The 1,117,306-nt window shown below is 36.9% G+C and overlaps 4 protein-coding genes, 6 long non-coding RNA genes and 3 pseudogenes across 14 annotated transcripts; 3 read left to right on the top strand and 10 right to left on the bottom strand.

Moving 5' to 3' along the window:
• Positions 1 to 37,542: 37,542 nt before the first annotated feature.
• LOC128312800 (uncharacterized) lies at positions 37,543 to 46,012 on the bottom strand. The gene is made up of 4 exons (XR_008292553.1): positions 42,338 to 46,012; positions 41,597 to 41,676; positions 39,965 to 40,075; positions 37,543 to 37,900 (listed from the first exon to the last, which is right to left on the bottom strand). It is a non-coding gene; the product is annotated as an uncharacterized LOC128312800 (long non-coding RNA).
• A 25,338-nt stretch (positions 46,013 to 71,350) lies between these two features.
• LOC128312913 (uncharacterized) lies at positions 71,351 to 78,034 on the bottom strand. Its single transcript, XR_008292862.1, has 3 exons — positions 77,511 to 78,034; positions 75,846 to 75,985; positions 71,351 to 72,170 (listed from the first exon to the last, which is right to left on the bottom strand). It is a non-coding gene; the product is annotated as an uncharacterized LOC128312913 (long non-coding RNA).
• A 3,360-nt stretch (positions 78,035 to 81,394) lies between these two features.
• On the bottom strand, positions 81,395 to 173,171 carry EIF3E (eukaryotic translation initiation factor 3 subunit E). Of its 2 annotated transcripts, none has more exons than XM_053208695.1 (13): positions 173,031 to 173,171; positions 131,462 to 131,576; positions 129,661 to 129,778; positions 126,998 to 127,040; positions 125,206 to 125,310; positions 119,531 to 119,656; positions 118,733 to 118,857; positions 102,455 to 102,581; positions 101,301 to 101,402; positions 99,873 to 99,982; positions 82,750 to 82,852; positions 82,326 to 82,460; positions 81,395 to 81,572 (listed from the first exon to the last, which is right to left on the bottom strand). In XM_053208695.1, exons 2-13 carry the CDS (start codon positions 131,517 to 131,519, stop codon positions 81,534 to 81,536), a joined length of 1,191 nt encoding a protein of 396 aa, XP_053064670.1. In that variant the 5' UTR covers positions 131,520 to 131,576; positions 173,031 to 173,171; the 3' UTR covers positions 81,395 to 81,533. The 2 variants fall into 2 exon arrangements, with proteins under 2 accessions (XP_053064670.1, XP_014925918.2); XM_015070432.3 differs by lacking the exon at positions 173,031 to 173,171 and adding an exon at positions 135,717 to 135,878.
• On the bottom strand, positions 132,519 to 135,710 carry LOC128312912 (uncharacterized). Its single transcript, XR_008292861.1, has 2 exons — positions 133,906 to 135,710; positions 132,519 to 132,927 (listed from the first exon to the last, which is right to left on the bottom strand). It is a non-coding gene; the product is annotated as an uncharacterized LOC128312912 (long non-coding RNA).
• Positions 173,172 to 209,149: 35,978 nt separating the features above from the next.
• On the bottom strand, positions 209,150 to 212,092 carry LOC106973362 (60S acidic ribosomal protein P1-like; annotated as a pseudogene).
• Positions 211,657 to 213,203, bottom strand: LOC113600610 (60S ribosomal protein L23a-like; annotated as a pseudogene).
• A 25,657-nt stretch (positions 213,204 to 238,860) lies between these two features.
• Positions 238,861 to 322,687, bottom strand: LOC106973369 (uncharacterized). Its single transcript, XR_001429984.3, has 4 exons — positions 322,562 to 322,687; positions 312,949 to 313,056; positions 242,567 to 242,649; positions 238,861 to 238,906 (listed from the first exon to the last, which is right to left on the bottom strand). It is a non-coding gene; the product is annotated as an uncharacterized LOC106973369 (long non-coding RNA).
• Positions 322,688 to 322,739: 52 nt separating this feature from the next.
• Positions 322,740 to 773,950, top strand: EMC2 (ER membrane protein complex subunit 2). Of its 4 annotated transcripts, none has more exons than XR_008292581.1 (18): positions 322,740 to 322,874; positions 329,324 to 329,437; positions 329,931 to 329,995; positions 333,300 to 333,385; positions 340,507 to 340,564; positions 351,722 to 351,807; positions 351,958 to 352,017; positions 357,590 to 357,671; positions 358,472 to 358,582; positions 360,684 to 360,788; positions 370,157 to 370,244; positions 389,513 to 389,633; positions 390,628 to 390,792; positions 563,260 to 563,337; positions 589,550 to 589,682; positions 684,044 to 687,806; positions 688,287 to 688,421; positions 773,523 to 773,950. XR_008292581.1 is itself a non-coding variant. In XM_027064023.2 (12 exons), the coding sequence occupies exons 1-11, from the start codon at positions 322,835 to 322,837 to the stop codon at positions 370,241 to 370,243; spliced, it is 894 nt and encodes a 297-aa protein (XP_026919824.1). In that variant the 5' UTR covers positions 322,740 to 322,834; the 3' UTR covers position 370,244; positions 373,718 to 373,889. The 4 variants fall into 4 exon arrangements, 2 of the variants coding, with proteins under 2 accessions (XP_026919824.1, XP_026919823.1); XR_008292580.1 differs by lacking the exon at positions 773,523 to 773,950 and adding an exon at positions 745,127 to 745,350; XM_027064023.2 differs by lacking the exons at positions 389,513 to 389,633; positions 390,628 to 390,792; positions 563,260 to 563,337; ... (2 more) ...; positions 688,287 to 688,421; positions 773,523 to 773,950 and adding an exon at positions 373,718 to 373,889.
• TMEM74 (transmembrane protein 74) lies at positions 684,084 to 685,001 on the bottom strand. Its single transcript, XM_015070430.3, has one exon. It carries the CDS (start codon positions 684,999 to 685,001, stop codon positions 684,084 to 684,086), a length of 918 nt encoding a protein of 305 aa, XP_014925916.1.
• LOC113600609 (uncharacterized) lies at positions 732,003 to 735,687 on the bottom strand. The gene is made up of 2 exons (XR_003421685.2): positions 735,265 to 735,687; positions 732,003 to 732,332 (listed from the first exon to the last, which is right to left on the bottom strand). It is a non-coding gene; the product is annotated as an uncharacterized LOC113600609 (long non-coding RNA).
• Positions 773,951 to 826,354: 52,404 nt separating the features above from the next.
• On the top strand, positions 826,355 to 881,331 carry LOC113600607 (uncharacterized). Its single transcript, XR_008292582.1, has 3 exons — positions 826,355 to 832,132; positions 878,914 to 878,970; positions 881,138 to 881,331. It is a non-coding gene; the product is annotated as an uncharacterized LOC113600607 (long non-coding RNA).
• A 12,003-nt stretch (positions 881,332 to 893,334) lies between these two features.
• Positions 893,335 to 894,112, bottom strand: LOC106973361 (protein BTG3-like; annotated as a pseudogene).
• Positions 894,113 to 927,964: 33,852 nt separating this feature from the next.
• On the top strand, positions 927,965 to 974,555 carry TRHR (thyrotropin releasing hormone receptor). The gene is made up of 3 exons (XM_015070422.3): positions 927,965 to 928,185; positions 928,708 to 929,581; positions 971,756 to 974,555. Exons 2-3 carry the CDS (start codon positions 928,793 to 928,795, stop codon positions 972,161 to 972,163), a joined length of 1,197 nt encoding a protein of 398 aa, XP_014925908.1. The 5' UTR covers positions 927,965 to 928,185; positions 928,708 to 928,792; the 3' UTR covers positions 972,164 to 974,555.
• The last annotated feature ends 142,751 nt before the right edge of the window (positions 974,556 to 1,117,306 follow it).

Raw genomic sequence — 1,117,306 nt, 5'->3', positions numbered from 1 at the left:
CATAACTTTTTTTTACAGACATCACTATTACATAACAACATTTATGCACTAAGAACTTCAGTGTTATTTCCTTTATGCATGCCTGAGAACATCCAAGTAAATCCGAGTTGAGGTCACTGGTCCCATTTCCTAGATAAGAAAATTCAGCCCCTGAGACTGGCCCGCCAGGGCACAAATAGAGTTGACAAAACACATGCAGGAACAGTGGATCTGTTTCTCAGCTTTCAGTCTTTGATTTTTATCACAGAATTGGAAGCAATTGGAAACATTTAGGGTAAGGGAGTGGCCCAGCATCTAGCATGATGGCTTGATATTCCAGTAGATATTCCTCCACCATCATAGATACCACACACCAAATTTATTGCACTTTTAAAGAAGTTAAATGCATAGGAGAATAAAGACTTCTCTAAGTTCCCTGCCTTTTTATACAGCTTTGAGACCCATTCAAGATCCGTGGTTATCATTATCTTTCAAAATATTTAAGGGCAAATAGAGCACAAAACCAAGTAGATCTAACTCCACCATTAACCACCTAGGTCACATTTGGCAATTTGCTTGATCTTAGCTTCCTTGACAGTATTCTTAGGAAATAGAATAAGATTTCTTTCATCTCTGCCATGCTCTGGTTCACAATTTTCTATTTCTATCAAGAAGTTTGTTTTTATAGGGTCTAACCAGTATGACGACAGACTCATCATTGGTCTGTCTCTGCTTTTTTAAAGGATACCACTGAACCTCAAAAATCAGTCACATTTATTTTGGGGGGTACTTAGAGTCTCACACTTAATCACTTTGGGGCTACTCTGTTGATAATGCAGACTTTTTTCTTCTTTGCCATTCACTGAATATTTTTCCTGATTTCAAGAACCCAGGAATGTTCTTGCTACTAAAAAATACAACCCTAGCAGATCCTAAACTATCATTAACTTTAATCCCATATTTCTGCTTCCTTTCATTTCTAAACTCTGAATGTGTTGTTGTTGAGCCTCACAGCTCAGTTTCTCCATCTTGGAGACTCAATGGACTTTTTCTTCAAACTGAGTTTAGATGGTGGTTTCATTAAACTAGCTTTATAAATAGATATGTGCCTGGTGTCTGTTTACAGAGAAACATACTGGTGAGATTGACTTCATACCACTCATTGGTGATAGAGAAGGTCAAGTGAGGGGAATGATACTATAGATGGAAGGCAAATTGTGTACTTTACTTTTGTCACTTGTAATTCATTGATATAGCTAAAATTCAATCCTCAATAAAGAAGATACCATGAATGGGCTCTCCCTTAGCAAGCCAATTCTCCTCCTCAGAGACAACCAGTTATTTGTGTATAACTCTCCAGATTTTGAGTATACTTCCGAGATACATTGTGCTTATCAAGAAAATGGGTGTATGTGTATGTACACATACTATATGTACTATATTCTTCCCCCTTTTATGCAACTAGTAGAATACTGTATTCACTGATCTGCACCTTGATTTTTTTTCATGCGTCTTAAAGTTCATTTGGTATCAGCTCATAAAAAAACTTTCTTGTTCTTTTTATATAATCACAGATCATTTCATTGTATGGTTGTATTTAGCCAGCTCCCTACCAATAACATTTAGATCGTCTTCATCTTTTTCTGTTATAAGCAATGTTTCCATTAGCCTTTTCATGGTTCATTTTACCGTTGCATTATAAATTCCTAAAAGTAGAAAAGTTGGATCAAACAGTTGGATATGTGTGTATGTGTGCATTCTTAAAATTACTTCCCACAGAGGTTCTATCAAATTGCAATGTATAAAAGTGTCCATCTCCTTATATACTGGCCAACATGTTCTGATCTTTGACACTCCTGGGCAAACAGTGGTACCAGTAGTTTCCATTTTTATTTCTTTTAAATAATATTATATGTTTTTAATATGCTCAAACTATTTAATTTTCCTTTTCCATGAACTATCCAAAGATTTCATTTACCTTGTTTTCTATGTTCTTGGTCATTTAGGTCATTTATTTTTTCTTTGTAGAATCTATCTATCTACCTATCTATTCACACACATAATATGTGTATATATATGTATATACATATATATACATGTATACATATGTATATATGTGCATATATACATACATATATACATATGTACATATATGTACATATACACATATGTGTATATATACACGTATATAATATCTTGATTTTTGTTGCAAATATTGTCTCAAGTTTGTGATTTTTCTCTTAACTCTTTTTGTTTGTTTTTCTTTGTATTTTAGAGAGAAAGAGAGTGAGAGTTGAGGAGAGGGGCCATGGGAGAAAGAGAGAGAGAGGGAGAGAGAGAGAGAGAGAGAGAGAGAGAGAGAAAGAATCCCAAGCAGGCACCACTTCCAGTGTGGAACCCAATGAGGGGCTCAATCACATGACCCTGGGATCATGACCTGAGCGGAAATCAAGAGTCCGCCACTCGACTGACTGAGCCGCCCAGGTGCCCCTTAACTTTGTTTTAATGTATACAATTACTGTACTGCAAATTTTAAAATACTTTTATGTAGTTAAATTTCTCAGTGTTCTCTTGTATAGACTTCTGTTTGTGTCATACTTGTAAAAGCTCTTTCCCATGCCATTCTTTTTAAATTTTCATTTGGGAGTTTACTACTATATATTTTTTATGTTAAAAACCATAAGACATTAGTGATTTTATGATGTAGCTACATTATAGCAGATTTAAAATTTTCTGACCCTTATATTCACAGATTTAGTTGACTTTGGCTGTCTCATTTTCATTAGCTAATTGCCTTAGAGTTCTCTTATGTTTTATGTTAGCAGATATTCATCTTCTCACATTTAAAGTTTCCCAAATTTTCTTATTCATTGTTGAAATTTGTTGATGTTGTACTCTCCCTTCCAGTCTAGAATTTATTCATTAATTAGCTCAAAACAAATTATGGCATTTTTGCCACTGTATTAGTATTGAGAGTATAATGTTTTCCTCTTAAATATAAGTTGAGTGTTTATTTTGCTAGTTGCATGTGATAGCCTATGTTCATTTATATTTTGTATGAAATAATTAAATTGATTAATATGAATGATCTTCAACAAGGTCACTGACCAGTCCTTATCCAGGCTAATTTGTTATTTTTAAAAGCCACACTATAATCACTTATTTAACATTTGAAAAATGTGTAAATATTTGACTTCTCCAAATGTTAATACTATGTTCTGCCACTTAAGAACTCTTCTGTAGACTGATGTGATAAGGCTTTTTTTCTCATTTTGCTCTCCACCCTCATGGAATAGATCCAGAAGGCTCTCTTCAAAGGAAGTCCAACTCAGACCAGCTCATAAGAGAAATCTCAAGATTTGACCTGAAGGTTTACAATTATTTCCTTTTACTTAATCTTGTGTGCTCTGAACTCTTTTGAACTAAAGCAATATGTGTCATTTCCATTCATTTCTCTGTGAATGTGGTTGCTGGAAGGAAGTGTTACTACACTTGGTCAATGACAAGAGAAACAGAATGATTCTCAGCCCTTTTAAGACTTAGACTCAGTTTCATAAATATAAAGAGAACTTTTTCTCTGATACGCAATTAGCCATGCTAATTGAGATAATAGAACAGGTAATCCCTAAGAGCAGGAAATACCCTCTCCAGAACTTTTTTTCACTATTAGTATCCAAAATAGATATGCCTCTGCTAAGCAATTGGTCTTTAACTTACAATTATAATGAATTGTGTAACAGCTCAAGAGCAAATTTGTGGCTTACCCTCAGCAAGTATACAAGATAGGCAGGCACTTTATCTACTCTTCTCATTTCTTGCTCCATTTTATGTTTCTAGCCTTATTTTCACTTTGCTGTGTTTTTCTCACTTAATGTATTTACTTTGCAGTATTATATGCATCTTTATAAGCCATTTTAACTTTGAAACAATACAGAAAACTTAAAAATAATAATACACACATTATATACATAATAATACAAAAAAATATATATACAGATCAGAGAACCAACATGAGGGTTCTTCTAGTTGCTGAGTATGACTACTCTAACTATTCACTCCAGAACAGAAAATAACCATGGTGTGAATTTGGAGACCCACTAGTCCCACTGAGAGATGGACCCAAGCCAAAATGCCATTAATTACCCAGTCTTCATAAGGCCCCTTTCTTGACATGTTACGTATTAATAATTTAATGTTAGTCCCCAAAAGTCTGGCTATGTCTACTTACTTAAAACACAGTCATCTGAGTAAATTACCCAAGGTCCTGTTGGGGAAGGCCGGGAAAAAGACTTAAAGTGAGGGTCCTTGCTCAGGAACTGACCTCCTCCTCATTTAAAGAGCTCTAGGGCTGTGAACCGGCTCAAGTCTGGGATTGGTTAAGAGGCTGTGATTCTGTATTGTGGTAACTCAAGTTACATTTCTGTAAGCCAGACCTAAAGGTTTTCTGTTATACAAATCAAGTAAGACTTTATGAGGCTGCCCATCTATTTCAGTCCTAGGGAAAAAGTAAGTTATAAATACCAGCTACCATCATATGACTAGTTGCAGAAACAGATAATAAGTATTTCTTCCTTGATTTAAATATCAAATATCAATATTCTGTCCTCTCCCCTTCCTCTACTAATGTAAGATGTGTAAATTGTAGTTAACCTTACATCACAGTATTAAACCACAACATATGACATAGTGAGTGTGACTCAGCTAAAAGATTGAATATCACCCCAAGATGAATAAAAGAACATGTGAGACTTTGTGGATTCTCTTTTGGAAAGAAGGTCAATATGTTTCTGAGTCGATAGGTACACCATGTTCTGTGGAAGTATCAGTTTGCTTTTGTTTTTATCTGGCAGTTAAATGTGGTTAACAGAGGTGTGTATGCGATGCTAGATTGTCAAGAGGATGGACTGTTGTAGTTTGTACTTATCCCTGGGTTAATTGGGGAACTGTATTTCCCAAATCCCCTGCCATGTAATGATTTGGGAGTTAGAGCTGGCTAAAACAGGCATTTACATGAGATGTGTGGGGACAGAAATAGTGGTCAAGAATTTCTGAAGGCCTTTGTGTAGTAGATGTGCTGATGGACAGAGGCTGAGGTACACAGTGGGTACCAGCCTGAAATTCACTCTTTTCTACATATAGCCCTTCTTCCTGATTGGTGGCCCTGCTGACCTAGAGACCCCAGGCCTGTGACTAGACAACTAGCTGTAGAGACAATAGATTTCCAGAAACCTCTCCACAAATTCTCCCTTTGCTGTGGCACTATGGTGGTTAGGATGCTTGGCTTTTCAGACACATTAGTGACTCCTCTGATTCTCCAATTCCCCTTCCAGATGTTTATTTTCTCAGCTTCGTTCACAATTCTGTGAGATCTAATTCCTATAATAACTCGATCTACAACACCTAGTGAATCTGCTATCCTGACTGAATCATGACTGTTATAAAATCTACAGATTTTCCATGATAAAAATAAAGAGAACTTATTCCCTTTTCCTCCTGCTTCTTCCCTACACTCCATCCCCTCATCTTTCACATATGGTTAGCTCAATATTGAGTGGTTATGTTATTCTGACTGATGTTATTCAGAGTCATGTCATGTAGTAAACTGTAACTACTGTGACTTTCCTATGTAACTTTTTGTTTTCTCTGGAATTATCATTACCTTGTTTTCTGTATTCTGTGACTTACCAGAAATTCAATCCAAACATTCTTCTGGTGTTCTTAATCACCTCTTAATATGTTTATTCATACCAAGTAGACCATCAATTTCATCTACTTAAAGTTCCTCTTGAAGGCTCTGGCATGCTTCAGCTGAACTGGTTACCCTTTGGGTTGTCATTCTGGAATGTCCCTTCACTATCTTCCTGGGAATTCCCTTTCCCTCTCACCTCTGGCGGATTTTCTGTTTCCTGCATCCCACATCTTCCCCTTTCCAAGTGAACCTTCACTATGGTGAAGGACATTCTCCAAGACTTTCTTGAAAAATTTTGTGTAGTAGTAAATTTGGGGGGAATTTGTGTTTCTAAAAATGTCCCTATTCTACCCTCACAACTGATTACTTAGCTGAATATAAAATTATATATTGAGATTATTTTTTTTTAGTAATATGGAGACATTACTCTGCTGTATTTTACCCTCCAATATTACATTTGAGAAGGCCAAAGCCATTCTAATGGCTGATTCTTTTTTATGTTCCTGTCTGGAGCCCAGTCCCAGAAGCTTTAGCCTACAATTTCACTGTCAGTACTGTGTTGTGGATCTTTTTTCATTGCTCTTGTTGGAAGTTTGGTGGCCCTTTAAACCTGCAAATTCATGTCCTTCCATTCTGTACCTGTGCTTTGGTGATTTTGTGGATGATCTCTCTCCCCCCACACACATTTTCTTTTCTCCTTTTTTTCTGGAAGAACTGTTGTTCAAATATTGAACATAAGAGTTGTCTTTTAAATTTCCTATATTACCTCTCCTATTTTTCATCTCTGTCTTTTTTTCTCTACTTTCTGAAATTTGCCCTCAACTTTGTCATCCAAGTCATATAAAGAATTCTCCATCACCCTTTTCATTCGTTTAATTATAAGAGCTCTCTTTCTCTTTTTAACTTTTTCTTTATAGCACATGATCTTGTTTATTCCAGTTGTGGCCTTTATCTTTTTATCTTTAAGGATTTTCTTGATATTTGATAATTATTGGCTATTTGCTTGTATTTTTTTCTCAAATTTTTACTTAAATTCGAGTTAGTTAATATACAGTGCAATATTGGTTTTGTTTGCTTCTATTTTAAAATGAGAGATTAAAAAACTGATTTTTAAAAACTTATCATTTGGGGGTGCCTGGGTGGCTCAGTCGGTTAAGCATCCAGCTTTACCTCAGGTCATGATCTACCGGTTTGGTCTGTGAGTTCAAGGCCTATATTGGACTCTGTGCTGACAGCTCAGATCCTGGAGCCTGCTTCAGATTCTATGTCTCCTTCTCTCTCTGCCCCTCTCCTGCTCATGCTCTGTCTCTCTCCCCAAAATAAATAAACATTAAAAAAAAAAACCTTATCATTTGGGTGATACTTGTCAACTTGAAAATTATTATAAAAATGGACCATAAATAAACTGAGGAATTTATTGAGAGAAATCAAAATTAATTTCTTTGATTATTCTCACTAGGGTTGGTCATATTTCCCAGAGAAAAGTTTCCTAATATTCTGCTAAGAGGGAGGGTTGGGGGTTAGGAAATTGTTGTCTTTTATGCCTGATTTCTTTGAGAATTGTTTCCTCTTTTGAAAAAAAATTTACTTTAGATTGTGTAAGGTTTCAGGAGAGTACAAAATTAAAGACAAAAGTGTTCTATTGTTGGGGTGCTTGGGTGTCTCAGTTGGTTAGGCCTCCAATCTCAGGGTCATGAGTTCAAGCCCTGCATTGGGCTCCACACTGGGCATGAAGCTACAAGGAAGGAAGGAAGGAAGGAAGGAAGGAAGGAAGGAAGGAAGGAAGGGGGAGGGAGGAAGGAAAGAAGGAAGGAAGGAAGGAAGGAAGGAAGGAAGGAAGGAAGGAAGGAAGAGGGAGGGAGGGAGGGAGGGAGGGAGGAAGGAAGGAAGGAAGGAAGGAAGGAAGGAAGGAAGGAAGGAAGGAAGGAAGAGGGAGGGAGGGAGGAAGGAGGGAAGGAAGGAAGGAAGGGAGCGGGAGGGAGAGGAAGGAAGGAAGGAAGGAAGGAAGGAAGGAAGGAAGGAAGGAAGGGGAAGGGGAGGGGGAGGGAGAGGAAGGAAGGAAGGAAGAGGGAGGGAGGGAGGAAGGAAGGAAAGAAGGAAGGAAGGAAGGAAGGAAGAGGGAGGGAGGGAGGAAGGAAGGAAGGAAGGAAGGAAGAGGGAGGGAGGGAGGGAGGAAGGAGGGAAGGGAGGAAGGAAGGGAGTGGGAGGGAGAGGAAGGAAGGAAGGAAGGAAGGAAGGAAGGAAGGAAGGAAGGAAGGAAGGGGAAGGGGAGGGGGAGGGAGAGGAAGGAAGGAAGGAAGAGGGAGGGAGGGAGGGAGGAAGGAAGGAAGGAAGGAAGAGGAAGGGGAGGGGGAGGGGGAGGGAAGGGGAAGAGAAAGGAAAGGAAAGGAAAGGAAGAAGAAAAGGGTTCTATTGTAATTTGTCTTCATATGTTCTTTTATTCATTCAACAAATAATTATTGAAGTCCTATATATTAACATTGTTATGGGTGCTGAGGATAGAGTGGTGAGCAAGGAAGACAGGACCATCGCCCTTATGGAGCCTATATACATGCATACACACACACACACATACACACACACACATATATACTACTTGGAAGAGATAAACAATAAAAAGTAAATAAATAAACAAGAGATTGTCTTTGCTTCCTAAAGTGTTTATTTTTGTGCATTTTATTTCAGTGTAATTTCAAAAAAACCCAGATACCCTTTTCCAAGTATTAGCAATGTTTAAATTTTACTGCATCTGTTTTATCATTCACTTTATCTCTATAGCCTTATGTATTTTTTCTTTTTCTTTTTTTAATGTTTATTTTATTTTTGAGACAGAGAGAGACAGAGCATGAGAAGGGGAGGGGCAGAGAGAGAGGGAGACCCAGAATCCAAAGCAGGCTCCAAGCTCTGAACTGTCAGCACGGCCAGACATGGGGTTCGAACTTACCAACCGTGAGATCATGACCTGAGCCGAAGTCAGACGTTTAACTGACTGAGCCACCCAGGCACCTTATGTATTTTTCCTAAACCAACGATGAGCAAGTTTTAAATATACCCTGTTATTCCTAAATACTCCAGCGTATACTTCCTGAGAATAAGAACATCCACTTATATAACCTCAACATTATCAAAATTAGGAAAGTTGACATGGATATAGTATCATTATCTCATTCACAGCCTATATTCAAATGTTCTCAGTAGTCTAACATGCCCTTTACAGCTACTTGTCCTCCAGGCCAGGAGGAATCCAGGATCACATATGACATTTAGTTGTCATGCGCCATTGTCCTCTTTAACCTGAAACTTTTTTTTAGTTTATCTTTGTCATCTGTGGCCTAGACATTTTGAAGATAAAATGAACACAGTCATTTTTTTTAACACCCTTTAGCTTAGATTTTTCTGGTACTCCTTCACAACTAGATTAAGCTTACGCCTTTATTAGGAGGAATAAGATGATATTGATGCTGTGACCTTATCAGGGCATCGTATCAAGAGGAATATGATACTAATCTGTCCCATTACCCATTGCTTGGTTAAGATATTATGTGTCAGGATCTTACATGGAAAAGTCACTATTTTTCCTTTTGATGTTCACAATTATTTTATGGAAAATCCTGGCACTATTGTAAATATTTTTTCCCTCATCAAACTTTCACTATCTACTTTGATCATCTATCTAATGATTCTTGTTCAAATCAATTATCCTCTGACAGTTGCTAAATGGCAACTTTCAAAATGCATTATTTAGTCCACATTTATTAGTTGTTTGTCTATTATAAGAGAAAGCTTTCTCTTCTCCCTGATCAACTGATTGATATCAGTATGGACCCATGGATTCTTATTTTGTTCAATGGGTTATTTGTGTTAACTGTATTTATTTTGATTCTCAGTTTGTCCCAGATTTGGCCTCTGGGAGAATCTTAAGCTGGGTTCTGTGTCCTTTTCACATGTTCCAAACATTCTTTAAGTATTTTTCAATTTCAGCACAACCATAACTTCCAGACTTATCTTGTGTTTTCCATATTCCAGCCCTGCAATGAACCTTTTCTCCAAAGCTCTGGTTCTATTTACTAGAGAATTCTGTTTGGAAACCAAGACCTGGGTGTGGATTTACACAACGCCAGGAGTGTCCTAGCTTCTAGTTTTTCTCAGCATCAGAGTTAAAACCATGAGTGAGTTCTTATGTACACCCTCATTCCAATCCAACAACACAATTTATTCTAGCCTTCCCCCTTTCCTTGTTTGTAACTTGCTCTGCAACAGTGATAAATATAAATTAGAAATAAACACAAAAGCAATTACTGCTGTTGTGTGAGTATTAAGAAAACTTTACAGAGACGATATAAGATCATGGTTTTGAAGGCTGAATAGGATTTTATCAGGGAAGCAACAAAAAGCATTTAAATCAAAAGTGATAGAAAGCAAGTAAACAGAGATATAAAGGGAAATAGTTGTCTACTAAGCCAAGGTGCTAATGGGGTGGGGCATGGACGGAGGGACAGAAGATGAGGGTTTAAACTGGCAAAGTGATGGGGCACTGGGTGGCTCAGTCGCCTGGACATCTGACTTTGGCTCAGGTCATGATCTCACAGTTCGTGGGTTCAAACCCCGTGTCGGGCTCTGTGCTGACAGCTCAGAGCCTAGAGCCTGATTCGGATTCTAGGTCTCCCTCTCTCTCTGCCCCTCCCCTGCTCACACTCTGTCTCTCTCTCTCTCAAAAATAAATAAAAATTAAAAAAAAATTTTTTAACCGGCAAAGTGAATTGTAGACAGATTATAGGCGAATAGGCTTTGATGGTAACAAAAAGGAATTTTCAATATGAATTGAGGACTTTTTTTTTAAGTAGGAGGTGTAACATATTCAATTCTACCTTAGGAAAATAATTATTTCAGCGATACTGAAAACGCATTAGAGGGAAACCAGTTCAGAAATTAATCATATACATGCTTTATTATATGTCATATATGACTATATTTTGTATGATCTATTTATACACACACAGTTGATTTTCATGGTGATTGTGTTCTATAAAGTAGCCATGAATTCTAAACAATTGTTCCTAGGAGAAAAACAGTGTTAGGTTCCTGTAAGCCTATGTTCACATTTTATTGACCTAACAATACACAACCTTGTTTTAAGTGTGTTTCTGTTTAAAGAAATTTTATTTAATATATACTGTTAATTCACTAACATCAAATTCACAGCAATAGCATTATAACTCACACCTGAATGAAGTTTAATTAACACATGTATTTTCTCCATAAGGCACATTACAGCCTTCCTACACCAGGGAACACTAGATTCAACTATATGCTTGGGGCCCATTATAAAAATCACCAACAGAAAATCCCCCAAATATAAAAAAATCCAGTACTAAATAGGTTGCAAAAAAGGACACTTGTTCATAGTCGGAGAACTGAAACAAGAAGACAAACTATCACTTTGTTGAACCTCTGCTGGAAACATGCATGTCAGGCAATTTAAATTTTTTGCCACTCTGTGCATATCCAGGAATATGAAACTGCCATAAATATTGATTTTGGGGTTATAAATAAATGTTAGTGAGTAGGCAGATTTGCAAATAGAGAATCTATAAACAGTGATTATCATCCATATTATGTATGAAACTAGATCAGTACAATATTGGTGGAAATGAAAAGGAAGGATTGATCGCTTAAATGTAGGAATAGGGATGGGGCACCTGGGTGGCTCAGTTGGTTAAGCATCCAACTTCAGCTCAGGTCATGATCTTGTGGTTTGTGAGTTCGAGCCCCACGTCGGTCTCGGAGCCTGGAACCTGCTTCGGATTCTGTGTCTCCTTTTCTCTCTACCCTTCCCCCACTTGTGCTCTGTCTGTCTGTATCAAAAATAAGTAGATGTAAAAAAAAAAAATTTAATGTAGGAATAGGGAGAGGTAGAAGGCAAGGATGATGCTGGAGTTTCTATTTAGGAAGACTGGGTAAATGTTAACAATATTACCAAAAATATAATCCCAGAAAAGAGACTGGAGGAGAAAGAATACAATATTGGAAATGCAGAATTTTATTATTTATTTATTTATTTATTTATTTAATGTTTATTTTGGGGGGGGAGGGGCAGAGAGGGGGGAGACACGGAATCCGAAGTGGGCGCCAGGCTCTGATCTGTTAACACAGAGTCTGATGCAGGCCTCACACTCATGAACTGTGAGATCATGACCTGAGCTGAAGTTGGACACTTCACTGAGCCACCCAGGTTCCCCAGAAATGCAGAATTTTAAAACATGGACAACATCCTGGTAGAGCTAGCAGGTAATCAGTGATGACACAGACTTGGAACACCTTACAAAGACCAGAGCTAGAGATAAAATTTGATTATCAGGTACACATAGAATACAATTGAAGCCAAAGGAATAGTAGAGATTTCCAGGGTAAGGAGGCAAAAATCCAACAAGACAAACCTTGAAAAAAATATAAAATTTAAGGTATGTAAAAGAAGAGAACCAACAAACAAGCCAAGGAGGAAACTGTTGGGAGGAGGGGCAGGAATCAAATCTAAGGGGATTACAAGAAAAATAACAAGGCTAGTAAATGTTCCCTTAGGAGGACAAGAAGTAAAGGAAATATGCATGCAAACATGTATGTAATACAATTGTAAATAGGCAAATATTTGAGTATTTGGTACCCCTAACCTGTGTCACACTATAATTTTTATCATGCTTTCAGATGGTAGACATAATTTAAAATTAGAAAGATAGATATCCCAAAAGTACACCAGAGTCCAAATGGACCAAGATGACAGTATTTTGGAGAAATCAGAAGGACTCTATACCATTAATTTCAAGACAGAGATATAAAGACGTTCATCAAAGATCATGAGAAGTTGATCCATGACATCACATCAAAAAATATTGGTTTGGTTACCCCGGTCCAGTAATATAGGTATGGTAACCCCAGTCTATCCACAAGCAGAACACAATAAAAAAAAAAATAGGACAGAAAAGTGGGAGAGCACACAACAGAAAGAAAGGATCAGGAATGATGAAGCATAGACCAGGGTTTTCAGAGAGAAGACTTACTGTTCCCAGGAATGGCAGGCTACATTATTTGAACCAACTCTTCTGCTGAAAACAACTAAAAAATGCTGAAAATAATAAACATCATTCCAACAGCCACAAAGAGCTAACAAGATAGTAAGGAATAACAGGCCAAAGAACCCAGGATGTTAAGTGAGCACAAAAACCACTTTCATCCTGAGGCTATTTACCCAACATAAAAATGTGAATTTCCATTTTCTCCGGAAAGGGAGGGTTTCTTGTGGAAAGAGAAATAGAAATTCAAATCGAAGATAGATACTAATTGAGGAATTAAATAGGAGACCCTTCTCACAATAACCTGGTACCCCAGCTTAGACTCAGGGTGGTTCAGTAGTAAACCAGCCCTCACCACCTCTTGCATCCCAGATTTACATCACCTGGGTGGTCTAGGGACACTCAAGCATTGAAATAAAATTAAGGTGGTCCTGGACTGATAGTCCCCACAGGTGCTGACAGAAGCAAATTCCAAAATTGCCTAGGAATAAAGTGCCTTCATCCTGAATTCACATTAGTCCCACAAATAATTTTTCAAATACAATAACCAGCACAGAGTAAAAAATAAGCAGACACACACAAGAGTCACAGTGGACAAGAAACAACAGACAACATAAAGAGACCCACAAAGACTACAAATAGCATTATAATCAGACAAACCATAAAATAGCTATGCTTTAATGTGTTTCAAGGAAAAAAAGAAGCTTCACAATATCTGCAGGGAATATGATTGACAATGAATGAAATAGACAGAAAAGGCTAAGGACAGTAAAGTTTGGGTAGAAAAGAACAGATTCTCTTTGCATCCATACATGCCTATATAATGAATAAAATCAGTAACCACACCATCATATTCATCACAGTGCATTCTTAAGCCTATACTATGTAGCAGATATCTGTCATTTTTGCAAGTCTGTTTTCCATTCTCAAACAGCAACCTTATTTTCTTTAGTTACACACATTCTCTGTACATTTACAAGGAAGTCTCACTTTCCTTCAGCCCCCAAGAGCAGTAGGTAACGTGACCTCTGCCTGACCATTTGAAGCATTCCATTTCCCTACTTACTGTAATTGATTCAGGATCAGGACAGCTTTCCAGGTCAGACCAATGACAGGAGAATCTTTGCTGGAAATGCTAAGGTTGAGAAACTGGTAGGCGGTGAGTCTGTAAGGCCATCTTGGAGTCATGAGGGAAGAGCATGCTTGCAAATAAAGCCAACACCAAGAAAAGAAAAGCCAAGGAAAAGAAATAGATTCTAGAGGACATCTTTTAAATACCTAGATTCTGGAGTGCCTGGGTGACTCAGTTGGTTAAATGTCCTACTCTTGGATTTGGCCCAGGTCATGATTTCATGGTACATGGGTTTGAGCCCATGTCAGCCTCTGTGCTGTCAGCATGGATCCTACTTGGGATTCTCTCTCCCTCCCTCTCTGCCTCTCTCTCTCTCTCTCTCTCAAAATAAATAAATAAACTTAAAAAAATACCTATATTATATGCCCATAGGCTTGATACTTTTCCATTTTAAAAGGCAGTACATTTCCTTTTTCGGCTTAAGCCAGTTTGAATTGGGCTTCTGTAACTTGGAAATAGAGTCCTGGTAATATAGGAACTAGATTCAGAGCCCTGGTCTAATCACCAACAATAAAATATCTGAGACAGAGAGAAAGAGTCAGCTAATGAAAGAGAAGAGAAATTTTCTAGAGAGGGAATGATTTAAAAATTCAGATAATGAGACTGATCTATTGCCAACCCATCCTAAAAACAATCTCCTCCTGCTGAATTTCCATAACACTTTATAATTACCGTTTTCTGGCATTTAAAACACGTCACCTTATATTGTCTCTAACTTTGTATATCCCTTTCTCTCCTGCAAATATGCATACCCTAGGGAACAAATAATTATAGGATTTCAGAGTTAGAAAGTACCTTGGACAGACTTAATAGAATTTTCTTATTTCATAAATTGAGCTAGGGACCATGTCTGTTTCATCTTAGTATCGTAGATGTATTTAGGAAGTAATATTAATTGAAAGAATGAGTTGATTAAATTAAAAGAGAAAAGAGAATAGGAGAGAAGAGAAATTAAGAAAAAGTGAGAGATATAATAAATAAACTGTATGTATTTGGGGAAGGGGAGAAGAGGAGAGGTTGGAAGACAAAGAAGGAAAGAAAAAAAGAATAAGAGAAGGTAGAAGAAATTAGGAATATTGAGCAATATTTGTATGAGTCTCCAGTTGTGAGCTATATCATAATGCTTTTCTTTTAGAACTTTGACCCTTCTAAATTTTCTCTGCTTATGCAAATAATAAAAGGTATATTTTTTTTAATATCCTGAGTGCACATCAAACAACAGGAGGAAGGAACTCTGGATGTGTTCTTCGGGGCTGGGACAGTCCTGATTTAAATCGTGGAAGTAGGATGGAGACTAGAAGCTTCCTAGACTGACTGGTGATGGGTTTATAGAACTTCTTCATGATCATTCTGGTGGATTGCATTGTGACTTTCAATTATTTCTTTCCTCTTTCCTTTAGGATAATTATTCATCTTACCCATTACCATGGAAACTGCAATGACTTCTTGTGGGAGAAATATACCTCCGTGTGCCAACTGATATCAGTCTTAGTCATGTGACTTGCTTTAGTCAAAAGCATGTGTGACTCATGCCACATCCAAGCAGAAGCTTTAAGGGCCATGATGAGTGTCTCTTGCTCTTTTTCTTTAGGCCTGAAAAAGACATGTTTCAAATAAAACTGCTCCTTTATCTGGAACCTGGAATAAGAGTATAACACAGAGCCACAGCTGATCCTCAGGCACTTTTGTTATTCTAAATTACTGAGATTTACAAATCATTTGTTACCAAAGCATAGCTGACTTATACATCAATAAATTGCTTTTGATGCACAAACAGCAATATTTTTAAATGTAAATTCCTGGGTTACTTTGTTTTCAGGACTATGTGCTCTGAGATAAAACTGATTCAGAAAAAAGAATGCTGTTTGAAATATAATTTTGTCTATGTTTATAAACCTTTTTGATTTCTCAATACCTATGCTGTACATGAAAGAGAACTTCAAAAATAGATCCAAAATCTGTATAATCACAGATCCACATGTCTGAGAGGGCAATAAAAGAAAATCACCATAAGTCCTCCCAGCAGAAACAGATTGCTTTGTTCTCATGCAGGAAAAATGGACTTTACTTTTAAATGTTAAAAAAAAATTATAAGGCAGTCTGTGTGTATAGGGAAGACCACCCCTTTCTTCACCACTACCACCATAAAAATATTTACAGACTATAAATATCTTGGTTTCAGGACCCAACTGGTCATCTGATAGCTCAGTAATAGTCTCGGTGCAGAAAGAAAAATATGTTTCTTGGTTTTAGAGGAAGGAAAAGGAAAACAAGTCCAATAGTTGCATTTTTTAATTCCAATCTGCAAAGGAAATGTTTTCTTTCATGAAAAACCAGTGAAGCAAGACTCCCCTGAATTTTTATATAAATCTTAAAAAAATAAAGCAATGTACTATAGGGTAATACCACTTGAGAAAAGGTAGGTTTTTCATTTTAAAGGCTGATAATAATAAGCAGGAGTGCTACCAGAATTATAGTATGTATGTGAAAATGTATAGCTTTAGCCAACCTGTTACATACCCCTCCTCCTCAAACAATCAAAATTGCTTTTCCTTTATATCTAAAAAAGAATAAATTTCATTTTTACCCTTTCCTTTCAAATAAATGAATGAATGAATGAATAAAAAAACTGGAGGAAAGATTAAGAGATGGCTTTTATAAGTCATTGGAGTTTGAGTTTCAGAAACATTTTTCTACCTTTTTTTCCAAAAGGCTAGATACACATAAAAATAATAAGAAAAATATGCTGTTCACTGCATCCTGAATCCTCATCTTTCAAACTGGACCTATTTGCGAGTGTCAGTTAGATCTGCCAACTGTAGAAGCTGCATTCCTGCTGGAAAGTCCTAGTGTAAGAAGATTGTATTTCTTCTGGAGCACACCCATTGCAATTTGCTAATATTCTTAAGGTGAGAGGTCCAATTCCATTTGCCAACTGCACCCACCAAGTTGGTTTTGGAAGATGTTAACTGTTGGGTGTTCAGGAAGAGGTTTTTTAGATTCCAAATGTTTCCTATTTGTTTGTTTTGTTTTTTTTTAATACTCATCCATCAAGTACGTGGGTTAGATTTCCTTTCCTGTTTGGGAAAGAATCTGTTCTTTCCCCCTTTTTGGTGGCAATTCATTATTTTTACAAGATTAATCACTGGGCCATAAATCTCATGTGTCTAAGGTACTTGGCCTGCTCTTTGCTGCATCACTATAAAATATTAGTAAATCTAATATAACAGATTGTGTCATCCAATGTATGCATTTCTGAAAGTGGAAGCCAAATGAAATTAAATTGAATTGGCTGACTTCTAAGAACCAGAGAGCTGTATGAGGTAGTTTGGACTGAATACAATCTCAGCCTACCTCCATTCTGCTCTTCCTCCTTAAGAAACAACTTCTTTAATTGTGAACCCACGACTGTTGAAAGATTGGTCTTTGTTGACTATGAAGGGCCATTATGCAGCCTAATGAACTGGAATTTGGAATCTTCCATTGCTTTTCCCTCCACCTCTCATTGCACAAACGGTTGTATCAGCTTTGCCCTCCAGTACAGCTGCTCTGTGGGTGTGCATTCTGTCCAGCTCCAAGCAAACAGCTTCCCATCAGGTCCAATCAGACTTCTCACAATATTTTAAGAACAGAAAGTATCCCCTTCTTCCTTGTGTGCCCCTTTTCACCCAGACCATCATCTGGTGCAGAGGTTACAAACTCAAGCAGCTACTCAGGATAAGTAGTTAACATAAATGAGTAAAATGAGCAGGTGGGGACAATGGAGAATTACAGATTATATGTCCTATCCAGAGAAGGCATTCACCACTGAGTTCTGGCCAAATTTTTTCATGTAAGCATTTGAACTTGTAAGGCCAAGTCTTTTCTTTTTTCAAGAAAAATAGTGTCTCAGTCAAGATTCAATCAAGGAAACTATGCAAATCAAATTTTTATGACATATCCCAATTTCCACAGGTAACTAACTAACTTAAATTTGTAAACATATACATGTATATGCACATTGTTTACTGAATCAAGACTGTGGATCTTGGGGCGCCTGGGTGGCTCAGTTGCTTAAGCTCCCGGCTTCAGCTCAGGTCATGATCTCGAAGCGTGTAGGTTTGAGTCCCACATCAGGCTCTGCGCTGACAGCACAGACAGCAGAGGAGACTGGAGCCTCCTTCACATTCTGTGTCTCCCTCTCTCTCTCTGTCCCTTCCCTGCTCGTGCTCTGTCCCTCTTTCTCTCAAAAATAAATAAACATTAAAAAAAAAAAGACTGTGGGTCTCTACTTTGTGACAATGGGTGATATTTCTTCCCACATGTATTACTGAAGTTACAGTCTCAACTTTTCAGGATTATAGGACACATTCAGCTCAGTAACCTCAGGGTACTTTACTTTGTGATCATTCATTTATTTATTCATTCATCCATCAAATATTTATGGAGGGGCACCTGGGTAGCTCATTCAGTAAGCGTCTGACTCTTGATTTTGGCTCAAAAATGACATGGCTCATGTCATGTTCTCATGGTTTGTGACTTTGAGCCCCACATCAAGCTCCATACTGACAGTGCAGAGCCTGCTTGGGATTCTCTCTCTCTCCCTGCCCCTCCCCTGCTTGTGCTCTCTCTCTCTCTCTCTCTCTCAAAATAAATAAATAAGCTTAAAAAAATATTTATGGGGTGCCCATGCTAGGGGATGGATATATGGAGAAAAATAGGACATGGTATCTGCCTTCAAGGAACTGACAAACTACCCAGGGAGTCTGACATACAAACTAAGTTAATATGGGTATAGGAATCTGTTAAGTGCAAAGAGGCAAACTGTCATTGGGTTGTTTTCAAAATCAGTTCTCAAACTTACAGGGCTGCCCAATCTTCCACCAAGCTCCCACGACCAGCTCCCCCACCCACCTTCTCTTCATATCACATATGCTCATTACTGCACTGCACGTACGAAAGGAGGTGGATGTGTTTGCTGGCTGCTTCATGCCCATTAAACTCGGTTACTCTACCAAACTGTGCATTTCAGGAAGTCAGTTATACAGTCCAACTTAAAACAGAAATCTTGTTGCTCTTACTTTTCTCATCCTTATTTCTCCCTTATCCTTTATGCCCCAAGTCCCCTTACCTTAATATTCACTTCTCATATATAGGTAGAACATAGCAAAATGCCTGGCATGACTTCTAGCTACTAGAAACTAACGGAATGAAATTCAGTCTCTCTCTAAAAAAGCAATGCTTTTAAGATGTTCCACCTTAAACCTTAAAATGTAAATAGGTATTCAAATACACTAGGACTTAAGAATGGCATTAAACTAGAAGGGTTTTCAGATGTTTTGGAATTATTCTCTCTCTGCAATTTACAGATGAGTTTGGGGGTCTCTATGTAGTTGAAAATCAACAAATCAAGAGTTTTACTATCACCTAGAATATATTATTAGCTATGGCTAAGGAATAGGTGGTGTTCATTGAGCACCTTTTATGTTTCAGGAACTGTGTTAAAGGATTTATGCTGCCTAACTTAATAATTTAATTGTCACAATTCATAGGTAGTGTTACCACATTTCCAAATGAGAAAAAAGACTTGAGGAAATTGAGTAACCTATGCAAAATCACACACTAGTCAGTGGCAAAGACCACATGCTTGGCCCTTGCTTCTCCCCATAAACCACACTGTTATTTTAAACCAGATACTGAGTAGATCCTTGCTCACTCAGTTATGATTTTACATGTATGGATCCCTTAGCTGCCACCTGATCTTTATGCCAAAGAAGTAAAGAATGCCGAAGAACAAATAACAACTTCAAATTCAGTTGTATCTGACCAGTTTTTCCTAACCAGGCTACATGGTCACGGCAGAGACAGTGGGCAAAATGCTTATGAGCTGTTTTCTCTGGTAATAAGCAGCACCTGGTAACAAGTATAATCATAAGATAATAATGGTTATTCTCTTATAACTTACTGCAGGAGTAAACTGGCATCACTAAGACTGAAGACAGATACATTTGATATATACCCATTTTACAATGCAAACAGACAACTTGTCATTGGTTGTTATCAATATCAATCATCAATGCTTCAGTGCAGCTCAGCCTCTCCACAAACTCCCTTGGCCCAGCTGCCTACCTACTCCAACCCACTACACATGGTACATCTATTAAAGTAGTGCATGTACTAAAGTAGTGACATATCTGTTATATGTTCTACACCCGGTAAGCACCATTATCCTGTCAAATTGTGTGTTAAAAGAAGCCAGTCATATACCACCTTCTTAGGTGCTCAGATCTACATTGAATCACATAGATTCTATAGCCAACCAGAAGGCTGAAGAGGGTCTGGTATGGACAGATTCTGTCCCACCCATTTTCTAGAACCCTAATGAGATAGGACCTGGATATCCCTAATGCAACCACAGAAGGAAGTAGGGAAGTAAATACCAGGCCTTAATTTTCAGTGTGAAAAGGCTCAGCTGGAAAAAAAAAAAAAAGTCAAGGCAAGAGTAGATCCTGGCCCTTTCCAGTACACAACTCAAGCTTTTTTTTTCAGATCTAAAAACCCTTCCATTCAAGTTTACTTCACTCTTCCCCCTGTAACATATGCCCATTGATTTGCACTACTTGGAATAAATATAGTCCCATGATGAGCTCTTGTCTGGGATTCTCCCTGAAGGAGCCCATGGTGAAGCACACTACTTCCTGCCTAGTGTGCCCACACTTGCCATTGGACATTCTGCTTCCAAACTCTGCTGACCTGTGATGGTGAGACAGACTTTAACTGAAATATTCCCCTGACCCATTCTAGACCCCACCCCATCCTTTGTTCTCAGCCTAGACCTTCAAAATTAAATTTTTCCAGGATATCTGTCTTTTACTTTGTGAAACAATTCTACTTTCTTAAAAAGGGACAGTTGTAACCCCTTAATATACTCTTTTTATTAGAGTATATTAATACTGCAATGGATCTAGCAAAAATTCATGAAAGTTCATAAGATACAGATAGTCTTCTTTTAAACTTTATGTACAACTTCTTTATTCTTGTATTCTTTTGCTCATTTCAGTTGAGAATGGGATGATTCTATGATACATGTGTTCATGCCACCATTTTCCCCTGGAGTCTTTGAGATTTCTTCTATATTTCCTTGCTTAGAAAGCCATACCCAGCCCACTTCCCACCTTTCTGGAATTTTTATTAAAATATCAGTTTCCAGACTCCTGAGTGGCTCAGTCAGTTAAGTGTCCGACTCTTGATTTCAGCTCGGGTCATGATCTCATGGTTGTGAGATTGAGCCTTATGTTGGGATCTGAACTGGGCATGGAGCCTGCTTATGATATTCTCTCCCTCTCAGTCTCTCTCTCTCTCTCTCTCTCTCTCTCTCTCCCTCCTTCCCTCCCTCCCTCCATCTCTCTTTGCACTTCCCCAACTCATGCTCTCTCTCTCTCTCAAAAAAAAATGAATTTCCATTAATTGCGATTTTGCTCAAAGAGGGACTTGTAATCCAGAAAACATTATTTAGAATTACAGGGGATTTAAATATTCAATATAATAAATTTCCCAATTTAAAACCAAAATTGTCCTTTGGTGCCTGGGTAGCTTAGTCAATTGAGTGTCCAACTCTTGATTTCTGCTCAGGTCATTATTTCATGGCTTGTGGGATCAAGCCCTGTGTCCTGGCTTGGGCTGACTGTGCCAAGCCTGCTTGGAATTCTTTCTCTGCCTCTCTCTCTGCCCCTCCCCTACTCACAACCTCTCTCTCTCTCTCTCTCTCTCTCTCTCTCTCTCTTTCTCTCTCTCTCTAATAAATAAATAAACAAAAAAATAAACTTTTTAAAAAAATGCCTTGAAGGTTTTAAATCTACCTGAATGATTCTTTTATTCTATCTATAAATCTAGTAAGTTTTATGTAAAACAACAATAATTTTCAGGAGAACCTTTAATTAATGTCTGGTCAAATAATGTAGAATAGACCAAATTTTTGAACAATTTAATTTATGCACTTGAGTTTCTTAAGCATTGTAAACTGCATTTTAAATTAGTGTATCTTATTTTCTTTTAAGTGCTTGACCAGGCAGGTGCACAGTGCTTCTAAACAAATCCTTCCTAGCATTTATAGGACTCCTTTTAGTTTATCTCAAATTCTTTTAAATATTTCAATTGTCTTTTAGAATTTAGGCAAATTTTCTTCACAACTTTCAGCTTAAAATAACAAACCTAGGGGCTCCTGGGTGGCTCAGTCGGTTAAGCGGCCGACTTCGGTTTGGGTCATGATCTCGCGGTCCGTGAGTTCGAGCCCCGCATCGGGCTCTGTGCTGACAGCTCAGAGCCTGGAGCCTGTTTCAGATTCTGTGTCTCCCTCTCCCTGACCCTCCCTCGTTCATGCTTTGTCTCTCTCTGTCTCAAAAATAAATAAACGTTAAAAAAAATAATAAAAAACACAAAAATTAAAAAAAAAACCTAGTATCTTTTTTTTTTAATTTTTTTTTCAACATTTATTTATTTTTTTGGGGACAGAGAGAGCCATCAGCCCAGAGCCTGACGCGGGGCTCGAACTCACGGACTGCGAGATCGTGACCTGGCTGAAGTCGGACGCTTAACCGACTGCACCACCCAGGCGCCCCTCCTAGTATCTTTTAAAGTTGGAATCTCAGAGTTAATCCCTCAAATTCTCTAACATTTCAAAGTCTCTTTAACACAACAAACTATATAACAGCATACATAGATTATTCTGAGTTAACACAAAATGAATTAAACCATGGGTTTGATTTCCTCGTCACCTGAATAATATAATTAATAAGATTAACTCAAGAGCTACATATCAAACTCCAGACTTCCAAGCCAAAAATGTATATTCTTTATTAAAAAGCAGTGGAACACTGGAAAACTGACCATTTTTTAGGCCACAAAGAAATCCTCAATAAGTTCTACAAAATGGAATCAAATAGGCCATGTTATGGGGCCAAAATATAGTGAAATTCAAAATGAAAAAAAAAGACAAAAGAAAAAACCATTGATTTAAAAATTTTAAATTACTTTTCTTAATAATTATTGAGTGATAAAAATCAAAATTGTAATAAAATAATATTTTAATAGCAATATTCAAAACCAACACTTAATCATCTGGCAATATTTCTTGCTGACTCCCCTTTTTATTATCATTTAGCTCTTGATCAAGCTTTTTCATTCATCAATTACCTTAGTACCTGGCTGGTTATTTTCCTCTCTATCACTTATTTTCATCATTCTTAGTGAATGCAACTTCATATAAATAATTCATTTAATACCCAGGTGTTTCAGTTTTTTTTCCTTCCTCAATCGATTTCTTGGCTTCTTCCACAATTAATAAAAGCAAATTTTTTTCTAATTTGTATTGGAAATGCACTGCAAGAGTATCCTCATGGTATTATATCATTCATCCCATAATAAGTACTACACTAAAATATAGTTTAAATAGGTCCTATAAGGTTGCCTGACTCTATCTATCACTACCTAGTTATTATACCTATTTTAACACTGCCTGTGAAAGTACAATATTTTATTAGAAAAATAAAATGAAATAAAATACAGAAGTGTAACTGAAAAGACTCTTAGTGCAAATACATTAAAAACCTATAAGCCAAAGATCTTATTTCTCGCATCACAATAAAACTACTTAAAAACACAAACTTCTCCAGCTTATACAATCTCTTATACAAGTCTACATTATTATATAGCTATTGGCTGATTGATGCAATTAGTATTTGCACATTAGTTGCACTTATTAACTAGATGCTTCTAACAGTGTCTAAGAACAGTGATGAAATACTGATAAAGGCATATAAGATCATACCCATCCACAAGGAGATAACTAATTGGAGATAAAAGAATAGCAAAGATGAAAAGGCAAAAGAATAAATAACTGATTTATGACATGCTATTAACTTTAAGTGTATGGAGTACTAGGTATTATTAATCTGCACGTATCATTCACTAACCTTCTGTGAATTACCTAAAGAGGGGATTATTTTTCTTATACAAGAAAAAAAATATGGCTATAGATAAATCATGCAGGGCTGGTACAGTAGCTTCATGATGTTATCAACATCCCAGTCTACTTCTCCTTTTAAGCTCCACCATCCTTAACATTTAGCTTTCATTCTTTTGACCTTTTCATAAACACAAGTTGATTGCTTCATGTGCAACTTCTAGTCCAGGTTCTAGAAAGATGAAAGATATAAAACTCATAGGATTATATCAAGATGCAGAACAAGTATTTGACAAAATTCAACATCCTTTCATGATAAAACTCTCAACAAATTGAGTACAAAAGGACTGTAATAAAGGCTATATATGACAAGCCATAGCCAATATCATACTCAATGGTGAAAAGCTGCAAACTTTTTCTTTAAGATCAGGAATGAGACAAGAGTGCCCTTTCTCATCACTGCTTTTCAACATTTTACTGGAAGTCCTAACCAGAGCAATTAGGTAAGACAAATAAATAAAAGGCATCCAAATAATAAAGAAAGAAGCAAAACCTTTTCTGTCTGCAGATGACATGATCTTATAAATAGAAAATTCTAAAGATTCTACCAAAAAAACAAAACTGTTAAAGAGGAAAAATGGTTGCCAGGGAATTGGGGATAAGGAAAATAGATGTTGATAAAAGACTACAAGCTATAAGATGAATAAAGTCTGAGGATCTAATATATAACACGGTGACTACAATTGATAACTCTGTACTGTATAATTGAAACTTTCTAAGAGAGTAGAACTTAAATGTTGTCATCAAGAAAGAAAGAAGGAAAGAAAGAAAGAAAGAAGTGTAAAATTGAAGGAATCCTTTCACAATATACATATAGCATACATATACATATATCGAATCATCATGATGCACACTTTAAATATCTTACATTTTATTTGTTAATTATACTCAGCAAAGCTGAAGAAAAACCTTTAGAACTAATAAGTGAATTTAGTTTCAGGATATTAAATAAATACACAAAAATCAGTTATATTTCTATACACTAATAATGAACTGTCTGAAAAAGAAATAAGGAAAACAATCCCATGCACAAACAACATCAAAAATAATAAAATACTTAGGAATAAATTTAACCAAGGAAGTGAAAGACTAGTACACTAAAAACTGTAAAACATTGATGAAAGAAAGAGTAGAAGGCATAAATAAATGGAAATATCTCTCATTCTTATGAATCAAAAGAATATTAATGTTGTTAAAATATCCATACTATCCAATACCATCTATAGATTCAATGTGATCTCTATCAAAATCCAATGACAATTTTTCACAGAAATACAAAAAACAATTCTAAAATTTGTATGGAAACACAGAAGACCCTGAATAGCCAAAGCAATCTTGAGAAAGAACAAAGCTGGAGGCATCACACTTCCTGATTTCAAATGGTATGGTATGGTACTGGTATAAAGACTGACACACAGATCAGTGAAACAGAATGAGGAGCCTAGAAATAAACCCACACATGTGCAGCCAACCAATATTTGACAAGGGAACCAAGACTACACATACAACTCAAAAGCAAAATAATAATAATAATTTGATTAAATATTGAACAAAGAACCTGAATAGACATTTTTCCAAAGAAGGCAAACAACCAACAGATACATAAAAAGATGTTCAATGTCACTAATCATCAGGGAAATGCAAATCAAAACCACAATTAGATAGCACTTTACCCATGTCAGGATGGCTATTATGAAAAAGACATAAGTATAGGCAAGGATGTGAGGTAAGGGGAATTCCAGTGCACTGTTGTTGATAGGGATGTAAATCGGTGCAGTCATTACAGAAAACAGTATGGAGTTTCCTCAAATAATTAAAAATATAACTACCATTTGATCCAGCAATTCTACTCCTGGGTAGAAGAATCTATCTTGAAGATATATATGCTCTTCAATATACATTAACACATTACTCACAATAGCTAAGACATGGAATCAACCTAAGTGTCTCTCCATTAGCAGATGAATGAATAAAGAAAATGTGATGTGCATGTATATATGCAATGGAATATTATTCAGCCATGAGAAAGAAGTAAATCCTGTCATTTTCAACAACATCGATGAAACTTGGACATTATGTTAAGTGAAATAAATCAGAAAGAAATATACTATATGATATCATTTACATATAGAATCTAAAAAAGCCAAACACACAGAAACAGAGAATGGATTTGTGGCTGGGATGGGGATTTGTGGCTGGGATGGGGAAATGGGGAGATGTTCATCAAATAAACAGACTTTCAGTTATAAAATGAATAAGCTCTGGGGATTTACAGCCTGGTGATTATAGGTTGATTATTGTTTTGTATACTTGCAAGTTGCTAAGAAAGTAGATTTTATCTGTTCTCACTACACACACAAAAAAATAAAAATTACGTGAGGTAATGGATGTGTTAAGTAACCTTATTGGGGTAATCATTTTGCAATATACATGTAATCATCACATTGTACACCTTACTTACACGATGTGATATATCAGTTGTATCTCAATAAAGCAGGAGGAAAAAGATACAAGAAGCACTTAGGAGGAAAAGGTGGTGCCATGTCTGTATCACAAAAGCAATTTCTAGAAATTCTTTTCTGTCTCACTGGCAAGAATATTATCACTTGCTCCAAAAGAACTTCTCAGAACAAAATTGGGATTCTATTAAAGAAAAAGAAAGAGAGAGTGGACACTAGGTAGATGAACCATTTGTTTCTGCAATACTGAGAGTAGAAAGAGGGGGAAAGTTCTTGAAAAGGGTCTCATGGAGAAAGTGAAACAAGAGCTTGATCTTTAAAAATGGCAGGAGCTGGATATCCAAACAAGACAGAAGGAGTGTACTCCAGTTTCTTGAATAGCACGAACAGAAGCAGATTTGAATGATTAGCCTGACATTTTCTGAGAAGAGAGTAAGGCAAAGACTGCTGGGAGCATCGACAGAAGACTGAATTGGTGGAGTGATTTCAAGTTGTGGAGATCTTTGACAGGAAGGCTTTGGACTTGACATGAAGCATATTAAGGATCTACTGGAAGCTTTCAAGCAAGAGGAAGAATGTATTTAACTAATAGTTTAAGAAAACTTTTTGTGGTTGCAGAATGTGGTACAGATTAAAGTGGAAAGAGATTGGATCTGTTTGCTTGTGAAGTCACTGAATAGCATCCAAATGCTTTCACTGAAATAATTATGGTTGTTGCCCAGCTGAAAGTCTTAGAGTTACCCTAACACAAGTGTTTCCTGACTAATGGCTCACAAACTGGCAATCATCCATGACGTGCTTGCTAATCCTCCCAGAAAATGTGCTATTCGTTCTTAAGACTTCACTCACAGTCATTATACGAACAATATTGTCACTATATTTTTCAACATATGAGACATGCTCTACCTTGGATTGTGGCAACTGAGCTTTTGAGGAGGAAGTATAAATGGTGAGTTTTACAAAGCAGGCCATTTTTATTTTGGTCAATATGCTCAAAGTTAAGCGTTGACGGTATCCATGTGTAGAGAAGTGTGTGAAAACTAATTTTTATGCCAGTGTCGTTTTCAAACACTGTGCATCAAAATCCTGGTTTAATAGCTTGCCTGACTCACTCTTCTCTTCCATCCCTTGGGCAACTCAGATTTCTGCGGTAGGCTGGAGTTTAGTCCCACCCCCAGCTTGGGGACCAATCTTCCTCTCTCCTATTAGAGGATTTTGGAAACATAATCAAGTAGCTCAGTAACTCAGCAACTCAGCACGAGGTCAGCCTTGCTTCAGGACATGGTTAACCTTTGAATCCCTTTCTGCTGATTAGGTCCTTATCATGTTTTTTTCCTTGTTGAACACTCTGTTGTGATGCCTGACCTGATGCCCATCCCTCCAGAGCTGTGGTCTTACCTGGATCTCAGCAGTCCTCCTGAAGGCCAGTGTCCTAACCTGAGTCCCAATGCCCTCCACCTTCTGCTAAGCCTTCCTGATGCTTCTTCTCTTCTTGTTGACATGTCTAGCTATTGCTAGTTGCCAAATCCCCAGTAGCTCACCTGCTAGTACTTATTTCCTCCTGTTTCCTATCACTAGAGTTGTCTGGCCTCTTGAGTCAATGCTGTTGAACAGCTGACTACAATCCTGATACAACCATGTCCTTTATTTTTTATAAAGGTTCACATCTCACAGCTATTCTTTTAGCCTTTTTGTGGAAGGATTTTTCCCCCCAAAATATTAATTAATTTTTATTTTTTATATTTTCCCCTTCCCATACCATTCCCAGAAGGTAGCCAGGTTCATAGGATTTTCTTGATGCAGAGAATTTTGCGAAGAAGTCAGAAGACATCCGAAAAAGATGGCTTTCTTTTAGTGTCTTTTGAGAAAACTTACTAAAGAGCTTATTTTAAATATTCAGAATGGGTAGAACAGAGAAATGTGTATTCTGTGGGAAGTAGGAGTGGGGACCCAGCCCATCTCAGGGAAGTAGAATACTTGGGAGTTGACCTCAAGTGTGGTACAGATAGATGGGGCACAGATACAAAAATGGAGGGACCACTGCAGGTGAGATGGAGGTGTCCTGCTAGCAAGCAGTGTGGACTGGTCATGGGAGGGGAAGCAACAGGAATGAGACTGATCATTCCTCCAGCCTATGTGATAGGGGTTCAAAGAGGGCTTTTTAAGTAATCTCAGATAACATAACTATAAATGTGACACAACCCTGCCTTTAAGGAATTTTAAGATAAATGTGGAAAATAAGACAAAGTCGCTTATGTAATCTGTATATATATCACAGTATACACGTATAATACATAATATGTCATAGCACCTCATATAACATAACAACAGAACTTTATATTTGTACTGCTAAAATATTTAAGAATTTACCTCTGATTGGAAGATTCAGAAACACTTTTACAGAGACCTAAAGAGATTGGTAAAATTTACGTCAGCAAAACCCCTCAAGTTGGGAAAGAATAAAGAAGTTAAAACAACATTCAGTGGGAAGTCCATTTGACTGAAACTTACAATGCCTCAGGCTTCATGGGAGCCAATAAAATAGGAGATGAAACAGGACACATTGACTCTCTGTTCTGCCAACAGAGAGAACAGAATATGCAAGCGATCAGAACTGTGTTAACAATGAGGAAGACTGAGGAAACTGAGTGGCTCGGTTGGCTGAGTCCAACTTTGACTCAAGTCATGATCTCTCAGTTCCTGAGTTTGAGCCCTGCCATCAGGCTCTCTGCTGTCAGCACAGAGCTCTGTCCCCCTCTCTCTTTGCACCTCACCCGCTTGTACTCTAACTCAAAAATAAAAATGAACATTTAAAAAAAAACAAGAGAGACTAATTCTAGAAAGTACCATCCTGCACTATGCCAATAATTAGCTAGAACATAAATACCCTCTAATAAACCCATTTTTAAAAAAAGTTTATGTATGTATGTATGTATTTTGAGAGAGAGAGTGGCAGAGGGGCAGAGAGAGGGGGAGAGAGAGGATCCAAAGCAGGCTCTGCACTACCAGTGCTGAGCCCCATGTAGGGTTCAAACTCATGAACCGTGAGATCCTGACCTCAGCCAAAATCAAGAGTCAGATGTTTAACCAACTGAGCTACCCCGGCACCCCCACTCTGGTGAGCTTTTATCTCATTTGTAACAAATGGTAAAATCAATCAACATAAAAAAGAATGGCAACAGCTAACCTGTGAGATCTTCAATCTGACCTGGGAAAGTTAGGTTCAGTGAAAATAGAGATCAGAAAGGGATCCAAAAATTACAAAAAGGAAAAGCTAAATTGGCATACTCAATATGGACCCTGAAAACTAATCAGTGAATCAAATTTTACTGCAAAGTTTTTCACAGGAGAAACGATTTCAAAAATAGTAAAATGCATTAATAAAGTAAGAATGATAGTGGAAATAATAGAAACGTGTAACTGTACCCTATAGAAAATTGATCAAGGAATTGCATTCATTTGGTGTCATTCACTCCAGAAAAAAACATAGTTCCTCAACAAAAATAGATCACCTGTGGAATAATCCTGGTGAAATTCTCCATACTGGCCCCATAGTGTGAAAATGGAAGCACCACAGGGTAGGAGCTTTTATTCATGCTGAAGCATCAGCACTTAACCCAGTAGAGGTCTCAGAAATTCTTTCTCATTTTCTCTCAGTTTATTCAACAATTATTTATTGAGTACTTACTGGGTAAAAAGTCTTTGTTAGGTGTCCTGGATAGAGGTACAAACAACAGAGATGTTGCCCTTGACCTCAGAGTTCTGAAGAGTATATCAGGATCTCACCAGGAGTGCTCCCAAGCATGCTTTACTGTCTAAAGAAGTCCACTGAGAGTCTGGATTGCCTTTGTGTTCCTTGAGGTCTCAACATATTAAAGCTGAAACCATCTTCTCTAGCTTCAAGGATCATGGTGAGCAATGTGTAGCAAGGGGTCATAATTGACTTGGTCTTTTCCAGATTCCCCCCTTTTTCTTTTTCTAAACTAGTTGCATTGTGATCTTTTTACCCCACTCTATGGAAGTATTTAGGCACAACTGTATATCAAATTATTCAGCTCCCCAACTTAGTAAAAAGATGAAAATAACACTTTGCAAGTAAATTGAAATTCAGGAATGAAATCCAACCCCACTAAGAATGTATAAAACTACCCCTACAGAAATGATGATCCTGACTGCTTATAACTTTGTATCTTGTCTTTTAAAGGAACTTGATTACTTTCACAATCAAAATCATGGTAATCCTTATTTCATTCTTTTGCATGTTATCAAAAATGTCCTTTGCCTTTCATACCTGCCAAAATACAGATTCTGGACTGGAGAAATGATAAAAGCCTTCCTCTTCAAACCCTTGAGGGGAGCTACAAAAAGAAACTCATCCTGGGGCCAATGCTGCCAAGTGCTCAACTACATGATTGTCTCACAAAACAGAAAATATCACTGGGTTTGGGTTCCTCTGAGAACACCAAACTAAAATTAAATTTAAGTTCTGTTAAAAAGACTCCCCAACCATTTTAGCCCAGAGAAAGTTGTTCATCTGTATGAACATATCAAATGTGTTTGCATTTTGCAAACCACGACTATAAAGGATATTGGTGGCGGAGAAAACAAAGGAGGTTATGACACGACCTTTGTTTTCCCACTGTGGTCCACCATTCTCTCTCTCACTCTCTCTCAGCCCTTTGCCCCCTTTTCCACCACCACCAACTCTCCCAAATCACAGATCACCCATTTAACACACATTCACAGAGCACTTATATCACTAAGGATGTTTGCCACTGAAGACAAAACACACCTATTCCTCAGGGCACCTGGGTGGGTCAGGCGGTTGAGCCTCTGACTTAGGCTCAGGTCATGATCTCACGATTCGTGAGTTCAAGCCCTGCATCAGGCTGGATGCTTGTCAGCACAGAGCCTGCTTTGGATCCTCTGTCCCCCTCTCTCTCTGCCCCTCCTCCACTCAGGCTCTCTCAAAAATGAATAAAAATTTATGAAACAAAAAACCACACTTATTCCTCTTCTTTCCCTTTGTCAAGAGCATCTTGCCACTGTGTGTATGAGAGACTTAGGAGTCAGGGGTGTGCTCCAGAGTTCCAGGCAGGACCTGAGAAACAGCCTGGAACCTCTAAGTTTGCCCATCATTGTGATCAGGGTAGTATTTAAAGGTCCACAAGCACAGCAAAGCAATTTAAGGACTATTCCTTCTCTGTTCTCTTTAATAAATTGCCACATCACAGTGCTTGGAGGGGCCAGAATATGCCCTTTATTAATCCCATTACCAATACTCCGGTCCCTTCAGAGCAAGATTTAAATCCCATCCCAGCTCTGACACAATAGAATTCTCAGAAGCAAAACCTTCTCAGGCAAAGAGCAATAAATCAGGATGCAGCTCCTCCCGGAGTCCTCGCCAGCAAATGTATTTTCCAGGCAAATAGGAGCTGGCGGCAAAAAACAAGTGAGCTCAGGTTTCTCTGTGATGCGATTACTACCTTGGGGGAGGGAGAGAAGGGTGGATGGAGAGAAAATCTGACCCTACCTTGGATTAAAAAAAAAAAAAAATCTGGCATTTTGGCAGTCCATCTACAAGTGCTTTCTGAATGCCAAGTGCACGGTAGAACCCAGCCAGAAACAGAGACCTCTGGTGCCTTGTGATAAGCCACTGTTTCACTCGCTCCGCTTTTCAATAGTGTCAGGTGAACAGACTCTTGCGCTGCAACCTTAGAACGGGGCGAACAGCAGCTGCAAGGCAACCGAACACCCGCTCCACCACGGAGCCCCACCGGCTGGGGGAGGAGGAGGCTGGGCTTTCTTCTCTTTAAAGAAAGATCTTGCTACTTTGCCCTTTTTCTTAACCTTTCCTTTTCTGCTGTGTAGCCCAGTCAGGTTTATCAGTCAGTGGGCCAAGTTGGACCAGCTAACGCCACACCTTTGCCTGGACAATGTCATCCTCGGGGGTTTCCAGGGGTGAGGAGCTTGACTTTCACATCGCTGTCCTCACTTTATACTTCAGAGTGTCAGGAGCACCCCTTTGAAGCCCAACAAACAGGAGTTGGACTTTGGCTGTGTGTTCTTGAGCACTGCACTTCAACCCTCTGAACCTCAGTTTCCTCATCTATAAAATGAGGATCCTTATACTCGCCCTTCAGTGTTTTGTTAGAAATGAATAAGACAATACATAAAACACTTACAGTTGCGTCTACCACATACAAAGCCCTTGAACAGCAGATATTTAATGAAGGTTTGCACAAGAGATGAAAAACATGGGTTTTATTTTACCTGGAATGTGCTTTAAATACCTGCTTTTTCATTTGGTCCTTCCACCGATCCATCAGGATTCAACCCAAATGTCTCTGCCTCTAAAAAATCTTGCCCAGCTTCATGGAGTTCAATGCTTTTTACTCTGTGTTCCCAAAACTAATTGTTTGAGCAGCTATCTACACTGTGGCAATTCCTACCCTGTTGAATGTAGTCATTTCCTCATCTGTCAGCCCTATCCTGCCAGACTCTGAACACATGAAAGGCAAAGGAGAAATTGTTCAGTTACAAGAGAGTGACAAGCTCCTGTGGCCAGACTGCCTGAGACCAAATCCCATTCTCATTTTGCCAGCTAACTGTCTGCCTCAGTGTTCTCCCTCAAAATGGATTTGGTAACAATAATACTTGCCTCACAAGGTTAGTTTAAAAGAATGCCTAGCCCCATAGAAATGTTATCTTTTATTATTATTCTCCTCTGCATCCTCAGAGCCTGGGAGATAGCAGGTGCTTGAGGCATGGGTTTGGAGGAACCAGAGAATCACTGCAAAATTACAGGGAGGGTGATCCATGCATTTCGTTCAGGGCAACACATCACAGAGTGATTCAAGAGTGACTAAATTGGTATCCAAAATAATTAAAAATAGGATCTTGAAGAGATATTAGCTCACACATGTTCATTGCAGCACTATCTACAATAGCCAAAATGAATGTCTATCAATGGATGAATAGATCAAGAAAATGTGGTGTATACATGCAATGGAATAGTATTAGGCCTTAAAAAGGAAGGAAATCCTGTCATTTGCTACGACATGGATGAGCCTTGAGGACATTCTGCTAAGTGAAATAAGCCAGTCACAAAAGGACAAATACTATATGATTCCACTCAAATGAAGTACCTAACATAATCAAACTCATAGAAACAGAAAGTAGAGTGGTGTTTGCCCGGGGCGGGGGGAGGGGGAAATGGGAATTCGCTGTTCAATGGGTATAGAGTCTCTGTAATACAAGACTTTGAAAAAGTTCTAGAGATTTGCTGTACAACAATGGGCATAGAGTTAATAATACTGTTCTGTACACTTAAGAATCATTAATAGGGCAACAAAGCAAATTTATGTCATGTGTTTTTTATGACAATAAAAAAAATATGTAGATTTAAAGCCAAAAAAGAACTAAATTGGAGGTATCAAGCTCAGCACTACCTATTTGTGCCTATTTGTGCCCAGCCCCACTCTGAAGTAAGTGCTGGTCTGCATGGGGCAATCAAATTTGACACAGTCATGGTTCTTTCTTTATGACATGTACCAATGTCTCCAGGTCTGCACAAAGGTAAACACCTTTATGTTTTCTGCTGAATGCCCACTAACGTCATTTAAGAATGCCTGAGACATTCAGGTAGGAAGACGGTACAGGAGGAGGGATTCCTGGAGTGTTAATGTTCTAATTTCTGTCTATTCAAGTAGTTTGCTTTCCAAACTAGTCTTCTGCTAAATAGCCTGCTTTTCCCCACTCTCATAGCACTTATCTCCACTGGCGTTATATATTTATTGGTTATTGGTCTATTGCCTGCTAGTAGAATATAACTCCAAGAGAGCATGAAGTTGGCTTTGTTCACCACTATATCCCTAGCATATAGTAATGCTCAATAAACATTTGTTGAATGAATGAAGGAGTGAGTGAATGAATGAATGAATGAATAAGTCCCTTGTTAGGGAAAAAACAGAGAAAAATAGATTGTCTTTAGCTTGGCCATCAAGGTTAAGGTGCTTAAGTTAAATAGGAAATTGTCTCTGGGAAGACAGAATCCCTTTATCTCTTTGCAGTGCATCATTTTACCCCCTCTAGTCTGGGGATGCAGATCCCAGCACCACTCTGCAACACAGTAAATATGAATTTAGTTATGATTCTTTAACTAGGTGTGTCCAGGTCACAGTGAATTTTATAGACCTTTATGAGCTAGATAATTCCAGAAATTGAACTTAGTGACAAGAATCATTAGACATAGGGGATGGGTGAGGGAGAACCACTCAGGTGGGGCCAAGAAGACAAGTATAATTACACTGTCAGCCATCTTAACAAACTCCTAGATAATATCACTTGAAATCGGGTTCAGGAGCAAAGAAAGAGGAGTGTCTAAAACACACAGACCTAGAGTATCATCCAGGTATTCATTTAGTCGGCCTTCAAAAACTGAGTCCTCACCCTGAGTTAAAACTCTTCCTCTCTATTTCTTTTCATAGTTAACCAAGCTTCCTCCCACAGACATCTGCTACATTTGTAAGGCTTAGAGTCCTGAGATTGGAGTTACTCTTTAGCCCCAAGCCCGCTTCACGTGCTAATTAAGAGGATGAAGCACATTTTCTTCATTCTGACCTGTGGAGACTCTGTGTCCACAGCCGTCAAGAGGGTACTGTTCAGACTAAAGCTCAGTTCCTCTGAGCCAGCATTTCCATCTGTAGCATCTAATGTTGTCCCTCCTGCCGGCCCACCGAGGATTATTTTTACATGCTTCATTTGGGTTTTCTTATGAAATACTGGGCCAGAGCTCTTTCCAGAATGATAATTGGAGAAGTTACCAAAGCTTTGGAGGGAGAAGATACCAATGGCATTTTTTTTCTTTATTTTTCTTTGAAACAGTCCCAGGGAGAAGGTTTGGAGGAAACTTGGTTGGGCTTATGATCCCCCTTCATCAACAAACAGCAATCTAAACTCTCAGTAGCTGAATTGCATAGCAGTTTCAAAGCCAAAAACCAAAATAACTGCCAGTGCTAACCTACTGACAGCAAGATTTCACGGCATTTTCCCCTGTTGTGTAACCCAGCCTCCCTTCCACCTTTTCTCTCAGAGATCATTCCATGGGGAGGGATTGTTTCCCTTTTTCTGCCCCAAGCAAGTGCCCCATGAGTGTATCTGTAGTTTTTAAGACTCCTCTGTCATATTGGATGTGGCAGGAAAAAAACTGTGGAGGAATCAAAGCAGGAGATGAGATCTGAGACTGTGAGTTCTCTCCTGACCTCACTTCTCATCAGGGTAGCTCAAGGAGAGCTCAGGGTCCAGGAACTATCACAAAGAATAAACATGTGCATACAAGTAAAATCCAGATCAAAAGCAAAATCAGTTGCAGTGTTCAAGTATGGAGTCAAGAAAGGCCAGCAAAAAGCTGCCAGCAGATGTGAGTGAAAAAAGGAAAAAGATCTTGTCTCAGAGGTGGCAGTAGGAAGACCCACTGAAGAACAGTGTATGTGACATTAATGTTAACAATGATAGAATAAGAACAGCTACCATTTTTTAAGCACCCATGATGCAGCACTGTGGTGAGTTCTTTCTATACATTAACTTATTCAGGCACAATGTAGGGTATGCAACTGGCTTGAACTCCATTTGTCAGAAGCGGGTCCCAAGGGCTAGAGAAATTAAAAACTTGAGCATGGTCATCCAGTTGCAGAGAAGAGTTAGGACTTCAGCTCAGGTCTATCTGAAGCCCACATATCTATCCCAGCCCCTAGGCAGGGTTGCTGTCCTGGGACCTTTGGAATGAACTCCAGATGGAATATTCAAGTTCTGACTTGTGCCCTCCTTCTGACAGCTACCTGCCTATTGAGAAAGCATAGGGGAGAAATGAGGGGAAACCAAGAAGACCATTCCTGCTTTACTCTTCACCAAGTGATGGCTCTCTGCTGTGATTCCTAGAGACCATGTAGGCTGACCCCATGAGCGGATGACAGGTAGCAACAGGAAATCCAGAGGGTCAATCTGTCATGCCACACTCCTGAACAGTATTTCTGCTTCAAGACCCCTGGGCTGTGCATGCCCACCTGTACTCAGTCTTGATTGCTTCTTTAATTTCCTGCTTGAAAGCTCAATTTGTTAGCAATTCTCTCCTGTTTCTAATAACACTTTACCCCTCCCCCCCATCTTTGGCTGACTGCTCACAGGCTCTCCCATGAACATTGCTTCCTTCATCCCCAGTGCAGAGAGCAGCTAAGTGGGAACACTAAGGCGAAGTCAGCTAGCCCCCAAGCAATGCTTCCTTGGCAATGGACTTGGGATTTGGCAACAGGCATGCAAGGGCTCCAAAGAACACAAATATTCCTTTTTTTTTTTTTTTTTTTTTTCCGAAATTAATGGATAAGTGATTTAACAAAGACGGGACTATAATGGAGACTGGGGAGAAAGGAGTAAAGAGGAGAGACTTCTGACTAGGTAAGAATCCCACACTGGAGCTCACCCTCTAGGCTGTAAGGGTGACTTGTATTATGTACTTTACACTCGCCCCAGCAAGACTCTTATCCCCTACATTCTCAGCAGCTGTTCTCACGATGTCAGAGCTGCACACAGTTTGGTTTTCTGTAGTGAGAACAAAAACCACTTCTCTTCCCCAAAGTAAACTATAGTAATGATGATGGTGATGATGATAGCTATCACGTATACAAGCCCCTGTGCTAAACACTTTACATGATGATGATGATGATTAACAATACTGAGAACTCACAGCTTCATAGTTTACCAGGTACGAGGCAATGTTCTGAGTGATTGATATACATTAATTGATACACTAATATATCAGTTAACATGTTTATCCTTTCTGCAAAATTATAAGTTAGGAACTATTATTATCCCATTTTGCAGACGAAGACACTGAAGAGCAAAACATTTAAGTGACTTGCTCAAGGTCATGACTGTGAAAGGTAGGTATTTATCCCCCAAGAAATGAAGCAGAGGGATTTAGTAATCTGTTCAAGGTAATACAATAAGAAACTGTAAAGCTGAGTTTCAAACCAAGTCTGCTAGACTCCAAAGCATATGCTATTAGCCACAATGCTTGATTAACTTTAATTCTCTATAGATATAAAGAAATAGATCAATATACAGACACACATTTCTACACATATGAATATGTACACATATATGTGTATACACACATGCACATATACACATACATACAACCTAGCAAACTAGAGGTTTGATGAGGCCAAACAGCCACACTGTGTTTCTATCCAAGTAGCAGGGACCATTAGGTTCTAAGACAGTATTTTTTACTTTCTTCAAAAATTTCCATCTCAGTCCAGATAGAAAAGGATTATATTTGAAAGTGACTTGGGCTACATGGAAAAGGCAGCTGAGGCCCCTTTTGACCCTGTCCTGCCACCTGTGAGCTGAAAGGATCAATATTTTGACACACCTGAAATCCACCCTGTTTGGGAAGCTGTGCCTTGGGAAGCTGAAATTTTCCAGGCATGTAAGCAGGAAGTGAGCTGAGAACCTACTGCATCCTCTCTCTTCTCCCCCTTTTACCTCTTCCATTTCCTTACTCCTTCACCTGTTCTGAATTTCAATGTGAAAATCAGAAAAAGATATGTTGAATAAAGTCAATTTCATCTCTAAAAACCATACATGCCTCACCACCTGAAAGATCCTAGTCATAATTTTCCTTTTTCTTTCTTCTTCCCCCAGGAAAATAGAACAATAGTAATTAAAATGGAAACATTGGGAGGCCCAGAGCATATTGTGAGCACCATTTGCCTAGCAGACTGCCTAGCTGCAGAATCCTCCCCTCCCCCGCCCGCCACCTCCCCTGCAATGAAGAGCGACTCCTGTCTCCCAAAGCCTGCGCAGTCAAACCTGCCTGCTGTGTGCAACCTGGGTGTGTGCCTGCTCTGGGTCTCCCTCTGAGCCAAAGTGGTGTGCGCAGCAACACTTAGGCCTTCCCCCCGCCCCCAGAAGAGAATAAACATTGGCGTTCATATCAGGAGCAGGCGTGCCCTGGCAGAAGGGCACGCTGGCTGTGTGACTGGCAGCCAATCCTCTTTGGCTTTCAGTTTTGTGTTTCTCAAATTCTAACTGACTTGCAACCATACCAGGAGGAGTTCTGCTTCATTTCTGGGTTACAGAAGGTTTAGGGCCCTGGGCCACATGGGTCGTGGAGTACTCTGGAGCTCAGGCGTGGGGTGAGTGAGAGCCTTCCCTAGACTGACCCCACGCCTGCCCGGGGCCGTGGCCGTGAGCCTTCATGTCTGCATTTTCCGCTCCGAGGCTGCTCAGTGGTAGATGCCCGGGAAACCCTGCTGCCCCTAATGCCAGATGCAATGTACATGTGTTGTCAAACTAGGATTAGTTTGTTATTTCTCCTTTAAGTAGGTTAAGCTTTTTTAAGCAGGGGTAATTAAGATTATGACTAGGCAAGGAATGAAAGAAGTCACGGGGCTTAATGAGGGTATGGTAGTTACCCTCGAATGCAAAGGGCATAAGAAAAGAAAAGAAAAAGAGAAATGAAAAGATGCACAGGCACCCAGCTCCGTCCACCATGCCCTGGTAGAATGAGAGCACATGGGACAGCTAAGGTAACTCGCCTATCACTTCTGGAACATTTCTGAAAAGGGTCTTCCCCCATTTCTCCCCAGTGCTCATTGGCTCCCTAAATTCTCTGTCATTATTGATTTCAAAATACTAAAAACATATAACTTGACACTCAAAGTTGGCACACTTTCTGCTCACAGGCGCTACCTATCTGGTCAAAAGAACTGGGCAAGAAACAGGAAGCACAAAGGAGAAAAGGAGAGCAGAGAGGCTGTGCAAAGGCTCTTTCCATTATTCCCTCCAGAAACTGCTCCAATCCAACCATCCGCTTGCTGAGCTGCCAGTGGCTCACACCGGCTCCCTCCTGAGGAAATACCAGAGACTCCCAGTCTGCTCACTTCTGCATGCTCCTCCCTCCACTCCATCTTCCACATGCCTCCACACAGTCCATTCCATCCTCCACACAGCTCCACACAGCTGCCAGACTGGTGGCTCTCAAAGGCCAACTTGCTCATGCCATTTCACTGTTTGAATTCTTTCCCGGGGGCACAGAAATCCTGCCTCCAGGAGCATCTCCTGTAAGTAATACTTGCACATTTTCAAAGATGAGAATCATCAAATCAGTGCTGTGTATGGACTGGCAACACATTTAATGTCTATCATTAGTGGATTGGTTAAATAAACCATGATTCAACCACATAATTGGAAAACATGGAGCTGGAGACAAGAATGAGACAGATCTGAATGTGCCAAATGTGCTGATATGGGACAATCTCAAGATGCAGGTTTGTATAGCATGTGCCTGTGTGTTCAGCAAAAGAAGAAGAAAGAAGATACTTCTGCATAGACTAGTTCTACAAAGATACACAAGAAGTTAGCGATCATAGTTGTTCTTGGGAGAAGGGCTGTGGAACAGAGGATCTGTGGGGCCAAATTTTCTTTTCATTGTTTGCTGTTTGCAGATTTTCAAAGTATGTGTAGATATTACTTGTGTAATAAGAAACACTAATTTAAAAAACAAGAACAAAACCCTCCATGTAAAGCACTTCATCACCATCTCATGAAGGTACTTCGTCACCCGGCCCAGCCTACCTTTGATACCTTCTCTGTTGATTCAGGTCATACCATGCCATTTGCTACTCCTGACATGTTCCTGCTACCCAGGAGTATTCCACACATAGGCACACAGCTGGGTCCCTTCATCTGTATATTGAGAATAATAACAGCACCCATTACATATAGGTTTTTGAGAATTAAATCAAATAAAACATAAATGCTTATAGCAGTGTCTACCAAATAATGTTTCCATAAATGTTAGTTGCTGTTATTTTGTTTTATCCTAAGGTAGCTCTTCTCTATAAAAGGCTTTTGTTCTATCTCTGTCTGGTGAAAGGCTGCTTATACTCTTTGGCCTAGCTCAAATGTCATCCTCTCTGTTCTTCACAGTGTCTGAGAACTTTGTTCATACCATTTGTGTGGTGCTTTTCATAGCTTACCATTTTAATAACATACATGTCTGCTTCAATTCGTACCTTATGGGATAAATATCACTTTCTGTAATTTAGTGTAATGAAAGCAGTATGAAAATCCCCAAAAGATGTCGCATGTATGTATAACAGCAAACTCTTCTTACTGTGTGTCTGCTCATAGTTTCCCCACTGTGTGACACTAAAGGAACCTTCTGGGAATTAGGATTGACATTAGTGCCAAGATTCCCCCCAAGGTGACCTAAACACTTCACACCATTTTGGTTTTCAGGCCTCACTGTTTACAGCTCCTTCCTTCTTGCCAGAATGCTGGGCCAGCTTTTAGTACTTAATAATATAGATGGTGAGCTAATGCTTGGCTGATGTCTAATTTAAAAGATTGACAGTGCATTAAAAGCTGTAGAAGACAAAAAAAAAAAGACTCGAATAAATCATTATAACAGAAATCTCTTGACTGATTATCATTTTGGAGTTGAGTCTCTAATATTAACACAATAAAATATTCAATTGTCTTCCATATTCCTGTGAGAAAGAATATATTATTCAAAAATATAAAACATAATTTCCGAGTTAAAATATCTGAGGGGGAAAGGTGTTTTAGACTGATATATATCTTTATGGATAATGTGTTATCAGAATCATCTGGAGGAACTTTTTTAAGACTCAGATTCCCAAGCTCCACCCAAGGTCTACTACATTAGAGTTTCTGGCAGTGATGACCCTAGAATCTGCTTTTTCACACAGGATACCTTGGTGATTCTTAAGCATATTAAACCTTGGAGAGTCACTGATTTATAATAGCATTTAGAAAATTCAGCTTACATAAGAAAGTTCAGCAAAAAAAAAAAAAATCAGCAATTCTAAAGATCTCCTAAAAAGTCAAGCTCCACCAAATCATCAAATAACCATTGTATGTTGCTCCCCATCTTAGGCAGGGGTTCTGTATTTTTGGTTCTATGAGGCACCTTGAATGATGTCATGCTTGCAAAGATATCAGGTCTATAGACAGGTTTGGACAACTGTGGAGAATTGGAATGTGGCTAGCCAATGAGTGATTCTTTTTCCTTCAGCTCCGTATTGAATTTCTCAATTCTAATTAGAGCTTCTCTTTTCAGGGCTTCAGGTCTGATTAAGGATAATGGTCATGGGAAGGAAAGGGGAAAGCAACATAGTATGTCTAGGGTCTCAAGTAATATGGAACCCAAATAATGAGAATTGAGTCACAATTGTACCTGACCTGTGCACCTGCTTGTTTTGTGATTTTAAATTTTCTGTTGAGTAGATCCAGTTGCCTTTTCAGTCCTTCTTTACATAACCCTGGAGGCACAGAGCATAAAGATAATAATCAAAAGCAACATACTCCACTCAGCACATTCCTCTTCCCCCATAGGAAATAAGGTAGCTCAGTATGATTTGAGAGTCATTGTACTTTATGAATGAATCTAATTATTAACAGAGATTTACTGCATAGCTATAGTCTCTAGTGAAAAGAACATTTGTTTTAAAGTCGCTATCTATTTTTAAGACTCACTTCACTTTTTCTTAGGTGTACAACCTTAATAAACCAAGTCATTTCTTTCTGAACCATAGTTCTTATCTGCAAAATGAGGTTACTTCAGCTTGTTGTCATAAGGATAAAAGAAATAATGTTGACAAAGCACTGAGAATATTGTCTAGTATATAGAATGTATTTAATATCTCATTAAATCAATCACCAAATAGCAAAGCATCCATGATTTCCTACTATGTGGTATTAATGGACTGTGTTGCTATAAGAAATACTAAGATTAGTACAGATCATGCTTAAACTACCGTGGTGCTTATCCACAAGATAAAAACCGAAACACACAAACTATAGCAATATTGTATAAAAGCTATTTAAATAATATAAAATACATCATAAGGCAACACATGATCAGTTGATAGAATAGGGGTTTAACTGAAAAAGACAATAAATGAGAGTAGTGAAGAGGAGTACCTGGGTGGTTCAGTAGGTTGGGCTTCTGACTTCAGCTCAGGTCATGATCTCAGGGTTCGTGGGTTTGAGCCCCATGTTGGGCTCTGTGCTGACAGCTCAGAGCCTGGAGCCTGTTTCGGATTCTGTGTCTCCCTCTCTCTCTGCCCCTCCCCCACTTGTACTCTGTCTCTCTGTCACAAACAAATAAACATAAATTTTAAAAAATGTAGTGAAGAAATAATTCAGAGACCAGAAAAGCAATGTGCTAAGATTACCTTGAATATTATTGAGGCATTTGTGAAAGTATATCTTTATGCACTCAACAAATATCTCCTGAGTGTGTACTACAGCATGTCCTATAGGCTCTGGGATGCAGTGATAAACAAGACAGAAAGGGTCCCTGCTACCATAGAGCCTATATTTAAGTCGCAGGGAAAAGACACAAAAGAGAATAAATCCATGTTCAAAACTAAGATAAATCTAGGTAGTGAATGACAAATGCTAGGGCAAGGCATACAGTGGAACTAGCTGGCAGGTATTTTAGAGATACAGTCAACGAAACCTCTCTTCTCAGGGAAAGTTTGATCAGAGACCTAAACCAAGTCAGAAAGTGAACGAAGAAAAGACCAGATGGAAGACAAAGGAGCAGCAAGTGAAAAAGCAAGAATGAGCTTGGTTTACAAGTCCCCGCAGAAGACCAGTGTGGCTGCAGTGAGAGGAGCCTGGGGAGCAGGGGCAGGAGACACCCGAGAAAGGGGAATGGAGGCCAGATCACACAACACCTTCTTAGTCATTAAAGAGGGAATTTGACTCTAGGCTGTGATGTGAGCTCATCGCAGAATTTTGAGCAACTGAATGGTATAATTTAATGATTTCCTTTACATGATTGTGTGTGGAGAACAGACTTACAAGAGAATAGATGTAAGATCAGTTAGGACAATAATACATTGCTCTAGGAAAGAGGACAGTGACTTAAGCTGTTGGAGATGAGAAAGGGAACTAAAAACACAGTAGTTAAAAGAATTTAAAGAGAATATCAAGAGGAGAAATTATAAAAAACAACAAGCTCGTGGACCATGTATGAAAAGTAAAGAGGATACAGAAGAAATGAATTGAAGCCAAGATGAGAAGTAAGAAGCTCAGAAAGAGATCATTATTTGGGTAAGAGGGTGTAAAGACATAGAGTCTGGAGCCTGTGCACTTGAATTTGAATCCCAAGTCTATGCCTTACTATCCATGGGCCTTTGCAAAGGTCACTTAACACCACTAAGCCAGTTTCTTCACTTGTAGAATAGGAATAATGATATCTACATCATAGAGTTGTGAAGGTCAAATGAGAAAACATTAATTTCCTAACACATGGTAGGTTCTCCGAAAACATTTGTTTGTTTCCTTATACCTCTAGTTGAATTTAAACTGTATTTGTGCCCTTTTAACAGCAAGAAGCCGCTAAATACCACTATTTAGAAAAGTGTAACTTCTTTGTGAAGACTTTACTGCAGTGGATCAACAATCATATTTTTGTTACTTACTCTATTCTCCTGTAATCCAAGGAGAATTCTAAAAACTGTCTCAGTTTTATTGCAAGATGGGAGATTCCCAGGCAAACTGTGGTGTGGTCAGATCACCTTAAGGGGAATCTCTATGACAAGCCCTATTTACCAGATGGCTCAGTCTTAGGTCCACTGAAATTGTGAACTATTAGCAAGCACATTGCAGGGCAGTTTTGATTGTCTGCGACACTGTATAGGGGAGGCGGGCTTTAAGAAAATCAAAGCATAAACTCTATAGGGCTTTATGGATTAAGGTCACAGCCCCTCAGTGAATACATAATGCCCTAAAGATGATTCCCATTTGCTCATCCAAAAGGGGAAATGGACCAACAGAAGGGAGGAGGTGGCTTTTATTTATTTCCATTGTGCAGTACTAAGTGAATCCAGGACTCACTGCAATTTCCTGTCAGGGCCTCCCTTTTATTTCATACAGTTTCCTACTCAGGCAGCATGTAGGAAAATTGAACAGTTGTCTAGAAATTAGAATAAACTCCATTAAGTAGTTGAAGATTAAATGTTGATTCCAAGTGTCCCAATATGAGATACAGCTCAGGGTTTGGTCTTTCATACTGCTAGAAGCACTTTTTTAAATACTGAATACATGGCCAAACCAAAACAGAGAATACGGCTGGTATAATATTGGTGTGATATGCAAAAAAGGATTTGGGGTCGCACATGGTGGAGAAGGGAAGATATGAAAACTTTCCCAAGTTAGGGATGAAACAGGCAAGCACTTTGAAATCAATCAATAGTTTCTTCATCTCCCCAAAATATACTAATACTTAACTGAAACTAGTGGTCATTCAATCACTGATTAAGAAATGACCGCCACCACCATACCATACATAATTTAAAAAATGTTTTTTGCTTGTGATGAGGACTCTTAAGATTTACTCTCTTAGCAACTTTCAAATATGCAAAAAAGTGTTATTAAGTACAGTCACCATGCTGTACATTACATCCCATGACATTTATTTTGTAACTGGACGTTTGTGACGTTTGACTCTTCACGCATTTCACCCACCCACGCACCCACCCCCAACCACTCTCTGGCAACCAGCAATCAGATTCTGTCAGATCTTACCAATGATCATACTTTCTATAGTGTAAGTGATAAATTGAATCATGGCAAGAAACAAAAGATGTTCCCCCTGACCCCTAGGTATTTTGATTTGAACAATGGAGTTTTAAATTATGTTCTTGATTCCTATCAAGATTTTAACGAAATTACAGAACATACAAAAGGTTGCTGTTATCTTGTTCAAATAGAACTAGATTTTGCTCATCTAGCTGCAGATTCAGCAGATATACTGTACAAATATAAATTTTGGAAAATTCTACTCGATCTATAAACTTCTTTTTTTTTTAATGTTTACTTATTTTGAGAGAGCATGAGGGGAGGGGCAGAGAGAGGTGGGGACAGAGGATCCAAAGCAGGCTCTGCACTGACAGCAGCAAACCTGATGCAAGGCTCGAACTCAAGAACCAGGAGATCACAATCTGAGCCTAAGTTGGATGCTCAACCAACTGAGCCACCCAGGCATCCCTTGATCTATAAACTTCTTATCAAAGCACATGAGATCTTACCTGCTAAATGTTCTACACATCTTGTACATAACACTAATTAAAAAAAAAGGAATGTGATTTACTTACCTATAATATTGAGGCTTTCATAATGAAAACATAGGTCACTTTTCAAAATGTGTAAAACATGTAAATGTATAAAAGCACTTAATGAGATTATTGACTTTATAGAAATGGAAGATTGCCCCTTAGACATGTGCCTACAAGATGGATATCATTGTTGCCAGCCATATTAAAATATTAGCTTGCCATAAAATCATATTTTCAAAGCGTGGCACAAGAAGAATGCCTTCTAATTTGCAAATTCGAAGGTGTGAATGGAAAAAAGACTACAGTAAAGCAGAAATGTAGATGCTGTTCCTTTGAAACTGTTTGATGATCTTTGAAGAGGCTATAAGGAACCTAGAAAAAGATGAAGTGGCTACGCAGGTATTGTTCAACGTTCCATGTAGGCTGCAATTAAATTCATACAAGGAAAAAAATTCATATTTTGAAAATAAGACCGCTTTAGAACTCAGAAAATGGCAGCCAAATTAAACAGGACTTCTCATTTCTTCACTAAAACTGTACCTTATTTGGAATCAAACTTTAATTTCACAAATTCAAACTACCTGTCTGTTTTAAAATCCTTTTCCCCAAGAAAGAGAGGTTTAAGTTATGGTGACATGATTAAGAGTGTTTTAAAATGATAGACAATTTAAATATGGACAACTTACATGATTAACTTCTAAATGGTTATCTGATTGATAGGCAGCTGGTCTATCAAAATCAGTCTGTGGATTCAAACTGAATGGACATCTTGAGAGAGATAGAAATGAATTCTTACAAGTCTAAAAACCTGGTGTTACTTGTGAGTAAAACCCCAAGTATTCAATGCTCAGATGCTTTTGTTGAAAGTATTCAGATCATCACATTGGACTGACATCAGGAATCAATGTGATGTAGGCTTAGTAACAGCAGAGCGGCAAGTCAATGTGACTTTTACATTTGACTATATTTACTTTTACCACTACATAAAAAATAAAAGTATGCCCTAAAGAAAAGTTTGCAGGCAGTTCAGAGAAGTATTATTGGAAAAGGAAACTGAAAGACTAAAATTACCCCACTGTATCATAAGACAGAAAGAAAAACCTCACTGTTATCTTTCTATTAGATATAGGTAACATCTGTTTAGTATGAATCTTACAAATATACACTAAGATAGCCTGAAATTGTTTAATATATAATAAGAGTTAAAATAAGTCATAGTATCAGAGCAAAGAAATATTATGAAAACATTGTTAACTTTACCTCACACATATGGTTTTTCAATTAGTCCTATTATTAATCATTAATTGCCACAGTTACCTAGTTCTATTGCTTTGGTTTAAATAATAGCATTTATATAAAAGAAAATTAAATAATATGAATTTAATATAATTTCAAATAAACACCCATTTTCATATCTTTATGTTAAATAAATAACATAAATCATTTATTATAAACTATATATGGCTATAAAAAGTTGTTTATTATCTCTCAGCCAAATGCTGTTCCCTTGCCCACCTGATGCTCCCAAGTACACTCTCTAGTCAACCTTCTACACACAACTCTCTTCAGCCAGTCAGATTTCAGAGAACCCAATGAGTAACACAGAAATGGTTCCTTCTTTCATGAACTTACAGAATAGCAGGAAAGAAAGGCATCAAACATGTGATTACCAAGAAAATGTGTGGAAAAGAAGAATGGAGGTATACAGAGGACTAGAGAAAGCACAACTGGGAGAGCCAATCTGGCCAGGAAGGCTTCCCCAAGAAAGCCAGAGCCAGTCAATTCCCTGGAGGCTTCAGGGAAAGTCCAGGTTGCAAGCCCAGGTTTCTAGCACTGGAATAAGTCCAAGGTTGCAAACCAGTTGCCTGCAGGACAGATTTAGGCTGAAGGCATTCTGTGGCCATTACACCGTTGTCAAAAAACTCAATGTGCGCCCTCTCTCTCTCTCTCTTGAGAGTTTTACTTTAAAGCCTGATTTCTAGCCTATTTTGAAAAATAAGAAATGCAGCCAAAAATAAGAAATGAAGACCCAAGAAATGGGCCCATGTTGCAGTGACCAACTGGACACGAGTATCCACTGCCCCCTTTAAATGACGTATGACTTTTCCAATTCACATCTTCCCCTCACTCCCAATTGCTTCCCTGCATGGAGACTGAGTGGCACATGTCACATACCTTCATGCATGTTGTTAGTTAGAGTAGAACATGTTTCTCATCAAGATGAGGCAACAAAAAGACAGCGTCCATGTATAGCCAGCTCACTTCACTAATTGAGGCCACTTTAAGCATCTGAATTTGTGATGTCCATCATAAGCCACTCTCAGATAAAACAAAGGTCTCTTTATATTTAAAAATTAGAAGACATTTCGCAGGAGAGCTCTTGTTCAGACTCCATATAGCATCTCCTTCTCCTAACTATTGTCCACCTTCAAAGTGTTTCTAACTAAATACCTTTCTTGATGTATTTAATGTGGCTGACCATCAGCCGAATTTGAGATCTCCAGCTGGAATCCCTTTCTCCTAGACTTTCCTGTGTCCCATTCAGCTTAAGTCCCTGAAACTAGACTCAGAATCACTCTGCCATCTTCTGGGAAGCATCTCCTGGTCAGGGGGCCCCAGGTGTCTTGAATGTGTGCTTTAGGATGCCAAGATAACCCAGTGAGGTGTAGGAAGAAAATGTTAGCACTTTTATTTATATTTATTTTTATCTCATGAAACAAAAGAAATGAAGATATATAAATACTAAGCATGTAGCTTGACACTGGTATCTTCCCTCCTTCCATGTATCAGGCTATTATGGGTCTAGATATACTCACTTATTTTTTCAACTTCAATATATTATAATATGTTGCAGTTGGGGAAGTGGTTGCCCAAATTTCAATGGCAGTGTGGAGGGATAAATGGTATCAAAACTGATGTCTTAGAGGACTAAGTCCAGATATACTATGCTGAGTCTTTCCAGTTGGGGGACCCACTATTGCTTTCTCTGTTTTCAACAGCTGTCTTTTCCTTTCCCTTAGGAAGCTGCTGCCACCTTATGCGCACCAGTAAACATCTTCAACTCCTAATCTTCTGTGAGTTTAGAAAGCCTTCCCCTAGATACACCAATCCCTCTGGGAACTACCCTCCCACCTCTCTGAACAGCTCTGATAACATTCCTCTTAAAGTCCTTTTCTTCTTCTTAAGAAACTAGTTATCACCCATCACTCTTGCTTTGTGTTTAGGCAGAACTGAGTTGGTATCCTAGCGTCACTTATATTCTTGGTCAAATTATTTAACCTCATAGAGCCTCAGTTTTCTTATCTAGAAAAATATCATTTTTTAAGGTTGTTGAGGAATTATGAAGTTTCTAGAACTTTATTTACAGCTGTAAGATTTATCTGCTATGCTATCCTACTATTCCTCTTATTTAAGCCTTGGACATTTAACTTGTTCTAGAATAATTTCAGACAGAGAAAGAGAGAGAGAGATTTCAATTGAACCCAAATAACACAGAAATACCTCCAAATATCCAGGTCTTAGCTGGCTTACCACTAAAAGATAATAAGGGGCTCAGAATGAACTTTTCCTTACTGGCTAAAGTCTAGAGGCATTCAAATACAATGTTAAACTTATTGATTTTCGTACCCACCTGCTCAGTTTACAGCTTATTTCCTTGACAGCAGGATTAAAAGAAAAAGAGCAATGAGTAATGGAATGTCTGGGGCAGATTTCGGACACAGGAGATAAACTCCAAGTGTCTGAACTTGCACGTATATCAGCCTATATCTCTTTCTGATCTTCCTAGTAGAAGTACATTCCTTTGGTTTATCCTCACTTGATCTCTTCCATTTCCCTACTGAGGACTTACCAGACTCTGCTTCAGTCATACCCTTGATAGCAGAATGAATTCCATCATCTCCTTCGGTGGGGTGTCATTTGTCAACAGGAATAAGGGCCTCGATTGTGAGGAGGAAGCCCTGAATATCGATAGACAACTCCCAGCTATCAACGCCTCACTTTTGCCTTGCGCCTGATACCCCAGCCCAGCTAGCTAGGTGTCAGAGGTAACATTCCTCTTGGAGGTTTCAATACACTCTGTTGTGACCCCTTGACTCTGCTTGATGACTTCCATGATTTGTTTCTATATATTGAGGAAGGTGAGATTTTTAAGCTTACAAAGGGAAAAAAGCAACCAATTGGATGCCATTTAGCACTCAAAAAGAAATGGATTAAATATCACCTAATTTGTTTTAATTCCTGCTATTCCACAACGTACAATATCCTCTGGTTGGGCTGGCTGACTTCCTGACCCCATTCACTCTTACTTTCAAGTGATTTTACTTTTTATTGTGAAATATGTCATCCATAAAAAAGGATGTATAAAGCATACATGTACTTTTAAAGAGACTGTTACAAAGCACATACCAAGGTCTCCCATACCCCCACATACATATTACAAAATGATAGAAAGTTAATATTTCAGGAGACCTTCCCTTCCCGTGATATAACCACTATCCTAACTTGTGTGATAATCATTATTAATAGTTTTATCACTTATATATGTTATCCCTTAACAATGTAATTTAGCTTTTCCTGTCTTTAAATTTTATATAAATAGAATAATAGTGGCTCTTATTTTGTGACTTGCTTATCCCATTCCATATTCTGTTTGTGAGATTCATCCACATTGATAGAGAGGTATAATTAGTTAATTTTCTCTGCTGTATAATACTCCATTGTATTACTTTATTATATTGCAGCTTCTTGTATCTATTCTACTGCTGGTGGAAATTTGATTTTCTACATGTACCTTGCTCCACTTCTGTCTCTATGTCTGTTCCAGCCTAGGAGACATTTTTTTCTCCCCATGAATTTAATTCTCTCAATATATGAATATTGTTCTTCCTGATTCTTCCTCACCAGTTCACTGTCCATCCTGACAGATCATACAAGTTGAGGTCAGACATATTTAGTTACTGAATTACTAATGAACACCTTCATTAATTAATCAAATATTTTGAGTAGGTGTGAGAACTTAGACTCAATACAATGCAGTTTGGTATTCACTAGAGCTTACCAATATTTTCTTTTACCAACACTTTGGACCCATAATAGTGCTCAGTTAGTATATGTTAATCCTTGGTTGAGATTAATAAAAATAACATAATAGTAGTAATAATAGTAGCAGTTAATGTTTACTGTGTACTATGTGTAAGGCACTGTACTAAGAGTTTTAGAAGAATTAAATTGTTTAATCCTCACAGCAGTACTATGAAATAGGTACTATTATGCTAATCCTCATTCTATACATGAGAAAACTAAGAGAAATTATGTAATGTGCCCAAAGTCATACACTAATGGGTATTAGAATAGAAGGGATAATAGAAACTTAAAGATAGTCACTTTAGTTATTCCATGCTGATTTACAAAGACATAATCACAGGGGCCTGGTGGCTTAGTTGTTAAGCATCTGACTTTGGATCAGGTCATGATCTCCCAGTTGGTGAATTCAAGTCCCACATGGAGTGAGCTTGAACCCGTCGGGTGAGCTTGACCCCTACTTTGCATGAGCTCAAGCCCTGCTTTGGATGAGCAGGAGCACAAGCCTGGGTTCGGTTAAAACACAAGCCCCGGGTGAGCCCCACTTCTCTCTCTCTCTCTCTCTGCCCCTCACTCATTTGCATGCTGCCCTCCCTATCTTTCTCTCAAAGAAAAAAATCATAATAGTAACAACTATTACTTGCTGAGTATCTTCACTGTGCAAAATACTAAATGGAGCCCTCTACATCATCTCATCAATTCTCATAACAATTCATTGTGATGAGTACTATACCATATTTCCAATTTAAGAACAAGGAAACTGAGGCTCACGGATGTTAAGTAATTGCCTAATTATCTAGTAAGTGACAGGGTGGGATTTGAACCTAAATATGCCTTACCTCCACATCGATGATCTGCCATAACATCCTGTTGTCCCTCTGTAGATTTTACCAGGTCCATGACATTGATGCTTTTGCATCTTAAATCCTAATTTCTTTTTTTTAATGCCTCTCATCATAGGATGTGATGTGAACTATAAAGTTCAACATTCCACTTACAATGATGTCCAGGGAAAAGAAATCATCACTGGTATGGAGTCACAGTTTTGGATTCCATGGAAATTTTTTATCTATTCTATTCTGCTATGTCACCATAAGTGATTGGCTGTAGCACAGGAAGAAAAAATGAGTGTGACCATTAGTCTTGCTCAGAAAAATTAATGAATATCAAGACATTCTCTTGTCCATTAGCCCTTGGATGGTTCATTTCTTCTTGCTTGTTTCCTGAGAGTGGAAGTGACCAGTTGGATCCTTTGGATCCTTCTCTGTTCTCTGCTACATTGATTGCTCTGATTAGTGAAAGCTATATACCACACAATGCTTTTAAAACCATTGTACAGAGAATACAACTATAGTAATAAATCAATATTGTTTTTATAGTTTGTAACATAGTTTAATTAAATAGCAGTTTAAACTTTATATTTTTAGTAAGACTTACCGTATGCAGCTAAATCTTGGCCCCCAAAGTGGCATTTAGTTATCTTTTTGCTTATATAACTACAAAGCAATTTTTAAACTGAAAGTGTAGGTGTGCTTTTGAGAAACTCCTTTCTGAATCAGCTGGGGAGAAGTCAAAAAACTTACCATGCACAAAAATGATCAGGGGATGGTACAAGTTAGAAAATCAAGACATGAATGCATTTTTTTATTTTAATTTACAAGTAGAAAATTATCTCCTTCCAGTACCCCATGCTATGAGTTTTGGCAAATGCACAGAGTTGAGTAATGATCACCACAAACAAAATACAAAACAGTTCCATCAACCACCTCCTCCTCAAATCCTTGGGTTACCTCCTTGGAGTCAAGCTTTCCCCCTACTCTTAGTGCCTGCCTACCATTGATCTGTACCCTTTCCCTATAGTTTTACTTCTTTAGAATATCATATAAATGGAATCACATGGTATATAGCCTTTGAATCTGGCTTTTTTTGCTTAGCATAACGTTTTTGAGATTAATCCAAGTTATTGCATGCAACAATAATACATTCCTTTTTATGGATGAGTACCATTTCATTGTATGGATACACTATAGTTTGTTGATCCATTCCCCAGTTGAGGGACATTTGGATTATTTGTAAGATTTGGTATTAGGAATAAAGCTGCTATAACATTCATATACAGGTTTTTATGTAGCACATATTTTTTTTATTTCACTTAGTTAAATAAGTATAACTTGAGTTATAGGGTTGTAATGTAAATGTGCTAAATTTTGTAATAACTGCTAAACTGTTTTCCAAAGTACCAGTTTGCCCTCTCACCAGCAAACTATGAGAGTTCCCATTGTTCCACACAGTCCTGTACACATGGAATGATCAGTCTTTGATAGCAGCCATTCTAATTAATGAGTAATTGTATCATGTTGTAGTCTTCCATTGCATATCCCTAATGATCAGTGGTATTGAGCATATTTTCATGTGGATATCTACCATCTGTTTATCTTCCTAATGAACTGTCTGTACAAATCTTTGTCTATTTTTTAATTGGACTGTTTGTTTTCTTATTTTTGAGTTTTCATTATGTAGTTTGGATCCAAGTTCTTGGAGATTTTCTCCCAAGTCTATGGCTTCTGTTTTCATTTTCTTACAATATGGATTATGATTTTGATATTGTATCTAAGAATTCTTGCCCTAACCCAAGGTCACAAAGATTTTCCCCTATGTTTTCTTCCAAAATTTTGACAGTGTTGCTATTTACATTTATACCTATGATACTTTTTAAGGTAAAATTGGTAAAAGTATGGAGTATATGTCAAGGTACATTATTTTTGCATATCGATATTTAATTACTATAGCATAATTTTTTGAAAGGACTGTCCTTTCTCCATTGAGTTGTCTTCACATCTTTGTCAAAAATCACTCTACCACATACATAGGGGTCTATTTCTAGACTCTTTATTTTGTTCCATTGATCTATGTACCTTCCCTTCATTCATACCACATTCTCTTGATCACTGAAGCAAATCAGCAAATGAGCAAATCAGATAGTGTCAATTTTCCAACTTTGTTTTTTCTTTTTTCCTCCAAAAGTGTTTGGTTCTTCTAAGTCCTTTGCTTTTTCTTTATATATCTTAGAATCATCTTGCCAATATCTACAAAATATCCTGTTAGGATTTTGACTGGAAATTTCATTGGATCTGTAAATCAGTTTAGGAAGAATTAACACTTTAAAAATACTATTTCACTCTATAAAGACAGTATAAATCTTCATTTATTTAAGTCTTTTTTTTTACTTCTTTTACCAGTAATTTATAGTATTTCAAATAGGGGTCCTGCATATATTTTGCTAGATTTGTAGCTAAATATTTTATTGCTTTTAATGTGATTGTAAAGTGTACAGTTTTTTATTTTTATTTTTCATTTTTGCAAAGTGTACAGTTTTTAAAAATTCAATTTCCAATTATTCGTTGCTCTATATAAAAGTAAAATTGATTTTTATGCATTAAACTTATATCTGCAACCTTGATAAACTCATTTAAATAAATATAATTTGTTTCTTCCTTTACAGCCTGTGTGCAATTTCTTTTTCTTTCTTTTTTTTTATCTTCTCGCACTGGCAAAGACTTCCAGAACAGTCTTAAATAGGATTGATAAAACGAGACATCCTGAGTTGTTGCTAATCCTAAAGGGAAAGCATTTAGTCTTTTACCATTATGTCAGCTGTAGTTCTTGTATATACTCATTATCAAGTTAGGAAAGTTTTCTTCCATTCCTAGTTTGCTGTTAATTTTTATCAGAAATTGTTGTTGAATTTTTTTCAAGTGCTTTTTCTGCATCTACTAAGAGGACTGTGTGGTTTTTCTTCTTCAATCTGTTAATATCATGAATTATATTGGTTGATTATTCCATGTTGACTTGCCTTACATTCCTGGGATAATTCCACTTGGTCATGATATATAATCCTTTTATATGTTGCTGAATTTAATTTGATAACATACTGTTGAGGATTTTTATGTTTGTGTTCATGAGATATATTGGTCTGTTGTGTTGTTTTCTTATATGCCTTTGTCCACTTTGGGTATCAGAATAATGCCAACCTCATAAAAAGAGTTAGGAAGTGTCTTTTCCTCTTCTATCTTCTGAAATAGTTTGTGTAGAATTCATATGACTTCCTCCTTAAATGTTTTGGATAATTTGCCAGTGGAACCAGTTTGTTGTTGTTGTTGTCATTGTTGGAAGATAATTTAACATATAAATTTAATTTCTTTAATAGATATAGGGTAGTTCAGGCTATTTCTTTTTGAATGAGTTTTGGTGATTTGTGTTTTTTGAGTAATTTGTCAATTTAATCTGTTACGGAATTTATAAGCAGAGAGATATTCATAGTTTTTTTTTTTTAAATCTTTCTAATTTCTTTAGGGTCTCTAGAGGTACCTCTCCTTTCATTCCTAATATAGGCAATTTGGGTTTTCTCTCTTTTCTTGGTAAGTTTTGCTAAAGATTGTCAATTGGAATGATGAGATCAAACTGAATGCATTTAAAGCAAGAATCCCCAAAGATTCTGATATTAATGATGCTACAGAAACCCCACTGTATGGCATACAAGACACTATCAGTAAAACTTAGCAAATTCAAAGTAATATTTATGTTTGAATAGAGGTCTTGTGATTTTCTTAACTCTAACCTGTCTCATCATGTCTCACATCATTTCACTATGTTAATTTAAAAATCATGTAATTATTAGAACAAACTTTATCTGGAAAACTCAACAACCATTTCAAATGAGTAAATGGTAGGTTTTCATTTCCCCAAACAAATCTTTCCAAATGTCTCTTTATATTTCAAATAGTTATTGACATTTTTAGAGTAACATATTAAATATCTTAATTATTAATTTTTCTTAATCAAAAGAAGTTACTATGGTTCATGTGATCCTGAGTTTAAAATAAAATTATTTCAGGAGATAACAGATGCTTTCCAGATGTCCTCTAAAATTTCTGATTGATTTATATACTCATGTTGACTTACAAAAAAACAAAATAGGGCTTAAGAAATGATTCAACCATCTAACCTATTAACATTTAGATGCCTAGATAAATGAGTTGAAAATGTACAATGCCCATCTTCTTTCTGGAGATCCCAAAATTTAGGACTAAGTTATTTCTATAAGTCTAGAACCAATTAGTGCTGTTTCCATAATGTTTAAAGCAATTCTTCCACTGTACTGGATTCAAGTGGATTAATCTGTATTTTAAGCTATGGCTATAATTATCAAAATCTGACTTAATAAAATAGAGATGGTGGAATAAAAGAGACTTTATGAATATTTGTTAATTTTCTACTTTTTTAAAAGAATATTTTTTCACAAATAGAAATTTACCTTGAGGTCCTCTAAAATCAGATTAATTTTTCTATCCTCTAATCCCATTTCAAATATCCTCAAAGTACCTATATGCTGTCCTGTAAAACTACTTCTTTAATACACTAAATAAAGTTAGGGCAATCATATATTCCATGTTAGATAATAAATTATAATGTTACCCTACCTAAAATGAGTTTGAGTCAAAGCTATCAATATAAAATGAAACATTCATTAGAGCAAGTACTAACTGATCAACACTAAATGCATAGCAATTTAAAGATAAAAAGAATTAATGCCTTCTGCTTTTAATGAAACAACACACTATAATTTGGTGTATATAAGTACTAAGTATTAAATAACAAGATAGAGTTTTTTAAAGTACCATTACTAATATGCTTAAAAGAGTATATCTGAAGGAAGGATATTGAGTATAAGCTAGACTCAGCAGCATAAGAACCAGAAGCACGTCTGTTTGGACCCCTACTCTATTCTTGGCACCTAGCACCATACCCATAATAACTTTTGTCTGCTGACTGTAAGTCTAGTGGTTAAGTACATGGGTTTGGAGGTCAGACAGATATAAGTCGAAATCCTACTTTATCTAGGCAGATATATATTAAAACTTTCATTAAAAACAATATTATCCAGTTTATTTTTCTAAATCATGAGATATGAATTTTAAAAAACCTAGCTCTAAGAATCAAATCTGTTCTCAAAAGTTAGGATTACCACATGAAAATCACTAAAAGTTATGCTTTAGGCTTTGAAGGCAACTCATAAAGAGGAGTTTCAGAATTTGTAGAATGTTACATAAGCAATTATCTGTGCAGAATGTCCACTTTAAGGGGGATGATACTTTGGGATATATAAGCTTTCATATATTTGTTTAAATTCAATCTCAGATATTGATGGCAGAATAAATTTAATAAAAAGTGGAATTACATATTATAACTGTTTGTGTATTTTGACTCATTAATTCTACTTCTGAGAATCTACCATAAATCAAAATACAGAGTAGTTCATTGAAACATTACTTGAAACAATTACAACAAAAGGAACAACCTAATACCCAACAATGGAAAAATAGAACCAACATCAACTATGAGAAGATTTTTGACAAGGAATCTTTTGTCACATTGCAAAATCAGAAGTGCATAAAAAAATTATGTATGTAGTATGCATTCAACTACATAAAAATATACATAGAACTAGCACTAAAACTATCTCAATTTAAAGATAAAGAGTGTCAAAAATAAAAAATAAAGATAAAGAGTGTCAGATCAGGTTAAAATAAAAGGCAAATATCTCAGATAAGAGGAGCAACTGAAAAATAACAGACTGGTTTAAAAGTAAAAGATACCATAGGCAACACAAATAGAACTGGGGTCAAACATTAATTTCATAAAAATGACAACTCAAATAACAAAGCATTAAGTGGAATAAAAGATACACATACATGTGTATAATAATACGTTCTAAAAATGCATAATAACTATATAAAAACCTATGTATCAAATTACACAGCACCAAAATATAAAAAGAGTCATTAGAGTATATGTGAAATATTTAGAAATACACTTTACACAGAAAATTTTAACATGCTACTATAAATTTTGTCATATCAGATAGAAAAAACAAGGGGCACCTGGGTGGTTCAGTAGGTTAAACGTCCACCTCTTTGTTTCGGTTCAGGTCATGGTCTCACAGTTTTGGGGTTCAAGCCCCATGTCGAGCTCTGCATTGGCAATGTAGAGCCTGCTTGGGATTCTTTCCCTCTCCCTCTCTCGCTCTCTCTCAAAATAAATAAATAAACATTTTAAAAAACAATTTTAAAAAGATAGAAAAAAACAGATAAGGACAGAGAGTTGAATAATTAATAAAATTAGTAATGCATATTGCAAATACTTCATATAATTTGGAAAGCACCTAAGTAAAATTAACATATTAACCTCCACTAAGCCAAAAAATATATATAAATAAGTTCTATAAAAATAAATTATAACAGGCTAATTTTAAATTGCGAAACAATAAATTTATAAAATAATGGAAATTTAAACAAAAACACCTCAACTACTTCAAAAATAACAGTTTCTCCTGTTTGTGGAATACAGTCAAAGTTGTCCAAACCTTTATTAATTTTTTTAAAACAAACAATGAATAGAGATAAATGAACTAAAATTTAATTTAAGAGGCTATAAAAATAATATGTTTCATCTTTACCTATTAAATTTTGGAGATTTCCAGGGCTAGACTCTGTTCTCATTCTGTTGCAAGGCAATTTCATCCATTCTTACAGTTTCATCTATCATTTATATGGCAGTCAAGATAATTAAAAAAAAAACAGAAGAATAGAAATTAACCCTCAAAAAGAAAGGCAAAGCAAAGCATAAAAGAAAATATTAGAAAGAAAAAAAAACTACAAAGTGATAAAAGGCATCTGAATTGGCAAGGAGGAAGTCAAACTTTCACTCTTCACAGACAACATGATACTCCATATGGAAAACCCAAAAGATTCCACTAAACAACTGCTAGACTGATCCATGAATTTGGCAAAGTTGCAGGATATAAAATCAATGTACAGAAATCGGTTGAATTTCTATACACCAATAATGAAGCAACAGAAAGAGAAATCAAGGAATTGATCCCATTTACAATTGCACAAAAACCATAAAACACCTAGGAATAAATCTAACCAAAATGGGGAAAAATCTATACACTGAAAACTATAGAAAGCTTATGACACAAATTGAAGAAGACCCCCCCCCCAAAAAAAATGGAAAAAGATTCCATGCTCCTGGATAGGAGGAACAAATATTGTTAAAATGTCGATACTACCCAAAGCAATCTACACATTCAATGCAATCCCTATCAAAAAACACCAGCATTCTTCATGGAGCTAGAACAAACAATCCTAAAATCTGTATGGAACCAGAAAGGACCCCTAATAGCCAAAGCAATCCTGAAAAAGAAAACTAAAGCTGGAGGCATCACAATCCCAGACTTCAAACTATATTACAAAGCTGTAATCATCAAGACAGTACAGTACTGGCACGAATGCAAACACTTAGATCAGTGGAACAGAATAGAGAACCAAGAAATGGACCCACAAACATAAGACCAACTAATGTTTGACAAATCAGGAAAGAATATCCAAAGGAATAATGACAGTCTCTTCAGCAAATGGTGTTGGGAAAACTGGACAGAGACATGCAGAAGAATGAGCCTGGACCACTTTCTTACACCATACACAAAAATAAACTCAAAATGGATGAAAGGCCTAAATGTAAGACAGGAAGCCATCAAAATACTTGAGGAGAAGGCAGGCAAAAAACCTCTTTGACATCAGCTGCAGCATCTTCTTACTCAACACATCTATGGAGGCAAGGGAAACAAAAGCAAAAATGAACTATTTGGACCTCATCAAGACAAAAAGCTTGTGCAGAGCAAAGGAAACAATCAGCAAAACTAAAGGGCAACCAACAGAATGGGAGAAGATATTTGCAAATGACATATCAAATAAAGGGTTAGTATCCAAAATCTATAAAGAACTTATCAAACTCAACACCCAAAAAGCAAATAATTCAGTGAAGTGGGCAAAAGACATGAATAGACACTTTTCCAAAGAATACTGATGGAAATAGACTGATGGAAATAGCCAGATGGCTAATAGACACATGAGAAAATACTCAACATCATTCATCATCATGGAAATATAAATTAAAACTACAACTCACACAAACCAAAATGGCTAAAATCAACAATTCAGGCAACAACAGATGTTGGTGAGGATGCAGAGAAAGAGGATCTCTTTTGCACTGTGGGTGGGAATCCAAACTGGTGCAGCCACTCTGGAAAACAGTATGGAGGTTCCTCAAAAAGTTAAAAATAGAACTACCCTATGATCCACCAATTGCACTACTAGGTACATATCCAAGGGATACAGGTGTGCTGTTTTGAAGGGGCACATGCACCCAAATGTTTATAGCAGCACTATTGACAATAGCCAAAGTATGGAAAGAGCCCAAATGTCCATCTATGGATGAATGGATAAAGAAGATGTGAGATATATATATCTATATATATATATATATATATAGATATATATATATATGAGTGGAGATAGGTAGGCTAAAATGTTACTGACAGTTCTCTGCTTTGTGGAGTTTGACTTTCCTTGTCTTGTTTTCTGCTTAAAAATTATTTTTCTATAATGAACATATATTAATTAAAATAACAAAGATAAACATTAATTTAGATAAAATGGTAGAGTAAAAAAAGAAAGGAAAAAACTATCAACAACTTGCTCAGAGGGAAAAGAAAAAGGTAAGAAAATTTACTACAGTTATGAAACAATTATTATATGCTACTAAAAATGATAAAGGAAAATAAGAAGAGATCTGAAAATCTAAAACAGAATGGATAGAATAAAAATTCCAAACAATAGTTTAAAAGACAAAGTCAGCACTTGCAGTTTCTGCTCTGACATGAAAAGAGCTTGAAAGTCATGTCTCCCTCCTTCATAAGTAGAAAAAATCTGAACAATGCCATGCCATGAGGACACACTCAAGTGGCCCTGTGGAGTAATCCATGTAGAGAAGAACTAAGGCTCCTAGCCTACAGTCAGCACCAATTTGCCACCCTCAAAATATATTTTCCAGCCCCCCTCAAGCTTTCAGATAACTATAGTCTCAACCGACATAAAACTTTAATATCATGAATGACCCTGAATAAGAACTAAGCCCTGAATGTGACCTACAGAGACTATGTGACAATAAATGATTATTGTTGTTTTAAGCAAAACAAATTTGTTTTAAGCAAAACAAAACAAAATTTTGGGCTGATTTATTATGCAGCATTAGGTTATTAATGCACTATTTTGATAGGCATGTGACAGAAATGTAGGAACACTTGGAAAAAAAATCACATTAAGTATAGAGAAAAACAGAGATAATGGCAGAGAATTTTTCCAAAACTGATGAATGTCATCTTCTATTATCTTCTGGCTCAAATAGTTCAGTGAATTCTAAGTAAGATTAAAAGAAAAAAAATCACACCTAGACATCATAACAACACTACAGAACATCAAAGATAAAGAGATCTTAAGGGAAGCCTAACAGAAAAAGATAAAGGATCTTCAAAGGATCAAAACCTAGATGACAGCAGACTTTTTCATAGCAACAATGGAACCCAGAAGTCTGTGAAAAGATGTGTTCAATTTTGCCAAGGGAAGGGAACTATCAGAATTCTATACCCGGAAAGACTATACCCAAAAAGTCATTAAAAATGGAGATGCAATTAAAATGTCTTCAGAGAAGAAAAAACAGTGAGTTTGCTACCAATATAATATTACTAACTGGCACAAAAATAGGCACATAAAGTAGCCCAGAAATAAACCCATACTTAAATCATTGATTTATCTATGATAAAGAAGACAAGAATATTCAATGGGAAAATGACAGTCTCTTTAACGAATGGTGGTATTAAAACTGAACAGCTACATGTAAAAGAATGAAACTGGACTGTTTTTTTCACAGAATCACAAAAATAAACTCAAAATGGATTAAAGCCATAAATATGACCTGAAACCGTAAAACTACAAGAAAACATAGGCAGTAATTTATTTGACATTGGCCATCACAATAGTTTTCAAGCTATGTCTCTGCAGGCAAAGAAAACAAAAGTAAAAATAAACTATTGGGACTACACTAAAATAAAACAGCTTTTGCACAGTGAAGGAAACCATCAACAAGACAACCTACTGAATGGGAAAAGATATTTGCAAGTGATATACCCAATAGGGGGTTAATATCAAAAATATTTAAAGAATTTATAGAACTCACACACACACACAGAGAAACAAATAATCCAATTAAACATTTAAACAATAATCCAATTAACGTACAGAGGATATGAATAGACATTTTTCTAAATATGGCATACAGATGGTCAATAGACACATGAAAAAATGCTCAACATCTTTCATTATCAGGGAAATGCAAATCAAAACCACAATGAGATATCACACATGTCAGATTAACTAAAATCAGAGGTGCTTGTGTGACTCAGTCAGTTGAGCATCCAGCTTTTGATTTCAGCTTAGGTCATGATTCCAAGGCTGTGGGATCAAGCCCTGCTTCGGGTTCCATTCTAAGTGTAGAGCCTGCTTGGGATTCTCTATTGCCCTCTGCCCCTCTCCACTGCTTCTCTCTCTCTCTCTCTCTCTGTCTCTCTCTCTCTCTAAATTTAAAAAAAAAAAAAACTGAAATCAAAAACAAAAAAATAAGTGTTGGTGAGGATATAAAGAAGGAACCCTTGTGTACTGTTGATGCAAATTTATGCAGCCACTCTGGAAAACAGTATGGAGGTTCCTCGAAATATGAGAAATAGAATTACCATATGATCCAGTAACTCCACTATGGAGTAGTTGCCCAAAGAATTCAAAAACACTAATTCAAAAAGATATATGCACCCCTATGTTTATTGCAACATTATTTACAATAGCCAAGATATGGAAGCAACCCAAGTGTTCACCCACATATGAATGAATAGATGTGTGTGTGTGTGTGTGTGTGTGTGTGTGTGTGTGTATGTGTGTGTGTATTTGGTGTGGTGTGTGTGATGGAATATTACTCAGCCATAAAAAAAGAATGAAATCTTGCTATTTGCAACAACATGGATAGACCTAGAAGGTACTATGCTAAATAAAATAAGTCAGAGAAAAACAAGTACCATTTTTTTCACTCATATTTGGAATTCAAGAAACAAAACACATGAACAAAGAAAAAAAGTGACAAACCAAAACAAAAACCACTCTTTAAAAAAAAAGTATGTTTATTTATTTTAGAAAGAGAGAGACAGAGTGCAGACAGGGAGGGGCAGAGAGAAAGGGAAACACAGAATCTGAAGCAGGCTCCAGCCTCTGAGCTGTCAGCAAAGAGCCCAACATGGGGCTTGAACTTGTGAACTGGAAGATCATGACCTGAGCCAAAGTTGGACATTTAGCTGACTGAGCCATCCAGGCACCCGAAAACAGACTCTTAAATACAGAGGAGAGGTGGGCAGAAGGACACTTATCATGATGGGCAACAAAAAATGTACAGAATTGTTAAATCATTATATTGAACACCTGAAGCTAATGTAACACTGTATGTTAATTATAATTCACTAGAAAAAATATTACTAAGGAAATTCCAAAATATGTCTTTTTGTCACATGGAATGGGAGCTGTGGTGGAAAGTACAAGAGGAAAGGGTTTTATGGACAAATTTGATGAAATCTTGATGGTATAAAACAACAAAACTAATGTCTTTCTGGATTGAAATAAAAACAAAAATAAGTTAGGATTAAAATACATGACAATAAAAGGATACAAATGAGGAGCAGGTGACTGGAATCAATTGTGCTAAGGTTTGTGTATTGTTCAGGAGGGGAGTAAAGATTTTTTATTAAATTTAGATCTTGATAATGCACATTCATGCTACAATTTCTAAGAAAATCCTGAGAATAAAATCTCTTTTATTACTTGATAGATACGACAGCTACCGGTGAGACTAATCCAAAATAACAGAGAAAAATACCATTTGGAAAATAAAAGCCCAAGAAAAGAGAGAGAGAAATATAGAAAAAATAGAATAATGAGGAAAAACAAAATAAATGTTAGAAAAAATATCCAAATATGTGTGTGTAGTAATTTAGAATATATATATTTTTATGAACAGATATTTATATATAAAACATATATTTATATATCATATATATTTATACACACATATATATGGTAATTATATCTACATATAGTAATTAAAATAAATCTAAATGGACTAAATGTACTCATTAAAATACAAACATCACCAGAATATGTTTAAGAAAACAAAAATCTACATCTAAAACACAAGACTATAAAAAGTTTAAAAGGAAAAAGTTGAAAAAATCCTAGGAAATATTGACCAAAAGAAAACTGTGTTCATTATATTACTGTATTAATATTGGACACAATAGATTTTGTAATAAAAGGCATTATTAAAATAAACAGGTCCACTACATGCTCATTAACTGAAAAGTTAACAGTTCTAGATGTGTATACTACTATTATGGCCCCAAAACATATAAAGCAACAATTAATAGACTTCAATGGGAGATAGACAATTCTGCCATAATAGTGGAAGATTTTAACACAACTCTCTCAGTACCTGGAAGATTTAGTAGAAAAAAATTAAGGATACAGACAATTTTAATAACACAATTAATAAGATTCATCTAATGTTAGTTTAGAAAATGCACCCAACAGCTATAGAAGGCACTTTTTTTTTTAAATCAGGCACACATGAAGCATTTACCAAAGGTGACCACATACATAAAACAATTCTCAACCAACTTGAAAGGACTGTACTCAAAGACCTTCTTCTCTGACTATAATATGATTAAGTCAGAAATCAATACTAGAATGATAAGAGAATAAAGACCTTAGAAACAAATACTCTCCTATGGTCATTTGCTATATGATAAGGGTAGTGTTGCAGAGCATTTATTCCTCACATCATACACAAAACTCATCCCAGGTGGATTTACAGCCACATGTGAAAAGCAACACTATTCTTCTATACTATTTTCTATAAAATTTTTAGAAAACAGTATAGAAGAATATTTTATGATCTCAAAGCACAAAAGGATCCTTTCTTTCTCTTTCTTTCTTTCTTTCTTTCTCTCTCTCTCTCTCTCTCTCTTTCTTTCTTTCTTTCTTTCTGAGAGAGAGTGAGCATGAGTGGGGGAGGGGCAGAGGGAGAGACAGAATCTTAAGCAGGCTCCATCCCCAGTGCAGAGCCTCACGCAGGGCTCGATACTGTGACCGTGAGATCAAGACCTGAGCTGCAATCAAGAGTTGGTCACTCAACCAACTAAGCCACCCAGGCACTCAAAAGAATTTCTTAAACAAAACACAGAGAGCACAAACCAGAGGAACAGATTAATTAATATGACTGTTAAAATTAAGAACTTGTGTATCAAAAGACTCCATATAGAAAGTGAAAGTAGATATCTGCAAAATATATAACCAACAAAGGGTAATATATCAATAATATATAAAGAATATTGTACTTCAATTTTAAAATGAACCTAATAGAAAAATGGAGGGAAAAAATGAATTCCATAGGCGCAGAAATGAAAATACACATACAACAAAAGATATCAATCTATTGATAAATCAGGAAAATGCAAACTAAAATCACACTGAGATACTGTTGATACCCACTAGACTGGTACAAATTTAAATTTCTGACAATACCAAGTGCTAATGAGAATGCAGAACAAAACCAATTTTCATCTAATGCTGGTAGAATTAAAAATTAATACAATCACTTAGGAAAATTATGTTATAAATGAGAACATACACAGACTATAAGCCCACTGGATGCTTTATACAGTGCACCAGAAGACATGCATAAAAACATTTATAATGACATTGTAGTAATAAAAACTTGAAAATGATTTAAATGTCTATCACTGGTGAAATAAATAAGTTGTGATCATGATGGAGCATGGAATGAGTTAGGTAAAGCTAAGTGTATCCACATGGACAAATCTCAACAATATAGTGTTGAGAAACAGGAAAGCAGTCATAGAAAAATATATATAGTATGATTCATTCATATTAATTTCACCAAAGAGCACAACCTAACAATGTATTCTTTAGTGGTCCATATACTGGTGTAAAAACATTAAAGAAATCCAAAGGGATGTGGTTAATACAAATGTCTGAATAAGGAGAGGTGCAGACAGCCAGGAACATGGAAAGCATCTGTTCTATTTCTTAGCCTGGGTGATGAGCACATAGAAATCTGTTTTATTATTGTTCTAAATCTGCACACATGCAATTTTTTATCCTTTTTCTTGGTTGGATATTCACTATATTTTACAAAACACACACCATGAAATCCTTCCTTCTTTTCTTTTTTTCTTTCTTTCTTCCTTTCTTTCTTTCTTTTCCTTCCTTCTCTTCTCTTCTCTTCCTAAAAAACAAAAACCCTGAATAAACTAATGTACCTTTTGTTTGTAGATGCAAATAAAAAATTCACTCCAAAGAGCTCAAGCAAAAATTAATTTGTAAATTATATTATGTGGTCACTGAATTTCTTATATGAGCAACCACCCCAATTTGGAGACTATGCAGACAAATGATGCTTCTGTTACTCTGCTAAATGGTTCTTGTGGAGCTGCTACTTCAGCAGCCACAGAACAGGGTAGACACTATAACTGGTCAGACTGGGCAGTGAACATTGTCACAATATTCTGTCTCTGGAGGTTTGACAGTTCTGTTCCCAAGAGCATTGGAATAGATTTCTGGAACACCTGCTTCTGTGTGACAGTAGTTTCAAAGTGACAGGAAATAATGAACCTAAGTCATATGCTAGAGAAATTGAACACAGCAAAACTCTGCAAGGAATCATTCTCATCAGAGTTGATGTGAATGCCATCTTCCAAAGTTGTGCAACATAACTGTAGGCATCTGCAGAAGCCCTTGAACATGTTTGAAAGTGAGTTTCTGGATTCTAGCTTTTAAAAGTGTGGACACCTAAAGTACGAAATTCTCCAAATACAAGAAAGGTGTTAGAAATTGTCAGATGGCTGCCTGGGACTGGATGGTAGTCTCCACAAAATTCTATGTTTAAGTCTTAACCCCAACCAAGTACTTCAGAATATGACTGTATTAACAGATACAGTCTTTAAAGAGGTAATCAAGTTAAAATAAAGCCCTTGGGGTGGGCCCTAACCTGATCTGACTTGTGTCCTTATAAGAAGAAGAAATTTGGACACACAAAGAGACATCAGGGATGTGTACCCACAGAGGAAAGATCATGTGAAGACATAGTGAGAAGGCAGCCACTTCAAGCAAAGGAAAGAAGCCTCTGAAGGAACTAAACCTGCCTATGTCTTGATTCCAGCCTCCAGAGTGGTGAGAAAATAAATTTCTGTTGCTTAAGCCACCCAGTCTGTGGTATTTTGTTATGGCAGCCTTAGAAAACTAATACAAAAAGAAGGACAAGTGTTTGCTGAGACTACTCCCAAGAGAAAAAAAAGGAAATAAAAATTATTTTCAAGGCAGAATAGTGATTAGCTTTGAAGGGGTTTTCACTGAGATGTTGGAAATATTTATATTTTGATTTGGGTAGTGGTTACAGAGATATGTATGTGTGTGTCTGTATATGTATAAAATTTCAGTGGGCTATACATTTTAGGTCTGTGCATTTTACCGTATGTATAATTTACCTCAAATAAAATGTTCATTTTTTACAAACTACCACAAAAATGCTTGGCACCAGTTTTACTGGTAGGTCTTTCATAGTTTTTAAAACTATGTATTTCTTAGGCTATAAAAACTGTCGCAGAATTTGTAAGCAAATAATTGAATTAATTTCATGAAATTAGCATAGCTCTGAAACTGACACCAAATAAAAAACTGGGTCAATTTTATATAGAAATGAAGATTTTTTAAAATAATAAATTATTAGTAATACATTCATCAGTACATTAAAAAGTAAATCCTTTACAGGGACAATGTGGAATTTATTCATTGCAGATATTTCACTTTTGAGAAATTTATTAATATATTCTACCACATGTCAATAGAGGTCAAATGACATTCCACACAAATTCCTGATTTTATTTTCATTTATTTTTTTAATGTTTATTTATATTTGAGAGAGAGGCAGAGACACAGAATCTGAAGCAGGCTCCAGGCTCTGAGCTGTCAGCACAGAGCCCAACACAGGGCTCAAACCAACAAGCTGTGACATCATGACCTGAGCCAAAGTCGGATGCTCAACTGGCTGAGCCACCCAGGCACCCCACAAATTCCTGATTTTAGAAATGAAGAAATCAGCAAAAATAGAAGTAGTTGTTCAAGATTAAAAATATACGTGGTAAAATTAGGAAACTAAAAGAATACTCACCATCAATCAGGGATTCCAGAACAATAAGAAGGCAAAAAAAAATTGAGTTAGCATTGGTAAATGTTATTGTTTGTAGATAATACAATTATATGCTTAGAAAACTGGTGAATATCAACTTTACAAAGTTCCAAAATTAGTAGGCTTTCAGCAAAGCATGAGAAAATATAAATATGCTAAAATCATTTTCTTTTAAATTAGGTGAAAAGATAATTGAAAAGAAGATTCCATTTGCTCTAGAAATGAGAAACATAAAATAATTCTACTAGAAATTACCTAGGGCTCACATGACAAAATTATAGCACTTGCAATACATAAAATCAGATTTAAATGTAGAAATATACCATGATCCTGAATGGACAGGCTAAATTTTGCAAAGGTATCATTTCTTCCCGAGTTAACTTATACTGGGAAAAAATATTGGTGTGTGGCAGTTTTGTAATGTGCCAACTTTCCTTTCTATTTCTCACAGGAGTGGACAAGAGAGATTCTTTCAGGACATTTGGAGAGTAGACATGAAGCAGCAGCCATTTTGTAGCTTCGACACATTGTCACTGATCCAGTTTCATCTCTGGGTGTGATGAGTGGCTGGGCAGACATTACTCAGCCTTCCCCTGTATCCTCCTTCAACTGCTCTGACTCCTGGGACAGATGTGTGTTTGGCCTCATGACCAAAGGCAGATACTCACACCATACCACCAAGGGCAGAGGCAGTATGAACAGGCACTGGTATCACTCCATCCTCCAGGGGCTTAGCTCCTGTGATTGCGGCTGCACACTGTCCTTGCTCTTTCCATTGTACCCCCATCTTGCCTTCCCACTTGGCTTGCCCTGTGGACTTCAAGCTCCAGGATCAGACATGAAGACAGCAGCCTTATAGACCACTGCTTACCAACTCCTACAATCACATAAGATCATATCTGCATGTGTATACATCCTAATGCTTTTGCTTCACAAAAACTGAAAAGTATGATTACGCACAAATTAAAACTTCAGAATGTTAAAAATAAATACATTTAAAGGCAAAACAAAAATCATAAGAAAGGTTTTAAGTCTTTAATACATAGTTTCCTATGAGTCAATTAATAAAATACTAACTATACATCTGAAAAATGAGAGAAAAGAGAAATAGGTATCTTAAAGAAATATTGTATTTGGCCATTAGACATATAAAATCAATACGAAATATCAATTGTATTTAAAGAAATACAAATTGAAATAAAAATTGCCATCATAACTACCAACTATAATTCACTAAACTGTTAAAAATGCAAGTTTAATCTCACTAATAATCAGAAAGTAAATCAACATAAGGTTTTCAGAGGTCAGTTTGGTTTGTTCTATCAAGAGCTTTGGGGCAATTCTTAATTCCACCTCTAGAAATCTAACCTAAGAACACAATTAGCATTTGAATAACTAATAATACACAAAGATGTTCACTGCAGTGTTATGTTAACAAACAACTGCATACAAAATTATTTATAAATAGGAAACTGGCTAAATATATCATGGTACACTCATAAGATGGAGCCATAGTCCTCATTAAAAACTTGTACTTGAAATATTAAAATAATAGTATAATGTCCATATATAAGGTTATGTGAAAAGAATGGCCTTTACAAAACTTTGTACCGTATAAGTTTTGTTACAAATTATAAATTAAATTAGATATAAAAATAGTAAAAGTAAAGAACTAAATGAAAAATATATCAAAATGGAAGTGGTGATTATGTGGAAAATTAAGGAATTTTTTTAACTTTTGTCTTTTACTTTTCTGATATTTTTCTCTTTATACTTTGCTGTATTTACACCTTTTATAATCATAAAAAATAGATGTTACTAATATATCAAATTATTGTCCTTGGATGGTGGGATTAGGAGCAGCTTTCTGGTTTTATGGAGTCCCATTTTTTTATGCATTAAGTTTATAACCTGACTTTTTAGAAAAATCATCCTTTTCACATCAACTCAGGGGCCAAGTGAGCACAACTGAAGGTCTCAGATATCAGTTTTTGCAAAAAAAAAAAAAAAAAAAAAAGCAGCTACCTTCCCTTTCCCTGAAAGTGTGAGATCTCTGAGCTAGAGTTAGGTAAGTACAAATAGTTAAATCGTGATTGGTGAAGGTCTTGCCATTATTTTTCAGAACGTGATTTTCCATGGTGCAACAGTTCTAATTGTTAGAAAGCTCTCATCTAATTGAGTCCAACAAATGGTTTTAACTCTATCCTCTTGGGCACAGAGTATATCTAATCCTTCCTTCACATACAAGCCCTCCAAATATTTGAAAAGTTTTCATTCCCCGCCCCCACCCCCAGGTCTTCTCAAGGCTAAATATCTCCAGATCCTTCAGCTATTTTTCATAGGGTCATGATTTTGTCTCTTCAGTTCACATGTCATCCTTCAGACACATTTCCTTTTTTCAGACAATTAACAAATGAGAAAACCTTATTGACTAGCCACAAAAAAAGATGAAAAGTCAATGGTAAGATTTATTTTCAGACTTAGTTTTCAGTACTTATTAGAAAACAATTTACTTTTCCTTTTAAAAGGTGAATTTCCAGAAATTGTTCTTCATTTTAACTCAAGTGCTCAGAAAATTCTAAGTAAAGGACACACTTGGCTAAATTATTTAATTATTCCTAGAAGCAGGGGGGCAGTATAAACTAGTGTTTAGGAGCATAGTCTTTGGAATCAGACCATCTAGGTTCAAAGTCTTCTCTACTATTTATAGCTGTATGACCTTGAGCATAACTCTCGGTTTGATTTCTTCTTTGTAAAATAGGTGGTAATAATGTTAAACATTTCATAGGTTACTGAGAATTAAATAGGATAATGTATGCAAAGCACTTAAGTCATATTGCCTGGTACATAGTAGTCTTCTTAAGCAAAACAGTCTATATATATTCTCAAAGTAATTTTAAAATCTTCAAAACAAGTCTATATGAAGACAGTGACTATAGGAAGCATCTATATGAAGACAAATACAATCAGAAAGCAAAAGCATAATAGTTACTAACAGTGGTTTTTACAATATTTCACTTTCTAATCCTAAATACATGATTTGATTTAAAAACTATACTTTCACAAATTCAAATTAAAGATATACAACTTTTCTGTGAAGGTTATATAAATAGGGAATGAGGACAAATGAACTAAATTCAGTTTTCCAGGGGAGAAATGATGAAGGCTTCATTCATGGAGACAACAATGAAGACTATCATTTTGTTGAGTGCTTACCATGTGCTAAGCATTCACTCAAAGAGGAGGAAGAAAGGCAGAGGGATGTAGGGAAGCAGAAGAAAGGAGGATGGGGAGAGGAGGCAAGGGAGGGTAAGGAAAGGAAGGGACAAGAGGGGAAGAGTAGGGGGTGGCTGGGTGGCTCAGTTGGTTAAACCTCCAACTTTTTATTTTGACTCAGGTCATGATCACAGTGCAGAACCTGCTTGAGATTCTCTCTTTCCCTCTCTCTGCCCCTCCTGTGCATTCTTGCATGCTGTCTCAAAATAACAAATAATTAATTAACTAATTTTTTAAAAAGAGGGGAAGAGTGAGTGGTAGCTAACACGTATTGAGTGCAGGCACTGTGTTGTTTACATGAATTTGTTTCATTTAATCCCATAAACCTACAAAATAAGTACTAGAAAAAGTCTTTAGAGAGGTTAAGTAACTTGCCCAAGGCCATAAAAATTTATTAACTGGCAAAGGACTCAAACCTAGTGCTTAACCACTAAGTTATTATTAAGAGGGAAATTGTTTCGACTAGGGGAGCAAAAGGACAGGGAAGAAAATATGAAGGTTTGGGGTCTAAGTTACGGAATCAGTAGTGATAAGAAGTATGGATTTGAGTGGGGATGGGAGGTGGAATAAACAAGACAGTAATTCTTTGATTTTTGCATTTCTGAAGGCAATATCCAAGACACTCTAAGTAAAGAAAATTGGAACATTTCAATTACACTAAATCAATTTCACATGATAAAGGAATTGAACACTAAGGTCAATAACAACATTTCAAAGACTAGCCAACATTCTCAATCATTCCTTTTATTTAAATCTGATTTCTGTTTCATTTTACTTAAAAATGCAACATGAAAGAGAAAAAAAAAAACCTTCCTTGTTTTCCATCAAGGTGATTTTTTTAATTTGGTAACTTTAGAAAGGTCCATATTTTCCTCAATTTGATAACATAAAGTTTAGCAATGGGGAATGGCTTTAACCAATACCTTCTTAAATATATATACCAAAGGAAGCCTTTCAGGACTCAGCAGAATGTTTTAGTCTTGCCATGTTCACTTTAGAAAGCTGTGGAGAGTCTGGCTGGTGATATTGCTATGCTGATGCTTTCTTCTAGACACACACCTGATTAAAGCCTGCAGGATCAAAGAGTAAACCACTTACAGCAAAGTGCTACAGACCCAAAAGCTCATCTGTGATTGGAATCACTTAAAACTATTTTAAAGGGTCATCACAAAGAGGGTGCTTATTTTTAGAAATGAGTTTTCTTTTGATACAAAGAAAAATGTTGGCCATTTCCCTTATGTTTATAACAACATTCCAATTTAATCTTCAGTTTAAAAATTCTTTAATTATTGCACAACAGTGTTTTGTTGATTGCATAACATTCACATCTATTTGATACTAAAATCTAGGCTTCCTCTGTGTGTGTGTGTGTGTGTGTGTGTGTGTGTGTGAGCATGCACATTCTTTTCCTTTATGGTAATGATATATGCTAAAACTATGGTTTATAGGTTTAAGTCCACTCTCAGGAGCAAGCTATAAACATGAATGATGGAAAAAAAATCTGTTATAAAAACATTATATTTTTACTTATTTCATTCTTACTTTACCCAAATTTTTTTTCTGTTAGCAGCCATGGAGCTGGAAAAAAGCATTATATTATGCGGGTATCTGTTCCAAAAGTTTATTCCTCTGAATTCCACATCCCTATTCTCCACCACTTAAAGCTACTGACATATGGGGTGCCTGGGTGGTTCAGCTGGGTAAGCGTCTGACTCATGATTTCTGCTCAGGTCATGATCTCATGGTTCCTGGGATTGAGCTCCCTGTTGGGCTCCGCACTGACAGTGTGGGGCCTGCTTGGTATTCTCTCTCTGGCCCCCCCTCAAAAAAAAAAAACTTAAAAAAAATAAAGTCATTGATATGTATATATACATAAGGTCTTCAAGTAAAAGTAACCAATAGGTGTTGGAATTATTCTTTGGTGATGATTAGAATATCGTACAGAAAAAGAACTTTCAAAGTAAATTCTCTTTGTTGGTTATCATGTCGATCACTGAAAAAGCTGGAAGAACATATGCCAAAACACACAACCACATGTTTTTTTTTTTTTTCTGTCCAGTCATACATCAGAATCCAGCATAATTATTCTTGAATTAAAATCAAAAGCAAGTTTGTAAGAAGAGATCTATGTTCTTTTAAATGCCAAGATTTCATCTGGTATTCAGTTGATAACAACCATTGTATTTACTTCACTTTTGTTTAAAGTGAAATTAAAAGTTGAAAGACAAAAAAAAAAAGTCCTACCAATTTAAATAAATTATGTGAAAGAAAACACTGCATATCACATACACCTTTATGAGCCTTTGGCATTTCTATGTTGAGCAAAATATATTTTTCTAATGTAGTATAACTTTTTAATTGTCCTTGTCTTATACTGTTCTATAAAATTGAAGTGACCTTTTAAAAACAAACAAGCAAACAAACAAAAAAACAAAAGAAGTTTGTCTGCTCCTAGAAGACAGAACCAAAAACACATTGGGCAAATTTAAACACACACACACACATTAGTTTTGCTTCTCTACAATTTAGTCATTATAGTAGAATATAAGTTTCAAACACACAAAACCTCGAGTCTCCTGGTGCATCTTGTGTTACCATCTCTTATTCCACTGGCATTCCTATGTTGGAGCAGAGTGTTCTTAGGATAATTTAGCTTAAAAAAAAAAAAAAAAAAACAACTAAAGTTCTTCCTTGTTGTCTGTTCAAATATCCAGAGATGTCAAAGAGAGTTCTTTCACTTTTATTTTCTTTCGATGCTCTCAAAGTGAACAAACTATTTCAGTAATTTTTTTAAATTTTGGTGAATGATATTTCACCTAAAAGTTGATTGTTTCCTAATAAGAGAATGTAGCATCTTATAAAAGTGATAGTTTTGTCAGTATGGGATTATACTTTTTTTAGTCAATTTTTTATAGTAAACTATTCTTCCCTGAGTTCCATCAGTCACTAATGTCAGACAAGAAGAGTTTGCCAGGTGATCAGATGGTAAACCTGAAGAATAATGTTTAACTTACAAGGTTGTTTTGAGACTCACTTGAAACAATGTGCATGATTGTTAAGTAAAAGCAAAAATATGAAGCAAATAAGAGACATTTTTATTGATTATAGGTGAAACCTCATTTGAGTTCTACAGATCTTCAAAGAACAAGGCCCCAAGCCCAGCGGCAAGGGAGTTATTACTAGATAACCAAGAATGTTGTCGAATCACGTCATCCATGAAATCATGAGGCATACTGGTCATGTAGAGCTCTGGGCAATTTCTGAACCAATGAGACCATCCACATTCTGCCCAATATTTTCTAGGACTAGTTATAGTAACTTGCAGCAGAAATTCAATTTTTTAAATAAAAAAGGATTATAAAAGTTCTAATACTTTTTTGTCACAGCTTCTTAAATTTTGTCCCTATCATGTAGTGTTTACACTGCAGCACATACGGCAGCTGACCTTTGAATATACCAAGACAAAACTTCTCATCTACCATTATGGGATTCATGCTTCGTGCTTTGTTCGTTTTGTTTTTAAAAGCTGTGATGATTTTAAGCTGATCTATCTGTATTCTTGTCAGGTCCCCCTCACATCCAATGGCATGCACTTAGGAAACAGCTGGCAAAGGTTCAAGGTGCAATCTGTGGCTAAGAACAGAGAAACACTAACTGGCTTATGCACAGATGGACCAACAGCTCTGGCCGGATTAGCTAAGTGAACAAAGATACAAAGCTAATCATGTGCTTCCTCTCTATGCAGACCATTTGTCTTTAAAATGAAGTGAAAAGCTGCATAGTCCCTAAGTATAGCAACCAGAGAGACTCAGAGCAATGCCCTCTCGGCTAGACTACTGCTTCAGTATTTCCTAAACATCACCTGTGTACCTGAATGAATGAATGGGTAGTGAAGGAATAAATCTCTACAGTATTATCACGCCTACTGTTTGGGGAATACAAAGATGAACATATATCATGGTTATTATGCTTAAAGGGCAATGTAGAAGGCAAGAAAAAATGCCCACAAATAAGTGTAATCCAATAGTATTTTATTCCCCTAGGAGAACTGTCAGATTTCAAGTCCTGTTTAAATAAGAATGTCTTTCTGTGATCCAATTTTCCTTCCATGCCACTCTGAATAAACCATGCCTCTGGTCCTCAAACAGCTGCAGTCTAGCACTGATCAATATGGAATCTTAGATGTCTACCTTTAGGCAATCAGGCTTACATATAGGCACACTTAGTTTATTCACCTGGAGTTGTGCATAAGTGCCCAAGCTGCTTCCCAGTTCAAAATAGTAACTTCTCCTTACCCCTCAATTGTCCTCACAACACTTAAAAACAAATGGATCAATCTGACATTGTTCTCCCAATCCCAACAGACTAAATGACTAAAAGTCAGAGTTTCAGAACCAAAATAGGAGATGCCTTAGGTTAATGTTATTTCTTGCAGATTCTAAGAGTCAAACAGTTTATTAAATACATGAGATGAAAAATTAACAAAACATAACAGTGTTTGTGCTACCTCTCCAGATAATTAACACTTTTCCAGAGAATGGCTTGATCTCTAAGATAATTTAAAATGCATGGGAGTAAATTATTCATGGAAGACACACAAAACAGTTTCAAAGCAGGCTATTTTCTAAGAATCTAATTAAAGTCTCATTGAAAATTTTAAACATTTCACTCTAGCAGATTGTTTGGCTCTGGCCTTGATTACTTTTCTTACTGATGGTCATTATGCTTAGTATTTTACTTCTGACCTTTTTACTGCAGAGGTGAATCCAATTTGGGATTGCTCCTGTGTTAGCAGTGGTACTGGAAGCAGATTTACTTCCCACATGACCTCTTTAGGATACTCGAAAGATACCTGTACCTCTTCCTTTGTCCACACATCTACCAGCTAGAAAAGAAAACAGGGGTCATATATGAAGATCAACAATAGGCTGGCAAACAACATGAGTTCACAATATTGTGAATTTGGAAATCAACAGTTTTATATGCTGTCCAGCTATTTTCCTAACCAATGGGTAGTAGAGAGGAAGCAAAACATCTGAGATCATTAGTATATCTCTCTCTCTTTTTAGTTCCATCATTGCCAAGAAAGAGCCAAGACCAAGAGAAAGATAAGTTTTGAAACATTTCATAAATTGTAGTTAATGGTGACTTTTGCAAGTCTTCAGTTGACCTTAACCATTTAAAAAAGTATAGCCATACTTCCTGAGTGTAACCTGTTTTCACATACAGCTGCACTTACCATATAGTATTATGTTTGTGTGTCTGTCTCAGACATCAACTGTATATTCATGTAAAAAAAAAAAAAAAAAAAGGATGTGGGAGTCTTTTTATCTCCAGTAACCAGCCACACAAAGCAGCTAATATTGCCATTAGAACGACTAGGAAATCAGTGAATAAGAAATCCATGATTTTGTTTAAGCTCACCCAATAGAATGAAAATTAAAGATTTTTGATAGGTATGTTTATTTTTAAGTCCACATTGTTTTTTTCCATTATGCCATTCCAAACACGATTCATTCATTCATTTGTTCCATTTATTCAATAACTTATCAAAGGTTTAACATGAGCCAGGCATTGGGGATTCAGTAATGAGTAAGACAGATATCATCCATAAACAAATGAAAATGACAGTCTAAGACATTAATCAACTAATTATAAAATTTATAAAGTAATAACAGTGTAATTTCAAGTCGGATAACTATCTAGCCTAGTCTAGGGGTAAGAAAAAGTTTCCTACAGAAAGGAAATGTCAAGTTTTCCTTGATATTTGAGTTCTGGAGGATAAATAAAATACAAACTAGAAATACATGTGTGCATGGGAAGTGGGGGTTAGAGGAAGAGAAAATTCATTCCCAGGCAGAGAGAACAATATTACAAAAGTCAAACCATAGGAAGGATTTTTTGCTCTTTAGAGCAGTATTCTTCAAATGTCCATAATCCAACTGGTAGATAATGAAATTAATTTATGGGACATAGTAACTATTACAAAAACAATAAAAAAATAGAGATCATTACATATACTAAGGATGGGTATTGTTTATAAAACTTCCATCAGTCAAATATATGTATTATTTTTATAGTAAAGAATCATGATGTAAAGTATTTTTCTTATTCTGCAGTAGTCAAAATAGCTTGAAGGCCTGAGAGGCCAGTGTAGCTGGAGGGTGGCATAACATGAGGTTGATACAAGAAGAAGATAGCAGATAATTACAGCCATGTTAAGAATTCAGTCTTTACTCTAAGAACAATAGGGAGCCATGGACAGGTTTTAAGTAGGGGAGAAAAATGATCAGATTTCAACTTGAAAAGATTTCTCTGTAATTTGGAAAACAGGTGGGAATGGGGGTCAAGCATAGTTATAGGGAGAATAATTCAGAAGATACTATATTCACTAAATGATGGATACTAACCTGGGCAAGAATGGTGGTGGCACAGAAGTAGATGGATTCAAAATAGAATATAAAATAAGTTTAAAGAATACAAGTTGGCATTGAAAAATGGTAAAAGAAAAATAAACCATCAAAGATGAAAAGAAAAATAATTGAAAGAAGAAACTCAATGGAGGTTTAAGAGCAAATTAGACACAGTTGACCAGATCATTAACAAACTGGAAGAAAGATCTGAGGAAATTAGGCAAAATGCAATGCAGCACAGGTGGCAGAGATCAAAACTATGAAAGGGAGGGAGGTTTTCTTGGGAAACTAAAAAAAAAAAAACAAAAAACCAACCAACAACCACCAATGAACCAGGAAGAATTATCCAAAAAGATAATTTTCTAGAACTAATGCAAGACAAAAGCCATTTCAGAATCAGAAGGCCAATGAATCTCAACCAGTATAAATAAAATTCACACTTAGACACATCATAGTGAAACTGTAGAACACTAATGAAAGATCCTAAAAGCAACCTGACGAAAGTCTCATTACAAAAGGAATGAACAAGAAAAAGGGCATTATTGTATAAAATAATGTCTGATTTGTAAAGTACAATAAAAAGAACAGAATATGGGCAAAAGTAAGTGGGGAGGAAGATCACTGGCATAATATCTTCCTTATGTTGTTGGGGAGGAACAGAGATAATTTTAGGACATAAGTTAAAAAACATGGGGAGTCTGGGTGGCTCAGTCGGTTGGGCGTCCGACTTTGGCTCAGGTCGTATCTCACAGTACGTGAGTTCAAGCCCCATGTCGGGCTCTGTGCCGACGGCTCAGAGCCTGGAGACTGCTTCGGATTCTGTGTCTCCTCTCTCTGACCCTTCCATGCTCATGCTGTGTCTCTCTCTGTCTCTCAATAATAAATAAACATTTAAAAAAATTAAAAGAAAAAAGATGGTAGCAATAAACCCACATAGATTAGTAATCATAATAAAAGGAAATGGATTTAACTCACCAGTTAAAAGACACAATTTTCAGACTGGTTCTGAATACTCTAGCTAAAACAAGAACCTGGAAATGCAATGTGTTCATCAACACTGGGATGAATTAAATATGGTATATTCGACAATAGAATACTATAAAGCAGTGACAAAGAATGAATTATAGCTGAATACACCAACGTGAATATATCCACATAGATGAATTTCAGTGCTGGGAAAAGCAAGCAATAGATTATGAAGTATGATTTCAATTAAGTACATGTCAAAAACATGCAAAAACATTTTGTTAGGAATGTGTGTGTGTCTGTGTGTGTATGATAAAACCATGCAGAAAAACAAAGGAATTATTAACACAAAAGTCATGGTAGTGGTTGCTTCTCCAGGGCAAAGAGGAAAATACAATTAATGAGGGGCCCACAAGCTCTTCAAAGTTACTAGGACCGTTCTATTTTTTAAGCTGAGTACCAAGTAGGAGGTATTGTGTAAATGAGCATTGATTTTATTTTTTTTAGCTTCTATATATATATTTTAAAAACCATAAACACATATGCTTGTGAATACATAGAAACTTTAAAAAAAAATACACAAGCAACTACTTACTTAATATAAGCTTCATGAACTCTTGTTCTTTAATGTGTTCCCAGTAGCTGTAAAAGTTGCTGACACATAGGAAGGTCTACTAAGTGGAAACAAATGAAAGTACAGGGCACAAAAAAGAAAGTTAATCAGTACATTATTTGTGCTCACCATCTTTACTGGTACAGTTTACCTGTTATTAAACGTTAAGGTTAAATCCAGAACCAGGTAAGTTTTTTATGCAAGCTTCAAAAATGCATTTTAACAATGAACAAATGTTGGTAATGTGTAAAAATGGCCATTACAGGTTTTTTTTTTTTTTTCCCGATACTAGTAATCTATAGTGGCATCATCTTTCAAGTTCAAAGGGCAGCAGTATGTGAAAAGCAAAAAGTGATAGGAAAAGTGAACATTAATTATTCATATAATGGATAACCTTGAAGGAGCAAACCATAAATAGATAAAAATCAAAGGGATGTTCATCATCTGTCTGTTCATCACTTGTCTATTCCAAATAGATTTTTTTTGTGGGGTCACTAGAATTCAATGATTATACTGGTATAATAGAAAAATAGAATATCCTTTGCTTTCATTTGAAGGTAATGGTGCCAAGAGACTTGAACAGTTTTGTGGATCAAGATCCTCCTTTGCAACCTACTGAACATATACCCCTTAACCCTTTATAAATTTAAGGCAATAATGATATAAGAAAGGGCACTGGGGTATAACTGAAAAAGCTTTTCCATTAGTTGCTTTAACATTTAATAGGTGTGACTTTGAGTAACCATCTGTTTCTTCATCAATAATATACAAATATTAGCACCAAAATTTCAGTGTTTCCAGGCATTGTGAGGCACTCAAATGTTAGCTTTGCTTCTCTACATATGTGTGAAAATGCCTGATACATAGCAAATAGCTTCCCATCTTTCCTCCCTGTGTTACTGGTCCACTAAAGCACATTAAACAACTTGCTTTTAGCTGGTAGGTAATCACCTAGAAATCCTTGCCATTAATCTGGTTTGGTTGAGCTATAGTCTTAAGATAAAAAGTCATTAATGATATTTCTTTTTGCCCTTGAGTCACTTGTGAAGAGGGAAAGTCATCTTAACATCTAACTTGAGTAACATATGTAATTTTACATAGTTTTGTGTAACTATCTCTAGTTTTTAGCGATCTGTACTTGTGATTCATGGAATTAGCTCCTACACACAAGGTAAGGACCTGTTTCAATACAGTTCCTGAAATGCCACTTTTTGGTACTTTATGAACTTTGCCCAGTTTGTACTAGAGATGATCCTTTAAAGTTGGCATTTTCAGAACACTGGCAAAAGATGAATAAAAAATTAGTATTAGTATTTGGGCTATCCTAACCAGCAATCCTCCCCCTCTCTTGAGCACCTTTGGGCTACAGTTTAGAAGAACCAATACCATAAACCAGAGGTCTAAACAATAGCACATGGGTCAAATCTGGCCCATATTCTTTAAACTTAACTGCAGGCTGAGGGTGACCTGATCAGAAGCCAAATAAAAAGCCAATATGCACGTATCTTTTATCCTTGTGTATGTTGAAGAACTCCATTTCTAGAATATTCTCATAATGATAAAATAACAGAGATGGAGGACAGATTAGTGGTTTCTAAGGGTAGAGCTGGCGGAGGTAGGTATAAACATGAAGGGAATAGCATGAGGGAGAAGTTCATGATGATAGTTCTTTATATTTTGTTTTTCTTTTTTTTTTTTCATTTAAAAGAGTTCTCACCAACCCAGTGGTGCAAAAGCCTAGTAACAGAAAAATCATTTCCCCAATAAAGCATATCTATTGTTCAGGTAATAGTGATGTTTACAGAGTGATAGGATACAAGCATATGACCTTCATGCAGCATAAATATGTGTGCCATCCCATATACAATCCCTTATAGACCCAGCCTGGTTCTTCTCCAATGCCACCTGTTGGGAGTTGTGCCTGATTTTATTACTAGTTTCCATCTGAATCCATTTGGGAATGGGGTGATTCTGATTTTGTTTCTTAGCCAGGAACAGTCAACCCAACACACTATGATGGCAGAGAAAAGAAGACAGTACTTTATCTTGACTGCACTGAAGGCTATACAAATCTACAGAAATGATGAAATGGCATAGAGCTATTTACACACATTGTACCTATGTCTATATCCTGGTTGCGGTAATGCATCATAGCAACATAAATGAAAAAATTGGGGTGAACTAGGTTTAGGCTACAAGAGACCTCTCTGTACTATTTTCACAATTTTCTGTGAATCTACAATTATTCCAAAATGAAAAGTTAAAAAAATACACACATCTATACACAAGGAAATTCACAAGATAAAATGAAACACAGCCAATTTTATTCAAATTCTCCCAAATTTATACACAATGTTGTTTCTAAAATGCATGTCATCCTTTATATAATGATTTTATTATTTCATTTTTATAGTTTTTTCATCTTGTCTTCATACACTTCTTCAGTAGAAGCCAGAGTCCTGAGTTGCCCAGTTAGGAGCCTAAAACATGCAAAGGGAAATTGACAGAGTTAGAAGAAAGTACTTTCTGAAAAAGCTAACTTACAAAGTGATACTAGCATTTCCTTTCAGTACTCCTGCCCAAACCCCTCTCTAAGATTTTAATGATCTCTGCAATTTCTAAATTATGCCACTTACAACAATAAAAAACAAGTCAAAATATCATCTGAAACAGTTTTTGACCAATTATAAAGTATAACAATGACAGTATCACCAACATTATAACAAAAGTCAATACAAATTGATCTTTAAGCATACAGAAAATAACATCATATAAAAGTTATCTTTTTAGGTTGAGTTATTCTAGACGTGATCGGAACAGTCATGAACAATAATTTCCCAATTCTTCCTTCTCTTCTTTGAAAAACTACTCAAAGGACACAAACCTCTGTTAAAATTTCAATCACATGAGGTCTCTGAATGTTCCATCTATTTTAGGAAGCAGTTGTACTTCCTAAAAATAATAACTTCCTACCCTTCAGTTACACATAATCGTAATAGCTAAGAAGCATTAAAGCTGGTTTGGGATTCCAAAATTACATGGCTATTCAAGTTTAATATCTAATATGTAGGATCTTTACCAAAAGAAGGGATATATATATTTTTTGACATAGTTAAATATGACAGATAAAATCAATTTTTTAAAGATCAATACTAAACCACACATGTAAGATGTAATAATGATGTTATATTCTTGCTAAATTCGAGACTGAATAGAAAATATGTGGTTCTTACCTCAGACCTACTATTCTGATTAAGTTTCTTCTCAATATTCATGGCCAACATCTGGCTTCTAAATGAAAGGCTTTTGGTCTTTTCAATCACTTGCTGATAGGGTGAGACTGCATTGTTACCCATAACCACATGACCCTAAAATAAGACAGAGGGAAATTGATCCTGTAATATTACAACCAAGTTTCCCAGTAAGTCATGAGCATGACATCACAACACTACCTGACTGTTGCACACATTTTTATGCACTGTACAGAGATGACAATATAACTCCAGCAACAAAAAAACCAGGTGGTTGCTGTTGCCTTAAAACAAAGCAAAAATTCTAACAGAATAGAACAAAATGTCCTTAATGAAAAATTCGCAAAAAAGCATAAAATAATCAGCAACTTATATCAAGATGTAGCATAGCTAACATAATACTCACTAATTTAGAATCAATCTTGGCATCCAGCCTTGCATTTCTAATCAAATTTACAATCCACCTTTCAGCGTCTTCTGGAGTCATGTTCAGTTTGTCTGCCAACATGCTAATGAAGAAAGTAAAAACAATGTTAATGGAGTCTAAAACATTGGTTTCATGTCCATAGTCCTTGAACCACACTCTGCATAGAGACTTTCAGGTATTTATGGATCATCTCTCTTAAATACTGTGACTTAATAACTGCACTATTCCATGTTTGTGCAATTATCTAATACTGTGCATGACCTATCCCCATTCCACCAACCAGACTGTTAAGATCCTTGAGGGGAGAGGACCACATTTCACATTTATAGAAATCTTTCTGGCTTCTAGAATAGTACCTTAAACTTAGCAAGTGTTCAATTAATAATGCTCTAAGAGAGGAAAAGGTTTTATAATGTATAATGATTATACAAATTAAACCTACTACAAGGAACATCAGTGATAAGTATAATATAATGAAGTAACTAAAACTCAGGTCTGGTGTATATGTTTGCATTAAACTCCGAGGGCACTCTGGGAATTGTACACTATACAACCTAAATGTTAGCCAATGAATTTCAAAGGAAGGAGAAAGATACACATACATAAAATACGAGGAGGGTGGAGGAGGGAGGAAGACAAAGAGGAGAAAGAGGGAGGGAGGGAGGGAGGGAGGGAGGGAGAGAGAGAGACAGAGAGAGAGAGAGAGAGAGAGAGAGAGAGAGAAAGAGAGAAGGGAGCTAGGGAGATGACTGGGGTAAAAAAGATACCATTATAGAGATCAATTTATCAGGACTAATAAAAGCACCCCTTGGCAGTACATAAGTAAACCACTCAGCTGATGGAATAGTATGCATATATAGTATTAAAGAGTACAGAGTATAAATGTATTCACATATGCATGTTTAAACATTAACTGTTCTCTTTTCATCAGTCTTCATTGAAGACATTACACACTTGCCAGGCCCTCTAATGTTATCACTGGTTTGATGAAAAGAACTAGAGTACCAATAATACAATCTTTCCTTAGAATATTATAAACTAAAATTCCTGATCCGATGTCAAGACACTGGCAATCATATCATTATGTAATTCCAGACTTTCCAACACAAATAACCTAATTTATAAAAATACCCTTATGAGAATAATATTATCTATGCTATCCCCATGTTACACATTTATTGAAAAAGAGTTAACAGAAGTTCGTTCAAAATGTAAAAATTAATGTGGCGCCTGGGTGGCTCAATGGGTTAAGCGTCCAACTTCAGCTCAGGTCACAATCTCGCTGTTCTGAGTTCAAGCCCCATGTCTGTGCTGACAGTTCAAAGCTTGGAGCTTGTTTCAGTGTGTCTCCCCCTCTATCTGCCCCATCCCTGCCTGCGCGCGCGCGCTCTCTCTCTCTCTCTCTAAAAATTAACATAAAAAAAATCTTTAATGAAAAATTTAAGTTAGGTTATCAATAAAATAAGTACAAACTAAATCTATGCAGATATACAATTAAAATTTATCCATAAAGGTGAGCCTGGATACCTCCATCGGTTAAGCATCTCTTGGTTTCGGCTCAGGCCATGATCTCACAGTTTGGGAGTCTGAGCCTCGTGTAGGGCTCTGTGCTAACAGTGCAGAGTCTACTTGGGACTCTCTCTCTCCCTCCCTCTCTCTCCGTGTCCCTCTTCAGCTCGTTCTGTCTCTCTCAAAATAAATAAACTTAAAAAAAAAAAAAAAAACTTATCCTTAAAATATGCTTGGAGCTAATAACATCTTGATGAATAGAAGCAAAAACACCACCATAAAACTCCCTGGATTTATGTGTCAAAATTTTGTTCTCTGTCTTTCTGTGATCGATTTTGCTCTAAATACAACATTCTCAGCAAGCAGAAAGAACAATTAATCCATGACTATTAATTCAATTTCATGGACTTCATTTTATTCTCTTTATCACTGTTCTCTAATAACCCTAATTTTATTTAAGCTACTAAAAATAGGGAACTACATCAACTTACTTAAACAAGCAGGTGTGTTTTTGACTAGTAAAAATTCCTGCAACTGGTGTTTCCTGTGGTTTCCCATAAACTCCTGTGTTTCCTGCTGGTGCTTGACTTATTTTAGAAATGTGTAAATTTCATTGTCTCTACACTTCTATAGTAAGCAAATGTCTGCTACTCTTACCTAAAACTCAACTCTAAATGTAAAGAACAGATTTTCCAAAACACACTGATTATTTTATCACCTCCTATAGCAATTTATCTTTCGTATGCCTCCTGCATCCCCCCAAATATAACTCATTAAAGTGAGGCCAAAGCATTTCACTCTGAAGAGCACAAAAGAAACTGTACTAAATATATTAAAATTCCAATGTTTAAGATCACTATATTCTATTTTATTTTTTTAATATGAAATTTATTGTCAAATTGGTCCATACAACACCCAGTGCTCATCCCAGCAGGTGCCCTCCTCAATGACCATCACCCACCCTCCCCGAGCTCCCACCCCCCATCAACCCTCAGTTTATTCTCAGTTTTTAAGAGTCTCTTATGGTTTGGCCAAACCACTATATTCTATTTTAAAGAGCAGAAAAATTATTCTCAGTAAGCTATGAATTATGTAGAGTTGGTAGTGTAAAGATGCTTTAAAATTATAATATATAACCTATTTATGAGGCTGTTTAAATAACTAAAATTATAATGAAACATGGTCTTGAAGCCTAGGTTATCTATTAGATTCCTCTAGATGCTGTCACATCTAACTGAGAAGACCTAGAATTCTCTCTTTAACCACTGCCTTTTATCTAACCACTCTGTCATCTTGAAAGACTTTCCTCTCCACCCACCATACTAAACCTCTCTATTCATTACACTTGCCAGGTTTTTAATCACTTCAGGACCTTTGCATATACTGTGCCTTCTGCTTAAAAGGGTCATCCATCATCTTCACTTAACTGTTACACAGGTCTCAGCTAAAACAGTAGCCTCATAAGCCTTCCACGACACCTCTGTAAACTGTAATATATCTTTGATTTCATAGCCCCTCTATATTCTTTGGAGCAGATATAATAGGTGTAACTTTCTGTTGTTGACTATCTGCTTTCATGATACACTGTATATGGAGCCAAAGAGAATGTACCAAAGTTTCTTTGTTCACTGTTATCTACCTAGCAATTAGCACAATGCCCAGTTTACAGGAGACAATTAATAAAAATTTACTGTCTGACTCCTATACTAGTCACTTCCCTAGTTCAGGCTCTATTAGTGTTTCTTAGTTCTTGTTTTGTTTTGTTTTTTTTAATTTTTTTTCAACGTTTATTTATTTTTGGGACAGAGAGAGACAGAGCATGAACGGGGGAGGGGCAGAGAGAGAGGGAGACACAGAATCGGAAACAGGCTCCAGGCTCTGAGCCATCAGCCCAGAGCCCGACGCGGGGCTCGAACTCACGGACTGCGAGATCGTGACCTGGCTGAAGTCGGACGCTTAACTGACTGCACCACCCAGGTGCCCCCTAGTTTTTTGTAACTCATCTACCTCTCCAGTCTCTCAATCTATTTTATATAATTGCTAACTAACCAGTTTTTTCCCAAATTCCTTTCAAAATTTTAACACAGTCCTTTTACCGAAACAATAAAATCCAAACTTCTAAATATCTCATTCATGGTTCTATACAATTCGGCTACAACTTTCAAATTCCCATTATTCTCTCCCATGAACACTACATGCCAGCCAAACCAAACCAATTATCTTCCTTCCTTGGCATTCACTCAACAAAATATGAACTGTTAGATGCTAACAAGAAAATACAGTCTGTTCCTCACTTTTATAAAGTTTAAGCCAGGGGTTGGGGAGTAGAGGACAATAACTTCATCCCCAAAATATATAAACTATTTTAAGTGTAAAGATGAATAAAGTAGAAAGAGCTATGTGAGATGCACAAGAGTTTACTATTCTAGTCTGGAGGTTTGGGGACTTCTTATTTAAGGAAATATTTAAGGTCAGATTTTAACATAAAAGACAGAAAAGTCTACTCTGTATAACTCCATAGAGAATTCTTCATCCTTTCTTTCTTTACATCCATATTCTATCTCATATTCCAACATGGCTGGGGCAATATGGCAACATGCATCAAGACCCACAAATATCTGCAAAAGCTGACCCATAATCCTACGCTGGGGATTTACTGCTTTGCATTGTGCTTGTTGATCCTTTATGTATTAAATCAAGTCAAAGAAAAACCTGAATAATGTCCAAGAAGTATTAATAAATTATTGATGGCATCTCAGGTTATCTATGCTACCAATCACTCTGAGAGTGAATTAAAGAATGTGGCAACAGTCCAGTATCTTTTAAGTAACAAGAAAATATACAGGGTAAAAGACATTAAATGACTGATAGAAAGAAATCCTCAAAACTTGACAATACTCTTATAGTCCAGTGATTTTATACAAAAATAGTTAAGTTTTAAAAATAAAACTATAAATCCTATTAAAGCTTAAAAAACAAAACGTTGGCTTAAACTATCCTATACCATGCTTACCTTGTGTTATTTAAATTAACTCAGTTTATCAATACACTAAAAGACAAAATGTATCGAAATGCAGAATTTCTGAGAAAAGTATCTATTTGATCTAGATTTTAAACACAAAAATAATTTCCAGATTATTCAGATTTTATAAACTCTCAACCTCATCTGGCAGCTTAAAGCTGACATCTAAATATTTGTGTAAATGTCCCTTATATATATCTTTAAGTTGACTAGCACACCTTTCTCAAGTAATGCAACAACATATTGAATATGTTAAATGAGAAATACATATGGAACCACAAAAGACCCTAAGTAGCCAAAGTGATCTTGAGCAAGAATTACAAAGCTGGAAGCATAACACTTCCTAATTTCAAACTATTGTTACAAAGCTTTGCATAGATGTTCAACTAATTTATGACAAAGGAGCTAAGAATATACAATGGAGAATTATATATTGTTTGATTATATATTCTTCAATAAATGATGCTGGGGAAAATGGACAACCACATGCAGTAGATTGAAAATGGACCACTATCTTACACCATAAACAAAATTAACTCAAAATATATTAAAGACTGAATAAAGACCTGAACCTATAAACGCCTCTAAGAACACACAGGTGGTAAGCTCCTTGACATCAGCCTTGGCAATGATCTTTTTTTTTTATTTTAACGTTTATTTTTGAGACAGAGAGAGACAGAGCATGAACGGGGGAGGGGCAGAGAGAGAGAGGGAGACACAGAATCAGAAGCAGCCTCCAGGCTCTGAGCCATCAGCCCAGAGCCCAACGCGGGGCTCAGACTCATGCACCGTGAGATCGTGACCTGAGCTGAAGTCGGACGCTTAACCGACTGAGCCACCCAGGCGCCCTGGCAATGATTTTTTGATCTGACACCAAAAGTAAAGACAACAGAAGCAAAAATAAACAAGTGGGACTATATCAAACTAAAAAGTCTGCATAGCAAAAGAACCCATCTACAAAATGCAAGAGTAAGCTACCAAATGGTAGAAGATATTGCAAATGACATATCTATGGGGTTAATATCCAAAATATATAAGGAATTACTACCACTGAATAGCAAAAAACAAAAACAAACAAACAAAAAACCAAATAATTTAAAAAATGGGCAGAGGACCTAAATAGACATTTTCCCAAAGAAGACATATAGATGGCCAACAGGTACATGACATGCAAATCAAACCTACAATGAGATATCATCTCACACTTAGAATGGCTATTATCAAAGACAAGAAATAACAAGTGTTGGCAAGGATGTGGAAAAAAGAGAAGACTTGTACATTGTTGGTGGAAATGTAAACTGATACATCCTGGATGGAAAACAGCACAGACTTCTCAAACAATTAAAAATACAACTACCATATGAGCCAGTAATTCCACTTCTGGGTTTTAACAAAAGGAAAAAAACACTAACTCAAAAAGATTTATGTACACCCATGTTCACTACAGCTAATTTACAATAGCCAAGATATGGAAGCAAATTAAGTATCCATTGATGGGTGAGTGGATAAAGAAAGTGGGAGATATTGTATGAATATTAGCCATAAAAAAGAATAAAATCTTGCCACTTGCAACAGCATGTATGACCTTGAGGGCATTATGCTAAGTGAAATAAGACAGAGAAAGACAAATACTATATGATCTCACTTTATATGTGGATTCCATATGTGGAAATTCTTTCTTTTCATTTATAATTTTTTTAACATAAAGAGAGAGAGAGAGAGAGAGAGAGAGATTGCAAACTGGGGAGAGAGGCAGAAGGAGAGAGAATCTTAAGCAGGCTCCACACTCAGCATAGAGCCCAATGCGGGGCTCAATCCCACAACCCTGGGAAGATGACCTGTGCCAAAATCAGGAGTCAGATGCTCAACCAACGGAGCTACCCAGGCACCCCTGGAATCTTAAACAAAACAAAACAAAGCAAAACAAAAACTAAAAAAACAGGCCTTGATACAGAGAACAGATTGGTGGTTGCCAGAGGTGGTGATGGGTGGAGGGACAGGTGAACTGGTTAAAGGGGTCAAATGGCACGAACTTCTAATAATAAAATAATTCACGAGATGTAATGTATAGCACAGTGACTACTGTTAATAATATTGCACTGTATATTTGAAAGTTTCCAAGAGAGCAAACCTTAAAAGTTCCCATCACCAAAAAAGATCTTTGCAACTATGCGTGGTGATGGATGGTAACTAGACTTACTGTGGTGACCATTTCACATCAAATCCTTATGTTATACATTATGTTGTCCATGATGTTGAAACTAATATGTTATATGTATCAATTATAGCTCAATAAAAACACTAAAATAAAAGGCTAGCAATATCCTTTGAAAAATTACAAACTGTTGTGATACTGCATCCATAAAATAAGAACTGAAAGATGTGACATCATGGATTTGTTTTTTTTACCTACAGAAGGTAGGACAAAGGTATGGAAATTGGAGAGAAAAGGTAAAAAAAATTAGAAGTCTAGTCCAGGAGATCCACTATCCAAACAACAGTAGTTTCAGAAAGAATAAACAGTGAAAATAAAAGAAAATAAATCATTGAAGAAATAATGCACAAAAAAAAAAAAAAAAAAGTTTCCCAGAACTGGGGCATGAGTTCCCAAATTAAAAGGGTCCAGTATGAAGAATTAAAATAAACCTACACTAAGATATATCACCGTGAAATTTCAGAGCAATGGGAGCAAAGAAAAATAATCCTTCAAATTGTTAGAGAGGGAAACAAAACACCTATATGTAAAAGATCAGAGATAAAAATAGCTTCTGACTTCTAGAGCAGAAAGCTTCTCGAAAGCGACAGAACAAAGTCTTCAAAATTCTGGAATAAAGTAGTTTTCTACCTAGAATACCATGCCTAATACCATTATTCAAATATGAGAGTAAAATGGACATTTTCAGATACGACTATTTTACCTCTAAACAACCTTCCTTATAAAGCTATTGAAGGACATGCTTTACCAAAATATGATAGTAAATCAAGAAAAAAAGGAATACAATAAAACTGGAGCTCTATTACAGGAGACAGACTAAAGGAATCCTTAGAACAAAGGACAAAGGGAGACAAATGTGCAACAGGCACAGAAAGCAACAAGTCCAGATCTTTTTCCCATAGATATAACTGATAGAGTAATTAGTCTTGAGAAGAGATTTATAAACTGGTAAGCAGTCTGAAGTGTAATTAGTGATAAAGACACTAAGAAAAACAACTAAGCAAATGGGAGGAAAATGGCAATTATCAACTCCACAGAGTATAGTGAATACTAAAACACATTACAAATCTTATTTGAAACAATTTGGTGCTTGTTCAGGAACCCAGAGATAATTACAACAGATTAAAGCATTCAGAAAAAGTCCTATATACAAATGACAATTTAAAATGTGATATGGGTGTCATTTCAAATTAGTGAGAGAAAAGATAATTTTTCAATAAATCATGTTGACTGGCCATTTAGGGAAAAAAAAGGTAGTGTCTTCCTAATTCTCTATTCCCAAGTATAAATCCTAGGTGAATTTAAATAGAAAAAATACAGCCATAAAAGTCCTAGGAAAAAACATAAATAGCATATAAACCTATTGTGAGAAAGAATTTAAAATAAAATACAAAATCCAGTATGACAAATTAGTAGTGGTAACTCTGACTACAGCAAAATGTTAATAATTTTTCAGTGACCAAAAAAAAAAAAAAAGGAAATATATAGGATCCTAAGTGCTATTTCAAAAAGACAAAGTGAAAGTAAGTATTTCACCCTCAGTTCTGTTTAATTAAACACGTTCATGCCTCTAGCACAAAACCAGATACTTTCCTTGTTTCTGGGCAGTAATTAAGACCAGTGGTCCTACCTAGGAACATCAGTCTAAATCTAGAGAACCAATTAGGGTTCCACCAACTCTAGGTCAATTTTCTTTCAGGTTTTTAATTACTAATTTTATGTATTTCAAAAACTATGAACTTAAGCATTTACCTATGGGGTCCTCTTGCCTGCTTTTCACTGAAGACTGAGGCCAACTATTTAGCATATCCAAAGTACTCCAGTCTTTTACAAAGGTAGGACAACTAATTTAAGAATGAGTATTAAGAATAAACTGCTGAACTGTAAAACTGGAAGGAAATAGGAGAAAGAAAAAAGGAGAAAACTGAGAAATGCTTAATGCTGTGTGACAACTAAAGATTCTCACTGAATTTTCCAATATCTCCTTAGTCAAAAATAAGAATATAGGCATACCTCTAATTGAATTTCATTTTACTGAGCTTCACAGGTACTACATTTTTTTAAAAATTGAAGGTCTGTGGCAACCCTGCAAAGAGCAAGTCTACTAGTTCCATTGTCCCAACAGCATTTGCTTTCTTCATGTCTTTGTGTCACATTTTGGTGCTTCTCACAGGATTTCAAACTTTTTCACTATTGTTATATTTGCTACGGTGATCTGTAATCAGTGATAATTGATGTTACTACTGTTAACAGTTTTGAAGTACCATGAAACTCACGTAAGACAGCAAACTTAACCCATAAATGTGTGTGTTCTGACTGCTCTAGTGATGGCTGTTCCCCATTTCTCACTCCTTAGGCCTCCCTATTCCCTGAGACACAACAATACAGAAATTAGGCCAATTAATAACCCTACAATGGCCTCTAAGTGTTCAAGCGAAAGGAGGAGTCACATGTCTCTTAGTTCAAATCAAAAGCTAGAAATGATTAAGTTTAGTGGGGACAGCATGTCAAAAGCTGACACAGCCTGAAAGGTAGACCTCTTATGCCAGTTAGCCAAGTTGTGAATGCAAAGGGAAAAGTTCTTGCAGGACATTAAAAGTGCTACTCCAGTGAATACACGAATGATAAGAAGTCAACAGCCTTACTGCTGACAGAAAGTTTTAGTGGTCTGGAAAAAAGACCAAAACAGGCACAACATTCCCTGTCAGTTCTATGAAGGCTGAGAGAAGTAAGAAAGGCCAAGGAAAAAAAAAATTGAAGTTCCTGGAGGCTGGCCATGAAATTTAAGAAAGGAAGCTATCTCCAGAACATAAAAGTACCCAAGGTGAAGCAGCAAGTTATCCAGAAGATCTAGCTAAGATAATTAATGAACGTGGCTACACCAAACAATAGATTTTCAATGTAGACCAAACAGCCTTATATTGGAAGAAGATGCCACCTTGGACTTACACAGCTAGAGAGGAGGAGTCAATGCTTGGATTCAAAGCCTCAAAGGACAGACAGACTGACCCTCTTGTTAGGGGCTAATGCAGCTGGTGACTTTAAGTTGAAACCAATGGTTCATTTACCATCCCCCAAATCCTAGGGCTCTTAAGAATTATGCTAAATCTACTCTGCCTATGCTCTGTAAATGAACAACAAAGCCTAGATGATAGCACATCTGTTTACAAAATAGTTTACTGAATATTTTAAATACACTGTTGAGATCTACTGCTCAGGAAAAAAAAATCCTTTCAAAATATTACTGCCCACTGACAATGCACCTCATCACCCCAAGAGCTCTGATGGAGACGTACAATGAGATTAATGTTGTTGTCGTGCCTGCTAATACATCATCCGTTCTGAAGTCCACGGATCAAGGAGTAATTTCAAGTGTTATTATTTAAGAAATTCCTAGGGCTATAACTGCCATACACAGTGATTCTTCTGTTGAATCTGGACAAAGTAAATTGAAAACCTCCTAAAGATTCACCATTAAGATGCCATTAACAGAGGCGCCTGGATGGCCTAGTCAGTTGAGTGTCTGACTCTAGCTCAGGTTATGACCTCGCAGTTTGAGTTCAAGCCCCGCGTTAGGCTCTGTGCTGACAGCTCAGAGCCTGGAGCCTGCTTCGGATTTTGTGTCTCCCTCTCTCTGACCCTCCCCAGCTTCTGCTCTCTCTCTCTCTGCCTCTCAAAAATAAACAAACATTAAAACAATTAAAAAAAAAAGATGCCATTAAGATTATTTGTGATTCATGGGAAGAGGTCGAAATATCAACATTAACAGGGGTTTGGAAGAAGTTAATTCCAAGCCTCAGATGATTTTTAAAAATTCCAGACTTCAGTGAGGAAGTAACTGCAGATGTGGTAGAAATAGGAAAAGAACGAGAATGAGACGTGGAACTTGAGGATGTGACTGAATTGCTATACTTTCATGGTAAAACTTTAACAGATAAGGAGTTGCTTCTGATGCATGAGCAGAGAAAGTGGTTTCTTGAGATGGAATCTACTCTTGGTGAAGATTATTGAAAATGACAACAAAGGATTTAGAATATTACATAAACTTAGTTGATAGAGCAGGGACAGGGTACGAGAGAACAGACTCCCCATTTGGAAAGAAGTTCTACTGTGGGTAAAATACTATCAAACAGCATCACATGCTACAGAGAAATTGTTTGTGAAAGGAAGAGTCAATATTATGTGGGAAACTTCATTGTCTTATTTTAAGAAATTGCAGCAGCTACCCCAATCTTCAGCAACCACCACCCTGTTCACCAAGGGGCAATTAAAATCGAGGCAAGACCCTTCATCAGCAAAAAGATTATGATTCACTAAAAGCTCAGATGATGGTTAGCATTTTTTAGTAATATTTTTAAAAAATGTTTATTATTCATTCTGAGAGCGAGCACACATGTGAGCCAAAAAAGGGGCAGAGAGAGAGAGAGAGAGAGAGAGAGAGAGAAATCAAGAGTCAGACACTCAACTGACTGAGCCACCCAGGTGCTCCATTAGTAATATTTTTAAATTAAGGTATGTACCTTCTTTAGACATAATGCTACATTGCACACTTAACAGACTACAGACTATATATACTGGGAAACAAAAAAATTCATTCAACTAGCTTTTATCCCAAGTAAGCTCCACACTCAGTGATGAGCCTGACATAGGGATTGATCTCATGACTCTGAGATCATGACCTAAGTCGATATCAAGAGTCAGATGCTTAACCAACTGAGCCACCCAGGTGCCCCCATTTGAACAGCTTTATTGTGATATTCACTTTATTACAGTGGCCTGGAACCAAACCCGCAGTATCTCCAAGGTATGTCATATATTACTTAACAGTTAACACAGAAATACAAAAACATTTTTGAAACGAGTTTATCTCCATCTGGAAATACACCTTTTTATATTTTTCTTTAATATCAGGAAATAAAATTATGAATAGTAACTGTAAGAAAGTTAATAAGAACTTTAAGAAAAATATTAAGATCTAAAACGTTATTTAACAAAGTAGAATGGCTTTAAGAGTAGTTGGCAAATATCTTCTTTTGTGAAAAGTCAAACTAACTCTCTAAAGGAAAATTACATTAATGTATGCTCCAACATGTTTATCACACACATTCAAAGTATTACTTCCATACTTTATTTTTATCTACAATTGAAAACTGGTCCAAGAATTACTCTAGAACAGCTTTTAAACTTCAGACACACACCATATCTCATAAACTGTTCAACTATACTAAATTAAACCCCACCACAGTAATCTTTTATGACAGATGTTGCATACTTTATAGTAAACAGATTGGTAACTTATCCTACAAATCTATAAGGTTGTATGTAAACTGATAAAAACATTCTTTTTTTTTTAATGTTTTTATTTATTTTTGAGAAAGAGAGAGAGAGAGAATGAGTGGGGGAGAGGCAGAGAGAGAGGGAGACAGAATCCAAAGCAGGCTAGAAGCTCTGAGCTGTCAGCACAGAGCCCAATGCAGGGCTTGAACTCGTGAACCATGAGATCATGACCTGAGCTGAAGTCAGACACTCAACCAACTGAGCCACCCAAGCACCCCTAAAAACATTCTTTATAAAGATATGCATTTTTATAAAGATATGACTATCACATGTGTTTAGTCAAGAAACCTATCAACTGAGAATGTTCCAAATCACTAATGGAAAAAGTTGTTTAATAAACAACCATTGGTTCTAGAATATGTACTATTCTCTTGAGCATTTAAAATGTGTCCACTTTTGGACAGAAAGGAGGCTGGAGACCAATCCTTCCCCTGGTCCCCCCAAAAAGGACAGAATATTAAATAATTTTAGATTAATTAGAAGCAGAGAAATAGGTCAGCACAAACTTGTGAATGGAATACTGTGTCATAATTAGTATACAGTGGGGAAAAAAGTCTACTTTTCAGCTTAAACATATTCCATTTGCAGAGTTAACAGGGTTCACTAAAGCTTTAATCTAAATTACTTTGGGATTTTCCAACACACAATTTATAAATTATGTCCATGTCATTCTCATTACTCTATTTTTCTTCAAAACACCTATCATAAGTTATAATTTTGTCTTTATTTAATTTGCTTCTTCCTCTGGATTTAAAGTTCTGAGGGTGTGCTCACTACCTTCTAACCAGTGCTTGGCCACAAGAGGCACTCATTCACATCTGCAGTATTTTCTTCTTTGAAGACCTATACTAGTTATACTGCTGCTAATTACATCATAATCATGACACCTAGTGTGTCTATCCTCTCTGGAAAGTTGAACATTACCTTTTAAAAAAGTTTTTGCGTATTCTTCAAGTAACAAAATTATAGAAATGGTTAACAGATAAGAATGTATCAATATCAATACACTGGTTGTAATATTTTACTACAGTTTGTGAGATATTACTGCGAGATGTTATCACTGGAAATGTGAACTGTGTAAATGGGAAACTGTGAAGAACAAAGGGGATTTATTATTTCCTACAACCTCATGTGAATCTATAATCATCACAAAATAAAAAGTGTAATTAAAAACGGGTTTTACATCAGAATTACTTAGAGGAGCTTTAAAAAAACATAGTCCTTCTTTATTTTTATTTCTTTTTAAAAGCTTCCCACTTGATGCTAATATGCTGTCAGGACTACAAATCACTAATTCAGAGCAATGTTTCCACCAAAGGCTGAGTGCACCTGGGAAGCTTTAAACCCAGATTCCCAAGCCTTGATCCCAGAGATTCGGAAATCTATACTTTTTAAAATTTAAGTTAATGTTGTTTTAAGTTCTCCAGATGATTTTGATGTACACCTGGGTTAAAAACCTGTATTACAGGGGCACCTGAGTTGCTCAGTCGGTTAAGCATCTGACTTTGGCTCAGGGCATGACCTCCTGGTTCCTGAGTTTGAGCCCCACATCAGGTGAGCTTGAGTCCAGCTTCAGGCTCTGCACTTTCTCCCCCTCTCTCATGGGATTCTCTCTCCCTCCCTCTCTCTCTCTGTCCCTTGCTCACTCACATACTGTGTGTGTCTCTTTCTATCTTAAACAAATAGAAACAGAAACATCTGGATTACAGAACAATGAGTTTTTTCTATGTACTATTTAAAGGTAAACATTAAGCTCTGTTGGTCATTACCATGGATTTCAAATCCTTAGAGTCTGCATTTTGATGTTTTCTGTATTTATAAAAGCCCAACTTAAATGTTTAACATTATTTTAAACCATATTCCAAACCCATTAAAGCAGCTTTAAAAAATGAAAAACCTAACCCCTAGACTAAGTCCTACTGTACACACCCTCCACCCTGCCAATGAACCTTACAGAGATCTCGTTGTTGCTATAAGACAACTATTTCTTTTTCACCCATAGCTATACTTTCTGCTCTGCCCCTATCTTCTTAATTCCTTATATACTAAAAATACTAAATCACTGATTTTTCACTCCATTACTTTAACAGGATGTAAATGTGTGCCTAAAAAACTGGCAACTTGATGCAGTGGTTCTCAATCCTGGATGTGCTTTGGTGAATAACCACTTTGAAGGTATAGGGTAGTAGCTCTGTTAGACATCACAGCAGAACATATCCAGAAAATCTGATCCAAAAACTTTGAAATGGCTTCAGGAAATCTGTATTTGCAAAATAAAATAAAACTCTATAATGATTCTGAGACACAAAGTTAAACAGTGACTTACGGTTTCCATCTTTATCCTCTGGCTTTTAGTGAAAAGACTAATGATAAATTAGTCTTAATCTGATATTTCTAAAAATATCAACTGTGCACAATGAAAAAAAAGAATTTATAGTGAGGTATAATACAATGAATGTCAGAGATCTATTAGTTCAGGCTCCGTCATTAAGTAAGAACTACACAGCTCAATGTCTCTGAGCATTAAGTTTCCTAGCTATAAATAAGGGGCTACAAAACCACTAGAAAACAAAGGAGTTGTACTGGATCTGGTTTTTTGTTTTTTGTGGGGTTTTTTGGTAAAACTGTGTTTCCAGAAGTCTTAGCGTCCACCGAAGTGCTTCGGTAGTCAGGAGGAAAGCTGAACAGAGGTACAAGCTAAGCAAGCATAAAGGGACTATAATTTGACTTATATATACACAGAAATATATATATAATGTCACATTTGAAAACAAGTTCTAACACACACACACACAGGATTTAAACCATGGTTCTATAATTTGAAACCTGAGCCACATGTAAAGTGTTCAAAAGCCACAAATGGGGATGCCTGGGTGGCTAAGTGATTTTGGCTCAGGTCATGATCTCAGAGTTGTGAAAAGCAGCCCCACCATCAGCTCCGTGCTGGACGTGGAACCTGCTTGAGATTCTCTCTACCCTCTGCCCCTTCTCTGATCTCTTAAAAAAAAAAAAAAAGCCACAAATGGACTGTTGGCTACTATACTAAACAATATAGATACATAACATTTCCATCAGTGCAGAAAAAAGCCCTACTGTTGATGATTCAGTAACTGCACTGTTGGATCAGAAGCTCCCCAAGATTTCTTCCAACTCTAAAATTCCTTAATAATTGAAGAAAATGCATTATAATGTAAGTATCCAAAATCACCTGAGTTATAGAACATTCCACACACAGCCAAAAGCATTTAAACAACTGAAATACAAAGGAAATACTATCATTATAAAAGAGAAAAGATTTCTGGACTTTAGAAAGCCACTAGAACTTTAGTCTGAAAATGCTTTAGACTTTTTCTAAAGCTACAAAAAAACTACTGGGATCAAAGAACTACAGCATTCAAAGAAAAACATCAAAACTACACTGATACCAACTTTAAAAAATTATTAGGTAATGATAAAGTCACATAAAAGCTTATAGATGATGTATTTCCACTATATTATATCCTCTGAGCTGCACTTTTCTCTTGAGTACACAGGACAAATACTTTATTTCACTGTTAAGCGTGGTAAACCAAATCTCAAAAAAGGAAAATAATGAATACAAAGTCCTCAAGTTAATAAAGGGAAGAAGCTAGAGCTGGAACAAACTTTACTCATGGTACCTCAGTGAAAAAGCATTATTGTGGACAAAAACACAAATTCGCTAATGCAAAGAAATCTATTCATTTAACAAGTATTTACTGAGCATCTCTAATGTACAGAGTCACCATACTAGGTACTAAAGATATAAAAAGGAGAATTTGCTTTCAAAAGGCTGATAACAAGGATAAATATAGTCCTAGACAAAGCAAAACACCCAAGTGACCATATTCTAATAAGAAATGGGGGAAAGTCTGCAAGAAAAAACAAAATATTAGCATCCCTCTTTCATAAGACTGAATTATAAATCTCTAAAAAAAGAAAAAAAAGGGCATTGCAAGAATTGTTACCTATTGTAACTGCATCCCACATATGATTCATCTCTTTATTTCACAACCAATAACCAATAACATATTAGGAATATACAAGTATTCTTCAAGAGAATCAGATATTTTAAATTATGTCTGCTAGCTATAGTAAAGTACTAATAAAACTGGTCAAGGCTTTAATTCCCATAGGAGAAGCACCATGATTATACCATACTTCAAACTCTGAAAAACCACTTCAATAACCACCCAGTAAAATTAGGCAAACAAGTATGGATGCCTCAGCAAAAACAAATGGCACTAAAGAAAAACTTTGGTCTACACACAATTCCAAAGAGGCAAACATTAAAGTAATTTTTTAAACATTTATGGAACATATTTACTGTTTGACTTCATCTGTGGCCAAACAGCACTAGTTATTTTTCAAATTCTAATATGTACAATTAGTTTCTAATAGGTTATACAAGTTTCACAATTTTTCCCCCAATAATTTTCTCACACAACAAAGGAAATGTGAACTGAAATTCACCATACTTTCCATGTTTCAACATTTTAGGAGGTCATAGCTTACTATATGAGGATTCAAATATATAATTAAATAAAACAAACTCAATCAACTGAAATGATTACCAAATGTAGTCTTTCAACAGTATTTCTGAATCACTAAGGGCTAATCGCTTCCTTATTTGAACTCCTGTTGAAACCATTCTAAAATGTTATTTTCTCTTTTCTCCCTATATAAGAGTGTAACAGTACTTTTTAAAAAGGTACCCAAAAATCAGAATACTGCCATGAAGATACCATTTTCAAAAATCATACTATGCCACACACATAGAAGCCAAAGAAGGTATTTCTGAATCTGTACCATCCCATAATGAAAACAAAAGTTAGGATTTTTAATAAATCACTATCAGACTGTTTTCTTTCTCTTCTAAAGCAAAGGGAAATAAAACAAAAATCCAATTAACTGGAATCCTATTAAGTATAATTTTACAGTAAATGGAAATTTCCAGGAATTTAAAAGTAGAAAATACAAATCAAATCAGGGTGTTCTTACTTAATGCTGATACACTGGTGGATGCGACAGAAAGTCTCAAATATGAAGAGACGAGCATTTTCAATGAAATCCTCAAGACAAGCCACCAAGAAGAAGTCATTCACAAGTACCTATGTGTATAAAGTGTAACAAAAAAAATTAACAGCACTGACAAGCAATTTTCAAAAATGTGACCCAAAATACTTCCCGTGTGCTTTACTGCAATTCTCTCACCTTATATCACAAGTTATATACCACAGCACTTTCTAGAATACTATGCTCAAGCCTCTAACAATTTAACTAGAAGTAAATGAATGCTATATGAAAAAAAAAAAACAACCTAATTTAAGCACTGCAGTGTTTCCTTGTTCTATTGATGACTTTAGCAACCTTTTGACAAAGTAGTTTTGCCCTGCCCGTTATCCGAAATAAATGCTGTGTAGATAACATATCTCTTCTAGGTACTCAAAATCATTATGAACAGACTAAATATATGCATATTTGTGAAGTAAACAGACTTGGAAATCTACAAAGGAGAAAAATTCAAGGGGTGGCTCCTATTCCACAGAAGGTATCATAATTAAAAGAGGGTACTTTAACTTCACAGTAATAACCAAGTGCCCCTTGGCCTCAGCCAAGCCTAACCAGCTACTTAGTGTATTGGCATATACCAACACATAATACATAATAACACTACATATGACTACATGAATACAAATTATCACACTCAAGTCTATTTTATTTTGTCCAATGTGTGAAAATCACCCCTGAAGTTGTATTTACATGATAATTTTCTTGTCCTTAGGGAAATAAGATCTTAATCCTTCAACAAACTCTTTATATTTTGTGTTAACATTTGGGTTCAAAAATAAAACTGACAACTGATAACTTATGGATTTGGTAAATGCATTTAACAGGTAAGTTCTTAATTTCTTAAAACTCTACAAACTAACATTTAAAAAAGCTGATAAATCTAACTCAGCTGCTTGAAGGTACTTTGGTTTCTACCAATCAACAGAAGACATTGTGATAAAATTCACGCCCTTATAGCTTGACTGGTTTATAGTAAATGTTCAGTACAATCATGTGAAAAATTCTAAAGACAGGCCCACTTATGAAACAAATTTAGAATCTCAGAATGTGCAGTTCTATACAATCTTATACACACACAGGAAATACTTCACATATTCACTAATATAGAATAAGATATGGAATCATGGGCATACGTATGAATTTCTAATGCCACCAATGTTTTAACAAACTGTACTAACAAAAGCATACACATATGGCAATATTAAAAATGTCTACATCTCCCACATTTCTAAAACATCAGTCATTTTAAGATTAATATATATTTCTGATATAATTACTTTAATAAAACACTGCAAAGTTAACTTTTACAATAACCAAACATTAAATATTAATTTATAAGTAAAAATTCATACTTACTGATTCACATTCCCTCAGCTTTTTCTGAGCCCCATCAAAGTCAAAGTTAACATATAAGCACTCAACAAATTCCGTGATTGGGTCTTTATATGTGTAAGACTCCTGTAAAATTATGTCAAAGGTCAAGTTGGATTTGATTCAACACTGTTTGGTGGTAGACTGACCCTAGAATATCCCAATATTCCTGGTTTCTCCTCCTTTGTTATTAATTTCTAGCAAATTACCTAGTGTCATCGTCTCAAAGCAATTGCTCATATCCTGATTCTAGGCCCAACCGTAAGCATATAATGTCTTCCAGACTGAGTTCTCTATATATTCTCATCCTAGAACCATTCCAAATGGTTTCAAGTTCCTCTATTGCCAAAAGTCTTCCTTACTCAATAACATCCCCAAGTATAAGGGCATTCATTCATAACCTGCTGAATTTGTCTCTTGGTATTTAATTTATCCTTAGGTCAAAACAGCATTTAAGTTCTTTTTCTAACCCATAGTGATTACTGAGAAACTCACTAAAAATCAACCAGTAGGGCTGCAGCTTTTGTACAACTTGGGGACTATTAATACCATATTCTATGTAGAGATCACTACTCTGCAATTAGGTAGGTAAGAGATCTCCCAGAAATGCCAGGCTTCAAATCTCCTTCACTCTGCAATAAAGGCAATGCTAATACACGATATATATTAAGTATCCACCTAGCAGAGAGCAATATTCATTCCATACTACATCTGGCATAAGTATATACTGGAATTAAAGATAGTAAATGCCCATTTGAGTATCCTGGGCTCCTCTCTATGTATACTTCATGTAACCTTTCTCCTATTTTTAAAACATTTTACTTTAAGAACTAAGGGTCCTACTTTAGAAACAGATGTTAGATCTAGTTTAGAGTTTCAAAAGTTAATAAAGATTTTAGTTTTGGGGGACACCTGGGTGGCTCAGTCAGTTAAGTGTCTGACTCTTGATTTTGGCTAAAGTCATGAGCTCAGGTTGTGAGATCTAGCTCCACATTAGGCTCAGCAATGGGCATAGAGCCTGCTGGGGATTTTCTCCCCCCTCTCCCTGCCCTTCCCCTGCTCGTGTGCGCACACATGCATGGTCTCTCTTTTTCTCTTAAGATAAATAAACATTTTTTAAAAAAGATTTTAGTTTTTACCTGTTGAATAACTTTAACCAGATCTTTTAGTACCTGTCGGCGTTTTCGAACATCTTTGTTTGTTATGACGGCAGTAGTCAAATAGCGCAGAATATGTGGACACATTGTCTGTATTGCATTAAGATACCTAAGGTAAAAATATAAATAAATAACTTTAATATTTTTAAGAGTTAATTATTAATAACTTACCCAGTTTCTCTAGACCTAATTTACCATGTGATTAAAAAAAAAAAACACACACTTGAGCAGCCCATTGGATTGTGCTGTTTCAATAACCTAAGAATGTGACCAATTAACAATGATTATTATAAAGACCATCTCCTCCAAGAAAAAAAAAAAAAAAAAAAAAGCCTGAGGAGGACACCAGCTTGTATTCCCTAGTTTGAAGGGAAACAGAAGACTCAATTCAGAGGTAAATAATCCTATTACTGTTGTTGAGTAAAAGGATTTTGGAAGCCCCCTATATACACTGTCAGTCTGTTTCAAAAGATTGCTAAGCTATGACTCTCAGTCATTCACCTTTAAAAAAAAATGTATGAAAACTTTGTATGTTCAAATAAGTCCTCATAATCAGAAAATGAGGCACTTAAACAAATTAAAGATTCAAAGGATGAAAGTCTATAAACTACAGAGAGAAGGAAACTGTTATAGTATTATATAAGGCTTTGGTTAAATTGGTAGCACTGGGAATTAGAAAGGAAGGATTAGATGTCAGACAAATGTCAGCAGGGCCTTGGCTAATATTTAACAAATCCTGCTATTCTGATGATCAGCAGCTGGCCACCCTCTGTCATTTGGCGTTTATCCTGTATTCCTCCTGCTCAATTTCCTTAAATAGCTCCCTAATTTTTACTCAAGAAGTACCTCTAAGTGTCAGGCACTATGCCAGGTTTGGAAATATTTGTCAATAAAGTCCATTCCTCTTGGCTATATATAAACCCCAAAGTACCCATCCAGCTCCACCTCCCACCAGACCATCATTGACCACTTCCTGGTTTTCTCACTTCTTAAAGTTCACTCCACATGGATTGCTCCCCCAAACACATCCCTCTGAAATCCTCAACTCTGGTGTCCTTCAAGATCCAGCTCAGATACCTTATCTTCCAAATTCTTCCAGACTATATTAATTAATCTTTGTATTTCACCACATTGTAGATTCTCCACAAAATGTTGTTTGAACTCCTTAGAGGCCTCTAGAATCTGATAATAATAACCTAACAATAATATTTAGTCCCTTCTTATATTCCCTCAGGGTATAAAAACAATCAACACTCAAGAATAAAACAATTTCTAGGAAAAGATAACTAACATCAGTTAAAAGTTTCATCACCTGAAAAATTAAGCCTGAATTTTAGGCAGAAACTTTTTACATTGCAATCTGTTCAGAACAATTGTTTGTCTCAATACTCTCCTGCCAGAGATCTCATGCACAAGCACAAGGATGACTGTTTATCTCAGTATCAGTTTTGAAGTAAATAATTGTAGTAGACATTTCTGGAACTCACTCATAAACTTATCCATACAGCTTAAAAAACTATAAGTTTATTGTCTAAGATGTTAAACATATTTATTTTTACCTATCCTAACTTTATATCACTGCACCATGTATATCTTCATTGTTTTTAATGAAGGGTAACTTCTTAGGAAATTGTATCTCACTTTTTTTGAGATGGTAGGGGCTAGCAAAACTTTTGTAAAAGTTTTGTAAAATATTTTAGGTTTTGCAGGCCAGGAGGCACAATTGAGAATACTGTACAGGTTCTTATATGAAAAGAAAACAAACTTCCAAAATATGTTAGTCAAAATATTAATTGTTGACTATAATTTTTGTAATTCATCTACTCATGAGAACAGAAATTATCTATTGGGGATAATTTTGTTTAATTGCATTCAAAGTTACAAATCCCTAACATTAAAATTAGTTGCAAATGTGTATCTGTAACTGTTGTTCTGTAATGAAATTTGACATACTCAGTCTTTATAAATGTTTTTCATGAATCTAGTACTACCAAATGCTGGTATCAACTGACAGAAATGATTTTAATTTAGCATATTTATCACCTGAAAGGCATTATGGAATTCTGTTAAATTCTTCTTATGATATTGCCCTTTAGTGTATCATTACACTGCAGATAAATCATCTCCAATTCAATAGCACAGCCAAATGAATTTTGAAATGGAAATTTCCTTTGTACTTACAGTGAGGCCTAAAAGTCCATGGAATTGCAATTTGAGCTTGAAAAATATATCTGCTGCAAATCTGTGTGGGAATGAAGGTTTCCCTTCTTGTTTTAACATGTGAAAGAAAGGCAAACAGATAAAGCCACTGGACATTACCTTTTTTAAAATTTTGGACATTACTTGTTATTCATGCTATGTTAGTTGTCATCATTGTGACACTATACTGCAATATAGTTTTTCAAATAAATACTATATTTATAATATTTATAATATTTTATATTTTTATAATATATTATAAATAATATAATATTTACTATATTTATAATATTTTAGGGTGAATTAAGAAACAATAACAAATTACAGTAAAAGTTACTTTCCAGAGCCACCCAAGGCTTGATAATAAAGGTTGAGGGCAATTTTTCTTATTCAGAAAAATTTCAATCTTGCCCTGAGCAGGGGGAAAAAAAAAAAAAAATCACATTAAAACTTTGCCATTACTAAGCTATCTAAAGGTTAAGTAGAGAAAGTCAGGATATTCTGTTTCTGACAAAAGTTCATGGACTGATCACAGTTAAGTCCACATGAACAAATGAAGTTCACAGTTGACTAAAATGGCTCAAAATTACACCACAGATTCAACTATTTTCCACAAAGTATCTAGAGACGAACAATGTACTGAATAACCGTATTTTGAACACTTCCCTTTTTTCCCTCCACATATATTTGCAGATTCTACTTCAGGTTGTACTAAATTAGTGTTTTACCAACTTTGAAAATATTTTCACCTGTAGTTATTCCACAGACGATTCATAAAGGCGTGTTCTTCAGTCACTTCAAATCCAGCAATGATTCTTCAAACCATACTGATAACATCTATTAACCCATCAAGAGCCAAGGAAAATCACTAAAAATCATATGCCTTTTTTAATTGATTATTGATGTTGCTCCAAATATCTTCAACTCTTGACTAACTGTTCTCACCAAAAAGCTAATATTTTTAAACACGTCTATTTTTTCTGGACATTATTTCTTTGGCTGCTGCAACTGAACATGATTTAGAATCACCACTGGTAAAATGGCTTTCCCTGCATGGCCATTCAGAAACTTACTTTGCTTGAAGCCTTATTTTCATTAATTGTGAGGAAATTCTGCTATGAGGAGATTTCTGCTTTAAATTTCCTAATTTTTCTGATAGTTGCTTTGCTGTCAGTTGGAATGTCTTGCAATGTGAATTAAAATATATTCTTTCAGCATACCTATAGCGTCAGTTTAATGCTTTGCTTCCTAATTCAATACAAAGTAATCCCACTCCACTATGCCTTAAGAGTACCTCTGAAGTCGACTTTTCTTGTTTTGACATGAGTATGCACTGGGAATAAAATGTTGCAGTATGACAATATTCAGGGCCCTTGAAACACTGGCCAAGTGTAACTGCAGCATCATGGGGATTCATTGTGTACTGAGTAGCTGTGTGAGGCACCAAGAATGCAACAATGCATGATCTCTGTCACAACTCTCAACTCCCCCTTATAGTTCAAAAGCAGCCAAAGATGCTATGTATATCAATGAACCCAGCTATGTTCCAATAAAAATTTATGATGGACACTAAAACTGTAGTGTCATATAACTTGCAGGTCATAAAATATTCTTTTTTCAATCATTTAAAATGTAAAAGCCATTCTTAGATCACAGGCCATAAGGAAAAAAGCAATGGGCCAGATTTGGTCCATAGTCCAGACTTCCAGTACATAGCACTACCGTGGCTCTGGACTTCCCAACATAGCAGGGACTCCCTATCTTCTAGAACTGAAGCGATCCTTCCTATGTATGTATGTATATGAATCTACACACATCAATACATAAAAAAGGGGAGTGCAGATTAAGAGAGTAACTCTTATGAAGTTAGTTTACCATCTTAAAAATTTGCAATCCTGTTGAATCAATGATGATATATTTTAGTTTAAATACAAGCAAAACCACAGATGTGGTTAACAGTCTACACATGACCACTGTGCTCTTTTGTTCTGTTTCTTTTTACTATCTCCTTTTCTGTCAACTGAAATTTAAGGGTCAATTTTCATCTTCACCGCACTCTTCTAACTTTTCCAGATCTCACTGATAGCTGTGATACCTACAGTGTATTTATAATGCACAATACATCTGTACTTAGTTAAATGTTAAGCTGCTACTTATTATTATTTGTTTGGATTATAAACTATTTAAGAACAGAGGCTGTAACTCCATTATTTCTGAAATTTAACTTTATTATTTTTTAAAAATAAGAGCATCAATATTTATTGTATTCTGAAGTATAATTTCATAATAGGTAATTAAAGATATTTTTGTATATTTTTTCTCTAGTACAACCCTGTTCCAATTGTACAATTTTATGAAAGTTTTTTTAGTGTTTTCTAACTGCAAATTAGATCATTTAGTAATCAAAAGAAAAATTTCCCAAAATAAAAAAAAATTAAATATCTATCATGCGCCCATGCTACAAGAAATAAAGAATAAAAATTCTGCCCTCAAATATGCTTATACTATAGTAGGAAAATTAAAGCAATTATAAATTGTTTATTTTACAGGTATTAAATAATTAAATACCAAACATAGACACTATATACAGGACTTAATTAAGGAAATAAAGCTGAGCTGGATTTTGAAAAAAGGCAGGCTTGAATACTTACAAACAAGAGAAGAAGGGCATTTCTGGAAAGACAGACAAGACAAAACAAAACAAAACAAAACAGAACATGAAAAAAACAAGGCAGGGCACTTACTAGAACCTCAAAGGATGAAATTTTACGTTTGCTTTTTTATTTTTTAGATGGACACCTTAAAAGGTCATTATCCTGAGCTAGAATAGGTAAAATACCTACATGAAAAAGTGCTTTCTTAGCAGGAATGACTAGAAGTTGACAACTTCTGAATACCACCCAGTTGACTATAAAAGTAAACTTGCAATTTCTTAGGGTATTTATGTTATTTTTATGTTATATTTATTATGTTATTTCATGTTACTATTTTATATTTATTTTATTGAGTGTTAAACATTCAGAGGAGTGTTTAATTCAAACTGAACTTTGAATCTTTCTTTTTACAACTGGAGAGTAATAACTAGAGCATTGTATTACAAAAACATTCTTTAATAGCATCTACATTTGGTGGCAAAGCCTCATCTCTAATAGCCTATGAACACTTCTCTATCTTAAACCAGATACCTTATCTTATATATAATGTTACATTTAAAAGTTCAACATTTTTCAAATGTGTAAATCATCTCCATTTTAGATTCAGAATAAATTATGCCAGAAATGGAAATATATATGATGCAAGATACTTTATTTAACCTGCATTGGCATCTAAACTTTCACTTCAAGAACAAATGTATTAATTATCAACAAAGTACTTTTATATTTTAAAAAAAGCCTAAAGTCCACAATCTATAAAAACTATCAATCTAACACAATTTTATCAATTAATATATCCAGCAAAACACAATGAATTGTTATTACTGTGCTACTAGAAATGAAAAACAGGAATATACCTGTCCACTAATTTCTACTATTTATCAAAGACAACTGAAAAGCACATTGAATATAGACATACAAATGACAGTAACACACTACTTACTAGCAGCTGTTCTACTTAAAAAATATAAAATCCAGAAAAATAACTGAACAATGAATGATCTGTCAAGCCAACTGAGTATATTCTCATTTGAAAAAAGTGAGAATCAAGTAAAACTCAAAACAAGCCAGGAAGACATTACTAATGAGGGAGAAAATATGATGATAACCTGATCTAATGGCAAGTGAAAAGAATAAGCACAGTATTTTAGTAAAAAAAAGAAAGTTGTAATATTACTGAAGTAGTTTATTTTCCACATTTTGCTAACAGGCTGTTTCTGTTTAAAAAAAAAAGTTTCACAGTCAGGAAGGTCTTACTGGGGAGTTGAAACTGTTCAAAAACTGATTAACAGTGACAGCTGCAACACTTGGTAAAGTCACTAAAATTCACTGAATTGGAAACAAACAAATAAATGAAATCTTTTTTGAGTATCTTAGGACAAATCAAGATAGTGGCATCATTCTATACCAGTAATCACTTTTTTTTCACTACCAGACTCTTACAGTTAAAAAACAAAAACAAAAAAAAGCCAGTTTCAACTATGTCCTTAATCAGGTAGTACAGATTGTTAATTTAAAAAAATTCAATCCCTGTGTACTAATCTTCATAATATTCTGTATGACAAAAGGAAGTATGTGTAATGCTCGTCTGCTGCATACTGTAGTTGTCACAGTTATCTTAAGGACAACTATATGATTGAGCTGTATGCTTAACTGTGTTCCTCACAGAATACTATTTTTACTTGAAACAAAGAATGACAGATAAACCAAAGCTATTCAGAATTGGGTATTTGGTAGACATTTTCTAGAAAATAAAGTGAGCCTAAACTTTCAGAAAAATCAAAGATAAAATTAGAGCTTTCCCAAAAAGGTGGAATTTTGGAAAATACCTGTCACAAAGAGCTTGACTACTTTCCAATACTTTAAACCTTTTCTAATAGGTTTAGTGGTGATATTAATGAGTGATTTTTTTTTTTTTTGGTATTGTATGTCAACATATCTGGAATACCTGCATAACTCAATGATCCAAGATTTCCCAAACACCAATGCATGATGTTATAAAGTCAAGCATGAGTACAAGACCCATTAAAGAGCAAGATGGGCCACTATAATTTAGAATACCAGTATAGTTTAGAATCCAAAAAACTGAGTAAGGTTTCGGATTCCACATTATAATAAACTTTAAAATATTACTACTTGTTGAGTTTTGTTAGATTAGCAAAAAAGAATATTCACAATTATCTGAAAAGGTTATTAAAACAGCTCTTGTCCAACTACATATATGTGAGACTAGATTTTCTTAACAAAATAACATCAAGGATTAAAGTAGATAGGAAAATCTAACATGCCAGCAAGTGAAAAGCCTGCAGAAATGTAAAACCGTGACATTCACAGTTCTCATTAAATTGTTTTTAAGTTATTTTTCAAAAAAAAAAAATCAGTCAACCATAATCAATTTACTACTTGTCAATTATAAAATATATTTTTTAATTTCTCAGTTTTACGATCTCATACGGTATAGATATATATCAATACATTTAGCCAATAAAGACAAAATTACATTCAACAATTCTTCATGAAAAGGTTTCAAGACCAAAAAGTGTGTGATTCACTTGTAGCAATAACATTCCAAAGACAATTCTAATGTCAACTTTAAAAAAAAATTTTTTTTACTATTAATTTATTTTTAAGAGAGAGGGACAGAGAGAGACAGAGTGCGAGTGGGGGAGGGACAGAGAGAGAGGGAGACACAGAATCCGAAGCAGGCTCCAGGTTCTAAGCTGTCAGCACAGAGCCTGATGCAGGGCTCAAACTCACGAGCTGTGATATCATAACCTGAGCTAAAGTAGAACACTTAACCGACTGAGCCACCCAGGTGCCCTGTCAACTTGCTTTTTTAATTAACATTGAATAGCTCCTCTGTATTTACATTAATTTGACTCTTTGAGGGGGGGTTGAAGCTCTTACTAGATATTCCAACAGAGTCCTATTTGCCTTACAAAGACAGATGACTATCTCCTTATATACACATACACTTTAAAATGTACCCAAATGGCCAATAATCCATCACAACCCACAGTCCTTTAGTAGAATCACTGAAAGACAAAACAAAGCAAAACCACCTCAAAATTCCATCCTCATTTAACGGATGTGATAAGGTGTGTCACCTGGAGCATTTCAGGTTTTGGAAAGTATTGTGCAAGTATATATAGTATTCCTTATAATTTTTATTATATCATTTGACATACAAACCCATTTTCATTGCTAACTCTTTATTCTTGAAATGAAATTATCAGTTTTAACATTAATATAATAATAATTTCAACATTATATATTTGGTAATTTTATTTTCATCACCTTTATTGTGTTTTTCTGTACTTTCAATCAAGGTTTTAAAAGCTGAGTAAGTAATCAAAGCTATGAATTAATCTAAGTGTTTCTTTGACAGAGTTTCATGATTAACATTTATTCTCTTCTTTGATTGTTATTTTTACAACTTGGAATAATTTCTAGTTTCACTGTATTCTGCCCAGAAACTACAATCTATAAAATGTATACTTTTTTAACCTTATTACATCTTAAATGGCAAAATGTATTCTTTTTTATATATGAAATATGGAAATATAAACGAAGAATTAAACCTATTTATCTAGAATAGCTTAAGGGTTTCTATAACCATGAACCTCTCTACCATATCTTAAAATTTTTTACAAATCTACTTTTTTTTAGTGCTCGCTTTGGCAGCACATATACGGATCTACTTTTTAGGAGGGGTTCTGGGGAATTCCTACTCCTTTGGGAGTAGGAACATCCCAAGCTCACCTCATCCTACAGATACAACTAAGTAATACCCAAAACAGTGTATATAACCCAGAAAATGACCTAAGGACTGGCAGAACAGACTCTCCACAGCTCAATGTAGAAAAGAAGCCTCATCGAAATGGGTAAAAAAAAGCAGAGACGTGGGTGGGAGCTGAAGGGACCTAAGGGACTGTCCATAAAATGGAGGGATGCCTTGGGCATGAAGAATGGAGAGAAAAGGACCCTCACACCAAGCACTCCAGGCACAGAAGCGTGAACAGGCAGGACAAACTCCCATAACATTTGGTTTTGAAAAACAGAAGCGTGGAATTTCATGAGCTGTTACATTGGCTCAACACCTGAAATTTTAAAATGCAGTGGTGTGGCTCTAGGAGAGCCAGAGGAGAGGGGAATCAGAGTCCCCACCCTTAAAAGACACCACAACAAACAGCTCCTAGAAGATACAGCATAAAAGCAGCAGTTTGAAAAACACCTGGGGTATGCAGGAGGAAGATTTGTTTACTAATCTCAGGGCCTATGCTGGAGGGCAGGGATCATGGGAGAATTCTCTAGGAACAAAGGAGCTGGCAGGGGCCATTTCCCTCCCTTGCCTCCCAGCCTAGGTACCTGGACACCTGCAAGGAACCAGTGCCGCTAACACTCTCCACCTAGCTGGCTAACATGGCGCCAAGCCCAGACATTCTCCTGTGGACACACCCTCTCCAGCCAGGTCCGGTCTCCTCCCACAGCAGATAATGCACAATGCTTCCTGACACTTGCATCCTCACCCATTCCACCCTCTTCTGAAAACCCACCTCCTCCAGCTCTGCCAGTCTCCCTCCCAGGAGGCTGTAGACCACCTCCCACAGCAGACCAGCTAGGACCTTGCAAGCAAGGAGTGCCTACTCCCTCCAGCAGGAGTTTTCTCAAGTGGCTGTAGGCTCCCACAAGAGACCCATGCAAACCTTATCAACTAACAGCACTGAAAATGAATTAGTAACCAAAAACTTCCCAACAATCAAAAATCCTAGAAGGCTGCATAGGTGAAAATTTTACCACATTTAAACAAGCTAATACCTATTTTTCTCAAATTATTCCAAAAAATACAACAGGAAGGACAGCTTCCAAATACATCCTTCGAGGCCAGCATTATCCTGATACCAAAATCAGATAAAGGCACTACTAAAAAAGAGAACTACAGGCCAAGTTCTGTGATGAAAATAGATGCAAAAATCCTCAACAAAATATTATCAAACCAAATCCAACAGTACAAAAAAATTACTCACCACAATCAAGTGGGTATTCCTGGAGGCAAGGGTGATTCAATATTTGCAAATAAATCAACATGATACATTACATCAATGAGAAAGGATAAAAACCATAATGATCATTTAAATACATGCAGGGAAAGCATCTGACAAAGTACAACATCCATTCATGTTGAAAACCCTCAACAAAACAGGTTTAGAGGAAACGTATCTCAACATAATAAAGACTATATATGAAAAACTCAAGTATAACATGAACATTACACTCATCGGTGAAAAACTGAAAGCTTTCCTCCTAAAGTCAAGGAATAAGACAAGGATTTCCATTCTCACTGCTTGTATTCAACACTGTACTAGAAGTTCTAGCCACAGCAATCAGACAAGAAAAAGAAATAAGACATCCAAATTGGTAAGAAAGAAATAAAACTTTCACTATTTGCAGATGACATGATACTACATATAAAGCTTGAAAGACTCACCAAAACTACTAGAACTGATAAATGAATTCTATAAGGCCATAGGATACAAAAGCAATATACAGAAGTCCACTGCATTTGTATATATATTAATAATAAACTAGTAGAAAGAGAAATTAAAACAATCTCAGTTACATGTGCACCGAAAATAATAAAATACCTAGGAATAAACTTAACCAAAGAGGTGAAAGATCTGTACTCTGAAAACTGTAAAACACTGATGAAATTAAAGAAACTAATAAAAGATATTCCATACTCAAGGACTAGGAGAACAAATACTGTTAAAATGTGCTCACTACCAAAGCAATCTGCAGATTTAATGTAATCCCTGTCCAAATACCACTAGCATTTTTCACAGAATTCTATATGGATCTATATGGAACCACAAAAGATCCCAAATAGCCAAATCAATTTTGAAAAAGAACATGGCTGGAGATATCACAATCCCAGATATCAAGATATACTACAAAGCTTTAGTGATCAAAACAGTATGGTACTGGCACAAACACACACACAAAGATCAATGGAACAGAACAGAGAGCCCAGCAAGAAACCCACGACTATACGGTCAAATTAACTTCAACTAAGGAGACAAGGATATGCAATGGGAAAAAGATGGTCTCTTTCAACAAGCAGTATTGGGAAAAACTGGCAAGCATGTGCAAAAAAAGGAAACTGAGCCACTCTCTTATACCATACACAAAAATAAACTCAAAATGGATTAAGGACCTAAATATGAGACCTGAAACCATAAAAATCCTGGAAGAGAGCACAGGCAGTAATTTCTCTGACATCATCCATAGTAAAATTTTTCTAGATAGGTCCCTGAAGCAAGGGAAACAAAAGCAAAAGTAAACTATTGGCACTACATTGAAATAAAAAGCTTCTGAAAGCAAAGAAAGCAATCAGAGAAGCTGAAAGACAACCTAGTGACTAGGAGAAGACATCTGAACAATGATATATCTGATAAAGGTCTTAGTATACAAAATCTACCAAAAATTTCTCAAACTCAAGACCAAATAGTAGTAGCAGTAGTAGTAATAATAATAGTAATAATTTTTAAACGGGTAAAAGAGGGGCACCTGGGTGGCTCAGTTGGTTAAGCACCTGACTCTTGGTTTCAGCTCAGGTCATAATCTGCTTTGGGATCAAGTGCTGAGTGTGGAGCCTGCTTGGGATTGTCTCTCCCTCTCAGCCCCTCCCCCACCAGCGCAGCACGTACGTGTGCACACACACTCTCAAAATAAATAAGTAAACATTAAAAAATAAGTAAAAATAAAATACAGATGGCCAACAGAACATGAAATGATGCTTAACATCTCTCATCAAGAAAAATGCAAATAAACAAAAGTAGGTATCACCCCACACCTGTCAGAATGGCTAAAATAAAAAACGCAATAAACAACAGGCGTTTGCGAGGATATAAGAACTATGCACTACTGATGGCAATACAAACTGCTGTAGCTACTCTGGAAAACAGTATGATGATTCCTCAAAAAATTAAAAATATAATCACCATTTGATCCAATAATTTACCCAAATATTAAAAAGCTAATTTGAAAAAATATATGCACTCCTTGTTTACTGCAGCATTATTAACAATACCCAAGTTATGGAAACAGCCTAAGTTAAGTAGATAAAGAAAAAACGTAGTACACACACACACACACACACACACACACACACACACACTGGAATATTACTCAGCCATAAAAAAGGACATCTTGCCATTTGCAACATAACAGTAAGTGAAGTAAATCATTCAGAGAAAGGAAATACCATGATTTCACTCATGTGGAATTTGAGAAAAACAAAGAAAAAAAGAGATAAACCAAAAAACAGACTCTTAACTATACAGAAGTGGTGGCTACCAGAGAGGTGGGTGGGGAGATGGGTGAAATGGGTGAATGGGATTAAGAGTACACTTATTGTGATGGGCACTTAGAAATGTATAGAATTGTTGAGTCAATATATTGTACACCTGAAATTAATATAACCTTGTATGTTAACTACACTGGAGTTTTTTTAAATAATCTACATTTTTGCATTATTTGCCTTTTGAAAAGTTTGATTTTTATCTTAACACTTTCTGTAATCTCAACTGAACTACCTTTGTATTTCTAGTATCCATAACAAACACTTCTACTAATGAATTAAACATATGCTTTTAAAATTTCATATGAGCCATAAAATTGTCAGGAATTAATCTGTATTGTTTCCCTCTTGTTTGTATTACATAATTTTCACAGTGGGTTTGAATACTTTTATTTTTCTTTTTTTTTAAGAATACTTTTTTTAATGTTTATTTTTGAGAGACAGAGACAGAGAGAGAGAGAGAGAGAGAGAGAGAGAAAGAGAACAAGCGGGAGAGGGGAAGAGACAGAGGGACACACAGAATCTGAAGCAGGCTCCAGGCTCTGAGCTATTAGCAAAGAGCCTGATGCAGGGCTTGAACTCACGAACTGTGAGATCATGACCTGAGACAAAGTCAGACATTTAACCAACTGAGCCACCCAGGCGCCCCTGAATACTTTCATTTTTCTTGTTTGCATGCTTTTCATTACTTGGAAATATTCAAAAAGCCTACCTATTTAATATAATGTTCCTTTCTAAATACAGATGTAACTGCAAAAAACACAGAAGAGTGGGTCTACTAATAAGCAGTACCCTGGAAAGCCAATTCCTAATGATTCCAATGGCTTAATTCAGGAAGAGCTGCCCTTATCCTTAACCCATCCCCTAGGTGTCAGGATTATAGCCACATATTACAGGCCAAAGTGTGGGTTAAATTTGCTCTTCATGGCAGGTTCATCCTCGCACACCTGGTTTTGGGGATACCAATCAACTCTTAAGACAATCTTACAGGTTTTATTAATCAGGAAAGAGACAAAATATTAATGTTTGTGTTATTTTTAATCTCTTCTCATTTGAATGCATAAATAACGAGAAATATATCCTTAATTCTTGTGTGAAATTCTCAGAAAACATCTTTTCTAAAAGATGCATAGTTTAACATTAAAAACAGATATGTAGCTATTTTACCAATCAACATTCCCAAATTTCTTGCAATGATTTACTAGTCATTTTTCTGGATACTCCAGATTTGTCCACTATTGTTGTCTCAATCACTGCATGAGATAGATTGTAATTGTCAGTATCACAAATAAATAAGCCTTTTCTAAAATGTAATGATTGCACAAAAGTACTTCCCAAAAGGTACCTCTCAAGAATCACTGCCCTGAGAGGATTAAATAAACAATTCACCACAGCAGAGGGAGATTAATCAGTTTAATCTCTGGTAAGAGAAAGCTACCAAATAAAACTTGAGAAGAACTTGATAAAAGACATTAACACACTTAAATCAGAATGGGGGGTGGGGGTAGGAGCACAGTGGGAAGTACTGATCTGAAATGGAATCAAGAAAAGAGAAATAAAAAAGCAAATCTAGGAAATGTCCATCCAAATGTTGAGAGTAACATATGTCAAAAATGTTCATGATCTGGTCCCAGTGCAATAGTCCTATTGTGAAGATAGATATACTACGCCAGCTTAACCTGATGGTGCCATTAACAGTCCACCCACATAATTAAACTTTGCACTCTGATTCTAAGTACTCATAAAGCAATCTTATGTTTATTACACAGCTTCCTATGTGTTAAATCTATAGGGTGAGAACTCTTACCACTTACACTTCTCATTATAAATTACTGATGGTATTCTGGTTTTACACATCAGTCTTTCTGAGGATGGTTCAGCTTCTATCTTCATAAATCTACCTTTAAGACACTACCAAGTAAAGCTGCTGAGCTTTCTATGCTAAAAGCCAGAACAAGTATTACACCCTTGTAGAATCTTATTTTAGTTTACAGTTATTTTGGGCTTTGTCTTTTTAATCTTTTGCATTAGTCTTTTATTTAATTCAACATACAGACTATGATTTATATAACTTTCCAGATTATAAACAATTTATCAAGGCATCTAACAAACAGCAAATAATACTCAAATACAATTATAATTTTAAAACTATATATATAATTTTAATAATGAATTTCCCACAAATATGATTTCTTTAAGGTATAACAGCTAAGAATGAGGCTATTATGAACACATTAGTGAATAACGTGTATCTTGAAGTCATGCTTAAATACTATAAAATACTATAAAATATCTCAAATAGAAAAATAAATACAATGTTATAAAAAATAAATTTTCACCTCTTGTCATTTATATTTAAAATGGGATGCAGGCAAAGATCAAAAATTGTTTTTTACCTAATGCCATGTAGGTTTTTTTTTTTTCTTTTTTTCAAGGAAAGAAAAACATAATTTCCTGTTTCAAAAACTCCTCTGCCCATGTTTAGTTTTAACATACTGGGTCACCATGTCATTTATACTGACTAAATACATTAATATTCAATTTACATTGCAATGCAAAATAAAACAGGTCTATTTCTGTTAAAAGTACTTTTTAAACCAAATCCAGGGAACATTTAGCATCTAATGCAGAGAATAGAATATACACCATTTAAAATTGGCTCCCTAATTTTCCATAAAAATAATTACTGGCATTTCTCAGTTCGCTGAATATTATTTATCTGTATTACCATTAACAACTTAATTTCTCTTAAACTCAAAGTGCTACTGATTACGGTAACAATTTCACTGAGGAGGTCACATATATTAGTCTGAAAAATCTTACTAAAATGAGTATTTGAAGTATACTTATTAATTAAAGTCACATTTATTAATGGGACTCAGTTTAGATTATCTCATCAATTTATCCAAATATATTGCCACAGATATTATTTTCAAGACTGAAAATTACAAAAATTAAAAAAGGGTTGCTCAATCTTCACTGATGTTTTGTATCAGAAGGGTATTACACCAACTATTTCTAAGGTATACTTTTATAAATTAAAATAAATATGCATTTTAGAGAAAAATGTTAAAATCTGATAATTTGACAGACAATAATGAACAAAAATCAAGTGAAATAGAACTACATCTTCATTTAGGGTAAGATATAACAAAACCTATGGCTCAAGTGTTTATATCAAGTTTAGCTGACAAGATAGTCAATATATGGCATACCATGAAACAAATGCTAAAGTGTTATTGCAATCTTGGGCTATATTTATATAAGCACATGTACAGGTCAAGAAGCTAATATTGCCCCAGTAACCTATAAAATTTAAGTAACAAACCTAGAATTCTGAAGATTCATATTTTAAGAAGGCTATGGATAAACTGGCATTGTTATCTAAGAAAGGCAACCAAAATACTAAAGAGTCTGAAAAATTAAATATTGATAAAACCATAGATATTTAGCCTGAAAGAAGAGATAAGGAAAAATTATCTTCAAATATCTGAAGTGTTTTCACAAAGCAGTCTTGTTTTCCGGTGTTCTAAGCAAATAAGAAGATTCAAAGGCACCTAAGCTCAAATGGAAAACTAAATTTAAAAAAATGATATAGCTAACAATGTTCATAAAGCAGTAAATTTCTCATCACCAAAAGCTGGATAATGGAGCAATGATGATATAAAGGATTCTAGGATGTATATATTTCTTCTAGTAATTTGGCATGGAGCCCTAATTCTAAAGCTTTAATTAATATATTAATTACCTGGGATCTTGTTAAGATGCAGATTCTGATTTAGTTTTTCTGGGGAGAGGCCTAAGATTCTACATGATGCCTATGCTGCTGGCCCAGGAAGCACACCAAATAGCACTTCAATGATCTTAAAGTATACTTTTTTCAAAAAATTTAGAGTTATGTGTAAACTTTAACAATAAGCAAATCTACCACATGAAGGGAAAAAAGGTTGACAACAAATTCAAATGTTAGAAGTACATTTTTAAGTTTAAAAAAAATCCATATTATTTCCTATGACTAAAACCAAATTATATAGTAAAATAACTTACTGTGGCTGGTAAAGGAAGAGATCAATAATATTATCACGCCCTTTGGGGTGGTTGAAGAAAACAAAAAGAGACCAGTGGATGAGCCATGTTCGCTGCTGAAGAGACTGAAGTGGGGAACTCACAGACTATAGAGTTAAAAAATAAGTACATAGGAAATATTAATATGAGAAAGAAGCAAGAGAATAAAAGAATAAACACTGATCTCAGAATTTTAGTTAAAAATGAGAACCTTCTGAGGCATACCCTAGAGCCCTTATGATCAAAGTCCTAACCCCTGGACCCTCTACTATCTGCACAAATCTCGACATTAGAAATTATCTCCCTGTTCTGAGAGATAAATTCAATAATTCTGCTAAGCCAGAAGCTGTAAATTATACCCATTTCAGAAAACATTTTAAAAGCAGACTGAACTAAATACTCCATAATAAGTGCTTTTATCAGAAATAATTATAGATGAAAACTGTCTTATTGAGGACTTATTACTGAGGTGGCACTAATAGCATTACGCCATTTTCACTGTACAAATAAAAAAGGCACAGTAGCTGTAAGAGAAATGAAAACAGTTCTTTTCTCTAAGAGCCAAAAGAAGTTTGATAGTTTCTCTCAAGGAGATTCAGTGAAACTAGTCAATCCACTAACCCACTGTGATTTGTATGTCAAGTCAACAAAAGCTAATCTGAACAGTTTCCTTCCTCTCCCCACCCTTCTGTTTCTTAAAGTACACAGTGTTTTCCTCATCAGAAAGTATGAAGGTCACACAGAAATTTCAGAGAATCACCATGGAAAAATGTAACTCACATTATTATCTATGGTCTCTTTTAACCGTGTAAGGTCTTCCATAGCTGCATCCCAGTTCTGCATTAAGATCTCAGAGGCCAGTTTCCCCCAGAGTGAACTCAAAGCGTTTCTATCGGTTGCTGGAACCTGTTTAGGCAATCATAATTAATTATATTCTGAATACTCTGGAAAAAAAAGATGCTATACATTTTATACTTTACATATCTATCTTGCCTACTAAAAGACTTGTAGCTTTCTACCCCAAACTGTAATTATCTAAGTTCTTATTGGTTCACATTGGCTACACTGATTCAAACAGCTTCCATTTAACTTAATTTACAAAAAAACCTCAGCCATTTGATATTCAGTCTAAATCAGAAAGAGTGATTTAAAACTAGGACACAGCACCAGTGTTTTAGTTTAACCCATTTTTGGTAATGTATACACTAATCAAATTTTAGGCACCTAAAACTTTGGAAACCAGTTAGATTCAAAGGATATCTGTTGTTAAAATCACTGGAATAAATGTGTGGCAAATCCAGACTTGTGAATTTTATTCACAATTTAGAAAAATTATTTTTAGAGAAAAATATCCAAATTATGACACAAATGAAAAGGGTCAGAAAGAGACAGAGGGAAAAGCAGGTCTACTGGATAATAATAATAATAATCAAAGGTATACATACTAAGCAATAAATGTTAATTTTCATATATAATCCTAATAAAAACACTATAAAGGTTAATATTTTCCATTTTAATTAAAGAGGGGAACCTGACACATGGGAGACCGTAATTCCCCCAAAATTAAACTTTTTTTTTAAATTTATTTGAGAGAGAGAGTGTGGACGCAAGCAGGGAGGAGCAGAGAGGGAGAGACAGAATCCCAAGCAGGCTCTATGCTGGTCAGTGCGGAGGCAGGCGCGGGCTCTATCTCACAAACTGCAAGATCATGACTTGAGCCGAAACCAAGAGCCAGAAGCTTAACTGACTAAACCACCTAGGCATCCCCAAAGTTATACTTCTAATCATGAAAGATATAAATTTATACCACAATCTAAACCTACAAAAAGGGTAGAGCACCCTACCTCTTCTTGTCACCGATGGAAAAGAGTCACAAGGCCAAAACACCTATTAAGGACTTTGACAGCAGTAATTAACTCAAATATACTGAATAACATTCAGCAAACTCTAATAACAGACACTAAATTCATAAATTAAATTTTGAAACATACCATGAAACCACTGATTCTTATTATCATTAGAATATAGGTCCACAAAAAAACATACCACATGTACTTGAATATTCATGGCAATTTTATTTTTAAGATAACTGGAAGTAATCCAAATGATCATCAACAAATAAATTCTAGTATAGTCATAGAATGGAATACTATGCACCAATAAAAAGAATCAAACTTTTTTTATTATTTATTTACTTATTTTTAGACAGAGAGACAAAGAGACACAGAGAGAGAGAGAGCACGTGCGTGTGAGTTGGGGAGAGAAGCAGATGGAAAAAAATCTTAAGTAGGCACCACACCCACCACAGAACCCAATGTGTGGCTAGATCCTGGGACAATAACCTGAGCTCAAATCAAGAGTCAGATGCTCAACTGACTGAGCCTCCCAGGCGCATCAAGAATCAACTCTGATGCACACAGTAACAGAAATGAAACTTAAAAACTTGCTGGTCAAAGCGAGCCAGGCACAAGCTTACATATTTCATCCCACTTACATACAATTCTAGAACAAACAAAACTAATCTATAGGGATGGACAACAGATCAGTGGATAAAATCAGGGTGAGGTGTGACTACAAGGGGGCATAATGGGTCTTTCTGCATTAACAGAAATATTCTTTATCTTGATACGGTGATAGTTGTACAAGTATATGCATTTGTCAAAACTCAGTGAAATTTAAAAATTGATTTACAGAAATCCATAAAATCACTGTTCAAATTATAAAGGATGAAATGTTTGATCCTTACTTTAAAATCTGAGGAATGTTTTATCAAATTTAAGACGCCATCAATCTTAAGATACACTATTATTTATGTTTCCAAAACACAACCAATTTAAGACACAACCCAGTTTGGTATTAAAATGTGATAATCTATGTATCTGAAAATCAATATGAAACAGATAACTTTTTAAAAAATGTTTATTTTTGAGAGACAGAGAGCATGCAAAGGAGCAGGGGAGGGGCAGAAAGAGAGGGAGACTGAGAATCCTAAGCAGATTCCATGCTGTCAGTGCAGAGCCTGACACTGGGCTGAAACTCATGAACTAAAAACTGAGATCATGACCTGAGCCGAAATCAAGAGTCAGACACTTAACCAACTGAGCCACCCAGGTGCCCCAAACATCTTTTACACCAACATTATCAAACAGAGCACATCAGACCCAAAACATCACCTAAGATCCTAAAGCTTCCAAAAGTCATCATTACTTAAGCTTTCTTAAGTCAAGGAAAAGTACCTTTAAACCAAATGGCATGTACTTACAGGAGATAAATTTAAAATTCTGAGTGAAAACAACAAAAAACCATGCTAGTAAAACATGATCACAAATAGTTCTAGCATCTTAAAATCACTTTTATTTCAAATAGCTGCTGGATGAAGGGAGGGTTATATTTTAGACTCAGAGGCCACAGAGAAGGCAGATTTTCACAAAATAATTAAAATACAGTGTTAATACCTTTTATTAATTTTTTAAAATAACTTTTAAAACAAAAACGTTCAAAAATTCCTACTAAATCTGCTCTACCATTTCATTCCAAATTAATGCATTTCTCAGAGTACAACCATATAGGGTGCATGTAAACACTGCTTGATGTATTCTAAAAACCACGAAACTTTTTAAAAATAAAGGTAGATTCCGAGGTCACACTGCTTTAATTTACACAACACTGACCTACAATAGGTCACCTGGAGAGTCAAATTCTAATCTCAGATCATAGTTACAATGGTTCTTTCATATCTTATGTTTCCCTAACTATAGATTTAAAAGAATACCCAACCACCAGACAAGAATTTAGAAATGAAAAAAAGAAGGCTATTACAAAAAAATAAAAGTAAATAACTAACATGTAAAACACTGACATTATTCATCCCAAATCAAAACCAGGATTTTTAATCTTTGCTATTAACAAGATTTCACATATACATAGATTTTATAGTAATGCCTATCCAAACAAAAGAAAAGGAGAAGTAAAATTATCCATTTTTTAAAACTTAGCTTTGTTAGCCTCTATCAACATGCCAACAGAAAGTAACCAACTCCCAGCTACTCAAATGTCTTGTCACACAGATGGGACATGAATTTAAAAATAAATTTCACCTAATTTCTAAGCACTATCTAATCACTCTAGTTTAACTGCTCTTAACGTAAAAGATTGATTTTGTGCTCAAATCATGGTAATCAATCACCTAACAAATGTCATTTGAGTTCCAACACAAGACCTGTTAGGTAATGCAAAGGTTTAAAATTGAGGATTTTTTTAAGTTAGGAAACTAACTTAGATCTTCACATTTAAAAAAAAAAAAAAGTAAGTATAAAAACTTCACGAGCATTTGTAGAAATTGTCAGACTAATTACAAAATATTACTACATATAATATACTATTAAGACTAGAATGTTATATTTGTTAGGATAAAAGCTTTTTGTAACAGCATAGAAAGTTTTTTAATCCCCCAAAGATTCATGCGTACTACTCTGGCTCAAGTCCATGTCATTACAGTTGGCTCTTCATACCGACCTGCTTTCAAGGATGGATATGCTAGAAGAGTTTCAATATCTGGATTTCCAGCAGTTACCTTAAGTTTCCATGTCTTAGCAAAATGGCACATTCACTCACTGACCAGCAACAATAAATTTACTGTGCTAGAACTCTAACATGACACTAAATCTTCATTCTCAAAATTCACTCCCAGCATTAACAAATGATATGAATAACCAACTCTTTTCATGTACCTGTAATCATATCAGGCTTCTGATTTTACACTCCTGGTCTAAGCTGTTTACATTTCCAAAGTAATCAACTTTTGCTCTCCTAAATCCTTCATAATATTCAAAGTAAAACTGATGGAATTTTCTGATAAGCCACTACAAGTTTAGCATCACTGATTACCTTCAATGCACTTGCAAGCTAACCACAGCTAATCTGCAAATTAAGAATATTCACAAACGGGAGCAAGAGAAAAATAATTTTTTTTCAAATCAAACTTGGAAATAAACTGAAAATCTTTATTTCTTTGAAAGATAGACGGTAGTTTTAAAAAATGAAGTTCTCTAAGTACTTTTTTTAAGTGTAGGAATTATTTGAATTAATAACATATCAATCTCTTCCCTTTCCCTGCTCCCCCCCAAAAGAAAATTTAATTTCCTGGAAAACAACCAAAGATAGCAGCCCTACATCTTTTCTTTGTGACATATGAGGCTAAAAAAAAAAAGACACCAGAAAACAGAGACAGAAGAAACAGACTCTTCCAAGGTTAGAAAACAGTCAAGTCCCTGTCTTAAGAGATCATTTCCCAACATCTAGGATTAACTAGAGAAATCAGAGACTTAGGTACTTGCTTATTAACCCAGGGTGAGTAACAAATTGTAATTCTTCAAATGAGAAGTTAGTTAAAACAAGAGCATTTTGATAACTCCACAAGGCATTTATTAATACAATTACCTACACAGAAGGCAAAATGAGAAAGAGATCTTTTCATTTCAAATGCTTATTTTTTCTGTGGCTTCATGGAACTCTCCTTCCTCCCAAATAAAAGCCCTAAATCTAGGGGCACCTGGGTGGCTCAGTTGGTTAAGAGTCCAACTCTTGATTTCAGCTCAGGTAATGGTCTCATGGTTCCTCAAGTCGCACATCAGGCTATGGGTTCTGTGCTGAGAGCATGGAGCATGCGTGGGAACATGCGTGGGATTCTCTCTCGCTCTGCCCCTCCCTGATCCCTCTCTCAAAATAAACATTGAAAAATTTTTAAAAAGGCAGTAATCTAGGAACATGTCAAATAGCCAAATGAAAATAACAAACAGGATTCTTTATGGTTAGAAATTTGCTCTAATAATACCATTTAAACTCACCTACCTCCTACATTAAACACACTCTCTCTCTCTCTCTCTCTCTCTCTCTCTCTCTCTCTCTCTCTCACACACACACACACACACACACACACAGAGTTTCATATTCTAAACTCAGCTGAGTACAGAAGTAAATGGAAAAAAGTTACTATTAAGGTGTAATTTTTTTTCAAATATCCTAAGAATTACATAGTGTTTAAAACAAACTCAAGGGAGATATACAGCATAAAATAATGAATTAAAGTTAGGAATAATGGATTTATGCAATAAATATTTATTAAGTACCCACAATGTGCTGCTCACTGTGCTGCACAGTAACATAACAAATTGATTATAAGACAGAATTTGCTAATGTTAAAATCATACAATTATACACAAAATAACAAATTAGTGGCTCCTACTTTTGAATTTCAAGGACAAGTTAAATCTTTCTTCAAATTTTGAGGTCCTGATATAAGCTTTCCTATTTCTATTTGTTCTTTGTTAGGAAAAGTTTTATTTTTTCCTTTCCCCAAGAATTCTTGAAAAGTTAATGTACAGACTCAAATCTATAGACATGTTTTGACAAAGCAAGTAAAACCTACAAAATCTGAAAGAAAAAAAATTACTTACCAACACTCTAAAGAAGTAAAGATATTCTGCTGCTCCAGAGTAATTCCCACATTCATACTGGAATTTTGCATACCTGTAGAGTGTATCTAAATATTCCTGCCTAAACTAAAAAAAGAAAAGAAAAGAAAAAGCATCAGTTCTATTTCTAACTTTGAGTTTTAAAATTCAAACCATTCACTCCTTTAAATGTCCCTAGAAGTCAATTCTCTGTATGCCAAGTGTCACAAAAAACAAAAACAAAATCCATGATCAGAAATACATATGACTCTTAAAACATATGTTAGGAATTGGTGGATTTAGCATTCACAATTCTGGTCTCAAAGAGTTACAAATTCTACAATACCTAATTTGTTGCAATCCAAATCTGAATTGCAGTGGGAAGGTCTCCCAGCTGGTTAATGAGCTTAGATAACTACCAAATATATGCATCCCTATACAGTCTTGTGATTCTGTACAAATAATATGTACAGTAAACTTCAATTCTCTGTGAAAACTGGCCTCCAAATGACACGAAATATTAACATTAGCAATGCAAGCAAAGTGAAAGTGAAGAAATCTAAGAGAAGGACTCGGAACTAGAACATTATCAAATACACCAAACATTCTATATGGAAACCAGAAAGAATAATTTGCACAGTGGTCAGCATACCTCCTGCTAAAGTAATTGTTAAATGAGAGATAAAACTTGAACGCAAGTTAAAGAATTAATTATATGTAAATCCTTATGGTTTGAGTTAACACAAGGGAAGGGAGACTGGGAGATGACTAGAAAAGCCTACAATAAAATTCCCTTATTGGGTATTTATGAAGACCTTGATAATGTCAAGAGCTACTATATTCCACAAGGCAGCCAAAGTATTACTTAATTCTACTGCTCAAAAACGCATTTCTAATTCAAATTTAGTTCTATCTTTATTTGTTAATCCATCAAAAATAAATGGTACCTATTACTTGAGTATTCTAGGAAAAATAAAAAGTTTTGAGAATTTCTATGATTTAAGGTAAGTTTAAGTGGGGTGCCTGGGTAGCTCAGTCAGTTAAGCATCTGACCCTTAATTCCTGATATTGGCTCAGGTCATGATCTCAGGGTCATGAGTTCCAGCCCCATGTTGGACTCCATGATGACCTAAGAGTGTGGTATCTGCTTAGGATTCTCTCTCCTTACCTCTCTGCCCCACCTCACTCACACGCACACTTGCGCTCACACTCTCACTCAAAATAGTATTTATAAAAAAATAAAGGTAAGTATAAGCATCTCATTTTCTTATCAGCACCAATTTTAAAAACTGATGTTTTGAAAACATATCATATATGTAATAAGTCAATCTGGAAATTGCATTCTTGTTAAGCCACAAACCTGTCTTTACAGCACTATTCTTTAATTAACCTTATTGAAACAGGACAACTAAAGAAATTTTTTTTAAGTGTTATTTATTTATTTATTTTGAGAGAGACAGAGAGAGAGAGAAAGAATCCCAAGTAGGCTCCCCCTTGTCAGCAGGGAGTCCGACACAGGGCTCAAACCCCCGCACCACTGAGATCATGACCTGAGCTGAAACCAAGAGTTGGACACTTAACCGACTAAACCACCCAGGTGCCCTAAAGAAATTTTTTTTTTAAAGATAATAAAGCGCCCCTTTATTGACCAATATATCACTTAAATATGTTTTGTCAGATTTGTGGAATCATTGCCAACATGAATACAACTGCCATCAAATGCATTCTTAATAATGATTTAAAGTAGAATGAATTATAAATGGGAAAATTAGAAAATTTTTAAAATACCACTTACACCATGCTTGTCCGCTAGGTAGTCAAACAGCATCCGACCATCTCTAAATTAGAAACAAAAATTACTGATTTGATAGGCCACAGAAAACAAAATGAGCATATCCAAACATTCCTATTACCCACATAAAGCCATCTAAATATCTTAATACTTAAACACTAGAAACAAAGTAAGTCTTCCAGAATCAAATAAACAGAACAAGATTAATCAATTATGCTTAACTTATATATCTATGCTACACACCCTGTATAATTATTATCCAACTAGTGTCAATCCATTTAACTTTTCTTAAATTAGCTTTGCATAACTAAGATGTTGCCAGGCGGGTAAAAGACAAAATGATGACAAAGACACCAAGGAACAAGTGATAGATGGCACAGTGACCCACTTTCTGCGCATTTTCAAAAAAGGAAACATTTTCTTATGCTTACCACAAGAGGGAATGCTGTGGAATGCTTTTCTGGAACATAATTTTACTTGAGATTTAATGGGGAAGGAATATAATATCATCACCAAAATCAACATGGGTATATTATAATACTGAATATGAAACATGTATAACTTTTTAACATAAGATTTCAAAAAAAGCTTAACATTTCTTGCGGATCATAGTGAATAACTTGTGTTATACTCCTTGTATCTTTTAGTATGTAATCACTGTCCTTTGGTTGATTGGGTATTTCTGGGAAAGTATGAGAAATACAATATGTTGAACAAAATTTAAAAACAAATTGGCAGGAAGAGGTTATTACTTTGAAAATAAGTAGTTTAATCACAAGTTTTTAAAACAATTCCATTCTTTCATTTATCTCAATGCCATGCCTATTAAACTGCAAGGAGTGCTCTCTAATATTTGGTGAATAAATCTATATTCATCTTATTCAACCCAAATCTCATTACTTCCTCATATTTAAGTGACTAGAATAAATTCAGAATTTAAATTCTAAATTTTTGATTGTCCCCTAACAGCTGGATTATTTCAGCTGTTCCTTTGTGGGCATTTACATGTGACCTGAAGGTCTAAATCATTATAAGTGTATACATGTAGTGTGTGTGTGTGTGTGTGTATATACATACATATATATACATACGTGTATGTGTATATATATATATACACATGTGTATATATATATATACATATATACACACACACACAGATGGCTTTATCTTACTAAGCAATCATATATATCTTATGTATAGCTATCTGTGTGTGTATATAATCTGTGTATATATATGTAGTATAACACAGTGTATGTTAGTAATATAGCAGGCTACACTGTAATATGGTATATGGGCTCCTGGGTGATGTGCCAATTCTTGATTTCGGCTCAGGTCATGATCTCACCATGCGTGAGTTTGAGCTTCCGTGTCAGGCCCTGCGCTGACAGCTCAGAGCCCACTTGGGATTCTCTCTCCCTCACTCTCTGCCCCTCCCCAGGATTGAATGCACACACGTAGACGTGTGCTCTCTCTCTCAAAATAAATAAACTTGTAAGATGGGGTGCCTGGGTGGCTCAGTCAGTTGGGCGTCTGACTTCGGCTCAGGTCATGATCTCAAGGTTCATGAGTTCCAGCCCCACATTGGGCTCTGTGCTGACAGCTCTGAGCCCAGAGCCTGCTTCGGATTCTGGATCTCCCTCTCTCTCTCTGCCCCTCCTACGCTCACACTCTGTCTCTCTCTCTCAAAAATAAATAAATATTAAAAAAAAATGTTTAATAAAAATAAAATTAAAAAATAAACTTAAAAGATAGTATAATAATCGTGTATTTGCTGTCTTGTTAAAAATTATCTAGTAACACTTCCCCAGATCACAAATGACAACTTAGAATTAATCTCTCTTAATATTTGGTTTGGCCATATATTGTATAAACTGAAGATACAACATGGCAAAATCTTCAGCAATTCTTCTAGTAAATATGTTGGTAGCTAAGATTTACCACAATGGCAATATTCAATTTTAGTAGGAGATTTTATTTTAAAAAGTTTCTAATAACTCAAAGGGCTTCAATTAATGATATATATTAAGACAGAGTAAGGCAATATGCATTCTTTGGAAACCAAGCACTATGTTTATTTCTAATTAAGGAGAAGTTAAGAATAAAATAACTTCATTAGCTCCACACCACCCTCCCTCCGTGGGCTGGGCAATGAGGTTGGAAGGATATGAGAGAATGTAGCCAAATGATAAAGTGAGCTCAGGTTTCCCTCTAGGTATTGCCCAGGCACAGGTATGTCAACCTGAGTACTACTGACATTTTTGGGATGGATAATTCTTTATTGGAGGGTAGGGTACTGTCTAATGCATTGTAGGATATTTAGCAGCATTCCTGGCCTCTCCTTGCTAGGTGCCAGTAGCACCCCTCCAATTGTGACAATGAAAGATGTCACCAGACATTGCCAAATGTCCCCTAGGAAGAGGGGAGGAAGGCAGAACTGCTGTAGCATGATCAGATTTGGGGAACTGGTAAAGAAGTTAAAAAAAAAAATTAGTATTAATATTAATTAAGGAATTCCTGGTCCATACACAATAAGGATAAATGAAAATAAACAGATAAAGTTATCAATTAAACCCTGAACTTTTATGATGGGATATTAAATAAAATTTGAATTAACATTTGTATTAATCCAGAAAAGAATTTTTAGAATTCAAATTAAGGGAGGTTACCTGGTTGACTGCATCTGCCTTGTAGTTTCTGGATCTTCAAACATCTTCACAATTGGTTCCGTTTCTGCCTGAAGCTGTTTAAGTTGTGCAACAACTGTGGTTCTTTTTTCTCTCAAAGCTAATTAAAAATGCAAAGGAGTACTATAATGCTCAACTATACTGCTCACCATGAGAATATCTCTGGAAAAATTTCAATTTATTTCAGTTGTACATAGATTATTTGCCCCTAGTATATTCACATGCCAGGAACCACCAACCCAGTAAGTCTCACAAATCCATTTTTTTTTTCTTTCTAGCAATGCAGAAGCACATAAAGAAGTCCTCTTCTTATTCTTAAGGAAAACTGAGGAATATACAAATACAGCTGGGGGAGGGGGGTGGCTGCTGAGAAATTATCTAATTCTACATTTCAAATACTTTACTCCTAGTGTTTCATTTGTTCTCAATGAATTTTCTCAGATGAGTATTATCCCGGAGTTCCTGAACAGAGACTCAGAGTGGTTTACACATTACTATAGATTTTCAATTAGGTTGAATGGATTTTAAATCCAACCAATAATCTCTTTTCACTATAAACCTACTTTTGTAATCTATCAAACCCAATTCTAGTTTCTTTTTACTGCATTATGAAGAGCCACAGAAAACTTGAACATAACCTACCCTGCAGGCATGCTTTAAACTTTTACTCTGAAATAGTGAACTTTTGGGGCACCTGGGTGGCTTCGGCTCAGCTCAGATTATGATCTTGCAGTTTGTGGGTTAGAGCCCCACTTCGAGCTCTGTGCTGGAAGCTCAGAGCCTGGAGCCTGCTTCGGGATTGTGTCTCCCTCTCTCTCTGCCCCTCCCCCGCGCGCGCACTTTCTCTCTCTCTCTCAAAAATAAATATTAAAAAAATTTTTTTAAAAAGTTAACTTTTTCATCACAAACTAAAATTTAAAGAGCTACTGTCATTTACTGTAATACAAGTAAAAAATGTGATTATGTTTAGTATAATAATTTCTGTGTTACACATTAAAAAGTATTACTAGAACAATGTTTCTCAAACATAGAAGGGGATATGTGCTTAAATTATGGAAAATGTCAATTTAAACTAAATAAATTGTATTTATGTACTGAAAGCATTCTTAGAATCTTTTAAAATACCATGCTCACAGAAGAAATAATACAGCATTTTTCAAACTTACGGGGAAACTTTTTTTTTTTAAAGGAACATCTATTACCATAGGAAACATGTGGAAAACACCATACCACAGCAGTTCTCCAATTTGAGTGCTGGGCCTCAGCCAACACTTTGTGATTAAGTAGATCTGGGGTATGACCTCAAAATTTGCATTTCTAACAAGCTCTCCCAGGTGAACTGACGATGCTGGGACTGGGGACATTATTTATGAGAACCGTGACTATACCCAGATGCCTCAAGATGGAAAAAAAAAAAAAAAATCTCTAAGGCACACAGATGCTAACTGAAAAAGTTACTAGCAAACCAAAAACAGCCACATTCTCAGATAATTCCAAGGAGACAATTCATTCATAAGCACAATTTTGATGATACATACTATAAACTGAAAATATTTAAAGACCATGTTTTAAAGTAGTCTCACACTTTTTGTGGTGAGAAAATAATATACTTTAGATGACATGTAACCTTCACATTACCTTTCATCCAAAGAACTTTTAAACCATAATAACCTCAAATAGCATTAAAGGCTCTTGGCTAAAAGCTCTTTTATAAATCACAAAACTTTAACACACATATCCTCAGTTCACAAGACAAGCTGTAGTTCCAAATGACAAAACTTACCATGTGGAATATCATCAGAATAAAGATTTTTGTATACATCCATAGCAAAGTCTACCATGTTGGTATCACTAAGAAGATCCAATTTCCCTTGTAATAATTCTTTTTCATTATAGATCTGCAAGAGAAAATTGCTTTCTAATGACTATGTTTAAGTTCCCACAAATAAACTAATAAATATCCACACCAACTCTACTGATAAGCATATATAGTGGTTTCCTTGCCACACCAGGAATCAACTCAAATTTTTTACCTTCTTAGTTATCTCTCACATCCACATGATGCCTACCCATCTCTCCTTGAGGTGGGTTCTCCTCTACCCCCACATATTTTTTTTGCTAAATCATTTGAATCCTTCATAATCCTTACCCATCCACACCACTAAAACAGAACTAGCACCCATTCTCTAGGTCAGCCATGTCATATCAGGTCTTTGCTTTGCAAGGAATTCAAGAAACAATTTAACCCATACTACAGGGATCAAACAGACACACAAGCAAACTCACATAAATGTGAAGTTTAGTGCAATGAGCAACATGTAAGGATCCTATACAACAGTATTCAAGGAGACAGTAATCAAAATTAAAAAAAATTTTTTTAAGTAAACAGTCATCAAGATAAGGCTTCAGCAAAAGATCTGCATACTAAATTTAATTTTGTCAAGGAAAGAAAAAACACAAGAAGATTCCACATTTCACTGCCTGTGAAAAGATGAAGGTGATCAAATGGTACAGCTATGAGATCAAAACTGAAACTTCCAAACTATTATATAAGGAACTCCTACAGAATATAAGAAAAATAATTGAAAATGGCTAAAAATTTTAATACCCACTTTACAGGAGTATAACCAAATGGCCAACACCGAAAAAGGTTCTCAACTTCATTAATCACACAGAAAATGCAAGTTAAAGCCACATTTAAAAAAAAAAAAAACAAAGAAAACATGCACACACACAAACAAAAAACTGGCAATACTGGTGTTGGTGTAGAAGTAGAGTAACTGAACTTACTTTTCTGGCAGAAGTACAAACACTATGGAAAACTGTTTTTATCTCCTAAAATCAAACATACATTTTCACCCAGTAATTCTGATCCTTGATACCCAAGAGAAATGGGGGAATATATTCAAAGGGCATTTCCAAGAATGTTCATAGCAGTACTAGTTGTAATAGCCAAGTTTATCAACATTAGAATGGATAAACTGCAGTCTACTCATCTAACATATTAACACTCAGCACTGGGAACGAAAGAACTACAGTTACCCTAACATCCTGGATGACTCTCACAGTGAAGGAAATAAATCATACAAAGCACTACAATGCTTTATTTCAAAACCAGGCAAAACTATTCTAGGACTAGTGCTTACTTTGGGGGGTGTAATGACTAGGAAAGGTCAGAAGGAAGGTTTTTAGGATGTTCGTAATGTTTTATTTATTGATTTGGATGGTGGTCACACAAGTGGGTTCACTCTGAAAAAAGGCATTATTATTTGGCACTTTTCTGTATGAATGTTATACCTGATAAAAAGCTTACTTAAAAAAACAGGAGAACCTAATCTTCAGCGAAAACATCTTTCTCTAGCATGTCAACCTCTTCTTGCCACCCCATTAATAGCTTTTAATTTGCATCGTCTCTACTGTAGATTCAAAGCATTGCTCCTCTACCATTAAGACCTTACTAGCCTCTTAAATCTGCATTTGCTTATATCACCTTCTCTAAATTCTGCCTTATACCCACCCACACTTACTCTGTAAAGGGTAGATAGGAAATATTTTAGACTTTTAAACCAAGAAGTAAAAATCTAGGATAGGCTTTATAAGTACTGTAAGAGTTTCCACAATTTTTTTTCTAAGTAAAAAATAATGGAGTAAAATTTTTTGTAAAAGAGATCTACTAATGAGAAGAATGCCATTCTTTTTGGGTGGGAACTGTTTCACTCAATTGGGGTATAAAGTCAGTGTTCTATAACTGAAAATGTTTGCAAATGTCCATCTGTTACAATTATTTTTAACTTACAGACCACACAAAACAGGCAAAGGGCTGTATGTGCTTCACGGGCTATAGTTTGCCAATCTGTGGTCTATCAATCTCTGGGAAACAGCTCCAACTTTTTAACAGATTGAAAATATTCTTTTGACATCTCTTCCTGCTGTCATCCTCCACAAATCCAACATCCAATGAAGATCTTTAAAAACTCAAGGTTTGGAGCACCTGGGTGGCTCAGTCGCTTAAGCGTACAGCTTCACCTCAGGTCATGATTTCACAGATCCTGAATTCCAGCCCACATCAGGCTTTCTGCTGTCAGCACAGAGCCTGTTTCGGATCTTCTGTCCCTTGCCTCTCCGTCCCTTCCCTGCTTGCACTCTCTCAAAAATAAACATTAAAAAAAAAAAAAAAAAAACCTTCAAGCCTTAAAATTTCTTCATCTCACAACTTTCACTTAGTACCTCATCTCTAAGACTTCCAACTTAAATTCATCATCTTGGTCACCAATATCATTAAAATGCTTCATCATCCCATTGTACCCTCTGCTCTTTCTCATTTTTATATCACCCTTTTTCGTTGGCACCGCATTAGCTTAGATATCATTTTTTAGCTATTTCAAAGATTTCCTCATTAGTAGTAGTATCACTGATTCCATCCATTTTCTCAAACCAAATACAATTCAGTGTCAATCCCTAGTTCTGGGGAAAAAAATCATCTGTTTTCTATGTTCTGGCTAAGGATGACTATAAAATGTTTCAAGAGCAGGCAACAATGCTATTCAATCACATTTGTGCTTTTTCCCTGCTGATCAGCAATCCATCTCTAAATGACATATATTTACTTGTCTACCTCCAAACATGTTTACACTACTTCAATCATCTTCCAATGTTCCTTTCAATCTGAGAGTGACTGGCATGAGCTCTTATATGATTTTCAATCTCAGTTGGGTCATCCACACTTACCAATTCTTGTATTTGGTCAGTTTTCTCAGTCTCCACTTCTTGTCCTTACCTCACTCCTCAAAACCCCAACTGGTTGCCTCACTCCTCTCTCATACAGGATGGCCTACCCTCCGAATAGAAAATATTCACGAGTACTTACTTTGTCCTACAAGACTAAGTACTTTATATGCATTATCTCATGTAATTTGTCTAACAATCCCATAAGGGAACTTTGCTGTTCCCTAACATCACAACTTTGGAGTTGTGTTATTTATTTTGAAAAGGATCAGGTGAATGAGGAGTATACATATCTAATGAACCGTAACTACCAGGAAGATTTGAAAAGTTATCAGAACAATGTTATGTTTCTTTGAAGGGCTTTTTGGTCTTATTGCTTTTGGGACACACAAATCTACTCCCCAAATCTAGAATTCCCTAAGTAAACTTATGTTGTAATCTGCGTTCACATGCAGAATTCATTTACTTTTCTGGCTAATATTTGAATCCTTTCATCATAGTAATATTACTTCATTATAATTAATAAAATGTTATCAATTTCCCAACAAATTCAAGGTATAACTAAGACCAGTATATCAAAACTTTTAGGGTTGAGATGTTTTGAAATGAGGTACCAAAACCACAGACTAATCTCACGATATTTTGAGTAGCTAAATGAATGTTAACACTCAAATTACTCCAAGTCTGTATACACCGAAAAAAGCACTGTTAAGTAAAAACTGTCCAATTTTTGGCGGGGGCAGGAGGGCGTCCCCATCCGACAAAATATGCCACGCTTCTAGAAGTGGCAGGAAAGACCAGGAAAACTCTAAGGGAAAAATTCACAACTTTATGGAAATTAAAGTCTAGCTATTTCACATAAGGGTAGGAAAATTATTCCAAAGTTCCAGCAAACAAAAACAAAGCCAAGCACATCCTTCCCACAGTTTCTGAAAGAAAAATCAAAATCTCTCACACACCAATTTGCTTTTGGAAGCCAGCATTACAATGCCCAGCGAAGCTGGCGAATGATCAACTTCCGAGAGGAACCGACGCGGAAGTCCCTCCGGCACCGTCACGTCAAGAAGTGAAGCAAAGACCTCTTTCTCCCCCTAAGTTGCTTACTGTCACTTCACCTCTCTTCACAACCGAATTCTGCGGTGCTAATCAACTGAGAAGACGCTAAACTACCAGCAGATCCTTACTGCCCGATCCAGGACCAAACTGGCGGCCGCCTCACACGTGTCAGGCCTAGGGCTAGAGTCACCGCCTTTCGGCCTTCCCCAGTGTATCACGCGTTCCCACGCCTTCCTCGCGCTCAAAGCCCCCCTCACCTCTTTTACGGAGAGAAATTCGAGCAACGGAAAGACTAGATGCCGATCCAAAAAGTGCGCGATACGAGTAGTCAAGTCGTATTCCGCCATCTTGGCAAAGAAAAAGGGAGTCTGAGCTCACTAAAACTTTATTCATAGCGCCGACAAACGAACAGACAGGCCCCAGGTTGCGCATGAGCAGTAGTTCAACAAGCCAGGGGGAAAGGGGCGGGGTTCAGCCCGTAGCGCTCCGCGAACAGTGGCGCATGCGTGCCAAGGTAAGGTAGTTCCTTCCTCTAAGCAACTCTGGGACTGGGCGGAGCGGCGGGCTCCAGATCTTCCGTTTGAAAGTTTGTCAGTATCCTGCAGTGCATTTCGCTAATAAATATTGAAAATTGAGAATTGATTGCTGAGGGATTGTCGGTTACATTGGGATGCGGCAGAGGACAAGATAATGAGGCTCCTGTATAATGAGGCTCCTGTATTCCGAAAAGTTGCGTACAAGAAGGAATAGACCTGAGGTTTCGTTTGATATATATTGATCATTTTGTAATCGTTTGTTAAATTATGGTGGGACGCGTTTCTAGACAGGAAACAAGTGAAATAATTTTAGTTTATAGTAAAAGCCATAATTTAGTGGGGGTGGTCGGGCTGGGCCTGTTTAATTGGGGGGTGGTCGGGCTGGGCCTGTTTAATTGGGGGTAAGAGAAAACTTAGGGTAACAATTTAACTGAGAGTTTGTACTGACAGAAGGAAGCCACGAAAATTGGAGCCAGGGTAAAACTATGCTGGTGGAAAGCAAACACAAAGGCCGTAAGACAGGAAAGGACTTGGTATGTTCCAATAGCTAAATATACTGTGTGACTAGACAGTAAGGTAAACGACTCTGAAAAGGGCTAGGTCATGATTAAGATAAGGAGTGTGGATTTTATTCTGAAGTTTCCTTTGCTAGTCCGTTTTCATCTTTCAGGCCTCTTCATTTTGGAGTCCTTGTGGGTCTTGGAGCTTTTCTCTATCTACGTTAATGCCCTAGTTGATATAATTCAACCTAAGGGCTTTAAGTGCAATCTATACCTTGACAACTCCCAAAGTATAGCTCCAACACAGACTATTAGTTAGCCACAGACTCACATACATTTAGCTGGCTACTCAACATCTCACTATTAACATGTCCAGAACAAAACTCCCCCATGTAGCTCATCAAAACCTGCTCTGTTTGCACTCTTCCCCATCTCAACGAATGCCAGTTCCATCTGTTCAGTTACTCAGACCCCTCGGAATCACCTTTGACTTTGTTCTTTCTCTTACATTCTACATTGAATTTACTAACAAACCCTTTGGTTCAAACCTTTGAAGCATATCCAGATCCGATCAGTTCACACCACCTCCAAAGTCACATCCTTAGTCCAAACACCGTCAATGTCTTGCTTTGATTTTTGGGGTAGCTTCTTCACTAATTAGCTTGCTCACCCTCTTTTCTACCTATGATTTATTCTGATACAGCAGCCAGAGTGACTTTAAATATGCTTAAAACTATCCAAGCCTTATTATCTTACACTGACCTCGTCTTCTTCATCTCTTCCTCTTGTTCGTTCTAACCCTGGCCTGAAGCAATAGTTTTCTAGTAGATTTGTCTATTCGGGACTTTCGTATGAATGGAATCATATAATAGGTAGCGTTTTGTCACTTTGCATAATATTTTCAAAGTTCATCCAAGCTGTAGCATTACTCGTACTTCATTTTTTTCTATGGCCAAATAATATTCTATTATGCTGCTGTACCACATATGATTTACCTATTTATCCATTGATGGACATTTAGGTTGTTTCTACCTTTTGGCTACTATGAATAATGCTGCTATTAACATTCATGTGCAAGTTTTTGTGTGGACATATGTTTTCAGTTTTTTTGTTATTTACCCAGAGAGGTATTTATCCCAGTCAGGCTGGCCCCAGAGATTGATTCTCAGTGGGAGTAGAGAAAATGGGGAAATTTTGGTGGGTTGGATGTCTTTTTTATTGAGCAAAGAAGAGGAAGAGGGCTTTGCAGGTGGTTCAGGAACAATGTGAACAATGTAGAGACACAAAAACAGGAAAATGGAAGAAGCATTTGAGAAAGACAGCTTGGGAAGTTAGCTGAAGATCGAAGACTAAGGGAGGATACGCCAAAAAAGAAAGATGAGGGCCAAATAGTAGAAACCTTATATGAGGAATTTGAAATTTATCTGAGGTCACGAGGAACCTTAAAATATTTTTGAATATAAGAGTGAGTAATCCTATCTGTGTTTCAGGAAGATAATTCTGACAGTTGTATGCACAGTGGGTTGGATAGGTGAAATGCAGCCAGGCTGTGGAAGGTCTTCAAAACCAGACTGGGAAATTTGGATTTGATCAGATAGGCAATGGGAGCCACTCATTAAGTTCTTAAATAAATAAATAAATAAACAAACAAACGTACAGTGGTTTGTTATCCTTTAAAATTAAACTAGAAGTGATTTACAAGTTGGATTAAAGTGGTGACAGATTGGAAACTCTACTGATTTGCCTGGCTTTTCCCCTGGAATTTTCCTTGCTGGTTTGTGAAAATATCTTGTTTCTTTTTATAAGAGAGATTTAGCTCCAAAGATGGAAAATCTGACTTTCTTGCCTTATTATCTTTCTAGTGTTTTAGTTAAAAACAGATACTACAGAAGAAGAACAAGCAAAGCCTCACCTAGTACTCAGTGGTATTTGATTCTCATTCATTTATTAGACATTGATTGAATGCTTTCCATTTGGCTGATCACCATGTCAGGTTCTATGGAAACAAAGAAAGGAAACCAATCTCAGCCCACAGGAAGCTTATAGTTTATTGGTGGTAGCAAGCATGTAAAATGTAAAATAATTGTTGCACAGTGTGAGAGAGTCTATTCAGAGTGCACTTGGGAGTCCAGGGCAAGAAATGATTTGCTGTCAGAGGAAGTTGGGTCTTCATGGGGAAGGTAACATTTGACTACCTCTACCAGAATACATAGATGTTTAGCTGGCTAAGAAAAGAGGAAAGAATGAGGGATGAGCAGGCACACAGACTTGGCCTTGAGAAAAAGCATACTGTGATCAAAGACATTGAGAAAGTCTTTATGCCTAGAGGGTGCCATGTGTAATGTCGAGTGGCAAAACATTAGTCTGCTTTGAGGGATCAGGGCTAAAATGTCAAGGGTACTGAGGACTATGCTGGTAAGTTTAAATTCTATCATGCAGGCCAGTCTTCCTAACTCTTTTAACATCTCCCTTTGACACACCCTCTTCCTCTGTCTTTCTAGTTCAGGGTCTGATCATCTCTCACACAGACTACTGCAATAGTCTTTCAACAGCTCTCACTGTCCCTGGTCCTGCAACTCATCTAACCTGTCCTCCTTTCTGCTATCCAGATGACTTAAATATACAGCTAATTTTGTTATGAACTGAATTGTGCCCCCCAACTCCCAAAATTCATATGTGAAGTCCTAACCCATAGTACCTTAGAATGTCATTGTATTTGGAGATAGGGTCTTTAAAGGGGATGATTAAGTTAAAATGAGGTCATTAGGTGAGCCCTAATCAAATATGACTGGTGACCAAATATGAAGACAGATTAAGACACATGCATGTACAGAGGAAAGACCATGCGAAGACACAGGGAGAAGAGAGCCATCTACAAGCCAAAGAGAGAGGCCTTTAGAAGAAACAGCTCTGCTAACACCTTGATCTTAGACTTCTAGGCTGTTATTTAAGTCAACCGGTCTGTGGTACTTTGTTATGGCAGCCCTAGCAAACCAATAAATTCTGCACTTCCTATTTCATATAATAAAAGTCAAAACCTCTTAGCATATTACATATAAAGTTCTTTGGAAACTTATCTCTCCAGAATCTTATACCTTTCCATGCTAGGCTCTGCTCAAACAAACCACCAAGTCTACTGTTTCTCTACATTAATAAGAAGAAAGATCCCAAATAAACAACCTAACTCTACACCTTAAGGAACTAGAAAAAGAACAAATGAAGCCCAAAGTTAGTAGAATAAAGAAAATAATAAAGAGCAGAGCAGAAATAAATATAATAATAAAGAGCAGAGCAGAAATAAATACAATCAAGAACAGAAAAACAAAGATTAACCAAACTAAGAGTGGGTTCTATGAAAAGATAAACAAAATGAACAAATCTTTAGATAGCCGAACGAAGGAACAAAGACAGAGGATCCAAATAAAAGTCATTAATGAAAAGATAACCTGCAAGAAATGGAAAATTTCTTAGAAACATACAACTTACCAAGACTGAATCAAGAAGAAACTGAAAATCAGAATAGACCAATTACTCTCATAGGAAGATTGAATCAGTAATCAAAATTCTCCTAACAAAGAGAAGCCCAGGACCAAATGTCTTTACTGGTGGATTTTACTCTTTACTCTTTAAATAAGAATTAATACCAACCCTTCTTAAACTCTTCCAAAATGTCAAAGAGAAAGGAACACTCCCAAATTCATTTTATGAGGATAGCATTATCCTGATAACAAAACCAGAAAAGGATACTACTAGAAAGGAAAACTATAGGCCAATTTCCCAGGTAAATATGGATGCAAAAACTCTCAAAATTCTAGCAAACCTAATTCAGCAGCACATTAAAAGGATAATTCACTATGATCAGTGGGATTTATTCCTTGGTTGAAAGGATGGTCCAATGTATGCAAATCAGTCAATGTGATACATCATGCTAATAGAATGAAAGAAAAGAATTGTATGATCATCTCAACAGACAGAAAAAGTGTGTCTATTCTATATCTAGGTGTTTTTAAAGTTTTTTTTCCAAAATAATTATTTGACAAAATTCAACATCCATTTATGATAAAAGCCCTTAATAAATTAGGCATAGAAGGAGCATATCTCAACATAGTGAAAGCCATGTATAAGAAGCCCACAGCTAACATCCTACTCAGAGATGAAAGGCTGAAAGCTTTTCCTCTAAGCTCAGGAACAAGACAGTGTGTCTGCCTTCACCACTCCTATTCAACATAGTCCTGGAAGTCCTAACTAAAGCAATCAAGCAAGAAAAAGAAATAAAAGGTATGAGAATTATGGGGCGTCTGGGTGGCTCAGTTGGTTGAGTGTCCAACTCTTGATTTCGGCTCAGATCATGATCCCGGGGTTGTGGGATCAAGCCCCGCATGAGGCTCTGCACTGAGTGTGGAACCTGCTTAAGATTCTCTCTCTCTCTCTGTCTCTCTCTCTCTCTCTTCCTCTGCTCCTCTCCCCTGCTCATGCTTTCTCTCCTGAATAAAAACTTTTTTAAAAAAGGTATCAGAATTGGAAAGGAAGAAGTAATATTGCCTCTATTTGCAGATGACATGATTTTATACATAGAAAATCCTGCACACTTAACCACAAACTCTTAGGTCTAATCAGTGAATTCAGTAAAGTTGCAGAATACAAAATTAACATATAAAAGTCAGTAGTGTTTCTATACCCTAACAACAAATTTTCTGAAAAAGAAAGAAATCAATCCTATTTACAATAGCATCAAAAACAAAATACTCAAGAATAAATTTAAATAAGGAGTTGAGAAGTCACTATTCTGAAAACTACAAGACGCTGATGAAAAATTAAGGCACAAATAAATGGAAAAGTATTTCATGTTGATGGAGTAAAAGAATTAATATTGTTAAAGTAGCAATACTGCTGAAGCCATCTATAGATTCAATGCAATCCCTACCAAGATTCCAATGGCATTTTTTACAGAAGTAGGGGAAAAAAAAAACTTCTAAAATATATGTGGAACCATGCATTTATTGCTTCTTCACTTGCTTTCCAGCAGGTCATTCAGACGAAAATGCCCTTCTGCCCCCTCCCACCCCACTGACCACCTTTTCACTTTTTAAGACTCAAATGAAGCATCATCTTCCATATACTGTGTTTTCCACTAGCAGAGCATATCTGAAGTAATTAATCCCTCTTTCTAACCCTCTTTACTGGCAGCAACATTTATCCCATCCTGTAACATTCTAGCCCACTTTTTCTTTTTTCTACATGTTTTTTTCCTCCTACTTTACTATACAGATCTTGAGTATAAGGACTATGATATCTGTCTTCATAGTCCCAATTCCTGTCTTGGTGCCTGGCACATAACAATTATTCAATAGATACTATGGAAATGAGTAAGTGTGCACAGTGTCTGGATATCCAGACCTATGTGTTCTTCAAAGAAATCCAGCCATATTTTGGAATGGTTTAATGAAATCCTATCATTACGATAGGGGACACATGTTTTAGAATGCTCATGTCTCCTGATTTAATAGTTTTCTTACATATTTCTAAATAACATTATTTGTAATCCAGTTACCCTTTTATATACTGCATGCAGATGCCTATTGCATTTTAGCGTCTGCCTTCTTTAGTTATATTTCCAGTTCATTTACTCAGCACACATTTGTTCAGTTTCTATTTTGTGCTAGACACAGTGCTAGATTGTGAAGTTAAAAAAAAAAGAGAGAGAGAGACTAAATGCTGTTTCACAGTTAGGTAAAAGGGACAGATACATAAACCAACAATTATACTTTAGTGTGGTAAGTGCAAAGATAGAAATGTACAGGAGGCATTAATGGAGTAATTTCATTAGACTGAAAGTGCAGATGTACCTTTCATCTAGGTGTTTTTTAAGTCTTTTTTTTCTCCTCCCAAATAATTATTACTTCTTGGAGTGTGTATCTTCAGAAGATGACTTTTTCCTGACCTTATTCTCTTGCACTGGAGGGACCTCTTGTAACTCCTTATGTGCTGATTCTACCTAATGCCTGCATGAGAATTTCCAGAAGCCTCAGTCCTGCTGTCATCCTCATTAAAGTATCACAGAGAGAGAAGGTGCCTTTGGAGGACTTAAATCCCCTTCTTTCTTCACTTACCACCTCATATAAAGCTAGGATTGACAGCTAATTCTATTCTACTCTGAGACTTTGTAATAAGTGCAGTGAAGGATATTCGCCAAAGGGAACCATCACTGCTCTTTCTCATCTGTCTCCAACACCAGGACCTGGAATGTGGCTACCTCATTCTTGGGAAAGGAGCAATTACTGGTAGTTGGGAGTATCTCAGAGGAATCTGAAAGAATTGTGATGAATCTAAAAGAGCTGACAAGCTAATATAAACTGCTGGCCACTTCAGAACGTAATTAAAACACCTGTGTATCTGTTCAAATACTTCTAATTCGGTGTGTCTTCTATAGAATATTCTGTGTTGGTATTATCTGTCTTTAAAAATTCTTGCAGTCTAAATAAGCCCTTACCGCCTGATTACCAGACCAGTGTGGTTGGTTAACATACTTACCAACAGAAATATGTGCTGAAATGCAATACAGGCTTCTGATAATGGCAGTTGTCATTTGAACACATTCTCTTATGTGATAACAACCATCTTCAATTATCTGGCTAAAAATCCTATTTAGCATTTATTTGAAAATTTTGCTGTAAAAAATACAGGCTCTTTAAGAAAATAATTTTTAAATCAAGTTTCCATATTACTTTAAGTTATATATCTCAAGCCAATGTTAGATCTACTGGCTATGAAGAAATTAAGCCAGTATTGCATGCACGTCCAGTTACTGCTGATCCAGCCAAAAAATAAAAGATAAATATTGAGATATTATAAGGAGCCAGGCAGAATTTTTAGCCTGGAACCCAAACAAGAAAACACAGTTTTCCAGGCACTCCAGCGCCCCAAGGCAGACGAGTTAAGTAGGAGAACAGTAACACTGTTCATACTTGTGGTATACCCTTTGTCATATCGCATTTACTTGATCTGTTTACATGTCTGTCCCTTCCACTAAACTATGAGTTCTACAAGGTCAGGAATGAGGCATATTTATGTCTATACCCATTTACCTTTTGGAAGAAATAAAGAAAAGAGGGAGGGGGAAAGGCCTGTAGGTAGCCCCAAAGGGGAATAACAAGTGGATTCATGGGAAGGCATTTAAATATTTTAATATTATCAAACTAACCAGACAGTAAGAGACTATGGATGTGGTTAGTGAAGTCTTACCTGACTTTGCTATTTAGAATAGCTTCCTCCAACATTTCAATATCTTGTTTATTTCCCCACCAATGCTTATCACCGTCTGTGTTTACTGATTTAAGTCTTTCTCACCTCAAGGTAATTTCATGAAGGCAGGAACCTAATCTGTGGTCTTTTTCATTACTGCCTGATAACTGTTTGTTGCTTATTAACTATTTGCTGAATGGATCTTTGAATGAATTAATATGTGTTATTTAGGCAGAACTACATGATAAGAAAAGGCTTACTTATATATCCTGGTGTGTGTGTGTGTGTGTGTGTGTGTGTGTGTGTGTGTATACACATAAATATACATACAGACATGTATACATATATACATATAGAACTATTGAAAAAGGAAAGAATGTGGAGTGTCTGGGTGGTTCAGTCAGTTAAGCGTCCAGCTTTGGCTCAGGTCATGATCTCAGGGTTTGTGAATTCAAGCCAGCATCAGGCTTGCTGTCAGCACACAGCCCGCTTTGGATCCTCTGTCCCCATCTCTCTCTGCCCCTCCCTTGCTGGCGCTCTCTATCTCAAAAATAAATAAACATTAAAAAATAAAAAAGAAAGAATGTGAAAATTCCTTGATTCCTGGAATTTGATCTGTAAAAGGGAGATCTCTCCTTTTTATTCTCCTATGTGACAATGGGAAATTAACTCCATGTCACGGAAGGAGGGAACTAAGCTAGTGATACTCTTATTTTGAAGGCTTCTCTGAGTCCTGGAGATCAGGAATGGGGGAGTTGTTACAGGCATTAAGCTCCATTTATTTAACAAAAGTATTCTGTACCTGTTATGTGACAAGAACTGAGTGGGGCCACAAGATACAAAGATGGCTCAGAGGAAGGTTGTAAAGCAGCAACAGGTAAAAACAAGAGCTCCTGGTCTGTGAGCTGCTGGAAAAGATCTGTGTACTAGCTTCACGTCTTTTGTTTTGTTTTTTTAATCTCTTCATTTCGTTTTGATTTTTAAATAATTTGTTTTTTAAAATTAAAAAACTTTTACTTTATTTTTAAGGCATTAACATAATATTTTTTAATTTATGTATTAATGGTTTAATTCTTTTCTAATTTCTGTCACCTCAGTGTTGAGCTTTTCTAATTCTGATTGACGATATTCTTTCACATCTTGAATCATTTTCTTAATGTCTTTTTTAGGCTTGTTTTGAAATGGTGGGTTACAGTTTTGAGCTGTTTTGTGAGCACATTTTCCTTGTCTGTAGGAATGTTAGTTTGCTCCCTAATTCCTTTTTCTTATAATATTTTGTAAGGGATTTTCCCTCGATACTCTCCTCATGCTCACTTCTATGGGAAATTAAAAATCCCCCCCCCCCCGAAAATTTACGGTTAGGCTGGTGGAGAAAAGCTTTTCTGACTTCAGCATGCCCCCTCTTTGGCTGTTCTCGTATAGCGGTCAAAACCTTGGTGGCTAGCTGTCTGGAATTCTCTGGCCCCACTTCCTCCCCCTGCACCTTTTCTTTCTGAAAATCTCTGCTGAGATTTCTTCTCTGCGCAGCAGCTTTTCCTCAGTGTGGAACCCTACCCCAGATCAGCGCACTGGGGCAAGGCGCAGGTTTGGGAGTCCCAGGGAGCCCTCCTGCTCTGTTCCCTGCAGTTTCGCGGGCTGAAGCGCCCATCCGGCGGGAACGGACAAGGCGCCGGCTCCCACCCCGGCTGCGCGCTGCCGGCTGCTGAGCCTGGAGCGCGCTCGCGGCGGCGGTGGCACCTGCCGGCACCTGAGCTCACCTGCCTTGGGCTATCGCAGGGCTATCGCAGGGCTTCTGCTTTTTCAGGGCATCCGCCTGCTGGCTTCCTTCTTCTTCCCGCACTGACCCTGAGAATCTGACTATTGGGGATTTGGCTCTACCCGCTTGTATTTTGGGTGCCCTAGCTTTGCTGCCACGTTTACCGAGACGTTTTGGCTTCCCCACGTAGTTACTCTGTTTTTGTGGTTATTTGCTTGCTTTTGCTTGTTAGTTTTGTAGGAATTCAAAGACTTAAAACCTGGGCTTCCACCGTCTCCCCCGAATCCCTGTCAACCGCATCTAAAGCTGAGAGAAAGCTGAGACTAAGCAGATATGACCTTCCACACAGGCTCTTTGAACTAAAGAGCTGTCCTAAATGTATGCTTCCTCGTTATCCATATCACCACTGTCTACACATTTAGCAGCTTATTTCTTCCCTAGCCAGTCCTTCTGGGTTCACCTTTGTCTTCAATCTCCATGCTTGGTTTAAGTAATCTCCCTAACAATCACGCAGGACCATGTCACTTCCCTGTTCCAACTCCTTGGCAGTGCATGCAAGACCCTCCATAACTGGGGACTTTCTCTTTCTCTTGTCTGATCTGGTGCACAACCTTCCAACCCTGTGGGTTAATGGCTACTGGCCTGCTTGCGATCACACACATATTACATTGTTTCATGCACAGTGCTTTTGGAAGGCCTTTCCCACCATTTCTCTTCTGGCTAATTCTTATTTGACTTTCCAGACTTCACTGCCCTCCTCTTGGATCTTACAGCATCTTGTACTTCTTGTCATTGACCAAGTGAGATACATATGATCTGCTTAAGTGTCTGTCACTTCCAGTTGGCAGTAAACTAGGGACGTCTTACTCACCTTTGTGTGCCTCGCATCACATATAATGCTTTGCACATAATCTTAACATTTTCACTGCCACTTGCTTCTATCTGTCCTTTCTGAGTCGTTTTACAACTGCTACTTGGTACTAGCTTTGTCCTATTTACTGCCATGGTATGTTAAAAGAAAAAAAAATCAATTTTCTCTCCAACTGAGATATGTCTTCTGAGCTTCAGAACATTTATTTGCTGCTTGAGTAACATCTTCACTTGTGTATCTCCCAGGAATCCAAAATCAAGATCTGGCTCTCCACTGGAGTTCCCTTTCTTCATCAATGGCACCTTGTTGATCATGCCCGAAAATAGGAGTCATGCTAACTCACTATGTTTTCAAAGCTCCCCAGTCATCAAGTCTTACTGATTCCACCTTCCAAGCCTCTCTCAGCTCCATCCTTTTCTTATCCACTGTCACTGCACCACTTGAAGCCATATAATCTCTCACCTGAAGCCATTTAAAATAGATTGCTAACTATATTCCTGTATCTACACTTGACCTTCTCTAATCTGTTTTACATATAACAGACAAAAAATTACTCCTCGAAAATGAAAATCTGATCAGCTTGTCCTCTGCTTTAAAACCACTCACTGGCTAGGGCCCCTGGGTGGCTCAGTCACTTAAATGTCTGACTCTTGATTTTGGCACAGGTCATGATCTCACAGCTCTTGAGATCAAGCCCCACATCTGGCTCTGCACTGACAGCACAGAACCTGCTTGGGATTCTCTCTCCTCTCTCCTTCTCTCTTTCTGCCCCTCCCCACTTGCACTCACACATGATCTCTCTCCCTCTCTCAGAGTAAATAAACTTAAAAAAAAAGTTGCTTTTCATTGTTTTTAGCATGAAGTCTGAAAATCCTTAAAATGGCCTCTAAATTCCTGTTCCTTTTGCTCACTGATTTCCTTTAAGTTTCTCAAATTCAGCCAACTCCTTCCTATCACCCAGTCATTCTATTTCCTCTGCCTGGATCCTCCTTCCCCCTTACCAGGCCCAACTCATACTTTGGCTGTAATATGGTAAATACTTTTCTGCTCTTTATAATTATATTCAATAAATATAGCCCTAAAAATAGTTTACGTTTGCTTGTTTTTGAACTTTACATATGTGAAATCAAATTCTACACATCTTTTTATGACTTGTATTTTATACTCAACGTTATGTTTGAAGGATCCATCCATATTGCTGATTGTATAATTTTTCCTTTTTCTTGCTCTACAATATTCTACATTTTCTTAAAATCTGTTCTAAAGTCAGTGAACTTTAGGTTTGTTTTCAGTCTGGGGCTGTAATGAACTATGAATAATGCTGCTACAAACCTTCTTATACACATATCCTGATCTACCAGTGCACCCATTTCTTCATAGTATATTCCTATGACCTTTGACAATTAATGCCAGATTGTTTTCTAGAGTGGGCATTCAAGATTATACCCATACCAGGAATATATGGGAGTTACTACTGATATACATCCTTGCTGACACTTTTTAATTCATGCCAATCTGATGGAGGAGTGTTTTTTTTTTACACTTTTTTATAATAAATTGATGCTTTACAAAATAATAACATGGCAATATGTGGTCAATTGTTTCCAGAGCTGGCCACACAATACCTCTAATTTCACATGCCCTTCTGCAATGTCATTTTGTAGTTTCTCCATTAAAAATTTGGAGTTGATTTCTCTTCTCCCCAAATCTGGGCTGGTGTGATGACTTATCTTGACTTCTAGATTTAAGTCTTCAGAAGCCTGGTAATTTCCACTTTCACTTTCATGGAATCCAGCTGCCATGTAAGTTCAGGCCAGACAACTGAATGGCAAGAGATGATGTACAAAGAGAGAGGACACGCCATCCCCCAGCTATTCCCACTATCCCAGTTAAGGTGCCAGACACAAGTGAGGTCATCTCAAATATTGCCCCTTCACCTGAGCTTGCAGCTGAATGCAACCGCATGAGTGGTCCCAGCCAATATCATATACAGAAATAATAAACGCTTGTTACTTGAAGCCACCCACTTGTGGTTATTTTGTTATATAACAATAGATAATTGAATGAAAACATATATCAGAAATCTTTAAAAATGCCTATACCTTCCATATCAATTTCTTTCTTTTAATCATCTATCTTAAAGAAATGTTTTAAAATATGTACAAAATTGTTAACCATAGTGATAGTTGCATTTTTTTAAAAAGTGGAAACAACCTGTGTGTTTAAAATGTTAATGTGGAGTAATAAAATAAATTATTATTCTTTTATAGCATAGAGCACTTTATAGACAAAATTACATTGAAAGGAATTTTGACGATATTGGAAGATGCTGAAGAAAAATAGGAGGTGGTGGTAATGGCAGGATCAATATATGTTTATACATATATTCTTGTTTAAAAATTGTACATAGAAAAATAATTGGAAAAAGCAAATCAATATATTAACAATAGTTTGGGTGGGCTCCCCTCCCACCCCCCAGTCTTTGAAAGTTTTCTATGGAGATCATATATTACTTATCTAATGAGAAAAAAGATACTAATGTCATTTTTTGGAGCAGTAGAACACTTCAGTCAAATTTGACACACTCTGGCAGAGAAAAATCCCCTACTTAGGTTTAAAGTTGTACAGGCTGTGGCACTCTGCTTCCCCTGGTGGCAATCATTTCAAATTTCAGAAGCAGACATAAAGGCTAGGTAGCCCACGTTTTTGAAATTTAGAGACAGTTTCTAACTCTTTTTCTAAATTCAAAATAAACTCTACTCTTTTACTGTTAGAATTATTTCGTAAAAGAAATGGCATTTCAAAGCCCTGACTGTAAGAAGAATGCAATCTCAAAGACAACCCTTTAAGCACATTTAACTTTATGAAAAACTCACTAAGGACTTTGAAATTTTCATTTTGCCATGGACTAGGGAGACTTTATTTGGGCAACTGGCTCCAAGAAAGAAAAAAAAACGCTGAAAACTTAAGACTACACAGAGATATTGAAAGCCCTATATATTCTTACTCAGTAGAAAACCACCTAGATTTCCTAATAAAATTATCTTTCAAGTTGAAAGGGATGAAACTTCTAAAGTTATAAATCCAGTTCAGCTTTCTTCAAGGGCAGAGTTTCTCCAAATGGAGGTGCTTATATAATGTTCAGCCTCAAGGGCGCTATCCCAGACTCATGGATATGAATCTCTGGGAGTGTGGCCTAGGAATCTACATTTTTAACAGCACTCACAGGGGAGGTTTATACACCTACAATTGAAGGAAACATTGTCTTTTAAGGCTTCTCTATATTGATCTGGTTGGCAGATCATGGCTGTAACATGTAAAAATTCACCAAGGTGTAAACTTAAAAAAGTAAAAAGAAACAAAAAATATTAGGAATTACATAATTTCCTTAGCAAAATAAACTTAGCAAGTTTTAATTGACACTAGCAGTCATAATTTATATATTTCTGTTGCTCTGAAGCAGATTGTTTTGCATTTTGTTAGCAGACTTAGGCACTGGTCATTTTAAGAGTCTCATGCTCTACCGACTGAGCTAGCTGGGCACTGGCACTGGTCATTTTAGAAACAATATTTTATATAGTTTTGGTTAAAATAGTCTTATTTTTTAATGGAAAATAATTCTGGTTTATAGCCAAATTTATGTGAAAAGACAAGCCATTATTTTGTTTTCTTTGATATAGATAACATTCATTACTATAGATTGCTAAAATTTTGTATTTCTTTAGAAAGTTGATGTTTTAAGTAAATGGTACATTTAAACCCATGGAATTTTTGTTTTGTGAGTATGAAGAAATGAAAACTTCTACAAAAAGGAAAAAAGAAGGGTGGCTGGGTGGCTCAGTCAGTTGAGCATCCGACTCTTGATTTGGCCTCAAATCGAGCCCTCTGTCGGACTCTGCACTGAGCATGGAACCTGCTGAAGATTCTCTCTCCCTCTCTTGCCTCTCTCCACCCCAACTCATGCTCTCTCTCTAAATCAAAAAAAAAAAAAGGAAAAAAAAGAAGAAGAAGACAGGAAGGGAGGGAGGAAAGAAAGAAGAAAAAGAAAAAGCAAAGAAGAAAGAAAATGGAAAAAAACGGTGCCCTAATGACACAACATTTCTGTCCCTTCTACTCAAAATAAATCCCTTCAAATAACTTAAGACATTTCACATGTTTTGATCGTCAGTTTTATCCTAACTGTTCTCTAATTCCCACTTATAAAAGCTTTCTGAACTGCATAATAGCTTATTATAACACTTTATGTTTGAACATATTTTGTAGTCATTTCTACTGATATGTATTTATAAGATTTATTATTATTTAAAATATGTGACTATTTCTGTGTTGGAAAGAGAGAAGCAGAGACTCACTAAGGGGCAAGGGGCAGAGCACCTTAAAGAATTTGTGGACTCTCATTCTGATGCCTGATTTATCACACACCTTTACAATTTTACTAGTGTTAGAAGGAGGCCTATTTTCTCTTGGAATGCTACATTCTTTGGGGGATGAAGTGTTCAGAGTCTTTAACACTGTATAAGAGTGTCCCTAGAGTATTTGGCATCTGGATATGGCCATCATCAGAGTAATGAAAGATAGAGCAGACCAGAACTAACTCTGTCCAGGGGAAAAGCAGGATAACACCAAATCTTCCCAGTGTTGCAGAAATAATGGCTTATAGCATCTATATAAAATACTTCTTCAGTCGTGCATTTAAGTTGCATTATTGTCACCCAGCCTACATACAATTAGGAAATTAATAGTTAATGAGTTTACTATAAAAATTTAGGTGATTTTACACCATAATTTTCATAACAAGTATAGGTTGTAAATTGTTTTTGTCACACATATAATAGTATCCTTCTCTTTTTTCAATAATAAAGAGTGCTAAAAAATTTAAAAGGATTTCTGAAATATAATGAATATATTTCAGAATATTGAATAAAATGAAATATAGTGAAATGTAATGAAATGTAATGAATAGCCCACATTTGTTTAGAAATTATTTCCTTAGTATTACCAGGAGACACAAACTTCTAAACTAGATGGACTGTCTCATTTTGTCTTTATGAAACATATATATTTTTGCTTTTAATATAAAAATCATATGTACATAACAAAAAGGCTTAAAAATTCAGATGAGCTGAGAAGGCAATAATTAAAATCTATGGTAGAACAACCACTTAGAAATAATCTCTGTTAACATTTGTATGTAGGAATACATCAAGAATGAGACTGATAGGTCACTGCATTTATTTAGCACAATGTACCCAACCTTGCTTTATGAACATTAGCTCATCTAATTCAAATAAGAGTTGTACAAGAGGGTACTATTATAAATTCTATTTTACAGAAGAGAAAGCTACAGAATAGACTTAAAAATGACTTGCCCAAGATCAGGCCACTTGATTGACATTAAGCCACCCAGGCACTCCTTTCCTTCTTTACTTTTTAAGGCTGAATAATATTCCTGTGTATGTACCCTACCACATTTTGTTTATCCACTCATCTGTCAATGACATTTGGCCTGCTTTCCCCTCTTGGCTATTGTGAATAATACTGCTATGAACGCAGCTATGCAAATATCTTGTTGAGATACTGCTTTCATTTCTTTTGGATATAAATCCAGAAGCAGGTTTCCTGGATCATATGGTAATTTTATTTTTAATTTTTTGAGAAACTATCATAATATTTTCCATGGCAGCTGCACCATTTTACATTCCCACCAACAGTGCACAAAGATTCCATTTTCCCCATGTCCTTTTTAATACCTGTTATTTTCTGTGTTTTCTTTTTTTTCCCTATAGCAGACATTCTAATTGGTATGAGATGATATCTCATTGTGCTTTTGGTTTGCGTTTCTCTAATTAGTAATGTGAGAATCTTTTCATGTTTCTTGGTCATTTGTATACATCTTTGGAGAAATATCTATTCTAGTCCTTTGCCCATTTTTAAATGGAGTTGTTTGGCTTTCTGTTGATGAAGATCTTTATATGTTCTGGATATTAATACCCAATGTACATATTTAAATACATGTAGAATAACTACTTTGCTATGAAATCTATACTCTGGCATATGTATAGTGTAATTTTGAACAATCCTTCTATTGCAAACATGCTATTTTCATGTGATAAATTAAATTGCACTGATCATATTGATTTTATGATAGTTTCTGTATTAGTTTCTGGCGTCCATTGTAACAAATTACCACAAACTTGGTCGAAGAATTTATTCTCATAGTTCTAGGGGCTAAAAATCTGAAACCTGTCAGGACCACACTGACTCTCCAATTCTCTGGGGTAATGGTCCTCTCATTTCTGGCTTCTGGTGACTGTTGGCATTCTTTGACTGCATCATTCTAGTATCTGCCTCTGTGGTCACATTGCCTCCTCCTCCTATGTAATCTCCCTCTACCTTAATCTTATAAAGACACTTGTCATTGGATTTAGGGCCCACCCAGATAATACAGAATGATTTTATCATCTCAAGATCCTTAACTAAATGACAACTGCAAAGACTCATTTTCCTTATAAAGTAACACTAACAACTTCTGGGGATTAGGACATGAATATACCCTGGGGGGCGGGAGGGGGCAATATTCAACCCACTACAGTTTCACTAAGATAAATTTGTAAAATTAGAAGTGTTAGTTCAGGGTATGATGGTTTTAGATAAATATTTTCAAACTGTGTTCTAGAATGACTTTGAATCGCATTTAAAAATTAAAAAAGAAAAGAGAAGAGACAATTAGAGGTGGGGAAAAAATGAAAACAGAATAGTGGGGGTTATCAGAGCTGTCCTTGGTTATTTAAATTCTATTCATAGTTGTATAAGTAACACATACCTTACTGCTCTAGGCCTAGAGATGTGGCCAAACTTGTGTAGCTATAACTTATTTATTTGATTATCTCTCTTTTGTTTCTGCTTAGAAATATGTTTTGCTTTCAAATCTTTGCATTTTTATGTAAATAATCTTCAATTTTGACACTTTCTATTGAATTTCTTTTCCTATTTTCTTCAATTGTCAAGTAATATTTACAATGTAGACTATAAATTTGGGGGCTTTTAAAATCATTTGATGAAAAAGCTAAGAAAAGCTATGTATGTGTGTATGTATGTATGTATTTTGTTGGGAGGTAGAAAACCATCAGGATTCTTTTCTGAAACATAGTTGAAAAGTTCACCAGAAAGGAACTATGTCTCAGGATAAAAGTCATTTTCAAGAGGATTTGGGTAATAAATCATGTGGAATTGTATTTTCAATACTTTATCATGAATAGCAATGAATCATTAGCATCTTGATAGAAGGTGACTTTTTGTAACCAACTTGTAGAACTTCTACACTCCAGTTGAGTGTGATTTATCTTTAAAGTCAGGGGCAATATACTTTTTCCAGGGAAGGGACAATTGCTCAAAGTTGAGTTTTGAATTTCTATCTTAAAACTAACTGGTTTTAACTTGTGGCTTAAGATTCTCAAAAATAAACCAGTTTCATTTATTTGATAAACCCATCTTGTATTTTGTCCAAATTTTCTATTTATTTTTCAATTTGTCCATCCATTGGACTTGACTCTGAGTAACTTGTCTGGTTCCAAAAAAATCAAATCCATTTTCATGAAAAAATAATTTGCTACCAGAGAAGATATTCAGTATGTTGCTACATTTACCAAAAATGACTTAAGCAGCAGCATTATCATTAAAATAAGGAAATGGCCTCCTGAGGAGTATACTTTAAGAGAGGACACTTAGAAGTGTTATTTGTGGTATGTTTTCATTAACATCCTGACACATTGCTACAGAAGTAACACAATAGAGTCTGTTGGATTCTAGATTCTATGGGACAAAGGCAACTCTCAAGATTTTCTAGTCAAACCTCTTAATTTTACGAATTAAGGAACAGTGAAATTAGGGCAATTTAAGTAGGAGAAGGTTAGCTACATCCTTAGTTGGTGATGGATTTAGGGAGATACAAGTATTTTAATTTGATTCTTAAAAAAGACAACTATATACGGTGTAGCTGATGCCTAACAAAGTTCAACCTGCAGATGCGTTTGCATTGGCTAGGAATTTTTAAGTAACTTTAGGAGGGGCAGTAACTCTACTTCAGATTAGAAACAGCTTTTAGTTATGTATGAAACATATGACCTTTAGGTAAAGTCAGACTTAAATAAAAATGTGAATTTCAGATAAATAATGCTTAATTTTTTACTATAAGTATATTCCAAATATTGCATGGGATATACTCATACTAAAAATATTCATTTATTTGGAATTATTTGGAAATTTAACTGGGTTTCTTGTATTTTATCGTGCAAATCTAGCTTTGGAGCATATGAGGCATAGATATTACCATTTCAAACCCAGCCTACCAGCCATGTATGGCAGAAATATTTACAATTCACTAAATAGCCTTATGTTCCTTCAATATTTTGTAGCTTTCTTGAAATTAGGCAGAGCCACATGACTAGTTCTGGCCAATGTGCTATCGTTTGAAGTGATGTGTGTCAGTTGATTGACTTAGTTAAAAGCCAATGTGCAATGTGTAAACACCTAACCCCCCACACCGTCCTTGCTGCAGTGAACCAGGTGTGAAGCTGTGTGTTCAAGATGTTATAGATGGAAGACACAGTAACTCTTGTATGCCTGAAGAAAAGTTGAAATGCAGGTACCCATAAAACCACTGGACCCACAGCAAACTTTGCTTGTGTAAGAAATAAACCTTTATCTGTTAAACCATTGAAATTTTTGGGTTTGTTTGTTCCTGCAGCTTGGAGTAACTGACCCTGATGAGCCTACTGTGTCCCATTAGATAAATTAAATAAATTCTGTGAATCTTTGCTGTTGTTTGCCATTATTGTTTTCTAATCTTTAAGGAGTTGCCATCACCTCTGCGGAATTATTTGAAGAATTACAGGCGAAAAGCTTTAGCACTCCATAGGCTGCAACAAATGAGAGCGACATTTAACGATACCATGCCCATTATGATTATTGTCTTAAGTCTTACAACAATCTTCTGAAATTGGTGTTATTATCATTTTCATTTCATAACTAAAGGAAATGAGGCTTGAAGTGGTTGAGCAATTTTCCCAAGGTCGTTTCACAAAGCTCTTATATTAAATAGAGAGCTACGTCTCTATTCCAGTACAGTCTGATTCCAAAATCAGTATTTTCAAACCTATATCACATACACATTTACCTGTGACATACAGAAGCCTGTCTCTATGCTATTGGATCATTTTTAAAACATTTATCGATTGCCTATCGTATCAGATACCCATATTAGGATTAGAATCTAAAGATAAAAGACCAGACCAGACTTTCCCTTGAGGAAGTCTCAGTCTTGTTCAGGCATGTAAAGATATAATTACAGATTGTTATGGCAAGTTATATGATAGAGAAAAGTGCAGGCTTCTAAAGAAACACATGTTGGAATGGGGTGAGGCTTCAAGGAGGTGGTGAAAACTGAATTGAGTCTTGGAGGATGAATGTGACGAAACAGCCTCGGACTCTGGGCGGGGAAAACATATAACAAGCATGCACAAATCCATTTGGTATGTTATAGAATTGTAGTTAGTTATATGCTGGGGTTGCAATGATCTAATGAGTTCAGAAATCAGGTATAACCAGTGGGAGCTAGAAACATGGCAGAGACTGCCCAATAGGAGTGAGAATATAGAGATGGAGTGGTCCAAAAGGACAAAGAAAATGTAAGTACCACATTTTAGAGAGAGGGGTAGAAATACCCCAACTTTTTCCTTCTGCTGTGTTATATCCTACCTCCGCCTCCCATTGAGCAAACCTAACTAGAAGCCAATTGGCAAGAGAGCCAAGGAAATGCAGTTTCAGGAGCCAGCTTTCTGCCATACAGAACAGTATAAGGGAAGAGTGAGAAATGGACCCTGGAACAAATAACACAAGAATATCAATTCCATCCCTTGCTCTGAGAGGAAAGTGTTCATATTCTTCAGACAACAGTATTAATATATCCTATTGCCTCTAATTGGGTTTCCTCAGCAGCAGATCCTGGGATGGAGATTAGGGTATAGGAAGTTTATTGAGGAATGCTTTCCAGATCAACACTTGTGGAAGAGAGGAAAATGAAGTGGGATTGGGCACAGATAAGAAGTTGAACTGCAATGCAGTTTCAACAAAGCCCCAGCTGACCCCATGTGTAGCTGTGCAGCCAGTACAGCCCTTTGAAGTTGTCTCCAGTTGAGGTACTGGGATTGACCTTTATACTCCCATGCTCTTTGGTTATCGGGTACCAGCTATTCTGGGAAGGAGGCATGACCTTGGGCCCAAGGAAATCCCTGTAGAAGGCTGACAGCCAAAAAGCATCTTCCAGCAGCAGTCCCAGAGGCTGGGGAAAGCTACCATAATACACCCCTTGTGCCCCTCAATCTCTGCATGGTTTCCACAAGCACTCCCCATGAGCCTTTCTTCCTAGGGGAGATTTGGAAAAGGAAGGTTAATGAGACAAGCTAGAGTTTTCACTGATGTAGCTGGTCACAAGGCCACAAATACTGGTCATCTCCCTCCTCTACTATGCATTCTAGATCTCCTCCCCTTCAGCTATCATCTCTAGTGGTTTACCTGGTGGCATAATCCAGACCCTTTTCTCTGAGGTATCTAAAGCACCAATTACCATACCCTTCTCTGGCCAGAGTTACTGCATTTGTCAATCTGCCATCAGAATTGGGCAAGGGAATAAAGGGTCACCCAAGTAGATCACCTGGGTTTTGCACATATTCCAACCAGTTCTACCCCCTCTTGATCCTCTTGGTGACTCTTTACCTTGCTGACTGGTCCCTGGACACAAGGAGCCAGAAGTGTTCAGGCAGCAGCCATAGTTCATGGTTCAATTGGACTCTTGCTGTGTGCCCTGGAAGAAATGTTCTCTCTTTGGGATTCAGGATTTCTGGACCCATAGAGACCAGAGTTCTATATAGACAGTAATAAAGAAATCTTAAACTTTTAGTGAAGAGCAATCTTAGGGGATCTTAAATTTTTAGAGGCTAAAAAGAATAAGAACACCTAGAGAAAAGGAAGTGGCCAGTTACATAGGAAGGAAAACAAGTGTGTGATGCTTCTGAAGCCCAAAGAAGAACATTTTCAGGAAATAGGTTTGATCAACTATTGTCAAATGCTGCACTGGGAAAGGTAAAATATGATGAAGGTTCAGGTTAGACCACTGGATTCAGTAAGAATTAATGACCTTGAAGAATGGGTTTTCAATGGAGGGGAAGAATGAAAGCCTGATTAGAGGGGGTTAAAAATAAGAATAGGAGACAAGAAAGTGAAGATGGTGAGTATAGATGCTTTTTATATATTTTTCTATAAAAAAAAAAGAAGTAAAGAAAAAGAAGATAGCTTGAGGAAAAAGGCACAAATGATTTTTGTTTTTAAGGAGGAAGACATTATAGCATATTGATGGAAATGACCCAATGGTGAGGCAATGAGAGGCCTAATTAGTCTTTGCCATAGATGCCTAACAAGAAGTGCTCAGTGAATGCTAGCTTCATAATTATAAAATGATCTTCATACTTCCTGGAGATTTTGATTGAAACTTTTATTTCTAGCAAGTTTCCAGGTAATGTCATCAATAAACCTAAACATTAAGGCCCATGAATGTTCCTGTGAAAAATAATAAATAAGTTTATGGTTTCTTATGACCATGTGAAAATAAAAGCATACTCATTGTTTTGAAAGGAGGGGTTTATATAGGCTAGTTTTGAAGGGAGGGATCTACATAGGCTAGCCCATGCATCTGAATCTAAACCTTTTATTTCCATGAAATAATTTAGAATTTTGGTAAGGTTTATTGTTTGAGTAGCTTTGGTCAACAGCCAATAACAGATGGCTTGTGGATGTGTAGGGTCACAAAAACAAAGAAATAAAAACAGACAACAGTACACAGAAGAAAGAATAAGGTCAATGGAATGGCTGCAGAGCATTTAGCACAATCTGCGCACTCAGATAAAAACTCTCTCTTTTTAAAAGTAACTATGGCGATTGGGAAACTAATCAGGGTGACTGGGATTAGACCTAATACTTTAGTGAATCTAGGACAGAGAAAAAAGGGAGCATATGACGTGTAGTCTTGTTATTTTGAACAAAGGAGAAAAGAATAAACCTCTTTGTGAAACTGTTCAATTTTTGTGTGGAGAAAAAGCCATGACTATAACCAATCGTAGTCTTTGTCCAAGTGAAAGATTATGGAGAATTATTGTCAGATGCTGGATTTTTCCTTCCAGAGAAATGACAACCCTATACCTTGAAAATTTCAAGAGCAGTCTTCCAAAACCCCTATAAAATATTAAACTAATATACTTGCAATTTTAGTATGAACCAGGAAATGCAGAAATTACAGTACTCATAGTTATTTTAAGTTCACAGGGCACACATGTAAGACTTTTTATTCCAAAGCAGCCCAATTTGAAGAGTTAATATTTCTTTGGGGACTGAATACTTGTATTTTCCATCTTCTCTGAATTAAGATTAGAAAACGAAAATAAGTGTTTGCATACTTCATTTAATGTATAATTTCTTAGTTTTGCCAAGATGTTTGGCTGACCTCTGATTTTGTATCAATATTTAAGGGAAGATATTAAATGAGAAATCATCTTGAGTCAAATTCAAAGACCAGTCATATACCAGGGCTCTTATACGTTTTATATTTATAATGCAGTAATTTTATTGTGACTATTTTCCATAACATGTTTCCATCATTAAAAAGAGAAAAGTATTTAATTTCTAACAGCAAATCTTTAGTTTTTCATTTCTTTATTCTAAAACATTGAACAGAAGAGAATCATGAAGACAGTTTAGTATTTGATTTACTTATATTTCTCATTAAAATTTTTTTCTCTTGCTGTGTTTATTTTTTTAATTTTCCAAATATTTTTTGATTGGTTTAAATATTCTGGAAAATTGATTTGGGAGCTGGTAAAATACTTCTGAAGTTCATAATGGCATGGCTACTTGTCAAAGTAAAAATGGACATAACCAAAATATCCCTAGTTCTACATTTTCCAATTAACAACAACAACAAAAAATACATTCCTTTTAAGAAATATTCCAAATCAACCAATATGATTTTATCTTATGGGGACAGTCTGAGGAGCTGTTGCAACACACCTCAGAATGGTCCACTCAGGGACTGGAAGGGGGGAATATTTCTCTACTGATTCTTGTTCTGCATTGTGTTAATACCTTCACACTTGCAAGTTTGTGTGTGAGTCAAAACTTAGCTCAACATGTTCCCACAGGTACTACAGCCAGAAGTCCCTGATGTAGAAAGCAAGAAATTGCATTAGAGGCAAGGAGCTGTCCCGTTATATTTGTGTATGCCTGGTTGTCATAATAACACCTAGGCTAGCTAGAAGTACTTCTAGAGAAAGTGAGGTGGGACACAATAGGTGTCTAAACACTCTTTCATGGTTAATTTTGGAAAAATAACATGGTATAACAATCAATAGATGTAGTTATTTGCAAATTGATATTTAAGGTGATACAAGAATGCCGAAGATTTATCAAGATGACTGCAAGAAAGAATGTCTAAGTGTAATAAACCATGTTGTGTTTCAGTAAAGAAAAGACAGGCTATAGTTACAGAATATATCCCATGTTTTTGAGTCTGCACAGGGCCTATTAAGAGGAAGACAAGGGGCACCTGGGTGGCTCAGTTGGTTAAGCGTCTGGCTTCAGCTAAGGTTTGTGAATTTGGGCCCCACATCGGGCTCTGTGCTGACAGCTCAGAGCCTGGAGTCTGCTTTGGATTCTGTGTCTCCCTCTCTCTCTGCCCCTCCCCTGTTCACACTCTGTCTTTCTCTCTCTCTCAAAAATAAATAAACATTAAAAAAAAGTTTTTTAAGTACTATGGAAGATTTGTGTGCCTTCAATATAGTTGCAAAGCATTGTCTCCTATAAACTAGTCAAATATCTAGTCTGTCTATCAACATGGTCTTTTGTGAAGGAGGCATCAGGCAATCATAACTTAAAGACATTAACTGGGAATCATCTAACTAACTTTATTTACTCTGCTTCTATGTTTACCAAACAACCTCTGATTCTCCTGAGGCTTTCTCATAAACTGGTCTACAGTGATAAAACGGACTCATTTTCAACATGAGTAATTGTCTTCTCTTCAAAGTCACGTTTATCATTGTAAATTTACAAACTAAAAAACTGGAGGCATCTGGGTGGCTCAGTTGATTGAGCGTCTGACTTTGGCTCAGGCCATGATCTCATGGTATGTGAATTCGAGCCCCACGTTGGGCTCCCTGCTGTCAGCACAGGGCCTGTTTCAGATCCTCTGTCTCCCCCCCCCCACCCCCACTCATGCTCTCTCTCTCAAAAATAAATAAAACAATTTAAAAAACCTAAAAAACTAAACTATGGTTTGTATGTCAATCCTTTGTGAATCTGGGTAGTGTGAGATGAAGAATACTGAGCATGATTGGGATATTGTTTAAAAATACATCAAGCATGGATGTGACAAGGAAACCATTATGATATAACAAGAAGAGGATCACTTTTCTAGTAAGAAAAGCAGTTGAGTAAAGGTTGAAAGAGTCGAGTGGCTTGGAAGAGTAGAAAGCGCAGTGTGCTGATTCTTCTTACTGGCTCTGTGGACAAAGTGAAGGAGGTTTGGGAGATAATATAGTTTTCAACTATGGGAGACAGAGTGAGAAAAGATTTAAGACTATAGCTTGGCTATTTTGATAGTAGAAGGACCTCTGCAAAATATTGTAGACCCAGTTATCCTCAATTTTCAATTAGAGTGAGGTGTAACGGAGCCTTTGACCTTAGCAAAATCGCATCTCCAAGTTAGTGGTTTGGTTTGATCCTTTATCCAAAAGTCTTTGGAGATGGGAAATAAAGGTGATTGCAAAGCATTTGGTAAACATAAATTAACACAAACTAAATATTAGCAACTTTTCAGCAAATGTCTCTGAAATAAATGGTGTATTTTCACGAAAAATTTCAAAGTGGTTTCTTGATACATTAAAATGTTTTTCTCTTATTAGTGATGCTTTCGTAGTTGGCTTGATTCACTTGATATCGATGATCTACACTATAATAAAATTTAAGCAGAGAAACTTAATACAGTCTGAATTGGGAACCACAGCTTCATTGGGACTTAATGTATCATGTTGCAGCATAACATTCTAATATACATAATTTCCTAAATCAGGCATTGACTTTAGGGAGTACTTAAATATTCAGCTCAGTTCTCTCTTAAGTGTTCAGAATATAGTTAACAATATAATGTCCTGCATGCAGAAGGTAAAAAAGCTTCCCTCCACACCCAGAGCCACAAGCAGAGCCAGAAAATGAGGCAATAGCTGTATGAAAAACGCCCTGGCAGTTATTTTCAGCACATTTTGATAGGATTTAAAAGGAAGAAGAATCAACATTTCCTGAATGCCTGTGCACCGGGCCTTTCACTAGTATTTTAACACGGTGTAGCCATTAAAACAAATCTGAAAGTCGAGGTATTCATTATTCCTATTTCATTTTTAAGGAAATTAAGCTCAGAGCTGTGCTGAAATTAACACAGCTGTGGTGGAACTGAGACTGGAATACAATCCTGTCTTCGTTCTGTTCACACGCATGACTGAGGATCTAGGTACAAATCAATGAATGTAAGAGAGTTCAGCCCAAGTAGCCCACCATGGGTATTCTAGCATCATTCCTTCTTCAGATAGTCTTTTCAGTGCTGACAATGTAGGCATGCATTTATGAAAAGAAAATCTCTGCTGCTTCCCTAAAGGCAAGAAGGGGACTATCAGACCAGTTTTTGCCTTCTTAGTAACAATGGGTATGTTTTCAGGATCCAACCCCTAACATGTTCATCAACTGTAAACTCCTGCATGACAGAGACCATGACCTAGACTTCTAATTCCCAATTTATACCTGGCTTAAAAGAATCTTGCCCAGAGTCAAGCCATGGCAGCTTATGTTTTCGTTGTTGAATTCTTGCTTCCTCTAAACCCTGGAGACTGAAGCCCTGAATTATTTCAATTATTTATGAAATAAACCAGTGGTCACATGAATACGGTTATTTATTTATTTCATATAAGTAGATGAAGAAGATGCTTGGCAAATGCTCACTTTTACAATGAATTCGGTTTGGCTTGTTGACTGAGTGGCAAAGGATTTGGATATGAATATTTTCAGTTGGCAGTAAGGAAGAGAAAGAATTCTCTCTATTTGTGTCTTGACATTGTGAGTTTAAGGAATGCTCTCTGCTTTTATCCCAACAGACTTACAAATCAAAATAAACAAGAAATGTGGGGTGCCTGGGTGGCTCAATTTGTTAAGCGTCTGACTTCAGCTCAGGTCGTGATCTCAAGACTCATGGGTTCAAGCCCTGCATTGGGCTCTGTGCTGACAGCTTGAAGCTTGGAGATTGCAAAAAACAAACAAACAAGAAATGGTAGCCTACAGCCTTCAGTGGAAGACAATATTGGCGGGAAAAGAGAAGTATGTTTTCATTATCAAAAAGGTAAAATCTGTCAGTAGGAGAAAGGGGAACTCTAATTTTGAAGCTAATGTATAAAATGTTAATTTTTTATAACTTCATGAGCAAACACATTAAAATTCACTTTAACGCCATAGGAAGTTAATAAATATATGAGAAAACTAAGGTAAGTACTTCAAATGAAGAATTGAGAAGTCACCTTATAAAAGGGTTTAGTAGGTAGACTCTAGAACATGGTCCCTAACTCTTGGTATTCTCATCTTCATGTAGTCTCTTCCCGTGAAGTGTGGGCTAGACTTAGTGACTTGCTTTTAATGAGCAGAATGAGGTATAACTAACAATGTACCTCATAAAGGACAGTGTAGTGTCTCTTTTTCTCTCTCTCTCTCCCCTCCCTCCTTCCCTCTTTTGTCTCTAAGATCATTCACTCTGGGGAGCTAGCCATAGTAGCATGAGCAACCCTATGGTGAGGCACATGTGGAGAGGAGCTAAGGCCTCTTGCCATGTGAATGAGCTTGGAAGTGGATATTCCAGCCCCATTCAAGCCTTTAGATGACTATAGCCCCAGCTGACAGTCTGACTGCAGCCTCATGGGAGACTGAACTGTAACTACTCAGCTAAGCAGCTCCTAGATTCCTGATCTTGAGAAACTTTACAAGATAATAGATGTTCATTGTTTTAAGTCACTAAAATTTGAGGTAATTTGTTGTGCAGCAACAGATAACTAGCACAAGGAAGCGGGAGTCATAACACACACTCTATCCTGGAAAGGATAGGGCCAGGAGTTCATTTCAGCAAGAGGACGAGATAGGAATATATCACATTTAAGTAGGTCAGTTAAAAGAAGAAAATATATGCCACAGGTCTTGATAGTCAGCATGTCAAGACTGAAGGATTGGAGGGCCAGCAAAATTGGCACACTTTGGAAAACTCGGTACATAAAGGTTTAACCTCAAAGATTAGTAAAGGATGCAGGTGAATGACCTTAACTGAGGGGGGCGGGCAGCTATAGAGAAGCTGGAATTACCCCATAGACTGGGAGACTATATGACATTTGATGTGGAAGTTGTCCTAGTTATCAGAGTTTAGTCAATTAAATAGGCATGATTGCTACCCTGTAGGAGCTTATATTTCTAAAGGGAAAAGTTGACCTGGGCAAGCATATAAAAGGGTATCACTCTAAATTTTAAATGAATGTTCTTCCTCCTCACCATTCTCTCTGCCTCCATCAGGCTCAGACTCTCAGCACCTCATGCCTAGCACTTAATTGCTACCAGGTTGTTTCTTGTTCTTGAGCCTTGTCTCCTCAGCTAGACTGTAAGTTGCTTAAGGAAAGGATCATGTCTCATAAAATAATCTTCCTCTAACCACAAGTTCTTACTTGAAATGTGAGTACGTGTGGACATATTTCTGTGTACCTTCTCTGAAACCACAAGAATTTTGGATCACTATATATGTATCATTTGAAATGCCACCATCTTGTCTCTAGTGACATTCAAATCTCCCTGGGTTATTTTGTTTTCCTACCCTCTTCTGCCTCTCTATGCTATTGGTTACATTCTCTCCAATTTTTGCAAAGGTGCATTTTACATTTTCTTTATATTATGGGCATTGTGATGTGGTACAAGTAATGGTGCTAGGTATTGGGAGACTATGCTGTCATTGATAAAATAGACATGTCATTTCTGTCATTTGCTACCCATGTCATCTGTACAGTATTATTAGGGAAAAATTAATTAAACAATAATACACATAAACAGTGACAGTTCCCAAGAACGATTAAAGATAGTACCCATGGTGTGTCATGCTATTTCCCAGTGAAGAATCCATTTTTTGATCTGACAATATGCTGTGAGTGGTATCTTGTACCAAAGAAATTTCCATAAGATTTTTCAACACAGAATGCTCTTCAGAACAGAAATATGTACTCATATAAAGGATATAGATACATAACACAAATGCTGGAGACACAAAAATGCAGTATCTGAAAAGTAGGCAACTAACAGTTGTCAGAGCATATTGTCGGGTAGTAAGACCTTGGAAAATAACCTCTTAAACCTTGATAGCTAAAAAATTTTCATTTGAGCAAGTGGACTTATAGTGTATTTTAAAAAGACCTTCACACATATATTAAATGATTCATTACAATTCTATAAAATGACTAATTCTTTCTAGTCTGTTAAGTGTCCATTCAAAGTTGTTTCTTCCAAGAGTCTATCCCATGTAGTTCAATAGTCCCTTGTACTCCAGCATAAGTTAGAGTAATTTAATATTTAATTGTCCATTTTCATCCAATAAATCATGGGATTTTAATGAGAGCATGGACCTGTCTTTCTTGATTAATTTTGTATCACTAGTCCCTAGCACAGTGCCTCACACATGGAAAGTGTAATGAATAAAGGAATAAATATATGGAAGTAAAAAGGGTTTTCCAAAAAAAAAAAAAAAAAAAGACCTGTTATCATATGCATTCTTTCTCTAAAAAGATAGAAAAAACATTGAAAAGAAATAAAATCACACTGTAGGGCTGTTTAAACATGTCTGGTGATAAATAATTCTCCTAGGAGCACAAGATCCATTAATTACTTTTCATTCATTTCTTCATTTATTTATTACCTTCTTCCTGCATACTCAGCAACGCCTTTTACCTCTCCTTTTTGGCTTCTGAAGCCTCTCTGGGGGCTGCTTTCCAGGTTGGCCCTAGCAGAAACCTGACATTCCTGGAACTCACTCTCTATCTTTTGCTTTGAAGGGCCTGATATTGAACAGTCCCAGCTTGTTCATTCATAACAGGCTGAAATATTTGAACTGCATTCTTCTAGAAACAGCAGTCATTAAAGTTGTGTGAACAAAGAAGCAACATTGCAAAGCAGGAAGATTCTTCTGTTAATGACCAGCAGAATTGGTCTTTCTCTGGAAAGGTGGATGGTGAAGAGACATAGCTTTTAAGCAGAGGAAGGCCATACAATGTTAAAGGACAAGGAGCAATATGATATGTTGTATTTGGTACCAAATGGGTGTCACTGGTATGAGTTCAGTGAAAGAAGAGAGAATGTGGGATGGCAGGGTCAAGGATCCCTCAGTGATAAAGTGGGTCATAAGTTAACTTTGAAGATAGAAAGGCTTTAGATAAGTAATAGTGCATATGATTTGTTTACAGGAAAAAATTGAGAACAGTTTGATTGTGATAGTGGTTTGTGATCTCAACTTTGGATTCACTTGAGCTCAATAAAATGAGAATTCATGTGATCTGTCAGTGTCCTCCGAATTCATGTGATCTGTCAATATCCTCCAGCCAAAGACCACCAGGAACACACCTGCAGTTGAAGAAGGCTAGGTTTATTGCTTCATTGCAAAAAGGGAGAACTATGCAGTATCTTAGTAAGAGGGCGTTAGAAAAGACTTACTATAATATTTAGGCTAATGCTAGTAATTTGGGGTGGGTTCAAGGAAACAGGGCTTTGCTCTACGTTAGATGCTGTCAAGAAGCAGGGTAATTCCATGACTGGGGATCTTAATAAGTCTTACCTAGAAGATGGAAGACACAAAGTAATGCTACAACTGCAATTAGTAAAGAAGCAGCAATCAATCATACCATTCAGGATAGGGGGTATTTGGGCACTTTTGTGGTTTGGGCACTGCTCCTGTATTAGTCTGTGCTAACACGTGATTACAGATTGGTTATCATGGGTACCAAGTGGTCTTGTCTGATGTTGGTGTTCTGTGAAGTTGCCGGGACTCAACAGAATACCATGGCCCTACCTGTGAAGGTCAGGGCAGCTCCTGGATGTTGGGATTGCTTTTCCATTTATTTATTTATTTATTTATTTATTTATTTATTTATTTATTTTTTCAATATATGAAGTTTATTGTCAAATTGGTTTCCATACAACACCCAGTGCTCATCCCAAAAGGTGCCCTCCTCAATACCCATCACCCACCCTCCCCTCCCTCCCACCCCCCATCAACCCTCAGTTTGTTCTCAGTTTTTAAGAGTCTCTTATTCTTTGGCTCTCTTCCACTCTAACCTCTTTTTTTTTCCTTCCCCTCCCCCATGGGTTTCTGTTAAGTTTCTCAGTATCCACATAAGAGTGAAAACATATGGTATCTGTCTTTCTTTGTATGGCTTATTTCACTTAGCATCACACTCTCCAGTTCCATCCACGTTGCTACAAAGGGCCATATTTCATTCTTTCTCATTGCCACGTAGTACTCCATTGTGTATATAAACCATAATTTCTTTATCCATTCATCAGTTGATGGACATTTAGGCTCTTTCCATAATTTGGCTATTGTTGAGAGTGCTGCTATAAAAATTGGGGTACAAGTGCCCCTATGCATCAGGACTCCTGTATCCCTTGGGTAAATACCCAGCAGTGCTATTGCTGGGTCATAGGGTAGGTCTATTTTTAATTTTTTGAGGAACCTCCACACTGTTTTCCAGAGTGGCTGCACCAATTTGCATTCCCACCAACAGTGCAAGAGGGTTCTCATTTCTCCACATCCTCTCCAGCATCTATAGTCTCCTGATTTGTTCATTTCGGCCACTCTGACTGGCATGAGGTGATATCTGAGTGTGGCTTTGATTTGTATTTCCCTGATGAGGAGAGACGTTGAGCATCTTTTCATGTGCCTGTTGGCCATCCGGATGTCTTCTTTAGAGAAGTGTCTCTTCATGTTTTCTGCCCATTTCTTCACTGGGTTATTTGTTTTTTGGGTGTGGAGTTTGGTGAACTCTTTATAGATTTTGGATACTAGCCCTTTGTCCGATATGTCATTTGCAAATATCTTTTCCCATTCCGTTGGGTGCCTTTTAGTTTTGTTGGTTGTTTCCTTTGCTGTGCAGAAGCTTTTTATCTTCATAAGGTCCCAGTAGTTCATTTTTGCTTTTAATTCCCTTGACTTTGGGGATGTGTCAAGTAAGAGATTGCTATGGCTGAGATCAGAGAGGTCTTTTCCTGCTTTCTCCTCTAGGGTTTTGATGGTTTCCTGTCTCACATTCAGGTCCTTTATCCATTTTGAGTTTATTTTTGTGAATGGTGTGAGAAAGTGGTCTAGTTTCAACCTTCTACATGTTGCTGTCCAGTTCTCCCAGCACCATTTGTTAAAGAGACTGTCTTTTTTCCATTGGATGTTCTTTCCTGCTTTGTCAAAGATGAGTTGGTCATACGTTTGTGGGTCTAGTTCTGGGGTTTCTATTCTATTCCATTGGTCTATGTGTCTGTTTTTGTGCCAATACCATGCTGTCTTGATGATTATAGCTTTGTAATAGAGGCTAAAGTCTGGGATTGTGATGTCTCCTGCTTTGGTCTTCTTCTTCAAAATTACTTTGGCTATTCAGGGCCTTTTGTAGTTCCACATGAATTTTAGGATTGCTTGTTCCAGCTTCGAGAAGAATGCTGGTGCAATTTTGATTGGGATTGCATTGAATGTGTAGATAGCTTTGGGTAGTATTGACATTTTGACAATATTTATTCTTCCAATCCATGAGCAGGGAATTCTTTATATCCATTTCTTTATATCTTCTTCAATTTCCTTCATAAGCTTTCTATAGTTTTCAGCATGCAGATATTTTACATCTTTGGTTAGATTTATTCCTAGGTATTTTATGCTTCTGGGTGCAATTGTGAATGGGATTAGTTTCTTTATTTGTCTTTCTGTTGCTTCATTATTAGTGTATAAGAATGCAACTGATTTCTGTACATTGATTTTGTATCCTGCAACTTTGCTAAATTCATGCTTTTCCAATTTTTTAGATGCAGCACAAGAAACTGATTCACTGGTGGACAAGAAATCTATATTTCTAATACGACGTCTATGTGATTCTGACTGAGGGAATCTGAGGATCAAATTTTCCTATGATGGGAAATAAGGCTGAACAAGAGGAGTGGAGGATTACAGAGATCTTTGAAAAAAACAGGCTAATAGGTTTGAACATGATTCTGCCAGGAATAGCAGCCTTTAAAGACATATGAGCAAAGGAGCAACATTACAAAGCAGGGTTCAGGAAGATTTTCTCTTGGTAGTGAATACGGTGGTTAGATAGAGCTTACCCCCCAGCAGGGAATAAGCAGGGAGAATAGAAGCAGACAGACAGCAGCTAGGAAACTCGTGCAAGGTCTGATCTTGACAAGATGATCAATTGGATTAAAATATTGGCAGTGGCAATGGAAAGAAATTGTTGGATATGAAAGTTATTAAATAAAAACTTCAAATTATTCACTGTGAGCCTAGGGGACAGGGACTTTTCCTGATATTCTTTGCTCCCAGGCCTGTGCCTGGAGCAGATTTTACCTCAGGGGGCACAAGTGTACACCCAGGAACTATTTAAGGACTACTGAATTAAACAAGTAATAGGATTATATAACTGACAGGATGTGGGGGGGAAAGGAAGAAGGAAATATCAAGAGTGATTTCAGGACAGTTTGGACGGGAAAATTATTTCAGTAAAAGAAGCATTCAGTTTGGATACTTTGGGTCTCTGTCTTGTCAAAATTAACAATATGGACTTGGAATTTGAATTCAAGGGATAGATTAAAATAGAGTTGCAGGATGAATAAATAGGAGGACTGAAATCTTTGGAGTACATGGAATTTTTTTAACTGTTTTTTGAAGTTTATTTATTTATTTTGAGAGCAAGAGAGCATGGGAGGGGCAGAGAGAGAGGGAAAGAGAGAATTCTAGGCAGGCTTTGCACTGTCAGCGCAGAGTCCGATGTGGGGCTCGAACTCACAAACTGTGAGATCATGACCTGACCCAAAATCAAGAGCCACAAATGCACCTCTGGAGTACATGGAATTTCTAAGAGTGGGTAGACGAAAGAATGGAAGTAAGAGTAAGCCGCCTTTTCTTTTGGTAAGGCAATGCTTGTTTTCTACCCTAGAGGATGAGTTAACTGTTAGGGGGGAAAAATACATACATAAAATACATATATATATTTCCAGCGCATCCTTGTTTCAATCAAGCTGTGTGCTTTTTCATGTATTTAACTTACCTATTCTATAAAAAGAATATAGTAAATGTAAATCCAAACACTTAAAGATGGGCCTAGAAAGAAAATGAAAATACAAATCTCACATGGGAATGTGTGAGTGACAGTGTGCAGTAAGTATGGTGAAGCTTTAGTTGGCTGTTTAGGATATTTCGGCCTTCTCAAAACATGACCTCTTGAGTAAGAGTCGCCATCTTCAATGACTGCCTTTCATATCACAGGACAACGATCAAGAATTTAAATGAACCCATTGCTGCCAAAATGGTGGAATTTTGAGAGCACCCTCTAGAGACTAAGTAAATATAAAATAAGAGAGGAAAATCCTTTGACTTGACAATTAATACTACATCCAACCACCAATGGAGTTGTTAGATAGAAGTAAATGTATTTGAGATGGCTCTTGCCTAGCCCATTCTGGATTTTGTAAAAACCTGTTTCCAGACAGCTCACTGGCATCTTTCTTGTTAAAGTTTAACCAAAAGGTGGTGGTATTCTATACAAATGCTTACTTGTCCTCTACTATTACTGATATGTTTTGTAAAATAGATGTCTCAACATTATACATTATGAGAATCAAGTCATTAAGAATCAGGAAAAAAAATACCAGGCTTCATAGAGAAAATGTGAAATTTATAAGAAAACATCTTTAAGTAATGTGGAACATGACACAGTGTGTTAGAGTGTTTGTGTTTCTACCAGGAATCTTATGATACGTTCAGTATTGGAGACACAAAAATCTGAAGCAGCATTTCCATACTTGATTTGTACGTGGTCTTCTTATCATACTCGTGGTCTTCTTATCATACTGCCCATCTAAACATTCTAAAATTGATTAACATTTCTTTTTTTCTTATATAAACTTTTATTCCCCAGCCTTCTCAGGGAGGCCCTCCAGTTTACCACAGCAATTGGTGTAATCTGTGGGAAAAGAACACTGTCCTACATTCTAAGATACCCAGGTTTTAATTCAGATTCTATCCTAATCATAAAAATGGAAGAAACAAGCATTAATTGAACACACTAAGCCAAGATATATGTAATCTTGCTTAAATGTAAAGGTGATCCAATAAGGTAACACACTAAGCCAAGATATATGTAATCTTGCTTAAATGGCAAAGGTGACCCAATAAGGTAATTATCATTAGCCCCATTTTACAAATAGGGAAAGTGGAGGCTCAGGAAAGATATATAATCTAACCAAGGTCATTGACTAGCAGCTAGGATATAAATATTTTTTATTTTTTTTTGAGACAGAGAGAGACAGAGCATGAACGAGGGAGGGTCAGAATCCGAAACAGGCTCCAGGCTCTGAGCTGTCAGCACAGAGCCCGATGCGGGGCTTGAACTCACCGACCGCGAGATCATGACCTGAGCTGAAGTCGGCTGTCCAACCGACTGAGCCACCCAGGTGCCCCTAGGATATAAATATTTAAACTGACTTTGAAATCCCCAGTTCTTTCCATTATGTTAACTCCTATGACTACAAACCACTCATGTTTTTTGGTTGTTATTTGATACTATAGTTAGGGAAAAGCTACTAACAAGTTAAGAACTTTCTTCAGGATGTCGGGAAATATTTTTGTAGAAATCATTTTATTAGTTCACAGCATGAATTAGATGTGAAGTGTAGAGATCTGGAAGTGTATGTTCTCAGTGAGTACATTTTAATAATATTGGAATAAAGCTACATTGTGACATTGTTCAATGTTATACTTAAAGCTTAATATGAGGAAAGAAAGACTGAGTTACAACATATGATCCGTATCTGTAACTTATTTTTGTGCATTACCCGCCATTATTTTTCCTACAGGCTGCATTTCCAATGCTCTATAAGAATTTTAGTTTCCCCAATATTGTGTTTTCTCAGCCCAAATCTTTGACAGTCTCAGTCAAAATTCAATTGATACTGTGGGCTGATTTTTTCCCCCTAACTTTTTATTGAAACAGTCTATTTCTCTGGAATGGTTTAAGGCTGTTCTTACCATTTCCTGCTGGGTGGGACTTTTTCTTTTTCTTTTTTTTTTTTTTTTTTTTGCTATGCTGTTTGCTTAAACTATGAAACCATTTCAAGTAGACGTGTTTTATCATCCTTTTCCCCCTTTAGAGGAACCTCCCTATAATTTAAGGTTGTTAATAACCTCACCAAAGTGACATTTCTAATATTTACTTGTTTATTTTTGTCATTAGAAACACAGAATGAGGGACAGTGGTTTGTCATCAGTACTTCTAATTCCAACCTACAATGAGTTGTTGATAGTGTGTCCCTTCAGTAAAACTGTGTGTCATAAAAAGGGTATTTTAAGCATAAAAGTAAATAAGGCTAATAATTTTAAAAATATGTGAGAGAAATAGCTAATATGAAATAAGGCTACTAATGTCTTAAAATATAGGTCAGGTCATCCATTTAGGAGTTGAAAAACCAAACATATTTCCTAAAGTTGGTTTTGGAAAGCAGAAGGCATTAGGGTTAAATTAATGAAATGAGTATTTAGGACATGTATGTTATTATCTTCCTCATCACTGTTATTATCAAGGTACGTTAGCCACAGTAAGAATGTGGCATGTGTATCCATTTACACTTCATCATTAATTAAAGCAAGTGACATGCTCTTTGGGAACTTATCAATGAAACAGAACAAAAATGACAGGGACTCTATTAAGCCAACAAATACATTAGATCGTTGAAGATGAAGGAAAGAATGGACATCCATTCCCTTTCACATGCTGTTTTAGAAAATCATTCCAGTATTTTTCCTGCTTCATTACAGGGAGTTTCTTACTTTGAAATTCCCCTGCATGGGTATCCTGACTTGTTCTTAGTAAGTTACCATTACACTAGTCCCCCCACCTCCCCATCTGTGGTTTTGGCTTTTCTCTGTTTCAGTTGCCCACGGTTACCTGGAAGCAGATGATCTTCCTTCTGACATACCATCAGAAGACCAATGTCACAACCATACATCATTCACCTCAGTTCATCTTATGAAAGTAGGCATTTTTGTCATCTCACATTATCACAGAAAGAAGGGTGAATACAGTATGAGATATTTTGAGAGAGACCATATTGCATTCATGTTACTTTTATGACAGTACATTGTTATAATTGTTCTATTTTATTATTAGTTATTGTTGTTAATCTCTTACTGTGCTTAATTTATAAATGGAACTTTACCATAGGAAAGAACATAGAATATATATAGGATTCCATACTACCTGTGGTTTCAGGCATCCATCGGGGGTCTTGGAACATATCGCCTTCAGAAAAGAGGGATTACTTTAGCTGCATTCCTATATGAAAGCACATTAAATCTTCTTCCATACCTCGTAATCTAACCAGGTGTCCTTATAATGTTTTCACGTTCTAGACTTGCTGGGTCAAGATTGGGCACCCTGGAAAAACAATTCACGATGCAGGTTATACTGATGTGAGAGACTACCCTCTTCTCACATCATGTAACATATAATCTCCCCTTATTTGCAGAAATTGTACAGAAAGTACTGAACTGGTAGTCATTAAACTAAGGTTCTAGTTCTAAGCCCATTTCTAACTTAAGAGGCCACTCTTGGAAGTCACTTGGTCTCTCTGGGTCTCAGTTCCCAACCAGTAAAATAAGGGACTGTAGCATATATTGTCTCTAAGATGTCCTCCAGATGTAAGACTTTAACAAGACCTATAAAATCTGTATTTAATGCCAGAATCCAATTGGAATAACTTTAAATTTACTAAATAAATACTGAGCACTAGCAAGGGGTCTGCAATACACCTGTTGAGCAACATTTTGAAACTCTCTAAACCATGTGACCTTTACTAAAAATCAGGGCATTGTACAATTTTCTTTATCCTACTAGCAAAGAAGCCATGAGAATGAGTAAAATTCCTAGTTACAAAACTGCTGAGAATTTTTTGGAAATCATCTTCAGTAAATATGCAGTATAGCTACCTATTAGAATGATTAATATACATCCTAAATAAACATGCTAAGAGAGCTACTACTTTGAAGGAAGAAAGTAAGTCAAGTGAAAAACCATTTGTCCATTGTACATATATACCACATCTTCTTTATCTATTCATCAGTGGATGAATATTTGAGCTCTTTCCATAATTTGGCTATTGTTGATAGTGCTAAACATGGGGGTGCATGTGACACTTTGAATAAGCATTTTTGTATCCTCTGGATAAATTCTTAGTGGTGCAATTGCTGTATTGTAGGGCAATGAAAAAGAATGAAATCTTGCCATTTGCAACAATATGGATGGAACTAGAGTATATTATATTAAGCAAAATAAGTCCGAGAAAGACAGATATCATATGATTTCACTCGTATGTGGAATTTGAAAAACTCAACAGATGAACATAGGGGGAGGGAAAAACAAAATAAAAACAGAGAGGGAGGCAAACCGTAAGAGACTCTTAAACACAGAGAACAAACTGAGGGTTGCTGGAGGGGATGGGTTAAATGGGTGATGGGCATTCAGGAGGGCACTTTTTGGGATGAGCACTGGGTGTCATATATAAGAGATGAATCACTGGGTTCTATTCCTGAAGCCAAGATGACACTGTATGTTATCTAACTTGAATTAAAAAATTTTTTTTTGATGGATGTTTAAGTAGACTTGTGGCGTTCGTTTTGCAATACATACAGATATCGAGTCATTATGTTGTACACCCAAAACTAACATAATGTTTTATGTTATACCTCAATTTAAAAAAGGAAAAAAAGCACGAGAAACCATTTTATTTTCTTTTAGACAAGCCCCAAATATTTTTCTCATCTATTTTTAAAATTAAGAATAGGGAATACTGCCTAATTGTCAATACATTTAAAAACTAGTAAAGAGAGGCAGAGATTAGAAAGGAAATGAAAAATGAACATGGAGGGAAAAAATGAGAAAAAGAAAGAAAGGGATTCACAGACTGACAGAGAAATAGACAAGCCAGAAGATAAGGACCAACAAAAGGGGGACTTTTACAGACATTAAGTGGACAGGCAAAGACAGACAGACACTCAACAAATGGAACATTAGTCATCTACAAGGAAGGTTTTCATGGAGAAATAGCTTAATCAATGGCTTTTAACAAAGCAGATTTCATAAACATAGTAGTTTTAAGCAACCATGGGCATATGGGGAATGATAACCTCTTTGGCACCAATTTCTGGGCTGACGGAAGAGGAATTGAAGACTGCATCAGAGATTTCCCAATGTTATTTCAATTAAAATGAACTTCTTCAATGGGCACTCCCTACACTATTGTAAAATGAGAGTAACCAAGTAGAAATTGGTGCCTCATCTAGAAAGAGGAGGAGAAAAATTTAGGACAGAATAAAAGACAATTTTAAAAAAGTATTTTGTTCTTCGTGGGAAAACAATTTATAATTTTTCATGAAAGTTATTTATTTACAAATCCTTTAAATAATGTGTGACAACTGCTAACATCCATCTCTTTTCATATTATTATTATTCATTCAAAATAAAATATTTCTGAAATTAAGGAATTAATTGCTTTTTTTTAGGTGTTATAGATGAGAGCATAATTGTTATTTTAAAAATATCCTCATCACTTGGAGATATAGTAGACATATATGAGTGAAATGACATGATTTCCTCCAATATAATCTGTCAAAAATGTGGGGGGGTTAAAGATAAAACAAGTGGCAGAATCTTGCTAATAACTGAATCTGGGAGATGTGTATGTACAGGATCATGCATTTTCTATTTTTGTATATATTTGAGATTTTCTACAATAAAAAAATAAAGTCTCTTTTTTTTTTTTGAAACTGAGTCAACTATTGCACTGTGTTTGGAAAAAGTAGCTAGATGAATACACGATATCTCACCTTTAGGGTGTCATGAAATACTCAAGGATTTTTTGTTACCAAAATTTCTTTGGCTCCTACTTCTGTTTCAGTGATTTCTGCAACTTTATTCTTCATCATTATCTAAGTTTTATTTTCAGAACAGCTGAACTGTATTTTTTATGAATTTCCACTTCAGAAATACAGGAAGTCTTAAGAAATGGATGAGAACCAGGTACTTGGTGTACAGTTTTCCATTGTGTTTTATTTAACCCAAGTCCCAGATTCTAAAAGCAGAAGTGGAAGTGTCTTAATGCCTTGGGTAAAGATGTCTCAATTGTTCCATGAGAAAGCTGGAGAAAGAGTTGCGTTTGGAAGCCTTGCTTTGGCTATCACCTGAGACTGGTATCCTAGAAGTACAGTGTGCTCAGCCTCTTGGAGGAGAGGAATGCTTGCCTCTTACTCACACACGGCTTTATTTGCAAGTTGAAGTCTCAGAGGAGACTGCCTGTCTAACCAGCTGCAGAATGTGTATGTGATGATTGCATCTGTTGCCATGGAAACTGAAATATAACCGATAAACTACACACCCCAAACAGATTAACATTGACTTAGAAAAACTATGTAGGGTTATTACAAAATGTATGATAAAACATCTCTTTACTGTACCTCCCTCTTTAAAATGATAGCTTATGAAGTAGGATTTTCAGAGAAATCATTCTCCCTAGCTGAGTTTGTGGTGGTAGCAAGATTATTGCTGAATAAATCCTTAAAGTAGTATAAAATAACTGCACATGAGAGCAGATGGATGAATGGTTTAAATACATAAGGGTAATGATAGAGTTATGAACTACTATGAGTCCCAGAAATCCAGGCCCAAATGTGTTTGAACATGATAAAAATATAATTGATTTTTATTTTAACATGATTTACTGTTTCAAAGATGTATTATCTATTGTCTTGTTGTTGAACTTATATTAACCTAAACTTAATAATAGCTACCACTTATTCAGCAGTTACTCATGATAAAAAATGGTAGATACAGAGAACTAATAATTGATGTCTTAAGAACATTATTTGGTTGAAATGGGGATTTTTTTCCCCTGGAATGTGGCTATCATACCTAAATTGCTGAGATTGGTCATTTGGGGAAACTGAAAAATTATGAAATGATAATTATTTAGATATCATACAATTAGCAAAACTTATTTTGGGGGGATCAAGGGAATTACAATCATTTGATAATAACAATAAATTGTAAAAAAATTTTCCTAACAAAAATAATCAATGGTATTATATACTAAGGGAAAAAAGCAAACACTGGAATTGCACTTGACCATTTTTGGATTTTCATTGTGTAATGAATTTGTTCTGGATTAGGAATTTTAAAAAACAATCTTGCAAGTTACACAGAGCAAGAGGACAACTTACAGAGGATGGGTCTGTTTCCTGGAAATTTTGAAGTTTGTTTTGCCATCTTTTAAGTCAAAGGAAGACTGGAAGATTTGTTTCCCCATTTGTTGCTCTGAATATTTATTGGAAAGGGAAGGTTCTTTTGGAGACAACTGAAACAAAGTTCCAATGTTCTAAATTTTGTCTTTGGAAATGATTCATAGCTTCTAACATAGGACCTTGTAATGATTTGTATGTGGATGTATGGAATGTTCATCGCCTAGGAATGGTGATAGCTGGATCCTCATCTATTCTCTGTCCTGCCATTACTTGGCTATGGATCTCAGACATTTCTGGCCCACAGTTTTCTCATCTGTCAGATCTCAGTAGGAGGTGCCAAATAATCTGTAACATTCCTTTTAATTCTAATTAGAATCAAAATTCATGCTAATGTTTCTGGCTGACTCAACCCTAATCTATAATTCCTTTCTCCCTAATCATTTTCTGGTATTGAGCCAGGGGTAAGCATGTACCCAGTTCTAACCAATTAAGTGTTAATGGCTGAGATTTCAGGAAAGCTCTTTAAAAGGATATATTGGGCTGGAATGATCATTTGGGCCTTTTGAACCTGTCCCCTTTTTGACTGAAAAAAATGCAATGCATAGGGTGTAGCAGCCATCTTAATGACCATGTGGTGACAAGCAAAACTGCAGGGATGGCAGAAGTGGAGAGATGAAAAGAATGTGTATCCCTAATGAGAAGCTGTGCCAGCCTTGGACTGCCTGTATCTGGATTTTTTGCTATATGGGGAGAATAAACCCACTGTTTAAGCCACTGTGGTACGATTTACCATTATTTGCAGAATTTATGCCTAAATGATATAGCTTAATGCAACAAATAAAATGAAAATGCCCGAATTGAAGTTTCCTTGTGAAGGATACAGAGATCACTACCATGATTGCCTCTCTCAAAGAGCTTCTAAGTAGAAGTCAAAAGACGAACACTCAACTGGCCACGATACCAGTCAGAATGCATTAAGAAGGGATACAGTACCAACATTTTCAGCAAGATGAAGATTTGATTTTAGGGAACCATGTGGGGAAATCAGGCATAGAGCCTTAAAAAGATATATTTTAGTATTCTTAGAAGTTTATGCTGCTTCCTAATTACATTAATAATTAAATTATTAATATAGAAGTAATAACTGCACATTAAGCTATGATCACTTTTTTTATGCCAAGCTAACAATTGTGTGTCATATGGTTTGGCTTGACTTTCAATGGAACATTTTATGATCAGGTAACCCATTTCCTTCTCTTTGATCAGCTACTGGTTTATGCAACTATTCCCAGTGTCCTAATAATTTGCTGTTTGAAAAAGTATGGACTAAAGCCAATGCCTGTCTTCCTTCTTCTTATACACATTTCTCTACTACTCTGATGCTACCCTGACCCTACCCTACTGTCCCAAATCTTTTCCCAGCCTGTGTAACCTGATAAGTGATTCAACACAGATGAGTTAACCAATAAAAATGGCTTAAGATGCTACTAGTGTTCCCTCGTGTTAGTGCTTTTATAGCATCTAGTGCATAATTCCTGATCACATTTTAGAGTCATCAGGGAAACTTTTAAAAAGACCAAATGCAGGGGTGCCTAGGTGGCTCAGTGGGTTAAGCAGTCAACTTTGGCTCAGGTCATGATCTCGCAGTTGGTGAGTTCTAGCCCTGCATTGGGCTTTGTGCTGACAGCTCAGAGCCTGGAACCTGCTTCAGATTCTGTGTCTCCTTCTCTCTCTGTCCCTCTACTGCTCATGCTCTCTCTCTCCCATTCTCTCTCTCTCAAAAATAAATAAACTTAAAACAATTTTTTAAAATACCAAATGCATGAGCCCTCCCATCCAAGCCAATTTGAATCTAATTAGTCTGCAGTGATACAGGAATTGGTAGGTTTAAAAGCACTTCAGTTGCTTTTAATGGATGATTGAGTTTAAGAACCAGGAGTCTAACCTACATCCAAGACATGTATCCACCAGGTGCCTTACATTGCAAGTTTCTCTAAAAAGCTACTCTCAGCCTTGTGGGATTAGATGACCAAAACACAAGTCATTTTGTCCAGGGGTTAAAAAAAAGTTTGTTGAAAGAATCCTGCATTTTCTCAGCAAAACCACAGGGAGTGGGATCTCTTTAGGGCCTGCACCCAGTATCAGAAAAGCTGACAGGAACCAGGCAGTGGTTCGCCCGCCCCTTCCTCTCTTACTGCCTCTCTCTCTCTTTTTCTCACAAACTGCTGCTTCTCTGCAGATTTGGTTTATTCTTATCTCCCTCTGGCCATCCCCAGACATTTGGTCCATTCTGCTCTTTCTGCAACCCAGCTCTCTCTGCCTTCCCAGCTATGAAGGAAAATACTATGGCTACTCAAGGTCACTACATAGATTTGTGCCCTGCACCTGAAACTGCATTTACCTAGAAGGCTGCCCTTTTCTTATATGAACAAAATAGTCCCTCCGGAGGGACATGGCCTCAAGGTACATCACTACGGGTGGCCCCAGCTTCTCCCTTTAAAAGACAGAGGCTCCTTTCTTACAAGTACCTGGTCTCTGAGATGCTCTGGCCCAGCATAGTTAAGTGCCCATTCTGATCTACTCACCTATGCTCTGAGACACAGGCTATTATGGCAGAAACATAGCTACAGAGGATTCATCCCTACATGGGGGAAAGGGGAACTTATTCAAAAAGGAACCATTTACGAGGTGGGAAGTTAACTGAAAAGGTCTACCTAATCCCTCAAAGAACTACCTTCTGAATATGAGAGATGTCTAAAATGTTAAATGTCTCTCAGAAGCCCTCTGTCAGTGGAATAAGCACGTAGGAAAAAACCAGAGGTCTTTCCTGACTGGTGTGTTCCGGGAAAGCATTATGGAAGGGATATAATTTTTATACACAATGTAGGGAAAGAGGCAGCCCAGACAGGCAGACAGAGTATACTGAACAAAGGCATGAGGTGAGGATGGCAACCATTTCAGACTGATTGGACTGTAGGATTTAAAGTGTAGTGTGTGATGAAGTTAAGGCGAGATTGTGGAGATTTTTGAAAGTCAGGGTAAGGAGAAAGGATATCTTCTAGAAAATGTAAGATTTTTGAGCAAGGGAAATAAATAATCAGATGAGTATTTTAGGAAAGTTGATCTTTTCTAAAGTGCCTGTAATAACTAAAGAGGAGAACATATGCAAGTAGATGAGTGGATCAAATAAGAGGCAAGATGGGGTCTAATCTAGGTTGGTGGCAGTAAGAACAAAAAATAAAGACAAGACATTCTTGAGGACCATGGGGATTTCAGGCAGCATGCCAGGGGCAAGGAGAGACATATTTGGATTAGGAAGCATATTCCAGTGCTGTGGCCACATACATGTATGGTAAAGTCAGATCCAACAAGTTACTTTTTAAGGAACCCTACTGTATTTATTTATTTCACTTCACTCATTCCATCATTCACTCACTCAACAAACATTTACTGAGTACCTGATTTGATCAAACATTATAAGAGAAGGTGGCTCAGATAAGATGAATAAGGCTGGTCTCTTCTGATGAGGATGTGGACATGAAAACAATGAATGAGAAGACACTGTGAGAAGTGCCACATTACCTCATAGGACTGCTGGGAAGATTAAATGAGATCACGTCTGTAAAATGCTTAGTTAGGCACAGTGCCTGGTACCTAGTAAGCACTCAACAAATAGTAACTTAACTATTATTCCACATAAAATCCCCTGAGAGCAAAAAGAAGGAGTGATGAACTGCTTCAGGATATTGAGGACAGCTTCGAGAGGAGGTGAGATCATTGACCAGGCAGAGGCAAAGTTGGGCATTCTAGATGAAAGGGCCCACATGAGAAAAAGCATGGTGTGTTCTGAGAAGATGGATATGGGATTTGTATTTATTTATTTTTTAACAGTTTTTCTAATGTTTATTTTTCATTATTTTGAGAGACAGAGAGAGAGCAAGCATGTGAGCAAGTTGGGGAGGGCGAGAGAGGGGGAGAGAGGATCTGAAGTGGGCTCTGTGCTGACAGCAGAGAGCCTGATGTGAGGCTTGAACTCACAAACCATGAGATCATGACCTGGACCAAAGTCAGACACTTAACCAACTGAGCCACTCAGGCGCCCCACAGGATTTGTATTCAGTAGTGGCAGGTAAGCTGGGCCTCCTTTTAGGTGGCCTTGATGCCCAGCAAAGTCTAGATTTTCTATTTTAGGCAATCAGAAGCAAAGATTGGATTTCATGCAGATAGAAAGGGTAAGCAGACTCCTTATTAGAAAGATCACTATAGGGGCAGTTAGGGAGATGGACAAGGGGTAGGAAGTGAGAATAGGTCAGAGAAAAGAAATTAGTAGGCTACTTAAATTGTTCAGGCAAGTCATTTGAAGTAAGAGGCAAGATGGTCACAGTAGAAATGGAGTAGCTGAAAAAAATGGTAACCTTTCTTTTACATTAACAATTTTGTTTTGATAAAGCATTTTATGAAACATTTTTAACAATCCATATATTTCTAAAGCTCTAAAAGTTTATGACATTATGTTTGAAAATTTATCTAATTCAAAATGTATTACATTTTTATCAGCTATTCCAATGTTAATCTCTTCTAAAACAGAAAGACCATGCTTTAGGGAAAACACAATAAAACTTTCACAGTTGTAATATCCATGATAACATCATAGGTTGGATTACTTGCAAATATACTGTTCAAAAATAACCTCATGCAAACATTTAAAAACAATTTATTTTGAGAGAGCATGTGCATGTGCAAGTGAGCATGAGCAGGAGAGGGGCAGCGGGAGAAGCAGAGACTCTTAATCTCTGTGCTGGGCATGGAGCATGAAGCCGGGCTCATGTCACAACAGTGAGATCATGACCTGAGCTGAAATCAAGAGTTGGATGCTAAACCAAATGAGCTACCCAGGTGCTCTGAGAACATCCTTTTCTTACTGCATTACCTGAGAACCAATCAGGTGCATAGACCTCCGTCATGCCTAGGGGCATCAGTGACTTTCCAGGTTGATAAATTGCTTAAGGCTTATCTTCCTGACAACTGGAAAAGGTTACAGAACTCTCTGAGGTCTTATTCCTGCACTTCTTGTGTCCAGTCAATGCCCACTCATTGAAAATCAAATTAACCAAAAATTTCAAATGATTTGTTTTTTCTAGTCTTTATATGTGATTACTCATCTTTATAATAAATGCCACCAAGAAGTTTAAAACCCTGTATTTCATTTTAAAACAAAAAAAATTCCTCTATTCCATTTGCTATTATTTTACTATCTTTTTACTTTTTAAATTAGAGAGAGAGAGAGAGAGAGCCTGAATGAGTGGGGGAGAGGGACAGAGGGAGTGAGAGAGAATCTTAAGCAGTCTCCACACTCAGCGCGGAGCTCTATGTGGGGCTCAATCCCACAACCCTGGGATCATGACCCCAGCTAAAATCAAGAGTTGGACGCTCAACCAACTGACCACCCAGGCACCCTTTACTGTCGTTTTAAACTAAACTTCTAATTTTGAGGTAATTGTAGATTCACATGCCCTTGTGAGAAATAATATAAGAAAATCCCTTGTACCCTTCCCCAGTTCCGCCAGTGGTAACATCTTGCAAAACTATAGTACAATATGACAAGCAGGATCTTGACATTGATAGTGTAAGTATCTTCCTGGACTCTCTTTCTATTCCATTGATCTATCCATCTTTTTCTCCATCAGTACCCTATTGCCTTGATTACTATAGCTATATAATGACCCCAATATCAGGAACCGTGATTCCTCATACTTTATTCTTCTTTTTCAAGATTGTTTTAGGTATTCTAGGGCTTCATTTTAGTATATTTCATAATAACATATTTCTTTAAAAAATAGAAATCCAGGTATACTACATACAGCAAATCCTATTAACAAGAATATGAAGTTAGTTATTAATATGTCATCCATCACAATTCTGAATAAGCAAGAATTTACTTTAAGTCCTGGCTTTAAGGTGAAGTTACCACAACATAGATTATAAAAGCAAAGTTGTGGAATATTCTCTGTGGGCATTTAAAAACCATTTATTCCTATCTATATGGAAATACCATGAATATTTCAGGTCTAATACTTCTAATCTATTCATTCTTTAAAATAATTTTAAATGCTACAAGTTCTAATATGTTAAGCCAATGGGGTGTTATGTAAAATGTTCTGTTTCATCGACCTTTAGTTATATTTACCTACCTATAACCTTTATAAAGCAATAAATAACTGCAAGCACAGGATGTGGACAAATCCCCAAACTAGCTTGTTGAAATGCAACTTTGTCTCTAAAGGTTCTGCTGTGCCATTTACCTTTAGAGAAGAAAGGAGCAAAAGACAAACAAAAGCTTCAGCAAATTGATGCACAGAAATTAAATGTACTTAAGGGTGGTGGATTTATTTTTAGTCATGAGAATGGATAGTCTCACCGGGGGTGTGCTCTCATAATTGCCTGTTATCAAATGGGTCAGGATACAGGAGATAAATCTGCAAACTACTGAATACGCTTTCCAACTTTTGAATTTCAGAAGCAATCATATTGTAAAATTTTATACAACATTCTCTAATCCATAGTACTCCTAATTTCTTTTTGAGGTAGAAGGAATTTTTCATTTTCTTCTAGACAATTGATTAAAATAGTTGTGCTGTCTTCAAACAAGAAAACAGGCTTTTAAAAAGGTAATCTTTTATTATTGAAAAATGAAGTCTAACCCTATCAGAAATCACTGTAGCATGTAATCAAAAGAAACAAATATAAAGTAAAAATATCACCATCATATGTAATGCATTGCTATTTAGCTAATGAGTTCTTTAAGCAAGAAGAGAAAATGGGGCGCCTGGGTGGTTCAGTCGGTTAAGCGTCCAACTTCGGCTTAGGTAATAATCTAGCCATTCTGAGTTCTGAGCTAAGAGCTCAGAGCCTGGAGCCTGTTTCAGGTTCTGTGTCTCCCTCTTTCTCTCTGCCCCTTCCCCCCTCACACTGTCTCTCTCTCTCTCTCTCTCTCTCTCTCTCTCTGTCTCTGTCTCTCTCAAAAAATAAATGAATAAATAAATAAATAAACATTAAAAAAATTTTAAACAAGAAGAGCTTTTTTGAAAATTTGCATATTCAATGAATTTATTGAAATACAATTGATATAAAAAACTACACATTTTCAAAGTATATTAAAACAATGTAAGTTTTGACACGTGCATACCCTTTTGAAACCACACCACAAGCACTGTAATAAACATATTTGTTACCCCCGAAAGTTTTCTTGTGTCTTTTTCTAATCCCTCCTACCTCCCTTACTCCAGTCTAGGTAACCACTGGTCTGCTTTTTGTCACTATATATTAGTTTGCATTTTCTACAATTTTATATAAATGGAATCATACAGCATGTATTTGGTTTTCTCTTGGCTGCTTTTACCCAGCATAATTATTCTGAGGTTTATCCATGCTGCACATATAACAGTTTGTTACTTTTTATTTGTTGAAAAGATTACTTTATCTCCGGTGAATTGCCTTTGCACTTTTGTCAAAAATCAGTTGTCTGGACACGTGTGGGCCTATATCTGGGCTCTCTATTCTCTTTCATTATCTATCTTTATGCAAATATATCACTTAATTACTGTAGTTTTATAATAAGTCTTGAAATCAGACAGTATTTGTCCTCTTTGTTTTTTTTTCTTCAGTTGGAGACTCAGACAACCGAGGTGTCATAACAGAGAATAGCTGTGTTCTTGTCTTTTTCTTTCTATCTTTCTATCTTTCTTTCTTTCTTCCTTTCTTAAGTCTCTCAGTTCTACTCTGTTTTGAGAAGCTGAGATAAAAAAAATCTAGTTCAAGATGGTTCTGTGAAGGATATGTTCTGTGAAGGAAATATGGTAATGCTTTAATTACCACTCCACTTGTATCTTGGACTTTGTTGAATACAGACCATGTTTCAATTATTGTGGCTGAGATTTACATCAATCCAGTTCTTGATAAATGCTAGCTATTGTAGTATAGGTAAGTGAAAAGTATGTGCTGACTATAACTTCCAAAAGACATCTTGGTCTTTTGAGTCCTTGATCCATTTAGAAGGAATCTGGAGTGAGTTTTCGTGAAAAACGCTATTTAAAAATTCGACAGAACTGGGTGCCTGGGTGGCTGAGTTGGTTGAGTGGCCGACTTTGGCTCATTTCATGATCTCACAGTTTGTGAGTTCGAGCCCCATGTTGGGCTCTGTGCTGACAGCTCAGAGCCTGGAGCCTGCTTCGGCTTCTGTGTCTCCCTCTCTCTCTGACCCTACCTCGCTCACACTCTGTCTCTCTCTCTTTCGCAAAAAATAAGTAAACATTAAAAAAAATATAAAAATTCAACAGAACTAAGAACTATTGTCTACCATGGAATGATATGTCTATAGATGAGAAACATATCTAATCTTATTATCCAATTTCCCGCAACAATCCTCATGCTTTCAGCCTGACCATCTGCTTGAGACCATACTGAGATATGATAAATCAGCTGTTTGTATGATTTTTTCAGTATTTACTCACAATTCTGGAGGATTTTTCTTTCTATTTTTTTCTTTCTTTTCTTCCTCCCAAAACTGAGATTCTCAACATGCCATACCTCAGTTGGGTTGGGAAAGTTATGCATAGGAAATTTGTTTGAAGTGAGATAACATTACAACCAAGGGCTCAGCTTTGGATTCAGGGAAACTGGGTTTAAATATTGATTATACTTTGTGATAATTACTTGCCCTTGATTATGTTATCAAATATCTCTCCAGTTTATCATCTGGAAATGGAGGATAATATGGCATTTGGATTTTTACAAATATTATGTTAGATAATTATAAAACACTTAGGCCATGTGTACCTGAGTCAGGTATTGCCGTAAACTAGGTCAGTGGTTCTAAAACTTGTCTGTACATTAGGATCCTCTAGAGACCTTTAAAAAATTTCCAAGCTCAGGCCGCACATCTGACCCATTAAATCACAATGTTTTGGGATGGAACACTAACCCGTAGGTCGTTTTGTAGCTCACCAGGAGAATCCAGTGTGTATACAACTTGGGAACCACTGCACTAGGTGATTTACATAAACTATCATATTTAATTTTACAACTCTCTGAGTTGTGCTTTCATTTCTTTTTTTTTATAGGTAAGAAAACTGAGGTTCACGATGACTGTTATGACTGTTGATGAAGGTTATCCAGCAAATACAGCTTGAGGGATTCAAACCCAGATCTGTCTAACTTCACAATCTCTACTTTTAACTACTTCACTATATTTATGCAAGCAAGGTTCTTAGAGAATCCTAAATTTAACTAAGGAAAAAAAATCCACACACACAGCAGAGATTGATTGCAAATATCTGGCCCGGACCTAGGAATAAAGCAATGGGGGAATTGGGAACAACATTTCATTGCCATTTGTGAAGGAGTCTACCATAACCACTAATATAATCTTAAAAAAACCAGTGAGGATTCCTGAAGAAGGTTTCACCATCATATATCATGGACTTAACCTGTAGATTATACACCAGAGCTTGATACATGCTTTACTTTTTTCCAGTCTTTGTAGTAGTCAAAGTCAAAGCCACTAGTTAGAGCTTCTACCCAATGTTTCCCTGAGAATAATTCCCAGATGTACTTCATTTACAATGGCCAAGATAACCTGATGACTAGTTTCTGGAACAACACTCTGCTTGCTATAAAATGCATTCTGACAGGCATGTATTTTTTTTCTCTACACACCTCATTTAGGACATAGATGAATCAACATCACAGTTCTAATGGGAACACTACAAAAGGTTTTGGTATCTAAGTGGCAGATGGCTCTGGCCATCACCATTAGCTATTGGCTCTTCCATGCTTATAAACAAGTTACAAGAACTGAGCAAAAATGACACTTCTGCATACATGATGACATAATTATGGGTGTAGACTTAATCTTAGAGAAGAATCCCAAAAGTTTATGTCAGTACAAACTAAAGACACTACCATAAGGGATATTTTTAATATTTCTCTACTCCCACAATAATTGCAAAGAACTCAAAGACATTTGACAGTAATTTTATAATTGTGAGAACTTTCTGCTTAACTACAGTATTCTTCAGTCCTACCTGGCACGTTAGGCTAAGGACTCTCCAGAATTCATCAATTGAAACAACAGTAGTTTGTATTCAGTGTAATATGGTGATTGAAACCAAGAAGTAAATAGTACTTTGACATTCTGAAAAGTGTTTTCCCACCAGAAAGCTCCAATACCGCCAGATGTTATTTTCTTATGGGCAATAAAGTACTTCAACAGGGTTGATTTTTTTAAAGTTGAGATTTTTCTGTTTTTTTTTTTTCCAAAGGGAAACTAGCTTTATTTTCATGTTATAATTACAAAACTAGTGTCATATGATACAGACAGGTGTAATGAGGAAAGAAATCATCTGAAAGTTCATTAGTGATAACCTCTAGGTATGTGGATTTCTCTCCCTCCCTCTGTCTCCTATAATCTATTAATCTGTCAAAAAACAATGCACTAAATGCACATGTATGGAAAAAATTAGATATTAGAGAATGGACATAAAATGAAAAGCAGAATTCCCTCCTCCACCCCTAAATCAGTTTTCCCCAGGTTAAATGTTTATGTTTTACTGCTAGTTTTTGAGTTTTCAACTTTGGATATTCTCTGTTGATTCCCAGCTATAAAGGGTGAGTATTTAGTCTACTTAGGTTATTTGCTACTTGTTTTTCCTTCATACCAGTTTTAATAATCTTATTGTTACTTTGATTTGTATTGGTTACTGAGTGACTTTAAATATTATACTGAAATTCCTATTGCCTATTCCATTTGACTATCAAGTCTTTCTCTTCACTCTTCATGTTAGTAAGATGATACCAACACCACTATCCAAACTTCTATCTCTGCCACCATTTTTTTTTTTTTGAGTAGACTTCATACCCAGTGCAGAGCTCAACATGGGGCTTGAATTCTGAGATCAAGACCTGAGCTGAGATCAAGAATTGGGTGCTTAACCAACTGAGCCACCCATCCAGGTGCCCCTCTGCTGCCCATTTTTAAAACTCAACTTCTGTACTTTTGCAGTGTCAACATTTATGATATTTATATTTCTGCACGACAAAATGCAACTAAAATTAAAAGGTCTGTTAAAAATCATATTGCCATTGCATGTGAGCTGTGTAATACAGTTCCACTAGGCTTTGATAGTGAGTATGTGATTTACATTTTCCATTTTCTTAAAGGTGTCTTTGGATGAACAGAATTTTCTAATCTTGATAAAGTCCAATATGTCTTTACTTTCTTTTATGGTTACTGCTTTTTTATGTAAAAAGAAATTCTTGCCTACTGCATTATTGAAAAGATATTCTTTATGTTTCCTTCCAAGGATTTTATGGTTTGGTTTTTATTTTTAGGTTTATAATCCACCTCAGGTTATTTTTTTCATATGTTGTGATGTGCAAGTCAGGATATATAGATATCCAGTTGTTCTAGCATCATTTGTTGAAAATATTTTCTTTTCCCCATTGAATTTCTGGCATTTTGGTCAATTGACTGAATATATATGGGGGGAGGTCTATTTATAGATTCTCTACTCAGTTCAATCAATCCATTTGTCTTTTTTTATGCCAATAACACATTATCTTAATTGCTACAGCTTTATAATAAGTCTTAGAATAAGGTAGTTCTAAGTCCTCCAACTTCTCTTTTCTTTTTCAGGATTAATTTGGCTGTTTTGGTCCTTTGTATTTCCATATAACAGTTAATATTAGACTATCAATTTCCATTAAAAAAGCATTCTAAGTTGGAAGTATACTGATTCTATGGATCATTTTTAGGTGGAATGACATCTTTACAATATCATCCTGCAATGATGTACACAAAGTATTTCTCTACTTATTAGGCTTTTTTCCCCTGCAGACTTGTAGTTTTCTAACTAGAGAGCTTTTATACCTTTTTAAAAAATTTATTCTTAGGTATTTAATGTTTTTTATACTATTATGAGGGGTATTAATTTTTAAATGTTATTTCCAATTGTTTATTGAAATAGTATAGAAATACTGACTTTATATCCTAGAAACTTGCTGAATTCACTTACTGGACTTAATAGATGTTTGGAGAATCATGTGGAATCATGTTGTCTGTGAATAAGGCAGTTTCATTTCTGCTTTTCTAATCTTTATCCTCCATTACCCATTTCTTTATATGTTATATTCATCTTTTCTTGTAGACTTTTAAACGTATTTATCAGGGTTATTTTAAAATCTCTCTCTGCCAACTCTAACACCTAGGTCCTTTGTTGGTCTCTTTCTATTGACTATAAAGTCACATTTTCCCATTTCTAATAATTTTTTTATTGTTATGCTGTGGGTAATATATTGGAGACTCTGGATCTTCCTCTGAAAAGTATTGAGTTTTGCTCTAGCAGGTAGTTAAATTATAGACAGATCAACTTTAACTTGGGGAAGCTTGGTTTTCACTTCTTTAGGACAGATTTATACTTTAGTTTTGGTGATGCAATCTTTATTCCTAACTTCATGGAAAGCCCAAGGTGTTTACCAAGGCCGCACACCCAGTTGGATTTCAGCATCTAAAATCTTACTAGCAGTGAGCAGCAGCTAAAATCTCTGCTCAGCTCTTAGAGCTTTCCCCAGCCTCCTTCTGCGAGGCTCCTTAGATTGTCAATGGCTCATTTACAGGCAGTCAGCCAACAATTTGAGGGGAGTTTATATGTAGATTTCAGGGCTTCTCACTCAGTAGCACCTACTTTTAGGGGATTTCACCCTAGATTTAGCTGCTCAGACAGACCTAAACTCAGTTCTCTAAATTCTTAGGCCAATAAGATTGGCTTTCTTCCAGAGTTCTGTCTTCCCATGCTGCACATACTGAAGAGGGAGAAGGGCCATTTTTATAGATATGTTATTTAGGGTTAAATAGATACAGGAAATCTGACTGGGGCATACTGCCAACCTACAGTCTTACCAAAATTTTCCCATTTTTCTTAATAAATCTGTTCCAACTCTGATTGAATAATTTGTAAAAGTTCTTTTCGTCCTGCTATTATCATCAAAACAAAATTATGCTTTAAAAAATTTTTTTTTCATTTAAATTCATAATTACCAAAAATTGGGTTTCTTATACAACTGGTGATACAGAAGTAGAATGAGATTGAGGATCAGGAGATCAAGTGTGTGTGGGTTTTTTTTTTTTTTGTTTTGTTTTTTTTTTTGCTGCTTTTCCACCAATCAGCTGTGTATATTAGCATTAGGGAACCACTAAATCATTCTGTTCTTCAGTTTTGTGTTTCGACAAAAGCTAAGAGTGGATAAGTACTGTTTAAGGATGATTCTAATTAGATCCTATATACATATGTGCATACACACACATATATAGACAAATTACTTAAGAATCTGAGTTTCGAAAAAGCCTCTAAGATAAATTTTTGTTTATAAAGATTTTTTATATCTTACTAATCAGTATATCATGTCACCAAATATAAGTGACAGCTATGACAAGAGAATTGCAAGAATATAAGAGCATTTATTTTATTTTTCCTCCTGGATCTTTTTAGGCTAGAGCTGGCAAAACAATCTTCCCTTTTAATTGATAAAAGTATTAGATAATTTCTTAAAATGATTATATACATGATATTCTTAATTTACAATTAAAAACTAAAACTATTTCATTTTTAATGGAAAGTATTTAATCATTAAGATTTTGAAAAATGTGGGAGTTGCTGGGCTAGCTCAGTCAGTTTACATATCTGACTTTGGCTCAGGTCATGATCTCACGGTTTGAGGGTTGAGCCCCCTGTCCGGCTCTGTGCCGACAGCTCAGAGCCTGCAGCCTGCTTTAGATTCTGAGTCTTTCTATCTCTCAATCTCTCTCTCCCTCTGTCTGCCTCTCCCCCACTTGTGCTCTCCCTCTCTCTCAAAAATAAATAAACATTAAAAAAATGTTAAAAAAAAGATTTTGAAAAATGTGCCATAAAAGCCGAGTGTTGTCTTCAATATGAAGCTCTGTTATTAAACATCTATAAACTTCTTTTTGGAAATTGTATGATTTTAGTGGAAAACCATTAAAACATCAAAAATCTGTAAACCTAAGAGTTTTACTTCTAACTACTGTCCTTTCTCTGTGTGATCCAACAATATAATGGGACTCACATGTTTTCTTTGACACTTCACTAATTCAATTCAATTCAACCTAAATATCAGAGAAGTATGTGGGATTGTAAACTTAAAAATTAATATTGAACAGTGTTTCTATGAACTCTGCAGATTATTTAATATTAACATTAAGTATTACCTCACTCTGTGTCTAAAGTTAACCTATTTCATCAGAAATTATTGATAGGAATAATGTACTTTTAGTTACACAGTCTATATTCCTAGGGTCAGTGCCCTTCCTTCCCAAACATAGAGGCAGACAACTTCAATGAGCCTACACTTCTATCAATCTTTACGTTTTTACACCATTCACATTGTTTGTTCAAACGGTCACCTCCTTGTAAAGGCCAACTGCCTTCTTCTTACTCCTCATCAAAAGTATTACTATAAGGAAACTTAAGCTGGCTTGCTAGCTGTTTGTTTTTCCATTTTAAATTTCTGCATATTTTGAGTTTTTATCCAAGATATGCATGCACATAGTTAACTTAAATCATTCTATAAAACAAGACTTTCCCTCTCCCTTAGTGCTCCTCCATTTTTTAATTTCCAGAGGCAACCATTTGATATTTTTGCTGTTTTTAACTTATCTGCATATTTGTAAACAACATGGCTTTACTGCTACATCTTAGTCTATCAAGTTTAGATATTATTTCATGTCCTCTTCCTTGAAATGAGGATTTAGCATTCATTTTTGTTTGAAACAATTCATCCTACTGCCTGTCTCTATCCCCCCACCCCCAAATATATTTCCCCTCCCCCAAATATAGTTATATCATGTTTAGTTATGTCAATATTCAATGATTGAATAAGTAGTTAAACAACATTTCCTGCTGAGCCACATACTATATTGGGATTATTTTTACTTTCCTTTTATTACTAACCAAAGGATTATACTACTATAATAAGGTTACTACTAACCAAAGGATTATATATGTAAAATCACTAATTAAAGAAAAAGAAAAGAAGACAATGTACGCTAATAAAAAGAAAGTGAAAATAATATGTATGTACATACATATGTGTGTGTGTGTATGTATATATAATTTAATATATTCTTAAATTTCAACCACTTTTAGTTGTTTATATCCCTCTAAATACATTCAGACATATTAGGTATTCTACCAATTTCATTTTTCTTGAAAAAATCTCCCCCAGAGTTATTTGACTTTTCCCAATTTCCTATATTTTCCTAATCCTGTATCTTTTCTTTCTTGGTTTATGCTCTTATTTGGTATGACACATCCTCTAACAGTTTACTGAGAGATTCACATAAGCTCAATTTTCATAACTTTAGATGGCTGAAATGTCTTTATTTTCTCTCACAGTCAATTAGTGGTCAGAGTATAGAATTCTAGGTTAGAAATCTCAGTATTTTAAAAGTCATGGCTTCAATGTCTCATAGATTCCAGGGCTGCTGTTGAGAAGTCCAAAGTCATTCTAATACCCGACTCTCTTTGGTGTTCAGATAATGTATGATAATTGACATTAGTATGAATCAATTTTTTCCAGTGTGCTGAGGCAGGACCCTCCACCTGCAAACTTGTGTCATTCGGTTCTGGGAACATGTTATGGATTATTCTTTGTTGATTTCCTCTACTCCATTGTGTACATTCCCTCTCTGGAAATCCTTTTATTTACGTCTTGGACTTCCTGAATTGGTTCTTTATTTGCCTATCTTACCTAGTTTCTGTTTGTCTTTTTACTCTATTCTCTAAAAAGGTTTCTCTGAAAGTCATTCTATTGAGTTTTTGATTCCTGCATTTTTTTTGATTCCAAAAGTTCCTCAAAAAAATATGAATACTTCCCCTTCCTTTTTAAAATAGCATATTTGCCTCATGGTTATAATAGTTATCTCTTATACATCTCAGGATGATTTTTTAAAGTCAACTTTTCTTCTCCCTTAACAGTTTCAATTCCCTTGTTTATTTGTCTGGTAATCCTTAGTTGCTCTTTTTTCCAGAGATACGGCCATTGAAAATTTGGCTGCAAGTTTGCTTGTCAATTGGGGGCTTCACTTTTGGTGGTCTGCCCTTTCACTGAATTTCTGATGTTCCCTACCTTTAGTCTTTCTTTTTGGGCTGGTCACTTTGCCCAAAGTAAACTTCCAATCTCTTGCCTGCAGGTTACAGACCTGGCTTTCAGAATTCGGAGAGCTGGATGAGGGAAGGAGGGATGATATCTCAGCATTCAGTATGTAAAAGTTGATTTAATCTCCACATTTTTAGTGTGATGGGAAGGATACCTATGTCTCTGGCATTCCTTACTCCAGAGACCCTCTATTTTACCCTTTTCAGAGAAATGTTTTCAGTTGTCTCCTGGAGATGAAGTCTGCAGCTACCCTGAACTTTAGAGTAGAAAGGGGAATGTGGGATCTGTTTCCTAAACAAACTTTCAAGTAATTTTCTGTATTTAGACTCATTTTCACTACAGTCTTTCATTTTCCATGGCCAGAGACCTATATTGTTTTACTATGGCTCCATCTGTGGCACTTTGACTATCAAAACAGAATATTTGGATAAAAATATTTGTAGCTTCACTTTACTGAGCAATTGCTTTGTACCGGGTACATGGTAGACATTATCTATAATGTTCAAAGCAACCTGAAACAACAAGTTATTTTCATCCTCATTGCATGGAGCTGAATAATTTGACTAGAGTCTCATAGTAAGCAAGTAATTGTGTTCGGATTCATAATCAAGTCTGGATTGTTGGCCCTGAAGTTGATGTTTTTTGTTACATGCTGTGCCACTTTGTTTGTCTTAGAAGAGGAGTCAACTTGTTAAGTCAGAAATGTTAACACCTACTGGCACAACTGAAATATGTTACATAATGCTTTGCTCTCCTCCTCACATCATATTCATTGGGTGTTATAACACTTAAAATTCTCACAGTGGCCTTTTATATGGGGTGTATCTAGAGTAGGCATTAGGAGTGGAAAGTGACAGACCAAGTACTATTGGAGTGATGACTTTGAAAAGATCAGTGATGCAGCAACTAGCAGGAAATGGAAATGAACTGTTGAAGGGGGAAAGCTTGTGATTCTATTTATATTCTTCATATTTGGGTAATGGTAAAAAAAATCAAGTGACAAAAAAAATTTAAGCTTTTGCTGGTATTATGAGTCTTTTTGGTTGAGTTTGTTCTTAAGGCTGAGCAAATTAAGTAAGCCTCTTCTGGAAACAGGAATCAAGATTCTGATCTTGATAGATCTGAATCTGATAGATGATCTGAGAGGTAATTTACAGCTTTACAAGTTAAAGATGTTTATTAATTAGACCAGATTCCCCACTCACAAAACTAGTTTTCTTTTTCCACTGTAATCAAATATTTATTCCTATCATTTGGACCCTGCACTTCCACTCTGTTTCTCGAACCAAAGCACACCTTATAAATTCTGAACTAATATTTACCAACCACCTACTATATTCCAGTCCCTGTTAGATGTCAATGGAACCAAAATAAGCAACAAGACAGACTAAGGCCTGCCCCATAGAACTTAGAGTTTAATGGGGGAAGTCTTACCTTTAATAAGCAATTGAAATAAACAATAAGGGGACAGATCTTACCATCCTTTTCAAATGTTTCCATATTTTTAAAAATTTATTTATTTATTTTGAGAGAGAGAGAAAGAGAGAGAGAGCATGTGCGTGTGAGCAGGGGAGGGGTAGAGAGAGAGGGAGGGAGAGAGAATCCCAAGCAGGTTCTACGTTGTCAGTGCAGATTCTGATGTGGGGCTTGAACTCATGAATCGTGAGATTATGACCTGAGCCAAAATCAAGAGTTGGACGCTTAACCGACTGAGCCACCCAGGGGCCCTCAAACTTTTCCATGTTATATCTACTAAAAATATGTTTTATTAAAGAATATTTATATTCCCTTTCATTTCATATTCAACATTAACCTAAAGTACCTCCTCCATCTCCCAGATTTTACTGTCCTTCAAGTAAAGGCCGGCATTGCTCTTTTCCCGAGAGTATACATTTGGTTCTCTCCCTCTCTAACTACAACCTCCTCCCCGCTATCTGCCTCCTGCCCCCAACTCTCCTGATCCTTAGGAGTTCTTCTATTCTATCGTCACCCATTTAGCCTTCTTTTGCCATCACTTGTCTTTTTTACTCATCTCAGGGGAAAAAAAAAAACAGCTGCTCCTCTTCTTCCAGCTTAATACTGCTACTTTTACCCTAGGAGTATTCTGTACTCCTCAGATACAGTATTCTCACTCTTCAGCATCATTCCTGGACTGGCTCCGTTGGTATACTCTCATCTGTCTTTGTATGTGTGCAGATTTTTTCCCCAGTATTGATAATTTTCTGATTACCACAGACAACACATGGAGCTAGTCTTCTTTCCCTCAGATTTTCACTTTCAGACAGCCAGTTAATATTTATTGTCCGTGGTTTTGATTTCTCTTACAACATACTCTTCTTTAGTCTCTGTCATATATATATATTTTTAAACTCTTCCACCAAAATTCTTTCAAGGGGGACTACTGACTTCCAACTAAATCCAATGGACTTTTCCAGCCCTTTCTTTCTGGTTTTGGCCTTCTTAACATTACTGCAGGACATGGCCATGTCAACCTTCTGAAACCCACTTAATGGCTGGCTTCTGTAATCTTCTGTGACACTGAACTTCCATGATGATCTTCCATTTGTCAGACAATTCCTTCTCCAAACTCTTCTCTGTCCTATTTCAGTTGTTAACCACTTGACCTTCACTCTCAAGGTTCTTTTCCAGTTTTGATTTACTCTGTGCACTGGCTTTAGCCCTTAAGTCTATTCTTAATGAGTTTCATACTGTTTTCCTCCCCCTCCCCCTATTTACTTAGGTTTTCTTCATTTTCTTTATTTTTTATTTCTTTATTTTTTTATGATCATCCTGTGTTTTCCAAATGGATCATGATATAAAGTATGTCAAGGGTTGATCAGAGTTTGGAATGTTTTCCTTAAGCAAAATAATATAGGCTTCTGTACAGAAGGATCATTCTGAATGTTTCATATTCTAATGTGCCTTATGAATACCTAAGAAAAAGTAAACATTTTCCAAATTTATTTAGTCTCAGGATCTTTCAATGGGGCACCTCTTGTCAATACTGTTTGAAAAACACATTTTGGAAAATGTCGGTTATCATTGTGAGTTCTAATGTCTTACCTTCATTCAATTTTGTGCCAGAAACTAAACATGGGATATTTCTACTTGAATATACTATTAACTTAGTAGGTCAAGAACCTACTAACTCAGTAGATCTAGAATTCTACTCAGTAGGTCACCATTATCTTCCAGCCCATGATCTCTTCTCAGTTTTCTTCTCTGCACCAGTGTCACCACAATTTTCTTAGTCATTCCAACTCAAAACCTCGGCATCATCTCTGGATTTTCCTTCTTCATCATTCTCTCTACCATTCAGTCATCTCTTAATTATTCATTAGATACTTCTTGAACTTGTATGTACTGTCATTTCCCTAGTCCAAATTCTCATAACCTCATATCTGGAAATCATCCTAACTGGCCCTGATGTGTTCCTCATACTAATCCAAGCAAAACAACCACTTTTGTCAAAATACTGATTTGATCATGTCACTGCCCTGCTAAGAATGTTCAGCCAATCTCTTGTTACCTCTTGAAGAAAGTCTGAACCATTACTGAGACTGTTCAGGTTAATGTATCTATTGACCCTCCCCCATCTAGTTCCTTGCTTTACTATTTACTCCAGCTAAATAGACCTCACTGTTCTAAGACTGTGGAGGTATTTCCAGCTCTGAACCACCTATTAACCATTGGCCTTGCATTACTGTAGGCATTATTTTCAAAGATCATAGATCATAAAATCAAGTTTTTTGGTGTTTAGATGAAATTCTTCTTTAGTTTCATTTATTTGCTTGAAGATTGCATCTATATTATAAATATTCTTTATTTTCTCTTCTTAAGGAAGTAATGATCTCTGTAAGATATTCTTATACTCTTGTATCAGTTACTCATTATTATGTAACACATTATCTCAAGTTTAATTGCTTAAAACAAAGACAGTTTATTTGTTCATGATTCTGTGGGCCAGGAATTCAAGCAGGCACTGGTTGAAATTTCTTCTCTGTCAGGAATCATGGTGTCAGTGGGGGGGGGGGGGGGCTGGAATAGCTCGAGGTCTAAAATGGTCACTCATGTGTCTGACAGTTATTTCTGGTTCCTGATGAAGGGCTCAGATGGGGCTGTTTTTGGAGATCTTGGTTTTTCTCCACATAGATCTCTCCATGTGGCTGCTTGGGCTTCCTCACAGCACAGTGGCTGACTCCCCAGAAGGTGAATTATAAGAAGCAAAGATAGACGTAAAACTTTTAAGGACTAGCCTCAGAAGTCAAAACATTATATCTCCCATTAAGCATGATAAGTACTAAGGCTAGCCCAAATTCATTGGTAGAGGAAATAGAGTCTGCCTCCTAATAGGAGAGAAAGTAGCAAGTCCACATTGCAAAAGAGCATGTGGAATGGGTGATATTGTTGTAGCTCTCTTGCTCTCTTTGGAAAAACAACTGATTCACACTAATGTTCTTTCTAGTTTTCTAAAAGAACATATGAAAACTTTCAAACATATGTAATAATAGAGAAAACAGTGCAATGTACTCTATTATGTGTTTTCTTAGATTCTATATTTGTCTATTGACATCTATTTATCATGGGGACAATTATATTAACTATATTTTCTTTTCTGTGTTTTTGATGTTCTGGAGATTGCCCTCCCAGAGCTAGCTAATTCCTAGAGGTAGTAAACAATTTACTTGCGCGTATGCCTCTCATATACAAGCCAACCACCTCCTTATCAAACTTTTACACACCAAGCCAAAATTTCTCCTGCCCCAAATTATCCCAGGGACATGTATCAAAAGTCCAAAGCCTGCCAGAATTACTTATTAAAACATTTTTTTAACGTTTATTTATTATTGAGAGACAGAGAGAGACAGAGCATGAGCATAGGAGGGGCAGAGAGAGGGGGAGACACAGAATCTGAAGCAGGTTCCAGTCTCCCAGCCATCATCACAGAGCCCACGTGGTGCTCGAGCCCACAAGCTGTGAGACCATGACCTGAGCCGAAGTCAGTTGCCCAACTGACTGAGCCACTCAGGCACCCCTGCCAGAATTATTTAAATTGGCCAAACCTAAACTGTTTATGCTGTTCTGCCTTACCTTTCCCATGGAAACCCTAATAAACTCCTCTTGCTCTTGTTTTCTGGACCACCCTGATGCTTCCCCTGTGTTGCATGGACTGCTATTTCTTCTTGAAAAGTTTAAGTAATAAAAATTTTCTTTCGATGGCACTAGCCTCTCTGCGTTGGTACTTAGTCACCACAGAAATTAAAATCCTGTGGGCCAAACAAGAGAGAATACATCAAGTTCAATAATTCAGCAGTTATCAAGTTATCAATATTGTTTCCTCAATATATCTACACTTTTTGCCTCTCCACCTCTAAAATATTTAGAAGCAAATTCCAGATATCATATAATTTCACTTGTGAATATTTCATTGTGTGTGTATATTTGTATTTATGTATGAATATATGTATATATACATACTTTTCTTCAACTATAACCATAATATCATTATCTCAGCAAGTGATATTTTTAATATCATAAATACTAATGAAATATTGAAATGTTGAAATATTTAAAATTTCCTCACAAGTTTTATTTATTTATTTATTTATTTACTTACTTTTATTTTAGAGAGGGAGCACGTGAGTGGGGAGAAGGGCAGAGGAAGAGAGAGAGAGAGAGACAGAAAATCTTAGGCAGGCTCCACGCACAATGAAGAACCTGATGAGGGGCTCAATCTTACCCCTTAACCCTGGGATCATGACCTGAACTAAAATCAAGATTTGGATACTCAGCTGATGGAGCCACCCAGGTCCCCCAAAAGAATTTTTTTTATAGTTTATTGTTTAAATTAGGATCCAAATGAAGTTTATACATTGTAGTTCATTGCTGTGTCTTTTTTTAATATGTAGGTTTCTTTACTGTAATTTTTTTTATTTGCAATTTTTTTTCCTCCTGTCTCTCTCCCCTGCTGTTTTTTTCCCTTTCCTGTCCTCTCTCCCCTTTTTCCTTTCTCTTTGGTATGGATGTTGAAGAAAAACATCAGTTGGTTTTTCCTGCAGAGTCCCTACTCTCCTTGTTTTGCATACATTCATTCCCATGGTGCATTTAACATGTTCCTCCATCTCCTTGATTTCCTACTAATTGGCAGTTAGATGTAGAGGCATTGACAGATTTGGGCTTGATTTCTTTTTCTAGCAAGTGTTCTTCATAGGTATACCTCTCTGAGGATGTACACAATGTCTATTTGTCTCACTCTCAGTGCTGTTAGCAGCCATTGACAATTATTGCTTATAGCTACTAATTTATTAGGGATTGTAAAATAGTGATGACTTCATCATTTCTTCATTGTTTATTAGCTGGAAGATTTTAATAAAGTAAAACTTCTTAACATCAATTATTTCCTTACTCTGATGTATATTCCATTTTCAAGAGAATGGTGATCAATGAAGTTTTTTTCAAGCATCATTTTGAACTTATAAACTTAAATATATTGGATTTGTGACAATCCATTGTAGCTAATACCCTTATGGATGCTCAGATGTCCAAGTCAATAGGTCAAGTTGATATCTCAGTCTCTCTGACACTACCCCAGTAGTTTTTGATAATTTCCTTGCTTTCTGGCTGACTAAATGTTCAAAACTCATCAGTACATTTCCTGTTTCAGAACTGGAATCAGCCACCTGTCCAAGGAGCACTGGTTCCTTTCAGTGGGAAATAGTATACTTCTTTTGTGGGTAACAATTTTTCTGGTTTGTTTTATTTATTTAAAAATATATAATAACAAGATTATATTTTCAGGGATCATTTCTATAGTTTGTTACTAAAAAATATTAATAGACATTACTTTAGAGCAGTTTTAGATTCATAGCAAAATTGAGCACAAGGTACAAAGATTCCCTATATATCCCATGCCCCCACATACACAGTGTCTCCTACTATCAAAATCCTGTACCAGAGTGGTACATTTATCACAATCAATGAACCTACATTGACACATTACTGTCACCCAAAGTCCATAGTTTATATTTGAGTCCACTATTGGGATGTTCTATGGGTTTTGAAAAATGTTTAATGATATATATCCCCTTTATAACATTACACAGAGTGGTATCACAGCCCTGAAAATGCTGTGTGCTCTGCCTATTCTTCCCTCCTTCCTTCCTAATTGCTGCTAACCACTGATCCTTTTACTGTCTCCATAATTCTTCTTTTTCTAGAATATCATATACTTGGAATCATACTGTATGTAGTGTTTTCAGATTAGCTTCTTTCACTTAATAATATGCATTTAAGTGGTGCCTGAGCGGCTCAGTCAGCTGAGTGTCCAACTCTTGATTTCAGCTCAGGTCCTGATCTTACAGTTTGTGAGTTTGAGGCCCGTGTCAGGCTTTGCACTGACAGTGTGGAGCCTGCTTGGGATTCTCTCCTCTCCCTCTCTGTCTGTCCCTCCCCACTCTAAATAAATAAATAAATAAATAAATAAATAAATATTTTAAAATATGCATTTAAGTTTCCTCCATGTCTTTCTATGGCTTGCTTGATAGCTCATTTCCATTTAGGCTGTTATAACAAAATACCACAGACTGGGTGGCTTATAAACAATATCAATTTATTTCTCAGAGTTCTGGAGGCTTGAAGTCCAAAACTGGATGCCAGCATATTTGGGTTCTGGTGAAGACCCTTTTATGGGTTGCAGATTGCTCACTTCTCAGCGTAACCTCACATGGTAGAAGGGGCAAAGTTTCTCTGGCCTCTTTTGTAAAGTGCCATTCATGAAGCCTATATCCTCATGACCTAATAACTTCGCTTTCTAACACCACTACCTTGGTTGTTAGGTTTCAGCATATAAATTCAGTGGCGGGGGGGCACATTCACACCATTGCACTTACTGAAAGACAACTTGATTGCTTCCAAGACTTGACAATCATGAATAAAGATGATATAAATATTTGCATACAGGTTTTTGTGTGGACATAAGTTTCCAAATTATTTGAGGAAATGGCAAGGAGCATGATTCATGGATCATATGAGTAAAGAGCATTGCTTAGTTTTATACGAAACTAACAAACTATCTTCGAATGTGGCTGTACTATTTTACATTCCCACTAGCAATGAATGAGAGTTTCTGTTGTTCCATGTCTTTGCCAGCATTTGGTTTGTTTGTTTGTTTATTTATTTATTTATTTATTTATTTATTTATTATTTCTTTGAGAGAGAGAGAGTGAATGACCATGGGAGCTGGGTAGAGGGGCAGAGGGAGAAAGAGAATCTTAGGCAGGCTTCATACTCAGTGCAGAGCCTGATGTATGGCTTGATCCCATGACCTTGGGATCATGACGTCAGCTGAGATCAAGAGTCAGACATTCAAACGACTGAACCACCAGGTGCCCCTTACCTTATTTTTAATATAAGGAAATATCACTTCCCATTTTCATAGAGAAATGATAGCATAGCATAAACACTCCTTTTTAAACTTAAAAAATCTTTTTGCAATAATAGCATAGTAATATTTACAGATATTACCCATTCCTTTCTACAGCTGCGAAGTATTCAATTGTATTGATACAGCATGGTTTTAGCTAACCCATTCTCCATTAATAAACATTTGGGTTGTTTACAGTCTTTGTTATTACAAATAGTATTTCAACGAGTTCCTTGTGAACCTGTCTTTTTGTATTTTTTTCCAATGTATCTTTGTAGATTCTAGAAGTGGAAGTGCTAAATTGAAGAGGTAAGTACTCATGTAATTTTGCTATATATTGAAAAATCCCCTTCTCTATAGGAGGTACAACATTTTGTATTTCCGTAATAGTGTATTAAGGTACCTATTTCTTCACAGCCTTGTTAACAGAGTACTTTGCAAACTTTTGGATTTTTCCCATTTGATAAGGCACCTGGGTGGCCCAGTTGGTTAAGCATCTAACTCTGATTTCAGCTCAGGTCATGATATCACGGTTGGTGAGCTTAGCAGCTCCAGCTTTGTGCTGACAGTGTGGAACCTGCTTGGGATTCTCTCTCTCTCTCTGCGGCTCCCCCACTTGTGTTTTCCCTCTCTCTCTAAAAACTAAATAAATAAACATTAAAAAAATTAAAAAAGAAAGAATAACTCAGTGAAGTTTTAAATTGTACTTCTATTGTTATGAATGTAGTTGGAAACTTTTATGGTTAACAGCCATTTGCATTTCCTTTTCCTAAGAATTCTGTTTGTATTTCTAGCCTATTTTTCTACAGTGTTGTCTTTTTTCTTTAGTTTTAGAAGCTTTCATATAGAGAGAAGAACCATTTGTGTATAACATATACTTTTTCCAAGCCAGTCATTTGGTTTTTTATTTAGCTGGGTTTATATTTATATTTTTATTTTTTATCTAATCAAATTCATCATTTTTATTGCTTCTGGAGTCATAGGCTCCTCACTTTCAGGTTATAGAATAATCGAATTCCGTTTCCTTTTAATACCCATATAATCACCAAAGTAACCCAGTTTGGTGGGTTGTAATGAGGAATTTTTTAAAAAGAATCAAATTGCACATAATAAAGTATTGAAAGTGCTTGGAAGTTGTCACTCCTAACTTCACAAGAAAAAAGCTGAAACTTCACAAGAAAAAAACTGAAACTGAATTTTTAGAGACATCAGAGGACTGAGGTCAATGGACAAATTGCTGTCCCCCAAAATAGAGACTCACAGGAAGCTACAGAGATTTGCACTTTACCAGGAATAGAAGCCCAGAAGTAGTCAGCAACAGAAGTGGTTTCTGTAGAAACACTTTGAAATGTAACTGATGAATTACTAAGTGTCTCAATGCAGACTAGCTTAAGAGTTAAAACCTCCAAGGGAGCCCAGGTGTTTTTTGTTTGTTTTTTTTTTTTTAATTTTTATTTAATTTATTTTTTTTAATTTACATCCAAGTTAGTTACCATATAGTGCAACAATGATTTCAGGAGTAGATTCCTTAATGCCCCTTACCCATTTAGCCTATCCTCCCTCCCACAACCCCTCCAGTAACCTTCTGTTTGTTCTCCATATTTAAGAGTCTCATGTTTTTGTCCCTCTCCCTGTTTTTATATTATTTTTTGCTTCCCTTCTCTTATGTTCTTCTGTTTTATATCTTAAAGTCCTCATATGAGTGAAGTCATGATATTTGTCTTTCTCTGACTAATTTCGCTTAGCATAATACCCTCTAGTTCCATCCACGTAGTTGCAAATGGCAAGATTTCATTCTTTTTTGATTGCAGAGTAATACGACATTGTATACATATACCACATCTTCTTTATCCATTCATCCATTGATGGACATTTGGGCTCTTTCCATACTTTGGCTATTGTTGATAGTGCTGCTATAAACATTGAGGTGCATGTGCCCCTTCGAAACAGCATACCTGTATCCCTTGGATAAATGCCTAGTAGTGCAACTGCTGGGTTGTAAGGTAGTTCTATTTTTAATTTTTTGAGGAACCTCCATACTGTTTTCCAGAGTGGTTGCACCAGTTTGCATTCTCACCAATAGTGCAAAAGAGATCCTCTTTCTCTGCATCCTTGCCAACATCTGTTGTTGCCTGAGTTGTTAATGTTAGCCATTCTGACAGGTGTAAGGTGGTATCTCATTGTGGTTTTGATTTGTCTGTCCCTGATGATGAGTGATGTTGAGCATTTTTTCATGTGTCAGTTGGCCATCTGGATGTCTTCTTTGGAGAAGTGTCTATTCGTGTCTTTTGCCCATTTCTCCACTGGATTATTTGTTTTGGGGGTGTTAAGTTTGACAAGTTCTTTATAGATTTTGGATACTAACCCTTTATCTGATATGTCGTTTGCGAATATCTTCTCCCATTCTGTCAGTTGCCTTTTAGTTTTGCTGATTGTTTCCTTCACTGTGCAGAAGGTTTTTTATTTTGATGAGGTCCCGGTAGTTCATTTTTGCTTTTGTTTCCCTTGTCTCCGGAGATGTGTTGAGTAAGAAGTCGTTGTGGACAAGATCAAAGAGGTTTTTGCTTGCTTTTTCTTTAAGGATTTTGATGGCTTCCTGCCTTACATTTAGGTCCTTTATCCATTTTGAGTTTATTTTTGTGTATGGTGTAAGAAAGTGGTCCAGGTTCATTTTTGTGCATGTCGCTGCCCAGTTTTCCCAGCAGTACTGGCTGAAAAGACTGCTGTTATTCCATTGGATATTCTTTCCTGCTTTGTCAAAGATTGGTTGGCCATATGTTTGTGGGTCCATTTCTGGGTTCTCTATTCTGTTCCATCGATATTAGTGTCTGTTCTTATGCTAGTACCATACTGTCTTGATGATTACAGCTTTGTAATACAGCTTGAAGTCTGGGATTGTGATATCTCCTGCTTCTTCAAGATTGCTTTGGCTATTTGGGGTCTTTTCTGGTTCCATACAAATTTTAGGATTGTTTGTTCTATCTAGCTCTCTGAAGAATGCTGGTGTTATTTTGATAGGTATTGTATCAAAAATGTAGATTGCTGTGGGTAATATTGACATTTTAACAATATTCTTCTTCCAATCCAGGAACATGGAATATATTTCCATTTTTTTTATGTCTTCTTCAATGTCTTTCATAAGCTTTCTATAGTTTGCAGTGTATAGATTTTTCACCTCTTTGGTTAGATTTATTCCTAGGTATTTTATGGTTTTGGTGCAATTGTAAATGGGATCGATTCCTTGATTTCTCTTTCTGTTGCTTCATTATTGGTGTATAGGAATGCAACCGATTTCTATGCATTGATTTTATATCTTGCAACTTTGCTGATTTCATGAATCAGTTCTAGCAGTTTTTTGGTGGAATCTTTTGGGTTTTCCATATAGAGTGTCATGTCATCTGCAAAGAGTGAAAGTTTGATGATCTCTTGGCCGATTTGGATGCCTTTTATTTCTTTGTGTTGTCTGACTGCTGAGACTAAGTCTTCCAATACTATGTTGAATAACAGTGGCAAGAGTGGACATCCCTGTCTTCTTCCTGACCTTATGGGGAAAGCTCTCAGTTTTCCCTCATTGAGGATGATATTAGCATTGGGTCTTTCATATATGGCTTTTATGATATCGAGGTATGATCCTTCTATCTCTACTTTCTTGAGGTTTTTTATCAAGAAAGGGTGCTGTATTTTGTCAAATGGTTCCTCTGCATCTATTGAGAAGATCGTGTGATTCTTATCCTTTCTTTTATTGATGTGATGAATCACATTGATTGTTTTTCATATATTGGACCAGCCTTGCATCCCAGGTATAAATCCCACTTGGTCGTGGTGAATATTTTTTTTAATGTATTGTTGGATCCAGTTGGCTAAAATCTTGTTGAGGATTTTTGCATCCATGTTCATCAGGGAAATTGGTCTATAGTTCTCCTTTTTAGTGTGGTCTCTGGTTTTGGAATCAAGGTAATGCTGGCTTCATAGAAAGATTTTGGAAGTTTTCCTTCCATTTCTATTTTTGGAACAGTTTCAAGAGAATAGGTGTTAACTCTTCCTTAAATGTTTGGTAGAATTCCCCTGGAAAGCCATCTGGCCCTGGACTCTTGTTGTTTGGCAGGTTTTTGATTACTAATTCAATTTCCTTACTGGTTTTGGGTCTGTTCAAATTTTCTATTTCTTCCTGTTTCAGTTTTGGTAGTTTATATGTTTCTAGGAATTTGTCGATTTCTTCCAGATTGCCCATTTTATTGGCACAAAATTGCTCATACTATTGTCTTATTATTGTTTGTATTTCTGGTGTGTTGGTTGTGATCTCTCCTTTTTCATTCTTGATTTTATTTATTTGGGTCCTTTCCTTTTCTTTTGATCAAACTGGCTAAGGGTTTATCAATTTTGTTAATTATCTGAAAGAACAAGCTTCTGGTTTCACTGATCTGTTCTACTGTTTTTTTGGGGGGGGGGTGTTTTTGTTTTTGTTTTTGTCTTTTTTGGTTTCAATAGCATTGATTTCTGCTCTAATCTTTATTATTTCCCATCTTCTGGGGGAAGGTTTGGGGTTTTATTTGCTGTTCTTTTCCAAGCTCTTTAAGGTGTAAAGTTAGGTTGTGTATTTGAGATCTTTCTTCCTTCTTTAGGAAGGCCTGGATTGCTATATACTTTCCTCTTATGACCACCTTTGCTACATCCCAGAGGTTTTGGGTTGTGGTGTTATCATTTTCATTGGTTTCCATGTATTTTTTAATTTCTTCTTTAACTTCTTAGCCCATTCATTCTTTTTTTTTTTTTAATTTTTTTTTCAACGTTTATTTATTTTTGGGACAGAGAGAGACATAGCATGAACGGGGGAGGGGCAGAGAGAGAGGGAGACACAGAATCAGAAACAGGCTCCAGGCTCTGAGCCATCAGCCCAGAGCCTGACGTGGGGCTCGAACTCACGGAGCACGAGATCGTGACCTGGCTGAAGTCGGACGCTTAACCGACTGCGCCACCCAGGCGCCCCATGCCCATTCATTCTTATGTACAATGTTCTTTAGTCTCCAATTATTTGTTACCTTTCCAAATTTTTTTCCTGTGGTTGATTTCGAGTTTCATGGTATTGTGGTCTGAAAATATGCACGGTACGATCTCAATCTTTTTTGTACTTGTTGAAGGCTGATTTTTGCCCCAGTATGTGATCTATTCTGGAGAACATTCCATGTGCACTGGAGAAGAATGTATATTCCACTGCTTTAGCATGAAATGTTCTGAATATATCTGTTATGTCCTTCTGGTCCAGTGTGTCATTCAAAGTCTTGTTTCCTTATTGATTTTCTGTTTATATGATCTGTCCATTGTTGTAAATGAGGTGTTGAAGTCACTTACTATTATGGTATTATTAGCAATGACTTTGTTTATGTTTGTGATTAATTGATTCATATATTTGGGTGCTATCACATTTGGAGCATAAATGTTTATAATTGTTAGGTCTTCTTGGTGGATAGACATCTTAATTATGATATAATGCCCTTTTCATCTCTTGTTACAGTCTTTATTTTAAAGTCTAGATTATCTAAGTATGGCTACTCCAGCTTTCTTTTGTCAACCATTAGCATGATGGTCAACATCTCCTTACTTTCAATCTGAAGGTGTTTTTAGGTCTAAAGTGGGTTTCCTGTCAACAGCATATAGATGGATCTTGTTTTCTTATCCATTTTGTTACCCTGTCTTTTGATTGGAGCATTTAGTCCATTGACGTTTAGAGTGAGTACTGAAAGATATGAGTTTATTGCCATTATGTTTCTTGTAGAGTTGGAGTTTCCGGTGGTGTTCTCTGGTCCTTTCTAATATTTGTTGCTTTTGGTCTTTTTTTTTTCTTCTCATCTTTTCTCCCCTCAGAGAGTCCCCAGCGGGGCCCAGTTTTAATGGGCCTCTCCCACTTCTATTTTTACCTCCAGGGCTCCTATCATTTTCTCACTGTGAAGATGGGAGACAAATCTGCTAGTGCTTCTGGCAGGGGATGGGTTAAAGTAACCATCTTAAAATATGTTTTTAGGAAGGTCTACCCTCAAGGGAAACTATTTTACCAGAGTGTAATCAACTGGGGTTTTAGGAAAGCCTAACTGGCCTGAGGGAAGGGAAATACCCAGCTTAGGGTCATTTAAAGACTGAGACCTACTCACAGGCCTACGGAATACTTTCCCTCAGCCTACACCTTGAACCACGTCAGTAGGGCTCCTGTATAATATCAGGGGATTGAAGCTAAAAGAACTATAAGCCTCAGATGCTATTTACAGAGTCTCTATGAAAACCAAAGACTAAGGGGGAGACAAAAGCAATGACAATAAGGAAAATTATAGCTTCTGACACCACAGTTACAGTAAACAGTAAACACAATCTACTCTTAGCCAGATAAACACAATTTATGGATTGTTTTGTAACAATTTGTATACTTAACATATCAATAGAGACATAGTTACCAATCTGTGTAAAGATTACAGTCTAAGATATATTTCTTAGTGCAGACTATAATCAAAAAAGTTGAAATCAACTGGCATAAGGAATCTCTTGACTATGCTCTCTACAAAACCAAATACTAGCAGGTATGCCCTCATTACCTATTCAAGTACAACAAAGACTTTCTCCAATTCCATGCGGGAACAGCTCACGGAAGACATGAATGATGTATATTCATGAATGCTGTTTTGTTATTTTCATTAATACAGTGGGGATCTCACAGATGGGTACTTCTCAACCAGAACTTACTTATACTTTTCAAGTCAGCATAAGTCTTTATGTCTTAGCAATGCTTCTGTCTTGGTTGTAATACCCAACGAGCTGGCAAAAGATGCCAAACAAGCTAGAGGCCCTTGTGATAATGACAGACCTGCCTACGTTCATCTTACTTGTGCTGTCATAGTCTTCATTTGCAACATTATTGTCTGTGAAGCATGTAGAGGCTTTCAAGTAAAAATATGGCTTGTAACTTGTATTTCCTATAGTACGGAGCCTCTTAGTAATGCAGTCTCCTTAAGATACTTCTGTACTCCCTTGACTGCTTCCCACACGTGCATCTTCGTTGTTGCTCTGAGAACTCGCCTAAACGAATCTCGCCCACTGGTAAGATCAAACACTTTTTTTTTTAATTTTTTTTTAATGTTTATTTATTTTTGAGACAGAGAGAGACAGAGCATGAATGGGGGAGGGTCAGAGAGAGGGAGACACAGAATCTGAAACAGGCTTCAGGCTCTGAGCTGTAAGCACAGAGCCCGACACGGGGCTTGAACTCACGGACCGCGAGATCATGACCTGAGCCGAAGTCGGCCGCTCAACCGACTGAGCCACCCAGGCGCCCAAGATCAAACACTTTTTAAGTCTAACTCCCCTATGACATTGTAAAGAGCCCCCTGCAGACCTCCTTTTTTTTTTTTTAAGAGTTCAGCTTTATACTGAACAGGTTCAGAAGAGGTTTAGTCAGAAAGACCAAAACCTGTGTCACCATCAGTTTCCCCGGGTTCTTCATTCTTTGCTTCTACCTCCTTCTTCACAGCAGGGACAACAGTGGTAGAGGGGGCAGGACCTGGGACAGCTGGTCCAGCACCAGCTGCTATGCTGCAGTGGGTCCACCAGGCACATTGAGGCTCCCAATGTTATCAACATTGAGGCTCCCAATGTTATCATTCACCAGGGCCTTAGCAAACACGGCCCTCCAGAAAGATTACACATTTATACCAGCTGATTTCATGAGAGCATTGATCTTTTCCTCCGTGCCAGTCACCTCATCATGCTGCAGACAAGGGCCAAGGGCCGAGTACATGCAGGCGAGTTCCAGAGAGAGGCTTTGTGTGGGCAAGTGCTGAGCCCGTGCACTGTGAAGGGATGAAGTGAGGGCCTTGACCGAACGAGGACTAAGCTTCCTTATTTAACCCAGCCTCTATGTGTCCAAAGAATTGATTTCCTGAATCAATGTTTTTAGTACAAAAATCACGTTATCATGAGTTTATGACTTATTTCACACGTATGAAGATTTAAAAAATTTTTTTTAAATGTTTATTTTCTTGAGACAGAGAGAGACAGTGTGAATGGGGGAGGGGCAGAAAGAGAGGGAGACACAGAATCCAAAGCAGGCTCCAGGCTCTGAGCTGTCAGCACAGAGCCTGACCTGAGGCTTGAACTCATAAACCGTGGATTGTGACCTGAGCTGAATTTGGACACTTAACCAAATAAACCACTCAAGTGCCCCTTGATTTCCCCTTCATTTCTGAAGGATATTTTCAAGGGTATGGGATTCTCGGTCAATAGTTCTTTTTTCTCAAAACTCCTGGTCTCCATGAAACATATATTCTCATTCCAGAGGTCAGACTGAAAGAGTAAGCCTGTACCTGGGACATGCTACTCTCATTTTGGAAGGAAAAAAATCAGGAGACTGGGTACCAAGCCATACAAAATATGCAAGCACATTTAAAACTTCTACTGAGATATCTTTTAGCCAAAGAAAGTAATATGATCTAGGCTAAAGTCAGTGGGCAGGAAAGTAGACTGTGTTCACAAAGCATGGCAAGGGTATGGAGGAATGAATATCTGTGAAATAATGCAATCTGATACAGCCTGCCATTGTTCACAAATGTTCACTCCCTTCCTGGAAACAAAGATAGTCACCCCATTCTAACAATACTCTAAGGTCTTATCCAATCAAAACATCCAGTTTGAAACCCGAGCTCTTAAAATGTATATCATGCTCAAATACAGCTTCTCTTGAGCCAAAGTCCTATAAACTAAAAGGTCTGTTATTTGCACCCCACACATCCATCATAAAATGTGGAACCCATATAAATACTCTTATTTATAAGGGGAAAAGGGTAGAACCAGCAATCACTGATTCATAGCAATTCTGAAATTCCAATGAGGAACTATCATAAGGTCTACTAAGCTGAGTTAGTGTAGAAAACTTAATCAATTTTGTTTCCTGGAGGTAGGTTCATAGTCTATCGTCCTTCGTGAGTCTTGACTTCATGTTCTAGGAGGTCCTTCCTTTTCCAGTATCCTCATCAGGAAAAATTGCCCCCTTGACTAGTGAATAGCTTCCTCAACCTGTCAATAGAAAGTTGAGGGCTTGAGAATAGTTCTATTGTTCAAACAATCACAACTCCTTTTAATTCAGGCTGGTGGCAGTTTGGGCACTACAACTCTTTAAAAAATAGTTTGTTTCTTTTTTTTTATTACTTTTTCTTTCTTTATGTTTTTGAGAGAGAGAGAGAGAGAGAGCAGGAGAGGGGCAAAGGGAGAGGGAGAATGTCAGCAGGCTCTATGGCCAGCACAGAGCCCCACGTGAGCTTGATTTCATGACTGTGAGATCACCTGAGCTGAAATCAAGAGCTTAATTTGACTGAGCCGCCCAGGCAAATTGGTTTCTTTTATATATTTGTTTACTATTAATGCCTCTTGCCAATAGCAAGATCCAAAATTAGAAAATATTCCTTTAGGCTTAATTACAGATAATTTGAACTCTTTAGACTTCCATTGGGCCAAATCTACGGTCTCTTTATCCTGAGCCATTTTGTGTAGGTGAAATGACTTACTGGGGATCACTTTAAAAGAATCAGAGGTCTTAACAAATAGTACAGTGACAACAGTCTTGATTTGGTCTTTGCACTCAAGTTTGACTAGGAGTAGTAGTAGTAGTAGTAGTTTTAATTGGGTGTACTTTTACTTAATAGAATAAAAATAGTGGCTTTTCATATTATGAAGGATGACAAAAAAATTTTATAGGCACGTTGTAATATTAATTTTGCATGACTGCTCATATCTTCTAATCTTTATAATGTACTTCTAAAAGAGAATAGATAATACAAATTGCTTTTCTTCCATTTATCCACTTTAAAGTTTCTTTGAAATCATCCTTAAAATTGCCTACGTATTACTATTGTATTTTCATATAAAAAATTTGCTCAAGTTGCTAAATTTCTAATATGCTTTCAATTCACTAAAAATAATTCAAATTATTCCATGTAAGAACATGCACACACAACTAAAAAACAACTTTTCAGGTCCTTGACTTGGTCTTTGCACTGAGGTTTTGTCTTAATTTGCAAATAGTTTACTGGCTGGAGAAGAGAAACAGTTGCACCTTTCAACTCTGTCTCTGGATTTCTGGGTGCTCCTTTTCTCTTCCATTCTTACTTGGAAAAAGGTCAATTATTTTCTCAGCTCATCTCTTGCTTATAATGACTGATAAGCAATTTTGCGCCAACAAAATTTTGTCTTGAAAAGTCTTTGCCAAAGTCACAAATTTATAGGTATATTTTCTACCTTTCAAGTTATCTAAGGTGATGGTTTTACGAAAATTTTCACCTGTGCCTAGTATAGGTTATTTTTCCAGCCTCCTTTAACATTAGGGCTCCCATAGCAGGCATGGTACAAATACTACATATTTTATTTTATTGTTGTTACCATAGTGCCCTTGCTTCTAGGTATCAATTTCTTTGCTAATCAACTTTTATTGTAGTGACAAGCAATCTCTAAATCTCAGCAATTTATAACTGTCATTTGTCACACACATTACTGAGCTCTACTGGACTCTTTTGGGCTCAGCTTGTTTTATGCATCTTCCTCTTTGTTGTTTTATTGTTGTTGTTGTTGTTTAATGATGAAACAATTTATATTCAAATGTAGCCAACTGGACTCAGTTTAGATGATCCCAATTTTGTTGGCAAAATCCAAAGCATCACAGTCAGGAACCAGTCAAACATATGCTTTCTTTTCTACATCTGACCTGATCAGAGTGTTGACCTTGGCCACATCAATGTCATAGATCTTCACAGCCTATTTGATCTGGTGTTTGTTGGCCTTGACATCCACAATGAACACAGGAGTGTTGCTGTCTTCCATTTTTTCCATGGCTGACTCAGTAGTCGGGGGAAACTTGATGATGGCATAGTGGTCAAACTTGTTTCTCCTGGGGGCACTCTTTTGAGGATATTTGGGTCGCCTTCGGAGATGCAGTGTCTTGGGCTGTCAGAATGTAGATGATGTGCAGATTATCTTTTTTTTTTTTTTTATGACTGTGGATGCCTCTCAGCACTGCTTTCTTGGCCTTCAAAGCCTTTGCTTTGGCTTTGGCTTTGGGAGGGGCAGGGGCTTCCTTCTTTACCTTCTGCACCATCTTCATGAAAGGCACATCTCTCTTTGAATAAACTCTGAGATATTTAAAAGAAAGCCACAGATCCAAAATGGTATCATTTAGGCTGAGTCTCCAAACAGGGGTTTAATCCTTAATCTAATTGCAGTTTCAATCTCCCCTGGAGATGTAGTTTTAACCTGTCAGTTTGGAATTTTCTGATCAGCCCCAGTGAAGTAAATGGCCACGTGGTTCCTCTCCATCCTCCAAAGGAAAATGAGATAATCTGCACAATAAGACCTTCTGCTCCTGACCTTGCCTGAAACACTCCTTTTCTTTGCTAATAATTTCATTGCCTTATTCTCCTTCCTATAAACACCTTCCATTTTGTACAACTCCCCTCTACATTCTACATGGGATGCTGTCTGATTCATGAATTCCTTAACAAAGCCAATGAGATCTTCATATTTACCTGGTTGAATTTTGGAGTAGACACTATTTGAAAGATGGTTTTCTGACTGTGGAAGGCAGAAAGAAGAGGAGGAGTGTCAAACCATGCTAGTGCTTCTAAAGCTTCTGCCAAGATATGCTGTATGTCATATATGCTCACATCCCATTTGCTAAAGCAAACCACACAGCCATCAAAGTTAACCAAAGTTAATTGGTGAAGGGAGCAAATGCTTACCATAGCACAGAAAGAAACGCATAACTATGATAAAAAAAAATGAAGTGTGCTACAACAAATATTTACTGAAAAGCAGCAGTATTCCTTCCAGCTGCCAAAGGCATTCTTATAAACAAAACAGTGTCTCTGATTTCAGAAAACTCAGTCTATTGGGGAATTCCACTAAGTAAAGAAGCGGTTGAAATGTAACGTGAGGAGGGTACACATCTGCATGCCATTTAACTCAGAATTGAGATATTAGGGAAGGCTTAACTGAACTGGTACCTGGATGGTGAACAGGGAGGGGTTAGACTCATGAAAAGAGTTGAGGAACAGTGGACTGGGTTCCCAGCAGCTCAGTATAAGCAACGTCTGAGGGCAAGATGGAGCCTGGGGAGCCAAAAATAATTCCATATGGTGTCAGGGCAGAAGCCAACGCTGTCAGATGCACAAAATAATATTTGAATATTTTGTATTCAAAAGAGAAGTATAAGCTTTAAAACTGTGGAGTCACTAGTCCCATAAACAATTGCACCATGGTATACTATTATACACTGAAACTGAAAAGCAGAAATAAACAAACCCATGCCTTTCATAGGTGGAATAGACCAGATAGCGTGGGCATTGACACTTATACAAAGTCAGAGTGAAGGCAGAAGTGGTTGTATTAAACTGCCTTGTGGCCTGGCACTTTTCTCCAGCAGGCTTTATGGGAGAAATCCTCAGTGGTGATATTGAGTGAATGCTGTTAATATGGTAATTACTTTGCTACTGGCAAGAGAAAGATTGCCTTGAGGTTTGTAGTTATATATCTGATTAGAAAATATAGTTGTTTCTGTCAATCAACTACATTAGCCAGATTTTGGGGGGAAAACCCAAATCAAAATGCAATTTAACTCTATCACTCTTCAAGAGTGTGGGTTTGAGTCTGGTCTAACCAGTGTGAAGGAATCTGGAGAACATCCCTATTTTGTCTCTTAGCACAGTGGGCTGCCTGTGGAAGAGTCAAACATACTTACAACATGGATAGGCCCCATCATCCTTCTGAAATGGACAGCTGGGGAATGTTAACATGTTGATAACAAGCAAAAACAAACAAACAAACAAACAACCTAAACAAAAAACACCTCTGGCTCAGTTTGTACTCAATATGCATGTATTTTAAAAGGGAAATTTTTATTTATTTATTTTTTTAATTTATATCCAAGTTAGTTAGCATATAGTGCAACAATGATTTCAGGAGTAGATTCCTCAATGCCCCTTACTCATTTATCCCATCCCCCCTCCCACAACCCCTCCAGTAATCCTCTGCTTGTTCTCCATATTTAAGAGTCTCTTATGTTTTGTCCCCTCCCTGTTTTTATATTATTTTTCTTCCCTTCCCTTTTGTTCATCTGTTTTGTATCTTAAGGTCCTCATATGAGTGAAGTCATATGATATTTGTCTTTCTCTGACACTGATTTTGCTTAGCATAATATCCTCTAGTTCCATCCACGTAGTTGCAAATGGCTAGATTTCATTCTTTTTGATTGCCAAGTAATACTCCATTGTATATGTATACCAACCACATCTTCTTTTTCCATTCATTCATTGATGGACCTTTGGACTCTTCCCATACTTTGGCTATTGTTGATAGTGCTGCTATAAAAATGGGGGTGCATGTATCCCTTCAAAACAGCATACCTGTATCTAAAAGGGGAATTTTTTAAGTGTAAGCCATAAAGTGCTTTCAAAATAGGATCTGGTAATGCCTCCAGTTTTGTTCTTCTTTTTTCAAGATTGCTTTGACTATTTGGGGTCTCTTGGTGTTCCATACAAATTTTATGACTGTTTGTTCTAGTTCTGTGAAAAACACTATTGGTATTTTGATAGGAATTGCATTAGATGTATACATTGCTTTGGGTAGTATGGACATTTTAACAGTATTGGTTCTTTCGATCATGAACATTGAATATCTTTCCTTTTTTTGTGTGTCATCTTCAAATTCTTTCATCAGTGTTTCGTGACTTTCAGAGTATAGGTCTTTCACCTCCTTGGTTAAATTTATTCCTAGGTATTTTATTCTTTTTGGTGTAAATGGGAATGTTTTCTTAATTTTTCCTTCTGCTATGTCATTATTAGTGTATAGAAATGCAACAGATTTCTGTGTTTTGATTTTGTATCCTGTAAATCTGCTCAATTCACTTAATAGTTCTGATATTTTGTTGGAGCCTGTGGGGTTTTTATATATAGTATCATGTCATCTGCAAAGAGTGAAAGTTTTACTTTTTCCTTAACAGTTTGGATGCCTTTTATTTCTTTTTCTTTTCCAACTGCTGTGCTTAAAACTTCCAGTACTATGTTGAATATAAGTGATAACAGTGGACATCCTTTTCTTGTTCCTGATCTTAGAGGAAAAGCTCTCAGTTTTTCACCATTGGTTTGATGTTAGCCGTGGGTTTTCATTTATGGTCCTTATTATGTTGAAGTATGTTCTCTATAAGCCTACTTTGTTGAAAGTGTTTATTATGAATGGATGTTGTACTTTGTCAGATGCTTTTTCTGTGTCTATTGCAATGATCATATGGTATTTATCCTTTCTCTTCTTAGTATGATGTATCATATTAATTATTTTGTGAATATTGAACCACTCTTTCATCCCTGGAATAAATCCCACTTGATCATGGTGAAATATTTTTTAATGCATTGTTGGATTCCGTTTGCTAATATTTTGTTGAGGATTTTTGCATCTATGTTTGTTAGAGATATACTACAAAGCTGTAGTAATCAAAACATTATAGTACTGGCACAGAAATAGACACATATTGTCTATGGAACAGAATAGAGAGCCCAGAAATAAACCCACACTTTTATGCTAAATTAATCTTTGACAAAGGAGGCAGATATATGCAATCTCTTCTACAAATGGTGTAGGGAAAACTGGACAGCTACATGTAAAAGAATGAAACTAAACCACTTTCTTACACCATCCACAAAAATAAACTCAAAATGGATTAAAGACATTAATGTGAGACTTGAAACCATAAAATTCCTGGAAGAAAACAAAGGCAGCAATCATTTTGACATGAACTACAGAAACATTTTTATAGCTATGTCTCCTTTGCCAAAGGAAACAAAAGCAAAATTGAACTATTAGGATTACACCAAAATAAAAAGCTTTTGCACAACAAAGGAAACTATTAATAAGACAAATAGACAACCTACTGAATGGGAGAGAAGATATTTACAAATGACATATCTAGTAAAGGGTTAGTAGCCAAAATATATAAACAACATATACAACTCTATACCAAAAAGGCAAAAAATCCAATTAAAAAATACTCAGAGGATCTGAACAGACATTTTCCCAAAGAAGACATACAGACTGCCAAAAGACACAGGAAAAGATGCTCAACATCATCAGGGAAATGCAAATAAAAACCACAATGAGATATCACCTCACACCTGTTAGAATGACTAAAATCAAAAACAAAAGAAACAACAAGTGTTGGCAAGGATGTGGGAGAAAAAGGAATTTCGTGAACTGTTGGTGGGAATGCAAACTGATGTAGCCACTGTGGAAAACAGTATGGAGGTTCCTCAAAAAATTAAAAATGGAACTACCATATGACCCAATAATTCCACTCCTGGGAATTTACCCAAAGAATACACAAAACACTAATTCAAAAATATATACACACCCCTATGTTTATTGCACCATTGCCAAAATTGGATTGCCAAAATATGGAAGCAATCTAAGTGTTCATTGATAAATGAATGAATAAAAAGGATGTGGTATATATACATGCAATGGAATATTATTAAGCCATAAAAGAATGAAATCTTGTCATTTGAAACCACATGGATAGATCTAGAGGATATAACGCTAAGAGACAGGCGAATACTATATAATCTCATTCATAAGTGGAATTTAAGAAAAAATAAAACAAAGGAACAAAGAAAAAAAGAGAAAACAAAACAAAACAAACAAACAAACAAAAACCAAACTGAAATGTAGAGAACAAACTGGTGGGTGAGTGAATGGGTGAAATACGTGAAGGGAATTGAGAGGACACTTATAGGGGTGAGTACTGAGCAATGTATAGAATTGAATCAGCATATTGGATACCGATACCTGAAACTAATATGACACTGTACTTAATTATACTTGAATTAAAAAAAATAGGATATGGCTTTGCAAAGTGACCTAGAACTTTTAAACATTCACCTTTGTTTAAGACACTCTCATTTCCCTTAAGCACCCATGTTATCTACCTCTGTAAGGACTAGTCATAAGAAAAAAGTTACAGTTAGTTAAAACAAAAATCCAGAAAGAATCGTTGGAAGAGATCAGATATTGATGCAATATTAATTCACTGTATGTGATCTTTTTATCATAAAGAACACTGGACACATGATCATACATTTGCACCTCAACTCTACCACCATTCATCATGTTGCTATCTTAGGCAAAAGTACTGAAAACACAAAGTATGCCTTTTTTTCCTACATTCATCCAGGATTTAATTGCTTTTGCTACAAAAGTACCTCTTTTTCTCCATCCTAGTATTAATAGCTACCATTTATTCATTGCTTAACCAGGCTCTGGATGTGCCAGTCAATATGTGTACATTATATAACAATAGCAGATCAACACATTTCTCTCATGTATCGGGGAGACAACTGAGACACCTTGAACATTAAATAATTTTCTCAAGCTCATAAAGCTAGTAAAGTGGTAGAGACAAGACTCAAACCAGATCTTTCTGACTGTAAGAAAATTCAGAGTGCTGACCATTTCACAACACTGCCACCTGCACTGGATTTGTCTCTTGTACACTGTAAGACCTGACTAGACAGAAGCAAAGTGTTTAAACTATACTAAGGCATAAATGACTATAACCCCTCCCCTCAACCCCAACACCCTTATCTTTTCATTTTGGAAAATGAACTTGTTGGGGCGCCTGGGTGGCTCAGTCAGTTAAGCATCCGACTTCAGCTCAGGTCATGATCTCACAGTTCATGAGTTCAAATCCCACATTGGGCTCTGTGCTGACAGTTCAGAGTCTGGAGCCTGCTTCAGATTCTCTGTCTCCCTTTCTATCTGCCCCTCTCCCACTCTTTCTCTGTCTCTGTCTCAAAAAAAATGTTTAAAAAAATTTTTTAAAAAGAAAAATGAACTTGCTTATTCAAATGAATCTCTAATTAGATTGATTTCATGCAAGGTGACAAAAGGGAATGAAATATTTTAGACATAATGAGGAAGTATTTGGAAAAGGAACAAGGAGCAGGAGTCATTCAGCTGCTGACTGAGTCATTCCATAGAGTTGGTGGTGTAATCTCTGGCTGAAGCTTCCTAATATCACACACCCACACAGGTCAACCTTGAATGTTTAGCAAAATTTAAAGCTTTATTTTTTTTTAATGTTTATTTATTTTTGAGAGAGAGACAGAGTGTGAGTTGGGGAGGAGCAGAGAGAGAGGGAGACACAGAATCCAAAGCAGGCTCCAGGCTCTGAGCTGTCAGCACAGAGCCCAATGTGGGGCTTGAACTCACAGACCGTGAGATCATGACCTGAACTGAAGTCAGACGCTTACCGACTGAGCCACCCAGGTGCCCCAAAATTTAAAGCTTTAATGAGAAAGAAAACATTGAAGAAAATCAGTGAGGTGTATTAATAGCATACATGAATGTTAAAGTCTCTGATACCAATGCAAGCTTTCTACTTAGCTTCATTCCTAATTTATTTACTAAGTAATTGCAATGTATCCTTTAGTTTTTAGCTACATCTTATATGAACTATTTTTCTATATACTTACCCACCACCATTTATCTACAGAGTTGATCTCTCTTTCCTATTCCCAAAGCCTTTACTATCTTTCTTTATATGATGGCTTTTACACATTTTATTTTTTTACATGTTAAGCTTTTTCACTGTAACAATCTCCTAGGGTTACAAATGACTTATAGATTTTTTAATGAGAACATTTAACAGTGTTTGGCACTGACTAACTGCTGAATAAGTAAACTCATAATTTCTATATCTGTATTTCATATTTGAAAAATGCCAGCCATAGGATCAATGTAACCTATGTGTGCAAAAGTTACAATTTTTAGCTATACAAAACTGATTCCTCTAATTCATTTCTTTCTCTGTTTTCTTTGCTCACTTGTTCCTTTCTCTTGCACTTGTGCTTTTCCTTCTGCCTTTCTGCTTTTTTGTTCTCTTTCTCTGTCTAACTCTACCTGCCTTTCATCACTTTGTTTCTGATTAGCTCCATCCTGCAACAAGCTCCACTTTGTGTCAGGGGGAAGGTGGCCACTAGTATCAGGTTCAAATTCCCCTAGCTCAGTAACCTTAGCAGGAAGAGAACTTGTTTCTTCTAGCATTAAAAATGTTATCATCCTAAGGATAAAGAAGATGTGGTATATATATACTCAATGGAGTATTACTTGGCAATCAAAAAGAATGAAATCTTGCCATTTGCAACTATCTGGATGGAACTGGAGGGTATTACGCTAAGCTAAATTAGTCAGAGAAAGACAAAAATCATATGAGTTCACTCATATGAGGACTTTAAGAGACAAAACAGATGAACATAAGGGAAGGGAAGAAAAATAATATAAAAACAGGGAGGGAGTCAAAACATAAGAGACTTAAATATGGAGAACAAACAGAGGGTTACTGGAAGGGTGGTGGGAGGGGGGATGGGCTCAATGGGTAAGGGGCATTAAGGAATCTACTCCTGAAATCATTGTTGCACTATATGCTAACTAATTTGGATGTAAATTAAAAAAAATAAAATTAAAAGATTTCTCCAAAAAAAAAAAAGTGTATCATCCTGTCTTGGTACAGCTTATCTTACATTTTGCTGGTAATATTCTAATATAAGGGTAAGTCAGGAGGATATACCTCAGTTATCTGGAACCTGATCTATTACCCTTTATGGTGTATTGCTTAGGTTTTTGTTGGCGTAATGCTATGCAATAAACAACCCCCAAACATCTCAGCTCCAGGCTCAGTAGATTCTTTCTGGTCATTCCAAATGGTGCCAGCAGCTCTCAGGCTGCATGCTTCCTCATTAATGTACTGCATGTGTCCTATTTCCTCAACCTTTGATTTAAAGCCGTAGGATTCATTTTGGGACACCTGGATGTCTCAGTCGGTTAAACCTCCGACTTTGGCTCAGGTCATGATCTCACGGTTTGTGAGTTCAAGCCCCGTGTAGGGCTCTGTGATGACAGCTCAGAACCTGAAACCTGCTTTGGATTCTGTGTCTCCCTCTCTCTCTGCCCCTCCCCTGCTCATTCTCATTCTCATTCTCTCTCTCTCTCTCTCTCTCTCTCTCTCTCTCTCTCTCTCTCTCTCTTTCTCTCTCTCCCCCCTCTCTCTCAAAAATAAATAAACATTAAAAATATTTAAAGTCATAGTCTTCATTCTAGTTATACTATTTTAGGTCATGCTACTGTCTCTCTGAACTGCTCATGCACCAACCTAATGCTAATTAGATTAGGCCTAAGCCACATGTGCCACTCATCGAGCTACTTCTCTAAAGCACATGAGATCCTTAACAGGGTGATGGGTAGTTACCTGAAACACACGCCGGGCACTAGAACCGAAAGAAGGTGATAAAAGGCTGCCAGAATCAGCAAATGTCCAACACAGAATATGATGCTTACATTTTAGATTTCTTATTTAAGATCAACTTTGTGGTTTCGTCTACTCTGACCTTTGGAGGAAGGATTGGGCAATACCCATGATGTGAACTATTGGTAGATGCCATCTCCAAGACTGAACTTAGAAAATTTGCAGAATAAAGAAGCAAAGATGAATAAGAGGTACCTTGTAAGGGTGATATTTTTCTTCCACCACTTGATCCAGTGATAAAGAGCGGTTACTTAAGTTTAAATTTTTTCTTTCTCTGGAAAGAATATAAGACATTCCAAATTAGAAACATCTGCTGCTACATTAATCATTGTTCCAGTTCTAGAGGGAAAATAGCAAAATTTTGGTCATTACAGCGGAGGAAGAATTACCCAGAAAATATTTTTCTTGATAAAAAAAAATCAAAATACACATGTAATAAATGGAGGACACATGTTAAATAACACAGGAGTTCTGGGAAAAAAAATCCAGTACATCTGAAATTTCTGATGCACAATAAATACTTAAGGATGGTTAAGAAGCAGTTTTAGTGATGCTGACAAGATTATTGCTACCTCCAGGTCATACCTATAGAGAGTCTTGGACTCAATGCTTATTCAAAGGACTGCAATAATAGATCAATGAGTGATGTCCTATATAGAATTCACTGTGCTTCGAAAGCTCCTACCTTAACCTTTTAAAATATTTGTCTGTGAGGTAATTTTGAACTGTCTTAAAGATTTCGAGTGTTCTTCATAACTTTGCTTCACTGAAGCCATTCCTCTAAGGAGGGACCACAATTGTCTGCTTGTTTATATTCTGGAGATGAAATTAAATAACATATGAGATGTTACTGAAATAGTCCTTAGTACATGGAAAGTGCTCAGTAAACTGTAGGACCAGTTACCTTTCTAATTACTGATGCTCTTTTGTCTCATATAATTTGTATCATTTTTCTATAAGAGCATATTCTGTGTGCAAGTTGCTGCTCTAAGGATTTGGTGGCAGAGAAGTCCACCAACACCTTAGTCTGATCTCAAAGGATGAATAAAGGAGGCAGCTGGTTTCTAACATCTTTGCTTTGACAGCTCTCAGAGCACTAGAGCCTCCCATGCATTTGGGGCTATTGGTAGCTTCTGGAGAAAGAGTGCTTGAACATCCTCAGAATGCAATGTTTTTTCAGGGAATAGTATCCATGTGTCTCAAAGTGAAAATTAAATCCAAACTTCCTTCATCATCAAACACTTGCTGTTCCTCTTTGAAAACTTGGTGAATCTGGTGCTCATGAAAACATGGGTTAGTGAACATCAGCGTAAAAGGCTAAGTAACACATGTCTTCTTCCTCCTCTTTGGCTCTTCATTTTCATGGTCCTAATACTTCTCCACCAGAAGAAAAGCAAGGAAAAAAACAAAAACAAAAAGATGTAGAAATGATACTACAATGTAAAGGATCACTCCTCAGTTAGTGGTAGAAGAAATGTTAGTTTGATGCAATACAGCTTGTACTGATAAAGACTGATCAGTAAATTATAACTTAGAGGTTTGAAATTACTACATTTTTTATTGTATTATTTATTTAAGAATTTTGTGATGTTTTAATTGCATTATCTACGAAGAGCAGAAGCTGTATCACAAAATAATTAGTATTCTTCATTTTGAGGTTTTTATTTTAAAATACCAATAGAGAATGTTTTAAAGATGATGCTCAAAATACAAAATGGAAACTAGAAAAAGTAGTACTGGGCATTTTAATATTTATTTACATTTACAGAGAGGCAAATCAAAGTGAGATTTGATTCTTTAATGTTTCAGATTGGACCAGGGTGAAATAGCAGAGGATGTGGAGATAGTTATGTATCTTGAAGGGAGACCCAACAGGATCTGTAGTTGAATTGGGTCTGGCATGTGAAAGGAAAAAGAGGAGTCAAGGATAACTCAGATGTTTTTACTCTGAGCACCTGGAAGGATGACTGAAGTGAGAAAAGCTGAGAATGGAGCAGGGATGAGGTAGGGATGAGCAGAGAAGAGGAGTTCCTTTGGCGTCGTGATTAAGTTTGAAGTTTGATTCTACTATCTTAAACAGTTTATTTTCCCACAAACTTATTTTGATTAAACCTCTTGGATTCCAGAGTATAATATTCCTCAATCCAAGCCCAAGGAAGAGATTTTGCTCTTCATAATTTGGCTTTTCACAAGTTCCAACAGTGTGACAATTTTTTTGAGATTATTTACTTTGAAAAATGAAAATGTAAGTATAAAGAACATGGAATAACTATCAATTATTGCTATCATTAAGTGTTGAGTATTGTGCTAACTGCTTTATAACTGTTATCTTTTATCCTGTTTTCAGATAAGAGAAATTGAAGATTTATAAGGGCCTGGGGATAACAGTTAACACAGCTAGTGAGACCAGTTTGACTCTAAAGGTGATGATTAAAGGCATTAAAATATATTTTATGTGTTTGTTTTTTCTTTTCGAAAAATTATAATACTGGTATTTATGCATATATTGGAAACATTTCTAATTTTTCTTTATTACCTTTGATAAGCATACTTTTCAGTTTAATACTAAATGAAAGCAAATATTCAAATTAATCAATCATAAACAATATTGAGCATGATTTATTATGCCTGGTTCCAATTTAAGAATTGATATGGCATCAGGACAATCGTATTGAATTGTTATCAGAATGGGTAGTCATAAAAATGAATGTTTACAATATTGTTAAGTAAGCTGAAAAATATGTCAATGATATACACCAGATAGCTTCATTTTTGAAAATCAGGTATTAGGCCAGGAAAATTTTTTTAAAAGTTCAAAGTGTGTATCTTTCTGAAAGATGAGCTTAATGAATGACAGAGTTTTTGTAAATATAATTTTCAAGATGACAAACCTAGTGAACAGGTACTGGGTCAAAATATTAAAATATTAATGTGGGCACATTAGTTCAGGAGGAAACTTCTGAGTGATGATGAACAATTGCCCAAATGAAAGAAAGGAGATTAATCAATTACTGATTAGCCTGGAAGAAAATTCAATCACTGGATTTTCCACAGAAAAAATCAGGCTCCTCTGGGCTGCACACTAAATAAGACTAGAAGAGGAATCTTGTGGTGCCAAAAGCAAATCTGGATTAATCATTAGTGGCTGGTCCTTTGACAAGTGTGGTTTCCTGCCTGGAATGTCATACCCCTGCATTGAGTTTTGACTGCCAGCATGGCCAGAGACCATCATCCCTACATAATAGCATCCTATGGAAGGTCCCATGATGTCCCACTTCTCTAACATCTTCTTCGGAGTAAATTATGTTAAAAGAGCGTCACTAGTGGCACTGAAGGTGAAAAAAAGTAACAAAAGGGCAGATTGGTGCTTGTGGGGAAGGAAAGTCTCACTGTCTTGACCTGGTGATAACGAGGGTATAGGCTGACTCCGCAAATTGAAACTTTACTTTTACTTTTTTTTGAAAGGCTTCAAATTTTCATTCATTCATTCATTCATTCATTCATTCATTCATTTTTAAATGTAAATCCACGTTAGTTAACATATAGTGTAATAATGGTTTCAGGAGAATTTAGTGATTCATCACTTATATATATAACACCCAGGGCTCATCCCAAAAAGTCCCTTTCCTAATGCCCATCACCCATTTCTAGCCCATCCCCCCACCCAACACCACTCCAGCAACCTTCAGTTTGTTGTCTGTATTTAAGACTCTCTTACAGTTTGCTCCCCTCTCTGTTTTTATCTTATTTTTCCTTCTCTTCCCCTATATTCACCTGTTTGTTTCTTAAATTCCACATATAAGTGAAATCATAATATTTGTCTTTCTCTGACTAATTTCACTTAGCATAATACACTCTAGTTCCATCCACATTGCTGCAAATACCAATATTTCATTCCTTTTGATCACTGAGTAATATTCCATTGTATATATACCACATCTTTATCCATTCATCAGCCAATGGACATTGGGCTCTTTCCATACTTTGGCTATCGTTGATGGTGCTGCTAATAAACACTAGGGTGCATGTGCCCTTTTGAATCAGCATTTTTGTATCTTTTGGATAAATAGCTCGTAGTGCAATTGCTGGGTCATAGGGTAGTTCTATTTTTAATTTTTTGAGAAACCTCCATATTCTTTTCCAGAGTGGCTGCACCAGTTTGCATTCCCACCAACAGTGCAAAAGGGTTCCCCTTTCTCCTCATCCTTGCCACCATCTGTTGTTTCCTGAGTTGCTAATTTTAGCCATTCTGACAGGTGAGAGGTGATATCTCACTGTGGTTTTCTTGTTTTTTATTTAACCTTATTTTTTATTTTTTAAAATTTACATCCAAATTAGTATATAGTGAAGCAATGATTTCAGTAGATTCCTTAATGCCCCTTACCCATTTAGCCCATCCCCCTCCCACAACCCCTCCAGCAACCCTCAGTTTGTTCTCCATATTTATGAGTCTCTTCTGTTTTGTCCCCCTCCCTGTTTTTATATTATTTTTGTTTCCCTTCCCTTATGTTCATCTGTTTTGTCTCTTAAAGTCCTCATATGAGTGAACTCATATGATTTTTGTCTTTCTCTGACTGACTAATTTCACTTAGCATAATACCCTCCAGTTCCATCCACAGACTTGCAAATGGCAAGATTTCATTCTTTTTGATTGCCGAGTAATACTCCATTGTATATATACACCACATCTTCTTTATCCATTCATCCATCGATGGACATTTGGGCTCTTTCCATCTTTGACTATTGTTGACAGTGCTGCTATAAAAATGGGGGTGCATGTGTCCCTTCGAAACAGCACACCTGTATCCCATGGATAAGTGCCTAGTAGTGCAATTGCTGGGTTGTAGAGTAGTTCTAATTTTAGTTTTTTGAGGAACCTCCATTCTGTTTTCCAGAGTGGCTGCACCAGCTTGCATTCTCACCAACAATACAAAAGAGATCCTCTTTCTCCATATCCTCACCAACATCTGTTGTTGTCTGAGTTGTTAATGTTAGCCATTCTGACAGGTGTGAGGTGGTATCTCAGTGTGGTTTTGATTTGTATTCCCCTGATGATGAGTGATGTTGAGCATTTTTTCATGTGTCAGTTGGCCATCTGGATATCTTCTTTGGAGAAGTGTCTATTCATGTCTTTTGCCCATTTCTTCACTGGATTATTTGTTTTTTGGGTGTTGAATTTGCTAAGTTCTTTGTATATTTTGGATACTAACCCTTTATCTGATATGTCATTTGAAAATATCTCCTCCCATTCCGTCAGTTGCCTTTTAGTTTTGCTGATTGTTTCCTTCACTGTAGAGAACATTTATATCTTGTTGAGGTCCCAATAGTTCATTTTTGCTTTTGCCTTGACTCCAGAGAAATGTCCAGTAAGAAGTTGCTGGTCAGGAGACCAGGTCAAAGAGATTGTTGTCTGTTTTCTCCTCCAGGATTTTGATGGTTTCCTGTCTTTCATTATTTAGGTCTTTCATCCATTTTGAGTTTATTTTTGTGTATAGTGTAAATAATCCAGACTTACTCTTCTGCATGTCGCTGTCCAGATTTCCCAATACCATTTGCTGAAGAGACTTTTTTTCCAATGGATATTCTTTCCTGCTTTGTCAAAGATTAGCTTGCCATACATTTGTGGGTCCATTTCTGGGTTCTCTATTCTGTTCCACTGATCTGAGTGTCTGTTTTTGTGCCCGTACCATACTGTCTTGATGATTACAGCTTTGTAATACAGCTTGAAGTCTGGAATTGTGATGCTTCCAGTTTTGGTTTAGTTTGGTAAAATTATCCTGTTACACATTATAAAAGATATTTGTTGAAAAGTAAAGAAAAAATGATTATATTTTCAACTAATTCTCATGTATCCATAATCAGATAATTAGACAAGTCTCTAAATTAGACTGTATTCTCTAGTTTCAATCAGCATTAATCAAGAAAACTTCCTTTACCTCTTAGGTTCATGTGCTTGACTCACACAAAAGCTGATACGATTATGCACATTTTATGATTTTTTAATTAAAAAAATTTTTTTTAATGGTTATTTATTTTTGAGAGAGAGAGCATGAGTGGGGAAAGAGCAGAGAGATAGGGAGACACGGAATCCGAAACAGGCTTCAGGCTCTGAGCTGTCAGCACAGAGCCTGATGCAGGACTTGAACTCATTGACTGTAATCATGACCAGGGCGGAGGTCCGACGCTTAACTGACTGAGCCACCCAGGTGGCCCTCATGATTTTTTTTAGATGGGCTGAATCAATCTGGAAATCACATTCTCCCCTCCACCCTAAAGAACCATATTCTTTCTTTTCTATAATCAATGGAACAGCTTCCTTCCTCCCTCCATCTCTTGTTGATATTAGCTGCTCTCCTGGTCAGCTATTACTTGGCATTCTGATGCCTGTCTTTGCTACCAGCTGTTTTAAAACTTCACTTTTTCTTTTCTTCTTCTTCTTTGTTTTTTTTTTTTTTAACTAAATGGCAGTGCAGAAACACTTTTTTCCTTAATGGTGAATTTATTCAAGAAATGTAACATAGATTGAGATTCTGACAATTATAGGCTTTAAAAAAAATAGTAGGCCTTATTTAAAACCACACTTAAGGTGAAACAGTGAGGAAAATTAAGAATCTCTTTTAGAAGAAAAAAAGCTTTAAAGATTCATAATAACCTCAATCAGTCCTAAGTAGTAGGATAATAAGGTCCTTTTTGTAATTTAACATTCTTTTCTTTTGGTGTCTCATTGAATGTTAATGTGCTATATCTTTACTGTATTCCTAATTTTTTAAAAAGCCTGCTCATTTAATGCATAGAATACTGATTTCCCTTTGGATATTTTAGACTCTGGTTTATTTCCTCATTTCCAGTCTTTATAATTTTCTACATAGATAAATGATTGTATTTTTCTATTCTTAATTTAAAAACAGGTCATGAGAGAAAAGTTATGCCAATGCAACTAATCTTTAGATTGCTAGTGCCAGGAAAGCAACATTCATAATATTGTCCTCACTGGCTTTCCTTTTGGAATTGTGGTGCCAGGGAAAATGATTTACTGCCAGCCGGGACTGAGACTTGGGCTTTGTAGAAAAGATTTATTGGCATCAACTTTGCATAAAGCCATAATCAGTCCTGAAAAGACATTTGTCACCATAAACCCTCATTTTCAGGTGCCTGACACTTTCCATAAAACTATACTTCAAGTGGAAAAGTCATTTGGGTTTTCAGATCCTTTAGTACGGTATTTCTTGATCATTTAAAGAAAGAACATTTCTTGAACTTTCTGGATACACTAGAACAGTGTTTCTGGGACCTATCCCTAGGTCTCTACGAAGCAGGGAGGGGTGGGAACCATAAATGTACATTTTAAACAAGTGCCTGCAGAGATTCTGCTGCAAGTTGAAAACTGGAAGACATTCCCAGGAAAATGGGTATGGCATCCTGCGCATAAGCTCAGGCCCTGTTTGTGTCACCTTGACTAACCAATGTTGACCTCTCTGTCTCATTTGTTTCCTTATGTATATTCCTTATATATGCTTTAATTGGGCAAGTAGACTTTCTATTTATAAATCATGAAGTTTAAAGAAAATAAAGCAAGGGAGTACCTTACAGGAAGTACGTATAGGAAGCAGATGATTCATCTTAGTTCTACTCTTTTCCCTATAATCTGTAATGACAAACACAAACACACAAGCAAAATTACATGTGTGTGCACGCACATGCATATTCAGTCAGGCGAGAAGCAGCTCTAGGAAGAGTGAGCTGATCTCTTGATCGGAATTAGAAACTTAAAATTCACTTGTAGGAAGCAGCAATTAAGGCAAGGCTACAGCCCTGCAAAGAGTTGAGGTTAGGGGACATAAAAAAGAGCCAAAGTTTATTGCAACATGGACAATCAATAAGGCCCTGTCTTGAAACCCCAGTGTTAAGGAAGGCTAAGAAGCTGGAAACATTCCTCAAGTACCAGTGACAGGCCCTCAGATTTGAACAAAGAGTTTAAAGTGCTTAATGCACTTAATGTGGCCTGCAATAATAGCCAACTATTTACTTTACCATATTCGTTAACTTGCCAAGAAACTGTGCACGAATTAATTAGTCCATCGTTTACTCTTATCTGTGCCACAAATCAGAGGGGTTCAAAAGTCAACCTAAAAGCACTTGTGCATTTCAATTGATTCCAAATGTAAAGTCATTATAGCATTTGTTTTTTACAAAATAATTTATAGCAAGCATCCTTTATAATGTGAATCTGTGAGCTCTATCTGAGGTCATTTACGTTTTAAGTTCTGAATTTTATGTGATTGTTGCGTTCTACTTCCTCTTAGAAAAACCTCCCTTTAGTCAATTTTGGAGAAAATAGAGTAAATCATGAAATCAGCCAAAAGAAAGAAACCACCAAGCAGTAGTACATTTTATCATGTAGCTGTTATTTCCAGATTTATCCATTTTGGTGCTAGTTCAAAACACACTGGTTAGATTGTTTATTTTAAAATGAAATATATATTCAAAGAGGGGTTTTGCCTTAGTCACTGTTTTAAAATAACCAAAGAATATTTTTTGAGGTGTTACAAGGAAAAATAAAAATCTGGTAAATGTGTGCTCTTAATATCCAAGTCTTATTTAATATAATGGATTTATTACTGGGACAGATACAAATACATTTATTAATTTAAAATAAAATTTTATGTTGACATAGAGACCTAGGTCCTCAACAAATACATTTGTTCAAATGTTTTAATACTGGTCTAACATTTATTCTGATGATTTAAAATGGATTATAGATTATTCAAAAAGAAATATTCAAATACTAGAGATGAAAAGCTCATGAAATATTTTAAATGCTTGTTGATTATAAAAACGTAAAGCATGAGCTTGTGCCTTCAAACAATCAAAAATCAATTAAACAATTGATATTGATTAGACTGACTTTCTTAGATACGCTAAGAAAATTCAAAAGAACTTTTGCATGGAGCCCCAGGGATGCTACATTGCTCAGCCCCAGTCGGCATTCATACTGTGTACTGAGGATGGTGCCCACTGGACTTAAGCAGGGCACACCCAGTCTGTGGAGTTGGACGCAACAGCCCTTCATGGTTCCTGTCCTCAACCAGCTTACAATCCATTTGAGCAAGGTGAAAAAGCAGGCAAAATTGAAGGTAAGATTAACACACATTAAACAATACTAGCAAGAAAGTATATATAACAATAAAATGAAAAAGAAGGGAGAAAAATAAAATTAAGATGGTATATGTCAAAGACATGGGAATATAGTTTGTTTCTTTTGCCCTCATTAGGTGATAATGGGCAGATTCTAAAATAACTTGAGCATGTAGTTGAGGACACGCTCTGTATAACAGCATTATATCTGTGGGCACTGAGAAGCCTGGAGATTAATGACTACAACTGAGGCGCTGGCAAAAATTTAAAAACTGATCCAAAATACCTTTAGTCATTTGATGAGATTGGGAAATTTCAGTTTCAACGTGAAATTACTGACTTGATAGTTTAAATTTTATTTTTGTATTTTAATCACTTTGTGAATTTATAATTCCATGCTAAAAGCATCTATCTTATATTTAAAACCTCCCAAGAATACTGGGTCGGGGTGGAAGTGAGTTTTGTTTGGGGACAGAGTTGTGTGTGTCATGTTATAGATAAAGAATGGGTTCACAAAGACGAATTCCATGAAAAACATTTCTTGGAACCTTATGAAAAAATGCTGTCACACATAAAGTTGAGTATGCAATTGTAGAGTGGTATAGATAGTTGAATGCTATAGGTGTTTTATTCATCGTTCAGGCCTTGGCTTAGGAATCACTTCCTCCAGGAAGCCCATCCTGATCTCTAAGGTTAGGTTACATGTCCCTCCTGTGGCTTTGTGTGCTGAACTATCAGTGCACAATGCACTCAGTTGCAATTGCCTGTTTACTGTTCTGTCTCACATAACAAAGCAGCAACAACAGGAATTCATTAAACATTTTGCTTAATAAATCATCTTTCTTAAAGCTTTAACTAATTATCTCCTTTAATAAGAAGAACCATATAGTGAGGTAGGTATGACTATTATCTTACTCTAAAAATGAGGAAATAGAGGTGTAAAGAGGTTAAGAAACTGTCCAAGTCAGAGAGAAATAATTAGAAGTAAAAGAGTCTGGTTGCTTTCTCAGCTTTTCAAAATTTCAAATCCATCACTTTCTACTGGTCACAAACATACCTGTAACAATGGTGGTTCTGCCTTACAGGGGTCAAAGAACTTTGTGAGTCTAGTGTTGTGTACTATTAGATTCCTTCTGCAAGTGTTTTTGTGAACTCTGGTAGAGCAGCTCTATAGCGACACAGAATCTTCTAACAAGGTGCAAATTCAGCAGAATCACAAATAATCCTCTCTTTTTTAAAAATTTTATTTTTTATTTTTTAAAATTTACATCCAAATTAGTATATAGTGAAGCAATGATTTCAGTAGATTCCTTAATGCCCCTTACCCATTTAGCCCATCCCCCTCCCACAACCCCTCCAGCAACCCTCAGTTTGTTCTCCATATTTATGAGTCTCTTCTGTTTTGTCCCCCTCCCTGTTTTTATATTATTTTTGTTTCCCTTCCCTTATGTTCATCTGTTTTGTCTCTTAAAGTCCTCATATGAGTGAACTCATATGATTTTTGTCTTTCTCTGACTGACTAATTTCACTTAGCATAATACCCTCCAGTTCCATCCACAGACTTGCAAATGGCAAGATTTCATTCTTTTTGATTGCCGAGTAATACTCCATTGTATATATACACCACATCTTCTTTATCCATTCATCCATCGATGGACATTTGGGCTCTTTCCATCTTTGACTATTGTTGACAGTGCTGCTATAAAAATGGGGGTGCATGTGTCCCTTCGAAACAGCACACCTGTATCCCATGGATAAGTGCCTAGTAGTGCAATTGCTGGGTTGTAGAGTAGTTCTAATTTTAGTTTTTTGAGGAACCTCCATTCTGTTTTCCAGAGTGGCTGCACCAGCTTGCATTCTCACCAACAATACAAAAGAGATCCTCTTTCTCCATATCCTCACCAACATCTGTTGTTGTCTGAGTTGTTAATGTTAGCCATTCTGACAGGTGTGAGGTGGTATCTCAGTGTGGTTTTGATTTGTATTCCCCTGATGATGAGTGATGTTGAGCATTTTTTCATGTGTCAGTTGGCCATCTGGATATCTTCTTTGGAGAAGTGTCTATTCATGTCTTTTGCCCATTTCTTCACTGGATTATTTGTTTTTTGGGTGTTGAATTTGCTAAGTTCTTTGTATATTTTGGATACTAACCCTTTATCTGATATGTCATTTGCAAATATCTTCTCCCATTCTGTCGGTTGCCTTTTAGTTTTGCTGATTGTTTCCTTTGCTGTGCATAATTTTTTTATTTTGATGAGGTCCCGGTAGTTCATTTTTGCTTTTGTTTCCCTTGCCTCCAGAGACGTGTTGAGTAAGAAGTTGCTGTGGCCGAGGTCAAAGAGGTTTTGCTTGCTTTCTCCTCAAGGATTTTGATGGCTTCCTGTCTTATGTTTAGGTCTTTCATCCATTTTGAGTTTACTTTTGTATATGATATAAGAAAGTGGTAGATAATCCTTCTCTTAATACTTTTTAGGCATATATATTAGCTATCTCTTCCTCTCTTTGGCCAGATCTAAGAAGGATAAGAAGGTGGGAGCTACTGAATTTTATTTCCAAAATTATCAGTCAGTTACCAAAATAAAAGAATTTGTTTTCAATCCACATTATCTGTTTACTCTCTGGAGGTTCTTAAACTGTTAGACCCAACTTTTCTTCTAAGTTGTCATATGATTGATAGACCCAATTTTAGTCCCAATTTACTAGAAGAGTCTTGAAAGATATTGTTAATTTCATCAAATTCAAATTACCTCAAAAACTCCAGTGTGCAAGCCTTCCAAATTAAACAATCCCTCCCTTCCCCACCCCTGCCACGTATACTAACACATTCACTCACAAAGATATAGAGGGTTTTTCTTTGTGCTTTTCTGGATCTCTAGACATTACTAAAACTCACACACACAAGTGTTTTTAGTTCAACAAAATACATATCAAGAAACCAAATACATATCAAGAACTATATCTGGGGCGCCTGGGTGGCTCAGTCAATTAAGCATCCAACTCTTCATCTCAATTCTGGTCATGATCCAGGGTCATGGGATTGAGCCCTGCATCAGGCCAGCGCCGAGGATGGAGCCTGCTTGAGACTCTCTCTCCTCTCTCTCCCTCTGCCTTTCCCCAGTTTGTGCTCTTTCAATCTTTCTCAAAAAGAACTATATCTAAAAACTACTTAATTTAACCATCCTTTCATTCTTTAATCTGCCTGTTTATTCATCCAACAAATATTTACTTTAATGTAATAGAGTGGTTAAGAAGCTCAAGCTATAGAGCCAGGTTCCCTGGTTGTGATTCCTAAGTATTCCAGTTATAGGCTGTGGGACCTCGGTTGGGACTGTCACAGTTTCCATATTGCTAAATTGGGGATTACAGTAATATCTATCTTATAGGATTGTTATAAGGACTGATTTAATTAAAACACATAAAATGCTGAAGGCAGCATATAACACATGTAAATCTCTATTTATGTTGTTGTTATTCTTATTATATGTTATTATTATTGTTATCTATGCTTGATCAATTTAAGTTTTTTTCTAAGGACAGATACTGACTTGATGGGGGTCAGTGGGAAGAAGGCGGCGTAGGAGGATGCTGGGCTCACTGCATCCTGCTGATCACTTAGATTCCATCCACACCTGCCTAAATAACCCAGAAAACCACCAGAACGGATTCTCCGGAGCCCAACATAGATGAGAGGCCCACGGAAGAGGGTAGGAAGGGCGGAGAGGCGGTGCGCGCTACATGGACTGGCGGGAGGGAGCCGGGGTTGAGGTGCAGCCAGCTGGCCAAGCAGAGCCCCCGAGTCTGGCTTGCAAAAGCAGAGGGACCGGATGGAGTGTGTTCAGACAGCAAGCGGGACTTAACATCTGGGAGGTTATAAGCTAACAGCTCTGCTCGGAGAGCGGGAGGGCTGGAGGACAACGGGAGAGAGAGTTGTTGAGCCCCAGACGTCAGAACTCAGCTTGGCGGGAACAAAGGCGCTCGCCAGCGCCATCTCCCTCGCCCATCCCCCAGCCAAAATCCCAAAGGGAACCAGTTCCTACCAGGGAACTTGCTTGCACCACGCAAACACCCAACGCTGTGCTTCTGTGGATCCATCCCTCCGGTGGCAGGTCTGACTCCCTCCCAGTGCTGCAGGGCCTCTCCTGAAGGGGATCACCGAAGGAAAAGTGAGCTGAGCCTCCCTCTCCTGCCCTTGTGCACCTTGCTGATCCACCCCAGCTAATACGCCAGATCCCCAGCACTACAAGCCAGGCAGTGTGCAAGTAGCCCAGATGGGCCACACCATCCCACAGTGAATCCAACTCTTAGGAGAGGCGAAGAGAAGGTACACACCAGTCTGACCGTGGCCCCAGCAGTGGGCTGGGGGCAGACATCAGGTCTGACTGCGGCCCGCCCACCAACGCAAGTTATTCAAGCACAGGGGAAGTGCCCCGCAGTCCCACACCACTCCAGGGACTATCCAAAATGACGAAACGGAAGAATTCCTCTCAAAAGAATCTCCAGGAAATAATGACAGCTAATGAACTGATCAAAAAGGATTTAAACAATATAACAGAAAGTGAATTTACAATAATAGTCATAAAATTAATCGCTGGGCTTGAAAACAGTATAGAGGACAGCAGAGAATCTCTTGCTACAGAGATCAAGGGACTAAGGAACAGCCAGGAGGAGCTAAAAAATGATATAAAAGAGCTGCAAAATAAAATGGACACAACCACAGCTCAGACTGAAGAGGCAGAGGAGAGAATAGGTGAACTAGAAGATAAAATTATGGAAAAAGAGGAAGCTGAGGAAAAGAGAGATAAAAAAAGGAGTATGAGGGGGAGAATTAGAGAACTAAGTGATCCACTAAAGAGAAATAATCTACGCATAATTGGTATTCCAGAGGAGGAAGAGAGAGGTAAAGGTGCCGAAGGTGTGGTTGAAGAAATAATAGCTGAGAACTTCCCTGAACTGGGGAAGGAAAAAGGCATTGAAATTCAAGAGGCACAGAGAACTCCCTTCAGATGTAACTTGAATCGATCTTCTGCATGACATATCATAGTGAAACTGACAAAATACAAGGACAAAGAGAAAATTCTGAAAGCAGCTAGGGATAAACATGCTCTAACATATAAAAGGAGACCGATAAGACTCGTGATGGATCTCTCTACTGAAACTTGGCAGGCCAGAAAGGAATGGCAGGAGATCTTCAATGTGATGAACAGAAAAAATATGCAGCCGAGAATCCTTTATCCAGCAAATGTGTCATTTAGAATAGAAGGAGAGATAAAAGTCTTCCCAAACAAAAACTGAAAGAATTCATCACCACTAAACCAGCCCTACAAGAGATCCTAAGGGGGATCCTGTGAGACAAAGTACCAGAGACATCGCTACAAGCATGAAACCTACAGACATCACAATGACTCTAAACTCATATCTTTCTATAATAACACTAAATGTAAATGGACTAAATGCGCCAACCAAAAGACATAGGGTATCAGAATGGATAAAAAAACAAGACCCATCTATTTGCTGTCTACAAGAGACTCATTTTAGACCTGAGGACACTTTCCGATTGAAAGTGAGGGGATGGAGAACTATTTATCATGCTACTGGAAATCAAAAGAGAGCTGGAGTAGCCATACTTATATCAGACAAAACTAGACTTTAAATTAAAGACTATAACAAGAGATAAAGAAGGGCATTATATAATAATTACAGGGTCTATCCATCAGGAAGAGCTAACAATTATAAATGTCTATGCACCGAATACGGGAGCCCCCAAATATATAAAACAATTACTCACAAACATAAGCAACCTTATTATAAGAATGTGGTAATTGCAGGGGACTTTAACACCCCACTCACAACAATGGATAGATCATCCAGACACACGGTCAATAAAGAAACAAGGGCCCTGGATGATGGATTGGATCAGATGGACTTGACATATATATTTGGAACTCTGCATCCCAAAGCAAAAAAATATACTTTCTTCTCAAGTGCACATGGAACATTCTCCAAGATAGATCACATACTGGGTCACAAAACAGCCCTTCATAAGTATACAAGAATTGAGATCATACCATGCATACTTTCAGACCACAATGCTATGAAGCTTGAAATCAACCACAGGAAAAAGTCTGGAAAACCTCCAAAAGCATGGAGGTTAAAGAACACCCTACTAAAGAATGAGTGGGTCAACCAGGCAATTAGAGATGTCTCTAAAGAAGACATCCGGATGGCCAACAGGCACTTGAAAAGATGCTCAACGTCGCTCCTCATCAGGGAAATACAAATCAAAACCACACTCAGATATCACCTCATGCCAGTCAGAGTGGCCAAAATGAACAAATCAGGAAACTATAGATGCTGGAGAGGATGTGGAGAAACGGGAACCCTCTTGCACTGTTGGTGGGAATGCAAACTGGTGCAGTCACTCTGGAAAACAGTGTGGATGTTCCTCAAAAAATTAAAAATAGACCTACCCTATGACCTAGCAATAGCACTGCTATGTATTTACCCAAGGGATACAGGAGTCCTGATGCATATGGGCACTTGTACCCCAATGTTTATAGCAGCACTCTCAACAATAGCCAAATTATGGAAAGAGCCTAAATGTCCATCAACTGATGAATGGATAAAGAAATTGTGGTTTATATGCACAATGGAGTACTACGTGGCAATGAGAAAGAATGGAATATGGCCCTTTGTAGCAACGTGGATGGAACTGGAGAGTGTGATGCTAAGTGAAATAAGCCATACAGAGAAAGACAGATACCATATGTTTTCACTCTTATGTGGAGACTGAGAAACTTAACAGGAACCCATGGGGAGAGGAAGGGGGAAAAAAAAAGAGGTTAGAGTGGGAGAGAGCCAAAGCATAAGAGACTCTTAAAAACTGAGAACAAACTGAGGGCTGATGGGGGGTGGGAGGGAGGGTGATGGGTATTGAAGAGGGAATCTTTTGGGATGAGCACTGGGTGTTGTATGGAAACCAATTTGACAATAAATTTCATATATTTAAAAAAAATTAAAAAATAAAACCACTTGATGGAAAAAAAATAAGGACAGATATTAATTCTTCTGATAAACAGATGCACTCTTAAAATTCTCCTAAAAGGTGTTTTAGCTTTCAAATTACAGAGAATACACCTTACTATAGGTGATTCTTGTTCCTAAGAATAATCCTGGTGAAATGGGAGGTGAATATTATAAAATTATCTATTTATTGAGAGAATCCTCTCCAGAAAAACCATATTCTGCAGCTTAGTGGCATCACAAAGATAAAATGTATATCAGAAGCTGAGCTAAAACACTTAACTATGTGCATAAAAGTAGAGAAAAAGAGCAGAATAAAAAATTACAGGAAAAAGTAGGGACTGGTGTTCTCATGCCAGTTTAATTCTGCTGATCCTGATAGCCTTGTCCCAAAATGGGGTGGAAAGTGAAGATGTGTGGTGACACAGCACATGGATGAATGGGTGTTTCCCACCTCGCACAAGATCCACTTTTGGTGTGTAGTAAAAGATAGCGATGTGATTACCCAATCTTCTTTTGGGTTCTTGTTCTTGTTCTTGTTCTCTTCTTTCTCCTTTTTTTCTAGTCTTCTTCATTCTTAAATTCACATTTTCCCCATTCTCAACACTCATTTTAGTAAGATGATGACCAGAGTCACAATCTATTCTTTGATTTTTCTTTCTGAGCCTCTTCTCTTTTCTTACAATTTCATACCAGCAGCATTTTGGGAAAACCCAGAAATTAGGAAGGGAAGTGTTCTGCAATGCCCCAAGTGCCAACTAGTTGAATGGATTGGTAAATAATGAGGGTTGAGGAGAGAATCTGGGGGAGAGTGTCTGGATCTAGGCAGTATAAACCCCTGAGAGCTGCAGCTCATTGGCAGTGTATTTCTCTATGTGTTTCAGAGAATCTAAATATTCCATTTATAATGAATAATTTGATTCCACACCTAGTGATCTCTATCCCCACAACTTTAGAAATAATACTTTGAAATTATCTAGATGGACATTCTGGTGGTTCTGGGGATAATGATATGTTCATAAGGTTAAGCATGGTTGAAGTTTTATGTAGTTCCACTGTTTGGACTTCTCTGGGGACTCTGCTGCTTCCTGAAGTTAGAGCTCGATTTAGCTCTTTTCCACCAATCTTAGCAGGCTATGGACAGACTGAACCCTCCTATGGGGTTGAAATCAATTGCTGCTGGATCTAATCAGGGTTTCTCCAGTGGATCATTCCAGCATGACAACAAGAGAAGCAAGCATTATTCCTCAGGGCAAAATTAGTTTTATTGCACTTCTAATATCACCAATTTTCATAAAAGGGAAAGACTGGAAGTAACTTGGATGATTTCTAGCTCCCAGGCAACATGATGTGTTAACTGTGGTTTAAAGTTTCATGGTGACATTTTATTTCCTAGTTTGAGGGAGGATAGGCTCTTTCAGTTATTTTTATAAGCTATTTAAAGTCTGGTCAAGTTTTCTGCTTCCACTACACCATAAGAGAGAAATTTTTAGATGTTGGTTATTGTCCAGTGTAAACCTAAATGTCACTGGAAGAACAAGGAAAAACCGTCATCGTGAAGGTTGATGTAGAAAAAGGGATATGGCTGTTGTATCTGATTTACCTGTTCTTCTGTCTAAGCTTTGATCCCTTTGCAGATCCCTTTCCTGTACATGGAGAGCCTCTGTAACAGGGCAAAATGAAATTAAAATTAAATAGGGGGATCAAATTGGTTTTAAGAGAGCACCATGGTAGAATAAACAAGATGAAGCAAGAAGTAAGGTTAGTACTTGGAATGCATTTTAGAAATTGTGTGTACATCCTGAAGGAGAGGTGGTCCTTTCTTTTGGTATTACTTTTTTCCTTTTAGACATCAGGTACTCAGAATTGGATCACCAAGTCATGTGTGATTCACTTATGTATTTAATTATTTATGTGGTTATTTTTAGTAATGGAAGGAGCAGACATGAACCTACCACTCACAAGTGCTTGACAAAAACAGGAGGCATACATTTGACTCTCAATTTCTGAACAGCCAAAGAAGAGAAAGGAATAGAATCAGTAACATGATTTGCAATGTTTATGAAATAATGATAAAGGAAGCCTGTTCCTCATTCTGACTCCATGAAGAATTTTCTGCTGTTAGTCTTATAATGAGGGCATTATAAAATAAAACTACTCAGCAACATCACTAACAATACATTTCATAGAGTTTTATCCACTTTGGCACTATTTGTTGCACTGAATGAGGTTAGGTGATGTTAGCCCATGCCTGAGTATACATGATCTGCCAACTTTATGTAGCTCAACCTGTAGCACAAAAAGTATTCAGAACTCTCATCTCTTAAGTTTTTTGAGTGAAAGGTATATGCAACTCTCAGTGGCATTGAAATCAGCACAGTACATGTCTGGTCCTAGACTTTCCCAATTTATAACCCAAAAAACAAAAAGAAAAAAGAAAAAAGAAAAGGCTTGATTACCTGTACATCCCAACAAACCCAACCCATTTAGAGAAAGTCTGTAATTTGGATGACCTTGCTTATATTCTTCTTCATTTATCCTTAAAATGCTGTTGCTTCATTTATTGAATAAATATTTAGAGTGCCTATTGTGTGCTAGGTCATCAAGTGCTGATGATATAGTAGTGAACAAAAGACACAATTGTCCTGCCTTGATGGTGTGAGTGAGGGGAAAAGCAATTGCGAACTTAGAGGAGGCAATATGGGAACAGGCAGTGTAGAGCCTGCTAGGAGATATGAGGGACTTTGAATTATACTCTGAGCAAGATGTACAGCTATTGGAAGGGTTTGAGCAGAATGACAAGATCTTGTTTAAAGTGACTCGATCTGGGGAAGAACTAGACCAGTTCAGTGAAATGATCCAAGACAGATTAAAAATCAAAAAGAACAATTCCCAGTTTCTTTCTCCTAGATCGCTTTTGCATAGAACATTTTTTTTTAAATTTTTAATGTTTATTTATTTTTGAGAGACAGAGAGACAGAGTGCAAGCGAGGGAGGGGCAGAGAGAGAGAGAGAGAGAGAGAGAGAGAGAGAGAGAAACACAGAATCCAAAGCAGGCTCCAGGCTCTGAGCTGTCAGCACAGCCTGACACGAGGCTCAAACCCATGAACTATGGGGTTATGACCTGAGCCAAAGTTGGATGCTTAACTGACTGAGCAACCCAGGTGCCCCTCTCTATTAGAACTTCTAACACTTGTCCTTCTTTCACACTCTTGGCTGATGCTTACTTCCTATTTCACAGAGAAACCACCAACTCTTTGCTTTCTCACTACCACTTCCATCTTTCAGTCCTCAGTATCCTTGCCCATTTACTCTGCCTTCCTTTTGGTCACAACTCGTGAAGTGTTTATACTCTCTTTACTAATCCAATAGTCCCATCTCCCGTCAACTACTCAAGGACATCATTCCAGAATTTGTCTCTTCTCTCTATTGCATCATAATTCTTCATTTCTTTTTAGCATCATTCCCTTAAGCATATAAATATGCTAATGCTGTTCCAGTATTACGAAAATCCTCTCTTGACCCCAATCTACCATCCAGCTTTAGCCCTGTTTCCCTACTCCCCTTTATAGCAAAAATCATATAAAGGATGATTAATGCCTCTCCTTTGTCCTCTTTAAGATCCCTTACTTGGGTTTTCACCCCTGCCACTCCACCAAAATTGCTGTTGAGAAATCAGTAGTGACTTTCATGTTGCTAAATCTAATGATCAAATTTCAGTTCTCAATAATCTTAGTCTGTCAGCAGCAGGGGACACATCTTGACTTCTGGCACAGCCACTGTCTTGGTTTTCCTCCATTTCTGTTTTCCTTATTGGTTTCTCCTTAACTCCCACTAAATATGGGGCTCAGTCCATGGACCTTTTTACCTCTCTGACTATACTACTGTTTTGGTGATTCACCACTTCCAGTCTCAAGACTTTAGATACTATCTATACGATAACGATTCCAAAATTTATACCCTAGTTCTAAACTATCATATTCATTCTAGACAACCTATTTTCAGTTAGGTATCTGATATTCTTCTCAAACATATCAAGCCCAAAAGCTGACTCCTGATCTTTTCTCCTGATCTGCTCCTCCTGCATTCCTCCCCATCTTTTGTAAACAGCAACTGACTTCTTTCAGTTACTGATCCCAAACCTTGGGAGTCTCTCACACACTCTGCCTGCAATTCAATAGCAAATCCATTGTTTTTATTTTCAAAATATCACCACCTTCTAAACATATCTAGAGTCTAGACATGTTAATAATTTTCACTCTTCCACCTCTATCACTTGAGTTTAGTCTTCCATCATATTTTGAATAGATTATTGCAACAGCCACTTAACTGGTCTAACTGGTTCTGTCCCTTTAGTCTAGTCTCAACCCCATGGCCAGAATGATCCTTAATCAGATCATACTGTCCTTCTATTCAAAATCCTCTGGTGGTTTCTCATCTCATTTAAAGTAAAAGCCAAAAAATCCTCAGTGGCTTAAAAGGCCTGATGCAATCCACCAACAGTTTAAAAGTCTGACAATATTGAGTATTGGTGAAATTACGGAACACCGAGTGGTTTTATTGATTTTTAAATTTAATTAAATTTCCTTTTTTGTTTTGAGAACAATGTGGCAATATCTAATGAAGTTGAAAATGCACAATCTGACAGGATTCTGCTTCTATGTTTATACCTAAAAAAAATCCCATATGTGAAAAGAAAGTGACATATATAAAAGGTGGATAAATAGATCTTTGTTTATACAATAGAACATTACTAAGCAATAAAAGTCAATAAATGAAAGCTACGTGTGCCAATATGGAGGGTCACAAAGAAGCCTTCATTCGTATTAATGTTTTGCTTCCAAACAGGGCAGTGGGTTCACAGGTGTTTATTATGTTAGTCCTTACAGCTTTTGTATATCTGAAGTATGTCATAAGTTTTAAAGGAGGTAAGTGGGAAATCTGTAGAATGTGGGAACAGTTTAGAGAGAGAGTTTGCTGGGGGAGGGGCATGGAATGACACAAGGATGAACCTATACAGTCATGCCATGGGGCTGAGGAACTTAATTTCTATCCCCTTCCTCTTGATCCTTCACCTCCTGCAGTTGTCTTTGTTCATGTTACCATCTTCTCAATAGCCTCCTGTTTGTTCTTCCTCACTAGGGTCTTATTCCCCAGAATTCATTTTTTATAGTTTTGTGTGGTTTAGATAAACCCAAATATGACCATGTCCATCCGTCTACTTGTAAATCTTTAGAAAACTCTTCATTAATTATAGCGAATATAGTAAATTTCTTAATATGATATAGAGGTTACTCTGTAAAGTGGACCCAAGCATCCTTACCAATATCTGTTCCCAAGTACTCCTGTTCACAGCTCTGTATTCTTGTTCATAGCCCTCTCTAGGGAATCATCCTTTTCTCGCATCTGGAAAACACCAACATGAGACACAGTTTATGTGACTTCTTTCTAGCTTGTCTGGAAGTTGCAAGTCCTTCCTTTTTCTGCATTTGTATAGAATTTTGTACCTACCTCTATTATGGCAGTCATATTGTGTAGGATTTTTATTAGGTAGCTATATTTCTGTTTCCCTTAATATGAGTTCCTGAAAGTCAGAGACCATGGTTTTTGTTGCTGTTTCATTTGCTTATTTTTTCCAAAGGGATTCTAATTGGTTCCCTTTAAAATTTTTTAAGTGTATCTATTTGAGTGAAAGAGAGAGAGAGAGAACATGAGCAGGGGAAGAGCAGAGAGAGAGAGAGGGAAATCCCAAGCGGGGTCCCCACTGTCAGTACAGAACTGATGCAGGGCTGGAACCCGTGAACCAAACCATGAGATCATGACCTGAGCTGAAATCAAGAGTTGGACGCTTAATTGACTGAGCCAACCAGGTGCCCCATGCTTAATACATATGTAAAGGGTGCTAAATAATTATTTGTACAATCAGTGAAAGGATGAGTGGAGGCTGTATTTAGCAATGTTATAGGTGATAAGAATAGATCAGATGAAATACAAACTAATTTTCAAGTTCTTAGCTATCTGGTTGCCTCTTCTCATTAATTAAAATGTTATTTCAGCTTACACACATCTTCAGTGCTTACTGACCAGTTTTAAGAAAGACAAAGTTGCAGGCAGTATTGTGTTCACATTAGCTAAGAGTAGTCGAGAGTTGGGCTGGTCCCATTGCTAGGGTAATTCAAAACTATTATACTGATGGGATACCAGAATATTTGAGTTTATTTTTGAAAGTCTTAGCTAACGTAACATTAGCTTTTTTTTCTGAAAAGATGCACAACATAATATAGCTCCCTCCCACATTCTCAAGATTTGAGCTGATAAGACATGGAGATTTACGGTGTCCTTGTAGGGCCACACTACAGTGAATGAGAACTCTATCAGGACTCTGACATCTGCACAGGAAAATCTGCTCTCTTTAGTTTTAAATGTTCTAATATCAAATTATTTTACAATTTGGAGGAAAACGCTACTGCTTCTCTGTTGCTTCCCAAGACAATTGAATGTGATAATTTACATTTTTGAAAACATATCAGTTTGTTATTTACTCAAAACTGGACAAATTCCACATTTTAGAAATGACTAGCTATTATTGAAGTTCCAACTTCCAAGGAGCTTGAATATTAAGAATTTGTCTTAAAAACCAAACCCACAAAGGACTCCAGAAATTGTAAATCATTCTTCAATTGTCAACCACCAAGGCACTTCAATTTAAAAAAGAATCAAGAGACCTGCCAGTTATTTGAGTCTAAGTGTGTTAACCCAGTTTCAGACTGAGGACAAAGCACACTAAAGATGCAAAAAAATGCAACAGCACTAACTTTTTTTTTTTTTTTTTTCCGGGAAGCTCTTTTATACATTCTCTAAGAAACAAGTATAAAACTGAGGTATTAGTCATTCCTGATAGAGGTGAGAGGGAAGCTGATGATGTGAACAGAACTGAAGGAAAGTTGTCTAGGTAATCAAAATACCAGACTTCCATTTAGACCCCTGAATAGTTTCCCAAAAATTTTTGAGGTGGTTAAGTCCATCTTCTGCATTATTTCTCAAACACATTAGGATATTGTTACCATGTGTGTTTTCGTTTTTGTTACTGTTTTTATAATTTTCCCTAATTGAATGAAAAATGAGGGTATGAAGAAAAGCATGGGGGTTGTCTATTCTTTTTCTATTTTAACCCCACACACTAAGCACAGACTTGCCCCATGCTGATTCCTGTAACACTTTGTAGGAGGCCCTGATCCAGCAATCATTCCTTTCAACTTCCAGACAACTGCCAGCCATACTATTGGATGGGAAAAATGCGGGTTTGTGAAACTGCAAATCGAGTGTTTGGGCTACATGATCTTATAGTTCTGCCTATCAAAGTCCCAGGCAAAGCAAAATTCAACAAATCAGTAATCATCAGACCTCCAGCATTATTCTCATTATTTTCAGATTTTTTTTCCCTTTATCCTTTTAAAAATTTTCCCAAAATATCACTTGAGTGAAGTGGGAATTATATGATCTTACTATAATTTCCAGCTTTACAAATGACCATTACCTCATGGTGAATGGTACAGGTTACTAAATGCAATTTGTCGTAAATTTCAATGCTCCTATTTGAAAGATTGGCTTATAAGATTAAGACCTTTTCTTAATAATTTCCAACTAGTAGTAGTTGCTTCTAAACAAGTGAATTTGAGTACTTGAGAAGGATAAAGGGAAAATGAGTTCCTCACTAGAAACACATTTGTACTTGTTTGGATTTCATGCCAGATAGATGGTTGTTAAAATTTTTGTTTTATTAAATTTTTTTTCAAGCTGTATTACAGACACTAATTGTAGAACACTTGTTCTCTTAACAAAGGTAGAAAGAATGAAAAGGCTTATCCAAATGTTCCAGACATGTTAGCGGCGGGGGAAGAATCAAAAGCCAATATTCCAATGTTTCCCTATCTATTTGCTTCTCTTCCGCACCACATTCAGAACTTGTTACAAATAAATTTCTATTTCTAATATCCATCTCAAGGCTGTCTTTGTATTTTTATTCCTAGATAGCTACCCAATATTTATTTTATTTGAAGGCTATTTTAACCACTCTTGATTATGCTTTTTTTCCAAAAATGATTTTCCCTGGTGACAACTGAAACTCAAATGATGAGAACAACAAAAGAGATTTTAAGAATTTTTCCAGAACCAGGGTCACTGGTGACATTTCCATAAATCACACACAATCTCAACACAGACCATCTTACGGAGAAGACTTACTCTAATAAGCTTAATATACAGAGGTTAAAATAGCCTCGTTGTATTTATCTTTCACTGTGCAGCTTACCAAAACCAAATTTCTGTCATCAACAATTATTAATCATCCATATGCCCTGCAGGGAATTTTAATAAAGCATATTATGAACCTGAGGCTAGGTTGATGTGGGAAGGACACAAATGTGATCCAATTTATAAAAGGACATGGGGGTCCCTATTACTCCACCACATCTGTTTGCCATATGTTCATAAATCACACCAATGTTTTGAACATTTCTCCTAGCACCTTCCTGTCACTCTGGTTTTATAGTTCATAATTTTACCCCTCCTACCCACATACACAAAAAAATTCTCTTTATTATATTTCACGATATATTTCAGGATAACATATGACCAAGTATTGGGCCAAATCACCGTGGCTAGTGCCCAGTGACACTCCAGTTTCTTGAGATTTGGTCACAACAGGCAAAAGCAGGAGCAAAACTTCTTGTTTATTCTAAAGAAGCAGAGAAATAATATGAAGACACCAATTACTGCCAAACCAAAAAGAGGGCTGCATTTTGAGTCTGAATTTATGAAATACAGTTGTGAAGAAGAAAGCTGCCAACTTAGGAAAAAATGTTTTTCCTTGCAAATAGGACCCTCGGAAATACTATGCACACTACTCTAAGTTTGTTCTTATTTCAGTTTTCCTGTGATGCTCGTGCATATCTGCATGTGGTGCAGTGCTTGTCCTCTAGAAGTCTCTGTCAACCATGACATGTGAAGACAGAGCAAGAGCAACAGGACTCAAACTGCATTTTTAGGACAGCCTATGTGACCTGTTGGTTTATTTAATGTAAAAATGTAGGTAAGCAGAAGGTATGGAGGCAGTCAAATTATCTATGTGGTACCACATAGATGAAACTGCGTTTCTCTGGTTGTTATGGCTGACTGGCCTCCCCTCCTGTTGCTCCAGGTGGTACTACCGAATAGAATATAGCAACCACAAAACCATGCATATCCATATTTCAGCTTGAAAAACAAAACAAAACAAACAAAAACACCCACATGGTGCCAGAAATAGAGGTAATCTGAAGCCCAAGCAATGAATGGAAGCTAAAGCCAGATGGGCCATGAGGCTACTGGCCCTGGATGTTCTAAGTCACTGAGGTTTTAATTTGAGCATAGAGAGTTGGGAAAGAAGACAGAATTTAAGTTTGCTGACCTGGGGGCATGGAAGGCTATAGTTGCACTCTCAGCATAAAACCAAGGACCTGGAAGGAACTAGATAAGTTCTTTCCACTGGACTGGGAATTTGTCAAAAAAAAAAAAAAATGGTCTGCCTGTCCTAGGTCATGGTTGAAAACTAATCATCTGGGAGAAATCTAAACTGATACTATGTGGGGATAGAGGGTTGAATTCACATATTACACTTGGTAAAATAATATTAAGTTATGAAATTATTGTAAAAACTGGTTGAGAGATCATGGGACTGGCAGAGGTAGACATAAAACTACCCACAATAATGATTTCACAACTCTGAATCATAACACATCCTTTGAAAACACTTTTAATCTGAACACAGATTCTGACTAAAATTTGAAGCACTCAAGGAAACAGATTTCCATGTGATCCAGGAGTCTCAACAAACAGGAGAATTCACATGTTAAAAGCAATAGAAAATGCAAACAGTGTGAAAATAAATTTGCTTCAAATGTTTATATATATAGACAAGGAAGAAATAAAAATTATAAGGGCAGTATCTCCTAAAAGAGAAGCAGTTTTGGAAAAGAGTAAAGTGGAAATCTTAGAAATGAAAAATGTAATAATTGAAGGGAAAAGCTCAGTATATGAACTATTGGATGTACTAAACATGGATAAAGAGGAAATTGGTAAATTTGAAGACAGATCTGAAAATTCATCTAAGTGCAGTGGGATAGATTTATAGATATATAAATAAATATGGAGTTAAGTAACACGGCACCCAATATACCATATGCATGGTATTCCTCAATTAATTATGAGCTCATTGATAAATAAGTTGTGTTACAAATTTAAAAAGCGCACACGAGTATGAAATGAGACTCTCTGACACATGTCTAATAAATCTAATAGATATTCTCTCCAGAATAAGAGATTGGGAGAGAAGCAATCTGAAAATGAAAGAAACCATGAATCTTTGTACTCAAGGAGCAGATAGTTCTGAGCAGGGTAACCAAAAAAAATCCATTCTTGGACACAGTGTGGTGAAACTTTAGAACATCAAAGACTAGAATTTTTAAATTAAGAAGAAAAACATTTTAATATTACAAAGGCTGAGACAGGTTATATTTACAGATCCTTACTAAAATATTACCAAAAATATATTTCAGCAAGAAGGAAATTGAATTTAGAAGGAAACGGTGTGGTGAAATAACCAATGATAAGCAAACAAAAACTCAAAGCACGTTGATAAATCTAGGTTTAGATGTTTAAAGTGTGTATGGTGGGGTGGGCACCTAGCTGGCTCAGTTGGTAGAGCATGTGACCCTTGATCTCCGGGTTGTGAGTTTGAACCTCACATTGAGTGTAGAGATTACTTAAAAAATAAAATAGGGGCACCTGGGTGGCTCAGTTGGTTGAGCATCCGATTTTTGGTTTCAGCTCAGGTCATGAGATTGAGTCCCATGTTGGGCTCTGTGCTGAGTGTGGAGCCTGCTTGGGATTCTCTCTCTCTCTCTCTCTCTCTCTCTCTCTCAAAATAAATGAATAAATATTTTTAAAATTTTAAAAATAAGAAATAAAGTGTGTGTGTGTGTGTGTGTGTGTGCATGTACAACATTAAAATAAACTAAAAACAGGGTTACCTGGGTGGCTCAGTCGGTTAAGCATCCAACTTGTGATTTGTGGCTGAGGTCGTGATCTAGCAGTTTGTGAGATCAAGCTCCTCATCAGGTTCTGCAATGACAGTGTGGAGCCTGCTTGGGATTCTCTCACTCCCTCTCTCTCTGCCCCTCCTTCACTCGTGTTTCCTCTCTCTCTTTCTTTCTCTCTCTTTGTCTCTCTCTCAAAAACACATAAACATTTTAAAAAATAAAATAGAAATAACATACATATGTTATGTGGGATGGTAGAAAACATTTTAAGATCCTTGTCTTATTTCAAGAGAAGGATAGAATTAGTGATTCACCTCAAAACCTATTTGGTTAAGTATGTATTACTATTTAATAGTTAACTACTAGAAGAATAGAACTAGAATGTATAAATTACAAACTTACAAGAGATATCTTTAAAAGAGTGAATTGAGGATGGGACTAAACTCAGCCAATACAGTAGATGAAACAGCCACTTACCAGTCTTTTTTTTTACATTGGTTTTTATAATTTAAAAAACACATTGATATAAACAAAGTAGTATCTGCATTTACAGGAATTATGATGAAAATGAATCTAGAAAATTACATATAGGATGTCTTTGAATGTTAAATGAGCTAATACACTTACAACAAGATAAATACACGAGAAGAAACAAAGTGAAAGAGTTTGATAAATAATTGGAATTATTATAGTGTTTAAACATTAAAAAGTTTGAACTTCCAAAGTTAATCAGGAGAAGAATCCTGCATCTTCTTTGATATGAATGTTCTATGTGATTACAAATTAACATTCTAAATTTACAGGTAATTTGGCTATTTTTAGCAGGAGCCAGAAAACTAAAAAAAAAAACACTTCTCATTTATTACATAGAAATAATAATGATACCTAGTGCAGTGAGAGAAAAGGATAAACAAAAAGTCTTTCAATAGAATGTGAAGGGATTGTAGATTCATTTGAAAGTTAGTACCACTTTCCAGATGGTGGGGGGAAATTTAGCATTGAGACTATGCTAGAAAAACATTGAACATCTTCCACTTCCAAAAGTGCTGTCTTTATTCTTAGAAATCTTAAAGAACTATTATATATAATTGATATGAAAATTTTCATATTCTACTTTGTTTAATAATCTCTTGAGGAGTTGTATTTTTTCTTCTGGATCATATGAATTTGAAGGCTTAAATAATGTCACTCATTATTGGCTTTACCAACAGAATTACCATGTACTTTGTACATAGTTAAAACTCATGAAAATTGGTTTGTGGATAAAAAGAATTCTTCCAAAACTAACTGACATTTGTGAAAAGCACTGCTTAAATTCAGCAGCACATTTCCCCCTTGTCATAGAAAAAGACAACCATTCTCTTTACCCTCTCTTTTCACCCCACCAGATAGAGCTTAGACAGAAACCAAGAGTAAGATTTATCAAGGAATGTATGCTTCCAATTTTTTAAGTTAAAAGCCTTCAGGTGCTTCAGGAGTAGATCCTTCTGAAGGGAACATCAAAAATCCTTAGTTTTGAAGATACCAGACACATAATGTCACAATACCCCATTACTCAGTCATGAAACTGACTCCTTTGTTCTTCATTCAAGAAGTATGTTACTTACAGTAGACACCAGAATCAAGAATTTTAATGGACCCAGTTTCTCTCCAATCACCTATTCTATGTAAAAAAAAAGACAACATATGTAGAATATTCAGTGATGCATATTCTTATGGAGTTAATTCCATCTTCTCTCTCCCATCCCCAGACTGCTTCTGTACATCTCTCATTACCATGCAGCAAAGGACTGCATGACAAATCATTGTCTAAATATTATTATCCATGAAGTCAATGACAGCTTTATTTTGAAGAGGGCTTAAAACTGTACCTTACTATAGGTATAAAACTCCTTAAGTGCCAGATGGTTTCATTTCAACATTAAGTTTCTGATCTTCCCATGACACTTGCCAGAAGAAAGTTTGGGACACCTCTTCACATGTTTCTTGAAGTAGCCTCTTGATACTAAGGAAGCCTCTCCAGATGTAACCCAGTAAAGATAATACCTTGCAAACCATAAATAAAATGGCCTGGACTAAACTCACATCAGGAGACTGCCAGTCTGTAAGGTTTTCTTTTTTTCCCCTTCAGTAAAACTCAACAAATAAGACAGTGTGGATATGAAGGTATAGGGTATAGTTCTTAATCTGCTTGCACATTAGAATATTCCCAAATCAACTGAATATGAATTTCTAAGGAAGGATGGTCAAGACATTGGTAGTGTTTCTTAATTTTTTGAAGTTTATTCATTTATTTTTGAGAGAGAGAGAGAGAGAGAGAGAGAGCGAGCATGAGTGGGGGAGGGGCAGAGAGAGAGAGGGAGAGAGAGGATCCCAAGCAGGCTTTTCACTGTCAGCGCTGAGCCTGATGGAGGGCTCAAACACATGACCTGTGAGATCATGATCTGAGCTGAAATCAAGAGTCGGACACTTGACCAACTAAGCCACCCAGATGCTCTAAGACATTGTTTTTTGTTTTTTTTTTTTTAAAGCTCTTCTGGTGTTTCTAATGATCAACCAGACTGAGAATGAGTGCTATGGGTCCTACTAGCAAGATGATCATGTTTTTTCTCTAAAACAAAAAAGCTATATATGCTTATTGTTTTTACAAAGATAGTTATAAATAAGCAAAAAAAAAATGAGGAAAAAACTCACGTGCAATCATGATTCCTAGAGATAACTATTATTAAAACCTTGGCCTTTTTCTTCCAAATTCTTTACTTTGTAGGCCTATATGAAAACATGCATGAATACATTAATACATTTGCTTTTGAGAAAGCTAATTTATGAGAGAGATTTAATTTGGAGAAACTTGGAGCTTTCATACATTGATGGCAGAAAATGTAAAATGGTGCAGCTCCTTTGGAAAACAATGTAGCAGTCCCTTAAAAAGTTAAACACAGAATTAGTATATGATGTAGTGATTCCAATTTTAAGTATCTAACCCAAGAAAAATTAGAGCATATGCCCCCACAAAAACATGCATAAAAATGTTCCAAGAAGCATTATTCAAATAGCCAAAAAACTAAAATAACCCAAATGTCCATCAACTTATGAAATAATAAATAAAATGTGATATTTATAACATGCAATATTATTCATCAATAAAATGAAATTAAGTACTAATACATGCTACTACATGAATGAGCTTTGAAAACGTTATGCTAAGTGAAGGAAACCAGTCACAAAAGGCCACATACTGTATGATTCCATTCATATAAAATGTGCAGAGTAAGCAAATTTACAGAGACAGAAAGTGGACTTAGGTGGGGCAGGTGTGGGTGGGGAATGAAGACTGATATGTAAAGGATATGGGACTTTTTTAGCGAGGATGAAAGTATTCTAAAGTTAGAGTGTGGTGATGGTTGAACAAAACTGTGAAAATGCTAAAAACTAAAAAACATTGAATTGTACACCTTAAATGGATGAATTATATGATATGTGGAGTAATCTACAAAAGCTGTAGTAAAAATACATAGAAATCCAGAGTCCTTATTTCACATCTTAATGTTCTCACATTGATTATTCACTACCCCCTTTTTTTTTTTTTATGTCTTTGAACACAGAGCCCATTGCAGGGTTCCATCTCTCAAGCTGTGAGATCATGACTGAGTTGAAATCAAGAGTCAGATGCTTAACCAACTGAGCCCCTGAGGCACCCCTCATTACCTCTTTTTAAATGGATTTACCCCCATTAGTTACTTCCTTTCCTCCTTCTTCCAATGGCTCTTTTATAAGAGGCTTATGGGGAACTCTTTACCATCTCCTCTAGGAAAAAATAAAGAATTTTCATTTAAAAGAAGTTTCCATATTACAAATCTCAATGTCACCAGAGGCTCAACCTCAAACCCGTGGCAAAAGGGAAATTTGAGTGAATTCTGTGTCACTAAGAGATGCTGTCAACATTCCTTAAATATTAAAATAAGCTTCCTCAGAATTTGAATTCTTGGAACAAAGCTCTTACCTAGTCAAGTTTCTGGTTTGTCCTTTTTACTATCTGCTGAAAAACACACCTTAAAATAACTCCATGTATTCTGAAAAAAGTTCTCATTTTTAAATTCTGTTCTCATGACCTACCGTCCTAAGAAATAGAATTATACGGGCACCTGGGTGGCTCAGTCAGTCAAGCGTCTGACTTTGCCCAGGTCATGATCTCACAGTTGGTGAGTTCAAGCACCACATCAGGCTCTGGCTGACAGCTCAGAGCCTGGAGCCTGTCTTAGGATTCTGTGTCTCCCTCTCTCTCTGTGTCCCTCCCCTGCTCGCACACGCTCTCTCTCTCTCTCAAAAATAAATAAAAACATTAAAAAAAAAAGAAATACATTTATATAATCACTTAGATTGCAATGGGTTGAGAGGTGCAAAAGAGGAAGTCTGGGGCTGCTAAGGGTGCTGTGAGAAGTTAAATAATTGAGTAGGGTTTTGTATTGATAAGGAGGGACATAATGGCAAATGCCTCCTTTACTGGCTGCATGCTGTGGTTAACTTGATTAAAGACGAGTTTGGAGTCAGCTTGAGCTTCAGGGTTGTACTAAACTGGTCAAACTCAATTGTTACTTGAAATTGCACTTGGACACTTGAAAACAGCAATTTGGGGAATTTTTCCCCTCCTTTTTTGCTTTCAAGTGGTACAAAATAATGTGAAATTTTCTGGCCAATCATTGACTGATTGAGTATGTATAGTAAGAAGTCAACCACTAGCTAACCTCCCAGGGCAGACATCCCAGAACTGGTGGGTACATTCCCTTAGAATTAAAGTACCAGTCGGAGGTCTCTTAAAAGGGGGCAAAGGGTGCTTTAATCTTAACAAACCCCCAAAACATTTCCCATCATTTTTAGATTTGAAGTGATTGAAAAGAAACTTGGAACAAAAGGTAACTTAAAAGAAGTTTTACAGTCTATATTAAAATAGAGGAATCAGTATCAAAGTTATATTCATGGTCCATTCAAGAAGAGTCTTCTGTGGGGTGCCTGGGTGGCGCAGTCGGTTGAGCATCCGACATCAGCCAGGTCACGATCTCGCAGTCCGTGGGTTCGAGCCCCGCGTCGGGCTCTGGGCTGATGGCTCAGAGCCTGGAGCCTGTTTCCGATTCTGTGTCTCCCTCTCTCTCTCTGCCCCTCCCCTGTTCATGCTCTGTCTCTCTCTGTCCCAAAAATAAATAAACGTTAAAAAAAATTAAAAAAAAAAAAGAAGAGTCTTCTGTATAGAAAATGGTATAAAAAATAAATAGTATATTATAATATAACCATCCTGTGGCATAAACTGTCTTTGTCTCCCACAAAGGTTTATGTCCTCAACTCTGAATGTGTCCTTTTTTTTTTTTAAGAGCCATAAATACTGGTCCTTGCCATAATGTAATGTTACAAGTTGGTGGTCTTCAAACTTTAATCAATTTTACTTTTTAGAACAATTTTTGGTTTACAAAAAATTTGAACAGAAAGTACAAGGAATTCCCATATACCTCTTCTCCCCCCTCTATCCTGTATACAGTTCCCCCTATTAGAAACCTCTTGCATAACAGTAATACATCTGCTGTAACTGATGGGCCAATATTGATACATTATTTTTAACTGAAGTTCCTAATTTATATTAGGGTTCATTCTTTGTGTTGTATAGTTCTATGAGTTTTGAAACATGAATAATGGCATATATTCACCATTGCAGTATTATACATAATAGTTTCATTGGTCTAAATATCCTGTTTTCCACCTATTTATTCTTCTATTTCTCTTTCCAAAGCTCTGGAAACCACTGATCTTTTAATAGTCCCTAGAGTTTTGACTTTTCCAGAATGTCTTCTAGTTGAGATCATATAGTAAGTAACCTAAGTAAGTAACCTATTCAGATTGTCTTCTTTCACTTAGCAATGTAAATTTAAGATCACTCCACTTCTTTTAATGACTTGTTAGCTCACTTCTATTTATTGCTGAATAATACTCCCTACTGCGGATGTACCATGGGTTTGCTTATCCATTCGCCTATTGAAGGACATCTTGATTACTTATAAGTTTTGGCAATTATAAATGGAACATAAACATTCGTGTGCAGGTTTTTGTATGAACATAAGCTTTCGACTCATTTGGATAAATACTCATTTGGATAAATGCTGGATCCTACGGTAAGACTATGTTTAGCTTTGTAAGGAACTGTCGAATTTCCAAAGTGACTGTACCATTTTGCATTTCCACCAGAAATGAATGAGAATTCCTATTGCTCCATATTCTTGCCAGTATTGGGTTTTGTCAATGTTTTGGATTTCAATCATTCTAATCATTGTATAGTGGTGTCTCATTGTTTTAATTTGTAATTCCTTAATGACATATGAGATTGAGCATCTTCTCATATGCTTATTTGCCATCCGTATATTTTCTTTAGTGAGATTCCTGTTTAGACCTTTGTCCACTTTCTAATTGGGTTGTTGGTTTCTAATTGTTGAGTTCTAAATGCTCTTTATATGTTTTGTACATCAGTTCTTTATCAGGTACAGGTTTTGCAAAGATTTTCTTCCAGTCTGTGGCTTGTCTTTTCACCCTCATCCCAGTATATAGGCCAATAGTAAGTAAAAGTAGAATCATCAAATGTTAACTGAATAAACAAATAAGGTAATTAGTGTCCATTTCCTTTAGGCATTCCTACTGCTGGCTAAAAGTTTCTCCCAAACATAGGAAAACCTAATCATAGATTAATGGTTATTAAAAAAAAATCTTACTCCTAAAATGCATTGATTCTGGAACAACTGAAAAAAAATGTGTTTGAGCATTGTATTAGCTTTATCTCTAAAGGAAACATGCCTCCTATTGGGATGTCTAGTAGTGAGGAGATAGTAACTCACTTGAGGAAAAAGAAGAATGTGTGTTTAAGAACTGGTTCACAGAGAAAACTTTAAAGAGTTTAGAGTGATTCAATTTATTGTTTTAAAGCAGGTCACTTGAGAAGGCTTTTTTTCCCCCTTTCACTCTTTGTATAAAACTGAGTTTGGTTTCATAATTTTTCTTTAAAAAAATCATTCTTCATAAATCCAGTGTTTTCTAGGGATCATTTTTTTCAAATCCACACATGTAAGTTTAAGACCTGTTTTAACAGTTTGCTTGTAAGATGAATATGTATTAATAATAGGGAGAGGGGCTATTTCCCTATAAAACCTGTGTTTGAATTTTGAGAAGGTTATAACTGATGTGTCTAAGAGTCCAAGCAGTGTTTTCCAAGATGTGCCACTTGCTGTTTAGGTGAAAAGATGATATCTTTTAAAATAGGTTCTCCAGTCAAATTAATCATGGAACTTTTTATGCAATAGCTCATTCCTGCTAGAGAGATTATAATGAGCATATTATCGCAACTTAAAGTCTGAAAAAAATTCTGCAATGAATAAAACGACCCCTAATAACCAGTTTGGCTATAGAACCCTTTCCTTTAATATCTATTACCATCCCACAAAACACACTTTGGGATATGATTTATTAAAATACTTTTTTCCCTAGAGAGACCAATTGGGAATAATTTTTTTTCTCTGAAAGCCAGGGAGGGCAGAGCTGAGCTAATGACTAACTATATTTGCTTCTTTTTTAATGTGTGCTGTATGACAGATTCTAGGAGAGGGAGGTAAGATAAAGACACAGGCAATGTATAATAGGTAATATAGAAGTTTCAGTTCTTTTGCTGATGTAGTTTCAGGTATAGTTAGTATCTATAATGAGCCAAATATAAAAAGGTTAGGTGGATTTTGTGAATCTGTGGTGGTAAAAGATAAAGATGAATAGACACCTCTTGCAAGGTTTGGATTTGCATATTGATTCACACCCACCTTGAATACCATATATCTTATATATTTTTTATCTTATGTCTATACTTTTGTTTCTTTTGACCTAAGAATTGTATAGAAAAGGTTTTCATTTCATAGTTTACATAGTATGTAAGAGCTTAGCGTATATAATTTGGTGATAATATCAGCCTCTAGTAAAATATCGTCATCATATTACTTAAGCACACTTGTAACAAATAAAATTCAACTTTAATGCTTTCCCATCTTAAAAGGATTAGATTACATCTTGCTAAAATAGAAAAAAAAATTAGGGACACCTGGGTGGCTCAGTCGGTTAAGCGGCCGACTTCAGCTCAGGTCACGATCTCGCGGTCCGTGGGTTCGAGCCCCGCATGGGGCTCTGTGCTGACGGCTCAGAGCCTGGAGCCTGTTTTCCGATTCTGTGTCTCCCTCTCTCTCTGCCCCTCCCCCGTTCATGCTCTGTCTCAAAAATAAATGTTTTAAAAAAATTATATGTTAATGTAACAGTTCAGAGTGACATTTTTATGTTAATGTAACAGTCAGTCTGAACTGGTTGTTTTCAGAATGATCCCTTCAGAGAAGTAATCACTGATTTAACATAAACAGCCCAAAGAAATGGAAGACACATTTAACACACCTCATAAAAGACAAGCCACATTTTGCAGTGCTTTAGGAGGTAGACAAGTGATTTTTAGATGTTAATCAGTATGGAGCATATTAAAATCAGAAAACTGTCTTGTGTAAGAAGGAATTAAAACACTGTGTTTTAAAGAGAATAAACCGGAAAAAATACTGAGTCAAAAGGATATATGGACCCCAATGTTTATAGTAGCATTATCAACAATAGCTAAATTATGGTAAGAGCCCAAATGTCCACTGACTGATGATGGATAAAAAACACGTGGTGTATATAACACCATATTAGCCATATTAAAGCCATATTAGCCATAATAAAGAATGAAATCTTGCCATTTGCAACGATGAGGATGGAGCTAGAGTGTATTATACTAGGTGAAATAGGTCAGTCAAAGACAAATATCATATGATTTCACTCACTTTGGAATTTAAGAAACAAAAAAGGTGAACATGGGGGAAGAAAGAGAGAGGCAAGCCATAAAACAGACTCTTAACTATAGAGAACAAACTGAGGGTTAACTGGAGGGGAGGCAGGTAGGGAGATGAGTTAAATGGGTGATAGGGATTAAGGAGGGCACTTGTGATGACCATTGGGTGTTGAATGTAAGTAATGAATCACTAAATTCTAAATCTGAAACTAATATTACACTGTAAACTAACTGGAATTTAATGAGAATTTTTTTTAAGTTTATTTATTTATTTTGAGAAAGAGAGAGAGAGAAAGAGAGAATTCTAAGTGTTTCTCAAAACACCTTATTCAGAACATACTTGGTTGCAAGGAACAGAAGCTAGTTGAAAAAAAGGGTGGTAGGGGAGCCTGGGTGGCTTAGTCAGTTAAGCATCCTAACTATTGAATTTGGCTCAGGTCATGATCTCACAGTTTCTGAGATTGAGCCCCACATGGGGCTCTGTGCTCACAGTACGGAGCCTGCTTGGGATTCTCAATCTCTCTCTCTCTCTCTCTCTCTCTCTCTCTCTCAATAAATAAACTTTTAAAAAGTGGTAAATTATAAGGACAGATTTTATAGTATGCAAAAAAAAAAAAGTACGCAAACAAGTCTCTGAATGGATGAAATCATTGCGTACCGAAGCAGCAAGAGATTTTGGATCATGATTATAGAGCTACACTATTTTTGGGACTCAAAAGAGATTGTTTCCCAACCTCTTTGATTTTAGAACCTGTATTTTCTGAAATCAAAATGTATTTACATATTCTCCACCGTGATCAGTCACAACCATCTTTAAAAGCACATCACACACATGCACATATACTCACACACACACACTTACACACACACTAACCAAACACAAGCTATATACAAACTCAGTTCTAAAACTGTCAAGAAAAAGTAGAACTAACACTATTTGGTATAATTTCAGAGAAAGAGTAATTTTGGGCAGCAATATTTTTTAAAGTCTCAGATTAGAAAGCATTATGTCAAAATACAGGGTCAATCCAAGGTTCCTATGCAGGATTGTTAAATTTGATCTATTCTATAACCACTGATGCCATAACCACTAATCCCAGTCACCTTGACCCTTTGTATCATTAGTCACAGTGGGGACTGTTGTAGTGCGAATGGATCAATGCAAATCCACCCCTGTTACTGAAATACTATTTCAAATTGCATGCCCAATAGCGGGTAAGGGTTAACATCTTGATTTATAAGGAGTTAATTATAACCACCATTGAAAGCAAGATCAAGAGCTGGAACTAAAACAAGCTAAAAGACAATCTAAACATGTGGGAAGACTAGAGAGCCAAACAGCTAGATGGGAAATGCTAGTGTAAAGAGAAGAGGTAAAAAGGAAGCCAGTGTACAGATAGGGGATAAAGGGAATAGGAAAGTAGAGATAGAAGAGAAATAAAATATTGTAGATATGCTGTACTTTGAAAAGTTGAGCTAACTTCATAGTATAAACTGTTACATTAAGGGTCTATTTAAGAAGCTAGTGATCTGGGAACAATTTTTGAGGATTCCATTCTCTTTACCTCACAATTGTAAAGGACTCTCTTTAAACAAGGGGAGCACATAGCTACACCGAATGACATAAAACTTGTTTTAAATGAGGGACTAATATTTTCAAGTTATGTATCTGGAACCCATGGTTTCTCAAGTGGTCTGTGGATAGAATTCAGGGGTTCTGTAAATTTGGATGGGAAAAATTATGTATTTTTATTAAGTTAACTAAAATTTAACATTTCCTCCAATTATGAGGGTAAACAACAAACCACAGCAGTATTAGTGGTTATCTATAACTATGTCATGAGTAGAAGTTATATATATTTTCATACCACACTGTAATTGTTATAGATATCCCAAACTACATTTATGTTTATTACTTCTTTGAAATTACATTAGTTATTAAACCTGCTCCTGGATATTGTTATCAAATGTGTCAATAAACACACTTCTATTACTGTATCACAAATTTGTTTTCTTTTAAATATTTTGATAATTGTATTCCAATATAATTAGTTTCCTATGTACTACTATGTATTTTACATTAAACATATAAAAACATTATTGTGAGAAACACTTCACAGGCTTAACTAGACTGCAAGAGGGTCCATGGAAAATTTCAGGACTCCTGACTAAGGGGACTCAAAAATATGTGATATGGTAAATACTTTCATGCCAATTAAAAAGTATTTTTATTTTATAAGCAATACAGATGCTTTTTTAAAAGAAAGAGGAAAAAATAACAAATAATATGAAAGTATATAAGTAAAAATAAGAGGCTCCTAGATAAAGAGTACACTTATGATCGGGGCGCCTGTGTGGCTCAGTCGGTTGAGCATCTGACTTTGGCTCAGGTCAGAATCTCGCGGTTGGTGGGTTCAAGCTCTGCATCAGGTTCTGGGCTGACAGCTCAGAGCCTGAAGCCTGCTTCTGATTCTGTGTCTCTCTCTGCTCGCGCTCTGTCTCTGTCTCTCAAAATGAATAAATGTTAAAAAAAAAAGAGAGAACACTTATGATGAGCCATGGAGTAATGTATAAAATTGTTGAATCACTATATTGCACACCTGAAACTAATATAACACTGTATGTTAACTTTACTGGAATAATAATAAAAAAAAAAAGTAAGAGTCCCTGTTACCTCCATAGACTTCCACTACCCAGTTCACTCTTTAGTATGTATGCTTCCTGACACTTCCTATGTACATTAAAAATATCTTATTTATAGAGCCTTTTACAATGTATAAACAGAATCACAACATAAATGTTTTACAACATGGGTTTTAAATTTAAGATATATTGTGGCTATTTCTTTATATCATTACATATAAATTTACCTCATTATTTCTTTGTGTCAGAATATTTCATGGCGTTGCTATCCCACAAATAATGTAATTGGTCTTTAGTGGGTATTTAGATATTTTTAAACAAATTGCACTGAACATCTTATTCGCAGAGGTGATATGAAAATATTTAAAGATCCTTATGTCATAAGCACTGACCAACAAACATGGATCCCAACTTTAGTGCTGTAGTGAGATTTTAGTGGCCCCCTGCTGGACCAGGCATGAGTTACTTGTTGCTGTGTCACAAAGAAGCCCACTCCAGAGGATGAGGCAACTGAGGCATAGGGTGAGGAAATCAAGGACCTCAGTGCAGCAACCATTTACAGAAGGGTTTCTGTGTTTTAACAACCAGCATAGCTATCATTTTGCCTACTGGTTGAATATAAACTCTATTTGTACATCTTTCAACATCTGTGTGAATATATCTGTTGCATTAATGGCTAAAATGCAATTGCTAGTTCAAGGGAAATCTATACGTATATTTAGACAAATAACGTCAAATTGCCTTTTTAAAAAAGTGTTTATTTAGTTTATTTAGTTTAAAAAAGTATTTATTCTTGTTCTAACAAAATTCATTCACCATATCATTTTTTAATTTTTGTCTAAATGTACATAGAAATCTTAATACTTAATACCAAATGTCATCTTTTTATTACTGGTTTATAGAAATTTGCATTGCTCTCTTTTATTTTGCATTTAAAAAAATTATGAGTGAGGTTAAGTGTCTTCCTAGGTTTATATGATTGGTGTTACTTTCTCTGAGGCCAGCCATGTTGAGTCCTTTGTCCATTCTGCTATTGACTTTTCATTTGTTTTTTATAGATCTTCAAATTAATAGTTTTTAAAATAGTATTGAAGACATTAGCCCTTTGTCTACCATATTTGTCATGCTCATTTTTTCTAGTTTGTAATTTTTTGTTTTACTGATGTTTTTAAATATTGAGAAAGCGTTTATTTCTATGTAGTCAAAATTGTCAGTCTTTTCCTTTTAAATTCTGGGTCTTGTATCACATTTTAAAAGCCTTTCCTATTCCAATTTTATTAAAAACAGTCATCTGAGTCTTTTTAAAACTACTTTTATGGTTTTAGTTTAAAAATTTTTTGATCCATCTGGAATTTATTTTAGTATAATGAGTGAGGTAGGAATCTAGCTTAATTATTTTCCAAATGGCTAGCCAGTTATACCAACACAATTTATTGACTAATCAGTCTTTCTATACTAAATTCTCAAACTTACTTGCATCCATTTTTAGATATTCTGATCTGCTCCATTGATCTTTTTATCCCTATTCTAGTATCACACTGTTTTAATCACTTTACGTTTTAATATTTAGCAGGGCTGTCTCACTTTGTTACTTTTTGCTTTCAGATTTTTTTTTCAATAATCTGATGTATCCAATCAGGTGCCACAAAAAACTTTGAATTATTTTTTCACATTTCAAAAACCCAGTTTTCTAATTGGGCTCAGAGTGAATTCATATATTACTTTAGACATTTATATCATTACAATAGAGTCTTCCTATAAAAGAAAATGTTATCCCATCTATTGACATCTTCAGTAGAATTTTAATTTTTGCATTGTTCCTTAAAAAAATTTATCTTTAGATTTTTGAATGTTGATTACTATTGTAAATTGGATATTTTACTTCTGTATAATTTTGAAATGTTATTTAATGTATATAGGAAAGTTAATGATTTCTTTGCTTTTTTAGCTAGTATGCTTACTGAATCCTAGTTGTTTCCCATTATTTTATTTTAATTTTAAAATTAAAATCTCTTTTTATTGGGTCTTCTAGATGGACTGCCATACCACGTGGAAATACAAAATTTGTGTTTTTTATTTAATTTTCTTGTGTAATTTCATTTTCAAAAATAGGAAAATCATCAAAGTAATAGGAAAAAGAAAGGGGATTTTCTCCAGGGGCAAAACCATGTAAAGATTTTGGGATAAAATAAGATGCTAAGAATAACTCTTCTCATTCAGTGAAGCTACTTCTATATACAGTCATCACTATATGAATCATTCTTGGTCATATTTTCAAGCTCCACATACACCTCCTGCCCTATAATTGCTCTAATAATTTTTAAATAAAAACACTGATAGCTGTGGACAGCTATAAATCACCAAAATGGAAGGCATTCGCACCATCCTTTCAAATGCACTTGTTTAGCTTCACTTTGCCAATAACTTAAACCATATGGAAAGGGCAAATCCTCCTGCACAAACACATTCTACAAGTGGCATGCACAATAAATGATAGCATTTGACAAGTTTTTACCAGTTTATTTCTTTTCAGAGACAGAAAAGCCAGTTGTTACAATTGGTGTAAAGTGAAAAAACGTGTACCTTAACCAATCCAGAGATTTTTTTTTTTGGCCTGTGTTAAATCATATTTATACAACAGCAGCTCTGCTGGACAGCTTGTCATATATCCATTCCTATTCCCTTTGCTCCTGTTCCAGAAGCTGAAGGGGAAGTGACATAGTAATGCTTATTAAATACCATTTGGTTATGACATTGATAATTTTTAGGAGCTGAAAGTTGAAGACAGTGATGGACTTCCAGAGGTTCTGACTTACTTGAAGATCAACTTGAGAAACTGAAAGCTGAGCTTCACTGCACCTAAAAAGTCCCACTTGGGCTTCTCAGCTGAGATGCTACAGGGAAGCTATAGAACAAGCCATGAATAGGAGTTATTTACAGAAATTGATTACTTAAACTACTGCACTTCCTTGCCACCTCTTCTCTAATAGTGACAGGAGTGGAAGTAAAGGAAGCTAAGGACACCAAGATTTGAACAACGAACACTTTTTCTGTATGAGATAAAAGGTAGCCTCTCTGGTGCATTTGTGCATATCATGGCCCTTTTCCTGTATACTAGTGCTTGGGCCCGGATCATGCGCAGAGAGAGATGAGAAGCTGAAAGTAATGTGTGTCAGAGGTTAACTGAGGACAAGTTGTGATTGCTTGAAGATTAGGGAGTCCTTCAGTTAGTTAATTCTACTGTCTTTTCAGGTGAGCACATGTAGTTGTTACCTACACTCATTGTGATACTAGATTTACCCACCTTGAGGGAAGAATTAAGTTGATGATTTGGTAATACATTATATTTTATTTTAATTTCTATTGAAGATTTAGTCCTTCCTTTTAAGGTTGTTGTTCTAAATAACTTACAAAAATTTTTAAATGACTAAATCTAGTGAAACTGTAAATGATCAAGATCCAGATTTAGGGGATCCTGTAGCCAACTACAAATTAGAAGTTTTTCATAAGAACTAGGAGCATAGGAGAAAAGAGAGAGGGGTGAGAAAGGACAAAGTTACAGACTGCATTTTGAGTGTTGAGACTGTAAAGATAAGGTAGGATAAGCAATGGTGTAGTCTGAGATGGTCTGCATAGGCGATCATGTATGCTGTGGCTGTTAGGTTACATATCAGTGGCAATTTCTAAAAAATTGGAAACAGAGCCTTCAAAACAGCAAATTTCAATCTGTTCCGTGGACCAAGCAGCCATAACCCTAGGTACTCTGTCCTTCTATCCCCAAATAGCTACTTAGACATTTATGCCATTATAAAACTAGGAACAATTTTATTATTATAAAGTAGAGCTGTATTATAGGCATAAGGGTTTCTGAATCTCAAAGATAATGGTGTATAGAATTTATATTAAAATTGTATATTTAGGAGGATGGATATTATCTTAGTTACCCAATTTCAAGTCAAATTATTTTGAAATTTGCTTGAAGATCAGGAAAAGCATGCACCACAATTTTAAGAAAGAGTTCTAGAAAAATTCTTAAGGAAGAATTTAACCTTGAGAGACCCCATTCACTAAACTAAATTCACTGGGATTTGAATAAGGGAAGAAAAATCAGACAGAAAGAGTCTCTCTTCATATGTGTTTTTTAGATGTGCTTAGTAACTATTTTTTGTACGTGGGGTCTATTTTCTCTCCAGGAGCAAATTATTTTTTTAAAGCTTATTTATTTATCTTTCAGAGAGAGAGAGAAAGAGAAAGAGAGAGACAGAGACAGAGACAGAGAGACACAGAGAGAGGGAGACACAGAATCCAAAGCAGGCTCCAGGCTCTGAGCTGTCAGCACAGGGCCCTAAGAGGGGCTTGAACTCCTGAGCTGTGAGATCATGACCTGAACCCAAGTTGGATGCTTAACCAACTCAGCTACCCACGTGTCCCTAGGAGCAAAATATTGAAGTAGAAATAAAATGCCCCTATACTTTTGTAGACAAGTTAAAAATTCTATGCTAGTTATGTTGATGGAAAACTCTGTTCATCCTTTAGTAAATTAATCAGGGCTCTTTCAGCAGTAAGAAACAGAATCCTAAACCAAATCATTTTAGGGGAACAAATTATAACTACATGTAACTACACTGATATATGTAACTACAAAGAATACAAACGTAAGTCATGAAATCAATGAAGAACTGAAATGGAGATGCAACTCACTGCCACCAGGACTCTGTTCATGTCTCCACTTGCATATGCTTGATTTTTTAAAGTTTATTTATTTATTAATTTAGAGAGAGAGAGAGAGAGAGAGAGAGAGAGAGAGAGAGAGAGAGAACACACCTGTGAGTGGAGGGGAGGGGTAGAGACAGAGGGAGAGAGAGAATCCCAAGCAAGCTCTTCACTAATACACAGGGATTGAACTCATGAAACATGAGATCATGACCTGAGAGCCAAAATCAAGAGTCAGACACTCAACCAACTGAGGCACCCAGGCACCCCAAATTTATTTTGTTTTAAATCTCTCACAACCGAAGTGTCCATTGTCTCATTTGTTTTGTACCAAAGCAAATGGTCCATAAGAACTAGAGAAGATGGGTCAATGATTAAGTTGTTCTTTCTTTCCTCCCATTCACTAAGTGTATAAGCTTCTGCAGTATAAAAAGTTTAGGTGTTAAACACCAATCTTCTAAGTCTGGAGAGTCACAGAAATTATTCAGTCTGATGACTTGTGTAGATTGCAGTACCATGGGGAGCAGACAGAGCGTCTATCAAATATCCCAATTTTCATGAGGTTTATATGAAGAATTGAGCAAAAATCTCTATCTTGGGTGGATCTAGACAGATGGGGAATCTCAAAGACCCACTGAAAACTTTGCTTTATGACTTCCAGGTAAAAAAATGGATTAAATATACATGCATCAAGTTTCACCCCCCCCCAAAAACACAAAACCTCACCAAAAAAATCAGAAAATTAATTTTTTAAAAGAAATGAACTCAAAAGGAAATTTTTTTAAAAGAAATGAACTCAAAAGGAACTCAAAAGGAAAGAGGAAAAATAGCACACAATTTTGGGAGCTGGAAAGCAGATGGAAAGGTAGAACTGATATAGTGTACTTGAGAAAGTTAAATCCCAAGTCTGCAGCGGGAACAGCAAAGAATTAAGTTAGCTTATTACGGAATCCTCTCAAATGTCAGGAGTGGTGACATGCAGTGCACTGTCTCTGCAGCTGACAGCCTGCCCCTATCTGATAGAAGACTGCAGGTTTACTGCTTGGACAGGTTAACACATCAGGGCACTAGAATGGCACACACTGGACACTTGTTGAGTGAGGAATTGAGTTTTCCTTACTGAAAGCAGGACACCGAGATGTCTAGTTCTTCTGCCTATTTGGCTCCCAGAACACTGGAAGCCAGGCCTTTGCTCTCTCCAGGAAGGAATTGGACGAGTCTCTTCAGAAGACATCTAAATGCCTAAAGATTCTAAAACTGGGAACTAATCGACAAAATGTCCTAGCCAAATTATCCTCCTGTGATGCTCACATTCAATAATTATCCCTCATGCTCAGATCTTCCAATCTGTGCTTCAGTCCCCTATCCTTAAATATGAGCTGAAAATCAGGATTACTGAACACTTGAGGAAGGGCTTTAACATGGAACATAAAAAGAAAAGAAAGGAAGGAAAAAACCAACACTTTGAAGGAAAAGGAGACTATGCAATAAGAAAACTTGACAAATGGGACACCTAGGTGGCTCAGTCGGTTAAGGGTCTGACTTCGGCTCATGGTCATGAGTTCGAGCACTGCATTGGGCTCTGCACTGAGTATGGAGCCTGTTTCAGATTCTGTGTCTCCCTCTCTCTCTGCCTCTCCACCACACGTGCCCTGTGTCCGTCTCTCTCAAAAATAAGTGAACATTAAAAAAAAAAGAAAACTTGACAAATAATCATGAATTTTTCAGAGGGTGAGAAGATAGTGCCAACAAGAGACAAGTGAGAGCTCTTAGAAATTAAAAATGTGAAAGCAGGGGAAAAAATAATAGATGGAAGAGATCGTTGAGAAAATTTACCAGAGAGTCTGGCAAAAAGACAAAGAATTGGTGGATGGGGAAAAAAAGAATGAACATTAGATTAACTGTCCAGGAGATTAAAAACAATTATATGGCACTTACAATATACACACAGGCATTCCATCCACTGTATCATTGACTAATCATAAGAGCCTATGACATAGGTACTTTTATTATTTCTATTATCCTAGTGGAAAAACTAAGGCACACAAAAAATTAAGTCACACTGTTAATAATTAGAAAGTCTACGATTCAATCCTAGGCAGTCTGACTTGAGAGCCTGGGGATTCTACCACTTAGCCTGTCCAAAGTTAAGAAAGGGAGAGTAAGAAAACAGAGAGGGGAAAAAAAAAACCCTCTTGGAAAAAAAAAAAACCTGATGAATCACTAGATTCCACTCCTGAAACCAATATTATACTGTACGTTAACTAACTAGATGTATGTTTTTTTAAAGGTGCTTACAAAGGACCCAGCACAACAAAAGAAAAGACGCACACCAAGGCTAATCTCAGTGAAATTCAGAAAACTAGAGACAAAGGAAACATCCAGGAAACTTCAGAGACAAAAGAACCTTTCACAAACAGAAGAGTAGGAATCAGAAAGGCTTTGGAATTCTGGATATAAACACTGTGAGATGGACAATGGAATAATGCCTATAAAATTCTGGGGGCAAAATGACTTTAAATGGAGAATCATATTATGATATAAACTATTAATATAGTGTGAGAATAGAAGAAAGACATTTTTAGACGTGCAAGTTCTATTTTTTTTAAGTTTATTTATTTTGAAAGACAGAGAGAGAGAGTGCAAGCAGGGGAGGGGCAGAGAGAGAGGGAGAGTGAGGGAATCCCAAGTTAGCTAACAGCACAGAGCCTGATGAGGGGTCTCGAACCCAGGAACCATAAGATTATGAGCTGAGCTGAAAGCAAGAAAGTCAGATGCTTAACTGACTGAGCCACCCAGGTATGCAAGGTCTTAAAATTTTCTCTCCCATTTCCCTTTGTTAGGAAGTTGTTTGAGGAGAGCAAGATGAAAGTGAAGGAAGCAGGAGACTTGGGAAGAGAAGTAGTAACAGAAATCAACGCCTGGGGTACACATAAGCCAGATGACAGTAGGCCAGAAGGCTTCAGGAGTGGTTTTTCTGAGAAGACCAAATCAGTAGAATATCTGAGGTATATAAACTACTAAGTGGAGATTCATACAATTGGCAGGGAGTTTGAGGCTTGAATTTAGTTATGATAAATATATTACAAATCGAAATCAAGGAAAAAGGAAGAAATTATTAATTAATTCTAGGAGAAATGTAAGAATAGTAAAGGCAACGTAACCATGGTCTTTTCGAAGGTACAACTTTGAGTAACACTGATGAAATTATACTAATGTGAATACTGAATAACCATCTGCGGTGGGAGGACAGACGTGGGGAGCAATGCTCTGTGATGGGATGTGAGAGGAAGGACAGCCACAGCCTCAGCCCCAGGAGGAGGTGATGCCAAAGACTGAAAGAAAAACGTAGCATCGCAACCATGCAGTTTTAGAGATATGGAAGTATTAACCAATATATTCTCTAAAACTACTGTTTCTCACAACAAAGTTGCTATGATCTTTGTAGAACAATTTAGCTCATTGAATTATGTGTATGAATTACAAGTAAAAAAAATCCTTCATTTTTGATTATTAGAATTTTCTTATGACTAAGATTACTTGGAGTGCAAATTAAAGTCCTCATGGGGAGCTAGGGGGGTTCAGTCAGTTGAGTGTCTGACTTCGGCTTCAGGTCATGATCTCACAGTTCATGGGTTAGAGTCCCGTGTAGGTTCTGTGCTAACAGCTGGGAGCCTGGAGCCTGGAGCCTGCTTCAGATTCTGTGTCTCTGTCTCTCTCTGCCCCTCCCCCGCCCCCAATGTGTGCTCTGTCTCTCTCTCTCAAAAATAAATAAACATTTAAAAAATTAAAAAAAAATAAAGTTCTCTTGCGTTGAGTTTAATGAAGAGCATTTACATGCAGTAATTCATAAGTAGAACACATAGTATTATTATATTTAAAATGTTTTTTTAATTTTGCATATGTTAAAATCCCATTAAATCATCTTTAAAATCCCTTTAGAATCATCTCTTGCTTAATATATTCTGTATCCTTATGAAGCTAAACATTTTTCTCAATTTAAAATGAAGTTTTAGAGAAGGAGATTAATTTTTTAAATTGCCAAAGATCTTAGGGATTTGGGAAAGTAGTATGATCAGAACATAACATTCCCAATTCTGTCATCAAGTCACAAATTACTGTTGAATTTTCACAAATATTTGAAAAATAATAAACAAACACAAAAAGACAATTTGAGAATGCTGAAAAGAGAAGCAACGATTTTGGCATAAAAATTGTGCATGTTTGACAAGTACTTATGAATTCCTGTCAGATGCAAAAGTAAAGAAGTCTATTTTCTCCAAAACTGTAGCAATTCACAGCAATTCAATAAAAACTATCATGAATAAGTATAAATAGCAGAATGAATGATAAGATCTGGTATATTCAGTGGATAAATATGGTCCAAGGCTAATTATAGTGTGTCTATGAAATCAATGAAGGTAGAGAAAGTTAAACACACACACACACACACACACACACACACACACACACACACACCCTATTCTAATTATTCTCCATCAGTGAGACTGATTATTTCTGGTTTTGATTGGATAGGGCCTCATATTACCCTTTTAGATCAGAATATTATTTAAATTTATTTTATATGAAATATTTCCTCTTTTTAAATTTTTATTTATTTGGGGGTGGGGAGCAGAGAGAAAGGGAGAAAGAATCCCAAGTAAGCTCTGCACTGTTAGCACAGAGCTCAACATGGGCCCAAACTTACAAATCACAAGATCATGACCTGAGCCAAAACTAAGCTGGACGCTTAACCGACTGAGCCACCCAGATGCCCCTGAAATTCTTCCTCTTGGGACGCCTGGGAGGCTCAGTCGGTTGAGCGTCCGACTTCAGCTCAGGTCATGATCTCATGGTTTTTGAGTTTGAGCCCCGCATCGGGCTCTGTGCTGACAACTCCAAGCCTGGAGCCTGCTTGGGATTCTGTGTCTCCCTCTCTCTCTGCCCCTCCCCCACTCATTCTCTCTCTCTCTCTCTCTCTCTCTCTCTCTCTCTCTCTCTGTCAAAAATAAATAAACATTAAAAAATTTATATAAAAAAAGAAATTACTTCTCTTTAAGAAAATATTAAAATATTAAAAGAACAGAAACAGGTGAGTAGATACAGATTTGGCCTCAGGTTCCTCATCTGTAAAATTAGGACAATAAGTGTACTTATCTCACAAAATTGTTGTGAAAGTTAACTGAAATAATGCATAAAAGTAATTGGCATACTGCTTCAAGCCACTGAAAAGGTAAACTTTAATTTCAATGTTTCTGCTTAGTTCTCTATACTGTTCTTAAACTTAGAGGAATACCTTAATGAACATAATAGTTTTTTTTAAATGATGACAGGGTCCTTAGGCATAGTCTGGAAGGAGAAAATTGAAAAGAGAAAAAGAAAAAAAACTTGTCTGTATAATGTACTAACAGGTGCTTTCAATTGGTTGGGGGTGGGGGTATGAACTAGAGGTTTGGGGGTCCTGGTCAGGGAGGAGAGGAGTGTACTAGTAGAGAAAAGACAAAGAAATATCCAAAGATGGGGAAACAGCACAGTTTAAAACAATCTCTTAATGATTAATTTCACTTTTCCTTTCTATGTTGGACATATTCCTCCTCCTCAAATGTTTTGTTTAATAAAAAGTTGGCAACTCACCCAACAATCTTTTGGAAAATGAATAGGGGTTAAGCATACAGACAAAGTCCCAGAGACAAGGCAGTGAATGGAGATTGAAACTGAGTGAGAGATAACTGGACCCCTTGAGCCTCTCCCAAACCCTCTCCCTCCTGGGAAATTGTGGAGGGTCCTGAATTTCCTAGTGTCTACAGAATATGGAGTTGAGCAAATTTGTTTGATTACCCTAGCAAATTTGGGCTTCTCAAGATTAACATCAGCTTTTCTTTCTTTTAGCTAAAATACCCCAAAACACAAATAATGATGCCAGATGATAGCAAGCCACATTGGTTCCCTAAACAATGACACATAATGAGCAATGTACTACAGTACAAAAAAATCCGAACAAACCCTTAGAGGGGAAGTAAGAAGACAAAATTTGTCCTACTTCAAATTTGGCTATACCGCTTCTGATTGATAAATCAACTTGAAAATCGATGCTATGCTTAGTATTATTGTAGCTGCCATTTCAAGATATTAGTGAGTGTGGTTTTGGTAATCCAGGATAGTTTTAAAAATTTTACCAAAAATTAATGTGCATTCTAAGAGAGGTTACCCTCCAACATAAGTGAGCAATATTTTTACAAGACCCATTCCCTTTTGTCTTGGTTTCCCCTTGTTTTCCATGACACTTTAATGAAAGAAAGTGAATTATTTTAATAAGCCCAGTTCTATAAAGAGGAAATCTTTGGGGCGCCTAGGTGGTTCAGTCGGTTGATCGACCGACTTTGGCTCAGGTCAAGATCCCGTGGTCCGTGAGTTTGAGCCCCACGTCAGGCTCTGTGCTGACAGCTCAGAGCCTGGAGCCTGCTTTGGATTCTGTGCCCCACCCTAGTCTCTGCCCCTCCCCCACTTGTGCTCTGTCTCGCTCTCTCAAAAATAAATAAATGTTAAACTTTTTTTTTTAATTAAAAAAAAAAGAGGAAATCTTTAAGAGTGAATTAGAAGCCAGTCTGCAAACATATCATCTTATTATCAAAGTACTGATGGAGGTATGGGGTCTAAACATAAATGAGGTAGGAATGTCATACAATTTGAAAGCAAATACTCTAAGGAAGGCCAAAAGAAAGTGAACTTAGGAAATGAATCACTAAGGAGAAGAGGCACTATAATTTATATGTTCATGATAGAAATGTATTGGTTAATCCATTCAAAAATCTACACATGAGTAAGTGCCCAATATGTGGCTCTGTATCATGTCTTTAAATTTTGATCCATCATAAGCACATAGGAAACCTGTCTGGGTACAAAATTTCTATTTCCCAGGTATGCAGTTTTTCCCCATTGGTGATGATTGCTATTTATATGCTTGGTGCCGAAAAAAGCAAATTTTTCCTTGCTTCCTGGTTTCTATTATAAGCAAAATGACAATCCATTGATTGAATACTGGTGGTGGTAATCCTAGTGTTTTACTTGTTTTGTCAGCCTTCCGATTAAATTGTATTTGAGATAATCTGTTATCATTTTGTTAAATTAACAGCATTTCTGCTTACATTTTGGAGTTGTGAAAGGTTCCCTGTACCTGTGCTTTACTAGGATTTAGTGCTATTGAATACAAGGCCCTGTTCTGCCAAAAAAAAAATCATGCCAAAAAAATATGAAACAATGGAGCCCGAGCCCTGTATAAACACAGCATGATATTAGCAACAATGCAGAACAAACAAAGATTGAAGTGAACAGCTACAGGAGAACCCATCACACTTCTTCCATTAGATTTCATAAGCTGAGAACATTCTTCTTCGACAGTTTCCTCTATAATCATTTCTCTGCCTGGGTTGGCATATAGCAGTTAAGCACCTAATTCTACCACCTATCAGTTGTACTGCTAACCTCTTTATACCTCACCGTCCTTATTGATAAATGAAGATAATGATAGTGTATACCTCATAAGATTGTTATAAGGCATGAATGAGAACCTGAGTGGTAAAAATAGGGCTCAGTACATAGTGACTCAATCAACATGTTATTTATTATTTCTGGTTTTCATTTTAGCATAATTTTTTCATGTTGAATGTATTTATTAAAATGCTTTTAGCTGAATGTTTTAGACCACTTTAGAGTCATCTAAACACACAGAAGTTTATTTTCTCACTTAACAAGACATCTGGATATAGGCAGTTCCTTCAGAGGCTCAACAATGCCAGGGTGTAAGCCAACGTTTCTGCAATTTTTTTTGGCTTTTGTACCCTAACCCTTATCCATGATCACAAAATGGCTACAATATCACATGAGAGTATCCAGAACAGGTAAGAAGGGGACAGGAAGAAAAGCGACCTTCTTTTCTCACAGAGATTCTCCCCATGTCTCATTTTCTGGAACTGGGTCTCACACCCACCTGTAGGCCAATAAAGAATGAAATTTCTATGACTGATAGAGACCAATAAGAAATTATCCCCTGAAGCCTACTGTAGGGATGGGGAGGGTGGGGGATTGCTAACTCAAACAAAATTGTGGTTTCATTTGCAAGGCAGAAGAGTGAAAAGGCCTTAACAAGACACACAACAGGGTAACTGAATGTTTTGTTCCAAGGCTCCCCTGTGATAAAGCTTGACTAACCACATAGAATGAATCATTACTGGCCTGTTGGGCGTTATTTCAATAAATAGCAAAAGGAGGCCAGAACTCAATGTTTTTTTTACTTTTAAACAACAGCATAAAGAACTATACAACCGTATAGGGAAATTTAGTTTGTATTCATAGGTTCTTCTCAGTGGTGGTTTGTTCATTTTCCCTGAATTATGTAGGTAAATGTTTTTATTCCTAACTATATTCTATAGGTTTATCCAGTCTTTCAACATATGTGCAAACCAACTTTTCATTTGTTTTATGTGTTTTTAAAAATAGATTGGATGGGGCATATGGGTGGCTCAGTCAGTTAAACGTGCCTCTTGATTTCGGCTAAGTCATATGATCTCAGGGTTCATGAGATCAAGCCCTAGGATGGGCTCTGGGTTCACAGCGTGGAGCCTGCTTGGGATTCTCTCTCCCTCTCCCTCTGCTCCTCTCTCAAAATAAATAAATAAGCATTTAAAAAAATACATAAAAATAGATTGGATATTAATCTGTCAGGCAACTGAGAGAAAAAAAGTGATTTTTTTTCTAATTATGTAAAGATATCTTCCAATTCTTTCTTTTTGTATTTTCTCCTACAGCTGATCTCCACAAGAATTACTCAGCAGTGAATGTTAAATGGATGGACATGTAGGTGAAAATAGTATGTAAAACAAAAGAATGGGAAACCATCATCATTTGGAAATAATGCAATTAGTCTGTTTGAGGAGTTCTTAAAAGATTCAAGGAATTTGATTACTTTTCATTGTGAATAGCCAAATACGAAAATTTCTATTCATAGAGTGAAAAATCATTTGTTAGTTTCATCCTTAGGTCTTATATTTATTTTATTTTTATTCTGTTTTGCACCAGGCAGGAATTCTACCTAAGTATCCTTCATTCCCTTTTATCTGCTATTCTTTTGGTGTAATGCATACCAGAAGTCTTCCAATTTGTTGTGAACGTCCCTTTACACCAATTGTTTCTAAGGTATCACGGCAGCTGGCAGTGACACAAATATTCATGAGAACACCATGTGATCATTAGTTCATTTATCTCTTTTTGGCTGTTCCAACCCCATGTAGCTAATACTATTATCATAATATGTTACTATATGAATCTGGTCCAAAGAATAAGAATGCTGAGGGGTGCCTGGGCAGCTTAGTTTGTTAAGCTTCTGACTTTGGCTCAGGTCCTGATCTCACAGCTCTTGATTTCGAGCCACGCATCAGGCTCTGTGCTGACAGCTCAGAGCCTGGAGCCTGCTTTGGATTCTGTGTCTCCCTCTGTCTCTGTCTCTGTCTCTTGTCTCTCTCCTCTCTCTCTCTCTGCCCCTCCCTTGCTCACACTCTGTGACTCTCTCAAGAATAAATAAACATTAAAATTTTTTTAAAAAGAATAAGAATGCTTTGAGAAAGAATTGAAAAATATTTGAGATGTGTCAGTACAGAAATGGAACCAAGTTCCTTTAAAAGGGACCAATTTTCACCATTTATTCCCACAAAAGGTTTCACAAATGATTTCTAGTACCTAAGAATCTTTTTGTTGCAGGATTTTTTTACCTCAATACCCAGAGTTCAATGTCTTGCCGCTTTGAAGAATGAAGAAGTGGACACAGAATGAGCAGCAAGCAAAAGTTTATTAGAGTACAAGATCAGAAAAGCAGACTAGTGTGAAAGCTCTTTTTACAGAGAGGGGGCATTCAAAAGTGAATGCCCCCAACAATAGGCAAGGGTCTTTGTTTTATAAGATTCTGGTCACCCTTCCCCATTCATTTCCCCTTCGTTTCTTCTCAGGTTCTACCCTTACTGGTTGGATAACTCTAGGTGCTGGGTTGTCCATTCCTGATTGACTCGACTCCATTGTGTGGAGTCAGGCTGGTCATACCGTCCCTTGTATAACATAAATTTTCTGGTTTAGTTAGGTATTTTGATTGTCAAATTGCTGATGGGAACCTGAAGGGGATAGGTGGTGTCCGCTGATGAGGGAGCATAAAGCAAGCTGACAGGCTGCAACCCCTCCCTCTGCCCCCAGCCCCTCTCCCCTCCTCCCCCAGGTGGGATACATGTGATATTCCTAGGCACTCCTGGCTGCCCAAGAACAAAGGAAAGGGGAAAAACAAACGATTAACTGACAGAGATCATAGTCCTGCGGACCTAAGTCTCCATCACCTCCCCATAGTGATGTGGGAAACAGGCAGAAGGAAATGACAGGTAGAACTAAATTTCCTTATAACCTGCAGCCCATTGACAAATACTTGAGGCTGGCAGAATAAACCTTTTCTCCAGGAACTCCTTACTGTCTTAATGCTAATACTATGCTAGAGGGAAAAACAACACTACCTTGACTATCGTCAAGGCCCCCAGTACCCTGTGAGTTTTTAGCATATGAAAATCTCACTGGAAACTTCTCCGGGACTTTACCTCCCCCCAACTCCATAGTACATAACCAGTCTCTTCTCATGGTCCCTGGGGCAGCTCTTCCTGCCCACAGGTCCTGTCCCCATCTTCAATAAAATCACCTTTTTGCACCAAAGACGTCTTCAAGAATTCTTTCTTGGTCGTCAGCTCAGGACCCCACCAACCACACTGTCACCCCAAAAACCTCATTATCTGTCACATTCTTAAGACGGACTTTACACCCAAGGGGGTTTACTGTAGTGGAACACTGCCAGCATTGTTCCAAAATATGTGTTTCTCCCACCTCAGGGACCTCAGGTCCTAAGCTTTCCCTCTCTGCTTATTTTACCCTACTTTTCCCTATCATATTTTCAGCACTTAATTTTTTAAAAATTTTTTAAATGTTTATTTAATTTTGAGAGAGAGAGAGAGAGAGACAGAGTGTGAGCAGGGGAGGATGAGAGAGAGAGGGAGACACAGAATCTGAAGCAGGCTCCAGGCTCTGAGCTGTCAACACAGAGCCCGACGCGGGGCTTGAACTCACGAACTGTGAGATCATGACCTGAGCTGAAGTCAGACACTTAACCGAATGAGCCACTCAGGCGCCCCAGCACTTAATTTTTTTTTAAGTTTACTTATTTTGAGGGAGAGAGAGAGCATACACAAGTGTGGGAGGGGCAGAAAGAGAGAGGGAGAAAATCTGAAGCAGGCTCTTCACTGTCAGTATGGAGCCCCAACGTGGGGCTCAAACTCACGAACCATAAGATCATGGTTGGAGCTTAACCAACTGAGCTCCCAGGAGCCCCTCAGCACTTTGTTTTAAAAGATTTTATTTTTTTAAAGTAATCTCTACACCCAGTGTGGGTCTTGAACCCACAACCCTGAGACCAAGAGTCACAAGCTCCACCAACCTAGGCAGCTGGGCACCCCTTGAGGAGGTTTTAATAACTGTAATTTCTGTCCAAAGAATAAACCAACCCAACTCTTGGATGAACTGGGTAACACATAAGAAGAAGCTATATAATTCCCTCACATGAAAACATGCTGATAAGAAAATGTACAGACTAGATATGTAGGCTTCTTTTTCAGAGATACTCAGTTCAAAACACTCTGCTAAAAATTAAACCAAAACCCATGGATAAATAACCTCCAATCCAAAGTTTGATTTCTGATGAGGAGAGAAGAGAAAAAACCATCATGGCCATCAGCCCTGAGAGGTGTGGTGACTATGTTCAGAGACTGTGATCTGTGGTCTCCTAGCTTTTTAATTGGCCTCCAGGGGGTATGTAGAACGCTGTGTGTTTGTCACACTTATAAGAGATCTTGGCACAAACGATTTACAGCTGTTTGGAGCTTTAACATACAATAGAAAGGGCCTGCTGGGTCTGGCATTTGCTGACACAGCCTTGGAGTCCATGGAAAAGTCTGGCTTCTTTTTTGAGGTCCTCACAGTGAAGGATTTGCAGACCGTAAAGTACACAAGAAGCTAAGAATCCTCCTTAGCACAGCCAAAGCTCTTCTCTGCAGGGCTCCAGGGGGTCTGGTGAGTATGCTTTTTCTGCAGAGCCCTGGAACATTTTCACCCTCTTCACTTGAATAACATCATCCTCCACACTAAAACACTTTATAAGATTTTACCTACCTTTACCACACAGAGATTATGATAGAAGATTCCACAGCGGAGGTGGTGGCAGATTGGTAACTAGTGGGCTGAATCCAATGCACAGGCATTATTTATTATTTTTTTGGTTTGAATTCTCATAGTGTTTCATTATGCTTTGTTTAATTTGAATTAGTTGCCAACTTTTAAAAGTCAGAGCATCTCACACTTTAACAAAAGTACAGATTACTGATTTCTCTGGAAAAGATCAGATCTGGCAACACAAAGTCTGAATTCTTGCATTGCATGTGGCAACAGATAACTAGGAATGGGCTGTACTTGCCCTCTTTGAGGGGATTTGTGTCTCAGGTGCCAGAGCCCCTCTGATAGGCCTCTTGCTGGCACCTCGAGGCACGAGTGAATTAACAACCACTATAAACAGAACATGTCTTTAAAATACATTTCAAACACACGGAAAAATAAGGAATAATGTTATACATAACATAACCACCTCTTAGCTTGCTTAAATAACATTTTCTACTTTGGTTAAGTTTTTTTTTTTTAAGAAATAAAAATGTATAAATTTAAGCTCCCTGTGTATCTCAATCTTCTTTCTCCAACTATACAGATGACTGCTATTCTGACTTCGGTCTTTATCATTTTCATGCATATTCTTTTACTTTTGCTATACAGCTATTTCTGTATTTTTTAAAAATTGTACTCTTCTGTACATTTTTAAAGTTTATATATATAATATATACATTAATATATACATATATATAATATACACATTAATATATATATACACATATACATATATATATATGTATATATATTCTTTTGTGCCTTGCCTATTCATTCAAATTTACATTGTTGAGATTTATCCAGGCTGAAACATGTAGGTCTAGTTACTTCATTTCAACAGATCCATAATCTGTTTAAATTTATGTTGTAATCTATTTTGTGGCTATATTTCAGTTTATCCATTTTTCTATTGCTGAAAATGTATGACATTTGTAGTTTTTCACTATTTAGAAAAATTTAGAATGCTTGGAACATTCTTATGCACACTTCTTTGTGCACATATACCAGAGTTTCTTTATGATATACCTAGCAAGGAATTGCTGGGCCTTAAGGTGTCCTTATCCTCAATTTTCTCAGATATTGACAAATTTCTCTCCAACATTATTTTATGTAATTTACCCCCTTATCAACAGCATATGATATTCCTCATATTCTTCTTCCTCACAACTACATGTCACTTTTTCAATTTTTTGCCAATTTAATGTGAGTAAATGGTATTTTATTATTATTTTACTTTGCATTTTCTTGTTTACTAGTGAGATCAAGCTTCTCATAAATTTATTGGTCTTTCAAGTTACTCAAGATTTACTTGGTGGTTTTCTTTGTTCATTTTTTATTGTTGCTTTTTATTTTTCTCAGTGATTTGGAGGGATTCTTTGTATATCCTGGATACCAAATCTCTTGTTGATTATATGCATTGAAAATATCCCAGGCTTTGGCTCATCTTTCACTCTTGGTGCCTTTTATTTACAGTAAATTTCCATTTTAATATAAAAATTGTCAATACATTCTCAAGGTTTGTGCTTTTTTAGTCTTGCATAAGAAATCCTTATCAAAACTTAAGTCATAAAATACTCTTATGTACTTTCTTCTAAAAGTTTTCCTTTTCAGTTAAGTTTCAATCAACTTGAAATTAATTTTTGTGCATAAGAACCTAATCTTATTTTATTTTTCAATATGAATATCCATTTATGCCAGCATAATTTATTGAATAGACCATTTCACCCCCAAGTTTATAATGCCATGAATGAATATATAGAGTTTAGGGATTATCAGTTTTGTTCCATTGATCTATTTGTCTGTTTCTATATCACTATTATAGCCTTAGTAATAGTGTTACTTACTGTAACTTTAAAACAAATCTTGATTCTTTGTTTCTATGTCAGCATCACAGTCTTAGTTACTGTAACTTTCAAATAAACTTTTATTCTTGTAGGGAAATTCTCTCCTTTCTACTGCTCCTCCTTTAAAATTATCTTGATTATTCTTTACATTTGCTCTTCTACATGTATTACTTTTTCAATTTTTTAAAATAAACAAACAAACAAAACCCTGTTGGAGTTTGATCAGAATTGCAATGGATGCTCAAGATCTATTTGGGGAGAATGGAAATGTTTACAAAAGAGAGCCTTCTTATTCATGAACATGGCACATTCTCCATTTGTATAGAAAATTGTTAATAAAGTTTTATAATTTTCTCAATAAAACTCTGCAATTCAAAAAATTTAGTTCCTAGATTCCTTATAAAATTTAATATATTCTAAACATATGTATTAAAATTATTATAACTTACTTCTACTGTTTTTTTGGTGGGCAATAGAATTCTCAACCAATTTTTATAATTGATCTTGAATCCAGCCACCTTGCTGTTTTGTTTTGTTTTCTTTTCATCAGATATACAGTTTGTATTCTATTAAACAATCATATCATCTTTGTATAATGAAAGTTTTATTCTTTTTCTATCCTTATGCTTTTGGTTTTTTTTGTTGAATAAAATTAGGATTAGCTGGTATTTCACCACACATGCAAAAATGTGAAGTTTTACTTGAGCTAAAGCCTACTTCATTAAAATGAAGGAATAAGTAACCTTTTCTGGTATTTTCTAATAGCTCTCAATTATTTCCGTTTAACTAATTAACTCAAGAGCCATTTGACACTCAGACTACTGCAATAGCATTCTAACAAATATTTTGTTACTTCTACGTGTGTGCTTATGTAAATAACTTTAAAATGTAAATAAAATCACATCACGCCCTTATCTAAAATGTTTCAATGACGTTTTCCTTCTAATGCTTAACTTCCAGTCTCAGTCCTTACCACTCCCCTTATTTCATACCAAGGCTGGAGATTTTACCTCTATTGAGAATCTTCCCTGACCACTCTCTCTAAAATACAGTCCCTGGGCACCTGGTGACTCAATCAGTTAAGTGTCCCACTCTTGATTTTGGCTCAGATCATGATCTCATGGTTTCATGAGTTCAAGCCCCACATCAGTCTCTGCTCTGGCAACATGGAGCCTGCTTGGAATTCTCTCTCCCTCTCTCTCTGCCCCTCCCTCACTCACACTGTCTCTGCCTCTCTCAAAATAAATAAACTTTAAAAAAATAAAATAAAATAAAGTCCCTCCACTCTGTCCTGTGTTCCTGCCCCAGTTTCTCTTTAACTCATCACCCTGCTTGTTTTCATTCTAGCACATATCACATTTTGAAATTATATTATTTACTTACTTGTTTGTTGTCTGTTTCTTCCACTAGAGTATAAGCCCCATGAAGGCAGTCTTGTTCATGCTAGTATTCCCTTTGCCTGATGCTGGGCACATAGTTCATATTAATAAATGCTTTTTGAATGAATAAATTAAAAAAAGTTTTTTCTCCTCTTATCCATAATTATCTCAAATGTACCCTCTGCATTTTCAGACTTCCTTGAGTATAAGGCAGGAAATTATCAGATGTTGGAAAATATATCAAGAATAAAGATCTAACTTTTCTGGATAGCTATTTAAAAATATGTATTATTCTTCCTAAATGTTAGGAAGACAAACAAATGTGTTCCTATTGGATGGGTAGCCTTTCAGGTGAGGTTCTAGTCTAACCTAGGTTTTCTGGGGTTAACATGTCTTCTTAGCAGAACTATGCCCCTTACAGTGGTTCTATTGCTGTTCCATAGATCCAGGCACTTTTTTCAGCTATGGATAATTGTGGAGGATGGGGCCCTGGTATCTAAATCCCAAGATTCCTGTTTTGTCTTGTTGTCCTCTCTTAGTGTCCTCCACCATCTATAGGCTTTCTCCCCAAATAGTTACGTTTATTTCTGTGCTAGATAACTGTCCTCAAAAAGATAGTGAATTTAGAGTCCCAGCCCTTTGCAACCTAAAACTTCTACACCTTATCTTCCAAAATCCTAGTCTTTAAAAACATGGTGACATTTACTCCCTCCGTGGAGACTTCATATCATGCTCCAAATATATACTTGTTTCTACAAGGGCAAGAATTGGAGCAAATAATGCTGAGACCTCCACTGTGCTAATTAGCATGGAAAGACAAGAAGCCAGGATTGGAGTGGAGGCTGGAAGTGGAAAAAGTAATTCAACAGCGAGGTCTGAAAGCACAGTTCAAAAGACATGATTAAGTCCACTGTGATCCAGGATGCCATTCTGTCGTGTTACAAATCTATAAATGGAGAGGGGGTGGTTCCAGGAAATAATATTTAAAGCCATGTAGAAGACATTAATTAAGTTTGTTGAGAGAACAGGTAAACAGCTGATGAGCCATCATCTACCATCCACATTCCACCAGTTCAGTAAGTCAGCTTCAACCTCTTCTTCTCCATATACCCTTCATTCAGTCAGTAAACTCAGCCTTATTATTTTAGTTTTCTACAAGTCCAGAAGCAGGTTGGCCCAAAGTTATGAATTCAGCCGCTCAAAGAATTTGTCAAGGATCTGGGATTTGTTTCCTTCTTTCCCTTCTGCCATCCTCAACATGTTGGATCTTGTTGTTAGGCTTTTTCTTTTTTCTTTTCTTTTTTAAATCATGGCTGCAAGATGGCTGCAGCAGCTTTAAACATCAAATCCTCACAAATCCACATCAAGCAGCAGAAGAAAGATTAATCCCTGCCCCTGTCCCATTTTAAAGTTGAGAAAAAATTTCCCAGAAGGCTCCCAGCAAACATATCATTACATTTTATTGGCCAGTGTTTAATGCTTAAGATCACTGACAAGAGAAATGGAGTAATTAGGACTGGTTTACACTAATCAATATTCACTCGAGCTAGAGAGGGGTCCATGGGTTACTATACTTTCAAATACCTGAACAAAACTTGAATTCTATTAACAAGGAATAGAAGTGAGAATAGCTGTTGAATAGGCAGTTCTAGGAGACACTGTTGGTGCCCCAATCGTACTCCACAGGCTTACTCTGGTGGACTCCTGCTGAGTTTCCTCACACACTCATGACTTCCTATTTTACTCTGCTTGAGAGTGTTCTCTGCCTATGGAAGCTTGCTGTATCAGGAGGAATCCTCAACTAAGGAAGACAGAGGTGATGGGTAAATACCCCAGCTTCCCCTGACTAACGGAACATTTTCAAGGCATATTCCACACAACTTCCTAGAGAGTCACCAGTAAGGTGGAGCCCCACTTGCCCAGAGTGGCAGTCCGCTCATTTATGCACCATTCGTGGACTTTCCTCCCTTCAGTGTCTCACTTCCTCACAGAGCTTCCTGGGATCACACCCAAATCATTGTCTTGTGTTCTGCTTTTGTGAGCACTTCACTAAGTCAGTGGTCAACAGTGTGTCAGTTATAGCACAGGAGATTCTCTTCTGTGAGGTCTTTCCTGATCCTCAATAAGGAGTTATGATTCCTTTGTGTGGCCACTATATTGTATAACCCCTTACTATAGCATGCATTGTTTTAAGTGTGTTTATTTCCTACTATCCTCTGTTCCTGTTCTACTCATTGCTACACTCCTATCATTGAGCACAGTACCTGGCATATAATAGATACCGACTAAATAAAAACATTTACAGAGCCCATTGTTGGTTTCTTACTGAAGGCTCCTCTCACAAAACAAAACATCACAATCCTTTGAACACCCTAGTCCCGGCCCCTCCTTCTCCTTTGTGTTTTCATCACTTCCATTACTCTGCTTCAAATGCTGCCTTAGAGGTTAAAACTCTGGATTTCCCCAGACTAGCAAGGTATACTATGGGATAAATATGCTCTCTATAAGTGAATACCTCTCAAGGCATTTATTTATTTATTTTTTTACCCATGTTTCAGCATTCCCAATCTCTGACACAGATCTTTTAACCTAAACATTGCCTCACAGCTGGCAGATCATGTCCAGACCCACTGAACTCCAGCTCACTATGAAAGCCAATAATTCACTGGCCTAAAATATGGACAGCAGGGCAGAGGGCTGCCCTTCTGCTGCTGCAAAGAAATTTTACTTGAGAAACTCTAATTCTCAGTGACATATTTAGTATATTCCCATTTTTTCCTTAACTTTATTGCCTCATCAGTAAAACTGAAACCACCTTACAGTACTGAAATTGAGTAGCTGGAAAATAAAAGTCACACGAACAATGTAGTGGTTGCTACTCATTTGTCTTACCCTTGCTCTTTAAAGTTCAAGTGCTATGAGGTAAAAATAAACAGTTACTGTTTGTTTTTAGTTACAGTTTAGTCCCAGTTATTTATAGTTACTATTGCCAATAAAATAGTCATCAATTCACGATGTAGAATGACAGTTAAAGAAGAAAAAAAAAATAGAGAACTTGGGTCTTGGGGAAAATTTTTGGAAAGAGAGGAAGAATAAGATTTTCAGGCCAACGTAAAGCTAGAGCAGTGGTAACACAACTATTGACCTCATTAGATTGGTACCAGGGTACTAACAGCTGTCTTGGTGAGGTTGGCTTCTCATACTGATATCCAATTGGCATCTTGTTGAACACAGTAAACAAGAGCAATGGATGTGGGGAGAAAGGGTGGGGCTGCACCACGTGTCAGACGAATAATCTGTGAGATGAATGTGGCTCAAATATCGTGTCTTGCAAACACGGTGGGCATAATGGAAAAAGAAACATGTTGCAATCAAGATTTCAGTCCAGTTACCAGAGGCAAACTTATCGTGGAATTAAATGAAGCTTGGGTTTTATACTCCCTTCACTCCTACAGGTCCCTGCTAAGGACCAGTACCTAATTTGTATCTATTATTTTTCTTTCAACTAGTTCCCACAAATTGTGTGAGCTCCAAGCTATAAAACACCTAAATCTTTAATTTTTGAGAAGCTATCAGCCAACATTGTAATGAAATACTGTTTCAGCCAACATTGTAATGAAATACCGTTTCAAAACAGTATGAAGGCCTGAAATTCTGATAAACAAAGAAAGAAATATGCCATATCATCCAACAAGTATTTATAACACCTGATTAAGAGGTTTAAGATCTGTTTCTTGACAAAAATCATATGACTTCACTCATATGAGGACTTTAAGAGACAAAACAGATGAACATAAGGGAAGGGAAACAAAAATAATATAAAAACAGGGAGGGGGACAAAACAGAAGAGACTCATAAATATGGAGAACAAACTGAGGGTTGCTGGAGGGGTTGTGGGAGGGGGATGGGCTAAATGGGTAAGGGGCCCTAAGGAATCTACTCCTGAAATCATTGTTGCACTATATGCTAACTAATTTGGATGTAAATTTTTAAAAATAACAAATAAAATAAAATAAAATAAAATAAAACAAAATAAAATAAAAAACAAAAAAAGAGGTTTAAGATCTGTTTCTTTAAAGATATTACACTATAATTTAGAAATCAATACTTAGGCACAAAAAAGCAACAATTTCAATTAAAATTGAAAAATAGGATGTATTCATTTAACAGGTATTCAGTAGTTGTGAATTCTGTGAACTGAGTGCCCAGTAGTTAATAGTTAATAAATTAGTTAATAGTTAATAAAACAGACATGATCAGCTTTCACAAACTCTACAGTAGGAAAGAAGTTTTTAAAAAGCAAATGATTTAATAGAATCATTTAACGTTGTGAAAAGTTCTATAAAAGAAACTATCAGGTTGCTAAAACAGAGATTAAAGAAAAAGCCTCCTTTAGGTTGGGTAATCAGTGAAGGTCTATTTGAGAAGGTGACACACCAAAAAGGAGAGAGGAATTAACCATGAAAAGAGATGAAAGGAAATATGTTCTGGGCAGGCATGTAAAGATCTGAGGAAGGAAACAGCTTGGACCCTCTTGAGCAACAAACAGAAAGGAAGCCAGTGTGGTTAAGTACAGTAAGCAGCCAGAGACATGAGATAGGGCAAAAGATCCTTCGTGTTTGCAGATGGAAACTTCTGGGTATTTTCCATATTATATTTCCTTCTTGGGAAGTGATGAGATTGGAAAACTGACTTTGCTTCTCCGAACATAGTAGTGCAAGCAGCACAAGATCCAATCATTGTGTTCCAAGAAATAGTTTATGAAGTTACAATAAAGGAAGAAAAATTAAGTATGTGCTGTTTTATAAAGTTCTTAAATCCCACTCTCTATTAAAAAAAGCATATATCCTTCCTGATTTGTGTTTTTATTAAGTTAGAAAATGGTGAAAGCCCACCTTCCAGTGTTACATATAAGAAACATGGTAATTGGATACCAATGGATAACACTGTACTCCTTCCAATCTTTGGAAGAAATTACCAGCACATTCATAGAATTTAACCATAGATGAATTTTATTCTATCTGTGGTGGAGGAGTGGAATTAGGATCAGTAACTGCAACTGTCTCCACTTCTGACATAAAGACGTCTTACCAACTGAGGTTTGAGGAACTATGTATGCAAAAGTTTATTATTTAATATTAAGTTAGATAAAAATAATAAGAGGAATTTTGGTAAAAATCTTTTGGCTGATTTCTTTCCTTTGGAGTTCTGAATCCCCATTTCACTTCTCAATGAAGGAATGAATCAATTAGAACTTGACAAACAGGAGGTAGAAAAGGATAATCATACCTGGTCCTGAAGCCAATGTCATGGAAACTGGAGTTTGATTTAAAGTCAGTGGAAAGCCATTGAAAAGTCTTAGCCTGGAAAATCACTTGGTTCAGGTCATGATTTAGGAAGCTGTATATTTTAAGAAGTAGCACAGACAATGAATTCTATATTGGGAAATTAGTGTGTGCTGATCATGGCGAATGGGACGTGCATGTAGATAAAATTTGGACTTGAAAGGATGGGTGAAAATAGATAAGCAGGGGAGAGAACAAGAAGAGGCATTCATGGTAGATTCAATGAAATGGAAAATGGTTTTGAGGCTGGCTGAGGTGGGAGGGATAGGGAATAGGCCCATCTGACTGAGGTATATGCAGTTCTAATCAAATTGTAATGGACTCCGCTGATCAGACTAGGAACATCTAGGTAATAGGAGACTCCAAAACTGTTGTATGCATGATGTGATGGAAGTAAAGCTTCAGAAACAAAAATTTGGTAGAAATGTGAAGGGAGGGCCCATTCAAAAGTGGAAAAGTAAGTTAAAATAAATAAGAAAAACCTGAGCAACAAAATATAGTCTGAAGTAATATATACATTTCCATTTTCCCTTCCAGTTAAAACCTATATACACTTGGCAATGGTTGTATTATTTTTTGATTAGGAGGCCAGGAAGAAATAGAGAACAAGACCAGGATAATGCAGATGGAGTTAGGATTAGCTGTAGGCTGGGTCTCAAGGGAAGGTGACAGGAATCAAAATCAGTCTGAGTGTATAACAGCTTGGGCTTGGGTATGATTCAGTGGTATTCGTTGAATCTTACGTGGAAGGTGGCATATGGTGCCTGGTGTCATGTATGTGCTGATACAATCATTATTAGTATTGTTATGGTCAGGCAAGTGGTCTCAAGGGAGTGGGAATGGAGGGGAGGCACAAGAAAGAAGGGGGACTGGTAAACATCTGTTAAAATCTATGATGGAAGTTAAAGAATTTACCACAACTCAGTCATAACACAAGTATCCAAGGTTGCATTTTGAGTATTCTGACTTCAAGTAGGTAAAATGCTAATTAAATATACCAACCATTGGGGAAAAGGGGCACCTAACACCTGTAAGTCTTGGTTCCAGTGGTCTCGGGACCAGAACAAATCTGAGACTGCTTAATAGGGAGGTAGTGTGTTATAATGTAAAAGAAGCTAGGGACCAGCACTCAGAGTCTGGCTTCTCTCTGCCACTTTCTATCTGGGTGACAAGGTATAAATCTGTCTGGACCTCACTTTCTTTTTCCAAAATATGAAGAAACAAATACCTAAACGCCATGGTTGCAACAGCAACGTTTGTAAAAATGCTTTGTATAGAGGATGATTTACTAAATGACAGCTTTAAAGAAAATTTTTTTATTCTTTATTTATTTTGAGAGAAACAGAGACTGTGAGTGGAAGAGGGATAGAAAGGGAGAGAGAGATTGAGAGAGAGAGAGAGAGAGAGAATCCTAAGCACATTCCTCACCATCAGTGCAGAGCTCGACGCAGGGTTTGAACCAGTGAAACCATGATAGCATTACCTGAGCCAAAACCTAGAGGTGGATGCTTAACCGACTGAACCACCTAGGCGCTCCAACAGCTTTTTTTTTTTTAATGATGTCATTAGCCAAATAGTCTGGAACCTATATCAAATGTTACCTTGAAGGATTATTATACAACTTGAAATACTCAGTCATTTCCTCCTGAAATAAAGTCATAAGGATAAACATGAATATTTTGAATCAGCTTACTGGGCCACAAATGGGCATATACTGATAGTAAATAATCAGGAACATCAGACATAATGGATCAGAATGTACAGTGATTCCTTGGTGAGTATGATCTACATGTTCTCCTCTGGAACACTGGTATCTTACAGCATTTTAGAAAAGACTGCTCAGACTCCAAGGAAAAACTGCTATTAAGCATCAGCTCCTAATAAAGACATTTGAAAAATGATACAACATCAAATCACTTAGCAGATGGTGCAGAGGAAGAGGAAATGCGTTCCACATTAATGAATCTGCACAGAGAAGTGCCCCGTAAGCTTATAGGAGAAGGGTCTTTAAAAGATTAACATGCTACTTTTAGTATAATGAGAGTAAAATTATGTATAAAAGCAAAATTATTATAGAAAAGAAATGGTGGTATTTAGCAAGTAGTGGAGGTACGGAAAGTTCCTGAAAAATAAAGTAGAATTATACAGAGGGAATGTGACCCCACAGGTTGTTTAAGGGGAAGTCTCTCTATGTGTTCTTCTAGAACCTGTGTTTCCACCACCATAGCACTTATATCCTAGAATGTAATTAACCATCTGTCTATTTTCCCCATGAATTCACAAGCTCCATAGCAAGAGGAAGTCAATCTAACTTGTTTATGACTCTTGGTACAATCCCAGAGTCTAAACCAGTGCTTCGCACATAGTGGCTGTTCAAAAAATACTTGATATTAAATAATCAAGCTAGTGTCATAGAAAATACTGTAGCAACCTGTATAGAAGATAAGGTAAATATGAGGAATTTCACCAGGAGAAAAAGAAAGAAAAGAGGAAGTACAGCATAGAGGTAGATCTCTTTTTTAAAATGCCCTAATGTTTTATATCTACAAAATACAAAACCAACTTCTCCATCTGTGACTCTGATGAAAAAGAGAAGAGAAAAAGAAAAATTAACTCTAGGTTGTAGGTGAGTGTATATTAAACTTTAAATTGTGGCCATGGGGGCGCCTGGGTAGCTCAGTCAGCTGAACATCTGACTCTTGAGTTTTGGCTCAGGTCATGATCCCAGGATCACAGGATGGAACCCTGCACTGAACTCCGTGCTGAGCGTGGAGCCTGCTTCAGATGCTTTCTCTCTCCCTCTGCCCCTCTCTGCTGCTCATGCTCTCTCTCTAAAAATAAAAATATTAAAAAAAATTGTGACCATAGTGGCTAGAAATCAGATTCTAGGTCAATTTATGGTGAACATGGTTTTTATTTTATTTAGCTTATAGCTTAAAAAGGTAAATACCATTGGTTATTTTACATATATGATCCAGTCTTGGAAAATTTTACACAAAAAGGAGAAAGAATCTTCTAGTATAAAATTAAAATGTAATCAGGAGCAGTAAAAACAATATGGTTGTTACTTTAAGACTGAAGAAGACAAAACTCCAGGTCCAAAAGCCTCAGAGAACTTTGACAAATGTGACCCATGAGAGTTGTAGGATGACCTGGAGGTGTTGGAATTGGATGCACACATCTATTGCTATATGTTACAGCTGGATGATTTAAGAGACCCCAACACTAATGAATATCACAAGGAACCAGAAACTCCCTTGACAGCCATGTATACATGTGTAAAATAACAAAGAATCTGAATGCAAGTGTTTGTACTTCATCATTCAGTCTGAAATTCTACCCAATCCATTCAAGCCCAGAGAAATGTGCAACTTTAGCAAAAACCAGTCCCTCCCCCGAAACAAAATATTAATGTTACCACTGATGCACCCACTTTTCTAGGCATTCTTCATTTCAGATGTTCTTAATACAACTCTGACACTGCATCTAATCAATCCATATTAAAGGGCCAGCAATAGGATTTGACATTTCTTCTGGAAAATTACATGTGTTAATATAAAATCTGGGCATTTGCCACAGAGATATTTCGTATTAAGTGAAAACTGCTGCTTAAGAAAACAAAAAGATTTTGCCTGAAGAAAATTTGGCACATTTTATCCAGCTTAATTTGATACTGAAATTCAAAAAAGGAGACAGCATAAATATGTTGCTTTTTCTATGATGATATTTATACATCAAATGAAACTACTCTTGCTGTTTTGTGTCCTTGTGTTTTCTGTAATACACTTTACCCCACATTAGGTCTAACTTTAAAAAAATAAACGTTTTGCAAGTAATAAAATTTAGCTTGAGGGAAAAAATGTCAGTTAAAGTTCATGTAGACTGGCTTAATTGGACAACCAGACAGTATACAGCATCTTTCTAGAAAGCCTGGGTTTTATATATTGTGGATAGTTTATATATTCTCCTACGAGAATACCAAGGCTAATTGAACTCTTATTCACTTCATCATGATAATGGATGCCTTTAATGTTCAAATCATCATTTTTGAGATTTGGACATTTAAAAAGGCATTGGGTATATTCTGCAGCCCTACCTCTTTAATAATTACATTGCTTAATATATATGGATGTGTGCTGGCCAAAATTTCATTGCTAATACCATTAATTTAACCCAATCCATATTTATTCAGTTGTTTACAAGACAAAGACACAAACTAAAGTTAAAATCTTATACTGACAAAGTCACATTTCATGATAATAGACTGGATGAGCATGAAAGCTCAAAAGTTACAGGCATCAACACTTCATGCTTTGTAACAACGGAGTCTCGGCTGGCTAGAGAGAATCTAAATTTTGCTTGGACCTTGCTAGCCTCTCCTCTACCCAAGCTCTTGAGTTTAGATAATTTTAGGAATTAGTCCTGGATTGTCTTCTTTTTTCCATCTTGGTTCTATCCTTAGGCAATCTTAACCACTTCTAGGGCTCTAAACATCTTCAGCACAGACCTCCTAAACCTCACCTAAACCTCCATCTTTGACAGCTCCACTTAGCTGGCACATGTCCATTTTAGACTCCATTCTCCACAGAGTTATATTTTTTAAATGGGAACAAGATTGTGCCTCTTCTCTGGTTAAATTTCTTCAGTGGCTTCCATTCCTTTTAGAATAAGGTTCAAATTCCTTATCATAGTCTAAAATGCCCTGCCTAATGATCTCTTTCTAATTCCTCACATCATCTCTCCATTGCTCATAGCTATTCTGATTTTCTTTCCCTTCCTTGGAGGGTTTGCTCTTTTCCGACCTTTACGCTTATTCCTGGACTGCTCTGCTTTTCCTGCAGCTGTTGCCCTGTGCTTGCTTATCCTCAACCTTGGGTCAAGGAGCAAAGACCACCCTCTCGGAGGATTTCCCTGACCACCTTCCTAAAGTTTTTTTCCATTTTCTCTCTTTTTCCTCACCCAGATTTTTCTTTCATCTTAGTACTAATGATAACCTGAAACTACTTTCATTTTTTAATATTTAGAATTCTCTAAACACATTTTTGTCTTCCTACCTTCCTATTTGTGCCCTACTCCCTGTTCACTGAGAGGCCCCCGTTGTCTCAGGGAGGATTAGGGTTGCTATAGCATGAATGAGACAAAAAGATGGAATCGGCATTCTGCCTATTTCAGTCACAGCGGTTATAAAACATGAAGTCCTTTGATTTATAATAGCTTTTTAAAAAGGTTTTTGAGGAGGAAAATATTTTTTCCCTAAACTTCTGAGTTTTGGTTTATCCATACATGAAAGTTCTAAAAAAACAAACAAAAAAACCCCAAGAAAATGAGGAATTTGTGGAAAGTATAAATAAGGGGTGAAAAGAGGTAGAGATGAGGAGCTTTAATTAATTTAACTATTCTTGACAGAATGGAATTCAGTGGGGGAGAAACTAAAGGCCATTCCTTCTGCCTTTAATAGAGACTCAGAGTCAGACTTTCTCAGATTGACTTTTGGCTTCTAAGTCTACTAGCTGAGAGTCTTTAAGACAGATGCCCTACTTAACTGTAAAAAGAAGATAATAATATTTTCCACCTCACAGAATCCTGAGGACTAAAGTAGTTAACACGCACATAGCACTTAGAACAGAGTCTCATAACACAGGGAAGAGCTCAGTATTTACTAATTTTTATGACTATCTGCATAACCACCTCTCATTCATTTTTTGAAAGTGTTTAGGTGTCATATCTCCTCTCTGAAAACTTTAAGGTTATTCCTTTTCTAATCCCTCACCTCCCAAACACACAAGGTATTTGCACCTTTGTTCTTTGTATCTATTTGAATTACTCAGTATCATGAAGACATTTACTGCCTGTCCAAAATTGGAAGATGGGTAAAATTTTTCTCAATTACTTCTAATTTCTTCTGAACAAACAAAGGTTTCTGTAATGACAGTTTTTTAGAAATATATTTAAATCAAACTGTGGGTTGGTAGAATTTTAAATCACAAGTAAAGTTTATCTTCCTAAAGGAACTTTAAGAGGCACATTGTTAATTTTTAAAAAAAAAATCAAAATGAGAATTTATATGCTATTCTTGAGCATTAAGCTTTTATAAACTAAAAATTTCTCTAAGTGATTTATTATTATGCCCTTCTTACGTTCTGAATCAAATGTTAATGTCCTCATCTTATACTTATGGCATAATTATTATAAGAACACAAAATCATATTCCAATTATTCTCAATTGCATGTTGCTATGACTTTTTCCCTCTGAGAGATTGCTTACTTAAAAGTACATCACATGCACTTGTGGGAACTTCTAGAAATCACACTAATTAAGTGCACATGGAAAAATTACTTCGTGTTCCAGGGTTGATTCATAAGCTATCCTTAGATAATAGATTAGCACAAGTGGAGCATGAACAATAAAATAAACCATCACTCAAAGGAATGATAAATTTTAAACCTGTGCACTGAAAGGTAATGCATACACCTTATAAGATTGCTACTAATCATTTATTGTATAGAGGCTTTAAAAAAATATATATGTTGAATCAATAGTCACAGTTTCTGGAATCCTTTATAATTTGTCTAACAAATTGCTATTGATATACATCAGAAGACAACTCTGGAGGTTAAGTTTCTAATCATCAACGAGAGTGGTTCAGCTGTAATTTAACTCTCCAAGACACAATTCTATTTTGGGAAAGTGTTGAATTTCATCTTTGGTCTTAGGAGTTAACATATCTGTGATCTAAATACTTTCATTAATATAACAAGGATCTTTTGCCTTTATTTATGAAAAACTTCTTTCCCTTAATCACCTTGGTGTTACAGTTGGAAACATAGAATGTTTACATAAATATTCATTTCCTTTTCAAGTGACTGTGTTGCAAACCTAAATGTATTAAAGCATACTTTTTTTAAAAAAAGATTTTACCTTTAAATAATCTTTACGCCCAGTGTGGAGCTCAAACTTAACAACTCCAAGATCAAGAGTCACATGCTCTGCTGGCTAAGCCAGCCAGGTGCCGCCTATGAAGCATACTATTTAATCTCTATTCTTGGAATATCTCCCTCTTCATATCTTCCTACCAAATATACTTTCCTTTCTGCATCAAAGCACCCCCCATCTCACTTTCTCCCTGAAACTTACCATATTAAATGTCAACAAAACTGTAATGCTTTTCATCCTAAATCTCACAAAATGAGCCAGTTTCGTGTAAAAACATTAATTTTTTAAAAATAGCCCTCCCTTCATCCACTACAATAACCTCACTCCTACTATAGAGCTCTGCCCTTTATAGCCCTTAGCATCTATTTTCTCATCAACCTTTACCTGTCTTGCATTCCATTCTCTCAGGGCTTTCAGGTGATGATTATATCATTTGAAAAACTAATTTGAACTAATGTACTGAAGGACTAATGCTGGTCATGTGATAGGATAGGTATAAAATACAAAATCTGAGAATGTATGAGCTCAGAGTGCAGAGGTCATCAGTCATCAGGCAAGGGAACTGGAATGAAGTAGTCAGAATCTACCAGTTAGGAAAAAGCTTTGTTTCTGGTCTGTTTTATAGCCTGTGGCATATATTTTAAGTTTGGTACTTTAAAGAAAATAAATTTAATGACTGGTAAAATCCTTTATTTAGAGAACACAAGTTAAAAAAATCTCACGGAATAAATAGGTGTTACTGGAACTGAAATTTAATGAATTATAATTAAGTGGCTATTGTAATACATGCCTTCTCATTAGATATTACTTTCCTTGAACATTCTGACGCACCAACTTAAAGGCCAAGTGACTTCATTTTTCCCAGAATGGCAATTTCCCAGCATAACACACCCTGGAATGTATTATTGTGGTTTCAAAATGGTCTGTGTAGTGGCAAATTTGTCATAATTAAGATGTTTGCAGAAAATAATAACAGCCTATTAAAGTATTAAGTGAAAGTTATTCCTAATTATAAATGTTGACATGTGTGAAGATTTATGTACATAAGTATATATAATTTAATATACTTTTGCATTTATATTTTATACTTACATAATTTCTAAAAATTTATATAAATACACATATATAATTCCTACAGCTTTATATATATTACATAACTCAAACTCATTTTAACTTTTTCCAAATTTAGTTCATACTCTTTTCACCATGCAATTTATTTAGCTGATATTCTCCTTCTTAGATGTAAAGCTTCAGAGAGGACTGATGAACCAAAAATAAGGTAAATTAAGTCTTCATGAATTTAAAAAGAAAGTAAACTAATACCTATGTTAGTAGGGGTAGGGAGTAACAGGTGAGTTCTCACATAACTTGTGAAGATGTAGTTATTTTTTTTCCTTGAGATAAAGTTAGTCTTTATAGTAAATGCCTTAAAGTTGTGCATACCTTTTCCATCTAAAAAATCTCCTTCTAGAGATTCATCCTAAGGGAATTAGATAAAAGTATATAGTTGCATAAATAGGGATGTTCATTGTAGCATTGTGTATCACATTAAAATGAAGCTAATCATCTAAAAGTACAAATGGAAGAGCTTATTAAATGTATTATGATATACAACTACAATGAACAATTCTTCTTTAAAGTGATTATGCAGATTACATATGCTAACATGGGAAATGTTTGTGTTCAGTGAAAAAAATCAGATTACAAATATTACAAACAGTGTGACTCATTTATACTTAAAAATATGAATTTATATGTTTATGCACACATACATATGTACACATATTTATATGCACACCTTGGTACATGTGTATGCATGCATTTCTTTATGCATGAAAAGTCTACATTTATTGCACTGTTGGATGAATTTTCTTTTTTTAATGTTCATTCATTTTGAGAGAGAGAGACAGAGAAAGAGAGAAAGCAGAGGAGGGAGAGAGGAGAGACAGAATCCCAAGCAGGCTTTGCACCATCAGAGTAGAGCTCAATGCGGGGCTTGTACTCACGAACCATGAGATCATGCTGAGCCAAGATCAAGAGTTGGATGCTCAATCGACTGCGTCACACAGGTGCCCCTGAATTTTCCATGATGAAGGAAATGTTCCATATCTCTGCTAATACAGTAGTCCCTAGCTATTTCTGGCTGTCGAGTACTTGAAGTATGGCTAGAGCAAGTGAGGAACAGAATTTTTATCCATTTTATTTTAATTTAAATACTGTATGTGGCTAGTGGCTACCATATTGGGCAGCACAGACCAAGAAGGGTGTATACCATAACAGTGGTTATGATTTGCTATTGTTTATTTTCTTCTTTTTGACTAAGTTCTAAGATTTACAAATGACCATGTATTACATATGTGATAAAAAAAGAATAGGGGCTCCTGGGTGGCTCAGTTGGTTAAGCGACCCATTTGGGCACAGTGCATGATCTCACTGTTCATTGGTTCGAGTCCCGCGTTGGGCTGTGTGCTGACAGCTCAGAGCCTGAAGCCTGCTTTGGATTCTGTGTGTCTGTTTGTCTCTCTCTCTCTCTCTGCCCCTTCCCCCACTCATGCTCTGTCTCTCTCAAAAATAAACATTTAAAAAATTTTAAGGAAAGAATAAGGGTTCTTTTTTGAGAAGTCAAGGAGGGAATTCAAGTGTAGGTCTCAGAGTCTGAAGACCTGGATTTGAGTACTGGTTCTGCCATCTATTGGCTACACTAATTTTTACTTAAAAATGTTAAGCCTGTGCGATACCTGCAGCACCCCTTACAATATTATCATTTCATGGTGTTTTGTTTAAATTGGTTAATGTTTGTGACCAATGAGTTCATTTAGAGAAAGTTAGGAGTAAAGTAAACTTTATGTTGTAATTTCTACATAGAGAATGAAAGGATGGATAATAAAGAAAGAAGAAATATAAGAATAGTGAAACCAACTATGATCTGATGTTTATGAAATAGGAAACAAAAACTAAAAGTTTGCATAGAGTGAGAGAAAAGTGGCCAAAAAGAAAACGAAATTACTTGAGACAGAGTCATTAATGTAAATGAAATTGTTGGCATGTGTCTTACAGTTAACCGTTAACCATTTTAATAAGGCATAATAAAAGCAAAAACATTCATCTAAGGATATCTCACTGATTAGAAGAGTTATCCAAAATATTAATAGAAGCCATGCACTCATTTAATTAAATCTCACTAATTAAATTTTAAAATCCACATGACTGCAATGAAAATGTGGCATTTTGTTTGTCCAGCATATAATAACATGGTAGTTAAAAAGTAGTTTTCTGTTTTAAGAGCCTGGAGAAGGATATTCGTGAGATAATATTTTGTAAATTCAGAAGAACCCTACTTAAAGAGTTCTTAATTCAGTGAAAAGGGTCATTGCTTCATTCAACAGAGATGCTCTGATAGTTTTTTAAAAACATAGCAACACTTTAAAAGCATTTACTTAGAAGTTAGATGAACACCAAAGTATGGATTTTATATTCATAAATGAAATTAGGCATCCAGTATAATGGCACTTGGAAGCCAGCATTTAAAGCAACTCAAAAAACTCTGTTGCTAAGATATCCGTAGGGGAATAATGTTTTTAAAGGTTACTGAAAGTATCTTAGGATACTCTTGTAGGATTCAAATAAGAAGCCAAAAGAAATAAACTATAATTATGAAGAAAAATAAAAGATAAAGATGTTTATTAAATACATTAGGTATGAGAAAATTAAAAGAATATCTCAGCTATCCAAATGATTAGATTGAAGTGTTATTATTTACTTTTATTCTCTTTGAAAAACTCATTTGTAACCTGATTCATCTAGGTGACTACAAATGGATGAAAGACCAGAGACAGCCCTAAAATATATGAGAAAATAGGTAATTTTCTCAACTGAGAAGTTTCCAATTTGTAACTTCCAATTCTTTCCTCTTATGTTTTTTAAGGCATTAGCTGAAGTCATCACAAGCCACTAACAATTATTTTCAAGCCCTGGGGAGACTGGCCAGATGCCAATGGGCTACGTTATAAGTGCTTATAACCACAGGGAGGAAAAATAACAATGTTAGAAACTATAGATTCATTACATCAACTACATAACTCAAGAAATATTGATATATATTTCAAAGAAATAGATTTATAGCCATTTAGATCTTGGATTTAAAAATAAAACAATTTGGCCCTTTTTCTTTCTTTGATGTTAAAAGATGACTATAGCAATTTTTTCTAAGCATTTACATTTGAGAAAGAGATTTTAATATTATAGTGATCTGTAGTTTATAAAATATTTTGCATGTTACTTTATTTTTGCCATAAAACTATGAGTTACGATTGATTAAGATAAGATGAGAATTTTACAGCTGAGAAAACTCAAGAGAAATTAGTAAATTTATCTAAGGTAATTTATCTAAGTGGCACTGGTGGGGCTTGAACCTTGGTATCTTGACTGTAAGACTGGTCTCCTGGCTTTTATGACCACTTTGAGGCAGAGTCATACCAGGTACATAGTTGTTTATTGATCCAAACAGCTTTGCTTAATATATTTCCAGATCTTAAGGAATGAAGGCTTGATGTATCTTTTTTCTGCTTCACCACTCACCCCTTCCCACTCCTAATAGCATAGGCAGTATGGCTCCTTCCTGGTACTCAATTATTCTTGTTTTGAGTTAGGCATAGACGCCCTTCTGTTTGGAATATAGCAGATTATTACCATGTACTTAAAAAATAAACTCCAGTCTAGACCCACTGATTCTTTTAACAACATGCAATATGAAACCCACATGTAAGCATTATTATAAACCGCTGTCCTGAAATGTCAGGAAACTATTGTCCCAGGGATGGCAAATCATCAGAGCCACATAATTACTTAGTTTTAAGGCAAAACTTGTAACAGGAAAGAGATATTTGGTGTGTCACTTGTAATTGTCTGGTTCTTCTCCTTTCCTGACAATTTTTACACTAAAAAGAACAAATCCTTTACATCAACCAAATGAAAACTCAGCCTGTGATTGATCAATAAAGTTATCTGTGGTTGTATAACACTATTGCAAATAATAAGTTTGGGATTCTCCAAGTCAAGGGTAAAGCTGTATTTACTTGTGTGTGTGTGTGTGTGTGTGTGTGTGTGTGTGTGTGTGTTCAACAATTATATCCTTGTTTTCCATGAGTTTTAGAAATGTTTTCATTTCCTTTGGTAGAAGTGATGGTTAAAGCCCAGATATTGATCTCCAAGATTACGCACACAGTTGAAGCTTTTCCAAATGTGTGATGAGGCAAATGAGAAGGTGAAAGGGTGAATTGTTGTGTTGCCTTAATCCTTATGAACAAGTGTTTATGAATCAGCATTCATAAGGCATGCTTATCTCTTGGAAGTAATTTCACAAAAGCTATTTCCAACTTGTAAAATAATAATCATGTGGTGCTGAGGTACACCTTTTAATTTAGTCAGGCCTCTGTAGGGTAATGTTCAAATCTGGTGAATCTGAGCTGTGATAATGACTCTTTTTAGAATTCTGACAGAACATACATTTTCCTTATAGGGTAAGAAAAACCAATGGGAACAATAATTTTTGAACAAGTCATTTTAGTTTTCATGTTAATATTTATAATGCTACTAAAGGTGACATTGAAAGAATAAGCATACAATAAATACAGAATTCATGGTCAAATTAATAGATGAATTAGCTTTTAATGTTTGAATATCTCTTGAGCACTTATTATGTGCTTAGCACTAAGCTAAATGCTTTATCTACATTATGTTGGTTACCCTTCATTAATAATGCTATGAGTTTAAAAAGGATTATGTCCATGTTATACATTTATTTTCTATATTAGCATTTCCCAGTATGTTCCATAGATCATTAGTTCTAAAAGTTGTCCAATGAAAAAAAGGTCCCTGTGATCAAAATCTGTATCATTGCTCCTCTTGAAGATCTAAAACATACTTTATGAAGGATATGGGAATTAACAATATCAAAAGCCTGAAAACCAATATGATCTTTTCAATAGCTATCAAAAAATAATTTGACAAAATTCAACGTCCATTCATGATAAAAGCTCAACAAACTAAGAACAGAAGGGGACTGCTTCAACCTGATAAAAGGAATTTACAAAAAAACCTAGAGTTACCTATCACATTTAATGGTAAAAGACTGAATGCTTTCTCCCTAAGATTTGGAACAAGGCAAGGGAGTTCCCTTCATTACTCTAACATTGCCTTGATGATTTCAGCAGGTGAAATTAAATAAGAAAAAGAAATACAATTAATCCAGATCATAAAGTAAGAGGTAAAACTTTCTTTATTCATAGGTGACATGATCTCCAACATAGGGAATCCTGCAGTTTGCAAAAAGTCTCTAGAACTAATAAGTGAATAGAGTAAACTTGCAGATAAAATATCAACAAAAATCGGGGCACCTGAGTGGCTTGTTTGGTTAAGCATCTGACTTTGGCTCAGGTCATGATCTTGAGGTTTGTGAGTTCAAGCCCCACATGGGGCTCTGTGCTAACAGCTCAGAGCCTGGAGAGTTCTGTTTCTACCTCTCTCTGCACCTCCCCTGTTCACACTCTGTCTCTCCCTCTCTCTCTCTCAAAAATAAATGAACATTAAAATATCAACAAAAATCAACTATATCTAAATACTAGCCATGGACAATTGCAATTTGAAATGGAAAGAAATTATTTAAAACAGCATAAAAATCATAAAACATGAGACAAACTTTTAAAATGTATAACATCTGTGTGCTGAAAACTACAAAATATTAATTAATGAAATGAAAGAACAACTAAGTAAGTGAAAACATTTATCAAATTCATAGATTAGAAGCTCATCTTGTTATGATGTCAGTTCTCCCCAGATTTATCTCTAGATAAAGGGGTGGGAGAACACAGGGAAGTAGTCTTTTAGGCAAAATGAAAATCCAGGGGAAAAGCTTTGAGGTTTACTATTTCTAGCATGTTTCATGAACAAGAGGCTAGAATAAGAAGGCCAATGGGGCTGGAGCAGAGGCAAGGAGGAATTAATAGTCAAGAAAAATAGCAGGCTGCTATAAGGCCTTATATTAAGAATGAGAAGTTGTTGGAAGTTTTCTGAATAAAGACATGATAATATCTACAAGAAATGACAAGTGTTGGCCAGGATGTGGAGAAAAAGGAAACTTGGTGTACTGTTAGTGGCAATGCAAACAGGTGCAGCCACTGTAGAAAAGAGTACAGGGGGGCAGGTTCCTTCAAAGGCTAAAAATACAACTACCCTATGATCCAGTAATCACACTACTGGGTATTTACTCAAAAAAATACAAAAACACCAATTCAAAGGGATACATGCATCCCTTTGTTTATTGCAGCAATATTTACAATAGCCAAATTATGGAAGAAGCACAAGTGTCCATTAACAGAGGATGGATAAAGAAGATATAGTAAATATATTTTCAGAGGATTCAGCCATAAAAAAGAATGAAATCTTGCCATTTGCAACAACATGGATGGAGCTACAGTATAATGTTAAGTGAAATATTGTCAGAGAAAGACAAATACCATATGATTTCACTCATATGTGGAATTTAAGAAATAAAACAAATGAACAAAGGAAAAATTCAAAGAGAGAGAGAGAGAGAGAGAGAGACAGACAGACAGACAGACAGACAAACCAAGAAACAGACTCTTAACTGTAGAGAACAAACTGATGGTTACCAGAGGGGAAGTAGGTGGGGAAAACAGGTGATGGAGATTAAACAATACACTTATGATGAGCACCGAGTAATGTACAGAATAGATGAATCACTGTACTGTACACCTGAAACTAATATAACGCTGTATGTTAACTATACAGGAATTAAAAATTTAATTAAAAAAAGAAATTATAGGCTCTACTTATCTTTTAAAAGGCTTACTCTGGCTTTTATATTGACTATATGAGAACAAGGAGTTAAGCAGGAACCATAAGAAGGCAGTTGCAATAATCCAGGTGAGAGACAGGTGTGGTGAGAAGAGGTTAAATTCTGAATATATTTTAAAGAAAAAGCCAAAAGTTATTGACAGATTGGATGTGGGGTATGAGAGAAAGATAAAATTTTTTGGACTGAAAATCTGAACTGATGTAGTCGTCATTACTGAGGAAGGGGAGACTACTGGAGACACTGGTTTGAAACAGGTTGAAGAATGGAATATCAAGAGTTCAATTTTAACCATATTTAGTATGAAATGTTGTTTAGACATCCAATTAAGGATGTCAAGTAAGCAGTTATATATATGAGTCTGAAGTCAGAGAAGAGAAATAGGGGTGGGATATAAACTTAGAAGTCACCAGCAGGTAGATGACATTTAAAGCTATGTATCTTGATGAGATTACAGAGATATTCAGTAACTCAGCTTTCAGGCATTCTAATGTTGCTAGGTCAAAAAGATTTTGAGGATCCAATAAAGGAGTCTGAGAAGTGGCCAGTAGGGTAGGAAGAAAACCAATAGACAGAGTTTCCTGAAAGTCACTGTTTAAAATGCTGCTCTTGGGGTGTCTAGGTGTATGAGTCAGTTAAGTGTTCAGACTCTTGATTTCTGCTCAGGTCATGATCCCGGGGTCATGGGATCGAGCCCCATGTTGGGCTCCACACTGAGTGTGGACCCTACTTAAGATTCTCTCCCTCCCTCCCTCTGCCCTTCTCCCCCACTTGTGCACACACACACTCTCTCTCAAATAATAATAAAAAAAAGAATTAAAATGTTGCTCTGAAGCTAAGTAAGATGAGGAAAGAAAATGAACCAGTGTATGTATTTAGAAAAGTGAATGCCATTTGTGTTCTTGATAAAAGATAGCTGGGGAAAGGAAAGTACAAAAGACTGATGTGAGAAGCCAGGATGTTTTTTTGCTTATAATCCATGAGAAAGAAAAATAACAATAAAGCAGGAGAGGGAAAAATTACTGGAATGACAGCCTGAATTGAAAAAAAAGTCATGAAATTGGGCGATCAAGTGCAGGGGTTGGTCTTAGGAAAAAGCACAAACAACTCACAAATAGGAACAAGAGAGAAGTCGGAATATATGCTGTTTACAGGAAACAGCTTATGTTCATTTGTTACTATTACTTTTCTTAGATTCCTATTTTATCTTTGACTTATGAGTCTTTATTCAAAAAATAGATTAACACCCTTTAATTTTCTACATATTTTATTTTTCTACATAATAAAACAAAATGGCTTTCTAGATTCTAGAATACCTCCTTTCAGTCCAAAGAACTTGCCTGAAGACCAAGCAATTCCAGCATGCTGCAAAACTATTCCAAATAGCAAAAATAACTAAGATTCATATAGGACATTCCATGTCCCTTTACTGTTTTTCTTAACTAAGAAAAAAGTAACCAGAAATCCCATAACTGGGATGTGCCAAGATAATATTCCTTTTACTCTATGTTACTTATATCAAATACAATCTCCCTGTATATTAAATATCCTGGGACAAATATACAGGAAGATTATATTTCAATGTTCAGAGAGATAATATTTGACATTTGTTATATTTGGGCCAAATAACATACAGTTGTTGTCCTCTTTTCCTATGATTCATAAATTGGAGCAAGTAAGATTATATCAGTCAACTATTCAGGCTTTTGAAATATTTTTATTTATCAATAAATAATAACCTAAATATTAATAACCTAACATGCTGGAACTACCAGTTTCAAAAATTCAAGTGGCCTTAAATATAAATGAGGAACTATGTTATTTTTCAAAGATAGTGACTTCTAAATTTGTATCTCCCACCTAGACCTTTCTAATTTACTGACTATATATATGTATATATAAATACAGGCACATAAATTTATATATATGTATATAAATTGCCAGGAGAATGGCTTGCATACTAGCTGTATTCGAGCTTTTAGCTCAGTAAATTTCATCTGGTAAAAGAAAAAAAAAAAAAAGCTAATATCATATGTACTCTGATGATGCTACTGAATGCATGACTATACAGCAGCTTTATTCATAAGGTATAAAACATTGCTAATTTATCTATTAGTAAAATTTAAACTAAACACAATAAAGAATAGTGTGAAATATAACATTAAATTAATAAAATTACCAATATTTTTCAGATCCTAAGACATAATCTTTTGGTTATTAGTGAAATTTCTAGGAAAGGATGCATGTTAGTCTGGGACATGACTGACATTTCCTTCTTTTTACTCTAAAACAGTTCATTTCTTTTCTAGGGCTCACTTAACAAAAGTGGCTTATATTTTCTCACAATTCTAGAGGTTGCAAGTCTAAAAGCAAAATGTCTACAGGGTTGTTTCTTAGGCCTCTCTCCTTGTCTTGTAAGATGTGATCTTCTCCCTGTGTTCTCTCTATGTTCTAACCCCCTATTCTTGTAAGGACACCAGTCATATTGGCTTAGGGTCCACCCTAACAAACCCATTTTAATTTAATTACCTCTTTAAAGGTCCTATCTACAAATAAAGTTACATCCTGAGGTACTGGAGGTTGAGCTCCAAAATATAAATTTAGGATGGGGGTCACAATTTGGCCCCCCAAAAAACACTCTAGCTAGTTACAAGGAAAATGCATAACTTGGAAAAGGCCTTCTGGTATTTTTCTTTTCTGAAGTCATAATACATGTTTTTTTTTTTTTAACATTTACTTATTTTTGAGAGAGAGACAGAGAGAGAGAGAGAGAGAGAGAGAGAGAGAGCAAGAGCGCATGAGCAGGAGAGGGGCAGAGAGAGATGGAGACACAGAATCCGAAGCAGGCTCCAGGCTCTGAGCTGTCAGCACAGACCCCAACGTGGGACTCAAACTCATGGACTGTGAGATCATGACCTGAGCTGAAGTGGGATGCTCAACCGACTGAGCCACTCAGGTGGCCCTGAAATCATAAAATCTTAATTAAAAGTTAGGCGCATCAAATTAATCCATTGAAATTCTTTTTATTACAAAAATTAAAATTCCCATTCCTAAAATTATCACTCAGTATCGCTCTAAAAACTAAAATTGGTGAAATTTATTTATGAATTATACATATTTCTTTATAACTTACAAGGCATTTCCATACATCTGTTATTGTTTGAGTCACACAACTCTGGGAAACTGACACAGAAATTTAGAAAATAGGACTAGGTCTAAAACTTCTCTTGTTCTTCATACAGTGGCCATTTAACTACATTATGTGACATCTATAGAATAGAAGAGGACAATTTATGTGCACGAGGATTTGGGAGACTCAAAAAGTCAGCCTAAATTATAAGGTTTATCTAGAAGAATGACCTAGGCCTAAGCCCACAGTTACACAGTGTTTTTTCAAAGACCGCAGAATGGTTGTACCTATCATATGGTGGCAGAAGTGGGGTGAAATTAAGAAGGGACAGGCTTATTTGTTAAACTGCACTAAGCTATTCTCCTAACTAATCTGATATTATTTAGCATATAGTTTACAACCAGATTTTCCTAACTCTGATAAAGTAATTTGAAAGCTTTGGCCAATGTTTAAAAGTTCAGATGACTTCTAGTAGTGAAGAGTGACTCTGGTAAACTAAAATTTTGTACTTTATTTTTAAGGTTGCAGTTTAAAGAGCAAAGCACATTAATAGGATCAGTGGCAAACACATGGCATTCTCCTTCTTTGGGGATGTCCCTGGAGCTTCATCACTCAGCTTGATCATATTAACTGAATCATTGTTCCATTCACTGAGCCAGTGTGTTCACTGGCTAAAAATTCACAACTCTGCCAACTGTGGCTACCACCATTATGGTGTGCTTTTTCCTGTTGGCTAATTTGCTTTTTATTAAGGAAAACTATAGAACATTGTAATTGAAATTTCTTTATGTAAATTCAGGAAAATTCTTCATGCTAGTTTTTTCATATTGAATTATTTTACCCTGGGGATAAACTCAGGACCTGGCAAGAGGGATGAGCAGAACCATCTTTTAGAAGAGAAACTAAATTTATACTACATGAAATGAGGAGAAAACTTCTGATTAACTAGGCATCAATTTCCTCATTCTCTTGAAGCACCAATAAAGTAAAGGAATAAAAAGAGAACAAAAAAAAATGAAGGGAGATAAAGATGATGGGAGATTTAAATGGAATTCTCTGGGTGATAGAAAGCAGATGGAGAGTGGTGTTCAGTAAATGAAGCTAAAACGTGGGTATACACATAGGACGTTACCCAGAAAAAAAATGTTTTTTGTCTTTTTTTTTCTTCTTCCATTTTTCTTTTTGGTTTAATTTGCCCTACAGAAACATGGAAAGATTTAGGGCATTGAAGCACAGGGTACTGGGGAAGTTGGTAGTGACACTCAATGCTAAAACCAAGGAAAATGGTTGAAAGTAGCTAGATCCTCAGATTTTATCTATTCCCCCACACTTCTAAGCTAAGTAATGCCCTCCCTATTTTCTTCCCACCTTCTACCCTGGAGGATATCAATGCTTCAGCTTCTAGATAATTTACTACATCCCAGAGGCTTTGGAGCACTAATCAACATGAGGTATGGGAAAGGAAATGGGGCTGAGGCCAAAAAGATAAGTCAAAATTTTTATACTGATTGGTGGGATTCTGGCCCCCTTCTGGACCCTACTCCTGGAATATAGGTGTTGAGACATATACCCACCCAGTTAGAAGAATAAGAGAATACTTCTCTGGAGAATCAAATGACCCCCAAAGAAAAGACTTAATGAAACTGACATTGAGAGATCCTAATTAAAAAAAAAAAAAAGCCACACCCTATTCATCATAAACACATAGTGCTTCCATATAACATTCTAGTGACTTATACTTAAATATGAAACAGACAGCTGAGCATCACAAGACATTGAGTAAAGTCTTCAACATGAAAGGCTGACATTAGACAAGATAAAGAGAAAATGAAACATCTAAAGAAAACAGACACTGAAAGGAGCAGAACAAACAGACACTGAAAGGAGCAGAACATAAGTATGAAAGGAGCTTGCATACTTATGTAAGCAGAACATACTTACATAAGGAGTAAGAAATACATACTTACATAGTATTCTCAGAAAGGTAACAGATGATTACTGCTAACTAAAATAAGAACAACATGCTATTGGAAACACAGGGAACAAGGAAGGCTTAGGAATAAAAAATAAGATAGCCCAAAGACCAATTTAATAGAAGATTTGGAAGATGATATTGAAGACATTTCCTAAAAAGTAGAGCAAAAAAGTCAAGGAGATGGGAAACGAGATGAAAAACAATGAATTTAGAGGATCCAACAAAAGATCCAACTTGCAAGCAAGAAAATGGAGGGAATGAAATCATCTAAAGAATTACACAAGAAAATTCCCCAGAACTGAAATGTGTAAAGAACAGTCCAGGTTGGAACAGGGTATAGAAGAGAAATTAAAAGCAGAGAAAGAAGAAATTGATGATTGAACACTCAAAAACAGTACTGAAAAACTACAGTAAATTTAGACAAATGAATAATAAAAACTGGCAAATGAACACTTTAAGTAATTACTAAATCCAAGAAAAAATGAAAGGTTATAGAGATGGAAGGAAGAATTGCTGTGTTCTAGTTGGCCTATGATGGCAAAATGTATTTGCGTGTTTGAATAAATTTGGGTGTTTGAGAAAAGTAAACCCCATATAAAAAGGGGATGCAAAGGGGAAAAGAAGCAGTGGCAGCAATGACACTGCTATACTGAGATAACAGTAAACAATATTATTTAGAAATACAGAAATAGCAGGGAAACATACATTTAGAAGAATTCAGTATTTGGTTTGGGTGAAGAAGATAGGCATTATTATAATTACTTCAGCAAAACTTGCCTTAATAAAAACTATGTACATATATTTGATAAAAATAAAAATCTAACACAAAAAGGAAAATCCAAGATTATAACAAGGGGTAAGAGAGACTAGAAAACAGTCAAGATGCACATATTTCATCTATATGTAAACTTTATATATTATAAAAGAACTTTTAAGTGTAAAGCTGGACTCTATTTGTAATAGTTTTTTTTTAGTATGATCAAATAATATTTATCTTACTTCACATTAGATTAATGCCTTCATTTATGAAATTTCTGCTTTTGTTTGACATCTTTACACTTACACACGTACTACCTTTTATTTAAAAAAAAATTTTTTAATGTTTATTTAGTTTTGAGACAGACAGAGACAGAATACAAGTGGGTTGGGGCAGAGAGAGAGGGAGGCACAGAATCTGAAGCAGGCTCCAGGCTCTGAGCTGTCAGCACAGAGCCTGACGCAGAGTCCGAACTCACAAGCTGTGAGATCATGACCTGAGCTGAGATCGGACGCTCAACCGACTGAGCCACCCAAGCGCCCCAACACACATACTACCTTTAAAAACAAAACCAAAAGACCCAAACTGTCATACACATTCTACCAAATTAATAATAGTAACTTTAAGAATATAGTTCTGTAAAACTTTGTTTTCAAGTAAGACTAGGCTTACTTCTTACCTTAGTCATTGGTTGTAAGGAATACAGACTCACTCAAACTAATTAATTAATGAAGAGAAATTCATTTAAAGGATAAAACACTATTTAAAAAACTCAGGGGCAGGTTTTTTGAGAGACTGGAACAAGGAAACAGAATGCCATCAAGATCTAAGGCTGTTGATTTCATTCACTCTATTCTCTCCCTCTAGGACCAAAGAGACTTTCATTTCTTCATTTTTTTATGTGCCTGAATCAATTTTTTTCTTTCTCTGTGGAGATTTCTGTGTTTCACTTATGCAAGCTCAAACATGGCCATTCCAGGGTCAGCTTTACATGGTCTCCCTAAGTGGCCCAAAGCTGCCAAGTAGAATTTCTAAATTCTAATTCCAAATGTTTGGAAGATGAATCTGATTGGTTCATCTCAAGTCAAGTACCTATAATTAATACAATCAGCTGTGGGTTGTGTTTGAGGGATCTGTCATGTGACCTGACACTCACTGACAGGGACCATGGAACGAGAGAAGAGATTAACAAATAGGCAAATTGACTAACACACTTGCTCTACCTTTCCAGCTCTCTTGATAAGGACTCAAAAGGTTTCTTTCCACTCCTAACCCGTTCCTCCAAACAAAATAGACACTCCAAATTGGATTGACTGACAGGTATCCCAAATGAAGTGGTGAAATGAAAAAAGCAAAAGAATGTATGTCTCTCTTGTTCTTGAATTTTTTTCTTCACACACATGAAAGTTCTAAATCAGGGAAGTTATAGGAAACTTCTTAGTATTATTTTTCATCCTAGAGACATTCCCACAATTGACCAGTATTTTAAGGCCAATATGATTCCCTGGTGATGTGAGTTATTACTTGATTTTCATTATGGCTATTGATGGTATGACAGTAGATGCTGTGTCACAGGAAAAGTTTCCAGAAGTTATTGTTCATGCTATTGTTGTTTTGCTTTATATTACAGGATTAAAATTACAATATTTCCAACTATGTGAAGCAAATTCTTGCATTCCCACCTATTTTATATCCTATGTAGATAAGTATTAAGGAACAGGATTGGCATGAGTGATGAGCTGGAAGAAATACATTAGATTCTAACACAGGAGCTATTTGAACTAGCATTATGTTAGCCGTCATTAAAAATATCCCATATGCTCTTTTCTTGATAACTGCTTTCATTTCCTTTCGAAGCTGAAAAAAGTAAAATTATGTTAAATGACACTTATACCTTGGCTTTTTTCCTTAAGGATATTAAGGAGAAATTCCAAGGAGAAAGAAACTCTTTATGTGTGGGAAGAGATGTGAGAACACATGTGATTATAATCTCATTGCATTCCACATCTTCATGGACAAGTTAAAGAGTGTTTTTTTTTTTTAATGTTTATTTATTTACTTTGAGAGAGAGAAAGAGAGGGCGTGCGAGCAGGGGAGGGGCAGAGAGAGGAGAGAGAATCCCAAGCAGGCTCCGTGCTGTCAGCACAGAGCCCAGCATGAGGCTCGATGGAGGGCTTGATCTTATCAACCATGAGATCATGACCTGAGCAGAAATCAAGAGTTGGATGCTCAACTGACTGAGCCACCGAGGCACCCCCATGGACAAGTTCGTTTTGAGTAGGCAGTTGCTTATTTTATAAACTTAAAAAACCATCTGAGTTTCCTGGCTATCTGGCTGAAAATTCAGAACAACTGCCTGCGGATTTTATAAATTTAAAGTAGATGGATTAGTGAAGTGTGGATAAAAATGTAACAAATAGCAATTATCTTTGTTTCTTCCAAGATATTATTGTCAAATCTACCTCAGGCTTCTATTTAACTGTCGCCAAGCAAATATTACACAATTTGCCAGATCATCCTTTACTAGAGCTGAATGATGAATGGAAAACAAAATAGAACTAGTCCATGACATGATGACTTCATTACAGTGATTATTTTTAACCACTTAAAGTTAATTTTATTCATGTGTCAGGTATTGTGCTATAGTTTCACAGCCATTTGCACATTTAATCTTCTTAATAACCTCCTAAGGTAGGTATTATTATCTTCTTTCAAATGACATAGTCAGAAGACCTACACCAGGTCATGTTATGAATAGTTGGTAAAGTAAGAAATGAAGTCAAGGTTTTACGATTCCAAGGAATATCAGTGTTTTAACATATTAACTGCAATAGAAAAAAACTTCATAGAGTTTCTTTTCGGCAGTAGCTGTGAGAAATGGCATGTCTGTATATTTGTGTCATATATTTATTCAGATCACAATTTGCATGCTTACAATTTCATTTGAGTGTCTACTCCTTGGTGACAATTTCGTCAGAAACAATTGCCTCCTTATAGGCTTGCCCACTGGTAATTCAAAGACATATTTCAGAAGCTCAGCTACCTAAGTCTTTCAACAGAAAGGGTTTTTATAACTTCATTGAGTAATATACACCTCTTCCCCCCTCAAATTAAAAAAATATATTTATCTTTTCTAATTAAAAAATTGTCTATTTGAGTTAACTCATGCAACTGCTCTAAGGTGACTATAATCTGAAACTTTGGAGAACTCTCAGAATCAAATCAGTGTACTCTGGTTGAACTTTGGTTTTTCAGTTAATTGTGCTTAGCATGCAACTCAGGTTGATAATCTTGTCCGTGTTGACACTAAAATATCTGCTTAGTGATATTATGCTGCCAATTATAACAATTTTTGTAAGTAATAAACCAAATTTAGCTCCTGATAGGAAAACTATTTAACTCTTATCATTAACACTTCTCAAAAAATGTTATTATCAACATCATTTTTTAATTTCCTAGCATTTTGAGAATGGGAAAACTTTTGTTCAAAATTAATGGCTCAACGTGTTATTAGCTATTCATGAACTAAATGAAAACCTGCAAGACTATCTTACATTTCTAAAAATATATAGTGTAAATGTGACCTCTTGTGCCCTACACTCATACTGAATCAGGCTAGATTAATAATAATGATAAATACCATTTCTGGCCACTCAATTGTTCCTTAAGTTAATACATTGAGTAGTATCATAATTGCGACAATCAATATGTTAAAACAGATTACTTTTCATAAGTTTTATTTTACATGTGGTGTGTTTCATTCATACCAGAGTCAATGTACTACTCTTTTATGTTGAAGAATTCTGATGAGGCAAAAAAACACTATGTAAAAATAGCATAATTCATCTGGAGAGTTTATAATGTAGAGAGATCTATAATTCACAAGGTTTCTATTTTTTATTCTATTTTATTTTATTTATTTATGTATTTATTTAATTTATTTATTTATATCTATTTTATGTGGGTTTGTTTATCTACTGTTTAATTAAGAGGCTGGACTTAGGCTGTGAAATTTACTTGTGAAATTGTTTTATAACATAAAATAACATGCCTTTACTTTCAGCATTCTATTCTGTATACTATGGTAAGAAAAAAATGGACTAAAACCAGAATATTAAGGCCTCTTTTCTTTTTTCCCCTCAGGACAGCAACAAAGTTATAATACAAAGAAAAATAAGAATAAGGAGAAAGATATTTGTGAAGGCACAATTCAGATTCAGAAATCTGTCCTTGTCTGAAGCATTACAACAGACACAGCATGCAGGCAGGATCTTTTAAGGGAGTCTCCTGTGTCATCAAGGCCCTAGATTACATCATCACTGATTTCATCTTTTCCATCTCCCAATTTTAATGTCTCTGCTTTTCCAAAGGCTGCTGTAATTTATCCCATGGGTTCTCAAAATAAGTGACATTTAAAATAGAAACATGGCTTCTGTGTTTTCTTTATTGTCTTTGCCATTTGTCGATACCACACCTATTTGAAGTGATAACAGTACCTTCTGTTCCAGTTCCAATGAAAATGCTCTTTACATATCCACTGTTTTGTCAAGAACTTTTCTGATTCGTAAAATGAAACACTAATAATACATTTATGTTGCTTTAGTGTGCAATTTAATCAAAATGAATTTTGCTTAATTTATGAGACAAGAGCTATATTCAACATAAACATGCCAGAAGTGTTTTGCGTCATGCGATGATCCTTCAACTATAATTTTATTTTTCTTCTTAGATCAGACTGGAGCAACCCCTCCCTGAACATGTTTTAAAGACAAACAAAATTACAGTAGCTCTTACTTTCTAATATGTTCACTCCTTCAGGGTTTTGAATCCAAAATTCTTGAAGAGGCTAGTAAGTCCCAGCTGAGAATCATGTGCCAAGATGTTCAGTGACTTTTTTTTTTCTTTAAAGACACAGATAGTAAGGACAAGAAACAAGTTTTAGCTATTTGGGAGTGTTTCATTAAAAAAAATCTAGAAGGTGCCCCCTTGGAAACAGGTGAATTATCATTTCAAATCTACGTAAGTTATCTATCTGAAAGTAGGAAGGGACTTAAGAAGTTTCAGCAGTTCTCAAATGTGTCTGCCATGTGGTGCCAATTCAGGTAGAAGTTGTAACTGGTCTCTGGTAAAGAGGTTAAACACTCCTTTTCAGGGACTATTCTTTAGTGAATCTAACTCTTTTGGTGTTAAATAGCAATTTTAAGATAAAATTATTTGACGCTAAACTGTGGTTATTGCTTTTAATGTCCTCCCTTAGCAAAATATAAAGTTGGCAATTTATATTGACTCCTTCACCTTTTTCCTGGAAATTTTACTGGGTCATAAAGCCCCAAATAAGTAAGCATTGATCTAATGGAGCTTCTGCCTTTCTACAAATAATTATTGAGTCTCTGGGGACAGATCATGAACATGACACACAGATGTTGAAAGGAGCTTAGAGTCTAGTGCTAGACACAAACGATGATATATAAAGATTATAATACAGTGGGATAAGTGCTTTTAGGGAGAGAGAATACTGGATGGACCATATGAGCAGGGCACCTAACCCCAGTCTGGGGAAGTCAGACAAGGATCTCTGTAGGAAAGAGATACAAAATATGAAGTATAGTATCAATATACTTTTTGATTTCCTCACAGGTTTTGTGAGGAAAGTAACTCCTTCAAGTACCTGTCTAGGTACTTGGAAAATTAAACCAAAGTGTTGCTTTATCATCATGGAATTAGAGCAAACAGGTATAACGAGGGCCTGTTGAATTTTGATGTAATAATCATGCCCCAGCTAATACAACAGTTTTTTAGTGGGCAGATATCAATTTCTCTAGACACAGGTCAGTGGGATAACATTTTTAAGGTAAGAAATGACATTCTCTTTTTCTGCCTGTCTCTCTGAAAGTGAAACTTGCCTCACCTTCCTCCAGACCCTGAATTTACTGTCTTAGGGTCAGTAAATTACTGTCTGAATTTACTTTCTCCCTGACAGGGAGAAAACTGGGAAGTCAGGAACCTCATCTCTCTGGTTTTGGTTTTCAAAAATCATCAGAGAGGATGTACGTAGGTGCCTCTGGAAAAATCACAAGACAATGCCTGGGGAATAAAGCATTGAGGGTGAAGGGGTATGTTCCCTGAGACTGAAATATTGTTCATATAGGGTTGGGGAATGGAGGCCAGAGTGGTAAGGAAGAGGAGTCTCAAGGGGAGCTGATAAAATTTAAGTTTGGAGCCTCCTAGGGAGAGAAGCCTTATATCTCTTCAGGATCTCAAGGAGGTGAAAGGACCCAGAAAAATAAAAGACTGGAAATATGCATAAGGAGGGAACCTCAAATGCCCACATTACCCAGAAGTAGTTAGGAGAGCCACAGGACCTGGAGGCACTTGTGGAGAGAAACAAGGACTGTACTGCTAACTGGACTTAGGTGGGCTTCCCAATGCCTTGAGACCACATAAACATGACTGGTATAGAACTGGTATGGCTGTACTGGTTGATAAATTATCAAAGTACTTTGCATTCACTGATAAATAGACATTTACCCAGAATCACCTACCCTCCCCAAACTAAAGGATAATGCCTCAAGTAGCAGAGGAGGCTCCAGGATGTTTCATAAGCACTAAAGCCAGTATCTATATCCGTTGTGATTGTTTGGTGTATTAGTTATCTATTGTTGTATACACTTCATTCCACAACCTGGCAGCTTAAAACAACAATAAACATTTGTAATCCCACATAATTTCTCTGGGTCAGGAATTTGGGAAAAACTTAGCTGAGCTGTTCTGGCTAAATATATATCATCAGTTTGCACTCACTATGTCAGCTGAGTCTGAAGTCTTGACTGAGAATAGAGGACAAGTTCTAAGATGTGTCACTCACATGGCTTGCAAGTTGCAGGACACCTCAGCTCCTCACTATGTGGATCTCTCTGTAAAGCTGCATGATTGTCTTCATGACATGGGAGCTTTCTTCCCCAGAATGAGTGATCTAAGAGAGAGCAAGGCAGAAGCTACAATGTCTTTTATTACAGCTTCAAAAGTTACACTTCATCATTTCTGAAATACTGATAACACAGGTCACCCATATTCAGTGTGGGAGGGGCCATACATAGGGTGCTAACGAGGAGGTGAAAATCATTGGGGACCATCTTGAAGGCTCCTATCACAGTGACCTTGCCCCATGGTTTGTTCAATATTCTAAATATCACTTTCACATTAAGTTAGAGTAGCCTTGAAACAGGAGAAGGCAGCAATGCAGGGGCAAATTCCAAACTGAGATTAAATTTTTGTCTTCTTCCAAGAAGATACTCAAATAGAAATTGAGTTTTATAAAAATGTAAATTTTGTTCTTACACACCTGAATTTGTGCATTGAGATTCATAGTTTCTGTGTCCCGTGTAACTGTTCCCTGAAAATAACCACTAAAGTTTTTGTTCACCACTACTCTTTTGTTGCTTTAATTCTTTCTTTAAAAGGTACGGTCCTTCAATAACTTTGCTTATTCATTTGATTCTGGGAAGCACTCTGCCTTCTCCCATTAGGCACCGATTTCATTATATCATTCATTCTGGCAGGCCAGGATATGAAGCACGTGTAATACCCTTTTTAGAAGGGCATCTGTGCAGTGCAGCAAATGCTAACTAGGACCATCTTGGCATTCAGAAGGGAGAAGTACAGGTTGACAGTGAGGGCCTTTGGATTTATGCACCATTCATATTTCAGACCTGTAATTAATTTTGGTTTTTGGTGGTAAAGTATTAATAAAATTTGGCCTTACTTAAGTTTATTAACAAGCAATCATCAATGGTAGTATGGCAGCTACTCAATGAATTATCAAGGGGCATTGTGAGTACAGTATCTTTGGAATTCTCCAGTACTTTATGGAGATCTTGAGTTCTAGAATTTTAAAACTGCTGCCATTTTTCAATTATACTGTTATTCTTGGAAAGATGTTTAAAAATTCTAAATTACTTGTATATATTTGGAATCCTACTGAAAAAAGAAAGAAATATGAAATTCTAGGTAATTTATCAATGGCAGTGGCATGAATTCCAATACCAAGAAAAGAATGAATAATTCCTGATTAGTGTCTCATAAAAAAACAAGCAAATTTTCATGTCTCTGTGGGCTATATATAATCTACCATGTTTTTTCTTCAATACAAAGCAACTATTGCTGACCTAGTAATCATATGCGGGGAGAAGACATTCTGTGGAGTTGAAATGAAATTTCCATGCCTACTAGCTATGTTAAACAGCTTCTGGGTCTAGCTAGTTTTTCAAGAGACTTACTTCTGAACAAAAAATGGAAGATTACACCCAGAATGGAATAATATTAATAATAGCTCCTGTGGCAGCTAGGGAGGGGCACCGTCAGAATCTCGCTTCAATTAAGAACTTGCTATTCAACTGCAAGGGAGTTCAAGGAAGCTGACAGCCTCCAGTTATTAAAGCCTTCAAAATTTATCTCAGCTTCTGAGCAGGCAGCCCCTAGCCAACAAATGAACATGTGGTAGTTCTGGGGCCTGGTCATTTCTGCCCAGTGTAGGTTTCCTCTAATGGGTAATCTTTGCTCAGGAGCTTTTTTACTGAATTGGCTAATACTTTGTCAGATCTAAATCATGGCATGAGCCTCCTTCTGTCCAATCCAACTTCCTAGTCTCTTTTCTTTCATGGGCATCAAATAGGCATCGTCTGAAAACTTTCCCCACCCAAGCTTTCCCTTCCCAGAGTACCAAAATGACAAAGCTACTTTTTACTAAGATCCAGCTCTGGGAAGGGGCATATCATAATTTATTTGGGCGAGTTATTTAACCTTTCCAAACTATTCCCTTATCTGCAAAGTGGGGTTGTTGTAAAAACTAAATGAAATAATCAACAGAGCAACTTATAAAGGGCCTCGTACACAGTAAGTACTTAATAATTGGTATATAATTGTAGAGTATTATACCACATGCCAAACTCTGTGTGAGAAATTCTGTGTTTATTACTTGTAATCCTTGTTATAATCAGCAAGTATTAATATGCTCATTTGACATATGAGGAAAGTAGGGTTCAATGAAGTTAAAATAACTTGCTCAAATTGCTTAATCACATAGCTAGAATAGGCGACCTGGGGTTAGAGAGCAACGTACATATGTGTTGGCAAATAATCCATGGCTGTTACTTTGGAATGTAATGAAACTGCATACCTTCTATGACATGGTATGTACAATTTGTAATTAATACAAACTACTTTGGGGACTTTCACAACTTTTAAGACTGTACACTTAATTCCACCACATATAGGACATTAAAATCTGTCAATGGATGTCTAAGACTAAGCATTTGTCTAAAAGCTTAGAAGAACAGTATATGTCACTGTTGCTCTCTAATGACTACTACTGAGTTATTCTTATAGAATGGCTCTCAGTCTGGGTTTGTCTGATGTTTTCTCAAGATTAGATAGAGGTTATGTTTAATATTCTATACTCTTGCTATTGCTAGAAACTGCATCAATTGAAAACACCCGCCTTTGACAGCTGCAGCTCCCACCCCACCCACAGAAATGCTCAAACCCATTATTAAAAGATGAAAAAGAATCTGTATTGGAAGTATAATGGCAGAAGGAAGTTAAAATATTCTATTGCTCAAAAAATCTCCAGTGAGATGGCAGCAATTTGAACTGAGTTGCAGCTTTAAAGCACACTTACATTGTTCCCTACCTCACAGTTCTAAGATAAAGAACCACAATGAGATATCACCTTACACCTGTCAGAATAATTAAGCTCAAAAAGACAAGAAATAACAAGTGTTGACAAGGATGTGAAGAAAAGGAACCCCTGTGCACTGCTGGTGGGAATGTAAGTTGGTGCAGCCACTGTGGAAAATAGTATGGTGGTTTCCCCCAAATATTAAAAATACAATTACCATATGATCCAGTTAATTCCACTGCTGGGTATTTACCCAAAGAAAACAAAAACAATTCAAAAACATATATGCATCCTTATGTTCATTGCAGTATTATTTACAATAGCCAAAATATGGAAGTAACCCCAGTTACATCCATCTATGGATGAGTGGATAAAGAAAATGCACAATTAATACACAAGTAATAATTCTTCATTACTTAGCCGTAAAAAAGAATGACATCTTGCCATTTGCAACAACTAAATGGACTTAGAGAATATAATGCTAAGTGAAATAAGACAGAGAAAGACAAATACTATATGATTTCACTCGTATGTGCAATCTAAGAGACAAACAAGCAAAGAAAAAAGGAAACAAAAAAGCAGACTCTTAAATACAGAGGATGAATGGGTGACTGCCAGAGAGGAGGTAGTTAGGAGGATGGGTGAAGTAGATAAGAGAGATGAAGAGTACACTTCTCATGATGAGCACTGAGTCATGTATAGAATTGTTCAGTCATTGGACTGTATACCTGAAACCAATACAACAGTATGCTAATTATACTTCAACTAAAAAAAAATAATTTTAAGTAGAATTTAAAAATTAGGTTACATAAGTTTAAAAGAACATTTGACATTGTGCTGTTTCTGCAGGTATGAGATAGAAATGGATGAGGTTGGTAGAATGGATTTGGGGGATGGGCAGTTTTCTTGGTGAAATTCTGCCAAGAAACCAGACTTTTTCCCAAATAAATCCATGGAGTTGCCCAAGTAAGCCCCTATATGTGCAAAAAAGCATACAATTTATGATCTGTAAGATAAGATGGACACTTAGTGCCCACTGTTGCTGCTGGCATTTCAGTCAATTCTAGCCAAAAATGGTCAGCATGACCACAGAGAGAGAAAGATGACCAGTAGAGGAAATGAACTTGTGCCCTGATGGCAAGGCTGATACATCAGAGCTTTAGGTTTGAATGAACAACTTAAGCCACTTGTGGCTAGAATGATGCTAACAAATCACAGAAGAGAGACTGTAGAAAAACAAAAATTGTGTCTGTAACAGAGTAACGTACTTAGACAAAAATATGTAAGTTAACACTCAGTATATTTTTATGTGAATTTACCCATAATGCAGTTTATTCATTGTGAATAAATACTTTTTTTAAATATTTCTTCAAGTAAAGAATTTAGTTATAGTTCTATTGTAGAAAATGAAGTCTAGATGGGCTCTAGAGACCATCAGGTCACTGTAATAGTTTGTAAAGACTCCTGGATGTTTGGTACCCAAAAGGGATGTTTACAAAAATGCCTTTCTGCACAAGGACTGTTTCATATGCACAGATATATGTGTGTATCAGAACAGAATATGCACTTTGGGGAAATTAACTAAGTATCATTTGAAAAAGTGGATTCTTAAGTATGGTTATAAATCTCAAAAAGAAACAGCTCTAATTTATTGCTTATGTGGGAGAAATTCTGGGTGTACTCTTTCTGGATGTACTTTCCTCTTCCCTGTTACAACTATGGCACAGAGCGGTAATTATCAGTTTGTGAATTCTACTATGAAAGGACCAACGTGATCTCACTGGAAATGTTTCCCAGAGACTCTCCTTTATTTTCTAAAATAATATAATTGGGATGTGAAATGAACTGCTGGCACATTTTAAAACATATATACTGCAAATAATGGCAAAGATGGAAAAACTAGAAGTGCCTAAATGCTACAACTGTGCCAGCAAAGGGGGTATAGGCTATCTTGTTTGGACAGGCCATATAAAATTACAAAATCTGTAAAAAATGTAATAAAAACAATGTTCAGAAAGTTCCTAAAACAACTCCATGTTAATCTGGCTTTTGGTAAATAAAACTCTAAGGAAAACTTCCTTCCAAATGTGAATGTATCACAGTCAAAATCTAGTGACACGGAAAGAAGATGAAACAAGTAATATTTTCCCTTAAATACAAAGGGATTTGTGGTTATGATTCACTAATTAGAAACAATAACACAATTTAAAAGCTATAGTAAATTTTATATGAAAGTTATAGTGATACAAATTTACTTTCATGGATAATTGTCATAGTAAACAGAAGTTATAAACTGTGCTACATAATGTGGGATATTTTAATTCACTATGATTAAGACAGAACAAAACAGATAGTAGATTCTAAGTACATGATTTGATGATGATGTTGGATATTGCAAAATCAATTAAAATGGTATTATGCTCTGTCCTGTTAAATGATGTCCATTTTATAAATGTCATAAGGTTTATTACTCTTAAGTTGCTTTAGTCTTTCATAATGTCTGAGATAGTAACTGAATTAAGTAAACTTTGATCATAAAAGAGAAGCACTCCAAAGTGCTTTGTGGGCCAATCAGGCTTAATAAATAAAGCTTGTCCCATCTCAAAGAAAATAAAGTCTTATTCAAAGTTATTCCTTTCTGAATCTAGTTCATTCTGATGTATTATCATTCTAACTATTCAAACATGAGCCTATAAAAAAATGAAAATCATACAATAGTGTCAAAATAAAAAAGGCATATCATAAACCATATTCATGTGCTTTTTTCATTGTTTAACTGAGATCATTAAATGAGATAGCATTTCCCATGGTGTCTAACATGGTATAATCCAATATTTGACTGCTTGGATATTTCCTTGGTATTTGTCACCAATGCTGGGGAGTGTTCAGTCAAAAAACTGAATTAAGTATTTTTAACATACATGAATCAAAGCTTCTTTTCCAAAGAAGTAAGAGAGTGAGAGATAACATTTTGAAAATATTTTATAAAAGTAAATTTATAGAAAGTACACTTGATGTTTATATTCTCAGGGTTATGGTTTTATCTATAGAAGATATTTCTTTTTAATTTACATTTACAATTACATTATAAAATGTTAGAGAAGAATAAAAAGTTTTGTCACTGACATACCAGTTTTTTCCTGAGTGTGCTGAGGAGGGCAAGTTTTATTAGATATCTAAAATGTTACGATATATAAACACCGTCATTTTCCCGCTTCAGGAAGTACTCTTGGTAAAAAAATTTCCCTTAAATATATTTTTCCTATAAATATATCATCTTTTATCTAGGATCTAAACAGCTGATCTCCTTCATATGTATTTGCCATCTCTGTTACCCACTAGTGGCAAGAACTTGAGCAAATCATCACTTCAGGGCCTCAGATTAGGAAACATATACAATGTCCAATTGTTTTTCAAAGTACTGGCATTACCCCATTAGTGGGTTGCACCTAGTGTTTTTAGAAAACAAAATAAAATTGACTCAATTTGAATAGAAACTATAGAGGACAAGACACATTGTAGGGCTAGGTTGTAAATTTTGTTTCGGTTTTATATATAATGTACGCATACTGTGTGATGTAAAATGTATTTTCTTAATATAGGTTGCAGGCGAAAATGTTTGAAAAATGTAGTTTTAACGATTCATAAATACCTTTTAAATCTAAAATGAAATCATTCAAATTTCCAGCTAAAAAATTCTGAAAATGACCTCCTTTAACACAATGTCATAAGGTTTATTGCCTGAGAGACAGTAGCAGCCAGTTACAAGGGCATTTAGTTGAAATGACTAGAGAATATTTATTCCCTTAATTAGTTGTAGTTGTTAATATCCATTGTAAGTATTTAAAAGATACCTCCTTGGGCTTCCAATTTCTTGAGGATTTCCCTCAAGAAATCCAACAAAATGTTGGGCATAAACAATTTAGTACAAATAGTAAATTGTAGATGTATGTCACAAATACATATACCAAATACTGTGTTAAGTGGCTGGGAGATGTTAAACAGATACGTATGGTCCCAAACTCACTATGTTTATAATTTTTAGGAAAATATAGATAATATAAAGAGAGAACCTCCCATCCATAACCAAGGAGTAGAATTCATATGTTCACTACTATGAAATATTATCCTAACAATCACTTATACAAGCTGTTATGTTTTTGAGTATCCAACTCACTCATTCAACATTTACCATATGCCAGGTGTTTTCCTATGTTCAATTGACAAGGCTAAGATGACAAAGTTTATACTCTCAAAGAACTTAGATAATAATGAAAAATACAGAAAATAAGTAAACAGAAAAAGTGATAAGTGTCATAATGATGCAAAAGGCATTAACTAGGGGCCACTTGTTATTGGAGAGTCAAGAAAGGCCTCTTCATAAGTAGATAGTTTTCAATACAACTGAGATATGAATGACAAAAAGAAGACAGCCACTTGAAGATATGGAGATGAACATTCCAGGAAAAGGGGTAATGGGCAAATGCCAGACTAAAGGCAGATAGGAGTCTGGCATGTTTGAGGAATAGGGAGTAGGGAAAACGGCTTGGGTCTAGTGAAGAAAGAATGGTAGGAGAGAGCCAGAGAGAGTAAAGCCCTGTAAACTGTGGTAAAGTGTTTACAGTATATGGGTTTATTGTCTGGGGGAGTCATTTGAGAGCCATAAGCATTCAGGTGAGAGATGGTTGTGGCTTAGACTGAAGTAGTAGCAGTGGAGATGCAAATAGACTTTGGGAAAATTTTAGAAGTACAATACAGAATTTGCTGATAGACTGCATGTAGGGGATGGAGAATCAACAATACTTCCTAAAATTTTAGTTTGTGCAACTTCGGTGGACAGTGTCATCAACTGCAGTGGGGAAGGGCAACTTGGGGGGGCATGGTGGCAAGAATCCAGAATTCTGTTTGGGATATGCTAACTTAGAGATGCATATTAGCTATCTAAGTGAGTGTCAAAAAAGCCAAACTAGGTTTCAGGGGAGAATTTCTGGAGTCATCAGCATATTTATATTTATAGCCAAAGGACTGGTACCTCCATGGGAGTGTCATGCAGTACCCTTTAATCTTGATAACAACTCAAAGTAGATATTTTCTTTTTATATAGATATAATTAACTCCTTTTTATAAATGAGCATCTCTGGTGCTTAGAGATACACATGCTGAAAGTCACGCAGCTACGAAATAGAGCCTGGACTCAAATCTGTGTGATTGAGTCCTTGTTTCCATCACACCAAGTTGTTTTATTGAAGAATTAGAATATGTGAATTTCTTTTATTTTTTAATAAAATTTTTAAGTGTTTATTTATTTTTGAGAAAGACACACACACACACACACACACACACACAGTGCAAGCGGGGGAGAGGCAGAGAGAGCGAGACACAGAATCCTATGCAGGCTCCAGGCTCTGAGCTGTTAGCACAGAGTCCTACAGTGGGCTCGAACCCACCAATGGTGAGATCATGACCTGAGCTGAAATCAAGAGTCTGACGCTTAAGTGACTGAGCCACCCAGGCACCCCAAATATGTGAATTTCTTTTATTTTTTAATAAAATTTTTTAAGTGTTTATTTATTTTTGAGAAAGACACACACACACACAGTGCAAGAGGGGGAGGGGCAGAGAGAGCGAGACACAGAATCCTATGCAGGCTCCAGGCTCTGAGCTGTTAGCACAGAGTCCTACAGTGAGCTCGAACCCACCAATGGTGAGATCATGACCTGAGCTGAAATCAAGAGTCTGATGCTTAAGTGACTGAGCCACCCAGGCGGCCCAAATATGTGAATTTCTGAGCGGAGGTTTTTACTTTTTTTAGTGAAGAACTTCTAAAAAGTTCTGTTTACAGAAAATGAAGCTCATTCAGAATCTACTCCAACTGTATAAGTTCAAGTCTTTTCTGCCCTTACATAACTTGTCTGTGGCGGGTGCCATTGATAGTTGTGTGTGTGTGTGTGTTTTCTTTTAAAATTGTATTCCCTTGGTTGTGGGATAGGACTCTCTTTTCTCTTTTATCTTGATTGCCTGTTCTTCACTGACCCTTAACTACAGGGATTTTTAGGCTTCTTTCCTCACTTTACATATTCTCTCTTTACGATTTTGTTCCATTATTTTTAAATACTAAATATATGCGTTTGAATTTATTATTATTATTATTATTATTATTATTATTATTATTGCTTCTCCTCCGGACATTTCTTCTTAGCTCTAGTAAACTACGTCTAAAAGTTTCTGAAAGCAATTAGCTTGGTGGGAAAGGGTGGGGAAAGAGGGCTTCTTTCCCCCTCCCCCCGGATTTAAGATTACAGAGGAGCGACGTTCAGGGGCTCTGATGGTTTCATTCGTACATTTATTCAGTATTTCTTTCATTCATTTAATTATAAGGACTTAGTAATTGGCTGATCTTACGAGATTTCAAATCTAGAGTGGCAGACAGTGATTCAGGTTGGCACGAAGACATTCACGTGAACATTAAGAAGTCCTCGGCCACACAAACGTTATGTGCAAAGGCAGAATCCCGCTTAGTCCATCAAGGAGATTCATAAAAAATTTTGGAGTGTATCAGTTTAGTCGAAATTCAAAAGGATATGGAAAGCAAATCCCATTTTTAGGAAGTAGGAAGATTGCGGACAAATAAAGGATTGGAGCAGAAAATTACATTGCAACAGTACCTGAAGAGAACAAGATACTGACCGGGGAGTGGGAAAAGAATGAATACACCCATGTAAAAACAAGAAAAAGAAAAACCGGGTGTGGCGCACATTAAAAACTCACAGCATTTACTAAAACTCCCCGGTGAAATAGTCACCTCATCCCACGCCGACTCCCGCCTCCGGCGGTTAGCCGCTCGGTCCTCCGAGTCCCAGAGTGCCGCTCACCACCCAGCTCGCTCCGCCCCCTTCTCCAACAGTCCCTCCACCGAGCCGCGTGCACGTGCGCGGAGGATCCGGCCCCCTCCGCTCTCTCGACCAATGAGAAATGGCGTCGTAAGTCGCTACAGCCCGGTCGTAGGTCACGTGACGGTGTTTCCCCTCCCTCTGACCCCCCCCCCCCCCCCCCCCCGCCTCCAGGTTCTGAGAAGATGGCGAAGGTCTCAGAGCTTTACGATGTCACTTGGGAAGGTAACTGGGAGCAGGGCGGGTGCGGAAAGACCAAAAGTCCTGGGAAGCGGTTCGGCAGTACCTGCTGCCGGTGGAGGCCTGGGTTTTCCGGTCTGTCTTCTGCACTTGAGCTCTCTCTGGACGGGCCAAGTTGAGAAGGTTGAGGCCGGCTCCTTCCGTGGCCCGGTCACCGACTAGAATCCACGGTGTTCCCTCGCGGCCCCCCCCCCCCCCCCCCACCCCGGTCCTCCGCTTGTGCTCCGATAGACTCAGTGACCCACATACCTCCGTTCCAGTACAGTGGCCCAGGGCAGCTTCCATTATAAAGCGGGAGGGACCTGGGGCTGTCACACATTTTATAGTGGCTGCTGAGCGGCGAAGAGGAAACGGGGTGGTTGCTTGCTGAAGCTTCCCTGCAGCCAAGAAATACAGGGCCTGTAGGCCCTGTATTCAGTGCTGTGTAAGGGTTACAACTCTATGAAGGTCTATGGAAGAGTCATGAACAAATCTGATTCTTCAACATGCCACTTTACATTTTGTTCTCTCTGCATAACTGGATCTCTGATTTCTCTTAATTATTCGCAGCCCCATTCTCTCTGAAAACACATTTATGCACATAACACAATTTTCTTCTTACTTCTTACTTCCTAGGAAGGGGTAAAGAACTGGTTATGTTGGGCATGCGCTCAAGTGTGGTAGGTTTCTTTATCCATCCTACTTTAAGGTGGAGTGTGTTCTTTAAATTTGGAAGCAGCCAGACTTTGAACCAATTCTGTAAGAGAGATTTTTCTCTTAAAAACTTCAGTGGGAAGCATGGCTAAGAGGACAGCTAAGAGTTTCTCTAAGGCATGAAACTTGTGTAATTGAAATTTATATTCCCAGCATTTAACAGACTTCAGTAGCTTATTGGTTTAGTGAATGCCTTCTTCAGATGTTTAAACAATGACCTAATAACATGTGGACTGAAAGTTATATTGACCATTTAATGGTGAATATATCTATCCAGTATTACAGAATTGCAAACCTGTATGGGAAAAAGTAAAATCCCATTATACTTGAACTGAATTCAATAATTTATTATTGGTTTTGTGGTCTCTAGTGCACTGTGAACCTCAGTATTTCTACCTGTATTTGGGGAATTACTTATATTAAACAAAAAGTATTAACTGCTTAGTGCTAAATCTTGGATATATTAAATAACACACAGTACCTACCTTCACGGAGTCTAATGGAGAAGTCTAATGGAGTTCTAATGGAGAAGACAGTCTAATGGAGAAGACAAACCTGTAAATACATAGTTTTAAAAGGCTTGTGTCAGGATATTTACTAGCCAGGTGGTAGATATGTGGCTGTTATTTTTATTTTTTTAATTTATTTATTTTTATTTATTTATTTTTTTCAGTATATGAAGTTTATTGTCAAATTCGTTTCCATACAACACCCAGTGCTCATCCCAAAAGGTGCCCTCCTCAATACCCATCACCCGCCCTCCCCTCCCTCCCACCCCCCATCAACCCTCAGTTTGTTCGCAGTTTTTAAGAATCTCTTATGCTTTGGCTCTCTTCCACTCTAACCTCTTTTTTTTTTTCCTTCCCCTCCCCCATGGGATCCTGTTAAGTTTCTCAGGATCCACATGTGGCTGTTATTTTTAATGCTACTTTAAAAATGTTTCAAATATTTCATACTTTTTTTTTAATTTTTTTTCAAATATTTCATACTTTTTAGAAAGTGCTACTTTGAAGGTATATTCAGTGTAGGTTTATTAGATGGTAGGAACAAGTAGGTATGTAACTGTCATACCTACCAGCAGACAAGGTGATTTAACTGGGTAACTTGGACCTTACCCTGTAGGCATTCTGATGAGAAGTAATTTAATTAGATTTAGAATAATAAATATTAACTACTTCACAGGTTTAAACAACAACAAAAAAAGAAAACATTAAAGTGCTTTTAAACTATTAAGTGCTTTATAAAAAAGATGGTTTAGCTCCTGTCTGTGTCTCCAGCTGTATCTTAAAACTATTTACCCCCTTACTCTATGAGCTGACTATGCTGACTTTTGTTGAATTCCCTAAACGTCTTATGCTCCTGTCTTAGGGCTAGACAGATGTTATTTCTTCCACCAGGAGTGTTTCTCCCTTCTTGCCCTACACTTGCTACCATTATACATTACCATTTCTCAGAATTCCCTTCATAGGTCACATACTTCAGAAAGCTTTCCTTGACCACCCTACCCCACTCCTCCACTAAAATTTTTAAAAAGAAAAAAAATAGCAAAGTCAACAAAATATACCCTGGTCCTTTGACTCCATGTCCTCATACTACTGAAGTATTTATTCAGTTTGTTAAGTTTTAGAATTTTCTTTCCTAGAATGAAGGGAGGGACCAGGCATATCTTGTTCTTATGCTAGACATTTTGGAGGAACTCAGTAATTATTTGTTGACTAAATGAATTGTTAATGACATTAATAATAAACATTAACACATTTTCACAAAAAGACTGTAAATCATTTTTCTAGTGTTGGAATCATTCCTTTCGTATCTAAGATAGACTTAGGCAGCTCACTATACTAATAGGATATGTTTGCTTGTTTGTAAAATGAAGGTTTCAGACCTTTCCAGAAGCAAACTCCATTGAATAGCATCATGAATTAAAGCTATGGAAATGACTTATTCAGAAAGTACTATAATTCTTGTGATAGGAAAATTTATCATGTATAAAAGATCCGTATAGTGAGTCTAACACTCTTCAATTGGGATCTAAAAAAAAGTAGAATATATAGTTTACTCATTTGGCCAGTTGAAAATTAATGATGTTTATTATACAGAGGAGTTATGAGTTTAGAGGTAGAAAAGAGAGTTGTGGGGTTTCTGAGTGGTTCAGTTGGTTAAGCATCCGACCCTTGATTTCAGCTCATATCATGATCTCATAGTTCATGGGTTCGAGCCCCACATCAGGCTTTGTGCTGACAGTGCACAGAGCCTGCTCGGAATTCTCTCTCTTTCTGCTCCTACCCCCACTCGCGTGTGTGCTTTCTCTCTCTCTCTCTCTCTCTCTCTCTCTCTCTCTCTCTCAAAATAAATAATAAAAAAAAATTTTTAGAAGAAAACTCTTTCAAAGAAAAAGAACTCTTTAAAAGAACTCTGTAAAAGAAAAAGAGTTCTAAGAAGGGTATAGTCAAATTTTTTGAAAGTAGGATAGTTGGCCAGGATATTGGTAGGATGTCTAGCACAATGCCTGGCCTGTTATAGGCACTAAATGAGTATTTGTTGAAGACATATTTATAAAAATGTTTGAAAGGATTTTAGTTTTTTATGCTTACTGTCTCTACTTCCTCTCTTTTTATTAAGACCTTCAACAAACGTAATTTGTTTTCCATTCTCTATCACTCCAATAGGATTTCTAGGGTGACCTAATGCCAGGTCTAATGAATGTGGGTTTTTGTTTGTTGGTTTGTCTGTTTTGTTTTTACATCTATACTGTATTTGTTGTTGTGGATCACTCCTTCCATGAAACATTCTTTCCTTGGTTTCATAATAACATAAAGGGTCTCCTCTTTTCAGACCTTTCTTTTGTGAGTTTTCTACAGCTATTTGGTCCTTGATTTTTGGTGTTCTTAGTGGTTCTTTTTTTAGCACTCAATCTTATCAATGGTTATTAAACCTGAGATCAGTATACTCCTGACTGATGGAGGAGTGTTTTATGTGGCCTTTGAATTTCCTGGAATTATATGTAAAATTTAGTGTATGTAAATGTGTACATATTTCTGGGAAGAGAAAGTTCAAAGGTCTCATCGGCTTCAAAGAGTCTAAAATTGAAAGGTTAAATGCCTTCTTTGGGTGATCTTATCCATACCTAGCTTTAACTATTAGTTTATGTACTAAATGACATGTTAATTAAATACATGTCTGAGTACTTTGCACCAAGCACTGTTCCAATTCTTAAGGATACAGTGCTAAATAAGACAGGCAGGGTCCCAGATCTCATGGAACATACCCTGAGATTTCACTTCTAGGCTAAAGATCTGTATTTATGGAGATATATATATATTTTGTGAAGGTAATTTTTTCAAGGTAAGACCTAGAAAGATAGTTTGGCCCTTTGAATGCTAGCCTAATTTGGGTGTCAGCATATGGGCAAGGGGTGCAGTGTAATGGAACATATCTATAAAACACTAAGTAATTTATATTCTCAAGGCATTTACTCTTTTAAAATAATCTGCCAGGTTGAAAGTGAAAATGGGTTTAAGACTATGTAAGTGAACCATGGCATGGGGGATAGTGTTTGAATGAGTTCTGAGAACCCATGCTGTGGATCTAAAGATAACATGTTATGTTGTGATATAATAAGGGATGTATATTTGGTCTTTGTCCCCAGTTCCTGTCACAGAGCTCCTAAACCCTTGAAATCTCCTGAATGGTAGGGTTGATAGGAATATCTTTTGTTATATTTAGTCTTATTCCTGAGTTTCTGACACAAGAGCCTCTAAGACCTTTGGAGTTTCTAGAATGAGTATCTTTTTGTATGCTAATGAGATGATCTGTGGCTGGATAGCTTCAGATTGAAGGCTGGTCACCCAAAAGACCAGGATCCCTGATTGGAACTTTAGTCTCATTCCCTGAGTTTCTGGGAGGGGAGAGGATCTGGAGAACAATCATGCCCATGGAATGAAACCTCTGTAAACCCCCCTAAACTACAGGGTTTGGAGATCTTCCAGGTTGGTAAGCACATCAAGGTGCTGGGATGGTGATTAGCTTAGAAAAAGCATGGAAATTCCTTTGCTTCCCCTTTTCCCCCTCACTTTGCCCCATGTATCTCTTCCATTTGACTGTTCCTGAATTATATGCTTTATAATAAAACCGTAATAGTAAGTGAGTTCTTATCTAAATTCTGTGATTCATTCTAGCAAACCTGCAGAGGAGGTTGTGAGAACCCCAGACTTTATAGCGAGTTGGTCAGCAGTACTGGTGGCCCTGACTTGTGATTGATGTCTAAAGTGGGGGCAGTTTTGTGGGACTGAACCCTTAACCTGTGGAGTATGAATGACCTGCTTTTTTGTTTGTTCATTTCCTCTTCAACCTTGTCAGATTTAGTTCAGACCCTGTGGAGAGTGAGAGTCCAGCTGATTTCTAGTTGTCAGTAGAAGGAATTAACTGTGTTAACTTGATTTGCTAAGACCATTTAAGATCTGTTTTCATCTTACAATTTTTATTTTCATTTTTAGACTTTGAGCTTTAGGGATTCAGATAATGCTTATAAAAGTAAAGAAAATCCCTTGTGCTTTTATACTTATTCTTTAGGGGCCTGTCATTGTTTATTTAATTTATGTGTTCAGCAACAATGTAACTGTTTAAATCTATTCTGCATCTGTCTATAGGTGAGTAAGTGTGTTAGATTTTCAGAGGTAGAAGTAAGAAAGCATATATATGATTTGTGAATTGGAGAGTTTTTTCTATCTTAACTATATGAAAAAGTGATCTTTTGTTTACTGGATTAGGTACTGTTTCTTCTTCTCAGTTATTTCTGCTATTATCAAAATGCTGCTTTTAAAAACTTCTCAGTTCACTCTTATTTTATAATATGCAAAGTTGTTCTTGTAACACTTTTGTTTGCAGGTGCTTTTTACCTTACTTTCTTCTTTCCATTTATTATTATGTGTGTAACTGAAAGATTTCCTTTATTCTGATTTTTTATGTGGTTTATTTTCCTGCACGGTTGTGTATCCTTATACATTATATGTACTGTTGTAATGTTATAAATGAAGTTTTGTGGTGAATATCCTGTCAGTGCTGATACCAAATATGATCCTCTGAGTATGAAATTTTGCATTCTTGAGTGAGTAGGTGAGCTTCAGGAGCACCTTGGATTTTTGAGTTTTCTATGCATAATTTTATGTGTTTCTTTTTTTCTGGGAAAATAATCCCTAGCTTTTATCAAATTCTGAAAGTTGTCTGTAACTTCAAAAAAATTAAGATCCATAGTTGCTTCAAGGGATGGGGGATCTTTGTGGCAGACTCATGCCATTTGTTACTTTTATAGTTGTGACATCAATTGTGATGTCTTTTTAATCTTATAAAGGGTCTATTGCTCTTGTTAAATTGATTTTCTGCTTTATGAACTTTGACATACCATTGACTTACGTTAATATGACCTTATTTTCCGGGGCGCCTGGGTGGCTCAGTCGGTTGAGTGTCTGACTTTGGCTCCTGATCTTGCGGTTCGTGAGTTCGAGCCCCGTGTTGGGCTCTGTGCTGACAGCTCAGAGCCTGGAGCCTGCTTCAGATTCTGTGTCCCTATCTCTCTCTGCCCCACCCCTGCTTGTGCTGTGCTTTTCTGTCTTTCAAAAATGAATAAACATAAAAAATTTTTTAAATATGGCCTTATTTTCCTGAAAAGTTGGTTTCAACTTCCTTGTCAATTTTTTGGCTTTGATCAAATATGTATGTAATGACAACTTTATTTTTTTCAGAGATGCGAGATAAAATGAGAAAATGGAGAGAAGAAAACTCACGAAATAGTGAGCAAATTGTGGAAGTTGGAGAGGAATTAATTAATGAATATGCTTCTAAGCTTGGAGATGATAGTGAGTTCTTATTCATGCTTAGTTCATGTTCTATTTATGGCTTTTAGTTCTTTTAAAAACCATCTTTTCATTATGTTTTCCTGCTGTTCAATCTATGGTTTGTCCCTTTTTAAGAAGAGTTTTCAGGAAGTCAATGATATATCATTTTGAGAAGGATTTCTAATTCCTGGTTGTAGTGGAGCTATCAAATAGGCCTTTTTGTTTTAATGCCCACAGGGCTATCGTCCTGATCTGGTCACAGTGTGCCTCATAAAGAATGTTTTAGAAGAGCCCAGGTATTAAACAATGGGAGATCTTTTTACTTTATAAGATACTAAGATATTTTATATTATTGAAAGTATATGAGGATGCTTTCTTAATTCCAGATATAATATGGTATATCAATTTTTAGTTATAAGTGACTTTAAAATATTAGAAACAAGAAAAATATCTAATTTGTGCTGGGAGATTTTGACATTAAATTCAGTTTTTTCCTCTCTGTCTATATTTATAGTTTGGATCATATATGAACAAGTAATGATTGCAGCCCTAGACTATGGTCGAGATGACTTGGCATTGGTAGGTATTTAAACTAATTTTATTTCATTTTAAATTTGCTTCACGAAGTATATATAAGTAGCTAAGACTTAGTATATGGCTTGTATTTGAATGCTTTTATAGCTAGTTTTCAGTGCTACTCTTTTTTTTTTTAAGTTATTTTTTTTTTGAGAGAGAGTGTAAGCGGGGGAGGGGGAGGGAGAGGATAGGATCTGAAGCAGGCTCTGCGCTGACAGCAGAAGAGCCTGATGTGGGGCTTGAACTCACAAACTGAGATCACAACCTAAGCCAGAGTCAGGTGCTCAACTAACTGAGCCATCCAGGTACCCCTTCATTACTACTCTTAAGAGTAGGTAAGACTAACTAGGTACTTGGGGACAGCGAACGTTCTTAAATCTTCTTAACAGTACTGAAGAAGTTAAATTAGTTGGTGAAGATTATACACTTAAGAGTTGAATTATGCTATATTATAGATTTAAAAACAAGCAGCAGATGGTTTAAAACAAGTTTTTCTTTTGGGTTGTGGAATGACTTTCATAGCACAGACAGTCACAGACATAGGATGATTTGACTTAGGATATTTTTTTTTAACTTTTTTTTTTTTTTTTTAACATTTATTTATTTTTGAGAGAGAGAGAGAGACAGAGCATGAGCAGGGGAGGGTCAGAGAGAGAGGGAGACACAGAATCCGAAACAGGCTCCAGGGTCTGAGCTGTCAGCCCAGAGCCCAATGCAGGGCTCGAACTCACGGACCGCGAGATCATGACCTGAGCCGAAGTCGGACGCCCAACAGGCTTCCCTGACATAGGATTTTTTGACTTTACGATGGTGTGGAAGCAATATACATTCAGTAGAAACTGCTTTGAAGTTTGAATTTTGATCTTTGCCCGGGCTAGTGGTAGGTGATATCATGATGCTGGGCAGTGGCAATGGGCTGCACCTTCCAGCAGGCATGTGATCACAAGGGTAAACAATCGATAAACTTATTGCCATTCTGTACCCTTACAGCCATTCTGTTTTTCACTTACAGTACAGTATTCAATAAATTACATGAGGTAGTTGATACTTCATTATAAAATAGGCTTTGTGTTAGATGATTTTGTCCATCTGTAGACTAATATAAGTGTTCTGAGCATATTTAAGGCAAGCTAGCCTAAGCTATTCTGTTCAATAGGTTGGGTGTGTTAAAAATGCATTCTTGACATTCAGTATTTTCGACTTACCATGGGTTATGGGATGTAACCCCATTGTAAATCAAATATTAAATACTCTTTTGCAGTGCTGTAAATGTATCTCTTTCTTAAATTACTAGAAAATCCTAACATACATAGAACATGACTTAAAATACTAAATATAGCTTTTAAAATAAAAGAATAGGGGCGCCTGGGTGGTGCAGTCGGTTAAGCGTCCGACTTCAGCCAGGTCATGATCTCGCGGTCCGGGAGTTCGAGCCCCGCGTCAGGCTCTGGGCTGATGGCTCAGAGCCTGGAGCCTGTTTCCGATTCTGTGTCTCCCTCTCTCTCTGCCCCTCCCCCGTTCATGCTCTGTCTCTCTCTGTCCCAAAAATAAATAAACGTTGAAAAAAAAATTTAAAAAAATAAATAAATAAAAAATAAATAAATAAATAAAAGAATAACTTATGTGGTAGACACTGTGCTATAAATGCTTTATAGCAGGCTTTATTTAATCTTCACTTTGATTTGTGCTTGACACTATTGTTATATTAATTTTATAAATCAAGAAGTAGAGGTTTCTGCTCTTTTATTCTATTGTTTTATAATCCTGAGTTCTTAAGTATCATCTCCTCATTTAAGCCAAAAAAAAAAAAAATACATGCAAACTGAAAGTTGAAATACCAGGAGAACATACTCATATCTGAATTAGCATTATTTTTTAGAAGGTAATTATGTGATATTGTCTCTACACCTAATTTTAGTGGAACTGTTAGTGGTAAATAAATATTCCATAAAATCTTTTGGATTACCTTCAGAACCTATGAGGTATAGTCTTTGTAATATTCACAGAGGTGGCAGCTTACATCTTAAGGGAGATATTAAGGTTTTTTTTTTAAGTAGCTAAATGCCATTTGACAAATTAGGAGATCAAATTAGATAATATTGATAACCAAAGCAGGAGGTCAAATTAAATGCTAACTTTTTTTGTAACTTAGTATTTTTTTTAATGATTCAGAATTTCTACACAGCTTGATTGACCAAATAATACGAGTTTTGTGTGGTGTCATAGAAATAAATGAACATCATCTTTATTTTTAACTAATTGTAATGTTTTTCTTAGTGTGGCAGATTTTTAGCCACATACTTGGAAGCAATACTTGCAGATCATATTAAAACTTATTTTATTACTGATTAATAGTTTCTTCACTAACGAAATGTATTTTTTTGGTCATTTATGCTTTGGGGCACTAGAATGGAGCATTTTTATAATCCTCGACATTTCTAGCATTCAGATGTTGGTGAGATCATAGTTGGTGCTCAGTAAGTATTTGATTATTTAAATTAATGGATGAATTATATATATTTCCCAAAGGAGATTGGCTCCATAGACTTGGTGTCTGCATTTTATGACCCCAAATCAGGTTATGTGTACTGACAAGATGATTGATTAATACATGATTTCAACAGGGAAAAATTGAACAAAGTGTTAATATTATTTGCTAGGGACTTGAGAATACTATCAAAGAGCTTAATTTTTATAAAGAGAATACTTAGGCAATAGTTAGAAGCAAAAAACCTGGAAGCTGCTATAAGCATTTAAGTTGGGTCTGGCACATTATGGAAGCAATTTTTTTTTTAAAGTTCTTTTATTATTTCTCAGACAGAGAGAGAGAGAGAGAGAATGAACAAGAGGGCAAGGGGCAAAGAGATTGGCAGACACAGAATCTGAAGCAGGCTTCAGGCTCTGAACTGTCAGCACAGAGCGCAAAGCAGGGCTCAAACTCATGAATTGTGAGATCATGACCTGAGCTGAAGTTGGATGCTTAACCGACTGAGCCACCAGGCACCCCAGAAGCCATTTTTAAGGAGGAATAATATGGCAATATCTCAAGAGTTATTAGTGTACTCCATGACCTGCTCATTTTCCCAGTTAAGATTTTGAGAACTGATTGTTACTCCCACTGTAATTTCAGACTTCTTCTTTTACCCCATTATTTATTACCAATTAATTTCACTTCATGTCATTAGATTACACAGATGAAATGATTTAAGAAGATACACTGAAGACTGTAGGCCATTCCTTGTAGCCCATTTGGTACATGTAATGTAATTACTACTATTTAAGCCTTTTTTACCAATTATTTTTTCAGTTTTGTCTTCAGGAGTTGAGAAGACAGTTCCCTGGCAGTCATAGAGTCAAGAGACTAACTGGGATGAGATTTGAAGCCATGGAAAGGTAACTGAATCTTAAAAATAGTGTGATCCCATTTTAAAATGGTAAACATGGGTATAAATGTAGGGCCTACCTACATGGCAACATTGTTAATTGTGCAAGATTTTTTGCTACTGAGTTTCAGAATAGTGTCAGTGCTTCTCAGCATAAGTTTTGCCAATTACTCCCAATAAATAGGATTTGACATAGGAGTGTAATTCATTTACCATCTCTGGCCTAGAGAAGTAGAATCATGTTCTGGAGTAAGGACAGTTTTATATCCTCTTTCTAGGATTTATTAGCTGTTTACCTGACACATTATTTAACTTACTTTTGTTTAAGCCTTTTAGCTTTACTCCTTTGCAAAACAGGAATATTACCAACTTGTCAGGGTTGTTTTGGGAATTAGTAATGACATATGTGTAGTATCCATACAGGCATTCAAGGTATAGAAGGTATTATTATTTTTTTAATTGAGATACAATTGACATTCTGTTGGTTTCAGTTGTATGATATCATGATTTGATATTCATATATATTGTGAAATGATTACCGCAATAAGTTTAGTTAACATCCATCACCATACATTGTTACAATATTTTTTTCTTATGAGAACTTTTAAGATTTACTCTCTTAGCAACAGCTTTCAAGTACACAACAGTATTGTTAACTATGGTAACCATGCTGTACATTATATTCCCGGGACTTTAACTGGACGTTTGTACCTTTTGACCACTGTTACCTAGTATGCCCACCCCCACAGCCCACCTCTGGCAACCACCAATCTGTTTTCTGATTCTATGAGTTTGTGTTCTTTTTGATTCTACCTGTAAGTGAGATTATACAGTATTTGTCTTTGTCTTTGTTTTTGACTATTACACTTAGCATATGCCCAGGTCATCCAACTTCATAAATGGCAGAATTTCTTCCTTTTTTATGGCTGAATAATATTCCATTATATCAGACTTCTTTATATCCACTTATCTGTCACTGGATACTTAGGTTGTTTCCATGTATTGGCTACTGCAAATAATGCTGTAGTGAACATGAGTGTGGAAATAAATATCTTTTCAAGATAGTGATTTTATTTCTTTTGGATAAATACCCAGAAGTGGAATTGCCAGATCAAATGGTAGTTATATTTTGAATTTTTTAAGGAACCTTCATACTGTTTTTCATAGCGGCTCTGCTAATTTACATTCCCACCCACGGTGCATAAGGGTTCCCTTTGCATACTTGTCAACACTTATATCTTGTCTTCTTGACAATAGTCATTTTATTATGTGTGAGGTGATAGCTCATTGTGGTTTTGATTTTTGTTTCCCTGTTGATTAATGATGTTGAACACTGTTTCATATACCTGTTTGCCATTTGTATGTCTTCCTCGGCAAATGTCTTTTTCAATTCCTCTGCCTCTTCTTAGCCGCATTTTTATTTTTTGCGATTGTGAGTTTGTTTTGTTGTTTTGTTTTGTTTTTGTCTTGTTTTTATTTTAGAGAGAGCCAGCAGGGGAGATGGGCAGAGGGAGAAGAGACAGGGAGAGAGAGAATCATAAGCAGCTTCCTTGGCCAGCGTGGAGCCCTATGTGGGGCTCAGTCTCACAACCGCAAGTTCTTGACCTGAGCCAAAGTAAGGAGTGGGACACCCAGGTGGCCCTGTATAAAGTCTTTATATGTATTAGATATTAACTCCTTATCAGATATTTGCAAACATCAGATGATTTGTAAATATTTTTTCCCATTCTGTAAGTTGTCTTTTCATTTTGTTGAATGTTTTTTTGTTGTTGTTTTACAGAAGCTTTTTAGTTTGATGTTGTCCCATTTCTTTATTTTTGTTTTTGTCGGCCTTTGCTCCTTCTAAAAAATTATCACCAAGACTCTTGTCAGAGAGCTTACCGCCTATGTTTTCTTCTAGGAGTTTTACGATTTCATATCTTATGTTGAGGTCTTTAATCAATTTTGAGTTGATTTTTGCATATGGTATAAAGATAGTAGTCCAATTTTGTGTCTTTTGCGTATGACTGTCCAGTTTTCCCAGCACCATTTATTGAAGAGACTATCCTTCTCCCATTGTATATTCTTATCTTCTTCTTGGTAAATTAATTGACCATTTATGTTTGGGTTTGTTACTGGATTCTCTGTTGTGTTCCATTAATCTGTGTGTCTCTTGTTATGCCAATACCATAATGCTTTGATTATTATGCCTTTTTTATATGGTTTGAAGTATGATGTCTTAAGCTTTGTTCTTATTGCGCAGGATGGCTTTGGATATTCAGGGTCTTTTGTGGTTCCATACAAATTTTGGGACTTTTCTAGTTCTGTGGGAAATGCCATTGGAATTTTTATAGGAATTGCACAGAATCTTTAGATTACTTTGAGTAGTATGGAAATTTTACCAATAATCTTCCAATCCATGGGCATGGATATCTTTTGATTTTCTTCAATTTCTTTCATCAGTGTGGTATAGTTTTCAACATACAGGGCTTTCACCTCTTTGGTTAAATACATTCCTGGGTAGTGTATTCTTTTTGATGACTTGTAAATGAGATTAATAGATTATTATTAGTATATTATTAGTGTATTAGTTATTAATAGATTATTATTAGTGTATTAAAATGCAACAGATTTTTATATCTTGATTTTCTATCCTGCAACCTTACTGAATTCATTTATTAGCTCTAACAGTTTTTGATGGGATCTTATGTTCCATTAACCTATGTTTATCTGTATTGATCTATCTCTTAATTTTAGGGGCAGTGGTTTACTTGGTCAATTTTCTGATGGATCTAAAAAGAGTTGTTGGTTTGTTCACTTTGTTTAGCTTTTTTCTTGTGAGGATGGGAGTGATGACTTTCAGAATCATCATGTGCCAAACCAGGAACTAGAAATCTTGAGCATCTTTTCATACAATTATTGGCCATTTGGAGAAATGTCTATTCATATTCTTTGCTTCTAGATGGGAGTTACTTATAAGAGTTCTTTAAATATAGTCTAGATGCACGTCCCTTGTCAGATAATATGATTTGTAAAACTTCTCACATTATGTGAGTTGTCTTTTCACTTGCCTAATGGTATCCTTTGATTACAAAAGTTTTTTATTTTTTATGAAGTCCAGTTCTGTTTTTCCATTGTCACTTGTACTTACGGTGTCATGTAGAAACCATTGCCTAATCAGGGTCACAAAGGTTACACCTGTCCTTTCTTCTAAGAGTTTTATGTTGCTGTTAGTTTTTATATTTACGTCTTTGATCTGTTTCAGTTAATATTTTTTATGGTGTGAGGTAGTTGGCCAACTTTATTCTTTGGCATGTGAATATCCAGTTGTTCCAGCATCTTTGTTGAAATAACTTTGCTTTCCCCATTTAATTGTCTGGCACCCTTGTTGAAAATTAATTGAATGCAAATGTGAGGGTTGATTACTGGGCTTTCAGTTCTGTTCCATTGATCTATATGTTTATCACATACCACAGTGTATTGATTCCACACTGTTGATAGTGTAGCTTTGTGGTAAGTTCTGAAATTTGTACGTATGAGGCCTTTGACTTCCTTCTTTTTTTTTCCCCAAAGAGGATTTTGTCTATTCTGAGTCCTTTGAATTTATTACATGTGAATTTTAGGGTTAGTGTATTGCCCCTTACGTTTTTAATTTGGTGTTTTAAGTGAGAGGTAACTTGTACCTAGTTACAGTAGCTTTTAATAAGCAAGATGTATTGATACAATTTTTCTTAACCCTTTTGTTCCTTGGCTTTTGGCTTACGTGTTTGTTTATATGTACATTTTAATCTCATTGGATCTTCTCTGTAAGCAAGCAAAGGGCATAAGGAAAAATAAATAAAATAGTATTATTTTAGGTTAACAGAAAGTAATTTGAATCAGAGGACGGAATGGAAGAAATCTACAAAGGATTGTTCCTGAACTAGTGTTCTACTCTAATAAGCCTTTTTGTTTTATTTCAACTATAGTATATCTAGTATTTTTAGACCATTCTTAAAATATGTAAGTAGCCAAACACATCCCAGAATCCAACATGAATGATTTTTAAAATTATCTTGTAAAGGTTTGAGAGGTACTAGTTTCCAAAGGACACATTTTAATAGTTTCTATCGCTCCACCCCCTTTCTAACTGAATAAAAAATTGATATGGTAACAATAATTTATTCTTAAGTCAAGTTTTCTAAGATACCTAGTGAACTTTAATTTCTTTACACCTTGCTCTTTAATTGAAACTCATATAATCATTTTACCTAGTAAAGTTTTGCTCTTGTGTTCTTTAATTTTTTTTCTCCTGAAAGAGTGGCTATTATGTGTCTTTGTTACATGGGGCCATTAACCATTGATTCTCATATACGATTATGTGAATTAGAGTGATCTGTGCCCTTTAAAAAAAAATACGTAGTTGCCTAGTCTCCATTTTACTGAGATCAGTTTGTTAGTGGTGTAATCCAGAATTTTCTTTAAAGGAAGCCCTGCAGGAGAATTGACAAGTAGGTTTGAGAACATTGCTGACTAAAGGTAAATTTTTGTAGACCTGCAGTGTATTAGGAGTCTCTAGAGAAACGGAATCTAGAGGGTATTTGTATACATATATGGGGTAGGAGGAGGGAGGTAGGGTGCAAAAGGAGAGGGAGAGAGATTTATTATGAAGCAATTATGGAGGCTGAGAAGTCCCAGAATCTGCTATCTGCAACTTGGAGAGCCAGGAAGTTGGTGCTGTAATTCTGAGTCCAAGTCCAAAGGCCTGAGAACCAAGGGAACTAATGGTATAAATCCCAGACTGAGGGCAAGAAAAGATGAGATGAGATGTCCCAGCTCATGTAGTGAGACATTAAAAAGGGATGAATAACTCTTTGCTCTGCATTTGTTCTTTTCAAACTCTCAAGAGATTGGGTGATGTCCACCTACATTGGGAAAGGCAGTCCGTTTTACTGAGTACACAGATTCAAATGCAAATCTCATCTGGAAACACCCTCAGACATACCCAGGAATAATATTTAATCTGGGTATCTCATGGCCAGTTAAGTTAATACATCACACTCAGTTAAAAAAATTAACCACCACATTCAGTTTTTACAGAACTGAATATTTTGAGGGCTCCTGGGTGGCTTAGTTGGTTAAGTGTCCAACTTTGGCTCAGGTCATGATCTTATGTTTCATGAGTTCAAGCCCCACGTTGGGCTCTGTGGGGACAACTCAGAGCCTGGAGCCTGCTTTAGATTCTGTGTCTCCCTCTCCACTCACGCTGTCTCTCTTTCTCTCTCTCTCTTAAAAGTAAATAAACATATGGGCACCTGGGTGGCTCAGTCGGTTAAGCGTCTGACTTCGCTTCAGGTCATAATCTCAGGGTTTGTGAGTTTGAGCCTTGTGTCAGGCTCTGTGCCGACAGCTTGGACCCTGGAGCCTGCTTCATATTCTGTGTCTCCCCCTCTCTGCCTCTCCCATTCTCATGCTGTCTCTCTCTATCTCTCAATAATAAATAAATGTTAAAAAATTTTAAAAGTAAATACATAAACATTAAAATTTTCTTTAATAAATTACTATATTTTTATTATAGTGAAACTTCAATGTAATATAAAACTAGGTATTAATAATGTCTTATGTGTATAGTTTTTATATAGCTGTAAAAGCAGTGTAAGTTTTCTAATAAAATACTCCCCAAAACTAGAAGACTACTAAAATTCAGATTATCATTATATTAATAAAAGGAATGGTTTCCTACCTTCCTGTGTCATTTTCTTTGTATTTCCCAGAGTTTACATAGTTGGAGAAGGATTCCCAGGGGATTCTTATGTACCGTGTCTTATGTACTGTGTCATAGAACCCTTGCTCTATAGCATTAATTTTATCTTTATATACTTCATTGTTTTGCTTTATTAATATTTAATGATTTTATTTTAGATTTCCCCATTTAATTGCAGGTTCTTTTGAGGCTAGCCATACTTACTATTTTAGCATGTATTTGAGGTCCAAACTAATTTTATTTGAACTGCTTTTAAGTCTAATTGACTTAATGTGCAGTGATGCTGTTTGGCCTTCACATGGTATGGACCCATTTACAAATTAAGTCTGCTTTTCTTTTTCTCAGTTGTCTGCTACAGTTGAAATATTCTTACCTACTAGCATGATCATAATCACAAAGAGGCTTGGGCACTAAAATTGTGGGGCAGTATTCAATTAAAAGATGTGTCATCATAATGATCTAGAATATTTATATATTGAATATCATTAAGAGAAAAATATAAAATTAAAAAACTCTCTTAGGAAACTTATGAATAGATTTCAAGAATGTAGCTGTTGTTTCTAGTTTTAGAAACACTGTTGTGAAAGTTTTTAAATACTGTTTTTGTTTTCTCTAAAGATCTGTATCTGGAATAAAGAAATTGATTTTGAATGGAGTTGGGGTTGTGGATGTTGTTAGGAAGGAATTTCAGGATCACTTAGCTATTTTCTTGCATCCTGAGCAAGATTACCATTTGTAAGACTATATGATGTTCTTTATGTGATTTTTGATGTATTCCTCCCCTTGATTCCCTGTGACATAATGTTCATTTTGGGTTGTTAGTTATATGCTGTCATGTTTGATTATTTTTTTCATTTGATAAATTGTCAACTATTTTTCTTATAAGATTGTAACTCACTAAAGTGTATTGCAAGTGTATATTTAACAGGTGCTTAATGAATTGAACTGAACGAGCTCAACTAAGAAAAGCTATCATAAGTATTCATTAAAGGAGAATTAAATCATAGATCATTTACTTGTGAATTTGTTTAAAATTAAACTTGCTCTTCTGCCTTACTGGCTGTAATTCTAGGTATATCTAAGACCACAAAGGTATCTGTCTGTGCTGCTAGTTTTTACCTTTGTATTTAGGCCAAATTGAATACATGTATTTTTGTTCATCTCTGTTTTTCTTTGTTCATGAATCAGTATATTTTTGAAGTCAGTTTTTTTTTATAAATGCTTTATACATGAAGCTTTTCTGTAAAAAATTTCTAGCAAATTACTACTGTTACATGAAGATCAGAAGAGAGTTGGATTCCAATTGTCAATGCATTTAAAGTCCTGCCAGTTTAATGTTTTTCTGTATTTACTATTTGTCACTAAATATTAAGGTAATGATTCTTGATGTTTCTTTTTTTTTTAAATAGATACGATGATGCTATACAACTGTATGATCGAATTTTACAAGAAGATCCAACTAACACTGTAAGTTAGCTGACTGTCTAAATTTTATTTTAAAAGGTGAAATTTATTCATTTTTGGAATAATGTGAAAATACATATGAAGCCAGGTTTTAGCTTCTTATTTTAAATAATTTATGTTGAGGGTGCCTGGGTGGCTCTGTCGGTTAAGTGTCCAACTCCTGAAATCGGCTCAGGTCCTGATCTTGTGGTTGTGGGATTGCATAGGGCTCTGTGCTGAGCATGGAGCCTTCTTGGGATTCTCCCTCTCCCTCTCTTTCTGCCCCTCCACCATTCACTTGCTTTCTCTCTCTCTTCCTAAATAAATAAACCTGAAAAAAAAATATATGTTGGACCACAGTTTTAAAATAGATTTAAAACTCTTCTGTAAAATTTGACTCATAAGATACCTTATTAAAAAGAAACTAGTGGAGGGACCCCTGAGTGGTTCAGTCAGTTAAGTGTCTGACTTCGGCTCAGGTCATGATCTCACGGTTCCTGAGGTCGAGGACCATGTTGGGGTCTGCCCTGATAGCTAGGAACCTGCTTGGGATTCTCTGTCTCTCTCTACCCCTCCCTTGCTCTCTGTCTTTCTCTCTCTCTCTCAAAATAAATAAACTTAAAAAAAAAAAAAAAGTATTGGAAATTTAGAAAGAAAGAATTTTATGTGCTTGCAAAAAAGCCCAGCAGAGTTTAGTGGTTTTGTAATATTTTTAAGTTTATGATATACTAACTTGTTTTGTTTTAGTAGTTATATTTTAGTTGTCTCAATGAAAAATGAAGTCATGACAGTAATTGGTATATAGAATTAATAAAGGTGTTTTGTTTTTTTTTCGGCCTTATACCTAGATAAGAACATATATATGTACGTATAACATACATGTATACATATATACACATAAAGAAGAAAAATATATTGTGTTTCCCATAAGATAACATCTTTAATTATCCTGATTTGAACAGATATATTAGTGTATTGTGCAGAGCATTTGTTCCAGATATACTTATGTAATGTTACTTGTTTTTAAAATACTCTGGTGAAGATTTTTTTTAATTTTGAGAACATTTTAGTTTACTACTTTTGCATAATGGCTTTCCTCAGACTTATCTTTTACTCAATGAAAAGTTAGACAGATTTTAGATAACATATCGGGCATTTTAATTTTTTATTATGTCCATGCATACATATGCCTGCTAAAAGAAAATATTTTTAGAAATTTTGAACAAAAACCAGTTTGATGGGGCGTCTGGATAGCTCAGTCGGTTGAGCGTCCAACTTTGGCTCAGGTCATGATCTCGTGGTTTTGGGAGTTTAAGCCCTACGTCGTGCTCTGTGCTGACGGCTCAGAGCCTGGAGCTGCTTCAGATTCTGTGTCCCCCTTTCTCTCCACCCCACCCCTGCTTGTGCTCTGTCTCTCTCTCTTTCAAAAATGAATAAACATAAAAAAATAAAAATAAAACAACCAAAAACCAGTTTGAGTTTGTTTTGTCCTTTTAGAGGAGGAGAAATTGTTATATTAGCATAATACAAATACATGAAGGTTTTCTCTTTTTGGCAAGCATTTCATTCAAAATACACATTTTTGAAAAGTCATTTGATGTATGATTGTGGATTATAAGATGCAGAAATACTGAATATTAAACATTAGTTACTTGATTTGTTTTAAGTAAATTATGCATATTGGGGAATTATTTAATATTGAACTGTCCAATATTTAGTTAGCATTTATCTCAGGCATTCATTAGTCATAAACCCCCAATCTCTGCTATCTCTTCTGATACCCTGTAGTAATTCTTATGTTTGTTGCTTGAATGATAAGCTTTTTTCAACTTTATTGAGATTTAATTGACAACATTTCATAAGTTACACATGGTGGTAATATATATCTATGTAGTGAAATGGTTTAGATTTTTGCTGTTAATATTATCCCATCCCAGGGAAATTTTCTCTGGAAATTTCCTAGGGTTTTTTGGGAGGGGCTGGGGGAATGGAGTGTAGAGGTAGATATTTGAATGGCAAGGATGTATTATTTTATGAGGATTCTCAGCATATAGAAAGTTCAGGGAAAAGTTTTGACAGAGCTGCAAGCCTATCTGTTATTAAAAACAAAAACAGAGTTACTATTTATCTAGATATTTCCAATAAAAAGGGAGTTAAAATGGGAAAGTTTTGAATACTTTTTTAAATCTTAACTATCGTAATTACTTGTCACCTGTTTTAAGAAAATGGCACTGTTTTTCTTTCCTTACAGATTTTCTCATGTACTTATTTCAGTTATAAGACTTTACCACAGTTTCAAAGGTATTCATTTTTAATGCAGTCATATATTGAAAATACAAACTCACGTTTCTGAAAAGTTTCAAAACAATTTTTTTGATTAACAGTTAAAAATCAATAGCTTATAATTTAATTTCTTGGAATTATGGGTCAAACATTTTACTTATGTGTCATTTTAAGTGGGGGATATTTTTAATAAATTATTTCACTTTTTTAGGATTTAAGATAATATGTAATTATTTTTCTTTGTTTGTAGTACTTTCCATGTTCTATGGCTCTAAGACTGACTAAAAGATATCCAAATGGTTTTACTCGTAGACTATGTATGAGGGTGGTAGTAACTAAATCCCTTAGTTGCTAGGTAAGCACTTTAGAACAAAGTAACTAAATTCAGCTTTGCTTAAATGTATTATTTTTTCATTAAATATTATCTTTATCTAATGTCCCCTTGGTCCCTTCTGTCCTTCTGTAAATGTTTATTGAGTACCTGTCATGAACCACCAGAATGTTGGTGTTACTAAGAATAAAGACCGTTTCTGTTTATGTATCCATAGAAAGCACTGTGGTAGACACTGAGGGAGATAACAAAACCATGAAAGACCTAGAACTAATTAAGTCTAGTATGGGAAGACTTTATTTGTATTAAACAGTTAAGTGGCAGTGTAAAAGACTTCACAGTTTCTTTTTTGAAAGCAGCTTTAATGTATGACCTTAAAGGTGGGAAAATCTGGTTTCATCCTCATCCATAGTTATAATTCAAGCTTTTACACTGTAGTTCTTCTTTGCATTGTCTAAAAGTGATCATATGACTCTTTTTGGTCTTGTGCCTCTGTTCCTAGATATCCAGTATAGAAATTAGCTTGTTCAGTCAAGCTTTAAGGAGCTCTCCTTTCCTCTCACATGCATTCATGAATCTTTCTTTTTTTTTTTTTTTTTTTTTTTTTTAATGTTTATTTACTTTTGAGAGAGAGAGACAGACAGACAGAGAGAGCATGAGCTGGGGAGGGGCAGAGAAAGAGGAAGACACAGAATCCGAAGCAGGCTCCAGCCTCTCAGCTGTCAGCACTGAGCCCAACATGGGGCTCAAACTCATGAACTGCAAGATCATGACCTGAGTTGAAGTCAGATGCTTAACCAACTGAGCCACCCAGGAGCCCTGCATTCATTAATCTTTCAAAAAATATTTGTTGAGTGCCTGCAGTATGCTTGGTGCTGGGAATAGAAGAACAAATTAGACACCCGCTTGACTTTGCACTTAGGGATGCAGAGTGATATGAACAGATTGTGGACTTTGACAATAGACTATTAAATTCATATTCTTTAGTGACTTGCTGGGTGATTTTTTGAGCCTTGCAGGCTTTGAAGGATGAGTGTGGTTGAAATGAAACAAAGATGATGGGCTGGAGAAAGTCCTCATATCTTATGAATGAAGCCTTCACACTGTTAAAGTACAAAGTTTACCGAGGAAAGAAAGAAAAAAGTGATTAGAAAGGAAGTTTTCAATTTTCTTCTGGGAGGGTGCTAAAATTTATTTTTCTCCCATCTATGTTTTAAAATTTGTTAAATTTTTTTTTGAAGATGTAAAACCTACCCATGTTTAAAACTACAAACAATACAAAAGAATATATGGTGAAAACTAAGTCTTTCCTCTTACCCTGATCTCAAGTCCTCCTTCACTTAGGGAAACATTGTTAACATTTCTAATGTATTCTTCCAGAGACTTTTTCCTTGTGAACACACATGCATGTATGCATGAGTGTATCCCTTTTGATAGAGTGATTTGAAATGCAAATTATGGCATACTCTACTTCACAACACAGTGTAAAGATCATTCTATATATCAGCACATCCTTTACATCATCCTTTGATTAGCTACATAGCATTTTGTTGTATGATGTATAGTCCCTGTCTTGAAAAACAGTTTTAAGTTAAATTAAAACAGTTTGATGAACCCTTGGGTTGATTCTGATATCTTTCTCCCAGGAACAGTGTTGCAGTGAATGCCATTTGTAGGATGGATTCCTACTCTGCAGTCTGAGTCTGGAGGTCTATACATTTTAAACTTTGATAGGGGTGCCTGGATGGCTCTGTTGGTTGAGCAAATGACTTGATTTCGGCTCAGGTCAGGATGCCATGGTCCTGGTATTGAGCCCCGTGTCAGGCTCTACACTGAGCATGGAAACTGCTCCCCCTCTCTCTCTTTGTCTTTCTCTCTCTCTCTCTCTCCCTCTCCCTCTCCCTCCCCCTCCCTCCCCCCTCCTGCTTATGTGTGCACGTGTGCTCTCTCTAAAATAAAAAAAAAAAATTGCTTGATAGATGTTGCCAAATTTCCTTCCACAAAGGCTTTTTAGCATCCTTATTCATTTCTCTGGTGTATGAGAGTGCTTCTCCTGTATTCTCCCACATGGTATACACTATCAGCTTTTTGGTTTTTAACCTTTGCCAGTCTAATTGGTAAAAAATGTTATCTTGTTATAATTTGCATTATGAATGATGTTGGATCTTTTCATATACCTAAAAAGCCATTTGTACTTCTCTTTCTGAACTTCCTCCTTTAATACCTTTTTTTAGATGAAATTTTATTTCTATTCTTATTGAAGAGAAGGCATGGTACTGTGCTCTACCTAGTTAACCTCTTTCTTCTTCCGCACTCATTGACCTCTGAGAAAAACTAGGGTTCTGAGGAACAATATTTTGTACCTCTGAATTGGTTCTTTGTACAGAGTGATTGGAGATGCAGCAAGATGGCCTTATTTGTGAACAACCTGGTATGTTACATTCCAGAACTTAATTTTTATTCTTAGAAAATGCACAATGAAGTCAAATTTTGATTAGGGAAATACCACCAGATATTTTTAGAAATAACTTTGTTAATAATACGGGAGATAAGGACACCTGGGTGGCTCAGTCAGTTCAGTGTCCAACTTCAGCTCAGGTCATGATCTCACGGTTTGTGAGTTCGAGCCCTGTATTGGACTCTGTGCTGACAGCTTGGAGCCTGGAGCCTGTTTCCGATTCTGTGTCTCCCTCTCTCTTTACTCCTCCCCTACTCATACTCTGTCTCTCTGTCTCTCAAAAATAAATAAACGTTAAAATAATAGAAAAATAATAATATGGGAGATAGTTTGAAGGAGATGCGATGAGATGAAATAATTTGTAATTTGGAGGCTGCTCGGTCTTAGGCCAGAGATTACAGTGATCTAAACCTAGGACAAGTAGAACTGGAAAGGATAGGGAATGGATGAAAGAATATTTTGCAATGAGAGTACAAAAAAATTAAAATTACTGGGGCACCTGGGTGGCTCAGTCGGTTAAGCGTCCAACTTCGGCTCAGGTCATGATCTCCCGGTTCGTGAGTTCAAGCCCCGCGTTGGGCTCTGTGCTGACAGCTCAGAACCTGGAGCCTGTTTCAGATTCTATGTCTCCCTCTCTCTCTCTGACCCTCCCCTGTTCATGCTCTGTCTCTCTCTGTCTCAAAAATAAATAAACGCTAAAAAAAAATTAAAAAAAAAATAAAATTACTTAGATGTGAATGGTTTTTAGAAAGGTAACTGTCAAATATACCTATCAAAGCCAAGTATTGGATTAGGCTCACTGTGAGCTTTTATCCCTTGGCTTACCTGAGCACCAGTTTTTTTGTTTGTTTGTTTGCTTTCAAAATAAAAGTAGGCTTTTCTTCCTTTGAAAGTTCCTTGAGGGAAATCATTATGTCCATTGCATGGACTAATGCCTAGCATATGGTAGGCCTTCAATGAATACTTGTCGAACTTATATGCCTTTCAGAAAAGAGGTATAGTAATTACTCCCTTTTTAATTTAATTTCATATTTCAGAAAGATCAGATTTTGCCTAGAATTGTAAACTGCATAGTGTGATTTATCAAATATTTGAAGTTTTGTTTTGGAATTAGATGTAATTGCCTCTGTGCCAAAGATGAAGATGCTTTCAGAATGCCACATTTCTTAGGTTAGTGGGCATAAGCCTTGGAAGAACCTAGAATTCTGCTTTCCTTCTGTAGGTCAGTGGTCTGTTTCTTCCTAGGTCCCAGCATCTGCAGTAAGGGAGTCTAGATTGTATTTTGCTGGTAGATCTTAATCCTTTAATCTTTTCCTAGGTGGCATTTCTTCCCCACTGTAGCTTATTTTTTTAAGATATGACAAGTGTTTCTGGAAGAATTGCTGGCTAGCCTCTTTGTATGTAGTGTTACAGAAAGCATGTAGCAAGTTTGATGAAGATTTGTTGGTGGTCATCAGTACTTTCTATTTTATTATAGAAATATTTTATAATAGAAATTTCTAACTGCTGTTATTAAAATCACTTGTGAAGTGGAACAGTTTTCACTTTTTAAAAAAATGGTTATTTATTTTGAGAGAGAGAGAGAGAGAGAGAACATGCGAGCCAGGAGAGGAGCAGAAAGAGAGGAGAGAGAGACTCCCAGACAGGCTCTGCACTGTCAATGCAGAGCCTGATGCCAGGCTCAGTTTCACAAACTGTGAGATTATGACCTGAGCTGAAATCAAGAGTCGGACGCTTAACTGACCGAGCCACCCAGGCACCCCTGGAACAGTTTTCATTTTTTTTTTTTTAACATATATATTGTTTTTATTTTTTTTCTTTTTTGAGAGAGAGCGTAAGCAGAGGAGGAGCAGAGAAAGAAGGGGACAGAGGATTTGAAGCAGGCTCTGTGCTGATAGGCTGACAGGAGCAAGCCCAATGAGGGGGCTTGAACTCACAAACCATGAGATTGTGACCTGAGCCAAAGGCTCAGCCAACTGAGTCACGCAAGTGCCCCGAATAGTTTTCATTTCTAAGACTCAAACTGGCATTTGCAAAGCTTTTTCCAAACAAGATATTTAGAAAAATTCAGAACATTGGCATACTTTTAGGAAAGAAAGTATAAAAAAGAAATAAATGGAAATTGATAAATATTCAAGACTTGACTTAACTTTTAGTCCAATTAATGCTATTTTAAAACTGTTTTGACATACAATTGATGTAGAATAGACTGGACACATTTAACTAAGGTGTGCAATTTGGTAAGTTTTGACACTTGGATATACCTGTGAAGCCATCACACAATCAAGATTGTGAACAAAACTATCATCTTCAAAAGTTTTTACTCCTTTCCATTTTTGTATTCCTGTAATATAATCTTGAGCTTTCTTGTGGTATACAAGTTATTTGGAAGCAATTTGATCCTTTTGGGTCTTTGTTAGAGAGATTCAGAGCAATGTATATAGGGCTAATGATACCTCATTACATCCTTCTGGGCACTCTGTCCATTGCCACAGGAATCATGGCATTTTCTAGTCTGGTTGGTGGGAATAGGCACTATTCCCATCCCTGTGTAAGCTCAAGACACTTCCCCTTAAGCCTTCCTGGTGATTCTTTTCTTGGCTTGGTTAGTGTTTTCACTCACATGCACTGGTCAGTACAAGGCTGAATACTCCAGGAAAACCCTTCAGATTCAAGGGGAATCTAGAGTTCTTATTCTGTTTCTTTTTTCTCTAGTACTATAAGCTCTAGCCTTTGATCTTCCTGATACTCAGCTCCTTTTCCTGAACTCACAGTCTACTGAACTCAACCTGTTTTCTCTTCCTGCACAGGATTCATTCCATGAAACTCCCTCAAGGTAGCAAGCCAGGACAATAAAAATAGGGCTCACCTCATTTGTTTCCAGCCGCTGAGAGATCACTGTGCCTCTTGTCCTATGCCTTAAAAGTGATTGTTTCATATATATAGTCGAGTTCTTTGATTGGTTCAGGCAGGAGGGTAAATCTGATCCCTGTTACTCCCATCTTGGCCAGAAATGAAATCCCTGCTTAATTCTCACTTAAAATTATCATGATAAAAAAAGATTGGTTCTTATGCTAGCATGTGGTATTATTTTTCTTTTAGGAGAAATAACATGGAAAAGACTGTTGCATAGTATATAACTTAATAATATATCATTGCCTATATGACAGTTGTTGCCACATAGGTATTTCTTTAAGCTGTCATACATAGTTTAATTAGGAAGACTGTCCTTGCCTTAGTTGAAGTGTTACCACTTAAAAGTTTGTTTTAGACTTTATACTATTAGGAAATAAAATGCTATATCTTAGGTTTTACATGATCAATCAATATATTGCTTATATAGTAGAGATTTTTGGGCACTTTTCCCAAATTGATTAATTAAAGCCTTATATTTAAAACTTTCAGTTACAAAGTTAATACTGAATTCTGTTTGTTTTACATTGTTATAAAATTATGACATTTCACCTACTACAAACACATAATTCAAAATAATAGTAACAGTTATTTAACCTGTAATATTGCAGATTCTTTCAGGAAGTCTAGAAGGTTCTAGAATGGGAAGCAGAAATTTCAGATTCTACTCTTAATTCTGTCTCTTCCGATGCATTTAAGTTGTTTAAATCTGTTTTCCATCATTTATAAAAGGTGTGTTTTTTAAAAGGCATTTTAAACATGAATTATCTTTGAAACCTTACAGCAATGCTTTATAAACTATATTTTGCAGCATGCTGCTGACCTAAAAATATCAGTGTATATTCAACAATAGAGAGATGGTTCTGCTGTTAAATCACCAAGAAAAAGAATTAAAGTTAGATGGGTGTTTTTAGTATACCCTTCTTCATGAAACTTATATTGTACATAATGGTATCCATTACAATGTTCATACCATACTTCTTACCATGGAAGTATTCATTGTTATTCATGTTCATACTTAGACCTTTTGTCTGATATGTCACATTTGAATCTAATATTTTCAACAAATTTCATTACATCTTTGTAATATCTCAACTGGTGCAAATCCTATAAAGATTGGACAAGATATTAGTATCAAATGAAGCAACCTGTTCTGGGCTTTTAAAGATGTCATAGGTAGAATTGTATTATGCTTAACATAATGTTAAGCATAGAATAAAGGAGAAAGGAAGGAAGATACTATTTATTCAATACCATTATATACTGTGTACTGTGTTAGTTGCTTTACAGTGGTACTTGGAGATTGGGGTATTATGCACATTTGGGAAGGTTAAGTATTTTGCCTTTGGTTAGAAAGCTGGTAAGTGTCAAGAGTTGGTATTTATTTCTTATCTTTTTTATTTTAAAACATGGACTCTGTTCTACCATATTGCCTGTAGAGGAAGTAGTATCATGATAGATGAAAGGAATAAACAGTTAAAATATGCTTCAAATGATGTTGGATTGGTGGCATTAGATATGATATATCCAGAAGAAATTTGTTTCTTAGTTATGTGTTAAGTTATCCATCACCTGTTTTCAGAAGAACTTGGAAGAAGGCTCTCATTTGAAGTCTAATATTCTTCCTCAAGTATTTAAGATTGAGTTACGTTTAGAGCTTTTTCTCTTACTTTTCTTTCTGAATTCTTGAGGCCTTTTAAATGGTACATTTATTATAGCACGTTCATTATTGTACATAGTGAAATTATTCCAAAAATATTTGAATACCTGCCATATGGCAGGTATTGTATTAAGCCTTCAGCATGAGCTTAATAATCAAGGATATACATTTTAACACATTTCATTTTTTCTTACCAACATGTTTTTTATCATTGTTATTACAAATATCACTCATGGTCTTATTTATTGGAAATCTCTTGATTTTCTCTGATTTTTTTACTTTCACTTCTTTCGAGCAAAACCTCCACCTTTTTCACCTATGAAAGGTAGCTCTACTAGTCTAAAGAGGTCCCATTCATTTTACTTCCCTTGTCTGCATTTTTATAGAGTATGTATTGTATAAAACAATCGCAATCATGTTCATAATTCATAAACTTGGCCATAGTTTTGGTTTGTTTTATTGTTTAGCTATCTGCATTGAATTAAATAGAGATGGAAGAGATATAAATTTAATATTTTATATAGTGCCCTCCAGTCCCTATTAACTCCCCCCTCAGATAGATAGTCTGGATTATACACAATGTTGCTGTCTGATTACACATACTGTTGGTGTCTTCTGTGCCTTTGTTTCTGTGTTCCTTCATCTGTGCTTTGTCCTCCACACAATTTCCTCTTTTGCTTTTTTAATGTCTACTTGCTCTTTCTGTTTCAGTACAGGTATCACATCTGCGAACCTCTTTGCTTCCTGCCTTTACACCTCCTCCACTCTGCCACAGCCTGTGTTAGGATATCCTCCATGTTGCCACAACACCCTAGATATCTCTATCATTGTCTTTTTTATTTGATGTGTCTTTTTTTCATTGCTCCTGTAATGAATTATCTATTCTTTTTTATCCCCATATTTTCATTATCTTGCACAGTGCCTGTCAAATGATAGATGTTTAGTGCATATTTGATGAATGCATAAATGGCACTGATATTTATATTTATTGTTTAAAAAACTTTAAAATGCAAGTTTAAAGTTTTGTTTATTATAAAATATTTTTTTCAAGTTCTGTGCTATTCTTTTGAAAGACTTACAGGTAGGTTTTTTCCTTAAAACTGAAAAAAGTTATTGGGAGCTATATTTTATAATGACATTCAAGTGGCCATGGTGAGATTTTTTTTTCTAATCTCCACTATCCCTCTATCTCTTAACATACAAATCTTATGAATGAGACAGGGTAAAGGAGTTTAGGCTGGGTAAAGATTAGGATTCCCTGCTGGCTTGTAATTATCAGAATCTGGATGGTTATTTATTTGAATGAAATGATGCATACATTGTGTACATCAAAAGTAAAGCATATGTGATTGTTAGAGGAATGTTTGAATTCCCCAGTGGGATGTCATGGGGTATGTTTATAAACTCCCAGTAAGCAGTATTTCTACAATGGAATTTCACTGGCATTGAGATAATAATTTGCACAGTCAAATTACCTTCTTTACAAAAACCCAGGGAATCATGAGGGCCTAATCCTTTATTAATGTCAACCCATAGGCTGCAAGAAAGCGTAAGATTGCCATTCGAAAAGCCCAGGGGAAAAATGTGGAGGCCATTCGGGAACTGAATGAGTATCTGGAACAGTGAGTGTCTTACAAGAGGATTGTGTTTTGTTATTCTGATAAATCTTTTTTAATTAAAATGGAATTTGCATTTAATTTTGCTTTTTGCCTCCATGCTGTTCATTTACAGAATATCTACACACTTATTTTCTTTCCCTTTCCTCTCACCAGATTTGTTGGAGACCAAGAAGCCTGGCATGAACTTGCAGAACTTTATATCAATGAACATGAGTAAGTTATAAATTTTGTTAGGAGTGTAGTTTTTATCACTATTATAGAAGTTCAGAGGATGTAGTGGTTTCTGAAGGATTGGTGAGAAGTTATGAGTCATGTGTCATTTTAAATGAACAAAATAAATGAAACCTAACAAATCAACAATTTGTTGGTTGTAATATGTGAATTGCTTTAATTAAGTCATTTGCGTTTTGCTAAGTTATTTTGTTTGAGAAATAAGTTTTTCTTTCAAATATAGATGGATTCTTTGGAATTAGAAAGACCTGCTTTCGCTGAACTAAGGCTATTTTTACTGATTCAAAATTGTGAATTTTTAGAGTCTAAATTGTTCTTATATACAAAGAGTATTATACACCCTGCTGTTTAAAAATTCTGTCAATTGTATGCATTTATTAGCCTTAGTATTAAGAGAATCAACTCTTCCAGAGTTAGAAGCATTCTGTTGCCTGGGTAAAAGACCAAGAATAATCAAGAATGTTGAATGCTGTAGGAACTTACTTATTGGATATTTAATGTTTTTGTTAGCTTTTTTTATTGATGCAGTGACAGGAGGAAATCCCAGTGTGAGAGGATTAGCCTAGTCTTAGTGCAAGTTTTCTAATATTGCAGCATTAACGCCAACCTCTATCTACAGGCAGGATTTTTTTTCTTTTTTCCCTTAGTTCTTCTAAATCTGAAGTATATCACATTGTTTCTTTTCTTCTTTCTGAGAGAATAGCCTCAGATTCTCATGCACATATTTTTACTGTGTATGAATAGTTAACCTCAGTCTCATACTATAAATAATTGAAACAGGAAATAAAATAGAATTAAGGCACCTACCTCTTGCCTTTACCCAGGGCTATGTGTGTGATGTGAAATGGAGAATTAAGGTAGTTATCTGCATGTAAAACTGGAAGCTAAAATAAAAGTAATAGCTGTCATTTAATGAATGTCTATTGTATTCTGGGAACCATTCTTCAGTTCTCTTCTCTCAGCTGTGTTCTAGCTGTCAGATTCTTTTTGTTTCCTTTGGAGAATTATGTCCTGAATTATGTGCATATAGATGTATGTATGATTCTATGATCACATATGTAAAAATACTCAAGATTTTCTTATGTATGTGAGAGTGATACAGTACATTTTGGTTTAAATGGTGATGTTTCCACTTTTCCTAGCTTTTTTTCAAAATTTATTTTTATTTTTATTCCCATGTATTTAACATACAGTACTATATTAATTTCAGGTGTTCCATTTTTCATAGTTTTAAAGTCAACCTTTATAAAGTGTACAGTATATAGTTTAACATGAAGCTGAATTTTTGGAGTGCAGTACAACAATTAACATTCGTTCTATTTTGTCCTTAAAACAGATGACAGTTATTTCAAATATTTTAGCGTCTTTTGAAGATCTTGAGATTAAAGGCATTTAAAAACACTTCATATTAATCAAGGCATTTTTTTTAAATTAAATATCTAATGAAGAAAGTTTGGAAAATGCAACAAAGAGTAAAGACAGAGACCAAAATCCTAATTGGATCATCCTCTTAACTTATCTACAATTTATATTTGATTTTTTTCCTCTGTACCTTTTGAAACAGAAACCTAAAATAGAATTATCTTTTATAGCTTATTCTTTTTACTTTGTTATGTTTTGACATACATTCCTTATCACAATAAATATTTTAGTAGCTTTCTATTATTCTATCTTATTAATGTGCTCTAGTATTCTTTACCAGTTTCCTACGGGAATGGAAAGCTTGGTCTTTTGTTTTTGTTTTTTCATTTTTGCTATAATGCTATGCTAATTATTTTGTTTCCTGGTCTTAATTCTTAGAAGTAAAATTACATGATTATATGCTCATTTTTAGTGGTTTTGGTAAATGTTGTTCACTAGAAATTTACTCTCACATCAGAAATTATTAGCGTCCCCTTAACACTGGCTGCTATCATTCTTTTTAGTCTTCATAAATTTTGTGAAGTGGAAATTGGTTAAAACTTTTTATAAATTTTTAATAGCTTTTTATACAAATGATGTGAGTGCTCACTTTGGCAACATGTATACTATATAAATGATATGAACCTTTGTCCTGTCAAAAGTATATCCTTGTTTGATATGTATCTTTTTAACATTGATTCTTTTAACTTACAAAAATTTCATATTTTTATATGTATTTCAATTTTGATTGCTTTCACGTCCTCTAAGAACTACATAAATGTATCACCTCAGTTTTCTGTTTTCTTTCTCGGTGTTACTTTTTTGTATGTATTTCTTATATTTCTGTATTTAGTTCTAAAATAGATCATACTCTATTTTTAACCCATAATTAAGTTTATTATTATTATTATTAGCTTTACCTTGTAATAGCCACATTCAGTTTTTCTTTGAATCTAAAGACTTCTTTGAGATAGAGTTGAATATACATATACTTAAGAGAAATGAACTGAAAAATCCCAAGAAATCAAGAAATACAAAGACAGAAAATTATCATTTCCCCTGAGAAGAAATTACATTTTAGGTACTTATTCTGTCTTTGTGTTTCTCGATTTCTTGGGATTTTTCAGTTGTTCAGCCTACCTTTTTATCTTGTATCACAGAACTCTTTCTGGTCTTAAAGCTAGTTATTTACAAAATGACCATTTAGTTTTTTTAATTGAACACAGAGGGAATATTCAGGTTTAGGGTGAGTGGAAATATCTCCAGATTTTTTGAAACTATATGAAAATCAGAATCTGTTCATTTAATTCATTTAACCTGTTTGCGCAAGTTGCTGTGGTAGTTAGGTTTGTTGTTGTTTATTTATTTTTGGTAGAAGAGGAAACTTCTGTAGAATGTCTCTACAGTTTTGTGGGGATAGTGGCAAAATGTAGCAAATTAGGAGTTGCTAGATATATTTATCATTTTGGCATTCTTTCTGCCTAGGAGTAGTAGTTATAAGCTCTTTTAAGTAGAATAGGTCACAGGCAGCATTGCTACTCTAGATCTAGAGTTTTTACTCCAAATAAATTTCCAAAATAGAATGTTCATATAAGCCTATTCATTGTGTTAGAGAGGTTAAAGAGGATATGGAATTCTGCCGTGTGTGTTTTTATATCTTTAAAAAGTTACATTTAATTTTGCTTCTTATTTTTAAATTTGATTTATAAATCTCTGATTATAGTTCCTGTTTAGTGATTGTAGTTATATATATTACACCAGTTGACCATATTGAGACATTTTACTTGTTCTAAATATAAAAAATTAGTTAAAATGTATATATTAGCACCACCAATACAAATTATAAAGGAAAATATGTATTTTGAACAAAGATACCTGATTTTTTCCCCTTGATTTATAGTCAGAACTAGATGTTATATCAGCAAGAAGCAGTTAGTAATATAAACTAATTATAATTGTGACTATATGTAGGTCCAGCCTTAACTATAAAATTCTGTAACAGATGGAATTATCAATATCCCATAAGGAAAAATCATAAAGTTGATAAAGCAATGCAGGGATAAATATGATCTATATAAATGCTTTTGTGAGGAACGGAAGAACTTGGAAAACTTTATTTAGTCACTGACATACTATAGTAGTTATTTTAAATAGATTCAAATAATTTTAATTCTCTAACCATTGAGTTATTGTATGTAATGAATTATCTTTTTTATGCATTTGGAATGAAATTGGCTAGGTACCATTCTTGGGAGAATTGAGGAAATAGTCACTCAAGTTACTTTCCATGTGGTTTAATACTCTTGAGTGAACTGCTGCTGTGAAAACTGTATTAGACTGTCTTTTGCTTCTTTCAGCTCTAAGTTTATTTGATTTTATACTTTATCCACTAAATTAGTATGATTTTATACTTTGTAAAACAGGGGAAAGGTACCCTCTTCTTTGTGATACTAAATAATTTTGAGAAAAATACCTTGGCATTCAGTTTTCAGTAGAAACTCCTACCTGCCTATTTTATCTTACTCTGTGATGTATAAGAACCAGAATGAGAGTTGTGCTCAGCCTATTTAAATCTGTAAGAACATTTATTCTTAGCATTAATATGAATTTTTGCATCATCTTGATAAAAGGAACACATTTAGAAGGGAACTGTCTTTTTGGTAAAGTTGAGTGTTTAAGGTAAACTTTCCTTATCTCTCATAGAATGATATTAGATAGGTAATCATAATACTTTGTTCTAGATATTTATTCAGTTATTTGTTTAGTGATTTATTATATACCTATCACATGTCAAGAACCAGTGCTGCGTTTTGGATATAAAAATGAAAAGGACTAAACAGCTGTAGGATCCTTGATGATAGTAAGTATACATAAATCTAAAACGCTGTGATATTTAGGTCATCTATAGGGTGCTTTTGGTTTCTGAGGCCCTTTGGGTTTGATTGTTGTACCTCTTTTTATGTTATCATTGACGTCTTCATCACTACCATCATGACCATGGTTTTTCATTGTGTGTAGTGCCTAGAGACAGTAAGCATAGTGGTTAAGAGTAGGCTGTCTGGAGTGGCACAGCCTAGGTTTCAGTTTGCATCTCTGTGCCTTCTCAACTATAAAATGATAATAATAATTTCCTCCTTCCTAGGGTTTGGGGAGGATTAAATGAGTTAATACATATAACATACCTGGAGAAGTGCTTGATACATAAAGAGCATGTAATAAAAGGTAGCTGTTATTAGTCACTTACATATATGTGAAACTGCAGCATGTGTATTTTGAACAGTATATCAGACTTAGTGTAAAGATAGGTAGCTTTGTACATTGGTGACAAATGCCAAAAGTAACTGGAGATGCCTTTTTCTGTTAGGTACTATTACCACCTTTTCACTGGGAATAAATCTTGTAACACCTGTGTTCTTTAGGATTTCCTATAAATGCTGAGGATGCACATCACTTTAAACATATAAAATACATTAAGGGGAACTACAGTCATGTGGTGTAAAACTATTTTTCCAGAACCCTTTGTAGCGGTTCTCTCCTCAGGTTTTTAGCAAGATGCTTGTCCCTTTACCACATGATGAAATAATAGTAGAGTGCATATCAAAACCACTAACTTCATCTATTTTTCATGGGTTTAAAAATATATAACTTCATTATAATTTTGTATTTGACAAACAAGTAATAAAAAGTCTTTGTAATAGAATATATTAGTAAGTATGTATCAATAAGGATTTTTGTGAATAGATAGTATTTAATAAAATGTTCCTCATTACACTTTAGCTATTTGAATATGTAATTCAGTGATCAATGGACTTGATGTTATTTTATATGTAGCCCAGTCCAAGGTCGTGAAGTCTGTGTTGTGAATAACGTTTGGATGTCATAATGGTGACCCAGTTTTAAGAAGGTGGTATCTACTGATTGTTCATAAGCTGCTTTAGGATTTAAGCATTTGTTATTTGTATTTATGAATTCAGCATAACAAGTATTTTATTAGTAAAGCTATTTAAATTTTGGGAATAAAATGTCTAACATCACTAAAATTGTTTTAAAGTTATTTTCAATCATTGTTTTAAGTTATTTTTAATTATTTTTAAGTTATTTTAGCTACGATGATATTTCTGACTTTTAAAACTGATTACTCCTCATTTTTCAGCTATGCTAAGGCAGCCTTTTGCTTAGAAGAGCTAATGATGACTAATCCACACAACCACTTATACTGTCAGCAGTATGCTGAAGTAAGTGTTTTCAGAAACAACAGTTGTATATGATTTTATTTTTGTGGGTGTTATGTATTATTTTAGAACTATAAATATGTCCTATTTAGTATGAGGCAAGTATATAAATATTTAACACATCCGATGAAAATTAACTGTATGAGTAAAAGTTTTAAATTTTTAACACTGTAATAGGAATATGACTTTAAAAATAAAAGCATTTCAAACAGTGAAATTTTTTTTTATTATATACTATTTTATTTCCTAATTATGAACGATGATGTCACAGCTGTCACCATTTAATGGCTTCTGAGACATTTATAACAATTATGATTTTTAACTCCATATTCTAGGAAATTCATATTAAGATCAGTAGTTTTGGAAGTAGCAAGTATTTATCTCACTAGTAAGAATAATGGTACACAGTTGAATGCTATGTTGGAAGGATTTTGTTATTAAGAAATGTCAAGGTGGCTAGAAAAGGATGACTCAGTGTTTACATGTGGATTTAGAATGCTAGTGATAGAAAATATAAAGTTGTGAGGCATTTGCAAAGCAGTTGAAATAGAAATTACATTGGCTTTTTTAATGACAGCATTTTGTTTTAAAAACTACTCTGATCTTAATGTTCATAGAATAGGCTTTTCAGGGGAGGTTATGTTTTAAAATTTAGATTAACAACTTTAAGATGAATTCTTTTAACATCTTGCATTTGTTTACAGAATATCTGTTTTAGTTACTCATGCCTGTGGTATGATGAAACATGCTGTATTTCAAAGTAGTAAAATAAACAGATTTCAGCACTTTGCAATTTTTAACAGGTTAAATATACTCAAGGTGGACTTGAAAACCTCGAACTTTCACGAAAGTATTTTGCACAGGCATTGAAACTGAACAACAGAAATATGAGAGCTTTGTTTGGGCTTTACATGGTGAGTAGAGGTGCATGTTTAATGTTATTTTCTGAATTCTGTCATTTAAACCCATTAAGTCTATCCCATCCATTCATTTCTGTCTTGTTTTTTGTGTTTTGTTGATAGCATATTTTTTCCCCTCTAGTTAAATATGAGCAATAGGTTGTAAGGCAGTTTTATTTTTGAAAGTTAATATATCCTGGATATTTGACATTTTATTTTAAAAAATCTTTTATCAGAATTTAAGTCTGCCCTTATTAAATAGTAACAGATACAAAACCATATTGTATATATCTTAATTGTTTTGATATTCTTGGGTTTATGTCCATCATTTTTGTTTTTCTTACCTTAAATTTTATGACATATTTTTAAATTATGGAGTAACAGACATTAGAAAATAAAATCTCTATTGTCAAATATAAACTTCTTATATGGTACAGAAGAAGAGCTTGGAAATTGTGGGAGGCATGTAATTAAATATTTCTATGGTTTATGTATGCCAGATGACAAGCTTAGAAAAGTCAATTAACAAGGGCTATGGGAAATAGAGGAAGAATTTGCTGAGCTTTAAAATATACATAAAATGAGCCCCTCTCTCTACAATCAGAAAACTTTTTTTTTTTAATAAGCTAGTTCTTTGAAATTTTAATTTATCCTGGTCTTTTCATGGACTTTTGGATGAATCTCTTGTTAAGGCTTAGTGAAAGAGAATTCGTTGCAGAGATGGAGGCAGGAAGAAACATAAATGAAATAATTTTCAGGAAAAGAATGACAAAATATAATTAGAAAACAGTTCAGAGGAATTTCAAGAAATTTTTTTTGGATCTACCAGTGCCAATTGTAGTGGCTTGGACATACAATATAGTAACGGTGACTCTTTTTACCAAATAAATGAAATACTAATAAACATATATATAACAATAGATTATTAATAGTTTACACATAGCACTTTATGTGCTAAGCATTTTTTTGAGCTCTTTTTAAAATTTAAATCATTGAATCTTCACATCACCTTTTTGAGAAGATACTGTTATTACCACCGTTTCACACAAAGTGAAACTAAGATGCAGAGAGATCTAATTAATTTGTGGAAGGATAGTTACAGACCTACTGAGTGATTGAACTGGGATATCAGCTCAAGCAGTTGAGTCCAGAGGCCTTCTTTTAATTGCTCTGTTTGCTGAAATTCATACCAAAAAAGGTGACATGAAAGACATAAAGGTGTAAATATAAGATTTTGGCATATAAATTCCTGATTGATAGAGGAGGTGATAGAGGGAAAGAGCCTATAACACAGGCTAAGTATGAAAGAAAGGCTTAATTTGTTTTTAATAACATGGACAGAGCCTCGTAAGATTAAGACATATTTAAGCATAATATAAAAGATCTTCTCCCAAGAAATGTGTATATAAATACTTAAAAGTAAGCATATAATTTTGGGGGTGTACATATTCTTTTATGGATCCTAGATTAGGATGGATCAAATTGCAGTGATTTTAACTGGTGCTGTGGAACATAGTTTGGAAACTCTGGATGTAGTGAAAAGAGAAGTAGATTGGAAATGAAGATCTCTTTCTTTTTGTAAGGCTTTCATTAACTTGCTTTGGTCAAGTCACATCACTCCTAAGTTTTTTTCACCTGTTAATGTAGGAAGTTGGACTAAATTATTTTTGAGATTCCTTCTTACGAGTATTCAATAATTCTATAATTCTGACATAGGATATAGCTGAAGTAATACTGTGATAAATAACTAGAAATAATAACTTAATAACATAATAATAATGACCAGCAATCTTCCTACAATATTTAAGTGATTTAAGTGATATTCTACAATACTTAAGTATTTAATTTTACCTTTATGAGTTGTGGTAGACAGCTAATAAAATAAATTAGATATTATGTAAGATATTCATTCTTTTTTTTGTTACCTTATTCTATATTTAAAAATATTTTTTCATTTTTGAAAACTCTATTCCAGTTTACTTTTATTTTTAAACTTGTTTTGGTACAGTTTTAAAAAACTCTTTGTTATCCCAATGCAATTATGACCTTTACATGGTTTTTTTGATTATCTTGGCTAGAAGAAAGGAATTTTTTGATGTTTCTTTTTTGTTTTTAGTCGGCAAGTCATATTGCTTCTAATCCAAAAGCAAGTGCAAAAACAAAAAAGGACAACATGAAATATGCTAGTTGGGCAGCTAGTCAAATAAACAGAGCTTATCAGGTCAGTATTGATCATTTTATGTTGTCATTCATTATAGGTCAGTTAATGTATTTCTTACTTGTTTTTGTTTCAGCAGACTACAAAGCCACATGTCTGTCATTGAACTTTTATGCCTTTGGGTCTTAATCAGATGTGTTTTAACTCTGTAGAATTAACTTGTAGGATCACTTGTTCTTTTTCTTTCTTCAAAAAAAAGTCTTACTGGGGCAACTGGGTGGCTCAGTTGGTTAAGCGTCTGACTCTTGATCTCAGCTCAGGTCTTGATCTCACGTTTGTGAGTTCAAGCCCCACATTGGGCTCTGTGCTGGGCGTGAAGCCTATTAAAAAAAAAACAGGGGCGCCTGGGTGGCGCAGTCGGTTAAGCGTCCGACTTCAGCCAGGTCACGATCTCGCGGTTCGTGAGTTCGAGCCCCGCGTCAGGCTCTGGGCTGATGGCTCGGAGCCTGGAGCCTGTTTCCGATTCTGTGTCTCCCTCTCTCTCTGCCCCTCCCCCGTTCATGCTCTATCTCTCTCTGTCCCAAAAATAAATAAAAAACGTTGAAAAAAAAATTTTTAAAAAATAAAAAATAAAAAATAAAAAAAAAAAAACAAAAAAAACCAATACAGTTCTACAAAAGAAGTCCATTACTATTTTGATCCTATAATTAGCCTTACCATCTGGAAATTTCAATAGTTTAGCATTTGGCAAATAAAAAGTAATTCTAAAAATTCAGGAAAGGTAAACAAATTGTATAATGTATTTCAGAAGCAGATTGGGTATGTGAGTTGAGTGTATTATTAATTAGAGGTATCTCAAGTCATTAAAAGGGAGGAAGAAAAGCCTAAAGGTAAACTAACCAGATTATATAACAAAGGTTTTGTGCTTTGCTTACTTGTCAGAGCTTATCTGAAACTTCTCTTTTTTTAGTTTTCTGAAGCTGTCTCTATGAGATTCTCCAGGAAGGGTTCATGGGAAAACATACCTTTTTACACCTTGCATGTTTATAAACTTATCTCTCAGTAGTCTTTATATTTGAAGGATAGTTGGGCTTTTTATACAACCTTTGGCTTACGTTACTTAAGTATCTTAAAAATATTGTTTCATTGTGTTTTAGGATAAAATATTGCTATCAAGAGGTCTGATACATACTGATTTTCTTTCCCTAAGTGACTTAGATTTTTTGTCTGGATGTCCAAAGGAATTTTTCCTTTATCATTAAAATCCAGTAGTTTTACTACGGTATGTTTTATTGATTATTATTGGGTCAGTTTTCCCAAATGCACAGTAGACCCATTGAGTATGTGGATTTAATCCTCTTAATTTGAGGAGTTGCTTTTAGAATTATAGTGTTAAATAATTTTTCTGTTTAATTACTAAAGTTTTTTTTTCCAGGATGTAAGTTTATTGGATTTCCTTTCTCACCACCTTTTTGTATCATTCATTTTCTTTCAAATCCTTTTCTGTCATTTTTGGTATTTTCTTTTTTTTCCTGTGTAGTGCTTTTTTATGAAGTTAGTCTGTATTCTTTTTTTTTCTTTCTTTCTTTCTTGTTAAATCAGATAGTTTCTATTAGGAGGAGGTTTTTGTGGAGTGAGAATGTCAGAGCTAGGATATAATAACTCTCCCAGCTTGTCTTTTTATGGCTTCCTCTTTGTTACAGAGAACTTAAATATGACCTCTGTGTATATGCAGTCTTTCTTAGAACTTGGTCTGATTGAGAAAGATTTTCTGGCTTCAGCCCTTGAGCTGTGTAGATCTTGAATTTTGAGTTGTTGCTCTTAGCTTTAAATGTTGCATTTTGTTGTTAGGTTTCTTCCTTTCATTCATTCTTTCTGGGATTTGTTGCCTGTAGGCATCACTGCCTTCCTCATCACCCCCACCCTTCCCCTTTATCTGTACCTTCTCTCCCTCTTACCCCTATTGTTTCTGCCCTGTTCAATTCAGTTTTAGTTTCTGGTGATTATCCTTCAGTGTGAGGTTTTTTCCCTCCTAAAAGAGGATGTTTGCTGGGTATTTCAGAGATTTTGAGGTTGTAGACTGTTAGACTTGTTTAATGTCACATTTGCATGCAGCTTTTAAGACCTATCTTTGATTTGGAGCCTTTGAGACTGCCCTAGTTTTGTAGGCCATTTGCGGATTCAGCCAATTCATACTTTTTTCATTTGTGTGGCTTGTAGAGTAGTAGTAAGTTGTCCATACCTATCATACATACATACCATGCTCCTACCATACAGCTTTTGATCTTTTGTAGGTCTTGTCACTGTTGATAATAAAACCATATTATAGGGTTTTTTTTTTGAAGATTGCCTGTAATGTAGTTGTTTTGAAGGTGTTCTCTCTGGGCTTGTTTCCTATTATTTTGGTTTTGGTGCTGCTTTTTTTTTGTTTTGTTTTTATACTCCTGGTTGGAGAAGGTTGGGGAGATTAAAAAATTCACTGCCCCCATGATCACATTATTTAAAGTTACTTTTGTGTACTTTTATTATATATAATAGAGGTTATTAGTTCTGTTGGCATATTGTAAGTCAGAATATTTATAAATACTAGCTAGACTGTGCTTCTTCAAATGCAGTTAGTTTGAGATAGCACAGATCATAATGGGTTCCACACACAGTAGTAGGCCTTGAGTGTGTGTGTGTGTGTGTGTGTGTGTGTGTGTGTGTGTGTATTTAAAGATAAGACTTTGATAATATAAAACTGGTGGCATGCAAACTACATCCTTGTTTATAAGATATTTTTGAGAAACAACTAGCTGCTCAGAGTGCTTTTTTTTTTGACATGGCATGATTACATTTTTAAAACCAATTTTTATTATAACATACATAGAAAAAAGAACCCAAGTCATAAATGTACATTTCAACAAATTATACAAGGTAAATGTATCCAGGTCAAGAAATGGAAACATTTCTTGTTTCCCAGGGCACCCAGAGCCCTCATAGTATATCCTCTTAATTTCTGCTCCCATCAACCTCAGGAGTGTTGATTTATAATCCCATTGTTTTGGCTTGTTTTTGAACTTTCTGGAATCATATAGTACATAATCATTTTTGTCTAGCCTATTTCACTATTATGTTTATGACGTTATCCCTCTCTATGTCTGTAGTTCATTCATTTTCATTGTATTGTTTATTGTATGCACATGTTACAATTTAGTTAGCTATTGATAGGCATTTGGGTTATTTTCTGTTTAGGGCTATCATTAATAATATTGCACTGAATATCCCTGCACAGTCTTTTGGTATACATGTACTTCTGGTGGGTATATACCTCTGAGTGGAAATACTGAGTCATAAGTTGTTTTCCAAATTAGTTGTTTATAGTCCCACCAGCAGTGTTTGGCAGTTCTTATAGTTCCACATCTTGCCAATACTTGGTGCTGTCAGTTTTTATAATTATAGCCATTCTGGTATATGTATAGTCATATCTCATGGTTTCATTTTGCATCTCCCTGATGACCAGTGAGATTGAACACTTTTTTCATATGTTTATTGGCCATTTGGATATCCTCTTTCATGAAGTCTAGCGTTTTCATTGATTTATGACTTTTTATTTTGTTTTTTTGAAACAGTTTTCTTATTATGAGCTTTTTGTTTGTTGTATGTGTAGCAAATTTCTTCAATTCTTTACTTGCTATCTCAAATGATTTTGATGAATAAAAGTTCTGATGTTAAATATGTTTATTTTCTTTTGTGTTTTGTTTAAGAAATCAGTTGCTACTCATAGTCATAAAGATAATTTTGTGTGTCTTTAGAGGTTTTTTTTCTTCTACATTTTGTATTTAGATCCACAGTCCATTTTGAATTGATCTCTATGTATGATGTGAAATAAGGGTATATTTCCTCTCGTGTAGGTATCCAGAGAGTTTCTGTCCATCTCTGTATTTGGTCATGAGTCCCATTCTGTGGATGCTAGTACCATGTAGGAGTTAAGAGAAGAACACAAATGCTAGATCCATATTGTTGTTTTCAAAGTTTGGCGTTGACATTTGTTATTTATGTGGCTTTGGATAAGTTGTATACTATCACTGGGCTTAGCTTTTCGTCTGCAAAATGGACACAATTGAAGTTTTCTCAGGATTAAAGGAGTTAATAAATAGTATTCACCAAGTCACACTAATCCTCATTACGTTGTATTTACTAATCACATCCTCCAAGTTTTCTTTATGATGCCTGCTGTATTCATTGCAATTATAACAACAATAATAGCTACAAGAGCAAATATTTACAGACAATTTGTTACAAGCTAGGTACTTTGCCCGTTCTACAAATGAAGAAGTTAAAGCACGGAAAGATTAAATAACTTTCCCGAGGTGACATAGCTTATTAATGACAGCTGTTTTGTATGTATACTCCTCTATAAAGAAATGTCAGGTATAAATGTATCTGAAGGTATAAATACAGTTTTTCACTGTCTTCTTAATTATTTTCTTATGTGAATAGTTGATAGCTTACCCTCACTTGTGTCTCTTTTCAGTTCAGTTCAGAGCTTTAGCTCTAAATAGTAACTACGTTCAGAGTTTTATTTTGTTTTTTGTTTTTTCTTTCTTCCTGTCTCTTCAGTAATACAAGACCAGACAAGCATGCTTTTCTCTGCCTTATGAGATGCATCACTGGACATGAATCTATCATTTCAGTATTTTAAGCCATTGTTCATAGAAACAAACCCTGTTCTTTAGTAATATTTACTCTTCCTGCCATTCTTTTTTTTTTCTTTTTTAATTTTGCCTCACTAATTCCATTCTATTTATAGACGTATAAAGTCTCAGTGTTCTTTGGAAAGAGCTCTAAGAGTGTCACTGGTACTCTTCAGTATTTGAGTTTTGCATCAGAAACTACACAGTCCCCAGAGATATTTTACAGCTCTTTACTGAAGACATGATTTGCCTTCTCTTGACTCTGTAGGAAAGGATAGAAAAAAAAACTTTTGCCAGTTTCTATCATTTTAGATACCACTGCAGGAAAGATAACAAATTTCTCAGTTCCTCATGTCAGATTTCTGTATAGCAGCTTCCAATACTCCTCAGCTAGGAATCATACCCATCATGCAAAATTTATTTGCCTCTAGATACTAGTAACAGGCTTTAAATAAAATCTCTTGGTGGTTTTAAAGCTTGCATATTTTTTGCTTTTTCTGCAGAGGTTCTGGGTTCTTTCTGTGAATCAGATTCTGTAAATATTTGTATCCATTACCTTTTGCTAACTTAGTGATTTGACTAACTTATTTGCTTACGATTCTATAGGTAGGCTGTTTAGCTTGGGCTCAGTTGAGTAATACTGCTTGTCTCGACTGGGCTTATTTATATTTCTGTGCTGTGCTAGTGGTTGATGGCCTCACTTAAATTTATCTGACTGTTGGCTTGCTGTCTGTCAGCTGGAAGTGCTAGGCCTCGTGTTTCTCATTTGGCAGACTAACTTGGACTTGTTCGTGTGGTCGTCTCAGGGTTTCATGAGGAGCAAACAGCCAAACTCCAGTGTGCAAGGGTTTTTTGAGTCTCTATTTATGTCATATATTGCTAATTTTCCATTGCAATGTAAGTCACATGCTCAACCCAGATCCAGGGGATGTAATACTTCACCTGTTAATGGGAAGATAACTATGTGGTCATTTGGCATTTTATTACACGGTTGTATAAGCCCATAGTCCCCGCCTTCTGTTTTCATTTATTTTGTCTTTTTCTTTTTATCTGATTTATTAAGGTATGACTTATACACAGTAATGTGCGCACATTTCAAATGTACGGTTGAGTTTAGACAAATGTATATTCCCTTCCCACCAGCACCCCATTCAAGATTTCCATCACCCGAGAAAGTCCCTTCCGCCACTTTGCAGTCAGCCCCACTTGACACTGCAGACAAGCACTGATTTGATTTTTATCACTATAAATTGGTTTTGCCTATACTAGAACTTTATATAAATGAGATCATAGGTTACATACTCTTTTGTGCCTGGCTTGTTTCACTCAGTATAAGGTTTCTGAGATTTATCCATCCAGTGTTCCAATTTATTTATCCTATTACTTTGTCCACCCATATTATTTTCCACAAATTATGTAAAGGTAAAGTTTAGCCCAATTTATCCCAGTTGTCATAGTGGATAAATTATTGACCTTTGAATTTGATAAATCAGTTTTTATGATTTGAATGTGCTTTCTGGTGAGTTATCTTTAAGATCATAGGGAATTATGAAAACAGAGTTTATTTAAGCAAAATCTAACTGTATGAAAACAAAAATGCAGAATTTGTGATTAATGTGGAAAGTATAACTTTCAGAGATTGACATTTTAGTAATTAGATAAATCTCTGGGATCTAATTGAGAATTTTATGACTCATGTCTCGGCATATAAACAAGTATAGAGTATATAATAAATACTCCTTATTGTAATGTTTTTCTAGGCATTTATAAATTAGAGAAAATGAGATTTTAAGAACTGCTTTTCCTTCTTTCTTTCTACTTAATAATGAAACAGAATATGGCTACTACTTACTCTTCAATTAGGTAATTGGTTTAGCATGTTCAGTACAGGCAGGCAAGTTTGATTAATGCTCATGAAAAACTTTAATGTGAACCTACTCACAATAATTTTCCAGATAAATGCTTCTTTGGTACACTGTTAAATTTGTCTGTGCTAGCAATCCATATGTTATTTATGATTGCAGAGGTGATTCTGTTACTATCCTTTTGGGAAATGGAAAATTAAATCATGATTTGAGGGAAAAATAGGATTCCGGCTTAATCAGTTAAATTGCCATATAATTCTGGAATAGACAAAATAATTGCATGTCAGGCAAAATTTGAAGTGATAGATTTATATTTCCAACTTTCTTTTTATTTGTTCTGACACAAATAAGTTTGGTTTATTCTAAATTGCACTGGTTGTCAGTAGTATTGACACACAATCTTTAGGTGATTTTTAAAATTAGCTAATTTAAAAAATTGCAAATTTATATTTACTCTTATTATGTTTGAGTACAAGTCAAGAAAAGTTCTGTATTTTAAAATACTGGTCATGACTTCAGCTCTACAGAAATTTTTCATTTCTATTTTGCTAATTAACAAATTGGAGTGAATGTTACTACATGGTATCCTATTTTTCTCCAACCCATCAAAGCTTTTTCTTAGAATTAGGCCTTCAAGTATCTGATTAGGGCCATTCCTGTTTACTTTGGATAGGCAGTAGTAAAATAAAAGGCTTTCTGTTCTTGGTAAGTCCTTGCGAAAGTGAATTTATCAACTGGATTATAGGAGTAACGACACACCCTACATCCTTTAGTCACCATGGGAAATTATGAAAAGGCAGAGTTTTAAATGTGTTGCTGTTACCATATTTTGTAATTATGAGTTGTATACTTAACATTTGAATTCCTTAAATTAGTAATGTCATATGAAAGGTAAAGTAATCTTGATTCTTATGAGGAGCTTTTCTTTTTCCCTGGCATTTCTTCTAGAAATCCCCTTTATTTACTCTATCAAATCAAGATTCAACCACAGAAACTAATGGTTTAGGAAGTAGGAGAATCATAATGTTAACCTGCAGCCAGTGAGGTCAGAAGCAGGTTACCAATTTCTGAACTCTATTGCTTCTGTGATTTTACCTGTACTCAATCACTTAATCTTTCTTAACAGGACATGAGAAGTTTGCCAAATTAAGTTAATTACAAAAGAGAAGGAGCACATCATAAATCAAGTGTTAAGTGCTTAAGACAGCATTGGTATTTTTAGGGAAGATCAGTCATTTGAAAATGTATTGAATTCTTGAATGTTAATTTGAAAATATTATATTTTGCTAATAGCAGAGGTCAATCAATATTTTAACCAGGGGGAATGGGTAATATAGATACAATAAACCTTCCCTTACCCCATAAGGACCACTTCTGTAGTAAATCTGTAGTAGTCAGTCAAACTGATAAATGATGAGAATTGTCAGTGTAGTTAGAAAACTCATTTTGAAATCAGCATGGGGTATTCAGCAGTGTTTCCCTCACTGATTATGTGCACTATATTGAATTTAATATGCCATGAATTTGCTTTTAAGTGTGCAAAGATACTATTTTTAATGCATTGTATTTTGTTTTCATTATGAAATCCAATGGTTTTATAAAGTAAATTACAACTTCACAAACTAGAAATGCATATTTTAAAACGTTTGCATCATTTTAATATGTAGCATAGAGTTTTGACAGCTCTTTGCTGCTGAAACATATCATCTAATCAACTAATAATTCCAAAATTTCTTTAAAGATTGTGACTTATTTTAAATAATTTTAGAGATATCTTGCAACTTTAAAATATTTAATAGAAATTACTTTACATTTACATTTTACTTTTGTTGAAATTGTAAATATCTGTTTAGAGGGCTGACAAGTAGAAATGGTTCACATTTTTTACTTATAAATTATGCTTTTTATTTCATAAAAGTTTTCTTGTCTGGAAAGGTTAGTTTTGAAATGTATGTTTTTATAGGTTATCACACTGCATAAACACTTAAATCAGTCAATTTTGCAGTGAATTCTTAATACACTTCAACTAAAGATGAAACTTAATGAAAATGTCTGTAAAGTCTAAATTTTGAGGAAATTGGACTTCACAAATTGATGAAAGAAATTAAAGACAACACAGGCAAATGGAAGGATATTCCATACTCATGGATTAGAGAACAAGTGTTGTTAAAATGTGCATACGGCCCAAAGCAATCTGCAGACTTAATGCAATCCCTATCAAAATACCAAAAGCATTTTTCACAGAACTAGAACAAATAATCCTAAATTAGTATGGAAGCACAAAAGACCCTGAATAGCTATATTGAATAACAAAGCTAGAGGTGTCCCAATTCCAGATTTCAAGTTATACTACAGAGCTATAATAATCAAAACAATATGGTACTGGCACAAAAATAGAGACATAGATCAGTGGAACAGGATGAAAAGCCCAGAAACAAACACACGATTATATGATGAATTTATCTTCAATGAAAGAGGCAAGAATATGCAGTGGATAAAGGGTAATCCCTTCAACAAAGGTGCTAGGAAAACTGGACAGCTACATGTAAAAGAATGAAATTGGACCATTTTCTTACACCATACACAAAAATAAACTCAATGCATTAAAGACCTAAATGTGAGACCTGAAATCATAAAAATCCTAGAAGGGAGCATAGGCAGTAATTTCTCTGACATTGGCCATAGCAACATTTTTCTCGATCTGTCTCCTGAGGTAAGGGAAATAAAAGCAAAAAATAAAACCCCAATTTTGTTTTATTGGAGAAAAGATATTTGATTTCACGCTAGTGATAAAATAGATAACGTTAACTCTCATTAGCAAAGTGAAGGTAAGATTGTGATTTTGAACCTGCCATGAAATTGAGCCTAATTGCATTTTTTTAAAAATTAGTTTGCAGGTCGAAGTAAGAAGGAAACCAAATACTCTCTTAAGGCAGTCGAAGACATGTTGGAAACGCTGCAGATCACTCAGTCTTAAGGTTTCAAACTCTTTCACATTACATTTCACAACTGCACAATTGAACTTACTGGCCTGTGACTTATTTACTAAATCCCTAGTGCTATTTATATAATGATTTTTTGTTAAGAGGGCAGTTGTAAAGAATGTTTATATAAACCTAAAAATGCCTTTTATTGCTAAGCAGGAAGATGGAGAAAGTCCATGGAAGAGAGATTTAACAAGATTTATATTGATTGTACATCATTCTCTTCATATCACACATAATATAAGTGCTTTTAAGCCACAATCTGATGTAGAAATCTCACAAATAAATTATGATGATTTATTAAACTTGCATATGAAGATTCTAGATTCTTTTTGTTAAACTCAGAGAATATGTTGTTTTAGAACTCAGTTTCTAGTTAAATTCTTATTTGTGATAAGAAATACATAGCATTCACAGCTGACAAGGAAAATGCTCGCACGTTATTTTGATTTCTCTTTCTAGTGTCAAGTTGGATTTTGCTGTGCATTCCGGTGGGCTTGTTTTATGTGCTATGTTATTCTGATAAATATTGCTTAAAATATGTTGTTCTCCAAAGTTCAGTCATATCTCTTTGTAAAATTTTTGTTTTATATGTCATTCTCCAAAGTTCAGTCATATCTCTTTGTAAAATTTTTGTTTTACCGTAGGACATAATTGAGATTTTTACCTATAAAAAGCTTTAAGGTTCATGTATACTATAATACTCAAATTTAACCTTTATGAAAGTTACATTTTTTGAACTTTCAAGTATAAATTGCATAAAAGAATATTAAGAGATCATAGAGAATAGGGATTAAAAGGGTTTCAGTGGCAGGAAAAGAAAATCTAAAGTGTCTAAGAAAATCTTAACTGTCTTCAGGAGAAAAATTTCTATTTCCGATATTTCTTTACCTTCTTAGTAATAATTAGAATTTTTTTTCCTTTTTCTCCTTTCATGATAAACAATCATATGCTTCAACAATATTTTGCATGTCTCAATAGAATAGAAAGAACTTTGAGAGTTAAACACTATTCAGACACCTGTTTTTAAAATAGGCAATTGGTCATTCAAGGCATGTATTAGCAGTAGTAGCTTGCATTTTACATATATGCGTTACATTTTGTATGTATCATATACATGTATAATTACATATATAAATATAAATACATAGTTTACCAATTGTATACAGAAGCTCTTCCATACCTGTCATTGTTAGATTTAGGCAAATGGGGTTCATAGAGGAATTGACAACTTGGAAGTCTTTAGGAAGAAAATTACTGTCAACATCAGTTTTTTAAATTTTTTGAAAATTCTGTTAGTAAATTATTCTCCATATCTGGTCTAATTCTTTTATTTTGCAGTCTTTTTCATTTTATTCTTTCATAAGAAGTGAGCACATGTGAAATAACTCTCCTCATATAAAGGCAATTCTTATCAACTAATCTTTGTTATCACAAGATACAGTGTTTTTTGCCCATAAATTTAGTAACTGCATTTTCAACATAATCAGCCATTTAAGATGTGTTTCCTATAAAGAAAGTAGTGCCCGTATATTATTCCATTACCTTTCTTTCTCTCCTGCTAGTCACTAGAGTAGTATTTACTTTAGCAATTATACTTGTGTAAGTTAGTGCCTTTTATAACTGTCAGCCTAAGTTTCACTTTATTTTTCTAATTTTAATACCTTCTTGTCAAGAATTTTTTATGAAATACATTATTGATGTGTAATAATCTATAAACCTCAGTTTAAATGTACAGATAATCCCATCGTGTCAGATGTTTGCCAACTGCTTTTACTGCCACCTTTTCCTTGTTAACAGTATCTTACATTGTTCAGGTAGGAGCAGAGATCCCTGTTCTTCTGGGAGATAAGTACCTTAACCTTATGAATGATCTTAAACAGAAGTGGTTTCATTTCTTATGGTCTGTGATATGCCAAGGAAGAATTTTTTGCAGTGAAGGAAATATTCTGTATTTCTACTGTCCAGTTTGGTAGCTACTTGCTGTACGTGGCTATTGAGCACTTGAAATATGGCCAGTAGAACTGAGAAATTGAATTTTTAATTTAAATTAAATTTAAATAATTGCATGTGACTCATGGCCATCAGAGTAGTGGAAGTGTAGATACCTAAAGTGTGAGCATGTGACCTATTGAAGGCTAAGAAAATGGACAGAAGCCTGTTGAGAAGAGCTTCCTTTCAAATTAAAAAGTCAAAGCATTGTGAAGTAAGGCTTTTTGCCTCTTTCTCTTCCTTCAGGACATGAGTGTCAACAACATGGTTGGAGATAAAACAACCATCTTACAACCATGAAAGAATAAATAGGAGTATGAAAGCTACCTTTCAAAGATGGTTTTGTAGAAAGATTAGGGAGAGCCTGGGTCCCTGATGGCATGTTGAACACCTGAACCAACATGAACACTTGCCAACCTCTACACTTACTACATGAGAAAAATAAACTCTGTTTAGATGTTTGGATTTTCTGTTACTTTTGCCATGCATATTTCTGACTACTATATCCATCATTCAGCTTTTTTTTTTAATATGCAAAACTCTTATTTTAGACATGCTGGGAATGGTGTTTCATAATGTAATGATTTAAAGTAGAGAAGCATATATAACAAAAGAAGTAATATTTTGTTGTAGTTCAGCACACACTGTTTAAGCCAACTTTATAGGATAGTATTGACTTGGGAGCAGAGGAGGATGTAGAAAAGATAGAATTGGAAGACCAATGTTCAGTATGCTGGGAGCATATAATTTTTATTGGTAAATATTTCAAAGAATCTTTTTTTTTTCCAGTGCCACATTTATTCTCAAATAACTTCATTTTACTTCATTTCATAGAACTGTAGGATTTTAGAAGGGACTTGAAAGATGATTTAGTTATACTCCATTTTAAGATGAGGAATTGAGCGAGGTTCTGAGAAATTAAGCCCTTCTGTGACAGAGCAGGACTAGGATGTTAGGAGTTCCCAAGTCAGTGTTCTTTCTAGTGTACTCATATGCCTTTTCTGTGAAATATTCTTCCTATTTTAGAGTGACAAAATTAAAAGATAGATATAGCCAAGAAACATTGCTTATTAACAGAGCAGGTATTAGAATTCAGATTTTCTGACTTGTAAAACAATTTTTTAGAGGAATAATAGTCATAATTTCTTTTTTTAAGTCATAATTTCATTTTGAATTAAATTGAACTTAAAACTCAATTGACCATTTAAGCCGTTACTTCATGTAACATTGTGAGAAGTATTTAAGACTATTTAGAACTATTTCAAGCCTTTTACTTTGAACCTCTGATGTATCCTATCTCCCTTCGCACTCTTGACAAAGCAACCTTTTGTTGCAGACTGAATTGTGTCCCCCCAGTACTCCTATGTTGAAGTCCTAACCCTAACCCCCAGTACCTCCGAATGTGATTTTATTTGGAGAGAGCCAGTTAGGTCATAATGAGTGGGCCGTAATCCAGTATTGATTGATACCTTTAGAAGAGGAGATTAGGACACAGAAACACAGAGGAAGGACCATGGGAAGACAAAGAGAAGATGCCCATCTACAAGCCAAGGAGTGATTCCACAGAAGAAATCAACTCTCCTGACACCTTGATCTTGGACTTCTGGCCTTTAGAACTATGATAAAATAAATTTCTGTTGTTTAAGACATCAGTTCTCTGTGTACTTTGTTAAGGCACCCCTAGCAAACTAATAGAGCTTTCTTACTATTTCACAGAGAAAAAGAGAAGTCACTGGATAAAAATGTACCGTGTATCAGACATTCTTGTACCCATCTTCACCTCTTTTTCTCTTACAGTAGAAGTAGACCTACCCTTTTCTGAACTATTTCCCACCACTGTCTCCCTCATTTTTAATACTTCAGCCTTACCTCAGTTTCATGAATTGCCATATTCCCTTCTACCATAGAGCATCCTGCCTTCCCCAAAACGTCACATCATCTCTTTTATTCACACTTATCATTAAGTTGTTTCTTTTCTTTATTATCTCTTCTCCTTCATTTCAACTAGGTTCTTCCTGTTAACACTCAAATACGCCCATTTCGTTACTTTTTAAGATATCTCCCCTCCTTTTCACAGTCCTCCTCTAGCTACAAAACCCATTTCTGTTTTTGTTTTTGTTTTTTTACAGCCAGATTCCTTCAGTTTTCTAAACTTGTATCTGTCCCCCTGCCACCCCACTCTTTAAATTGCTCCAGTCTGACATTCCCCACCCCCCACCATTTCCTTTGAAATAGGTTAGTTCTGTATCACCCAATCTGATGGATATTTTCTGTCTTTTAAACCATAACCGTGTTCCATTTATTTTATGCTGCTTTATACATTTCATGTCAGTTCTTCTCCATTTTCATTGCCGCCACCATCACCTGACTCCTGAACTACAGTGGTAGTCAGAAAGCTAGATTTCTCAATTTAGCCACATTTAAATTCCATGGAGTTGTTAATGCTTTCTTTTTCCACACACTTGATACTTGTTCCCTCTGTATAGAACAAAGCCTTCCTTGACTCCTCTTTCAAGGGGTATGTCCCTCTTTTTGTCTTTTTTTTTCTACCTGTTTTTTTTTTTAAATAATGTTTTATTTCATAATACTTTGACTCACAAGAAGTTACAAAAATATATGGGAGTTCCCATGTACCAGCTTCTTCCTATTATCTTAACTGCAGTATATTATCAAACCAGAAAATTGACCCTGCAGCATGCAGCAACACAATTAACTCAGATACTGACCTTATTTGGATTTCACAATATTTACAAGCTCTTTTTCTTCTGTTTATAAAATGTTATATTTGTGAATCATGTTATTATTACCACACAAAGGATATGGAACTTAACATCACAAAGAAAGTCTCTTGCTGCTCCTTAATAGTTATACCTTCATCTAACCCTAATGACTGGCATCCACTGATCTTTTTTTTTTTTTTTTTGGCACTGTAATATAGGTTTAAGGATGTTATATCAGTGGAATCATACAACTTGTAACCTTTTGAAGTCTGACCAGGTTTTTTGACTTTACACTCAGCATCTTGCCCTTTAGATCTGTAAGTGTTGTTGCTGTATCAATAGTTTGTTCCTTTTTATTGCTAAATAGTATTCCATTGTATGGTTTTATCCCCTCCTGGTAACCCATTCACTGTGGAAAGCCATCTGAATTGTTTCCACAACCAAGTGGAATTTATTCCAGATATGCAAGCCTGCTTCAATATTTGAAATTTAGTCAGTGTAATCCATTGTATAAAGAAAAAAATAAGGAAAACTACATGATCATATCAGTTGTTATAAAAAAAAATTTGTCCAAATTCACCCATTTATGATGAAAAAAAGTTCAGCAATGGAAGGAAACTTCCTCAATCTGATAAAAAAAAAAACAACTAAAGCCCTACATCTAGCATTATACTTGGTGAAAGAATAAATGCCATTTTCCTAAGATTGGGAATGAGGCAAGGATGTGTACTCTCATCACTTCTCTTTGACATATTACTTGGTATCTTTGCTGGTGCAGTAGAATAAGAAAAGTGAATAAAAGGCATACAGATTGAGAAGGAAGAAGTAAAGCTGTCTGTATTTACAGGTAATCTGATGGTCTACATAGAAAATGCCAGGAAATCACCAAAAACATCCTGAAACTAATTGAAGTTTTACAAGATCATAGAATACAAGGTCAACAGAAATTGATTATATTTCTGTATGTTAGCAGTAAACACAGTATTATTTACAATTGCTCAAAAATATTAAGTACAAGTTTTAAAAATGTACACAGGATATGTTTGCTGAGAACTACAAATGCTAATGAAAGAAATCAAAGGAGACCTAAATAAATGGAGAGACATACCATATTCATGGATTGGAAGACAGTAAAGATGTTAATTGTCCACCAAATGGTCTATAGGTTTAGTACAGTTCCTTTTTTTGTTTGTTTGTTTAGTACAATTTCTATCAAACTCCCAGACAGATTCTTTGTAGATAGTACATTATAAAATTTATATGAAAAAAGCAAAGGAACTAGAATAGTCTAAACTTTGCAAATGAAAATAAAGTTGGAGGAATCAGACTACCAGATATTGACATATGTAGCTAGAGTAATCAAAATAGTGTGGTATTGGGGCACCTGGGTAGCTCAGTCCGTTAAGCATCTGACTCTTGATTTTGGCTTAGGTCATAATCTCATGGTTCATGGGTTTGAGCCCTGTGTTGGGCTCTGGATAGACAGTGTGGACCCTGCTTGGGATTCTTTCTCTTCCTCTTTCTCTGCCCCTCCCCCTGCTCACACTCCTGTGTGTTCTCTCTCTCAAATAAATTATATAAAAAATAATGTGTTATTGTTACATAATTGCTGTGTGGTTTTGTCAGAGTGATAGAGCAGTGGAACAGAATAGAGTCCAGAATAGACCCACACCAATATGGCAAACTAATTTTTGAGAGAAGTACATAAGCAGTTCAATGGAGGAATTGGTCTGGACAATTGAATATTCAACAAATAATGTTGAAAAAAATTAGTCAATCATAGCAAAAAAGGCCCTCAACCTAGACCTCCCACCTTATAAAAAAATTAACCCAAAATGGGTTATGGATCTAGATGTAACAGGTAAAAATACAAAGATTTTAGGGAAAAAAAAAAACAGGAAGAAATTGCTTTAACTGCAGGTTAGGCCAAAATTCTTCAAGTGACAGCCAAGGTGCAATATATATAAATATATATATGTATATATATTTATATATTTATATACATATATTTATATTTATATATATGTGTGTGTGTATATATATATTACATATATGTAATTAATAAATTGAACTTTGTCAAAAATAAAAACTTGTTCTGAAAACTACCCTGTTAAGATGAAAAGGCAAGCCATAGACAGAAAACACTTGCAATCATCTATTCAATTAATAGCATTTGTTCAGAATATATAAAGAACTTCAGAATTCAATAGTAAAAAAAAAAATGGGCAAAAGAACAGACACTTAAAGAGGCTGTGGGCCTGGCAAATATGCATATGAAAAGATGTTCAACATCATTTGCTGTTAATAGGGAAGTGCAAATTGAAGCTATAATGACATACCACTAGCACTTATTAAAATGGCTAAAAACATAATTTTATGTACTGATGATTAAATGTGGAGCAACTTGGAAATGTCAAATGTTTAGCTACTCTGGAAAAAGTTTGTTGTATACTTTTATTTTATCATATATCTTTCATTTGGAGCATTACTCACCTTAATTATGTTTTCGGATAATTGTCTCCCTTAGTAGATTCTTTAATTACAGGAGGTCAGAGACCATGTCTATTTTTGTTCACTCTTCATTCCAGGTTCTAGCATGATAACCTGCACATAGTACATATTTCTTTTAATTCAAAAGAAAAATACTATGTACATCATGATACAATTTATTTAACAAATTGTGCTTCCAGAAGTAGTTTGGCTTCACTTTGTTTTCTGGTAAAATAAATTATAACCTCAAAACTCTAATCGCATATCATACAAACAATATTATAAGGCTGCCAATGAGATTTTATATGTGTGTGTGTGTGTGTGTGTGTGTGTGTGTGTGTGTGTGTATACACACACACACCATATAAGTAATGGAATAAAACAATGCTTAGCAATATAAACTGGAGCCATTTTCAGCAAGCTATAGAAATTCTCCAACTGTAAGTAAGGATATTGCAAATGACCAGGAGTGATAAATAGGCTTTTGAGATTTTAGTTAATGGTTCTTAAAGTATGGTCAGTTTTGAACTTGTTAGAAATGCAAATTGTCTAGTAAATGAGAAACTCAAGATACAGTGCAGCAATTTGTGTTTTAACACACCCATCAGGTATTCCTGAAGCCCACTAATAGTTGAAAACCATTTTTCTACAGTTGACTCGGTTATTTGGAAGACTGGAAGAAGCAAGTGGTTCTGCGGAGATTTGTATTATTTTCTTTGTTTCTTTCATTATATTTGTGTATAGTGCTCTTAGTGTTATCCTCTCTTCTGCTTCCCACCGCCCTCCCTTCTTTTTCCCGTTTCAATTTTTTGCTACCCTATTTTCCCTGTCAAAACAAAGAACTGAGGTATACATGTTTATTTTATGTATTGAATGGAATATTTTTCTTTTTGTAATTTTAAAATTAGTATATTTGTAGAAATACTGCTATTATTTGTTTGATTTATATTAGTTGCATTCAATAGCTTAAAAACATTTTTTTGAGAGAAAGGTGATAGAAGTGGGTCAGTGTTCTTTAAAAAGAAATTCTATGTAACTACACACACAGATGTTCATATATACGCCTCTTTCTCTGTATATATGTATATTTATATTTCTTTTTGCACTCAATTATAATAACCATAATGGGTGTGTAGACCATGACCTTGTATTATAGTGATCATAGTAGAAAGCAAGAATAATACTAAGTTCTCTTTTCTGCATTCATTGTCTCTTAATATGAAAATCTGACTAATAATTAGACTTTGATGCTTAAAAAAGTTAAATTAGAACCGTATCACAGCAAACCATTTCAGCCACAAATGAGTGAATTCCAATTGGGTCAATTGCATGTCTACTGTATAAGAAAACAAGCATAATAACACAACTCATTTTCAGGTCTTTAGGTCCTGGAAGATTTCCTCTACCTCAACAAACTGTTGCCATCAAAACAACTTGGAAACAGTAATTTGGCAAATAAGTTACTGATAGGGAAACATCTACTTGCAGAAGTCCAATACTGAACTTTTCCAAGTAGAGAATGGACACTAGCTTTGAAGAAATCTGAGCTTATGCTTAACTAACTTGAAAGGGAACCTACTAAGAAATCTTGTGTGAGTTCAGTTCTTTTACAGGCAACTATTACGTGAAAACATGGGTAACAATTACTTGAATATGTGATTGTATCAGATGAATGACCAAAGAAGTTAAGATTTTTCAAAAAGTATGTTCTTTAAAAATCTAGGTAACAATGTGTACCATAACATATCAATTTGAAATCAGTTTGAAGCTCTCCAGATTGGTAACTATAGCCACTAGTTTCAAGAATTGGACTCTAATGACAACTGATTCTGGATCCAATTTCACTGTATGTTTTATGTGTCATACTTAGTATGCCAGAGAGAACCAGAGACAACACAGTCCATTGGTTGCTAATTCCCCAGTGTAACCCCCCACTTCCAATCTGAACAACAAAAATACTGGGATAAATGACCATAATTCTTGTGAAAGGAATCAAAGTTGGAAGTTTTCAGATAAAAATCACTGAAGAAAAGCAGGGGCACCTGGGTGGCTCAGTCAGTTGAGCATTTGATTTCAGCTCAGGTCATGATCTTGCAGTTCGTGGGTTTGAACCCCGCATTGGGCTCTGTGCTGACAGCTCAGAGCCTGGAGCTTGCTTTGGATTCTGTGTTTCTCTCTCTGTCCCTCCTCCCTTCATACTCTCTTTCTGTCTGAAAATAAAATATTAAAATAATAAATCATTGAAGAAAGGCTATACAAATTGTCTTGCTACAAAGAACTTCAAATAGCATGGTATATATGATGAGATTTCTCTAAATAAAGATTTTCCCACAAAGAAGTATTTACTAGTCTAATGAGAATCATAATGGTATATTTTGTGTTAATAATTATATCCTAATTTAGCTTAATAACTTTAAATTTGCACTTAATTTTCTATTAACGGATCTCAAATGTTCGTGAGCTAATTTTGGAATTCATATTCTTAACAGTCATTGGTCAGAAATGAAACAGCTTGCTTTTCAATTATGGTGTATATTTTTTTCCTCCTAGAAGCTGATAGAAGTACGCCACCTAGAGTAAATTTTATAATTCTTAAAGTATAAAAACTAGGGGTGATTTAATGTTATCTTAAACCCCAGAAAGTAGGGATGTTTTAATCAAAATCAAACTAGATATTATAATTGTGGACTTTTTCATCTCCTTCATTTTTAAATGCAACTTTCTTAACGTTTTTGTTAATAGTTCCAAATTAAGCAATTTACCTAATTAGCCGTCTTGAACTGGATAACAAATCAAGTTCAGGAAGTACAGTTTTTAAAACCTGAACTCATAATGACATTAAGGCTGATTTTGAGATGTTAATACCAACCAAAACAATTATGGAAATGTTGGAGAGATATTAGAAATAATGAGTTACACACACACAAACAGCAACCATTAATCTTGGTGTGTTCAATAAATTTTTAAATATAATTGTAGAAGACCTAGCCATTGAGTAAGCTTTGATGCTAGAGGTCTGAACATACAAGTAGGTAAAGTTTTTCAAATGCTAGTAAAATATAAATGAAAAAAGCCTTTTATTTGGCCTCTTAAATTTTTCAGGTGGGACATGAAGCATATAAAAATAAGTTTTAAAATTTATTTATAGACCTCAATATCTTTACTGATAAAACACTGTGTAAGATGTTGAGGTCTATAGGTCTCTTTAACTAGGCAATGTTAAAAAGCATTACTTTTTCTTTTTTCTACAGCTTTATTGAAATTAAGTGACATAACATTGTGTAAATTTAAGGTGTACAATGTAGTGATTTGAAAAACATGTATATATTGCAAAATGCTTACCATAATAAGGTTAATTACCACATCTTTCACCTCATGTCATTACCATTTTGTTGTTGTTATGAAGAGAAGATTTATTCTAGCAACTTTCAAGTATACAATACATATCGTTAACTAGAATAACCATGCCATATGTGAGATCCTTAGAACTTATTCATCTTAGAATTGAAAGTTTGTGCCCTTTGACCAATATTTCCCCTTTTCCCCCAACCTCCAGCCCTGGTAATTATCAATATACTCTGTTTCTGTGAGTTTGACATTTTTAGATTCCACATATAAGTGAGATCATACAGCATTTGTCTTTCTCTGACTTATTTCAGTTAGCATAGTACCCTTATGATCCATCTATATTGTCACAAAAGGCAGCATCTGCTCCTTATTTATAACCAAATTCTATATACACACCACATTTTCTTTATCCATTCATCCATCGGTGGACACTTAGGTTCTTTCCATGTCTTGGCTATTATGAATAATGTCGCACTGAATATGGGAGTGCAGATATCTCTTTAAGATAGTAATTTCATTTCCTTTGGATATATACCCAGAAGTGGGATTGCTGGATCATATGGTAGTTCTATTTTAAAGAAACCTCTAGGGGTGCCTGGGTGGCCCAGTCGGTTAAGCATCTGACTTGGACTCAGGTCATGATCTCACAGCTCGTGGACTCGAGCCCCATGTTGGGGTCTGTGCTGACAGCTCAGAGCCTGGAACCTACTTTGGATTCTGTTTCTCTGTCTGTCTCTCTCTCTGCCCCTCCCCGGCTCGTGCTCTGTCTCTCTGTCTCTAAAATAAATAAACATTAAAAAACATAAAAAAAAAAAAAGAAACCTCTGTATTGTTTTCCATAGAGGCTGTACCAATTTATGTTTTCACTAATAGTGCACCAGGTTCCTGTTTTGCCACATCATCTCCATCATTTATCATTTCTAGTATTTTGATGATAGCATTTCTGCCAGGTGAAGTGGTATCTCATTGTGGTTTTGATTTGCATTTCCTTGATGATTAGTGATACCGAGCACCTTTTCATGTACTTGGTGGCCATTTATATGTCTTCTTTAGAAAAATTCAGATTCTTTGCCCATTTCTTAAATTGTATTTTTTTGCTATTGAGTTGTATGTGTTCCTTGTGTAATTTGGATATTAACCCCTTATCATGTATGGTTTGCAAATACATTTTCCCATCTCTTAGGTTGCCTTTTTATTTTGTTGTTTTGCTGTGCAGCAGCGTATTAGTTTGATGTAGTCTCATTGTTGATTTTTTGCTTGTATTGTCCCTTTGGTGTCATATCCAGAAAATCATTGCCAACACTGATGCCAAGAAGACTTTTCCCTATTTTTTTTCTAGGAGTTTAATGGTTTTAGATCTTATGTGTAAAGCATTAATCCATTTCAAGTTATTTTTTTGTGAGGGGTATAATATATGAGTCCAATTTCCTTCTTTTGCAGTTTTCTGAGTCCTATTTATTTGAAGACACTATCTTCCCCATTGAGTATTCTTGGTTTCTTGTCAAATATTAGTTGACCATATATGTGGATTTGTTTCTGGGCTTTCTATTCTGATTTATTGGTCTTTCTGATTTATTAGTCTGTTTTTATGCCAGTCCCATATTATTTTGATTACTATAGCCTTGTAATATAATTTGAAATCAGGAAGTGTGATGCCTCTAGCTTTGTTGTTTCTCAAGATTGCTTTGGCTAATCAGGGCCTTTTGTGTTTCCATATGAATTTTAGAACTTTTTTGTTTCTGTGAAAAATTCCATTGGAATTTTGGTAGAGATTACATTGAATCTATAGATCATTTTGGGTAGTATAGACATTTTAATAATATTAACTCTTCTGATATGTGAACATGGACTATCTCCCATTTACTTTCATTTTCAGTTTTTTTTCATCATTGTCTTATAATTTTTGGTATATAGATCCCTCACTTCCTTGATTATTCCTAAATATTTTATCATTTTTGGTGCTAGTTTAAAGAAGATTGTTTTCTTTGTTTCTTTTTCCAGTAGTTCATTGTTAGTGCATAGAAATGCAACTGATTTTTATATGTTGATTTTGTGTGCTAAAACTTGGTTAAATTCATTTATTAGTTCAATCAGTTTTTTTGGTGGAGTCTTTACAATTTTTCTAAATATAAGATTGTATCATCAGCAAACAAAGGTAATTTTACTTACTCCATTTTGACTTGGATACCTTTTATTTTATTTTTTTATTGTATATTGCTCTAGCTAGGACTTAGAGCACTATGTTGAATAGGAGTGGTAAGAGTGGGCACCGTTGTCTTGTTTCTGATTTTAGTGGGAAAATTTTCAGTCTTTCATTGCTGAGTGTGATGTTAGCTATGTGTTTGTCAAATATGGCCTTTATTGTGTGACATATTTCCTTCTTTACCTGGATTGTTGACAGTTTTCATCATGAAGGAATTTTGAATTGTTCATTGCTTTTTTATGTGCCTATTAAGATGATCATGTAATTTTTATCCTATATTACACTAATCTGGTTTATTATATTGATTGATTTGCATTTAACCATCTTTGCATTTTCGGGATAAATCCCACTTGAGAATGATGTATGGTCCTTTTTTTTTTTTTTAATGAGTGAACGTTTTTTTAAAATGAATACAATTTGTTGTCAAATTGGCTTGCATACAACACCCAGTGCTCATCCCAACAAGTGCCTGTCACCCATTTTCCCCTCTCCCCCACCCCCACCCCCGTCCACCCTCAGTTTGTTTTCTGTATTTAAGTCTCTTGTGGTTTGCCTCCCTCCCTCTCTATTTGTAACTATTTTTCTCTCTTCCCTTCCCCCATGGTCTTCTTTTAAGTTTCTCAAGATCCACATATGAGTGAAAACATACGATATTTGTCCTTCTCTGACTGACTTATTTCACTCAGCATAATACCCTCCAGTTCCATCCACATTGCTGTAAATGGCCAGATTTCATTCTTTCTCATTGCTAAGTAGTATTCCATTGTATATATAAACCACATCTTCTTTATGCATTGAACAGTTGGTGGACATTTAGGCTCTTTCCATTATTTGACTATTGTTGAAAGTGCTGCTATAAACATTGGGGTACAAGTGCCCCTATGCATCAGCATTCCTGTATCCCTTGGGTAAATTCCTAGTAGTGCTATTGCTGGGTCATAGGGTAGTTCTATTTTTAATATTTTGAGGAACCTCCACACTGTTTTCTAGAGTGGCTGCACCAGTTTGCATTCCCACCAACAGTGCAAGAGGGTTCCCATTTCTCCACATCCTTGCCAGCATTTATAATCTCCTGATTTGTTCATTTCAGCCACTGTGACTGGCGTGATGTGGTATTTGAGTGTGGCTTTGGTTTGTATTTCCCTGATGATGAGTGACATTGAGCATCTTTTCATGTGTCTGTTGGCCATCTGGATGTCTTTTTTGGATAAGTGTCTATTCATGTCTTCTTCCCATTTCTTCACTGGATTATTTGTTTTTTGGGTGTTGAGTTTGGTAAGTTCTTTATAGATTTTAGATACTAGCCTTTATCTGATATGTCATTTGCAAATATCTTTTCCCGTTACATCAGTTGCCTTTTAGTTTTGTTGTTTGCTTTCTTTGGACTGCAGAAGCTTTTTATCTTGATGAGGTCTCAATAGTTCATTTTTGCTTTTAATTCCCTTGCTGTTGGAGATGTGTCAAGTAAGAAATTACTACAGCTGAGGTCAAAGAGGTTGTTGCCTGCTTTCTCCTCTAGGGTTTTGATGGTTTCTTGCCTCACATTTAGGTCTTTCGTCCATTTTGAGTTTATTTGTGTATGGTATAAGAAGGTGGTCTAGTTTCATTCTTTTGCATGTTGCTGTCCAGCTGTCCAGCTGGGAGACCAGCACCATTTGTTAAAGAGGCTGTCTTTTTTCCATTGGATGCTCCTTCCTGCTTTGTCAAAGATTAGTTGGCCAGACATTTGTGGGTCCAATTCCGGGTTCTCTGTTCTATTCCATTGGTCTATGTGTATTGAAACATATGGGTTTAGAGTCATTGTGCTATCTGTAGTTTTCATGCTTGTAGTGATGTTGCTGGTCCTTTGTGGTCTTTGCAACACTCACAGAGTACCCCTTAGGATCTCTCGTAGGGCTGGTTTAGTGGTGATGAATTCCTTCAGTTTTTGTTTATTTGGGAAAAACCTTTATCTCTCCTTCTATTCTGAATGACAGGCTTGCTGGATAAAGGATTCTAGGGTGCACATTTGTGATCCTATTCATCACATTGAAAATTTCCTGCCACGCCGTTCTCGCCTGCCAAGTTTCAGTAGATAGGTCTGGTCCTACCCTTATGTGTCTACCCTTGTAGGTTAAGGCCTGTTTATCCCTAGCTGTTTTCAGAATTCTCTCTTTATCTTTGTATTTTGCCGGTTTCACTACAATATGCCACGCAGAAGATCAATTCAAGTTACATCTGAAGGGAGTTCCCTGTATTTCCTGGATTTCAATGTCTGTTTCTTTCCCCAGATTGGGGAAGTTCTCAGCTATGATTTGTTTAAGCACACCTTCGGCCCCTTTCTCTCCTTCTTCTTCTTGAACTCCTATGATATGGATATTATTGTTTCATTGAGTCTTTTAATTCTCTAATTCTCCTCTTGTGATCCAGAAGTTTTTTAGCTCTCTTTTTCTCTGCTTCATCTTTTTCCATAATTTTATCTTCTATTTCACCTATTCTCCCCCTGTCTCTTCAATTCTGACTGTTACCGCCTCTAGTTTATTTGCACCTCATTTACAGCATTTTTAAATTCATCATGACTATGTTTTAGTTCCTTGATCTCTGCAGCAATAGATTCTCTGCTATCTTCTATGCTTTTTTTTAAGTCCAGCAATTAATCCTATGACCATTATTCTAAACTTATGTTCAGTTATATCGTTCGTATCTGTTTTGAGCAATTCTTTAGCTGTCATTTCTTCCTGGAATTTCTTTTGAGAATTCTTCCGTTTCATCATTTTGGCTAGTTTTCTGTCCTTTATGTGTTTTCAAAGCTTGTTATGTGCCCTGCACCAATAAGCACTACTATGTTAAAGAGGGGTCATACATTGTCCGGGGCCTGGCCCTTCAGGAGGTGCTTTCTGGAGTGTTACTTGCTCTCTGTTGTTGTGACTTTGGTTACTTTATCTCCCTACTCATAGTGATGTTTTGAACCCTCCAGTAGGTGTGCACTGAAGTAGCCCTGGAAAGGAAAACAAACAAACAAAAAACAAACAGAAAACAAAAACACGCCAAAAAAAAAAAAAAACCCAAAAACAAAAAACCAGAAACAGCAGTTACAGGTAAACAACAGGGTGGAGGCAGTAATGATGGAAGAAAAGCCCTATCCCATACAAAGAGAGAAATGACAGGGGTGGGGGAAAAAGAAAATATAAAAAGTGACCAAACAGAGAAACTATACTGCTTAATCCAGAGAGAGGGAAAGGAGAATAAAGAAGGAGGTGGGGATCGTGTATCAAGAGAATGGATTAAATATGTCTGCTTAAACAAACCAACAACCAGAGTAACCAGACTGGAGGAGGGAAGAGATAAGAAGGAGAAAAGTAAGGAAGAATATATAATAAGAATTGTCCAAGAATGAAACCAGGCAATGCAACAGCACTGGTCTGGAGAAGGGGCTGTCTGGTTCCTCATCGTCAATCCTGCTCCTGTTGATACACAGTTACCATGTGTGGAGGGGTGGGGTTTGGTGTGGGCCGGTCCCGCTTTCACTGTGGACCCTGAGGTCAGATCCCTGGAGCCCCACCTTGGTAGTTGTGGGGAGAAAAATGGCGACACCCCAGTCTCTACTCCATGGGCCAGGTGTCCCAAACAACTCTATTGGAGCCATCCTCACTGTGCTATGGGCTCATATGAGGTGGTTTGTCCTGCTCCATGGACTCCCATGCCCTGGTGCTTGGCTGGGACTTAAACTCTCACTCTGTACACCCCAGTACTGGGGAAGCACCACTCTGTGCAACCCCATATGTGGTTCCTGGCTGGCAGGCACAGGCTGGCTTTGTCCTGCCCCACAGCACTCCAGGGAGGTGATTGCTTTCTCCTATTGCAGACTGTGCCCCTGACCTAGCCACAGGGCCCTGGACTGGCTCCCTTCTCCCCAGGTGTGCGATCCGGGCAGCTGGCCCCAGTCCTGAGAAAGCCCCTCAGTTAGAGATTGGATCTTTCTCCCTCCTGGTCTGAGGTTTTTCTCTTGTCCAGATACAGTCCTATGCTTCCCCACCCTCTCTTTCTCTTCCCTTTGTCTCTCTGCAGAAGGGGATCCTTTCCCTCTGTTTACTTTATCTCTCCCAGTTGGCAGTCACACACGTATGACTCATCAGGTTGTCCCGGTGGGGCCCTGGAAGTGACTGTCTCTTTGTCTCCTGGACTCTCGGAATTCAAAGTCCTTTAGCTTCAATGCTGCTTTGTTTGAGAGACAAGGGAACTTTGGATCCCCCTACTTCTCCACCATGTTGGTCCCTCCTTCCTGTATAGTCTTTTTAATACGTTTTTTAATTCAGTTGCTAATATTTTGTTAAGAATTTCTGCATGTATATTCATCAGAGATATTGGCCTGTAGTTTCCTTGTCTTGTGGTGTCCTTATCTGGCTTTGATATCAAAATAATGCTGGCCTTGTAAAATAAGTTTGGGAATGTCCTCTCGCCTTCAAATTTTTGGAAGAGTTTAAGAAGGTCAGGATTAATTATTTAAATGTTTTATAGAATTCATCAGTGAAGCCATCTGGTCCTGGACTTTTCTTTGTGTTGGAAGGTTTCGGATTACTGAATCAGTCTCTTTACTAGTAATTGATCTGTTCCTATTTTCCAGTCATGATTCAGTTTTGGTAGGTTGTGTAGTTCTAGGAATTTATCCATTTCTTCTAGGTTGTCCCATTTGTTGGTATGTGATTGTTGATGGTGGTCTCTTATGCTTCTTTATATTTCTCTGGTATCAGTTGTAATGTCTCTTCTTTCATTTATGATTTTATTTATTTGAGTCCTCCCCACTTTTTCTTGGTAAGCTTACCTACAGGTTTGTGAATTTTGTTTATCTTTTCACAAAACCTACTCTTAATTTTGTTGATTTTTAAAATTATTTTTGTTCACTATTTCATTTCTCTATTTCTATTTTCTATTCTCTATTCCATTTCTCTATTGATCTTCCATTGCTGTACCGATCTTTGCTATCTTCTCACTTCTGCTAACTTTGGGCTTAGTTTATTCTAACTTTCTCTAGTTCCTTAAGGTGTGAAGTTAAGCTATTTATTTGAGATATTTCTCTTTAATTTAAGCACTCCTTGCTATAAAATTTCCTCTTAGCATTGCTTTTGCTGTATCCCATACATTTTGATATGTGTTTCCAATATCATTTGTTTGAAGATATTTTCTAGTTTCTCCTTGATTTTATCTTTGACCCATTGGTTTTCAGTAGTGTGTTTAATTTTCATGTATTTGTGAATTTCCAGCCTTTTTTTCTGTTACTTATTTCTAGTTTCATTTAACTGTGTTTGGAAAGGCTTCTTGGTATGATTTCAGTCTTTTAAATTTTCTGAGATTTGTTTTGTGACCTAACCTATAGATCTATCCTGGAGAATGTTCCATGTGCACTTGAAAATAACATGTATTCTGATATTGTTGGATGGAATGTTCTGTATATTTCTGTTATGTTTGTTTGGTCTAAAGTACAATTTAAGTTCACTGTTTTCTTATTAATATTTTGTCTGCATGATCTACCCATTGTTGAATGTGGGATATTGAAGTCCCCTATTATTGTATTCTTATTTATTATTCCTTTCAGATCTGTTAGTATTTGCTTATATTTAGGTGCTCTGATGTAGGGTACATATATATTTATAATTGTTATATATTCTTGATGAATGAACCCTTTTATCATTACATAATAACCTTCTTGGTTTCCTGTTACATATTTTGATTTAAAGTCTGTTTTGATTTTAAAGCTATCCCTGCTCTTTTTTGGGTTCCTTTTGCATGAAATTATCTTTTCTTATCCTTTCACTTTGAGTTTCTGTGTGTCCTTGAAGTTGAATTGTGTCTCTTGTAGGAATCATACAGTTGGGTCTTTTTAAAATTATTTATTTATTTATTTATTTATTTATTTATTTATTTAATTCATTTATCTACCCTGTGCCTTTTGATTGGAGAATTTAATTCATTTACATTTAAAGAAATTATAGATAGATAATGACTTACTATTGCCATCTTTTTAAATTAAATTAATTTTTTTTTTTTTTTTTGGCTCTTTGTAGTTCCTTTGTTTCTTTCTTCTCTTGTTATCTTCCTTTGTGAATTGATGCTTTTCTGTAGTGGTGTACTTTGATTCCCTTCTTTTTATGTTGTATGTGTCTACTGTAGGTTTCTGTTTTGTGCTTATCCTGGGGCTTACATAAAACATCTTATAGATTTAATAGTCAATGTTAAGCTGATAGCAACTTAACTTAGCTTGTATGTAAAAACTGCACACTTTTCCTCCTTCCTCTCACATATATTTTCATGTCACAATTTACATATTTTTGTATTGTTTATTAACAAGTTTTTGTACCTGTAGCTATATTTAATACTTTTTTCTTTAACCTTTATCATATTTTTAAGTTGTTAGCTACACTATCATATTCCAGTATTAGAGTATTTTGAATCTGGCTATGCATTTACTTTTACCAATTTATTATATATTTTTGTGTGTTTTCATATTACTTACTAGTGTCCTTTTGTTTCAGCTTGAAGAACTCCTTTCAGCTTTTCATAGAAGGCAGTTTTGGTGGTGATGAATCCCTGAAGCTTTTGTTTGTTGGGAAAGGTGTTTATTTAGCCTTCATTTCTGAAGGACAATTTTACCAGGTAAAGTATTCTTGGCTGGCAGTTTTTACCTTTTAGCACTTTGAATATGTCTTCTCACTCTCACCTGGTCTGCAAGTTCTCTGATGAGAAAACCACTGATAACCTAGTAGGGATTCCCTTGCATGAGGGAAATTTCTTTCCTCCTATGCCTTTAAAATTATCTTTGTCTTTGATTAAAATTTTTTTTTAATATTTATTTATTTTTGAGAGAGAGAGACAGACAGATTGTGAGCGAAGGAGGGGTAGAAGGAGAGGGAGACACAGAATCCAAAGCAGGCTCCAGGCTCCGTGGCATCAGCAGAGAGCCCAACGCAGAGCTCGAACCCACGAATTGGGAGATCATGACCTGAGCCGGAGAAGGATGCTCAACCAACTGAGCCACCCAGGAGCCCCTCTTTGTCTTTGATTTTAGATATATTTGATTTGGATGTGTATTGAGAGGATTGTTTTAGATTTATTTTAGATATATTTGATTTGGAGGTGTATTGAGAAAATTATGTTAGATTGAAATTTGGGGTGACCTATTAGATTCATGATTTTGATGTCTAATCTGTCTCCAGGTTTAGGAAGTTCTCAGACATTATTTCTTTACATAAGCATTCTACCCCTTTCTCCCTCTTTTCTCCTTCTGGGACTTCATTGGTACATAAATTGTTTCTCTTAATGGTGTTTCATAATCTTGTAGGCTTTCTTCATTCTTTTTCATTCTTTTTCCTTATATGACTGGATAATTTCAAATGATCTGTCTTTGAGCTCACTGTTTATTTCATTTGCTAGGTTGTTACAGTTCAACAGTTTTCTGTTGAAGCTCTTACTGACTTCCTCAGTGCAGTCATTGTATTCTACAGTTTCAAAATTTCTCTTTGATTATTTTTTATATTTTCTATCTCTTTGTTGAAATTTATCATTTTGTTTTTATGTTATTTTATTAATTGTCTATATTCTTTTGTAGCTTTCTGAGCATCTTTGTAACAATTATTTTGATCTTTACCAGGCAATTCCTGAATCTTCATTTCTTTGACATCATTTATGGGAAATTTACTGTGTTCCTTTGATGGTGTCATGTTGCCCTGATTCTTCATGATTCCAGTAGTCTTGCATACGTGTCTATACATTTGAGGAAGGAGTCACCTCTTCCAGACTTTATGGACTGACTTTGGTAAGGAAAGACCTTCACCTGTGTTGGGGGACCATCTTGGAATGTGATGTGGGATCTATTCGTTTGGGGCACCAAATGCAGGTATGTGTGGTGGCTCTGAGCCCTGTGGGGCATGCTTTCTCAATGGCTTAGCCTGCTAGAGCCCGTAACAACCGTGTGATTCTTGATGAACAATGTGGGGAATCTACAAAGGCTGCAAAGGCTTCTGGTTCCTCAGCAGCACTCTCAGCTCTAGTGGCTAGGGACCGGAGCAGATAGTGGTAGTGGTTAGAGCTAGTGGTGTACCCACATTTGGCTCTGAGGGTCAACTGCAGGCTCTAGTGTAGTGACAGGGGCTGGTTGCAGACACATGCACAGTGTCCGGGGCCAGGGGAAACCACAAAGGCCAAGGACAAATGTGGATGCACTAGCAGCTGTGGGGCCCCTGGCTGTCAAAGGGAACTCCTGTGACTGTAGGTTCTTGACTGTTGTGTGTGCATTGCAATGGAGGCTGGTGATGGGAGTCAGGCTGAAGGTGTGCAGGTGCACAGCTGGAAGAGCTAGCCTGGAGTGTTTGCACGGTTATGGGGATCAGCCATGGTGGTCTAGGCTGGCATCTTGGAATCAAGCAGCAGTAGAGGCCACAGCAGGGTACTGGTGTGGGTCCCAGGCTCTAGTAGGGAGGGAATGGGAAAGTGGAGAGAAGAACTCAGGTATCTGGCTTCTGTGAACATGAAAACCTGTGGGGTGAAAACCAGTGAAATCTGCAGGGAGTCTGTGTGGCTGTGCTGGTTTCCTCAGTTGCAAAAACTCCTGAGGTCCTTTGCAGAGGAGGTCACTAGGAACCATGGTCACTCCCACTGTGCGGCTGATATTGCTAGCCCCTGCCCTTCTTCCTTGTTCCTAGCCATAGCTGTCCATTTCAGCTCTGCTCGTGTCTAGGTGGGTGAAGCTGAAGTGGAATCTTCGTGCAGTGCCCTGAAAGGCTGCAGAAGCTGATCACTCACTCTGTTCTCCCTTTCCCAGTGAGGGGAACTTTTTCTAGCTGGTGAGTTCCCTGGTAGCAAGGAGCAGTGCCAGCCTGAGGAGATGAGGCTGGCATCATCTGATGAAGATCAGATGAAAGAATGAAGATCTTCTTTCTCTCCTTTTTGTGTAGTTATTCTCAAGTTTTTCCTTCTACTGTGTTGTTCAATTTCTTAAGTGAACTTCTGATCTCTCCCAGAGCTGATTTTTTTCATAGACAGCTGACTATTGTTGATCTTTGTGGGGAGATGGAATCTGGGGTCTCCTACTGTGCCATCTTGGTGATGTCACTTTTCAGCCCTGACATTTCATAGTGAATATGATGAGGAAAGATTTTATAAAATTCAACACAAAATATTTTGGACTTAAAACCAAAGCTTTGGGGAGATCATGAACCTCTATCTTATCTCAACTCTATTTTCTAGTTTTGTATCTGTTGATATGCAATGCTTGAAATTTTTGCTTTGTGAAGTTCAGAATTTAGAGAAATTGTTGAGCAAATGATGTTTCTTACAAGATCTCACAAAGGACAAGATTTTATGATGAAATACTGCTTTGATTTTTTAGTGTCCTATATAAGTGATTTCTATAAACTGTCAGAAAAATTTCTGCAGAGTTGAGGTCTAGTCTTCAATTTCCTTTCCCTATAGCATCTGACATATATTGTTGCCACAGTGGATGCTTATAAATATTTGCCAATTTCATATTTTGTCTCCAAGCCAACTGATGTTGGTGAAGAGTGTCACACAGTTGCTAAAGTTTAACGTTCAAATTAAGTTATCAACTATGAATTTAATTAGTAGTGTAGTTTTTTTTTTTTTAACTGAGTATGGTGAATTTTACTTAAGGCACAGCTGGACCTCCTTGATAGCAGTTATGTATTAAAAACTGCAAAATGAAAGGTTTATAAAAATTTCTCAACCCACTAAGAGTATGAGTTACCATGAAATTACCTATTGAGTAATAGTAAATAGTTAATGTCAGTGGTAAAAAACACACTTATATTTCAGTTATATAGGATGCTTGCATTTTATTTACAATATAGCTTTCAGACTTTCTGCTGACCAGAACATCTTCTAGTTGCTATGGGGAGTGTTATTTGTCAATGTGGGGTTTCCTGGTTGGCAGCTTCAGGTATTTATGATGGAATCTGTGTTTGCTGGTTGTTGCATTTGCAGTGGAACTTGTATTTTGGCCAGTTGAAAAGGGAGAGAAAAAGAAAGCAAATTAAACTTGACTTCTTGGCAGTGAAGCAGTAGCTTCTTATTACATGGACCCATATATTGCAAGAACACCACATGTAACTTCTGTTGTGTGCCATGATTACACTACCTATAACTGACTATACCTGCATTATAATAAACTTGTATAATAATACTAAAATCCAAAAGTTAAAAACTAAATATTATATCTTGTCAGTTGACATGGTACTTTTATTTTTAAATATTTTTTTTGTTTATTTATTTATTTAGAGAGAAAGTGCAAGCAAGAGAGGGGCAGAGAGAGAGGGTGAATCCAAAGCAGGCTCCACTTTGTCAGCTCAGAGACTGATGTGGGGCTGGAACTCATGAAACTATGAGATTGTGACCTGAGCCAAATTCACAAGTCAGATGCTCAACTGACTGAGCCACCCAGGTGCCCTGACATGAGTAGAATTTTAATACAAGAAATTAGCTTAAGTAGAATAATGCTTATTTTTGTATATTTTGGTGAAAGAAAAATCATCATTATTATTTATAGTATTGTATAAGGCTTTATTTACTTAAAACAAGTGAAAATCTAAATGAACTGATTAAAGAAGTTCTTCCCTCAATTTTTATAAGGTAAATAGAATAGAAAATAAAAGCAAACTCATTAATATCTGGGATTTCTTTTTAAAAACAACTTCCATGTATATATTACAGTCAGAACCCATTTTGCTCACAAGCCACTGTTGTAAACCCATCTATATCTACCACATAAATCTGTGATGTTTGATGTTCATAAAGATTTTTAGGTATCCCAAGAAGTACCTTTTTAATATTAAAAACACAGAAGCACCTTCTAATAGTGATTCTTAATGCAAAAAACCCGATAATTAACTCCTTAATGTTGACAATTTATATTCATTGTAATTTGAAGATTTATAGGTTATGTTCATTGTAATTTATGTATTTCATTTTATTTTTTGAATACTGGCCATTTCTGAGGCAAAGTTTAGTTAAATATCTAGTAAGTTAACTTAAAATCTTGTGTATACTTCCAACTGTGTTGCAGAATTATATTCCCTGGTCTCTGGAAGCACTGGTTTTGCCAGTATATATAAAACAGAAGGCACATGGAGACAAAAATCTAATATTGAGATCTTGCCCTTAAGGCACTTACAGTTTAGTTTGAAAGACAGCATGTAAGAATGAAAACTCTATTAGTATAAATATCAAATAACTGTCCTGTGAGACAATATAAGAGTAATTCTTATTGCCTAGTGATATAATATGTTAGTGTTATACAGCTTTAGATGAAGACGTCCCTGCAGGTTGAAAGTTCTGTAGATCTTGGGGAAGGGGAAAGACTTGGTCTTGATACTGAAAGTTGGATGATAGTTTAGATTTGAGGTAGGGGCAACAATTTATGCATCAGGCTAGGAGAGAATAACTTTCTAGAGGTAAAGTGAGTTGAGTAAACCTTTTTCTCTAGGATGAGAATTTTGAAACATAAGTACAGAGAAAGAATGATGGGAAATATTAATTTTTAGGACAAATATTTTTTCTAGCACTTTACAATTTATAAGGTATTTCTATGTAATTCTTATCTAATCTTAAATACTTGTGGTGTAGAATGTTTCTTATTTTAAAAATATAGAACTAAAGCAACTGACGATTATTATAAAATATAAATGAACAAAGTATAAATGTAAGCTTTGATGATCTAAAGAGAAAAATATTATAAAAATTAGGGTAAGATGGAGATTAGGTACAAGGAAAAATGTGATAACTCTAATCTTTCATTGCAAGGAGGCAGTTTAAAGGTAAAGCACATCGCTTCAAAAGTGATGGCAAAGATTTTTTTATAATTTCTTTCTTACCTTTAGAGAGTTCTTTTATTTAGTAACCATATCCTCTGTGGAGGTTAAACTTTTACCTGACTTTCAGTAATGCCTTCCATTTATTTAAAAAATTAAAAATAATCATGATTGTTTTTTTTCTGAAATTATATATATACCTGCCCATCTGAAGTACTCATCTGCATAGTGTACACATTTGTAAAGATGTTCAATAAAAGTTGGCAATGATTATTTTTGGGTGATGGAATATTGGTGGTCTTGTTTAGTTTCTTCCTGGCACTTTTCACTGTATTTTTTTAAAGTTTATTTATTTATTTTGAGAGAGAGAGAGAGAGAGAGCATGTGTGCCAGGTGAAGGGCAGAGAGAGAGGGAGAGAGAGAATTCTAGGTAAGCTCTGGGTGGGCAGCCCAGAGTCTAACTCCAGGCTCAGTCCCACGAACCACGAGATGATGACCTGAGCCGAAATTAAGAGACACTTATCTGACTGAGCCACTCAGGTACCTTTCTAAAGTAAATGTGCATCTTTTTTTTCCCTAAAACAATAAAGGCGTTATTCTTAAAATCAAAAAATTCCACACAAGTACCATTCTGACAAATACACTTTGGTCCCTACTGATGTAGGTAGTGATTGTTGTACATCATAGTAGTGATGTAGGCACTACTGATTATTCCTAACCTTAATGAATGAGTGATCATTTTCACAATAATATATGATTTTTAAACTTAGGAGTTTTGAAAATTATCTTCCAGTTTTTCTCTGGCATGTAATGAAGTGGTTTACCAAAACATTTTTGTAATTAGGTTGTTACTTATTAGTATACCCAAACAAATGTGTCATAGATGTTAGTAGTTTATATTCCTGGGTAAAATAAAGGCAAATTGGAAATACCAGTCATTATAGTTTATTTTATTAGCACTGCTTTCTGAGGTACAAGAAATACTGATGCATTTTGAAAAAATTTCTATCAGACAGATTGAATAGATCTGAAGGAGATCATTTGAAGACATTTATCATGTTTGTATTCATTAGTATGTCTTAATATGTATTCAGGCACTTTCTTGTGTCTCATCTTTCTTTAACCAGTGACTGATTGTGAGTATAAATTAGGTAATAAAGGACCAAAAATAGATGATTCAAAACTAAGTAATGAGTACTACCTTCATGATGATCTGCAGTGCTCTGCTGAGTTATAAAACAAATGACAGTCACTGTATCTGGAGGACTTTCCTCTGATTTCTGATAATCACTATTCATTCTCCAGCACATGCCCTCCCAGGCTCTTCAAATTGTTCAATTTTAGATGGATATTTAAAAAATAATTATTACTTACATTTTTAAAAGTAGATACTGAAATGGACACCGTTATCTTTAATATCATAAACTTGAATATTTGGGAAATGGCTGAACAGGAAATAATATAAGCATGGATTTCCATGTAATTCTTATGGAAAAGAGAGAATATAGAGAGAGGAGAGCAGAAAGTTAGGGACTGAAGGCTTATTAAAATTTGGGGGATGGATAAATACCCAGGAGTAACATTACTCAATCTTCTGCTATTTCTATTTTTAACCTTTGGAGGAAATTCCATACTGTTTTCCATAGTAGTTGCACCAGTTTACATTCTCCAGCAACAGTGCACAAAGATTCCCTTTTCTCCACATCCTTGCTGACACTTGTTATTTCTTGTCCTTTTGATACTAGTCATTCTGACTGTTGTGAGGTGATATCTCATTGTGGTTTTGATTTGTGTCATAAATACTCTAAAGAACAAACTGGTGGTTGCTAAAGAACTCAAGGAAAGGGGTGGGGGGTTGACAAAGTAAGTGAAGGAGATTAAGAGGCACAAACTTCCAGTTATAAAATAAATAAGTCACAGAGATGAAAAGTACAACATAAGGAATATAATCAATAGTGTTGTAATAACATATGGTGACAGATGGTGACTACACTTATCATGGTGAGCATTAAGTAACTAAATAGAATTGTTGAATCACTGTGTTGTACATCTGAAACTAAATAACACTGAATGTTAACTATACTCAAATAATAAAATTTTAAAAAATTAAAATTAAATAAAATTTGGGGGATGGGAGAAGAAAAAATAGAGGATGAAGACAAAGGAAGTATAACAATTGCAGAGCAATCACCATTGAACGAATAACTTTATATGCTGTATCTCATTTCATGTAGTAATCCTAACCTATTTAGAATGAGGAAGTTGCAGCTCAGAAAGAAATAATTTGCCCACAGTGACCCAGTAAATGGTGGAATAATGATTCAAAGCAAGATCTACAATAAAGCTCATGCTTTTTCCTCCTCAGCAGTCCATCTCTCTAATTCAGAGATGTCCGAAGAGAACCAGAAGACAGTAATATAATAAAAGTTAAAGGAGAGCTTCAACAATAAAGTGCTCTACATTAGACGTGGCAGAGAGATCATGCCAAATGAGATCTCAGGAAAGGTCACTGGAATTGGAGGGGCCTTCTAGGGCTGGCTCTAGCAGCTCAAAGAGGCAAAACCATATTCTGTGGAGTTAAGGAGACATGGTTTCTCTTTCACATAAGACTTGTGCTTTATGATGTTAGTGTTATGTCTTACTCATTTTATCCTGGTATCCATAGGGCTTAGCACAGAGTTTTGCCTGCAGTTGGCCCCAGACTATGATTTTGCAAGTACATGACTAATGCTGATTGCAGGTCAAAAAGGTCTTGATACAGTCTAAGTCCTTGGTGGATATTCAGGATCCAATGGGTCATGGTACTCTGAGAGGTGATCCACAGAAGGACTGATGATTTGAAGATGGTGGTAAATGAAAGTAACATGGACATTAAATGATGAAAACCAAAAATGGGTGGTATATGAATCATTGGGTTCTGCTTTTGGAGTCTGAGGAGAAGATTGTGCCTTCCCTCTCTCCCTTAGTCTGTCTCTTCCTGTTGAAGCTGATGTGAGTCAGTAATGCTACCTAAACCCACAATTTTAGATAAAGTAGGGTCACAGAAATTTGGGTCTGTATTAAATTGATGACAACTGTAATTTTTTCAAAACTAATTATATAGAATGTATTAATGCTAGTATTTTTTCAATAGATGAAGAAAAAAATATTTAGTATAATTCAGCACACATTTATGAATTTAAAAAGTCAATGAATATTCTTTCCTGCTTTGTTGAAGATTAGTTAGCCATACATTTGTTGATCCATTTCTGGGTTCTTTATCTTGCTCCATTGATCTCTGTGTCTGTTTTTGTGCCAATACCCTACTGTCTTGATAATTACAGCTTTGTAATACAGCTTGAAGTTTAGAATTGTGATGCGTCCAGCTTTGGTTTTCTTTTTCAACATTACTTTGGCTACGCAGGGTCTTTTCTGGTTTCATACAAATTTTAGAATTGTTTGTTCTAGCTCTGTGGAGAATGCTTGTGTTATTTTGATAGGGATTGCATTAAATGCGTAGATTGCTTTGGGTAGTTTTGACAGTTTAGCAGTATTCTTCCAATCAATGAGCATGGAATGATTTTCCATTTCTTTGTGTCTTTTTCAGTTTCTTTCGTAAGTTTTCTGTAGTTTTCAGCATACAGATCTTTTACCTCTTTGGTTAGGTTTATCCTTAGGTATCTTACGGTTTTTGGCACATTGCAAATGGGCTTGATTCCTTGATTTCTCTTTCTGCTGCTTCATTATTGGTGTATAGCAATGCAACTGATTTCTGTACTTTGATTTTATATCCTGCGACTTTGCTGAATTCATGGATCAGTTCTAGAAGTTTTTTGGTGGAGTCTTTAGGGTATTCCACAAAGAATATAATGTCGTCTGTGAAGAGTGAAAGTTTGACTTCTTTCTTGCTGATTTGTATGCCTTTTATTTCTTTTTGTTCTGATCACTGAGGCCAGGACTTCCAGTACTATGCTGAACAACAGTGGTGAGAGTGGACATCCCTGTCATGTTCCTGACCTTAGGGAGAAAGCTCTCAGTTTTTCCCCATTTAGGATGATTATTAGCTGTGGGTCTTTCATATATGGCCTTCATGATGTTGAGGGTTTTTTCTATCCCTACTTTCTTGAGGATTTTTATAAAGAAGGATGCTGTATTTTGTGAAATGCTTTTTCTGCATCTATTGAGAAGATCATATGGTTCTTATCCTTTCTTTTATTAATGTGATGTATCATATTGATTGATTTATAGATACTGAATCACCCCTGCAGCCCAGAAATACTCCCACTTGATCTTGATGAATAATTCTTTTAATGTATTGTTGGAATAGATTTGCTAGTATCATGAGAATTTTTGCATCCATGTTCATCAGGGAAATTTGTCTGTAATTCTCCTTTTTAGTGAAGTCTTTGTCTGGTTTTGGAATCAAGGTAATGCTGGCTTGTATAATGAGTTTGGAAGTTTTCTTCCATTTCTATTTTTGGAACAGCTTCAAAGAATAAGTATTAACTTTTCCTTAAATGTTTAGTAGAATTCCCCTGGGAAGGCATCCAGCCTTGGGCTCTTGCTCTTGTTTGTTGGGATATATATATATGTATATATTATGAATATATATGAATGATATCTGAATATATGATATGATATATATGAATGAATGGTATCAAGTTTGCATTCATTATATATATATAATACATATACATATATATATGTATAATGTATATATATTATGAATGCAAACTTGATACCTCTGGTGTGAATACTTTATTTCTATCTTGTTTTGGTAAATTTTAGTGTGCTTTTCTGTTTAGGAGGACAGATCTCCCATCCTAGAATTAGATGATCCTCATTTGAGATAGGGTGACTTTTTTTTATTTTATTTTTTGTTTTTTAAATTTACATCTAAATTAGTTGGCATATAATGCAACAATGATTTCAGGAGTAGATTCCTTAGTGCCCCTTAAACATTTAGCGCATACCCCTCCCACAACCCCTCCAGTAACCTTCAGTTTGTACTCCATATTTATGAGTCTCTTCTGTTTTGTCCCCCTCTCTGTTTTTATATTATTTTTGTTTCCTTTCCCTTATGTTCATCTGTTTTATCTCTTAAAGTCGTCATATGAGTGAACTCATATGATTTTTGTCTTTCTCTGACTGACTAATTTCACTTAGCATAATACCCTCCAGTTCCATCCACAGACTTGCAAATGGCAAGATTTCATTCTTTTTGATTGCCGAGTAATACTCCAATGTATATATACACCACATCTTCTTTATCCATTCATCCATTGATGGACATTTGGGCTCTTTTCATACTCTGGCTATTGTTGATAGTACTGCTATAAACATGGGGTGCATGTGTCCCTTCAAAACAGCACACCTGTATCCTGTGGATAAATGCCTAGTAGTGCAATTGCTGGGCTGTAGGGTAGTTCTATTTTTAATTTTTTGAGGAACCTCCATACTATTTTTCAGAGTGGCTGGACCAGCTTACATTCCCACCAGCAATGCAAAAGATCCTCTTTCTCTGCATCCTCGCCAACATCTGTTGTTGCCTGAGTTGTCAATGTTAGCCATTCTGACGGGTGTGAGGTGGTATTTCATTGTAGTTTTGATTTGTCTGTCCCTGATGATGAGTGATGAGCATATTTTCATGTGTCAGTTGGCCATCTGGATGTCTTCTTTGGAGAAGTGTCAATTCATGTCTGTTGCCCATTTCTTCACGGGATTATTTGTTTTTTGGGGGGGTGTTGAGTTTGATAAGTTCTTTATAGATTTTGGATACTAACCCTTTATCTGATATGTTGTTTGCAAATATCTTCTCCCATTCTGTCGGTTGCCTTTTAGTTTTGCAGATTGTTTCCTTTGCTGTGCAGATTTTTTTATTTTGATGAGGTCCCGGTAGTTCATTTTTGCTTTTGTTTCCCTTGCCTCTGGATATGTGTTGAGTAAGAGGTTGCTGCAGCCAAGATCAAAGAGGTTTTTGCTTGCTTTCTTCTTGAGGATTTTGATGGCTTCCTGTCTTACATTTAGGTCTTTCATCCATTTTGAGTTTATTTTTGTGTATGGGGTAAGAAAGTGGTCCAGGTTCATTCTTCTGCATGTTGCTATCCAGTTTTCCCAGCACCACTTGCTGAAGAGACTGTCTTGATTCCACTGGATGTTCTTTCCTGCTTTGTCAATGATTAGTTGGCCATGTGTTTGTGGGTCCACTTCTGGGTTCTCTATTCTGTTCCATTGATCTGAGTGTCTGTTCTTGTGCCAGTACCATACTGCCTTGATGATTACAGCTTTGTAGTATAGCTTGAAGTCTGGGATTGTGATGTTTCCTGCTTTGGTTTTCTTTTTCAAGATCACTTTGGCTATTCAGGGTCTTTTTGGTTCCATACAAATTTAGGATTATTTGTTCCAGCTCTATAAAGAATGCTGGTGTTACTGTGATAGAGATTACATTCAATATGTAGATTGCTTTTGGTAGTATCGACATTTTAACAGTAATTGTACTTCCTATCCAGGAGCATGGAATCTTTTTCCATTTTTTTGTGTCTTCTTCAGTTTTTTTCATAAGCTTTCTATAGTTTTCAGTGTATAGCTTTTTCACCTCTTTGGTTAGATTTATTCCTAGGTATTTTATGGTTTTTGGTACAACTGTAAATGGGATTGATTCCCTGATTTCTCTTTCTGTTGCTTCATTGTTGGTGTATAGGAATGCAACTGATTTCTGTGCATTGATTTTATATCCTGAAACTTCGCTGAATTCATGAATCAGTTCTAGCAGTTTTTTGGTGGAATCTTTTGGGTTTTCCATATAGAGTATCATGTCATCTGCGAAGAGTGAAAGTTTGATCTCCTCCTGGTCGATTTGGATGCCTTTTATTTCTTTGTGATGTCTGAATACTGTGGCTAAGACTTCCAATACTATGTTGAATAACAGTGGTGAGAGTGGACATCCGTGTCTTGTTCCTGACCTTACAGGGAAAGTTCTCAGTTTTTCCCCATTGAGGATGATATTAGCGTTGGGTCGTTCATATGTGGCTTTAATGATCTCGAGGTATGCTCCTTTTATCCCTACTCTCTTGAGGATTTTTTTATCAAAAAAGGATACTGTATTTTGTCAAAAGCTTTATCTGCATCTATTGAGAGGATCATATGGTTCTTGTCCTTTCGTTTATTGATGTGTTGAATCATGTTAATTGGTTTGTGGATATTGAACCAGCTCTGCATCCCAGGTATAAATCCTGCTTGGTCGTGGTGAATAATTTTTTTAATGTATTGTTGGATCCGGTTGGCTAATATCTTGTTGAGGATTTTTGCATCCATGTTCATCAGGGAAATTGGTCTATAGTTCTCCTTTTTAGTGTGGTCTCTGTCTGGTTTTGGAATCAAGGTAATGCTGGCTTCATAGAAAGAGTTTGAACGTTTTCCTTCCATTTCTATTTTTTGGAACAGTTTGAAGAGAATAAGTGTTAACTCTTCCTTAAATGTTTGGTAGAATTCCCCTGGAAAGTCATCTGGCCCTGGACTCCTGTTTTTTGAGAGAGTTTTGATTACTAATTCGATTTCCTTACTGGTTATGGGTCTGTTCAAATTTTCTATTTCTTCCTGTTTCAGTTTTGGTAGTGTATATGTCTAGGAATTTGTCCATTTCTTCCAGATTACCCATTTTATTGGCATATAATTGCCCATAATTTTCTCTTACTATTGTTTTTATTTCTGTTGTGTTGGTTGTGTTCTCTCCTCTTTCATTCTGGATTTTATTTATTTGGGTCCTTTCCTTTTTCTTTTTGATCAAACTGGCTATTGGTTTATCAGTTTGTTAATTGTTTCAAAGAACAAGATTCTGGTTTCATTGATCTGTTCTCCAGTTTTTTCGGTTTCGATAGCATTAATTTCTGCTCTAAAATTTATTATCCTGTCTTCTGCTGGTTTGGGGTTTTATTTGCTGTTCTTTTTCCAGCTTCTTAAGGCATAAGGCTAGGTTGTGTATCTGAGATCTTTCTTTCTTCTTTCGGAAGGCCTGGATTGCTATATACTTTCCTCTTATGACCACCTTTGCTGCATCCCAGAGGTTTTGGGTTGTGGTGTTATCATTTTAATTGGCTTCCATATGCTTTTTAATTTCCTCTTTAACTTCTTGGTTAGCTCATTCATTTCTTAGTAGGATGTTCTTCAGTTTCCAAGTGTATTTGTAACCTTTCCAAATTTTTTCTTGTGGTTGATTTCGAGTTTCATAGTGTTGTAGTCTGAAAATATGCACGGTATGATGGTATGATCTCGATCTTTTTGTACTTACTTAGGGCTGATTTGTGTCCAAGTGTGTGGTCTATTCTGGAGAACATTCCATGTGCACTGGAGAAGAATGTATATTCTACTGCTTTAGGATGAAATGTTTTGAATATATCTATTAAGTCCATCTGGTCCAGTGTGTCATTCAAAGCCATTGTTTCCTTGTTGATTTTTTGATTAGATGGTCTGTCCATTGCTGTGAGTGGGGTGTTGAAGTCTCCTACTGTTATGGTATTACTATCGATGAGTTTATTTACAGTTGTGATTAATTGATTTATACATTTGGGTGCCACCACATTTGGCACATAAATGTTTACAATTGTTAGGTCTTCTTGGTGGATAGACCCCTTGATTAGGATATAATGCCCTTCTGCATCTCTTGATACAGTCTTTATTTTAAAGTCTAGATTGTCTGATATAAGTATGGCTACCCCAGCTTTCTTTTATTGACCATTAGCATAATAGATGGTTCTCCATCCCCTTACTTTCAAAATGAAGGTGTCTTTAAGTCTAAAGTGGGTCTCTTGTAAACAGCATATAGATGGATCTTGTTTTCTTATCCATTCTGTTACCCTATATCTTTTTATTGGAGCATTGAGTCCATTGACATTTAGAGTGAGTACTGAAAGATATGAACTTATTGCCATTATGATACTTGTAGAGTTGGAGTTTCTGGTGGTATTCTCTGGTCCTTTCTAATCTTTGTTGCTTTTGGTGTATGTGTGTGTGTATATATATATATATATATATATATATATATATATATATATATTCACATATATATTCATATATATTCATATATATATTCATATATATATATATATTCACATATATATTCATATATATTCATATATATATTCATATATATATATATATATATATATATATATATTCATCTTTTCTCCCCTCAGAGAGTCCCCCTTAAAATTTTTTACAGGGTGGTTTAGTGGTCACAAAGTCCTTTAATTTTTGTTTGTCTGGGAAACTTTTTATCTCTCCTTCTATTTTGAATGACAACCTTGCTGGATAAAGAATTCTTGGCTGCATGTTTTTCTGATTCAGCACATTGAATATATCCTGCCACTCCTTTCTGGCCTGTCAAGTTTCTGTGGATGGGTCTGCTGCAAACCTGATCTGTCTTCCCTTGTAGGTGAGGGACTTTTTTTCCCTTGCTGCTTTCATGATTCTCTCTTTGCCTGAGTATTTCGTGAATTTGACTATGATATGCCTTGTTGATGGTCGGTTTTTGTTGAATCTAATGGGGGGGGTCTTCTGTACTTCCTGGATTTTGATGTCTGTGTCTTTCTGCAGGTTAGGAAAGTAAGCTACGATTTGCTCACATAACCCCTCTACCCCTCTCTCTCTTCCTCTTCTGGGACCCCTATGATTCTGATGTTGTTCCTTGTTAATGAGTCACTGATTTCTCCAATTCTTAAATCGTGCTCTTTTGCCTTAATCTCTCCCTTTTTTTCTGCTTCATTATTCTCTATGAGTTTGTTTTCTATATCACTGATTCTCTATTCTGCCTCATCCATCCTTGCTACTGCTGCATCTATCCGTGATCACAGCTCAGTTATAGCATTTTTAATTTCATTCTGGCTATTTTTTACTTCTTTTATCTCTGCAGAAAGGGATTCTAATCTTTTTTCGACTCCAGCTAGTATTCTTATTATCATGATTCTAAATTCTTGTTCAGACGTCTTGCTTGTACCTGTGTTGGTTAAATCCCTGGCTGTCGTTTCTTCGTGCTCTTTCTTTTGGGGTGGATTCCTTCATTTTGTCATTTTGAAGGGAGAAAAGGAACTAATGAGGTAGAAAAATTGAAATTAAATTAAAATTAAAAAATATTAAAATTCAAAATTAAACACACATACACACACACACACACACACACACACACACACAAATCAAATAGATGATGCTAGATCCTAGGTGTTTTTTTGGCCTGGGTGTTGAAAATGGTTTGACAGATTAGAGCAAAAAAAAGCAGGGGGAGAGGAAAAATAAAAATGAAATTGTTTGAGAATTTGAAAAAATGAATACACTGAAGTAGACTAAAATGAGATGATGGGATAAAATAGAATTTGAAAAAATATACACAAAATTTAAAGAATATAGTAGAAAAAATTAAAGAAACATATTTTTAATAAAAATTAAAAATAATAAGATTTTTTTCTTTTTCTGTATTCAAGAAAAAAGAAAAACGAAAAAGGGAAAAAAGATCAAAAAATGAAAAAAAAAGGAAATAGTTTGAAAATTTGAGAAAGTGAATACACTCTAGTAGACTAAAATATAATGGTGGAAGTAAAATAGGATTTGAAAAAATTCACATAAAAGCAAAAAGTATAGTAAAAAATTAAATAAAAATACTTTAAATAGAAATTGAAAGTAAAAATGACGTTTTTCTCTTTCTGCATTCAAGAAAAAGAAAGTAAACAAAAAAGAGAAAAAAAGGAAATTGAAAATTTGAAAAGGTGAATACACTGAAGTTGACTAAAATTATGAAAGTAAAATAGAATTTGAAAAAATTTACACAAAAGTAAAAAGTATAGTAATAAAAATTAAAGAAAAATATTTTTAATAAAAATTGGAAGAAAAATGAATATTTTCTTTCTGTATTCAAGAAAAAGAAAAGAAGTATAAAAGAGAAAAAGGAAGAAAAAAAAGAAAATTGGATAGATGAACCTGTTAACAGATTGAAGTAGGACTGAAATTACTTTTTTTTCCCCTAGAAGTCAGTGTATGTAGTGCTTTATAGTCCATAAACTAAGCCAGCAGTGAGACTTGTGTTCTTGAAGAGTGAGGTTGGCCCAGATGGGCGGGGTTCAGTGTAATAGCTCCGCTCTCCACTAGATGGCGCTGCTAGCCTACTGGGGTGGATTGTTGTGGTGCTTGTAGGTGCATATGTGCATGATCGGGAGCGGTGAAAATGGTGCCATGCAGCTACCCAGTCTGTTCTCCCAGATTAGCAATCCTGCACCCATCCTCTGTCTTCAGCTTTTGTCTATTCCCTGCTTTTTTACTCTCTGTGACCAGGCCCCAGGCAGTACCTCTGTCCTGAGTTTTGTCTCAGATGCGGCTGTTTTCCCCGGCCCCTTACTTCTGAGGAACTGCAGCTTTGACCCGTTCTGCCCCTCTGCAGGAGGATCTCACCGAGCAATGGGTGAATGAGCAATGGCCAAATGAGCAATGGCTGAATGTCGGCTGCACCCAGGAACGCTTACTGGACCCTGCTGCTGCCAGTGGCTTGAGACTGCGGCCAGGTGCCAGCCTGCCCTAGAAAAAGCTCACGAGATAGTGTAGCAGCAGTGTTTCAGGGATTATGGAAAATCACAACACACATCTGGTACCAGGCTTCACACTTAACGACCTTGTTCCAGCACCAGTAAATGTGGCTGTTTTCTGGGGTTTGCTGGGACCAGGTGGCTTCAGCAGTCTCTACCAAATGTCCTTCCAGCAGTGGAACCACTTTTCCCTTTGTGGCCCGAGAACCTCCCGGACCCCACTCTGTTGCTGGGGATTCGCCCTTCCCACCGGAGCACCGCCAAGTATCCAGCTGCAGAGTTGCAGCCTTTGCACTCCCCTTGTTTACACTCTTAATGGAATTTAAACCCTCTCCTTTTTCTTTTCTCCCTTTTTTGTTTAGTTTCTGTGGCTGTTTCCAATTTTCTGCTTTCTCTCCAGCTGCTTTTGGGGAGGGGTGTTTTTCTCATATTCTCCCCCCCTCCCCAGTCTCCATCCTCTCTCCACCCACCTGTTGGGAGATTTTTGATTACTGATTTAATTTCTCTACTGGTTATGGGTCTATTCAAATTTTCTATTTCCCCGTTCCAGTGTTGGGAGTTTATATGTTTCTAGAAATTTGTCCATTTCTTCCAGATTGCCCAATTTGTTTGCATATAATTTCTCATAATATTTTCTTATTGTTTGTATTTCTGTAGTGTTGTTTGTGATCACTCCTCTTTCGTTTATGATTTTATTTATTTGGGTCCTTTCCTTTTTCTTTGATAAACCTGGCTAGGGGTTTATCAATTTTGTTAATTTTTTCAAAGAATCACTGCTAGTTTCATTGATCTGTCCTACTGGTTTTTTCCTCCTTATAACATTGATTTCTGCTATAATCTTAATTATTTCCCTTCTTTTACTGGAAGGGCTTTATTTGCTGTTTTGGCTTTATTTGCTTTTGTTTTTCCAACTTCTTTAGGTTTAAGGTTAGGTTGTATATTTCAGACCTTCCTTCTTTAGGGAGGCCTGGATTGCTATATATTTCCCTCTGATGACTGCCTTTGCTGCATCCCAAAGGTTTTGGACTGTCGTATTTTCATTTTCATTGGCTTCCATATACTTTTTAATTTCCTCTGTAATATCTTGGTCAACCCATTCTTTCTTTAGTAGGATGTTCTTTAACTTCTGAGTATTTGTGATGTTTCCAAATTTTTTCTTGTGTTTGATTTCAAGTTTCATAGCATGTGGTCTGACAATACACATTGTATGATCTCAATCTTTTTGTACTTTTTGAGAGCTGATTTGTGACACAGTATGTGATCTGTCCTGGAGAATGTTCCATGTGCACTCAAGAAGAATGTGTATTCTGCTGCTTTAGGAAAAAAGACAACATATGGTGTTGGGAAAACTAGACAGCAACATGCAGAAGAATGAACCTTGAACACTTTCTTACCCATACACAAAAATAAATTTAACACGGATGAAAGACCTAAATGTAAGGCAGGAAACCAACAAAGTCCTAGAGGAGAAAAGAGATAGCAACCTCTTTGTTCTTGGCCACAGCAACTTCTTTCTAGACATGTCTCCAGAGGCAAGGGAAACAAAAGCGAAAATGAACTACTGGGAGACTTCATCAGGATTAAAAAGCTTCTGCACAGCAAAGAAAACAATCAACAAATCTAAAAGTCAACCTATGGAATGGGAGAAGATATTTGCAAATCACATATTGGATAAAGGGCCAGTATCCAAAATATATAAAGAACTTATCAAACTCAACACCCCAAAAACAAATAATCCAGTGAAGAAATGAGAAGAAGACATGAACAGATACTTTTCCAAAGAAGACATCTGGATGGCTAACAGACACATGAAAAGATGCACAACATCACTCATCATCAGAGAAATACAAATAGAAAAACTACAATGAGATACCACCTTACATCTGTCAGAATGGCTAAAATTAACAACACAGGAAACAACAGGTGTTGGTGAGGCTGTGGGGAAAGGGGAGCCCTTTTGCACTCTTGGTAGGAATGCAAACTGGTGCAGCCACTCTGGAAAACAGTATGGAAGTTCCATAAAAAATTAAAAATAGAACTACCGTATAACCTAGCAATTGCATACTAGGTATTTATCCAAAGGATACAAAAATGTTGATTCAAAGGGGCACGTGCACCCCAATGTTTACAGTGGCACTATCAACAATAGCCAAATTATGGAAAGAGCCCAAATGTCCATTGACTGTTGAATGGATAAAGAAGATGTGATATGTACGTACAATGGAATGTTACTCTGTTATGGAAAAGAATGAGATCTTGCCATTTACTATGATGTGGATGGAACTAGAGTGTATTATGCCAAGTGAAATAAGTCTGTCAGAGAAAGACAAATATCATATAATTTCACTCATATGTGTAATTTAAGAAACAAAACAGATGAACCTAGGGGAAGGGAAGCAAAAATAAGATAAAAACAGAGGAAGGCAAACCATAAGACACTCTTAAATACAGAGAAGAAACTAGAATCACAAGTAAGATAAAATTTGGGTAAAATTTTTAAAGTTGCTTGTAAGAATATTTCATTGTATGTATACACACATACACACACACACACAATGTGTGGTATATATCACAGCTTCTTCATCCCCTGGAATATTACTCAGCCAATAAAAAGGAATAAAATCTGGCCATTTACAATGACATGGATGGAGCTAGAAAGTATTATTCTAAGTGAAAGAGGTCAAAGGCAAATACCATATGAGTTCACTCATATGTGGAATTTCACAAAACAGATGAACAAAGGGGAAAAAAAGAGAGGCAAACTAGAAGACAGACTCTTAACTATAGAGAACAAACTGAGGGTTGCTGGAGGGGAAGTGGGCAGAGGTATGGGTTAAATGGTGATGGGAATTAACAAGGGCACTTGTTATAAAGAGCAGTGGGTGTTATATAAGTGATGAATTGCTAAATTCTATACCTGAAACTAATATTACACTGCATGTTAACCAAGTGGAATTTAAATACAAACTTGAAAAACAAAATAAAATAAAATTGCTTGTAGGAGTAAATGTTTATTAATATAGTCATAAAAAAATAGACGTGGAAAAATATTTCTCTCAATTTTGACTGAAAATAGAGTTGTTAAGATTTTGGCCATTAGATTTTGTTCTGGTTGGTGTTTAAAATAAAAAAGAATATTTTTATTAATTTCATTTAGAGAACTTACAATGAGATACAGGTGTCATTTAGCAATTCCATTTTTTATCAGGTGACAATTTTTGATTTAGAGATTATTGTAATATAGTATCATTTTCTCTGTAAAATATCATGTTAGCCATAGGAAATAAAGAAACTCATTTGAGATACATAGATGCTTTTTTATGTAAAATACTCTAACATTCAGTTTTTATGGCATATGGAAATACTCTTTCAGAACAGAATATAAAACATTATGAAAAATCCACTTAATAACATGAAAGTATATACTGAAAATTACCAGTGTCTTCTTGGTATTGCTACCTACCCAGATTTGATAGAAAGGTAATTCATAGAGATTATATTTGTGCACTTTCAAATTTGACTTGATTTAGAATATTATCAAAGGGGGAGGTTGAAAAAAAAAACAAAGAACACCAATTTGTGGCACAAATCTACATAATAACATTATTTTTTTAAAATTTTTTTACTGTTCATTCATTTTTGAGGGACAGAGTGTGAGCAGGGGAGAAGCAGAGAGAGAGGGAGACACAGAATTCGAAGCAGGCTCCAGGCTCTGAGTTGTCAGCACAGTGCTGGATGCGGGGCTCAAACTCACTGACCATAAGATCACGACCTGAGCTGAAGTCGAAAGCTTAACCAGCTGAGCCACCCAGGTGCCCCTCTAAATAATAACATTATAAAACAAGATTAATAAACAGCTTCATTTATGTCAGGTTTTGATGCAACACTGAAAACACTGCTTTGGTTTTAAACTAAATTATTGAATCTGGGCAACAAGGAAATGAATAAGATTATTAACGTTGTAACAAAGCCCAGAAATGAAATATCATTTGGAAAACAGCAAGCTGGTTAAAGGCCAAGGAGAGAAAAAAAATAAGAAACACAAATGTTCCAGCAGAGCCTTGGTTTGAAAATGAATAAAAGAGGTAAATATATTCCATTTAAATGTTATCTCATACTTATTAGACCTTCATTTCTAAAAAACAAATGACAAAACAGGATCTGGATTTTTATAGAATGGGAGTAGGAACTATTGCTCCCTTTCCATTTTAAGTATAAGTATGTTTTTTCTTGATACCTCAATCTGGAACTGTTTCTTTTTGCATTAAAAGTTTAGGTAGACCATTCTGAAACAACAGATTACACCAAAGAGAAACTGAAACAGATAAATGTCTTTTAGGACCTGAGGTATCATATATCCAAAAATACCAATCTTCTACTTTGATGTAGACCAAAAAGCTCCTTACTTTCCTTTCAAAAGTAGCAGGGCAGAAAGCTTTCATAGGTTGGAAGTGCATAGTAAATAAAGTTCAAAACTCAAATCTTGGACAACCTTACTTCCCAATATGGCAAAAATAAAATATGTTGTTTTGTAACATAAATTATATTAGTTATAGAAAACATCCTATACCAAAAAGCATTATCTTTTTAATAATATAAATTCCCAATGAGCAAAAGACATTAGTAAAAAATGAATTCACCAGTATTAAAATGCTCTGAACCTGATATAAAAGAGGTAGAATCTGAATGGGACCTATGGTGAAAGATAACCTCCTTAGCTTACCAAGTGTTTTAAGTGTCACTGATTATTTTTCCCTTCCTAACTCTCTAAACAATTTCTGCTTTTCTGTGTTGTTTGCTAAATTTTTAGCATTATTTACTTTCACTTCAATCAGTTGAAGACGGTACAATCCAGTGTCTTCTTTGGTGAGTCACTAACTAGTTTTTGTGTTTTTCAACCTAAGATTCCTGTTCTTCTGCCATTTGCTTGCCTGGCAGCTTTGTATTCAGTTTGATTTAGTTAGAAGGACATTTAACATTGGCTGATTTGGATTGCATGAAATAAGATAGTCAACAGGTGGAAGCCAAATCAGGCCACACATATTTAATACTGCAGTGCTCTGTGGTGCATGTAGCTGTTTTGAAAGTTGCCAAAAGAGCCACACAGCCTACATGCAGCAGACTGGGTATGGTCTAAAATGGCCTGAACCATCCAAATTTTCTGGTTTTTTTCCTCTTCTTGGATTATACCAAAACAATTTCCTTCAGCATTGAAGCATCTGTCTAGCTCTTATAGTTTCTTTTTTATGTTTAATTAAGGGAAAAATTGATTCAGGGCAGGGAAAAGGTAGGGCTCACCCAAAAATTTGTGCTAAGGATAAAGCTCAGTGGCACTAAAATGCCCAAGTCTGTTTGTGTGGATCTAGGGGGAGCACAATAACTGTATATAATTATGTTCAGAAGGTAGAAAAATTGGAATATATATCTCTCTAATCTGAGTAGTAGCTAAGTTGTATTTCTGCTTCATTCACACCATGAATTTAATTGTGTAATTCTAACTTTAAATATGTAATATAAGTAATAAGTTTTCCTTTGTAGAGGAACAAAAAATTCATTCTCTTACCTCTTAGGCAGTTAGCTCATGTTTCTAGTGATTGAATTTAAGAGTTATTTCTTAATTACATGCTACTATTTTATTCATCCCCAAATCGAAAAGTGATTAGGCATCTCAATTAGCCAGCTGGATTAAGAACAAGCCATTTTTGTGACATGAAATTTTAGGCTAAATGTGAAAATTATTGATTTGCTTTTGGTTTTGCCACTTTACCATTGATTTTATCTGAATATAGGGCTTTTACTTAGTGATATTTGGAATAATTATTCACTGTAATACCCTATAGATAGGAAAACCATCCAAAATTATAGTGCATAAAAAAAAATAAACCACCTCCACTTAGTTTTGTTGAAGGAAACAGTCAACAAAACTAAATGGAGATGCTTTATTTATTTTTTTGTGCAGTGTAAGGTTGGATGATTTTTGTATCTATAGAGTATGACAGTAAAGAATTATTTCAGATATCACTAAGTAAAGGCCCTATATTCAGATAGGAAACAGTCAACAAAACTAAAAGACAACCTACAGAATGGGAGAAGATATTAGCAAATGACATGTTGGATAAAGGGTTAGTATCCAAGATATATAAAGAACTGATATAACTCAACTCCCAAAAAACAAATAATCCAATTTAAAAATGGGCAGAAGACATGATGAGACATTTTTTCAAAGAAGACGTACAAATGGCCAACAGACACACGAAAAGATGCTCAACATCACTCATCATCAGGGAAATACATATCAAAACTGCAACGAGGTGTGACCTCACACCTGTCAGAATGGCTAAAATCAACAACACAAGAAACAACAGGTGTTGGTGAGGATTTAGAGAAAGGTGAACCCTCTTGCATTGTTGATGGGAATGGAAACTGGTACAGCCACTCTGGAAAACTGTATAGAGGTTCCTCAAAAAGTTAAAAGTAGAACTCCCCTACAATCCAGCAATTGCACTACTAGATATTTACCCAAAGAATATGAAATACTAATTCAAAGGGATATATGCACCCCAATGTTTATAGCAACATTATCTATAGTAGCCAAACTATGGAAACAGCCCAAGTGTCCATTGACTGATGAATGGATAAAGAAATTATGGTATAATGGAATGTTAATTAGCCATAAAATAAGAATGACATCTTCCCATTTGCAATGATGTGGGTGGAGCTAGAGAGTACTATGGTAAGTGAAATAACTCAGTCAGAATAAGAGAAATACTATATGATTTCACTCATATGTGGAACTTAGGAAATAAAACAAAAGAGCATAGGGAGAAAAAAAGAGAAAGGCAAATCAAGAAACAGATTCTTAACTATAGAGAACAAACTGATGGTTACCAGAAGGGAGGTGGGTGGGGGATGGATGAAATAGGTGATGGGGATTAAGTTGTGCACTTGCTCTGATGAGCACTGGCTATTGTATCGAAGTGTTGAATCACTATATTGTACACCTGAAACTAATATTAAATTCTATGTGAATTAACTGGAATTCAAATAAAAAAGTAAGTCATCTCCATAATCATGTTTGTAGATCTATTATCACCTGTATGGTAAATTCTGCTGATTTTAGTAACATGAAGAACCACATCTATTTCTTCTCTCAGGTGGCAGGTGTCTCCTCACTTTCCCTATCTCTGATTTTAATTCCCTCCTAGCTGCTTATCTCTCCTAATCTTTAACCTTCCTTTAGTTATACTTGCCAAGTATTTGGGTTTTTTTTTTTTGCCTGAACTTAAGTCCTTTAGTGAACTAACAGTCATCAGAAATAGTCACCATCAGAATATTACATGTGTAATAACTGATCGAATCCCTTATTATGATTGACTCAGTCCATTTGATTTAAAGTATATAAGTTTTTATGATAACTGTAAGCACAACCCTAGCTATTAAAATTACATTTTTATAAGTTTTTACTTCTTTATTTTGAGAGAGAGGGAGTGGAGGAGGGGCAGAGAGAGGGAGAGAGAGAATCCCAAGCAGTCTCAGTTCTGTCAGCATGGAGCCCAGTGCAGGCCTCAAACCCATGAACTGTGAGATCATGACTTGAGCCGAAATCAAGAGTTGGACGCTTAACTGACTGAGCCACCCAGGCACCCCTAAAATTATTTCTTATGTACAATACAACTTTACTTATCCAAAAATACCCTTCCAACAACATAGACCATCTGGAGAAACAAACTAAAAACAAAACAAGCAAACAAAAAAACACACCTCCATGGAAAATAAATACAAGCATTGTATACTTCAGTGATCCCTGATAGTTCTTTTGTTCTGCGATAGATATAGCAACCTTGGTTTGTTAGAAGTCGTTTACTGTCTTCTTCTTACCTAGAAGCCTAAGGTAATGTACCTGTATACATGTACTGTCAGAATAACATTGTAGGCGTGGTTTAGCTACATATATCCACTAAATCAATTTAGCCTTTTACTCTAGCAAAGAAGCATAGTAAGCCATATTAGGGAACTGCACTCTACATCAGAGATCTGTAAGCAGTAGAAGAGAATTAAAACAGAAGGTATACTATAACATAGAAAGCAACAAAGCTGACTTGGCCATTAAAGGAAGATAGATATCTGGATGTATATTTTTGCCAATTAGTTAGCCTAAATTACCCTTTGAACATACAGAAAAAAATACTGGGTAAAACATTTATATACATATATATTTAAATACATTGATGAATTGGCAAAAACAAAAAACAAAAAACAAAAAAACAAATCCAAAAACAAAGTAAACCACAAATCATAAAAGTAAGTGTGAGCACTAGGTTTTGTTCTGAGGATTTCTGCTGAATCCTGAAATATTGGGTTTCCATTTTGACAGCTTCTTGGGAGATGGGAATATTAGTTAAACTGAGGATCCACCGTATGGTAGGAAATCTAATACGTAGGATACCCCTACTGAAAGCTGAGATGTGCAGGAGTGAAACAAAGAAGGAAACACCGAGGAAATTTGCCTGTATTAACACTAATGCTAAGTAAGTAAGTGAAGAATAAGTAACAACTTCCTTGAGAATTTGCAAGTATAAACTAGCCCTCTATTGGTTTGAAAAAGCCTCAAGTGGAGAGTTTAACCTAGAATGTTTCCAGCTGGAAACAGTCCCAGATGACTGGCAGACACAAATGAAAGTCATTTGGAGAAATTCTACTTCAGTCTAGGCCTCAACCTATTCCACTGATAGAACACCAAAGAACATGAACCTTCATGGTTAAAAAATCACAAAACATCCAAGGAGACAAGACATCATAAGTAAGAATCAACCAAAACAATGTATTTCCAAAACTATAAACATTGGAATTATCAGAGTATACAACTACATTTAATATGATTAAAAAACCAAAAGCTTGAAAACTTAATAGGTCACAAGTGGATTTGAAAAATAACTAAATAGAAATTCTAGAAATTAATAACATAATAATTAAAATAAAAAACTCAATGAAAATATTAATCATCAGATTAGATGTAGTAGAAGAGTGAATTGATAAAGTAATTTCTGAAGAAATTATCCCAAATATACTTTAGAGAAATGACAATTATGATAAAGAAGTCAATAGTTGTGGAGAATGGAGAGAGAAGGTCTAATATACTTTTAATCAGAGTTCTAGGGCGAGATTAGAGAGTCAATGAGAAAGAGAGACTAAAAAGAATTCCTGAGAATTATTGAAAGGCACTAATTCTCAGATCAAGAAAGCCAAATAAATGACAAGATTAAACTAAGAATTTCTGTTCATCAAAAATCACCATAAAGTGAAAGGATAGTTTTGGGTCCATTTCTGGATTTTCTCCTCTGTTACATTGATCCATGTGTCTGTTTTTGTGCCAGTGCCATACGGTTTTGATTACAATAGGTTTGTAATATAACTTGAAATATGAAATTGTGATACCTCCAGTTTTTTCTTTTTCAAGTCTGCTTTGGCTATTTGGGGTCTTTTGTGTATCTGTACAAATTTTAGGAGTGTTTGTTCTAGTTCTGTGAAAAATGCTGTTAGTATTTTGATAGGGATTACTTTAAATCTCTAGATTGCTTTGAATAGTGCCCTTTTAACAACAGTTGTTCTTTTAACCCTTGACCCATTTCTTTGGGTCATGTCCAGTTTCTTTCATCAGTGTTTTATAGTTTTCAGAGTGTAGGTTTTTGCCCCTTTGGTTAAGTTTATTTCTAGTTATTTTATTATTTTTGGTGCAATTGTAAATGGGATTGCTCTTGGTGTAGACAAGGTAGGTAAAGTTTGCACATTCCTTCAGGTGGCTGTGTGTTTATGCTAGGAGGCAGGGGAGAGGAGGTAGCATTTGCTAGCTCCTTTATCCCTGGAGGAGTCCCTCTGTGAACCCTGCCCCTCCAGGATGTGCTCTTAGATGAGTAAATAATTCTCCCTCCTATATGTCCAGACATTTTTCAAAGTTGTGCTTCTTCACTGTATGTCTTTGGGCTGTTTGTCATGCTGTCTCTTTAAAAGTAGGGACTTGGCTTCCTGTTACCCTCTAGTCTTTCCCAGAATGGAGGCCACTGATTTTTAAAATTCCAGGCTTGGGGCACCTGGGTGGCTCAGTCAGTTAAGCGTCCAGATTCTTGATTTTGGCTAAGGACATGATCTCATGGGTCATGGGATTAAGCCCCAGTTGGGCTCTGTGCTGATGGCACAGAACCTGCCTGGGATTCTCTCTCCCTCTGTCTCTCTGCACGCCTCCCCCCCCCAAATACATAAACCTTAAAATTAAATTAAATTAAAGTTTCAGGCTTTAAGTCCCGTGGGTTGTAAGAACTGATGAAATTGAGCCCCTCTGGCTTTCAAAGCCAAATGTTATGGAGATTCATCCTCCCTGTGCAGACTCCCCTATGTGATACTCTCTTTCTCTCCCTTCTCTGTGTCCCTGACTCTCCTCCCCCAGTGGATGGCCAAGGTCTGTTTAGCTGCCCACCCAGTCTCTGTCCTTCCTCCCCTCTTTGATGTGTCCTCTTCTCTACCTTTGTGGAGTTTGTTCTGCCAGCCTTTTGGTCATTTTCTGTGTTATTTATGCTGATGTGAGTGTTATCCTGTTGTATCCATGTGAAGAGGAGGGCTTAGGCTCTTCTTACTTTGCCATCTTCCCAACCTTCTGGATTCATGGGCTTTTAAAATACCCATCTGAGATAATTGCTTTCAATATATTGTACTTTTTCCTCTGAATATTTCTATGGCATTGAGTATTATGGTTTAATTCAGCACCATGAATTATAGATGCTTAAATGATATTACTATATTAATTCATTTAAAGTTCAAGTGAATAAGGAAGAGAAGGAAGAAACTTAATCTCGCATTGGTACCTAAAATTTCTGGGAGCATGTAGACTTGATTCTTAAATGTTCCGTATTTGATGATGCTATTTTTGACTTATTCCTTCATCTCTCCCCAAGATGATTTCCCCAAGAAATCTTTTTAGAAATTCTGCTTTATGTTCATTTTGGAAATAATATATTAAAGCAGGTTGATTCAAGGCTACTACAAAAGAACCCTTCAGCCAGAGAAGAAAAATCTCCAGTAGTGTTGAATTCCCAAATCAACAGTTCCTAATTAGGCTGTTCTTACTGCTTATTGTGCCTGATGTAGAGGAATTTCAGATAGTTCATTCGGCATTTTTATTTCCCTGAAAAACAGAAAGCATTTGAAATGGTCTATTAAAGATGTCTAGGGGCACCTGGATAGCTCGGTTGGTTAAGCATCTGACTTCAGCTCAGGTCACGATCTCTCAGTTTGTGAGTTTGAGCCCCATGTCGGGCTCTGTTCTGACAGCTCAGAGCCCGGAGCCTGCTTCAGATTCTGTCTCCCTCTCTCTCTGCCCCTCCCCTACTTACACTCTGTCTCTCTCCCTCTCAAAAAGAAATAAACATTAAAAAAATAAAGATGTCTCTATTACATTAGACTTTTTAGAAATCTTAAGTAAAAAATAACCATCAAAGGGGAGCCTGGGTGGCTCAGTTGGTTGGGCGACTGACTTCAGCTCAGGTCATGATCTCGCAGTTTGTGAGTTCGAGCCCTGTGTCGGGCTCTGTGCTGACAGCTCTGAGCCTGGAGCCTACTTCAGATTTGTGTCTCCCCCTCTCTCTACTTCTCCCCTACTCATGGCTCTGTGTCTCTCTGTCTCTCATTAATAAATAAATGTTAAAAAAAATAAAAATTAAAATAACCATCATTGCACATAAAGCCAAACTCAGTTTCTCCCTTTCCCAGTTGAGTTTATTTTCATTTAAATTTCACATATAGCTGAGAAAATAAAAAAATATTATTATTAATTTTTTAGGATATTTTTATTAAAATTTTTTTAATTTAATTTTTTTAAATTTGCATCCAAATTTGTTAGCATATAGTGCAACAATGATTTCGGGAGTAGATTCCTTAACGCCCCTTACTCATTTAGCCTATCTCCCCTCCCACACCCCCTTCAGTTTGTTCTCCATATTTGTGAGTCTCTTATGCTTTGTCCCTCTCCCCATTTTTATATTATTTTTGTTTCCCTTCCCTTATGTTCATCTGTTTTTTCTCTTTAAGTCCTCAAATGACTGAAGTCATATGATATTTGTCTTTCTCTGATTAATTTCACTTAGCATAATACCCTCCAGTTCCATCCACAGACTTGCAAATGGCAAGATTTCATTCTTTTTGATTGCTGAGTAATACTCCATTGTATACTTATACAACATCTTCTTTATCCATTCATCCATTGATGGACATTTGGGCTCTTTCCATCTTTGGTTATTGTTGATAGTGCTGCTGTAAACATGGAGGTGCATGTGTCCCTTTGAAACAGCACACCTGTATCCTGTGGATAATTGCCTAGTAGTGCAATTGCTGGGCTGTAGGGTAGTTCTATGTTTAGTATTTTTGAGGAACCTCCATACTGTTTTCCAGCTTGCACTCCCACCAACAATGCAAAAGAGATCCTCTTTCTCCGCATCCTCGCCAACATCTGTTGTTGCCCGAGTTGTCAATGTTACCCATTCTGACAGATGTGAGGTGGTATCTCATTGTGGTTTTGATTTGTCTGTCCCTGATGATGAGTGATGTTGAGCATTTTTTCATGTGTCAGTTGGCCATCTGGATGTCTTCTTTGGGAAAGTGTCAATTCATGTCTGTTGCCCATTTCTTCACTGGATTATTTGTTTTTTGGGGGAGTGTTGAGTTTGATAAGTTCTTTAGACATTTGGATACTAACCCTTTATCTGATATGTTGTTTGCAAATATCTTCTCCCATTCTGTCAGTTGCCTTTTAGTTTTGCTGATTGTTTCCTTTGCTGTGCAGATTTTTTTTATTTTGATGAGGTCCCAGTAGTTCATTTTTGCTTTTCTTCCCTTGCCTCCAGAGACGTGTTGAGTAAGAAGTTGCTGCAGCCAAGATCAAAGAGGTTTTTGCCTGCTTTCTCCTCGAGGATTTTGATGGCTGCCTGTCTTACATTTAGGTCTTTCATCATTTTGAGTTTATTTTTCTGTATGGTGTGAGAAGGTGGTCTAGGTTCATATTTCTGCATGTTGCTGTCCAGTTTTCTCAGCACCACTTGCTGAAGAGACTGTCTTGATTCCACTGGATATTCTTTCCTGCTTTGTCAACGATTAGTTGGCCATGTGTCTGTGGGTCCACTTCTGGGTTCTCTATTCTGTTCCATTGATCTGAGTGTCTGTTCTTGTGCCAGTACCATACTGCCTTGATGATTACAGCTTTGTAGTATAGCTTGAAGTCTGGGATTGTGATGTTTCCTGCTTTGGTTTTCTTTTTCAAGATCACTTTGGCTATTCAGGGTCTTTTTGGTTCCATACAAATTTAGGATTATTTGTTCCAGCTCTATAAAGAATGCTGGTGTTACTTTGATAGGGATTACATTGAATATGTAGATTGCTTTTGGTAGTATCGACATTTTAACAGTAATTGTACTTCCTATCCAGGAGCATGGAATCTTTTTCCATTTTTTTGTGTCTTCTTCAATTTCTTTCATAAGCTTTCTACAGTTTTCAGCATATAGCTTTTTCACCTCTTTGGTTAGATTTATTCCTAGGTATTTTATGGTTTTGGTTCAACTATAAATGGGATTGATTCCCTGATTTCTCTTTCTGTTGCTTCATTGTTGGTGTATAGGAATGCAACTGATTTCTGTGCATTGATTTTATATCCTGAAACTTCGCTGAATTCATGAATCAGTTCTAGCAGTTTTTTGGTGGAATCTTTTGGGTTTTCCATATAGAGTATCATGTCATCTGCAAAGAGTGAAAGTTTGACCTCCTCCTGGCCGATTTGGATGCCTTTTATTTCTTTGTGATGTCTGAATACTGTGGCTAAGACTTCCAATACTATGTTGAATAACAGTGGCGAGAGTGGACATCTGTGTCTTGTTCCTGACCTTACAGGGAAAGTTCTCAGTTTTTCCCCATTGAGGATGATATTAGCGTTGGGTCTTTCATATATGGCTTTTATGATATCGAGGTATGATCCTTCTATCTCTACTTTCTTGAGGGTTTTTATCAAGAAAGGATGCTGTATTTTGTCAAATGGTTTCTCTGCATCTATTGAGAAGATTGTGTGATTCTTGTCCTTTCTTTTATTGATGTGATGAATCACATTGATTGTTTTTCATATATTGGACCAGCCTTGCATCCCAGATATAAATCCCACTTGGTCGTGGTGAATATATTTTTTAATGTATTGTTGGATCCAGTTGGCTATAATCTTGTTGAGGATTTTTGCATCCTTGTTCATCAGGGAAATTGGTCTATAGTTCCCCTTTTCAGTGTGGTCTCTGTCTGGTTTTGGAATCAAGGTAATGCTGGCTTCATAGAAAGAGTTTGGGCATTTTCCTTCCATTTCTATTTTTGGAACAGTTTCAAGAGAATAGGTGTTAACTCTTCCTTAAATGTTTGGTAGAATTCCCCTGGAAAGCCATCTGGCCCTGGACTCTTGCTTTTTGGGAGAGTTTTGATTACTAATTTGATTTCCTTACTAGTTATGGGTCTGTTCAAATTTTCTATTTCTTCCTGTTTCAGTTTTGGTAGTGCATATGTTTCCAGGAATTTGTCCATTTCTTCCAAACTGCCCTTTTTATTGGCATATAATTGCTCATAATATTCTCTTATTATTTTTCTTTCTGCTGTTTTGATTGTGATCTCTCTTCTTTCATTCTTGATTTTATTTATTTAGGTCCCTTCCTTTTCCTTTGATCAAACTGGCTATTGGTTTATCCATTTTGTTAATTGTTTCAAAGAACCAGATTCTGGTTTCATTGATCTGTTCTACTGTTTTTTTGGTTTTGATAGCATTGAATTCTGCTCTAATATTTATTATTTCCTGTCTTCTTCTGGTTTTGGGTTTTATTTGTTGTTCTTTTTCCAGTTCTTTAAGGCACAAGGTTAGGTTGTGTATCTGAGATCTTTCTTCCTTCTTTAGGAAGGCCTGGATTGCTATATACTTCCCTCTTATGACTGCCTTTGCTGCATCCCAGAGGTTTTGGGTTGTGGTGTTATCATTTTCATTGGCTTCCATATCCTTTTTAATTTCCTCTTTAACTGCTTGGTTAGCCCATTCATTCTTTAGTAGGATGTTCTTCAGTCTCCTAGTCTAGATTGATAATAAGTATGGCTACTCCAGCTTTCTTTTGTTGACCATTAGCATGATAGATGGTTCTCCATCCCCTTACTTTCAAAATGAAGGTGTCTTTAGGTCTAAAGTGGGTCTCTTGTAAACAGCATATAGATTAATCTTGTTTTCTTATCCATTCAGTTACCCTATATCTTTTTATTGGATCATTGAGTCCACTGACATTTAGAGTGAGTACTGAAAGATATGCATTTATTGCCATTATGTTGCTTGTAGAGTTGGAGTTTCTGGTGGTGTTTTCTGCTCCTTTCTAATCTTTGTTGCTTTTGGTATGTATGTACGTATGTATGTATTTATTTATTTTTTTGTATTTTCATATTTCTCCTCTCAGAGAGTTCCCCGTAACATCTTGCAGGGCTGGTTTAGTGGTCACAAACTCCTTTAATTTTTGTTTGTCTGGGAAACTTTTTATCTCTCCTTCTATTTTGAATGACAACCTTGCTGGATAAAGAATTCTTGGCTGCATGTTTCTCTGATTCAGCACATTGAATATATCCTGCCACTCCTCTCTGGCCTGCCAAGTTTCCGTGGATAGGTCTGCTGCAAACCTGATCTGTCTTCCCTTGTAGGTGAGGGACGTTTTTTCCCTTGCTGCTTTCATGATTCTCTCCTTGCCTGTGTATTTTGTGAATTTGACTATGATATGCCTTGTTGATGGTCGGTTTTTGTTGAATCTAATGGGAGTCCTCTATGCTTCCTGGATTTTGATGTCTGTGTCTTTCCCTAGGTTAGGAAAGTTTTCCACTATGATTTGCTCACATAAGCCTTCTACCCCGATTTCTCTCTTCCTCTTCTGCGATCTTTATGATTCTGATTTTGTTCCTTGTTATTGAGTCACTGATTTCTCTTTCTTAAATCATGCTCTTTTGCCTTAATCTCCCTCTTGTTTTTTCTGCTTCGTTATCTTCTGTAAGTTTGTCCTCTATATCGCTGTTCTGCCTCATCCATCCTTGCTGCCATAGCATGCGTTTGTGATTGCAGCTCAGTTATAACATTTTGTATTTCATCCTGACTAGTTTTTACTTCTTTTATCTCTGCAAAAAGGGGTTCTAATCTATTTTCGACTCCAGCTAGTATTCTTATTATTGTGATTCTAAATTCTGGCTCAGCCATCTTGCTTGGTTAAGTCCCTGGCTGTCATTTCTTCCTGCTCTTTCTTTTGGGGTGAATTCCTTTGTTTTTCATTTTGAAGGGAGAAAAGGAGTTAATGAGGGAGAAAAAATTAAAATTAAAAACAATTAAAATTTAAAAAATATTAAAATTAAAAAATTAAAAACACACATACACAAAAATCGAATAGATGATGCTAGATCCTAGGTATATTTTGGTCTGGGTGTTGAATGTGGCTTGATAGATTAGAGAAAAAGGGGGAAAGAAGGAAAAAAAAGAAATCATTTGAAAATTTGACAAAAATGAATACACTAAAGTAGACTTAAGTAAAATGATGGAAGTAAAATAGAATTTGAAAAAATTTACACAAAAGTAAAAAACATGGTAAAAAAATTAAAGAAAAATATTTTTAATAAAAATTGAAAATAAAAAGGAATTTTTTCTCTTTCTGTATTCAAGGAAAAAAATGAGAAAGAAAAAAAAGACAAAAGGAAAAAAAGAAAGAATATTGAATGGATGGAACTGCTAACAGACTGAAATGTGACTGAAATTACCTTGTTTTACCTTAGAAGTCAGACTGTGAGGCAGTTTATAGTCCATAAATTAATCAGGTGGTGTGACTTCTGTTCTTGAAGAGCGAGGTTGGCCCAGTTGAGCAGGGCTTAGTGTGTTGGCTCCATTCTCCACTAGATGGCGCTGCTTAGCTTACTGGGCTGGAATGTTGTGGCGCTCCTAGGTGTGTTTGCACATGCGCGGGAATGGTGAAAATGGTGTCATCCAGCTACCCTGTCTCTAGTATCGGAACTCTGTTCTCTCCGATCAGCAATCATGCACCTGTCCTTTGTCTTCAGCTTCCGTCAACTCCCCACTTTTACGCTGTCTGTGACCAAGCCCCAAGTATTACCTCTCTCCTGAGTTTTGTCTCAGATGCGGCTGTTTTCCCCGGCCCCTTACTTCTGAGGGACTGCAACTTTGATCTGTTCCACCCCTCTGCAGAGGGTCTCACCAAGCAATGGTGGAATGCCAGCTGCACCCAGGAAAGTTCGCCGGACGCTGCTGCTGGTGCCCCTAGACTGCGGCCAGGTGCCAGCCCGCCCCAGAAAAAGTTTGCAAGATAGTGTAGCAGCAGCATTTCAGGGATTATGGAAAATCACAACACACATCTGGCACTAGGCTTTACCCTTAACGACCTGTTCTAGCACCAGCGAATGTGGCTGTTTTCTGGGGTCTGCTGGGACCAGGTGGCTTCAACAGTCTCTCTACCAAGTGCCCTTCCAGCAGTGGAATGTCTTCTTCCTGTGTGGCCCAAGAATCTCCTGGACCCCACTCTGTTCCTGGGGATTGGCCCTTCCCACCAGAGCACCACCAGGTATGGAGCTGTGGAGTTGCAGACTCTCTGCACTCCCCCTGTTAACAGTCTTAATGGAATTTAAACCCTCTCCTTTTTCCTTTCGCCCTGTTTAGTTCAGTCCCTGCGGCTGTTTCCAATTTTCTGCTTTCTCTCCAGCTGCTTTTGGGGAGGGGTGCTTTTGCCTTATTCTCCCCACCGTCTCCATCCTCTCTCTGCCCTCCCTGTCCTCTACAGCTTCTCTTTCCCCAAGTTCACCTCTCCGTGCCATGTACCTGCTCAGTTCTGTGGCTCAGGTTGTGCAGATTGTTGTGTTAATCCTACTACCAGTTTTCTAGGTGTGTAGGATGGTTTAGGGTTGGTCTGGCTGTATTTCATGGACGTGAGACACACAAAAAAACTTCCATGCATTTTGCCATCTTGGCTCCCTCCAATAAAAGATTATTATTAAACTATTAAATATTTTTGTATACTTTCAAATTTGAAATAATTTGAAATGTGGATTTTTAAAATTTTGCTAATTAAGAAAATAACATGTCAACAGTGAATTTTCATTATTACAAAATGATTTCTTTTGAAACTATTAATTGTGCTAACTACCAAGATAAAAAAAGTTCAGTTAACATGTAGAATTGCAACTGATTAGTGAAAACATCAGAAGAAATTCTAGAAGATACCTCTGTCTGTAGACTGCTCATAACTGCACAAAGATTGGAATGTACTGCTGACAACCTTGAAGTTCAAGTTGCCCCAGGCAGATTAATTATTTTCCCCCCTTATTCCTGCGCTCTCTTTCTTTGTTAATTTATTTACTATCTTTTTAGTCACCAATGTATAAACTTTGAACTCTTTCCTCCTCTTCTCTAAGTTCTGGTCATTAAGTTCTATGGTTTTACCTCTGAAATGCCTCTTGACTCACTCTTCTCTGTTCCCATTTCATTTCCTTGATTCAGAGCTTTGCTAAGCTATTGCATTATGCTCCTAACTGGTCTTCTGATCTCACTAGCCTCTCAAGCTACTTTGGGGACCTCTCATTGTTTTGCATTTTTCAGGATCAAAATCTAACTTTCTTGAAAATACCATTAAAGTCCTTTCTTGCCCCAGTATTGTTGTTACTATTGGGTAAAGCTGGGGCTTTAGGGTCACACAGACCTGGATGCAGATTTCATCTTTATCACTTTCTGTGTGATTTGCTCAACAGATTTCTTAACTTTACTAAGAATAGTTTCCATATCAATAAGTTGGTAACGATAGGAACAATAATTTATAACTCCTATAATTTTTGTGAGGATTAAATTTGTTATCGTCCATTTAAAGTGCTCAGTGTGTGATAAACATTCAACATGTTAGTTTTCATTTTTATTTCTCATCATTTTAGCCACCAGGCCTATTGCTTATTATTATACTGTTTTTGGATTCTGTCTATTTGCTTATGTTTCTCTATCTGATGAACTCCTACTTGTTCTTCTAAGCCCTATTTGAATGCTACCTCTTCTGTGAAGATTTCCTTGGCTGAATTGAATTAATCACTCTTCTGAGTCACATTGCATATTTGTACTAATACTTGGATTCATAACACCATATCATTGCTATACTTTTGAAAGCCCTTTTCCCTTATCCATTTGGAAATCTTCAAAGATTGAGACCATATCTAATTCATCCTTATATCCACAGTGCCTGACAGTGTTGAATGCAAGAAAATACAAACATTTCAACTTGTATCCTGGTTTTAAACTCTCTTTCTCTTGAGCTAGTTGCCTCACAAGATAGACATCTGAGGGACTTTCTTAAAAGTAATTTAAAAAATAGTAATTGGAAGCAGTTCTTACTAATTTAGCACTACTACAGGAAGTTTGGAAGATAAAGTAAAAAGTCACCTACAACATGCTGTTGTTATGTGATTTGTATTATTCTCTTGGTATTTTTCCTTCTAATTGTTTGTCTATAAACGTAATTTGCACAGTTGAAATTCTAATGCACATTCAATTTTTTGATCTGCTTTTTTAAAGCATTATGTTTTAGGTACTTTATATGCTATTACAGTACACTTATAACCATTAAAAAACTGTTTCATACTCCAAGTGAGTATTTAATCATTTCCAGTGTTTTTCTGTCTACCCTTGCTCTCGTTTCTTTCTATTATAAACACTGCTATACTAGACAATTACATGACACTAGTCTTTTTATATGTTTTTGATTAATTCCTTGATATATATTCCTTAAAGTTTATGCTTTAATGATAATTCACTTCAGTCATATACAATGCTAGGATTATAACTACAGTACTTAAACAGGCCAATGGTGAAATTGGAAAATGCTAGGGTAGAAGATTAAGGAAGGAAGAGGAGTTTTTTGTTTTTTTTAAACTGTATACTTCTTAAGTAGTACTCTTTATTCTTATAAGGAAACAATTTCCAGTACTCTTTCTTCTTATAAGGAAACAATTTCCATTAATTAAAAATTTATTGAGGACTTATTTATTGAGTAAGTACAAAAACATAATGCCTACCCTCAAAAAGCTTACAGTTGACTGAGAGAGACAGACATGTAAACAGATCATTAGAATACACAGAAATAGGGACTACAATGGGTACAGTATATTCATTATTAAGGAGTATACAGAGAAAGCAAACTCATATTGGAGGGTTCAGAGAATTCACTGAAAAAATTCTGCACCAGTCACCAGAGATAGAATTCGGAAGATCAGGGGGCTGCTGGTCTGTTGGAGACTGGGCTATTTTAAAAGTAGCTGTAGTAGCTTTAAAATTCCAAATGAATCTCTAGACCAAGATCAAGCTTTCAAATGAAATATCTGAAAACCTGTTTTATGACTCAGGATACAGATGAGATGAAACATTGAAAGAGATTTGTGGGGGGGAGCAAGAATGGAACAAGGAAGCCACATCCCCTTTTCTACATACTATTGGCAGCCAAGCCTACATGGGGGACTGGAGCATAGAAATACTTATCCTTGAGTGAAGATAAGGGTTGGTAAATATATTGGACTTGCCCTTTTAATTTCTAAATCAAGACTGCATTTTGTGACCCAAGTACACATATAACATTCTATTTCAAAAGAAGTTCAGAAGAAATAAAAAAGAAGGGACTGCCTAAATTTTTTATCCAGGTAAATGCAAGCATTACCCTCAACTGAGCCAAAAGATACTTGATGTTGTACTCTGAATCTTTCATTTTCAACTTAACCAGTGGTCATGGCTATCTACATACACAGTCTTAATTTCCTAGATGGTCAAATGCTAGATATGTCATATACCATGGTGCATCGTCTTTAAGGATGTGTGGCATAGTCAACTAATTACCTCAAATCCCTATCTCCTTTCTTTTGGTAAGAGAACCCTGGGACTTTAGAAGCTGACAAAGCTTCCCAGCTAACAACTAGATTTTCTAGCTTCCTTTACAACAAGGTGTGTCTATGTAACTAAATTTTGGCCGCTGGTATATGAGAACTAAATTATGCAACTCTGGGTCACTTCCTTTAAAAAGGAAGCTGAAGGCCTTCATACATATTCTCTTTCCCCTTTGCCATTGGCCATGATTTGATGAGAATTTGAGCAACTGCCTTGGATATAGAGCTATGGGAGCTATGTGTTATGAATAACAGAGCTGCCTTGCCAATCCTACCTCTGGATGGTATATAAGAGAGATATAAATTTATATAATTTTAAATATAAAAGACATTATTTTGTGTGTGTATATATATATATATATATATATATACATACACACAAAAAAAATAATGTCTTTTATATTTAATGTCTCTATATATATATGTATAGTAACATTGTTTTATTCACTGGGGGGAGATGTTCTTATAGTAAATTAGTCTATTACTTGCATGATTTGAGAAGAATAGTTGTATAAGGCTAGAATATTCCAGGTAAATGGATAAAAGCATAGAAGAGTAGGTGATTTGGGTAAGTACAAGTATTTTGGTATGACTAGACTGAAGGGCCTATGAGAGAAAGTGGTGAGAATTGATGTTGGAAAATAGACAGTAGCCAAATTATAAGACTTGTATATCATGCCTTCAAATTTAGATTTTATCCTATCAGCCGTAGGGAACCATTGAAAGTTGTTGAGCAGGGGGCATGGTTCAAAGATATGTCACATTGGCAATAGTATAGAGGATGAATGACTTTTGTCCTGTTGTAGTTTTGGATTGTCTGTATCTTTAATCCCCTTCTCTAAAGTTGAATAATCAAGGGTAATGCAATCTGGCTTTTTTTCAGTTTAGTTGAGTTCATATAATCCTCAACTCCAGGATTCATTATGCAATTAAAATAGCGGGAATAGCTTTTGCAGAATTCTCTTCTTCAACTGTTACGAGTGGGTTGGAAGGCTAGCAATGGTTGGTAGAGTTACATGCCTTTCCAGCAGTGCTAGCATTCAGAAAATTCTGGGCAATTTCTCCTTTCAGATCCAAGCTAAATTCACATCCAAACTAAGCCTTTTTAGAGAATTACTTTTCCAGTTCTATTGCTGACAAATCCTTCCCCTGTAGTCATTTCCTCATATTGCACAGCTTTTTTATCATGTGCTTGCTGAATCACAGCAATACTTAGTTCCATGCCTTGGGCTCTTGAATATTTTGGTGTGTACTCCTAGAAGGGCCAATCTAAGTGTCCCTGGTTTTGTTTCCTATAGTTCCTTCAGCATATTATATGTAGGATAGTAACAACACAGTGCCTAGTTGCTTTTAGTGTTCCTACAGGAACTACACCTACTATTTTAATCTTCATTAGTCAACAAAATGATATAATTCATACACATAAATGGAAAACACTCTTACAGCTTGTAAGTTTTTTCTTCACATCTTAGCAATTAAAGGCAAGCAGTTTTTATGGAACTTCCTTGCCATTTGCTTTTGTTTTGTTTTTCTCAGAAGAGAAAATAGGAAAAATTTTCTAGTAAGCAAAGCCGATTACCCCCAAGGGACTATTCTGAACTACACTAGAGGGAAGGACAGCTAAGATGAGTGATATTTTGGCCTGCTCTAATCATGTTCATTTGGTGATATTTACAGTCCTACTGCTCACCCCTCTTTTGAATGGTGTATCAAAAGCTTTGGGTATCTTGACCCTTGCCTGTAACAAATTTTCTCAACATGCTTCCTTTGCCTCTTACAGATTTTAAGCAGATGTATTGAATCAGTAAAATTAAGATATGGTAAATTCCACATTATTTGGAATAGAAACAGTCACCAAAGCTCAAGTAGATTTCTCTTTGGCCCTCTTTTATTTGAGAGAGGCAGAGACAGAACAAGCATAATAGTTGAGAGATTTTTATTTTTTTTTAACATCAACACCTAAGGCAAGGTCTTCTGATATCCTATCCTTAGGTCTAAAATGCTGTCCAGTGGAAACTGATTTTTATAATGATGATCCTGAGATACTTAAAAAATACTTTCCAAATCTTATTAATGAAATATTAATCCATTAGCAAGTATTTATTTTCTACTATCAACCAATAACCAAGTAAGCTTAGTATTGTTAGCTGTTTCAGAGATGAGGAAATTCAGGCACAGTTTATTTGCAAGAATCTGCTCAAGGTCACACAGCTAGAAAGTGGTGAAAATAGGAGTAGTACCAAAGCTCGTAGTAGTTTAACTTTCCTCAAGGAGTTGACAGTGTGGATTGGAGAATAAGACCAACAAGTGAAAAAAATAGAGAATAATTAAACCCAGAACCATGGGGTCAAGACTATAATTATAATATACAGAAGATAAAGAGTTTAACAGGACTTATAATAACTAGGCCTCAAGCAGAATGTTAGACTTGAACTAGGTCTTGAGGATGCAATAGAACGTACATAGAGTGGAGGGAAAATGCAGTTCAGTCATGAAGGAACAGAGCAAACTATGGCAGGGGAGAACAGTAGAAGGTAAGTTCAGGGTATTTTCCACAGTGCTTACATTTAACTTTATTCTAGTTCTTCAAGTTCAGTAACCCATCACCATATACGAGTTCCACCTATATAGATAAATAGATTTCACTAAGAAAACCTATTTTAGATGTTTAGAGCTGAACTTGCTTATCTGGAATTCAACATGCTTTCTCTACCACCACAATGCATGTAGTAATGGGGGTGAGAGGAGGGAGAGCCTATAGTACTGGGTATTCTCAAACTGTCTCCTTTTCAAGTACTAAGCAGACCCAATTCTGCTTAGCTTCCCAGATTTCAGGGCTGTCAGATGGAAAGGAAAAACAAAGTACATGAAATTTCTTTTAAGGTGCACATGTGGACTGGCGTTTCCTTTCTTGGCTGTTAGAAGGTGTCTTCATCATGGCACAAAGAAATTTTCTTGATACTGTGGGGATTTATTGGTACAAGTTTTAATGTACCACAGAGGCACTTTCTCCCTCTGCAGAATTATGCCTGATGGGTGACAAGGCATATACCCAATAGAGATATGATGTGTAGATCATGAAAAGAAAGGAGTTTAAAGATTGAAAAGGAAGGAGAAAAAAGAAGGAAGAGGGAGAGAAGTTTGCTCTTTCACCTCATCCTTGCTCTTACTATGGAAATCATACTGTTTTTTTAAAAAACAACAACAACAATCCATGCTTCACAGACATTAGCTTTTGGCTAGTAGATGAGTGATGTTCTCTTAGCAGATGGGTAGGCCACAAGGTATAGAAGGAAAATGAAGTTTAAGGAACTGACTCAGGATTCCTGGACGGTCATTCAGTAGATGTTCATAAAATCTACTTGAGAGGTCTTTATAAACAGGAGTGCTACAGTTGTGTCTTCTGTGATACTTTTTTTTACCTGGCTCTGCTTACAAATGGATGCAGAGAGCTGGATTAGAGGATGTCTACTTCAGCCTTGCAGATCTGTGACTATATTCAAGTTGTTTAACCAAAGGAATTAGCCTTTACAGATTTAGAAGTATTAATGAGGACATTAGAAAGTCTGTCTTCTTAAAATGAAATGACAAATTATTAATATAGTTAAAAAATTGGAGGCCTAGGACAACAATTTCAGAAAGAATTTCTGAAGTCTTTGTTAGCTGAGAAAGTCATGTCTAAGTAAATTTTATTTTGTGGTAGAGGGAACGCCTTAAGATATTCTGTACTCATACAACCATATAAAGAAAAAGGTCTGTCAGAGTGGGCTATATCCCTCACTGTGTGTCTCTGTCTTGCTTTTTATTTTGGGGCATGCATCCCTAAATAAATGAGCAGCAAGTCTCAGGAAACGGAGATCTCCTGACAGTATAGATGTTATGCCTGTCATTTACAGAGATTTTACATTCTCTGGTTTGCAGAAATTTCAAGCAAATAGAAAATTGTTATTCAAAGACTTGCTGCTTCCCACATAGAGTTTTTGGGTTCCATTCATTAAGTAAACACCTATGTGCCAGGAGTAATTCAGAACATTGGGAATACAATGAGAATAGATCAACATGGTCCTTGTCCTTAAATATTCATTGTTTGGACTCTCGAACTCTTCAGAGAATATAATACCTACTAATATTTAATCTAATTAGAAGAAAGGTGCCTTTGTATAAAGCTAGATTGTTCCCAGAATTATTTTAACACTTACAAGAGAAAAATTTGAAATTGGAAAGGATTTGTGAAATGTCTCCTTTTGAGTCAAGAATGCGTTTTAAAAATCCCTGGTAGTTCTAGAAAAATCAGATTTTCCAATTTATTCATAATGTGGTGGAATCAAGTACATTTTCATAGATCTGCAACAGCAGCATTGGTAAGGGAGGCATGCAATAAGAATCCAATTTCAAATTTTGTTTCTTATTTCTGAAATGGTTTTCTGTCATAACTTTGGAAAACCAGCACCATGAATTTTTCAAATTATCCTTAGGCAGCTCTGGCATAATTTATGTTAAGAGGTTTTGGCCTGTTTATGTACCCTGGAATTTGCCAAAATTAGTAATGTGATATTCCATATTTAGCAAACCTATAGAGCAATAAATAAGGACATATGACTATTGGGGAGTACTGTTTGTTTAAATTCTTTTTTTGTGGCATTCATGAAATGTGGGGGACTTCCAACTCAAATTCTGCAGTATTAGGCAGCAAGTTGTACTCTGAACCAAACCAGATGGTGATCAGCTCTATTCCTATTATCAACTCACTACAGCGATGGTTACCAGACCTTACTTGCAACTTTAACATTTGGAACAGATTAACAGCAGTTAGGCTGAAATGAGAAACCTCCATTTTACTAAAAGTTTCAGAACGTATCATGCTGTAAAATCAGAAAGACTAGTAAGAAAAATTATGAGGGAAAGAGTTCACTGTCTACCTTGGTTTCTCCCTGCAGGACGTGTTATTTCCCTTTTATGAATGCCTTTCTCAAAGGAATTTTAATGTGGAGTATTGTGAGGATTAGGGTCTATTAGCCTATCAGCCTCCTGAGATGCCCCATTTCACAATCCATTGTTGAATTTATCTCAGTGTAGCCCTGAACAGTGTAGGCCTGAGGCACACAAGGGGGGTTGGGTGGTTTGCATTTTGGGAGCTTTCTTTTGCAATCAGGTTACAAACACATGCACACATGCCCACACCACACCCTGTACAACTTCAGAGGTTCACCCAGCCACTCAAATTTATGAAACATTTGGGCTGCCCAGATTTGGCCTGTGGATTTGAATGCATTTGGCTAAATGCTTTGCCTTGTCTGCCAGTGCCACATACTATTTTGCACAGCAGCCTTTTCTTTGTGGCATCTATTGCTCCAATCCATTCCTAAGGTTTTATAGGACCAGGGCAAATCAATGTGTGCCCTTCATGTTTAATTTTGTATACAGGTGAAACCAAGTTAAGGTGAACCCTGAGGCCAGCAAGCTTTAGAGTTACAGCTATCAGGACAAAATGTGGAAATAGACATATCACTGAGTTCAGTTCCCATTTTGTGGTATAGAAAACTGATGTATTAAGAAGTTTAAGGATGTACTAAAGACACACAGTTGGTGTGAATGCTAGATATGATGAGGGAGGATATGACTGTTGCTAATGTACAACATTCTTCTGTGACCGTGATTCAGAGACAGGACGAAAAGCTAGATTCTCTGCTTTCCATGCTTAAATGGTAGCAGCCCTACTCTTGTTCTTCTGGCAGGCTGAACAGCTCGCTAGAGAACCCTTCAGAGAGAGGCCAACTGCTTTTGTGCTTTTGTGCTTATTCTTTAGCCAAGACCTTGCTTCAGGGTTGATTGAAAAATCTTTTTGCCTATTTCTTAGTATGATAGGAAATAAAAGTTCCTTTTTAGGAATGGGTTTTTGGAAGACTGTTGAACTGTGTAAATCAAGAAGAATGAAAATAATGCTTAGTTCCAGGAGGATAAGGATATCTCACTCTTGTCTGGCAGAACTAAATTTTGGGGTGCACTTGTAAGAAATGCAGACGATGGAGTTACAATAGATCTGGAGGAGGGTGGCAAGAAGGGAGAGAGAGAGAACCAGGCAGGGAACAATCATGGCAAATTGCAAGAAGGAGAATGCTCTTTATTCTAAAAGGAGAAGGAACACTTTTAAGTATTTTTAACTGGAAATGACATGATAGGATTGGAAACTATATGACTGCACTCTAGAAATAAGATTATGAGAAGCCAAGAATAATGAAAAACAGTTAGCAGTTTATTGCAGTAGACCAGGTGAATGATAACTTTGACTAGTATGTCCTTCAAGTCTTTGTTCTATTTATATCTATATCTATCCATAATTATGACTATATATTTTTAATAAAACAGATTATACCATATATACTGTTTAAACTTTTTGCTTTTTTTAACTATATATATATATATATATATATATATATATTACCATTTACCATTGTTCTGTATTAATTTTTGATGGCCACATAATATTCCCTCATAGGAAAATATTATGGTAGTTTACTGAATCATCCCCTGTGTGATATTTTTTTAAATTTTTCAATAAACCCTACTGATTGTCCTTATCACATCTTCACTCACATACATGACTATTTCATTAGGATAACTTCCTAGAAGTATAATTTCTGGGACAAAGAGTATTCAAAAGTCTTAAAATTTTCAGGGTATTCCCAAATTGTACATGGCTGCAATTCAGCTTCTTTTGCAGTCTAGTTGATACCCAAGGAGCTGTGTGTGAGTTGCATGTAAGATCCCCACACCTGTGTATGCTCCTCTTCCCAAATTTATTCATTGTGATTTTTCCTTATAGTGGAAAGTATTTTGTAAATAATTAATGTACTTCTCTTATTAGAATAAATAATCAGTTATCTCTCTTATTCCAGACAGTAGAGTTAAAATTTGGAATTGGAAAGGACTTGTGAAATTCTCCTTTGAACTAAGAATCCATTTTTAAAATCACTGGGAGATCTAAATGTATCATATTTTCCAATTTATTCATAACGTGATAGAGTAAATAAAAGTTTATCAAGCTTAGACATGAAAAAAACACAATCCCTGTACTCAAGCATTCAAACATTTTAAAATAGATTTTATTTTTTTTAGAGCAGTTTTAGGTTCACATTAAAATTCAAGCATTTTACAGTTATTAAAAAAAAGGGAAAGAAGAAAAAGATCAGGGACATAAATAGAGGTGTATTTTTGAAGTGAAAGAAAATTATTATTTTTCTTTTGAATCTTTTGGAAGGTAATATTGTAATTTATTAATGTTTGGAACTGCTTACAACAAGGGTCTCTCAGAGGATAGATCCTTTGGTTGAAATTCATGAGAAATTGCTTAGTGAAAATCTTGAATGTGCTGACTACCAGAGAGTTCTTATTTCCACAGTGGCAGTTATGTTTCTAATAAGATGAACATTATAGCCAACTTGGAACCATCTCATTTGTGTTTGATACAATTCTTTATTGCATGTTAACATGCCAAAAACTTACCTTTTAATTACAATAATACCCAACTCCCATTCTTCTTTTTGTTAATTCAAACACTATCTTGCTACTATCTACATAGTAGATGGTTAGTAAATGCTAGATTAATTCATTAAATGGGAATATAGCTGTTTATAGGTTGAAGGTTCTCATTTTGGGTCTGCCTTGCTATGAAGATTAGTAGCAAAACACTGTTCATGCCAGAGAAGCATGTTTGAAGTCACCAAAGTTAGGGCAGTAGCTTAAATTTTAACTGATATTCTGGGTAGCAACTATTAACATCTCAGTAACTTTTCTTTGTGCTTTAAGAAATTCATTTCTACTATACATTTATATTTACAACAAAAACAAAAGAAAAGCTTAGCCAGACTCTAACCAAATCATCATATAGGAACCTTGTTTCTTTGGGACCTCACAGGTCCCCATTTAATAGGCCCTTTCCCCTGTTACTCTATTTCTACAATACTAATAGCACTGTAATGTCTCATCAGCCAAGAACATTTTCTCTGTTAAATCCTTGTCAACTAATGATTCAGGGGAAGAGTTTAAGATATTACTATTTTCAGGAGTAATTGTATTTTATTAGGGGGATCTTTAGAAAGGAAAAAAAATCTTTATAATTCAAAGTAGCAATGTATGGTGGAGGGGATTTTAGGTGACCTATGGATGCCATTTTGAAAGTTATTTATAATATCTGAGGTAGTGAGGAACTTATTTAAATTTTCCTTTCAAAGCCTCCTCCTCCTACTCTCATAAACACTAAAAAAGATGGCTTCTATACTCTGTAGCCCAATCAGAAATTTTCCCACCATTAAAATGTGTGCCTGTTTGAATTGCTTCCCCATTTGTAATATAAGGCCAAATTTCCAAGAATACAGCAAAAACCTTGTTATAGAACATCCTTGACTCCAACATTTTATATATAGAAGTGGCTTTATCTTAATGTATATGTCCTTTTGTCTAAAGGACATCATCGTGTTAAAATGTTTGCAATTTTCCTGTTTAACTTTTCAGATGTTATAACCAAAGCTTGACATTACATGAATGAATGCTTGTGTTCTTGACTCTGATTTGTGATGTGGGGTATCACACTATGATCAGGCTGCTTTACTTGATGCTATTGATAACTATTTTTTTTTTAATTTTTCCACCATCCAGGCTTCTATTATTCAAGCCACAATCTATTTTCTGCAATACCCATTATTACCTAATTATCCTTCAATCATGTAAGATAATTATAAAAAACATATATAAAATAATAAAAAGGATAAGAAAACCATTTTTAGGAGAGTCATGGAGGGCAATAGAAAGAAACTCGTTTGAATATTAGACAAGATAGTATACATCTGTGCTTCATAGTAAACAAACCGTCAAATCTCTTTGAGTTGACTCAGTTGGTCCAGGTGACTCTCCAGGAAAACTTGTCCTCAATACTGTACTTGACATTTCAAATACTTGACATTTGAAGCTACTGAGATCTTGAGGCTCCATCTTCTTACCTCAGTAGGATGCCTCAACATGGGAGAGTGAATAGAGTGTTTATAACCTTTTCAGATCCCAGTGGCCAAGGTTATGTATTACATATGTGGCTCCATCAAACTGTAAACTCTTAAGAATCATGGTGAGCATTACTAATGAGAACAGAACTAAATGTATCAAAGTTCTGAGAGAAAGGGTTCAATCTTTGTGAAAGAACACTAGGTCTGAGAGGAAATGAATACTTTTTAGGTACCTATTGTGGAAGTTTCCTTTTTTTTTTTTTAAATTTATGGCAATAAAAGCCTCGGTGTCTCAAAATTTTTGCATTGATTCCTAGGCCTAAATAAGCATTTAACTGTGCTGTTGATTGAAGTCCAAACAACTTAAAATTTATTTGTATGTTTCCAACTTAGTAGCTTCTTCAGATAAAATAATACAAAAAAATTGTTAAAAATAAGAAAAAAAATGTTTAGTGTTTTTTTTCAATTCAAGCATAATTAGCATATGGTGTTATGTTAGTCTTGGGTGTACAATATAGTGATTCAACAATTCTCTACATTTCTCTGTGCTCATCACAATAAGTATGAGCCCCTTTATTTCACCTGCTCCCTACTTACCTTCCCTCTGGCAACCACTCATTTGTTCTCTGTATTTAAGAGTCTGCTTTTGTCTCTTTTCCCCCTTTGTTCATGTGTTATGTTTCTTAAATTCCACATATGAGTGAAATTGTATGGTATTTGTCTTTCTCTGACTTTTAAAAAAATTTTTTTAATGTTTATTTATTTTTGAGACAGAGAGAGACAGAGCATGAACGGGGGAGGGGCAGAGAGAGAGGGAGACACAGAATCAGAAGCAGGCTCCAGGCTCCGAGCCATCAGCCCAGAGCCCGTTGCGGGGCTCGAACTCACAGACCGTGAGATTGTGACCTGAGTTGAAGTCGGATGCCTAACCAACTGAGCCACCCAGGCGCCCCTGTCTTTCTCTGACTCTTAATTCACTTCACATTATACCCTCTAGACACATTCATGTAGATGCAAATGTTAAGATCTGGTTCCCTTTTTATGGCTGTGTAATATTCCACTGTGTGTGTGTGTGTGTGTGTGTGTGTGTGTGTGTGTGTGTGTGTGTGTGTGTGTGTGTGTGTGTTATACCGCATCTTATTTATCCATTCATCTATAAATGGACACTTGGGTTGCTTCCATATTTTGGCTATTATAAATAATGCTGCAGTAAACATAGGGGTTCATATATCTTTTTGAGTTAGTGTTTTTATTTACTTTGGGTAAATACCCAGCAGTAGAATTACTGGATCACATGGTAGTTCTATTTTTAATTTTCTGAGGAACTTCCATGCTGTTTTCCACAGTGGCTGCACCAGATTGCATTCGCATCAACAGTGCACAAGGGTTCCTTTTTCTCTACATCCTCGCCATCACTTGTTATTTTTTATGTTTTTGATTTTACTTATTCTGACAGGTATTAGGTGATATTTCACTGTGGTTTTGATTTGCATTTCTCTGATGATTAGTGATGTTGAACATCTTTTCATGTGGCTGTTGGCCATCTATATGTCTTCTTTGGAAAAATATCTATTCAGATCCGCTGCCCAGTTTTTGTTTGTCTCTTTTGGTGTTGAGCTGTATAAGTTCTTTACATATTTTGGTTATTAACCCTTTATCAGTTATGTCATTTGCAAATATCTTTTCCCATTCAGTAGGTTGCCTTGTGGTTTTGTGGTTTCCTTTGCTGTACAGAAGCTTTTTATTTTGGTGTAGTCTAATTTTAGTTTTAACTACAGTTACTTAATAAAAAGATATGTGAACATCTTGGGCACTACACACACCTCTCAGACATTGGAATCAGACTGGACACCACCACTTTCATTTCCTGTTCCACATTGATTTTCATGCTAATTTGCTTTCTGTTTAGCAACCCCCCAAACTCAGCTTCACAAAGATATGACATCACTAAAGGAATGTGTGATTTAATGTTGAAACTGTGAACTATGTTGAGTTAGTAGTTCACAACAGTGGCTGACAGAGTTTGAATAGTGTTGTATTTCCCTTAAACATTTAAAATGTTCCACAGTATCCCTATAAGCATGCTGCAGTGCCCCGGGGTGCCTGAGTACACAGTATGAGAACCAAGGGTTTATTGTATAGGTGCCACTATAGATCATTTACTTCTCACAATAGTTTGGAAGTTAGGTGTTATTCCCAAATTGAATGAGAAAACTAAGGTTTGAAAGGGGTGTGAATTCTATCCCAAACCTTCTACTTAGTAATTAGCAAAGCAGAGGCTTGAACCACAGCCTCTGGCTCCAAACTCCATTGCATCATGCCATGTGCCTCGAGATTTGCAGGATTAAGGTTTTCACAGCTTCCTCTCCCCATGACCTTTCCTGGGTTTCAAGAAACATTGAAATGACTATTTTTTTAAACATGTGGAAGTGCTTGCAACTCATGGAAATGATTTTAAGTTATGTCTACATTTTTAGCTTTAAGGCACACCTGCTAGAAAATAAATTCTCTTGAGTGGAGATTAAAGAACTTTAAAATGGTCTTAAAATGGCCCTAAGGAAGATTGTTTAAGCTTGAAATCAAGACAGTACATTTCTAATTAACTCGTAATTATTTTACTGCTAATTTTTAATGTGACATTTAGTATGGACCACATATCACTTTTTTCTCCAGCTGTCAGGACAGTCCCTAAACTAAACCTTCTTCACCAGCTGTTGCCTAATTCAATCTGGTCCATGTTGGAATTTTTCCAACTCTGCCTGCACATAATTTCTAAGTCTCCACAGACCTGTGCAAACATGAACCATAACTATAATCTTTCATGTTACTCATAGTTCTATTTAATTATCTGAAATACTACCTGATAAATAGTGTAATCAGAAGAATTCCAATTTAACAGTAACTATTTCCACATCACTTTTCTACTCTCATCTAATTTGAAACAGGTTTTGGATTACTACCTCTAAATTATGTAAACTCCTAATCAATGATTAATTTAAGAATCTTCAAGCCGCTGGGGTTTTTTTTTCTTCCTCTTTTTGTGTGTGGTTCCTAAGTGTCAATAAATTCAGGCCTAGTCAAATGAAAGTTTTTTCTTCCTTAGATTTTTTAGACCTTTATTTTCTACTGAACTTGTTGAGGGGACAAAGGATGGATGGTTAGAAACGAGTAAATCTTTACAACAGAAAATTGTTCTTAAAGAAAATGTCTCCATGTAAAATTAAAAGTACATTTGTATTAAATACCTCTGTCACTATTACAGGTCAGAGAAATATCTGAAGAGGAAAAACTGTTTTTCATTTAAAAACAAATTTATCACGAATGGCAATAGAGTGACATTTGTTGAGCGTTCTGTAACTGCCAGGCATCTTACACTTATTATTTTGTTTAAACCCAAACAAAAAGGGAGGTCATTGTTAGTACCTTCATCTTGCAGATGAGGAAACTGACAGCTGGAAGTTGAGGAAATCTTTCAAGTTAACAAGGGAAGAAATGTTAGAGCTTGCATTCAAACTCAGATGGGTCTGAATTAACATCACAGCGATGGCTTTTGCCTGTAAGGGTGTTCTACCTTCATATCAATATATGTGGAGATGGTCTCATCTCTTATGTTTTGTGATGGTGATTGCATATGAAAACATAGCATTATTCTTTTCATTTATCAAATACTCAGTATTTATTGAATGCTACAATGTGATTGACTTTCTTTTAGGAGCTAATTGGTGCTAATTATGAATACTGACATTTATTAAGTGTATAACTTATATGCATTTTCTAAAAGTCGATGATTTATTTTTAGCTCATCCGTTATTTGTCAGTAGGGATCTCACAGGATCCGAGCGAGTTGCTGATGATCTATAATATTGAAACAATGTTAGCCTGGATTCCAGGAGACCTGGATCCATGTTTGCCTTTTCCACTTGGTACCTTAGTGATCAAGAGTCAATTTCTATGTCCAGGGCTCAGTTTCATTTGTATAATGAAATGATTGAAATGTATGCTCCCTGAGGTTCTTCTGAGTACCCAAACTGTGATTTTAATGAGCATACTTATGTTTTATATGTCATTCCCAGTGACCCTTGTGAATACAGTGAAATGCTGGTGATGTATATAATTCAGAACTGAAAGAAATGTCTTTGGATTTGATTTTGGCAGGTATAGTATACATTGAATGAAACCTTTAAAGCACTATACCAACTGTAGTTTTTCTATTAGTTTTCTATTGCTGTGTAACAAATTACCACAAAATACCATGTGGTAACAAAATACCATGTGTAACAAAAAGGTACATTGAGTGAAACCTTTAAAGCACTATACCAATTATAGCTTTTCTATCAGTATTCTATTGCTGTGTAACAAATTACCACAAAATACCATGGTAACAAAATATCATGTGGCTTAGAATAAGACACGTTCATTATCTCATGATTTCCATGGGTTAGGAGTCTCAGCATGGGTTAGCTGGGTCTCTGTCAGGGTCTCATCACAAGGCTGCAGTCAAGGTTTCAGTGGGCTACATTCATTTCTGGGGCTTGGTCTTCTTCCAAGCTCTGGTTATTGGCAGAATCCATTTCCTGGTGGTTGTAGAATGGAGGTCACCATTTTCTTGTTGGCTGTCAACCAAGAGCAAGGAGCTTTCAGTTCCTAGAGGTTGCCTGCAATTTTTTGCTCTGTGGCTCCCTCATAAGCCTTCTCAAAACTTGGAAGCTCACTTCTTCAAGCTAACAAGGAATAGTGTCTCCCTGCTATCTGCTAAGATGAAGTGTTATATAACTATACTGAGTTGAATGGTATCCTCCCCTCCAATTCATATCCACCTAGAATCTCACATTGTGACCATATTAGAAATAGGGTCTTTGCGGATGTAATTAGTTAAGATGAGGTCATACTGGAGTAAAGTTGGCCCTAATCTAATGGCTGATATCATTATAAGAAAATAGAGGCACAGAGACACACAAAGGGAAGATGGCCATATGGCAGCAGAACCAGAGATTGGAGTTAGGTTGCTACAAGACAAGGAGCACTAAGGATTGTTGGCAACCACCAGAAGCTGGAACAGGCAAGGAAAGATTCCTCTTCTAGAGATTTTAGAGAGGGTATGGACCTAAAGACACCTTGATTGTAGACTTCAAGCGTACCAAACTAGGAGAGAATAAAGTCCTTGTTTTAAGCCACCACATTTGTGGGACTTTGTAATGAAACCAACATGAGAACAGAGTGTCATCATGGGAATAATAATATCCCATTCCCTTGGCTATTTAACATAATTAAATCAAAGCAGTGACATATTAATACCTTTGACATTGTCTATTAGAAGCAAGTCACAGATTCCTCCCACACTGAAAGGGAAAGAATTATATAAGGCCTTGATTCATTGGGATCACCTTAGGATGTATCTGCCACATCAATGCAAGGCTATACTATTTTATTCTGTGAAAGTGAGCCCTTTTATTATGTAGAAATCAAATTAAACAGCCCTAACTCCCTCTGCTATTTCTAATTATTTCAAAATTATCTGCAGAGATACTTTATTAAAAAGTTTCAGTGTGGGGGTGCCTGGGTGGCACAGTCAGTTGACTATCTGACTCAGACTTTGGCTCAAATCATGATCTCACAGCTCTGCCTCAGGCTCTGCTGACAGTGCAGAGCCTGCTTGGAATTCTCTCTTTCTCCCTCTCTCTGCCCCTCCCCGTTGGTTCTCTCTCTCTCTCTCTCAAAATAAATAAATGAAAACTTAAAAAGTTTCAGTATGACTGATATATTTTTTTATTTTAAAAATTTTTAGTTTTTTTTAAATATAATTTATTGTCAAGTTAGCTAACATACAGTGTATACAGTGTGCTCTTGGTTTTGAGGGTAAATTCCTGTGATTCATTGCTTGCATACAACACCTAGTGCTCATCCCAACAAATGCCCTCTTCAATGCTCAATGCCCATCACCCATTTATCCCTCTCCCCCATCCCCCTCATCAACCCTCATTTTGTTCTCTGTATTTTGATATATATATTTTTAAATGATGGCTCTTTTTCTTGAAGTCCATCACTCTTGACATGTTCTGTGCTCTTAATTGTCTGTTTAAAATGGATTCGTTGATACTTTGGCTGTAGGTTTCTCTGAAGATGAGAGTTAGTAGATCATTCAAAGTATAAAAAAGAGAAAGAGAAGTTTATTAGCTAAACTTTGGCCTCTTAAAAACATCATTAGCACTCTAAGAGATATTGGTCAATAGATCAGTATTCCATTTAGCACCTACCATATCCTCAGCATTGTACAAGATTATTAAGTATATTTTAGTACATTTTCACTATTTCAAATGCTAAAATGATGTGGTCAAGGTCAAAGACAAGTTGAGATTTGCCATTCAGAAAGAGTCATTGCTGTCAGATTATCTAGGATATACTTACACAAAACATTAGTAGATTCCATCATATTTATTTATTTCATAGAACTGAAGTTCAAGTTTATCAGGAACCAACAAAGCAAAGCAATGACTCTATTTGACTATAGGTACTCTTGTTTTATATTGGTTATTGAATTCAAACTTCCACCAATACTATGAAATACAGTCAGATTTGTGAACTAATGTTTCGGACACATCTCTCATATTTTCCTATGGATTTCATTTAGGACTGTTAGACAGACGTGTTTTACTTTGGGTACTGCCATTGAACTCCCTTATGGGATAGATTTCAACCCTTAGTCAGCCCTGGGGAAAAATAAATGTTTTCTTATATATGAACTTAGTGCATATCATGTTGCATAGCTATTCCGGGTGCAAAGTCCCTGTACATTGAAATATTCTCTGGGGTTCAGATTTTCCTTTCAGAGATAGTTTGTTTGAAAACCTATCAGTATTGTCAAAGATAGAGGCTCACATACTTTCATGCACAATGCTGTCAAAATCAGGTCTCTAAACTATTCTTGATTCTATAAGATCATAATTAAATTTCTCTCTTCTTGCCAAATTCCTATCTTTAACATTGCATGACTAATCCTTTAGGGTATTGGTATTTAATACTGCCAGAAAAAGGTATTAAATGCTACAATTCCAGAAAGATTATTTGGATAATATCAAACATGGAAAAATAATTTTACATTTTAAGTCTCTAATCTTAGAACTGCCATGTAATATAATGAAGTAAAATTGCTTCATGTGAAGACGTTCATATGGTTAAGTTTCTGGCTCTGGAATTTAGCAAAATGAAGTGTTCTATAGGTCCCTGATAAACCTAGATGATTAAAGGCAGCCCATTCTCCTTTGAGTTTTCTGGATTGGGTCTCTCAGTGAGAGGTCAGAATTTTATAGATAAAATCACAATTTGACCTGAGTTCAAATTTGAGCTCTGGCACTTTTTAGTTATAGAACAGGATGGTATGTTATATCACAGGGCATTTGTGGTGATTAAATAATGAATGTAAAATGCATAGCTTGAAGCCTAGCATGTAGGAAGTGCTCAATATATGTTAGTTAAAATCAACAAAAATAAAATTTCAACTTAACACTCTCTTCCAACTGTCTTTGAAGCAATCTTAGATTATGGGGAAATTTTCAAATTATCTTGGGATTTTCTTTTGACTACAATATTTTGGCATCACCCATTCTGGTAAGATTTTACCATACCTATTGCATATCAGATGATATGTGAGAATCTTTGCATAGATTACCTCATCAAATTCCAAAACAAAAACAAAAACAAATGAACAACAGCAAAAAAAAAAAAACACAAAAAACAAAAAAACAAGCAAACACGCCTGTAAGTCTCATTTCAAAATTAAGGAATTGAGCTCAAATAATAAGTTTCCGAGCTGTGGTTTAAATTTCTATTTGTTTGAGTCTCTAATCCAAGCTTTTTCTGTTCTATCATGCTGCCTCTCAAATGGCAAAGCCCTCTGAAATTCACCTGGTATATGACTTGTGTGTCATGAAGAGAGAAAAGTAAAAATGGAAATTGGTAAAGATTTTTACCATGCAAAAATTTTGACATTTCCTATGAAAAGGCATAAATGATTTCAAAGAGTGAACAAGCACACAAACTTTTGGGGAGGCTTTTAAACATGATTAGGCATACACAATCAGACGTTTCAGACTTGCTTATGTAGATACATCTCTTTTGCTCCCACCTACACATACATGAAATCACAGTTGCCTGGGCCAGTTTGCATATGCTGGCAGTCTTGGGCTCAGTTAGATGGGAAGTGGGTGTCTGGGAATGGTGGCTGGGAAATAACTACATTTGCATTTTGAAAAGATCACACTGGCCGCAGTGCAAAGATTAGATTAGATTAGATGAATGCAGGGAAATCAGTTAGGAGGCTACTGCAGTAGTTTAGGTGGAAGATGGTGATCTTAGAGTAAACTAGTAATAATCAAGAGGGTGAAAAGTCAGTGGATTTGAGTTAAAAGTGAAATCAGTCGGCCTTTGTGATGGACGGGATATAAGAGGTAAGGTGATGACGGTTCCAAAAGAACTCTTAGTTCTGTAAGGTTCATTGAGATAGGGGAAACAGAAGTAGAATCACATTTTAGGGGAAATATCAATACCTTGATTTTTATTTATGTTGAATTTGAATAAGCCAAATTTAGATATGTTGAGTTTGAGACTTCCAAATGGAGTTTTATGATAGGAAGTTGGAAGTAAAGATATAAAACTCAGAGAACAGTCCTGGACTAGAGATACAAATATGGAGGGTGATCATAGTATGTAAGGTGATTAAAGCTCTCGACCTGGGTATGATTTTCTCAGAAAAGCATAGAGGGTGAGACAAGAAGGTTATCTACTACTAATATTGGATAGCTGGGTGAATGGGGATGAGCCTGCAAAGGAAATGCAGGCATGAATAGAGATAGAGTAGTAAAACCAAGTAGTTGGTGGTAAGAAAGTATTTCAAAAGAAAAGATGATTAACACAGTAGTAGATGAGGACTGAAACATATTCATAGGTTTTATGACATGGAATGAAAGTGATCTTAATAAGACCTCTTTTGGTAAAGTGATGAAGGTAGACTGAATTGTAGAGTTTGAGGATGGAGTAGGAGGTAAGAAATCAGAATAGTGTGGAGGAAAAATAAGACCTCTTGAAGAGTTTGGTTAGGTTTTTAGAACCTGTTTAAAGCAGTTAGGCTTTCTTTTTTCTTCTTCCTTCCTATTTAGGAAAAGCAAAACACTGCTATTTCTAGGGCAAATGTTTTCTCGTACCTGAACCAAAAAGAAAAAAAAAAAAAAAGAAGAAGAAAGAGAACTAAATTAAAGCCAACTCTTCACTTGTTGTCTAAGTCTCTGCATTGTTCTCTGTGTTAGAAAAGCCAGATATGTCTCCTACCCCTGCAAGTAGTGGCCTTATAAAGAAGGGGTCCTATAGTACTCAGAGCCTAATGCTTTAGGGAGTGTCTCTAGTGTGTGGGGAGTGTGCTCTGTTGTTGTATTCTGGCCGTTCTGTCCTTCAAGTCAGCCATATGCCGAGGCTTTCCTTGCCTGCTATGGGCAATGTTTGGTCCCTGGCCTGGATGTGGCAAGTTTTAACTATGTGTACTTTGGTCTCCTTGTGAAGTGAGACCTGTTACCACCTCCACCCCATCTGAGGCCCTGCAAAACTCTCTGGTCAGGAAATGTGGTGTGGGCAGGGGTTTGTGCTGGTCTTCTAGGGAAGAGGCCCATGGACTAGGACGGAGGCAAGTGTGGTTGAGAAAGGCAGTTCCATAGGGGTGCAGTAGGGTGGGGCTAAGTGTAAGCAAATTAGGCTGCTTCCTGAAGGCGGCTCTGTTTTTATGCTGAGGGATTGGGGGAAATGGTGCTGGCCAGCTGCTGTGTTCTCAGAGAGGTGTATTTGTGAAAGCTGCCTTTCAGGGACAAGCTCCAAGGGGAGCAAATAATTTCCCCACTCTGTGCCCCAGGTACTTTTCAGATCACTGTTTCCATGTTGTATACCCCTGGGTTGTTTGCCTGCCTTCTCTCCAAGAGCAGCACAGTGCCCTTGGTAGTTTATCTCAGCCAAGCCCACTGACCTTGAAAACTCCTGACTGTAACCCCTGCTTGGTTACAAGAACTCTTGGAATTCAGCCCCTTTCATTTTCTAAGCCAGTGGCTAAGGGGAAACATTCTCTTTTCGTGGTCCCCTTTGTGTTTCTCTCTATTATCTATCTATCTATCTATCTATCTATCTATCTATCATCTTCTCTGTGACCATGGCTCCCTCCCCTGCATAATAGCCAGGATCTGCTTCTCCCCTAAACCATGTCTTTGCACTTTGTATCTTTTTCACTGTGGTCTCTTCTCTCCCTTTAGTTGTGAAGTTTGTTCTGTTGGTCTCAGGTTGATATCTAGGGTATTTAAGATTATTTGATAGTTATCTAGTTGTATTCATGGGACAGAGTGCACCTAGGATCCTCCTACTCCTCTGCCATCTTCCTTTCTCCACCATAATTTTGTTAATTAAATTATTTAAATGAATACACAATAATATTGACTTAGTTTTGCCAGGCAGTTCTGTGAATTTAAACAGATATATCGATTCTGTAACTACCACTTCAGTCAGGATACAGAACCATTTTATCACCGTAAGAAACTTCTTCATGCTATTTGCACCCTTTCTGCACCTAAGTTTTGACACTTATCTATTCTCTGTCCCTGTAGTTTTATCATTTTTAAAATGCCATATAAGTGGAGTCACAGAGTGTATAACTCACTTCTTTTAACTGAAGATAGTGTCTTTGAAATTCATTCATATTGTTGCATGTATCCATTCATTCCTTTTTATTTCTGAGTAATATTCCATTATATAAGTGTACCACAATGCATTCATCTATTTATCTGTTCATGGACAATTATTTCCAAGTGTGGCAGTCATGACTAGAGCTGCTATAAATATTCACATACAGGTTTCTTGTAAACATAAATTTCCTTTTTTTGTAGTATGTATCCGGGAGTAGGATTTACCTTTGTTAAATGTTATACAGTAAAACCTAGGTTTGCAAGCATAATTCATTATGGAAACATGCTTGTGACCCAAAGTACTTGTATATCAAAGCAAATTGCTTCATAATAAATAATGGAAACTCAGATGATTTGTTCCACAACCCCAAAATATTCATATAAAAATGATTACAGTAATGTAATATAATACAAAATAATAAAGAAAATATAAAATGTAAAGAAAAATAAACAAATTAACCTGCACCTATCTTTGAAAACCTTCATGGCTGGTGTGAGGGAGACAAGAGAGGACGGTTATTGTATAAGACGACTTTTACTATCACTAACAGAATCACTGCTGTCTATTGGCTCAATGGAATCTTTTTATTTGTGGGGACCATCGTATACTCTTGCATGGATGTTGACTATGGTACAGTATTAATAAACTCTTGCCATACTGTATTTAATGTAACTGGCAATAGGGCAGCAGAGGAAAGGGTCTATATCTGCAGGCAGCCTGACTGAGAATGAAACAAAGCATTCCTAAGCTTACTCTTGTATGAAAAAGCAAAGGACTGTCCATAGGTACTTTGAAGTGACAAAAAATGCACTAGTCCCAGTTGTGGGTACCTTCCAACGTTTGAAAAATCCCTGATTTCTGCCAAACATAGCAGCCTGAGACCAAGCACCTGAGCATGGGAGACAATCACCCAACAATCCCACAGTGAGAGAGAGAGAGAGAGAGAGAGAGGGAAAAGAACTGTTGGCTCAGTTGTAATCATGTGACATTCAGCGTCACATACTACTCACATTGCAAGACATCACTCATTTATCAAGTTAAAATTTATCAGAAATGTGTGTTCATCTTGCAGAACACTAGCAGAACAAGTTACTCGCAATCCAAGCTTTTACTATAAGACACTGCCAAACTGTTTTCCAGGCAGCTATACCATTTTATATCTTGGTTTTAAAACTAAAATGAGATATACACCTATGAGAATGGCTAAAATCTTAAATGCTCACAATTTCAAGTACTGGTGAGGGTGTGGAGTAACTGAAACTCTAATGCAGTGCTGATGGGAATGCAAAATGGAACATCAGAATGAAAAAAGCTGGGGGTCACAATCTTTGATACTCCAATCACAGAAGTGACATTCCATCACTTTGCCATATTCTATTTGTTACAATCAAGGTACTAAGTCTAGCTGACATTCAAGGAGAAGAAATTACAAGAAGACGTGAATAGCATGGAGGAGGGATCACACTTGGAGTCATATAAAAAGGCTGCCTAAAACAATAATTTAAAGAACACAAGAGGAAATAGTAACATTTGCAAGGAAGAATACTACATTTATGCAGATATTTACCCCTATTACTGATCTTCCTTTGTTTCTAATGTTCTGATTTCCTTCTGCTATCATTTTCTTTTTGTAAAAAAAAATCCCTTATCAATTATTTCAGCACAGATCTCCTGGCAGTGCATTCTCTTAGTTTTCCTTTTTCTAATAGTCTTTATTTCACTCTCATTTCTGAAGGATATTTTCATTGTGTATAGTGTGCTGGGTTGACAATTCTTTTCTTTCAGTTTTTTGAAATGTTGTTTAACTTGCTTCTGGCTTCCATGTTTTCTGATGAATTTGAATTGTTTCCCTATAAAGTGTCTTTTACTCTGGTTACTTTCAAAAATTGCTTTTTTGTCTTAATTTTCAACAGTTTGATTATGCTGTTTCTAAGCATGGATTTCTTTGAGCTTCTCCTGTTTCAGTTTCACTGGGATTCTTGAATCTGTAGGTTTATGTATTTCACCATATTTTGGAGGTTTCCAGTCATTACATCTTCAAAGTTTTTTGAGCACTGGATTCTTTCTCTTCTTCTTTTAGGAATTCAGTGGCTAAAATATTAGATCTTTTGGTATATTAGTATAAATCCTTGAGGGTCTGTGACTTCTTTTTCCAGTTTCTTTCTTTCTTTCTTTCTTTCTTTCTTTCTTTCTTTCTTTCTTTCTTTCTTTCTTTCTTTCTTCAGTTAGGAACATTTATGTAGATCTGTCTTCAAGTTTACTTATTCTTTTCTTTATCATTTCCAATCTACTCTTGGCCTTCACAGAAAATTTTAAATTTTGGTTATTAGTTTTTACAGTTCTAAAATTTCCATATAGTTCTTTATAGCTTCTACCTTTCTGTTTTAATTTTTTTTAATGTTTATTTATTTATTTTGAGAGGGGGATAAGGGAGGAGCAGAGAGAGAGGGAGAGAGAATCCCAAGCAGCTTCTGTGTTGTCAGTGCAGAGCCTGACTTGGGGCTTGATCTCACAAAGTGTGAGATCATGACCTGAGCTGAAATCAAGGGTTAGATGCTTAACTGATTGAGTCACCCAGGTGCCCCTTCACTTGTACTTTTCTTGCTGAGATTTTTAATCTTTTCTTCTAGAATGTTCTCCATTGTTGGAGCATTTTTATAATAGTTTATATAAAATCATTGTGGAATAATTCCAATATCTGTGTTTTTCAGTGTTGGTGTCTGTTGATTGTCTTTTTCCAGGAAAGTTGAAATATTACTGGTTCTTTATATGCCAAATAACTTTATATTGTTTTCTGGATATTTTGAATGTAACATTATGAGACTGTTCATCTTATTTAAATCCTATGGAGAATGTTAATATTTTTGTTTTAGCAGACAACTGATCCATGTAATGTAGGTCACAAGTTCTGACCAGTCTTCTGTGAGTTGTGATTTCATCATCAATTTTATTTTCAAAGCCTTTGCCATATTCTGATATGCCCCATGTATACACCATTCAGTGTTCAGTCTGGGGCTTATCTTCAGTTCTCATAGTCTTTGTTATGCTGTTTAAAATCTGATCCATTCATGTGCAATTTGGAGGTAGTCCAGGAGTTCATAAATAATTTTGTGGTGTTACTTTCTCTAGGTCCTTCCTGACCCCAGAACTTTGCAGTTTCATGACATTTCCATTGCTTATTTTCTGCCTTAGAAAGCTGGAATTTTATTTAATTTGCTTTGCTTCCCACAAAGCAAATTCTGCGTCTGCATCTCAAGTCCATTGGTGGGTGGAGAGATAGAGAAAGGGGCAATGGGATTTTGCCCCACCCTCTCTGTTTTTGACTTTCCTTACCCCCTGAGCTCTAAAATACATTCTCTAGCATGACAAACTTAAAACAATTTTTTTTGTAATGAGTTTAAAAGGGGAAGTCATTTTGCAAAAAGCTTGTACTTTTCTCATTTGAATCAAAGCCTGTCCTCTTATCTGTTTCCAAGCACAGGAATCAGATGGTGGGTCCAGTTGTCCTGGGTAAGTACCATGTACTGAGAGAATAGCTTGTACAATAAGATATCTGGAATTAATTGTAAGATGAGGAATCAGAAAACAGCAGGTGTAAAAAGAAGTGTATAAGAGAGAAACGGCTAGTGAATCTAATAGGTATTGCCCCTGCCATGCTGACCTAATGTTGAAGTGAAAGTATACCACTAGCCCTGAACAAAGAGATTCATGTATTTTTTTTTTAGTTTATTTACTTTGAGAGAGAGAAAGAGAGAGGGGGGAGGGGCAGCAAAAGAGGGAGAGAGGATCCCAAGCCAGCTCTGCATTCACAGCACACAGCCCAATTTACAGCTCACACTGATGAACCTGAACCGTGAGATCATGACCTGAGTTGAAATCAAGAGTCAGACACTTAATGGACTGAGCCACCCAGCCACCCCAGATTCATGTGTATTTGTTCTTTTAGGTCTTTTGAGTTTATAAATTCCGAGTCCTACAGTGGCTTCCCTTTATAGACTTTATGTCTGTTCAAAACCACATTTCTGCCCACGGTGGGTTAATAATTTAACAATCACATTTTGATATTCCTGGAATGTCGGTGGAACTCAAATTAAATTAAAGCCAGGACCTTTGGCCATACTCTTAACACCTTTCCAAGGTAAGGACACAAAGGAATCCCATTCAGGGACAGACCAATCATTTAACGATCTAGTTTTATGAAAATAAAACATTTGATAATAAGTATTGTCCGTTTTTTACTATGAATTGGATACTTAAAGCCATGTGTCTGGTTATCAAATAAAAACAAAATCATTTTCAAGGGTAAACAAAACTTTCCAGTAATATATAAAATGATGTCATTGAAATCTGAAAACTCTCCTTAACAGTTTATGTTTATACAAGAATGTCTTGCTGATGTCTGATGTAAGAAAAAACAAAAAACCTCTTAGAGAGAATTAGCTACTTGAGCCTGGGCTGCTGAAAATGCATTAGTAAGTCCTACAATTTTGGCAGAATATCACATCATCTAAACGGAGGAGATAAACTGGAGGTGTAAGGGATATGAAATACAGTTTGAATTCTTGATTCTCCAGACAGTAGATTTTGAAAAGTGATAAGTTAAAGCTTTTGTGGAAAAAGGTAAATTAACTTAGAAGCTGCCAGTGATGTATCCTGGCTGGACTAAAATCAAGACATTTTCATTAGTCTAGATGACCCTAAAGCAATTGACATGGCCCTTTTATTTTGCTTTTAAGATGTAATTTCCACATTGTTATTAAGAATTTTCCTTATTGGGGATCTTACAGTTGAGTGCATACTCAAAGTGACTCATCTTTTCAGCAACAAGAAAAAAAAATCTTGAGCATAAATAACATGAAAATAAGTAATGTTTAGTTAAAGAATGAAGAATTATAAACAAGATACCTCTTAAAAGAATTCCTCTTCTTTCTTGGTAATTCTTGTATATGATAAGCAGTGTACATGAGAAGCAAAATGCTCTGAGCATCTCTGGAATTAAAAGTAATTTGTTATGTAAAAAATACCAAAATTGCTTGTAGCCCATCTATATATATTATCTATAGATAGTGGGGTACCTGGTTGGCTCAGTCGGTTAAATGTCCGACTTTTGATCTCAGCTCAGGTCATCATCTTGCAGTTCAGGCCCTGCATCGGGCTGTGTGCTAATGGTGCGTAGTCTGCTAGGATTCTGTCTCTCCTTCTCTCTGCCCCTCCCCCACTTGTGCACTCATGCTCTCCCTCTCTCTCTCTCTCTCAAAATAAATAAATATAAAAAATTTTAAAAAGGTAATTGGTTGAGGAAGAGGGGGAAGACATCATTCTATTACCACTGACTTCAGGAATGTATGGCATTCATTTAGTCTGTGCCAAATTGGCCAGATTTTGCTGTATAAAGATCTCTACGGGCAGTACTGGGTTAGAGGCCAAGAGCTTGGGCTCTGCTGTCAGACTCATTAAGTGCCAATCTTGGCTTCACTATTTACTAGCTTTGTGACTTTAGGCTCACTGTTTATTATCTCCTAAGCTTCATTTATCCCGTCACATAATGGGATTAATAGTGTGTATTTCATAGGATTGTTGTGAGCATTAAATCATCTCATATAAAACACTTGACAAAAGTATTAGCATAAGCATTTGGTAAACACCCCATAAATGTTAGCTATTGCAATGACAGAGATTCTATAGAACAAGCCAAGTAACTCAGTGAAAGCTCTTTCCATGAAAAATGTCCTGTGAAAGAAATCTACCTTGGATATATATATAATTGAGTCCAGCAAGGTAAGGATTGCTGGTCTTCCATGTTTCAAAATCTGGCATATAATAAAAGGATTTTTACTATAACTTAAAAATTGTCAAAATTATATTTATAAAATCAAGTTCCATTCAAATATTTACAGAAACTGGGATATATGCCCTTAGATTTTCAAGTTTCTTAACAGCTCAGTTTGTAAACCTGAGTTATGTTGAATTTTTTTCCCCCTTTAGTATGTAGATTCATATACAAAATTTAGTACCAATCCATTCTGCCTACTCCAGAATCAGAATATTTACCTCACTCTTCTGAAACATTTGTACCTTCAGATGGAAGACTTGAAAATCTCTTTGAACTAATTTTGAATCTTTTGAATTAACCTTATTTGTGCCATTGAATTTGACAATCAGCATTTCAGCTATATTTTTGTTATGTACACTGAGATAGAGGGGCAAAAAGAGAAGTTTAAATGAGAGTTCATGACTTACTGAAAGTCATCAAGAAAAGATTGACCGTTGGCTTCTTCTGACAAACTTCCAGGACAAAGACAAGGTAAACTGGTGCTTTATGACTACTACAGTGCATGGTGGTAATGATGCTCAATACACACTTTGTAAATAATTGAATTCAGTTCGTTTTGCCTGCACTTGCCTTTCCCCCCACCCCTCACCAAGAACACAGACCCTTCTGTCTATCCTTCAAGGCGCAGCTCAGTTGTTATCTCATTTTTGGAAAATTTGTGTAGAAGTGTTGATCTTCTACACAAAGTGTGGTAGGTATCCTTTGTAGTAGTTTCACAGAAGTTCTTTTTACTCCATCTAGGTGAGGGCATACAACATAGCACTGATTCTTTTCTCCCCTGTCTGTGCTGAATATGTTGTAGGACTTCAGTATTTATTTGCTTATTCATTCTACTTGAGTGATTGAAATATGTAACCTGAAGCCTGCGATTCTGCAGGTTCTTTGTTAATTGTTTTTGTGAATCGGAGCTGGCATTTCTGTGAATTTATAGATGAGATGCTTTGAGTATAAAAGATGCAGTATTTTTATTCGAACAAGTTTAGCCATGATTCCATAAGCATAGCTCAAGGCATCGCTGAAGCCTGGGATTTGTGTGTCTCCAGTTGTTACTAGGGTGTTATTTTCATCTTGGAATGAGTAACAGAAATGTTACTTTACTTCATTAACTCTGAAACAGAGGGCTTAGTTTATGTTTACTAAAAAGGTTTTCGATGTCAACTGGAGGGCCATGAGAGGTTCTCTGGGTTCTGTTTTTCATAATTACCCAATTATCTACCTCCTCCTTCTGTGTTCTCTTATGAGAATTACAAACTGTTGTTTAACTCACTGGCACTCAGTGCAAGTTGGAAGAGTTTTCATTTCATAGCAAGCAACAATTTAGTGAATGTAATAATTGGATGATGAGAACTGCTTCTTCAGGATGGAGTAAGAAAGAGGCATGAAAGAGGCCAAGAAGACCACCCTGGTGACAAAGAAAAGTTACCCCAAAGGAGATTTTTGGCAATGAAGCTAGAATGTCCTGAGGTTTTATTTTTATGTGTGAAACTCAGATTTCCTGGAAAAGGATTTGGCCTGCACAAACCATAGTGTGCCCATACACAAATGTATCATAAAAGCATGGGCTGGAAGATTCTCTTTGGGCTTCATCCAGTGGGTCGTTCCTTCCTGTTGCCCATCCCACAAGTTATCTGCTCCCTACCAATTCCCTCATTTCCAGATTCTGCAAACAAACACTCCTCCTGTGTGGATGACTGAAAAACTAGGCAGAAGACAGGAGCAAAGTAGGACTAATGATAGAGCTTTTACAGTTAAGCACTCATAGAGGGTCGGATTCCAAAGAGGACCCAGAATAGGACTATTTTCCAAGCTCCTGTTACAGACATGTGAACCTTCTCTGGACCTTCTCTTCTATAAAAATCCTCACTGTTGCTTAGTCTCAGCAAGTAGAAGGCAAGCTACTCAGCTTACTTTGAATATGAAAGAGAAATTGTAGGTGGGTTTGCCTTGACAAAGGTCAAGGTCTGAATTTTGTAGGATATTCTTCTCAAATATTCCAAGTATACTTCCTACCTCTCTAAAATAGCTTCATTCATTTAATTTTAAGATAAGACTCCCTAGTGTGTCATTTTTACCATTATCATCTGTGTTCAAGGTACTTGTTTGATCTCTGTCTAGGGAAAAGTACTAAAAAAACAAAAAACAAAAAACAAAAAAACTCACTCTGAGGCAAAATTTTGCTCTTTTCCCTTCTGCTGACAAGCTCACTAGAGTTAAAAATCCTCAGGCTATTTGGAGTCTGATACTTAGAGGTAGCATAGCACAATGCTGGAAGTGATTCAGCTGCGATGCATTCATCAGAGCAGCACTCCCCAGCAAACTGATTATATCACTCTGTGTAACCACACACATTTATTGGAAACTTAGAGGAGAATGCTAATGAACACACCCCTGCGTAGTCTTTCCATGAATACTCTAATAGGTTTTCTTTGCCTATTACATCTTAGTAAACAAAGAGAGGGAAAAGGAAAGAATTAAACTGTCACCTCCTTGCTAAAACCCTGGAAGGATTTGCAAAGACTTCAGTGGGGTGGGCAGACATTCACTCTACCTCTTTTCCCCATTTGTTAGAATAGAGATATTGCCTGAGGACATGTAAAAGCATTTTGATCTTTCTCTTTCTCTCTCATGCTCTCTCATATTCTCATACATGCGTATACACACAATTACAACAACAACAACAACAACAACAACAAACCAACTGAATCCACAGTCATAAAAAAGGTTCCTTCCATAATATGCTTCCTATAAGGCACAAAAAAGAAACCTCTTCCCCCACACTAGGGATATGGAACTATAAAGGTGAAGGTCTAGTAATGAATAATTCCTTCCTGTATCTAACCCATTTCAGATATGCTGCAGTTTGCTCCCGTTTCTTTCATTTTGCAATTAGATAGGGAGAATAGGAACCTCAATCCTCTGGAACAATTGCTTTGCAACTGGGAGTGCAGAGGATTTCCCCTGGGTCAGCTGTGTAGGAACAGGCTAGGAATTGTGGCCTGGTTTTCAGACTGTGACTGCAAAGGGTAACTCCCAAGAAGCAGGGAATTGGTCTCATTGGGGACCTCCATGGAAAGTTTCAAGATCTAGCTGGTTCAGTAGGTAGAGTTAGCATGGTGGTGAAATCTACCTTCTGTCTTTTGCATCTCTACATTTACCTATTTGGCACCCTTTTTTGCTACCTACTGACATCCTTTCCATTCCAGTTCTAGAAGGGTACTACTTCTTACTGCTCTCCAGATACAAAAAAAAAAACCCAGTTATCATGGCTTCTGCCTTCCAGTATTCCTAAATAGTATCTCTTCTTATTATACCTCTCTTACTTGTTTCACAGAGAAATTTCAAGTGGATTTTAAAAGGACAGCCTCCTGGCTGAACTAATTCACACTTAAGTGTGAATAATTGATAAACTTCTTATTACTCCTAGAATGTATGCATTTTAAGAAGAGGCTGATTACCCAAAAGAATCAATAGTTGGAGACATTTCAGAAACCAAGAAGTAAATTAAACCAGGCAATTTGGGGAAGATTTCCTGGGGGACAGAGTCAGTGGCCAGCTGTTTTATTTTGTCCTAGAACAAAGAAAAGTCTGTGTTGTTGAATAAGCCACCCTGTGAAGGCTATATTATTCAGCAGCCACAGTGCTGAGAAATCTTCATTGAGAAATTGGAAGGAAACCCCACAAAATGGGTTTGACCTGGAAAAACTTTAAATTTTTTAAATGTTTATTTAGTTTTGAGAGAGAGAGAGAGAGAAAGAGAATTAGTGGGGAAGGGACAGAGAGAGAGGGAGACACAAAATCTGAAGCAGGCTCCAGGCTCTGGGCTATTAGCACAGAGCCTGACACGGGGCTGGAACTCATGAGCTGTGAGATCATGACCTGAGCTGAAGTTGGACGCTTAACCGACTGAGCTATCCAGGCGCCCCAGACCTAGAAAAACTATAAAAATTTTCTGGGTACTCATTTCATCGGTGAACAAAATATCAGTTAAAGATCACTACCTGGTTGTTCATTAAAAAAGGAGGAGACAGAGATGGTGGGCTTGAAATCTATAATCACTGCTGGAGAAGTGATTTTACTTTTGGGTTCTGCTCTATTGAATCTTCTGAGCATTTTGCAGAAGAAAGAGCACAGCATATGAAGTCCAAAAGAGGGTGGACAGCTACTTGCTTTCTGATTATGAGCATGATAGTCTATCTCTGAGCTTTGGTTTGTCATCTGTTACTACAGGGTAATAATGATAACAGACACTATACAAGGTTGTTGTGGTTGTGAGGATTGGCTGAGACGATATGCAGAGCGTAGGAAATGGCAAAATTGGGAAGGTTTCTCAAATTTTAGGCCCTTTCTTTCTCAGTCCTTATCAGTTCCTTTTCAAGTCACCTGACATTTGAGATTCAGAGCATACCCTGGACCTGGGTGGGCCTGATATAATCTTGATTTTTTTTCCATTTACGTATTTGTGTGCACATAGATGTGCATGTGGAGTTAAGGAGAGGGAATCTAGAGACTCTAAGTCAAGGCCCTGGCTTTGGAACTGGACCTTGCAGTAAATGTCAGTGAAGAAAAGATTCACTTTGCATAGTGCCACTTAAAAAGACACTAGAGAGTTTTATCACCCTTGTAGGTGCCCACTGTATGGACATGGTACAGGTTAGGACAGGCAAAAATATGTTATGGCTTTTATTCAGTCTTGTTCATGTAAGGTATCATTGCAGCTCTCACAAAGGCCAAAAATGATCACATGATTGCTCCTTATTTGAGAGATTGCTACTCTTACTGGCTTGAAAATGTCTAATTTCTCAGGACTTCCTGAAATTGTTAAGCCATGTAAGTCTCTGCGTTTAGTTTCTTCATGGCTCCTAACAAAACCAGTTCAACTTCCTCCTTTCCTCTAGCCAAGACTACTTTCATCTACTCCTCTTTTTAAAATTTTTTCCTCTGCACAGATGTGTGTTTTCCTGAGGTTTAACCACAATTGCATAAATATTTTTCCTATTATAAACCTAAAGCTGACTGCAGGGAAATAAGATAATTTAGCCAACCAGATTTTCTATTTGGGAGTAGAAAGGATTCAGGGGAGCTTCCATAGGGTGGGACAACATCCTCCTGGGAAAACATCAGTCACACTAGTGCAGATTACATTAAAAAAATGCCACTGATTGAAATTAGAAAATCCCCATGATTCACTAGACTTGAACCATTGCCTAAAATATAGCACTACATGTATCGTTTATCCATTTAGAAAGCCAGTTGAAAGAGTCTCAAAGTTTTACTTAGGCAGAAAAATCCTCCATATTTTCAGAATTGGCAAAATAGTTATAGTTGGGGGTAGAAGGTCAAATACTTCTCATTGTAAAGGTGTGTGTGTAAGTTTCCTGCCAGTTCTTTAAGTTTACTTAACCCACTCTGGTTCAAAGCTAAAGCTAATATTTTCTTTCGTTTTTTCTTTTATTTCTTTTCTTTCCTCTTTTCTTTCTTTCTTTTCTTCTTCCTTTCTTTCTTGGCATTATTCTGAGCCTTCGATATAGCTATTAATGTTCCTTTTTCATATATTTTCCCCTTTTTCCCTTTCTTGTTGCCTCACAGAGTTTGTTTTTTTTTTTAAAGTTTATTTATTTATTTTGAGAGAGACAGTGAGAGAGAGGGAGAGAAAGTGTGCACTCACGAACTGGGGAAGGGCAGAGAGAGAAGGAGAGAGAGAATCCCAAAAAGGTTCCATGCAGGACAGCATGGATCCCAGTGCAAGGTGTGAGCTCACCAACTGTGAGATCATGAGTCGGATGCTCAACTGAATGAGCCACCCAGGCACTCCACCTCTCAGGTTTTTGATCCTACATTCATAGAATTCAGTTGATCATGATTCTCAGTGTATAGCCAAGTGTCATCATTGATCCATGCCCAACTTCTCTTTTACATATAATTTGTTCATATAGTTTCATTATTCCCTGCATTGCCCATTTTTAAATGTATTTTCCTTACCACAGACATTTATTCTTGTGTTTTACTGTGAGTCGTTCCAAGCCACCTTTTGTGTATTTATTTGAAAATATATATATCCATAACCAATATATAGTATTACTTTAAGTATGTGCCTTTAATTTACACAAAGGATCTTATCTGATATACATTCTGTTACTTTTTTTCAGTCAACATTATGTTTTTGAAATGTACGTCAGCATATGTGGAACAAGTTCATTCTTTTTGATTCTATGTATTTTATCTCTTTGCCTTATTAATAGATATTTAGTTTGATTCTAACTAGCACAATGATGTAGAACATCTTTCATATATGTATTTGCCAGTTTTTATTGGGTTTGGGGACATGGTGGTTATATTATAGGATTATAATCACTAGGTTCAGTGTAAACACATAGTCATTTTTGTAATTATTCCCCATTTTCTCTTCAATATGGCTATACCAGTATACATGCCAACATGAAGATTTTGACTTCCCTGCATCGTAGTCCAGACTTTTATACTGCCCAATGTTTTATTTTTGCCAAAATTGTGGGTAGGAAATACTATTTCATTGTTGTTTTAGTTTAATATTTCTCTGCCAGTAAGGCTGAGTACTTCTTTATTTGTATATCAGGCACTTAGGTTTTCTGTCTATAGATTGCGTATTTATATTCTCTGCCAATTTTATATTGGGTTTCTCATTTTTTTTCCTGCTGATTAGCTGGAGATGATTGTATAGTCTATACGTTTTTTGCCAAATGCAAATATTTTCTCTGGATCTGTCACCAGATATAATCAAATCCATCAAACTTCTTCATGGTTTCTGCTTTTATATCTTACTTAAGATCCTTCCTTGATACTGCAGAAATATTCTTTTACATTTTTTAATGTAAAAATATTATTTTATAGTTTTTTTAGTTTATCTTTAATATTTATTATAATACTGGAGATCATACATTGCAATAGAAAAATCAAAATGAATATGAGGATTAGAAAGAAAATTGATACAACTATTTATGTAAAATATTTTTAAGAATCAGTAGAAAAATTATTAGAACTAGTAAAAATTTAGCAAGATGGCTGGATAGAAAATCAACCAATATTAAAAATGGACTTAACGTTAGAAAATTAACCTAATTCATCATGCTAATAGCATAAAGGAAACCAATCATACAATCATCTTGATAGATGTAGAAAAAATATTGATAAATTCAACAACCAATAATGAAAATATTTATAATAATAAAACCCCACGCAATTCATTTGAAATAGTAGCACATTACAATTTAGAAAATCAATAGCTTTCCTCTTTACCTGTAATTATTAAACAGAGAATACAAAATCATACACAGTGGTAATAAGCCTACAAAAATGAAGAAGACTTTGACAGAGAAATAGTTATACTTGCTACTAGAGAACACAAAAGAAGATCTGAATTAATGGAGAGATGTACTGTGTTTCTGAATGGGAAGACAGCATTGTAAAGTAACATTTTTTTCCACTCTACCCTATAAATTTAATTCAATTCAAATAAAAATCCAAAGTATAAGATTTAGATAGTGAATATCTAAAACAATATGGAAAAATAAAGCAAAGATGAGAAACTAACACTTAAGATATAAAGGTTTATTACAAATATGTAATAATTAAATTACTCTAGCACTAGATAGGAACAAATAGACAATTAGAATAGACATTCTAAAACCATGTCTATGTACATGTGGGAAATTGATAACAAATTAGCTACTATATCAGTTGTGAAATAATAGATTATTTAAAAAACAATGCTGACATATAATAACAAGAATAACAACCAGTGTTTATTGACTTGCTCCAAATGTTGATATACATATAGACTCAAGCTCTTAACAACCAAATGAAGTAGGTAATATTTTTAGCATCATTTTACAGATGACAAAACTGAGGCAGAGGCACAGAGAGATTAGATAACTTGGTGATTCCCAAGCAAGGATTTCAACTCAGGTAGTTTGGATTCAATGTCCATGCTCTTAGCCACTATTCTACACAAGTATCTCAGGCCTGCACTGGCTCATTCTAAGCAGAAAAATAAAATTAGGTCCTTACTTTAAACTACACACACACACACACACACACACACACACACTAATCTCTGGATGAATTATTTCCTTTAAAAATATCTATTATATAATTTAATATTTCTGGTCACTGGTATCAGGGGTGTGGTGACTAACTCTCCTAATATGAATTTAAAAACTCTGAATTTCTTAGCATCTCTTACATCAGGATGTTCACTTTTGATTTGTTTTCCTATTCCTGTGTTCAGTACCTGACAGAAGAAACAACTTTGCTTGATGAAGAATTGTAGCTATTACATTACAAGAAGAATATAAAGAAAAAAGTGATAGACCATGCATGCTCTACATCAGAATACAACTTACCATCTGGAAACACTATACTACTGGGGACAGATAAAAAGGACTGCTGGAAAAGAGAATTTTTGACACAGATTCTTGAGCATACATCCATAGAAGCTCTTGGGGTATATTAACTAAATATCAGGATGCTTCCTGAATATGGATTCTGGGGGGAAACAAAAAAGTAGTACTCTAATAATGATATGGAGTTTGGGATCCGTAAATTCGTCTTTACCTCTCATTCACTTGGGATAAAATGGATACACATGGAATGATGTGCCAGCACCAAAATGGATAAAGTTTCAGTTACTAAAAATATCTAAGAATTTACCTTTGTGTACATTATATAAACCTCTATGTTAAAAATATCTCTCTGATACAACTAAACTTACTGGAGGTTTGTCATTTCTTCATCTCTTTCACATTCACCTCCATTGACTTTCACTCAGTACCTCATATACAACCTTTCCCTCCACTCCAAGAGCAAGGTTAGAGTTTAAATAAACAGAGTACAGACAGGAAATTCAGTATTTCCTTGCATTGCTTACAAAAATATGGGGGAGTCCAAGAACATAAACTTCAATGATTATATTAACATCTCTTATCTTCTTTAGTATCTGTTATTTCCAAACTCCTGGGAGCCTTGCCCTCATCTGTCACAAACGGCTGTTATCTGTGTCATTTTGTCTTGAGTAATGTGAAGTCATACATATCTTGCTCCTAACACATTGCGTCTTCTCTCTCACATCATGTCTTGTGATGAATAGAACATTTCTTTCATGATAACTGCTTTTCTTAACAATCTATTTACAGAAGTTTTCCCTTGGATGGTGTTGAAGGAATAGCGAGAGAAGGAACTAAGTGTACAAAGTAGGCGTGCAGGGAGTGGGAACTTTGAGTCTGTATATGTTAGTTATATGGACATATTTTTGTCAATGTTTTTTCTCCTCAATCCACCAAAGAGTTAACATATTTGCCACCTTCCTTCCTCGATAAAAGTTGGCAAAAAAGAGAGAGTAAAAGTAAGGGCCTGGAAACACACCTAAAATTCCTTAAAAGAAACCCAAGTATTTTTTGACTTGCCATTAGGGAAACAGGATTCTTTTTATAATTTTTTTAAGTTGGCTTCCTATAAACATTAGTAATATTTAGCCTTATACCACAGCCAATTTTGAGGTCTTAGATCTACCTTCTGATCTCTATGTTGTACCTGAAAATAATACTGGGAAATAAGAAGTTGGGAACTCAACTAGATGGAAGGAAATGTTTGTTTCCAAGCTCTATTCACCTTATTTTTCTTGTGTGTGAAGGATTTCCATATTGTTTAGTTTTAAAGGGTTTCAATAGAATCCTGGGGGGAAAAAAAGGAAAACACTATGACTTAAAAAAAATGAGATTAAAATACAGTTGATGTGCTTGATTATAAGAAGTTAGTTTCCAGTGCTCTTTAATTACCCAATTTCAAATCTCCTGTCAAAATCTTGGAACTGTGGAGGTGAAGAATGTTTGTGAATTCCAACCTGCCATTTCAAATGTCTGTTTAAAGTTAGTATTACATCTTTGAAGAACAGAATCTGATTTCTATCAAAGTAATGTTAATAACTGAAAAGTGCCGCAAATAACCATTTATCAAGATACTCCAAATAACAGGTGACCAAGAGTCTAAATAGCCACCAGTTTTGAAGATTTTTAAGGAATAGTGGTGTGATAATTATATTAGACCACCCAAGCTGAGATTTTGATTCTGAGTATGGTCTTATTATTTAGAGGGGCCCTCTACTATTAACTTGTTACGACATATTTATTAAGTGCTTTCTGTAAATCTGCCAAATCCCATGTACCAACTTCCTCAACAAAACTAAGTGTTTATGCCTGTCATCACTGCAAATGCCAGGGAACCGCAGGAACATCCCTAGGGGTTATTTCACTCATGTTTTCTGTCAACCAGATGGCAATATCAATGCTAATAGCATTTGCCATACAAGCTTTTTGTTTGTTTGTTTTTTGTTTTCTCCTTAAAGAAGAATACTGTAATGAACCATTTTGGAAATCTGTATTCTAGAAACACTATTCTTAGCACTCTGGGTTATCCCAAGTGGTTGAGCTGATTTTTCACTATTGTAGTTGTTTTACCTGGTGTATTTACTTAGTTGCACTTTAATTGGTGTGTGTCCACTCCTTTATCCCTATACAATTTAAGAAAAAAAGATACTTCTCAGGCAATTCTTAGACTGTGGAGTTAGTCCAGCACAGAGCACCTCTGTGGATGTTCCAGGGAACATTGAATTGTGTGAGGGCAGAAGTCTGGTCTAGCACAATTTTATCTTCTATGCAGTAACAGCAGGGAAGGCAGCTTGGAATGAATGAAATTGGCCTTAGAGAGTTATGTTCAGTGTGTTTGTGTAGCAGCCAGATAACAGAGCCCGCAGCCACAGGGAGTACAATATCACATAACTTAAAACTGATCTCAGGGGCACCTGGGTGGCTCTGTCGGTTGAGCCTCCGACTTCGCCTAAGGTCGTGATCTCAGTTTGTGGGTTCGAGCCCTGCATCAGGCTCTGTGCTGACCTCTTGCTCAGAGCCTGGAGCCTGCTTCAGATTCTGTGTCTCCTCTCTCTCCGCCCCTTCCCCATTCACCTTTTGTCTCACTCTGTTTCTCAAAAATAAATAAATGTAAAAAAAAAATAATAAAAAACAAACAAACAAAAAAACTGATCTCAGAAATGGGATCCAGAAACTGTGGAAGGGGTTGTATGCTCCCATCTATTACTCTCATGGGTGTAGGAAAAAAATGTCATTTTGTTTTTTTCTTTGTTCTTTCTGGTTTTATTTCTGTGTTTCTCTTTTCCTGTCTTCTGTAAGTTACTTGAGTTTTTTCCCTTGAGGTGAGGGGTGGTTCCATTTTGATGTATCTTTTTTTGTTTTTGAGAATATCTTTTTATAAACTTTTTAGTGATTTATCTAGGTATTACATTATATGTACCTAATTTAACACAGTCTACTGGTGTCATCATTTGACTAATAAGAGTAAAGTGTAAAAACCTTCCCTACCTTTGTGCCCCTTTACTCTCCTCTATTTATAATATAATTGTCTTAAGTATTTACATATGTTTGCAGCCCCATCTGACAGTTTTATAATTTTTGCTTTAACTCTCAAAGATAATTTAGAAAACTCAAGAGAAAAGGAAAGCCTATGGTATTTATCCATATTTTTTTCTTGCTGTATTCTTTCTTCCTTCTTGAGATTGCATAGTTCTATGGTTCCTTTTTTTTTTTTTTTTTTTTAATTCCTTTCTGTTCAGAGTGCTTCTTATAGACATTCTTTTAAGGTAGGCCTTTTGGAGACACATTCTCTTATTTCTTTCATTTGAGAATGTCTAATTTCCTCTTCATTCCTGGAGGATATTTTCACTAGGTATACGATTCTGGACTGATAGTTCTTTTGGCACTTGAAAAGTGTTGCTCTGGCCTCCATGGTTTTTGATAAGAGGTCTACGATTATTTGAATTACTCTTTGCCTGTAGGTAAGATATTGTAAAAATTACTCTGCTTTCAGGTATTTCCTTTGTCTTTAGTTTACAGAAGTTTGACTGGGACATGTCTTGGTGTAGGTTTCTTTAGACTTATCTTGTTTGGGATTTATTCAGCTTCATGACTCTGTAGGCTGATATCTTCTGTCAGATTTGGGAAGTTTTCAACCATTATTTCTTTGAGTACTTTTTCATTCCTGTCCTCTTTTTCCTCTCCTTCTGGGACTTCAGTGGCATGGATGTTAGATGTTTTTGTTACACTCTCACAGGTCTCTGAGGCTTTTTAAAATTTATTTTCTTTTTGTTCATATTGAATGATTTTTATTGTTCACTGATTCTTTCCTCTGCCACTTGCATGCCGCTGTTAAGCTTGTCTACTGAGTTTTTAAAATTTCAGTTAACATATTTTTCAGTTCCAAAATTTGCATTCGGTTGTCCATTAAACCTCTATTTCTTTACAGAGAATCTATTTTTATAAAAAATTGTTTCAAGTATATTTGTAATTGCTTGTTGAAGCATTTTTGTGATGATTACTTTATAATCTTTGTCAAATAATTCTGCCATGTCTTTTATATCAATGTTGGCATTTATTGATGATTTTTCTTCATTCAATTTGAAATTTTCCTTTTTTTTTGGTATGCAAGTGACTTTTTATCAAAATCTGGACATTTGAAGTATCATATTATGAGAATCTGGATCTTATTTAAACCTTCTCATTTGGCTATCTTCCTGTGACAGAGGAAGAAGGAGTGCTGTCAGGTGGGAGCATCTCTTGTCACCTGAGGGGAGTGGTCCTTGTTATTGCTGGGTGGGGTATAACTCACCACCAGGTCCCCACTGACACCATGGCAGGGGTTTACCTCATTATTACTGGGCTGTGGTAAAATCTTTGATGTCACTTCACTGGGGAGACAGAGGGATACCTTATTACCACTGGGTGGAAGTAGAAATCCAGGTTCCCCATGTGGTCTCCACTAACATTGTGAGGAATGGGGAACCTTATTACCACCTAGGGGGACGAAAATCCCAGCCCTCTACTCAGCCTTCTCTGGCACCACCATGGTGGCAGGTTGAGGCACTTCATTACATTCTGTCAAGGGTGGAAGTCTAGACTCCCACTCAGCCTTTGCTATTGTGGGAGGGGCCACAGTATTTTTTTTTCTTCTGTTTGGCTGGAACACAACAGTTATTTTCTAAGAGTTTCTGTCTTGCTAAACTGCCCTCTTCTTGTCCTTTGGCTAGAGAGAGCAGGCTTTTTGGGGTTTGTTTGTTTGTTTTGTTTTGTTTTTGTCTATGCGAATTGGTGTTTCTAGGTTACCAGCTTCTTTGGCTCAAAGTCTGGGGTATATGTGGTGAGAAGAAAACCCAGATACACACTACCATATTGACTCCTGACTCTCTTGCTGGTCTGCTATCTTCTCTCCATCTTTCAGTCTTCTTAATGTTTGTTTTATATATAATGTCCAAGGTTTTTATTTGTACTTAGTAGGCAAAACAGGAAACACTGTACCTACTCTATCTTTCTGGTGGCAGAAGTCCTTCTCAAGGCTTTTTAGCTACTCTCTTATAATAAGACATAGAAAACTTCTTGTCAAAAATCCCACACTGTTTAATTATGAAAGCAAGCCTCCAGAATGAACTTCAGTGCTTCCAACGTAACATTGAATTAACTATTTTGCTTCACAAAATGATAAGAGAAAATATTTTGGAAGATCTCTTCACTAATGTTGAAAGCTTCAAATCAATGACTTCCTTTTTTACTCACCATGCCCCTGTTTGAATTTTCTGGTGAATACCATACTGCTTTTTATTCTGAGGCATCTTGATCTGAGTTTTGAGAGTTGTTGGCTTCACTGTCATGTTTATTTTCCAGACTACTAGATGCAAGGCATGTCTAGTCTTTATTGTAACAAGTGTAACCAGTATACTGAATTGGGTATAAACCTGAAAATTTTTCATTATTCCAGTAAATCCGTCCTGTGCATTCCAATAATTCTCTACAACAATACAAATTTGTAGAAAAAGGCCAAGTTTTTTGGTAGTTATTTTGGAGAAATCTAGCACTCTATATGGTGAGGAAAAATTGAGATTTGAGTTTTACATCTTATATAAAGACGCTCTGTAGGCTTGTTTCTGGACCATTTATTCTACCCCATTTGTTTTTCATTTTGTCTGTTTTAGACCAGTTCCACTCCTTTTATTGCTATGACTTTCTAATATGTCTCAATACCTGGTGGAATGAATCATGGTTATTTGGAGATTTTTTTTCTTTCATATAAACAGCTACATGTTTGCAAGTTCCCCCAAAACATTCTGCAGACTTTTTTTTTTTTTTTTGTATTATATTGAATTCAAACATGGTATGTTTATTCAGGTCTCTTTTTATGTAGTTAAAAGTATTTGATAAATTTTCTTCAGAAATGGGTTCATTTTCATTAGATTACCCTCACTTTATAGTTTTTTTAATTTCTATAATGTGATAGTATATTTCTAAACTTGATGAATTCTTATTAGTTCCAATAGGTTTTTGTTTGTTTTTCTTTGTTTAAGTAATCATACTATCCGGAAATAATATCTTGCACCTTCCCTTGCAATTATCATAACCCTTTATTATCATTTTTATCTTTCTTACTGTATTAGTTGGGATGTTCTGTATTACTCTGCTGAATAGTAATAAAGAAAATGGAAAGTTTTATATTGTTCCAGATATTAAAGGGAAAATACTTAAATTTTGGATTATATTAGCTTTTATCAAGTCAAGGAAATTCCTTTCACTAGCTTTCTGAGAATTTAGTCATAAAAATGTATTGACCTCTATCAAAAATTTTTTTCATTTTTTGAAATGATCATGTGATTTTTTTCTTTTATTTTATTAATGTTGTGAATTGCATTAAGTTTTCTGATATTAAACTATTTTGAATTGGTTGAATCCATTACACTGGATTCTGATATGTTAATTTTTAAATAAATTGATAGATTTGGGTGTCTTGATTTTTGTATGTTTAAAATGTTTATAAGTTAAACATATCCATATTTTCCCCTTCTTTATTTATTGTTCATCCAGTTTTGGATTCATGGTTATACTTGCTTCATAAAATTAGTTGGGCAGCTTTCTCTTTTCTTCTATTTTTCTGGAACAACTTATATAAGAAAGGGATTATCTGTTCTTGAAGTTTGGTAGCACTCAACTACAAAACCATATGAGACAAAGGTTTGGTCATTTTTGGAGGGTAAGTTCTTGATTACCATATCCAGTTCTTTAACAGTGATTCATTTATTCAAGTATTATATTTCTTCTTGGGTTTATCTTGGCATCTTATATTTTTCCAGAAATGTATCCATTTAAGCTAGGTTTGCAAATATCTTGGCATATAGTTGCTAATAGTATTCTATTATTTAAAAAATTTTTGTTATACCAATTGCTTATTGCCAGTTATTTTTTCTAAATTTTATAAAGCAATGCCTCCAGTTTTCTTTTCTGTTTTATTAATCTATTCAAAGAATTATTTAGTTTTCTAAACCATTTTTATTATAAATAAGCTTTATGTAAAATTGACTTCTGATGTTATCTTTGTTTTTCATTCATTTTACCCTGTTTGGTTTATTATATTTCCATTTTTCTAATTTATGGTTGGGTACCTGCTTTAGTTATTTTATGTCTCTCCTATTTTTAAATAGATTTATTTAAAACTCTAAACATTCTTCCAAGTGCAACTTAAGCTCTGTTTGAAAATTTGACATTAAGTACTTTCATTTTGAAGTATATTATAATTTCCACATTATTTCCTTTTTATTCCCAGATTATTTAGTTGCATGTTTCCAGATACATATATATAGTCTGTATTATATGATTCTTTTAGTTATCCTGTTATAATTTTTAATACTATCCTATTATAATTGATTTTAGCTTTTATTGTAATATGGTTACAGAAGATAGTCTGTATGCTAATGATTACTTGGTATTTGTTGACGCTTATTCTGTGCCTTAGTTGCCCTACTAGTAGTTATTTTTTGTAAATGTCCCATGTTTGCTAAAAATGTATGTTCTCTTTTTCTTGGGTGTGAATGTCCTTACATATTTAATGTTTAATGTAATTGATTATTTTCCTCACATTTTTTATACCTTTGGTTATTTTGGGTTGCTTTAAAATATCAGTTTCTGGAAGGATCTGATTGAAATGTCCAACTCTAATTTCTCCATAGTTCTTTTTTATACATTTTGAGATTATATTGCTAGGTGCATATGTATTCATGGTCATTATATCTTGATCTCTATTTTTTCCCAGTATATAATGTTCTTTGCACATGTGTGAGGGTTAAGAGGCATTTTTGTTTTGGCAAAAGATATAGAAATTTGACAGATCTATTTGCACTAAGTAGGAAACCATACATCATACTGTCACTTCATAGAATGATAATTTTATTAGGCATAACAACTTTGGCATTTTATTTTTTTCTTAAAATATGCTATTTTAATTATTAAAATATGGCCCTCCAGCACTTATGCATAATTCTGGCAACATATCTCTTCATAACAAGTACAGGTGAGTGGTACAAAAAGCTCCAGTACATTTTTTTAGCATTTATTGTTAGATGGGGAAAATTTAAGACTGGATATTTTCCACCAGAAAATGCTTCAGTCTGATTGGAGTTTAATCAACCTACTGACTTAAAATTTTTTTTATTTTTCAGTGTTGATGCAGTAGATCTAACCTATAAGAATTTTTGTTTAAACTGGGGAAATGTACTATATTAAGTTTGAAAAAAGGAAATTATAAGAAATCATATACCATTAATTTAATGACATTAGTTAGTAATGTTAGTAATGACTTTATTTTTTAAATCACATTTTAGATACTTGTCTTTTTTTGTAACATTATGGATGAAAAACCTTTTGTAGACATAACTGGTTTCACGGGTATGGTAATTTCTGGGTCTTCCTGTTACTTAACCTACCAGAAGCATTTGACAAAGTTGAATAATCTTTCCTTCTTTTAACACTGTCTTGTTTTCCAAAACTGTTTTTTCCTCACTTTTCTGCTATGTTCCTAGCTACTCCTTCTAAATCTCCTTTTGCTGTTTCCTCCTCATTTTTCTGACTTGTAAATGTTAGAGGGTCCCAGGGCCCAGTTCTTGTAATTATTTTCTATATACTGTACTTCCTACATGATACAATTATTCTGTAAATAGCATCTATATGGTAATTACTCCTAAATTTATTTTTATTTGGATGAACCATATGAAGTTCCTGACACTTGACCATTTTTTTGATATACAAGCATGGTAATTTTACATGATCAATGATTCAACCTAAAAAAACTATCTATATATAAATTTTTTCATGTGAACATCTAAGGAACTCCTCTTCTCCCACAGCAGTCTATCAGTAAATCCTGTCAACTCTACCTACAAAATACATCCTAAATCCAATCACTCTTCACCAGTCTTACCACTTCCACCTTAGCGTTAAATTTTCACTATAGTCTCCTGACTGTTTCCCTGCTTTCACCCTTGTCCTATTAGAGTCTGTTGTCAGAGTTAACCTTCTAAAACATAAGCCAGAACTTATCAGTCCTTTGGCCAAACCCTCTAACTTTTTCCAACCAAATTCTAAAATCCTTTCCATGGCTTATTAGGCATCATATGTTCTGAGCTGATCCTCTTTATCTCCTTGAGTTCATCTCCTATCTCCCTTTATTTCTCTCTTTTTGCAGCCACAGTGGCTGATATTCCTCAAACTTGGCCAACGTGCTCTCACCTTAGGGATTTGCCTTTCAGGCTCCACTGCATGGACACTCTTTTCTCAGATACTTATGGCTCATTCCTTAATGCTTTAAGTGGCTCCAATGCCACCTTAACTTCAAAGAGGGCTTCTGTGACATCTCTGCGTAAAATAATATCCCTAACTGTTACTCATTGGTCTTCTATCCTTTTTTATTCTTCTTCATAGTACTTATCAAAACCTAATGTGTTATGTATTCATTTGTATGCTTATTTTCTGTCTCCTGCAACTAGAGATAAACTATACCCACCATAGATTTAGTCTGTTTCGTTTATGCTTTGTCACCAACAAAAGACAGTGCATGGCATACAGTACATGCTCAATACTTGTTGAATGAAAGAACGCATGCATGAATGAATGATCTGGTATAGTGATGGGATTTTTGTTAATGTTCAAGTTGTCATTACTTGTTTGACTCATAGTCCTCTCTGCAGGTTGAACTTTTAGTCATTTTATATATTACTATTGGATATTTCTGAATCTTATTTTTTGACAACTAAGTGTTCCAGCCTTATCATATTTTCTGCTATAAACATGGAATTATATATTTTAAAGAAGTATTTTTTAAATGAATTATTTTTTAAATAATTAAGTACTAGTTTAAAGGCAAAAATATACATGCTTATGAGCCTTTTGGCCAAAATTTCTTTTATTTCTTTAACTGGGCACCTGTTTTTTTACTTATCTGTAATGTAGGAAACTCAGTGTTGAACATTCATTCTCTTAACAGATAAATGAAGATACTTGTGTATAATTTAAAAGTCAGGGCACCTGGGTGGCTCAGTCGGTTGAGCATCCAACTTTGGCTCCCGTCATGATCTCGCAGTTCGTGGGTTCAAGTCCCGCATCAGGCTCTGTGCTAACAGCTCAGAGCCTGGAGCCCGCTTCAGATTTTGTGTCTCCCTCTCTTTCTGCCCCTCCCCCACTCATGCTCTGTCTTTCACTCTCAAAAATAAATAAACATTAAAAAAAATTGTTTAAAACCAAAAGTCAAATAAGTGTATCAAATACTTTAATGAGAGTAGAAATGCCAGAGACTTTAAAAACTTTATCCAGAATATTTAAGTGGAGAAAATTTTTATAGGTCCATATATTCACAAATTTATCTGGGGTTCACAGGAAAAGTAATGGCTAAAAACAAGAAAATCAGTGAATATGGGTCATAACACATTTTAGTGATATTTTTTATTATTTTATGTTTATATACTTTTATACTACTTATATATATCTTGTATGCTTCATAATTTTATACTTGGGGATTTTTATGTTTTATTTATTTATTTTGAGAGAGAGAGTGAGCACGTACACAAGCAGGGGAGGGACAGAGAGAGAGGGAGACACAGAATCCCAAACAGGCTCTGCACTGTCAACGTGGAGCCCAACGTGGGCCTCAAATTCATGAACCCATGAGATCATGACCTGAGCCCAAATCAAGAGTCAGACACTTAACTGACTGAACCACCCAGGTACCCCTATAATTTTATATTTGTAAACCTTATATTTAGGTAGTTCACAAATAAGTAACTTCTGTCATTTTTGGCCTACCTTCAAAATTGTTCATTCCTACATAAAGTAGACAGAGAAAATTTAATATGATACAATTATAGAAAAACTTGGGACATATATCCAAATTATTGCATGGCTTAAAAATGCCATGTCTTCACCACCATTTTGTGTTGTGAATAATTAGCACATAGACAAAACACAGTCATTTTTTTTTCTGGGTAACTTGATGGAGAGATACCAATAAAATTACTAAATGTGGGAAACACTTTTGCCAAAATTCAAACAGATGACCAGATTCTGAGACTTCTACTTGGACTGGATACATCCTGAGCCAGTAATTCATTCTTAATGAACTGCTTAAGGGATTCCCAGGAATTTAACTGCTTTAGATTATAGTTTTCTAGGGATCTAATAATATTAGAAGTTGCTACTTTGTGTGACTCTTTAGTGCTTGCATGTAAACAGGAGAAATCCCATTTGAGGCCATTTTACTATCAGGTTCACCAAGGACCAATCACTGGTGTTCTAAGGCATTTGGGCTCAGTTTCAATTTGCCTTGGGACAAGGCATTCTGAGAATTTTTCAAGGAAGCTGCCACCTTCCTTCTCTTCTCTTGGGCTGCCATTTTATCCTGGTAGTTGGGGAGCATGATTTCCCTTTCACTATGTCTTTTCTGACTTTCTCCTTTAGTGCTCTCAGGACCTCCTTCAGGTTGACTAATTTGGCACTGTAAGGAATGCAGCAAAGTGGCAAATTCCCTTGTGGTCACATAGCCTCCAGGTCTGGGCCATTTCTGACTTCTTCTGGGTTCCTTAGGCAGAAGATTTGGTAATTAATTTTGATACTTTTACCTCAATTCAGTGGATTTTTTTCCCAGTGTTAGCCCTGTTTATTTACTATACTTCTTTCCTAAGCACATTTCATGGAAAGAAAGAAAGAAAGAAAGAAAGAAAGAAAGAAAGAAAGAAAGAAAACAAAACTAAAACAAAAACCCACCAATAATTAAAAAAAAAACCCTTTGAGTATTTTGCTACCTTTCTATTAAAGGAAGGTAGAGTGATTGGAGAGCAGGAGAGCAGTCCAACTCCACACATCCACATTTTCAGTTCACAAATTGTGTGTTGATGTCCACGAGTCCAACAAGCCTCATAGCCTTGGATAATATCAGGGTATAGGCCAGCGTCTTTCTCATCAATCAGTTTCTTCATCCTGGTCAGTAATCTTCCCCCAAATGTGTGCTAGTAAACATCTGATCTAAGTAAGGTCTGGTAGTATTAGCATTAGCTAGGAACTTGTTAGAAATAGAAGTTCTTATGCCTCATTCTAAAACTAGTAAATTCTCTCATTAACTTTTGAGTCTGTGATCATCATTTTCTGGTCATAATATAATGATTCTTTACAGCTGCAGCTACTCTGGAGGTGGCCTGGAGTGTTCCTAATATCAATATAGTTGTAATTACTCTAACGCTTCTCTCCTTTCAAACTTCTCTCTGTAGAACTTTAGGATTCCTTGAAAGTGCTTCAACACACACCTCAGGGATGAAGGGTGCCTAATGGATGGCACCCTGCTTATTCTTGAGACAACCTTTTCACCAGGACGGCAGTTGTAGGTTGAATTGTGCCCTCCCCCTGACACCAAAAACCTCACATATACATGTATGTTGAATTTATCACCCCTGGTTCCTTTGAATGTGGTTTTATTTGGAGATGGGATCTTTGCGTATCTAGTCAAGTTAAAATTAGGTCAAACTGGATTAGGGTAGACCCTAATCCAATGACTGATATCCTTATAAGAGGCAAACTTGGACATAGACTCAGAGGAGACACATGTGCAAACTGAGGAGTGCCAAGGACTGATGGCAACCACCAGAAGCTGCAAGAAAAGCATGGAATAGATTCTAACTCAGAGCCTCCAGTAGGAACCAACTTGCTGACACCTGGATATTGGAATTCTAGCCTCCAGAACTGTGAGAGAATAAGTGTCTGTTTTAAGCCCCTCCATTTGTGGTATTTAGTTTTGGCAGTCCTAGGAAATTGATACTTCTGATCTGTCTTATATGTGTATAGAGCCACTTGAACGAAGAATTGGCTCAACTTTGACATGTTTAGAAACCATGACTATTATCTACTAGTGGTGGCAGTAAGTGAGGGGAGGCAGTGGGGCAAAAATTACTCTCTTTGCTTCTGAATAAAACTCATTAGTTGGAGAGGCAGTGTGTTCTAAGTATTCCACAGCACGTTTAGTAATGTGTTTTATTTTTCATTTGATAAATCTTAATTACTGTTCCCCCTCCTCCCTCCCATGGTGTGTTCTTTTTACAGCTTGGATGAATTATAATTTCAGTGATACTGCATTGATAGACCATACTCAAAGCCATTCACTGGTCACCTTTATAAACACCATAGTTAATGGACTAAGGAAGTGCCTTGACTCTCATTCCTTTCAAACGAAGTTCCTTTCTAAAGTAGCATACTGCTTGGGAAGCTAAGCAGGAACCATTATCCCTAGACTGTTCTGAGGCCACTCCTCAATTCCAAGAGGCCCAGCCATAGTTTTTACCACAATGTCTATAAAGTTCTCTTGGAAATAAAATGAGTAGATCTGCTTTCCACTTCTTCCTCCTAAGACATGTCTGGAATTATCTTTTCACAAATTACTAGAAATCACTGGAAAAAAATTGAAGTGGTATGCAAAATTTTGTCTTAGACAAAATGAATAGAGATAAGTTGCTGTTTCATTTGGAAGGGAAAAGTAGGCAGCATTATTATATAAGCTCATTAAGGGCTGTGTATCATTTCCAAATCTAGGAAGTTGTAGTTTCCTACCAGTACTGGCTGAAAAGCAGTACGTAACTGGATTAGTAGAGCTAATTAGGTCCTTTAAAATTATAGCTTTTATTTTTTTCAATTAGGGGTATATTCATTTTCTTAGTGATATTTCAACACAGAAATTATATTTTAAACAAACAAGTGGAAGAATGCACTTATTCAAAAGAGACACTCATAACATTGTTTTATATTTCTAAAATTTATAGCTATGTTTAGTGGATTCCAGTGGGATTTAGTGAGTTTATTTCTTACTTAGTTTTAATTAGGAAACCCTACTGGAATTGTGGATAACTATACAAGCTGGAGAAGTGGATATTTTTTATTTTATTATATTGGATGTAAGTGATTTTTTTCTTTAATAAATTTTCAGAGATGCTATGGTGTTAGCTTAAGTTTTTTTAAGAATGATAGAAATGAAACCAAATATTTACTTAAAGTCATTTTGAATGTTGCAAAAGAATGTGCTTATTGAGAAAGTTGAATTTTCTCTAAGAAAAACCCTCCAATTTCTATGTTTTGACTGCATATCAGTTTGAGATTGGGTCTTGTGAAACTCCAAGTAAACAAAAGAAGTATTCAGAAAAACATTCTTTTATTTGTGGTGGTGAGCAGAGACAGGACAGAAGAGAAAGGCCTTACGATAGAGGAACCATTTCCTGAGATTTTCTAGAAGGGACCACTTAGAGTTCTTTTGGGATATTTTAGCTAAAAATAAGAATATACATGGGCCATTCCATCAGCTCATCTTCTACTTCTATAATTGAGAATCAGAAAATCCTCAGTAGGATAAACTCAGCCATGAAACTGAGGGTCCTTGGTGATTGGTGGCCACACTAGGGTTCCAGCAAAAACCATTCCTGCATAGTTCTCTCTCTGATTTTATAATTATTATAAATATAATATAAATTATTATAATTTTATAATAAAATTATTGTAATTATCATAACTAATAGGTGACAGATGACATCTCATGTCTTGCCTCCTTCATCCTGAAGCCAACAGTGATCGCCCTAAGAGCACAACACCTCATGAACTGGCTCCTCTTGAACTCTCCCACTTCTGTTCTGCTTAGAACTACTCTTGCCAGAGTTTACTGCTGAGTTCTTTTCTTCACCCCCACCCTGTACTCACTATTATCCCTTACCCATCCCACCCTTTAGGCCACTATTTTATTATAAAAATGCTCTCTTAGATATTGGACTTTTTCTTTTCCTCTTTCATTTCATTCACTTAACCTAAATCTAGAATCATTGCATTCTGGAGCAATAAGGGATATTGAGGGTCAATGTACCTTACTCTGTTCTCTTATAGGTGAATATAATGAAGAATATATAATGATATGTTCAAGGTTACACAGCTATGTCAGAACATTACTAGAAGTACTTTATTACATATGCCTCTCACATTTGTTAATATCATTGTTATCATTTATAATAATACTTTATCTCTTTTAAGGCTTTCTATAGTAATAGTAGAAATAAATCTGATATTGATGTGGCAACATAATTCATTTATTGAACACATTTATTGAGCATATACTACAAATTAATGATTGTTCTAAATACTGGGAATTAAACTGCAAATAAAGTAGAAATAAATCCCAACCTTCACTGACTTTGCATCCTTGTGGTGGAAAATAGATTCTAAACTTATACATAAGGGAAATATGTAATGGTTTGTGATGGTGCTGAAGATTCAAGCAGAGAAGAGGGAGAAGAAACATAGTGGGTTTATGTTCTAGTTTACGTGTGGAGGTGGGGTGGGGGAGTGAAACTAAGGCTTTGAAAGTGAGGAAACTGAATATGCTGGAACTGAATCAAAGAAACATATGCTCTTCTTGATTTAATTTTTGCTAATGAAGAAGGATTACCAAATATAATCCTTCCAAAGTTTATTTTTTTCTTCCTCCTGAGATGAATAATATAAAATTGTAGCAGAGGGTAATGTCAGGAAAGGATGGTTTTGCCCTGTCTGCCACCCTCATTACCTCCCTTTTTCTTGGAAAATTTCTTCTATCTAAAAAGCATGATTCACCCGTTGACATGGCAATTGCTAGTTAAACTAATTTAAATCTAGAGTTTGCATTTCTTCATTTTCAAGAACTGAATTTCTTACTTGGAGGCAAAGGGTTTAATCAAGGCTGCATGTAAGAGAAAAAACAAGATGCAGAAGGAACCTAGAGATACCAGGGCCTCAGCTCAAATACCATGTACTGGACATGTACTGAAGAGAGCAACAGCTTGGAAACCTCTTTACCGTACGTAGGAGACTGGAGAAGGAATTGACACTGGTGACTTGGAAAAGAGAAAAATAAATACTGATCAGTTCTCTCTTCTTCAGTGGGTGGTGTACTATTTCAAAACTGGGGGGCGGGGATCCTTCAGCTAGGTGGGGGTGATTAAATAAGGGAAATAGTAAGTCTCAGTTTTTTTTCTTAACTTACTTGTGTTTGTGTATACATACCATAGTGGGGGAGGAATGCATATATTATATTTCCCCTGGTGTTCTTCCTACTTCTCCTACAATTTCTCTTCCCTTTCCCACTTCCCTCCGTCTCCCTGCCCTTAATGTTGGCGTCCCTTACAGTTGGTTCCATCCTTTGTTCACTGCTCTCCACCCTCCAGCTCCTTCTCCTGGTCATCTTGCTCATTCACAGGGTTTTAGTTGCCATGTAAATGGTGATGACATCTCAGTCTCTTCACACTTTATTTCTCTGATCACTAGATTAATAATATTTCACTTGTACATTATGTGGGCACCATTGCCTTCAGTGTGGAAACAAACTAACTACCTTTGTTCTAGAAATTTACTCATCCTTTTTAATCTCCATTTCCCTATTCATCTCATCTCCTAAGCCAGATACTCATCATTTTTTATTGATTTCTTTTTATCATCAATCAACCCTGATATCTCCAGTTTTATTTCCTAATAATATTTTAGGTTTCTTCTTCTCCATCCCTGTAGCTCTTACCTCGTGTCCCCTCCTCCTCCAACTCCATGTATTCTCTACATTTCTGCTAGAGAGATCTTTGAAAATGAAAATCTGACCATGTAATATCCTGCCTTGATCATTTCCCGTAATTGACTTACCTTAGAATCAGACCTTTTCTTACCAGAAAACGATCTCTATATTGCTATATGAAGAAATACGGGAAGAAATTCAACAAGTGTATCAAAATGATAGATGACAAAATGACAAGACTGAAAAACTCTTTAAGGGTCACCAGTGGAACATCTGAGCAGAAACCATGATGAGAGGGACTGAAAATGGAGAGAATTTAAGTCTTGGATATGATCTGAGCCAGATGAAGCAATATCTCAGCCTCCTTCTAAACCAACTCTGGATTATTTGATTTGGAGAAGTGTAATTCATTTTCTAGGCCCAAGTCTAGAATTTCCCTCGCTAAGTCTATCCTCTAGCTAGAAGTGATTTCTTTTTTTTTCTTTTCTTTCTTTTTTTTTTTTTTTTTGACTTTGTTTCTTCCTTGAGGACAGAACATATTTTTTCACTTTTGACACATGGGATACACTTAGTAAGTGCTGGGTGGATATGTGGATACAAACCAGCGTAGTTTTCAAGGTTCCAGTTTGTATCATCATTATGGCTATAATGTCAAGAACTAAACTTTACCTTCAAGGAGACTTTAGTTCAAATCCTGGCTCTAATACTTGATAGTTGTATGATATTAGAAAAGGTGATTGATTAATGACAGTGAAGCTTGGTTTCCTCATCTGTAAATTGGAAATACTAATTTCTACTCGAAGGATTTTAGGAAGGATTAAAGAAAAAAAAATAAACCTCTTGTCTGGAGGCTCTGAGGAGAAGTTGATGTCTAAGCTCATTAATTTTGTTGACAGAATTCATTCCTTATCATTGCAGCACTGAGGTCCTCATATCCCTCTTAGCTGTCAGCTAAGGACTTCTCAGCAGCTGAGAAACGTGGCTACCCACATTTCTCCTCATGTGACCCCCTGCACTTTCAAGCCAGCACTTGGTGTTAAAATTTCCTTTTGCTTTGTCTTTGACTTCTGCTATCAGGTGGACAAAGTTCTCTGCCTTTAAGTGTTCATGGGATTGGATCAAACCCACTTAGATAATATCCCTACTACACTATAAAACATAATCATGTGGGCTATATCTTATCATATTAACAGTTTCCAAAAATTATAGTGTGGCATTTCAAGGGGCCAATTTAGAAATTAATGCCTGCCACAAATGTGCATGTACTATATAAAATAATTATAACAAATAAAAAATAAATATAACAAATAAAAACAAATTCTAACTTTTTTGCACATTTTTTGCTTTCCTACTTAGCTTGTGTATTATCAGTTCCTCTGCAGCTTATGTTCGTGTTGAGCAAATACTACATATTAAAAAAAATTTTTTTTAATGTTTACTTAACCTTGAGAGAGATAGACACAGTGCAAGCAGGGGAAGTGCAGAGAGAGAGGGAGACATAGAATCTAAAGCAGGTTCCAGGCTCTGAGCTGTCAGCACAGAGCCTGACGCAAGGCTTAAACTCATGAACTGTGAGATCATGACCTGAACTGAAGTCAGATACTCAACCGACTGAGCCATCCAGGCACCCCAATGTATTTCCTGAATACATAAAGTACAGAAAATCAGATCTGAGAAATTTTCATCACCTTTTAATAAATTCCGTTTTTATTTATTGAGCACTTACTATGTGCCAGCTTTCTGTTCTAATTCACTTAATCTTTACAGGCAATCCTATGGCTGGTGTTAATACCAGCACTATTTTACAGATGAAGATGAAAGACAGAGAGAAATTAAGTAAAATTCTCAACGTCTCACAAATAGTAAATAGTAAATACAGGACTCGAATCTAGCTAGTCTGTGTGCACACACTCTTGACCTTTATGCTTTTGACACTCAGCAAATTGCTCCTATCACTCAGTCACCTGCATAAAGAAGATGGCATCCAGCCATAAGGAAATCCAGCCGGTCTGGTGCAAAGAACTGTGAATCTTTGGTGGGTCAATTCACCTACATTTCACTGATAAATCTGCAAATGAGCAGATGACTCCTTGGAGGAAATGGAGGAGCTGCTTCCCAGTGATTTAAAATGAACTGTTGGGGCGCCTGGGTGGCGCAGTCGGTTAAGCGTCCGACTTCAGCCAGGTCACGATCTCGCGGTCCGTGAGTTCGAGCCCCGCGTCAGGCTCTGGGCTGATGGCTCGGAGCCTGGAGCCTGTTTCCGATTCTGTGGCTCCCTCTCTCTCTGCCCCTCCCCTGTTCATGCTCTGTCTCTCTCTGTCCCCAAAATAAATAAACGTTGAAAAAAAATGTTTAAAATGAACTGTTAATCATGTTCAGACCTTTGGAAGACTTAACTGGATTGGAAGGACTCATTGACAGCATATTACTTATTGAAACAGAATAAAGTAACCTCTATTTGTAAGGCTTAACACTGTGGATAGAAATAAAGCCCAAAGACCAGCTAACATTATAGACTCAGTTAAGTGTACGTTTTTACCTGTTCCTTGCTAACATGATTAAATAAGTGCTTCCAAACTGTTGACAGTTTGGTCATAACCAAATCCCACTAATCATAGGGTACTAGAGAACTCATTTAGATACCAGAAAAAAAAAAAAAGAAAGAGGGAGAATTGCATGATCTAATGAGGTTTTCCCATCTCCAGTATCTGTGAAACATATTATTTAGTAATACTTCAGAGATGCATGTGTAATTTGAAGTAAGTTAATATTATAACCAGAAGTGTCTATTTTGGGACACAAATCCAATTTCAGTTGGTATGCCATGTTTGTCCCTGTGTGTCTGCCTGGTTACCAGGAGAAAATCTGTCCTGGGCCCTGCATTGGACAAGAGGCTGTGTTGTCTATGCCTTTGGAGGCTTGCGTTCCTGAGTGACTGAGAAACCTGCAGTGGCTTCGGCACCTCTCCAACTCACACCCTTATTGTTCATTCACTCACTCACTCACTCACTCACTCACTCATTCATAGTAGATGCTTGACAACTATTTGTTGAATAAATGAAAAAACAATTCCTCAGAAAGAGTCACTCAACCTTATTCTAAGGAGATTGGAAAAGCAGAGCGATAATATTGGGTTGAAGATCTGGACATTCTTTTGAGAATATTTTTGAAAGAGACTCGATCAAACTCAGCACAGAATCTAGCTAGGAGATGGAACTTGTCCTATATGAAGCAAAAGCAACCTATTTTGGGGTTTTGTCACATATCTGGGGACAAAGTTCCAGACATACATGATATAGTCTCAAAGATCACCTGTTTGGCAACATGGTGTAGGAGTGGGGCTTTTAGAGACCAAGAGACATGTCTTAAGACCAAATTGCTGACTAGGTTCCCAAGTCTTTATAAAAACTCTGTGGTGTTTAATAATGCTAGGGAAATTATGATAGCATGGAAATTTCATCAACCCAAGAGAACAGCATGGACTTTATTGTCATGGTATAGCTACCCATTAAAGCATTCAGCTTTGTAGCTCTTTAACAGGTTGGCAAAGGGAAGGCCATGGAACTTTGCACTGGCTTATAAGAATGAGGATTAGAAGCCTTTTTAGGACAAGGCAATTTTTTGGGCCTTTGGTACTTTAGGAATATTACTTTTCAGGAGCTTATAAAGACATTTGAGGACTGATAGAAGTATTGGCTTCCAATGTGAAAAGGCAACAGCAAAATTGAAATTAATAAATGTTTAATTCAGTGTATATAAGGTATGACATGTTGTTCTATTATTGGTTAAATATCTTATTAGTTAATATTGATTTTATTTGAAAATAATTCATAGATTGGATTTTTTAACTTTGCCAAAATTTTCAAAAATGAGTGATGACTATAGAGAATTTATTGCTAATTTCAAAGTAAATGAATTATGTATACCACGTAATTTCTGAAATAAAATTGTGAAGATCTTTCAAAATTTTTACAGCAAAATATTATATAAATTATATTTAACAAGGGGTGTAGAGGCATTTTACTGTCTTTGATACAATAGCATGGTTGCCCAAGGCTAAATCAGGAAAGTGATGATTAACAACAGGAAGTTGTCCATACGTCAGAGAAATCCAAGAGAAAGCATCTGAGGAGTCGAACTGATTGGCAGAGTCTAGGAATGGAAACTAGGCAATCTGAGCTGCCAGGGAAGGTTGTCAATGAGTAACCAGCTTTCCTCCCAAACCATGAGTGAACTGGCAAAAGCAAGTGATGGCCCCGGCCCTAGAGAATCAAAACTGGGGTTCTGGGTCGGGACTTTTTTCTGAGTAATAAATCAGTTGCTGGCTTACCATCAAGCTAGCACAAAATAAAAGCTGGCCTTGGCAGCAAGTTTGACTTGTTTATGAGTCCCTTGAGTTTTAGTCTACTTATTCCTCTAACCAAGAACGGGTCCCAGAGCCGAGGGAAGCATGTGCACATGGGGATCATAACAGTCAACAAGTATTTTTAAGCACCTGGCATGTGCCAGGGACTGTCTAGGTGCTGGGAATATGGTAGAGAACAATTTAGATGCTAACTCCTAGGCCACGCTGCTTCTTGTCTGATGGGAAAGATAAGACATTAAAACAATAACAAGTAGGATAAGTGCTATTGAAAAGTAGAGGGTGCTCAGAAAGTAGCACAAAGACTGTGGGAGCAAGAGACCCAGACAGCGCATTAGAGAAAAACAAAATGGAGCAGGCATGCCCAGAACCAGGGACTTATTGACAGGAGAATTTTCAGGTAATAGAGGACATCACAGCAGCAGTTGCTGGATAGCTGGACAGGAACTTGGCATGGGGACACAGGTATGGATTTTGTGGGACTGTTATGTCAATCAGTGTTGAAGAGCTCTTGGTTAGCCCTGCATAGACAAGATCTTTCCCAGGGCAATCTGTAACGCTGAGAAGTGGTTCCTTAGAATATGTTTGATGAGCCCTGGATTACTGAGCCTTTCTCATGAATGAGCTATCATTTAAAATTTATCTCTTTTACTAACACTGCCTCTCAGACACTGGCTACCATACTTGCAAGTAATCAGTTTGTGTCAGCCTATTGGACTGTCCAGTCGAGAAATCTGTCCTTTTTAATCTTTAACATGTAACTTGGGCCTTTGGAGACTCAGGCATCCCTAACACATGTATAATTTTTTTTAAATTAAAAATAAATTGTATTCAACACCAATTAAAATCATCATCAAAAATAGTGTGCATGTCATACGTCTCATGTAAGCAGCAAGCACTGATTGTACAAAGTACTCTCCACTGGAACCCACCCGGCCCAGATGACTTCATGCGGAGAAAATAAATAGCAGTGAGCAGGCAGCATGATCTGGGTAGAGTGGAGGTTTTTTGTGTTTTTTTTTTTTTTTTTTTCTTTTTCTACCTCCAGCAGCCCTTAGCACAGTGCCTTACTCATGAAATATTTTTTAAAATGAAAAGTCTAGTAGAGAACTTGGTGTATTTTTTCAATGCCACATCTGATTTTGAAAGTCAGTCAGTCCAAGTCGAATCACCTAGCATTTCTATTTTAGAGATAGTACCCCTGTCTTTTTGCCTCCTCCAGAGGGGAGAGATGAAATGTAATAATGTCATTTGTACTGAGCGTGTTCCAGCTGAAAGGCCTCTGTGTAAGTTCTTTGAGTCTAAAAGAAAGGTATTCATTGTTAGTCTCTAGTATTTGAAGACTTCACTGATAGGGTTTGTATCCCTAAGTGACTGAAACGGCTGTGGTCTCAGAGGCGCGTGGGAAGGCTTTTCTTTGCTTTGTGGGAAGGCTCTGTTTGCAGGGCTTGCCTGGTTATTTGTAGCGCCACCTTTCTTCAGGCTGCTTGTCAAGATGAGTTGGTTCGTGTCTGGTAGGTGCACACCAGGTTCCTCTGTTGGAAGGTGTTCTATTCCAGAATTCTGTAGTTATCGAGAAATGGACTATGTCAACACAAGGTTTTATTGTATTTTGAGGCACTTTGGGGCCTCTGACAGCTGCTCTCATTTTGCAGAGCAAACTGCTGCTGAAGGTTTGGCAAAGCTTAATTTTTTAAATGGATTCTGCTCTGCTATATGTGGCATCTCCCTTGGTATTTGAATCATTCAGCACATATCCTCATCGTTGGATCATTTTTTTGATGAAATTTTTGTTGGTCACCTTTAAAGCTGCATCAATCACTTGGTAATGGAAAAAAAAGTCAATGTAATGATCTGCTTTGAAAATAAACAGTATAACTTGACTTTGGCGTCGAGAGCCTATTATCATGTGGTAACATCATTCTATTCCAATGACATTATCTGCTAAGGATATTATGATGGTGGAAAATATTTCAATTTTGTTATCGGAACAATGAAGCTGTGATATTTAATTATAGAGAAGTATGTTTAATTTGGGGAATCTGGTATGTTGACTGTCACAGTGTACTCACCAGAAGCCTGGGTGGTGATAATCCAATTTGAGTAAAATATTATTTAAGGACCCACCCATGTTATTGACTCAACACTTTTTCTCACTTTCTTTTTTAAAAATTTTTTTTAATGTTTATTTATTTTTGAGACAGATAGAGACAGAGCATGAACGGGGGGAAGGACAGAGAGAGAAGGAGACACAGAATCCAAAGCAGGCTCCAGGCTCTAAGCTGTCAGCACAGAGCCTGACGTGGAGCTCGAACCCATGAACCATGAGATCGTGACCTGAGCTGAAGTCAGATACTTAACTGACTGAGCCACCCAGGTGCCCCACTTTTTCTTTCTTAAGTCTTTTCTTTGAAATTTGAATTCTTCCATTAAGTTTGCCTATTAACAAATCAACTAATGGCTCAATTAATGCACTGTGCTAGTAGGAAGCAGAGAAGGGCTAGGAAAGGGAGAATAGCATCTATGGCTAGTTTTTATTTTGGAGGGGAGAGACCTGTATGAATAACACAGCACAAGTATTTTCCTTTTGAAATGTTGACAAATTAGGGGAAGTATATGTTCTCTCTCGCTCGCTCTTTCTATACCTCCCCACATGTATATGCCATGTGTTGAAGAAATTAAAAATAAAACAGCTCTATGATTATATTGATTAGACTGTCATGTGAATAGATAAAGGCTGTCCTTAAAATGGTAGAGAAGGTGGCATTGAGATAAAATTTCAAACGCGATAGGGGTACTTCCTTTCGTAGAGTAACTTTCCTGCTAACAATTCCTTCTGCATTCTACCTTCTTAAATAGTCTTCAACTATAGCCATTGACTAGCCAAGAAATAAATGAGCCCCTTTTGCTGAGTACCTACTATGTGTCAGACATCATGCCTGATCTAAAGGGAATATAGTGATGGATAAGGTACACATAAGGCACTCAAGGAGCTCTCCATCTCATAGGAGGCAGACACAACAAATAACTGTTCTCGGTGTTCACATGTTATCAGGGTTGGGAGAGAGGACACTAGCAGTGGGGAAAGGGAGAAGAAAGCCATAGCACACTTACTCCTATCTTGGCGGTACATTAGCAAATAATCAGAAAGTAGGAGAATCACAATTCCAGAGCTGGAAGAAGCTCAGAAAGCATAGAGTCCACCCTAGTTTGACAATGAAACTGCTGACCATCTGAGAGTCACAATGGTTTTTCCAATGTCACAGAGCCAAGTGGTGGCAGAAGTAAGCCTAGAACACAGTCTTCTGACCCGTGTTCTGCCTACTACATCACATTTCTTGCAGAGTTCTATTTACAGCTTGGGGTCAAAGGGATTGGAACTCTTCAGGGGCAGACTTGGTCTACTTCATGATTTTCCTTGGTCACAAGTTCTGAGATGAAATCTTTGTATTTCTGTTTCATTTATCTGGGGGGCACAGGATCAATTCCAGGGGTACCTGGCTAACTGGCAGGCTATTTCTGCAGCTGGGTCAGAGATGCTCAGTGACCTGGTTTTGGCTTCTGAAACATTCTGAGTCACTATTTGGAGTATCCTCAGATTCATGAAAGTACCACAGAGACCACAAAGCAGAACCTTTGTATATATGGAGGGTTGGGAAGAATGGAGGGGGTTGTATTGAGGGCTACCACTAAATTCACATGGGAGTTGCATTCTCAAGTGGAATATAAGAAGACAAAAATGCCTTTTGTTTTTGGCAGAGGGCCACAATCAGCCTCAAGGCTGGTGACAATAAACTGAAAAAAAAAGTAGCCCAGGCTGCATATTTGCTGGCCCTGAGCGATTTGGGCAATCGATGTAAATACGACCTTTTTGGTTTGTGCTACTCTACGCCAACTCAGTGCCCTTTGTAGGCTCTTTAATACATACGGCAAGCTGAAAGCTCTCCTTTCATAGACTTTTTAGGTAGAATGTATATCTGAAAGAAACCATTCAACAACTTGTTTTAAATAACCCAAACATTTGATTGTAGGGTAGTGGGTAAATATTGGTATTATTTCATTTTAAAGAGAAGCTTTACTTTATTCACTTTTTATAACTTTATATTTTAAATATACACATTTACAGAGTTGTCTCTGTTAATTAAAGAGCCCCAATCCCAAACCCAAACAACTAACGCTGATCACAAAGGTGCACACATTGCTGGTAATTATGTATAGGAAACAAAAGGAGGAATAAATATAGGTCTGTTACAGCAAGCTCATCTCATGTCAGCACTGGCTTTGTGACACAGAAACAGCATAGAGGTCAAAAATGCCTTAGAAGAGTACAAATTCTTTAAATATAGAATGTGTTGATCTTAATCTAGTCAGCAACATTTTTATATTAATGCATGAACATGTTATATTTAATTTATGTAGGAAGCAGTGTGTTGAAAGGAAAGTAAGGCCTGTGAGTCAGACCATGAAGGTTAAGATCTTTATCCAGGACCTGGGAAGGTTACTTAATCTTTTTGACTCTCAGTTTTCTCACCAGCAATAGGAGAAATTTGTTCATGTAAAAGTCTTGGCGTGGTATTTGTTGTGTTATAGGCATTCCATAAATGTTAGTCCAGTTTTCCCTCTTAATTCCTGTGACAATAACCCAGTGGGGACATGATGGTTGAAGCTCTCATTAACTATCCTTTTTTTTCCCCCCATACCTAATAGCACTCTTACAGATGGGCCTCTTGGTGGGTATATCTCAACTTTATTACAAAATACAAACATAGAGAAAAGCTATCAGAGGACTAGCTTAGAAGGGAGACCCCATGAGATGCTGTACCTCTCATCTGAGAAGAAAAGGAAAATCAGTCAAGGACAAAATTGTGGAGAGAGAGGAGGAACCTGAGACACACGTCTTTCACCTTTGTGGATCAGTCCGTGTTCCAAAGGCAGGGCCATCCCGTCTTTTACTGTCAAAACTGAGATGCTTTTGAAAGTGAAAAAGGATAGGGAAAAAATGTCAAATAAAATGGGATGCTGAGAGAACAGACACACATCCAGACTGTCCAGAGCAAACCAGGACATATGGTCACCTTGTCTATAGGAGTCCTAGGGGCCTCAGGCAGCGTGGTATCTCACACAGAAGGGGCCAGAATCCCCACTGGGCTCCTAATGGTTAGACACACAGCATGGTCAGTTATGCATCCTCCCTGAGCCTCAACTTATTTATTCATGGAAGAGAGTTAATGAAATCTGTGCCCCAGGGCTGTACTCAGGACCAGAGAAATACATCTAAAGTACTTGGTACAAGTTGGTATGCAGTAAGTAGGGATCGTTATTTTAAGTGCATAATGCACACAGAAAGCCTGCATGGGAAAGGGTCTGAGAGTACAAATCTCCCTTATCTCTGGCTGCAGCATTGCAAAGCTCAGAACATGGTGCAGTGGAAGAGAGAAAGGAAATTTACTCTCATTTTGTGCTATTTGCTGTTAATTTTGGACTTCATTAACCAACTTTATTGAGTATTTTTTGCCAGATATATTATTGTTATATTGTTTTTGATTGAATCAATAACATGTGAGTCTAAAAGATCAAGGATCAAGAGGGAGGAGATGTGTTTGGGGAAAGAACTGTTGCCTGTAGACAAGGTGTGGGTGCCTGCAGTGAATTTGCACAGGTGAGCGGCCCTCAGCTGGAGAGGTTTGCAATTCGTTGCTTCCCCTTCCCTAAAAGGGATAACATATAAATGGACTTACAGGCTCTGGAGCCTCCTGCCAAGGAAGAGGGCATCAATCCCCTGGTTTGCATGGCTCTCTTCCTATTAGGAAGAAGGCTTTTCAACTGTATATAAATAAGCGCACACATTAGATACAAACTTGCTTTGATTCATTCTTTGGAACCATCCAAGCAGCACTTTAAAAAACATTAGCATTTGTTGAGACTGCTAATCCTCAAATAAGTAGAATAAGTATACAAGTACCTTCTCAGTATAAATGCCATGTCCTCAGATATCATCATGAAACACATTAATTATAAAATAACCAGGACATCTGAATAGTCTGTCATGCATGAGTGTTCACTTAGCTGAATGTGTGTTCACCTTTGTTGTATCTGGATCAGCAGAGCAGAAGAGGAGGTTCAAAGCTGGAATATTTTAATTGCTTTAGTGGATACAAATTAGACTATGAATAGTTACTGAAATGAGATTTCAATACATTTGTAAGGAGAATGAGCCACATAAGCTGAAGGAGGTTCTCCACACTTTGACCTGCTCACTGACATTTTTCCTTAAAGTCAAACCACTTCTAAAGACCCTGATTTTGTGATGGTGGGTGTTTTCTACTTGCCTTTTAAGAGATAGTCTTATTCTTTATTTCATTTCATTATTTTTAATTAGCAATATACTTTTTCTCAGACTGTTGAGTGTTTTCATTTTAAAAACAAATTAATATATATATTTGTCTCTTCATTGAGATTTTATGTATTATTCTAGCAAAGAAATTACGTATTTTTAAAACCACATGATTTGCCAAAAAATAGGCTTCCTGTGCATTTTTCCCTCTACCTGGCCTTTATGTGATCATGAGGTATCTAAAATGAGGCCCAGTTTTGCAATCTTTGTAATGGTAATGTTAACTTTGAAATCAGAATTGAGCAAGTGAAATTGAGGTGTTTATTTCCCAACAGAAATAACGTTCAGTTTGATGAATTTAAATCTGCAGTAGTAAGTGCCCCGTTCTTTTGGTAGGAAGGGAAATCATCCCAATCCCATGTAAATGTTATCTTATAATTGATGGGGTTTGGTTTGGCAATTGAGCTTGCCAAGAATAACAGAACCTGGCTTCCCTGAGTCTCTCTCTCTCTCTCTTTTTTTTTTTTTTTTTTTGGCAGTTCTTATTCTGGCAAAAGTTTTGGAAGTTCTTTTGTAATTCTTGGAGAACACCTTCAGAAATGTGCCTGTGTGATTAAGAGACACATCTCGGCTGGACAGTTTAATGCATGTCTGGTAGGACAATCTAGTCTGGCTAGAAGTTGTTGGCAAACTATTGTCTATTACCAGAAAGTAAAGGAGATGAATAAGAAGTAGTTTCCCAACTACTTCTTATTCCTCCCTTTATTTTACTTTAATTTTTGAATTAAAGAAAAATTGGGCTTTTTTGGTGTGCAATTCTGTGGATTTAATATATGGTAATTTGTATAATTACCACCACCATCAAGATATAGAACAGTTCCATTGCTCCCACACTCTCTTGTACTATATCCCTCCATCATCACTTTTACCCCATCCCTCATTCGTGGCAGCCCCTAATCTGTTCTCCATCATTATTGTTTTATCTTTTCAAGAATGTCCTATAAATGGAATCATAATATGTAACCTTTTCAGATCATCTCTTTTCATTTAGTAAATGCCTTTGAGATTTCAACCAAGTTGTGTGTATCAATAGTTCATTTCTTTATATTGCTCAGTAGTATTCCATTGCATGGATGTGCCACAGGGTGTTTATCCATTGAAGGACAGTTTGATTGCCTTCTAGTTTTTGGCAATTATTAATAGAACTGCTTTAAATTTTAATATATAGGCTTTGTGTGGATATGAATTTTATTTCTCTAGGAGAGTGAGGAGTGGGATGGTTGGGTCCTGTAGTAAGTAGTTAAGTATGTGTTTAACTTTATAAGACATGCCAAACTATTTCTCAGAGTAGCTGTACATTGCAATCGACAATGTGTGAGAGTTCCATTTGTTCTGTATCCTCATCAGCACTTTGTATTATTCATATTGCTAACTAGTCATTCTAATACATGTGCAGTGGGATCTCATTTTGGCTTTAATTTGCATTTCCTTAATGACTAATGATGTTGAACATCTTTTTTGTGTGTTTATTTGCCTTCTTTATATCCTCTTCAATGAAGTTTTTGTTCAAATCTTTTTGTCCTCTTTTCAGATTGAGCTATTTGTGGGGCACCTGGGTAGCTCAGGTGTTTAAGCATCTGACTTCGGCTCAGGTCAGGATCTCACAGTTTGTGAGTTCTAGCCCCACCATCAGGCTCTCTGCCCACTTCAGATCCTTAGTTCCCCTCTCTCTCTCCCCTTCCTCCACTTTCTCTCTCTCTCAAAAATAAATAAACATTTAAATTGAGCTATTTGGTTTTTAGTACTCAAGAGTTCTTTATGTACTCTCTATATGAGTCATTTGTTGAATATGTAATTTATAAGTACTTAAAATATTTTCTCTAGTCTGTAGTTTCTTTTTTCACTTTTTAAAGAGTGATTTGTGCAGAGCAAAAGTTTTTAATATTGATAAAGTCCAATTTATTCATTTTTGCTTTATGGATTGTGCTTTTGGTGTCATATCTAAACATTCTTTGTTTGACTCAAGATTAAAGAGTTTCATGTCTGTTTTCTTCTAGGACATTTATGGTTTTGTATTTTACATTTAAATGTATGATTCATTCACTAATGATACATTAACTTTTGCATAAACAGTGAAGTTTAGGGTAAAATTCATTTTTATTTTTGCATATGAATGTGTAGATTTTTTAATACCATTCATTGAAATGACCATCTTTGCAAAAATCAGTTGGTTGTATTAATGAAGGTCTATGTGTGGACTCTATGCTGTACATTGATCTATGTATCTGTCTTACTTCACTGTCTTAATTACTATAGCTTTATAGAAATCTGAAGATTGGGTGGTGAGATAACTTTAATTTTATTCCTCAAAATTGTTTTAGTTATGTCAGTTCTTTTGTTTTCAGTATAAATTTTTAAATAAATTTGTATGTATCCACAAAACAAACAAGCAAAAACCAAACAAACAAAAAAAACTTTGTTGGGATTTGATTAGAATTGTATTATCTGTAGATCAATTTGGGAAGAATTAACATATTTACTATTGTTGAGTCCTCCAGTCTGTGACCATGGAATATCCCGCCACTTTTTAGTCTTTTGTTTTTGTATTTCTTTATCAGTGTTTGTAGTTTTTGAAAAATAGATCTTGTATATTTTATTAGATTTATACCTAAGTAATTCAGTTTTTTGGAGCTATTTTAAGTGGTTGTAAGTTTTCATTTTTGTTTCCAGTTGTTCATTGCTTTTATATAGAAATACTACTGTTGACTTCTGAGCATTGACTTTTTATATCTTATTTTTATGTCTTCTTTTTATGTCTTATGACTTGCTAAACTCATGAGTTCAAGGAGTTATTATTATTAATGTGTAAATTTCTTGATATTTTCTATATAAATCAATAAGTAGAGATGTTTCAATTAGTAGGGATGGTTTCATTTATTTTCCAATCTGTATGCCTTTTACTTAGTCTTACCTTACTGCACGAGCTAGGACTTCCAGTGTGATACTGAATAGAAATGTTAAGAGTAAACATTCTTGATTTGTTTTTAGTCTTATGGGGGAATTTTCCCTATTCTCTTTTAGTGTTACGGAACCCCTCTCCTTCTCTTTGAGACAGAATTAGAGGCCTTCTCCTCTAGCTCTCCCTTTCCATACGAATACATCTTCCAGGTTTCAGATTGCCTAATGTTCAGGCCCAGTGGTAGCAGAAGAAAGAAATTGTGAACTCACCACTACACTGGTAATACTTTCAATCCTGGTGTTTTTCCCAAACTACCTGATACTCTGTTCTGAGTTCTCAAATAGCCACCCCAAGCGTGCTGTCTGGGTTTTTAAGCTGCATTCAGTGGAAGATAGAGGAGGGGGTATACCTCCTCCATCTTACCTGGAACTAGTGCCTTTTTATGTTTTTAAAAATAAGAGATTTTTGTTTGTTTTTATGCATGCTTTTTATCCACCAAGTTTTAGGAGTAATTTTTAAGGGGAAAATATTTTAATCTCCAACAATGCAAAAAGTACTTTGGAAAAATTTTTCTCCCCTTTGCAAATTGTGTGTGTGTGTGTGTGTGTGTGTGTGTGTTTCTTGAAGGATAGGAGTTTATGTATTATATTTCACAACATTTAAGGCAAGAGAGATTATAAGGTGCAGGTAGGAAATAAAATACCTTTCTTTTCCTAGTACTTAATGCCAGACACACTCAAAGGGGCTATTTTGTTGTCTTTCAGTCAAATTTTTGGGGGGCCTCATTACTCAACTGCATACTCCAAGAGTTAAAAACAAAACAAAACAAAACAGTTCTCCAGTTATTTTATTATGTCAAACCATTTCAGTTCAGGAATATTATGGACATCCCTATATAATAATGAAAGTCCCAACCTTATTTTAAAGTTGAAGCTTTTCCTCTAGGACTATTCAAACCATAGTGTTATAGGGACAAGGAGGCAGGGTTGTCATTTTCCCTTCTTTGCTTACTAGCACTTCTTTCTTTCTCCTGAATGCACTAGACATCTGTGGCTTCCCCAGGATTGAAGGATAGAGTTGGAAATGTGGAGAAGACCCAAGGGTCAGGAAAAGGACTACTTGGCTGGCACTGTCAGGAGTTGACATTGGCCCTAGACTTGGAACATATTTAAAGCTAAACTGTTCCTCATTTGCAGGGTTTTCAGACACTTCTCCCTCACTGCAGGTGTCACCTACAGTTCCAGGACACAGGTGATGCACCACCTCCTTGTGAACTCTAAGTGCTGGGTGTCCAGCACTCATTCAGGTGGCTCTTTCGAGCAAAACTGACTTAAGATTATTATAGGCCAGAGTATTTTCTCTCTCTCTTTCACTCTTTCTCTCTCTTCACATACACATAGTCCACAGGAAAATCACTTAACTTCCCAGAGCATACCCCTGTACTCTGCTTCCTGCCCTTAAACTCCCTTGGGTATATGTCAGACTACAGTCAACTGGATCCACTAAGCTATTCAAGTATTGTTGAGTTTTTCTGCGTTAGCTCCATACCTAGTGGGTCTCATAGCACGTCAACAATTTTCTCTAAAGAATGATTGTACTTTTCTACTAACTCGTCTCAGACTCCCAACCTATTTTATAGGGTGGAGGTTAATGGGAAGGTCACAAAGTTGTTCTCTACCACAATCTTTACAAGTTCTACTTGTATAGTATAGGCCCTTACTTTGGAATGTGAGTAGGTGGCTTAACCAATACTGAGAAAAGACCAGTCCCTTTTTAACCTCCTATTACCCATATAAGTAATCCCTTTGATCTTTACATGACTGATATCTTATGTGTTAGCTGGAAGAAGATAGGTGGGGACTTATCAGGGAAGCAGACTAATTGTATACTTATAACGGTACTAGTTAGATTCTTTACCATGTACTTTTTATTCTAATGGCCCCATCAGTGAAGAGTTTCTATAAGCATTGTCTTCAGAATTGGATGTTACTGCAGAAATGAAGAGAGAAAGAAAGGAATCATTTCTCTGCTTTGAGTTTCAGAAATCTGGAGGTTTCGGCATTTTATATTAGTTACCAAAGTGTGGGTTAATGCCTGTTGATGTAAAAATGATTTTCCTACCATTCAGGGAGGCAGGAGGAGAGAAACTTCATAAGAAAGGGAAACATAAGGGGCGCCTGGGTGGCTCAGTCGGTTAAGCGTCCGACTTCGGCTCAGGTCATGATCGCTCAGCTCATGGGTTTGAGCCCCACGTCGGGCTCTGTTCTGACAGCTCAGAGCCTGGAGCCTGTTTCAGATTCTGTGTCTCCTCTTTCTCTCTGCACCTCCCCTGTTCATGCTCTGTCTCTGTCTCAAAAATAAAAAATAAACAGTAAAAAAAAAATTAAAAAAAAAGAAAGGGAAACATAAAAAAGAAGGTTTGGAAGAAGGTGAGGGGATCCTCACATGTCTCCTTTGATCCAAATTTGAGTCAGGAGAGGAACATAGGTTTTGGGGACTTAAGAGCAGAGATTTGTGTCTTACTCTATAGAGTGACCACAGGAAATGCTGCTATTTTTTAGAGATCTCACATCCATGATACAGCAGAGATTGGAATAGCGAAGCAAAAAGGCAGGGAATGACAGAGAGAAGACCTGAGACAGGCCTCTGAACTCCACTGGTCTGGGAGAACCTTCAACATTTTCCCATGGTCAGGAGAGGACTGTGTGACACATGGCCAAGAAAAGGCCTTGTAGAACACAGGCTGTGTGGCCCTAAATACCAGATTCCATGTAGGAGCTTGAGTGTCAGCAGCTTCCAGAAACAGTGAATTCAGGAGTCGGTGGCCAAGACCAGGCAGGGCGTATTAAGCCTCAGTAGGGAGATCAGTGATTACAATGGACTGGACATGTGCCCACTCCCTTCACCCCACAACTTCTGGAATACCATGGTGTTTTGAGCCTTCTCCAAAACCAAACATCACCCAAGAAGAAGGGAAGGACAAGCAGAGAGTGAGACTGCCAAATTAACTGACTTGTTAACAATAAAAATACTAAGTTTAAACCAGAGATATCTCAAATTAGGAGGATTGAGCTTTCCACTACTGAACAAGATCCAGTTTTGCACAACTGAGTCTATGTGAAATTAAAATTCATTATATACATGTGTAATTTCTCACTAAATTGTGAAAATTTAGAGCAGAGCCCAATTTTAATGGATCATTTTATCCCCAGGACCCAGTAAAATGCCTGAAAAAAGATAAAAATTGATGTAGCAGGCATTGTATTAAATTAATACTGAAAGAAATAAAACTTAGTTTGTGAATTGGTTAGTTGTCCCCCCATCCTAGTAAATAAAATTGCTACCACTTAATGAAATTTTCAACTCTCTAGTTCCTTTTCCTCTGACACTTCCATCTAACCTCACTTTTCATGATAGCCACTGAGCTTCCGAGAAATGATTTCTCAGATACCTCTTTTTGTCCCCCTTGTCTTTGCCAATCTATTGTGTGCAGATGAGAGTCACTCCCATGGCTCATCCCTCTTTCTTTTTATAAAAGTTAACGGAAACATGCAGAACTGGAAAAAGGAGTCAAAAGAGAAAAAAAACCACACACATTAGAAAAAGGATTTTGATAAAGGGCAAGTGAAGTAATTCGTTGTTGCAAAGGCTCTCTTAAAAACCTGTGTATGCCATCATATGATTCTTCTATTAATGTTGAGAAACAGTTTCCCCATTATAGACCCCTCCTAGGTGTCTCTGAGATGTCAACAAAACTTTCCTGCCATGTAGGAAGCCAGTTTTTCAGTGCCTTCTATTAGTGACTTCTCTTCCACCTCAGCTGTTGTCTCTTTTCTGATAGAAAGAATGGAAACAACTGGTCAGAGGACAATTCCACATGAACATTTGATAAGATATCTTGTAAAGTAATAATTTCTTACCTAAAGTGTTTTAATTCCCAATGCAGGTTTTTTTTTTAAGTTAATTTTTGAGACAGAGAGAGTGTGTGTGAGCTCAAGTGGGGGAGGGGCAGAGAGAGAGGGAGGCACAGAATCCGAAGCAGGTTCCAGGCTCTGAGCTGTCAGAACAGAGCCTGATGCGGAGCTCGAACTTATGAACCATGAAATCATGACCTGAGCCAAAGTCGGATGCTTAACTGACTGAGCCACCCAGATGCCCCAACATGCAGTTTTTAGAAAACACCAAGACTTCATTGACAGCTAGAATGGGAAATTCAAGGACAGTCTTTTGCTTTTTACCAAATGTGAGAGGACCTTCAAAAACCCAAGCCATCAAAGAATGTTTCCAAAATGTTGCATAGATTTACTGAAAGCTTTCTTCAGAATTTACTTTTACAAGTATTGCTTGCATAATTTCAGCATTAAATATGACTAAACATTAAACACCTGGAGTTTCTTCATTTAGAGAAAATTAACATCACTATGCAGGAGTGCCCTGATACTACTAGCAAGATTTATTTAGGTGGGATTTCAATCGGGAAGTTCCACTTCTTTATTAAACAAAACAAGACAAAACAAAAACAAAAAACAACGAAACCACTGTAGTTTGCAGAAAACACAAGAGTAGACTACAGAGATAGCAGAAATAATGGCTATTTTTAGTGATCTGTTTTCACTGTGCCTTTGAAATTGTAGGTTAATGATATGATGGTGCTTAGATGAGATGGACAGGATTTTTTTGGTGATGAATAGAAAGATAATTCTCTATACCGAAAGAAAGAATAAGATAATGATGAAAATGTGAACTCTCGGCCAGACTGCCATGATTGGAATCCTGGTTCCTCTGCTTTCTAATTTTGTGACCTTAAGCAAAAGAAATAATCACAATACTTAAGTTTCCTTTATGTAACATAGGGATAGTAATGTATTTACCACAAAGAGTTGTGAAAATTGAATGAGTTTATAAATGTAAAGCAATTAGAACAGAACTTGGCACATTGTAAGCACTCAACAATGCTAGTTATTTTGAGTAATTGGATTTTATTATCATGCCCTGGAAATAACCCCCATATTCATTTAGTGTTGCTGTATAGTATTGCCAGAAAGGATAGTTTAACATCAGCACTCTGATATCCAAACCATCCATCCTGAGAGATGTCAAGTGATATTTAATTGGCTTATATTCAATAGTTCAGTACAGCAAGACAAGTCATTTATTTACCCCAGGGGTACAGAAAACTTATCTCAAAAAGTATGTGTGTATACTATATTTTTTAAAATTAGACACCATCTTTATAATGAATCGTTGTAATTGGCTTTCTATTGTTCTGAGATGTGAGTGGCAAATTCCACCTAAAAATTTCCAAGCTAAAATTCTTATAGTATGCCATGTAGATCTAGAGGTTTGAGGCTTTGCTTGGTGATTTATTCATCTGTGGCTTGTTCTTTAAACTTTTTGATGACTGTTATCCAAAAAAGAAAATTCATTTGTAATATTTATGGAAAATTACCAAAAGGACATGCAGTCTTCAAGATATTCTACATTTTTCTCTTAGATCAAGGCATAACACCAAGAGTAGGGCATTAACACTATATTTTTTGGAGTCATTGTAAAACTGATTTTATTTTACTTTATTTTATTTTATTTTATTTATTTTATTTATTTTATTTTATTTTATTTTATTTTATTTGTTTTTTAAATTTTATTCATTTTTGAGAGAGACAGACACAGCATGAGCAGGGGAGGGGCAAAGAGAGAGGGGGACAGAGGATTTGAAGCAGACCCGCTGCCAGCACAGAGCCGACATGGGGCTTAACATCATAAAACAGGAGATCATGACCTGAACCGAAACTGAGAGTCAGATGCTTAACTGACTGAGCCACCCAGGTGCCCCCAAAATGATTTTATTGGATAGTGCTTCACCAAATTCATCACTGTGTCTACTATAGGTCCATTGCTAATTACCTTACACTACATAAAGGAGAGCACTGGCAAATTAATCTCAGGTTTCTCAGAGAAAATTAAGATTCCCCCATTGTAACAAATCTTTTTTTTTTTTTAATTTATTCTGGGTCTTTACTTTGGCCACTAGGAATCTTACTTACAAAAACTTTTAAAGTCCTATATTTCTAAACCATTATCAGCTCACACTCAGAAAGCAAATGCTTATATTTATATGGCATGGCAAGGACAAAAGAGGAGGCTGCTTATGGCCAGAGACATAGATATAGCTATATTTGATATTAGGGGTCTATATATATATATATATATATATATATATATATATATCTCACTATATATATCACTATATATTAGAGATCACTATACACACACACACACACACACACATATATACCCACACATATATATGTGCAAGTATTTGTGTTCATTCCTCCTCTACTCAAGTACAAGTTTTTGTCTCAAAATATACTTCCCCAATCACAGTCAGCCATTTATTCTGGTCAAGCCAGTTTTCCTATGATCCCTCTGACTCCCCTTTTTTCTTTTCTTGATCCTTTTTTTTTTGTATATTCCCTACATCTTTCCTTCCTTTCTTCCCTCCTTCCATCTGTTCTTTTTTCTTTTTGTTTTCTTTCTCTTTCTCTCCTCTTTTCTTTTCTTTTCTTTTCTTTTCTTTTCTTTTCTTTTCTTTTCTTTTCTTTTCTTTTCTTTTCTTTCTCTTTCTGCTTATTTTCTCCCTAACCACTTTTGCTCAAACTGTTTGTCTTATAAAAGGCCTTCCCTCTCTCTTTCTAACAATCCTAACTCCCCATCATTTAATTACATAGATGTAATTTATCTATGAGAAACTTTCTCTGGCTGCTGTACTTGAGTCAGAGCACTAATTTTCTCTTTGATTCCAGAAGCTGAGATTCTTTTTATTACCATGAATAATTTATTATTTGCACTTCTTGATGGTTTCTTCATTTGTCCTTCTCCTTTAGTATTATACTTTTTGTCACTCACTGGATTGCAAACTTTTTGATTGCAATGACTTGCTATCCAAATCCCTTAGATCTCCCTTTCCACATATCAGTTTGGATATAGAGAAGGAAGCTCCCCCATAGTCTGTGTTTCAGTTGTCTATCGCTTTGTAGCAAACAACTGCAAAATTCAATGCTTTAAAACAATCATTTTATTTTATTCATGGCTTTACAGGTGAGGAAGTTGAGAATGGCTTGGCTGGTAGTTTGTCTCACCTCCCTTTGATAGCAGCTGGGGCAGCTGGGGCTGGAGGATTCCAACTAGACTTCTTCACTCACATGTTAGGTTCCTTGGTGTTCCTTGACCTGTCTCTCCCTGTATGATGTCTCATCCTTCAAGGCCCCTTCATGTGGCTTAGGCTTCTTACTGTTGTCTTGAGGTAATTGCACATCTTACATGATGGCTGGCTTCCAAGCTGCCAGGCTAGTTAAGAGATTTGTCTCTTAACTCTAGAGAACAAACTGAGGGTTGCTGGAGGGAAGGGTGGTGGGGGGATGGGCTAGGTGGGTGATGGGCATTAAGAAGGGCACTCGTGATGAACACTGCATGTTATATGTAGGTGATGAATCACTAAATTCTGCTCCTGAAACCAATAGTACACTATATGTTAACTAACTGGAATTTAAATAAAATCTTGGAAAAAAAAAAAAAAGAGAGATGCCAGAAACTGGCACAGTGACATTTCAAGCTTCAGTCCTATTCTTCTATTGGCCAAAGCAGTCACAGAACCTCTCAGATTCAAGAGGGTAAACAAATGGATTCCAGTTCTTGATGGGGAATATGATACGGTCACAGTGCAGGAGGGCATGCAGGATGGGAGTTATGGTTGAGACCATTTTTTAAAACCACAGTCTGACTCAATCTGTGGGTAAATTCAATGGTATTATGTTAGATGTGCAATTGAGTAAAATGTACAATATATAAATTGAGACGTCAAGAGTTTAAAAGTGAAAATGAATGCTATTTTAGAGCAAACAATCAATTAAAAAACAAATGTATAGACCAACATTTTATTAAGAGGGTCTAGAGCCGCGTCAGAAGATGGTGGCATAGGAGGACGCTGGGCTCACCGCGCGTCCTGCTGATCACTTAGATTCCACCTATATCTGCCTAAATAACCCAGAAAAGCGCCAGAGGATTAGCAGAATGGAGTCTCTGGAGCCAAGCACAGATGAGAGGCCCACGGAAGAGTGTAAGAAGGGCGGCGAAGTGGTGCGCGCTCCACAGACTGGTGGAGGGAGCCGGGGCGGAGGGGCAGCCTGCCGGCCAAGCAGAGCCCCCAAGTCTGGCTTGCAAAAGCGGAGGGGCTGGACAGAGTGTGTTCCGACAGCAAGCAGGACTTAGCATCTGGGAGGTCATAAGTTAACAGCTCTTTTCGGAAAGCAGGAAGGCTGGAGGACAAAGGGAGGGAGAGTTGCTGAGCCCTGGGAGGACAGAGCTCAGTTTGGCGGGGAACAAAGGCGCTCGCCAACGCCATATCTCTCGCCCATCCCCCAGCCAAAATCCCAAAGGGAACCAGTTCCTGCCAGGGAACTTGCCTGCACCGCCCAAACACCCAAAGCTGTGCTTCTGCAGAGCCACCCCTCCGGCAGCGGGTCTGACTCCCTCCCTCTGCCACAGGGTCCCTCCTGAAGTGGATCACCTAAGGAGAAGCGAGCTAAGCCTGCCACTCCTGCCCCTGTGCACCTTGCCTACCCACCCCAGCTAATACACCAGATCCCCAGCACCACAAGCCTGCAGTGTGCCAGTAGCCCAGACGGGCCACGCCACCCCACAGTGAATCCCGCCCCTAGGAGAGGGGAAAAGAAGGCACACACCAGTCTGACTGTGGCCGCAGTGGTGGGCTGGGGGCAGACATCAAGCCTGACTGCGGCCCCGCCCACCAACTCCAGTTACACACTACAGCACAGGGGAAGTGCCCTGCAGGTCCACACCACTCCAGGGACTATCCAAAATGACCAAACGGAAGAATTCCCCTCAAAAGAATCTCCAGGAAATAACAACAGCTAATGAACTGATCAAAAAGGATTTAAATAATATAACAGAAAGTGAATTTAGAATAATAGTCATAAAATTAATCACTGGGCTTGAAAACAGTATGGAGGACAGCAGAGAATCTCTTGCTACAGAGATCAAGGGACTAAGGAACAGTCACGAGGAGCTGAAAACCACTTTAAACGAGATGGAAATGACCATGGCTCGGATTGAAGAGGCAGAGGAGAGAATAGGTGAACTAGAAGATAAAATTATGGAAAAAGAGGAAGCTGAGAAAAAGATAAAAAAATCCAAGAGTATGAGGGGAAAATTAGAGAACTAAGTGATACACTAAAAAGAAATAATCTACGCATAATTGGTATCCCAGAGGAGGAAGAGAGAGGGAAAGGTGCTGAAGGGGTACTTGAAGAAATAATAGCTGAGAACTTCCCTGAACTGGGGAAGGAAAAAGGCATTGAAATCCAAGAGGCACAGAGAACTCCCTTCAGACATAACTTGAATCGATCTTCTGCACGACATATCATAGTGAAACTGGCAAAATACAAGGATAAAGAGAAAATTCTGAAAGCAGCAAGGGATAAACGTGCCCTAACATATAAAGGGAGACCTATAAGACTCATGACTGATCTCTCTTTTGAAACTTGGCAGGCCAGAAAGGCATGGCAGGAGATCTTCAATGTGATGAACAGACAAAATATGCAGCCGAGAATCCTTTATTCAGCAAGTCTGTCATTTAGAATAGAAGGAGAGATAAAGGTCTTCCCAAACAAACAAAAACTAAAGGAATTTGTCACCACTAAACCAGCCCTACAAGAGATCCTAAGGGGGATCCTGTGAGACAAAGTACCAGAGACATCGCTACAAGCATAAAACATACAGACATCATAATGACTCTAAACCCGTATCTTTCTATAATAACACTGAATGTAAATGGACTAAATGTGCCAACCAAAAGACATAGGGTATCAGAATGGATAAAAAAACAAGACCCATCTATTTGCTGTCTACAAGAGACTCATTTTAGACCTGAGGACACCTTTAGATTGAGAGTGAGGGGATGGAGAACTATTTATCATGCTACTGGAAGCCAAAAGAAAGCTGGAGTAGCCATACTTAGACAAACTAGACTTTAAATTAAAGGCTGTAACAAGAGATGAAGAAGGGCATTATATAATAATTACAGGGTCTATCCATCAGGAAGAGCTAACAGTTATAAATGTCTATGCACCAAATACAGGAGCCCCCAAATATATAAAACAATTACTCATAAACATAAGCAACCTTATTGGTAAGAATGTGGTAATTGCAGGGGACTTTAACACTCCACTTACAGAAATGGATAGATCATCTAGACACACGGTCAATAAAGAAACAAGGGCCCTGAATGATACATTGGATCAGATGGACTTGACAGATATATTTAGAACTCTGCATCCCAAAGGAACAGAATATACTTTCTTCTCGAGTGCACATGGAACATTCTCCAAGGTAGATCATATACTGGGTCACAAAACAGCCCTTCATAAGTATACAAGAATTGAAATTATACCATGCATACTTTCAGACCACGATGCTATGAAACTTGAAATCAACCACAGGAAAAAGTCTGGAAAACCTCCAAAAGCATGGAGGTTAGAGAACACCCTACTAAAGAATTAATGGGTCAACCAGGCAATTAGAGAAGAAATAAAAAAAATATATGGAAACAAACGAAAATGAAAATACAATAATCCAAACACTTTGGGATGCAGCGAAGGCAGTCCTGAGAGGAAAATACATTGCAATCCAGGCCTATCTCAAGAAACAAGAAAAATCCCAAATACAAAATCTAACAGCACACCTAAAGGAAATAGAAGCAGAACAGCAAAGGCAGCCTAAACCCAGCAGAAGAAGAGAAATAATAAAGATCAGAGCAGAAACAAACAATATAGAATCTAAAAAAACTGTAGAGCAGATCAATGAAACCAAGAGTTGGTTTTTTGAAAAAATAAACGAAATTGACAAACCTCTAGCCAGGCTTCTCAAAAAGAAAAGGGAGATGACCCATATAGATAAAATCATGAATGAAAATGGAATTATTACAACCAATCCCTCAGAGATACAAACAATTATCAGGGAATACTATGAAAAATTATATGCCAACAAATTGGACAACCTGGAAGAAATGGACAAATTCCTAAACACCCACACTGTTCCAAAACTCAATCAGGAGGAAATAGAAACCTTGAACAGACCCATAACCAGCAAAGAAATTGAATCGGTTATCAAAAATCTCCCAACAAATAAGAGCCCAGGACCAGATGGCTTCCCAGGGGAGTTCTACCAGACGTTTAAAGCAGAAATAATACCTATCCTTCTCAAGCTATTCCAAGAAATAGAAAGGGAAGGAAAACTTCCAGACTCATTCTATGAAGCCAGTATTACTTTGATTCCTAAACCAGAGAAAGACCCAGTAAAAAAAGAGAACTACAGGCCAATATCCCTGATGAATATGGATGCAAAAATTCTCAAGAAGATACTAGCAAATCGAATTCAACAGCATATAAAAAGAAGTATTCACCATGATCAAGTGGGATTCATTCCTGGGATGCAGGGCTGGTTCAACATTCGCAAATCAATCAACGTGATACATCACATTAATAAAAGAAAAGATAAGAACCATATGATCCTGTCAATCGATGCAGAAAAGGCCTTTGACAAAATTCAGCACCCTTTCTTAATAAAAACCCTCGAGAAAGTCGGGATAGAAGGAACATACTTAAACATCATAAAAGCCATTTATGAAAAGCCCACAGCTAACATCATCCTCAATGGGGAAAAACTGAGAGCTTTTTCCCTGAGATCAGGAACACGACAGGGATGCCCATTCTCACCGCTGTTGTTTAACATAGTGTTGGAAGTTCTAGCATCAGCAATCAGACAACAAAAGGAAATCAAAGGCATCAAAATTGGCAAAGATGAAGTCAAGCTTTCACTTTTTGCAGATGACATGATAATATACATGGAAAATCTGACAGACTCCACCAAAAGTCTGCTAGAACTGATACATGAATTGAGCAAAGTTGCAGGATACAAAATCAATGTACAGAAATCAGTTGCATTCTTATACACTAATAATGAAGCAACAGAAAGACAAATAAAGAAACTGATCCCATTCACAATTGCACCAAGAAGCATAAAATACCTAGGAATAAATCTAACCAAAGATGTAAAAGATCTGTATGCTGAAAACTATAGAAAGCTTATGAAGGTAATTGAAGAAGATATAAAGAAATGGAAAGACATTCCCTGCTCATGGATTGGAAGAATAAATATTGTCAAAATGTCAATACTACCCAAAGCTATCTATACATTCAATGCAATCCCAGTCAAAATTGCACCAGCATTCTTCTCGAAACTAGAACAAGCAATCCTAAAATTCATATGGAACCACAAAAGGCCCCGAATAGCCAAAGTAATTTTGAAGAAGAAGACCAAAGCAGGAGGCATCACAATCCCAGACTTTAGCCTCTACTACAAAGCTGTCATCATCAAGACAGCATGGTATTGGCACAAAAACAGACACATAGACCAATGGAATAGAATAGAAACCCCAGAACTAGACCCACAAACGTATGGCCAACTAATCTTTGACAAAGCAGGAAAGAACATCCAATGGAAAAAAGACAGTCTCTTTAACAAATGGTGCTGGGAGAACTGGACAGCAACATGCAGAAGGTTGAAACTAGACCACTTTCTCACACCATTCACAAACATAAACTCAACATGGATAAAGGACCTGAATGTGAGACAGGAAACCATCCAAACCCTAGAGGAGAAAGCAAGAAAAGACCTCTCTGACCTCAGCCATAGCAATCTCTTACTCGACACATCCCCAAAGGCAAGGGAATTAAAAGCAAAAATGAATTACTGGGACCTTATGAAGATAAAAAGCTTCTGCACAGCAAAGGAAACAACCAACAAAACTAAAAGGCAACCAACGGATTAGGAAAAGATATTTGCAAATGACATATTGGACAAAGGGCTGGTATCCAAAATATATAAAGAGCTCACCAAACTCCACACCCGAAAAACAAATAACCCAGTGAAGAAATGGGCAGAAAACATGAATAGACACTTCTCTAAAGAAGACATCCGGATGGCCAACAGGCACATGAAAAGATGCTCAACGTCTCTCCTTATCAGGGAAATACAAATCAAAACCACACTCAGATATTACCTCACGCCAGTCAGAGTGGCCAAAATGAACAAATCAGGAGACTATAGATGCTGCCAAGGGTGTGGAGAAACGGGAACCCTCTTGCACTCTTGGTGGGAATGCAAACTGGTGCAGCCACTCTGGAAAACAATGTGGAGGTTCCTCAAAAAATTAAAAATAGACCTACCCTATGACCCAGCAGTAGCACTGCTAGGTATTTACCCAAGGGATACAGGAGTACTGATGCATAGGGGCACTTGTACCCCAATGTTTATAGCAGCACTCTCAACAATAGCCAAATTATGGAAGGAGCCTAAATGTCCATCAACTGATGAGTGGATAAAGAAATTGTGGTTTATATACACAATGGAGTACTACAGAGCAATGAGAAAGAACGAAATATGGCCCTTTGTAGCAACGTGGATGGAACTAGAGAGTGTGATGATAAGTGAAATAAGCCATACAGAGAAAGACAGATACCATATGTTTTCACTCTTATGTGGATCCTGAGAAACTTAACAGAAACCCATGGGGGAGGGGAAGGAAAAAAAAAAGAGGTTAGAGTGGGAGACAGCCAAAGCATAAGAGACTCTTAAAAACTGAGAACAACCTGAGGGTTGATGGGGGGTGGGAGGGAGGGCAGGGTGGGTGATGGGTATTGAGGAGGGCACCTTTTGGGATGAGCACTGGGTGTTGTATGGAATCCAATTTGACAATAAATTTCATATATTGAAAATAAAATAAAATAAAATAAAATAAATAAAATAAAATAAAAAAGAGGGTCTACACAATTAGGTTCTGGTCTGTGGTCTACCTGATAATTATGATGTGATGAGCTCCTGGTACAACGGTAGACTCTGTTCTTTGATTAGGTCAAATGCAATATCACTAATTCTACTGTAGCAGCTTTTGCTGTGTCAAATGTAGTAATGCCGTGGGCATAATATTCTCTATGTGAATGGCTTGGAATTTAGTTTGAAGTCCAACTTTTTCTTGAAAAGGCACTCACGGCTTTCTAGTTTACTTTCCAGTCTCAAGTGTCATTGATTCCAATCCTATGATATTCTTTTCAGTTCTGCAGACTAACCTACAAAACAAGCAAGAAAACAAATTATACTTTATTTATTCACTTTATTATTATTACTAAAATATATTTAAACATATACTATTTTTAAAATGCTTTGTGTGCCATGCAGGATAAAAGATACATTTTGGTTAAATTGAATGGGATAAGCTCTTACTTAGTTCCTGACATCTAAGATTACAGTCCTGTGTGTATGTCTGTGTGTATTTATGTGGATTAGGATTTGAGAGAGTTTGCTAGTGTAGTCTACATAGAGAACTAGATAGTCTATCTTAAAGTTTTGAGGTAGAATATTGGTATTATCTTATCGGGTCTTAACATCTTTTACTAAATTAGAAGTTCGTTAAGGTCAACACTGTTATGCACCTTTTTTTCCCCCCTGGAACATTTTATATACCCAATAAGTATTGAATACTCAACTCTCTGCAGTGGAGTTTCAATGCAAATGGAACTATTACTGGTAAACCAATTCTGATTTGACCACATGGGGAATTTGTAGCCCTAAAACAAGCTAACTCTAACTTCCCAGAACCTTGAGAAAAACTTTTGATTTCTTGCATTTTGGGTGAATCTTTCTATGCCTACATCTGTCCCCTTGAATGTTTCTATTATTTACACTGACTTACCTGTAATCTTAGGAACTGCTGATGATGGAATGTTTTCCAAAGTGCTTGAAATCAAATACCCCCTCACTGAAACATTACTGGATGTGGAATGAATCAAAAACATGTGGATTAAATTTCCCTGAAAATTTCTTTGGTTATAAAAATTAAGGGGAAAAAGTGTTTGGCCAGATGCATTGTGGGTGATGCCAAACCCAAATTGTTTGAAAAATGTGTGTGCTGGTTAGATAAACAAACAAACAAGTTTTATTTCCCTCTTGCCTTGTAAAAACCTCACACTTGCTATAAAAATCTCAGGTCAGCTTGCAGTCAGGTTTTATAAAGGTTTTTGAAAAGTCTGTAGTTTCCTCCTTTACCTGATCATTGGAGGCAAATCACTATCTAGGTAAATGCTCCAGAGAAGCAAGTAAGCAATGTTGATGTTTCTCAATAGATTGCAATGGATTGAGTGATGTAAGATGTATTTGTAAGATGTAACATTCAGATGGTTTCTGAATGTTAACTGAAGATTTTATCTAAAATAGGTTATTTCTCAAGAGAAGCAGTTGACTTTTTCAACTTAAACTATTCCTAAAATATTGAAAAGCTTCAACATGATATACATATATGAAAAGGAGAAAATGCCTTTAGCATTCAGACAACAATTACTTGAAAGTAACTTAATCCCTAAATCCTACTTAATGAAATAAAGTGTTTTAGAGTTAAAATAAATACAGTTGTAATGGTTGTTACCATTATTTTCATCCTCTCCATCAAAAACTATCAAATAATTGGTCAAACATCTATATTCCTGTACCCAGCACAATTTAAGGAAAATCATGTGGATATGGTCCCTAGCAATTAGACAGATACATGGATATTAGACAGATACATGTATAGCCTAGTACAACAGAAGAAAGACATTAGGAAATAAGCGGGCCACAAAATATTTGTCAGTGGCTCTGACACTTAAGTGTCCATAAGTATCACCTGAAGAGGTTATTACAATTACAGATTGTAAAAGTCTTTACAGAGATAGCAGTGTGCAGTATCTGTGTTGTGGGATGTTTGGATAGATGGTGGTCAGAGGATGGAATAGGATGGATAAAATAAAACAAAACCTGACCTTGTTCTCAAAATATATTATAATATAGATGGAAATTATATAAATCACTTACTTCCTAAGCAGTTATTGTCGAAACTTGTCAATATTTGCCTCAATTTTCAGGATTATTTTAAGCATGTAAATATGGAGTATTTTCAATTAAGAATGAAGGAAGATATAATTTGGTCATGTTGGAAAGGTGTTTAAGGTTTGTGGGTTAGAGTATATGTATCTATGTATAGTGAAATTTTCCATTTTTATTGCCAAAAACCTAGGGTTTTAAATAACCTTAATACCTGAGAGAAAACATTAAGATCAATAAATCAAAAATCACTAAATTCCCTAAGCTAAGGAACCTGAAAAGATGGAAACGGTATATGACATATGAAATATTTGGGAATAACAATCTGTTCTTGACCTCTTCAACACAATGATTGTTTAGTCACTAGTAGGATGTAGCTGATATTTGAGATTATAGAACCAAGAGGTATTTGTTTTATAGTTTGGTGAGGTGCAGTTGGGCTCAAAGGAAACATGCTGATGCTTCAGATGTATAGATAATGCTCTCATTGGGATGAAACTTGATATAGAAACAAGAATTGGTGCCAGAGTTTGGCCAGGTGAGGATTCTTGTGATTTCATTCTTTTTCAGTAGAATCTTTGATCTCATCTCCCTTCTAGTTAATTATCAATGCCAAGTAACTACCGTGACTACATTTTTCTGTCAATGAACTGATCTGTCCTAAATAACCAGAAAGGTATATCTTCAAATATTTATTCAGGACTGACATTTATTTTCTGGGCACCAACTTTTGGATTCTTCAAGTCCATATTATTTTTGTGTTAAAGAAAATGGGATTAAAGGTGTCCATTTTTCATAGGTTTCTGGGTGCTAAAGAAACTGGAACCTACTTAACATTATTCTAGCTCAAGAAATATTAAAATAATTAGGGGCGCCTGGGTGGCGCAGTCGGTTAAGCGTCCGACTTCAGCCAGGTCACGATCTCGCGGTCCGTGAGTTCGAGCCCCGTGTCAGGCTCTGGGGTGGTGGCTCAGAGCCTGGAGACTGTTTCCGATTCTGTGTCTCCCTCTCTCTCTGCCCCTCCCCCGTTCATGCTCTGTCTCTCTCTGTCCCCCAAAAAATAAGTAAACGTTGAAAAGAAATATTAAAATAATTAAAATAATATTTAAAAATTTTACAAAATATCTCAGAATAATGAATATTTGGGAATCAAATATTAGAAGTATTAGGATCAGTCTCATTTTCCAGATGAGGAAATGAAGCTAGTTGGTTTGCCTAATCTCACATTGCTAACCAATTGTTAGAGGTAGGTCAAGTCCAGCTTATCTCATTTTCGGCATCGGGCTCTGGAATGTTCCACAAGATCAGAGCTTTAACAAGATTCATCTAAGAATTGGTGGATACTATCTATGATTCACTACTATAAGCCCTTAGACTCAAGATAAAGTGATCTATTTAGCTCCATGCATACATTTGACATAATATAGGGGCATGGAATGTTAGAATGCAAAGGCGCAGTGGAGAAGGTAGTGCAACTCTCATTTTTCTGATAAGAAATGTGTTATGTGAGGTTTTCATGCTCCAGCTGCATCCTGGCTCTAGTTAATTTCTTCTTCAAGCTGATATTACTTTCTTGTTGCTCTTCTGTAAATCATTACAGCTTAGATTTGCTTGACATGGTTATTTGAATTATGCCAACTTATTATCTTCATTGGCAGCAAAATAAAAAGTACAGGTCTTCTATATATTGTAAGTCAGGTTTTCTGGTAGCAATCTCAAATCTGGACTGTCAGCCACTTCTGCTGCTTTGCTAACCAGCCATTTAGAACATAAACCTCTGGGTTCAAAGAAAAAGAAGCAATATTTGGTTGAGTTGGCTTGGCTCTTCTTGCTTCTTTAGTATTCAAGTGGACAATTTGTACAATTTCCCTTGCTTTGATCTTAGCTGCCCACGCTACCAAGTTGCAGGCACAATTGCTTGCCCATCCCGTCATCCACAGACTTTGAAGGAAATGTAAAAAAGCTCACCCATTGTGAAACTTGCAGACTTAAAATGCCTTACAGTTATTGCTGCTGCTGACTTAGGCCACATGAGAGAAGGCAGCTCCTGCCACGTCTGCCCCCAAACCACCCACCCTGCCAAACCTCTCACTCTTGCCAACATCATTTCCTAAATAGTGAAACTCCTCAATGCATGTCCACTGGCATGCCCCTGGAAGAGCAGGAATATCCAGTCAGGAATTAATTAATAGGGAGAAGGCAAGACAGAGCCTTCTATTTAACTTGGAACCATGATAACCACGAAATGGCTCTGCATATTTTGTGAATCAGATTGCTGTCAAATCCATGTATGTTTTGACTCAGATACAGATACACTTCAGTGATTGTAATGTTCTTTGGTAAAAACTATTTGATGTTCAAAAACCTTGAAGCCATTCAGACCACTTTATTTCCCCCTTTCCAAATAGAAGTTTGCATTTTGTCCACCACAAAGAGACTGCAAATGCCAAAAGGCCCGAGTTCACTTTGAAAGTCCAAACCCACAAACTCTGATTGGCTTCTATACTTGGCCAGATATATTCTCCAGGGCTCCAGACCTTACATCAGTGGGGCACCATGATGTCATAATGAAGAGTGTGTACTGTGGGGGAAGACTACCTGAATTCAAATCCTTCAACTGTATCTTTGAATAAATTGCCTCATCTTACTTCGCCTCAGTACTTCATCTTCTAAGGAGGCGGTAAAAATACCAACTTCCTTGTGATACTGTATGTGGAGTATTTAGAAACCTGACACAATAAGTAATCTAAGAGAAGATTGGGGAGAAGTAACTTTTTGGTAAGGTTTATTTGTGTTTGTGTATTTCCTTTTCATGTTAATGAAATGAAATGATCCTTATTAATAAAGTAGGCTAAGTAATTGTGAAGTGTTACAGACTTTTAGTTTTTAAAATCGTTTTAAGATATCTTGAATGGGTATTATACAACAATTTCTGCCCAACATATTGCAATATTGCCACTCCTTTTTTTCTTCTCTTTCTCCTTTATGCCTTAGCCCAAATTAAAGTCTTTTCCCATTTTCACTAAGCACAATTAATATTTCTGCCTTATATCCCTTGGACTCCATACCCCTGAGAACATATCAAGTACATTTGACATTTTAGTTTGATTTTAAAAATACTTTCTGGAGAAAATGCACTAATTGTCATCAGAGATTAAAGGAATAGGAATGGAACTTAAAAAGACAAGAAAGCAAGAGGAAAGAAGGATGAAGACGTCCACAGATGTCAAAAAGTATGAACTAGGAAGTCCAACTATGATAATTCCTGTAAGAAAAAGGGAGGAGGAGTCACACTTACTTAACAGTGAAGTGCTAATACACTAGGGGCAGAGTTTTAATAGCATTCAGATAGATTCCAGTGATAAATGAGTTGTGTAGTGATGGAGGCTTTTGTGAGAAACTCAGAGTGAAGGCTCAAGAATTTAATTGACTTCAACAGGGGTACTGCATTTGGGTGAGGGCCAATAAGTGAGCATTGGATGCTCCATTTACTTCACAGGGACATTAAAGTACATGCTTCATGGTAGACCCTTAATATGTCATATGAATGAACACAATAATAAGTGAATGAATTAATGAACAAACAAATTAAATACTATAACCAAAAAGATGTAGGAAGTCAAACATAATTAAATTTATATTTGTATTCCAAATTTTGAACTATACTAGTAGAATGTTCTGAAACCTGCACTGTTGTAATAAAAACTGACTTATTGGCAGGTTGATATCTTGGATCTTCCCAAATGAAAAATAAATCAAATGGGTCTCTGTTTCCCGCTCTCAGCTTGTGAGAGAAGGAGACAAGTAGAATAGTGAACTGGCTCAATATATTGTTGCTACCTATCCTTTACATCCCAGGAGATGCTGGACAACCTATAGGGCAGAAGCTGTAGAGAAGGCCAAAGACCAGTTTCCAATATGACTCAGGAGAGAGGGTCACTACCCCAATAGAGATCACCAAGATGAATGTGGCTCAGGAATGTCATATCTCATGGCAGCAAAGTTTTCATCTAGGAAGTCGTTAGTGACCGGATTGTTATTAAACAAAAGGCATTTACTTACTAAGAGGTGGCCTCCTAGAAAGTGTCCCTCACACAAATTCATTCGCCTCAACTTTGTTATCCACACAAACCAAAGCCCTGGACAGAAAGAAGCAGATGACGTCTCCTTTAACACGTACCAGTTCTCTATTGACACAAATTCAGTTGTGATTATTGAAGGCCTTTACTTCAGATTGTTGCATGTTGGGTTCCCCCAGAAGTAGGTTGTGAGATGGAGATTAATGTTCAAGACACTCATTGGGAAGCACTCTAGAGATGAATACTAGTAGATGGGAGGGGAGGGAAGCAGAGCTGGGCAGACCAAGAAGTTGAGATGTTACGCGGTTTTACTGAAGACCTCTGCAGATCCCTTGGGAACTCTAGAACTGGGATGACACTTTAGAGTTGGGGCAAGGTGGCTAGACTTTTATACCCCTGCATGGATTCAGATGGAATGAGGACACTGGTTAGTGGCTTCCCCTTAAAGTACAGGTGACCTTAAGCAAAGCAGTTTCCTTCAGCTGAGACAGTCCTCCAAGAGGGCTGACAGCATGGGGCCATCTTCAGGCAGTGTTCCCAGCAGCTAGAGAGATAAATCCCGTGTTGTTGCGGGGAATCTCGGCAGTACATGATAGCATGCCACACAGGTAGTCTTTATGTATTTGTCATGGCTTCTTTATGAGATCAAAGTAAATGAAACACAAGAACTATAAAAGTAATTTATTTCATCAGATAACATCAAATCTGGCAGATTACTATGCTTAGGTAGAATCCCATTATAAAATCCAGTTGGACATTTAACTGTGATCATACAATAATGCATTTTATTTCCTTAGATGATTTTTGTCCAAAATTCTTATCAGTATGTAATGGAAAGTTTGAGAGAGATTTAAAAAAAACCAGATACATAATATAGGCAATATTTCTTTAATTTTTAGTTGTGGTCTACTGTACTAGAGTATGACATTATGGTAAGTTTATGCTCTCAGATAAAAATTTTAATTCCTTTGTTTTCACATTATAAGATCTTTAAGGTACATTGACTTTCGTACCAAAGTAGGAAAATATAATAATACATACCAACTTAAAAGTGTGCTAAATTTCAAAAGTTTATTGCTAAGCCATTGCTTGGAACTTTAAGTTGTTGTATAGATTTGTACTTGAGTTGATTTATTATAAGCTTTATATAGTTATTGCTTAATGGTGTAAGTACTATCATTCCCAAGAGTACTGTTTTTATAAAGTTCTGAGCTAATGATCCCCCCTCAGACCAACTGAGAGAGAGAGAGAGAGAGGGACTGAAAGAGATCTCCTAGACAGAGCAGAGTGCAGTGGGTGGAGGAGATGATGTAATCTGGGCATCTGGGAAATCTTCCCTGATTCAGCATCGCCTGAGCACTAAAAGTTAAGTAGGGATAAATCAGGAGAAGGTAGGAATACAGGGGGAGGGGACTTCAGAAGAGCATTATAGGCATAAGAAAGCATGTACAAAGGACCTGAGGTAGGAAGGAGCAGATGAAGGTGAAACCAAAAGCCTCAGAAGGGGGATGAAAAGTGTAAAAGAAAAATTTTACCTACTTGATAATTGAGCCTTAGGACTACCTTACTTACAAGGGCAAATTACCAGTGTTGATTCTCAAGTAGTTTTCCTGAAGACTTTCCCCCGACTGGTTCTCCCAGATCTTGTATGAAGAGCACTAGTAAGGAGGGAGGGTGTGTGTGAGAAAGTATGCGGGCTCTTTATGGGAGAACTTCACAATCCTGTTCCTCAGACAGATTGCAGGCATGTCATTGTATGAATCGTGATGCTAAGATTTGTAGTGCAATGACAGGAATGCATACCATTTCCTGTCTTTACTGCTTGAAAAAGGCTAAAGAGGAACCTGCAAGCAAACAGCAAGCTTTTGTCTTCTATACTTCAGCTTCTGGAACTGATGAAAGTAGATGATCCAGGCACTCCACCCTCCCTCACTGACTAACTCACAGCAACTCAAAGTCTCTTGTGCCTATTGCCCTTGATATACTCCACTATTCTTCCATCAACTGCAGAGTCTGTATTTTGAAAGTAAGTCATATATTGTTTATAATATACATGATGCATTTCAGCATTTAAATAGTTTGGAGCAGTGGTAATGGGTAAAAAAGATTTGATGGTGAGGATCCAGACCAGTTGCTAGATTTTATGTATTATGAACATAACTCCCCTATTAGATCTGTGCTTACTTTAGGTCTGGTTTTAGATCTTTGCTTGACTGTGATTTTGAAGCTGAACTTTGTTCATAGGAAATCCATTTCACTACAATTTGGTCTCTCTGGGTCTCAGTTTCATCATCTGTGACCCAGTGAACCAAAAGATAGACAATTGTGACAGCTCGTCTACTTCAGTCTGAACATATTATGGTTCTTTATTCTATATGATGGTAGTTCTGTCACTGATCATCAGTGCTTGTTGGAGTACTTTAGTAAAAGTTTAATTCTATGCTGTTTGAAGCTGTTCAATGAATCTTTTCCGCCACCCTGCAGCCTGTAGGGACTGATGCACTGAAAACAGTACCTATTCATTGAAATAGCCCAGGAAGTGCTGTGGTAGTTGAAATGCCACTCACCTTCTCAACTCTGAGAGGAGCTACTTACATTTATTATTTTTTTATTGAAATAGGAAAGAATGGTTCAGTGACCTTATGCCCTGTTCTGACTTTTAGATGGATTAATGGGACAAAACAGACATGGTGTAGAAGTTTTAGTATCTACCTGAACCATTTCACCCAGGGAGCAAAATGTAAGCAATGATAACAGACCATCACTGTTGGTACCATTGCCCAGTATTTACTGAGGTGATAATGTCATGGGAGGCCTAAGGCCACACCAAAGAATCTGATAAACAATAGTATTCTTTCTGCTAGTATTCATTTCTAAGAAAGAAAATTATTATGTTTTTGTGCCAGACATTGTGGTTTATAGCATGGTTTAAACCTTTCTTTAATCCCAAGAACAACTTTATCATGTAAGTTTTATTGTCAATCTTAATCCTAAAAGTGAGGAAATTGAGGCACAGAGAGCTTATATAGCTATTAAGTGGCAGAGAAATTACTCAAATCCAGATGTTATATTTTTACTTAACAAATGTTGTTACCTCTATAAAACACTGCTTCCCAGGAATGGAAACTAGGAAGAAAAATAAGGGACTCTGAGTAATAATAAAAATTATCTAAGAATAAGCAGAGTCAAAAGTTCAGTTATTGAAAAGTGGAGGTATGGGAGTATTGTCCTGCTGAAGGTTTCGGATATATAGATGTTGCATTGACTGTGTGACTCAGAGTGTGGGCTGAGGCCTGTCCACATTTTCAGTCACCCAAGAAGTGGATGGGATACTGTGATAAACGTCATCAGTAGTAGTGTAAGTTGGGTGCTGGGCAACCTCAGGCCATAGATCCCTGTGTAAACTGGGCATCAGCATCCTCTCTCCAGTGTTCTAGGTGGACCTTAAGTATAAGTCCTGCCCTGAGAAGATTGAAGGTCTGAGAGTTAAAAGAGCTCTCCGAGTCTAGCCTTTAGGTGCGGGGAGAGCAGTTATTCACATACATACATGCTTCTCTAATTTGAAGCTAGATCATTTTGCTAAGTTATTCAAAACCTAAAAAAGCACATTTATGAATAAAAGTTGCTTCAGCTACTCCTCTAAATGTCCATATCATTAATCACTTAATGGTCAAATCACTCTGTGGGAGAAATGTGTAAAGCAGGAGGGTCTGTGCTGGAATGAGAGACAAAAGATGGTCTGTGCCCTTTGCTGCTTTGCTGCTTCTTAATTTTTTAAAAAATAGTTTGTTGAAAAGTAGTCCACTAGTCATAGGGATTGAGAGGCTTGTTTATTTATCTTGTTATTATCAATGGCACATAATAGAAGCTCTCCTTTGTCATAAATTGACTTCCCACATCTTTGCCTGTGTTAATGCAGATATATTGCAGTTTCAATACCTAATGTTTATTTGCCTCTTTCGTGACTTCTTTAGTTTTCCTTGGCTAACCTGTAGAATCTGGCATGTAATAGTCACAAAAGAAAGGCTCACCAAAGTAATTTTTTTTGACCATAAAAGTTTAGAAGACTTTCTAAGAGGTAAATACAATAGAGCAGTGGAAATCCCTACATGTGAAAGATTGAGGATCATTAAGAAAACTTCCCATGGGATTTTCTCTGTGGGGTGGCAGGTTGAGATGGGGCATGAGTAGACAAGGAAAGGAAACTAACATTTATTAAACATCTGCCAGCAATTTTCACACACATTATCTCATTTAAATCTTCAACAATTTGGGGGAGATAAATATTTCCACACCATTGTATATGTATGAAAAATCAGGCTTCAATAATTTAATTTGCTTGATGTCATATTCTTTGTGGTAAAGCTGGCATCCAAACTCAGATCTATCAGACAAAGACACATACCATATGATTTCACTTATATGTGGAATCTAAAAAAAAACAGTGAACAAACAAATAGAAAATCGGAAACAGACTCATAAATAAAAAGAACAAACTGGTAGTTGCCAAAGGGGAAGGGAGTGGGGGAATGGGCAAAATAGTTGAAGGGGATTAAGAGCTACAAACTTCCAGTTATAAAATCAGTAAGTCATGGAGATGAAAAGCACAGCATAGGGAACTAATCAATAATATTGTAATAATGTATGGTGACAGATGGTAACCACAGTCACCACAGTGTGGTGAGCACTGAGTAACATACAGAATTGCCAAATCAGTATGTTGTACACCTGAAACTAATGTGACGTTGCATGTCAGCTATACTTCAATAATAAAAAAAGAAAAAGAAAAGCAATTCAGGTCAGTATGTCTCCAGATACGTGCATATTCTTTCCACTGAACTGCATCTCTTAAAAGGATATCACTAATAGGAGTGTTCATCTTCCTGATGACAATGCACATTCATGAAAATCTTTTTAGATACATTAATAACTCTTTTGATTTTTGGAATCCTTGTCTGGTGGTATAGTGTTTTCTTCCCTTCTTGCCTCTTCCCCTACTCTGTCTCCTTGGTGGGAAGTCCTTAGTAAGAGTATAGAGAAAGAAACTTGGTTAGCATCATAGCATCTTGAAGTGATATGTGAGAACAGTCAGCACCAGCAAGAGGAAATGTTTTTGTTTTAATCGGAGGAATCCAAACAAACAAACACAAAAACAAAAAACAAAAGAATCCAAAGGATCAAAGTCTCCTTCTGGAATCCTTCTTCATCCTACCTCTACTCCTCCCATGATGTCTAATCATTTAGATGGAACTGGAGCCAAGGGGATTGTGTTATTGGAAACAGGAGGAAACTTCTGGGTAGCCAGCTGAGATTATTTTGAGTTGCCACAAAGCAGACCACAAAACAAGGCCATGGGTGTAGGTAGTTTATTTAAAGCTGGCTGCAGAAAACATAAGTGAAGGAATGTGTGGAAAGTGAGATAAGGAAGGGGGAAGAACTGATATAAGGTGTTTTATTGAGCAGGTTACTGCTTTGGGCCAACTAGACTCAGTTCTACTAGGGACCCTCCACAAAAGTGAGTGATACAGGGATGCTGGGCAATAATTTACCAATTACTATTTTGTATTGGTTGAAGTTTCCCCCCTAGGGTCTTTAATTCTCCTGAATTCCAAGGTTGTGCCTGTCTTTGGAAGGTTTTGCTTCCACAGTCCTTGAAAAAGCCTTCAGGGTTAAGAGAAACCCAGGTAAGAAGTTGTACATTTATCATGGATCTTACTGTACCTGTAAGTGAACTGGGGAGCCCAGGGAGTATGGAGCAGGATATCAGCAGCATCTGCTACAGACGTCTCTATGAACCAACAGGAAACTTGATGGGTAGACTACAGAAGTGCCTTGCACCATTCTGTAGATTCCTTGTATATATGTGATTGATTAATGATGGGATACTCTGGAGAAAGCATAGTGCAGTGGGTACAACCATGGACTCTGGTGTAGCTCTGGATTCTAATCATCTCTGTTACTTACTAGCTGGGTTAACTTGGTCAAGTTATTTAACTTCTCAGTGCCTGTTCCTTCATCTTTATATAATGAGGATGGTGATAACAAAGCTTACCTCAAGTGTATTTGTGTCAAGTTGAAATGAACTAATATATGTAAAGCATTTACAACTGTGCTAATCCCAAAATAGGCACTCAAGCACTCTATTTCTGGTCATGCAAGAGACCTACATTGCCTCCTAAATTTTACAAATATGAAACAGAACTTTCAAAAATCTTCTTTGTGATTTCTTCAACTAGAAAGCTTTATTTTACACTCTACCATCAAATTCTACTCTCCCAGATGCAGGACTTCACATATATCTTAACAAGTGATCTACCCCAATTTTGAGTAATCAAAGAATTCAACTTTTAAGGGGTACGGGTTTAAAAAAGGGCATCATGACAAGAGGTTCTGAAAACCAGAAAGAGCTAGTGTTGCCATAAACAGTCCACATAAGAACTCCACATAAGCAATACCCAGTATGACATAGATTCCATTGGATAAAATATGATGACGATTTCTACTGATGGGGATTTGCTAAATGTGCTACACCTATTATCTCATTTAATCTTTATATCAAATCTGTGGGGTAGCTATTACCAGCTCAGTTTTTAAGATGAATAAACAGTATCAGAGAGTTGAAACAACTTGCTCAAGATCCCACAACTGGTAATTTGTGGGGCTGGGAGTCTGACACCAGTGCATGTTTTTAAAACCACTATGTGCAATTGAAACACTGCAGTAGGATAAATGTTATTCTCTACTGACATCACTTAAGGCTGATATTCAGAATAGCCTCAGAATTGAAGCTTGTGTTAAGTCCTGCTTTATTACTTGTGGCCTTCAGCATCATTTAATATTTCTGAACTCATGTTTTCTATAAAAGAGGAATAATGGTATTTATTCCATAACATTATGTGGGGGATCTTGTGAAATTATATAAGCACTTTATAATTAAGTACTATATAAATTTGATCATGTAAAAGGATAAAAGTTTTAAAAAGAGAGGCTGAGAGTCCATATGAATGAAAGTAGTAACAAAGGAGTTCAGATTTTAAGTTATTTCATAATTAACCTTATATATTTCAGAATTTCTAATTAATATTCTTTCTCCTTCTCTTCCATTCTTATTAATTCAGTTCATAAGCCAGGGTTAAAAACTTACTGTATAAGGCATGTTTTTTGATTTGGGAATATAAAGGTGAAAGTAGCTTAGTATCTACATTTGGTTTTGCTCACTCTTCCTTTTCTCTCTCTCTCTCTCTGTCTTTTCTTTCTTTCCCTCTCTTTCTTTCTCTCTCCTTTCTTTTCTTTCTTTCACTCCCTCCCTCTTTGCCTCCCTACCATCCTCTCTCCCTCTCTCTCCCTTCCTCCCTTCCTTCCTTCCTTCCTTCCTTCCTTCATTCCTTCCTTCCTTCTTTCTTTCCTTTACTCTCTACCTTAACTGAGAAAAAAAAAAAGATAACCAACTCACCACTTTTGTTTGCCTTCTATTCATTATTTAGAAATAGTCTGAATGCTTTTAAGTTGTTTGACTATATGTCAAGACTCTCTGCAGACATGCTCATTTATAGATACTTCTGTCTGCAAATTAGACCTTCCTAGTACTGTGAAACATTAAGGTCTTTAAAACCATTAAGATTGTTAGCTTTGGCTGCAGATAAGCAGAATAAACAAACCCCTTTCCAAGTGGGGACTAGTACTGCTGTCTTCCTTGGCTTTTGAAGCTCAAGGATGTCACAAGTCTCAAAAAAAAATGCTTATCCCCCAAGCTAAGAACTTTCTAATGGGCTTCATTGTTTTCTGTCTAGTGTTTCTCACAGGTGCAGATAACATAATGTTTCTATGTTGGCTGCAAATAGCCTTTAATGGTTTTCTGATTTGTATTAATCTTTCCACTTACATATAATTAGCTATCTACCTACCCATCTCTTGGCCCAATACTGGCTGTGATAGACAATACACACAATAAGTGTCTTCACTCCTGAGAACAAGATCAGTATATGAGTGCAAATAGAGCTTAGAAATGTATTTCTAAATTTGAGCTGAAAATTGATGGGTTTTCATGTTAATTCACTAGTCTTGATTCCTTTCTCTAACCTGGTGGTTCTTAAGAAGTAATTTTACCCCTATAGGACATGCAGCAATATCTGGACACATTTTTGATTGTTATAATTGCTGTAACTGTTTACCGTCTAATAAATAGAGGCCCCAGGGATGCTGCTTAATATTCTACAATGGACAGGGAAGTCCCCTACAAAGAATTATCTGACCCCAAATATCTATAGTACTGAGGTTGAGAAACTGCAGGTCTAACCTCATTCTTTTTTTTAACATATTAATATTTATCATATTTGAAAGAATGACCATCAGCAGTAGACGGAGCCATGAATACACACTTATAAGGCAATAGCTACAAGCACGATTGAAAAAATCCTGAACACTTTTATCCTACTTGATCTGGTCCTGCTCCTTGGAAGTGTGGACTTTAGTCTTTGACCCCATGTGTCAGTATTTTGTGTCTTGCTTTCAACTCGATTATCAGTGATTCCCTCTCACCAGTAATACTTCTATGTTAATTGTTAAACTTAAATTTTTATAGGGGAGTCTAACCTCATTCTTACTTGAAAAGTTTGGAGATATAATTGCATTTTTTAAGGTTAGCTCTGCCAGCCATAATCTTAGATTTCCCAGGGTCAAGATAAACACAATCTTAAGCGAAGTAGGGGAACCAACAACACCTCATCCAATAGATTTTATTATTCCAAAATGGAACAATCAGCATTTTTACTTCCTCAGACTAATTTTAAAGGCTCTCTTGCTTTTGTTTTAAGTGTTGTGTATGTATGTCTGTGCGTGTATGGATGGGAATGACACCATAATTTTTTCAGTGTTTAAGATCTATAAAAGGTTAACATGGCTTTGGCTGGTCAGGTAGAAAGGTAGAAGAATAATGAATGCAACCACCACTTGTTAAAGCACCAGAATTTGAGTGATCATTATGAATTACGTTCACTTTTTCTAGAATCTCCTTATTGTTTTCTCACTTTAAAATCTTTGCTCAAACTATTCTATTCTTCCCTATTAAAATCCTATCTATGCACGTGGATTTATAAATATGCATATCTTCTTAAAAATCTATGGTGCCTTCAACTGAATTTTAAATATTTTATATTTTAAAGGTAAGGCACTCTATATCTTTTATTTTTCTCATAACATCTGTCTCCTGAACATGCACTTCATTGGCATTTAATCGATTCAGTTGATAAGTGGGTATTTGCAGGTCTGCCTTCCCTGTGGAGTTGAAAACCACAGTAAAGATAAAGGTATTACCAAAATAACATTTCTTACTATGGAGGGACTGTGTGTCTATAATATGTTGAATGCAATTACTTGTTATTCCTCCATGCTTTTGTTATCTCTCAAATACCCTCATTTAGATTATTTCACTGTTTTAAAGCCCCAAAAACATGAGAGAGCCACAACAACATGAATTATCCTGTTTCGTTTGGTGTACTTGAAAGCATTCAGATTTTCTACAAACCTTTCCCACAGAGTGTTCTTTCTGGTTAATGAAAACTCTGGAGAGAGAGAGGTAGAGGGTGAGAGGTGAGGACAGATAAGAATTTAGATGTGTGTTTTTCACAGGGCAGCAAGTGGTGGGAGACTTTGACCTGGATCCTTAGGGCTTATCTCACATATTTGTTAATCATGTGGAAGAGGGAGCCTGCAGATTTTAAACTGTTAACTGCAACACAAGCCACACATGTGAGAGGGTAGCAATGAAACATAAAAGCAAGGGACCACGTTTTGCAATTCTGCATTTGTTTTTTAAAAAGTTGCCTTTACTATGTTCATACCATAAAGAACAAATCAAAATATGATGAGGTAAACATTCTATATAGTCATGCGATGAGATCACGGTTAAATACTAACATATTTCTTTCCAGTATTCCCATGAAAGTGTTTTCATCTATTGCTTTCCAGTGCACAAGTAGCTTTACTCTTCCCTTCTCAGTACTAAAAATTCTTTTGGACTGTTCAACTGTTCTTTTCCAAACAAAACATAAAATTATATATTGCAGATGTGAATTCTTTAGATTAAAAATAGGCTCACAGCTTAAAGTTTAAAGATAAGGTATAGCAGTCAAAATGTTTGCAGGGTATACTTTATCAATTATATATCATTTAATATCCCCAGTGTGCTTACTCTGTTGCCCACTATACAAAATAATTCTTATTGAATTATTTTGCTCTTGAGGAAACTTACTCATTTTTAAGACTCTCTACTCAATATTAACCTGGAAGCAAGCTTAATTTTACTATAGGGATGTTGTAGTTACGAACTGTATATCTAAAAAAAAAGATTTTATATTTGGAAAATACCAATTACATCCTACTTCAAGCAAACACATTCTTCAAATACAGGAATAATATGTAAGAGGTACGTAGTAGGTCAAGCATACTTAATATAAACTTTACGTACGCTCTAAAGAAGAAAAATCAGTGTATAATTGAATTGCTCAATCATGTAGCCAGATGGCTTGAAGACCTTAAATTCTAAGATCTAATTTGCTAAGAGCCAGAATGAAGATGGTTTTAATGAACAACATCTAAACATCTCATTTAGCCTCCTTCACTAGCCTCAATGATGACTCCAGACAACATCGTTTTAAGATTATAATGTCCATTTTATTTCTATTAATTGCATCTTTTGTCTGCATTTACATTGTTATAATATCTCTAATATATTTATTTTTGATAAGATATTATTCTGTGTTGTCTCTATATTGGGAAATCAGGAGTGCCATCATGTGATTTAAAATAAAATCCTCAAATTAAATTTTATTCAGAATTTATCTCTTACAATTCAAAATTTTATGATATTATGTAACTCTTTATTTCATTTGATTTATTGTTATTCTGTTGACTTACACATGTAGCAAAAACTTAGATACCTGATCCCTAGATGGTCTGTGGGGAACTATTTTCAGTATTCATGTTTGCCATCTAAAGACTGTGTTTGAGTTGGTTATTTATTTGTGCTATGTTAGAGCAAGGCATTTTATTGGTGCTTCATCAAATGTAGAATTATTTTTCCACAACTTTTCATAAGATTTTTGGCAGCTGCGAGTGGGAGTGGTTACAGAGGTGATTAGAGCCAGTGACCTGATGGCTGAAAAATTGTTGAGAATCTGATACAGACCATGGTGATACACAATGTTATCAACCTTCCTGGTTCTTGAGTGAAGACAAGAGGCTATGGCAGTGAGATTTCCATTTGTTTAAATGTATGCTGTAAAAATTGAATGTTTTTTTTGTTTTTCTTTTTTTTTCCTGAAACCATTATATATATATACAACCTGTCCATTAGTCACCTCATACATTTTATTATCACTTCATACTTTATTTTCTTCCTTTGACCTCAGGAAGAATCCCAAGTAATTTTAAAACCCATTAGTATCTCTGAACACTCACAAAAAATCCATAAATGATTTCTTAATGGTCATTACTAATTGGTATTAAGCAATCTTGCACTGGCTAGAAGTCGTTGTATATAGACTTTAAAAAAATCTTTAATATGTGAATTCTCTTATTCTCTTTTGTCAAAACTATCATTTCTCTTTTGAGTATCTAAAAATAATACAAAATGTTTACTACTCAGTAAAACCATCATAATAAATGGGACAATTCCATTTTCACTCTCCATTATTATAGTGTGTTGGATATTAAAATAAGAAAATTGCAAAACTGCTTTAATTTACAAAGAGGGTGAGGAATCCTGACTGTCCCCTGTCCTCCACACTTCTGGTTGATCCCTTGAGTAAGACAGGTATAGACAAAGGGCTTAGTAATACTCAGTTTAGATACAGTTTCCAGCTCCTGTGGACACCTGTGCCATCTGAGAAATGATCTGTAGTGCTGTGGGATATTATATAACATAGAAACATGGGATTTAGAATAATGTAGATGGAATTCAAATCCTGGCACCACTATATTGTAGTTGTGTGCTTAGGGCAAGTCACCTGTAAAGTAGGGATAATGCTAATACTGACCTTCTAAGGTTGTTAAAGAATAAATGAGACAATGAATAAAAACTCTTAACACAGTTCCTGTTATACAGTAAATAACCGTAGCAATATATGCATATATTATACAATATACATATAGCAATATATGCATATATGTTATACAGTAAATATGCAATAAGGTTAATCATTACTCTTATTCTCACTTCTGTGTCCAAGAAAGTACATTGAGAAATCTTTCTCACACTCAAAGAGAAAGACCCCTTTCTCACACCTTGATGGGGAGAACCCATACGGGAATAAAGCAAGAGTTAAAAGCAAATCCTCAAGATGAGACACCAGAATTTTCACTGAGTCTCACAGGGTGGGCAATGGTGCTATTTATTGGGGCTTATTAAGTGTCAGAAGTAACTATACAAATAAAGGCACGTAGAAAGGTCTGTAATTTTGTTCTCTGAGTTATGCTTAGTATTGTCACTTAATTTGGAACATTAACAGCGTGATCAAAAGTAGAAATTATTGTTTCTGATGATCTTCAAAGCTGTAACATCCATGTCTAGAAGCTGTAGAGCTAATTTAAATCAATTTGTCATTATTCAGAATTATAAACACAGCAAAAGGAGACCTTTGAAGACACCATCTATTACAATCCATAAAAATTGGGAGTTTTCATATTCCTAAATGTGTTTAGCAGGCATGATGAAGAGATTTGTCTAAATCCTTTCCATATTCACCATGAGAGGTAGGCTTTGTGGGGATAGTTTGGAGTCTTTAGGAGAATTTGTATAGTAGGAGCCTTTCCGCTTTCCCAGATCTGATGAGGAACATACAAACAGAGGTGCTTCTACTTGAAGACCACCATGTAGTGTCCATTAGACCAGTTACTCTTAGCAAACCTAATGAGGAGTTTGGGCTAAGGAAGAGATTATTATAGTGAAGGACCTTCCATGCATGAGGAGACTGATGCCTCTGGGAAAGAACTTGGCATTTCCAGATCCCACCATTTTTGGCTTAGAACTTAACTCCTCTAGGTTAGTGCCTTCCTCAGCTATAGCACCAAAGAAATCAGTGACTCCACTAGTCAGAGCAGTAATAGAGCCTGATGCATTGGTTAAGCAGTCTCCATTTGAAGTCAGACTTCTTGGATTTAAAGACTGATTTAGCCACTTTTACACCTGACGACCTTGGGAAATCTTTTAGCCTCTTATCTCTAATTTCTCTATTTTAAAAATGACATCTACCTCATAGGATTTTTGTGGATAGAATCAGGTAATGAAAGTAAAGAACTTAGCTCATTTATTGGAACATTTTAAATGCTCAAAAAATCAGGGTTTATGTTATTAATATTTTAGGGACACTTTTGGTTACATATTGGAAAGCTAATCTAGTGAGGTAAAATTTTCTTTGGGTTAAATGAAGTAGCAATGGGGTCCTTAGGGAACTAGGGGGCTAAGAACATGGAGGATCATACCTTAGCCAACACTTTGGTCTAGAAGAGTAGTGATAACAGGTTATAGTGTCTATGAAAACAATGTGTGAACACCTTGGATGCTCATTAGAGTGATGAGATAATGTCCATCAACCCAGATAGTCCCTTCATCTAGGACCTTGGATACCTTAATGCTGAATTGTGTTTTCCCAAAATGTGACCTTGTTTGGAGGTAGGGTCTTTATAGGTATCAAGTTAAAATGAGGTCATTAGAGTGGGCCCTAATCCAATATGACTTGTGTCTTTATAAAAAGGGGAAATTTGGACATAGAAATATTAAGAGAGGAAAACCACCATATGATGAGTCACAGGGAGGACAGCCATCTGCAAGCCAAGGAGAAAGTCCTGGAACAGATCCTTCCCTCACAACCCTAGCAGGAACCCATCCTACCAACATCTTGGATTTTAGAATGTAAGACAATAAATTTTGTTTAAGCTGCCCAATTTGTTGTACTTTGTTATGGCAGACCTAGAAAACTAGTACAGATACTTAATAAAAAGTGTCCCAGAGTGGACTCAGTGAGGATATTGGTGGTGCAGGTAGTGGCATGCGAAAGAAGTAAGGCCTCCTTCAGTTACAAAGCCATGGTCACAGACACTAGGAAAGGCATCTTAGGGGAGTTGTCAGTTTGGATGTGGTTTAATCTTGTTCAGTACTTGGGAAAAACAGGATCCCAGAATCTTCCCATCCTCTAGTTTTCCAAGGGTTTTTACAGCATAGTGGTAATAATCATCCTATTTGCTTTCCACTTGGTGTCAAAAGCATGCTCAAAGGACTCAACATATTTAGGAGGGACCTTATGTTTGGTTTGAAACTAATAGGAAGGGAAAGGTATGAATCTTACTTCTAACTCCTCCATTTTTGTAAATCAAACCCAGATGATAGGAAACATCAATAGAAATACTTCTACTTCTGTTTTGAATGACACAGGCCACTAGAGTTATACATAGTTGTTTGAGATTAATTAATAACATATTCATCCAGTCTTTTGTCAGACATTTATTGAACCCTTACTATATATCAGGCTCCATTGACATTAGGGCTTTGATGGGAGACACAATTTGGTTTCTGTCCTCAGAGGACTTACTATCTAAAGAGGGATGTATGTGAATAAACAGAAAGCTGCAGCAGACTGTAACAATTGCTGAAGAACTCAGGGATGCTCTGAGAGCACACAGGAAGGGCATTATGTCATCCTGGATGGTATTGAGGAAGCTATGAAATGCCTCTAGGAACAGACGATGCCTGAACCAAGTCTAATAGGTCCTCCTAGCTAGGTGAATGCGGGTGGAGGGAAAAGAGAGGGCAGCCCAGACAGTGGGTATAACACAGTCAGTGCCACGGGGGAATGAGAAAACATGACACCCATCTACCATAAGCACAATGATTACTTTCAAAAGTAGGTTAGGTACCGAGGGAAGGAAAAAAGATGGAAAGTTACTAGAGGGTGTGCAGCAGCCACATGGAGTAGAAAATGAACTAATTTTCAAGTTAGAATTCATGTATTTATTCAATACATATGTACTGAAGTTCTAAATATATTAGGAATAGAACACAGAGTAGTCATTTTTGACTTCTTGGCAAAGGCTTACATTTGCCTCCTGCCTGTGTCACTTCCTTTCTGTGTGGGTTCTGAGCAAGTCATTAACCCAAAGTGGGAGAGCACTTAATTTCCTCATCGGAAAAATAAGAGAGCTGGATCCAGGTTGCTCTTAGTTTTAAAATGACACTGCCATGAGCAGTAAGAACATGTTATCCTGGTTGACATGGGTAGAATGTGAGGTTGGTTCAGTGTGCTGCCATTCTAACATCAAATACCCTGGGCCCAAGTCTACTGAGTTAATAACTCCATACTGGGAAGAAGAGTGCTCAAATAACAGTCCCATTAGGCAACAACCCCCTTCTCCCAGAGTAATAAAAGTCACACATGTATGATTTGTATGAAATAAAAACTGTGAGCTTTGTTTATTCTGTGAAAAATCTGTCATGTCTCTGTGGAAACTGGTTTTTATCACTCAGAGGGTTACTGTAATAACTGTAGACTTTTCTACACTCATTCTTGCTCCAAGAAACAATGGGAATTTTACATCTTAGTTTATGAGCAATTATGACTCAATTGTGAAAATATTAAGCATTGAGAGGAGAGAAACATGGCTGGCCTTGGAGAAATACCTCAAGCAACTAGAATTTGTGCTGGTATCCCCTTTTCTCCCTGATCATGCTAAGTACCCTTCCTTTTTTTCTCTACCCTCACCTCAACCTGTCTTCTCATTTAGGTTGGTAGTGAATGGTGCTACCATTCATTAGGTTGGTAGTGAATGTTAATGAATGGTGCTTATCACCCACTAATTATGAACTTAAGAAAAGGATCTCTTGTGTGGTTTATAATAATCCACGAAGAATATACCATTATCCCTTTTTTACAGGTAAGGAAACTGAGATTCTGAAATAGATAACTTTTCCAAGACCATATAATTAATAAATTCCAGAGCTGGGATTAGAACCAGGTAAAGTTTCCCACCAGGCTTTGTTCTTATTCATATTCTGTCTTTCTTTCTCTCACTCTCTCTCTCTGTCTCTCTCCCTGGAAGAGTTAGCTCACCCTCAAAGAGCATGCTTGTTGTAGGTATTGATTTTGTAATTGCTGTATCAATATTGATGTCTAAATATGAATCATTATTGATTTCTAAATCATGCTTTCATGGAACTTGGCCATAATCCTTATGCAGCTTCAGTGGTTACCACCCTCACACATACGTTTGAGGGAAATCTCTTCTTTCTGCCATAATATTAGGCATAAACCTTCCAATGTAATGCATTTTTGAAGCAATTGAACATTCTTTAGATGGTGTAAGTGTTATCTTATTTGGTTTTAATGGGAAGATTGCCTTGCAAAAATGATGAAGACAAGTATCTTTCTTTATGGGAAGTGATATAAGCCAAAGGCAAAAAAAAAAAAATAAAAAGAAGAATTTACCAAGTAGAAGATAAAAAACAGCAACAACAACCATGACAAATTGAGACTCCTCATTGACATTTCCTATAGCCATTGAGAGAAAAGGAAGTATGTGGGCACAGAATACAAAGCAGTCGGCCAGGACTATTTTCATGGCCACATGATTTACATTCTGATGGAGGAATCAGAACAGTGATAGAAGAACAGGTGGAGAGGCCACAATAATAAACTCCTCCTTGCCCCCACACCCAACAAAATGGTATTTAACAAATGACAGCTGATGAAATAAGCCTAAAAACAAGAAGAGAAACTTATGTTTTAGCACTTGTAAAAGGAGTTGTTTAGCATTATTTAGCTATGTTCAACCAAGTATTCCTCTTTCCACCTGTCCCTCTCCTCTCTCAATATTGTACATGAGCCTAAAATCCATTAACCATTGTGGAAAAAGCAGCCATATTATGGGCCTGTTGTAACTTTTGAAGGTGTGCTATAGGATATGGCTACCCACACCAGTTGGAAGGATATTTAGTTTGTTTGTTTATGGTCAGCCACTCCATTTCCCTTCTTAGTTTTGGTACTAAGGCTGACTTTCAGAGATTCTCTATTCTAAGAAAACCAAGACTGTTGCACTTCTTTAATCATCCGGCAAGAGAGTTTCCCTCAACTTGACATTGTAGCTGTCCTGGACACCTAGCTCAAGCCCTATAACCTTGGCAATGCCAGTGGGTCTGCACAGTACTGTATTCACAGCACCAAAGGTTCCCAAGATGAACTACATTTCAGAGTGAAGAGTTCAACAGCACAGTCTGAGCAAAAGAGGTGATCTGAGAGTTTTCTGCCTGCCCCTAAGTAAGTTTTTTCATTCTGGCATGAGAGGCTATCAGAAAATTCCCATCCTTCTTGTTCTCAGTCATCATTGTAGCTGGCCTTTTGTATATATTCCTCTTCACAACCCAGTCCTGATTCCATAGACTTCCAATCTCATATTGCCAACTTGTTGTGTCTTTTCACAATTTCAAATATGTCATGGCTAAAGCAAGTCCTTCACTTTCCCCATTCCACTGGCTGGCCTCTTTCAGAATCTCTCCCATGTCTGCTTAAAAAAGTAATCTTTGAGGGGTGCCTGGGTGGCTCAGTCGGTTAGGCATCCGACTTTAGCTCAGGTCATAGGGTCATGATCTCACAGTTTGTGAGGTGAAGCCCCACATTGGCTCTGTGCTGACAGCTTCTGTGTCTCCCTCTCTCTGCCCCTCCCCTTCTCACACTCTGTCTCTGTCTCAAAAATAAATAAACATTTAAAAAAAAGTAATCTTTGAGACTCCTCCCCCAAATTCTTCTCCCTTTTTCTTCCCATTATCAACTCAATTGAAAGAAAAAAAAAAGACAAAATCTATTGTTTCTCCCTACATACTGTATCTGGTCATAGGTCTTTTTTGTTTGTTTGTTTGTTTTTTGGTTTTTTTTCTTACCACTGATGTTCTCCCAGCCTCTATGCCCAAGAAACTATGATCATGTCTTGGCTAATATTGCTATCTCTAGCCTTTTTTCTTCTGATCCTTTCTGCATATCATATAGTTACACTTTTCTCAAGACAATGTTTCCTTGAGTTTCTCCTCTGTTTAGAAGCCTGAAGTAGGATCCAGCCTCTCCTGAATCAGCTGTAAATACTTTGCTAAGTTTGAAATATTATAGAACCTACTGCAAATTTATCAAACCTCATTTTCCTGCTATTCTCTTAAACACATCTCCATGTCAGACAAGACAGTTCTCATTCACCTCACCAACACAGAGTTTATTTCTAACTTTCATATCTTTTCTCACCTAAAAGGTTTTTTAAAATAATTTTTGTTTATGCTAACCGTATTCATTCAAAATCTAAATCTCAACTCACACCCTTTTCTTTTTTCTTTTTTTTTTTTTCAACGTTTATTTATTTTTTTTGGGACAGAGAGAGACAGAGCATGAACGGGGGAGGGGCAGAGAGAGAGGGAGACACAGAATCGGAAACAGGCTCCAGGCTCTGAGCCATCAATCAGCCCAGAGCCTGACGCGGGGCTCGAACTCACGGACCGTGAGATCGTGACCTGACTGAAGTCGAACGCTTAACCGACTGCGCCACCCAGGCACCCCTACACCCTTTTCCATGAAGTTTTCTCTGGCCACTCCAGCCTGCAACCTTGATTGATTATTTGCTTTTTTGAATTTCTGTTGGTCTCTCCTGGAATGTTGTCTTGTATTGTTCTTGAATACTTTAATAACAATTAGCCTCATCTTTCCAATTAGAGTATAAACTCATCAAGGATCAGAGACTACTCTAAATTCTCTTTCAGAGATAAAGTTTTCTACCATTTGAATTTAGCCTCTTAAAGTCTGTGGTGTATTTTCATATACATTATCTTTGAATTAGAAAGCCTTACCAGAATTTAATTAATTTGTATTTTCCGTCAGAGAAAGTAGCTGCTGACCACCCTCTGTAGAGTTTCAAGGACACCCTGGAAAAAGCCTTGATACCTATTTGAGTAAGCAAATATATGCCAGAGAGAGCACCATGATGACAAAAAGTTGCAAGAGCTTCTGTTTTATTCATCAAACCTCTGTCTGTATGAGGAATTTTTAAGTGGGAGGGGAAAGCTGCTTGAGGAGCTCAGAGTTACCTAAGTGGGAAGCAACTTATTTCCCTTAACTTCTTCTCCCTGAGATTCAGAAATAAGGAGTTCTGCTTGTTTTAGTGTGGTCCTGACCAACCATCAGTGGCAAGAGAGGGCAACATGAGCCTTTAAGTCAAGTTAACATAAGTTCAGAGGAAGAGGGCACTTAGGAGGAAGGGAAGAGTGAACACTCTTTTCTATGTCAAAGGTAGTAAACACTGGAATCAGCTTTTAGTTCAGCTCTTCTTTGGGACTATCTGTCATGGGGAACAAAAGGCCCAGAAGATCTGAAAATTAACCATCACACTGGAGGTCAAGCCTACACTAAAACTCAACATAATACATCTAAAAAGGACAGCTACACCCAACAGTGGGCAGCATAAAGGAATTTTAGTCTCCATCACATTTCTGGATACAACCATTGGAAACCACTTGGCCCGAAACCAACACTGCCCAAGTTTCACTTAGGCTTCACATCTGATACAGTATACCCTATAAAACTGGCTTTGAAACTGCTTTGATCCTGGGAGCCCCAACGCTCTTTAATGGCTGTTACACTGGGGAGTGAACCTGCCGCTCCTCAAAGAAAGGAAAGGAAAGGAAAGGAAAGGAAAGGAAAGGAAAGGAAAGGAAAGGAAAGGAAAGGAATGAAGGAATGAAAGGGAAAGAAAGAAAAGGAGAAAGGGAAGGGAAGGAAAGGAAAATTTGTCTCAGCCACTGTGCTTTGACCATGACCAGCCAAATTAAATCCAGCTTCTACCCAGTAGCTTTCCATGATAGTAAATACTCTTCTTCTCTCCTACGTACTATTTTTTATTTTTTTAATGTTTATTTATTTTTGAGAAACGGAGACAGAGTGTAAGCAAGGGAGAGGCAGAGAGAGAGAGGGAGACAGAATCTGAAGTAGGCTCCAGGCTCTGAGCTGTCAGCACAGAGCCCAATGCGGGACTTGAACCCATGAACCATGACCTGAGCTGAAGTCAGATGTTTAACTGAATGAGCCACCCAGGCATTCCTCTCCTACATACTATTAAGCACAAGAGGTTCCTTGAAATTAAAATGTAGAGAGGGTTGAGGCCTTGAAGAAATATAGACCAAACCTCCCTCTTCTGATAAGTGAAAATTCAAGCATAATTATATTCTGGGATTTGACTGAGTCATTATCTGCATTCTACATGCATGCAGAATATAAAGAGGGTTCCATATTACTTTGATATTCACAATAAACTTATAAATTAGGAAGGCCAGGTATTACTTGCCCCATTTGAAATGTCAGCTCTTTGTAGCTGATAGTCAAGAAAGGCTTCTTGATTGTATAATATTTTAAAATAATCCAATCTCCTCTTGACCTGGTGTGATAGGCAGAACAATGTCCCCCTCCTCCCCAAATGTCCACTTCCTAATCCCTGGAACCTGTGAATATGGTATTTTATATTGCAAAGTGTTTTTGCTAATGTGAAGTATCTTGAGATGGAGAGGTTATCCTGAATTATCTGGTTGGATCCAATATAACCACAAAGATCCTCATAAGTGGAAGGTTCAGAGTCAGAGAGGAGATGTGATCACAAAAGCAGATTGGGAGCAGGAGAGGGAGAGGGAGGAGAGAAACTTGAAGGTGTTATGCCCCTGCTGACTTTGAAAATGGAGGAAGGGGCATGAGCCAGAGAATGCAGGTGGTATCTCAAAGCAGAAGAAAGTCAAGGAAATAGATTCTCTTCTAGAGCCTCCAGAAGGAAGGCAGTCCTACCAACACCCTTATTTTAGGACTTCAGACCAGAACTCTAAGATCATACATGTGTGTTGTTTTAGGCCAATAAATTTGCAGTAATTTGCTACCACAGCAATAGGAATCTATATACCCAGCTAAGACACAATTAGTGGCAAGACTTTAGTAGCAAAGCTAATTTGTAATCTGTTTTACTGCCTATCTATTTCTGGATGGAAAGAAAAGATAGTATAATAAATTGTTAACTGAAGGAAATTATTTGGTGCTTACTTACCTGATAGGATCATTGTGTATTTCTAGCTTCTGGGTATCACCAACTTCTCCTTTCAGACACATTCAGCTACTGCAGCCCAGCTCTGAATGTCCCTTTGTGTGCATGTGTCTGCCCATTTCACACTTGGGCATGAAAGCAGAACTGTGGGTAGGGCCAGTGTGTATTCCAAAGGGTCAGCAAAAACTTTTGCTTGCTTAAAGCTGTTTCAAGCTGTTTTCAATACCATGTCACTTCACAATTACTAATTAAAAAATGAGAATTTGCTTTTGTGACCATTTGAAGAACTCAGAAATGTCTTCATACTTTTTAGTTTCCTGGAGTTTAAGTTCAAAATCTTCAAGATTGCCTGTTGAAGTTCATTGGAGAGAAATGACCTTCACATTAATTTTTCTTTTACTATGAGTCTATTTCATTGTTAGTTAGGTTCCAGGAAAAGCCATGTTCTTCATGCTAGTTTCCTCATTATTTGTGTTGTGGTTTTTCAAGAGATTTAAACTAAGTCAACCCAGATATAAGTAACAAACTTTCAGTAACTTGGTGAAGTTTCCAAACTCTCTACCATTTAAATTTTTTTTCTAGAAATAAAGCAGTCAGACATTGTCATAATTCCATTACTTGTTATATGCAGCTATACTGAATAAGAAGTTTGAAATATTATGGTTAGAGCTTCTTACTCTTCATAATCACTAACAGTTATTGAGCACTTATTGTATATCAGGTTCTGAACTAAATATTTTACACTTATTGGCATGTATGATTCTAAAAACAGCTCTGTGATATAGTAATGGTGGGTTGGTTTTATGAATAGCTACAATTATTCACATATCCCTAGTCTTAGTCCATTCAGGCTGCTATAACTAAATACCACAGACTGGATGGCTTTTAAACAACAGAAATTGATTTCTCACAGTTCTGAAGGCTGGAAGTCCTAGATCATGTTCTCTGCTGTTGATAGCTGGCAACTTCTCTCCATGTCCTCACATGGTGGAAGGGCCTAAGGATCTCTCTGCACCCTCTTTTTATAAGGCACTAATCCCATTATGAGGGTTCCACCCTTATAACTTAAGTACCTCCCAAAGGCTATTGTTTCTAATACCACTGTCTTTGGGGGTTAGGATTTCAGCATATGAATTTTGGGGAGATTCATTCAGACTGTAGCATTCCTGAATCCATACCATTTAATAATTTCTTTTAACACTGACTCAGGGCTTGGCTATGTAACTTGCTCTGATCAATGGAACAATGGCAAACTTGATGCAGGCAAAGACTTGAAAAAGAGCCTGCATGTTTCTCTTCTTTCTCTTAGACCTCTGCCACCACCAGTGAACAGACCTGAACTAGCTTTCTGGAGAGACATGAGTTATATTGGAGAAGAGCTAAGATATCTAAACACGGACATTCTAACCTACACAGCCCCAACTACCCTTCCAGGTAATTGAGAAGCATGAGTGAGTCTAGCTGAGGTCAGCCCAGCTCAGACCAGATTGTGAGTAATAATAAATGCTGATTAGTTCAAACTTTTAAGTTTCGAGGTGATTGATTACTTAGCAATAGCTAACTGATACATGTAGATACTAATATTCTTATTTTGTATATGAGTAAACTGAATTCTAGAAGGATTAAGTAACTTGTTCAAGACTGACTCTAGGGGCGCCTGGGTAGCTCAGCTGGTTAAACTGACTCTTGGTTTTGGTTCAGGTCATGATCTCGTGGTTTGTAAGTTTGAGCCCCACATCGGGCTCTGTGCTGACAGTGAGGAGCCTGCTTGGGATTCTCTCTGTGTCTCCCTCTCTCTCTGTCCCTCCTGTGCTCTCTTTCTCCTTCTCAAAATAAATGAATAAACTTAAAAAAAAAAGAAGACTGACTCTAAAGCCCATGAACTTAAACATATGCAATTAAAACACAATTTGTAAAACTTTGAAATCTTCCACCTAAAAATTGAGACTAGTTCCTGTACACACACACACACACACACACACACACACACACACACACACACAGTATCTCCATTATTAAAGGACCTAAATGAGCATTATGAAATAGATGTAATATAATGGAGCATTAGGTGATCATCATTGATCTGTTAACTTCACATAGGTAACACTATTGACATTCTGGGCAGAATAATTTTCCTACTGTACAGGACTCTTTTAGGACTGCAACATGTTTATGGACCTTGTCTCTGTAATGTTCTGTGTGCCCCCATCCCAGTCATAATGACCACTAAAAATGTCCTCGTAGTAATTTTGACTATTAATCTTGGCATCTGCCTCCTGCCCCAAATTTCCAAACTTCCCTAGATGGGGGATAAGGCTGGGGAGAGATATCACTTCCAGTTGAGAACCACTGTTGGAATTTTTTAAATATTGGAGTTAATACAAAATGCATGTAGTTTTTTTATGTGTATGTACCAATTAAAAATAGCTTAATTTAATGGTTTAGCTTAATAAATTATTATAAGGCAAACATCCTTGACATCAGCATTCAAATAAAGAAGTACTTTGTCTGTCAATCTCAGATACCTCTCCTGTGTTCCTTGTCCCTATTGCAACATCATCCATCCCCCCAAAAGTAACTACTTCCTAGATTTTATAATAACCACTTCTTAAATTTTTATTTCTTTGTAGTTTTCTCAGCCAAATGTATACCCCCGGTCAACATAGTTTTGTTTTGACTATACTTAAAAAAATATATGCCTAGGTGACTCCTTTTAACCTAATAGTAACATCTTCTTCCACTTATAATTTATTTGTTGAAGAACGTTGTGTATTTAACTATCAGGATGAAGAAAATATATACGTGAAAACACAATTTTTTGTTTGGAAAAAATGGCAATATCATTTATATAATCAACTTATGCATAGTTTATTCAGAGTCTGTCACTACAATGTGTTGGTGTCATTTTGGCACAGTTGTGTCTTAAGATAATGACCCCACTGACTTTCTTCAGTTAACATCATGGCCAAGGATGTTAAACATCATGCTAAACAGAGAGGTTAATAATTATTTCTCCAGGAACAGACCCTGATTACTTCCAGGGAAGGTATTAACTTCAGCTCTATTCTACCCATACCTGTCCAAGAATGATATCATCATTTTAGCCATTTATTTTGTACTTTTTCATTCAGGAATGATATAGAAAATGCTTTTGCTTTTTTTAACCCTTTCTTTTTCTTCAGTTTCTGTTTCATGGCTTTATCCTCCCAAATTAGGAAAAAAATCCAAGCCTAGGCATTACTTGGGATCATGATGCTACAGATTAGGCTGCTTTTTTCTGAATTCTATACTTCAAGTTGGAATATTTTAGAATATCAGCTTACAGTATAATAGGGAAGGTAAGAAGCTACTTATCCTTTTGAAGTTGGCAGGTAAGTTGATTGCCTAGAAATCTGAGTGCTATTCAAAACTAACAAAATTTGCTTTTTGATTGTAATAGCAATACGTAATCACAGAAGACTTTGGGAGAAAGCAGAAAAGTACAAAGAAAACTAGTAAAAATTAGAGAATGATGTCTTGTTGACAGAGTCCATTTTCCTCATTTTAATTTTAAGACCATATGTTTAGCTGTTATTTTCAGGGACAGAACACCAGTGCCATTGCCCAGATAGTGTTTAGCTCTGCACCAATGCTGACTGCCTGTCTAGACTGGTGTGTTTTCCTCTCTCCTAGCATGTCACTGCACTCAAGATTAACAACTGTGAGGGCCACCCATCATGTGAATTCATCTGCAACTTGGTTTTGTCTATAATCTTGCATGGGACTCTCTTCTATCCCTCTCTATAACATCCATTCCTAGATGAGCATTCCTCCAAAGTGAGCAGACTAGTGTGACAGGTGGCTCCAGTCTGAATGGTCAGTTAGGATGTAAAATAACACTAAATTCATTAATTTACAGCCCAGGCTAAAACTATTCCTCACTAGCTCTCACCTAAGCCTTCTTTATCTATAGTCAAGAAAGAGCTGATCGTTAAGAGATTTTATAAACTTCACTCCATCTTTATTTTCCATGTGATTTCTTAGCTTCCTAGGTCTCTGAGGAAGAATTTAACTTCCCCTAGGGAATACTGTTAGTATGATATGATAATTAATAATGAATAACTTGTACCTGGCACAGTGAAAACTCAAACTCAATGGGAATGTTAGCAAATAAAACAATTAGTAGTAGAAATTTTAAGTTGTAGGATCCATGTCTCATCCAAATGAATATTTTCAAATATATAGTTAGAAATACATAAACAGGGGTGCCTGGGTGGGTCAGTCGGTTAAGCGTCTGACTTTGGTTCAGGTTATGATCTCATGGTTCATGAGTTTAAGCCCTGCGTCAGGCTCTGTGCCGACAGCTCAGGGTCTAGAGCCTGCTTCAGATTCTTTGTCTACCCCCACCCCACTCCACCCCCCCCCAGTCTCTCTGTCCCTCCCCCACTCACCCTCTGTCTCTCAAAAATTAAAATTAAAATTTTTTTTAAAAAGAGCATAAAAAGCTCAATTAAAAAAAGAAATACATAAACATATTTATGAAAATACAAGAGCATTTAATTAGCTAAAAGATATATTATCTATCTTTCTAAATAGCTTGAATTATCCTGGAGAGTCATTGCCAAAGCTGGAAAACTCCAGTGGTCTGTATGCTTTCAACTTTACTCAGAAAAACATGACTTTACCTGCTTATTCTCCAATAATCCATGGTACCCAACAGATTTGTTTTAGGTTTAGAATTAATTAATAGGTTTAGAATTAATTTAATTTAGCTACTGAGTTGTACATTCTTTGAGAGTAAGAATGCACTTTACTCACCTATCTAGTGAGCTCCTAACAGAAGACCTAATAATAGCTAAGTTTTTAATAAATATTTAGTGAATGAGAGAACCCATGTATTTAATTAGAGTAACATTGGAGGTTAAATCTGCTTTCTGTTTCCCTAAGAAAATTTGGGGTACAAAAGTGAATTCATTTTAGGAATTATTGCAAGTCCATGAATATAGTCTGAATGATAACCTGGAAAAAATCTAGAGCAATAATCCTGAAGACAAAACATATCTAAATTCATTCATTTATTAATATACTCAGCACTACTGTGTTTCAGGTGTTGTATTAGGCAACAGGAATATAGCAATGTGAAAGACTGATGGGGTTCCTGCTTTTATGCAACTTAAAAGTCTAATGAAGGACACAAGTAAATTGTTAATTTTAAGACTATACAATCAATGTTATGATAGAGCCTATGCATAGCCTAAACCAGTTGTTCTCAAATTTAGCAGGCATCAGAATCATTCAAAGGCTTTTCACGGCACAGGCCGCTGGGCCCATCCCCAGAGTTTCTGATTCTGTATGTCTTAGATGAAGCCTAAGGATTTGCATTGCAAGTTCTCTGGTGATGCTAATGCTGCTGGTCCAGGAATCACTTTAAAAACCATTGGTTTAGGGGTGTGGAGGTGGCTCAGTCAGTTGAGCATCTGACTCAATTTTGGCTCGGGTCATGATCTCAAGGTTCTTGGATAGAGCCCTGCCTTGGGTTCCAGGCCGACAACACAGAGCCTACTTGGGATTCTCTCTCTCTTTGTCTCTCTGCCTCTCCCCCACTTGCGTGTGCTCTCTCCATCTCTGTCTTTCTCTCTTTCTCAAAACAAATAAACATTAAAAAATAAATAAAAAAAGAACCATTGCTTTAGATTAAAGGAGCAATAGGGCAGGCTAAGCTAAACTTTGTGACCTCATTAGTTCAATGATAACTTGAGGGAAGATAATTCATTGAAATATTAGTTTGTATAGTTACATTTCTTCCTTCTTGACTATTCAAGGAGAGAGCTTGAGCTTTAGCAATTTCTTGCCACATGTAAATTTTGCAGAGTATACAAGAGAAGTTCTTTGAACTCAAGTCTCTTTTATAAACACCTGTACTCAATTTTAAAGTTTTATGCCAGGTGTCCTTTGCAAGAAGAGGGGAATAGAGGCCCCTCTGAGATACAGAAGAAAGAAAATATTTTGGTTAGACTGGACAGAAATCTGAAGTCTGTGATCAGAGGGGAAGCTTCCCTATTTTATAATCATGTCCTAGAGACATGGCAGAACCTCTGAAAATGGATCATCAAGCAAGAATGATCCTGGTATGAGGCCTCCCAGCCTTGCCAGGGATTGGCATACCCTGCACAAGGGACACAGAAGCAGGAGAGCCATAAGACTTAGAGGAAGCTATGGAAATGGACATACAGAGATTCTGAGTGATGACTAAGGAACTCCTCTCACCCCCATCCCCAATAATGTGGTGCTGTGTAACACTGTGGGCCTTTTAAAGTCCTGGAGGAGGGAAGCAACATAATCAACAGAATGGATTTCTTGCCAGAACACAAAGGAGGCTTGGATAAGGATTCAAATAAATTTAATGAACAATGAATAAGTGTTATTTCTTACACATCTTTGTTGTGAATTCAGATTTATACTTGCCTCTCTTGGATGATATGTCAATTGTAAAATTATTTTAAAAGAAATTGTGAATCCAGGAAACCAACACTTCTATACATTTTCTGTGAGTTTCCATGAAGGCTAATAAAAATCTTCATATTTAACATGTGCTCAAGAAATATTTGTTATATTGACATGACTCTATTGGAGTATTTCTGAATAACTCAAGTGTGTCAATGCTAAATGTTCAGTTTAGGATAAAGGACACAGTATATTGTAAGTGAGCCAATGTAGTGCTATGGTTACAGAATAGGTTCAGGAATCACCTGCTTAGATTCAAGTAATACCATTTGGTAATTAAATGACCTTGGACAAGTTAAGCTAAATGTTCTGCAACCAGTCCCACATTTGAAAAATGTGTATAATAGTAAGCCTCTTGGGGTTGTTGTGAGGATTCAATGAATTAAGTCTTTGGATTTTAAAATGTAAGAACTCAACATTAATGATAATTTATTGGATATATCCAGTTTGCATGGCTGGGCATTTCCTGAATGAGTTTCAAATAAACATAACTGTGCCTTTTAGGGTGCATTAGTTTTAGAGGCTTAGAATGAAGAAACTTTCGAAAAGCCTAGAATTTGTTGTTATTGTTATTAAACTGTGATCTGTTTTGAAGCGTAATTAACTGATGTTCTGTAAAATATTCAGTGCATTAACAGTGACAGTTTTAACATTAAGCCAGAAGCACTCTCAAGATATTTAAACATTAACTAACTTGATTGTCTTTAAACTTCAATGTTGTTTTTATTCATTTTTGTCTTTCATAACTTAGATTATATGTATATATATATATATATATATATGTATATATATATATATTTATTTATTTATTTATGGCACCCACACGTATTCCAAGTGTGGTCCTTTGTAACATTACATTGGAGAATAACAAAGGGATGGTGTCTTGGTTATTTCATCATATTAAACATCTGTACATTTCATTTTAGCTTATGTTATAGCTGGCTTTCTCAGTTACAGGCATACAGAATATCCTTTCCCCACATAAGCTCTGTTTCTTGTAACTCACCATCTCCTATTTGATTCCTTAATTCCACTGGCAATTTGGAGCAGCCTGCTTACTCATGTTGTGTCTGCAACTCTGGAATCTTAGCCTTTGAGTCATGTAATTTCGGAAATCTTTGCTTTCTGCCTTATGTATTAACAGCAATCAGGCAGCCCCTTAAGACTTTCCTGGAAAAATCCCAAAATACTTCATTTTTTATTTTGTATTTAGCTGGAAGGGATTCCAGTTAAGTTAGCCTTGGTTTCCTAATTCTGACTGGCCACCCAATTGACGACAGCCTGACCTCTAGTTTGGCAAATCAGCACCCTTGGTGGAACTCTGTGGATTTCCTAAACGTCATACAATCATTTTGTGATATCGAGGTTCCAAAATCACTATTTTTTTTATTACAGGAAAACCTTTTATGCAACCAATATTTAGTACTAGTAATTATGTTCCTTCTTATTTAGCTTATCAATGACAGATTGGGTTCCAAAGTAGAAAAAAAGTAAGGATTAAAGCTTTATTAAATAAGTATATTTTAATGAAACATTAATAATTGAAGATTAGAGTTCATAGAATATTTATAATAATAAATATATAAATATATATGTATATAAATAAATATATATAATAATACATATAGAATATTTATTAATACATTTATTCAATAACTTATTAACCCATTACATGCAGGATATGTTACTACTCTTGTGAAAGCAAGAGCAACTATGACCCATTTTCTGTCCATAAGAAGCGTAGAGTCTAGGTTGAAAGGCAGAAAAACGAACATAATTTCAATGCAGTTAAGTGCTATGTCAAGGGTAAGTACTGAGTATGATGACAGCAAAAAGGAGGGGGCCTCCTAGAGGAGGTTATATCTAAATTATGATAAGAAGGAGAAAAATAATTTAGCCAGGAAGAGAGGAATGCATTTTGCGCATTCTAGGCAAAGAAAACAATTTTACAAGGAGTTGGATTATTCCAGCCAGTGATGGACTTGTCTTATAAGGTCTTACCTACTGTGTTAATTGTAAGAGACTGTAAATATGGCCACAAATTCTTCCCCTCTTTGTATCCAAGCCCTTACAATTACAGATTGTACACAAATTCTTCCCCTCTTTGTATCCAAGCCCTTACAGACCCTCCCATAAAGAGGTGAAATATATTTCTTTCCCTTTTGAATCTGAGTAGGGCATGTGACTTGCTCTGGCTAACGGGACCTAAGCAAATATGATACTAGCAGAGACTTGACTGGTGCTTGTACATTGGAGCCTGACCTCTTGCTGAGCTTGACCCTTGAGACCACCATATTTTATGAGTCTGAGCTAGCCTGTTGTGGGAAAGAGAGATCACATGGAGGAGAACTGAGGCGTCATGACTGACAGACTGCCAACGGTCAGATATGTAAGGGAAGCCATCTGTAGGAAGCAAACTAAGCCTCCTCCCCCAAAGATATCCAATCCTAATCTCAGAACCTACGAATATGTCACCTTACATGGCAAAAGAGACTATGAAGATGTGATTAAGTTAAGGATTTTGAAATGAGGAGACTATTCTGAATTATCTGGGTGGGCTCATTGTAATCACAAGGGTCCTTATCAAAAGGAAACAGGAGGTACAGCCTTAGAGAAGGAGATGTGAAAATAGAAGCAAGGGTAGAAGTCACAGAAAGATCTGAAGATGTTTTACTGCTGACTTGGAAAACAGAAAGCAGAGCCATGGTACAAGGAATGCAGGCAGCCTCTAGAATCTGGAAAAGCAGGGAAACAGGTTCTTCTCTAGAGCCTCCAGAAGGAAAGCAGTCTTGCTGACACCTTGCTTTCAACCTACTCAAGACTTCTGACTTTCAGAATTGTAAAATAATGAACTTGTAGTGTTTAAATACATTTTAGTGTTAAATACATTTAGTTAAATACATTTTTAGTGTTTAAATACATTAAATATGTTACAGTGGCGATAGGAAAAACTAACAGAGCAAGCTACATTGTCTAGGGGCCAGGCAACCTGCGAGCAGACCACAGCTGCCTGGCTGAGCCCAGCTGAGATCAGTCAAGCTGTGACACAACAGAAGAACCACCCAGACTACTCAGGGATCATGAATGATAATGAGCAGTTGTTTTCAGTCACCAGGTTTTTGAGTGATTTCGTACATAAGAACAGCTAACTGATACACTGATCTAGAAATTTAAAAAATAAATGAAGCAAAATGTTTACATTAAGCTACTTAAAAATAGTTATTTCCTTAACTTTCTTAGGGACTTATGTGGGTAGCTCTCTAAAGCAAAAATTCACCATTCCTGCCTCTGAGTTCCCAGTCTGCTCTAGTTCCTACCCTTCCTAAGTTTGGTTGCTCACCTCTTTGGATTTCTATTTTTTCTTCAGTCTCCTTTCAATACAGTTCCCTTCTTTTTTAAACAAGCCAGGGCTAGTTTCTGTTACTGCCTGACTGTGAGCTCTGTAAATGCAACTTGAGAATTCCTTCTCATTACCAACCTGTTACAAATTTGTTAGATACCCTGATGTTTGGGAAGCATGATAGGAAAGACATTCACTCATCTTTAGACTTATCTTTCATTTTTTTTTTTTTGGCATTTTGTAGGCACTTAAAAAGAAAGTGATATTGAGTATTATTTCATTGCAACAAATAAACATGAACCTAGAGCTGCTTACAGAGAGCCTCCATGCCTTACTTGTCTCACTCTCTACTCAGCTCAGACTAAATCATCTCTTTGGAATGCCATGAGAAGACATTCTATCCTTTGTTAAGGGATTTGACTGACCACAATTATATTATTATGCCTATGTGTGTTGAAAAATTCCAGGGAAAGTTAGAAAGAATCACATGGGATTTTGGCTTCAATCAAATGAAACCAGTTTGGAATGAAAAAGCAAAGATACTTTGTCTGAGCAATGAAAGAAATTTCACAACTATTAAAAGTATCAGTTTTACTGCAAACTTTTTCCTTCCTTGAATGTACTTATAAATTGTACTTACAGTGGTGTAAGTGTACAATTTTTAGAGGATGAATAAGGATCTTGGTGTTGCAAAATGTCACTTCTGTTACATGGTATCTAGCTTCTTTCAGTGTCTAAGATTATGTATTAGATCAATTTCCTACAGTATATGTAAATATTTTTTGCCACTTCTATTATACATGCTTGCTCAGCTTGGGTTCTCTGGTCATCATTTCTATGGTACTGTCATCAGAATCATTAATTTTCTGCCTCCTTTTTCTTCCTCTGCCCCCACCAGTCATTCCCTAACCCTTAATGAATTCAAGACCTAGCTTCCCTGTTTTACCACTTAGGCTACTGAACATTGTGGAAATAAAACTGTATAACCACAAATTGGAACTACTACAAGTTTAGTATTTTAAAGTCTAGCTGGACTCTCAGTGCCACTTGGCAATCCTTTTACTTGATGCCGGTTAGTAGCCTGAACTCTTTCTTTTTGTGTCCATAACTTTGCCTCAGTCTTGACAGAGGAAATAGGACTGTCAGACGCTAATAATTTCCCTTCCCTACATTATAAAACTTCCCAAAGTAGCATCCATCCTTCTTTTTTTTTGTATTAAGGGAAAATGAGTTGATATTCATCAGCTGTATGCTATATGTCTCCAGCCAAGCCTCCTCCCTGAACTCCAGACTCATACTTATCATGTACTAAACATTTCCACTAGATATCAAACAGGCTTCTCAAATGTAACATATTCAGAACAATACTCCTGATCTTCCTTGCCAAATCCTGCTTTTCCATTATATTCCCCATGCCAGTTAGTGGTGACCATACTTCTAGTTGTTAAGGTCCCAAATTTTGGAGTCCTCCTCGGCACCCAAGTTACTGTAATCTTTTGTTGGGTTATTGCAGTAACTCTAATTTTTTACTCTTTCATCTCCCTTGTGGCCTCACAGATTGTTCTCAACACTGCAGCTGGAGTCATTCATTATACTAAAAATGTAAATCAGATCACAGTTTCTGCTTCAAACTCTCCATTGTCTTCCCATTTTATCCCAAGCAGAAGCCCAAGTTTTTACAGTGGCCCATAATGCTCTATACCAACAGGCTCACCATTGCCTCTTTGACCTCATGTCTGACTACTCTCCTCACTCATCTACCTCCTTGCCCTTCCTTATAGGATGGATTTGTTTTGGCCTTAGGCCTTTGCATTTGTTGCTCTTTGCCTGCAACATACTTCCCCAGGTAATTTGCATGCCTTTCCTTTTACTTCGTTCAGGTTGTTGTTGAAATATTTTTTTTCTCCATGAGCTTTTTTCTTATCACTTTGTTTAAAACTATCCCGGGGCACCTGGGTGGCTCAGTCAGTTAAGCGTCTGACTTCAGCTCAGGTCATGATCTCACCGTTCATGAGTTGGAGCCCCACGTCAGGCTCTGTGCTGACAGCTCAGAGCCTGGAGCCTGCTTCGGATTCTGTGTCTCCCTCTCTCTGCTCCTCCCCTGCTCATGCTCTCTCTCTCTCTCTCAAAAATAAATAAACATCAAAAAAATTAAAAAAAAAATCCCCAACTACCTAATCCCACTGACCACTCTCTAGCTCCCTTTTGTGTCTTACTTTTCTCTGCTGTGCTTACTATGATAAAACATTTTATATATTCACTTCTTTTGTTCATTGTCTCTTCCACCAGAATGTAAGCATTAAACAAGGGATTTTTTTTATTTGTTTACTGCTATATTTCCCAATGTTTATGATATTGCTTGGCAAATAATAGAAGCTCAATAAATATTTGTTGAATGAAGTGATTTTTACTTGCTAAGGAACTTCTGCGTTTATATAGTGAATCCAATTTCTACTGTCTTTGTTAAAGAATTCATTCATCATCTATTCTCAAATTTTCCTGCATTTTTCCTCTTTCCCTCTCATCTAAATCAATGCTTTCAACTATATAATTATATATATAGCTAAATATCACTAATATTAAAAAAATCTACCCTGTGGTTTCTCGTTCAGGCTGACTTTTTATGAGATTTATAATAAGAAAACACAAAATGAAATAAACACATTGTAGGAAAGATAAGATAGGATGGAGATCAAAAATGAATTTTTAAAAGATGTCTGAAAATTGGAAAAAGAATGGGAGCAAGTTGAAAGATGAAATTGAATTTGAGGGCAACTATGGCTCAGAAAACATGGAAGAAAGAGCCTGAGAGTGTGTGTGTGTGTGTGTGTGTGTGTGTGTGTGTGTGTGTGTGTTTGAGAAACTGTTAGCTAATCTTCCTGGTGATGCCCAGAAAGCATTTTGACTCCCAGCTGACAGGGAGAAAAGGCAGAATGAGAAGTGAAGCTAACAACTCAATCTGTGTTATGTCCTCTAACTTGGCCCATGTCTAGTTTCTCTAATAATTCTGTGTTTGGTGGTCTTTTGACGGAGAAGAATAAGGGGATTTCTTAATGAGTAGCAAAAAATGGGGGAAATTTTAATTCGATTGGATGTTTAAAATGCAACTTGTATCCTAATCATCATACCTTTGTTTCTGCTGTTGTCATCTTGGAAGACCTCTTATCCAGTTTTTATATATCCTGATTTTAAGAAAATAAACAAGCCCCACTCCCTCCACAGACTTTGATGAAATCCCTGGCCCACTCACAGTTGTCTGACTCCCTTAGGTATATTATTTGTTCATCACATTTAGCCCCATTTTATACTGTATAGTCTAATAATTGAGAACACAGAAATTAGTAGTTTATTGCATGCCATTATGCAGAATATATTTTAATAATTACTATAGGTTTTCAGTATATGTTTATTTATTGGTAGCAATTTATGAAAGAACATTGATTTTCCCTTAACCTAAACTTTCCTGTAAGATCTTGTACTTTCTTCTTCTTTTCAAAACTAAATCTACATTCAATAATAGTGTGGTTTCCATTCCCATAGCTCCTTCATTCCTTAAACCTCTATAAATTGCTTTAATCCCTCTATTCTGCTAACACTACTCTCATTGGGCTACAGAGTAACTTCTTAGTTGCCAGGGGAAAATATACATTTCAGTTCTGATTTTTCTTGATCAATTCAACATCAACATCTTGACCACTTCTTGAGTCTTGAGTCCTCTTGAAATTTCTTGAATCTTCTCTGTTGGATTCCAGAAAAGTGTCCTTCCTGGCTCACCTCCCACCTGTGAACATTTCTTCTCAGTTTTCCTCATAGGCATAAGTATCCAAGACCTTTTGTAGATCTTTTACTCCATAGCTGGTTAGTATTATGTGCCAGAAATACAATTTATGATGAATTAGCCAGTAAGCAGGGCTACTATCATATTTAATGGGAAATGTTCTTAAGAATTGAAATCTGTAGACAAGTGTAACAGATCAAATAATATATCCTAAGGGAAAGAACATTGGGATAAAAGCATAGTTTTGAACATCAAGAATTGTGAGAAAAAGTTTCTGTGGGGAAGTTAAAAGACATTTTTTTGTGTGTTCACAGGTACAATTATAAAGAACGCTTTCAAAGCCAACACTTTCTAGCCATTGCTAGAAAAAAAAATTTAATACAGTTCTTAGAGAACTCATCTCCACAGAAATTCTCTCTCCCCTATGCTCCCCCAAACACTGCTCTGTAGAATACATGCATTAATAATGCATCAATTATACATCATTTTGAGGTGCTGGTAGGAGTAGGAAGTGCCCTTATTTCCCACTCCTCTTGTCCTTATGGGGAATTTTTTTTCCCTCTCAGTCCCTTTACCCTCTGTTTCCTAGGAGATGCAGAGTGATTTAGAGCTTAGTGAGTTTTATAGGAGGACCTGACAAGTTAGTCCCCTCCCACCCCCCTTGAACCTTTGGGGTCTGCCTGCCTACAGAGAATCTGCACTAGTAGATCATGAGGAAAGCATAGTGGTAAAAGTCCCAAACTTGCTTTTTATTTGCAATGAGTAGGTGAGCGCACTTACTTAATTCTAGGGGCTCAGAATCAGTAAGTCCATCGTTGCCACATGTTCTCTAAGAGCCCTGTTTTGGTCCCTATCTGCTTCATTCTTTTGTTTATCTCAATGAACATTTTGTTCATTTTTTGAACATCTCATTCAGGAGGGGAAAACAAGGAAGTTGTTAATAGTCCCTCAAGCTCTAGTATTATCTTCCAATAGAGTCTCTCCTTATTATTGTGATACCATGCACCAGTGAAAACTATCATTTCACTGACATATTATTCTACCTGGCAGTAGCTTCAAATAGAAATCTTTCTATGATTTTCTTCCCTGATGATGAGTGATGTTGAGCACCTTTTCATGTGTCTGTTAGCCATCTGGATGTCTTCTTTGGAAAAATGTCTATCCATGTCTTCTGCTCATTTCTTCACTAGATTATTTGTTTTTTGGGTGTTGAGTTTGATAAGGTTTTTTTTTATAGATTTTGGATACTAACCCTTTATCTGATAATGTCATTTGCAAACATCTTCTCCCATTCAGTCGGTTGTCTTTTAGTTTTGTTGATTGTTTTCTTTGTTGTACAGAAGCCTTTTATCTTGATGAGGTCCTAATAGTTCACTTTTGCTTTTTTATCTTGATGAGGTTCAATATGGAGACATGTCAAGTAAGAAGTTGCTGTGGCCAAAATATAGACACTTTGGGGATTATTTCATGATTTCATGCTTCCAAAGAAACAAAAGTACAGCCCCATCTGACATATTCACCATATTCATCTCATAGTAGTGGATTCAGCTAGAATTCCTATGGCCATGTATTTTTGTTCCTTATTTTTGTCATGTAGATAACAAAAAAATTTCTATGATATAACAAAGTAGCAGAAGACTAGAAATATGTGCAAGAAAAATCCTGCTTTCTTCATTGGAAAACTAAATTAAATCTTGTCTAATATCATATTGTTCTCATTTCTAGGGTTTTGTTAAATCAAATCTGAGTGAAAACCAATTTTCTCCAAACTCTAGAACTTTATTTTTCTGAAACCATTTATTAAAAAAAAAAACCCTTTGAAATTAAGCTCAGAATCCATGACAAATGAAAATCCTTTCCTTTGGGGTTTTCACTGCTACATAATAGTCATAAAATGCATTTTATAGGATTTACTTGAGGATATTAAAATGTTATAGGCTTTCATAGACAGTTCCAATCAGCATCTCTGATTTATATGTAAGGGAAATCTTGAGTCATTCCAGGTTAGAAGGAAAGTGCCTGGAACACTTAAAAACTGATATTCTAAGGTTATACTCCTGAGCCATACTAGGTCCAGTCAGCTTAATTTAGCAAAAGTTTACAGAGTAACTACCATGTATGAAGCATGGTGTTAGAAGCTGGGGAATTCAAAGATTAACCAGACCTGGTCCTTGTCCCTGAGATTATTACTCATAAATGGGAGAGACAGATGTGAATTCAACCAACCAGCTGATCCTCCTCTTCTGAGGTACCAGAATCAAGCAGCCTAGATTTGAGCCAAATGGATTAATGCTAAGTTTGGGTTTTTAAAGTCTGGATCTTGAGCTGGTAAGTGCTCTAAAGTATCCAAGACTGGGCAGAATTAGTTGATAAACAAAAACAAAAACAAACCACTACCACCACCACCACCAACAACAAAACAGTCTTTGGAGAATTCTAAGGTCTCTTACTTTCAGGCTTTAGAAATAGAATTTATTCTTCATATATTAAAATCTAAAGGGCCAGGAGTCTGGTAGACAGTAGGACCAAATAGAGAATAAGAACAAGGCAAGAGGAAAATGAGAGAACCCAAAATCTTTGCAGAGAGTAGGCTGGCCAGCTTGTGACTCATTTCTGGGGTGGCTGCTGGCCATGTAAATTGGGAGCTAACAGCCTGAGTTGGGAGAACACCAGCCAAGTACTAGATCATCATAGTGTAGTGGGAGGAGGACAGGGATTTCAGCAAATCACGTAAGCTGGTTGTCATTTTCATCAAGTTCAGTTTTTAAAACTGGTGCATGGGGGCTTTCCGTAGAAGAAATAAGGTTATGTAGAGGTGGGCTACCTAAAATAAGCAAGAATATTAGCATATCCATACACTTTTTGGGATTTCTACATTTGCTTTCTTGTATGTCATATTTTTACCTGTATCTCTGGGGTTGAGTGAGACAAGCCCCACTTCAAACCATTAGGAATGAGAAGGATACATGGTTCTCCAAAAGGAATACTGGGTACTATTTCAAAATTTAAGGGGAACAGATTTCGGACTGGCAAAAATAGATGCCCTGCACAAAGAGGAAAGTCAGAATATCAAATGCGACTGAAGACAAGGATTATGAGGAATAAAGAAGACCTCTGAATTTGTCAATAATCACGAATGTGATAAAAGCAGCAGGCTGGTGTAGGAAAGCTTTGCAGCCAAGCAGATATCAATCTGAATCTTGGTTCTGCCTCTTAGCAGTTTTGTAATTTCTGAAGTTCTTTGAGCCTCAATGGTAAAGCCAAAATTATGATTCATACACAATAACTTGAATATGGAAGATTACAATCTACCCCCCAACCCTGGTATATTGGTAGTTATTATTATTATCCACAAACCAAAAAAATAGAGAATGGAAAGGAAATAAAAATGATAAATTTTTAGTTCTGATGTAAGAAGGGTAATCAAATGAAAGAAAATAGATGATAGCTAGATGGTGGCATCAAGTTAAACTTGTTTTTACCAACCTTCCTCTCCCCACATCAAGATAGGGCAGATCTGTGAGGCTTGGTAGAAATAGCCAACTGAAGAAAAGATTACAGAGGAAGGAGATAAATGAGGGAAATTAACAAGTCACTTAAATAATGTTAAGAGAAGGCTATTTCTCTTCCAAAATTAAAGATTAAGACAAGATGACAGCCACTTGTTACCTTCATAGGCTGTCTTGGGTATTAATTCTTCTGTAAAGTTCTCCTTGATGCCTCTAGCTAGGCCCAGTAACTCCTCCCTCTAGCCCTCGATGCCCTTGACATATCCTTCACCATAGCCCTTACCACACTGTAAGGTGATGTTCAACTTATACATGTCTTTCTATCATGTTGTAAACTTTGACACTGGTCTCCATGCTGAGCACAGTTCTTAATTTCTATTCCCTACTCACTAAATGTTATTTGAATGAATGTATGAATAAACACAAGTAATTGCTTTCCTTTTCTCCTAAAAACAATACTACTACTACTACTGACTTTAATCTCTTGGGTGATTTGATAGAGAAGATTAGTGTCTGGCCAATTGTTTATAGACTGGGACATATGAAAGACAACCCTGTCTTAATAAACTTGAAGGTTAAGGTTTCATCTGTAGAATGCACCCAGAAGAGCCATTGTCGTCCTTCTTCCTGAGCTGCAAGTTTACAAGTCTCTCTCCTTATTTAACTATGTAATCCTCCAGGCTAGAAGCCAAATATTATTCATCTTGGTATATAGTCCCCTAAATTTCACTCACATCCTCAACTCCATAGCAGAAACTTCATTCAGTCCCTGACACTTAGAGAAATTCTGTAAATGTTTGGGTAATCAATAAGCTAGTACAACCCAGGTAAGTGAGATTTAAACAATGCCTAGAGTGGTATTATTTAAATGTACAGTTAAATAGTTGTGCCTCTATTACAGGGCATTTGTTTATAAAATGATTTAAGCACGTCATTCACACATCATAAAACTGCCCCCTTTTAATCCCTTTGTTATATTACATTGTGAAACAGTTAGCTGTGATACCCCCACTGAGAGTATTTAGTAAGATAACCTAGTTCACTGGGAGAAGAGAACAGATTTTAACTGTTACTTATTTCTTATATTTGTAGCTGAGTTGACCATGCCAGAGAAAAGCTATAATCATTGACTTTCTTAATTTTTGCATATGGAACGTGGCAAACTGTCTGTGGTGAAGGGGAATAAGTAAATAAAGGAGGTTGGGGTCCATCTTTGTGATGAAATGTAGTTTAGTATTAAGAAGGAAATCCTTCATTCCCAAAGATTGACAAGGGTGATACTTAGAAGAGAATCCCATATGGTTAAATTCAGGGCTTTGCAAGAATTCTACCCAACAACCTCCTCTGTAGCATTTTCATTTGATTATGATTTGGATCATTTTCCTTTACTTTAAGCCTTTCCCTTGAAACTACTTATTCCAAGATTCTTAAATCAGTGGCAAAAAGAATTGTTGGCCAAAGTTACTGCCTCCCTTATACAAATGGTCTTTTCAAATTATGTGACTCATTTAAAACTGGCTCTATGCAGCCATGATGTTTTCAGTTTGCAATTGTGCAAGACCTGTTTTGTGATTTTTGCCACTGGACCTGGTCTGTTCTTTCTCCTTTCTTGCAACTCTTGTCTTTTCTCTTTGCTAAGGTGATTTGAGAAACATGGAGAGGCTTATAGGTAATTGCACGTTGGTCTTTTTATTTTCAGTTTAACGTTGACTCTTTCAAAGATAGATTGGCATGGATTACTGCTTATTGTATAGATTTTCAGTAGTCATTGGACAAACATTATACAGCACTGTCTATGAGCCAGATATCGAAGATACCTGTGTGTTCATATACTCTAGGAGTCATGTCTTATAGAGAAGACATTTAAGCCTGTTAATATTTCCTGATCAGAGTGATGAGTGCCATAATAGTAAGCACAGGGGCCTTCTGAAACACTGAGGGACATCTAATTTCACAGTGAAGGGAGTGGCATACTTTCTGGGTGGGTGACACAATCCTTAGAATAAGAATGAGAGTGTAGTGCTTGGGTGACTCAGCCTGGTTAAGCATCCAACTTCAGCCCAGGTCATGATTTCACAGTTTGTGAGTTCAAGCCCTGTGTCAGGCTCTCTCTCTCTCTCTCTGCCCCTTCCCCACTCATGCTCTGTCTCTCTCTCTCTCAAAAATAAATAAACATTAATAATTTTTTTAAATGAATAAGAGTGAGAGTTATCCAGGGAAGAGGAGGGAGAAGTAAGACAGACAAGATGGACAAGGCCTTCTGAAGAAGCAGAAGTTTGGGAAACTGCAAGAAATTCTGTGTAGCCCATAACGAGAGTGAAAAGGAGCAAGTCATGAAATGAAGCTGGTGGAGAAAAAAAAAAGATGTTAAATTATAAGCATTTACCATTTTTCATCTCCAATCTTCTATGCAATGTGGATACCAAAGATAATAGTTCTTATTTCCTAGGTGAGTGAGAGAGATGGTTATGGCAAGTGAAAGAAGTTAAGGATTGCTTCATATACTAAAAAAGATGGATAGACCCATAGGGAGAACAGAGGATTTGGGATATAGTGCCTAGAGTCTCAAATAGTCTGGATGGAGAAAGAAGCATATGGACAAGTTAAGGAGATGATAGAGGAGATAGAGGGAAAGGGAGAAACCAAGAGCGAAAGACATATACACATACAAATACACATATAACACAGGGACATTGAGAGGCACACAACAGAGTGAGGTAGAGACACTTAAACAAAAGAACATATGTCCATCAGTGAGTGAATGGATAAGGATGTGACACACACACACACACACACACACACACACACACACACACAGAGGAATATTATTTAGTCATGAGAAATAATAAAACACTGCCATTTGCAACAGCATGGATGGACCTTGAGGGCATTATGCTAAGTGAGACAAGTCAGAGTAAGACAAATACTGTATGATCTCACTCATATGTGAAATCTAAAAAAGCTGGACTCATAGAAAGATGAGAATGGCAGTTACCAAGGTCTGGGGGATGGAATAAGTAAGATGCCATCTAAGAGTACAAATTTGCAACTTGTAGGTAAGTAAGTTCTGAAGATCTAATGCACAGCGTAGTGATTATAGTCAACAGTACTGTATCACAAATGTCAAAGTTGCTAAGAGACTAAGCCATAAATGTTCTCACCACAAAGAAAGAAATAATGACATAATAGAGGTGTTACCTAATGCTAGGGTGGTAATCTTATTGCAATATATAAATGTATGAAATCAACACGTTAAGCTTACACAATGTTATATGACAATTGTCTCAATAAGAAAAGAAAAGAAAAGAAAAGAAAAGAAAAGAAAAGAAAAGAAAAGAATGCACACCAAGAAATATGAGATAGAGGTAGTGAGACAACAGAGAAATAGATATAGAGACACACTTAAAAAGACAGATGTTAAATAGAGCTATAGAGAGCAAAAGGTGAAGCAGCTACCACAGAAGCTAGAACTTTGGGGCAAGAGGGCTACTTATAGAGGTTTTTAAGGAAGAGAACCTTTACTGTGTCATGTAATGCTCTTTGTTTCTCCACAGAAAGTTTAGTAAAACTGCCCTACTTATAAACATTTTTAGAATTTGTGTTTTCACTTTAGGATGTATAAATATGGCCAGACTGGCCCCATAGGTGCCCAGTGATGTACCACAGTGGTGAAACAGCGATGGGAACAGGGCAGGCATGTGTGCTGCATTACAGGGTTGGAGTTCCTCACTGTGATTCATGTGGCCAGAATGTGACTTTTCTCTGTTCTGAACCCAGTGATCATGCAGAGAGAGCTCTGAGGAGTCAGGCTGCACCTCAGAAAGACAGTTGGACATCATCTTGACTGGGAAGTCTTCCTGGATGTCAGAGATCTGATTAGATGCCCTCTTCTGTGTTCCTACAGCACCCTGCTTCACCCCATTCATCACAGGCAGAATATAGGTGAACTCTAGTGACATAGTCACATGGGGCCGTGTATCCTCATTCTCCACATGTACTTTTCAATAGACAGCATGAAATTTGATATCAGTAGAAGCACTGGATTCTGACTTTTTATAGTGAATGGGTACAGTATATGCTGGAAAACAGCCCGTTTATTCATGGACATGTTTTTACACATGAATCCTGGAGAATAGCTCAAATGGAGAGAAAGCCTCAATTATTCACCTCAACCAGCCAAGCTGGGACAAATTCTCTGTTATCTTTTTGCTCTTCTAACTTACCAAAGTCAAGTCTTAAAGGTTCAGTGCTAATGAATATTATTATTCCCACATTTCCTAGGAGAAACAGCTAGGCTATGTTAAGAGAGACTGCTCAAGGTGAGATTAATAGTAGATGGCAAATAGATGTCCAGATCATAGATTCTCTGTTTATGTCACTGTTATTTCCACTCTACAGTATTACTTCTTACTTCAAGGGAGTTCAATGATTTGGAAGAAGGATATAGATGCCTCAACTAGTTCACATACTTATGCCATCTCTGAATTATCAGGAGGTCAGATGGAAATTATAGGTGGTTGGATCCAACTTCACACATTCTTTTCTTGATAAACTACAGATTCTCACTCCTACTAATGGTCAAATACCTTGACATTCTTGTTTACTTCCTTATATTAGGCACACCTAACTGTGAATAGTGAATTACAGTGGACAGGCCAGGTAGAAATGGTCGAGGACTTGGAAATGGTTTCTCCCACTGTGATAGGAATTTTCTGTGATAGAAAGAGATCCATCTACAGGCAGAAGGATAACTCCAGTTCAGCAAGTGGAACATGGATGTCAGTGAGTGAATTACTCTATAGAAGATAGTAGCTAGGGCAGCAGTCTGCCATCATGGGAATGAGACAGGAGGAGTCTAATGCTAATTCTTCAACTAGAGGAATAAGGAGTGTGAAGCAACCATAGCTGAAAACAGGCCCCACACCTTGGTACAAGGGCAAGATATCCTGTTCAAAGAGGACAGTAGAAGACTAAAACAATGGAAGAAAGGTTTCGGTCCCTAAGATTTCTGAGTGCATTAGTAGCCTAGGACCTAACATGTGAGAAGAATGTAAGGGCTTGTCTAGCAGGAAGAATAATGATATCAAGTCAAAAAATGGTGAATGGGGATGCATAAAGCCCATTTACCTAAAGTCTAGATTTGTCCTAGAAAATGTGGTTGGCTAAGTGTGCATATTGGGGTCAAGATATAACAGAAGAGGAGGAGTGCAGAGTCTAGGAAACAGTAAAGTCTTACTACTTGTTTATTGAATAGATAGCAGTACTATTTTGAAGCATCTGACTCAGCTGCTGATGCAGAGATGTGTAACAAGATGGAAAAGTCACTCTAAAAGATGCTTGGTTCAAAACAATATGCTTGCAGGACAAAAACAATAATGTAAAATGTCTGTTGAAATTTGAAGTATCAGGGTAGTGCTAAGAATATATCATTTGATTAGGACTATGCATAAAGAATAAGTAAACACTTGAATCATTTTCATTTGCAAAACAAAAACAAAAACAAAAAAAATGTCTGTTTTTATTGCCTTGCTGTCAAATAGAATACTGTGGAGGAAGAAAAACTCACCACATGATATACCATTAAAATAATAAAAAACATTTTTAGGCACAAGTTTCATTTATTTGGACTGGATGAATTCAGAGTTTCCAGTTGGATGCTCTTCTAAGAAAGAGCCCTTTAATACATCCTTTCAAGGAGCCCCCATCTTCAAAAACAGATTCCATTTATTATCTATTTAATCAGATGGCAGCATAGGTGTTTACCTACATTTGATCTGGTAGACATTATTTGCTTAATACCTAAATCACTGTGTAGAAACCATGGCAACTACAAGCTGAATGTCAGTATACATGTTGGCAATGATCCTTAAAATATTTTAAAAACATCACAGCCATGAATTAGCCATGATAATCACAGCCATGATAATTATTTTCTGGAGTGTAGGCTAAATACTGGTCTTGCTGGGTCATCCCTATTACCCACTGTAAGGTGAAGGCTATTGTCAAGTTTAACCACAGCTTTTGGACACAGTAGTGGATGTAGAGGAGAACTTTCTTTTACCTGTTGTATTATATAAAATCAAGTGAATGGACCCCTGTCTGGCCTTATACTGTGGCTACTTCTATTCTTCATTATCTCAGTGTTGAAAGGTGGGAGACTGGACAACAGAAGGAGGTGAATTATATAAACTTTACAGGATATATTGTGGTCGCATCCTATCTCTTGGCTCGGATTTAAAGGCATCACAGTTTTGAAGATCCAGTGGCTTAAAACCAGCAACCAACTGAACTGAATACTACCTAAACACTGCATTATATTTACCACATCATGCAGCATTATAAATAATTCAGCACAAGTGGCACTTCTAGTGCAAATGAACTTAGGCCATTTTGTAGCATTAACTCTGATGATTTTGTTCATATTTATTTTCTAATCCAATCTTGGCTCATCTATAATGGATTTCTTAGGTCACCCATTTAGAATAGCCAGGTTTATTCTGCACTCACACAGAAACAATGGCTAGCTCAAGTTGATAGTTGTAAAGAGAGATCTAATTTCCCAGTATGGATAGATTTTTTTTTTAGGTGCAATACAGAGGATCTCTGCTTTTCAAAGTAGCCAGTGCCACCGTGGCTGGAATCTGGTTGGTCTAGATTAGAAAGATATTTGTGTCCTGGAGTGCTGAGTGCAAGTCCTGTCTGTGTGACAATTCTACTTCTTTGATAAGGCAAGCAAGACTGACCAGTCTCTCAGGGTGCAGACAGGATAAATTAACATAATATTGTCAAGCATTTTTGGTCAAGATAGACTATTATAGTAAAATGATATATTTTCCTTTATGATGTTTGATGAACAGCTATAACCATAGCTCTTCTAAGGAAAACTGTCCTCTGAGAAGGTAGTTTCAGGCAACCGTGCTGTGTAACATGCAACCCTGTGGCATATGATTGGTTGCCCCCAGGTGATAAGACTCAATAGGCAACTGAACCAAGGTTAGCCAATCCATACCATGAACAGCAGCCCATGATGTGATGTTATCCAAAAGTTCTGTTCCTAAAAGGATGAAAGGTTATTAGTTGTGCCCATTAGATTACTTCTCTTAGGACTTTGCACTGCCAAATATAAAAAGAATAAACCAGAGGGTATCAGGAAGAGAAATAGAGAACAAGAAGAATACAGAGAATAGCTGAGTCAGTTGAAAGGTATATATTTAGACTGACAACCCCTGGACTTTTGCTGCTACAGCTGCCTGAGATTCTGCATGACTCTCATTCTAACCCCTATGATCTCTATCCCAGTTTCTGCACTTCCTGATATCTGGCTTTTCAGTCTCCTTTGTCTTCTAGGAAGATACTCTAAAGATAAAAAAAGGGACTTGCTTACTTATTTCCATATAATAAAATCCCTATTACGTAACATCAATTTAAGTTAGTATCTGTCCTTATGGCAATGACAATGATAAAAGTAAAGTAAATAGAGGCTGTGAACAGAGTTCTGAAAAATGTTTTAAATTGGAGTCACTTTCTGCTATCCTGTCTAATAAGGAGAACAAATGGTGTGCCTAGATTTTAAGCCACAGTAGCAAGTATCTCAGTGTTAATAGAGTCAGGACTCTCATTCTGTAGTTCTGAAATTTTGAATTTTGTCTGCCACCCGCCCCTCCCCCTCCCCCCACCCCTCCGCCCCTGCAGAGTACAAACCTCAGTTTGGTTTCAGTCTTTTAAATAGGGGAGTGTGTGCTGGTTGTTTCCCTGTTTGCTCTCAGATTATTCTGCCTTTTTCTTTTTCTGTGTTATACAGCAAGAAACTACATTTCCCAGACTTCTTTGCCAACTAGCTTCAGGTAGGTTGGAGAGCAGAAGGAAGGCGGAAGCTAGAGTAGCTGTCCCTTTCTTGGTCAGCTGCGGATGGAACTCCAGCAACACCCTCATTTGCTCTAGCTGCCACCAAACAGGTCTGCCCTCTGTGGTACAGACTCTTGGCAGGTCTGGTAAGCCTTCTGTTCTTCCAGCTTTCATTGGGTGACACTGGATTCTGGGCTCTAGGAAGACCACGCCTCCCCTTCTCACCCACCCTAGGGGCCACAAGGCTTCTTGCTGTTGCTCAACTCTCTCTTTTATTTATTCCTTACTTGATATTCCTTTACATCTGTTTTGATTCCTTTACATCTATTCTCTTACTACTATAACTAGTTTCCTGACCTGGATCAGTTGTTTAACGGAGCATCCGTCCATATCTGTAAAGTGGAGAAAATAAGACCCAATGCAAAATGTTGTTGAAGGAATCCTATACTGTCCCATAGTGCTCTCAAGTGGCTATATGGGACTGACTAAACACTGAAAGATCCAGGCTTCTGAGGTAGAGTCTATTTTGTTAATACACAGCAGTTAATTCTTCAGCGTTATGGACCAGCCCCAGGCTAATGAGTACCTACAGTTTAAAAACAGTGGATGTGTGGGGCGCCTGGGTGGCGCAGTCGGTTAAGCGTCCGACTTCAGCCAGGTCACGATCTCGCGGTCCATGAGTTCGAGCCCCGCGTCGGAGCCTGGAGCCTGTTTCCGATTCTGTGTCTCCCTCTCTCTCTGCCCCTCCCCCGTTCATGCTCTGTCTCTCTCTGTCCCAAAAATAAATAAACGTTGAAAAAAAAACAAAACAAAACAGTGGATGTGATTAAATTAAGCCAGTTTGCAGAAAGGAAGCATGAGTTGGTCCTCAAGAAGAGGTATATGTAAGAGGTATATGTAGGTGACTGGATACTTCCTATCACAATGACTGAATATATGGCCTAGCACATTACATATTAAAGTTTACAAGAATGTCAAAGGAAAAAAGAAACAATTAACTTTTTCTACATGGCAGAAAACTTGGCTACCCCAGCAGTTTTACACTGTACAACTTTAGCTCCTGGAGGGAAATTATGTCATCTTCTTATTGATCTACAAGTCTAACACCCCAGACAAAAGACAGTGTTGACCACTTGCTGATCAATAAGCCATGGCTGGGGCTAGTAGGTATGACTCATGCTGTATTGAGGAGGCAGCTCCTAAGGAAACATTTGGAAAGAGTGGGAAGGCCAGCCAGTTCCTAGAGAAGGGAAAGGGATACTGGAACAGGAAATTTCATAAGTGTTCATTAGAAAGTATGGATGAGGTAAACAATAGAGTGTGCAAGTATAAAGATAATGACCTAGCCTAGTAGAGTACACAAATTGGGGAAAAAAAAGAAGATGGTGTTGCAGAAGAAATAGAATTTTCAGTGAATGGCAGATACAGAAGAGGAAGAGTCAAAGACAACCAGAAGGTTTAAAATCTGAGTGATGGGAGCTCCTGGGTGGCTCAGTGGGTTAAGTGTATGACTTTGGCTCAGGTCACGATCTTACGGCTCTTGGGTTTGAGCCCCGTGTGGGGCTCAGTGGTGACAGTTCAGAGCCTGGAGTCTGCTTCAGATTGTGTCTCCTTCTTTCTCTCTCTGCCCCTCCCCCACTTGTGCATGTGTGCGTGCGTGCTCTCTCTGTGTCTCTCAAAAATAAACATTAAGAAAAAGAAGAATCCCTTTCTTTGGAAAAAAAGTTAGAATCTGAGTGATGAAAGGAATATTTTGCTTAAACACTTATGTAATACTTATGACATGCCTAGAACTATTTTTAAGTACTTTATAGAAATTAACTGATTTAATTCTTTTTTTTTCTGATTTAATTCTTAATAACAACCTACTGTGGCAAGGAAAAAAAGGCTCAAGGAGGTTAAGCAACTTGTCCAAGACCACAGTTAGGTGGCAGAGTAGGACTTCAGACCTAGCAGGCCTGTTATAGAGTAACAAAACAGCAGTGGCAGTCAGACTTATATGCCAAACCATCCAGGGGCTGAGACACAGCTTCTGATGATTGCTGCCATAGAAGATAGAACAAGCATCTTTTCATGACTCATTTACCTTGAATGGGTTACAGGTCCATTCCTGAATGGGTCATTGTAACCAGTGTGATAGGCTATATACATGATTAGCTAATATATATCAGGACTGGGACAATCCTACATAAGCAACAAGGACTGACAAGGGATGAGAAGGAATTCCCACAAAATAAAAATTTGGTTGCTATTGATAGACAATGAGGAAATAGAGGTTGGTGACAAAAATAACAAATGTAATACCACAAAAAAGGAAACAAAGTAGAGGATTTTACTCTTAGAAGGGACAATAGAAGCTACTGAATCAGGAGAAGAGGAAATAAGAGAGTACAGGATGGACAAGAAAAAAAATGAAAGCATGATTTGGGGTCTTGCTGAATTTGCTGGGGAGATTTCACCAGGGGCCAAGTGTTCTCCACTGCAATTGTTGGACCAAGACAGAAAAACCCTGATCTATCACTGTTCTGTGGCCCTGTTTTTTACCTCTATGTTGTTGACTTGGAGGACATACAAGTTGACCCTGAAGGTGAACCCTGTATCTCTTATGTTGAAACGTCTTTTCCTTCTGGCTGTCTTTTTATCAGTGCTGTGTTTAAATGGATTTATTTTTACCTCCATGCTTCCTTTCATCCTCACTTTGAGCAGAAAATCAAGAAGTAGGATTTTCATAGATAATTTAATCCCATATCTTTATTTCAACTTAAAAAGAGCAACTCTTCTACCAGAGTGACTTTATCAAGGTTAAACAAAGATAATGTGAGAAAAGACCTCTATTTAACTGTTTGCTAATTTTTGCCCCTCATCTCTATTCTTTGAGGTGTGGTCAATCTTAGTTCAGCCTCAACATAGTTATTCTTTTGGGTGGAAAGTGTTGAAGCCAAGATCTGAACCTTGAGAGGAGAGGAAATATATAATATGTAAACATTAACGTGCTGTGGCTCATATGTCTCTCAAAAATATGTGGTTGTACAAAAGGGCCCTTTCATTCAACAGAACAAGTAAATAAGGAAGAAAAGTTACTTGTGGATTTTAATTAGAATGGCCATTGAATACTAAGTAATTTTTGCTGAGTCACTCTTTTTAGAGAAATAAGAACTTCAAAGATCATGGAAGTATCTCCCTGCTACACTGATACACAGATTTCTAGATTACTGTTAAGTGGTAGCTGACTTACTGGTTGGGCAGTGCTTAAACTGGAGAGGAACCACTTACTGAATTGTCTCATTTCCACAATAATCTGATTATGATAAAGAAAATATCAATTTATAGTCTGGTAAATCTCATAGGTACAGTTTAATAGTTTCATTCATTTCCCCTTTATATACATAATTTATAAAAGTAACATTCCTAGATGTCATTCATCTTTGGAATGAACAGTGTAGAGTATGCTCCTCCTTTGCTTCCTCCTCACTACCCCCCAGATTTCAGCATATGTACATTCCCTTCTTCAAATTGAAAGAAATTACATGTTGAGTACCTCCTCCCATAATACTAAGAAGCAGAGCAACACTGTCATCTGCTTCATTTTATGGACACTAGTGATTTTCCTGTAGAGGGATAACTGTTGATTAAATATTTTCCATGCTCCTTCCACATTTCCTGGTTCTGCAGCTCTTGTTTCCCTGACTTAAAGCAAAAATATTGCTTGGTTAAGACACCATGCTCTATTTCAAATCAGTTTGCCACCAACATTTAGTTATTGGGATATCATTTAAAATACAGTCTACTCATATTTAAATATTACTCATATGACCAAAAACAAATCAGGACACCTTCTTAGTCAGTTCATTAATTTAATAAATGGATTTTTATTTATTTATTTTTTTTAATTTTTTGAATGTTTATTTATTTTTGAGAGAGAGAGAGAGAGAGCATGAGAGGGGCAGAGGGGGAGACACAGAATCCGAAGCAGGCTCCAGGCTCTGAGCTGTCAGCACAGAGCCTGACGCTGGGCTCAACTCACAAGCAGCGAGATCATGACCTGCGCCAAAGTTGGACGCTCAACCGACTGAGCCACCCAGGCGCCCCAATAAATGGATTTTTAAAGAGCTCTTTATAATTGTACTGCTTTTAGAAATATAATCTCTAAGCTTATATATAGCTATTGTTTAATAAATTTATCAAAGCATGTACAAATGCATAAAAGCATATTTATATATCTACAACATTTATTTACATTTACCAGCTGGAGGAATTATAACGTCTGCCAATTGCCGTATTGGCAGCAGTCATTGGTGGATCTTATTAGAGCAACTGTACCATTTTCAAAACATACCATAGCAAAACAAACAACAATAGCATCAACGCTTACCATTGGTACCACTACAACACACATTACTGATTTTATGAGGTAAGCCTGACGGCTACATTTATTCTCATCTTAAAGGAGGAACCTGAAGCTGAGCGTATTTCAGTGACTTATTCAAGGTCAGAGGACATACCCAAGGCAGAAGCAGGGAATGAAATAAGGTTTTCTGACTTGCAAGAATACATACTTTGGTATCTGGTATTTTGTCATATTGATATCTAATCTATCAAGAAAATTTGCATTGGTATTAAAAAATCCACCATGAGCCTTGTTGGATCCTGATACTAACAAATTATAGAAGAAAAAAAAGAAAATTTGCCTCTCATCAAAGTAAAATCAATAAACACATTTATACTAATATCTCACATTAAAATATTTTCACATCAATAGTGAGAATCCAAACTTCTTGGTCATTATGGCTGGCTTTCCTTATCCTCCAAAACTTTATGATTTTACTTGGTGTTAAAGCACTGGGGAAGCATGTTTGGATATCAGTCAATAGTCTACCATAATTGAACTGCTATTACAACATTAATCCAGTTTACATTACCACTTCAGGTCTGGAACTCTGCTGTTTATCTGTTATCCTTGGGTACAAAGCATTATCTTTTATGACCTAGGAATCTCAGTGTCTACAATCCTGGCTCCTTAGACAGATGATGCAACCATTCCCTTCTAGAGTCTTGCCACCTTCTGAGGTTGCTGTCACAGAACATATGTGGATACTGCTCAGATGGCTCACAGATCTCCTTCCCTTTTCAGGCTCTTCAGCTTATTAAATTGTACCACCTCTCCCTTCTTCCTAGACTTCCTGAACCTCAAAGTATCATTTCCTCTCTGCTTCTCGACCTTGCCAAAATCTCTGGAGGCCGGGGTACAAAAGACTGATATTTTGCTTGAGGAGGGGCTCTAGGGAGGACACACACATGTTATCCTGCCAAACACATTATTATAAAAAGGTAATCATCTTTGCTGTTTTTAGTTATTTTAAAAAATCTACTAAGCCCCAAAGCTTTCATCTTCTATTCTGGGCTGAAATACAGAGAAATTTTGGCTGGTGACATTTGTATTGGCCTTGGGAAAGGGTAGAAGGAAAAGATCTATCCACCAGTTCTTGGTAGTAAGTGGAAATTCCTTGTGACTCTGGGCAGACTCTTATTTGGAGCAATAATATGTTATTTTTATTTTTCTCATTTTAATAAGGTTAAGTATAAGATTTTCAAAAGCAGAAAGCAGAGGAAAATACACCCATTTGTATGCTTTTCTGTTATCAGCTTATCATATATATCCGCAAAGCAGAAAGAAGTGCCATTTCTCTCCAAAATGAAAGAATGGAACATTCTCCAGAAGAAGTAAGCAGACTCATCTCCTTTTCTCCTATCTATTTTTCTTGCACTCAGAAAAAATACTGACAGTGAAAGTATAACTAAGATGTTAACTCTGGATTTGGATAAATTATTTGATCTGTTATCAAAAGTCCTTTCTTTGCTCCATGACAAAATATATTTATACCTTAGTTTCGTTCCAGTTTAAGTTCCTCTCTGAACAAACGGCCAACAACTATTGTCATTCTGGTGCTGTGTTCAACATTTACTGGAGTCAGAAGCACTGTCTGCTTCTGGAATGGTTTACCCTGCAAGGTCTTCATGCAGTTTAATCCAGTATCAAGCATTCTGTAGCACAATATATGGGAGCTTTAGATCATTAACATAATTTTTATTCATGGCATGCTGCAGTGCCATGTGGTTGTGGCTGAATCTTAATGCACCCTATGATATCACTTCCCCATTTTAAATACAAATAAAGTTCATAATGATTTATTTTGATACTTTAAGCTTAATTCCCTTCACTTACTTTCTTAACACCCCACAAGACTTTTAATAAAACTGGTTCATCTTCTGAAAACAGATTAAGAATCCTTGAAAAAAAAAAAAAAAGAATCCTTGAAAATAGTTCTATCTAACAAAGAGTAAAGTACAACTTTCCTATATTTTTGTGGAAGGTCTAGATACAGAAATATATGAAAGATGGATAAATTCAGTGGTTTGTGAGATGTCACCAGAAAACTCATTCTGTGTTCACTCTGGCATTAAGATCCAGAAAAATAGGAGAAAATATTACTTGAGAAGAAAATGCATTTTAGATTAAAGGAAAAAGAGGGGAAAATGAAATGTAATAAAATAATCATACTGTAATGAACTTACAAACCTTTAAGCCCTATTTAAACTTTAGAGTCCTCACAAGATCTGGATCAAAGTCTCAGAGAATGACAATGGTGTTCATTAATTATTAAGAAGAACACTGGAAAAATTAAGAGAATATTGTACCTATGCTTAATGATATGATGTTTTTAAAGGGATTGTGCAGTCAGAATTCTAAGATAAAACATTTCCTCAGTCTTGTCAGAGATATCTTTTTTGAGCCAGGAAAGAACCCTCGGACTTGATAGGGTTCCATAGATGTTGTGTTTGAATATGGTTACAAACTATATGACTGAATCATTAACAGAAACAGATGATGACCAGTTCTTATTTTTGGAAGTATTTTCTTTTATATTTGGCTAGGAGTTATGCAATTGGTATTAAAAAAATTTTTTTTAATGTTTGTTATTTATTTTTGAGGGAGGAAGAGAGAGAGAGAGTGCACAAGCAGGGAAGGAGCAGGGAAAGAGGGAGACACAGAATCCGAAACAGGCTCGAGGCACTAAGCTGTCAGCACAGAGCCTGACACAGAGCTTGAACCCAGGAACCATGAGATCATGACCTGAGCCGAAGTCGGACGCTTAACTGACAGAGCCACCCAGGTCCCCTATCTAATTGTTTTTAAAAGGCACCTCTGACTGGGCTTAGGGCAGAGCCAAAGGTTAAACACTAGCTCAGGGTCACACAATATCTTGGTTTTCTGACTGTCATGCAAACAGGGTTCCCACTCTGCTACTTTGACCCCTGAGGTGTACCACCTTGTTGGCAGGCTGAGAAGATCTACCTGGGCCCAAAGCAATCATCCTGTTCCTGTTTGTGGTTGGATGGAAGATGTTCACTTGGCTAATGATCCCCGTGACCCAAAGAAAAGCAGGTGAAGACTGAGGTTAATGCAATATTGAAGTGTTAAGAGGCTTTTTCACAACTCAGGAAACTCTCTTAGCTGAGCTATTTCTCCTGAAATGTTGAGTCCTGTTTTCCGTGGCATGGTGCAGCTGATGTTGTCACTCTGTGGTCAGAAGCAGGAAAGCTGGTGGGGTGGAGAGAGATTAGTGGTCTGAAAATATGTAATTGGTATTGCATGGCAGCAGGGAGTTGACAGCCCTCAGGGACCGCAAACAGGAGAGGACCAACAGCTCAAGTGAATTAAAACAAACTGTGATTTTGAAAAAAAGTAAGGGAGAAACATCACTGAGTATTTAAGAATTTGATAAATTATGGATGAATTCTGTATTGCCCTCCTTAGAAGGTAAAGTGTTAAATGAGATTATATGTAAGGATGTTAGTATGGTGCCAGGATCATATCTATTAATCAATTAAAAACCTGGTAGTTTTTATTATTATTGTGTATGGGGGAGCAGGTCGGTATATCTTAATCTTAGAAGCAGTATTATTTCATTGGAATTTCCCCCCATTTGCACTAGAGAATTTTGATCCTCGATTCATATCCTGTACCTGACATTGTGGGTGGAAAAACTCCACTCATGAATTTGGAGAGGGCAGGCACACTGCTACGGCAGTTGCCATCCAACTGACTGTGGTTAGTTTGTATAATTGAAGCCAAGCCAAGCTAAGGCAATGCTGGTACATGGATCCTTCTGTTAGACTAAATAAAGAACAATGAGACCATTTTTATGGGGGGAGGAGAAAAAAAGTGTTTTTAACAGTAGGGAATGGCTTGAGTCTAGGAACCTTAGGCTGTGTCTAAATGTTACCAAATATTGAGGAAAAACTGCAAAAATCTACATAGTCACCCAGATGTTTCCAGAAATCCAGTCTTTGATTTCATTGTAGATGAAATCAGGGGAAGATTAGAATTTTTTTTTTCGTGGCATTGTGAGACACATTCTCAGCATCTTTCTGGTTGGCTTGTAGGTCTCTCTATTTAGAACTATGTCATGGATTCATCCTGGACCAGCACAGCTGCTTTCGGGATGTCAGTCGACTGTTAGGGCCACTCTTCAATCTATAAAGGATTGTTTATTTTGTGCAAAGTTTGCACAGGGATGTAGCCCAGCTGGAGGTCTGGTTCATTGAAATGAGCCAGGCAAGTTTGGTATGTTGGTGGCTTCAAGTCACAGAATTAAAATTTTCAAAGCAATTACATTTACCTTTCCTTCCTGTACTCGACTCTATCTCAAGGAGATCAAGCAATGAAGATCCTTCTGAAGTCCAAAAAAGTTAAGTCAGTTCAAATCTGTAAAAGTGTCATCTTGAGCCTCTGGGATTTTAGCAAGAACAGTTCTTTGCTCAGGACAGGATGATAGAGAATGATCAGTATAGGTGTAGTCTTAATACAACACTCTCCACAAAGCAAATCTTTTAAATGTTGGCTGTTGAGTGAATGAATTGAAATATTTTAAATAGAGGTGGTTTTGACATGAAGACCAAGATTTAATTAAACGCAACTTTTCAACTTAATTTTTCTTATGTAGAGGAAACTACATGGTTCCTCAACCATAAAATAAAAATTATAATCTATAAGAATTTTGTGAAGATCAAATCAGATATTTATAAAGAGCTATACCTGACTCATAGTGAGTGCTCAATAAGTATTGGTTCTCTCTCAAGTTGTTCTTTTAACCCTCTCCTTAAGCATGACTTTAATTCCAGGCATAAATGCTTAGCATGCAAAGGAATAAAAGGAAAATTCTGAGATACATCCTTTGGAGATTCAATTCTAGTGATCCATTTCATATTTGTCTTCTATGATTATGTCACTGGATGGACTATACAGCAATGAGCAATGCATTCATTCAGAGGAGTATTGTCAATATTTGATCAACTTATGGTGATGAGTATACTGTATAAGGATCTTAACAAGTTCATCAAAACTCATGGGATATTTACACAATATTACAATATCTACCTGTGAAGTTGTTTTTGAAAAAAAAATTGTGCATAGGATCCTTCTCATTCCATGAAAGGAATGCCAGAAAACTAATGTTATGGCTGACCCCAGAAACTATAGCATTTTGAGAATTCACCAGTCTACCTGAAAATCCTATGAGGCTGTCTTTGTTATCCTCAAACACAGATCAAAGAAGTATACTCCAGAGTAAAACTCTTCTGTCATACTCAGTACCTATCTCATAGTCAGTACACATTTGGAGTATTAATTTCCACTGGAAATACTAGTTCCTACCTTTATTATCACATGACTTCAGAATATTGAGCCTAGGGAGTGGTAAGCTGCTGTGTAGTTCTACACTGGAAGAGTCTAGGAACTGTGAAAGGAAGCAAATCTTTAGGTCAGTGAAAGCTGAATGTAGCTATTCCTCACTATGGCAGGGAATGTAGTCAACAGAGAGAACATAGCCAGAGCGTAGTCAGCTTAGTGAGACAGCCAAGCAACAGGAATAGGTATTTCATAGAGAATGTTTAAACTTAAAAAAAATTTTTTTTAATGTTTATTTATTTTTGAGAGAGAGAGAGAGAGAGAGCGAGCAGGGGAGGGGCTGAGAGAGAGGGAGACACAGAATCGGAAGTAGGCTCCAAGCTCTGAGCTGTCAGCACAGAGCCCAGTTTGGGGCTTGAACTCACGAACCATGAGATCATGACCTGGGCCAAAGTCGGATGCTTAACCGACTGAGCCACCCAGGCGCCCCTTACAGAGAACATTTAGAGGGAACCCAAACTCACAAGCAACCAAATGATAAAGACTACTTCAAACAGATTTCAAGTAAACTCTCAGCATGACACAATCCCAGGCCAGATTGTATGGGACAAAAAGCAAACATTGTGAGAGATACAGAAAAATCAACATAGGGACGCCTTCTTGGCTCAGTCAGTTAAGCCTCCAACTCTTGATTTCACTTCAGGTTATGATCTCCCAGTCATGGGATTGAACCCCACATCGAGCTCCATGCTGAGCGTGGACCCTGCTTGATATTCGCTCTCTCCCTCTCTCTCTGCACTTGCCCCACTCGTATACAAAGAGCTTAACGTGGGCTGAGAATGTATCTTATTTATTTATGTGAATATACCCAACATCAAACATGTGGTATCGTTGGTGCTCCATGAATTTGTTAAACAGTGGTGTGTTTGTGTTTCTCTGCATGTTAGTAGAGAAGGGAGTGTGGCCCAAGATACATAGTACATCATAGTGGGAACAACTATCCTTAACTTTTCATCTTGCCTGTCTTAACCCATTAGTCTTCACTGTGGCTCCAGGAACATGATACTAATTGTCATGGATTTTATACGTCTGGGTGATAAGACCAATTAGTGAGAAGTAATACTATCAAAGAGACAAAGGTCAAAAATTCTGAAGATTCAACCTCATGTGTGTCACAGGGCTTAATACTCCATGGAAATTATTCAGAAATTTCTGTAATTGAACCATAATGGCTAAGATTAGGCCTTATCTGTAGACTGTTATGAAAATTAATTATGGGACCACATCTATGAGAGAAGTTAACAGTTTAACATGTCATATGAACCAAAGCAATTAGTAGTTGTAAAGATTGAACTCGGTTCCACATGGGCAGGGCCAAACTGCATGACTCTGGAGGGGCACCATTCACATTGTCATCTATGTGAATTATGCTCCATGGAATTGTACAGCAGACAAGGGAAGTTATGCGTGCAACCCCCAAGGGAAGGTGGAGTCAGATGTGTAGAAGATACTATCAGTGCCCAACCTATATCACTTAAATGTTTCCATTTGCTCTACTGGACTTCCAGCTTCCAGATACGCCCAGAGACATGTCCTCTCCAATACCTTGTCCCCCATTGTGAAAAGTGGCATGCTGGGAGCACTGAGTCAATACCCACAGAATAGTTCTTGACCAATGAATCCAGAAGTTGGGGTGTGTGTGTGTGTGTGTGTGTGTGCATGCACCCACACAAATACATACACACACACACACACACACACACAAATATCATGTATTGATTGCCCTCAATTTATTGTGTCACCTTCCCACTTTCCTTTCATTATCACCTGTACTTGCCAAATAAATTACTTCAACTTGACTTCTTAGAATCTTTTGGGAGATCTGAAACTGAAACAAAGTATAACCTAGAACTGCTTAAAAATTTCCAGAATGTGGTTTACAATTCTGGTTGCTTTAGAGAAGTCCTCTTCCTTGTCTACTGGAGTTAGAGTAGTGGCCCTGAACAGCTGTCAGGGTAGATTGGACATTCCTACAAAATATAACATGAAATCTGTGGCTACCATCTATGCCCATTGAATAAACAATTGAAAATCCTAATTAGAGGGCCCTAATGAGTCTCAAAGCATCCAAATGAATTTTGTTTTTGTTACTACCCAATGTTGTATGCCCTTTAAAGAAATTGTGGTCACAATTTTATTCTTTTTCCAGAGTACATGGAAGAGAAATGGAAAAAAATAAAAATAAAAACAAATCTTTTCTGTTATCCATTTAGGGAGGGAGCTAAATGGTAGAAAAATTTAAATTTAGAAGAAGTGACACAGAATCTCAGAGGATGTGACACAGCAGTTAAAAATACATTAGGAAATGATGAGTATACTTTCACTTAGACCAATGAGACATAGATCCAGGCCAATGCTATCCACAGTTGTTAAAAGATACTCATTCCAGAGAATGTCACTTATTTGGAAATGAATGAAAATATGTCATATTGAATATAGTTTAGTATGGGGAATTATGGTCAGGAGGCAATATTATTCATATTAATTATATTGTAGTAACAAAATAGTTTGAAAGAAGAAAGAAAACCACACAGGATAGGCAGACAAAATGATAAACTACGTCTTTTTAAAAAGGAGATACAAATTGTGAAAGACTCATGTAAAAGGTGGGGGAATGTTGAATGTGAAATATTGAAAAGGGAGGATACTCGAAAGGAGAATTATCACAGAGGAGAAGGGAAGAATATCAGGATTGCATAGCAGAAATGGGATGTGGGAAGTCAGTAAATTAGGAGAACATATAAAGGATACCAAACCCTTTGTAGGAATACTGTTGGGGACTTTAGATCTGCTCATGACATTCCTTGACTCACAACTTTCTACTGGCTGCCAATCTCTCTCAGAATAAAAGCCAAAAATCCCTACCTGATTTTCCCTCTACTTCTCTATCCACATCTCTATAACTTCCTCTTGTTCACTCATCTCTGTATACAGTGGCCTTCTTTCTGGGCCTCAAACATGCTAAGCACAATCTGTCCTATCTCAGAGTCTTTGCACAGACTCTTGCCTCAGCCATGGGAATATGCACATGGTTCACCCCACTTCTTCAAGTCTTTACTCACATGACACCTTCCCAATGAGGCCATCTATGATCATCCAGTTTAAAATTTCTATCCTTCTCCTGACCACCTTACTCTGTTTTTCTAAAATATTAATTTTCACCTTTTAACAAAATGCATAATATACTTACATATTATGTTTATCTTTTATTTAACTCTTTCCCCTTCCCTTCAACTAGAATGTAAGCATGTTGAGGGTTGGAATTTTATCTAAGTTTCTTTTTTCATCGATATATCTCAATCTGAATGAATGAATGAATAATGCCTTGTTGCTTGCTCTGCTAACACCTGCATCTGGCACAAAGTAGTTATTGAATAACTGAATGAAAGAAGCAATGAACCTTTATGGGCTTGACCAGAAAAATCTTCTAAGTGTCGAAGTAAAATTTCAAATTAACATTGACTTTGGTCACAAATACTCAAATGTAAATCAAAATATTATTCAAAGAACAATTGATTGTATATTTTTTAGCCACTGGAATTTATACTTCAATCTTTAGGTGTGAAGCATCTCATCATAAATCTCTTAAATCCAACATCTCACTTCCTAGGCTAAAAGATATGAATTTTATTTAGGTATCATTTGTGAGATAAATACAGTTTCTGGGATACAGTTTATAATATGGCCTAGGGTGATCCAGCCTGTAAGGAAGAGGATATAATCTAGTTTCTCTTCTTTCCATCTCAGTGATTCCAAATAATTAGTCACTCAATCAGTATTTTTGCAAAATTTTGCAAAATTAAACACAGTGTATAAATACTGACCTTAACAAAAACATAAAAACATAATATAAGAATATTAAACTTCTTAAATAAAAATTCTTTTTAAATAAAAAAATTAACATAAAATACATTATGCATATTAGTGAGCTAGAAGTATGTTATAAAATATTCTATAAAAATACTTGAAAATGGAGTAGCTTAAATTTAATGTGAAAAAATTGATTTTTGACTGAAGTGAGTTTCAAAACAACCTTGGTATTTTGACCTTTTATGAAACAAATGAATCATGCACAATCTGACCAGATGACGTTTTTCCAGAAATGGTTCAAACTCTAGCCATGTTTCCACCAGTACCTCGTGGCAGGAGGAATATTGACAAGTAATGACAGTTACTTTGACTTCTTGTTTTTGCCACAAAATCTATCTTTCTGTACTGATCAGCATTTTATTTATAGTTGGGCATGAGATCAAATGTAGCTAATTGGCTTTGGAGCCATGAGATTGGATCAGCCTAAGTCTTCCCAGATCCTTTTTAATAAGACTTGCATTTAAGGATACATTCATATAGATGAGTTGTGACAAGCTACAGTGATCCAAATTTTGACATTTTATTTTTACTCTATCACCAGTGTTCAGTGTTCAGTGTCCAAATTCAATATAACCTTGAAAGAGATCACCATAGGTAGTATTTCCATATACAGATCAAGTAGGAAGCCAGTTTTTATGCTGCCTTTCTCCTGGAGAGGTTATTACTTAACAGAGATGTCTATTTTACTTCCAGAACAAAACACTAGACTATAAGATGCATTTATGTCTTCTTTATGTTTTTTAAAGAAGGACTATATCTTTTCAGAACTTTTAATCACACAGGAGAAATTCTTTTTTCCCCCAGTTTTATTGAGAAGTAATTAACATACATCGCTGTATAAGTTTAAGATGTGCAGCAAGATATATTGGTTTACACATATTGTGAAATGATTACCACAATAGTTTAGTTAACATCTACCATCTCATATAGAAATAATAAAAAGAAAAGAAAAAAAAACCTTCTCCTTGCGATGAGAACTGTTGGCTGCACAATCTTAACAATTTTCTACATATTGTGTAGCAACATTAACTATAGTAATCACATTTTACATTACATCCCTAATACTTATCTACCTTATAACTGGAGGTTTGTATCTTTTGACCACATCCCTTCAGTTTTCCTCCCCCCACTGTCAACCTCTGGTAACCACAAGTCTGATCTCAGTCTATGCATTTGGTTTCCTTTTTTAGATTCCACATATAAGTGAGATAATACAGTGTCTTTCTCTGGTTTATCTCATTCAGCATAATGCCTTCAAAGTCCACCCATGTTTCCACAAATAGTGGGATTTCTTCATTTTAATGGCTGAATAATGTTCGTGTGTGTGTGTGTGTGTGTGTGTGTGTGTGTGTGTATTATCACTTCTTCATCTATTCATTCATAGATGGACACTTATGTTGTTTTCATGTCTTGGTTATTGTAAATAATGCTATGAACATGGGGGTGCAGATATCTTTTTGAGTTAATGTTTTCACTTCCTTTGGATATATTCCCTAAAGTGAAATTGCTGGATCATATAGTAGTTCTATTTTTAGTTTTTTTGAGGAACCTCCACACTACTTTCCATAGTGGCTGTATCAATTTACAATCCCATCAACAGTGCATGAGGGTTCCCTTTACTCCACATCCATGTCAGCATTTGTCATCTCTTGGGTGTTTGAAGATGACCATTATGATAGGTGTGGGATGGTATCTCCTTGTGGTTTTAATTTGCACTGATGACTAGTGAGTTTGAGCATCTTCTCATATACCTGTTGGCCATTCCTGTATCTTCTTTGAAAAAAGGTCTATTCAAGTCCTTTTCTCATTTTCTAATTGGATTATGGGTTGTGGTTTTGTTGTTGTTGTTTTGTTTTTGTTTTGCTATTGAGCTGTATGAATTCTTTGTATATTTTGGATACTAACCCCTTATCAGATAAATGGTTCCAAGTATTTTTTTTCCCATTTCATAGTTTGTCTTTCATCTTGGTTTATGGTTTCTTTTGCTGCACAGATGTTTTTTAGTTAGATGTAATCCTACTTGTTTATTTTGTTGTTGCTTGTGCTTTAGGTGTGATTTTCAAAAAATCGCTTCCAAGACCCATATCAAGGAGCTTTTTTTCCTATGTTTTCTCCTATGAGTTTTGTGATTTTAAGTTTTACATTTAAGTATTTAATTCATTTTGAGTTAATTTTTGTGACTGGTGTGAGAGAGATTCTTATAGAATATTAAGAATGAAGATGACAAAAACAATAGATTTCAGTTGTACAAAAATATATAATATAGAAAAATTTTGGCTTTTAGATAACTTCATTTTATATTAGCATGTCAATTAAAATATCTGGAAATGTTATCCTATGCTGTTGCTGCTACTGCTGATGTTGTTATCATCATCATCATCATCATCATGTCCAGTTTTCTTAGATTCTCTTAAGCAAAAGAAGATGACAATTATTGTTAACTCTGCCTATAGACCATATAAGCCAATTTATGGGATTACTCAAAGAAAAGAGAGCCCAGCATCTCACAGGAGGAGTTGAAAGTCACACTCAAAGAAATTTGGTCTTAAGCCCAATGATAAATTGTGAAGAGGCTGGGACAAGGCAAGGGGGGAGGGTGATGAGTGGTCAACCATGTCACTACTAATTGCAAAACCAATGATGGAGACCATGAATGCAGAAGACATTTCAAGGCAATAAAAACTTGTTCAAAAAGTAATGTGATAGAGTCTGTCTAATATAAGACCCCAGCAGCTCATGACACTGGAGAAATATTTTCTGTAGAACTGAAGAAGGTGATTTAGAAAGGAACTTTTATTTTTTTAACTTTAAAAAATTTATTCTTTTTGAGAGAGAGAGAGAGAGAGCGCGCATAAGCAGGGGAGGGGCAGAGAGAGAGAGAGAGAGAGAGAGAGAGAGAGAGAATCCCGAGCAGACTCCATGCTATTATCACAGAGCCTGATGAGGGGCTCAAACCCATGAACCAGGAGATCATGACCTGAGCTGAAACCAAAAGTCAGACGCTTAACCAATTGAGCCACCCAGGCACCCCTAGAAAAGAACTTTCAAACAAAACAAGTATTTAAGACTTTTTAAAAGTAAATATGTTGTAGAATTTATGTTGGCTATGTTTTAAAACTAATTCAATACAATTTAATATTTCTTCTTAAAGTTATCTTTTCTATAGCACTTTGAGCATGCCAATCACTGTTTTGCCACCTATAATACTTTTAGGCATACAGCTCCTGAATTTACAGAGGTATTTCTATAAAATTTATGGAAAAAAAGAAATATTGCAAAATGTTAACAGTGTTTATCTATGGGTGGAGAGATCAGAAGTAATTTTTATTTTCTTTTATGTTCCTTTCTATATATTTCAAATTTTCTTACATGTCCACTTATTATTTTCATAATCAGGAAAAAATACTGTTAAAATTAATTGGAATGTTCTGGGAGACCAAGAGAACAGATCACTTGGTTAGTTGGTAGAATTTTAATAATGTGGATTAGTTATTACTTAAACTCATTTATGTGCTCATATGTTGACAGTCTTTGCCTGTGGTTTTTGTTTGCATGTTTTAGGAGTTTCTTAATTGACCAAAAGACATATCTCAGGGCTAGAAATGACCAGGAATAGTTTCACTTGGTTGATGGGAAAAGGCAAATGGCTAAAACCACTAAAATGATTACATCACCCATGCTGATTTGTTAGAAGAATAGAGAGAGGAATGGAATGAGAGAACACAGATCTGGCTAGGCCATGTGACTAGTCATCAAACCTTTGTAGACATAATCTTTCCAAATCATCCCTCTAATATACTCTTCTTCCATTCATTCCCAAAGCAATAAATGGCATCCTTTCTCTTAAGTTCTCCAGCTAGAAATCTAGAAAATCATTCTTGACGCATTCTTTTCCTTCATTCCTTAAATCAAAGTCTTTCTGTTCTTACATCAAAGTTGTCACTAACCATCAACTAACAAATAGATAAATAAAAAGTAATATATCTATGCACTGGAATATTATTCATCTGTAAAAAGGAACAAACGACTGATACATGCTACAACATGCAAACATGTTAAGTAAAAGAAGCTGGATGCAAAAGGCCACATATTATATGATTCCCTTAATTGGAAATATCCAAAATAGGCAAATTCATAGAGACAGAAAGCAAATAAGTTGTTGCCATGAGCTGGGAAGAGGAGGGAATGCAGAGTTAATTAGTTTGCTAGGGCTGCTGTAGCAAAGAACCACAGACTGGATGGCTTAAACTGGATGACAGACATCTATTCTGTGACAGTTCTGGAGGCCGTAAGTCTGAGATTAAGCTGTTGGCAGTGTTGATTTCTTCTGAGTCCTGTCTCTTTGACTTGTGGATGGACATTTTCTCCCTCTGTCTTCATAATTTCTCTTCTGTGCCTGTGTACATGTTCTAATCTACTCTTCTTATAAGGAAACCAGTCAGATTGGATTATGGCCCATCCATATGACCTCATTTTACCTTAATTTCCTCTTTAAAGGCCATGTCTCCAAATAGTCATATTCTGAGATACGTAGAGTTAGGACTTCAACTTATGAATTTTTGGTGGTCAGGGGTGGGGGGTGTGGTGGTTCAGCCCATAAAGAGGAATGACTGCTTAAAGTATGAGTCTTTCTTTTAGGGTGATGAAAATGTCCTGGAACTAGATAGTGGTGGTGGTTGCATACATTGTGAATGTACTAAATGACATTGAATTGCACAGTTAAAATGGTTAAAATGGTAAATTTTATGTTGTGTGTGTCTTACCACAATAAAAAAAGTCATCACCTGGTCATACTGATTTCATCTTGTAAAATGCCTCAAGTCAGTATATATTTACCATCTCTGCCACCCTAGCCCAAGCCAGCTTTATTTCTTGCATGATAAATGTCAACGATTTCAAACTACTCTTCTTGTTTCCACCCTTGCTCTGCTCCAATTTATTCTCTGCCCTGAAGCCAGCTGCGTCTTTTGGAAATGTGGATTCAATTATGTCACTCCCCAGATTAAAACATTTCAGTGATTTCTCATTTTATTTAGAATCAAATCCAAAATTTCTGGTTGTGGCTACAGGCCCATTATGCTCAGGTCTTTGTCTACATCTCAGCTTTGTTTCTCCCCCACTGCCTAATTTGCTCTAATCTCAGCCAGTCATCTTTTAACTTTTATCAAGCCAAGATCACTCTTATCTCCAGGCTTTTACATATGCTACTCCTTTCACCCCCACTGCGCTGTCTTCATTCTTTGCCTACCTAACATCTATCATCATTTTTGTCTTAAATGTTACTTCCTCAGAGAGATTTTTCTCTGATTTTCTTTTCCATTGAAATTACTCTTTTTCATAGCACCCTGTTTCTTTCTTCAAAGTACATGGGACAATTAAAAATTACCTATTAATGTATGTTTATCTGTCTCTTCTACCAGATTGTAAGCCCTGTGAAAATAGGAACCATGTGTTTTTATTTAACTGCTATATCCTCAGCACATCACATTGCATCCAGTATATAGTAGACATTGAATATTTTTCATTCAAAACTATTATTTGATAAATAAATTAAAAAATTAATAGTGTTAGACTAGAACATTTCAAAAGCTTTTTCCACCAAATGATAATATGGGTTGTAATTAAATTTCTTTCCCTTAATTTCAGTATTGCTTTTCAGAAGCTCGTATAAACTGACGGACTCTCACTTAAATAATCTCACAGTGTTCTGGTGTGGCTCTCAAAAACTCTAGTAAGGCACACAATAAGGTCCAACTCCTGAAATAGGAGCAGGACTCAATAAACAGATGGGAGGACATAGTAGATTTAATCAATGAAGTGAGAAATTAGTCTTTTGTTTTCTTTCATAAATGTATAAAAGGAAAAAAAGAATTTAAAATAATGTGAAAGAAGGAAAACATAGCTATAGATAGGAAGTGTCAAGAAATATTGACAGGATGCACTCATAACTTTTGCTCAAAAAGAATAATAAAAACAAAGAAAATGAATGGTTAAGAAAGTATAAATTACTTTAAATGACTTGAGAAGAGGTAAAGTTGAATACATCAATAACCATATTAAAAATCTATCCCTATAGGGGCGCCTGGGTGGCTCAGTCGGTTGGGCGTCCGACTTCAGTTCAGGTTATGATCTCACAGTCCATGAGTTCAAGCCCCACATGAGGCTCTGTGCTGACAGCTCAGAGCCTGGAGCCATCTTCGGATTCTGGGTCTCCCTCTCTCTCTGCCCCTCCCCTGCTCATGCTCTGTCTCTTTCTGTCTCAAATATTAAAAAAAATAAAAACATTAAAAAAATTTTTTAAAAAGAAAAAAAAATCTATCCCTATAAAAGAGACTAGCTCAAAAGTAATTCATAAGCCAATCCTACTTAACTTTGAAAGAAAAGAAAATTACTGTTTAATAATCTTTACAAAGCATTAAAAATGTTAAAAACTTCAAAACTCATTTAACTAAGCTGCATAACTCTGAAAAAAAAGAAAACCATAGATTAATCTCCTTTACAAACATAAGTTAAATATCTTAATTAAATATTAATAAATAAAAAGCAGTATTTTTTTCAGAGTATAATATAAATGCCCAAACATGATTATTCTAGAGGTGTAATAATGCTTTAGCATTGGGAAATCTACTTATATAATTCAACTGGATTAACAGATTTGGAGAACATTATATAGTTATCTTATTAGAAAAGACATTTCTGATGAATAAATACAATTCTTCATAAAGTCAAACTAGGAATAGACAGGTTCTTTCTTAGTTTAATTTTTAAAAATAAATCTGTGAGAAAAACTTAGCAAATATCATAAAGGTGAAACGTTAAAAGCATGTCCCCTGAAGTCTTGACCAAAATAAGGATGTTTAGAACTATTAAGACTAGAACTAGAAGTCCTAACCAATGCAACAGGCAAGAAAAGAAAATGAGTTAGAAGTACTGAAACAAGAGACTCAAACTTGTATTATTTGTAAAAAGAAAATTGGTAGAGAGAAGGAACAGAACGGTAATTTTAGTAAAATAGGTTGATACAATGTCAACATATAAAAATCAATCTCTATTCTATATACAAGTAAAAAACTAATTAGGAAAACAAAGAAAGAGGCACCTGGGTGGCTCAGTTGGTTAGGTGTCCAGACTTTTGATTTCATCTCAGGTCATGACCTCACAGTTGGTGGGATCCAGCCTTGAGTCAGTCTCTGCACTGATGGTGCAGAGCCTGCTTGGGATTCTCTCTCACCCTCTCTCTCTGCCCCCTCCCCTACTCCCTCTTATTAAAAAAAATAAATTTTAATCTTTAAAAAAAAAGAATCCAACTCAATGGTGATAAAAATTATTAAAGTATCCATAAGTAAACTTAGCAGAGTGCATAAGACATTTATAGGGAAAATTACATAACTTTACTCAAGTGTATATAATAAAGCCTGAGTAAAGAAGCCTCAGGAAGAGAAAACTCAGTTTTGTAAAGATGTTAATTAAACCTAAATAAATAAGTAAATTACATACAATAATGAATTAAATCTTAATAAGATTTTTTAAATGAGGTTACAAGTGTCTTTTAAAATTCATCTGAAAGAGAAAACATGGAAGCATATCTGAAAAAGAAAAATTGAGAAAGATAAACAATGAGAGTGTAAGTTGGGAGGGATGGTCATTCCTTTGTTTTTTATTTTTCTTTAAAGAAGAGAACATTTCTATACCTCCTTGGAGGGAGATATTATTGGAGTAAATACTCCAAGAAAACTGGGTTTGGGATGCTGGCATTCTCTTCCTTGAACTGGTTGAGTAATTGCTTTGCAGATCTCACTCTCCCCACAGTTAGACCCTAAGAACTAGATTTGTAGGGAAGAAATGGAGTCTCACTTTGGCCCCAAGCTAAACTATATCCTTTTACACAATGTATCAGAAGTTCTATATTTTTGGGAGATTATTGGACACTATTCAGCCAGTGCAAACCTCATGCTGTACGTTTTCTTTCTTACTGTACTCTAAGCGCCTATTGTCAATTTTTGAGGAATCTAGAGAAAAGGATGATGAGTAATCACCAATCTTAAATCTCCGAGAAGGAAGTTGTCTTATAGGAATCTCAAAATGAACGAAAAGGCAAAGACACCTGTTAATTTAATATACAATTAGGATTTCTAATAATGAGAAAATGATAGTGAGGTAATCAGCTCTCCTTTTGTTTCAAGAAGTTAAATCTGTACCTCACAGCAAACTTAAAATAACTTTTGGATAATTAATCAAATACAACTACAAAGCCTACAGACTTCTTAAAGGAATGTACAGGAAATTATTTTGACGATCATGGAGTTGAGGGGACCTATGAAAGACATTAAACCCCAAACCCGTAAAAAACATTAACAGTTTTTATTTTATAAATAAAAACAATGAGATAATGACACCAAATTTAAATGCAATAGCAAACTGGCAGAAAATGTTTGCAACAGATATGGCAGAGAAAGAACCATCAAGAGGTTCCTACAGTCAATAAGGAAATGCAAATAACCTAATAAGATAAATAAACAATAGTTACAAACTGTCAATTCTTAGAAAAAATACAAATGACCAGCATACATCTGAAAATACACTTAAACTCATCAGATTTCAAGAAAATTCAAAGTGGCAATTTTCCCCCATCAGATTAGCAAAATTTGAAAAAGACTAGTATGCAAACTGGTGCTCTCATTAAGCATTGGTCAGTATTTAACTTGGTTCAATCTTTCTCAGGTCAATTTGATGATATTTTTTTTAAGATTTACATATTCTTTAGCCAACAATTAATTCTTTTTTTAAAATTCCATGTTTAATGTCCTTGTTCTCTCCTGCAGATGTTCTTGCTAGATCTCCACCCTTCAATGTGTGATATCAAAACTCACATGCTCAGTTTCAGCCAGGAATACTTCCAAAGCTACAACTCAGTTTCTCCCCACCTGTTCAGCTGTAGTCTCTCAACCACACACCCAGGTGGCTGGGTTAAATCTCAGCCCCATTGTGTGACAGAATCAGAACCCTCTTCTAAGACCATGTAGGCAAAAGGTGAAAAATTCAACTACCTGCTGGATTCCAGAAAGTAAAAGAAATGAATAAAGCAGGGAGAGTAGAAGTATATATGCTAGTGGTAGGCTTTGGAAAGCAAACTACAGTGCATGTACTCTGGCCAAAGTAATCCATATTTATATGTGAAATATCCAGACTTTTAAGTAGTTCACTAATTTTAGTTGGTTCACAAAAATAGTTCACTGAAAGTTTAGTTGGTTCACTAAAATATAATTTGTGGAGGGCAAAGGAAACATAATTTGACTCATGAGCAATTTCTTGATAAGCCTCCAATCTAGCTGTGGCTACCAGTCCAATATTAACTTGATTCACGATTAGTTTCCCCTGGTGGCATATAGTGCCCTGACTGGCCCACACACCCTAGGTGAAGCCATCACAATTCACTGGAGGCTCTAGAAGTACTGATCTTCCAAAAATAAAGGGTCTTGTTAGGTCACCTTTCCCAAAGCTCCTTGGCTTCTCTGCAGATAGATAAACCTCTTACCAGTGACAATTCTGTATACCAAGAGGATGGTGTGAGACTGAACAGTATTTAATTAAACCACTGAAGGTCCTGGTGATCTTCCCACAAACAAGGGTGACTGCTCATCCTTTTATTACAAAGTCACTCAAGTGACTCAACCAGAACATAAATCTGCTACAACTCTATTCTCTCTTCCCCCAGAAAGAGACACATCTGGTAAATCACACATTGAAAAATTAATGTTCTGTATACTAATTCCCCAACCACATGATGGCTAGTACAAAAGCCGTACATCTATAGAGTGTTAGATAAACAACAAACACAAAATGTGTTCTGCTTACAGAGAAAGAGTTAAGGGATCACAACCTCTAATTTAAAGACCAAGGTTACTTTATCCAGTTCAGAGAGTAGGCACTGTTTTCATAGAGTAATGAATCACATTTTTTCTGCCCCACAGAATTCTAATGCTGTCAAGAATGGTAAGATAGATGATCCTATTTAAAATTATATTTTACAAAGCAAAACAGATATAACTCAGTAACTGTGCATCTAATTGACTTAATTGCCTCATTTATCACATGACTTAAGTGAGCTGATGTTTTCTACTCTGCTTCACCCATGTAATTCTTGTAATGTAAGAGCTGAGACATGGTGCCAGGCATGAGCGAGAAATCCTCTCTCCTGAGAAAAGATATCATTGAAGTGATGTTGGCTTTGGGTTCCAGTTTATTGAAAAATCAATGTCCATTTGTGCGACCAACACATATGGCTTTCTTCCAGGCTGATGATGGCTTTGGGAGGCTGGCTATCACCTAATGAAGTCAGATCAGCTTACCCAACACCCAAGTTACAGTTGGCAAAGTGACTTTGTCATTAAAATCCAGTTTATCATTCCTGTTGGTGTTTTTCTTCCCATCTCACCCCCTCCTATCTATTTCTCCTGAAACCACAGTATTGTTTTTCTCTCTGTAGATAACAGACCAATGGCTCCAGTTTTAACATTTAAAAGGGACTCTGTATGATGTTTGGTGCTCAAAGGATAAACAACTTTTTCATATGTATGTGTCTGTCATTAAAGGCAGAAAAACACATATATAAGTAGATAGTCCAACTCAGACTTGACTCAAAATAGACATTTTTACAACTCAGAGCCAGATTTGTAACGGGCTCCATTGAAATTCATCAGGTTAGCTGTCTTGGGTAAATCAACAAAGCTAAGTTTGTTTAATGTGTTGATACATTCCAATAAACAGAGTCCAGCTAACATTTTACATGAGGCTTTAAAAAAAATAATTACCAGTAAAGTAATACCATTTCTCCATTATTAAATGGAGTGGTAGTCTAAATTGCAATGCTGTTTTTTCCCCCAGTGTTCTTTTTCCCTGGAGAATATCCCCAGAGTGATAGTCACTGGCATCAGAAGCTCTGGTAAGGCAGTGGGTTTTTTTTTCCCTTCTGAATCTGCCAAAGGCAACAAATAATTCTGTTAGGAAGTGCCAACTCCATCACTAAGCATGGTCGCTAGATTCTTACTTGGGTCTATTCTCTGAAGACCTCCCTCTCTATTAGTTAGGAATGTTTTGATTACAGGTAACAAAACTGGCTGATGTTAGGGGAAAAGAAGAAAAAGAAAAATTTATATATATAAATGTGCAAGGATGGCACAGAATCAATGGGAAGATAAAGAACCAGCATAAGACTGGATATGAACCAAAGCATTTTATGCCAAGAGGGAAGAGGCCAAGGTCTTTCAGCCTAAACAGGCTGGTCTAGAGCTGCTGCTACATGCAGGACACCATGGCTGCTGCTGCTGCTATGAAAGAATCTAAATGTCTTTTGTCCCTTGCTAAAAATCACACTCCCATGCTGGAGCCTCTGGTTGATTGGGCCTCGCAAAAAACTTGTAGTCAAAATAAGATATTAGAAACAAGAGAGTATATAGTCATTTGTGCTTAGCATTCCTAAAGACAACAAACATTTAAAAGTCTGCAATGACTGTAGCATGTCTGAACTGGCAAGTGGTATAAACTGGAAGTGATCAAGGATATTTTGAAGGATTCAAGTTCACTGCAATTTTGACCATGAAGAAATGCCATCTACTGAGAGAGAGAGAGAGAGAGAGAGAGAGAGTCATGTTAAGAATTTTATGTAAATAAACATGTTCCTGTAGGAGGCATAATAAATAGGGAACCAAAAGATATGGGAATAAGCTAGTTAGGAAGTAGAGTCTCCAATAAAAATCTCAAGGTTAGGGGTATAAAATTGGTGTACAGAAATCGGTTGCATTTTTATACACCAATAATGAAGCAACAGAAGGAGAAATAAAGAAACTTATCCCATTTACAATTCCTAGGAATTATAAAATATCTAGGAATAAACATAACCAAAGATGTAAAAGATCTGTATGCTGAAAATTATAGAAAGCTTATGAAGGAAATTGAAGAAGACACAAAGAAATAGAAAAACATTCCATGCTCATGGATTGGAAGAATAAATATTGATAAAATGCCAATACTACCCAAAGCATTCTACACATTCAATGCAATCCCAATCAAAATTGCACTGACATTCTCAAAGCTAGAACAATTAATTCTAAAATTTGTATGGAACTACAAAAGACCCCGATCAGCCACAGTAATAGTGAAGAAGAAAACCAAAGTGGGAGGCATCACAATCCCAGACTTTAGCCTCTACTGCAAAGCTTTAATCATCAAGACAGTATGGTACTGGCACAAAAACAGACACATAGCCAATTGAATAGAATAAAGAACCCAGAATTGGACCCACAAATGTATGGCCAACTAATCTTTGACAAAGCGGGAGAGAGCATCCAGTGGAAACAAGACAGTCTCTTTAGCAAATGGTGCTGGGAGAACTGGAAAGCAACATGCAGAAGAATGAAAGTGGACCATTTCTTACACCATACACAAAAACAAACTCAAAATGGATGAAAGACCTAAATGTGAGGCAGGAAACCATCAAAACCTTAGAGGAGAAAGCAGACAACAACCTCTTTGACGTCAGCTGCAGCAACTTCTTGTTTGACACATCTACAAAGGCAAGGGAACTAAAAGCAAAAATGAACTATGGGGACCTCATCAAGATTAAAAACTTCTGCACTGCAAAAGAAACAATCAACAAAACTGAAAGGCAACAGACGGAATGGGAAAAGATATTTCCAAATGACATATCAGATAAAGGATTAGTATCCAAAATCTATAAAGAACTTACCAAACTCAACACACAAAAAAACAAATAATCCAGTGAAGAAATGGGCAGAAGACATGAATGGACACTTTTCCAAAGAAGACATCAAGATGGCCAACAGACACATGAAAAGATGCTCAATGTCACTCATAATCAGGGAAATACAAATCAAATCCACACTGAGATATCACCTCACACCGGTCAGAATGGCTAAAATTAACAACTCAGGAAACTACAGATGCTGGCAAAGATGTGGATAAATGGGAACCCTGTTGCACTGTTGGTGGGAATGCAAACTGGTGCAGCTGCTCTAGAAAACAGTGTGGAGGTTCCTCAAAAAATTAAAAATAGAACTATCCTACAACCCAGCAATAGCACTACTAGGAATTTACCCAAGGGATACAGAAGTTCTAAGGCATAGGAGCACATGTATCCCAATGTTTATGGCAGTGCTTTCAACAATAGCCAAATTATGGAAAGATCCTAAATGTCCATCAACTAATGAATGGATAAAGAAGATATGATTTATATATACAATGGAATACTACTTAGCAATGAGAAAGAATGAAATCATGCCATTTGCAGCAACGAGGATGGAACTGGAAGGTATTAAGCCGAATGAAATAAGTCAGTCAGAGAAGGACAGATATCATATGTTTTCACTCATATGTGGATCTTGAGAAACTTAACAGAAGACCAGGCAGTGGGGGGGGGGGGATGCAGGGGGGGAGAAGGGAAGGGGAAAAAATAGTTACAAAGAGAGAGGGAGGGAGGCAAACCATAAGAGACTCTTAAATACAGACAACAAACTGAGGGTGGACAGGGGGGTGGGGAGAGGGAAAATGCTTGATGGGCATTGAGGAGGGCACTTGTTGGGATGAGCACTGGGTGTTGTATGTAAGCCAATTTGACAATAAATTCTATTTTAAAAATCTCAGGGTTAGGACAAAATATAAATAGAACATAAATTCATAGTGTTCTGCAGTTGTAGTAAGGCATATCACCAAATGATTTTAGGACACACACATGCATGTGTGCGCGCACACACACACAATTTCTGTACTCCTCTTGCATAGTATTTTATTGGACAAATAACAAAACTCCCGTGTAGTCCTTGGTTAAGGCAATATGTTTGATTCCAGTCAACAGATTTATTTTAAAAGCCTTCAAGTGGGAGAAGTGAAAGGAATCTGCATTTATTGAGTGTTCATGGTGTTTTAAGCATCTTTCCATATCATATTACTTAATCCTTACAACATGTCTCCAACATAAGTATGAGCTGCTCAACTTAATGATAATAATGATTAAATTTGGGGAATGTATGAGCTTTGCTCAAGGTCACATATAGCAAAAACGATACACATGTACTCATAGTCCTTGTGTTTCATCTCCCACTCCTTACTCTGACTTGTGACCCTATCACTTCAGTAAAACAACTCTAACAAAGTTTATCAGCAATTTCCATGTGACTAAATTCATTGGATACTTTTCAGTTCTCACCTTACATCATTCCAGCAGCATCTCACACATTGTACAATTCTCTCCTTCTGGAAACACTCTTATCTAAGTCACCTTTGCTGCTATATCAAAATGCCATAAACTTCGTGTTTTAAACAACAGAAATTTATTTTCTCACAATTATGGAAGCTGGAATTTCAAGATCAAGGTGCCCACAGATTTGGTGCCTGGTGAGGACCTACTTTCTGGCTTTCAGAGGGCTACCTTCTTGCTGTGTGCCTAAATGATCTGTTCTTTATGGGAACAAGAAGAGAGAGAAGGCTCTTGTGTTTCTTCCTCCTCTTATATGGGCACAAATTCCATCATGGGGACTCTACCCTCATGACCTCATCCAAACCTCATTACCTCCTTGCCTTCAAATACCATTGTGTTGGGGATTAGGATTTCAACATATTAATTTTTGAAGGTGTCATAAGTAAGAGATGAATCCCTGGGTTCTACCCCTGAAGCCAAGACTACACTGTATGTTAACTAACTTGAATTTAAAAAAAGTAATAGTTGGGGCACCTGGGTGGCTCAGTTGGTTGAACATCTGACTTTGGCTCAGGTCATGATCTCATGGTTCATCGGTTCGAGACCCACGTCGGGCTCTGTGCTGACAGCTCAGAGCCTGAAGCCTGCTTCAGATTCTGTGTCTCCCTCTCTCTCTGCCCCTCCCCTGCTCTCACTCTGTCTCTCTCAAAAGTAAATAAATAGGAAAAAACATTTTTAAAAAAGTAATAGTACTTCAAAATACTAAACTGAACTTATAACCTGCTCCCCCACAAAAAAATATCTATCCAACATACATACATACATACATACATACATACTTGATCTTTTCTAGAATACTGTGTTACAAGGAATGGCACCACCATGAATTACACTGCAATTTTCATTTATTGGCATAATTAGTGTCTGTTAGCCAGTCAGCCAAGATATTAATTGTGCAACTACTATCTGTTCCAGTACTATTCTAAACTCTGGGCAAACAGTGGTGACCAAAACAGGCAGAGTCCCTATGTTAAGAATTATATGATCTAGTGAGGGGATACATAAAATAAAAAAAAAACAGGGAAAGAGGTTAAGGTGTGATTGGAAGAGCTGCTATAGCTAGGGAAGCCCATTCTTTAAAAAAAATTTTAATGTTTACTTTTGAGAGAGAGAGACAGAGTGTGAGCAGGGGAGGGGCAGAGAGAGAGACACACACACACACACACACACACACACAGAATCTGAAGCAGGCTCCAGGCTCCGAGCTGTCAGCCCAGAGCCTGATGCAGGGCTCAAACTCACAAACCGTGAGATCATGACCTAAGCCAAAGTCAGATGCTTAACTGACTGAGCCACCCAGGCACCCCTAGGGAAGCCCATTCTGAAAAGATACCAAATGATTTGAGACTTGAACAATGGAAAAAGGGAAGCCACATGGCAGTGTTGAGGAAGAGGAATCAAGTAGAAGGAGCAGCAACTATAAAGGTCTTGAGATGCAGTTGAGTTTTACATGTTCTAGAACCCAAATGCAAGCCAGTATGGCTGGACCATAGTGCAAGAGAAGGATAGTGGAGGGAGGGAGGTTAGAAAGTTCTGCAAGACAATGACATTCAGATCAGTTCTCTGGAGTAACAAAGAAGTAAAACAATGACAACAAAAAGCTAGGTTAGCAGTTGAAGAAAAAGTTACACTTATAAGAAGTTAGATAGTGGTTTGTCATTGTACCTCCTGAAACATAAGGAATAGAAAACAGGCCTGGCATATTCTCAATCTTGATATCTACTTTCATACTGTCCCCCTTTTAGGGGAAGTTTAGAGGCAGATGTGATGGACTTTATTCCATGTCTCTAAAATCACCCCATGGTGAATGGACAAAAACTGATGAGTTCAGAAAATTGTGAGAAGACTGGGAATTTTGGCTAAAGTGTTTCTTGTATACAAAGGATTGAACATAGAAATTCTATTGACATCTAATTACTGGCATGTGCAGGCTGATAAGTGTTACCAAATGCCTTCCTAAATAAGTATAGGGTGGTGTGGAAAGAACTGTTTCTCTGTTGGTTAAATGGTGAAAGCAGTAACCTATTAAGAGAATTATTCTCAGAGACTGAATGCTAATTGATTTTATGTGCATGTCAAGAAGCCAATCAATGACAGGCTTGCTGCAAAATAGCAGAGCAAAGAAAAATATACAAAGCAGATTGTAGTCAAATGTGGAAAGCATCTGACCTTATCACTGAAAATATCTAGTTTAATGAACATTTTACCAGTTTGACATCCATAAACTGCATAAAATCCATGATCTGGAATCTCTTTCACTCTGAATAATTGTAGATACATGTAAATTTGTTTAATAAAGGAAAGCAACTTTATAACTTCAAAACCCTAAAAAAATTTCTATTGAAATGAAATTTATATAATATAAAATTAGCTATTTTAAAGTGTATAATTGATTGGCATTTGTACGTTGTGCAAAAATCATTGTCTAGTTTTGAACTATATAGTTCCAAAAAGTGGAAACAACCCAAATGTCCACTAACAGATGAATGAATAAACAAAATCTGATATATCCTTACAAATGAATATTACTCAGCCATAAAAAGTGAAGTACTGATACATGCTACAATGTGGATGAACCTAGAAAACATGCTAAGTGAGAAAAAAAAAGACCAAATAGGTAACATTATATGGTTCCATTTATACAAACTTTCCAGATTAGGTAAATCCATGGAAACTTTATAATTTGTGATATGATGAGTGATGGCTGACTTCTCCTCTAAGCACTGTAAACCTTTATGAATGTTGGGACTATACCTTATTCATCTGTTTCCTCAGCCCAAAACATAGTTCTTGGCACATAGAAAACCTTCTGTATCAGTCAAGGTTCTTATAGAAGTAGAACCACCAGGATATGTATGTGTATAATATTTACAGTATTTATCATAAGGACTTGACCTTCCATGGTTAATAGAGGCAGAAGAACTAGTCTATGTGATGTTTAGTTTCTAAGTCTAGCACTGGAACCAATTGTCCATGTGCAGGTAGTTGGGAACGCAAGATGGTTATGGACTGGGGGAAAAAATACAAACTGGAAACTGTGAGTTTGAACTGGAACCCTTGAGAATGAACGAATGAACTGGAACCTCTACATGGTCCTTATCACCTCCAAGTTTACAGTTTTAATGACGAAGGTTTTCTTCAGAAGCTAGTGCCTGCCCCATTGTCACAGACCTAAACACAAACCTGGACCAGGAGTTGGAGAACTTAGAGCTACTGCTGCCACCCTCCAGCCAGAAAGCCAGGAGGTTAGCTCCAATAGGCAGGAGCTGCAGAAGTGCCCTGTACTGCACCAGCCTTCTCAGCACTAGAAGACAGCTGGGCTTCACTTGTATCTTCCATGTCTGCACCTGAACTAATCCCATGAAGGAAAGGTGGATTCTGGGAAATGTACTTCAAGCTTGGTTAAATTGATGTAATGCCTACAATTACCAGGAATGCTTCTGGAAAAATGAGTAAACAAATGCAAGATACAATGCTCTAGCAAGCATTTCTGTAATTTCCTTGCCTGCAGAGTATATGAGAAATATTTTTCAAGTACCCATATAGACAAGAAAATGGATTGAGCACTCTGCTAGCATTGTTGTTTTATTATATCTTCACAACAACCCTATGACATAATCACAATTTTTATTACGCAATTATTTTTTTTTAATTTAATGATACAGGTATTATTACAAAGATCAAGCAAAAGAAGCACAAATTGTTAACAATAGGTACTTAGCCTCAGTAGCAAATAACTGACCTAGAAAACCAGATTTAGATCTATCCCATTATAAAGCCCATGTACTGTCCACTATATTGCCCTGTGCTCCACAGTCCCACCTTGATTTTCTCCATTTTATGTATAGTGAAGTTTTCTGCTGCTTTCTCCTCTTTTCCATCTTCCTCCTTTTCAAGAAAAAAAAACTATCTTTTTCTTCCCATGTAACTGCTATTTTGGACAGCTGAGTTGTATAATGTATACTTGTTCAATGATGCCTGTCAGAGATATTATGAGATTCAGCATCAGAAAATGACAGAATCCTTTCCTTTTTTTCTCTTAGGAGTGAATTATTCTCTCCCTCCTGGTCTCTTTGCTGTGCCCTCTGCTGTTAAATCCACTTCCATGCTCTCAGTGATCTTCCATAAAACCATGAGCACGTCAAATTCTGAGATATTCTTCTCATCTGTTTGTGGGTGAGTCTCACAGGTCTCCAAAAAGTGTGCTGTTTTGCAATAACATAATACTCAATATTATCACAAAAAGACTTACTATATGATTAGCAGATTAAAGAATTGTGTGTATTATCTGCCTAAGATCAAGCACAAAAGTGTTAATGACTGTTTTTGGGTACTTACCATGAGCATGGTCTGAGATAAGAGTTTTATATGAATTATATAATTAATCTAAATGACCGGTCAATGGAAGGGTTAATTATATGTTGACATTAAAAAAATTTTTTTAATGTTTATGTATCTTTGAGAGACAGAGAGAGACAGAGCACAAGCAGGGGAAGGGCAGAAAGAGAGGGAGGCACAGAATCCGAAGCAGCTCCAGGCTCTGAGCTGTCAGCAGAGCCTAATGTGGGGCTCAAACCCACAAACATTAGATCATGACCTGAGCCAAAGTCGGATGCCTAACCGACTGAGTTTTAAATGAAAAAATCTGAGGCTTAGAGAAATTTAAAAATTTGCTCAAAGATATAGATAAGTAAATTATCAGGTCCATTTGATCTGAAAGCCCTTGGTCTTAATTATCATGAAATTTCATTTAAAACTCCTTACCAAATTCTTCCTATTTTATTTAACAAATATCCATTGAGTGCTTACTAGATGTTCCAGTATTAATAGCAGGTTAAAATTCCATCACACAGGATAAAATAAGGAATATAGTCACGATCATATTCTTTTGTCCTAACAGCTATCATCAAAGCCAGTGTATAAAATATGTATTAATATTTGGTAGGTGGAAGCCTTTTTGAAGTGTCTCTCCAGAAAGGCTGGGAATGCAGTAATTTCCCCCCAATGACATTAAGATTGTTGCTCTTGTTTTAGTAGGCAGTAGTTAGGTACATCTAACAACTGCAAGTTTAATTGACTGAATTTTTAAAATTCAAGCTTTTGTCTGTGTATTTTATGTACACAAAACAAACTAGGAAAGGATATGTCTTATTTTCATAAATTTTACCTTTTCATTACAATGCTCTGTGAAGATAGGGATCTAGAGAATAGAAGAACCCAACTTATGGTAACAAATGGTTATGGAGATTTCTGCCGCTAGAACACTGGATCCTCTCTCAAGCTGTTTCAGATTGTCCTTTTGCTATTTGTGCTATAGTTTCCTCTCTCCCCTTCATAATGTTTCCCCCCCCCCACCCCCCCCGCTTTTCATCTTAGATCTTTAGTGCATCCACAGTGGAAAGGCTGTGAAACTTGACTGGAAGGGGAAATTTCATTAGAGAATATAGAGCACAAGAACACTGGAGACCTGGCCAAAGTGATCTTCTCTAAAGTCTGTCATCTACTTCTTTTCACAGCACATATGGGATTCTTGATTGGAATAGCCAGTGGCTGTCCACTCGGTCTAGTGTTTGCTAAAGCGATTCTTTAACCTAGAGCTTCAGTGAAACAACAATAAGAGTCACAGAGATGATTCCTCCACAACATGGGATCAGAACTATGTCTGGTTTAACTTAAGCTACTTTTGTGAATATTGCATTGTATGTGATAGATGGATTCTGACACAAGCTTCATTTCCTCCTTCACTGTGTGAATTAATTTGGCTTGCCATGGCTCAGAGCATAATACTTTGTAATGGTTTGCATTTTGCTTTCTCTCTTTGTACAGAGTCAACTGATCCTCTTTTTTTGTATTTTTGTTTTTGTTTTTATGTGATTACCTGATATCTCTTCTTCTTTTGCAAGTATACTCAAAGTTTACTTTATCAACTGAGTTGTTTAAGGGAAATACTTCCTTCAATATTTCTGAAGATGATCTACTTCCAATTATCCCTCACCCTGGATATCTGTCCTGGGTGCCTGGCTTTCATTGTTTTGTTGCTTGTTTTTCATATATATACTTTTTTTTTCAGAGAGAGAGACAGATTGTGAGTGGGAGAGGGCAGAGCGAAAGGGAGATGCAGAATCCGAAGCGGGTGTTAGGCTCTAAGCTGTTAGCACCGAGCCCAACACAGGGCTCAAACTCACGAACCATGAGATGATGACCTGAGCTGAAGTTGGACACTTAACTGACTGAGCCACCCGGGCACCCCACTTGTCTTTCCTTTAAAAACAATGTTTATGTATTTATTTTGAGAGAGAAAGAGAGAGCACTTGCATGCGAGCAAGTGGGGGAGAGGCAGAGAGAGAGGGAGAGAGAGAATCCCAAGCAGTCTCTGTGCTGTCAGCTCAGAGCCTGACACAGGGCTTGAACTCACGAACCATGAAATCATGACCTGAGCCAAGACAGAGTCAGACACTTAACCAACTGAGCCACCCAGATGCCCTGTTTTTGCTTTTTAATCTTGACAGTTCTCTATCTATCTGTGCTGTGGTAATACTTCTCATGTATGAAATGGCTACCATATATAACCTCTTGCTTTCATAGTAATTCTTCAGAGTGGTGTTCCCTCTGTTTTACAAATAAAAACCCAAGAATCTGAGAAATTCGACTATTTTTCTAAGGTCATACATCATGATTTAAATCTATGTCTATCTGAATTAAATCTCAGAGTTACTGAAAAGGTATTTTATCCATTTCTCAGTGTAGTGAGAAAAGACTATTTGAATGGAAGAAAATATGTAATGGTCATAAGGCATGGGGCTCTGCAGTTGGACTGCTTGGGCTCAAACTCTGGTTCCACCTTTATTGTCTAATTAACTTTGAATGAATTACTTGAAATTTCTGAGAAATAGTTTCCTCATCTATAGAATGGACATAATTATATTAGCTAACTTTCTGGGATACTGTGAGGACTAAACATGGTTTCACATATGATATCATCGTTAAAGGATGGTGGCTGGCATGTGGGAAGAGTTTAGTACATGCTAGCTGCTGTTACTATTATTGTTATTATGTTTCCTAACTGAAAAGTAGTTTACTAAACAGAAACATTGGTGTCATGATGTTTACTGGGAAATAGAAATGAAAGTCCCTCATGACTTTAGAAGTTCAGAGGTTTGAGTGTTTAACTATTTTATACCCATGGTCACATGGGGCCATATCTGTACTGGAAGAAAGAAAGGATTTTTTTTCTTTAAATTAGTGCTTTCCAAGCTATGGTAATATTACCCCTTTTTTTCTGTCCTGACTCTGTTCTTAAATATGAAGTGGAATATTCACCATTTACCACACAATGCATGAAGTAGCCTCACCCTATAAAACCCTATTCCTGGAAAACAACCTTGGCTTGGCTTTGGTGATTCTAAATGTGAGTATCAGAGTCCAAAATTGACTCCCTGGAAAGGCTGTTCAGACAGCAGTTAACAAATCACCCTCTAACAGGAAGAATTCCCGGACAAGCTGGGCAGGATCAGGGCTCTCACTTCCCATAAATCTCCTACCAGCCATTGCCCTTCTTTCTGGGAATTACCACTATTGTTTTCCATTTTCTCTTAATCCCTTCTTCTGACTTTCCCTCTTCACTTTCTATCCTCATTCCTTCCTTTCTTTTCTTCTCTTAGGGAATTAAAGGAGATATGAAAACCAAATATAAAACTTACCCCTTGGTATGCCCTGTGTCTGTAATACTGTGTGTGCTGTGTATATTTAAAGTTGGGAATTTAGAACTTCAAGGGGAGGGACAATGTCTAGTCCTGCTCTGGATGATACCTAAAACAGAGCTTCCCACTCTGCCAAGGCCACAGAGTCATTGACGAGGGTCACATTCTCAAAACACACACACACACACACACACACACACACACACACACATGCACGCATACATTCGTGGGTGTTAATCTTATTCAGTGCTCCATAGCATTGACCATAATACCTCAGATGTATTTGGAGAAAAATTATATTGAAATAATAATCATAAAAGCAATGAACAATTGGGGCTTCAATTTGGGTTGTAAGAATAATCTCTACAAAAGGATTAGAAAAGAAAGCCCAGGCACCTTGAACAAAACTTTCTCCTCTGCTTTGCTGTAAAACATCTATTAAAGGCATGGTGGTCTTAATTACTTAAAATATTGAAATTAGTTCAAACTGTCCCTTTCTGAATTTCCTGGTGTTTGCCTATACTGGAACATTCCTCACCTTGGTGAGGTGAGTCAGCTTTTTCCAGTTCTCTAGCTCATTAACTGACTTGTCCCTCTGCCAGTGGTTTCCAAACCACTCACAAGAGTGCGACAAAATTTCACTGGTATGAAGTAAAATGAGAAAAATAAGGATAATGTGAGAACTTTTTTTAGGGCTAAATTTATTTAATTGAAAGGAAGATCATTTACTCTGAAATTATGTAATTTCTATATTTTTGTGACAAAGAGGTCTTTCTTTTATGAAAAGATCTGCAAAAGAGGAAAATTGAGGAATCGTGGCCTTAAACTTTGGGAAATGTGAAATGGAAAAACCACCTTAGGCCACACATGGGGTGCATGTATGTGTGTGTGTTTATAGACAGGCGCCCACCTCAAGGGATCAAGTAACTGGACAGTTCATAAAGGAGGCTCTGAACAGGGGACCCAGTATGGAGTGTTAGCCCCAGTTAGATGGCTGCTAAAGCAGAGGAGTTACTGAAACAGAAGGGGCAGTTCTTCTGTCATTACAGAAAAACTTTTACTCTTCACATTGCCCTTTTGGGCTGTATTTTCTTCCTCTGATTGGTGTCATTTTTAACCTGATTTCACTTGAATAAAATTGTTCCCTAGGGAAAGCCTTGATGAGCAGGCAACGAATTAAAACAGGAAATGAATGAAAAGAAAAAAAAATGCTCTGATGATATTCCTAGTTATAATGGTACTTTAAATGAATGTCATGGCTCAAGTTTTCTAGAAAACAGAATGCAGGACAAGGCTTGATTGATGATGCTTTTTGTTTGGAAGTGCAATTTCAGGACAGCAAAAAAGAGAGAAAAAAGAAGTGCTTTCACACGCATAGTGCATTTAATCATCTCAACAGAAATAAAGCAAGTAAGTGATCTAATTGAAATTTTGAGAAGCTGCTTTTAAATACCATTTTTGGACGTCCTTAGTGTTTCCATGATTAATAAATGAGTGAAGGCACTCAGGCAGGTGAATGGCCAGCCCAGGTCTATATAGTGGGAGAGTGGCACAGCGGGATTCAGAATCAGGCTGAACTGTTGAGCCGATGGGCCTTCCCCATAACTGCAGACTGGCAGCACACGGCTTCTAGAGGGATCTCTGGGACAAGGATTATTATTCTAGTTTTGAAGAAAAAGGAAATAGATGCATTGGAGAGTTTAGTAATCTGTCTAAAAACAAACTAGCAAATCAAATCCAATTATGAAAAGAAAGAAAAAAATAACAAAAATCAAATGATTATAGTGGGTTCGGGAAAAGCATTTGACAAAATACAACAGCCATTTATAATTTTTAAAAAAGCACAAAACTCAGCAAACAAGGAATAGAGGGGAACTTCCTCAACTTGAAAAAGAACATCTGCAAAAACTTCAGCAAACTTCATATTTAATGGCAGGAAACTCAAAGATTTCCCACTAGGATTTGGAATAGGCAAGGATGTCCCTTCTTACCAGTTCCTTTTAACATTGCATTAGAAGTCCTAGCTAATGCATGAAGACAAAAAAGGAAATAAAAGGTATACAGATTGAGAAGGAAGAAACAAATGCTTTATTTGCAAATGACATGATTGTCCATGTAGTAAATACAAAAGAATCAACAAAAATACTTTGAACTAATAAACTATTGTAGCAAGGTTCCAGGATTAACAAAGTTCATCTACAAAAGTCAGTTGCTTTCTTGTATGCCAGCAATTAGCAAGTGGAATTTGAAATTACAAACACAGTAACATTTATATCATCATCCCTTCCCCAATGAAATACTTAGGTATCAGCCTAACAAAATACGTACAAGATTTGTGTGAAGAAGACTACAAAACTCTGAAGAGAGAAATCAAAGAATAATGAAATAAATGGGCAGTTACTTGACATTCATTGATAGAAAGACAGTATCATCAAGATTTCTGTTCTTCCTAACTTGATCTATAGATTCAATGCAATCTGAATGAAAAACACAGGAAATTATTTTGTGGACAAATCAATTTAAAGTTTCTATGGAGAGGCAAAAGACCCAAAACAGCCAACACAATATTGGCAGAGAAAAAAAAAAAAGTTGGAGGAATGACACTATCCAACTTCAATATTTATTGTAAAGCTACCTGAATCAAGATAGTGTGGTATGGGTCAAAGAATAAACGGAGTAATAGAACAGAATGGAGAGCCCAGAAATAGGCCCACACAGATATAGAGAACTGATCTTTGACAAAGGAGCAAAGACGATAAAATAGAACAAGCATGGTCTTTTCAACAAATGGCACTAAAACAACTGAACATCTCTTTGCAAAAAAACTGAGCCAAGACACAGACTTTACAGCCTTTACAAAAATTAACTTAAAATGGATGGTAGACATAAATGTAAAACACAAAACTATAAAATTCCTAGAACAATAGGAGAAAATATATATGATCTTGGGTTTGGCCATCACTTTTTAGATGCAAAACTAAAGATAAGATCCATGAAAGAACTAATTATAATTCAGTTTTTCCGTAAACTTAAAACTGCCATAAAAAATAAAGTCTGTTTCAAACAAGCAAACAAACAAACAAACAAACAAACCTGCAACAGATGAAGAGTGGATGGGGATGAGGTTTAAAAAAAAAAAAGAAAAGAAAGAGAGTAGCAGACCCCTAGAGAGAGAGCACTGCTTTCCAATTAGTTAGCATTACCTTGGGAAAGTAGCAACTTCCCTAGGCTGCATTTCCTCTTAAGAAAGTAAGCATGTAGAATAGGTGATCTCTAAGCCTCTTTTAACCCTCCCACATGCTCAGTTTTGGAACAAAGTAATCGAGGATACTCTTGGGGGGCTCACGTAGGTGCTAGGAGTCCTGAGGAACTCAATGAGTCCTCTTGCCCCAAATTATTACCTTCTTTACCTGGTGTGTCCAATAGTAGTGACTCACTTTTTGTGTTATAAAGTCTATCTCTCTGCATATAGTAAAAGCAAATCCGGGGTGCCTGTGTGGCTCAATCAGTTAAGCGTTTAACTTCAGCTCAGGTCATGATCTCACAGCTCCTGAGTTGAAACCCTGCATAGGGCTCTGTGTGGCTCAGAGCCTGGAGTCTGCTTTGGGTTCTGTGTCTCCCTCTCTCTGCCCCTCCCCTGCTTGCGCTTCTCCCTCTCTCTCTCTCTCTCTCTCTCTCAAAAATAAACAGTAAAAAAAAATAATAATAAAAAGCAGATTAATCCCTGCTTTCTAATACAACTACCTTTAAGAATTATATCTTCAGGCATAGGTTAGTTAGTGTGCATTTTGTCAGGGCAAATCCAGTATGTATCAGAGCGAAATCTAGTATGTATCAGGTGTTCAATATATTTGTTAAGTAAATGGGTGGATGAATCAATAATTTAAAGGAGAGGGGTGCAGAGGTGAGTAGAGCTGTAGGTGCACAGAATTGTTTAGAGTCATGGAAAGAGGCATGAGCCCTAGAACACGGAATATATGGAGAGAAGCTCCAGAGATAGTTTTGCCTGCTTCACACTTATGCTTGAGACTTGCCCTGGGAACCCATTCCATCCCCATTTTTCATCAGTCATTCATTTATTAAAGGGATGCCTGGGTGGCTCAGTGGGTTAAGCAGCTGACTCTTTTCTCAGCTCAGGTCTTGATCTCAGGCTGTGAGTTCAAACCCCATGTTGGGCTCCACCTGGGGCTTGAAGCCTACATAAAGGGGGGGGGGGGAAGAGTGAAAAATAAGAGTGAGAAAAATAGAGATCAAGATATAATCATTAATATTCACATTTCTTAAGTAACTACTATGTGCCAGAAACTGCACTCAGCATCAGGGATTCAATGGTGAGTGTATATACCTCTTCATAGTTATTTGACTGGTTCCTCACTTAATGCCCACACAGCAGAGTGGATACCAGGCTTCCACCCACTTTCCTACTCTTGATACTCTTACACACCGACACAAAACTCAAGAAAGATTTTAAATGTTTTGTTCATCCAACTTCCCAAGTTTTACTGTTTTGAAGGCTAGCTGAAGTAAAAAATTTTTGTTGGTTTTCCTACTGTGAATAAATGCTGCCCCCTTCTGGAACATTAGCAGAAGTGTAGAAGACTGACTTCTGGCCAGGAAAGCTTTATAGTTCAAGAAAAGTCAGGGGTAGGAAGGGGTTTAGTTAAATTTCATTGTTTTATCAATGGGGAGTTTGGTGCTTGGGAAAGTCAACTTGCTTGTTTTTATCTTGTGTAAGGAGAGAGTGACAACAGAGAATGAAAGAGGGGACTGAAACTTATGCTTTCAGACTTAGTTCATGGTACCTCTTTTCAAGTTTACTAGACTGGGGATGGTTGTTGATATTTTTGTTGCTCCTCCATGTGTATTTATCTATCTATTTCTCCTCCATTTTCCCTCACATTCAGTCATGCTTCATCTCATACTCCCCTTTCCACAGTGCAGTGACAGACAGACTCATTTTGAGGACCCAGCACATGTTAAGAGCTATCTCAGTCAGTCTGTCTGTGTATCTGTGTGTCCTCTGAATTTTGTCCATCTGACTGTCATATATCTTCTATAGGTTTCTGGATGAGGGAGTTTAAATCCCACTCCCTATTCCTGAATTTAAGTCTACAGGAACAAACCTCACATTGTCTTCTCCTCCATTCAGATAGTCATTCAGCAAATATGTGTTGCCTACCCACTGTAAATTAGTTCAAAGTAAGAATATCTACTCAGTGATCCCTGAAGTTCAAGGAAATAAACATCTTATGTAATATATGAGACCAAATAATATATGTCAAATAAATCATTCAAAACACTACTTATAATAAAATTGTGATAGTATTTAATTTCCATCTACTTCCGTAGTTGATATCCACATATTTATGCAGCTTAAATTTATAAGGATTTTTAAAGCCCTTCACTCTACTGAGGATCCATCTTAACTTGTGTAGCAAATTCTGTAGGCTGTCCAGAAAAGAAAAAGCTAAGATAAAACTAGAAAAAGGCCTACAAGTGGGAGTGGAAATCAATGAACTTATGCTTGTAAGTGTTCTGAGCATGAAGGTTCTTTATCTGTGTAACCAATGCCTGGAATTCTATTTTAGTGTATTACAGAGGAATGCAAATTTAATGAAGAGAAAATTGATTAGAAGAGAAAGAGAGGTACCTAATTCCTGAGTGGATATTGGGAAAGTTGTTTAATCCCTCCAACATCCACATAGAGGGCTACTTCTAGCCCATATGGTGTCTTTGGGCACAATGGAAAAGGCACACCCTTTGGGCCAGTGTTGCCCCACAGACACTAAACTTCGTGAACAGAACATGAGCTGGATCTCAGCCCTCTCTTGCCCCTTAGTCTGGTCTCCTTGTGTCATGAGTATCTGCCCCAATATATCTGATGCTCTGGCCAGATACTTCAACAGTAAAATGGAACTTGCAACTGTTTTGTGCTCTTCACAAGGTTGCTGCAGGGATCTCATGAAAAAGAAGTATACATGTATGTACACATGTATATGTACATACATACACACATGCATGCATGCATACATTACATAAGCTGTATTATACAGAATCTAATGTTCTGTGTTTGGAAGGGAGGTTATTATATCAATAATCACAGATACTCTCATTAGAGATGCTCAGAAGAGGAGAACTTGTAGTTGCTAATGAGACATCTGTTATAAATGTCATCTAGAAAGGCCTGAGGATGCCCGTGTTCTGTAAAGCACAACATAGATTTCTTGGAAACCTTCTCTTGTTTGTACCAAAATTCCAAACGGCAAAGCCAGTCTTCATAGAGCATTCTGAATCCTGTAGCGTGAATTCACACAGGTGGCTACTGGCAGAGGACTGTGCTGGCAGCTGATGGCAGCAGGTGCTGAGAGCCATCCCTGATCACACCAGAGGCACCAGCTCTCTCATCTCTCTTTTGTATTCCTAAACTTCTCAGGCCCCTGTTATTTCTTCTAGAAGAATTAGCTCAGTGTGCATGTTTCAAAAATATTTCCAATAATTAGGCTTTTAGTTTTATGGTTCAGTTTAATTTAGGAAAACAAATCACCAAGGTAAAGAAAGTAATTTTTCACTCCTCTGGCCAAAGCCAAAGTATATACTAATTTTATACCTACTCTCTCTCTCTCTCACACGCACACACACACACACTCACACACACACACTCAAACACCACTAAGTATGCTTCCACCTTAGGCTCTTTGACCCTTCAGTGTTTCTGCCTGGAATGCTCTCTGCATATCCAGATGAATAACCTCTACCCTCCTTTAAGTCTTTGTGGCTTGTTTAATGATGTTGACGTGCAATGAATATCGATTGAATTAAATTGAACACTGAAGGTGGTGGGAATTGTTGACCTGTACGTTTATTTTGAGCTTAATAGGTTTTTGAAAATTACTTGAAAATGTTTCTCTATAATTATGTCCTCTATTTAAGTCTGATGTTTATTATATATCATTATTCATATGTAGCTTAAATGAGCTTATCAGTATTTTTTCCAAATACTTATGCTGACCAAAAATCTGGCAGACAAACCAGCTCCTATGCTTGCTTGGTATTAACTTGTGGAATTACCAGGTGTGAGCGTACATGCACATACATGTACACATGTATGTGTGTATAGGAATACCTGAAATTCTTGGAGGAATCCAAGTCACTAGAAGATGAAATAGGCAAATGGGGCAATAGATGGATAGACAGTGACCTTGATCTAGAGACTTTGGGCAGCTGTTCCTCTTACAGCCTTGAAATACTGCTTTCTGTGTACTTTATACTCTTTAATTATCCCCTGATTCCAACCTTCTCCAAAGAGATTTTCAAAATTACTTGGACTGGCCAAATCATGGTGGAAATCATGTTTTGAAAAGACAAACACATGAATATTTTAGCACTAAGTTTAAAGTTCACATAATCTTTTGAGTCTTTAGTAAACCATAATCTGGTTTCAAAGCCTATAGCTACATTCTAGGATATCTACATTTTTAAGACAAACTGCTTTCTTATTTGATTTTTTTCTTAATGATATAGTTTCATGACTATGAGTCTAATCATATTATCTGGATTATATCCCATATTTACCATTTACCAGAAGTGTGGCTTTAGGAAAGTCATATAACTTCTCTGGGTCTCAGGTTTTCATCTGTGATTTTTTTTTTAGTTCAAGCGTTTAATCATAATCCAAGATGTTGGGGGTACTTTGGGACAGTAGCAGGAACAAAGCAAGGCCCAAATTACTCTGCTCCTGAGGCTCAAATGCTGTGCAGGATCCCAGGACAGGGTAAGCAACAGGTTCCTATCCCCCATTCAGAGGAGGACACAATGGGGCACAAGTCTCACTCCAGCCCTCCTCACAATGGAGAATGTCTTTCTAGGCTGCCTTGGAATACCCAGCCCTGCCTACCTGGAGAATACAATAGAGAATGACTGATATGTTAGAGCCTAGTGATCCTGGAAGGCAGGAAAAAGGGACCAGCTTGGTAGAGCTGGTCAATACCATAAAGTATAACAGGATTACTTCCTAGAGTTACTGACAAGAGTTGATGAGATTGCATTTTAAAGTGCTTCATGAAGTAAACACTTAATAAATATTATTTATAATTATATAATAGGATACGCTGTGTTTGATGTGTCCTTAAGTATTTCCTCTGCAGTTTTCCTTTGCTTTACTTTTCTACCTAGAAGCATCACATGGCAATTCTGTTGAAACTGCTTCCTTTGTAGATCATTGGAGAAGGGTTGTAGAGACCATGATGTTGATATCAGTAGACTGCCAGATTCTTAACATGTGATAAGAGTGGGAGATTGTGGTGAACTATGCCAGAATCTTAATGTATTCTTTAAAACCAGACCAAATCTTGTCACCACATGCTGCAACTCTCTGCGTTTTGGAACTGCATATGACTCTTGGTGCCCTTGTAATTCATTTTCTTCCTCTAATTTGCTGGTTTTCCTTTTCCAGTTATCAAGTATTCAAGGTGAAGGGAGAAATAAAATTTATTTGGTACCTACTCTATGCTGGAAATTGGGTTCATCCCAACCCTTTCTATCTCCATTTTTACAAATGTTGAGGTTAAGAGGTTAAATTATTTACTCAAAGTTGTACAGTTATTAAGTGGCCAGTTAGAGATTCCATTCCTGATCTCTCTTCCTCTCCCCGACTCTTTGTGAATTAGAAAGCTGCCCCTTTAAAGGCCCAAAGAGTATTTTACTCTCAATGCCAAGATGACCCTTACTCCTACTCCAAGCACTCTCTGTTGTCTTCTACTTATCATAACCCTACTTATTTTTCAGGTGTTGTCACAATACTATGTTCTCCATCTCCCTTATCATGCTGCAAAGTCATTGTCTTGCAAGATGTAGAACATCTAACACCGTGCAATGCAACATATCAGGAGCATGTGTTATTATATGGCTAACACTGTTTTAGGCACTGATGAAAAGGGAGTAAGACGTGCAAAACAAGCAAGATTTCGTCCAGATGAAAGAAGGCTTCTTCAAAGTTACCTATGGCCACTACTCATTTGATTTATAATAAAAATAGATAGACAAAAGAAAGAAAAAAAATCAAGCCATTTATTTAGCATCAGTTTTGTGACCAGCCCTACGATGGGTGCTGTGCATATATTGACTCTGGCAAGTTGTATAACTAAAGTAGCGGAAACACACGAAAAAGGGACCAAATTCATAATTGTGCCCATTTGGGCTGCTGCATGGTCTAGGGAGTTAAGTGCTAGATAGATGCAAACAAATACACTCATTAGTGAAGTGAGTCTCACATCAAATGAAAAGAGATACAAACAGGAGGTACATACATGACTTGTATGCAAAGTTTTGAGAATATCCTATTTATTTACTCAGAGAAGGTGCAGTCTCTTCAAGCATGTCCACAATTACCTTTCATTTTTTCTTAATAAGTTTTTCTTTTCTACCAGGCAACTGCATTTTGATTTGTATGGATCACTCTCTCACTGTCACAAAATGTTAGATAGTTAGAAACTGATCAGGTTTTCCAGTTAGCCACTCAGACTTCTTGAATTCCCATTTTGTGTGGAAGAACACAATCTTGCTGACTTTATAGGTGTATAACAGTAATACCACCTTAGAAAAAGTTCTTTCCTAGGGAGAGACCATGGCAGAAGTCATTGGGAAGGAAAAGACAGGCTGGAAACTAAGGTTCCATTGTCTGGGAGCTTTTTGAAACAGGAAAGTAAAAAGAGAATCAGGAGGGCAAATGTATATCACCCAGCATTTGCTACTTGACCAGGACTTAGGACTCTGCACATGCTCTCCTCCTGGGTACTCTATATTTAAGCTCTAGAACTACTGATCCTGGCTCCACTCTATGAAATAATTCAAGAGCATGGGTTTTAGAGCTAGAAAGACTTGTTTTAATTGTGAGTTTTCACATTTAAAAGTGTCACATTTCACATGACTTTGAACACTTAATTTTCTAAGCTTCAGCATCCTAATAGTTGAGTATCTGAGATCCTTCTTCCTTCCTTAGGAAGGCCTGGATTGCTATATACTTTCCCCTTATGACCATCTTTGCTGTGTCCCAGAGGTTTTGGGTTGTGATGTTACCATTTTCATTGACTTCCATATACTTTTTAATTTCCTCTTTAACTGTTTGGTTAGCCCATTCATTCTTTAGTAGGATGTTCTTCAGTCTCCAAGTATTTGTTACCTTTCCGGCTTTTTTCTTGTGGTTGATTTTGAGTTTCATAGCATTGTGGTCTGAAAATATGCACGGTATGATCTCGATCTTTTTGTACTTACTTAGGGCTGATTTGTGTCCCAGTATATGGTCTATTCTGGAGGCCGTTCCATGTGCACTGGAGAAGAATGTGTATTCTGCTATTGTGGGATGAGATGTTCTGAATATATCTGTCAAGTCCATCTGGTCCAGTGTGTCAAAGTCATTGTTTCCTTGTTGATTTTTTGATTAGATGGTCTGTCCATTGCTGTGAGTGGGGTGTTGAAGTCTCCTACTATTATGGTATTAATATCGACGAGTTTCTTTATGTTTGAATTATATATTTGGGTGTCACCACATTTGGTGCATAAATGTTTACAATTGTTAGGTCTTCTTGGTGGGTAGACCCCTTGATTAGGATAAAATGCCCTTTTGTATCTCTTGATACAGTCTTTAGTTTAAAGTCTAGATTGTCTGATATACATGATAGATGGTTCTCCATTACCTTATTTTCAATCTGAAGTTGTCTTTAGGTCTAAAGTGGGCCTCTTGTCAACAGTATATAGATGGATCTTGTTTTCTTATCCATTCTGTTACCTTATGTCTTTTTATTGGAACATTGAGTCCATTGACATTTAGAGTGAGTACTGAAATATATGAATTTATTGCCATTATGATGCTTGTAGAGTTGGAGTTTCTGGTGGTGTTCTCTGCTCCTTTCTAATCTTTGTTGCTTTTTGACATATATATATATATATATATATATATATATATATATATATTCATCTTTTCTCCCCTCAGAGAGTCCCCCTTAAAATTTCTTGCAGGGCTGGTTTAATGGTCAAGAATTCCTTTAATTTTTGTTTCTCTAGGAAAGTTTTTATCTCTCCTTCTATTTTTAATGACAGCCTTGCTGGATAAAGAATTCTTGGCTGCATGTTTTCTGATTCAGCACACTACTTTCTGGCCTGCCATTTTTCTGTGGATAGGTCTGCTGCAAACCTGACGTGTCTTCCCTTGTATGTTAGGGACTTTTTTTCCCTTGATGTTTTCATGATTCTTTCCTTGCCTGAGTATTTTGTGAATTTGACTATGATATGCCTTGCTGATGGTCGGTTTTTGTTGAATCTGATGGGGGTCCTCTGTGCTTCCTGGACTTTGATGTCTGTGTCTTTCCCCAGGTTAAGAAAGTTTTCCGCTATGATTTGCTCACATAACCCTTCTACCCCTATTTCTCTCTCTTCCTTTTCTGGGACCCCTATGATTCTGATGTTGTTCCTTGTTAATGAGTCACTGATTTCTCTAATTCTTAAATCATGCTCTTTTGCCTTAATCTCCCTCTTTTTTACTGCTTCATTATTCTCTGTAAATTTGTCCTCTATATCACTGATTCTCTGTTCTGCCTTGTCCATCCTTGCCGCCACTGCATCCATCCGTGATTGAAGCTCAGTTATAGCATTTTTAATTTCATTCTGGCTATTTTTTACTTCTTTTATCTCTACAGAGAGGGATTCTAATCTATTTTCGACTCCAGCTAGTATTCTTATTATCATGATTCTAAATTCTGGTTCAGACATCTTGCTTGTACCTGTGTTGGTTAAATCCCTGGCTGTCGTTTCTTCGTGCTCTTTCTTTTGGGGTGAATTCCTTCATTTTGTCATTTTGAAGGGAGAAAAGGAATTAATGAGGTAGAAAAATTGAAATTGAAAAGAAAATTAGCAGTAAAAAAATATTAAAATTAAAAATTAAAAAAACACATACACAAATCGAATAGATGATGCTAGAGCCTAGGTGTGTTTCAGTCTGGGTGTGGAATAGTGGTTTGACAGATTAGAGAAAAGAAAAAAAAGGAGGGGAGGGGGAAGGAAATCATTTGAGAATTTGAAAAAATGAATACACTGAAGTAGACCGAAATGAGATGATGGGGGTAAAATAGAATTTGAAAAAATATACACAAAAGTAAAGAATGTAGTAGAAAAAATTAAAGAAAAATATTTGTAATAAAAATTAAAAATAAATATGAACTTTTTCATTTTCTCTATTTAAGAAAAAAGAAAAAAACATGAAAAAAAGAAAAAAGATAAAAAAGAAAAGGAAAAAATCGTTTGCAAATTTGAAAAAGTGAATACACTGTAGTAGACTAAAATAAAATGATGGAAGTAAAATAGAATTTGAAAAATTTACACAAAAGTAAAAAATATAGTAATAAAAATTAAATAAAAATATTTTTAATAGGAATTGAAAGTAAAAATGAAGTTTTTCTCTTTCTGCATTCAAGAAAAAGAAAAGAAACGAAAAAGAGAAAAAAGAAAGAAAAAAGGAAATTGTTTGAAAATTTGAAAAGGTGAATACAGTGAAGTAGACTAAAATAAAATGATGGAAGTAAAATAGAATTTGAAAAACTTTACACAAAAGTAAAAAATATAGTAATAAAAATTAAAGAAAAATATTTTTAATAAAAATTGGAAATAAAAATGAATTTTTTCCCTTTCTGTATTCAAGAAAAAGAAGTGTAAAAGAGAAAAAGGAAGAAAAAAAAGAAAGAAAATTGGATAGATGAACCTGCTAACAGATTGAAGTAAGACTGAAATCACTTCATTTTCCCCTAGAAGTCAGCTTATGTAGCACTTTATAGTCCATAAATTAAGCCAGCAGTGAGACTTGTGTTCTTGAAGAGTGAGGTTGGCCCAGTTGGGCAGGGCTCAGTGTAACAGCTTCGCTCTCCACTAGATGGCGCTACTATCCTACTGGGGTGGATTGTTGCAGTGCTCGTAGGTGTGTATTCGAATGCACGGGAGCGGTGAAAATGGCACCACTCAGCTACCCAGTCTGTTCTCCCGGGTCAACAATCATGCACTCGTCCTCGGTCTTCTGCTTTCATCCACTCCCCGCTTTTTTACTCTCCGTGACCAGGCCCCAGGCAGTACCTCTCTCCCGAGTTTTGTCTCAGATGCGGCTGTTTTCCCTGGCCCCTTACTTCAGAAGGACTGTGGCTTTGACCCGTTCCACCCCTCTGTGGGAGGGTCTCACTGAGCAATGGCTGAATGAGCAAGGGCCGAATGTCGGCTGCACCCAGGAACACTCGCTGCACCCTGCTACTGCCGGTGCCCCGAGACTGCGGCCAGGTGCCAGCCTGCTCCAGAAAAAGTTTGGGAGATAGTGTAGCAGCAGCACCTCAGGGATTATGGAAAATCACAACACACATCTGGCACCAGGCTTCACCCTTAATGAACTTGTTCCAGCACCAGCGAATGTGGTTGTTTTCTGGGGTCTGCTGGGACCAGGTGGCTTCAACAGTTTCTACCAAATGTCCTTCCATCAGTGGAACCGCTTTTCCCGTGTGGCCCGAGAACCTCCCAGACCCCACTCTGTTGCTGGGGATTCGCCCTTCCCACCAGAGCACTGCCAGGTATGGAGCTGCGGAGTTGCAGCCTTTGCACTCCCCTTGTTTACAGTCTTAATGGAATTTAAGCCCTCTCCTTTCTCCTTTCTCCCTTTTTAGTTTAGTCCCTGCAGCTGTTTCTAATTTTCCACTTTCTCTCCAGCTGCTTTTGGGGAGGGGTGCTTTTCCCATATTCTCCCCCCCTCCCCAGTCTCCATCCTCTCTCCACCCGCAAAAGTGTTTCCCTACCTTTTGCGGCTTCTGGCTGCCCAAATTCACCTCTCCGCGCCGCATACCTGGTGAATTCTGTGGTTTAGATTGTGCAGATTGTTGTGTTAATCCTCCAATCAGTTTTCTACGTGTGTAGGATGGTTTAGTGTTGGTCTGGCTGCATTTCACGGACATGAGACACACAAAAAACTTCCATTCTGTTCCTCCATCTTTAGCATCCTAATAGTTGAAATACGGAACAATGCCTGCTTCAAAGAATGCCCTGAAGTTTAGTATATTTAATATTTATGTTTGTCTGCCAGTCACTATATAATACCCAGGAGAAACTGTAAATAAGACAGATAAGGTCCCAGAACTCATGTAATTTATTAGAGGAATAATCCTATGTTGAGCAGACATTTAATTAGGATCATGGGAAGTCCTGCAAAGGATGAAGGTAGAGCCCAGGTGAGCACAGTAGGGAAACTATACCTAGACTGGAGAAGTGCATTTAAGCTGAGACCTTGAAGCTTTGCACTGAGCATAGGAAACTTGTCTTGGGAAATGGAAACAGCAAGTGCTAAGACTCTGTGGCAAAGAAGGGCTCAGGTGTGGTAAATAACCTGATTATGCAACAACTGTATTCCAAGGGCAGTGAGGGCCAGGAGGAGATTTCTACATGAAGGAATGACATGACCTCAACTGCATTTGCTTTTTTCAATAATCTTAAAATTTTGAAATGATCACCAACTTACAGAAAATTTGTAAATATAGGAAATAAACCTGTTTACTTTTTTTTTTGGAACCATTTGAGTAATTTGGTGACCCTTTACTCACAAATACATTTAGTATGTATTTTCTACGAACAAGAAATTCTCCTATGTAACCACAATACAACCACCAGTGGTAGAAAATTAATATTGATACATTACCACCAACTAATCCTCAAAACCCAATCAGGTTTCACCAGTTGTCCCAATAATGTCCTTATACTGAAAATAGCAGAGTCAGAATCCTACTACAGCCTATGACTTAGTTGTCATGTCTCTTTAGATTTCTTTAGTTTGGACAAGAACTTAGTATTTCCTTGAATTTCATGACTTTGAACCTTTTGTAGATTGCAGGCCAATTATTTTATAGAAGTCTTCTCAGTTTAGTTTGTCTAATGTTTCCTTGGCAAGAGTAAACATGAAGTGATGCTGTAGTCTCATTGTATCCTATCAACTTGTCTCAATTTGTCCCATTACTAAATGGCATTCACTTTGATCACTTTGATTAGAATGATGTCTGCAGGGCTTCTTAACACTAAAGTTACTGTTTCCCCCTTATAATAAATAAATATTTTACAGGTAATACTTTGAAGCTATGTAAATATCTCATTCATCATCAAAATAATAATTGAATTATTTATTAATTTGTACCTTTATTGACTCATAGTTTCCTGCTTTATTCAGTGGGTTATAACTTGTGAACATTCTTATTTAGATGTTCAAGTTGTCTCTCTCCCCAATTTGTTCATGGAACCCTTTCAAGTGAGCTTTTGAATCCTTTTGACATGGCCCCTTCGTTTTTTGAACACTTGCTTGCCTCCTGGATCAAAGGCACCTCTTGTACTTTTCCTCACCCAGTGCTGAACCTGAATGATCTCAAGGCTCTTGGATACTTTTGGGAAAAAGAACTTGGAAACCAAGATGTGGGCACTGAGAATGCTCGGTATACTACTGGGATATTACTACTTCAGTCCTCACAGTGGACAGAAGTAGGAGCATATGCATGTGTGTGTGTGCATGTGTGTGTGTGTGTTAATGAATCTTGTGGTATTGGATTGGAACTGGAGGTATCAGTGTGGAATCATGATTTAAAAAATATATATGGATTGAGAAATAAATGTGTGTGTGTGTGTGTTCATATTCTAGTTTTTTCCTTCTTATATTTGTATCTCCCTTTTCCAATAGTGAGAAAACTGTTTCAAAATATTCTTTACATGTTTATTTGATAAATTTGGGTATGCAACAAATCTCCCATATCCATTGCCATCTCCTCCTGCACAAATTCTTGCCTCCCCCTCCTTGGGCTCTTACACCCAGTGACAATGCAAGGATGCTTACCTCATTGTGCTTTGGGTTCAACTCACAGTGCCAAGCCACCTGTTCAAATGGATGCTCTCCATGCCTACCCTGCTCAGGCTCTGATTTTCAATGCCAGGCTGCTCCCACCAAGTGGAACCTTCCTCATGTTGCTTAGATATTGGCACAACATGACAAGCTGCCCCACCTTTCTCATCCTGTTTGAGCGCTCATTCCCCACTGCAATCTACTCCCTTACTCCCTCTGTGAAACCCTTCTCACCTTGCTCTAGCTTTGACACTCCGTGGTGGGGCCTTGAGTCAGAAATATTCCTTTTATGCCAACGTAATAGCAAGGAGGCTAGTGTGCCTTGAATAGAATGAGTGAGGGATATCAAGTGGTGAGGGCCAGATTGTATATGGCCTACAGAGCTATTTTAAAGACTTTGGCTTTTGTTATAAGTGAGACAGGGAACCTTTGGAGGTTTCTAGTGACATGATCTGACATGTTTTAGAAGAATCCATCTGGTGCTGTGCTGTGACTAGATGAAAGAGAGACATGGTTAGAAATAATGTGCAGTGTATTATTACAGTGTATTGGTACAACATGTGGGTATACTTTAAATAAAAAAACCATACATCAGCATGGGCTCAAATTCTATTATCTACAGTGGTACAGTATTATAAATGTCTGAAAATCATTGTTCACAGTGGCAAGAAAAACCAGCAGCTGAATGGTATTACATGGGAAAAGGGTAGACTTCTTTTGTTCCTAGGTTCAAAGAACTGATTAGTGATAACACCTGCTAGAAACAAAACACCTATGATACACTACTATTTCTACAACACTAATGAGAAAAGAGAAATTTAGGTGGGATTAAGTTGTTGATTGTGTGGGGATGTTCTGTGTAAAGATTTGAAGCAGCAATGCTAGTGTGTGTATAATTTACCTAATGTTGTTCTGTATTCTTATGGACTTCTAAAACAACATTGAGGTGATCCAACATTTAATAATTTGGTATCATTATGAAAATAGTACATTTTCCAATCTTATGAAAACATGTAATTTATATTAGTGTAGTTTATATTCTTTTTAGAAATAATTAGAAAATAAGCAAAAAGGAGAATAAATGAAATGTATCCATTGTAGCATACTACAAAGATAGGTATTGATAACATTTTGTGTACATATTAAATCCTTCTAATCATGTATGTGGTGTACCAATAAAAATTACACAAATTATTCATACATATTTTGAATCTACAGTAGTATATAGAATGGCAGTTTTTACTTTGCTGCCTTAAGTTTGTCTTCTAACATATTAAAATAATTAAGATGTTTTACTCTGATTCTTATGATAAGGGTTCTATTGAAATTTTTTTTTTTTTTACAGAGACAGCACAAGTGAGGGAGGCATCAGGGTGGGAGGGGGATAGAGAGAGAGAGAGAGAGAGAGAGAGAGAGAGAGAGAGAGAGAGACAGAGAGAAACAGAGCGAGAGGGAGAGTCTTAACCAGGCTCCATGCTTAGTGTGGAACCTGACACAGGGCTCAACGTGGGGCTCGATCCTACAACCCTGAGATCATGACTTGAGCTGAAATCAAGAGCTGAATGCTCAACCAACCGAGCCACCCAGATATCCCTAAATATTTAATTTTTAAATTTAATATTTAAGATTAGAGAGAGACACAAACACAGGAACATATATTTTTAAAATATAGGGATCAGCTCTCTAAATTGTTTTATTTTTATTTTTTACCTAAGTACTAGTACATGATCCTCTATCTATTTTTTGTTAATTAATATACCTTCTCACTAAAATTTTTAGTAGGAATGTAGTATTCTACAATATGATAATTTATTGGGCCAATCTCTTTTGGCAGATCTGTACTGTTTAGGATTTATCTCTATTATAAGAGCACTGTCATTTCTGTTTTTGTTGGTACATCTTTGTGCACTTGCCTAATTGTATTCTTATTCTGGTTCTAATCAAATGGAGGCTATATTTTCCCAAATGTCCTTATTTCTTAAGGAGTGATAAAATAAACTTATTGTTTTTATGTCTAATATATATAGTTTTGTAATATAGTAAAATGTAAAGTATACTTACATTTGAAATATAAAACTGAAATTTCAAAGAAATTTCAAGCTGTTAACAGGCCACTTTAGGGAGCTTCATGGGGAAGGGTAAGTAGAAGGTATGTGGGAATGGGAGGAAAGCACATTTTCTTGCATCATCCAAGTTTCTTTGATGAATAAGTTTGAGAAGCATTTAAGATATAGCTCTAAAAGAATTTCTAGGTCAAATGACATTTACATTTTTATGACTTTTTATCTGTATTGCATATGTTTCCCTAGATAGGTTATACCACTTTGTCCTATCTATAAAAACTGTACCTATATGTTGGGGGTAGTATAATCTTCTAATGATTATGTTATTTAAAGGTATATTTTAGAAAGAAAAACGTCATGGGCACAAATGTCTATTACTGAAGATTTCAACATTTCTCTTTCTTCATCACCATCTTGTTCCATTCGTACACAAAACCTCTTCGAAGACTTAGCTAATTTTTGGTGAACAAAATTTTGTTCTTTCTTTGACTCTTTATATAGAGAAGGATTAAGCAGATTTCCAAATCACTCCATGGGGGTGGTCAAACCAGCTGCACCCCCCCCCAAAAAAACCCAACTATTTATGGCTATCCAAGTTTATTTTAAAATGAATCATCACATTTTTCATTGACTTTGATTAAGAAGACAAAAAATAAAAAACCTCTCCTACCTTTTCAGACAGCTGTCAGCCCAACTACAGTTTGAAATGAATATTGTTTTGTGAGCATAGCAATGAAAACTACTAAGTATTCAGTACTGTAGGAAATTGTTACATAATGGCCAAAATTCAGTTTTGAATTAGAAAGTACACAAGTGTTACACCTGTTGTGAGAAGCCCCCTTTTGTGATTCATTAAGTACCTTTCTCATACCAGTATAACTTTTTATATTTCATGATAATTGGTTTAATTGTATCTGTGGGCATGTACAAATGTTTTTAAGCTTACAATTATGATGTAAAATCTAATAAATCATGTAGGCTGTAAGCCCTCTGCAAGTAGGACAGAGTCTTATCTTTGTGTCTCTAATGCTTAGCACAATATCTGGCTTAAAAAAGAAACCCAATATAAGGTTCTTGAATAGATGAGATGTGGCATGTAGCCCCGAAATTATGATATAAAGCTAAAATGTCCACTTCAGAGATGATTTTCAAGTCCCCTAATTTAATCAACATTAACTGAATGCATACCATGAGCCAGGTTCTGGAGCTACAGTTGTGAATAAAGCTGGCAAAGTGCCCAGTGTCTGTATCCAAGAAACTTAACCACATTTGTGTTGTTAATGAGACTAGCATGCTCCCTCCGTCCCATCTTGCTCTCTCTGTCAAGAAAAGTAATCTTTCTCAAATCACAACTGAGACACACTAGCAGAAAATTATACTAGAAATTATAATTACAATAACTCCACTTTCCTCCTGCCTTTCGTTGCTCTGGTGTTACCGGTTAGCTTTCTGTCCTTGGGTTCCCTAAGCAATTTTCATTCTCAGGGATTGGTATTTGCCCTTCCATCTGTCTGAACTGTCCTGCCTTGGAATCCATCTTCTCCCTTGAGATCTGGGTGGATAGTCTTCTCCTTAGATGCGTCTTCCCTGGTTTCCCCTCCCTCATCCTTAGCTAGTGGTACCTGCTCCAGTCACTCTAACACAGCCCACTGTTTTATTTCCTTCATCGCAACAGTAACTTTTTTGAAATTATATTGTCTGTGTTTCTGTTTGTTTATTATTTCTCCACACAGAATACAAATTCCACAGTTTAATATAAATTCCAGACTTCAAGAGGACATAACATGGGTTATTATTTTTGTATTAAGATAATAAAGAATTAAAGTGAAAAGAAGTTCAGGCAGTAGAGAAGGATGTGGAAAGAAAGGCAAAAGTCTTTCCTTTCTCTCCACTGTCAGTCCCAGTTGCACTCCTCAGAAATTTAACGTGGAACTTTCAAACATTTCAGTTTTTAATGCTTCTGGTGGTTACCCTTGGAACTCTAAGTAATCCTTTTCTATTTCATGATTTATCACAATTACACAGTATCTCACCATAAAAATGAGGAATTTGGTGTACTTTCTCTACATCTTACCCCCCCACTCCCCTGCTTTATGTCTCATTTCCTGATATTACTATTTTAGCACTCTTGTTTACCTTCTCAATATTAAACAACAGATTTAAATATCTTAATAACCCATTTGACATTATCTAATGGATTAGATATTATCTAATTATGATAATTGTGGAAAATTGAGCAATCAGCTCTCCTATAATTCTTTGATATTCTCTTATCATCTACTCTTCTCAAAGTTTTTGTCATTGTGTCATCATTGGCAAGGTTACATTATTTACAGTCTATAGGTTGATTCTAGTACTTTGTGAAATTGCTATTGTGTAAATTTTCTCACACATGTAGTATGATTGGGTAGAGAAGGAACCCTAAACCATACCATGTATCCACATATCACTCTAAGAATAATATTTCAAGAGCAAAGTTCAATTGAATTCTCCTATATGTAACAATTGCTCTAAATCATATCACATTTCAGTTAGCTTCATATTTGGATCATTACTGTAATGTACACATTTGTTTTTCCTAGTTTCCAATTGTTTTTCTTCTAATTTATCTAAGAAGTAATTAGCTTTATTATATTTTAAAACTTTTCTAGGGCTGCCTGGGTGGCTCAGTCGGGTAAGCATCTGACTCTTGATTTCAGCTCAGGTCACGGTCTCATGGTTCATGAGTTCAAGATTCACATCAGGCTCTGTGTTGACACTGTGGAGCTTGCTTGGGATTCTCTCTCACTCTCTCTCTCTCTCTGTCTCTCTCTCTGTCCCCCCCCTTTTCTTTCTGCCCCTCCCCTGCTTGCTCTCTCTCTCAAAATAAATAAACTTTAAAAGTATAAAAAATATATATATAACTTTTCTAGATTTTAAACTGAAATTGCCTAGGGGCGCCTGGGTGGCTCAGTTGGTTAAACCTCGGACTTTGGCTCAGGTCATGATGTACTGTTTGTGAGCTTCAGCTCTGTGTTGGTCTCTGTGTTGATAGCTGGGAGCCTAGAGCCTGCTTCGGATTCTGTGTCTCCCTCTCTCTCTGCCCCTCCCCTGTTTGCACTCTGTCTGTCTCTCTTTCTCAAAAATAAATAAATCATAAAAAAATTGAACTGAGATTGCCTAGTGTATTTTTATTCTGGAGACATCACTTCTAGAGCCTTCTGTTGCAATATCAATGTATTCATTTCTAACTGCATGGCTATCATTCTGGGATTTATATTTACTATATTACTATTTTGGTTCCATTACTGTTTTTCTTTTTAACTTTTTAATGACTTTATCCTTCTTGCATTCCTGATTTTACTCCACCTATGGACATTCACAAGATTTTTGTTTTCAGGAAATGATGAATGGGATCTAAATTCTTTAGGATATGAACATCGTAAAATTGCTTCATTTTATTTATACTTAACTGATAAATTAACTAATAAAATTTTTCTATATTCCGGATCATTTTTTCTCCCGCAATGCTAGATGTATTTTTCCTTTGGCTTTTAGTATTTAGTAGTGGTGATCTGATCCTAATCTTATTTATCTTCTTTCATAAGTAACTCTTGACAACAATTTCGTCCTAGATTTTTAAATTTTATTAAGATGTGAATAAGTGTAGATCTTTTCCCTTCTTTTCATTCACTTTTCTTTGAACCTCAGAAAGGACTTTAAATGTGAAGATTAAGAAATATCTTTAACTCAGGAAAAACGATTTTTTAAATTATTTCATTTCATACATTGCCTCTGTCCCCACTCCCATGGCCTCTGGCACTCCTACTCTAAGGATGTCATAAGGAGCAAGCAAAATGATTTGAAACCCTCACAATTAACCAGAAAGAAAACAAAACAAAACAAAAATTTTAAAACCCACCTTTATTCTAGATCTCTTCTGGAGATCTAAATTTATCTTAGGATCTGCTCTACCTTTTTTCCCAACTTCAAGACCAACATTTTGAGGTCTACCTAGGAAAATTTTTGAAATCTTAACTAGAGGCAAAAGTTATAGCTAACTGCTGCAATGGATGGGAGAGAAGCCAACTGGTCAAAAATGTTCTTCAATTAGACACTTTGATAATTGATTTAAAATCCAAATAGAGCTTGGAGCCTTGGGCTTGATTTGGGGCTCTTTGAAGCAGATGGCTCTCTAGTGCACTGTAGTACATTAGTTTCCTTTTGCCTTTGCCTTCCCATCAGTATGAGCCATTTAAACCCTACATCCCAGAAACTTAAAAAATCTCTAATATCCACATGATATGCTCACTCATTTTCATCGTTGACATGGATTTATTATATTCATTATACTTTTTACTGAAATTTTAGGGTAATATTAAGAACAAGGAGAAGCAAACACATATGCTCAATCTGGCACACTAAACACACATCAACACATGACAATTAGATGCAGGGTTTTGAAATAGTACTTTTAATGTGTTGGACTATTTTGATGCAATCTACATCAAGATCATTAAAGTTTCCATTATTTTTAATCATAAGTAAGATGTTCAACATGTACCTTTTACCTGATCCCTAACCTTTTCCTCAAGTTTCACAGAAACAGAAATAGTGTCATAATAATGAAGAGCTCCTATTTTGCTGATTACCAAGAGCACAGTCCCATGATCCTTGATGAAATACATGATCAACCTCTGGAGGATAGAATTTGGGTGGGATTATAAAGAGATAATCATACCATCATTTAGAGTAACTGGGATTTGAATATCAATCTCCAATTTTTCCATTATTCACTCTACAGCCTTGACAAGTTAATTTACTCTCTATCTTCAAATTTCTCCTTTAATAATAAGCTAATAATGACAAATCAGGTTATCTTGGGAACTCCAAGAGATAATGTAAAATGTCTAGACAGCACCTAGCTTATAAAATGGATGATAATTTACATTTCTCCCAGAAACCTTTGCTTCCATTAGGCTATATTTTTCTTACATGCTTTATTTATTCCTGATGCTTATGCTGTTGGCCTATGTGCACTGAAATCATTCGTCTTGATATTAATATCAGTGCTAAGAGCACATTAGCAGAGAGGTTAAAAGTTGTAGAGCCCATAGTGATATCACTACGTGCGAGCTGTGTGAGAATCAGTATTCTTATATCTTGAATGAGGACAATAATAGGGCTTGCCTAACCTAGGGCATTGCTATGAAGATAATGGATGTACATGTGAAGTGCTTATTACAAAGCTAAGCACATAGGCATCCCTTTCTTGGGTTGGGTAAATTTTGTGGTGCAGTACTTGATATGGCCCTTAGAGGGAGCTCCACGTGAGTGAGAATCCTGTGAAGCAGATGAGCTCTGTAGAGCTTCTCTGCTTGGATTCTGTTTTTAGCAAAACTGATTAAGGGGTGATTTAAATTGCACAGATTCACAGCCATGTGACATTTATATGCATTTTTTAAAATTTTGAAGCAGAACAAAATTTAGGTTCATTCTGGGTTAACAATAATTTCAATTATTTCATAAAATGCTCCTAATGTCGTCGGACAGATCAGAAAATTTAAATAATCTCAATACCAGAGTTTCCTCCAGTGGCTGAACAAGATTGTAAATCCCATAATTTACAAAATGTATTTTTGGTACATGTATATACATATAAATGATTGCACTAAAATAGGCAAGGCAGCAATCATTTTGAATCTTTCAAACCATAACCTTTCAGAGAAATTAGTTCTTCCTGTGACAAAGATTGCTGAGGCAATAAACTATAAATGGCTTTTACGGAAGCAAATCCAAATAGAAGAGAGTTACAAGTAACATCAACATTCCAGATAACCCAGAGCAGCCTTAGACTTATTTTCAGCCTTGAAAAAATGAAAATATAAAACAATAAAGATGTCATCCTCAACACTAAAACCAGAATTCAATATTAATAAGTTTAAAAGAAGATACATTAAAGGAGAGAGTAATGTGAAGTTTACTCCTCCCATAGCAAGAAATAAGATAATGTAGTTTAAAATGTTTCTCCTAAGAAATTATTAAGCTTGGTTTTTACAGCAACTCTATATGAACTATTCTAAAGTGAAGGAAGGAAATAATTTCTTATCTTACACCCTATGAAGCTTTATTTCACTGTGAACTTACATTTGCAAACGTTTAATTAACTTTCTTTAGCATGATAAAGCATGCTTCTGAGCCTGAGCTCCACTGTATGACTGGCTATTTCCCCTAACACACTTTGCACTTTCAAAGTCTCCATGATTTGCCTTGTGATTCCTTCTGGTAAAGTCTCCATTCTCTCCACTCATGTTTGCTGAGCTCAAGTATCCCGTTTTCACAATAATCCTCCCCAAACAATCTTTTCCACCCCTCTCCCAACCCATGCAGAGTTATTTATTTCCTCATCATGTTTCCCAAAACATATATTCTATTCCAGTTACTGGTTTATAGTCTTCACTCCATGCCTGAATTTTGAACTTTGTGTGAGCATAGACTATACCTTATTTCCCTGAGTATCCTCAGAATCTTCCAGAGTGCCCAGAACATGTTATAAAATTAAGTTGGATTTTTGGAGGGCTAGGTACACAGAGTGCCATGTATCCGTGGGCAACTTAAAGCCTGCGAGATCAGGCCAGAGGGGATATTGAGGGTGATTTAAGTACATGGAGAACCTAATATACAAAATTAAGAGACCATTATGTCTTTTCTTCCCTTTTCAAGAATAAAAAAAGTTATTATTATGTTCATTGTAAGAAAATACATTTTTTTTTCAAAATGCGTTTTTAATGTTTTAGACAAAAGCAGAACAAGTTAAAATTACTTAGATTCAGCCTCTCAATAGGCATATGCAGGGAAATCTTAAGTACAGAAATGTGCTGAACAGACTCCACTTGCTCAATTAACTCTGAGCCCTTCCCTTTGCTATCCAGTTTCCACACAGAAGCCAGAGCACTTTCTTTTTCAAAAGGAAAAATCAGACCCTTATCATTTACCTGCTTATCATTTATGTCTCTGATGGCTTTCCAGTCCACTTGGAATAAAAAACCCTTTCCTTTGGCCAACAGGCCCTGCAGGTCTGGCCTCTGCTAACCACTCTCATCGATTCTCACCATGTTCAGCTTCACTCACAAGCGACAGTTACACTTTCCTTCCTTCTCTTACTTGAAGACACCGACTTTATGTAGTTCCATTTTCAGCCTTTGAAGAACCTCTCTCCTGGAGATTTTTCGCTTACCTCTTTCAAGAGACTTGGTATCTTGCCATTTAGATCCATCTTAAAGACACTTCCTTAGTCTTCCGTGATTACCTAATCTAAACAGCTTCTCAAATCTTTCAAGTGTCTCATCTTGTTTTATCTTCATTACAGCATTTAGCACTACCGGGCTGCTTCTTGCCATTTGTTTATTTTTCTGTTCTTTTTCACTAGACAATATAGGCCTTAAAAACAGACATTTTGTTCAGCTCTGTGTCCCAAACCTCTAAAAAGGCAAATAGAGGTTCAAAAACATTTCAGTTTTTTACTTTTTTAAAAATTGAAGTATAGTTGGCATACAATATGGCATTAGTTTCAGTTGTACAACATAATATTTTGGCAGTTATATACATTACAAAATGCTTACCATAGTAAGTGTAGTTACCATCTGTCACCATACAAAGTTATTACAGTATCATTGATATACTCCCCATACTGTACTCATCATCCCCTGACTGATTTATTTTTTAACTGGAAGTTTGTACCTTTTAATGCTCTTCACCTATATTACCCAAATAGGAGTTAAATAGAATTAACAAAAGCCTTTCTTGAATGAATGTACTGCAAGGAATCAAATTTGAGGCAGTAACAACTACTCATACCCTTCATCTTTTAATACCTCCTGTAATTCTCTTAAAATATTGGGAAGTGTTAAATAGGAGTTAAATAGAATTAACAAAAGCCTTTCTTGAATGAATGTACTGCAAGGAATCAAATTTGAGGCAGTAACAACTACTCATACCCTTCATCTTTTAATACCTCCTGTAATTCTCTTAAAATATTGGGAAGTGGGGTTAAGAACGCATTCAGCTAAGTTATCTCAAATGTTTAGAAAATTAGTAGATTAATTGAAAGGATCGACTCTTGAGAAATAATTGCTGCTCCTGAGATATCCAAAGACAGGTATGCAGATTCTGCCAGAACCAAGCAGGCATAAGGATGCATAGAGAACAACTCTCCCGAGGAGTTTTGCTGAAAATGAGATCAAAGGAAAAGTAAGAGGGAAGTAGGGCCAAGAGCAGTTTCTTGTTTTCCTTTTTTGAGGTGGAAGAAATAATTACATGTCTTTTCAAAAATGATATAGTGGCAAGATCATATTAATTAATCAGGATATGTATTGTTGTAGAAATCTTAGATTTTTTTTCATTTCTAAGCTGCTATAAATTACTCAGAGAAAAATAATGTCTCTAGTAGGAGATGCTAATATGTAATTAGTGTCATAATTAGGGTGAGGATGTTAGATATATATGGAAGGAGGGATCAGAAAAGGATTTGGGTATGCCATGTGATAACTGAACAAGTGAAAAATGCATGTGGGTAAGTTTGGAGTATAATAAATAATACACTGCTATATTTGTCCTCAACATACTGGGCCATATTGATTGGACCTGTTTCATGGGGCTCCAGTAGTGAGAACCTGGGAAAAATCCTTTTGCTGCCTAGGTTTCTTCACGTTTAATATGAGATGAATATATGTCATCATCTCTAAGGTCTCTAACAGGGCTGAAAACTCTTTAACTAATTGGAATGTTGCAGGTTTCAGAAGTAAAATGAGAGTACAAATGAGATCAGAAAGATAAAATTTATCTACTTTAAGTCTCTGACTGGATGACGTTATGTGCCACTTGGAAAGTGTATTCCTCTTTCAAAGTAAATCAATTAGCACCGAGAGGTCATGCCTAGAAATTTAAAATTGCAAAGCATTCCCTGATGGAATTACACATTTTGTAGATGAAGGAACCTAAAAAATGATTTGATTTAGCTTTGGCTAAAACTGTGGAATGGGCATTTTATGAGATGTTAATAAGCGTTAGGTAACAAATGAGTTCTGTGATCAAATAAGTGTGGACAATGTGCACAGTATATTTGAGAGATCCTTAAATCTTATCAGTATATTAAAGGTATTGAAAAATTCCTCATTAAAAATGCAGTTAACTTTAAACATATGTTTTATTCATTCAAACAATTTATTATGTGCCTACTATATGGCAGGCTCTGCCACAGGTACTTAGGATGTATCAGTGCCAAAACAGACAGTCTTGTCCCAGGGCTTACATGCTGGATGGTTGAGGTGAGGAATAAACAACAAACATAATAAGTAATTTATAAAAATATGATTGAAAAACTATAAATTCCATGAAAAAAATTAGAAGAGTGTAAAGGGAATTAAGAGAGCTGGTGCAGGGATGGGAACAGACCTCATTCAGTATTTCACAGAATGGTCAAAAGAGGCTCATTGAGAAGATGACATTTGAACAAAGACTTGATGGAGGCAAGGGAATTGTATAAGTAGGTACCTGACAGAATAGTATTTAAGTCAAAGAGAACAACCAGTGCTAAGGCAAGAGCAGGTATGATGTTCAGGCTAAAGCAAGGGGGCCATTGTGGCTAAAGCCAGATGAGCAAGAGGATAGTCACAGAGAAGAGATGAGAGAAAATCTTTTGAAGATACTGTGTGCCATTTAAGGCTTTTGGCTTTTTCTGTAAGTGAAATGGGGAGCCTCAGCAAGGTTTTGACCCGAACAGTAACTTGAATTTATTTAAGTTCTAAAAAGATAATTTAAGCAGCTGTGTTGAGAATAGATTATAAAGTTGCAAGGACAGAAGCAAGAAAACCCACTAGGGCTCTGTTGCAGCAATACATGTGAGAGATCATTGTAATTCTGATAGGAGAATAGCAGTGGATATGGTGAAAGTGGTGAGATTTTTGCATGTGGAGCCAAGAGAATTTGCACATTACATGAGAGAAAGAGAGGTGTCAGAGATATCTTCCAGGCTTTCAGCTTGAGGAACTGAAAGGATGGAGGTCCCATCAACTGAGACAGGAAGGCTATATATGGGGAGCTAGCTCTCTAGGGAAAATTTAGGAATTTAGTTTGGGGCTTGTGATCATGCATAGGCATAGCAGCAGAGATGCTGGGAAGACACTTAGATATATGTAATATAGATATAGATGATGTAGATATATCAGAAGTTCAGGAGGGAGGTCTAAGCTGGAGATACAAATCTGGAAGCAGTCAACACATTGATTATATTTAAAGACCTGAAACTTGAAGAGGTAACCAAAATGGTAATAAAAAATCAAAAGGGATGGAAGAATAATCCTGGAGCCTCCAGCATCAAGAGCCTGGGGAGAAGGGGAAGAACCAGCAAAGGAGACTGAAATGTAGTCAAGGGGACAGGAGGTAAAGTAGGAGAATGTGGTGTCTTGGCAGACAAATAAAGACACTACATCAAGGAAATAAGAGTGACAATGTGTCACATGCCTCTGACAAGTCAAGTAAGGTGAGGGCTGAGAATTAAACATCAGATTTAGCAATGTGGAGTCATTGGTTACTTTGGTAAGTACAATTTTAGAAGAATGGTGGAGTCAAAAGCCTTATGAAATGGGTTTAGGAGAAAATGAGAAGAGGGATAATTGAAGATGATAAGTATAGAAACTTTTCCAAGAAGTTTTGCTACAGATGGGCTCAAAGAAAAGGTGGGAGGAAAGTACAGCCAAGGGAAGTTTGTCCTTTTTTTTCTTTTAGGAAGGAAGATGGCTGTATGCTTGTATGCTTATGACAGTGATCCATAAAACCTTAAACTGATGATCTAGGAGAAGGGGGAAATGCTAGAGCATTTTCCTTAAGGCACAAGCATTATTCTGACTTTAGATATCAGCACAAAAAATTCCTTCATGGTAAACAGGTAGGAAGGTAGAGTTTGTAGGGGAAGATTTTGGGGTGGTGGGAGTCTATAAAAGTCCTCTTCTGGTCATGGAACCCTTTTCTCTTCCTCCTCAGCTCCAACACAATACTTACCTAACATTGGCAGGTACACCAGTATGCTGTAGAACACTGGGAAACACTGATATATTGCCATGTCTTTGCTTTAGCAAGGTATAAACTATATCCAGAGAGACAAAATGACTAGTTCTAGCTTACACATGTAGTTAACATTGGTAACACCTCCTTTTTTCATAGACAAACTAGCTGAGCACTATGTAATCTAATCACTTCCAATTCTCCACGTAAAATTATTGGTATATCCCATGTTGATGTCATAATTCACAGACCATTCCTTATACCTGACATACAGACTCTCAATAAATATTGAATGAATGAATGAATGAATGTATTAATAAATAATATGTTTTTCTGAACAAAACAGGAGGCCAAAATATGGCAATTCACTTATTTCACCAATTATGTGAAATTAAGGGCAATTAAACTTTTAAGTCCCAAATGACTTAGAACTGTGGGAATTATACACTTACTGCATTGTGTCAATTTTATATTGCTGCTATAACAAATTTTTAAAACTCTAGCAGCTTCAAACAAGACCTATTTATTATCTCATAGTTTTTTGTGTCATAAATCTGACTTTATCTCACTCGGCTAAAATCAAGTTGTCAACAGGGCTGTGTTTCTTACTGAAGGCTCTCTGGAGCAAACCACCTCCAAGCTCATTCAATTATTGGCTTCATTTGGATTTTTTTTTCTAAATTTTTTTTTAACATTTATTCATTTTTGAAAGGCAGAGAGAGACAGAGCGCGAATGGGGGAGGGGCAGAGAGAGAGAGGGACACAGAAACAGAAGCAGACTCCAGGCTCTGAGCTATCTGCACAAAGCCCAATGCAGGGCTCGAACTCACAGACCGCGAGATCATGACCTGAGCCGAAGTCGGCCACTTAATCGACTGAGCCACTGAGGCGCCCCAGGGCTTCATTTGGATCTTTAGGTTTGTAGAACTGAGATCCCTGTTTCTTTGTGACTATCAGATAGGGGCTGATTTTTGCTCCTAGAGGCTGCCCACATTCCATGTTGTCTCCTTAGCAATAATGGGTCCAGTCCCTCTGACACCTGGAATCTCTTTGACTTCAGCCAAATAAAGTTCTTTGCTTTTAAGGGCTCATGTGATTAGATCAGCAAATATAGATAATCTGGAACATCATCACATCAGCAAAATCCCTGCCTTCTAACTAATTCCCAAGTTCCAGGAATTAAGGCATGGACATCTTTGGAGGGCCATTCTGCCTACCCAACTTTTGTTAATCTAAAAGATTTTAGATGTTTTTTGAAAGATATTCCTATAAAATTATATATTTTTTCTTTTTTTTTATATTTTTAAATTTACATCCAAGTTAGTTAGCATATAGTGCAACAATGATTTCAGGAGTAGATTCCTTAACGCCCCTTCCCCATTCAGCCCATCCCCCCTCCCATAATCCCTCCAGTAACCCTCTGTTTGTTCTCCATCTTTAAGAGTCTCTTATGTTTTGTCCTCCTCCCTGTTTTTATATTATTTTTGCTGCCCTTCCCTTGTGTTCATCTGTTCTGTGTCTTAAAGTCCTCATATGAGTGAAGTCATATGATATTTGTCTTTCTCTAATTTCATTTAGCATAATACCCTCTAGTTCCATCCATGTAGTTGCAAATGGCAAGATTTCGTTCTGTTTGATTGCCAGGTAATACTCCATTGTATATATATACCACATCTTTACCCATTCATCCATTGATGCACATTTGGGCTCTTTCCATACTTTGGCTATTGTTGATAGTGCTGCCATATACATTGGGGTGTATGTGCCCCTTCAAAACAGCATACCTGTATCCCTTGGATAAATGCCTAGTAGTGCAATTGCTGGGTTATAGGGTGGTTCTATTTTTAATTTTTTGAGGAACCTCCATTCTGTTTTCCAGAGTGGCTGCACCAGTTTGCATTCCCACCAGCAGTGCAAAAGAGATCTTTCCCTGCATCCTCGCCAACATCTGTTGTTGCCTGAGTTGTTAATGTTAGCCATTCTGAAAGGTGTGAAGTGGTATCTCATTGTGGTTTTGATTTGTATTTCCCTGATGATATTGAGCATTTTTTCACGTGTTGATTGGTCATCTGGATGTCTTCTTTGGAGAAGTGTCTCTTCATGTCTTTTGCCCATTTCTTCACTGGATTATTTGTTTTGGGGGTGTTGAGTTTGACAAGTTCTTTATAGATTTTGGATACTAGCCCTTTATCTGATACATCATTTGCAAATATCTTCTCCCATTCCATCGGATACCTTTTAGATTTGCTGATTGTTTTCTTCACTGTGCAGAAGCTTTTAATCTTGATGAGGTCCCAATAGTTCACTTTTGCTTGTATTTCCCTTGCCTCTGGAGATGTATTGAGTAAGAAGTTGCTGCCGCCAAGATCAAAGAGCTGTTTGCCTGCTTTCTTCTCGAGGATTTTGATGGCTTCCTGTCTTACATTTAGGTCTGTCATCCATTTTGAGTTTATTTTTGTGTATGGTGTAAGAAAGTGGTCCAGGTTCATTTTTTTACATGTCACTGACCTGTTTTCCCAGCACCACTTGCTGAAGAGACTGTCTTTATTCCATTGGATATTCTTTCCCACTTTGTCAAAGTTTAGTTGGTCATACGTTTGTGGGTCCATTTCTGGGTTCTCTGTTCTGTTCCATTGATCTGAGTGTCTGTTTTTGTGCTAGTACCACACTCTCTTGATGATTACAACATTATAATACAGCTTGAAGTCTGGGATTGTGATGCCTCCTGCTTTGGTTTTCTTTTTCAAGATTGCTTTGGCTATTTGGGGTCTTTTCTGGTTCCATACAAATTTTAGGATTATTTGTTCTAGCTCTGTGAAGAATGCTGATGTTATTTTGATGGGTATTGCATTGAATATGTGGATTGCTTTGGGTAATATTGATGTTTTAACAGTGTTTAAAGGAGCATGGAGTATTTTTCCTTTTTTTGTGTGTGTCTTCTTCAATTTCTTTCATAAGCTTTCTCTAGTTTTCAGTGTACAGATTTTTCACCTCTTTGGTTACGTTTATTCTGAGGTATTTTATGGGTTTTGGTGCAATTGTAAATGGGATCGATTCCTTGATTTCTTTTTCTGTTGCTTCATTGTTGGTGTATAGGAATGTAACCAATTTCTGTGCATGATTCTGCCACTTTGCTGAATTCATGAATCAGTTCTAGAAGTTTTTTGGTGGAATCTCTTGGGTTTTCCAGATAGAGTATCATGTCATCTGGGAAGAGTGAAAGTTTTAATTCCTCCTGGACAATTTGGATGCCTTTTATTTCTTTGTGTTGTCTGATTGCAGAGGCTAAGACTTCCAATACTATGTTGAAGAACAGTGGTGAGGGTGTACATCCCTATCTTGTTCCTGACCTTAGGGGGAAAGCTCTCAGTTTTTCCCCATTGAGGATATTAGCATGGGATCTTTCATATATGGCTTTTATGATATCGAGGTATGATCCTTCTACCCCTACTTTCTTGAGGGTTTTTATCAAGAAAGAATTCTGTATTTTGTCAAATGTTTTCTCTGCATCTGTTGAGAGGATCATGTGGTTCTTGTCCTTTCTTTTATTGATGTGATGATTCACATTGATTGTTTTGCAGATATTGAACCAGCCCTGCATCCCAGGTATAAATACCACTTGGTCATAGTGAATAATTTTTTTAGTGTATTGTTGGATCCAGTTGGCTAATACCTTGTTGAGGATTTTTGCATCCATGTTCATCAGGGAAATGGGTCTATACTTCTCCTTGTTAGTGGGGTCTCTGTCTGGTTTTGGAATCAAGGTAATGCTGGCTTCATAGAAAGAGTTTGGAAGTTTTCCTTCCATTTCTGTTTTTTGGAACAGTTTCAACAGAATAGGTGTTAACTCTTCCTTAAATGTTTGGTAGAATTCCCCTGGAAAGCCATCTGGCCCTGGACTCTTGTTTTGGGGGGGATTTTTTATTATTAACTCGATTTCTTTACTGGTTATGGGTCTGTGCAAATTTTCTTCCTGTTTCATTTTTGGTAGTTTATATGTCTCTAGGAATTTGTCCATTTCTTCCAGATTGCCCATTTTATTGGTGTATAATTGCTAATAATATTCTCTTAATATTGGTTGTATATCTGCTGTGTTGGTTTTGATCTCCTCTCCCTCATTCTTGATTTTATTTATCTGGGTCCTTTCCTTTTTCTTTTCATCAAACTGACTAGTGTTTTGTCAATTTTGTTAATTCTTTCAAAGAACCAGCTCCTGGTTTCATTTATCTGTTCTGTTGTTAATTTGGGAGCATTGATTTCTGCTCTAGTCTTTATTATTTCCTGTCTTCTGCTGTTTTGGGATTTTATTTACTGTTTCTTTTCCAGCTCCTTAAGGTGTAAAGTTAGGTTGTGTATCTGAGACGTTTCTTCCTTCTTTAGGAAGGCCTGGATTGCTATATCCTTTCCTCTTATAATCACCTTTGCTGCATCCCAGAGGTTCTGGGCTGTGGTGTTATCATTTTCATTGGCTTCCATGTACTTTTTAATTTCCTCTGCAACTTCTTGGTTAGCCCATTCATTCTTATGTAGGATGTTCTTTAGTCTCCAAATATTTGTTACCTTTTCAGTTTTTTCCTGTGGTTGATTTTGAGTTTCATAGCATTGTGGTCTGAAAATATGCATGGTATAATCTCTATCTTTTCATACTTGTTGAGGGCTGATTTGTGTCCTAGTATGTGATATACTCTGGAGAATGTTCCATATTCACTGGAGAAGAATTTGTATTCCACTGCTTTAGGATGAAATGTTTGAATATATCTGTTAAATCCATCTGGTCCAGTTTGTCATTCAAAGCCATTGTTTCCTTGTTGATTTTCTGATTAGATGATCTGTCCATTGTTGTAAGTGGGGTATTGAAGTCACCTACTATTATGGTATTAGTATCAATGAGTTTCTTTATGTTTGTGATTAACTGATGTATTTATTTGGTTTCTTCCACATTTGGAGCATAAATGTTTACAATTGTTAGGTCTTCTTGGTAGATAGACAACTTCATTATGATATAATGCCCTTCTTCATCTCTTGTTACAGAGTTTATTGTAAAGTGTAGAATGCCTGATATAAGTATGGCTACTATGGCTTTCTTTTGTCATCCATTAGCATGAAAGATGGTTCTCCATCCCCTTACCCTTACTTCAGTCTGAAGGTGTCTAAGTCTAAAGTGGGTCTCTTGTCAACAGTATATAGATGGATCTTGTTTTCTTATCCATTCTGTTACTGTATGTCTTTTTATTGGAGCATTTAGTCCATTTACATTTAGAGTGAGTACTGAAAGATATGAATTTATTACCATTATGTTCCTTGTAGAGTTGGAGTTTCTGGTAGTGTTCTCTGATCCTTTCTAGTCTTTGTTGCTTTTTTGTCCTTATTTATTTATTTTTTTGCATCTTTTCTCCCCTCAGAGAGTCCCCCTTAAAATTTCTTGCAGGGATAGTTCAGTGGTCATGAACTCCTTTAATTTTTGTTTATCTGGGAAACTTTTAATCTCTCCTTCTATTTTGAATGACAGCCTTGCTGAATAAAGAATTCTTTGTTGCACATTTTTCTGATTCATCACATTGAATATATTCTGCCACTCCTTTCTGGCCTGCCACGTTTCTGTGAATATGTCTGCTGCAAACCTGAGCTGTCTCCCCTTGTAGGTTAAGGACTTTTTTTCCCCTGCTGCTTTCATGATTCTTTCCTTTCCAGAGTATTTTGTGAATTTTACTATGATATGCCTTGTTGATGGTTGGTTTGTGTTGAATATTGGGAGTCTTCTGTGCCTCATGGATTTTTATGTCTGTGTTTTCTCCCAGGTTAGGAAAGTTTTCTGGTATGATATGCTCACATAAGACTTCTTCCCCTTTTTCTCTCTCTTCCTCTTCCGGGACCCCTATGATTCTGATGTTGTTCCTTTTTAATGAGTCACTGATATCTCTAGTGCTTAAATTGTGCTCCTTTTGCCTTAGTTTCCCTCTTTTCTTCTGCTTCATTATTCTCCATAATTTTGTCCTATCACTGATTCGCTGCTCTCACTCAACCATCCTTGCCACCGTGGCAACCATTCAAGATTGCAGCTCAGTTATAACATTTATTATTTCATCCTGACTGGCTTTTACTTCTTTTATCTCTGCAAAAAGGGATTCTAATCTACTTTGGACTCCAGCTAGTATTCCTATTATCGTGATTCTAAATTCTGGTTCAGACATCTTGCTTGTATCTGTGTTCATTAAGTCCCTGGCTGTCGTTTCTTCCTGCTCATTTTTTTGTGGTGAATTCCTTCATTTCATCATTTTGAAGGAAGAAAAAGAAATAATAAGGTAAAAAAAATTAAAATTAAAAAATTAAAAGCAACACACACACACACAAATAAAATCAATGATGCCAGAACCTAGGTGTGTTTTGGTCTGGGTGTTGAAAGGGGCTTGATAGATTAGAGAAAAAGGGGAAAAAGGAAAAAAAAAGGAAAATGTTTCAAAATGTAAAAAATGAATACAATGAAATAAAATGAAATGATGGAAGTAAAATAGAATTGGAAAATTTTACAGAAAAGTAAAAAATGTAGTAGAAAAAATTAAAGAAAAATATTTTTTTTAAAAATTGAAAATAAAAATAAATTTTTTCTCTTTCTGTATTCAAGAAAAAGAAATGAAAAAAAAAGAAATTTGAATAGATGGACCAACGAACAGACTGAAATATGATTAAAATTACATTGTTTCCCCTAGAAGTGGAACTATGAACCACTTTAAAGTCTATAAACTAAGCAGGCAGAGAAACTTGTGGTGTTCCTGTAGTGTGAGGTTGGCCCAGTGGGCAGGGCTTAGTGTAATGTCTCCATTTTTCATTAGATGGGTTTGCTTAGCTTACTGGGGTGGATTGTTGTGGTGCTTGTAGGTGTGTATGTGCATGTGTGGGAGGAGAGAAAATGGCATCACCCAACCACCCAGTCTCTAGTATTGGAACTCTGTTCTCCCCGATCAGCTATCATGCACCCATCCTTTGTCTTACACTTTTACACTGTCTGTGACCAAGCTGTCAGATTGCCAGGTGACACCTCCCTCATGAGTTTTATCTCAGATGCATCTGTGTTTCCTGATCCCTCACTCTTGAGGGACTGTGGCTTTGACCCATTCAGACCCTCTGGGGGAGGGTCTCACTGAGCAATGGCTCAGTGTTGGCCACACCCAAGAATGTTCAGGAGTCTGTGCTGCTGCTGATGCCCAGAGACTATGGCTGGGTGCCAGCTGGCCCCAGAAAAAGTTCACGTGGTCATCTAGCAGCAGCATTTCAGGGATTATGGAAAATCACAACACACATCTGGCACCAGTCTTCACCCTTAATGACCTTTTTCCAGCACCAGTGAATGTGGTTGTTCTCTGGGATCTGCTGGGATCGGGTGGATGCAGAGCCTCTACCAAATGTTTTTCCAGCAGTGGAACTGCTTCTCCCCATGTGGCCCGAGAACCTCCTGGACCCCACTCTGCTCCTGCAGATTCACCTTTCCCACCAGAGCACCACCAGGTATTGAGCTGCAGCATTTCAGAGTCTGCACTCTCCCTGTTTATAGAGTCTTAATGGAATTTAAACCCTCTCCTTTCTCCTTTCTCCCATTTTAGTTCAGTCCCTGTGGCTGTTTCTACTTTTCCACTTTCTCTCCAGCTGCTTTTGGGGTGGGTGCTTCTCCCATACTCTAACCCCCCCCCCCCCCCGCCCCATCCTCTCTCCACAAGCAAAAACAGCTCCCTGCCTTCCACGGCTTCTCTCTCTTCCAGTTCACCTCTCTGTGCCATGTACCTGATGAGTTCTATGGTTCTCATTGTGAAGATTGTTGTGGTGATCCTCAAATTAATTTTCTAGGTGTGCAGGATGGTTTAGTGTTGATCTGGCTGTATTTCATGGACGGGAGACACAAAAAAAACTTCTATGCTGTTTCGCCATCTTGGCACCTCCAAAACTATGTTTTGTCCATGAGATAAGAGATGACAGATATTACCCCATTAAGACAATTAAGAGGCAAAAAGTAAATTGTAATTTTCATAATTTGACTAATTTTCTAGATATCATTCCTTTAAGTCTCTCCCCTTTCATTTTGATTTCTTCCCATCTAATTCTATTCAATTCCAGAAACTTTAGTTGAACATCTTCTGTGTGCCAGACACCAATACTGGTTGCAATGGATATAAAGATAGAAGATATTGTCTTAGCTCTTAAGGAGCTAACAGCTTAGTTAGGGAAGCCTCACAAATATAATTTACAGCAACAGGTATGGTCAATGAACATTAGTGGACAAAGAAATTGAGATAGACCTCTTAGAGTTACCTTGTACACCTTGGAGCTATTAATATTGTACTGGATCACAGGAATACCTCCAAAGTAACCAGGTAGTAACTAATACTAGTTGCTAGTTATGAGGTAGTAACTAATACTAGTTGCTAATTATTAGGTAGTAACTAATACTTCCAAAGTGTCTTCACCTGCCTAAAGAAAAATGTTTTTGGGTATTGCCTTGTGTCTAAATAGGAAAACATTTTAGGTTGGGATGAGCAAGCTAGTCTTTCTTAACTTTACAAACCCAAATAGAAGCCTATAAAAATCAAGGCTCCCAGTCATAATCAATAGAGTGGGGGTGGGGAGGCAAGCTGGCGGACTGGGCTGGGGCCTGCATATATGTCTAAATCCCCCCGGGATGTTCTCTATTTGGCAGAAGCTCTTGCTGTGCATCTTAGAAGACTGCTGAGGCACTCATTGGCAGGGCTGTGAAGACTTAAACAGTAGCAATTTGTTATATAGACCCTGGCACTGTGCTTCACAGACAAAAGGGATTCAATCTTTTATCAACACAATCAAGACAACTGGCTCCACCATTGTCTTGCTTTTTGTTGTACTTTTGGATACCAATATTTCAGAGAAAATGGGGTTTTCCCAAGCTCAGAAAAAGCTTTTTCATATTGTTCAATAAATAATTCATTAATGTATTCATTTATTCCTTCCTTTCGTTATGTAACTCCAGAATGTAAAACTATGTAAGCTTCAGCTTTAAATGTGTGCAGACTTCCCTGATGTTTTTTAAAGGAATGAAAAACTTAGTTTGACTTAGCATATCCTGTTGAGTTAACCATCAGCTTGCAGGGATAAGAGGAAATCAAGGAAACCAGTCATATTTTTGAGTATCCAGAGACACACGCCAGTCCAAATAGACATCAGCCAGAGGTCTTGGGCAGTGTCCTGGAGACCCCTTGCTATACCTTGTATGTCAGTAACATTTTAGTTTTTGAAAAGTGGGTAGATTCAAAGGGTCCTAGATGTTGGGGTGGGGAGGGGAGGATATACTACCAATTGGTAGGAAAATATTAAATATTTAAACAATTGGTATATGCATATTGATCATCAGAGCTAAATATCAATGTTGAGGGAGAGTATGCTTGTGAATTAGCAGTGAGTTTGCTGTGGGCAAAATCTTTGTGTTATTTTGACCCATTCACTCCTCTAAAACTGCACCTTAGGGCAGTTATTTCTCAAATCTCCCTGTTTTTCAGAATCATTTGGTGAACTTTAAATTTAATTTCACTGGGTTTTAAAAATTATACTAAAATATATCATGTGCACATTTTTACAAGAATCAAACTGTATAGAGGGCTAGAGAGTGAGTGTTAAATCATTTGTCCTACACTACTTCTACCTGTAGAATCCTACCCCAGAAAAATTCACTTTTGAGTATTGCAGTATTTAGTTCTTCTAGTGGTTGCCTCTATAACTAAAGACAATAGTTTTATATCTATGATATGTAACAACTTTAAATAGCACTCATTTAATCAGAGGACCTTTTAAAAATACACAGATTACTAGGACCCTTCTTGCTAGACTGAATTTTTAAAAAGTTCTGATGTGATCCTTTTGTTCAGCCAGAGTCAAAACTTTCTCTGCTATAACGGAGAAAGGAGTGTGTGAATCTTAACATAAACATGGTCTTTATAAAGCTCTTTGCTCAACCACCATGGCCATGCTTGGTGGCATTTTACAATCTGCAAATTTCATTTCACTCAGAAAATATCTTGCCTTGCTTTCCTCATCCTTTTGTATTCACATCTTTTTTATTCCTCCTCTAAATCTACTTGCCTTATTACTAACCTTTTTTTTGTATGTCCTAGAGCTTATATGCTAACCCTATATTCCTGCTTTTTTAACCCATATTTAGAGACTAGAATAAATTGCTGTCTTACACCATTGTCCAAAGAAAACGGACATGGTGAAAGGTCACTCAAATTATAGACAGCAGAGGTCTCAAAAAAATTATCAAAATTTTCTGGGAAAATGTATAATTTCATGATCAGTTAATAGGATATGTGATCTCCATACTTGGAAACTCAGTATATTGATTTAACATAGCAATTTATATTTAGCAAAAATTACTCATCACACTCAGGAACATAAAATCTCAATGCTTATTTCTGCCTGCCAATGAATTTAATGCAGCCCCAGTTGTTTGTAATGAGGTTGGTGCTAACTTTTCAAATAAATATTTCTTCTGTAGGTTGCACTAAATCACTGGGAGTATTAGGTAATAGAGAGCACAAATACATATTCAGAATAGGAACATAGCATCTGTCAGAGTCGGCTTGCTAATAATTTTTTGTACTTAGGCTAAGACTCTGAACATTATGAATAGATTTGACTCAGGTAACCAGCCTTACATTGTAGGTGAGGGGAGAAACCAAGTAGTTCAGTCTGTGATACAAAAACCATTCTTAGTTGAAGCATGTCCGAATATTTTCTCAATTCTGAAATGTTGTTTTGTAGAATTTTTAAGTTTAATCATTATTTTCTAAAGGAGGAGTTGCTCATCTCAATTATTACAAAAGGATCCAAAGCTATTGCTAAGAATCTACACCACACATAAAAACAGAGGAAGGGAAGTATTTTTAAAAAGAAAAACATTTTTTTGTCCTAAGCCAAATTCTTTCTTTCAGAATTTAACAGCAGATTTTTCTGATCCCCATGATGTACAGGCTTATATTAGATCCTCTATTTCCAGTTGCCTCCAACTGCCAGCTCCTGGACACAGCAGTTCTCAGCCCCACCAATTCTTCCTTTCCAATATCTTAGACAATGAATAATTGGAAATAAAAAAAATTAAGCCATTTAAATAGCATTGAAACCACAAAATATTAAAGGATTAATTTTACATAAGGTATGTAATATTGCTTTATCAAAAAATATAAAACAGTGTTAGAGAAATGTTAGAATACCCAAGTAAATAGGAAGCAATACTGTATTTATTTATCAAAAAAATTTTAATGTTAATTTATTTTTGAGAGAGACAGAGACAAAGACAGAGACAGAGCATGAGCGGGGAAGGGTCAGAGAGAGAGGGAGACACAGAATCTGAAGCAGGCTCCAGGCTCTGAGCTGTCAGCACAGAACCTGAGGTGGGGCTTGAACCCACGGACCGCGAGATCATGACCTGAGCCAAAGTTGGACACTTAACTGACTGAGCCACCATGCACCCCAGAAATACTGTATTTATTGATTGGAGGACTCAATATTGTTAAGATGTTTATTCTCCCCTAAATTGTGTCTGTGTATATTCAATATAATCACAAATTATCTAAATTCCCTGTGGGTTTTTAAAGACTATAGACAGACTGATTTTAAAATGTATTTGGAAATACAAAAGACCTAGAATAGCAAACAAAAAATTTTTTTTAAAGCTAGAGGTACCTGATTTCAAGATGTATTATAAGGGACAATAGTAAAGATAGTACAGTATTAGTAAAGTAATAGATTAATAGATTAAAATACAGAATCTAGAGATAGATTTACATATATATGATCAAATAATTTTCAACAAAGGCATCAAAGCAATTCAATGAGAAGTGGAAAATCTTTTTACAAATGGTGCTAGAAAAAGAAGATATCCAAGTTTTGGAAAAGCACTTCAACTCCTACCTTACTCCATACTCAAAAGCTAATTTGAAATGGATCATAGACCTATAAATAAAAGCTGAAGTTACAGAGCTTTTAGAATAATACACAGGAAGATACTTTCACTTTGAGTAGGCTAAGATTTCTTGGAAAGGGTAAAGAAACAATAAAGTGGACTTTATTATAATCAAATGCAACTGCTCATCAAAAGACACTGTTAAGAAAATAAGTAGATACGGCTGGGAGAAAATATGTAGAGCGAATACATTTGACAAAGGGTTTATATATAAAGAATTCCTACAACTCAATAATAATAAGGACTATAATTGTACAAAAATGGGCAAAATACTTGTGCAAACACCTCACAGAAGTGACATATGAATGACTGATATGCACATTAAAAAGAATTCAACATCATTAATTCTCAGAGAAATACAAATTAAAACACAATTGAGATAAAGTCGGCAATACCAAATGTTTTCGAGCATGTGGAACATTTGGAACACTCACACGTAGCCAGTGGGAGTATAAAGTGGTACAACCACTTTGGAAAATAGTTTGGCAATTTCTCAAAAAAGTTAAACATATATATGTACCCGATGACTGAGGAGTTGCACTCCTAGGCATTTATCTAAGGAAAGTGGAAACATCTATACACAAAAGCCTTGTTCTAGAATGTGTAGAGCCACTTTGTGTTAGAAAACTCCAGGTATCCATCAACAGAACAATGATTAAATAAACTGTGATACATTCATACAATGGAACAACAATAAAAAGAGATGAACGACTGGTACACACAAAAGCATAGATAAATCTAAAAAATATTATGTTGAGAAAAAGATGCCAGAAACAAAGTAGCATATAATTTATGATTCCATTTATAAGAAGTTTAGAATAGCAAAAGTAATCTATGATAATAGAAATCAGATAAATGGGTTGCTTCTGGGGAATGGGGCAGAGGACTTACTGGAAAGAGGTGTGAGGGAACTTTCTGGAGTGATGAAAATATTCTGGCTTGATAAGGGTGTGGATTATGTAAGTGTACTCATTTGTCAAACTGAACAAACTGTACACTTAAGATCTGTGCATTTCTTTGAATGTACAGTAGAACTTAATAAAAAACTTTGAAAATATCTTCCAGATTTGTCCATTACTGCTTATTATGTTAACTCAGGCTATGAATATTCCATATTTATTTTGTTATAATAACCACAGCATTCTTTAAATACAGAACTGTGTTTCGTTAATGTTCACGTTCCAGTGAATGTCCCAGGATGTGGCACATTTTTTTCCCTAACCAGAAGTCCGTACAAGCAAGTTGCAGAAACATAGCCCTGGCCTAGCCATTCCACAGACACAAAGCATTATCTAGTCTGTTCATTCCAAGCTTTTGCAACGTGAAGGTATTGCAAAGCCAGTGAATCTCTTCATTCTTACCGTGTCATCCTTTGGCACCATTCAGAATGCAAGGTGCTGCAGTTATTCGTCTTGTCTGTTAAGTTCAGTGTTTCCTCTCCTTCTCCCACTCCAAATCATCTTTCCATTATTTTCCTCTGTGCTCAATTCTTTGTAGCTTTTGGAACTTTTTGTTGTTGCTCGAAAAAGAAGGAAGGAGAGAAAAACATTAAGGAAATAAAAGGGGAAAAATCCCCCTGAAAGAACCTGAATATTTTCACAAAATGCCCTAGGTTCATCCTTGCATTAATTGAACCAGGGGACATTTGAGACCTTGCAGCTCTGTCAAGTGGAGGCCATTTGTTATCAGACTCTCTGTCTTTTGTAGGATACTAGGCATTCTTATTACTTCTGTTGATCTATCCAAACCATGTGGTTTAAAAAAAATTTTTAACAAAGATACAAACACCACTTACTTACAATTCAATGAAATATAGTTAACCATCACCCTTTCCGTTTATCACTCATATCTGTTGATATCCTAGTGACTCACCTAGATTCACAAAGGACTTTGGGATCTGACTCCATATGTATCTCTATTTCTGATTCCATAATCATCCCCTGTCAATATCCACGTGGATGTCATTTTAGTGTCTTAGTTTTTGAGTCCCTTGATCTTCATTTTCATCCTACTTTGGAAGACCACTTCCATGTCTTCATGATGCACCTGTCCATTGCCTACTTCTTTTTTATTAGCAGCTTTATTGAGATATAATTCACATAAACATAAAACTAACCATTTAAAGTATACAGTTCACTTTTGGTATATTCACAGGTATGTGCAGCCATCACCACAGTCAATTTTAGAACATTTTCATCACCTTAAGGAACAACCCCATATTCTTTAGCTACCATGCTATACCCCATCCCCCTCCACAGCCCCCAAAACCCACAAATCTACCTTGTATTTATAAATTTATCTCTTCTGGACTTTCCTATGAATGGGGTCATATAGTATATAGTCTTTTGTAACTGACTTCTTTCCCTTAGCAGAATATTTTCAAGGTTCATTCATGTCATACCATGTATCAGTGCCTCATTCCTTTTTATGGCCAAATAATATCTCATCATATAGCTATACCAAATTTTATTTATTCATTTTTCCATTGATAGATATTTGAGTTGTTTCTCCCTTTAGCTATTATTAATAATTATGCTGGAAATATTTCTGTACACTTTTTATAGGTGCATATTTTCATTTTGCTTAGATCTCTAACCCAGAGCACAATTGGTATATGGTATCTTTATATATTGCTTACTTCTTAATATTCAATATCTGTCTCTGACCACCGATCAGGCTTTCTCATTTTTCTCTTCCCTATTCATCTGCTCTTCAACTATATAAAAATCCAATTTCATTTTTCCCCAAACTATGTGATCTCTTCCAACTTAATTCTCTTGCTTACATGCCCAATGGCCCTTACTTAAATTACTCACTTGACACTATTCTCAAATCTCTTGCCTTCTTTTCTTTCTCTTATTACACAATATGAAGCCATAGCTTTGGGTTAATCCAAGCATTTTATGCTTTTAAACAATGTCTTAGTTTGTCATCATTAAAAAATTTCTAGTCTCTAACCTCGGCTAGAGTTCTTGGAGTTCTTTGTCAATGTTTCAATTTGTTCCAAGTCAACTTGCTGTTTCATTTCCCATGATAGCTGTTTTAAACTTTGACGTCTCTTCTCAAAAGCCTACATGAACACCCCCTGCTTACCCTTCCAACCTCTTTGATATTTTCTAGCCTTCTCCCCACACTTATTCTACTCCACATCAGCCCACTCACTGTTTCTAAATTTCAGGATCTTGGTTATTGCTGTATCTTATGACTGGGAAACTCATCTCCTTCTTATTTGTATTCTTATTCCCAAACTTCACTCATGTCTCTTCTCAAATGTCAACTCATGAGAGAGGCCCTTTTTTCTAACCTAACTAAATTAGTATCACTTTCCAACAACCATCTTGTTATTATTTTCTGTTCTATTACTATGCTTTATTTTTCTTCTTAGCTCTTATTTCTACCTGTTTTATTATTTATTTGTTTATTTGTTTGTTTATTGTCTGCCTTTTCCCACTAGGATGTAAGTTTCATGAGATCAAGGCATTTGTCTACTTATGGTCACTCATGTAGTTTGGCACTGGAAAAAACTTAGATATAGGAAGGGTTTAATAAATTTTGTGGAATAAACATTTTCTAGAAACCTCCCATGATGTTACTTTCCTTGCTCTTTCAAAAGATTACTGTGTCCTACTACTCTTATTACCCACCTACCTATATTTCTTCTTACCTGTCTCAGTAGAATAGATGTCCTGCTCCTGTCAAATAGAATCCCTCTGGGTATGGTCTTTATCTCCTTTTTAATTTTTAATCTTGAAAATGCCATAATTTATTCCTTATTTTTCATATCTGCTTAACCCCTTCTCTGCTGCCACTGCCTCTTTTCTTGGAGCCAGTAAACACACTTGAGTTTTTTCTACATAAAAACGTGCGCACACACACAAAAACAAATAAAAAGCAAAGAAACCTTCTCTAGAATACCCCCCCTTTGTGCCACTTTTGCTATATCCATATATATACTATATTCATATCTATATCTACTTCCATTTGCAACCAAACTTTGTGAGAAAGAATCATGTTCATACTACTTCTACTTTCCTATTGCTCATGTCACTCCTTAATCTACAGTATCCTGAGTTCTTCTCTAACTACCCTACCAACATCGTTTTTAATGTTAAGATTTTCCATGAAATCCTAAGGACCCTTCTGGGGCAGTTGACTTGTTTAGCACTTCCATCTTCTTGAGACACATTCTCCTCTGCTATTGTGACACTTTTTTTCCCCTGCTATCTTGGAGGCCACTTCCAGGCCTGGCTAGTTAAGATTTCCCATGTGTGATCCTCCATGAACTTTTCTCTTTCACTGTCTGGTGTTGATGTCTAGGGTGGTATTGGAGCCACGCATTGAGTAATAGTATTTCCATTAGCCTGAGTATCCAAAAGACTGCATTAGAAAGAACCTCACACCACCCTAATCTACCCCCCACCAGCACGCCAGCACCACCAGTGAACTGTTAACCTAGGAAAGTAACTTCTATTGTGTTTGAGCCATTTTATATGAAATCTGCTTGTTATAAGAGTTTGTTTACCTTAAATTGTACAGGGCTTTTTTTGCCTTTTTTTCTTTTTACTTGAAGTGTGGTTTGTAAATTATTTTGAAAATGGGAAATTACATGATTCTTGGAATTAATGTCTTAGAGAGCCTATTCTCTGTGATGGTACTCCTACATAAATTTGTAGATATGACAACTCTAGTGATAATTAGATATTATTAGTCTGCATGCCACTCTTAGAATGTTATTTCTTCTTATCCACTAGTATCATAGAAACTACAATTTTCAAATCCAGAGAAATGCAAAACATATACATGATACATTTATTCTAAGAAAAATATCAAGTTAATGAACAAAATGATCTGAGTGGCTATCAGAAGAGAACCTGATGCAGGGGAAATTTTTTCATTGCTTATGTTTGTTTGTATAAAAAATATACCTTTAATGAAATATTATCAGCATACATCATGCACAAACTGCAATGTATCATAATTGGTTTTTTTTCTTTTATTTCAGAACCAGATTACAAGGTAAGAAAAATACAAAAACAACTATAGTATCCCCAATAATTTTCACAAGGTCTTTTTTTAGGCAGTTAAATAACCTTGAAATTTTTGACCTTGCAAATCTTTCACCAGACCTCTGTTTACAATATATAGTTTGTCATGCAGGTAGGTAAGGAGAGCCTTGAGTTATTTTTCTAGAAGAAATGACAAATCTACCTTGGTATCACACTCATTATAAACAAGGACATAAATTTATAGATGGCCTCATTATGGCATTGGCCAATTTCTTTTTTATAGAATTCAGTATTATACTTCATTACAGATGCCCTTTGTCAGGTTATTTCAGAGCTTTCCTCTAAAAATAAATGCTTAGTTTTTAAAAAGTAGAAAAGGAATTTAAGTAATTTATTAAAAGCCCCTTTGACCTTATGCTTATTTTCACTGAAGTATTCATTCATAAATGCAGAATAGTATAGTAGAAAGTAGGCTGATCTGAATGTCAGAAAGCTATGGGTTCATATCCTGGTTCTGCTACTTAGTATATATGGACTCCTGAGTGAACTACACACTAAGCTTTATTTTTTTCTCTCAGTCTCAAAATGAAAACCTTGTCAGTTACTGATGAGGTGCTAACGTGAATAAAATGCCTGGTATATAGCTCCTTCTTGTTTCTTTAATTCCTTTGGTTCTAACCTGATTTTTCTTGATTGAATTAATATGATTTCTCAATGACTTGCATATCAAATCAACTTGGCAGAATTATCATATGCGCCAGATACAGTACACTCAGAACATTTGTCCTTTGGACCTGGTTCATGCATTATTTAAAGGGCAAGCATAATTTGTTGATGAAATTAAATGTGTGGAATCTAAATTTTAAAATATATTCAAATTCATCTTTTCACATCAAAGGCAGTCTGATTTTGAAATTGTCTTGCAGCATTGACACAGAGACACTAAGAGACACTCACCTCTTTGGGACCAAAGGTATAGGAATCACCTGTCTGGACTAAGGGTATCCTTGGATCTCTGTAGTCACAAACCAATAAAACTTCAAAGCAATCCAGTACAATACAAATTCAATAGAGGAGGAGTTTTCTGAATAGTTTACTTGAAGCAAAATATTTATCTTCCGTTACCCTTTCCTTTCCTCCAAGTGATTAAAACTTTTGTTCTTTATATTTGTAAGAAGACATAGATGTATATAGAAGCCTAGCTTAGAGAAGGCTGGGATAGGGTGGTCTACCACGCACCTCCACTTTCTTATTTTCCCTTCAGTCTTCCGTTCATGGTAAACTGATTTTAGTACTTATTGAAACTGTTCTTGAAAAGTACTCTCCAAGGGGCGCCTGGTGGCGCAGTCGGTTAAGCGTCCGACTTCAGCCAGGTCACGATCTCGCGGTCCGGGAGTTCGAGCCCCGCGTCGGGCTCTGGGCTGATGGCTCAGAGCCTGGAGCCTGTTTCCGATTCTGTGTCTCCCTCTCTCTCTCTGCCCCTCCCCCGTTCATGCTCTGTCTCTCTCTGTCCCCCCCCCCCCCAAAAAAAAAGTACTCTCCAAATTAATAAGTCCTGGGAGCACTTTTGTACCCACCAGCTGCATTTCAAAGCATATGTGATACTTGAAATTTTCCATTGTAATTTTCATAATTTTCTCTCTGGTTTTTACTATCATTTTAACTGATCTCTCTTGATATGTTTCAGAATCTCTTACACCTATACTTAGCTTCTCTTCGTTAGTTTTCCCCCAGAGTTTCATCTTTAGCTCACTATTCTAAATATATATGCTTTCTTGAGATGACTCTAGCTTGAACTATGGCCTACAGGACTATCCTATTGATGTATCCAGGCCTATCTCTCCACTAAAGCTTAATAAATGTTTCTAAATGTCTTAATTGTGGATCTCAACTTTGGATGTATGTTAGGAGCCTGTATAGGACACCTGTTTGGGTTTCTGCCCAGTTTAGAACATGTTATTTCTTTTTAAAAGTCACTTTATTTTATTTTTCACATGATAAGTGTACTATTTAATCCCTATCCCCAATTATCCCCCACCCACCTCCCTTCTGGTAACCATCAATTTGTTCTCTATAGTTAAGACTCTGTTTCTTGGTTTCTCTCTCTCTCTCTCTCTCGCTCTCTCTCTGTGTCTGTCTCTCTCTCTGTGCTTCCTTTTCTTATTTGTTTTGTTTTTGAATTCCATATATAAATGAAATCATATGGTATTTATCTTTTTCTAAATGACTTACTTTGTTTAGCATTATACTCTTTACCTCCATCCATGTTGTTGCAAATGGCAAGATTTCATTCTTTTTATGGCTGAGTAATATTCCATTATGTATATGTATATGTATATATGTATATGTATATGTATACACACACACATATGCCACATCTTCTTTATTCATTTATCTATCAATGGACACTTGGGCTGCTTCCATATCTTGGCTACTGTAAATAATGCTGTAGTAAACATTGGAGTGTATGTATCCCTTTAAATCAGTGTTTTCATATTCTTTGAGTAAATAGCCAATACTGTGATTACTGGAACATAGGGTAGTTCTATTTTTAACTTTTTGAGGAAACTTCATACTGTTTTCCAGAGTCGTTGCACCAGTTTACATTCCACCCACAGGATAAGAGGGTTATTTGATCTCCACATCCTTGCCAACATCTGTTTTTTCTTGTGTTGCTGATTTGAGCTATTCTGACTGGTGTGAGGTAATATACCTCATCATATGTAGTTTTGATTTGCATTTCCCTGATGGTAAGTGATGTTGAGTATCTTTTCATGCATCTGTTCGCCATCTAGATGTCTTCTTTGGAGAAATGTCTATTCATGTCTTCTACTCATTTTTTAATTGTTTTTTTGGGGGGGTATTGAGTTATATTGGTTCTTTATATACTTTGGATACAAAATATTTAGTATCCTTTATTGGATATGTCATTTGCAAATATCTTCTCCCATTCTGCAGACTGCCGTTTAGTTTTGTTGATTGTTTCCTTCACTGTGCAGAAGGTTTTTATTTTTATGAAGTCCGAATAGTTTATTTTTGCTTTTATTTCTCTTGCCTCAAGAGACACATTAGAAAAATGTTGCTATGGCTGATGTCAGAGAAATTACTGGCTGTGCTCTCTTCAAGGATTTTTATGATTTTAGATCTTACTTTTAGGTCTTTAAGCCATTTTGAGTTTATTTTTGTGTTGTGAAAGTAGTACAGTTTCATTTACATGTGGCTGTCCCGTTTTCCCAACATTGTTTATTGAAGAGACGATCTTTTTATCCATTGTATATTCACACCTCCTTTGTTGAACATTAATTGACCGTATAATTGTGGGTTCATTTCTGGGTTTTCTGTTCTGTTCCATTGATCTATGTGTCTATTTTTATGCCAGTACCATACTGTTTTAATTACTACTGCTTTGTAATATAACTTGAAATCTGGAATTGTGATGCAGCCAGCTTTGTTTTTCTCTTTCAAGATTCCTTTTACTATTCAGGGTTTTTTGTGGTTCCATTTAAATTTTAGGATTGTTTTAGGGTTTTAGGATTTTTAGGACTTTTTTGTTCTGGTTCTGGGAAAAATGCTGTTGGTACATTGATAAGCATTGCATTCAATGTGTAGGTTGCTTTGGGTAATATAGACATTTTAACAATATTTGTTCTTCCAACGCTTGAGCATGGAATGTCTTTCCATTTCTTTGCATCATCTCAAATTTCTTTCATCAATGTTTCATGGTTTTCATAGTACAGATTTTTTGTCTCTTGGTTTACAATATTTTATTGTTGTGGGTGCAGTTATAAATGGGTTTTTTTTCTGAATTTCACTTCCTGCTGCTTTATTATTAGTGTATAGGATGCAACAGATTTCTGTACATTGATATTGTATACTGCAACTCTACTGAATTCATTTATCAGTTGTAGCAGGTTTTTTTGCTGGTGTCTTTACAGCTTTCTGTATATAATATCATGTCATCTGCAAGTAGTGAGAGTTCTACTTCTTTCTCACCAATTTGAATGCCTTTCATTTCTTAATGTTGTCTAATTGCTGTCGCTAGGACTCCAGTACTGTGTTGAATACAAGTGGTGAGAGTGAACATCCTTGTCTTGTTCCTGACCTTTGGGAAAAAGCTGTTTTTCACCATTGTGTATGATGTTAGCTGTGGGTTCTTCAGATAAGGCCCTTATTATGTTGAGGTATGTTCCCTCTAGACCTAATTTGCAGAGGGTTTTATCATAAATGGATGTCGTACTTTGTCAAATGTTTTTTCTGTGTCTATTGAAATGATTATATGGTTTTTATCCTTTCTCTTATTGATATTATGAACAATGCTGATTGTTTTGTGAATATTCAATCACCTTTGCATCCCATGAATAAACCCCACTTTATCATGGTGTATGATCTTTTTAATGTATTATTGGATTCAGTTTGCTAATATTTGTCAAGGAGTTTTGCATCTGTATTCATGAGAGATATTGGCCTGTAGTTCTCTTTTTTTGTGTGTGGTGTTTTTATCTGATTTGGTATTGAGGTGATATTGGCCTCATAGGATGAATTCGGAAGTTTTCCTTCCTCTCATATTTTTTGGAATAGTTTGAGAAGAATAGGTGTTAACTCTTCTTTCAAAGTTTGGTAGAATGCTCCTGTAAAGCCGTCTGGTCCTGGACTTCTGTTTTGGTGGAGTGTTTTGATTACTGATTCAATTTCATTTCTGGTAATTGGTGTGTTCAGATTTTCTGTTTCTTCTTGCTTTAGTGTTGGTAGGTTATATGTTTCTCAGAATTTATCCATTTCTTCTAAGTTTTCCAATTTGTTGGCATATAGATTTTCATAATATTCTGTTCCAATTGTTTGTATTTCTGTGGTGTTGGTTGTTATTTTTCCTTTTTCATTAGTGATTTTGTTTATTTGGGTCCTCTCTGTGTTGTTGTCTTTTCTGTTTGTTTGTTTTTGTTTTTTGTTTTTTGGTTTTTTTGGAGGGGGGATGAATCTGGCCAGTGCTTTATCAATTTTGTTGATCTTTTTGAAGAACCAGCTCCTAGTCTCATTGATATGTTCTATTGTTGTTTTTGCTTTCTTTTGTTTTTAGTTTCTATATCACTTATTTTGCTCTCCTCTTACTATTTCCTTCCTTTTACTGGATTTGAGTATTGTTTGCAGAAAACACTTTTTCTGAGCACTACTCTGACACACTGTTGTGGCAGACCCTACCTATGGTCTCCTTAATTTCCATTTCTTCTTCTAGCCTATTAATAGAAGTTTCTTTTTATTTGGGTTGTCAGTGTGCCCAGCTACTAAATTAAATGTCAAAACTTGGCCAACATGACGTAAAATTAAGTCTTCTAAGGATTCTGGAAAATTTTGCTTTCCTGATAGAGGAATTACCTCTCCTTCATTGTTTCTTTGTTTCTTTGTTTGTTTGTTTGTTTGTTTTTCTACCTGGAATGTAAATGAAAGCTGAAGGGAGACCATCTATTCTGCTACAATGATGTGGCTCTAAGGATGAGAAGACACACACACACACACACACACGCACGCGCGCGCGCGCGCGCACACACACACACACACACACACACACACACACGAGGGTGCTGAATCAGAAAGACAGAAGCAGCCTGGACCACTTTTGACTCTTTGGAGCTTCTGCACTAGTTCTGACTCCTGCATTAGTTAGATTAATTTCAGTTGTAAACAAAATAAAATCTCAAAGTAATAGTGGCATGAGAAGATGTAAATTCATTTCTCTTTCATGTAAACGAAGTCCAGGGATAGACAGTCCAGGGCTGATACAGTGATTAAGCACTCAGACTCTTTGCATTTTATGCTTATGGCTTTGGAAATAAGAAGGCTGCTAGGCTATATAATCCAGCCATTATATCCACACTTAATTCATGAACAAGAAAGAATGACATAATATCTCCCATTAAAAATACATTCCAGAAGTCACATAGGACACTCCTGATATCCCTCAGTCAGAAATTAGTGGTTGAGTAATACTTAACTGCAAGGTAGCCATATTTTCAGCTAAAAATCATGAATGAATGTTGTGGCAAAGGAAGAAGATGATGGAAATTGGGGGCAGTAGCTGTTTCTTCTCCAACATCTTATTTTTGACTACTTGATATATCCAAAAAAATAATTCCCCATTTGATTAAACATTTAAATTTAGGATTCCATTACATGAAGCCAAATGCAATCCTTAACTCATTCAGAGTTTGGATCCGAAATGAGGGTGTTAAGAGTAACAGAAGATAAAATGTGAAACCGATAAAGGAAGAAAGTGGCGCACTAGACAATAAGGACTCATATATTGCATGCCAGAGAATTAGTGATGATTATTCTGTAGAATTAAGTCATATTGTTGTCTATTGTATTTTAGGAGGTAAACCTATGCCCCTCTCCTGCTAGGCTATAGTATTAGGAAAAATAGAAGGGTGTTCTGACTATTGGGGGTGGGGGGATTACTTGTTGCCACTATCATCAGGCCATTCTGCAAGCAAAGATGGAAGAATTATTTTAATTATCTATTTAATTGTCTAAACTATTCCAACACTAAATTGTCCAAAATAGCAATTATTATCTGTAAGGTTTTATGTATTGCATGGGCTCAACCAAATGTTTTTACCATAGGATCTCTCCTGTAATTTCATGTCAGATGGTGAATGGGGCTGGAGATCTCTAAAGTGTTGACCAGTCTGGACATCTAAGAGGGCTTCTTCCTTTACATGCTTTAGCTAGGATGGCTGGGAGAGCTGGGACCCTGAGCATTTTTCTCTCGCCATGAAACCCCTTCTCATAGCTAAGTTCGGTTTCCTCACAACATGATCATCGCAAGATGGTCATGCTTCTTTGATGTTGGCTATCCCCAGACTGACTGTGTGAGAAACCTAGCTGGAAGCTACTAGGCTTCTTATAATCTAGTCTTCAAAAACATGCATCACTTCTGCCACATTCTATGGTCAAACATGAATTGTAGGGCTACCTAGATCCAAAGAGTGGGGCTACACAAGTTTATGAAAATGAGGAAGCATGATTCATGAGGGTTGGGTGCTGGCTTTGGAAAGAGAATACAAACTTGCTAAGAGAGTTGCTTTATGCCTGTGTCTTAAAATCTCAATCAGATCCTAAAAGACTTTAAAAAAATTGTTTTTGTCCTCTAAATAAATCCCATGGCTGTGGCAGCCTTAGCAAGAGCAAAGACTGACTCAAGTTACTTTTCTTAAGAGTCCTCTCTCAAACAAAGGTTTTGAGTTTGAAGAAAAAGATGGGATTAATACTATTGTCATCCAAACAGAGACTCTTTTGAATTGCTACAAATAGCTGCAATAAGCTAAGGGTTTATACACATTCCATTATATATATACTCGATTATACACACACACACACACACACACACACACACATGCATTCCCACCAGCAGGGTGTTGCATCATTTGTAACCCTCAAATTGGCATAATAAATTATATGATATTATATAATAAATTATATGTTTAGCCTATTGTTAAGTAACAAAACATAAGATGCAGAATAGCATTTGTATCGTGCTTAGTTTGTATAATATGACCTATTCAAAAACACGTAAATTGAAATAACAAGCAAAATCATTAATTATAGCTAACATTTTGAAAAAGAGGAGGACTTGTGAAGACAAAATACTTGGGAAATAGGCTATTTTACAAATAGATAACAGTGGATTCCTGTGGAGCAGAATCAGTTGGTTGGAAGACAGGGATGGGAGACTTCCTTTTCTCTGTAAACCCATTTGCCCTATTAGAATTTTATGCCTTATCCAGGTATTACCTGTTTGAAAAAGCAATTTAAAACAACAAAATTTATTTTCAGTATAATGTGAGCCATGCCATGATAGCTATCGCCATACTAGTTAGCTTCCATTTACTAGGTTCTTACTGTGTGCGAGGCTCAGTTCTCAGCACCATACATACATTATTAGATTAATTAATTCTCACATCAAACCGAAGAGGTAAGTAGCACTACTATCAGCTGTGTGATTAGGAAAAGTTGCCTGATTTATTCTGTAAGACTATTTTTATTCTATCCTATTTATACTATTCTTATTTCTGCTTATTCCATGATATCACATATGTTAAATGTTGAATGTTTGCTAAGTTAGTAACTCTAGTAGAAGTGTTCTGGATTTGAAGTCCTGAGTTGTTTGTTGTTGTTGTTGTTGTTGTTGTTGTTGTTTTCCCCAGCAACTTACTAGCTATACAAACCTCAGCAAGCAACTTTTCCCCTCTGAGGGAGCCTTGGCTTTTCACTATAGAATAGAAACAATGCAGAATAGAAACAATGTGCCTTTTCATTTTACAGGCTTTCTGTGAGGATCAAAGGAAGGCACAAGTGGAGGTAGGTTTGGACCCAGAATGCACCATACCAATATGAGTTACTATTATTATTAATGACCTAGTGTAACACTTCACTTAGAAAAGCTGTAAGTCAATAGACAAGAAAATGAAAACAATTTGAAGATCATTTTCTCTTTCAGCACAAGTGGCATTTCCTCCTTGCTTGTTGCTTTATATAGTCGATAGTTTTATGCATAGCAACAGCCTTGAAACAGATCAGCAAGTACATAATGAACATACTTTAAGCAGGAAATGTTAAATTATTTGTATCTGCTGTTAGGGGCTAAGCCTTGATTAATTCAGGAGGTGGTTTTTCTCGGCTGAAAAGAAAGCAAATGACCTCATGTTGTTTACTGTACATGAATAAATGCAACATTTGGTTATAAGATGGTAAGCTAAGTTAAATTTGTGGCTTTTGTCTTAAGAAAACCCTGGAAACATCATAAAGTATTTATTTAGCTTCACTCTCTTTTCTTCTGCATAATTTGAGGGCAGTCTCCCCTCCTTCTTTCTCCCCTCCTTCTCCTGCCGCCCCTCCCGGCTCCTTCTTTTTTTAAAAAAATTATTTCTTCTTTTCTCTTCCTCCTCCTTCTTAGTCTTCTTTTCAGGAACAAAACAACTATGTAAAATACTGCAAAATAACAGTAACAAAAATTTTACCAAAAATTAAACAAAAAAGTGGGAGAATTTGATTTTATTTGATTTTCACTATGCATATATGAAAACATACGCAGAGTGTTCTAGAGAAATTCTCGAACTAAAAATCCTTCAGAATGCCATATATATAATAAAAGAACCATTTGAGAAATGAGGGGAAAGGCAAAAATATATAGCTTTGTTGTTCTTACAGCTTTATAAAGTTACCTGGCAGACTTACCTATAGATTGGTTTATTTTAGTTTTTCTTTGGCTCTTACAACAGTTGAAACCCAGAAAAATCGTCTAGAGACCTTTATCTCATTGGTGATAAAAAAAATCATAATACCAATAGTCTCAGACAGCTCGGTTTATTTTTGCCCAGAAATTTTATTTCTTTCTGAATAATGTCCCATCCTCCCCCTTCCCTCCGTGGAGCCTTTCACCTCCCCACAGTGGCACTCTGCTGAGCAGCTTTCCAAGAGGAGAAGGAATGTTTGAAAGTGTGGGGGAAGATGTGAACAGCAACCCACATAAAAATCTTTATTTAGATAGTTTTTATCCAGAGATTTAAAAAATGCCAACCAAGGTACTCAATCCTGTTTTCTTAACAGAAGCAGGAGAATAAAGCAAGAAAGTGGGCAATGCTTAGTACACCTGCACCCTGCTTGGAATTCAACATTTTCTCTTACTTAGTGGCTTCTTATTTTCCTGTTACCTCTATCCAGAACTTACGACGTCAATAGACGAGAGCTTGCTGGGCAGCAAATGCTGAGTGTGGGTTTCAGAGTCAAGCTGACCTCACTTTAGATTCCTTGAGTATTTTTAAACCAGAGTTTGACTGCCTCAGCAGAAATTTTACCATACCCCATACAAAACAAGACCTAATTTCAAATAATCATAGTAGAAACACTTAAAGCAAAAATGGTCAAAATGTGTGTTTATTGCAATGGAAAGAGATCCATCTGAAGTCAGAAAATCTGCATTTAATTAACTAGAACAAGCACTCACAAGCGAGGTGATCTTAAGCTCTTCAGCCTTTCTTCATCTGGTCCATTGGAATGACCACTGGCCTGACTCCTTTATGGTTTCTGTGCATATTGAACAATGGTGTATCTTAGAGGGCCAGTAAACTTTTTCCATTAAGGACTGAAGAGTAAATAATTTAGGTTTTGTGGGTCATTATGGTGTCCACTGCAACTATTCAACTCCACTGTTTTAGGGCAAAAGCAGCCATAGACAATACACTAAAGAGTGTGTCTATGTAAAACAAACAAAAAACCTTTATCTAGAATACTAAAATTTGTATTTTATATAGATTTCACATTTCAAAAAATTATGTTCTTCTTTTGATTTTTTTTTTTGTCTAAACATTTAAAAATGTTAAAATCATTCTTGCTCTGGACATGCGAGAGCTAGGCTGAATTTCACCCCCAGGCTATACTTTGCTGACCCTGGTGTATGTGAGAGCACTTCATAAGCTTACATAGGTATAAATAGTTATCAATTTGTGGAAGATCATATGTATAAGTAGTTATTAATTTGTGGAAGACCACCATGGAATAGCTGAGATATATTGTAATTCCAGATTGATTTCCCTCTATCACCTCAAACTCTGTAAGATTCCCCCTTGCCATTTCGCAACATTTCAGTGTTGTCTCCAGGAAAACCATTTAATTGGGGAGGTTCTTTTGACTAAAAAAGTTCCAGGATACATTTCCCATCCAGAGAGAGATGGTTGTAGAGTTACTTAGCATTTGAAATTAGATGAACTACTGAATCATCTCAGAGTGAAGTATCCTAGATTTCCCTAGATGATACAGACACTCATTTTACTCCTTGTGCATGACCCAATATAGAACCCCACACACACAATGTGTTGTAATTATCTGCTTAGCTGTTGGTCTCCCAGTGGATTAGGAGCTTTGTAAGTATAGGGACTGGGCCCCAGAATCTCCTTAAATGTCTGACAGTATTATTCTTTAATTTTTGCCCCTGTGCAGCTAATAAAGAATCTAAAGCGCTTGCAGAGATACTTACAGGGGAAAAAAAACAGGTAAAATAGATGGGGCATCAGGATAAAGGAGAAATAAGGGAGTTAGATTTATAAAGGCAAGGTAAGAGTATCACAGAGAAGTATGTTCCACTTGGTCCTGGACAGTTGCTACATGTGGTCAGCCAAGTAGCCCCTGTGATTTCTAGCAGCAGCAGAAGCAGACTTCTGATGGCTTTTGTCTGCAGAGAGACAGAGAGTGCTGTGACTGGTGTCCAGATGTTACTAAGGAGAAGGTGGTCACAGCATTTGGGAGCTAGTGCCACATTCATAACCGCGTATCTGTATTATCTGGCCAGCAAGATTATGTTATGGGTTCAAAAGTGACAATTGGGCAGAATTTGAAAAGCATGCAAAGTTTATCTTTAGAACCTCCTCACTTCTCCTTCTATTACCCCTCTTTTGTGAAGGTTGCCGTCCTATACCACACCCTCCAGACCTTTGATCTGTGCTCTCCAGTAGCTCATTATGGTTATCTGTTGACCCAGGTTCCCTTTTTGCAACACATTCAAAGTTAAGAAATGATCTGAGGAAAATGAAGAGGCTCCATGACAAATTAAGTTTGAAAACTTTAGAAATCAAGCTCCTGCTCTGAAATATCACAATAGATATTTGCAGGTTTGTCAATAATGTGTAAACATTGTTTCACCTGATGTTGCTCAAGTGGATTTGATTATGGACATTTTTTCAGATAATCCCTATTAACATTTTATGGAGTAGTTTTCTATATATTTCAATTAATTTCAATTGAACAAACACAGTTGGAAAACCTATTTGGTGCATGGAAGTCTACATAAGGGAGAGCAGTGATTTTTCCCTTCATGGAGTTTTTGGTCGAGCAAGGAATGACCCAGCTTGAAAAAAGATGCCTTACATTATTTCTTGTAGTATGTCAACTTTAACAGGATTGTTTTTGAGGGTTAAACTTCTTTCAAGACCCAAAGAAGTGATTCTTTAGGGTTGAAACATTTTAAGACCCGTGACAAGTAGCAAAGAAGGTATTTTTAAGCAGGGGTCCAAGTCACTGTCTCTTAGACCATACCATGCAATGTGCAGCCTATTCCATATACCCATAAATGCAATTTGCAGTGGGATAAAAATGGCATTGAACTTCGAATCAGGAGATGTAAATTTGAAACCTAGCTCTGTCACACATTCTTTTTTGTCCTGGAGCAAAACAATGGCATGATTATATATTTAGTATACTAAAAACCACTAGAAACCTAAAAGAATTCAGCATGGTTAATGGTTAGAAAATTTATGTGTAAAAATCAATAGCTCTTCTATATATATATGTTGATAATAACTAGTTAGAAAATTTAATAGGAAAAAAAGCTCTTCTTTATAACAGCAACAAAAACCATAAAATAGTTATGGCTAAATGTAACAGTAAGTGTTCAGAACCAAAATTCTGCTGTGGGAGAATAAATTTTAACTTGAAAATTTCTGGTTCCAGAAATAGCTCAAACAAATTTGCTTCTGACCTCCAGGTTTTCCGATGTTAAATTACAGTTCATTTATATCTTTGTTCTGCTTCATATAATGTGATTTTTTTTTCTATCTTCTTATCTTTGCTTTTCAATAATTTGACTATACTATGCTCAGGGGTTTATATTTTTTACCAAGTTTAGGATATTTTTCTCCATCCTTTTTTGAAATATTATCTATTTCACTCCCTCCTCTCTTTTTGGACATATACATTAGGCCACTGTGAGGCTATTTTTCCACAAATCTGTAAGTTTTTCATTATTTTTTCTTTTATTTTATTTTCTCTCCTATATTCTATTTAGGATAATTGAGATTGGTCTTTCCTAACCCTTTTATCATGAACCTTTATTCTCTAGAGTTGCATCAACATTTAAGTTCATTTGTTTTTCATTTAAAATGAAATACTTTTGGGGTGCCTGGGTGGCTCAGTCAGTTGAGCATCTGACTCTTGGTTTCTGCTCATGTCTTGATCTCCCGGTTGTGGGATTGAGCCCTACGTCAGGCTCTGTGCTGACAGCAAGGAGTCTGCTTGGGATTCTCTCTCTTCCTTGCTCTCTGCCTCTCCCCTGCTCATTTTCTCTCTCTCCTTCTCCCTCTCTCTTTCTTTCTCCCTCTCTCTCTTAAATAAATAAATAAATAAATAAATAAATAAATAAATAATAAAATGATATACTTTGTTTGCAATTTCCATTTGGTTCTTTTTTATACTTTCAGTTTTTCTGCTGAGATTTTCTATCTGCTTTCTTACTCTGTTTTGTTTTTGTTTTTTTGTCAAGTCTGTATTTAAATAAATAGATTTATGTTCTGTTTTTAAGTTGTTGGCTCCTAATTCCAGAATCTGGGCTAGTTCCATAGCTGTTTCTACTGACTCTTCTCTAAGTTATGGATCATGTTTTTTCTGCTTCTCCACATGTCCAATAATTTTGGAGTGTATGCCAGTCATAGTCAATGATATCTGGAAGTGGGTATAGATATGTTATCTTACTTTAATTTTTTTTAAGTTTATTTATTTTTGACGGAGACAGAGTGGAAGCATGAGCTGGGGAGGGGCAGAGAGAGAGGGAGACATAGAATCCGAAGCAGGCGCCAGGCTCCAAGCTGTCAGCACACGGGCTCAAACTCATGAACTATGAGATAATGACCTGGGCCAAAGTCGTACGCTTAACTGACTGAGCTACCCAGGCGCCCCTGCTGTCTTACTTTAAAAGGGATGAAATTTTGTTCTCCCATATAGCTAAATTAAATAGATCCTTTTTATCCTGTTAGGATTGTTTTATGCTTTGTTAAGTTAGAAATATTTCTGTTTTGTCCCTAGTCTTACAACACGGTTCTTACTCTAGGACTTGGCCCTTACTCCTAAACTCTGGCCTTTCAGGGGTATTGACTAAATGCCTGAAGTCCTCAGTGTAATCTCTCCACTTTGGGATTGAACCCCACCTTCTCCTAGCAGTCTGAAATCTCTATTTATATCCTCTGTTAGCTCCATTTATCTCTCAGACCCTAAACAACTGTCCTGTTACTCTGTATAGAGTATTGTTCTGCACACACTCATCCCAGCTTTCAGCCAACATATCAAGAGGATCCCTATCTACAATTCTGAGGACTCCTTCCACATACTTCCTTCCTTTCTACTAACTTCAGATATAAACCACTTCAACATCCCTAATCTCCAATCTCTGCCATTACAGATCAGTAAGGCTAATGCTTTGCTTGCATTCTGTCTTCTTGTATTGAAGTCGGAAAATTGTCCCCAGGCCAACTACCAGGCAAATGTGAGTCTAACTTGTGTGTTTACCTTCTCCCAAGGATCACATTCCTGCTGTATCTATTACTCAGTGTCTGAAAAACAGTCGCCTCATATTTTTTCTGTTCATGATTGTTTAAAAAGAGATGATAAGTCCTATACCAGTTACTCCATCATGGCCAGAAGTAGAAATCAGCACTTTTAAATACTAAGTCTGCTTTACATTAATGTGTACCAGTTTTGGTTGTGGAATATTCAAATGCCTGCAATTATTTTAAAGGTACTGTGAAACTTTCATAACAATAGCTTTGTAAGATGAGGAGTAGGCATTACTACAAAATAATTTTTTAAGTAGAGTATAAGAAAATAGGGCTGCAAGTCCCACTTAAAACTATGTAATGTCCTTTGAAATTTAAGTCTAAAGAGGACATATTACACTGTAATAAAAGTTACTTGGCATCACTGAATTTATTTCTCAAAAGCACAAGCTTAACTAAGATACCTATATTCAACTAAACAATCCAAAACAATCTAACTTTTGCATTCAGTACCCTTAGTACAGACATTTAAGAAAAGATTTCATTGTGAATTCTTCTAATGGTCACCTAAGTAGCAAATAAATGCCATTTTTTCCTTAAGATAGTAGACTCACGAGAACACTAATTACTATATATTTATAAAAGTCATATTAAACTTAGGATTAGAGTAGGATTTTAAATATTAATAGCAACATACATTTATTACCAAATTAAAAGTTACTTAAAATTTAGATGAGAGAGTATGGGCAAACAAAAAGAAAAAAGAAGAAAAAGTAAATCAGGAATTGGGAAATACAGGAATGAGAAGGAATTTGTTTTCCTCTTTTTTGGTATTTGTCCTTTATTCAATGCTTAAAAGGGGTCTTGGGATCAAGAGATTGTAGTCTAATCCTTTGTTGAAAGCAACAACAATACTGTGTAATAAGAAAGTAAAGTATAATTGAAAATTAGAGAGTTTGGGATAAACTTTTTTCTAAACTTTTAAAGTTATTTGTTTTATTCTGTCATTAAGTTTTCAAAATACTTGGTTTTCATCTACCTCCAGCTAAATGGAAGGCAGCATTCCAGAATTTGGGAGTATAAATCTACCTGATGATACAGAAGTTAGGTTTTACTATGTTCATAAACCCAGGAACTTTCTTAATATATGATACGAAATGTTTGATTCTGCAGAATTCTTGGATCCTTCCTCACCTATCCAAGTAAATAACACACAGGAAATCACTTCACCTCTTTGTTTCCCTTTCTAACTTAGAAATAGATGGAAGGGACTAAAATTCTGAGTGTTTCAGTATATTCTTGATATATTTAACATCAATGTCTTTGTTGTGCTCTTGAATCTTATTGCACCTTTGGCCAGATCAACAAGTTCATTCCCTTTGACTTAAGGTACATATCTACAAATTTAGAGGAACAGACTGAGATCACTGCATGAAATAAAATTAGTTTTTCCCCATGAGGATAGGCCTGCCATTTCCTAGTAGCTAGGTTCAAAATGACTGGGTATGTACACATTGCAGGAATTCCAAGAATGATGGATGTATGTATTTATTTATTTATTTAAAAAAAATTTTTTAATGTTTATTTATTTTTGAGAGAGAGAGTCAGAGCGTGAGTGGGGGAGGGGAAGGCAAGAGGGAGACACAGAATCCAAAGCAGGCTCCAGGCTCTGAGCTGTCAGCACAGAGCCCGCCGCGGGGCTTGAACCCACGAACCATGAGATCATGACCTGAACCGAAGTCGGACACTTAACTGACTGAGTCACCCAGGCACCCCAAAAATGATGTATTTTAAATTGGGGAAAGGTTCCTTTCATCCAGTAATAGCATAAGTTCTGATCTTGTGTGCCAATACTGTTTATTATTCCCAGCAGATCTGTTTTGACCACAGACCTCAGAATTTCCATCAATCATTTTGGTTCCTTAAGAGCTAGGAGGCTATACCCAAGGGAGCAATACCAGAAAAGGATAAGATTATATACCATTCTTTCATTTCCTAATTTGGGGTCTACAAGCTCAGCATTTAAGAAGCCAGGTATTTCTTACTGTTGGCAATAAGAGATAGTGATGCCTGGTTAGGATTCTCTATGTGGATAATTTAAAGATAGCAAATATGCAGTTTTAATTCAGTGAAATCATTTTTAAACGAATATATAATGCTGTCTTAGTATTACTATATTCTATGGGAATGTGTACAATATATCAATATTTATCTCAGCACTGACTATTTATAATAATAAATAAAATGATAAGTTTTCAAATATTATATAATATTCTGAAGATTTATTATTTTGCTATCCTTATAGAATATTAATATGCTTACATATGGGGTGAGTTAATTAAAACACCTTAACAAAGTTGATTTAAGTGCTTGATGCTGTAAGTAGCCTCTCCTATTTTTTAAATCAATAAGTTGCTTTTAATGCCTCCAAGAACCAGCCATATATGTATCTTTTAAATTTCTGTAGTTGTTACAGAGAAAATGAGGCTGAATGGTACCAGAAAATAATGCCAGAATTAATAAATACATTTGTGTGCTAAATTTTCCTATGATTCTCGGTCAAATCTTTTATTTTCCCTTTAATAAATCAAGAGCAATTTCCACCTTAGTAAATGCTTTGCAGTTTTCTCTCAAGTCTATAACATTATTGCCTAGCACTGAATCATTTATGTAAGTCTGCACATTTGACTTTTTTGTTGAATTGTGTATTTTTTTTCTTGTGTTTGTCAAGGGAGGAGTTAAACTTTTCTGTTGGCGCATTTAAAAATGTTTTTGAAGGCAGAACATCTTTCAGACAGTTATGCAGCTGCTTTCTTAGAGATCTCAGTAACTAGGCATTATCATTTAATGAATTCTGTAAGAATTTTTTAATAACCTAAAAGTAATTTTAACAGAAAATTTCTAGTTCCAAGAATAGCTTGGACAAATTACCCTAAAAATCCCTTTATAAAACACACACACACACACACACAGAGAGAGAGAGAGAGAAAGTAAGAACAGAATATATTTACAAATGCAGAGCAGAAACAACAAGAATGCTGAAAGCCAGTAAGTGAGCATGCAAACTGGATTCCTGCATGTACCCAAGATCCCCAAAAGTTACATCCTCCACAAAGGGAGGTGTTAGAAAAACTCCACCTACCATGCTTAACCCTCTTTACCTGAGTAGGAGCAAGGACGGGCACATGTAAAGATAATTCACAATACAGGAAACACAATGGTCATTAAACTTACAGAAAGATGCACAGTCACCCTAGTAATGGAGGAAAAATAAGCTAAGTCATTGAGAAGTACAATTTCACCTCCATTAGATTAACAGAAGTTTAAAGTTGGGGAACTATGAAATAGGATATCCTCCTTTCTTATGGCTGAAAAATATTCCGTTGTGTATATGTACCACATCTTTTTTTATCTACTTTATTTGTAACAACATGGCTGGAACTTGGGCACATTATGCTAAGCAAGGTAAGTCAAGCAGAAAGACAGGTACTGAATGATATCACTTATGTGTGGATTCTAACAAAGTTAAACCTGTAAAAAAAAAAAAACCAGAGTAAAATGGTGCTTACCAGAGGATGGGTGGAGGATAAAAGTAATGGTATTTAAGGGTACAAAGTTGTAACAAGTAATAAAAACCATAGGGATCTAACACACAGCATAATGAATATAGACAGTACATTGTGCTATAATCATGTGGTGTGATAAGTATTGCTACATTAGCAATCAGATCACAGTGAACAATTTCATACACTGTTGGTGGAAGGTTAAGTTTCAATATCTTTGGAGGGCACTTTGACAATATTAACAAAACTTAAAATGCACATACCTATCATTCAGTAATGATATTTCTAGAGATTTATCTTATGGATACATTTGACATATGTGAAAAGTTGCATACATAAAGATGTTCATTGCAGCACTGTTTTTAATAGCAAAAATTTGAACATCTGAAAGGGGACTGGTTAAATATATTTATATATATCCATACTTTATGTGGATATACTGATTATGGCATATCCATACAATGGAAAATATACAGTCCCTGAATGAGGTATCTCTGTAATCACTAAAATGAAAAGATTCCTTGTATAAATTTAGTAGGAAAAGCAAGGCACAGGAGAGTAGAGCCATAGGCAGATGTGGTTTAACTGTTTTGAGAAACACATGCTTCGAAACACTATTTTGTAGCATATGCATAAAAAGTCTGAAGTTTAGGGGCGCCTGAATGGCTCACTCAGTTAAGCGACCAACTTCGGCTCAGGTCATGATCTCGCAGTTTGTGGGTTCGAGTCCCGCATGGGGCTCTGTGCTGACAGCTCAGAGCCTGGAGCCTGCTTCGGATTCTGTGTCTTCCTCTCTCTGTGACCCTTCCCCACTCACGCTCTGTCTCTCCATCTCTTAAATGTAAATAAACATTAAAAAACAATTTAGAAAAAAGAGTCTGAAGTTTATATAAATTTTTGAAAACAGATACTTCTGTGAAGGAGAATAGGGAGACTAAGGTGAAATGAGATTTAATTTTTATTTTCATTCTGTATGAAGTGTATGTGTATATTAATTAATTTCAATAGCTGGTTATATTTTTTAAGAGGGAGAAGGCTACTGGTAACAGAAAGTGCTAGATGCCTTTTTTTCCCCTTTAAAAAAAATCATAGAGACTCTGGACCCTAATGCTACGGGAGTTATCTTACTGTTATTAAGTATTATAATAAAGTTGCGCCTGGGTGGCTCAGTTGGTTGAGCGTCCGACTTCGGCTCAGGTCATGATCTCACGATCCGTGAGTTCGAGCCCCACATCATGATCTCACCATCTGTGAGTTCAAGCCCCGCGTCGGGCTGTGTGCTGACAGCTCGGAGCCTGGAGCCTGCTTCGGATTCTGTGTCTCCCTCTCTCTCTGCCCCTCTCCCCTCATGCTCTGTCTCTCTCTCTCTGTCAAAAATAAATAAACATTAAAAAAAATTTTTTTAAAGTATTATAATAAAAAGGCAAGGCAAGGATAGTTTTCCCACTTTCATGAACTAAAGGATCAAATAAATAACTTTAGTCTTCTAATCACCAGAACTGTTTCATTGTTGGCTCCATTATACTTGAGGATTATTAATTTCAGGGTCCTTTTATAATCTATCAAGAAACATGGGAAAATAATTAGAAATATGCTTATGAATGCCAATAGGCTTGTTTCATATCTCATCCTTATTTGAATACAATTAAGTTCATATTTTCTACAAAGGTAGTGATGAATTTGCCAGTATATATAGGTATAGTTTTAACAATTATTGTCAAGATTATTTTTACCAGTTCCATTTTGCTGATAGGAAAAAAAAACACTCTACTATGTATCAAGTGGAATATAGTTAGTCAATAATATTAAGGTTGCTATGGATGTTTGATGTTATGTAAATAAATAAAGTAACATTTCTTCCCACCCACACCACAAAGCAAGCACATTCTCCAAATGGGGGGTGTGGAGTTCAGGTCCTGAGATGGTAAGAGGTGTCTTAAGGTGACACAAATTATTAGTAGCAGATATAAAGCTGTCACTCATGTTTCCTGACTGCTGATTTAGTGTTCATTTTATCAACATCTAAATGCTTCAAATGATAAATCCTAACCATATGTAACAGAAGAAGGAGGGAGACAGAGAAAGACAAAAGGGAGAAGTGAGGAAGGCAGGAAGGGAGAGAGGGAGAGAGAAGGAGAAGAAATTAACGTTTATTGAAAACCATTATATAGCAGGCACTTTTATACAGTTATTCTCTTTTTATCCTAATAATTACTCTAAGGTCCTATATAGATTGTTATATAGATTTTATAGTTGTGGAAACTGAGGCTTGGTTGTAGTGAGGGTGGGAAAGTGGCATTAAATAAATAAGGGATGAGCAAATATCCTTTTCTCATCTTACACTTACTTTGAGCTATGTACTCAGTGCACAGAATTGTGAACAGACTCACAGATACTATTCCAAATATATACATATATTTGTACAGTCAAAACGGGGTAAGAGAAATGTTAAATTGAACCATTATTTATTTTGACCTATAACAAGAGCAGTTTTATATGGCTTGATCATCCAATATGCATGATACAAAGCACAACTTGGAAGGCTGTGCCATTCAGAGCACATTAATATGCATACAGACCCCATAAGATTCCAAGTGGAACCTCCAAGCAGCTTAGAGAAAGCAGAACAAGGTTAAACCAGTCTCTTGGGATTGGCAACTTAGGTTGAAAAGCCAAGTGCACCAGGGAAGCAATACTGGGTCACAGATCCTATCCTAGGAGATAAGTTGCCAATAGGAGAGCTAGAGGATTGTTAGCAAGCCCATTCTGAGTGTGGTTTTGACAGTATGCATCCGTTGGCAGGAGTGTGAGAGGCAGCAAATGCTTGTGGCTTGTTCTTGCTCTGACTGCAACATTAACTTGTCTTAACCTTTCCTTGGCTGAGTGCCTGAAGCTCTCCTTAGAAGAGATGCAATTATCCTTTTGCCCTTTTTCAAAATTCTCCCCATGTCACTGTGTAGTCTGGCTCCAACAATGTCTTACCTGATGACTGGTGTCTGCTGTGAGCCCTAGCCAAGGGTGTCATTACCTGGAGAGGGTACAGGGATGTAACTCTATGCTATGATCTATGGCAACCTATCCTGTAAGTGCTGCAAACCCAAAAGCTTTTACTGGTTCAACACTCAAGCCAAGCTGCAGGGCAGAAGGAAAAGGAGATGGTGTGTTTGCTCAGGGACTGGGTCATAGCTGGCTGGACCATGTCAGTTAAAGGAGTTCCTCTGCTTATAGCGTCCTCTTCTTTGCAGCTCTGACATATCAGTTCCTGGATTCCTGGAGTAAAATGAAAAACCAGGGTTCTCCTCCTTCCCTCCCTCTGAATACTATGAGACCTACTTTGAGAAGAAATATACCTACTTATCACTCTTTCTTAGGCTCTTGTTAACCACTATGTACTTGTATAGGGTCTTTATATGATGGTTTTGCCATGTGTGTGTAAGTTTAAAATTTTACCATAGCTAAAATCTTTGCTGTTTTATTTTTTTCTTTGCAAGGGAATCTCATTGAATTTGTATACCTTATCTTTATTTCTATTCATTCATCAACCCACTTGTCTAACAATCCAATAAACATCTTCAATATAGCTAATACAGTATTAGGCTTAGGATGCAAAATGGAATGCTACAGTGGTTGAAAACATGGTTTCTGGAATCAGGAATCTGGGCTCCAATCTAGGATAACCTAATTACTAGATATTACTTTGGGTTTTCTAATATTTCTACACCTCATTTTTCTCATCATTTAAATAGAACCTACCTCCAAGAGTTGCTGTAAAGATTAAATGAGATAACCAACATAGAGTCTGCACAGAGGCTGGAATACAAGTATTCAATAAATATGAACTCTTACTAATAATGATCTATGAAGCCACAGGAATCAGACAATAAAAAGAAATATAAGGCATCCTGCTCGGTAAGGAAGAAGGAAAAGTGTCACTATTTGCAGATGACATGATACTATATATAAGAAACCCAAAAGACTTCACCAAACAACTGCTAGAATTGATAAATGAATTCAGTAAAGTTGCAGGATAAAAAATCCATGTACAGAAATCTGTTGCATTTCTATACACCAATAATGAAGAAGCACAAAGAGAAATTAAGAAAACAATCTCATTTACAATTGCACCAAATAATAAGATACCTAGGAATAAACCTAACCAAAGAAGTGAAAGACCTGTACTCTGAAAACTGTAAAACACTGATGAAAGAAATTGAAGAAGACACAAAGATATGGAGAAACATTCCATGCTTATGGGTTGAAAGAACAAATATTGTTAAAATGTCTATACTACTCTAAGAAATCTGCATTTAATGCAATCCCTATCAACATACCAATAGCACTTTTCACAGAACTAGAACAGATAATCCTAAAATTTGTATGGAACCACAAAAGACCTGGAATAGCCATAGCTACCTTGAAAAAGCAAAGCAAAGCTGGAGGCATCACAATTCCAGACTTTAAGTTATATTACAAAGTTGTGTCATTAAAACAGTATGGTACTGGCACAAAAATGGACACATAGATCAAATAGAACAGAATAGAAAATCCAGGAATAAGCTGACAATTATATGGTCAATTAATATTTGACAAAGCAGGAAAGAATATCCAGTGGGAAAAAGATCATCTCTTCAAATGGTATTGAGAAAATTGGACAGGAACATGTAAAAGAAAGAAACTGGACCACTTTCTGTCACCATACATGAAAATGAATTCAAAATGGATTAAAGACCTAAATATGAGGCCTGAAGCCATAAAAATCCCAGAAGAGAATATAGACAGTAACTTCTTTGACATCAGCCATAGCTTCTTTTTTCTAGATAGGTCCCATGAGGCAAGGGAAACAAAAGCAAAAATAAACTATTGGGACTATATCAAAATAAAAAGTTTCTGTACAGTGAAGGAAACAATCAACAAAACTAAAAGGCAACCTACAGAGGGGTAGAAGATATTTGCAAATGAAAAATCCAATAAATGGTAAGTATCCAAAATATATAAAGAACTTATAGGCATGCCTGAGGGGCCCAGTTGGTTAAGCATCTGACTCTTGATTTGGGTTCAGGTCATGATCTCATGGTTTGTGAGATACAGCCCCACCTCGGGCTCTTCACTGACAGCATGGAGCCTGTTTGGGATTTTCTCTCTCCCACTCTCTCTGCCTCTCTTTCTCAAAATAAGTAAGTTAAAAAAATAATGACTTACAAAGCTCAACATACAAACACCAAATAATCCATTTTAAAAATGGGCAGAAGACATGAACAGATATTTAGCCAAAGAAGAAATACAGATGGCCAATAGACACATGAAAAGATACTCAACATCACTTACTATCAGGGAAATGTAAATCAAAACTACAATGAGATATCACCTCACATTTGTCAGGATAGCTAAAATCAGCAAAATAAGAAAAAACAGAGGTTGGCAAGAATGTGGAGATAAAGAAACCCTCTTGCATTGTTGGTGTGAATGCAAACTGGTGCAGCCACTCTGGAAAACAATATGGAGGGTCCTCAAAAAGTTAAAAATAGAACTACCTTATGATCTAGTAATAACACTACTGGGTATTTACCCAAAGAATATGAAAACAGTGATTTAAAGGGATACATGCACCCCATTATTTACAGTAGCCAAGATATGGAAGCAGCCCAAGTGTCCATCAATAGATGAAGGGATAAAGCAACTGTACTCTAAGATATACAATGGAATATTATTCAGCCATAAAAAAGAATGAAATTTGGCCATTTGCAATGACATGGATGGACCTGGAGAGTATAATGCTAAGAAAAATAGAGAAAGACAAATACTATATGATTTCACTCATGTGGAATTTCAGAAACAAAACAAATGAGGAAAAGGAAAAGAGAGAGAGAAAGACAGAGACTCTTAACTATAGGGAAGAAACTGATGGTTACGAGAGGGGAGGTAGGTGGGGGGATGGGTGAAATAGGGGATGGGGATTAAGGAGTACACCCATCACGATGAGCACCAAGCGATGTGTGGAAGTGTTGAATCACTATATTGTACACCCAAAACTAATATAACCTGTAATTATATTAAGGTTTAACTAACTGGAATTAAAATTGAAATTTAAAAAGCAAATAAAAATAAATCGTTTTTTAAAAAACAATGAACTATGAAAAATGTATATCTCATGCTAATAAATGAGAGCCATTGGAACAGTTCTACAGCTAGGCCATGCCAAAAATAAAGATGCCTTTTCCATCTTATTGGAGGATATTTTAACAGCTTCTAAACTGACCCTCATATTCTTCAGGAAAATCACCTGGACCTGGAAACTGATAGTCTCAACATCCAACAGAAGCCTTTGTTCACAGAAGCCATGGACAAAATAATGTTCCCCTTTTCCTATTTTCCTGTCCATGCAAATTATATGCATCCCTAAAGCTATTCCAGGTAGTGTAACTGAGTTTTTTCTCTAGTCAGTCCTTACATGAGGATATTCATAACATCGACCAAATCTTCCAAAAATTAGGTAATTCCTTTATGAACTGTATTTCAAGGGTTCATTCTAAAACTATATATAACCAGTTGTCACTTTCAAAAACACAAGTCAACCACTATTTCCATCAAATCATAACACAAAATAGACCTAGCCAGAGGGCTTGATGCCTTTCTGTACAGCTTTTTGGAAGAAAGGCCAAAAAAGAATCCTTCTCTACCAAACGCATCCCCCCTACACTTCTGAACGGGTCAGAATTCGATCCAGCAATGTTTGAAAATGATTTGCCAGTGTTTCATTCTTTTTGCTATTAACACCTGGGATGAAAGTTGATAGGATGGGTATTACCTCATAGGGTTTGAGGAAGGAGCAGCTGTGCTTCAGGAAGAAAAGCTTCTTTGCACACAAATAAAACCGGCAGAGACTATTGTCTCCCAGCATCTCTCCAAACACACCTGACTAAAATTTCAGAGATTCAAAGATTAAAATTACATAATACACCCTGGAGGTTCCAAGCTGCATCATGCTGAATCTCCTCCAACATAAAGGAAAATATCCTGAATTTTTTAGTACATTTTCCTAAGGAGGAATAGCTGATTTTCATGAACAGGCTGAAAACCTTTCAAAGCAAATTGAGTAATATGCAAGCTCAGGGCTTAATATAGACTCCTCATTTCCCTGTCCTTTTCCTTTATTTTACTTATTATCAGTTGTAACTGTTTCATATGGGATTATTTGATTCATACATGTCTCCTCCAAGAAGTTAAAACTCATTGAGGATAAATAGCTTCTGGTTTAGTTCTCTTACTTCTATATCATTGCCTAGCAAAATTTCTAGAATATAGTGGTAAATGAGTTAAAAATTATTTAATGAATAAAAGAGTCCATAAGAATAAATTTCGTTCAAATTATTTTATTTTGCCTTGCCACAGTCTTTCAGGTATCTTCTTAACTTTACCTAATTCTTTACCTATTTCTCATGAAATGAAACTGCCCCATGCATCTGGCTGAACCCTAATTAAACCCTTCCTCTCCTGCCATTGATAAATCTAAGAAACCAACCCTTACCCCCATTGTAATGCTCCCATATGTTATGCCTCAAATCATCCCAGATAAAGTGGGTGTTATGAGTCAGCCACAACAAAAACAAACCCCAAGCAGCTAAAGGCGAAGAGCTGCACTTTAGATAATTCTGAAAAATGTTAACTGTACTTCTAAAGTACTAAAATTCCTTCCCTGGAATTTAGCTATATAAACACGAATCTAGGCATGAGATGGTTTGCATAGTATTAGAATGTTTTAAATAAACTAAATTCCAATATTCACTGTTTCTGGAGATTTTATAAATAATATAAAAGGAACAACAGACCATTAGCATTTGAATTTGGCATCTGTGGTTGAGATTACTTGGGGATGACCAGGAAGGTCACCAGAAAGTATCCATTTGTAACTTGGGTAAGAATGTCAACACTTAGGTGTTTCACTCAACACTCTTCACTCAAAACAGATATGCAAGGCACTTCTTTGGTAAAAGATCTAATTCTCTGATTAATGTCTTTACTTCGGTTAATGAAATCTGTATCTCAATTCTTGAATTCTTGAATCGGCATTCTTGAATTGGGAAATTAGCTTTTTCTCTGGAGTTATCCTACAGGCAGGTAGAGATCTACTGATTATTTGCATAATCCCAGAATTAAACAATAATTCTTCCACCTGGTAACGTGACAGGTTTCTGATTAAATATTCTTTCATGAACACAGTTTAACATGACAATATTTGGGAAAAGGAAGTGCAAGAGTTATCAAAAAGGTGCTTAAGGGGAAAATAATTGATAAGACATGATTTTTTTACCTAATTTTTTTTTCCCTTTTCTTTTTGTATTACCTCTGGAAAGTGAGCCTTTAGAAACTGCCATTTCCACACTAATAGGGAAAACGTGATAGCATTTTATGGGGTATTCCATTTCTCTCTTGCCCTCAAACACAACCAAGATAAACAAGAAGATGTGTAAACGGCAAGTTAAGTCTGGGTGACAACATCATGGCAAACCTACTGCAGTGAGCAATAGAATGAGCGAGAGAATGGAGGTTGAGTAAGAAAGCGAATTCCTAGATGCTATGTACATTTTTTTCTATTCTGAAGTAGGGACTGCTTTGAGTTTAAGATGAAGAAAATTCCTTATCCCTTCTAAATGCATGATAAAGTTAGTTTAAGACAAAAGGTCATGTGGCTGCCTCATCCTGCTGATGCCATTCAAAGTGAGAACATTTCTCTATGGGGTGCTTGCTCTTCAGGCTTAGCTGGTGGACGTCATTTCTGAGTGGTGACAGAGGGAGTATGAGCTTGAACCGCCACGGAGGAGTAGTGCCTCTTCTTCCAGCTCATGTCACTCTGCTTTGATCTTTGTTTCCAAATTACTGGCTGCTAAAAATGCTTATAGCTGACCTTTAAGGACATTCTGCATCCTCCTAGGTACCTGTAAGATTAGTCCCAGTTTGGGCAGAGATGAACTCACTCCCTTATGTTCTCCAGCTAAAGAAAATCCTTAAGAACTCAGCCAAGCTGAGTTTATCACTCTTCATCCACCTGCTATATTTTTAGGGCTCCAATATTTTGTGCCTTTTACCCTCTTCCTATTCACTTGTCACCATATCAAGTCAATGTGATCACCATTTCCAGGTGATTTCTATTCCAACTTCAACATATCCTCTGGTGCTTGATTTGCCTGTGGTCAGGATTAGGTGTAAAAGTAGAAGATAGTATAGTATCTGTTTACTTTCCCTACTCTAATGTTGATTTTGACTATTCAGTACCAGGTTTGAACCAGAGATCAGAGGGTGGCTAATCCTGAGAACGGAGATTCAGATCTGACAAATCTGCCTTACTTAAGGTGCTCTTTTCTCTAGCTACCGGTGGCACTACAATTTTAAATCAGTCTTCTCAAGGGCCTTTATTAGCCAGGGCTTTAAGAAGTGGTATGAACAATGACCCCTAGATAACACAAACTAGTTAAGGTTTTAGCAGTTTGAAATTACTTATTCATTTATTTTTTAGCGGACTCAGGCATGAAATATAAAAATCTAGCAGAGGGAACAGAGATAATAAAAGGGAAAGAATGGACCTGACTTTACAAAGTCAATTTCTCCATATCTCTTGTTATGGGATTTTTTCTTAGCTAGTTTCCCATTAAAAAGTTTGATAAACTTGTAGGAGGGCCAGCCAAAACAATTTCATTTCTCATTGAAATTAAGCTTTTAACCTGATATGGTATATGTCAGAACATATTTCTTAGAAACTTTGTCCAGTTTTGGGTTAAAACCTAACTGGAAGCATTCTATCAATACAGGTATAAAATGCCGTCATGATTCTATGCTTCAATTGGACAGCCTTCTGAGAGAACTCATCTACCATCCATCTCAAACAGGACTTGGATACCATGATTAGCAGTGGGTCTACTGTGGTTCTACTGTGAAATATCATTCATAGAAAACATGAATGGGAAAATATTGTTTCCTCATAAGCCATTTCTTCATAGAAAACACTTTGTCTTGTATCAATACCAAAAATACTTTATCAAACTCATTTATTCCTGTAAATGATATCTTTATCACTAAGAAAAGCCCACAATTTATTGAATACTTCATCATTCCTAGAGGTAGAGCTTTTAAATATACTGACCCTCTATATTTCTTTATTGTTTTTAATTCCTTTATTTATTTTTGCGACAGAGAGAGACAGAGCATGAGCAGGGGAGGGGCAGAGAGAGGGGAAGACACAGAATCTGAAGTGGGCTCCAGGCTCTGAGCTGTCAGCACAGAGCCCAATGCAAGGTTCAAACTCACGGAGCATGAGATCATGACCTGAGCCGAAGTCAGACCTTCAACCGACTGAACCACCCAGGCGCCCCAATATACCAACCCTCTATATTTCTGCCCTAAGTTCTGACATTTGACGTACAAGAAAAGGAATAGGGTATCCTTTTCTAAAGTCTAAAGCTCTCCTAACATTCTTACCAAATTTTCTTTGGGGGAGGCTTTTTCACTATGGAGTTTATTTTGCAAGAGTTTGTAAGAACCAACCTGTCTCTTCCATATTGTAACTGAACCCCGGTTCGTGTGCCCAATGCTCAGCAATGCCAATCACTGAGAAATCAAGTATGCAGCAAGGAAAGGGTTTATTTGAGAGGCAGCCAAACAAGGGGACAGCAGGCAGGGTCACATGTCTCACCCAACTGAGGTTAGAACAAGTTTTTATAATCATAGGGATTAACATACATATTGATGAAAAGGGTGGGGAAACATGACTATTCATGAGGAAAGATGGAGCATGTGCATTGAGCAAACATATATGTGACACACATTCCATGTTTCCATGTTTCCTTTAATTAACATTAAAATGAGGCAAAACTCAGGCCCTGATGTCTGGAAGTCAGTAGGACAAGGAGAGGGGCTATGCCCATACTCTGAGAGCCAGTATAAACTGGACGTGGTCTTGGACTCATTGTCTTGCGACGGAATGCAGGACTTTTCTTGTTCCAGGCTATAACCTTATCAGTGACCTTCCATCTGTGTCAGCCCAGGCCTCTGCAGAGACAGCTGGTGGATTTGCTAGTGGGGTCTGAAAAGAAACAATAGCTAATTAGGGAGAAATAGGTCTCTGAAAAACAAGCTTTAAATTTCCTGTTAATCTTAACACTACGGGGCAGTTTCTATATCAGAACATTAGGAAAAGGAACAAGCACATTGGTAGATAATTTTTAGCAAATTAACATAATCCAATTAACAGTGAAAGTATTTGCATGTATTGGCATTCCCTAATATTTAAGTAGGCAATACTAAATGACCTTACCGAGCAGAATTTTATTTATTTTTATTTTTTAAAGTTTTTATTAAATTTGTTAGTTAACATACAGTGTAATATTAGTTTCAGGTGTACAATATAGTGATTCAACAATTCATACATCACCCAGTGCTCATCACAAGTGCACTCCTTAATCCCCATCACCTATTTCACCCACCTCCTCCACCCACTCCCCTCTGGTAACCATCAGTTTGTTCTCTGTAGTTAAGAGTCTGTTTCTTGGTTTGCCTCTCTCTCTTTTTTCCCTTTGCTCATTTGTTTTGTTTCTGAAATTCCACATATGAGTGAAATCATATGGTATTTGTTTTTCTCATATTGACTTATTTCTCTTAGCATTATACTGTCTAGTTCCATCCATGTCATTGAAAATGGCAAGATTTCATTCCTTTTTGTGACTGAATAATATTACATTATATATATATATGTATATATATAAATCTTCTTTATCCATTCATCAGACGAATGGACACTTGGGCTGTTTCCCTAATGTGGCTACTGTAAATAATGCTGCCATAAACATTGGGGTGCATATATCCCTTTGAGTCAGTATTTTTGTATTCTGATCCAGCAGAATTTTAAGAGATAATATTTGAAGATGCCCAGTGAAAGCAGTAATTAAGGATTACTTTGCTGTTGTTCTTGTTGTTATCATTTTATTGTTTACTGGGTTATTTCATTTAGATCTTGTTAGACTCATCAGAATGTTCTCTATATAGGCAATGAAGAGCTTATTTTTTGACCAAGGTAATATATTATCAACATAAATTTCAAAGTTTTCAAACTAAAATTATATTCTCAACCCTTTATGGTATGAAAATTATTTAACTGATTGAATAAATTCAAAATGATTTTCCAAGTTAGAGGGACTTTTGCAAGGTCTCTGAGGGCTCCCATTCATGGAGACAGGCTAAGAACTTCCATATGCACCATCATAAAAAGGACCCTCTGAAATATTCACAATAGAATTTCAACTCTTCCCCTATAGGTCTGATACCTGAAGCATTTGAGATTTACTTTCATAGACAAATAGAATCTCAACAATGTGGGCACTCATCAGAGAATTCAAGAACAAAAGACCAGAGCCTGAGCAGTATTGTTAGAAGCTTTGATAGAAAAATCCAGTATTTGAAAGTCAGAGAAGAATGTTAACTATCCAATCCCAAGAGAATTTGGGCTCCATGCCCTTAATTCATCAGAAAGCAAGCTGGGCTGTATTACCTTAGTTTTCTGATAATAATAGATCTTTAGCTTTTAATATATTAGATATAATTATATGATATATTAATAATTATATTTATATAATAATTAATATATATTATATAATCACATATTAATAGGATACGTTATAATAATACATATATAACAGTATGCATAATATAGTAATTAACATAATGATTATATTAATATATTGGAAGCATCCATTTGAAGAACATTTCTGTAGCTTTGGCAAAACTATTTTCCATTGTGTTACTCATTGTTCTTTATATAAAGATCTACATGATATATTCCTCTCAGAATTTTGTGCCAGGGGGTGTTTCTTTTTATAAATTAATACCTAGACTTTCTTTTTATCAAGTACTTCATAATAATGATCCAAAATTCTTCACTCTCTTTTTATTTTGTTTAATAGAAACCTCAAGGTTAACAAACTTATTGTGGGTTATTGACTAATATCAGGTATCTAGTTTATATTCTCTTTTCTTCCTTCTGATTGATTTTGACTTAATCTTTTACTGTTAATTTTGGTTTAGGATCATTAATTGCATCAATCTTCTCTGAAATAGATGAAGTACAGTTACAGTTACCATACATCCTAGATTTTACAGGGACATTTTGATTTCAAGTGGCATTATTCTTTTACCTACAGATGATTAATTGAAATCTAATAATATACTTCCACATTCTTATATTTGTAAAGTTTTTCATGAAAATAAGTTCACTGACCATTAAATATTTGAAAGACCCTGGCTTCCATTTTGAGTCAACATAGCTTCATATCATAAATAAGCTCAACCTCATTCCACTACTCCAGACCCATATTTCCAGCGGCCCTTAGCCATCTTCACTTGGATGTGCCCCACATACTCCAGAGGCAACATATCTTTTCCACCAAACCCAGTACTTCTTCCTGTACTTTTCAAACCTTGATTACTGTTAAATTACCTAAGCAGTTTCTCTCACTCTCTCCACCCTATTCACATTAATCATCAACTTTATTTGTTTTGATCTTTGAAATGCCTATGTTATTCCCTTGTCTCAGTCTCTTCACTTTTCTAGTTCATCATTATTCCTTGGCCCCTTCCTGTTGCTTCCCACCTGTCCTCTACTCCAGCATCTGAGTTTTCTTTCTAAAACTGACTTCTGATTATGCCATTTTTAAAAGAAAATATCAGTAGTTCTTCCATTATCTGTAGAATATAGTTCAATTACATAACCATGACAAATAGTTGTCTTCTACCCCAATTTCCACTATTTACTCCTTTAACACACTTGTTTCCAGCGTTCACCCTTCATCTACCCCTGCTTCCTTCCCCTGCCCATATCACAACTCCTTTCAAGGATCACTTTCCTAGTATTTCTGGGAGAAATTATAGGTGAGTCAGTACATACCACAGCCTGCTTTTCTTCTGCCAGCAACTACCTGCTGCTGTTAGGTCTGGTTCAAACTTTCATTTGCTTCCCTAAGATCATGGAATTCTGGAACAGCCAAGGAGCCTGCCTCTAATGCCAAGGGGCCTGCTCTTCCCTTCTCTGCCCCATCCTTGAATTCTCCATGGTTCTACAAATATGAGGTTGTTATACATAGCTGACTTGTATGAAAGGTTTGAACACATTAAAAGAGAAGGTACAGAATAATTAGGAACAGGGAATATCTTCATATTAAATATGTAATATCACTGATCTTCAAAATCCTAAAGCCATCTTTGCCGTGGGGAATTTGTCAACAAGTAGACTTTCCTTCTGAAGCCTATGACTTTCTTGGGCCCTCTCCCTCTGCCCTTTTCTCCCTCTGTCCTTCTCCTTTCTCCCTGGATGGGTATGCCTAACTTGCAAGTTCCTCATTATTTATTATATATAATAAAGTAATTATATATATATATATTATATATATAAAGTATTTATATTATATATAATTTAGTATATATAATAAAGTAATACTTTCCACCCTCTCTCCCCCTCAGAGGGGGAAGTTCAACCTGTGAGTAAAAAGATACAAAATGGGTCCACTGTTATAAAATGGAAAAATTCCTTTTTTAAAACCAGTATGGTTTAGCATAGTGAGAAAATAAATAACTTTTCTACTAAACTATTTTCTTACGCAGTTGGATAGAACTTGACAATAATAAAACCAACTTATCAGATAATTATAGGCCTCTTGGCAAGTCAGAATATTTTTTGATTGTGAAACATAATATCCCCTTTTCCTCTGACGTATGTTCTGACATAAAACCTAAACTCACAAAAACCTCATAAGACGAGGAAGGAAAACTGATGAATACAGTTCAGCACAAATAATGCCATCTAGCTACCAAATAAATTATTCATTGTAGCTATTTATATGGTGTAATTCCTATACTTACCTGACAATATGCTGACAAGTTCTTCTCTCTACTATATTTTTCGTCAGTCGACTTATTCAAGTCTGAGAAGAATGATAAGAGAATAATTGCCTCTCTCTCTCTCCTTCAAAATTGTGTAGATTATGTTCATTATTCTAAGTTGTAGACAAAAATATTAAATTATTATATTTACAAGGACAGTCTTGTCTCTGTGACTCCTTTAAAGGATGAGAGTATAAATGTAATTAGGGAACAAACTGGGTCACCCTGGTTCATTACTTCATGAATCACCGAATCCTAGGCCTGGCAGGGGACCTTGAGAGACACCCTCCCACTCTCAGCAAGAAGATATCACCAATCCCATTTTCATGGCCCTATTGAGAGGTTCTCACATTTTGCCTTCTAAGTCATTCCGGCATAATAATCCTGGATATCGGGATGGATAACTGAATTCTTCATATTGCTTTCTTCCTCCCTGCCCTCCCCCCCAGGAAGCATCATGTTTTGTTTTGTTTTGTTTTTGAAAGAGAGGGAGAGAGAGAAAAATAGAGAGTGGGAGAGGGGCAGAGAGATGAAGAGAGAAAGAGAATCCCAAGCAAGCTCTGCACTGTCAGCACAGGACCCTACATGGGGCTTAAACCCACAAACTGTGAGATCATGACCTGAGCTGAAATCAAGAGTCGGTCACTTAATGGAATGAGCCACCCAGGCACCCCTACATGTTGCTTTCTTATCTTCTTATATTAGCCCAGGGAAGTCAAGATCTAAAAATAAATTGTTATTTTTTCCAATAAAAATTATTTTATTTTATTTTCTGGTTCCAAAACTTTTTCACTGTCATAGTACAGTTAAGTGCATGGGCTCAAACCCTACTTCCACAACTTACTAGCTGTGTGACCTTGAAGAATTTTAAACCTTTATGTGCCTCATTTTCATCATCATTAACATTGAAGTGACAATGGTAGCTACCTTATAGGGTCCATATGAAGATTAAATTAAAGGAGTTCATAGTTGTAAATGTCTTGAATGAAAACTGGCATATAGTAAGTATTATAAAAATGCTTGTTAAAAACTAAAAGCACATTTATAAAGAAAAAGAGAAATTCAGGAAATACAACAAAAGAAGCAAATTACTAATAACCTTACTCTAGAGATAGCTATTTACATTTTAATGTTCCTTCTTGCCATGTGTACATATAAACTACATACCTAGCACATAATTGGGATGATGCTGTATTCGAGAAAAGGCCCTGTATCATGAATTTCTTCACTTAATGTTACATTATGAGCACTTCTCCATATCCTTAAAAATCTTTGAAAAGCTTTAGTGGTTTTACAGCAATCCTTTTATGAGCTTACCTCATCTCAACAATCCCTCTATCCAGCTATGAGATTGTTTTCAGTGTTTCACTTTGTAGCTAAAGCGGCAGTAAATATCTTTGTAAATCAACTTTTATCCATCTCCTTGAATATTTCTATTCTAAGTTTTCTTGAAGTGGGATACTGGGGGAAAGAATATTTCGAAGATTCCAGGTACATACTATTAATTTGTGTTTCAGAAAGAAATGTATTAGTCGATGCCCCCATGAAGCTATGTATGAAATAATATCTTTCATGGCAACATTAAGCATTGCTTTTTAAAAAGGGGAAAAAATGTTCCCAATTTGATACAATAAAAATTGTATCAGTTTTAATATTTTAAATTGAATGTTTTCATTCCTGGTGAAAGTGAATGTTTCTGCATTTCAGCTGTTAAAAACTAGTGAATTTTTCCCGAGATATGCCTTAGCCTTTGGCTCTGCAAGTAGAAGCCATTGTTCTTTTACATTTTCCCTTGTGTCGTGGTTTCTAACTTTAATCCACTTCGTGGCTCTCCTCTAAAGGATTTTTCCTTTTTTGGGTTCTTCTCTTATCCTGGAAACCAGGATAAGAGGCTACTTTAGTATTGGGGCCAGACTACTCGTTTCTGGCATAATGAGAGAATTCATCATGTTTCTATTTCTGCAAGTCATGAGCAATCAAGTGGTTGGTACGAGTTAGTATTGATCTGGGTACTACGGAGGTAAGAGAGGGTCCTTGCCCTTCCAGAATTTAAAGCTTAATTGTAAAGAAAACTCTAATGCATGAAACAATTAGTGATCAATACAAGGCAGCCTACACTGAGTGAATTTTAGAATACAGATGCTAAGTGCCATGGTCATTTAAAGAAGGGAGAGATCAATGATGATGTGAGTAATCATCAGTGAGGTTGGCCTTGGCAGAAGGAAGGATAGGCAGTTGAGGTGAAAAGAACTACAGAAGTAAATGACAGCCTATTATAGATACAAAGAGCATGGATTTTTGTGTCAGACCCAGGTGGGAAGTCTTAGCTCCACCATATACTAGCTTTAAACTTAAGCAAGGGTATTAACCAGTCAAACTCTGGGTTTGAATCCCAACTCTGTCACTTATGAACTGTGTGTCAGAGCTAATATTTTGGGCAAGCTAATAGATTCAGTGGTAAATCTAACTTTGTTCATGAATAACATTATGGTAATCAGAGTACCTACCTCACAGGATTGTTGTGGGGATTAAATGAGCAAATGTGAGAACTGGGTCCTGGTACATTATAAGCACTCAGTAGTTTTAGCTTTCATCATTAACCTCTTTAGGCATCAATTTAGTAAATGTAATAAATCACTATATATGTAATCTATCACTATAGTAAATATAATCTATCACTAGTAAATGTAAATGATAATATGCAAATGTAATCTATCACTAGTAAATGATAGTAAATGTAATCTATCACTATAATAGATAACTATGAGTGTCTTGACTGAGAACTAGATAGATTTGTAATTGCAAAGGAAAGAAAGCCTGGAACTGAAGATTTTTCCCCAAATTATGATGAACATCTTATAATTTGAAGTGAAATGCTTGGCTCTTCCCTCAATGTCAGTTTATTTATTCATTAGCCCACATGCACAGACCTATATCTTCCTCCATTTGGGCTTGAAAGCCTTTTTCTCTGCCAGGCCCAAAGTCAACTCTGATTGAGGAAGGAAGTAAAAGGTATGCAACTTTCTTAACCACTTCAGTCAGGAAGTGACACCCATCACTTTGCTTACATTCCATTGGTGCAAATTAGTCATGCGGCCCCACCTAAGTGAAGAGTGAATGGGGAATTGTAGTCCCTGGTTGGGTCACTGTTCTCTAGCAATAACTTGACACAAAGCTGCCATGATCTCTCTCTTTTCCTTACGCACAGCATATAAACTCCCAAGGGGGATGACTCAAAGATTCATCCAGATATGTCATTAATGAACCTTTATGTTTCAGAGACTCTCTCAGCCTCATCTATTACTGTTTTGGACCTAGTTATCAGTCTCTCCCAACCCTCTTTACTTCTGTTTGCAACCAGGGAATTTTCCTGAGCTTACCACTTGTTTAAGGAATGATTTAACATAGGTGCTGGCTTTGTTCTCTTCCTTCTCTGGTGCACCCAGTTTCCCTGCTATGGATCTGCTCAGCAGCAGGGGGCATCGCTGACTATGCCATTTAAATATCAAGGGAAAATAAGTTCAATTTTTAGCAATTGTTCTTAATGTCATCTGTATTCCAGAGTAGTTACATTTGCTAATTTGGCAGAACATGGACAAGGTAAAATAAAATTCAAAGATAAATTCAGTATAAGCACACAAACTCTCTGGTCTGGACAAACGGCAGTGAAGAACAGCCTTTTGCCAGACTGCTCACTGAAAAGTATCTTTTAAGTTTTAATACTGAGAAATGTTAAAAACAAGAAAAACTTTTCAACCAAATAAAAGGCTTTTGTTGGGCTTTTCTACGGCAAAACTCTTCTATTCAAAAGACAGAGTTTTCTGCCACATAACATTGGAGCTAATGATTGGAGCTATGGCTGCTCAAGGTCTGGAGGCTTATGGTACAAGATATTAGCACATCATACTTTACAATTGAGGAAGACAGTTTTCAGATTGATTTTATGTCTTATGAAGAGAAATAAAATTTTCTTTCTCAGGCATGTCTATGATGGTAGAAATAAGAGACCTCCAAATGAATAGTTTCCACATAGATGATTGATAATGATGAAGGAGAGGAGGAGGCTAAGGAAGAGGAGGAAGGGAAGGAGGAGAAAAGAGGAGGAAGAGGTGGAAGAGGGAGAGAAGGTGAAGGAGAATATTATTTTTTATCATGATGATGGCCCAGTTCAGTTATTTGTCAGCCAGTACTTAATCAACATGAACACAGCTCCCACGTACTTCCAAACACCTACATTGTGCCATTACAAAGCAGCCCACTGAAGGGGCGCCTGGGTGGCTCAGTTAAGCGGCCGACATCAGCTCAGGCCATGATCTCGCGGTCCGTGAGTTCTAGCCCTGCATCAGGCTCTGTGCTGACAGCTCAGAGCCTGGGGCCTGCTTCAGATTCTCTGTCTCCCTCTCTCTGACCCTCCCCTGTTCATGCTCTGTCTCTCCCTGTCTCAAAAATAAATAAACGTTAAAAAAAAAAAATTAAAAAAAAAAAGCAGCCCACTGAAGATAATGGTGAACCTAAAGATGGAATACTCGACAGGGTTCCCTCTCAGCCTTTGTCCCATTTATCATTTTTAAGTTTCATCCTGCAAAGCAAACACTATTATCCCTATTTTACAAATGAAGAAACTAGGTCTTGGGGCGCCTGGGCGCTCAATCAATTAAGTGTCTGACTCTTGACAAAAGCGCAGGTCATGATCTCATAGTTCAACAGTTCAAGCCCCCCATTGGGCTCTGTACTGACAGTGTGGAGCCTGCTCAGGATTCTCTCTCTCCCTTGCTCTGTCCCTCCTTGTGTGTGCACACTCTGTCTCACTCTCTCTCTCAAAATAAATAAATAAACTTAAAAAAAAAAAAAGAAACTAGAACTCAGATGACTTGACAAGAGTAGAGGAGCAGGCATTCAAACTTCAAGTCATTTGTTTCCCTGATTATGAAGTTCTCATTATACCATGTGTTATGAAGACTAAGCAAGATACTACATGAAAGCTGAATGCCTGGCACATAGCACTCAGATGGGACTTTCTTCCGTCTTTGAGCTCCTTCCCGGAGAGTACATAAATCCTTTGGGAACTATTGTGCACACAGGAAGAATAACTACATTTTCTTTTCAGCTCTAAGGAAAGTGTCAGTATAAGCTTATCTGAACCTCGGTGGGGGAAGTGAGTAGGATGACTGCGAGTTTTGATGGGTTTAATTTGGTTTTATATTTTGAGAAATGGCTATGTTCTCTAAAACAAAATATTGGTACGATTGCCTTACAGAAAGAGTTTATTTCTCAAACCCCATGACTATTATTTGACTTTATAAAATGATGAATACAAAATGAAATAGCTAGTATAGAATTTTTTGTTGTTGTTGCAGGGGTAACATTCCTTCTAACCTGGAATAAGTAATGACTCTCTAGTGAAGTTGTCCTAGGTTTCAATCTTTTCTCTACTGCTTATTAGTTGTGTAACTTTGGCCAGTTATCTAATATTCTTGAGCTCCAGTCTTTTATTTTTAAAATGAAGGTAATAATTCTTAGCTTGCAGGAGTGTTGTGAGAGTCTAGTAAGGTATAAATTCCATAACATATAGTAAGGAATTAAGAAAGTGCTTCCTCCTGCTCAGGAGTTCAAAGAATTGGGATTGGTATTTTAATCCCTTCATTTTTATGATAAAGTAATACAACAAAATCATAATAGGTAATCTTAAAGTAAATTGGGAGCATTTCCCTCGTTAAAAAGCACTACTGAATTTTATGTTTCTGGGAGTTTTTAGAATAGTTTTTTGTTGTTGTTGTTTTTCTGGGGTATTTTTTTGCCCTCAGTATAAAAATATTAAAAATAAATGGATCAAGCCGTCATCAGAGAATGCAGGAATTTTTATGTTGATACATAATATGCTTTAACAACACAAAGACCTTAGAAATTGTGGTGGTTATTAGTGTTTGCCAAACAGCCATAGGTCTCCCCACTTCAGGGCACATGACGGAACTGCATTTCCTGGCCCGACTGGGACTATGTAATTAGTCCTAGCCGGCAAGTTGCCAGGAGGTCCAGTGCCTGTTCCAGACCATTCAGACTCTCTTCTTCCCTAGAGCCTGACAACCAGCAACATTGGAAAGGTAGCTAAATCAGATAGGGTCTCTAAGAGATTTCTTGCTGACCTGTAAGAGTCATATAAAAAAGATACTGTGGAATTGTAGCAGCATTATGTAGCTCATTCCAAATGATCAGAGGTGGTTAAAGAAAAAAGTCTTCTAGCAAAAAGTACATAAAACTACATTATACATATATGTTTATTTATATATGTGTGTGTGTGTGATATATATATATATATATATATATAACTAGTTCTTTTCTTTTATACTACATAAGAATCTTGATCCAATTTTTGTTTTAAATAAGTGTAGTAAATTATGAAGCTTCACTTTAAACTGCCCCCTTAGAAGTCTCAGCCTTGACAATACTAATACACAATAAGGATAACATTTCACTTAATAATATAAATTATTATTCATCCTTCAAATGAAAATGGAGATCAAAAGTAGATTAAGAGAAATTTAAGAGTAGGATCATAAGTTAATTTGATTTTTTTTCATCTAAAAGCTTTCTAGATGTTTGGATAAGTATTTTTTAAAATATCAATAAATACCAATTCATGTGTTTTTCCCACATCGTGCAATTCACACTCTAAGTTTAATACTGAGTAAAACCAAATAGCTTTGACTATTTCATACAAAGTAAAATAATAAAGTATGGTTTATATTGTTCAATGATATAGTAGCAAGAAAAATGACATATTGGAGTCAGGGTAAATATCACTTGCAATTTTTTTGGACAAATAATTTCAAATATAATCTTAAAAGACCAAATCAGCATCACAGATTCATATTCAAATCAATAAAAGTTAACAAACACAATGAAACATCTTTATAAACAGTTTTATTTTAAAATGATATGACACACTTGCAATTAACACATAAGGCATCACATGCCCAAAGGAAAAGCCCATAACCTTAATAACTGCCCTTTTAGAATATTAAAACACATAATCAACATCAAATTATTTTTCTTGTTTGGCAAGAAAAATAAAATTAAAAGCAGGATGAGAACCACAAAATAGAAACTCCCAATATACTATATAGTAATAATCCATCGTTGCATTCTTGTACAACATTTGTTCAGAGCCTGGGTAGGAAGCATAAAGATGGCAGTGGGAGAGTAAGACTGGCTCTTCCCAAAACACAGGAAAATTGCTAAAACTTGGAGCAGAGGAAAGTACTGTCTGCTTCCCATATTTCCTTGAAATAAAACAAGAATTCATGGTAAAATAACTTCTAAATATGCCACACTCTTATGAGCCCGAAATTGAGTGAGTGGTTAAGAAAATAAATCAAACATCTGTGAGATGCTGACCAGCCAAAAGAGATCTATGTAATTATGGCATTTCATTCTGAGGTTGATTCTAAATCCTTAATTCATGACCTGTGAAAGACTTCTGTTATCCTTAAAGTCAATGTTAAGGCATGCCAAGTTTCCTATAAGAAAATTATTCTAACAATAGCTTTGGGCATTACAGTTCTACAATTATAAAACATTCTCCTAATACATATATAGACTTGAGTGGACATAAACTTACGCATTAACAAACATAAACTACAGGTATGCTCTTAAATGTAAGCCACAGATTATTGAAATCACTTTTACATATTTAAAAGAACATCCCCCTTTTTACAGTGTCAGTGCACAAATCAGGCAAATTATTTCCCAAGGCTTCTGACCATAAAAGTTGGAAGGAGAGAATATTATAGAGTACTATGAACCATAAAATGATATAGCTGAAAGACAATGATATGTTAATTCTCTTTCTTATGAACCCTTTTATGCTGGGAAAAGCCAGTGAGACTTCATTATAATTCTTTTCATTGTAGTCATTCTTTATGCCCAGTTCTGGGAAAGGTCAAACCCCATTACAGAGAACTGTAAGGATCTGTCTTATTCCTTTGTCACAGTGGAATCTAGCTGGTGGTATTAAATCTTGCTGAATAGGTGAGCCATTGGTGAAGGTTGTGAATCTCTTTGGTCAGACCACATTTTTGTGGTGGCAGTAATTGCCGCAATGGAATCTGACCTTCAGATTGAAAAACCTTCTCCTACTAGATATATAGAATTTTTTTTTCCTTAACTCTAGATGACTAATCCAGGTAAGGTTTTGCATATGCCTGTCATTGCACATATGAAAGATGAAAGCTGAAATGTTTAAATGCTCTTGCTAGAATTTTTGCCTGTCACAAGAAGCAACAAAAAGTAGAGCCGCTTGGGTTCAGACCCTAATTCCTGCCATTCAGCTGGCGTAGTGCTCACTCAGTCACTACCCTTACTCTGGAGGACAAAGGGAAGGCACAAATGAATTTAGTAGGGCAGTCTCTTTGTCTAAATTTGCACCTCAAAGGACATGTGCCAGCACTGGTCCAATTGGGTCCCTAAAACAAGTAAGTATGAGAGGGAGGTATTTTCAGCTAAGATATTTTAAGTAGCCATCAAAGCATGTAATACCAGTATCAGGCAAGTATCTAAGCCCCAATAAGGAGCCTTTTATTAAAGCCATTAGGAGGATCAGGGGCACCTGGGTGGCTCAGCAGGTTGCACGTCCAACTTTGGCTCAGATCATGATCTCACGGTTCATGAGTTTGAGCCCACATTGGGCTTGCCGGTATCAGCACAGAGCCTGGCTGTCAAAGTAAAACCCACTTCGGATCCTCTGTCCCTGTCTCTCTCTGCCCCACCCTTGCTCACACTCTCTCTCTCAAAAATAAACAAACATTTAATAGATAGATAGATAGATAGGATTAAACTGTCCATTAGCATATAGATCCCAGTAGTAATAGAGAAAGCTTTCTTTCTGGTACTCACCCCTTTGGACCTCATTACTGAACAATGAACTGCTTTATGATTAGGAAAGTACTTTAGTTTAGTTTTTTAACACCTGATAAAAAGTTTAAGACCTAAACCACAGACCTCTGAAAAAGCTTTGCTGTTCCAGATCTAGCAATAAAAGGTTTCATGGACAATGACCAGCACCATGTTAAAAAGATAGATGTAAGGTCATAATCTCCATGTAGGATCCAAGACCAACACCATAGCTATCATTTGTTCAATGTGTGTAATATAATCACCTGATCTGCCAAAGTCCTTCTAAATAAATATATTTAGAGCCCAAAGCCTCTGTATCTGATTGGAAACAATAGTGTCTAAAGTCCAGGGCTTTTTGTTGCTTGTGTTACCAAGGCTTTAAATTCAAGTAATCCTTATCTTGAATTCAGGCACTGATAGGATCGACTAGGGCTATACAAGGGAATACTGGAGGAAAGCTGATTAAGGCAGTTATCTGAACTGTGTCAACACAGCACTATAGGAGATGTCCAGATGATTTCTGAATTGGTTCTTTTTGGAGTAATAGTCTGCCATCATATAAGTAGAGACTTGAAAGAGATGTGTCCTACATATGGACAGATTTAAATAGTGTTGAAATAAGTAAGTATTGATTACTATACTTCAATTTTAAAATTTTAAGGAAGGGAAGGAAGAAATATATTCTGACTTGTTAGGTCTTTCCTCATGCATGTCTTTTACTAATTGGGATACATATACAGATATAATAGGATGGATATATATATATATATATATATATATATATATATATACACACATACATACATACACATATATCCCTTAGATCACATCAGAACTGTATGTGATTTGGTAGCACTGGAAGATTCATTAAATGTTTCCAAATGAAAAGTTCTGGCTTTTTCTCCTTTATCCAGTTTTACATTATTGAAAAACTTCCTAACACTTGATTCTCAAACTTGTCCTCCTTCATGAGCTGAAAATCAGGCTGCACATTAATTCAGTTTAGCCTACAATTTGGCTAATTAATCATGTTTCTCCAATAAATAAAAACAAAACTCAGCTGATCCCACTTAGCTTTTAAGAACAAGCATTATTTTTTTAACGTATTTTTTTTAAAAGACACACAGCCCAGACCTACTCACTCATCCAAGGATATCATTACCTTATTGCCCCAACTTAATGTATGGTGGGGCCCAAGCAGGTTTGAATCTGATAATTTATAAACCTTCAAAATATTGAATTTATACTTCCAGTAAGCCAGCTTCAGCATAAACCGTGACATGAGAATCACAATAAAACAAAAACTTTTTTCAAAAAGCACGATGAAACAGCAATAGAAAACAAAAATCACGTTTATGATGTTCCAATTATTTCCAAGTCAGTTAATAGCCTGTTATATAGAATAAGGTAATTCAGCTACATCTAGCTTCCTCTGATGTCCACATAAGTTCTCATTTTTACCTAATAATTCTTTCACATGCCTGCCCTCTCTATTTTTACTATCTTCTGATCTTACCTTTTTGATTTTCATCTTAACCCTTAGTAACACACAGTGTACCTAACTCATCAAATCAATCTCTGACATCAACAGGAGCTCATTCACATAAACATCCTGACTCACACACTCTGCCAGCCAAAGTCACCCACATATTCCAGTCCTCAATAACAACAAAAACTTCAGGCATTAGAATTAGGCTTTAGAATCAATAAAGAAATCATGTTCTCACTTACCCATCTCTGCCCTCCCACCCCAAATTCCAAGTTCCAGCCCTTTGTAAGATCCTGGTAATGCACTAATGGAAGTTAAAAGAGCTCTTGTAGTGGGAGGATGGAAACACCTCAAAGATTAATTGCAAAATGCAAGCTATTTGAGGCTCCATTTCCTACCCCTTCCCGAACCATAACTATACGGAGACAGTGTGTTAGTGTGGACACTGGGTATGTGTTTTGCAAAGTTGTGACCACTTCGCCCATCGTGCCTCTCACAGAGCAAGTGTAAACATCATGAGGCAAGGCATCACAGTTTCCGAGGGCCTGGATGAGGAACGGAGAGAGACACTTAGACCATGTTAGGAGGAGGCGAGTTTTCATGAGGATGCAGTTCCCACTGAATCAGTTTCCTCTCTCTTTGTCACTCTTATCTTTTAATTTTTTGGCTGTGGGCTTAAGGACTGCTTCCATTCTGGGGCAATGGTTTGTTGCTTTGCCAAGAGTAAGTGATACCAATTTCTAAATGTTTCTAACAGTCTAGCTGCAATTGTATTGGAAATTTTCTCCAAACAATAACAAAATGTCACCTGGGTGTGTCTGAGCTAATCTGACCTGCCTAGAGGTTTATATGTCTGGAAATATATTAAAAATGTCTAATGCTTTGCCTCTCTGGTGTGAGAACCAGGAGACTTCAAGAGCCCGGGTAACCTGTGGGATAGCTAAACCACAAACAGAAAATGAAATTTACGTAAGCAATTAATTTTACTGTACCTAGAAAATGGGCATGCAACACCAGCTCATATCTGGCACTAACATTCTGGGTTAAATTCAGATTGGTCTAATAATGATTTATATATTTTTCTTTTCCTAGAAAGTTTATTCTAATGATTTAGTTACCACTTCTGAGTACAGGAATGATTATAAATACAACATATATATTCTTACATTTTTAAAATAATCAACATCCTCAAGCTTCAAAATATTCAAATTCAAAACCCTATATTTTAATGTTCAGCCAAATTAGAGGAAGAAAAAATTTAGCAAGAGAATGGATAAGCACCTTTGAGAATTAAATGTAAGCCTTATTGTGTGATTAGTGCTTAGGTTCTTTTTCACAAAATAAGTTACTAATTGATCCTACTGTGTGCAGGACTTCTTAATGTCCAAAGAATACCCCATACCATGTTAAAAAATCATTTGTACGCTGGTTGTTAGAAATATTTTGCTATAGAAACAGAAGCTGATGGCCATTATAGATTAATTAATCTCAGCTCTTTACAAGGACAGGTGTAGCTGGTTGTAGTTTCTTAATGCATCTTAACACAGCTTTTCTTGTAAATAAAAAATACATATAGAACAAAAACACTCACTGGCTGTTGGTTTGTGAAATGAGCATTTCCTGACAAGCAAATAAACTGCACTGTTAATTTTAAGAAAAGTGGTTGGTTGGTTGGTTTTCACAGAAAATGCTAACGCAGACCCTCAAGAAGTTCACAACCAGAATTAACTCTGTACATCAAGAGCGTCTTCTTCTACCAAGGACAGTTCCAAGGTGTTTTCATTCGTGCCGGTTTTCATCCTGAAGTTGAAAGAACCATAGAGTTTTGCAGACTCTTTGGAAGAGGCAAACCTGTTGCGACGATATAGCTCCCCCTTCCACATAGACATCATCAGCAAACAGGACAGAACGACCCCCCCAAGAGTGAGCAGGCAGAGTCCCGCAATCACACAGCGATCCAGGTGAGCCCCCAACCTTGCGCTCTCCTTCTCCAAGCGTTCCATCTCCCGGGCCGCCACGGTGTTGGGATCCACAGTCACTTCCCGTGGAACAATGTAAGAGATGATCACCAGCAAGATGCCAGTGACCAAGAACAAGATGGCACTGATGAAACCATAGTCAACTGACCTCCCTGAAGATGTGGCTTCCGAACTTACATCATCCTCATCTTCGGATATCAAGGATACGGCAGCCTCATGGGACCACTCGTTTGGATTTCCCCAGCCAACGTCTCCCAGGTGATTGCTCCCTTTTGCTGAAGGGGAGCATCGGTTCCTTTGCTCTAAGTTGACATTCTCATCCACACAGGTAAAAGAAGTTTCTAATTCCTGGCTGCAGCAGTTGCAGACTTTCCGCCCTGCTGTTATTTGGTTGTTCCCTGAGTTGAGAGGTCCTGGTGGCAAGGAGTCTGTCTGAATAACTCTGTCTTGCAAAGAGGAGGAGGGGGATGCTGGAGAAGGACTAAGTTTAGATCCTTCAATCTCAGCTGCTTTTGGTGTTGACGTACAGTGTCTCTGGCAGCAGAGAGCAGCTTTGATGGCTGCTGCATCTGCCTGGCCATCAGGAGGGCCTCCTGAATGCCAGTCCCCAGCATCGCACAGGACAGCCTGGCTGCTCTTCTTAGCAAGGGAGTGGAGCTCCATCGGAGCTAGTCAGACATCCCCCAGCAGCTTCTGAGAATTCTGCCAACAGCAACACAGATAAGAACCCAACAAGAGCTAAGGCTGCACTACCAAGAGTATCGCTCCTGAGGTCCCCATCTCCTTTTCAGCCACAACTGTAGACACCTCAGCCCCAATTCCTCTAAAAGGAGTAAAAGAAAGGAGAGGATACCTAGTGGCAAGAAAGTATGAAGAGGGCAAATCCTCTGACTTATCACCGGGATTAACACTGAGAAACTTAGGTCAGGGTAGAAAAGAAGCACAGAGGAAGTAGCAGTGTCTCTGAAGAAAGCATTGCCGTCACCAAGCCAAATTTATCCAAGGACTCACACATTACTGTGACAGGATCCCTCAAATAAGAAGGCAAGTTTCCTGTAGAGAGACACAAATGAGAAAGGCAGGGACCTTTTTTAGCAGAGCCGCGATTTTCTGGAGAACCTGGGGAAGCACACACTTCTCAACAATTCAGTTAAATTACGTTTACACTATCTTTGTTCAGAACAGATTCTAATACAGATTAGCTTTACAGCATCACCATGGACGAACAAATATGTCATCATCAGCTGGGCTTTATTGGAACTGGGGCTCAGCATTTTGATTGAGTAGCTGAAGTGGGTAAAAGATGGCTGGTTTAATCAGCCACCTTTCTTAAACTTACACCTCATACATCCAATGACCTTAGTCAACCAGCCCTGTATTTTCAAGACCCTTGCTTGTTCGTTGTGCTTTCTTTCTCAGCCCTTGTGGCTACATGACACCAGCTTGTTCTGGACCCAGAAGTATGCAGACAACATGCCTTAACTGTGTGACCCCTGCCAAATATGAGGGGCCAGCCCACTCCACACCCTTCCCCCCAACACACCTACCTGCTCTGGGTACAGGTCTGCTACTCTTGCTCACTGCGTCTGAATGGGTCTGAGTTCATCTCCCTCTGCCTACTTTGCTAAGAAACATGCATGCCAAATTGACCATCTGAAAGTTTTTATTTAGAAGTAAACTGACAGTAAAAGACAAACTATAAACCCACAGAGTCAACAGTTTGTGAGGTAAGCAGGTGAGAAGCTATTTCCAAAGTTCCAAAATTACCTTTGGCACTTTGTATCCATGACATGCCCTTACCCCCACCACAGCACGGGACCTTTCTGTGATAGAACTTTGGGTTGAGCAGAAAACTGCCTATCTTTCTCTGCTTCTACCATCCTTTGCAGGATAGACTCCCTTTTCACTGTCACCAAGTACAGCAGTTTCAAGCAAAGGCCCTCTTTATTTTGCTTTCCAGTAATAATTGATTTAAACCATGGTTTGTGGGTTTATTATGCTCACAATCCACAGCTCCAACACCTGGTAACCCACACAGATGCACAAGTAAGGCTCACCTAATGGTCTACCTGGCAACTCACTTAAAATACGGGAGAGGGAATCCACATCCTTGCTGCTCTACGTTACAGTTTGTTTTGTTTTTAAAAAAAACCACTTCTCTCCTACTACCAAAGTTTCTCTGTAGCTAAAACAGAAAAACAAAACAAAATACAAAAAGACCAAATGCAAAAAACATTCAAGTGAACCAGAACTTTCCTTTAGCAAGTGGATACGGATCTCTACAGCTGGATCCCTCCAGGAAGGAAGTGGTGACAATGTATTTGATCAATTCCTGAAATGAAAAATCATCTCGCTGTGCCCTCAGACATGAGGTTCTCTGATTAACTTTTGGCACGATTAACTCATCACATTGGGCTTTTTTTTTTTTTTTTTTTGATTAAAATGGGCAGAGCCCCTCATGAGACTTCCCCATTTATAACAGAGGGAATGAAATCTCCACTTAATTCCCGTCTCCTGCTTCCCTCTCTCTTTAAAGAAAAGATAGACTCTGCTTGTTCCATCGGAGATATACTAGCTGCACAGTCGATTCCCTTTGCAGCTCCGTAATCCGGGGCTTCCATCCTCAGTAGAGAAAGGATAATCCCATGGGACCAGCTAAAGGCTCTTTCCTTCCGTCTCCTGCCTCTCCGTCTTTCTGGTTAAGAGCGCGGTTAATGAAATTGCACCTCAAAGCGAGGGGACAGCACTTTGCCTCCTTCGTCTGTCATTAACTAAACATTAATATCTGCACTGGAACTAACTAATACGGGCGAGGCTGATCTGGGGAAGCGACCTCGGGATCCGTCCAGCGCTCACTGTGCGAGAAGAGCGCGCAGCAAGCTCCGGGAAGCGGTGCTCCCTGCGAGATCAATCCATTCATTCCGGGTGAACCTCAGGGCGCCCAGAGTCCGGCTGCGTTCGCCAAATACCCCGAGGCGAGGCAAGCAAGCACCTAGGGCAGGGAGTGGGGGACGCGCTCCGCTGCTCCGCCAGTCTCCCGGGGGGGGGGGGGGGGTCTCTCCCTCGCCCCAGCGCCTCCTCCCGGTCCCACTCTCCGTCACTCACCCCTGCTTTGACCACCACGTGCGGCTGGACCACCGCGCGCCTGTTCCTGCGCGGCTCCACGGGAAAGTCCTCCGATTACCAGCCGTGGCACTTGTAGCCTCAGCGCGCCGCTGGGCTCCACGGGGTGGGCAGCGCCTGCTGTGCCGGTTGGGAGGGGCGGGGCGGGGCACTCCTTCTTGCTGAGCATCCCGGGAGTTGTAGTCCAGGGGCGGTCTCCATCCGCGCCCTACCCCCACCCCGTTCTCTCTCACTCCTGACTTTTGCCCTTCCTGAAGACATTCCCGCTATACCTTCAGACTCCTGATTGGCTCTTTGGAAGAAATCGCTGTGTCCTAAACTCAAGGTTGGGTCCTTCAGCCTCAGGTAGGGCTGTAGGATTATGGGGGAAGGAGTATATTTAGTTCCAACCCTGTGCCAGGCAGTATACATATTTTGGCTTATTTAATAGAACAGATCTTCGAAGTAGATTTTATTAATCCTCATTCTACAGATGAGGAAAGAGGCTCAGAGGAATTGTTTCATCCAAGATTACAAAGACAATAAATGGTACCTAATAAATTTTATTCAGCAATGTATTTCCAAAGTCATTGCCTTGCCCACAAAATCAGGAGAAATATGACCATTGAGGGTAAGGGATTGTTCTTTTTGCCTATGCATCCTCTGTGCCTAGCCAAATGTCTGATATCTGTTGAATTATGAATAGTAATGACCCAAAGTAGCAGAAATTAACATAAATAACACTTATTACTGCCATGTTCTCTTGTGATTATTTCAGATACATTAACTTATTTAATATTCACAATTAATTTTTAGAGTCCTACAAAAAAATTATCATTTTTACAGGAGAGGAAACTGAATTACAAAGAAGCTGAGTAATTTGTTTGAAGTTGTAAACTTGATACTCAGCAGAGGTGGGGCATGAACTCCAAAAGGTTATAAGCATTATGCAAATTGAATGAATGGAAGAAAGACCAAAAGGTAAGAAAAGAAAGGGTTGGGAATAAAGGAAATCTGTAGGTGAAGCTACTGAGTTATGACTTTCAAGATAGAGCAGAGTAACTTCTTTGGATCACCCACCTTTGTAACCATAGTAGATTGCAGCAGCCAACAGCCAAAAGGAATGTGTGGTTTGTGGATCATCTCTCAAGTTTTCGGAGTCACCTTTGGGAGTATTGTAGGGTTATTGATTGTTTTCATCTAAGGGAAGCAAAAGAATGGCTGTAATGTAACTTTTTGCTACTTGTGAGTAGCTCACATAAACTGTGGTTGCTTGCTTTCAAGTGAGAAGTAAATCTCCTATAATGACAGTTTTGTTGGTTTTCCTTTATAGTGATAGAATCCATAGTATCATAGTTCCAGGGACTTCACAATCCAGCCACTTTAAGATCTTTTTTCCCCATGACTCCCTTTTAGCCGGTTAGGCCCATTTGTTGATAAGCATGCCTTGTGTATTTGTGGTTTCTTCTCCGTTGCTTATTACACTTTTTTCCAGTGAGAATATCCTTCTTTCAATCCCCTATTCTTTCCACTCTTTGAGGACTATCTCCTCAAACCACACCTGCAGGGATACATACTGTTTTTAGTACTTCACATTTAAAAGGGAACACAAAGGCACCATAGGATCTTGAGAAGACAGCAACTGAGAAGTGGAAGAAACTTAAACTCACATTGGACAGGCAGACACTGAAGGAACTTGGGATATTTAGTCAGAAGAGACTTAGAGGACACAAAAACTAGCTTTAAATAATTTGAGGTTTGTGAAAAAGAAGAGGTTAAAGGGGTAAAAGCAGAACCAATGACAATAATAGTAGTATTTATTATTCCTAATGTGTTCTCATCTTTAATTCCTACACCAGCTCTATAAGGGAACATGTATTATTGTACCCATTTTGCAGTGTAGAAACCGAGAAGTGAAAAGTGGAGTCTCTGTCCCAAGATTTCAGAACTAATAACTGACAGAGCCAAGATTCTAACTTGGGTCTGTCTGATTCCAGGACCCGCATCTCTTCACCACCACACTATACTGAGCAATGCTTCACAGCACAGCATACATAAGAGGTGATAGTATTTACTGCACTGGGATAAACATAAGAGGTTTCTCAGGGCCATAGTTCTGGGGCTGTGGCTCCTTCAGGCCCTGCAAAACAGCTAGAAAGGCCAAGGGAACAAATAAGCCAGCACGTCTATAATACAATGGAGCACCTGAGGATGGCAGACACAGGGACTGAGAAGTTTTGGGTAGCACTATCACATTTAACAAGAGGGTTGATTTGGGGCTGATTATAAGGAATAACATTCTCTCCAGGAACTTGAAATAGGGTGTCTCATGAAAGTGAATTCTGTATTCCTGGAGAGGATGAAGGAAGAACCATTTATTAGTGATGTCATGGAAGACATTTATCCAGTTGGATTAGAGGACCTCTATAGTTTCCCTACCATAGATATAAAAGTTACATCACTTTTATGAATCCCTTTTCCTCCAAACCAGCCCGCCAAAGATTCTGCCTCCTATGAGCTTTACTAAGACTTGTCAGCCCTGATTTTTTTTTTTAATTTATCAGCCACTGCCTTGTGACATTTTTTGTATGTCTAGATAGCTACTACATATTGTTCAACTTCTCACTTTGGTAACTAGCCCTCTAACAGCAATGTAAGCTCCTTATGGTCAGTATTCGTGTATTAAATGTCTTATTACCTCCTTCAGAAAGTGCGGTATTTCTATTGAATAGAGGGAGGGAAAAAGAACTGCTACTGGAGAGGATTATCTATCCACATGATTCTCTCTCATGCCCTATTTCTATATATAGTACATTTGACTGTCTACATATTATTGGGCGTTAAAAAAAAAAACATCATCTCTTTGCCATATACTCCAAAATCTCATTCAAAATTCTGCAGAAAAAGAGTAAATGTAGACTGACTGAGCTCCTGGAAAGAAAACCTCTGCCAAAAATACCACTTGCTGGAATAACTTCACCTCTCTCTCCTGTAAGTCCATATCTAAAACATTCCTCAAAATCTGACCTGAGAACCTTTTTAAAGATTCAAGAGCCTTTCTTGTTCAACATCCCCAATTTCTTATTAATCTTCTAATTGGCATTCTCATGACATAATACATTTCCTTTTATACAGTCATTTTACATATATAGAATTATTTCATGTATATTTTATATTGCTTGCTATGTAGTATGTCTTCCCAGATAAAATTTAAGCTCTTTGAGAGCTTTCTATAATTTTGAAGCTACACATGGGCATGAAACAGCAAAATATGTGAGCAACATGGTTCCTCAATATATGCTTACAAAATAATTGACACTAGTAAAGTGGTGATATTAAGGTCTAAATAACGATTTTGATCTTACAGAATTTTTAACATATCACATTTTTTGTTTGCTTGTATTCTGTGAATCTTGGGGGAGCATTTATGATTCACTAAGTTAATCAGTTAAAAAACGGATTCTGAGAAGTAAATCTACCAAGTGAATCAAGGGTAGTGAAGGGACTTGTTCTGTTACAGTCAGTCTCTTATAATGATGACTGAGGATGCTTTCCAGTTTTCTCTCTTCAGCAATGATAATAAGGACAGATTGTAAATAAACACCCTTAGTAGGTTCAGAGTTATCAGAAGATGCTAGGCTGTAAAGAGGTAAAAAAGGCATTTTTAGAATTGGCTATGTAGAGGCTCAGTCATTTAATAACAGCAGCACAGGAATATGACTTACTTTGTGCACCAAACTAGGGACTTCTGAATGATGGAAGAAAAGACTTACAAATGACCAAAATTTAGAGTAATGATCTCATTTACTAACTAAGTTCTAGGAACAAAAAAAGTCATATTTCCTTTAAATAAAAATGCTTACAGTGGCCAGGCAGGCATGCTATTTAAATTAATAAAGTATCAGATAGAGACAATTAGGATCAGGGAAGACTTCAGCCAAATAGAGAGCAAGTGTTTTTCCTAAAGGGATCAGTATCCACTAACTGCTTTACCTGATTTTTGTCAGGTAAATAAAATAAAAGTCAGATAGCAATAAAAGTCAGATAATCCAATTTGTATTCAAAAATTAAAAATATTGGGGCACCTGGGTAGCTCAGTCAGTTGCACATCAACTCTTGATTTCTGCTCGTCATAATCTCAGGTTGTGGGATCAAGCCCCCCCGTCCAGCTCCATGCTGAGCACAGAGCCTGCTTAAGATTTTCTGTCTCTCCCTCTGCACCTCTCCCCCTCCTCGAATAAAATAAAACAAAATTTAAAAAAACAAAAATTAAAAATATTTTAATTTAAATTTAAAACATTTAAACCTGTGTGGGTCAAAGGAAACATAACTACAGGAAACATCTATTTCCAGTAATAAGGAAACTAGATGACTTAGATCCACCCACCACTGAGGATTGTTAGAAAATCTAGACAAAGTGTATAAAAATCATGTGCTTAAAGTCATGCAAATTTAAGAAGATAGGGAATAATTACTGGGCCAGAATCTTCAGAAGGAGAGAGGCTCAGAGACGCAAGTCAGAAGCTTCGAGCTTCCTCTTACTTGAGGATGTTAGATATTTACAGAGGGGAGAGCAGAGAGGCTAAGAACCTAAGGAGAGTAGGGGTTGGGGTCCTGAGTCTGCCAAAGGAAGGAATTGTAGTGAACTACAATTGACGCTGGTAAAATGGTGTCCATTCTAAACTCTGGGTTGAAATCGCTAGCAGTGTGAACCAGAAGATAGGCCCTCACAGGTAGCACACTTCAGTCTCTTAAAATGTCAATCCCTAAAATTGAACCAAGGTTATTTCAAAGTGTTAGGACACCAGTTACTTGGCAGAAGAATTCTCTGAAAAAAAAAAGAAAAAAGAAAAAAACTACAGCATCCTCTCAGACCAATTCTACAATTTTGCTAATACACTGACTCATAGTGAAAAATAACCATGAAAAAAGTCAATTTCTAAATGTCACATACTATATAATTTTATATGTATATATAAAACACATTTTCAAAATGACAAAATTATAGAGATAGAAAACAAATTAGTTTTTCTCATGGGTTAAGGATGGTGGAGGGTGAGGGAGTGGGTGTGACTGTAACTCTAAGGGATAGCTTGAGAGAGATATTCATGGTGATGGAATAGTTCTGTATCTTGATCATGGTTGTGGTTATATGAATCTGTGGTTACATGTGGTTATCACATGTGGTAACTGATAGTTTTTTGGTTTGACATTCCATATAGTTACACAAAATGTAACCATTGCGGGAAACTGAAGGATATACAAGATCTTGCTGTAATACCTTTGCAACTTTCCAAGAATCTATAATTTTAAGATAAAAAGCAAAACAAAAAGCGAAGCACATCAGAAGATTATATTACATTCATGAAAACAAACAGAAACATAATGCAATAGAAAAGACCAATGGGAGTCCTTGGATATTGGAGAACTTTAAATAGCTATATTTACTGTGCTTAATGAAATAGACAAAATTTAGAATTTTGTCAGAGATCTGGAAATTAAAAATAAAACATAATCAAAATTAAGAACTCAAAAGATGAAATAAGAGATTAGACACAGTGAAGAGAAATTAGTGAATTGGAGATAGATCAACATCTCAGGGCACCTGAGTGGCTCAGTCGGTTAAGTGTCCAACTCTTGACTTTGGCTCATGTCATGATCTCATGGTTCTGAGATGGATCTCACAGTTCTTAGGATTCTCTCTCTCTCCCTCTCTCTCTCTGCCCCTCCCCAACTTGTGCAAGCACGTGAGCATGCACATGCACACATTCTCTCTCTCTCTCTCAAAATAAATAAACTTATAAAATAAAATAAAATAAAACATCTCAAACAAATCACAAAGAGACAAAAGAATGAAAAATACAGAAGTGAAGGTTAAAAATGTAAAAGCTACACGGTCAAGTTCCAATCAGGGATTCTTGTGTCTAAGGAATAAACTTTTCTCTCTCTCCTGGGAGGAGAAGAGAAGGCAGTTTTCTCTTGCTCCTGTACATAAACAGGTAATATCAGTTTTTCTGATCCTCACTTGTGATACAGACTTTGAAGTTTGTACACATAGGACATGTGACTTGGCTTTCATTACATTGTCCCAGCAGTAAAAATTGGGGTGTTGGAAACCACCTGGTCATTATTTTCTTTTTAAATGAAAAATGGTAAACTGTCTGTGCCCCAAATCATGTGCACATTCAAGGTAAAATTAATAAATATTAATATTTTCTAAAACAATAGCAGGAATGAAGAAAAGAGGCTAGCTACTAAAAAATACTAATTATAGTTGTATAATTCCATTTATATTAAGTTAGTAAAAGAGGCAACACTATACCGGAATATTTTGGTGAAACAGTGGAGAAAAGTAAGAATGTGGTTACCATAAATGTCCATATAAAGGCTATCTTTGCAAGGGATGGAGGGAATAGTGATTTGGAGAAGGCAAAGTGAGAGGCTTCTGGGACATAGCACTATTCTATTCCTGACCCACATATGTTTACACAAGTATTCTTTTTGAGCTAAATTATCGGAGGTAACTCTTTATTTCATGCATTGTTCTCTGTGTAGGAGATCACAATAAAAAGATAAAGATGCCTTTGGAGAGGATTCAGGTTTCAAGTACCTGATTTGAATCTTTGCATTAAGAATTTATACCAGTCTAAGTATTTATTCTCCTATCTTAAGAAGAACTTGAAGATGGTTTCCTTTAGCTTGGTTTCACTTGGCATATTGTTTTTGTTTTTGTTTTTTTTTATGATTATTTCTGAGTCAGAGAGAGAGACTCGGAGTCAGAGTCATTTATTTATGAATGGGGGAGGGGCAGAGAAAGAGGAAGACACAGAATCAGAAGCAGGCTCCAGGCTCTGAGTTGTCAGCACAGAGCCCGTCGTGGGGCTCAAACTCACAAACTGGGAGATCATGACCTGAACCGAAGTCGGTCGCTCAACTGGGTGAGCCACGCAGGCACCCCTCACCTGGCATATTGTTATGTATGGAGAGTGGGCAAGTATATGATATTACAGGACCCCTGATACCATACTACCATGATCTTTTTTGTTATTTATTCAAAAACTGTTTCAATTCCCTTCAACTCTCTCCGTGTCCTTTATCACATCCCTTTCCAGAGATACGATCCAGTTTATAGTTCCATCACTGCACTGAAGTTCTTTGTTCAATTCATTAATAACATTCAGTAGTTCAGCCATTCACTCAAGTATTAATTGAATGTCAAAAGTTCTATGCTAAGTGCCAGATGTAGAGCGGTGCACTGAATGGATACATCCCAACTTTCAAGGAGTTTACAATCTGGTGGGAGATGTGCCAATTTAACAGACAACTATAATGCCATTTCATCAGTGTTCTGACAGAGGAATAGTGATATAGTAGGAATATACCAGAAGAGTACCTAATTCAGAATTGGCAGGTCAAAGTCGACTCCCAGATGATGTACTATCTAGACGAGACATATATAGAAAAAAAATTAGCTTTGAAGAATGAGGTAGCCTGATGAACAGTGGGTGACAAATTAGAAGTGAATTACTGCAGTTCAAGAAAATTCAGTATGTATACAATAGAAAGTGTGAGGGGGAAAAATGTCAAATAACGATGTTGGAAATGTCAGTAGAGGAAAGGTCACTTTGGGACTGGCAAGTAAGAATAAGGTGTGTGGACTTAATTCTAAAAACAGCAAAATTCCAATGGTGGCTTTTAAGTAGGAGAATAATAAGATCATATTTGAATTTTAAAAAGATCATTTTGGGGGATATATTGAAGAAAAGCTAGGCTAGTGTGATCAAATAGTTTATAATAATTATCCATGCAAGAGATAATGACAGTGAGATATAAAGATATAAGTAAGTTACAAGGTAAAGATATATCATGCAAATATTAATTAGAAGGAGGCTGAGGTGGCTATATTAAAGTGGGCTTCAGGACAATGAATGTTACAAGGGATAAGAGAAATAATGATAAAAGGTCCAATTCATCAAGAAGACACATAACCAGAAGTGTGGATACACCCCCCTGCATCTCTGTAGAGCCACATGTCCAGTTGTGTTGAATGGAATGTGTGTGGAAATGATGTGTGTTAACTTCCAGGATAAAATAGTTAAGGGTCTGATGTTTCTGTCCATTTTACTCTTCATGCTGTCTGCTCTCTGTATGATGTTAAAATGACCTTGAAGCCACAATACGAAAGCAGCCTCGACTGCTGAATCACAGCATAGAGGAGAGCTACTTGATCCATATCAGACTCAGACATGAGCATAAAATAAACTTCTGTGGCAGTGAGGTTCTGAATCTATTTGGCACAACAGTTAGCCTTCTCTCCTTAAATGCAACAGCAAAAAGGAGCTCAGAAAGTGGACAGAAAGCATCTGGTCATCTCTACCTATGTAGATAATGGTTTCAGCAGTTACTGTGTTTTGTTTTGCTTTCCTTTACTATTAAGGAGAATAAAGGTTTTATTTTAGATTTTTCATATCATATTTTTTATTATTGCTAATCTTTCGAGTGATATTATTTCAATACTTAAACTAAGTTACCCTTCTACTTGAATTTTCTTCCCTCACTTTCACTTTCTTTTTCCCTATAAAATAAGTATGTTTGAAAAGCATAATAACTTTATAGCTGAATTTCATACTTTTGAATATGTGTCAGAGGAATAAGCAAGTTGGATTCCTATAAATGTATAAACATGGCTCCAGCCCATTATTTGCCTCAATGTGTTTATATATATATATATATATATATATATATATGCATATATATACATATATGCACATATATGTAATATATAATATGTACATATATACATATATATTAGTAATATATATAATATACATATATTAGTTTTTAAATATTAATTTATATATAATATTAAATTGATATTAGTTTCGTGGGGTATAATTAAATATCTAGGAGGAAAGGAGATTCAACTCTTTAAAAATTCAACAGGTTTCATTATTGTAATACTTCTGAGACTCTTTAAATGGCCAATGTATGATTTGACTCTAACAGTAAGGCATGTTTTTAGTTTTCCCAACCTTATAGGATTATGATTCTTATTTTTCACAAACACAAAGCATCCTGTAGAACTATTGTTTTGTAAAATAAACTTTGGGATACACTGCTACAAAGGAATGATTTTTTTTTTACAGAAATATCAAATAAGACTATTTCATATTTTGGTTCATATTTTTCAAGGCCCTTTATAGTTCAACTCTGTTATAGTACTATTGGAGACCTGACTTTAATAAGCGTCTCAGGTGGTGGTTGTGCTTCATTATTTGTTCTCTTCTGTTGTTAAACTTTATGGTATATGGTTGACTTTAGTGTTTTATCATTGCTGTTAGTATCAGTATCAGTTTTCTAACTCTGTGCTTGGTTCTTCTTTAGCGTAGGCTCTCATCTCTTGTTTGGGTGGCTACAATTATCTGGTACATAGTACCTAAAAGAATCATAATAGTACTGCTTATTTGACTAGTGTGAGGAAGAATTAAATAAAATGTTTGGGAAGGAGATAGAACAGTGCTTGACATGTAAATGATCTAATAAATGTTACAATATTATTATATTTTAGCTATTAATTTGTTTCTCACCTGTTCCCCTGATGTTTAGTCCATCTATTAATTTTTAAAATTTCAACGATTATGTGTTTCACTTCCCAGGCCTTTAATTTTTTTCTTTTGTGTAACCATTTGTGCTATTTCTTATTTTATAAATGTGATGTCATACCTTAACTTTTCAAGGATTTTAATTATACATATCTTCAAATTTACAATCAATATCACTTTTGATTCCTCTTTTAACTATTTCATAGGCATAAGGTCTTCAGTTTTGTCTCTCTTTAATGGGATGTCTTTCCTCAGATATTTGGCCATTTGTATTGTGTTTATCTTTACAGTGGAAATTTTGTGTTGGATTTGCTGCTCTGTTTGTTTTGGTAGCTTGTAGTAGCTTCATATTTCTTCAGGCACATCTTACCTGCTTTTCATATTTTAGAAATTTTTCCTGATTTCTGCCCCACTGATAGTCCTACACGTTTTATAGAGAAGGTTATTTGTGACAAAGTTCGTGACTTGGCCTTTGCCTAACTCTTTTTTCTCACCTCCCAGCATACACTTCAGCTTCATAAACTATCTGCAATTCACTGAATATTTTCAGCTGTACTCCTAGCATTCCTTTTCCAAAGCTGCCTTTTCTGCTTAAACTAGCTGGTTCTGAATTTCGTTCCCTCAACTTGTCAGTATAGGTCAACTCTGCTGGAGCATGGCTTTCTCTATAAAATTCTTCCCTACCCTGAATAGCATTGACCACTACTTCCTGGGTATCTCAGTCTAACCCAGCTCTTATACACTCATCAGAACACCAGTAATATATATCTCTATTTTGTCTGTTTGTGTGTGACAGGGAAGAACATTCACTTCCAACCTTCACTTCCCTTCTAAAGAGGGCAAATGTCAAGGAATGTCTTTCAATTTGCTGAGCTGGGTGATATATGAAAGTGCAATCTGGGAAGCTGAGAAAGATTAAATAGTGCTATATATGGAAAGAGGTGGGGGAGGCAAATCACAGAGTGAGAAGGAGACTGAAATCAGACACTGAGAGGCTGGAAGAGAGGGACTTTTGAGGAGGAGGGAGGAAAAAAATCACACACAGTGAAAGGAGATTAGGGAAGATTTTGTGAGTAGGATAGGAAGAGGAAAAAGAAGAAAGGTTGGGTAAAAAGTTTTCTGTGCAAAATGGATTTTTGCATCCTCAAATTCTTGAGTCCAGTATATTTCAAGAGTCAGGTGTTTTGTTTGCTTTGGTTTGGGTTTGATTTTTTTTTGTAGTTTAAAAAGCTAAAACTTTGCATCTACAATATATTTTGTAGCCCCAGTGGGATCTGGGGCAGGACCCTATGGTCAAATACATTAATATATTTTTTTAGTGAAAAGTATATATATCCACACCAGTTTGGATAAAGAAAGAATGTAAATAGTCTTTCCTAAGCACACATTTGGTTTTGCTGCCAAATGAATTTACTACAAATTAGTAAAAACCCTTTTGGTTTAGTTTATTGGATTTTGGAATCATGACTAAGCAACTATAGTCCTGTATAATCCTTGCCTTCACTGCTCTACCAAATCTTCCTGTTCTTGACTGGGCTCACTCTTGTGTCTATGGTCAAATGCTGGGTCATTGGTCTAGGATGTCCTGAGCCGGGGATGGTTTGTCTCTGTTCTTCCACGTCATCCAGCCAACTAGACCTGGCTAGTTCACACGGTAGCAGCAGGGTTCCAAGAGAGCGAGTAGAAGCACACAAAGCCTCTTGGAGGCTAAGCTCAACACTGGCATGTGGTCATTTCCAACACATATTTTAAATCAAATCATCAACCTAGCCTAATACAAGGGATAGGAAAGCAGACTCTACCTCTTAATGTGAGGATCTATAAAGTCACATTGCTAGGGATGTAGAACAATTAAGACTTTTTTTTTTTCAATCAAGCTACATATGCTGAGTCTGAACATAAAGTGGAGATGGTTAGAGAACTGATGTTATCTAGGTCCAGTCACAAATTCATTGGTTGCCTCACCACTATCAATTTCCCACCATTCTATTTTATAGCAGTATTTGGATTTCCTTTTAGGTAGCCATCTTCCTTTTTTGTGTAGTAGCTTTTTGGGTTGGGGAAATTGACTCTACTGTCTGCTCAAGGGCATAAATCAGTAAATCTAATCACATTCCCTTAGGCTACAGGTTAGGGAATGAGTCCTAAACAAACACGGGACTTCTATAGCCAAAACTGGCTCAGAAACAGTCCAATCAAGGTTAAGTACAAGATTTTGATCAATGATTGAGGATGGAAGAAGCATGTAGTCCCTGTTTCTGCTCAGAACCACAAGGTAAGTTAGCCTGAGAACGAAGCTGACACACAGGAAGAGGGAAGAGGCTAAAGAATCACAAAGAAACAGAATCAAAGTCAAGGTCAAACTGCTAAGTTTCCTCTTGGTTTTGAGCTTCTTGGTAACTTGAGTCAACAGATCTCCAGCCTGAGTTGCGTTTTCTAATACCTATGAAAGCATTCAAACGTGACATATTTTCATACCTTTTTCCAACTCATTAGACTTCTTGAGGTAGGTACCAGGTTTAAGTTCTCCAACTCTCCAGTTTAAGCATAGTGCCTTTGTCATGGTAGATCTAAAATAAGTGTTTGGTTAAGAGCCCTATATAATCTAAAGCCTGCTGAAACATAGTTCTCCAGTATGAATAAAATATAAGCAATATTTATAAATAAGAAAACAAAAGATAGTAAGCAGGCCCCAACTCATAGGGCTCAGTTCGTATTTATAAATGAATGTATAAATCAGTTTATAAATGAAGAACTTAAGCCTGAAATCTATCATTCCATACAGTTCTATTTTGCTATAGCAATATATTTTAAAAAGCTATAAATAAATGCCTTTGGTTAAAAAAAAAAAATTACCCCCCCCCCAACACACACATACGACCCTAACCAGAAGGAAGGAAATGTTCCAGAAAGGACAATCCAATCGTATTTTTATGGATAGTGGGTTTTCAGAATAAGAAAAGGAAAATAAACAACAGAAGAATTAAAGAACAAGTTCATAGTGAAATATCATGAACATGGCACTTCCACAAATAATATTCTAATTTCGTAAAATATGTAAGCAAGCTAAGCCTAAATCTCTAAGTCCTTATTAACATTTTGATTTCAGTGTTCCTAGGAAAAGGGAATTTGGTTATTTGGCAAGGGGTGTTGTGAAAATTAACTAGAATGGATGCTTGACTGAAATGAAAACCAAATAGCAATGCGAAATGTTAGTTCTGTGAGACAGAGACAGAGCTCTTACATGGTCAGAGTTCTGTCTTTCTTTGATCTTACTGGGAATTAGAATGTAATTTATGTCTCAACCTTCAAGATAAAACCCATCCTTTATAAAATCAAGACAAATTAACTTTAAGTAGCAATAGAGATAAAGGGTAAATATTGGGGGAAAAAACACTGTAATGAGCTGTGAAATATGTAATGAGAGAAAGTCTGTCACTGTGCAGAATCAGTGTCACGTTCACATTTGCTAAGCTAGGAATCCGTCTATCAAAAATATCTTAGAAATAATTAGTGTATCATTACAGTATTACTCTGTCTTCCTCTCACTTTAGGGGCAGACTTAAGTAACTCATTACCAAATTCTCTTAACCCAAGAGAGTCCTCATTTCTATGTTTATGCATCTATCAAAGTCTTACTTCCTTACAGTCTTATCAGATAAGAGTATCGTATATATTTCTTCAAGATTTATGATTAAGATAATAAAAACAGATGCTATCTTCAAATAATACCCAAGAAAATGAAATTATAAATTTCAAGTACAGGACAACTTAATTTCTTCAGTCTTTGTTTAGCTATAATTGGTGACTTTTTTTTTATTATGTTATTGTCTGCACATCACATTTATTGCTTGACACATTGGTGAAATTTGTGGAGCACACACACTCTAGTCAAGCACTATGCTAGATTCTGGGAATTCAAAAACAGAGGATCAATATCTTTACTTTCAAGTTTCTCCCAATGTAGTGCAGGCTAGTTTGTAGAAGGAACATTTTCCTTATTTTTTTCAAAGAAAATGAGAAGCCCCAGCATTTTAATCTACAAGCAATTGTTCCTGTGTATTAAAAGTCTTACAGCTCATTTACCTACTCACAAGATGCCTTTAAATCTCTCTGGAACTTAACCAAATTGCTCAATTGAATCACCTCAGGCACCTGACATTCTATTAAGTAGAATGATTAAATAGATGACCTCCTATAAACTAAGTTCCTCTTCCTCTGTCTTCTCTCAACAAGAGTGACAACTCCAACTTCTCTTTGGGGAAAGATGGGAAGAACCTACCTTAAAATAATCCGTAATTTAAGCATTCATGTGATTCCCAAGCAAAACCAAAAGAGAAAGAGTTGGTACATTCTGTCATCGAAATTATAATGAAGTAAAAGACTCCAAAGCAATTCTCCTTTCATCTAACTCTGAATTAAAAGTGAAAGACATTGTTACAGGCCCTTTATCCTCATAAATATTTTAAATCTCATGACCAGATGTGCTTGCTGTTTCTCTTAATTGAGCTTTGAGAATCCAGTCACTGGAGTGGGTTAGCACTTCTGGCAATCTCAGTGGGTTTTTCTGCTATCTCTGCTTCCCCCAAAGAAGCTGACTTTCAATGGTTTGACCATTGGGACAAGGGATAAGTTGATTTCAAATTAACGCATCCTTTCAGGCATTTGTGTAAATGTGGATAATTTTTTTAATCTTACTTTCAGGAGGTAAAATCGTTTATATTTAGAAAAATACATGATCCATCCAGAAATGTGTGTGGGTGTCATAGCCATGTATCTCAGACCTTAAATCTGTTCTCTCTCACTCTTAAAAAATAAATTGAATATGAATTTTTACTGTTCTCTCCTGAATAACTTAGATGTCGAGGAGCTTTAGTCTTGCTTCAGTGCTCTCATAATCCTCTGCACATGTCCCTGCAATCACAATTACTACAATATTTGTCAGTTCAGTTCCCATATCCTCCACCAAACTGCAGGCCTCCCTTAGAGCAAGGAATATGGTTTATTCATCTCAGTATCCTCAGTGCCCAACAGAGTGTGAAAAAAAAAAGTCAAAGCACATTGACTAAGAAAGGAAGGAAGAAAATATGAAGGAGAGGCATATAAAGATCAATTATGTGGGAAAATGTTTTAATAATGTAGTAGGAGATGGTTAGAAATTCTCCACTGTAACATCTACTTGGGAAAATCATGTTGTTTGTTAAAAGTTTAATATGGTATATTTGTCAAGGAGAAAAAAATACTCAGGGGTAAAAACAATTTCAAACATGTAATAGTGTGGGGCTAATTTTAGTAAACTTTTTAAAAGCACAGGGACTTAAAAAGCCTGTTTATAGGATGTCTCAAAAATACTACAAAAATAACAGCTTGGGCTGCAACAACTTGACCTCAGCATGTATACTTCTTGTGGCTATTTAAGACAAATAGTGACAAAGTTTTTGACTTGACCAAGTGGTGGGATCTATGATCTGTCTCCTTGAATCTGAATGGGGTTCTGTCTTGTTACTACCAATTGAATGCAGCAGAAGTGACACTGAGTAGGTCACTCATGCTAGGTCAAAAATGGCTATGCAGCTACCATCTTTGTTTACTGTGACACTGGGAGCTCTGAGCTTCCAAATAAGAGGTCTGCCTACTCTGAGACCAATATACAAAAAGGCTATGGAGGTATGCAGTGGACATGACAGCTGATTTAGTAAATGGCTTTCATCATCTGCCTTCCCTGTGAGTGAGCCGTCTGGGACATTCAGACCCATTAAGCATTTATATACCTGTAGCTCAGCCATTATTTGACAGCATCTGTATAAGAGATTCCAAGAAATGTCCAGCTGAGCCCTTCCTGAATTTCTGACCACAAAATTGTGAGCAAAATAGAATAGTTGTTTTTATCTGCTAACTTTTTAGAGCAATTTGTTACACAGAACTATTAACCAGAACACTTCTAATTATGGAGCCCCTAATCAAGACCTACTTAAAGCAGTTGGGAGGTCAGGTAAAATTCTGTTTAATAACATTTTTTAGAGATGAGGAGCAAATTTGAAAGGATTTTGACACATGAAAAGATGCTCAACATCACTCATCATCAGAGAAATGCAAATCAAAAAAGATACCACCTCATACCTGTCAGAATGGCTAAAATTAACAACTCAGGCAACAACAGATGTTGGCAAGGATGTAGAGGAAGGGGAATCGTTTTTGCACTGCTGGTGGAAATGAAAACTAATGTAGCCACTCTGGAAAACAGTATGGAGTTTCCTTAAAAAATTAAAAATAGAACTACCCTACGACCCAGCAATTGCACTACTAGGCATTTATCCAAAAAATACAGAAATGTTGATTTGAAGGGGCACATGCACCCCAATGTTTATAGCAGCACTATTGACAACAGCCAAAATATGGAAAGAGGCCAAATGTCCACTGACTGATGAATGGATAAAGAAGATGTGGTATGTATGTATGCATGTATGTATATATACATACATACATGTTGCATGTATGTGTGTGTGTGTGTGTGTGTGTGTATATATATATATATATATATATATATATATCCCTTTATATATATGCAATGGAATATTACTCAGCTATCCAAAAGAATGAAATCTTGCCATTTGCAACAATGTGGTTGAAAGTAGGTTATATTATGCTAAGTGAAATAAGTCAGAGAAAGACAAATATCATATGATTTAACTCATGTGAAATTTAAAGAAACAAACCAGATGAACATAGGGGAAGAGAAGGAAAAATAAGATAAAAACAGAGGGAGACAAACTATAAGAGACTCTTAAATACAGAAAATAAACTGAGAGTTGCTGGTGGGGTGTTGGATGGAGGGATGGGCTAAATGGGTGATGGGCATTAAGGAGGGCACTTGCTGGGATGAGCACTGGGTGTTATATGTAAGTGATGAATCACTAAATTCTATTCCTGAAATCATTATTATACCATATGTTAACTTGGGTTTAAACAAAAATAATAAATAGATAAATAAGCAAACACATTCTTACATACATACATACATACATACATACATACATACATACATACTCTGCTTGCAAAAAAAATTTTTTTTGAAGGAACTGAATCTAAATAGTTTATATTAGTGATGGGGAATAGCTAAATAAAGGAGAATATTGGTCACATATATATCATTTAATAAGTTAGAAATAGTTGAGTATTTGTCACAGTTTATCAATTTAGAAAGCAAACTTGGTTTGGGGCACCTGGGGCTCAGTCAGTTAAGTGTCCAACTCTTGATCTCAGCTAAGGTCATGATCTCGCTGTTTGTGGGTTTGTGAGTTTGAGTCCTGCATCGGGCTCTGCCTGACAGCACAGAGCCATCTTGGGATTTTATCTCTCCTTCTCTCTGCCCTTTTCCCATTTGCTCTCACTTTCTGTGTCTCTCTCTCTTTCAAAATAAATAAATAAACTTAAAAAAAAGAAAGCAAACTTGGATAAACTCTCAGGCTTTCAACTTGCTTCAGTCTTTCTTGCTGTATCTTCTCACTATTCTCTCTCTTCCTCTTACCCCTTTTCAAATTTGTTCCTTGATTTTTTGAAAATAAAATTTTGTTTTTATCAAAATATTATATGCAAAGAAATATTGACAAAAACACATGTAAATAGTGTTGAAATACATAATTATGACATTCACTTTATCCCCTTGTCCTGGTCCCTAGAGACAACTGCTTTCAACTCAGTGAGCTTATTATCTAGAGATTTACCACCATAATTTAAAAAATAAGCATACACTGCATTTTCTTGTTTATCAAAGAAATTTTCTATTATGGTATATGAGCATATAACCCACAATTCCTCTTCTCCTTCCTTACCCTTCACACCATCTCATGTGACTATTAAAAGAATATTCAGCACTTTTGCCATTATGCCTACATAAGTATTGCTGAACAAGATAGAATACTATAATATTTCTGATTTCTTATACAATTTATTATCCCTGTAGTTACTAAAGCCCTTATTTTATTTGTTTGTTTTTAACTTAGTTTTCTTTGAACACCTGAGTTCTCTACAACTGTCCAATAGCTCTTTAAAATGCCTCTCAGTACAATTTTCTTGACCATAAAACATGTCAGATGAGTTATTAGTTCCAGGTATTTTTCCTGGTAACAACTTTCAGGCTCTGATCTGAACAGGTTGCTCTCTAGGCCATGTTTTATTTCTTCTTGGAAAGGTTGTTTACTTTCATCCTAAGAACTGTCTCTACTTCTACGCTTGGTTTCTTCTCCCCTCTTTTCCCCTTCTCTGGTGTATTATTTTAGTTTAGATTCAGGTGTAAGTAAAACAAACAACACCCTCCCCCAAAAAAACAGCTCCCCTAAAAGTTGCTTAAATATGGAAGTTTATTTGCTTTCATCTAAAAAGAATCTAGCAGTAGACAGTCTGGACTGGTGATGTGGCTTTATGAGTATCAGACTCAGCCTCCTTATTTTGTTCCTCTGCCATACTTACTATGTCGCCCTATGGTCCACAGGAGTTGCTCAATCTTCAGCCATCATGTTTTCATCCCAATTAGTATCAAGGAAAGGTGAAAAAAGTTACACCTACTCCTTTAAAAGCACTTTTCTTACATTTTCTTGACCAAAACACAGTTCTTTGGCCATATCAACTTGCAAGGGAATTTAGGAAATAAATTTTTATCTAAACTGCAATATTTCCATCTAAAATTTGGAATTGTATTATCTAGTACAATGTGTATAATGGATGTCAGGAGGTAACTACTACTATTTGCCAAAATCAGCCTCATTGGAAGCAGGGGTGGGGGGAATCAGGAATGGGTGGAGGGAGAAGTCACACTGTGAAGTAGACTGGGTGACATACTCAGCCAACTGCACAAGAAGCTCAGGAGCTAAAATAGCTCTTTGGAGATATCCCTTTGGGGTTATGATGGCTGGACCTTTATATCCCTGCCTCTATCACTCATTAGATGAAGGTCCCTCTGATAAGCATATGATTTTGGGTGAAGCAGCTCTTTTTAGCTAAGGCAATCTCTGAAGAGGCTAATAGCTGCCTTTGACAGCTCTACCTACATACTTTTTTATCCTACCAGGGTAAAAGGTACTTCTCTGAAGGGAAAGCCAGAGAGCTCAGCCCTATTGTTACCATCAACCACATGAGACTTGCTTCTACAAAATATTTTTCAAAAGTTGGTTGAATCCAAAGGAAGATCCTCTTGGTTGTTCAGAAGATTGGTAGATAAATAGATAAATAAGGATAGTGAGTGATGAATAAATGTGCCTCTTCTGACCACTTTCTTGTCTGTGCAATTCCTCCTTCAGAGAATCATTCTAATGGGTTTTTACAGTTTTGCAAATATAAGGGTCATACACACTCACTGTCTAGGGAAATGGGCTTACAAGATGTTTCTGGGCTTGAGAAATGATGTTCCTCTGAATAATAGCCCTGGATATGTGGCCCTGGTTGCTACAGAAGAGGTAAATAAATATGGATAAGGATCAAAGACCCTTTTCTTTCAAAGTTCAAGCACTGCTCTGATAGATGGAGATATTCTCACTAATGTTTTATAGCTGGAAAGGAAATTAAGACCCTGAAAGGAAACTCATGAGGGAAAGAGAAGCCTAGACTGGTGATCCAGGTTCAGTATCTACACATAGGTGTTGATGGCAAAGGCTATGTTCAGTTCCATGCTCCACAGTTGAACAGACATTTTATGGATCATGGGCACCACTATGACCTGTTCAGAAATGGGACCAATTAGGGAATTACTGAAGCACAGTGCTCTGTAGGACAAGTATTCAATCCATCATTGTGGTAAAGACAGAAGCAATATAGGCAAAAACCTGGGCTCCACTGGCAAACCAATCTGATTTTTATGTTTTCTATGCCTAAGCAGAATAGACTTTTTTGTACAGATTAAGGCATAAAAGTTCTTAAGTAGTTTAGAGCTGGAAGTGGTCTCAAAAGATTCTTAGCTTCCTGCTTATTTAACTACATGGAGACTGGATTAATTAATTTAAAAATAAAACAAATGTGACTGTTATGGACTGAATGTTTGTGCCCCTCTCCCCAACATTTCTATGTTGTAGCTTTAACTCACAGTGTGACTATATTAGAAGATGGAGCTTTTTGAAGGTAATTAAGGTTAAATAAGGTCATAAGCCTTGGGCCCTGATCTGATGCAATTAGTGTCGTTAAAAGATACCAGAGGGATCCATACTCATACCCTAGTCATTCTCTCTCTCTCTCTCTCTCTCTCTCTCTCTCTCTCTCTCTTTCTCTCTTTTTTCTATCTCTGTCTCTCCACCATGCAAGGTCTCTCCACCATGTAAGAAGGTGGCTGTCTGCAAGTCAGGAAAGGAACTCTCACCAGGAAGCAGATTGGCTAGAATCTTGATCTTGGACTTCTAGCCTTCAGGATTGTGAGAAAATAAATTTCAGTTATTTAAGCCACCCAGCCAATGAAATTTGTTATGGCAGCCCAAGCCACTAATACAGTGACCACATTTGTACTCCAAGCTAATGAATTAGGTCATAATAGTCCCATCTAAATAATGAAGAACTTTTTTCTTGGTTAGAGGTAGAGGGTCGAGTTGAAAGGGAGCAAAAGTGTACAATACCACAAGCATAAAACTGGAAAGTTATTTCTACTGCTCCCAAACGCATGAAACCGCATGGAAGTAAGAATTTAAAAAGAAAAAAATTCTGAGTCCTGGTGACCTTGTTACCCAGGGTCACTTTCAAATTGTATGCAGTTGGCTATCTGTTACCCTAGGCTAACTAATATGGCATTTTAAAAGATGAAGCAGAAAAGGAGATTTTCTTTTTAGTCTGAATATTGTCAATACAAAGTCCTGGAGTTATTTTTAAGAATCCCCATCTCTCTGTGATCACATTCATACATGACAACTTTTGTTACTGTCTTTTTTACTTTATTCTTAAAAGAATAGAAAGTGGAAGAAAAATCTATTAAAATCAATGTTCTTTCATTCAGTTCTTGGATGATTAAATAACTAAAGCACATTACCTATGACCATTGAATGTGATATAATACCTCTGCTGTGGGAAGTCATAAATAAAATTCTGTTACATTTCAACATTTCTTTTTTCTTTATAAACTAAAATGAACTCTATTTACTAGTTAAAAAGGGTACTATGGTGATGAGGTGACTGCATAAAGTGACAGGGAAATGACCCTTCCAGGATCAGTGCAGTGGTTGACTGATGTCTAAGCAATCTTACTAATTTTCTCTTACCTTAGTGACAAACTGTAAACATACAAACATCATGAACAGATTTGCTGAGCTTAGGACATAAGCAATAAATTATTCATTTCCAGTTAGCTTTGAAAGAACACCATTTTGATTCAAGCCTGATTTCTTAGTCATTTGGAAATGTACGCACTGGAATGTATCTTTTGGAGGAGTTTTTTTTTTTTTTTTAATTAGGATTTTTTAAGAAAAATAAAAGCACTAATTCATTTCTCTGGATAAGTTGTAACTTGCTCAGCTCTCTCTCCTGCGTCAAGGTCATGGATTTTAAGTCAACCAGGTATGGGCATGATTCTGGGTTCCACTACATGGCTTTAAGTATTCTTCTTTTTCCTTCTCTGTAAAGTATGGTAGGATGATAGTGAGGATTATATGAGAACATACATAGAACAGGGCCTGGCACACAGCAGCCACTCAATAAGTCGTAGCTACTGTTTTTGTGAAGATTCTTCTGATGCTGCTGATGGTGATAAGTATGCTAAGGCAAGAGTAGAAAGAGCTTCCTTCCTGCATTTGTCAAATTCACTCAACACTGTTTCTCCAATCATGAAGCACCTACCATAAGTCTGTGGGTTAGACACCTGGTATGAAGAAAAAAAAACAAAATAGATATGACTCTTGTGTTTGTTGTGCTTACATACTGGTCATGAGACAGATACTAAACTGAGAATCATAAACATAAATATAGATGAGCAAATAAACATGAACTTTCTAAAGAGAAATTCACAGGGCTATGGAAGAATACAAAAAGGGAATGGAGATTGAGGGATGAAGAAGGTCTCTTTGAGGAAGCATTGCTAAGACCTGAAAAAATAGAATGTGACAATATACAAATCATTTGGTGAAGAGCACTCTAGGCAAAGGCATAGTAAGTGCAAAGACCCTTGGGTAAGGAGCAAATACATGCACCTGAAGAACTGCAAGAAAACTAAGGGGGCTGAAATTGAGTTGAATGGGAGTTGGGGGAAGTGGTAGGACATGAAGAGGGAGAAGCAGACAGGGGCCAGAGTGGAGTTGTTAAAGACTAGAGTTTTTCCTAAATGCAATGAAAAGCCATTTTGAATAGACAAATGACATAATGTAGTCTACATGTTTTTAAAAACCCTTTGACGTCTCTGTAGATAATGGAGTAGAGAGATGCAGAAGCAGAACAGGATAATTACTAGTTAAAAGCTGTGGTATTATTCCAGGGAGGGTAGAATAGCAGCTTAAGGAAGTACCATGGCAGCAGAGAAGGAGATGGATGAATGGATGAATATTTGTGTGTGTGTGTGTGTGTGTGTGTGTGTGTGTGTGTGTGTGTGTGTAGAGAGAGAGACAGAGACAGAGACAGAGAGAGAGAGACTGGCATAGTTCTGGCATAGTTATTGTAAAGACGGTAGGCATACATACATATGTCTTCAGCTGCATACCATCTTTATAGTAACTATGATTATGGTAATAAAATAATATGCCAGGCAAGTTATTAAGCCTTTTCAAATGCATTATGCCACTTAATGCTGAGAACCTTTTTAAAAAGTGGATACTGTTTTAATAATCCTTCTGTTTTTAAATTAATAAAACAAAAGTCAAAAATGTTATAATAACTTGCTCAAGGCCACACAGGTAGAAAGTAGGGTTGCTGGGATATGACCTTATATCTGTTTGATTCTAAAACCCATCTCCTTAAACATTACTTTATTGTGCACTTGCCCCCTGATCTGGAGGATACGTGTAGATCCTATCCCTCTGCACTGGTTTCAGAAGATATCCTTCAGCTTCTGAACCCTCAGGTTTTGGAGTGACCGTGGGGACAGTGGCTATGTCAAGAGCATCTGTCCGAAGCACTTGCAGCCAGTTTTAAATCTTGCCCAATATCATTATCACCAATGGTTCTAGGAGTTCTCCTCCAGAGTGCTCTAGGGTTTCAGAAAAGTGGCCTTTATAGAAAGTGAGAGGAATTACTGAAGCTTTACCCTTGTACATTAGGAAGAGTGGAATGGTAATTGCTTTATATTGTGTGGTGCTGCAGATACTGATGCAGAGGAATTGGAATAAGTGTTTTGAAAGGAATGCGGAAGATCACCAAACCAAGTGTTTTAATGAGAGGAGCTAGGTGCAGAATCTGAGCAGGTGGTGAGTAAAGTATTCAGAATAGATCACTGAGAGGATCTGCTTTGATGGGGGAAGGGGAGAAAAGAACAGACTGCTAAAGTATAAAAATATTGACATAGTTGCGGAGAGGGAATTTGGAAGAATATGTCAGATGTTAGAGGAAAATGCAGCCATAACTAATACCAGTATTGAAAGGTTACTGTGTGCAATTAAATACATCACCTCATTTAATTCATTCCCACAATTGCTCTTATTTAGCAAGGCTTAAAGGTATCAAGAAAATTGCCTTGCATTATACAGCTAAGTGGCGGAGTCAGGATATTAACATTTGTCTGCCTCCCATGTTGAACTCAAATACTATACTGACAGAAGAGGGGCGACTGGGCATGGATTTTGAATGAATCCTCTCTATAATTCTTGTTTCTAATCTCAAAGGGAAAGGGAGCCCATAAGAAGAGTACAAAAGAAGAGAGGAAAATACATTACCTACTAGGCTTTAGAATGACCTCTCTTTAGAAGACAACTACTCTGGCTGAGAGATTGAAGTGAAGGCTGCAAAGCTTGACAAACAGCCCAGGCAAATCCTAAAAGGCTGTATCTCTAGTGACAGAATGAGGTTTCTTGGGAGTTACTGCAGATACCAGACAAACAGCTGTACATTTGAATCATGCATAGGGGATAATAAGAGTGAAGAAATTTCTGTTCTCACTGTCCCCTTCTTTAGTTTGACATATTGTGTGTGTGGCAGGGGCGGGGAGGATTTACACTAGAACCTAGAAATATTAAAATGTACGTGATTGCCATTTGGTCAAGGGAGCCTATTTCTAGTGCAAGAATACATTATCTGAGACAGAAGGGACTTCTAGATCAAAGTCCAATGCTGGTAAGGGGAAAGACAGGGTGCTTCTGAAATCTGTGACTTATAACAGTCACATAGCTTGTTGCTGGTTACAATGACAGCTGTCATTTGTCACATACTTGCTAAGCTAGGACTGTTCTAAGACCTTCCCATGCTTTAAGATCATAGCATTAAATATTCATAAAACCCCATATACTAGATGCTATACTTATAATAATTCCTGTTTTGCAGATAAATACAGGTAGTACAGGTAGTACAGGTAGGATTGGAGTGTAAGTGATTTGGTTCTACAGCCTGTGTGTGTAACCAGTGTACTGTGCTGTCTCTCTTTAAGTCCCATGTCTGTTTTTCTATTTTTTCTGAGTTCTCTTTGGGTTCAGGGTATAAATATCTCACTTGCTTTAACATCCTAGAATTCCGGAAATGAGTATGCAGATTGTCTTGAGACACTCTTCACTTTGCCTGTATTAAAAATAATGAGAGATCACTTTTAAGCAGCAATGAAAATTAACTTACTGAAAAATAAAGTTCTTTACTATGAAGCACTCTACAAAAGTCTTGTTCTTATATATAAAAAAAAAACAGAACCCTACCTAGAAATTTGGGTCTTAAAGTACTTATTGCAGAACTTAATACCCAAAAAACACATTAAATATTGTTTGAAGAAAGGAGGTGTGAATTGACATACTTAAATAGTCTGATTCTATAGAAGTTTTTAACTTTTTCTTTTCAAAAAATTAGGCTTAACTATCCCCCCCTGAGTGGGTATGCTGGGGATTGGCTTGGTTGGAAGTGTACGAGTGGATCACGACTTAGAAGAGAGTGTCTTCCCGCTAGGCTGTTACCCATGATGGCATGAGAAAATGAGGCATAGTCAAGGGTTAGGAACTAAGCCAGAGAAGGAAGGCCGAATAAGCCAACAGTCTAGAAACCAAAAGCTAATATGGAAAGCTAGGGTCCAGTGTCACCCTGATTAGGAAGAAGTAGCAGTCAAGAAAGACTATCTGGACCAGCTGGTATTGTCACTAATGCTTTTAATGCAGAGGCTGCGGTGATGGGTCAAGTTGAATGTCTCTGGCTCGATTGTTAAAGTATTTCCGAGTGGCAGGAGAACTTGGAGTGAATGACAATACACTCTCCTTTAGTCAACTATGATAGTTTTTCCTTCAAATATTCACTTTTCTTACTGTACATTTTCCTGATTATTCTCTCATCTTAGTCACTCTCAATTAAGTGATCCGAATCTCCCTCCTGTATACCACAAATGGCAAGAATGAAATTTGTCTTTCTGCTCTCAGAGGCATCTGGCAGCCTGCAGAGCCAAGGAAGAGACATGAGCTTTTCTAATTTCAACCAGAAATATATTAGTTCAAATGGGAGTCAAAAGAGAGTTGTCAATGTATTGGTTGAGAGCAAAGGTTTTGGCCTCAGACAATTGGGCTCCAACCTAGGCTCGACTACGTACTCACTACGTACTCTACCACTCTGCCTGCATGGCCCTGAGCAAGGTTCTCTATCTGGTCTGTAAAATGCTATACTCATTTCAACCTCATAAAGTTGCTTAGGTAATTGAGTTAGAGAATGCAAATGAGGCTTAAGCATAGTAGGCACCCAATAGATGATGACGATTATTTTTATTGGGATTATTGTTATCATTAAAAATGGTCAACAATTGTGGTTTTTGGATGGTAGGGGAGAAAAAGCTTATTTAAAACACCCCAGGTCCCTCCTGGCAAGCAGTGAGCATTTACTAAAAAGGTCTTACAATGTTCATGATCAACATATGGTTATTATTATTATGAGATGATGACATTTGCAGGATAGCCTAAGAAGAAGCTTAAAACGTAGGGGCACCTGGGTAGCTCCGTTGGTTAAGTGTTGGACTTTGGTTCAGAGCAGGATCTCGGGGTTCATGGGTTTGAGCCCTATATCAGGCTTTGTGCTGACAGCTCAGCACCTGGAGCCTGCTTCAGATTCTGTGTATCCCTCTGTCTCTGCCCTTCCCCCATTTGTGCTCTCTCTCTCTTTCAAAAATAAATAAACATTAAAAAAATCCATTCAGTAAGGTCTCTTTCATCCTCACTGCACTGAAATTCTCTCTCACTCTTATACTGAACTGTATTTCAGCATAGGAAAGGACTATCTGTACCTTGAACAGGGCCATTTTGTAACTTAAAATATTTGATGCCTTATTGGAACAAAACAGAGAAAAAACATAATGTACAATGCTTGATTTTGGTATCATGCAACTCTGTTAATACTATTTAATCACCCTGCTTTGGGATGCTGAATTATCCAGCCTCTATTAAAATCACTTGGATGATTTGAATTATGCACTCCAGTTTGATAATAGAAAATAAGAAGTTTATCTAGCTCAGGGAGCTTAAAGAAAGGGATTGATAAACTTCAGGATTAAAATGGGGCAATAGGGATAAAAAGAAGAAGAATGAATTTATGAAGGATAGTTTTGGAAATATTAAAATTACCTTATTATAAAGTAGAACTAAGGCATTTATTTATCTAAATTTGAAAAATTCCAAATACATGATTCAATCAAATTTCCCATTCACTCACTCATTAGTTCATTCAGCAGATATTTATTTAGTGCTTACTATGTCCTAGGTGCTTGAAATTTACATTGTCTTCATCTCCAACAATGGGCCATAGAATTGGACTGAATAACAACAACAAAAGGCTAATGAATTCAAATGGAATTTTATAATTGTCTCAGGTTACACTCCATTAGTGATTTTTTTATTTAGCAAGCTTATTCTCACACTGTACCACAATCACTGTCTTCTTGCCCCATCCAACCTCTGCCCAAGATTGGAAAATGATTGGAGGGCAGGAGTAGAGAGGCCAGAGAATTTCTCCTCACCATCTTGTTTACCCTCTTCATGTCCCTTTCTTCTCTCACCTGGCTTAAGAAGTACTATTTCCTCTCCTTGCGCCTTTAGGCTTACAGACAGTAATGCCTTTCATTTTTCAGTAGTACATGAGTGCCTCTATACCCTTTCCTGGCTTTCTCATCTCTGTCCACCTCTTTGTAGACAGTCCTTTTATTACATTTTCTTCAAAATCCCATCTGTGAGAGCCTTTTCTTTGCTACCTGGACTTCAACTAATAGATAAATAACTACACCTGTCTAGCTGAGATAAGAATTTATTTGTTACTAACAATGAACAAAAAAATCACCTAAAACAGTTTAATATTTCAAAATAGACATCTTTACCACTGAACATCATGAAGTGAAACTATTTATCTATTGTTATAATTCATGTTTATATACCCATATCTAGGGATGTATGTAAAGGGCATTGGCCATCAGTGATTTCTAGACGACAATTTGCTAGCTTTGACTGTCCTAAATTTTTAATTGACATACACATTGTTTATACAGGTGAGTCCTACATGCCCAAACATGTCTAGGCAGGTGCATCAAGACTTTGTCATAAGAGATTGAGTTATTCCAACTCAGTGCTCTTGATTGTAGAGAATAGTGGCAAGAAACCAGAAAGGAAACACCATGTTTTACAATTTAGCAGGAAAATCAAAAGGAATAGACAGGCAATCTGCTGCTTCTTTCCCATATGGGTGACAACAGTGCAATTGGAAGAATAAGTACTAATTAGCTAAATGAAAAGCTCAAACTGTGATTGTCAAAGAGTTTAATTTTAGGGCAAACTGAGATGCTTTCCCAATCCTAGAGATGTAGAAACAGAGAGAAACTAAGGATGTCCCATCTGCAAAATCTGGTCAATAAAATCCTTTATGTCTCATAGGGAACATCAGTGAAGTTAGTTAGCAGAAATACTAAAAAAGATTCTAGCTGAGAATTGAATAATTTGATAATTTATTCATATCTTACTCTGAAAATCAAAGTAAAAATATTGTTCAGAATAATTCTTTAGTTATAGTCATTGAGAGTAGGTTATCAAAGTATATATTAGCATTAAGTTTGCTAAGTAAAATATTTATTGGAAACTCTGTAAAACCCACTATACAAATATACTGCTATGTATTGAACAATGAGAGTTTCTTTCTGCCTGGGTCAAATGGCTATATTGAAAATTAGTTGAAGAGTATCTACGGTATATTTATTGAAACATTTCAAATATTTATTCCCTTTCTGCTATATTAGTGAACATATCTAGAAGAACAATTATATTTGCTCTTAGGATCATCAGTTGCTAATCTAACAATTTGTAGCCCATTCCTTTTCTGGAATTAGGTAAGTAAATCTCACTCTTCATCCCTCAAATACTCTTTCAAGACATTCACATTACCTTCAGTACCCCCAGCTGAAATTTCATTTCCTGTTGTTACCCAAAGACTACTAACTGAGAATAAATAATCTAATTTGCAGTTTTTCTTGGTACCCTAGGTTATGATTTGCCTATGTCAGGAGAAAAACTCATTTTGAGATTATATACTATTGTAAACAACTCACTTATCTTGAGATTCAGTTCTCTTTTCATCAGCATTAGATACAGCTTTTTGTGATCTGAGGCTCTTTCTTCTGGATATCTAGAACACAATCAAGACAAAGAAAACAAAAACAAATAAGAGTTGAATAACTGAACATTCCCTTTTTCCTGGTGATTTTTATTTCCCCTGACTGTCTGTGTTGGGCTTCAATTAACTCATAAATACAAGAGACCTGACTTTTAGGGAATGAGATCTCAGAGTCTTTTCTTACCCTGCCTTCAAACAAAGTAATTTTGATAGGAACAAGATTGGGCCAACCACATTTATCTTGGTAATTCCCAAGTATTAGATTTTGAGATAGTTCATTCTCAAAACAAAAATGTGTTTCACTTGATATCAAGCTTCCTGACAAGCTGGCCTGGTATATTTTAACATGGAGAACTACTGATGCTAATGTGTGCACAGATTTTCTGAACTAGATATGGTCTCTTAATTCACATTATATTGGGAGATCAGCAAGATAGACCTGGCAATAATTCTGAAAAGAAGTCTTACATTGAAAATCTCATTTGGAAAAACTGCCTCTTACTGGCTATTATAATGGAGTAGTTATATTAATGAAAGATGGATATTCTTGGTTACACTTTATATGAGTATAATCTTCAGTTACTAAATAGGCTTCTAATTAAGCCCAAGGGAAATTTGACTTAAATTTCTGATTAAGGGAGAAATAGACTTAATTATGTGATGATCAACACTTTTTTTCCTCTCCTTCCCTAAAGAAGACATTTTGGATTCAGGTCAGAATCATCATTTTCCCCTTAACTTTACTCTGACCTTGAATCTTGCACCTGATCTGATAAAGCATATAACTGGAATAGTGAAAGCAAAATGAGGCTCTTAAGAATTTCATGGGTGACCTTAAGAAGTTAATAAGATGCCCAGTATTCTGTTTATGGATCTTCTGAGTCAGATCTTTTCTTCTAAATACGTATCAATATATACAGCCTACTGAATAGCACAATAAAGGAAATGAAAGGGTCAAAGTAACAAAAAGAACAGAAAAAAAAATAATAGTGAATTTTTGAAATTAGACCTAAGTAATAATCTCATATAAAATTAAAATTAATATTTTGTTGTTTAATAAACAACTTCACTAGAAGTCAAAAGACAATTTGGCTCTAATATAAAGGTCAATATAAAATAAAGATTAGGCAATAGGGTTACCCATGTATAACTTCTGTGAAAATATTGTAAAATCACAAATCTCTTTTGATGACCATATAAGATATTTATACCTTTTATTTGTCAATTCATACATGGTAATGTTTTATATATTAGGTATTAAGTAACAATTTATTGTTCAAGATAATATCAGTTACCTAAAAGTTTAAAAGAGTCACTAGTATATTTATTACATTAGGAATAGTTGGAGATTTATCCTTAGTGGTAGATTAAAAGACTCACTATTGTATCTTAATTAATACATTTAGTACAGTTCTATCCAGATAGGTATAAAGTCTACTCCATCTTCAAAACAGAAAAACCCCTTATATACTCAAATTATAAGTCTATTAATCTACTCACCTTCACTGTAAAATTTAATATTAATTCCCAATACAAACTATATTTGATTGTAGCAAAAACAAAATAAACTGGTTTTTTATATTGCCCCATTTAAAAAACTAGGACATGAGGCCTGATGGAGTTAAGTAATTTTCTCAATGTCTTAATAAATTTTAAGACTTTCTTTTCATTGTAATGTTCCATGGAGACTAATTTCTTAGACTGTAAGCTTAATGTTTGGTTCAATGTTATATCCACAATACCTAACTCTGTGCCTGGAGCTTAGTGGGCATTTATGCATTTATTGACTGCTCATGTTAGTCATAGCCAGCACGAAATGACCTCTGTTTCATTTTCACCAAGAAAATGGTATAGGATAACAAAAAAAAATTTCTGCACTATTCAATAACCTATTTCATCTCTTTGATTTCATAAAATAATAGAATTTTATACTTTGGGGCAAATTTCAGGATTATATGCTCAGTTCCCTCATAGCCGGATGTCTCTATTTCCCAAGCAAAATAATTTTATTGTAAATCTCAAGTTAGTCTTGCTTTTCAAAAGTTAGTAATATCGGAATGAGAGTTTTTGAAAATCACTGTTTGATGGATGAGATGTCAATTCTAAACAGCTTGGAATAGGGTTGTGTCCTAGTTTCCATTCTTAGTTCCTAATTTTTTTTGGTATAGCTAATGATTTTGGAATTACGTATCATCCAGCGAGCAGGAGTAAAATCCAGGAAACTACCTGCATCAATGCCAATGACATAAACTAGATATCTTTGACTAGTTATTGTCCCAAACAAGTTTACATTAATTGAGTAGCCGCCAAGCAAGCACTTTCAATTGGTCAAAGTTTCCTGGAAACACAGTCAGCCTTTCCTACACACAATTTCTCATTTACAACTGCCTGCCTAGCACCCGAACTATTTGTTTAAGACTTTTATTAAATAGTTTTATTTTGCCATTTATTTAGAAACCTATATTGTAGGTCATAAATACAAAGTACTCATAAAATTCAATATTATGAAAACCAAAGGTTATTAGATTTTAGCCATATTCTGCATTCAGCACTCTGGTTACAAATCCAGACTCAAGTACTACCTAGCTGGGTGGTGTAAGACAAGTTTTTTAACTGATCTTTTCACCAGTTACCTCACTGATAAAATGTAGATAATAATAATCCTTATCTCAAAGAATTGTAGTGAAAATTAAATGAGATAAAGATGTCAGTTCTCCATAAATTGATCTATAGATTATATTTTTTCTGAATCAAAATCTCTGTAGATATTTTTATTTTAAATAAACTGACAGTCTGATTTTAAAGTTTATATGAAAATACAATGCAGTTTATATGAAAACTAGTCAAATGCAATTTTGAAGTAACAGAAAAAATTTGGAAGTTTTCATTGACTACCATAAAGTTGTATTAATCAAAACATTGGTATAGTGCGGCAATGTTAGAAAAACTGATCACTGGGATAAAATAGAGTGCCAGAAACAGATCCACATATATTCAATCACCTGAAATACAGTAAAGATGGCAGTGAAATATAGTGGGAAAGGGTGATATTATTAAATAGAGCTGCATCAATTGGATATGTATGTGCAAAAAATATGTATCTTGACCCCTACCTCGCACCATATATATGTGTGTGTATATGTGTGTATATATATTATATATATATTATATATATATTAGAATTCTGTTCATTAAGACACTGATAGTGGTGTCTGAAAACAACCTATGGACAGGAAAATGTGGAGGACCTATTAAAAAAGTAAGGAAATTGTTACAGAAGTATTAGCATGAAATATCAGGGTGGTGATTACTCATTAAAGGTAGAATTTTGAGTAAGAAGGGACCCATAGGGTCTTCTGGGAACTGGTGGTAGTGTTCTCTTTCTTAACTCAGATGCTGTTGAATAATCTTCATTTTGTAGTTATTTATTTAAACTGTATCCCTTTTCTGTATATATGCTATGCTCTATTTCACAATTTCTAAAAAGTTGAAATAAAAAATAAATAGGGAAAGAATATCCATTTTGCTGGTATGGATCACAGTAAAGACACAGGCAATCCAGTTCTTCAGTGTGTCTACATTCTTAAGAGCACAGTCCAGAGTGTGTTGTATGTTTCTTCAGCTCTTCTGGAATGACTAAAATGAAAAAGCTAAAAAGTACCAACTATCAAGGAGCATGTGGAGTAATTGTAATGCTCATAAACTATGAGTGCAAATGTAAATTACTATAACCACTTCAAAAAACTCTTCTATTAAAGCTGATTATATGCATACTTATGACTCAACAATTCCACTCATAAGCTTACACAATAGAAATGTATTTATCAAAAGGCATGTACTAGAATATTCATAGTGGCACTATTCCTAATAGCCCCCAATTGGAAACTATACAAATGGGCAATAATGGAATGGATGGTAATGACATGAATAAATAAATGGTAATACTGTTATAAAATGGAATACTATTCAGCAATGAAAATGAGTGATCTGTAATTATACCACAATAATATGGATAAGTCTCACAAACATAATGTTGAGCAAAAGAGCACATACAGATATATCTGTAAGTACTTTAATAGGGAAAATTAATCTGTGCTTTTAGAAATCAGGATACAATTATCCTTGAGCAGGGAGGAATTGGAAGGAGTCACAGAGTGATGCTTCTAATATTGTTTCTTGATATAGGTACTAAATAAAAGGCTGGGTTCAATTTTTTTTTAAATTATCACTATACATGATTTATGTGCCTTTCAGTATGATACATTAAACTTCTCTGAAAAGTTTTAAAAATGGATTACATACGTGAAGTTCTTAGTAGTGCACCTGGTATGTAGTAAGATCTAAAGATCATCTATTATTAATTGTGTTGTTATTGATGTTCTTGCCTACAAAAAGCAACAAGCCTAAGTTCTGATCCTCATGTATTGAAAAAGGAAGTTAGTAAATGTTAGAAAGACAAGACAGCACCAAACTGAGATTATCTCACTAACAGAAACAGAATAATTTTTTAAAAATTGAAAAATGCATAACTTTGTTTTTAAATGAGTCCATGTGTTTTCATGCTCATTCTATGGACTACCTGTGACACACATCTGTCAATGTGGGAAACACTTCAATTGATAAATAATTTAGCTACTTTGAAGAGACTGTTGACATCTTAATCACCCTGACAGACTCATCACAATGAGGCTCCCCTCCCAACCAGCAATGTTCTTTTTTTTTTTTCTATGAGATTCATTTATGTCCACTTGATCTTAAAACTGGCTAAATAATGTTGATTTATGGAATATTCAATTCAATGGTTACCTGAGTACCTGAGGAGTTCTAAAGTTTGATTATAGCTCGCCCTACAGATTAATCCCATGTGGAAAGAGAATGACTCTTTATCTGGAGAATATAAGGCATTCTCCCACATTTTCAGAGAGATTGTCTGTTGTTCTGTATGCTTGGTAGTTAGTCAATAACTACTAAAAGGAGTGTCTTTAGATCAATGATAAAATATATCAATATCTAATCAAAGAATATGATAAAGGTCTAGAGTAATATCAATTTCCATTGCTCCATAACATTTATGATAATATGGATCCTAACTCACAGATCAGAGAACTAGATTGAAAAGAGAAATAACTAAAAAATGAAATATTAAAGCAAGCAGAGATTGAGGTGCCTGGATGGCTCAGTTGGTTAAGCATCCAACTCTTGGTTTCAACTCAGGTCATGATCTCATAGTTTATAGGTTCCAGCCCATCATCACACTCTGCACTGACAGCACGGAGCCTACGTGAGATCCTCCCTCTCCCTCTCTCTCTGTGCCCCTTCCCTGCTTGTTTTCTCTCTCTCTCTCTCTCGCTCTCTCTCTCTCTCTCTCTCCCTCCTCCTCAAAATAAATAAATTTTTAAAGTAAAATAAAATAAAGTAAAATAAAATAAGCAGAGATTAGTGCTAGTTTAGGACCCCATCTTCTACAAATGCATAACTTTCCATGTGTTTATCAAGTCTTCTCAAACACTGATATTTGCATAGAAGATGACCTCATTAACCTTGAGTTTGGTCTCAATAATAATACAAAACAATATTTTATTTTTTATTAATTAATTAATTAATTTATTTATTTAAATTTACATCCAAGTTAGTTAGCATATAGTGCAACAATGCTTTTAGGAGTAGATTCCTTAATGCCCCTTAACCATTTAGCCCTCCCACAACCCCTCCAGTAACCCTCTGTTTGTTCTCCATATTTAAGACTCTGTTTTGTCACCTCCCTGTTTTTATATTATTTTTTTCCCTTCCCTTATATTCATCTGTTTTGTCTCTCAAAGTCCTCATATGAGTGAAGTCATATGATAATTGTCTTTCTCTCACTATTTCCACTTAGCATAATACCCTCTAGTTCCATCCATGTAGTTGCAAAAAGCAAGATTTCATTATTTTGATTGCCGAGTAATACTCCATTGTATATATATACCACATCTTCTTTGTCCATTCACCCATCAATGGACATTTGGGCTCTTTCCATACTTTGGCTATTGTCGATAGTGCTGCTATAAACATTGGAGTTCATGTGCCCCTTTGAAACAGCACGCCTGTATCCCTTGGGTAAATACCTAATAGTGCAATTGCTGGGTCGTAGGGTAGTTCTATTTTGAATTTTTTTTAATATGAAATTTATTGTCAAATTGGTTTCCATACAACACCCAGTGCTCATCCCAACAGGTGCCCTCCTCAATACCCATCACCTACCCTCCCCTCCTCCCACCCCCCCACCAACCATCAGTTGGTTCTCAGTTTTTAAGAGTCTCTTATGATTTGGCTCCCTCCCTCTCTAACCTTTTTTATTCCTCCCCCTCCCTCATGGTCTTCTGTTCAGTTTCTCAGGATCCACATAAGAGTGAAAACATATGGTATCTGTCTTTCTCTGTATGACTTAATTCACTTAGCATAACACTCTCCAGTTCCATCCACGTTGCTACAAAAGGCCATATGTCATTCTTTCTCTTTGCCAAGTAGTATTCCATTGTGTATATAAACCACAATTTCTTTATCCATTCATCAGTTGATGGGCATTTAGACTCTTTCCATTATTTGGCTATTGTTGAAAGTGCTGCTATAAACATTGAGGTACAATTGCCCCTATGCATCAGCACTCCTGTATGCCTTGGATAAATTCCTAGCAGTGCTGTTGCTGGGTCATAGGGCAGATCTATTTTTAATTTTTTGAGGAACCTCCACACTGTTTTCCAGAGTGGCTGCACCAGTTTGCATTCCCACCAGCAGTGCAAAAGAGATCCTCTTTCTCTGCATCCTAGCTAACATCTGTTGTTGCCTGAGTTGTTAATGTTAGCCATTCTGACAGGTATGAGGTGGTATCTCAGTGTGGTTTTGATTTGTATTTCCCTGATGTTGAGTGATGTTGCGCATTTTTTCATGTGTCATTTGGCCATCTGGATGTCTTCTTTGGAGAAGTGTCTATTCGTGTCTTTTGCCTATTTCTTCACTGGATTATTTGGGGTTTTTTTTTGGGGGGGGTGTTGAGTTTGATAAGCTCTTTACAGATTTTGGATACTAACCCTTTATCTGATATGTCATTTGCAAATATATTCTCCCATTCTGTCGGTTGCCTTTTAGTTTTTCTGATTGTTTCCTTCATTGTGCAGAAGCTTTTTATTTTGATGAGGTCCCAATAGTTCCTTTTTGCTTTGTTTCGCTTGCCTCTGGAGACATGTGGAGTAAGAAGTTGCTGCAGCCAAGGCCAGAGAGGTTTTTGCCTGCTTTCTCCTCAAGGTTTTTGAGGGCTTCCTGTCTTACATTTAGTTCTTTCATCCATTTTGAGTTTATTTTTGTGTACGGTGTAAGAAAGTGGACCAGATTCATTCTTCTGCATGTCGCTGTCCAATTTTCCCAGCACCACTTGCTGAAGAGACTGTCTTTATTCCATGGATATTCTTTCCTGCTTTGTCAAAGATTAGTTGGCCTTATGTTTGTGGGTCCATTTCTAGATTCTCTGTTCTGTTCCACTGATCTAAGTGTCCGTTTTTGTGCTAGTACCATACTGTCTTGATGATTACAGCTTTGTAGTATAGCTTGACGTCCAGGATTGTGATGCCTCCTGCTTTGGTTTCTTTTTTCAAGATCGCTTTGGCTATTCGGGGTCTTTTCTGGTTCCATACACATTTTAGGATTGTTTGTTCTAGCTCTGTGAAGAATGCTGGTGTTATTTTGATAGGGATTACATTGAATATGTAGATTGCTTTGGGTAGTATTGACATTTTAACAATATTTGTTCTTCCTATCCAGGAGCATGAAATATTCTTCCATTTGTTTTGTCTTCTTCAATGTCTTTCATAAGCTTTCTATAGTTTTCAGTGTATATATTTTTCACCTCTTTGGTTACATTTATTCCTAGGTATTTTATGTGTTTTAGTGCAATTGTAAATGGAATCGATTCCTTGATTTCCCTTACCGTTGCTTCATTATTGGTGTATAGGAATGCAACTGGTTTCTGTGCATTGGTTTTATATCCTGCCACTTTCCTCAATTCATGGATCAGTTCTAGCAGTTTTTTGGTGGAATCTCTTGGGTTTTCCATATAGAGTATCATGTCATCTGGGAAGAGTGAAATTTTGACCTCCTCCTGGTAAATTTGGACGCCTTTCATTTCTTTGTGTTGTCTGATTGCTGAGGCTAAGACTTCCAATACTATGTTGAATAATAGTGGTGAGGGTGGACATCCCTGTCTTAGTCCTGACCTTAGGGGGAAAACTCAGTTTTTCCCCATTGAGGATGATATTAGCATTGGGTCTTTCATATATGGCTTCTTTGATCTCGAGGTATGATCCTTCTATCCCTACTTTCTTTATGGTTTTTATCAAGAAAGGTTGCTGAATTTTGTCAAATGCTTTCTCTGCATCTATTGAGAGGATCATGTGGTTCTTGTCCTTTCTTTTATTGATGTGATGAATCACATTGATTGTTTTGCAGATATTGAACCTGCATCCCAGGAATAAATCCCACTTGGGCGTGATGAATAATTCTTTTAGTGTAATTGTTGGATCCAGTTGGCTAATATCTTGTTGAGGATTTTTTCATCTATGTTCATCAGGGAAGTGGGTCTATAGTTTCCCTTTTTAGTGGGATCTTTGTCAGGCTTGGGAATCAAGGTAATGCAGGCTTCCTAGAAAGAGTTTGGAAGTTTTCCTTCCATTTCTATTTTTTGGAACAGCTTCAAGAGAATAGGTGTTAACTCTTCATTAAATGTTTGGTATAATTCCTCTGGAAAAGCCATCTGGCCCTGGAATCTTTGTTTTTTGGTAGATTTTTGGTTATTAACTCAATTTCTTTGCTGGTTATGGGTGTGTTCAAATTTTCTATTTCTTCCTGTTTCAGTTTTGGTAGTTTATATGTTTCTAGGAATTTGTCGATTCCTTCTAGATAGCCTTTTTTTTTTCCTTTGGTGTATTATTGCTGGTAATATTCTCTTATTATTGTTTGTGTTTCTGCTGTGTTGGTTGTGATCTCTCCTCTTTCATTCTTGACTTTATTTATTTGGGTCCTTTCCTTTTTCTTTTTGATCAAACTGGCCAGTGGTTTATCACTTTTGTTAATTGTTTCAAAGAACCAGCTTCTGGTTTCATTGATCTGTTCTACTGTTTATTTGGGAGCATTGATTTCTGCTCTAATCTTTATTATTTCCTGTCTTCTGGTTTGGGGTTTTGTTTGCTGTTCTTTTTCTAGCTCTTTAAGGTGTAAGATTAGGTTGTGTATCTGAGACATGTCTTCCTTCTTTAGGAAGGTCTAGATTGCTATATACTTTCGTCTAATAACCGCCTTTGCTGTGTCCCAGAGGTTCTGGGCTGTGGTGTTATCATTTTCATTGGCTTCCATGTACCTTTTAATTTCCTCTTTAACGTCTTGGTTAGCCCATTCATTCTTTAGTTAGGATGTTCTTTAGTCTTCAAGTATTTGTTATCTTTCCAAATTTTTTCTTGTGGTTAATTCAAGTTTTATAGCATTGTGGTCTGAAAATATGCACGGTATGATCTTGATCTTTTAGTGCTTGTTGAGGGCTGATTTGTGTCCCCATGTGTGATCTATTCTGGAGAACATTCCATGTGCACTGGAGAAGAATGTGTATTCTGCTGCTTTAGTATGAAATGTTCTGAATATATCTGTTAAGTCCATCTGGTCCGGTATGTCATTCAAAGCCATTGTTTCCTTGTTGATTTTCTGATTAGATGATCTGTCCATTGTTGTAGGTGGGTGTTGAAGTCCCCTACTATTATAGTATTATTTTCAATGAGTTTCTTTATGTTTGTGATTAACTGATATATTTATTTGGGTGCTTCCACATCTGGAACATAAATGTTTACAAATGTTAGGTCTTCTTGGTGGATAGACCCTTAATTATGGTGTAATGTCCTCCTTCATCTCTTGTTACAGTCTTTATTTTAAAGTCTAGATTGTCTGATATAAGTATGGCTACTCCAACTTTCTTTTGTCAACCATTAGCATGAGAGATGGTTCTCCATCCCCTTATTTTCAATCTGAAGGTGTCTTTAGGTCTAAAGTGTGTCTCTTGTCAACAGTATATAGATGGATCTTGTTTTCTTATCCATTCTGTTACCCTATGTCTTTTGATTGGAGCTTTTAGTCCATTGATGTTTAGAGAAGTACTAAAAGATATGAATTTCTTGCCATTATGTTGCCTGTAGAGTTGGAGTTTCTGGTGGTGTTACCTGATCCTTTCCTGTCTTTGTTCCTTTGGTATTTTTTATTTATTTTTTATTTATTTATTTATTTATTTATTTATTTATTTATTTATTTTCATTTTTTCTTCCCTCAGAGAGTTCCCTTTAAAATTTCTTGCAGGGTTGGTTTAGTGGATACAAACTCCTTCAATTTTTGTTTGCTGGGAAACTTTTTATCTCTCCTCCTATTTTGAATGACAGCCTTGCTGGATAAAGAATCTTGGCTGCATATTTTTCTGATTCAGCACATTGCCACTCCTTTCTGGCCTGCGAAATTTCTCTGGATAGGTCTGCTGCAAACCTGATCTGTCTTCCCCTGTAGGTTAAGGACTTTTTCCCTTGCTGCTTTCATGATTGTTTCCTTGCCTGAGTATTCTGAATTTGACTATGATATGTCTTGTCAATGATTGGTTTTTATTGAATCTAATGGGAGTTCCCTGTGCTTCCTGGATTTTGATGTTTGTGTCTTTCCCCAGGTTAGAAAGTTTTCCACTATGATTTGCTCACATAAGCTTTCTACCCCTTTTTCTCTACCCCTATGATTCTGATGTTGTTCCTTTTTAATGAGTCACGGATTTCTCTAATTCCTAAATCATGCTGTTTTGCCTTAGTCTCCCTGTTTTTTTCTGCTTAATTATTCTGAATCATTTTGTCCTCTATATCACTGATTCTCTGCTCTGCCTTATCCATTCTTACCCCCATGGCATAAATTCCAAATTCCAACTCAGTTATAGCATTTATTATTTCATCCTGACTAGCTTTTATTTCTTTTATCTCTGCAAAAGGGGTTTCTAATCTATTTTTGAACCCAGCTAGTATTCTTATTATTGTGATTCTAAATTCTGGTTCAGACATCTTGCTTGTATCTGTGTTAAGTCCCTGACTGTTGTTTCTTCCTGCTCTTTTTTTGGGGGGTGAATTCCTTTGTTTCATCATTTTGAAGGAAGAAAAGGAATTAATAAGGTAAAAAAATTAAAATTAAAAAGTTAAAAACACACACACAAATAAAAATCAAATAAATTCTGTCAGATCCTAGGTGTGTTTTGGTCTGGTTGTTGAAAGGAGCTTGATAGATTAGAGGAAAGGGGTGGGGGAGAGAGAAAAAAAGAAAAAGAAAAAAACAAGAAAAAAAATGGAAAACGTTTGAAATTTTGAAAAAATGAATTCAATGAAATAGAAATGAAATGAAATGCTGGAAGCAAAATATAATTTGAAAAATTTACACAAAAGTAAAAAATATAGTAGAAAAAAATAAAGAAAAATATTTTTAATAAAAATTGAAAATAAAAATAAATTTTTCCCTTTCTGTATTCAAGAAAAAGATAAGACACGAAAAAGAAAAAAATTGAATAGGTGGACTAGTGAACAGACTGAAGTACAATTGAAATTACATAATTTTCCCCTAGAAATCAAACTATGAAGCACTTTATAGTCCATAAACTAAGCAGGTGGAGACCTGTGGTGTTCCTGAAGAGCGAGGTTGGCCCAGTGTGGGGGGCTTAGTGTAATGGCTCTGTCCTCCACTAGACGACGCTGCTTAGGTTATTGGGGTGGATTGTGTGGAGCTTGTAGGTGTGTATGCGCATGCGCGGGAGGGTGACATGGCGTCACCCACCTTCGCTCCAGTCTCTAATATGTTCTCTCTGATAAGCAATCGTGCACCCGTCCTTTGGCTCCAGCTTCCATCCATTCCCGGCGTTTACACTGTCTGTGAGCAAGCCATCAGGATGCCAGGCGGCACTGCCCTCCTGAGTTTTATCTTAGAGGCAGCTGTGTTTCCCGACCCTTCACCTTTGAGGGACTGCGGCTTTGACTCGTTCTGCCCCTCTGGGGGAGCAGAGCAATGGCCAGGTGCCTACCGCACCCAGGAACATTCATAGGACCATGCTGATGCCGATGCCCAGAAACTGCGGCTGGGTGCCAGCCCGCCCTGGAAAAAGTTCACGTGATCGTGTAGCAGCCCGTTTCAGGGATTATGGAAAATCACAACACACATCTGGGACCAGGCTTTACCCTTAACGACCTTGTTCCAGCACCAGTGAATGTGGTTGTTCTCTGGGGTCTTCTGGGACTGAGTGGCCGCACAGCCTCTACCAGCAGTAGAACCGCTTCTCTCCATGTGGCCGGAGAACCTCCCGGACTTTACTGTGCTCCTGGGGATTCTCCCTTCCCACCAGAGCACCACCAGGTACAGAGCTGCAGAGTTTCCAGACTCTGCACTTTCCCTGTTTATAGAGTCTCAATGGAATTTAAATCCTCTCCTTTCTCTTTTCTCCCTTTTCAGTTCAGTCCCTGCGGCTGTTTCCACTTTTCCACTTTCTCTTCAGCTGCTTTTGTGTGTGGGGGGTGCTTTTCCCGTACTCCTCCCCACCCCACCATCTCCATCCTCTCTCTGCAAATGAAAATAGCACCCTGCTTTCCGCAACTTCTCTCTCCCCCAGTTCACCTCTCCGTCCTGCGTACCTGCTGAGTTCTGTGATTCAGGTTGTGCTGATTGTTGTGTTAATCCTCAAATCAATTTTGTAGGTGTGCAGGATGGTTTAGTGTTGATTTGGCTGTATTTCATGGATGCGAGATGCAAAAAAACCTCACATGCTGTTCCAAAACAATCTTTTTAAATAGCTTTCTATGTTAAAAATGATGCATTTTTATGGATTCAGAGACAAAGGTTACCAAACAAATCATTGTGTATCAGTTCTAAGGTGGATGAAGTGAAAAGTTCTGGTCAATGAGTATTGACCTAATGGCTTTTAATTACGGAGATCAATGTAATATCTTTCCTCGTCTTAGTTTGTCCACTCTGATAAACCATTTCTTCTGTGCTCCTAGAGAGAAGTTTAATTTGCCGTGGCAAGTGTGTGTAGAAGTATCTGTTTTGTACTGCCCTTGCTATAACAGCATCTCCATTCTATTTAATTGGCAACTCCTATAGTTCAAAATCTATTACCAACTATAATTTCTATTTGCTCTGGCCCCATGTGTGTCTGACAAATTTGTAGTTGGAGAAGGAATAATCTCCACCACCTTAGACATTTCAGAAAACCTCAACTATCCTCATCTGGTACATTCTTTTGGACTCCTTGATTATATCCCTATTATCTGCCATTACATCAAGTTTTTCCAAAAAAAGACTTTCCCAATAAATTAGATGATTCGGCACTAGTCTTTCCCCACTAAGGAATGGGTGCAGTACTATGCTGACCTAGTGTGGATTGCAACAGACAGAGGTTTCAGGTCTTGATGAGAAGGAAAACTCAGGTAACATCCCTGGGGGTGTCCTACCAGTTGAAACATATATAGGGCATCTCTTGTATCCTGCCTTATATCCTACTGACTCACTTTTTTTAAGCACTGCTGCAGCATTAGCTTTTCTTAGGTATAACTTGACAGCACAGTATATCTGTCGTTTTGGCTTGGGATTCTTGGATACAGCAGCATGCATGAGACGGATGTGAGCACTTACTGACACTCTATGAGGCACATTTTGACTGGTAGTAGAAAGAATCTGTTCCTTTCTCTCAGTGAAGTAGACGGTCTGGGGCATATTCTCTCTGATGCCTCAAAAGGTCTTGGCTGGATGAAGCTTCAGTTGTCCACTCCAGAAATCAGTGTGGCATTTACCAAGGGATGGCTCTCCATCCTTTACTGTTTCACTCTCTACTTTGTCATTCCCTTCCCTAGTAGACTATCTGCATGAAAACTCTTGTCTCGGTTTCTGCTTTCAAGGGAATCTTGGGCTAACACAAAATCATACCTAGAAAAAAATGAAAAGTTGGAGAAAAGAAAGGGTGTGAATAAGATAAACAAGGTATAGATATTTACCTTATTTTTTAAGTTTATTATTTATTTTGAGTGAGAGAGAGAGTGCGAGCAGGGAAGGGGCAGACAGAGAGGGAGACAGAGAATTCCAAGCAGGCTCTGCACTCACAGCAGGGAGCCAAATGCAGGGTTTGATCTCACAAACCATGAGATCATGACCTGAGCTGAAATCAAGAGTCCAACACTTAAGCGACTGAGCCACCCAGGCATCCCCATCTTATCTTAAAACGTATTCAAATACAAAATAGTATTTGAGACAGTTATGATAATGGAATAGGTATAATAAACCAAAACCAATGAACACAATAAAAAATGCAAAAGTGCATTGTAAATAAGGAGATATTTACATCAAGTTCCCAAGTTGGATAACATCCCAATAATTGAATGGAATATTTGTATCTAGGTTTTCCAGCAGTCAGGGCAAAAATGGAGAGATGTGGCTCTTAGTGTTTATTGGTTGGGAGCAAACCAATTAGTTAGTAGATGTAAATACATTCCACATGCTGGACTCCAAAAGAAATTGTTCACTGTGTTTTTATAGATGGAATATTGAATAATGTAATGAAGGGTATTCTTAAAAACAGAGTTATGATAGAAATTGTAGAGATATCCCATGGAGCTGCTTCATGTACCGTATGTAATAGAACCAGAATATGATACCAAGAATGGTAAAATGTGAGAACTGCATCCTGATGAGCTTCGAGCAAGGTGGTTCAATACTGCTCTCTCAGACAACTAAACAAATATGTTAAACGTTTTTTAATCATGCAAATATAACCTATTTATTGCAGATAGTACCACTTACCTCTGTACCTATGGCAGACAGTCTTACTGATTATGGCATTCTTTCCTCTTGATCTTGGGTGCAGCCTCTCAGTTTCTTAGCATGATACTCCGAACACTAAAAAGAATCAAACTACAGACAAGTTTAATCTTAGTAGTTATCATTTGTACATGTAACATGTACATCCTGGGTGAGAAGACATACCTGCCAAAATGTCACCTGGATGAGAATCATCTGGACATTTCTGCTTAAAAAAAAAATGACTTTTGGTGGAGAATAAGAACTGTCAAGCTCTTCTTATTCACACAAAATGAACCACAGATTTCACAGCTTCGTGAGGGCTACTCTTGGGACACATGGTAAAATGTGTTCACTGTGTTCAATAGTGAGAACAAATAATGTGTGAAAATGGAGTGAGATTTCCAACATGACTAAGACACTTAAGAATCACAAAGAGGAAAGTTTTATCGCATGGTATAGAAAGTGTTGACGTATGAAAGTGTGAGACAAATTAGGGGTAAAGGAAGATTCTGTACCCTAAGGAATCACTTTGCCAGAAAGATAAGACCCACAACAATAGATGTAAATGTCCACCAAGGAATATAATAGCTATCATTTCTTTAATAAAAAGAAGGCAGGTATAATACAGTGTAACTTCCATTCTGGGGAACACTTCCCCAAATCTCATCTCCCCTATTCTCAACCCTTCCCACGACCTCAACTACAGATTGGTGTGGTATTTTTCTTAGAAATGCTACTGTTGAAACAACAAACTCCCATCTGAAATTGCAACAAAAGTAACAACAGGATGAAATTCTTCCTAGATGAACTGCTTAAAAATGCATTGTAACTCTTCTTTTTAAATTCTGTGTATCCTCACCTAGGTGTATGATAGCATTTAATACACTGAATGACAAGTTGTTCTAAAAGAAAAAAAAATTTGGAAAGGTACTATAAACTCAAAAAAATATCCCAGGTTGGGCAGAGAGGATATACCTAGAGCAAAAGTAGAAAAAAATAAGTTGAAATAAAATTATCCAAGAATTTCAAGGGCTGTTGCTATTTATTTATGAATTAAGACTTCCAGTTCCTAGAGTGCCTGGCTGGCTCAGTTAGTAGAGCATGCAACTCTTGATCTAGGGATTGTGAGTTTAAGCCCTAAATTTGGGCATAGAGCCTACTAAAAAAAAAAAAAAAGACTTCCAGTTTCTTTGAGTAGGGGAGAGAGGCTAAACTTGCTTTGCAAATCAAACAGCGTAATTTCTGTTTATTATAATTCCTTTCATAGTACATTGATGTCATTTCTTCACTTGTTTCTCTCCTCTGAGGCTGCAAGTTCCTTAAGGACCTTACTCCTTATTCATCTTTTTTACACCTCATAACTCTCATAGACACATGGTAGATGTGCTATTAATATTTATTTAGTGAAAGAATGCATGGATGAATAAATAGGACTGATGTTACACACCGTGCTTCTGGGTTACTTGTACTTTCTGGTTTCTCTCTAAAAGTCTGTGTTGTTCAGAATATTCTCACTTCAAAGTAACTTGGTGGCAAAAGTAGAATTATAAATCCAGAGTGCTTCCTCACTGCTCTCCATAGCATTTTGGTGACTTCCAAACACCCTTGAAAACCAAGTTCACTTTTAGTCGAAATCATCTCTAATGGCACAGAGGGGTAGAACTCGAGCTCAAACAAGTATGGGGTGACTTTCCTTACGCTTCTTCACCTTCAACTGAAAAAGAAAACATACTGATACAAGCACATAAGTATGCATACACCTATATCCGAATAAGGCCTGTACTTCGTCTTTTAAAGTTCTTGACAGATTATTCATTTTTAGAGAAAAATAGTAGATATTATTTAATGAGCATGTTCTATGCCAAACACTACATAAAACATTCATATGCATTGCCTGATCTTCACAATATTTTTTTATAAAATAAGTTCCAATGTTATCCCTGTTACATAGTTGAGGAAATTGTTTAGAAATGTTAAGAAGTTACATATTGCTCGTACATTGAAAAGCTTGGTTTCAAATCCAGTTATATCTGATGCCATATACCATAATCTAGTCTCATTCATTTTTATGTATCAACCAGCATGTATTAGATAGTCTGGTCCAGAGTAGCAAAGAAGGAATGAATGAAACTGGCATGACCCAAACTGGAAATGTCTCCCTGCAAAGAGAGCTACAAGCCCCAAAGCCTTTGCTTTTGATTTCTCCTAACTACTAGATTTCCGTGACTTCCTTACATCCTACAAAATAATATTGATGTGCATTTTCTTTATTTTATTTTTATTTATTTTGAGAGATAGATAGGGCAGGGGCAGACAACGAGGGAGAGAGAGAATCTCAAGCAAGCTCCAAGCTGCCAGCACAAAGCCCGATGCAGGGTTCAGCCCCATAAACAATGACATCGTGACCTGCACCAAAGTCAAGAGTCAGACGCTTAACTGACTGAGCCACCCAGGTGCCCCTGCATTTTATTTTTTAATTGTTATTTGTATTAAATCTCAACTATTGAGTACATTTAAAAAAGAATAATTAACATACAGTGTTATATTAGTTTCGGGTATGCAACATAATGCAACAATTCTATACATTATTCAGTGTGATCACTATAATTGTGGTCTTAATCCCCTTTATCTGTTTCACCCATCCCTCCATCCACCTCCCCTCTGGTAACTAGCAGTTTGTCCTCCTATTTACAAGTCTGTTGTTTTGTCTCTTTTTTTCTTTGTTTTGATTGTTTTCTTAAATTCCACATATGAGTGAAATCATTATGGTATTTGTCTTTCTCTGTCTTATTCTACATGATATCATACACTCTAGGTCCATCCATGTTGTTGCAAATGACAAGACCTCATTCTTACTCATCTGCATTTTAGAAGTCCCCAACTGACATTTATCTGAGGTGTGGGTAAACGGGTGGTCTTCTTCCCACATACGCACCTTTAAATGGCAGTCTTCTTTTAGTAGGTAATTCAGTTTATGTTCATTTGAAACAGAATCATCTTTCTTGTTAATTTACAAATGTAAAAGATCAGTGAAGTGTGAGAGCTAAATGGATATAAAAATACCAGAACATATGCAGAGGGTGTAGAAAAGAGTCAGACAATACAGTGTTTCTCAGCATGAGGGCTGCTCTGTCGCATTACTACTTGGGACATCTGTGCCTGCACCAAGCTGTCTCAGAGAACGGCTTCGAGCCAAACCATCATGCAGACCTCGTCCTCCGCACGTAGTGGTGGCGGTGTTGCTATTCAGAAGCACCTGCCCACGAATACATTTGCTCACTGGTGCTGCAAGGAGCATCCGAATTATGCACTGTCTCCATCTAATAACACCTTTGCAGTCACTCCCCAGCAGGGGCTCTATGTGGCTCTTTTAATCTCCTCGCCCTCTGTAGGAAATAAGCACTATCATTTCGCTTCCCCTCACAAATTAAATTGTATTACCAGGTAGTAATGGGACAGTGCCAGCTGAATAAAATTGATGATAAAAGCAGACAGGAGAATTCCAATGTCCCCAGCTGTGTTTGAGGGAGAGAGATTTTATTTCAAAAGCAATACCAACTCAGCAAGGCGTGAGCCCTTGTGCCATGCAAGCACGGTGGTGTTGCTCACTAAATCTAAAGCCAGTGGCACACAACAGGCATCACTTCCTAACAGCCAACTTAGCTTAAGGTATATCCATCAGCAACCAAGCCATGCCCTCTTTTGTCCCATTGCAAATCTGTACAGCAAATCTGCATATTTGGATTTGCACCTATGTTATAATAAAAAACTGCTTTAAGATGAGGTGTTGCATTCACTTATTTAAATATTCCTAAGCATAGCCAGTAGGGCTGGTTCTCAGATTACTGAATTCAAACTCATCGGGCAGGTACATAAATGACACATAAATGAAACATGTTCTGAAAAACGTTTTAAGTTGTAGAAATCCTGCCGCTTATTTCTGACAAGAAGATGTAATAAAAGGTTGAATAATGTCTTTGGGATTCATAAATTAAGAATGCAGTCTTCTGTTGATGCTGTGTGGTATGTTATGTTGCTTACAGTCCTTCTGTTGCCCATGACTAATGCCTGTACTGGCAGTGCCATCCCCACCATCTTACTTTACAATAGACATTAAGATAGCTTTTCCAAATTACATTCGTTGGAAGACTAATACTACATAATAGGGTTCTGTGGAGACACCCTACTGGGAAATGTTTTTGTGAATCTGTAGGAACAAAATATGCTCTGTTGCATTATCAAAATTATTTCATTAGAAATTTCCCTTTCAAAAGTATCTTGAAGGATAAATACCCCATTAGAATCGCCATTCAAGAGTAAAAACAAATAGTAGCATAGGTTGTCACCATCCAAATGTTCATGATGAGTATGGAGGAGAAAGAAGCACAGTCTTCCCCTGTTTGAGCACTACCTTTCCCCTGAGATAGGACCCTGTACCTTGATCTCCACTGTAGATTCACACCGTATATGAGGCATATAGCAAAAATAGCAAAGACTGCCTGTGGTCCACTCTTGTATTTCCAGTGTTAGACACATAGGAGGTGCTCAGTAGGTAAATGCTTGTTGCTTCAGTAAGTGAATGAATGAATGGACGGATGAAAGAATTGAGTCTACATATGCCTCTTTCTGAATGTACGTACCTTTGATAATGCACTATTTTTCAAACGTAAGCAGGCTGCATTAGAACAGATGTTTTTAAGCCACCACGGTGGCTCTGCTCTCCTCTCTATAACTTGTAAATAATGAAATCACATGTGTGTTTCCAAATGTCAGCCTCTGTTCCTGGCTGTGTTGTTACCTTGGCAACAGAGACTATGACATTATAAGCTATGGTCTCTGCCATGGCAGCTATTTGAGAATTAGCCTGCAGAATTCCACAATGAGTGTAATGAGCTTATGGATCCTTAACCACCCCCTGGTTTGAACTTTGATGTGCATGTACCTGTGAGAATGAAGTTTATGTTGATTTCTTTTATTATTCAGGGCCTAATATTCCAGTTGCTAAATAATTATTTTATCCTCCTCCATTTGCTTTAATTATGCTCACAGTACAGAAAGTTAGAAAATACCCTCAAGAGCACTGATGATCAGACTTTGGGATTTTACAGACAAGAAGAACTCATTAAACATTAGAGGAACAAATATATGCTTGTTCACTTTTATTATTACTAAGTAAAGACAAAATTAAAAAATAATCACCCATTTTCCTTGTTTTATAAAGAATGGACATTTTGTCCCCTCAAAGCAGTAAGGACAATTTTAAAATAAGAGACATGTTTTTTTTTAATTTGAAGAAGCATATACCATATGAATCACATTGTCTTTATTCATATTATTGAACTGTTGAACATTTTATCATGGACGTACACTGATTGTTCCACAAAGACATATTTGGAAACCTCTTCCCAAGGGGACACTAGGAACACAAAAGTGAATATGAAATATGTGAAGGTTTATTCTAGATGAGGCCAGTGGTCTCTACAGCCTAAAATTCTATCCTGTTGGGGGCACCAGGGAGCATGGAGCAAGGCTTAGCTCACCATGCTAATCTCCAATGTATGTGTTGAACCTCACAGAACATTATCCTCCACCCTCCTCCACCCACCTATGTGACTTCATTATTTACAAGTTTTAGAGAGGAGAGCAGAGCCACCTTGGTGGCTTAAATACATCTGTTCTAAAACAGCCTACTTACTTTTGAAAAATAGTGCATTTTCATAGGTACCTCCACCCATCTCTGCACTCTCCCTTCCTCTCCCTCTGCACATACAGCTTCACTTCCTCTCTCTTGAGAAAACTGAGGCAAGTTTCTTGAGTTCATATATGCAAGTTATCTAAATCCTACCCATATATATTTTTTTAAGATTTTAGACCTTCTATTATTTCCATTTGTTTGAATTTTCAAATTCTACCTCATCACTCACATCTTTGCTTTAGCCTTCACCTTCTCCTTACTCACTTATCCCTAGTAAAGCGCTAAATCTGATTTATCTTGATCCATATTAATTGTGCATATAATTGACATAGCCCCCCCCCCCCCAAAAGCAATCACTTTCCTTGCATTTCTCACAGAAGTTCTCATGGATTCTTAAGAAGGCCTAAGACTCAGGGCACCGGGTGGCTCAGTCGGTTGAACATTGGACTTTGGCTCAGGCCATGATCTCACAGTCCGTGAGTTCAAGCCCTGCATTGGGCTCTGTGCTGACAGCTCGGAACCTGGAGCCTGCTTTGGATTCTGTGTTTCCCTCTTTTTGCCCCTCCCCCACTCGTGTGTGCAGTCTCTCTCTGTCAAAAATAAACATTAAAAAAAAAAAAGGTCTAAGACTCTTCTCAGTCCCTCTCTTAAAATGTAAGCAGATTGGGTATGATCTACCTCTAGGAGGCCTGGCAGGTCTATTCCCTTACTGTGCTAGCTCCTCGACTTACCATAGATGGGGTAAATCAGGTCAGATGAGTGCTTGAGGACCTGGTTGTATGTGGTCAGAGACCCACCATGTTTTTCCAATCCAGACATTTCCTGTGCTCCCTGAATAAAGCTGTGATCTCCATCTTGCTTGTCTGTTCTTTATGTGTGGACAGAATTGGCCACAATGGAGAGTCAGAGTTAAGTGGTAGGATTAGGCCCCAGCCTTACTCCAAACTCCTAATAGTTTACACAACCCTCAACCCCATCTTCTTTCACATCCACCCACTACAATCTGGTTTCCCCGCCCACAGGACACCCAACCATTCTGGCAAAATCTCACTGATATCTTTCTAACTGTCAAATTCAATAACATGTGTCAATCTTGTAATTTTTTAATATCTTGAAAATCTTGAATTTTTAAAAAGTAAAATTTAAAGTTTTTTACATCTTGAAATCTTGAATTATTTTAGCTTTTCCTTTATTCTCCCTTGTTCTTGTACTTCTGACCATTTTTTCTTTGAAATTCCTGAGTCTTTTCTTCTATAGAAAACACTTCAAGATTACTTTTACTTCTCTAACTACTTCTTCCCCGATTCCTTCACTAAATACCTTCAATGTTAACATTCTTATAGGTTCTGATCTTGACCTTTTTCTAATTCTTCTTACCATTACTTCTACCACCAAGTTGACTCTCAAATCTACATATCTAGCATATGTCTGTTCCTGCTACCCATTCCATATATCTTTCTGCCTATTCAAACTCTCCACCTACATAAATGATAAGCATCCCAAACTCTGCTTATTCAAAATCAATCATTCCATCATGACAGCATGAGGAGTTCTAATCTGCTCCCCAATGAAGCTAGGATAATTAAAAAATTATTTTTAAGACAACCACTTAAAGCCTCTGTAGTCCTAGGTATATGCCCAAGGGAAATTAAAATATATATCCACAAAGCAATAATAGCCAAAAGTTGGAAAAAAACTAAACGCCTGCCACTGAATTAATGTATAAACAGCATTTTGTATATACATATAATGGACTATTATTATTCAGCTATAAAAAAAAGAATGGAATACTGACACATGCTACAATTTGGATGAACCTTGAAAAAATTATCCTAAGTGAAAGAAGCTACTCACAAAAGACCACACATTATATGATTCCATTCATATGAAAATCTAGAATCTTTAGAGAAAGAAAGTAAATTATTTGTTGCTTAGGACTATAAGGGGAAGGATAGGTATATAGGGGGATGACAGTTAAAGGGTATGGGGTTTCTTTTTTCTTTTTGACAAAAATATTCTAAAATTGACCACAATAATGGTTGCACATATATTTGAGTATACCATTGAATTTCACACTTTAAATGAATGAATTATATAGTATGTGAATTATATCTCAATAAATCTGTTTTTAAAAATGAATCAATCAATGAATCACGGGAATCTACCTCCAAAACCAAGAGGACACTGTATGCACTGTATATTAGTCAACTTGACAATAAATTATATTAAAAAAAAATGAATCAATCAGGAGCGCCTAGGTGGCTTAGTCAGTTAAGTGGCCAACTCTTGATTTCGCCTCAGGTCATGATCTTACAGTTGGTTCATGAGTTCGAGCCCCACATTGTCAGCAGGAGCCTGCTTGCGATTCTCTCTCTGCTCTCTCTGTCCCTCCCCCACTCTCACTTTGTCTTACTCTGTCTCTCTCAAAATAAACAAACAAACAAATAAACAAACTTTAAAAAAATGATTTAGTAATTTCCACTCAGGCCTGCTTTTTCTTGTCTTTCCCCAAGTTATTCTCTTAACCATCTAAAGAAGCAATTATCCTAGAGGTTATACTAGACTTCTCTCTTTACCTTTACCCCAGTGGCCAGTTCTTCACCAATTCTTGTCTAGTCTACTTCCTAAAATCGTTCTGACCTGTCCTATTCTCTTCATCCCACTATCATGCACTCAGTTCATGGTCTCTTAAGTATGATTTCTCTTGATATGCATCCCTGTCCTAAGAGTTGAGTGTGAAGGGAATGGTATTGGAATTGGTGGTGAGTGGAGGGAGGAATTAGTTGAGGGATGCATTTACTTATATTCCAGTATTTTTTTCTTTTTCTGTTTTACTTGAAATGTTTTAGACAGGGATAATAATGACAGGGTTCTATTCACATCTCTATACCTCTTCCCTGCTTTTGATCTTTCTTTTCTTTCTTTCTTTCTTTCTTTCTTTCTTTCTTTCTTTCTTTCTTTCTTTCTCTTTCTCTCTTTCTCTCTCTCTTTCTCTCTCCCTCCTTCTGTATTTATGTTGTTCTTTTTTATATACTGATGCATTTTAAGCCAAATGAGGGAGTGGTATTTTCTCCCTCTATTTCTCATTGCAAGTAATAAAAAACTCCTGTTTATTTTACTTCTTTAATAGTGAAAGAATTAGAAAAACATATTTATATATACACATATATGTATAATTATTTGGAGTGACTATATATTAATTTTAACTACTTATGGAAATTAAAAATCATAACACATGGGAACTGTTGGGAATAAATAATTTGGGGAATTTGACTTATAACTAATTTTTGGTACAGGGGATTATTGTGAGGGTGAAGAATTTTACCACTATAGAGTAGTATTGTCTGTGGAAAAAGAATTTTGTTGGATGATATTAGAAGGTGAAGGGACAGTAAAGTATCCTCTAGACTGAGAAGGCACTTTGAACCCAAAATTTGAAGCGAGCTTCTCCGTACCATTTACAGTTTTATTCAGGGCAATTTACTAACAGGGGGATATGGCAGACAATGATCCAGGTGCTACACAGCTATTCTCTTCAAATTCCATACCTTAATCCACAGCTTTTATAGAGCAAGGGGATGTGCAGAGGTCATTGTGGTGAGGCCAAAGGTTTTTAATATTTAACAGACCTCATGGCACCATCTATGCACCAGAGGGGAGGAAGGGGAAGCAATTATGTTATCTCTGCTAGGTATCTAAACAACTTTAGGGGGATCAGAATAAACTTTCTTTCATGGTCAGTGCATACATAAATCTCCAAGGGGCCTGGAACACATAGCCCTGAGGGAAGTCATTGCACAGACGTGAACAAGATGGAAGGCCAAAGATGGAGTCAGTATTGTCAGCACTCCTAGAAATGATCAGACTTGATGGCAATGATTAATATATTAATTGTTAAAAAATAGCTATTTTACAACGAAAATCATTGTTGTCTACCTATTTGGAAGGTGAACTGTACAATGGTCAGTAGGTTGGGAAAGGTAATTTTGCAAACCACTTGGTAGCTCCATAAAGTTCAAACTCCTATTCAGTAAATGGTTTTAGGAACAATACTAAACTGGATTCACAACATCTGAAGAACAGGGGACCTCTGTTTCGCAAATGTAGGAACTAGATTTTTTTTTTCATGACCTAAGGATGATTTGGCACAAGAAAGCTCAGTCTAAATAGATAGGAATGTTCCTGTCTGTGAATATGTGCACTGCCACTGTAGGTAAGCTATGTGGGTAGCCAGTGTAAAATCCAAGTTTTGCCTGGTCAATATAGATACAGAACAAAAGGATTTAGGTGATATTAAAAAGTATCTGAGAGCTGAGATAACAGAGCACTCCTTCCCTCTGTTGGGGCAACCTGTCAAGGAAATATAGTGCTTCAGTTCATCAGTCAAGATTCTTTCCTTGCAGGGAGAATAGTTTTTGTTTCTCCTTTTCAAGACTCCATCTTCCCTGAATAGCAATATATAGCATCTATTAATCTATAAAACAGCATACAATTGATGTTGCTTCAGTCTAAAAATAACAACTCATTGTGATTAGTCCAGCACATGTTTCCTGTATCTGATAGATTGCAGTTTCCTTTGGCTACCAATCCAGATATATATGTCTGGTACCAGGGAACTCTAGTATTGTCCATTTCCTCAATCTTTAACGCATCAGATCTCTTGGATTGTGCAAGTACCTTACTAGTTAAGCTTTCAGAGGACACATTTTTCTCTCAGTTTTAAAAGTGTTTCGCTACAGGAAAGCCAGTATTCCCTTGCTATTTTTTCCTGTCATAATGCAAGAACATGCATTTTATTGTGTATTCTAATATGATGGGTATAATTTGACTTGCATTCTTATCAGAACCTTGACATATTATTTGCTCTTCATGAAACAAAGAAAGCCAGTTTATTTATTTAAATAACTATAGTTACATATTTGCAAATAACATTTGTATTTAAATCTATATTGTTTAATTTCCTTTTTTAAAAAAAAGACATTTTCTAAGGGCTTTCCCAAGCATCTAATATCAGTGTAGGATTTTTAATCATCTATTTATCTTTACCCATAATAGAACATTCTCAGTCTAAGGAAGCTATGTCACCAAACTATGTCACCATTGTCAGAAAAGATCATTCAGTTGTTTTCTGGATGAACAATTCATACAATGAAGAGCAATTGGCCAAACATTGCATGCTTGAGATGGGTGACTATTCCAAGAGAAAATACACTATAGTCCCTGCCCCCTCAAAAAATTTTCTAGACTAAGATTGCAGGAGACAAGAAAGCTAGACAAAAGGAATCAATGTTTTGCCAAGATGTGACTGAATGTAACAAAAGGCAGCAAATGAACAGGATTGAAAGCATAAAATGCATTCAATCCAGTTAGAGTTGATTTATCTTCAAAATAGAATCAGCAGCTAAAAGATAGATGTAGTACCACTTTTGTTATATTCCTCTAGCACTTAGGCAAGCCTCTATAACACAGGATGCCCAATTCACCAATACAAATAAAAAGAATTTGCTATTTTATAATGAAAGATCTGTGGCTATGATCAGTATTGTTAGAAAGGAAAAAGTATAAACTGATTTACTGGTGTGTGCGTGTGTGTGTGTGTGTGTGTGTGTGTGTGTGTGTGTGTTCATAGCAGGTTATTGGCCCTAGATCTTTATGTGGGGTTTCAGGCTCTGGCATGTGTCTTAAGGTCTCCTGTTGCTCTTTTATTCTAACATCTAGACCAGAGTTTCCCAAACTTCGTGTCCCATGGAACACTACTTAGCAAGAAAAACATTAATTATGTTCAGTGCTCAAATAAGTTTGAGAAACTATTAAATAAAAGTAAGGAGACTTCCTTAAGATTTTCCAAAGACATTAAGATGTTATTCTACATTGTAAATATTTAAAACCAGTATATTATGCTCTCTTTCATTTTAAACATTAATATCTAAGTAAAACATTCTATGGAACACAGATGGGAACTTTTTTCCTTTGGATTCTCAGCACATTTTACCCAAAGCTTACCCCTATCTTAGTCCTTGAGATTGTGCCACTCAGGAGGCAAGAGACACAGTGTAACCAAACTCAGTTGCCCACTAAGGCTTTTCAGACCTACCAGTAAGAGGCATTCCCGACCTATGTTACTGTATGAAACATGGTAGGAAACCTTTCACTAGTGGAGCCAAGAAACTATGATCTCTGAACAAAAAAAGGGGGGGGTATCTCATATTGAATCTCTACCCCCAAGTGTTGTGATCCTTGATCTTGACCCATTCCACAACCACCCCCTCATTATTCCATTTCTCTGCTGGGAGAGAGTAGAGTTTGATGAGATAGGGAGATTTTCATGTCTCCTGTTGGTCATTAGACTGTTACTACAAATGTACCCATTCATAGATACTGGATTATAACTATTTGTATGGTACTATTCTAACCACAGAACAATGTAAACTTTGCAAGAGAGCTCCTAATGATACTTTATTTAATTAATAACTTATTTTAAAAAGGTACCTAAAACTAAGGCATGGGGAGGAATTCTGTAAAACGAGTATGGTCTAGCTAAAATACAGAAGAATGTCCCACTCACATCAGGAATTACTTAATGCCTCACTTACAAAAAAATGCCTGCTGGCATGCAATGTTCAGACTTCCTATAGATTGGCAGAAAAAATAATTATTGTGACTCTACTGTGCAAGATGTGCATAGAAACAAATATCCTGGTCACGTAGGGCTTCATTTTCAATAAAATCCCCTAAGGAGTTACAAGAGGGCGGCAACTGAACACTAAATTTTATTCTTTATTCGGTTTAGTGGGCCACAAGAAACGCTTCTTTCTGGATTATTTTTTCGTATAAAATAATAAGACTGATAATGTGAAGCGAACTGGAAGAGTGGGAAGTACACTCATTATCGAATCAAACAGACCAGGGACTGGATACTAGGTCTGTCACTTCCTATCTAATTACCTTGAATCAGTTTATTAACTTTCTCAGCTCCAATTTGCTCATCTATAATATGAGGATAAGAATATCTAACTCAAATGATCAATATGTGAATATCATCATGTTTCTCTCTCACAAGAGGTATTCTATAATTTAGGTGTCTTCTAGGCTAAAATGAAAACAAAGCAAATAAGCAAATACCAAAAGCAAAATAGTGCTAACAAGAACTATCAATCTTATGTCTATGATGGTTGTTACTCCACAGTAAAATTCTTTTATCTAATTTGATTGTAGGCCATATCCGACAAAGTGTAGCGTTTTTATGGTTTGAAGTGAGCCATGTCGCTGACAGTCAGATCTTGCATTGACAACAGTAGAACTAATTGCTCCAGTTGGTGTCAGGAGCCTTATTTCATCTACCTGTAGGGAGTGTTTGTAAGACAGAACATTCACATCTGGGAACTAAAGTTTGGGTTTATTTTAGGTTTTGTTTTAAATCCTGTCTTGAAAACAAAGTCTTGTACTATTTGGCAAATGAAATAATAAACTGATGGATGATATTATAAAATACGATTAAAATCAAACATCTAGTAGCTAGTTTTGTTTTGTTTTATTTTGTTTTGAGAGAGAGAGAGTATGCACAAGAGGAGAGAGGAGAAGAGGGAGAGAGAGAGAACCTTAAGCAGGCTCCATGCTCCATGCTTAGCACAGAGCCCAATTCAGGTGGATCCCATGACCCTGGAATCATGACCTGAGCCGAAATCAAGAGTTGGACACTCAACCGATTGAGCCACCCAGACATCTCTCCAGTAGCTAGTTTAAATACTAGTGTTAATTGTTCTTTGAACACCTCCACTTCAAACTGTAGGACAGAATATACCCTAGACTTCTTCTAGCCTAGACTGTGCTTTGCTGCAGCCCAGAAGTCATTAACCTGGCATACCTAACCCTGCATAGTAGCAGAGACCTACATATTAAAGATGAAATACAACCAGGCTACTCTATGGCAGATATATTTTCATGGGGGTACTTTAAGAGAATTGGAATGTGGGTTAGGAGATATCCTATACCAAATAAATATTTGCTAGAAAACATATTAGCCAGGAAGTATAATATCAGAGTAAGTGCCAGGGTACTCTGTTATATAAGTTGGAGTTTGGGTAGAAAAGTAGAACGACTATAAGTGTCACTGGAATCAGGAAATTAATAGAGGAATGAAGGTTTGTACACATATGGAAGGAACTAGAAAAGTGAAGGGCTGGCAGGCTGGAGGATTGTGAAACAGTCAGTAATGACTTCAGCCTGAAGTACTGGAGTGAGTAGAGGAGCTAGAGTCTAAGACACCACTGCTTCTGGTTACCAGGACCCAGAAGAGGGCAACCACAGAGATATCTATAAAAAAGCCATCATGCCTCGCCGCCATGGTTTCTGAGAATATGGCTTCCTCTTCACTTTTGCCTTCCAGGTCTCACAGCTCCTCTCAGCAGCCTCTGAAGCCAGAGCCAGGAAGGAGAGGGATTTGGGGGAAATGTTCCCAGCCTTGAACGGGAGCAATGTTGGTACTGAGTTGGCAAGAGACAACCTGGTTACATTTTGTGCTGAGATGTCCTGGCTCTCCCTGGAGGCAATGACAGCTGTACAGAATGTTTGGAAAGATGTCAGTCCCTTGGTATCACCTTTAGCATTCTTCATATGAGAACTTCCTATAACAGCTATGATTTAAAACAAGAAGAAGCAAAATGATTTTGTCAAAACACTAAATCAAGAAAAAAGAGAAGTCAAGCATTTATTGAGTACCTTTTGTGTGACAGGCTTTAGGAGATTTACAGCTTTTATTTCATTTACTCTCACAACATAGATTGTTGCTTTATTTTTTCATTTTACAGATAAGGCAACTTCATTTTAAAGGTGAAATAAATGTCTCCTGAATCATTTAACTGGCAGACGATGAAGCATATGGAACCTAGGTTGGATCTAAAGAGAGTGCTATTTCTACCACATCATAATACAACCTATGAAGGGGACTATAATTTTGACATTGCTTTTAGCAAAACACAAATATATTTATATTAATTAATAAAAGCCTACACTGGCATTTATTTAACCTTCACTGTGTATTCTGTGGCCTACTTGCATCAGAATAGCTAGGAGAATTTGCATTTAAACTAGTTTTCTAGGTGATTTTTGTTTACTCTGTGGTTTGAGAATCACTGATTTAGAGATTTCCTCAGTCATCAGGGTGAATATGGTTTTAGGAGAAAGAGCCAGTTTTACTGCAACTAGGGTATAGTGAGTAGAAAGACATATTAAAATACAGAAATATGCAAAGTTTATGTAAAATACGGAATTAAAGGTAGTTCAAATTCCTTACCCATGTTGTCAATATTGTTGCCTTACATAATCACCTTTCTAGAATTAAATAACATGTTCTGATTATTTTCATATAAAAAGGAATCTCAAACTAACAAAAAGCATAAATGTTCACTTCTTTCCAGAAAAAAATCAATGCAATTATCTAACGACACAACATTTTCAAGTATATATTAAAGTTGTCCATGATTATTTTCATGCCCAGCTAATTGCTGCATGTTTACCAAACAGCCACATTCTGCAGTCACGTAGCAAGGCAGTTGAATCCTTGCTGTTTTCCTACACAAGAACCTAGTATTCAGCCCTCTGGTGACCCAGCAGACACTATAACATTTCATAGTGCTTGCACTCACTCAGGAACCCTGCGCCTCTGGTCCCAACTTCTAAGTAGACTATAATGACCTTAACTGGGGAGACATTTCTTTGTTTTCTTTTAATTTTTTTTAATGTTTATTTATTTTTGAAGGAGAGACAGAGAGTGAGCAGGGGAGGGGCAGAGGAGAGGGAGACACAGAATCCGAAGCAGGCTCCAGGCTCTGAGCTGTCAGTACAGAGCCTGATGCGGGGCTGAAACCCACAGACCATGAGATCATGACCTGAGCCGAAGTCAGATGCTTAACCGACTGAGCCATCCAGGTGCCCCGAGACATCTCTTTTTGATGGAGAGATCTTTGCCAGATTGAAGCTTATGTTCTAAATGTATGAAAGAGCACAAGGAAAATTGTATTAGGAGCATAACCATCAAATTTCAAAATCATCACCTAGAGGATTTAACCAAAGAGGAAATTCCTAGTCATGCTGTTCTCTGTGGAGCTGAGCAACTATGCTACTAATTTTCCTGTTTGGTGACCAGTATATTTTAAAAACCAGTTCTTAGACTCAAGATGTCTACACAAAAGGAAAACAAAATATTTAGATAGAGTAACCTAAGGAGAATGTCAGTTAAGCATAGCCAGGTAACAAAGTGTTAGCATTGAGAAAGTTAAGGAAAATTATTTATTTCATGGCTTCATGAAGAAAATATAGACTAAAGAAAATTTTTATAATTACAGACATTTCAAGTTGGAAAAAAATTCATTGATCAAAGTTCCAACTCTGACTTACCTGCTCTCAGTTGCCTCATTCCTTCCTAGAGGATGTGTTTCTGCCCCTTGAGAACCATGAAAAACCAGAACCATGTTCTAGAACTACCTCACTAGTAAAGTCTCCTTACTGGTGATTTGCTTTATGTTCTTTGTGACCCTGTTTCCTCAGTTCCTACAGGATCTTTTTGCTCATTTAATCTGGATTTCAGACGGTGTGTCAGCTACCTTGTTGGTTTTCTGTACCCACCTCATCTGCCTTTTGATATTCTTGATCCTTCTTGTCACTTTTACACATGCTTCAAACTCAAGATGCCTGACAATCTGTTCTACCTGGGAGCTTTTGTGGTTTCTCTAGCTCACTCAATTCCCTTACCTATTGTGGTCATATAGAAGTGTATATACTTGATTCTAATAGACATGAGACCCACAATTCTTTGAGCAAAGAATCAACTATTGAGAAAGAGTAATTAACCAGTCTTATTCCAGACATCTATTTCCCTATGTTTAACCTGGAAATTTTCGTATCTTTCTCCTAAAGTAGCTTTAAGAATTAAATGAGATGACAGATGAGAAGCACCCAATGACTATATACATGTGTAGCACCTCTCAGTAAGAACTCAAGCACTGATGCTAATATGTTTTTCATTTTATTACTTCTATATTGCTTTGACACCTAAATTTAAGAATTTTTCTCTTTTTCATGAAATATTTCATCTGCTCTTCCTAAAATAAATACAACATTAAATAAATGTTTTAAATCTCCAGGGGAAGAATTTTGTGCTCTCTTCCCTTGAAAGACTCATTGCCTAGCACCAGGCTGGGCATGATAGTAGGTGTACAATAAATAATTACTGAAGTGAATTAAAGTGAATGGGGAGCTGGAAGGGTTTTGATGGCCATTGCCAGGCTGCCTGTTTCATGTTATTCTTGACAGAATGTCTTCCATGAATTAATGATTCAGAACACCAGGTGGTCAGCCACAAGCTTCCTCAAAAGGGAAAGGAGCAGGAGGAGAGGAGAATTTTCGCATAAAAGCTTTAAGTTTCACCACAGTGAATTCAAAATCCTCCTTTCTCACTTCCCAAACTAGGCAGCTGGTGTCACAGCTTTACTCCAACAGTTAGGAGTAGGGGTAGCGATATCTGTGTTGTGAGGCATGATGGTACCGGACTCCCATCTCACTCCCACACTGCTTTCAGGTTCTAATGATTTCCAAAGATTCATTTACACTTAGATTAACCTTGATAGATAAAATACTTCTACATCTCCAGTTTTTAAAATATCAAAGTGAATGAAAAACTATAAATGATTTTAAATCTTTCTAGGAATCAAACTTGGCAAGAATACAGCAACTTGGAAGAAAAAATTTCACTGGTGTTAAGACTCTTTATTTTATAGTCCTACCCTCTTGAAAGTCCCAAGAGTCATATAAGGGCAGAGTGATCAGTTTGGCTTAAGAACTTTGGAAGACTTTATTATGCTCATTCCTACCTAGATAATAAGAGCAAAGCCATAGCTCTCTCAAACCCAGCTCCAAAGAATACATATCTTGACAAAGGCTTATTTAAAGTATTTTTTAATGTTTATTTATTTATTTTGAGAGAGAGAGAACATGCACATGAGTGGAAGAGAGAGAGAAAGGGAGATAGAGAATCCCAAGCAGACCCCACCCTGTCAGCACAGAGTCTGACATGGGGCTTGATCCCCCGAACTATGAGATCATGACCTGAGCTGAAATCAAGTGTTGGACGCTTAACCAACTGAGCCACCCAGGTGCCCTGACAAAGGCTTATTTAAACATGCACATGTGTACACACATACACACACAAACAGTTTTCTCATTGAACTATTGAGTAATGTTCTTACATGTAAGCATCCCCTCTCATTGTCATAGCAAACCATGGCCCAAGAAGATGAACTTAAAGAGACTTCCAGTACAACCTTTATCCCCAGTTTAAATAATTTGACTGCATATTTCATCTTGACTTTTGGAGAGCTCTTGTTATCTTATGATATACAGCATCTGTCCATAAATGGGAAAATATTTTCAAATATATTGTACTCTGCTTGACATCCCAGCTTATATCCTCTTCTATGTCTAGTGGAAGTAGATCAGAAAAATATGATTATACAAATCCTACACATTAACTTGATAAAGGGAGAAGGTAAGATGCTATAATGTTGTAAGACAAGAGAATGTACAGATTATCACTAGTTGATCCTATTTAATAATTAAGAAATTATAGGATGGAGTATCATGGAGAAAAATCTGCTGACATATTTGAACCCAGACCCCCACCACCTAAGTGGACAGTCCAAAGAGCTAATTCTAATCACTCATCTAGTGGGACTTACTCCTTCACATATGTCAGAACTTCTTCAAGTTCCTTTGATAACTCTGTTCTGTACTGATGCTATGGTGGCATATCTTGGAGAATGGTCTTAATAGAAAGTAAGGGAATAACGTGACTCTAGTCTAAAACTTTGGTGTTGGTATTTCTTGAGTAGTATTGTTACTACAAGTCTGTTTGAAATATTTATGCTTAATTTGAACTTAAAAGTGAGGACACCACGGGGCACCTGGGTGGCTCAGTTGGTTAAGTGTCCACCTCCTGATTTCGGCTCAGGTCACGACCTCAAGGTTCATGAATCATGCATCAGGCTCTACACTGACAGCACAGAACCTGCTTGGGATTCTCTCTCTCTCCCTCTCTCTCTGCCTTGTCCCTGCTCTCTTTCTCTCTCTCTTAAAATAAATAAATAAACTTTAAAAAATAATTGAGGACACCAGATAACAACAAGGTACAGCCAAGTTAGTATTTGTGGGCAAAGACCAACTGTTGGTGAGGATGTACAGTAATTGGAACTCTTAAATTTTGACAGTTGGAATACAAAATGGTGTAGCCACTTATGGAAACAGTTTTGTATATTTTTATGCAGTTAAATATACACTTGCCCTACAATGAGAAGTTACACTCCTGTATATTTATCCAAAAGAAATAAAAGGGTACTGTATTTTGATACAAAAAAGAAGTCCAATGATCATAGCAACATAGTTCATAACAATAAAAAACTGGAAACATGACTTAACAAATGAATGAACCCAAAATATTTATGATTGGGTGATAAAAATATGGATAGTTTTTTCTCCTTTTGGAAATTCTTCATATTCTAAATTTTCTACAGAGAACTTATATTACTATTCAACTAAGGAAAGAATACATACTTTAGATGGCCCAGCAATTACTAACATAAAGACGGCTAAAACTTCCCAGACTATTCCAGGACTTTAGGCTGTTCTGAGTCTAGGAACAGGCTCAAAATTCAGGGTCTTGAGAATGGGCAGGACCTGGTGCAGGGTGCCGTGTCACTTATGTCAGTGCTGAAGTGGATGAGGCTGAGATGGGGAGTCCAAGGGGTGAGGGGTATGTAGCTTTTAGAGAAAGACCTAATGCAAAGCCAGGGCAGGCCACCCAACTGAGTTATCTTCCCACAGGGACTGGGAAGATAAACTGCATCTAGTGGTCAAGCACCAGACAGATTCCTAGAAATCTGTAGAAAGGAATGTGAGATGAATGGGTAAGTGAGACAAGAAACCTAGAGCACATTTCTGAAGCAAAGAAAAGATCACAGCAGTTTCCTTTTTGTGGAGAATTTGCACCTGCAGCATGGGTGGAGAGGCAAGTTCGACACCAGGAGGATCATTTTATGGCCAAAAGACCACTGGAATTGTTGCCATAAGACCAGTATTTTGCAACTTGCTTTTTGTGTGTGCTTAAAGAAAAATATATCTTCTGATCTTCACATCCTCCTGTGTAAAACTAAAGGTTATCTTAGCTGATCTCTTTAGTTTTTTTTTCTTTTCCATTAAGACATTCTGTGTTCTCTCATTCTAGGTTGAATGCCTAAGATGCTCAACAAAATAAATTTATTTTAAAGAGATAGATACAGGATAGAAGTGATTCTCCCTTCCTTCCTTCCTTCCTTCCTTCCTTCCTTCCTTCCTTCCTTCCTTCCTTCCTTCCCTCCTTCCTTCCTTCCTTTCTTTTTTTCAAGTAGGCTCCACACCCAAAGTGGTACTTGAATTCATAACCCTGAGATCAAGAGTCACATGCTCTACTGACTGAGCCAAACAGGTGCTCCTCACCTGTATTTATTTCTAAAGCAGAGTAGATTTTCTGACTTTCAGATAACATCTTGACACATGCTTGGTAGTTTCTGAGTAAACTTGCTTTATATGTGATGAAACATACTAAATTTAAATTGATTCTAGTTAATCTAAAAGCCATAAGCATCTGACACATTTCACCCATTGAAGATATTAGAAGGCTTTCACTCTGCTAATGCTTGGTGCTAGAAATACTTGAAAGTTAAACACATGTCATTTATTTTATGACTCATTTCTAACTACTTGGGAAAAAATTCATCTAGTAAATGCGTCAGTGCTATGAAAAAAGGCAAGTATTATAGAAAATATTGAAATTCCCTCTGTAGAACATTAGAGGAAACCACATCTAAAATAATATTCTGGACATATTCTATATTAGCTCTTTATTCCCAAATTCCTTTGTCCCTGAAACAATCCCATTATAAGGCTTCCTTAGTCCTGCCTTGGTTGGAGGCAGTGGGAGATGTTAGGTCTTTAGTTCAACCTTAAGAACATTTTGCTGCAAGACTTGTTCTGACATTGGTCACCTAGCAACATCTGTTCCAACACCTGGCATAAAATCTGCTTTAATCTGGGTTTACACTCTTCAATCCCCATCCCTGGAATTTCCCTGACTGATATCCCTGTCCTGTATATTCTTTTTTTACTTTAATTTCCAGTATCCTTAGGGTCAGAGAAATTAATGCACAGATTACCTTCAAGGGTAATAGTTTTATGGTAGGAATTCTCTGTACACAGTATCATGGAAAGCAATGTTACATCGTACCCAGGGCATGCAAGACTTAGATGTACAACAGCCACATGACTACCAGAACAATAACTAAGCATTGTTCAGAAAAACTACTCTTTTTCCTCCCCCCCACCTCCTTTTTCTATTAAGTTTACACTAACAAGAAGGGATTACATGATTGTACCAGTTTTTACCACCTAACTTGAATCTCTGAGGTACCTGACCTCTCTTGTGTTCAGATAAGGTCCAAAATCCGGCCAAATCAGCTACAGCCTGGGCAGCAACATTGGTTTCATTTGGCCTAAAGGCACAGTCATATCAACTGAGCCAGAAGAGAACTGAGATCTCTTACTTCAAAAAAAAAAAAAAAAAAATGGCACAGTGTAAATGAACAGGTTCTCTGGGGCTTTATGAACTTTCTAACTGATTAGATTGCATATGAATAGGAAGTACAATTTGTAAACAAAGGTACTAGGAAGCCGATAAGGATATCTGCACACTCATCCATCTGCTACAGGAGCCACTTGTAGCAGATGTAGATCCTCAGGGGATGTAAAAAGTCTTGCCTGCTGCCTCCACTGTGGTATATTTAGAAAGATTATCTGTCAGATCAGGTCAGTTGTATCTGTTCTGCAAAGAGGTTTCACTAAGGATAAGCAATTGCGAAATTATGCCCATATGTTTTAAAGTATGACTTACTCTATAGGAAATTGATGTAATCCCATTTAAATCTAAGCTATAAGGAAAAAATATATACAGTTTACTCTTTGCCAATGAAGTATTGAAGTCTTTTAACTAGAGGCATATCTAAATCTTTCTAGATTGGTTCTCTAAAAAATGAAACGCTAGCTCTACCAAGCCGAGCCTGGGTTCCCACTAAAGCCACTCATTCCAATGCTAAATTTATCATGTGACTTTTCGTGGAAGGAGACAGTGAGATAAGATGTTTAATGATGTGTGTATCATCTACTATTTATATGTTTTGTGATGATATATTTATACTGATTTCTTACTTGTGTTCCTATATGCTAAGGTTGGGGTTTTTTAATCTTTTCTACTTTTTGGTGGATTTGTCAAGGTTTCTTTCTCCTCCCTTTGCTTTAAAACCATTTGAGAAATTATCCATGTTATTTCTGCTATTTTAGTGGTTATCCTTAAATTTATAACCTATAAACTTCACTTAATTCTAACTTTGTCTATAGTTATCTTCCTCTTTTATAAGAAGGACCTTAAAATGCTGTAAATATGATCACCCCTCTCTGTCCTACAAAAATTTGTGTTTTTTTATTGTTTATTTATTTTTGAGAGACAGAGAGACAAAGAACGAACAGGGGAGGGACAGAGAGAGAGCAGACACAGAATCTAAAGCAGGCTCCGGGCTCTGAGCCGTCAGCACAGAGCCTGACGTGGGACTCGAACCCATCAACTGTGAGATCATGACCTGAGCTGAAGTTGGATGCTTAACCAACTGAGCCACCCAGGTGCCCTTATCTTGTTTTTAAAATGAAAACTATTATTTTTTGTGTTATTCATATTTACTCATATCTGTCTCAATTTCTTTATTTGCCCTTGCATTTAGCATCCAACTCCTTTATTTTTGGCTCACTCTTTCTCCTTGTAATATACACTGTTTACTATTTCATTTAGTAAGTGCATGTGAGTAATAAAATCATTGTATGTCTGGAAATATCTTTAGTTTACACATTCTTCAATAAGAATTCATAATCTTATAGAACTCTAAATTAATAAATATTTTGGTTCCACAATTTAAAAATATTCCATTATCTTCACACCTCTGTGTTGCTGATGAGAAATATGCTACGAGGTCTAATCATTATTCTTTGCAGATACTGTACTGTCTGCCTGTAGTTCCTTTCATTATATTCTTGCTGTCTACACCATAGTGTGCCCACATATACACGGCTTTGTTTTATGTCTGAAGAGACAGGAAGTCTGTCTGAATAAAATGTAATATTGAGGATTAATTTCCTTTAATGCACAGGGACTATATCAACGTCCTCAATGTTTTCACTAGGTCCACGTTTAACCTCTTCCATTCATTTCTGTATAGTGCAGTGTCTATACGATAGTTTATGGCAATCATTTAAAATATAAATTTCATTGTGTCACTTTCCTGATTAAAATATTAAAGCCTTTCCTGTGTTCCTAGAATAAAGACCAGAATCCTAACGTGATCTAAAAGGCCCTAATGGTCTCTCTAGACTTATCCTGGACCTTTCTCCCCTTTGCTCTCTGACATTCAGACACATTGGCCTCCTGTTAGTTCTTCCTCACTTTTACCTAGTTAACTTCCAGTCATTCTTAGGATCTCATTTCATTATTACTCCTAAAGTGAAGTCTTTTCTGACCGCTGTCAATGTATCAGTTCTTTCTAAGACATACTTTAATAACTGCCTGTACTTTGTTTCAAAGGATAGTAGGACTATAAATATATGATCATATGATTGTCTATCTTGTCCATTTGAGGACAGAAATCTCTGTTTTTCTCAATATTGTTATGCTAGAACACAGCATAATTCCTGCCACTTAGTGGTTATTTTAAAAATCTAATAACAAAGCAATACTTTTAAAACTACCAGCTATGTTCTTATTTATTTCTCTTACATGCATGGAAGAAGGTATGTGCTGCCTATTAACCTAAGGAAATTGCTTATTAAGATTTAGCAGACTTGATATATCATTTCCATCCACCTTTAAGCCCTGCTAAATTTGCAAATTTTATTATATGGAACTGTTTTTAATGTAGCTAATCATCACTTATCACCCTAAAAACAGGTGAAGGTCAGCAACATGATATTTTGTTTTTGAAATGCTTCTCAAAGGAGATCACTGATGCCTTTTTCATTTTTGTATATAATTTATTGGTGTTTGACTTGGTTTTTGCCAAGTCATATAATTAAAAATTAATTATACACATGTACAGGAAAGTAAATGGTCTTCAGAAAGGAAAAAATCCTACTGTTGGGGATCATAAGCTCAGCTAAGCAGGAAGCTGCCATCTGGAGAAACGATTTTCACACTCTCTGAGGGAAGTGGCCACATATCACCAAGTGTGACATGCCTCCTTCACTTCTTTTCTAATTAGATGCAATTTTCTTTGAAGGAGCTTTTTATTAAAGATATAATTGTACTGATATAATCCAAGTAAAATGTAGCCTGACAGATGGAAGAAGGATGGAAGGTAGTTTTAATACCACTCATACAAAATAAAGTGTTACCAGCCAAAGATTCAGTTCAACATTAGTCCTTATTTAAAAACTGATTTCCCCCCTTAGTTTACACTTCTGTCAAACTTAAAATATGAAATCTCTAACTCACTTAATCAAAAAAAAAGAATCAGCCATCTTCGGTTTTCCACTGAACAAATGCTAGTGATTCCCCACCCCACCAACACCGCCTCAAGGGTGCACACATGGAAAATAAAATTACTTTGTTTGTTTCTTCTCCACATTCCCCTGCTTCTTCTGTGAGCAGTGCTGATGGATTGACCAACAACTTGGGCTAGCTCTTGTCAAATGGTACAGCAAATATCCCATAGCAATTATAATAGAGTAACTATGTCAAGTTTGTCCAAGGTAACAACTTCAAGGGCCATATAAAATTGGATATGTGTGTGTGTGCACATAAGATATATGTACTGAAATATACATACATGCACACATGTACAATATATACATGTGTGTGCATGTGTGTGTATATGTGAGATACAGACTGCATATATACACATTTATATGAAATTCCCTGCAAAGTATCTTTTTCTTAGAAAATATTGTACCAGGATATGCATTCAGCTGCTATATCAGAAACCCAGAATGACAGGGGCATGCACATCATAGAAGTTCATTTTTCTCTTGTAAAGTCCAGAGGCAGGTGTTCTAGGGCTAACATGGCAGCTCCATAGTCACCAGGACCCCATATTTCATCTGCCTTTCTGCTCTAGCAATCTTACCATGTGTTTCCATTTTCAATTTTACTGAGACTGACCTAGATTTCTGCTTGAGTTTGAGCCACCCCAGAAGAGCTCCAGACTAGAAGCAGAAGAAAGAGGAAAGGTCATGAGAGCTGCCTGGCAGCCCCACCCAGTGACTTTCATTTAACTCTCATGTTTGCAAGCAGGCTGGGAAGTGTCCTTTACCAGCAGGACACTTGCACCAGGGCTCTGTACGGAGGGAGAAAATGACTCTTGAGCAGGCATTTGACAGTCTGTCACAGCGTGCATGTTTTCAGCTCTTCTCTAGAACCAGGGTAGACATGTGCTTAATGTGCTAGCTGAATTAATCTTGGGACCAAGTTGATTCCATTATTGGTCTAAAAGGCAGCTTTCTAAAGAATGTTGGTGCAGGTCCCTTACCATGACATTATTTTTCCCCCTTGAACTAGAGTACTACTTATTTTATTCAGTTAGCATGGTCTCTGTGTCTAAATACATTATTTTGGGTTAAACAACTCATTTAAATATATGAAGAAAACTAAAAAATCAAATCTCATGAGAGATTCTTTTGAAGAACCCACTTCTTAGGCTACATTGTTTTTTAACATAAATCTTTTTTACTTCATTTTTTCCCTTTATTTCAGTAAAAGTAAGGAACATCAGCTCAGCTATACCAAGTCAATAGGTCTTATTAAATTATTTCAAAATCACTTTCTACAGTTGTAAAATGTGGTGAGTGATACTTAATTTATGGGATTAGTATGAGGATTTTTAGCTCATGTATACAATATGTCCAGCCCAGTAAGTGGATAATGCCAGAAACCTAGCAAATATCTATTTCACATTTCCCACATATATCTGAATAAATACAATAGGAAAAATATTAATAATATTAAAATACTGATTCAATGTTTAGAATTTACCAAATTGAAAACAAAAGGAGACTTTCCACATCTTTGCCATGGATAAAAAACTATTTTCACATTTCTCTTCTTTACACCATCTCTACAGATAGAGTCATGATGGGCCATTAGTACTAATAAGATAGTCACTTAGATAACTAAATAAGATCTAAAGTACTATACAAAATTAAAATTAAAATCAATAGTTCTTCCATCTCCAACATAATGTACTAGAAGGTGTATTAGAAGAAGATATCAACTGAAACTATAAAAATCTAGTAATCAATTCATCAAGAAATTTGCAAGACCTTTATGGGAAAAACTATAAGACTACACCGAAGGTCAGTCAAGAAGTACTAATACAAATAATATCTATTCCTGGGTAGGTAGACTCCACCAGGATTTTTAATGGACCATGACAACTTAATTCTAAAATTAATATGGAAGTATAAATGTACAACAACCGTCATACCAACTTAGAGAAAAGAGATCAAAGAGACTGAAATTGCCCCCCCCCCCAAGAAAATATATTCTAAAGCTTTAGTAACTAAAGGCACAGTATAATGTGGTAATAAGTGACTAATTTGATGGAATGGATAAGAAGATCCGGAAACAGGACCATGCATATATACCTCTCTTGTGTTTTGGGCTAATTCTGACCCCAAGAAAACAATAATATCCTTTGTGCCTTACTTGATTTTATAGGAAACTACGAGTGGGAGTGTTCCGCTCTTCCACGCTGAGGTGACTCTGCCACTTTCCACTCTCAAGTCATCACCTTCCCCGGAAAGAGGAAATAAACCTTTATCGCACACTGTCCAAACTTTTTTTCTACCCTCTGTCTGTCCTGAAGCTACTTTCATGTCCTGTTGTAAGAGTAAAGAAGCAATTCTCCATTATTACTTCTTAGGTTTACTTGGGTAAGTTATTTAAACTCTCTATAAGTCTGACTCATTGCTGTTAAGTGAGGATAATAATGGCACCTCTCCTATAAGATTATTTTTAGGATTAAATGAGTTCAAATCATTACATTTAATAGCATCACCTGTGGGATGTAATCATACAGCTCTACTGTTTGTTTCTCCCACTATACCTTTATATCTATTCGATGGGTCTGATCCCCTTGTCCTTAGATGTAAATCATGATCTTTCCAGTAACTTCTAGGTAACACAAACAGTTATCTAATCATAAAATACAATCTCAGGTTACTATTCAACATGTTTAGTCCAGGTGACAGTCAAAACTTCAGTCTTGCTTTAAACCCAAAATATTCCCCCCTTCCCCTCTCTTAGTTCTTTTCTATAGTAGGAAGGAAGTGTGTAGTCGAGGAAGTAACTTGGTCAATTTTTTATTACTTTCCTCACTTAACCTTCTACCTGAATCTTTTCTTGCTAAAAACAAAGTTGTATGAGGAACAGAGAAGTTCCCACTTGGACAGTACTGTCATGGCAATCCAGTATCAATGCAGGCCTGACTTGGTAGATGTTCAAAGCTGAATCTTTCTCTTGTTGGTACTTATGTGTGTTCTCTGGAGAATACCATTGTTGGAAATCTCCTAAATGAATTCCCCTGATGAGGACAAAAACATCCCTATTCTTGGTAGTTGCTTACTCTTTTTTCAGCCCAAAGATACCGCTTGCTTCCATCTACAAGGTGTGTTTCTCCTGATAGGAACAAAGACAATGACTTCAAAAGTGCTCTCTATTATACATTGGATCTTTGAGAAACACATATTTCTTACCCTGGCAAATTCTGGAAGTCCTGTCTAGTCCCACAGCAGTCACCTCTTTTCCATATGTTGTCAAGACAGCTAGTTATCCATTGCCGTTGGATTTTCCAGGTGTGACTCAGATCCCCATCCACTCTCGTCTTTGCATTGCATGTGACATATACTGAGTTTCTCAAATCCCTTTTCCTGGGCTTCAGGGGACAGTGTTCTTCAGTCTCTTCCCTAGGACTCAGTATGCATCATTCTCCAAATAAACCTCCCCATTCTAATTTCTAACTCTTAATACTTTTATTTCATTGATGTGAGTGAAGGGATAAGAGGCTGGTAGCTTGTTTCTTGATACTTGTTTATAAATATTGCACATGGCCCAGCACCTTCTTTGACATGTGGTACCTTTTGTCTTATGGTGCCTTGGCCAAATTTCCATTTCAAACTAAACAAATTTAGCTATTATTACTGCTCAAGGAAAGGGAGCATAAGTGCTGGCCGTGGGGATAGTGATTAAAGGAAATTTTAGTTTTATCTGTTTTATTTTTTACAGCAATCATTAAGTCATACATTGTGTGTAAATTTTAAATATTTTTAAAGTAATTATTTTCATTGAAAATAAGTTTTTCCAGTATTCTTTATAATTAGGTCCTCCTTTTCGCAGAGTCTGCATTGTTACCTCTGCATATATCAGGTTTCCACAGATGTTAGTCTGTTTCTGAGTTCCCTGTTCTAATTCGGTCAATTTGATTATTTCTGTAGCAATATTGCACTCTCCTAGTTATCACAACTTTCTACAAACTCAATATCTAATAGAGAAAATTCCCCTTTATAACAGCCCTTTACTTCAAGAAATCCTTGGCTTTTCTTGGACTTTTCTTGTCCTTCATAAAAGTTTTAGGATCAGCATCTCAAAACCATAATCAATGATTTAAGGATCATTCCTTACTCCCAACCCCCAAAGTCTAGGAAAGAAGAAGAAAGAAGTTTGCTATAATTAAACATATGGATCCAACTTTTTCCTCTCTCTGTTGAAGTGATTGTCTCCCCTCTATTCTCAGATATTTGTTGGTGATGTTATCCAATCACAAACTTTCTCACGGGAGACACTGAGCAATAGGTTTCCATCTAATCTATAAGAGAGGTAGGTATTAAGTAGCATGCATGTAAGAGGTTCTCATGACTTAACGCCAAATAGATAGATATATAGGCTAGAGAAGCTCCCAAGTTCTGTTTCATTCCCTTTGTTATATGATATATACAGAAGTAGAATGGCCTATACTATATCATGCTTCTTCAGTAACAGTTTAACAGGCCCATATCTTCGTAGTTGAAGAAAACACTGTAATGTGGGAAATGCCCAACAAAGCCCCTAATTCATTTTTTAAAATAATTTGGCAATGCTCATGACATACTCTTTCTTTTGCATTTCTCATTTAAAACCGTGGTCACATTTCCAGGTTAACACATAAAGATTAAACCCCTATATTTGCCCCTAATATTCACCACAGGGGATACTGCAATGAACAAAATAGAAAAGGTCTGTGGATAAAATTTTAATTATCTTATTTTCTGTGTACTATTATCAGAGTCTGTCCTGCTTTCCCTAGGTGAGGTGGCCATTTCCTTTTTGCCATCATCTTTTCTCTGAATTTACCTCCACTCTGGCACATTTGTCTTAACATAATTACTTATTTCCTTCCTTGATAATAATTTCATTAATTACCTCTCTAAAGCTTCCTCTTCTTTTTCCATTGAGGTTTGAATATTAATTTATTTATTATACCATAATTTTTTCTGTCTTTCTGCCACTAGTTGGGTTCATGGGGGTTTTCCTCCAGAGAGTATAAATTTAATCATCCTCTGTAACCCCAGTTTCTGGCCTAATGCAAGGAACACTGGAATCCACAAATAAGGAATGAGTTTTTCAAGTTTTCATCAATCACTGCCACAGAGAGAACTCCATAATATTTTAAATTATATATATATTTCTATCTGGATGTTATTCCATTTCCAAATATTCAATAGTTTGAAACTGAAATCACTGTCTTTTTTCACCAATGCCTTTCCCTCAACCAGGTCCCTTTCTTGACTTTTCCAATGCTTATTTTGAGTCAGTCCTTACTCATTGACTCTGTTTTCTCTCACCTTATATTTTGTCAGTCATCAAGTTCAATTGAGATTTTTGTCCTGATACCTCCTATGACAATCCTTTCCTTTCTTTTCCCAAATTAACAGCCAAATGGAAGGTATGCATCTTCTCATGCCTGGCCTATATAATAGGCCTAACATGGTGACTCATAGGTAAACACCTAACATGGTGACTCATAGCCACTCAAAGGATATTTATTAATGGGTGACCATATATGCAGGTGTAAACAATAAATTATATGTTCACCATACTTTTTGAAAGGATGGGACATTGTCATGAAGGGATGTATGAACCAGATCCATGGTCCACATGCCTCACTTGTTACATCTGTCAAGAGGTGGAGAACTAAAGCAAGCTTCATTCACTGGTGATGTTTTTGCCACCAGGCTGGTCTCAGAGGAACTTATTAAAGTTTATTGACAGGGACACCATTAGTAAAGCTATATGTTGTAGTAGTCCTCTGACCTCATTTATTTGCCCATTTATTTTTTAAGAGCCTTCCTCATCCTCTCCATGCCCACTGAGCTACCCCTCTTTTAACATACCTCTCTTTAATTTTCACTATCCTGGAGTATTATACAAAGCTCAAGACTTCCGACTTTCCCACTGAACCCCATCCTCTTAGGTTCACAGTTTTATAAGGCAATAGCTAAGCAGATTCACTCATCCATTAATTCTATAAATATTTAATGAGCACCTCCTATTTCTAAGATTGTTTCAGGAACTGGAAAGAAAAATTAGCCCTTGCAAAGACACAGCTGGTTACTTTGCTAACTGCTCCCCCCTAATCCCCCACCCCCTGCCCAATATGTCAGGTTCACAGAGAGATTAAGAGCATGATCATGGTTAAGAGCATGATCAGAAGACATCATGGGTTCAGATCTTACTTCTGCCCCTCTCAGTATGTAAAATAGTGCAATTACTTAAACTCTCTGTGTTCAGTTGCATCATCTATAATAATAATAGTCTTTTCCTCAGATTGTGCAATAAGCATTATATGAGAAGATGCCTCAAATTGTTAAAATAATCCTGGTTCAGATTGCGTATTCCAAAAATTCTGGCTACTAATAGAAGACCCTAAATGCTCTCGGCATTTCAGTTCTTAAGACATGTTAGGGTAGAGATACGGAAGTTACACCAATGTGCTATTCCAGTTACAACCTCTTTTCTGCCTGTGTATTATGTGTGGTAGATTGATATTGATTATTTGATTGATTGGTTGATGGCCTGGGATGGTGAGTAGGTTTTAGTCATTAACTGATACAGAAGTTAAGCACAGCTGATTTCTGAAGTCAGACAGAACTGAGTTCAGATCTTTCTTTGCCACTTACGTGCCATATGATCTTGTAAGAAATGGGGTTAATAATTCTATAATCATTCTTTATTGAATCAATGTTTACTAGGCACTTAATGCATTTCAGACACTATTCTAGGCCCTAGGGATATTTCATTGAATGAGGGAGATGTGATCTTGGCACTACTGGGGCCTACAGTTTGGTGAGGAGAGAAGTAAACATGTAAACAAATAAATAAAAGAGATAGTTTTAACAACCTCCCAGGGTGATTGTGAGGATTTATAAATTCTCCAGGAATGGAAGTTGCCAGAATGAGAGGAGAGCTCATAGTCTAACATGGGAACTAACCACACAATAGATATTGGTCATGCAATACAAGCAATGAAAAAAGTAAGCAGCATTACTATGGAGTTTGGGAGAAGTGAGACCCCCACCATGGTAGATTCTGAGCCATAGGCAGGAGTAGAACAGTGACTGGCTAAAGCGAGGAACAGTAGTAAGTTTTCTGAGACCAGCTTTGGCATTTAAGGCCATTCTGTCTTTCATTTAGTCCAAACACTGCTGCCTGAATTATTTTCCAAGTAGGTTTGTTTCATCACATTAGATCACTCCTAAATATTTTATTTTCCTAGATCTCTCTTCACCTAATGTCCAAAGCAGTATTATTCTAGATGCTCTTTTCAACCTTTCAGAAAACGTAATTAGATTTGAGAGCTCAACCCAAAGGACTTGGCAAATATTAATCTGCTGCCAATTCTTCTTTTAGTTCTTATTCTTTTAGTTCTTATTCTTTAAGATGTCTTTTTTTTTCTTGTTTTTTGTTTTTTGGTTTTTGGGTTTTTTTTGGTATGCTACCTCCTCTTTCACATCTTTCTCTATACTTCTTCCATCTCCTAGTGTCAAACTCACCTTCAGGAAATTCTGCCTTGTGGGAAATTATAGCAATTCCCGACCTAAACATTTTTGGCAAAAGTCCAGCTTGCTAGCAATTGATGGATCACTCTGGACTCCAAGCTGGACAATGCAGAGCTACCTCAAAGAGCTCTTACAGGAAAGCTGGTGGATGTAAACAAAATGACATCATTGAAAGGAATTCAGTGCAAACACCAAAACCAGTATCTTGACTTTTAAAAATGCAGCATTAAGTTTTGTTCAAAGTCTATAGGCCCCTATAAAAATCTAAAATGATTTACAGGAAAATCTTTTTTTAAAAGCCTGGGAAATCTATATGGACAAACACTTGTGACTTTAAGGATGTCTTCCTTCTTTAGGATTGGGACATAAGAGTGTATGTTACATATAATCATAACAATTTGTAATTTGACAATTACCAAGCAATAAAAAAAGTAGGATTTCTTCTGGATATAGATACTAGAAAAAAATTCTCTCATTTTGATCCTCTAATATTGACTTCAAGGCCTGCATGAACCTGTGGATAGTTTTTTGCCTTTTTACTACACCTGCACCGTCAGATGTCAAAATGAGCACTGTAGCACAAGAATGAAATAATAGTTAGACTGGAATATCTGTAGCTTGCTGAAAAAGCTAGTAATCTAATGATTGCTTAAGTTTTTCATGTGACTATAGGTAACAATATTGCACAGAGTTTCCTTGAAGTTGAAATTATTATAGACATCTAAGCTGGATAAGTGATGTCAGCTACCTCATTTGCTTGAGTTTCATGACTGTGTGTTCATGACATTGATGAGAGAAACAGGAAAATTGAAAGGGATTCTCTCTGTTTTCTTCTCTTCTCTCCATCGTCACTTGCCATGGGAGACCCACTCTAGTCCAGGCTGGTAACTCCCAAGTCTCTGTTATCTATATCACCTGGTGGCTCTGTCCCTTGAGCTCCAGGCCACAAATATGGAACTGCTGCCATAAGTCCCTGAAATACATCATGTCAAAAACCTAAACTGATTATTTTCCATAACAAATCATAGCTTCCTGCCCTCATGTCTTGAATTAATGCTCTATTTATTCAGACAGTTGCACAACTAAAATCTCTTATTGCTTCCCAGAAATTCTTGATTATGTGACAATGTCCGTGCTCCAATGTCCAGAGGAGTAGGATTGCAGTAGAGAAGATCTAAATACCTATTTTAAGAAACTTCTTTGGGGAGCACCTGGGTGGCTTAGTCAGTTAAGTGTCTGTCTCCTGATTTGGGCTCAGGTCATGATCTCAGGGTGTGTGAGTTCGAGCCTCACATTGGGCTCTGCACTGACAGTGCAGATCCTGCTTGGGATTCTCTTTCTCCCCCTTTCTGCCCCTCCCCTGCTCATGCTCATTTGTACGTGCTCTCTCTCTCAAAATAAATAAATAAAACTTGAAAAAACATATTTAAAAACGAAATTTCTTTGACTTGAGCAATACTGTCACAATTCTCTGCAGGCTTTTGATAGTTTGCTAAAGACTGAATAATCCATTATAACCTATTACAATTGAAAAACTCACTTCAAGTATATTGTCCTTTTTGTGTGGCTCAGAGATACTTTTTTTTTTACCTTTAATTAAATCACAAAAATATTTGATTTTCACTGGTTTTCCCATTAACATCCTCTTTTTCTTCCAAGATCCACTTCAAGGTACAATATTGCATATAGTTATCATGTCTCCATAGTCTCGTCTATTCTCTGACAGCTTCTTAACCTTTTCTTATCTTTCACAACCTTGACAGTGTTGAAGATCACTGGTCAGGTATTTGTACAATGTCCCTCAATTGAGGGCTTGTCTGCTGTTTTTCTCATGATTACACTGGGGCTTTTGGTTTTCGGGAAAATGCCACAGAGGTGAAGTAAGTGACTTTCTTATGTTCTACTAGGGGATACATGATATCCATATGGTATTGATGTTCCTTCATCATTTGGTTAATCCTGCCAGGATTCTCCACCAGAAAGATACTATTTTCCCATTTCCACACTCTATCATAAATGCATTTTTTCTTTAAAAGCTCAGGTTTTGTAACAAACTTTTGGTTACTTACTTTCTTTTTTCTAATTCTCTAATACATAGCATCTTCTTCCAGGAAAAAGAGAGAGAGAGAGAGAAGAGAAAACTTACTTGTTTTTTTTTTTCCTGGAAACTAACAAAGTCATCTTTTCAACAAATATTTTTAAAATATTAAAATATAATTCATCATAGTGCTGTTTCATATAGAACATTTACATCAATATCATGACTCATTGCTGTAATGCATTTGAGCTACTGTTGTCATTGATTGACTAGGTTTCCTAGAACTTATAAAAGCTCACTTATATGGATAGTCTTTATGGAATTAATCAATCAAGAAAGCCCCCCTTTTATACAGAAAAGCATGTATAATATATTTATGTGAAGTTTTTGAAAAGTTCTAGCAAAAAAATCTGAAATATATGATGGATTCTGATTTACCTCAGAAGAAAATATTAATATAAAAGTACAATTTCATTTAAAATTTTGTATAACCCTAAAAGTTCCTCTTGTCAGTGAAAAATTTTATATGAAATAATACATTATCTGTGACATATTTTTTAAAGTTAAAATGTTTATTCTTTCTCCGTAATGGTTGTGTAGCTCAAAGCCTGTCAAGCATATCCCCCTGAGTATTATCTGTGTACTTCCTGAACTGCTAGAGCTTAATGGAATGTTTGCAAACATGATTCACACCTGTCAGAGACAAAGTCAAATAATTGGGAAGAGTAATTTATAATTTTAGGCTTATAATAATATTGTAGGGAGGCTTACCATACATTTTGATAAGCTCCTCAGGAAAAAATAGTCATGTCTTCTTGTATCCATAGAATATTTGTGTAATTGCCACAATAGCATATGATTAATTTTTTGAAACCTAGAGTATGTGTTAACAATGTAAGAGAGGGTGTGCCTGGTAGGTTAAGTCGGTAGAGCATTAGACTCTTGATCTCAGTGTTGAGTTCGAGCCCCATATTGAGTGTAGAGCTTACTTTAATAAACAAACAAACAAATAAATAAACAAACATATGCCTCATTTTAAAAAAAAATACAAAAGAGATATCAGCTTACAACCAGGTGATATTTACTATTAGAATTCAGGTATGGCTGGTGACAGACTTGCAAGACCCCATGTCATTAAAGTTCTGCTAGACATTTGGGGGTGCAAGGCAGAACATTGGTGTTCATGAGACAGAGTGTTGCATAAAAAAGGAGAAGGACATCTTTTCAGCTTCTGTGGACAATAAAGCATAACTTTTCACTGAATCTGTAGTTCAAGAACCGAGCGTCCATTGGCATAAGGTTTCAAGGCATTAGCTGTGGTTGTGGAGGCGATGACAACACACAGCTGTAGAAGCATCAGCTGGTGGCCAACATGGCACTAATGATGTCCTGTACATGCTGCTGTGGGATGCATGCTAACATGTGGCTAGAAGAGGTCTCAACAGTGCAGTTGGTGGAAGTCACAAGAAGGTGGGCAGACCCAAATTCACCTGATTCTGAGGCCAATTTTTCTTAATCACCATGCTATAATGCTGGTTATCCTGCTCAAAAGGGCTCAGACAAACCACTTGGTTCACTGGCAAGAATCTGACACACTTGCGAGTACCAGCAACAAAACTAGAAATACATGTTTAAGTCCAGATAATGAAGAATTTGATAATCACACACTGGTGTCTCTAACCAAACTCTCCAGTTCTTAAAATAGTTAAATAGCAACAAATGGACTAATGCATTTCATTACATGCATTTATTTTACTGTTCTTTGTCTTGTTTTTTTCCCTTGCTAGGGCAGTTAGTCTTCAAGAATATTAAGAGCAGTACATAAAGTGGCCACTTGGTGTCAGGAGCTACTAACTGTTCCTGTAAAGGAAACTTGCAGTGTGGAAAAGAAACACGAAAAATAGTTTTTAATGACTTGCCTACTTACTTTTCTCCAACTTTAATGTTTTAACTACTCAACATTTTAATGCAGTTCCCCAAACTTTGGCTTAATATGTTCATAATTAGAACTGTTCTGAATTTATTGTTAAGATGATTAATACATCTCAGCTGCATATTAATTTAAAATTTGCATTGATCTATTTGTGGAGTCTACTTATAATAAGTAATCACTCTAGCGATACTTGAGCATATGTCCTCTACACTATGACAGGGATAGTCTAGAAAGAATAAGGTGAAGAAGAAGGAGAAGGACCTTTGTCCAGCAACCCTAGCTTTAATAGCCCAGCCAACTTTTAGCTATATGATAAGTAACTTGAGATGCTGTTTTCTCATGTGAAAAATGAGGATAATAATACCCACCTTAACATAATTACTGTATTGATTAACTGATATAATCAATATTTGTTAAGTGTCCCACCTGGTGTCTGGTTTGCTTACCAAATTACATCTAATATTATTTTATAGCAAGTTAATATCATGTATATATGCCTACTTGAATGTTCTATGATTCTAGTATCTAGAATTTTCTGAGATTTTCTTCAGTCTGTTAAATCCTATTCAATAAGGAATCAGAATGGATCAATATCTGATGTTCATTTCATTACATTATTATTTCTGTTTTCAAAACTATTTTAAATATTAGGAATGAATTGATTGAATCATCTTTTATGCCCTTTCATCCATATAATACATTAATATTAGCAACTATTCAGAGATTCTTTTACCCATTTTTTTCTCTTCTATGTTGTATCTTCCAACTTATATATATCTCAGTCTTTTATCAACTTTACTTTGTCCTCAAATTTATACCATTTTTATTTTTTCATGATCCAAGACATAGAAATATTTCCCACAATGGAAAAAAAGGAAATGTATGTCATACTGGACATTCCAAGGATGGGGAAATAAGAGAGTATATGTAAGTTAGGCTTTTACCCCTGACCCTCCCATTCTAATAGACAAGAAAGTGTCAGAGGCAGGGCAAGGATGAAACCATATATTCCCAAATAGACAAGGTTAAGTTTTGGCACCATATCCTTATTTAGGCCTTTCTTGTACTTTTTCCCTTTGGCTATCCCCATTGTAGTGGGATATAGTGTAATCATTAGAGGTGGACTTTCAGTCAGACAGACCTAGGTTCAAATCCCCGCTTTGCCACTTTTTTGCTATGATGCCCAATTTAAGGTACTAATTTTCTCTGAGCCCTAGTACATAATAGAAATACATACAGTGATGTAATGAGTAAATAAGAAAATATACGTCAATCTCTCAGTAAGCTGCCTGAAGTATATTTAGAAATCAGTCAATCAATCAATTATGAGTACCTTTGCTCCAGAGAGCAATGTGAACAATACTTAAATTGGAATTAAAGTTTTTGAAAGAACTGACTTTTGCACTAGATGGTCCAGTTGAAGACCAGGCTTAGACACCCTTAGGTCAATGAATAAGTTATGAAAACTTAATAAGTTATGACCCCAAAGTTGTTTTTAATCCTGGCTCATATATATGCCACTTGTTTTAGAAATGTGGGTTCTTTCTAGAAGAGAAAAAATATTGTGGGAGGACAGAGAATATTTTGAGACTACTTATAAATTTTAGTCTAGTTCAACTTGTTAAGGTCAAATCATGTATGTATTTCATTCTTTCTGTGGGGCTGACAATAGAACTTGTATCTACTAGCACCCAAAAATGGGATAATGTAGAGCAAGATCTCTTCCAGAGATGGGGGAAGGAATTTTGAGTGGTGGTTTGGATGGTTCCTAGAGACAACACAAGTAGAGAACCCTCAGGAAGCAAAATTCTTCACTTATGAGAGAGAATTCAAGTGGCCTTGCAGGAAGAATTCTGCATGTGGACTCAAAGCCAATTAAACTGGTGTTTCCATGAAAGTCTGCCTGATGTCCCAGAATACGGATAGGGAAGTATTTACAGTGACTGAAATGTATATAATGACTCATGTAACAGCTCCTTAGGATGGATTATGCCAAGCATGCCCTTTGATTTCTGACTAGGAGAATCGCCTCAGTGTGCTGTCCACCAGGTAACTGCATAAAGAAGCAGACAAAGAATATCTAAGTAAATTTCTTGAGGAGTTGTATAGTTCAAAGGAATAACCCAAATTCTTGTTGTTTGTAAATACAATTAGGACTGAAAGAGGAATCAGTATCCAGTGGCTGGAAAAAATAATGTGTAGGGGAATACCTAAGGCAACTTATGATCTTGAGAAGTAGGGGTTAACTCCACAAGATGACAGTTCTTTGGCATAAAAATTAGTCAGGCTTTACTGTCTCGATCTGGACACATTCCAGGGCCAGGTTGGGTTTGGGTAGGAGACTTAAGTGGAAAGAGGAAATGTGATATGGTCATAATAATGGCCGGGTGTTTCACAGGCACCAGGGTAAGTGATTTAAACCCCAACATAGTGGAAATTGGAGGTGTTCTAAATAATTTTTTGGTTGTGACAATGATGACTATCTGGTGACTCTAGATCCCCAGAGTTTTTTTCCTGCATCCTAGAAGGTATGGGTTTGGAAGAAAAAGAGCTTTAACTAGGGTTGTCAGATTTACTTAATGCCCAGTTAAATTTGAATCTCAGATGAGCAATGATTTTTTTTTTAGTATAAGTATGTCCCAATATTGAATGGTACATACTTATAATACATTTTTTTTTGTTTGTTTATCTGAAATTCATTTATCTAGGTGTATAGTATTTTATCTGGTAACCATATTTAAGAACTTACATTAATGTGGTTGTTAATAAGAAATGACTATAATGGCTGCTTGGCTCTACCTAGCATTTTCTCTGCAGTATCTAAGAGGGGGTATACTCACTCCCAACAAAAGAAGATATGGGAGATGTTTTCTGTCAGTGGAAAAGTCTGTGAGAAATATGTAATATTAAATATTAAAAACCTCTTTTATGAGATTTTTACAACAGCATTGAAAGTGTCTGAAAAATGAAGATTTAGAACTTCCCTCTCTGCTTATGACTGATAGAGCGAATGTCAAAACGACCAAAAAAGTATAGCAATAGAATTAATAGGATTGGCTGTTGTCACAAATTTAATGAGGAGTGGGGAGAGAGAAGATAAGTTTGGAATGACTTACAGGTTTTTGGTTCAGTTGGACAAATGACACATATGGGAATACTTGGGGAAATATTGACTCCAGTTTTGAAAAACTGATTTTGAGATGCCCTTTGGTGAGTATGTCCACCATGCCATTGCACAGATGCATTTGGAACCCAAAAAAGAATCTGCATTAGAGATAGGATTGTTAGTTGAAACCACAGAAATGAGAATAATCGTGGGCATATAATGTATAGATAATGAATAGCAAAGGGCCAATGATAGAACGTTGGAGCAACACATACATTTAAGGGAAGAGATAAAGGAAAGGAAACAATAAACTAGGAAGAAAATTTAGGAAGAAAACTGGGAGAAATGGTGTCCTAGAGGAAAAGAGATGAGAGCTTCACAAAGGAAGTGCTCAGAAGTGCCAAATGCTGATGAGGTCAAGTAAGATGTAATATAAAAAAAGGTCACTGAATTTGACAAGTGGAATGCCACTGGGGATATGTGCCAAAGTATATTTATATAGAAGCAGTGGGAGCCAAAGCCAGATTGCTGTGAATTGGCAAGTCACAGAGGTAAGGAAGGTGGAAATAGTGAATGCAATCAGTCAAGGAGCCTGACTTGGAGTAGGGAAGGCTGGAAGTATTTAAAGGGGACATAGGATTGAAGGAGAGCTCCCTGCTCTTTTTGAAAGGGAACACAGGATTGAGGCTTTTTTCTTTTTTCTTTTTTTTTTTTTTAGTGATAGAAACTTGATCACGTTTATGAGTTAGTAAAACTCATGAGTGTTATGAGAGGGTGAAACTGCAAAGCAAAGGGTGACAGAATTTTCAGGTCAGCATCCTGAAAGTAAAATTAAAAGGGGTGGGAACAAAGGAACAGTGGAGGTTTTAGTCTCTAAAGTAGAGATGGCATGTTTCATATACCATTTCCTGTACTGTGACTAAAAAGAAGCAGATGAAAGTCAGTGAGTAGTCTAGGTAAAGAAATAGGAAGAGAAAAATAACTTGGGAAAACAAATCATAAGGTGGTACATATCCAGAGTTTCCAATTGTCACACATGCCATCCCATGTAAAAGATAACGGCTTATGGGGTTGCCTCTCTGAAAATGAATTTTAGCCCAGATCCAACATTTGGAGCATTTAAATCACCACCACAATGGTAAACCATTAGGATAATAACAGTAACAAGAAAAAAAGCTCTTTACATTGTAAATGCCCAATGGTATTCATCTGTCATAGCCACATCCATTTCTTATGAATTCCTAAAGTCCTTTATCTCAGAAGTTATAGCCAACGAGGGGTGTCTGGGTGGCTCAATGTGTTAAGTGTCTGACTCTATTTCAGCTCAGGTTATGATCTCAAGGTTCATGGGCTCAAGCTCTGTGTCATGCTCTGCACTGAAAGCTTAAAGTGCAGAGCCTACTTGGGATTCTCTCTGCTTCCCACCCCCTTCCATGCTCTAAATATATATATCAACAAACAAACAAACATTTAAAAAATCAGTTAAAGTTGATGATTGTCCCAAATATTCCAAAAGCAATAATGAAGCAATGATGGGACAACCAAGGTGATTGTTGGCTAACAACATGGTTTCAGTGACTGAATTAGGAAACTTTTCTTTGAACCAAAAAGCAGTTCTTCTTCTCTTAAGTTGTTTGTTTGGTTTATTTTGCTAGAGGAGAGGTTACTACCGCATTCAGTCTGACTTCTGAAATTGCAATCCCCTAACAGAGTAAGCATCAAAGAGCACTCTAGTGGGCTCATTGTAAGACTGTCAAAAACACTCACAAGCAAGAATGCCCAGAGGAGCACTATTCATCATAGTTCAAATGACAGATAACCATAATGCCCATCAATGACAAAAAGGATAAATAAATTGCAGATTATCAGTAAAACATGTACTAAACAGCAATGAAAATAAACTACAGCTACATACAAAAATATGGATGAATCTTACAAACATAATGTTGAAGCAGAGAAGGTGGACATAAAGAAATGCTTGCAATTGTGATTCCATGTACACGAAGTCCAGAAAGGGATGTTACAAGTTATAGTGGTGGATACTTTTAAGATGTTGGGAAATTTTTTTTGGACTTGTTTTTTCTAGTATCGTAACTGGATGCTGATTATATGGGCGTTTCCACTTTGTGAAAATTCAGAGTTGTACATGTGATTTGTATGCTATTTTGTATATATGCAATATTTCAATATTCTTTAATAAAGCTGATCATCTATGGCATGAGGAATGAGGGTGGTGGTAATCTTTGTATAGGACAGAAGGGATTTTGGTTAAGATGGGCCACAGGTGGGCTTTTGGGACAGCTGATGATAATCTACTTTTCGACCTGGGATGTGGTTAAAGTAGTGTGCTCACTTTATGAATATTTTGTGTGCATTCGTGATTAGCACACTTATCTATATGTAAATTACACGGAAGCTAAAAATCTAAAGAAACAAAACACTCAAACTGCTTGCTATTGTATTGTTACACTGTCTGGGTAAATGTCTTCTTACAATGAGATATATGAATCCAGGCTTAGAATTTGACACTGCAGTGATAGTGGGGAGTAGCTATCATCCCTTCTGTTGTCCCTTCCTTGAAATCAAAGAGACATCTTTCTCCAGTCAGTCTTGTTGAGGACTCAATATTCTGGCTGTAGATCATGTCATAGCTTTCTTGGTTAGGCTGTTGGGAACCTCTCATGTGTGCATAGAATGCCTTTACCTACTTCCTTAATGTTTTATCATAATTTATCAAGGTAACTTATAATACATCTTTGATTTGTAGGTGAAAAACACTGAATTTTAGCAGAAAGTCTCATAGATATTTTTGGAATAAGAGTCCCATATTTCTTTGGATGTTTTTTTTTTCTACCTAGGAGAATCATGGCAAAATATCCAGTCATTGAGTCTACTTTGTTTTTTGTTTTTCATTTGTCAGAAATATTAAGGTGTTTAACATTTTTTAAAAACCTATATTGATGTCCTACTACCCTCTGCTAATTATCAGTGATGTGCAAAGTCAAATTTTATAGCATTTGTGAAGTTTCACAGAGGGTATGTCTACCCCTATCATTTGGGCAAGGATATTTCAAATTTGGGGAAGCACTTCTTTAAAATCTTCATTAATAGTGACTTACTATGTTAGCATTGTGGATTTTATCCATCAGGAAAATAAACACACAAATAAATATATTGTTTTCATCTGAATAGACTCAAGCTAAAGGCAATACCCACTATTTGAAGAAAATAAAAATTCTAATTTTTTGAGTATCATGATTGGTTGATTCATATCTTCCACACACTTGCCTTGCATTAAGTAACTATAATATTCTTCTTCTTCTGGTAATCCAGTTATCACAACTTGGCAAGTAGGAATCCATTTAAGCTAATTCTACTATCTAATAGAGTCCCAGAAACTTAGACAACATCTTTGTTTTCCTGGCAACCAGATATTCCAGACCATCTTGATTTTTTTATGTCCCCAAATGCCGTATTACCTACTTTCTGTAGAATCCTAGTTCTTTTAACTGGAAAATAATATTAGGGACCAAAGTCCGATTATCAGGGATGCAAAGCAGACTAATGTGTACTTATTATAGTAAAACAGTTTTTAGGACATGTTAATAAAAAAGCTAGAAAAACTGTATTTCAGAATCACATATTCAGGGCATTCTCATGTATTGCCAATTGGATTGACCATGGAGGAGAACTGATACCATCAAAATCACAAATACAGTAATATATAGTTTGGGGCCAGCAATCCCACTTTGGGGAATTATCATGTAGATATATTTGCATCAGTATAAAATGACATATTGTTTGTAATAAAAAATTTGAAAACACCCAAGTTTCTTATCAAAAAGGGGATCGGTGTATTCATACAATGGAAAAAAAACTGAAATAAAATAAAGAGGTTATGTCATTGTATGGCTGCAGGGAAAATGGTGGATGGATAGCCAGGAGAGAAGTCTGGAGCCACCAGGGTAATGGAGGAGAAAGTTCCAGTTGCCATGCTGAGAAGCTGTGAGCTCCAGAAGCTGCATACAAACAAACAAAGCTTATGAAAATCTGCAAGTCTGAATTTACCATAATCAGACAACAAAGATTCCATCAAACCTGGATTAAGTAAGCCAAAGAAATAGTTCCAACTCTTGCTCCAAAAGTCCTTTTAGTAGCAGCAGCTTTTAATGGAGATGAAGATAGTGAACCACAGGAAATACTTCCAGATGTAAAGATGAGCATGAAGAATATTGGACCTATACACCAACACCAGCAGGCCAAACTTCTTCAATAAAGGAACACATCAGTTTTCAGATAAATGGAAACTTTGGGAACAAAATATAAAATTTCATTTTGGAAATGTCCATGACCAGTATAAATAAATGATGAGTTTTGAAATTGGGGTATGAGATGGGTATAAAGTTAAAATAAAGTTTCCTTTTTTAAAGACCAGTAGAATACTATCTTTGGAAAGAGAGCCAGGTTTTTTATTTGTTTGTTTTTGTTTTTTAAGATTGAGTTGTACACTAATAAATGAGAGGTTCAAATGAGAGGTAATTTGTTTTATGGATAGATTTCAAGACATTTGCTAATTTTGTAGTTTTATGGAATTCATTTCCAAAGGTTAAAGGTAATAAAGAAATTGGAAACGGTATCTTTTTAAAAATTGCTATTTTTTAGATATAACTATTAGCATAGTGAGAGAGAAGTCAAAAGTTATTGTCTATTTAAACTGCATCAGGTTCTCTCTAACTTACATCCTCATTACCTAAACTGTGTGGCTCCCAATAACAGCCATATATAGAGGGAATATTGTATTAGGAGGAAAATATTACCGGACTGTTGACAGAGTCAACTTAGACAAAATTAAAATATAGGTTTTCTCTTACAAGCATTTGCTTTGTTTCAAGTCATCATAAAGTAGGCATTGCATTGCTGGCAGTGGATACAAACACTTAGCTCTTTAAAATACCATTTTTGAAATTTGGTGTGAACTGTTGAGTATTTGAAATAGCCTTTCGCCTTAATGGATTTTGTCTATGTCCATTGGTCTTTAAAGAACAACCATTTGTCATCAAAGTAAACCACTATTCTGAATGTGCTTCTCCTGGTTGTTATTAACTAGTTACTGTAAGCACTTTTTAAAGAAAAGAACAAGGAAGTTCTGTTTGCACTGATAGAGAAAAATCTCTAAGATATATTGTTCAGTGAAAACAAACAAACATACTATTGTTTCTTTTCTTATCAAATCTTTCACCTTTTATTTAAAAAAAACATGCAGAAAAGAATGCTTTTTATTAAAAAATCACTATATTTGCTTCTATTCGTAAAGGGAATCTCTGAAAAGACTGATAAGAAACTTAAAAAAGTGTTCATGTGTTAGGGTTAGGGTTTGGAACAAGGTGATTAACAGATAAGATATTATCAAGGCTTTTTACTGTATGCTATTTACTTTTAGTTTTTTTTAAAGCATGTGTTTTGAAACATGTATATTACCTATTAAAAATTTTAAAACATTGCAAATAAAATATACACACTAAAAAATAACCAAATAAAATGTAAAAATGAAAAGATAGGCATCTGTATTGATATTGTTAACATTTATCTGCAATATAACCACATAATTTTTTAACCACTCAAGTGAAGTATAATTGTACTCTCTGTTCTTTTATAATTTAATAAGCTATATAGTTTTCCATCTAAGTGAAAAGCTGATGGAAACTAATGTAATTACTTATTTATTTTCTATACTAACACAAAAAAAAAAACAAATCCAATATAACAATACTTAAAATACACTATGGAATGAATAATATTAATATTATAGTTTCTTTTGTCAACCATCCTTTGAATATATCCACAAACATTGCACAATCAAATTACTTTGCTCTTGAGTCAACATTATTAATTCTTTATTCTGTTGTGATTATGTCAAATTTCCCATTAGATACTATGCTCCAATATTTTAAGTTCATTTTACATTTAAAACTGCTGTTGTTCCTATAACTGCAAGTGTTTACTTGACAGCAGTTTTCGACTACTAGCCCTTCCATATAGAGCTATGGAAGCTGGTTCTACCTTTCCAAATATTTATATTAAAGTATCTTTTAGCAACTGTGGCAAACAATATCAGAGATCACCAGTACTTCTTTTTGCCTTCTTCCAAACAACCTTTTTTTCAGTTTTTCTTATTATTAAACAGTATGACCATTTGATGGGATTTTGGCCAACACAACAAGAGGTCAATGATGTTGCTATTTCTAGGTTTGGTTCATAAAAACATCTCACCTACAATTTTCATTGTTTTTTTCTACCTATGGACCAAGTGAAGAGGATTTTCTGGATAAAAGAGGGGGATGAATAAAATCGAAAAGACTGGATCTCTGAATGATCGCATGGAGAAGTCCCTGCCCACATCCCCTTCAACAACACTTATTAGGCTCAATAAGTACTCGCTATTTATGGCCTTAAGCCTCTGAAAACTTGTGTTATAGCAATTAGTCTACCAGACTAACAGACACAGCCATCTGGTATATCTGAAATTATTTAAAATATATAAGGTTTATGTTCACAAATTACTGCAATTTTGCCTTTAGTTGGACACGAAAATAGAAATTAAGGAAATATTATTGTAATTATATTTTACATAAGTATTTAAAGCAATTTTAAATTTTGGCTAAAAATTTTTTTCTCTTTATTTATTTTAAATTTACATCCAAGTAGTTAGCATATAATGCAACAATGATTTCAGGAAGAGATTCCTTAATGCCCCTTACCCATTTAGCCCATCTGCCCTCCCACAACCTCTCTAGTAACCCTCTATTTGTTCTCCATATTTAAGAGTCTCTTATGTTTTGTCCCCCTCCCTGTTTTTATATTATTTTTGCTTCCCTTCCCTTATGTTAATATGTTTTGTATCTTAAAGTCCTCATATGAGTGAAGTCATATGATATTTGTCTTTCTAATTTCACTTAGCATAATACCATCCAGTTCCATCCTTGTAGTCAGGAATGGCAAGATTTCATTCTTTTTGATTGCCGAGTAATACTCTATTGTATATATGTAGTATATCTTCTTTGTCCATTCATCCATCGATGGACATTTGGGCTCTTTCCATACTTTGGCTATTGTCGATAGTGCTGCTACAAACATTGGTGTGCATGTTCCCCTTCAAAACAGGTTACCTATATCCCTTGGATAAATACCTAGTAATGCAATTGCTGAGTCATAGGGTGGTTCTATTTTTTACTTTTTGAGGAAACTCCATTCTGTTTTCCAGAGTGGTGCACCAGTTTCCATTCACAGCAGCAGTGCAAAAGATATCATCTTTCTCTGCATCCTCGCTAACATCTGTTGTAGCCCAAGTTGTTAATGTTAGCCATTCTGACAGGTCTGAGGTGGTATCTCATTGTGGTTTTCAATTGTATTCCCTGATGATGAGTGATATTGAGCATTTTTTCATGTGTCCGTTGGCCATCAGGATGTCTTCTTTGGAGAAGTGTCTATTCATGTCTTTTGCCCATTTCTTCACTGGATTATTTGTTGTTTGGATATTGAGTTTGATAAGTTCTTTATAGATTTTGGATACTAACCCTTATCTGATATGTCATTTTCAAATATCTTTTCCCATTCTGTCGGTTGCCTTTTAGTTTTGCTGATTGTTTCCTTAGCTGTGCAGAAAGTTTTAATCTTGATGAGGTCACAATAGTGCATTTTTGCTTTTGTTTCCCTTGCCTCTGGAGACGTGTGGAGTAAGAAGTTGCTGCGGCCAAGGTCAAAGAGGTTTTTCCTGCTTTCTCCTCAAGGTTTTTGAGGGCTTCCTGTCTTACATTTAGTTCTTTCATCCATTTTGAGTTTATTTTTGTGTATGGTGTAAGAAAGTGGTCCAGGTTCATTTTTTTACATGTCACTGACCTGTTTTCCCAGCACCACTTGCTGAAGAGACTGTCTTTATTCCATTGGATATTCTTTCCCGCTTTGTCAAAGATTAGTTGGTCATACGTTTGTGGGTCCATTTCTGGGTTCTCTGTTCTGTTTCATTGATCTGAGTGTCTGTTTTTGTGCTAGTACCACACTCTCTTGATGATTACAACATTATAATACAGCTTGAAGTCTGGGATTGTGATGCCTCCTGCTTTGGTTTTCTTTTTCAAGATTGCTTTGGCTATTTGGGGTCTTTTCTGGTTCCATACAAATTTTAGGATTGTTTGTTCTAGCTCTGTGAAGAATGCTGGTGTTATTTTGATAGAGGATATTTGATAGAGGGATTGCATTGAATATGTAGGTTGCTTTGGGTAGTATTCACATGTTAACAATATTTTTTCTTCCTACCCAGGAATATGGAATATTTTTCCATTTGTTTGTGTCTTCATCAATGTCTTTCATAAGCTTTCTATAGTTTTCAGTGTATAGATTTTTCACCTCTTTGGTTAGATTTATTCCTCGGTATTTTATGGGTTTTGGTGCAATTGTAAATGGGATTGATTCCTTGATTTCTTCTTCTGTTGCTTCATTAATGGTGTATAGGAATGCAACTGATTTCTGTGCATTGGTTTTATATCCTGCCACTTTCCTCAATTCATGGATCAGTTCTGGCAGTTTTTGGTGGAATCTCTTGGGTTTTCCATAGAGAGTTTCATGTCATCTGGGAAGAGTGAAATTTTGACCTCCTCCTGGTAAATTTGGATGCCTTTCATTTATTTGTGTTGTCTGATTGCTGAGGCTAAGACTTCCAATACTATGTTGAATAACAGTGGTGAGGGTGGACATCCCTGTCTTAGTCCTGACCTTAGGGGGAAAACTCAGTTTTTCCCCATTGAGGATGATATTAGCATTGGGTCTTTCATATATGGCTTCTTTGATCTCGAGGTATGATCCTTCTATCCCTACTTTCTTTATGGTTTTTATCAAGAAAGGTTGCTGAATTTTGTCAAATGCTTTCTCTGCACCTATTGAGAAGATCATGTGGTTCTTGTCCTTTCTTTTATTGATGTGATGAATCACATTGATTGTTTTGCAGATATTGAACCTGCATCCCAGGAATAAATCCCACTTGGGCGTGATGAATAATTCTTTTAGTGTACTGTTGGATCCAGTTGGCTAATATCTTGTTGAGGATTTTTTCATCCATGTTCATCAGGGAAGTGGGTCTATAGTTCCCCTTTTTAGTGGGGTCTTTGTCAGGCTTTGGAATCAAGGTAATGCAGGCTTCCTAGAAAGAGTTTGGAAGTTTTCCTTCCATTTCTACTTTTTGGAACAGCTTCAAGAGAATAGGTGTTAACTCTTCATTAAGTATTTGGTAGAATTCCCCTGGAAAGCCATCTGGCCCTGGACTCTTTGTTTTTTGGTAGATTTTTGGTTATTAATTCAATTTCTTTGCTGGTTATGGGTGTGTTCAAATTTTCTATTTCTTCCTGTTTCAGTTTTGGTAGTTTATATGTTTCTAGGAATTTGTCGATTTCTTCCAGATAGCCTTTTTTTTCCTTTGGTGTATAATTGCTGGTAATATTCTCTTATTATTGTTTGTGTTTCTGCTGTGTTGGTTGTGATCTCTCCTCTTTCATTCTTGACTTTATTTATTTGGGTCCTTTCCTTTTTCTTTTTGATCAAACTGGCCAGTGGTTTATCACTTTTGTTAATTGTTTCAAAGAACCAGCTTCTGGTTTCATTGATCTGTTCTACTGTTAATTTTGGAGCATTGATTTCTGCTTTAATCTTTATTATTTCCTGTCTTGAGCTGGCTTGGTGTTTTATTTGCTGTTTTTTTTCTAGCTCTTTAAGGTGTAAGGTTAGGTTGTGTATCTGAGATATTTCTTCCTTCTTTAGGAAGGCCTAGATTGCTATATACTTCCCTCTTATAACCGCCTTTGCTGTGTCCCAGAGGTTCTGAGCTGTGGTGTTACCATTTTCATTGGCTTCCATGTACCTTTTAATTTCCTCTTTAATGTTTTGGTTAGCCCATTCATTCTTTAGTAGGATGTTCTTTAGTCTCCAAGTATTTGTTATCTTTCCAAATTTTTTCTTGTGGTTGATTTCGAGTTTCATAGGGTTGTGGTCTGAAAATATACATGGTATGATCTCAGTCTTTTCAAACTTGTTGGGGGCTGGTTTGTGTCCCAGTATGTGATCTATTCTGGAGAACGTTCCATGTGCACTGCTGCTTTAGGATGAAATGTTCATCCATGTGTTCATGGAATATATATGTTAAGTCCATCTGGTCCAGTTTGTCATTCAAAGCCATTGTTTCCTTGTTGATTTTCTGTTTAGATGGTATGTACATTGCTGTAAGTGGGGTGTTGAAGTCCCCTGCTATTTTAGTATTATTATCAATGAGTTTCTTTATGTTTGTGATTAATTGATATATTTATTTGGTTTCATCCACATTTGGAGCATAAATGTTTACAATTGTTAGGTCTTCTTGGTGGATAGACCCCTTCATTATGATATAATGCCCATCTTCATCTCTTGTTACAGTCTTTATTTTAAAATCTAGATTGTCTGATATAAGTATGACTACTATGGCTTTCTTTTGTCAACCATTAGCGTGATAGATTACTCTCTATCCCCTTACTTTCAATCTGAAGGTGTCTTTAGGTCTAAAGTGGGTCTCTTGTCAACAGCATATAGATGGATCTTGTTTTCTTATCCATTCTGTCACCCTATGTCTTTTGATTGGAGCATTTAGTCCATTGATGATTAGAGCAAGTACTGAAAGAATTTATTGCCATTATGTTCCTTGTAGAGTTGGAGTTTCTGGTAGTGTTCTCTGGTCCTTTCTAGTCTTTGTTGGTTTTGGTCTTTTTTCTTTTTCTCTTTCTTTCTTTCTTTCTTTCTTTCTTTCTTTCTTTCTTTCTTTCTTTTTTCTTTTCTTTTTTGGTCTTTTATCCCCTCAGAGAGTCCCCCTTAAAATTTCTTGCAGGGCTGGTTTTGTAGTCATGAACTCCTTTAATTTTTGTTTGTCTGGAAAACTTTTCATCTCTCCTTCTATTTTGAATGACAGCCTGCTGGATAAAGGATTCTTGGCTGCATATGTTTACAATTCAGCACGTTGAATATATCCTGCCACTCCTTTCTGGCCTACCAAGTTTCTTTGGGTAGGTTTGCTGCAAACCTGATCTGTGTTCCCTTGTAGGTTAAGAACTTTTTTTCCCTTGCTGCTTTCATGATTCTTTCCTTGCCTGAGTATTGTGAATTTGACTATGATATATCTTGTTGATGGTTGGTTTTTGTTAAAAAATGGGAGTCCTCTATGCTTTTTGGATCTTGATGTCTCTGTCTTTCCCCAGGTTAGGAAAGTTTTCTGCTGTGATTTGCCCACAAAACTCTTCTATGCCTTTTTCTCTCTCTTCATCTTCTGGGACCCTATGGTTCTGATGTTGTTCCTTTTCAATGAGTTACTGATTTCTCTAATTCTTAAATCATGCTCTTTTGTCTTAGTCTCCCTCTTTTTTTCTGCTTCATTATTCTCCAGAAGTTTGTCCTCTATATCACTGATTTTGTGTCCTGCCTCATTCATCCTTCCCACCGTAGCATCCATTCGAGATTGCAGCCCACTTATAGCATTTTTTATTTCATCCTGACTAGCTTTTACTTATTTTATCTCTGCAGAAAAGGATTCTAATCTATTTTGGACCCCAACTAGTATTGTTATTATCATGATTCTAAATTCTGGTTCAGACATCTTGCTTGTAATTGTGTTGATTAAGTCCTTGCTTGTCGTTTCTTCCTACTTTTTCTTTTGGGGTGAATTCCTTCATTTCATCATTTTGAAGGAAGAAAAGAAATAAGGTAAAAATAATAGAATTAAAAAATTAAAAATAACACACACACAAAAAATGAAATAAATGATGCTATATCTTAGGTATATTTTGGTCTGGTTGTTGAAAGGAGCTTTATGGATTAGAGTAAAAAGGGAAGGACAAAAAAGAAAAAGAGAAAAAGGAAAATGTTTCGAAATTTGAAAAATGAAGACAATGAAATAGAATAAGATTAGATGATGGAAGTAAAACAGAATTTGAAAATTTTACAAAAAAGTAAAAAATATGGTATAAAAAATTTAAAAACCTATTTTTAATAAAAATTGAAAATAAAGGGGCGCCTGGGTGGCGCAGTCGGTTAAGCGTCCGACTTCAGCCAGGTCACGATCTCGTGGTCCGTGAGTTTGAGCCCCGCGTCAGGCTCTGGGCTGATGGCTCAGAGCCTGGAGCCTGTTTCCGATTCTGTGTCTCCCTCTCTCTCTGCCCCTCCCCTGTTCATGCTCTGTCTCTCTCTGTCCCGAAAATAAATAAACGTTGAAAAAAAAATTTAAAAAAATTGAAAATAAAAATACATTTTTTCCCTTTTGGTATTCAAGAAAAGGAAAGAAAAAGAAAAAAATTGAATAGATGGACCAGCAAACAGACTGAAATATGATTGAAATTGTATCTTTTTCCCCTAGAAGTCAAATTATGAAGCACTTTATTGTCCATAAACTAAGCAAGTAGAGAGACTTGTGGTGTTGCTGAAGAGTGAGGTTGGGCCAGTAGGGCGGGGTTTAGTGTAATGGCTCCATTCTCCACTAGATGGTGCTTCTTAACTTACTGGGGTGGACTGTTGTGGCACTTGTAGGTGTGTATGTGCATGCACACAAGGAATGAAAATGGCATCACCCCGCTACCCAATCTCTAGTATTGGAACTCTGTTCTCCCCATCAGCAATCGTGCACTCCTCCTTTGTCTCCAGCTTCTATCCACTCCCTGCTTTTACACTGTTCATGAACAAGCGTCAGGTTGCCAGGCAACACCTCCCTCCTGAGTTTTATCTCAGTTATAGCTGTGTTTCCCAACCCCTCACTTCTGAGGGACTGCAGTTTTGACCCACTCAGACCTTCCAGGGGAGGGTCTCACCAAGCAATGGCTGGGTGCCTGCTGCACCCAGGAACGTTTGCAGGACTGTGCTGCTGCCGATGCCCTGAGACTGTGGCTGGGTGCCAGCCCGCCCCAGAAAAAGTTCATGTGATCGTGTAGTAGTGTTTCAGGGATATGGAATATCACAACACACATCTGGCACCAGCCTTCACCCTTAACATCCTTTTTCCAGCACCAGTGTACGTGGTTGTTCTCTGGGATCTGCTGGCACCTTTGGCTGTGGGGATGCCACAGAGCATCTACCAAATGTCCTCCCAGCAGGGGAAACACTTTTCCCTGCATGGCCCTTGGATCCCTTGGATTTCACTCTGCTCCTGGGGATTCGCCTTTCCCACCAGAGCACTGCCAGGTATTGAGCTTCAGAGTTTCAGACTCTGTGCTCCCCCTGTTTATAGAGTCTTAATGGAATTTAAACCCTCTCCTTCTTCCTTTCTCCCTTTTTTGTTCATTCCCTGCAGCTTTTTCCACTTTTCCACTTTCTCTCCAGCTGCTTTGGGGGGGGGTGCTTTTCCCATACTGTCCCCCTGTCTCCATTCTCTCTCCACAAACAAAAACAGCTCCCTGCCCTCCACAGCTTCTCTCTCCCCCAGTTCACCTCTCTGCGCCATGTACCTCCCGAGTTCTGTGGTTCAGATTGTGCAGATTTTTGTCTTAATCCTCAGATCAGTTTTCTAGGTGTGCAGGATGGTTTAGTGTTGATCTGGCTACATTTCATGGACACAGGACACAAAAATACTTCCATGCTATTCTGCCATCTTGCCCTCCTTCAGCAATTTTAAATTTTGAAGTATGATTACAATTAAGAAAATGTTAGAGTCCAAAGACAGTATAATGGTATATTTGATTAAAGCACTCAGGTTTTAATGTCTAATTCAAATTTAACTTCATTAAAAATCTTGTCTTGTGGGCATAGGTTTTAATTTACCTTTTCTTCTTTACCTTTTCTGAGTTATTAGCATTTTTCTCTATCATATTTATTTTCTCACTAACTTTACTATATGATACACTGACATAACATTGTTTAAATATCACTATTTCCAAATCTTAGTCTTAAAATGATTTAGCCTTACTCTATTACATATCTTATTTAAGTTTTGGCTTTAGGATCAGTATACAGATAAAGATACAAAATGGAGCTCATATGGAGATTATATAGCAAATTGAACATTGTTTTGCTTTTGTTCTTTTGCTTTTATTCCTCTAATTAATATTATCTAGAGTTTAGCAAATTATTAGGTCTCTAAAAAGAGAAAGCATCCTTTGGGGACATAAAGGAAGAGAGACATCAGTGAAAATTAAAATATAATATTTGTTAGAAACGTTTACATTTAATAAATTAAAAAATACATACACATTTTAATGATTTTATGTGAAATTCTCTTTTAACACTCGATTTTTATAAACTAACTCTGTGTGCATGTGCACACGTGTGTGGATGTATGTATGCACATGTATTTACTGCCGTTCAAGGCTTACCATTATAAATTTAAAATGTTACGAAATTGGGAAATAATTTTGTCAATCAAAACCTAACTTTAAGGAAAATAGAAGCACAAACTAAATCCAAATCTAGCAGAACAAAAAGAATAGAGATAAAAGTGGAGATATACAAAATACAGAATACAAAAACAAAGAGCAGTAAAGATTGGAAATTAGGTGAAAAGTATGATGTATATACAAGGGGAGCACCAAAAAGGGAGGAGACAGAGAACGGAGTAGAAGCAATAGGAAGAGATAATAGCTAAGAATTTTCCAGACTACATTTCAGACAGCCCCACCTTAAGGCCTTTCACAGTCTGGACCCCACAGCTTCCTTGTTTCATGTTCTGAATGGATCTTTCTGATTTTTGCTCATGTTCTTCTCTGCCTAGCAGTCTTTCTTTATTTATCTGCATGTTGAAATCTTACTTCTCTTTTTTTGGACAATTAACATGTTTTCTGCATTGTCTTTCTAATTCCCTTGATCAAAATTAATTGTTCTCACCATTGGAACATCATGAGCTCTTTGTTTATATTCATATATAGAACTTATTGTAATCTGACTCCTATAATTCTATCAGCCACCTTTCTTTTCTACTACACTGAGTTCAAAGAAGGTTTTGTGATATTTTCACCTTTCATTGGAAAAGCAGTGGCTTTTCTATTAGCACTGGCTAAGAGGAATATAATGCTCAGGCAAACTTGTTAAGCCAAGAGTCACAGAAGTATAGGGAGAGAGACAACTTAATAAGACTCTAGCACTCTTGAAGGCACATCAAAAAAAATAAATAAATAAAGAGACATCATAAGGGAGAGAGGCATCTCATAGCATCAAGATTATAAATTTACAGAGGAACTGTATAGGTTTAGATTCTAATGTAATATTGCTAACCTCAGTGCTTAATTCCCTGCATTGTATAGAGAAGGACATTAGCCATAAACTCTGCTTGTATCTGCAGAGAAACAGATCTGTTATTGTCTATCCCCAAAATAGGACCACATCACATGCTGAGTATGACATTAATAAGGGAAGAGACTAAGCTTACAAATAAGATATAGTAATAAGATTTTTCTCAAGAAATGGTCAAGCTAGGAGGTAAAATAGAGAACTGTTATTAGGGTGATCTAAAATTGTCTCAAAATGTGTATTGCCAATAACAAATTTTATTAAGTGTCTACTTGTGAGTCATGAAGTGGTGACTCTCCTGTAGGCACTTAAGAAATGAGATACAGATTTAATTTGGAACCACACTATTCACTGAATTTTTATAGTTGATTAACAATTCCTTCAGAGATCTCAGTAGAATTCTGAAGGTGTACAATATGATTTATTATTTCAATAGTACATGTACTTTGTTGACTTAGCTATGGCAATTCAATTCCTGAAATTAAATTGCATTAATCATGTGAAAATAGCAAAAGTTAAATGTAATGATATGAGATTCTTTCTTAGAACTTAGCTTGATTTTGTGTGTGTGTGTGTGAGAGAGAGAGAGAGAGAAGTTGTAAAACAGGAGGAACAGAATCCTAAGGAAATAAAAGCTTTGAAGGTTCAGTTACAAAGGTTTCACCCTCTCAACTTACCTGGAAACATATGAGCAAGAAAAATATACATGCCCTTTCCTTATGTGATATTCTTTGAGTTAATTCCCTGTAATTTTCTCCATTCAGCAGATGGGGATCTGATATTAAGTTGTACTTTTAGGACATAAAAATTCACTCTAACACCACATTGACTCTAACACCACATTGACTCTAACATTCGCATTAAGTGGGGGTGGTGGAGAGTTGAATGAGGAGTAGGGGAAGAAGTCAAGCTCAGAATGAGAAAATTACTACTTACTGTTCAACAAATGATTTGTTGTCTGCTTTGGGCCTTGAAAGAATAGAGTTGGATGCCTGTAGATGAAGTTAGGATTTGTGTATAACTTCCTTCTTCATATGGTGAAGAAGATAAACACTCAGATTATTAATGTTCTCTCTGATAGAATCTAAACCTACACAGCTCTCCCAATTGTTTATAGTTTGGAGGTTATCAGACTCAAGGTAAACCTCAATTTATATTAGAAGGCATGGGATGTAGACAAAGGTAGAAAAACCCTGAAGGCATAAGGTTTTTTGCAGATCCATTTCCAAGACAAGTGTAGAAAATATCAGTGGTTTAGATAGATTCTTTGGCAAGTTTTGGCCTAATATTTCCTCCCAGTGAACTGTACTTAGGTCTTTAGATGTTTTAGCATAGGTTTTTAATAATTACAAAGATTTTGTAGCTGATCTCAACAGAAGTAAACTGATCTCAGTAGAACTCCTTTTAAAACTGTCATAGCTTCATAGTGAAGAAACAATGAATTAAAATCAAACATATGGCTAATTAAGTCCTGTTTCTATGGAGAATGAAGAACAAAGACTGCTTTTCAGGAAATAGACCACTGAATCAACCAGCTTTCTGAATGCACTATTATGCTTTACAGTTAATGTCAATATCATATATGATCCATCAAATGTCTCGTATGATATTACTTCAGAATAACTCCAGAAACTAATTGCTTCTCACCACCTTTACTGCTACCAAGCCACCGTCCTCTCTTACCTGGATTACTGTGATCATCCTCTTGTCTTCAATTCTCTGTTCCCATCCCTTTCTCTCTGAGTCTCTTCTCCACACAAGTGTGAAAAGAATGATTCTAAATATAAGCCAGACAATGTCATTTCCCAAATCCTGTCATAGCCCCCATTTCACTCACAGACTAAAAGTCAAAGTCTTTAAATTGACTGACTTAATTTGGTTCTTTAAAAGCAAAGCCAGAGATGAGGATTCTTGTAAAAGAGATATGGTGAAGATATACTCCCAGGTGCAACCTATAAAGGAGAGGGAAACAGGATAAAGAAGGGAAAAGAGCTCAGAAGGGATGTAATCTTAGCTAAAGTCCTCCCTTGGCCTAACACACGCAGTAAGTCTCTGGTACACAAGTGGATCACAGAGGAGACCGGCTTTCTAAACACTCATATCTATCCACACACTGTATGTTGGCTGTAGGCACTGGGGCAACTTCCAGGTCAAGTGGTTCCTGTCAACTGAGCATTCATAGCAGTTGGGGAGTAGTGCATATGCATTGCATATTTTAAAAGGGAGAGTTTATTTAACAACTGATTTATAAAAATGTTTCATGAGCTTTTGGGTTCCAAAATGAGTTGCATTCTTCCTTTGATAACAGATTCAAATTTATCAGCAGATTCAATGTCTGCTCCTACAAAAACATCTCTCTTTTACAACAAGAAATACTTACCAGGAATAGATCAAAAACTCACTTTATCAGTTTAAAAGTATACTTCATATAGCGAATAAGAGACACTTTAAAAAACTGCTTTGAAAACATAGACCGGGGTGCTAGATGGCTCAGTTGAACATCAGACTCTTGATTTTAGCTCAGGTAATGATCTCACAGTCCGTGGGATTGAGCCCTGTGTCGGGCTCCATGCTAAGTGTGGAGCCTGCTTGGGATTCTCTCTCTCTCTCTCTCTCTCTCTCTCTCTCTCTCTCTCTCTCTCTCCTCTCTCCCCTGCTCACATTCTTTCTCTTTATTTTTTTTTAATTAAAAGAAAAATAAATCATAGATCATAGTATAAAAGAAGTAAACAATAGTCATTACCAAGAGTTTTTTAAAAATCTATTTTTCTTGAAAGAATATCTCCAAAAACCCACTTTAACTGTACTAGAATCTTGCTCTACAATTCTAGGAGATAACCCTGGATTATTTTATGTACTCCACTATTAAGTATGCACACCTTGGAGACAGATGTAAAAAGAAAGGAAAAGGACTCCCAAATAGGTAGTAGTATACTGAACTTCTCGTGTACACTCACCTAAATGCATGTGCATGTGCACACACACGTATACACCTTGCACTCCAACACAATTTTCCCAGCTTAGAAAAATTCGGTATTCCATTCTTCCCCTTTCTGACCTTTTTCCATCTCCTTCCACTTTCCACATTTTCCTCTTTTCCCTCCTAGTCCCTTATTTATTACTATATCATCACCTTCATGCACCCCCTATTGTATGGCCCCCAATAAGGCACTTTGTGAGAAGGCACCTTCAAGACTCTTTCTCCTTCAAGACCCGAGGATTCCTCTTGTTTCATTCATTCATTGATTTGGCAGCTGTGGGTACATTCTAAATGGCAGGTACTAGAGATGCAAAGATGAACAAACTTAGGTTAGCCTCATCTGGATCTAGCCAAACTAATTATGTATCCACATAGTTCATGTTCTACATATACTCTATTCCATTACTTCTCACAAAAACAAAGGTATGCTCCTCTGCTTTGAGAGATAAGGTATTATTTCAAAGACGTTCAACAATTTTCCGATAACACCCAGCTGAGTTGAAGAGCTAAATTAATGTTATCAAGTTTCTAACCCCAAAGTCAAAGGTCTTTCTGCTGCACTGCTGATTGCCCTGACCAACTAATCTATCCCATGAGCCCTCTTAGGATAGTGTGGCTGCTTGTATGACAGGTCATTAAATCTGTGTCCTGACAGGCTCTACTTTACCCATAGATATGGGGGTTGAAATTCTTGCTTCCATCAGAGACAGAAATCAGTAGTACTTTCTCAATGACCAAATCTTAGCTGCAGATCTTCTCCCTAAATCCCTGCTTTCTCCTCCTATTCCTACAATGTTTTATCCACTTGACTTTTTGTAATGCCCCTCCTACCTCACCTGCCACATATAAAGTTAAGAGGATCCTCATGCATTTTGCATGAGGTGGGAAGTTCAATAGTGATTCTTTATAAATGTAATACAATATCAATATATAATATCAACTAATTCTAGTTGTAGGTTCTCAAATTTTTGTTTTACAACTGAGATAAGTAGTATAAATGAGGTATAAATTTTGCAGAGAGTTTGGAGTTTGGTCTCCAGTGATTTTTAAGGAGGAGGCATCCTTTGTCATTATTAAACTTAGGCTTTTCCTATGCTTAGTAGGAGTAATAGGTAGAAATCAAGACCTTTATGAAAAATCCCCATATGAAATCCCCTACAGAAACCTCTAAAAGTATCCCCATATGGGTGCCTGGGTGGCTCAGTCGGTTAAGCATCCAACTCTTGATTTTGGCTCAGGTCATGATCTCACAGTTCATGAGATCAAGCCCCATGTCTGGCTCTGCACTGATAGCAGAGCCTGCTTAGGATTCTTTCTCTCTCCTTCTCTCTCTGGCCCTTCCCTGCTTGTATTCTCTCTCTCTCTCTCTCTCTCTCTCTCTCTCTCTCTCTCTCTCTCTCTCAAAATAAATAAATAAACTTTGAAAAAGTACACAAAAGTATACCCATAGTCTACAAACTCACTCTTCAAACCTCCAGTTCTCAGCAGTGTATGAGTCACTCTTCTAGGCCGCTAGCAGCTGCCCTCAGCATGCATTGTTTGCTATCACTTTTGTGTTACTCTGTAAACCTTTTTTCAAGAAAGTCTGGTTTCATTTGGTTTTAACCAGAAGCAACTATAGTGCTTTCTGACAGGCTGCTAAGTGCTTTGGCTGAAGTCTACTTTTATCTTTTATTTGTTACCTTGACCTTAAGAAGTATGCAACTTGGCAAAGTTTTGGAAAGAGAATAGAAGGCAGTTCAGCCAAAAAAATGTCATGATATATTCTTGATTTTTAACTTGATATTTATGATTAGAAATATATGAAGGCTATTGTGAAAATAAATTAAAAAGAAGCTGAAAATACAGAAACATTTAAGAGAAAATGGGACATACTGGGACAACTTACTGGGACAACTTACTTCAAGATTTAGGTAAATGTCTTTTTAGACCTCTATTTCATTGAAATGGGAAAAAAAAGAATAGAAATGATCAAAGTAATTAAAACACGTTGTCTAGTGGTATATACTTGCCATACCAAAATAAGGCTATAATAGAAATTCTTCTCCTCGCATCTATTTAGGCAAAAACTAAAAATATGATTTAATTAAACTAATGGGCACACTAGGGGAATAACAAGTTTGCCTAGATTTGGAGATGACAGTGGAAGCAAAACAGTTATTCCATACTTAAGAATTGACTGGACTCCAATTCTTTTTTTTTTTAATTTTTTTATTAGCATTCATTCATTTTGAGAATGAGAGAGACAGAGTGTGAGCAGGGAAGGGGCAGAGAGAGAGGGAAATACAGAATTTGAAGTAGGCTCCAGGCTTTGAGCTGTCAACACAGAGCCCAATTTAGGGCTTGAACTCACAAACAGCTAGATCATGACCTGAACTGAAGTCAGCACTCAACTGACTGAGCCACCGAGCTTCCCTGGCTTGACTCTAATTCTTCACCTAATCCTTAAATGTTTCATCTCAAGATGCTAATTTGGATCTTTTTGTTTTCCAAAACTCTCAGCAGGAGTGGTCTTATCTCTTTCTCTCTTTCTGGCTTCCCATACATAAGCTAACCCTCAAAAAAAACTAGTAGAAGGGAATGAAAAATATAAAATAAACATACTACAAGGCCAAAGTCAGCCAGTATAATAAAAGCAAAATGAAGTTAATTGTGTGTTCCAAGGAGGGAGAGAATACATTCAATTTTTTCTAAGAGAAAAGAGAAAGAGTATAGGGATGGTTCCTACAAGAAGTACTTTTGGTACTGGGCCTTGAAGCATGGGCAGGATTGAGCCAGGTGGTAAAGGAGGAAAATATTCTAGGTAAAGAAGTAAAAAGAAAGGGACATAAAGGGGGAAAAACTGCAGAGTGTTCTGGGGAACTTTTTGTTGTTTTGTTGTTTGTCTGTTTTCCTGGAATACAGATTACATATAAGAAACTACTCAGAGGGGCACCTGGATGGCTCAGTCGGTTAGGCATCTAACTCTTGATGTCAGCTTAGGTCATGATCTCATGGTTTGTGGGATAGAGCCCCACGTCCAGCTCTGTGCTGAGAGTGTGGAGCCTGTGTGGGATTCTCTGTCTCCCTCCCTGTCCCTTTGCTTCTTCCCCACACATGCTCTGTCTTTCTCTCTCTCTAAAAAAATAAACATAAAAAAAGAAACTACTCAGAGATAAGAATAGATGTATAAAGATAATATTATAAAGCACCCTGAATTCCAAACTAAAAAATCTCTGATTTTATTTCTTAGGAAATATGGAGCCTTAGAATATTTCTTAAGAATGTGTGACAACATAAAGACTGCACTTAGGTAAATTAAACAGCAACATCCTCAATGGGTCTGAAATAGGAATGCAAGGAGTGAGTGTTGTACTCTAAGAATATAGCCATAGGATTTGGAAACCATTGGTAGGAGATAGAAAGGGAAAGTCTGAACTTTTAAGCTCTGGTTACTGAATGGGTGATAGTATGCCAATACTAGAAATGATAAAGTGAAGAAGTCACTTTCTTGGGTACAATGGGAGAGTCTGATTTATACTGAGTTTATAGTGCTCATGAACATTCTATATAGAGATATAATATTTGGAATCATCAATATAGCTAATTGCTTTGGCATACGAGATCTCTGAAGTAGGGAGTGTATAAACAGATAAAGATAATAAGAGCAGAACATAAAAAAAACAGATAACAGAGAGAGCTCTATCAAGGCTGTAAAACTACACAATCCAATTCAGTAGCCACTAGTCAACATGTATTTTGAACACTTGAAATATAACTAATGCAAATTAAGGCGTATTTGTAAATATGTACTACATTTCCAAGAGTTAGTATGAAGAAAAACAGCTTTCAGGGGATGTCTTCCATTCAGTGTTACATAGCATGCAAAAAAATTATCCGGGGCGCCTGGGTGGCTCAGTCGGTTAAGCCGCCGACTTCGGCTCAGGTCATGATCTTGCGGTCCGTGAGTTTGAGCCCCGCGTCCGGATCTGTGCTGACAGCTCAGAGCCTGGAGCCTGTTTCAGATTCTGTGTCTCCCTCTCTCTGACCCTCCCCCATTCATGCTCTGTCTCTCTCTGTCTCAAAAATAAATAAACGTTAAAAAAAATTTTTTTAAATAAAAAAAATTATCCATACCTGAGCAGAATGCAAAAAAATAATAATAATAACAAAACAAAAACATGCACAAATAAAAAAATGAAGATGAAGAACAGAAAAAACTTTAACCACACATATTTGTTTACCTGGAGGATGCATTGCTGGCAAAGGGGGAAACAATACTATCAAAGAGAAGGGATAAATCAGATTTCTGAGAGCCACTACTCTCCTCCCCCCAAAATATATATAACAGGCATATAATTGTGGTTTAATAAACATTTGTCAAGTGGATGAATAAACATTACTGAATAATTCAGGATCCTGGCATAAAATGGATGCCACAGTCAAATAGGGAATTGAAGAGAATTTGATAAATGAACTATTTATAAATAAGTGGATAGGGTAAAAAACAAAAACAAGGAATGAAAACTATGAAGCTACTTCTACCACCAGTTCTGAAGAGACATGGGGAAGAAGCGGTTACTGAAATTTGGAATACACATAGTGGATTCCTTTGTAGAAGCAGCGACCCCGGTTGGAAAGGTTTGGCCAAGTGAAGATGACCTCAAAGGAGGGAGCCAGTGGATTAATTACTCTGCCCTCTTCCACCAGCTTGTTGATCTTCCACCAGTGCTGACCACTGGCTGAAACCAACCCAACACTGGATGGCAGGGGAGCCTCCCTGATGTAGTCCTTCAAACCAAACTCCAAGAGCCAAGTGGAGAGTGGATCTGGAGAGGCAATCATAAATTATCCAGCACAAATTTTTTTTTTAACATGTATTCATTTCTGAGAGACAGAGACAGAGTGCGAGTGGGGGAGGGACAGAGAGAGAGGGAGACACAGAATCAGAAGCAGGTTCCAGGCTCTAAGCTGTCAGCACATGAGATCATGACCTGAGCTGATGTTGGATGCTTAACCGACTGAGCCACCCAGGTGCCCCTCCAACACAAATTCTTATAGCTTTCATTATTATTATTTTCAGTCTCTAGGACACTCTTATTTTTCCTGAAGAATGCTCATGATTTTGTCCTCATCATCAATCAAATGGTGAAAAACAATTAAGCACCTAAACAATGTTCTGTACACTGGGAATATGACCATAACCAAAAAAAAGACTAGGTCCCCATCTCGGGTGAGCAGATAGTCTGGTGAAGGAAGAGAAACATCCCAGAGCTCCATATATTCCCTTGGTAGAGAGAAAATCATAGACTTTAGAATCAAATGGAAACATTATTTGGCAACTAACCTACTTAACACTGAGTCTGTGCTGCATACGTTAAAAGGATATTGTGACACCTCTTTCTTACAGTTAATGTGTAATTTAAAGGCTAGGTACTGGCATAGAGTAACAAGTTATGACTTTAGAAATGGCAGGAGGTACCTATACATTATAAAGCTCTCACCAGTAGGTTTATATTTTCTCCCATCTCCTCTTTCTCAGGCAGCTCCTGCCCATGTCCTCCTACTTCCGTTCTCTGCTTGCATAGGGTTGTGTATCGGTCAGGATTCTTCAGAGAAACAGAACCAATAGGAGATACATAGAAAGAAATTTGTTAAAGAAATTGACCCTCATAATTATGGAAGCTGAGGAGTCCCACGATCTGCTGTCTGCCAGCTAGAGGGCCGAGGAAGCTGACGTGGTAGTTCCAGTCCAAACCTTAAGGCCTGAGAACCAGGGGAGCCAATGGTGTAAGTACCAGTCTGCGTCCAAAGGTCTGTGAGCCAGAAGCACCAATGTTGGAAGACAGAAGATGGATGTCCTTCCTAGCTTCAACAGAGAACAAATTTGCCCTTCTTTGACCTTTTTCTTGTCTTCAGGCCCTCAATAGATTGTGTGGGGCCCACCTACCTTGCCGAGGGTGATCTTCTTTACTCTGTCTACCAATTCAAATGCTACTCTCTTCCAGAAACCCCTTCACAGACATATCCAGAAATAAATGTTTTTTCAACTACTGGGCATCCCTTAGCCCAGTCAGTTTTTGACATATAAAATTAGGCACAGAATGCAGAGCCCTGAAAAAAAAAAAAAACACAGTTGGCATTTGTAGAAGACCATAACTGCAACACTGTCTTCCCTTCAAAGCACACAATTTCCTTTTCATTTTACCAGTCATGGAAACTGGTTGGTGGTGAGTGTGGCATCATGTTTTCAGGGGAGCCAGGAAGTGAATTCCTGCTGCAGCGATTAGGGCTGTTCAAGGACACTGCATGGTCTGCACAGGGAGGCCTGCCCTGCGTGCATGTGGAACATGGTCGTCGTGGGAGCTGACCCTTCCTCTGTTCACTGGACACAACCATGTATTACCGCTTATTAAATGAATTGCATGTGGATCTTTCTTTTATTTTTTATTAATGGTGTGCGACCTTGTTTATGAGACTTTATGCTAGATGCTAAAAGTTTAGGTGAATAATCAGTACAACTATGGAAAAGAAAATGAAAACCCTCAGATTGTGAGGGAGAAATTGTAAAATGTAATATAAATATAAAATAGAAATTTTTCTACATTGATATTTCCAAGTGGAACTCAAGGCTGCTTTACATATTTTCTTTAAACTATTTTTGTAGGTGTGTTAGGGCCACATATAAGATGCCAGGTCTATGATCCTTTTGGTCTTCTTTAGTCTTCTAGTTATACACAGGGGCCTCCTTCCCACTAAATTTAACCTTACTACAACTTGATTCTTGCACATCCCTTTTGCACTAAAACATGCAGGCCTTCTAAAAAACAAAAAACCAAAAAGCCATTCAGGCTCCTGCTGTGTAAAGTGAGTTTTATATTTTTACTGCCTCTAGGCTTCTGTGAAATGGATGGTAGGCATAGCAGTTTTCTGCATTTGTTGGGAACTGATGGTTGACAAGGCTCAGGCTACATTTGCTGAATATACAGAAGTAAGCCAGCACACCTGAAGAAGGAATTGCAACTTCAGTCACTTGGCAACATTCTTTATTCATCTGTTAATTCACCATGCATTCATTCAACACTAATCTTCTTGACTTATATGTGCAAAGTATTAAGTTAGATACAGTGAAAGGAAGACTTCAACTGGCCACTTACTAGCTCTGTGATCTTAGGTAAGTTATGTGATATATCTGTGCCTCAGTTTCCTCATCCATAAAATGGATGCAATTGACTTCTATGGCATAGTATCTGCTTTTAAGAAGCTCATGCTTCTGCTAGGGTAACTGTGCATGACCAAGCCTTCAATTAGATGATACTTCAAGAGCTATTATAGAGATCCCACTCTTTCTAATTTTTTTAAAAACGTTTGTATATGTGATAATGTCACTTGCAACATGCAATCAACTTCAGAGATTGAGGAGATAAGGCTCAAAATTGTCAAGTTTCTTAAGTGACCTCGTACATCAGCACATCCATCTTTCCTTGCAAATCTTCTCTAAAATGGTTTGCATTACATATGCAGAACTGAATTATCAGGAAACTCTATATTATATAATTATAAATATTTTTTTTCTTATTCATACGTATTGTGTAATGTGACCCTACCATGTGTTATTACATTAGACTGTCAATATTTTATTTTTCTCTGAGGCTATGGACATGCAAATGACATATTTCTTGTGTCCTCTACATCTAGTATTCAGTATTTTTTGCACAAATAATGCCTTATAACCTTTCCCCTGTCAAGAATGCGTGACAACAGGTTGCTTTGTTCTCCTGTGCTGTAGTGTGGACCGTTAAGCAGCAATGACATTTTTACAGAATACAGGAAACATGGAGGTAATTTAGCAAGGGCATTTTCCTCCTGTTGATCTCATAGGAGATCAACCATAGTCTCTGTTCATACTGCATCCAGATTGACATTTGGAAAAGGCAAAGTTCTCCTTGCCCCATGCCTGTTCAGTGTCTGTCAACAGTGTTTAATTACTATGAGGATAGAAAACAAATTCTCCAACATGGTCACAAGGCCCCACAGGGTGTAGTCCTTATCTACCTCTCCAACTTTAAGTTCCCTCTCTGCTTTCTTTCCCAAAGTCCAGATACTCTGACCTTCTTCCACTTTTTATATTCCCATATTCTGGAGGTGGACTGCCTGGGTTTCAGTCCTCAACTGGCCACTTACTAGCTCTGTGATCTTAGATAAGTTATGTGATATATCTGTGCCTCAGTTTCCTCATCCATAAAATGGATGCAATAATGGTTCTCATTTAACAGTTTTGTTATTATGGGGATCAAATGTCACATATGAAATCATCAATTTGTGCCTGGCACACAGAAAGGCCTATGAGAAGATTTCTATTCTTGCCTAAGTGACCTAATACTTAATGCTTTTGTCTCTTTGCAATGCTGCCTTCTGATCCTTTCCCTTAGCTAAAAAGAAACATTTATTCTTTATATATCATCTTAAATGTTCTGTGTCTGGAAACATTTCCCTCCTCTCATATTAGATCAGGACTCCCTGTTCTGTACTCTCTGAGTACCCTGTACGTCCTTGGTAGCACTTACCGCAACAATGATTGGATTATCAGCCCTTTCGTTCTTTTGCTTTCCACCTTGTAGCCCTTCTATGCTCTTCCCCCAACATATAAGCAACTCTCAGTAGCTTTACTGATTGATTAATTTCACTTGTTTTCTCTTTCTCTTGCTGTCCTTTCAGGTTGATAGTAGCAGGGAGCAATCTCTAGCAGGGAGGCATCAGGGCACCCAGGACACTGTGCTCTGAAATGTGCTCTGCACTGCATCATCATGAAAGGAAAAATGAAACGATTTGGAGAGATGGAGAACAATAAACTGGGGGGAAAGTTGGTACGAATGTACCAATGTACAATGTACTAATGGCAGAAGGTACAAATGTAAACTCGTACCCAGATCTCTCATATCTAACCATAGCTCTGCCTCTGGACCACAGCAAAAACTGTAGCCTGATTGTCAAACTATCCACAAACTTCTTTCCCACATCTCTTGTAAGAACTCTGGAGTGTCTTTCATCAAGAACATTTACTATCAATGTATTTCCTCATGCTCATTTCCTGAATGGTCTCTTCATTCATGTTTTATTTGTCCTTGCTTTCTTTCTTCTTCAAGGCCAAAATCAATTCTGGTGAAATATCTGTTAGGCGATATGCTCCCTCTTTCTTTATAAAATAGACTTAATTTATCTATCTGTGAATAGCTTTGTGTTATTTCCATATATATTTCTTTTTTCTTTTGGTCACCAATGTTCAACAGGTAAACCCAGAATGACCTTTTCTTTCTGATGCTTCACCCTTTCTGCACTATCCAGAGTTAGCCAGAAGATGTCAGTCTTACAACTCAAACCGATTTTGGTCCCTCTCCTAAATAACCTAAAAACAAGTTAAGTGAAGATACAAGGCCAAAGACCTTTAAAACTCCCTAAAACACCAAACAATAAGCATACAATTCAATGCATTAAGATATTCTTTATGATCTTATGTACATCCTGTTTTGGGTTTAGAGAGATATAATCTGTAGGCAGTTAACTACTCACAGACCCTTTCTAAAAAGCTGAAGCTGAACCAGTGTTGAGATAATCACAGAACTGTGGAGTTGGGAGGGCCTTAGAGTTCCTTGGCTTTACCTTCTACTCTCTCTACGTGAGTTTCTTTTATACAAGAATGCAAAGTGATTTCTTACTACAAACTCATTCGCTTATTCACACTTATTCATCAGTTTTTATTGAGCAAGTTCTATGTGTTTGCCAGTGGGATAATTGCTAAGGATCCAAAAGTAAAACAGCTAAAATAGACATAATCCTTTTCCACTGTTATGGGTTGAATTGTGTGTGCCTCCCCCTCAAAGTAAAACCTGATACATTGAAATCCCAGTATCTCAGAATGTGAACTTATTTAGAAATAGAATCATTGCAGGTGTAACTAGTTAAGATGTGGCTGTACTGGAGTAGGGTGAGCCCTTAATGCAAAATGATGGGTGTCCTTATGAGAGGAAGAAGGAGATGCACAGGGACAAGATGGTCATGTGATGACAGAGGAAGAGATTGAAGTGGTACATTTCCAAGCCAAGGAATGCTGAGGATTTCTGACACATGCCTGAAGTCAGAGATAGGAAAGAGATAGCCAGACTAGGAAAGAGTATCCCCTATAGGTTTCAGAGGGAGCATGGCCCTATTGACATCCTGATTTTAGATTTCTATCTTCCAGAGCTGTGAGATAATAAATTTCTGTTCTTTTAAGCCACGCAGTTTATGGTATTTTGTTACAACAGCTCTAGGAAACTAAGACACCCACAAAAATATTACACAATAAAAACAGGTAAGTCTAATACAGTGTGATAAATGCTATTATAATTGAAGTATGAGATGTGATGGGAAAATAGGAGAAATGCCCATCAGGGGAGATCAAAGGATTTCTGGAGGAAGTGACTCTCATTTTAAAAACAAAACCAAAAAATATATCAAAGAAATGCCTAAGTAAATTATTATGACACACTGAAGCCATTTTATAAATGGAGTATAGCACCCAAATCTCTCACCTACCTTAGTGCTTCTATGCCCAGCTCAAAACTTTGGTCAACAATCAAAATGGTATCATATATGACTTTCAACTCACATCTTCTGGGACTCTGTACCAGATTTTATTTACAATCATTTTTATTTTCCTATATGTCACTAAAAAAAAAAAACACAAAACGAAACAAACAACAACAAAAAACAACCTCTTTTATACCTCTAGTGTCTAGAGCAACAAATTTGTACTAAAACCCTTATAAGCCTTCATCTTAACCCCCTCTCTCTTGTTTCTTTGCCCTTACCCCTGCCCCATAGGTGCTCTGGGCTCCTGTTCTCTCTGCCTTTGCTCTGTGTCTGATTTGGCTGAATTTCTGCTGTTTGACCTCCACTATTTTCTCATTGCATGTGCATTTTCTAGAACCTCTCATGTGCCCACCAGGGTTTTTGTTTACCACCACCACCATTCTTGCTCCAAGATCACCATCTTCCCTCTAAACCTCTGTATTAGTCAGTGTTCCCCACGGAAACAGAACCAAATAGGAGACATCTATATCTATACATATACCCATAACTACATCTACATCCTATTCCTATCCCCATCCCTATCCCTATACCATATCTATCTGTTTCCATATCTAGATCTATGATGTAGATGGAGATTTAAGCATAGAACCAGAAATAGAGAGATACATATTATGAGGAATTGACTCACACAATTGTGGAGGAGACTGAGAAGTGCCAAGATCTCCATATGCAAACTGGAAGCCCAGGAAAGGTGGTTGTGAAATTCAGTATGAATCCAAAGGTCTGAGAACCCAGAGAGCCAGTGGCATAAATTTCAGTTGGAACACAGGAAATATGAGATGAGATATCCCAGCTGGAGCAATAAAGAAGAAGAAGAAGAAGAAGAAGAAGAAGAAGAAGAAGAAGAAGAAGAAGAAGAAAAACAAAAAACGGGTGAAATCTTCCTTCCTTCTATTCAGACCCTCAAAGCATTGAGTGTTTTCCCATGCACACTGGAGAGAGAGCAATTTACTGAGTTCCAGTGCTAATCTCATCAAGAAACATCCTCACAGACACACCCAGAATGTTTATCTACACACCCTGCGCCTGCCAAGTGGACATGTAAAATTAACCATCACAGCTTCTGAGTCTTTGTGGGGCTTCCCATCACACCTGTCTCTCCAGTTGTCCTAGCTACACTCCTCGGGATGCCGAGATGAGGAAGGTGCCCAGTGCATCTCTCAGAGCCCTTCTCTTCGGCCCCTCTCTTTCTTTCTTTCTTTCTTTCTTTCTTTCTTTCTTTCTTTCTTTCTTTCTTTCTTTCAATATTTATTTATTTTTGAGAGACAGAGAGAGACAGAGCACAAACAGAGGAGGGGCAGAGAGAAAAGGATAAACAGAATCTGAAGCAGGCTCAGGCTCTAAGCTGTCAGCACAGAGCCTGACATGGGGCTCAAACTCACAAACTGTGAGATCATGACCTGAGCCGAAGTCAGATGCTTAACTGACTGAGCCACCCAGGGGTCCCTCTTTGGCACCTTTCTGAGACACTGAGGGAGGAAATGCCCACCAGCCCTCCCTTGGAGTGTGTCACTTGATTCTTTAGATCATTGATTTCAATGGTTATTATGGCATCTCCTATTATCCCCAGTTGGAGAATTCTTGATCTAAATGTGAATTGGGTTGAGAAGATGGTTTCAGGTACATAATATCTTCTTTTGCAGAGCTTTTCATAGCATTTAGTAACCCTAAAGGAAATCAGGAGAACACAAACCAGACAAAGCTTCCTGCAGCCCATACCCAACTACATACTGCTTCTCTTTTCACCTGCCCCCCAAATGGAAAGATACTTATAATGGTTTGTACTATGATTTAATTATATTCCTAAAAAAAGCAAGATTATGAGTTAGGTAAGTGATGAGGGAATTGTAATATTATACATCCATTTTTGAATTAACTATAAAGACTTAGTAGAAACCTAGAAAACATTTTTTATATACAACTGGGAGAAAAAAAGTAGAATACAAAATTCATAAAGAGCTATGATAAAAAAAATAAGCAAAATATTTTGCTCCTACGGATGATGTCAACCATAACTTTCACTTAAAAACAACCCACAGATGGGGCATCTGGGTGGCTCAGTCGGTTAAGCATTATACTTTGGCTTGGGTCATGATCTCATGGTTCGTGAGTTCGAGCCCTGCATCGGGCTCTGTGCTGACAGCTCAGAGCCCCGAGCCTGCTTCAGATTCTGTGTCTCCCTCTCTCTCTGCCCCTCCCCAGCTCATGGTCTATCTCTCAAAAATGAATAAACTTCAATAATAATATTTTAAATAATCCACAGGAAAATTATCCTAATCCAATTGTCCCCCCAAAAACCATATTTTCATTTTTTCTTTGTCATTTTTGGCTCATTATGCACTTAACAGATTCTCTCTTGCTTCTTTGATTTTATGTTGCTCCATCCCCTTGGAATACTTTTTATCATATTCATTAACTAGAAAATTAACATATTTAATCATTTGGCATATATTTCCTGAAGTTCCTATAATATAAAGCAGGAAGATAGTAATCAAGTATCTAGAGAAGTGTTTGTTCCTCTTATTAAGACAAACTTCAAGGGGTATTCCTTTTGTGATGCTTTCCTGATCTTATCTTTGAATCAACTGGGTGTTTCCTCTTCTACATATATAGAATGTATACTATAGAACCACCTATCAGATTACTTTGTAATGATTGTTTCCTGTATTTCTCTTTAGCTAGACTCTGAGCATACTGAAAACAAAGACTGTTCTATTTCTTGTTATAAGTTCTGGGTCTAAAAATTTACCCAGGGTGCTCAGTTGGTTGAATGACCAACTCTTGATTTCAGCTCAGGTCATGATCTCAGGGTCATGGGATCAAGCCCCATGTCAGGCTCCACGCTGAGTGTGGAGCCTTCTTAATATTCTCTCTCCCTCTCTCTCTCTCTCTCTCTCTCTCTCTCTCTCTCTGTCTCTATCCCCACCCTCTGCCCCTCTCCACTGCTTGCTCATACTTTCTCTCTCCAAAAAAAAAATTAAAAATTAAATAAATAAAATAAAAGTGTACCCAGTTTACAACAGAGAATTAAGTGATAGATGAAAGGAAGATAAAAATGGAGAGACAGAAAGAAGAGCAGGAGGAGGAGAAGGCAGAGGTGAGATTAATATTGGGAAGAAATACATGTACTTGGTACCTGCAGATATGGTTCAACTAAAGCACAGGGAATAGCAGCTTCAAACCATCAAAAAAGCAATTCTAACAGGCTTGCAGTGGGGTGGCACCTATGCCCTTTTTCATTAACTTGCTGCTTGTTAAACTCAGTGGTCAACCCTATTATCCTACATTGTAAATTGTATTTACTTTATGATCTGTCTTCAGCCAGAGCAATATGAGTAGTGGAGTATCATTATGGGAATTTAATTACCTCTAATGATTAGTAAGAGAGATATTTTGAAGATAACATTTACCTCTTAGAATAATAAAACTACAAATTTTTTTTCTAATTAGTTTGGAGCACCTACAAAGGATGGTTTGTTTTGTCTGTTTGTTTAAGATTATCCACAAAGTTGGGTTTTAGTAACTATTGATTTATTAAGATTACCTGTGCAAGAAGAAAATACATATGCATAGTTTCTCTCTCTCTCTATCTCTGCCTCTGTTTCTCTCTCCTCTTCCACCCTTCTCCCCACTCACTCTTCTCTCACACACACACCTTACCTCAGTGTCAGAAAATAACTTTACTTTCTTTTTTAAGCTTCCCAAAAAATCCACAATAAGAATTCAAATATCCTTTCCTCAGTGTGTGTGCGTGTGTGTGTGTAATTTATAGATCACTAAATGCCTTCTCACAAATTTAGTTTAGAGGAAGATTCAGATTGTTTATCCTTTTGTTAAAAGCAAGATTTTTTGGTCATTGCCTAGGATGATCATATGACTGTAATAATGAATACAGTCTTTTGAGACTCTTAGTAGACATTAGACATTTAAAGGTCCTCATGATCTTACAGCCTGAACTTGTGTTTAGCCAGCTTTTCATTAATTTATTCATCCATTCATTCAATTCTTCATGAAACCAACACTTGTTGGATGTCTATGTAAATGACTGGGACTAGGATATGTCACATAGATACAAATATTAAGAAGGTAAGATCACATGCTCTTGAGGTTCTCATATCTTAGAAGGAAAAGAAAAATAAGAAAAGTCCACAAAACAAAATACATACAAGGTAGTACAGAAGAGAGAAGAATAGAGGGTCTGCTTCTGTCTCTAAGGATCAGGGAGCATTGGTGAAGCTTTTCTGTTAAATCCATATCCTAAACATGTAATGAATTCATTGTGAGGTTCAGCAGGTGATCATGAATCACCTACCTTAAAGAGTTAGAAGAACAAAGTTCCCTTCATGGTATGACTAGCATAATAACAAATGTGAAAAGCAGGCTTAGATTGCCAGAAAAGACCCCACAGATGAAAAACTAAGCAAGATTTACTCATCTAAATGTTACAGAAAGAAATCAGGCCAATAAAGAGGCATAAAAGCAAGAACCAGTAGAGGAATATTCTTGTAGACCCTAGATTTAGAATAGTTGTAGATGACAATACGTGAGTTAGAGTTAATCAGACTCTGAACTAGTTTTCTACAAGCCAGTCCTTATACATATTTAGTTGGAATGGCCCAGGATGCAGCCTGACCTGGAAAAATGCTGAAGACCACTATTCTGGGACTTGATGCAGTTATTGAAGCATAAAGTAACACCAGGAACATAGTGAATGCCAGTGTCCTATGCACAGAACGCTGAAGCTCCTCATCCGTCATTCTACATCTCCCCACACAATACAGCTTCTGACAAATGCAGTCATGAATTCACTACTCTCGAACTAGAAATCACATCAGTTACCCAATGTCTTGGATAGTCATGGTAGAAAGAACTTAGACATTCTTGGAAACTATCCTGCAATATATTAAACAAATTCTTGGTGGGTGCAAAAGAGCTAGCAAAAGAAACACTCTAGAACCCGCCAAAGGAAAAAAGTGGAGGGGGTGTTTACGAGAGTGCAGAGAAATATAACAGAATGGAAAGGCAGAAATGTTGCTGAGCCTCATGAAAAGACTGGAACCACTAGACCTCATCTTCTCTTATCTTTGCAGTCCTCCCTCAGTCTTTTCACTTTATTCTCAGTTCCGAAACCAACCTTTTCTTCTTCCCACTCCACTTGACATATCTGGTTTTTAAGAGCTTTGCCAGATTAAAGCTATAATCTTTCATGTACTTTTAAAATTTTCTAAGGCTAGATTAATTTGTTAAAACTACATTCAAATGTTCACACCTGGTATTATGTGGATTGTGATAAATAGTTTTGGGAAAAGGATTGGATGTAGAGGTGTCATGACCCCTTCATTTTCCCCAATTTTTCCATATTCTCTTAAATACATAGAATAAATAAGAAAAAGAAATTCCAACAGAGACCTCTATTTTTCATCAAAAAGAAAATTTGTTTGTTTAATCACAGATGTGAAATGATTTGGAAAGCAACCATAGTTGAACAAATTTATACTCAATCTTATTATGGATCTTGAAAACAAATCTTACCTGACACTGAAAATTTTATAACAAAAATCCATGTGAGAATATGTGATTTTAAACAAGATGATACTGACTTCTATGATATTGCATATTGCTGCACATTTCTACAAATGTTGGCACTTCTTATCATGCATTCATTCTGCTGTTTTGTTTTTTCACTCATGACTGGGTGATTTAAAAAAGAAATAAATAAAACCAAAATTGGTGATTTAGAAGATTTATGGAAGATTTGGCTTGACAAGGGAAGAGTTTGCCTGAAAATGAACATTTTAATGAAATGTGTTAAATTTATCACCAAGGTTTATGTTATTTTACAGTACAGACCCAAAAATATAAAAGGCTACATGTAGACATGGAACAATGTAAAATTCATTTTAATTTTTACTTTGAATAAAAGGGAAAATATGCTTTTCCTGGCTGTCTGAACATCTTCAGTTGCAGGAACATTGCCACGGATGCTGTCTGCACCTAGTAGAGAAATCCTATTTAGTTCCTCTTTGGATTCTTATCTTGAACATAAAAAAAAAATCTCACTCTGAGATGGGAAGGAATTGAGCACCCCCTCTGCTGAAATTGATTCACAGGGAGTCAAGAAACCAGGTAGTTTGGGAACAAAGAGCTCTTTTTCGCTCTTTTTTCCTTTTTCCTTTTTTCTTCATTATTTTCACAAAAGCACTGTATTTTGTGTTTCTCTTTGGCAGAAATCCCTGACTCACAGATCATCTGTTCTTTGTAACAGTTATAGTTTCCACACCACACCATGACTCAGTATATTAAAGATACTAGAGACAGGTTCTCAATATGTATAAATCATATCAACCAAATGTGAAGTCCCAGAGAGAACGTACACAGTAAAGGCAGACTATGGGAGCGTGAGAGAAGACAGGAAAATGCAAAATGAAATGAAATCTAATTGGATACCTGAAATGAGTCATGAAATTTCCATTACACTTTTAGTACTCATTTTCCTAACTAATCTCCAGGGTAACTCAAGTCTAAATTGACAGCATGCTTTTTCATGTCCATCAGAGTCCTGTGGAGTGAATCAAAGGCCTGCTGTCTAGACACCAGTTCTCTGCACCATATCTTTGCTCACTGCAACCTTCTCCAAGCTCTGCAAAGACTCGGCTAGGCATCCAGGAGAAAGTATTTCATGTATTCAAGTACTGTATGTCCCACAATTATGCTATTTGAAATATCATGTTCCTCAGAAAAGCCTTAGGAAGCAATCTGATTTAACCAGATAGGTACTGGAATAGTAACATGACTTCTAGTACTCCTCTAATGAAGAATAGACGGTTTAGGTGTTAATGATCTACATCTAGAGCCAAATGCCTAGCTTTATACTCTGGCTCAGTCATTTACTGGCTTTTAGGAGATTGTACTTACTTAATAATATGTATATAATAACGTGTACATGATACAGTGACAAATTACTTAATACTTCTATAGGAAATGCTGCTTGGAGGCTGTTACATGCTTTCACTGTACAAAGTAAATGTTAGTATGTAACAGCCTCCAATAAACATTTCCCATCTGAAGGTTCTCCAGTTTTTGGCTCATGGTCATGGACCATTAGTCTAGCTGCATAATTTCCAGAGTTTGGGGGGAAAATGAACAAAATATCAAAGAAACATATGGAATTTTATAAATAAATAGGCATCACACATCCCTCCACTTTGATATTCTATTTCTCTTGATCAATGAGATTGATATTTGTTTGCCAGAACATAACCTTAATTGTTCTTATTTTCTCCTTTGCAGTAAGATTTCCTTTAGTGGACTTCCATGCAGAATTTCACACTTTTGACTTTTTCTCTTGATTTTTCCTCCACTTTAATATCTTCAAGTCCTTGTTCTTCTCCTATAATTCAAGTCGTTCTAAGTCTTCGTCATGATTTTTCTTGTTCCCTCATCCCATTAAAAGTATCAGCTTTCCTCAGGGTTTACTGTCAGCTGTTTTCCATTCTCACTCCACTGAATTTTTCTCAGCCTTTCTGAGTCATAAACCGCTTTCAAAAATCTGTTGAAAACCAGGAACTCTTTCAGAGGAGCCGAACATCGGAGAAGACATATTCACAAATTTTGCATTTAGTTTCCAAAGATTTATTAACAAACCCTCCACTTACAGCTTCTGCTAGGAAAATTCCCCTACTCTTAAGCTTCAATATCCAATCTGTGTTGACTGACCCGAATCTGCATTTTTATTCCCAGTCACTTTCCAGTCCTACAGCCCTGAATGTACCTAACTAGTGAATGTGTCCATTTAGACATTGTACGAGCACCTCAAACTCAGCCTGCCTGCACTAAATACAACTTCCCATGTAAATCTTCTATTCTTTGCCTTGTTGTCTGACACAGGTGGATGATACCACCATTCACGCAGGTATCCAAGCTTGAAATGTTAGTTACTCTAGACTTTTCCTTCTACCTCATTTCCTGCAACTAATTATTAATCAATTTCTGTTATTTTTACTTCTTACAGATATCAAGGATATAGTTTCTCAGTCATTGTCATACTTCAGATCCTCATAACTTCTTGCCCATTTTAGTAACATAGATTTCTTAAACTATTTTTAATTACATAATTAATAAACAATAGATAATTAATAAACAATAAATTTTCTTATTATAAAAGATCCAAACAAAATAAAAGTACAAAGGGTAAATTATCTCTTTCTATACTGCCTCATTCTACCCAGTATCTCTCCTCCCACAGATATATCCACTATTAAGCATTTGGTACATATCTCATTGGTTCTTTTCCTTACATTTGCATACATGTGCATGTACAGATGCAAATATATAGGGTTTGATTTATTTTTATATAAATGGGAACATGCTTTCCATAACAACCTCTCACTTGATTTTTATTTTTCACTTAATGAAAGATTTGGAGAGTTTTCCATTTCGGTACCTATGGAGGCATGTGATATTTTTATTTTTATTTTTTAATGTTTATTTATTATTTATTTTGAAAGAGAGAGAGAGAACAGGCACATTTATGCTCACGAGCAGGGGAGAGGCAGAGAGAGGGAGAGAGAGAGTCCAAAGCAGGCTCTGGGCTGTCAGCACAAAGCCCAATGTGGGGCCCAGTCTCAGGAACCATGAGATCATGACCTGTGCTGAAATCAAGCATCAGACACCCACTGACTGAGCCACCCAGCCACCCTCGTATGTGATATTTTTAATAGCTGCTTGACATTCCATTATAAGTGATGTCAGATACATAATTGGACCTTCTGATGAGAATGTGGCATGTTTCCATTTTTCACCATTATACATCACTGTCATCCTTACGCATACCTGTTCTGCACATGGCAGAATACTTTTGAAGGTGCAATTCCTAGGAGCAGCTGTCAGAGACTCCTATCTGCTCTCCTACCTCTGTCTCAGTCCTCTACTACCTGCTCTCATTTATTCACCATCACTCAATAACAGGGAAAGAATCTTAGCATCTATAATTCCTCAGCCACCGCGTTGGACATGTGGTCACAGAAGAACCAGCTGATGTGCTCCTGCTCTCAGGGAGTTCAAAATAAAACCAGAGAGACAGACCAGAAAAACAGATGACTCAAGTGCACTAGGACGAGGGTAAGACAGAAATGTGCACAGGAGCCTCTCTCAGAGAACATAAAATAAAAAAAACCATGCTCATTTTGAAAAGTAGGTGAGACTAATGTGAAGGAGATTCCTAGATGCCACTGGAAGGGGAAGTTGGAATTGGCTTGATGTAGAAATGATGGGACTGTTCAGCAGAAGAAACACTTGTGATTTATTTCTGGAGCGCCGATGCTGTGCGCCATTCTAGGTACTGGAATTACAGAAGTGAACAAGATGAAAAAAAACAAAAGGTCCCGACTTTTATGGCACTATCCTTGTAAGTGGGGGGAGGTGACTGATACAGAGATGCGCAAGAAAGTGTATGATACAAATTCAAATAATGACAAGCATGAGGAGAAAGAAAGCAGAGCAACGGGATGTGTGAGGTGTTAGGGGTGAACTATTAAGAGACAGAGACATGTGTAAAGGGTTTGAGCAGTTACATTTGCCTTGAGATGTGACGGGTCAGAAGGAGCCAGCCACAACAAAATCCAGAAGAGGTAACTAAATAGAGGGAACAGCAGGTGCAAAGACCCTGAAGGAGGAATGAGCCACACAAACCGAGGAATAAGAAGGCCATTTGCAGAGTTAAGAGAGAGAGTGTGTTTCCAGGGAACTGCAAGCATTTGCGTGTGACTGGAACCACAGAATGCCAGAGAGGATCCTTTATGATCTGCTCTCTGGTTCCCACCTTTTCCCAACAGCACCTCTGTCACCGCTCAGATGATCCTTAGCTCGATACACTGTTGTTTCCAGTTACCCGAAACAACCACTCTCTTGCCTTTGCTCACATTGTTTTCACAGACTTGAATGCACCTTTCTTGCCCAGCTAACTCCAAATTTCCCTGCGGGGCTCAGCTCAGTGATCAGGAATCCTTCTCCAGGCCTCTCTAGCTGTATTAGGAAGCAGGCTAGCATCTAGCCTGTGCATGAATAACCCTCTTGGTGAATGGCATTTCTGCTATAGATGGGGCTTCTGTAATTTTCACTTGTATCCATAGATTTGGTCTAAGAACACGAAGTGGTCATGTCTGCTATTTGGAGCTGACTCCTTGTCTATATCCACTATGGTTCTCCTTCTTCTTCCTCACTGTGTTATGAGTTCTATAGCACAACCCTTCCTGTAGATACCCAAGGATAAGGTATGTCTCAACCCATTTGATACTTTAAGAATTCTGCATCCTTAAGATAGGATTTGATTTGTTTGGAATATGGATCTTCTAAGAAGCTTGCAGTCCTTATTATTATATTTCTTTTCTTTTTCTTGCATTTGCATTTTCAGGAAAGGGAAGGAAAACAACCTTTTGGGTGATAACATGTATCATACACCAGCCCATCAGCTCAGTCTTCACCTGTTACCTTCTGGAATGCTCAAAGTACCACTAAGAGGTAGTTATCTCTTATCTTACAAATAGGAACCTGAGGCTCAAACAAATAAAAAAAGCTGAGTTACAATTTGAACCCAGTTCAGTCTAATTGCATCCCTCAATATAATAAAAGGAAGCTATGTCTAAGTCAGAAAGTCTCTTTGTAATACATAAATTCATCACAAATTCATTGAATTCATAATTCATAAAATTTCTTAATTTAGTATTAATAAAATTAGAACATTAACGCAAATAATAGGAACAGTCTTAATGTAAAAATGTCTAAGAGAAAATCATTAAAAAACTATAGAGACTTGGGAAAGATAATCGACATTACATAAGGCAAGCTATTATTCCTGCCTCAGATTATTACCATGAGTAAAAACTAGAGCTAAATGCCAAATTTAAGAACATATCATTACAAGCCAAAAGGATATTTTTCCTTTTCCACTAGTCACAATGAAAGGTAAAAATGACTATGATATCATTCATAATGATAAGTGTTTAAGGATTCTTTATTACACATAGAAGAAGCAGTCATCATTATAAATGTCCGGAGTTGACTCCATTTGAGATGTACTTCTTATTCCAAGGGGGAAAAATGTCTTCAAAGTGTCACGAGTCCTTCATCCTAAGTAATACTTAAAAGTAGCATCTTACAATTTGTTCCACTCAGACCCTCCTCTAATTACATATGTCAGCTGTACAAGCATTTCAACATTACTTATATATACCATGAAAGCTTTTTCAGATGGCAAAATGTATTTCAATTACACAACTTTTTTGAAGTACCTAATAAATTTGAGTAGCTGTCCTGTAAAGCCCAAACACAAACTTCAGTAAAACATGGTCTCTGCCCTCAAGAAATTTATGGTCTATAGGAAATCCCTACAAATGGAGCTTAGTGCAATTTAAATATTCTGTATACAGTTTGCTCATCTATGTAGTATAAGTGAGGATTCTTTTGTAAAGCCGTTCTTTGAGGTCCTTGAAGTGCAAAATCAGCACTTAATGGAATAAGACTAACTTGTTATAACAACAATGTTCCAAGGCTATTTGGATGTTTAGTGTCAATTGTTACTAGATTATTTCTTCTCTCAGGCTGAAGGAATGTAGTACATTGTATGATCTCAATGACTTAAATACAATCATGTATAGAAAAATCATTGAGGAAATAGGGCCACCTGGGTGGCTCAGTTGGTTGAGCATCTGACCTTGACATTGGCTCAGGTCATGATCTCAGGGTCATGAGATCAAGCCCCCTTCCCCGCATCAGGCTCCGCACTGAGCATGGAACCTGCTTGGGACTCTCTCTCTCTCTCTCTCTCTCTCTCTCTCTCTCTCTCTCTCTGTTTCCCTCTCTCTCTCCCTCTCTCTGCCCCTCCTGTGCTCATGTGCATATGCGTGCTCTGTCAAAATAAATTAAAAAAAAATCATTGACGAAATAACCCAAAGTACTACTAATGTTATTTCTGGGTATTACTAAAGATTTTTTTAAATATCATTTATTGTCAAATTGGTTTCCATACAACACCCAGTGCTCATCCCAACAGGTGCCCTTCTCAATGCCCATCACCCAGTTTCCCCTCTCCCCCGCCCCCCATAAACCCTCAGTTTGTTCTCAGTATTTAAGAGTCTCTTATGGTTTGCCTCCCTCCCTCTCTGTATCTTTTTTTTCCTCTTCCCCTCCCCCATGGTCTTCTGTTAAGTTTCTCAAGATCCACATATGAGTGAAAATATATGGTATCTGTCTTCTCTGACTGACTTATTCACTTAGCATAATACCCTCCAGTTCCGTCCACGTTGCTGCAGATGGCCAGATTTCATTCCTTCTCATTGCCAAGTAGTATTCCATTGTATATATAAACCACAATTTCTTTATCCATTCATCAGTTGATGGACATTTGGCTCTTTCCATAATTTGGCTACTGTTAAAATTGCTGCTATAAACATTGGGCTACATGTGCCCCTATGCATCAGCACTCCTGTATCCCTAAAGATATTTTTAAAAAATATTTTCTGTACTTTCAATTTTATAATCAGATAACAAACATGATTTTAATAATAAGATGAGGGGTCCCTAAGTAGCTCAGTCTGTTAAGCATCTAACTTTGGCTCAGGTCACGATCTCACAGTTCATGAGTTCAAGCCCACTTCAGGTGAGCAAGAGCCCCGCTTTGGGTGAGCCTCTCTCTCTTTCTTTCTCTCTCTCCCTCTCTCTCTCTCTCTCTCCCTCACTCACTTGCACCCTCTCTTTCTCTCAAAACAAAAAACAATAAGATGAATATCTGGCCTCTACATTATGGCCTAAAAATTGAGAGTGTAGACTTTAGAGATAAGTGAAGGAAAGTTTTAATTCTGTCCTTATAAATTAATACTTGTACTATATTTAGCAATTTACCTTTCTAAACCTTGTTTTCCTTGGATTTTTAAATGAGAAAATACCTAGAATAGGCATTAGGATTAGATGAGGATCAGATGAGATTATATGTAACATGATCAGAGATATCTAATGAAAATTGTTAGAATTCTCTCATTCTTTGCCATGAAGACAGCATGAGTTCTAACGATCCTTTGGTTTTGTTGATCACTGTTACAAAGATGACAATAATTTATATTGTATAGTTTGAAAATAAAAAGGAACACTAAAATCAATTAAAATTACATAATTTAAAACATATAGATTGACTGCAAATTGGTTTACTATTTTAACTGGACTGTAAAGCCATTCTATTCAAAACTACTTTCAAAAATTAAATTCTTTCTAAAATAAAATACATGTAAAATAAAGAAAAATTGTTAAAGACTTCTTTTTACAGTGATTACAAGTAAAATAATTGTTAGTGTACCTATTCATCCATTTTAATCAATTTCTTAGCTGTGTCCATTTTTAATATTGCCAATGGTATTTTTCTGAAGGTTATATTTTTCCATATGGTATAATTATTTTTATTTTTTAATTGCCAACAATATTTTTCAAACTTGCATTTTAAGATTAATAAATTTGGTACTCTTGTCTCTTTCCTATAAAATACAAAGTTTTAATTAAAGAAAACTTGTCCTTATTAGTGCTATTACCTAATAAACTCAGAAAAATTCTGCTGCATGGGGAAAATTTTGTGTTTTTTTAATGTGCAAGTACTTTAGCCCAAATTTGTATAGATTTATTTAATATTAAATTAAAGTATAATTTAAATTATACTTCATTTAAAGTATCTTTCTTCAATAAATATTCTTACAGGATAAAACCTGCCAGGTAACTTGCCACTATTCATAATTCTTTTCACAAAACTTGCATGATGTAAAATCATAGACCTTCTCAATTTTGTTTTATTTTGATGAAAAATATATGTATTTTTAGTTGAATATATATTCAATTAAAAATAGGAGTTTCAGAAAAATATTTTTCCCATAAATTGAGACACTCAAAAGTACAATTATTGAATTTCAAAATTATATCTTGTGCATTGAGCTCTAAAAAGTTAGTTGATTCAGTTTCTCTCTTGCTTTTACAAGGATAAATTTCAGTATCTGGTTTCTTGCATGCTTTGTTTGCAGTAATTGCAATACACTGAAAACTTCAAACATTGAACTTTTTGGCACCCCATTTATGAACATTTTGATTAAAAGTTTCAAAGTAATTTGGAAAAAAATACAGTCAAAATTTAAAGAACTCATTTAAAAATAATCTTAATACCATTTTAGAACACTTCAATTAATATCAAAAATATTTATTTAGATGTTGAAACACATAAAATATAATTGATGTTGGGTACAAAGAGAGAATGCTATAAGCCATGCTATAGCATTTTTTTTTTTGTATAAGACATCAATTTCATCAAAATAAAAATTTTAGCCTCAGTACTTTTACTGGTTTGTAGAATTCTATTTTAAAATTTTAAGCATAAGTTCTATTTTGACTGATAAAATTTTAGAGCTCATTTGGATGCTGATGAATTAAGGCAGAGGTTGGCAAACTACAACACTCTGCCCAAATCTGGAACTATGCCTGTTTTTGTAAATGTAGTTCTATTGGAATATATCCATGCTCTTTTGTTTATGGATTTTTCTATTGCTGCTTTTGCACTGAACAGTAGAATTCAGTAATTGCATCAAAACCCATACAGATTGCAAAGCCTAAAATGTTTACTATCTGGCACTTTACAAGACACAAATTTGCCAGCCCCTCAATTAAGAGTACACTACAACAAACTCCACATATATTTCTGTGTCATGAGTTTCTTAATTGAGTATTAATATTGTTTTTATAATGATGCTCTCTATGCTCCACCAAAATTTGTATTCATATTTTCCCCACAAAACAAGTAACTTTACTTTTAATGGTGAACTTCTTAACTGCACTTATAGTCACAATCACAATAAGACAGAATGAACTTCTAAGAGCTTAACTTTGATTCCATGAAATGGATGAAAGAAAGCCAACCAGTTACTGGAATTAATTGATTTTCCATTTAAAGTGGTAGATAATTTTCAGAGGAAGCAGACCCAGACAATTTCAGTGGTTGGGAGGCTTACTAAGGATTATCCTTGGGATCAACTCCTGTAAAAGAGACAGGAAAGAAGCAGGATTGGTCAAATACAGAAGTCAAGTGGGTCTAAAGATAGCTTCTGCCACATCATCTGACATATTATGCTTTGGGCCAAAATGGTGGTCTCTTATTACTCCTTCCTTGATCACACAGCCCTGCGACACATGTGACCTTGGCCAAGCAGCTCTCTGCAGCTGAAGCAATCCCCAAAGAGACTGATAGCTGTAAACTCTCTGCCAGCAGTCCTCCCCAGTAGTTTCATTAACAAGTCCTTCCTTGAAGGGAGACCAAGGAGGTGCATCCCGATGCTATGCTCATCCACTTCTTCATATATGTTCAAGGAGCAGCTCCTCCAGGATTCTGATGGGTGTCTCTTCTGAGGGAAAAGTCAGAAGAAGGTTAATGGTGCTGGCTGTAACTCCTACAGTTCAACGGATCTAAAGGTCACAACTGAGACTCATTATGTTGTTTTTTTTTTTCCTTTACTACCCATTCCATATTCCTTTTACCATCACGAAGCACCTCTGGCAGTCTTGGCTGGCTACCATGCACTTTTCAGACTGAGGTTGCCTGAGAATTGTCATTTTCCATCAAAATAGGGCAAGGGTATACCAAGTGGTGCCCAAATGGGTCATGTACATGCCAATATTCCTCCATTGTGTTAATACCAACCCTTCCTCCTGCTGATGATCAGAGTCAAAAATTCTTGCCAAGATGATGATTTCTTTTCATGTTCAATAGTCTCTGGTTACAAGGAGCCTGAAATGCCCAGGCATCAGTCATGACTTTTTTTCTGTGTCTTTGTAGAAGTATTCTCTCTTAAGGAACCAAGACTTAACAAGCCTTAAGTAGATCAGAGTTGTTGGGACAACAGGCACAAATTCCTCCAGTTGGTTATTGGGAATGATGATAAGTAGAGCTACTCCTGTTTCTACACCCTAATTCTGGGACCAATCATTTTCTTTCCATTTGAGACACAGTTCCAAATAAAGTTCTTTGATTTAGGGTATATAGAGTGACCTGGAGGATGGTGCCCCATCCTTGTAAAAGGATGAATTAGCACTGAATTAGCACTTAAGCCATGCCTCCAAAAGACTATTTCCAGCATTCTGTCAGGCAGCAGCTTCTGGTTGGTGTGGTATGACCAGTGTATGGTCATGGGCCCACTCCTCTTTTACTCTAAAGTGAGTTTCTATTCTGACGAGATCCTGTGCTGGTGGGTCAGATATGCCATATATTTTCAGACAATAGTGTTGGTTGGGGTTCTTTGGGGTGAAAACGCAAAACTCTACCTGGAATATGCGCCTATTGCTGCTTGAAGGAATCACTGGCTCTTCTTAGAAGACAGTGAAATTTTAGTCCTGTTACATATATTCCAGTTCATAAGACATGATTGCCTTTGTGTCTTTGAATGCTTCGTTTTGATTTAGTAAGTTCTTTTTAAAGTGTTAGATTAGTAAAGACATAATACATGAATGGCCAATGTGCCAATGGCAAAGTACCTTCACTTAGAAGCATAATTTAAACCGTCTTTTGCCTGAAGGTGATACTACTACCAGGAGCATGCTACAGAGTATATATTTACTAATGACTATAAATCCAGTCATTTCATTGTTATAAATGTAGACACCTGGCAAATGCACTTGAGGGTTCAAGTGGCCAGGCTGATCTAATATAATACATTGGTGTAAAATGGTACTTCCTGAAACTAGGAGAGTAGGTCTGGCTACATCGGTCTTCAAACAGCATGCCCTAGAGTCATATGTAAGTCAATACTAAAAGTGCTGTGAGGTTAGAAAACTTGTCTATCTCCTTCATGGTGGTATCTCCAGTGCTTAGCATACCAATGGCTTACAGTGCATGTTCATTATTTGCTTGTTGAATAGGTGAATGAAAGGGGGAAAAACTGAAAAAAGACTTGCTTATAATTGTGGCCTAAATATTCAGTCAAGGTGAAGCCAGAAGTTCTAACTTCCATTTCCTTAGAGAGACCTCAACAAGACCCAGATGATCTTTTTGTGTGGAGTTAGAACTGGCTCCAGAGTCACCCAGCCAATTCCATGCCTTAGATGGAGATGCTTAACACCATCACCATTCCCCACTACTGAGTGGAGCAAATTTTCAGCTTTACTCAGGTTCTTGTAAAGACATGGTAAAGGTGGAGATTGAGGAGATAATGATTTTGGCAAATAAAAGAATAAAGATAATATCCTTTAAAATGGAAATCACCACTCTTCTCTGCCTGTATTCAACTCCTCAATGTCTTCTTTTCACATATTGAATGATGTCCAGAGTTCTTATTCTGATCTACAAGCACCTGCAGGATCTGGCCCCCAGCTTCCTTCTGAGTTTATCTCCCAGAGCTCTTCACCATGCCCATGTGCTCAGCCTCATGGACTTTCTTGCCAATTTTCAAATATACTAAGGGCATTTGTAATCTTAATGATCTCTGTCTATACACTCTTCATTCAGGCTTCTGTGGCACTGGTTCCCTGGCTTCGTATAAGTCCCTATTCAATAATACCTACTTAGAGTGGCCATCTCTGGATAGGCATATTATCTATGACTCCTGGGTATTATATTATTAATTTATTTACTTGTTTATTGTTTGAATTCCATTCCTAAAAAGTGGAAACTTTTCTTTTGGCAGCGCTGTTTGTTTTTATTTGTTTTCTTCATGCTGTTTCCCCAGTTCTTTGAACAATGGCTAGAACACACTCAACAATTACTTGTTGAATAAATGCTATGACCACTGGGTATGCTTTAAGAAAGATAAGAAGGAAATTCCCTTGCTGTCTCATAAGCAATATCATACTGAACCATAACAACAAGCAAAATAATGATGTAGAGAAAAAAATTTAAACATTTTTCTATAATTTCCCTTTCTTCAGACACACTTGACCTTCCCTGTGCTTTGGGGTTGTGTCCCTGGGATGAATAATGATACACAATTCATGGTACTGCCACAATAGTTCAGGTACATAAGGCTAATTAACACACCATCCAGGAATACCCATAAACAGTTTAAAGCAAGACTTGCATGTCTTTTTCTCAATGATAGTATTGAAAAATTAACAAGAAGGCAGATAACTTCATTTAAAAAATAAAAATATATATATATGTATATAGTTGATTTACTGTTGATGAATAGTTTCAACAATTCCTTGAAGGAATCATTAAAATTTCACTAGGGAACAAAAATAAATTTGCACTGAGCACTATCAGAATTGCTAAGAAAACAGTGGTAAAAAAATACAGCATTTTTTAATACCAAAAGCAAATAAAACCATTCATATTAATAAATCCTTTTGGATATAAGAAATATTTTACTTTATTAAATGCAGATAACAATTGACTCTTTAACTTTTTCTTTCTTTGCACAAGAAGATAATTGTATCTGAAGCAGATATAAATAATGAGAATTAAATTTTAACAATTATTTACCACTACCATTAAGACAACAGACAAATCCATAATTTGGCTATTGTTGAAAGTGCTGCTATAAACATTGGGGTATAAGTGCCCCTATGCATCAGTACTCTGGTATCCCTTGGGTAAATTCCTAGCAGTGCTATTGCTGGGTCATAGGGTAGATCTATTTTTAATTTTTTGAGGAACCTCCACACTGTTTTCCAGAGTGGCTGCACCAGTTTGCATTCCCACCAACAGTGCAAGAGGGTTCCCGTTTCACCACATCCTCTCCAGCATCTATAGGCTCCTGATTTGTTCATGTTAGCCACTGTGACTGGCGTGAGGTGGTATATGAGTGTGGTTTTGATTTGTATTTCCCTGAGGAGGAGCGACGTTGAGCATCTTTTCATGTGCCTGTTAGAGCCTAAATGTCCATCAACTGATGAATGGATAAAGAAATTGTGGTTTATATACACAATGGAATACTATGTGGCAATGAGAAAGAATGAAATCTGGCCTTTTGTAGCAATGTGGATGAAACTGGAGAGTGTTATGCTAAGTGAAATAAGTCATACAGAGAAAGACAGATACCATATGTTTTCACTCTTATGTGGATCCTGAGAAACTGAACAGAAGACCATGGGGGAGGGAAAGGAAAAAAAAATTTAGAGAGGGAGGGAGCCAAACCATAAAAGACTCAAAAACTGAGAACAATCTGAGGATTGATGGGGGGGGGGGGGGGGAGTGGGAGGGAGGAAAGGGTGGGTGATGGGTATTGAGGGCACCTGTTGGGATGAGCACTGAGTGTTGTATGGAAACCAATTTGACAATAAATTTCATATTAAATAAATAAATAAAACAAAGTAAAAAAAAAAGAAAGCAGACAAATCCTTCTCAATTCATACTCTGTGCTAAGCATTATTCCATTATTTTTATGCACTAATTCATTTAATCTTCACAACCAACCAGTAGGGTAAGAAATATTATCATTCCTATTTTAAAGTTGAGGAAATGAGGTACAAGGGAATTAAATAATTTGCCCCAAATTACAAAGCCAGAAAGTGATAGAATTGAGCTTTAAACAGAGATGGCCTTAGTCAATACACTACATTGTCTATGACCAATAGACTCCATGCCTTTCAATGTACAATAAGCAATAGTAAAGGCATTGTTTCTTTAAACTAGAGATGAGTAAAGTAAGGCACAGGAAAGATGTGTGATTTTCCTCTAATAAACTAAGAAACAATATGGGAAAAAGATAAAAATTATATGTGGTTCAAAAGGCAGAACAGGAAACGATACAAAAGGGCCAAAACCTGATGGATACTACAATGGTTATTATATGTAAAATATTGTACAATATATATAATATATAAATGATATTCACAAATATTTATAATTATATTTATATAATAAATAGGAAAATTAAAAGTTATCTTTTTTGAGAAAGAAGAATAAACAATGTATCATATAAATATTATCTTCAAATTAATGTTGAAGTATAATACAATTCCAGTTGGAATCCCAGGAGATACTTTTGTTGTTATTTATGGTGCATGTGGGATACTAGATAAAAGAATATTAAAAATTATATTGAAGAATAGTTGCCAAAAAGTAGTCAAAAAAAATGAAAAAGAGAGCAATGGGGTTGAGGTCCTGCCTAACAGATATCAAAAAATTATAGGAAACCATTGTAACAGAATCAATATTGTGTTGGCACAGTGATAGACACTAGATTAGCAGATCAGGAAAGGGAATCTAGAATTAGATCCCAGTCTATATGATGACTAAATTGATACATGTGACTAAGTTGGTAGTTCAATTTAGTGTGTGTATGGTGGGCGGAGGGTTATTTATAAATGATATTATTATCGTTATCCATGTAAAAGAAAATTAAATTATGCTCCAAACGCAAAAGTAAATTTCATATGAATTAAAAACTGTCTAAAAAATAACGCAATAGAAATGTTGTAAGAGAATAAAGTAGAATTTATTCTACTTTACCCAATCAAGTGCTAATGGAGACCTACTTAACCAATTCTGGAAAACCAAAAGCTAGAAAATATAAGATGTGGATATCTCTGTGAAAAAAATGAAAATATATATATATTGTGTAACAGAAGATAACATAAACAGAGATAAGATACAAAAAATAGATATAGAAAAAATATTTGCAAGAGCACAGGAAGAAATCATAGCACAGAAAACTCCGTGTGTTCAGCATCCCAATTTCTCTTCCTAACCACAACTGGGGCCATGAGACTAAATTCTGGCCAGTGCAGTATGGGCAGATATGACATAAGCCACTTGCTGGCCTTGAAAATATCCTGTTCTATCCTTGCATTAGTTATTTGTTGTATAACAAATTACCCTAAAATTTAGAGGCATAAAACAACGAGCATTTATTACCTAACAGCTATGGTAAGTCCAGAGTCTGGATGAGGCTTGACTAGGCCCTCTGGTTCAAGATCTCTCAGAGGCTGTGACCAGATTGTTGTCTGGTGCTCTGAAGTCTTGATTAGGGAAGGATCCACTTCTAAACTCACTGATGTAGTTGTCAGAGTTCAGTTCCTCAGAGGCTGTTGGATGAGGATGTCAGTTCCTTGCTGTCTTATTGGCTAAAGGCCTCTCTCAGTTCCTTGTCAAGTGGGGCTGCTGGCTTCTCTCAGAATGAACACAAGTAAGGCACAGTTGAGAAGCATGGTCTTTTTTCAACCTAATCTAAAATATGACCTCCCATCATCTCTAATACACTATGTTTGCTATATGTGAGCCACTAAATCCAACCTATGCAGGAGGAGAGGATTACATAAGTATGTGAAAACCAAGAGGTGCCTGCCACAACTCTCCATATCTCTTTTCCTGCTATGATGATTTTGGAGCAACATTTCCTGGATATAATATCTACAAGGTGAAGGAGGACTTCTTGACCTGTAAGAAACTTTGGCAAGTTGAGAAGTAAAATTTTATTGTGCTGAGCCATTGAGATGTTTTAACATGATGTAACATAGCCTATCGTGACTAACAGAGTGTTTATTTACAACACACACAGAGTATTTACAACTTGATGTGATGGGGATGAATAACCCAATCAAAAAGTGGGCAGAGGAAATAAGATTTAATTCACAGATTTGCAATAGAAACATAAGATATCATAATGATAGGAGGAAGAGGAGGAGTAATAATAAAAAGCAATATCTATTGACAGTTTACTTTGTACAAGTTACTGCTCTGATTTACATGAACAGATTTAATCTCCACAAAAATAAAACAGATGAAGTAGTAGTTCCTATTATCTCCTTCTGACATATGAAAAACCTCTCTTAACAGAGAGGTTAAGAGAATTGTCCAAGGTCACACAGCTAGTAAGCGTTGGAATCAGAATTAAAATCCAGAAAGTCTGGCATCTGAGCCAGTGTTTCTAACCTCTAAGTCATGCTGCTTAAATATATTAGTCAGGGAAATGCCAATTAAAGGAACAGTCATTACATATCAGTCTAGCTAACATTTGAAAGAATCAAAATACCTATCAAATACAGCATTAGAGAGCCATGATGGCAAAAAACAGCAATTAAAACAGACTTTGTGGGAAGCAGTCCTAAAACAGTTATCATTTGATGTACATGCTTCCTTGGTTCCAACAATTCTGCTTCTGGGAAACCGGAATAAAAGTGGAAGGATATTAATTCCCACATTATTCATCACAAAAGAATTGGATGCAAAGACTTTCCCATAACATGCAAATGTTTTAATAAATTTTTGCATATCCACTCCATAGTATATAACACTATGAAATGAAATAGAGCTATACCAATCACCCCAAAGTGATTTCCATGAAGTGTTGTTGCATTAAAATGGCAATACATAGAGAACTGTGAAGGATATGGCCCTATTTTCTTAGAATAAAACTAAAAAATATCCTATATATTTGTTCATTCTATGTGATTCTATGCACTGGGCATAAAATAGTGACCAAAAAGTCAAAGGCCAAAGTTTGGAGATTGGGGAGCAGCCAGGAAAGGTGACTGAGAAAAATGACCATTAAGTGAAGTAGAAAGAGAAACAAGAGAGTAGGTGCAAGGAAGGCAGATAAAGAAATTGGTTCAGAAAGAGGAATGGTCAAAGTTGCTGCTAGATAGGATAGGCTGAGGAAATTTATTTTAGTAACATGGAAATCATTTATGCATTTCTATTTTCAAGATTGGAGTGTGTGTGTGTGTGTGTGTGTGTGTGCTAGGGATGGATGCCTGATTGAAGAGGGTTCAAGACAGAATAGGAGACTAAGGGAAATAAGGGACAACGACAGTCATATCTTTTAAGAGAGCTTTGATTTAAAGGATAAAGTGTAGGGACACCTGGGTGGCTCAGTCAGTTGAGGCTCCAACTCTTGATTTCAGCTCAGATCACGATCTCATAGTTGATCAAGTCATGAGATGGAGCCTTACATCAGGCTCTGCACTGAGGACTGAGCTTGGAGCCTGCTTAGGATTCTCTATCCCTCTGCCCCTCCTTCACTAGTGTGTGGGCTCTCTTCTTCTCTCTCTCTCCATCTCTCTCTCTCAAATAAAATAATAGAAAATAAATAAATGAAAAAGGTCAATATAATAATATAGCAGTAGCTGGAAGGGGATGCTTTGTTTTGTTTTGATTTTTAAGATGGTAGATATTTCAGATTAGTTGTATGCTAACAAAAGCCATCCAGTAGGGGAAAATTCATGATGGAAGAGAGAGGAGGCAACCACTAGAGTGATGCTTCAAGGTAACTAAGTGGAAATGGATGTTAGTGCACAGATGAAGGGAATGGTCTGAGGAGGTGATAATGGTTCCTGAATTATAGATGAGGCAGAGATGCGGAACAGATCTTGGGTGTTGGCAGATGTGAGTGTGTGGAAGATGTTCTCTAATTTCTTATATTTTCATAGTGAAGTACAGAAGCAAGGTTGTCAGCTGAGGGTGAAGATTGAAGGAAATCTTGGCAGTTTGAAGAGGAAAGGTATGGGTAATCATCTAGAGGAATGGCAAGGGGAAGAACTATACAGTGGGATTTTCCATCAGCACCAATGCTCTTCTTGAGGTGATACATTAATTTTTTTTTAATTTTAAAATGCTTATTTATTTTTGAGAGAGAGAGAGCAAGCGGGGGATGGGCAGAGAGAGAGGGTGACACAGAATCTGAAACAGGATCCAGGCTCCAAGCTGTCAGCACAGAGCCCGATGTGGGGCTCAAACTCACGAACTGTGAGCCTGAGCCGAAGTTGGACACTGAACTCACTGAGCCACCCAGGTGCCCCTGAGGTGATACATTCAAAGTGAGCCCAGTCATCTGAGGATTTTCCCCAGCCACACTCAGCTGCCAAGGTACACATGTGGACTAGGCAGAGACTTGAACATAGACAGGGTAGGGTGACACAAAGATTGGCCCTGTATGACCTACAAGGGGTAAAGGATAATGAACGGTGACAGGATAATATCCTTCACAGTTTTCTACATATTTCCATTTAGCCAGATAGATCAGAGCTTTTTTGGAGTTGGGGTATTAGAGGGAATTAGCTGAAAAGATAGGTCAAAGAGTAGAGTGCTTAAAATTTGAGATTGTGAAGGGGATACAGTTTTTGTTAGTGTTAGTATTATTAGGATTAGTATTGACAAGACCTAGTATATAATCATGGAACTGAAAAGCTGAGATGGGGTAAAGTTATAAGCTACTAGGAGAGGGAAGGTTCAGAGACTGAGAAACTGGAAAGACTGCAGGCATGGACGTTGAAATCACCAAGAATTATAGTAGGAGTAGTGTTAGGAGGAGTCAGAGCAAACAATATAAAATTCTTCAGGAGTAGCTTGAGGGTCTGTGGATGATGGCTAAAGGAGGGTTGGATGGTATAGTATGCTAGCATGAGCTCTGAAGTTGGAATGTTTTTTTTTAATATATATTTATTTCTGAGAGAGCAAGAGTGTGTGAGCAGGGGAGGGGCAGAGAGACAGGGAGACAGAGGATCTGAAGCAGGCTTCGTGCCGACAGCAGCAAGGCTGATGTGAGACTCCAACCTATGAACCAAGCCATGACCCTGAAGTTGGCATGTTTTGGAAGGAGAGAGGGACAATGTTGTTAAGGAGAATCAAGGAGGACACTTGCCTCACTTCTGGGCTGTGAGATTTAAAAAAACAAAACAAAACAAAACAAAACAAAACAAGCAAGCAAGCAAGCAAGCAAACTAACAAACAAACAAAAACTAGCTACATTTGGAGGGTTCTGAAGAAGAAGCAGATTCTTGGGGAAGCATCAGGTTTGAGACAGAGCAAGCAGATTGATGTTGCCTAAATGAAGGCCTCCAAGGATACCAAGCCATTATCCCTCAAACCTGTAATTGTTACTTTATTTGGAAAAAGAGTCTTTGCAAATGTAATTGTTAAGTTAAGATGGAGAGAGTATCCTGGATTATCCAAGTGGGCCCTGAATGCAGTCAATCACATGCGTCCTTACAAGAGAGAGTCAGAGAGATGTAACACAGAAGAAAAGGTACACAGAGATAGTGACATGACGATGGACCAGAGAGAGATTTGAAAATAACTTCCCTTGAGGTTTGGAGTGATGTGACAAGCCAACCAATGCCAGCAGTCGCCAGGTGAGGTGTGCATTCTTCCCTAAAGCCTCTGGTGGGAACACAGCCCCACCAGCACTTTAATTTCAGCCCACTGATACTGATTTTGGACTTCTGGACTTGAGAATGGAGAGAGAAAATTTCTGTTTTAGGTCACCAACTTTGCAGTAATTTATAACAGCTGCAGGAAACTAATACACAGGTGAAGGAAACATTCACAGAAGGGAATGGGAAGAGTGGATTTTGTTGAGGACAGACTGTAAGCTCCAGAGAGCGCAGGGGAAGTGGGGAGACAGAATTGTACAGAATGGAAAAAATCAAGTGTAGCTCCCAGACTGATGATAATAAGCCTGGGATCCTTGGGCTGCTTGTGGCTACCCACTGCACAGGGATGAGAGTGATGGCATTATCCTGATCACCCAAGAGGCAGACTTTGAAGGGAGGGATGCAGGGGGTGTATTGTGCCAGGAGGAGGAGTTCTGGGGGTCCCTCTTTAGTTCTACAAATGAAACTGTGGAGGAACAGAAAGAACTTTACTGAGAGCACAAGATATATGTATATATTTATAGATGTATATATATGTACAGATTTATGGATGTAGATATATGTACATATATTTCACTAGGTGTACATAATATGTATATATATTTATATATGAGTCATATGTATATTTATCATTGTGTGCATGTAAATATATTTGTGTATGTATTTGAGTGTGTGCATTTGCATATAATTGTTTTTTTAATGTTTATTTTTGAGAGAGAGAGAAAGCGAGTGAAAGAGAGGAAGAGAGAGAGACGTAGACACAAAATCTGAAGCAGGCTTCAGGCTCTGAGGTGTCAGCACAGAGCCCCATGAGGGGCTTAAACTCACAGACCATGACATCGTGACCTGAGCTGAAATCAGATGCTTAACCAACTGAGCACCCCGCATATTATTTTTAAAGCATGGAGAACAAGGGAAAAATGACAATCTGGGAAGGGTAGGGGGGATAATGGGAATAAAGAGGGAAAGAAAAATTTTGGCACTCAGAAAAGAAAACAAAGCAAAAAACGATAGGATATGCAAGGATCACATTTAGGCATTTATATAAAACTGCATAAATGTGTAAATATATGAGAATATTTTTAAATGAAGTTAAATTTGTAAAAATATGTATAGCAAAAAAAAATCCCCAAAAAACATGTTAAAAGTTACATCCAAGGGGCACCTGGGTAACTCAGTCGTTTGAGCATCCAACTCTTGATTTTGACTCAGGTCATGAGGATAGAGCCTCAGTCAGGCTCTGCACTAAGCATGGAGCCTGCTTAAGATTCATTCTCTCTCTCTCTCTCTCTCTCTTTCCCTCTCCCCTTTCCCCCTTGTGAACACGTACTCTCTTTCTCTAACAATAAAAATTATATACAAATTAACAATCTAATCTTAGTTTCCCCTGAATTTGCTCTTCTTTATTTGCAGTTCACTGAATTTATGGTTCTAAACTGATCCAGTGTGTGCAGACAATTCAACTTATGGGAACTCCAGCTTTCCCTCTCTGAGTTGCGTCTGGGCCCCTCCTTTGTGTCCCTGAAAGGAAGAGGCTGCCAGGACTCAGTGGCATCTGTGTGCTTGAAGGAATTTGTCTGAGATGACCTTAAGGTACATCTACTTTGGGAACTGGTCTATTCTTATGACACAAAGACAGTGGGGCTAAGAATTTCTGGATATGGGTGTCTACTTAAAAACAAAACAAAACAAAACAAAACAAAACAAAACAAAACAAAACATTGTGGCCAGCCAGATTGTCTTCTTGTTAATACCATTTGCCACTAAGCAGGCTTATAATTTCAAATCTAAGGTTCTTCCATAAATGAGTGCTAAACAAACTGTCTTACTTTTACGCTGTGAAGCTAAAGGCTTTTTATTTTTTAGCATCTCTCACCCTCAAAATTTCACCCATTTAACAGTTTAATGCACGTCTTGGAGCTACGCATTCCTATCCTGGATCATCATCATTCAGAGACAGATGAAGGGAGAAAAAAGTGCATGGAGGATTGCTAGAAAAGTTTCTATGGGTTTATCATACATCATTTCTACTCACATAGTCCATTATTGTATCCCAGTCAGTCACAGAGCCAGACTATCTGGGCTCACATTCTGGCTTTATCACTAAATGGCTGTGTGTCTGTGGCTAAATTACTTTATCTCTGTGCCTCAGACTTCTCAACTGTGAAAGCTGATGATAATAATCAATGGCAATGACCTCATAAGTTTGTTGTGAAAAGTAAATAGACTAATCCATGTACTGTCCTTAGTTCTTCACACATGGTAAACACCAGGTGTATGTGAACTGTTATTTGTTTTTTTTAATTAATTAATTTTTAAATTTACATTTAAGTTAATTAGCATATAGTGCAACAATGATTTCAGGAGATTTCTTAATGCTTCTTACCCATTTAGCTTATCTCCCTCTCCCACAACCCCTCCACCAACCCTCTGTTTGTTCTCTATATTTAAGAGTCTCTTATGTTTTGTCCCCCTCCCTGTTTTTATTTTATTTTTGCTTCCCTTCCCTATGTTCATCTGTTTTGTATCTTAAAGCCCTCATATAAATAAAGTCATATGATATTTGTCTTTCTGACTAATTTCAGTTAGCATAATACCCTCTAGTTCAATCCACGTAGTTGCAAATGGCAAGATTTCATTCTTTTTGATTGCTGAGTAATACTCTAGTGTGTGTGTGTGTGTGTGTGTGTGTGTGTGTATACACACCACATCTTCTTGATCCATTCATCCATTGATGGACATTTGGGCTTTTTCCATACTTTGGCTATTGTTGATAGTGCTGCTAAAAACATTGGGATGCATGTGCCCCTCTGAAACAGCATACCTGTATTCCTTGGATGAATACCTAGTAGTGCAATTGCTGAATTGTAGGGTAGTTCTATTTTTAATTTTTTGAGGAACCTCCAGTTTGCATTCCCACCAGCAAGCAAAAGAGATCCTCTTTCTCTGCATCCACACCAACATCTGTTGTTGCCCGAGTTGTTAATGTTAGCTATTCTGACAAGTGTGAGGTGATATCTCACTGTGGTTTTGATTTGTGTTTCCCTGATGACGAGTGATATTGAGCATTTTTTCATGTGTCGGTTGCCTATCTGGAAATCTTCTTTGGAGAAGTGTCTATTCATGTCTTTTGTCCATTTCTTCAGTGGATTGTTTGTTGGTTGGGTATTGAGTTTTATAAGTTCTTTATAAATTTTGGATACGAACCCTTTATCTGATATGTCATTTTCTAATATCTTTTCCCATTCCATCAGTTGCCTTTTAGTTTTGCTGATTGTTTCCTTCCCTGTGCAGAAGATTTTCATTTTGATGAAGTCTCAATAGATGAAAATTTTTGCTCTTGTTTCCCTTGCCTCTAGAGACATGTTGAGTAAGAAGTTACTGTGGCTGAGATCAAAACGTTTTTGCCTGCTTTCTCCTCTAGGATTTTGATGGCTTCCAATATGATGTTTAGGTCTTTCATCCATTTTGAGTCTCTTTTTGTGTATGGTGTAAGAAAGTGGTCCAGCTTCACTTTCTGCATGTCGCTGTCCAGTTTTCCCAGCACCACTTGCTGAAGAGACTGTCTTTATTCCATTGGATATTCTTTCCTGCTTTGTCAAAGATTAGTTGGCCATACATTTATGGGTCCATATCTGGGTTCTCTATTCTGTTCCATTGATCTGAGTGTCTGTTTTTGTGACATAGTGTCTTGATGAGTACAGCTTTGTAATACATCTTCAAGTCTGGGATTTTGATGCCTCCAGCTTTTGTTTTCTTTTTCAAGATTTCTTTGGCTGTTGGGGTCTTTTCTGGTTCCATACAGATTTTAGGTTTGTTTGTTCTAGCTCTGTGAAGAATGCTGGTGTTATTTTGATAGGGATTGCATTGAATATGTAGATTGCTTTGGGTAGTATCGACATTTTAACAATATTTGTTCTTCCTATCCAGGAGCATGGAATATTTTTCCATATGTTTGTGTCTTCTTCCATTTCTTTTATAAGCTTTCTATAGTTTTCAGTGTATAGATTTTTCACCTCTTTGGTTACATTTATTCCTATGTCTTTTATGGGATTTGGTGCGATTATAACTAGGATTGATTCCTTGATTTCCCTTTCTGTTGCTTCATTATTGGTGTATAGGAATGCGACTGATTTCTGTGCATTGATTTTATATCCTGAGACTTTGCTGAATTCATGGATCAGGTCTAGCAGGTTTTTTTGGTGCAATCTTTTGGGTTTTCCAAAAAGAGTATCATGTCATCTGTTAAAAAGAAAGTTTGACTTCCTCCTTGCCAATATGGATGCCTTTTATTCCTTTGTGTTGTCTGATTGCTGAGGCTAAGACTTCCAATACTATGTTGAATAACAGTGGTGAGAGTGGACATCCCTGTCTTATTCCTGACCTTAGGGGGAAAGGTGTCAGTTTTGCCCCATTAAGGATGATATTAGCGTTGGGTCTTTCATGTATGGCTTTTATGATCTTGAAGTATGATCCTTCTATCCCTACTTTCTTGAGGTTTTCGTCGAAAGAGGATGTTGTATTTTGTCAAATGCTTTCTCTGTATCTATTGAGAGGATCATATGGTTCTTGTCCTTTCTTCCATTGATGTGATGAATCATATTGATTGTTTTGCAGATATTGAACCAGCCCTGCATCCCAGGTATAAATCCCACTTGGTCATGGTGAATAATTCTTTTAGTGTATTGTTGGATCCAGTTGGCTAATATCTTGTTGAGGATTTTTGCATACATATTCATCAGGGAAATTGATCTGTAGTTCTCCTTTTTAGTGGGTCTTTGTCTGATTTTGGAATCAAAGTGATGCTGGCTTCATAGAAAGAGTTTGGAAGTTTTCCTTCCATTTCTATTTTTTGGAATACCTTCAAGAGAATAGGTATTAACTCTTCTTTAAATGTTTGGTAGAATCCTTTGGAAATCTATCTGACCCAGGTCTCTTGTTTTTTTGGGAGATTTTTGATAACTAATTCGATTTCTTTACTGGTTATGGGTGTGTTCAAATTTTCTATTTCTTCCTGTTTCAGTTTTGGTAGTTTATATGTTTCCAGGAATTTGTCCATTTTTTTCCAGATTGTCAATTTTTTTGGCATATAATTGCTGGTAATATTCTCTTATTCTTGTTTGTATTTCTGCTGTGTTGGTTGTGATCTCTCCTCTTTCATTCTTGACTTTATTTATTTGTATCCTTTCCTTTTTCTTTTTGATCAAACTGGCTAGGGGTTTATCAATTTTGTTCATTCTTTCAAAGAACCAGCTCCTGATTTCATTGATCTGTCCTACTGGGTTTTTTGGTTTTGATAGCATTGATTTCTGCTCTAATCTTTACTACTTCCTGTCTTCTCTGGTTTGGGGTTTTATTTGCTGTTCTTTTTCAAGATCTTTAAGGTGTAAGGTTAGGTTGTGTATCTCAGATGTTTCTTCCTTCTTAGAAAGGCCTGGATTGCAATATGCTTCCCTCTTGTCTGCCTTTGCTGCATCCCAGAGGTTTTGTGCTGGGGTATTATCATTTTCATTGGCTTCCATGTACTTTTTAGTTTCTTCTTTAACTTCTTGGTTAGCCCATTCATTCTTTAGTAGGATGTTCTTTAGTCTCCAAGTATTTGTTATCTTTCCAAATTTTTTCTCGTGGTTGATTTCGAGTTTCATAGTGCTGTGGTCTGAAAATATGCCCAGTATGATCTCAGTCTTTTCATATTTGTTGAGGACTGATTTGTGTCCTAGTATGTGATCTATTCTGGAGAATGTTGCAGGTGCAGTGGAGAAGAGTGTGTATTCTGCTGCTTTAGGATGAATTGTTCTGTATATATCTGTTAAGTCCATCCAGTCCAGTGTGTCATTCAAAGCTATTGTTTCAGTGTTGGTTTTCTGTTTATATGATCTGTCCATTGTTGTAGGTGGGGTGTTGAAGTCCCCTACTATTATGGTATTATTATGTTTGTGATTAATTGATTTATTTGTCTGGGTGCTTTCACGTTTGGAGCATAAATGTTTATAATTGTTAGATCTTCTTGGTGGATAGACCCCTTAATTATGATATAATGCCCTTCTTCATCTCTTATTACAGTCTTTATTTTAAAATCTAGATTTTCTGTTATAAGTATCACTACTCAGGCTTTCTTGTCATGACCATTAGCATGATAGATGGATCTCCAGCCCCTTATTTTCTATCTGAAAGTGCCTTTAGGTCTAAAATTGGTCTCTTATAAACAGCATATAGATCTATTGTGTTTTCTTATCCATTCTGTTACCCTATGTCTTTTTATTGGAGCTTTAGTCCATTGATGTTTACAGTGAGCACTGGAAGATATGAATTTATTGTCATTACATTGCCTGTAGAGTTGGAGTTTCTGGTGGTGTTCTCTGGTGCTTTCTAGTCTTTGTTGCTTTTGAGCCTTTTTGTTTTGTTTTTTTGTTTTTGTTTTTGTCTTTTCTCCCCTCAGAGTCCCCCTTAAAATTTCTTGCAGTACCAGTTTAGTTGCCACAAACTCCTTTAATTTTTGTTTGTAGGGAAACTTTTAATCTCTCTTTCTATTTTGAATGACAGCCTTGCTGGATAAAGAATTCTTGGTTGCATATTTTTCCAATTCAGCACATTAAATATATCCTGCCACTCCTTTCTTCCCTGCCAAGATTCTATGGATAGGTATGCTGCAAACTTGATGTCTTCCCTTGTAGGTTAAGGACTTTTTTTCCCTTGCTGCTTTCATGATTCTTTCCTTGTCTGAATATTTTGCAAATTTGACTATGATATGCCTTGTTAATGGTCGGTTTGTGTTGAATCTAATGGGAGTCCTCTGTGCTTCCTGGATTTTGATGTCTGTGTCTTCTCCCAGCTTAGGAAAGTTTCTGCTATGATTTGCTCACATAACTCTTCTACCCCTTTTTCTCTCTGTTCATCTTCTGGGACCCCTATGATTCAGATATTATTTCTTTTTAATGAGTCACTGATTTCTTTAATTCTTAAATCATGCTCTTTTGTCTTAGTTCTCTTTTTTCTGCTTCATTATTCTCTGTAAGTTTGTCCTCTATATCACTGATTTGCAGCTCGGCTTCCTCCATCCTTGCCACCGTGGCATCCATTTGAGATTGCAGCTCAGTTATATCATTTTTTATTTCATCTTGACTAGCTTTTACTTCTTTTATCTCTGCAAAAATGGATTCTAATCTATTTTCGACCCCAGCTCATATTCTTATTATCATGATTCTAGTTTCTGGTTCAGATACCTTGCTTGCATCTGTGTTGATTAAGTCCCTGGCTGTCATTTCTTCCTCTTCTTTCTTTTGGGGTGAATTCCTTCATTTTGTTATTTTGAAGGAAGAAATGAAATTAATAAAGTAAAAAAAATTAAAATTAAAAAATTAAAAACAACACAAAAAATCAAATAATGGATGCTAGATCCTAGGTGTGGTTTTCTTCTTAGGTTGTTGAAAAAAAACTTGATTAGATTAGAGAAAAAAGAGAAAGATAAGAAAAAAAAGGAAAATAAAATAAGAGGAAAATAGTTTGAAAATTTGAAAAACTGGATATCATAAAATGCAATAAAATGAATGGTAGGAGTAAAATATAATTTAAAAAGTTTACAAAAATAAAAAATATGGTAGAAAAAAATTAAAGAAAAATATTTTTATTTAAAATTGAAAATAAAAATAATTTTTTTCTCTTTCTGTATTCAAGAATAAGAAAGGAAAAGAAAAAAATTGACTAGATGTATCAGTGAATAGAATCAAGTACGATTAAAATTATATTTTTTCCCCCTAGAAGTCAAACTATGAAGCACTTTATAGTCCATAAACTAAGCAGGCAGAAAGACTTACAGTGTTCCTCAAGAGTGCAGTTGGCCCAGTTGGGTGAGGTTTAGTGTAACGGCTCCATCTTCCACTAGATGGTGCTGCTTAGGTTACTGGGGTGGATTGCTGTGAAGCTTGTAGGTGTGTATGCGCTGCGAGTGAGGGGTGTCACCCAACTACTAAGTCTCTATTATCAGAACTCTGCACTCTCCCCTACCAGTGATCAAGCACCCCTCCTTCGTCTCTAGCTTCCATCCACTCTCCACTCCTACACTCTCTGTGACTAAGCAGGCTGCCAGGCAGCACCTCATTCCTGAGTTTTATCTCACATAGAGCTGTGTTTCCCAACTCCTCCCTTCTGAGTGACTGTGGCTTTGACCCATTCCTACCCTTTGGGGGAGGGTCTCACTGAGAAATGGCTGGGTACTGGCCACACGCAGGAATGTTCGCACAACCGTGCTGCTGCAGAAGCTTAGAGACTGTGCCTGGGTGCCAGCCTGCCCCAGAAAAAGTTTGTGAGATCATGCAGCAGCATTTCAGAGATTATGGCAAGTCACAACACACATCTGTCACCAGGTCACCCCTAACATCCTCTCCAACAGCAGTGAATGCAGCCATTCTCCATGGTCCACTGGGACCTTTGACTGTGGGGAGGCCACACCGCCTCTATCAAATGACCTCCCAGCAGGGGAACAACCACTTCCTGTGTGGCCCAGGACCCCAAGGACCTTACTTTCTGCTCCCATGGATATACCCTCCCACCAGAGCACCACCAGGTATTGAGCTGTGGAGTTTCAGACTCTGTGCTTCCCCTGTTTATAGAGTCTTAATGGAATTTAAACACTCTCCTTTCTCCCTTTTTTGTTCAGTCCCTTGTGGCTGTTTCCACTCAGACTTTTTCTTTCCAGCTCCTTTCGTGGGGGAGGGGATGCTTTTCCCTTACTCTTCCCTATCTCTGTCCTCTTTATGCAAACAAAAACAGCTCCCTGCCCTCTGCAGTTTCTCTTTCCTCCAGTTCACCTCTCTGCACTGCATACTTGCCAAGTTCTATGGTTCAGGTTGTTCAGATTGTTGTGTTAATCCTCAAATCAGTTTTCTTGGTATGTAAGCTGGTTTAGTATTGATCTGGTTGCATTTCAGGGATGAGAGATGCAAAACAAAACAAAACAAAACAAAACAAAATAAAACAAAACAAAAAAACTTCCATGCTGTTCTGCCATCTTGGCCCATTCCCTAGTTATTTGTTGTTTTATTTTGATGATGATGATGATGATGATGATGATGACAATTGGTGAGTATGGGGAAATAATTTCCCAAGAGTGGATGAGTGGACAGGAAAGAAGAGATGAGATAAAAGCTAAAAAGAATAAGGGAAATGAAAACCTATGACTTTGGTTAGGATTTGGGAGGCTGGAAGTATTTTGGAAGAAATGAAGTGTCCCAGAAAAACAACAACAACAACAACAACAACAACAAAGAATAAGAGTAGGGGACTGGTGACTTGAATTGCATGAATACGCAGTGTTAGTACATTAAATCCTGAGGTCAGGAAACTTAGACGGGTAATGAGTATATATGAGCAAAGTGTAGGGTTCTGGCCAAAAAAAAAAAAATCTATGTGTATAATCACTTTCAATAAGACTAAAACTATGTCTCATGAAAAACAAAACCCACATAAATACATGCTTAAATTATGTACACTAAGAATGAGTTCAGATAGGAAAATGAATGTATCTTTACACATATTTTCAACAACTTACTGGGACAGCAGAACTTCCATTCAGCAAGCCAAGTACACACTTTCTTTGGTTATTTACTCATCCAATAACTCAGCAACAGAAAAATTGGCTTTTAACTTCATCTTGCCCAAGGACAACTTTCTCATTCTGAAAGGAATTTTTAGTTCCAATTCATAATAAATACCTCTACTTGTATTTATATTTTTATTTTAGAGAACACCGGTGAATTCTTGGCAGGCAGTGGGATACTAATGAGGCACATTGGCTCACAATCCTATCAGTCTTTTAAATTAGCAGTCAAATAAATTTGTCAAAGAACATAGCATGCCTTACACAGAGATATATCTTGTATTCATGGAATTATCCGATACAGATTTTACAATTTCTGTTTTTTTCTAATATAAAATGGAATCTGATATTTTATATAGACTCCTAAAAGGAAATTTTTGGCTTTACTTCTGTTCTGAAACTTTCAAAGACTTGTTTGAGTTGCCTTAGGCAGGGTCTTTTAGAAGTTCATTTGTGTGTGGGGTGGGGGGATTGATTGCCTCTTAAAAGAGGAGTGCCAAAATAAAGTAACCAAAATTATCATTATTTTAAATGTTGATATCTGTTTAATTTATATTTGCAATAAAAATGTAATATAATTATGCTAGTTCCAACACAATTACAGGATCTTTTAAAAAGATATATTGATTGGCACTTGAGAGTTATGTAGTAATGTAATGGCGCAAAAGTGAAATTTATGTAACAAGTATCTTCATCTTCCAAAAATGCATTGTTCCCTATGGAGTAGCCCTGTCTTCCCCTTCCTCTGCCCTCTCCATATGTACAATATATTCCTTTGGCAAACACTGAATATTCACCTACTATTCTTTTTGGTGTTGACAGTAGAGAACTTTAAGATATGGATGGCTGTTATCTGGAGAAAGGTTTTTACAAAATGGTTGTATTGGCAGCTTCAGGGAGCAGTTTTCTCTCAGAAGGTAGTGGTAGAGATGATGCAGGTAGGCTGAGTCCAAGAACCCAGGGGAAGGTCCCACAGGATCTTGGCTTCATGCAGGATAGAAATCAAATGTGAGCCAGAGAAAGTGGAAACAGATTTTATTGAATTGAGTAAGCCACAAGGAGAGAATAGCAGGCCCAGTGACTGGGAAACTCTGAAAGGAAAGGAGAATAAGTCTTGTCTTTGCTTGGGCTAGGGATTAATATTAGAAAAGGGCCTAGGGTAAGAGTTCCTCCAGGAATCCAGGGTAGGGTCCAATCAAAGGTGAGCATCAGGTGAATAATAGGTATTATTCCATAAATTACTGAAGATAAGCGTATCGATGCCAGCATCAGCCAAGGTTTGTTTGAAGCTAATGTCCTGGAATATGTTTGGGATCTGGCTCTTCTTAGGTGTTATCAGGTGTTTGGGGCTTAGGACAAAATTCAGAGAATGATAAACTTTCTTGCTCCCCGCTGGAAATGAGAATATAGCTTCTTTAGCCTATTCAGAGACAAAACATAGATCATGAGTAAATGGGGTCTAGCAGAAAAACAGCAGAGATGGAGCCTTTCTAAAATGGAGTCCCTTCAGCTTCTATCTTAGAGATAGTAGTCATAGAGACCCAGTGTTAGGAGCTACACTGAAAGGTGTTCCCCTGAAAGGTGTATATATTGAAGCCCTAATCCCCAATACCTCAAAATTAGACTGTATTTGGAGATAGGGCCTTTTAAACAGTAATTAAGTTAAAATGAAGCCATCCTAATCCAAGCTGACTGGTGTCCTTATAAAAGAGAAAATTCAGAACCACAGAGAAACACCAAGGATGCATGTACACAGTGGAAAGACCATTGAAAACACAGGGAGGAGGTGGTCCATCTGCAAGCCAAGAAAAGAGCCTCAGGAGTCAACAAACCTATCAACACCCTGATCGTGGACTTCCAGCCTCACGTACTGGGAGATTTTGTTATTTTGTTATGGTTCCATCTTATAGCAGCCCCAGCAAACTAATGCACCCAGTTTGTTAAATGACCCACTCGAGATTCTCTCCACCATTTTTTGCATTAGACCCTTTCAAATTAAAATTGCAATGGACAAATTTAAATAGGCAAGAAAGGCTTTATTCAAGACTATTGAAATAAGGGAAGAGAGACTGAACTTAAGTCCATTAAAACAAACAGTAGGGAATTTTTTAAGTCCTGGGGTGAGTGAGTAGAGGAAATTAGGAGGGAGGTTCATCTGTGGGTTATGTCCATCACGATGGGTTATTCTGAGTTTGTGAATGTTTTTCTCTGTAATTAGGTCATCTGTGTTTACTGACTGGTCTCCATTATAGTTAGGCTCCTACTCTGCCACAGGGACTAGAAAAGAGGGTTGCTGTCCCTTCAATGTTTATATTTTCAACAAATAGTTCTTAGTTCCTCAAGAAATTCCTGGATTATAAACCTGACAAAAGGCTGTGGGAAGATTTATATATATTTCAAAGGAGCAGAGTAAGAATTTATAATTTCAAGTTTTCTAACGTAAATGTTCTAAGAAAAGGGAGGTCAGGGGGCTACAGCTGGGAGAAACCAATCTGAAGTTTAGTCAAGCTGAGGGGACCATCACAACCATTTTAGTCAACCCCTTTGTTATGGAACAGGCTGACCTCTAGCCTGGAAGGCATCAGTTCCCCAACATTGATTTGCCTATGTGCTATTGCAATCTGGTGTCCCTAGCAGTCACTGCTACGGAATGGGATGCATCCCATAGTACTGGACTAAGAAATTCTAGTCATTTCACAGAGGCCAAGCAAACACAATCAGAAGGCAAGAAATAACCCTGTACTATCCCGCCATTCTGGGCTTCCGCAAATCGTGCCTTAAACTGGATCTCATTAAATCTACATCCCATTTCCCACCTCAAGTCACTCAGATCCCAGCAATTACCCAGTAAGTGCTTTCCAAAGAGCAAATATAGGATTCATTTCCTTGTAACTTCTCCATCTGTTTCTTTGTTTTAAAATAGCACAGCTTTAAAATTGGTGCCACCATTGAAAACAGGTAATGTTCTGTTTTCATTCTATTTCCTCTGCCAGGAGGTGCCTAAGCTTAGAGAGAAAATCCCCCTCTGCCTAAAGCCCCAGGAAAGTAAGTGCTGGTGTGAAAGCATCCATGGGGACACAGGAATTACCGTATAGCTGCCCTGTACAAAACACCAGTGGGATGCACCCACTGGAGATGCACATTATCATGATCACAGTCACAGACTTGAGTAATAGCCCATGCTAGAATGGCGATGAGCTGTCTTGAGATGCCTAGCAATTTTCCAGGCCTCTCCTAAAGGGTTTTAGGTGAAATCTCAATGTTTCTTACTGAACCTTGGGGGAACATCAGTTGTTTACAATTCAGAGTAGCTATACAGACAATTTCCTCTTTTCTTAGGTTAAGAAAACAAATAAATTAAGTAGAATGACTTATCTTTCCTGGATGTATCATTTATGGAATTATAAAGAAAAAAGGTTTAATGCTATGAGCCTGACCTCTGTGATTACAGGGGAGAAGAAGATGGAGTAACAGGTAGACTTATTAGACTTCTAGACATTTGGGGATTCCTTCCTATTTTACAAATATCTTCATTACAGTTGCTGGCTTCCTATCAGGATAAATGCATTCAAACTTTGCTTTGAATGGCAAAAGCTGGTTTTCCACCTTTTGGGTTCATACAGTTTTGCTATTTCCAAGTGTGTTGTAAACAGAAGAGAAAGAAAAGGGTAGAAGAGGTTAGGGCCTTGGCAACAGCTCCCTCCCAAGTGTTGTATGCAGGTTGAGAACACCAGTGCTAAGGGACACGTACTCCCACCCCCACCTCCACCCCCACCCCCAAATCCTTACCAGGTGACTTACATATTTTTCCCTTTTCCTGCCCAAGTCAACTGGGACCTCCAAATGACCCTTAATTCCTATTTTACATTTTCACATGCTTTTCACATTAAATGATTTTGAAGATACAGGACTGAATGATTGGAAGCATGCATAGCCCTTCACTAATACGACTAAATTTTCTAATCATGGTGAAGTACATTGCCTCAAATCCAGATGGTGATTTTGTTCTCGCACAGGCTTGTAGGTCTAAAGGTACAAGATGTATGACAATAATATTCACTCAACAAAAATTCATTGACCATATCTGATATGCTAGGTGCTCAAGACACAGCCATGAGAAGAGAGAGTGCCCCCCTCCCCCACCTCACAGGGCTTCCAGTCTTCCTAGGATAACAAGTAATTAAAATGAAAGTAATAAAGCTCTAAGATCTTCTGGTGACAGCATATAGCCCAGTCTTGGTTGAATGGAGTTAAATATATATAAAGGACATGGACAATTTACCAAAGTGACATTTAATCTGAAAACTAAATAAGAGCTAGCCAGATAATGTAATGTGGGAAAGGGATCACAATAAAGGGAATAGGGTATGAAGGTCTAGACTCCAGAAGCAAGAGAAAGCCTGGCTTCTGGAAGAAATGAAAGTATTTCACTGTGACTAGAGAAGTGAAGGAAAGAGTGACAAAAACAGAGACAGGAAAAAAAGAGATAAATAAGGTAAAAGAGGTAAATACAGTGTAGTTTCTAAATAATTGTGTAAATCTCCTCAAAGTGTTTGGAAAATATTCTCAGGCAATAGCCACTGATAGAAAAAAGTAATATGCAGTAAGGCTGCTCACCAGGACACAGTGTTACCAAAGAAAATGTCTCTTTCTCAGCATTGATGGACTCTGATCCAAGACAGACCCACACATGATCCTCATTATGTTTTCTCTCACTACTATACTGCCAAGTATCCATTCCAGAGGGAAAAATAAATTGGAACATTTCAAGATGTTATGAATCAGAAAGTTAAGACAGAAACTAGGTAGATAAAGCAGAAATGGCACCCATAGGCTATGCTCTCCAGTACAGAGCTGGCCTCTGTATAGTCTATCCTTTGCCAAAAAACTTAGCTTGCCCTCACTCAGAGCCACTTCTGGAACTTGCCACATCTTTTTACAAGTTAGATGTCTCCCTCCCCCCTGAAGGCACTTCAACACTTGGGTATAAGGCTTGGCCAGGAGAACAGAGACTGGATTTCACCCCCTAACATAGGGGAACTCCTGTGTTCCCCCCAGCCTTGAACCTGAATGACCTTAGGCAGAAGACCTGCACACAACACACACACAGTTTGTCCTTTGTTTTGACTTTATCTGTTACATGACATGAAATAACACTAATTATGTGTTAATGTGGAAAAAATAATTGTTCTCTAAAGAAGTAAAGAACTGTTAGCTAATGAAACCATGGATAATTCACTTCACACAAATTAATGCAATCATCTCGCCTCTCCCTGGTTGGGAATTGTGTCACAGAGGGAGCAAGAGCTTGAATTAGAGATGAAGGAAAGGTGGATTATTCCAAAGTGTGGTGGCTTTAAGAGGGAGGGACAGAGAGAGGAAGGAAATCTAGTAGAATTATATGAAGTGTTTTATTGCAAGGTAGCATGCGAGTCCTGGGAAAAGAAAGATTAAACAGTGGTTAAAGAGTACTGAATGGAAAATGTGAAGAAGCCAAATACAAATTTCACTGTGTTAAATATTTTCCTCGGCTGATCCTGCCTCTGGCAGCCATGGTCCTTTCTCCGCAGAAAGCAGCCCTGAGAGTAGAACCATGAATCCTACAGCTCAGGGACCTTGTGGCTTGTATTGATTTCCTTTTTCCTTCTAACTGACCTGGAGACCTCATCACCATGTCTAGTATTATTTCCAGTGGGGGGGGGGGGGTGCTTGGAATTCCAAACAAATTTATAAGTCTTTGTGTCAAATTGGAGTTACATCAAGTAGAAATCAGGGAACATTCTTTTCTTAAAAGTGACTTCACTCTGGTATATCTTCCCATTACATTTCAGGAGATTAGACAAAGCAAGAGTAAAAATCATGAGATGGAAAAGTTGTCTGGGATCACAGCTTGTGTAATGCAGGTTTCTTGGTCACCAAATAAACTCAATTTTGTAGATTCAAGTGTGTGCTGATTAATGTCAGGGAATCACAAGGCACAGATGCAGAGTTGATTACTTCCTACAGGATTTCACTTTCACAATAGTGTTGGAAGACTTCTTTGAAATTTACATTTTGGTAAAAACAAACAAACTAACTAATTAAAGCCAATGATGCTCTGAGTTTCCAGTGAAATTCAAGTTGACTGAGCTCCAACGGGTGATACACCATGAAGTAGTGTGTGCACCAGATGCGAACAGTATGGCACCTCATTTAATCTTCACAATAACTCTTTAGACATTATATTTTCAGTAGTCAAATGTGGAAACTGAAGGACAAATCCAAGGCCATTCAGTTAGTAGGTAGTGGATATGAACTCTGTTTTACGTAGCTTCATAAGCTTTGCTTTTTCTGATATGCCATTTTGCTTGCGTGCTTTCCTAGTAATTCCTAAATGTTCACATATGCCAGTTGTGGTTTGCACCCACTTAATTCTCACAACATAACTCCAGGGAGTATATGGTCATTTACATTTTATAAATTAAAAAACTGAGATTCAGTAATGGTAAGTATATTCTCAAGGTCACGCAAGGGGTATGTAATAGATCACATGGAGAGTTTAAAACTAAATATTTTAGATCCAACTTTAGTTCTTTTCCTACTCCCTCTCATCTTCCTTTCTCAAGATGTTTTGTTCTAAACTCATCAAAGCTCATGCCACTTAAAGTAGAATTGGCTCTCCGTCACTTTTAAAACTTACCTGTCTTTTGACCTGTCCCTCAAAACCATGCTCTCTCTACACTGGTTGAAAAATAATCTTATATATTAATTCAAGCCAGGATATTGGTGGCAGATTAGTGGTTTCTTGTATTATAAGTAATCCTTGCATGTTTCCTAAGAGACAGCAAAAGACAGAGTTTCAACCCACTGGGATGACCCTTACCTATTGGATGGAATACTAGATACTGAGGTACAGATGGAAAGGAAGATGTACATTTGAGCAACAACTATTACCACACCTCTAAAATCATATGATAAGTGATAAACCCAGGACATGCATAGATAGTATGGTGGAAGATTCCTGTGGTGTATGCTCATATGCTTACATCAGTAATAAATTTATAATTACAGAGAAAACAGATCTAGAACATTCTTTGCTTCTAAATTTCTTCTCTTTACATTAAGAGGGTGGAGACTTTCTGTATCACAGTCAGGAAGATCTCACAGGTGATAATCTCAGAGAAAAGATAGAAAAATGATGTTGAGCAGGGTGGTAGTCCTCAATTATGGTGTTTTTCTCTTTTGTGTAATTGAGAACCTAACACCAAAGACTATTAATAAAAGGTATAATGATTTTCCTATTAAATTGAAAGACTATAGACAATCATCATTAAATATTGAAAGAAAAACAACAACAACAACAACAACAACAACAACAACACACTAGATTTCTTTGGCAGGACAATACCTACTCAATTTTTTTGTTTGCCTTTCTAATAAAGTTAATGACATTCTCTTCTTTTCTACTAGCTTAATAAAATATTGACTTATAAAACAGGATAGGGAGGTGATATGGCTTCAAGCTTAGCTGAGATGTAGTCTCAAATGATTTTCTCAAGTTCTGCTTCCTCTGGGTCTTCCCTCTCTGCTCTTCAGTGTGTGAGCTTTATTCCTAGGTTTACTGTATGGCATGGCTAAGATAATGACCAGAAGCTTCAGGCTGTAAGCTACCAGCTTATGAACACCAACTGGAAAAGAGTGCAGCTTTCCTTAGAAACTCAGGTGAAATTCCTTACCTTTACACTGATTTGCTTGGCTTTTGACGCATGCCTATTTCTGAACCAATCTTGTGGCTAATGGAAGCCTGATGCCGTGATGGCCAAGACTGGGTCAATACTGCTGAGGGTGGTGTCAATCTGAGTAGAACCAAAGGGACTGAGGAAGGAAGAAAGTACACAGATGAAAAGAAAAAATAGGCTACCACAAGGTAATAATAAAAGGTACAGCACAAGGAATATAGTCAATGGATTTATAATAGCATTGGATGGTGACAGATGGTACCTCCACTTGTGGTGATCGTAGCATAATGTATAGAGTTGTTGAATCACTGTGTTGTATACCTGAAACTAATATAATATTGTGTATAAATTATACTTTAAAAATCTATTTATAAATAATACCAAAAGGAAGAAAAACCCACAAAGACATAGGTGTTGATTGAAATACGATGTTATCTTTTATAGTGTGCAGAGAATTATGGATAGACCAATAAAGCAAGGAACACCTTTTTCTTTGAAGTACCTTTTTCTTTGAAGTTCAGATTCTGTTGAACCCAAGGTTGGCTGGAGAGTATGTCGACTAAGCAATCTTTAATTAGTAATGTAGTCACAGCATAGCCACGAGTAGAAAGGAATTAGCTGAGTGACATTCCCCAGGTTTGTGTGACCCCTGTGGTTCTTACCTCAGAGCCCATAATACCAGAAAGAAGCATGTTTCCAGAGAAAATTTTAAAACAGGAAAAAGATTATTCAACATATGGAACTCATCCAATAAGGTAAATCATTTCTGAAACCCAGAATATTCCCCCTATTCACTCCTAAGTGGTCAGCTCCTTCTTTTTCAGCTGTAATCTGTGCTAATCACCTATCTTGAAAAAGCAAGGGACTAGAGGACCGTCCAGCCTGGCTGATGCACTGGTCATTAACATTGACTTTCAGCTGTGAAGGAGAGAGAAAATGGGAATTGCAGTCATACTGTGGACAAGAACAAGCTTACAAGGAACATTGTGGAGAGTTAAATCCAAGAGGCAAGTAGAGGGCAATGACCAGGTCTGAAGCAGTGGCTCACCAGCAAAGGACAGACAAGAGAGGCAAGGGCAGATTCAGGCAGAAGATCCTGATCCAGTCCCTGAGCCCATGGAGCCTGGGGAGAGAAATCCTCTTATTGAGATCTGATCACCCTATGCTGACCAGCTTTGAAGAGCACTGGTTCAATCGCCTTCTCCAGGAAGCCCTACAAACCTGATAGGAGCATGGAAACACCAGAGTCCTTGGCTGTAGTGTCACCCACACTGTAGGTGGTCATAAAAGACCTAAAAGCAAAATTACAGTGTTATAAACATAAGAACACATACTGGGTAAACAAAAATAAATAAAATAAAACAAATCCCACAAAAACATATATGTCTTACACTGTTTTGCTAACCACAGGAAGAAAATGGATTACATTTTGAAATAATGAGTGACATTTCTCATCTTTTAGACCTCTAAATATTTCGGAAACACCACATAATGTGCAGTGGGTTGTGTGCAGTGACAGAACTTTGTCATCTTACTCTCTGATGTACTATAAAGTCATTTCCAAAAACCTGGCAGAAGAAACCTCAGGTACCATCAAGAAATACTTTGCTTTGTTTCCCAAGTCTTTCTCTCCTTCTGGGGGCACCACCTGTAAATCCATATATTACTGCCCAAATAAGAGAAATATAAATAACTCAATCCTCCAGGAACAGAGCCAAAAATAAGCCAAGAATAGAAAACCAAAATAATTTTTACAAGGGCATTTGAGCCAAATAAAGAGAAGTGGATGTATCACCAATAAGGAGAAAGCAGCATCAATATCTTGGTTTTAAAAGAAAAAATTGAGAAATCATTAGGCATTTTACAAAGTGCAATAAACCCTGCTAGTGCTAGCAAAAGCTGGTTTTCAAGGTGCTCAAAGAGATTCGGCAAGCTTTCTCTAAAATATATACAAGAGATGTCTGAAGAGATGATAATCAGATAAAAGCAGCATCAAGAGAAGAAAATGGTACACATGGAGAGAGCACAAAAAATTAAACTCCAAAGGATTTTAACATAGTGTGAGAAAGAACCTAGTTCTCTAAATCACCGAACAATATAACTCCCCTGGGAGAAATAACCTGTGAATAAACTTGAACTTTACAAAATGTGTTTATTTTTAAAGGTCTTTGTAATTAAAGGTATATCTTTGGTTGAACCATAAATATAAATTTCACGGGCACTTTATTCATTTTTGGTTTTTTTTCTGTTATTCTTAAATAGATTGTTTCCTTAGAAATTCCAAATTAAGAACCCTAAGTTTGTATTCTCTGAGGCAGAAATACTTGACTGATGCAGGACCTGACTGTAGGTGGACCTTACTCTTTACCTGGGTATTATCTGGTCCTCAGCTAGGGAGAAACCATAGCTCCCATTTAGTTCATTACTCTTCCTGCTGATTACTCATTCTGCTATAGTCTCTCTATAGATAGAGGGAGAGGGGAACTAGAGAATTCTCATGGGATAATTGAGTGGGCCGAAGTTATCAGACTCTGTAGATATGAGATTACCCACACTGTTTGCTACTCAGTTGAAAACCCATGCTAAGAAATCATCAGCAAATGGGTAACTCAAACTCTATCACTATCTAGAGATATCAGTCCTGATATCTACAAATTCCCTTTACAAATGGATTTTCTCTCCTTTGCCAAAGGCCGATGGTATGAGTGTGAACAAAAGAGTAAGCAGATCAAGGGAAGAAGTATAGGGTAAAGAATGTGTCACTGTCCTAGAAACTTCTTTCTGTGACCCAGAGGTGCAGATCTTCTCGGCCCTTTGTCAACAGAGACACTTGAGGTTCCCACTGCTTAGTGGTGTGGAAGGTGGGCAGATTGATAAGTGTGGAGATGTGCTGTTTTACAAGGTAAATACACCAGGAACATAAGCGCCGTGCCCTGGAATTCATTCCTCTTCTGCTTCTAAGGGAGTTTTGAAAACTCAGTCACTCCACATTTCTTATTTTACAAAAAAAGGACTATTTACCTCCCATCTACCTCAAAGGTGTCTTCTCAGAAGTAGCCCAAAATCTCCCATTTGCCTTTCTCAAATTAAATGTGATTAAAAACACTAAGTCTAAAACTTTTTATTCTTTTAAAAAATGTTTTGCTATGTTATTAAAAAACAGGGTAATAGCTAGTCCTAAATCAAACTCAATTATTAAAGGATAAACAAGTTTCACTTCTAAATATATGAATAAAGTTGAGCATCTTTAAATATTAAAATCTGACATTTAATTTGCAATCCTATATGGTAAAGCATTTCATGATATCTTTGTGTTCTTTAGCTGTTTATTAATGTGAGTTGTAGAAATACACTGTAAGTAGCATATTGAAACTTATTTACTGGTTTAGGATAATAGCATTGCTCAATCATGAACAACATACTCTAGACCTAGTGAAAAGTGAATGATGACTACCAAGGCAAATTATGTTCTGTGGTGAGCAGAATGAAGTTACAGGGTTATAAACACACACACACACACACACACACAGACGCGCGTGCACACACACACACACACACACACACACACACAATTTGTCTTCAAATGAAATTCGCCACTTTTCTCCCCCATCATAACTTCAATCCTAGCTATTAAACTTTTAAAGGTTAAAATGTACATACATACCTTATGAAGAGCTTGTGATATATTAGCTTCTAGAGAATATTTGCTATTTTTATTTTATTTTATTTATTTATTTTTATTTTACCTTTTTTTTTTTTTAAAGTAGGCTCCACACCCAGCATGGAGCCCAATGCTGGGCTTGAACTCACAACCCTGAGATAAAGACCTGATCTGGGATCAAGAGTCAAACGCTTAACCAACTGAACCACCTAGGCACTCCAAATATTTGCTATTTTTAACTCACATATTTTCTAAACAAAAATAATCTCATTCCTCTTTAAAAATTAGAACTTATTTAGGGGCGCCCAGGTGGCTCAGTCAATTAAGCAAACGACTTCGTCTCAGGTCATGATCTCATGGTTTGTGAGTTCGAGCCCCGCTTCCAGCTCTGTGCTGACAGCTCAGAGCCTGGAGCCTGCTTTGGATTTTGTGTCTCCCTCTCTCTCTGCCCCTCCCCTGATCATGCACTGTCTCTGTCTCAAAAATAAATGAACATTTCTAAAAAATGACTTATTTAGTCTACCCACACTGCTATGACCAAAAGGAGGGTACTTGGCATTTTAGCAAACTCTTGATCTCAGAGTACAATATGAAAATAAAAAGGAACATGTAATGTTGATGCTCAGTTTCCCTCAAAGTTTCTTTTTTGGTACTTGTTTTCTATATCTGCAAAATCAATTTATACAGTTAACACTGACAAAATATGTTCTCAAAAATCAAATTATACCCTGCTAGTGTCTGTGGTAGAATTTTAATCCTTAAATAAGAGAAGCTTAATAAATAAATACATTTAAAAAATTATTGATGCAATTGGGCTTCTCTGCTGAGGGACAGTTTGAGACTCCGTGAACAACTAATTGTGTTAGATTTTAGTTGTAAGTCCTAAAAAAGAGAAAGATGAAGCACAGTCATTAATTTTTAATATCCTAATTTATAACCAAAGTTGTGTAGACAAAGCTTCTTTTAAACGAGTTGGAACAGTGACACACATAGAACACAGTGTAAATCGTGCTTCAACCTTGGTTTCCTGAAAGGCTTCTAAAAGAATGGAATTTGCTGCAATCATAATGAATATTTGTATTTTGTATCATCTAGACTGGAACGAAATGGGTGGATAACTATTGACACTTTCATTTCATATAGTTTATCATTTGCAATATATTTTGTTGTTGTTGTTGAGCAAAGTGTAGACTTTGAAATATGGAATTCTATTTTATGCTTTAGCACTAACTTTGTGCAAGGTCAAAATGGATTTATCACTGATGGGAGACATCTCAAACTCTATAGACCACTGGGACAAAGAAAAATAACTTTTAAAACAACTCAGCCAACTATGATATGCTCATAAATGGGATCTGGCTAATGTCTGGCAATTCTTTCTCAGTATTGATTGAGTTTTATTCTTTAAAAGACCAGAGTTATGGGATGCCTGAGTGGCTCAGTTGGTTGATCATCTGACTCTTAATTTTGACTCAGGTTATGATCCCAGGGTCATGGGATTGAACCCTGCCTTGGACTCCACACTGAGCGTGGAGCCTGCTTAATATTCTCTATATATCTCTCACTTCCTCCCTCTGCCCCTCTCCCCTACTTGTGCTCTCTCTCTCTCTCTCAAAAAACTTAAAAAAAAAAAAAAGACCAGAGTTATATTCAATAATAGTTAACACAACTATTATGATCCACACTTTAAGTTCCAGGTGATTATCTCAAATCACATTATCAGCTGGGAAATGAAAAGATAAGAAGCTTTTCTATGAGTGCTGGAACATTTCTACCAAAAAAGGAATATTTATGGTGCATTTTCTCATAAAGTAAATATGGCTTAAAAAAGAGTTAACACAGTAGTAGTTTCTGTCTGTCTGTCTGTCTGTCTCTCTCCCTCTTTTTGACATTTAGTTCAAGATTTTCTATTGGTATTTTAATGATACTCCACAGATCAATGATCCAGCACTGATAGATGTGCCATGTCCCAGACTCTACCCAGGCTGGGTTAGAGTCCTCCATAATCCAATCGATGAGATAGACAATCTCCATCAGAGCGGCCACCTAAACTTCCCTGATGTCAGGGTAAGCCAGATATACAGGATACTGCAACAAGCAAGCAAGGAAAACCTCATGCTGTGAGATCAATGAGGATTTTGCCCTACTTTTAGGAATGCCTTATCAGAACTGAGAGTAGTAGAAGGAAACTAAACTTAGGAAGCCAGTAGGGTGCGATGCAGAAAGTGAAGAGCAAAATCCAGTTTTTAAGGACGCAGTCTACAAAACAAACCACTGCTACTCTCCTTGCTACAACTCTGAGCTACTCCTTGCCTATTATGCTATTTTTCAATTTAAAACATTTGACAGGGACACCTGGGTGGCTCAGTCAGTTAAGTTTCGGACTTCGGCTCAAGTCATGATCTCAAGGCTCATGAGCTTGAGCCCCACATCGGCTCTCTGCTGTCAGCACAGAGCCTACTTTGGATTCTCTTCCCGTCTCTCTCTCTCTCTGCCCCTCCTCTGCTTGCTCTCTCTCAAAAATAAACATTTAAAAAAATAAAACATTTGACTGTCAAAAATCAAGTAAATTTTCAAATAGAGATTCTCAGATATTCTACTACCTTTTCCTGTTAAATTGTGTGTGTGTTTTAATTTCTGTTTCAGAAGTTTATCTACTACCCAAGTAAGGCCTTAATAAATAAGCAAGCAATAAAGGTTTACCACAAATAGGGGCGCCTGGGTGGCTAAGTCGGTTAAGCATCCGACTTCACTCAGGTCATGATCTCGCGGTTCATGAGTTCCAGTCCCGTGTCGGGCTCTGCGCTGACAACTCAGAGACTGGAGCCTGCTTTGGATTCTGTGTTTCCCTATCTCTCTCTGCCCCTACCCCCTTATCTCTCTCACAAATAAATCAACATTAAAAAAGATTTAAAGGTTTACCACAAATGATTGTTAGACATGACTAGATTTGTAACGGTTTTGATAGAAAATGTGGTGCTTTTGATTTCATTATCTCTATCAGAGAGCCCTCTATTCTTATTGTACTTCTTTGAAAAGTTGTTATACAATTAAAACAAATTTTGAGATAGGGCAATTAAGTTAAAATTTCCAAGTACCACATGATTTTAAAGAACATGCCTGTAACAGATCTCCATGAGCTCAAATATTTTGAGCTCTCAAAAGTTTGCGTCTTCTGCAGACTGAATCGAGACGTCCTAGAATAAACATAATACTGTGGGATCGTAGGGGTAAGGAATTTCAGTAGATTGCAACCATATAAAGAGGTGTCTGAAGGTTCAGCTCAAATTCTATTAAATAATTGAAAGAGAAGAAAGGAAGTCTCAATTTGAATCTAAGTTGCATATGTTTCTTGATCTTTCAATTTTTCCTCATTCAAGCTTTCATGATTCTTTTTTGGTTTGTTTTGTTTCATTGATCCCTTTGGGTAAAGCTTATGTTCTCCTCAGAATAATAACTTTAGAAAAATAAAATAAAATATATAGGGTTTATAACAAATATATATATATACATATATATAATATATAATTTATTTGTTATATATTATAACAAAAATTGTGCATCTAATAATATATATAATGTCATATATATGTATATATGATTCATGGCAAAAGGCCACATACATATTCCACTTTCAGTGAGATAAAATTCTCAATTCCCAATAAAAACTTCCAAAGGGCTTATCAGCAGCAAGGTCATCTCTAGAAGCAGGGGCAGATAAAACACCTATTGCACAGGTTCCCTTAGCAGCTGACAATGTCAGCCCAAAGTCAGGCATTGCTGGAACTGAGAAACTCAGTGTTTGATGTGACACAACCTTTTATACTAGTGGCTTTCACTACACTTTTGGGAGAATGTAAACAACCTGTATCCTTAATGGAAAACATTTACAGACATCTGTGTCCTTCTTGATTCTAAAATCAAACTCAGGCTTAGCAAGATGACACCTTATTTTTAAAATATCAATATCCGAGACCAAGGGTCTGTAAACAATATCTCCATCTTTAGCATCCTTGAAAGGCTATTTCTCACAAGTGTGCATCACAGATGTTGTTCTGATCTTCAAGGAAAGAGTTCTTTGTCAGAGATAGAGAGCCCATTGTGGTTTATCTTTAAGGCTCCCCATCGCACAGCTGGGGGAAAAGCCTGACTTCCGTGAGGGCACTGCCAGAAATCTAATCTTTCCCTCCACAGTAATATGGCCAGGCCAGGCCAAGGGCTGCCCAGCTCTGTGACATTTCCCAGTTTCACTTGTGGTTAGGTAGAGTCTCCAGCATAAGCGAAAGGGGTGAGTGAGATTTCCTGGCGGTTTCCCTCAAACATTTGCCCTTCGCATTGTCTGAAACCCAAATGTATCAGTGACTCTATTCTGACTATACTGCAACAAATACTCTAGAAGATGGTGAAAAAGCTAGATGGAAGGAAATTGTTCCCTGAATGATTGGGTGGTTCCTGGTCACCTGTTGATACCCCCATCCCACTCCAGCTACATGACAGGAAGATAAAACTCATAGCTTATTGGAACCACCAAATATGGAGGCCTTTCTGTTAAAACAGTTCAGCCCATTCTTATCAATATACCTCCAGTGTATATAATACCTCATCTCCACACACCATTCTGGGCCATATATTGGACTTTTACTTGTATAGTGGGCAAAGCTGATTCAGTTCTATTGCTAGAACAGCAAATAGCACCCAGGAAAACCACTTATCCAGCACCACTTAAGACGGGGCAAGACCTTAAAATATGGGACAGCCTTACACTCACACAATGACTGCAACACTAATTCTGTGTGTAATATTTATTAATATTAGTTGTAAAGAGAATTCCTCAGTATAGAATACAAAGTTTTAAAGTGTTTCATGTACTAACTTTGATTTAAAATTCCACTCAGCTAATCTAGAAAGATGAAACTACTCACTGAGTAGTCCTTAATATTCATTTATACAATTTAAACACTTAAGTCTTAGAGATCTAATATATCTAAAGTATGGAAATATTCCTAATTTACATACAATCTGGCCATCTATCTTATATTGGAACTTGCTCTACAATATACCACCTCAGGCGATTATAATAACGGTAAATACTATATATTTCTGCTACTACTACCATTACTGTCCCTATCACTACTTCTTTTTTCTGTTGTTAAAATTTTTTTTAACGTTTATTTATTTTTGAGACAGAGAGAGACAGAGCGTGAACAGAGGAGGGGCAGAGAGAGAGGGAGACACAGAATCTGAAACAGGCTCCAGGCTCTGAGCTGTCAACACAGAGCCTGACGCGGGGCTTGAACTCATGAGCCCTGAGATCATGACCTGAGCCGAAGTCAGACCTTCAACCGACTGAGCCACCCAGGCGCCCCACTATCACTACTTCTAACATTACTTCTAATGAGCACTATGTACCTGGATTCTGAACTATCACATTTACTATGCTAATAATTTAATCATATCATTAAATTTCTCTAATGATAGGAACTAAATATCTCAAGAGGCAAATAATTCTATCATTGTATAATCTTACTGTTGAAGACTCTTGATTAAGACTTCAAAATCAAGCTATAAATAAAAAATTTTAAGTTTATTTATTTATTTTGAGAGAGAGAGAGAGTGCCAGTGGGGGGAGGGGCAGAGAGGGAGGGAGAAAATCCAAAGCAGTCTCCACGCTGTCAGCACAGAGCCAGTTGTGGGGCTTGATCCCACGACTGCAAGATCATGACCTGAGCCTAGATCATGAGTCAGATGCTTAACCAACTGAGCCACCCAGGTGCCCCAAGCTATAAATAAAATTTAAGATCAATCCTTCAGAATGTACCCTGATATAGAATATGGGAGAAATGTTACTTTATTTGAAAATAAAGGATATTTATTCTTTCTTTCTTGATATTCATTCTTTCTCGATTCACAGCTCATTTATTTGGGTTTAGTGTCCACTATTTGTTCTTGGAGCCATTTTAAAGCTAAACCCGCATACTGATAGAACATATTAATGTAAAATAATATGACAGTCAGGGACTCTGCAGACTTATTTCCAGGAAAACTCCCATATTGAAAGCACATAAACTTTCACATGGCACAAAATCAATCATAACACTCAAAAAAATCACTATTGCAACAAATACCTTAAGATTAAAAGCTCTTACCTGTTTTTATGGTTGTCAAGGAAACCTTTCTCTGATTTTCTAATGAAATACATTTCCTGAAAGATAAACAGAATAAACACCAAAGTATGAAATAAAATCCAACAAAATGTGGCTTTTAAAAAATTCATAAAAATTTAACTTAATTTTTTAATGTTTACTTAATTATTTTGAGAGAGAGAAAAAAAAAACACATGAGCCAGGGAGAGCCAGAGAGAGAGAGAGGACAGAGAGAATCCCAAGCAGGCTCCACACTGTCAGTGCAGAGCCCAACATGGGTGCTCAAATTCACAAACCATGAGATCATGACCTGAGCTGAAATCAAGAGTCAGAGGCTTAACTGACTGAGCCACCCAGGTGCCCCTAAAGAACTTAATTTTTAAATTTTAAACTCTCATATAAAGCATTGAAAAAAAATCATTAATAACTTTGAAAGTGGAATTCTGAATCTCATGACACTCTCTAAGTAAAGCTAGTGGAATTTTAAAACCTAAAAAATTAAATTTTCAACCACAATTATTTATACTGTTTTAAGCACTAAGATAGAATACAAAAAATTGGACATAATTGTGCTTTTAACTATTTTAAACTATAATAGAGCAGATAAAGCTTACAACTAGAAAATTAAAATAATATTACAGAAAGGTTTATTTTTTATTTTATTTTATTTTATTTTATTTTATTTTATTTTATTTTTTGGATATATTTTAAAAAGATGATTTGTGTAGTTAGTATGGATAAATGTTGGTAAGATTTAAGTGCAATTACGCATAGTTATGCAGATTCAAATTATTAAAATAATTTGTCTCAATATATTAATTTAAAGATGGACAAAATACCATAAAGTATCACTCTGTATAGATGCTCAGAAATGAAGAAATAAATTCATGTTTTGCAAGGAAGCCTTGGGCTGAAGTTAATCATCTTGGGCTTAAATTCTGAGAGGCTGAGCAGGAACCAATTCTTTATTGTTTTTATCTGCACCTCCAGGTGCTGGGCATATGGTCTGAAAAATTATAGGTGCTCAATACATTTTGGTAAATGAATCCATCTCAACTCAACCATTAAAAAACAGCTATTATAGAAGTTTCTTCACATCCTGGCTTCAAGTTCCCGTCTATGAATTATTGATTCACAGTTGGACTGTGATTCATTAGTTGGTTGTTATTGATTCATTAGTTGGACTAAATGATGCCTACCAAGCTTATCAATCTGTTATTCTTACCAATCTATGATTGTCACTCAGTTACTTAAACCAGAAACCTAAGTCTTATTCCTTTGCTCTCAACAACCTTAGCCCAATCCATGACCCAGATAGGTAGACTCTTCTACCTAAATATCACTGGAATCCATCCACTTTCTCCAGTGCCATACTAATCTAAGCTTCCATTCTCTCATTTCTGAATAATAAAATGCCCTATTATCTCTCACTCTTCCACTCTTGAGAAGAAGTCAGAGTGATCTTTTAAAATAAAAATTCAATCATGCATCACTCATATTTAAACAACTCTTTGTTGGTTTCTCACTGACCTTGGGTTAAGGATCCAAGACCTAAACACCTAAGAAGCCTATCATAATCTGGCTCCTTTCTCTACCTCTTGCCTCTTTTCTTCTGACTCTTCCTTTTAAATTCTTGATGCTCTGGCACATTGCATTTTCTCCATGCATTCCATGTACCATATCTCCTTCCTCTCCCACAAATCTTTCACAGATACTGTTTCTTCTGCCTGAAACTCTCCTGCCTTCCCTTAGGTCTTATACTTACAAACTCTTATTCATCTTTTAGATCTCATCTTTTGACAGTCAAACTAGATTAGGTCCCCCTAATATTTATTTATATTCAACATTATATTCCATTTTGGCAGGGATCATTGTACTTCTACACATTCTGAACATTTTCCTCACAATGTTTTAAAATGTATAGAGTCAGGAACCATATCTTGTCGACCACTGAATCCTAAGATTACAGAATCAGGTCCTATTATTTAGCAATTCCTTAGGTTTCTATTGGTTAGTTGGACTCCATGTCTTCTAAATTAGTGTTTTCTCTACAGTTATTGAATAAGGTCACCAATAGGCCACCAATAAAGTCAAAGAGAAAAAAATCACTTAGCATGCCTCACTGGTTTCTTACCCATTTCCATTCTTCTTCTTCTATACTAACCAAACCCAGAATTAGTACAGGGCAGTAATGTGTACCTAATTCATAGTTGATTATCTCCCAGCCTTGCTTCTAAGAGTGGTCATTAAGTTCTGGTTACTAAGACATTTCTCAGAGAATTCCCCCTCCCAAATTAATTCTCATGAGGAAAAGCCTGCTTTATTTTGCCTTTTGCACTTCCCAGTTTTCTAAGATGAATAAGAAAGTAATGCATGGAAGTAAAGCTGCCATCTTACCAGGATGAAAACTACATAGTAATTATGATAGAACAGGAAGACTGGATGAGCCTAGTTTGTTGCTAAATCTCCTCCAGGCATGGCAGCATCCCTGAGCCACTACTGTCTTCTAGATTTCCTGTTATAAGAGAATAAGCTCCTTATTTACCCTAGAAGCTTAAACTTGCATCTGAACACATTTCTAACCCATTCAGGCAACCTACTTTGAAGAGATTATTGAGTATGTAAGAGGCAACAAACATATTACAACTTTTTGGTATTTGAACCCAGCTCTGCCTCTTTCCATTTGTGAGACCTCATTAGCTTCAGTGCACTTACCTGTTAAATGAGAATAATGATATCATCTTGCAAGGTGAGTATGAGTATTAAGAGCAAACAAATGTAAAGATTTTAGTTCATGGTCTGATATAGTAGTTGTTCAATAAAACAAGACATTTTACCACCTTTTGAGAAAAAAAAAAGGATACAGCATTTGTAGCCAAACAGATTCTACCAATTACTTACTCTAAAAGTCCATCAGACTTTTTGGAGACTCAGTGTCCTAGTTGTAAAATCAGGAGAATATTATCTACCCTAGACAGATCTATGAGGATTAAAGACAAAACATTTAAAGTAATAGACATTTAGTGAATGGCAGTTACCATTTAATAGAAATAGAAATGCACAATAATATATGCTCATATTAGACTATAGCAACTAGATTAAGATATTCAAATCTACAAAGCACATTTTCCATAACAAATTTTTAAAAATTGATAATATATTTTGTTTTCCTCTATAGCATTAATTCTCACATGGAGATTAGAGAGGTGGCCACAAGCCCCTTTGCAAATTTCAAGAATTCTATGGTACTTAACTACAGAAAGATGCATATATGCAGAAACTCTTACATTCAACTTTAGGGAATTATGTATTCTCTTAAATTCTGTGCGTCTCAAGACTGTATTACACTCCCTAATCAACAGTTCATGGAGTTCCAAGGGGCCATCCTGATATGGTAATTTTGTATTTAAAGATGTCCTATGCAATAAACACTAAGACATATGTCTTATATACCTTTAATAAGCTATATAGTTTCTTTATCTGCATATCTACTCTAATACATAGTAATCACATTGTTTGAGAAGGAGCCCTTTCAGCAAATTTGTATTTCGAAGTTTGTGTTGTACAGACTTATGCTTAAAAGTGTTAAGTTTCATTTAAACTTTGTTAAAGGAGAGGGGAAAAGAACAGAAGACATGTAGACAACAAGGGAAACTAAAATCAATAAGCTACAATGCAGCTATCTACAATGTGATTCAATGTTCCACTCAGAAAAGGACAAATAAAACTCTGAGTGATAACTCCTCAAGAAAGAATTATATTTCTGCCAAAATATTGCTGAGATTACACAGGGGACTGCCAGTAGTTTTAGTTTATAAAGAATCTAGTGTTACTTTGTGGTTAGGGTACAAGGTAGCGCTGGAGAAATATGTTATTTCAGATTCTGCAAGTCACGGGATTTCACTATGATCTTGACCAAGTTCTACAACCTTTGCTTTTTTTCCTCCCTCCCACCCCTCCCAAAAAAGAGAAATGTTTTTAATCTGCTCTCTCCTGACCTAATACTTAATGGACAATAAATGTTTGCTGTATCTTATATATACTAAGCATTCCTTAGCTTTCAAAAACCAGTTGTTTTGCATCAATTCACTAGAGTAGTAAAGTCCTGGGAAGGAGGCAAGATTCAAGTGGGTCATTTGGTTTAATTCAATAGGCTTGTCCCTCTAGGTAGTGTTATCTAGCCCTGCACAACTATGACAGTCTCCCTGGGCTGTCTTTCCATCTTCTCTTTATCTTTGCCTTATGGATGATGTTTATAATGACTTACACTGTCATCAGAACTAAGAAAAGATAGATGGCTTCTTTGTTACAGTCCTTTGTGTCTCAGCCTTTCCTACCTTTTTGGATGTATTTTTGCATTCACTCAATGTGTAAGAATCACTCAGCTAGTTTCTTTCTTTGGCAATAGCAGTATTTAATAAAGGATATAAATACCTGTAAGGAAAAGCAAACCTATCCTTTTGGGATTCAAGCTTTCTAGGAAAGCAGAGGAAGAGACTTTGTTCAATCATGAGTTAAAAATGAGTTGAGAGACATAAAAGACAGAAAGGAAATTTCTCCTATGTATACTGGTAAAGATACTAGAACCAACAATAGGAACTCATAAGAAAAAAAATAGAAGAAAACTCTCCTAAGTTGAAGAAAGACCTGAATTTGAAAAATATAAATTATTTTTATAAAACCCAACTCTCAGTTATACAAAGGAGATCACAATGAAAGTTGAAAAATGCAAAATGTGATGTTATGTGAAAAAAGCAAAGTGAATAAAAGTGTATAGAGTTCCATTGTGTAAGAAAGGTGATGGGGAGATACACACATATGCATGCATACATATACATATTTGTTATATACACAAATATATTATACACACACACACTTAATTTTATTTTTTTACTGGAAGAATAGGTGTGCCTGGATGGCTCAGTCAGTTAAGCATCCATCTCTTGATTTTGGCCCAGGTCACGATCTCACAGTTCATGGCTTCTAGCCCTGCATCGGGCTCTGTGCTGACAGCTCAGAGCCTGGAGCTGCTTTGGATTCTGTCTCCCTCGCTCTCTGCCCCTCCCCCACTCACATTCTGTCTCTCAGAAATAAATAACTGTTTAAAAAATAAAAAAATAATAATAAATAAAAATGAAAGGATAATAATCTTTTTTTGTAATGTTTACCTATTGGAGGAAGAAGCAAATAATATCAACAAGGAGAGAAATTAGCTTATTTTGTTGATTTAACTTAACACCATTTAACATTGTTTAAGAAATCAAATATCTTTTTAAATACCTAAGAATAAAATGGAAATTAAAACAGATAAACCTAATTGTCTAACCACTTGGTGGCCTAACTACACGGAGATGAACAATCCCAAAATGACTCTTTGTAGTTCATACACTAGACTATGTATCCCTAGTAGGATATAAGCAAAAGACAAAAATAATTGAGAAAAAAATTTGAGCTTTTCTTCCATGGTCATATTTTTGTGGCTAGTGTTTTTATTGTTATTCTGAGATTGTTGTGTGTGTATTTTGGGGTAAATCAAGTGAATGATTATATTGTCACAAATTTTTGGCATTGGATAAAGAAGATAGATAAGATTGTTACTAAAATTGATGAGATTAAAGAAAAACCTTCTGGTCCTGAATTTGAATAGAAAGTGTCACTATAAACTGAAAATGATATTTTAAAATTTTCTTGATTTATGGGGTGCCTGGGTGGCCTAGTCGGTTAAGTTTCCAACTTTGGCTCAGGTCATGATCTCACAATTTGTGAGTTCGAGCCCCTTGTAGGGCTCTGTGCTGATGACTTGGAGTTCGGAGCCTGGAGCCTGCCTCAGATTCTGTGTCTCCCTCTTTCTCTGTCCCTTCCCCACTCGTGCTCTGTCTCCCTCTCTCTCAAAAATAAATAAGCACTAAAAAAGTTTTCTTGATTTATTCAAAGTTTATTTTAAATTTATTAAAAATGTTTAATAATTTTATTCAGCTACAATTGATATACAAAGAACTTCACATATTTAATGTATACAATTTAGTGAGTATGAATATGCAAAGACCCATGATACCATCACACAATCAAGCTACTTGATGTATCCAATACCTCCCCAAATCTCTCTGTGTCATTTTGGTTTTTGTTGTTCTTTGTTTTGTGGTAAGACCCCTTAATGCAATTTTCCCTATTGGTACAAAGTTTCAGAATGCTAGCTGAATAAATTCTAGAGATCTCTTGTACAACATAGAGCCTATAGTTAATGATACGGTATTGTGCACTTCAAAAGATTATTTTCTTTTAATGATGCAAACCTATTTCCTAGATCTGTTTACCATAAAGGCCTAGAAGACGTAATTGGTGTAGTAGCAATGGGATCCTAACATATCTTTAAATGACCATTTCTCATTAAAAGAAACCAGGGAGCCTTTGAGAAATGACTGATACTAAGTCTCATGCAGAAGTACTTATAATAAGCCTGCAGTATCTCACCATGCTACATATCAATGATGCTATCCACCACTACTAGGGTCATGTCAAAAAGACACAGGAGCCAACGTGAAGCAATTCCTGCTAGCCATATAAAGGATAATTGAGCATCAATTAAAAAATGAATGCAATCCATTAAAAATATAAATATGCTTAAATCTATGGGTTCTTGATAGCTCACACACACATGCACACAAACTCACACTTGTCACTTTTGAAGGATGCTAAGATACCAAGTATGTAACTGCCTTTGATGCTCTACCTCACACTCTCATGAACACACCTCTGCGTGAAGCTTCAAGTGCACTGGAAGGACAATCCCCTGTGGGTTTATGTCTCACATTATGTAGAGAGCCACTTTCTCAAGCTTGCAATGTGTTGTTGCTTTCTGCCTCTTGTTCATGCATAGCTCAGAAACTTGAGGGAGTTAACATCCCTTAGGACAGCCTTCCACCAAAGGGTGATTAGAATTAATGGACAAATGCTAAGTACTACTGCCTTCTGTTTTTCTGACACCAATTCTGAGAAGTGGTCTATATTTTCCAGTTGTCCTCAACCATGACCTTGATAGGGTGCCTTGCCTGACTCAAGTATACACTCTACCGTCTTATATAATCTGGAAGATTATAAATCTTAAAGAATAATCAAATAGTTGATAAAGGAAGTTTCTCTTTATCGAACTATTCCAACTAATAAAGAAATGGGTAATAGAACTTGAATACTACAGTTTTACCAGTACTAATGATTAATGGATTTTAGAACAAGCCCTGATGGCTGAGAGCACAACAAAAGGAGAAACAAGAAAATGTTAAAATGATATCTGATGGAAACATACACCACCACAGTAAAGAGATCTTGTCAAACAAACAGCTCAATCTGACCAGGAGCTCTGGATCTAATTACCAATCTGCAGAAAGTATAAGGGACAGAGGAATATATTTAAGTGACACTGTGACACCACAGAAGTGCAATCACTAAAACCCCAAATGTGGGAAACTCTATAGAACTAATGACCTATTTTACCTAATAAACATTTGTAAGAAAAAAGTTAGAAATTAATAGCTCAAAAGAGACTTAGTAGACATATTAAGTCCATATATGCTCTTACTTAGATGCTAATACACTTTAAAAAAAAACTATGAAACAAGTGCATGTGATTATCTATTTAATGATATTGAACAATTATTTATCTTTGACATAATAATGATATCATATTACATTTAATAAAGAGTTATCTTTTAGAAATAGACATTAAAGTATTTACAGATGATTTGATTGGATTTGCTTCAAAATAATCAGGTATGCGAGTGGATGATATGGGATGATAATCAGGTATAGGAGTGGATAAATAAAATAAGATTATTCATGTATTGATAATTGTTGAAGCTCAGCGGAAGGTAATTCAAATTTGTCATATCTTATCTCTATACTTTTCTATACACTCATAAATTTCCATACTAAGCATTAAAACTGCATGAATACATGTGTGAATGTATATGTATACAGATTCATATCAATACTTGATGAAATATAAGGAGAAATTTTTATGATACAAACACATTAAACTTCATATATTTTCTTAGGTTTTAACTGATTAAGTAGACAAGTAACTATTGATAGACTAGTAATATAATTATGAATACTATGAATAATGAAATTGACCTAATAGCTAACATTGCCACATAAAAACCGTATATTCTTTCCTAACAAAACCATGGTAGTTACAATAATTAACCATACAATAGGTCATAAAGGTAACCTTAATTTCAAAAGTAAAATATGTACAAAGCACATCCTATAATCACAAAACAATAAAGTTTAAATGTATTATAAATGGTTGCATAAAAAATTTAAAACACTATTCCAAATTATTCTTGGATCAATCTATTATAGATCATTTAGATGTCACTAATGGAAATTTCATAAAAAAGAAATAGTATGGACTCTGGCCAAAGCAATGTTCAGGATAGAATCTATGGCTTTAAATTAATAGATTTTTAAAGAAGAAAAAACTAATTATGTGTATTTAGGCTTTCTTTCCCTCTTTTTGTGAATAATAGGATATATCCTTAATTTAAAATTTTTCACTAGGCAATCTTACATATGAATAAAGGTTAAATCAGAATCTTAAAATTAGATTTAGCAGAACAATATAATGAAAATTATACATCAAGAAATTAATGCTAATTTAAATTTGAGAAATTTATTAGCATAATTTATTATAGAAATAGGCAAGTGAGAATCATGAGACCAATGATATAATTTCAGTAAAGGCTAAAATGTCACTTTGTAAAATTGAATATCTCAAAAACAATTCAGTAATTTTATAATCCAGTGATACTCCCATAATAGAATTTATAAAAATATTCTTTCAAGAAGATAGACAAAACCAGGTTTTAATGGTGAAGCATTTTAGATACTTACTAAGATTACAAATCATACAAAGATGCTCTCAGTTATATCTTTTGAATATTTACAAATTTTATATGTAGTTTAAAAAGACAAAATGTTATATTAATTCAAGATAGATTGTAGATCTTAGTGTTTAAGATTATGCAATAGATTTTTTTTAAAAAAAAGCAGAAGAGAACATCCTCATGACTTTTTTTTTTAATGTTTATTTATTTTTGAGAGAGAGAGACATAGACAGAGACAAAGCACGAGCAGGGGAGGAGCAGAGAGAGAGGGAGACACAGAATCTGAAACAGGCTCCAGGCTCTCAGCTGTCACCACAGAGCCCAACGCGGGGCTCTAACTCACAAACAGTGAGATCATGACCTGAGCCGAAGCTGGACGCTCAACAGACTGAGCCACCCAGGCGTCCCTCCTCATGACTTTTACCACATGTATTAGTGTTCTCCAAAGCAACAGAACCAAGAGGATATATATATATAGAGAGAGAGAGAGAGAGAGAGATAATTATGTATATGTTTATAGATATACACATACATGTAAAAAATCATGATGAATGAGAAAAACAAAAGGAAATTATATGTCTGATCTCTGTGGAGAAAAAATTTTGTTAAGCATAAGAATAAATAGATAAATAAATAAATAAATAAATAAGTTTTAATAAAACTTTGATATGTCTACACAAAAAAAGTTTTTTGTAAAAATTCCATAAAACTTCAATATTTAAAGCAACATAAAACAGCAAAATCATAACTTGAGAAAAAAATATTTCCAATATATAGGGGACAAATAGTTAATCTTCTACACTAACATTAAGAGAGAAAATGGGCACAACATATGAACATAATTCAAAGAAGAAGAAATATGAGCAGATATTAAACTTGAAGCCATGTTCAGCTTTACTAATAACCAAAAAGTGCTAAACTCTATCTACGAAAATGTTGCTAAGGCCAATGTCAGAGAAATTAATTACCTGTGCTCTCTTTCAGGATTTTTATGGTTTCAGGTTTCACATTTAGGTCTTTAATCCATTTTTAGTTTATTTTTGTGTGTGGTATTAGAAAGTGGTCCAATTTCATTCTTTTACATGCAGCTGTCAAATTTTTCCAGTGCCAGTTATTGAAGAGACTCTCTTTTCCCCATTGTATATTCTTGCCTCTTTTGTCATAGAGTAATTGACTATGTAATCATAGATTTATTTCTGGAGTCTCTATTCTGTTTCATTGATATATGTGTCTACTTTTGGGGCAGTACCATACTGTTTTGATTACTACAGCTTTGTAGTATATATTGAAATCTGGCTTTGTTGTTCTTAAGATTGCTTTGAGGTCTTCTGTGGTTCCATAAAAATTTTAGAATTGTTTTAGTCCTGTTAAAAAAATGCTATTGGCATTTTTCTAGATATGTCTTTTCAGGCAAGGAAAACAAAATCAAAATCAAACTATTGGGACTGCATCAAAATAAAAATCTTTTGCACAATGAAGGAAATCAGTAACAAAACAAAAAGACAACCTACTTAATGGGAGAAGATATTTGCAAATGATATATCCATTAAGGGGTTAACATCCAAAAAAATAAAGAACTTATACAACTCAACATCGAAAGAATTAACAGCTCAATTAAACAATGCACAGAGGACCTGAATAGATATTTTTCCAAAGAAGACATACAGACACATGAAAAGATGCTGAACATCACTAATCATCTGGGAAACGTTAAGTCAAAACCACAATGAGATATCATCTTACACCAGGTAGAATGGCTAAAATCAAAATGACAAGAAATAACAAGTGTTGGTGAGGATGTGAAGAGAAAGGAACCTTTATGCACTGTTGGTGGGACTGAAAACTGGTGCAGCCACTATAGAAAACAGGTACAGCATTCCTCAAAAAATTAAAAATAGATCCAATAATTCCACTACTGGGTATTTACCCAAAGAAAATGAAAACATTGATTTGAAAAGATATATGCCCCTTATGTTTATTACAGCATTATTTAAAATAGCTGAGATAATGGAAGCAACCCAACTGTCCATTGATACATGAATAGATAAGGAAGACGTAGTATATACATATATGGAAATATTATGCAGCCAAAAAAAAAAAAAAAAAAAAGGATGAGGTCTTGCCATTTGAGGCAACATGGGCAGACCTGGAGAGTATTATGCTAAGTGAAATAATTCATACTGAGAAAGACATGTACCATATGAGTCCACTCATAAATGGAATCTAAGAAAAGGAAAACAAAACAAAACAAATGGATAAACAAACAAAAAGAATGAGACCTATAAATACAGAGAACAAACTTATGGTTGCCAGAGGCAGAGGAGGGTGGAGAATTGGGCCAAATGGGTGAAGGGGAGAGGGTGACATAGGCCTCCAGTTAAGGAATGAATAAATCTTAGGAATAAAAATCACAGCATAAGGAATACAGTCAATATTATAATGGTGATGTAATGGGACAAATTGTAGCTACACTTGTGGTAAGCATAGTATAAGGTATAAACTTTTCAAATCATGCAGTTGTACACCTGAAACTAATGTAACATTGTGTATCAGCGATACTCAAACAAAAAAATTATAACTAAATAGTTTTAAAAAATAGGGACACCTGGCTGGCTCAGGCAGTAAAGCATGTGACTCTTGATCTAAGGGTTGTGAGTTTGAGCCCCATGTTGGGCATAGAGATTACTTAAAAAATAACAATCTTAAAAAAAAAAGATCTTCTTGAGGGTGGGTAGAATGGGCACTTTTATGTACTTTCTGTGAGAGTGTAATTTGTTAATAAGTATCAAGTATATACATGCCAACTATGAAAATGACAGTGATCTTTATGGAAATTCTATTTATAATACCTGAGTTTGGGAATTACTATAACTTTTTAACAATGAAGGATAAGAATTGACATATGAAGTGTTTGAGTAAGCATGCATTAAAAATAAATTTTGGAATAATATTCAACAGTATAAAGACCTGTTTTCATTCTACTATAAGTGAAAAAACACAAATTATAAATCTTTGCACATATATATCCTTCTCTGAATTTTGCAAAAAATTAAAACAAAAAAAACCCCAAAATACTGACACATACGGACAGAAAAAGATATTGAAGGATATATACTAAAATATTAACTTTCATTTCATTGGAAGTACTTAATGTTAACCTTGTTTTTAATTTTATATGACAGCTATTTTTAATTTTGGAAACAGAAAAAAGTTAAAAATTTTACAACAGTAAGTGAAAATTGTGCTCATTTGAAAATTAAGAAATAGAATAAAAATTTAAAAAGTAAGAATATGGAAATCATAAAGATAGTATATGAATACATTAATATAAAAGCAGATGAAGCAAAATTTCCTCAAATAGATTAATAAATTCAAGAATTAATTTCTAGAAACATTGAACAAAATAGGTATATATAATCAAATATAACTGAAAGAAATCCAATGAGAAGAGGAAAAATCTAGATATGGATATCTTAAATTAGAGAAGTACCTGGAACATAAAATCCAATCAATAAATGTCTGATGAGTGTGTTGAATGAAAGCTATATACAGCACATGCTTACATACTTGACCATCTCTAAATGGACATTTTTGAAAGAAAAATATAAATGTCAAATTCTCACAATGAAATTGAAAAACAGAAGACAATAACATAAATTTTAAAACATTTCTAAAATTACTTCCAAAAAATACTCAGTCCAGATATTTGAATCAATTACTTCTTTCAAATTTCCAAAGAATAAATACTTTTCATGATAAACTTCATATGATACTCAAGTTCCTAGGAAAACATGAAGACTTTCTAATACATTTGTATTAAAGTAGCCATAACCTTGACACCAAACCTGGCAGATAAAACACCCTATCACAGCTGGGTGAGAGAACAGCTGTCTCTTCTATTTTCAGTAAGAATGTTCTCTGCGTACCCCACCTTGTGACACTAACTCCCTGCCCAATAACATTGCATCACTTGGGGTCCCAGCATGTAACAGATGGCACAGCTGGGAACTCGGAACTTGGAAGAGGCTTTCTAATGGAGAAGCTGTTTATTGAGGTGTGGCAGGATTAAGGGAACCAACCTGTGATTTTGAGGTGCATAGTAACTAGCAATTTTAGGAAGCATTTATGGCTCACAAGCCTGAAGGGACAAATGAGGAAAAGGTGCTAGAGCGGAGGTCATGGAAGCGGGTCTGATTGACAGAAACTGTAATTTGGGAGAGATGTAGTCACAAGCAGAACCACAGCAAAACCAAGGAGGAAATGGAGGAGGGAAACGACCAAATCCTTTCCCTTCTCCTGTCTTCCAAACTTTAGTGAGTGCTTTTCATTGTCTCCAAAAGAAGGCTGAAGGCAAAGGAGACCAACTGATTGTGTTGGGCACAGATGAGGACTAAGAATCACAGGGGTGTGCGGTCAAAGAGAACAACTAGACATTCACCCTGACCACTTCCACCAAACTTCTTTAAGTGCTATGGGTTGATATGGAGCGGGGGGCAGGAGGAAGGGGAAATGGGTGATGGGCATTGAGGAGGACACTTGCTGGGATGAGCGCTGGGTGTTGTATGTAAGTGAATCACAGGAATCTACTCTCAAAGCCAAGAACACACTGTATACACTGTATGTTAGCTAACATGACAATAAATTATATTTTTTTAAAAAGCTGTGGCAAAGAGAAATTGTCTAGGGACTTAGCATGGTAAGTATTTAGTATCAAAGCCTGAATACCTTCCTTGCTCTGAGACATTCTCAGAAACATTCCCCAAACTTTTATTCACTCAACCTGAGCCACTTATCCAGACCTTGCCTCCAGCAACTATGCCACCTCTGAAATACTGATTTCAAGCATTCCACACTCTGAATTGAACTTATGATGTATTACCCCTACCTAAGATGATACAGCCAAACAATTCTTCCAACTAACGAAGTTCTGCAACATCTACCTGCCCCCAACACACACAGACACACTCCCTCGCACACAGATTTGCTATTCATCACCATATTTCACCTCACTTGCCTGTTTGCTTATTTATTTGCTTGCTTGTTTGTTTATAGAAGGAGAGAGGAAGAGTGCATGTAGGAGAGGGGCAGAGGGAGAGAGAGAGAGAGTCTTAAGCAGGCCCCGTGCTTAGTGTGGAGCCTGATCCCACAACTCGGGGATCATGACCTGAACCAAAATCGAGAGTCAGATGCTCAACCAACTAAACCACCCAGGTGCCCCATCACTTGCCTGTTTTTTCCAGGTTAGAGTCTATAATCCCAGGATTTTAATCCCTCTCTTCAGGTATTAAACTATTCAACTATGTGGCCTCTTGCTTCCTTTGGAGCTCATTGTCAAGAACTGTAAAGTGTCTAATTATTTTTACTACTTGCAAGTTAACAAGCCAACCTGCCACTATTTCATGGATGCTGGCACAAGACACAGCCTCCTGAATCAGAGACAAGAGTTTTATTACTCTGCAGTAGTGGTAGCCAGAGCATCGGCATTTTTCCTCTGGTTCCCTGAGTCCCAGTTCCCACAGGGTGACACAGCGAGGTTTGGGTGACACCTGTACCTTCAGTGGGCTGCGTTACAGAAGAGGAGCCCTAATCGTACAGAACCTGAATCAGGTGTAATTGGCAGGAAACATGCCCAATATATTAAAGACATTATCTTTATTATGCTGGAGAGTAAGCATGCCAGCCTTTTATTCTGGAGGGAGAGTCTATTATTTCTATTCTCCAAGCCCTTTCACTACACAAATGTCCCTGAAAAGATAGTCAGTGCTTCTGCTCACAATCTGTGCAGAGACACAATAGTGCCATGGAGAATTTCCCAAAAACCTCATCTGTGCCTGTATCCAAGCAGTCAGAGAAACTGCTAAAGATGTCATCCAATTAAACAGATGTTTCCTTCTCTTACCACTCTTTTTTTTTTTTACTGGATTATATTCATCAGCCTACAAATTCTTCCATTTCTCACTTTAAAAACTCAAGTTCCTCTCCATCTATCACTTAACCTCTCTGCTTTTCTTCAGAGCAAAACTTCCTCAAACAGATAAAGTACACTCACTCTATCTGCTTCTTTACCTTTGCTTTATTCTATTGGTCTTTCTGTCCAATATTCATAAGTGACTTTTGTCCAGTAAAACATGTGGCCAAGTTCACAGAGATTTCTCTTACTTCTGATGAAAATACTTAAACATTTTCAAAATAGCCAACATCCTTTCTTCTTGAAAATTCTCTTAACCTGGCTTCTATGAGGTCAGAGATTCACCTTTCTGAATGCTCCTTTTTATATGTCCTTTACTGGAGCTTCCTTCTCTGTGTACAGGACTGGTTTCATAAATGTGCAACCTGGGTAGTCATACCAGGCTGCCCATCCGCCCCCCTTAGATGGGCCTCCAACTTGGTTTAATGCTCTGTTGTCACCATCTTGAAATTTTCAATAATTTTTTAACAAAGGACTCTGCAATTCTATTTTGCACTGAGCCCCATAGTTGGCAGGTCCTATGTTTCCACTCTGAAATATGGTAGTTCCTCAAAACTGTCTTCTCCCTTAACACGCACTTTGTAGGTAATTTTATCTAGTTCTATGGTTTTAAATAACATCTGTTTTAAATTAATACGTTTCTTTATTTTTGAGAGGCAGAGAGAGACAGAGCGTGGGTGGGGGAGGGGCAGAGAGAGGGAAACACAGAAATCTGAGACAGGCTCCAGGCTCTGAGCTGTCAGCACAGAGCCTGATGCGGGGCTTGAACTCAGGAACCGTGACATCATGACCTGAGCCAAAGTCGGATGCTAAACTGACTGAGCCACCCAGGCGCCCCTTAAATACCACCTTTATTCCAGCTACTCCCGTAAGTTTTATTCCAGCACAAAATTCTCCACTGAGTTGCTCACATATGTCATATATCTGCACTTCGATGACTAATACCCATCTCAAATTTTTATGTCCAAATAAAAGTTCTTGATTTCACCTTTGCTGCAAAATTTCCCTCTTTAGGTTCTTATACCTGTAAATGATACTACTGTTCATCAAATTACTAAAGCCCCAAACCCAGGCACCCTCCTATAAGTGTCCCTTTTCTCATCCTCCCTACAGCTCATAGTCAAGTCCTGACAATTCTACCTCTAATTTGTATCTGAAGTCTGTTTACAACCCGATATATCCACTGCTTCCATTGTCTGGTCCATGTCATGGCCACTTCTCCTCAGATGCCTATAATAGCTTCCCTTCTTGGATTCTTTTCTCCCCTTTTCTTTCCAGACAATTTATGCTCCCTAGAAAAGCAACATATTTTTGTTTGTTTGCTTAATTTTCTTAAATTTTGCATTTTAACACAATTTAGAATTACAGAAAAATAGCAAAAGCAGTGTAAAAAATTCCATATATCCATATCCAAGATTTCCCAAATGATAAAATTTTACCACATTTGTTTTATCAATCTCTCTCATGTATATATAATATTTAATATGTTACATATGTACATAAATATGCATATATATACAACTTCTATTGATATTTTTTCCTAAATAACATTTGAGAGTAGGTCACAGATCTGATCCCCATTTACCCCTAAACACAGCAGTGTGTATTTTCCTTAAATAAGAATATGCTCTCAGTTAACAATGAAGAAATTAACTGTGATACAAAACTATAATTTAATTTACAGCCCTAATCAAATTTGGCCATTTGTTCTGGTAATAACTTTTATAGAAAACCTTTCTTTTCTGGTCCAGGAACTAAGCCAGGATTCATTTTGCATTCAATTGCCATGTTTCTTTATTTTCTTTAATCCAGAACACTTTGTCTTGCCAAAAAATAAAGAAGTCCTCAAAGAATGATGGAGACATGTTGAAGGATGCAGATGCCAGTTTGAAGAGGCTACTATTTGTCAAATCTGGGACAATTAGAGCATCAAAATAATTCATTATAATAACAGATTATAACCCATTGAATAAAATAAAAATCCATGAGCCCATACTGATAAAAGGAAATAAACCAATAAATAAATAAATGGAGGAAAAGAGAAAGCCCTTCCCTAAGTAGAATGTCAATAGATATGGAAGAAGTAATGGCATTTGCAAATCATCAATGAATACAGCACTATATGCTTGGTGCTATGCTGGATTCTGCGGATAAACATTTTCCAAAAGCAGACACTGTTGTGTAGATAAGACAATGTCCAAACCTCTGAGGCTTTTTATCTAAGGCCCTTATGGCCCGGACCCCATTGGGTGTCTCCAGTCTGATCTTATATGACCCTCTCATCACTCTCTTTACTACAGCCATGCTCAGCTAATTTCAGTTTCTCTCTTGTCCTGCACTTTCAGACATCCTCCATTTGCACACACCAGTCTCTTTAATTTCCTTCTCTGTGCTCCCTCCCATTTGCAGTTTACAACCAAGTGTTACTTCTTTCAGAAACCTTTCCTCACTTTTCCATTACTCCTACAACAAATCTCCTTAAAATATGACTTAAACTCTCTTCTCTGTCCTATAACACTATTTTCCCTATATTTTAATTGTTGCTTTATTGTTTTTCCAACCTTCTAGATTGTAAGCTTCTTTTTTATTAATTGATTTATTTTTAAATGTTTTGTTTATTTTTGAGAGAGAGAGAGAGAGAGAGAGAGAGAGAGAGTGAAAGCAGGGGAGGGGCACAGAGAGGGGGATAGAGGATCCAAAGCAGGCTCTCCACTTATAGCAGTGAACCCAGTGTGGGGCTCGAAGTCACAAACCATGGGATCATGACCTGAGCCAAAGTCACATGCTCAACGAACTGAGCAACCCAGGCACCCTGACTTTATTTTTAGAGAAATTTTAGATTTAAAGAAAAATTGAGCAGAAAGTATAGATATTTCCTTGTATTCCCTCACCCCTTTCTTACCCTCAGTTTCCCCTATAATAAACATATTGCATTCATGTGGTACATTTATTATAATTGATGAATCAATATTGATACATTATTTTTTAACTAAAGTCCATAGTTTACATTAGGATTCATTCTTTGTGTTGTACAGTTCTATGGGTTTCCCAACTGTATGCTTCTTAAGGATAATGATTTCTAGAGACAACATAATACAAGGTATATCATAGTTCATAAAAATACTTACTTCCTTACTGAATGAATGAATGAATGAATGAATACAAGCAGAGCCAAAATCCAGAGTAAAAGAGAGTCCAAATTCAATGGACATGTGTCACTCTGGGCTTACCCAAATCTTTTGATTACCTGCCCCACATTTTCAAAGTTCCCCCACACTGTGAATCTCAATATAATGAACACCTAATTTCCCACGCCTACTGGTCTCTAAGGTGCAAATGTGTGATATGTGCTCAGCCAATCAGATATGCTGGTATAAAACTTTGGCTCAAAAGTAAGCTATGGAAAAAATAAGTGAGGTTCTAACTATTCATTCTAATGGCTGAAGTGGCAGGGGAAGTAGTAAGGGTGTGGGATGGGTTGTAGCAATAGTTCCTGTACCAAGAGAGTACTGTGGTCTTCTGGGAACTGACCACCAGCCTATAGGCTGCTCCTCCTACTGTTCCAGCCACTGAGATGTTCTGTACCACTTAATAAATCTCTTTCTCTTTAAGCCAGTTGGAGTGGATTCTGTTGTCTGCAACAAGGAAAGAATATATATCACGAAGAAGAACTATTATGTACAAAATGTCGGTTTAGTTGAAGCAAAGAGTACACTTGATTTAGTCCTAAAAGGAGGAAAGTATTTGGGTTTGATAAAATGTGGGAAAATCGGTCCAGGTGAAGCAAGGACACATAAGTGGGAAAGTGCAAAACACATACAGGGATAATGAGTAGAGTCATTTGGCCAGAATAGCATAGATGAGAAAATGTTAGAGAAGAAAATCAAAAGATTTTTGGACCAGATTTGTAGAGTATCACGTGGCAGAATAAGAGTATTATTCTGAAACAAATAAATCAATTAGTTCACTATGTGTTATCTGGAAGACAGCTATTTCTCAATTGCTTAGGATTTCTTTGTTTCCATATCACATAAAGCAGGACATATGGGGTGCCTGGGTGGTTCAGTCAGTTAAGCATCTGACTTCAACACAGGTCATGATCTCACAGTCCGTGGGTTCAAGTCCCTCACTGAGCTCTGTGCTGACAACTCAGAGCCTGGACCCTGCCTCAGATTCTGTGTCTCCCTCTCTCTCTCTCTCTGCCCACCTCCCCCACCCCCGCTCACGCTCTGTCTCTTTTTCTCCAAAAATAAATAAACATTAAAAAAAGTTCTAAGGAGAATATAAAGCTTAGCCCATTCCTGGTTTTTGCTATAAATCTAATCTCTATAACTGGCCATGTAACAGAACCATAAACTCAGAACTACCAGGACAAATTCAGCCTGCCATATTTTCTTTGGGAAGTACAGTTTCTTTCTAATTAATTTGAATGTGACTGTCTTTAGGATAGATTTGAGCTCTCTGGTGTGGCTTAGTCCCCACCATTCCTATGTTTATATACATGGCCATATCACATATTTAATTTGGAACTGCAACTATAGCTCTAATTCTGGAGCTACTTGTCTTAATTAAAGTCATCCTGTATGTCAGTTTACCTTTGCTCAGGCAAAAATTGTATGCACAGAACTCAGCATAGTATCTAGCACAGAGCAGTCATCCAACATATAGTTCTTGACTGAATGGATTTATTTGACTATTGAATAGCCTTTGGGTCTGGATGAACTTCTTTTGAGGCAGCCAGATTTGCATAGGAGATATCAGAGCCTGGCCTGCTGATGGTTAAGATGCTTCTAATATATTTGATGGGTATTGAATCTAGACATCCCCATCTTTGAAACTTACACTGTATCTTTTTTATTAAAGAAACCTGCCATGAAGTGAGGAAAATAACAAGTAATGTGTCCAAATGTTCTTTGTCTGAAAAGTTGGATTATACATTATCTTACTGAATTTTAGCAAAACCTCTGTTTAGTATGTATTAAAGCACCCATTTTATATTGGATAAATTGAAGTTTGAAGATACTGAGGGATTTTTCTCAGCTCACATAATCACTAAGCAGCCAAATTGGACTTCAAACACAAAAAGGTCTTTGTTTTTTTTCCCCAAGGACAGTTTTGCTCCTCTTGTCTTCTGATAAGTAGGGCAGATATGTCCAGGCTCTTTGGAAGAGGGTGCATCCTAAGTGTTACCTGACCTGTTGAAATAGACTTGAGCATATGTGGAAAAGCAGATCTATCCAGCCATCCACCCTGCAACTCACCCTTCTATGTGTCCATCACACAGACAAGGTAGATGAGAATCCCTCTCTCAACTTCTACTTCTCTTAGCTTTTATGATTTTTACTTATTTCCTATTTTAAGATTCCAAAGATATTTTTAAGCACTTGTCCCTATACTAGACATGTTTATATACTAAATATTATGGGGAGGCTTGAGAGAGGGAGCACAGAGTTACTTTCTTCAAGACTCTGTATCTTCTAGGTCTCTGAGCCTCTCATAGAAGAGAGATAATGTAAAAAGAAAATACTGAAAAAACATAGAAATGTCTTAACTATTTGGTTTTGAATAACTTGCAAATTTTTAATAACTTGGTTTTGAATAATTTAACCATATTATAGAATAAGCTAGTGTTGCAATAGTTACTTGAAAGCTTGAACCACATACACATTTAGATGTGAATGCAGTCCCACAATTGTCCCTGTCATTAGGGTTTCCTTTTTAGAACACTGTGTTGCCCATTAAAAAATTCCCTTTCATCAACAGGAAAGCAGGAACTCAAAATATGTCCATTAAAAAATATTTGGGACCAGTTTTACTCTGGTAATGCTTTTGTCTTGATTACAATAATATACGTTAAACCGAACCCAGTCAGCGTTTCTTCTCTCAAAGAATTGAGTTGAATTCATCAGCCCTGTTTGAATCTTTTAGCCACATAATTTCTCCTAAACTGGGTCACAGGTGGGTGCCTAAACACTTCTTCAGGGCTAATAAATGTTGTTTTAGACCATTCTTATATGCAAGTGGTTTCCATATATTTAAACTACTATCTCAAAAAATAGTAAAAACATTAAGTGCTAGGAATTGGATTCTTAAAAAAAAAAATTGGAAGTCCATGCTAGGTTACTTTAAATATACCTATTGGTAATAGATAAGAGGATACAGAGAACTATTGGGCAGGTGTCGTTCCTAAAATGGAGCTTGTTAAATAAACCACATTCATGACTATTAATTAGGATGATAGAGTTTATAGGTGGCACCTTTTCAGAAATATCTGTGAAACTTGGCAGGATATTTAGAAAAATCTCATAGAATATTCTTAAAGATGAGATAGAGACTGAAAACATTTATAGCTGGTAGTACAACTGTTTTCAAGGTATGAACACTGGAGCTTTTTTCTGTCTCTCAACTCAGATGCATTTCACACAGGTAATGTTTGACCAGGATAATTTCCTACTATATCCCAACAGGCAGATTTACAGCACTTATTATCACGGTTTCGCTTCATCATAAATAAAGAGACAAGATTTGGTCCTTCAAAAACTGTATATATGTAAAACAGACTGTTCTGTCAAAATATCTCTGGTTTATTTTCCTTTTTCACCAAAACATTCTGTCTGGGCCATGCATGTATCAATGTGACCTTGCTTCTGCCCTGCTACAGAAGGGTACTCTTGAACCAAAACCTCCAGTATACAGAATTAACCCTACTTTACTTCCCAGAACTTCACAAGAAGAGCCTTCCATCAAACAGGCTGATCCATCACACAAAGACTTTTTTGATCTTTTTTTTTGTTTGTTTTTAATTAAACTCTATACCCAACATGAGACTTGAACTCATCACCCTGAGATCAAGAGTCGTATGCTCTTTTGACTGAGTCAGTCAGGTGCCCCAAAGACAACTTTTTTCAACCATCTTTTACCGAGTGCTTTCTATAGACAAGGCGCTGTGGTCAGTACTGAACTAACAGGGTTTCATTCAAATCTTCATAACAATCCAAAGGATTAGGTATTATGCTTCAAAAAGTTTGAAAACACTTGACACAGAGAGATTTAAACTGTTTATACTAGATAACTCAGGAAATAAGGGGTAGAGTTTATTAGATGAATGATAAACACAGAAGAATTTTACGCAATGACTTCTGAGAAGAAGAAATTAGCCTGTGCATGAGAAACTGTCAGACACCTTCAATATTCTCCTAAGGAAATGCAAGGATAGAAGCTAAGACAGCAGCACCACAGGAAAATGTTTTAGAGAGGCTTCTTATTGTGTAATCACCAGTTAGATATGACTTTTTGTGGTCTTGGAATGTTGGTCAAGTTCCAAAGGCCATAAGCAATAGGCACCATATCATCTATGTATAACCTGCCAAGAAACTCTGACTCCAATTTTGTGATACTTGGCCCATTGCTTATCTCCAGGTTATATAAAGAAGATGGGTGGGGTGAAGCTGGTTTGAAGCTCTGCAGGGATTATTTCTTTAGAGGAGAGCCGCAAGATTGTTGACAGACTTACTGCTGCCCTTGAAAAGCCCTGCGAAGGAGCCCATTTAAAATTTAGTCACAGTTCTTAGAAAAGTCAAAGCCTAAAGGCAGAAGGCTGATCAGGGATACCCAATCTGCACTAAAATGGGCTTTCTGGAGCTGTCTGCACTCCAACAATGAAGCTTCTATGGACTTAACTCCTGCAAACTCCTTGAGGAGTTGTGCTCATCTCAGCTAAGGTGCAGAGCAGTCAACCAGCAGAGCAATTGCCTATGTCAAGGGACCTCCTGGGTGGACTTCTATAGGGGAAGGAAACCAAATCTAAATACCCACAAAACACCAATCAATAAAGAATGTTTAGGTGTCTAATGTCCCAGAGATGCAACTGTGATGGGCAAAACTGTACCCATCACATACTCCCTCCCTCCATGCTACAGCCCTTGCCCTTCCCCTCTAACCTTGGATGCAGAATTATAAATGGGGAGAAAAAGCAGCCAAGCAGTTTTGGGGAAAGGTGGAGAAGTGGCTAGCCATGCTCTCTCCTCCACTAGCTTGGGTCAAGTCCAGCATGTGGGTTGGGATGGAGTCTAGAAGTGTTAAATTGAAGGAGGGTCTGTAGTGATAACATTAGGTTAAATTGGATAGTTTATGGTCTTAAAAATTAAGACTTTTCGTGTCACTGTTTAGAATGTGTGCAGAAGCTATGAAATGTATCTAAAACCTCATTCAGTACGAAGGAAAAAACAAGCCAACAGAATGGGTTTGCAGATGCAATGGTGTGGAAAAAGGAAATTATGTAATATGCACCCTTAAAAATTATAACTTCTTTGGGGCGCCTGGGTGGCTTAGTCAGTTGAGTGTCCGACTTCGGCTCAGGTCATGATCTCACAGTTCGTGGTTCAAGCCCCACACCAGGCTCTGTGCTGACAGCTCAGAGCCTGGAGCCAGCTTCAGATTCTGTGTCTCCTTCTCTCTCTGCCCCTCCCCCACTCACACTTTGTCTCACTCTGTTTCTCAAAAATAAATAAATGTAAAAAGAAATTTAAAAAAATTATAACTTCTTTAAGAAACTGATGAGAATTGAAACAAATCCTTGATCAATTCTTCTTATTCAAGATCCCAGATCTGCTCATAGTTACCTGATCAGTTCCCATATCCACTAGATTTGGTTTTTAAGTCTGCCTTACTCCTTCCCTTATATTTTATATTCTCTTACATTTTCTTGATTTTCAGATTTGGTTTTCTGGCTCCTTCTCTGTCCCTGCTGCTTCCACTACCTGATTCTACTTAACTCAGGATTAAGGTAGAATCCAAAACCAAATCTATTGTTCTCATTGTTGACCTATACTTGGAGATGAGTCTAGTTCCTGGTCTTAACTCCTTCAACTTTCTTCTATCCCAAAGAATTCAGTAATTGGACTATTCTCAGACATGATAATAAAATAATGTTCAAGCAAGAAAATATAAACTGGCCACATCAGCACAATGACCTGTTCAACTTCCCATCAATGAGGGATACAAATAACGCCTGAAGAATCATTTCCTAATACATTTCCCACTTTTTTTTATTAGTGTGTTATTGAATTTATATTATGAAAAGAGTTCCCTCTGCACCTTCAAATAAACAAATGTTTACTGTTTAATTAGCTTCTGTAATGAGCTAGTACTTTTATTAACTAATTTCTAACCCTCACAATACCATCTTATTCAAGTAGGCATTATTTTACTTGTCATACTGATAAGGAAATTGACTCAGAGAGCTTTCATGACTGGCCTAGTTCATAACAGAACTAGAATTCAATTCCATATTTTACTGATCCAGAAGGAGCTAGAATTTGGCAAAATATTGATTTAGAAGTAAATGCATAACAGATGTTGGGAGGATCATGGTGAAACTCCAAAAGGCATATTTTGGGATTCATGAAGAATACTTCAAAATATTAACTGAGAAATGAGTTGGATAAAGACAGACAGAGGGAGAGAACTTGGCTTTGGCCAAGATCCCAGCAGTAGAAACTGCCAGACACTATAAATCAAAGCCAGTGCTTGGACTTGCCCCTAGTTTTAGACAAATATCCACTGTGTAGTACCACCAGAGGGATGGACTCAACTTAATGCCTGTGCCACTATGGCTGGCACCCATTGGAATTTCAAGATTCATTCTCTAACTGAACATGACAGAGTACGTAGTCAAAGGCTCCCACTCCAAACTCAAACTGAGTGCTTGCAGTTGATAAATGAAGGGAGATTTGAAGTCAGATAAGAAGCAGGGTTTTTCTTTCTTGTCACAAAGTGCTTGCTATTTCAGCCTTGTGATTGTACTGTATTTCAGAGCCTGGCGGGGGAAAACCATCATGGCCATTTTATGTTACAGAGAATTTCATGGGATACATGTGCCTTCTCAATAGTACATGTGATGTTTCTCTATGATACCCACGGTGGGAGCTCTTTGAAGAGTGGCATTTTGTGTTCCAGCTGTGATTATGGTATAGTGTGGTGTGGGTGGAAAAGGACATTCTAGAGTCTAGTGATAAATTTGCAAGTTGTTTCCATGGCTATCAAACATTTGTGATCCTGGATAGAAGTCCTGCAACAACAAATCTGTTTACCCATGATCTCTATAATCAATGGCAGTTATAACTCAATACTGTATTTCAGATATTAATCCAGAAAGTATTTATAAGGCACATAACATGAGCCAAAAGTCAGGCTCTGAGAGTACGGAGGTGAGCAAAATAGACATAAGTCCTGAACCTCACAATCACCTTTCCAACTACAGAATAGAATTCAGCAGAATACAAGTCCACTATGGATTCTCCTTGGTTACTATTAATAGTAAAATTAATAATTACATTTGAGCAACAAAATAAAGTAATACTGAATCATAGCCCAAAGTATAAAAGAAATATCCATGATCCATATGAATATAAATAAATTATTGAATAATTAAACAAGTGGGGAGAATTGGCAAATCTCCCATGAAAAAGAATTCCAAATAAATTATGTTCCATCTCCACCCTCAAGGAGATGGAACATAATACCTCACTACCTAAGTATAGGTGGCTTAAGTATGGGTGACTTCCTTTTAAAGAATATAGTATGGAGAGGATCCTGGGAAGATGGCGGCGTAGGAGGACGCTGGGCTCACCGCGCATCCTGCTGCTCACTTAGATTCCTCCTACACCTGCCTAAATAACCCAGAAAACTGCCAGAAGATGAGCAGAACGGAGTCTCCGGAGCCAAGCACAGACGAGAGGCCCACGGAAGGGGTAGGAAGGGCGGAGAGGCAGTGTGCGCTCCATGGACTGGCGGGAGGGAGCTGGAGTAGAGGGGCAGCCCGCCGGCCAAGCAGAGCCCCCAAGTCTGGCTTGCAAAAGCGGAGGGGCCGGGCGGGGTATGTTCTGACAGCAAGCAGGACTTAACATCTGGAAGGTTATAAGCTAACAGCTCTGCTCGGAGAACGGGAGGGCTGGAGGACAACGGGAGGGAGAGTTGTTGAGCCCCAGAGGACAGAGCTCAGCTTGGCGGGGAACAAAGGCACTCACCAGCGCCATCTCCCTCGCCCATCCTCCAGCCAAAATCCCAAAGGGAACCGGTTCCTGTCAGGGAACTTGCTTGCACCGTGCAAACACCCAAAGCTGTGCTTCTGCATATCCATCCCTCTGGTGGGTCTGACTCCCTCCTGGTGCTGCAGGGCCCCTCCCTAAGCGGATCTCCGAAGGAAAAGCCAGCTGAGCCTGCCCCTCCCACCCCTGTGCACCTTGCGGATCCACCCCAGCTAATAACCAGATCCCCAGCACCACAAGCCTGGCAGTGTGCAAGTAGCCCATAAGGGCCACGCCACCCCACAGTGAATCCTTCCCCTAGGAGAGGGAAAGAGAAGGCACACACCAGTCTGACTGTGGCCCCAGCGGTGGGCTGGGGGCAGACATCAGGTCGGACTGCGGCCCCGCCCACCAACGCAAGTTATTCAAGACAGCACAGGGGAAGTGCCCCGCAGTTCTGCACCACTCCAGGGACTATCCAAAATGACGAAACGGAAGAATTCCCCTCAAAAAAACCTCCAGGAAATAACGACAGCTAACGAACTGATCAAAAATGATTTAAACAATACAACAGAAAGTGAATTTAGAATAATAGTCATAAAATTAATCCCTGGGCTTGAAAACAGTATAAAGGACAGCAGAGAATCTCTTGCTACAGAGATCAAGGGACTAAGGAACAGCCAGGAGGAGCTAAAACATGCTCTCAACGAGTTGCAAAATAAAATGGAGACAACTACGGCTCGGATTGAAGAGGCAGAGGAGAGAATAGGTGAACTAGAAGATAAAATGGAAAAAGAAGAAGCTGAGAAAAAGAGATATAAAAAAATCCAGGAGTATGAGGGGAAAATTAGAGAACTAAGTGATGCACTAAAGAGAAATAATCTACGCCTAATTGGTATTCCAGAGGAGGAAGAGAGAGGGAAAGGTGCTGAACATGTACTTGAAGAAATAATAGCTGAGAACTTCCTGGATCTGGGGAAGGAAAAAAGCATTGAAAGCCAAGAGACACAGAGAACTCCCTTCAGACATAACATGAATCGATCTTCTGCACGACATATCATAGTGAAACTGGAAAAATACAAGGATAAAGAGAAACTTCTGAAAGAAACTAGAGATAAACGTGCTCTAACATATAAAGGGAGACCTATAAGACTCGTGACCAATCTCTCTACTGAAGCTTGGCAGGCCAGAAAGGATTGGCAAGAGATCTTCAATATGATGAACAGAAAAAATATGCAGCCGAGAATCCTTTATCCAGCAAGTCTGTCATTTAGAATAGAAGGAGAGATAAAGGTCTTCCCAAACAAACAAAAACTGAAGGAATTTGTCACCACTAAAACAGCCCTACAAGAGATCCTAAGGGGATCCTGTGAGACAAAGTACCAGAGACATCGCTACAAGCATAAAGAATATAGTATGGAAAGGGGATTAAAAAAAAAAAGTAACTTTACAGTGGTGAAACCTTGTGAAGACTACATCAGCCAGGTGATCAAAGTTAACACCAACAAGGATAAGGCATACTGATAGGGTGTACCTTTGATATGATGTGGTGAACATGGTATTTTAACTCTGTGGTCTTCCTCCCCCAAACACATAACCCCAATCTAGTCATAGAAAATTCCATTGGAGAGACAGTCTACAAATTACTCAACCAGTACTTCCTGGTTATCAAAAACAAGCAAAGTCTGAGAAATTTTCACTGTCAAAAGGAACCTAAAGATGGCTACATGTCATGTGGTACTACGATGGGATCCTAGAGCAAGGAACAAGAAAAAGGATATTACATAAAAACTAAGAAAATATGAATCAAGTATGGCCTTTAGTTAATAACCATGTATTGATATTGGTTAATTAATTGTGACAAATGCACCACACTGATGTAAAATGCTAACAATAGGAGAAACTGGGAAACCTATATATAGCCTTCAAATTTTTAAAATCTAAAACTGTTCTAAAATAAAATGTTTATTTTTTAAGAAAAATAATTAGTTCAATTCCTTTTATAGTTTCCAAGTTACTTTCGTACCCATTAGCATATTTTAGCTTCATCATTTCAATAAAGAATGGACCTTCCTATTGTGCCAAGTACTCTTTAAGGCGCACAGAAGTGGCCCCTAATCCAGAGTGTATAATCTAGTATTACATGGATGGGAGTGTTGGCCTGCCTAGTGTTATAATGCCCATTTTATAGGTAACTAGACAGTAGTATAGGGAGATTGAGATTTGCCAAATTCACTTAACTTTTAGGAGTCAGACCAAGAGCTCAATAGTAGGTTTATAACTAAATTTATTTCTTTTTCTATCAAAATATATTTATAACAGGAACTAATACTATTTTACCTGACAGGCTCCATCATAACATGGATTTCCAAGAACACATCAGCATAGGTGCCTGTTTACAAAGGTAAGAAAATGTCCTTTATTTTGCATCATTGTCCCCTGAGCAACTGAGCATGCTCTATCAGGTTCAGACCACCTGGGGTTCTTATCCCTGAAACTCCTTAGTTGATATAAAACAAAAAGACTTGATTTTAGTACCATAGTCTATGGTCTGTGTATTCTAATCTTTTAATCAAACAACATTCTACCAGGTTGAATTTAGACTGCATAATATATGCACTGGAATTCATAAGTGCATATGTGCATAAGTGCATAAGTGTATATGCTTAAATTCCAAGTACTTACTTACAATGGTGGCAGAGCAGAATGACATAATGGAAACATCACTGGTTTGGAGTTAGAAGACATAGATTCAAATCGTAGCTTGGACATTGTCTAGTTTCATTATTTTGACCAAGCTTTTTATGTGTATATATATATATATATATATATATATATATATATATATATATCTTTTCGGAGTAACAATTTCTTCATCTGTAAAATGGGAATATCACTTACTTAGACGTGTTTAAAGTATGAAATAAACATATGTGTGTGCCTCACCAAGTACAAAACCTGATACAAAGTAGGGGTTCAATAAACATTATTGTTAGAAACTTGCTAGGGGATGAGGTACATGATTCTTGGTGAGAGAGTGCAGGGAGAGAAGAGCAACAAGATAAAGATGAGAAGGTCTTTATTAGACAGTCGTCCAGAGAAATGGTCACCAGACATGTAGAACATAAACAAATTTTCACAAAAAGAGATGACAGCGTAATTTGAAATGATACAGGTCTCTTGATCCACTGAATCAAGAGGTGTTGAGATTCTCTGAACACTTAGGGCCTGGAAGGTAATCCAAAATGCTTGAGCATATTTCTGTCAAAACAAGACCAAATAATTTCTTCTTCATGTCTGACAACTTGACAAATCACATAATCCAATGTGCTAATCTAGAGGATGAGCCTTTTTATTAATAGCTCTTGTTCATCTGCCAGCTCAATACTCACAGCTATGCCCAAAAGTAGCACCAGAAGGTTGTACAAACTCTTTCATGAAGTTAAATGTAATGAAACCCCAGACTTTTTACATTATAAATGGTGCCTCTTGATGTTCCTTAAAACTAAAATATACAAAGAGGATAAAATCCCATGGCTCTGGTCCTGTAGTGAAGGTCCTCTAAACATGGGCTCTGCAGTTTACAGCTCCGCCTCCTATGATCCCTTGGGGCAGGGTGGGGGATGGTCAGCAATGGGAAACTTGTTGGACACCCAACTCTTTGCAGAGAATGGAAGAGAAAGCTTCCAAAGGCTGTTTCGTTGCCTCTGATGCCCCCGCACTTTCCCTCCTAATATATTCTTCTGACCTTCAGCGTTTGCAGCAGCATGTTAGGACTCTGAAACTCTATCACATATTTTTCTGTTTGGAAGTTGCTGCTTTTAATTGAAACACTGAATTTATTTTCTGTATGTGAGTTTTACAGCTCTAAGCCATGAACATTTTCAAAAGAAATCAGCTCAATAATAAACATACATAATTCCCATTATAGGTAATGATCTGTGTGGTTTAGGGCTGCCAAGTTGAGCCCCAGATCAACCTCTGGAACTGTTTTGAAGGCCTAATATGTATAGAGGCATTACTGGTGCCGATCCCAGCCATATGAGGTCAGTGTTTCAATTTCCCTGACAGTAGCTTCACTGGCAGGACAAAGTGTACAAGGGTTGCCAAAGCTAACATATCAGGTAGCTGGGCTTCCAAACAGATGTGTTCCCATTTCCTGTTATTCTCCCTTTGTCTTTCATTGGCAATTTCTATGTGTATACCAAGCCAAATTGTGATGCTTACTTGGATGTGTAAGCATCAAAGCCCATTATCGTCCTTGGCCATACATGGCAGAACTTGAGAGTGCAATCTGACCCATGGTTTGATGTAGTTGGAAACCTTTAAGGCTCCTTCTCCCATGGCTGAATTATTAGTTTAATCTTTCTGGTGTTACCAGGGGAGGTGAGAGTTAGGGGGGAAAGTAGTGGAAATGAGCATTACCTGACATTTGTCTCCCCTTAACTTGCTTTTTGCCAAATCTTAGACGCATAATATCCAAGATTTTAGTCAGTTCATGCACCAGCTAAATAACTGCATCAAAATTACCTGAGATAATATGCTAACATGCTGACTTCCTGACCCTACAGCAAATTCATAAAGTCAGACTTTCCAGTATTGGGACCCCAGAATCTACATATTTTTAACCTTTGGATTAACAATCATGTTTGGGATTCACCGAGAAGATTCTCTTTCATCCAAAGCATTCTTAAAGTGTGTAAACCTGGCTCAGGTTATCGCTAATCGGAATCTTTCACATGGCTCGATTTTGATCCACAGTAGAAGTAGATCATTAGATCTTTCCAGTTTGTTCCAGAACTAATGTCAACTCCTGGAGAAGGCACAGGGCCAAATGGAAAATGGAAGAACCCATCATTGAGCAATTGTTACATGGTAGTTACATAGTCTGTGAAGTGTTTTCCATGTGTAACATGGGAAAAAGCTATTTGTAATTTATAATTCTCTTCTACCTTCTAAAGAAGATACACCCCAGTGACTGGAGGCTTCCTTGTGGACTGAAAGGAATGATTCCTGAGGAGTGATGTTTGGAGGAAATGGATAAGAGTTAAATTGAGCTGCATGATAAAGGGAGTAAAAGGGGGTGAGATGGGAGCATTAGGTGCAGGAAGGGAGAGACAAACTTGGAAAACCAGGCCCTGGAGGACAAGGAGAGAAGAGATTTGAAAGTGAGAACTCGTCTGTGTATGATCAGAGGGCTGCTCTAACAAATAGAACTCAAGATGTAGTGGCTTAAATGAGATGGCATATTTTGCTAGCATTTAATAGTTCAAAGATAAATAGTTGGGAACTTCTAAACTTCTAAAGATGTTTGTCAGTATTCTTTAAACCACAAGAAATGGAAAAGAGTGCAAGACAAGCAGCTTTAACTCTGAGAAGATGACAGGACAATTGGAAGCATCATTGTTCATACCCCATGGGCCTGACTTGGTTACTTGGTAACAGCTGAATGAAGAGAAACTAAAATATGTCATCTCTAGCTGGGTTTCCATGTTCTCAGCTAAAACCTGGAAGCTTCTGTTGCTAAAAGGAAGAAGGGATATATTGATATAGTGCTACAATTAGCAGTCCTGCCCACTTGGCAAGAGATAGCTAATTCCAAGTTTCAGCTTGAAATGGTATATATCCTGTGCTGTGTGAACGCCCACTTTTAACTTTCCCTCAATGTATTTAGTAAAATACACATTGTTCACTAGTGTTTTGGAGTGGTTCCTTTCTAGTTAATGTAAACAGCCAAATTCTGCTTCAAAGTTGGCACGCTGGGGGGAAAACATCAGCTCCACCCAGGGATAGCAACAAATGAGTTGCAAATGTATTATCCTGTTACATCTTCACAAGACCTATTAAGGACCCATCACCATCTTCTTATTAAAAGAGGAAACGGAGGCTCAGAATGTAAACAACAACCAGTAGCCACACACCTAGGAAGTGAAAACGTTGGGGTTCCAGCCAAACAGTGCCTGATTCCAAAGCCCTTGCTCTATAGCCTGGTGCCCAGTTCATGCTCTGCATATTCTACCTCCTGTCCTAAGGAAAGGAGCCTCATTGGGCCCAAGTATGTGGGTTATTTCAAACTACCACTTTGTACATCTATTCTCCCCCTCCTCCCCCCCCCCCCCCCATGTAACCAAACCTTCTATAAAGCAAACCCAAAACCACCTTAAGCAAATGGTTTTAGATAGGATAAAGACCCATTATTTAGTCTGGAAACTCAACCTTTTGAAATGTCCTCCCTCCCCCTGCAGTGATTTGACAATTAACCTTTAAAACATTTTAATTTAGCAATGTTATAGGGTAGAAATTTTTCCAGTATCTTTTCAGAGATAATAAAATGTGATGACACAGTGATGTGTTGAATTGGTTTCCATAGATAATTAAGAGACACACGTATCATGTCAAAGAGATAAGAAAAATCTAAGGTTTCCATGACTTGCTTTTTCCATTAGCTAAAGAACTACTTTTAAAATAATGAGCATACTTCCTAGTGTGAATAACTTTGTCTCCAGGTTAACATCCTGCCCAAAAGGGCATAATATTTCTCCTGACAAATCCAGGGTTCTCCTGCCCATTAAAAACTAGCCATTCCACAAGAAGGCAGACTTGTCTTTCCACTGATGTACACGTATCTTCTATGCACTATTTCCTTTGGTAAATGGAATGTGGATATTTAATCAAAAGCTAGCTCCAAAAGACACAGACCAAGACTCCATAAGGATTTAGAATTATACTCAGTGCGCTGTTTCTCAACACAGAATTCTGAAAAAATCTATCCTAACAATTCCTTGCTTAAAAAACAGGAAACAATCTCACCAGGGTTAGGAATTAAGGTTGCAGAAGAAATTATGAGGAACTCTGATTGAAAACTTCCCTCTCAGCTTTGTTTGAAAGTGTTTATGTTTCTCAAAAGACAGATGATTTATTTATGTGGTGTCTGCATCAGCATCACTCTCCTGAGGTCTATGAACACTAATCTCCAAAGGGGGTCCTTAAAGATATTTTCATGGTTAACATTGGGAATTGCATATTCCATCACACTGAGATATACAATACACATCAACATATCAAAGCTCTACAAAAAAAGTCCCTTAATACTCATCTTTAATATAATGTTTCTAAATCTTGTTTGACCATAGAATCATGAGAAAAAAATACTAGAATATCCTACCTGCACTCCCAACTTATCATACATTTTCCACTTAGCAATTAAAATTCTCTTTTTTATTTTTTATTTATTTTTTTTCAACGTTTTTAATTTATTTTTGGGACAGAGAGAGACAGAGCATGAATGGGGGAGGGGCAGAGAGAGAGAGGGAGACACAGAATCGGAAACAGGCTCCAGGCTCCGAGCCATCAGCCCAGAGCCTGACGCGGGGCTCAAACTCACGGACCGCGAGATCGTGACCTGGCTGAAGTCAGACGCTTAACCGACTGCACCACCCAGGCGCCCCAAAATTCTCTTTTTTAAAGTATAAATCAAATATGTGTTATGTCATCTTTTATGTCACCCTCTCTTAGCTCAAAAGTCTCCAATAGCTTCACATCAACTCAGCATGGAAATCACAGCTCTGACCAAGCTCCAGAAAGTCCTACGTGATCCGATCCCTCATTTCTATCAGTATCTGTCTCACATATGCCTCCCCGAGCCACACTGACTGCCTTGCCATGTCTGGAATACATCAAGCACTCTTTTTCCTTAGAACTCTTCCCACTGCTATTCTTTTGCCTAGACCATTCTTCCTCCAGATATCTCTATGCCTTTCTCATGGACCCTATTCTGATATGCATTCAGGTATCACTTTATCAGAAAGTTTTTACCATTTACAAAAAGCATCATTTCTAAAATAACAAGCTCCTTCTCTGTTTGTTAGCTCCTTACCTTATTTTTCTTCAGAGTACTATTTACTACATGATCTTATAGAAATACCACTTTATTAGCTTATTTCTCATCACCTTTACTAGAGTGTAAACTGTGTCAGCGGAGATCTTTTCTGTTTTGTTTGCCTCTTTATCCCCAATAACTATCCCTGACATATAGCAGGTACTTAATAAATAAACACTGAATGAATGAATGAATGAATGAATATCTCGCAGGACCAGCATCATCCCATGAAAAACAATCAGGAATTATAATGCCAAAACAACAGGTAGATTTGATTAATTCAAACAATCAACTAAATTCAAAGAAGCAGGAAAGGAAAAACATAAATCCAGTGATTTGGTTGATGAAACCAATCCAGAAAAAAAATGTTTGAACTAAATTTTTTTACTATATGAAGTAAAACCAGAATCATTCCACAAAAATAGCTTTAATCTCTATTTGCTGAAATATATGAGGTTCTAATTCCTCAGAGGAGTTGTTTTCCTACTTCTTTTATAGATGGGAATTTTTCTGCTCACAAAACTAACCTAAAGTTGTATGAATTATAACCTGGCTTGATCTCCACTGGAGAATATTCAAAGATTCCATGACCTTCAGTGAGAAAAAAATGCAAAGTACTTTTCTGGCACCTGAATTCTACTAAGTAGGTAAAATATTGAATTTGATTACTTTGCAATTCCAGAGGTCTTGCATCAAGAAATCAAGAAACCTTGCATCATGTGGTCCAGTTTCACATTTTTTGAATTATGATTCTAATGACCTTATTGTGAACTTAGAGTTCAACTATTATAACCCTTGAAAAATCAGAGAAAAGCAATTTAATAGAGATGTGTTTCCTTGAATATGTCACAAATTGATAATGCAATATTATTTCCAACCATCATTAACATCATAAAAAGTTATTGCCTTAACTTCTTTAAAAGAGTCACTCACTCTTACTGAAGAATTACCTTCTTGAAAGACAAAATAAAGAAACCAGTATTGAAAGTTACTACTAAATTCCTCCCACAGAAAGCTTTAATTTCTAGCTGCCACTAAAAAAGAAAAATGATTACTGTACTCTCTTCCTTGCTTGGTAATAGCTTAGAAGTTGCTCTTTCAAAGACAAGCTTAGGAAAATTTAATGAAGAGGCTCATTTTTCATAATTATGTCGACGGTACATAGTGAACAAGAAAGGGGGAAAATCTCTTACGTGGGAGAATGGCATCACCAGCAGAGGCCTAGGTATGAATGAGTGCCTTGGATGGACTTGAATCCTGTCCTATCTAAAGACAGGAAAATAAAAAAGGTTAAGAGGAAACATAATGAAGCAACAGGATGTTAATTTAGCAGTTTCAACTGATGCGCAGAGAAAGGCTATAAAATAACAATGGCTGACAGTGGTCCAAGCCCTATCGTAAGAACTTGTCATACTTAAACTCTCACGGTAAAGACCTGAGGCAGGAACTTCCGTAAACCCTATTCTATAGATGAGGAAACTGAGGCACAGACGGGTTAAGTAACTTGCCCAATGTCTCACAGCTACTGTCATCAGTCTCAGATTACAATTTAAACCAGACATTCTGATTTAGAGTGCAGGCCAAAAATGTTACATTGAAGACTGAGGTCGCTCAAAGGATTGACGAAGGCCAAAATTGAAAAATTGTAGCTGAAAGGTGGTTTTACAACACTAGGAACAAGATCTTATCCACAAAAGGTGATTGAAGAGAATACCAGGGATGAGGAGAACAAAGCCAAGAGAAATAGAGATAAAATTAAATTTCCTTACAACTTGCAGCCCATTGATAAATACCTAAGACATGCAGAATGGGACATTCCACAAGGAACCCACTGCTGCCTTAATGTTAATGCCTTGCTGTAGACTAAAAACAACCTTAGCTGTAGACTAAAAACAATAGCCAGACATCCGGGATCCTGTTAGTCATCTTTAACACACAGAAATCCCCTTAGAGACTTCCTGTTGTCTCTACCCTTACCACCCCTCACCAACTTAAAAATAACACTCTCAAGAGTGCATTTTTGACCATTGCTCTCAATGACCCTGCATCACCAACAGAGCACAGGTGAGAAAGAGGATTTTGTGAGGTAGTTTCTTTGGCAAAGTCAACCCTTTGAGCCCCAAGCCCTCTTCCTTTAAGAAAGAGTGGGGTGGCTCCAGTCCCCTCAAAACAAGTCTAATGATTGAGAAAGGATTGGAGAAGGTGTTTCAACAAGACCACTCAGAAGATCTTCATTATTAGGGACACAGCAGACTGAGCAGGCTTTTGTCTCTGGAAATCTGGAAGTCAGCAGAGAGCTCAAGGGCTGCTTTGGAGTGGGGGCTATGGCAAGTTTCCACAGCTTGCCCAAAGTGACTATATTCTTAGGGTGAATCAAAGAATGTGTGATTATTTTTCTGTGAAACGGGATGGAAAGAGAACTGATCTGGAAAATACAGATATTTGTGTCTCTTTTATTCATGCTGTTTTCCTAGTACCTAGAGCAGTGCTTCTTCTGGTGACTAGAACAGGTGTTCAATGAATATTTATCTGTATTTTGTAAATTATTATTTTATGTCATTGTAAAATAGTCATTAGAAAATTTCTTGTTTTATAAATTGTTATTAATATTTAACATAAATATGTTAATGTGATATTTATTTAATATTAATAAATTTTAATTAAATTAATTAATAATTAATTAATTAATTAAATTAATAAAGTTTTCCCCAGTGCCCATGGCGGGCTGGGAGAGGAGCGTGAGGAGAGGTTTAATATCACATCATCGTCCAGGGTTTGATTCCCTTTAGAGCCTCTGACTCCAATTTCTGCACTGAAATTGCCTTTGCATTTAGTGTGACGGCAGGGCAGAAGCAGAAATTATGGATCATGATGTGGCAGGCTGGAGCTTCCATCCTTGTTCAGTGATGTCATCACCATCCTTATTCAGTGCTGTCACACTGACATCAGTAGCTTGAGATCAGTCTTGGTGGGAGAGTTTATACCATGGAAATTGCCAGACACTACAGATTAGCAACTCTGCCTCTCTCCCCAACCAAAAGCTAGATATTAAACATTTAGCAGCATTCTCCCTGTACCACTAGGTGCATATCGTTTCACAGACAGTACAGTTACATTTTGCTAAGGTACTGATCAACCCAGTCTTCAAACGTGTTAGAGAATAGAAAGATGAAAGATTCCCAAAATCATTCTGTGAAGACAGCGACCAAGACAGCAAAGCCAGACAGAGTAGGGAAAGGAAACCCATTTCTCTCATTTCTCTGCAAAATATCCCAAACTAAATATTAATAATTTTAATTCAATAATACATAAAAAGTGACAATACTCAATGAATAACTTGGGTACATCTCAGGAATGCGCAGCTTGGTTTAGTGTTATAAAATCTGGAAACGTAATTTACCACGTTAACAGATTAAAGGAGAAAAGCCATAAGACCTTTTTCATATACTGAGAAAAAAGTTAATAAAATCCTCAGTAGGGGCACCTGGGTGGCTCAGTTGCTTAAGTGTCCGACTCTTGATCTCGGCTCAGGTCATGATCTCGTGGTTCATGGGTTCAAGACAGCATGGAGCCTGCTTGGGATTCTGTCTCTCCCTCTCTCTTTCTCAAAATAAACAAACAAAAACTTTAAAAAAATAAAATAAAACCTCAGTAAATTACAACATAAAGGGTATCTAAAGAACAGCAACACACCTTACAGTAAAGATCACACTAGGGCACCTGGGTGGGTTAAGCGGCTGACTCTTGTTTCAGTTCAGGTCATGATCCCAGGGTCGTGGGATTGAGCCCCTCTTTGGGCTCTGTGCTGGGCACGGAGCCTGCTTGAGATTCTCTCTCCCTCCTTCTCCCTTTACCCCTCCCCCTCAAGCACACACTCTCACACTCCCTCTCTCTCTCTCTCTCCCCCTCTCTCTAACAAGAAAAAAGAGAGCGATCTCAGCCACCACCAAATATCCAAACTTGTTTTGAAGCTATAGCCATTCTGGCATGGTAGAGGGACAGAAAAATTAATCGATGAAATATAGATTGCAAGATACATCCACATGTATGTATGTGGAACTTTGATATATAAAAAAGATTAGCACACCAAATCATTTGGGGGCAAGTCTTTTAAACAAATGGAGTTGGAAGAAGGCTATACATAAGGCTTATACCATACCAAAAATCAATTGCAAATGCCTCCATACTTTGGAAATTAGTTGGTTTTGTCTTGTAAAGTGGAACATATGCATAGACTATGATCCAGTAATTCTCTCCCTAAGAGAAACTCCTGTATGCCTACACCAGGAAACCTATACACAGATGTGTATGGTAACCCTGTTGCCTAGTAGTAAAGAAATAACAAAACAAAACTGAAATAAGAAAACTGAAAGAAGAAATGAATAATAAATAATGTTATTTTGGTATGCTCATACAATAAAGTACTCTACACCAGTCAAAACAAATGAACAACATCTAGACACAAAGATGTGGGTGAATCTCAGGGTGCCTGGGTGGCTCAGTCGGTTAAGCGTCAGACTTCGATCAGGTAACGATCTCGCAGTTCTGGGTTGGAGCCCTGCGTCAGCCTCTGTTCTGACAGCTCAGAGCCTGGAGCCTGCTTCAGATTCTGTGTCTCCCTCTCTCTCTGCCCCTCCCCTGCTTGTGCTCTGTCTCTCAAAAATAAATAAACATTGAAAACAAATTTTAAGGAAAGGTATGGATGAATCTCAACAATATAATTTTAAGTGAAAAGATAAGCTGCAGAAGTTTATATGCAGTCTGATATTTTGATTTCATAAACTTAAAAATGACTAAAAACGTTTGGTGAACAGATATAATAGAAATGTGCTCTAAGGAAAGAGGGAGAATGATCAGCACACCTGGGAGAGGAGTTGCCATAAACAAGAGAAAGAAAGATGTATCAGAATCCGCTATTATCAGTGTTCTAGTTTCGGATTTCTGGGGGCGGTTTCCTAAGGGTCACCCTAGAGGGAGGCTTAAAAAGTCACCTTGAATGAGCAATAATGAGAGCTGGTCCTAAATCAACAATCATATTCATCCAATTCTATGATTCTGAGACCCAATTAAAATAACCCCATTCAATTTGTTACAGGAGGGAGCCACTGAGGCAGAGAGAGGTCTCGGAGCTTGATAACAAGTGGTGGAGGCAAGATTTTTACTCCAGGTGGTCTGACCCCAGAGCCCATGATCTCAGGCATACGCTCCAAAAAGGGTGGAATTGTTTCCTATTCACAGTAATATCGGCACCAAGTGGAATATGCATGTATGAAAGAGAAAAGTAAAGAAATATAATAGTATGAATAGTAGCAGCAAGAGCAGCATATACTGTACATAGGCACATATATTAGACATGCACTGAGAAAGCCCTGTATCATAACTACTAGACTACAAGTAAACACAGAGGGCAACAAAGAACCTAGGTACCTCACAAGAAAGAGGGAGACTTAAGATCTGAGCATCACAAGGTTTGGGACAAAAAGAATGACATAGAAGACTCTGGGAACCAGGAATAGGACTGACAGCCAGCCACTCCTGACAACCAACATGTTAATAATCCCTAGAATGAAACAATTGGTGGTTAATATAAAAGCTGCAACGGGAGCGCCTGGGTGGCTCAGTCAGTTAAGCGTCTGACTTCAGCTCAGGTCATAATCTTGCGGTTTGTGAGTTTGAGCCCGACGTCGGGCTCTGTGCTGACAGCTCAGAGTCTGGAATCTGCATCAGATTCTGTGTCTCCATCTCTCTCTCTGCTCCTCCTCTGCTCGTGCTCTCTCTCTCTCTGTCTCTCAAAAATAAATAAACAAATGAAAGTTTTTTGAAAGCTACAACTGCATAATGTAAATTATCCATCTAGGTCATATCTATGACTCAAATGTCAGCTGGAGTCACCCTGTACTCCGATATTTAATTAAATTGTTATAAAATGCTAGATTCTTCCTCCCACCACACACACAAAATTCAAAAGGGTTTTTGACAGCTCACATTTCCTCTGATGCCCACATTCTGTATTTCTGAGCCCTTGAGCTCTCAGACTCACTCACATCCCACTTCCCATGACTGCTCCCTTCTCTCCTGTCTCCGCTAACCCACATGCAGAGCATACCTCCTTTTATATTATTTCTTCCAAAATTGCTCTCATAAGGCATACTTTAGCACAACAACCAATTTAAATTTTAATATTAACCATTCTCATTTAAAAGTCCTGTACTGTCATGCCACCAGGCGTTCCTCAATGACCATCCTTCCAGAGTCTGGCCAGTGACTGTGTGCATCCTCACATTCTTGTCTTCTTCTACTACTCTCTAATTTCTTCCTTGGCACAGATTCAGCTTCATGTTAACCCTTCACAGAATATCTTAGCTTTCTCCTCCTCTGTTTTTAAAGGCGACACCCGAACTCTGTCAAAACATTACATCAAGGTATTTTTCTAAACAAGGACAGTCACTTTCTTAAGGTTTACCTTTGTGCCATGTTTTTTTTTTTTTAATTTTTTAATCTTTATTTTTGAGAGAGAGAGACAGCATGTGAGCAGGGGAGGAGCAGAGAGAGAGGGAGACACAGAATCCGAAGCAGGCTCCAGGCACTGAGCGGTCAGCACAGAGCCTGATGTGGGGCTCGAACTCATGAACTGTGAGATCATGACCCGAGCCGAAGTCTGACACTCAACTGACTGAGCCACCCAGGCACCCCTGTACCATCTAATAATTGTATATTGAGCAGTAAACAGATGTTAACAAGAGCTCCTTGTGCCTCTCTATGGCTTCTTTGGATCCTCAGATCCTCCCCAGACCTCCTGCCCACAATCCAGCACAGATAACATGCAGCACAGCAGAGAACCTTGATCCAGACTTATCAACATCTAAAAAAATATTAGGGTGGGGTCTAGGGGGGCGTTAAATGGGTGATAGGCATTAGGGAGGGCATGTCTCGGGATGAGCACTGGATGTCATATGTAAGAGATGAATCACTGGATTCTACTCCTGAAGCCAAGACTACACTATATGTTAACTAACTTGAATATAAATAAAAATAAATAAATATTCAACAAAATTTTTTTTTATTTTTTTTAATGTTTATTTATTTTTGAGAGAGAGAGGGAGACAAAGTGTGAACAGGGAGGGGCAGAGAGAGAGGGAGACACAGAGTCTGAAATAGGCTCCAGGCTCCAAGCTGTCAGCACAGACCCGACGCAGGGCTCGAACCCACAACCCGCAAGATCATGACCTGAGCCGAAGTCGAATGCTTAACCTTCTGAGCCACCCAGGTGCCCCTATACAAAAAATTTTTTTTAAATAAAAAATATTTTTAATATCACCCTACTACATGTTTATGTAAAAAGACAATGATAAACATATATATTAATGATAGATGATAGATCGATAGATAGATAGAATGGTCCATTTTGACATCCTAACATTCTTTGCCTCTTCCTGTGGTTGAAAAACCCAATTTTCTTTTAAAAGCCTATCATCCATTACTTTAAGTGCTCCTAGATGGTTCATTCAGGGGACTAAGGATAGACATGTGACCCAAATTAAGCAACTCAGACTCTGACTTCTACTAATTAGAATTGCTAAAATGAGATTTTGCATGGGATATGCTTATACTAAAATTTGGTTGTTTATTGGAAGTTCACACTTAACTGTGTGTCCAATACTCTACTTGCTACATCTGGCAACCCTCTCAGTAATTGAAATCATAACTTCTTGACACAGACAGAAGCCTGTCTGAGTCTGGTCACTCCTCTGTTGATTACTTTTTGTCTCCAAGATTTGCTATCACCATCCAGGCTCTGTCCTGCTTCAAATGTAGTTATTTAGCTGTTCCTCCAATTCTTTAACTACCCTTTCTCCTAGATCCTTCCACTACATTTCTTTGGGGTTTTTTTTTTCTTTTGTTTGTTGTTTTGTGTCAGATATCTAGAGTTGTTTTTTTGTAATTTGTAACAACAACAACAACAAAATTCCTAGTTGAAATATCACAGCAGAGACACAACTGGCAGCCTCATGCTGGAAACAGCCAGGTTTTTTTGGCCCACACAGTCTTTAAAACTGAATTTATTGCCACTAAGATCTAAGATCGAAATATTTACTTAAAAAATTGACCCTTCTGACTTCTCCAAAACCACAGATCTGGCAAGATGGGACTGCAATCCCACTTGGTAACAACTGATCATCTGGATTAGAGGAGCTGCCCCCCTTTGACAGAACATGCACTTATTTATTTATATTATCTGTCATGCTCTGTGTTTGAGTATGTGATCTATGGTGCATATAGTGCCTACGTGCTCCCTGGTTCTTTACTGCTTGCCTGATTCAGTTCAGTTTAATTCAATAAATCTTTTCTCAACACCTAAAGTAGCTGGCACTGAGGAGAATGAAATAAGGTAGGGCCCACACCATCAAAGAGCCTCTTAGTCTAATTGTGGCAGACACTTCAAAGGAGAATTTCATATGTAATATGCTGAGAGAAATAATGGAGGTAGGTACAGGGCAGTATGAAAACCAACAAAGATCATTTCATTCAACCTGGGTTAACAGGGAAGTTTCTAGAGAATATGAAGCCTGAGTTTAGGATAAGGGACAAAAGAATTCCTTACAGGTGAGCAGGTTACATAAAGGGAAGAAGGCACGAAACAGTAGACGGAGTGCAAATAAGTACAAGGTTGAGAGAGAACCCCAAGCAGGCTCCGAGTTGCCAGCACAGAATCTGACGGGGGTGCTGAATCCACTAAACGAAACAGTTGAGATCACAACCTGAGCCGAAAGCAACAGTCCAATGCTTAACTGACTGAGCCACCGAAGCGCCCCTGAACGTTTATTTTTAATATGTGGTCAGACTTATTCTACCTTCTCTCATCATTGACACCAACAGAATCAAAAGCAGCTAGTGAGGTGCTAACACCTGAGGATTAATCCAGTGATTCTGGTCACAACGCATTCCAGGAGGGATTTGGGTGATAACTGGTTCATTCTTCCTTTTGTGATTTGGATAACAAATGGAATAGGAGAAGGGTACTGATTCTGATGGCCATTTCCTCAGCACATTCCTGGCTTTTTTTCTGAGCAAAGGATGCCACAATGGAAGATGCAGGAATATCCACTGTGAAATGTGATACAAGGGGCTTGAGGTTGCAGTCATGGAATTGGGTTTCACTTCTTGCTTGTTTCCTCATTGTTAGGTCAGGATCCTGAACTCAGAGATAACCTTATCAAGGGTCCTGGTAACTTTCTTGGAGATTTCATCTTGTTCTCATCCTCATTTTCAAAGCTGGCAACATTGTTTTTCTCTCTGTACCCACATCACACCTCACGTAGACCCACCCAGAGTCCTTTGGCAAACCTAGATGGGTGTAAGAGATGCAGCTGTTCTCATGCAGATGTCTCAGGACATCAGGATCAACTCTCTGAACTGTACTGACACAGATGTCTCCATAGACCTGTTCTTTTGATGGTTTTTCTGGGTACCAGTGATGTTGTATTTTTCTTGAAGTTTAAGGGTCAATTTCAAACCTCTCAACTGCCCCTTTTTTCAATTTACCATGTTTTCGAGCTAGCCTGGTGAGAAAGAAGACAACAGCCACAATCTTGTTAATCTCTCCTGCCTCCGCTGCCCTGGGGCCAGAGTTGGCTGTGGACGACTCCAGAAGGATAACCCAGGACATCCCCTCTGTGCTGCGATCTAGTTCGGAGAGCAGGTGGCTCCCGCATCGTCTAAATTGTTCTCTTTAAATTGTAAGACTTATTGGGGTGCCTGAGTGGCTCAGTTGTTTAGCTTCTGACTTCAGCCTCAGGTCATATCACATTTTGTGACTTCAAGCCCCACATCGGGGCAGAGCCTGGAGCCTGCTTCAGAGTCTGTGTCTCCCTCTCTGTTTGCTCCTCCGCCACTCACACTCTGTCTCTCTCTTTCAAAAAATGAATAAACATTTAAAAATTTTTTTAATAAATTATAAGGCTTATCAAGTGTTAAGCTGGGAGTTATTTTGTTGTGTTATTTATAAGGTATCTTGAGGAGAGAACCAAAAGACATATTAGCACTTCACTGGAAATTATCTATCCACTACCCTATTACCTATTTATACCCAATCTTGTTCCAGAAACGATAGAATGTGACTTCCAAAATTACTACTTAGATAGCGTAAATAAAAACAGATCAAAAGGAAGAAACAACGGACATAAAACACGACTAGAGATGATTGTAAAATGTACATCGTAAAGACCCACATGATTGCTACAACTAAATCACAAATTTGGCTCAGAGCATTCTACCAAGTTTACTGGCAAATGGAAATCTGATCAGTTCCTCGATGTACAGGGTTTATAACATAGAAACAGCAATTTATCAGGATGGATACATGATTATTGTCCTAAGATCAGACAGGACGTGCTTACTAATGTTCTTATATTTTACCTCAATATAGGCTGATGATCACAGTAGAGAACAATTTAATAAAGGCAATTCTGCAAAGAGGAAATACCCCCTGTGACTTCCTCTCCTTATTTACCTACTCGCTGTAATCAGCATGACTAGCTAAGAATTACAGTATACACAGCATGCAGCAGCCCCTTATTTTTTTCCAAATTATCATTTCATTGTGCATGCAATGTATTTCTAAACATCAAGCACAAAAGCAAAAAAATCCTGTATCTTTAACTGTCATTTAGGAAAGAACCACCAAGAATCTTGACTACTATTATAGGCTTTTTTTTTTTTTTTTTTTTTTTTTTTTTGCTGCTGTATAAGGAAAATTATGATCTTTACCACTTAAAGACTCAGAAATATTCTATCTCATTCCATTTGCATGAAGTTTGGAGTTCGGCACTGCATCAGCTACAGCATTTAAAATCTCCTCGGGGCGCCTGGGTGGCGCAGTCGGTTAAGCGTCGGACTTCAGCCAGGTCACGATCTCGTGGTCCGTGAGTTTGAACCCCGCGTCAGGCTCTGGGCTGATGGCTCAGAGCCTGGAGCCTGTTTCCGATTCTGTGTCTCCCTCTCTCTCTGCCCCTCCCCCGTTCATGCTCTGTCTCTCTCTGTCCCAAAAATAAATAAACGTTGAAAAAAAAATCTCCTCTAGTTATTTTAATTATTTATGACAAAGATGGATAAAGAGTATACCGTTTGACAAAGCCATGATGACAAGCAAATAACAGTGTTTTTAAAAAGGAAAATGTGGAATTTTGCTTTCTGGCACATAACTGTTTGCCTTATAAACATAAGGTTAAAAAGAGAATAGCGTAGTCTTAAATCAACCATGGGGTGGTGGGTGGGAATTTTAGAAGGGCATTAGTTGTGCAATGGCTATATGCTAAGCACTGCACTAAAGGTTTCCACACAAATTTACCAAAGTGAGCATCCTGGCAAAAGCCCTGTGAAGAATCGGAGCTATCGTTCCTTTTTTACAGATAAAGAAGCAGGGGCAGTAATGCTAAGGTCAGTAAACTTTTTCTATGAAGGGACAGAGAGTAATTATTTTAGACACTGTGGATCATTAAGTCGTTGTCACAACTACACAGCTCTGTTACTGCAATGTGAAAGGCACAGACCATACTTGAACGAATGAATGTGGTGGTGTTCCAGTGGAACTGTTTCCACAGAAGAGATGGCAGATCCACAAAACAGGTCTTTGGGTCATAATTTGCACACCTCTGAAAGGAGGTGACATGACCTGCTCAAGATTGCTCAGGAAATTTCGACTGGAATTGAGATTTTTCTTCTGGGTGTTGTATGTGGGTGATGAATCTCTGAACTCTACATCTGACACCAATATTGCACTATATATTAACTAAAATTTAAATTAAAAAAAAATATCAGATGTTCTGCTTTGAAGCTTAATGTTTTCTCCACTCACCCATAGTTTCTTTAGTACCTAGACACCCATTTTTAAATAACTAGTTATTTGTGGACAACTTTTGATTAGTTGTTTTTAATCTGGCCAAAACAGTATCCCAGCAAACTTGTTAGAAAAATGTTTTTAAATATTCATTCAATTATCTACTAATAGCTTTATGTACATGTTGACAAATACACTTCAAAAATGTTTTTGTTTAATTCAAAGTTGTCCTCTTTTTTAAAAATTTTAATGTTTATTTACTTTTGAGAAAGAGGAGAGAGAGTAAGTAGGGGAGGGGCAGAGAGAGAGAGGGAGACAGAGTCTGAGGCAGGCTCCAGGCTCGCGCTGCCGGCACAGAGCCCAACACGGGACAGGGGACTCGAACTCATGAACTGTGGGATCATGATCTGAGACAAAGTCGGATGCTTAACCAACTAAGCTACCCAGGCACCCCTTAGAGTTACCCTCTTTTCTTTATTATTGAAAATAAGAATGTTCTGAAGTCAATGATCAATTTCTACATTTAAAAAAATAGAAAAAGAAGAACAAATTAAACTGAAATCACACATAAGGAAGGAAACTATGAAGAGTAGAAATCAAAGAAATTGAAAACAGAAAGATCAATGCAGAATATCAGTAAAACCAAAATATGGTTGTAGAGAACAATAAAGTGGATAGACCTGTAGACCTCAGATAGGAGAGCTAGATATTTTTACCTTGGTATCACAAATGAAGAAACTGAGACTGAAAGTAGAGAATAAATGTTCTTGTGGTTATCTACCTATTAAGACAGCATCTTAACTCAAACCCAAGTGTATTGAGTCTAAATTCCATTTTATATTCATCAGCAGTAAATAGAATACATTGTGTACTGTGGGGTGTTTTGAACAGACGAGTTTTCTAATCTATTTTCCCTCACCCTTAAATGTATGATCAAGCACTAACAATGGAAGTACAATACGTTTAGCACCTGAAATTAGACACACTACCATATTACCACTTATCAGACAGTAACACTGTTAGCTTATTTCCAGAGTCACAGCATGTGGCTGTACAACAGAGAAATTCTAGTCAATAATACACACACTGTGGTCCATGTGAGTGGCTTCCCTGTGGATATACATCAGGTTACCTTCGCTACCATACCTGGTGGCTGCTCTGGTTCATTCATTAAATATTTACTGAGCATCTGCTATGTGCTAAGCTCTGGGATAGACTCTGAGGACACAAAGATTAGGAGGAATCTTAGAGTTTAGTGGGAAAAATGAGCAAAGGGACAGATAATTATAATATAGTGAGAGCAGAATGACACAATAACTCTAACAAGAGACTTCTAACTCAGAGAAAGAAATGAATGTCAGGATTTGCCTCTATTCTCTTATAGAATTCTAATAATTCTATTAGAATTCTTATAGAATTCTAATAATTCTATTAGAATTATTCTAATTCTCTTTGCTACTGAATTAAGGTTCCTGCTCCCCAGAAATAGTGCTGCACTGAAGGTCAAGGCAGGAATGGCCTTGTTCCTGGCTCCTTTATGGGAAGATTATGGTGGATTCTTAGAGGTGTTGGTTCATTATAGATCTCTTAGGTAAGTTAATCTATACGGCAAACAAACCTGTGTCTGTGACTATGGACTGTCTTTCTCTTTAATGTCAAAGTTATTAGAGTAACAGACTCTCCCCATCAGTGACAAAGCTGAGAAGAAACACAGGAAAGGGATTGGATGGAGAAACCCTCTGCCAGAGCTGCAAATCCCTTGAGTGGAAAAGCCATGAGCGTCTTGTTCATGACTATATCCCCCTCCCACCCACATGCTGCGCATGTGCTGGAGCTGGACTGTGCTTGACTCTCAAATGTATAAATGGATGACTGAATGATAGATGCATGAAAATATTAGCCAGGGAATGCGGATGTTTCAGTAGACAGGAAAGTATGTTCCAAGAAGACTGAACGGCATATGCAAAAGCATATGAAGAAAAAAAAGCAAGAGAGAGTATCAGAAGTTCCGGGACCTGAAAATTTTACATGAGACTAGTTAGAGTTGAGTATGAAAAGGTTAATAAGATGTGAAAGCTATAAGTGTAATTCTGAGTCAAATCACTGGTCTACTCAATCATTTAGCACCATGACTTGTTGAATAAACTGTTTCCCTTTCCATGGATTGGGTAAGCATTCACTAGCATGTCATAATATCTAGTTAATAAAACATTACACCACCTCCTGTGTGTCAAGCTGCATTTATGGGGTATCGATAAACAAATCTACCATTGTGAGTAGAAGCATACAGATTTAAAACACATAATGTATTCGTTATTTTCCCCAATCTTAGTTACTTTATCTGAGTTGTCATGGTTGGGAAGTTTGGACAATCATTCTGTAATTTAAAAATACTGTTAATCAATCTGAAAATTAACATTTTCTTCCTTGTGCTTGCAGCAATAACTTCTGAGAACTTTATTTCAATTAGAAATGCCCAATTATAATGAATGCCTCTAATGAAGATGTAAAAAGACAGGAATGAAAGCAAAGAAATGAGAACACTGAAGAGATAGGTTCTAAAGGGCAACCATTATTCAGTTTCTTGTAATTGCCTTCAGAATTCACCATCTCCCTTAAAAGAAGAAAATCTGAATTACATATAATGTATTAGTAACAATTATACTTTGGGAGTTTTTCCAGGTGGTTCACATAAATGGGTAAACAAGTGCATACGAGGGTATGTGTATCAATGTGAGTAGTTTAGGATAAACAATGTTAATTTTAAAGTATACTAGACAATAAAAGGTTAATCCTTACCTTGCTCTTAACTCTCTATTGTCTTGTTCAGATATACTTGCGAAAAAGTTGGAAGAAAATAAATTGCCAAGTGCCAACCTCTACTCATTTTAACCTATGGGCTCATATTTTAACTGTAAAAAAAATTTAGATTTCTCTTTCTTAATGACTAGAACATTAATTCTGCCATCTCGGGTTGATGTGGCATGCATGTGGGAAAGTTTCCTGACCAGCTCTCAAGAAGCAAAAATTCAAGGGTTCTGGCTAGACTTGCAATCACACAAGTAGCATTAGAAGTGAAGCCTATTTGAATGAAATCTGTAAGCACAACATTTTCCCTCTGCAAATTGGCATCTAAGGATGGAACAGCACACTCAAACTGATGCTTGTGTAAGCAGATAGATTTAAGTCCACAGGCAGGGAAACTTTGACAAACTTGACTACTACTGATAATCCATTTCTGCTCTATTTTTGCCCATAAGGAAGTCTAAGGCTTGTAGGAAACTCCACAGGAAGTCTATATAATAAATATATGCCTACTGTTTGTCTTCTATCTATTAAAGTTTTAATTCCATGATTTAATTTAATTTTCACATTTCTGTGAGTTAGATAGGTTGGTTTTATCATCTCTTTTTCCTGATAGGAAAAATGAGGATGACAAACTTGAACGATGACACAGCTAAGAAGAGAAGCCACCAGAATTTGAATCGAAGTCTAACCCCAAAGCCTCTGCTTTTTCTTCTCTCCCCACAAAGCACCAATCTTACATAAGCCTTTTAAAACATGCAATTAGTGGCTTGGGATGTGTAGGAACTTTACTCCTGGTGCTCATCTATCAGTATTTGTCTTTCCTTCAGAACAAAGGAGGTAGATACTTCATCATTATGAGGATAAGTCTGAAATAATCTACCCCTGTAGAAAAGTCTGTGTAAAGTACTCTGAATAGAAGAGACAAGAATGAATATACTCTGTTTACTATGTCTCACATTTAAATATTATTCTATAGACAAAAATTGATATCTGTGGTTGTTAATATAATCACAGAGGCAGAGAACATTCTCTCACCCCCATCTTGAATGTGAGTCATTTCTACAGGACACTTTCTACAAGAATATTGCTATTGCTATAACAAATTAACCATAATCCCCTCCCATATTCCAATTGTGGAAAATCTTCCTTAACAAAATTCCATTTAAAAAAGAAATAAGGTGCAGAATGAACCACAGATTTCCTCAAGGAAACTGGGGCAGGGGCAGGGCCAAGGATGAAACTGCTTCATGGATTTCTTTTTCTTTTCGTCTTGTTTAGGTATTCAAACAACGCAAGAGCTATGGACTCTCAGAGTATACCACTGAAGGGGAGACTGCTTAATAAGAAGACGAAGAGGAAGGGAAAATGGTGCCTCTAAGATTCCCGTTAATAATGTATCTGTCGGTAACCCTTCCCCACTACATCCCTGATCTGCCAGTAGCTGTTCCTCCTTATGGCCCTTCCCGGATACTTCACTTCTTATACATTTGGAAATGATTTCAAAGTGAGAGCTATATAAGTAAACATTTCCCCCACTTCCTGTCATGCTCTTAACTAGATGCAGCATAGAGATTAGAACATGAGAACAAACTGAGGGCTGATGGGGGGTGGGAGGGGGGGAGGGTGGGTGATGGGTATTGAGGAGGGCACCTGTTGGGATGAGCACTGGGTGTTGTATGGAAACCAATTTGACAATAAATTTCATATATTTAAAAAAATAAATAAAATAAATAAATAAATAAGTAAATAAATATAAATTAAATTAAATTAAATTAAATTAAATTAAATTAAAAACAAAAAAGAACATGGACTCTGGAGCTGTTTGGCTTGGATTTGTATCATAGCTTTGCCATAGACTCGGGCATGTTGACTATGCTTCAGTTCTCCATATATGTAATGGGGATGATAATGTCTCCTTCACAGAGTTGTGAGGATTAAATGTAGAACAACAGTGTCTGGAACAGAGTAGGTTTTCAGTACATGTTAGCGATCAAGAAGTAGTATCTAAATTCTCCATTTCCATACCCATGTACAGTTTATCCTTAAACAACATGGATTTGAAATGCGTGGATCCACCTATATGCAGATTTTTTACAGTATAGTTCTGTAAATGGATTTTCCTTACGGTTTTCTTATTAACATTTTCTTTCTCTAGTTTATTTTATTGTAAGAATACAGTATACAACACATATCATGTACAAAATATGCATTAACAGCCTGTTTATGTTCTTAGCAAGGCTTCTAGTCAACAGGAGGCTACTGGTAGTTAAGTTTGAGGGGAGTCAAAAGTTTTACCTGGATTTTCGAGTGCACAAGGGTTGACTCCCCAAACTCCCATGTTGTTCAGGAGTCAACTATAATTATAAAAATTCCATTGACACTTTCAATTTAATTGTGAAAAACAGGGTTTTTGTTCCAACCTTCATTAGATTCTCATAAAGTACTCAGGGAAAAATATCCCATCTGTCTATGAACAATATTTCAAACCTCACTGGTCACTAACTTCCCTCCACCTTCAAAGCTTTTCCATACTCCTACGTTTTATGGTGACATGTTTTTAATGAGTTGAAAGAGGAGCAGTCACACTCCGCCGTGTTTATTTCTTTCAGTTTTTAATGTGAGTAATAAATATTTCCATTTATTTTTTAATTCACTCTCAATGACAACCCACCTAATGGCATGTTAATCTTTTCATGTTTTTCCCCCTATATAAACATATGGCCATTAAAACCAACAACTGTTGTATTTCTTTTAAATCACATAAACAATTAGAGTTACAGAAAGTGACCCACTAGTCCCAGCTTTCTGAGGACTTTCTAGATTTAAGCACTGAAAAGTCCCACGTCCAGAGAACTTTTTTGATCCTGGACCAATTGAGACACTTGGTCTTTCTACATTATCCATATTGGACAAATACATAGCAATTGTCTTTATCATATCCCAAATCGTTACATAATGAAGCATAATGAAAATAGCATTGGACTTGGGACTCAGAATTGCTGGTTTCAAGTAAGTCCTGGCTTTGCATTCAACTTTTGCTGTGACTTCAACAAGTCAAACATTCAAGGTTCTCATTTACACAATGAAACTGGAATATTGGTCTTTGCTACACTAGGGCTATAGTCAAGGCCATTGTAATAATGGTCATGCATACAGAATCTTGATGAAGAAAAAGTTTCACATATGTTTTCTCATCTGATCTTAAAATTTAGCACAGAAGTCGCTAAGTGGTATTCCTACCTATTCATGGTGGTAACTAAAATTTAGAAGTTAAAATGAAGTATTACACATGAAGTTAAAGTTCATTTTGCAGATATTTCATGTCCAAACATATACACAAACAGCTTTATGTTTAATCAATAATAAAAATTCACATCTCTTCTGGCATTCCAATTTATTCTGTCATAAGAGAGTTGCCCAACTCTCCCTTTAACTTTTGTAGTGCAAATGGCTTCTTAGTCCAAAAAGAATCAGTAAGAAAAGATCATGTTAAGTACTGCTTCCACCAGTGAGCATTTTCACATATAATTATACAGATGCTATTTTTCTAGGGTAACCCATTTCTTTGTAACTACACAATGTGCTTGTGTACAACCAGATTCTGAAAATAGACTTCCAGTTAGCCCTTTACAAGCTCTGTGACCTTGAGCCAGTTGTATAGCCTTGCTGTGCCTATATCTGTGCATTTGCATTTGTAGAATGGAAATAATAATAGTGCCTACCATATAGGATTGTTATGAGGACTACATGGATGGATACAGGAGAAAAGCCTTGAACAATACCTGGACCAGTCCAACTATTCTAAAAAGTGTTTTATCATGCTTATTACTTTGAGGCACTCACTGCCCTCAAGGAGAGGACAAGATATTGACTAAATTTGACTATGGCACTCAAGGAGCATTATATACACTTTGGGGGAAGTGATCCTGGGTCATGGGTCAAGCAAGGTGACCACAAAGAACACCATGTTTATTCTCTTCCTTTAACTTAGAAAAGGGGCCTAACCTTTCTCTGCATTCATTTCCTTATATGCTTTATAGAATCAACTGTTGAAAACCTTAATCCCAAATCATTTCCAGGTTTCAGATATGTTTAGTCTTCAATAACTTCTCTTCCCAAATAGGACATCAGAACTTTGAACATTTCAGGCACATACCAGGGTCAACAAAAATAGTTTCTGTCTCTATCTCAGTGCCTTCTATTCTGAATATTTGTGTTAATAATGTGCTTCCTCGGTGCTCTAAGCCAAAAGATTGTTTTCATCCTAACCCTTTCATAGGTTGCCTTCAAAGAAACGTTGCCAGAACATCAATATTTTCTCCATTAGAAAGCTTAAGAATTGTTTCCCACTTAATTCAGTAAAAATGTGGGTATAATTGGGGATGTCTCACTCAGACAGCTGAGCTGTCATCAGGCGAGGTCATGGTGACTATTTGGCACAGCCCCTCCGCAGTCCTGTCTTGCTATCCCTGCTTCCCCACCCTCTCCTTAGTCCCTTCCTAATTCTTTCACTACACAGGGGAGATGATCAGTGATGTACTGCTGGGAACAACTATTGAAAGTGCAATTATTCCTTGCACTACTGCTGAAATGCAGCTCATCATATCTCATTTGGTTTTATTAATTACCAAACTTTTCCTTTAACTCTTTCAACAGCATGGTACCTACTACTCAGTCTTCTTCATCGGAGAAACAAAAGTGTCTTAAAGAAGGTAATGAGATCTTTTCACTTTTTTCTACCTGGTGTATTTAATCATTACGGGCCAATGGGAATGGCATCTAAGGAGGGTGCAGGGACTGTAGGGAAGCTTGCATGACATTTTCCAAGCTTGGAACCCATCTCCAGAGCTACACAGAGCTAACGTACCAATGGCCACAGTGGCCCTTGATTCAACTCAGCCACACTACAACCCTGGTTACCTTCCTGATTTCCTTCATGGTCCCGTTCAGGTAACTGCAGCAGTATCGTCCCCAAAGTAGAAGATCATGGGGTTACACAAGCTTGGAGTTGGGTTCCTCCAAACAAAAGTGACCCAATCAGTCAATTTTCGCCTGTTTAAATTTCCCGTTAAGGCTCTTCAGAGATTCAAGTTCAGCAATGTACCCAGGGGTTTGTCTTATGGATGGCTAATGTTCTTCCTTATGTTCATTTACACATTTCTCTGCCACATTCCAGATGCTTTATCTCTGGATAAAGCAGATATCCCTATCTTTTACTTTTATCTCTGCCATATTCCACACTTGCTTGTTTGATTCTCCTAATTAATGAAGCTTTTCTTTTACTATCTTACCAATATGGAGAGTCATTTCTTTATTTTTTTTTAAGTCCCTTGTATTCTGGAGGCTGGAATTCACATCCCATTACTCGATCTCCCCTTAAGTATCAAGAGTAATCAGTTATTGAGTTCTAATGATTCCTCTTCCATGGATTTGTATCACATCTTCTCTCTCTCTTTTTTAATCCCTATGACACAATCCTAATAAAAACAGCAACCACTACAGTTTACTGAAGGGATTTGTCACAGAGATTGGAACTTCTGCAACTGTGGCAGCTGGTTAAGTGGTCTTTTCAAGATTAATGTCTTTGCATCTCGTTAGAGCTTAAAATCTACTCGTTAGACAGTCATTCCCAGGAAGGGAAGATGGAGATAAAGGAGGGGAGAGCAAGGAAAAGTTGGAATCCATGAACATGATCTGGAATCCACAAGGAAAGACTGAAATCCCTGTGATGACACAGGTTTCCTCTGACACAGGTTGCCTATTGCCTCTGTCTGACCTTGATGATGTAAGTATCTACGGAAATCAGGGCCTTTCATCACGGACTTAAACACACACAACTGGCCCAGGATTCAGAGATGCTGAAGAAGGATCCCGAGGAAGGTGGGATGCTTGCAGGCCTGACTGCTGCCTCTAGTGAATGGGTTGGACATGTTGTGTGAGTTACAAAGTGTGTGTAGCTTCCCTTCTGCCCCCCACGTAGCTTGCAAGGAGCTCCCTTGTGGCTCATACAGAAACATATCTGGAAACATACAGAAAAAGGAATTCTGAGAAAAGTAGTTCAGCCTAGCGAAGTTGATGCATTACAAAGCTGCTCCTCATATTTTCCAATTAATTGCTCATGACAGTTTTGAGTTGCATTTCCTATTTTGCCAGTGATTCACAACCCACCCTAATTAGGACTAGAAACTTGCTTTATTCTCTTATGAAGGTCTTAAGGTATTACTGAATTCCTATGTTTTGCCTGTACTATGCCACTTAAAATTTAATTGGATACTCACTTAAGTTAGCCTAATTAACTTCTCTATTGGTTAGAATTGCATTTCTCTGCAAATAACATTAAAGTTAAAGAAACAAACAAAAATTATACCTTAAACAAAGTTAAAAAGTATTTCTTTTTCACGTAAAAGAAGTAGGAGTCTTGAGCTGGTTTGTCCATGAACATAAAAAACTCAGGCTTCTTCTATCAATAAGATAAATCCTAGCACCTGTAAAGTTACTTCACGGTCCATGAAGGCTGCTAGATCTCCAACCATTGCACCTAGTTTCCAGGAAGAGACAAAAACTCAAAGAACTTACCTCCCAGCTCCCTTACAGATTTCTTGAAGATTTCCTGAAAATCCTGAAGAGCAACTTCCACTTGCATTTCAGAGCTTCAAGAGGAGCTGAGAATTAAAGCCAGAGCAAAGTACATTGCTCAGCGGGAAATGAATATTAAGAAGGAAATAGCAACATCTGCTGCAATTTCTAAGAAGAAATACTCCCTACACAAATCATACTTCCCAAGATGACATACTACTTCCTTCCTTAGGAATGAGAATATTATCCAATATGAGGGTGGGCTTTAAGAAAACAGTTAATTTTGTGTCAGGTGACTTCATTCAACATTGCCAACAAATACTTTTGAAGCTGTGCACTTACAGTATGGAGATTACAAAGAAAGTCTTCAAACACTGAAGCTGAAGCAGTGGAGATGATACAGAAGTTTTGCAGTCTTTGCAGGAAATGTGAATTACTGCAAAAGTTGTGCAGAGAGTTATGAGAGCTCAGTGGGGCGCTAGGTGCCCATCAGCAGGAACTGGACACTGATGAATACAGGACTGAGACTGCACGTTGAGATCTACGTGAAGCCATCACGATTTCAACGAGCTTGTGGAGAGTGCAGGGGTCAAACACACAGGGGTTTATTAGTGTATCAGAGGGCCTTTTCCCAGTCAAGAGAAGGAAGGGGCCCTAAGAAGAAAAATTTGATAAGGATACAGAGACCTGCAGAAGTGGAGGAAGCTATGAGGAATTTACTTTGGACACAGATCAGTGTCTGTTGAATATTACAGCATGTGAGCCTGAATTACCCACAATTCCTCACAAGTATTGCTTTAAAGGTAGTGATTCATCCACCTGATCATACCAGCATCGAAACACTTTCCTGTCTTCATCATTAAGAGTGTTATGCCAGGCAAAACATAACTGTGATGAAACCAATTCAGTGTTCTGTCTTTGTACTACCTTCCCCCTTAGCATTAAAAAAAAAAAGAAGTTGGTTTCTCAAAAAAAAAGTATTTGTCACTTAGCCATGTTGATTTTTATATATGAAATATGATGACACTCTAACGAGACTAGTCTCTCACAGATGCAGTGGCATTTATGCATCCTAGTGAATACCATTTCTTTCAAAGTGTTGTGGGGGCTGAGGCGCTTGGGTGGCTCAGTTGGTTAAATGTCCAACTTCGGCTCAGGTCACGATCTTGCTGTTCATGAGTTTGAGCCCCAAGTATGGTTCTGTGCTGACAGCTCAGAACCTGGAGACTGCTTCACATTCTGTGTCTCCCTCTCTTTCTGCTCCTCCCCACTCACGCTCTGCCTGTCTCTCCTTCTCTCAAAAATATACAAACAAACATTTTTAAAAACACAGTGTCATGGGGGAAGAAAGCATAGTTACAGTGGCTGTTTTGGGAGCTCGTGTTCTAGAATTCAACAGTGGTGGGGGGGCGAGGAGCACTCTCACATATGCTTCTTGTTTTCCATCCCGCTTAAGTAAAGGAGGTCCCAAAGAATGAGTCTGTTCAAATGGTAGGCACTGCAGAGGCCCAGAGCATGTGGTTAAGGGCACAGGCTCCAAGGACAGGGCACCCAAGTTCAAATCCCAGCTCTGCTCCACAGAAGCCGGGTGAGTTTCTTACCACCTTTTTTGTCTGTTTTCTTACTAGCAAAGTGGGGATGTGAAAAACAGTTCTACATCAAAGGGTCTTGGGCAGGTCTGAGGCTCCGGGTCAGGTTTAAGTTATTTTAGCTGTGAGGAGAAGATCCCTGGGAACAACAAAAAGAGGAATATGGAATTGCTGATAAGTAAGAACATTAAACTTCTATTATTTCCTCACAAAATATTCTTAAGCAATTAAGATAAATCTGAACAACCAAGTACCTGCTATTTAAAAAAAAATAAAAATGGAGCATTTTTTATAATTCATGTCTTAAATCTTTTAAAAATAACAGATTCTCAATAATGTAAAGAAAGAGCAGAACAAGGTGTTTCTAAATTAGCATTCCTGTTTTGAGGACAAATTAAAAGTTACTGAGAAATGAAGGGGGAGGCTCACGTTCCTCATTTAGCTTGCCTTCAAGCGTGTGGAGTCTAAGCTCTATGCTCTGGAATGATCTTACTGCGACCCCTCAGTAATCCTATGTACATGGAATTATGTCAGCTTGACAGGTCAAATTTAATTTGAGGGAACAAATTGGAAAAGTAGAATGAGTTATTGGGTAGTTTTAAAGATCTTCAAATTGGAGATTTTTTATAGTCTTTACAGATTAATTACAGTCTTACTGAATTTATCAAATCTATTTTTATTCCTCATTAAGAACTGAGTGGTTATCGCCAAACCACATGTAAAAACAGGACTGCCATCTGTGTAGTTACAAGGCCCCGGTGGAGATGGATCCATCGGGCTCCATGACTCTCTCAGAGCTCAGGACAGCAGACCAACCAAGTGTGCCTGCCAGCATCGAGTGGGTCTTGCCGTGAAACTGCTCACACGCTCCAGAAATATTTATGTGCATTTGGGGTTTTGCATGAGTATGTAAATTCATATGTGTGGAAATGTATGGAAATGCTAGTTTTGACCAAAAGTGTGTTTCTTTTTTCCCAGATAGACCCAGATTTGAAGAATTCACATGGGTCCTTGATTGTGTGTTTAGGTACTTCGCAACTCATGGCCATGGTTAGAACGTTCTAGTTCTTGGCCATGGCTGTTTTCTTCATTCATCTTTGAAAGGATACATTTGTTTTCAGGCAGCATATCCTTATTTATGCAACATGTATAGGCTTTCTTTCTGGTTGTGAGCATTGTACAAACAGTACCTGAAAGTAATTTCTACAATGAGCTTGAATCAGATGGAGGGGAAAACCTTTATTAATGCACAAAGCAGAATTCTTTCAAATCAAGATGAAAGACTGTTTTCAGAGTACACATTTGCAATGGATTTCAACTATAGTTTTTCCTTTTTTCCCCTATTATTTGTTTTTCCCCCTGTTTCAAAGTGTTAATCTGATGCTTTGAGAAAGTTTTCTTTAAAAAAAAATTTAAGATGCTCATTATGAACTCACTATAAGCAGTTCAAAGGAAAATCTCTAGGACTCCTGTAAGTTTCAGGAGATGTGAAGAACACTTTTGTGTCTGGTATGATAGTATATTTTGACCTTCAGAACACTAGCAGGGATGTCAGTAGGAGGCAGCAGACATATATGAGCATTATATGGGTGTATAAAAAGGTAAAGCATCATTTTCCAAAAGAGTTCTACTGGACTAGGACATGAAACACACACACACACACACACACACACACACACACACACAGTGGGCAGGGTGGGGAGGAAAGGAAGAGAAGACAGAATTCCATGGTCAAATACATTGGGGAAATGTTATATACTCTATCCCTTCATAGAGATATCCAATACATTTTCTAATTTTAAAAGGTATGAAACACTCTGTAATGAAGAAATCTGTTTAACCGACAATTTCTCCACGTGTTTGAACCACAGAATCCTTATTATTTGGGATTAGCTGGACTTGAGTTTTCAGTAAAACACTTTGAGTTCTCAGTAAAACAGTAATCACCAGGTAAGGTCTGTACCAAGGACTAGCCAATGCATTAATTTTTAAATAACTCTCCTGGAAACTTTAATCATATTTTTCCTGTGAGCTAAATTATTTTGTCTGTACAGTAGTCATTTGTGCAGTTTGAACCTCTATAAATTCAGAGGCTAACACTGGAATGTTAAAGTTTTGTCTGTAGAAACCAGGAGATGAAGCCTTATTTAAATCAAGAGATAATTACTTTTCTAACCCTAGTACTAATTTGGCAATGGTCTTTTCTTCTTCCACTCCCAGGTAAAAATTACAATAGTTTACACATATCTCCCCTTTGCCCATTGTGGAGTGAATAGCATTTCCCGAGAAGCAGACGGGTAAGATCACCCACCATTTTATTAAGAAGAAAACGGAGCTTCTCAGGTGCTAAGGAACTTCACTAGTAAGGAGCAAGGAGAAGAACCAAACCCAGGTCTGTTTGACTCCACCAGCTCTCCTCTGCATCACACAACCTCCCTCCACCGTGAGTTTACCTGCCTTCCTAAGGGCGGTTACCTTAAACTAATCACCGCCACTGCACACCTCTGTCATCACCATCATCACCCTGTGTTACAATTAATGACTTACTCGTGCTCTTCTTTACCATTTGTGGAGTCTGCCACACTGTCCCTGAGTGACAATGTCTTTTGTCTCAAAATATCCAGAATTTACCATAGGGCCTTGGCAAATTGCAAATATAATAACAGCTAGCACCGATTAGGCAGTTACTTTGTGTCAGGACTTGATTTAGATGCTTTAAATGTATTAACTCAATTTCTCCTAAGCATTATTATCATCTTCGCGTTACAGATGAGAAACCTCAGGCTCAGCGATGTTAAGCAACCTGCCCAAGAAAACACACCCAGTAAATGAAAGGGAGCAAGATCTGAGCATAGTACAGACAAGCGAACTCCCTGCTGAATTATAAATGAGTAAAAAGAGCTGCAACATTATTGAGTTCTTTTTTTTAAGTGTATTTATTTCTTTTGAGACAGAGAGAGAGAGAGAGAGAGAGAGCACAAGCAGGGGAAGGGCAGAGAGAGAGAGAGGTAGAGAATCCTAAGTAGGCTCCACACTGTCAGTGCGGGCAGTCCCTCCCATGCAGGGCTTAGTCCTAAGAACTTTGAGATCATGACCTGGGCTGAAATCAAGAGTCAGATGCCTAAGAGACTGAGCCACCCAGGTGCCCCTGAATTCTTCTGTGCTAGGCATCTTTCTAAACTGTATCTGAATTGTGACTTTTATTCTTTACAATTCTACAATTCTTTTACAGGGTGGGTGATTATTAACCACCTGTTTTTTAGAGAGGGAAATTGAGCAGAGAGACCTTTAATAACATATTCAAAGCCACAAAGCCTAGTAAGTGGCGGGACCACGATTAGAGAACCAAAGTTTCATCAATGAATAATTAAGTTTTTAGAAAATGAACTAATTACAACGCAACTCAGTAGAGAATCACAGACCTAGATTCTTTTTCATTCCTAAGAAGCAACAAAAAGTTGTCACAGGCCTCCATGATGAAATTCTTCAAAATTCTGGCTCTCCCTAAATGAGAGTGAATATTTTGGTACAGCATTCCTTCTTGTGGCTTGTATATTTAAAACAAAATCAATTAAGATTTTGATTTGGCCTCTCTTGAGAGAAAGAGATTTGAAAGATTTGAAACCAGTTATCAAAAAAGAAAGCAAATCATCAAAAGAATAGCCTCTAGATATTTTCAAAATTCCTCCAAATAAACATGCTTAGTCTGGATCCTTTAAACTCCTCCTCAAAGCAAATATTCCTCAGCTCTAAGCTGCCCTAAAGGACCAGGAACCAGAAATAAATGGGAACAGTTAAATGAGGAGAGAAAACAACAAGCATCATTAAAAAAATAACTTTGTATTTTCATATACAACTCTGGGAAGGCAGTTCTCTGCTGCCCAACAGCTGCATAATGTTCAGCAAAAATTTGCCTCTCTGGATTTATGAGGTGTAAAACACAGCCATCATCAGATCTGAAATGATGATACCAGTCCTGAAATCACCGTGTCAACATTGAGAAACTGCAGTGGAAGGGAAATGAAGATGATTAAATTATGGGTGGCAGAAGGTGTTGGCAGGCAGAACACAAGCAGCCATTTCTATAGGGAAACACTCATCAGAAGTGGGCTGTAGATGGCCAGTAGGCAGTGGCCAGGGGTAGGCGGCCAGGGCAGGTGGAAGGAAGGAGGCCTCTAATACTTTAGTGACTGCTAAAGAAAGGCAGGACAGTCATACTCTCTTTCTAGGTCACCTGGATCTTTGATGATATCAAATCTGGCTACTTCAGTCCAGTCCCAGGATGACAGAGCATTTCCCATAGTGCCCTGCGGCCCTCTGTGAAATGATAATAACATCTATTAGTGAGCACTTCTTATGTGAAAAACACTCTTTATCTGTCCCTTTATTTAAACCTTAAAAAACTCTGTGAGTAGGTACCATTACCAATGTTGCTCTACACATGAGCAAACCAAATCATGGAGAAATTAATTATCTAAGGTAAAACAGATAAATAGGAAGAGCCCAGAATTCAGAGACAATCTCACCCAAGACTCCATCTCCTTAACATACAATGCCAGAGTTCAGCAAACATCAGCCTGCTGGCCAAATAGACCCGCTGCCTGTTATTTTAGTGGCCCATGAGCAAAGAATAGTTTTTACATTGTTTTAAATGTTGGCTACAAAAACCAAAAAAAGAGTATTTTGTGACAGATGAAAATCACAAGAGATTCAAATTTCATTGTTCATAAACAAAGTTTGATAAGAACACAGCCACATGTATTCATTTATATATTATTGCCCATGACTGCTTTTGCGCTACAATGACAGACGTAAGCAGTTACAACAGAGGTGGTATGGCCTGCAAAGCCAAAATTATTTATTCTCTGGCCTAGTACTGAGAAAGTTTCCCAGTCAAAAAAAAAAAAAAAAAAACCAAAAAGTCCCAGTGCCTGGTCCATGCAATGCTGAGCAAGGGCTGAGGAGAATTCTCCAGATTTGCTGTACCCAAGTGATGATCTGTCCTTCTACTGCTGTCTTGGCAAAACCTCCATTCCATCTATTCCCATCCATTTCATTCTCATATCATTGCTTCCGTGTGTGAATGTGACACAGTGTCAAAGTTCTGACCTACCACCCGTGGGTTAGCTTACTGTGTCTCGAAATGTGTGGATAGAAATATAAGCATAGTATCCCAGCAAAACTAGATAAGGACATTCTACGAAATGGAACCAGACATAAAAACAAGTTTCCAAAGGATAGTTATTGCAACTATAAGAATACTGGGGCCAGTGTTCAAGTGGGTGGGGAAAGAAGCATTTAAAATCTCTTTTTAAGCAGAATCAGGCCTAGAAATAGAAAGAACAAACTGGTAGTTGCCAGAGAACAGGGCTGTGGGGAGATGGGCAAAATGGGTGAAGGGGAGTGGAAGATACAGGTTTCCAGTTAGGGAATGAATAAGGCACAGGGGTAAAAGTAAGGCACAGGGAAAATGGTCTGTGGTATTGTAACAGCGTTGTATGATAGAAGATGCTAACTACCCTGGTGGCGCTCACAGCATAAGGTATAGAGGTGTTGAATCACTGTGCTATACACCTGAAACTAATGTAACACTGTGTGTCAACTATACCCAAATAAAATAATAAAATAATAACAATGAAACCTCTTTTTAATTAGATTGCTCCATTGAAGAATAGGCTAAACTGTTGCTGAGCCAGTCACCCAACTGCCTTCCCTGCGGCTGCACGATTCTCACCTGAGAATAAGAAAATTCAAGTACGTGGCTTTAGCTGAAGACAACTACATGCCTAAAACAACAATCAAAGAGGAAGCGGCAAAGGTAGTTGGGAAAGTAGTGCTTCATCTTCCCTGATCACTGGATTTCAAATATTTTAATAAATAAAATCCACGTTTAATTTAAACATTAGTTGGATAAAAATTTCACCTGAATACTTCATGCCTGGCTTTTATCGCTCAGGAATCACTATAGCAACCGCACAGGAGTAGGATTTGGCATTTCCTTAGCCACAGTGAAGGGAGTAACCAATAAAAGAGATGAACTTACAACATAACAACCATAAAATATGCATCAGTATACCAGTAGAGCTCTGTTTTTCTCTTGCATTAATATGCATTCTGTAAGAACAAAAAGCAAGGGGGTAAATAAAGTTATTATCTCCAGAGAGGAGATCTTACCCTGTATTCTCTAGGGGACCTATCTGCATACGTACAGTGGGTTTAAAGGTCCCCATGAGCTTGATTCTTTGGCATCATGTGGGTTTTTCTGCTCGGTTCTCTTCTGCAGCTCTTGGTCTCCACAGACTCTGTAAGCCAATGGCATTAAGTCTATGATGCAGAAGAGCTTTGGGCCTTTTCCACAGTGGAGGTAAACCAACACAGGAGAGCCAAATAGAGCACCCCTGTCTGCTGTTAGTAGGAGCCCAGCAGTTTTACAAATGTGATGAAATTCCAGAGGCACAACCAGAGGGTTCAACTTCCTGGGCTCGGTTCAGAAGACAGCTTTGTCCAACTTCAGAGAGGAAACTGACTTCTTCCATTTTGGTTCCTTTGAGATGATGGGGTAAGAGAGATGCTATAGTAGGACTCTTAGCTGCCTGAATCGTAAGCATCTCTTCTCTTGGTTCTCAAGAATAGCCTAAAGTACTCTCAAAATCAGACGTTTAAAACCGGGACACATCAATTATTCCAACACCTTTATTTTATAGACTAGGAAACTGAGGCTCGGAGAACTGAAGCAAATTGCTGAGGGTCATCCAGCTGATTTATAGGATCCTCACATCTTTTATGGGACACTCAAGGCTTTTATTTCTATGACACATACCACCTTGTCTCCTTATTCTTCCAAGCATGGGCTGATTCCTTTTAAAAATGACACTGGATCAGAGCACCTGGGTGGCTCAGCCAGTTAAGCGTCTGACTTCAGCTTAAGTCATGATTTCATGGTTCCTGAGTTTGAGCCCTACATCAGGATCTGCACTGACAGTATGGAGCCTGCTTGGGATTCTCTCTCCCACTCTCTCTCTCTCTCTCTCTCTCTCTCTCTCTGTCTGCCCCTCCCCCACTAGCATTCCCTCTCTCTCTCTCTCTCAAAATAAATAAACAAAGTTAAAAAAATGACACTGGAGGCGCCTGGGTGGCTCAGTCGGTTAAGCATTCAATTACACCTCAGGTCATGATCACATGGTTCATGGGTTCAAGCCCCATGTCAGGCCCTGTGCTGACAACTCAGAGCCTGGAACCTGCTTAGGATTCTGTGTCTCCCTCTTTCTCTGCTCCTCCCCTGCTCATGCACTTTCTCTCTTTCCAAGATAAATAAACATGAAAAATAATTTTTAAAATGACACTGGATCACTACCCATTATACTGAATTCTGGGTTGCTAAAAGCTCATGTTGCTTGTTGAAACATGTTGTTAAAAGCATGTATCTAGAATGAGGAGAAAATATTCTCGTGGCTTTTTGTGCCCTGGAGAGGCGGTGAACACAACGCCATCTAATTGACACAAACAAGGAGAGTTTAAAGTTGCTGCCTGCAGCATCTCCCTTGAAAGTCAGACAATCAATCAACAGAGAGTGTTTTGATCTTTGAAATACACTAACCCCTTAGGTAAGCCATTTCAACCAGAATTTATTAAGGACAGGCATAATATTGTAGAAATTTTCTTTTTTCCAGCTGCACTACTATTCAATTATACATACTCAATAGAGCCAGCAGAATGCCACCACCTTGGCAAGGTTTGGCACTTCTTCAGTTATTAGGATGTTGTAGAAACATAGAAAATGTTTATCTCAAAAGACCTTCTCACAGTAGTAAGGTGAAATAATTCCTGGTTCCATAGACATGCTCCACCTTCTCACTCCTTTATTACACATGTTCTTCTCTCAGCCTGAAATACCCCTTTCTCTTTCCCACTCTCAAGAATCATGGCAAGGCTTAATCAGTCAGACAGAGACAGACAGATACCATATGTTTTCACTCATATGTGGATCCTGAGAAACTTAACAGAAGACCAGAGGGGAGGGGAAGGGGAAAAAATGGTATAGAGAGGGAGGGAAGCAAACCATAAGAGACTCTTAAATACTGAGAACAAACTAAGGGTTGATGGGGGGTCGGGGGGAGAGGGGAAAGTGGGTGATGGGCATTGAGGAGGGCACCTGTTGGGATGAGCACTGGGTGTTATATGGAAACCAATTTGACAATAAATTATATTTAATATAAAAAAATAATCATCCTCAGGGCACCTGGGTGGCTCAGTCGGTTAAGCGTCCGACTTCGGCTCAGGTCATGATCTCACGGTCCGTGAGTTCGCGCCCCGCGTTGGGCTCTGTGCCGACAGCTCAGAGCCTGGAGCCTGTTTCAGATTCTGTGTCTCCCTCTCTCTGACCCTCCCCCGTTCATGCTCTGTCTCTGTCTGTCTCAAAAATAAATAAAGGTTAAAAAAAATTTTTTTTAAATAATCATCCTTTAGGCCAAGTTGGTGGCCACTCTTACATACAACTTAAGAGCTCACTGCATTTCTTCACATTCTATCATCAAACTTACCAGGTAATATTGTAACTCAGATTTTGTGTTTGTTTGTCTCTCACATTGGACTGTAAACTTCTTGAGAACCAGGGACCCTGTTTTATTTATCTTTGCTCCCCACAACACTTGGAATAGGAGATGCACAATACATGTTTATTTTCTGAAATAACATTTCATGAATGATACCAATGGAATTTTTTATGGCCTGCACATTCTAGTAGTTCATCATTTTCTCTCTCTGAAAGCATGTCCTTGAATACTTTGACGTCTTACTTTTTTGCATGCTCTTATGTTCCTCTTTCATTCTTAAGTAGATTAAATCACATGACTAAAACTCAGAAGTAACATGAACATTAACATGATTTTCAAGCCAGTGGAAATTCTGCAAAGACAGTGCACTTACCTAGAGCTGCTGCGTGATGGGAGTTGCACATTTCTTCATCATAGTAGCTTTGAAATTCTTTTGACCCAGACCCACAGTAAGATGTACATTTTATATTATAATCATACACCTCATAGCTTCTAGAGCCAGACTTCCAGGTCTAAACCCTGGTTCTGGAATATATCATCTCTGTCCTTGTAAAGTTGTTTAACCCCTTGGTTTCTTCATCTGCAAAATGAATTTGAAAATAAGATCTATCTGCTAGGATTGTTATGAGAATTAACTGAGTATACATCAAGTTCTTACTATCATATATAGTGTTATTTTGTCAGTGTCAACCATTATATTATTACTTATTTGAATGAGAAATTTATGAAATAATACTATATTATCTGCATCCTAAAATTTTTTCATGAAACTTTAAATTGATTTCACAATCAAATACTGGGTTTCAACTGCAATTTGAAAATAATAATGCTTAGCTAGACACTCTAGCCTCCCTGACTTATTTCAAAAAAATTGTTCAACACTAAAGGACCTATGCTATCCATGCTTTTCATCGTTAAATAGACTCATATCCTGTCTTTTTTCTATCATTTCTCTGCAGTATAGATAGCATTTAGCTTCTGTAGCTGGCCCTGCCGCTTCTTGAAACCAATAACCAGTTAGCAGGTACAAGTTCAGAAGCCCACATCTCAAAAATCAGCAGTCTTTTTCTTCTACTTTAAGTATACTGACTGTTAAAATTTACTCAGTACACTCTGTGTGTGGGCAGAGTTCTAATAATTTTAACTCATGTTATTTCATGTAATCCTTAAAAAGAACACACGACCCTGTGAGAGAGCTACTACTGTTATCCATACTTTAAAATGGAAGGTATTGAGACACAGAAAAGCTAAAGGATTTGCCAAAGTCACACAGACAGTAAGTGAACTGGGACTGAAAACCAGTGAGTCTGAGTCAAGAACCCTGGACTTAACATATGCCTTAGCCCTAGCAGCAGGGTTCTACATTCAAGGGTGGGGGAGTCAGGTACTGTGTGTTACAAATTAGCATTCACTGCGGAAAATCCTCAGAGAGAGACCAGGAACCTGCTGCTCTCTTTTTGAGAATTTTCTATGTCTCCTAACTTCTCTATTCCTGTTTGTTGGTCAGGGGCTTTTGTCCAACTCTTTTATTGCTTGTTTTTTGTTTTTTGTTTTTTTTTTCTCCTGGCCCTGCATCCTGTTGACCTTCTCCCTGGTCTTTGAAATGACTCTAAACCTTTTTACATGCAATTAGTCTCTCCTAACACTGTACATCTTTTAAAAAGTGTACACACCTCAATTATAGCAGCTAACACACTGGAATATAATTGGTGGTTTATGTAAGTCACTCCCGCCAGGCTGGGAGCGGCTCTGTGCTTTTCGTATTTACATTTCTATCTATAGTGTCTGGCACAGAGCCCATCAAATAGTTGGCATGCACTAAGTAAGCATTTAACAAGTGTGAATGGAAAACAGGTGGACAGACCAATGAACCTCTCCCTCGACGGCGAGAAATTGTTCTTTAATGTCATCTCCTGATCCATCCACTACACTGCTTCCCTGCTGTCCTTCTTGGCAAAGGATTTCCCCCCAGACTGGGAAGTTTAAGAAAAAAATATAATAAAATACTTCAGAAACATCTTGTCTTAGGAGAAATTACTATGATGATTTCACAAACCAAAAATTCGTCCCACATTGATGCCTCTTTTTGTGTTTTTGTTTTTTAATCATTTCCAATATTAGGGTGGCCTTTGATTCTCAAAGATGCTATTCTTCTGATTTTTGGCAGATCTTACTTAACTCCTTCAAATAAGCCTCCATTCCTATCACTTTCACCCCCAAGTTTCCACCCCACCCACTTTCCTGTGACTTTGAACCACTTGTGAGGCTGTTAGAAATCGTTTCCTTGTGGAGACCTGGTCCCTTCTGCACATCAGTGCTAGGATGATCTCATCAGTGACACCAAATACCCTGCTGCAACTAACAACCTGATAATTAAGTGACCTGATCATTAGATAATTGTTATATATAACTTCAATAATCTGTACTCTTCTTTCTGTCTTAGGATACTCTTTAGCCAACAATTCCTAACAACTAAAACAAATCACTTTTTCAGAGTTTTCTTTCTCTTTTTTTATTGTCAAATTGGTTTCCATACAACACCCAGTGCTCATCCCAACAGGTGCCCTCCTCAATGCCCATCATCCACTTTCCCCTCTCCCCCACCCGCCATCAACCCTCAGTTTGTTCTCAGTATTTAAGAGTCTCTTATGGTTTGTCTCCTTCCCTCTCTATAACTTTTTTTCCCCCTTCCCCTCCCCCATGGTCTTCTGTTAAGTGTCTCAGGATCCACATAAGAGTGAAAACATATGGTATCTGTCTTTCTCTGTATGGCTTATTTCACTTAGCATAACAGTCTACAGTTCCATCCATGTTGCTACAAAAGGCCAGATTTCATTCTTTCTCATTGCCACGTAGTATTCCATTGTGTATATAAACCACAATTTCTTTATCCATTCATCAGTTGATGGACATTTAGGCTCTTTCCATAATTTGGCTATTGTTAAAAGTGCTGCTATAAACATTGGGGTACAAGTGCCCTTATGCATCAGCACTCCTGTATCCCTTGGGTAAATTCCTAGTAGTGCTATTGCTAGGTCATAAGGTAGATCTATTTTTAATTTTTTGAGAACCTCCACACTGTTTTCCAGACTGGTTGCACCAGTTTGCATTCCCACCAACAGCGCAAGAGGGTTCCCATTTCTCCACATCCTCTCCAGCATCTATAGTCTCCTGATTTGTTCATTTTAGCCACTCTGACTGGCGTGAGGTGGTATCTCAGTGTGGTTTTGATTTGTATTTCCCTGATGAGGAGTGACATTGAGCATCTTTTCATGTGCCTGTTGGCCATCTGGATGTCTTCTTTAGAGAAGTGTCTATTCATGTTTTCTGCCCATTTCTTCACTAGTTCATTTGTTTTTCGGGTGCGGACTTTGGTGAGTTCTTTATAGATTTGGATACTAGCGCTTTGTCTGATATGTCATTAGCAAATATCTTTTCCCATTTTGTTGGTTGCCATTTAGTTTTGTTGATTGTTTCCTTTGCAGTGCAGAAGCTTTTTATCTTCATGGGGTCTCAATAGTTCATTTTTGCTTTTAATTCCCTTGTCTTTGGAAATGTGTCAAGTAAGAAATTGCTGCGGGTGAGGTCAGAGAGGTTTTTTTCCTGCTTTCTCCTTAGGGTTTTGATGGTTTCCTGTCTCACATTCAGGTCCTTTATCCATTTTGAGTTTATTTTTGCAAATGGTGTAAGAAAATGGTCTAGTTTCATTCTTCTGCATATTGCTGTCCAGATATCCCAGCACCATTTGCTAAAGAGACTGTCTTTTCTCCATTGGATATTCTTTCCTGCTTTGTCAAAGATTAGTTGGCCATAATTTTTCAGAGTTTTCTATATCACAATCATAATTTCAAAGGCATCAGTAAGAATTTCAATTCTGCAAATTCTCTAACTTGCCATGAACATAATTATGATGAATGAACAAATGCTTGCATTTTTGTTAATTAGTTAATAAAATTACTGAGGCATAAAAACATGCAATGTTATATTTTACATTAACTCAGTTTTAAAGAATAAAAATTATATACCACTAGGATCTCCATAGAGATATAACCTACCCAAACCGCTAAAAACTCCATTGGATACAGCAAGACACACTTTATGACTTAGATATTTGAAAATTTCTAGATGGTGTTTTATCAAGTTTAATAATATCAGTTTTATATTCGACAAACACATTGTATTTACAGAGGAGTAAATACACTACACTGCTATTATGTACCAAGTGCTGGACTGAGTGTTCGATATGTATTACACCATTTACTCATTACATCTATTCTAAGAATTTAAGTCAATAATTTGAGAAAATTAATTTACTCATTTATACACCAATTTGTGTTGTGCACAAACTCCCTTTTCTGTGTACTTTGTACATTCTCTCTGCTGCGTGCTGGCGGGCACACAAATGCACAAAACAGCTTTCACCCTTAACTTACATGGTTACTTTCTGCTTTGAAGTTTTTACCTCTAGCCATTATGAATATTTTTATGAAAACAAAATATGTAGATTTGTGTGAAAATGGTACAATCGTTTTGGAAAACATTTTGGCAGTTTCTTAAAAAATGTAAATATATGCCAAATTTATGTCCCAATAATTTCACTCTTTGGGAATTTAGTAATTCTTATCCAAGGAAAATGACAAAATATTTCCACAAACATTGTATTTGCATAGATATTAATAAAAGTTTTATTCATAATGACCAAAACCTAAAGGTAATCATAATGTCCACCAATAGGTGAATGTATAAACAAAATATGATATCTCCATATATCCATACAATGAAATTTATGCATCAATAAAGGAAAACAGGGCACCTGGGTGGCTCAGTTAGTTAAGCGTCTGATTCTTGATTTCAGCTCAGGTCACGATCTCATGGTTTGTGAGCTCAAGCCCTGCATCAGACTCTGTGCTGACAGTGCAGAACCTGCTTGGGATTCTCTCTTGCCCTCTCTCTCTGCCCTTCCCATGCTCTCTTTCTATATATTTCAGAATAAATAAACTTTAAAAAAAGAGAACTACTGACTTATGCAACAAATGGATATTTATGAAAAACATTATGCTGATTTAAAGAAGCCAGACACCAAAGGGTGTGCATCGTATAATTTCACTTACACGAAACTCTTCAAAAGATAAATATAATCTTGACATAGAAAGCTGAACAGCATTTACCTGAACACAGAATTGCTCAAGGGATATAGAATTGACTGGGAAGAAACATAGGGAACATTTTAGAATGATGGAAGTTTTCTATATCTTAATTGTAGTGGTATTTGTCAAAATTCATAAAACTCTACACTTAAAGTGAATTATTTTTATTTTATGTAAACTATCCCAATAAAATTGATTTTTAAAAATTACATATACACATCTGGGAAGCAGTGTTTTGTGTCTGCATTTGTGTGTATGTCATAATAAAGAAATCAGAACAAAGGAGGAACCAAAGGTCGAGTACTAAATCGATAGATTTAGTAGGCAAAAACAAATTTTATTGGGAAGGCCTTATACAACTATTCATGTAAGGACATACGTTTGGACTTGAGATCCCTAGCAGCCAGAATACAGAATAAAATATGATCAGCTACAAGATGGAATTTTATAATAACTTAATTTCAGTACATTTTTGAATTATATAAATATTTAAAAATAGATTTAGTGTACCATAAAGCATGCAATGAATCAAGATTAAACACAAGCTCAGAAGTAGGATGTTGTGATTAAAATTCTCATTCTTAAATCTCCCACTTGGGTCATGCTTCCAAGTGACACTTCAGGGAAACTTCTAAATGGTGTTAACTCTTCCTAAACATGCTTCACCTGACCAGATTACAAATGCTACAGACTGCAAAGAAGCAGGAGCTGTGTGTTTGTGTTTATACTTTTCACTTTTAGGTTTTTTTCAGTTGAGTTCTACTGTGCTTTTTTTTTTAATGTTTATTTATTTTTGAGAGAGAACACAAGTGGGGTAGGGACAGAGAGAGAGGAGGACAGAGGATCCAAAGCTGACTCCATGCTGACAGCAGAGAGCTCAATGCGGGACTTGAACCCACGAACCACGAGATCATGACCTGAGCCGAAGTCGAACGCTTAACGAACAGAACTAGCCAGGTGCCCCCACCGTGTTTTGTTTTTAAATCTAAGATCCACTTTTTTCCACAAACTGAGACATTAGGTAATATAAAAGTATATGTTATAGAGAAACAGAAAGGAAGGGCAGCTTGTGCCCAAAAGACACATTCACTGTACATCTTACTTTACAATTTAGGGTAAAAAGATACCATGTCTTTTCCAATAGCACAAACACAACTTCATAACCCCATTACATAAAGTATTTTCTTTTGTTGATCAACAGCCAACAATTTTCCCCAGCTAATATTTGCATTTCAGCAAAAATGGATTTTGACATTTGTCTGTGGTTTGCCAAATGCCTTCTCCTACTCCAGGCTCTAGGCTGAAGCCTATACCTGCACAGAGGAAACTGGAGGATCCTTAGGTCAGCATTTAGGTGATTCAGCATCGAATTCTGTTTTGACTTTGCTTTCTACTTACAAAACCCAGACCTTCTATCTCAGTTCCAATGACCAAGTCTTTACCTTGGTGTTGTGTCTGAACCTTAAGTTGATAGACTGTATACCATGTTCAGCACGTCTAAACCTAGAAGTCTGCATAGCTCTACAGTTTCTCTCAGGAACCTGAGTCCTGTGCTACTGTTCTGTTGCCAAATTGTTCTGATGCTGTCACCTTTCTGAATCATTGCACATGCTTTGCATACAGTTTATTTCATCCTCCCACAGCCTGGACCACCAAGAACCACCAATCCTTCATTCCCAGAGACCAACATGTGGTGGTACAGCTCAGTGATTCTAGACCACTGTTGCCCTAACCATGCGTAGGCTTCACTTGCTAGCTAATTAGAGAATATCTGGGAGTGAGACCTAAGTATGTGCATTTTTTAAAAACCCTCCAGATGATTCTCAAACTCAGGCTGAGAATAGGGCGAGGCAAGGGAGGGTGCTAAATTTAAGGGGGGGGGGTCCACGAAAACAGTAATCAGGATGTAACTTTAGTGTACTATTTTTTTAAACCATAATAAGCAAAAAAGTAAAATTTTAAGTAAAGGCTTGGAGCCTGAGTTGAAAGGGAAATTTTCATAATATTGATCATGTCTTTATTTAAAATTTTGGTATTTTATTCATCATAGGCTTATTTGCATTTATACTAATTTAGAAAACAGTCCATGGAAATATTGATTACATTATGTGCTGAGGTTTAGGGTGTCCCCTGAAATTTTGCTGTCTCCTAATCGTGGTCTGAGCCGTACAAACCACTGACCTAGTCGGATGCTCTACATCGTCTCTGACCCTAGTGCCAGTTGACCGTAGTGAGCAGGTGGGAAATTGTGCTCTCTACAGACAACTGGCCCCTGGGTCAGAGATGATGTAGCGCTTTCCACTAGGTCAATGGTATATATATGAAGAACAAGTCAACTGCTTTTGTCCAGGGTCCCAATCTCTTTCTTAAGTCTTAGTCTGATTCCAGGAAACACACCTGTATCCAAAATATGTAGGAGGACTAAGCTAGTCCTCCTTTTTATTTTTATTAATATTTCAGTTAGATTTTTTAAATGTGTACTTATTTGTTTTAAGAGAGAGAGAGAGAGAGCACGAGTGGCAGAGGGGCAAGGAGAGAGGGAGGGAGAGAGAGAGGAGGAAGAGAGAGAGAGAGAATCCAAGCAGCTGACAGTGCAGAACCCGACCTTACAAACCATGATATCATGACCTCTGCTGAAATCAAGTGTTGGACACTTCAGGGCACCTGAGTGGCTCAGTCAGTTAAGCATCTCACTTCGGCTCAGGTCATGATCTCATGGTTCATGGGTTCGAGCCCTGCATCGGGCTCTGTGTTGACAGCTCAGAGCCTGGAGCTTACTTCTGATTCTCTATCTCCCTCTCGCTCTGCCCCTCCCTCACTCATGCTCTGTCTCTGTCTCTCTCTCTCTGTCTCTCAAAAATAAATAAAATGCTAAAAAAAATTTTTAAAAAGAGTTGAATGCTTAACCGACTGAGCCACTGAGGCACCCCAATATGCACATTTTTAAAACTCTAGGTGACTCTGATTCATCATCGCTCCCCACCTCTCACATCAGAACCATTGAGCTAAGTCATATAGTACAGTGTTGCTCAGAATGTGGTCCACAGAGCAGCAGCATCAGCATTGCCTGGAAGTTTATAAGGAATGCTCAGGTCCCATCCTTGAGCTACTTAAACAGTAATTTGGGGATGGAACCAGGAATCTAGATTTAATAAGCTCTCCAGGAGACTCAGATGCATGCTAACGTTAGAGAACTGCTAAATGTATAAATAGTCATCTATCTATTAATTGTATTCATGGCAACCAGTAGACAGCCACCTACTCCCAAGATGGCTAAGATCACCTCCAGAGATGAGGGTGGGGCTTGCCCTAATTCTTCCTGTGCAGAGGTAGGCAGGCCCAGCAAATGTGATATCATGTTAGCCAATGTGTCTCAGGAGCAGACACTCACCAAGCAGATGGTTTCCTGGGGTACCCACGAAAAGGAAAGCCAGATTCTGAGAGCAAGCCGTGTGATTAGAAGGGCCAGGAGTGGGAAGCAGAAGCGCTAAATCTTTCCTGAAGCTCAAGGGGCAAGTCTGAGTCCAGACCAAAAAGAAAGCCCTGACTAGGGGTCCAAGGACATTCTTACAAAGGAAGCTGTGAAGTCGGATGCTTGTTTTTATTGTTGCTGGCTGGCTGGCATGTGGGCGAGAAGGCATTAACTATGGGCATAAGGTCAGAGAAAATAGTCTGGGACTGAAATGGGCATGAGAAATGCATGCAGTGTGTGGGTTTGCCATCTACATGGCTTAGCTGGGACTTATCAGCCTTTTTTTCAAAACAGATGCCACTGGACTGTCTTCAAACTTCTCTCTAGTCTGAAGTACTTACAAGATATAAAATCTGCAGTTGGTTTACAATTTAAGGTACTAGTGTGAGAAAAAAAATCAACTCAAATGTAAGGTTTATTTTATTTTATTTTTTAATGTTTTTATTTTTTTTTGAGAGAGACAGAAAGACAGATCATCAGCAGGGGGCAGGCAGAGAGAGAGGGAGACACCGAATCCGAAGCAGGCTCCAGGCTCTGAGCTGTCAGCACAGAGCACGATACGGGGCTTGAACTCACGAGCTGTGAGATCATGACCTGAGCCAAAGTCAGACGCTTAACCGACTGAGCCACCCAGGGGCCCCTACGATTTATTTTAACTGAACCCGATTTTGTGCAGTTCTTTACACATAGGGAACATTTATTTGATATCATCTGATTGAGCTTTGCAAATGAAAAGCCTAGCTTATGGAATCTCAGTTACTTTGAAAATATAATTTTGTACAGAGCATGAAGTTGATTAAAAACAGACAGAACCACAATTTCACAGGACGGTGAGGTCAGAGTTTGGACCCTCCAGAGTTGAAAGAACAGCAAGGTACGGGGCAGGGCAGGGGGAAGATGGTCTGAGTCAGAGCAGAAGGGAGGGCTCCTCACGAGAAAACCTGCCTGGTTACTACCATCACTGGCTGTCTCATCACCAGTGCCACCTCCTCATGGCCAGAGCAAGATCATAAAATTGCACCCCCCCATCCTTGCCACTTTACACAGCTGGACCTTATCTATCCTATTGCCTCCTTTCACCTGTCAAAAGCACCTGTACTTCTCTTCAGGAATGTTTTCCAATGTTACCTTGCCTCTGAAGCCCTCCTGGGTCCCTTAGCTCATTGCACCGCCCCCCCCCCCCCACCATGGATGCCTTCCCCTGCACTTCTGAACCTTCTCAACATAAGCTTTTAGTGCCTAGATCCCTGTAACTGTTTATAAGTCTGCTTCTCTCCCACCAGACCATGACCTATTTGAAAATAAAAACAAAATTTTACATACTGGGTGCCTGGTACATAGTAGGAGCATGACAATTATGAGCTAAAAAATGAATAGAGACTCAGATTGACAACATCCTGCAGAAACGCTGAAGAATGTGCTAAGATTTGGAGTCAAGGTGGATTTGCCAGAGCAGAGAGCATTATAGATGGGCTCTGCCCTCATTTTACGACCCAAAAGTAAGACTTGAAGTAAGGTCTTCTCAGGAGCCCTGAAAGCCAACTAAAATCCGGGGGGGGGGAATGAGGGGAAGATGTGCCATATGAACTACGACTTTTCAAAAGGTATTTTGGGTTGGAGATGGTGACATTGGGGCAGAGTAGGGAGGCAATGCCTTCTCCTTAGAAAGCATTTTTTTATTCCAGAATGTAAATGGCTAAGCAAGAAAAGGGGTGCTCAGAGTAATCTCTGTCCTCTAGTCCAGAAAGAGAGGCATGGAGGGCATCTCCTGTCCAGTCTGCTAAACAAGTTGGAGGAAGAAACTATAATGCTAGCAGAAATCCTACTCATGGTGAAGGAACGAGTATTTGGCTCATACTCTAAGAAACTTGCTTATGATAAGGAACCAAGACGCAGATGGTTACAGAGGCCAGGTATGTGTGATTACTAAGTGAAGCTGGAATGTGTGACAGACAATAGGGAGCAAGTATGGAGTAAGGATAATAGAAGAGGGCACATCCTGTATCAAGGACCCCCACAAATTACCACCCACAACCACTACTCAACTCCAGGTGGTTATTTCTATTCAGGAATGTGGCCCCACATTTGCCAGATCTTTCTAATTTTTATGAGAGGCGGAAATTCAGATTTAGTACACAATCTCCCAATTTTGAAAAGTAGACAATAATTTAATTATTTTAAATCACACTTGAGCCTACATTGTATGAGCCAAACAATAAATGCCTCAAAGCTGAATCTGGGTCATGGGTTATTAATTTGTAATATGATGATTTGAAAAGAGAAGGAGATAGTCAAGGAGCACTCGGTGGTTCAGAGAGTGAAATTACTCAATATGATCCAGAAGTTCCCCTGCATCTTATTGGTACCTAGCATTGAACATGGCTTTGATCACCCCATGGTTCTGTATACTCAAAATCTACACTTCCATTGATATCTAGAAAGAAGAACATCTAAACATCTTAAAACAGAGAATCAAACCATTTACCATACAGGGAATTTGGTTAAGGGCTGTTTTTCGTTGTCAGTTAATAAATAAGAGTGGACCAACATTAACGTTTGGTGTATTAGGTTGGTGCCTGTGGAAGGGAGACATGTTTTCTGAGCCTCTATAAAAAAAAACCATAAGGATTTTAGACAAATAAAAATCAAGTGGAAGTACAGTTTTCTAAAAAAAAAAAAAAAGAAAGAAAAAGAAAGAAAGAAAGAAAAAAAGAAAGAAAGAGATGGAAATATGAAGTTTCGTTTCAGAGGTGTGGTACCAGAGTTGCCCTGGCCTAGATTTCCACAGGATGCGTTTTCCACCTGGAAATAAATGAACACAAAACGTTGCTGGGTAGTATGTGTGGTTGGCATACAAGAAGTGGATGAATAGGGAAAAGGCACCCAGAGCAGTTAGAGAGATTCTAAGAAGTTATGCAGAGCCAGAGTTGAAAAACAAACTTAACAGATCATATGTAGGTTTAAATCAATATTTTTAGCTCAAAGAATTTTTTAAAAACTGATTTTTATAAGCCTCAGAAGATCACAGCTGCCATGGCTTAAAATCAATTTTAACTCATTTTCCATTCATGTAATATGAGAGGAGGGAGCCAATTTCACTGGTTCACTTGAGAAATAGTTTAAGGGTTTCCATAGTGGAGAAAGAAGTTGGTTTCAGTTCAGACAGATATTTCAAGCTTCAAGGGCTGTGTCTGTACGGAGAAGGATTTGCTCTCCCGGAAGTCCCATCACACACAGGGAGTGTGAACATATTTCAGGGCTTCTCAGGTACTGGAATTCCTGTGGCACTTAGACTAGAAGAGACTACAGTCCCAGCTGCCTCTGGAACCCTTGCTTGTGATTTCAGCCTTCCAGACAGACCGAGGACCCTGTCATCAGCATGTTTAAAAGGAAATCCTTCAAGGGGAGAAGACTGAATCAGTGAGGACTGGCTGGCTGGTGTGTGTGTGTGTGTGTGTGTGTCAGAGAGGGAGGCGGGGGGAGGGAGGGAGAGAGAGAGAGAGAGCATGTGTGCTCATTAGGGGACGCTGTATGATTCGACAGCCTCATTGTTGCTGCCGCTGCCCCTGCTGCGGCTGTGTGGTCTGTCAGCAGCTGGAAAGAACTGCAAGGGTTTAGAGGAACTGCAGGTCTGAAGACTGAGCGCTGCTAAATGGTATCCCCGTCAACAAAGTAGACGAGACCCCCTGCAGGGTTGGAAACTTGGACTTATTACTGCTTCATCCACCTGGAGAAAGCAGGCAGCGCCACAGAGGAAAAGGTAAGAGAAGAAATTGGCCTCTACGGGGAAGGCAGGGCAGGGGGCATGGGGAAATGGAGGCTCAAAGACTTACTATTTTGTAGCCAAGCCATCCCACCCTCAGAGAGCAAAGGAGGCAAACGCTAAAATCCTACCAAGCTTCACCATTGAGCCTTTTCCCCCTGGTACATTTTTCTTCTTTACACTTTTCCCAAGCATCTAAGAGGTCTCTTTGTATTTCTTTTTCAGCGAGAGCAGGTATCATTCAGTTTTTCCTTCTGGGCAGTCTTTCAAAATAGGGAGCTTTCTCTGTTTCTCTTACGAGCTTTTTCTCCATTAAGAGGAAACAGGTGCCTCTTATTAAGCTGGTCAAAAACAGTTGCTCTTTCCTACACGAGGGTTGCCTTAAAGGGAGTTTTCAGAAGTACATGTGAGCCCTGTTACTGTAGAAACACGAGAGATGAAAGTAGCGGAAGAGAGAGCTACTGTCAGTGACTGGCCCCATTTGAAACGGTGATGAATTTGGACTATAACTCTTCACAGGGGGAGAGAACCACTGAGATAAAGGCAGAACACCAGGAAGAGGATGTTTTGAGAAGTGTTTCAGAGAAACTTCAAGTCACTAAAGATGGAAAACGAGACAGTAAGTGAACTGAACCAAACACAGCTTCAACCCAGAGCAGTGGTGGCCCTAGAATACCAAGTGGTCACCATCTTCCTTGTGCTCGTTATTTGTGGTTTGGGCATCGTGGGCAACATCATGGTGGTCCTGGTGGTCACGAGAACCAAGCACATGAGGACCCCCACAAACTGCTACCTGGTGAGTCTGGCAGTAGCTGATCTCATGGTCCTGGTGGCTGCTGGCCTCCCCAACATAACAGACAGTATCTATGGGTCCTGGGTCTACGGCTATGTGGGATGCCTCTGCATCACTTACCTCCAGTACTTGGGCATTAATGCCTCCTCTTGTTCCATCACAGCCTTTACCATTGAGAGGTACATAGCAATCTGTCACCCCATCAAAGCCCAGTTTCTCTGCACATTTTCCAGAGCCAAAAAGATCATCATCTTTGTCTGGGCTTTCACATCGATTTACTGTATGCTCTGGTTCTTCTTGCTGGATCTCAATATTAGCACCTACAAAGATGCTATTGTGGTGTCCTGTGGCTACAAGATCTCCAGGAATTACTACTCACCTATTTACCTAATGGACTTTGGTGTCTTTTATGTTGTGCCGATGATACTGGCCACCGTCCTCTATGGATTCATAGCTAGGATCCTCTTCTTAAATCCCATTCCTTCAGATCCTAAAGAAAACTCTAAGACATGGAAAAATGACTCAACCCACCAGAGCAAGAATATGAATTCAAAGACCTCTAATAGATGTTTCAACAGCACAGTATCTTCAAGGAAGCAGGTAAGCAAACCAAAGCCTCCAAGTCCACAGAAGAAATGTGGGATAGAGTCCCTTGCAGGATGGGGTCCACTTTGCCTTACTTAGCTGATGGCAAAATGAAAATACAGTCATGCAAATGTTTCACAGTTTAAGCTTCTGCTTTACATATTAAATCCATCTCTAAAGCAAGTAAAGACCTAAAAATAGGTGGGGAAAATGTGATAGCATATCAGCAGGTATCAGTTTAGGTGCTGTTAAGATAGAGGGAAATATAAACAGAAACTCTAGAAATCCACCTTTAAAATGTTCGTGACTCTCTGGGAAATGTTATCAAACTACACCATTTGTGGCTTCTGGATATCTTTAGAAGTTCTATTACATGAGAAAGATTTGATAAGGTAGTTTGAGAAAAGATGAGTCAAAGCAATAATTCTACAGTTGTTCACTGAGATATATAAATGAGAGGGGTTCAGTTCCTGGACTTCCTAGTTTTAGTGGGGAAAGTTTCTATCACCCTCTCCCCCAGCTCCCTGCAAAGTATCCCAGCATGCAGAAGCTGAAAAAGCACTTTGCTCAGGAAATGTTCTGATAAAAAGGCTAACACCAAGCTCAATTTGTTTGTCACAAAGAATGATTTATTTTTTTAAATGTCTGTTTTTCCTGGTAAGCATAACTAAAAATCCCTTTATGCTTTCAGATCACCAAATGTGGATGTGGTTACGGTTGAATAGTGGTTTTACTAGTGAATGGAGTGCAACTTTGTTACAGTAGAAAAGGCTTGTAAGACAATATAGGAATGAAATACTTTTATACCACATACACGTTCAGCTCTATTTACATATGAACTTAGCCTTCAGTTCCTTTCCCTTCTCTGCTAAACACAATAAACACATGGTAAACATTTATTCTCATGGCTGAAAAAGAAAACTTGAAATTAACAGTACTGGCTCTCTTTCTCTCTTTCCCTGTATGAAATGCAGTTCTTCCTGTGTGCATAGATAGAACTTGAGGAAGCATGCTTTCAAAAGTATGCATATAGATTATACATGCTATTACTTCCTAAACTCTAGGTTAGTTGAGATATGAAGAATTTTAATTGGACATATGGGCACACACTGAAGTGAGCTACTAATAATTACAGGTGTTGTAGATATGCATGGCATACATAAGAAACTGTAATTTAAAAGGAGTATCATTTTAAATGATACTGTGAGATTTGATTTATAGAACATTTATTATTGAAGATACCTCGATACTAGACAGAGAAGATGTGGGAAGTGCCAGCTCTTAGATCCCTATTGCTTTGGGTCCAGCAGTGCTAGCTAATACAGGGCATGTTTGGCCATCCATTACCCAAAACTTGATTAAGGAAAATTTAGAGAGATCTGTTGTCCATCTGCCAAGACAAATATTAACAAATACATTAAGAAAGTAAAGAATATGTACATCTCAATTAGAGATCAAACGTGGTTTAATATCTGCAGCAAAGGGGGTCTAAGTTCATTAGACTCCAATTTATATTCTTGTTATAAATTCTAAAAAAAATGTTTGCACTAATGTCCTCTTTTCAATTATAGTCACTAGTACCTATTTTAAATTGTTAATTATGTTACATGTTCACACTCTTATTTCAAAGCTGTTACAGATAGTCTCTTTATACAGGCTGGGGGTAGGAGACAAAGTTGAAGATTTGGTCCCAAACAATCCCGGGCTTAAATGCCAGGGCCCTAATCAAACAGGATGACATTGAATAAGCAGAACACTGTGAGCCTCAGTCTCCTCATTTATAAAATAAAGATAAATAGCATCCAGGCTTGGTATGAGGGTTCAACGAAACATCGTATGAAATGGAACAGTGATTAACACCTGACTGTCAATTAGCCTCCTTCCTAGTTTTGTAATCTGTGGGCAACTGTAAGAGAAATAAAGATTTGTTCTTTAAAATACTATGTACAGTCACCATTTAAACAGCTTAGTTGTTGAACAGATGTGTATATGATATAGTACCCTCTCTAAGGAACTTTTGAATAATGAAGGCATTTGGGAATGTATTCGGAGCATTTGGGTTTGTCACAATAACATCACTGTCTGATAGCATTCAAGAGTGACAGGCACCAAATGTCCTGACATGGTCAAGACAGGCCTGCGCGTTGAAGAAGTGCCCTGTCACAAATGCCAATAACGCCCTCATTGAGAAACACAGGATGGCATATAAATCAATAGAAGTGCATTTAAGTAATATGTCATGAAATTCAGTCTTGATTACAGATGCGATAGCAATTCAGAGAAAAGAAAGGAAATTATGGGGCTAAAGGGATCAGAGAAGGCTTCCTGGAAGAGGTGGCATTTGAAAAGGCTCTGAAAGAATGGAGCTCCTTTGCAAAGTAAAAGTTAAGAGGACAGCACTCACACAGGAAAGGACCTGGCTGGGGTGAGAATGCTATGGGTTTTGAAAGGTGACAAGGAAGGGCACACGGAGTGGGATTTTTATGGTATTAAGTGATTTGGTTGATTAAAATGAGTGATGTATTTGGGGAAGCAGTAAAAAGAAAGATTGTATTAATGTGTGTGGGGGGGGGGTGGTTAAGAGACAGAGAAGGGGCTGTGGAGGATCCCAACTATCAGGCAGAGAAGGGAGTTGTGGGTGGTGAGCAGAAAGCAGCAGTCCGCAGCATGATTCAGGGGGGTGATCAATGTGTGGATGAAACAGGAGACCATTGGCAGAAAGACCACTTTGTAAATGGGTGGTAGTGGTTCAGGCATGAGGTAGTAAGATTCTCTATCAGGAGAACTTAAAGTAAGGTGTGAACCAGAGATATGTTTCAAAGAAAGAAAGGGTGAAGTGTGAACATAGAGGACACACTGGCTGGAGACAACACAGCGTCAGGGCTCTGAGCCTAGAAGACGCAAGCTGCCCTGATCGATGGGTGGGAGTGAGAGCCATGCAGGGGGGCCCGTTTTGTCCAAAATCAATGTACCTTTCGTTTGGCCTTTTTCTCTTCTAAAATTGTTCTTTTCTTAAATCTTCGAAAGGTTGAAACCTCCACCTACTATGACCAGGGTCTTTTATTTCCATATTTTCTCTGCATTTTTTTTCTTTCCGGCAAGTTTAATTTACATTTTAATAAATACTCTGTCTGGGCCAGGTCTTTTAAACCAAGTTATTAAAGTCAAATATGCATAGCCTAAGAGATCTCCATTTAAAAAGTAAATAAATGAGCATTTATATGTAAGGGACAAACGTGCATTTTCGTTTGTCTTCAACTTTTATCCCCCATGCAGAAAATCCAGATCATATCTTCCCCCCCCCTATTATTTAGAGATTCAAATATATTTTAGGAAACCGACTAAATATTTGGTAAATTCAATGAAATAAATTCAATGAATTTCAATGAAATTCAATGAAATAAATTACTCAAAATCAAGGCTTGGGCCTGTGTAGAAAAAATATTTTTCTGATTGACTAAATCTTTTGCTTTATAATTGGGTGTTTTGATATTGAGGAGATAAGGTTTAAATGGTCCCATTTGTCACATTTCAGCTCTCTTCACTCAGTGCCAATTCCCATGTGGGGCATTGTGTAGATAAAATATCTCTGTTACTGGCTGTATATTTCAAAAGAATTGATTGGATCCTTCGGTACTTTGGAGGCACAGAAACATCTTGGTAATGGACTGTACTACGGATACACATATTCAGTACAAGCATTTACCTTCCATAGAATGCAGGGGTGCTCAGAACATTGTGTGGATCAGACTACCAGTTTTCTTTTGCATTCAGTGACTCTAATTAGTTTCTCTTTTCTCTGGTGGGAAAACTGTGGAACAGAGTCCAGATAGATGCTCTGAGTTTATGGCACATTTTCCATTATGGGTTTTATTTGACTAAAGAAGCCTTTAAAATACCAGTCTCTGTTTCCATACATTTCTTACCAGCCTTCTACCTTACCAGAGGAACATTGCTAGCCCAAGAAACAAAGCTGTCCTTTTTAAACAATTTTTTAACATTTATTTATTTATTGAGAGACAGAGCATGAGCATGAGCAGGGGAGGGGAAGAGAGAGAGGGAGACACAGAATCTGAACCAGGCTCCAGGCTCTGAGCTGTCAGCACAGAGCCCGGCGCGGGGCTCGAACTTATGAACCACGAGATCATGACCTGAGCCTAAGTTGGATGCTTAACTGATTGAACCACCAAGGTGCCCCACAGCTTTCCTTTTTAAAGTGATACATGCCTTTTGTTGTTGTTGCTACTGTTATTGCTGCTGATGATATAAAAGCAATCATGCATATTATGGAAAACTCGGAAAACTAGGATTAAGAAAAAGGCATCTCTTACTCCACCTCCCCAAACCACAGTTTATTAGCACGTGCTTATATTCTTTTCCTTATGTTTTCACTTGATCTTTTGTATATAAATACAGAAATACATATATATACATAAAATTTTATACTCTGCCTTTACATAAAATGTTGAAATTAATATTCTCAAGGAGAATAGCAGAGTAAAAGAAAATGGGTAAGACTGAGTCAGTTTCTCCTAGTCTTGATTTTTTTAATCAATAAAAGGGGAATAGCAATTACTCACAGACTCCTTGTCCAAATCCAATGAGATGCATGTGACAAAATTCATCTTAGCTCCTTCCACCTGTCCCCTCCCCTCCCCTTCCCTCCTGTCTGTCCTTTCTCACTGATCTCCAGCCCCTTGGCACACTCCAGTAGTGAGATGGGCTCCTGGAAAATGCAAAACTGAGATAGAGAAAGGGCTTAAATGTGTCTTTTCTCTTCTCCTCATTCCTGCCTCCGATTCCTGGCTCCAGTGCTATTTACTTTTTTTAAAAGGTGTTTTGGTTTTTTTTTTTTTTAAGTTTATTCACTTTTGAGAGAGACAGAGACAGTGTGAGCAGGGAAGGGGCAGACAGAAAGGGAGAGAGAGAATCCCAAGCAGGCTCCACATCATCAGCACAGAGCTCGAACTCACAGAATCATGAAATCATGACCTGAGCCGAAACCGAGAGCCAGGCCCCCCAATGTGCTACTTACTTTTTAAAGAAAACACCTTGAACAAGGAAAATCCTTTAAGACACTGGAAGGGTCTTAAGGGAGGGAAAGAAGGCATAATGGTGTAATATCAGGCAGTAGTGCTGGTATTTGGAAGCATAAAATCCTGTAAGTTGTCTAGGCAGCTTCATCAATGGCTAATCTTATCAGGCAAATTAATGGTACTAAACTCTTCAGCGTTAAGCCTAAATCAGGGGTTTCTCAAGTTTTACTGTGACTGTTTCCACAGTTCCTTTTTTGATTTCTATTTGTTTTATTTGCTTCATTTGTCTGGGATCGATTATATCCTTCATAGTACAAAGGTCTCGAAGATGGAAGAAAATACGATTGTTGTCACTTGGCACACAGGTATCTAAGTGAGCCATCTTATTTTTATTATCAAAGAATAGCTTTATATTTTCCCATTCACATCCTGTATAAGGAAAGACTCTGTACATACCCCATAAACCAACTCATTGAAAATCCCCTGCAGTTATGTGCTTTGTGTCCCTTGGTTAGATGAACATTGTTTATTCCTAGTTTTATATTTGCAGCTTCGAGCCATAATTTCATCAGTAGAGAAAAATAAATTTTCCTATATGCCTCCTATGTACCCCTACGGCATTCTTAATTTGGCCATACACACACACACACACACGCACACACGCACACCTTAAAATCAGCTAGCCTTGATCATGACAAACTGTATTTCTTTACATAGCCTTTTGTGAATTCTTCAAGCTGCGAGCAGATATCCCAAGCTCCAGACACAGGAAGGCTGGGCTGGCACCATGTCTTTAGGCTCCTTTACCCTTTCTTTATGGGTTGGGGGAAGGGTGAGAAATATAAAGCTAGAGCAAGGTCAACACTAAGCAAAATCGTGCAGTAGGGCATTTTATATTTGGTATCTTCCTCACTTTAATGAAACATCCACTCATAATCCAAAAAGCACCTAACACTGTCCTAAGTGTGGAGGCTACAGGGACATAGAGAGATGAACTCTTCACCTTCAAGGAGCTCACTATTGATGATGTGCACACACTAGCCTGAGCAGCCCATCGTGTTCTGGACAGAAGACACAGCATCAGGAGGGGAGAGGTGAAATGAGGGAGAAAGGAGGCAGGCTTTCTGGAGTATGTGGCATTGAGTTGAGCCTGTATAGATGGACAGAAGGTCTAAAAGCCACACCAAGAAGACCAGGAGAGAAAGAAGGAATGGAGCCCAAGAGAACAGAGGCTGGGAGATGGCTGGGCAGGTTCAGGGACAGAACGGTCTAGAGCTGGTGTCGTTGCAGTGGAGCGACAAAAAGCAGTTGTCCAATGAAGGTCACCTGACCCTGTTGCATCTGACTCCCTTCTTGCCTCCACAATCCTACCCTTTGTAATTCTCCCTGCTTTTATCCATGCTCAGTTACGAGTCTGCAGCACGCAGCTCTAGCAAACACTTTATTGTTTTCTGGACATCATGTAAGTGCATCAAATCCAATATGTCTGAGACTAAACCCATTATTTTTCTTGATAACCTCTACCTTCCTCTTTCTTTCTTATTTGAGAGTCCCAACCCAGAAATCCAAGAGTCCTTCTAAGGTGCCTTCTGCCCTGTATACCCAAGTCTGAGTGGTTCTAGCTCCAAATTCTCATATTGTACATAGCCCGTTCACACCACCATTGTCCTCCCTCGCCACTGCCCACCTGCTCGAATTCAGCACACACCTCAGCAGCCTCTCAGGCTCCAGTTCCAATCTCTCCCAAATCATTCTGTACACTGCTCACTAGGGGATTGCTCTAACATAGAGATATGTTATCCAAGTGATTTATATGTTTCTCTGAGGTCTACAATTTAAACATCTTAGCATTAACAAATAAGATCCTGCCTCCTTCCTATGTTTTCAGCTTATTCTCTTGTGGCTCTCCTAACTTATGCTTTATGCTGTAGTGATACTGAATTATTTGTAGCTCTCTGAACTTGTTCTTTCAGCCAGAATGCCCTTCATCTGGCAAACTCGCAATGATCTTTTGAGTCTCAGATCAAATGGTACCCCCAGCTACCCCACCAAGCCTTCCCTGAATTTCTCAGGCAATTTATATAACTGAATGCCTAGCTGTAACTATGTATGTTAGGTATTCTAGCTATGTTTCCATAATGATTTGCATATACTGCTGGTTTAGTAATTCTTAGCATCATTATTGTTAGTCTGTCCAGCTTCCTACTGCCACAAACATCCTTAAGAGTAAGGTCTTGTATCCTCAGTGACCTCAGCACTGTGTCTGGCACAGAGCAGACTTCCAAAAGTCTGTATACGTAGTTGCATGTTACAGCCAAAAAATACAGGCTTTGGAAGACTAGTTTGTTAGCGTGTCTTCCCAACTCTGTGTTGGTCACACGGGTTGCTTAAAATTGGCCATGGGTGTAGTTTTGTTGTTTTTTTTTTAACTACAGAAATCAGCAAGTATGACACTTCAGTGTTTCCCCTTTTTTTGTGGCAAGCCAGCTGTTAAGTATTTTTCAGCACACTTGTATGTGTGTATCATATGTAATTTTACATATATAATGAATGAAAGTGTGAAAGAGTACATGCGCATTTACTTTGGGGCTTGGTCAATTCCAATATTATTTTGCTCCATGAAAAATCATTGTGAATTTATGCTACAGTCTTCTCTGCTTTTAATTACAATTTTCTTGCCTTTTATTGCATCCCCTTTTTTTAAAAAAATTATTTTATTTCACTGTAAGTAATCTCTACACTCAACATGGGGCTCGAACCCATAACCCCAAGACCAAGAGTCGCATGCTCCACTGACTGAGCCAGCCCCGCACCCCTGCTGAATCCCTTTTTTATTCTAAAGTAGCCACACAAGCAACTACCCAGTATGATGGTGACTATGTGAGTAGACAAAGCTTTTTATGAATATTTCCCCTCCCAGACAGGATAGGCTAATTTAGAAATATGGAAGACACAAGTAATAATTTACCTTTTATACAAAATCCTGTTGGCTTTCCAATGAGCCTTTGAAATACCCTCTGTAATGAAAGAGTTGCACTGGACAGGATGTGCAGAGAGGCAGGGGGATAGCACCTCAGGGAAGGAAAATAATGTTAGCAGAGGTATAAAAATGAGAATAAATCTATCTGACCATCCCTATGTGACTAATTTTCCTAAAACAATTTGCACACATCATTTTCTTTCAAAAGGAATATTCCCAATATCCTCTGACTAGCTCTTAAAACTCTCTAAAGTCTGACCCTTTCATCATTATTTTGGCTTTGTTTTATCCATTATTTCTTCAATTCAAAAAACATTTACTGAGTGCCAATTTCATGCCGGGGATTGCTCTGGAAAACCAATGGTAGTCACTATTTTAAGGAACTTCTAGTGAAATATCAAAGATCACCACTAAAGACAGTTGGAAAAATAGAAGGTTAGGCTGTACAGTGTGCAGAAGAGGCAACAGAGAGTGGTGAACAGTGTGCTTAAGTCTGGAAAGCAAGCCTCCCACAGAGTAAGAGTCACCTGCACAGAACAAAAAAGAGTAGACTTATCTGTATTCATTCCTTCCCCGTAGATTCAGGCATGTCATACCAGATTCTCCTGCACACACCAGTCTCATTTATATTTTGCAACCTTGTTCATGCAATTTTTTCCCACCTGTAAAGCCATCTCCACTCTTTACGCTACCACACCTACCTGTGCATCTCACATTTCAACCTCTGGCTGCAGTTGGATCAACAGGTCCCGTATATTGGATATATATTGGAAGGTAGGTGAGCGTGAGCTCTAGAGTCAGAAACACATAGGGACACCTGGGTGGCTTACTCAGTTGAGCATCCAACTCGATTTCAGCTCAGGTCATGATCCCAGGGCCATGGTCAAGCCCTGCGTCCAGCTCCACACCTGCTTGGGATTTTCTCTCTTTCTCTCTTCTATCCCTCTCCCCTGCTCATTCTGTCTCTCTAAAACAGGAAAAAGAAAAAGAAAGAAAGAACAACATAAGTCCCAGCTCTTTTACTTTGGATAAGTTATTTTACTTCTTGATATTTCGGTTTGTTCATATGTAAAATAGGATACTAATGATAGCCACTCATAAGATTCTTGTGAGGCAATGCCTAGTCCATAAGAAGTATTCAGTAATTCTTTTTACTATATTTAAATTGTATGCTATATTTGAAATGTCAATTACTCCCTCCTTATTCATGACATAGCAAAAATATAAACGGGTAATTCTTTCCCAAAGAAGACAAATTTTAGAGGCTATAAAAGAGATAGATCTTCCAGGATCATCTAACAGCATATTGATGAGATCAAATTAGTAAAGACTTCCTGAGTTCCTACTACGTGCCCAGAGAGAAATATAAGTGCAATATAAAACTCACACACATAACAGAAGCTAAGTGTCACTGACTTTTTACTATGTATTCTGTACTCTTTTATTTGAACTAACTCATTAAATTCTCACAACCATCATGGGAAGTAGTAACTAATTATAGAAGAGGATGCGAAGTCATCGGGGGCTGCTAAGTGTCTGCTCTGGGTCACACAGCTGGCTATGGCAAGCCAGGATTTGAACCCACACTCCTGCTCCAGAGCTGATACAATATCAGTCATAGGGCAAGAAAAAAGAAAATAAAGGTAGGATTGGTGGAGGTTTAAGTAAGTTTCCTGGAGCTGGTAGGATGAAAGGGGTCCAGAGGTTTTAAGAGGGTTACGGAGGGGAGATAACAGAGGTTCTCCCAGATAAAAGAGGGAGAAGGGAAAGATGTGACAGTATTATCCATAGGAGAAAAAAGCCCAGAATTTAAAAATGTGTGTTCTGTCTGAAGAATAGTGATGAGGTGAGCTAGATGTGAGCCAAAGATCCATGTTAGTGAGACATGGGATATAAGTGTGGAGGACACGCAGGCTGGGAATGGATCGATGAGACCAGGAACCCAGCACAGCATCCCCACTAGCACCTAGCTGGCGGCTCCCTTGTCTCTCCATTGAGCGATGCCACGGAAGAGTGCACGTTGTACAAAGCTGCTCAGCCGCCCTTGGAGTTTCCATTCCAGCCTTGGCAACCTCTGTCCCTGTACAGGACCATAAGCAGTTCCTTCTTTTTGTGCTTGAAATGCCTATTTCAAAGCTCCCTGATTTCTTCATACCATTATACCTGCAACGTTTTCCACTGAAAGTTCTCCCCTGTCTGACATCTGTCTTCTCTCTACCACTGCTTCCTCCACACCTGTGTTTCATTGCCCCTCTGCGCTGCAGTTGGGGAGGCCGGATCCTGCCTTGCCAGGCTCTCGCCCGGGCTTCTCAACCAGTCTCCCAGCCCTTAATCTCCCTCCTCTGGGTCATCCCCCAGAGTGCTGCTCAGATCCTCTAAAATGCACACTTGATAACATCCCTATGATGCCTGGAATCACCAATATCCTGTGTCTTACAGGCATAAATGCAGCATCATTATTACGGTATACTGGGACATTTATGATCTGCTGTCTACTCCCCCAAACCCACCTTCAATCCCCAGCACCCCATTCCAGGAGCAGTTTCCTAAACTGACCCGCTCTGTCATGGGTCCAAACCAGCATGCAAACCCTGAGCTGGAAGCTTTCTGCAGCTCCTTCTTGGACCCGTTACTTTGAATCCGCCCCTCACTGATCTCCTCTCGGAGCAGGCTTTCCAGAGCCCACTGGCAGCAAGTGTTTGAGGTTTCTCCCTCCCCTCAGCAGCATTTTGTTCTCACATCTGTGCAGCACACTGTGTTGATGTAATAATTTGTTCAGATGTCTCTGCCACCAGATGGTGTGTTCCACACTGGCGGCAACATTATCTGGTTTGTTTTTGTGTCCACACTGCCTGTTGTGGTGCCTCGGGACATACTGATAAATGACTGAACGGGTAAGGACTGGGTGGAAAGGATGAGGATGATGGAAGGGTCAAATATGACTCTGGCAGTTCTTTTCTGAAGCCTGCAAATGGTGAAATTGAGAGAAACATTGAGGGAGAGATGTCAAAAGCACTGTCCGAAATCTTCACTGTCAGAGGAGGATCATTTTTCCATTGTGTTTAGGATTTGGAAGTTTTTACATTGTGAATGGAGTGGTCAGGATCAAATATGTGCCTTCAGAGATCATTAGAATAATGGAAAGAAGGTGTAATTTGGATTGAATCTAAAGAGTGAAGGACAGACTAACAAAAACTGAGTTCTGGAGGAATCTTTATAATTAGGAGGCTGGAAGGGGACTGGAGTCTTTGCTGGATAAAAAGACCTATTTTCCCCTCTTGGAACATGGCCAGAGGGCCAAAGGCAGAATTATAATAGATGCTTTGCCTCCAGTTGGGAGGGAAAATAAAGAAAGAAGAATGAGCCAAGGAGAGAGGGAAGTTTCCATTATAAGAGTCAATGGATTTATCTAAATCTGGGAAGTCATGGCCTTGCCACCAGAGTCAAACACAGCTCTTCATAGCTGCATGCAAGGTGCATGAGAACTTAAACTACAAATTAAATTCTCTCTGAAAATTAGACAAGATTAAATGTGCACACAAAATAGAATGAATAATGCAAAACCCCTGACAGCCCTGTTTAGGTGAAATAGAAAAAAAAGTCATTTTGGGAAAGAAAATCCTGCAACCTTTCATAAGCAGCACCGGTGACTTGAGGCTGTCCCTCTAGGATAGCTCGCCTGAGCATAATTGTGTAGTGACTGCAAGTAGGTGAAGCATCCTGTGCCTCTCCATTCTGCACTTCGGCGTTGGAGCTCTATCGGGATTTATGGCTCTGGGAGAACTCAGCATATTTTCTGCAGGCAGCAGCTCTGAGCTTAGGGAAGGTGGCCGTGACTCAGTGAGAAAGGCAGCACCATCTTGAGAGTGAGAGAGAACAGAAGCAGGGTAAAGGCAGAGCACCCCATGAATTTTTAAGGATCATTTGTAAAGTCAAGTAACTGGAGCCTCCAGTACTGTGCAGGACTGATGCCCTGCCATCTTGCTCTGATTGGAGTTCGGCTTTGTGACTGATTCAACCTGGCAAACGTGGAAGATTATGCATACAGAAAATGTGGATGAGGGAGGGCGGGAGAAAAAAACGGGCACTGAAATATTTTCTGTTCTATCAGGAAAGATGGGAATGGGCTCAGATTCAGGGTGAACTTACAGGAGAAATATTTAACCAGAAACTATAAAGTGCTAGGATGGATCTCCAGCTATTTCTCTATTAAATTAATTAAGAGCAATCAAATCAATACTTTTGTATCAACCAACTGCAGTACACAGTGGAGATGTTGTCCTTGTTAGATTATTACAATCCCTTCAGTGTGTTATCATATGGAATAGGAAAAGAGTGGAAGTCAGGACAGATTTGCACCTGCTCATCTATGGTTTAATTGAAAACCTACTATATATCAGGCACTGTGTTAGGGATTAGGATACAAACATGAACAAGTTACAGTTCCTGCTCACAAAAAGTTCACAGTCTAGTAGGAAAAAACAGGAAAGTAAACCAGTAATTAAAGCTACAAAGGAATAAATGTTATCATCAGAAAAAGCAGAGTGGTATTCTGTTCTATTGACCTAGATGGCTTAGGGGCAGATGGGCATCAGAAAGGCTTTCTGGAAAAGAGGACTCTTACGCTTCACCTTGTAAATTAATAGAAGTTTTGTAGGTGAAGAAGGGAAGGAAGATGGTTTATGCAGTGGGAACTATACAGGGGAAGGCTGGGAGTCCAGAAAGAATGCCATCAACCCAGAGAAATGCACATAGCTCATTAAGACTGGACAACAAAATATGAGTCTAATGAGACAGGCAGGGACAAGGAAACAAAATCTTTATCTAAGATATTGAATGATTTAAACAATATTCTAAGGGCTATGCAAAGTCATCAGAAGATTGTAAGGTGAGGCATATTATCATCAGATTTGTGCTTGAGGAAGATTGCTGTCTTCTTGTAGGCAAAGGATTGGACCAAAGTCAAGGGAATTAGCTAGGAGAGGGCTGCAACAATATGGATGGTATAATCTGAATGACTCTACACAGGCTTCACATTATAAGGTAAATGGCAGTAAGAATAGAGAGAAATAGATACATTTAGAATCTAATCAATAGAGTTTGTGTGAGTAGATGTGCAGAAAGTGGGACAGAGAGAATGAAAGATAAGTCCCTTGAGCCATTGAGAAAGTAGTGTGATACTTGACAGTCTGCATTCTGGAGTCCCGTGCACTACAGCAGAGCCAGGGTTGGCCACTGACTACGAGATGTGAGCCAGTTAATTTGGCTCACTTTGCACATCCTGTAAAAAGGACACTAATAATGGACTTATCTCTCAAGGTAACTATTAGGATTTAGTGAAAAAATCCATATAAAGCACCATGCATGGTGCCTGGAACATGGAAATGATAAACGCTAGGTACTGTTATTATTAATTGGATAGTGTAATTTGCCTAAATGAGGACAATTAGTGGAGGAACACATTTCAGGGCAGTGAGCATATTAAGTTTAGCTTTGCCCATGTTGCATTTCAAGTGTCTAGAGAACACAAGGGCGCAGTTTGAAGTATAGATTTCGAGCTTAGAAGAAACACCTGGCCTGGAGATACAGATTTGGGGCAATCAGTGTCCAGATGGTTTGCTGGGGACTCTGGGGTAGACTTTGTGGAATAGAAAAGAAACCCTAGAGAGGCTAGAATTCTGGGGAGATGGGATGAAGGAGCCTATAAAATAAAGAGAAGGAATTGTCAGAGAGGGAGGAGGAAAGCCAGGAGAAAGTAGAATCACAAAAGCTGAAGGAGAATTTCTATAAAGGTCAATAGAAAGAGGTAAAGGTAAGGACTGAAAAAGCACCCCAAACAGGCATTGGTCACCTTTGTGAATGCAATTTCCATAAAGTATAGAGGAATTAAATTAGATTTCATGAAGTTGTGAATGAATTGATGAGGGGAAATACAGAGAGTAAGAGTAGACAACTGTTTTAACAAATTCGATTATAAGAGAGAAGGGTGGGGGGGGGTGCACGGTAATGACAGGGAGAAAAAAAGACAGTGTATTCTTGTTTATTTTATTTTGTTTACTGCTTAATACAGGAGAAACCTTAAGCCTTTAAATCCTGATAGGAAAGAGCTAGCAGAGTGGGAGGAATTATTTGCAGATACACAAGCCAGACTCGCTGTTGAGAGGGCATGGTCCCCGAGGAAGTGCGAAGGAATACCAGAAAGAGCATAAGCAAAGCAATCACTTTGGGGAGGGAAAGGGGGCTTCTTTCCTTTCCTGGCAGCAGGGATTGAGTGGAATTCACTCATCCACTTACAGCACCTTGCAGTGTCTGGCACATAGAAATCTCAATGAATGTCAAATGAATGGATAAATGAGTCAATTAAAGAAGGAATGAATGATACAGGAAGAGAGGTAAGGAAGATCATGGTGGCAGATTATTTTTAGGTTAGGGGACAGGAGGTGGTTAATTCTCAAAAGCTGGCCTCTCTTTTCTTGGTGAAACCAAATGGAAAATCATGCCCTGAGAATGAAGAGGCAGTGGTGGAGGCATGGCAGTCCACTGTGGGGAGTGGGAGAGGCAGAGTTCATGTTTAGAAACAAGGAGCTGGTGTGATAGTATATTACAGGCAATCTGAATTTCTTAGTGACATCTAACACTTTGCAATGGGCCAGTTCTTGGACTCATTCCCAGTAAATATCTCAGGCAAATTAGGAAAGTCCATCCCTTTGTTTAGGCAACCAAAACACTAATCCTTAAGGTCTTTATGTGTGTGGTGCCACATTTAGATGATCCAGTTCACTGCCTTCAAGGTTGTTTCCTTTTCTGTTACAAAGAATGGCACACCCACAGCCAGTACAATTTACATTTAGCACTTCATTCCCTTTTGTTGAGGCAAGGGTCTTATGGTAAAGGGTGTGACCAGATAAGATTTGATGCATTACCAAGGGCAGAGATGTCTACATTTGCCAAAAAGTTCCATCTGAAGTCCTGCTCCAAATCGATAGAAGCCAGGTGCCTCAATAATTCCCTTACTCAAAAATGTTGTGAACAGGACCAGCTCATGGGCAACAACTCCTTTCTCACAATCTTGAGCCAGGTCTCTCTTTTATCAGCACCCTCAACTGATGTGTCTGGTGTCCACATTCTTTTTCCTTCCCCTCAAACATCCCGGCTCTTTCCAATATATAATTGAAGGATGCTGGGAACATATTTAAAAGCAATTAGCCTTTTGACAAAAGTAACGCAACTCCATTCTGCAGACAGTTCTTGACTTTACTTTGCTCCTGACTTTGTGTCATAGAAAGAGGTCATTATGAAGTGCAAACACTCTTAATAAACAGGGATTGGCAGGATCAAGGGTGCTTGGCTCTTCTCATTCTTATGCAAGCATACTGCGTTTTTGTGCCTCACCAAGACTCTTGAGCTACGAAAGGCAAAAGGCACAGAGGTTCCATATAACCTTCTCTTTATCAGTGCACTAGATCCCACACGATGTTTGCTTCTTCTGCGGGGAGCTCTCCCAACTCAAGGAGTCTGTGGCGGCCACTCAAAATCCAATGCAGACCCCAACTTCAGACATGTGGAAAACTCTGTTATGGACTATGGCTTTTAAGCTAATGAATAGTTTCTGTTGCTGGCTCCTTCCCAATTGTACTCATTTCCTCAGAATAATTAATTAAGATTGGTTATTAAATCACATCAGGCTTATTGTACCCATCCTAAACATGCTTTGATGTAGACAATTATCTATGTGCATACCACAAGTAGAAAATGCAGTCTTGAATTTATTTCTTTAATCATGAAGACTGAGATAGTAAAAGAAAACCCATGTTCCTATTATGCCCAGTTAGTCAAAAGACAGAAAATTCTGGGCTGTGACAGTATGAATTATCTTCTCAAATAATTTTTAATGGTCATTAAGAAGTTCTAGACTGCCTCTCTCTCTCTCTGCCCCTTCCCCTGCTTGCACTCTCCCTCTCTCTCTCTCACAAAGAAATAAACTTTAAAAAAAATTTTTAAAAACAAAGTTCTTAGTAGCATTAAAGGAAGGTACTCTCATTTTGACAAACTGATACCTAAATGTAAGCCCACTTTAAGACAGTCCTGCTGTCTTTCATAAAGAGTTAGAGTAAAGCTATTATAATTAGAATTCCATTTATTCAAGAATATTACCTTTCTGACTCAGCTAAACTGGCCCAGTATGATCTCAATATTAAGGATAGAATCAAATTGTTTAGTAACACTGAGGAATATAAATAATTTTTTCAAAAACAATAATTTATCATAAAGCTGACTTGAATATGATAATTAGCAATGATAAAATTCACAAAATCATTTTTTCCTAAAAAGCAATAGAAATGTCTTCACTCAGAAGTAAAACATTTAGGGTGGCTGGGTCGTTCAGTAGGTTAAATGTCCTACTCTTGGTTGCAGCTCAGGTCATGATCTCATGGTTTGTGGGATCGAGCCCCACAGCAGGCTCTACATTGACAGCAAGGAACCTGCTTGGAATTCTCTCTCTCCCTCTCAGTACCCCTACCCTGCTCACGTGCTCTCTCTTTCTTTCTCAAAGTAAATACATAAAAACTGTTTTTAAAAAAAGAAGTAAAACTGGGAATGCAAGCTGGTGCAGCCACTCTGTAAAACAGTATGGAGGTTCCTCAAAAAATTAAAAATAGAACTACCCTATGACCCAGCAATTGCACTACTAGGCATTTATCCATGGGATACAGGTGTGTTGTTTCGAAGGGACACATGCACCCCAATGTTTATAGCAGCACTATCAACAATAGCCAAAGTATGGAAAGAGCCCAAATGTCCATCAATGGATGAATGGATAAAAAAGATGTGGTATATATATACAATGGAGTATTACTCGGCAATCAAAAAGAATGAAATCTTGCCATTTGCAACTATGTGGATGGAACTGGACAGTATTAGGCTAAGTGAAATTAGTCAGTCAGAGAAAGATAAATATATGACTTCACTCATATGAGGACTTTAAGAGACAAAACAGATGAACATAAGGGAGAGGGAAACAAAACTAATATAAAAACAGGGAGGGGGACAAAACAGAAGAGACTGTTAAATATGGAGAACAAACAGAGGGTTACTGGAGGGGTTGTGGGAGGGCAGATGGGCTAAATGGGTAAGGGGCATTAAAGAATCTACTCCTGAAATCATTGTTGCACTATATGCTAACTAATTTGGATGTAAATTAAAAAAAAAATTTTTTAATTAAAAAAAAAAGAAGGAAGTAAAACATCTTGGTAAGCTGTTGTATAGTCATGCTAGGGAAACGTTGTGCACAAAAGCTTCTGAGTGAGCAGTGATTCACCCCATGTGTACTAACTAGCCAACATTTCATACATATTGCATGTTTACAGTCATCGGAAAGATTTGATCATATTATACCTTAGTAATATATTGTAAATTTATTTTCAGATTTTTTTTACTCCAAATCCCTAAGGAACAGGGAATGTTCCCTTCAGTACAGAAACACATCCCAACCCAAACTGTAAAGAGAGGCAATGATGCCAACTCCCCAGGAGCATAGAGGGTTTTGAAAATTTCCCTCAAGTGACCCTCAAAACCTCCCCATCCCAGTTTGAGTTGCTGTTTCAATATTATAGCTGAGATGCCTCAGTTAATATCATGCATCAGGCTGCTTCCTGCCAATATAACCTAGAAAATAGCATGTCTCATGCCTGGTTGGCAGTCGCTTATCCACCCTTCAGGTGACTGGTATTCCTGAGCTCATTCCATGTGCTAGGTATGCTGCCCAGGAATTTTTGCACATCATCACATTTGTACCTATAGCATAGGTATAATTTATCATCTCAGTTTTAAAGGTGAGGAGTCTGAGATTTAGCAACGTTAACCTTAAGGTCATCCAATCAAGAAATGGAAGAACACGGAGGGGTACCTCGGATGGCTGTCAGTTTGCCATCTAACTCTTGATTTCTGCTCAGGTCATGATCTCATGATTTGTGAGTTCAAGCCTTATGAACTGTTAGTGATGTCAGCATGGCACCTGCTTGGGATTCTCTCTCTCCCTCTCTCTCTGTCCCTTCCCCCTGTGTGCACACACACACTCTCTCTCTCTCTCTCTTTCTCTCAAAATAAATAAATAAACATTTTTAAATAATGGAAGAACAGGGATCTAATCCTAGCATCTAATCTAAAGCCTCTGACAGTAACATTATACTCTACTTCCTCACCCTTACCCACCACTTACCCACTGTATTAGTATCTCAGAGATGAGGTACATATCTTAGGCCATACCTGCCTAAGAAAAAGGAAACTTCTGGGGCACCTGGGTGGCTCAGTCAGTTGAGCATCTGACTTCAGCTCAGGTCATGATCTCGCGGTTTGTGAGTTTGAGCCCCGCCTCGGGCTCTGTGCTGACAGCTCAGAGCCTGGACCCTGCTTCGGATTCTGTGTCCCCCTCTCTCTCCACCCCACCTCTGATTGTGCTGTCTCTCTCTGTCTTTCAAAAATGAATAAACATTAAAAAAAATTTTTTAAGATAAAGGGAACTTCTTATATATGTGACAATTACATCAATTCATTTATTCCACAAAATGTGCTGAACACAGTCTTGAGTGTTCCTGGCACTGTTTCAGAATTGAAAGAGTGAATAAATAAGACAAGAATCCTTGTCCTGTGGAGCTTACATTCTAAGGAGGAGGATAGAAACAGAATAAATACACACAGTATATAAACATATACACATAGTATATCAGATATTGGAGAAAATTAAGCATATGAGGGTGATATGAAATAAGAGGGAGATGATTTCAAATAGGGTAGTCAGTGATTTAAAATAAATAGCCCATCGTCAGAATGGAGTGTTGTTTTGATTCTATATGCCGACACTAGCTAATGTCCTTTATAAATCAATGCCTGAAACAACAGGATTTTTCCCATTAAGGAAATGTTACAACACCAGGCTGGCCTACATACATCATTTAGCTTTTATGCACAGGAAGTATAGCAGTGATACTATTCAATTATCTTTCATGAACTTTTATAACACTTATTCTAGAGGAAAAGCCATTCTTCATTCTAATTCAGAACAGAAACAGTTTCCAATGGTGGGAATAGGGGCCTCTAGGTAGGTCAGGCACTGAGAGAGGTTCGTGACCGGTGTTACCTTATCTGTATACAGTGCTTGTTCTCTTCCTTCTTGTCAGAGAAAATATGACAATGTCTACCCAGTTCCACCTAAGGAGTAAGAAGCAGTTGCCTTTTTAGGGACGTATAGGACAAGAGACTTCCAGCTCTTCAATGGCAGCCAGCGTGGTGAAGCACAGAGGGGGGCAAACTGTATGGATCAAATCCCAGCTTTGCCTCTTGTGAGTGTATGTGCGTTCCCTCATTTGTAAAATGGAGGTTAATGGCAGCACCTTCTTCAGGATGTTATTGTCGAGATTAAATGAGCTGATATGTAAATGAAGCACTTAGAACAGGGTCTGATGCACAGTAAGTGATGAATGATTTTTGTTGTTAGTTTCAAAATGAGCTTTGCTTTTACAGCTTTTACTATGTTCCAAACACTACAGAAGCCCTTGATAAACATGATCTAATTTATCCACACAACCACGCTTGGAGATAGGTAGAATGTCCTTCACCATTTTTACTGAAGAGAAAACTAAAACTCAGAAATAGAAAGGGGCCCAACGTCCAACAGCCGGTAAATGCTGAAGCCAGGATTCCGGCACAGAGTGGCTGCTCTATAAGAGGAGTATTTGGCACAGGGAAATTAGAATCTGATATGAGATCCAAGGGACAGGCTTGCTCTGGGCCAGCCGGGTCCACCACCATCAATCTGGAAGTGCACTGTCTCCAACTGGTACCTGAACTCATCATCCGTAAGAGCACACGTCTTCTGTCTTCTGGGAAAGCTGCTCCAGGATTATTAAAAGGACTGTATTGGCATGATATTTTGTAGGTGACAGTTTTTAGAGTGGTAATGTTCATGATGCTTCTGTCATAAGAGAAATCAAATTTTAAAACAACCTTGGTCCAAAGTTGAGAGCCAGCATTATTGGTCCATATTTTTCATAGGAGCTATTGATAATTAGATGAATAATTTGGAAAAAATAGCCATAAATCATAACAGTGGATTGAAATGGGTTATATGTCATTTATCTGTTTGACTGAAAGTTTTTGACTATTCCATTGGTTGGCAAACTACAGCCGTGGGCCAAATCCAGGTCCAAGAAAAACTGCTTGTTTTTCTAAATAAAGTTCACCCGTGTCTGTTCATTCACGTGTTGTTCATGGCTGCTCTTGCATCATAGCAGTAGAGTTGAATAGTTATGACAGAGACTGGGGGCTCCGTAAAGGCTAAAATACTTACTCTCTGGCTCCTTACAGTAGAGGTTTGCTGGCCTTGAACTATTCCTATTTAAAAGATTATTTGTGGGGCACCTGGGTGGCTTAGTCGGTGAAGTGTCTGACTTTGGCTCATGTCATGGTCTCATGGTTCATGAGTTTGAGCCTCCCATCAGGCTCGCTGCTGTCAGCACAGAGCCTGCTTGGGATCCTCTGTCCCTCTCTCTCTCTCTGTCCGTCCCCTGCATGTGTGCTGTCTCTCTCAAAAATAAATAGACATTTAAAAATCAATAAATAAATACATACATAAAAGTTTATTTGTGAAAATATATACTTAGTACAGGTTCATGAAAGGTACTCAAGAAATAAATTATAAATATTAAACAAATACTACGAAAACAAGAATTACCACAAAAGAGAAAGTTCAAGCTTATCACAGGCAACCTAAATTAGCAGCTTGTGGATCCCCTGCCATCATCTTGACTCTATATCCCCTAAAGAAAATTCTTTGTCCATTTTATGGGAGAATCCTTGATTTCAATGGACTCTAAAAATATAAATCTTGGGATGCCTGGGTGGCTCAGTTGGTTAAGCATCCAACTGCAGCTCAGGTCATGATATCACAGTTTGTGGGTTTGAGCCCCACATTGGGCTCTGTGATGACAGCTCGGATTCTGGAGCCTGCTCCAGATTCTGTGTTTTCCTCTCTCTCTGCCCCTCCCCACTCATGCTCTGTCTCTGTCTCTCAAAAATAATTTAAAAATGTTAAAAATTTTTTAAAAATTTAAAAATACAAATCTAAAATGCAGAGTGACATACAGAAAAATACTTTTCTACAGCTTTATGAGTGACTAAGAAGCCACAGATGACTTAATGTGACAGCAGAGAGGTAAGACAGCACAAGAATGACTGTCAAAGTGGATTTGTGTCTTTTCAAGGAAAACCCCACTTTGGTATATATTAATGCAGTATCAGTCACCATCAGTAATGGGCAGTGACCTCAGCATAAATCATATCGACTTAGCATCTCTTCAGTTGTTCATATTCCCTAAGTTCTTCATAACATTATTTCTAACAATTGTTTATTTTTACAGAATAGCAGACTGTTCCCCAGAAAATGTTCTTCACCCTAATTCCAGTTTGATCTCTTGTGCCCCTTTTTGAGACTGAATATTTACACATTCATTTTCATTTTTTATGAATATAATTTATTGTCAAATTGGCTTACATACACCACCCAGTGCTCATCCCAACAAGTGCCCTCCTTGGTGCCTATCACCCATTTTCCCTCTCCCCCATCCACCCTTAGTTTGTTCTCTGTATTAAAGAGTCTCTTATGGTTTGCTTCCCTCCCTCTCTGCTTGTATCTATTTTTCCCCCTTCCCTTCCCCCATAGTCTTCTGTTCAGTTCCTCAAGATCCACATCTGAGTAAAAATATATGATATCTGTCCTTTTCTGACTGTCTTATTTCATTCAGCATAATGCCTTCCAGTTCCATCCACGTTGCTGTAAATGGCAGGATTTCATTCTTTCTCATTGCCAAGTAGTATTCCATTGAATATATAAACCACATCTTCTTTATCCATTCATCAGTTGATGGACATTTAGGCTCTTTCTATACTTTGGCTATTGTTGAAAGCGCTGCTATAAACATTGGGGTACATGTGCCCCTATGCATCAGCACTCCTGTACCCCTTGGGTAAAGTCCTAGCAGTGCTATCACTGGGTCATAGGGTAGCTCTATTTTTAATTTTTTGAGGAACCTCCATACTGTTTTCTAGAGCAGCTGCACCAGTTTGCATTCCCACCAACAGTGCAACAGGGTTCCCGTTTCTCCACATCCTCAGCAGCACCTGTAGTTTCCGGATTTGTTCATTTTAGCCACTCTGACTGGTGTGAGGTGGTATCTCAGTGTGGCTTTGATTTGTATTTCCCTGATGATGAGTGACATTGAGCATCATTTCATGTGTGTGTTAGCCATCTGGATGTCTTCTTTGGAAAAGTGTCTATTCATGTATTCTGCCCATTTCTTCACTGGATTATTTGTTTTTCAGGTGTTGAATTTGGAAAGTTCATTATAGATTTTTGATACTAGCCCTTTATCCAATATGTCATTTGCAAATATCTTTTCCCATTCTGTCAGTTCCCTTTTAGTTTTGATTGTTTCCTTTGCAATGCAGATTTTTATATTGATGAGGTCCCAATAGTTCATTTTTGCTTTTAATTCCCTTGCATTTGGAGACGTGTTGAGGAAGAAATTGCCGCAGCTGAGGTCAAAGAGATTGTTGCCTGCTTTCACCTCTAGGATTTTGATGGTTTCCTGCCTCACATTTAGGTCTTTCATCCATTTTCAGTTTATTTTTGTGTATGGTGTAAGAAAGTGGTCTAGTTCCATTCTTCTGCATGTTGCTGTCCAGTTCTCCCAGCACCATTTGCTAAAGAGACTGTCTTTTTTCCATTGGATGCTGTTTCCTGCTTTGTCAAAGATTAGTTGGCCATACATTTGTGGGTCCAATTCTGGGTTCTCTATTTGATTCCTTTGGTTTCTGTGTCTGTTTTTGTGCCAGTAGCACTGTCTTGATGATTACACCTTTGTAGTAGAGGCTGAAGTCTGGGATTGTGATGCCTCCTTGCTTTGGTTTTCTTCTTGAATGTTACTTTGGCTATTCGGGGTCTTTCTGGTTCCATACAAATTTTAGCTTTGGGAGGAGTGCCAGTGCAATTTTGATTGAGATTGTATTCAATGTGTAGATTGCTCTGGGTAGTATTGAAATTTTAACAATATTTGTTCTTCCAATCCATGAGCATGGAATGTCTTTCCATTTCTTTGTGTCTTCTTCAGTTTTCTTCATAAGCTTTCTATAGTTTACAACGTATATGTCTTTTACATCTTTGGTTAGGTATTTTAGGGTTCTTGGTACAATTGTGAATGGGATCAGTTTATTTATTTCTCTTTCTGTTGCTTCATTATTGGTATATAAAAATGCAACCGATTTCTGTATATTGATTTTGTACCCTGCAACTGTGCTGAATTCATGTAACAATTCTAAGAGTCTTGGTGGAGTCTTTCAGGTTTTCCATGTAGAGTATCATGTTAGCTGTGACAAGTGAAAGCTTGACTTTGTCTTTACCAATTTTGATGCCTTTTATTTCATTTTGTTGTCTGATTGGTGATGCCAGGACTTCCGACACTATGTTAAACAACAGTGGTGAGAGTGGACATCCCTGTCATGTTCCTGATCTCAGGGGAAAAGCGATCAGTTTTTCCCTATTGAGGATGATATTAGCTGTGGGCTTTTCATAAATGTCTTCTTTGACATTTAAGTATGTTCTTTCTATCCCAACTTTCTTGAGGGTTTTTATTAAGAAAGCATGCTGTATTTTGTCAAATGCTTTTTCTGCATCGATTGACAGGATCATATGGTTCTTATCCTTTCTTTTATTAATGTGATGTATCACATTGGTTTTTTTGCAAATATTGAACCAGCCCCACAGCCGAGAAATGAATCCCACTTGATCATGGTGAATAATTGTTTTTATATGCTGTTGAATTCAGTTTGCTAGTATCTTGTTTAGAGTTTTTGAATTTATGCTCATCAGGGATATTGGCCTGTAGTTCTCCTTTTTTGTGGGGTCTCTGCCTGGTTTAGGAATCAAGGTAATGCAGGCTTCATAAAATGAGTCAGGAAGTTTTCCTTCCCTTTCTATTTTTTGGTCCAGCTTGAGAAGGATAGGTATTAACTCTGCTTTAAATGTCTGGTAGAATTCCCCAGGAAAGCCATCTGGTCCTGGACTCATTTGTTGGGAAATTTTTGGTAACTGATTCAATTTCTTCGCTGGTTATGGGTCCATTCAAGTATGGGTCCATCCATACCCTTATGTGTATACCCTTGTAGGTTAAGGCCTGTTCATCCCTGGCTGCTTTCAGAATTCTCTATCTTTGTATTTTGCCAGTTTCACTATGATATGTCATGCAGAAGATCCTTTCAAGTTATGTCTGAATGGAGTTCTATGTGCCTCCTGGATTTCAATGTCTGTTTCCTTCCCCAGAATGGGGAAGTTTTCAGCTATGATTTGTTCAAGCACACCTTCGGCCCCTTTGCCTCTCTCTTCTTCTGGAACTCCTGTGATATGGATATTATTCCATTTCATTGAGTCACTTAGTTCTCTAATTATCCCCTTGTGATCCAGAATTTTTTTATCTCTCTTTTTCTCAGCTTCATTTTTGTCCATAATTCTATCTTCTATTTCACCTATTCTCCCCTCTGCCTCTTCAATTTTGGCTGTCACCGCCTCTAGTTTATTTTGTTCCTCATTTACAGCATTTTTAATTCATCATGACTATGTTTTAGTTCCTTGATCTCTACAGCAATAGATTCTCTGCTGTCTTCTATGCTTTTTTCAAGTCCAGTGATTAATCTCATGACTATTATTCCAAATCCTTGTTCAGTTATATTGCTTATATCTGTTTTGAGCAATTCTTTAGCTGTCATTTCTTCCTGGAATTTCTTTCGAGGAGAATTCTTCTGTTTTGTCATTTTGGCTAGTTTTCTGTCCCTTATGTGTTTTAAAACTTGTTATGTATCCTGCACCTGTGAGCACTGCTATATTAAAGAGGGGTCATACACTGTCCAGGGCCTGGTCCTTCAGGAGGTGTTTTTTGGAGAGTGTTATTTGCTGTCTGTTGTTGTGAGTTTGGTTACTTTATCTTCCTACTCGTAGTGATGTTTTGAACCCTCCACCAAGTGTGCTTTGATTTGTTTGTTGAAGTACCCCTGTAAAGGAAAACAAACAAACAACAAACAAAACAAAAACACTCAAACACACACACAAACAAAAAAAACCCCAAAAACAAAAACCCAGAAACACCAGCTACAAGTAAACAATAGGGTGGAGAGGTGCTGATGGAAGAGGCCTTACCCCACACAAAGAGAGAAATGACAGGGGTGGGGAAAAAGAAAGAATAAAGTTGACCAGAGAAACTATATGGCTTAATCCAGAGACAGAGAACAGAGAATAAAGAAGGAGGTGTGGAACATGTATCAAGGGAATGCATATGTCTGCTTAAACAAACCAACAACCAGAGTAACCAGACTAGAGGAGGGAAGAGATAAGAAGGAGAAAAGGAAGGAAGAATATATCTACATAATAAAAATTGTCCAAGAGTGAAGTCAGGCAATGCAATAGCATTGGTCTGGAGGATGGGCCGTTGGGATCCTCAGCGTCAGTCCCGCTCTAGTAGATACGCAGTTACTAGGCACCGAGGGGTGTGGTTTCGTATGGGTGGGTCCTGCCTCCACTGTGGGCCCCCAGGTCTGATCCCTGAGGCCCCACCTTGGTTGTTGTGGGGAGAAAAATGATGACCCCCCTAGTATTTCCTCCACGGACCAGATTCCAAACCACTCTGTTTGTGCCATCCTCACTGTGCTGTGGGTGCAAACCAGGCAGTTTGTCCTGCTCCATGGACTCCTGTGCCCTGGTGTTCAGCTGGGATTCAAACTCTTGCTCCACGTGCCCCAGTACTGGGGAAGCACCGCTCTGCACGGCCCAATGTGTGGTCCCGGCTGACAGACACAGGCAGGCTTTGTTCTGTCCCACAGCATTCCAGGGAGGGGATCACTTTCTCCTACTGTGGGTTGCACCCCTGACATAGCCACCCAGGCTGGGACTGGCTCCCTTCCTCGCCAGGGGCACGATCCGGGCAGCCAGCCTCAGTCCTGAGAAAGCCCCTCAGTTAGAGATTGGATGTTCCTCAGTCCCAGCCGGAGGTTTCTCTCTTGTCCAGATACTTCCCCAGACTCTATGCTTCCCCAGACTCTCTTTCTCTTTCCTTTGTCTCTCCGCAGAAGGGGATCCATTTATTTTATCTCTCCCAGTTCACAATCACACACCTATGGCCTGTCAGGTTGTCCCCGTGGGTCCCTGGAAGTGACTGTCTCTTTTCCTCCCAGATTCTTGGAGTTCAAAATCCTTTAGCTTCAACACTGCTTTGTTTGTGAGAGGAGGGAACTTTGGATCCCCCTACTTCTCCACCATATTGGCCCCTACTCCTGTTGATTTTCATTTTTAACTCCAAGCACTTTTTTTTATGCCAAACCTTGATTCAAAGGCTAGAGATAAAAATATGCAGTGCACATGATTCCTGCCAGCAAGATCTTATGTGTCAGAAAAGCAATCAGACCTAAAATAACAATGACATTTGTGATTAGGGCTGGAAGTACCAAACAACCATGTGGATGGAACTGCATGGAAGAAGCAAAAGTTAGAATAGCATTAGTTAATTGTTTATTCATTCATTCATTAATTTCTTGATTATTCATGGTACATACTAAATGCCAGACCTTCGTGTTGCTCCATGTATATAGGTGGGGCAGGGATCCTGAAGGAGCTATCATTCTAAGAAGGAAAAAGAGACAATAAACAAATAAACAAATGAAGCTATAGCATCCTCTCAGAATGGGACGGTTAGTTCACATGAACTAAACAGAGAGATATGTGAGAAAGCAACCCAAGGAAAGGTTAGTACCTGCCACTCTCTAGAAAGTTAATATTCTTTTCTCTGTATCTCTTTCTCTTCATCTATAAAATGAAAATAATACCTACTTGATAAATACTGCAAAGATTAAATAATTCAATAAAGTCCCTGGTGTTATGTTTAAGATCTGTTGCATACAATAAGGAATTGTTGTTGTTGTTGTTGTTGTTGTTGTTGTTGTTGTTGTTGTCAGAGTCTTCTCTGCTGTTTGGTTAAATCCTCCACTTTTCCCAGAGATGGTTAAAATTACCTGTTGTTTATTGAAGACCATACTCTTTGCAGGTGCTTTACCTAAATTACTTCATGTATTCTGTACACTTAATCCTATTTCACAGGTGAGTATACTGAGGCTTACAGGCATGAGATATGTTGCCCAATATAGCTAGAGAGAGGCAGAACTAAAATTAGAATCCAGCCTGTTCCCTCAACTACTATACTAACACAACCTGGACAAGACCATTGAAAACAAACTCTAATGATTTAATAATCTGTGATAAAAGCGTGGGCATCATAGCTTAGGCCCAGCATGCTGTGGTTTGCATCATATGCCTTGTAGACTCATGTAGGTTTTTAATCAAACCAGTAAAAGCAGATAAATGCAAAGTAGCTCCACTCAATCTGTTAGGCTAACAAGGAGTGATAAAGTTAGCACCCCTTACCAAGGATGCACATTTCAAGACAGGATAAGGGATGTAACAGCACCTCATAGTAGAAAGGTCTAGTATATGTTTCAATGTGATTTCACATCCTCCTTGCAATTAATCCTCATATATTATTAACTAGACATCAAGGCTCAGCAAGTTTTGAGTGGCAACGATTGGTAAAGCTGACATTTCAAACCACATCATCTGATTCTGAGTCCCATGTTTAGCCCATCAGAGAGCTAAAAATCAAGGAAAGGTGCTAAATTTATGATTTGCTGAAGAAAAGAAATGTATTTTCCCCATTTGGCTGTTTCTGTGAGTTCTTTTGGGACAGCTGGAACATTAGCTCCATACCTCCTGACAGGCCCAAGCATGCTACAGGCGGTCTCCCCCAGGAGAGACACAGGTAGAGAAGAAGGTGGCTGCCTTCCAGGTGCTCTCAACCCTATGATGAGGTACTATGTCCAAGATCTTTAGGAGCAAGACAACTAAATATGCACTAAAACTTTGGCAGCCCTGAGAGCTTTACTTCTATTTAGAGATTACCTCTCTCCCCCTCCATCATTCACATTTTACATTTTAAAATATTCTCATTGATTTCCCATCCCCTGCTGGGTGAGCTGAGGGATTGTGTGTGTGTGTGTGTGTGTGTGTCACTCTCTATGGTGCCAACCCTCACCAGGCTGCATGGCCAGGGAAGCACAGGGGAGAGATGAGATTGGGAAATAGTTCCCTCGGAAAAGACCGATACCTTCATAGAAGTGTTAGAGCCTGCTGCTGGACTCTCAGCTCAGAGCCAGCCAAGATGCCTCATTCAGAATCTCCAAGGTCTGGTTCCAAAGAGAAAAATGACCAGAAGAACTAAACACATTTTAGAGAGCAAAGGTAAGAAAACCCAAGCGAGGCAGTAGGGCAGGCTTTTCCACATGCTTAGCCATTCGCCAATAATTTACCTGGAAGTTTGAGAACATTTAGAAGCTAAATAGCACACTCAACCCACAGCAGATGAACTGTAGCATTGTTCCAGTATGGCTCATACTGAAAGAATTTAGAGTGACATTTTATTTTCTAAATTGAGATGTTATTATAATTTGAATCCCAATTCTGCTGGCTGAGTTTTCCCCTTCCCAGCATGTTTCCAAACATCAGCATCCTATGAACAAGAAAACATACAAGCAACAGGAGGGGAGCCAGCCTTTCATCACTCCCAATTATCAGACTGTAACCAACCTTGAAATCTCCACACCACAGTAGTTGCTAGTGTTGTGGGAAGTTTTATAGCAAATCCTCAAGGCTAGCTAGAAACGCTACCTAGCCCTGGGCTGTTTTCCACTGTTAGCAGAAGAGCCCCTAAATCGGAAACATTCAAAAAACATGCTCCCTCAGAACTTAGTGGCACAGAAAGAATGGAATCGCTGTTAGGGGCTGAGGCATAAACCCTTGGGTGGAACTAGGAATTCATTTTTCATTCTCCCTGCTCCACTCTCTTAACAGCCTTCAGCACTTCCCGACTTTCAACCCAAGTTTTGTTTTTTGGTTTTGCAAACTTTAAAAAAATTTTCCCCAAATTCAAGGTCTTATAGTAAAGAGAATAGGGAGACTTGCAGTGAAATACACATGCCCTTAAAGTGTGGCTTTCATTCATCAGCATACGACTTTCTAAGCATCAGTCTTGTCCAGTAAAGTGCAGACAAAGTCGGGCTTTTAGGAAGAAAATGCCAAGCGCATGCCTGGCACACAGTAGGCATTGCATATATTTGGATGCTTTTACTCCCCTTTCGTCTGCTAATTCCTATTGCTAGATTAGAATACCCTCCACTTTCAGGGCGCCTGGGTGGCAGTCAGTTAAGTGACTTCAGCTCAGGTCATGATCTCACGGCTTGTGAGTTCGAGCACCACGTTGGACTCTGTGCTGACAGCTCAGAGCCTGGAGCCTGCTTTAGATTCTCTGTCTCCCTCCCTCTCTCTGCCCCTCCCCTGTTCATGCTCTGTCTCTCTCTCTATCTCTAAAATAAACATTAAAAAAAAAATTTTGTAAAGAATGCCTTGCACTTTCATCCTGTTTTCCTATCTCTATACTGAAACATGTTAAGAAATACTGCACAGTGCTCCTCTAACAGAGACTCTCAGAATTTCTCAAAAAATGAGGCTTACAGCTACTCAGTGTCTCTCTTACCCTGAGAGGTTTTGGTATAATTTAGCCCTGAACTCGAGTTCCACTAACTAGAACATCTCAGTGCTCCATCGCTTTTTTCCACTCTTCACATGTCTGTACCTCTCTCTAACTTTGCTCATGAAAGAAAGTACAGGCTTTGAGGGTTCATCCCACATCAGACTTGGATGCAGAACTCTATTTCCCATAAGAAGTGCCCTCACACTTGGTATTTGGTGATGCTTTGTAAATTTTGTGGAACACTGTGGATGTCACAGAGGAATGGTCACATGGTGTTCTACATGGAAGTATGTCCTTCTATAACTCCACCCCTCAGCCATGCTCAGGTATCTTACCAAGGGCAGTGCCAGCTCATGACCACACTGGCCCATGAAGCCCCCCCCCCGGGGTATAGAGCCCAATTTCCTGTCTCCACAAATGTCTTACTCAGAAAACAGGTCTGCTTGACAAGTCCATTTTCTCAGCACCTATACAGTTGTGGAGGAAAGTTTTCTTTCAATTTCACTGGATACACCACACTTGCAAATTTATACTCAAAAATCTTGTGCCACTATTTGTTTCCTTAATCCCTTCTTCTCCCTTAATCACTACGCCTTCCTCAAGCATCACTAAATACAACCAAGCTTTCTCTACTGTGAATCTCTGCTAATATTTTCCATGGACATTCTTAATAAGAATAGAGCCCAGAAAATACTTTGTACCTCTAGCTAGAGTGACTCTTCTTATTGGAATATTTAGATATAGTACTTCACAGGTGGAATAAAGAACCCATGCGTTATCCTGCCTAGGTGGCTTCTTGCCAAGAAATCTGTTAGTAATCCACAAGGCAGGATTTGACGTTCCATGGTCTCTCCACCATGAATCACCACTCAGACTTCATTCACTTTTATTGTACTTTAACTGACTTTGAGTTGATTCCAAGCCCTTTGGTGGCCCCATCATTCAATTTTTAAACCTTACCAATGATCTCACTCCTTAGTATGAAGCACCCCACATTGATTATAACTGTCTTTTAAAAACTGTATTGCCAGGCTCCAAGTCAAAACAAAGCAGACAGAACACTCTCGGCGAGGAAAATCCCAGAGCTCCCAATCAGTGTAGACACTTAACCTAAATTCAGATTTATATAATTGTCTCATCGAATATATTCCTCAACTGGCTCAATTAATGTAACAAAATGCAAGGGGTCATTGATCACTTTGCTGAAGGCCATCTGAGAGCAAAATATTCCCAGTAACAGAACACTTTGTTAAAATGCAGCAGTACAGGAGAACATGGACAGGATCCAAACACAGAACATATTGTTACTCTTCAAAGAATGGCATTAGAATATTAAAGCTAACGGTTTTGTATTCATTGACCAAGAAAATGTGTCCAGAAGGAGTATGCTTTTTGAAATTGGGAATATTCCAGCCAGAAGTACAGGAACTAAAGCACTTTGCTGATTTAAAGAGTCCTAAACCCATAAATGCCTTCTCAATTATATTTTAACAGATGTGAAAAATAAATATTAAAGAAAAATAAGTATTTACTCAGTAATGATTCGACTGTACATTGAGCCCTCATTGTGTGGCAGGCATGTTTACTAAGGACTTCTCCCAACCTTTTATGTATTAGAGATCCAATAAAAGTTTGTTGATGATTTACTTTGGTCATGAAGCCAAAACCAGAACGTTGGTGTTATAGAATGTGGGATCCAAAACAAATAAAGAGCGTACGATTCACAAATTAAAGTTACCTGTGATGACACTCGTGAAGATCATTCATTATAAAAGTGGTAAATATCTTCAAATACAAGTTACTGATATGGTTGTCATCTCTTTTTACATGGCTTTGTTTTATGAAAGCTTTTAGTTTAAGTCTAGTTTAAAGTTTTAGTTTTAAGAAAGCTTTTCTAGTATTTAAGATTGCCCTGACACCTTTTGGGATGAGCACTGGGTGTTGTATGGAAACCAATTTGACAATAAATTTCATATATTGAAAAAAAAAAAAAAAGATGGCCCTGAAATCTTTATATTCTGCCAGTTAATTTCGGCCAAATGTTTGAATGGACCCTGGTACCTGTTATTAAATAATTTTTGGCTCAGCATTCCTTTCAAAGCTTCAGTCTTTAAATTGACAGTATTCCTTAAAAATAAATATAATAATAATGATAATAATACATACATACATACATACATACATACGTTGACAGTACTCCTTAAAGAGGATTCACTTATTTGGCTTTCTTCTTAAAGTGATGTCCCAATACTTCTCTATAACTCAATTTCTTCAACAGTATTTCACTTATAATAAACTTTAAGGAAAAAAACATTTTTTAAATGTTTATTGATTTTTGAGAGAGAGAAAGCACAAGCAGGGGAGGGACAGAGAGAAACGGCAACATAGGATCCAAAGAAGGCTCTGCACTGACAGCAGTGAGCCTGATGTGGGGCCTGACCTCACAAACCACAAGATCATGACCTGAGCCAGAGTCGGACGCTCAACCGACTGAGCCACCCAGGTGCCCCACTTATAATAAACTTTAAAAGGGAAAATAATAGGGGCGCCTGGGTGACTCAGTCAGTTGAGCGTCCGACTTCGGCTTAGGTCATGATCTCACGGTTCGTGAGTTCAAACCCCACATCCACCTCTGTGCTGACAGCTTGGAGCCTGGAGCCTGCTTTGCATTCTGTGTCTCCCTCTCTCTCTGCTTCTCCCCTGCTCATACTCTGTCCCTCAAAAATAAATAAATATTTTTTAAAAAAAATTTTTAAGGGAAAATAATAAAAGGTTAGGAGACCACGGTTTTGGGTCTAGAGATGCACCTTGTTCTTAATTAGCTATAGAAAGTTAAAATGAATTCTTGTAAGTTCTTCAGCACTTCAGGAAACATCAGAGAATCCTCCCTGTGAATGCAGCAATTAAGATGATGACTGACAATCACTGTTGTTAGGAATTGAATTTATTCCTATAGTTTATCAGCACTTTGACGGATACATATGCTCCAGGGACCATTTCCCTTTGCCTGGCCTTACAGCCCCCAAATAACCCCCAGTTATGTGAAAATGAGCACAAATATGTCTGCATATTATGTTACCATAATATATAAGTTATATCTTCTTAGAATGTTGGAACTGGAGAGACTTTTGAGATAAATATAGATTCCATATTTACCGGCTCTGGAAAATGAGGTTCAGACATAGGTCATACGATGTGCCCAATCTCCTCAGAGTCAGAGATGGATTGTGAAACCAAGCTGCTGCACCCCAACCCTAACTCTTTCCTCTGTACCCACTCCACTTTGCCACTCACTAACATACAGGACTATGCCACCACGATTCTCTCCCAAGGAAGAATGTCTAGATAATAGCAAGACCCATGACCATGCACAGAATTTTTCTGAATCAAACATAAAATCAAAAGTCAGAATTTTTTCTGATTCAGTACAAGAATTCCAACAAGATCTTCCAGAGAACTGAGGTATCAATTAACTCCCTGTGACTTCCTGGGCAGACTAATAAGCTAATCTCTGATAATGAATCAAAATGTCCCCAAATCCCATGTAACCAGATTTTCACAAATGACATGCTAATTGCACTGTGACCCCTGAAATAGAAGTTTTCAGTTCACTTTATTTTTTATTCCATTTAATTACTTTTTCATTTTAAATTTTATTGTTTGTTTTTTTTCCCTAGGAAGTAGATTGGTGTGAAGGATCCCTATCTGCCTTGTTATGACAACTGTCTTCTCCCTAATCAATACTTTCTAAATGTAGCACTCCAATTTTGGGCAAAAAAACACACGTAATCCTAGGGCTACCAATGATTCCTGCCAATAATATTATGCTTTCCAAATATTTCATCAATATTGTTTACAACAATAGAAGTCTTCAACTCACTATACATGTTGATTTTTGGAATTATCTAGAAAGAAAACTAGCTGTAGCATCAAAAGACCTTAGTCCAATAACTAGCTTTGCTGTTTATACGTATATACGAGTTGTATGACCTTATTTCTGCACTTTTCTGAGCTCAATTTCCATCCCTCTTCAATGAAATGGGAACAGTAACACCTGTCCTACAGATTTCATAGGGAAAAAATACAAAATAACTTGATGACAATGAAAGTACTTCATTAATTCCAAGGAAGTAAATAATTTGCTGCTATTAGAACCCTATTCAGTATTTAGGGTATTGACTTAAAAGTGACATTTTTCTCCTGCATTATCTTGATCTTTTAGATTGAGTGTGGCTAAGGAGAAAATGGGAAGATATTAAAAAAGTGTTTTCATGTATATGTCTGAGAAGAGGCCAACCTCACCACTTGTGCACCCTGTACTATTCCCTATTCATGAACACAGTTCTTCCAATTGTCTTCTTTTTCTCTCTCCTGGATCACAAAATTTCCCCTCTCTATGGGATTGCTCCTTCAGTAAACAAAGATATAATATCTTCTATTTTTGAAAAAAATCGATTGACTCTGCATCCCACTCTGGCAACTCTTCTATATTACCAGTCCCTTTTCCAGCAAAACTCTCAAAAGATATTTTTATAGTCACTATCCACTTCTTCTACCATCTCTTGAACCCACTCCAAACAGGCTAACCTGATAAGTGAAAATTTTATAAGTATAAATAAATAATAAACTTCTCCAAAAATATCCATTTTCTCTCACTCATGTTTTTCTGTCTTGCTGTTGTTCTCCAATTTTCAAGAGCAGCCTAAGACTAATCCCAACTGTTTTAGGTTTGTGTTTCTTTATTCTGTATCTTTGTTGAGTCCTGATATGTCTATAAAGTCAATTAGTATTTTTCACCAGGTATTATATTAATAATTATCTCTCAGAATTGTTCTAATGATTAAATGTTTAATATTCTTGAATGCTTTATAACTTAAAATGCAATATACAACCCAGCAGCTCCATTCCAAGGTATATACCAAAGAAAAATAAAAACATATATCCACATTAAGAACTTATACAGAAATGTTCATAGCAATATTATTCATTACAGGTAAAAAGTGCAAACCAGCCACATGACCAGATAAATAAAATGTAGCATATACATAGGGTGGAATATTATTCAGCAATAAAAATAAATAAAGTACTAATACATGCCCCAACTGTGGATGAACCTTAAAACATTATGCTAAGTGGAAGAAGGCATTCATACCACAAAAGACTAATTCTATTCATATGAGATGTTCAGAATAGGCAAATCTATGGGGACTTAAATATATTAGTGGCTGCCTAGGGCAACCTAGGGCTGGGGAAGGTGGGAATGACTTGTAATGGATGCGGGGTTTCTTTTCAGAATGATGAAGATGTTCTAAAATTAGGTTGTGGTGGGGCGCCTGGGTGGCTCGGTCGGTTAAGCGTCGGACTTCGGCTCAGGTCATGATCTCATGGTCCATGAGTTCAAGCCCCGCCTCGGGCTCTGTGCTGACAGCTCAGAGCCTGGAGCCTGTTTCAGATTCTGTGTCTCCCTCTCTCTCTGCCCCTCCCCTGTTCATGCTCTGTCTCTCTGTCTCAAAAATAAATAAACATTAAAAAAAAATTTTTTTAATTAGGTTGTGGTAATGGTTGCACAACTCTGTGAGTATACTAAAAACTTGAACTATACATTTTAAGTGTGGGTGAATTTAATTATATGTAATCTATGTCTCAATAAAACAAAATATGAGGTTAACATTAGTCATAAGTCAAGCTGATAACATGCACCCTTGATGTATTGTGTTGAGAATGACAGTTCACCTCTATGGCCCTCCTTCCCCAAATCCATACCTTCATTCTAAGTGTGAGAAAAATATCAGCCAAACTCTAATTGAGGGATATTCTATATAATACCTAACTGGTACTTCTCAAAAGTAAGGAAAGTTCGAGAAACTGTCACTGCTCAAAGGCACCTAACGAGATGTGATGATTAATAAATACATGGTATCCTGGACAAGATCCTGGAACAGAAAAAGTGAACCAGGAAAAACCAATAAAATTTGAATAAAGTATGAAGTTAACTAATTCCATAGAAAAATAATCAATATTGGTTTGTTAATTGTGACAGATGCACCACACTTTTAGGTGTGTTAATGATAGGTATTAATAACAGGGGACTTTGGTGTAAAGTATATGGAAACTCTGCATTATCTTTGCAACTTTCCCGTACATAAATCTAACACTTTTTAAAAAACAATATACAAACATTAGTTAATAGTTTTAGAATTTATAGTAAACATCATAGTACATGGGATAGTAGTTAGTAATACAAGGATCCTTAGCAGGCTGAAATAAAGAACCCAAAAGGCCTGGTTTTTCACATGCAGCACATATATGCAGAGTTGAACTAGTATTTCCTGAAGGAACCATAATTTCAACTTTAACAGTCAGAAGATAGAAATTTGTGCAGTTCACATTAGGAAGAAAGAAAAGAAAAGAAAAGAAAAGGAAAGAAAAGAAAGAAAATCTCTACTAAAGTTTTTACCTAGAGGCTTTATAATGATTACAAAGGATGTGTTGAAAAGGAGTGAATCCAAACTCTTTTATGAACACTGTATGCCACTGTTCCACATAATTACGGTGAAAAGTAAAGTGTAAATAGTGGGGCTTGATTTGTTTTTTTAAATTTTGTTAACGTTTATTTATTTTTGAGGTGGGGGTGGGGAGCGAGGGAGAGAGAGAGCCAGAGAGAGGCAGAGGGAAAGGAGGATACAGAATCTGAAGCAGGCTCCAGGTTCTGAGCTGTCAGCACAGAGCTGTGAGAACATGACCTGAGCAAAAGTCAGATGCTTAACTGACTGAGCCACCCAGGCACCCCTAGAAGGGCTTGATTTAAAATATTCAAGCTGATCCTCATGAGAAAGATAACCCTTCACCATGGTGGCCAAAGACAGAGGCCCTTGCTTAGCTCCTCCTGTTCCCACCCTGCTCTTCCCCTCAACCATCTCTGTATGCAATCCCTCTCTCTCCAAACACTATGTTTTAATCAATTGACTTTTCCAGCTTCCTTTTCTTGCCCTCAGTATATTGTGCAAAAATGGCTGCCTACCTCCTCATTGACTAATGGGGCTTCATGGAGCTGACATTTGCAGAACTCACCACTGTGTCTCCTTTGGCAGCTCCATCTCTCCTTCTGGCCTAGCCATGGAAGGCCAGGCACCCTACAGTGTGACAGCACCTCATCAGAGAAAACTGATAGCTTTTGTAATGTAATAAAAATAATGGCTTTTTGTAAATCTTCCTAGAGGAAGAGAGAGAGAGAGAGAGAGAGAGAGAGAGCTCCATTTAGTCACATGATCTGCAATTGGGACTTGCATACTAAATCACTTCGGGCCCCCATGATATGCCCCGCTATCTCATGCCTCCAGTTACCATACACATCCAGTGTCTTCAGGAACACTCTTCCTGCCTCTCTTTACCTCCAGATTTTGGCTTAGATGTCACTGAGACCAGAAAACCGTCACAAACCACCACTCAACCTCAATTCCAGATCAGGTACTCTCATAGAACCAAAACTTTTCTCTGTCTTAGGATTCATCACAATGTATTTTATCTGCCCATCAGATTATAAGGTACATGAAGCCGTTGGCAAGGTCTCTCTGGACCACCGTCAAATCCTCAAGAGCCAGGACATTGACTGGTACCCAGTAGGGATGCAAATGAATCTCCTAAATGAATGGATAAATTCCTTCCCAATCAAAAGTATGTTGTGAAATCCTTTTCCCTGAAGATTGTGTCATACTGTTTCTCAAGGACTTTCACATTCTGGTACAGAGGCTTGTAAAGAAGCAATCTTTCACCTTAACACATATCCCATACATTGCCCTAGCAAAAATGTCAATGCTTAAAAACAATGGCCCAAAGATATTTTCAAATTTGCATATTTGTCACTTTATTTGTGATAAGGAATAGCAACAAAAATAAAACTTCAACAACCACAGTGAAATTAATTGGGTATGAAAGACAAACACCAGGACATTTTTTCCTAGGTGTTTGCTTCTATACTGAATAAGAGCTGTTAAAATCCAAGCTATGGTTACACTAAAAACTTATGAATATTTTAGAAAGTGATTAAATGCAATAAAAAATTCTGGGAATTAACTAAAAATAATTACAAGTGGAGTTAAATGTATTCTCTATTATCCCGCTGGAGATGTATTTTCCAGTTCATCAATTTTAGAAACATATTTCACTCCACACTTCCTTACATTTTTAAAAATATATTTATTTCAACAAAAACTGAAATGTATTTAGAACTCATTAATTAACCAATCTCCACTTAAAACAGATTTTTTAATATTACAAAGTCAAATGTTTGCAAAAATCCCCTAACAATATGTTAGAGAATTACAATCCAGAAAAGGATCATGGCTATATTTTGAAATAATTCTTTCCATGCCTGAATTTATTCAGCATTTACTGGGGGCTATCTTATGTCACACACTGTACTAAATCCCTGAGGACAAAGAAATTAATAAACTTACCCATGCCCTGAAGAAGATTACCATATATTGGAGAAGAGGACAGATATAGCTCATTGCAATAAAAAGTTTTGGTAGTGATGTCAAAGTTTTCCTGGGGAACTGTGGAAGCATATGGCAGAAATATTAACCTTGAAGCATGTTGCTTTTCTTAAAAACAATGCTCCCTCAGTGACATTAAGTGAAAACAGGTAGGTAGTTATTAAATGTGGGTTCAATGTTTCACCTGACAATTGTAGAGAAAAACACAAAGGCAGATGAAATTCAACCTTTAAGTTGGAAATTTAACAGCAATAAGTATGTTGGATTTATACTTAGAAGAAGTTAAAGGTTTAAGTGACCAGAATGGGGATAACCCAGTAGAAATCTCATAGTTGGAAATGCAAAAGACTTTCAGAGAGAGAGAGAGAGAGAGAGAGAGAGCGCGCGCGCAAAGTATAAAGGAAGGAGCGTGGGTTTTGGTTTAAGTAGACTTAGGTTGAGTCACAACTTTGTCACTCACTACTCATGTAGTGTCCTTAGACAAATCACACAGATTCTTTAAACCCCAGTTTCCCAATATGCAAAATGGAGCGAACACTAGCTTACACATGGAGTTATTATAAGCATTAAATAAGATAATGTTTACGTACCTTTATGATGAGCCATCATAAAGAACTTAAATGTGATGGTACCAATCTCATCGTTCAGGAAGCACAGATTCAAATATCCAATGCTGAGTCCTTGGCAAGGAGTGGGAAGATGTTAATGAGTGTGAAGCAGTGACCTGATGTCAGAGAACCTGGAGTACTAGAGAGAAGACAAAGGCAGGGATGATGATGACAAAGATGATAATTACTGTAGCTCCCTCTGAAGCTCAGAATACTTAATCACTGGATTAAGTGATTTCCTAGGACCAATTAAAGTATTTACTTATAATCTTAAAAATCTTCTTAGAAAAACATTAGGCTTCAGTTAACCTCTTGACTGAGTAAATCCTTCTTATCTCTGAAAGAAGTCAGAATCTCTGGAATATTTTACTTGGTATTATATGAACCAATGTGAAAATTACACCATCTCATGGAACAACTTCTCTACCCACAGCGAGCAAAATATGAAGTGTTAACTCTGTGCACTGAGTCTGAAGAGAAGCTCAGGGTACAATGAGTGAAGCAGAAGAGGGGACATGGGACCATTCTTGGAGGGCAGGGAGAGCTTCAAGAAAGTGATAAGATGGCCCTAGAAGGGAGGAAACAGGAACCTGAGAGGAGGTGGATAGCTCATAGATATCACTGCAAGGAAGTAGTAGGAGTTGTTCAAAAAGAGATTGTAATGGTTTAAGAAAGAAAGAAAGAAAGAAAGAAAGAAAGAAAGAAAGAAAGAAAGAAAGAAAGAAAGACAGACAAAGGCTATTTGTAGCCATAGATTATATTTGGAGAGTCAAGGAAAGAGACAGTTGCTATAGATCTGGAAAGAATAACAGCAAGAAAGTATCTACTTCCACAATGTAGGATGCAAGGGGAATTCCTAGCTGAGGCAAACGAGATATGGCTAAGAGTGAAACAGAGCCCCAGTGTCAGAAGGTTAAAAGTGCTAGGGATAGGGGCACCTGGGTGGCTCAGTCGGTTGGGGGGCCAACTTTGGCTCAGATCATGATCTTATGGTCTGTGAGTTCTAGCCTCACATCGGGCTCCGTGCTGACAGCTTGGAGCCTGGAGCCTGCTTTGAATTCTGTGTCTCCCTCTCTGCCCCTTCCCCATTCACACTCTGTCTCTCTCTTTCAAAAATGAATAAATGTTAAAAAAAAATTTTTTTTAAGTGCTAGAGATAAAAGGAGGTATTCCAACTCAGGAGACCCTGATGGATTCTATTACCAGGTATAGATTCTATTACAAGGTAGGGAGATGAATTTATAGTAGATACTGATGACAGAGTAGATGTCTAGATGCGGAATCTTTATTTCTACACTAAAGAACTTTAAAAAGCCCTCTCTGAAAACAGGATTCCCCTCGATGCCAGAACAAGATAGAGGCTGCTGGTATTAACTTCAGTAAAACAGCTGGGAAGTCTGGAGGGATGAGGAGGGAAGAATCAGTTCCTTCCATTTGGGGTAGTTTTCAAGCTCAGAACATCTAGAAGGTCTGGGCCAAGGAAGCTGAAAATTCTCAAACTCTGTGAGAGACTAAAAATAACTGAAAATTATGTATGTATGTACTTATTTATTTATTTAAAGATTTTTCTTATTTTTCAGTAATCTCTACACCCAACATGGGGCTCAAATCTACAACCTCGAAATCATCAGTCACATGCTTCACCAACTGAGCCAGCCAGGCACCCCTGAAAACTTATTTTTAAATGTGTAAAGTGTTGCTTTAGAAGAAGAGCAATCAATTACCTTCCCCACCCAAAAGATAACCACAGCTACAATTTTAATATGCCCTTCACAGAATTGAAATATTGTGTCCTCTTTATACTGTCACTAATCAAAGGATAGCATTTTCATAGTGGTTTAGAGTTCCAAAGCCCTGAACATGTTCATTATTTTTAAATTTTATTTTCTTAATATCTCTATGACGTAAGTGAAACACTATGATCAGGCGTATTTTCAGATAGAGAAATGGAAGTACATATGAATGATTTCATTAAGGTCTTAAAACCACTTAATATAGACAAAGCCAAATGACCTAACCCTGGGTCCAGGTCAAGCCCCAGCTGCTCACCAAGCATGAAGGTGAGAGAAGAATCTTCTAAACGATGCTATTTGGTAATCTTGTCCCTGGGCAATCTTGGATATCAAGTCCATCCTACCTATTGTCCTAGCTCCTGTGCATTGCTGTTCTTAGGAGTAAGGTCAGCTCCACGTAAAATTTCAAAGTTTATTTTCTCCATCTTGCATCTCCCTTTACGCTGAAGGAAAGTTGTGCATTGAGAAGGGCAAAACTTTGGATCTGGGCTGACTTAGATTCCGATCCCAACTCTAAGACTCTGCCATTTCTGCCAAAGTACTCACCAGCACCTACACGTTAGTTTTCTAACTTGAAAAGTGGAAGATGCCATACATATTTTAGGAGGTTTTCAGCTCTTTTTTTAAATGTGGGTTTTTTGTTTGTTTTTGAGAGAGAGAAAGCATGTGCGTGAGCAAGCATGGGAGAGAGAATCTTAAGCAGACTCCATACCCAGTGGGGAGCCCAACACAGGACTCAATCCCATGATTGTGAGTTCATGACGTGAGCCACAATCAAGAGTCAGAGGCTTAACTGACTGCACCACCAAGGCACCCTGTGTTTTCAGCTTTTTAAATGTAGTGACATATGCAAAGCAGTTAGTCTAGTGTCTGGCACATAGCAGACATTCAATAACCATTGGCTTTCTAAAAAGACATTTTCTCCTTTTCAAACTATTACGTTCCTCCTTGGATTTAAGGGAGCAATACTGGCTCCATTTTGCAGACAAGCTATAAGGTTAAAATCATTTCTCAGGGCCATATATAAGGTAAGTAAAGATGGGATTAGGCCCTAGGTTTCCCAACACTTGTCACAGACATTTATGGTGGCCTGTGTCACATTCTCTCAGCTGGACTCTGATTGCAGCCATTGTTATAGTGGATGGTTCCTATTTGCAGAGAGCATCCTGTTTCTGGTGTTCACTGTCCCCTGTCTAGCTTCTCTGCCTCAAGTTTCTTTCTAAAGCCCCCAGGAGTTTCCAAGCAGGAGAATTCTGAATGTATGGACCAGTTAAAGCCCCTAAGGGTACCCCTCAACAAAAGGGAGATGGCAGCCAGTGGACAGATGCCAGGGCCTCTCTTTCCCTGGACAGATAATCCTGAAATGCACAGTGGGAGCCATCACCCCATCTTAGCTTTCCTCTTCCATCACATTCTTTTTTTACCCTTAATCCTGTTTCCTGGGATGATCTCACAAATAAACCACCTGCATTTAAGTCCTTGTCTCAGACTACATCTTGGGAACTAATTGCAGGGGGGTGGGGGGAGGGAGTTATTTTTATTTTCATTTGTTTGTTCTATTTTCATTTGTGTTTGCAGTGCATTTCTCTTTATTTCTCCATAGGTCACCAAGATGCTGGCAGTGGTTGTAATTCTGTTTGCCCTTTTATGGATGCCCTACAGGACTCTTGTCGTTGTCAACTCGTTTCTCTCCAGCCCTTTCCAAGAAAATTGGTTCTTGCTCTTTTGCAGAATTTGCATTTATCTCAACAGTGCCATCAACCCAGTGATTTATAATCTCATGTCCCAGAAATTCCGTGCAGCCTTCAGAAAGCTCTGCAACTGCAAGCAGAAGCCAGTGGAGAAACCCGCTAACTACAGTGTGGCCCTAAATTACAGTGTCATCAAGGAGTCAGATCATTTCAGCACAGAGCTTGATGATATCACTGTCACTGACACTTACTTGTCTGCCACAAAAGTGTCTTTTGATGATACCTGCTTGGCTTCTGAAATAACCTTTAATCAAAGCTGATTCATGAATAAGAAGAAAATGGACCACAAAGTAAATGAGAATCTGTGCCGTTATCAGCCCAAGAGGAAACAGCCAATACTTGTACGTGAAGACAGAGCAGATAAAGTCTTTGCCAACGTTCTAATAAATCCTGGCCCAAGATACTTTAACACATGATTCATATTTTCCTTCTAGTATCACAAAAATGTTTCACAAAAAAATGAAGCAGATTTGTGAAAGAGCCAAATGGTAGAAACTGACAGTGAAGCTCTTTCCATTTAATTTGAGAAACTCACTATATTTCCTGGGGCTGCGAAGTTTAGATAAAATCTAGACATCGATTTAACATTATTCATAATAAATGTAATTTCTCAAACTCCCCCAAATTACTTGTCCATTTGGTAATTTGCAACATGTAAGTGTTTAAATGTTTGCATTTAACATTTCATTTTAACAAAGTACAGTGCTATTTCATGCATCTCTGAAACTACAGGGGAAAATAGAAAAAAATTGTTTATTGAGTAAAAATGAGATTTCAGACAAATATGTTCACTATATGAAAAACAAAAACAAATGTCATAATGCTTATAAAATTCTGAGATGATTTTTTTTAATTCAAGTACAGCTGGCACACAGTGTTACATTAGTTTCAGGTGTAAAACATAGTGATTTGACAGCTGGATATGTTATGCTGTGCTCACCAGAAACGTAGCTACCATCTGTCCCCGTACAACACTATTACAATAGTATCGACTATCTTCCCTATGCTGCACCTTTCATCCCCTGGAAGATTCTTATGTCTTATAAAGTAGATGTCATCATTCAACTTTAATGGAAAATAAACCTCAATATAGCTGGAATTACAAGTTGGGAAGACATGTAGATTTCATTTTTAGATGAATCCGACTCTGAACCAACTCTTTGAACCTCCTAAATGATGGGTGAGACAGGAGAAATCTATTAAATAACTATGAAGATACAAACTAATGTGTGAGTAATATTGAAATGCAGAGACAGGACAAGAGTGAGTATTTAAAATAAGGTTTTACTCTTTCTCTAAAATTTTTAAGGAAGAAAATCCTTTTTGAGCATTCTTTGTGTATAAACTACTGAGCCATGTCAAGCGAATCCTTCTAGTCAATCTAGCTTAAAAAGTTTGAAGCATGCTCAAGAGCTTTGTTGCTGTTATAAGTCAGCCAGAGTCTGACTATTACACTTCCAGATGAAGACTCCCCACAGAGCATTGTAGTCTATGGACTTTTAATTTGTCTGCAACCACCTTTCCTTCCCACCTGCTTGTCATTTGTAGATTTGGAAGGTTGTTGTTGTTGTTGTTGTTGTTGTTTTTATGCTAGTGATATTTTGTTTACAGATTTTAAGTCAAAACAATGCAAAAGTCTGTTGGCTTTACTTTCAATAGAGCTAAAACTGATTTCATCTCATTATTGATATCTTTTTCTAGGTATGACTTAGACCTGCTATTCTATTCCTGTGATTATGAGAGAGGTATGAATGTGAATCTGTCCAAGACATAGTGTCAAGATCCTACTTTAATTCCTTCCAGATGACTCACCTACTGGTATTTGGTCAATCAGCATCTCCAAGTGTATCTCCTTGGTGATGGTTCAGTAATATTTCATTTTTGATGACACAGTCAAAAAGTCCTGGGTGCCCCATAGACTGGCATCTTCCTCGCTCCAGCCAATATTCCTATTTCATGGATTTTTTTGAGACCTAATTGCTAATGACAATGACCCCTCCCCACCTTCTTTATGAAGAATACATCATTTCTCTGTTGGAAACTTCAGTTTTAAAATGCTGCTACATGGAGACTCTGCTATCTAGAGCATCAGAGCAGAATATGCTTTTGAGAAAACTGGCCTCATCTCCTCCAGGAAGACATTCTTATCCTGTCCCTGTATGAGTAAGCAAATGCAAGCAAATATCTATAGGAAATACACTAAAAGTCTATCTGTATGATACCAAGAAATCTATTTTAACTGACTTTTCATCCTGGACTAAATATTAAGCTTAGAATCATATGAATAGAAGCACCAGAGTGACCCAACCCCAAATCACACAGGCACATGTGCAGATGCATACAAACTCATACTCACGTGTGCATAAATTGCTTAACAGAAGGCATTGGAATATATTAGCTTTTTTCATTAGGGAAAGGAGCTGATATCATTGAGCATCTACTGAGCATGTCTCAGGCTTGCTGGTAGATACTTAAATCACATTATCTTCATCACAGTCTCACTATAGCTGTGATTTATTTCTCTGATGCTAAAACCAAGGATCAGGGATTGATACAGCTTCTCTAAATTGTGTAGATACTGAAAATGAAAAATGTGTTTCTTTTTTGTTTCTCTTTTTTCAATCCAGCATGTTAATAGCAGCTTGTGAACTGATGGCCTAAATAACTAAACTATATATATATATATATATATATATATATATATATATATATATATATTTTTGCTAAGTGGTAATATTAGATGTTGAAAAATAATTACAATTAGTTTTACATGTTGTACACAGAACACAATATACTCTGCCCACCATTGGAAATTTCATTGATGGGCTCAGTCTTTCCATTTCCACTTTTTTTTAAAAATTTTTTTTTCAACATTTATTTATTTTTGGGACAGAGAGAGACAGAGCATGAATGGGGGAGGGGCAGAGAGAGAGGGAGACACAGAATCGGAAACAGGCTCCAGGCTCCAGGCTCTGAGCCATCAGCCCACAGCCCGACGCGGGGCTCGAACTCACGGACCGCGAGATCATGACCTGGCTGAAGTCAGACGCTTAACCAACTGTGCCACCCAGGCGCCCCTCCATTTCCACTTTTAATAACCTGTTAGTTTTAGACCACATGGGACATTCAAAAGAACATAGTTCATAGTGTTTCAACTCTAAAGCAAATGTCATTATGAAATTAAATGTTCCCATGCAATGTCCAATAGATAACTGGGTTTACACAGAAAAGATATGACTTTCTAAAGTATTCTTTATCACACCGTACTAAATCATAAAGTATTTCCATAAATCATAAAAACTTAATACACCATCAAATGAAAAATAAAGAACTTGAAAAAAATTGCTGATGCAGTAGAGCAATATTATTAAAGGCCTCCCTTAATAAAATCCCTTGGGTTATTTTATTACTTCCAATTTCATTAATTGTTGAGTGTCTTTGGTTAGATCTTGCACCTGAGGTAATTAGGTAAAGGTCACAGATTACAAATAAAACAAGCAAACGTAAATTACCTCTTAAGATTTCTTCCATCTGTATTGGGAGTGTATTTCTAGAGTTTAATTCCAACACAGGTATTTTGAAGAGAAATGAGAGAAGTCCAAACCATCGTCACCCTTAAACGGGCTAAGTGAACAGAACAATACACCTTGAAAATATTTCAAAACAAGTGGCTGGTTTGAGCTACATAACTGGTAAAGCAAAAGGAAAACTATGGCCATAAGGTTTAGTGTGACTGAATCTGAATCTTAAACTTGAATTCTATAATTCTCAGCTGAATGTGTTGGAATACTAAGGACAATACATCTTAGTAAAACTGAATCCAAACACTTTTGGTCTGCTCTTAAAGATTGAAGGAGTTACATCACTATAAACTGTTAAATCTATAAATTTGATAGAAGAGAGAAAGGATTAACTTTTTGGAGGAAAATCAGATTTTAAATTGTCTACCAATGATTCTGTAAATTCTATAAATACTGTAGTCAACATTATTTTTGCCTCTCAACTACAACTCACAAAGGAGTTGGAATCTTCATGCATGGAATAAGGACATTCAATGTGAAAGAGAGAGCATCCAGAAACAACTAGTCAGCCCTAGGTTCAAAGAAAATTTTTTTTTCAAATGTTTGGAATCACTCATTTCTCTTGAAGGAAGCAGAGGATGAAAATCTCTTGCAATTTATTTTTTTCTTATCTTTAGTTGTCCACAGTAAATAGCCATCCAAACCAAGATTTGGCTGAGGGAATGTAAGTGTTTAGAATAATACTCATGAAAAAGTCTTACAGAGCTCTATAGTAACAAATACATTTTTCTCTCCTCCCTTCCTCCCCCCTCCTGCCTATCAAGTTTTTGTTTCTCCTAAAAGATGACTTTCCTCTGAACAGGCAATTTCATCGGACTTTATTTCATCAGACTATCATCCAAGACTAAACCTGGACATGAATTAAGTGAAAGTGTAAATATTCTTTCAAATATATTTATATGTAAGAAAATATCTTGTTCTTCTGAACACTTTCTTGAGATCATGTTTCAAGTATGGGAAAACTGATGCTTCTGGCATCACAGTGGGGCTCAGGTGTGGTGTTGAGCTGCTTGATGTGGCTTTTTCCTCACAGAAACAAGCCGAGGTTTGGCATTTCAGAGCTGCAGTGAGAAGCCAATAGTGGCTTCATAAATGAAAACTACTGCAGGAATTCGTTTAAGGGAACAAACGGCTCTTCCTATTCTTAAGGATCTCACAATCCAGTGAGGAAATACAAAACCAATGTGATATCTCAAGATATAACTGTTGGCAATATTTAGAATATGAATTGGAGATGTCAGAAATGTTTTTTTAAGAAGCAGTTGTTAGAATAGTTTATGTATTGTGATTCTATTTTATGAATTATATTTAGAAGTATCAATTAATTTAAATGTTAATTTCATTGATTACACAGGGGGGAAAAGGTCAGATAAGGCCCTGTAATTTTTTGTTTATATGTTTGGTCTATAAGAATAATCTCAAATCACTCAGCAGAAGATCTCATTTACAAAGTTGCACATTGGGGAATAGTTTTGTTTCTGAGATGGTTAGCTATCTGATGTAATATAAATCTTGATGGTTCTAATTCTAATATTCAAATAATCTCTTTTGAAAAGAGTAGCTGTAAATATTTGTCTACAGTGTTGTTAGGCCTATTTACATTCTTCTATACCAAATACATTCATGGAAAATCCAATCTGGAGTGAATGATTTATGTTCCAGAAATCAGGTCCGGAAAAATAAAGGGGCTCAGTGAAATGGTACAGCTGGGACAACACATTGTTATAACTGTCAAATCTGGATCCAGCAAGAAAACAAAAGACAGTTTTGTGACCAATAAAGAGCAAATTCACATAATGGTTGCCTGTATGACCTCATGGAGGAACATCTGGGTCAAGTCCATACCACAGGCTCTCAACTAGGATAATGGAAATGAAAGTACCTTGAAAATTATAATAGAAGGATGTGCTAAGCAGTGGAGCTGGCTAGAGCTGCAACTTATTTGATACCTGAAGCAACATTCATAAGTGATTATTTTGTTCCTCTCAGAATAATGGACCTTTTGTTCATATGACTTTTCTTTGACTTGCAACAAAGAGAGAGTATGAACTTTCTCAAGAATGTTATGGACTGATACTGATAAAAATGGAGACTTTCCAAAATAGAAAAACAGGGGCGCCTGGGTGGCTCAGTCGTTTGGACGACCAACTTCAGCTCAGGTCATGATCTCACGGTCCGTGAGTTTGAGCCCCGCGTTGGGCTCTGTGCTGACAGCTCAGAGCCTGGAGCCTGTTTCAGATTCTGTGTCTCCCTCTCTCTGACCCTCCCCCGTTCATGCTCTGTCTCTCTCTGTCTCAAAAATAAATAAACGTTAAAAAAAAATTTTAAAAACAAAATAGAAAAACAGATACAACATGGCAATAGAATAAGAATCCACCTAACTAGAGGTCTGAATTCAGAAGTCAACAAGAACATTCTCTATATTTCTGGAATGACATTAAGTGCTCCAGTGAGAAGCTAAGTGTTCACTCCATAGCCAGGAATAATAAACCATTCCCACTTTGGTACATTTAAGAATTACCTGGAAACTTATCTTAAAATGTACTTTATTTGGCCCTGCCCCAATAGATTCTCACTTATTAGGTGATTTTAATGCCTGTAGTCCCCGACCACATCTTGAAAACCACTGAGTGCTGGTCCCTCAGGTAGAGCCTTCGGGGCTCTTACTTATTGCACAATTCTTAATAAACAACTACATGGAAAATCTCTTGAGAGTAAGCCTATTTCATCTTTGTATTCCACAAGTTATTTAGACTTGGATGATGTCTCTGTCTGTTAAATGGATGAACAAATCAACGAATCCCAAACTAAGGAATATATTTTAAAATCTGGTGATGATGCCCAATTTGCCTATAAACCTATCCTCACAATAAGGTAACTAGTTCTATTTGGGTTTTTTTGTTTGTTTTTAAACAGTTTCCTTTCAGTGAAAGGCAGTGCATTAAGTGTATTAAGTGTACTGGATCGTGGTCAGAACAACCCCTTATATATGCATAATGCTTGAAATTTCAGTAGCACTTTCATCTCCTAATTTAATAATTCTCCTAATTTAATAGTGAAAAATTAAGAAGGCAAACACATTGTCTTTGTCCCCAGGAGATTATAATTTAGTGACAACATATGAACAAAGAAATACATAAGAAATACTGAATATGTAATTGGAAGCCAAGTTGTATGATTTCAGACTATAAATAACTGAGTGCCTCAGAGGAAAAGGGGCCTCAGTGGGACTTGGATTAATTAAGCAGGACTTTGGAAAAAAGATAGGACTTCTTTTAAGGATACATTTGATTTAGGTCATTAAAGGAAAAACAGTTCACATGGGAGAAATAAGATGAGTGAAGGCAGGGAGACACAATAGATCTTAGAGAAGACCTCTGGACATTAAGGATAGATATCTGAAGCAAGCCCATTTTCATGGGCGCCTGGGTGGCTTGGTCAGTTAAGCGTCCGACTTCGGCTCAGGTCATGATCTCACGGTCCATGAGTTTGAGCCCCGGGTCGGGCTCTGTGCTGACCACTCAGATCCTGAAGCCTGTTTCAGATTCTGTGTCTCCCTCTCTCTCTGCCCCTCCCCTGTTCATGCTCTGTCTGTCTCTGTCTCAAAATTAAACGTTAAAAAAAAATTGAAGCAAGTCCATTTCCTAAGGGGTTAATCAAGGAAGACAGCTAGTCCTTTATATTTGCCACCACCAATAAAGCCCCAAGTAAGGGGAAAAAATGAATGAAGTCAAGTTATTTTTGGTGAGAAAATATTCACCCATATGCTATGAATATGAATATGAATATGGAGGGAAATAAAAGCTTCTAGGTCAGCACTGTTTGTTTTCTAAACTTTGTGAATTTTGCTATCTATAGAAAATATACTACACTGTCTCATAAGTGTTATAATTCTAAAAGCGTTCTTATAGTCTTGAAATTCCAAGTGAAAAATATATGTGTATACATATGTGTTGTTTCTATATCATATTGTCACAATATATAAAAGTATTTATACCTATGTATATTATTCAAGGGTCCGTAACAACTCTGGACTTATCAAATTGTGATAAACATAGAGATCAGAGCTAGCTCAGGAACCTAGGCCCTTCACGAACTTAAGCTTCAGGATTAAATATAAAATCAAAAAGCATGTACTGCTTAGCTTCAGATTACTTCTGACAACATCAAAGACCTGCATGTTGCTTATGGTGTGCTTCTGAATGTACTGGCTTCCTTCTATCAGTTTTAGAAAGTTATATGCTGACTCGCTTCGTGGGAATTAACTGCTGTGTCCATGAGGGACAAAGACTCTTCTATAAGAAAGTGCAGTATTATGTGTGCTGCTGTGAGAAACTGTGTGTGTGTGTTCCAATATGTGTACTGTGAACAATAAAGAATCAAACTGAAAGGTCTGGCTCTTTAGCTTTCTTTTTTTCCTAATTATTTAATTTTGGGTGTAACTTAACCCTAAACCACTTGCCTAGAAGACTTCATTTTAATCCAGTGGCACTCAACATGAGCACTGAGGGTTTGTTTGTTTGTTTGTTTGTTTGTTTGTTTATTTGTTTTGAGATGATTATAAGTAATACACAGACATTTCCAATTTTAATAATAAGTTTAATGTGTATTGGAATGAATAAATATAACTACCTCATCAAATTCATGATGTCATTCATATTAATGAACTCACTTAATGTTGTTCTAAGACAAAAACCATAAGGGTTAAATAAGCTGAAGTTTGAGCAACACTGTTGAAGTAATTCTTTCAAATGTCTCTGTCTCTTTTTAAACAATAGCAAAGTAAACTCAAATACTTGTATGTTATTGTAAAGCCGATTGCTCCATTACCTTTTGATTCCAAGTAATCTCCAATATATGTGAAATAGGGCAAAAATACACAGACTATAAAGTTCAGCTCTGTGTGAAAGTGGGTTTAGTTAGTCCCTGGAGCCATCATTCTAGTAAACAGACTCCATTTGATAAAGTTCATTTGGGCATGTAAAAGGAAATGCTTGATGAAGTAAATCTCAAGCTTCACTTGAATGACCTCACTCTTCCACACTTGAAGAACACGTGGAAAAGTAAATAAAAAATATACTTGAAGCCCGGTAGCACTCAGTGAACAAAAGAGGATTCTTTGAGTCTCTTTATTCAATAATAAAACACTGTTGCTACCACTAACACTACCTACCTTTCAAAGTATTTGTTCTTATATATGATGCTTAGTACTTGCATCCTATGTAAATTTTTCTTAGTCTCTCCAGATAATTAGTATAGTGGGATTATACCAAGTAGCATATTCCTCTTTCTCAGAACTCCTGAAAACGCTGTAAAAAATCAATGAGGACATGTGTTTGCTCCCTGTGGTCAGCAAAGTGCAGTGACTAGTACAGTGCCTGGCATAAAAGGAATGCTCCACTATATCTATTAAGGGATGTATATGACTGTGTTTATTAAAGAACTAAATTTAACGAAAAGAAAGAATTTTATACCACAGATAATACCTATTAAGTTTGTAGGTTGCATATACACACTGAAAAGTCCCAGACCTCCTAAATCTCAAACACCACCCACTTATTCATGTTAATCTTAAAACATTCAGGTTCATGATTCAATACTGTTTCCTCTGACATGAAAATCTACTCAGTATTCAATGTGTCTACCCCATAAACTCCACAAAACTGCCAAATTTGCTTCTAGATTTGTTATACGAGGTGAGATAACGTAGATGAATCTGTGCAAATAGGTCTGCTTTGTGGGTAGCAGCCACTTGTGGAGCCTTGTGCGCCATCTCCTCTTTAGCTCCTGTTATTTCAGCACAGCTGTGGTGAACAGCTCCTCACACAAGGCTACTCTCCCATATCCAGCAAACCAAGGTGACTGCTTTTCTTTCTTTTTTTTTTATTATGAAATTTATTGTCAAATTGGTTTCCATACAACAACTAGTACTCATCCCAACAGGTGCCCTCAATACCCATCACGCACTCACTCCTCCCTCCCACCCCCCATAAACCCTCAGTTTGTTCTCAGTTTTTAGGAGTCTCTTATGTTTTGGCTCCCTCCATCTCTAATCATTTTGTTTTCTTCCTCTCCCCCATGGTCATCTGTTAAGTTTCTCAGGATCCACATAGGAGTGAAAACATATGGAATCTGTCCTTCTCTGTCTGACTTATTTCACTTAGCATAACACTCTCCAGTTCCATCCATGTTGCTACAGAAGGCCATATTTCATTCTTTCTCATTGCCACGTAGCACTCCATTGTGTATATAAACCACAATTTCTTTATCCATTCATCAGTTGATGGACATTTAGGCTCTTTCCATAATTTGGCTATTGTTGAGAGTGCTGCTATAAACATTAGGGTACAAGTGCCCCTATGCATCAGTACTCCTGTATCCCTTGGGTAAATTCCTAGCAGTGCTACTGCTGGGTCATAGGGTAGGTCTATTTTTAATTTTTTGAGGACCTTGACACTGTTTTCCAGAGAGGTTGCTTTTCTTCGTCACAGCCTTCTCCAAAGCTGTGGAAACTACTCAGCTTGAGCATAGGTAGCCAAGGATTAGAAAAGAGTTAATGCCTCTTCAGTGAGGGACAAGAAATGATAAGGGAAAAGCGATGGAAACAGTGAGAGAAAAGAAATGATGGATACATGCTCCACGCTCTCTTTTGGTGGAATATTTCTGAGACATCTTCAAAATGGTTCTTTAGTTCTTCAGCATGGTGGAGCCTCCATTCTCCTTATTAGCAACCAATTCAGAAACATACCCTTCATTAACTTCTCTGCCTTCCTTGTCCCAATTTCCCAACTTTCTCACTTCTGCTTCCTGAATTTACCTTCAAATGATTCCACCCAGATCCTTGTCTGATGCTTTGCTTTAGGTACCATTCAGTGCTACGATTTTTTAAATGGATGTCTAATAAGCAGTAGGTCAGTTGCCATCATCAAAAAATGACACCAAGAATAGATCTTATTGTATTTCCAATCAGAGATTGCTTTCTAAAATCTCAAAGAGCTAACATTGCATGTGTATATCAGTTATTACACCTCTAATATATCACAGTTTATGATTCACAAAAAAAACGCTGTTTCTCTGTAACTATTGAACCACATTAGGTCCTATCAATTCATTTTTGTCCCCTCATTCTCCCTTATGCAATTTGTAAGTATGTAACCCAACATAAAATCATTGCATCTGTAAAACAGAGATAGAAACACCTGATTTATTCATGCACTGTGAGGATTAAATTAAATTATACATAAAAGTAGTGATAAGATACATGACCAAGGATATACATTCAACACTAATCATTACTAATCAGACTCAAAACAAGGAATTCCAGCCATATCAAGTTACAAATATTCACTGAGAAATGTTGTGTATAAAGCACTTTCCTATGTGCTACGATTTTAAAAAAGGCAATTAAGAATTGTCCTCAATAATTTATGATCTGGCTGAAAAGACCAAATGCAAACATTTAAAATTTAGGTAACAGCACAAGATTTAACTAGCAGTTCAAAATGCCAAGAGAAATAAAAGAGAAATGCATGGTGAATTCCCCAATTATTTACAAACAGACAGTAGTTGCCAAAAGAAGTTAAGAAGAGATAGAAAGTACTCCAGGTTAAGCCAGCAAGAGGAGGCCTTGGAGAGGTGGTGGGACATGAACTGAACATTCAATGGTAGTAAGATACGAAAGAGCAGAGAAGGTATCAGGTGGAAAAGACAGAAAGGGAGGCATTCAAAACACACCTCAACAAACGAAGAAGGCATAAGGTGGTGTGGTGACAGAAGAGTGTGGTAGAAAAGTGGAAAATTCACTTGTTTGCAATAAAACATCAAAAACAAAAATAACAGTCTAAATCAGGTAGTGCTCATTCAAAAGTGGAATTTTGTTGGGCTGTTTTCTTTCAAACAAACACATCCTGAAACTATCAGGCATGAAAATAATAATACATTATGGATTAAATATTTGTATCTGCCTGAAATTCATATGTTGAAATTCTACCCCCCAAAGTGATGGTATTTGAGGGTGGGGCCTTCAGGAGGTAATTAGGTCATGAGGCCACAGCCTTCATGAATGAGATTTGTGCCCTAATAAAGAGACCCCAGAAGCTTCCTTGCTCCTTCTTCATGATTAGGGCATAGCAAGGCTACCATCTATACAGGAGACACCAAATCTATCAGTACCTTGATCTTGGAGTTCCCAGACTCAAGAACTATGAAAAATTTCTCTGGTTTATAAGCCGTTCAGTCTATGGTATTCTATCATAGCAGCGCAAATGAGCTAAGACAAATACTATTTTGCTTAACTTGTTTCTGGTTTAGAATGAATAGAAAGTAAGCAGAGTGATAGTACTCACTTTGAACCTGTCTTTAAATCTAAACTATTCCAAAATAATTTGTCTATTACAAAAATTTTTAATGTTGATAATGAAAGTCCAAGAGGAAAGCAGTTTGATCTAGAATGTTTCCCCTATGAGTCCCAAAATCATTTTGACATTTATAGTTTTGTTTAAGAAATTAATCAAATGGAAAAATTAGGCCAATCCTCTTATCAGAATCACTAACAAAGTGTATAACTGTCAAATTATAATTCAAGTGCAACAGGGATTTTTTTGCATGCTCTCACTGGAGTCAGTCAGCTTCATATTTTGTTACATAGCAGTGTAAACCAGAAAAGCTCCATCCTAATCCCAAACACACACACACTCCCAGATTACAGAATTTACATAAGTATAAAATAATAGGAAGCTGAGAATAACCATAGACATCTTTGTTTCTTCACTTTATCCACACATTTATTCATCATCTAAAATATATTATGTATCTAGTATACAACTTTGGTCATTCTCAGGTATAATAAAATGGACTCTAGTTAACTCCAAGGTGTTTCTAATGACTGCCTTCACCAACTTACTCTCAGAGAAACTCCAGCATTGATCATTAAAATGGTGTTTCAATTTTTATACCACACTAACCTTGAATATCACATGTCTTATTATGGTAGGTGACATGGTTGTGGCAACTTCCAAATTCTGAGAAAGACTAACTCTTGAACTTGGGGGAAAAAATGAAAATGGGTGACAATAATAACTATTAGAATATTCATTTTTTGTTTGTTTAGCTTCTTAATGCTCTCAGCTGTGACTGGACAGAGATATACAGAAATATCCTGAGACACCGCCATAAACCCAGGGTCAATGAAAATAACTCTTCTAAATAGCATATTCTGTGTTGGACCTATTGGGGAAAAAGTTCTTTTAGTGTTTAATATTCAGTATTTAATAAAAGTGCCCTTATTTCATTCACGATCATTTTCTCTGGGAAGGATGTAATGAGTTACCAGAAGGACTTGAGACAGCTGCAAGAATCAGTGCCTTTGCATGGAACATTGAACACATTCATTTTAATGCCAAGATATGAAGGGTGGGGAAACACTGATTTTGGTAGCCAAATGGTGGACTACAGCTTCTTTCAAATTGGACATTTGCCAAGTTGACCCACATCACGCATTGTTCATCCAGGTTCTACTTCATACTGTCCTTCTGTTTGCTGATAACAGGGTGATGTACATTATTAGTTTGAACCAGTATGAATTGCTGCCCTTTCATTTCTTATGTCAGTTACATACGTTTGGATTTTTATAAAAATGAATATTGTTATGTCTTGTGACTGGCATTATATAGTAAATAGAGTAACACCTAGAAGAGCTAGAGGGATTGAGATGCAGCATCAAAACTGCTGCTTCCACAAAGCAAGCACTGAGAAAGAAGTTGAGGTAAGGGCCATCTATCTATAAAATCGGAAAGGGAATTCAGTCCATTAGGAAAAATGGCATCCACATAATTCCACTGAAGGCAACAAATGGGTAGCAAGCATCTACAATGCACCAACAGTATGGCTGGTGGCATACAAAATACACTACATGTACTAGATAGGCAGTTACTCAAATATTTAAGTTGCTAAAGGGTGACAGATTCTTTAAATGTTTGAAGGGTTTCTCTTAGTACCTCTTCTTACTGTTCTCATTGTAAGTACACATTCTAGAAGTTTCACCAAAACCCCCTTCCCATTCCCTCCTCCTCCTCCCTTCTCACTTCTCTCTCTGTCAAAGGGTAGCGACTCATCCCGCAAACCATCCAGACTGCCCAAAGGCATTTGTTTGTATCAGTCCTAGGAGGACACCGCAGGATACTGCATTCAGTCTTGAAACGACAGGTTGAAATGACACAAAGCAAATAAAAAAGTCTTTCCTATCAGATTTTAGAAAAGCATATCAAGTGCAAATATATTGAAATGATGGAGATGCAGCAAAAGAGTGATCTTCTCTGCCAATAATTTGACATTAACTCTAAGTCCCCTAATGTAAGAGTGCAATGTCTCTGTTTCCAAGTGAATTGAAATCTGGGGTCCCCAATAGGTGTTTGTGCTGTCTGAAATAGAAGCATTTTTCAGGGGTACCTGGGTGGGTCAGTTGATTAAACATATGACTCTTTTTTTATTATTTTTTTAATGCTTATTTATTTTTGAGACACACACACACAGAATCAGAGCAGGCTCCAGTTTCTGAGCTGTCAGCATAGAGCCCAACGTGGGGCTCAAACCTATAAACCATGAGATCATGGCCTGAGTTGAAGTCCGACACTTAACTGACTGAGCCATCCAGGCACTTCAAGCATTGTCTCTTGATTTCAGCTCAGGTCTTAATCTCACAGTTCTGGAATTTGAGCCCCGCGTGGGACTCCATGCTGGCAGTGTGGAGCCTGCTCTCTGCCTCTCTTTCTGCCCCTCTCCCACTCACACTGTCCCTCTCTCTCTCAGAATAAATAAACTTTACCAAAAAAAAGAAGAAGAAGCATTTTTCTGAATTTTCCTGCATTTTACCAGTCCATGGACACAAATAAAACCACATTAATACTAAATTTCACTGGCTGGTCAACCGAGCTGCCTGACCAGAGAGTGTCAACGTCCCATTCAGTTATTATATTCAGATCTGGGGATGTATCACATTGTTCAGATCCTGTGTTATCTTGTTCTTCAACCTCAGCCTCCTCATTAATCCAAACCACCAACAGTTAGCATCTCTCAGCTATCCTACTGCCAGTTCTCACCATGATAAAATACTTTTACCCATGGAACCATCTCTTTTGACTTCAAAAGATGCAAGGCTCTTGAGTTGCCAAAAAGAGCTGCACGACTTCTTCTGCTCCACATAAAATGCTTCTTTCCCCTACTTTATATCGTTTTTTGTAATAAACTCAGCTCTGTATATCACTGCTTATGTTCTGTGTATAACAATGAGTTCTATAAAAATCGGCTCTGGTTTCCACCTGCAAACATTCTTTTGCTAGAAGATCAAATCCAACCTAGGTGTAAGGCTGAGGAAGAACACCATACGGTCCTTTGCCTCTTTCCAATCTTTGCTTTCAGACACTTTTCACAAAATTTCTGTCTCTGGTCTTTTACTCCTTTAACATAAATCAACTCATGAATTTAAATGATGAAGGTCCCTGGCCCAGCAGAGGGACAGACTGAATCCCAGTTTAAATACAGTGAAAATTACAGTTGTATTGAAAACAAATTAAGTAGATGTGCCAGTTCGATTCTTTTGGGGACTTGAGAGAGCAAACATTAAAGGAAAGAAAAGTTCAAGGGAGCCTGAGCTTGCTTCAAATCTGAGTTCAGCACGACCCAAACAAGAAGTTTTGATACTAACTTTAGACATGATCATTCATGGCCTCAGATTCTCAGTCAGTGGTCACCTCAAGCATTCAGATGGCATGAATGAGGAAGGGCCAAAATTAAATATATTTGGCTCTCATTAATCTACAAATGAACAGAAAGAAAAAAAGCTGCTTAGTTTAGCCAACTGACATCTGATCAAAATGGAATTTTGAAAGCAAACAGAGAAATTTAGCTATTAGGATGCTAAAAGCAAATGTATTCAGTGGTATTTATTCTGACTTCCAGCTGTTCTTTTGAAATCCTATTGACCAGACTGAGGTTACAGCATTCTAACCAACAAACATAGATCCACTGATTTTAGCCAGTGCATTTAGAGAGAGGCCACTGAATCTACTACACTCTACTTTTTCCACAATCTGTAACTGTTTACTGATCGCTTCACAAAATTCAATTTTATGGTGAAAGGCCATAGCATTTCTCTCTCCATGTGTCAGAGACCATCAAATTATTCATTGCCTCCATTTACAGTGGTCTCAGGAGCAAGTGAGGTCTAAATCTTGGGTTGCTGGTAAATACATAATAGAACTTTCGTTAGCAAACAAAGGATGCAAATTAGAAGCTTAATTTTGGCTCGTACATGCAAATCACAAAGCAGCAGCTCAGCCTGGCCCCCTGAACCCAATTAAGACGAGTCAAATAAGCATTCTTTAAACAGAATCCTGGAAGTCCATTTTTCTTCTTGCATATTCCCTCCTCTCCTGGAGAACTTGCCCAGCAATTAGAGGTGCTGAATTCATGCAGAGAGCCTGTTACACAGATGAAACCACACACAGAAAATTGGGAGACACACAGCAGCAGCAAGTAGTATAATTAAGAAAACCGTCTTTACGTTTTTCTATGAATATGTATGACTGCATAAATCACTGGGCAACGCGGCCTCTCCACTGGGAAGAGAGCCTGATGCCAGAGAGGCACCTAGGCTCCAGGAGACCCAAGAAGAATTAGGAGAAAAAGAGTCAGAAGCCAATGCATCTCAGTAAAATGTAGGAGCCCAGACACTTGCAGATAGCAAATAAAAATGAGTAAAACTTGCAGCTCAGGTACACTTGCTGATATATTATCCTGGGTCAGAAAGAGGACAGAAAGCACCATGGCAGAATGTCATGGCTGACAGGCCCCCAGGAAAGTGCCAGATCTGTGCTCTAAAAATGGGTTTTCCCATGTTTTCAGCTACGTGGCCTCAGCACTGCTCTTCATTCTTCCCTACCTGAACACTTCCCCACCCCCTGCCTTTTTTTTTTAAGAGAGAGAGCAAGCAGGGGAGGGGCAGAGAGAATCCCAAGCAGACCCCATGTTGTCAGGGCAAAGCCCATTGAGGGGCTCGATCTCAGGAACCATGAGATCATGACCTGAGCCAAAATCAAGAGTTGGAAGCTTAACCAGCAGAGCCACCCGGGTGCTCCCAGCCCTGAATGCTTTTAAACTCTCGTGTGGTGTGTTCACCTCTTTGTGCTTCAGCTGAGAGCAGGACTGATACAAGCAGTCAGTTCTAAAAAGAGCTGAGGAAGAAAGCAGAGAAGCATCGACCTCCGCTCATGGGAGCATCCCAGTGCCTAGCTTGGGAAAATGCAGCAAGGCTTTGATCAAGGGTAATGGAAGAAAACTCTCTAAATACCTGATATGTGAGGGAAGCCATTTTAGATTTCTAAGTCAGCATGACTATACAAAAACTTTGTTTAAACCAAAAGCCTCACTTGCGGCCCCCCAAGCATGCATTGTACATCTGTTGTATGAATGAGTAGCCTAAAGGAAAACCATTTGTCCTTAGAACCTCGATCAATGCTCCTACCCCCTGCATTCTTTGATGTAAACACTGGTGATTCCTAATCTTTTGAGCTTTCACAAGATGTAAAAAGCATAGAACAGTAAAAACTGTTCATTCTCCAGAGTACTCTGTTCTTTGTGAAGATTGTGTTTCCTGGGCAGCTGTCCTAACTTGGCCTCAAGGAAAATTCTTTATTTCTTATAGAGATTCTAAAAGATTTGTTCATTTTGCATCAAGAAGGGTCACCTTGAGGAAAGCAATGAGGAGACACAGAAGACTGAGGAAGTATATTTGGGGGTCAAATGGGGTCCAACATGACAGAGGCAAAGGAACAGTCAAGGAGGAGGAATTAGGACCCATTGCTTGGGAAGTGTTTGTACTGAAAAGGAACAGCTATGTGGTTCTAGCTCATAATCTCTCTGGTAGACATAGCGACATGTTCTAAAGCAATCCCCGAACTCATTTTACAATAAGCCTGGATTTCTCTGAGTTCAGTCTTTCAGTTTGAAAACCCTTTTTAAAATGTCACAGGAACAAAAAAATAAAGTAAAATAAATAAAATAATTTTTTAAATGTTGTAGGAGCATTTAAACTTATGCTGATGTTCATTGCAAAGAAATTTATAACAGAAATATTATAAACAATCTAAAATTTCAACATTAGAAGATTAAGTAAATTATGGTACTCTTATAGATGGAATTTCATAGGACCATTAAAAAAGATATAGCATTTGTGTAGGGGTGCCTGGGTGGCTTAGTCAGGTTAAGGGTTCGACTCGATTTCAGCTCTCATGGTTCGTGGGTTCGAGCCCCACCTTGGATTCTGAGCTGACAGCTGAGAGTCTGCTTGGGATTCTCTCTCACTCTCTGCCCCACCCCTGCTTGCATGCTCTCTCTCTACCTCTCTAAATAAATAAATAAACATGTTTTAAAAATAGAAATAAAGGGGCGCCTGGGTGGCGCAGTCGGTTAAGCGTCTGACTTCAGCCAGGTCACAATCTCGCGGTCCGTGAGTTTGAGCCCCGCGTCGGGCTCTGGGCTGATGGCTCAGAGCCTGGAGCCTGTTTCTGATTCTGTGTCTCCCTCTCTCTCTGCCCCTCGCCCGTTCATGCTCTGTCTCTCTCTGTCCCAAAAATAAATAAACGTTGAAAAAAAAATTTTTAAAAATAGAAATAAAAAGATACATTTGTGTAATGATCTGATTTTCCATGCTTATTTATGTTTATAATTTGAATATGTTATTTTTATGTAAATATTTAAAATCTTTTATCCAGTGAAGGATTACTTGAACAGCCCCCTTGTTTTTTTTCCAGCATAGGAAAGTGAGCATTCTTAGATTAGTGTAAAACAAAACCTTTCATAGCTGGATTGGGTCATGATCTCAGAAGAGTTATGTAGGAATCCAGAGGTCACAGCCCAAGCACAGCCCCCTTAGACAAGAACTCAGGGAGGCCTGATGGAACTTTCTGGAAGTGCACTGATCAGGTTTCATTGGGAAAGACTAGCAAGGGGGCAGCTGAGATAAATTTACCTTGATGAAAAGGGTAGCTCTTTAAGCTTTTGACAGAGTCTTAACACTGGAGCCTAGCACTTTGTATGGAAGATTTGATTCTGACACTGCATTGGCTGATCGGAAATTCCTCTGGAGCCGGGCCTTGGAGCATAGTGCACTGGGAAACAGTGACTTAGCTAAGAGAACAGTCCATAATCTTGGGAATCCAAGTGTGGAATTTGGATGAAGCAGAGGGAAGATGTGCAGCCCCTCTGCTCTTTCAATTCAAAACTGAGCAGCCCCAGCACCTGCACCAATGGAGCGAGTTTTGCGTGACTCCACATCTCCTGCTCTTAATGACTGCTGGAATCCGGCTGTGTAAAACCACGCAGGACAGCACCCAACTTCCAGCAAGTACTCAATAAACAACAGGCCCTTCCAATTGGGAGCTGATCACAAATTCACGAGTAGCTCCTTTTCTTAGAAATAGGAGTGGATTTCTACCCACGATTCTGAACAAGGTATGCTTTTTATTGCTCCATGTCACCTTCCTTGGAATATTAGTTCTTTGTGTGCATTGTTCATAATCTATATCTAATTATTATGGGGTGTGATAACAATTATGCAATCACTAAATGAGTCAGGTTAACTTTGAGTGTAACACAAAATTTTGTGTTCTCCGCCTTCATAATTAGCTGTTTCTATAATACATCAGTTGGTATGGTTTCGACTGCAGTAACAGAAGACATGACTCATTCAGGCATAAACAATAAGGAACTTTCTTATTTCAAATAGCAAGAAATACAATAGTCAACTGCAGGGTGATGTGAGTTCAGTAGCTCAAGCTGTGACCTCAGGCACTCAGATTTTTCTAACTTTCTGCTCTGCCATCTAGAAGGCTTGCTCTGTCCTCGGAGTCCTTCTTGTTTGGGTCATAAGATGGTTGCCAGCAGCAACTATAGCAACATGGTTTCTTGTTCACATCTAGAAAGAGAGAGCGAGAGAGCAGAATGAGTGCCCAATGATGGAATATGTCTTTCACTTTAGTCTGAGCCAAAAAAGTCAAAAGCCCGCTCCTGCATCAGAAACGGTTGTCAAGGGAATGCCATGTACTGGTTTTTTAAGATTAATTATTATCCACCTTTGTTCTGGGGATTGTGTCAGTTTCCTCTTAATCATATAGACTGTGAGGGGCAGAAATAGACACCTGAGCAAAATGAGGACTTTGGCAGGAAAGAGGAAAGGGCGATGAATGTCAAGTAGCTAGCCAGCCGTCCTTGGCTTAGTAGCTGTGTGGGAAGATTATTTTTCTGAGGAAATGGGTGTAGGAAAAAGGGGAGCTATGAACCAACATTACCTGGGAGTAGCTTATACAGAAAATTGCAGGCATACATCTATATTTTGAGCAACCTCAGAGAGCAACTTTCTGAAAGTCTAAAAGTATTTCTGTCATCGGTATTCAAGTAGTATGAAAAAGAAAAATGGTTATGGTCTGAGTTCACATTTTACTTAATTGATGCCAGTAGTGTTGTGCCAGAAGTCATATTCTTGCTAAATTCAAAATATGCCATGATACAAGACTTCATTCCTTTACTCTTCTATCACTGGCGGTGAGCTTCTTACAATAAGGCTTTCAGATCACCTCCAGGAAATCGATTGCTGGTGACTCCACCCTGTCAGCCATTCAGACACAGCTGGATATGCCTGAACCTGAACCCCTTCAGGGTACCCACCCTGGGTTTCTGCCAGGACCCCTAGCATTCTCCGGAATTAAAAATAGAATTAAACTGGTATGATCAAATAGCCTGCATATATCCAAATCCAAGCTGTACTCTGTAGAAACTGAATGAATGATTGTTCAGGCTAAAATCCATTTCACTGTTTGGAAGAATTGATGTGATCTGATTAAAGCCTAGGCTGCTGGACTCCGAAAACTACTTGTTGTCGCTGTTGTTTTTTTAATCAGACTTTGTGATATAAGGCAATGATTTGAGTTTATAAACCCTTCAGATATCAGCTGCCTGAAAGTGTTAACTTCTGAGAGTTTGCTTAGAATCCACATTCTCCAGTTCATGAACCCATTCCAATTGGAGGCAGTGAATGTATGAATTATGAAAGTTCATATTAAGTAATAATTTATTAAGTATCTACTTTGTGTCAGGCACTGTGCTAGGTCAAAACACCCCTATCCTCAATTGTGAATTGACCTATGTATAGCTACAATGAAACGTGCTTTTTTTTTTCAATTTTTTCTTTTTTTTTTAATGTTTATTTATTTTTGAGAGATCAAGAGAGAGCCAGAGAGGGCCAGAAAGAAGGAGACAGAGGATCTGAAGCAGGTTCAATGTGGAGCACAAACTCATGAACTGTGAGATCCAGACCTGAGCTAAATCAAGAGCCAGAGTCAACCACTTAACCAAATGAGCCAATCAGGCATCCCAAAGTGTGCTTTTTAATCTACAGATCTTCAAAGTGCTTTGGAATCACACAAAGTTAAGTGGTAAACTCAGGACAGCTTTTACAAAGAAGGCAATGTTTAAGAAAGGTCTTTAAAATAGGTAAAATCTTGGGGTGCCTGAGTGGCTCAGTCAGTTGAGCACCCGACTTCAGCTCAGGTCATGATCTCACAGCGGGTGGGTTCAAGCCCCGCATCAGGTGGGCTCTGTGCTGACAGCTCAGCCCCCCCACCTCCCGCTCACATTCTGTCTCTCTCAAAAGTAAATAAACATTAAAAAAAATTTTTTTTAATAAAAGAGGTAAAATTTCAAGATAGAGAAAAGAGCTGAAAAAATGCATTTTGAGAAAAAGGGAATTTTATGGGCAAGAGCACAAGATATGAATAAGCATGGCAATGTCAAAGAATGTTACTATGCAGAAAACGGGTTAAGATTATTCCAGGAAAGGAATAGGTAAGTTGTAAAGGAGTCAGTAAATAATAAGAGATTATAGACTTTATTCTGCCACGTTATAGCCTAGGTCTCTTTCTTCACCTGTAGATTACTGATGTTAATCTACCTTAAATGCTTCACGAGGTGAACCCTGACCATACTGTAGCAGATATAGCCCCTGCCCTAGACCCACTTGTTTCTACCAGCCCCAGCCTCCCTCCATCTCCTCTGAGGGAGATTTGGACACTAGCCTATGTTAATGGGTTACAGTGCCTAGCACTGATACCCAGCAGATATAGGGCTGAACTAGTTTCTGAATAGTTATTTGACTACTAGGAAGATTAAAATATGTAAAGGTAATACTTGATTGAATCCTGGACTATGGTAGAAAATACCTGTGAAGGAAATTTTGAGGTCAACTGAAAAAATTTGAATACAGACTCTGGTCCATATTCAAATATTCATATCCCATAATAGTACTGTATCAAGGTTAATCTCTCTGATTTTGACCAATGCACTATAGTGATTTAAGATAACATCTCCATTGTTATAAATCGTACAATGAATTATTTAGAGGTAAAAGTGTATGATGTTTCCAATTTACTCTCAAATGAGTTGGAAAAAAGTATAAATGTAAATATAAATATATATGGTATACAGGAGTTCCCTATTGCCATTTTTTACTAAAGTATAGTTGACATACAATGTAACAGTAGTTTCAGCTGTACAACATAGTGATTCAACAATTCTATACATTATGCTATGCTCACCACCATAAGTGTAGTCACCATCTGTCATCATACAACATTATGACAATATTAGTGACTAATCCCCGACTCTGTACTCATTCCTGTGACTTCATAACTAGAAAGTTGTACCTTTTCCTTTCCTTCACCTATTTTTCCCATCCACCTAACCTCCAGCAACCACCAATTTGTTCTCTGTATTTATGATTCTGGTTTCTGGTTTTTGTTTATTTGCTTTGGTTTTTAGATAAATTTCATATAAAATATATTTTTAGATGTATAAATATAAATAAATAACTATAATTATGAATATAGGAGCTCCTCGTTGCAATGTGTATGTAAATTTTGAATCATAGCAATTTAAAATATCACTTTACAGGGGCACTTGGGTGGCTCAGCTGGTTAAGCGTCCAACTTTGCCTCAGGTTGTGATCCCACGGTTTGTGAGTTCGAGCCCTGCTTCGGGCTCTGTGCTGACAGCTCAGAGCCTGGAGCCTGTTCCGGATCCTGTTTCCCTTTCTCTCTCTGCCCCTCCCCTGCTCACACTCTGTCTCTGTCTCTCTCAGAAATAAACATTAAAAAAAAATTAATGTCACTTTATAAAGGAGATTAAGGTACCATACCATCCAGTGAGCTATTAATTCATTCCCCCCCCCATCATAGATAGCATGCTGCTAGCTGCTCATCCCATCACTACCAGCCCTAACCCTGCCAGCCCTGAAGAAGTGACTACATTCTTTTATTACCTAATTCTTACTATGTGAATTGTTACTTACTCAATTTGACCTTAATATTTTTCAGGCCAGCATTCTTCTTCAGTACATCTCACTCGTTCCCCCCGATTCCTGGTGTTTGGGTAAGTCTTGTAACCAATAAGAAACCAAAAATTAATGTGCTACCAGACAGGATAAATTACTCTGACTTTGCATTCAGTTGAAGTCCTCTAAATTTCAGTTTCATCTGCAAAATGGAGATATTAATTCCTGCTCTCCAAGTTAGGAATTCACACATTTTAATTTTTACATCAGAATGAAAGATGGGTTTGTCTGGTGTTACAGCCATTGAGTCCTCTCTGACTAGTTCCTGGGCCCTAAACTGTGGTGAGCTCTGAGGTCCCTTGGCTCCTACTATTATACTCTTTCCTGCAGCACTTTTCATATGTAGCAAAATGAATGCTGAACTTTGTCCACAGCACTCCATGGAATGAGGCAGATAACAGAATATTTCAGAGTGAGCCAGAGTGACAAATGATGTTTCAAAAATCTAACAAAGAATGTTTGACTTTCTCATGCATCTCATGATTTGATTACTTGGTTTCAGAGATCACTAATGAAAAATTCATTTTACAATGATGCGTTCGAATTAAGTATGGCTCTCTTTGCTTCTGAAATCTCAAAACTCCCATCCCTGAGTAAATTTTTTAAGATTAAAAGAAATCCTAGAAAAATGGTGTTTTTTCTTCTTTTTAATTTTTTTTAACATTTATTTATTTTTGAGAGACAGAGCGTGAGTAGGGGAGGAGCAGGGGAGAGGGAGACACAAAATTCTCAGCAGGCTCCAGGCTCTGAGTTGTCAGCACAGAGCCTGATGCGGGGCTTGAAATCACAAACTGTAAGACCATGACCTGAGTTGAAGTTGGACGCTCAATCAACTGAGCCACCCAGGCACCCTCTGGTTTTTTCTTTTCTAAAATTATTTTTATTTTTAAGTTAAGGAGGGAACACAATTTTATTGAAACATAAATAAAAGAAAGTATAATCATAGAGATTTAAAAAAAACAAGAGAAAAAGAAAGTACTATATTTTATTATCTTAATTCAAACCCTAAAGGTAACCACTATCAACACTTTGATACGATTTTTAGTCTTTGCATTCAAAGAGAGAAAGCAAATATGTAGCTTGAGTTTGTTGTCTTAAAAAGTATTGTATTAAATATGTAATTCTGTAACCTGATTTTTTTTTACTTACGTTACTTTTATATAGTTAAAGTCTATTCTTGTAGATATTCCTCATGCTACTGTGGGAATTAACTTTTAAAAATTTCTTTAGAGAATATCCATACTTTATTCAAGTTGGAAACACTGATTAACTACATACTATTCCACTGGATGGCTATACCATGATTTAATTTCATTGGTCTCTCAGTGACTTCTGGCTTGTTCCTAGCATTTTACTGTCACAAACAATGTTTCCGTGAGCATCATTATGAAGATGTTTTTGCATACACTTCCCAGAAAACTTATATCTGCTTCAAAAAGAATTACTAAGTCAAAGGGGAAACACATTATAAATATAAATATACTGCTAAATTGGCCTCCAAAAAGGCTATACCTATTCACACTCCAACCAACAATCCACGAAAGTAATCATGACACACTTTCACCCACACTGAATATATCAATCTTTTAAGGTTTTTTCCTAAAACTGACTGACCTCCCCCCAAAAAAATCATTTAAAATTGCAATTTCCTCATTACTAATAAAGGTGGGCATTCTGTCTCTTTTCTCCCTCCCTCTCTTTCTTCCCCCCACCTTATTATTTTTTTCTGTAAATTGCTTTTTCATGGTCTTTGTCCATTATCTTGGATTGACTGACTTTTCTCACTGCTCTATAGAGGTTCCTTATATACTTTGAATATTCTTTGTTATATTTATAGCAAAAAATGTTCTAAGTGGTTAGAAAATGTTCTAAGTGGTTATTTTTCTCTCCCTTTTGGTCATATGTGCTTTATGGTATCTTTTAGTGTGCAAATTAAATTCTTTAGTAGTAAAACTTGTTAATCTTTTCCTTTCTAATCTCTGTGCTTTCTACCTTCCTTGGGAAAGTCTTGCCCATGTCAAAGTGCTAAAAATTTCACTACTGTTTGTCACTAGTGCTATTTTTTAAATTTTGAAATGTTTTGAAATACCTAAAATATGGTGAAAGAAATAAGATTTAGTAATCTTTCCAATATAAAGTCAATTGTTATAACACATCAATTAAAGCATTTCTTATTTTCTCAAGGATTGAAAGCGTCCATTTGTCATATGCACCATCCATACTCTTGGTCACATCTCCTCGGCCAGCTCCTTTGGCATCAGCTTTCAGAGAATCAGACAACTCCTAAAGTTGTTTGGAGAATTCATTTGGGCTGACACCCTAATACATACACACACACACACACACACACACACACACACACATATTTTTTTCCTGGTTCTAGATTCCTCATGTAAATTAATCTATTCATTTCTTTCTTGCCCAGTACCACTGTATCTTAATTACCTTAACTTTATGGTTTAATTTGAAATTTCAGAGTGCAATTACCCTCTTATTTTTCTTTTAGCAAATTTGTTGTGTGTTTCTCCTACAGTTATCAAATTCCATGAAAACTTCTACCATGATTTTAATTTAAAATGAATCAAATTATGAATTTGTGAACTTTTGCTGTCATGAACCTCCCCATGCTAAAATATGGTGTTTTTCCATTTTTTTTCAAGTCTCCCTTTTTGTCTCTCACTAAAGTAGTATTCTGCAGATAGGATTTCAACACTTACTTACTATTTGTTTTGTTTTTTTCCTGAGATCTTTATAGATTGTTGGTGTTACTATAAATGGTATTCTTTTCCACTGACTTTACTTAAATTGGTTATTCTGGATATATGGAAAATTGTACCAATTTTGTATGTTGACTTTGAATCTAGACAGCTAACATCTTTTGGGTTTTTTTTTTCTTTGTTCATTTTGTTTTGCTTTTCCAATCTTATCATCTTCAAGTAAATACACAGTTATGTCTTCTGTGTTAGTGGTCTAACGGCCTTTGGATGTATATACGAATGTGCCCATGTATTGTTCTTACCTCGATTTTGATATCAGTGTTATGCTCAAATTATGTTCTCACCTGTTTTTGCTTATAGTATAAATTTTAATTTCTCTTGATTTCCTTTTCAACCTGAAATTTATTTAGAAAGAATTAAATGTCAAAGTGATTAGATTTTTGCCATTCATTTATTTAGTTTTAATTTGATTGCTGATCAAATAACATACTCCTTATCACATCCATTTTTAAAGTTTTATATTTTGTGGACTAATATGTAGAATCTTTTCTTAGTGAGACTGCCTATATATATATATATATATATATATATATATATATACATACACACACACACACACACACACACACACATGGATATGGATATATCCATATACATGGATATATGTATACGGATATATAGATACAGTTATATATAAAATGGTTGTATATTCTCAGTTCATGGATACAAAGTTTTCCATATGTTTATTAGATATAGTTTGATAGTTATATTATTTAAGTCTGCTATATTGTTTTTTAGGATTTATTAGTTAATTTCTGAGGAAAGTGTGTTAAATTGTTTTGCAACAGTTATAGGTGTGTACATTTCTTCTTATATTTCTAATATTTTTGCTTGCATACTTCATAACTGTGCATCTAGATTTATATAGCCCATATCTACTTTTTGATATAAAATCTCTGTCCTCTAACATTTGCAATATCTTTGTCTTGTTTAATACTCTCATTCCAGAAAAATGCATTATAATAATTCATAGAGATGTGATTTTTCTCTGTTAATATCACCACATTCTCTTTTATTTTGGTATTATTTTCCTAGTACATTTTTTTGTCATCTTATTATTTCCAGCCCAGCCTTTCTGCGTCCTGATTTTCTTTCCCTTGGACGGGTCTCTTGAAAACAGGAAATAGTTGGATTTTCTTGTGTTTTTTGTTTGTTTGTTTGTTTGTTTGTTTGTTTTATTTCTTGTTTTACTCAGGTATACTTTGATAGTATTTCCCAATCCAAAACTTGAGACATGTGCCATACATGTACATGGCATCTGATACGATAGCAGAAGATATGAAAATAAGGACTGTTTTTGAAATAGGCATATAACTATTGTATATATGTCATGGTGCTTGAGGATTTGACTCTGATAACACATGTGATCTCCATCATGTTTAAGTTGATTCTACCAACTAAAGCATCATCCTTAACATATACCTATCCTTTATTAGACATATTCTTTAATATATTTTTTAGGTATATACTTTTGAAGCATACATATTCTTTAGCATGTATTTTTAAGACATGAGCAACATAAAGGAGCTCAACTGTGATTTTTGTTCTCTGTAACCTCATTAAATTATTACACAGGTGATATTTTTATGAATGAAGGATTTCTTTTTTTTTTAATTTTTGTTTAACATTTATTTATTTTTTAGAGACAGAGAGAGACAGAGCATGAGCAGGGGAGGGGCAGAGAGAAAGAGGGAGACACAGAATACGAAGCAGGCTCCAGGCTCCGAGGCATCAGCACAGAGCCTGACGCGGGGCTCGAACTCACGAACCATGAGATCATGACCTGAGCCAAGGTCGGACACTTAACCGACTGAGCCACCCAGGCACCCCTGTGAATGAAGGACTTCTAACCAAATGCAAAGAAAAGATCAGAGGCCTTGAAACCAGTAAGCCAGGTAAATCACTTTAGGTGAACATTTTCACAGAAAAACTCAAGAGAAAACTCCTTTTTTTAAAATCTTTATTGACTTTTGAGAGAGAGAGAGAGAGAGCCAGTGGGGGAGGAACAGAGAGAGAGGGAGACACAGAATTTGAAGCAGGCTCCAGGCTCTGAGCTGTCAGCACAGAGCCCGATGCAGGGCTTGAACTCATGAACCATGAGATCATGACCTGAGCCAAAGTCAGACACCCAACCAACACCCAGGCACCCCAAGAGAAAACTCCTTTTAACTAATATCATAATTTCATGAAGCAATTATTAATCATTTAAGGGGTTATTTTCCCTTTTTCTTTAAAACTTAGTTTTTTTTAATGTTTTTTTTTTCAACGTTTTTTATTTATTTTTGGGACAGAGAGAGACAGAGCATGAACGGGCGAGGGGCAGAGAAAGAGGGAGACACAGAATCAGAAACAGGCTCCAGGCTCCGAGCCATCAGCCCAGAGCCTGACGCGGGGCTCGAACCCATGGACCACGAGATCGTGACCTGGCTGAAGTCGGACGCTTAACCGACTGCGCCACCCAGGCGCCCCTATAAAACTTAGTTTTAAACAAAATCACATATACCCATAGGAATGCCTTTTTATTGGAATTCATTTCATTTCACTGGATTGCAGTTAGTTTTTTGTATATATGTTGACCCTTCATTCCTTCCCATTCTGCAATCCTCTGTACCTTAGGGCATCATCTAGTGACTTAGGCCCAGGGTATTTCCAACTCTTCATGCAGTATGTCATGAATAAACTACAAAAGCTCTAGTTAAATGATTAGTGAAATGTGTCCAAGGAGAAGAAAATTAGATAAAATCTGCTTCTGCAGAAGAAAAGGAGTAAAAAGTCAGCTTATTAAATAGCTTTTTTCATTTAGAGGGTATTCATCTAAAATTGAAAGGGCTTTAGACAATTGGCCTGGACCAGATATGTCCTGACCATGGAGAAGACATGGAAGAAGTGTTAGTCCAGGCTGCTGTAGTTTTGAGATACATGCCCATAGTTTACAAGGTGAATGGTACATAGAAAGACCCAGAAACAGGCAAAACTGGGAAGGAGCCATGTTTGTCTCAGCATTATTTCTTGACTGGACATCTGGAGTTCTTGGATACATTTCTATATATTTACACATTCACATATAATATTTAATGGGCTGGAATGGCCAAAGGAAGGAGAGGAGAAGGGAGAGAGGCAAGGATGGACATGGGAATGGAAGGAGGAATACAATTTAGAAGTATGAGTTTGGATTATTTAGACATTAAGTTGAAATAAAATTTTTTGAAGTGATAAAAGATAACATGGAGGTGTTTAATGATCACAGAAGGGAGCAATGGAAAGCAACGTCTTAAAATTATAATATGAACATATTGATTAGGGTATATTACATAATCCCAGAGCCTCAAAACACACATTTCAGGAGGCATGATCTGGGAAGGCAGAGTGGTGAAGTGAAAAGTGCCTAGTTTTAGAATGAGCCAGGCCTGGGTTTAAGCACTGAATCTGCTACTTACTTCCAGTAAGCAAAACTCTGCATCTCCTGGCTTCCCTCTGTAGATAGCAGTGATAAAGATGCAAATGGAGTCTGGTTGTTTTGAGATTTAAATGAAATATTGTATAAAAATTTCCTGCATCATAGAAATCAGTCAAAAAATAAGTGGAATATTAGTGCTTAATTGTTTGTATGCAAAATCAAATGTCAAGCAAATGGTTAATAAACTTTTTTCTTCTGATTATCAAGTACATGAGATCCCTTCTGAAATACCATTTATCAGAAAACCACATGTGACAGTGGCCGCCCACAGAGTCCAAGGAACATGGCGAGATGCATTTCCATCAGAAATCCCTTCCAGAATGTTCATGAGGAGACTGTGTTTGAGTCGGCCTAGAGTTTGTGAAGCGAGAAGAGAAAACATTTAGAACTACTCTGTAATAAGCACATCAAATACTCACATATGCTTTACAACAGATCTATAAGGCAGGTTGTATGTTCCCCATGTTACATATGAGGCAATTTCATTTGATTAAAGGGAAGTAATCCCTAATTCCCATGGCTCATCAGTGGCAGAGACAAAATTCATATTAGACCTTGCTGCAAAGCCCACTACCTTTTCATCACCTTATAATGCCACTGACAGCCTATTTTAGATAGATGGTGTAGATTTCAATTTAGACAGGTGTTCTTCTAAGCACTGTTCAGAAAAACAAATGCATGTGCATGCTGAGTTTAGAGAACAGAGTTTTGGGTGACATGTCATCAAATGACAATGACATTCAGAATTCCATTCTGATCATTTCTCTCAGGAGAATTTTAAAGATCAGAGCTCAAAAATAGAACAAAAACAGTAAAATTGGCATGATGCGACAGAACATTGGTAACCATGAGAGCTGAATCTAATTCTCTTTATTTTAGTCTTAGAAACTATTTGTGAAACTGCCTGTGACATAGGTTCAAATTCTCTTTTCCAATGAATGTTTTTGCTCCCAATAGTCCATTTCTAGATGCAACAGATGTTCCTTCTAAATGACTCATTACTTGAAACTTAGAGAAAGCCTTCTGGGACGTCAGCTCCTTTGCTCTGTCTTGATGAGCTTCAAAAAATTCAATGTATATATTTTTTGTGGAGAGTTGTGGGATTTTTTTCCAATTTTCTACATAGGCTGCAAGGTCTGAAGAGTGTGTTGCATTCTGCCATCAGTCATGTGCAGTATATTCACCAGTCATTCCTCAACACTCATCTTCTGTCGCAGTGTTCAAAAATATCCACCTGATGCCCCCACCCCAAAACAAGTCTTAATCTGTGACTTACATCAAAATCGCTAAAATTCATACCATGAAGTACCCAATATTGAAAATTTAGACTATCTCCATTAGAAACATCTCCACAGACATTCTCTAGTTCTCTTTCCAGAATGAATAATCTTTGATATTTTTGTATCAGAAATTTTGTTGCCTAGGAATATTGTAGATATGCAAAGCCTAGACTGGAACAATGGCCATTGGATTAGAGAGAAATGTATATATTTCATAGATACAAATGGGATACAGTCTATAAAGACTGATGCATGATTTGATGTACAAGATGAAGAATAAGGAGAAGTCAATATTGACTCCCAGGTTTATGGCTGGACTGGAGGATGAGAGAGGACTCAATTTTGAACATTCACTCAACAAATATATATTGAATACAGGCTATAGACCAGCATTCTCTTGGGTGCTGAAGGGAAATTTGTAAACAAAACATAGAGTCCCCATCCTCCTGTGACTTACAATCTATTAACATGCTAAGACATTCAAGTGGAAATGTCAGACAGCTGTCTTTAGCATTCCAGAGAGAAATCTCTGCTGAGAGGTGCCATCTGAAAGATCCCTCCACACATGTCCTGTAACTTTACCTGAGACCAACGTAGATTTAATAATCACTGATCTAGGCACTGGAAAAGCATCTATAGACAACACAAAGCCTCTGCTATATTAAAGGTTGCATTCTAGAAACAGACAATAAACCAAGGACTTTATGATGTGTCAGGTGAATATAAATGCTACGAAAAAATATAAAGCAGAGTAAGGGGAGAGAGTAGAGAGGTAAGTAGAGATGGTGTTTTAAATGGACAGGGTCAACTTGTCTCTCCCATAAGGAAGGGAAGGGGGGACCATGCCAAGACTCAGGAAATGGCAAATAAAACTGAGGTGTGTGGTGTGTCCCAGAAACAGCCAGGAGGCCAAACCATGTGAAGCTCAGTGAGCAGCATGAGACTGAGAAGCAATACTAATGGGGTACAGATCCCATAGAGTTTTCCAGGCCATGATAAGGACGTTAGACTTAGTGAGTTAAGAAACCATTGGAGATTTCTAAGAGGGGTGACTTGCTCTAACTTATATAAGTAAGGATCATTGGCTACTGTGTGAAGAGACTTCACGCAGGGTTAATCCAGATAATTTATACCATAGCTCACTCTAAGTGGTTATGAAATAATTAAATGCTTTCCACTTCTGTCCTTTTCCTGCTCTCCCTTTATACAGTTGCCCCTGCATACAGTTGGCCTGGAAGGACAGCCTTTGCAGTTTTGGGCACCGTTTGGTGTCAGAATCTAACAGGGGCCAGGAAGGCACGCCTAGAGGAAGCAAGCAGGTTCTAGACCGATGGAGGCTTTTAGGAATTAAAGACAAAGAGACATTTGCAATTCCTTCTACACTTGTGCAGGCAGTTCTGTAAAGGTAGAGAGTCAAAGCAGAAGTCTCTTCTGGAAATATTCAATTCTGTAGGGGCAAGTTTGGGTCCCTCAGGCACCTGAAGGCAGCAGTGAATAGGGGCTGGATTCATTGCAGAAACAATAATAAAGAACAGCTCCCCGTGTTCAGCTGGGAATGAAGGAAGGCTAAGGCAGCTGCCTTTCAGGGGAACTCAGGTCCAACATAGGTGTGCAAGGGGAACTCCAAACAGCTGAGCTGTGTGGGGAAAAGCCTAAAAGTGAGAAACAACTGAGAAAAAGAAGCCACACTGTGTTTTGCACCAAATTTGCTCATGCCCAGGGAGCTAGGAGCCTTGAAGTTGTTTTGAGCATGTTGGTTCCACCAACAAATAGTTTACTTATGCCTACATGGTTGAAGGTATGTTTGTGTGTACTTTTTAAACCAAGTGTCAATATTATTGTTTGTTTACAGATACAGTTCAACTAGACTCAAATACAGCTTTTTAAAAGAAAAAAAATGCTTTTGCATTTTCTCAAACCCTTAAAACATGTAGACCTTGAGAGTTCTACAAGAATTCCTCTCATTTCTATTAGAGGTTCTCAACCCTGCTACATGTTAGAATCACCTAGGGAAATTTTTATTATTATTTGATGACCCATCACAAGAAAGAAAGACAAGCCACAGACTGGGAGAAAATATTTGCAAAACACATATCTGATAAAAGATTATCTTAAATATACAAATAACCCTTACAAATTAACAATATAAAAATAAACAACCTGGGTAAAAAATAGGCAAAAGATTTGAATGGACACCTCACCAAAAAAAAATGAAAATGAAAATAAGCATATGAAAAAATGTTCCACACCATACCGCATTAGGGAAATGCAAATGAAAACAATAATGAGATATTATTATGCACCTAATAGAATGGGCAAAATCTAGAACACTGACAACACCAAATATTGGTGAGGTTGTGGAGAAACAGGAACTCTCATTCACTGCTGGTAGAAATGCAAAATGGTACAGCTACTTTGGAAGACAGTTTGGCAGGTTCTTTCAAAACTAAACATACTCTTACCATATGATCTAGCAATTGTGCTTCTTGGTATTTACCCAAATGAGTAGAAAACCTATATCCACACAAAAACACATGGATATTTTTAGCAGTTTTACTCATAATTGCCGAAACTTGGAAGCAATCAAAATGTCCTTCAATAGGTGAATGGATAAACAAACCATGGTACTTCCAGACAATGGACTATTATTTAGTGCTAAAAGGAAAAGAGCTATCAAGCCATGAAAAGACATGAAAAAATCTTAAATACAAATTACTAAATTAAAGAAGCCAACCTGCGAAGACTACACACTGAGTTCAACAATATGACATTTGGGAAAGGCAAAACTATTGAGATAGTACAAGGATCAGCGATTGCCAGAGATTAATAGGGAGAGAGGTATGAATAGGAGACCACATAGGACCTCTAAGGCAGTGAAAATGTATGATGCTACATTGTCGGGCACATGTCATCATACATCCGTCCAAATCATAGAATGCATACCAAGAGTGAAGTGTGATGTATATTGCGGAATTTTAGTGACAATTATGTGTTGATATAGGTTCATAAGTTGTAACAAATATACTACTCTGGTGTAGGATGTTGATAGTAGTAGAGGCTATAAGTAGAGGCAGGGGGTATGGGAACTCTCTGTACAGTTGACCCTCAAACAACTCATGGGTTAAGGGCACCAAGGCCCTGCGCAGTCAAAACCGTGCATATAACTTTTGACTCCCCCAAACTTAACTACCAATAGCCTACTGTTGACTGGAAGCTTTATCTATAACATCAACAGTTGATTAATACAGATTTTGTGTGTTATATGTATTATGTACTGTATCTTTGCAATAAAGTATGCTAGAGAAAAGAAAATGCTATTAAGAAAATCATAAATAAGAGAAAATATATTAACTATACTGTATTTATTTTAAAAATCCATTTAAAGTGGGACTGTGCATTTCAAATCTATGGTTATTCAAGGGTCAAATGTACTTTCTGTTCAGTTTTTCTGTGAACCTGAAACTGCTCTAAAAAAGTGTCTATTTAAAAGGGGAAAAAATGATGTCCCAGACCCCATCCCCAAAATTCAAATTCAACCAGCCCATGGTAGGGCCAAAGCTTCAGTGCGATTTTATCTAAGCTCACCAAGTGCTTTTGAAGTGCTTCCAGGTTAAGAACCACCCTGCCAAATAAACACGACAACCAGGTGTCAGGCAGATAAATGATTTCTGGCTTTTGGCTTTCCTGCTGAATTCTAATTAAATTAGTATTTACACAGTTGTTTGTAATTCTCTACCAAAAGGCATTCATAACTTTTTCTCACTGTGGTAGTAGCAAAATGCCAAATGATCTCTCAAATGGAGGAAATAGGAAGTTAAAAATTTTAAACAAAGGCTGTAACTTTATGGTTTGTTTATGCCTTTCAACAACATCTATATATCTCTTTGTGTTCATCCCCCTCTAAGGCTTAAAACTTATCTTTCTGCATCACAGCAGTATTTGAGGCTCTAAATAAAGTGAATTGTGGTTTCCACTCTGTCATTTTACTATTAAAAATGAAGGCCATCAGAATAAGCAAATAATGATCAAGGAGAAAATATAAGTACATCAATTGACGATAGAAAGATTTTGTTGGCTGGGGTAGTGACTAAGAGGAAAGGAGTGATAGATGGCACTTTCATGTTTTTATTTTTTTATTTTTTAATATTTATTTCTGAGAGAGAGAGACAGACAGACAGAGCATGAGCAGGGGAGGGGCAGAGAGAGAGAGGGAGACATAGAATCCTAAGCAGGCTCCAGGCCCTGAGCTGTCAGCACAGAGCCCGTCATGGAACTCGAACCCACGAACTGCGAGTTCATGACGTGAGCCGAAGTCAGACACTTAACCGGACTGAGACACCCAGGTGTCCCCAGATGGCACTTTTTGATGTGCACAGAGCATGAGGACTGAGGACCGTTTCTCTTCCAATTAGCCATGTCTTCCTTAAAAGAGGAGTGTCTGAGAAACCTGGTCAGATGATGCTTTGGAAAACTCCAATAATTTGAAGGCTAGGCAGCATAAGTAAATTATTCACCACTTGCCTCTGTGTTGTGCTGTGGCTTGCCTCGAGCCACTCTACCTCGTCCTCCTCTGACTAAATGCCTGCTGTCTATCTCTAAAGAATAGCTAAATATGGGGGCGTGTGGGTGACTCAGTCAGTTAAGCAACCAACTCTTCATTTCAGCTCAGGTCATGATCTCTGTGCTGAGCATGAAGCCTACTTGGGATTCTCTCTCTTGCTCTCTCTCTGCTTCTCCCCGGCTCATGCGTTCTCTCTCTCTCAAAATAAATAAGGAAACATTAAAAAAAATAGCTAAATATGGACTTTGAAACAAGTATCTTGCTATTGCTGTGATAGGAGCCATTCAGGTCATCAAAGGATCCCATCACTAATCAAGCCAAAAACAACCTGTCAAAATTATAACATTGATAATACCTCACATTTAATGAATACTTATTACGTGTCAGGCTTTCTGTTAAGCATCTAATATTAATTATCTCATTTAATTCTTACAACAATTATATGATGTGGGTGTTATTATAAACCCCATTTTACAGATTAAAGACAGTAAGTTAGCTATGATCTGACTTAGGGCCAATCATTGTGCAGTCGAATTAGCAGACATCCCAGTGTGTGCAGGCTTGTTCTAGATATGATTCAAAGTTGGAGAATATATGTTAATTCTCCTACAATAGAAATTCATACCAAAAAAAAACACAAGATTCCCTCATCAAGGTCATATAGACCACAGAGGCAAAAAATTCCCTGAACTGCTAACAATCCACCAGAAAACCAAGGCCCTGGATCTTAACTTTGTTACATATGAGTCTCATCTATGGAACTTAGAAAATGAAAAGGAATCTCTGGTCCCAGCCTCAGAGACTCTGATGTGGTGATATAGGTTGGAACTTAGGCACTGGGATGTTTAAATACTCCTCAGGCAGGATCAGCTACATAATTTGCAGGGCTCATTTCAAAATAAAAAATATAGGACAGTTGTTTAAAAATTAAGAAGGTTAAGGATGGCAACAGTGGAACATGAAACCAAGTATGAAACCCTTCTTTAACGAGGCCCCATTCAACTACACAGGTCACACACCCATGAGACTGGCCCTGCATCACATGATGCTAATAGGCTAAAAACTTCAAGAGCCATTGGACCAAGGGGTTCCTCATTTAGGCCTCAGTCCTGTAGCTTGGGTGGTCCCACCACCATCATCATCATCACTCCTCAACATCTTCACACATATTAAGCTGTTTGCACGCATCGCATAATCCTTGCGATAAATAACATTTTGAAAATTGCAATTACATCCCCATTTTTCAGATAAGCAAGTTAAGGCTTTGCTAAATTAAGTGCTGTTCCTGGGGTCTTTGAGGAGTAGGCAGTGGCCCTGCCTAGACTGAGACCTGGCCACCCAGGTTCTGGAACCTACACTCTTAATCATCACCCTAACCACAGCTCCATGAGTATGTAGTCATATGTTTTAGAATTCTCTGTGTAACCCCAGTGCTGGGCAGAAAAGGGAAGATGCTATGCTCGGACACAGCCCCATGTCCAAAAATTCATATGATTTAATTTACTCTTTTGATACATGTTATTGTACCTTTGTTTATTGTTTTTGCTTTGCTTATCTTTTTATTTTGCTGTTATATTGCATATACACTGGCTGGAATATACATAGACATGAATATACACAGATAGGAGTACAATTTGTATACAACTTCACTTATGAAGCTCAGAAAGGGACTCAGAAGCCCCCAAACCTATGTCTTCTCCAGCTTCTCCACTTCACAACCTCTCTGGGGTGGATGGCGTGTGCAGAGCATGTGGAACCACTCTAAGGAAAATGATGGCTCCTTAACCTTGACTAAAGGATGTGAAATAGCCTTGTTCACTGACTCCGCACAATTCTGCCCATGCACCCCACTCTAAAGATGAAGAGAGGATGCTGGAAATAAGCAGATGTTTATCCCAGGGATCATTTCATTCGGTCCTCAGGGACACACTCGAGTGTGGCTCTATTTCATCAGTTTATAGTGTACACTTAAACATATTTGTTGACAAGAAGCCCAGTTCATGCAGCTCTCTCAAATAAACAGATAATATAGTTTCCTCCCCACTCCCTTTCCCAGGATGTGTGTCACAGCTATTTCTTCTTATAGCCTTTAGCTCCCAGTCTTACAATCACCTGTAACATGAAGGCATTACCTCAGACCGTGAACTCCAGAAGTACACAGAATGAGTTCTGTTCAGTTTTGTGGCTTCAGCTTTTGACATAGTCACATACTTGGACTCTAGTGTTTATTAAGTGAAAGAATGCACGCCTGAATGAATGAACAGCTTTCAAAAAGAGTGAGTTATGAAATTCAAACTTTCTACGGCAATAGGAAAATCTTTCAAAGACTTTATTCTCCACCACCTCCCTGCTTTTAGTGACTTATTTCTGCAGCCACTTTCTATTCGTTTTTGACAGCATTTCACTTATTTTCATTTATGTTCCTGTGTGGGTGCTAAATCACTCCATACTTTTCCAGTCATCATTTGTATTTTATGGAAATTCTTCAAAGGGTTTGCTTGTACAGTTTCAGAGAGTTGTCTTGGGAACTACTATTTATCTTAGCTTTTGGAAGGATTTTGATTCCTAGCAAAAGGCTGAAGCACGGAAAGTACAAATTCGTTATTATCCAAGCTCTTGACAGTGACTGGGGACTAGAATTATTAAGTTAGTTTTAGCTCACCTTTCCACTTTTCATTTCCTCCTATTTATATTCTCTCATATCTTCTGGTTCTTACACTTGCCAATATAATTTCAAAAACACTGACTATCACAGACAGAAATTTGAATATATATTCATAATCAATCCCATAGCATTTTTATTTTATATGGATCATCTGCATATTTATGCAATACTACCTTTTTGCAAAGAGATTTGCAAATAAAGATAATCTCTAGTACAAGTCTTCTGCTTTTATTAGCATTTTTCAATTTGTGAGTATTGCCTAACGTAGAGTCACATACTGCAAACTTAGTCTTTCCGCCCAGCCATCATGGATACCTACAACACTGGGTTAATAATAAGGCTTTTATCCCCAAAGTAGCATCAGCTTCCATGTCTGTGTCCATCTAGTTCTGTGATTTCAACATTCTCTTCTTATTTTCTGGCCCTTGAAGGTTTTCTATACTTTCTTGTGAGTCACACACATAATTTTGAAAGTGTTTTGCTGTGGCAGGGAGCTAATAGTCTGTCAGTCCACAATACTGCTGGAAGTAAATGGTCTCACTCTGTGTTTTTAATTATGAACAGGATCCTGGTTTTAACTCCCTCTTCCTGCCCACATCTTCCCTTTGTTTATTTAGGCAACTCTTCTTCACTCTTCAAAACCCAATTTACAAATAACCTCACACTGAAACCTTTCTATATAGAGAATTAATAACTTCTTCCTGTCTGCCATTTCTATAATTACACAACATTCCCTTTTTGTACTTATCATACTGAAATCTTCTTATATGTCTGTTTAGGCCTGCTTTTCTCACTAAGTTCCTTGAGAGCAGAGGCCAAATCATACCTGTCTTTTCCCCACCAGATTCCTAGTATAGTATCTAGCAGACAAGAAAGTAAGAAAAATATTACAGAAAGAATTTAAGTCCTGTTGCTTTTCTTTAGCGTTTATTCATTTTGAGAGAGAGAGAGAGAGAGCACAAATGGGAGAGGAGCAGGGAGAGAGAGGAGAGAGAGAGAGAGAGAGAGAGAGAGAGAGAGAGAGAGAATCCCAAGAAGGGGATTGACATAGCCCCATGTGTTAAAGAGAAAGCAAGAAAAAGCAAGAGATTAGAAGGCAGGCAGGTGGGAAAGAGGGGAAGGAGAGAGGTAAGAAGGAGGGAGGGAAGAAGGAAGGAATTCCTTACCCCTAAAAATAATTTGGAAGAGAAGACAGTTTCAATCCTATGCTTTTGCATATCTATCCTCAGCCCCATCCCCACCCCCAGGCCTCACTGAAGGGTGCTCTAAGGTTTGGACCAAGCCTTAGATCCTCTGTCAGGTCATAAGAGAGCTCAGGGGCCCCTGGATGGATGGTTCAGTTGGTTAAGCGTCTGACTTCGGCTTAAGTCATGCTCTCACAGTTTGTGGGTTCAAGCCCCGTGTAAGGCTCTGTGCTGACAGCTCAGAGCCTGGAGCCTGCTTTAAATTCTGTGTCTCCCTCTCTTTGCCCCTCCCCTACCCTACTCTCTCTCTCTCTCTCTCTCTCTCTCCCAAAAAACAAATAAACATTAAAAAATTAATAATAAGAGAGCTCCAGTGAGTCAGTGACCTACATCCTAAAACATATACCAAATTATCCAGAAACACAACCTTCTATAGCATTATAGCACTGTGGCACTTAAGTAACTCTTAGGAAAGGTTTAAAGTCAATCTGTGGAGCATTTTTTAGTGTTTGGCATGTTTACTGTGTGTATGTGCCATGCTGTGCACACACACACACACACACACACACACACACACAAACACAAACGATCAGGCCTAAACTTCTAGACTATGTGGATCTATCATTTCTGACTTAGTAAGTTCCTTTAGCAAGTATTTCCTAAAGATTTTCTATGTCTCAGACAGTGTACTAGTTGCTGGGAAAATAGCAGGGGCTATGGCTGATATAGGCCTTCTGCAGAAAAGAGCTTGCATAGAAGGTTTGACAGTGCTATCTCCAGAACACCCTGCTTGTAAGATACACCCTTGTCTGGCATGTGAGTACTTGGCTCTCAGAGTGTTCCTAGTCAACAGTTAACCGACCAGGACTAGACTGTGGCTAGAAAGCTTATGCCATACACGTGCTTTCCTTCTGGGCATCCAGAATTTTGTTATGCGCTATGCAGAATGCTTATGTGACCATCCCCCATTAAGAGTTGTGGGCACTATGTCTCTAATGCACTTCACTAGGCAGAAACATTGCACACAGTTTACTTTATTTTCATTGCTAGGGAAAGAGAAATGAGTTACATGTGTTACCTGATGGGATAGAAAAAACATGGGAAGTCTGAACATGGAGTCCTCCAGACTCTACCAGTGTCTTTTCCCTTCACATCTCGCTGTGTATTATTAAGTACACAAGTCATAATAAATCTTAGTCATGAATGTATGAAGACAGGTAGCTAAAAAGCCCCTTATATTACAGTATGTGATTTCTGTGACAGGAGAAAATCAGGGCATCATGGAGCACATGGAAGGAACCCTTCACCTATCCTTATAGGGTCAGGAAAATCTTCTGGGAGATATGGAAGCTCCCACTGAATCCTAAAAGATTAGGTGGTAGACAGATGGATGCAATTGATCTTAAGATTATGATACATCCTCAAATATAATATCATATAATAGCCTTTAACATACCTCTCTAAACCATAATTGTCAGGATACGAAAGCTTTAAAGATAACAGAGGCATGCTCTCTCACAATAACAGGGTCTTCCTGGTCCGAAAAATGCTGCATGGCAGCAGAAAGTCAACAAATTATTGTCTGCCACTGGTTTAAGAACCTAGGTTTAGCTTATCCATACTCAGTGATCTTGAATTCCTAATTGCTGACTTTCACATCTTTGCTCTCTGACCCCCACTTTGGCTTAGTGTCATCTTCATAGGTAAGTATCAGTTCCTCATCTTTTGGTCTTAGAATAGCCTTATTTTAGTTTTGCCACTGACCTCATGGGGCTTGAAACTTGTGAGAACCCTACCCTACTGTCTAGTTGAGATTGCATAATTGTTTAAATGACTCACACCATATACATCAAGTCACATGCATATTTTAGAACACACCCAACAATATTGCCCTACTTTCATTTTCTATCCTGGGCAAATGGCATTTCCTCAGACAGTGCAAACTTTCATGTATGAAAATCACCTGAGAGGCCAAAACACAGATTTCTGGGCCCTACTTCCAAAATTGCTGACTCAGTAGGTTCAGGATGGGGCCCATGAGCTACATTTCTGACAAGTTCTTGGGTGACGCAGAGGCTGTTGTTCTGGGGACAAACTTTGAGAGTCACTGGTGTCAGAATGAAAGGGGAGCCTACGATTTCTCAAACCACTATATGCAGACCTCTGGGGATCTCAAGTGTCCAGTAGCTCTCTACAAAATTTTTAAATTTTGTGTATCTATTTGATAAGTATCTGAAGAAAACTAAACATGTGAATGACTGCCTCATTGTTGACTATTGCCATATAATTTTAGCTCCCATATTTGCATTTATGATTATAATTACATTGACACTGAGAATACTACCTCCGTTGCCAGTAATAAGACTGGCGAATGGCTTAAGAACAGAGATGGACTAGACACATAAATGGTGTATTCTTAGTAAAGACCAACTGAGATTATAAATGCTGTTTGGACAGACTTACCAATAATTTGAATAGAGAAAAGGAAAAGGACTATCACAATTGGACAATTCCATGGCACAAGAAAGCATAAGCATGTCAAATTCAAAGAACGCATGTAATAGCAATCAGAACGATATTCTGTTCATGAATGGTGCTTTAGTTCCAGAAAAATGTCAGCTGTCACATAAACTTGATATTATTATTATGAATTGTATTACAGTGAGGTATTGTTTGAATCCAGATAAATGAATGAATATATCTCTTTTCATTGAGATGCTTTGGCATCATTTAGAAAGAGCAGAGCCCATAATCTTTTGAGTCTTACCAATCATATCATAATCTTATCTGTCAACTTCACGGATAAACTGGAGGTCAGCCTTGTGAAACAAAGGTAGATCTAAAGCACCAATGACAGAAACAAGAACCTGACTATTTCAATCTGAAGTTCAAATGCAAGGGAAATCTAATTTTTAAAATCCTCTCAATGAGGTGACAAAAACTAAGGAAAGGGAATGGATTTTAAAGAAAGACATAAAGGAAATGTAAATTGTAAGTAGATATGGGTGGAAAACAGGAGAAGACTGGGAAAATGACCCCCAAAAAGGACAATTAAATAAAGAAAGTCAATGGAAATATGTCTGGGAATAAAATATATCTGGAAAGGTCAAAGACATATTATGTCTTATATTCAATGAGAATATGAAATCTAATTATTATGACAAGGTTTAGACAAGAAACCCATGAATCTTTTTCTTCCTGCTGTGCTAGAATCATTCATCAAAGTTATCTATATATAAACTTTATTCAAATGAGCTGAAAAACCAGCAATATCATACTGAGTAAACAAATGACCTTATTTTAAAGGAGTAGATATATTTGAACAATTTAACAATTCACAAATGTTTTTGAGTCCTTACATGCCCCAAAAGGGTGCTGGGCACTGGACATACAATGGTGAATAAAATATATGCAATCCCCATCTTAAGGGGGTTTACAGTATTGAAGGGGCTACAGGAAACAAATAACCAAGAAGTTCTAGGACACCAGAAATCATTTGGAGAGGAGATACATGAAACTATGAAAATATTAACAGAGACATGTGACCAGACTTAAAGGGTCAAATATGCTTATATTAGGAAGCTGGACATGGAAGGATTTACAACAGGTCTGAACTCTATTTTCTTCCTCTGGGGGATGCCTAGAAAAAGATGCCACAGTTAAATCCCTTTGTAAACATGAGACCTAATGGTATATTTTTGGGCAGGAGGCAAGTCTTTTTTATGAAATTGTCTAACTATAGTGTACCTAGTGTGTTTATTATAACTAAACTTGGAATTTACAGCTCACTAGAAAATGTCGTGTATGCTATGTGATTAATGGGGTGTATACAGGAGATATTCTGCAACTGAAATAGCTCCTTTGTACATATTATTCAAGCATTGTTTAGAACCTCACATTTTCTAATATGCATCCTAATATGGGACAACCAGACTTTGGTAACTTTGTTGATGGGTCAGGCATTTTCATGTTCCACTTTAGTGTTGCAATTGCCCACGTGCTCTGAATTTGACAATTCAACCTTCAGTGTCATCTCAGAAATTATAAGATGTGACTTAAGGAATTAAGTAGGAGTAATCATATAAAATCATGGTGAGAGGGGCACCTGGTGGCTCAGTCGGTTGAGGGTCCAACTCTTTATTTCAGCTCAGGTCATGATCCTAGGGCCGTAGGATCAAGTCCTACATTGGGTGGAGCATGCTTGGGATTCTCTCTCTCCTTCCCTGTTCCCCTCTCCCTTGCTCATCTCTGTCTTTTCCTCTCTCTCTCTCTGTCTCTGTCCCTGTCTCTCTCTCTCTCTCTCTCTCATAAATAAATAAATAAATAAATAATAAATGTATGTATGTATGTATGTCCATGGTAAGGGGCATAAAGGGAGATGGGCAAGGAGTGACAGAAAACTGGATTTATAGCAGAATAAATGGTTTATGAAAGAGCACACTTTATGAAAGAGAGGTGAAACAAGGCTTGTCAAGAGCAGAGTCAAAGATGCAGTGAGCAGAAGGCAGATCATAGAAGGCCCTGTGGCTCGTGTAAAGAGCTTGCAACTTATTCCCAGAGGAACAGAACACAACTGAAATGGTTTAAGAATATAAATGATCTGGTTTGAATTTTAGAAGGAGTGCTCTATAGTGTAGAAAAGGGCACTAGAGAAAGGCAAGAAGATAAGATAGGAAGCTATTAAAATACTAATAATGTATCTACACTAAACACTCTAACTAAAAGATGGAGATTGTCACTTGAAAGAATTTACCAGAAAGATATGCATACTGTATGTGCCAAATGAAAATGACAAGTGTAATTTCAGAAGTATTATTTACAATAGCCCCAAACTGGAAACAACGTAAATGTCCATCCACAATGAAATGGATAAATATCTTATGGAATATTCATGAAATGGAATGTATGGCTATATGAACAATAGCTCATACAAAATGAACTATTGGGACCTCATCAAAATAAAAAGCTTCTGCACAGCGAAGGAAACAATCAGCAAAACTAAAAGGCAACCAACAGACTAGGAGAAGATATTTGTAAATGATATATCAGATAAAGGGTTAGTATCCAAAGTCTATAAAGAACTTATCAAACTCAACACCCAAAAAAACCAAATAATCCAGTGAAGAAATGGGCAAAAGACATGAAGAGACACTTCTCCAAAGAAGACATCCAGATGGCCAACCGGCACATGAAAAAATGCTCAACATCACTCATCATCAGGGAAATACAAATCAAAACCACAATGAGATACCACCTCACACCTGTCAGAATGGCAAACATTAACAACTCAGGCAACAACAGATGTTGGTGGGGATGCAGAGAAAGAGGATCTCTTTTGCACTGCTGGTGGGAATGTAAACTGGTACAGCCGCTCTGGAAAACAGTATGGAGGTTCCTCAAAAAAATAAAAATAGAACTACCCTACGACCCAGCAATTGCACTACTAGGTATTTACCCAAGGGATACAGGTATGCTGTTTCAAAGGGACACATGCACCCCAATGTTTATAGCAGCACTATTAACAATAGCCAAAGTATGGAAAGAGCCCAAATGTCCATCAATGGATGAATGGACAAAGAAGATGTGGTATATATATACATTGGAGTATTACTTGGCAATTAAGAAGAATGAAAGCTTGCCATTTGCAACTACGTGGATGGAACTACGTGGAGGGTATTATGCTAAGCGAAATTAGTCAGAGAAAGACAAATATCATATGACTTCACTCATATGTGAACTATAAGATACAAAACAGATGAACATAAGGGAAAGGAAGCAAAAATCATATAAAAACAGGGAGGGGGACAAAATATAACAGACTCTTAAATATGGAGAACAAACAGAGGGTTACTGGAAGGGTTGTGGGAGGGGGGATATGGGCTAAATGGGTAAGGGGCATTAAGGAATCTACTCCTGAAATCGTTGCACTATATGCTAACTTGGAAGTAAATTAAAAAAAATAAATTAAAAACAACAACAGAAAAAAGACTACAGTGAGATACCACCGTCAAAATAGCTAAAATTAACACAAGAAACAAGTGTTGGCAAGGATGCAGAGAAAGGGGAAACCTCTTGCACTGTTGGTGGAAATGCAAACTGGTGCAGCCACTCTGGAGAACAGTATGGAGGTTTCTCAAAAGTTAAACATAGAACTACCCTATGATCCAGTCATTGCATTACTAGGCTAGGTATTTACCCAAGAGATACAAAAATATAGATTCAAAGGGGTACATGTACCCTGATGCTTATAGCAGCGTTATCAACAATAGCCAAATTATGGAAAGAGCCCAAATGTCCATCAACTGATGAATGGGTAAAGAAGATGTAGTGTATATACACAATGGAATATTACTCAGCCATCGAAAGGAATGAAATCGTGAAATTTGCAACCACATGGATGAAGCTAGAATGTATTATGCTAAGCAAAATGAGTCAGGCAAAGAGACAAGTACCATATGATTTCACTTACATGTGGAATTCAAAAAGCAAAACAGATGAACATATCGAAAGGGTGAAAAAAGAGAGGGAAACAAACCATAAGTGACTCTTTACAAGAGAGAACAAAAGGAGGGGTGGAGATGGACAGAAAGGGTAGAGGATGGGCTAACTGGGTGATGGGTATTAAGGAGGGCATTTGTTGTGATGAGTACTGGGTGTTATATGTAAGTGATTAATCACTGAATTCTACTCCTGAAAACAGTATTACACTATATGTTAACTGACTAGAATTTAAATAAAAATTCAAAGAAAAAAATGAATGGAAAAATGAATAACTCAAGTCCAAATGCAAATTCAGTGATTTTTCTTTTCTATGACACATGCTTCCCTGGTTTTATTCTATCTTTAGACAGCCTTTTTACCGATGCATATTGTGTGTTTCATAATCCTTCTTTTGGTCATACTTATAGCTGTGGAAGAAAATAACTCCATATTAATGACAATTCGAGGCTTCATTCCATGCTTTTTTAAGGAAAGAAATGTCACAACCTCTCTCAATATCCCATTTCTATCATCATCAATGCTAGAAATTTTTTAAAGCAATAACTATTTATTGGACTCACTGGGGACACTGGTGCTTTGATGCCATAATTTTAAATAAAGAATAGAAAACCAGGTTTTCATCTGCATTGTGTAAATAGTTTGCCCCTGTAAATCTGCTGACTCTGCTACTTCCTGATATTCAAGCTGACAAACTTTCTTCAGACAAGAATGTAAGCCAAACTTCAGGACCCTGCAGTTTAGGTAGCTAACCAAAGCTTCAAACTATCTAGATGCTGAGAGCAAAACATGTTTTCCTATGTGGCAGAATAACTATCTTGACTGGTTGGCCACAAATCTGTATGTATTTAAAGATCTATTTTAAAAGCCCATAAATACAGGCAACATGAAGAGACTACCAAGCAAGGCAGGAAATCCAAAGGTTTCTGTAATTTTTCATCTAGAAAAAGATTTTTGCACACACATAAATCAGTAGGCAACTTACACATTCTCTTATTTCTAACACACACTCCTTACCAAAGCTGGGTTTGTTAACTTTACTCAAGTGAAGGGAATAATCTCTTAAGCAGACTCTCATATGTCATTTGTGGGAGTGTATATGGATATGATTTTCTGGAGGTTATGTATCAAAGACTTAAATATTGATACAGAATTATCTCTTCCATGGGTAATTTCCAAGAACATAACTAAGGGGATATGAGAAGATTTCGCTGCAAAGATGTTAATCACATAGTGTTTGGAGCTGTAAAAAAAATTAAAAACAACTTAAAAATCCAACTGTACTGAAATGATTGATTAAATTGTGATTCAATAATACAATGGAACATTCTGCAGCTATTAAAAATCATATTGTAGAGGTGCATTTATTTAAAAAGATGTGCTTGAGCTGGAGAGTTAAAACTTTAATTTTTAAAATAGTTTGCATTGTTTAATTTCAAAGATAGATTTGTTGATATAGATAGATGATAGATGGATAGACAGGTAGGTAGATCTATATAGAATTAAACACATGCTTTAAAATATTCACAGTAGTTATTTCTGGGTGACAATATTTCTCTGATTTCCTGCTATATTTTCTAATTTTTCTATTTTGTGCATGTATTTTGGGACTTTTTTAAGAAGATGTACTCAGTCTACAGTTATTACCTTAGCACACTAATTTGGTCATATTGCAATTTCCAATGCTACTAGAGTGCCCTTGAAGGGCCAGAGTTGACACAACTAGAAAGAATAGCAATGTTACTAGAAACACTGGGTATGAGGTCAGGGGCATTATTTGTTGAGGAAAGATATGACTATAACAGGCTCTTTTCTTGTTCTCTGTTTTTCAAAGATAGAGCTAAAATATACAAAGCAGGAAATAGAGAAGGGATGGAATATCACTTAGCAATGTCAAGATAACAAAATTTCTGTGGCAAAAACAAAGCTGGAATGGGAACAGGATAGATATAAGATGTGGTCTTCATATTCAGGCATAATTTTAAGGGAATCTATTTTCATATCCTCAGTTTTCATGAGCACTCTTTCCTATCATCAGATTCCTTCCCCAACTTCCCCTGTTAAAGTAGGTCTTCTCCCATTTTGTATAAGAAATGGCTCATCCTGAATCTAACTGTGCCATCGTTCTAAGGTGTAAAAACATCTAGGGCATCAGCAAAAGATTAGGGTGTGCCTGCAGGAATGTCTCCTTGGTTAGTTAATAAAGATTCTGTCTCCGTATCTTCCTGCGTCTTACATATATTTCTGATAACAATGAAGTATGTGGTATTAGAAATATGGTAGTAGTTGACCCTTATAAGAATGTTCCAGAATTACATATATTACAGAGTGGGCAGTCACCACCTCTTGCCTTTCCCAGACTCTTTTCAAAAAATAAATTGCTTCCCTGTGAGAGAAACTAAGGAGAACAAAGTAAAAAGAGCATTGTTAAAAAGCACTAAAAGCTAAAAATTGCTCTTATAAAATGAGCAATATTTTTGGATATTCATAATATTCTTAAAAGAAAAGTACTTTTTGCCAAAGTAGTATAGCTTGGTGATGCTCAGTCTTTTAAGAATATTCTCTAAGTCTATTCAATTTTTTAAGTTTAAATGGAAAGTACTTTCACAAATAAAACTTTTATGATTTATTTTAGATTTATGTGCATTATTCAGTGAGGATATTAAAGTGGAGCTTATCAAATTAGACTGTAAAATATTTATTCTAATGATATAATAGTTCATCTTATAAAGTGGTTAATATTTTCTATCCCCTATTAAATAATATAAAATTATATGCCAGTTGCCAGGTAAGTATAGTAATAAGAATATTTTTCTTTCAGAAAATACATAGAAAAATGTTATCATTATATGAAAAAATTAAGAGTTATGAATATTTATATATGATTATTTAACACTTCCCAGAAACTCATATTAGAAATCAATACATGTTTAAAAACCCATTGGGAAAGGCACACTGTGTTTGATTTATTATGCTTTTCACAACTACCTATTTTACCTATCCATCACATTGCATTAACACAAATTAAAAATGAAAACGACATAAGCTTTTGGTTTCTAGTTCCGCATGCAAGGGGCTTGCTGGTCGCCACTCCTAACTAACATGTAAAAAGATGAACAAACTGAATAATCAACAACTCTTCTTACCTAAGAACTCTTAGGTATAAGGTATAAGAGAAGTAAGGTCACAGAGCACACTACCGCCTGCAACGTCAAAGAGGATGATGGAAGAACACGGAGAATTGCAGCTTACCAGAGCAGAAACACATGAGCGAAAACCTCCGCGGAAACTGTGCCAGAGCAGGAAACTTCAAACTCTAATTGACAAACTGATAGAAGTCCAGAGTAGACATATTGGAGACTTAAAATCTCCGGGGGGTTCAAGTCAGAGGGGTCCCAAACGTTCCCTGTAAGAGCTTGACCAGGTTCTCACAGTAAATATTGGAGAAAACTCTCCCTCATGCTGCTGGCAGGGTGAGAGAAAAATGAACGGTTTTTGAAATATGCCAGAGTTCTCTGTTCTTCACAAGGTCTGCCCTCAGGACAAGTTTTTAACCAGATCCTAATCTGCTGGGGTGGTATCAGATCTAATTGACCTGGGGGAAAGGAAATATCCAATGCCAGCTGTTTCTAGCCACCCTGTCTATTCTACCTAAGCTGGGGAGTGGTGGGGGTGAGGTGAGGGGATTGTGGGGAGGCCTGGGAGGAAGCAGAATAAGAAGCACTTGTGAAGTGTACAGCCCAGTGGCATAAGCTCATTCAAAGACTGAGACCTAATCATAGACCATAGAAGATTTCCCTTCCCTCACACCACCGCTTTACTGAAGTCCTGTTTACAGCAGTTTCTTTTCCCCAGTTCATCATGTGTAGCTATCATGAAAAACTTACAAGGTATACTCAAAAACAAAAACCACAGTTTGCAAACACAAAGCAAGAATCAGAACCAGACATGGCAGGGATGTTGGACTTAACAGACAGAATTTCAAATCACTATGATTAATATGCTAAGGTCTCTAATGGATAAGGTAGATAGCATGCAAGAACAGATGAACAATGTAAGAAGAGAGGAGATTCCAAGAAAAAAAAAGTAATGCTGGAGATCAAAAACCATAACAGAGATGATGAATGTCTTCAATGGACTTATTAGTAGAAAGGGCACAACTAAAGAATCTCTGAGCTTCAGGATATCACAATAGAAATCTCCAAAATTAAAAAGTAATGAGAACAAAAACTGAAAAAAGGAAAAAAAAATAACCAGAACAGGATATCCAGGAACTGTGGGACAAGTACAAAAAGTATAACATATGCATAATAAGAATAGCAGAAGGAGAAGAAAGAGAGGAAATGAAGAAATATTTGGAAGAAAAATGACTGAGAATTTCCTCCAAATTAATGTCAGACACCAAACCACAGATTTAAGAAACTCACAGAACACCAACCAGGAAAATGCCAAAGAAAAAAAATATACCTAAGCATATTATATTCAAACTACAGACATCAAAGATAAAGAAAAAAAAAATCCTGAGAGAAGCCAAAGGAAAAAACACCTCATTTACAGAAGAGAAAAAAATTACATCCAACTTCTCCTCAGAAACCAAGGAAGAAGAGAATGGAATGAAATATTTAAGATGTTGAGAAAAGAAAACCACCAACCTAGAATCCTGTGCCCTGTGAAATTATGCTTCTAAATAAATAAAGACTAAAGAAATAAAGACTTTCTCCAGCAAACAAAAACTGAGGGAGTTTGTTGCCAGTAGACCAGACTTACAAGAAATGTTAAAAGAAGTCTTTAGAGAAAAGGAAAATAATATAGGTCAGAAACTCAGACCTATATACTCTCTATATATGCGTGTGTGTGTGTGTGTGTGTGTGTATATATACATATTTGTATGCTTATATATAAGTGAATTGAATGACAGCAATGATACAAAGGATGGGAGAGAAGAGTTAGGATTATTTTATTATAAATTACTCACACTGCCTGTAAAGTAGTATAGTATTATTTGAAACAGATTTGGATTAGTTGCAAGTGTGTATTACAAACACTAGGGAGACCACTAAATAATAATAATAATAATAATAATAATAATAATAATTTGCTACGAAAGGAAAGAAAAGGGAATCATGTAAAATGCTCAAATAAAATGAAAAAAATTGCAGAAAGAGTGGACAGCAAAAGTAGAAACAATGAACAAAGGCTACAAATAGAAAATGGTAACAAATATGACAGATATTAATCTAACTACATCAACAATAAATTTGAACATCACTGATCTAAGTGCACCAATCAAAAGACACAGATTGTCAGAGTGGATCAAAAAGCAAAACCAAACTATATGCTGTCTATAAGAAACCGACTTTAAATATAATGAACATATAGATTAAAGGCAAGTGAATGGAGAAAGATATACCACACTAATTTAAAAAAAAAAAAGCAGGAATAGCTATATTAATTTCAGACAGAGCACACTTCAAAGCAAAGAATGTTATCAAGGATAAAGGTATACATTACATAATAATAAAGGAGTCATTTCTCCAGGAAGACATAACAATCTTTAATATGTATGCTCCTACAATGGTGTCAAAATTTATGAGGCAAAAGATAGAACTGCCAAGAGAAATGGAAGAATCCACTATTATATTTGGAGGCTTCATCTCCACTCTATCAGAAATGGACAGATCTAGTAGGCAGAAAATCAGTAAGAACATAGTTGAACTCAACGACGTTAATCAACTGGATATAAAGGACATATATATACTACTTTATCCAACAATAGCAGAATACACTTTCTTCTCAATCTCACATGGAACATTCACCAAGATAGACTACATTCCAGGCCAGAAAGCACATCTTAACAAATTTAAAAGAATAGGAATCATACAATCCTTGCTTTTAAACCACAATGGACCTAAAGTAAACATCAATAATAGAAAAATAACTGCACAATCCTAAAATACATGGAGAGTAAATAACATACCTTTAAATAATTCATGTGTCAGAGAAGAAATCTCAAGACAAATTGAAAATATTTTAAACTAAATTAAAATGAAAATATGACTCATGAAAATTTGTGGAATATAGCAAAACTAGTGCTTAGAGGAAATTTATAGCAGTGATTGCCTATATTAGAACAGAACAAAGGTCTAAAATGAATCATCTGAATATCCATCTTAGGAAACTAGAAAACGAAGAGGAAAATAAAAGTAAGCATAAAAGAAATAATAAATATGAAAGCAGAAATTAATGCAATTGAAAACAGGAAAGGACTACTGTGAACAACTCCATGCTCACAAGTATGAAAACCTTGAAGAAATGGACCAATTCTCTGAATGACACAATATGCCAAAACTCACACAAAATGAAAATGACCATTTGAGTAGGCCTATAACTATTAAAGAAATTGAATCAATAATTAATAAACTTCAAAAACAGAAAGCAATGAGCCCAGATGGCCTCACTGGTGAATGTTATCAAATATTTAAGAAAGAAATCATAAGGAAGAAATCAATTCTATAAAATCTCTTTCATAAAATAGAAACATAGAGAATAATTATTAATGTATTCTATGAGGCGTATTACCCTAATATCAAAACCAGATAAAGACTTTACAGGAAAAAAGCATTCAGACCAGTATCACTCATGAAAATAAATGCAAAAATACTCAATAAAATATTAGCAAATAAAATCCAAAAATGTATATAAAAAGAATCATACACCATAACCAAGTGGAATTTATTCCAGGTAGGCAAGGCTAGTTCAATATTCAAAACTCAATTCGTGTAATGTATCAAATCAACAAGCTAAAGGAAAAAAAATCACATGATTGCATTAACAGATGCAGAAAAAGCATTTGACAAAATCCAGCACAGATTCATGACAAAAACTCTCAGTTAACTACAAATAGGGTGCTATTTCCTCAACTTGAGAGAGGGTATCTACAAAAAACCCACCATCATACTTGAGGTGAAAACCTAGGAACTTTCCCACTAAGATCAGGAAAAAAGCAAGGATGTCCCTTCTCACCACTCATTTCCAAAATCACACGATAAGTTCTACCTAATGTAATAAGACAAGAAAGGAAAATAAAGTGTATATTTATTGGGAGGCAAGAAATGAAACTGTCTTTTTTCACAGATGACCTGATTACCTGTGTAGAAAATCCAAGAATTGACCAAAAGAAAAAAATCTCTTAGCAGTAATAAGCAGTAAAGCAAAGTTTCAGGATACAAAGTTAATATACAAAAATCAATCACTTTCCTATATGTATTAGCAATTAACGAGCAGAATTTGAAATTACAAACATAATACCATTTACATTAGCACCCTAAAATATTAATATTTGGGTATAAACTTAAAACATGTATAAGACCTATAAGAGGAAAACTATAAAACTGATAAAAGAATTCAAAGAGGAGCTAAATAAAAAGAAAGATATTCCATGTTCATGGGTAGGAAGACACAATATTGTCAAGATGTCAGTTCTTCCCAACATAACCTATAGATTCAATGCAATCCCAATCAAAACTCCAGCAAGTTATTTTGTGGATATTGACAAACTGATTTTACAATTTATATAAAGAAGCAAAAGATTCAGAATAGTCAACACAACCTTGAAGAACAAAGTTGTACTACTGATATTACATGAATTCAAGACTTTCTATAAATCGACAAAAATCAGACAGTGTGATACTAGTGAAAGAATAGACAAATGTATCAATGGAGTTGAACTGAGAGCCCAGGAATAGACCCACATAAATATAGTCAACTGATCTTTGACAAAGGAGCAAAGACAATGCAATGATAAAAAGATAGTCTTTTAATAAATGGTGCTGGAACAGTTGGATATCCATGTGCAAAAAAAAAATAAATTAAGAAATAGAACTTATACACTTCACAAAAATTAACTCAAAATTGATCAAAAACCTAAATTCAAAGTGCAAAACTATAAAACTCCTAGAGGTTAATATAGGAGAAAACCTAGATGATCTTGGGTTTGGCAATAAATTTTTAACACCTAAGACATGATCCATGAAAGAAATAATGAATTACATTAAAAGTAAAAATTTTTGTTCTGCAAACTAACGACAAACTGGGAGAAAACATTTGCAAAAGAAATATCTGATAAAGACTGCTATCCAAAACATACAAACTCAACACTAACAAAACAAACAAGGTTATTTAAAAATTGGCAAAAGACCCTAATGAAAAGATGTTCCACATAATATATCATCAGAGAAATGCAAGTTGAAAGAACAATGAGATACCACTGCACTCTATTAGAATGGCCAAAATCCAGACAACACAAATTGTTGGTGAGGTTGTGGAGCAACAGGAACTCTCATTCATTGCTGGTGGGAATGCAAAGTGGTATAGCCATTTTGGAAAACAGTCACAAACATACTCTTACTGTACAATCCAGCTATCGTAACTCTTTGTGTTTACCCAAAGGGGTTGAAATTTCCACACAAACACCTACACCCATATGCTTACATCAGCTTTATTCATAATTGCCAAAACTTGGAAGCAACCAAGATGTCTTTCAATAGGTGAATAGATAAACTATGATACATCAAGATAATGGAATATTATTCAGCACTAAAAAGAAAAGAGCTATCAAGCCATGAAAAGACATGGAGGAAACTTAAATGTCTATTATAAGTGAAAGAAGCCAATATGAAAAGGTTATATAGTGTATGAGTCCAACTATATGACATTTTGAAAAGGCAAAACTATGGAGACAGTAAACTGATCAGTGGTTGACAGGGGTTAGTAGGGAGGGTCGGATGAATAGGAGAAGGGGATTTTTACGGCAGCAATGTATCATACTACAATAATGGATACATGTCATTATACATTTGTATAATGTATACACCAAGAGCGAACCCAAATATAAACTATAGACTTTGGGTGATGATGTGTCAATGTAGGTTCATCAATGGTAACTAATGAACTGCTCTGGTGGGGAATATTGATAATGGGGGATACTATGCATTCATAGGGGCAGGGATTATATGGGAAATCTCTGCACCTTCTTCTCAATTTTGCTGTGAACCCAAACTATTCTAAAAATAAAATCTATTAAAAAACAATAGCATATAGATATATTTTGCTTTATGATTCACAAAGATACCCTGATTATATTTTGCTTCATGATTTATAAAAATTGATACCCTGATTATATACAATTTTAAATAAGACTTGACTGCTTTTGGTGATCTATCCTGTAAGATTCATTCCATAATTTGTTTTTCAGTGTTCATTATAATAGTTGTTGAAGCACATGTGTTAACCTTATTAGTTGAATTAAAAAAATAAAGCCAGACTTTTTCTAACAATGACTGAGCTTAATTTGATTGATTGGTTTGTCAATGAGGACAGGCTTTGTTAATTAGGTTGCAGAGTAGAAATTTTCAGTTAACTGAATGAACTAAACTTGAAGCCTCAGGTTTTGACAAAAATATATTTAAAGCATAGGGAATATGAAAGAGACAAGCATTTTATAAAACTATTATATTGGCAACATATATTGAAATTATTATTTCATGGCTCAGTTCTTTCTGAGTGCACTGGATTAAGCCATATGCCTCTAAGGGCAAAAGTAACAGATATAATAAACAGCCATTTGAAAAGTATTGGAAACCATTTTTGGTACAGTTCCCAGAAACTGAGAAAATGAATGACCCCAACAATTGGGTGACAAATCTTTGCAAGTGAGTTGATTTTCAATTATTTGCTTTCAACAAAATTGAAGGCAAACCTAGTAGAATATTCATCTAATATATCATTAAAAATGATTTTTGATGCTAGACCACTTTGAGATGTTTGGTGTGTTACTCAAAAAGTGTTCAAAAAACTAACGAACATCACTATAACAAAATCCATTGCCATTTCATCTACTTATCTATGTGAATTGATGCTGAACCCTCCCTATGCTACTCAAATAACAAATATTTATCTAGAAGTACATTAATTAGTGAAAAAAAGTACAAATTATTGATTAAGTGCTTAATTAAATTATCTTTGTTAAATAGCTATCAAAATTATAATATGCACATATTATTTAGATCAAATTGCATACCCACAATTCAGTGAAAAAATGATCCAGATCATATGTTTTAATATAATAAAACATTTTAATTTAAATGTATAAACATAGTTTTGTGAAAAATAAGTATGATGAGGGGTCCATAAAAGAATTTTAAGAATAAAAATATGTTTTCTTAACACAAAACTCTGTGAGGGAAGTGAACTAAAATTTAGAGCTAAGGGAGAAAATGATGTTCAATTTCCTACAATGAAAAAAGAGCTCCTTTTATTTTTAAACTGATTGGTGGTGGCTATGAAATTGCCATGGTATTTATATTATATTGGGTACATTTAAAAGAGCATTTTCACAGTTTTGCTTAAAATATGCACATTGAAGTATTTCAGAAATTACATTCTTTACATTTCTTTAATGATTAAAAATTAAAATAATGATTAAAACTAATTACTCCCAGTCTAATCCTGACAGTAGACAAATCCCAGTAGAGGACCATCCTGCAATATATCTGACAAGTACTACTCAAAACTGTCAAGGTCATCAAAAACAAAGTCTAAGAAACTGTCATAGCCAAAGAGAGGTATGATGATTAACTGTGCTGTGGTATCCAGGATGAGATCCTCAGAACAGAAAAAGGACATTAGGTACAAATTAAGGAAATCTGAATAAACTATGGACTTTAGTTTATAATAATGCAACAATATTGGTTCATTAATTGTAAAAAAAAAAGTACCATAATAATGATAAGCTGTTAATAATAAGAGAAACTAGCTGTAGGAGTAGGGGAATTCTCTATTATCTTTGTAAGTTTCCTGGATATATTAAACTGTTCTTTAAAATAATCTTTGAGGCACATGGGTGGCTCAGTTGGTTGAACAGATGACTCTTGATTTCTGCTCAGGTCTTGACTCCAGGGTCGTGGGATGGAGCCCGCATTGAGCCCTGCGTGTGGGCTCTGCACTGAACATAGAGACTGCTTGAGATTTTTTCTCTCCTTCTATCCCTCTCCCCTGCTTGTGTGCTCACTCTCTCTCTGTCTCTCTGTAAAATGAAAAAAAATAATAGTAATAAAAAATACTCCTTGTTTAAAAATTAATAAATTAAAAATAGATGTAAACCTAACAATGTACAAGAAGGTACATCGTTTTTCAAAAAATATTAAGCGACTATCCACAAGAAAACATTTTAAGCACACAAATTCTTGTTTCTCTACTTTCTAACTGTATTTAATGGGACAAATGACCTAATTTCTCTCTGCCTGAGTTTTCCCATCTAAAAAATTACTTCTTAATGGGATTTTTAAGAGGGTCTTCTTGTAGTCAGCAAATACAAGTGGTTGTTATTGGTATTATTTTTGTTATAAATAGACATGTCAAATCCAGGAGTTGCAAGTAGAAGTTTATGAGTGTATTTGAGATCATAGCTGAGAAAAGGTTACAAGTTGGTAAGAACAAGAAACCTAATTAGATGTTGATAATCAAGAAACATGCATAAAAGGTGTTCTCAAGGTCTGAGCACCACCTTCCCAATACCCTTCTGTTATTCCCCAGTGCACAGTTCTTAGTGCCCAGCCCCTGACACCAAGCACCAGCCCTGCACGCAGCCCAAAGGAACTTATGTCTACTCTTGGTGACAAGCCTTGGGCGTACCCCGACGGGAGATGGAAGTCCAGCCTCACAGCCACTAAGGGCTACAAGGTCAACCTCTATCAACTTTTCCTTCTCAAAACCATCCACCGGGAACTGAATATTAAATCGATAATGTCAAAGAAACTGATAATCAAAATATTGAGAAAAAGGCATAATGAGGGCAAGGCAAGTCTGCAAAAGCATTCACAGTGCCAAAAGAGCCTTGCAGAAACATTTGAAACACTGAAATTTCACTTGAGTGGCTCCATGTCTGCCTCCGTTTTCAGAATGAAAACTCTTCAAGGGTAGAAACCATGGCTTTTTAAGCTCTTTATCTGCAACAAGCACAATGCCTGGTTGGCCCTTAGTAAATATTTGTTTAGTGAACAACTTTTCCCCCAAAGAGCATTTATCCCAATACAGTTTATGAAGCTAGTGGAATAATATTTATGTTCTCCTTGTAATATAAACTGGTAGTGGTAACTGACAGCTCTTACATCAGATACTAAAGTTTTCAGTTCACAGTTACATCTGATATCTCATTTTTATTTTTGCAAATCCTTTGTAGAGCATGTATCACTTACTTTCATTTATTTAAATCATTTTTCCATTTTATGCAGAAGAATGCAAACATTTAAACATCTGCCTGTTTACAAGACACCAAATAATTGTTGTCTATGTGAAAAAAAGTAATTGAAATCCCATCCTGTTTTTACTTCATCACTTTTTTTAGTACTTTGAACAACTAACTTGGAACCATTGGTTCACGCAATCCTTAATTCTTTCATCAATCCTATAAATGTGTATCAAATGTCTAAGTTTGTGCGAGGCACTAGAGTTCATCAGTAAACAAGATATAGAGCTCTGTCTACTGGTAAGCACCAAAAACTTTTGTGCAAATAGATGAGATGAGATGTGCTTTGTGTTTCTATGGAATAAAAACAACGTCCTTGGAAACAGGGCCTGGCACAGTAAATGTTCTAGTCCTTTATGTGCTCCATCGTGCTGTTTGCTATAAACATACAAGGAAGATATTATCCTTAGACTATTATTATCTGCATTTTAAGATGATAGTATACCCACTTTATAAAAGAGGAAACTGATCTGAGAAAGGTAGTTATCTCAGGTTCCATTAAGTAAAGGAGCTGAAATATAAGCCCACATCTGTTAAATGCTCAAGCCTATCTTTTCCCCATCTTATCTGTGATTTCTAATACAATGATGACACTTTGAAAATTCAGAATAGAAGAGAGCTTCTAACTCATGCTCTGCCTGTCATGCCCAAGAGAACATACAAAAGTTTCATGTTAGTGCAGCTGCCACAATGCCTTTCTGCAACCATCTACCATTCCCCATTTGTTGAGGTGCTTGGATCATTCTTTTTTCAAGGTAGGACACTTGTCTTGAATTTGAGACTGACTCTTCACTATTGTCTTCTCTTCTATCCTCTCGCTGGGCCAAAGTTGCACTTTTAAAAAGGGCAGAAGATATGTAAGCCAAAATATTGGGGAAGTAGGCAGCAAGGGTGTCCTGATAAAGTGGGAAATGGTGATGGAGGTCCTAGGGGCAGTTGTAGCAAGGAGACCAGAGGGAAGGAGAAACAGTGTCAATGGCAAAGCTCTCAGAGCATAACAATGTTCAATTTGGTTTGGGTGGGAGTGGAAGACTATACAAATCTACAAAAAGGGTTTTCCTTGAACAACTTCCCTTCCGGTCATCTCCCAAAATAATAATGATAGTAACCTATTGAATTAGTTTTTGCTGTATAACAACACAAAAATTTAGTGGTTTAAAATAATAACCACTGATTTGTTTCAAAAGTCTGTGGATGGCTAATTTAGATGAGAGTCAGCTGAGTGACTCTTCTGGTCACAAAGAGGCTCATTCATGTGTCAACTGCAGAGCAGACTGGGGGCCTGCGTAAGGGGTCTTCAACTGTAACTACTGCCCTCTGCTCAGTTAGTTTCCCATCCCCCAGCAGGCTAGCGTTCCCATGGTGGGGGCAGGCTTCCCAGGGAACGGATGGAAGCATTCAAGGCCTCTGGAGAATGGGCACGACCTGCTTGCAGCTATATCCTATTAGTATACACAAGGCATGAAGCCAGCCCAGATTTAAGGCAGGAACAGATAGGCTCTTGATACGAGGAGCTACAAAATCACATTGCAAGAGGGTGTGGATATGATGCACATGAAGTTTGCATTGTTAACACCAAGCAGAGTAGCTGATTCCAAAGAAAATGTGTCTTATACAAAGAATTTTCAATTTCCAGAGATTCCATTAGAACTTAGAAATAATCTCAGGGTTTTAAACTTAATTTTAACCTTAAACATTCCTCTTTGTTCATTAAAACAACAACAGCAGTAACTTTATTGAACACTCACAATATGCCAGAAGCTTTACATTTAATCCTCTGTATAATACTGCAAGATAAGTTTTATGATCTCTATTTTACAGATGGGAAAACTCAGGTTCAATGGCTTGCCCTGGGTCACAAAGATAATGAGTATCAGGCCTGTCCTATTCTGAGGCTCACACTTTTCTCTCTCTATTACACTCTAAATTGCCATCTGAATACTCCTTTGGAAATTTATTTTGCATCCTATGTGTAATAACATCTGCCCCAAATGCAAAGACCAGAAATTGAAATATTGTAGTGGATATAGTGAGTTGGTTTTACCTATCATTCTAGCCACCTCCTAGCATACCTTCCTTTATTTACTACAGAAGCTAGAAAGCTAAAGTCTGTATTTCCCACAATCCCTTGAGTGTAGGATTCTGAAGGTGATTTCATTGTTTGTTTAGGTGGCTTAGTTTATTTTAATAGCAACTATAAGGTTTCATTTTGGTTCATTTTTAAATTTTATTTTTAAATAAAAATTTTATATATTGAAGGTATACATGATTTGATATATATATAGATATATATATTTGAGATATCTATATATATAGATATATATATCTGTATTATATACATATATATCTATGTCTGTATATACATAGATATATAGACATATAGATATACATATACATATATACATATACATATATATATCTACATACATATATATATATATACATACAGAGTAAAATGATTACCACAGTCAAGCTAATTAGAATATCATCCCACATATTTATCGTGTGTGTGTGTGTGTGTGTGTGTGTGTGTGTGTATGTGTGTGTGGTGAGAGCACCTGAAACGTACTCTCAGCAAATTTCCAGTATTTGATACAATATTATTAATTATAGTCATTATGCTATACATTAGATCTCTAGAATTATTCATCCTATATAACTGCTCTTTTTTAAATCCTTTTCTACCAGATACCAAGAGTCCTGTGAGGGCTGGCAGCACATTTTTTTTCTTTTTTTTCTTTTTTAATATAATTTATGGTCAAATTGGCTCACATACAACACCCACTGCTCACTCCAACAAATGGCCTCCCCCTCTCCCCCACGGCCCCTCCATCCACCCTCAGTTTATTCTATGTATTTAAGAGTCTCTTGTGGTTTGCCTCCCTCCCTCTCTGTTTGACACTATTTTTCCCCTCCCCTTCTCCAATGGTTTTCTGTTAAGTTTCTCAAGATCCACATAGTGAAAACATGATATCTGTCCTTCTCTGACTGACTTATTTCACTCAGCATAATACCTTCCAGTTCCATCCACGTTGCCACAAATGGCAGGATTTCATTCTTTCTCATTGCCAAGTAGTATTCCATTGTATATATCAACCACATCTTCTTTATCCATTCATCAGTTGATGGACATTTAGGCTCTTTCCATATTTTGGCTATTGTTGAAAGTGCTGCAATAAACATTGGGGTATATGTACCCCTATGCGTCAGCACTCCTGTATGCCTTGGATAAATTCCTAACAGTGCTATTGCTGGGTCATGAGGTAGTTCTGTTTTTAATTTTCTTGAGGAAACTCCACGCTGTTTTCCAGAACGGTGACAGCACATTTTTGTTTCTGTTTGTTTTCCCTTTGGTTATCTATCCTCTAGCACACTGTACCTAGCACATAGAATATAGTTCATAAATGTATTTTTATTGTGGTAAAAAAATGCATAAGATCAAATCAATTCTCTTGACAAATGTTTAAATGTACAGTACAGTATTGCTAAGACAGTGTAAGCAGAGTATAAGAGCCATGTCGCAGAGCAGATCTCTAGAACTTTTTTATCTCGCATGACTGAAACTTTCTATTGAACAGCAACTCCCCATTTCCTTCTCCCTCTTATCTCTGGCAATCGCCAGTCTACTTTCTGCTTCAATTAGTTCAGTTACTTTAAATCCCTCATGTAAATGGAATAATATAGTATTTGTCTTTCTGTGACAGGCTTATTTCACTTAGTATGATGACCTCAAGGTTCATCAGTGTGGGAGCAGATGACAAGATTTCCTTCTATTTTATGGCTGAATAATATTCCATTATATAGATAGATACATTTAATCACATTTTCTTTATCCGTTCATCCTTGAAGGACATTTAGGTGGTTTCCACCTCATGACTATTGTGAATAATGTTGCAATGAACACAGGAATGCAAATATCGCCTTGAAATCCTAATTTCAATTCTCTGAAATAAATACCCAGGAATGGTATTGCCAGATCATATTTTAAATTTGTAATTTTTAAAAAATTTTTTACTGTTTACTTATTTTTGAGAGAGAGAGACAGACAGAGTGCGAGCAGGAGAGGAGCAGAGAGAGAAGGAGACACAGAATCCGAAGCAGGCTCCAGGATGCAATCTGTCAGCACAGAGCCTGATGCGGAGCTCGAACCATGAACTGTGAGATCATGACCTGAGCTGAAGTCGGATGTTCAACCAACTGAGCCACCCAGGTGCCCCTAAATTTGTAATTATTTTTAATTGTTTGAGGAACCTCTAGACTATTTTCTTTAGCAGCTGCATTATTTTATATTCTTACTGACAGTATACAAAGGTTCCAATTTCTCCAAATCCTTACCAACCCTCATTATTTTCTGGGTCTTTTTTTTTATAATGACCATCTTAACAGATGTGTGAGGTGATTTCTGACTGTGGCTTTAATTTGCATCTCCTAATGATTAGAGATGTTGAGTACTTTTTGATATACCTGTTGGCCATTTGCATGCCTTCTTTGGAGAAATCTCTGTTCAAGTCCATTTTTTAAGAGAATTATTTGAAGGGTTTGTTTGGGTTTTTTATTTTGTTTTGTTTTTTGCTTTTTACTAAAAGGAGTTGTAGGACTTTCTTATATGTTTTGAATATTAACCCCTTATCATATATATGGTTTTAAATAATCTCTCCCATTCTGTAGATTGCCTTTTTACTGTGTTGATAATTTGTTTTTGTCCGTTTGTTGTGTTTTGTTTTGTTTGTTTGTTTTTTCAGTTTTGTTACCTGTGCTTTTGGTGTCATATTGAAGAAATTACTGCCAAAACCTGAAGGTGATGTAGTTTTGGAAGTAAGAGTAACTTGCCTAAAAGTGAAAAACAAAAGTGAGAAATATGCCACTCTTCTCTTCTCCTCTTTTTCTGGTGTCGTTTTTGTTTTTGCTGTCAACCAAGATTTTGGAGACATTTGTTTTCCATTGGCTATATTTGAAAAGGTTACAAAGGTTCCAGTCATCACCTTAATGAATGGTGCATACGAGCCATCCATTTTACAGGTATAGGTACAGATTGTAGGAGGTGGTGTGGTTCCAGCTCTGTCAGCAGTAGCAAGAATTTCCTAATCATAGACTATCCTGAATGTGGCAATGGTGGTTTGAGCTGAAATCAACAGCTTGCTGATCACAGAAAAAGCAGCAACATCTTTAAAGGTCCAATATTGCATGTGGCTTTGCGATTCATTCCTGAAAGCACAACATATTATTCGTTGCTTCATCCCACCCAACAATTCTGTAAGCCATTTGATATGCTAGAATAAATTCTTTTCTACATAAATTCACTAGGGTGGATTCCAACTATATAGCTAGACAATTTTGTTCACAGCCGAATGCTGAGCAATGCAGCCATTAACATTGTTACCTGGATTGTAAATATCCTTTTGCTTTAATTTTCTACAGTGCATAAAAGAGGGGAAAGGGGAAAAATAATCCCTCTCTGACCCATAGAAGTTCAAGTTGTAAATGACCTTCACACCTGCATGACTCTCTCCACTCCCACATTTACCGAATATACTTCTCCACAGGATGCCCAGGGGAGACAGCTGGTAGCATGGTCTCATGGAGACAAATCTACACTTAATAACTTAGAAGCTATGGAACAGATATGCTGACTATATTTAGACCTCACAAAGCACAGCAGGAGCATTTAAATTGAAGCTATGAAACCAAAATTGAAAGGCTATTAGTTCTAACTTAGTCATTTCATCTAGATGTACCACCTGCATGCACCCAAGAGTTTCTTGTTCCATTAAGGATTTCATGTTTAAATTGTGTTTGTGGGCTGGGTTTGAATGTAAACCAACAACAATGGGAATGGAGTCACAGGAAAAGTGATGGACTCCTCAGCTCCTCTCTTGTTGCTTTTATTCCCTCCTCTCTTGGCCCCCACTCTCCTTTCCCTTCTTCATCTTCTCTATATTCCCTTCACTTCGAGTTATACATCACCCCCACTGCTTTTTGTCTCCCTCCTCTCCATCTTTGTCCTTTTATCTATTCTCAATCAAAAGAAGAAAGCAAATTAGGAGGACAAAAATGTCCTGCAAAAGGTAAAGCAAGTTCCTACTTCAACATATAATATCTGAGTCTCTTCTCTTCTGCTTCATTCAGCTATTTTTACATCTAAAAAAATGACCCAAATTAAAGTAAATGAAAACATAACAAAAGAGAAAGTAGTATTTAAATGGTCTCTACTACTTGCCATAATAACTAAATAAGAACACTTTTATTACTATTATTATTATTTTATTATTAATTATTATTATTATTCAAAGTCAACTCAGGACGATTTAGCAAGAATTTATTCCATTCCTATTCTATGAACCCTTACAATGGATTAAGAACTGGATAAAACATGATAAATAAGACCCAGTCCCTGCCCTGAATCAGCTAGTAGGAGAAGCATATTTATGCAATTATGAAAAAATGTGATAAATTAATAATCCAGTTTGAGCCAGCAATCTCAATGTCATCCTTAAGACTTCTCTGGAAGGAGCTGAACCACCCTACTTTACCATATGGGCTAACACACTTCCTAATAAATTATTATTGGATGTTTCATGTCTCCAACTCAAGTACACTCAATCTAAAACCCCAGAGAGCCTATTTGCTATGAGATATCCAGGGAGCATCTTTCTGGTCTTAGCTTTTTACCCACAGAATCTTCCCTAGGTACAACTATTTGTGTTTCACAGTAAAATAATATTGATTGTTGATTTTTCCTCCTTCCCCTCCTTCACCCATCCCCATATCTGGTCAAGTGAACAGGTCCCATTTTTTCTATCTTTGGAGAATGTCTTAAATTCATCCACTTCTCTTTATTTGCAGAAAAAGTCCCTAAAAGTGTCTAAGTTTGTTCTCATTTGGGCTGCTGCGATTAGCCTCCTAATTGGTTTCTGTGCTAGTTATTTCTATTTATCATCCCACTACCTTCTCTGGATCTAATCTAAATCCTTCTGTGTCCTGCTCTGTACCCCAGAAGTCCAGCTCTACAGACTACAACATCCAGACTCCTTTGCCAGCCAGATTCTGGTCAAAGAAACACCAGCAGAAAATCAGAAAGTAAAAGAAAAGCCAAGATATTTCTTTCCCTTTCCATCGTTCTTTGGCACTACATTTCTGGCTGAAGATATATCTCCCCTTGACTAGAGTCTCTGTGGAACAACTTCTTGCAGCTCTGACTCTCCCAGAGCTCTGGTTCCATGATTTCTTACCATTTCTTTTTCAGGCCAAGGGAGGCCTGAAGCTTTCTGCTGTTGCCAGTCTTTTGGTGCTTTAATAGATTTGCAGATTGCCTTGAACCTCCCCACTCTTCTATAAGTAATTCCTTCACTAAAGTTTCTTGAACCTTCTGAGATGAGATCATTAGGCTATGACCTTAATTCATATAATCTCCTTATTTTCACTCTTCTCCCCTTTCAGTCAATTCTCCAAACAGTAACCCAAGCATGGTCTTAAAATGTAAATGCCATCACATCACTCTCCCACTTAAAACCCTCTAATGGATTCCTATCACACTTAGAATAACTCCTCACCACGGGCATTAAAGCCTTGTAATCCTTCCCTTCTTAGTATTTCATATCTCTCTGTCAATTATTCTGTCTTTGGTACCTCAAACATACTGAGCTTGTTTCCCCACCTTGAGGCTACCTGTGAAGTAACTGCTTCCTTATTAAAGAATGTTTTTCCTCATAATCTTCACATGACTGGTTCCTTCTTATCTTTCAGATCTCATCTTAAATATCATCTCCACTTGGAGGTCTTCCCAGAACACCTGATATAAAATAATCTCTCAGTAAACCTGTTTGAGTCTTCTCTATATAACCATCACTTTTTGATATTCCTTTTGCTTATTTCTTTGCTTGTTGACACCACCCTTCCACCATCTAGAATATAAGCTGTATCTGGCAGTCTAAAACAAAAAAATAAAATGAATTTATTGGATCATTTTAAAGATACCTAGTAGCTCAGAGAATTGGCAGAAAGATGAAGGAGCAGGTTGGAAAATTAGGCTGAAACCAAGGAGGCTCTGAGGGCTACACATCAGGAAGAATAATCCAGGACATCACCACCAGACACAGCTATGCACCAATAGTTTCGCTTGATATCATCATGGTACCTGACCATCACTGGCATTAGATGCATCCACTGTTGCTGGACACTGCCACAGGGTACCTCAGCTGCTCCATCACAGCTAACTTGGGTCTCCTATCCTTGAGTGAGAGAACAAAGGCATCTTCAGGAGGAGGCAACTTTGTATGATTTAGTGGATAAAACACTGGTCTTGGACTCTGTTACAGCTCTGGCTAAGGGTATTATCTAGAGAGGTCAGCTTCTTAAGATGTAGAGTGGGGGAAAGGCAGTGTGATTTCAGAAGAATAAATAGATGCCACCCATGAAATTCTACTGCGTTTGTTCTTCAGCATCTATGTTTGTCCTTCATCTGGTTAAAAAGTTTATACCTTCAACCTAGGGGACTAAACATCCATCATAAGTTGATAATTTGGCTATACTACCACATTTCAAACATTAGAAATCACCAGTATTTTCTATATTAAGTAATAAGGCAAAAAAAAAAGAGGGATCACAAAATTATCAATTAATGTAAAACATGGCTGTTTCAGTCCCCACTCCTATAGCTGGTCAAGAAACTAAATTGCCTTCCTCCACTACACAGTCCATGTTTCTTTTACAGCCAAGGTGCTTGCAGAGGGATTTTTATGTGGAAGTGTGACCTGTAGGATCTAAGTATTTGGTGGCCTTGTCATTTTGGGTCTGTTGGTATTTTCCTTTGAACAGAACTATTAGACAAGGAAGTATAAACAGGCACCCAAGAGAACCCCTGTGTTCCAAACACATTCCTTCTGAAAGATGAGAAGTCATGTGAAGATCATGGGGAAAACATTCCTCAAAGAGGAAAAAGCCCTTCTAGGAGATCCAAGTATATATCTTTTCTTATCTTCAATTTTCCATTTATATATATCTCCAAGAGCCTGATCCTCTGGCCTGCCCAGTAGCCCCTGGCCACAAATAAGTTTTGATCTGTGACTAAGGCTCTCTTTTTCCATACCCACTTTCCAAAGTGAGTTACCAGTCTGACCTAAAGTTCTGCCTATTGAAATTATATATATCCACTTTTACCCCTGTCTTTTGGAGCCTCCATTAAGTAAGGCTTCAGTGCAAGAGCATCTACTCCTGCCCAGTTCCAGTATACCATGCAGATACAAGAGTAAGCTAGGCCCACATTTTTTTTCCCTCCTCCAGGAATTAGTCAGAGGAATTCTCTGTGACACTAAAGATATGAGATGAGAGAGAGGCATCAAAGCAATAGAGCCAATAATATGAATCTGAACCACCTGCTTATGCAATTTCCTTATGCCTCTGGACCTCCTCAGACCCAATATCCAATAGCCATTACCATATTATAAGAGAATGTTGCTGCTCCTGTCTAATTTATGCTTCAGCAGCTCAGATAACGCTAGTCAATAATGCAGTTTGAACAACTCAGTCACATTATGTTCCATGGTCAGGCTTTAGCCTCTACCAGAACCGAGTAACAAAATTATGAAGTAGGAAATACTATTACTACCATTTGCAGAGGTGAAGAAATTTGCACAGTTTTATCACTAGTTTAAGTGGCAGAGCTAGGATGCAAATGCAGAACCCATACTCTTTATCAGCACAGCATATTATCTAGTAGTATTTGATTTGGACTTTGAAAGATGAGTAAGTTTGGGGAAATACTATTCACTTAACATTTTTATTACTTACATTATCACTAAGTCCCAGCAAGTATAATAAATGTGTTCCATTTATTATCTCATCTAATCTGTATCAAAACTGTATGACATAGGTACATTATCATTACTTTCTTACACAGGAGGAAACTACAACTTAGACAGGTTAAGTAATTTTCTCACATCACAAAGCTAGTTAATGGTAAAACAAAGATTTCATTCCATTCAGTCTGACTCCAGATCAACATGATAAAGTTTGACAGACAAAGCAGAGGAGAAGAGCATTTAGACAGAAATACTAGATGTTAGCGGGATAGAGAATTAATTAGGTTGGATTCAGTGTCTGAAGAGCCTTGAATACCAAGATAAGGAGTTTGAACTTCATCTGGTTGAGAATAGGGAGCTACTAAAAGGTAGCTAATTAATACAATTAATACAATTAGGAATTACCACCTATAGAGGGGACCTCTAGGTAAAAGTAGTAGAGTGAATCTGTTTAAGGGTTAAAGTTCATGCCCAATCCTATCATTGCTTCTGGTTATGGTTATCAACAACAGGTCCAGGGTAATCCAGCAGCAGTAGGGAAAGTAAACAGAGCTGAGACTAAAACTTTCTGTGTGTGTGTGAGACATGCTTTAGTAAAGAAAGGACGGTGCTAAGATCTTTAGCAAATAGTTCCAGCCTTGAGGGAACTAACCAACTATTTGGGATGCAATAGCTATCCTGCCTGGTCCCTTGTACTATTTCTGTTTCTGACATTGAGACTCAAGATCTTCCTTTTCTAGAACTTTAACTGTCTCACCACCTGATCCTTCCTGACTCACCAGAACCTTTTGAGCTTCCACTTCTTCCCTGCTCAACCTATAAAAACCACTGATCTTTCCACCCTGTCTATGCTTCTTTGAATTTGACCTTTTATCTGGCTGTCCTACAGCATTCATCAGTCACACCCTTTCTGGTCCTATTTTCTCATGATTGGTCTCAAACTGTCTGTATTCCCTCTGGTTATTTTAATATACTAATTATGGTGGAAGCAGTAGAACAAGCTGAAGGAGGAAAACACACGCCACAAGGAGGCCAGATGGGAAAGTTATTGTGGTTCACATATATGGGATAAGAGCCTCAACTAGAAGAAGGGCAGAATAAACAGGAAGCTGCTAAAGACTTTTCAAAGAAACAACTGGATCAACTGACTGACAGATAGAGGTTAGAGGGAAAAAAAGACTTCAGCAGTGAATTTGCAGTTTCCAGTCAAGGTAAGCTGGAGAATGGTTACCATTGAAATAGTAGGTGGGAAGAATGGGAATTCAACTATAGACATGCTGTAAACATGCTGAGCATTAATGTGGGCCAAGTGCAAATGTCCATTGGCAGTGGGGAATAAAGGACCTGAGCTCAGGAGAGAGATCAGAGCTAGCTAGTGATTAGGAATTGTTTACACACTGCAGGTCAGAGAAGCAAGGAAAATGAAAAAGCTTTTCAAGGGCAAAAACATTCCACTGTGTAGATTCTTTCTGCATGTCCAGTAGATAAAATGTCAGAGCACTGTATGGCTAGTTTTCCTCTTGATCTCAACTGGTTTCTTTCACTTTTGAGTCTCAGATGAATGTGTGAGAGGGAGAAAAAAAATGTTGACAGAGATCATGAGTACCACAAATAGAATAATGCTTCTCCCCAAAATATTTTCTTCAAAAAAATCTCAATTACAGATTTTATCAAAGCATATTTCCATAACCTCTTATAATAATAATGATAGTATTTTAAAATAGCTCTTATGTTTACAATAAATTTGTTTATATATTATGGTACCAGAGTGAAGTGATATAGTTGTTCAATCATTCATTCTAGAAAGATATAATATGAACTATATACATGGATTTTCATTGGACTGGTAATGTGTCAAAGCATGGGATTCATTGGTTTTTCTGATATAAAAATTCTGGGCCATCAGTTATACTCTACCTGAGCAAAGACAAAGGAGTCTGGCCACAAGAATTTCCTGAGGAGGCATAATAATAAATCCATTAGAAATGAAATACATTTATAATGAAGTTAGCTTTTGCTATATCAAGGATCTTTTCAATGAACAGTAGAATGCTATCACTTCAAGATTTCATCTTCTGGTACCTCATTCAACACAAAAGCTCTAAGTAAAAGTTTGTTGTTAATTTGATTGATTGACTCATTGATCATGCATTATCCTTTAAAGCATGTCTTAAGTTTGATTGATTACGAACTATGACACTCAAAAATTTATTTCAGGTATTAAAATAGAGATTTTTCAATCACTTTTACAATCTTAAATTTCCTCTGAAAATAACAAATGATAAAATGGATAAACCTAAGGAAGCCCCAGGGGGACTCCCTCCTACTATTTGGGCAACTTTCTGCCACTCTGACCCTAGGGGGGAAGAAAATGGCATTTCTTTGAAACTGGGAATACTACACTGTTTTATTTCTGCAATGGAATCCTTTGTCTAGTGTTTCCCCAGCAGTATAAATCACACTAAATCAATATATGGGAACAAGAGAATTTAAATCTGTGCACAAAAACCTCAGATCGTAAATAATAAATTATAACCAAAAGAACAAAATCATTGTCCCCACCTACTCCCCACATAGAGACCAGAAGAAGATTAGTCTTTGTCTAAGAAATCAAAATCTTGGGGCACCTGGGTGGCTCAGTCAGTTAATCCTCCATCTGACTTCTGCTTGGGTCACCATCTCATGGTTGGTAAGTTTGAGCCCCACGTTGGGCTCTGTGCTGACAGCTCAGAGCCTGGAACCTGCTTTGGATTCTGTGTCTCCCTCTCTCTCTGCACCTCCCCCACCCCTGTCTCTGTCTCTCAAAAATAAAATCAATCAACAATCAAAAATAAATCAACATAAAAAAAATTTTTTTAAATAAATCAAAACCTTAGAAGTACTACAGGCAGTCCCAGCTCAGTTATCAAAACAATGTGCAAAGCAAATACACAGTTCCGGTATGTGCAAGTTTGAGTTAATACAATGCTGTGCAAATCAAGGACTGCCTGTCTTTCAAGGAGAGGCTAGGATCTGAGCTCAGGGCTGAGGAAAGCTGACTTGCTCTACATAATCATTGGGTGCATTTGTTTCCTTCTGATTTCTTTCTCTTTGGTCCTGAAAACACAGGCAGGGGAGAAAAGAGAGAGAAACTAGACTGATATCAAGAGGCCAGGACATTCCACAGAATGCCAGGGCCTTTAAAAGTTCCTCAGGGGAGAGACTTTTGGAAACAAAGATATCTAATAATTAAATGTAAGTTGCCTGGCTCCCTAGACTTGCATTGTCCGATATAATGGCTACGATAGGTAGCTGTTCAGTACTTGAAATGTGACTGGAAAGAATTGAACTGCACTCCAAGTGTAAACTATACACTAGATTTTGAAGGCTATATGAATAAGAAGAAAGTTTTAAAATCTCATTAATAATAATATCTTATTGGTCAAAACTGATTATATTGGTATTTTGGACATATTAAATAAAACATACTATTAAAGTTAATTTTATCTTTTTTAAAATGTGCTACTATGGAATTTTTAATTATGTAGTTGGTTCACACTATATTTCTATTGGAGAGTACTGCTCCAGTAATCTTTGCCACATACTCAATGACTTCATGTGAATGGATCTTTGGTGAGATACAAGAAGGCATGAAATCAAAGACAGCACAGCAAGATGGCATCACAAACTGAGTAATAACACACACAAGGCACAGCTTTAAAAGCTCTACATATATCGATTTTTTAAATCTTAATTACAATCCTGTAGGTACAAGGAAGGACTCCATTTATCAAACTGTAGACTAAGGCACAGAGAGGTTAAGTAGTTTGCCCAAGGATACCCAGCCAATTAGTGATAAAAGATTTGAACCGAGGTAGTCTGACTCCAGAGTGTGTGCTCTTTTCTGACTGCTTTATTGAATTACTCCTTTAGCAGCAGCAAGAACTTAGAATCAAAGAGGACCACGAGAAGGTAAGCGTGCTGAGAAACTGCAGAAGTATATTGTGAATGGGGAAACTTTCCACATGTCCTGTGATGGGCATTTGAGCGAATCTTCCTAGACCTATGTGGGAAGAATGGTTTTGTCTGAAACATGGATGGCATGGAGGTTAGGTTTGCTATAGGCCTTCCATAACACAATTAGTTTGAACACAAACAAGTTCTTTGAGTTTCTGTTTCACTCCCTTTCATTAAAAAGGTCCTACCTTTGGGCCCCACTCCTAGTATAATTATACTTTCTTATTGGTTGTCTCTACAATTCCAAATTAAGCTCTTTCTCAGCAAGAGACTTCCCTAAGTCTTTAGGGAAGTAGGGCTATTCCTTTTCTAAGCTCCAGACCTAGTACTTTAATTTAGATCAATTGTTCCCTCACAGTCAATTGACCTACTACCTAGCCCTGTGTTTCCTGGACTCCAGCACCTGCAATTCCGTGACTAGCCTTTCTTCAGGTCTACATTCCCTGTGCCTTAGTCTCCTTTGTTCTGCTTCAATTTCTCTGATGTAAAGTTCTCATTTCTAAATCCACAGATCTTTTAAAAGTTCCTCATTTTTTTTGGAACACTGCTCTGCAGTATTACTGCCATGGCAACTCTCATTCCCTAAGCAGAACATAAATAACCTCCAGGTGGAGGCAGGACACCAGAGGACGATGTCTGTAGGAAACAGGAATCTGAAGGCAAGGAAAAGACAAATGCTTATTAAATCTATGGGATAGTCATGCCTAAAGATCTTTTAAATATGCCTGGAATTCCTACTAACCAGGCACAATAGGGAGGTCATGGTGAATGGAGAAAAGACTTAGACATTATTAAATAGGATCTGTTATAATAGGCCTTTGTCCTTAAAACCCTGTAAGAGGGGCACCTGGGTGTCTCAGTTCAGTTAAGACTCCAACTTCGGCTCAGGTCATGATCTCACAGTTGGTGGGTTTGAGCCCCATGTCGGTCTCTATGCTGACAGCTCAGAACCTGGAGCCTACTTCAGATTCTGTGTCTCCATCTCTCTGCTCCTCCCCCATTTGTGCTCAGTCTCTCTCTCTCTCTCTCTCTCTCTCTCTCAAAAATAAATAAACGTTAAAAAAATTTTTTAAAAAAACCTGGAAGAGACCTCTTACATGGAACTAAGTAGGTAGATTTGGACTGCTTTCTGATGAATAAGCTTACATCTTTGTGATGGGGTGACTAACTTTCCTTAGAGTACTAATAGACAATGGCCTCATACTCCATATACTAAAGTAAACAAATATTTCTTCCCCTTTGTGTTCCAACATTAGGCATAGCCCTGTAACATTCTATAAACATACCATATACCCTCTAAACCCCATAAATACACCATAACCGAGGAGAAGTCCATCTACCCACCCAACTCACTCTTCCCTGAATTGTCCCCCGTTTCAATGGATAACGCCACATCATTTACTATTACTGAGGTCAAAGCCTAGGAATCAGCCTTGATTCTCTTTTTTTTAATTTATTTATTTTGAGAGAGAGAAAGAGAGCAGGAAGGGCAGAGGGAGGGAGGGAGGGAGGGAAGGAGGGAGAGAGAGAGAGAGAGAGAGAGAGAGAAAGAGAATCCCCAGCAGGCTCCACACTGCCAGCCTGCAAGATTCAAACTCATGAACCATGGGATCATGACCTGAGCTGAAACCAAGAGTTGGATGCTTAAGTGACACCCAGGCATCCCACCTTGATCCCTTTTATTCAACACCTCACTCCTAATGCATCAGCAAGTCACATTAGTTCTCCCTTTCAAATATTTCCTGTCTGACCATTTCTTACCACCTCCCTTGCTCCCTGACTTAGTACAACCTACCATCCCTTCTAACATTAAATATTTCAATCATCTCCTAAATGATCACCCTGTGTCCCCTCTTGCCTCTCCAATCTCCACACACGGCCAAACTGATCTTTTAAAATTGTAAATCAGATCACATAATCTCCCTCATTAAATCCCTCTGATATCTTCCCATCTCACCCATGATAAAGTCCAAATCCTTAACATGTCCTGTCCCCTACCCACTTCTCTTAACTCGTCACCTGCCGCTCCTCATCATCTACCTTTTGGCCACCATTCTCTTGCCACAAAAATACTGGACCATTTGTACACCAGGACCCTTATACTCATTCATACCAGTTAGGTCTCTATTCAAATGTCACCACTAAGATTAATTCCCTGATTATCCTATTAAAAATAGCTCTCTATTTGCTCCCCTCCCTCTCTCTTTAGCTCCTTAATTTACATTATATTTTTCATAGTACTTACTATCATCTGAAAATAGTTTATTTGTGTATCTGTCTTCTCATTCCTTATGCTGATCCTTGGGATATTATGAACTATATGCTCTGTTCATCATTATATCTCCAGTAACAATAAAATACCTTTCACATAATAAATTCACAATAAATACTGTTGAATGAGGAAATGAATGCATTTCCTTATCCAATAAAGCCAATTGATGACAAATTATTGTTGACTTTGTCTTAGAACGTTTGACCTTTACTTTTATCCTAATTAATACATGGAATTTTTTATTGTTAAAAAATCTCTGAATTAATTAATGGTGGATATAGGAAAGTTCCAATGAGATCGTTAGTGCCAAAACTCAAGTAAAATGAAAATCTATCTGAAAACTTTTCATTTTCTGGTTCTGTAATGTGTCATAAGGTTTCAAACCATCACAGACATAAATGTAGAAGTTAAGGTGATATTTCTGAGGTCAGTTAAGATGAAATTTATTCTTTCTATCTCTTTTGACAATGAATCCACATTTGTCCACAGCTCTTATGGTAATTGAAATGATGGGAGTTGAATGTTATAATAGGAGAAAAGGTTTTATAAGATGAAAGCCTTGGTCATGTGGCCTTTTGCCCTCTGGCCAAAGAATACCAGGAACACACCTACAGTTGATCAAAGTTTAGTTTATTGATTTGCTCCCAGTGGAAGATTACATACCATGGGGAACTATAGGACATCTCAGTAGGGAGGTCTTACAAATGTCCTATAGAATTTGATTATTATTAGAATTTGATTATTACTAGGTTTGTTCGAGCAAGTAGTGGGACCACGTGTTGGGCACGTCCAAACAAACAGGGTTTTGCTCTGGATTGCATGTTGTCTGACTACAAAATTCTAGGGCTGGATATCTTAATAAATCTTATCTATAAATTAGAAGAAATGAAGCAAGGCTAAATATGTAATTAGTAAACTAATACTCATTCATATTATGCCAGGGGAATGTTTCACCATTTAGCTTAGACAATGTTCATGGTTTGTCTATTTTCAGACGTGATTACAGAGTGGTCATGGTTTTTCTTCATCAAGACTGCCACAAAATGGCCTTGTAACACGTGTTACTCCTTCTCAATGATGCTTATATCAGAGTGCCAGTTACCCCTCCTTTTCCAGTGAAGGCTTCAGCTCACTAGTGGCAAAGTGGAAGTCTATGGGCCAAATCAGGCCTGAAAATATGTTTTATCTGGGCTGCCCGGGATTTGTAATTAAATTAATAGCCAACATTCAAAATTGGGACAGTTTATATAAATTAAATCCAAATTTCTGGCTTATCTGGAAAAAAATCATGAACTCTGGCCATATTGAGTATATATTCCTGCCTGGCAACACTCAACTGGAGCGCTGCTTCCTCATTTATGTGGGTGTGATAGATACTTGAGTCTGAATTTCTGGTTCCCTTCCTCTCCTTCCATCTCTGCCCCAATATATTATCTTTGCCAGTGGTTTCAACGGCTTCTGGGTGACCCATCTAACACCTTGGGATCAAATTTCCTGATTTACCTACAACTTTGCCCCCCCTTCATCTCAAGTTTCACACTTCTATATTGCCCTCAGCACCTTATCACCAGTAAATCACCTTCAGAATCCTCATATAACCCTTTGTGACTACAATCTTCATTCCCCCAACTGCCCCACTCTATAACTCCTGCTGGAATTCTTCATTTACCTCTTCTAGACTCTGAATTTTTAAGTCTCATCATTTTCCCTGTCCAACACACTCTCTTCTTGTGATGGCTGCCTGAGCTTGGATTCCATGACTCATCATATCACTCATTTGCAAGTCATCTGCTCCAAATCCAACCAAACACTCCTTGAACTCAGCTATCATCTTCTCAGTGCCCACACTAGGCAGCCACATGCTGCTAGAGAAATCATACAACTGGACTAAATTAGCTACACTTTAAATTCATTTAACACTCATATACTCAACATAATATCAGAAATTTATTATATTTCCCTAGAGTATTCTGGGTTTTTTTTCTCTTCAAGCCTTTCCCATCTCCTCTCTCACCCATCTACCTCATTAATAACTTCACTTTAAACTCCTTAGCATGAGACTCCAAGGCAGCAGGGATTTTGTATGGCTCAGTGCTATTGCTTAGGCTAGGCATGGTAATTTAATGCCTGGCACACAGTAAGAATTTAATAAATATTTGCTGAAATGTTATTTCAAGGTAAATATTTTTCCATCATCATCATATCTATCAACCTTTCTGTATATGTACCCATTCTTCTCCACATTCCCTACTGTTCAATGGAAGAAGTGGCCCTATGGTCATTTGTGTGTTCTGCAATTAAGTCCTTCCTCATTATTTTGAAATGCTTAATAAGTTTGATTTAATTTGAAAATTCTTCCATGTTATCACTGGATATTTCAACATTATATCTGTCAAAGAGCTGTTATAGACAAGTCTCATATAGAACATTTTATTAGGCTAATTATAATCATTGCTAATAATTATGGAGCACCCAAATTTGCTAAGTGCTGTTCCAACAGTTCTTCATATACCAACCCATTTACCCTTCACAATAACATGAGATAGACACTTTTTTTTCATCATTTAACTGAAGTGCAAAGAGGCCAAGTAGCCTACCCACATTCTTGTTGCCTAAAAGATGTGAACATCACTCTTATCCACCATGCTCTACTGTCTCCTTTTAAAAAATAAAAGGTGAAAAATTAGTACAAGCTCCCATAGTGACTTAAAGAAAATCACTGAGAAAAAGAATGGAAACTAGGAGATGAGGGGAGGAGGGGGACCTTGATGCTTCTACCTCTAAAGTCATTCCAAACCTATCCTCTTCTTCCTCTCCATTGCCACAAGCCTAGCCCAAGACGCCACTATTTTTTCACCTGGGCAATTTGCAGTAGCCACCCAACTATTCTCCATGATGATTTCCTCACCTCAGAGCAGCCACAATCACCTGTTTAAAACATGAACCATATCATCAAAGGATTTCCACTGCATTTACAATAAATCCCAAACTTCTTACCACAGTCCATCAAATGCTACATATTCTGGCCCCTGCCCAACTTTCCAACTACATCTTATCCAAATATCCCAACTGCCACACTGAGGAGAAGGAGTCTGCCTTCAGTCTCTGGAACATGTCACATTCTTTCCTGATTCAGGGCCTTTGCCTGGAATGCTCTTCTTCTTGACTGGCTTTTTTGGAACTCAGACCAAAATGCCGAGACATTCCCCAAGCATCCTACACATAGTAACCTCCTCCCTCAAGTTACAGCTTGTCATGTGACTCTTTATTGCCTCCATAATATTTAGTATCATCTGTTTTTCTGTCTCTGTGTCCTAGGCATCCACAACGGTGTCTAGAGTGTGGTTGGTACTCAGTAAATATATGTTGAATAATAAATGAAATGAGATATTTTATGTATTACTTGTAGCACAATTCCACAGTTCTTATATATATGACACTGACCAGCAATTGACCAATTATTGATGTCCTAAAAGAAGCCAAACTAATTTCTCAATATACTTTTTATCTATAAATAGCTCTCATTAAGCCTAAGTCTTCAAGTCTTCTTGTGCTTTGGTGGTTTATGAAAGTTGCCCAGTTCCCTGAATCATGAGCCTTGTCTTCTCCAGCCACACATTGCTTTTATTGTTGTTCTTGCTATTTATAATTTACTGAAATACATTCTCAGGAGATTAGGTTTTGCTATGACCATCTCTACAAATATCTATAAATGATGATAAGAAATAGATGTCTTAATTTATCGTTTCCAAAGCATTTGCTTCAATTCAGGAGCAGTTCACATGGCAATGCCCTTTATTTCAATATGCTTTTATTTTTAAGAAATAAAACAGAAACTGTAATTTCCATTCTGAATAATTCTGGTTATCTCTAAATGGTTACTCAGACACCAAGAGAGTATCTGTAGAGAATGAGTAATGTTTTACTTGAAGTCCTTTTGTCAATTAGTACATTTTTAGAAATCAAATGATAAGCCCCTCAGTTTAGGGTAAAAGTAAACAATGGAGTTCCTCTAAATTGTCCAAGATTGTACACCCTGAATCTTTATTTATTCCCCCAATATTATTTGCCCAAATGGTTTATGGTTTGAGGACCACACCATAAATTTTTCAAGTGCTATACCTGTGAACTCAATGTTTACATAAAATCTACATTATGAAGTAAATAAGACACTTTAGTGGTCTAGTTCATCTAGTACATTTGTTTTTTCCATGCAAGATAATTTTTACATATGTGGGAATTTGTCCCACATGTTAAATTCCTGAGAGTTAAGTAATTACACAGGCTTTCTTTGGGGTCACCACCATTCAGCTTGTAGCTAATAGGAACTCTACTTTGGGAGCAGTTTGTGATCTCCCACAAAGTCCCTTTTTTATATTTCTGTCATACCAATTATATAAATGAAATCCTTTTCTCATCCACTCAGTTTTTAATTATTAAATTATTACCCTAGCTCCTTTGTGGGCTGTTGAGTAATGCAGAGCTACACAATACCAGAATCATCCTGCCCGTACTTCCTATTCAAGGATGACATCTCTGATGGTGTTATCAGGAAAAACTGAGATCCAGATTCAGCTCTTTCCCTTTTTGGTTCCTTTATAGACAACTGTTGGCTTTGGGACAATAATCAATATTAGAAATATTCCATCACCCACTACCATGCTAAGTCAAGAAGGAAATAATTTTTTGTTGTTGTTAAAACAAGACTGAGACAGAGAGAAAATAGAAAAAAAATGTTTTTGGCTTTTATAGGTTGGATGCTTTGCTCTGGAAAAAAGATAAATGTCCAATGATGCTGTAGCTTCCCTAAAACTAGAAAAGTTATGGCATGAAAGCATTCTCTGAATTGGCAAACGGTTTCTTGCAGATTTGGAGTTGTGTTGTTGCATTTCTATTTTTGATAATCAGAGTATCCTTAGCAAATCAGCTTCTTCCTAGAAGGGTAGAGGAAACTAATTGAACCCACATTATAAACAATATTGAGAACAGCAAAAGAAAGAAATGAGAGGAACAAGCATAATATGCAGTTGCTATTATTAACATGTGGTGCGAGAAAGGAAATCTCTGCTTGGTAGTAGGTCTATTTGGTGTTCTAAACAGTGTGATGACCACCAGGGACATGGCAGGAGGTGAAAGCAGCCACCCACTTTTGATTAATGAGTTCAGACAGGGAAGTGGTCTGTACCCATGTCCTGCAGTGTGTACAAGAGGAGATTCCAGGGGTTACCTTTAATTTCTGAAGCCATAGCTACTTCTGGCTGCGTTTGCATGACAAAAGCAAATAAAAATTAATGGAGAATTTTTGTTTTCAAGCAGCAGCTCTAGGGATTTAGGCTTCCCAAAGATCTATTTGTGGCTTCATATTACTAGGACTTTAGTTGCCTAAATTTTCTCAGACCATTCTCATTTTCTAAGATGGCACTCTAGTCGTATGAGATGAAACAAATACAAACGGTTATTTGGAAGTGTATTTTTTACAAAGTCTAGAAATCACATGCCTTTCTTCCATATGCTTCTTCACCATATGCCTCATTCATTTCTCCCCTTCTAAGCCAAGATTCAAGAAACTGTGGGCCTCACTTACTAACTTCACTTCTTTGCTTTATTGCTTTCTTTATTTCATAATCCATTGATCTCTTTTTCTGTCTTTGCCAAGACACTGAAACTGGCAAATGTCACCATGACCAGTACCCCTTTTGGTCATGTTCTTGTAAGCTGCTATTTTGCTGCTTTTGCTTATGTGCATTTCTCCCTTTCTTGAAACTCTTTACTCCCTAGACTTTTGTCACACATTCTGGACATCCTACATCTTTAACCATTCCTTATTAATTTCTGTTGGTTCCTCATTTCTATCTACTCTGAAAGACTTCTGCTCTTCCTAACTTCTTTAGTCAATCATTGTAAACCATTTTTATTGCTTTAAGCACTACTTGTGCAAAAAGAATTCACAAATTATATTTCTATATCTATCTCTTTCTCTGAGCTCAGACCTGAACACCCAACTTCTTGTTGGATGGATACCCCTATTAGGTGTGGGTTTTCCATAGGCATCTCAACCTCTGCATATAAAAAAAAAAAAAAAGTTCATCAGGGCAGCTGGGTGGCTCACTTGGTTGGGTGTCTGACTTCAGCTCAGGTGATGATCTCACAGTTCATGAGTCCAAGCCCCACATCAGGCTCTCTGCTAATAGCTTGGAGCCTGGAGCTTGCTTGGGATTCTTGTATCTCCCTTTCTCTCTCTGCCCCTCCTCTGCTCCTGCTGTCTCTCTCTCTCTTTCTCTCTGTCTCTCAAAAATAAACATTAAATTTTTTTTTAACTACAAAAAACAAGTTCATCACTTTCTGTCCTCTTTTACAACCAATTTCAATAAACGATAGCAAAATTTACCCAGTTATCCAAGCCAGAGGCCTTGAAAATTTGTTGAGGCTACATGTTACCTCTTTATTCACCCTCTCTCTCCACCCTTGTTTCATATATACCTCTGATGAAGTGCAAACAAAACCATCAAGACTTGCTGATTTTCCCTGCAAAATAATTTTACTCTCTACTACCTCCCTTGGGGAAAAGACAAATAATAGATGCCAATGCCAGGTAACACAGATGTTGGAATTATTTGAAAAATATTTCAAAGCAGCTATTATAAAAATACTTCAATGAGCAATCCTTATTATATTTTTTTGTGATCCATCAATTCCTGAAAGATATGTGTCAAATCTGCTATGATTGGAGATTTGTCAACACTTTGAATAAATTCCAGTATAAAGAACTGTAAGCCTGTAAAATCTATGACAGTTCCTCAGTCTTTTCTTGTTTATAATAACCTTGACACTTTTGAAGAGCAATGGTCAGTTATTCTATACTTTATTCCTTACATTCTTCTGATGTTGTCTCCTGATTAGATTGAAGTTGTACATTTTGATAAGAATATCACCAGAGTGGTATTCCCTTTGTAATTAATATCTTGGGGTTGAGGGAATAAAACCTGTGCAAATATCCTGTTTCTCCTCAAACATGAGTCCACAAATTTTAGCATTGATTGAAGCTAGCTGATGGTTCTTGACTGCAATAATTATTACTGTAATATCCTGATGATTTTTTTTTATTCTTCTCATCTCTTCAATATTTATGAGCTGGAATTCTTCTGTAAGGAAGAGCTATCCCTTCTCCCTTATTTTTTTATTTACTGAATAATGTATTTATAACAATATGAACTCATCCATTTTAATTTTATTCCAGAGTCATTAACTGAACACTATTATTATTTTGTTGTTGTTCAAAGTTCAGAGTATTCCAGCTTTGGCCAATGGGAGCTCTTTCAGATTGGCTCCATTGTTTTTCAACATGAGCCTCCACTCCATCCTTTTTTGAGTGTTTCTTTACTTTCTGACACCATAAGATGCTCCAGGATAATCTTGTTTTTTCCATGTCTCAGTTCTGGAATCAAGCACATATTCCAGGATTCCTCGTTCCTTATATTGGAGTGTGACACATAGAAACCAAGATCTGGGGGCTAGGTGGAATTATTACTAATGGGGTGTCATTGGCCATTGGCCCTTTTAGCAGACAGGGCTTATTTACACACACACACACACACACACACACGCACACACAAACACACACACACACACACACACACACACACACACCGATGAATATACACAGCAATTTTATTTCTGTATCTATCTATTTGAATACATATATTAACAAACAGTGAGTTTATATCAATGCCTCAGATTTCAAAGTATTTAATCCAGTCTGCCTTTCTTTATTTGTAACTTTATTCTCCAGCAGTGAGAAATCTGGTTTGCATTAGCTAAAATATATTTACTTATTTAATGAACCTTACTACATAGAGTTGCTAATCCATATGCTGCGGGAAGCATTTACTAACTAAAATACTGGAATTTGTGCAATTCTTCTTGTCTTTACCCAGGCAAAATACTGTCCTGCAAAGTAGCATAGGTTTATTCTTTACTCTTCCACCCCTCTCAGTATGGTAATGTTCATTTGTATTTCAATTAGGTTTATTTGTTACAGTTTGTATTTCCTTTTGAGTTCGTTTCACATTCTGGTGGCGGGTGTTTACATGTTTGTATTTGTTTTGGGGGGTTTTGTTTTGTTTCAGCTGACATACAGTAAAATTTACTCCTTATACAGTTTCTGGGTTTTGACAACACAATTTGTTCACTACCACAGTTATGATACAAAACAGTTTATCACCTTAAAAATTTCCTCATAGGAAAGCATTTTTAAAAACAGCAAATTTTAAAAAGTAAGAAGACTAACCATAAATAAGACTATTGAAAATTTGACTTCATAAATATTTTTTCAAGTACTTGAATTTTTATTGGTTTATTTTGTGTTTATATTGTGTTCCTCAAATATCATATTTAGTCTTATAGTCTCATAAGTTGTATTTTAAATTAACCTTTTTTAAATGTTTTTTTTTAACGTTTATTTATTTTTGAGACAGAGAGAGAGACAGAGCATGAACGGGGGAGGAGCAGAGAGAGAGGGAGACACAAAATCGGAAGCAGGCTCCAGGCTCTGAGCCATCAGCCCAGAGCCCGACGCGGGGCTCGAACTCATGGACCGCGAGATCGCGAGATCGTGACCTGAGCTGAAGTCGGACGCTTAACCGACTGAGCCACCCAGGCACCCCTAAATTAACCTTTTTGAGGATCATTTATAAAAAAAATAAGTTACACCTATTTATTTTTTATTTTTTATTTGAGTATACTTGACACACAATGTTGTAGTAATTTCAGGTGTACAATATAGTGATTCAACAAGTATATACATTATGCTCTGCTCACCACAGGTATACATACAACACTATTATAATATCACTGACTATCTTACTTATACTGTGCCTTTTATTCCCATGACTTATGTATTCCCATAACCAGAAGGCTGTATCTCCCATACTCCTTCACTCATTTTGCCCATTTCTTCATCCCATGCCCTCAGGCAACCATCAGTTTGTTCTCTGTAGGTCTGATTCTGCTTCTTGTTTGTTTATTCATTTGGGCTTTTTTAGATTCCACATATAAGTGAAATCACACATTATTTGTCTTTCTCTGTCTGACTTAATTCAGTTAGATAATACTCTCTAGGTCCATCAATGTTGCCACAAGTGGCACAATCTTATCCTTTTTTGACTGCATAATATTCCATCACACATGCACATGCGTGCGCATGCACACAAGCACACCTTTATCACATCTTCTTTATTCATCTATTGATGGACTCTTAAGTTATTTCCATATCTTGGCTACTGTAAATAATACTGCAGTAACATAGGAGTGCATATATTCTTTTGAATTCATGTTTTAATTTTCTTTGTGTAAATAGTGGAATTATCGGATAATATGATATTTCTATTTCACTGTAGCTGTACCAATTTATATTCCAATTTTCCACTGTACCTGTACCATACCATTTTCCACTGTAGCTGTACCAATTTATATTCCCACCAAATTGTACAAGAATTCCTTTCTTTCCACATCCTCACCAACACTTGTTATGAGTTGTCTTTTTTATTTTAGCCATTCTGATAGGTTTAAGGTGGTATCTCATTGTGGTTTTGATATACATTTCCCTGATGATTCATGATATTGAACATCTTTTTATGTTTTTGTTGGCCATCTGTATGTCTTCTTTGGAAAATTGTCTACTCAAGTTCTCTGCCTATATATTAATCAAGTTGTTTGTTTGTTTTTTGGTGTTGAGTTGCATAAGTTTTTTATATAATTTGGATACTAACCCCTTATCAGATATATCAGTTGCAAATATCTTTTCCCATTCAGTAGGATGCCTTTTTGTTTTGCCAGTGGTTTACTTCATTATGCAAAGATTTTTAGCCTGATGTGATCCCAATAGTTTATACTTGCTTTTGTTTCCCTTGCCTCAGGAGACATATCTAAAAATTTTTTTCTATAACCATTGTCAAAGAAATTACTGCCTGGGTTATCTCCTAGGATTTTTATGGTTTCGGGTCTCACATTTAGGTCTTTAATCCATTTTGAGTTTATTTTTGAGTATGGTGTAAGAAAGTAGTCCAGTTATATTCTCTTGCATGTAGCTGAAGCATCATTTATTGAAGAGACTATCTTTTCCTCATTGTATATTCTTGCCTCCTTTGTCATAGATTAATTGTTCATATAATTGTGGGTTTATTTCTGGAGTCTCTATTCTGTTCTATTGATCTACATGTCTATTTTTGTGCCAGTACCATACTGTTTTGATTGCTATAGCGTTGTAGTAAATCTTGAAATCTGGCATTATAATACTTTGTTTTAGCTTTGTTTTCCTTTCTCAAAATGACTTTGGCTATTGAGGGTCTTTTATGGTTCCACAGAAATTTTATAATTATTTGTTCTAGTTTTGTGAAAAATGTTATTGGTATTTTGATAGGGATCGCATAGAATCTGTAGATTGCTTTGGGTAATATGGACATTTTACGAATATTCATTCTTCCATTCCATAAACATATAATATCTTTCCAGTTTTTGGTGTTACCTTTCATTTCTTTCATTAGTGTTTTATAATTTTCAGAGTAGAGGTCTTTCATCTTTTGGTTAAGTTTATTCTCAGATATCTTATTCTTTTTGGAGCTGCACCTATTTAAAATATAAAATTCTATAAGTAATTGTAAAAGAGATAAGGTAGAAAGTGAGGTGAGAGAGATCTGAAGTGTGAGAAGCATTTAACAGGCATGGCTGGTCTTGAAGATGAAGAAAAGGGTTACAAGCTCAGGAATGCAAGTGTCCTCTGGAAATTGAGAAGGACCACTGGTCAACAGCCAGCAAACAACAAGGCTGTGGAAATCCTTTCTCAAATATAAAGAATTAAGCAATACATCACATAAAGGTAATGTATGTTCTCTTTCCCTTTTTCTGTCCTTTTAAAATGTCTATCCCTTGCTACTCGTTTATAACAAAAAGTAAACAAGCAATTGCAAAAGAAATGGCCAATGTGACTTAAGTCACTTCCTATTTACATTCTCTAAGTTTGACTGTTTTACATTCTTAGTAAGAAAGTTTCATTAAATTTGTTCTATGTTTTTTTATATTTTTTACATATTTATATTTTTTAATGAAAATTAAAAAAAAAACTCTTAGGAATAGCAACTCTAACCAAATTTTTTTTAGTTATAACAAAGACACAGAAATAAAATAAATGATCATTTCCAAAGCCATATCACATATGCATATATATTCCTTCAGTGTGAATTCTCAGCCAGATTAATTATATAAACGGTTGTCAGAGTGAAGAAAAGAAGGCTTTATGGGAGTGTGTCTCCAGAAGATATGTTTTAATGCTGTGAGTCCCTCCTCTACCCCTGAGGGACAGGTGGGTTGCAGGGTGGTGGGAGTATTGCAGGGGTGTTACCTCCTTCACCTTAAGCCTACTGAGAAGTTAGTTTTTAGTGTCAACAGGCACAAATTTATCCAACTGCCCTTTACCCTAGGGTTTTCTCTCTGGGAATTTTATCTGGAGGCTAGGGAGGAGAACTTGCCTTTTTTCACTTCATCAAGATGACAGTTGGAACAGAAAAATGATACTGAACAGAAATGATACTAAAAGGGGATGAGAAAAAAAAGCAGCCACCTCAGTAGTGGTAGCCTATGAACCAAAGGCTCATAAAGTCACTTCTAGGAATTAAACAGGAGAAAAGTATTGACAACCAATCATAGAGGTGTTACCGACTATTGTCCCAGGGGGGCCCATCTATTGCCTAGAATCCGAGATGAGAAAGATGTCACTGGTGATCCAGAGAACCTCACTGAAGAGAACATGTGAACCTGCACGGAGTACTTCTTAAGCTAGCAGAACAATATGACAAAGACAGGAAGATGTTATTCTGTCACTCTGCTCTGGGAGAACACATATTCACAGTTATTGCAAAGCTTGATGATTAGATGTTGATCATGTCTTTCCAACTGAAAGATGCTTCTCCACCTGTCCCCTTCAAGTGAAAGCTTTAATTGATTAACATGCATTTAATAAGTGCCAAATGATGAGCTAGATTCCTTGAGAGATCATAAGAAAAAGATAGCACAGAGGGGGGAAGATGGTGGCTTAGGAGGACACTGGGCTCACCGTGCATCCTGCTGATCACTTAGATTCCACCTACACCTGCCTAACTAACCCAGAAAACCACCAGAAGACTAGCAGAACGGAGTCTCTGGAGCCAAGCGCAGACGAGAGGCCCACGGAAGAGGGTAGGAAGGGTGGAGAGGTGGTGCGCGCTGCAGGGACTGGTGGGAGGGAGCCGGGGTGGAGGGGAAGCCCGCTGGCCAAGCAGAGCCCCCGAATCTGGCTGGCAAAAGCGGAGGGGCCAGATGGAGTGTGTTCTGACAGCAAGCGGGACTTAGCATCTAGGAGGTCATAAGTTAACAGCTCTGCTCGGAAAGCAGGAAGGCTGGAGGACAAAGGGAGGGAGAGTTGCTGAGCCCTGGGAGGACAGAGCTCAGTTTGGCGGGGAACAAAGGCGCTTGCCAACGCCATATCCCTCGCCCATCCCCCAGCCAAAATCCCAAAAGGAACCAGTTCCTGCCAGGGAACTTGCTCGCTCCACACAAACACCCAACGCTGTGCTTCTGCAGAGCCACCCCTCCGGCAGTGGGTCTGACTCCCTCCCTCTGCCACAGGGTCCCTCCTGAAGTGGATCACCTAAGGAGAAGCAAACTAAGCCTGCCCCTCTTGCCCCCGTGCACCTTGCCTACCCACCCCAGCTAATACACCAGATCCCCAACACCACAAGTCTGGCAGTGTGCCAGTAGCCCAGACGGGCCACGCCACCCCATAGTGAATCCCGCCCCTAGGAGAGGGGAAGAGAAGGCACACACCAGTCTGGCTGTGGCCCCAGCGGTGGGCTGGGGGCAGACATCAGGTCTGACTGCAGCCCTGCCCACCAACTCCAGTTATACACCACAGCACAGGGAAGTGCCCTGCAGGTCCGCACCACTCCAGGGACTATCCAAAATGACCAAACGGAAGAATTCCCCTCAAAAGAATCTCCAGGAAATAACAAGAGCCAATGAACTGATCGAAAAGGATTTAAATAATATAACAGAAACTGAATTTAGAATAATAGTCATAAAATTAATCGCTGGGCTTGAAAACAGTATAGAGGACAGCAGAGAATCTCTTGCTACAGAGATCAAGGGACTCAGGAACAGTCAGGAGGAGCTGAAAAATGCTTTAAACGAAATGCAAAACAAAATGGAAACGACAACGGCTCGGATTGAAGAGGCAGAGGAGAGAATAGGTGAACTAGAAGATAAAGTTATGGAAAAAGAGGAAGCTGAGAAAAAGAGAGATAAAAAAATCCAGGAGTATGAGGGGAAAATTAGAGAACTAAGTGATACACTAAAGAGAAATAATCTACGCATAATTGGTATCCCAGAGGAGGAAGAGAGAGGGAAAGGTGCTGAAGGGGTACTTGAAGAAATAATAGCTGAGAACTTCCCTGAACTGGGGAAGGAAAAAGGCATTGAAATCCAAGAGGCACAGAGAACTCCCTTCAGACATAACTTGAATCCATCTTCTGCACAACATATCATAGTCAAACTGGCAGAATACAAGGATAAAGAGAAAATTCTGAAAGCGGCAAGGGATAAACGTGCCCTAACTTATAAAGGGAGACCTATAAGACTCGTGACTGATCTCTCTTTTGAAACTTGGCAGGCCAGAAAGGATTGGCACGAGATCTTCAATGTATTGAACAGAAAAAATATGCAGCCGAGAATCCTTTATCCAGCAAGTCTGTCATTTAGAATAGAAGAGAGATAAAGGTCTTCCCAAACAAACAAAAACTGAAGGAATTTGTCATCACTAAACCAGCCCTACAAGAGATCCTAAGGGGGATCCTGTGAGACAAAGTACCAGAGACATCGCTACAAGCATAAAACATACAGACATCACAATGACTCTAAACCCATATCTTTCTATAATAACACTGAATGTAAATGGATTAAATGCGCCAACCAAAACACATAGGGTATCAGAATGGATAAAAAAACAAGACCCATCTATTTGCTGTCTACAAGAGACTCATTTTAGATCTGAGGACACCTTTAGATTGAGAGTGAGGGGATGGAGAACTATTTATCATGCTACTGGAAGCCAAAAGAAAGCTGGAGTAGCCATACTTATATCAGAAAAACTAGACTTTAAATTAAAGGCTGTAACAAGAGATGAAGAAAGGCATTATATAGTAATTACAGAGTCTATCCATCAGGAAGACCTAACAATTATAAATGTCTATGCGCCGAATACCGGAGCCCCCAAATATATAAAACAATTACTCACAAACATAAGCAACCTTATTGATAAGAATGTGGTAATTGCAGGGGACTTTAACACTCCACTTACAGAAATGGATAGATCATCTAGACACATGGTCAGTAAAGAAACAAGGGCCCTGAATGACACATTGGATCAGATGGACTTGACAGATATATTTAGAACTCTGCATCCCAAAGCAACAGAATATACTTTCTTCTTGAGTGCACATGGAACATTCTCCAAGATAGATCACATACTGGGTCACAAAACAGCCCTTCATAAGTATACAAGAATTGAAATTATACCATGCATACTTTCAGACCACAATGCTATGAAGCTTGAAATCAACCACAGAAAAAAGTCTGGAAAACCTCCAAAAGCATGGAGGTTAAAGAACACCCTACTAAAGAATGAGTGGGTCAACCAGGCAATTAGAGAAGAAATTAAAAAAAATATATGGAAACAAACGAAAATGAAAATACAACAATCTAAACACTTTGGGATGGAGCGAAGGCAGTCTTGAGAGGAAAATACATTGCAATCCAGGCCTATCTCAAGAAACAAGCAAAATCCCAAATACAAAATCTAACAGCACACCTAAAGGAAATAGAAGCAGAACAGCAAAGGCAGCCTAAACCCAGCAGAAAAGAGAAATAATAAAGATCAGAGCAGAAATAAACAATGTAGAATCTAAAAAAACTGTAGAGCAGATCAACGAAACCAAGAGTTGGTTTTTTTGAAAAAAATAAACAAAATTGACAAACCTCTAGCCAGGCTTCTCAAAAAGAAAAGGGAGATGACCCAAATAGATAAAATCATGAATGCAAATGGAATTATTACAACCAATCCCTCAGAGATACAAACAATTATCAGGGAATACTATGAAAAATTATATGCCAACAAATTGGACAACCTGGAAGAAATGGACAAATTCCTAAACACCCACACTCTTCCAAAACTCAATCAGGAGGAAATAGAAAGCTTGAACAGGGGCGCCTGGGTGGCTCAGTTGGTTAAGTGTCTGACTTCGGCTCAGGTCATGATCTCGCAGTCTGTGGGTTCGAGCCCCGCGTCAGGTTCTGTGCTGACAGCTCAGAACCTGGAGCATGTTTCAGATTCTGTGTCTCCCTCTTTCTCTGACTCTCCCCTGTTCGTGCGCTCTCTCTCTCTGTCTCAAAAATAAATAAATGTTAAAAAAAAAATTTTTTTTTTTTTAAAAGAAAGCTTGAACAGACCAGCGAAGAAATTGAATCGGTTACCAAAAATCTCCCAACAAATAAGAGTCCAGGACCAGATGGCTTCCCAGGGGAGTTCTACCAGACGTTTAAAGCAGGGATAATACCTATCTTTCTCAAGCTATTCCAAGAAATAGAAAGGGAAGGAAAACTTCCAGACTCATTCTGTGAAGCCAGTATTACTTTGATTCCTACACCAGACAGAGACCCAGTAAAAAAAGAGAACTACAGGCCAATATCCCTGATGAATATGGATGCAAAAATTCTCAATAAGATACTAGCAAATCGAATTCAACAGCATATAAAAAGAATTATTCACCATGATCAAGTGGGATTTATTCCTGGGATGCAGGGCTGGTTCAACATTTGCAAATCAAACAACGTGATACATCACATTAATAAAAGAAAAGATAAGAACCATATGATCCTGTCAATCGATGCAGAAAAGGCCTTTGACAAAATCCAACACCCTTACTTAATAAAAACCCTTTACGGGGCGCCTGGGTGGCACAGTCAGTTAGGCGTCCGACTTCAGCCAGGTCACGATCTCGCGGTCCGGGAGTTCGAGCCCCGCGTCAGGCTCTGGGCTGATGGCTCAGAGCCTGGAGCCTGTTTCCGATTCTGTGTCTCCCTCTCTCTCTGCCCCTCCCCCGTTCATGCTCTGTCTCTCTCTGTCCCAAAAATAAATAAACGTTGAAAAAAAAAAAAAACCTTGAGAAAGTCGGGATAGAAGGAACATACTTAAACATTATAAAAGCCTTTATGAAAAGCCCACAGCTAACATCATCCTCAATGGGGAAAAACTGAGAGCTTTCCCCCTGAGATCAGGAAGATGACAGGGATGTCCATTCACCGCTGTTGCTTAACATAGTGTTGGAAGTTCTAGCATCAGCAATCAGACAACAAAAGGAAATCAAAGGCATCAAAATTGGCAAAGATGAAGTCAAGCTTTCACTTTTTGCAGATGACATGATATTATACATGGAAAATCCGATAGACTCCACCAAAAGTCTGCTAGAACTGATACATGAATTCAGCAAAGTCGCAGGATACAAAATCAATGTACAGAAATCAGTTGCATTCTTATACACTAACAATGAAGCAACAGAAAGACAAAGAAACTGATCCCATTCACAATTGCACCAAGAAGCATAAAATACCTAGGAATAAATCTAACCAAAGATGTAAAAGATCTGTATGCTGAAAACTACAGAAAGCTTATGAAGGTAATTGAAGAAGATATAAAGAAATGGAAAGACATTCCGTGCTCATGGATTGGATGAATAAATATTGTCAAAATGTCAATACTACCCAAAGCTATCTACACATTCAATGCAATCCCAATCAAAATTGCACCAGCATTCTTCTCGAAACTAGAACAAGCAATTCTAAAATTCATATGGAACCACAAAAGGCCCCGAATAGCCAAAGTAATTTTGAAGAAGAAGACCAAAGCAGGAGGCATCACAATCCCAGACTTTAGCCTCTACTACAAAGCTGTAATCATCAAGACAGCATGGTATTGGCACAAAAACAGACACATAGACCAATGGAATAGAATAGAAACCCCAGAACTAGACCCACAAACGTATGGCCAACTAATCTTTGACAAAGCAGGAAAGAACATCCAATGGAAAAAAGACAGTCTCTTTAACAAATTGTGCTGGAGAACTGGACAGCAACATGCAGAAGGTTGAAACTAGACCACTTTCTCACACCATTCACAAAAATAAACTCAAAATGGGTAAAGGACCTGAATGTGAGACAGGAAACCATCAAAACTCTTGAGGAGAAAGCAGGAAAAGACCTCTCTGACCTCAGCCGTAGCAGTCTCTTACTCGACACATCCCCAAAGGCAAGGGAATTAAAAGCAAAAATGAATTACTGGGACCTTATGAAGATAAAAAGCTTCTGCACAGCAAAGGAAACAACCAACAAAACTAAAAGGCAACCAACGGAATGGGAAAAGATATTTGCAAATGACATATCAGACAAAGGGCTAGTATTCAAAAGCTATAAAGAGCTCACCAAACTCCACACCCGAAAAACAAATAACCCAGTGAAGAAATGGGCAGAAAACATGAATAGACACTTCTCTAAAGAAGACATCCGGATGGCCAACAGGCACATGAAAAGATGCTCAACGTCGCTCCTTATCAGGGAAATACAAATCAAAACCACACTCAGATATCACCTCACGCCAGTCAGAGTGGCCAAAATGAACAAATCAGGAGACTATAGATGCTGGAGAGGATGTGGAGACACGGGAACCCTCTTGCATTGTTGGTGGGAATGCAAACTGGTGCAGCCACTCTGGAAAACAGTGTGGAGGTTCCTCAAAAAATTAAAAATAGACCTACCCTATGACCAGCAATAGCACTGCTAGGAATTTACCCCAGGGATACAGGAGTACTGATGCATAGGGGCACTTGTACTCCAATGTTTATAGCAGCACTCTCAACAATAGCCAAATTATGGAAAGAGCATAAATGTCCATCAACTGATGAATGGATAAGGAAATTGTGGTTTTTATACACAATGGAGTACTAGGAACGAAATATGGCCCTTTGTAGCAACGTGGATGGAACTGGAGAGTGTGATGCTAAGTGAAATAAGCCATACAGAGAAAGACAGATACCATATGGTTTCACTCTTATGTGGATCCTGAGAAACTTAACAGAAACCCATGGGGGAGGGGAAGGAAAAAAAAAAAAGAGGTTAGAGTGGGAGAGAGCCAAAGCATAAGAGACTCTTAAAAACTGAGAACAAATTGAGGGTTGATGGGGGGTGGGAGGGAGGGAAGGGTGGGTGATGGGTATTGAGCAGGGCACCTTTTGGGATGAGCACTGGGTGTTGTATGGAAACGAATTTGACAATAAATTTCATATGTTGAAAAAAAAAAAAAAGAAAGGAAAAAGCACATAATTAAGTTGAAATGGAAGAAATGAAAGGCCAAGGGAGGGCTTCTATGATTTACTGGCAGTGAGGAAGGGCCAGGACTGAGTTCCTACCACCTGATCTTCAGTCCAGGTTCTTTCATGTCTGTTGATGATCTTCTACTAGAGATCATCTCAAGACCTCCACATCGCCAGGCCCAAGCTCACCGGTGCAGATGTTTTGTTATTGAGGAAATCCTTTTTCCCCGCAGAGACTAAAATACATTCAGAGAGAGAGCCCACCAATCTGAGCATACATGGAGACCCCAAATAGTGCCCATCTGCCCATGTTTCAGAATGACCAAGAGTCTCTCCTTGGATTGGACTTAACCCTATATTTTTAACAGATCCCTTGCACATACCTCAAATAGTCCTAAAAAGACCAAGACAAAAAATTTGATACATATTTCTACAAATTTAAATTGTTCAAAGGATTATGTTAAGTCTCTTCAGATATTCATTTGTTTTCCTGGTAGTAAGTACAAAAGTAAGCATCTGAAATGAATATAAAAGATTCTTCAAATATTTTTCTTATAAATTCTCTAAAAAAGAAGTTTTCTTGGGGCCGCTGGGTGGCTCAGTTCATTGAGTGGCCGACTTTGGCTCAGGTCATGATCTCATGGTTTGTGAGTTCAAGCCCCGCGTGGGGCTCTGTGCTGACAGTTCAGAGCCTGGAGTCTGTTTGGGATTCTGTGTCTCCCTCTCTCTCTGCCCCTCCCCCACTTGAGCGCGCGCTCTCTCTCTCTCTCTCTCTTTCTCTCTCTCTCTCTCTCTCTCTCTCTCAAAAATAAATAAACGTTAAAAATTAAAAAAAATATATGTTCTTCCCTCATTCACTTCACTTCTCTGGGCCTTGGTTTTCTTATTAAATGGCAGAGATTAGATTAACAAGTTTCTGATCATCTTTTTAGCAATAAAAATGTAATGATTATAAACTGAAATATTTCTTCATCCCACTTGATCCCCATTGTTTTTGTTGTTTGTTTTTCGTACATTTTCTATTTTGGCTTCCTGAGAAACCTCTGTTGTTTTCTTATTTAACTCACATGCACAGTGAATACTCACTTATCATGTGATCTTTTCCCGAGTAGAGTTCATTGAGATCAAGGATCTTACATTTTTAAAAAGCTTTAAGTATCATCCATTTGCCAGATTAAAAAACAAAACAAAACAAAACAAAAACCTGCAGCTAAACAATGAAGTAATCTTTCCAAGATTATACAACTAGAATTGGAGGGACAGAACTAAATTTGAACATAGCACTTGGGATTCAGGACACTCTCCACTTATACCAGATTTTCCTTCTTTCTGTGAAGAAAACCCCATTCGTGCTCTCTCAAAATACTTATTTTGAGTATGCGTTTTGTTGTTGATGGCAACAACAGTATCCACCTCTGTGTTCTTTGTAATGTGACCTTGACAACTCTCCCAGCCTATCTAGAAGTGGAGTCACTCTCTGCTTGAGGCAGGGCAAGCTTGTGAATGCTTCAATAAATAGAATACAGTGAAGTGATGCTCTGTAGCTACAGGGCTCAATCGTAACAGTGATATGCTTCTTCTGAGTTCACAGGAACACTTGGGCTTCAAGCCTTATGCTACCATTTAAGAAGTTTGGCCACGCTGAGAACGCCATACTCAGAGGAAGCCAGGCCACGTGGAGAGGCCATGGGTGGTGTTCTGGTCACCTTCCCTAGTCTTCGATAAACCCAAACCATAGATGTGAATAAGGGAGCCTCATGCTGCCAGCCTCTAACCATCAAGTCTTCCCAGCTAAGGTCCCAGACATTGTGGACAGGCATCATGTCATCCCACTATGTCCAAACTACTAAAGTTCTGACCCTCAGAATCCATAAGAATTATAAAATGTCATTGTTTTAAGCCACCACGTTTGTAAGAAATTTATTACACAGCATTAGAACCAGAAAAACCAAGAATAAACAGATTCACAGAACTCTTTCACTGTGGGATTTAATATCTTTAGAGTGATAACAAAGATGTTAACCTGATCATCCTCCAGATCAGCAATAATAATGTCCTCTCCTTATACCTCAGATGTAACTTTATGGAGGATGCCTGCTTTTCGCTTTGAGGATCCCCGACGTGGGTTCAAAGTGAATTGCATGCACACCATTTAAGCTGTATTTCAAGTCATATCATGTCAAACATATCCTTCATATTTTAACCACTATGCCATGTAAGCAAACACTAGAAAAATTTTAAACCATTTATATTTGTTTTTGAAAATTAGTCTCATTTCTTCTCTTTTATTTGGCCCATGGACACTTACACCCCCTATATATTCAGGAATGAGATTTTCCTAGACAGATTATTATGCCAGTCATTTACTTATCTTTGAGATCCAAATCTACTCTTTTATGCTCTACTCTAATATTGCGGGGCAAAGACTGAAAACTTCACTTCCAAACTGCCTTCTCATCTGCCTTCATTTGGGTCATGCTAAAGCAAGCTTTCTCAACCTCAGCACTGTTGACATTTTAGGCTAGATGATTCTTTTTTTTTTAATAGAGTTTTATTGAGATATAATTGATATATAGTCCCAAATGTTTAAGGTATACAGCATAATGAGTTGACTTACATATATTGTGAAATGATTACCACAACTGAGTTTAGTTAACATCCATCATCTCATATAGATATTTTCAAAAGAAAATAAAATGTTTGTCTCCTGTGATTAGAGCCCTTGGGACCTACTATCTTAACAATTTTTAAATATACCATACAATGGTGTCAACTGTAGTCATCATGTTGTAAATTATATTCCTAGTATTTATTTATCTTATTTATATCCCTAGTACTTATTTTTCTTACTTACTTGTAAGTTTGTACCATTCCCCCTTCCTCCATCCCCACCTCTGTTCTCTTTTTCTAGGAGTTTGGTTTGTTGTTGTTGTTGTTGTTGTTGCTTATTTGTTTGTTTTTATTCCACATGTGAGATAGTACAGCATTTGTCTTGGCTGACTACTTAGCCTAATGCCCTCAAAGACCATCCATGTTGTCACAAAAGACAGGGTTTCCTTTTTTTTTATGGTGAATAATATTTCATTATACATATATATATATATACACCACAACTTCTTTACCCACTGATCCATCAGTGGAAATTTAAGTTGTTTTCATGTCTTAACTATTAAAAATAATGCTGCTATAGGGGTTCCTGGATGGCTCAGTCGGTTAACTATCGGCCTTCAGCTCAGGTCATGATCTCATGGCCCGTGGGTTTGAGCGCCACCTTGGGCTCTGTGCTGACAGCTCAGAGCCTAGAGCCTGCTTTGGATTCTGCGTCTTCCTCTCTCCCTGTCCCTCCCCTGCTTGCGCCCTGTCTTCTCTCTTTCAAAAATAAATAATCATTTTAAAAAATGGTTTTTTTTAATAATGCTGCTATAAACATGGGGATGCATTTCCTTCAGATATGTTCTTAGAAGTAGAATTGCTAGATCATATGGCATTTCTATTTTTAATTTTTTGAGGAATGTTTGTTCATACAGTTTTCCATAGTAGCTGTAACGGTTTACATTTCCTCTAACAGTGCACAAGGATTCCGTTTTCTCCACATCCATGCCAGCATTTGTTATCTCTTATCTTTTTGATGATGGCCATTCTAAGTAGTATGAGGTAATATCTCGTTGTGGTTTAATTGACACTTCTCTAGAAATTACTGATGTTGAACACTTTTTCATGTACCTGTTGGTAATTTATAAATCTTTTGACAAATGTCTATTCAGGTCATCAGCCCATTTTAATTGGATTATTATTATTATTTGCTATTGAGTAGTATGAGTTCTTTATATATTTTGGATATTAGGCTCTTATCAGATATACAATTTGTAAATATTTTTTCCCATTCCATCAATTGTCATTTCATTTTGTTGATTGTTTTGCTTTGCAGAAGCCTTTTTTGTTTGATGTAGTCGCATTTATTTATTTCCAATTTTGTTGCTTGTGCTTTAGGTGTCATACCCAGAAAATCATTGCCACCACCCATGTCAAGGAGCTTTTTCCTATGTTTTATGATTTCCAGTTTTACAGTTAAGTCTAATCCATTTTGAGTTAATTTTTGTGGGTGCATAGTATAGGGGTTTAGTTTCATTACATGTCAGTATCCAATTTTCTCGGTACCATTTATTGAAGAGACTGCCTTTCTCCTTTGAGTATTCGTGGCTCCATTATCAAATATCATCTGACCATATATGGGCTCTCAATTCTGTTCCATTGGTCTGTGTATCAATTTTTATGTCAGTACAATAGTATTTGATTACCATAGCTTTATAATATCATTTGAAATCAGGAAGTGATGCCTCCCACTTTGTTCATCTTTCTCAGGATTGCTTTAGCTATTTGGGTCTTTTGTGGTTCCATATAAATTTGAAGGTTTTTTTTTCTTCTTCTTTCAAAAATACCATTGGACTCTTGATAGGAACTACATTGAATCTATAGATACCTTTGGTGGTATGGATATTTGAACAATATCAATTCTTCCAATCCATGAACACAGGATGCCTTTCCATTTATTTGTGTCTTCTTTGATATGTTTTATCAATGTCTTATAGATTTCAATGTAGAGATCTTTCACCTCTTTAGTTAGGTTTATGCCTAAGGATTTTATTACTTTCTGTAAACTTGTAAAAACATTTATTAAATATAATAAAACCTTGGATTGTGAGTAACTTGTTCTACTAGTGTTCTGCAAGATGCGCAAACATTTCTCTTTTTTTAAATTTTTAAAATTTTATTTTTATTAATTTACATCTGAATTAGATAGCATATAGTACAACAATGATTTCAGGAGTAGATTCCTTAATGCCCCTTACCCATTTAGCCCACCTCCACCTCCCACAACTCCTCCAGTAACCCTCTGTTTGTTCTCTTTATTTAAGAGTCTGTTATGTTTTGTCCCCCTCCATGTTTTTGTATTATTTTTGCTTCCCTTCCCTTATGTTCATCTGTTTTTTATCTTAAAGTCCACATATATAAGTGAAGCCATATGATATTTGTCTTTCTCTGACTGACTAATTTTGTTAGTCACTTCCATCCACATAGCTGCAAATGGCAAGATTTCATTCTTTTTGATTGCCGAGTAATATGCCATTGTGTGTGTTTCTTCTTTATCCATTCATCCATCGATGGACATTTGGGCTCTTTCCATACTTAGGCTATTGTTGATAGTGCTACTGTAAACATTGGGGTGCATGTGTCCCTCCAAAACAGCATACCTGTATCCCTTGGGTAAATACCTAGTAGTGCAATTGCTGGGTCATAGGGTAGTTCTATTTTTAATTTTTTGAGAACCCTCCATATTGTTTTCCAGAGTAGCTGCACCAGCTTGTATTCTCACCAGCAGTGCAAAAAAGATCCTTTCTCCACATCCTCGCCAACATCTGTTGTTGCCTGGGTTGTTAATGTTTGCCATTCTGACAGGTGTAAGGTGGTATCTCATTGTGGTTTTGATTTGTATTGCCCTGATGATGAGTGAGGTTGAGCATTTTTTCATGTGCTGGTTGGCCATCTGGATGTCTTCTTTTGAAAAGTGTCTCTTCATGTCTTTTGCCCATTTCTTCACTGGATTATTTGTTTTTTGGGTGTTGAGTTTGATCAGTTCTTTATAGATTTTGGATACTAACCCTTTATCCGATATGTTGTTTGCAAATATCTTCTCCCATTCTGTCGGTTGCCTTTTACTTTTGTTGATTGTTGCCTTTGCACTGCAGGAGTTTTTATTTTGATGAGGTCCCAATAGTTCATTTTTGCTTTTGTTTCCCTTGCCTCCATGACATGTTGAGTAAGAAGTTGCTGCAGCCAAAATCAAAGAGGTGTTTGCCTGCTTTCTCCTCAAGGATTCTGATGGCTTCCTGTCTTACATTGAGGTCTTTCATCCATTTTGAGTTTATTTTTGTGTATGGTGTAAGCAAGCGGTCCCTGTTCATTCTTCTGCATGTCGCTGTCCAGTTCAGCACCACTTGCTGAAGAGACTGTCTTTATTCAATTGGATATTCTTTCCTGCTTTGTCAAAGATTAGTTAGCCATACATTTGTGGGTCCATTTCTGGGTTCTCTCTATTCTGTTCCATTGATCTGAGTGTCTGTTTTTGTGCCAAGGATTTTACTATTTTTGATGCTATTGTAAATGAGATCACTTTATTTCTTTTCCAGAAAATTCATTGTTAGTGTATAGAAACACTACTGATTTTTGTGTATTAATTTTGTATTCTGCAAGTTAACTGAATTTATTGATTATATCTAACAGCTTTTTGGTGGAGTCCAGGATTTTCTATAAATAGTATCATGCCATCTGCAAATAGTGACAGTTTTACTTCTTCCTTTCCAATTCCGATGCCTTTTATTTCTTTTTCTTACCTGCTTGCTCTATCTAGAACTTTAGGTACTAGGTTAAATAAAAGTGGTGAGAGAGGACACCCTTGTGTTATTCCTGATCTTAGAGGTAAAGCTTTCAACCTTTCCCTACTGAGTATGGTTTTAGCTGTGGGCTTGTCATATATGGCCTTTATTATGTTGATGTACATTCCTTCTATACCTAATTTGTTATGAATTGTTATCATGAACAGATGTTGGATTTTGTCAAATGATTTTTCTATGTTTATTGAGCTAATCATATAAGTTTTATTTCATTCTATTAATGTGATATATCATATTTATTGATTTAGGTATGTTGAACTGTTCTTGCATCCCAGGGATAAATACACTGATTATGGTAAATGATTCTTTAAATTCACTGCTGAATTCAACTTGATAGTATTTTATTGAGAATTTTTGCATCTATATTCATCAGGGATATTGGCCTGTAGTTTTCTTTTCTTATAGTTGCCTTTTCTGGCTTTGGTATCAGAGTAATGCTGGCCTGGTAATGTGAGCTTGGGAGTGTTCCTTCCTCTGATATTTTGGAGAAGTGTGAAAAGAATTGGTGTTAATTCTTTAAATGTTTGGTAAAATTCATCACTTGAGCCATCTGGTCCTGAGTTTTTCTTATTTGAAAGACTTTTGATTACTGATTCAATCTCCCTTCTAATAATTGGTCTGGTCAGATTTTCTATTTCTTCCCAATTCAGTCTTGGTAGGTTGTATTTTTTTTTTAAGAATTTTTCCATGTCTTCTAGTTTTCCAGTTTGATAGCATATAGTCGCTCGTAGTAGCGTCTTAATGATTTTTTGCTTTTATGCAGTATCAGTTGTAATGTCTCCTTTTTTATTTATAATTTTATTGATTTGGGTCTTCTCTTTTTCCTTTGGTTAGTCTAGCTACCATTTGTCAGTTTTTAAAAATCTTTTCAAAGAACCAACTCTTTAGTTTTGTTAATCTTTTCTATTATTTTCCTATTCTTTCTTTCACTTATTTCTGCTTTAATCTTTATTACTTCCTTCCTTCTGCTAATTTGGGGCTCAGTTTGATCTTTTTTCTAGTTCCTTGAGTCATAGAGTTAGGTTGGTTATTTGAGATTTTTTTGATTCTTAAGATAGGTGTTAATTGCTATGAACTTCCCTCTTAGAACTGTTTTTGCTGCATTCCTTACGTTTTAGTATGTTGTATTTCCATTTTTGTTTGTTTCAAGATACTTTTTTATTTCCCCTTTAGGTGTCCAGGCCAAACCTTCTAGTCATACAGGACCAGGAACTACACTCAGGAGTGGGCATGGCTATTAATTACCTCTTCTGCCTGGGCAAAATGGAAAGGCCAGCCCCAATAGCCTCTCAAGGGTTCTCAGTCAGGTTTCCTGGTTTGAAGAAGCCCAGGAGCTGCATTCTGCAGTAGGAAGGACTATGAATTAGCTCTCTTGCCTGAGTGAAACATGAGGGTCAGCTTCAAGCAGCCTCCCAGGTGTTCCTAGTCAGGCTTTCTGGTTCAGAGGGACTGAGAGCTGCACTCAGCAGTGGGTAGGGCTATCAATTAGCTTTTCTGCCTTAGTAAAACATGAGGACCAACTCCAAACAGCTTCCCAAATGTTTCCAATCAGGCTTTCTGGTTGGGAAGGGCTAGGAGCTGCACTCAGTAGTGGGTAGGGCTATAAATTAGTCCTTCTGCCTCGGTAGGACAAGCATACTAGTTCAAAGTTCTAAAAGGTTGTTTGTCATCTTAACTCAAGCCAACCTGCTCCTCCAGTTTCCTGGCCAATCTATGTGACTGGGCTCTGCTCTGGGGACCTTTAGCTCTGCTTGCTGAACTCTTTAGCCAAGTGTTGCTGAACTACACAGCTTCTAGGTGTTCCAACCAGGCTTTTTGGTCACTTAGGGCTGGGAAATATACTCAGCAGCAGGCCAGACTATGACTATGCAGTTGGCCTATGTAGCTACCCTCAGCTGTGGGTCTAGGACTATGACTCAGCTCCCCTGCCTTAGCAGAAACAGACCAGTCTCCACAGCTATCAAGACTCTTCATCTGAGAACCCAAATCAGGCAGACCTGCACCTACCAAGTTTCCTGGTCATACTGCACCACCATCTTGTCTCTGCAGATGGACAAAACTGCTGATTGGGACTACTACTTGAACACTGCAGGTAGGAATTCTGTCTTCCATGATCTGAGTGCTGGTTATTGCAAACTCCTCCCCCTGTCTCCATCACAATGAGATTCCCAGTGGTCAAGCCCTACAGATTCCCCCACAAGCCCTGTCTAGCAGGACCAGAGTTGGGGTCCCAATAAGTGACCCACAATGCTGAGGAAGCTGGATGTCCACCCTGGATTCTCTTTTCCCACTGGAGGAACATAGGCTCATGGGAGAATTATGTGGTTCTGCACCAGCCTATCTTTGCCTCTGTGGTGCCAGGATGGTGGGGGAGTGGAGGTACTTCAGCCTCACCCCTATATTCTAGGATTTTCCGTGGTGTCTTTTCCATGGATAGTTGTTAGTTATGTTTCTTGTGAGGTGAGAGCAACATCAGGAATGACCTATGTCACCATCTTGGTGACATCCTTCTCCTGTGTTGGGTAACATTGTGATGGGGGACTTCCACTGTCTGGCCAGAGCAGAGGAACTCCACATTGTTTACTTGAGGTTCACTGGTCTCTACCATTAGATGTCAATAACATTTTCCACCCCAGTGTGACAACCAAAAATGTCTCCAGAAGTTGCAAATATCCTCTAGGAAATAAAATCATGCCTAATTGAAAAACACTGTACTCCAAGGAGACTGAAAGGAGGGACAAATGGAGAAGAACACCTATCAGCATTGCTTTAGTGGTAGTAGTTGCTCTCGTTTCCAGGTTCCTTTAACACTACCTGAGTCAGAGACACTCTTCAGCCCCTCTTTTTGTCCTCAGGGACTCTGCTGTGACCTGCAAGGTAATCCCAACTGTTACTCCAACTGTTAACCCCTAACCCGACTATTTCATCAGCTCCAGGGGGCAATGGTGGAATGGTTTCTTCCTGGAGCTATCACCTCCAGCTTACTTCAGCATCCCCTTGCTGTGCTTCCACCTTCTATCACTCATGTAACTATTTCTTTGTATTAAATCCCCTCTGTTTGAAATACCTAATATAGCTTCTGTTTTCTGAAATGGCCTCTGACTAATAGAGTGATAATGACTATAACTTTGACAAAGACCAACAATATAGGTGGCAGGAGCCTAGGATGTTTTTCTTTATTCGACCACCATTTATTAAACATCTATGATTTGACAGGCAGTGTACTCAACTTTGAGAAAAAAGGTAAGCAATATGCAGTCTCTGCTATCTGGGCAATAAAGAAAAGGCCTATCAAGAGCCAACTGTAGGTGAATTAAGTACCTCAAAATTGTTTTTAATCTAGTACTTCATTTGGCAACCCACAGATTGGGGTCAAGAGGAGCACTGTATTTTTTTTCTTTACTAGTTTTGATTATTTTGGGTACATGTCCTATTTCTTCAGTGTGACTTTTCAATGAAAATATACTTCTTCTGAAATATGCATGTTTATCTTTACTAAAGCTGAAAGTAACTCAAATATTTTGTAGTTACCAACTCATCCACAAAAGTGGAAGGAGCTTAAAATATTATGTATTCTTTGTTCAAAAATCTTTGTTTGTTGCAACTTGAGGAAATAGGCCAGATTTATTGAAAGAAATTGATGAAGAATAAAAGATACAACAGAGAAACCAGTGATGTTAAATGTTTAAAATTTTACAAAATCAAAATTTGAGACTTCATAAGCTGAGTAGTGAAGAATTTGAAGACACAAATTTTTTTGTATCTTCTAATTTTGTAAGAATGAGTATCTGAAGTAAAAATTCAAATTCTCTCCTTTGCCTGTATATGCCTGGGAAGACCAGAAAAGAGCCTTACTTAGTCACTGTCTTAAATGCTGTCTTGATCATTGTTTTGAGACTAGTAACAAATGGGTTTTTTTTGGTTTTTGGTGGGGGAGTATTTTTTTTCTTACCTTTTGTGATGTAGTAGCCCTGCCAGTGTCTTAAGTAGGACACTTGCTAGCAAGTAATAGAAGCTGAACTCAAGCCATCAAAAGCCTAAAGGAGAATGTATTATGAGGATGTTGGGGGATCACACCACCATGTTGGGTTTCAGGAATATTGGAACTGGACTCCTGAACTTCATTAGGAACTGATATTTTCTCTCCTTGTACTTCTTTACCATTATTTTCTCTCCTTCTAGATCAGCTATCTAAGAAAAGCTTCCAAGTTGTATAGGGTCCACCTTCAGCCACCAGAGAGAAACTTGATATGATGTGTTCATTCTCAAGTCCAAAACTATGAGGGAAGAAGCTCAGGTTTTAACAGCTTGTGACCAATTCGGTCCACTTAAATTAATATAAGAATAATTATTTAAAAAAAAACAAATATAGAGCCCACTTAATAGAGACAGTTAGTAATTGTACCTGAGGACATCAGGAAATGGTAACAGAGCTTCTCACCTAAGTATTTAGGGATGCATAGGAGTTCTCTCCAAAGAAAGGCATACCATACATACCTGACCAAAGAAACCACCTCTGCAAAAGTACTGAGGCCTACAAGGATCTGGAGTATTGATAGAGTGGTTTTCAGGGTGACTGGAGCTTAAGATGCCTGGTACGTGGAAGCAGGAGATTAAGCTGCGAAGAGCTAGAAGCTACTTTGCAAAAGGCTTTATCTGCTGTAAAATTTCTCATATGACATTAAACTAGATTACACAAAAACAGGAGATAAGAGAGATCGCAGATAAAAGGCTAGCACAATAGTCTCCAGACTCTAGTCTAAGACAGGGACTCTTAAATGGGGGTAATATTGCCCTCCAACACCCCAGGACATTTTGTAACCAAACTAACACGAGTTTGCTCCTTGATGAGTTACAGGTAGAAACTATACCAGGTGGAGTTGTCACACAAAGGAAACTTTATTTGCAGCAAGTAAGGTGATCTTAGGGAATAACAGCCAAAGCTGTGAATCTCCCAGGCAGGATGAGTGGGTTCCTTTTATTTAGGGTTATGATGAATATTCAGAAAGGGAGGTTTTGTCATCATATGTAGAGGTGGTTATATGATCATGTATATATATTTAGGAAACATGCCTATACATGCATCACATATTATGTTAGTGAGGTTTGTGCTCCTTCTTGGGCCAGAGATTTTAACATTATAATGAGTAGAGGTAACTGTTGGACACTTCATGGTCCATCTATGCAGGTGTGAGCCAATGGTTGAACTCAAACTGGCCAGATGGAGCTTTTCCTGTTGTTTGCCTCTAAAAGATTAGATTAACGTTCCTGTGAAGAAGAGGAGTCGGGAGTGGGGTCTTATTGGTGACAAAATGGCAATATCCAGAAACATTTTTCATTTACACTATGCAAGGAGTGATACTGACATCCAGTGAGTAGAGGCCAGGTATGCTGTTAAACCTCCTGCAATGCACTAGACAGCCCCCATGACAAAGAATCATCCAGTCCAGAATATCAATAGTGTCCAGGTTGAGATCATGACTGGTCTGAGATCATGACTGGTCTGAGATCATGGCTGGTCTGAGATCATGGCTATGGGGACTAAATGCTTTTTGTAGAGATCCAAAAGTGAATTGAATGTGGGAGTAAGATCATGAGAAAGGTCCATAGTGACTCTGAAGTAGCTGTCTGAGGAGCTTGGGTGGTCATTGATGCCATTAACTGAGACCAAGTGAAGCAGCTTTTGGGGGATGATAATGAAGCATTCTGACAGGTTCCTGTCCCATTGCTATGATGATGCTACCAGCAAGATGGGGATGCATAATCAGCCAAAGAAGAAATTGTGTGTTATTTGATTATTTAGCATCTCTGCTACAGTAATATAGGGATTAGTTCTTCAGTCTCTAAATTCTCATACAAGTAATGAATTAAGCCCACAGAATAGGGGTGACTAGGTGGCTTTGTTGTTTAAGCATCTGATTCTTGATCTCAGGGTTGTGAGTTCAAGCCCCGCACTGGGCTCCACACTGGATGTGGAGCCTACTTAAAAAAAATGTTTTAAGCCCACAGAATATTGGTCATTTTATGGCTAAACGAAATGTTCTTAATGTTACATTCAGGGAGATGATATTTAATACCACTAATATATATTAAAAGAAATAGTATGTATACTGTTTTTGCTCCTCTGGTTATTATCTCTTGGTTTCCAGACCTTTGGAATAAAGGTATAACAAGCAGGGATTTGAAATTGTTTTATTAACATGCTACTATATCCTTTATGGTATCATAAATATTACTTCTTTATACTGATTAGTGAAATATATTTAGAAATTGACAGGGACTCTCTTCTTGACTAACTTTAGTCAGGCTCCTCCAAGCTCCCTAGGCCTTGATCTTGATGTTCATCTTTGTCAGTCCTGCATCACTTAGTTGTAGAAAGAAACTTGCTAAGGCAGTTTATTATTTTTTTAATATGAAATTTGTTGTCAAATTTGTTTCCGTACAATACCCAGTGCTCATCCCAACTGGTGTCCTCCTCAATGCCCATCACCGACCTTCCCCTCCCTCAGTGCTCATCCCAACTGGTGTCCTCCTCAATGCCCATCACCGACCCTCCCCTCCCATCAACCCTCAGTTTATTCTCGGTTTTTAAGAGTCTCTTATGCTTTGGCTTCCTCCCTCTCTGTAACTTTTTTTTACCCCTTTCCCCTCCCCCATGGTCTTCTGTTAAGTTTCTCAGGATCCACATAAGAGTGAAAACATATGGTATCTGTCTTTCTCTGTATGACTTATTTCACTTAGCATAACACTCTCCAGTTTCATCCATGTTGCTACAAAAGACCATATTTCATTCTTTCTCATTGCCAGGTAGCATTCCATTGTGTATATAAACCACAATTTCTTTATCCATTCATCAGTTGATGGACAGTTAGGCTCTTTCCATAGTTTGGCTATTGTTGAAAGTGCTGCTATAAACATTGGGGTACAAGTGCCCCTATGCATCAGTACTCCTGTATCCCTGGAGTAAATTCCTAGCAGTGCTATTGCTGGTCATAGGGTAGGTCTATTTTTTTAATTTTTTGAGGAACCTCCACACTGTTTTCCAGAGAGGCTGTACCAGTTTGCATTCCCACCAACAGTGCAAGAGGGTTCCCGTTTCTACACATCCTCTCCAGCATCTATAGTCTCCCGATTTGTTCATTTTAGTCACTCTGACTGACATGAGGTGGTATCTCAGTGTGGTTTTGATTTGTATTTCCCTGATGAGGAGTGACGTTGAGCATCTTTTCATGTGCCTGTGGGCATCTGGATGTCTTCTTTAGAGAAGTGTCTATTCATGGCGTCTGCTGATTTTTTCACTGGATTCTTTGTTTTTCAGGTGTGGAGTTTGGTGAGTTCTTTATAGATTTTGGAAACTAGCCCTTTGTCTGATATGTCATTTGCAAATATCTTTCCCATTCTGTTGGTTGCCTTTTAGTTTTGTTGATTGTTTCCTTTGCAGTGCAGAAGCTTTTTATCTTGATGAGGTCCCAATAGTTAATTTTTGCTTTTAATTCCCTTGCCTTTGAAGATGTGTCAAGTAAGAAATTTCTGCAGCTGAGGTCAGAGAGGTTTTTTCCTGCTTTCTTCTCTAGGGTTTTGATGGTTTCCTGTCTCACATTCAGTTCCTTCATCCATTTTGAGTTTATTTTTTGAATGGTGTAAGAAAGTGGTACAGTATCATTCTTCTGAATGTTGCTGTCCAGTTCTCCAGCACCATTTGTTAAAGAGACTGTCTTTTTTTTCATTGGATATTCTTTCCTGCTTTGTCAAAGATGAGTTGGCCATACTTTTGTGAGTCTAATTCTGGGGTTTCTATTCTATGCCATTGGTCTAAGTGTCTGTTTTTGTGCCAATACCATGCTGTCTTGATGACTACAGCTTTGTAGTAGAGGCTAAATTCTGGGATTGTGATGCCTCCCGCTTTGGTCTTCTTCAATACTACTTTGGCTATTCGGGGTCTTTTGTGGTTCCATACAAATTTTAGGATTGCTTGTTCTAACTTTGAGAAGAATGCTGGTGCAATTTTGATTGGGATTACACTGAATGTGTACATTGCTTTGGGAAGTATTGACATTTTAACAATATTTATTCATCTAAACCATGAGCATGGAATGCTTTTCCATTTCTTTGTATCTTCTTTAATTTCCTTCATAAGTTTTCTCTTTTTTTTTTAATTGTTTTTTAATGTTTTTATTTATTTTTGAGACAGAGACAGAGCATGAGCAGGGGAGGGGTGGAGAGAGAGGGTGACACAAAATCCGAAGCAGGCTCTGGGCTCCGAACTGTCAGCACAGAGCCCAACACGGGGCTCGAACTCACGGACGGTGAGATCATGACCTGAGCTGAAGTCGGACACTTAACCAACTGAGCCACCCAGGCACCCCTCCTTCATAAGCTTACTATACTTTTCACCATATAGATCTTTTACATCTTTGGTTAGATTTATTCCTAGGTATTTTATGATTCTTGGTGCAATTGTGAATGGGATCAGTTTCTTTGTTTGTCTTTCTGTTGCTTCATTGTTAGTGTATAAGAATGCAACTGATTTCTGTACATTGATTTTGTATCCTGCGACTTTGCTGAATTCATGTGTCAGTTTTAGCAGACTTTTGGTGGAGTCTATCGGGTTTTCCATGTATAATATCATGTCATCTGCAAAAAGTGAAAGCTTGACTTCATCTTTGCCAATTTTGATGCCTTTGATTTCCTTTTGTTGTCTGATTGCTGATGCTAGAACTTCCAACACTATGTTAAGCAACAGTGGTGAATGGACATCCCTGTCATCTTCCTGATCTCAGGGGGAAAGCTCTCAGTTTTTCCCCGTTGAGGATGATGTTAGCTGTGGGCTTTTCATAAAGGCTTTTATGATGTTTAAGTATGTTCCTCCTATCCCGACTTTCTCAAGGGTTTTTATTAAGAAAGGATGCTGAATTTTGTCAAATGCTTTTTCTGCATCGATTGACAGGATCATATGGTTCTTATCTTTTCTTTTATTAATTTGATGTATCACATTGATTGATTTGCGAATGTTGAACCAGCCCTGCATCCCAGGAATGAATCCCACTTGATCATGGTGAATAATTCTTTTTATATGCTGTTGAATTCGATTTGCTAGTATCTTATTGAGAATTTTTGCATCCATATTCATCAGGGATATTGGCCTGTAGTTCTCTTTTTTTACTGGGTCTCTGTCTGGTGTAGGAATCAGAGTAATACTGGCTTCACAGAATGAGTCCGGAAGTGTTCCTTCCCTTTCTATTTTTTGTAACAGCTTAGAAGGATAGGTATCATCTCAGCTTTAAATGTCTGGTAGAATTCCCCTGGAAAGCAATCTGGTCCTGGACTCTTATTTGTTGGGCGGTTTTTGATAACTGATTCAATTTCTTTGCTGATTATGGGTCTGTTCAAGTTTTCTATTTCTTTCTGTTTGAGTTTTGGAAGTGTGTGGGTGCTTAGGAATTTGTCCATTTCTTCCAGATTGTCCAGTTTGTTGGCATATAATTTTTCATAATATTCCCTGATAATTGATTGTATTTCTGAGGGATTGGCTGTAATGCTTCCATTTTCATTCATGATTTTATCTATTAGGTCCTTTCCCTTTTCTTTTTGAGAAGCCTGGCTAGAGGCTTATCAATTTTATTTTTTCAAAAAACCAACTCTTGGTTTCATTGATCTGCTCTAGAGTTTTTTTAGATTCTACATTGTTTATTTCTGCTCTGATCTTTATTATTTCTCTTCTTCTGCTGGGTTTGGGGTGTCTTTGATGTTCTGCTTCTATTTCCTTTAGGTGTGCTGTTAGATTTTGTATTTGGAATTTTTCTGGTTTCTGGAGATAGGCCTGGATTGCAATGTATTTTCCTCTCAGGACTGCTTTTGCTGCATCCCAAAGTGTTTGGATTATTGTATTTTCAATTTGTTTCCATATATTTTTTAATTTCTTCTCTAATTGCCTGGTTGACCCATTCATTCTTTAGTAGGGTGTTCTTTAACCTCCATGCTTTTGGAGGTTTTCCAGACTTTTTCCTGTGGTTGATTTCAAGCTTCATAGCGTTGTGGTCTGAAAGTGTGCATGGTATGATCTCAGTATTTTTATACTTATGAAGGGCTGTTTTGTGACCCAGTATGTGATCTATCTTGGATAATGTTCCATGTGCACTCAAGAAGAAAGTATATTCTGTTGCTTTGGGATGCAGAGTTCTAAATACATCTGTCAAGTCCATCTGATCCAATGTGTCATTCAGGGCCCTTGTTTCTTTATTGACCATGTGTCTAGATGATCTATCCATTTCTGTAAGTGGAGTGTTAAAGTCCCCTGCAATTACCACATTCTTATCAATAAGGTTGCTTATGTTTGTGATTAATTGTTTTATATATTTGGGGGCTCCCGTATTTGGCACGTAGACATTTATAATTGTTAGGTCTTCCTGATGGATAGACTCTGTAATTATTATATAATGCCTTTCTTCATCTCTTGTTACAGCCTTTAATTTAAAGTCTAGTTTGTCTGATATAAGTATGGCTATTCCAGCTTTCTTTTGACTTCCAGTATCATGATAAATAATTCTGCATCCCCTCAGTTTCAATCTGAATGTGTCCTCTGTGTAAAATGAGTCTCTTGTAGACAGCAAATAGATGGATCTTGGTTTTTTTTATATCCATTTTGATACCCTATGTCTTTTGGTTGGACCATTTAGTCCATTTACATTCAATGTTATTATAGAAAGATACGGGTTTAGAGTCGTTGTGATGTCTGTAGGTTTCATGCTTGCAGTGATGTCTCTGGTACTTTGTGGTCCTTGCAACATTTCACTCACAGAATCCTCCTTAGGATCTCTTGTAGGGCTGGTTTAGTGGTGATGAATTCCTTCAGTTTTTGTTTGTTTGGGAAGACCTTTATCTCTCCTTCTATTCTAAATGACAGACTTGCTGGATAAAGGATTCTTGGCTGCATGTTTTTTCTGTTCATCACATTGAATATTTCCTGCCATTCCTTTCTGTCCTGCCAAGTTTCAGTAGGTAGGTCTGCCACTAGTCCTATTGGTCTCCTTTTATAAGTTAGAGCCTGTTTATCCCTAGCTGCTTTCCGAATTTTCTCTTTATCCTTGTATTTTGCCAGTTTCACTATGATATGTCATGCAGAAGATCAATTCAAGTTATGTCTGAAGGGAGTTTTCTATGCCTCTTGGATTTCAATGGCTTTTCCTTCTCCAGATCAGGGAATTTCTCAACTATAATTTGTTCAAGTATACCTTCAGCCCCTTTCTCTCTTCTTCTGGAATTCCTAGGATATGGATATTGTTCCATTTGATTGCATCACTTAGTTCTCTGATTCTCCCCTCATACTCCTGGGTTTTTTATCTCTTTTTCTCAGCTTCCTCTTTTTCCATAATTTTGTGTTCTAATTCACCTATTCTCTCCTCTGCCTCTTCAATCCGAGCTGTGGTCACCTCCATTTTATTTTGCACCTCATTTATAGCATTTTTTTAGCTCCTCATGAGTATTTCTTAGTCCCTTGATCTCTGTAGCAATAGATTCTCTGCTGTCCTCTATGCTTTTTTCAAGCCCAGCGATTAATTTTATGACCATTATTCTAAATTCTTGTTCTTTTATATTGCTTAAATCATTTTTGATCAATTCGTTAGCTGTCGCTACTTCTTGGAGTTTCTTTTGAGGAGAATTCTTCCATTTCATCATTCATTCAGTCCCTGCGGTAGCTCCAAACTATAGGGCACTTCCCCTGTGCTGTCTGGAGTAACTTGTATTGGTGGGTGGGGCCGCAGTCAGACCGGATGTCTGCCCCAGCCCACTGCTGGGACCACAGTCAGACTGGTGTGTACCTCTCCCAGGGGCAGGACTCACTGCGGAGTGGTGTGGCCCCTGTCTGGGCTGCTTGCACACTTCTAGGTTTGTGGTGCTGCTTTGATGGGATCTGGCCAAGAGCATATTAGCCGGGATGGATCCACAAGGTGCACAGGGGAGGGAGGGGCAGACTTAGCTAGCTTTGCTGTCGGTGGCCCCCCGTGAGAGGGACCCTGCAGCATCGGGAGGGAGGCAGGCCCTTCAGAAAGACAGATCCACAGAAGCACAGCATTGGTCATTTGCGTGGTGCAAGCAAGTTTAGTGAGGGAAACTGGTTCCCTTTGGAATTTCAGCTGGGGGATGGGAGAGGGAAATGGTGCTGGCCAGCACCTTTGTTCCCCTGCTGAACTGAGCTCTGTCTTCCGGGGCTCAACAACCCTTGCTCCCAGCGTCCTCTCACCCTCCCCACTCTGAGAGCAGAGCTGTTGACTTTTACCATTCCAGATGTTAAGTCCCACTGGCTGTCAGAACTCACAGAGTCCAGCCCCTCTGCTTTTGCCAGCCAGATTTTGGGGGCTCTGCCTTGCTGGGCGGGCTGCCCCTCCACTGCCCCAGCTCCCTCTCACCAGTCCATGTAGCATGAACCGCCTCTTCGCCCTTCCTACCCTCTTCTGTGTGTCTCTTGTCTACATTTGGCTCCGGAGAGTCTGTTCTGCTAGTCTTCTGGTGGTTTTCTGGGTTATTTAGGCAGATGTGGATGGAATCTAAGTGATCAGCAGGACGAAGTGAGCCTAGCATCCTCCTATGCCGCCATCTTCCCAGGTCTCTCTAAGGCAGTTTACAGAGCTACTCCCCTCCCTTTCTTGATATCTGATCATCTTGATATCTGATGAAATTCCTCACCCCCAATCCTTGACATCTGATTACTTTGTCTTGCCTTTAGCAAGAATCCTGTTAGGGTTCCCTCCCTCCTCCTGACGTTTCCCTCTTAATTAATTTACATTCACTGATCCCTGCATTGCTCCTTGGGTATAAATCTCCACTGACAAGGCTGTATTTGGAATTGACCCCAATTTTTTGCTGAGGTCTCTTTTTCCCTACTCCAGTAATTCCTGAATGGAATCTGTTTTTACTTTTTACCTGCTGTCCAGCTCTGGGTTTCTTTAGCAATCTCATCCTAAAGTACAAGTTTAAGCAATCTCAACAAAGCAAAGCAAATACTTAATATGTACCATTACAGTGTTATGGGGTCATGTCAGTTAGGGACTAAGCAGGAAGCAGAGCCACCGGAATTTGTAAAAGATTTAATTTAATGCAGGGAATTGGCTACATGGGCACTGAAGAGCTGAGAAGGTAAACAGGGCATACTAAAGCAAGGCAGAGATTCCTAAAGCAAAAAACAAAAAAAACAAAAAAAACAAAAAAAACAAAAAAAACAAAAAAAAACAAAAAAACAAAAACAAAGAAAAACTAGGATTAATACTCGTAGGCTAAGGGGAGAGAGAGGAGGTGGAATTACCAAATCCCAGGGGCCAGGGATCACATGGAAGAAGCTAACACCATCGTATATCTAACCACCAGGAAATGGGGCAATGAAGGGGACAGAATGTACCAGATAATTATCACCCAAGGCAGAGAAGATAGGGAAAATACCTTGGCTCCTCTCTTAGTATACCTCTGATCCCAAATCAGTGTTCCCCATTGGCTGATTCCCCGCTGGAATCTGGGAACCTAGGGAAATGCAGACTGCAGAACTCCACACACTTGCAACAGAAGAGCAAAGTGTGGGGAAGGCAAGAAATGGAACTGAGGCTGGAAACACTCCAGCGTGGTAGAGTGGTTCATTCAGTATTTAATTTGTGCAACACTCAGTGAGGTATTGTTACCCACCTTACAGCTGTGAAATTTAAGTTCATTAAGAGAGAGACCCAGGGGGAGAAGTCAACATGGCAGAGAAGTAGGGGGACCTGAAGTTCCCTCCTCCCTCAAACACAGCAGTACTGAGGCCAGAAGTCTTGGAATTTCAGGAATCCAGGTTACAGAGTGACCAAAACATATCCAGGGGCCCATGGGGACAATTTGGTGAGCCATAGGTGCATTATTGCGAATTGGGAGAGATAAAACAGGTTGTGTAGGCACAGAGGGAAAGGATACCCCTCTGTGGAGAGACAAAAGGAAGAGGAAGAGAGACTGTGGAAGTGTAGGACTGTATTTGGACAAGAAAAAGACCTCCCCAGACCATGGGCCAGGGTATGGGAAAAAAGAGAAAGAACCAATTTCTAACACGATCCAGAGTTGCAGGACTTTCTCTGGACTAGGGCCTGCCATCCTGTACATGCACCTGGGGAGGGAGGGAGCCAGCCCCAGTCTCGGGAGCAAGCTCAGAGAGCAGTCCTCTTCTTTGAGTGCTCTGGGAGGAAGGTATATAGTGGCTCCAACAACAAAAGACCCTGTAGGTGCCTGTCAGCCAGAGACCCTTTGTTGGCTGGGCAGAGTAGCAACACCACTGAACCAGGGCACGTGGAATGGGATCCTTTAAGGCATAAGGGTTTGAAACCCAGACAAGTGCCTAGGGGGTGCGGGAGACTGGGGAGTGGAACAAACCAGCCAGCTTGTGCCCACACAGCACTGTGAGGACTGCCTGAACAGAGTGGTTTGGGACACTAGACCAGGGAGGAGAGACTGGGGTGTCACCATTTTTCTCCCCATCACCAACAGGGTGGGGCTTCTGGGAATGCACAAGGGAACCACAGTGGAGGCAGGACCCACCTACACCAAACCACACCCCTCCATGCCTGGTAACTGCATATCTAACAGAGCAAGACTGACACTGACTGAACCAGACAGCCCCTCCTCCAGACCAGCACAGCCACTGGTTCCAAAGCACCATCAGATTTTTGGTCCAGCAGTTTTGCATTTTCTGATTTGATCCTTCTCTATTCTGGTTATTCTGGTTTTTGGTTTGTTTCAGCAGACATTTTAAATCTATTCTTTTACACTTCTTCTGTATCTCCTTCGTTATTTTCCCCTCTCTCTCTCTCTCTCTGTCTGGATTGAGCGGTATAGTTTCTCTGACTCTCTGCCTGGTCATTGTTTTTACCTTTTCTTTTTCCCTGCCCCTGTCATTTCTCTCTTTGTATGGGATAAGTCTTCTTCCACCCCACCATACCTTTTTAAAGTTTTTTTAGGGTTACTTCAACAAACAAATTAAAGCACACCTGGTGGAAGGTCCCAGTCACCACTACAAGTAGGGAGAAAGAGCAACCAAAGCCACAACAGAGAGCGCACAACATACTCCAAAAGCACCTTCTGAAGGACCAGGCCCTGTAGAGTATTTGACCCCTTTTTAAAATAGTAGTGCTCACAGGTGTAGGACACATAGCAAGCTATTAAAAGATGTAAAAGACAGCCAGCGAAAATGATGAAACAGAAGAATTCGCCTCAGAAGAAATTCCAGGAAGAAATGACAGCTAGAGAATTGCTCAAAACAGATGTAAACAATATATCTGATCAAGAATTTAGATTAATAGTCATAAAAAGGCTTGAAAAACGTAGAAGACAGCAGAGAATCTATTGTTGCAGTGATCACGACAAATTAAGAAATGTTGTAAATGAAGTACAAAGTAAACTAGATGCAGTGATAGCAAGGATGGAGGAAGCAGAGGGGAGAATAAGGAAAATAGAAGATAAAATTATGGAAAATGATGAAGCTGAGAAAAAGATAAGAAAATACTAGACCATGAAGGGAGAATTAGAGAACTAAGCGATTCAATGAAACATAATAATATCTATAACATAGGTTCCAGAAGAGTTCCAGAAGAAGAAGAGAGAAAGGGGTAAAAGGTTTACTTAAACAAATTATAGTTGAGATCTTCCCTAATCTGGGGAAGGAAAAGGACCTCCAAATCCAGGAGGCACAGAGAACTCCCTTCAGATTTAACAGGAGTAGATCTCCATGGCAGATCATAGTGAAACTAGCAAAATACAAAGATAAAGACAGAATTCTGAAAGCAGCTAGGGACAAACAGGCCTTAACCTACAAGGGTAGACACATAAGGGTAGTAGCAGACCTGTCCACTGAAACTTGGCAGGCCAGAAAGGAGTGGCAGGAAATATTCAATGTGCTGATTAGAAAAAATATTCAGCCAAGAATCTTTTATCCAGCAAGGCTGTCATTCAGAATAGAGGAGAGATAAAGGCTTTCCCAGACAAACAAAAACTGAAGGCGTTCGTGACCACTAAACCAGCCCTGCAAGAATCTCTAAGGGGGACTCTGAGTGGAATGCTGAAAAGACTACAAAGGACCAGAGACATCACCACAAGGATGAGAAGTACGGATAAACACAATGACACTAAATCCATATCTTTTAATAATAAATCTGAATGTAATGTGCTAAATGCCACAATCAAAAGACATAGGGTATCAGAATAGGTAAAAAAAACCAAGATCCATCTACATGCTATCTGCAAGAGACTCCTTTTAGACCTAAGGACACCTTCAGATTGAAAGTGAGGGGATCTATCATCTCTGGAAGATCTATCTGTCATGCTACTGTAAGTCAAAAGAAAGCTGGAGTAGCCATACTTATATCAGACAAACTAGATTTTAAACTAAAGGCTGTAACAAGAGATGAAGAATTACATTATATCATAATTATGGAGTCTATTTATCAAGAAGAGCTAACAAATGTAAATGTTTCTGCCCCCAACTTGAAAGCACAAGTATATAAATCAATCACAAACCTAAGCAATCTTATTGATAAGAATATAGTAATTTCAGGGGATTTTAATACTCCACTTACAACAGCATCTAGGCAGAAAATCAATAAAGAAATAATGGCCTTGAATGATACACTGGACCAGATGGACTTGACAGATATATTCAGAATTTTTCATCCCAAAGCAGCAGAATATACATTTTTCTTGAGTGCACATGGAATATTCCCTTAGATAGATCACATACTGAGTCACAAAACACCCCTCAATAAATATAAAAAATTTGAGATCATACAATGCATATTTGCAAATAACACACTATGAAACTTAAAATCAACAACAAGAAAAAATTTGGAAAGCCTCCAAATGCATGGAGGTTAAATAACATCCTACTAAAGAATGAATGGGTCAACCAGGCAATTGAAGAAGAAATTTAAAAATATATGGAAGCAAATGAAAATAAAAACACAAGAGTTCAAATCCTTTGGGATGCAGCAAAAGCAGTCCTAAGAGGAAAATACATTGCAATCCAGACCTATCTCAAGAAATAAGAAAAATCCCAAATACAAAACATAACTTCACACCTAAAGGAACTGGAAACAGAGCAGCAAAGGAAACCCCAAAGCCAGCAGAAATAAACAATATAGAATTTAAAAACAAACAGTAGAACAGACCAATGAATCTAAGAGCTGGTTTTTTGAAAGAACAAACAAAATTGATAAACTCCTAGCCAGACTTCTCAAAAAGAAAAGAGAGAGAATACAAATAGATAAAATCATGAATGAAAGGCGAGAGGTCACAACCAACACCACAGAAATACAAACAATTAGAGAATGATTTGAAAAATTATATGCCAACAAACTGGACAACCTGGAAGAAATGGACAAATTCCTAGACACCCACACACTACCAAAACTCAAATGAGAAGAAATAGAAAATTTTAACAGACCCATAACTATTGAAGAAATTGAATCAGTTACCAAAATCTCCCAATAAATAGTAGTCCTGGGCCAGATGGCTTCCCAGGGGAATTCTATCAGACATTTAAATCAGAGTTAATACATACTTTTCTCAAGCTGTTCCAAAAAATAAAAAGGGAAGGAAAGCTTCCAGACTCATTCTATGAAGCCAGCATTACCTTGATTCCCAAACCAGAGACCCCACTAAAAAGGAGAATTATAGGCCAATATCTCTGATGAACATGGATGCAAAAATTCTCAACAAGATACTAGCAAATCAAATCCAACAGTATATTAAAAGAATTATTCACCATGATCAAGTGGGATTCATTCCTGGGATGTAGGGGTGGTTCAATATTCGCAAATCAACCAATGTGATACATCATATTAATAGAAGAAAGGATAAGAACATGATCCTGTCAATAGATGCAGAAAAAGCATTTGACAAAATACAGCATCTTTTATTAATAAAAACTCTCAAGAAAGTTGGGATAGAAGGAACATACCTTATCATCACAAAAGCCATATATGAAAAGCCCACAGCTACTATCATCCTCAATGGAGAAAAACTGAGCGCTTTCCCTTTGAGATCAGGAAGATGACAGGGATGTCCACTCTCACCACTGTTGTTTAACATAGTGTTGGAAGTTCTAGCCTCAGTAATCAGACAACAAAATGAAATACAAAGCATCAAAACTGGGAAAGAAGTCAAACTTTCACTTTTTGCAGATGATATGAAACTCTACATGGAAAACCTGAAAGACTCCACCAAAAAGCTGCTAGAAATCATGTATGAGTTCAGCAAAGTTGCAAGATATAAAACCAGTGTACAGAAATAGGTTGCATTTCCATACACCAATAACGAAGCAACAGAAAGAGAAATCAAGAAATCAATACCATTTATAATTGCACCAAGAACCATAATTTACCCAGGAATAAACCTAACCAAAGATGTAAAAGATATGTATGCTGAAAACTATAGAAAACTTATGCAAGAACTGAAGAAGCCTCAAAGAAATGGAAAAACATTCCATGCTCATAGATAGGAAAAACAAATATTGTTAAAATGTCAATACTACCCAAAGCAAACTACACATTCAATGCAATCCAAATCAAAATTGCACCAGCATTCTTTTCAGAGCTAGAAAAAACAATCCTAAAATTTATATGGAACCACAGAAGACCCCGAAAGGCAAAAAGTAATGTTAAAAAAGAAAACCAAATGGGAGGCATCACAATCCTGGACTTTAGCCTCTACTACAAAGCTGTAATCATGAAGACAGTATGGTATTGGCACAAAAACAGACACATAGACCAATGGAATCAAATCAAACATCATCCAATGAAAAAAGACAGTCTCTTTAGCAAACGGTGCTGGGAGAACTGGACAGCAACATGCAGAAGAATGAAACTGGACCATACCTTACACCATACACAAAAATTAAAAAATGGATGAAAGATCTAAATGTGAGGCAGGAAACCATCAAAACCCTAGTGGAGAAAACCGGCAACAACCTCCTTGACCTCAGCCATAGCAACTTCTTATTCAACACCTCTCCAAAGACAAGGGAAATAAACTTCTGCACTGCAAAGGAAACAATCAACAAATAAAAGGCAACTGACAGAATGGGAGAAGATATTTGTAAATGACATATGGGATAAAGGTTAGTATCCAAAATCTATAAAGAACTTATACTCAACACCCAAAAAACAATCAAGTGAATAAATAGGCAAAAGACATGAATAGACACTTTTCCAAAGAAGACACCCAGATGGCCAACAGACACGTGAAAAGATGTTCAACATCACTCATCAGGGAAATAAAAGTGAAAACCACACTGTGATACCACCTCACACCAGTCAGAGTGGCCAAAATAACAACTCAGGAAACAACAGATGTTGGCAAGAATATGGAGAAATGGGAACGCTTTTGCACTGTTGGTGGGAATGCAAACTGGGCAGCCACCCTGGAAAACTGTGGAGTTTTCTCAAAAAAATTAAAAATAGAATTACCCTACGACCCAGGAATAGCACTACTAGGAATTTACCCAAGGGATACAGGAATGCTGATTCATAGGGGGCACATGTACCCCAATGTTTATAGCAGTGCTTTCAACAATAGCCAAAGTATGGAAAGAACCCAATGTCCATCAACTGATGAATGGATAAAGAAGATGTAGTTTATATATACAATGGAATACTACTTAGCAATGAAAAAGAATGAAATCTTGTCATTTGCGACAACATGGATGGAACTGGAGGGTATTCTGCTGCGTGAAATAAGTCAGTCAAAGACAGATATCATACATGTTCACTTCTATGTGGAATTTCAGAACTTAACAGAAGACCATGGGGGAAGGGAAGGGGAAAAAATAGTGTCAAACAGAGATGGAAGCAAACCATAAGAGACTTAAATACAGAGAACAAACTGAGGGTGTTGGGGGAGGGGCGGGAGAGAGTGGGAAATGGGTGATGGGCACCGAGGAGAGCTCTTGTTGAAATGAGCATTGGGTGTTGTATGTAAGTGATGAATCATGGGAATCTACTCCTGAAGCCAAGCACACACTGTATACATTGTATGTTAGCTAACTTGACAATAAATTATACTTAAAAAAAAATAATAGGGGCATCTGGGTGGTTCAGTTGATTAAGTGGCCAACTTCGGCTTGGACCATGATCTGGCAGTTCGTGGGTTTGAGACCCGCATTAGGCTTTGTGGTAACAGTTAGGAGCCTGGAACCTGCTTCGGATCCTGTGTCTCCTTCTCTCTCTGCTGTTCCCCCACTCACTTTCTATCTCTCTCTGTCTCTCAGGGGTGCATAGACATTTAAAAAAATTGTTTTGAAATAAAAATGATAATAATAATTTAAAAAGAAAAGAAAAAAGAGAGATGTTAAGTCACAAGGCCCATAAAGGGGTAGATCTGGAAGTTTTATAAGGTGTCTCTCTCCTGATTCAAAGGCCCTGCAGCTTGCTAGTTAGAGACTTGAACATCACAGCCATGTTTTCTATGCTGTGAATTCTGATTAACAGTTCCACGGAGGGCTGATAGGCTTTTGGGAAACAAAATAGGGAGATCATCTAAGTCATAGAGTAACAATCTTACAATGCAAGGCTACAGGACCTAAGAACCCAGCAGCAGACCCGTGAACCTTTTTATTGAACAGAACAAAGATTCTGGCTTAACAGCTTACATAAATCATTATTGTTCTGCTTAATGGGGCTGCCATAAACCTAATAACCTGAAGGATTTGAAAGCAATTTAATGAAAAATACACTGGCATTTTAGAGGAAAGTAATTTGGCCCAGGGGGATGGTTTGGATACAAGGTAGATTTATCCTTTGTAGTCAACAATAAGCCCTGTTACCTGGGTGAAGTCACACATTAGCACAGATGAGTTTATCTGATAAGCTGCTGCCAGCAAAGAGCAAAACCCAAAGACATGTAGAAGGGCACAGGAGAAGTGGTTTTTATGGAGTCTGAGAAGAGGTAAGGGGGAAGGAAGGAAGATTAGCTGTCTTGCAGAGAGATAAGGACTCCCTCAAGAATTATGGAATTGCTAGGGAAGATTATTGGTTTTGTTATTTGTTTTCTTCTTTATTTATTTAGGAGATTTCCTATGTACTTATTAAATGCGTATTACATGATCTTCTGGTTGTCAGTCCAAATTAGAATGTGATCTCGTATGGATCTAAAGATTGAGTAATGTGGAAAACTGTTCTTGGATGATTGTACAACCGGCATCCACACATTCTGATCTTTATAGCCCGAAGGGTTAGTAGGCCTCAGACAATCCATGGTTATAGCTATTTCCCCTGGAGCCATATGACAATGTTTAAAATTCCTGATTTACGGCTCTTTGTACTTGGGTGTTTTATTGCTTGCTTGTTTGTATTGTGGAGACCAGCTAGGCTCTGAATCCTCCTATGGGCTCTGTTTGGCCTCCTCTAATCTAGTATCAGGCCGAATCCCTACTCCACAACTGAACCATTAGAGAAACTTGCTCATTTGGCCACAGTGATTAATGAGAGATGATTGCGTGCACACACACACACAAAGATGAGCACACAAATCAAGTCAAGCCCATCTGAGCCATCAGCTGATTTTTTCCAACTTAAGCTAATCACAAAGCTGTTAGGATATAATACTGTAAAGTGTTGACAGTCACATTATAGCAGATGGAGAAATTCAGTGAGCATCAGGAGAGAATGAAGCTGATACACTAGCAATAGAGAATCAATAAAGCATGTGCGTCAGTGGTGTTTAAGTTCTCCTTCAAGCTCCCAGGTCCCAGATTCATGCAGCTCAAACCCTTTTAACAAGTGCTTCTGTCATTTGCAATCAAAGTCCTTGCTTAAAATAGTTTTTAATGTGAATATAAAGCTGGTGATTCTAATGTGAGTGAAATTTCTTAACCACCCTCCAACTCTGTTCTGAACCCATCACTTATGAAAACCAAAACCATACACAACCCCTCCAAAGACATTAGTCAATTCCTGCAACGTTTACATTATCTCCACCACTCCTGCAATGGGGACCCAGCATTGATGGGGGCCCAACATCCTGCATATTTCATGTATCACTCCATGAACAAACCCCAGCACATGACAGCCTCTTCTATCAACAACCTCTCTAAAAATCACATTTGTGAGTTTAGAAGACTGCACTACAGGTTTGATGAAGGCTGTGCCCTGAGGCACAGCCATGTTGCATATCTCATTGCCTTTTAACATCATTTCATTCTCTCCCATCTCCTACCCTTTTCTTTCTCCTTTTTCCCTTTCTCATTAGTAATACTAAGAAAATTAAATCCATTTCCCTGTACATGGAGATTTATTAATCACAATCTGTTGCCTTTACATCTCACTTATTCAACTTCACTTCGAATGTCTTTTTTTTTTTTAATAAAACATGAACAAAACTTTATAACCCATAACAAGGGGATCTGGTGGTATAGTGTCAACATTCATTCATTTGTACATTTTTATTACTAATTTAATGTATACCAGACAATGGTAAAAAATTTCAGTGGTTCCTGTTGTCTGTTAGATCTGTGGTTTTCAGCTGTAATTGATTCACCTAGAAACCTGTATTTTTCTTCCAAGATTTTATTTAAATTAAAGTTAGTTAACATAATGTAGTATTGGTTTTTATGGGTAGAATTTAGTGATTCTTCACTTTCACGTAACACCCAGTGCTCCTCACAAGTGCCCTCCTTAATACCCATCAACCATTTAGCCCATCCCCACCCACCTCCTCCCAGCAATCCTCAGTTTGTTCTCTATAGTTGAGCCTCTTATGGTTTGCCTCCCTTTCTGTTTTTATCTTATTTTTCTTCCCTTCCTCTATGTTCATCTTAGTGAACATATGAGTAACATCATATGTAATTGCTCTCTGACTTATTTTGCTTAGCATAATATACTCTATTTCTGTCCATGTCATTGCAAATGACAAGATTTCATTCTTTTTGATGACTGAGCGATATTCCATCTTACATACATATCACATCTTCTTTATCCATTCATCAGTCAGTGAACATTTGGGTTCTTTCCACAGTTTGGTTATTGTTGATAGTGCAGATAAAGATCAGGGTACATGTGTCCCATCAAAACAGTATTTTTGTAACCTTTGGATAAATACCTAGTAGTGCAATTGCTGGGTGGTGGGGTAGTCCTATTTTTAACTTTTTGAGAAAAACTCCATACTGTTTTCCAGAGGGGCTGCACCAGTTTGCACTCCCACCAACAGTGCAAGAGGATTCCTATTTCTGCATTCTCACCAACATTTGTTGTTTCCTGAGTTGTTAATTTTAGCCATTCTGATGGGGGTGAGGTGGTATCTCATTGTGGTTTTGATTTGTATTTCCATGATGGTGAGTGATGTTGAGCATTTTTTCATGGTGTCTGTTAGCCATTTGTATGTCTTCTTTGGAGAAATGTCTGTTTATTTCTTCTGCCCATTTCTTAACCAGATTATTTATTTTTGTGGTGTTGAGTTTGATAAGTTATTTATAGATTTTGGACACTAACCCTTATGCAATATGCCATTTGCAAATATCTTCTGTCATTCTGTCAGTTGCCTTTTAGAGCTGTTGATTGTCTCCTTCACTGTGGAGAAATTTTTTATCTTGATGAAGTCCCAGTCATTTATTTTTGCTTTTGTTTCCCTTGCTTCAGGAGATGTGTCTAGTAAGAAGTTTCTCCAACTGAGGTCAGAGAATTTTTGCCTGCTTTCTCCTCTAGGATTTTCATGGTTTCCTGTCTCACCTTTAGGTCTTTCATCCATTTTCAATTTATTTTTGTGCATGGTGTAAGAAAGTTGTCCAGTTGCATTCTTCTGCATGTTGGTGTAGTTTTCCCAACATTTGCTGAGGAGACTGTCTTTTTTCAATTGGATATTGTTTTCTGCTTTGTTGAAGATCAGTTGGTCATACATTTGTGGGTTCAATGCTGGGTTCTCTATTCTATTCCATTGATCTATATGCCTGTTTTTATGCCAGTACCATAGTTTGTAATACAGCTTGAAGTCCAGAATTATAAGGACTCCTACTTTGCTTTTCCTTTCCAACATTACTTTGGCAATTTGGGGTCTTTTCTGGTTTCATACAAATTTTAGAATTATTTGTTCTAGCTCCATGAAAACTGCTGGTGTTTCCAAATGTCTTATTAGGATAACTTCCTAATAAAATTCTCTTTCAAAGTCTGATGCCAGCTAGGATTTTAACATATTGTATAACATTTTCTGCTAATTTCTTTTTAAAAAGTAAAGTTTTGGATATTTGTGGTAATAAATCATACCCAATTTCATATTCTACATTATTCACCTCACTTTAGACCATAAGCATTTTCCCATGTGAATAAAAGTTCTTCATAATAATATTTAATATCTTCATAGTATTTTATTGTATGAATATATGCTAGTGTACTTACAAAATTATTATTTCCATCTGAGTGAAGGTAAAAGCAGAATAATGATATCAATATATAATTGTTTTTAAATATGATTTTAAATATAATTCTTAGAGAAAATTAAGGAGTACAGTTGCCAAAGCCTCTCTTTAAACCACTTACAATGCTTATGGCAATGTTGAATTTTCTTATTTATTAAAAGTTACATTTCCAACTCAACCCATTATATTTGGTTTTTGATGACAATGAACTGACTGCAGTTTCTAATTTCACATCAGTTTAAAAAGTTACTATGCTTGCCTTCAGACCGAGGATCAATACTGGTTAACACCAGTGAGAACACTTGCTAAGGGACAGATGAGTTGTACTGCTTTCTTTAGCTACCTACAATGAGTCAATTCTTAGGAGTCATCATTCCAGAGTCCTACCAGGAATGTTGTAGAAACCACTAGTTAAATTGCTACAAAGAAGTTCACTCCTTTCAAAAATCTGTCACTGCCTCCGACTCTGCAGTGGGCAGATTTGACAAATAGGTCAACAGGCTCTCCTGCTTTCTTAATGACTCATGGATGCTGGGTAAATCTGGGGGCTTAGGTGGCTGCTATCTTTGTAAAACATGGTCTTTGGGTAATTAAATAAGTACCTTTAGCCCAGTATTCAACATAGATTGAAATTATTCCTTGAGAACTAAAATACTCAAGGTTAAAATAGGGGGGAGATGGGGAGCTAAAACCTGGAGAAAAGAGAATAAAAAAACTATGCAAGAAGGATTGCTTAATGAAGGTTTTTCAAAAACAGTTGGATAGTAGTTTTTCTTCTCATCATCCCAAACTTTAATAACCCTGTTAGGCCTCATTAGGAATTATCATACAGCTGGGGCTGGCCATTTGTCAGATCACTGGGGAAACCATTAAAAAGCATGCACCTGGAAGAAATTCAAAAGCAATGGTATGGAAACCACAACTGAAATTATCTAGACCCACTGCAACAAGCATGGGGTGAAATCATGAATTTCTAAAATCGTAAACCAAATTTTCTCATTGATTAAACATTTTTAATTTATTTTTTGACTTAAATATGTTTAATTACTCACTTTCCCAAAGCCTCTGTATCTGAAGATATTGAATACAGATAACCCCAAGAAAAGTTAACCAAGCAATAAAATAAAAGCAATAATTGAGAAATATAATTATGTCCAAAATTCCATCTGTTTAAAATCCTAGAGACTTGGGACATATATGACAAGAAGTCACCACCACCACCACCATCATCAAGAAGTATGTGGACATTTCACTACCTGTGCACGTAAAGCAGATTTAAAAAGTGGTTAAGAGCTCCCTAGAGTCCATACTGCCTTGGTTCAAATCCAGGCTCTGCTACTTACTGCTATATAACTAAGGCAGGTTATTTAAATTCCATGTCGTAGTTTCCTCTTTAGTAGAATAATAGGACCGTTATGAGAAAAGAGTTAACATGTAAAGTACTAGAACAATGGCTGGTACATAGTAGGTACTATTTACATATTAGCTGTAATATTGTTATTACCTTTAAGAAATAGATTTTTGAAATGCCTGTGGCTCCTATGTACTTTGAGGCAAAGATTCCAACCTGTAATTTAGATGAATGTGTAAATTTAACATAGTGTTGTTAGTCTATCTTCTATTTCAATATCCCAAGGGGTTTTATTTGTTGTTTTTGAAAGAATTTTCTATCCTTAACTTACAGAAAGTTTTCAAAGAAATTTAAAAGGTTGGACCTCTAGCACAGGATGTGCCAACTTAAAGACGATGTATTCCTTCTACAACTTGCCCCTAATCCTGAGTGTATGAATCTAAGCAATCTGGTTGCAGTAGCCAGGTGCTGAACCACTATATCATGATCTATTGCTGCTATTACTAACGTGCAAATATCTAGCCAACTTCATTCCATCTCCCCTCATCCCTGAGACTTTCAGAATCAAGCTTTCTGGTTTTACCAGTTGCCCCTGTGAGATAGTCTACCTTACTCCCATATAACTGCACCCACTTTGCAGCTGCTCTCAGATATAGTGCTTCAATGTCACGTACTGTGTCTGTCCTTGGAGAATCGCTGGCTTCCAATCTCATTGATTGTCTTTACTCCTAACACTAGTGCCTACAGCCATGAAGAGAACCTTTCTCCATGCCTCTTAGGCATCAGGAGCTCATTTCAGGGTTCTTGTCCCTTTTCCTCACTGGTATCCCACCACTAAATCATCTGTCTACACTGCTCTTTACCCTGTTCCAGTAGCAAAGGACAGGTGGAAAACCCTGATAGCTAAGCAGAAATCTGACTAGAAAACAAATGCAATTATTCTTCTTTGATACCTCCAAGCTTTACAAGGAATTCTCAGCATCTCCTTAGGGAGGAAAACTTGTCAGGCATTCTCTCTCTCTCCCTTCTCCAACTGGGAAATTTCTCTTTCCATCTAAGTTCTCTAAAATTACCTGGAGGTAGTAGGAGTATGAATGCTGGTAGTATAGGTTCTGGGAACACTGGCCTCTCAGCAAGCCCTGGTGCCCTCAACAGCTGGTTCCTCAAGGCTACAAGTAACCTGATTAACAATCTTTATTCTCTTTCTGTGAGCTTAGAAGCCAATTATAGGGGAAAAAAACTTATCTAACATCCAATATCATGCTGTTGTAATTATTTCTTATTTATCAGTTGTGTATTCTTTAAGACACTATAAAGCCTTTTGAGGAAAGCAGCATATATGGATAATTAGGCACTCTATATAATCTATAATCATCACAACTCTGTGGGGAATGTATTATTGTCCCCATTTTACAGAGTAGGTATTGGAGAAAAGCCAACTCCCTAAATCATGTTTATTTTACTAAACAAAACTTGAAGATCTGTGTTCACATTTTGATCATCTTTGACACTTAGCAAAGTTACTCAAAACATAGCATATTTTCAAAGTTCATACATGCTGTAGTATGTATGCCTCTTTGTTGCCAAATAATATCCCATTGTATGGATCTATCACATATTTATCCATCCATCCATTTGTTATACTTTTGACTATTATGAGTAATGCTACTATGAATATTTATGTACTAGTTTTTATTTCTTTTGGGTTTATACCCAGGCTTGGGATTGGTGGGTCCTATGGTAATTCTATGCTTAACCTTTTAAGGAACTGCCAGGCTGTTTTCCTTTTAGCTTTCCGTTTTGTTTGCCATTCTTGATTTCTCAGTTGTTTTTCCTCCTATCTGGTTCCAACTGGGTTCCCAAAGTACCAGTAAAATCTATTATACCAACATTAGAGGATACACTTCATACTTTTATTACCTTGTACTTCCATTAAGATATCCTCATTCTTTTTTCCTTTAGCAAGGTATGTATTTGGAGACAGAGAAAAACACTGAAAACATATGTGCTATTGAGTAAAGGACCAGAGAAGAATAACATTTATTTCAGAGTTGTTCGTTTCATAATTTCAGTGACTGAATTAACATTGCATGCCAAACCATATTTTTCCTGGGGAAAATACACATGGCAGTTAAAAGAGCAATATTTGTTTTAATGTCAAGAATATATTCAATCTTCTTCAATATTCCCCTGGTACCATTTTTCCAGAAATAAATACCTTTATTGGATATTTTAGCAAACATTAAAATGAATTTCAAATTAAAAAAATAATTATAGAAAACATTTAAATGGCTTAAAAATACAATATTCTACAGATTTTTCTCCCATTTAGAGTAAATTTGTAGTGTGGGCACATGGAAAAAATGGCAAAGTCAGAAAATATAGTTTCAGAATTGAAGGATCTCATAAATCTTTTATCTTCCCTCCCTAGTACCAAATAAGTTGTTTTCTAAATTTATTTTCATAAATATACATTTTTGAGGAGAGTAGCAGAACTATTTTGACATGGAAAAATATTTCCCCTTCTCAAAAGCACTTGTAATTTATTTACATACCCATATTTACTGCTGCTGTTGATAAAAACATAATTTAACTATCATCCATAAACTCAGATGTAAAAATCTAGAATAAAATCTCAATGTGAAGAGCATAGTTACATATTAAAAGAATTTCTCATCTTGGAATCAGGCTTCTTTCGACCAAAAGTCTTGGGCAAAAAGATAACTTATGACTCACATTACCCAAACATCCAAGAATAGATCTAGCTTTATGCACTACTAGGTACACTAGATGATATAATCAGGGTCTATTTTCTCTCACACAGCCTCTTAGCTCCATCCCTCTGTTGGTCCCATATTTTGAGACATTCTCAACTTACTATAGTGACAAATTTGGCTCTGTTTATATCGCTTCATTCTCCTATCCAGCAGCATGTCTTTGTGCCAGAAGTTACAGTAAATGCTCATCGTGAATCATTGGTTCTGAATGAATCAGGTGTCCTTTTATGAGCCAATCACCATAACCAGTGCATGGCAAAGTACTGATTAGTTTAGCTTTAAGTGATGGTGCCAAGAATGGAGCCAGTAACATACAAGCACATGGTTTCAGAAAGAAATTACGGAATAGCTACCAAAATAAAGGGGCATGGATACTGATGCCCAAAATATAGGAAACGTGTACTAAAATGCTATTGCAATACAAGTTATTAATAAAAGAATAGAGTAAAAAACATGATTATACCAATAGAATGACATTTTGATAAAATTCAAAACCTAATTCTTAAAATTTTAATAGCATTATGGACATAATTCATTGATATAAACTGCACATTTAAAACATACTCTTGAATAAAGTTTGACTTACATATTCCCTCATAAAACTATCACAATTAAGACAACACATCTACTACCTCAAAATGTTTCCTTATGACCCTTTATAATCTTCCTTTAACGCCTCCCACTTAGCAACCTCTGATCTGTTTGTTATCAATATAAATTTGTTGGCACTTTATAGAATTTTATACAAATTAAGTAATTTAGTACATACTCTGGCTTGTTTCACTCAGCATAATTATTTTCTGATTCATCCATGTTAATTATATCAATAGATTTTTATTACCATGTCACAGTCTATTGCATAGATAGCTCACAGTGAATTTAGTCATCTGTGATGGACATTTGGTTTATTCTCAGGTTTGACTATTACAAATGATTTGGCCATGTATAAGTCTTTGCATGGGAATATACTTTCATTTCTCTTGGGTAAGAGAATGGGTAAGTGAAATGGTTCAACCATGAGGTAGATAGGTTTAACATTCTAGAAAATTGCCTATTTTCCAAAGTGATTTTCCATTTCACAATTCCAGTCAGCAGTGTATGAGAATTCCAGTTACTCCTTGCCAATGCTAGATATGGTCAGTCTTAAATTTGAGGCATTTCAATAGCTATGTAGTCATATCTTATTACGTTTTCATTTTGCAATTTCTAACAAGTAATAATGTTGAGTATCTTTTCATTTGCATACTTACTACTCCTATATCTCCTTTGATGTGATGTCTGTTTAATACTTTGGCCCATTTAAAAACATTTATTCATTTGATTATTTTTTTAAGTTTATTTATTTATTTTTGAGAGAGACAGAGCAAGTGGGGGAGAGGCAGATAGAGAGGGAGAGAATCCCAAGCAGGCTCTGTGTCAGCTGACTTGGGGCTTCAACCCATGAAATCGTGAGACCTTGGCCTGATATAAAACCAAGAGTTGGACACTTAACCGACTGAGCCACCCAGGTGCTCCTCGTTTGATTATTTTCTTACCGATTTTTGATGAGTTTGAGTGATTTATTTATAACTTTGGATACTAGTCCTTTATTAGATAAGTGATTTACAAAAGTTTCTCCCAGTCTGTGGCTTGTCTTTCATTCTAAATCTTACAAAGAACATAATTTCTTAAAGTTCAATTAATCAATTTTCTCTTCAATGGATCTTCCTTTTTGGTGTCCTAAGCAAGAAATCTTTGCCTAGCCTCATGTTACAAAGATTTTCTTTTATTTTCTAGAAGTTACAAAGTTAAAATGTAAATTTTAAATCTATGATCCATTTTAATTTTGGTACAAGGCTGTTTCTTATGACCACTATAATAAATTACCACAAAACTGGTGACTTAAAATTATAGAAACATATACTCTCATAGATCTGAGATCAGAAATTAAAAATCAACATGTCAGGAAGGCCATACTCTCTTTGCATGATCTGGAGGAGAATCCATTATTTGCCTTTTCTAGCTTCTGGTGGCTGTCAGGATACTTAACTTGTGGACATCACTCCAATTTTGGTGTGCATCTTCACATAACCTCTTCTCTGTGTTTATAATCTCCCTCTACCTCTTTCTTATAAAGGCACTGTCATTGGATTTAGGGTCCACCTAGATATCCAGGATAATCTCTCCATGTAAAATCTTTAACATCATCATTTTTTCTTTATATGGTAATATTTATAGGTTTCAAGGATTATTACCTGATATCTTTGGGTAACCATTATTCACTCTAATAAAAAGGTGAAAATAGATATCCAATTGTTCCAACACCATTTTGGGAGATGAAATTATCCTTTCTCCAGTGAATTGCCTTCATATTTTTGTCTAAATTCAATTGATCATGTATGTCCATATATCTACATCTGTACTTGGACTCTCCATTTTATCAATCACTTCATCTGTTTTGATACCAATACCATGTTGTCCATTGTCTTGATTACTATAGCTTTATAATAAACCTTAAAATCTGGTGGTTTAAGACTTTTTTATTCTTTTTGGTATTCTAGGTCCTTTGTACCATATTTTACCTAAAAAGAAAAAAGCATGTTAGGACTGTTTGATTGATTGAATCAAGTCTATAGATAAACCTGTGGAAACATCTCACCACAACTAACTGTGCTACGGTTTTTACATCAGTTTCTGATTGTTGGTTGGTAGGATATGGAAATAGTTGAGTTTTGTATATTGATATTGTTTCCTGCAACTTTAATAAACTAACAGTTGTAGTAGTTTGTTTTTATTCTGTATTTATTTATAAATTCCAAAGGCTTTTCAATACAAATGATCATGTTACATGTGGAGAAAGACAGCTTTACTTCTTTTCAAATCTGGATGTCTTTTATTTTTCTTGCCTGCGTGTACAAATTAGAACCTGGTAGTACAATTTTGAATAGAAGTGGTGACAGCAGACATTCTTACCCTGTTTCTGATCTTGGTGGGAAGGATAGGGGAGTGTAGCAGTGGGGAAAGTGCTAAGTCTTTCACCATTAAGTATTATGTTACCTGTATCAGGTTGAAGAATTTCCCTTTCATTTCCAGTTTGCTGTAAGTTTTTCATGAGAATGTTAGATTTTATCCAAAACTTTTAAAATACCTACAGATAAGATCTTATGTTTGTTAGTTTTTTTAGTCCATTGATATGGTAAATTTCATTGAGGTGTATTTAAAATCTAAAACCAAACTTTCATTGCTCAGATAATCTCTACCTGGCCATAATGTATTATCCTTTTTATATGCTTTATATAATCCTTTAAGTTGCTAAAACTGTGATAAGAATTGTTGCATTCATGTTCATGAAGGATATTAGTATATAGTTTTCTTTTATTGTATTGTCTCTGCTGGGTTTTGGTATCAGGATAATGCTGGATTTTTTTAAATAGATGGGGAATATTCCCTCTTTTTCAATTTTCTGAAAGTTTGTGTAGAATTGATATTACTTCTTCAATATTTGGTAGAATTCACTTGTGGTGCCATCTGGTCTGTGAGTCTTTGTGGGAAGATTCTTAACTATAAGTTTCATTTTAGACATAGATATGAAGCTTCTTGACTCAGCTTTGGTCACTTGTGTCTTTTAAAGAATTTGTCCATGTTTTCTGAATTGTTCCAATTATTGGAATAAAGTTGTTTATAATATTCTCATATTTTAAAATATCTGTAGAATTTGTAGTAATTTCACTTCTCTCATTCCTTTATATTGGTAATTTTTTAATAAAATTTATTGTCAAATTGGTTTCCATACAACACCCAGTGCTCATCCCAACAAGTGCCCTCCTCAATGCCCATCACCCACTTTCCCCTCCCTCCCACCCCCATCAACCCTCAGTTTATTCTCAGTTTTTAAGAGTCTCTTATTGTTTGCCTCCTTCCCTCTCTGTAACTTTTTTCCCCCTTACCCTCCCCCATGGTCTTCTGTTAAGTTTCTCAGGATCCACATAAGAGTGAAAACATAGGGTATCTATCTTTCTCTGTATGACTTATTTCACTTAGCATAACACTCTCAAGTTCCACCCAAGTTGCTAAAAAGGCCAGATTTCATTCTTTCTTATTGCCAAGTAGTGTTCCATTGTATATATAAACCACAACTTCTTTATCCTTTCATCAGCTGATGGACAGTTAGGCTTTTCCATAATGTGGCTATTGTTGAAAGTGCTGCTATAAACATTGGGGTACAAGTGCCCTTATGCATCAGTACTCCTGTATCCCTGGGGTAAATTCCTAGCAGTGCTACTGCTGGGTCATAGGGTAGGTCTATTTTTAATTTTTTGAGGAACCTCCACACTGTTTTCCAGAGTGGCTGCACCAGTTTGCATTCCCACCAAGAGTGCAAGAGGGTTCCCATTTCTCCACATCCTCTCCAGCATCTATAGTCTCCTGATTTGTTCATTTTAGCCACTCTGACTGGCATGAGGTAATATCTGAGTGTGGTTTTGATTTGTATTTCCCTGATGAGGAGTGACGCTGAGCATCTTTTCATGTGCCTGTTGGCCATCTGGATGTCTTCTGTAGAGAAGTGTCTATTCACGTCTTCTGCCCATTTCTTCACTGGATTATTTGTTTTTCAGGTGTGGAGTTTGGTGAGTTCTTTATAGATTTTGGATACTAGCCCTTGTCTGATGTGTCATTTGCAAATATCTTTTCCCATTCTGTTGACTGCCTTTTAGTTTTGTTGATTGTTTCCTTTGCAATGCAGAAGCTTTTTATCTTGATGAGGTCCCAATAGTTCATTTTTGCTTTTAATTCCCTTGCCTTTTAAGACGTGTCAAGTAAGAAATTGCTGTGGTTGAGGTCAGAGAGGTTTTCTCCTGCTTTCTTCTCTAAGGTTTTGATGGTTTCCTGTCTCACATTCAGGTCCTTCATTCGTTTTGAGTTTATTTTTGTGAATGGTATAAAAAAGTGGTCTAGTATCATTCTTCTGCATGTTGCTGTCCAGTTCTCCCAGCACCATTTGCTAAAGAGACTGCCTTTTTTCAATTGCATATTCTTTCCTACTTTGTCAAAGATTAGTTGGCTATACTTTTGTTGGTCCAATTCTGGAGTTGGCAAAAATGGAGTCAAGCTTTCACTTGTTGCAGATGACATATTATACATGGAAAACCCAATAGACTCCACCAAAATCTGCTAGAACTGATACATGAATTTAGCAAAGTTGCAGGATACAAAATCAATGTACAGAAATCAGTTTCATTCTTATACACTAATAATGAAGCAACAGAAAGACAAATAAAGAAACTGATCCCATTCACAATTGCACCGAGAAGCATAAAATACCTAGGAATAAACCTAACCAAAGATGTAAAAGATCTGTATGCTGAAAACTATAGAAGGTTTATGAAGGAACTGAAGAAGATACAAAGAAATGGAAAAACATTCCATTCTCATGGATTGGAAGAATAAATATTGTTAAAATGTCAATACTACCCAAAGCAATCTACACATTCAGTGCAATATCAATCAAAATTGCACCAGCATTCTTCTCGAAGCTAGAACAAGCAATCCTAAAATTCATATGGAACCACAAAAGACCCCGAATAGCCAAAGTAATATTGAAGAAGACCAAAGCAGGAGGCATCACAATCCCAGACTTTAGCCTCTACTACAAAGCTGTAATCATCAAGACAGCATGGTATTGGCACAAAAACAGACACATAGACCAATGGAATAGAATATATTGGTAATTTTTATCCTCCTTTCTTCTTTTCCTGATGAGCTTGGCTGCAGGTTAATTTTATCAATTCTTACTAAGAACCAAGTTTTGGTTTCATTGATTTTCTTGATTCCTATTTCATTGATTTATAATCTAATAATTACTATTTCTTTTTTGCCACTTACTTTGGGTTGAGCTTCCACTTTTTCTAGTTTTTGAAATTGGAAGCTAAGGTCATTGACTTGAGATCTTTCTTCTTTTCTAACAAAAGCATTCAGTGCTACAAATTGCCTTTAAATACTGCTATAACAACATCACAAATTTTAATAGTTCTCATTTATATTCATTTTGAACACTTTCTGATTACTGTTTGATATTTTTTATTTGAATTATTTACAAGTCTGTATGTAATTTCACAGTATTTGGCGATTTTCTAAAGGGCTTTCTGTTACTGATTTCTAATTTAATTCTATTTTGCTCAGAGGACATGTCTTGATACTTGTTGATTTATTGGGATTTTTTTATGGTCCAGAACACAGTCTATCTTGATAAATATGATGTTTGCACTTAAGAATGTTTATTAAGATTAAGAATATTACTCGGGGCGCTGGGTGGCTCCATTGGTTAAGCATCTGACTTCGGCTCAGTTCATGATCTCGTGGTTTGTGGGTTCAAACCTCGCGTCAGGCTCTGTGCTGACAGCTCAGAGCCTGGAGCCTGTTTCGGATTCTCCCCATCTCTCGGCCCCTCCCCTGCTCATGCTCTGCCTCTCTCTCTGAATAATAAATAAATGCTAAAAAAATTTTTTTAAATAAAAAAAGAATATTCTGTTGTTGGATAGTATGTTTTTATAAATTTCAATCAAGTCAACTTGGTTGCTAGCATAACTTGAATTTTCTATATCCTTGTTGATTTTCTGCCTGCTTATTTTTATCAATGACCAAAAGAAGTGTATTCCAATCTTCACTGTAATTATTGATTTTTTGTTTATTCTTATAGTTTATTAGTCTTTGCTTTGTGTATCTTTAAGCTTTGTTATTAGATACATAAACTTTAAACATTTTTTTATGTCCTGTTGCATAACTGACCCTTGTCATGAAATGGTCTTCTTTATCCTTGGTATAATTCTTTGCTCTGAAATTGATTTTGTGTGATATTAATATAGCCACTCCAGATTTATTTTATAGTGATTATTTCACTAAGTATATATGAATACACATGTAATATACATTACATATTACATATGTATAATTTATACCAAAATGTATTAAAATGGATCCAATTGTACATGTTAAATAAGCATAATTTATTGTGTACAAACCATACTTCAATAAGGTTTAAAATTTCCAGTATAATTAACACGGTGTTGTGTTAGTTTTAGATGTACAATGGAGTGATTCATCAGTTCTGTATATTACTCCATGTTCATCATGGTAAGTGTACTGTTAGTTCCCCTCACCTATTTCACCTATCCCCTCACCCACCTCCCCCTGCCAACCACCAGTTTTCTGTTTTTAACAGTCTGTTTTTTTGGTCTGTAACTTTTTTCTTTGTTCATTTGTTTTGTTTCTTAAATTCCACATAAGTAAAATCATATATTTGTCTTTTTATGACTGACTGATTTCACTTAGCGTTATACTGTCCAGATCCATCCATTTTCCATCCAGATTTCATTCTTTTTTATGGCTGAGTAATATTCCGTTATATATAATGGTGGGTGTGTGTGTGTGTGTGTGTGTGTCACACACACCACTTCTTTCTCCATTTATCTATTGATGGACACTTGGGTTGCTTCCATAATTTGGTATTGTAAATAATGCTACAGTAAACATAGGGGTGCATATATCTTTGAATTAGTGTTTTCGTATTCTTTGGGTAAATACTCGATAATGGGATTACTAGATCATATGGTAACCTGCTCTTAATTTTTTGAGGAACCTCCATACTATTTTCTACAGTGGCTGCACCAGTTTGCATTCTCACTGCCAGTGCACAAAGATTCCTTTTATTCTACACCCTGCCAACATTTGCTTCTTGTGTTTTTGATTCTAGTCATTCTGATAGGTGTGAGGTGATACTTTGTTGTGGTTTTGATTTGCATTTTCCTGGTGATTAGTGATGTTGAGATCTTCTCATCTTTGGAGAAATATCTGTTCATGTCTTCTTACCATTTTTTATTTTTTAAGTTTATTTATTTTGAGAGAGAAAGTGTGAGTGGGGGAGAGGCAGAGAGAGAGAGGGAGAGAAAGAGAATCCCAAGCAAGCTCCACACTGTTAGTGCAAAGCCCAATGTGGGGCTTGAACTCACAAACCATGAGATCATGACCTGAGCCAAATTCAGATGCTTAACCAACTTAGCCACCCAGTTGCCCCATCTTCCCATTTTTTAATTGGGTTATTGAGAAGTTTTTGGGTTTTTTTTTTAGTTGAGTCGAGTGTTAGTGGAGTTATACATTTTGGATACTAACCTCTTTTTGAACATGTCGTTTGCAAATATCTTCTATTATTGTTTTGTTGATTGTTTCTTTTGAGGCATAGAAACTTTTTCTTTTGATGTAGTCCCAACAGTTTATTTTTGTTTTTGTTTCTCTTGCCTCTGGAGACATAACTAGAAAAACGTTGCTATGGCTGACGTCATTGAAATTACTACCTGTCTCTCTTCTAGGATTTTTATGGTTTCAGGTATCACATTTAGGTCTTTAATGCATTTAGAGTTTATTTTTGTGTACAGTGTAAGAAAGTGGTCCAGTTTCATTCTTTTGCATATAGCTGTCCAGTTTTTCCCAACACCATTTATTAAAGAGATTTCTTCCTTTTGTATATTCTTGCCTCCCTTGTCAAAGATTAATTGACCATATAATTGCGGGTTTCATTCTGGGGTCTTTATTCTATTCTACTGATCTATGTGTCTACTTTTATGCCAGTACTGTATTGCTTTCATTACTGCAGCTTTGTAGTATATCTTGAAATCAGGGATTATGATACCATGTTTTGTTCTTTTTCAAAATTGCTTTGGTTATTCAGGGTCTTTTGTGGTTCTATACAAGTTTTAGTATTATTTATTCTAGTTCTGTGAAAAATGCTGTTGATATTTTGACAGGAATTGCATTAAATGTGTGGATTCCTTTGGTTAGTGTGGACATTTTAACAATATTTGTTCTTCCAATCCACAGGCTTGGAATATCTTTCCATTTGTTTGTGTCATCTTTAATTTCTTTCATTGGTATTTTACAGTTTTCAGAGTACAAGTTTTTCACATCTTTGCTTAAGTTTACTCCCAAGTATTTTAATATGTGGTGCAATTGTAAAAGGGATTCTTAATTTCTCTTTTGGTTATTTCATTATTAGTGTATATAAATGCCATGAATTCTATATATGGATTTTGTATGCTGCAACGTTACTAAATTCGTTTATCAGTTCTAGTAGGTTTTTGATGGGGTCTTTAGGGTTTTCTATATATGTAGTGTCATGTCATCTGCAAATTGTGAAAGTTTTATTTCTTCCTTACCCATTTTTATGCATTTTATTTATTTATTTTGTTTGTTTGATTGCTGTGGCTAGGACTTCTAGTACTATGGTAAATAGAAGTGGTGAGAGTGGACATCCTTGTCTTATTCCTGATCTTAAGAGGAAATCTCTCATTTTTTCACCATAGAGCAAAGTGCTAGCTGTGGGTTTTTCTTATATGGCCTTTATTATGTTGAAGTAGTTTCCCTTTAAACCTAGTTTATTGTGGGTTTTTATCATGAATGGATGTTGTACTTTGTTGAATGTGTTTTCTTTATCATTGAAATGATTATGGTTTTTATCCTTCTCTTTTGATGTGATGTATAACATTGATTGATTTGCAAATATTGAACCACCCTTGCATCCTAGGAATAAATCCCACTTGAGTATGGTGGATTATTATTTTTTTTTTAATGTTTGTTGGATTTGGTTTGCTAGTATTTTATTGAGTACTTTTGCATCTGTGTTTATCAGAGTTCTCTGCTTTTTTTTTTTTTTTGGTAATATTTTTATCTGGTTTGGGTATCAGGATAATGCTGACCTCACAGAATGAATTTGGAAGGTTTTCTTCCTCTTCTATTTTTTTGGGATAGTTTGAGAAGAATAAGTATTAACTCTTATTTAAATGGTTGGTAGAATTCACCTGTGAATCACTCTGGTCCTAGACTACTGTTTGTTGGCAATTTTTTTTTATTACTACATCAATTTTATCCCTAATAATCAATCTATTCAAATTTTCTGTCTCTTCCTGATTTGGTACGTTATAGGTTTCTAAAAATTTATCCATTTCTTTTGGTTGTCCAATTTGTTGGCATATAATATTTCATAGTATTTTCTTATAATTCTTTATTTCTATGATGTCAGTTGTTATTTCTCCTCTTGCATTTCTGATTTTGTTTATTTGAGATTGGTCTCTCTCAGTGTCTCTCACTCTCTGAGTCTGACTAAAGTTTTGTCAATTTTGGTGATCTTTCCTAAGAACCAGCTCCTTGTTTTATTAATCTGTTCTATTTTGTTATTGTTTCTGCCATTTATTTTGGCTCTAATCTTTAATATTTCCTTCCTTCTATTGGTTTTGGGTTTTGTTTGTTCTTTTTCTAGCTCCTGTAGGTGTAAGGTTAGGTTGTTTATGTGAAATTTTTCTTGCTTGTTGAGGTAGACCTGTATTACTATAAATTTCCCTCTTAGAACAGCTTTCTCTGCATCCCAAAGATTTTGGACCATGTGTTTTCATTTTCATTTGTCTCCATTTATTTTTTATTTATTCTTTGAGTTTTTGGTTTCCTCATTCATTACTTCATGTTATTTAACTTCAATGTAGTTGTGTTCTTCCCAGATTTTTTCTCGTGGTTGATTTCTAGGTTTATAGGATTGGGTCAGAAAAGATGCATAGTATGACTTTAATCTTTCTTAATCTGTTGAGACTTGTTTTTTGGACCAATGTATAATCCAGTTTGTTCCATGCGCACTTGAAAAGACTGTGTATTCTGCTGTTTTAGGATGGAGTATTTTGAATGTATCCATTAAATTCATCAGGCCCAATGTGTCATCCAAAGCCCCTATTTTCTTGTTGATTTTGTTTGGATGATCTATTCATGTAGGTGAGGTGTTAAATTCCCCTACTATTATTTTATTACTATCGATTACTTCCTTTATTTTTGTTATTAGCTACTTTAGGTACTTGGGTTCTCTCATTGGGGGCATAAATATTTACACATATATTTGTATATTATATATAATATATATATTTTATATGTAGTTACATTTTTTGTTGGATTGTTTCCTTTATGATTATGTAATGTCCTTCCCTGTCTCTTGTTATAATCTTTGTTTTAAAATCTATTTTGTCTGACATAAGTATTGCTACGCCAGCTTTCTTTTCACTTCCATTTGCATGATAAATGCTTTTCCCACCCTCTTCATTTTAGATCTGCTTGTGTCTTTAGGCCTGAAATGAGTCTTTTCATAGGCAGCATATAGATAGATGGGTCTTGCTTTTTTATCCATTCTGTCACCCTCTGTCTTTTGATTGGAACATTTAGTTCATTAACATGCAAAATAATTATTAATAAGTATGTACTTACCACCATTTTGTTACTTGTTTTATGGTTGTTTTTGTAGTTCTTCCATGTTCTAGTTATTGCTCTTCTCTCTCATGGTTTGCTGGTTTCCTTCAGTGATCTACTTGGATTCCTTTATTTTTTGTGTATCTATTACTGATTTTTGATTGGTGGTTACCATTATGTTTATATATAACATCTCATACACATAGCAGTCTATATGAATTTGATGGTCACTTAAGTTTGAACCATTCTAAAAGCACTAAACTTTTATTCCTCTTCCCCCAGTATGTAGTGTCATACTCTACATCATTTTATTTTGTGAATCCCTTGATGGATTTTTATAGATATACTTAATTTTCCTGCTTTTGTGCTTTCTAATTTTCTTATGGACTTTCATTTCCAGAGTCCCCTTTAACATTTCTTGTAAGACTGGTTCAGTGGTGATGAATTACTTCCACTTTTGTTTGTCTGAGAAACCTCTCCTATTCTGAATGATAGCCTTGCTGGATAAAGTATTCTTGGTTGCAGGTTTTTTTTCTTTCATAACTTGGAATATATCAGGACAATCCCTTCTGGTCTGCAAATTTTCTGCTGAAATATCAGCTGATATAGCCTTATGGGATTTCCTTTGTATGTAACTTTTTTCTTCCTGCTTTTAAAATTCTCTCTTTATCACCATTTTTTGCCATTTTAATTACTATGTGTCTTGGCATGGACCTCCCTGGGTTGATTTTATTGGGGGCTTTCTGTGCCTCTAAGATCTAGATTTCTGTTTCCTTCCCCAGATTGGGAACTTTACAGCTATTATTTCTTAAAATAAATTTTGTGCCCTCTTTTCTCTTTCTTCTTCTGGAATCCCTATAATGGGAAAGTTACTACGCTTAATGGTGTTGTTGAGATCCCTTAATCTCTTTTCATTTTTTATTCTTTTTTCTCTCTCTTGTTCAGCTGGATAGCTTTCTATTACTCTGCACTCCAGGTTGCTGATCCATTCTTTTTTCTCTGGTACTATTTATTGAGTACTTCATCTCTGATTGGTTCTTTTTTAAGCTTTCTATCTCTTTGTTGAGAGTCTCACTGAAGCCCTCCATTCTTTACTCCAGTCCAGAGAATAGCATTGTGACTATTACTTTAAATTCTTTATCAGGTATATTACTTATATCCATTTCATTTAAGTCTCTTGCTGTGCTTTTTTTTCCCTGTTCCCTCACTGGGGACATACTCCTCTGTCTTCTCATTTTGCCTAACTCTGGGTCTATTTCTGTGTGTTAGGAAAGTCAGCTATGTCTTCTGCTCTTGAAAGTATTGGACTTACAAAGCAGAGGTCTTGGAGTGTCCTGCACTACAGTGTTCCCTGTTTACCAGAACCTGGCAGTTCAGGGTTGTCATCCTGTGTTTTGCATGCACCCTACTCTTGTGGCTGAGTTGCATTTGCCTTTAGTCCAGTCAGCTGCAATGGCTCTCTTTGTCTATCGTGGCAGGGTTTGGTTCTTGTGTTAGTGGGCCAGTATGGGACTGCTTTGGGCTTGAGTAGGGTCAGACCAGGCATTTGCCAGAGCTGCAGCAGCACAGAACTGCAGGGTGCTTCCCTGGTGTTGTCCCTGAGACGTTGTCATTGTTGGGAGAGGCCTGCAGTCCACTGCTGGGACCACAGGAAGGGTGTGTGGTGGTGGTTATCTTCTCCTCTCCCTGAGCAGGAGTCACTTTGTGGTGGTGCTGACCCATCGGGGCTGCTTGCACACTGCCAAGCTTGTGACACATCTTTGGATGGACTCATACCAAGGGTGTTTTGGAGGCGGCAAGTCCATAGGAGAATGCAGGGCTTGGGGTATGCAGTGTTAGGTTGGTGCTGGTTTGCTGTGGGAGGAATCTGAGATGGGAGCAGATCTGCACAAGTATGCAGGTCCAGGGCATACTGTTAGCAAGCTAAGTGGAAAGTGTTCAAGCTATGCTCATTCCTACAGGTGTCCATGTATCTAGGCTGTGGGAGGGGGTGGGGAGTGAGAGGAGAGACACCCCCCCCACCAGCTCCTTTGTTCTTGGAGAACTACCCATCAGCATGGGCCTCAAGATTAGCAAACAAATCTCCCTCCTGTACCCCCAGGAGTCTTTCAATTTGCTGTTTCTGTGCTGTATCTAACTGGGGCTGTTTGTGGTACTGCCTCTTCAAGGGCAGGGACAGTTTCCTGTCACTCTCTGGCTCTCAGAGCTGAGCCCATGATTTGTAAAGTTCCAGGTTTTAAGCCTCACTGTAAGAACTTCAAAAGTTAAGCCCCTCTGGTTTTCAAAGTCAAATGTTAGGGTGTTCATCTTTCCTGTGCAGGTCCCCTGTGCCTGAGGTGCCTGGTGCAGGGCCTGCTCCTTTTGCCTTTTGTGCCCATGGTGTCCCTCCTGTGGACAGTTGCCTGAACACTTTGGCTCTGAACCATGTCTCTGTCCTTCCTACCCTCTTCAATATGGCCTTTTCTTTACATTTAGCTGTGGACAGTCTGTTCTGCCAGTCTTTGGGTCATTTTCTGGGTTATTTACACTGATGTGGGTTTTATCTAGGTATGTCCATGGAACAAGGTAAGCCTAGGATCCTCCTATGCTACCATCTTCCCCAGAAGTCAAAAAAGTTCACTTTAAAAGCTGATGCAGGGGCACCTGGGTGACTCAGTCAGTTAAGCGTCCAACTTCAGCTCAGGTCATGATCTTACATTTCGTGAGTCTGAGCATCACGTCAGGCTCTTTGCTGACATCTCAGAGCCTCGAGCCTTCTTCAGATTCTGTGTCTCCCTCTCTCTCTGCCCATTCCCACTTGCACTCTCTCTCAAAAAATGAATAAACATTAAACAATAAATAAAACAAAAGCTCATGCAATGACATGTATGAACATCTGAAATGGTAATAATTATACATTTTGGATATCAATGACACAGTATAGTTTTCTAAAATAAAAATTTTCAATAATTTTTTAAAGAAAATTGAGTATAGCCCTTAATTATAAATGACATTCAGAGTATGCACATACCTCTTAGACTTTACATCAGTGTGTTGCAAATAGGTTACAGGTCACCTAGATATTTAATCCCTTGGTCCTTAGATAGCCAAATCACTTCTGGCCAAGAGCACCCGTAGTGTGCTATAAGTATAATTTTCTGTGTGCCATGAAGTGAGGGGAAAAGGCTAGAAATCTACATTGTTTGGACATAGTATGGGGTACATGTAATAGATTTCAAAAATGGTTCCATTTCTTCGCCTTCCTCATATCTAGGTCCTCTGCCATGGAACTTTGCAGGGCACTCCACTCTAACTCTGGGATAAGCTATGTGATCTGCTTTGGCCAGTATGATATGAGAAAATGTGACACAAGCAGAGGCTTGATAAATACTTGTGCAACTGATCTTGCCGGTCACATTCTGACACAGTCATATTGTATGCCTGGGTTAGTCTGCTGAAGGAAAGGACAGGTGGAACAGAATCTCAAGATGGATGTGGCTGGTAATGGATCCAACACAAGTGACTTCTCTTGGAACATGGCTTGCCTCCTTTTAAACCCAAAACACTTGTTCAAAGCAAAGTCATGGGGTTGGCTCTTTTTATTTCCTTCCCATGGCAGAAACTTAGGAAACAAGGCAACATACAATCTTAACTTTCCTATTTCCTTTGAGGCACTAAGGGATATTTCCCTCTTTAATATATACATTAACGATTCAAAAAATACGTTTTTATGAACAAAGAAAGAGTTCTCACAGGCATATCTATCCTTTTGGAAAACACACAGATCCTGTTGTAAATTGCCCAGGTGTTAAAATTTAACTGCATCTTTCTCCTATGAGAAAGCGGAAAAGTATTACTTACACACTGGGTGTCAGGGAGTTTTCAGACCCATAAAGAGGGATGTAACTTCAAGCTTTTAATAAACACTGATATATACTATTCTAATGTAAAAATATTACAATTTAGTTACTTCCCTAAGATGGAAATTTAGATTTCTCCAAATTTTTATTAGAAACATCACCACAATGCATATTCTTATATATACTGCGCTGGGCACATGTTGAGTGTCTTCCAGTATTTCTGGGCTTATGGGAAATGCACTATTTATTTGAATACGTCTTTATAACTGTCCTTTGGTACCCACTGACACTCCCACCAACAGTGTAGGAGAGTTCCCATTTTCCCCCACCTTGGTCAATATGTCATATTCTAAAAATTTACATTTTTTACCAATTTCCCTGATTACTTGGGAGACTGAGCATCTTTTTAAAAGTAAATTGGCTATTAATACCTTTTATCTGCTTCCCTATTTTGCAGTTTTTTTATTATGAAAAAATAGTGTTTTGACATTCTAGATTATTCTAGATTTTAACCCTCCTCTATTATGCGTTGACAAATATCTTCTCTCAGTCTGTTTTCTTTTACCACTGTTATAGAATCAGGTCATAAAGAAATTTTACATTTTATAATCCATTAGTTTCTCTCATATTTTTGTTTTCTGGGTCTGAGATTATACACATTTAAGTAAATAAAAAAATGTCTATTTACGGATCCAATGATATACCAACTTGTTTACCACTTCATAATGTATCTTGGTACCTGATTGGTTACCTTTTATCTTCATTGTTTTTGCTCATAATTCCTTCATACTAATTTGAGAGGGGCTATTTTTCATTTATTATTCCAACATTCTAATATTAGGCATAATTTTTACCAGCTAAATTACATTTACTTGTTTGGTAAGACACCCTTAGTACTAAGATGTAATTAAAATATTCTTCCAGTAATCAGCAATGACTAGTACAATACTAGTCTTATTATATTATTTGCCATACATAAACTTACCATTTGTTTTATCTCTTTAATCACATATAAAATGTTAGAAATGCCTGTGCAATGGTGATTTAATCTGTATAGTAATTTCCTTTGTATGCAGAAAACTGACAGTTGTATATTACTTGAAAGCATCAGTTTTTACCATTCTTAATTTTTGAATTCCCTTATCCTCTTTCTCCCCTTCCTATTGGCAACACTTCTGCCTGCTTCTTGTATGGGTTCCGGACTTGGTCAGACTTCTTTCTAACAGAACCACTACTCCACCTACCCCCTCCCACTTTTTTTTCCTCCAAAGAGAAACTTTACCTGGAAAACTCTGTAAGGTAGACTCTTTGTCTCTTTATACTTAGCAATGCATTATCCTCAACATTGGAAACATGAGGTTACGGTATATAGTTGATGCTTACTAAATGTTGAAATAATGAATTTTTTTTAAGAATATAGGGTTTTTAAAATTTTTAAAAATTTTTTTTATTTTTTTCAATATATGAAATTTATTGTCAAATTGGTTTCCATACAACACCCAGTGCTCATCCCAAAAGGTGCCCTCCTCAATACCCCTCACCCACCCTCCCCTCCCTCCCACCCCCCAACCCTCAATTTGTTCTCAGTTTTTAAGAGTCTCTTATGCTTTGGCTCTCTCTCCCACTCTAACCTCTTTTTTTTCCTTCCCCTCCCCCATGGGTTTCTGTTAAGTTTCTCAGGATCCACATAAGAGTGAAAACATAGGGTATCTGTCTTTCTCTGTATGGCTTATTTCACTTAGCATCACACTCTCCAGTTCCATCCACGTTGCTACAAAGGGCCATATTTCATTCTTTCTCATTGCCACGTAGTACTCCATTGTGTATATAAACCACAATTTCTTTATCCATTCATCACTTGGACATTTAGGCTCTTTCCATAATTTGGCTATTGTTGAGAGTGCTGCTATAAACATTGGGGTACAAGTGCCCCTATGCATCAGTACTCCTGTATCCCTGGGGTAAATTCCTAGCAGTGCTATTGCTGGGTCGTAGGGTAGGTCTATTTTTAATGTTTTGAGGAACCTCCACACTGTTTTCCAGAGTGGCTGCACCAATTTGCATTCCCACCAACAGTGCAAGAGGGTTCCCGTTTCTCCACATCCTCTCCAGCATCTATAGTCTCCTGATTTGTTCATTTTGGCCACTCTGGCGTGAGGTGATAGGAGTGTGGTTTTGATTTGTATGAAATAATGAATATTTTAAGAGACTCTTAATATGAAAAGCACATAAAGTACTACTTTATTACTATCATAAATTCCTGCTCGTAATTTATGATAAAAATCGCAAAATACGAGGTAGTTGTATTATGCCATAGACTTATAGCATATACCTTAGTATTTTTTTAAATTTTAGTTAACATACAATATTGGTTTCAGGAGAATTCAGTGATTCATCACTTGCATACAATAGTGCTCATCATAAGTGCCCTCCTTAGTACCCATCACTCATCTAGCCCATCTCTCACCTACTTCCCCCTTTTAACCCATAGTTAGCTATCATTAAGAAACTCTTGTGGTGAGCCTCATTTGTGTGTTTATTTTTTAAAGTGTAGAAAATTGTTTCAGTTGATTTATAGGCTTATGGGATTCTTAAAACATTTCGAGAAATCAGAGCTTAGAATCACTGCTCTGGATGTATTACTCTCTTAAGATAGGTCAAGATGCAAAAATCAGGACTACTTATCCTGATAGTTTCCAATTCAACATTATGTTAAAAATCACAGGAAGAAAAGAAAATTTATTACTACCTGGAACTTTGTGTATATATGCATACATACACACATAGCCATATGGTTAACTAAGGAGCACATTAATCTGCATTTTTCTTATATTTCCTAAGAGGGTACTTATGATCCTTGGGGAAAATTTTAAAGATTTAAATCTCCTGTCACATAATAAAGTTTTTAATAATTCACTGTCTCAATACTCTTTTGTGTCATTAAGTTTTACAGCACAGAAAAGTTCTGGAAATACAGTTTTGTGTCTTATTTTTCTGTGTTCTGACCTTATGATGCTTGAAACCCAGTCCATCTCATTCCTAAATACTCAGAGCACTGTTAGGACTCTGGCT

This window comes from Acinonyx jubatus, chromosome F2, assembly GCF_027475565.1.
Source record: "Acinonyx jubatus isolate Ajub_Pintada_27869175 chromosome F2, VMU_Ajub_asm_v1.0, whole genome shotgun sequence".
Taxonomy (NCBI): Eukaryota; Metazoa; Chordata; class Mammalia; order Carnivora; family Felidae; genus Acinonyx; species Acinonyx jubatus.
The sequence above is the reverse complement of the archived record's forward strand: the minus strand, read 5'-3'. Positions and strand labels throughout refer to the sequence as shown.

Coding starts and splice junctions, on each gene's coding strand:
- EIF3E (XM_015070432.3), bottom strand. CDS start 135,806: ATGGCGGAATACGACTTGACTACTCGTATCGCGCACTTTTTGGATCGG. Junction 127,041..129,660: donor AGGCAGATGCAGTCAACCAG/GTAACCTCCCTT, acceptor TTTCTAATTTAG/AGATGGTCGGATGCTGTTTG. Junction 125,311..126,997: donor ACCTAGCGGACAAGCATGGT/GTAAGTGGTATT, acceptor TTCTTTTTTTAG/TTTAGGCAGGAATATTTAGA.
- EMC2 (XM_027064023.2), top strand. CDS start 322,835: ATGGCGAAGGTCTCAGAGCTTTACGATGTCACTTGGGAAG. Junction 333,386..340,506: donor AGATTTGAAGCCATGGAAAG/GTAACTGAATCT, acceptor TTTTTTAAATAG/ATACGATGATGCTATACAAC. Junction 357,672..358,471: donor ACTGTCAGCAGTATGCTGAA/GTAAGTGTTTTC, acceptor AATTTTTAACAG/GTTAAATATACTCAAGGTGG.
- TMEM74 (XM_015070430.3), bottom strand. CDS start 685,001: ATGGAGCTCCACTCCCTTGCTAAGAAGAGCAGCCAGGCTGTCCTGTGC.
- TRHR (XM_015070422.3), top strand. CDS start 928,793: ATGGAAAACGAGACAGTAAGTGAACTGAACCAAACACAGCTTCAACCC. Junction 929,582..971,755: donor CAGTATCTTCAAGGAAGCAG/GTAAGCAAACCA, acceptor ATTTCTCCATAG/GTCACCAAGATGCTGGCAGT.